Source organism: Panthera leo, chromosome A2, assembly GCF_018350215.1.
Source record: "Panthera leo isolate Ple1 chromosome A2, P.leo_Ple1_pat1.1, whole genome shotgun sequence".
Lineage (NCBI taxonomy): Eukaryota > Metazoa > Chordata > Mammalia > Carnivora > Felidae > Panthera > Panthera leo.
This window is the reverse complement of record NC_056680.1, coordinates 97,366,263-98,519,695: the sequence shown is the minus strand read 5'-3', so window position 1 is coordinate 98,519,695 and position 1,153,433 is coordinate 97,366,263. Positions and strand designations below refer to the sequence as shown.

The window sequence follows — 1,153,433 nt, the reverse complement described above, 5'->3', positions numbered from 1 at the left end:
TAGAGAAGAGGCAGCTTTGAAATTCACTCATCTTCCTGCTCTCATTTGTTTTGGGAATTTATAGATTCCTTATTTTCTTGTTAGGTCAATAATTCATTTAAAGGTATTGTTAAAAGCTTTCCCCAACTAGCTGTTCCTCTTGAGGTCTAATCTGCCATATTTCAGGAAATAGAAATTATTCAATTATGTCTTTACTTAATGTTTCTGTTTTAATTATGCTTGCTCTTTATCAAGCATATCAATTATATATATGAACAACCTCAATTCTCTGCTTCTTAGCAATGACTTTTTTCATTCTCCTGTTTTTCTTTTCCCCACTGTGTTTTATTAGAGCTGCTTATATGCTTGTCCCATTTCTCCTCTCATAATTCTTGGCAATTTCAATATCCAAATAGAAGACACTTCTAGCACCCTGGACTCTGAGTTCCTTACTCTCCTCTCCTCTGTACCTCAATCAGTCACTCTGTTAGTTATATCTTAGTCCTTGTCATTACCAATAACTGAAATTAGTCCATAATCTCAATTTCGACATTTCCCCTCTGCCCATTGCCTATCTTTTTAGCTCACTCCTAGGATTTTAACACTAGTAATTCTTCTATTCCTCAAGAATCTACAAGCTAATGATTGTACAGCCTTTTAGTCTCTCATGTCTATCCTCACTCCTACACTTACCCAGTTTGTATTCCATGGTCTAATATTAAAATCACCCTCTTGCATAAATCAACTCCGTGGTTCTTCTCTGGTTTTGACAACTGTCAGTCTTGGCAAATCCCGATTTTTCTGTATTCACCATATACCACTGTACAGCTGAATTTGGCTGGAGAAAAGCACATTCATATCGACTGGCTTCCCTTAAATTTATGGCCATTAATGTTAAGAGGATTTTTTTGTGCTGCCTGATATTCATATTGCATTTCTCATGACCATTTATGTTTGCATTCCCCTATAATTACTCTTTTACATTTTCTCTTTCCTCAAACCATCCTTCCCCATACTCACTCTTTTTTTAATTTATTTTTTTTAATTTCAAGTTTTTATATAAATTCTAGTTAGTTAACATATATGATAAAATTGGTTTCAGGTGTAGAATTTAGTGATTCGTCACTTACATATACCACCCAGTGCTCATCATAACAAGTGCCCTCCTATATGCCCATCACCCATTTAGTCCATCTCCTGCCCACATCCCTCTATCAACCTTCCATTTTTCTCCATAGTTAAGAGTCTCTATAGTTTAATTCCCTCTCTCTCTTTTTTCCCCCTTCCCATATGTTCATCTGTTTTATTTCTTAAATTCCACATGAGTGAAATCATATGGTATTTGTCTCTGACTGACTTATTTTGCTTAGCATAATACACTGTAGCTCCCTCCATCCATGTCATTGCAAATGGCAAGATTTTCTTCTTTTTGATGGCTGAGTAATATTCCTTTATAGATAGATATAAATATAGATATAGCTATAGATAGATATATAGATATAGATATATAGATGATATAGATATAGATATAGATATAGGTATAGATATAGATATAGATATAGATATAGATGATATAGATATAGATGATATAGATATAGATATAGATATAGATATAGATATAGATATAGATACACACACACACACACCCCACAGCTTCTTTACTCATCAGTTGATGAACATTTGGGCTCTTTTCATAGTTTGGCTATGGTTGATAATGCTGCTCTAAACATCGTGCATGTACCCCTTTGAATCAGTATTTTTGTATCCTTTTGGTAAATACTTAATAGTGCAATTGCTGGGTCATAGGGTAGTTTTATTTTTAATTTTCTGAGGAACCTTCATACTGTTTTCAAGAGTGGCTGCACCAGTTTGCATTCCCACCAACAGAGTAAGAAGTTTCCCCTTCTCTGCATCCTTGCCAACATCTGTTTTTTCCTGTGTTTAACCATTCTGACAGGTGTGAGGTGGTATCTCATCATGGCTTTAATTTGCATTTCCTTGATGATGAGTGCTGTTGAGCATATTTTCATGTGTCTGTTAGCCATCTGGACGTCTTTGGAAAATGTCTGTTCGTGTCTTCTGCACATTTCTTAACTGGATTATTTATTTTGGGGGGTATTGAATTTGGTAAGTTCTTTATAGATTTTGGATACTTACCCTTCATCTGATATGTCATTTGGAAATATCTTCTCCCATTCCATAAGTTGTCTTTCAGTCTTGTTGTTTCCTTTGCTGTGCAGAAGCTTTTTGTTTTGATGAAGTCCCAATAGCTCATGTTTGCTGTTTCTCTTGCCTCCAGAGACATGTCTAGAAGTTGTTGTGGCTGAAGCCAAAGAGGTTGCTGCCTGTGTTTGCTTCTAGGATTTCACTGGTTTCCTGTCTCACATTTAGGTCTTTTATCCATTTTGCATTTATTTTTGTGTATGGTGTAACAAAGTGGTCCAATTTCATTCTTCTGCGTGCTTCTATCCTGTTTTCCCAGCACCATTTGTTGAAGAGACAGTCTTTTTTTTCCATTGGATATTCTTTCCTGCTTTGTTGAAGATGAGTTGACCATAAAGTTGTGGGTCCATTTCTGGGCTTCTATTCTGTTTTATTGATCTATGTATCTGTTTTTTGCCAGTACCATACTTTCTTGATGATTATAGATTTGTAGTAGAGGCTACAGTCTGGGATTGTGATGCCTCCCAATTTGGTTTTCTTTCTCAATATTACTTTGGCTATTCGCGATCTTTTGCATTTCCATACAAATTTTAGGATTGTTTGTTCTAGCTCTTTGAAAAATGCTGGTGGTATTTTGACAGGGATTGCATTAAATGTGTAGATTGCTTTGGGTAGTATAGACATTTTAACAATATTTGTTCTTGCATCCATGAGCATGGGATGTTTTTCAGTTTCTTCATGTCCTCTTTCTTTCCCAAGTGTTCTATAGTTTTCAGAGTACAAATCTTTTACCTCTTTGGCTAGGTTTATTTTTAGGTATCCTATGGGTTTTGGTGCAATTGTAAATGGGATCAATTCCTTAATTTCTCTTTCTGCTGCTTCATCATTGGTGTATAAAATGCAACAGATATCTGTACATTGATTTTCTATCCTGTAACTTTGCTGAATTCATGTATTAGCATGAATTCAACAATTTTTTGGCAGACTCTTCTGGATTTTCTACATAAAGTATCATGTCTGCGAATAGTAAAAGTTTGAAGTCTTCTTTGCTGATTTGATTACTTTTATTTCTTTTTGTTGTCTGATTGTGGAGGCTGGGACTTCCAGTACTGCATGAAATAAGAATGGTGAGAGTGGACATCCCTGTCTTGTGCCTGACTGTAGAGGAAAAGCTCTCAGTTTTTCCTCATTGATGATGATATTAGCTGTGGGTCATTTGTATATATCACCTTTATGATGTTGAAGTATGTTCCATCTATCCCTAATTTGTTGAAGGTTTTTATCAAGAATGGATGCTGTATTTTGTCAAACATTTTTTTCTGCATCTATTGAGAGGATTATATGGTTCTTACCCTTTCTTTTATTAATGCGGTATATCACGTTGACTGATTTGCGAGTATTGAGCCACCCTACAACCCAGGAATAAATCCCACTTGATCATAGTGAATAATTCTTTTAATTCACTCTTGGATCTAATTTGTTAGTATCTTGGTGAGAATTTTTGCATCCATGTTCATCAGGGTTATTGGCCTGTAATTCTCCTTCTTAGTGGGGTTTCTGTTTGGTTTTGGAATCAAGGTAATGCTAGCCTTAGAGTTTTGGAGTTTTCGTTTCATTTCTATTTTCCGGAACAGTTTGAGAAGAATGCATATTACCTATTCTTTAAATGTCTGGTAGAATTCCCCTAGGAAGCCATTTGGCCATGGACTTTTGTTTGTTGGGAGACCCATTCTCACTCTTAGCACTAACTTTGCTTCCTGTTTCGCTGAGAAGCAGTTAGAATAGACTTTCCAAACTCTTCCAATGCCACTCTACTTACCTATTTGAACCTAGACCAGTCTGTTTTTCTTCCTTTCATGAATGAACATTCTGTTTTAAGGCCATTTTTTATATGTCACATCTTGTCTGCTTGGGAGCATCATTCCAACAAAACTTCCCTCTCCTCAGCATCATCATTTCCCCCCTGCACTTCTCCATTATTTCCTTCTTACCTCTATTAATCAGTTCTTTGTTTAGCAGCCATAGTGCTAAAACATTCTTTGTTTAGTATATAAATGTAAATCAGAACATTTCATTCATCTGCTTATAATCCTCCAGTGGCTTTCCTTCATACTTGGGATAAAATTTAAATTCCTTAACCCAATTTGCAAAGCTATCTGTAATCTTGCCCCAAACTATCTATTGAAACCCTGTTGTACTATGTTCTGTCTTGTTCACTATATTCCAGTCACAGTAGCCTTACGATAACTTCCCACCCTATAGCTTTGTTCCAGTTTTTCTGTCAAGCTACCAGTCTCTTTCCTTGATATTCATGAGTATCTCTCTTTCCATTCATACTTTTGCTTGAAGTTATGTTCACAGAGAAGTTTTCATGATCATCTAATCCAAAGGAGGCAATGTCTATCACATTACTTTTAATTCTTAGTACAGTACTTATCACTCAGTGTGTGATATTTTCTTATTTATTGCTTATTTACCAATTGTTAATCCCTTCCTTCTAAATTTTTACCTCCATTATAGTGTGAACTTCCCCCTGCTATATATCCCTAGTACACAGAACAGTACTTTATATTAGACATTCAATAAATATGAATGAATGAATGAATGAATGAATAATAAGTGAATGAGTGGAAAGCCTTCTAACTTACTTTTAACAAATTCCAGTGAAGGTAAGTCAACCTTCTTACTAAGACATATGTTACATTGCCTTATTTTAACACATTTATGTAATTTTAAATTCATTTTGTATGTATTTTAAATTCATTATAACAAGGGAAAGATGGGGGTTTCCATTAAACTTTAATTTTACTAAAGGAATTACATGTGGCTAATAGGAATCATAATTAACAGAATTACTTGGATTTCTTCCATGCTGTGGATGTAAAAAGAAACCAGTGGTAAATGTTCTGCCCTTTTAGTGAATATGATAGAACAAATGTACCAGACATAGTTAGAAAGATGGAGTCCTCACTTTTCCATCTCAGGTGCTAAGGACATGTAAATGTAACTTGAGAACTTCAGACCACCAGAGCTTTCTCCTTTTACCCAGGGAAAGTGAGTCTCTATGTACTTGTCACCTCTCCATCTATAGCACATCTTTAATGTTTCACATTTTATATTTCCTTCAGCTGAGTATGGAAATGTTTAGTTACTTAAATGGTTCCAAAGCTACTGTTAAGTGAAAATACTTAAATCTGGAACAGATGTTCAAGTATTGGGGTAATAAAGATATTATTTAGGGCAGCTGAAAAGCAGATAAAAGGATAGGGAAGATCAACTCATGATGGATGAGCACCTGCAGCCAAAGCAACTGCAGTAAGAAGCAGCAGGCAGTCGGCATCCAAAGGTGTGGGAGCCTCTGCCATTTTGTGAGGGGACAAAGGCCATCAGTATAGAAGAAACACCATGAGGCTCATCTGTTTCTTTTTGCTTCATGACATTTACTGATGGGAGAGAGTGTGTTTTAGAGCATGAGGAATCCCCAGAGTGGTGGTTTCTCAAATTGTTCCCCAGAAGTTGTAGCAAGAATCCTGTGGGTGGATGAGTAGACAGGACTTCAGCTCCCCCATCCCCACCTCCATTGCTTCAACCTAAGCAGTTCTGCAGAAGATTTCATTTGGATAATAATATTTTGTTGTATGGAAGTTTACAAATTTATTCTAATTTATCTCGAAGAGTTAATGTAGAAATATAGCTACAAAAGTCCTATATTTCTTTTTAAAGAGTAATAGGCAAGAGGCTTTGCACTAAGTTCAGTTATTCTAAGCCTGTAATAAATAAAATGGCATATATTCTAAGCCTGTAATAAATAAAATGGCATATACTGGCTTAGTAATAGACAACTAGATCAACTAAATAAGAGGTACACAAACATATTAATAATACATAGAAATTTTTTATATAATAAGGTATTATTTCAAATCAAATAGAAAATGATAGATCATTCAATATATGATGTAGGAGTCCTAGCACACAATTACCGGATAGTTTAATAATTTAACTATGAAAAATAAAATCCTATAAGTACTTGAATAAAACATAGCTGAATGAATGTATTTTAAAACTTGAGATGGAAAGAAGTAAACAGCCAATCAGGACACCAAAACCAGAAATGATAAAGGAAACTTTTTAAAAAATGTTTATTTATTTTTAAGAAAGAGAGAGAGAGAGAGAGAGAGAGAGATCATGAGTGGAAGAAGGGCAGAGAGAGACAGAATCTGAAGCATGCTCTAGGTCTGGGCTGTCCGCACAGAACTCGATGATGCAGGGCTTGAACTCAGGAGCCATGAGATCATGACCTGAGCCAAAGTCAGATGCTTAACCAACTGAGCCACCAGGGGAACCCCCATAAAGGAAACTCTTAATTTTAACTATGTCAAAAGTAAAGATGCCTATATGGCAGAACACTAAAAGGAAGATTAAAAGATAAAAAGCAACTTGTGATGAGCACTGGGTGTTGTATATAAGTGATGAATCACTAAATACTACTCCTGAAACCACTACTACATATATATTAACTAACTTGAATTTAAATAAAATCTTGTAAGAAAAAAAAGACAAAAAAAAAACAAGGAAAATATTTGAAACATACAGGCAGATAGAGGATTGATATTCTTGACATGTTAAGTACTATTACTACTATAAAACAGCCAAATAGAAAAATATACTATGTTAATTGTACTTTACTAGAGAATTTAAGTGGCCAATAAATACATGAAAAAATTAAACCTCATTAGCAGTCAAAGACATTAATTTTAAAAACTTTGGTTGATAATGTACAATTCTGTCAAACATATATAATAAAAAGTACTCTAATATACTCTAGGTGGCTTTACAATTTGGATACAACCTCTGTTGGGGTACAATTAAGTCAATTTCTATTGAAAGTTAAACTGCATACCTTTTAGCCCAGAAATTATATTTCTAGGAATTTATTCTAAGGAAATAATCAAATAAATTTGAAAAAAATAATATAATAATACAGAATACATATTAATTATATAACTATATTAATAAATAATATCATATATATTCTAAGTATTATATATATATATATATATATATATATATATATATATACACACGAAGATGTTCAGGGGTGCCGGGGTGGCTCAGTCGGTTGAGCGTCCAACTATTTTTTTAAATGTTTATTTATATTTGAGAGACACAGACAGACAGAGTGGGAGCAGGGGAGGGGCAGAGAGAGAGAGGGAGACACAGAATCTGAAGCAGGGTCCAGGCTCTGAGCTATCAGCACAGAGCCTCACGCGGGGCTCAAACCCATGAACCCTGAGATCATGACCTAAGCCAAAGTCAGAAGCTTAACCAACTGAACCACCCAGGTGCTCCTGAGCGTCCAATTATTGATTTTGGCTCAGGTCATAATCCCAGGATCATAGGATTGAGTGTTGCATCAGGCTCCATGCTGAGTGTGGAGCCTGCTTGACATAGTCTCGTTCTGTCTCTCCCACACACTGTCTCTCTCAAAAAAAGTGTTCATTGCAGAATTGCTTGTAATAATGAGGAATTTGAAATAACCTATGTCCACATATGGACTATTATCCTGTATGTTAGTCAGGATAAGCTAGACTATGTTGCTGTACTAAGCAAATTCTGAAATCATGAAAGCTTTATATATAATTTTTTTTTTCCTTGCTCACATTGAGTGAGTGCATTGTAAGTCTGGTAATCTCCTCAGGGCAGCTCCTTGTCCAGGCTATCTCCATCCTGTAGCTCCATCATTTCTATTAATGCCACTGTGGCAGAGCTGAAGGGCAACACAAAGGCTCTTCACTGCCTCAGCCTATAAGTGACAACATCATTTCTACTTACAGGTAATTGGCCAGAACTAGTCACATGGCTCTGCCTAACTTCAAGGCAACTGGGATGTGTATTCTTCAGTGTGCCTGGAAGAAGAAAATAGGATATGGGTAAGCTGTAATGATCTCTACCATATTTGGCATTAAAAATGCTATACATCTTTATTTACTAACACTAAAGGATGTCCACAATACATCATATAGGAGGAAAACATATTTTGGATAATTCATTTGTATAGGGGATGGGGGTAAATGGCAATGCAGACTGGAAAAATGTGGCAGTATATATCTCCACATACACATTGAAAAATGTGGAAGGAGTTATATACTAAAAAGTTAATAGCAAAGGTTTTCAAGTGATGGGATTATGGATACCTAAGTGTATTTAACTCAGATTTAGATGACAGCAGCGGTCTCAATCAAGCATAGTAATAACTAACACTGTAGACCACTTTAGTTTACACTGTGCATTAACATATTCTGGTTCACTTAAGCCTCTCAATAATTACGGCATTATCTATGTTTAACACATGGAAATCTACCTCAGAATTTGAGTGATTTACCCAGTATTAGTAAGTAGGGTTACAAGGATCCACCAACTCTAAATAGCATGCCCCTTATTTATTTATTAAGAAATGTAATAATTTCTTTTGGATCCTGATTGAATCTGTTATTCCAGCAGACTAGGGCTTCCTGGATTCTTCCTATATGGATTCTGCTCTGAGTCGGAGGTTAGCCGAAAAATGTATTTTTTTAATAAAATAAATAAATGTGGGGTTCAGGAAGACCTTATATCTTTATGTTTCTGCCCACTTTCCTTCACATTCATCCCATGCCTTGTGAAATATCTTCCACATTGATCTCTCATGTAGACAGTTTTTCAAGAAAGAATTAGGTCAAGGCCTTCACTTTCTTTTCTTTTTTTAAATTTGAATTCCACTATAACTAACATACAGTGTTATATTAGCCTCAGGTGTATAATATAGTGATTCAACACTTCTATACATTACTCAGTGCTCATCATGATAAGTGTACTCTTCATCCCCCCCGCCAACCTCCCCCTACACCTTCCCTCTGATAACCATCAATTTGTTCTCTATAGTTAAGAGTCTGCTTTTTGTTTGTCTCTTTTCTTCTTTGTTCGTTTTTTTCTTAAATTCCACCTCTGGGTGAAATCATATGGTATTTGTCTTTCTCTGGATAACTTACTTCACTTATAGCATTATACCCTCTATATCCATCCATGTTGTAGCAAAGGGCAAGATTTTATTCTTTTTTATGGTCAACTAATATTCTCTCTCTCTCTCTCTCTCTCTCTCTCTCTCTCTCTCTCTCACACACACACACACACACACACACACACACACCCCATATCTTCTTTATCCATTCATGTATCAATGGACACTTGAGCTGCTTCAGCAATTTGGCTTGTAAATAATGCTGCAGTAAACATAGGGGCACATATATCTTTTCAAATTAGTGTTTTAGCATTGCTTGAGTAAATACCCAGTAGTAGAATTACTGAATCATATGGTAATTCTGTCTTTAATTTTTTGAGGATCCTCCATACTGTTTTCCACAGTGGCTGCAACAGTTTGCATTCCCACCAGCAATGCACAAGGGTTCCTTTTTCTCTACACCCTCGCCAACACTTGTTGTTTCTTGTTGTTTTGATTTTGGCCATTCTGACAGGTAGGAGGTGATATCACATGGTAGTTTTGATTTTCAGTTCCCTGATGATGAGTGATACAGGGCATACTTTCATATGTTTTTGGCCATTTATATGTCTTCTTTGGAGAAATGTCTGTTCATGTTTCTGCCCATAAATTGGATTATTTGTGGTTTTTTTGATGTTGAGTTGTATAAGTTCTTTATATATTTTGGATACTGACCCTTTATCAGATATGTCATTTGCAGATATCTTCTCCCATTCAGTAGGTTGTCTTTTAGATTTGTTGATGGTTTCCTTTGCTGCACAAAAGCTTTTTATTTTGATTTAGTTTCAATAGTTTATTTTTGCTTTTGTTTCCCTTGCCTCGGGAGTCATATCTAGAAAAAATGATGACACTATAGCTAATGTTAGAGTAAATACTGCCTATGCTCTCTTCTGGGATATTTATAGTCTAAGAGGCCTCACATTTGGGTCTTAAATCCATTTTGAGTTTATTATTGTGTATGGTATAAGAAAGTGGTCTAGTTTCATTCTTTTACATGTAGCTATCCAGTTTTCCCAACACCATTTGTTGAAGAGACTGTCTTTTCCCATTGCATATTCTTGCCTCCTTTGTTCAAAGATTATTTGACCATGTAATCGTGAGTTTATTTCTGAGCTTTCTATCCTGTTTCATTGATCTATATGTCTATTTTTGTGCCAATACCATACTGTTTTTGACTACTATGACTTTGTAGTATATCTTTGAAATCTGGGATTGTGATACGTCCAGTTTTGTTCTTCTTTTTCAAGATTGCTTTGGCTATGCAGGGTTTTCTGTGGTACCATACAAATTTTAAGATTATTTGTTCTTGTTCTGTGAAAAATGTTGGTATCTTGATAGGGATTGCATTAAATCTATAAATTGCTTTGGATAGTATGGACATGTTAGCAATATTTGTTCTCTTGATCTATAAGCATGGAGTATCTTTCCATGTCTTTATGTCATCTTCAATTCCTTTCATCCATGTTTTATAGTTTTCAGAGTATAGTTCTTTCACCCCCTTAGTCAAGTTTATTTCCAGATATGTTATTATTTTTGGAGCAATTTTAAATGGGACTGTTTTCTTAATTTCTTTTTCTGCTACTTTGTTATTAGTATATAAAAAAGCAATGGATTTCTGTACACTGATTTTTATATCCTGCAACCTTACTGAACTCATTAATCAGTTCTAGTCATATTTTGATGGAATCTTTAGGGTTTTTTATATATAGTATCATGTCATCTTCACTTGTCATGTTTTTCACATGACATGTTTCACTTCACATGTCATCTTTTTTTAACCTTACTGCTGGTCCTCTGCTCTATGCTGTCACCCATTCAATTCATCCTGCTTCCTATTCAGTGATCTAAGTGTGCCACTTTCTTCATCTAAGGAGCCTTCCCAGATTCAACTCATTCTAAGCTGACCCTTTCATGGTTTTGGATTCCCTTAGAATTTATGTATAAATAATCCTGCTTTATAAGCTATATGCTTGTATTTCCATGTGTGTAACATCCATTACAGAGTTTTGGACAGAGACCTTTATACTTAATCCTTTTTCCCTCTCTCCTTTCATATGTGTCAGACCTGCATTTTTCTGAATCCCCTCTCTCTCTATTCCTACTCCCTTTCCTTTTATTCTTCATAATCACTTCCCCCAATAAATCTCTTGTATGCCTATTCCATCTTGGCTAGTATGTCTTCTTTTTATTATTATTCTTATTATTATTATCATTCAATTTATTTAAACTAAAGCGAAATAAAACAGAGCTCTGAATGTCAAAGTGAAGTAATTCATTGAAGTGTGGGTAAATGGTGAGAATTACCATGACTCTCCTAAGATGAGTGCTTCTTGAAGGACCTGAGCTGCCACACATAGTGTCTGGTAAATGCCTAATAACTGCTTTTGAATGAACATTGGTGAAGAGTTTCTTCTGTCCACTGCACTTCAGTGTAGGAATAAACTGGATGTTACGTATAACATCCTAATTTTCCTGCTTTATGATTCTTTCTTTTTGACAGTGTAGACCAGTCACTCTTGTTTTTTTTTTTTTGAAAGAGAGGGGTGTGTGCCCGAGTTGGGGGGGAGGGGCAGACAGAGGGCGAGATGGAATCTTAAGCAGGCTCCACACCCCCTGTGGAGCTGGATATGGGGCTCTGTCTCACAACTCTGAGATCATGACCTCGGCCAAAATCAAGAGTCAGATGTTTAATCAACTGAGCCACCCAGCCATCCCAAGACCAGTTTTTCTTAGGTTTTTTTTTTTTCTACCTTTCCATGCGTCAAACTCCCTAGACAGCTGTACAAGAATGTAGAGTAAGCTATGGACAATCCTGTCCTGCTAGTTCAAAACCCATTCCTTTTCTCTCTCTCAAGAGAGCACGGCATCATAAAATGACCTGGGTAATCCAGAGCTACTTTAATTTATTTTAAAAAGTAAATGATTTTTAAGCTTTGGACCCCTTCCTATTATTAGTTACAACTTCTTTCAACATACTTCATAATCAATTCTGACATACCAGTGTGTTGCAACATCACAGTGAGGATATTGCTCTAATCACAAGAAAACAGCTGTAAGTGTCCAACAGATGAGTGAGCAAGAATAAAATCGTGCTTTGTGAATGAAATCATAAAACATTTTGCAATCAAAGTAATAAATGTAGTTCAGAAGATATTAATGCACTTCAATTGGTAATTGCGTTTGTCATTATCAAGTACTCTATAATATAGTACTTAGTTATTCCAAAGTCACTCAGGTATATTAAACAATTAAACATGAGTCTGGGGAATAGCTTTGTTTAGTCTTTTTCAATTATAGAACCATGTATCATATTCAGTGTTTTCTCTATCAAGTATATGAGACAATACTATTTTAAAACAGAGTTTAAAATATATAAAAATATATACACTTTTTGTAATATAACAGTTGTTATTTCAAATGATTTTTACTCATATCTTTTCCCCAAACTTTCTATAATATCTTGCTGGACTTATTTTAAGAAATAAAATATTTAAACCCTAGATGTTTTTCATTGATAAAAACCTATTTTTAAATACAAGAAAGTTTAGGGGCTCCTGGGTGGCTCAGTCGGTTGAGCATCTGACTGGCTCAGGTCATGATCTCACGGCTCATGAGTTTGAGCCCCGCGTTGGGCCCCGTGTTGGGCTCTGTGCTGACACTCAGAGCCTGAAGGCTCCTCCGCATTCTGTGTTTCCCTTTCTCTCTGCCCTCCCCTTCTCACGTTCTGTCTTTCCCTCTCTGTCTCTCTCTCTCTCTCTCAAAAATAAATAAACATTAAAAAAAATTTTAATGCAAGAAAGCTTAGCTTTGAATAGTCTTGTGGTCTTTGAATGGTGACCACTGGCCACCATGGCAACAGCCTCATGACAAAAATATGAAGCTCAGATCATTTATAAATTAAATTATTAAGTAATACTATTTCATTACATAGCTAAATATTGTTGTATACATGTAAAAGCGTTCCAACTAAACAAAGCATTTTATGATGAAATAATCAGGTCCTGGATTTCTAACACCACAGTCCCACCCTACCCCATCCCATCCATCTTTTCGTTTGTTTGTTTGTTTGTTTGAGGAAAGGATAACTAAACGAGTACATTTGGAAACACAGTCATAAAAATTGTATCTGGAAATGAATTTAATTTAGGAAAATTATAACTTTAATGTGTGAAAGTTATTTCTGGCAAGGTTCTGCTCAGGTCTTGGGGCAGTGTACTTTTTTTTTTTTTTTTTAATTTATTTTTTTGAGAGAGAAAGACAGAGTGAGTGGGGAGGGGCAGAGAGAGAGGGAGAGGCTCCGTGCTGCCAGCACAGATCCAGATGCAGATGCAGGGTTTGAACCCATGAAACTGTGAGATCATGACCTATGGAAACGGAAACCAAGAGTCAGATGCTTAACAGACTTAGCTACCCAGGCACCCTGGGACAGTGTACTTTTAAGATAACTCAAATATTAGCACCTTTGGGGCAGCTTCTGATGAAAAAACTTTTAGCGAGCCATTCTCTTTTGAGGAAAAAAATACATATTTATCAAAAAAGACAAAAATAAAGGATTCCTTTGTGAAATTAATGGGATTTGAGCCACTATTTCATGGGTGGACTTGAGGGATCCACCTCTAGGTAAGTTTTTGCTTTGGGACATTCTTGGTTGAATCACAAAAGTCCAAGTCCTCCACCCTTTGACAGAGACTCGCAGCAGATATGACACTCCAGTAAACATTCAAGTAGGGTGAGAAACTTTCCCAGTTTGCCCTGGGACTGAGGGGTTTCCTGAGACATAGAAGTTTTCATTCTAAAACCAGGACAGTCCCAGACCAACAAGAATGAGTTGGTCATCCTACCAAGGCTCTGGCTCCTGAACCTCTTCGGTTGTTTTTCCAGCAGTCCGTGTTAGGTAGTATTCTTAAGAAATGTTTTGGCTCAATTGGAACGCATTACATCTTGCAGCAATTCTGACAACTCTGCCATTCTCCAAAAATCTGGGGGAGGAAAGTTGGAGACCCCACTTCTTCCCTAGACAGTCAAGCTTTCCTCTGGGACTAGCAAAGCAGTATGATCTATGAACTCCTAAACTGCCTGTCTCAATTTCTCCCTTATCCACATGGCCCAGGTGTGGTATACAGGAGCATTGAGGTTCTGAGGCAACCCCATGGGATTATGAAACTTGATATGCCAGGCCTTTGTTACTACACACACATTTTATCCACAGTGGGTCATTTATTCATTCATTTAATTCAACGAATATTTGTTGAATGTTAATATGGGATGGCACTATTCTACATGCTGCAGATACTGTAATAAACAAAGCAGAATAAGTACCTTTGTTCAAAGGGCTTGCATTTTAGAGAGAAAGAAGTGGTCAATAAAAAAATATAAACAAATAAAAGAACCAGATATTTCTGTTGATCATAAGTGCTGCAAGATGCTCATTAGCAACTACTAATAAGTAGCAAATAATAAATTTCTAAAGTAGAGCTTCTCAAAGAGCTTTTTAAACTTTAATGTGCATATGAATTGCCTGAAGATCTTATTAAAGTGCAGATTTTGATTCAGTAGGTCTGGAGTAGATCCTGTGCTCCTAACAGGTTTCCTGGTGATGCTAATATTCCTGGTCTGTGAACCATACTTTGAATAGCAAGATTCGAAAAACATGTTAGGGAATTATGCTTGGAATTATACTTGGAAGGGAATGCTCCAACTACCAACCCTATTTAAGGCAGATAGGCTCAGAATGGGCATTGCTCTAGGTTTCTTAGCAAATCCCAACTATCAGATGGGATTTGAAATTGAAAACAGAAAACATGGAAACTCCTATGAGGACAGGATGTTTTTCAAAGAGCAGTGGAAGCCATAGCATACTATCACATTCCATCTAGCTATAAACATTAAATGCAATTCTTTTTTTTTTTTAATTTTTTTAATGTTTATTTATTTTTGAGAGAGAGGCGGAGGGGCAGAGAGAGAAGGAGACACAGAATCCGAAGCATGCTCCAGGCTCTGAGCTGTCAGCACAGAGCCCGACGTGGGGCTTGAACTCACAGAGTGCAAGATCATGACCTGAGCTGAAGTCAGAGGCTTAACTGACTGACCCACCCAGGAGCCCCTAAATGCAATTCTTATATTGTTCATATACAGGCATCTGCTGTGTTTAGACTTCATCTTAGTTCTTTAAAACCATAGCTCAGTGTCAGAAAGTGAGCCAAATACAACCCTCTTATTCTGCCCACTGTCCCTCCCCACCTCAACTTCGACCTAACGTATCACTTACAAATAAACAACAGGATTGTAGGGGGTACAGGTGGACTGATCATCTATCGCCACAGGACATGCCTCGCAAGGAACAACTTCCTTTGCAACCTCCTTTTTAACTGAGCCGTGAGAAAGGGCAGTGGAGTAGCAGTGAGTAAGCAAGAATCCTATGCGTGTGGAAGATCTGGGCCCACTGTGGCTCATCTAGGTACCACTTTACAACTCCCATCATCACATCAGTGGAACCACAACAAGCTCTGTGCAAGCCAAAGGGGAAAGTGTCATTGTGTAACTGAAGACAGCTGCTTCCATAATAGAACTAATTGCACACTGCATCACAGAACTAAATTAGTAGTGAAAACAGTTATAAAACCCGACAGACAGTGAAACATGACTCACTTAGGAACTGCTGCCAGTCAGGCACATTGTCATTGGCCACTGTTCAAAAACCCACACCTGCATTTTTTGAATAGTAAACATATAAGATGTAATTACTAGTAAAACATATGCCACTTTTCAAATGTGACAACGCTATGTTTTGTCCTTGGGACCATGAGTGGCATGGGACTAAACTGACCACAGTACTCATTCATCCCCAGGAGGCTTAGTAGATGAAGTAAAGCATAACTAAACGTTCTGAGCCCCTATTCATACATAAAAGGCTGTCTTTAGATTAAACAGTCCTAAGGGATCTATGCCTTCTGGGCTGTCAATCAAGGAAAAAATAACATGGAGATATAAGAAATATCAATTCTAAAAAAGTGTGTGAATATATGGCCCAACTTAAATATTCAAGCTTCAGTGAGTTGGGGTGTCTTCCGTGGCTTCCCTCACAGCTACACAGTAATTGCTGTCTCAATAAAAACCAGATGTTCTGAGAAGACTTCATCTGTTCTTGCAGGCCAAACTCCCATTTCTGACTTCTCTGCTGCAATCTGCTTTAGTACATCTATACTTCATGCCAGATACAATTGAGAGGATGTTACTCCACAATGGGTAGGTGGTTACTAGTGATAGCAAACAAACTCACTGGCTTCTGACCAACAAGGTGGAGGGTAATGACCACCAGAGAAATGCTTTGGGCTAGGGCATGGCAATTTAGCTTTAAGCAACAGTTCACACCTTCATCTGACGTTTTTTAAGTATCCAAATTGTGTTGAACTACATATGTCAGCTAAGAAGGTGAGTGGGATTTTATTCTGAAACAGTTCACGGAAGAAAATCTGTTCAATGTCCTGGTGAGGATTCTGCCTGTAGAATGTTCCTGCTTTCGCTAATGGAACCCTGGTGTTGCTGATGAGTTGTAAAACCATATAGTGACTAATCCTTCTTTTACCTACTAATTAATTAGTCAAACCTAAACAATAAATACAGAAACACTTAAGAGAATTCTGCTGGGGTTTTTTTGGCATATAAAAGGTAGGTACTAAAAACGATCAGTGTTTTCTTCATGCAAAAGACAGCAGAGAATTATGTAAATATTTTCCAAAGGTCATAATACTTCACGAGTTCTAGAGATGGTTGTGTAAGCAAAAGGAGAGATGTGACAATTGATTTGAGGGTGTGAGGGTGTGTATTCTGTTTTATTTATTTATTTATTTATTTTTTTAGTTAGTTATAAAATTTAATTGTAAAGATCAAGCAGTGGTTATTGGTCAAACCAATCCACATTAATAGCTCTGAAGTGTACAGACATTAGTTTTTAAATAAAGGTGACAAATACCAATCATATTCTTATAACACTGTTCAGGATCTAAATAAACGTGATTCTGGACATAATTCAATCCACAAGGCTAGTTGAGTGATAGTGCAATCATCAATAATTAAACCAAAAGCATAATTTTCGTAATCACTTTTAAACAGAATAAATTCTAGCTTTTGTAAAAGTTTAAAGCTACAAAAAACTCAAAGCAATGTAACTATTTTTCTACCTGAGATCAAAACAAGTTTCTTTTTTTTCGATCTAAACATAATTCTTGGCATTGAGGTAAATCTGAATTCACGTGATACACTTTGTCGAACTTTTCCAAAAAATTTAAGCCCTGCTTTAGAGATAAATCCTCATGTTATACATACATATTTACATATTTTTTCTTCAAAAACTAATGACAATTTTATGAGGTTAATAGGCATGTAATGGGACCATGATAGTACTAATAATGTGAAAATAAAAAGCCATTCTTTTTTTTTTTTAATTTTTTTAACGTTTATTTATTTTTGGAACAGAGAAAGACAGAGCATGAACAGGGGAGGGGCAGAGAGAGAGGGAGACACAGATTCTGAAACGGGCTCCAGGCTCTGAGCTGTCAGCACAGAGCCCGACGCGGGCTCCAACTCACGGAAGGCGATATCATGACCTGAGCCTAAGTCGGACACTTAACCGACTGAGCCACCCAGGCGCCCCAAAAACCATTCTTTTATACAAAGTGTTCCTATATGGTGCAATATAAAATGCGATCACAGAATCTATGTACATACATGAATCACCAAAAGTTCAGAAACTAAGCTCACTTTAAGAAAATTAATTTTGTTTTTTTTGGAGTAGAGGTTGCCAAGTTGTGTATAACAAAACTTTTGTGCATAAAAGCTCTGAAACCAAGTCTTAGCCTAAATGGGCAATAAATGCAACTTAAGTTAAAAGCTAAGCGGAACTAAATCTTTACTGTGGCTTTGCAACTTTTGCTTTGTGGCCTGCAGGTTTTCCTGAGGTAACAACCTCTTATCTCTTGCCTCTCCTTCTTGCTGCCCCCCCTCCCTGCCTCCAGCTTCCTTTTTCATGGCCGTCTTTGGCAATGCTTCCAAATCTTGAAAGCAGAAGAACCTGCTAAAGTAAATGGGAAGGATGAAAAATAATACTATATATGATGTACAAAAACCAATCTAAGAGTATAAACCGAGGGGAAAAAAAATACTAGAAGGAAGGCTGAGCAGTTGTATTCCGTTTTAGATGAGGAACCTGTGTGTAGCATTTATAACTTGTGTTGCAATTGGTTACTTACTTGCTTCTTTTCAAATAGTGAGTTCCTTGAATATAGGAACCATCTTATTCATCTTATTTTCCTTAAATATGTAAGGCCCTGGATTAGGCCTTATAGGGGAGATAAAGATGAATGAAATATAGTACTCTGCCTTTAAGAAGCTTACCATGGAAAAGATACCCTCTCCTAATAATGTTCTCTGACATGTAAAATATTTCCCCCAACCTTCCATTGCTCTATCCTAAACTTCCAATCTTTATTTTTTAAATTGAGACATAATTGAAAATATAGGTACCAGTGTATTAGTTTTAGGTGCACGACATAATGATTTGATATATGTATATATTGTGAAATGATTACCACAATAAGTTTAGTTAATATCCATCCCAACACAGTTACAATTTTTTTCTTGTGACGAGGACTTTTAAGATCTACTCTTTTAGCAACTTTCAACTATTCAATGCAGTATTATTAACTATAATCACCGTGCTGTATATCACCCAGAACGTTTTTATATTACAATTAGAAATTGTACCCTTTGACCATCTTGACCCAATTCACTATCTTCTCATTCATTTTATTTCTAATCTTATTATTATTATTATTATTATTATTTTAATCTCCAGTTAGCAGTAGGTCACAATCAACCTTGATATTTGTAGGGTCCTTCTTAGGCGAATTTGCCTCATTGGTCACTCCCAGATTCAAAGTGATTGACAGGTGTGGCTAAGAGTAACTTCTGCCCCAGAAGCCAGAGCATGCTGCTTCTCCTCAGAGCACCAGAGAAGTCTGCAGAGCAGCTGCTCATCCTACAGGCTGATTCAAAGGGTAAGGCACGAATGTTCAAACTAATCAGATTCTCAGGTCTCACCCTTCAGGGGCCATTTCTGAAGAAGGCAAGAAGAGGATCTGTTAGGCTGAAGTGTCTCCTTAGTCTATAGCATTGCTAGACCAGTCATTGAAATGTAAGCATGACGATTTGGATCCCAAACCTCTTTTCAGCTTGATCAGTAGTTACAGAGTCAAAATGTTAAACTGGCGGATTTACAGCAGAGAATAGAAACTTTCATCCTGTTGTTGGCATTTATCTGCATGAGCCAAATGTGGATAGCTTTGGAACGTGTAAATATTAAATAGTGAAGGTTCAGGGCTGTGTGCATAGCTCTAAAATAACTAAGGTAAAATGTTTAAGAAGCCTAGATTTTCTGGGAGTATTTACCATTAAAATATAAAACACTAAGGAGTAAATGTATTTGTCAAGCATTGAAAATCTTTCAGAAATCATGTTATCAGCTTCTTGTTAGCAATAACATAAAACATGGTGCCAGCCAAGTGCTAATAAATAGTCTTTTATGCTGGCAGCACACTAATTCCTCGGTCTTAAATTTTTTTTTTCCCTCTCATATGGCAATATTTTAGCAAGCTGTTGAGTTTTACTACTTCAGCTTCAGGAACTGTAACTTCCAAAGCATTGGGAGCTTGTGATTTCCTTCATTTAATCTTACTTAAAAATATATGAACTGTTACTACTCTTTAAATAAAATTGGTAAGGAAATTAGAAAACATTGGTCTAAATTTTTGAAATATCAATTCACTAAAAGACTAGTGCCTCTACAATCCCAGGATGTGGGAGTCAGGTTTCCTTTTGGATCACTAAAAAAAGTCCCAAATGCCATGAGTGGAAGGGCTGAGAAAAGAGCACATCTACTTCCTAATTCTCCTCCCTCCCAGACTTCCTACAAAGAGAATGAACCCATGGTAAGTTATAAAACAGACCCAAGAGATTCTAAGACTAACATGGGGCTTGGAATGGAGACAAAGGTGAGCCTAACCACATGGCCTGCTCAGCAGAGTTTCTGAAATCTGTCCTCTCCATTCTTTTCCTGCCATCATTGCCCTAGTTGAGTTATAAGATCCTTGCATACCATTCCCCTGCCCTATTCTCTACTATGCCACCAAACCAATCTTACAAAAATCAAGTCTGACAGTGTTTCTTCCTTGTTTAAAACTTCTCTGTGGCTCCTAATCACCAAAAAGGAAACTTCCAAGTTCCTTAGCATGGTGTAAGACTTGTCCAGGACTCCTCTTTTCCCCGGTGCCCAGGTCCTTTATGCTTTGGTGGTATAGGTCTGCAGGCTGTCCCCAAATTCACTGTGCTTTTCAGGTCTTCAAGGCTTCTTAATGCTGTTTCCTCTGCCTAGAAAGTGTTTCCTCAGGACTAATCTCATCTGGAAGTTCTTGCTGAAACACATCCCCTTTCCTATCTTCCACCCATGTTCCCTCCCCCACCTAATTAAATTAAACTCCACCTTTGGATATCTCTCTAACTGGTAAAAGCTTCAACTATTCCACTTTATTATTATTACTACTACTACTAACATTATTAGTGTTATTAGCAGATTGTCTTCCTTTTCTAGAATAAGTTTCTGGAGGGCCTTGGGAGCAGGTTTTTTTCTTGTTCTTCCCTATACATCCCCACCCTACCACAGTGCATGGTACATGCAGCAGCTCAGTACATGTTTTAATAAAGTCCCAGAGTAACTGCGTGGCAATCAACTATCTAAAAGAATAATCTTAAGCCATGCTATGTGCCATAGAGACTTCTAGGTCAACCTCACATTACAAAATGAAACTTCATGTTTTCTTTGTTAGCTAATGCAAATGATCTAACTCAAAATGCCCTTTTAAATTTGACTGCCTAGAAACTCAGCCATTAATTTCATTTCTCCAGGATTAACTGAACCATCTTTAGCCCTTCATTCTGTTTTCCATCCCCCAGCCATCTTCATTATTTGGTTCTTGTTTTGCTTTTGTATTGGTCTGTACTTCTTTACTTATTTTTATTATGATGTCTTAAATATTTTGAAAGTAAATCATAACAAAATCTCAGAAAAGAATAAAGAAATCAAATAAAATTTCCCCAAAGTTGGTTTACTTTCAAATATATATTAAGTATGGGTAATAGTTAAGAAAGACAAATGAAACGAAGTTGAACAGGACAAGGAAAGGGAGAGAGTGGAGCATAGGGACAGACAGAAAGCAAAGGCAAAATGTTTATTATTCCAAGTATGAATGTTTGTCTTCCATGGTACAGTCAGTGTGACTATAAAATAAATGTGACATAGAAGATTTATTAAGCACCATACTATGTAGGAAATGCTAAGAGTAGGAAATATCATCTTAATTGTTCAGATTCCAGAATGATAAATGGAAGGAAATTTATGTTCCCTCTTTGTCAATTAAGCAGGTAGCACATGTAGCTAACAAGACTAACAGGCAATTCTTCCCATCTGCGAAATTCAGGTCTTGAAAACTCCTTTGGTGAGGTTCAGTAATTATTTAATGGAGAAGTAGTTAAACATAAAGTATCATGAATAAGCTTTTAAAATTTGATCAATACTAATCTTAAAATTAAAGATAGTTTGCTAAATAAAGGAGTATTCAATACTATTTTTAAAGAATCTATTAAGCATCATTTATAGGGAGAAAACAAAGATATTTTATTTAAACAATGACTTATTTCTCTATAGCACTTTCAATTTACATTATACTTATCTGATCCTTATAAAAATCCTATGAGAGAAGCAGAGCATACGTTAACAAATTTTAAAGAGACAGAAGCATAGTAGGTGCCTAATACTGTAACTGAATATAGAATGTTTCTCTGTTATTGGTGGAGATGATTTAAAAAATGGATTTATTTGGAACTGAGCTATTTATGTTAAACGTGAAAAAATCTATACTATGGAAAATTATGAAATAAAGGGATAAGCTAGCAAAGGTAGTTGCAGGATTGTGTTTCTCAGAAGCCTTTAAAAAATAAGGGATTCTCATTTCATGGTAATGGTTTGAAACTGATGAATCCAGGGGCGCCTGGGTGGCTCAGTCGGTTAAGTGTACTTCTTCAGCTCAGATCACGATCTCATTGCTTGTGGGTTAGAGCTGCGTGTCAGGATCTGTGCTGACAGCTCAGAGCCTGGAGCCTGCTTCAGATTCTGTCTCTGTCTCTCTGCCCCTCCCCCGCTCGTGCTCTCTCTCTCTCTCTCTCTCTCTCTCTCTAAAATATAAAATAAAAACATGAAAAAAAAAATAAAACTGATGAATCCAGAATATTGGAGCCAAGAGTAATTGGTTTCCTGTGTTCCATGCTATGATGCGTAAACCATTATATTTAGGCAACAGTGGCAAAAGAAAAGAAAAACTTCAAATCCATGATAAACATAAAATGCAATTTGCATTTAAAGACTTAAAATTTATTTTAAAAGTGATACACATTTTAAAGAATTTTAGAAATTAGCCTAAATAGCAAAAAACATAAATCACTCATAATTTTACCATCCAGAAGACCACTGGCAGCATTTTGGCTCTTGGAGGATTTCTTTCCTATTAACCTCTCTGTGTGTGTGTGTGTGTGTGTGTGTGTGTGTGTGTGTCTGGCATATATATATGGCATACTGTAGGAGGAGAAAAAAGCTGGTTGAATGGATATATTTACTTTATAATTATACATGTAAATGGATTTTTGTCCAACTTTTGATTTCTGATACATGGTTTATTAGTTATCTATTACTCCATACCAAATTACTCCAAATCTTAGTTGCTTAAAATAACAAACAAGTATTATTTTACAGTTTTGGTGGGCAGGCAGTTGGCCATGGCTTGGCTGGGTTCTGTGCTTTATGCTCTTTCAAAATCCTGAAATCAGCAACCGGCAACTGTGGTCTCATCTGAAGTGTTCACTAGAGAAAGATCAACATTCAAGCTCACTCACTTGGTTGTTGGCAAGATTCAATTCCTTGAGGGCTAGAGTTTACCTTTAGTACTTTGCCAGAGTCTCCAACCTGGTAGCTTGCTTCATCAAAGAAAGCCAAGGAGAGAGTCTGCTGGCAAGAAGGAGGTGGCAATCTTATGGAATAGTTTTAAGGGAATCCCCACACTTCCATGTGTTTCAAGGAATCTCACTTGGTTCTATGACTGAAAATGTGAGAACGATCCTTCACAGTTCTGGGAAGAAAAAGGGAAGAGTAATCATTTGGAAATATGACCAGTGTTCTCCATAGCAAAAGCACACTCTCCAGGGGTTAAGACTTGACCAGAGCTTTATCCCAGCTGAGGGGCATTTCTTCTGCTCTCCTCTCCTCTAGCCTTTCTGTTGCACCAGAGAGGGGGAGGGGGAGCTATCCCTTGGAAGAAACACTTGTGAAGTTCACAACTCAAAGACATAGGTCTAAAAAATAGCAGTTAATCATAAGATTTTAGAACGTTCCCTCTCCCCCATATTTTAGCATCAAACCAACATCCGCCCCCCAGATGATAGTGGATTACAGCTGAAATTGGTGTAAGAAACAAATGTGCTCTGAGAAAGAGTGTTTAGGAAACCCAAAGTGAAGAGGGGAGACAAAACTTTAACATGAAACACAGCCCAACTCTTAGTCAAATTAACATAAATCCTCACACTAAATTTCTAGTGTTTGCTTCAGTTTCTGTGTACCTCAGTTTCTATTACTTAATATAATATGTCTGGCCATCAGCAAAAAATTACAAAGCATCTTAAAAGGTAAGAAGAAACACAATCTGAAGAGACAAAGCCAGCCTCAGAATCAGACTCAGAAATGACACAGCTTTCGGAATTATCAGAGAATTTGAAATAAATGAGACTAATAATCTAAGACTTCTGGGGTGCCTGGGTGGTTCAGTTGGTTGAGCATCCAACTCTTCATTTAGGCTCAGGTCATGATCCCAGGGTCATGGGATCGAGCCCTGTGTCAGGCTCTGTGCTGAGCATGGGGCCTGCTTAGAATTATCTCTCTTTTTCTCTCTCTCAGTCCCTCTTCCCCTCTCAAGTGCTCTCTCTCTCTCTCCCTCTCTCTCTCTCTCTCTCAAAAAAAAAAAAAAATCTAAGTCTTCTAGTAGAAAAAGTAGATAGCATGCATTTGGTAACATAAGCAGAGAGTAGAAAGTATAAGAAAAAATCAAAAGGAAATGCTAGAACTCAAGAACACTATAACAGAAGTTAAGCTAGAACTCAAGAACACTATAACAGAAGTTAAAAATGTCTTTGATGGGCTTATCAGTATACTCAACACAACCAAGGAAAGAATCAGTGAGCTTGAAGATAGCCCAATAGAAACTTCCCAAGCTAAAGTACAAAGACAAATAAGAAAACAAAACAGAACAGAACCTAAAAGAACTGTGGGAAAAATTAAAGGCATAACATCATCATAATTGGAATACTAGAAGAAGAAGAAATGAGGATAAAGCAGAAGAAATGTTTGAAATATTAATGGCTGAGAACTTTCCAAAATTAATGACAGATACTGAACCATAGATGCAGGAATGTCAGAGAATACCAAACAAGAGAAATACAACAAAACAAAACAAAACAAAACAAAAAACAAAACAACTCCCCTCCCCACCAAAGCACCTAGCAATATCATATTCAAACTTAAGCAAATCAAAATCAAAGAGAACACTTTGAAACAAGCCAAAGAGGTAGGGGAGAAACACCTTACTTATAGAAGAATAAGGATAAAAATTACAACATACTTCTCATCAAAACTATACAAGCAAGAAGAGTAGAATTAAATATTTTAAAGTGCTAGAACAAAAAAAAAAAATCACACCAACCTAGAATTCTATAGCCAGCAAAATTATCCTTCAAAAGTGGAGGAGAAACAAACTTTCTCAATCAAAACTTGAGAGAAGAAACTACTAGTAGACCCATCCTGCAGGAAATGTTAAAGGAAATTTTTCAGGAAAAAAAAAATTACACAGGTCAGAAACTTTAAGATATATAAAGAAAGGAAGAGTTTCCAAGAAGGAATAAATGAGGAAAAAATAAAATATTTTATTTTTCTTATTCAAAATGCATTTAAAAGAACTGATTTTTAAAAACAACTCTAGTAACAATGCATTAGGTGATTATAGCATACAGATAAGAGAAATGAATGGCAGCCGTGTCACAAGGGACAGTAGAGAGAAATTGGAAATAGTAGTCTGCTACAAGACACCTCCATTAAATGTTGGTGTATGATGTTATTTATTTATCTTTATTTTTGAGAGGAGAGAGAAAGCATGTGAGTGGGGGGAAGGACACAGAGAGAGACAGTGAGAGAGAGAATCCCAAGCAGGTTCTGCACCCTCAGTGTAGAGCCCTATGTAGGGCACAATCTCATGAACGTTGAGATCATGACCTGAGCTGAAAGCTTTAAAGCATCTAGAGCAACCACTAAAATTTTTTAAAAAGAAATAAATTGATACATTAAAAGATGAATTAAAATGGAATTATATAAAATTCTCAAATAAAACCAGTCAAGTGGAAAAAGAGGGGACAATAAAAAAAAAAAGCAATAATAGAAATGTTACAAATACAGTAGATATTAATCCAACTCTATCAATAGTCACTTTAAATGTGACTGGGAAATTGTCAGAGTGGATAAAAAAAAAAAAAATTTAAAAAAAAGGACCCAACTATGTTGTCTATGAGAAATCCACTTTAAATACAAAGACTCAGATACATTTAAAGGGATGAAAAAAGATTCTAAGACTAATAAAAGTAATCTGGGTAGCGATATTAATTTCAGACAAACCTAACTTTAGAACAAGGAAAGTTATCAGGGGTAAAGAATAGAGTGGTCAATTCTCCAAGAAGACATAACAATCCTTAATGTGTATGTACCTAACAAAAGAGCATCAAATACAAGGCAAAAACTACAGAAGTTCAAGTACAAGTAGACAAATCCATTATTAGTTGGAGACTTCAATGCCCCTCTGTTAGTAATTGATGGATCAAGCATGAAGAAAATAAAGACTAAATTACTGGAATAGCATGATCAATTCACTTGATCTGATTGACTTATGTAGAATACTTTATCCAACACAGTCTTCTCAATATCACATGGAACATTCCATAAAAGATTTTAGAGCCATAAAGAACTTAGAAGTATTGAAGTCATAAAAATTATGTTCTTGGGGCACCTGGATGGCTCAGGTGGTTAAGCATCCAACTCTTGGTATTGGCTCAGGTCAAGATCTCATGTTTGTGGGTTCAAGCCCTGTATCAGTCTCTGTGCTGGCAGTGTGGAGCCTGCTTGGGACTCTCTCTCCCTCTCTGGCTGCCCTCCCTGCCTCTCTTTCTCAAATAAATAAATAAACTTAAAAAAAAATAAAAAATATGTTTTGGATCACAATAGAATTAAATTAGAAATCAGTAACAAAAAGCTAGCTGAAAAATGTTCCTAAATATTTGGAAGTTAAGTAATACACTTATAAATAATACATGAGTTGAAGTCACAAGAGAAAAATTTTTAAATATTTTGAATTAAATGAAAATGAAAACATGACATCAAAATTTGTGGAATGTAGCAGATGTTTAGAGGATGATTTATAGCATGAAATGAATATATAAGAGAATAAGATGGACCTGAATTTAGCCAGATCTGCCTAAATGTTTTGTTTATAAGCAAGATTATTTAACATATTAACAAATTTAGTGGTCTAGGGTTATACAACAAAAGATTTCACAAATTCAACTTTACATAGATTATTTAGTAAGACACATAAAAATATTATTGAAATTTAGCCTATTTTTTGCCATACATGCAAAAAATACAAAGCATTTGTTTGCAGATAGCTATCTTGAAGTGAGAATATAAGTTAAGCAACAGCCATCATTATTTTCTATACAACCCATGATGTGACATAAAATAGAAGTTTTCAAATTTTGAGGCTTAGGATTTCCTTTGCACTTTTGAAAATTATTTGTAACCCTAAAGAAATTTTATTTACGTGGGTTTTATCCATTTGTATCTACCACATTAGAAGTTATAACAGAATTTTTTTTAATTTTTTAAAAATATTTATTTATATTTGAGAGAGACAGAGACAGAGACAGAGCACAAGCAGGGAGGGGCAAAGAAAGAGAGAGAGAGAGAGAGAGAGAATCTGAAGCAGGCTCCAGACTCCAAGCTGTCAGCACAGAGCTGGAAGCAGGGATCAAACTCATGAACTGTGAGATCATGACCTGAGCCAAGGTTGGATGCTTAACCGTCTAAGCACCCAGGCACCCCCCAGAAATTTTTTAAATAATTATTTATTCATTTATTCTTAAATAATAATAATACCCCAGATGTTAATGTAAAGAACATATTTTAATGCCAAGTAACTATATTTTCAAAAGCAGAAACAGTAAAAGGAGTGACATTATGTCTGTTTTTGCAAATCTCTTCAATATCCAGCCTAATATAAGGTCATTAGTTTCTCATATCTGTTTCTGTATCCACTCTCTTGTGGTATATTATTTTGATCAAAGTATATAAGGAAAATCCAGCCTTATTACAGATGTGTTATAGGAAAAGGGAGGAATATTTCTTAAAGAATAATTGCAAAGTAGAATCTGAAACTGTATCAATGGACTTCCCCTGATTTTCATACAATAGTAATACATTAAGTGTATTTTGTACTTTTTCTTATACCTCATATCTTTTCCCCCTATTAATAACATCTTACATTAGTTGGTATATTTGCTGCAATTGATGAACCAATATCAATACACTATTATTAACAGAATACGATACTTACTCAAATTCCCTTAGTTTTTACCTAGGTAATGTCCTTTTTTCTATTCTGGGGTCCTGTTGAGGATCCTATGTTAAATTTAGCTGTAACATCGGATAGGCTCCTGCCTGGACAGTTTCTCTGACTTCCCATGTTTTTATAACCTTGACAATTTTGAAGAATTTTATAGAATAACTTTCTTTTTTCAAGTTTATTTATTTTGAGAGAGAGAGAGAGAGAGAGAGAGACTGTGCACACGTGAGCGGGGGAGGGGCAGAGGAAGAGAGAGAATCCCAAGCAGGCTCTATGTTGCCAGCACGGCTTAATCTCATAAATCACGATATTATGATCTGAGCTGAAATCAAGAGTCTGTTGCTTGATTGACTGAGCCACCCAGGTGTCCCTAGAATGACTTTCAAATGGAATTTATCGGATGTTGCCAGGATTCTCTTCTTAACCCCCTTTCTATACTGTACTCTTTGGAAGCAGCTCACTTTGCACGGCTTATCCTTCAAGAATGAGGAACTTGCTCAATCTCCAGAGGGTAGAGTGGTTTAGTTTTTTTAAACTGAATTCCACTTAAATCCAGGACAACTCGCTGAGAGAAGCCTGAAGTAAATCCTCTGGAAACGTGGACTCTTCTTATTCTGTGAATAGCTATAGTTCTCAGAAAAGTGTGGAATATGTAGCATATGTTTAGATTTTCATTTTGGAGAGAGGGCGCTAACAGTTTTCCCTGGTAACAGTTCTGCTCATTCGTGTATGTGTGTGTGTGTGTGCGCGCCTGTGTGTGTGTTGGGGGTGGGAGGGAGTAGAGGGTGTTTATGAAATCCTTCTAGGCTATTTTTTATTTTTAAGCATGATTATAAAAATAAATCAAACTATTCATTTGAGTTGATCTTCAACTCAATTGTTTTCACTAACTGTATCATGGAAATCTTTACAAGTCAGTGGATGAAATGGAAAACTATGACTCCAAGAGAATGGATAAAGAACTTGGTCTTTGACAGAAGGAAAACCAATTCCTCCACATCCTGAAATTGAATATAGTCTTTGGTTTACCTCTGAACTTTGTTTTCCTGACTCTATTTCTACTTTGCAATCCATACTATCTTCTGTTAATTTTGTAAACTTAGGTTTTTTCTTCTTTTTGGTTTTAATGACTGGCAGTATGAATCTCAACTTTTATTGAAGATTTTTATGCTTATTCTTACCTACTTATCATTCTAGATTAAAATTAAAATTTGATTCATATGCAAAAAATTAGAATCCTAGCTGGAATTAAATTAATTTCAGAAACTTACATGGGGATAGTTTTCATTTTCCTTCTCTTTTGTGGCCATCAGGTACAAAGAATTGAATTTATATTACTTCTCAGTTCATAGCATATTATTATTATCAATCACATTTTACTTGTTTGATTTCATAGTTTTTTTCTTCCTTCATTCCTTATTGGTATTTACATTTCTTTTTCATGATAGGTACCCATTTTAGTATTTGAAATACTATCTCAAGTACATGTGCATCCTTATATATTTCTAGTGACTTTATTGATGTATTTTTGTAAATGTATTTTTTATTTCAATGTATTTAAACTAAAGAAAATATTCACCCACTTCTACTATGCCCCACACCCACCTCTAGCAACCACCAATCTGTTCTCTGTATTTATGAGCTTAGTATATATATTTAGATTCCACATATAAGAGAGATCATGAATATTTGCTCTTTTTCTTCCTGACTTGTTTCATATAGTGTAATGCTCTCTAGGTCCATTCAAGTTGTCACAAATGGCAAGATTTCATTCTTTTATGTGGATGAATAATATTCCATTGCATATAATACCACATGTTTTTATCCATTCATCCATAGATGGACACTTAGGTTATTTTCATATTTTGGTTATTATAAATAATGCTGCAATGAACATGGGGGTGCATATGTCTTTCTAATTAATGTTTTTGTTTTCTTTAGAAAATACCCCGAAGTGGAGTAGTCAGATCGTATGATAGTTCTGTTTTTAATTTTTTGAGGAAACCTCATACTGTTTTTCATAGTGGCTGCACCAATTTACATTTCCAACAACAGTGCATGAGGGCTCATTTTTCTCCACATCCTCACCAATGGTTGTTATTTCTAGTCTTTTGAGTCTAACAGATGTAAGTGATACTCATTGTGGTTTTGATTTGCATTTCCCTGATGATTAATGATATAGAACATCTTTTCATATATCTGTTTCCCATCTTCATGCTTCTTTGAAAAAAATATTTATTCAGATCTTCTGACTATTTTTTAGTTGGATTGTTTTTTCTTTGGGGGATTTTTAAATTTTTTTGCTATTGAGTTGTATGAGTTCTTTATATATTTTGGATATTAGCCCCCTTTCAGATATTTGATTTGCAAATATTTTCTCCCATTCAGTATGTTGCCTTTTCATTCTGTTGATGGTTTCCTTTGCTGTGCATAAACTTTTTAGTGTGATGTAGTCCTGCTTGTTTATTTTTGCTTTTGTTACTTTTGCTTTTAGTGTCAGATTAAACAATCATTACCAGTATCTTTGTCAAGGAGCTTACTGCCTAAGTTTTCTTCTAGGAGTTCTATAGTTTCAGGTCTTATGTTCAAGTCTTTAATCCATTTTGAGTTAATTTTTGTGTATGGGGTAAGATACTTGTTCAGTTTCATTCTTTTCAATATGGCTGTCCACTTTTCCTAGCACCATTTATTGAAGAGGCTGTCCTTTGCCCCATTTTATATTCTTGGCCCCTTTGATGTAAATCAATTAACCATATATGTGTGGGTTTATTTCTGTGTTCTCTGTTCTGTTCTATTAATATATGTGTATCTTTTTATGCCAATACCACATTGTTTTGATTCCTACAGCTTTGTAATATAGTTTGAAATGAGAGTGCATGATGCCTCCAACTTTGTTATTCTTTCTCAAGATTTCTTGGGCTATTCAGGTTCTTTTATGATTCCTTACAAATTTTAGTACTGTTTGTTCTATTTTTGAAAAATGCCATTGGAGTTTTGATAGGGATTGCATTAAATATGTATATTGTTTTAGGTAATATGGGTATTTTAACGATATTAATTCTTCCAATCTATAAGCACAGAATATCTTTGCATTTATTTTTGTCTTCTTCAGTTGCTTTCATTAATATCTTGCAATTTTCAATGTACAGGTTTTTCACTTCCTTATTTAAATTTATTCCAAAGTATTTTATTATTTTTCTTTTGGTATTTTAGTCTTTTTGATGCAATTATAAATGAGATTGTTTTCTTAATTTTTTTCTGACAGTTCATTATTAGTGAAAAGAAACACAACAGATTTTTTTATTTTTGTGTATTGATTTTGTGTCCTGCAACTTTACTTAATTTGTTTATTAGTTCTAACAGTTTTCTGTTCGGGTCTTTAGGTTTTTTATGTATAATATCATATCATTTGCACATAGTGATAGTTTTATTTCTATTTTTCAATTTGGATGTCTCTTATTTCCTTTTCTTGACTAATTGCTCTGGCTAGGACTTCCAATACAATGTTCAATAAAAGTCCTGTCTTTTTCCTAATTCTAGAGGGAAAGCTTTCGGCTTTTTACCAATGAGAATGATGTTAGTTATGGACTTGTCATATATGGCCTTTATTACATTGAGTTGCATTTCTTCTATACCCACTTTGTTGAGAATTTTTATCATAAATACATGTGTGATTTTTTAAAATGCCTTTTCTGTTTCTATTCAGATGATCCTATGATTTTTATTCTTCATTTTGTTAACATGGTGTATCACACTGATTTGTGAATGTGAATCATCCTTGCATCCCTGAAATAAATCCCTTTTGATCATGGTATATGATTCTTTTAATGTGTTGTTGAATTTTCTTTGGTAATATTTTGTTGAGGTTTTTTTTTGTGGCTATGTTCATCTGTTTTTGTAATTTTCTTTTCTTGTGGTATCCTTGTCAGGTTTTGGTATCAGGGTAATGCTGGCTTCATAAAATGAGTTTGGAAGAGTACTTTCCTATTCTGTATTTTGAAAGAGTTTGAGAAGGACTGGTTATTAATTCTTCTTTGAATATTTGGTAGTCATCACCAGTGAAGCTGTCTGATCCTGGACTTTTGTTTCTCACGAGGTGATTCAAACTCCTTACTAATAATTAGTAAGGAGTTCATATTTTCTATTTCATCATGATTAAGTCTTGGTAGGTTATATTTTTCAAGGAATGTTTTCATTTCTTCTAGGTTGTCCAATTTGCTGGCATATAATTGTTCATGGTGATCTCTTATGATCTTTTGTATTTCTGTGGCATCGGTTGTAACATCTCTTTCATTTCTGTTTTTATTTGAGTCTTCTCTTTTTTTTCTTGATGATTCTAGATAAAGGTTTTTAAATTTTGTTTATCTTTTCAAAGAACCAGCTCTTAGGGGCACCTGGATGGCTCAGCCGGTTAAGCATTTGACTCTGGCTCAGGTATTGATCTCATGGTTTGTGGGTCTGAGTCCCACTTTGGTGTCAGTGCAGGGCCTGTCAGTGCAGAGCCTGCTTGGGATTCTGTCTCTCTCTTTCCCTCTCTCTCTGTCCCTCCCCTGTTCTCCCTCTGAAAATAAATAAATAAACTTAATTAAAATAATAAAAATTATTAAAAAAGAACCAGCTCTTAGTTTCATTAACCTTTTATATTTTTTAGTCTCTATTTCCTTTATTTCTGCTGTAATCTTTGCTATTTCCTTCCTTCTACTAACTTTAGACTTTGTTCCTTTCTTTATTTCTTTTTCAGGTATGAAGTTAGGTTTTTGAGATTTTTCTTTTTTCTTGAAGTAGGCATTTATTGCTATGGACCTTCCTCTTAGAACTGCTACACTAGAGGTGTTTAACAGCAGACTAGATGAAATGGAGGAAGGGTTCAATAAACTTGAAGACAAGGTAGTGGAACACAGAGCAGCAAAAAGGAAAAAGTATGAGGCAAAGTGAATAAAGCTTAAGGGGTTTGGGGGAGAAGAGAGAGAGAAAGGGAAAGAGATCACATTTGAAGAAATAATGGCTAAAAAATTCCCTATCCTGAGAGTGCCTGGGTGGTTCAGTCAGTTAACCGTCTGACTTCTACTCAGGTCATGATCTTGCAGTCAGTGGGTTCGAGCCCCGCATGGGGCTCTATGCTGACAGCTTGGAGCCTGGAGCCTGCTTCAGATTCTGTGTCTCCCTCTCTCTCTGACATTCTCCCTCTCTCTCTCTCTCTCTCTCTCTCTTTCTCTCTTTCTCTCTCTCTCTCAAAAATAAGTAAACATTAAAAAGAATTTTTTTTAATTCCCTATCCTGGAGAAGAAAATGGATATCCAGATCCAAAAAGTCCACAGAGTTCCAAATAAGAGGAACTCAAAGAGATCCACACCAAGACACATTATATTTAAAATGCCAAAAGTTAAAGATAAGAAGAAAATATTAAAAACAGCAAGAGTAAAACAACTTGTTATGTACAAGGGAACCCCCATAAGACTATCAGCAGATTTTTCAGTAGAAACTTTGCAGACCAGAAGGAAGTGACATAGTATATTAAAGGTGCTGAAAGAAAAAAAAAAAAACTGCTGAGCAAAAATACTCTACCCAGCAAAGTTATAATTCAGAAATAAAGGAGAGATAGTTTTCCAGGCAAGTAAAAGCTAGAGGAATTCATCACCAGCCTTACAAGAAATGCTAAAGGGACTTGTTTAAGTTGAAAAGAAAGAGCACTAATTAGTAGCAAAAACACATATGAAAGAATAAATCTCACTGAGGAGGTAAATATATAGTAAAGGAAAGTGGATAAATTACTTATAAAGCAAGTGTAAAGGTTAAAAGACAAAAGTAGTAAAAATAACTATGATTAATACAATTAGATAAAGGATACCCAAGATTTAAAAATGTAAAATGTGACATCAAAAACATAGTACATGGGGTGGGGTGAGTAATAATGTTGACCTTTATAATGTGATAAACTTAAGTTCTTATCAACTGAAAGACTGTTATAAATATAAGTTGTTATATGTAAGTCTCATGGTAACTACAAAGCAAAAACCTATAGTAAATACACAAAACATAGAGCAGAATATAAGCATACCACTAAAGAAAGTCATGAAACCACAAAGGAAGAGAAGAATAGAGCACACTACAAAAACAGCTACAAAACAATTAACAAAATGGCAATAAGAACATGCCTATCAATAATTACTTTAAATATAAATGAATTAAATTCTCCAATCAAAAGACATACATACATAAAGAAATAAGAATACATTAAGAAATAAGACCTGTCTATATGCTGCCTACAAAAGACTGACTTCAGATGTGAGGTCACACAAAGACTGAAAGTGAAAGGATGGAAAAAGGTATTCTATGTCAGTAAAAACCAAAAGAAAGCTGGAATAACTTACTTATATCATAAAAATAGACTTTAAACAAAAACTGTAATAAGAGATAAAAGGTATTATGTAATGATAAAGGGGTCAATCCAACAAGAATATCAACACTTGTAAATATTTATGTACCCAATATAAAGCACCTAAATATATAAAGCAAATATTAACAGACCTAAAGGGAAAAATAGACAGCAATACAATAATAGTAGAGGACTTTAATATCACACTTACACCAAAGAGTAACCATCCAGAAAGAAAATCAATAGGGAAACATTGGCCTGAAATGACACGTTAGATCGGATAGACTTAACAGATATTTTGCACTTTGAATGGATCTTTTACTCATGTCTAATTTTATAACATGATGCATTGGTCATTTGGAAAATGTTGCTTCATTGAGCTATACAGAGTTCCTAAATGTTGACACCTTTTATAATTCAGTAGCAACAAATCACATTCATTAATATCACACCAGTCTTATCCAAAAAGCCTGTGAGTATTGGGAAGCTGTCAAGCTCACAGTGGCAGATACAGATTTTCCAAAATTCTAATTTTTGCTTGAAAGCTCAAATTTTATTGTCGGCAACAAATACTGTCAGTTGTTTTCCTTGAAGTGACAAGTTCACTTTGTTCATTTTTGACAAAATGTCTGCCAGATACCCAAGTCTGAATAACCATAGTTTGTCAGTCATTCTTTCAAGCAAAAATGGCATTCTATTAAAAAAAAAACAGGTAGTCTAGCTTTCAACTCAAATATCTGCACAGATGCGTATAATACTTCTGTATGCGGCAGAAGTGATTTATATGTACTTTCCATTTTGTCATACTGAAAAGAAGCAAAGTCACGCATTGAGACTTAAAATAATTTTTAGTACTTCATCAAAGATATCCTGGAGCAACTCTGACTTTTTTCCCCTACAGGTGCATGATGATGAAAAATATGACTATTAGTTTCATGCCACTGCCTCTATTTGGACTAAGGCAATGGCACTAATGCCCACCATTGCTTTTGTCCCATCAGTTCAAATGTTAAAACCGTAAAAAAGATATTGCCTTAGTATTTTTATGAAAGTAGTTTTGATGCAGTGGGCTTCTTGACGCGAACCTCACAGACTTCAAAAATTCCTATAAGATATATGAAGAAAATAAAAAGGCCCATGCCATTCACATCCAGGTAATTCAGTGCCTGTTCTGTCTGCTGCCATCATAAGGGCATGATAATCTTCTGAGGGAGCATCTATAATAAGCATGTTAGAATGGAGAAACTAAAGTAGAAGTAACCATAATCCACTAATGTGAGGGGTTTTAATTTTATCAGAGAGAAATTGTAAATGAGGGTAGTAATCTAAACAGCCTAGAGATTCAGGGTCACTGTACAGTATGGTCATTTTGCAGGTGACTGTTCTAAAAAGTAATTATAACATTTCACTTTTGTCAAATTGACAGAAGATTGATGGAGATGGTAGGGGGAGAAACTGCTTTTTAGGGGAAATGTGGGAAGAATCAGCTATCAATAGAGCTCAGGCCATCACAGGTCCTGTCATTCCTGAAAATGCACAAAGCTAGCAGTGAATGAAATGTTGGGCCCGCCTTCATTTTGTTGAAAACGGAGGAGAGCACATCTGAGTTGACATAGCAGTGTTAAGAATGTGGCTTGTTCAGATATCTGTGGTTTTGGATATCAGCTTGTTTTGCCCTTACAGTCATGTTTCTCTATCTATAAGAAACATAACCTCTGCTCAGGAAGTGGTGAGTTAAAGGCAAGTGAAAGACATCCATGCATTCTGGATGTCTCAGGAATGCATTAGTACAAGTAGTGATACCAATCTATACCAGGAGGACAGCCCTTTTCTTATTAATAAACATGTTTCAGGGGATATTAACCAATACCACAGCCTCCTCCAGTCAACTGCTTTAATTCTCCTTCTCAGTTTTATGGAAAAAAAAACCTTCTGGGGGCTGAAGTAAAAGCAGAAGTGGATGTAAACAAAATTAAAAAGTCAGGTTTTCAGGCTGTATCTGTAATAAGCTTTCAGCTGAAATGAAATGTAATTAGTAAGCACGATAATGCAGTTTGCTTCATTTAGCTCTTCAGTGGGTTTATAAACAAATTCTATCGGTTAACTTGTAAAGCAGATGCATCCACTTACACTCTGGCTAAGCATGTTAGAGAAGACAGACTCATGCAGGTGCAAGGAAAGCAATGGGATGATCCATTTTTCAATTTACCAGTTGGGAATGTTGGCAGCAATGACCATGCACCATTTTTAAATGCTCCCCAGTAAAGAAAGTTAAGAAATATTTCATCTGAGGGATTAAGGAAGAAAAACTGGGGAGCAGCACTCAAATTCTTAAACATAAATGTTACTCAACTGTCATTTGGGGTCTGAGCATATATTTAGTAACTGACTACGGTTTACTCCTACCAAAATTTAGCAGTGAGTGTGAGGTGGGATTGAAATCTTTTCAAACATTTCTGTACTTTTATATTTTACTCACATTACCTTTTTGATGCAAAAAAAAATAATTTATTTGAAAAAGTGAATAAAAACAAAACTTTGAGCTCATCCCAGAAAAGATTTTTTAAAATACTAATGAATTATTCTTTTAAATAACTTTTAGTCTGTTTGGATTTGGGAAAATCAAATCCTTTCACTTTGGGATGGTCACATGGAAGTCCCTGAAAAAAACTATGCATTTTTGATTCAAATTATATGATCCACATGCTTAATTAACATGAGAAGAAGTTCTAGTTTTCCCAAATTAGAAATTTGCATTTTCATTCATGTAAAACAAATTAGGGCAGAATATACTCCTAGCTATTTTGTAGGGGAAAAAAAATTAAGAAATATTAAGAGACTGAGAATGTCCCCCCCCCAAAAAAAAATTAGAAGACCAGTTAGAAGATATGGCTGGCCTAAAGGAAAAACTCTTCAATCTTTATTGTGCCAAATTTTCTCAAAATTTGGATCAAATTCTAACTCCTCCAATATAACCTCCACTAGTTCTCATTCCCACTTCTGTGGAAATTCTATGGCTTTTCCTATCTGTGCTATTTTTGTGGCCCTCAACCCAGCTGCCCTGTGCTATTTATGTGCATGTCCCACCCCCACCCCACTCCCAACAAGATGGAGTGGAAACCGTGATTTATCTCTCTTGGCATTCTTAGAGGCTAGCACCATGCTCCATGGTTGGGAATCACATATATAGTGATGCTAAGAGAAAAGAGTATGTGTGTATCTTTAGGAGTGGCTCAGACACAGGGAAATGATTTTTGACAGAGTGGACTTCTTTACTAAAATTTCACAACAGGTTCGATATTATAAATGCAGGTCATATCTCTTTGTCTTGATGGATTTAGCCTCAATAATGGCTCTAAAACAGCAAGTACTGAAAATGACTACATTGTACTTATGTAAAAGCCTTCAACTAAAATGAAAAAACATACTTACAAACGAGGGCACCCTAGGGAGTCAGCCTAAAATTTGTTCATCAGAAATAACTGTCATTGGGTTTTTTTTTTTAAAGCTTTATTAGGACTGGCTCTGTCCTATGAAACATCTTTATCAGAATATTTTGCATTAGACTTGTAATGTTTAATGGTGGATGAATCTTATATTCTGACACTTGATGCCCACCTTGAAGGTTGTAAGATAACACTATCCATCTTTTTTGTAACCTACTAATGTGCAGATCTGTGAACTCACCTAAATCTTTGAGTCTACTTTCCCCAGTGAACAAAACAAAAAAACAGATGTTTTTGACAAGTTCTCATTCATTAATACATTCATTTAACAAATATGCATTGACCAAGTACTACATCCCTGCTTCTGTTTTAGGCATTCAGGATATAGAAATGAATGAAACAGGAAAAAAACTTCTTGCTTTCATTATGTTTATATTCTACTGAGGAATAAAAACAATGAGCAAACATAATAAACACTGATGGAAAAAGAGAACAGGATAAGAGAAAAATGGGAGTATGAAGCTGGGATGGGAGGTTCAATCTTAATGGTGTTAATCAAATTAGTGGGATAACGACATTTAAGCCAGCACTCGAAAGAGATGGGAGTTAGCCATGAAAATATCTTCTTCAATTTTCTAATAATATTTGAAATTTTACGTTTGATTCATACATTTGGCTCATTACATTTGGTTCAGACATACATTAAGTCTGTGCATTTGGTCTTAGCACACACATCTCACATTCTCAACTTGCTTTTTTATTCATTTAACAAATATTTACTGATTACATAGCATATGCCACATACTACCAGGTTTTAAGGATATATTAACATAGTCCCTGTATCAAGGAGCTCAAAACCTAATGGGTGAAGCAGACAAGTGTATAAATAAATTATAATGCTCCAAGAGGGCTGAGTAGAGGCTATGGGATCCTGAGAAAAGGCAGAGTAACTAACTTTCCAGAAAAACTAGAAAGTCTTCTTAGAGGTGATGGTGACATTTCAATGAGATCTATAAAAACACTTGATAGGGAAAAAAATCCAAGATGATAAAAATATTGGGAATTAATAGTACTATGATTCTTATACACATAGAAAGTACATAGGATTGCCATTCATAATATTTTCTGGAAATACACAGAGAAATTCTGAAATGTCTAGATTCTTGCCATATTAACCATCAGTAATAATAGGGTAAATGCTAACATTTCTTTAACACTGAGCATCTACGTGTTTTGATCCTTGTCATGTATTCTTATTTCAACTCTCAGGAAATTTTCTTTCAAAGATTGATAGACATATGAACAATTATTGAGCATTTTCAGTGCAAAGCCATTAGACTGGATCTCACACAAAGAATCTTCACTTACATTTTTCCTATCACAGGATAAGTTTTCATATATGTATTATATATTTATAATTTTAAAAGTGCTTTCATGCTGTATTACATGGTCATCTTTCTATATCTATGACCATTTTATCCACAATATCTCCAATCTTTTAGTTCTAAGATACTGTAATCCCTAGAAGATAGGCTTTCTTCCTATCATCATAGCTAAATTATATAATACAAATCCAGATTATTACAATAGTTCTTTTTATTGTGGGCATCTAGCATAATGCTTAATAAGAATTTGTGAATGTAGGGGCACTTGTGTGGCTCAGTCAGTTAAGTATCTGACTCTTGGTTTTGGCTCAGGTCAGGATCTCATGGTTCATGAGTCTAAGCCCCATATCAGTCTCTATGCTGATAGTGTGGAAGCTGCTTGGGATTCTCTCTCTCTCCTCTCTCTCTGCTCCTACTCTGCTTGCACTCTCTCTCAAAATAAATAAACTTTAAAAATTAAAAAAAAGAAATAAAAATCTGTATGCTAGATAAATGTTTCCTTTTCCTTCCTCCCTGAAGGAAATGATCATATCCTTTAAGACCCAACTTAGCTTATTAGAACTAGGAATCTTTTTGCCCTACTCCACCCCACGTGGATTCTTCTTTTAATTGTACATAGTTTCACCTCTTTTCATCTTCTCTTGCCCATCCCCTGTCCATCTCAGCTTTTTAAATTCTACTCTTAGGTGTCTTATAGGTTCTATAATTTTTCTCCAGTTCCATCAGGATTTCTGATGGAATTCAAGAGGTGACACCTGCTTAGAAATGTTACATTGAATCATTTTCTGGCCTTTGGCCCTGTAGAGGAGTCACTAGGAATGATGGACCACTGGAAATTTTTGTCCCTCATTGGGTCACTGATACTAGAAGGGTGGTCATGACTTCTGAGCAAACTTCTGGGGCTTGTCATTCTTTCAACCAGCACTCAACTAAGGACATGCTCCAATCTCCCTACCATGTTCTTGAACCGACTTCTCAGAGCCACGCTGGGATCATGACACTCATTCCCACTCCACCTGGACCTGGTTTCAGCTCCTAAGTTCCCTAGATGTGACCTCCATGTTGCCTTTACCTATGGTGGATGTAGATAAGCTCTGCTACATCCTGGGTACTGTTTTATAGCCTATCCTAACCCCTATCAGAGCAACAACTCTTTCTTCATATTCCCTTAAGTTGTTGCTAATTCTCTTCCTGCTTCTTCCTTCTACCACCATCTATCCACTGCCACACGCTACCCCTTCCTCCCCTCCTCTCATCTCCAGGATGTTTTTCTCAGTCAAGATGATCTATAAGATCAAGCTTTGATCTTATAGACCCTTTCCTCACACTCATCTCTCTCCTCAGCATTAGAGGCCAACCCTGCTGTGGTCTTCATCTTTCCTTATCGCCATGCTATAGCTGTAACACCAACTGGAGCCATAAAGAGCAGCTGCCCTAGAACCAACTCTAAAATCAATCAAAACATGACATCTACAGAGATCCATGAATATTAGTTGAGAGTTTTTGCATTACTAAAGTACTGTCTTCTGCAGAGTGTTTCAGGAGGAGCAGAACAACTATTTTTATGCTAGGAGTTAGGGATTCCCAGAGCTGCTCCACAGTAATTCAGAATGCATTAGTACCACAGTGAAAGCTCTTCCTGTACGTATCACCAAGGGGATTTTTAAACTCAAAGTGTGTATTTGTTTTTAGAAAAGAATCACAGTTACTATACATGAAAAGCATTTTATTTGTATCTCCCCAAAGATGGTTGAAGTTAGTGTAAAACACCTGGAAAACTATTTCTGTAAAGTGATGGTCCTTTTTAGAAGTGCTACTTTTCTTTGCTCAAAATAATTCTAAGTGAGAATGCTTCTCCAAGAATTACAATTTCCCTTTTTTCTTCCTTCCTTCCTTCCCTCCTTCTTTCCTTCTTCTTTTTTTGCCAAGAACTACAGTGATGTGAATGCTTTCCTAATGCAAAGAATTTTGCCATACTTGTGATTATTGCAGTGCCAAATTATTTGGCCTGAGTAAGGGGAAGAAAATTGATTTTTCTTAATTTGAGATGAAATTAAAAGAGAAATGGCATTGTTATATGCAAAAGTTACTTGTAACTGTGATCCACCAAATAAATACACAGTGGTGTTATCAATAGAAGTAGCACCTGAAATAAGCTACATTCAGCATGCTATGAAATTCAAGGAGGCCTTCATGGTAGGGAAGAAAGTGGATTTGAAATTGGTTTTAGGGGCGCCTGGGTGGCGCAGTCGGTTAAGCGTCTGACTTCAGCCAGGTCACGATCTCACGGTCCGTGAGTTCGAGCCCCGCGTCGGGCTCTGGGCTGATGGCTCGGAGCCTGGAGCCTGTTTCCGATTCTGTGTCTCCCTCTCTCTCTGTCCCTCCCCCGTTCATGCTCTGTCTCTCTCTGTCCCAAAAATAAAATAAACGTTGAAAAAAAAAATTAAAAAAAAAAAAAAAAAGAAATTGGTTTTAATTTTAATTTTATTTTTTAATGTTTATTTATCTTTGAGAGAGAGAGAGAGACAGAGAGAGAGAGAGAGGAGGGGAGGGGCAAAGAGAGGGAGACACAGAATCTGAAGCAGTTTCCAGGCTCTGAGCTGTCAGCCCAGAGCCTGATGCGGGACTTGAACTCATGGACCACAAAATCATGACTTGAACTGAAGTCAGATGCTTAACTGACTGAGCCATGCAGGCACCCTGAAATTGGGATTTTTACTTTACAAATTAATATTTTTTTTAAATTTAAAAGTGTTTATTTTATGTACTCTTTCATCTTTTTCTTTTCTAAAATTCTTTTTTGGGGGAAGTGATGTCTGCAGTCCACTATATCCTGGTGACTTTTTCATTACTTGACATTAGTAATCTCTAGAGCATGGAGTAAAAAGGTGATTGAATCATAGAGGATAAAGTCAGTTATTTAGTGACCATCTAACATATTTTTTTTTTTTCCTCTAAACTAATATGAGTTGCAGGATAGACCATCTTGGTAATAGATGTTTTTGTGTTGTTCACTTTTTGAGATAGATACTGGATAAATTGCATTCAATTTCTTCAGAATGGGAATATATATTAGAATATATTTTCTAAGTGTGTCAACATAGTATATTTCAAAGTTTTGTACAGAATATCATGGTGACAGGCTGCTGCTGGTGGGGTTGGAAATCTCTACTCCATACTTGAGCAGTGTTCCTCAAACTTCAGTGTGCATACAGATCAACTGGAGATGTTAATAAAGTGCAGATTCTGATTCAGTAGATTTGGGATAGGATTGAGATTCCGCATTTCTAACAAGCTGTTAGGTGATGCCAATGTTGCTGATTCAGAGACCACACTCTGAGTAGTAGCAAGGCCTAGAAGTCAAATTGTTTTATACTAGAGATAGGAGGTGTCTTGCACAAATTTGGGAGACTGGAGACTCTTGTTGAATCAAGAAGACTTGGCATGCTTGCCTAATATATCTTATAACTAAAATTTTCTCCTTTCAGTCAAGTCTTCTCATATTTGCCCAAAATTATTGGGCGAATGAGCATATGTATATGTATATGTATATGTATATGTATATGTATATGTATATGTATACATACATATATATATACATACATGCATATATATATAATTGGCAATTAATTTTTGATAACATGGGGCCAATGTGAGTGTGCGAAAACTCCTATCCATATATCATAAATTGTCCCTGAGGGATAAAAAGCAATTCCTATCCCACTAGATTTAAACCTGGGATCTGAGTTTTACCAAATCAACTAAGTGCAGGGAAACTACCCTACAAGGACCTGACATTATGACCCACACTTACTGTTATTGTGAGAATTACTGGCAAAAGCAGAGGGAAAGGAAAATTTCTTGTAGATTTTAATTATTTCCAAAGAGTAATAAACAAAAATAACTCAGAACATGCCGTCTGGGGCATGGGACTTAGGACAAATAGGGTTTGCTTTCCAAGAATGGTACTCAGGAGAGAAACCAACAGTTAAGCAGGGTATGTCTGAGAGCTAACAGCCTGCACATTTCACTATCTCATGAAAAGCATAATTTACAGAGTTGTGGTAATAATAACAATGATAACGATGTGAATTAATAAACTCACCAGTGAAACCACCATTCAAATACATTTTCAGTAATTTAATTAGCCTCAGCTGCACTTTCTCTGTCAATCCCAAACTTACAGGGATTGAATTGTTAAGTACATTTTTCACTCTGTGATTCTGAGAAGTTTATTTTTACCTGGCAAATTATTTTAAATGTGAGACAAAGCAGGGCCACAGTAGTGAAATCATATAGGAAGTCTGCGTTCCTGCTCCCTGGGCCTGGGCCCTGGCTGCCCCCGGACTCTGGTGCACAAAGGGCTGGTGTGAATTTCAGATCCTGGGTCTGCTCTAAATCACAGGAACTGGAGAAATTAGAAATGACACCATTTACCCAGGGGCCTTTGCCGAGGAGTATTTTTTTTGGAACTTTTACATCAGTCTCAGAACTCACTGGCTTCATTAAGTCATGTGTGTCATTGTGTTAGGAAGGAAGGAAAGAACATGTTATTAGCTAGGGATTTTTTTTCTTTGCCCTCCATCAGGCTCCTTTCTCATTTCATTTCATTGCATGTGGTATTTCCCTTCCCTCCCAAGATATCTTTTGTATCTTTCATCTCAAGATTCTTGATGAAGTAACCTATGTTCACTCTCCTGGTGCACGCTCTGAGGAAATAGATTTCTTTATGTATACATAGTTTTGGAAGTAAACTCCACAGCGTAACTTGAGAGATGGTTCTATGGGTCATCATTTAACTTCACTGTTGATACAATCTTTTTCTTAACCACATCTTTTTTTTTCCCTTTCCCTTTAAAACTTGCATATGCAGAGAGCAAGGGAAGAAATCGTGAGAAATAACGTTTGTGTCCACGTGTACGTGTGCGTGTGTGTGTGTGTGTGTGTGTGTGTGTGTGTGTTAGGAGGATGATTGTCATTGAAACTGATAGGTCTAGTCGATAACAAAAGCTGTCCTAGCCTCCCATGGAACACAAGCCCTAAGGGCTGAAAGAACAAAGCCATTCTCAGAGATGAGTGGGAAGGGATGTGGGGTCAGGCACAGCCTCTCATCCCTGTGGCACCAGCCAGAGCCCACAAACCATTTTATCATCCTCTGGCCCTAGGAGATCAAGGAAGGCAATGTTTGGAAAGTTCACTTCAAGGCTGAGTTAAATATTCCAGTCTTTTGTTTGTCCTAGTGGCTTTCCCCTGACTTTTCCTAGGATACTCAGCATAGTCTGAGTCAAAGGAAGCTTCTAGGCAACCCCCCCTTTTTTTTTTATTTTTTGGCTTGGTTTGGGTAGAGGCCTTCATTCAGCATTCCCTGATTTGCTTCCATGCCTGCCCCTGTATAAATTTAACTAATAGTTGGGAATAAAAAGAAAATCTTTTCTCTTTACATTGAGGACCTGTTCACTTATACATCAAAAGCAGCTTTGACTATTGTTTGTTGAAACTTTGCATATTTTATGTTTTTTGAAAAGTTTTTTTTAAAAAAGTTCTAGGCCTAGAGAAGTATTTTGGACTCAGAGAGATATTTTATTGTTAAGATTAATAAGTCTGAAAAATATGCTTTGCATAAGTATATCATGCTTAATGATATTATTTCTGAAATTTCTAGTAACAGAATGTCCATCTAAAAAATATAAAAGTCTGGGGGGTAGTTGAGGGCAGTGGGAGTGGCTATTAATAAGTATGGGGTTTCTTTTGGGGTGATGAAATTGTTATAAAATTGAGGTGATAGGTTGTACAACTCTGTGGAAATACTAAAAAAATATTGAAGTGTGTACTTTTTAGAATCACCGGGAGAGCTTTTAAAATTTACTAAGTTCCAAGACCAACCTGAGACCAAAAGAAACAAAATGAGTATGGGGAAGAACCCATTAGTGTATTATAAATATCTTTTTATTTTTTAAAACTTTGAGTTGACCATTTAAATGATTCCAAAGTTGTAACAGTGTAAAGAGTCTCACCTCCAGCTATCTCTCCATCCACCTTTTCACCTGCCCCTCACACTAGAGGTAACCATGTTTAATAGTTTTTGTGTATCTTTCAAGTGCACTTTTCTATAAACTAGTGGTTTTCAAACTGTAGCATACATAAGATCACATGGAGGGCTTGTGAAAAAGACAACTGGGCCCACCCTTGGAGTTTCTGATTCAGTAGGTGTGGGGTTAGGCTGAGAATTGCATTTCTACCAAGTCTTCAGGTGATGCTGCCTGTAGAACCATGCCCACACAAAAAGGAAAGGAATCACAGCAAGGAGAAATCACTGATGGGAGTAAGAAAAAGGGGGAGGGGGACTAATAAATGAAACAAGATTCTGAGGTTGGTAGGGAGGGTCTAGAAGAGCAGTGTAGATGAGATGAAGATGGTTAAGGAAGATGTGTCTTCCTTAGACAACCTAGTGAAGGAAAAGCAAGACTCAAAATATTGAGAGACCTGAGGCTGGAGATAACATCACACCATCCATTCAGCACTATCCAATATGGCAACCACTAGCCACATGTGGCTACTGAACACTTGAAATATAGCCGATGTGACTGAGGAAATAAAAATTTTAATTTTAATTAATTTTAATTAATTGGAAATGAAGACAAAAAGCTGATACTTGATTCAGGTAATGGCAAACTTTTAAATATGTTTAGGACAACTTGGTATATGAATCTATATTTTTAACTGTACGTGTTATGAAATCTTAATACAGTAAAATATTTCTTATGAAAATCTAGTGTCTGAACTGATATGTACTAGAAGCATAAAATATATACCGGATATTGAAAACTTAGCATACAACACAATACAAACCTCAATAATTTTATATTGATTACATATTAAAATGATATTTTGATATATTGTGTTAAAATATATTGAGTATATGGAAGTAATATTATTAGTTATATAAAATTAATTTCTACCATTTCTTTTTACTCTTGTAATGTAGCTTTTAGAAAGTTTGGAATTATATATGGACAGCACTGGTCTATATGGTATCCAGTAAAGTAACCACTAATTATATGCTGCTATTTAAATTTTAATTAAAATGAAATTTCAAAAATTCAGTACCTCTGTCCCACTAGCCCCATTCCAAGTGTTCAACAGCTGTACATGCTCAGTGACTACCATATTGGGCAGTGCAGATATTTACATCATCACAGGAAATTCTATTGAATGGTTTTGGTTTATACCTTTTCAATGAATTAAGAGATCCTTTCCCAAGGGTGGTGTTGGGAATTTTGAGAAGAGTAAAGGTCTAAAACAGTAGATGTAGAAAATGCTTCAGGGAATTCTCAAGAGATGAATAAAGGGATTGGAAGACTTCACTGAAGCAAGGCAGTTGAAGGTTGACAGAGATATAATGGCAGTATATCAAGGGATTCAACCTGGGAAGAAAGTGCCTTGTTTAACAGGCTAACTAGAACTCCAGACCAGGAAAGAGAATAACTAAAGCCAAAATTGGGGTGGAGGTAGTACAAGATTGTTTAGGATCAAGGTACAGAATGAACATCAAAATGCTGACAAAGAACAAAAGTTGGTTAAATATAAGATGATAAGAGAAATGGAAGATGAGTGAGGTACATCATCTGACAGAGAAATTTCCAATTTGCATTTTTGCATAGAAAATTTCAAGTGGTGAGAAAGGCTAAAGTTTCACTTTTTAAGTGTGTAGCTGAGTTTAGAGTCAATAATAAAGGGTGCAGCCAGCATACTTGAGTGTCAGTAATGTGGTTATTAGAATTTCTAAAGATGATAGCTGGTAAGAAAGAGAGAAGATCTGCTAGGTACTGATATTGGAAGAGTGGCCAGGAGTTAGTGGGTGGCTGTGGTCAGAAGAGGGAAGAGTTGAAACAAACTGATGGTCAGAATCCCAAAAGAGAAGTTGTGGAGGAAAAATATGGGAAAGATGATCAGAAATCGTAGAAAACAAGGAATATGCTGCTTCATAAAGCCACTCTTAACTTCTACCATCAAATGTGATCTTTCCCTCTTTTGAACCCTGAGGCACTTTGCACTTCTTTGGTAAATGTTTTGCATTCTTTGAACTGTGGCTATTTATATACTCACTGAACCACTCCTCCTACTCCTCATCTCCCCAACTCCCCTATCCCTTACTCTTTATCTGATACACACACACACACACACACACACACACACACACACACACTCTTCATCTGGCTATCTGACTGGAAGCTCTTTGAAAGTTGGAACAATGTTTTTCCTCTTTTATTCCAGTTTGTGGATATCAATAAATTCATACTGAATTAAGCTTGATTGAGATTCATATAAATCAAAAATATAGAGGCTAGATGTACAAATTTAGGTGGAAATCAGAAGAATATCTGTAATGAAACATCACAAAGCTCTGTCCTCTATGTCTTCTTGTTCATTATTTTCATCAGATGTTTGAATGAAGACATCCTTAGGCAAATAACACAAAGCTGAGCCACAGTACATCATTACAGAATTTTTTAAAGTTCATTTATTTATTTTGAGAGACAGAGAGAGCATGAGTGGGGTAGGGGCAGAGAGAGAGATGAAGAATTCCAAGCAGGCTCTGTGTGGTCAGTGCAGAGCCCAATGTGGGACTCAAACCCACAAAACTGGGGAATCATGACCTGACTCGAAATCAAGAGTCAGACACTCAGTTGGCTGAGCCACCCACGTGCCCCGCATCATTACGGAATTTTTAAGCAGAAGAAATCTAGTGCCAACATGCAGGACAGATTCATGATAAAGATGGGACCCGGGAATAAGGGTGTGTAAGCATCTCAGTATAATTTACTCAGCATCTTTTTGTAAGGTACTATGCTCAGCTGTGCATGTGTATGTGGCTATGGCAAAAATCCCAGGATAGAGTGCTCATGGTGCAGGTGCAGTGTAGGAAGTGTAGGAAGTGCAGTGAGATAAAAATGGGGAGGCAGAAGAGCAGTGACCACAGTGTTCTGGTCCTCAGGTTAGTGCCAACTAGTTGACCTGCGTGTTACATTTAGAGCAAACTAAAAGTCCAGGGACACAGAAAGCCAAATAGAAGAAGTTAACATCCACCTACAAAAGGACAATAGTTTGAATCCTGTGACTGATATTTTAATCCCCCAGCACCCAGAGGTCAGGGCTTTATGTGCCAGGAATGGATCAGTTACACAAATATAATGGTAATGCAGAGCATGTGCTTGGGGCAATGTGTCAGTCTATGTCACCTTGGATGTCCCGAAGACTGCACATGACATATGCCAGGATATCCAAAATGCTAACATTGACTTCCTTCTTACATCACTTCACATCCTTTCATGGATAATTAACAATTTGGCAAAATTGATTTTGAAAAGAGGGGAAACAGAGACAAAATTTTATTTATTCTTTTCCTTCTTTTCACTTAAGATATGTTTCCCTCTGTGCTCCTTGCAGTTCAAGTTCATTCCGTAGACAATTGAGTCTCATTTTGCTCTGGAATTTTGGATAACTTCATAGTTTAAGGGCAATCTGTGAGTCCCCTATCTACGTTTGCTTAACCTGGACCATCAACAGGAAAATGAAGCCGGGTGAATTCTGCCTCAGGCTCTGGAAAGAGCATGGCAGCCCTCTGGAAGTGAAATGGAAAAACTTAGTTGGCCCAGGGAGGCCTCCATTTTGGGCTGCAAATTTGGATATTTGGAGCCAAATCCTCATTCCATGTGACTCCAGGGGAGCTTTGGTCAGTGTGTAATTCAGTGTGGGTTGGGCAAGGAAAAGACAGAAGAAAGTGAAACTGCCAAGTTTGAGGCCTATTACGCATTTGTGACCTGACCTAGAGTATGGTGCCGAGTTGTGTGTGGGTAACTCAACCATAAAAAGGCAGCTGTGGTCTTATTAGTCGTGAACTTGAGATCATTTTAGTAGAAGACGAATTGCCCCTAAATGATTGATCTGGTATTCAGAGGAAATGCTGTTCTCCCTGCTTCTCCCAAGTGGAGACACTAACCAGACGCTTGTCCCACACCCAGAATGTTATTTGTGGTGTGGCTGGTACTGTGGCCTGCTGGGGGATGATGACCTTGGACTGACAGTTCCCCCTTAAGTAGCAAACTTATGTTTTTCATCTTAACATGATATGCCAGAGGCACTGAGTAACAACCTACATCCTTTCACACACCTCATGTCTGTGCCAGGTTTAAGCTGATAAAAGCTGGAGGGTTTTTTTTCTAAATAGCCTGACTGAGGCTAGAAATGGGGACATTCAATAAGAGACAGAAAGCCCTCTCTTTTTTTGCCCGTAGGCCCCCTTGAAGAAAATCACAGAGACATTCTGTGAGCTTGGACTCAAAGTGGCTTAAAATTTCAAGCCAAGGGAAATGTCCCTCCCCTTTCTTTGTGAGGTTTTGCAGCAAAATAACCTGTTTGCTTGAGAGATTAGATTTGTCAGCTTCAGCGCTGTATGGGAAGGTCTGACCTTGAGTATTACGGGGCTCTCAGGAAAATCAGCAGTGGAGGAGAAAAGCAAGCCTGTGGCCAACATCACCTGGCCCAGCTCACATCTGATAAGAACCCGGAAGAGGAGAGCCAGGGCAAAGGTGAGCCCAACCTACCAACCTCTGTCTTCTAAGGCACAGAAAAATAAAAATCTGGGAGCAGATGCTGGAAGATTTTCCCAAAACATAGACATGGCCCCCTTTTATTTCTCTTCTAGAAGAAAAAGTAGTGCATGGATTTTCTTCCTATGCTGCTTCCTAATCTATGTGATGGTGCTAGATTTTCTTCTGAACCTTTTTCCTACCCTTTAGCCATTACAGCCATTGTTGTTGGGAGTGGAGGGACAACTGGACAGTAAACCAGCAGGACTGAGGTTACTTTCATCCTGAAAATGCAGACTATTTCCAGGTGTGAACTAAAAGGAATCACACATTATATCAGGTATTTGATGAAAATAAAAGCCTTGAGAATAAAAATATCTTCTGTTTGGATAGCATTTGATTACTTACAGAACAGTTTCTCCTATAACCTCATTTGATTCTCACAAAAAGCCCTATGAAGTAGGTTGGCCTTGTGTTGTTATTTCCCAATTCCACAGATAAAGAAACTGAGTCTCCAGCTGATTGTTTAACTAGTCAGAAATCACAGAAGTATGGAACAGAGTAGGCGTGGTCTGGGGATCTTGTCATTTCACACTGTCCTCTACCAAAGTCTTATCTTAGGCTGCAAAATAACAAGTGATGATGAATGACCCGTGGCATCCTTTGGTGTTATGCTTCCACTGTGACCCCCTCTACTAGGGTGATTATAATGTTTTCCTTCTGGTTACATAAAGCCTTACCTCCATCAAAACTCTTTCTAGTGGCCCCTTTTCCCCCTATCTCCTCTTCTTGAAAGTACACAACTGTCAGATGATCCTTTTCATTCTCAGTAACCAAATAACCTTGCTCTTTTTAGTCTCTGCATGTGATTTAAAACTCCAGGAATAAATATTCATTACTTTTACCATTTTGGCCAGCATAGGGAGGCTTTGTGGATCTTTACAGAAGAGTTTGTTTGTCTGTTTGTTTTAAACACAGAAAACTTTCACGATGGCAGATATGTGAGGGTCTTGTACTGGTGGCTGTCTCTTCCTAGAAGGTTGTGCCTCCACATACCCAAGTTTTCCTTCCCTCACCTCCCTCAAGTCTTCACCCAGTCTCCTGAATGGGCCCCTCTTCCCTACCACCAGCCTATTTAAAAATGTCAACCCACACCCCACCCCTACACTCCCAGCCCCACTCACATTTCTTTTTCCATGGCATGTATCACCTCCTAAAATATCATATAGTTTATTTCTTCACCAATCACATTTTCTTAATACGAAATAACCCCAAGCCACTGATTTGCCTCCACTTATGAATATTACCATATGTATTATATATATTGATATCTATCTTGATTTCAGCTCAGGTCATGATCTCACAATTCGTGGAATTGAGCCCCACATCAGGCTTTATGCTCACAGTGCAGAGTCTGCTTGGGATTCTCTCACCCTTTCCTTCTGCCGCTTCTCCACTGGTGCATGCTTGCTCGCTTGCTCGCTCTCTCTCTCTCTCTCTCAAAATAAATAAATAATTTTTTTTAAAAAATAAAGCTATTCAGTCTTTGTTAGCATAAGGACAGAATAATATATGATGGAGCCATATGGATGATGGAGGCACATAATGTACTATACGGGCCCTTTTTCGTACCAAATAAATCTGTGAGTATGGGAACAATTAGTGGAGGGGGGAAAAGATGATGTAAAGCATCACCTCCTTTACTAAAGGACTGAATAATTCACAAAGAGACATATGTCTGCCAAGCTAATCAGAATATTGATTCTGGTTTAGTTGATCATTGCCTTCCTGATAAGATAATCTACTTAGGAAACAAAATTCTGAACTGAAGGTTGCATGATGAATATAGATTCAGAGCAAAGGAGCTTGGTTGTATCTGATGGGCAGCAATGATATCCCAACTCCAGTAACTACAGATCTGAACAGTGTACACTAGAGCTACAGAGAGTGGGCCAGATATTCACACCAACAATCACTTGATTATATCTGCAGCTACCACAGACACAATGACATTGGCTACTGGCCCTAATTCTTCTGTTCTTGACTTAATGATGACATTACCCTTCTGTTGTACTCATTAATCTGTCACTCTTTCTCATCCTAATATATACATGGATTTCACTTACATGTTTCAGTTTACAAGCTCCCAGTTTACTGTACAGGTTGGTATCCCTGTTACTAACTGGAGACAATGTGCAAACCCTTTCCTTCCCAGACCCCCATTTGAGTAAGGGGAATACAAGGTGAATTCATCTCAACACATGTCTTCAATACATGCACCCAGTAGCATTAGGGAATGGATTGTAATACACACTATACAGATTAAGTGAACTGTGATTTGCCTCAACCAAAAAATTCACCAGTCTGGCACTAGCCTATACTGTTTCCTCTAATTTCTAACACCATCCTACATGATAATTATTCCTGTACCACCTAGCCTAATGCCTTCAGCTCCTTAAATATAATACAAGTACTTACACATTTAAGATCTATGCCTTTGACTCTATATGTATCTGTCTAAAGCTGAAATATACCACCATGAATGAAAAGATTGACGGATGTGACTACTGTCAAATTAAATATACTAGAGGCATGCTATAATAAACATAATAAAAGTTACCAAAACCTACTATTTGATATTTAACAGACTAAACTTAATAGATGTGGGGGAAATATTTGTCATGACTATTTTGTTACTATCCCAAACATACAAAATACTTAGTGTTACTCATTAGAAAAAAAAAAAAAGACAGCCATCAGAGATGAGCAAAGGACATGAATAGGCAATCCTCAAAATGTGAACATCAAATGGCCAGAAATTTTAAAAAAAATGTCAATCTTCCTGGTGACCATGGACATATTGGTGTTAAAAATAATGACACTCTGGTTGTTTATCTTCCAGGTTGGTAAAAATTTTAAAAGATTGGTAATATGTATGTTGAAAAGAGTGGAGAAGGAGACACTCTCATGCCACAGCTGGAGTGTAATTGCAACATTTTTAAAGAGAAGTTTGATAAGATCATTAAGCACAGGAATCTTTGACTTTGCAATTCCACTTCTATATCTTATAACAAGACTCTCAGAAGAGCACAGAGATATTTGAAAAAAATATATTAATGGCAGGATTGTTTGTAATAGCAAATTCTTCTTCCCCTAAATATATATCATAAACTATATGCAACATCCACAAAATGAAATCTATGCAGCTATTAAAATGAAAGAGCAGATCTATATGGACTGATGTTGGAGAATGTCCACAATATATTTATGAAATGAAAAAAGCAAGTTATAGAGTAATATCTACAGTGTAATCTAATTTTTATAACAAAGATTTTTAAAACTTTATTTCTAGTATAGTTAACATACAGTATTATAGTGGTTCTTAGGTGTACAATATAGTGATTCAGCAATTCCATACATTACTCAATGTTCATCAAGATAAATGTACTCTTAATCCCTTTCACCTATGCTTCCCACCCACTACCCTTCTGGTAACCATCAGTTTGTCCTCTATAGTTAAGAGTCTGTTTTTTGGTTCATCTCTCTTTTTTTCCTTTGTTTATTTGTTTTGTTTCTTAAATTCCACATATGAGTGAAGTCATGGTATTTCTCTTTCTCTGACTGGCTTATTTCACTTAGTCTTATACTTTAGATCCATCCATGTTGCAAACGGCAAGATTTCATTCTTTTTTATGGTGAATAATGTTCCATTGTGCGTGTGTGTGTGTGTGTGTGTGTGTGTGTGTGTGACATCTTCTTTATCCATTCATCTATCCATGGACACTTAGGCTACTTCCATAATTTGGTTATTGTACATAATGCTACAACAAATATATGGGTGCATATATCCCTTTAATTTAGCGTGTTTGTGTTCTTTGGATAAATACCCAGTAGTGTGATTCCTGGATCATAGGGTAGTTCTATTTTTAGTTTCTTGAGGAAACTCCATACTGTTTTCCACAGTGGCTGCACCAGTTTACATTCCCAGCAATAGTGCATGAGCATTCTTTTTTCTCCACATCCTCACCAACACTTGTTGTTTCTCGTGGTTTTGATTTTGGCCTTTCTGACAGGTGTGAGGTAATATCTCATTATGGTTTTGATTTACATTTCCCTGGTGATGAGTGATGTTGAGCATCTTTTCATGTGTCTGTTGGCCACCTGTATGTCTTCTTTGAGGAAATGTGTGTCATGTCTTCTGCTCATTTTTAATTGGGTTGTTATTTTGGTGTTGAGTTGTGTAAGTTCTTTATGTATTTTGGATACTAACCCTGTATCAGATATGTCATTTGCAAATATCTTCTCCCATTCAGTATGTTGTCTTTTAGTTTTGTTGGTTGTTTCCTCTGCCGTGCAGACAAAGATATTTTTATGAACATAGAAAAAAGGCCTGAAAGAAACGACATCAACTCTTTTGATAAGGACATTAGTTTCTCCTTTTATTTCTCTACTTTGTACTTCTCTAGTGTCGGATTTTTTTTTGTATAGTAACATATATTACTTATAAAGGTTTCCTGGGGCTACTATAACAAAGTTCCATAGACTGGATGGATTAAACAATAGAAACTTATTTTCTCCCAGTTCTGGAGGCTGGAAGTCTGAAATCAGCATGCTGGGAGGGTCGGTTCCTTCTGACATCTGTGAGGGAGAATCTGTTCCATGTCTCTTCTCTGGCTTCTGGTAGCCTCAGGCATTCCTTTGCTTATAGATGGTGCTTTTCCTGTGTCTTTACTTCATCTTCTCTCTCTGCATCTCTCTCTGCATACAAATGTCCCCTTTTTATAAGGAGACAAATTGGATGAAGGCCCACTCTAATGTCTTCATTTGATCATCTGTCCTCAGTTTGTCTTAATGTCCTTAATCTGATCATCTTCTAGGATCCTGTTTCCAAATCAGATCACAAGTACAGGTACTAGGAGTTAGGATTTCAACATCTTTTGGGGTGGACACAATTTAACCTATAGTGCTAATTATGTAATGAAAGCAATTAAGAAAACCCAGTTTATGCTCTTCACTTCCACATTAACTTCTTCACCTTCCTTCTGTATTTCTGTCAGTGACTCCCTTGTGAGTCAACATCAAAGTCTGGGCTTCTTCTCTGATGCTTTCTCCTTTCCAGCTTCCCATCCCATCAGGGGTAACAGCCCATTGATGCTTTTTAATAAGTGACCGCTTGATCACAAACCCATCAGTACACAGGACACAAAGATTTTTATCAACAATAAATAGGGAGTTTAGAGCATCTGCACTTCTACTAAGGATATCAGATCAAGAAATAATACATGTATTACAGCTCTTGGGAAAGCTTTACTCAAGCCTCTTTCCCTTTTCTCACTAATCCTTCATAATGCCCCAGTTTCATAATGTGATTTAGTGAAATTAAACTCGAACAGCCCCAAATTATATAATTAATTACATTTGGCTTCAATTACATTGACTAATTGATCCAAGCCTGCTCCAGGCTACCTGCAGCCTGAGGTGGAATGAGGCAGGTGGTGAGGGCTCATTAGCTTAGTAGTTCGTGTGTGCTAGCTAATTTGATTTTTTAAATTATTATAAATCTCAGACAGATCATACCATAAGTCAGGTGAATCTCACTTATTCCAAGCACTCCATGTTATATATGTTTCTATGATTTCTCATCAAGGGGTTATGTGGCCCATGGGTACAACCTCCAAAAGTTGTGTCTGCTTATCAATTTATAAGGGAGTATGCGGATGAAATGGTTAGGAACTTTAGATGCTAATGATACAACTTTAAAGCCTGGCTACTCGACATGTCAATGCTTGAGCCATAGCAGCAGCACCTGAGACCTTTCCAGAAATGCAGACTCTCAGGTCTTGCCCTACTAGACTAATGAATCAGAATCTGAATTTTAACAAGATCCTTGAGTGATGTATTTGCATTTTATTTTTAATTTTGAGAAACCCTGTTTTAGAGGAAGTTTTGTGAAAGCAAGTGTCAGTCTGTTCAACACGTAATTCTCACACCAGTGGTCCAACTGTGAGACCCAGAAAGAAGGCAATCAAAAAGAGCAATGGTCATTTTACATACTGACTCTCCACACCACCATCTTTTTACAACCCCTCTTTCAGGTTTTCTCCCTCATGCAAGAACATGCCTATGCTTCTGACTATAATCACTCCCCTTGGGGCACCTGGGTGGCTCAGTTGGTTGAGCGTCAGACTTCGGCTCAGGTCATGATCTCACAGTCCGTGAGTTTGAGCCCCACATCACACTCGCTGCTGTCAGCCTGCCAGCACAGAGCACACTTCGGATTCTCTGTTCCCTTCCTTCTGCCTCTCCTCACTCGCACTTTGCCCAAAATATATTAAAAATTTTTAAAAATCCCTCCTCTTTTTCATACTCTTGAAAAATCTTCAATCTGACATTCTATATTATGTCCCCAACCTAACTTTCTTGTCGTATTGTCTCTTCCAATTTTTACTGTATACGTCAGCCTATAGGTATATTCTTTAGGCAACTTGGACGAACATGTATTCTTTATTGGATTTATTTGCATAGCCTCTCACACTCTCTTCTAATTGCAGTGTCTCTTTCCACAAAACCTTTTAATAATTCCTCAGTCAAAAATGATCTCTTTGAGGGGCTCCTGGGTGGCTCAGTTGGTTAAGCATCTGACTTCGGCTCAGGTCATGATCTCACAGTTTGTGTGTTCCAGCCCCGTGTCCAGCTCTGTGCTGACATCTCAGAGCCTGGAGCCTGCTTCAGATTCTGTGTCTCCTCCTCTGGCTGCCCCTCCCATGCTCGTGCTCTGTCTCTGTCTCTCAGTAATAAATAAACATTAAAAATTTTTTAAAATGATCTCTTTGAATCCTTGTCAAATGTTGTACCTCTCTTTAACTGGTTATATTGTCTTATAATCATTATCTCCTTACAAAACTGGACCAGCACAATGCCCAATACATAGTAAGTGATTAATAACAATCAGATGACTGACTGAATGAGTGAATGAATCTGTGAAGTCAGGACTTATCACATTATTTCTTAAGACCAGTTACATTCTAAGAACTATGATTCTATTTGTATTCTAACTTCTGAGGTGTTGATATTCAGCTCCTTCTCACATAATATTCTCAGACAGGAATTAGACTCCACCAAGGACACTGGCCTGAATCAAAAACACAAGACAATACCATATGTTTTCACTCTTATGTGTATCCTGAGAAACTTAACAGAAACCCATGGAGGAGGGGAAGGGGGGAAAAAAAAGAGGTTAGAGTGGGAGAGAGCCAAAGCATAAGAGACTCTTAAAAACTGAGAACAAACTGAGGGTTGATGGGGGGAGGGAGGGAGGGGGGGTGGGTGATGGGTATTGAGGAGGGCACCTTTTGGGATGAGCACTGGGTGTTGTATGGGAACCAATTTGACAATAAATTTCATATATTGAAAAAAAGAAAAAACAAAAAACAAAAAACAAAAACACAAGACGATGTCAGTCTTCTTCAGTCTACATGAAGCCCAGACTGATGGTGGCTCCAGTGGCTACAGGCAGTCACAGACAGAGGCAATCTTTGCATGATTTGTGTGCTGACAGCCCTTCTACCTCACCCAGTTACTGTGAGCCATTCAGCTTTCAAGGCATAAATTTACCCAAATAATACTCTTGTTAATTTAGAAAGGATCTCAAAGGAGCATTGATGGGAAGAAGACAAGATGTTTCTAGCCAGAGCTAGAAGATGAAGTACCTGAACTATTTGCAATGACCACTTATAGAACTTCTCATCTGGATTTTTAAAATAGCATTTTTAGACATGAACCTTGGAAACAGACCTTATTTTATAAAAGTACATCACATTAATTTCACCTTCCTTGATATTGGCATGCTACATGGTGGTCTGGATTATATTATTTGAATTCTGATCCAAGTTCCAGCTTCTCCTTTGAGAGTTGTTACTTTTGATTTCCTTTGCTTAAGCAAAAAACTTCAAAGGTAGCCATGAAGAAACTATTTGTAATGTGAATATCAATGTTAAGAATAGGTAAATCAAATTTCCTGTGGACAACTCTAGAGTTTATATGTTTAAATTAAAAGTAATTGATAGGATTGGTAGGATTTTTTATTATGGTAACCTATACATAACATAAAAATGTACCATTTTTTTTAGTATTTATTTATTTATTGATGGGAAAACTGATTTTTTTAATTCAATTTTTTAAAATTTACATCCAAATTAGTTAGCATATAGTGCAACAATGATTTCAGGAGCGGATTCCTTAGTGCCCCTTACCCATTTAGCCCATCCCCCCTCCCACAACCCGTCCAGTAACCCTCTGTTTGTTCTCCATATTTAAGAGTCTCTTATGTTTTATCCCCCTCCCTGTTTTTATATGATTTTTGTTTCCCTTCCCTTATGTTCATCTGTTTTGTCTCTTAAAGTGCTCATATAAGTGAAGTTATATTTGTCTTTTTCTGACTGATTAATTTCGCTTAGCATAATACCCTCCAGTTCCATCCACGTAGTTGCAAATGGCAAGATTTCATTCTTTTCCATTGCCGAGCAATACTCCATTTTATATATATATATATATACCATATCTTCTTTACCCATTCATCCATCGATAGACATTTGGGCTCTTTCCATACTTTGGCTATTGTTGATAGTGTTGCTATAAACATTGGGGTGCATATGTCCCTTCGAAACAGCACACCTGTATCCCTTAGATAAATACCTAGAGTGCAATTGCTGAGGCCTAGGGTATTTCTACTTTTAATTTTTTGAGGAACCTCCAGACTGTTTTCCAGTGTGGCTACACCAGCTTGCATTCCTGCCAACAATGCAAAAGAGATCCTCTTTCTCTCCATCCTCGCCAACATCTGTTGTTGCCTGAGTTGTTCATGTTAGCCATTCTGACAGGTGTAAGGTGGTATCTCATTGTGGTTTTGATTTGTATTTCCCCGATGATGAGTGATGTTGAGCATTTTTCATGTGTCGGTTGGCCATCTGGATGTCTTCTTTGGAGAAGTGTCTATTCATGTCTTTTGCCTATTTCTTCACTGGATTATTTGTTTTTTGGGTGTTGAGTTTCGTAAGTTCTTTATAGATTTTGGATACTAACCCTTTATCTGATATGTCGTTTGCACATATCTTCTCCCATTCCGTCGGTTGCCTTTTAGTTTTGCTGATTGTTTCCTTCACTGTGCAGAAGCTTTTTATTTTGATGAAGTCCCAGTAGTTTATTTTTGCTTTTGTTTCCTTTGTCTCTGGAGACGTGTTGAGTAAGAAGTTGCTGTGGCCAAGATCAAAGAGGTTTTTGCCTGCTTTCTCCTCGAGGATTTTGATGGCTTCCTGTCTTACATTTAGGTCTTTCATCAATTTTGAGTTTATTTTTGTGTGTGGTGTAAGAAACTGGTCCAGGTTCATTCTCCTGCATATCATTGTCCAGTTTTGCCAGCACCACTTGCTGAAGAGACTGTCTTTATTCCATTGGATATTCTTTCCTGCTTTGTCAAAGATTAGTTGGCCCTACGTTTGTGGGTCCATTTCTGGGTTCTCTATTCTGTTCCATTGGTCTGAGTGTCTGTTCTTGTGCCAGTACCATACTGTCTTGATGATTACAGCTTTGTAGTATAGCTTGAAATCTGGGACTGTGATGCCTCCTGCTTTGGTTTTCTTTTCCAAGATTGCTTTGGCTGTTCGGGGTCCTTTCTGGTTCCATACAAATTTTAGGATTCTTTGTTCTAGCTCTGTGAAGAATGCTGGTATTATTTTGATAGGAATTGCATTGAATATGTAGATTGCTTTGGGTAGTATCAACATTTTAACAATATTTGTTCTTCGTATCTAAGAGCATGTTATCTTTTCCCATTTTTTTTTGTGTCTTCTTCAATTTCTTTCATAAGCTTTCTATAGTTTTCAGTGTATAGATTTTTCACCTCTTTGGTTAGATTTTTTTCCTTGGTATTTTATGGTTTTTGGTGCAATTGTAAATGGGATTGATTCCTTGATTTCTCTTTCGGTTGCTTCATTGTTGATGAATAAGAATGCAACTTATTTCTGTGCATTGATTTTATATCCTGCAACTTTGCTGAACTCATGAATCAATTCTAGCAGTTTTTTGGTACAATCTTTTGGATTTTCCATATAGAGTATCATGTCTTCTGCGAAGAGTGAAAGTTTGACCTCCTCCTGGCCGATTTGGATGCCTTTTGTTTCTTTGTGTTGTCTGATTGCAGAGGCTAATACTTCCAATACTATGTTGAATAACAGTGGCGAGAGTGGACATCCCTGTCTTGTTCCTCACCTTAGGGGGAAAGCTCTCAGTTTTTCCCCATTGAGGATGATATTAGCATTGGGTCATTCACATATGGCTTTTATCATCTCGAGGTATGCTCCTTCTATCCCTACTTTCTTGAGGGTTTTTATCAAGAAAGGATGCTGTATTTTGTCAAATGCTTTCTTGCAACTATTGAGAGGATCATATGGTTCTTGTTCTTTCTTTTACTGATGTGATGAATCATGTTAATTGTTTTGTGGATATTGAACCAGCCCTGCATCCCAGGTATAAATCCCACTTGGTCGTGGTGAATAATTTTTTTTTTAATGTATTGTTTGATCTGGTTGGCTAATATCTTGCTGAGGATTTTTGCATCCATGTCCATCAGGGAAATTGGTCTATAGTTCTCCTTTTTAGTGAGGTCTCTGTCTGGTTTTGGAATCAAGGTAATGCTGGCCTCATAGAGTTTGGAAGTTTTCCTTCCATTTCTATTTTTTGGAACAGCTTCAAGAGAATAGGTGTTAACTCTACTTTAAATGTTTGGTAGAATTCCGTGCTCACTTCGGCAGCACGTATACTAAATGTTTGGTAGAATTCTCCTAGAAAGCCATCTGGCCCTGGACTCTTGTTTTTTGGGAGATTTTTGATTAATAATTTGATTTCTTTACTGTTATGGGAAAAATGTACCATTTTTAAGAATACAGTTCAGTGGTATTAAATACAGTCACATGATTGTACAGCCATTGCCACCATCCATCTCCAGAAGTTCATCTTTTCAACTGAAACTCTGCTTGTTAAACACAAACTCCACATTCCCTGATTCCTCACTTCCTAGATAACACCATTCTACTTTCTGTCTCTATGAATATGATTACTCCAGGTGCCTCATATTAGTGGAATCATACAATATTTGTCCTTTTGTGATTATTCATTTAGCATAACATCTTCAAGTTTCATCCATGAAGCATGCATTAGAATATCTTTGCTTTTCAAGGCTGAATAATATTCCATTGTATACATATATACCACATTTTGTTTATTCATTTATCTGATGAATGTGTTGCTTCCACTTTTGGGCTATTGTAAATAATAATGCTATGAATACGGATGCACTAATTGTAGTATGGGTTTTTAAGACAATCTAGCATTTTGAACATGGAGCCAATGTGTTTGGAGGGAAAAAAAGCTATAGGTTTATTATCCCATTAATTCAATGCCAGAATTTGCATCTGTGCTGATCACTCACCATGCATTAAGTAACTAATTCTGACCATCAGTCGCCAGCTTATGTAGCATATAGTAACTATTAATGTGAAAAAGAAATCTAAGCAATATAAATGAGCATTGTATGGATTTCACTTGAGCAGTAAAGATAGTAAAGATTATCTTTTATAGTAAAAATTGGTATTCAATTAAAAAATAAATTTCTAATCAAATCATTATACTTTTTAAAAAATCCCACATGATTTGGAATTACTAAAGCTGAACAAATCTTAATTTAAAATAAATTTTTCCAGTTTTTCCCTTTGACTCTCTGAAGATTCTCTACAGTAGCACTACCTAGGAGCTTCCTCTCATGTCTTCTGGTATTTGGAATGAGGGTGATTTTCCTTGACCACATTCTGTATTGTATTTATCCACCTTATGCCACTAGATTTGTTGCCAAAAGTGAATGTGGTATTAATGGGATGCAGTCCTATTGACAATAATAACAGCATGGATTGCTAACCACATGATAAGATCAAGATGCATTTTTGAATTGGCTGTATTTATGTTCCAGATGCAAGATGATTATCTGACAGCAGAGGCAACATGATTTAATAGTTAAGGCCCATGGCCAGGAATCGGGAAATCTGGGTTTTATTCCTGGCTTCATCACTTAGGCCATGTATACATGAGTGGAGTATTTTGTAATTGTGCTGTTCTTCTTGACCCCAAATTGTTTCCCACCCTGCTCCTGCCACCAAAAGTGTTTTACTATGTTCAGTTATAATACAATTGCCTCTCTTAATGTTCCTTCTACTTCTTTTTCTCTTCCTTTCTTACTAAATTGTATCAACTTTGTATTATATAAATACCACATTAATACATTTTATTATCCTTTAAAAATTCACAGATGATGTTGACTCTTCTTTAATATTCATTTTTCCAATCCCAGGCACCTCTCCATCTCTTGTTTCCAATGTTGTTCCTTTTCCCTCTTGCTTTTATTTAATTCATTTTCTGGTTGTAGAGACTCATTCCATTTCTACCCCACCCTCTTTTCCATATTTACACCAGTCTGAGTTCTACATATCACCATAAATTCTCTTCTAAAATACATCATGGTGGACATTCAATTTCTAATCTGACATGTAAGAAGCCTGGAAGTTGCCACTCTATCCTAAGAAGTCAAAAGCTAAACAAACTGAAAAATCAACAACTCTTCTTAGATCCATCAGAGAAGTGAGGTCACAGGGCAAACTGTTGCCTCCCAAATGGGAGAGATCAGCAGGTGAATACGGAGAATCCCAACTTACTGAAGTAGAATCCCACAAGTAGCAACCTCCAGGGGAACCATGGCCAGGGTAGGGAAATCTGTACTGTAATTGATGAATTGCTGGAGGCTCAGTGTGGACAATTCTGAGAGTTAATCTCCAAGGAGTCTGAGTCATAGGAGATCCTCCATTGTTTTGTGAGTTTTATCCCCAGGAGTTCTACCAAGTCCTCACAGGGAATTTTAGAGAAAAATTTCCTCATGTTTCCAGTAGGGGAAGGGGAAAAGGAACCATTTTGAAATATGCCAGAGCATTCTTTTCTTCTTAGCAAGGTCTGTCCACAAGAGAAACTAATTAACCAGAGCCTAACCTGCTGTGGTTTTATCAGGGACTAGCCTGCCTGGGGAACGGAAATATTCAAATCCAGCTGGATCTAGACTTCTATGAGAAGTAAGGGAAGTACTCAACTCCAGCCCCTTCTAGTCTTCTATATGGGGGAAGGGAAATAGCCAACTCCAGCCCACACTAGGCATTCTTTACCACCTAAAGGGAGTAAGAGAACTGAGAAGCACATGTAGAATTTGCGATCCAGAAGTATAAACTTACTGAAAGACTGGGACCTAATCATAGGGCTGTAGAACACTTCCCCCTCTTCCACACCTCATATTAATAAAGGCTTATTAACAGCAATTTCTTTTACCCAGTATAACATGTCTGGCTATTAAGGAAAAAAATTACAATATACAAAAAGGCAAAAAAACAAAAAAACAAAAAAAACCCAGACGCTGAAGAGATTCAGCATCAAAACCAGACTCAAATATAGCAAGTATGTTGGAATTATCAGATCACAAATTTAAAACCACTATGAATAATATGCTAAGGGCTCTAGTTGATAAAGTAGACAGCATGCAAGAACAGATGGATAATATAAACATGAGAGGGAAATTCTAAGAACCAAAAAGAAATGTAAGAGATCAAAAACACAATAATATTAATGAAGAATGCATGGGCTTATTAGTAGACAGGACATGACTTTGAGGAAAATCTCTGAGCATGAGCATATCTCAGTAGAATCCTCCAAAACTGAAAAACAAAGGAGAAAAGGACTGAAAAACCAGAAGAGCATATCCAAGAACTGTACCAAGAACTGTGGTACAACTACATACACATAATAGGAGAAGAAAGAGAAAAAGAAAAAGACAAATTATTTGAAACAATAATGATTAAGATTTTCCCCAAATTAATGTCAGATGCCAAACTACAGATCGAGGAAGCTCAGAGAACACCAAGTAAGATAAATGCCAAACAACGGCAACAACAAAACTACACCTTGGCACATCATCTTCATATTATAGAATATCAAAGATAAAGAAAAATCCTGAAAGAAGCAACTTGTGGGGGAGCACCTGGCTGGTTCAGTTGATAGAGCATGTGACTCTTGGTCTCAAGGTCATGAGTTCAAGCCCCACATAGAGCTTACTAAGAAAGAAAGAAAGAAAGAAAGAAAGAAAGAAAGAAAGAAAGAAAGAAAGAAAGAAAGAAAGGAAAGAAAGAGAGAGAGAGAGGGAGGGAGGGAGGGAGGGAGGGAGACACCTTACATATAGAAGAGCAAAGACAAAAATTGATATCTGACTTCTCTTCAGAAAGCATGTGGGTAAGAAGAGAGTAGAGTGAAATATTTGTAGTGTTGAGAGAAAAGACTCAACGACCTAGAATTTTGTATCCTGTGAAATTATCCTTCAAAACTGAAGATGAAATTAAGACTTTCTCAGACAACAAGGGAATTTGTTCCCAGTGGACCTGCCTAGCTAGTTGAAATGTTAAAAGAAGTTCTTTAGAGTAAAGGAAAATGATATAGGTCAAAAACCTGGATCTGCATAAAAGAAAGAAGTGCATTAAAGAAGGATAAATGAAGATAAAGTGAAAAATTATTTTTCTTCTTCTTAATTGGTCTAACAGATAATAGTTTGCTCAAAATAATAACAGCTATGTATTTGATTATTATGCTTATAAATATGCTTATGTATGTTGATATATAAGCAAAATAAGGGACAAAAATGATACAAGGGATGGGTGAGAGGGATTAGGAATATTTTGTTATAAGGTATTCATACTACCTGTGAAGTGGTACAGTGTTGTTTGGAAGTGGACATAGATTAGTTGTAAATGTATATTGAAACTCTAAGGCAACCAATAAAATAATTTAAGAAGAAGCACAACCAACATACTAAGAAAGGAGAGGAAATGGAATCATATAAAATGCTCAATGTAAGGGGCCCCTGGGTGGCTCAGTGGGTTAAGCGCCCAACTTTGGCTCAGATCATGGTCTCACAGTTTGTGGGTTTGAGCCCCGTGTCGGGCTCTATGCTGACAGTTCAGTCTCTCTCTCTCTCTCTCTCTCTCTCTCTCTCTCTCATAAATGAAACACTAAAAAATTTTTTTAACTAAAAAAAAATAAAATGCTCAATGAAAGCTATAAAAGACAGAAAAATATTGAAGAAAAAATAAGAAGAAAGAAAAAGGGCAACTAATGGAATACAGTAACAAATATGGTAGATATTAATCAAACTGTATGAATTATATCACTTTGAACAGCATTGGTCTAAATGGACCAATCAAAACACAAACATGTCAAAGTAGTTCAAAAAACAAGATTCAACTATATGTTGTCTACAAGAAACCCACTTTAAATGTAAAGACACATATATATTAAAAGTAAATGGATGAGGGAAGATATACCATGCTGAAACTAATCAAAAGAAAGCAAGAGCTATATTAATTTGAGACAGAGTAGACCTCATAGCAAAACAACAAAATTATCAGAGTAGAAGAGGAGCACTACGTAATGATAAAGATGTCAATTTTCCAAGAAGACATAACAAGTCTTAATGCATATGCCTGAAAGATGAAAATGAAGAAAACTCTAAGCATATACCAGTGGGCTCCATGGCAGACCTAATAGGAAGTGAGCAGTTGTGGGCACTGCGGGATCCTTGGAAATGAGATTATTTGGCAGTACCCACAGGCAGTATTAATGGTCAGTCTGTCCCTTACTCTTCTTGCTGAAGAAAAGATCATCGTGAATCCTGACCCAATGCAAGCCCACCAATAATCGTTGTCAGTGTCTTTACACTGTAACATCAGCAATCCCCATTTAAGGGAATTATGAGGTAAACATTTTCAGTTTAGAATATCTGTTGGCCCTGGAATTTTCTAATACTTCATAAAGACCTTGATCATTAAGAGTGCTTCTAACACTAAAATATGATGCTAAGAATTTAGGAAACACTGTGTTATTTCAGCACACCAGACATCGAAGAGCAATAGATGAAATAGAAACCTCCAGGGACATTTACTTTGGCTAGACTATCTCAATGATTTATCTGTCTCCATTATTCATGCAATCAGTGATATACTGTCTCCCAGATGAAAACAAAAGTGATGAGTTTTCCTATTTTAATCCTTTTTCTCTTACAAAGTAACCAAGGCTTTTTGTCTAGTTGGAAAAGAGTGGCAGTGGGGATATGGGCAACCAGCATGAAGATGCTTTCAGAATAGCAAGCAGGTTTTCACTTTCAAGTCTGTGCTATAACCAATGGACACAGAGCTCCAGAGCTCTCTTACTCACCAAATGTTCATAGTTCAAGAACAATAATAACTATAAAACAGAGTAGTACATAGATTGTTAAGTCCTTGGAAGTTACAAGTGGGATCAAATAGTTTAACAACTTATTAGGCATGTTTTTAACAAGTGAACTAACTGATTGCAGCCATTGGGGACCTTACTTATCTAAAGATAAGCTTAGGCTTCTAGTAGAGAAATAATGACCAGCACATTTTGCTGCTGACTCTCCTAGGTTATTTTATTCAGCATTTGATCAATACTTGATTGTTAGAAGACTTTGCTAATCCATTATTTAATAGTTAGGACTGCTGAGTCTTAGATTAGCCTGATACAGGGGGAGGCCCCTAGAGAAACAGAGAAATCCAAGCCATTTCTAGGGCTGAATCAAAATGAATTACCTACTGTGAAATGTCTCTTATGGTGAAGTTAGATAGCTAGTCCACATTCATTTGGCCCCTAACTCAGAACACAATGGCCAGTTCCAAGCACAATGCTTTACACACAAAAAGCCCTCAAACACATGTTGAATGAATGACTGCAACATGTCAATGAATTTGGGCATGAAATCATTTTCTGTTGGCCTGGAATTTATTCTTTCATTGGAAAATACAGGAGTAGAAAATATATCAGAATATTTGATATACCCCAAATAATAGTAGCTTGTGCTTTTTTGTGTTTTTTTTTTAATGTTTGCTGTAAACCAAGTACTATCCTAAACACTGTATATGTGTTAACATCTTACATGTGTTACATGTGTTTATATGTTTGGGGTTTACATGTGTCAACTCATTTTACATATTAGATATGTAAATATCTCACAATAAGTCTGTGATGTACTTTTACAGATAGAAAGCTGAAACACAGAGATTTTAAGTCATTTGTTCAAAGTCATATAACTTGTACATGACAGAGCCTGGATTCAAACCTTGGCTGTCTCTTTACAGAAACTGCCATCTTAACAAGTATTCCAAACTGCCACTACTTATCCATAACAAGTGAACAAAAGCCTTATTAAAAATCTACATTTATTTTGTGAGGGCATTTCATGAAAGATTTTCTCTGTGATAGAGATGAAATATAGTAGAGTGGCTTCAAACACTAGCATTGGAATCAAAAGTTTGAATTGTGGCTCTACCAGTGACCCTAAGCAGGTTATCCAGCCTCGTCAAGCTGACTTTAATTTGGAGCTAATAGTACTTGCCTCAGAGGACGTTTCTGAGGATTAAGTGAAATAATTCACATAAGGCACTTAGGACAGTGTTAAGTACACACACAAAATAATAATGTAATAATAATAATTTGCACTTTTTGAGCATTTACTATGTACTTTGTAAATATCCAATAAACTTTAATTAAAATAGTTAAGTGTGCTCAGTGTAGCTCAATGTCCACCATATTTGGATGATTTTTAATCTTTTCTAACAATGAGGGTACACTTTTCATCACTGATTCAAGGACTTTATGGGACAATCCTTATTAGCCTCAAGCTAATAGTTAATCTAAAATGATGATTCTTTCTATGAAAGGTCTATATGTTACTAAGATGCCCTAATCAGAGAGGTGAAGAAGGGTAGGCCATTAAACTTTGCTCAGACCCACTCCCTGTTGCCTATGAGTTAATGTTACCAAATGATCGGTGAGGAAACATTTCAAGACCTGCCTTGACCATTTCTTTCCACACAGAGAAGTGGACTTTTATGTCGACTTTGATGTTGTCATAACTCTTAGGCGTGCTTGGCTTCTGTGGTAACGCAGGGCAGTGAAAGGTATAAGTCTGGACTAGCGGGGATGAATTAGCTCTACCAAGTACATAATGATCTTAACTGGGACTTAAACTTAGGATGTGACAGGAGTAATGGTGACCTTAGGTATGATTCCAACTTCCAGTGATATTCAAGAAGTCTGATCTCAGAGTAGGACACCATGGCAATAGTCTTTAGACAGCAGTAATAGCTAAAGGTCAGCTGATAACATCTTGGTTCCTTGAGTTTCATAATAAGAGGGTGCTTGTTCTTTCACACCATCCAGTTGAAGCTGGATATAAATGTATGGTAAAGAGAATAGGGACAAAATCCAGACCTTAAGAAAAAGGTGTAAGAGCTAGATGGGTTGTCAGGGCCCTCGCCAAATGCAGTCCAGGCATGGTAGGGAGCTGGATGGAGAGAAAACAAGGAGCCAAGATGAAACTCCAACCTCCAGTCCAAGAACATGCCTTAGGGCATATGAGGGAAGGCTGCAGCAAAGATGGTGAAAAGAGCTTCCTGGGTATCATATGGAAACTAACAGTAAAGGGAAACACAGATGTCTTGGAATACTAGTGGTGAATACTTTGAATCCCCTCATCCACTAAAGCTGAAATCTCTACTGGGATATATTTGTGGGCTTCAGGGTTTCCCCTGGAATATGTGCAAAATACTTGTGTGTGTATGCAAATTTGTAGTCTTAGTGGGGGAAAGAGTCACAGATTTCATCTGATTTTCCAAGTACTTTGTGACCCCAAAAAACCATTTATAACCACTAGTCTAAATGAAGTTCATATAGACTTTGTAATTTGGTAGTTACACTAATGAAAGAGAGATATACCCCACATTTACCTACTTTTTACCCTCAAGAATAACATAGGTGGTGAATAATAAAATCATAGCACTTCTGTATGTTATTTATCTTTATTTTCAAAGAGGACCCACCTGGCAGTGAGAGCTACCTGCCTTCAGTGACACATACAAAGAGGCAACACTCTGCATCCTTCAAGACTGCCCCCTGGCACATGGCTGCACCTCTCTTTTCTTAGTCCAATGTTGTTTATATCACTGATACTAAAGTGCATCTGCAGAAATTGTTCTTAAACCCCTATTGGCAAGGGAGTGCCAGTGTACAAGGTTTTCACTGATCCATGATGAAATGAGAACAACAGGGAAAATGTGATGGGTTTTCTTTCATAAGGTTAAATTTATTCAATTCAAAGAACTATCCTTTACTTTGATATGGACAAAAGGCTGTGTTCTTATGATTTATTCTATGTTAAACAAAATTCTTGTATGTGTTGATAGTGACAGCCGATGGTAGTCTGCTCTCTGATTTTTTTTCTGCTTGATCTATGTTTGTCCTCAATTTAAAAAATTTAATCAAAGTGTAGTTTACATGCAATACTATATTAGTTTCAGGTGTATGACATAGTAATTTGACAATTACAGACATTGCAAAACGCTCACCACAATAAGTATAGTAACCATCTGTCCACCATAAAAGTTATTACAATATTATTGACTACATTCCCTATCCTGTACTTTTCATCCCTGTGACTTATTTTATAACTGTAAGTTTATATCTCTTAATCCCTTTCACCTACTTTGTGCATCCCATCACCTTCCCTTCTTGGCACCACCAATTTGTTCTCTGTATTCATGAGTCTGTTTCTGTGTATTTGTTTGTTTACTTGTTTTGTTTTGTAAAGAGATTCCATATGTAAGTGCAGTTTTATGGTGTTTTTCTTTTTCTGTCTGACTTATTTCAGTTAGCATAATACCCTCTAGGTTCATTCATATTGTCATGCATGGCAAGATTTGATTCTTTGTTATGGCTGAGTAATACTCCATTATATATAAATATATATGTATATATATATTTATATCATTATATATAAATATATATATACATATATATTTATATCTTTTTTTATCCATTCATCTACTGATGGACACTTGGGCTGCTTTTATATCTTGACTATTGTAAATGATGCTGCAATCCACATAGGGGTGCATGTATCTTTTCAAATTAGTGTTTTGTTTTCTTTGGGTAAATACCCAGAAGTGGAATTGCTGGAGCAAATGTTATTTCTACTTTTAGTTTTATGGGAAACCTCCAGATACTGTTTTCCATAGTGGCTGCAACAATTTACACATCTGCCAATTATGCACGAGGTTTCCCTTTTGCTGGTCCTCAATTAAAAATATATACATATTTCTAGCCCATGAAATGAAAATTGTGGGAATCGGTTCCTGATTGATTCAACAGCAACGCATCTAGCCTAAAAGTCAATGCCACTCTCAGATCAAGTGGTTGTTTTTTCTACTCTGTGACTTGTGATTACTCATTTGATGGATTTTCCAGAGGAGAATGTGAACCAAAATAGGAACAATAGCCTAGTTTATTTATTTGTTAAATAGATATCTGGAGTAGACAACTAGAATAGCTTCTGGAACTTTGTAAGTGCTCAATAAATGCTCATTGAAATGGAATGAAATTTGAAATTGTGCAAGGTATAGAAGAAAGCTTCATTCAGTTCTCTCCTAAGCACTGGGAGTCATGCCACATGACTGCCAACGATGGAGGGCTTCTCACCTCCTGTGAGTGGAAAGTGGCTTTTATGAAGAGGTGAGGTGTTACAACAACAATCTATTTATGAGAATCTCAGTTCTGATTTTATTGCTGACTTACTTATTCAGTGGCATGACTTGAAGTGGACTTACCATCCTACTTGCAAGGAGAGAAAAAGGGTCAAACTGCCCCTGTGGTCTAACAGTCTTGAGATGAGGACATTAAGGATAAGTATATGGACATTATTTTATTTTATTTTTAATTTTTTAATGATTATTTATTTTTGAGAGAGAGACAGACAGACAGAGTGTGAACAGGAGAGGGGCAGAGAGAGAGGGAGACACAGAATCGAAAGCAGGCTCCAGGCTCAGAGCTGTCAGCACAGAGTCCGACCTGGGGCTTGAACTCACAAACCTTGAGATCATGACCTGAGCTGAAGTCACATGCCCAACCAACTGAGCCACCCAGGCACCCCGGAAGTTATTTTTAAAAATTCCTTGAGGGGCGCCTGGGTGGCTCAGTCGGTTAAGCGGCCGACTTCAACTCAGGTCACGATCTCGCAGTCCGTGAGTTCGAGCCCCGCGTCGGGCTCTGGGCTGATGGCTCAGAGCCTGGAGCCTGCTTCGGATTCTGTGTCTCCCTCTCTCTCTGCCCCTCCCCCGTTCATGCTCTGTCTCTCTCTGTCTCAAAAATAAATAAAACGTTAAAAAAAATTTTTTTTAAAAATAAAAATTCCTTGATATCATCGTGGACTTCAGGAATTGTGAAGTCAAAACATTTTTATCTTAAGATAGTTAGACCCATGTATTTAAGTTCATGTAATTTTGAGAATAAATATAATTATTATTGATGCCATTTATAGTAGTATATTAAGACATTTTGGTTTTTTAAAACATCTATGTGCCTTCATTCTTTATCAGGTGAATAGTGTGTTGTTTATAGTTAAGGCTAGCTTATTAAATAGTCTTTTTATAAAGTTATATTATATGGAAAACATTAAAGTAAATGTCTTATTCAAAAAAAAGTTGTGATAGAACAGAAACTATTATTAAACTCTCTTTCAAAGATGACTCTGTGTAAGAAATACTTTGAATGATCTTTGTCCATGTAACCTTGGGCAGATCAAGTACCTCTCTCTGCTCCTCAACTGTATATATAAGAGTAGAATCTACCCAAAAGGTTTTTTGTAAGGATTAAATGTGGTAATACATGTACTTTAGTACAAAGCATGACAATTATTAAGTAAACTTTACCTACTATCATTATATTCTTATAATTATTGCCACACTTTAAATGAAATACCAATTGTAGAATACTCTAAAAGGAAGAAAAAGAACTGTGAACAATCTTACATTGTTTTCTTCTACTATTAAGTTGCAAGTTCCCTTCCACTCATTTCTATCAGATCTTCCTGAGAAAATTCAGGATATAAATACATTCAATCATTCTCCATCACAACTCTTAACAACACTCTGAGAAAGATCTATCTGATCTCCAACAAAATGTACACCTAAATCATGTAAGCATGCATGTATGTGTGTGCACACACACAAAACAAAGTATCGTTTTTAATGATATCTTTTAAAGAGTTTCAGTAAACTTCCTCATGTGAGGTTTATTTTTTAAACTGGCTTATATTTTATTGCACACAGTGCTATAAACAATATAGAATGTTGCTTAAAAGCATGAGCCTTGGAGGTGGACTGCCTGGCTTCAAGTTTCAGGTCTACGATCATATACAATTAGTTATCCTTTCTAATCCTCAGTTTCCTCATCTTTAACATCTGCCTTATAGAGGTGAGGCTAAAGATAAATGAGATACTGCATGTAAAATACTCAGCCTCATGCCTGGTGCCCAGTAAGTGCTCATGAAACTTTAGCTATTATTACTTTTCATTGTAGATGTTGTATTTTATTTTTTCTTAAGTTTATAAATATTTTGAGAGAGAGAGAGTGAGAGAGAGAGAGCAAGTGGGAGAGGGGCAGAGAGAGAGGGAGAGAGAGAGAATCCCAAGCAGGCTCGGTGCTGTCAGCACAGAGCCAGATGCAGGGCGAGGCTTGATCCCATGAACCATGAGATCATGACCTGAGCCGGGATCAACAGTCAGACGCTTAACTGACTGAGCCACCCAGGAGCCCTTAGATGTTGTATTTTCATTTCTAGAAAGTCTATCTGGGTCTTTTCATATCTTACATTTCTGTTCTCACCTGTTTACGTTTTCCTCTAAATTCTTGAGCATATGGAGAATATAATAGTTGGTTAAAATCCCTGTCTTCTAGTTCCATCATCTTTGTCATTTCTAAGTCTTTTTCTACTGATTGATTTTTTCCTAGTCACAGTTCATATTTTCCTGCTTTATTGCACACCTGGTAAATTTTATTACAGGCTAGGCATTGTAAATTTTGCCTTTGATTGCTGGTTGTTGTTGTATTCTTTAATTAATGTTAGATTTCAATATGACATGCTGCTAAGTTACTTGGAATAGATTGTTCTTTGCAAAGCTTGCTTTTAAACCTGATCAGGGTTGGTTCAAGAGACTTTGGGCTACAGCTACGTTAGCCTCCTACTGAGGCAATATCTTTCTAAGAATTCTATCTCCTATGTTATGAGTTCTTTCCATTTTGGTTGATGGGAACACAACTATTCCTATCTCCATTGGTCTCCCTACTCCTTTCCAGTGGTTCTTTCTTTGGTGTCAGGTAGTTTACTCTTGTGCATGTACAAATCCTTTCTCAGCCAAAGACTCAAAGAGACCCCTCTGCAGATCTCCAGAGCTCTCTCCCTTTCTTCCCTTCCTTTCCCTACCCTTGTTTCCCATCTCTGCTCCCCTGTCCTTTTTTCTTCTCTCTCTTTGCCTATATAGCTCCCTCTCTCCAATACTCTGTCCCACAAACTGTATATGTTTTGTCCTCTCTGAACATCAATTAGTCTCCTTCAATTCACTCAGACCACCAGATCCTGGGTTGCCTTTCTCTGTGCCACAGCTTGAAAACCACTTTATTCATTAAGCTAGAGGACTCAGCTTGTTTGCTCCCCTTCTCTCGGGGATAACTATCCTGTACTGCCTGTTGTCCAATGTCTGGAAATTGTTGTTTTACATATTTTGTCCAGCTTTCAATTGGCTCAAGGTGGGAGGTACATCCAATCCTTGTTACTCCAACTTTGCCAGATGTGGAAGTCATTGGTCGTTATCTCTGTGAATGCCAGTTTTAGGAATAAAACAATCCTTAGGCTCAAGTCAAGTTATAAGGAGTAACAAATGTGAAACATCACAGACTGTACACGTTTATGCATGTGGTTACAGGCTGTTATCAAATACACGCACAAATCTAGATCTGCAACATCTTGTTTTTCTTTTTGGTTTTTACTTCTTTTAATATTTGGCTTTTGGATTATTGCTGATGACCCAGTCATGAAAAAAACACAAGTTAGGGAAGATTTATATAATTTAAATCCTGTTAAAAGTATGATTAAGGCTTTTATGAGTGGCTTGGTAAATTAAAATTTTCCATTGGAGAGGAAAATTTGATTTTTAAAAATTTTGATTTTACTCTGAATATTGATACCATGCAATCCTCTGATTATTGAAAGTTAGACTGCTCTGACATAAATACATTACAATAATTAAGCATGAATATGTTTATTCATGTATGGAATGTATGGAACCCACCCATGCAAGGTTTTTTATTATACAAACAAATACTAATATTAAGCAAAATTACATTGTCCAATATTAGATGAGTTTGTAGGGTGTGTGTGTGTGTGTGTGTGTGTGTATGTGTGTGTCAGAGACAGAGAAAAAGCATGCACATATGACAGGAGTGAATTAAACTAAACTTCTTGCTTAAATAAATATTTTATTCTTGCATATATTCTTGCATAATCTTCAGACTGAGGATTATAAATCCATAATGGAAAATGAGGAATTAAGACTTCACAAAAATTGCCCTGGGAGTTTGATCACTCTATTTTTAGGCAAATCAAATGTACTACAATGAGTGAGATGGCTCTACAAAATATTCATTACATAGAAATTGTTCAAACGAGAAACACCTCCCAGATCCACAAACTGTGGTAAAAATGTCTTATAAAAATTACTCTTAAATCTTACATTTCCCCTTTGAGACAATATTGTTCCTTGAGAAAGTAGTATTTTTTTTTTCTTATTCCTAAATCTGTCTTCGATTAAACTGGAGAACTCTATAAATCAATAATAACCTTTTAGATATCAACCCCTTCATAATTATGCCCTCCAAATCCAGGGAATTGTTTGCACACTTTCTACAGAAATAAATGGAGGAGAACATATGTTCTGTTGATTGGGGCAGTACGAAGATGGAGATTATTTTCCAGGACTTGTGAAGTTTGGCTTTATTCTCCTTTATATGACATTTGAAAAATTAATTTATTTCACACAGAGAAACAACAGGTCAGGTGATGCTATGCAGTTCTGGAGGGAAAAAAAAATTGCCTGTTAAAAACTGATAGGGTTTTTATGATAATAAGGCTTTCATTAAATCTAATACTATACACCCAGTGAGTTTAAAGGAATTCTTTATTTTAGTCAATTCAGTCTCTGGGTATCTTTCTGATGCTTCTGGTACATTTCCCAACAGGAAGCGGCTAACAACCCAAATAAGAGTGATCTCAGATTAAGAAACAACACAGGCATCTTAAAGGCTCTCTATTTGTAGGATGAAATGACAGCAAGCAGAGAAGCCTGAGGCTGTTTTCCTAGATGCCTACCCTGGGTGCCAGCCATCTGTGTTCATTTAGATGGAGTGTGTGTGTGTGTGTGTGTGTGTGTGTGTCTGTGTTGCGCGCACGCGCGCCCGTGTGCGCGCATGTGTGTGTGCGTGTTGGGGGAGGGATCTGGAAAGGGGGGCGAGGGACAGATCTCAGGTTGCAGGTCTGAATGTGGGCTCTGATACAGAATGCAACCTTCTGCCTGTTGCTTCTCAAACAAGACCCCTCATCTGCTGGTCCCTCCAGAGAAGTAATTTCACCAGTACCAGCTGCAAGGGGAATGTTTTGTGTTTTCTTTATTCAAACTGAAAGATGTTAAACAGAAATTTTCAGAAGCACTTTTGTTTGGAAAAGGGGAAAGGAAGATCATGGAAACTGGAAAACATCCATGAAATTAGCCCCAAATCATGGCCAATACTGATCATTTCCTGACAGGCTGTCTATCAGCAAAGCCACAACAATAGTTTATTCAGGATCTTCTGGTGCCAACAGTGATATACCAGTACTAAATGTTGGTACAATTGTGAATGTTTTTAACTTTCATAACTGCAACAGCAGGGAGAATAGCACTTTACTGTTAGGAGTCCTCCAGATGCTTTGTGAATAGTCCTCTCTAACAGACTGCGTTAGCAGGAATTGGAGGAATATCAGGTTAAGCCAAATGCCCCACATGCCTACTTAACTTACCTAAGGATAATGAAAAGGAAGAGAATAGAAAGTAGGGATGCACTTGGCTGTGTTCACTACAAATTTGTTATTTGTGAAAAACCTATTTAAATACAATGTCTATAAATAGGAGATGGAAATGAGCTAATTTGACTGTATGATTTTATTTATTCATTATTCATAACCAAAAAATTTTAGCTGCCATGAGTTGATGTACTTATCTATAAAATTTCTCAATATTTCTATGGTCCGAGATACCATTGCAAATTTCTTCCAATGTTATATGCTCTCTATTTATCTCCTTATTTCTCTATGTCTATCTCTCAGTTTCTCTAGTTCTTATTTATCTGACCTTTTTTTTGACTTATTCTGTTTTTAAACATGTTTTAGTCAATGTTGCAATTCTAACACTCATGCATTGGTCAATGTTGCAATTCTAATGCAAGAGGAGGGCATATCAAATGCTAGGACTAATCTTCTGGATGTCACATCTGCTTACACAGGAATGATTGGTATTCCCAACTTAGTGTGAACTTACCCATTTACGAATCTGTTATAAGGTGTGAAACTGTCCCTTATAAGCCCTCTTCAAGGAGAAAAAATTGTTTATTAATGGGACTTAAAAGCTTATTTTGAAAATAGCTCCTAAACTTAGTAGTATTAAGAACATTTTATATATCCTATTCTGGCCTGTATTTAGGGTTTGGACATCATCTGGACCCTTAGGAGAAGAGAGGGGACACTTACTATTTCACGTATTTTGAGAATTATTTAAAATGAGAAACAGACTCACCTAGGTAACATTTTGCCTTGAAAATTGACTAGCCGTAGTATGCACACAACAATGCAAAAAATACATAAGGAACTATTTTAAAAGCTGCACTCTTGCTATTCTGATAGTGGACAACTTCTCTGAGAGATTTCTTCCTGAGTGCAAAGTGTTTTTTGTCTGAGGGCTCTGGTACAAACCTGTCTTCACATTTTGCAATCTGTGCACTCCTTTTACTTTGTCTTATTTCATAAACCAGCAAACACTTACCTAAGTGTAATCTAAAATCCTAAGATTCTCACAAAATTACAGGGCAAACGTTTTATATCCAAGAAACTTAGCTTGTGGTTGGGGGAAGCAAAAACTAATAAAGATAGGAAATAAATAAAGACCATATATGTTTTGCAATAAGAAATGACTTTGCAAGGGGATTAGGTGAATGGAAAACAATGGCATAGATTGGAGAGAAAGCTTGCCTTGTAAGGCTAACCTTTTTTTTTATATCATTCCAAATTAATTTATTCATATTTCTTGTTGGCCTTAGAAAAGGTGAATCATAAATGAATGAATGACTTGTAAATGAGTAGATGCATAGGTAATTCACATAGATCTAGTTTCAGATTCTTGCAGAACCATCAATGCATGTTTAGAAGTACCCACAATGTTTTGGGTAGACACTTTGCAATCTCCTATGAGTTAATGCTATCTTTTCTTAACTGACCGTGACTTTAAAACTAAAAAGGTCCACTACTCAACAGCACTAAAACAGTCTTAATAAGAAGTAACTGAAGTGACATGTTGTCCCTTTTAAATAGCATATCAGTCACATAATATAGAAAACAAATATGTGATCATTGAGCATGTCTAATTATACCAGCTGAGATAAAATGTAAAACAAAAAGAAAGTTTGATTTTAAAAGAAGAGTAAAGTGAACTTAGTGTAAGGCTAACACTGAAGATAGTCCTTGGAGGAGAGAAGAATTCAGGGAAGAAGCATAAAATAATGTTGCATAGATGAGAGGAAATCAGATAATTTGCTGCTTTTAAAGGCAGACAAAGCAGCCTTAGTGTCTGTTCAATCATTTAATGCATTATTTGAACTTGAACTTAATGCCACTGTAGAATCTTTAGCAGGGAGTGTCATGATGAAATTGTTGTTTGTTTGTTTGTTTGTTTTGGATCATCTCTTTGACAATGATATTGGAGGATTGGTGGCAGAGTGGTCTTGTGTTGGAGTGATCCACAGTGGTCAGACCTGGGTAAAGTTCATGTCAGAGTTAATGAGAAGAATCCAATCTGTGGGAATTTTGAAGGAATGCATCATAAGATATGATAGACTAACTATAGGAGGAGATGAGTGGCAGAGTCCAAGATGACATCAAGATCTCGAGCTTGGGAAATTAAGGAGAATGGTGTTGTCACTCAAAGAAATGAGAAAGTTGGGAACATGGTCAGGAAATGCATTTTTTAAATTGTAAAATATATTGAGGCTATGGTAGCTTCGGTTAACATTTAAGTATTTTTTTAACACATGTTTTTTTTAAAAAAAAACACTGTAATGGGGGCACCTGGGTAGCTCTGTCAGTTAAGCTTCCAACTCTTGATTTTGGTTTAGGTCATGATCTCACGGTTTGTGAGTTCAAGCCTGCGTGGGACTCCATGCTAACAGTGCAGAAGCTCCTTGGGATTCTCTGTCTCCCTCTCTTCTCTGTCTCTGTCTCTCTCTCTCTCTCTCTCTCTCAAAATAAACTTAAAAAACCCCTCTAATGATCTAGAAATTCCTCTTCTGTATATATACCCAAAATAATTGATAGTAAGGACTTGAGCAGATACATATATGCCCATGTTCATAGCAACAGTACTCATAAGAACCAAAAGGTGGAACAACCCAAATGTTGACTGACAGATAATAGATAAACAAAAGGTGATACAGGCATACAGGGGGATATTACTTAGCTTCAAAAGGAAGGAAATGCTGGTGTATGCTACAACATGGATGAACCTTGAAGACATTATATTAAGTGAAATAAGCCAGACACAAAAGGATAAATATGACATGATTCCGCTTATATGAGGTACCTGGAATAGACAGATTAGTAGATACAAAAAGTAAAATAATGGTTACCAAGGACTGGAGGGGATGTTAATGGAGAATTATTTTCTGATGGGTACAGTTTCAGTGTGGGATGATGAAAGAGTTTGGTGATAAACAGAGTGATGGTTGCACAACAATGTGAATGTACTTAATGTCATTAAACTATACACTAAAAATGGTTAAAATGGCAAATGTTATGTTTTGTACACTTTACCACAATTAAAAAAAAAGTCACCATATTAAAGAAAGAATGTGCAAACATTAAGAATGAATGATGGAAGTGTTTCCAGAAAACAAACAGACTCTATTTGCCTGGGTTCAAATTTAGATTCTGCCTCTTACTAGCTGTGTGCCTCCTTTTTCTCATCTCTGAAATGGGGACAATAATGAAAATTAAAACCAATAATGTATGTGAAGCTCTTTAGCACTTAGGTGTTCCATAAATATTATTATCCTTTTCAGTTAAAAAAAATCACTCTACAGTTTGAACTTTTCCCCTCAACATAATTAGACTTAAGATGTTTTAATGTACATCCTTCTTGCCAAACAGAGACTAACTTAAGAGATAAGGTAGGATGGCTCTCAGGGAATAAAGAAATGCCATGCTTATATGGGAAAGGCACCCTCTTTCTGATGCAAAGACTGAAAATACATGAAATACGTGGAATGAACCAGTGAACCAGTAAATACAAGACTATCTGTGACTGGCAACTACCCCCGCAGCATAAACCACCTGTCCTGATCCCAGAAACATCTATCACATAAAATTAATTATGTTTGATTTTTACCTTAAAAAATCTTTATAAGGGATTTTTATGAAGACATAAAAGTATTCAGTATTATAACAGAGATGTGAGAACTAAACTAGAACTTCCCAGTCCTCTGAAAGCTCGCGTGGTCTGCCCTGAAATGGGTAGATGGCTCAGTCTTTCTCAATGGAGTTCATTAGCAGAGAAAATGGGTTAAGAGAGAAGTAAGACAGTGTTCTGTTGAACAGCTGTCACGGCCAGTGCTTTAAAAAGGAACTGGAAATTATTATAACTATTACGTGTGTGGCTCTAAAGATTTTTTAAAACATCATAAATGTTACAAAAGCACTTAGATATTTTCATAACTTCCAAATGCTGCATGTTCCTGGTTTATTTAAGAAGGAATTTTCTATCATAAAGGGTGTCAAAACCAGGAATACACTAATGGAAAAATACTTTTGAAAATCTAAATAAGTGATCAAATCTCCTAGGTTAATTTTTTCAGACATACCTGCGTTACACAGACACAGTGATACAAAGCAGGATATGTGGGCTTAGATATGTTATTAATTACATCGTATCCCCCACATCAACGTATTTAAAAACTGCAAAGAACTTCAGAGATCATTTGTGATAGAGCTGAGACCAGAATCCAAGGCACCAATTCTCAGTTCACTGCATATCCCACTCTATGCACAGCTGCTCCAAGGGATCACAGGGCAGGGTTCATGGAGCCCTATTAAGGCCCCATACCCTATATGGGCATACACTCAGAGCCATTTTGACAACTCTGCCTGTGACCCTTAGAAGCCACCTTATCCAAAACTAGCCATAGTCACTTTCTGATTTCCAACTGTACTTGGAACACCATCATACCTCCCAACATGTGGCCACATTCTTCTTGGCCTTGTTGCCTGGTTGTTAGCCAATGCCCCCCTCAACCCTGTGAATCACGGCCTCTCCTGCACTGATGTTCAGACAACAGGTATCTTTTCTCCTGCTTTGCATCACAGGTATTCTGAAGAGACACCCCTGTAGTCTTAATTCATGGAAAACAATCATTTTACTGTACAAAATTCAAAACCCTAGGGAGGCAGTTTAGTAATTTAGCATTTTTGTTTCATGTGAAAATATTATTTCTAGTTTATAATGGGAAGTTCAAAAACATTGTTTCTTATCATTAAAAGCTTTCAGCAGTGTGTAATCTGGGCTCTTTATGGGTAAGTTTCCTATAAAATGCCCTGAGGAACAGCATACCAGTCTTTTACAAAGAGATACCTTCAGTATCTTCTGTTGCTTAAGGAAAAAGTCTTTAATTTAGAGCTGAATTAGTCATACAGATAAACACTTTAAAGTCCTTGAAATCTGCAGTTAGTTTTAACAAGCTTTTAAGATAAATTAGGAGTGTGTTGTATCTGTTGTGTTGTGATGACTGTGAATTAGAAGAAGAAGAGAACACACAGCCTCATCCATTCAAGAACTTTTTTTAACTTTGGCATCATACTCTGTGCTAGACTGTTTATGGAAGTTGGATAATATATGGAAATTGCCCTTAGGGATCTTCCAATTAAGTTAGGGCCCTGTAGTGAGTGGAATATGTCCCCCTTCCCCCAAATTCATGTCCACCCAGTATCTCAAAATGTGACCTTACTTGAAATAGTGTCTTTGCAGATACAATTAAGATGTAAGTTAAGATGAGGTCATATTGGATTAGGGTGGACCCTGAATTCAATCATTTGTGTTCTCATAAGAAGAGAAGAGGACACACAGACATAGATACACAAAGATATATGGGCGAGAAGGCCATGTGAAGGGAGAAGGCAGAGATTGGAGTGATGCATCTACAAATCAAGGAATGCCAAGATTGCTGACAACAACCAGAAGCTAGAAGCCCCCACTCTGGATCCTGTAAGCGATCATGGCCTTGCCAACACCTTACCTTAGGACTTCTGTCCTCCCGAACTGTGAGGAAATAAATTTCTGTTGTTTTAAGCCACCTAGTTTATGGTAATTTGTTACAACGACCGTAGGTAACTAATGTATGCCCCATCTTCAAAACAGTCTGACTTCATTCGTCTGGGGTGGACTTGGGTGTCAGTATTTTTATAAAAGCTCCCAGGTGATTCTTTATTTGGAAACTATCACTGTAGTTTGATACATTTCGAAGTTTCCAGGGTAGTAGCAGCAACTGGAAACTTAATAGAGATGAAAATTCTCAGGCTCCAGACAGCCCGACTGAATCAGACATTCTGGGGGCGGGGCCCAGCAATTTGTAGTTTATCAAACTGTCCAAGTGACTGTGATGCCAGTATTTGTGAACTCTGGTTGAAAAGGGAGGCTTCATATGAAGCAAAGGAAGGTAATCAACAAACAGGAATGGAGAAAAGCAATAGGCAGGGACATTTTATAAAGTAAGGGAAGAGTGTTTATATGTCATGGGTGGTGCTAAGAGAATGCACCTGAGAACCTCAATGCCAGGCATCGCCTAGAGGCAAAGGTGTGTCTCAACAACCATCTTCTAAGTTCAGTTTTTGAAGACAAACCTTTCAAATCTAGGGACTTTCTTTATAATGTTATTACTATTACGGATTAGGATATATGGCCACCCAGACTCTACATTAAATTTTTTTCTGGACCAAAAATGCCACAACAGGAAACCCCAGCCTCCATCACCAACAATGATCAACAATTAGAGAGCTACCCACAAACAAAAACAGTTGTGGGAGAGCTCAGGTAATTGCTTCAGAAACTTCAGCAAAGACACAAATATATAGACAGATATCCGGTGCTCATGTGTTGGAAGATTTAATATTGTTAAAATGTCCATACTTCCCAAAGCTATCTACAAATTTAATGTAATTTCTATCAAAATTCCGATGAAAGTTGTTCACAGAAATAGAAGAAAACATTCCTAAAATTCATGTGGAAACTCAGAAGACCCCCAAATAGCCAAAGCAATCTTGAGAAAGAAGAAAGCTGGAGATATCATTCTTCCTGATTTCAACCTATATTACAAAGCTAAAGCAATCAAAACAGTATGATACTAGCATTAAAACAAACACACGGACTAATGGAGCAAAATCAAGAGCCCAGAAGTAAACTTAACATATATATGGTCAATTAATATTTGACAATAGAGTCAAGAATACTCAATCAAGGACAGCCACTTCAGTAAATAGTATTAGAAAACTGGATACTCACATGCACAATAATGTGATTGGACCTCTATCTTACACATTTTACAAAGATTAACTCAAATTGGATTATGGATTTAAGCACATACCTGAAACTGTAAAATTCCTGGAAGAAAACATAGGAGAAAATTTCCTTGACATCAGTCTTGGCAATGATTTTTTGGATATGACACAAAATGCATAAGCAACGCAAGCAAAAAAGTCAGCAAATGGACTATATCAAATTAAAAGCTTTTGCACAGCGAAAGAAACAAGCAACAAAAGTAAAAATCAACCTATAAAATGGGGGGAAATATTTGCAAAGATATATTTGATAAGAGGTTAATATCCAGGATACATAAGGAACTTATACCACTCAATAGCAAAAATAAACAATCTGGTTAAGAAATGGCAGAGAACTTGAATAAACATTTTTCCAGAGAAGACATACAAATAGCTAACAGGTACATGAAAAGGTGGTCAACATCACTAATCAAAAGGAAAATGGAAGTCAAGTTTCCTTTAAAAATTAAAAATAGAACTACCATATGATCCAGCAATCCTACTTCTCAGTACGTATCTGAAGGAGTTGAAATCACTCTCCCAAAGGGATATTTGCACTCCCATATTCACTGCAGCATAATTCACAATAGCCGAGATATGGAAACAACCTACATGTCCATCAGTGGCTGAATGGATAAAGAAAATGTGGTGTATATATATATATACAATGTAATATTATTCAGGCATGAGAAAGAAGGAAATCTTGCCATTGGTGACAACATGGGTGGAACTTGAGGGCATTTTGCTAAGTGAGGTAAGTCACATGAAGAAAGATAAATACTTTAAAATCTCACTTACGTATGGAATCTAAAAACCTCAAACTCATAGAAACAGACAGCGCATTGGTGGTTGCCAAGGGCTGGGGGGGTGGGGGAAATGAGGATATGTTGGTCAACTTTCAGTTATAAGATGAATAAATTCAAGGGATCTAACATACACATGGTAACTATAGTTAACAATACTGTATTGTATACTTGAGAGTTGCTATGGGAGTAGAATTATAGTATTCTAACAACAACAAAATGATAATTAAGTGAGGGGAGGGATGTGTTAACAAACCTTATTGTGGTTAAACATTTCACAATATATAGGTATATCAAATCATCATTTTACACCTTAAACTTATTCAAGATTATATGTCAATTATATCTCATTAAAGCTAGAAAAGACAAAAAAAATGCATCTGTACCCACATACCCGGAGGTAAAGGACAAAAGCAATCTGAGCACTTGAACACTGGCTTTCTTTGCCACTTCTGTCACCCACAGCCCAAGGAACAGACAGGCCAATACATCTCACTTGGGCACAGAATTCCACTCTTCACAATCAAGCTGTGCAAGGATAAAGTAAACCACTAAGGTGGGGATAGCTGGAAAACATGTACCTAGGTGAAAAGCTTTGGAAAATCCACTTGGCCAGCATTTGGTAGAAAAAAAAATGTCATCTATTTTGGGGGGAGGGGGCGGGTTTCAGAGATGAATAGTTTAAGAATCCAGTTTAAATATTTTTTTTAATTTTTTTTTTAACATTTTATTTATTTTTGAGACAGAGAGAGAAAGAGCATGAACAGGGGAGGGGCAGAGAGAGAGGGAGACACAGAATCCGAAGCAGGCTCCAGGCTCTGAGCCATCAGCCCAGAGCCCGACGCGGGGCTCGAACTCACGGACCATGAGATCGTGACCTGAGCTGAAGTCGGCCGCTTAACCAACTGAGCCACCCAGGCGCCCCCAGTTTAAATATTTTTATTTGTTTGCTTGATTTTCATGCTTTCGGCCTCAAGCAGAAAGCTTTCCCTGGCAACACTGACAAGATTCCTTCTCAAGTTGCTTTCATTGTATCCACATATTCAGCCTAACTTTTCTTATGTCTTTATGGCCGGGTAATATGCTTGCAGCTTAAGTTATTGTTTCTACAAGCACCAAGGTAAAAAATACTAATTTTTTTATTGGTCTTTCTCTCACTTGATCTACAACAGGGGTTAACTTCTCCTTAGCCCTAACCCACACTGGCAAAACTATTCAGTAGGCAAAGTTTGTCTATGAGGTCATGATCCTTCTCCTTTTGGGGCGCTCATCCCAAGTAACCCATACCGTCAAGAAGACTCATGATTGCTCAGGGTACCCCATCTAATACGGGTGGTCCCCATCTATCTGCCATGCCTCAAAGTGCATCAGTCCTGTGGATGAAGACCCTGCTTTCCTTTAATTAACAATAGTGATGATGGGTTAGTGGTTGTTATTTGTTAATTGCTGAGGTTACTCTTACTAGAGAAAAGTAGTATTTTAACCAAAATAAAGTGCAGGTATCTTGTTACCAGCAGAAATGTTAATAATCAGAACTTCAAGCTCTTGCAGTAATGTGTATGCTGTCACAGCCTAAAGCCCTGAGAGTTGCCCAAACAGTGGTGCATTGCTCACTGACACCAAAATCATCTTATGTGAGTATCTAAAAATGCAGATTCTCGTGTTCTACCCCAGACCTCCAGAATCAGAGTCTCTGTGGTTGGGAACTCAGGATCTGGATTTCAACAATCTTCCTATATCATTGCTGGTACATTGGAGATTGAGAATCTCTGGCATCATAGGAAGAACTCTGGATTCAGAGTCAGCAGGCCTGAATTTTAATCTCTTGTTCAACAAGTACCATGTGGTTCTGAGCAGTCTGTGTCACTCATTTTGTGACTTAGTTCCCTACTATCAAATGCAGACGATAATACCTGCCTTGCCCACCTTATAAGGAAGTCATGAAGCTCAAATAAGTTAAAGCCCCAAAACTGCTGTATAGACTGCAGGGCTGGGAGTAGCGGGGAGGAGAGTGAGACATTTATCCCAGGACACAAAATTTAAGGAGGCACAGAAAAATTCTGTAATCAAGATAAATATTTTAATGCAATATTGTTAAAAATAAGAATTACTGCACCAAATCCATGATGAACAAAATGTGAACATTGTCAAAAAGACAGGATCGGTGGGCGCCTGGGTGGCTCAGTCGGTTGAGCGGCCAACTTCGGCTCAGGTCATGATCTCACGGTCTGTGAGTTCGAGTCCCGAGTCGGTCTCTGTGCTGGCAGCTCAGAGCCTGGAGCCTGTTTCGGATTCTGTGTCTCCCTCTCTCTGACCCTCCCCCATTCATGCTCTGTCTCTCTCTGTCTCAAAAATAAATAAACGTTAAAAAAAAATTAAAAAAAAAAAAAAAAGACAGGATCGGTGTGTCTGAATTTTTCTTTGGCTTCAAGCTCTAATATGCAATAGCAATGACATCCTTGATGAGCCGATCTTTATTTAAAATGTTGATGTTTTGGGGTGCCTGGGTGGCTCAGTCGGTTGAGCGTCTGACTTGGGCTCAGGTCATGATCTGTCAGTTGAAGAGTTCGAGCCCCGCAGTCAGGCTCAGAGCCTGGAGCCTGCCTCGGATTCTGTCTCCCTTTCTCTCCACCCCTCCCCCGCTCGTGCTCTGTCTCTCTCTGTCTCAAAAATAAATGAACATTAAAATGTTGATGTTTTGTTCATTGTGGGGACTTTTCGTATTAATTTTGATTTTTAAAAGATACTCCATCAACATATTATTTTCTTGATTACTCAATTAAATTTTGTGCCTGAGGCAAGCACCTCACGGACCTCACTGGTCTCACCCTAGTCTAGGCCCTAGAAGCCAGAATGGGTTGTGCATTTGCAGGTTATTTTTATCTGACTCCCAGTCTTCCAGCTCCAAGTTTCTCTCAAACAGTCGCATGCACGTGTTAACAGATCATCCTGGCATCTTGGCTGAATTCTGACTGAATGGTGGGAACAGGGTCCCAAGATCAGAGGACAGTGCTCTCAGTTCTTTTCAGGAGGCCTTCCTTCCCAGCGGCACTGGAGAACTCTTTGTTGGGATGTTTGATGTGTGAACCAGTCTAAGTCGAGTAACTAGAAAATCTGCCCTTGTTTTGGAGGAATTCTTCCAGCAGTTACACACCCATACCAAGGAAGTTTAGATTTGCAAGTTCTCTCACCCATAGCTTTCTACTTCAGAGGCTGTTGTTATGGATCAAGGGCTGGCTTCCATCCCCTTGAACTGGAGGCAAAAATAAGTGATACCTGGCCTGGATAGCTGGTGACCAGGGATTGGAAAGATAAATAAGGAGCCTGAAGATGAGGGAGTGGTGTCTGTGATCTACTGAGCAGAAAGCAGCCCCCTGCTCTTCATGCTGCTGCTGGTCTCCCACCCCCATCACTCAATTGTAGCAGCTTAAAATCTGCTGACAGGATAGAGGTCAAGGTGGAAGTCTCCAAGGTGGGTGTCTCCTCCTATCAGCCTAAGAGGTCAGGGATAATGTCTTTAACTTCTTTCACAGGACCCTGATATTCATGGAGTGTCTGTGATATAGGGATGAAAAGGGAGGGCAGTGATAATATAAAAAGGGAAAAGGCCCAGCATGAGAATCCCAGCTGGGCAAGCCCCCAGGACTCTGGGACCGTAAGAGTAAGCATTAGGCCTCTGCAAAGCAGCAGATATACTTGGAGATGCTTAACTCCACAGCCACAGTTGAGTGAATGTGGTTCTGAGAACAAGAGGATGACAGCCCCCAAAAGGCAAAGAAAGTAAAAAAAACAAAAACAAAAACAATTAACTCTTCAAGTCCTTGGCACTAGACTCTGAAACTAGAGACAAATAGTGTTACATTCTCAATTGTGTGACCTTTCCATCTGATATTTTCCTTTCTTGCTGCCCTGGTCCCCATGTAGTGATTTGTTTAGGGTAAAATGTTATGCATATCTGAAAAACTTCAGTGGGTGCGGCAGGCCAGATAATGCCCCATGAAAATATTCAGGTCCTAATCCCCAGAAACTGTAACTATGTTACCTTACATGGTAAAAGGGATTTTGCAGACGTGATTAAGTTAAGGATAAGGAGATGAGTAAATCATCTTTAGTTTCTTGGTTAGCCACTTCTGTTTTCCCTTTGCTTTGCTTTTCCTTTTTGCTTGCACTTTTTTGTCTGAAGATTTATCCTTTCCAGCTGCATTTTTTTTTTTTTTTTTTTTTTTTTTACTATGTTGCCACTTTTGCAGAAGCAAGTTTAGCTGACAACTTTGCTGATCTCCTCTTGGGCCTCTCCGTCACCACCTGTTCGGTGGGGCTGACCTTCCTCTTTGGCATCTTGGCAGCAGGTAGTACACAGGCTGGGTGCCTGTAGGCTGCAGCACAGGACAGCCTTTGCAAAGCTGGACTGCGTGGCTCTGCCACCCCTGTCACCACCAGCCAGGTCTTTATAAGAGGGCGGCAGGAGAATCTGAGTGAGTGGGAGGAGATGTGAAGACAGAAGCAAGAGGCTGGACTGATGCACTGGAAGGGACCTCTAAAAGCTGAAAAAGTCAAGGAAATGACTTCTCCCCTGAAGCCTTGCGGAGGAGTGCAGCCCTGCTCACACCTTTATTTTAAGTTCTGATGTCCAGAACCATTAAGACAATATATCTGCATTGCATGAAGCCACTAGTTTGTGGTAATTTGTTACAACAGCAATTGAAAACTAATACAGTGGGTAATTGGTTAACACTAGTCATTCTGATTTTTTTTAATTGTACCTAGATTTAAGCAAGCAATGATTTTTGCCTTGGGAATAATTTGGTAATATAGGCTCAATACTGGCAGAATATTTATTTTCCTTTGTACCTGGAGGACCTCAAAGTTTGTAGGGGCTGAACATGGCATAGCGCTCAAGCCTAACACTTCGGCAGAACACAGGATGATGCTATATGCGGTTAGGCACCTAATGCATGCTTTTTGTCAGTCATAATAAAAATAACAACTGATTACGGCTCAACTGATCTTTGCCAAAGGAGCAAAAGCAATACAATGGAGCAAAGATAGTCTTTCCAACAAATGGTGCTAGAACAATTGACATCCACATGCAAGAAAATGAGTCTAGACAAAGACCTTACACTCTTCACAAAAACTAATTCAAATTGTATCACAGGCCTAAATGTAAAACACAAAACTATAAAATTCCTAAAAGATACTATAGGAGAAAACCTAGATGACCTAGAGTTTGATGATGACTTTTTAGATCTACTACCAAAGATAAAATCCACAAAAGAAAGAATTGATATGGTAGACTTCATTAAAATTAAAAACTTCTGCTCTGAGAGTGACAACATCAAGAGAATGAGTAGATTAGCCACAGATTGGGAGAAAATATTTGCAGAAGACATAGTTGATAAAGAACTGTTATCCAAAATATACAAAGAACTCTTAAATGTCAACAATAAGAGAACAAACAACCCAATAAGAAAATGGGCCAGAGATGATAACAAATACCTTAACAAAATCGATAAACAGATGACAAATAAGCATATGAAAAGATACTCAATATCATATGTCATCAGTGAAATGCAAATTAAAACAACAATGATTAGGGGCACCTGGGTGGCTCAGTTGGTTGAATGTCCGACTTTGGCTTAGGTCCTGATCTTGTGGTTCACGAGTTCAAACCCCACATCAGGCTCTGTGCTGACAGCTCAGAGCCTGGAGCCTGCTTCGGATTGTGTCTACTCTCTCTCTGTCCCTCCCCTGCCCGCACTCTCTCTCTCTTTCTCTCAAAAATAAATAAACATTAAAAAAAATTGAAACGACGAGATACCACGACACACCTATTGGAATGGCCAAAATCCAAAACACGGACAACAACTAAATGCTGAAGAGGATGTGCAGCACCACTCATTCACTGCTGGAAGGAATGCAAAATGGGCCAGCCACTTTGGAAGATACACTGGCGGTTTCTTACAAAACTAAACTTACTCTTACCATATGATCCAGCAATTGTGCTCCTTAGTACTTAGCCAAAGAAGTCGAAAACTTGTCTACACAAACACCTGCATAAGGATGTCTATAGCAGTTTTATTCCAGTTTCCAAAACTTAGAAACAACCAAAATGTCCTTCAGTAAATGAAAAAAGGTGATACATAAATTTAAAAAGGTGATGCATTCAGACAAGGGATAATTATTCAAATAGTACTAAAATGAAATGAAATACCACGCCATGGAAAGACATGAAGGAAACTTAAATGCATATTATTAAGTGAAAGAAGCCAATCTGAAAAGGCCACATACTGTAGGATTCCAACTACATGACATTCTGGAAAAGACCAAAATGTGGGGACAGTAAAACGTTCAACGCTTGCCAGAGGCGGGCACTTAAGGAAGATAAATAGGTGGAGAACAGAATTTTTAGGGCAGTGAAACTATGGACTTGGGGTAATTATAATATGTCAGTGTAGATTCATCAGTTGTAACAAATGTATCACTCTGATGAGGGTTGTTATTAATGGGAGAGGTTGTTCATGTCAGGGAGCAGGTGTCACATAGAAAATCTCTCTACCCTCTGCTCAATTTTGCTGTGAACATAAAACTGCTCTAAAAATATAAAGTCTTTATTTGAAAAATTGGGGAGTAAATAGGATTGTCCTTATATGGTTATTGATCAAAGAAAAATAATGAATATTCAAATATCAAATTCAAATGAAGCTTCAAATTCACATTTCAATGTCAGTTTTCAAATAAAATAACAAGTATGAAGTCATGACATCCTTGGTAAATTTTAGCTCCTCAAACTAGCACAAGGGAAAGAAACGAAGCCATGACATCTTCCTAAGCTGTTTCTAGGACTGTATTATCTCTAAACTGTTTAAAATGTTTATTTATTTATTTAATTTATTTTTTTAATGTTTATTTATTTTTGAGAGAGAGAGAGAGAGAGAGAGAGACGGAATATGAGTGGTGAAGGGACAGAGAGAGAGGGAGACACAGAATCCCAAGCAGGGTCCAGGCTCTGAGCTGTCAGCACAGAGCCCGGCACCAGGCTGGAACTCACGAACTGTGAGATATGACCAGAGCCGAAGTCGGACACTTAACCACCTGAGCCACCCAGGCACCCCATGTGTTATCCCTAAAAGGTCCAACTTACCATTGTAAGTTTCTGCTAAAGATTAATAGCTCATCTGGAAAACAGACTAGTCCGTTCTCTCCTTCTATTAATTCTTGCTTAGCATTTGTCCTCCAGTCATCTCTTTGCTTAGAACAAAGCCAGGCAGCTTGTGTGTAAGCTATCCATCATCAGGACAGAACCTGTTTCATAATTCTTAAGTGCCCTCTGCTGTGTCTAACACTGTGCTTTGAATTTTATTTCTGGGTTTTTATTTATTTAATTGCTTTGACTGGTGTCTTAAGTTTAATTTCTGCACTGTACTCACCAAAATGAAAAAGAGATCATTCCACCAACTCTGAGGGTGTGAAATTCCACCATGGGGGCAAGTGCTTATAGTATTTAAAGAATGCAGAAGCTACACTGGTAACTTCTCATATGTGAAAACAAAGTATAGGAAATAACTGGAAGGAAATGTTACAAAATGTTAGCAGTAGCTTCTCCTGGAGAGTCTGATTATAGCTGATATATGCAGAACCTCCCTCAGACCTAACTAAGCAAGAGGTATTTTAGAGTGGTCCGCATATCACAATCACACACAAGTAAATTTATTAAAAATACATGGGTGCCCCTATCACTGAGGATCTGGTGCTCAAGCTGGCACAGCACAGCCCATAACTCTTAACATCCACCTTCATGGCCCCACTGTTCAGGCCCCAGGGAAATGCATTTTCACATCTCTCACCCTGTATCACTGAAAGAAAAGGTGGTGGGGATTGAAAGCTATGAAGGATCATGGGTTATGATGCTGACATTGCTTTGGAATGCTTGGGGGATGTGAGAGGAAAAGAGCTGGGTTACAAGGAAAGTCAAGCTTGTGAATTACTCCTCTAAGGTAACAAAGTATTATTTCTCATAATGCCAAGAATTCTTCTGACTTCTCTTGTTTTAATTTCTGGTTCCCATGGTATTCAATTAGCACAATATTTCACAAAAGCTGTAAATGGTGGCTTAAGAACATTTTGCAATTTTAACATTTGATATTACTCTTAAATTTGCCTTCATGTATCATGCATGTGTCATGGTACCAATGCTCTATATTGGCAACTAGATGGACAATAGAATGTTCAAAATGTGAATAGTTTTATTGTTATAAAAATAATAAGATTGAATTTAAATGTTAATATAGTCAATACAATTTTATCATCTATTAATTATAATTTGTATTTTACCTTTTAAAGTTAGTAGACAATTTTTAATATTTTAAAAGAAAAATTTTTAGAAACATATAAAATAAATTTTAAATTTATTTATTTATTTTATTTATTATTTTTTTTTTAACGTTTATTTTTGAGACAGAGAGAGACAGAGCATGAATGGGGGAGGGTCAGAGAGAGGGAGACACAGAATCCGAAATAGGCTCCAGGCTCCGAGCTGTCAGCACAGAGCCCAACGCGGGGCTCGAACTCACGGACCGCGAGATCGTGACCTGAGCCAAAGTCGGCCGCTCAACCGACTGAGCCACCCAGGCGCCCCAATAAATTTTAAATTTAATTTATATGTTCTCATAAATATGTTCAATTGTGTATACTTTGAATACAATTATAATATTTGAAACACTTTAGACCAGCACCATGAGTTGAAAACTCATGGTATCTATCTTGAATATAACAACAAAATCAATGATTTTGCTGAAATAAAAGCAAAAAAATTAATTTTATGGAACAAATACATAATCTAGAAATTATATTAATCTTTATCACTCCTTCAACTATCACCAACCTAGTGACAGATGAGTTGGATATGTACAATAATAATTAAATTTAATAGATTGATATTTTGCCAGACCTCACATACATTAAAACCATAGATTTATACATATGCTTTGGTTTTTATCATTGTGAAAGTATATTTGTCAAGATAGGAGGATATAATACGTTTTCTTTACCAGTTTGTATGAAATCCCATCCAAGGCGTCAAAAAAAATCCCTTTGGGTCTATGACTGAGGGAGTGTCCATTCAGTCTCCCATGCCATACAAGATATAGATTAAAGCCACGATGGATTGTCCTCAAATGGGAATATCCCTGGCCTGTGGCAGAACAGGAAGAAGGTGGTCTGGAGTAAGTGACCGATTCACCCTGAAACAGTGGTTTCACCAACACAGAGACTTCCCAGCAGCTCCAGACCAGGATTATAAAATGTGTTAGGAGCCAGATCCACTGGGAGAGGGCCACTTATTTCCCCAGACTGACATGATAAGAACGATTCACAGAAAGATAAAAACCTGGGGGAAATTGATCCCCACAAATAATGTGTCTTGTGGTGAGCTTCCTTCAGTTGTTTCTTTCGCCCCAACACTCTGATATGTTTAAGATAAAAAGTGCTTGAACTTGACAGACAGCTAGGAGAGTACCGATTGTCTCAAGAGCAGAGATTCTTTGGAAATGATAAGGTGCAAACACTGTCAAATGGCTCCCTTTGCATTGCCCTGCAATCTCCAGCCATAAAGGCTGCCGGGACCAGCGGGGGCAAAGCTCTCAGCCATCCCCCAAACACCAGGCTCCAGCTGTCTGAGGGCTCCCTTGACTACATAATGACAGAGGCCTACTAAACAGCCTGGCCCTGGGATGTGTTTGTTGGGGGAATACTGGTCCCGGTAGACAGAGGGAGAAGTGACCTTAGAGGATGCTGTGTGGTCCTGGTGGGGAAGGCTAGTAAGCAAGGTAGCCCCAAGATGAAGCCAGCTGGGAGCCTCCTGCTCTTCACCTCTCCTTTCTTGTTTAGCTGGGAAGCAGGTTCACTGCTGAAGCCAGGTCTGGACCCATGGATCTGTGTCTTCTGGGACCAAGCTGCCGGAAAATATGTCCCTTGAGAGAAATGATAGATTTTTGGCACTCCTCAGGATTCCAGATTGTATGTAAGGTGTCAGTACAACCTGAGGGGATTCTTGTCTCATGAGCCCAGACAGAATTTGGTCTAAGAGGCTAGCATTAAGGAAGAGGACAGGAGTATTGGACTAAGGACTGAATGTTGCTTATCCCTCATAGTGGCTCATACACTTGAGAAAGCCTGCCAGCCTCTACCCTGAAGCACCGTATATGTATCTTCATAAAATATGTGGGTATTGGTACCTTTGTTGTTCAAATTCTTCATCCCTGCACCTATTTAACAAATATTTGTTTAGAGTCAGCTATGTGCCAGAAGATTGAAACACAGTAATGTGAATAAGCACAATATTGTTGAGCCCCTTGGATTTCTTTAGAAATGTCATTCTCAGGGCACCTGGGTGGCTTAGCCGGTTGAGCGTCTGACTTTGACTCAGGTCATGATTTCATGGTTCATGAGTTCAACCCCCGAATTGGGCTCTGTGCTGACAGCTCAGAGCCTGAAACCTGCTTCAGATTCTGTGTCTCCCCTCTGCTCCTCCCCGCTGGCGCGCGCGCGCTCTCAAAAATAAGTAAACATTAAAAAAGTTTTTAAAAAGCAGAAGCGCATTTTTATCTAGATGGAGTAGTTAAGGTATAATTTGGTTTGAAGGGGGAGGGAAGGCTTAACCTCTCTATGCCCCAGCTCATCAAATCTATTAATTTAGTATTGTAAATTTTAATATGGAAGTACTGTCTGTCAGGATCCTCTAACTTGTGTTACTGTTTTAATCTAATCCTTCTGGAGCAGCGGTCCCCAGCAAAGGAGGCCTTCACAAGTGAGTGTGTTTGAGCAGTGTTCCCCCAAGGGAGAGAAGGAGACTGTGAGGATAAGGTGTGAGCAAACCCACTTTTGATGATGTATTTTCTTGGGCAGGGTTCACCAAGAAATAAAACCGGTTCTTTGCAAATGTCCTCAGTTTCGATGTTACAAAATGCACTCTACAGTGCAAATTTTCCACCTGAGAGGCTCGGTCTGGCCCTGTGCATCCTTTGCTCACACATTTGCTCTGTGCCTTCTTTCCCTGCGCAGCCCCAATTCTTGTTCTTGACACTCTGTATACACCAAAGGCCAGTAGATTTCCCAGCGGTACTGCTTTCTGATAGTAATGATAGAATAAATAAATAAAAATTTACAGCCAATTTCTACTTTGCTTTTGTGTGCCAAGTACTTTTCTATTTCACTTATCTTCACCATCTATCATTTTCCTGATGAGACACTGCCATAAGGAGACTGGTCCAAGATCACATCGCGAGAACACAGCAGAAAGCAGAGCCAAATCTGTTTGATCCTCAACCTGTGGTCTAGATCAAAACACTGTGTGCCTCTTCTCAGCCCCTCCAACTCCATCGTGTCCCCTTTTTCATTCCTTATATCATTGATCTGTCTCCTATTTGGTTTCTTTAAACCCATTACAGTCTTTTGTCCATTTTCGAAGTGTCTTCAGGGAACCAACCTTAACAGCATTGATTTTTATTTTCTATTTTCTTAATTTCACCCTATATTATTTTTTCCATCTATTTTCTTTTTTATTTTGCTGTACTTTTAACTTCTCGTAGCTGATGATTAGTCCATCCATCTTTAGCTTTTGTCAATACAGGCCTTTAGGGAATACATTTCTCTCTAAGTACAACTTTTCCACAAGGTTTGATATTAGTATTTTAAATGATTCAGTTCTGAGTAGCTTCTAGTTTCCATTATATTAGTTCTCTGATACATATGTTATATGAATTGCTTTTTAACTTACAAGTGTGCATTTTAAGTTGTCTTTCCTATGTCAATTTCTAACTTGATTATACTATGATCAAAGAGTACTAAATGTCCGATACTAGTCCTTCCTATTCCCGCTCATGGTCACTTTTCAACATTTCCTGTGTGCTTGGAAAGAATGTGTATTTGCCAACTGTGTAGCATGGTGTTCTATATAAATTTATTCTATCAAATGTGTCCATGTGTTGTTCAGTTCTTCTACATTTTGACTTTTTATTTTTTTATCTGTCAGTTGCTGCAATAGTTGTGTGTATTACATCTCTCACTGTGGTGGTGAATTTAACAATTTCTCCTTTTCATTGCATAAAAAGTTCCTTTCAATGAAATGAGACTATATTTCCAGGTCTAGATATATCTGAAATGGGTACAACTTCCTAGTGAATTGCATCAGTAATCATCACATAACAACTACCTTCAATAATACCTTTTTTAAACACTTAAGGCCTATGATGTCTGATATTAATATTACACTTGTCTTCTCTTAAGCAGTATTTGTCTGGTATATCTCCCTCTATTCTTTAACTTTCAACATTTCTGGTGAAATGTCTCTATGTTATAGGAGTGCTTTTGGGAATGCATTACTGAACTGGGTTTTAATTTTTAATTCAGTATAATAGGAGAGTCTAACCTATTTACACTTATTTTGACTTGTAATGTATTTAGACCATCTTCTCATTTGTTCCTTCTTATCATATTTTTCTGATGTTGTTTTCTCCTTTTGTATCTGAATTTAAATTTTTTCCATTTAATTTTTTCTATTGGTGTAAAAATTGTACATTTGTTTTATATTATTTTAGAAATTTTACAAATATTAACATGAATAATTTAAGCCAAATGTAGCATCTTTGTTTTTTTCAGAATACAAATCCTAATAACGCTTCCGTTCCTGACTCACACCACCTCACACACAAATGATATGCAGTTGTTATTACCTTATTTCTTTAGCTCTACATGTTAAACATTTATTATCATCTTGTATAGTTGATATTTATTTAGATATGTTGACATGTTTGCATTTTCTTTGCTTAACGTGTCTTCTTTTAGGCTTTCATTTGAGGCAGTCTTCTGCTTATGAATTTTTAGAAGCTATCTTGTATGACCTTTACCTAGAACAGAGAAAAAGTTAAGCAAGTTTACTCACTTTCTTCTTCTAAGGAATGTTTTCTCTATTCTTTACCCAATTTTAAGAGGTCCATGCTTTATACAGTTGGTATCTGATCATACCTTCCACCTTAGGTGTGCTCTTGACTTTGTCACTTGCCCCCCATTACAGCCCTTGGAAAACTAAGCTCTAGGCTTCCGGGCAACTACCTACATCCCTCACCTCTCTGGACTTCTATTTCCCTCTAAGAATTTCCTTTATGGTTTGGCCAGTTTAGCTATGCATTTAAAATTATTTTCTTTTTAATAATGGCCACCAGAAATAGGTAACAATCAAGTTACAGATGGAGAAATTACAATGCAAAAAGAGATCCAACTTGATTTAGGATCACACAGCATACCTATGTCATGGATCTTGCAATTTACTTATGTTGTACCAATCTTGATGCATTCCAGAGTCATCTCGACAATACCTATGAAATGTGAGACCATTTGATGTTGGTGGGTACTTTTCCTGCAGAAGTTGTATCGCCTACTACAAATCAATTACTTAGGATGAAATGGTGTGTGTGTGTGTGTGTGTGTGTGTGTGTGAGAGAGAGAGAGAGAGACAGAGACAGAGACAGAGAGAAAGTGTGCATTATCCTAGAGATCTTTTTCTTCTTAGCATTTAGTTTACTGACTAGTGTTTGACTGAACAGGAAGCATAATTTTCAATCTGCAAATAAAACTTTCGTTCAGCAGACATTTTGCAAGCACTCAGGTTACAAAAATGGCTAAAACATTATTTCCCTTGGAAAATGCTGTGTACTGAAAGAGAACACATTAACAATTATATTGCAATGTGATTAGAGCTATAATTTTAAAATATATTAAGTACTGTGAGAATAAAGTGGACAAGGAGTTATAATGGGGTGAGAAGGGAACACAGAAATCTTCACGGAGTCCTGAAGGCCACATGGGTCCAAATGGGGATGGGGAGGGAAATCAGGGCAGAAGGCATGGAAAAACACATCTTATTCTTGAAATGCAAATAGTTCTACATGGCTTAGGTAGAAAGTAAAATGGAGGGCATTCAGGTTAAGAGTAGTTCTTGTGGAAAGCAGTACAGACAGAAAAACCTAAGTTTTGGTTAGGAGATGGTAAGAAAACTCAGTTCATCTAGAGAAGATGGTTTGGGGAGAAATGTAGAGTTAAAAAGATATTAGAAAGATAGAAGATACCATATTGCACATGATTATTGACAAAGAATAAAGATGCAAAATCTCCTGTGTCACAGATTTACTATTTAGACTAATGCTTCCAAATGTTAATGTGCATACAAATTTGCCTTGGGTCTTATTAAAATGCAGATTCTGATTCAGTAGGTCTGAGTAGGGCCTGAGACCCTACGTGTCTAACAAGCTCTCAAGTGATGCTGAGGCTGCTAATCCATAGACCCCACTTTGAATAGCAAGTATTAGAATATACCATGGTTTGGCCCGAGTCACTTATATAATTTTAAAGGTAGGTTCTAGTGCTATCCGTCCAAACTCACGGCATATTACTAATATTTTCTAATAACCTATTTTTTAAAGCTTCATATGAGATGTTCCATATATATTTTATTGCATTTAAACTTTAGAAGTAGAGGAGAAGAAAAATAACTCCTGTATATCTTTCTCTTCTTTCAGGATGCATATGCTTCTGGGATCTCATTTCTTCTTTTACCAAATGCAAAATCTCTTCCAAAAGCATATTTATTAACTTAAGATTTCTCAATTTATGAATACTTTATGTCTATACCAGATAGTCCCTTTAACAGAGAAGTCTTAAAACTAACTAGAAATTGGGGCACTGGCATAGCTCAGTTGGTTCAGAGTCTGAGTCTTGGTATTGGCTCAGGTCATGATCTCACAATTTTGTGAGTTCAAGCCCCATGTTGGGCTCTGTGCTGACAGTGCACAGCCTGCTTGGGATTTTCTGTCCCTCTCTCTCTCTGCCCCTCCCCCCCTCGCACTGTCTCTGTCTCTCTAACAATGAATAAATAAACTTAAAAAAAAACTAACTAGAAATTTCTTGAAATCTGTAACTAGATCTCAGAGAATTTTATATGTCCCACAGTACCTAGCATAGGATTTTGTACTCAGTGCATGCTCATCTGTCTATTGAATAACCCACATATACCCTAAGTTGTTTCGCAAGAATTTCATGACTACATGGAAATAGATTGTACACATGATCTTTTTGCCTCACATTCATGTAAATTTTGCATTTCAAAATACTGGGCTTCCTTCACTTCCAATGTGAGTTTTGCACACAGTCTATAAATCTTGCTGTTAAGACATTTTCCTTCATTATCCTAAATTTGTCTTAATTTCAATCCAATTAAAAACTGTTTACTAGAGTTTCCCCCCCCCCCGTATAATTGAGCACAGTATAGTTGATTTTTTAACTGTAAACATACATCTGTGAATAATTCCTAAATGCCACAGTGTATGGGAGATCCTGCAGCATAATGGAAGTAATTTATTTCCAAATTGCTCCCATTTCTCTTATGACTTGTTTGCAAAGCTTTAATAAAATCAAGTCCAGCAGGTATGACAAGAGGTTGACCTCGTTTCCTAAGCATTATGCATGCTGCCCACACAAAAGACTCTTAAGGGCCTTACATAGCCCATAAATTCATACATCCCAAAGTTTGTGTCCTGAGTTAGTGATCACAGCCAAGGGTAGTGGCAGTACAGCATGGCACTTAGAAGCAGGGAATCCAAAATCAGACTTGTGAGGTTCACATGCCATCTCTACCACTCTCCAGTTGTGTGACTTATTTTTTTTTAATTTTTTTATGTTTACTTATTTTTGAGAGAGAGAGAGAGAGAGTGAGTGGGGGAGAGGCAGAGAGAGAGGGAGACACAGAATGAGAAGCAGCTCCAGGCTCTGAGCTGTCCGTACAGAGCCCAACACGGGACTGAAACTCATGAACCGTGAGATCATGACCTGAGCTGAAGTCGGATGCTTAACCGACTGAACCACCCAGGCGCCCCTCCAGTGGTGTGTCTTTCAGCAAGTTATTGAACCTTTCTCAGTCTTAGTTACCTCATCTGTCAAGGAGCATAATAACAATATCCACTTCGCAGCATTATTGTGAGGATTAAATGAGTTGGTGCATGTAAAGAATGAGAAATGTCTATTAGTAGCCAACCCCTATAGCAACCAAGTTCCATCCAGGCAGTAGATGGAGTTGCCACACAGACAGTAAAAATCAAACATAAACATCTGCCAAATGATTATGCAATCATATCTACATGGTATGATTATTCTGATTACCTTAGTGGTCTAATGTCATTGACTAGCTGAGTCAAAAAAACCCATTTTTCAGCAAATAACCTTTCAGCAAAGAACCTGTTTAGTTCCTAAACAAGCTAACTGTGGTACTCCGTGTCTCAACAGATCTGCATTTTCCATAGACACTTGAGCAATGTGCCAGTTTGATCTGATTCATCAAATTGGTGTTGAGCTTCCACTTTGTGCAAGGCACTAAGTTAAGCTGTGTGGAAGGATAGAGAGATGAATATTGATGCCTATTAAAATGCCTTTCCAGGTGCCAGGCACTGAGCTAGGTGATGAAGATATAAAAGAGAGCAAGGTACCTACAGTTTCTGTCCTTGGGGAGTTTCTAGTTTAGAGGGTGAAAAAAAGAAAATAAAAAATTATAAAGTCTGCATGCTGTACCGGGGAAGACAAAGTGTTATGTGAGAGAAGAGTGAGGTAAGGAGGAGGTCAGGGAGGATGTCCAGATGGAAGTGGCATCTAAGTTGAGAACCAAAGCATGACTAGGAATTGCCCAGGTGAAAAGATAGGGGGCGTACCAGGGAACAGCATAGGCAAAGGCTCAGAAATAAAGAAGGGCCCAGCAGTCTTCACTGGAGAAACTAACAGGAGTTAAGTATCTCTGGAGTGTATAATCCAAGAGTTAGAAGAGAGAGATGCTGGTAGAACCTTGTAAGCCATGGTAAAGAGTTTGGATTTTATGTTAAGGGCAAAGGAAAAATATTAACAGTTTTAAGCAGGGAAACGAGATGTTCAGATAAATAGGCATTTTAGAAAAAGCCCTCTGGGGCGCCTGGGTGGCTCAGTGGGTTGGGCATCCGACTTCAGCTCAGGTCATGATCTCACAGTTCGTGAGTTCGGGCCCCACATCGGGCTCTGTGCTGACAGCTCAGAGCCTGGAGCCTGCTTCAGATTCTGTGTCTCCCTCTCTCTCTGCCCCTCCCCTGTTCACATTTTCTCTCTCTCTCTCTCTTTCTCTTTCAAAAATACATAAACATTAAAAAAAAATGTCTCTGACTGCAGAGTAAGGAATGAATGGACAAGGCTTGAGTCAGGAAAATCAATTAAATTGTTGTGATGATAAAAGCAAGACCTGGTTGTGGCCTAGACTCAGCACTGTGGAAATAGAAAGTAGTGAATGGTTTCAGGCGATATCAAGAGAGAATCAGTAAGAGTTCATGATTGATGAGACGTAATGAGTGGAAGAGAAGAAAGACTCAAAGGCGACTTTGAGATGAGATAGATGGAGGACACACAGTAGAGATCAAAGCTTCCTGTTCCCCACCGTGTGCAGTAGAAGTTAGGACACAATGTGATCACGGACCTGACAGAGATGCAAACATGCAAGAAAAGTGTGAACAAATAATTGTTTAGGGACAAGGGGCTTGGAAACATCTTCAAGGTTAGGAGGCATTGGAATTGGATTACATTTAGCAGGGACTATTAGTCTGGAAAGCTCAGAGATACTTTCATTCTTCAGTGATGTCAGTCCTATAGCTTGGGTCCTTTGCAGTGGCCAAAGGCCTCAGGGCAGGCCAGGCTTTCATGAAAAAGCACTGACAGTCAAAAGTCAGAGGTACCTCGATCTCATCATCAGGACCTGGAATTCCTGCCTGAAAACGTCTGTGGCTCCATGTAGCATTTCTCAAGCTGCAGATATCTGAGGTCATGTCCAGGTCTTTGTCAGCTGCGGAATTGCTGCTCTAAAAGCGTGCTTAGCAAAAGCCTTTCCAAAGTTGTCGGAAACAAATCACTCTCCCTACCCCCTTAATATTTCTTTTTTTTTTTTTTTTAAGACAAAAGCCAAATTTTGATGTAATTTTCAAAGCTTTGCATACCAGATTCTGTCCTGGTGTGGATGTTAATGTAACATCAGATCTCCAAGAAATAAGCATTGCTCTCAACCTGGAATCTGAACACTCACCCTTTCTGCTTCAGCCCTGCAAACCTGAGCTCTGCAATCAGAACTTTCAGCAGCACTGTGAGGGCTCAGAGAGGAGTTATCCGGCCTTTTAAATTGCTAGCCCAGCACATGTGGGATACATCTTTAACCACAAAATATGTTTTCTTTAAGGCCTTTCCTCAATTGTGAAAACTTAAATTTAATAAGGACTGAGGAAGCCTATAAATCAAACACAATAAAATATTAAATTATGCACCTTACTCCAAGTGGGGTACATATATTTTATCATTGAAAAGTATGGGTCTGGGTATTCTGGAAATTCTGATTTCTTGGGCAGTCTGGGGGTTGGGGAACAAAGCTGCATTAGTTTTCAATTTATAGAACATGATGTTAGTGATTACATTAACTTAATCTAATATTATTTCCCATATTTAAAGACAGAATGAGAACCTTGTGTTTAGATTGTTGTTGGCTTTAAAAACATAAATGCGAATGTACATGTGTGAGTGTGTGTGTATGTGTGTGCATACATAAAGAAATAAGGGCCTGGCTGGCTTTCCATATAATGGGCTGAGTTATTAGTACAGCTGCACATTCTGTGTCTCAGGGGATTAGAAGTGCAGCCTGAAATCTCATTTAATTACAGAGCATTGACTACCATGGACCTCTTGCATCTGGACCTAGGAATAATAGAGAGAATTTCCTTTGAATGGTTTGTAGTGTTCAGGATAGAAACACATGTAGCTCAATTTCTTACATTTGGTTAGGAACAAAAAGCAAAAGTTCACAGATGGTTAGCTCAACCTATTAAATAATTTTACTAAAGTTCCTTGACTCTCTTCTTTGGAGGCTTAAAAAAATGCAGTTCTATTCTCTTTTAGGTGTGGAGATAAAAGGACACAAAATTCCTCAGTTGACCTGTAAATGAGTGTAACAATAATACTTATGTAGCAGGTTATCATGGGGACAACACCTTTTCAGGTAATGAAAAGGAAGGACACTGCAAAATATCAAGTGCTATTCAATGTTGGTTAAACACTATTTTACTCGTTCATTCCTTTATGCATTCAGTAAAAATTTTTGAGCACCCACAAGTTACCAAGAACTACTTCAGGTGAGGGAAATAGAGTAGTGAATATGAAAGACATGATTTCAGCTCTAAGCAGTTTACATTTTGATGGGGATAACAGATGATAGGATTCTAGAGAGTAATAAATTCTGTGCAAAATATGAAGCAGGATAAAGAGATAATCAGCAGCTGTGGGGTTCCTTTGGGAAAGACCCTTTGTAAAAGTAACATTTGAACTAGAGACTGAGTGAATTAAATGACAAGAAGCCAGCCACTGGCAGAACATTCCAGACATAGAGAAAAACAAACACAACAGGCCTACGCTGGGCCCATTTGAGGACAAGAGAAGACCACAGTGGCCAGACAGTACTAGGCAAGACGGTGGTACAAAGTGAGTCTTGAGGGAAAGTGGCCCAGCAAGTAGGGCCAGCTTTGTAGGCCTTTCTGGAGTTTGGACTTTATCATCAGAGTTTTGGGAAGGTATTGGAGGATTGAAGCAGGTAAGGGACATGTTCTGGATTGCATTTGAAAAAGAAAATCATTCTGGCTACTGTGTGGAAAATGGATGAGAGGTGGGGTGGGGGGTGGCCAGAGTTGTAATGGAGACACCAATTAACAGGCTATTATAAGAGCCAGAGTGAGAAGAATGATGGCTGCATGCTGATGGCTACATGGACACAGAGGAAAACAGGCATCCCAGTGGGTACATCAAGCAAGAAGCTGCATCTGTGACTGGAGTTCAGGGGACAGATCTTAGAATTGTGAACATGAGGGTCATCAGCAAACCGAAGATTGATAAAGTCTTGGGGACTGATTGTCACATGGAGAGATGATAGAAGGAGGAAAAATGGGCAGCGATGTACTTGGGAATCCCCAAAAATATAGTGGAGGAGGAAAAGCCAGCAAAGGAGTGACCGACAAACAAGGCAGGGAAAAGTGTGTTGTTCTGATAGCCAGAAGAAAGGATTATGAGAAGGAAGTGTGGTCTATGAATCAAGTGCAGTTGAAATGAAGACGAAGATAAGTATTGGAGAAACTCAATGGATGTGATGACCTTAACAAGGGGACTAAAACCTGATTACAGTAAGCTGCAGACTTGAACCTGAGCGATGTGGAGAACAATTTTAGGCCGCCCTTCTGCAAAGTTTTATAGGAAGGATCAAAGAAATGAGACTTGGGTCAAAAAACATTTCCTTTAGTAACTAATACTAGGTACTAGCTACCATTTTTTACCCACTCACTATGTACCAAGCACTATGTGTTTTATTTCACTGACATCTTAATCCTTAAAATTCTGTCAGATAGATTTTATCATTTACTTTTACATGAGTCAACTGAGGCAGAGAGAGAGAACTGGCCCAAGACTTTGCAACTAGTAATAAAAAAAAAAAAAAGAGCTAACATTGGAACTCAGATCTCTCTTATGTTAAGGCCCCTGGTTTTTCCATGAAACCGTAATGGCTGATGACACATTGGCTAGTGTGTGTCAGTGTGTGTGTGCGTGTGTGTGTGTGTGTGTGTGTGTGTATATGAGTGTGCACACTCCAAGTGTGGGTGTATTTGGGTATCAGTGGTCACACAGGTCCTGGATTGCAGACAGTATGAATGAAGCAAGCTCAGGGGAACAGGGACCAGCAGCTGTCACTGCTGTTCTCAGGCATTTTTACTCTATTCTTTTTACACCTTCTCTATCTCTTCTTCTTCTTTATTTTCCTTTCTCTTTCTCTGGATTTAGCCTTATAGTTTTTTGATTGTCTGTTTGGTCTTCTTTTCTCCCCTTTCATCTTTCTCTTTGTGTGGGACCAGGCTCCCTGCCTTCGTTTTTTCCAGAGTTACTTCAACAAACAAATCAAAGCACACCTGGTTGAAGGTCCAAACACTCCACCACTACAAGCAAGGAGGAGCTTTGCAGAGGACTGACCAGTGGGATAGAGCAGCCAAAATGCAACAACAGAGTGCGCTCAACACACTCCAAAAACACTTCCTGAAGCGCCAGGCCCTGTGCCATGTATGACCCCTTTTTAAAAGAGTAGTACTCACAGGTGCAGGACACATAACAAGCTATTAAAACATGCAAAAGACAGAAACTTACCCAAATTAACAAAACAGAAGAATTCTCCCCAAAAGAAAATTCAGGAAGAAATCACAGTCAGAGAATTGCTCAAAACAGATATAAACAATATATCTGAATAAGAATTTAGAATAATAGTCCTAAGATAAATAGCTGGGCTTGAAAAAAGCATAGAAGACAGCAGAGAATCTATTGCTGCAGAAACTGCAATGAATCCATGCATACACTCTTACCCATATTCTCCAGCAGAATGTGTACACACCGGAAGCTGAGGATATTGACTCGATATGTTAGCTAATATATTCTTCATCTGTATGAAACATATCTGAGACCCACTCACACTGGCCAGTGATCTCATGTAACTGGAGCTTCAGAGGTGAGGCAGGCCTCTGGATGATATGAGGGCTCATCAAGGAGCCCTCCTCTTTCCTTCTCTGTGCTCTGCAGCCCTCAGCACTGGCTTCATCTTCATGCACACTGGATACCTTCTGGTGTAAACATGTCATATGTTCCATTGTTTAAATCCAGAACAGATAGGAAAACCTCTTTTCAAGCATAGAGTGTAACTATGGTCTACTCGAGACAACTACGACCATGTTCATCCTTTTATCAGTCATTGGAGAGTTGTAAATCAGTGACTGGCTTAGATGAACTGGAACTTTTCTCTGGAGCTCAGGCTCAAGGATAAACTGTCAAAATCTGGCTCTATTTGGAAGGAATAGGAGACAGATATTGGATACAGAATGCCCAGGGTCTGCCTATAGCTGCAAACCTGTGTAAGTAATCTGTGAAGGGCCACTTTACATGTGCCCACCCCACAGGATCTTAGGAAGCATAGCAACACAGGCTGGGGAGTTACTAAAAACTTTGCCATATTCCTTTATGATGTTTCTGAAAAAGGAATTCTGCCATATTCCCGAGTTTGTTCTTATTGGCTATTTTCTTCCACTCTAAGATCTGCAAAATTAACTAAATCTACCCTTGTCATTTTGTCCTTTTCTGTCTCTATGGAACAACTTCCCCTTCCAAAGCTAGTCCTTAAATTTATGCTTTGACCTTCTAACTAATCCACGGCAACCACTCTTACCAGTTACCCACAGCCTCCTTGCTGTGATTCAGTGGATGGGTTCTATCCTTAGCTTATCTGATCTCCATGAACATCTTTGTCCTTCCTGAAATACTTTTTTCCATTGATTTCCCTAACACTACACTCTCCTGGTTTTCCTACTGCATCTCTGTCCTTCCCTCAGAGTACCTTCCTCTACCTACCCAATAAGTGTTCTACTATGAATCTCCATCCTTGGTTATCTTTTCACTTTACATAGATCTGCTGAGTAATTCACCCATTCCTGTAATCTCAACCACCATAAATATCAGTGCTCCTAAACCCTTTTGGTTCATGGGCCCCTTTGAGAGTCTTATGAAAATTCTGGACCTTGTCTTTAAGAAAAAATGTGCAGGGACACCTAGGTGGCTCAGTTGGTTGAGCATCCAGCTGTTGATTTTGGCTCAGGTCATGATCCCAGGGTTGTGGGACTGGGCTCCATACTCAGGGTAGAGCCTGCTTTAGATTCTCTCTCTAAAAGAAAAAAGAAAAAGAAAAAATATGCATAACCACAATTTTTTCCACACCATTCATTTTAAGAGGTTCATGCTTCAGCCCATCAATGGATTTTTTTTCAAAAGGTAAATCCTGATCTACACCACCAACAATCCCGAACCTTTGTCTCTATCCATCTCTCTTGGTCAAGACTCATCTTTCAGATTGCCTAGTTGATATCTCTAATTGAATATTCCACCAGCACCACATATTCAACAAGTTTAAGACCTACTATCCTCTTCTTACCCTAAGCCTGACCCTTACAGATTTAATATTTTTATCCTCCAATAAGATTTTATATTTTTCCTTGTTGGGTCTTGTGCAATTCTTGTTAAGTTTATTCGCAGATATTCTGGAAGTGCTTATATTCTGGGATGACATATATTTACCATTTCTATTTTTAGGTACTTACTGCTAGCACAAAATAAAAGCTATTTTTGTATATTTATCAAATATTCAGGCACCTTATTAAATTTTGCTAACCTTTCATTATAGTCTCTTGGATTTTCTAAATATAAATTCAAAGAATTGGTTAAAAAAAACGACTTTAGTTTCCTTTTCTAATGTTTTTGCTGATTATTTAATGTTGTGATCTTACTGCATTTGCTATTCTTGCTACTGAAAGTGTGGAATCAATAGCATGAGCATTATCTAGGAGCTTGTGAAACGAGGAAGCATCTCAGCCCCATCTACAGACCTACTGAGTCAGAAGCTGCATTTTTAAAAGATACCTAGATGACTCATGTACAGTAAAGTTTGAGCAACACTCCTACATAATATTCAAGCATTATTGAATAATAATGATGATAGCAGGTAGCATTATCTAGTTACTAATTTTAATTGAAATAGGCTCTATGTTTCATCATTTAAATGATCTTGGTAAATAATTTTTGTAACACAAAAATAAATTCCTTCTCTTGCTATTTTAGAATTTTTTATTTAGAATGACTGCCTAATGTTATCAACTTTTATATAAATGATAATAGCCTTTCTACTTTAATTCTATTAGTTTAATATAATTAATCATATCAACAAATGGTGCAGTTCGTTATACCAACAAAGTAAATGTATCTTTTGACAATTACTTGATCTTATTTCCTAATACTTTAATTTTTCTACATCCGTAAACAATTAGTCTCTAGTTTTCTTTATTGGTTTGAGGTATTAAATTATAGCTGATTTTATAAAATAATTTGGGGTCTATCTTTACCATCTTTGTCAATAGACTGGCACAGTGGTTGACAAACCTAGTTTGCACAATATAATTACCTGGGGAGCTTTAGAGAAATATTAATTTTCAGGCCCTGGCTCCTAGAGATTCTAATTTGAGTAGTCTGGGACTCACCAGAAAACAGTAATTTTTAATTAAATTAAAATAATAATAATAATAATAACAATAACAATAATAACAGCTCCACAGGTAATTCTAATGAGTTTCTAGGACTGAGGAATACTGGTCTAGAATCCTTTAAATAACTTCAGAAGTTGAAATGCAATTTAACCATTATCTTGTCAATGGATGCTATTTAGTCGCCTTCTCAATTTCTTCTATGGTAATTGTTCCATTAAAGTTTACCATTTCTTTAGGAATGAATTTTAATAAACTATATTTTGCTCTTTATTAGGTTAAGGGCATTTCCTTCTATTCCCATTTTGCTAAGAGTTTTTATTATGAGTGGCTATTCAATTTTGTCAAATGCTTTTTCTGCATCTATTGAGATGACGATGCATTTTTCTCCTTCAGTTTGTTAATATGGTGAATTACATTGATTGATTGTGAAATGTTAAAGCAGCCTCTCATGCCTAAGATAAATCACACTTGATTGTGATATGTTATCCTTTTTATGTATTGCTGGATTCTATTTGTTAATATTTTGTTGAGGGGGGAAAAGACAGAAGCTCACCTTTACTGGTCATTCCTCACTTTCCTTCCTATAGGTCTGTTATTGTTTACTTCTCAAATTCTTCAGATAGGTGTACTCTATCCAGATTTTTTACTCTATCCAGATATTCAGTTGGAATCACTGGAAGAGATAGGTTGTGGCAGGTTTACTCCGTCTTTACTAGCACCAGAAGTCTGTCACTCTTTTTGTGTATTTTTTATAAACAGTACCCCAATCTGTTAGTCTGTTTTTAAATGGGAAAATCCAGCCAATTTACTCACATGGCTCACATTCTTGATTTTGTTTCATCTTACTTTGTGTGTGTGTATATATATGGTGTATATAGTGTGTATAGTTTATTTCCAGACTAGACATATTTGTTTGCCTTACATGACCTCTATTCCAGGATCATTGTCTTAGCCTTGCATTATGTGTAATGATTAAGCACTTAGATAGATGGAAAGATACTTTATCCTCCTTTGCTTTTCTCTGTGTCCTCTTTCTTCATCTTCCCTTATCTTGAATTCTCTGTTCTGTGATTTTATTTTGGTTATAGTCTCTTCTCAAGTATTTTCCTCAGATTTGATAAAACGATAATATATTCAGTAATTCTTTGTACATTTGCAAACAACTTTTTACATCCCAGTAGTTGAATCTCAGAAACCTAATAAGCAAAAGAAGGCAGACACAAATGCATATATGCTGGATAATTCCATCTGTAGAAGCTTAAGAATAAGCAAAATTGATATATTTGACAATGATTAGAAAAATGGTTACTTTGGAGAGAGGAATGAGAAAGTCTATTGGGGTGCTGGAAATGTCTGTTTCTTGTTTTATGCGGTGGTTTACATGTATTTATACATAAGTAAAACTCACCAGGTTGTATGCTTAAGATTTTTGCACTTTACTGTGTATGACATATACCTCAATAAAAAAAATAACAGCTTTGAAGGGAATGAAAAACATTAATAAATCAATAACTTAAGTATGAAAGAAAATTGAAAAAGAGAACCAAGAATGCCTTTACTCCATAAAAGGTGCCAGACTAAAAACTGTTAAAGGCAATTTCTAGCAAAACTCTCAGGAACAAATATATTTAATGCTATCTAAAATGTTCTGGTTTTTAAATATAGAAAATAAAAAGATTCCCAAATCATTCTGTAACATGAAAAGATGACTTCGTATTTTTGTCCTTAAACTGGCTAGAAGAAAGAAGCATCAAGTACCCATATTCTAAGGAAAGCCACAAACATTGGAGACATCTGGACTTGTTAGGAGTGGCTGAACTAGTCCTCCTAAACCAATCCTATCTCCCCCATTTAAGAGTGGTAGAACAAGGGAAAAGCTGAAAAGGCAGCAAGGCCTCCTCATTCCTCACCCCCTCCTCATTTTGCCACTCCCCACCGCCCAACCCCAGGACCCTTTGGCTACAGGTTAAGCTTTATCTGGAGGAAAACAGATTCAAACAATTAAGAATGTACATAGTTGACATCTATCCTGTCAAGTTCCTCAAAGATCCATAATACCCAGTCAGAATTTCCATCAAAGCCTGGTCTCCATGTAAATAAGTCAATAATCCATGAAACATGACTTTTTTAAATTTAAATCTATTTAAAAGCTAGATATCAGTTGGAAAGCATGACATACCAAGTGCATGCTACTCTTTTACAGAAGATAAACATGAATTTTAAGAGAACGATCAATGAAGACAAAATCTGTTTATGTCAATCCAAGTTCCTCCTATTCTAGAAAAAGCATCTTCTGTAACATGCTTACATTTCTTCACTAAGGGCCCACTTTCATCCTTTCTTTTTGAACTCTGTGCAAATGAAATTTCTGAAGCAATCATTGCATTTGCTGGAGCTGAGGGTCTGTTTGCATTTCCATTCATTTCCTCATTTCTGGGTTCTGCATTCAGGCATAGGGAGAAAAAAAGTTAATAGAGCAGCAGGCCTTGGTCTGAAATCAGCACTGAGAGTATCAGTGCACGTAGAAATAGATCTTTTTGTAAGGTTGAATGGGGCTGATAAAATAATAGATTGTCCTGCTGTGTGGAAGCGACAGGGATGCAGCTAATGGGACTCACACAGGTTCCCAGGACCCACCTAATAGTTGCACGGTTGCAGTGAGAATCCGATGAAAAAGCAAGGTCTAAGTAAGGTGCTAGAGTTAAATTAACCCAATATATAAAGTCTCTCTCTCTCTCTCTCTCTCTCTCTGTGTGTGTGTGTGTGTGTGTGTGTGTGTGTGTGTGTATTGGGAGGCAAAATTAACCATTAACATACACTAGTTTGATATATCCAGCTTCTGTTCTGAGTTCTAGCAATGTTTTAGCAGTCCTTTTGGAAACACACCCCATGTTTCAACCATATCCTGCTGAAAGAACAGGCTCCCAGGGACATGGGGGTGTATATGCCATTAAAACCCATCAACTGCATTGTTAAATTATACAAATATCTCCATGCAGTTATCAACAGAAATATAATCTTCTGAACAATATCACACAAATAAAATATTTCAGGAGACACGGCAGAAGTCAAAATGCCCATTTGGAATCCCCAATACTTAGACTGTTCTTGGTGATTTCTAGCTCATTCAGCATCTTAAGAGCCAGAGGGACATATTCTGCAACTAGAAAGGGCAACATATCGGGGCAACTTCATTCTCTCCCCACAAGCTGACCTGTGGCTTTTGGCTCTGTCACTCCTATCTTGACAGACAGAAAGAATGCACAAGGAATGTGTCATTTGGATTTGGGAGGTAAAGGTGGTGGTAAAAAAGAGTTGGTAACCATACAATGAGTACTCATCAGTCAAATTAAGAAGTGTGTGTGGTGGGGTTTGGGGGGAGGCACCTGTTTTAAGAGGAAAGAATAAATAGCTCTAGCTAATAAATGCATTCTCACAGTAAAGCAAAGTATGCACATGTTATTTCCTTTTGTAGGGTTTGTAACCACTTCCTTTAGCTTTGTTCATTTTTACCAAGAATAGAATCTTAAGTTAAATGGAAAGAGCTAAAATGCTGGAATATGGAATCTTGGGATTAATGAACTAGTAAGGGACACTGCCCTTCCAGGGGCCTGGGGAGGCTGTACTGTGTAGCTTTCCCTACACCCCTGAAAGTGCAATTCCTGACCCAACCTTATTTCAAGGTCCTACCAGGATACAGGGCTATGTGTGCTTCTCCAGTCCCTGTATAAAGAATTAGGATATTAGGACATAATGCAACTCCTCAGTGTAACTCCATGTTAGGTCCTGGAAGAGTCAAACATTGAGGTATTGAGGAGGCAACCAGGGACAATCCAGCAGGTCCTAACACATGCCCCTGTGAGCAATGTTGCAATCAGCTCACAAGCCAAAAGAACTTGAGTTTATAGAGAGCTGGGAACAATAGCATAGACTAGGCAGGCTTGGCCTTGCAAAGAATCTGTGAGACACCCTCAACATTACCTTCCTCTGAAAGGCTTGGAGACCTGGGGGACGTTAAGAAGACTAGTAGTCATTCTAGATTCTTGGAACTCGGCCTTTCTCCTACATGCACTTCTTGTCTGGTCGCATCAAAAAAATGTAAGGTTGAGGAATGACCTGAATGTTAGAAGATTTTGCTCCAGATAGGAGCAAACGAGCAGAGCCCAGCATCCACGTAACTGTATGCTCTATCCGCTTCAGTTGCTCCCTGAGGTGTATCTATGTCCTCACCAATGCAGCGTGACCAAACTCAAATTCTGCCATGGGTGCCTCTGAGTGACATGGGTAGTGCTACTTCTTAAAACTGTATCTGAGCTTATCATGCTACCCACGGTAGGTTTTCAATAAATGCACTGAATGATAATATTCCACCTTGAGTTGTTCCTTACCTATGACTTGTTTCCCCAATAAGATCATAAGCTGGGACAGCATGTTACATTTCATCACGTGCCTCACAGTTCCTCAGCGAGCACCACACGCAAGAGTGCTCTGTAGAAACACTGAATCCTTAATAGTTTTCTGTGCTTACAAATAGATGGACATTTTCTATTTATGCTTATTTCTTCATTTACATTATTCAATGTGTGGCCTTTCAAACTTTCACCAGCAATGACTGCTAGTCTAACACACCAGCCCTAAGTGGATTTAGTCTTCCCAGTTCTCGTAGAGAAATGCAAGAGACAGAACATCTCATCAATTTTATATATTTTGGCAATTCATATCCTTTTACTGAGAATTACAACCAAAAGAAAAAAAAAAAAAAAAAAACAGAAACATTGTCCGGTAGGTAAATATAAATTTTCTCTCATTCCTTATATTTATCCATTTTCAAGACCACTTTCCATTTATTTAGTTCTTTTTTTCTGAAGTGTTTCTAAGGAAAAATAAAAGCATATTTCCCTTGAGGTATACTGTTTGGAATGAATTATTCAAAGGGCAACCCAGCAATGTGTGGGTTTCCATAGGTAACATGGCCATCCACCACTTTAAGGAAACTCAATATAAATAGATAAAGCAGTTAGCAGGTAATTACATGCATTAAAGAAAGATTTTCCACTTTCCAGAGAATTACTGCAAGCTCCCACGTTGCACTGAACATGAATTTCAACTTTTAAATTCTGATTTGCATAAAACTTTTCATAACAGAGGAGTACCTATCACAAGAATTTCTCCTTTACTAGGATTTGGCTTGGCCCACACAGACTCTTTAAGTGGCAGCAGATATGCATTTCAAAGCTTTTTTGGAAATGCCAATCCTACATTGAAAAACCTGTGTGAGCTGCAATTAGAAAAGCCAGACCTAAGGATGAACATTATCTGCTAATTATAATGAGGAGGAGCCTGAGGGAGAATCTTCTAAGCCCTTGAGATTGCATCTGCATTTGAAAGAGTGATGTCAGACCCCTCTACAGCTGTGACCCTCAGGTCTAAGCCAATCAAAGGCTCAGTGTGCAGCTGGGCTAGGTCATTTGTTCTCCTAGATCTTATCAGACTTGACTCCTCCCGTTAGAACTCCCCTTTCTCACTTTCAGCCTCAATTTTCCTCTATTCACAAATACTCAGAATAGAAAGGAGCTTAAAGGTCTTCTAATCCACTGATTTTCAAACTTTTTTTTTTTAAATCAAGGAATCCTTTCCTCAAATGAAGGTTCACCCAGAAACCCAAGAGGTGAAACAGAGACACCTGGATGTGCTCTAGTTGATGAAGGGAGCCGGGCCAGCAGCCCACCTGTGGCACTGACCTGCCCCCTCCCAATAAAGACTTCAAGATAGAAATGCCACTCCCTCCACATACAAATGAAGAAACTGGAGGTTGGATTCAGTGTTTCTCAAGAGGGGCATTATTGGCACTCGGGGTCAGAAATAACCTTCCTGTGTAGGATTGATTCTTCATGATAAGTCACTGAGCTTCCCTCGCTACGGGCCTGTAGTGCCCTTCCATACTTGCTTTGACCAAAATCAGCTACTTGTAGTGCCCTTCCATACTTGCTTTGACCAAAATCAGGTCTGGTTCTTCCTGGGCTGAGAATCACATGACCCTGGTATGATTTGCCCATGGTTAGTCAGAGGGCAAGGCCAAGATGAACCCAGCTTTCCTGATTCTCAGCCTGTTGTTTCCTCTCCAGCATGTGGACTTTCCTGCCATCAACAGATTTTCCCTCCTTCACCCCTTTTGAAATTTGCCCTAACAGGCCCCTGTCTACTGAAGTCTGGCTTCTACTGGTCCATGAGGCTGCCTTATTGTACCACTGCCATTGTTGCTCCTAGTGTGGAAGCCAGGCAGGCTCTCCCATCTAGAATAGAGATTAACGTAGACAAAGAAAAGATATCCCCAGCACTTTCTCAGTTTATAATTAGCACAGATTTAACCCCTGTCCCCATGGCCAATACAGCTTCTTAGTGAGATATGCTTTTCAATTTGCTAGCCCAGAACTTATTTTTTTTTTCTTCATCCCAAATCGTACTATTGATTCTGAATCATCTATATTTTATATAACCTTGATTCTAGTAGATCATTTCTTGGCTGCAATCCTCAGCAAATAGCAAAGGCTTTGGACCAAAGAAAGCTGGTTTGATTCTTATCTTCTCCATTTGTTAGCTGGGTGACTTTCTAAAGGACATCCAGATTTTCTGAGCCTTGGTTTCCTCATTTGTAAACTGGGGAGAAAATTTCCCTTGCAAGATCCAATGCAATAATGCACATACAGTACTTAGCACTATTAATTGCTTGTTAAATGGCTGGTGTCACTGTTAAGATTATCACCTTCACCATTTCACCACCTTGGTATAATTTGTTGAATAAAGTAAATTCCCCCTAAGGTAAATTTCATCATGTTGTCACATGGAGGTAGTTAAGCACCCTCATCCTAGATACCTTGCTCAGAGTTTCCCCATCAACTTTCAAGCTTACCCAGTAATGTCAGCCTATATTGGAGGAGAGCGATAGACTCCCGTCTTCCTCCTGCATTAAGACTGGTAGATATCCCTGTAGTCGCCCAAGAGATCTTATTTCCCACTGATAGAGGGGTCGGCAAATTTCCAGACCTTTTAAAATGGGTTTTTACCAACAGTCTATCAAGTCTCCAGAGGGAACTATCATGTCTGAGACAGCAAGGATCCTTTTATTACTGACAGTTTGAGCTGTGTGGTTGAAATCATTTTTGACAAGAAAAAAACAGGCTCAAGTACAACGAAAGCACAGACTGTCCGCAGTGACCAATTTTCAAACTTCAAAATCTGCACAAGTGCTTAATTATGCCACACAAAAAAGAATTTCCATCAAAGTTTGATGTAAATTTTTGTCTTTTGCACTCAGTGCTCAAAAACAGTTGAACAATTTCAAAAATCACAGCTATTAAGTCATCTAAACCAAACACATTGTTCTGAGATATTTGCCAAAAGTTGTTTCCGCACACAATTTGCTTTGCTGAATCAATTAGTTTTTGCAAAGTTTTATTTGTGTAGAGCATTTGTTAGATGCCTGTTTAAAATCTATCCATATGGTTAGCGTTTTAAACAATATGTACAGATGTTAAGTGTGTTTATGAAAATGTACGCTTTATTGAAAATAGTTAAGACTCAATAAATCATAACAAATTGAATATTACATTCCATGTTGGGATTCTTTTCATAGAACAGATTCAGCAGCTCTTCTTAATAGAGAGACTGCATGTGTTTCTGAGGAAATTTTGCCCAAGGAAAGACTGGCGCAGATTCCCTAGCTACATTTCCTTGCTCTTTTTATTCTCAATGAAACAATAATTATTCAATTAATCTTGTCAACAAGTGGAGGCTGGATTCATTTCAGTTGTTTACTAATTATTGTTGGATAGATCTTTAGATCCTTGAAAATGTTGTCCAATTGCGACAAACTACTAATGAAGCAAGACTTGGTTAATTACAGAATAAGAGCAATTAGCTTGTCAGCAGTTAATTCCAACCGTCCCTAGAGAAATGCTACATTTAGGGATACGTACCACAGGAGCTATTGACCTCTAAACCTTCCTCCTTTTCTGTCACTGCTGTTTAATGGAAAGTCACTTATTTTGTCAGGCTAATAACTGAGATAATGAAGTAGCCTATGGCTCCAGCTTGCTACTCTGTTTTTCTCTTGCTAATTTTAGAAAGTTTAAAAATAGATGAATGGATCTATTTTGGACATTATTTAAAAAGGAAAACCAAGGTGGGACTTCACAGAATCCATTCAGGCCTGTTGCCCACCCCCAAAGTTATCTGGATCTCATTAGTCCTCACAGAGCTTTCTCTGCCAAGACAAGTTGGTTGTGAAATTTTTTAATTAAAAAGCTTTTTTGATCCAAACCAGTCGTGTTTGAAAATTTGATTTAATGGGATGTGGGAAGATGATTCTAAAAGATATTCTCTTGTTTCCATGTTTACTGACAAAAACTATCTTTAAAAAACAATGGAATTAGGTAATTCAGCTGTAGCTTTTGTGTGTGTGAGGGGAAGGGGGGTGAAGCTGGAATGAGGGTTACTTATCATAATAGATCTTAAAAAATATCCTAGGACAACTCGACAAACTTGACTTTACCAAAGAGCAATAATTTAAGCCAGGATGATTGTTCTAATCTTGGACCTCCCAGTTTCAGTGTAAATTCTCTGCAGAACATTCCCTTCACATCTAGACTGTGGCTAAATCTGGCTGAGACTCAGACTGAAATATTTCACTGAACCAATTTGCTGTTTCCTGTCTCCCCATTCTTCCAAAAGGCTGGGATGGGAAAGTGCCAGCCGTGCCTCTTGAAGACCAGTCAGGGCCATGTCTGTCTTCCCCATGGTCTGCTTCAGAACTTCACTTCCCCCACCATTACCTTTCTCCTTGGGAGCAAAGGATACAAAAGTAACACAGAAGAGGAAATGAAATGGAGGCATTTTAAGACATTTCAAAACACTAAAAAAAAAAGACTATGCTAATTATAAAATATTGTTATCTGTTGATGTATCTCACATAGTGTATGTATTTTGTTCTTACTAGAATAGTGGATATGCAGAACAAAACTAACTCAATTATTTTCATCTGACTTCTTGATATGCACATATTCCACCAATATACTGCACCTTCAGTTTAGTGATGAGTAAAGAAAGACTGAAAGGGAAAGGAGCTATGAGCTGCCTTATCTTCCCCTTTCCTTTATGTCATCATTTTCAGCATAAGTGATTGACTAATACAGCAGAGTGATACAAGTAAGAGAAGATAGGCCTGGGTTCCCTGGTATTTGTGTGTCTTAGAACACTGATGCTTTTCTCATGTGTTTGAAACAAATTCTGGTCTGAATAGAAAGCATGGTCTTTTGGGGCTGTTAATAGTAGCCCACACTCACTCCTAGATGTAACATACTTACTTTGTACTTGCTTTCAGTGTTGCTGAACTCTCACACATGGTAGGTTCACCTGAACTGAGTCCTTACAGGAGCATTGTGAATGCTATCTGCGAATGGGGCATCTGGGAGGAGACGGAACTTTATTGCATGTACCTTCTCCGCTCAAATGCATGCTTTTTTGTTCCATTAGACTTCATGCATGAAACATAAGTTCCAAGACAAAATTACTAAGAATTTCAAAATAGAGACAGCGGAGAGATAAACCAAGCATGGGGGGCTTTCCAGCACAGAGTTCTGTGCAATGGCACAGGTCACATGCCCATGAAGTCAGTTCTGGGTAGGTGGTTGTACCAAAGGGAATGCAGGCTACAGAATGGAAGGCTGAATTCCAGGATAGGGAAAATGAGGAACAGGGGAGGTGAAACACCCCTAATTCTTGCTTTAAGCAATTGCTCTCACTTTTGCCAGGAAGTGAGAGTACCAACAACAAATGGGCCTTGTACCAAGAGAACACCAGGCTGCAGGCTGTTGCTGGCAAGAGTATCAGAGGTGACTTACCCCTCAATAAATACAAAGTAATTCCTCTCAAGTTGTTATTCAGCATTTTATGGACCCAATTTAGCCTTTGTGCTAAATTACCTTCTACTAAGCACAAAAGTATGTGAATTTTTGTTTCATTTTTGTGGGCATCTGGCAACAACCAGTCTGGTTAAATAAAAGTTTATTATAATTTTTCAACTGATTTAGTAAAATTGGTATAAATATGTAGGTTTGGTAAATTAAACAGCTTTCAAAGTCCTTTAAACTCATTACATTTGCAACCACTTTAGAATTTACAAAGTGCTTTTACCTTTAGAATCCCCATTTAACCCCCATAATAACTCTGTGAGGTAGAATAGGCAGACGTCATTATTCCTGCGTATGGGCACGTTTACCAGGCCTCTGAATTGAATTCCATGAACCTACAGCTCTCCATGGCCTCGGCTGATTAGAAAGGCGGAGATGCTTAATGCAAGGGAAATCAGACCATAAGCTAGACAGTGAAGGACCTTGTGTGACCAGACTCTGAAGATGAACTGAGTCAATTGGATATATCTCTCAGCAGAGGTAAGGTAATTTGTGCAATACAGACCTCTTTATAAAGCTCATACTGAGTCGCAAATTTCTAAAACAGATCTATTGAGACACTTTCTCAAATTGCCTCCTTCCTGGTATTCTCCATTTCAGTAAAAGGCACTTCTCTCCACGTATTTGTTTGGCCAAAGCCAAGGAGTTTTATCCTTGAGTCCTCCTTTTCCCTGCATCCGAACTCTCAGCAAGCTCTACCAGCTCTCTTGATAAATTTAGTCTATCTGCTTCTTTTCATCATGGCTGCCCACCCGTGACACCAGCTACAATCAGTTCTTGCCTACCTTTGCAATAGCCACAAAGCCGGTCTCCCTGCTTCCATTCTTGCTCCATTGTAATCCATTCGCCACACAATAACCATGTATAGACCTTTATAAAATTCAAGTCAAACCATTTACATGCTTCAGAAGTTTCAGAAGTTCTTTATTGTTCAAGAAATCATTGCCCTAACTTCCAAGGGTCTGCATGATCTGGAACTTGTATCCCTCTACAAACCTGACTCATACCAATCAGCCACACTGGCCTTCTTTTGGTAATGGGAGCCCATCAAGCTCTGTCTCCCTCAGAGCTTTTGTACTTGCTAGTCCCTCCGCCTGGAATGTTCTTCTGCCAACTCTTTGCAATGCTTATTTTCTAATATATTCATTTAAAACTTATTTATTTCCTTTGGGGGGGAAGGGCAGAGAGAGAGGGAGAGAGAGACTCCCAAGCATGCTCTGAGCTGTCAGTGCAGAGCACAAAGCGGGGCTCAAATCCACAAACCCTGAGATCATGACCTGGGCAGAAGTCAGATCCTTAACTGACTGAGCCACCCAGGTGCCCCTGCAATGCTTATTTTGAAATCATTTGGGGGGCGGGGATTAATTTAAATATCACCTCCACAAGGAGGGCCTTCACTGATGTCCCCATCTGAAGTAATTCTCCACCCCCAGTTATGTATGCCCTATCCAGCTCCTATTTATTCCCATCATAGAATGTGTCACAATCTGTCTTATTTATCAGTGACTTAATTTATTTATTGATCTTCCCCCCATAAAAACATAAGTTTCATGAGAGCAAGGACCTTGTCTAAATTGTTTATCATTGTGTCCCTAGCACATAAAACAGTACCTGGAATATAACAGGTGCTTAATAATTTTTTTTATTTAAATGAAGAATAGGGAAGTAGCCTAATGGATATATCAAAGTTGCCTGATGTAGTGGAGATTGGGGCAACATGAAATATATTGAAGGCTATGTGCAGGTGGAGGAAATAAAAATTATGCATCAAGAAAGGAGAAATGGAAAATGAACATGATTGCAGAAATGAGCCAAAATCTGAAAAAGAATGAATACATGCCCTAGAGCTGCCTTCAAGTGAGAATAATGTCTTAACTCCAGCACGGGTGTCTCCTAATAACAAACTCCAGACACCAAAGTCCCAAGATTTTTAAAATAGAAAACTAAACGTAATTCTGCAATCTTTTCTTCTACTACTGTGGATTTCATCAAGATTCTTTTAGCTACAAGTAACAGATATATAATTCAAGCTAGCATGAAGAAAAAAGAGACTTTTATTGACTAATAAAACTAGGAAGTCTAAGGACATGGTTTAGACTGGTTTAGGCATGGCTGGACCTCGAAGCTCAAATTATATCATTTACTCTCTCTCTCTCTCTCTTAATCTCTCCCCCCCCCCTCTCTCTCTCTCTCTCTCTCTCTCTCTCTCTATATATATATATATATATATATATATATATATATATATACAGATTAGATAGATGGATGGATAGATAGGTGATAGATAGATATCCATCCCCGTTTCTTAAACTTGCTTCCCTCGGTGCTATGGATTCACTCTTAGACAAGTTCTCACCTTTTGGAAGAAAACATAGCCATAGTCACATCCAAATCCATATTCTTACAACTCTTGATACTCTCTCTCTCCCAATGAATTTTACAGGGCTCTTTTAGCTGACTCAATTTTTGTGAGTCCAGAAGGCTAAGTCACTGTGAATGGTGACTTGTCAAATCTTCAGGCCAGCAAGCCAGGCACAGTGACAAACAACCCATGAAGACCACATGGAATAGGTGACATGTGGCTTCCCCAAGGAGGAGATGCTATCAGACAAAAATGACACATTTTCAGGGGTGCCTGGGTGGCTCAGTCAGTTAAGCGTCCGACTTGGGCTCAGGTCACGATCTCGCGGTCCGTGAGTTCAAGCCCCGCATCGGGCTTTGGGCGGATGGCTCGGAGCCTGGAGCCTGCTTCAGATTCTGTGTCTCCCCCTCTCTCTGCACCTCCCCCGTTCATGCTCTGTCTCTCTCTGTCCCAAAAATAAATAAACGTTAAAAAAAAAATTAAAAAAAAAATGACACATTTTCTACTATTGTACTCGGACCCCCTCCCAAATGCCTTACAATTCTTTCCATATCCCTGCTCTTCTATATGACAAGGGCTTTGCCTTAGATTCCCTTCTCTCTCAGCTGTCTGGTGAATTCAGAATGAAATGTTACTCTGAGAGTACTTCATGCACACCTCCACGATAGCCAATTCACTGCTCAGTGTTCTTTACCTTTGTTTACATGTACCTTTCTGTGTCAGACTGTGAGAGTCTTAACTTCAGGATCAGTGAATCAGTGCTCAGCATCATAGATGCCCCATAAACAAATGGATGTGTGACTATTCACATTTAAAGGTCACACAACTAATGAATTCTTCAAAACTTACGTGACATTATAAGACTTATGGAGAAGAGCTGTGACTTTTTCAGCTACTGCAGCAAAAGCCTTAATTTGGGAATTAATGTTGAAAAGAAGCAAAACAATTCTCCATTGAGTAAATACAAAAGGCCTTAGAACGTTCTACTGAAGTAACTTGCATCATTTGAGTTCTGGAAGTTCAGGGTACTTTTCAGTTTTTGAGTTCCTTTCACAGTCCTTCCAACTGTCAGTATTCCAAACAAGCAATTATCCAGTGCCCACCTAGTTAGTGGATGCCATAGGAGTCTGACTGCACCAGTGCCTAGGGACAGAAAGGTGAGTGAGACATGTTACCTGACATTGAGGAGATGCACTATAGTCCATAAAGCAGTCAGACACAGTAGCCTATGTGATCCTTTAACATCAGGTAAATCATGTCACTCTTCTGGGCAAGACCCCCACTGGTTTCCCTTCTCACCTGTGATAATCTCCAGACTTCTTACCATGACCTACAAGACCCTCACAGCATGGCCTTCACCTACATTTCTGACCTCATCTTCCACCACTTCAGTACAACCAGGTTTCTATCTTAAGCCCTTGAACTATTTCTCTGCCTGAAACACTCTTCCCCAGATATTCATAGTTCAGTCCCTCACTTCCTTTAGATCTATGCTTAAATGCTTTCTTTTTTAAAAAAATTTTTTTAACGTTTATTTATTTTTGAGACAGAGAAAGACAGAGCATGAACAGGGGAGGAGCAGAGAGAGAGGGAGACACAGAATCGGAAGCAGGCTCCAGGCTCTGAGCCATCAGCCCAGAGCCCGACGCGGGGCTCAAACTCATGGACCGCAAGATTGTGACCTGAGCCGAAGTCGGACGCTCAACCGACTGAGCCACCCAGGCACCCCTTAAATGCTTTCTTAACGAAAAAGACTTTTCTGTCCAGACTACCCAACACCCAGTTCCCAGCACCATTCCCAAGCCCCTGTACCAGGCATTCTCTTTTTTTCAAGTACTTACAGCTAATTGATGCATATATTTTTTGACAGTATCTCTGTCTCTCATACACACACACAACTGTAAGCTCCATTAAATAGGAACTTGCAGTTTTATTCATATTCAACAAGTAGCTGTTGAGTTAATGAGTGAATGAATGAATACTTTAATACAAACTTTTTTCAATGTATATTATATACAGTTACAAAAATTATTCTCTTAATACTGCACTGATGATAACTTTTGCTAATGAAAACTGAATCCCAGTGTTTAGTTAGTGCCTGGCTTTAGCTAGTGAGGCTATTTCTTATTTCTAAAGAACCATTAAAAGCAAAACACTGAACCAGATAATGTGAAGGGCTCATATAGGGTTAAAATAAGATTCAGACTTTCAGGAGACTGACCTGGTAGAAGAGAGAAAATCCACACCTTGTCATATAAATGCAGTCAGCAACAGGAGTCTAAAGACAGACCGTGAAGGCTCAGAAGAGAGAGAGAATTTTTGTGGGGAGGATTAGAGAAGACTTGAAGGAAGAGCTGGTGTTTCAGTTAGAAACTGAGGAATAGGTAGACATACAGGAAAGACAATTACCCACAGAAGAGACTTGGAAAACAAAGTTATGATCCCACAGGAGAAAGTCCAGTCTAACTTGACTAACACTTCTGGGAATACAGGAGAAAATATGAAATGATCCATTGAGGTCATAGGAGCCTGTGAAGATATGAAGTAATTTAGGCTGTGGGAGGCTGGTGTGTAAACCTGTGCTCAAATATACACTGGGCCTCTTGGACAAATGTAACATTTTGAACCTGGTTCTTTAGCAAAATTCAAGTATCAATGCCTCCTTATCAGAGTTCTAACAAAAGAGCATAGTTGAAAGTACTGCCACACGTTATATTTCATTAATGTGGGGTTTTTGTGTTTATTATTGAGAAGACATTGCCTAATCATGGAAGCGATTTGAACAAAGGCATGACACAGTTAGAGCTTTTCCTTATTATCAAATTACTTGACAATCTAGTGTGATTTGGTTTTCTTGGGAACCAGCGTTTTTGAAATGCCAAACACAATTTCCTATTCCCCTATGTCAGCCAAAGACATAATGGTAACATTAGCCTCTTTTTTATACATAGGCCACAACATGGAGTATCTGAACTTAAACATTCAGAAAAAGTTGGGAAAAGTTATGATGTGATACAGCCTGACTACAAGTTTGATGATGCCTCTTCCAGGCACTGGCTGTGTGACCACCCAGGACACAATTTCTCTGTGTCTAGTGGTTGGTGTTGTGAGAATGAAATAAAATAATGCATTAGAAGTACTTAGTATAGAGCTGGGCATATAGTGAGTACTTAACAAATATTAGTTATTGTAATGTGATTGACGTTTTCTTAGATCCTAGCCTGATGAGGATATAAAACTTAGTAAATTGTTTTTCACACTCCTTGTTAACAATATGAGCTATAAAAGTTGGACTTCGGAACAGTAGTAAATTTCATAAGTTTGAAAGGTATGAAAAATTAGACTTCATCAAAATCAAAAACTTTTGTGTATCAAAGGACACTGTCAAGAAAGTAAAAAGACAACCGGTAGAATAAGAGAAAATATTTGCACATCATACATTTGGTAAGGGTTTAATATCCAAAACATATAATGAACTCTTACAATTCAACAATAAAAAGACAAAGAACCTTATTTTAAAATGAACAAAATACTAAAATAGACATTTTAGACATTTCTCCAAAGAAGGTATGCAAATGGCCAACAAGCACACGAAAAAATAAATGTCACTAGTCATTAGAGAAATGGCAAATCAAAACCACAATGAGATACCACTTCACACCCACTAGCATGGCTATAAAAATAACACACACACACAGACACACACACGCGCGCGTGCACACGTGCGTGCACACATACACATACACACAAACCCAGAAAATAACAAATGTTGGCGAAGGTATGTACCTTGCTGGTGAGAATTTAAAATGATTCAACTGCTGTGGAACACAATGTGGTAATTTCTCATGAAGTTAAATATAGAATTGCCATATGACTCATCAATCCCACTCCTAGGTACATACCCAAGAGAATTATAAACATGTACTCAAACAAATACATGTACATGTATGTTCATAACAGTACTATTCACAACAGCCAAAAGATGGAAACAGCCCAAATATCCAACAACTGATGATTGGATAAACAAATTGTGGTATATACTTGCAATGGAGTATTATTTGGCCATAAAAAAAAAAGTATGGTACATACTACAATGTGGTTGAACCTAGAAAACATGGTAAGTGAAAGAAGCCAGACACAAAAGATCACATATTGTATGATTTCATGTGTATGAAATATCCAGAACAGGTAAATTCATGGAGACAGAAAGGAGATTGGTGGTTTCCAGGGCCTGGGAAGAGAGGAGAATGGGGAGCTGCTGTTTAATGGGTATGGGGTTGTGAAATGTTTTGGAATTGAATAAAGGTGGCAGTAGCAAACACTGTGCATATTCTAAATGCCACTCAATTGTCAATTTTTAAGTAGTTAATTTTATGTAAATCATACTTTAAAAATACATGAAAATAAAAATATTCCTTCTGTAAGGATATGAGCATTATAGCCTTTCCTAATTAATCTCCCCTGCTTTATACACCCATAGCATCTGTTTCCTCCATCATAGCATGCCATTCCAATGTGTCCTATTGGTTTACATACACATCTACTCCGGGGGTCAGTAAACTATGGTCCACAGGCCAGATTTGACCGACTACCTGTTTTTGTGTGACCCACAAGCTAAGAACGGGTTTTATGTTTTTTAATGGTTGAAAAAAATAAAAAAGAATAACATTTTGCAACACATGAAAATTATATGAAATTCAAGGATCAGTGTCCATTCAGAAAGCTGTATTAGAACATGGTCACTCTTACCCTTTTATGTATTGTCTCTGGCTGTTTTCATTCTACAATAGCAGGGTTGAATGGTTACAACAGAGATTACATGGCCTACAAAGTGAAAACATTTACCATTTGCTCCTTAACAGAAAATGTTGTTGACCCCTGATCTACTAGATAATAAACTTCTAAGGGGAGGGAATCTCTCAAGCACTCAGCCTTATAGTCATCTATTAGAGGTTTGATAAGTGGCTCTTGCTTTAACACCACTGTAAATTTTTTAGTATTCAAATGTGTGCCACGTGATTCCTGCTTCTATGTGCTAATAAAATTGAAAGCACTAATTTCTTTATATTTCTACAAAATTTGACACTCACTTAGTTTGGTATTTAGCATATGAATTCTACCAAAGGTTTTTTTAACAGAAACTCATGCTGCAATAAGAAGTTATCATTCCCAAAAAGAGAAGTAATTTTGCAGTCTTTTTAAAAATATATAAAATAGATGTTCATGTTGAAATCTTGAAAATTACACTAATGTACCATTCAAACTTTAAATGTCAGTACATAAAACTATGTTAGTTTTCTAGCACAAAAATAAATTAAGGATTAAAAAGTTCTGATCCCTGGCATCACTTCTCTTGGGGATAAATTCATAACTAGTATAACATTAGTTTTTAAAAACTTCTATATTTAATATTTAATTTATTAGGACAAATTGAATCCTATAATTGGTTTTACAAAGTAAGACTATAGGTAAAGTGAAAATATAGGTAAATATGTAATCACTAAACATTCCTGGAGTAGATTTGGGGAACAAAAAGAAGCAAGAAAACTCCAAAAGTAAAAAAACAAAAAAACAAAACAAAACAAAAAACCCCATAGAAACTAGGTTTTTTTCCTTGGTGTAGGTGACACATGAGCCAGAATCTTTGTAAGATAAAATGGTACTGAATAGAAATATCTTATGTTTCTCAGACATTTTTCTAGCAATTTTTTTTCTGTCTCTGACTTTTAGTATCTTTCATTACTTGTATCTCTCTATTTTGCTCAGAAGATTGTCTGGGTTGCATGGGACTGTCGGTTTCATCAAACAATCAGTTCAGTAACATCAATATCATACGAAGAGTAGCTTATTGGGGGTCTGGAGATCTCAGTGTGTAGCCAAGTGACCTTGGGTGTGTCCTTTCAACCTCTTATCATCCCTGAGGAAGAAGGTGACTCCATGGTCTCTGAGAGTCTTCCATCCTAACATTCTAGGAGGCGAAATAATAAGTTAAATTTATTTTTGACACTGTGATTGACAAATTATTCAACAGATATAGGTGAATCACATTTTTATAGCAATATATAGTTTGGGTCTTTTGATTTCTTATTTCTCAAATATTCTACAAGTGCCTGCTAGTGAAGTAGCCCTATATTTAACAGGGCAATATGAGTTTTCAAAGTATGAAAAAGCTATATAAATGTAAGTTATTGCTATTAAATAAAATCACACATTGTTAGGGCTAGAAGGGTCTAGAATTCACCTACATGACTTCTTATTTCACAGATGAGAAAACTGAATGAGGTCCAAAGAGACAAAGTACTGGAGATTCGAGCTTTTCCATTACTCCATTGTTGCCCCATTTATGGTTAGGAATTGCATTCCAAATGTTTGCAGTTCCTGCAATATTTGCCTATATTGGCTTTCTCAATTATAATTTTTCAGGCAATAGTCTATTTTCCCACACTTTTAACTTTCCTATTCCCATGGCTTGATTTCAACCTAGTCTGTATGTCTGCAAAACACTGCGTTCTCCGGCTGGGCTTATCAAATAGTGACATCTAAATAGTGTATTTATATTTCATCCAAGCATAAGAAGTATATCGCTGATTAGAATTCAGGGCTAATAATATAAGATGAAAAAAAAAGAAACAAAGATGAAGTAAGGGGGAAATTTTTGCCTTATTTGGACCATTTTGATGTCAGATTTTTCTTCAAAACTATGGTTTTGTATAAAGGGACATAAATTAATCTGTCAAATTATACCTTGTTAACAACAACAACAACGACAAAAATCAGCAGCAGTAGTAAGATACTCCTGGCAAAAGTCCATTCACTCAGTCATTTAAATATAATGGACCTCTGTAAATAGCAAGGCATTGTAAGAGACTCTGAATGAAATGAGCAGAGAGAGTCCCTTCCTTCCTAGGAAGGAATTTAAGAAATAATAATAATGACTTATATTTACTGAGTTCTTACTATATGCCTATGCTACGTGTCTGACATGAATGATCTATTTTGATTCATCTTTATCATAATATGTTATATCCTATTAGATTATATTGATATCAAGTTTAAATGAGATCCTGGATAAAGCTTCTGGGACAGTGCCTGGAGCATATTAGATTCTCACAAAATATTAATTACCTCCCTGTCCTCCTTTTATTTTACAGAAAATATCACCATTTTCCTTCTAAAAAATATACAGTGGATTTCAGGGTGAATAAATGATGTGACCAAAAGAACCAACTGATTGAACATAAGAAAAAACCCCAAATCCAAGGTGCAGCTTGGGCAGTACAATGAAGTTCAGCTGAAGGTAGAAATGGAACAAATAGCCATCTGAAGGAGGCAAAGGCTGATGCACACAAGAGATGCTTGGAAATGGGAGGTAAACATAGTGGCTGTACCATAAAGAGTTGAGACAAGAAGAGGTCTGGGCTCTGCTTAGTCATGGAAAGGTTCCTGCAATCGGGGGAGGCCCAGGTCCAAGGAACACACTGAAGAAAATGTGGGCAGAGGCACAAATGACAGATTGGAGCCTGTCTCATGATGCCCCAGCCTAGAGCCTTAACAGCATGGCTTCCAGAACCACAATAGACCAACATTTTCCACAGAGATGGGGAGGAAGTTGCTAGAACAAACACTATCCTGAAACTTGCCCCAAATCTGAACCTAATCAAACCCCAATGTTTTCTTGAGGTTAGAAAAAGCCTGGCTTAGCATTTTTAAAACAATATCTATTTGCCTTTTGTCTCCCATTTGCAGCCAGAAGTGGAAGTTCTAAAAAGCCATTAAAAACTTTGGGTTTTATTTTGTATTTATTTCTTTACTATATGCATTGCCTAGCCAAAACCAGAAAATGCTGGAATGGCACAAGTTCATTCTCCTGAGATATCTAGATCAAAGTCATTTGGAACTGCCTTGGCTAAGCAACTGAATTTTTCCATTCTTATCCAAACCAGTGCTTTAATCCCTCACAATTTACTCATATGCATCCACCTTCTCAAGTGATCTGAGGCATTTCTTTCAGCACACATGTTGGCCTTCAAAGGCTAACAAGCAATTGTGTGCTGGCTAAAGCTATATTTTCAAGTCTGTACCTACTATCATCCAACAAAGAGAACAAGAACTTCTGGCAACTTTGTCCACTCTCTATATATTCTATACAGAATGAAAATACAGGAAAGGCAACGTCAAAGCCCCTCTTGCGTAGAGATTTATTATTTTTCCAGTGTGTTTTACACTGCTAAATTACCCTCCCTCTTATGTTTAAAAATCACTTTGACCAAGTAAAATTTTAAGGCAGTTCATGTCATTCAACCACCAATTTACTAGAAAACTGGTCTCATTTTTTTCATAAGGTCTTAGAGAGATATCTCTTGGGTGTCATCCAAATTTGCCCTATCAGGGGCGCCTGGGTGGCGCAGTCGGTTAAGCGTCCGACTTCAGCCAGGTCACGATCTCGCGGTCCGTGAGTTCGAGCCCCGCGTCAGGCTCTGGGCTGATGGCTCGGAGCCTGGAGCCTGTTTCCGATTCTGTGTCTCCCTCTCTCTCTGTCCCTCCCCCGTTCATGCTCTGTCTCTCTCTGTCCCAAAAATAAATAAACGTTGAAAAAAAAAAAATTCAAATTTGCCCTATCAAAAAAGTGGCATTTCTGTTGGGTAACCGACAGAAATTGTCTCATAGGTCACCTTATTGCCTCATAGGTCACCTTAATTCTAAATGACTTTGATCTATAAATGCATTACCTTTCAAGAAATTTATTGAGAGTGTAATGTGTTGCATGTCACAGTCTTAATCTTGTCTTCATAAAAAAATTTTCAGTTTATCTATGGTAGATTTTTGCTGTGGAATTTCTTATTTTGATGTTTTTCCCCATGGACCACAATAGCAAACTAGAGTTTGTCTTACCAAAATGTCAATTTTCAGAGAACAATTCCACCTTTTCAATAAGGTGAAGAAAATTTATGATGTCCTACTCAAATCTGCTGAGAAAACATCACAGTAATGCCCATCCTTGCCTATGACCTATTTTAGCCTCAGCTCCTCTTTGGGTACGAGTATTTCTTCAAGGATTTTATACAGCCTTGGCTATTCCAGCCTGTGTACTTGAAGCCATGTTCATTAGCACAAGCTTTTTCTAATGCTAAATGAAAAAACATGTTTATGATCAGATAGATGAACTTCTAAGGTCAGCACCCCTGTGTCAATTTCTGATGTTTCCAAAATATACAAGTGATTCTTAAGCTTTATAAACCTCCACCTGCTTCTTCCTTTCATGTAATTTGCCTTTGTTCAGTTATTTTGTGCCACCCCTGGAGTGTTTTCAAATATATTTCAAACCCCCAAGCAACCCCATTTCAGCTGATTGACTTCAGAGAACTCTAATGCTGGCCAGGCATTTTGCTGCAACCCCATTTAGACTCAGCAGGAAGAGCAGATTTAAAAGGCAGATTACGTTTTTAGCTTTTTAAAAACTGCTTTATTAGAGAGGCTAAAAGCCACAGTGGTGGTAAGCTGAATTCTTTTGAAATACAAGCAACTTTAAGACATCTAGGGAGCAGTTCCTCGCCCGTGGAGCTCCTCCCTTTGGGTTTCAATGATGGCAGGGACTAGCTGATTTCAGGCATTTTCCTTAAGGGTCCTTGTAATTCCAACAACAGAATTCATAAAAGCACCAAAGAGGTTTCATTTAAGGGTCGGAGACCTTTGAAAAGCAGCTCACCAAGGTTCCCATCCCTGGACTTCTGGCAGGCCATTTTGTGTGAAAGGGTTGGTTACATACTGGCCTCCATTAATTGTAGGGGTTGGCCAAGGGACAGTAGGTAGGGAACCATGGTGAGGATGTAAAAAGTCACTTAAAGAAGAAAAGTGAATATACTTGTAGGTCTGATTCCTATGGCAGGCAGCTAAGAGCCTAAATGGATAGATATGTAGGTAAGTAGGTGGTAGATAAATAGATGATAGATAGATAGATAGATAGGTAGATAGATAGATAGATAGATAGAAGGCCACAGTAGTGACTACTGCCTCAGCTGTCATCTTAAAACATGTGCTACAGGTTATCAATTCTTTCCCTTTCACTTATTTAAACTGTACCAGGAGCTGCTTATAAAGTGGTTGACGGTCCATGCAAAGCAGGTGGGTATAATGAGATTTCTAGAATCAATGAGATCCTATATGGAAGATTCGTTTCGAGATTTGGGCATGAAATGAATAGTAAAGGGCTTCAAGAATGTTTTTAGAGAAAGTGCACTAAGAAACAGTGGATCCTATTTAAAGGTAAGATACAGGCTTAGACCAGCGATCTAACTAATCAGAGAGGGCAAATATTTGGCATCTGTGCCACCACCCACTCCCTCTGTGCCCAAATAGAACATTAGCAACTAATCATAACTTGTATGCCAAGCTCAGACACAGCCTTAGAATCCTTCTCACAGGCTGTTGCAATCTGGATTAAGCAGGGGGTATTGGGAAAGATGCATATGGGATCAGATGTATATAGATCAGCCAACAAAAATTCCCGTGAGTGAGGCAAACAGGTGACAGAATTGAGTGCCGCTGGCAGGCTGGGGACTAACAGAATGTCAAGTGCAAGCCCCATCTGAACAGGGCAGCAGGTACTCAGCTTCAGACTTTACCCCATAGGAATCTGGGACTCATGCCACCAGATTTTTCAAGAGTAAATAGATATCCAATTTTGACTTGGAATATCTTTAATTTTAAATGTTGGGTCCAAAAAGCAGGGGAAAATTAATGCCATGTAAGCCAAACCAAATACAAATGCAGTAAAAAGTAAATTAAAATACACCTGCAGACTAATGTAGCCTCCAGGCTTAGAAGAACTGAAGGAAGATTCCAGTTTGCTCTTATCTTGCCTGAACAACTTTACTATCATCCACAGCTTAAAAACAAAAGCAAACCATCTCACCAGGGCTTGAAGAGGGCATGTGACAAATTGCAGAAAATTATAGCCAACGTTTTGTGGTTGCTGATCTCCCCTGGGTTACATACTAGCAGACTCCTGAAAAAATAGGCAAACTTCAAAGATCAAAGTTTCCATGACTGTAGAGGGGACCTTTTAACCAGCTTGCTTTTGTCCAGATCCTCCCCTTCCCCAACCCCTTTTTGTCAATCACAAAGCAGTTGTCTCAAAGCTCAAATTCTGACATTGTCAGAGACTAATGACAACATCAGAGCCCATTTGCTTGTTGCTTATTTCAGTATTCTAACCCTCTCTTCTTGGTCTCCCTTTGGGTTGTTTACATACAATTTCCTTCTGGGTGGAACTTTGTTTTTCCTTTCCTTCTTTTGAGGCTGTTGTTTTTTCTTAAAATAGGAGGTCATTTCAGGCAGAAATGTGTTTTCGTCTCCTTGCTTCCTCTATGGCTGGGACTGGGGCCCTTTTGGAAAGAAGGAAATTTCCACTTTGTTTACAAGGAGGGATTGGTTTTCTTTGGATATGCCGTTCACTTGCTGGGTAGGGAGCTTGGAGTTCCTAGGATTATCTAAGGAGATCAGCAAAGTCATTTTAAAGGCATTTGTTTGGTTTTTTTAAATGTTATACACTCGCCTTTACTTATTCTTTTTCTCTAACGGGTTCAGGTTTTTCCAATGAATCTAAACTTCCCATATGTCTGTCCCTGCATCTCAGCTCTCTACGTTGGCTTCCCAAGATCTTTCTGCTTTACTTGTCAATCTGGATAATTTGACCAACATTCTGGACCAATTCCAGCATGAGTCATAGTTTTATATTTTGAGTTGGAAAAGTAATTTTCCCTTTCCCTTTAAAATGCAGCCATGACCCATGACTATTACTGGAAAAGACAGACTTGATCACGCATACCTTTCTCCATCCATCCTCCATCTTCATGGGCCATATCTGTGAAGCAATCAATCCATCATTTGTATCAAATGATGTCAATATGCACCCAGATGGGTGTGGAATGTTTAGGCACCATCGAGGGTTTACCTTGGACCTCTGGAAGAATACATTCTAAGTTAGAACATTAACACAACAAAAATTTCAAGCATTTCAAAGTCAAACAGAATCAAATCCCTCTAGGTAAGTCTTGTGATGACTTTGGTAAGTTTGATGCAAAAGAAATATTAATTTTAAAATAGTGTATTCAAGACCACTCCCAATATGTGACTTATTTAAAGGACCGTGTTCACTAACAAATAATACTCAAAAACCTCAATTAAATGGATTCAAGCAGTCAGATCTCAATTTTGATTGTTCGGTGCCATCCCATTCTATAAATGCTTGTTGTTTATTCTAACCCTGAGAACAGAGGTAAATAATAAACAATAAGGTGTTGATAAGAAGGACTGAAATCAGAAAATATGTGAGCAAAGCAGTTTAGGATGGTGGTTAGGACAATGGATTTAGAGCCAGGCAGATGTGGGATGGGCTCTCAGCCATGTTGGTACGAGGTGAGTGGCCTCAGGCAAGTCATTCACTGTCTCTTATTCAATTTTCTCATCTGTAAAATAAGGATAATAATAGTACCTGCTTCACAGAGTTGTTGTGGATTAATAGGTTAAAGACATAGTAAGTGCTCATCACCACCTCCATCACAATAATTCTAACCTTTATAGGGTACTTACTATGCATCATGCACTGCCTTCACTTGAATAACTCTGTGAAGTAGGTATTATTATTCCTCTCTTCCTTTTACAGATGAGGAATTTAGAGGTTCAGTTAAGTGACACAGAGCTACTAAGTACCCAAGCCAGGATTCCAACCCAGGTGAGCTGGCATTGAGTCTGAGTCCTTAAACATTATGTTGCTTTTATTCTTAACATCTTTTTAATGTGTAATGAGTCTTTATTATTCTGGGTGATGTTTAAGGTTATCTCATCTTTGACTCAACCTATTATGTTGCTCATGAGTGCATATACAGTGTTGTACACTGAGCAGAGATGTTCAAAATGGCAGTTCTGTTCTCTATTATATAATCAGTTCTCTCTGTCACACACACACACACACACACACACACACACACACACACACGACCTCTACTTCCTAAGTCAAAGGAGTAATTGGTGTAATTCAAAGATATTTTCTATGGTATAAAAAGAGGAAGAGGTTTCTAATACATTTTGCTTTTTTAATTAACCAAGAATTAGTAAACTAAACTTCTTGCTCCACTTAGCATTCTGGTTAACTGAGGTTTTTCTGTATAATAAAATAAATACACATGGTTGAAATTACACAAATAGCTTCTGTTCCAAAAGGTACAAAGTGAGGTGCCTGGGTGACTCAGTCAGTTGAGCATGACTGACTCTTGATTTCGGCTCAAGTCCTGATCCCAGAATTGTGGGATCAAGCCCCATGTCAGGCTCCATACTGAGCATGGAGCTTGCTTAAGATTCTCTCTCTCCCTCTCCCTCTCCTGCTGCCCCTTTCCCCCACTTGCACACTCTCTCTCTAAAATAAGAAAAATTTTTGAAATTCAAAAGGTACAAACAGCTCTAATTTATCTAGTTTCTAAAGAAGTAAAAATTTTAAAGTAAATTGTTGGTGAAAGTCCAAATAACATTTTCATGGTTCTGAGAAATGAAATTTGAAGAACTGGAAGGAGAAGGAGGGTATGACATCAGAAACATAGATATAAAACAGGGCCACAGGTTTGTCACAGTAATGATATTCTAATAATCAAGAAATTAAACATCACAGGATGTTTACACTTTTATAACAATGTGCTATTTTTTAATAGAGGTTGCAGTTCATTTTATCATGTGTGACCTTATTTGATTTGCACAGGAGAAACAATAGTTACTACTGGATGAAGTAAGTATCAGAAATAGTATCAATTCATTTTATGTGGGAGGAAACTGAGGCTCAAAGATCAAATGGCTTGACCTAGATCACACGGCTAGTTATTTGCAGAGCCAGGACTGATCATTTCCTGCTATTTCTACTAAATCTCAATTCTCACTGGCACTTTTTCTAACCTTAGTTTGATAGTTTACTTAGACCAAGATGGCTGTTCCCCAAGGGTTGGGAATCAGGAATGATTTGTGTGGGGAAAAGCCCAGAATAAGAGGTGGTTATGCATATGGGTATGCCCCCCCAAACAACCTCCAAAAGTCCTAGGCAGTGTTGGAGGAAAAGAGGTCATTGGCCGAAAAGAAAGAAGTTGCAAAGAACAAATGTCCCGGTTTTCCTACATTTGGCTATGCTCATCCCATATTTTATTTTGTGTGAAAACTAGTGACTCTCCAGTTAAACTGCAGTGATTGAATCCTGGCTCCACTATTCACTAACCTCTTTTTTTCCGGTTTATTTATTTATTTATTTGGGGAGAGAGAGCACAGCATGGGAGTGGCAGAGAGAGAGAGAAGGAGAGAATCCCAAACAGGCTCCAAGCTGTCAGCACAGAGCCCCATGCAGGGCTTGATCACGAGCTATGAGATCATGACCTAAGCTAAAATCAAGAGTCAGATGCTCAGCTGACTGAACTACCCAGGCACCCTGCTGTCACTAACCTCTTTATGCCTCATTCCTTTGTTGGTGGTATGGGATTTATAGTAGTACTGATTTTGTAGGGTTGATGTGAGAATTCAACAAGAGAGCCTGTCTAAAGCTTTAGCATTGTAACTGACTCATGGTAAACACTTACTCAACATCAACTAGCATCATGATTATTTCATGCAGAGGTGTAAGTGGCAGAGAGGATTTGAGCCTAGCCAACCAAACTCTAGAGACCAGTTTCTTTTTTTTTTTTTTTTTTTTTTTTTTTTTAATTTTTTTTCAACGTTTTTTATTTATTTTTGGGACAGAGGGAGACAGAGCATGAACGGGGGAGGGGCAGAGAGAGAGGGAGACACAGAATCGGAAACAGGCCCCAGGCTCCGAGCCATCGAGCCATCAGCCCAGAGCCCGACGCGGGGCTCGAACTCACGGACCGCGAGACCGTGACCTGGCTGAAGTCGGACGCTTAACCGACTGCGCCACCCAGGCGCCCCTAGAGACCAGTTTCTTAACCACAATCCCATACTGGCTTTGTACTCGTACTGCCTGCCCATATGGAAAGCACTTTCCCTGAATACCCATCAGTATGGCTCACTTCCTCTCTGGATGTAGACCACTACTCACATGTCACTTCCCTTCCTGGCTGTCTGATCTAAAACAGTACTCCTTGCTTTATGTGCTGCTGCAAGTTTTTCATAGTACTCATAGGAACTTGATAATATATTGAATATATTTATTTGATTTTTCATGGAGTGCTCTCTCTGCCATTAGAAAGCAAGCTCCATGAAGGTAGCATCTTGGATTTGGCTCACATCACTATCGAGTCTAGTACACATTCGATTGTTTGCCACATCAATGTATAAATTAATGAGGAAAACACTCGTTAGTAGCTAACATGTTGAACCACTATCAGCAAAGGAACCAAAATATGAATAGAATCTAGTTCCTTCTCTAAAGCACTTGCACTTTAGCTAGGGAGGGGCCCTGGGAAGGTGGATAGAAACACACCTAACCACTCTGATAGAGTATGACAAAGTTGGACGAGTGTTGCCAGGCTTCTGGGCACTCCTACTCTGTGTCTTATCTTCTTCCTAAGGTGCTGACTTCTCCACCAAGTCAGTCTGACTGTTTAACCTTCCCTAATGAAATGTTCCAGAAGTAAATCTTATAAAATCAAATGATACAATTTCAGAAAGCTGTTTCAAGAGAGTTTAAATGCTCCACCCCACTATCTCTATAAATCAGACATAGCATTCTCTCAAGGGTGACATTCCCCAGAGAGTATAAGAGAAAGCACATTAAGTTCTACTCAAAGCACATTTCTTTTTGGTATAATCTACTCCCAAGAGTAAACTGGGGAAGTGGATACTTTACAATTGTTAAAGATCATGGGAGAATGAAAAGCAAAATAGGCACTCAGCCTCATTCAGCCAAACTACTGGACTGTGTCTCCTGTGTGTGAGTCATTAATCAATCCCATTAAGTTATAATTCTTTGCCAAGCTAAGAAAACACAACCCAAACAGTAGCGAACACTTCCTCCCCTTGCCACTTACCCCTAAATGTGAAGAGCAGCCTTCTAAAAACTTCAGTCTTCCTGAGATTAGCAGGTCTGCAAAATGTCCATTGGATTTGTCCAGAGAGAAAATGTGCCAGATTTGATGAAGTGAGAGAACACTGCTTGATTCTGACCACTCACACTCAAAACTATTTCCATAGCCCAGATAAAGCAATGCAGAACTACACAGGATGACATGACTGAAATAAAACAAATCATTTACAACATGACTTCCTGCTAAGCAGTGTTCAAGAAGTCCCATGGTGGATAGTTGTTAGCTAACACAGAACAGACCCAGGGCTCTTGAATAGCAAATCCTTTTATATGACAAATGACATTGTGTGTGTGTTGATGAATGGTGACCACAGGAAAATGGCATGATATAATAGAAACATCAATGGTTACAGCTGAGGAAGACTAAACTGTACTTCATCAGAGAAACTCACCTTGATTGGGTATGATAGACCAAAGGGATATATAAGCCACTGGGGCAGTCAAATCCACGTTCATAAATAAGGACATAGCAAGTGCCTAGTGTGGCTTATTTAAAGGGCAATACAGGTGAGCATAATTAATCAAGTGTCTGGTATAAATAATATTATGACTTAGGGGTTAAAGAAATTAAGAAGCACAAGACACATTCCTGCTGCTAAGGAGGAGGAAAGTACTAACTTCAATGTGACTCATTTAATTTGATTCTCTTAAGAATCTAGTCAGGTAGAAGAGCTATATAAAACCCTGTTCTATAAAGCCCTGTTTTATAGATAAAAAAGCTAAGGCTCAAAGTGGTAAATGACATGCTCAAGTCTTAACATGAGTGAAACTCCACACCCGAAAAACAAATAACCCAGTGAAGAAATGGGCAGAAAACATGAATAGACACTTCTCTAAAGAAGACATCCGGATGGCCAACAGGCACATGAAAAGATGCTCAACGTCGCTCCTCATCAGGGAAATACAAATCAAAACCACACTCAGATATCACCTCACGCCAGTCAGAGTGGCCAAAATGAACAAATCAGGAGACTATAGATGCTGGCGAGGATGTGGAGAAACGGGAACCCCCTTGCACTGTTGGTGGGAATGCAAATTGGTGCAGCCACTCTGGAAAACAGTGTGGAGGTTCCTCAAAAAATTAAAAATAGACCTACCCTATGACCCAGCAATAGCACTGCTAGGAATTTACCCAAGGGATACAGTTGTGCTGATGCATAGGGGCACTTGTACCCCAATGTTTATAGCAGCACTCTCAACAATAGCCAAATTATGGAAAGAGCCGAAATGTCTATCAACTGATGAATGGATAAAGAAATTGTGGTTTATATACACAATGGAGTACTACGTGGCAATGAGAAAGAATGAAATATGGCCCTTTGTAGCAACATGGATGGAACTGGAGAGTGTGATGCTAAGTGAAATAAGCCATACAGAGAAAGACAGATACCATATGTTTTCACTCTTATGTGGATCCTGAGAAACTTAACAGAAACCCATGGGGGAGGGGAAGAAAAAAAAAAAAGAGGTTAGAGTGGAAGAGAGCCAAAGCATAAGAGACTCTTAAAAACTGAGAACAAACTGAGGGTTGATGGGGGGTGGGAGGGAGGGGAGGGTGGGTGATGGGTATTGAGGAGGGCACCTTTTGGGATGAGCACTGGGTGTTGTATGGAAACCAATTTGACAATAAACTTCATATATTGAAAAAATAAAAAAAATTTAAAAAAACATGAGTGAGATGTGGAGCTTGGACTTGACCTCAAGTCTTGGGCTCTTACTGCTTATATCACTGTGCATCAGGCTCCGTCTTTAGACAACTGGAAAAAGCAAAGCCTTCCTTCAAACCTAATCCTGAGGTAAATTAGAATCTAACTGATAACTTTAAACTTTTAATCACTTCAATATATCCTTGCAAACATTATTTAACTTTCTTTTATAAAACTATTGTATGCCAATATGACCAAAATAGCCAGATGATCTCAAAACTGAAGCTCTGCTTCCACCTGTAGTACCATTCAGGATTCAAGGATGGCAGGCTGGATGTGAGGTGCTTGGGAAGATAGACAGTCCTGAAATTCTGATTTTGCTCTGTATTGGATCCTGCACTGTGTAAGTGGACCAGAATTAGTGTGTTTACTTTCTATGACTTACAGTTGAGGCTGTCTTTCACTTCCTTCACTTGGCTTCCTTTCAGGGAGCTCTTACTGCACTTTTGGTTCATATACCACCTCTGGATATTTTTGACCATCAGAAAGTATTGTGCCTTCATCATTGTGATTATGGTAGCACTTTTACTTCTATTTCTATTCCTAATGGAACAATGTTTTCTTCTCTGTGTTACCATTACTTATGTATATTTTTATGTCACATCTGCACTTAAAAGCCCTTAAAGACAGTATCTATAATCATATATTATCTGTTAAGAGATGACCATCATAAAGTCTTAAATTTGATAAGTTTCAAATTCAACAGTTTGTTGAATAAATAACTGAATCTTTCTCTAGTTTTCACTCAGCCTTCTTTCATCTTCCAAGGATTTCTGCTTGACTTCAGTCTTGCCTACAGAAGGTCCCTTTTCACCAGTTGTCTTTTTATATTGCTTGAGTTCTATGGTATTTATTTGTTTCTTTTAACCATTTCTTGAACCCATCTTGAGGCAAAGTTCGTAAAATTTTCAATTCTATCAAAAATGTTACTAGTGATCCAGTCAAACCAGGTTCATCATAGAGGAAGAAAAATTGCTGATCGGTATTTGAGGGAGAGGTACTTTACTTTTTCCCACAGCTTTGAAATGCCCCAGTGAGCAAAAGTGTTAGATTTACCTTAGTCCTGAAATCTTTGGATCTTCTGTCAAATTAGGAATTCCTGACAAAGTATGTCTTAAAGAGAAAGATGGGAGTTGAGACAGATAGTAGATCATGTAATTCAAGTCTCTTTATTTTACCTATAAAATGGAATCCCAAATGGTGATGTAGTTTGCCTGAACTTACCCATCTGCTTAGTGAAAGCCCAAACTAAACCCAGGTGTCCTAGTTACTGGTCCTTGAGGTGTTTTGTTTTGTTTTGTTTTGTTTCTACCAATATGAACTGCTTCTTTTAAAGAAAATAAATCCTACTGATATTTTAGTTCCTGGTTTTATTAGATGGTTTTGTTCCTTCAATCTTCCTCCTGTCCTCCTGCCTATCCAGAGCTCTAGGCCACTCTGAACTAAGACCTCAGTTGCTGTGGTTCCAAGAGGCCCAATGGAGAAGGCACTCCCAAGTATCCATTGACTGATGAATGGGTAAAGATGTAGTGTGTGTGTGTGTGTGTGTGTGTGTGTGTGTGTGTGTATGTGTGTAGATATATATACACTGGAATATTACTCAGCCACAAAAAAGAATGACATCTTGCCATTTGCAACAACATGGATGGAGCTAGAGAGTATTATGCTAAGTGAAATAAGTCAGTTAGAAAAAGGGAAATGCCATATGATTTCACTCATGTGTGGAATTTAAAAAGCAATACAAATGAGCAAAGGGAACAAAAGAAAGAGAGAGAGAGAGAGAGAGAGAAACCAAGAAACAGATTCTTAACTACACAGAACAAATTGATGGTTGCTAGAGGGGAAGTGGGTGAGAGGATAGGCCAAATAGGTGATAGGAATTAAGGAGGGCACTTGTTGTGATGAGCACCAGGTATTGTAATAAAGTGTTGAATCACTATATTGTATACCTAAAACTAATATTACACTGTATGTTAAGTAACTGGAATTCAAATAAAAACTAAAAGAGAGAGAGAGAGACAGATTGAAAACACTCATCTCACCCCTTGGGCCATGCCACTTTCCGTATTTAGACAGAGGATCTTTGTTTTAAATCTGTCAGCCTAGAGTTCTTCAATAAATGGCAGAACTAAGAGATCATGCCCAGACTTACCTTGGTTGGTAGAAACTAATCTACAACTTATGAGGCGAGTGATATTATACTCACTGTAGCATACTTTGACTTAAGAAGCAAACGGTTTTATTAGAGTCTTTTGTTATTATATTATCATCTTAGCTACCTCATTTTCTAGTATGGCCTTCTATCTTTTTTTTTACCTTCTATCTTTTAATATTTTTCCTTTGTCATATTTATTCTTGTTTGTTTTGAGATGTGATTATTTTGTAGGATATTACTTGAATTTGAAAGATAAAAAAATTATATAAAAATGAATTTATCAAGTGCAATGTATTAGCATAAGCTCTAATGGAAAGAGCCCTAGATGTGAAATCAGAAGATTGGAGTTCAAATCTAGCCTTTCACCAGCTCTATGATGGTTGCCAATGACAACTTCTCTGAGCCTCAGTGTGACCACTTGTAGAATAAAGATAATAATCTATAATACAGACTCTGGGGAAAGATGATCAAGAAGTCATTAAATGGGTCTGGTGTGGTGCCTGTTGTGGTCCATAGGCTCTACATGTTGACTCCATCTGAAACGGAATGATTTTCAGGAACATAAGAGCAACTTTGTTTATCAGAGTTTCTTTCACCATTGCTCTGGTTTCTCTTTTCTTCTAGTATCAGCACTTTCTATAGCGTGTTTTAGAAATACCAAATTAATTTTTAAAAATCAAATTTAAATGAAATGGAAAGATATCATGGTCTACATTACTATACTACTTATTATAAATGTACCTCTTAAGAGTGTAGAAAAGTGTTTATTCAGAAGTAGAGAAGTAGATTAAACAGTTGTTAAATTCAGGCAACATTGCACTTAGGAGGGCAGCAGAAGTGCGAATGTCATCCAGAGGAAAACATTAAACAGGGAATGCATAATCTTTCAGAGTGTACTAGAAAGTGAGAAATCTGCCCTAAATTAAACATTGAAGAGGTCCTGGATTTTTCTTCTTTTTTATGGAAATTGAAATGGCAATCTGAACAACCATTTTTTTAATTGAAAAAAGCAACATTGATGTTTTTAAATGCAATTCCAAAATAGTATTAAAACTAATAAGTTATCAGCAAGCACATGACCCCACAATCCAGATATTTTCTTACTGCATTTTACCTTCCACATATACACAAGTTTCAGATAAGGTGCAATCATATTTTGAATTCTACTAACTCTCCCTTATATTATAAACATTTTCCATTTATTTAAATGGCAGCATGATATAGTTCACTGGGCTGTTAAATCTAAATTTAATTAACTCTTCTCCTAATCTTAGACATTTATTTGGGAGTTGATTTAAATTCTGTGATTAAGAGGTTTTAAATAGCTCCTATAGTTTTCATGTCAGAATTTTCTTGCTGTCTCAGTCCCAGGGATCATCTCAGTTATGCAGAATGTGACAAACACATGTATAACAAAGAGGTGAGTAGGAGATAATCAAGCTCTCCAAAGTACTCTTATGGGTGAGGGAGGATAGTGAGGAGCAAGGAAGGCACAAAAACATCTTGTTGTTTGTTTTTTAAATGTTTATTTATTTACTATCAGAGAGAAAGAGTGAGAGAGCATGAGCAGAGGAGGGCAGAGAGAAAGGAAGAAAGAGAATCCAAAGCAGGCTCCATGCTGTCAGCAGAGAGCCCAACGCGGGGCTCAAACTGTAAACCACGAGATCATGACTGGAGCTGAAATCAAGAGTCAGAGGCTCAACTGACTGAGCCCCCAAAACACCTTGTTTAATGTTTGTCTTTAGTGATTAGATTGAATGATTATTTGGTTCCCTTATGTGAATTTGTTTCACCAGCCGCTTATTCTAAAGCTGTATTCCTTTTGGCCAGGTAGAGACAGCCTAAAAACAGGTGTAGGAACGAATTCTGGACATATTCTAATGTATATCTGAATTGTTTTATATCCTGTCTTGTTATAAATAGGATTTAGGACAGTTCTCTTTGGGGATTTTCTGAAGGACTTAAGGCCTTTAACAATGCTTTTTTCCCACTATTCTTATTTCCACCAGCTATAGAAGTTGAATTATATTTCTTAGAGTTTTACTTCATATTACAGGTATATAATATCTTAATTCCTTTTTATTTACTCTCTGTAGCACTCATGAACAGTTTCATATTAGCATTCAGGGGTTAATGACAAATGGTGTCACATTTGTCTTTGTTGTATCTCTTATGTAATTACAACCTGGATAGAGTATTATTTGTTCAACCTTCTGAGGGCACAGAGCAATTTTTTCTGGTTCCTATCTGTGCTAATCAGCTAAAAGTAATGGGTTAGGTTATGAAAAAGCTAAATGTTGAAGATTTCTGAGTATAGGCTTCATGATCATATGCAACTAGCAGGTCTTTGGAACCCCAGCTGCATAGGACCAGGAACGTCCCATCAAATTTCTATATTTTGTGCAGTGCCAGGAAGGCGTTTTGGAAATACAAGGAAAAGGATCTGAGCACTAACAAATATAAATCTTTGCCCTCTATTGAACTTTAAAATTGAAAGACTTGTTTTCCACATGTGGCCCTCACAACAACCCAGTGAAATAGGACAGGAATGATTATCCCCATTCTATAAGAATGACACTGAAACTCAAGATTTTGTGACTTGCTCAAATCCATCAGAGCTAGAGAATGGAAGACACTGGGTTCAAACCTTGATACTCCTGTCCATAATCCAACCTGCTTTCCATCATTCACAGCTGTAATTAAAACATTTACTAAGTAATTCTGCCCTTTGAGGGTTTTCTGTAATTCCTAGTTACAAATTTCTTTTACCACAATCAAAGTCAATGAGAAATCTGTGCTTGTGAAAAGACTTCTTCTTTTGATGTGCTTTTACTCCCCATGAAATGGCCCCAACAATTCTCTCCCCTACTTAAGAGCTCATTTTATTTGTTGCAATGGTACCCAGTAGAGAGTGGGACTTCTCAAAGCAGCTAACAGATTGGGGCTTCATATACCACATCTTGAAGGACAAGATACATTGCCCTCCCTGGTTAGCGGTAAATCTTCAACAAACCTAGGTTGCTTTTCTCCTGGGTTCCCATATTTCCTGTCTTCACTCAGCCAAAGTCCACAGTCCTTTCCCTGTCACCACACACAGTTTGACCCCAGGCCAGGGTGGCAGCTTCCTCCATCCCTTTGAGGTCACAGCCAGTGCTGCTCTGTGGACTCCTTGGCAGTGGGCATTTGGGGACAGCTGCTGCCGGAGCCTTCTGCAACAGCCCCTGCACCTTACTTGACAATGGCCTTGTGTTCTCCCTGACTCCTTGAGTGGAAGACCCATTCTGCTCAGTCTAGGCCTCCCACCAAGTGTGTTACTTGGGGCCCTCAACTGAAACAGGATGGTGGTTGACTATTGGAAGTTACTTGACCACCATTACCTCCTCATCACCCTCCAGCTGCATAATTCAGCCAAAGGTGTCAGGACTCCACCCTAGAGAGGTTTGGGATTGTGGTGAAAAAAATGTGAATATCTTGTAAGTCTCCACCCCTCCCCCCCCACACACACACATACCACCATGTTGCTTGAAAAGATGAGAGGCGTGGCTGAGTGCAAAGATATTTTTGCATCTAGTTTGAAAAAAAAAAAAAAGTCCTTGCCCAAAGATCTGAGAACATTTTTATTATGAAAACCTGGGATGAACCACTATGAGGAAGACTGATGCTCCCATCAGCAAGGTCAGAGAACAACAGTACCGTCTACTGGACAGAAGACTGGGTTTACTGGTGGTGCTCTGTGTAGTGGCCCCAGGAAAACATGGATGTAACTGTTGGCTAGTGTACAGAAAGAGAAGTCATGACAGAGAACCCACCATTTCTACACTCAGCAGATCCCATGAAAGGCCACTGCTATGGGGGTGGGTCACAAACAAGTTCCAGGTCTTGAGAGTCACCCTTAAAAAATAATTAAAGTTATTCCCTATATATCCACACCACCCCCAACTATCTACTGTAATTTTTATGAGGCTGCCTCCACCATCAACACTTATTAAACACCCTCTCACCTTGACACCCACATATTCATTCCTTTATTCATTCATTCAGCACCAGACCTGTGCTAGGCAGTAGGGATAAGTAAGACCCAGCATCGTTGAGCCATTCTGTGAGCATCCAGGACTGGGCTGGACAGGAACTTCTATTCCCACACTTTCTCTATTAACTTCCTATTAATTCTTGTCTTGAGTCCTGTTCTTTGCTAAGTGGAATGTTGGGAGTAACCATATAAATTAACCAGGCTGCTATACTAACCAGGTAATATGTTTCTTCTCCCCTGTAAATTCAAACATTTGGGTTCTTAAGAAGGTTATTCAAGAATGATCCTAATGCTGGGGATCCTGGGTGGCTCAGTACCACTGAGTGGTTAAAATATATGTGTCAGGCACACCTGGGTGGCTCAGTCAGTTAAGTGTCCAACTCTTGGTTTCAGCTCAGGTCAAGATCTCACAGTTTGTGGGATTAAGCCCTACCTTGAGCTATGAGCTGAGCATGGAGCCTGCTTGGGATTCTCTCTCTCTCCGTCTTTCTCTATGCCCCTCCCTGACTCTCTCTCTCTCAATATAAATAAATAAATATTATATGTGTGTGTGTGTGTGTGTGTGTGTGTGTGTGTGTGTATAATCCAAAAAATTATCTAACATTTAATTTAGAGCTTTGGATTAAACTTAAACCCATATTCTGGGGGGAAGGGAAGATGAGAGGAAGTAGAACAGAATGGAGAACAATAAATCAGATTTTTCTTTGAAATAGTACTTGTATTCTTGAAGCTCATGTCTAATTTCATTTATAAACATTTCTTTTCCATTGTAAACAATTCCAGGTCGATGGGTGGTTTCAAATAAGCCATAGTCTCTTCAAATTTTCATTAAATATGTTAATAATAACTCATGGAATTATGGCAAATTGAACAGAGACCTTCTTAGGCTTTGTCTGTTGTCCTTTCTCTTTATTCAGGAAGGAATTATGGGTATTGGAATACTTATAGACATCTGTTAATTAACCCTTTGCTAACTTGTCTCATTAAGAATCACAAATTTCAAATTAAACCAGAAGCCCTTGGTTTAGATTTCTAATTACTGAAAAAAATGGCAAATTTTGAAATAATGATAACAGCATTTCGAGAAATAAGACTTTGCAGTCACCCACATATCTTGAACCATGTATTACATAAAAGACTAGTTTCTGCTGAAAGTAGCTCCCCCATTTGTCGTAGGATAGGCTTTCCTCCTATCCTGCAGTTCGGTGTGTTAGAGTTTGGACATAGGAAGGAACTCTCATTCACACCAATTCCTGCCTGCAACTTTAACTTTCCAGAGATCAAAGTGAATCTCCTGTGGATGTTGTCACCATGAGTGACAGGCCAGCATTGTGCAATGCAGTAGATCCATTCACAGCACAAAAATAATAGTACTTCTTCTTTAACTGGCTCAGTAAAATCAAAGTGGTGCTCTTAATTTAATTTCATCCTTCAGAAGCAAGTCATTCCTGAGCCTACTGTTACTTAAGAGAGGGATAGATTGTGTATAATTGCTTCCTAGTTAAACGTTTTACTGCTATCCATCAACTTTACCCTACTTTTGTCTGCATCTAACCATCACTTTAAAATATAGGTCATGTGAATATTTAAAAAATGGAAGAAGAGAGGGGGGATCATTCACAATGAGCAAAGATAAGGAATCTGTATTCCTTGAGTTTCAAAATAATCATGAGTCTTGGAAACCCACTATTCCAGCTAAGAATCCGGTCATGTGGTTGGTTGTCTAGCCATTTTTCTTGAATGAACCTTTCTAGTCAACTATTACTCTTTTCAGAGCATTCAGTTTTGTCTTTTACTGACAAAGACCCAGCGTTTTAAAATCAATAAAAAAGCATTTCCAGTGCCGTTCTATTTTCTAGTAGAATCCAAGAACCTTTCAGAATTCCCATGCAAGATAGCATATTTTACTAATACAAATTTATACAACCTTTCTGATGGCCAATATTATGACTGTAAATGTGTGTATAGTGTGACTGAGTTCCACTTTCAGAAGTATATTCAATGAGATAACTTAATACATACAGTAAAATATATGTACAAAAATGTTCATCACATTGCTGTTTATAAAAGTACTAGGAAAACTAAAAGTCCATCAGTGACCAAACTGATGATATATTCATGAACTGGAATATGCTATAACCACTGAAAATGATGAAACCTCTCTACCTCTATGGACGGTGAAATATGTGTGTATTTTTTTTCAGGATGTGTATGTATTCAGGTTATCTATAGTTGTATAAACAAATGTATGAGGGCATGTTTAATTTTTTTTTTAAACAGTGTTTTATAAGATGTGTAAGAGATTCTGTGCATAGAAAAAGCCCTCAGAGAAATATGTCAAAATGTTAACAACAGTTGTACCTGCTTGTACCTGTTACACACCAGCAGTTGTATCTGGGATCACAGGTAAATTTATTCTTCTAGTTTATATGTTATGTAATTTTTTTAGCAAGCATGATTATCTTTCACAGTTTCTTAGACCTATGTTCACTTTGGAGGAAAAATATCTCTTAACAACAGAAAATATTTTATCAGGGTTTTGTGTTCCTTAAAGGAAACCACTCATGCGAGGAAAAAATTCTGTGCATAAATATAGTACATTTTATTCATCAGGAGTGATTAAGGAATGGGGTGTTACAGTTAACTGAGAGTAACTATATGAACTTATGTGGGTACAGGTCAAGGGCACATTAAAAAAAGTACTACAAAGTGGCTTTTATCCAAACTTTTAAGACCTTCTATTTTTAATGACTGGACCCAAACCAGAAATAGGCATCTCTGGATCCAACCACCGTCACTCACCTACATGCTTGGCTGTAAACATACCCAATTCATCCTCCCTCTTCTCACTCACAGACTCACATACAAAACAACTTGAGGGACTCTAGCCAGTGGTATTCATGCTGGGTTTCACACAGTTGCTGACCAGGGGCTTATCAGCAGAAGAGAGACTGAGGTCCCTCTCCACCTTTTTAATCCTGGAATGATGCACAAAGCATCTTTTGAAAGAAGGGTTCCATGGCAACAGCAACAACAACAGGCTGTAAGGCACACTCTTATTTTACAAATAGGGAAGCTGATGCCTAGAGGGAGTAAGTTACTTACTCACCAAAATTTAAATGCCAGGACCAGAATGCAGGTTTCCTGACACTGTTCTGTTAGCCACAGTTTTCACAGAACCATCCAGGCTCCTCACAAGAAAGGATATCGGATAAGCAAAAAATCAGACCCAACGAAAGAGGAATGTTCTTGTCCCAAATCTGAGGTATTTGGTTTCTGGCTGAAAAGTAATTAACAGTGCTTCAAATTATTATGGCTTTTATGGAAAGCAGCAAACCAAAATATAAAACTCTTTAAAATATCTAATGCAAGGCCTCTGAACAGCCATTGTGTTAAATGTCACAAGAGATTTTCATCTTAGTATTTAGTGGCTGGCAGGAGATGACTCAGGACCATGGAATTTAATTTTAAATTGTTTTCAAATAAATTCACAAGGTCCAATAACATGAAACTTTGGAAGGTGACAAGGTGGCTTTGGAGATTTGAAAGTTTTTGGAGCCATATATCAAAGGCTACCTCTGACAGTTATGGGGATTTATCGTGTTCTCAACCCCAATTGTTTCTAAAAGCTCTCAACCATGCTTCTCTGTGCAAGAGAATTAAATTTGGAATTCTTGCCGTCTTCCACTGCCTGGGACTTCAAAATCTCTAACCTCATGTACCTAGAAACGGCTCAAACATTCTTTTCCGGGGCTGTCATTAAATCCCCATTTTCTGGATGGGGACACAGAGGGTGCAACCATTGGTCAAGGTCACCCAATGAGTCAGTGGCAAAGCTGGGAATGCAACCCAGACTTTCTGACTCCCTCGCCTGTCCTCTGACCATTAAACCACACGCTCCTGACCAGGATGAAACAAGCTTGTCTGTGTCAGTGTTCGGAGGGAACTGAGTGAAATTGCAATTTTTAAGCATTCGTATTCCATTTATTTCATCAGCTAAGGGGCAGATTGCTCCAGATCATTTTTCGCTCTAAAAAACTTAGTTTTATTAATTTTTCAAGAAAATACCATATTAATTTGGAAGAGCAAGAAGGACGACTTTTTTTCCATTGTATCACACAGTATAACACTGGCAGTGTGGCCACTTCGAAAACCCGCAGAAGCTGCCTCCTTTTCTCTGCCGATGGCCGGTTCCTTTGCCAGTTTCTCCATATGGCCTTCCTTGTACTGGGGTCGGGCGTCCCGTGGTTTCTGGCAAAGTCAGGGCCCATGGACAAGCCAGGCCTTGACGTGGCTGTTCCTTCTCCTGCTCTTTTGAATGCTCCTTGACCACAAGAGAACCCAGTTCTCCCGCCAGCTACACCCCACATGCCACTTGAAATGTAGTCAGTGGTGATGATCCAACAGGGCGCCAGCCAGAGTCCAGAGCAACTTTACTAGGGACAAGGGAAAAGCAATACAACCAATTCTCCTGCCAGTGAGTACCATCTCCTGCCAAAGACCACAGCGGGGAGAAAGCTTTTCAAAGCTGAGCAATGGGACCAGCCCCTGGGTAAACTCTCCCTCTATTTCCCGAAGCCCATAAAGTTGTTTCTCCCGGTGTTGTATACCTGTCGTGTTTGATCATAAATATTTCTTTCTCAAAGTGAACTAAATTGTTTATTCTCCAAGACCTGTTGCCATTTTGGGGACAACTTTACAAACTCTAGGCTGGGGTTTTTTACCAGCTTGCTCAGTGTCCTCTCCTTGTGTTGGCCATTAGTTCTTGTGCTCTGCGATGACTTCCCTCTCATGAGTTGTCAGCGGAAGCTGGAGCAGCAGAGAAATGGAATCAGGGAAGGAAAAGGTATGCCATTATGGGGCTATCCAGAATCCTCTTTCTTCTCCCTGTGTATTTGTTAAACCTGCTCAGTCCAGGCTAACCATGCAGTGGTCAGGTGACTTTGCCCAAAGTGTCCTCAAAATTTAGTGCTACCCCCCCCCAGGGCAAGTGCCCCACCTGCCTCTGTGCCCAGCCCTGTCCTTTGCTCAGTGAGAGACTTGAGGACTAGGGCTCTCCCACTACATTTTGGAAGGAAGTCCCAGCTGACACACAGGGTGGCCCCAAATCAATTTCCCTAAAGGTCTTAAAATCACTAATACTGAAAAAACTGATTCTGCTTATCTACCCATCACACATGGCTCCAAACGCATCATACTATCCTATTCTACACTCTTTCTGCAGGAGCTGTCAAATGTTGTATTCCCATGAGAAGAAACAAGTTTGCTTAATGTGACAGCACTGGATGTGCTCCAGGGAGAGTGACAACATAATTTTGTTTACTATTCACTCCAAGTTCTAAAGAAGTAAACTTCATTAACTTTTCTGATAAAACACAAAGACTCTATTATTTGCCTTACCCATAAAATTAAAAAAGAAAAAAAATAACTTTGATGTCCTCAAGAAGGCAGGGTTTGTTTTGTTGGTTTTTTTTGTTTTGTTTTGTTTTTTGTTTGTTTTTTTTTGAAGTTTCTATTGCTCTACCCAGGTGATCTAGAGGCTGATACTGCTTCAGTTGCCCTCTGACCTGTGATGAAAACGCCCAGGTCGGCAGTTCTGTGCAGTGCTCAGCATAAACCTGTCTGCCCATCGTGTGTATTTAATGGTCCACCTGGCAATGTGATGGGTAGAACAGAGAGGTGATATATCTCTGGTTAATGTTATATAGGTATACATTTTTCCTTCACAGGGCAACAAAACTATGAAGGTAGATATCTTATTCAAAGTAGTCTCTCAACCAAAAAATAAGAAATTTGAAAATAAAACATAGCCACGGAAACCTGACTTAAGTCACAGATGGGTTTAGAGAGACTGAGGTCCCAGGAAGAGAAAGTGGGGAGAGAAAATCAGCCTGGTTCTCCACCTTCCAAATCTGGTAGAAAAGCTGATGGGCCCTGTTGAAGACTGTGTCTTCTTGAGTCTCTGTCCACAGGGTAGAAATCTGCTCCTAGGATGAAAATTGTAAGGAAAAGTATCTGGAAAAATAATTTTTAGAAAACGGCTTTCAGTTCGAAAAAAAAAAAAAAAAATTAGCTAGAAAACCAAACGAAACCAAACCCCCAAATTAGATATTGGAGCAGATTACCTTATTTTTTTATGACTTTTTTTTCTGCCAAAAGAAAATGGTCATGTGTAAGATTGTGTTAGCAAGCACAGGCCCCAGCCTCCGACTGCTCACAGAAATTAAACTGCTTTCAAAGGGAGTAGCAGGCGAGACGGCCCAAGAAAAAGAGTTTAAGGCCTTTTGCATTCATTAACATTTATTTGGAGCATGATAAATCTTCCATATATGTCAACCAGTCGTCTTTTCTGCTTTGTTTTAAAAGTGGCATTTGAAGATCTGAGAGTAAACAACTATGTGAAAGTTTCCTTCACAAGACTTTCTTGTTCTATTTTTCCTCCCCTAATAAAATGGTGTTTATGGCTTAATATACAGAGTTAGAAAGAACTTGAGTAGGAAGGCATAAAGATTTAAAAATCTACAGACTCTAAGAATAGAAGTGTATTTGGAGTAAAAAAAAAAAAAGGCAAATTATGGCTTTTAATTTAATTTTTTATTGTGGTAAAATATATATATACCATAGCATGCATCATTTTAGCCATTCCTAAGTGTACAATTCAGTGGCATTAAATACATTCACAATGTTGTGTAACCACCACCATTACCTATATCCAAAATTTGATCATCTCCGATAAAAATCTGTCCCCATTAAATAATAGCTCCCCATTTCCTCTCTCCCCCAGCCCCTGGTAACTTCTACTTTTTTAATATAAATTTACCCATTCTGGGTATCACACTTGTTCTGATTTTTATCTGTTTTATTTCACCAAAAGTAATCTTTGAACGTTCATCCATGCTATAGTGTGTATCAAAATTTCATCTCTAAAAAAGACAAAATTTTACCGTAAACAACCAGGATTTTGAGCTATTTTCTTCTTATCTGCAACCCTTCTGCTCCGGGGCTTGTTAAGTCTCTGTTGAGAAAAGCAGAGGTCTCTGGTCTTCCTTGGCTTTGCTTCACTTTCAGTGTCCTGAGCACTTGGAAGTTTTTCCCTGTTGCCAGAGAAGCCCAAAGAGATGCTGGGCTTTGTTTTTATTTCTCTTTCAGATCATCTGGTATTGTGAACAGACAAATTCCTGTCTTAAAACCAAAGGACTAAAAATCTCATGTTGAGGTACTTATGGTCAACCCCAAAAACATTTTTGGGGGCCTCTTTGACCTGAATACTTGCTGTGATTTTCCTTCAGTTAAACTGGGGAGAGATATAATGTAGGCAATGGACGTTTAACACAACCCACATTCACGACTTCTCCCCCCTTTTTTTATTACCTTTTAGCCTAGTGTTTCACAACCCCATTGGGCCTGAGTATCTCTTTACAAATATTTTGTTAAGTCCCTTTTAAAGTCCTAAAATGAAATTCATAGGCAATATAACTTGTATACAACTATTTTTAAAACTCAAGATAATGCCTTAAGCATGATATAAATTAGATATAAAAGGAGAATGATTTTTAATAAAATAATATATATTCCAATAATATGTACCCCAATTTTCTTGGGAATAACTACATTGAAAGACATGATGAAGTAGTCAGAAGCTGGCATTTAGACAGAGAACCACCTTTGACTTCAACAATTATAAATACAAAGCAAGACAGATGTGTTATATAGACAACTAAATCCCTTGAACAATGTTGCAGTTTTCCAACACTTACATAAATTTCCAAAACAATGAACAACATTTTTTAAAAAGTTCTGAACAAAGCACAAATTTTTAATCCTAGAAAATTTAGAGAGTGATAAAGCTGTGCAATAAATGCATTGTACTTGTATATAAAATGGGATGGGGGTGCCTGGGTGGCTCTGTTGGTTAACATCCTCTGACTCTTGATTTTGGCTCAGGTCATATTCTCATGGTTCATGAGTTCAAGCCCTGCATCAGTCTTTGCTCTAACAGCGTGGAGTCTGCTTGGGATTCCCTCTCTCCCTCTGTCTCTCTGCGCCTCTCCTGCTTGGTCACTCTCGCTCTCTCAAAATAAATAAATAAATAAATAAATAAATAAATAAATAAACTTTAAAAAATGGAATTGGATTTTTAGTTCAAATAATAAATATGTTTATCCAAATTCATGACTGTCCAGTTGGACATTCAAAAGTCATATGGGGTACAGAACAATTCTTCATTGTGCAGGACTGTCCTAAAGGACATATTATTTTCTATACAGCACTGTGCCAGGACTGTGTTGCATAATGTTGACATCCCTAACATTTGCCCAGTAAATGTTAATAATGGTCTCTAATCAGTGTGATAATCAAAAACCAAACTCACAAATTTTTGCAATAACCCAGAAGTACAGGTAGAACTGATCTAGTCTTCTAGAGGAGGGAAGCCAGCAGGTGATTCTAAGTGCCTCTAATAATTCCCAGGTATGTTTGTATGCCCAATTTCCAGAGGGGTCTGGAGAGAGAAAGGCTCCAGGGACAAGTCAGGTAGGAATGCTCCTTAGATGGTTGCAATTTTTTTTAGTGATTTTTTTCGTGTCCTTACCCATGCCATGGGCCTGAGATCTTATCCTCTGCCTTTTTCTTCAGACACTCCATCCACCACTACCTTTGCCAAAGTTCACAAAGATAGGAAAGTACATAAACAATTTTCCTGTGGTGTAGTGGAACCTCTGCGATGAACATGCAAATTATGTTGTTAAAGCTTCAAAAAAAGTTTCAGGTTCTTTCCTCCATTTCATTCTTCCCTTCTAAGCTCACTCCTAATTGTAGCCTCCAGACTGATGCTGCAAGTCTTGGCATGGCTCCCATACCATTCAAAAATCTAATAATTCCTTTCTGTATGTGTCTCCAGTCCCACCTCTAACTTGGTTCCTTGCCTACAATGTTCTCGTAGTTTGCCCGAACCAAACTTGGTGGCTTCCTGCGTTCTGTGGCACAATCACCCTGGAAACTGAACTTTCCACTTTCCAACATTTTAGTGTTCCAGGTCCTCTCTACTGAGTGGCTAGTCTTGCCACATTTCAAAAATATGTCCTAACAGAGCAGATTCCTTGTATGCCTGAGAGAGTCTAAAATTTTTCTCCATCCCAGCTCAGTTACGTTGCCTGCTCAGATCCCAAGATAATCCTATCAAGTAGATCAGGAAAGTGACATCTTATCACTGAGGTCACTGAGATGGGGAGATTTATTGACTTGCCAAAGTTACATAACTAATAAGTAGCAAAAGTAGGAAAATAACAGATTTTGGTTTGCTTATTTGATTTTGTCTTTATTTTCTTACTTTAATTCAGTAGACTTTTTAGGGATTAGTATCAACCCCATTAAAATAGAAAACCTCTTTGGTGAACTATTTCATATTTACCCTTTCTACTCTACTTCAAGATTTTGCAAGCCTCTCAAAAAACCTTCTTGCTTTTCTGTCAATACAGTTAGAAAAAACCCCTCATTTCCTAGTCTATCATCATATCCCCAGAAGTGCTTCTGTCCTTCAGATGGTTTAAGGTGCCCTTCCTTTGACCCCTTCCACCATTCTTATTTTTTCTGGACCCACAAAAGCCAGATTGCCACACCAAAACATGTTTGTCCTATATTTTGGGAGCAAAGGTGTGATAATATTTGACATTTTACCTCTTGCACTGTTGGTGGGAATGCAAACTGGTGCAGTCCTCTGGAAAACAGTGTGGAGGTTCCTCGAAAAATTAAAAATAGAATTATCGGGGTGTCTGGGTGGCTGAATCGGTTAAGCATCTGACTTCTCAGGTCAAGATCTCGTGGTCTATGAGTTCGAGCCCTGCATGGGGCTCTGGGCTGACGGCTCAGAGCCTGGAGCCTGTTTAAGATCCTATGTCTCCCTTTCTCTCTGTGCCCCTCCCCTGCTCGTGCTCTGTCTCTTTCTGTCTCTCAAAAATGAATAAACATTAAAATAAATAAAAATAGAATGACCCTATGACCCGGCAATAGCACTACTAGGAATTTATCCAAAGGATACAGGAGTCCTGATTCATAGGGGCACATGTACCCCAATGTTTCTAGCAGAGCTATCTATAGCCAAATTATGGAAAGAGCCCAAACGTCCATCAACTGATGAATGAATAAAGAAGATGTGGTTTATATATGCAATGGAATACTACTTGGCAATGAGAAAGAATGAAACCTTGCCATTTGCAACAACGTGGATGCAACTGGAGGGTATTATGCTAAGTGAAATAAGTCAGAGAAAGACAGATATCATATGTTTTCACTCATATGTGGAATTTGAGAAACTTAGCAGAAGACCATGGGGAAAAGGAAGCGGGGGGGGGGGGAAATAGCTTCAAACAGAGAGGGAGGCAAACCACAAGAGACTCAAATGCAGAGAACAAACTGAGGGTTGATGGGGGGGGGCGACAGAGGAGGGGAGAAAATGGGTGATAGGCATTGAGGAGGGCACTTGTTGGGATGAGCACTGGGTGTTGTATATAAGCAATGAATCATAGGAATCAACTCCCAAAGCCAGGAGCACACTGTATACGCTGTATGTTAGTTAACTTGACAATAAATTATGTTTAAAAAAAAATATTTCCCATTTTAGTTTTGAAGCATACTGTAGGCAGAAGAGCACTTTGGGCTTGGACTTTTTGGAAGAGTAATTGCTGTATATTCACCATTTGCTGAGGTGCCAGCTTCCCATGGGTTTTGCCCTGGCCCTGATCCCAGGACTGCTCTTCAGCCCCTTCTTGCCCTAATATCCAACCCAGTTTTCAATGCTTTGCTTGTGTGCTGCCTCCTCTGTAAAGTTTTCTTTAAGCTTGCAGAATAATTTATTTCTCCCATAGCATGTCATGTGGTACCTGCTTAGCACCCGTTTCATTCTGTGGGATATTATAATTAAATGCTCACAAATATTTGTTTTATATTCCTTCTTATTTATGCTTTGCATTAAATTTCACTCATTTCCTTACTCATCATTGTTATTGTATCTCTTGGTTTTTTTCTAGAGTTTCTTCTTTCTAGAGTAAACTCTCTCTGAAAGGATCTGTGGGTGTTAAACGTCTTGAGTGCCATATGTTTCAGTTAAGAAACTTTTGACTACACATAACACAAATCCCTACTCAGATGATTTTAAAAATAAAGGAATTCAATTGTCTCACCAACAGGTCCTGAAATAGGGCAGCTGCAGCCACAAAGACACCATGGAAAGGAAGAGTTCTTCTCATCCTCTCATGCTGCCATCCTCCAGCTTTCTCTTCAGCTCTGGAATTAACTCTCTGATTGACAATGGTTACAATCCCAGGTATCATAGGCAGACATGACAATGTCCAAGAGAAGAGTACACTGCCTCTTCATCTCTTGATCTCTTGAAAGGAAAAGAGACCTTTCACAGAGTCTCCTGGCAGACTTCTCTCCACATCTAATTGGCCAGCACTGAGTCACCCAGCCCTTTCTATACCAACGACTGTCAAGGGCAATGGGATTACTATAATTGGCATAGACTAATTAAAATTGACCCTTTATTGAAGCAAAAATAAGATAAAAACAGGGAGGGAGACAAACCATGAGAGATTCTTAAATACAGAGAACAAACCGAGGGTTGCGGTGTTGGGGGGGTGGGGTGGGTGGGCTAAATGGGCGATGGGCATTAAGAAGGGCACTTGTTAAGATGAGCACTGGGTGTTTTATATGTAAATGATGAATCACTAAATTCTGTTCCTGAAATCATTATTATACTATATGTTAACTAACTTGGATTTTTAAAAAAGAAGTAGTTAGTTCTATGAACAAAATTAAATGGGAAAGAGTGATATTGGAGTAATATTTCTGCAAATATGATGCAAATGCAGCAGCTGCATGAAGTTCTAGCTAAAATGTATTTGAGTATATATTAAATAGCCATTAAATAATTGCTAAAGAAAGTGTGCATATAAACTGCATAAAGCAATGATTGTGAAAAGATATGGATAGATAGGAAGGAGCAGGTTATGTTCATTAGAATATTATGATTTTTGGAGTCCAATAGAAAGTGATTCAAATAACACTGTAATCTCAGCTTCTTCTGTACAATAAGAATAATATTTACATTCATAGTATTATTGTGAGCCTTTAGTGGTTTTAAGAATATAAACAGAATAACTTGCATATACTAGGAATTGCTAATGAATATAATCTCTCCTTTTCTTTGGGTTTACTGTAGTATAATATCACACATGGTACAAATATTGAATATTTTCTCAAGGGAAAAATATGAAAAATATAAATTAATTTCTGACTCCTCCTTTTTAATAAACATTATAAACAAACTAGAAGAAATTTTTTCTAAAAAAAAAAAAAAGATTTATCCTTTTTGGGCCAGAAGGTGAGGGCAAACACCACTATCAACCTGAGACATGGATAACACTTGGTTTGTTGGAAACATTTACAGGAAGGCCTTCCAAGAATGTGCATGCCCTGAGGAAGAGATTTCAGGTCTGTGCTGCTTTAGCATGTATGAAGAAGCAAGGGCAGCAGAGATACCGGTGACAATAAGAGTTCTTAGTGAGGGCAGCAGTCTTGCTGGAGAGAATGATGGGAAGTGGGACAGCAGCTACCTGCAGGACTTTCTTTCTAGCTCTGGTGTCAGCTAGAGACTTCATAGGTCTCCCCACTGAACCAGCTTGTTGCTAGGTTACCTAGGGAAACAGGGACAGAGTTCCCAGGATGTGTGATAGAGTGTGTTCTGCCTCATCCTTAAATCACATGGAGGAAGAATGAGCATCTCAGAAAAGCAGGGCTCTACCTGCAAGAGAGAAAGCTTTTAGAGTAGTCTACTGAATGTACTCTACACCCGCAGGCTTGAAACCCTCACCAATTGTGGTTGAATCTTAATTCTAGACTCTAAGGTTCTTTTTCTTTCAATACTCTGAAGATTTTGCTTCATTGTCTAGTCTCATCTAGTACTGCAGGTGAGAAATCTGTGAGTTATCTGTTTTGATTCTCTAGAATAGTTTTTGCAATTTTTTAAATCTTTAATGTGCCAAAATGTCATAATTTTGTGCAAATATGTGAAGTTGTTTCATCCTGTTTGGCGCACAGTATTCCTTTTCAATCCAAGAGCATGTTTCTTTTTTTTTTTCAGGTATTATTTCTTTTGTCATTTACTTGAGGGTTTCCTCCATTATCTCTATTTTATTCCTTCAGACTAACCCAGGAGACCCATGCATCATTAAACAGCCTTTAGAACTTGCAAATATCTCATCCAGGTCTCTTAACTTCTCTTGCTCACTTTTCATTTATTTATTCCTTGTGCTCTGTTCTGTAAGGACACTTGCCCCAATTTTCAGCTCACTATTCAGCTCTTTCGCTTTTCTTTTCTCTGCTCAACCCTCCACTGAGTTTGTTTTCCTAGTAAACTTTATTATTGAAATATAACACATATAGAGAAAAGTGCATAAATCCTAAGTGTACAGGTTGATGAAACTCACAAAGTGAGCACACGTTTGTAACCCTCGCAGACGAAAAAAGAGGACAGCACCAGGAAAGTTGCCTTTGCTGCTTTAATATATAGGTGTATTTTTCTGTTGTGGTAACTTAGTGAAGTGAAAGAGTAAAAATAAAATGGAACTGCTGTACACCTCTTTAACTTAGTTTGTTATTCTGGCCAAGTGTTCCTTCTGTTAGCGCCTCCATTCTGTTCCTAAGGCAAAGAAAAGTTTTGTTCAAATGAGATAAATATGAGATCTCGATAAACATCTGCTTTACTATGGGTGCCTGGGTGGCTCAGTCAGTTAAATGTCTGACTTCTGCTCAGGTCATGATCTCATGGTTTGTGAGTTCAAGCCCCACTTTGGGCTCTGCATAGACAGCTCAGAGCCTGGAGCCTGCTTCTGATCCTGTGTCTCCCTCTCTCTCTGCTCCTCCACCACTCATGCTCTGTTTCTGTCTCAAAAATAAATAATCATAAAAATTTTTTTAATTAAATAATAAAAAAAGATCTAGTTTACTACGATATTGCTGGCAAAATTCCTAATTATTCCCTCTCGCTCATATAATCATTCTCCTCACACTTCCACTCAATATTGTTCATGACTTTTTATGGCCAAACCGAACCAAGTGGAATTTTTTTCTAAGCCACACCCTCTCCTAGAAATCTAAGAATGGCTTATTACACAAGGGCCCTGCCCTAGTTGGGAGGGTTAAAAGGAAAGAACTGTTTCCTCTCAGTAAGAGATGTATGGAAATGACAACTCTCCCTGGACCATCAAATCAATGTAGACTGGCCTGCCTGTTTCCTTAGGAATGATCTGGAAGAGGGTGCTTCAGAGGTATACTATCTTCCTAGCTAATGCTAGGAAGCTAATGCTTCTTTCCTAATGCTCTGCCTGCCCCTCTCAAAGTTATCATTCATTCTTCTTGTGGAGGACTGACTGTTTTAGCAGATACTCCCAGAAGGAGAAAAAGCTCAAGAAAGTGATCACAACTTGCAGCTCCCATGTGGGTCCAATGAACTCTCAAAAAATATCTAGGTCATTCAGTGGCTGGAAATTTCTGTGATTAGTTCAATTCAGCAGATGTTTATTGAGCACCTACCTTTTAAAAAAAAAAACTCATTTAACAAATATTTATTGATGAACTTCTCTGCAACAGGCTCTGTTTTAGGAGCTATAGCAGATACAGAAAATAAGATGAGACCTGTGTTGAAGGAAATTGCTGTTTAGTCAGAAGGAAAAGGCATACAGAAATAATGAAAACCTATAACAGAAAAAGGCACTGCCCTGGAGCAGTGTAAGCAAATGACCTTGGGAGAGGAAGATTGCACTCAGATCATCAGTAAACCAGGAGGGCTTCATGGAAGATAGCATTTAAGATAAACCTTGAAGCTAGGTAGGAATTTGACAGAGGTGGAGGAAGGAAGAACATTCCAAGAGAGAAAACTGATTAAAGAAAGGCATGGGATTAAAGAAAGGCAAAGGAGTTGCATGTGCCTGGAATGACAGTAGAAACAAGTAAGCAGAAGTTGTTTTTAAAAAAGAGAAGAAATTGGTTTATGGGTACCATACTTCTAGATGGCAACTCTAACCAATAGCCAATGGAGGTTATAACATCCAAAACAAACTATTTTATAGAAAAGGATAGGGTTTCTGAATAAAAATAAATGATATTTTTGTTAATCTAGTATAGTCTGGATTAAGAGCAAAGTGCGAAGATCAACCTTTTCCTTAAGGAATCTTCTTTTTTTTTTTTTTTAAGTTTATGCATTTATTTTGAGAGAGATAGAATGTGAGTGGGGGGAAGGAATAGAAAGAGGGAGAGGGAGAATCTCAGGCAGGCTCTGTGCCTTTACTGCAGAGCCCAACACAAGGTTAAATCCCACAAAACTGTGAGATCAAGATCATGACCTGAGCTGAAATCAAGAGTTTGGGCACTTAACCAACCAAGCTACCCAGGCACCCCAGGAATCCTCTTTTTAATAAATGGATTAGAGGAACAAAAATGTTGTCCACTTCCCCTAGGTAAAATATATGGATAAGCTAAGTTAAGCATTATTAAACAATTAATTCCAGCTAAAAGGACCATAGAAGACTTTGTAGAAAATACAGTTTTAAGCAGGGTTTTGAATGATGGGGCAGGGGCTGGAGAAGATGCACATGGGAAGATCAAGCTCCCAGTTCTATTTATAATGCTCATGGAAGAAAGCACGGAGATCATGGGCAGTTGGTGCCTATGGAATCACTTGCTCTCCATAGACATAAGCTACGGGAGCACTCTGGTCCAATTAACTGTGAATATCAAATGAGCTTCCCATTAGCTTCAATTGCTATGATTGATAGACATTTTGTGAATCCTGTGCAATCCTCCAGGCATTTAAACAGGGCTTTCTTTATCTTCTGTAATCATTATTACAAAATAATACCATGTGTGGCCCCTATCCCTATAATGTGGGGGACAAAGGAGAGAAGGTGGGTAAGGCTTCTGGGAGAAGTGGATGATGACTTTAAGATCCCAAGGTCAAGATGAAGGTAGAGAGAGGGAGGGCATCCCAAGCAAAGAGACTGGCAGGTAAGAGTGGCAAGACAGAATTTGGTAGAATCAAGAAGTGTCAGTAATTCTGGAGGACTGAGGTAGAGGAAGATTAAATAAAGGGAGTATGAGCCACATCCAAGGTCTTGTATCCACCCTAAGAAGTTTAGCTCTTATCCTAAAGGCAATGGGAGTCATCAAAGCATTGTCAATGGGAGCAAACTTTCACTTCAGAAAAACCCCTATGGCATCTGGAAGAAAGAAATGAGTGGTAGGAGGAAGGAGGAAGGAAGAAGGAATGCACCTTCCATTGCAGTTTCACAGCCGCAGCCGAAGCAAGGTGGGCCCACATCAGAGTCTGGTAACGAAGACTTGTTTTTAAGAGCTGGAGAACACACTTACATTTCAACCGCCTGGTTATGTCGTTATGGTCTCTCAACACCCCTGGTTTGTCAGATCATTGCTCAAGCCAATTTCTTAAACCAAAGGGCTTAGGAATAAGAATATCACATACACTGAGGAAATTTTACTTTAACTTTCCTGAAATTGGGAAACCAACCTCTTGCACAGTTCAGCACATTCCTCAAAGCTGCTCTCACTTTCCTGCCTGGCTGCATCAGGCAGCAAAGAGGGCTTCGTTGCTAAGACAACCCCATACAAGGCCCTCCACACTACGCTGCCCTCTGCTGTGCTCTCTGGCTTAAACCCTTTGGGATTGCTTGGAAAATTACAACTAAAACTAGCGATGCTACTTCTTCACTTACCTTTCTCAGAAATCCTCCTAGACATCCTGTTCTATCAACCATGTTATTTCTGTGTCTGTCTCTCCAGCCCCTAAGTCTTTTTCTTTGAAAGGAAACATGGACTTTCCATTCAAATTAGGTTTCGTTTTCTGATATTTTCAGACCTTAGTTGCTTTAATTCTGTTTGTTTCAAACCGGTCCAAGGAAGGAGTGGAAAGGGAAGGGGAGAGGGTGCATCCGATCTAATATATGTTGCCCAGGCCTAAATGTTATGAGGCATGCAGGTACCAAACCTAAATGCATTTCCTTGTTAAAACATATGACACCATATGTTAAATAAGAGCAATATAGTACATCTGGATTCAAAAAAGGTATTTGGCAAAGTTTCAGTATAAGGAACAAGGTGAAGAAATGGGGAATAGGTAAGTTTGTGTGGTTAGCATGATCCAAATTTGACAACACCCAGAGAGTGTTGATTAATGAATTGCTGACATCTTGTAGGAAGGACTCTACTCTTAACCCCATCCTATTTATCAAATTCATAATCACTTGGATAGCAACATATACTATTAATTTCTTGAATGAGCCAGTGCAACTAGTGCAATGCTAGGAACTTAGTAATTGCTCAATCAATGTTGAATTTAATGGAGAGGAAACTATTGATACTTTACCTGACAGAATCACAACTGGGCTGAAAGAAAGTAAAAATACAAATACAATAATATTGAAAAGGGATAGATTAGTTTTGTGCTCTTGGGCTCAAATAATCAATGGTACAAGTATATGACTGAAAAAGCCCAATTTAACATGTGATTTAAAAATTAGGATTTAGCTGACTACAAGACATGCATTAATAGGTTGCTTTTCTCTCACTACAAAACTAATGCAGGCTACATAGCATCATATACAGATCAAGGGAGATAACAGCCTATTTGCCACTGAGCTGTTTAGACATCTTGAAACTGTTTCATACTACACTCTGCATTTTAAAAAGATTATTAATCAAGAAACTGTGTCCAGATGAGAATATGTACAGTGGAGGTCCTATGAAGAAAACGTAAAGACATTTGGATTATTTGCCCATATTACAAAATAAAATTTATGCCAGAGTTTGATGGGAGTCTTCATGATAGCTACCTTCACATGTTTAAGACTATTATGTACAAGCAGGATTCAAATTATTCTTCGTTGCTCTAGAGAGCTTAGCCTTAGCTTAACTTAGCTTAACTACGAGTTTGAAAGAGAGAAAATAAAGTAAATTTTGGCTGTAGATAAGAAATAATCCCTTAGCAAATAAAATGGTCAACAAATAAAACAGTGAGTGTTTCAAAGTAATACTGAAAAGCATGTTTCTTTTAGAGAGAATTATTACATGGAATAGATTGTTGGATTTTAAAAAGTACTTTATATTTTGAAGTCCCTTTCATCTCTAAGACTGCCTGATTATGATTATGACTATGATTATGATTATGTTGTCTAAAAGGAAAAAACCAAAGTGTTAAACCACCACAACCAACTAATCATCATGCAGGCCAAAATGATGCTCAGATTTAAGAAATCCTAACTCAGAGACGCCTGGGTGGCTCAGCCAGTTGAGCATCGACTCGGATTGCAGCTCAGGTCATGATCCCAGGATTGTGAGATTGAGCCCTACATTGGGCTCCACACTGAGCATGGAGCCTGCTTAAGATTCTCTCCTCTCCTCTCCTCTCCTCTCCTCTCCTCTCCTCTCTCTCTCTCTCTCTCTCTTTCACTCTCTCTCTCAAAAAAAATAAATAAATAAATAAAAGGTGCGGGGGGGGCACCTAGGCTACTTAGTTGGTTAAATGTCCGACTTCAGCTCAGGTCACGATCTCGCAATCTGTGAGTTCGAGCCCCACAACAGGCTCTGTGCTGACAGCTCAGAGCCTGGAGCCTGCTTCAGATTCTGTGTCTCCCTCTCTCTCTGACCCTCCCCTACTCACTCTCTCTCTCTCTCTCTCTCTCAATAATAAATATTTAAAACTTTTAAAAAGAGAGAAATACTAATTCAGTTAAATTCCACAAGTATTTTGGGATTACTTCCTTTGTACTAGGCACTTTGTAGGTGCTGACTTTATAACTCAAGCTTACAATCTTGTGGTGAAGAATGATCTAAGTAGATAACTTCAATATGTTTCCCATAACAGTGCCTGCACATAATAGGCACTTGTATTAGTTTCCAAATACTACTGTAAGAAATGATCATAACTTAGCAGCTTAAAACATCACAATTTTATTAGCTAATAGTTCTGGAGGTCGGAAGTCTGAAATGGACCTCACTAAGCTAATATCAAAATGTCAGCATGGCTAGTTCCTTTTGTAGGCTCTAGGGGAGAATCTGTTTCTTTGCCTTTCCCAGCTTCTAGAGACCACCAGTATTCCTTGGTTTGTGGCCCCATTCTTCCAGCTTCGAAGCCAGTGATGTCAAGCACAGTCGTTACACTGCCCTCTGTCTGATTCTCTATTTCCTACCTCCCTCTACCATACTTGAAGGCCCTTATGATTATGTTGGTCCCACCCAGATAAACCAGGATAATCTCCCAATTGCAAGGTCAATGGAATAGCAATAATACCTTTGCCACTGTATTAGTCAGCCCAGGGTGCCCTAATGAACACCACAGACTAGGTGGCTTAAAAACAGAATTTTTTTCTCATAGTTCCAGAGGCCGGAAGTCCAAGATTAAGGTAATAGCTTAGCTTATTGAGCTAAGAGTTGGTTTCTGGTGAGACCTCTCTTTCTGGCTTGCAGACAGCCACCTTCTTGCTGTGTCCTCACATGGCCTTCTTTCTATAGACACACAAACTCCTGGTGTCTCTTCCTCTTCATAAAGATACCAGTCCTATTAGATTAGGGCCCCACCATTATGACCTTAATTGCTTCCTTAAAGACCCTATTTCTAAATATAGTCACATTGGAAGTCAGGGCTTCAACATATGAATTTGCAGGGGGACACAATTCAGCCCATAACAACCATGTAACCTAATATATTCCCAGGTTCCAGGGATTAGGGAATGCATGTGTTTAGGGGGCCATTTTCGTGCCTACCACACTCAATGAATGTTTGTTGAATGAATGCCTGCATGAATGCAAAGGCAGGAGTTCTCACAGGGAAGCTCAGAAAAGATCCTTAGGTCAGCTTGGTATTTAAGGGAAGGATTTCTAGAAAACTAACTGTGGATAAATATAAAGTCAATAGGGAAAAGAGTAGGAAAGAATATTAAGCATCACATAGTCCAGTGCTCAATTTACAAACAAAAAGTGAAGGGTAAGGGAGGTTAAATGATTTGCTATTGGACCTGTTGATGAGAACTTAGACAAGGGTGTGAGCCTCTGTTTCATCATCTACAAAATGGGGTAGTAACAGCTTCTACTTCATATAATTATTGTTGAGTTCAAAAAATAAGTGTGCTTGGAATAGTCTCTTGTGCATAATAAATACTCAGTAAATGTAGGTAACTACTATTATTATCATTATTATTACTATTACTAGCAACTTCTAATGCTCTTATTATAAAACGGTTGAAGACCTACCTGCTGACTGGTGCTGAACTAGTACCAAGACACAGAAATAAACAAGAGTTTCCACCACTGTGGACTTCAGTCCACAATGAGTCACAAGCCTAAATGCCTATGATGGCCACACAGGCATCTGTGATCTCTGTGAGTGAAGTGAGCCAGATGGGCCTATGGCAGGAAAAGGGCCCATGTCTGATGTATGTGTAGCACCTACTGAGTTCCAGCCAACTCTTGCCTCATAGCGCCTAGCCCAGCACTGTCAGATATACCATTTTTTCAAGGGAAGCTGCATATCTGAGTGTATATATATATATATATATATATATATATATATATATATATACGTATATATATATATATATATATACGTATATATATATATATATATATATATATATATATATATGATAGCAACTCTTTACACTGGCAACTCCTATCACAAACATCTGTGGACCAGATTTGGCCCATAGACTACTAGTTTGCAATGTCTAAGGTGAAGAAAGGACTTGACTGATTAACCAGCAGTTCTTAACCTGGAGTCCTAGATAGAATTCAGAGGTCTGTGAGCCTGCGTGGGGGAGGAAAAAACCTATATTTATTGATGTAACAATTTGCATATCTCTTATATATCTATTTATGTTTCTTTTTATTAAATAACAGAAAATAAATTACATATTTTTCTAACCCCTAGTGGAAATTTAGCCTCTCCTTAATTACAAATATCAACAGACCACAGGAGTATTAGGAGTACCTGTAACTATCACCCTTGGAAACCACAAATATTTTTACATCACATTGCAGTGTTGTAGCGTCTCAAAGTATTTTCTATGCTCATCACAGCTTTGCAATTACAACAATTTATAGATCCACTGTAGGTCTTGTGGTTTAATTGTATAATGTATTTAATGTGTGTGTGTGTACATATGTATACATGGCACATATAATACCGTATCATGAATTTGCTTTTATTCTAATATTTTGATAACTATTTCATCATGTTCGTTTATCTTTGCAATACTTTTTCATTTTATGAATTGAGAAAGATTATTCTGAGAAGGGTTCCCTATGCTTCACCAGACTCCAAAGGAGTCCATGACATGCACTAAACACACCCCTACACACACACACACACACACACACACACACACACACACACCAAGAACCCTTGAATGAGGGCTCAGTGAGGGAAATTAAGGATAAAGGGGAGACAAAAGACTTCTCCAAAAGCAATACTCATAATTGTGCATCTTGGTTTGCTCTTTGATAAAGTGTTAGTATGTGGCCATGTGGCAACTGCCAATCCCTAACTGTCACTTCAGCAGTAACATTAATTCTTTTAGTCCTCTCAGGTACTACAGTTAAGTCTAACTTCAGCTACTGGGAGTGACTGAGTCTTGGTGAAACCCAAGCTTACTGTTGTCAAACTTGATTATTAAAGTGTGCCGCCTTAGGAACCGCATCTTGTTCAGTAAACAGGTCATGATGAAACTTCAGCAGTAGTTACAGATAAACTTTTTTTGTTTAGGTCTTGCTGGGCTGAGGAGCTTTTGATTGTTTGCTTGCCATCCCATTCAACCAAAGCCTCTCTCTGCTGGTAGATGTGGCTGGTTACTTTCCCGGTCTGCGAAATGTGTTTGGCCTGCTCCAGTCTGGGCTGTCTGCTCTGCTTGCTGGGTTTTGCAAATCTGAGCTCAGTTGTGGGTTTATTTAGTTCCAGGAGAGTGGGTTGGCTTTTCACATTCCTAGGTCTCGTGTGTCTGAAGACCTTCAGTTTGGCTTTGCGAATGATCCTATGGTGTAACCCTAGCTCCTAAATGGTAACATAAGTTTGGTAATAATAATAAAACAGAAATAGGGAGCTATCAGAGATTATTAGTACTGGCATATGAATTAAACCATATTGTAACAAATCTGTTTCAAGGGTAATAATCTTAGTTTGGACAGAACTAAATTCAAGACCTCAGCCTCGCTGGCATTTTCCACATCCACTTCCTCTAAATATAAAGCTTTCCAGCTATCCTTACATGATGCATGCTCTCAACTAGTTTTCAGATAGTCCTCTAAAAGGAAGTCATTTCTACCAAACTCTGCTTTCAAATGTCCTGATTTTTTTTTGAGTTCCAGGCAGCTGAATGCTCCCAAAGTCATAAATAAGAGGGCCCCCATACCTATGTATGGTCCCCAAGGGCAGAAATATTTGTTTGTTTTGTTCATCGTGGTATCTCTAGCTTGGCACATGATAGGTGTTCAAAAAATATTCGTTGGTTTAATAAGTAAATGAATCAATGCAACATGAATTAAGTATAATTACAATGCTTATTTCAATGGTTATTGAAATGATTATTTAAGACACCATTTAAAAATATTCATAAACTCCTAAGTCCTATAAAAGTGAATAAACTGGTTTCACTAGTGCCATAAACCATGGTTAACCTCACACCCTCCTTCATGTTACACGAACTCTAATAGTTTCTTAGTTATATAAAAGCCTATTGCTAAGCAAAACTGTGTATTTGGTATGTTTTTATTGATGTCATTCCATTCTCCTTTTATCAATGCTGCCCTATTTTGGGGGTCCCAATTTCCAGTGGCTCAGAATCCTTACAAAATCTGGTCATTTGATATAATTCATTTAGAAGATAGTTCCGTCCTTACTCCAGACACTGAACATCTCCAAGCATTGCTTCCCTACCATCAAAATTTATCTTTTTTTTTAAATTTTTTTGAACGTTTATTTATTTTTGAGACAGAGAGAGACAGAGCATGAACGGGGGAGGGTCAGAGAGAGAGGGAGACACAGAATCTGAAACAGGCTCCAGGCTCTGAGCTGTCAGCACAGAGCCCGACGCGGGGCTAGAATTCACGGACTGCGAGATCATGACCTGAGCCGAAGTCGGCCGTTTAACCGACTGAGCCACCCAGGTGCCCCAAAATTTATCTTCTTATGTGCTATTTATTCTCCGCAGTACAAAGCTAACCTGAAAAGCTTTATATATGTAGGTATGTCGCAGCATGTTATTATTTAATGTAATATCCTTCTTGGTTGGTGCATGTGTCTTTCATTAGGGGCAAATACTTCAGCCATCCTGGCTAAATGGCAAGAGAATATTGGCTTTTCTGGGACCATTACATATTATAACACATTGGCAGCTACCTACTTCATCTGTGCATAAATCCAGCCCTGGTAATGCATGCAAAGGCTTATTTTGCCTCTGTGCCACCCAAGCGTGCTGGGACACTTGGGCAAATTGTTCACTGTCTCTTGAAAAGGGAGGATAGAAGTGGCCCAGATAAACCTAAGAGAGCAATGGTTCTGGTTGTCTAATATGCTTCATATGAAATAAAGCAGGTTAAATGAGAAATCTGTAAGAGATGCTAATGTTTTCTCACCTCACTTGACATCAGACTTTGACAATAATTTAGGAGCCAAAATAATTTAAGAGGCTATATATATATAATCTCACAGCTCACAGTATATAGGATTTATGAAGACAATAAAATGATGATTGAAAAATGGCCAAACTCACATCTACAAGGACAGCTATGTAAATCTTCCTGAACCAGAGGTTATATATGGCATAGTGTGTTCTGATAACTATTTCTACTTCCTCCACTGTCAGGATCTTTGACATCTAGAATGACTTTTCCGGCCACTTATTACTGGTCATACAGTTCTGATGCAGGTTTCAATACGTCTAGCCTGAGCTGTCTGAGTCTTCAGTCTCATCAGGATTATCATCTTCACTACTCATTAATGGGAAGGAAGTTCTAAATTGACATTTGTTGTAGAGGAATTACTTCCTACTTGAGATTCCTTCAAAATGCAAAAGTATGGACATCAGGATACTGCCTATGTACTAACATTAAATATGCCTGTCATGAGCTTGGAATGCTATTACCCAATCATTCTCTGTCCTGCCTAGCGTAGGCACTTACACACATCTTTGTTGGTGAGGTTATGCTAAATTGCTACAGCAAAGAGACCTCCTCCCCCCAAAACTTACTGGCTTAAAGAAACAAATAAATTGACTTCTTGGTCATGTACCGGCCTGAGGTCAGAATTGCTGGCAGGTATTTCTGCTGCATGGTGATCATTCGGGAACAGAGGCTGAAGGTGGCCCAAGAAAACTAGTAACACCCTAAATTCCATGTACAAACTTAAAAATAGACCAAAAACTGGTAGTTTTATCACTTTATATTTTAAAACATGATTCATAAATTGACTTATCTCTTTACTCTATAAATTTGACTCTAAAAAAAAAAATCATGGCATGGTGACTATTTTTAATTTCACATGTAGTGGGCAAACTTGATGAAACCATACAGAATTGTCTTTTTTTTTTTTTTTTTTTTTAGCTCTACTGAAAACCAAATAAATGAATCAAAAAACTTATTTCTTGTATACAATTCTTCTGTTTAATACAAAATGCCAAGAGTTGATAACAAAGGTCTAGGTTTTTAATGTCTTATTTGCCATCATGTTACTATGCCACTGCCAGGTTGTCCGTTTTGTAGAGGGAGCTAAAATTTAAAATATAAACAAAGGCATGAGTTCCTTTGTGTTCCATTTTTGTTGACACTGGATTTGTCTTCTGAACAAAAATAAAGCCTTTCCCCCCATCATAAGTAGTGACTTTAAATTGACCAAAAAGGAAAAATAAAAAGACAGTAATGTGTTGTCATGTGCCAGGAGACAGTGGTGACAGTTTTTATTTTTATAGTGCATTGTGAAAGGCATCTAACAAAAGAAGTTTGAGGGACTGCTAAGAATAAAATACATTTAAATGTCTCTGGCTTCCTTTTAAAATATGACTAGGAGGATGATCAGCATTTATCTCTGAGCGATAAATAGAAAGTCAAGAAAAGGAAGTCAGCTTACAAATGAGCATATTTACCAAACCCAGAAAATAACAAAGTCATGCTCTTCACCTTCATTGAATACAAATTTGCTTCTGTCTGTGGAGAGCCACGATACTCTATTCGCTAGAACTGTCACGTGGTTTCTCTCCTTGGCTAGATGTTTTGGGCAAGTAGACCCACAGCAGCTGAGCAAACACACTGGAGTTATATGTAGCTCAAGACCACCGCAAAGGCTGCTGGAGGAGGGCAGCACAGCCACCCTGTGGAATCTGGGGAGTGGCTTCTGAGAATGAGGTGGTCTCAGGGGCATCAGAAGCCTGTTATGGACGCTGTGCCAAGATGCTGAGACTCCCAGATCAGCAAGGTCCCCCAGATCAGGTTAAGTCTGGGGTCCCCTGCCTGCTTCTGTCAGACAGCCAACGACTCTCGGTGTTAAGTCCCAGGGAGCTGCTTCTCAGCCCTCCCACGGCTGTCTCACAGTAGTTTTGGCCCAGATCATTTCCTGCTACATTTCCTTTCTCCATCGCCATGTAGAAACGTGTGATGGGGCATGAAAAATAGTATTGCGAGCCAAATAACACACTCTATTTGAAAAGATTGGTTTGGTATCCTCAAATAAAAAATAATTTTGCTTGTAATTTCAAATGCTAGCCTACAAACTTGAAAGAAACCCAAATGACCACAGGATGGGGTGGTATAGACTACAATGTGGTAGAGAACATTAAAAGGAGATATGGTAAGAGCCTGGGAAAAAGGGTCCTTAATTAGAAGGTGTGGCTCTGGTGTTGGGCTTGAAGGCATTTGACTATAGTCAAGGCCTTTCCATGACTCAAAAGTCTGAGGGGAGGTTAGTTATACATAAAATCTCTGCTTACACTGTCTCTAAAAATTAATTATACCAAAGTATACTTTTTCATTTGTATTGTTGACAGTCAGGATGTGGCCTCATATCTTGTAGTATATCCAACATTAACAGAAATAGTTACAAACTAAGGTTATCAAATATACACATATATAGCTAATGCAAAATATTCTTGTCAGGTAATTCCGTTGGAAAGCATTCTCTTCTTCAATAGCGAGTGCATACCTGTGCACACACACAGAGCACTCAAGGAAGGACTGAAAAGAGAGAGATGAGTAAGGAAAAAGAACGCAGAAGTGGGGCAAAATTGGAAATCAAAACAAATTTATACCTGAAATGATGTGATTAACAAAGTAGCCAAGGAATTGTCCTCCAACGTGAAAGTAACACAAGAACAGAGTCATTTTCCAAAGCTCCATAGAGAATAAGAAAGTCATTTCACTGTGTGAACTACAACAATATACACAACACTAGCTCTCTTTTCTAGTCATAACAAAAATTACTTGAAACATATACAGAGTGAAGGAAAGAATTTTGGTTTTGAATATTGAGAATTTAAAAAGAGAGAAGTTATTTCCTCCGAAGGCTGAAAATCTAGCCATATGTATATATACACACACACACATATATATATATGTATATATATATGCATATATATATGTATATATATGACTTTATAAGTTAAAATTATTTTTTCCTCCTGTACTTTGAAAGCCTGAAATAATTTAATCTTCTTGCAATTTTTTTAAAAGAATAGACATAAACATTCACATTATTGAGCATATATTTAATGGAGATGAAGAGCAAGAAGAAAATTTTTAATGGAGGCATTTTTGCCAAAAAAAGATTTGAATGAATTTCATGATGGTTTAGAAAAATAGAGTAGGACATGTTCCATGTAGATTAATGCTGTTTGGAAAGTTATAGGCTAGATTTTAAATCCATTTTATGATAATGACAAGTTATTTTAAGTATTGTTATTATATGCTGTTAATAAGGTAAACAAATTCATAAACTGAACTTTCCTTCTTTCATCATAGAAGAATTCAAAAATGTTAATGCCTTGAAAGACAAATAGGAAAGGAGATTAGTCTAGATTAAAGGAAACTAGAGAGACATGACAATCATATGTAACGTATAATCCTTGATTGTATCCTGAAACAAAAATAACTGCAGTTAACTGTATTTTGTGGAAAATTGGAGAAATTTGGATACAGACTCTTTATTAGATATTTATTGAATCAATATTAAATTTTTTGGATGGTTTTGTAGAATATCTTAATTCTTAGAAAATACATGATGAAATATTTATGAGAAAAGCGTCAAGTTGCTTTCAAATATACCTACAGATATAGACATACGTGTGTGTGTGTGTGCGCGCGCGTGTGTGTGTGTGTGGAGAGAGAGAGGTAAAAGCAAATGTGGTCAAATGTAAACAATTGGTGAATCTGGATAAAGAATATATGGGTTTTCATTGTGCTATTCTTTTAACTTTTCAGTTGATTTGAAATTGTTCAGGACAGTGGGTTACTAAATAATAGATGAGAGCTATTTCACTTTTTAGCAGTATTTCAGGTAATAAATGAAGAAAGGATGATAGAATTAGTCTGTCTCCATTTTGCAATCCCTAATGTACTCATGAATCTAAGCACTGAGCATCAATGGCCATGAAAGGAAAGACAGTTGGATATCATGTGCCTATTAAGAGAACACACCACTAAGATCATACCACTGCTGGGGCACTCGGGTGGTTCAGTCGGCTAAGCATCCAACTCTGGGTTTCAGCTCAGGCCAGGATCTCACAGGGGATGGAGACCTGTGTTGGGCTTTGCACTGACAGCATGGAGTCTGCTTGGGATTCTCTCTCTCTCTCTCTCTCTCTCTCTCTCTCTCTCTCCCCCCCCCCCCACTTGCTCTTTATCACTTTTTCTCAAAATAAATAAATAAACATTAAAAAAAACCACACACCACTGTTGTAAAGTGGTCTTGACAAGAAAACAGGTATCAAACCTGAGTTAAACTTCTAGGTTAGCTTTTCTCAAACATCAGCAAAATCAGAATCACCTAGAATCATGGTTAAATCACAGATAACTGGACTACAAGCCCAGGGTTTCTAATTGGACTAAGGCTTGGACGAGGTTTCAGTGATTTGCATTTCTAACAAGTTCTCCAGTAACGGTGAGACTGTGGTCTGGAACCACCCTTTGAGAACAACCTTTCCATATCAACATATTAATTTACAAGAACTACAGATGACAGAGGGATGTGAAATAATACCATAGGGATGCTGTCAACAAAAGGCGACTGTGGGTAAGTAAAGGAAAAAACAATCTGTGTTCTTAAATACATTGCAATTTAAGCACAGGCAAAAGGGGAACCTGTAGGTTAAAAGAGATTTAAAAAATGTACCAATCAGGGGCTCCTGGGTGGCTCAGTCGGTTGAGCGTCTGACTTCGGCTCAGGTCGTGATCTTGCTGTCTGTGAGTGCGAGCCCCATGTCCGGCTCTGTGCTGACAGCTCAGAGCCTGGAGCCGGAAGCCTTTTTTGGATTCGGTGTCTCCCTCTCTCTCTGCCCCTCCCCCGCTCATGCTCTGTGTCTCTCTCTGTCAAAAATAAACATTAACAAAATTTTTTTAATGTACCAATCAATTGCAATATGTAAAATTTTACTTGGATTCTTATTTAACTGTTTTTTTTTTAAACGTTTATTTATTTCTGAGAGACAGACAGAGCGTGAGCAGGGGAGGGGCAGAGAGAGAGAGAGGGAGACACAGATCTGAAGCAGACTGCAGGCTCTGAGCTGTCAGCACAGAGCCTGATGCGGGGCTTGAATTCACAGACGGTGAGATCATGACCTGAGCTGAAGTCAGACACTTAACCGACTGAGCCACCCAGGCACCCACTGTTTTTTTTTTTTAAAGCTTTCTTAACATTTATGAGACAATTATAAATTTGACCATTAACTGGATAAATTCTGGTTAATTTTTTAGGTGTGTTAGTGGTATTATTTGTTTTTTGTTTTTTTTTTTTTGCAAAAGAAAGTTCTTTTTAGGTGTACTTCTTTTGAAGTTCTATTTAGATGAAAATTTTAAATGTACATATTCAAATATTTACAGATAAGAAAAGTCAGAGGGGAAAAACGAAATAAATAAATAAATAGCTTGGTAGCTTCACTGATTTTAATTCTCCACAAGAATGTTTTTTTTAGTCTTGCTTGTTTCATCATTAATATTCCTGTCTAGCTTTTTAAAAATCCTCCTTTTCCCCTATGATGACTCAGTTCTTGGACATCTGAGATGGCCCTCACAATTATTTTCATGGTTAAATTCTCTTTGCACTGGTGCCAGTAGAAGTCTTTCCTGAATCCAGAGTACACATGTATTGATTTCCTCATTATTTTGACATTTTGAAATGTCAAAATACTAAAATACCAAGCATACCCACATTCAATATAAGTTCCATTTTAATTGCAAGCAAAAATATGAAAAATTATGTTTAGTTTTATTGAAAATACCATATATAGAGTATATGACGAATGTATGCATACCTTAAACAATAACAATGAAAACCACCCATCAACCACCTTCCAGCTTAACAAATAGGAGACTGTTGGGGCGCCTGGGTGTCTCAGTCGGTTAAGCATCTGACTTTGGCTCAGGTCATGATCTCATGGCTTGTGAGTTCGAGCCCTGCGTCGGGCTCTGTGCTGACAGCTCAGAGCCTGGATCCTCTTCAGATTCTGTGTCTTTCTCTCTCTCTCTGCCCCTCCTCTGCTCATACTCTGTCTTTCAAAAATAAATAAACATTAAAAAAAAATTTAAGAAATAGGAGACTATCAGTACCCTAGAAGATCCCTAAGTGCCCATCTAAATCACATCCCCCTCCCTGCTCTCTGAAAGTAACCACTAGGCTGAATTTCATGCTAATTAGTCCTTTGCTATATTAGAGTTTTACCATCTAACACTATAGTTCTGTCTGTTTTCATATTTATATAAATAGAATCATACTATATGCATTCTTCTGTGTATTGTTACTATTTTACATTATGTTTTTGAATTTCAGTCACGTAGAAATGTACAGCAGTGGGGTGCCTGGTGGCTCAGTGGGTTAAGCAGCCGATTTTGGCTCAGGTCATGATCTCACAGTTCATGGGTTTGAGCCCCATGTCATGCTCTGGGCTGACAGCTCGGGGCTTGAAGCCTGCTTCAGATTCTCTCTCCCTGTCTCTCTGACCCTCCCCTGCTCATGCTCTGTGTGTGTGTGTGTGTGTGTGTGTGTCTCAAAAATAAGCATTAAAAAATTTAAAAAGAACAAAAAAAGAAATGTACAGCAGTAACCCATCCATTTTAACTGCTGTATAGTATTCATTTATTCATTTGTATAGATATTCCAAGATTTATCAGTTCTTATGTTGATATTTTACCTCTTCCTTTCTAAATTTTAAACTTTTTAATTTTTGTAAGTTTATTTTATTTTGAGAGGGAGAGAGAGAGAGAAAGAGAGCAGGGGAGGGGCAGAGAGAGAGGGAGAGAAAGAGAAATCCAAGCAGGCTCCACACTGTGAGGAGCCCAATGTAGAGCTCGAAACCATGAACCCATAAGATCATGACCTGAACTGAAACGAAGAGTCGGATGCTTAACCAACTGAGCCATGCAGGTGCCCCCAAATTTTAAACCTTTTTATTTGATAGCACTATTACCTCAATTACAAAATTACAGTAAAATGGCAATGGGTAGCTGACTTATTGAAGTCAATTCTTGCTGACTTTTGTGGAATGACTCCAGTGTTTCCATTAATCCCGGCGCTGGCTTTTGGAACCTTTCTTTATTCATTTACTCTGTTTCTTCTGAGGACATAATTTTGTCTTGATTTTTCTGTGTCTTCTGATGTCACTTTTGGTAGGTTATATTTTCCTAGTTAAAAGTTATTCTATTCAGCCAGATTTTCAAATATATTTTTAGAGCTGAGTGTTCCCTTTGACTCTTTATTTCTTCTGTTTCTGCCATTATTTCCCTGTTAACATTTCTTCTTTCTTTCTTTATTTTTTTGTCCTTTTTAAATTAACTTTCCTAATGTTTTGTCTGTTTTATACTTTTAAAGGAGTTTTTACATTTCTGTATTAGTACTATATTTTCTATATTCTAAATCACGAATTATCTTGTTTTTAATTCCTTCCATTTGCTTTGCTTTGCTTTTTTCCAGCCAGGTGCCAAAACTTTATTACTTATTTACTCTTTAGATTCTTCTACTAAAATTATTTAGAGCTATTGAATTTTCCTCTAAAGACTGCTTTAGCTGTATCCCATGTTTTGATAGCTAGCATTCTCATTATTGTTCTTTTGTAGAAAAATTCTGTGATTTTAGCTTCAATTTCTTTGTTGACCCAGAAGTTGTTTAAAAGAGAACTTCTAAAATTTTAGGCAAAAGAAATTTTTTTCATACTTAGTTGGGAGTATATGATTTCTTTTAAAAATTATTTTAATGTTTATTTATTTTTGAGAGAGAGAGAGAAAAGGGTGTGAGCAGGGCAGGGCAGAGAGAGAGGGAGACACAGAATCTGAAGCAGACTTCAGGCTTTGAACTGTCAGCACAGAGCCTGATGTGGGGCTCAAGCTCATGAACCTTGAGATCATGACCTGAGCCAAAGTCACATGCTTACCCGAGTGAGCCACCCAGGGGCCCTTGTAGTTTATGATTTCTGGTGTATACTCAGAAAGCAGCTGAAAATATTTTCTATTTTCAGGGTGCAGCTTTTGTGATAATATATGTGTCAGATCCATCTTATTAACTATTGTTTTTAGGTCTTTATATGCTTACATACAGATTTCTCATCCATTTTACCTGCCGTTAACTGTGTCTTCTTTCCAAGCAAATGGCACCTGCCCTCTTTCAGTTAGAGATGGCTGTACTGATTGCTCTGGATAATAAAATGTGAGCAAAAGCAGCATGTGGCACTTCCAGGGAGGGGCCTTTAAACACTGGTGCACTATTTATTTACCCATTAGCTTGCCACAGAACCAGAAAAGGAATTTGTAATAAAGGAGACTTCATCAGCCTGTGTCCCTCAGTGAAGAAGGCATTGAGAATAGGCCCCTGTTCACCCATGATGGACATGTCATATAAGCAAGAATTTAATTTTATTAGTCTAAGCTGCTGAGAATTGGGGACTGTTTGCTATTTAGCAGGATAGGCATAACCCGATTCACATGAATACAGCAAGTGTACAGCAGAGTTCAAGGTAGATTGATTAAGCAGCTCGGTATGTCATCAAAGACTCAAATATTTCCACCTTTCACTCTTGACTTCAGCTTCTCACTGATAACAAGGGATGCAGCAGTTCTAGGACTTATACTCAGAACAAAATAGCAAAAACAAGAAGAAAAAGCATATTTTCTCTAGCTCTCTCTTCGGAGACGGGAAACTCCCTGATGCAATCCAGCAGAGGGCCCTTTATACCTCATTGACTAGAACTGTGTCCCAAGCCCATTTCAGAACCGATCACTGGCAAGACAGATGGAATTTTCATGATTGACATAGACTAATGGTCTAGGATAAAACAGATGCTGGGGTAACAATCAGAATGCCTTCTACTGAAAGCAAATAATCTGTATTAGTTTGTTTATATATGTAGGAACCATTATTTTTAAATATTTTAATAGTTAAAAAAATACACTCTAGAATTCTCTTCATAAATATAAAACACAAGAAATGTAAAACAGTGATTAATTTTCTCCAAATTCTGAATTTAAAAAATTTTGTTTCTTTGGTGATAGTTTATATATTATCATTTTTATCTCGCATAGGCCTTTTATTTATAAAAATATCTACTTACATGCTGTGAGTAAAAACAGAAATAGTAAAAATATGTAAATTTATAACCCAGGATAAGCAATGATCAGAGTGTATTTGTATATTGGCAAATATATATTTCATGTTACCTGAGAAAGACAACAAGTATCACTTTAACCAAGGTTCCCACACTTTCTGACAACTCAGCTAAGTTTGGCTCTTTCGTTTTACTTGGCTAAAATATTTATTCTTGTCCAGACATCAGTCAATTACCATGTTTGTTATCTCCTCAGACACTGCTCATGTTCAGTTTATTTATTTATAGCAAATGGTAGATAATGTTAATGATACTGTGGAATTTTTGTAAGTTAATGACCTTAGATTTCAGTTTCCTTTGAAGTTTTAAAAAATTTTAGGGGTGCCTGGGTGGCTCAGTCAGTTAAGTATCTGACTCTTGATTTTGGTTCGGGTCATGATCTCACAGTTCGTGAGTTCAAGCCCCACATCTGGTTCCACCTCCTCACTGACAGTGTGAAGCTTGCTAGGGATTCTCTCTCTGCCTCTCTCTGCCCCTCCCAGGTCACTCATGTGTGCACTCCCTCTCTCTCTCTCTCTCTCTCAATTGCTCTCTCAAAATAATAAACTTAAAAAAAATTTTAAATCAAATTAACAAAAATTTTACATTTAAATTAGTTAAATTTTTTTGTTTTATTACCTGAAGTGTAACATGGGCATTAAAAATTATTTTTCGGTTTTTATTTATTTTTGAGAGACAGAATGAGAGCAGGGGAGGGGCAGACAGAGAGGGAGACACAGAATCTGAATCAGGCTCCAGGCTCTAAGCTGTCGGCAGAGTCAGACGTGGGGATGGAACTCTGTGAACCACTGAATCACGATCTAAGCTGAAGGAGGACGCTGAACTGACTGAGTCCCCCAGGCACCCTGTAACATGGGTATTTAAAATTACAGTCTTTTCATTGGTGATATATTCCCATTGAATGAAAGGTAATTCAGAAACTTTTAAAAGCATTTAAATACAATGGGTTCATATTAGAATCTAACAAACAGTTGGCAAAAATCACTCCCAAACTAGATTATAAACTCTTAGAGGATAAAAATCAAGTCATAAAGCTGCTGCATCTGGTATACTAAGGCTCAAGAAATACCTGTTGACAATATGATGAAATGAGAAATAATCAATTTTTTCAAATTAACTACTTTTTATTGAAATAGCTATCCATATTCATGTTTTTAAAAAATGAGGCAAATATTACCATTTTCTTTCAATTTACTTAGAGACTATGCAAACAGTATAGGCTAGTAGTTTACAAATGGGGATGTACTATACACAGTGTTTTACAACTTTGTTTTTCACTGGTAAGATATTTCAGAGATCATTTCCCATTAGTACATAAATCTTTTTAATACGTCATATCTTTTTGTATGAATAGATCTTAATTTAACCTGCACCCCATTTATATGTGTTGAGGTTATTTCCAGTCTTTTGTTTGTATAAGCAATGTTGCAATGAGCATCTATTTTTGCACACTTGTATACGCGTATCTGTAGGAGAAATTCCTAAAAGGGAGGTGTGTGTTTTCACCACTTTACAAAGCAATGATATGAGTCAGACTTGCCATTTTTAAGACATTATTCAGAGGATATATCCACAAATAACTAACTCTAAAAACATTACTTGATTAGTAGGAAGATATAAATGTTGAATGAACCCTGTTCTTGTATGAAAACACATCTCTATTTTTATTTCACCACTTTTTCTGGTGAGTTCAACCAGTTGCCATTACCACAGGATGATTTACTCATGATTTTCAACACGACTTAATTAATTTGGGAGGGTTTAGAGATATTTCATACACTTATAAATATGAGAATAAGTGACTATTAAAAATAACAAAATAAATACCACTATCAGGAATGTGTGAGAATAAAAAGAGTAGTCTGAAAAATAATGTTTTTCAAATGCTCCTTGTATTTCCTTTGAGGCTCATCTCTCCTAGGATTACTTGGTTATTTGTTTTAATGTTTTATGGGTCCTTTGTGAAATACTGAAGGTTACTGGATGTATGACTTAAGTTTTGCAAATCAAATGTTTCTTTAAAATTCAACAAATTTTCAATGAGGTTTAATTAGGCAGAGAGGTGGTTCAGAACTCATTTTAAAACATGCATGATAATTAGGGAACATCAAAGAGTATTGTTACATTCTAAACAGTAAACAACCAGATGTTAATGATTTAACAAATTCTAAACGTTATCCCACAGTACAGAGAACTGAAGCTTTGTTTTTTTAAGACAAGTGTAGATTAAGTAGATGATTTACTCAATTCCTCTTCTCAAAAAATAGCTTCACCAAGGACAGCATCTATCTTTGCAAGGGTCGAAGTTCATGGAATCTAGAGCTGAGAGACCATAGGTATCTTCCCATCCACCAGCAAATGAGAACACAGAGTTGGCCAATGTCATATTTGGTTACCAACAGTCTGAACTAGGACACAGTTTCCCTGGCTCTTAATCTATGTCACTTTCTACTATATTGTGCTGCATCTGCATTGAGGTATGTAAAAGACCTCACAACACTAAGTTTACTGTGGTATGTGATTTTTTTAAATTGACTTAAAAAAGTCTTTATGTTGAAAATCATGGATAAATTATAGAGATACACCAATGAATTAGGGAGAAAAAGTTTCTCTCAGGAACCCATGTTCTGGTGGGAAAAGGGCATACCCATGATTAGAAAACGCACTAGGGAAGAATTAGAAATCCTGCTAGGGCTGATTAGCCTTTCTCCCCTGGGCTTGCTAGGAGTGATGACATGTGTGTGCCATTATGTCATTGTTGCCATAAGATATACCACATTTTAATTACAATCATAATCTCTTACACCCTTTACAGATTTTAAAACATGTCTCCATTGCTGTGTCTGATCCTCACAGTAAATTGTGAGGCAGACGTTGTTATTCTCCACTTTCTAATTAAGAAACCCACCCTTACAAGGGAATGACTTGCCCCAAACCCCCCAGCCAGAAAGAGGTAGAAGTGGGACTGGAACCCCAGGCTTTCTGGCCTTTGGTCCAATGAGTTGGCCAATATAAATCAACCTGAATTTCCCAAATTCCAAATATTTAGTTTTCTGGGAATTCTGAGGTTACTTGAGAAGGGAGATCCTTCAGTGGAAGTTTGGGTAACCTAAATTTCCAAATTATAGCATGCGTTCTTGGAAGAGGAAAATAGTAGCGCCCAAAAGTTCCATGGAAGTGCTTGTGGCTGTGAGTGAGCTGTGAGGACTACATTTTGCTAGAAGCATGAAACCACAGTCAGCTTTGAGCTCCTCAGTTTGTTTGTTCCACTCCTTGTCATGGGGATAAGGAAACTTGAAAATAAAATATCACTGAAATTGAATGTGTCTGGAAAGAAGTTTACCAAAATGTTACCAGTCTCTGGGTAGTTGGGTTACAAGTTAATTTTATTTTCTTTTTCTGCATGTTCCCACATTTCCTACAATAATTATATTACTTTTATAATCAGAAATTATGTAATTCACTGATAGCTATTTAGAATTCCCAACCTATCCAAAAGGGAAATTTGCACTTTCTTGAGCTGGATACTTAGATGGACAGATATTTGGAATCTCTACTGACAAACACATCCTTTAAAAAAAATCAATCTGTGAGTAAGCTATAGAATTCATCTAGCTATCCACCCATTCTTCTAACAAATATTGATTGAGCACCTACAATGTGTCAGGCATACTTAGACACTGGGACAACAGCACTGAACAAAACAGATAAAAGTCCTTGCCTTCATGGGTCTTCCATTTCCAAAAGGGAGAGAGACCAAAAAATGAGTATGAAATGAGTATAATATAATATGTTAAATGGTGCTAAATGGTAAGACATAAAATGAAGCAAGGAAGAAGAAGGGAGTGGTTTGGGTGGGAGCATTTTGGATAAGGCATCCAGGGAAGGCATATCTGAGTTGGTGACCTGTAAGAAATGAGGTAGTGAGCCTGATGGATTTCCAGAGGAAGAGAAATCCAGGTAAAGAGAGTAGCGACTGCAAAGGTCCAGGACAGGAATATACTTAACATGTTCTACAAAGGTGGCAAGGGTATCTAGAAGATAGTGAGGAACAGGCCAGAGTAGAAGATGCCATCAGCCAGAAGGGAATACAATCTGACTTGTATTTTAGGATCATTTTGGCTGCTGTGGTACCGATGGGTGGAAGGCAAACCCGAGGCAGAAGCAGGGAAGCAGATCGGAGGAATACTGCAAACCTCAGCAAGTGGAGTCAGTGGCTTGACCCAGAGTGGCAGGAATGAAGGTGTTCAGAAGTAGAGAGTGCCTGGATATGCTTTGAAGGCAGGGCTACTGGGATTTGTTTATAGATTGAATGAAGGTTGTAAGACAGTCAACAGTGACTCAAAAGTTTCCAATTGAGCAACTAGAAAATTGTGTTGTTATTTCCTAAAATGAGGAAGATCATGGGAAAAGCAGATCTGAGGTGGACAAAATCAGGAGCTCACTTCTGGACATGCTAAAATTCAGATGCTTATCCTATATCGAAGTAGAAATATTGATTTGACATTTGCATATACTGTCAAGTTGGGAGTTGCCGGGAGTTGAAGGGAGTGGTTTGAGCTAGAGATATAAAGTTGGGGGTCATGAACATCCAGATGACATGTGAATCCAAGAAGCCAGATGGGAGCAACCAGGAGCAAGTGAGAGCAGATAAGAGCAGAGACCCAAGGAGAGCCCTGGGTCCCACCTACATAGAGAGAGCAAGGAAACAAGAACCAAGAGACAGCCTATCCTGGCCACCAAGTGAAAACCGAGTTTAAAACAAAGAGGACATGCATCAGGTGGTGATGAGTCAAATGTAGCTGAGAATTACTGTGCCTCAGTATTCAGTTATTTCTCAGATAAATTTGAGTAGTGTTTGTTCCAGGGATTAACAATTCTTAATGATTCTGCCAGAAGAAAAACATTTTAAAGCCCATAGTATCACTTCTTGGCATTTTGGCTAAGATTGAGAGTAGAGGCCATGGTACAACGAAAAAAAAGAAAGATGGGAAACAGGGATGGGAGGACCAGCTCCACCATTTATTGGCTGTGTGACCTGAGAGAGTCATTTAGCTACTTCAGTTCTAGCTTCCCACATCTGTAAGATGAAAGCAATACTAGCTATCTCATTCCATTACTATGAGGAATAATGGGAATAAAATCTCTATTGTTGTTTCTAACAAACAAGAGACACTCAATAAATGTTAGTTTCCTCTTTGTTATTAAATGGCATATTTGTTGAGGGCAGTGTGATGGATAGAAATATGGGTAGACCCTATACTATATTTTAGGCTCTATAAAATTGGTCCTTGGTGACCCAAGTCCCTATTGTCCCCTTTTTCTATATTACTCAGGTGCCAAATATATGTCCCTTGCTAAACTTTAAACTTGGCTTCTCGAGCTAACAAACACCAAGCTGAGGAAGGTTTATAAAATAACTAGCTCATGTTCTCCACATTCTTAACATCACCAAAGCAAAGAAAGGCTTAGGAACTGTTCCAGAGCAAAGAAAAATACAAAGACATGACAAACACATACAATATGTGCTGCTGGACTGGATCCTGGACTTTTGGGGGCAGAGGGGCTGCTGTAAAGGACATAATAGGGACAACTGACAAAATTGGAATATGGACTGTATACTTGAATATATATTGTTAATACATTAATAATATTAAATTCCCTGAATTTGATAGCTGTGCATGGATGTCTAAGGGAATATCCTCTATTTAGGAAATGTCACTAAAACATTTCAGAATAAAAATTCATCAAAAATTATTATATATAGAACAGAGAGATAGAAAATGAAAAACAAACCTAACAACATGTTAGAAGTTGGTTAATCTGGGTAATAGGTATACAAAGTATCTTTGTATTATTCGTGAAACTTTTCTGTACATTTGAAATGATTTCAAAATAAGAAGTTGAAAATATTACTTTCTGGGGTATGATGTTAATTATTTCATGCAAAAAGCTTCTTTCCCAGGGGCGCCTGGGTGGCTGGGTCGGTTGAGCCTCCGACTTCAGCTCAGGTCACGATCTCGCGGTCGGCGAGTTGGAGCACCGCGTCGGCTCTGGGCTGATGGCTCAGAGCCTGGAGCCTGCTTCAGATTCTGTGTCTCCCTCTCTCTCTCTGCCCCTCCCCCATTCATGCTCTGTCTCTCTCTGTCTCAAAAATAAATAAACGTTAAAAAAAAATTTTAAAAATAAATAAATAAAAGCTTCTTTCCCAGATTGGGTTTGGGGCAATTTTTCTTTCACATACATTTTCTATGTTCTTTTGTATATGTGGCACATTTCACAACAAGAAATTAAACAAAAATAATGAGGAATGTCTAAATGTCTGTATTTCCACAGAAATATGAGGGATGAAAAATGAAACTGCAGGCCTTTGAATTACAAACACCTTTGGTTATGGAAACATCACACACACACACACACACACACACACACGCATGTTATACTTGGTTTATGTCTGGAAGATACAAAACAAAACAAAAAACCAAACACTTAAAAAGTGATTACCTCTGAAGAGTCCAACTGCAAATTTTTCTAATAATTTCTTTCCTGTTTGAATTTTTTAAAATGATTGTTCTTCTAATTTAAAATATATTTTAAGATGGATAATAAATGATACTGTTAAAACTTGAGACTCAGATGACACTTTTGGAATTTGTGGTCCAATAATGAGGGAGTGGATTTGAAAGAGAGAAGCAGAGAGTTTCTCCTGGTGCAAATATACAGATGAGAAAAACTAGAATTTGTCAGTCTTCATCTTTTGTCTAGGATCTTCCTACAGCAGGAAGCAGAGGTATCACTGAGCATGGACAAAGCAGCTGTTGTTTAAGATCTTACCGGCCTGCAGATATTTAGGTAAATTATTCTTAATCCCCAGTTCCCTGGCTTCTGAAAATCCAGAACTTCCTAGGATTTCTGCTAACTTCTGATTTTAGGATTCTGATTTTTTTCTGCTCCTTCATCATCACGAACCAACTTGTTGCTGCCTAGATTTGCTCTGCTGCCTTTCACAAGGAATCCAGGTACACTGCTAGTTTACAATTGAATAATTTAAATAAAAACTTGAAGAGTGGTTGAAGTACCTTCACCAGACATTGCCAAACCCTCCACCCTCTCCCTCTTTCACATTTCACTGACTCCCAAAAATGGATGCTCCCACCCTATGAGCCTGAAGTTGTGTGCATACCCTCAGAAATGTAGTTAAATTCTATCCTAGCAGATGTATCTCCAGTGGACCAGCTGGGCCAATCTCCTTGCCCAACTCCTCTTGGAATTCTGGTGAATAAAGTGCTCCTTAATAAAAGTTTGTGGTTATGATTTACACATGAAACATCCAATCAGGCACAGTTGTGGCAGGAAGTGAAACGGATTCATAGAAGTCAATAGGTTTTTGAATTATCAAAACACTTACCTGAAATGCCCTGATATCCCCTCTGCCCTTCCCTCATCCCTCCTCAATCTTTAAGACTTGATCCTGGGATCACTTGGTGAAATTTTTTTTTTTAACTCTCTTCTCCATCTGTTGATGGAGGCTGATCATCTTTAGACACACACCATAGTTGAAACCGTGCAAGTAAGTGAGGTGGTCCAAAGCGTCTGTGGAATACAGAACAACAGCAATAAAAATAAATAACTTCATGATTAGAGATACAGGCTTTAGATGCTGGCTGCCAGAACCCAATCTTTGTCCCTTTACTGTCTAGTTTCATCATACCAATACTTGCTACACTAAGTGAAGGGAAAAGAGAATGATACAAATTCCTTTGAAGATTTTGGGGAATTTGTCTCATTTATTTTCATGAAAATGAGGACATGTAGGGAGGTGAGAAAAGTTTATAAGGAAATCTACTGACAAAGTTTAATAAGTCTTCCAATGAATTGCTGTTTTGCTTCTCACCTTCAAGTCCGCCATACCTTTCCTTCATTCTTTTCCTGGTTATTGACCAAAACATTTGTGTTTGTCTCTCACCAGAGCAGGAAAAACGTCATGAAAGGTCTTTAAAGACCTATCCCAGGAGGAATATTGAAGCTAATTAAAATCCAAAATAGAAGAGTAATGTTCATCTCTAAGTTAACATCTTTCCTAGCCTTCTAAGCTATAGAACTCCTCACGAAGTGTGGCAAGCAAAATAATGGCTCCCCAAATATGTCCTCATCCAAATCCCTGAAACCTGTGAATATGTTACCTAATATGGAGAAAGAGACTTAGAAGGTGTAATTAAATTAAGGAGATGGAGAGATTATCCTGGATTATTCAGTGGGTCCAATGTAACCATAAAGGTCCTCATAAGTAGACACAGGAAAGTAGGAGTCAGGAAAGAGATTTACAGGTGCTGTGTTTCTAGCTTTAAAGATAGAAAAAGGAACTGTAGGCCAAGGAACACAAATGGCCTCTAGAGGCTGGGAAAGACAAAGAAGCAGACTCCTTGCTGGGGCCTCCAAAAGGAACAAAGGCCTGCCAAAACCTTGACTCTAGCCCAGTTTAGACTCTTCTGACCTCCAGAACCAAGTCATGATAAATTTGTATTACTCTAAGCTACTAAATGTGTGTAATTTGTTACAGCAGCAGTAGGAAACTAATATACTAAGTCACCTACATTTTCTTCTTGTACTTCCCTAACTGAAATTCTGTTGTTCAATTGATTTGCTTGTTAGTTGTCGCCTCACTACTCCACTCCCTTAAGAATGTAAGCTGCACAAGATGAAGAGAAATCTCATCTCATAAGATGAGCTTCAGACTGAGCCCATTGCCTGTCCCTCTGAGTGACGGAATTACTAATAACGCTGTTGAAATAGTATGACATTAGGCAGTAACACCAGAGACCAGAAACCAGTATTCATTGTGATGTGTTCTCAGCAATCTACTACGTGCCAGGTACTTGGGAAGTGTTGGGATGGAGAGAGCTATAAATGTAGCTCCTGACACCTGGGACATCTCAATCCAATCACATACAGTAACAAGGTAATACTTACTGTAAAGTTGTTTTTTGAGCAATTAAGATGCAAATAGAAAGCAATGTTTTAGAAGTCTATGATTTACAAGAAAGACATGGTGGCATCGCAGTGAAGAACAGTGGCTTTAGACGCAAGGCATTTAGTTGAAAATCTTGACTGTTACTTCTTTCCCCCAGGATGACCTGGAGTAGTTAATTGACTTCTTCAGCCTTACCTCCTTGTCAGTAAAATGGAGACAGTGAGATTTATACCACAGATTATTGTGATAATTAAATTAAATGACAGCATCTATACAAAAGCCTTTAGTGTAATGGCTGGCACAAAATAATAGCTCAATAAATGACAACTTAAAAGTACAATTAATTTGTCAATATCCAGAAGCAATATTTACAAAAGTAAATGATTTCCTAACGTTTCCTCACCAGGAACCTCCAGAATTGAGTTATTTTACTTTGAAGAACTTTGCTTACCATATGTTCCCACTCCTTTCCCCATTCCCAAATCCATAGTTTCTGTTCAATGCCGAAATGAATTGCCCAATCAGATTTGTCAGCTAGGATTTCCCTATGTCTACTTTCTTTTAAGGGATGGACCCCAGCCAGAAAAAGGATTTTATTCTCCAAATAAAAACACAAATGTGGGTTATGGGCCACCATAAGAAAGCAGAAATCTATAAGGACACCAAGATTCTTCCTTTAGGGTCAGGATGGATGAGGTACATTTGTTAGGGAAATTGTGTGTGTGTGTGCGTGCATGTGTGAGTGTGTGTGTGTGTGTGTGTGTGTGTGTGTGTGTGTGTTTATACCATAAAATCCCTCATTGTTCATTTTGTGCTGGACCATTCTCAATATGACTTTCACTGTTTTCTTTCCAACACCTCACTGCCAAGCTGATTGGAAAGGCAACTGATTCTACCTTTCAAAGGTTAAATTGTAAAGTTAAACACATATGCCAGATTTTCTCCTTAACACATAAAAACGCTTTGTCTTATTTATTTTCCATCTAACTCAACACACAAAAATACTCAATCTTACATTCCGAATTTTCACCAGCTAATGCAAGGAATAATTCAGAATAATCAACAGACAAACAGACCAGTGAAATAGAATGGAGACCCCAAAAGTAAACCCAAGTATATATGGTCCACTAATATTTAACAAGGAGCCAAGAATACTCAATGGAGAAGAGATAGCCTTTTTAATAAGTGGTGCTGAGAAGATTGGATATTCACAAGTAAAAGAATGAAACTGGATCCCTATCTTTCATCATACACAAAAATTAACTCGAAAGACTTAAATGTAAGACCCGAAACTATGAAGTTTCTAGAAGAAAATGCAGGAATAAAATCCCCTTGACATGGCTATTGGTAATCTTTTGGAAGTCAACCCTAAAGCATAGGCAACAAGATCCAAAATAAGCAAGTGGGATTACAACAAACTAAAAAATTTCTATAGCAAGAGAAACCATCAACAAAGTAAAAAGACAACCTACCAAATGGGAAAAAATATTTCCAAAGCACAAATATGATAATAAGGGCTTCATATCCAAAATATATAACGTACTCATACAACTCAAAAGCAAAACAAAACAAAACAAAAAATAGAAATAATCCAATTAAAAATGGACAAAGGACCTGAATTGACATTTTTCCGAAGAAGATACATGAAAGACCAACAGGTCCATGAAAAGATGCTCAAGATCACTACTCATTAGGGAAATGCAAATTAAAACCACAGTGAGATATTACCTCATACCTGTTAGAATGGTCACCATCAAAAAGACAAGAGATAATAAATGCTGGTGGGGATTAAAGACAAAGAAACCCTTGTGCACTTCAATGGGATTATAAATTCGTATAGCCATTATGGTAAACAGAATGGAGGTTCCTCAACAAATTGAAAATAGATCTTCCTTATGATCCAGAAATTCTAATTCTGGGGATATATACAAAGGAAAAGAAAACACTAACTTGAAAAGATATCTGCACTCCTATGTTCATTGCAGCATTATTTATAATAGCCAAGACATGGAAATAACTTGTGTCCATTGATAGATGAATGGGTAAAGAAGTTGTGATATACATATACAATGGAACATTATTCAGCCATAAAAATTGAGGAAATTCTACCATTTGTAACAACATGGGTGGACCTGGAATGTATTATGCTAAGTGGAACAAGTCAGAGAAGGACAAATACTGTATGATCTCACTTACATGTGGAACCTAAAAAAAAAAACAAAACAAAATCAAAAGAAACCCACACCCAACTCAGAAAAAGAGACCAGATTTGTAGTTACCAGAGGTGGGGGGTAGGGGAGGAGGAATTGGAGGAAGGTAGTCAAAATGTACAAACTTCCAGTTATAGGACAGATTAGTACTGGCGATATAATGCACAATGTGATGGCTGTAGTTAACACAACTGTATGGTACACAAGAAAGTTGTTGAGAGTGTAGGCCCCAAGAATAGTCATCACAAGAAGCCAATTTTTTTGTGATGAGTATTCTTAGGATCTATTCTCTTATCAACTTTTCTATATATAATGCAGCAATGTATATGTGTGATGTTGTTAACTTTTTTCTTTTCTTATTGTATCTGTATAAGATGATGGATGTTAATTAAACCTATCATGGCAATCAGTTTACAATATATTTAAATGTAATTCTCATGCTGTACAACTTAAATTTATAAAGTTATATATGTCAATTATTTCCCAGTCAAGTCCCTTGATTTTTTTTTTTTTTTACTTTTCATTTTTTTTAAGTTTTTATTTTAATTCCAGTTAGTTAACATTGATTAGGTCTTAAATGGCATAATTACAATGTGGAAGCAGATGTGTCTCCTTTCCTTTGTTTCCCAAATATAAAAAAAAAAAAAAAATCAAGTAGCAGTCCCAGTGCTAAAGCCAGAGCTGTGGAATGAGGGTTATCACCTGTAATCTCCTCATATGCGGGCGTCTTTCAGAAAATCCAACCTTCCCACTGAGTGAAGGATCTCATCAAATATGGCACCTTTCCTCCATATATTATGGCAGCTACCCAGGAATCTATGATAGGGTCATTTTCCTTTTGGAGAGGTGGGAAATTTGAGGAGAGTAGTCTATGGAGTCATGCTTGGACGCATATACCCCTGGAAGAGCGCTTGTAATTTATGATGGGCAGTGGCTGGGAGCTGCTGTTAATCAGAGCACAGTCTCCCCTAGAGAACACAGTGACTATTGAGTCTGCCTTTCTGGCTTGCCTGCTGAGACCCATGTGGAACCTCAGCAGGCACAGTACGTGGTATGTAATTCCTGGGCTCTCAGAAGGCAACAGAAGCCAACTTCAAACCATTGCAAAAGAATTCAGGCTGTTTAACAGTGGGGATCTTCCAATCAAGGCATATGAATGAATGTCAGCCTCCCCCATTCAGAAATATAAAACATGGCATATATTTTGCCAAGTGTGTAAGTGTGTGTAAAGACTGGAATCTCTCCCTAGCTCAGCGTACTGAAATCAGTTCAATTCGTCAAAACTACTTGTTGAATTCCTTCTTTATGTATAGCTCTGCATACCACATTGGTCTGTGGTAAACAGAAATGAGTGATGAAGTCATAAAGAAAGCAAAGTCATGTTTGTAGAGTCCATTCTAGGTATCTGCTTTAATTGTTTCTTAACTGTTTCTCACAACACCCCTGAGAGGCTGTGCAGTTTAGATGAATGGTCCAGCCTTGTGTAAAGGAGAGTCAAAATACTGCAACTTATGTAAGATAGAAATTTCTTTTTTTTTTCCTCATCTAACAGTCCAGAAGTGGGTGCTCCAGGCACTCTCTATCTTATGCTCAGCCATCTCTAGGGTGTTATTCCCATCCACATAATCCAAGATGGCTCTGCACCTCATCTACATTCCCTCCTGTTACACCTATCACTTCTGCTCACAGTCTGTTTCTTAAAGCTTACCCTCATGGCCAAATCTACCAGGGAAACATAGGCCTTCCTAGAGGCAATCACATGCCAGTCTACAAAGCAGAAATTCATTTACATGAGAGATAAGGAAGAAACAGATCTTGTAGAACTTAGATTGTTATAATGATTTCCACTTCACAGGTATGCTGAGATGCATACAGGTTAACTAACCTTCCCAAGATTCGAGGGCTTCACTACATTATACTGCCTCTCTGTAATGTCATACACTAGTTGCTTTAGCCTTGTGGCTAAGCTGTTTCTGTCAGAATAGAGTCCTGGATGCCAGAATTATGCATTTCTGAAGTTCTGCATCCTTTATGTAAAGGGAAATGAGACTGTGATGAAAACTATTTAAGGTAGAGAAATTTTTAAAGGATTTGGGGATTAATTGTTTTATGGGAAATTGGGAAGAAAGGTTTTTTTTTAATGTCTATTCATTTTTGAGAGAGAGAAAGAGAGATCGTGAGCAGGGGATGGGCAGGGAGAGAGAGGGGAACAGAGGATCCGAAGTGGGCTCCATGCTAACAGCAGACAACCACTCAGATGCCCCTAAGGTAGAGAATTTAAGACATTCCAAAGCTCTCATTTAGCAAAGGAAAGTCAGATTTTGAGTAAATGGCAAGAAGTCACACAAACTAAGCAGCTAGGGTAGCAGGGTAGGAAATAGGAAAGACTTATCTAGGAGAGGTCAAGGCAGAACCCTCCCTCTCTCTGGCTTTATATCCTCCTGACAGTGGTAACCGTCACAACTGTTCGTCTGTCATTGTAACATGAAAGTAGCCATATATTAGAGAATACAAAACAAATGGACATGGCTGTGTTCCAACAAAATATTATTTATGGACACTGAAATTTGGCTTTCATGTGTGAAATAGTTTTCATGTGCCACTAAGTATTATTCATCTTTTGATGATTTTCAACCCTTTCAAAATGTAAAAATCATTATAAACTTTTAAGGTACTTGAAAACAGTTAATGGTTACATCCATACCATGGACTACTACTCAACAATAAAAGAAATAAACTTTTGATACATATGACAACTTGCATGGGCCTCAAGGGTGTTAAGCTGAGTGAAAAAGTCACTCTCAAAGGTCACATCCTTTATGATTACATTAAATAACATTCTCAAAAAACACAAAATTACGTAGATGGAGAACACATTAGTAGCTAGGGATGAGGATGTTTGGAGATAGCGGTATGGTTGTGACTACAAAGAGATGGCATGAAGGAGATCTTTGTGATAATGGAATAGTTCTGTGTCTTGATGAGGTGGTTTCTACATGAATCTACACATGTGATAAAGTGGCAGAGACATACACACACATGCACATACGTTGTGCCAATATGGATTTCTTGCTTTGACATTGTATTATAATTATGTAAAATGTAACCACTAGGGGAAACTGGGTGAAGACTACGTGGCATCTTTCTGTACTGTCTTTGAAATTTCATGAACATCAATAATTATCTCAAAATTTAAAATTAAGGGGCACCTAGGTGGCCCAGTCAGTTAGTGTACAACTCTTGATTTCAGCTCAGGTCATGATCCCAGGGTCATAAGACCCAGCTCTGCCTTGGGCTCCCCACTGAGCATGGAGCCTGCTTAAGATTCTCTCTCTCTCTCTCTCTCTCTCTCTCTCTCTCTCCCTCCCTCCCTCTGCCCCTCCCCTGCTCATGCAGGTACACATGCCGGTGTGTGCTCTCTCTCTCTCTCTCAAATAAATTAAAAAATAATAAGAAATAAAATGGACAAGGGACATAAGTAACTTGCAAAGAAATACAAATGGCCAATAAGGATATTTTAAAAATAACTAAGTCCAGTAATTAAAAATTGATGGCAACAAGCATTTTGCTACAGTATCAAAAACATATGATTAATATTATCAAATGCTGGCAATGTTATGGAGAAATGGATAGTGTCATACATTGTTGGTAGGACAGTAAATTGGTGAATAAAATTTGAAAGATAAGTTGGTGGTTTCTGTGAAAATCTTAAAATAGGCATGTCTTTGGTCCACCAATTATACATCTCAAAATTAGTTCTATGGATATACTTATACGGGACCACAAAGATGAGTATAAGAATGTTCACTGTAGTTTAGTTGGGTTTTTTATCTTTTTATTTATATAGAATAAAATTATCTCACTTAAAATAAACAAGTCAATGATCTTTAGCCAGTTTATAGTCACACATTACTAAAATCCAATTTTTAACCATTTCCATCACCCCCAAAAGATACCTCCTGTTCATTTGCAGTCACCCCCTGTTTCCACCCCTAGCCTTTGGCAACTACTAATGTACTTTTGTCTCTATAGATTTGTCTTTCCTGGATATTTTATACAAGCGATGCATTTTAGTTTTAATTGAGACGTATTCAATATTCAACAACATAAAATTTCTTTCACTAATGCTCTAGTACCTATGGACCAGTAACTATGGACATAATTTAAAATCCTGCTTAAATTTAGCTTAAAAGCATCAAGCATACAGCTTCAATAGGAAGGAGATTGAAGGATATTAAATAGTATGTAAATTTGCATGTATACTGTCTTCCTTCAGAATTTGATAAGCAAAATCTGTTGAACTTTGTCACTGAGTAATGCCATGAAACTGTTATATGGTTCCCCTTCCATAGGGAATACAAAATTGATCTGTGTATTTTCAAAGTGGGAGGCATTGATACTTTGACAGAGTTCTATTACAGTGACAGTATTCTTATTATGCCCAGTGTCTAATGTACACCTAATTGTATTATACCCAGAGAGCTGTTATGCACTGATTACCAACTGCTGTTTATAATCTTTTGAATGCATTTTTCTGATGCTGAAAAAATTCATGGGAAAAGTCACAAGAGGGAGAAAATGGAAGAGAAAGTGATCCATAAACAATGGGGCTTCATATAGCTCCATGTGGTTACATCAAGCCTCATGATGTCTCAGAGTCTCTGACAAGTTCTAGGAGCATAATAAAATTCTAGGCTTAACAGCAATAAAGCAAATGGTAGCTTCTGATTTAATATGTACATGGGTGTCAGGGTTATGGTAACACTTGATATCATGAGTCCTTTGAGAAGTAGGCCCAGTGGCAACTGCTGAGCCTACTACACCCCAACCATAAATCACCAGTCATCCTAATCAATCAGAGATCAATTTTCCTGTAGGGAAACCGCTTATTTAAATGTTCAGGGCTATTTTCGATGTTTGTTATGATCCAATTACATTTTCAAATATTTGAGAGGTTCAGTAGAGAGAGAAAATAAAAGGATTTGGTTTCTTTGAGCAGCGTAGGTGCTATTGATACCTGCAAATTGAGCCATCATGACAAGAAAGCAGGAAGCATTGGGTTGTACCCAAATGGGACCAGATACTGAAAGTCTGCTATGTCCTTTCCATGTGGCAATGATTTGGGAGGAAAAGTGAGAGAGTAGTGACAATAGTAACATCTTCCCCATGGTGGAATGAACAACATTGGAAAAGAGAGTGGGAGAAGAGTTTGAGAAACTGAAATGAGTGCAGCTTGACTAAAGCAGAAGTTGCAGAGAGGAAAGTGGCAAAAGATGAGGCTGAAATTGTATACAGGAGCCAGCAAGCAACATTATGTTCTTGGGAATTTCAGGACAACAGGGAGCTATTGAAAGATTCTGAATAAAGGAGTGGCCTGATGAGGTTTGGTTGCAGGATGAAGAACAGTGTGGAGGAGAATAAAGTGGGGCAGGGAGATCATTTAAGAGATTATCAGAATTCTTCAGGAGAGATGATCCTGCTTACATTACCATAGTGGTGGTGGTAGAGAGAAGGGGTATTTACATGGTAGAATCTACAGTAGTTGAATCTACAGTGATTGAAGCGATGTGGAGTGTGAGAGAAAGAGAGGAGTCAAGAGTGCCCCCCACCCACAATTGTAGTTTGGGCAACAAGATGGCTGATGGTGCCATTTGTTGAAATAGAGGTCAAAATGAGGAGGGGCTGTTTGAGATAGTGTCCAATTTGGACATATTAAAAAAGTACTTAAGACCAGAAGATAAATACATACATAATTAGTATGAGTCAGAAGCTCAGGAAGAGAGATAAGGAAAGAGATAAATATTTGAGAGTGAGACATTGAAGCTATACAGATAGATGAGATGGGGCAAGACTATGGAGAAGCTGGGACCCAAAGAAGGTAAAAATATCACAGTGATAGTATTGTTGGAGCTGGGATCACCATCCTTGTATAATGGCCTTGCCTAAGGACCAGAAGAGAAAGTAATCCAGCATGGTAGTTGAGAGCCTCAATTCAGGAAAAAGAGAGTAATTTGAATCCCAACTTGGTCACATATAAATCAGTGATATTAGGCAAGTGACCCAGTCTCTTTATGCCTTACTTTCTTAAGGTGTGGTAAGATAATAATAATAGGAGCTTCAAGAGTATTGGAGACTGAATGCAAAAGCATATCTAAAGCATCTAGTTCAAGGAATGACATATATTTGGGTATCAATAAATGGTAGTTCTTACTATCATTCAATAAATGGAATGAAAAGTTCCTTTGAAGATCTTTACCTATAGATTATGTTGAATGATATTGTCTTTAATATTTTAAATTTTTCAACTTTTCCCTTTAATTCTCATTTAAAATTCTTAATTGTAATTGACACAAAATTGTCACTTTTTCTTTAAATGGTAGTTGTACTATTGGGGATTGGTTGGCCAAAGACCAAATTTTATGTGCTAGAGATGACAATTTAGTCTATTTTGAATAGGTCTGCCTAAGGTGGAGAAAGACACAAGAACCACTCACAGTGTCACACTTATTTCCATTAGGGGTATTGGTATTACATATAAAAACAGTAAATTTCTCTATAAATAATAGAGTACCATACGTGGAAGGGAAAGTGCCTACAGCATAGGCAGTACTGCTTAATCTATTTTGGGGAAGAAAGAGCCCATACAAAAAGAACATGATAAATATGCTAAATTTATACAATATGTGCTCAGTGATAAATATTCTAAGCATGTACTTCAATAATTCTCTCATCAGCGCAGCCTTGTTACCCCCACCATCAGCAGATACTGATAATTAATCAACTGAAATGAATCTTTACAGAATAAACAAATCTGTTATACATGAATGATGATTATGTCTCTTTCAGTTGTGAAGGCTTTTCATAACTTATTCATGCCAGCGTTATGAAGACTTTTCCCTCAGGGAACAAATCTTTTTGGTGAGGCCTCCTTTTAGACTATTACTGGTGATCAGTGGCATTTCAGCCATATTCAGTGGATGTAGGTAATTGTAAGGAGCATGTGGGTGTTATTCCATCTCTGGGAGGGAGAGGGTAGGCCCCTTAATCTGTTTCCTAAGCACTTGCAGTCTTGCTGGCAGAGCTGGGATGGCTTGCTGTGACTGCACTCGTGGAAGTGGACATGATAGCTTTGTATCTAGATCTGGATAAATATCTATACAGGCTGCTTTACAGCTTATGCATACACACATTAACTTCTGTGGACAAGGAATATGGAAAGAAAATACAGTATGCCAGACAAAAAGAGGCCTTAGGTTGGTTCTGATGGAAATAACAACAGTCTCATGAATAAGGTGTACAGATACATTCCAACCAGTTCCTAATACCATCTTCATGCTCCTATTAAAGATAATTCTTGGGGTGCCTGGGTGGCTCAGTCTGTTAAGCATCTGACTCTTGATTTCAGCCCAGGCCATGATCTCATGACCCATGAGATGGAGCCCCATGTTAGGCTCTGTGCTGACATCACAGAGCCTGCTTGGGATTCTCTCTCTTCCTCTCTCTCTCTGACCTTGCCCTGCTCTCTCTCTCTCTCTCTCTCTCTCTCTCTCATCCCCTCCAAAATAAATAAATAAACTTAAAAAAATTTATTCTATACAGGTCTCTTGCATGTTTGCACATCTAATTAGTAGAAGCTCTATAGTCTTTGCTCCAAATTATGCAAGGACATTTGTATAAGAAACAGCCTTGGAAACTCCTGGACACAGAACAGCATGCTTACTGTCCCTTATTAAAGATTTAGGTTTCCTAACTCAGGGTTCCTCCCCTATAATGCAAATAACTGCATGTACAAGTATCACCTGGCCCTCTTTGTGCTGCCTTGTGGGAACTAAGGCTTAGGGAAACCAAAACTGATACCCTGGCTATCGCTATTACTGTGAACAATAAACTGTTCTTTATCTTTGACCCCAGAGTCTCATGTCTTTTGCTGGCATCCATGGAAACTTGTTAGCTTGCAAGTAGACTAAAATCGCAGAGCCCTTTACAGTTTTTGACACTGGATTCAGTATGTCTGATATTTAATATGAGTTATTTTCAGTTTTAGTGTACCTTAAAAGTTTGTCTGTGTTTTAATTCTTCTAAAGTAAATGTGGGATAGAGAGAATTGATTTGTAGTCAGTACAAAGGGAAGATATTTCTGAAAGTCATGTGGAAAGCTAAACGGTTAAAGCATGTTCTAAATCATCGCAGTATAGAAAAGTTATAAAATGCTTTTCTGTATTTTAATGACAAAACCCCTCAAAGAATGAAAAATTAAAATGTTTTTCTAAAGAGTCAGACATAAAATTTCAAAATAGGAAGAAAACTTAAAAATGAGTTGATTCAACTGACTCCCTCTATTAAAAAAAAATAAGGCATATGAGGACACACATTGACCTCCTTTGCATTCTCCATAATGGCTTTTGTAAATAAATATTCTAAGCATGTGCTTCAATAATTCTCTCATCAGCACAGCCTTGTTACCCCCACCATCAGCAGTGGGGGTTAGACAATTAGAACAAATATGTAGAAAGGTATTTATCATATTTTATCAATGATAGAGAAAAATGACAAATGACTTAAAACTCCCAAACATTAGAGAATGGTTGAAGTGTTGACAAATTCTTGTGATGTAATATCAGGTAACATTTATAATTATGTTTTTCGAGTGTTTTAATTAGTGACACGATATAATTTTTATGACATATTGTTAAGTGAGACAGTAGGATATACAAATTGTGTAATCCCAATAATATGACACATCATTATAACACACACTCATGCATACAAAGAAAAGAACTGGAAGAAAATTACTTTAAAATATTCAAGTAGTTATAACTGGATTGGGGAAATATGGATGGTTTTATTTTTCTTCTTTGTTGTTTTCTGTGTTGTTAAAACTTCCTATATCGAATCAGAATTTTAAAATAAATGATCCTTTATGCAACAAACTCAGTCTATGTTTAGTCCACCACCAGGCTTATTTTAGCCTTTTTCCTTCCCATTTATAACTCTCTTTGCCAGTGTGCAAGTGTGGGGTGTGGTGCAGTTTTGAGGGCTGGGTGGGGTAATAGAATTGTATTTCATTTCTCAGCCTCCTGCTTCATCCAGTTCATCTTATCCTATCTTCACATGAAGTCACATATCCTGAAAGTCCCTCAACTTTTTACCTCTGGGATTCCAACCCCATGCCCTGGCATTGCCAACCTTTTCTTAGCTTGCTGCCTGATGGTGCGCTTGAGTACAGACTGGGGACACGTTAGGCAGAATGTCTCCTTGACCCACTCCCATCTCCTCCATCAGTGTTCCCTTTGCTGTACCAACTCTTCCACCCTCTCCCTCTCTCTACCTGCCCCTTCCCCATGCATGCCTGCACGCACACACATACACACAGACATACACACACACACACACACATACACACACACACAACTAGCTCTAGATCAGCACTATTCAATAGCAACATTATGCGAAACCCTCAGTAATTTAAAATTTTCTATTAGCTACATTAAAAGAAACACATAAAATATATTTTAAGAATACATTTTATTTAACCCAACATGTCTAAACTATTGCTATTTCGACACATCATAAATTTAAAAGTTATTTAGGGAGACATTTTATATCTGCTTTTCTATACTAAAATCTTTGCAGTGCAACAGGCATTTTATATTTTCAGCACATCTCAGTTCACACTAGCCCCATGTCAAGTGCTCAGTAGCCACATGCAACTTGTGTTACAGCATTGGGCAGCAAAACTCTGGAGGGATCTTTCCCCCAACAACTTCTGTTCCGTGTCCCATTAGCCTGGGCCTTCCAAACGTGTAAATGGCTCTTTGGCTGGCTCTACTGGGACAGCTGTCTACATTAACCAGGGGCTTTGGAGGAAATACCTGTCATAGTTTGTGACAGGAGATCATGTACCTTTGGTGGTTCTGCCTTATGAAGTAGGCAGTCACCTATCCAATCTATGAATCTTGCCAGAGTGTGTGACTAGATCAATAGAGATCTGTTCCCTTATTAAAGAACAGAGGCCATCACTGTCCTTGATACATCCCATCCCATCCCACTCTCACTAAAGTATGGCTTCCTATTCCACCTATGTCTGAGGTTGGCAGACTGGCTTTCTGTTTAAATGAATCGGGAGAAGAAAGGTATCGAGCATCTTCAAAATTAAGCACATTCATTTCATCGGTAAAAATACTGAGTCCTGGAGGGGGAGAAGTGATTTGCACACAGTGATAAAGCCACTTAGTGGCAGACTTGGATTGGAACTAAAATCCAGGTCCCCTCTCGGTCCATCACATGAAGTCTCAAGTTATTTACTTTTGGTGATGTTGATCAAGTTATTGAATCAGGTCATTTACCAGGAGAAAGGTCCACGATCTACCCTAGAATTAGAGCCCATTAGTCTGATCTCTGTCTAGCTCCAATCTTTTTGTCCCAAGTAACTTTTCACACCAAAGCCTAGAAAACGGACAAGCAAACAAACACAAGCGATTAACTCACTGTCACAAAGTGCTAAAAAGGCCAGAAACGGGATGCATACATAGAGGGTAACAGGAGTTCCTTCTTTAGAAAGGAGGTCAGAGAAGGCACCCCTGAGGACCTGAGGATGAAGAAGAGGATAAGGGAGTGGGACTGTGGTGTTCCCAGCAGGCCAAACGGTCGGTGCAGAGGCCCTGGGCCGGGAAAGCTCTGCCCGTAGAGGAACTGGAGGCAGTCAGGAAGTAAGGCGTGAGACAGCCTGAGAGGCAGGAGGAGCCACATTACGTGGAGTCTCATGGTGAAAAGCTAGACATTTCAGTAAGAGTTTGAATTCTCCTGCCCCTTTTGGTATCTGGTGAGTTTCTTCTTAATTTTAACTGTTGATATTTAAAGATCTTGGCTGCATTACGACCTTAAGAGAATGAGCTCCACCACCTACAAGAGTCCTTGGAGGGTGAATGCGCTGGCCTCTCTTTCCAGCAGCAGATCCCTAATGGACTCCAGCAGTGACAGCAGGAGGTAAGCTAAAGCACTGTAGAGGCTGTGGCCCTGAGGCTGAAATTGTGATTGTATCCAACTGACAAACAAGTTCGGACATGGACCATCTGGTCCAATATCCTTAAATTGGGAACCTAGGGCTAACGTTAATAGGTTGTTCATAAATACTCAAGTGCTCTCCTGTTCTCTGCCTCATTGCTGTTTCAATTTTCAGCTTCCAAAGTAGATTTTCCAATACTTCTAAATGGAATGAAAGATTCTGGGACAGTGAGCCTAGGAAGAAACAGTCTTCATCCGCGTAACAGAATACTGGAAGCAGTAATGCTAGAATAGAATCAGAGAACATCAGAACAGCAAGGAGTCAAGGAGGACAGCTGCTCTGACCCTTTCATTCTAGTGTGACTATTATTTATAACATATTTTTACATGCCAGATGATTTATACATTCAGTTCAATAGCATAGCAACCTTGCAAAATGGGTATTTTTAAAAATTTCATTTACAGATCAGGAGACTGAGGCTCAGAGAGGTTTACTACTGACCAAAGGTTGCACAGCCAAAAGTGGCAGAGCTGGGACTCAAATAAAGGTCTGATTTTTAACTCACCATGCTATCTGAAGCTAGTTAAACAAATAGACAGATGAGAATATAATAATAAGAGCTAGTGGTAGAATATACATGGCCCAACTAGTTCTCATTTTTTCTACATCTTGATTAGCTATAAAGAAGAGTGCAAAAGAGATAAATAATACCTGAATAGAGTTCATTGCTGTTGTTGTTGGTGGTGGTGTCTGCAGTTTATAAAAATATAGGTCTCCTTAAACCAGTTTTGGTAAGATTGTTTTACTGAGTATTTTCTTCTTCTTTTTTTAATTTTTTATGTTTATTTATTTTTGAGAGAGAGAGAGAGAGAGAGAGAGAGAGAGAGAGAGAGAGTAAGCAGCGGAGGGGGAGAGAGGGAGGGAGCCACAGAATCTGAAGCAGTCTCCAGGCTCTGAGCTGTCAGCACAGAGCCTAACACAGGGCTGAAACCCCTGAACTGTGAGATCATGATCTGACCTGAAGTCAGATGTCCAACTGACTGAGCCACCCAGGTGCCCCCCAAGTATCTATTTTCTTAAAGAATTATAGAGCTCTTGATGAAGAGTTTTAAGAATTATTGCCAAAGAAATGGCTACACTAAAAGAAATGTTCCATACTACAAATGGCCAGGGCTGGAGAGCTCCCTGTGCATATTACTGGTTTCTGCTCCTTTCTGCTGATCTGACACTGGCCGGCTGAAACACTTGACTGTTCTGATACACCCCTCCTGAGTGCACTGAGGGCCCAAAGTAGCCTAAGCGTGATTTGCCACTGCTTTGAGTAGCCTGCTGGGCTCAGGGGATCTCAGCCAGATTCATAAGCACAGACTTGGACCTGGTGAAAGATTTGGGGTATTCTGGTTCCAGGCCATAGAAACAGAGCTCAGTCTCTTCAAAGACTTGGCATAAGTCCTGTGAGTAATTACTGGGATCTTACGGAACTATGGTTAAACATATTAAATATTCTACTCTAAGAACTATGACTTCTCTAAGATTTGCTACACCAGTGATACCATCTTCAGAACCAGGTGTGTTAGGCAGAATAATAGCTTCCCAAAGATGTTCATGTCCTGATCCCCAGAACCTCTGAAATATGTTACATTACATTATATGGCAAAAGAGAATTGAGGTCCGAGGTGGAATTAAAGTTGCTAATCAGTGTGAGCTGAATTGTATACTCCTCAAAATTTATATATAGAAATCCTAACTCCCAGTACCTAAGAAATGTACCTGTATTTGGATATAGGGTATTTAATTAAAATGAGATCCTTAGGATGGGCCTTAATCCAATATGGCTGGCATCTTTATAAGAAGGAAAGATTAGGACACAGGTATGTACACAGGGAAGACCATGTGAAGACACAGGCAGAAGACAGTTGTCCATAAACCAAAGGGAGAGATTTACTAACCCTGCTGAAGAAACTAAGTTTGCTGACACATTGTTCACAGACAGACTTTTAACCCCCAGAATTATGAGAAAATAAGTTTCTATTGTGTAAGTTACCCAGTCTGTGGCACTTTGTTATGGTAAGCCCTAGCAAACTAACACACTGATCAATTGACCTTAATATTGGAAGGTTATCCTGGATTATGTGGGTAAGCCTGATGCAATCACAAGGGTTCTTAAATACAGAAGAGCAAGGCAGAAGAAGCAATCAGATTGATGTGGTATGAGAAGAACTGGACCCACTGTTGCTGGCATTGAAGATGGAGAAGGAGGACCATGAGCCAAGGAGTGTAGGTAACCTCTAGAAGCTGAACGAGCAAGGAATAAATGGATTCTCTCCTACAGCCTCCAGACAGAGAGTAACACAGCCCTGCCAATATCTTGATTTGACCCATTTGGAACTTCTAAAGTGTAAGATAATAAATTTATGTTGTTTGCAACACTAAATCTGTGGTAACTTGTTCCAATGGCAGTAGGAAGTCGATACACAAGGGTTCTGAGCATGGTCTGTACAACACAGCAGGTTACAAGGCATGACCCTTACTTCAGCATGGTTTGGACATCTTTTGCACTCATACCATTAGATGATCTTCAAAATATTCCTACTATTTCTTATTTACCTACTTATTTTGTCAGTGTTGTATAAGATATTAGTGAATGGTGCTGGAATAAGGTACTGGGACAAGCAAATGGTCTGGTCTAACACCTTCACATAGGAAATTTCGAACATGCTTTGAAATTGTGGATGAAGCCAGGTCACCATGGTGTCCTTAATTTAAACTTCTACTCATTGGCCCTTGTCGGGTGATCTTCCTCAATCCTTAGAGGTATTGGTGCTCTAGGTGTAGGACTTCATGTTTTCAAAGCATACATTAAACGGATTTTTACTGAGTGCCTTGTACATACCAGATAGTGTTGCAGACACTGGGCATGCGGCAATGAGCCAACAGAGATACAATCTCTGCTTTCATTCCAGTGGGGGGAGGGAGACAACAAATACCTAAATAAATGTATGCCAGGTGATGATAAGGGATAGAATGAAAACCTAAGCAGGAGGTGAATGGAGTGGGAGCAAGTGATTTCTCTGATATGACATTCGACAAAGACCTGAATGGTAGATCTGTGAATTCTCTGAGGGTCAATACTGTGTCTTCTTCACCTTTGTTTCTGTGCACAGGTCAAGTCCTTATAATGTAGGACAGAGAAATGATTTAACACTAGAATATAAGACCACGCTGGCAGGGGCTGTAATGATCAACGCTCACCCCATGGAAGTATAATGTATATAGTCCCATGAATACTGGTCAGCATCAGCTATCTATTCCATTTCACTCAAGAGTCCTTTATGCTCTTGAGATAGACAGCAATCACATAACTCAGAACTTTTTGGGGTACTATGTGCCATCTGTTGTCCCAATATCTTATTTAGATACTCTCACCAGTCAACACTGTACCCTGGGGACTTGAAACTAGAAATTTAAATTCATCCCCAAATTTGTAGCTGCTGTAGAAGACTTTAGAGGTTTCCTATGCCTCCTGCCAAGTGTATAACTTCAGTGCTTGGGAATCTAATCATTTATGCCTGAATTGCAGTATTTGGCCCTTGACCATTAGGATGAATTCTGTGTAAATTTAGTAATTGTGATTCCTTTTCCCCAGCAGAAGGCTGGTTGCTGTTATGGCCCCTATTTCCATTTTTGGGTAACTTTTGATACTCACATCTTGCATTTGGTGAAACTGAAGGTCTACCCATGAGGGCAAGTGTTCACATGCTTGTGTATACCTGTTCTGCTCCCAGAAAGTAGCTGTTCAAGGCCTTGCTTTCAGAGCGTATCTCAAAGTTTTGGGGATTTGTTTTCAATCACACTTTTCTCAAGATGTCTTGTTTCCTTATCCTGACTACTTCCTCCCTCCCCTTCTTTCCTTTTTAATTAACAAAATGTTGACATAGCTTTCTCTGTTGGATTTACTAAGAAGCTAGGTCATATTCATTTCTGACCTACCTTTAGCCCACTCTCGGGGAAGGCTCATCATGCTTGATCTGACACATGGCAGGATTCCAAAAACAAAGGACTGCCACAGAAGGTCCTGGAGCCTGTGCAAAGTCAGAACTTGGGAGCTCTTCATTTAGTTATGTCATGGTGCTCCTTTTGCTCTGTCACACATGTCCTTTACCAGCCTGGCATTACCTTTGCAAAACGCAATCCATACAAAGGATCATACTGCAGTTTGTAGTACATGGTCAAATTTCCGGTAGATGATGTGTTTTGCTGGAGTACCCTTTCCAGCATGCTGTAATCTGGTGGTGGTAGTGGCCACAAGAGTGGCCTCTTGTTTGCTTGTTTGTTTTTCAGGGAGCTGAGGAAAAGAGCATGGTCAAAGGGCACCTACAAAGTGTGGCTGCCCTGGGAAAGGTGAAAGCTCAGAGCAGGACACACTGTTCACTCTTCTGAATTCCTGGGGCTTGAGCTCATGCTCAGGCCGTGTGCCTTCATAGCCCATGAGTGTCCCTCATGATTTAGACTGGCTGATTTCCCGGCTGGCCAGGTTGGCATCTGGTGCTTCAAGACTGATGGCTTTGGGACCTGTATTGGTTTCTTTGTTGCAACAAAGTACCACACACAGGGCAGCTTCAAACAACAGAAATTTATTGTCTCATAGTTCTGGAGGCCACAAGTCCTCAGGCGAGGTGATTATCAATCAGGTAGAGCTATGCTCCCTGTGAGACTCTAGGTAAAATCCTGTCTTTCTTCTTCATGGTTCCTGGTGCTGGCTGTTGATTGTTGGCATTCCTTGGCTTATAGCCCCGTAACACTAATTTTTGTTTTTGTTTGTTTGTTTTGTTTTTTATCATCTGGCCTTCTCCCAGTGTGTCTCTGTGGCTTCTTTTTTTAACGTTTATTTTTGAGACAGAGAGAGACAGAGCATGAAGGGGGGAGGGTCAGAGAGAGGGAGACACAGAATCTGAAACAGGCTCCAGGCTCTGAGTGGTCAGCACAGAGCCCGACGCAGGGCTCGAACTCACGGACCGCGAGATCATGACCTGAGCTGAAGTCGGCTGCTTAACCGACTGAGCCACCCAGGCGCCCCTCTGTGGCTTCTTATAAGAACACCAGTCATAGTGGATTAAGGGCCCACCCTACTCTGGTATGACCTCATCTTAACTGATTACATCTTCAATTTCCAAATGAGGCACATTCTGAGGTAAAAGGGATTTGGACTTTGGGGGAGACACAACTGAACTTCCAACCCATAATTTTTGGTCAAAATTTAGTGTCAGCTACTTTTAAATTGTAGGAAAGAGGATAGTCTGGGGGCAGAAAGAAGGGGTGAGTATGAGACATGTCGTTTACCAGAGTGCTCCTCAGCCTGTCAGGACATGATGAGTGGTAGGAGGCAAAGTGGCAGGTGCCCAGGCGACTTTATCTTCCTGGATAATGTTTCACATCATGCTAATGTTTAAAGGTTATGTGGAAATCAAGGAGCATCTTTCCCATTTCAGGGCTTGTGACGGTTAAACTTCTTAAAAATTTCATATTTTGGATAATTCCAGAATGAAGGAAGAAGCTTAATAACTGAGTCTGACTCAGTTGAAGTACACTTTGTTCCATATGTGGATATACCTGCATCCACAGTGTGGTAGGCTTGGTAGGTGGACTAATGGCTCCCCACCCCCAAAAAGATGTCCACATCCTAAACTCTAGAGCCTATGAATGTTACCTTATATGGTGGAGACTTTGCAGATATGATTAAAGATCTAAAGATGGACAGATTATTCTGGATATCTGGGTTTGCTCTAAATGTCACGGTTAGTGTCCTTATAAGGGGGAAGCAGAGGAGATCTCAGACAGAAGACACCATGTGAGGGAAGCAGAGTCAGAGACAGAAGATACTATATATGTTAGCTTTGAAGATCAGGAAAGGGGTGATGAGCCCCTGGAAAAGGTAAAAAACAGATTCTCCCCTAAATCTTCTGGAGAGAGCACAGCCCTACTGACACATTGATTTTAGCCCCTTACAGCTCATTTTGAAATTCTGGCCTCCAGAATTGTAAGAGAATACATTTATGTAATTGTAAGAGAATACAAGTATGTGGTGGCTTTGTTAGAGCAGCCATAGGAAACTTATACACAGAGTATGATTCCTTCTATTTAAATTTAAAAATGCAACTCTCTCTGAAAACTTACCATGATGAGCACTGAGTAATGTATAGATTTGTTGAATCACTATATTGTACACCTGAAACTAATATAATGCTATATGTTAACATACTGGAATTAAAATAAAAAACTTAATAAAATTAAAAAAATAGATCTCTCTCTTTCTCTCTGCATAAACACATAGAGATATCAAGACTTGAAGAAAATACGGTAAAATGTTACCAGTGGCTAACTCTGGGGGTAGGATTGTAAGTGATTTTTTTTGGTCATTACTATGATTTCTTAAATTCTTCGAGACTTCTTGAGAAAATCGAACAGATTCTTGATTCTTTTTCTTTAAAAGTTAAGGAACGATTACTCAGTCTTAAAAAGTCTTAAAACTCTGGCCCATGCTGCCAGATGGATGAAAACTTGCAGACATTATGCTCATTGAAATAAGCTGGTCACAAAAAGACAAATACTGTGTGATTCCACTTTTATGAGGAACCTAGAGTAGTCAAATTTATAGAGACAGAATGGTGGTTGCGGGGGGCTGTGAGGGAGGGGGCCTGGGAGTGGTTGTTTAATATAAAGCAAAGAGTTTTAGTTTTGCAAGATGGAAAGAGTTCTGGAAATTGATTGCACAACAATGTGAGTGTGCTTAACATGACTGAACCATACACTTGATATTGGTTAAGACAGATTTAAACCACACGTAAATTTTTTAAAGTTCATCTACATTATAAGAGGAGAGCTTCAGTGATGCCCTTAAAAACAAACGTGCACGGAACGATGTGCTTTCTGTTACATGAGGTTGCGTTTTCTCTGTAACTTTTAAATTCTTTTACAGCAGCTGGAGCCACCTCTCCACATGAGCTTTAGGTTCATCCCCTGCCATTCTTTTCTCTGTCAAATCTCTTGTTTTTGCTTTTGTCTTTATTCTTTCACTCTTTGCGTGGTTTTTCTCCTCCACCTATGAACATGCTCAAGTTTTGGGGGGCTTTGTTAGATCTCTTAAGAGTATGTTAATCAATTTCTCCTTTTTAAAATGCTTCTTTCTCTGGCTTTTACAACATAATTTGTATATTGTACATCCTCTTACAGACACACACTTGTATAACTGATCTTCTATTACTGATCTGTGGTGTCTTTCCAACATCCATACCAGGGATGTATGTGCAAGGCAGGGTGACTCCCTTTCTTTCTCTTACCCCCACATATAATTATTCAGCAGTGGTGACTAATTTTATCTCCTCTGTATTCTTTTAGCCCTATCCCATCTCTGGTTTCAGGCCCTCAGCCTGTCTTGTCAGAATGTCCCAATAGTTCAGTCTTGCCTCATCTTCCACACTGCAAGCAGAGTGATCCATCTATATTGTAAACCTTACCATGCTTCTTCCTGTCTAAAAGCCTTTTGGTCAAGGTGCCTACCCTTCAGCATGGCACCCAACACCTTCATGACATGGTCCCTAGCTGTCCATCCAGACTCTTCATCCACCAGTTCCACAGCTCATGTCACCTTTCATGATCAACGACTTTCATAACTTGCTGTGGTTCCCCAGCAATTTCTGGGCCTCCTGCCTCTCCTTATTTTCTCTGGCTGGGAAATCTTTGCCTTCCACTTCATTGGCCCAAGACACAGCCACTTTCCTACATTCAGCTTAGGCACCATCTCCCCTAAGGGACTTCCAGAGTCCTCAATGTCCCTACAGTGTCCTGGGAACAGGTTGTTGCCTTAACAGGTTATTTACATAGAAGTTAACTATCTATGTGTCTGCCTCCTCACTAGCCCTTAAACCCTTTAAGGGCTGAGTCCATCTCAAGTCATTTAGGTGTTTCCAGCACCTAGCACACTGTAGGCCCTCAATCAGTGTTGATTAATTAACATAATTATGTAATAAACACTTTTGTTGAAAGGTTATATCCGTAATTAACAAAATATTTAAAGCACTTTTCCCTGACCACCATTGCCTTAATTATAAATTTTGATGGCAGAGATAAATGAACGGAATTTTGATGAAGAAAGCTAAGATCTCTGGAGGTTATACATTTAATTTTTCCATTATAATTTTGACCTATTTTAGCAGGGCCTATCTGGTCGGGGGCGGGGGGATCTTTTGACCTTTATGATCCTAATAGGCAGCGCTGAAATCAAATAGCCTCACAAATATATGTTCTGCATTATACATACCCATTTGGTACTTAAGAGTTTACAGATTTGGCCTAAAAGTAGATTTGCTAGTGATACTACTTTCCTATCTTCCCACTGACTGGCCAGTGCTTTTGGATGCATTATAGCATAATACAGAGTGGAGTCCCTTCAAAAGGGAACCTACGAGGAAATCTGGCTGAACAGTGACCCAAGGGGACTTCCCACCCGGGTGCGTGCCCCTCCTTGCGGGTCTCAAGGGCCTGGAATGGCGGAATCCGGCAGCTTCCCTCGCAAGGCCAACTACCCCTAGGAGGGCGGATCGCACCCCACCACTGCCCCACGGCCCTCGTCGCTGGACAGCGCAGCCGGCGTCACGTGCGCGCGGCCGGTCTACCGCCCCCGGACCCGAGCCCGCCCCGGCCTCCGGGCAGAGGCCGTAGGATCACGCGCGCCCGGGCGCCTTGGGCCGGGCGCAGCCAATGGGCTGGCGGCGCCCGTCTGACCCGCGCCGGCGGGAGGGCGTGGGGAGGCAGGCCGGGCGCGCACGCTGCCGGGCTGTATCGCCATCCCTGCTGCCGCCGGGACGGGAAGTGAGCCGCCGGGGTCCACAGTGAGATCCAGCCACCGAGAGGGTCCTGCAGGCGCCCGGACCCGCACCCGGGGTGAAGCATGGCGGCCGCCAAGGTAAGCGTAGGCCCGTTGCCCCGGGGAGCGTGCCGGCCGGCCGGGGCCCGAGGGCTCGGGCGTTCACGTGCCGCCTTGGTGCAACGGGGAAAGCAAATAGAGAGGGGCCCGGGGCAGCTGTTCCACCTTGCAGCAGCGGAGGAGGGAGGTGACCGCTTCTCCCGGGCAGCACATGTGGCCCATGCGGGGACGGAGGCCCGACCTTGCAGTAGAAACTTTGTCGGCTGAACCCTCCCACTTGGCCCGGGAGGGAAGTCGGTGCCCGGCTGGCGCTCGGCGGGCTGAGCCAAGGTCGGCTTAGAGAAGCCAGGTGCGCCCGGGGCGAAAGGGGGCCCGGGGTCATCAGGTCCCCTCGGCCACCTCAGAGCACACCTGCTTGTGACCCCGGTTGTTATTGACTCGGGCTTTTTCCCGGCGGCACCGCCCGGGCTGAAGCCAGATCCTATTAGGTTTCAAAGGCTCCGCCCTCCCGAGGGTGGGGAAGTCACCTTGACTTCCGTTTTAGAGACCGTTCGGAATAGTTGGCCTGCACGCGTGTGGGTAAAAATGGAGAGGGTCCCCGCCCCGCCCCCCCTTCTCATCTTCCAGCCCCCTCTCCGCATCTGACAACACTTACGTACCGGCCTCTGAGCATTTGAGAGGCTTCTTTTTAGAAATGACAAAACAGATTGTCCTGGGAGCCTGTAACTCTTGTGAAGTTTTACTTAAAAGGAATTCTGCGTAATGTGAATCATTCACTAACCCGGAGGAAAGGCAGCTCCGACAGCTTGACCTTTCCTCTTTTCACCATTTTTTGAAACCTGGACACCATTTCAGTCTCTTTGGACTCCATTTCAACTTTTCTGGCAGAATACCATACTTAGTCCCAATCACTTGAATCATTGGAATTTATTGCTTTTAATTTTAAGTTCACGAAGGCAGCCCTTTAATCAAGCCTATACAACTTCTTAGTTCATTTTAAGTGCAATGAACTTAAATATACCCAACATTTCAAACATTTGTCCTTAATCAAAACTCTGTGATAACCCTCAAGAGGAAAACATGGCCAACACATCATACTCCTATTTATTCAAGCAAACTAATCACATTTGCAATGGAAATTGTAAGCAGACAAATATATTTAAATGCTGTTCTATGACTTAAGTTTCTCCAGACTCCCCAAATCTGCAGGCTTCTTCATGTTTCTAGACTATGTGGCCTAAGTGGCCTTTTTCTTTTCTGTAATGACTCTTGAGTTCCATCCTCAGGAGTGTGTTCTTGGGTGTGTGCATGAGTGTATTTGTGTGTGTGTGTGTGTGAACATATTGGTATATATAACTATTTTAGGTAGATTCTTTGAGGATCACTGGTATTTATTTTTGGTAACTACATTAACCCTTTCAAACTCAATGGCTCTTGACCTTTTCTTTGCATTAAATTTGTATCCAGTCAAGATTTCAAGGCCTGATATGAATTCGTTCCTTCCAAGTGACTTCTTCCAGGAGACAGGTGAAAATAGATTCCCATGCTCTTATTATTTTTTATATCTGCATGTGAACTAAATAATTATACTTAATTTGGAGATAAAATAATTGAGGAGCCTAAACTGATGAATGTACATGTAATTTGAGTATAAGAAAAGGATCATGAACTAGTATGAAGTAAAATAAGTGACATGGAAGCAGATTTAACTTTTTGGTTGTATTTTTATTAAGCTATCACATCATATCAATAAGTGCAGTTGAATTGTAACCAAGTAGTGAGGGGGAAGGTGAAACATTTCATTTTTACTCTTTGGGAACTTGTGTGTTTGTTTATTTATTCATTTAGCCTTGCCTCTTTTCAGGATTTCTGATGGCTCATATTATATATACATATATTTACAATCCAAAAAGATATCAAAATCAAGTCAGAGTAGATAAGAAAAGACAGGATAAAGGGAAAGGAAGATGCAGCCATGACTAAAATTAGTGGGAAATAAGGAGGTACTTGCTAGAGGAGACTGCATTTTCTAGCAGCCAGAGTAAAGAGGAAATGATCAGCAAGGTCAGTCAGTTACTTGGGAGAGAAGTCTCCTTGTACTGAGGGCAGTTTCTCCCCATGTCCTTTTATGTGCTGTGAGCAAACTGCATTCAGAACTAGCTCATGACCACAAATATATGTCTGTGGGTTCCATAAGGCCATTTTTAATAATGTCCCTCCTTGTAGCTCCAGGGCAGTGCAGTAAATGTAGTCTTAAAAGTTCCCAAAACGAGCTGTGCTGGTCTACTTTAGTCTAAGAATGCCTCTTACTTAGTGGCCTTTGGGCACTATCCTTGTGAGGTGATTCTGTCAGTTGCGGGTCAGTGCTGGGTGGACTGAGTTAAAGGCTGCGCTGTTAGCCTTTTCCTGGCGTGCAGTTAGTCCATGTTGCTGCATTGAACACAGAGCCATGGGTTTAACAGTCTCATTTACAAGCAGGATTGACATCCCCTCTTAAAATTTGAAGAGCCTGCCTAGGAGAGAGCCCACTCCAATGGAATGTCCCAGAGGTTGGGCCAAGAATCTGAAACTCAACAATTGTAGGTGAATTTCAGCACTCACTGTGGAGAATTGTTTGAATATTTAATTAAGCAGGTCTGATATTTTCTGGATGAACTTAACCACACCTAGCAGTTTCTTGATCTCTTGATCATTTATTCTGAGTTTCCTTGTTCTTTTTTTCTCCCCCGCAAGTGTAACTAATTATTCATGTCCCTCTTCCTTTAAATAGTTCACATAGGAAGGCCAAGAGGCCAAGAATCTAGTCTTTGGTCTGCTTTTATTTTGATTTCTGCATGAAGACTTCTGCATAATGATGCAAAAGATATTTGTTTTTTCATGAGGTAACATTGATCTAAAACTCTTATTATTTTGAGACAGACTCAAAAAACTTCCATTCTCTTGCTGCTTACTTTCTTAAGGTTCCCTTCCTATATGGTAAATGGTAAGTGGTCTGCCTGTACTATTTGTGTCGTTTTCAGTATTTCTTTTAAAACCTTCTAAGCACTGCCCTGCATGTATTAAAATGTAAATGAGTTTTTTAAATGATATTTCATGCAACTTCACAAAAAAATGCATTTTTAAAAAGTAGTAATAAGGGGAAACCTCCCCTTCCCCTTTGCCCCCATTTGGTTGTAGCGAACATTCACTCTTGGTCATTGGTTGAATTTGTATATTAATAATGATGAAATGAAACTAGATGAAACTTAAAAGTTAGAGAATGCTTACTTGAGTTCAGGCCTGAGAAATGTTCACATATAAAACTGGACATGGACCGATAATTTGGCCTAGAACTAAAGGAAATTTGGAACAAATTGAAGCATTAATAATAATGAAAATTTGGTCTGTAGGACTAGAACACTTAGGATTGATACTGCATTCTTGGAGGAGTTGTTGCTATGATCACTGATCACTGACTGCTTCAGAGTTGTGTATTATGTTCTTTCTAATGTTCCAAATGGGACTAAACTGAGGATGTGAAAATGAATTGGTCTCCTTTTGGGCCTTCTAGAAAACCACAACTATACTATAGGCTGAATCCTGTCATGGAAGTGCTCTAAGTAGTGGTTAGTGCCACAAAAGGGGCTATGGAAGCACTGGGGAAGGAGATGGATTCTGTGGGGGTGGAAGGAGGAAACATCTCAAAAGTGGTGGTATTTCAGCAAGAATGGCTGGGCAAAGAGCGAAGACCCGTTCCAACAATAAGAAACCACAAGTGTAAGGCCGAAGTGACAACACTTGCTACTTGTAGGGGATAGGATAGCAGGTAATGAAATCCATAAAAGAGCAGGGAACCCTCCCTGAGTACTTACTAGATAAGAGATTTGGTCTAATGCTTCTTGTTAGTAACTTACCTATATCCTGTAGCAGTCCTATGAGTTACATGCTATCATCCATGATTTACAGATGATGACTCTGGACACCAAGAGTTGATGTAAGTGGCTGAAGAACAGATAATTAGGAAGTGAAGGAGCTGGAGTTCAGGTCCAGTCAGTCTGGCTCCAGAGTCTGCTCTTATCCTGTGTTCCCTAGGGTCTGCCTGCGTGGTAGTTTGGGTAGAGAGTAGAGCGCATGAGAGAGGGGAGATGGCTTAGGAGGGAAATTAGGTGCTTCAGAGTAAGCCAGATTTTTATGTAAGAACCACTTACACAGTGTCTGCTATGTGCCAGGAACTTTCCCAAGTGCTTTACAAATAATAACTCAATTACTTTTCATAATAGCAAGAAGGGTGCTATTTTTGTCCTTATTTTAATAGGTGAGAAAACTGAGGCCCAGAAAGGTTAAGTAATTTCCTTAAAGTTATATAGTAAGTAAGTGATACAGCCTGGATTTGAACCTTGCCAGTATTTTTTCAGTGTCTTTGCTCTTCACCTGTCTCCACCTCTCCCAGGCCTTAAAAAGAGTTCTGTTTGCAAAGGTGCATGTGAAAATTCACATGTTATCAGTTATGGACGTATGTATTTCCTGGTCTTCCTAGTCCAGTAGTTTGTAGCACACTGTGACACTCAGTGTATGTTTCATTGCAGTGTTGATTTGCTATAGCTTTCTTTAAAAAAAAATTTTTTTTAACGTTTATTTATTTTTGAGAGAGAGAAAGAGAGAGAGAGGGAGGCAGAGCTTGAGTAGGGGAGGGGTAGAGAGAGAGGAAGACACAGAATCCAAAGCAGGCTCCAGTGTCTGAGCGGTCAGCACAGAGCCCGATGCAGGGCTTGAACTCACCAGCTATGAGATCATGACCTGAGCCAAAGTCCGACGTTTAAATGACTGAGCCACCCAGGCGCCCCTGGCTTTCTTTAAAAAAAAAAAAAAAAAAAAAAATATTTTTGAGAGAGAGAGCGAGTGAGCATGGGGGAGGGGCAGAGAGAGAGGGAGCCACAGAATCCGAAGCAGGCTCCAGGCTCTGAGCTGTCAGCACAGAGCCCCACGTGGGGCTTGAACCCACGAACCAGGCCGTGTCCTAAGCCGAAATTGGACGCTTCACTGACTAAGCCACCCAGACACCCTGATTTGCTATGGCTTTCAAACCACATTGCTGAGGCCAAGAATTGTCATATACCTTTTTTTAAAAATAGCTTTATTGAGAATTCATGTACCATACAATTCACTCATTTAAAGTGTACAATTCAGTAGTTTTCATATATTCACAGAGTTGGGCGACTATCCATGCTGTCATATGCCTTTGTAAAAATCTTAATCCACTGTTTACTACTAAGGACTTGGACTGTATTTTTAAGCTCCATGCTTTTCTCATTTCTCATCCTATAACAATGCCCTATTCAAACGTTTGTTAATGAGGATGAAATGAGATTTGGGCTTATCACAGATATTCTTTAAATGGGAAGTTTCTTTCCCTTATGGTAAAACCACTAGGTATTTAGTGATATCACAACATCATAATAAAGCAGAGCAGTTTTTGTGCTAGACAGGAAGGAAAAAAAGTTTGAATTGTTTTTTATGCTACCACGATGGTGGTAAGTTTCTGTGGTTCTGCTGAGGTTTGGATTTAGAGTTTCTTAAATTGATGGAGCTGGTGAGGAATGGGTTTAAATAACACAGTGGTCCTCTCTCCTCCCTACCAGTCCTGTCCCCTCTTGCTAGGTAAAGAAACGGAGTCCCAGAAAAATGTGTAATTGGACTAAGTCCCCTGATAAACCCTTTTGCTTTTTGCACACAGGCCACATGCCTTCACCAATGTTGGTCAGCAAATAGAGAACTGGAGTGGGTGGGAAGGGTTCAAAGCCAAGCTATGGTGTAAGAAAGTCAGGGAGCAATTCTTTTTGGATATTGAATTCTTCATAAGATTGGTGGAGGGGCTCTGACTCCTTCTACTTCTTTGACCTGTTGTCCTGTGTCCAGCCTCTGCTTTTGTTGAGTTCTCAGATGGAATCATTCCTCCCTGAGTTTTCCACTATCTGTGAGGATTACGCCTACTGAGCATGGTTTCTTCCTACTCTCCTTGCCCAGCATTTGCTGCTTCATAAGCACCCATCCTTCCTGTCATGATGCCTTGGATGCCTTTGAGTGAGTCTTGGAACAGAGGAATGTGTGAATCTGCAGACGTGTGCTGGTTTTGCTGGGGAGTAAGGAGGATGTGCCCTTACTGCAGTGATACAATTCCCTTAGCAAATGTGTTTAACAGCAACTGAGCAAGCACTATTTTCATGGCCTGTTTAACCAGACCTTCTTGTTGGGTTAAATCGCCCCAATTTATGGTGGCTCTGGTCTGTTACCTCAGAATTATTCCCAGTGGTTTATTTGTAGCGTGGTGGTCTGGTTTGTCGATTAGAAACGTTTATAAGATAGAGTACTCGTACTCACCATTTCCTTTGGAAATTTGCTGTGCAGTTGCATGAGTGAAAATAGGCCCTGATGGTTCCTTTTGAGTTGAGGTGCTGACAACATAGCAAAGTTTGCAGTGTTGAAATTTTTAGTAATTTAGCCTAAATAAACCACTCTGTTTAATGACTGTTATTAGGCTGGTAGCTTTGTCTTGGTTTCCACACGTAGTCACAGTTTCCACATGTTATCCATGAAAAATGTTGACTTGATACAAGAGTCAGATATTTCAAGATACACTTATTGTTCTATGGTAAAACATCTTTTGCGTCAGACTTATGCAGTACAATTTGTAAGAAAACTGTGAAGTGTAGGGGAGGGAAAAGTTCTCCCGGACTCTCCTAGGGTCCCTGGCTGGATCTGAAGATTAAACTGACAGAAACAGATGGGAGAAACGTATACAAGTTTCATTGAATTTTTACATATACGTGGGAGGCTTCACAAGAGAATGAAGACCCAAAGAAGGGACCAGAGTAGGAAGCTTTTATTCCTTTTAAACAAATTTGTGAAGAATTGACAAGACAGAGGCATTTGGGCTAGGAGTAGTAAATGGTGAAGAAGTAACTAGGAGATAAGGGTTAGTTTAATGATGTTTAATGATGTACAGTTTAATGATGTACAGCTTTCTGGATCCCCAATTCCCCATCTCTGGTGATAAGAATGTCTTTTCTCCTCCTAGTGCAGGGAGGGTACCCTGGTACCCTTCACATGGGGATTCTGTGACTGATTTCAGGAAAGAGGGCTGTGGGGAGAAGGTCAGAGTGACTTTCCTCCTTTTGCTGTTTTCTCAGACTCCTTCAGCTTAAGATTTTCCATATGCCAAAATGCTACATTGTGGTGCAATATGTCCTGAACTCCATCATGAGCCTGATTTGAACAGGCTTGTAGCCCCAGGTGCCTGTTTAGAAGTTTCTCCAAGTTAGACACGTGATTTTTATATGTCTGATTCTGGTCACAGTTCTAGACTGAGCAGTTGAGGAGCTCAGAACTGCTTTCTTATATGGGAAGAGGCTGCAAGAATGTTTTGTTTTGTTTATTTATTTATTTTTAAATCAGTAGCTCTGGTTTCGTGAGGAGCTAGACAGGCAGGAGTGGCTATATGCCCACTTCTTCCACTAATGGTGAGAACTTGGACAAGTCTACCTTCTCTGGGTACTTAGTGTCACCTTGTGGAAAACAGGGACCATCTGTGATGTGTGTGATGAGCAAATGCAATGTAACATGTGAAACCACTGCGAATTATCAAGGAATGTCAAGAGATGTTGTTGCGGGCTGTGGGACATTTCCACCTAACTGAAAACCGGGGGACAAAGATATTATTTGACATGCTTGAACAAAACCTAGCGTGCTTTTCTTAAGCTTGTGATCCATTTTAGTATTCACCATAATGGCTAGCCTCTGTGGCTGCTTAGCCAAATTCTCTGAGTGGTCTACTGGAGCTTGGCTATTAGAAGTTTTGGTCCATGGACCCGCAGCATTGGTTTACTTGGGAGCTTGTTAGAATTACAGCATATTTTGAGGAATCTCCATAATGTTCTCCAGAGTGGCTGCACCAGTTTGCATTCCTACCGGCAGTGCAAAAGGGTTCCCCTTTCTCTGCATCCCCGCCAACATTTGTTGTTGCCTGACAACAATGTTATCCATTCTGACAGGTGTGAGATGGTATCTCATTGTGGTTTTGATTTGTATTCCCTGATGATGAGTGATGTTGAGCATCTTTTCATGTGTCTGTTAGCCATCTGGATGTCTTCTTTGGAAAAGTATCTGTTCATTGCCTGTTTCTTTACTGGATTATTTGTTTTTTGGGTGTTGGGTTTGATAGGTTCTTTATAGATTTTGGATACTAACTCTTTATCCGATATATCATTTGCAGATATCTTCTCCCATTCTGTCAGTTGCCTTTTGGTTTTGTTGATTGTTTCCTTTGCTGTGCGGAGGCTTTTTATCTTGATGAGGTCCCAGTAGTTCATTTTTGTTTTTGGTTCCCTTGCCTCCGGAGACGTGTTGAGTAAGAAGTTGCTCTGGCTGAGGTCAAAGAGGTTGCTGTCTGATTTCTCTTGAAGGATTTTGATGGTTTCCTGTCTCACATTTAGGTGTTTCATCCATTTGGAATTTATTTTTGTGTATGGTGTAAGAAAGTGGTCCAGGTTCATTCTTCTGCATGTCGCTGTCCAGTTTTCCCAACACCATTTGCTGAAGAGACTGTCTTTTTTCCATTGGATATTCTTTCCTGCTTTGTCAAAGATTAGTTGGCCATATGTTTGTGGGTCCATTTCTGGGTTTTCTATTCTGTTCCATTGATCTTTGTGTCTGTTTTTGTGCCAGTACCATACTGTCTTGATGATTACAGCTTTGTAATATAGCTTGAAGTCTGGAATTGTGTTGCCTCCAGCTTTGGTTTTCTTTTTCAACATTACTTTGGCTATTTGGTATATTTCTGATTCCATACAAATTTTAGAATTGTTTGTTCTAGTTCTGTGAAGAATGCTGGTGTTATTTTGATAGGGGTTGTAAACTACCCTACAATCTATCAATTGCACTGCTAGGTATTTATCTGAAGAATACAAAAATGTTGATTTGAAGGGGCACATGCACTCCAATGTTTATAGCAGCACTATCAACAATAGCCATATTATGAAAAGAGCCTAAATGTCCATCGACTGATGAAAGGATAAAGAAGATGAGGTAAATGTATATAGTAGAATATTACTTGGCGATGAAAAGGAATGAAGGCTTGCCATTTGCAACAACATGGATGGAACTAGAGTGTATAATGCTAAGTGAAATAAGTCAGTCAGAGAAAGACAAATACCATATGATTTCACTTATACGTGGAATTTAAGAAACAAAACAGATGAACATAGGAGAAAGGAAGAAAAGATAAAAAGAGAGAGGGAGGCAAACCATAAGAGACTCTTAAATACAGAGAACAAACTGAAGGTTGCTGGAGGGGTGTTGGGTAGGGGGATCGGCTAGATGGGTGATGGGCATTAAGGAGGGCAGTTGGGATGAGCACTGCATTTTATATGCAAGTGATGAATCACTAAATTCTACTCCTGAAATCATTATTACATTATATGTTAACTAACTTGGATTTAAATAAAAGTTAATGATTTAAAAAAGAATTCCAGCATTTTTGGACTTATGCCAGGCCAAAGATTCTGTTGCATTAGAATCTGCCTTTCAACTAGATCCTCACGGGACTGCATGCACATTAAAGTTTAAGGAATATTGGTCTGGAGCTCTCATTAGTGTGTAATTAAATGTAGCTACCTTTCTAAACCAAGGGTGCAGTACCTTTTGAATTGGTTGTAAGTTAGTCCAACTTTTTGCAGAATTAAATACACAGTGATAAAATTCAGCATAAATTTTAGGGTTTTTAGGGATTCATTTTGATTCCACATTGGGGTCAGGGTATTATTTTTGGAACACATGCCTGAATTATTATTTAAGGAAATGTATGATTATTATACAAGGGTTGTACTTTTCTCCATTTCTTAACTACCCACACATACTTAAAGTTCCCAAATATGAACTTACACGTATTCTCTTTTTCGATATTCTCTCCTAAAGGTCACCAGTGACCTCAGTTCTGAAACTGTTGCCCTATCTTCTTTATTACTGGCCTGGTGGGACCCCCCCCCCCCCCCAATGTCCCACCCCTTTCTTCCTATAGCACCTTCTGTCAGCTTTCATAATGTCCCCTCTCATGGGTGGCCTCTTAACTCATATTATTGCTTTATTCTCCTTTGTGGGCTTCCTTTCGTCCTTCTTTTCTCCCCGAAATGTTGGTGTCCTGAGACTCTCTTCCCCCTGGAGGGTGATGGCTCCGTGTAACTCAGTCTGGGCAGCTCTCTCAAGCAGCAGCCTTGCATTTTCAGCTGTTTGTTGGAAATCTCAACTTTTCTGCCTCAGAGATAATTCAAACTCTGCTTACCTAGAATTGAATTCATCTTCTTGGTCATTCCTGTCTTTCAGTCTGTAAATTAACTTTCCTGCTGATTAAAATGTCTGATTAGTTCAATTGAGTACCTGATGTGGTCAGCCAGGAGAGACCATCAGCAGTAATTTGGATGTGGACAAAGAGATGGGTCTGTGAAACCCTTCTGTTGCCCTTCTAGTGTCCTGTCTCTTCCATTTATGCCCAGGTCTTCATTACCTTTTAGCCACAGCGTTTCTATAGCTTCCAAGCTAGTCTTGCCTTTGGTCTGTTCCCTTTCCTTCCCTCTCCATGCTACCCAGAACCGTCAAAGGCAGCTTCTAAGATTGGCTCTTGTTCCCATGCTAATAGCAGTACTGTGTTCACATGGACAGCACCTAACAGTTTTTAAAAGATGTATTCGTGTGTGCGATTGATACCAACTATCTGTCAGCTCATACTGTACTGGGCTTCTAAAATGAGTCAGCTATCAGACTTGTTTTCAAGAACTCACAGTCTAATGGGATTAAAATAACCAGATGATATGAAGACCCAAGCTTCACTATTTTATCTTTATTATCAACAGGGTAGCCGGGAAGATACGGTAGCCTCATTTGACAGGGCACCTTAAGGTTCAGAAAAGTTATGCAAATAACAATAACAACAGCAGGTTCCATTTATTTAATACTTATAAAGTCAGGCACTGTTCTAGGCACTCTGTGTATATGAAGGAATCTAGTCTTCTCAACAGTTTTATGACATATAAGTGCTGTTCTTATCTCCATTATAAAGATGGGCAACTGCATCTGAACAGAGTATTTAATATTTAAGTCTCTTGAGGACAGAGAGGTTAAATGATTTGTCCAAGGGCACAGAGTTTAGAATTGGCAGATTTGAAGACAAGCAGCCTGGGTCCAGAGTCCACGTACATAACCACTGTGTGACATTGCCTTCTTTAATTTACCTTGTCACACAGTGTAGTTTCATGTTGCCTACAGAATAAAATTTAATCTCTGTAGCCAGCCAATGCCTCTTTGATCTTGGCTGTTGTCTAGTTTTTCCAGTATTACTGCACACTCATTCCCTTCGGATATCCTTCACAGTGGTTTATGAATGGGACCCCTGTTTGCATTGCTGGCCAGAAAGCTATGGCAACAGTGTAGCAGGGAAAAAGGGAGTTTGTTTGTTTGTTTGTTTGTTTGTTGTTTAACTTAGAGCTCAGTCAGAGACAGATATGTTTCTTGTCATTTCTCTATGTTGGTCGGCTGGGTTTTTTTCAGTTCTCTTTAGTTCTTAGGAAAAGGGGTCTTAGTTTTATTTTGCCATTCATTGAAGCACCTGTCAGGATGTTAAAATCCATGTCCTAGGTTTATAGTTATTATGGCTGGTTTGTTCTAATCAAGATTCAGACACAAGCCACACATGGCATTTGACTGATACACCTTTTAAATCTTGTTAATCTATATGTTCTCCTACCTCTCTTACTCTGTTTCCTTGAGGTTTATTTGATGAGGGAATTGGGTCATCTTTCCTACAGTTTCCTACAATTTGGATTTTGCTGATTGCTTCCCCCTGGTGATCCTCTGTCCCCAGTGTTTTCAGACAAGTGATAGATATGGAGGCTTGATCAAGTTTAGGGTTTTATTTATTTTTATTTTTTGTTTTGGCTAGAGTACCTCCTAAGGGGTGCTGGGTGCCTCTCTCAGGTTATGGGGTACTTGGTACTGGGTACAGCATCAGGGGGCACATAATTCTTGGTTGTTTCCTGTGTTGTTATGTTTGATCAGTGGGGCTTGGATGTTGCTTTTCTATGCCAACAACTGTTTGCATAATGGCTTATTTTATTTTTAAGGTTTATTTATTTATTTTGAGAGCAAGAGTGAGAGAGAGAGAAATATCCTAGGCAGGCTCCACACTGTCAGTGCAGAAGCTGATGCAGGGGCTCAAGCTCTTGAACCATGAGATCATCACCTGAGCCTAAGTCAGACATTTAACTGACTAAGCTACCCAGGTGCCCCAGAATGGCTTATTTTAGTTGGCTAAATTTTAATATTAACAGTCATTCTCATGTATTATGATTTTCATTCTTGAAACACACACGTGCATGTATATATGTATATATATTACAGAGAGTGTGTATCACAGTTATTACAAAAAATAATGGCTATTAAAATCATTTGGATGTTAATGGCTATAGAGTTTGGAATGATGAAAAGATTATTGCTGATGGTTGTCCAACATTGTGAATACATGAAATGGCACTGAATTGTACACTTAAAAATGGTTAAAGTGTTAAGTTTTATGTATATTTTACCATGATAAAAACAAATCAGTTATAAATGGATTGTAATACATTGAATTAAAAAAAAAACAAAACAAAACCAATACCATCATTCCATGAGTGAGTAGTATTCATGCCCCAAAAAGTGAAACTGAGGTAGAGGGTAGGAGGTAAAGTTCTTTTAGCGAAGAATTGCCAACCAATAAAGGTTGAAGGCTTGATTGAATTAGAAAAAGGAAAAAAAATCATTTTGCAACCTGCAGGTAATAATGGATTCGCGCAAGGGTCTCCAGTGGATGCCAAAACCATTCAGTGAAAGATAGTTGGAATTCCTATGGTCTCAAAGTATCTCCTTGTAAATTACTTACTAATTACAAAGGAGGAAGAAGGTACCTTTACAATGAAGGACTGCCGCAATCTGTGATCCAATTTAACATCATCAGGAAATGGGACAAGCTATCATTGCTGATGTGATGTAGTAGGAAGTATCCAGCATATGCATAACTTTTGGAGACTTCTTGCTAACAATGTTGAATCTGAATCTAATCATGGAGAAACAGACAAATTCAGAAAGTAGGACTTTCTGTAAAACCTCTGGTCTGACTTCAAAAATGTTGGTGTTATGAATGAAAAGGCTAGATTAAAGGAGACCTCCAAAGAGATGTGACAGCCAAATGCAGGGCTTGGGCTTGGATCCAAAATAAATAAGCAAAACAGTAAAATAAGTAAATGAAAGAATGCCCAGTTGGCGTAACTCGATTAAGGAGAATATATTAAGCAATTCTGTATTAGTTTACTAGGGCTGCTGTAACAAAGTACCACAGACAGAGTGGCTTAGACAACAGAAATTTGTTTTCTCACAGATTTGGAGGCCAGAAGTCCAAGATCAAGGTGTTGGCAGAGTTGGCAAGGTGAGAGAAGATTTAGAATTAGCTCTTTGGCTCCTAGGTGACCTTTTTGACCCTGTGTCTTCACATGGTCTTCCCATTGTGTCTGTGTCCTAATTTGGTTTCTTGTGAGCGTTCACACACTTATTTTATTGCAGGTTGATGTTGACTCTGAGTTTGCGGATTCCTCTTCTTTCCATTGCCCACCGTCTCTGTTCCAGAGGTAAAAAAAGCTCAACCCCTGGTTCTCTTTTTTGGTGGTTCTTGAAGATTTGTTAGCCCTATTTTGGTGTCCATCGGCAGGTCGAGAAGAGCCTGGTCTTGACCTTTGTCCAGTTTTCTGTTGGACTATTTGTCTTTTCACATTGATTTGTTCTCAGAGCACTTTTAAATTAAGAACCTTGGCCCTTTGTCCTATCTGTTGCATATTTTTTTTTGTAGTTGTTTGATGTTTAACTGGTTCATACTCACTTTTGATTTCTTTTTTATGTTACATATTTATTAATCTTTTTGTTTATGGATTCTGGGCTGTCAGTCATGTTTAAATACAGCTTCCCCACTTCATATAAGAAACCACTTGTGTTTTTCTAGTACTCTTTCTCTCTTTTGGAAGATTATTTACTAATTATCTGCAGTTATTTTGATATAAGATGAAAGGTAGGGAACCAGTTTAATTTTTGTTGTTGTTGTTCAACCCCAGGGGTCACGAACTTTCACTAGTGCCACATCACCAGCTGGCATGACCTGCTGCCAGCCCAGGCCAGACCTTCTGCTGGCTTAGGTTCGAAAGGGAAAATACCGTCAGTTCAGAAAGCCAAGAGAGCCTCCCTTGGGGCTCAGCTGCCTTCCGATGACTCAGTCAGCTCTGCCGCTGGGAACATGGAAACGGTGTCTGTAACTGGGAAGCAAGGCACTGTTAGATTCTGCCCCAGCATCCACCACTTTCATTCAGTCTTTCCTTCCCCTGTCTCCTCCACACTCACAGATAACACAGGAAGTCACGTTGCTGGTTAGTGATAGGGTAAAAATTTAAATGTCCATTTGCAAAGCCCATAAAATAGGGGCAGATAGCATTCTGTGAGGGAAATCTGGTTGGACAATCTGGAAAATCTTCCCAGAAGAATTGGCATTTGACTTAGGTCTTGAAAGAACTGCAGCATTTTTAAATTTTCCAGAATGTGCAAAAAAAATATAGAAGAATATAATGAACCCCCCCATGTTCCTATCTAGTCAGTTTCAGGAATTATCAGCTTATGGCCAATACTGTTGCATTTATATCACTGTCTCTCTTCCATCCATCCGCCTGGTGTTTTCAAAGCAAATCCCCACCATATTGTATATGTAAATATCTAAAACAGATTTTTTAAATGAACAACCAAAATACTATCATACCTAAAAAAATTCGGTGATTCTTCAATATGATCAAATATCTGTTCTGTACATGTTTTATACATTTCCCCCTTTCTTAATAATTTCTTAAATAGTTTTTTTTATTGTTACCTAAATAAGGCCCAGGCATTGCAATTGGTTGATGTGTCTTAATATTTCTTAATGTCTAGGTTCTCTTGCTCTTTCGATCTTGTCTTCTCTCTTTTTTCTTCTGAAAGCCAGTATAACATAATGGTTGAAATCCTGGACTCTGTGTTCGAAGTATGGCTCTGGGCAAGTTACTCTATTTGTACCTCGTTTTCCTCATTTATGAAAAGGGGCATAGTTGTATTTCTTTACTGGGTCAATGTGCTCATGTTTGTGAAGCTCAGAGCCAGGCCTGGGACATAGTAAGCTTTACAGAAGCATGAGCTGTGGGTTTGGAATCAGAGAAGTTGCTCAGAGTAACATTGCAAGTCAGCAGACTGTGGGAGAGAGCAGAGGAGGGCTCATGTGAGTGAAATTTTGTGCAGTCTTGAGGATGTGAATCCTGGCTGTGCAGAGGGCTCCTATTTCTTTTTCTTTTGGCCCCTGCTGGGTTCTTGATATTTCTTCAGTTCTATGATGTTGATGCACAGAGGAATTTTGAACAGGTAAGGTATTACTTAGTGGAAGCAACTTTTCTATTGTCCTTTTGATTTGCTGCTTTCCCTTCCTCTGCATTTATTAAGTTCGCTATTCTCTCGCAGAAGCCATTTTAACTTTCTCTGGCATTATCTGGGCTCCAGCAACTTGTGATCTCCTAAGTAGAACCTTTCAGCACTTTATAAATATGTCATATACTTTTTATATTCCTTTGTTCCCCATCAAGAACATACATCCCAGTCTTCAGAACAGCACAATCAGTTTTTATTCATTTAAGGAGCAGTAGTAATTTGACACTTGCTAATATGTAACAAATTATATTGGGAGCTGTAATTACAATTGCAGCTGGTTCCTAATTATACTGTAACCTTGATGCTTTAAAAAAATTAAGACTGAGTTCAACCTGTAATACTGGAGAATAATATTCTACATTAGGCAGGTCTGCCTTCTACTGAACCATGGGCACTTATGTATCATAATGCCAAATTAAAAATACTTTTTTTTGAGAGAGAAGGCACAAGTGAGTGAGGGGCAGGAAGAGAGAGAGAGAGACAGAGAGAGAGAGAGAATCCCATGAGGGGCAGAGAGAGGGAGAGGAAAAGAGAGCGAAACAGAACTCATGTTTACCCAAGGCGGAACTTGAACTCATGAACCGTGAGATCATGACCTGAGCCAAAGTCAGATGCTTAACCCACTGAGCCAGCCAGATGCCCCTTAAAAGACTTTAATTTGAATTACTTTCACCTACAGTGTTGTCCAGAAGTACCCTTCATAAGGATAGCTTCAGGTCCCCATCCTGGCTTGCCAAATTCTTGGCACATCTTCCCGGTATTAAAATTAGTGTCAAAACAACCTGGGCTCTTGGGTCATTTTTGACTCTGTGATTTACTACTACTCACTTAAGAGTAAGAGTCTTATATCCTTACTTTCCTTATGTGAAAAATGGTGATGTTAGTGACTCTTCACCTTAAATAGTTTTAGTGTTGTTTAAATGAGGTCAGATGTGAAGCCTTCTAGCATCATGCCTAGCATAGAGTTAAGGACTCAATAACAGCTGATAAGTGTTCATTACTATAATCAATAATGAACAATCCAGCTCCAAAGACTTTTTTACCTCTGCAACCCCCAACTCCAGCAGAATGATGATCTTAGTTCTGTCACCACTCTAATTTGTGATAGCACGTATCTCCACCCACATTGTACCAAGCACTCATTGGTAAGCCTGTCATTTCCCTCGTGGGGCAGGGTCTCTGGTTTATTTGGCATTGTCTCCTCAGTGCCTGGCGCTGGGCCTGGTACATGGTATGTTTCCCAGAGGCGATTGCATTGCATGAATGAACAGCACCATCTAAGGCAATGGTCTCAACTCAGGGTGGGGTAGTTTTGCCCCCAGTGCATATTTGGCAAGGTCTGGACACATTTTTGGTCGTCACATCCCCGGTGGCAGGGGGGAGGGGGTGGAGGAGTTTGCTACTGGCATCTAAAGAGTCATGGCAAGGGATGTTGCTAAACATCCTACAGTGCACCTGATAGCCCCCTATAACAAAGAATGATCTGACCCAAAATGTCAATAGGGCCAAGGTTGAGAAACTCTGGTTTAAGGCAACCTGACTGCCTGGGTTGTGGCCCTGTGGAAAAGGCATGGGGCTTAGGGTATATCAACCTGTTTGACCTGCATTTTTCTCAGCTATAAAAGAAGAAATTCCCACCTGCTTCAAAGGTTCTTTGAAAAGAAAGGGAGATTATAGAGGTGGGTGCCTAGTGACTCAGCCTACCTAGGCTCATCTTCATTGTCCTGGCCACTCATGATTTTTTTTTTTTTTTTTTAAGACTTAGTATTTTTGAATAGTTTTAGGTTCACAGCAAAGTTAAAAGGAAGGTTCAGAGAATTCTTATATATCACCTGTGCCTGAACATGCATAGTCTCCCCCATTAGCTTTCTTCAGAGTGGTACGTGAATTACAGTTGATGAACCTGCATTGACACATCATTATCATTAAAGTCCCTGGTTTACATTAGGGTTCACTCTTGGCGGTATACGTTCTATGGGTTTGGACAAATTGTGTAATGATACGTATCCATCATTGTAGTATCATACACAGTATTTTCACTGCTCTAAAAATCCTCTGTGCTCTAACTGTTCTCCTTCCCTACTCCCTAACCTCTAGCAACCACTCATCTTGTTACTATTGTCATACTTTTTGCCTTTTTTAGAATATCTTATAGTTGAAGTCGTACAGTATGTAGCCTAATCAGATTGGCTTCTTTCACTCAGTAATATGCATTTAAGTTCCCTTTCGTGTCTTTTCATGGCCTAATAGCTCATTTTTTTTTAGTGCCGAATAATATTCCAATATCTGGATGTGCCACAGTTTATCCATTCACGAAGTATACCTTGGTTGCTTTCAGTTTTCAGTAATTAGAAATGGGACTGCTGTAATTATTAAACATTCATGTGTAAGTTTTCGATTCCTGGGTTGTATGGTAAGAATATTTCAATTTTTTAAGAAACTGCTGATCTGTCTTCCAAATGCTGTACCATTTTGCATTCCTGTCGGTAATCGATGAGAGTTCCTTTGGCTGCACATCCTCACCAGCATTTGGTGTTGTCCGTGTTCTGGATTTTGTCCATTCTAACATCTTCGTGTTTTAATTTGTATTTCCCTGATGGCAGATAATGTGGAACATCTTTTTATATGTTTACTTGCTATCTGTACATCTTTCTTGATGGTTTTTGTTAAGGTCTTTGGCCGGTTTTTTCTTTGGGTTCTTTTTTTTTTCTTACTGTTGAATCTTAAGAGTTCTTTGTGTATTTTGGATAGAGGTCCTTAATTGGCTGTTCTATTGCAAATATTTTATCACAGTCTTTTGTTTATCTTCTCAGTTTCTTGACTGTATTTTGCAGAGCAGACATTTCTATTTTGATGAAGTCCAGCTACTCAATTCTTTCTTTCATGGGCCATGCCTTTGGTGTTGCATCTACAAACGCCTGAGCGGAGCCCAAGGCCATCCAAGTTTGCTCCTGTGTTATCTTCTAGGAGTTTTACATTTAGGTCTGTAATCCATTCTAAGTTAGTTTTTGTGAAAGGTGTAAGGTCTGTATCTAGAGTCTTTTTTTTTTTTTGCATGTGGATGTTTAGATGTTCAGCACCATTTGTTGAAGAGGCTGTCTTTGCTCTGTTGTCAGATCAGTTGCCTGTGTTTATGTAGATCTATTCCTAGGCTATCTATTGTATTCCATTAAAGATTGGTAATAATCTTGTTGGAAAATTGACCCTTTTGTCTTTCTGTAATGTCCCTCTTTATCCCTTATAACTATCTTGCTTCAAAATGGGCTCCGGCAGAAGTTAATATAGTTACTTCTGCTGTCTTTTGATTAATATGTTTGTGGCATATCTTTCTCCATTCATTTACTTTTAATCTGTAAGTTTTTATATTTACAGTGTGTTTTTTGTAGATAGCATATAATTGGGTCTTATTTTTTGATACATCTTACAAGTTCTGTCTTTTAATTAATTGGTTCTTTTAGACCATTGATGTTTTAAAGTAATTTTGATTATCTTGCTTGGTGTTTTCTGTCTTCATGGTTTGTGGTTTTATGTCTGACATTGGTTTGGAGGAAGTTCTCAATCATTATTGTTTCAAGTAATTCCTTCTTTCTTTCTTCTCCTTCTGGTTTTCCTGTTATATGTATATTATACTTTCTGTAGTTGTCCTGCAGTCCACCCCGTTCCCCCCTCCCCCCCAGTTCCTTTTTCTCTTTGCTTTCAGTTTTGGAGATTTCTATTGAGATGTCCTCAAACTCAGAGATTCTCCCTTCAGTCCTGTCAAATCTACTAATAAGTCCATCAAAAGCATTCTTTATTACGCTTACAGTGTTTTTGATCTCTGGCATTTCTTTTGGTTCTTCCTTAGCATTTCCACTTTTCTGCTTCCATTGCTGACTTGTCCTTGCATGCTGTTTACTTTCTCCATTAGAGCCTTTAGCATATTAATCATAGTTGTTTTATATTCCTATTTTGATAATTTCAACATTCTTGCCATATTTGATGCTGGTTTTGATGCTCTGTTTCCTCAAATTGTTTCCTCAGATTTGTTTTGTTTTGCCATTTGCTATGCTTGTAACTTTTTCTTGATAGTCAGATGTGATGTACTGGATAAAAGGAAATGCTGCAAATAGGCCTTTGGTAGTGGCATGGGGGGAAGGGCAGCAGCGGTAAAGGCAGAGGAAGTGTTCTGTAGGCCTGTTATTAGGTCTCTGCCTATTAGAGAGCCTGTGGTTCTGGCTAGTGTACTTCACAAGTGTTTCTCAGGTTTTTTTTTTTTTTTTTTGGTTTTTTTTTTCTCTCCTCTTAGGTGGGAGAGAATGGCTAGAGGTGCCTGGAATAGGGTATTTACCTTCCCAACAGTAAGCTAGGCTCTGATAATACCCCAGCAGGTTAGGCTGTTAGTAAATAATTTCTCCCGAGTATAGATTTTGTTATAAAGAGCAGAATGCTTGGATGCCTTTCAGAATGGTTCTGTTTTCTCTCCTCCTCCTAGAAGTGCAAAATGAGTTTTCTCCTGTATTCCTTGTCAGAAACAGGTTGAGTTTCAGGAGGTGAATATGGAGTTTCAGGACACAAATATGGAGAACCCCCTATGGCTGAGTCCCTTTACAGTTTTTAAATCTCTGTCTTGTCCACACTGAGCCTCCAGTGGTTTGTCATTTACAGTGACAGGTTTTTCCTACACTGACACTGGTTCTTGGCTTGGGTTCTAATTGGTCCTTCAGGTAACTTTCTGAAATAGATAAGTAGATTTGTCACTTCACCCATTTTATAGATGAGGAAACTAACTTGGAGACGTTAACTGACTTGTCCAGGGTCACCAGGTTAGCAATACACTGGAACCCAAATCTTTACCCTGAACCTGGTGATGTTTGATTATGTCATGGTGAGCAAACACCTCTGTCTCCAGAAAGAGTTGAAAATATAAACAAATAGCTCTATTTTAGAAAAGACTCATAGTCAAATTTTTGACTCTTGGGAACATTTACTGGAATGCTAACTTTAGCTGAATAACAATAATAATAAAATCTAAAATTAGTGTGTTGAAAGTAATTTTAGCATAACAGCACACAGCTAAAATACCACCATTCATTTCTTAACAGTTGTACTCTGTTTCTTAATACAGAATTGTAATGATGATGGCTTTATCATTGTTTAATATTTGTCTACAACAGTGCAGAGTTAAATCCAACACACTTCACAGGCTACTGAATCCTTCTGATAAACATCTCCAGCACCCCTGAAATGACCCGTTTGTGTAATTACCTGGCGGGTTAACATTTGTGGTATCTGCTGCCTTATAAGTCTCCTGTTGAGTGATATGAACTTTTGAGGGTTGATGACACAGAAAGGTTGTGGTTTGAAGCATGCTTAACAAGGCATCTTGCCTGTATACTTGTTTATATTTCAGTAACTTTTTCATAATCACTGCTCTTCCTTTATTAGAACTTAGGGAAACTGTAGGGTGAGGAATGAGGGACTTAGTGAATTCAATGAAAAATTACTTTTCTTAACTTTGATGAGACACCTCATTCTTTCTTCTTTTCAAGTTAATGGTAACTGTGGTTTTGGGGAATTCCGAACTTTCTTTGCAATTACTGATTGTATCAGTCAAGGTTCACTTACAGAGAACAGCAGAATCCACTCTAGCTCGTTTAAGCAGAGGGAGATTTATTACAGGGTATTAAATGGCTTACAGAATTTGTTGGGAAGGTGAAGAAACAGACTTCAGGTTGAGCTTTCAAGAGTGCCTCCCAGGCACAGCAGAGCAGGCCACCAAGGGAGCAGTCATGAAGCGGCCTGCCAGAGGGGAGTGTCCAGAAACATCCTGCCACTGACATGGGTAGGAAGGAGGTTGCCACAGGGAAATCAGACACTTGTAGCCATGGTGCTTGCTGGCAGAAACAGCAGAAGCATGGCCCCCAACTTCCAAATCTTTGCTTTCCAAAATTTTGCTTCCCAATCTCCTCCAGCTTCACCTGATTGACAGCGCTTAGGCCATGTAGCTGCAAGGGAGTCTGGGAAATGTAGTTTTCACCTTTCCAGTCTGTACAGTACATGAAGATGTGTGGTGATTCAGTTCAGGAAGATAGAGGGGAAGAAGAGTTGCCCCCAGTTTCTCAATTGTTAGGCCACACCCTAGTATTGCTTTCCCTTGGGATTCAGGTCCACCCACGACGCTTACTTCCTCAGATTCAAAAGACCAGAAAGGAACGTTTCTCCCTCCACCTCCTTTTGCTGCTTGTCACTACATGCACTCCTGTGCTTACACAGGGACTAGCTCACTTTTGATGAGCTGCCTCTTCTGGTTTTTATTTCATATCTAAGGTAAATAATTACTTCATGACAGTAGAATTTTCCGGGTAAACCTGTGCTTGCCTTGGCTTTCAGACCTTTTAGGTTTGGGAGGGCTGACTGAAGGCCTGGTTGTGCAAGATGAAGTTGAGATCTTGGGCCCTAGCTCGGTAGTTCTCAACCGAGCCCCACATTATCACCTCGTGATGGAGCTTTCAAGGTACCCATTTTAGAGATTCTGCTTGGATTAGCCTCTGCAGTCTAATTCGATAGGCTTGGACATTGATAAAACCCAGAAGTCCCTCAGGAGACTTGAATGTACAGCTGGGACTGAGAACCGCAGTCCTAACCAAACTGAATTGGACATTAGCTAAAGCTGTGGTTCTTTTTTTTTAATTTCTTTTTTATTGTTTGTTGATTTTAGAGAGATACACACAGAGTGTGAGCGGGGGATGGGCAGAGAGAGGGGGACACAGAATCTGAAGCAGGCTCTAGTCTCTGAGCTGTCAGCACAGAGCCCGACGTGGGGTTCAAACTCAGAAACCACGAGATCATGACCAGAGGTGAAGTGGGACGCTTAACCGACTGAGCCACCCAGGCGCCCCTAAAGCTTTAACAGCATCAGTGTCATGAGGAGGACTTGTTAAACTGTGAATTGATGGCCCCACCCTTAGAATTTCTGATTTGTAGATCTGGGGTAAGGTGTGATCATTTGCATTTCTAAATGGTCCCACTGGAGGCTGATGGTCCGGTGCCCACACTTTGCGCACCAGCAGCCTAGAGGAAGGTATCTATTTTCATTGACTGGATTTGATTTCTACTTGCCTGGAAGACTTTCTTCCTTAGTCAACATTTTTGGAGCATCTGCTTAATTTCTGTTCTTTGCTGGAGTTGGGGATGTGGACATTTGAGGAGGTCACGATCTTAAATCTCTAGAGCTTTTCACTGGAAGAGGAAAGCTTTTTGTTTCTTTACATTTCCTTCTTCAAGTTAGTATCCCTTATTCTGTGTAGGTTTTCTTATGTTCTTCCCCGCTGCCCTCAGACCTTGCAAACTGTTTGGGGCACACAGTACCACTGCGATTTGTTAATGAGCCTACAACTGTGGCTTGATTTCAGTATTAGAAAGCCACTTAAAAAAAAACATTCTTACGTGTAGGAAAATCTTGCCTGGTGTTTTCCTTTTTTTGGCTGCTTGGACTCATATTAAAATGAGAGTGAATTTATTTGTCCTGTAAGGTATCTTTCTGGTCCTCCTTGCCATGTTTCCTGTTCCCGCCTTTTCAAAACCAGTCATTTAAAGTTATGTTATTGTTATTTTTTTTTTTTTTATATCTAGGATGCACCTAATTCATGTATCTGTTTTGCAAGTGTTATTGACAGCCTGTGTAAGCTATTATATCTAATGTTTGTCCTGTCAAAAATTTTACATATTCAGTGGTCCTCAAACTTTGCCCCATGGAATGTTGATTCATAGAATTGATCTGAAATTTCCATACTAAAGTTCAGTAAAGGTAAACCTTTCCCATTTTGTGGAAAAAATATACAATGCATAGTTTTTTTCAGTTTTAACCCCCTCCTTCCCCCCCCTCCCCCCCCCCCCCCAGGCTTGGCTATTTATGAAAGTTAGCTGCTACAATATAAAATTCTCTATTGTATTGATTTAAGTAGCAAATGGTGATATTTCATAGTATCTGCCAAGAACCCTTTACCTCTTTGGTTATTTTCCTAACTATGTTTGAAAACTAGTTCCTTTATTTAAAATGCTTGATACAAAATTTTTGTTTAATGGTGAAATCTGTTCTTACAAATGCAAATTCAGAAGAATGATGATAAAATCAGGTAATTAGATTATAAGAACACTAGCTGTAAATATTTACATGCTGTTAGTATAAGAAAAAAAATACCTAACAATGAAATTCAGCCTTCTGGAAACAATCTCAAGTTTCATGAATCTTCAACAGGCTTGTTAAAGTGATGCAGAGTGTGCATGCTGGGCAGCTGTTTTGAGTTGGCTTAAAAAGGGAGACTACATTTCTAGAGTTGTCCTTTTCCAGCTCCTAGAACTTTCTGGGTATTGATTTTGCCACCAGGTAGGCTCCATCTCAGTACACCTTCAGCACACTGGTACTTCTAGCTCTAACTTTGTGTGGTGTTGAATAAAGCTGTGTAAGTTCTTCCTTGACTGCCCATGATACCAAAACAAGAAGATAAGATGGGAGGTAGAAGTAGAACTGGGAATTCTGAATAGCCCCACAACACTGGGGAAATAGATGGGATTAGTGCAGAGGTGAGGAGACCCAGGAAGCTGGTAAAATTTTTTTTGGAAGCCATCACCTATTGAGCCATAGTTACTTTGTGCTTCAGTACAGTGTATGCAGGACCTAATACATATTTCAGTGGGCCTCTGGGAAATTCCATGGTGTATCTAACTTTGAATCTAGTCTCAAGAAGTAGCATTGGTTGGGGCTAAGCTAGCAGAGGAGATGAGTTAGGAAAACCTCTATGTTTAGTGGTTTGGTGAGTGTTCTTGAAGATCCATGAGTTCCTTTCCCCTCCTTCCTTAATTTTTTCCTTCTCAAGTTATGAGCCATCACTTAAAGAGTAAGCATGGTTGAATATAAACACCTTTCCATAAGAATATGAATAATAGATTCCACACGTTTAGTGCTTTAACTCTGTGTCCTTTTTGGTACTAAGCACTTTATGTAATTTTCTCTTGTCACTCTTTCAACCATCCAGGACTTCCATTTTGCAGATGAAGAAAGTGAGGCTAAGATATCAGGGATGTAGCTCAAGGTCACACAGCTAGTGACTTTAGAGGTCACACTTGATCCCCAATCATAGGTGGCCTGACACTAAAGCCATATTCTTAATCACTGGATGGACACTATAAATTGGTGGTATTAGGAGAAACTGGGAGATTCTTGATTTCTAGGCATGTATTTTGTTAATGGTTAACATAAGTTATGGTCTGTTTGAAGCTTCCTGCAATGTGGCCCAGTGGAAAGACCAATACAGTAGGGGATGGAAGATTTGGGATCTGATCCCAGCTCAGACAACATTTAGAAATGCAAGTATGAATTAGTGACAAATCTGACTTTTGGGGAAAAAATTGACTGTCTCTGAGTCTTAGTTTCTTCTTCTGTAAAGTGGGGCCAATATTATGCCCTCTCCAGGTCTCAGATTTTGCTGTGAGGATCCAGTGAGGTAATGGTCATATATTGAAAATATAAAATGTTCTATACACATTAGATGACATGACTTAGAATTGTTGGGTCCCTATATGGATTTTTTTAATATCTGTCTAACAATTTCTTTATCCTTTCATCCATTGATGGACAGTTAGGTTGTTTTTGTGTCTTGGCTATTGTAAATAATGGTGCAATGAACCTGTGGGTGCAAATACCTTTTTAAGTTAGTGTTTTCATTTTTTTCAGATAAATGCCCCAAAGTGGAATAGTTCCGTTTTTAATTTTTTGAGGAACTCTGTACTGTTTTCCATAGTGGCTGCACCAGTTTACATTCTCACCAGCAGTGTATGGGGTTTCCTTTTCTCTACATCCTTGCCAATACTTGTTATATCTTATCTTTTTGATAATAGCCAGCCTAACAGGTGTAAGGTAATATCTCATTGTAGTTTTGATTTGCATTTCCCTGATGATGAGTGATGTTGAGCATCTTTTCATGTGTCTGTTGGCCACCTATATGTCTTCTTTGGAAAAAGGTCTCTGGGAAAATCTTCTACCCATTTTTTAATTGGATTGTTTGTTTTTATGTTATTTAGTTGTAGTTGTTTATATATTTTGGATATTAGCCTCTATCAAATACGTGTTTGCAAATACTCTCTCCCATTCAGTAGGTTGCTTTTTCATTCTGTTGATGGTTTCCTTGCTGTGCACAAGCTTTTTAGTCTGATGTAGTCCCGCTCAACTTATTTCTGCTTTTGTTGCTTTTGCTTTTGGTGTCATATTAAAACAAAACAAAACTCATTGCCAAGACCTGTGTCAAAGGGTTTACCACCTGTGTTTCCTTCTGGGGATTTTATGGTTTCAGGTCTTAGGTTCATTAAGTCTTTAATCCATTTTGAGTTAATTTTTGTACATGATGTAAGATAATGGTCCAGTTTCATTCTTTTACATGCAGTTTTCTAGTTTTCCCAAAACCATTTATTGAAGAGACTATGCTTTCTTCATTATCTCTTTTTGGCTGCTTTGTTATAAATTAATTGATCATATATGGCTGGGTTTGTTTCTGGGCTATTTTGTTTCACTGATGCATCTATTTTTATGCCAGTACCACACTGTTTTACTCACTATAGCTTTGTGATACAGTTTGAAATCAGGAAGTATGATGCCTCCAGCTTTGTTCTTTTTTCTCCAGATTGCTTTGACTATTTGCTTTTTGTGGGGTGTGTGTGTGTGTGTGTGTGTGTGTGTGTTCTTGGTGGTCGCATACAAATGATAGGATTGAAAAATGCCATTGGGGGGTGCCTGGGTGTCTCGGTTGGTTGGGCGTCCGACTTCAGCTCAGGTCGCGATCTCACAGCTCGTGAGTTCGAGCCCCGCGTCGGGCTCTGCGCTGACAGCTCGGAGCCCGGAGCCTCTTTCGGATTCTGTGTCTCCGTCTCTCTCTCTCTCCCCTCCTCTGCTCATGCTCTGCCTCTCTCTGTCTCAAAAATAAATAAACATTAAAAAAAATAAAAAAAAAAAAAGAAAAATGCCATTGGAATTTCAATTGGAATTGTAATAAATCTGTACATTGCTTTGGATAATGTGGACATTTTAACAATTGATTCTTCCAATCCATGGGTCCAGAATATCTTTCCATTTATTTGTGTCCCCTCTGGTTTTTCATTAATGGTTTGTAGGTTTTAATATAAGATTACTCGCCTTAGTTAAATTTGTTCCTAGGTATTTTATTCTTCTGATGCAATTGTAAATGGAATTGTTTTCTTTATTTTTCTAATAATTTGTTATTAGTGTATAGAAATGCAGCAGATTTTGTGTATTGTGTATTTTTGTATCCTGCAACTTTACTGAATTTGTTTTTTAGTGCTAATAGTTTTTTGATGGGGACTTTAGAGTTTTCTGTATATAATATCGTGTCATCTGCAAATAGTGACAGTTTTGTTCTTCCTTTACAATTTGAATGCCTTTAATTTCTTTTTCTGGCCTAGTTGCTCTGGCTAGGATTTTCAATAACTATGTTGAATAGAAATGGCAAGAGTGGACATTCTCCTCTTGTTCCTGATCTCAGAGGAAAGGCTTTCAGCTTTTCATTGTTGAGTATGATGTTAGCTGTGGGCTTGTCATATATGGCTTTTGTTATGTTGAGATACATTCCTTCTATACCTACTTTATTGAGATATTTTTATTATAAATAGATTCTGAACTTTGTCAGGTGTTTCTTCTGTCTATTGAGATGAAAATATGATTTTTATTCTTCATTCTGTTAATGTGGTATATCATATCAGCTGATTTGCGGATGTTGAATTGTCCTTACATCGCTGAAGTGATTCTACCTGATCATGGTGTGTGGTCTTTTTGATATACTGTTGAATTTGGTTTGTTAATATTTGTCGAGGATTTTTGCATATGTGTTCATCAGGGATGTTAGCCTGTAATTTTCTTTTCTAGTGGCATCCTTGTTTGATTTTGGTATCAGGGTAATGCTGGGCCCATGAGTTTGGAAGAGTTGCTTCCTCTTCTATATTTTGTAAGAGTTGGAGAAAGATTGGTATTAATTTTTCTTTTAATGGTTGGTAGAATTCACTAGTGAAGCTAGCTGGTCCTGGACTTTTCTTTTTTGGAAGTTTTAAATTACTGGTTCAATCTCCTAACTAGTATTGATCTCTTTAGATTTTTCTATTTTATCATGATTCAGTCTTGGTAGGTTTGTAATGTGTTTATGTAATATGTAATATGTTTCTTGAATTTATTCATTTCTTCTAGGATGTCCCATTTACTACTATAATTGTTCATAGTAGTCTTTTATGATCTTTTGTATTTCTGTGGTGTCAGTTGTTGCTGTCTTCTCTTTTGTTTCTGATTTTGTTTGAGTTGTCATTTTACTTGGTGAGTTTAGCTAAAGGTTTGTCAGTTTATCTTTACAAAGAAACAGCTATTAGTGACATTGATGTTTTCTATTGTCTTTTTAGTCTCTATTTCATTTATCTCTGCTCTAATCTTTGTTATTTTCTTCCCGTATGGGTGGTGTTCTCCTGTGCCTTAGATCTTAGCAGAGTTACAGAGTGAAAGCTTTGTTTCTTTCTCTCAGAGAGGTGTAGTCCTGGCGGGGAACACTGAATGTGCATGTAGGGGTTAGTCATGGAAGAATGCTATGGGAATTTAGGGCAGGGGAAGTTCACTCTGCCCAGGGAAGACTTTATGAAGTGCATGGCATAGTGAATTAATTAGATTTTAAAGGATGTGGTATTCAAATGGAGCAAGAATGGTTCACTTTGTGGAAACTTACCTTTGCTTTTAAAAGGAAACTCAGCTAAGTACCTAGGGTCACCATATGCCTTCTAAAAAATTACTTATGGACTGTCTTGAAATGTGGAACTGGAGAGTATTTCTCTGCTGTTCAGAGGGTTGAGGGGCGCCTGGGTGGCTCAGTCGGTTGAGCGTCTGACTTCGGCTCAGGTCATGATCTCGCAGTTCATGAGTTTGAGCCCTGCATCGGGCTCTGTGCTGACAGCTCAGAGCCTGGAGCCTGCTTCAGATTCAGTGTCTCCCTCTCTCTCTGCCCCTTCCCCGCTCATGCTCTGCCCCTCTGTATGTCTCAAAAATGAATAAATGTTAAAAAACAAAATTAAAAAAAAAAAAGAGGGTTGAGGTGTTTTTATGCTGTCTCATCTTCTCCAGTGGTGTTTGGCCTATTCTACCTTTGTCAGAATATAAACCTGAAAGGAAGGAATCTTCTCCTGAAACCTTTAGGTTGGCACTATCATTATTCTTAGGTTGGTTAGCATTCTGTTTTTTCCTCCTTAAATGAACACCAAAGAACACTAATTCAGAATTTCAAAGATTACCAAATCTTATGGATAAAAGTAGCATTGGTGGTTGCAAGTACTCAGCTGAAATTAAAGGAGTTATCAGTCTTGCTCTGGGAAACAAGGTGACCAATCAACTTGTTTCAGAAAAACTACCTCTCCCATTCCAGTGATTAGTTAATAAAATTATTCCTGACAGTGGCAGGCCAAGAAGCTCAGGCAGTTACATATTTAGAGACAGAGAACGCATTGTCCAAAGATCTCAGAAGAGCCTTTGCAAACACACAGAAAGGATTTAGAACAATTTGCATAAATCTCCCTGTGGATAGTGCCATGGCTCCGGTATTAGGGTGGTTCCAAGAACCCCTCCTTGGCTGTATCATGGGGTGACGCTGTGCTTGGTGAGAATTCAGTCTCATGACGGTTTTTGCCAGCAGGATTGGGTGATGGGACACTGAATAAGCCCACTGTTTGGTTCCACATAAGGACTCTTTTGTGTTAGCCTGGGGTAGCCATATTCAAGTTTGTCTTGCTTTTTCCCCACTAATGTTTTTGGACTTTGTGGGCTGGGGAATTAAGCACAACACCTATTCTGAGCTAATCTGTCAAATTTTGTTCTTGAAAGGTAACCGTAGCCCCTTGTATTTCGAGAATGTGGAGAATAATAGTCATACCTTTGGAGACTTTTGACTTCTGAAATTAAAAGTCGGGGAAAGGAGGAGAGCTCACATGGCATGCCCAGATAGGCGTTCATGCGTATTCCTGGTGGAACCGTGGGAAGTAATTCCCTTGGTTGTTAATATGATTTGCCTTGCTCACTAACTTCCTTAAGAACTATGTTCTCTTGCATAGTTAACAAACAAGTTGTACTTTGATATTTAATATTCCTCTGTGAAAGGGTATGGGTCACTTTGGTGTGTAGTTTAAAAATGCCAGGTGATTCCAAATCTGTTTCAGCTTTTCTTTTTTTCTACTTATTTTTTGGAAAAAATGATATTCATTAGACCACATATTAAGAGCTTTACTGGTTTCTTGCACAGCCTGTTATCATTCTAGAAGCCACATAAGGAGTCCAGTTTAAAATCCAGGGAGCAGTTTATGCACTGGGGAAATTTGGTGCTCTAACTACAAAAACGAAATACACTAATTTCTAACCTGGAGTTTATTTTCTTTCAGTCTGCTAGCTTGATGTCTCAGCTTTGTTCTAATAATATAAACATTTTTATGTTTATTTATAGGTGGTTTTAACCAAGAGAGCAGATCCAGCTGAGCTTAGAACAATATTTTTGAAGGTCAGTATAAAAGAATCTATTTTGTTTCTTATTTGATTTGTGTTCTCAAATTTTTAAAGATTATTTTCAAACAGCTCTTTATTTCATTGTTATATTTTTTGAAAAAATCCCCAAAGGTATCTTTACATAAGACGTAGGAAAGAGATCTGTTACAATTATATGTGTTTTTTGAAATGCATCAGAAACTAGTAGGTGATTGTTTGTGATGGTAATATGGTTTACATTTTAATTCCTTTTCTCTCATATGGTGTCAGATACTGGAAAGGAGTTGCTGGGGCATTTAGTCTCACGACTCACTTACCTTTCCAGGATTCACCTTTGCGGTTTGATGATCATGCTTTTTCTCCTAAGATGTTTAAAGCTCTTTGTAAAATTCCCATGATCCTTCATCTATCCGGAGACAACTACCCTTGCCTCTCTTTGTAGAAACCCATTGTTGTCACCCTCATTGTCATTACCCTCATTTAATTGCAACTGTAGTGCCAGGTGAGGAGCCCTCGGTGTGAGTAACAGTACATATTAGATCACAACAGATATCACATATTTCCTTGGTGTCTTACATTTCCCCTAGGTTGTGACATTGGGCAGTGAATGAATGATACTCTAATTAAAAGTCTACCTCGGGTCCCAAACAGTGAACCACATGTAATGTTACTCACCTGGATTTAAAGGACTCAGAAAAGGACACATTTATAAAGATCATTTTAAAAGCATGTATGTGAGCTTTTTCTAAACATGATGGAAAACCAGCTGCGCTGTACAGACAGAGGACCAGGGCTTCAAATGAGAAACTTGACTGTCTGTCATGTCCCAGATAATATGGCTCAGAAAGTTACCAATGCCGTGAGCATCACTTTCCTCATCAAATTGTGTTACTATTAAAAAATACCAAGAAATCAGAGAATTTGAACACTGACAGGGTTATCTGGTGTTAAGGAATTGTTACTGATTGATTTTTAGGCCGGATGATGGTATTCTTATTGCGAGAGCTACAAAGAGTTTTTTTCTCTTAGAGATACACACTGAAGTATTTACAGATGAGATTATGATGTCCGAGATTTGCTTTTAAATCGTCCAGTTTTGGTGAACTGTGGTTGGTGTGGTGATGGTTTTTGAAACTGGTAGATGGATCATTACGTTTCTTACCCTGTTTTCTCTATATTGTACATGTGTGAGCATTTTCATAACCAGTTACAAAAATTTTTAAAGATTCAGTGAAAAAACTTGGATGAAAGTGCCCAGCACCTGATTTGCATTAGATACTGATTCAGTAAATGCTTGAAATTAAATGATTCAAACATGAGAGAGAGAGGCTTCAAAAGGAAATGGTTAAAAATATGAGCAGTTTTTGGGGGAGGAAACGGGATAGATTTGTGAGGAGGTTTGGATTATGTGTAAGAAAGTAGAGTTGTTTATAAATTTGGTTTTAGCCCAAGAGGACAACACTGTGTAGAGATTCTAAGGTAGAAAAGGATTGTAGAGAATGAAAGGACAGGAAACAAAAATGCTTTGTTTCTCACCTTGGCCTAGTTGTTGCTCTGCATTCGGGGCCCACCATAATTGGGATGAGGTGTGTATGAGGGAACCATAGACATTGTTAATATGTATATTTAAGGTCTATATTATAAAACTCTTACGATGTAATTCGGGAAGACCTCTTGCCGGAGAAGAGCACGTGAGCAGGCTGCCAGAGAGCCTAGAAAAATGGATAAAGCTCGTTAACTTGACCTGGCAAAGTCATAATCATTCTTTGAACTCTATTACTTCGGTTTAGCAATAGTTGTGGGCACCCTTCTGACAGGAAATGGGGACAGCTCAGAGTGTTTTAATAGGTGGCGCATCGTGGATACCTACTGGTCTTTTGGCACGATTTGGTGGAAAGGCTCCAGGTAAAAGCTGTGTCTACCTTTTGAGGCCACATGGCAGCTGGCGAGGTTAGTTTAAGATCCTACTTCGGAACAACGTGTCTTTTCCAGCTGCTCCATGTCAACAGCAGGCAGGTCTATGGTGGAGGCAAATATTGGTCAGGGAGACCAAAGGAGGGTAGGAATTGCATGCAGAGTTCTGGAGAGTCACCTGTGAGATTTCTGTGGATGTGGGTCTGAGGGCTGGGGTGGAGTCTTTGGGACCAGCTAGGGAAGTGCTGTCTTCTCTTGGGGTGGCTAAGACAACGTAGCTTTTGAGTGAGAGTGTGGCTTTGAGTCCAAGGGGACGATGGGGCCAGGAAGGGGGGCAGGGGCTGTCTGTGAAGAAAACAGCGATCAGCAGTTTCTGGAAAGGATTGTGGATCTGGCAGAGGTTCGGGTGATCTCATAGGGCCTGGGCAGTGTAGTACCAACACAAATCCACCTTGGCTCAGCATGCGGGGGATCTCTTGTTTATCATCTGGCACAGAGGGTGTTGTGGTGGGAGGAGAATAGGGATCGGGCTTGTGGGGGCTGTGCCAGGCACGTCTCCACTGTGGCTGGTCTTTCTAGTTATGTATGGATCAGCAGTAAGCACTCTATAAACCTAACTACTTTGCTGACTCTCTGTGACTTTTTCCTGACTTTTCTTCCTAACAAATACCCTACCTTCTGTGTATTAAACTAGTTAGAAGGTGCTTCTGTAGGGGCGCCTGGGTGGCTCAGTTGGTTAAGCGACCGACTTTGGCTCAGGTCATGATCTCGCAGTTTGTAGGTTCGAGCCCCGTGTCGGGCTCCGTGCTGACAGCTCAGAGCCTGGAGCCTACTTCAGATTCTAGGTCTCCCCCTCTCTCTACCCCTCCCCTGCTCACGCTGTGTCTCTCTCTCTCTCAATAATAAATAAATTAAAAAAAAAAAAAAAAAAAGAAGATGCTTCTGTAGCTTGGGGGAAGTAGACCTCTGGACCAGATGTGCCAATAGCAGGGAGTTGGCAACTGCGGAGGTCAGAGAGCCAGAGGATCTGGGAGAGAGAAGGAAAGCGGGGTCCTGGAGGACTGCACTGGGCCCAATTCTGACTTATTTTGTTTTATCCTTAAGAACGATTCAAATCAATGCCACTTTCTTCTTTCTTTTTTGGAGGGGAGTTGCTTACTGTGTGTTAAGTACAGTGTTAAGCATTGGGGATATAAAGATGCATAATTCATGGCCCCTGCCATTTACTATTTCACTGTGTGTGAGTGTAGAAAAAGGCCATAACATGGTTGATAAGCATTATATGGCCTTAATTAGTAGGAAGCTGATGTGGGGCTAATTACATCTTGCTAGCAAGGGTCATTGAAGTTACAGAGAGGTTGTGGTGTCTCAGCTGGGCTAGACAATGAGTAGGTACTTATCAGATGGAGGAGGTAGTGGAGCGTTGTGGGGCAGAGGAAGACTGTTCTGGGCAGAGGAAACAGCAGGTGTGAAACAAAGGTTTCACTCAAAGTTCTGTGAGAGTGCCAGGTGGAGGGGTGGGCTGCAGCACAGGCCCCTGGGCAGTGCACTGGGATGCTCGGTAGGACGGGACTTGGTATAGGGCACTCCTAGCCCGAGGCATTTACTATGCAGCCTGTTCTGGTGATAAGTGGGTGGTAACATTTTGTCTGGGTGTGGAAGTTGAAGTCTAGGTGTGCTCAGTTTTGCTTCTAACCTAAATGTTGACATGTGTTTTTTTGCCTGCCTAATACTTCTGGTGCTGCTTCGTGTTAATTTGGACAGATGTACTGAGTGCTTACAGTTTAAATAAAGCACCCAGAAACTTTGCAGTGTGTAGGATGTGCAAAATAAGTATAAGCTGGGACCATGTCTTCAAGGAGATCAGCTTGTATACAAGAGGCCAGATTTACAGGCATGCAGCAGGTAAGAAAGAATGTTGGTTGGCCTACAGGTATGTGGTTTAAAAATGCCACAGGAAACGGAGAGAGTGGTCCCCGTGGTGGGGCGTGGTCAGAGGAGGCTCCTTGGAGAGGGAACTTGGGGAGTCCCGGGATGAGTGGGGCTGGAGAGGCAGGGAGGAGGGCAGGTGGGGAGTTCCAGGGGAGAGGGCCACATTTGACAGAAGGCCCGGAAATGGGTTTGGGAGCAGACAGCCTCTCCAGGTTGAAGGATTCTTGCTCCTTCTTCAAATGTTTATTTAAATTCAGCCTTGTGCCAGGGAGTCTGCCAAGCATTACAGGGTGTGGGTGACAAAATTAGAAAGATAATTGGGAATTTGGCGTGTCTGCTGAACAATAGGAAGCCATCGGAGGTTTTCCGAGTCATCCAGTGACACTGGCAGGATGGGTTTGAGATGTGGTTGGTACTGCAGGCCCGTGAGTTTGGCAGTGTTGGGTGCAACCCTGGTGTGAGGCCCTAAAGACTTGTTTGGGGTTGTGGCGGCAGGGGAAATGGCGAGTGGGCAAGGTAAAGACATTTTGAAGGACTGCTTGATGAAAATGGTCTTGTGTGATGAGTGAGAGGGAACAGGGGATAAATATGACCATTGGATATACCGTCTGGGTGAGAGAGGTGCCAGTAATTAAGAATGGGGAAATTGAGAAGGAAACCATTAGCTCAAGGGAGACCAAAGCGGGTGATACCTAGCGTTTACAAGTACAGAGGTGGATGTAGCTGAATGCCTCTAGTGTAAGATGTGGGAGGTGGGAAAACTGGGTAAAGGGACTAGACAAGGGGAATAGGCCATATTACAGTTTGTAATAATAATACATAGTGGGTTGCACTCGGGTTTTTATAATGATTCTTTGTCAACAAAACATGTGTATTTAAAATTTGTGTTAACAAAATTGGAAAAACTTCTTTTTTGAAAACTATTGAAGTAAAAACCTTTATATTCATTGACAAAAATTGAAAAAGCACAAGTGTGTAAAGAAAAGTAACTTGTGATTCCACCCAATAGATACAATCTATGTTTATATATAAATGTGTATTTTATATACCTATCTCTCTGTATTTCTGTCTCTGTGTATGTATGTAAATCTTTTTTTCCTTAACAGGAGAAAAAATACCGTTTTATCCAGTTTTCGTCCTCACCTGACGCGTTAGGAAACCCTCTTCCTGTCATTGATCGCATTTCTACAGTATTTTTAGTGTTGTGTGCCGTTCCACATACAGTGGCTTTACTCTCGCTCATCTAGCGGCTTCCTGTTATTGAAGGCTTAGTTGTCTTGTCTCCTGTGCTAGCAGTAATGCTAGTTCAATACTCTTGAACCTGCATTTTTGCATATAACTTGTGTATGTTTAATCATATTAAAACTTAAAAAAAATTGTAAGGAAGAGAGGCTTCAGGTCACTTGTAAAATCTGTTCCCAAAGAAGAATCCGTGGAAGCTGCGAAGTCCACTCCCCTGACAGGGGCCCCTCTGTTCCCTGCTGCAGGAGCAGTGGAGCACCTTTGTCAATATATTCTTATTATGATCGGTCTATCAATTTGGAGGAACAACCTTTGATATTTTTACTATAATCACAAAGCAGACTACTCCAGCCTCGGTGATGAGCTGGTTTTGCAAACTGAAGGAAACTGTTTTCTGTGTTCAGATTAACATGTTCTTACATTTACAAAATTATTTATCACTTCCAAAAAATGACGCAGAAAATATCTCAATGGTTTTCTTTTTTTTTAATGAAAACTATTGAGGTATGAATCAAGTGCACAAATCATGAATGTACCGCTCCATTAACATTCACGAAGGGAGCACACCTATGGAACCAGCACCCCAGGAGCCATCTGATGCCCCTTCCAGTCACTACGCACCCCTCCTAAGGGTAACCAGTTGTTTGGCTTTCAACTTTATGTAAATGGAATCATACACCATGTTTTCTGGTGTCTCATTTCTTTTGCTCTTGCTCTAGTTCAGATTCATCCTCATTGTTGTGTGTGGTTGTTTATTTTCGTTGCTGCATTATATGCCGTTGTGTGACTGTCCTACAGTAGTTCATTTACATATCCTACCATTGGTTGACATTTGAGTTATTTTTCATCTTTTTGCTATCCAAAATAATGCTTCTGTGGACATTAAAATGCTAAAGTACGTTTTTATTCTTTCTATATATGTATATACATATGTGTGTATGTACATATACATAAACACCACATATGTATATATACACACGTTTATTTTAGACATACTTGTGATTGAAATTGCTGTTTCTATGGTTGTCTGTTCAGTTAGAGTACATATTCCCAAGCAGCATTCTAAAGTGGCTTAACAGTTTACTCTTATAACACCAGTGTATGAGAATTGCATTTGCTCCACATTTTTGCCGACACTTGTTATTACTTTTTAATTATTCTGTGTATGAGTTAGAGGTATGGCATTGTGATTTTATTTCGCACTTTCAGTAGAATTTTTTTTAGGGGTCAGCAGCTTGACAATGATTCTAAAGGTCATTTCGGGGAAAACCAAAGAGTGATCATGGCCCAGAAAATTCCCAGGACGGAAGTAGTGTGTGCCTTCATTCGACAGATATTTATTGAACATGTTTCACTCTCTGCCTGCCACCAGTCCGGGATGTTGAGGATGCTGCAGTGAGAAAGGCAGGAGAAAATCTTGCCCTGACAGAGCTTTCCCTCTAATTGTAGCAATTAAGATGCATGTAATCTTGCAAGGATTCCTGGTGCAGGGATGACAAGAACTGTCAGCCTGTCCGGCATTCCTCCCTGGAATTTGGTGGCCACCTCGGAGGAGAGCCTCTTTCTACCTTAGGGAGCCATTCATTGCCAACTGGTCAGAACTGGTGTTGAAGATGGACTTACTTGCCAAGCTGTTCCCTGATGACCATATGATAATCAGTATGTGTTGAACATGTCATAAGAATGATTTCATTTGTGCTCCTGGGACAACCGAGAAATTAAGTGGGGAAAACTAAAGTTGAAGGATCCTGACCTCAAACCACGTGAAAAATCAAGTATCAATGTATTGAAACTTAAAAGATAAACCTACTTGAAAAAAGCCCAGAGAAAATATGGGTGAATATTAGTCTTGAGATGAGGAAGGCCTAGTTTCTAGACTTAGAAGTAATAGAAGGAATTGCAAAGGTGGAAAAAAATCTGTAGACTCAATTATATAAAAATACCAAACTGGAAAAATGCTTGCAACAAATCTGAGAGACAAAGGACGGGAGAAAGGGCATGGTCCAGCACTGCTGGTGGGAGTGTAAATTGGTACAATCTTTTCTGGAGAGCAGTGTGATAATAAGTATCAAGAGCCTTCAAGTTCCTCTCCTTTGACTCAACAATTTCTCTTCCAGAAGTCTACCCTTTGAAGATTGTTAGGAATTCGGATAATTGTTATGTGCAAAGCCAGTTACCTTAGCTTTATTTAGAAATAACCTAAACATCTACTGGTGGGAGAAGAGTGAAATTGCATTTTAAATAAATTAATTATTCACCACTATAAGCAAACATAGGTATAAGTCTAAATCATAGGATCGCTGTAATAATTAGCAGCAACATTCCCTTTATATTTCTTGTCCTCTTTTGCCTTAGGAAAATCAAAATCTAATTCTTCTGCATTTCCAAAAAGCCATTTCAATGCTAACTGAAGAATACTGGGATTCTTGGACCATTTTTGAGCTTTTCTTTTGTACCATGCTAGAAAATGTTAAAACTGATAATACAGAACATTTATAAAGTGCTTGTTGTGTGTAGCACATTGTGCTAAGTACATTACATGATTATTCATTTATTTCTAGCATCAACTTTATGAAGCAGGTAATGTTGTTATCCCCATTTCATAGGTCAGGAGCTAGAGACCCAGAAAGCTTTACTTCCCTGAAGTCGTACAGGTGGCAAGAGGTAGAAGCAGAGCTCGGTGCAGGCTCAGCCCAGGCCTGAGGGACTCCAAAGCTTGTTACTGAGTATCTAAGCAAGAGTTTATCCTGCATTGGAATTAAAATGTAGAAATAACAAGGGACTTTTAAAAACAATTTTTATATTTATTTATTTTGAGGGGCGGAGAGAGGGAGAGAGAGAGAGGGAGAGAGAGAGGGAGAGAGAGAGAGGGAGAGAGAGAGAGACTCCCAAGCAGACTCCTCGTTGTCAGCACAGAGCCCGACGTGGGGCTCAATCCCATGAATGGGGAGATCATGACCTGAGCCTAAATCAAGAGTTGGTCACTTAACTGACTGAGCCACCCAGGTGCCCAGAAACGGTTTTAATGGGACTTGCTGCTGGAGCTGCAGAGGGAGTGGAGGTGCTGTCATTGGCACTTCACACCACTGTGCTCCCCACATCGTCCATTGTGGTTCCTGTCACCCATCCAGCCTTGTTCTTCCTGTAGCTCACAGTCCTCACTCCCCCACCCCCAAATCGCTCTTCTGTCCCCAGGATCAAGAGGTCCTCTCCTGCTCCATAAGGATACCATATGATCCCATGTTGTTTCTCAGCACTTCCCACGGCCCGAGGGACTCCACGGAACAGGAATGAACAGGTTCCCGCTTTCAGGAGTTGGACTGTGTCGCCAAGGCAAGAGGAACACTGTGAACAGGCATTGGGTGCCACCTGTCTCTCGTTGACCACTTCCACTCTAGAGCACCCTTTCACATATTCTTCTGTGAAATCCCACAGGAAACCAGGCAGTTCATAGTTTGCTTTCTAGTTTAGCCTGTTTGTCCTCCTTTCCTGCATTATTGATGCCCTTGAAACAGGAATAGGGGCAAAAGAATTAGGTCGTTTCCATCCATGACTTTATAATTAATTGTTTTTTTTTTTTTTTTTTTCTATGTCCTTGCCAAAAACAAGATGTAATTTGTTTTTCCAAATTTCTGTAAGCCAGAAATTTTCATTCTCATTCTCGGCACTGATGACGTTTGGGGCTGGATCACTCTGGTGTAAGGGGTCACCCTGTGCCTTGTAGATGTTTAGCAGCTTCCCTGACCTCTACAGCTAGATGCTAGGAGCATCCCTCCCCCCTGGTTATGACAGTCAGAATTTGTCATCAGACACTGTCAGATGTTTCCCTGTGAAGAAAAATAGAAACAATGGAGGAAGTACCAAGCTAGAGAACACCCTCCCATCTCCTGCCCACCAAAGACAGGTAACATATAGAAAAGACTGGTCCTCATAGGTGGACTTGGCTATTAGGGGACATTGGTGTTTGTAAGCTGGACAGTCAAGCTAACCTGCCCTCAGTTGAGAACCACTGTTATGAACCTAAATCTTGGCAGACTTCATGTGTTTTTGTTTTTTCTATGAAGTGTTGGGAAATAACTGTCCTTGGGAAGAGTAGATTATCTTATGTGATGTTTTATCCTTTGAATATTTTCAGCTTTTTCAAATATTGATCTCATGATTATATGCTTTTGAGGGTAAAATATCTTTTCTCTTTTTTCCTATACAGTATGCAAGCATTGAAAAAAATGGTGAATTTTTTATGTCTCCCAATGACTTCGTCACTCGATATTTGAACATTTTTGGAGAAAGCCAGCCTAATCCAAAGACTGTGGAACTTTTAAGTGGTGTAGTGGATCAGACCAAAGATGGGTATGTTGGTCATTTTATTTATTTTTTTGTTCAACAGAGCTTTCTGTTGTTTTAAAGATTAAGAAGTCACTGAATACCTTCCCATCTCTTAAAAGCATTTTCTCTATTAGAATTAATTCATTATTTTAGAAATAATACCTTTAACATTTCCTTTAAAGTCCTTATCACAATTGACGATTCTGTGTGTGTATTTTTTTTTTTTTTGACGGTACAGAGACTTTTAAAAAAAAATTTTTTTTTTTAATGTTTGTTTATTTTTGAGACAGAGAGAGACACAGCATGAGCAGGGAAGGGGCAGAGAGAGAGGGAGACACAGAATGTGAAGCAGGCTCCAGGCTCTGAGCTGTCAGCACAGAGCCTGACGCAGGGCTTGAACTCCCGAACTGTGAGATCATGACCTGAGCTGAAGTCAGATGCTTAACCGACCAAGCCACTCAGGCACCCCCCAGAGACTTTTTTTTTAACATTTGTTTATTTTTGAGAGACAGAGAGAGACTGAGTGGGGGAGGGGCAGAGAGAGAGGGAGACAGAATCTGAAGCAGGCTCCAGGCTCTGAGCTACCAGCACAGAGCCCAACGTGGGGCTCAAACCCAGGAACCATGAGATCATGACCTGAGCTGAAGTCACATGCTTAACCAACAGAGCCACTCAGGCGCCCCTATAGTTCCAGAGACTTACTATAGTTGATGACTGGTGTGAGATATACCAGAGTGTTTGTATCTATACTGGTATTTTTCAAGGGAACTGTAAAAATTGTGAGTAAATGTAAAACATAGCTCTATGAACATAACTTTTCTATGATCTTTCCCTCTGCTCAAATAACTTTTGAAATCTTCCATATGATTAAGTCATATGAATCTAACAGACAGAATAATAGGATGATTCCAAATCTCCAAGAAAGGTATTCTACCCAAGCTGGAAGAAAGAGACAGACCATCTAAAATTAAATGATTCTTTGCAAAAGGCCTTTGGGTTTTTTTTCCCCCTACCAGTGTTCTCACATTTTAAAAATGAGCTTTTCCTGATTTTGCTTAAGATTGCAGTTGGCATTTACCATTAGGTGCAGAATTTTGAGCTCCAAACTCTTACTAATACAAATAACAACATCCCCTAAGAGCCACATATTTTTTTTAATATGAAATTTATTGTCAAGTTGGTTTCCATACAACACTCAGTGCTCATCCCAAAGGTGCCCTCCTTAATACCCATCACCCACTTTCCCCTCCCTCCCACCCCCCATCAACCCTCAGTTTGTTCTCAGTTTTTAAGAGCCTCTTATGCTTTGGCTGTCTCCCTCTCTAACCTCTTTTTTTTTTTTTTTTTTTCTTCCCCTCCCCCATAGACTTCTGTTAAGTTTCTCAGGATCCACATAAGAGTGAAAACATACGGTATCTGTCTTTCTCTGTATGGCTTATTTCACTTAACACAACACTCTCCAGTTCCATCCACGTTGCTACAAAGGGTCATATTTCATTCTTTCTCATTGCCACGTAGTATTCCATTATGTATATAAACCACAATTTCTTTATCCATTCATCAGTTGATGGACATTTCGGCTCTTTCCATAATTTGGCTATTGTTGAGAGTGCTGTTATAAACATTGGGGTACAAGTGCCCCTACGCAACAGCACTCCTGTATCCCTTGAGTAAATTCCTAGCAGTGCTATTGCTGGGTCATAGGGTAGGCCTATTTTTAATTTTTTGAGGAACCTCCACACTGTTTTCCAGAGTGGCTGCACCAATTTGCATTCCCACCAACAGTGCAAGAGGGTTCCCGTTTCTCCACATCCTCGCCAGCATCTATAGTCTCCTGATTTGTTCATTTTAGCCTCTCTGACTAGAGTGAGGTGGTATCTGAGTGTAGTTTTGATTTGTATTTCCCTGATGAGGAGCGACGTTGAGCATCTTTTCATGTGCCTGTTGGCCATCTGGATGTCTTCTTTAGAGAAGTGTCTATTCATGTTTTCAACACACATTTTCTACATACAAATATATGCACACACATAATTTTCTTTTTTGGTTGTGCCATTTGATTATAAATTGCAGACATCATGATAGTTTAGCATCTATCTTTTAAGAATAAGAACGTAGGAGAACAAGAATAAGTAGGAGACCACGTAACTGCCATACCATAATCTTTTAGGAGAATTAACAGTAATGTGAAGTATCTTCAAAATTCCAGTCTGTATTCCAGTATACTGGATCTCTCCACCTCCCTCCCACTTCAAATGGCTCATTGTGGTTTTGTTTTGTTTTCTTTTTAAATCTAGGATCCAGACGAGGTTCTTGTACTACCTTTATTTGTTTTATCTCTTTTAATCTAGAACAACCTTCTAATTTTTTTTCATGATATTGGCTTTTAAAACCTGGGCCAGTTGTTTTATTGAAGGTTCCACATTCTGGACTTGCCTGATTGCTTCTTCAGGCCTGGATTCACGTTAAGGGGCAGGTTAGGAGAGATCCTGTACTTTCTGCTGTACCTCGTCAGAAACATGTTGCAGCATCAGTGATGCTAAGTTTGATTGCTTGGTTAGGGTGGCGTCCCCCCAGATTGTATATTTATGATAATTTTTGTTTGTAATTAATGAACAGATACTTTGAGGACATGTGCATATCCTGTTTCTCAGCAACTCTTCATCCACTAGTGTTAGCATCCACAATGATCGTTTCCTGAATCGGGTATCACATTGTGGTGATTTTTCTAATTCTGTCATTTCTCCTATATTTATTGTCTAGCACTCTTTGTTAAGGAAAAGTTTTCTCTCCTCTACCCCGTTTTCTTTCTCTCTTCTTACCAGTATAAATTCGTGGAATTTTTCATTTTAAATTCAGTGTATTATAATCTATTACTATTATTCTCTTAGATGCTCAGATTTGGCAAGGGGGGGCCCTTGGGCCTAGCTCCTTTGCCCTCGTCTTTGAGTGCTCTTTGCTTTTAGGCAAATCAGCCATTCTAGGCTCTGGGTGGGTGTTTCTGCCTCTAACCTGGGAATCACTGTTCTCTTCAAGAAGTCCTGGTTCCTTTAGATTGGGAATGGTGCTTAGAAACTGAGCTGGGCACTGGCTTGTTGTTACAAGGTTGTTACTACTTCTCTGTCTTCTCAGTAAAAAGAACAGAGAAATATACTTTAAAAAATCAAAAGTTCATAATGACATTTCCTATTTAAATTTAACATTACAGGATTTTTTTTTCTTATATTTTTAACTCAGTGAACATTTTGGTTCCTAATTATATTAATATATTTATGGATATTAACTTCTATAATTGTGATACCTTCTAATTTTTTTTTCCCATCTCTATCACCATTAACATACATGCTTTTCCTATTTACTTTTGTATGTACTCTCCAAAAATAATAGCCTTCGATTCAATGAGATAGAACAATGTGTAATATATGTTGTGCATATATATATATATTCAAAATCTTATCACAAATCTCAAATGCTGGCTTTGTTTTCCTGGTTTTGCAGATGAGACAGCTGAGGCTCTTAGTGATCAAGCAATTTGCCCCCAAAAGGTGCCCAAGCTTGTCTGGCTTCAAAGACCTTGACCTTTCCAGTGTCTCAAACTGCCTCTTCTCTCATAATCTCATCATCCTCTTTAACTTGCCATTTTTTTTCAGATTTTGTATTAACTTAAATCTCAGTTTTTCACTGTGACAAAGAAAATGTTAGATGGCCTCAGTCCATTGCCTTGTGACTTTTTTTTTTTTCCCAGTTGCAGAAACCTGAGTTTCAAAAGGGAAAATAACCACCCATAATCTTTTCATCCCCACACGGTGGTTTAGAGTCTTTTTTAGTATCTTCTATGATTTGTTAACCTGAATCAATATTTTTCATAATCTGAATGAATATTAATTGCAGTTCTTTTATAATCTTTTAGACTATATTAATCAATTTCCATATTTCCATATGCTGTTCACATTAACAGTGTTAAATAGCTTCGTAGTCTATGAGATTACATACCAACCATACTCTATGAAATCATGCCCTTACAGAGTTGTTTCAGTGTCTAGTTTTCCTTTTGTTTAATTAATTCCTTTGAAAGAACTTAGAGCTGTTCCTGGACACAAGGGTAGAAGTATTTTAAGTTTCACCATATGTAGTGTGGTGATTCTTTCCAAAAGCACTGATCATGTTGAAGAACTTGTCCAAACTATTTATGCTTTCTGAGCCAGTAGCACACGGCTGCTGTTTGAGCCGAGACCTGCCTAAGACCCAAGACTGTTCAGATGTTCATGTGCCATTTTCCCTGACCCTGACCCAAGCTCAGCAGTATTTCCTTCACACATAGGTATAACCATACATCTGTTCTCAATGTAAAACTGTGAATGCCTTCATTTCCCCTTCCTTTGGAAGCATAGCATTTCTCAAGTTCACAAGTCACAAATCATCTTCCCAAATCAACTACTGTTCTTGAAAAAATTACACGGTGAACCCACATGCTGGCCCATGGAAGCACAGCACATACACCAAACAAAGGGAAAACACTGGCATGGGCTCCATTTGGCCAGGCTCTCTTTGGGTGTAATGACATCTCTTGGCTGGCCAGAGGGATTCTAGTGCATAATCTTTTTCAAACTTGAAAAACTGTTTGTAGATTGGTAACTTTAAGATATCAAAATAACGGCAGCTGTGCTGACCCAGATGTCATGGTGAATTGAAATAGTCATTTTTAGGTAGATAATGGTCCACCAGCTGTGGTTTCTGGAGTGGATAAGCCAGGTCCTGCATATTTTAATATCTCCAGTGTCTGATCCAGTATCTGGCCTCTGGTTCACAGCAATTTGTTGACCAAATATGAGTAAATCTACTAAGAAGTATTTACTCCCTTAAATTATGAGAGCCCAGGAGTATTGAGGAATGGAAGTTCTAGTTCAAATTCTAGGTTACTCACTGTAGTAGCTGAATAGTGTCCACCTGGAGATGTCAAGTCATAATCCCTAGAATTGGAAATGTGACCTTATTAGGAAAAAAGTGTCTTTGCAGATGTGATTACATTAAGGATCTTGAAGAGAGCACCCTGGCTTATCCATGCCTTAAATGCTGTAAGTATTCTTTTAAAAAAAATTTTTTTTTAATGTTTTTATTTTTGAGACAGAGAGAGACAGAGCATGAGCAGGGGAGGGGCAGAGAGAGAGGGAGACACAGAATCCGAAGCAGGCTCCAGGCTCTGAGCTGTCAGCACAGAGCCTGACACGGGGCTCGAACTCATGGACTGTGAGATCATGACCTGAGCTGAAGTCGGACGCTTAACCGACTGAGCCACCCAGGTGCCCCTGCTGTAAGTATTCTTATAAAAAGTAGAGAGACGTGATACAGACATCATGGCTACCAGCAGCTGGAAGAGGCAAGGAAGGATTCTCCAGTGAAGAGTCTCCCTTTGGTGGGTGTGCAGCCCTGCTGACACCTTGCTTCTGGACTTCTGGTCCCCAGAACTGTGACAGAATGAATTTCTGTTGTGTGGAGCACCCTAGTCTATGGTAGTTTGTTACAGCAGCCCCAGGAGACTAATACCCTAACATAGCTCTTTTCTCCGTGGTTCAGAAAGTCTGTACTTGCAAAGAATATGCGGGGGATGGAAACCAAATAGCCTGATTCTGAGCAGTTTTTTTTTCCAGTAGTAACTTTTGGCTAGATCCCGACATTTTCCAGGCAGAAACCTCTGCTGCAAACCCTCTCTGTGAGGGCACAGTCCCTCTCTGGAGGCTTCACTTATGTATAGGGTTGGGCTGAACTCTAGGCATGGAAGCTTAAACATCTGTGCACTGCTAGAATTTATGGTAAAGGGATTCGGATTTTCTGGAGCACTCTTGGTTTTGATTCAGTGTTTCACTGGGTAGTGACTTGGTCAGACTTCCGTTCTGTGAGCTGCTTGCGCATATTCTGTAATGCAGAGGCTGGCATACCAGGAGCACAGAAAGTGCAGAGCATAGTGGAGGGAAGTACATAGGAACTTGTACTTCATACTAAGGATTGTAGGCCTTTATTTTGAGAGCAATGAAGAGCCATCAGAGGATAATTTGAGTCTTGGCCTAATGTGCCTGTCTTACAGCCCACATATATTCTCTGATTTCACCTGTCCCCACCTCTCTTCTAATTGCCTGTTGTGTTTAGATTCCCCAAATTCCATTCTTTTAATAGATTTAATAATGGGTTTAATCAATTTGTGAAATTCCTTGAGAGAGATGATAAGAAACTTTGAATGCCCAGTCCTGGAAGCCTTTTGTGTGGTGGACCTCATGGGTAAGAAGGGCCTGTTGCAGCATTTGAAGAGAAAGGAGAGGAGGAAAGCAAGGAGGAAGAGGAGTAGAAGGACTTCTAGGGCCCAGACCCTCTTACTTTAGCTAAACAGTATGAACTCTGTGCTTGACTTTGGATTTGTCTGTATGGTTTTTGATGTGTGTTTTAGATTTCTCATCATTATGTTTTTGTTTAAAATGGGAATGAAGGGTTTTTTTTTGTGTGTATCATCCAAGGGTAATTTTTATACATTATTCACACACCTATCTACCAAGAGCAAGTAAAAATAAATTTTATGTGTGTCCCTTTCAGCTTTGCAAACATGTTTTCTGTTTGTTGTTTATTATTAACTGATATCTCACTAGAGACAGCTGGGACTCAAAAGCTGTTTTTCCTAGTATGTGACCTTCTTACTCGGGGAGACTAAGTGGGGGCCAGAATAAGCTGGATGTGTTTGGGTGCCTGGTCTCTTGGGCTCAGGATGCTCACTATCTAGTATAAACTGACCCCTGTCTGTGTGGGTGGGCCTTGGCCAGCTCTGGCATCTAATCGGTTTGCTGAGATCATATGTATGAATTTAACACATACACGTTTTCCATCTCAGGCATGGAACTTCTTTGCACTCCATGCAAGAATAGAAGTTGGCTCTTCTTTTGAAAAAAGGAATATCACTGGAATCTTCTCCTGAAATCATTATTGCACTATATGCTAAGTTGGATGTAAATTAAAAAAGAAAAAAAGGAAGATCAGAAACCTTGATTTCTTTTTTTTTTTTTTAATGTGTGTTTATTTATTTTTGAGAAAGAGAGGCAAAGAGAGAGAATCCCAAGGAGGCTCTGTGCTGGCAGTGCAGAGCCTGACATGAGGCTCGAACCCACAAACCGGGAGATCATGACCTGAGCTGAAATCAAAAGTCGGACACTTAACTGACTGAGCCACTTAGGCGTCCCAGAAATCCTGATTTCTTAATGAGCTGACATGTCCCTTTTACCACCATCTCAGTCCCTGCTCCAGGGACAGTGCCAAGTGGGGAATTTGGTGCGGTACACCTGTCCTCCTGTATCCCAGGTGTCCTAAGGCGAGCTCAGGGAGGACAGAAACCCCCTGTGGAGTGGAAGGGCAAAAGCTCCCTTGATCCTGATTTTCATTACGAATACAGACCATGAAAGCCTTCTGACCTTTCGGTTTATTGAATCAAAATGATAGCAATATAGTCAGCAAAGAATTGCTTTCTCTTCAGAGTACAGAGAATCATTCCTGGGCCAATTCTCATTTTGAGGCATAAGGAATAAGGGTGTTAAAGAAGAAACAGTAAAAAAGAAATTGATGATTTAAAAATGTGTGACTGTATAAATCAAGTCTGTTCTCTGCCTTTCCCATGTTTGATCTTAATCTGAGGGGAAAAAAAAAGTATGGCCTTTAAATACTTCACAAGGTGAAGGAGGATATAATAATGTTGTTGATGATAAAATCATTTTTATATACCTGTTTTCACTTTGTGAGGTTGTTGCGATGAAATCCAGGCCTTGGCCACACGCTGGGAGTTAATGAGGTTTACAATTGGCAATGCTTAAAGAGTATTAGGGTAATGTATTTAAATATCAGCAGTTCATAGTCTGAAATGCTCATCTGTCAAATATAATCCAGAATCAATAAGAGGAGGTCTTTCAATTTGCTAATGAGGAGCGTTTTCTACATACTGGGGTGGACACGGATTTCAGATAAACACCTGAAATTCATAAGCTATAGAATTAAGCAAAGGCATCTCTTTCATTAAAAAAACTTGATAATAATCAACAGCAGTCACCTGAGAAGCTTAAATTTTCTTCTTAGTCATCAGACTCCCAAATTAACCTACCAAAACAAAAAGCCTCATTAGCAGCTCTCATTGAATCAGTGTTATTTTTTTCTTTCTCTCAAGGTGTCTGATTAACCCCCTTTCTTTTTGCATTTCTCACTTTGTGTTAATATTTGATGTCTGAAATCATAGGGGGGTGCGTGCGATGTGGTGGCTAGACGGTGTCTGCAAGGAGCAAATTAAAAAGAATTCTTAAAAAGGTTTGTATTATGTCGCTGGTATATTAGAAAACCTTTAGGAATGTCAGGTGCCTGGGTTTATTTTTCTTTTTAATTCGGGAAAAGGTTGATTAATGACTGGGTGTTGATTTCACTTCTCATTCATATGTAGGGACATCCCTCCTCCTCTTCCCCCCATCTTCTCTTACATACCAAATGCAGCCCCTCTTTTGGAGAGTGTGGCTGTCAAGGGAAGGTGAGAAGTAGGGGCCATTCCTGTAGGGGAAAGGGGAGTTTTGGACAGATGACAGCATGACGTAAGCTCAGGGGAATGACTGTAGAGTGTGGAGATCTGACACGTAAGAGAGAAAAGGAAGAAATTCTAGTGCATTGTCTGAGGAGGAGGTGCGGTCTTGTGAGAACTGGGTGAGTTCATCCAGAACAGCTCTTCTCAAAGTGTGGTCCCTGGGAGCCTCTGAAAACCTTTTGAAGGAATCCGTGAGGTCAGAGCTGTTTACATAATAATACTCAGAGTCACATCTGCCTTTTTCTAAAAGTGGTGAGTAAAACTTGTGAAGCCTTAACACCAGTTAAGGAGTGCCACCAAGCCAAATGAGAGGAGGGAGTAGTCATGCTCTTTGCTAGCACACATTTGCAGTGACGGTAGTGATGAGGAGGTTAATTCCACTTCAGAATGGCCTTGGAGAAGCAGTATAAATCATTGATTTTTATTAAGTCTCACCCTTGAGTACACATAATTTGAAAATGCTGGGTGACTAAATGGGAAATAGGCATAAAGAATTGCTGCTGGTTATTGTCATGTGGTTGGTCGTCTGAGGAAAAGCGTTTGAGCAGTTGATTTGAGTTGCTAGCTGAGCTAGGCATTTTTTTTTTTTTTTCACAGAACGCTGTTTTTATTTGAGAGAAAATTTTCATGTGACAGCTTCCCAATGCTTAGACTTTTCTGATGTAATTAGTGGGGGATATTAATGAATGTGAGTTTTTAATACAGTGTAATGAAATGTGCCAACATTTCGAAGATTGGCATAACTTAGTGACAGTATTTGCCAGCTGTCCAGTATAGGATGTTTCAAAATCATGCACGGGTGGAAGACGTATTCACAGTATTCACAGTGCATGACAGACCTATGGATTTTAATGTAAGAGTGGGATACTGTTTCAGATTCCACATTGTAACTAATCTGTAAGGAACTATCACTTGTTAGGATTTGGTGGAGTTCTGTAGAATAGCCACAGTGATCTGAAAAGGCTGCTGAAATACTCCTTCCTTTTCTAACTATGAATCTGCATAAGGGTGAAATCCTTCATATCCCTCTAACAAAACAACGTATTATAGCAGATTGAATGCAGCTGTCTTCCATTAAGTCAGATATTTAAGAGACTTGCAAAGACATAAAATGCTTCTTTTCTCACTACATATTCTGTTTTAGAAAATATAGTTATTTTTCATACAGATATATGTTATTTATATCGCCATGTAGTAGATTTATTCACTTTTAAGTGAATTAATCAATACTTTAAAATTTTGCCTGTTTAATTTTCAATACAGTAAATATGATACATATAACCCACATAAGTAAAAGCTCTTTGGAATCCTCAAAGATTCCTAAGAATGTAAAGGGGCCCTAAGACCCCAAAGTCTAAGAAATGCTGAGCTAGAAAAATGGAATGGCAGGCAAAGTATAGGGCAGAGACGTGTAGATGTGGTGGTAGGATTTGGAGGAAGTTTTCTTCTGGTTTCCTTGGTTCTGCTCTGGGAAATAGATGAGAGGGAGGATGTGGGTTGAGGTACTGGCGGTTTGAGGAGAGAGGAGAATATATTATGGTTCCAGGTCTGGTGCTAACACTTTCCATCCCTTTTCTTATTTAATCTTCATAACAAGTCTTTAAAACAGGTACTTTCATGCCCCACTTATAAAGGGAGGTACAGAATCAGAGTTCAAAGCCACCTAGTTAGTGAATTGCTGGAACTAGAATTTGGACCTAGTTCTTTTTGGCTTGTGCCCAGTCTGCTCTACTGAACTTTCTACACATAGAGGAGAATATTGAAAATAGAGCTTTGCATGAGAACTCTGCCTGTGTCCTTGCTTAGGAGTTCTGATGCCCTTTGAACGATTCTTAGCCTCCAAGACTCATGATTTGGCCAGCATAACGTGGACTTAAAAGCTCCATGAGCACTACATCAGCTGTCATCCACACCCACAGACCTTTGAAAAACTGCCCTCACATTCTTCACTTCTGTTGTTTCTAACCCAGGAATAGTTTTTGGATCACTCTCCCCCTTTCACTCTTAGACTCAACCTTGAGGTCCCGTTGCATACCATATTCTCAGAATTCTTATCTTTCTTTACTGGGCCAACTGAAAATACCAACCCTTCCTCCATATTCTTCGCAGCGTGTGGAGGTGTTCAGAAAATGAAAGAGCCAAAACACGTTCCCTCCCACTTTCTTTGCTTGGTTGTTTAGTCTTGCTTTAGTCTGCACTGGTGGGGTTTAAAACTCGCATCTAAACGGCTAAAGGAGAGGGAATCATGTGTACGCTCTGTTTCCTGGCTACTTGCACTTCTGTTTCTCTACCCGTGGCAGTGTCCTAGGCACAAGATGTGGCAGTTGCTGAAATAAAGAGTCTTGCACGAAGCTGTGAGGGATTCCTGAAGTGAATCATGAGGAGATTTTAGTGCCTATTAACTTTCCCATTGATTGTGGCATAATTGTCAGTGCGTCACTTCCTAGTAAATAGATTGAGATTCTCTGACTTTAATGAAGGTTTCTGAGGGTAACGTTTCCACCACAATCTGATAAAAAGGTTTTGGGATTTTCAGTCTAGAAGAGTAAGAGATGGCAGAGGATAACTGTTGAACCTGCGTAGAAATTATAGAGTAACTTAGTATCTGTAATAAAGGATGTATAGTACAGTAAAGTAGCCTTGTGTTACAGACCTGAGGGAACCTCAGTACTTAAAAAATCTAGGTTAATTTCATATTTAGTAATTCACTTAACCCATACTTATTGACATTAGCTATGTGCCAGGCATAGTTCTAAACCAAACGGTAAGCAGTATGTTCTGATATAGCAAATGGACAATGTAAACCAATAGATCTATGGTATAGAGGCAGGTAACTGTATGTATGAAAGCATGGGAAGGAGGTGGTGAGTGAGTGCTCAAGGGTGCCATGGTGGATAGGGTGGTCAGGAAAGACCTCTGCAAGATGCCATTTGGGCAGAGACCTCAGTGAGAGCGAGCTATGTGGGAATCTAGGTCTTCAGCTTCTGGGTGGAGGGAATAATAGATGCAGATGAGATAGGAAAGTGTTTGACGCATCTGAGAAGCGGCAGGGGGACTCGAGACTGGCAAAGAGCAGGGAAGTGACGGAAGCCAAAAAGGTATCCAGGGCCAGATTTTATTAGATCTTGTACAATTTTATTCCACGTGTAGTAGAGATCATTGGAGAGTTTGAGCATGGAACTGACATGATGTGAATTAAATGTTGAAAGGATCTCCCTAGCTGATTTATGGGGAATAGAATGAAATGGGCAAGAGTGGAAGAAGGCAAAAGATGGCAGGCTTAGAGTGCCAGTTGTGGAGATGGTAAGAAGTGGTTGAATTTTTGGGTGTTCTTGCTAGATTGGCCTCAAGACTTCTGTAGAACGTGTCAGTATTGATGTGCTCGTTACACGTACACGCGAAGAGCTAGGCTGTTAGATGTTTGGGTCTGGACTTCAGGGGAGAATCATATTTATCTCATTTTGGTAAGTGGGGGCCCATTTATATTTTCTCCTTAGCCCTTTTTGGTAGGATCCATTTGTATTTGATAGCTTACTTGCTTCCTGGCAAAGCAGAATGTTGTTTTATGGACTTCCTGCTCTGGACCTGGAATTGTCCACTCTTCATGGAGTCTTTATTCTTTTTAATGGGCACTTGTATTTAGAGACCACACTGTAGGCATCACCTGTGCTTCTTTTGGGTTGCCATTGCTTTGAGGCCTTTCCAGTGGCTAATGGGGGAAAAGTTTTCAGTCCACACTGGCATTTCTAACTCAGAGTTAAACAATTGACAAAATTAAATTCAAAGTATTTTTATTCAAAGTATTTGGTTTAACTCTAACTCAGAGTTAAACAATTGACAAAATTAAATTCAAAGTATTTTATTCAATTTCTCTATCATCTCTTTACTCTTTCATTGAAAAACTCTTGGCTACCGGCAACATTCATGGAATTACCTATTTGCAATATGTAGGTTACATTCAAAACTATTAATAACACCAGTATTGCTGCTAACAGATATTGAATGAAGTTTAAGATTCTTTTCAGCTCTGTTTGTGCATAGAATGTGTCTCACTAATTACTTACAGTAGAAAGACTGTATTCTAAAGTTATTTGAAACAATTCATTCCTCTGTGTGGGTTGGCCACCAACTAGATATATGGTTAGGTTCATTCGTTTCAGTTTGTCTTCAATTTTTAGGGATTGCTTTTTTTCTTTTAGAGTTAATTTAATTTTTGAATATGTAAAACATGTTTCCCAAGTCACAGCTGTATTGACAAAAGCAAGGTATACTCAGAAATCTGACTTAAGATGTCTGCCTCCTTCACCCTATCTCCTCTCTTCCGTTAGAAGAGATAACATCAGATCCTATGGGTTGAGGGCTCAGTCTCACAAGACCACCTCCCTCTGGTTTCACTTTGGATACCAGTTGCAAAGTCCAAGTTGTTAACTGATCACCCATAAATCAGAGGTTCTTATGACCCCCACCTTGAGTTTGGTAATTAGCTAGAGTGTCTCCCAGAACTCTGGAAAACGATTTGCTGTTTACCAGGTTTTTATAAAAGGATATGATAAAAGGGGCACCTGGGTGGCTCCGTTAGTTAAGCGCCTGCCTCGATTTCAGCTCAAGGCATATTTCACAGTTCGTGAGTTCGAGCACCATGTCAGGCTCCATGCTGAGGTACGGAGCCTGTTAGGGATTCTCTCTCACTTTCTCCCTTTCCCTCTCTCTCTGTCCCTCCCCTGATCACTCTGTCTCTGTCTGTCTCTCAAAATAAATAAACTTAAAAAAATTTTAAAACAAATTAAAAAATGGGATATGATAAAGGATGCAGATGGCCATCTAGATGGAAGAGATGCATAGGCATGGTATGGGGCAGTGGATATGGAGATTCCATGCCCTCCCCCAGAGCTGCCACATGTTCACCAATCTGGAAGCTCTCTGAACCCTTTTGGGATTTTTATGGAGGCTTCACCCATTTCTAGCACCTCTGTCCTCTCTAGAGAATGGGGGATGAGCTGAAAATTCCAAGCTGTCATCACGGCTTGCTTTTTTCAGTGACCAGCCCCTATTCAGGAACCCACCCAGAGTCATTTTACTAGAACAAAGACACTGCTGTCACCCAGGAAGTCCCAAGGGGGTTAGGAGCTCTGTGCCAGGAACAAGGGGCAGGGATCTGTCTCTCTATTTTTTCTGTTCTATCACAGATCTGCATAACAAAATCCAGTGATAATATTCCTCTTCAGGTTAACATATTTTCTCCCTCACACCTTCTGGAAATACTGCTTTCGGGACACCCATCCCATTCTCTTGCCTCCCTGATTATTCTTTCTGAGCCCTGTTTTCAGATACTTCCTCATCTCCCATTCTCAGAGCTAAGTCCTTGGGACTTCTTGTTTCTTCTCACACTTCTTGGTGATCTCATTTCCCTTATCTCATGGTTCTAAATAGTCCATAACTTTTGCTTTTATATCTGTAGCCCTCTCTTCCCGGTTGAACTCCACAGTCCTCTCTGTTCAGCTGCTTCCTTGAGATTTCCATTTGCATGTTTAGCAGGACTTTGGTGGAAACCTCAAGTGTCCTAAGCTGGATTCCTGGTTCTTTTCTCCAAAAGCATTCTTCCTTTCTTATTTGCTCTCTCAGGACGTTCTATCTTACAGTTGCTCAGGTCCCAAACCCTGGAGACATCCTTGCTTCCTCCTTTTCCTCTCACACTTCACATTTAGTCTTTCGTCAGATCTACTTGGCTTTACCCTCAAAATATGGTAAAACTCCTTCTCTCCAATTTCTTAGCATGGTGACTAATATCAGCTGCTTCTCAGGTTTCACGATACCAATATAGACAGTACGAAAAAGGAAGGTGCCAGAAAGTTGACCAAGAAAGCCAAAGACCTAGTAGAAGTGCGGGGCAAGTCCAAAAAATGAGAGAAGGTCCAAAGGCAAACTCCAAGACAAGCTCAATTGCTTTGTCTTATTTCCTTAAAGGCAGAGGAGACAAATTATAACAAGTGTCCGACTCCAAGTTCATAACTGCTATGGTCCTCTCTGGAGGGCTGATGATTTGAGGCTCCCTGACCGGAGCATCCCTTGAGGGGAGGTGCTTAGTAGAAGACGCATCTGGTAGGTTGCTAACAAAGAGCCCATGTAACCCGCACTGGGAAAGATAGTGATGCACCAGCTGCTGGTGAAGATGCGTAAAAGCTGCAGCAGGGAAGCAAAGGTACATACCACTGAAGTTCAGCTTCACTTTTCTCTTTTCTTCAAGCTCATCTAAGTGTAAATTTTCAAAAAGAAAACTGTATTACATGAGCACCAAAAAGAGAAAAAAAAGAGAGAAAAAACTAAAACTCTTCATTAACTCACTCCATAGTGATTCTGTGCAACTGGTGAATGGCATGTGGCCCCCAGTTGGCTAGTTCTTTAGATTGATTGCTAGTGAATAATCGAGCTCCCAGTGTGACCCTGCATTTCACATGAGTTAGGTTTTTTTTTTTTTTTTTTTTAATTCCATTTGTAGCATTGTGGCAGACAGTTACAGGATATCCAGAATGTGACCATTTCTTTCCTTCTGTGCTGCTAGTATCATCGTCTGAGGCAAGATCATCTCTCACTCAGATTATTGTCATAGCCTCTTAACAGATCTCCCTGCTTCTAGATTTCCTTCAGTCTGTTCAGCACAGAATCCAGAGTGATCCCGTTCATACCTAAGTTGGATCATGGCACTCTCTGGCTCTCCATTTCACTCAGAGCAAAAGCCCGAGTCCTTACTGTGGCCAGTGAGGCCTAGCAGTGGCCACTTTCCTTCCCTTCCCCCCTACTTCATCTGCTTCTGTTCTTCCTCCTAATACTTTGTCCCAACCCCTTTATTGATCTTGATGCGCCTTGAGCACATCATGATTAGTCTCACCTCAGGGCCTTTGCACTTTTTCTTCCCTCAGGAAGCTCACTCATTTCCTTTAGGTCTTTGCTCTGATAACACTTCCTTAGGGAGGTTTTTCCCTGCGCATACTATTTTAAGTTGTACCCCCACCATGCCTTTTCCTTCATAAGGATTTTATTTATTGTTTTATTATCTCCCTCTCCACCTTCTGGCACACACTTGCCTGTAAGCTCCAGGAAGGCGGGGATATTTATATTTGTCTGTTTTGTTCACTGCTGACTCTGCAGATCATAGGACAGTGGGTTGGCCCATGGTAGCACTCCATCAATATGTTTTGAATGACTCTGAATGGATTGGACACATAAAGTGCCATGAGTGTATGACATATTAGTATTGAGATGATGAGGTGATGAGATTCTCAGGTTCTCTTTTTGGTTCCGTATTGAAATTCAGCATGTTAAAATCCCTGGTTGTCCTTTTTCTCCTAGGAACACTAACATTTTATGCAGGCTGTCTCTGTAACAGGTGCTGAAATTTTTAGCAAATCTTTTATCTTCTCCTGTCTTCACTTTTATCTTCTCTAAATAGGCTGGTGCCACCATAGTCTGGGGTCATTCTAGTTTTTGTAAAATTGCTCTGAGGAATTCTTTGTATCGAGAAAACCACTCATAGGATTAGGTTCGTGATCCTTTTTAGACTCCTACCCTGCCCTTCAGCACCTTGTGAAGGCCTCAGTTTTCACTGCCTGCTGTCCCCTCTGGTCCATTCAGCTCTGTCCCCTGCCCTTCTCCGTGTTTATGGTCTGGTGAGTTCAGACCTTCTGCAGTAGAGTTAAAGAAATATAGTCCTGTGTTACCTCTTAATGCATTTTAATTCACATTATCCTTCTGGTTATTGATGTAGAATATAATTTTTAAATTCACTAAGGGTGTTGCATTTCCATGGGAGAAAACCCTTTTTGAAAGTATCTGAGGAATGTGTAATTCATATCGAAACCCTCTTTCTATGCCTTTTATGATGTCCTGACCAGTGCTTGCTTTCTTCTTACAGTTTTTGTTTTTTGTGTGTTTTTTTGAAGTCAGGAAGTAAAACAGTCACCAGCTTACTGAAGGAAAAAGCATTAAAGCGCTGATGTTGCTTTTCCACAATTAGCAATAATTATAGCCAGAAAAAGCAAAAGCGCCTCAAAAGTCTTATAGCTTAATTTGCTTTTGCAAAAATATAAAGTACTCCCAACAGTTTCTAATTTTGATTACTCTTTACAATCGCTATTCTGTGTTGTAATTGTCTGCTTTTAAAAAAGCTTGGTATTGTGAGGAGACCTTTAGAAATAGGACTTGTTAATGAATACAGAGATAGTGTGGAATAGGATGGGGCAACCTGATGGGCAGAAAATTTTTCCTTTCTTACCTGTTTTCAACATTTATATAGGTTCTTCCAGAGAATAAAATAAAATGTAAACCTATGTAGACCAGGCTCAAGCAGTTATAATAAATGCTTTTGGTTCTTTTCATGAGAATCTACATTTGTGGGTGGCCTGTGTTAGCAGGTGAATTCATTATATTTTGTTCATGTTTATTTGTGTAGCAAAATACAATTAAATATGAAAAATTTCTTTTTTCTTTTCTAGACCTTTACCAGTTCTTAGGCAAGCAAATTTTGTTCATGTAGTAGAATTTTAATTAATCTTTACTGGGGATAAGGATGGAAATAGCATTTTGTATATTGTGGATTTGGGGTAAAATCCAGAAACATCACTTCAACTGTTAGGAGCAGAAATCAATTTTTGTTTCAATTCTCAGTAACATTTCTGAAGTGATCAGGCTACTTTTTGCAATAATGGCAGTTTATACAATTTAGTTTTAATTTAAAAATTTTATTTGAAACCCTAGAGTGTCTTAGATAATCATTAAGAACATAAATTCTCATAGAGGCTTCAGTGATGTGACTGAATCTCTGCTGATCCCAGTATATCCTTGGAAATGTTCGACTTAAAGATTGATTGGGGCTATCAATTTGTTTCTCATGATTTACCTCATTTTAGAGCAGAGTGCTAAAACGAAAATGGAATATACATTTAATATCAAATATATATATATATATATACATATATATATATTTGATGAGCACCATTTGGAGCTCATTTGGTGCTCATATGTTATTTGATATAATATCATATATATGTGTGTGTGTGTGTGTGTGTGTGTGTGTGTGTGTGTGTGTGTGTTTTCTGACCACATCTCAGCCTGTGGACTGAACATGGTGATTAAGATTTTATTCAAGCAGCTACATGAATATTCGTGGAATAGTGGAAGGGGAAGCTTGGTACCTGAGGCTAAGTCATTGCATTTTGTGTGGCCATTTCTTCCTTGTTGTGGATTAGAAAACAGATGTGGGAGGGAGAAAAAAAAGATCTCAGCTCATCATCCTAGTTGTATCTGGGATCTCCATCCCCATTACCAAGAACTCATTTGTTCTTGGCAGAGCTTTCTTTTTAGGTACTCTTAGGTTGACCTGACAGCTTTGCAGCTCACTCCTGAGCCTTGAACACTCTTGATCTCCACCCTGGTCGGTCTTGAACCCCATCCCCTACTTCCTTTCCAGGCCTTTGAAGCCTGCCTTCCTCCTATACTGGGAAAGGTGAGAAAGTATATCGGAGATGGCTGTGCCCTTTGATGACTTGTTTCCATTTTGTGCATGCCCTTTAAAATTAACATTGAATATTTGGAGGCCCTTTGTAATGCAGGTGATAGAGGACAAACTGTAATTGCTTTTTGACTGAAATTTTAGACTTACATAGAATTACCGCATGCCTCAGAAAAATCAGAAGTCTGCTGTTTTGGAACGGAAAGGTGTGTGGGGAAGTTCTAAGTGTGGAGACTGTGTTTGTAAAGCAAGCGCATTGTTTTGCTTTTTTTTTAATGTTTATTTTTGAGAGAGAGAGCATGTGTGAGTGGCGGGTGGGGGGGCGATGAGGGGTGCAGAGGATCTGTAGTGGGCTCTGTGCTGACAGTAGAGAGCCCAGTGTAGGGCTCGAACTCACCAGTTGTGAGATCATGACCTGAGCCAAAGTTGGACACTTAATCGACTGAGGCACCCAGGCGCCCCGCACATTGTGTTTCTTAGACATGGGTGTTTGTGTGGAGTGGCATAGGATGGAGGGCTGATGCAGATTATTGGGGATGGTGGCTACTCTTGATGGAAGCCGTTGGCTCTGAAAAACTCTGTATAAACTGCATATTGCCATATCCGAGCTATGGAACACATTAGTAACTTTTCAATATTTAAGATATTTTAGATAATGCATAATGTCTCCCATACTTTCTATTTATTGCTACATGCCTTGATTTTTAAGTACCTTATCCTCTAAATTAATGGTGGGGTGTCTTCTCCCCACCTTGTTAGAAAACAGTAAAAGTCTTATGATCTGAGATGCAAGTGCTGGAATTATTTTGCAACTTTGAGTAAATTTAAAGTAAACTTTGAGTAAAAAACCCAATCCTTCTTTGCTTACATTGAATATTATAAGAAGTGTTATCCCTGAAACTTGGTCTGAATTCTCCTATGTTATCAGAAATTTCTGCAAATTCAATTTGGAATCAACACGTGGGCATTGTTTTTTTCTTTTTCGTCGTCTTAAATACAGAAAATCATAATCTATTTTAAGCTTCTTATAAATGATGGAGCACTTGTTTACATGGGTAAAATGACTCTATCTAAGTAGTGTATTGAAGTTCATGTTAATGTTTGCTATTTAATGACACCTAATGATATTCAATGAAGGGTTATGCTAAACTGAAGAGAAAATGTGTTACCCAGGCAACTGCCTCAGGCACACTAAAGATGCAGGCATATGGCTCTATAGTTCACATTATTTCAGCATCTTTAAGCATAAAGAGCCACACATGTAATTGACTGTGAAAAATTACTGCTCAGTTACTGTATTGTACGGTCATAATAGAAGTAAATGAATACGTCATTGTTGTTGGAACAAGTCTGTTGGGAATCACTTGTAGACTCTACTATTTAAGAAGCAAAAATACAATAAGAAGAAAATAGCTGGTTTAATTAACATGTAAAATTGGGTTAATTTGAATTCAGCTGGCACAGCAAATATTAATGTTGGCTTTTTTGTGTGTGTGATATTTGGGCTCAAGCCTGTGTACTTTATTTCTTCTTGCCCACAGCATGAATAATTTTATTTCTTAAAATATGATAAAGGCTATTTCAGTCACTTAATTTTTGCTTTGCCAAACGCTTATGTCATCACATCGAAGAAGGTTTTCGTGTATATCCATAATGTAAGACTTACAGTTGAAGGGAAAAAAAAGTTAAAATACTTCTGAGTAATCGATAATGTTCCCTGAAAAGGAACAGTAAAACTTAATTTCATGTGTTTTGTAAAAATTTAGTTTACTGCTTATTTTCGATTTTTTTTTTAATAGATGAACCAGGAATTGTCGTTGGCAGACGCAAGAAAGTAGCACATTTGCTCTTGTCACTTCCCGTGTGTCTGTGCTTAGGTGCTTATTTGTTTTCAGACATCACTGTAATCATCATTACCTGGCTTCAAAGATGCAGAAGAGTACACTGAGAGAGGCGTTGTGTCCCAATTAAAAAATCATTTAACTCAGTCGATATTTGGTGTTTTCAAATGCTATATAAGCAGAGAAACACCCATAGTTAATATGGGCATCTGCTAAAAGCGTTCATGAGAAAATTCTGTTCTTCAGCCTGTCTTCTGGGCTTTTTAAGTACTCACACAATCTCTTGAGTGGAAGGTACCTTTTGTGCTTTTCAGCTCTGAACCAAAGGAACAATCAAACTGAAGACTCAAGTCAGATAAGTAAAGGGTTCCACAGTGTGTGCTCTACTGGAAGCGTTTAAACCACCTGGTTACTCCGTGGCAACCAAACAACTAACCTGCTGCTTTATGCAGAGTGATAGCCAGTGTGTATAGCGGTCACTTAAAAAATGCTAGTGAACAAATTTGGTGCCCACTCGCATTTCAGGTCCTGATTTCTTACCTAAAGCTTATATCCCCATTGTCCTTCTTCATTTAGCATGTTAATGAAGTTGAAGCCTTCTCATCCAGCCTTAGAAGAACAAAGGAAGATCTAGGAAATATAAATATATTTTCAATCTATTTTGCTTACCTAAGTGAATTTTCCATTGTGGTTTAAAACTACTTCCCCCCCCTCCCTTTAAAATTTTTTTTTTTTAATGTTTATTGATTTTTGAGACAGAGGCAGAGCATGAGTGGGGGAGGGGTAGAGGGAGAGAGAGACACACAGAATCCGAAGGAGCCTCCAGGCTCTGAGCTGTCATCACAGAGCCCGACGCGGGGCTCAAACTCACGGACCACGAGATCATGACCTGAGCCAAAGTCTGACGCTCAACCAACTGAGCCACCCAGGTGCCCTCTCCCTTTTTTTCTTTTAAACGAGTGGTCTTTCTGTTCCCTTTTAATTCTTTTCCTCCTTTAAGGCAACCTCCAATTTAAAATGACTTGTTTATGTTTTTTTTTTAAACTTAATACACTTATCCTTTTAAAAGAAATATGAATCTTTGGGTAGATCTCAAAATGCTGTATACCCCATGATGTAATTAAGATACAGGATATTTATGCTGTGCACATTATTAAATTCTGTCAATATTGGTTATTAGACAAAATGGAAGCAATGTCATATAAGATAGCTTTTTAGGTCCCCCCCGCCCCAATGCTTATTAGCATTTAAGAATGAACAGGATATTTGTCTAGAGCCTTACAAGGATAGAGAACATGATTTGTCTCTGGGGGCATTCTTTTCCTTGATCCAGTACTACTCTTGTGGGCATTGGCCGTGATCAGAACTTTTTTATGACTCAAGGTTTAAAAGGTTGGAGAGGTGACAGGACATGACATATTCTCCTGAGGTCATTGGGGAGTGAATAGTAGTATTTAACAAAGAGGAGAAGAAGGAATGGGGTATAGAATGTGTATAGGTGAGAGACATTTTTGAGTGTGTAGTTCAGTGAACTATTAACGAAAAGTAGAATGGGGGTGAGTCATACCTGTTAAATATGTTTGATCCCTCTGATAAGGAAGGAGATGTTGGAGGTATAAGAATGCCCTCTATAAGTCCCAGTAGTTGGCACAGGCAGCTTTGGGTAGCCCAGCGCTGTTTGGAGTGAACTGCAAGGCGTGGACAGACAGGTAGATCTGGAAGTATGGGCTTATCACTTACTGAGTCAAGGTCACAACTACAAGGGAGGGCCTATGATATTTATCTACGTTTGGCAATATAGAGGCAGTGATCTATGCAGAGGTGATATTTATAGGCTAAACTTGTGATAACAATACAGTAAAGTTGCTAATAAAATCTTTAATAGGTTTTCAAAGCCAGGCAGTAGCATGCTTGTTTGAACAATATTCAGTCTGCCAGATTTCATTGGAGCCAATGAATTTAAATAGCCCCTTGGCAAATGCTGCAGTGAGGTTTGAACCCAAGTGCATGTAGAGCTGAGGAGCCCAGCTGGCCTCTGGACACATATACTCCTGGCAATGCCAAGGCCAGTGCTGGAAGAAAATGGGATAGTAGACTGAAATGCATTGGATAGATCCTCCCTCATAGATCAGGAGAGGAGATATGCTCCAACTTGTCCAGCAAGATCATTCAGCCACTTAGGCAAAGGAAGAAGTAGAACTTGGGCCTTTTTCCACTTTACTACTGATGATTTTAGGATGTAGAATCCATCATCTGCCTAACTAGTAGTTTTCATATCCTCTGTAACTACAGGGCCTCAGAGTTTGTGCCTCTGGTTGCCATAATCTCTGCATCCACAGGCCACTGGGCTTCCGGGGTGGGGAGGGGGGTGGGGGTGGTGGTGCCTGATTTGCCCCTGGGCTTTATAAGTTGTGTGCTGTGACTTCTTGGACAGAGCCTGGATTTGAACCCTTTCCATTCTGTTCTCTCTCCTGCTAAGCTTTAGGCCTAGCCTGCTGCAGCCACTGGGGACTGGGCTCACTTCTTCTCCCTGCAATCCGTGTTCCTCAGTATCCTGAGTGTTCTTTCCATGCAGTCCCATCACTGCTTGGCATAAAGCCCTCCAACAGTGGCTGTCCCCCATGCATGCTTGCACTGAAATCCACATAGCCTCGTATGCTTAACGCACTCCCTCATCCCCGTCTCCCTTCAGCTTCCCTCCTCCCCTGTCTCCAGCCTTCTGGTGGCTCCCTGCCCCATGGGTCTTGCCAAGGTTGGCCTGTCTTAGGGCTAGCCTCTCACCGAGGTTCTTCTGTCCCAAATACTCTTGCTCCATATCTTCCCAGTGCTTTCTCCTCATCATTGAGACTTACTGCCATCTCCCAAGAGGCATTTGCCGGCCACATAGGCAGACAGCCCATGTCCCATCCATATCATTCTCAAGCTTGGCTATACTTGGGAAGGTTGAAAAAAAAAAAAAATGACTGCTCAGGTCCCTCCTAAGACCGATTAAATAGGCTCTCTGGGGCTGAGAAGCACTGCTTTAAAGCATTTCTTTTATCTTCTACACAGAAGTTAGCTGATTATGAATCATCTTATTTTTACGTATGTATATTTGTGCTCATTGCCTGCCTTCTCCACTACAGTGGAAATCCTTGAGATGTGGATTCTGTCCATCTTCTTCATTTTCATGGTGTCCTTAGTGCCTAGGGGCTTGCCTGGTATATAGAAGGTGCAGGGAACATATTTGCTTGGTGGCCTGAACAATGTATATTTGCAAGGCATTTGGGAGGGAGATAAGGAGGTGGAAAACCCCCAAAGCTATTAAAGATGTTAAAATGATAGAGGCCAAAACTTTTTTGCTCAACTGGAGATCTCAGGAAAGCCGAGTTCTGTGTTTGTTTTTTTTCCCCCCTCGACATTCTCAGATACTTGAACCTGGGTGGTCTGGTGGTTGGGACCCAGTTTTTGGAGTTCGATTTTACTTTTATCTCTGCCATTAATCCTGGACAATCGTTTGGCTTCTGTTGTAACACACGGAAGAGGGTTATAAGGAGAAGTTATTTTTGCGAAGCACTCTTGTGGTTAGGAACCTTAAGTAAAAGTGGTAATTGGATTTTGATATGGTGCATTGTCTACATCCAAACTTCCTGAAAGCTGAACAGATCAGATCCTTATGTGCAGTTGCTTAAATTTTCCTAGCCACAGAGTTGGCCTGGAGGTGGGAGCCAGGCAGGAGATGAAAGGGACCGCATGGGGCATAAGCTGCTGCTGAGCGAGAATAAGCAACAGCAGGAGGAAGAGAGAAACTGGAGGTTGTCCACCTCAGATGGCCAGTTAGTGTGACTCTTTCCATCATTTGTTTCTTTTTTCAGTACCCCCCTCCTAACACCCCCATCCCTTATTCAGGCCTTCTGCCACTACCTAAGTTTATTAAATCCTTGATGTTTGGTTCCATATAAATTTTAATTTTTCTCTTATTACAAAAGTAATTCAGTATGTGTATTACTGAAAAGAGTAGAAAATATGGGCAAGCAAAAAGAGAAAAACCCTAAATTTCTAATATTTTAACTACCTAGAGAGAACCACTGTTAATACTTTGGCATACATCCTTCACACTTTTGTGTATGTGTATAAAGTATTATTTTTGTCCATTTTTAACAAAATGGGATTGTTTTTTAGATACATTTGTATAACCAATTTTTTACCTAATGTGAATTTGTGTATGTAGCAATTATAGTGGTTGGATAGTATTCTATATATGGATGTTCCTTTATGTAATCAGTCACATATTTTTGCATATTGAGGTTGTTTTCACTTTTTGCACTGTCAACAATGCCACTTGGACATCCCTGTACATAAGTTTGTACACCTTCATTTGTGGGGTCAAAGAGTGTGGGCGTTTTTAAGACTGTTGCAGTGTTGTCAGATTGCCCTGTCCTGAGGGTGTGGCACCATATACTCGCATGCCCTAGTTGTAAGGAGCCCTTCCTTCCCTTTAGGTCTTCATGGTTCTTCCCTGGGTTCAACCAACATGTCTCCCCAACTGCACACTCTTCTCCTTCCAGCACTGCCAGATTATGGTTTGAAGCACAAAGTCATGTTACTAAGCACCACTACACCTGCCCTTACCCCAGTGACCTTGCACTTCTAGTGGCTCTTCCCTCCAGCCCTCCTTCCTTGGTTCCTGGCTTGCCATCTGCCCCCTGGGCCGTCAGTTCTTGGGGGGCAGGGGGTGCACTTTTCCCCCGTGTATTCCCAGTACTAGCCTCTGCTCAGCACATAGAGGAGGCACTGATGCCTCATTGCAGTTGCCAGCCTGTCCTTCTCCCACCTCCCATCTCTCTTCTAGCCCGTCTTACATCTCCTGCAAGACCAAAGGTACATGTCCACTTGGTCATATCTTCCCTCTGATGTCACGTGATTTTACTGACATTCTCCATCACTTTCCTCTCAGTGTGATAATAATCTCTCCTTCCTCTGAATTGCTAAGTAATTTATCTTCGCTTCTGTTACTTGCCACTTTTCCCCATAATATCATGGTATTCTCTATATTTTAAGTGTCTTCAGGCTGAGAGCTATTCCTTGCAAAGCTGAGAGGAGGAGACCTAAAGTTATGCCACTGTAAGGACACTCAGGCATCATTTTGGTACGTGTCCTTCTAGTATCTTTCTGTGTGTATAGTTGTGTCGTCTTACACAGCCCTAAGCACAGCGTACTGATGCAGTCTACTCTTAATCCCTCTTCTCCTTGGCTCTGTATTTGGTTGTAGTATGTGGTGTTTGGGCTACTTTACCTGGACTTTCAAGGAGTTGTAAAGTTGCTGCTGTTAAAAATGGCTTTAGAGTAAAGAGAATGATGGCTCTAGTGGTTTGAACACAAAACGACTTACTTAAAAAAATCTCTGGAGCCAGGAAATGGAGTAGAAACCTACTCCTCCCTCATCTGAGTGGTTGTAGGCCTGTGAAAAAAGTGACTTGTGGGTTTGCTTCTCTTCGCTGACCCACGTCGCACTATCAGTTGCTGCAGGTGAACACTGGTGTCAGACACTGTCCCACGGACACAGTCATGGAACCACGGTCATCAAAGTTGTGTGATTTATTTTTGAGGGCATCTGGTGTTGTCAGAGAAGTTTTGGGTGGAAAAGGAACCAAGTGAGCTCACCAGCCAGGTCTGAACTTGATTAAGCTTGTATTCTTTGTTGTAATTTACACTAATACCCATTAAATCTGTAAAGCAAGACCGAAGTACTGTTTATATGAAATATGTGTGTGCATGTGTGTGTGTGTTTAAATAGCATGCTGCAAATGAATATATAGTACTATGTAATTATTCTGATAGCCTTCTAGTCAGATTACCTTGAAAATCCAAAATGATCTTGCTGAACGGTAAGACATTATGATTTCATGGTTCATCTGTATACCTCCTACATAGATGTGTAATACTTGTATCTAACAGGATTACCAAATTACATACCTTTTTGGTATCTGTAACATGCCTAAAATACCAGAGTATTCATTGGCCAGATATGGTTATGAAACCACATTGACACTGCCAGACAAGGATTTGTTCACCCACATAGATAATGTTCAGGTTTCTCAAACCATTTAGAGAGAGGAAAGATGCTCTTTTTATTGTATTTAAGCCTTTCTTTCTTCAGACCATTAAATTTAAAAAAAAAAAAAAAAAGTGCCTCTTTTCTGGAGAACACACTGCTCAATTCGTTTTTAATTAACCTAACGTCTGTGCAAGGATAATTGAGCAAATAGGATTGTTTTCTGCCTTGACAAACTGCCAGCAAGTTAAACTGAGGAGCACTGTGGCTGTGTGGTTGTTGGTACCTGCTCGGAGGAGCCCTGGGGTTGGAGTGGCGGTGAGAAGCAAGTAGCCCAGAGACACCTTCCCCTCTCTGCTGCGGCCGCGTCGTAGAGGATGCTGAGTGTGCCTCCGGATGGAGATGCTTCTGGACAGTTTCATTCACAGCCTTAAGTAGCCTTTGTTTAAAACCTCCCAGATCTGTGTTTCCAATCTTGGCCCCTGTGTTGGTTCTCTAGGGCTGCTGTAACAAAGTACCACAAATGAGATGACTTAAAACACAGTAGTACATTTACTGTGTCACAGTTCTGAGACTGGGATCCAGGGTGTCAGCAAGCGTGGTTTCTTGCCAGGGCCGTGAGGGAGCATCTAGCTGTTGCACGCCTATCCCCTAGCGTCTAATGGTTTGTTGGAAATCTCTGGTATTCCTTGGTTTGTAGAAGCATCTGCTCACTGCCCCTTTATCTTCACATGGTGTTTTTCCTGTGTGCGTGTCTGTGTCCACATCTCCCTTTTTTATGTGGATTTCAGTCATACTGACTAGGTGCCCACCCTCTTCCAGTATGAGCTCATCTTCGCTCATTGCATTTGCAACAACCCTACGTCCAAGCAAAGGCATATTCTGAGGTTCGGGGGGTTAGGACTTCATCATTAATTTTGAGTGGTGGGGTTCAACTCCTGTCAGCTCCTGTCCCGAGTTTCACGCCGGTCCTTTTGGTTTCCTGCTGGACACCATGTTCAGTGTCCCACTGGTACCTCAAATGCAACATGGTCAGATTTGGTCTTACTGGCTCACAGTCCCTTCTCTCTTTTTCATTTTTTTCTCTTCTTCTTTACCTTTGGTGGTGGTATCATCATCTCACTCAGTTATCCAGGTTGGAGGTCTTGGGAGTAGCTAGACCTCTTCCCTGGCCCTCAGCCTCCAACATCCAGTCACCACGAAGTTTTGTCATTTCTGCCTCAACTGCGTTTCTCTAGCCTTTCCTCTCTTTTCAGTCTTGGTGTGGTAGCTCTGGCTTACACCCCTGCTGTCCCCAGCTCGTAGGCTGTCTCCCTGCATCTCGTCTTTGTCCTCTGTGAAATTCATCTTCCACACCAATTCCTTTTCTGTGATATGAACTTGGTATTTATTAACTCCCAAAGCCTTCAGTGACTTCTCACTGTTTACAAAAAAGTCAAGATTTTGTAAGGTGGCCTTTAAGGTCCTGCTCAGGTGGCCAGCGTTACAGCTCAAGCCACTCTTCACTCCTCACGACCTGTTAGATGCAAGGTCGGCAACACGTGCAGCCTTCCCTTAACCACAGTACACCTCATTTCTTGTCACCTCTGTTCTCTGCTCCGCTCTGTTCCTCAGTGTGGAACCACCTCTCTCTGCCCTTCACTCTTCTCTCCACCTTCCCCTACCAGCTGGAATTCTGTCTCAGTCATATGGAGACCAGGACGCCTGCTGTTTAGGCCCAAATGCCGCAAGTGCTTCACCGTCACACAGTCATTAACTTCTGGTTTCCTCAAAAGTAACATAAGGAGGTTGAAGTAGATGATCTCTAAGATCTTCTCAACTTCAAAATTTCTTCTTTAGGGGCACCTGGGTGGCTCGGTCGGTTAAGCATCTGTCTGACTCTTGATCTTCGCTCAGGTCATGATCACACGGTTTGTGGGTTTGAGCCCTGCCTCAGGCTCCGTGCTGACAGCGTGGAGCCTGCTTGGGATTCTCTCTCTCCCTCTCTCTCTGCCCCTCCCTGTGCGCTCTCTCTCTCTCTTTCTCAAAAACAAACACACATTTAAAATCTCTTCTTGAAAGGCCACACTTCCATGAGGTGTTTCCCAGTTTTGTAGCAGAATGGATTGCTCCTCCTTTTATGCCCCTAACACTTTATTTCTTCTTTTACCCTTGACCCTCAGCTTGTGCATTCTGGTGGGTATATGTGCACATGACTGCCTTGCCCTCGCCTAGTAGGTTGTGAGCTCCTTGAGGCCCAACTCCAGCCTTGCTTGCACATAGATTCTCAGTGAGACAGACTGAATGGTAGAGAAGGTGTTCTGGGCATGCATTCCTCTGTAACACCTGCTGTTCCCCAATGTTTCCGTGCATTCAGAAGGTTGTGTTTTGGGTGGTGAATGACAGCGATAGTATATTGAACACTCCATAGGATTTTCCTTTCTTTGTGACATTATTACAATCAGGTGACATTCTGGGAAACAGCTAACTTTGTTACATGTACTTTGTACAAAAATGTGTTCTCCCTATGAGATGTTTAGAAGTAATTGTTTTGAGAAACATAGGAAAATGCTTCCGTTTTCTTCCTCCCTCTATATCCTCCAGAAACTTGGACTATTTCAGTGTATCATTGGAATATTTGGACAATTAAAATACAAAATAGTGACAAAGAACATTTCTGGAAACGCTTTTGTTGGTGCATGTACTCCTTGGAAGGCACAGCATCTGTGACTTGTCATGTTGTTCCAAACAACCAGATTTGATTGTGTCATGACCTTGCTCAAAGACTTTCTTTCTTTTCTTTTCTTTTTTTTAATGTTTACTTATTTTTGAGAGATAGAGAGAGACAGAGCATGAGCGGGGAAGGGGTAGAGAGAGGGAGACACATAATCTGAAGCAGGCTTCAGGCTCTGAGCTGTCAGCACAGAGCCCAACGTGGGACTCAAACTCACGGACCGCAGGATCATGACCTGGGCCAAAGTTGGACACTTAACCGACTGAGCCACCCAGGCGGCCCATCAAAGACTTTCAATACTGCTTGCTTCCTAGAGAAGAAAAACCAGGCCCTTCTTTTGTTTTCATGCCCATCTCTGGCCTGACACTTATAATCTCATTTCACCATCTTTTCTTTCATGTGCTCTGCAGTTCCTTGCCATTTTCCTGGTACACGCCCTAGCTTTCTTGCATCTGCTTTTCTGTAAGCATCCCCCAACGGAGTGACTGCCCTTCTGTGCCCATTACTATACACCTGAATTTCACTCATTTTTCAAGGCCCAGCTTATATTCCATTTTTGCTACAAAGCTTTTTTTTTGCTTTCCTGCCGCAATTCTGTTATCATATTGGTCCCTGTCTTAGGTTGGTCTTCCTTTTATACTATTTCTAGATCTAGACTAGTGTTATGTGCCTTAGACTAGAAGTTCCTTGGTATCACATTTCATATCCGTTTGTATTCCATCACCCCTATTATCCCTAGTTGAATCCACATGCGGTCAGTAGGTATCGACAATAAATGAATCTTTGTGAACCATTTTTACATGGTGTATAAAGGTATCAATGAATGACAAAGCTGTGCTGTTTTGCTGCTACACAGTCACATCTTAATCTAAAATAAGCTTTAATTCTAGAGTCCAATGATTTGCCTGAAAACAGAAATGCTATATTGTTGGCTACTACAGTTTACATTTGAAATTATAATTCAAACCTGTCATGTTCTTTAGATTCTGTACATTGTTATTTCAGTCCACTGTATATGAAAGGAAATGCTGAGTGTTTATAAATGTTTAGGTTTGAATTTAATTTTTTGACAGTGACATTTAATTTTTTTCCTCAGTGTGTATTTGTGTATGCTTTTATTTTCTGCAAGCTACTGATTTTATGCTTTGTGCTTGTTTTATGTTGCAGATTAATATCCTTTCAAGAATTCGTAGCATTTGAATCTGTCCTGTGTGCCCCGGATGCTTTGTTCATGGTGGCTTTTCAGCTATTTGACAAAGCTGGCAAAGGAGAAGTTACTTTTGGTAAGGGGTGTGAGTGTGTGTGCACCGAAGTAAGTGCACACTTGAGTGAACATTTCTTTGCCCCCACGATGAAGTGTACGGAAAGGCTTTTAAGAAGTTCAGCACATCCCATTGAGCAAAGATATCTCCACAATTTGGTGCTCCAGTTCAGGTCTCGTTCTTGTTGGGGAAAAAAAGGGGTTCTGGCTCAGTTTTGATACTCTGGTTTAGTTTTCAGGCGAGGGAGAGTGCATCTGACTTTTTCACAGGGTCGTAGACTGCGCGAATGTGGCAGGACTTCTGTCGGTTCTCTTCGTGATCCGTGGTTCTTCCCACCCGCACGATGAAGGCAGTCATAAACTGCCGTTGAACAGAAGGTACCGTGCACCCAGTCCTTGGAGTGCTGACCTCAGTTCCACGGGGTAGCGTGAGTGCAGAGCCCTGCACAGGACGACAGCTGAGGGTAGTATGCACAGAGCAGTGTTCTTTTGAGCGGTGCGTACCCCCTTAGTCGGGTTGGTGGTGGTGGCTGTGCTGCCCCCTTCTTTATTTTGAAAAGCCAGAACCAAACTCACTGGGATCGGCTGCAGAGCTGCAGAAGACCCAGAAGTCTTTTAAGTATTAGGAGAAAGGAAGTGGCAGCACAGTGGTAGGTTCCTTATGAAAAATAAACTGCTTACTGCAGTTTTTAAAAAGTGCAAAAATAAACTTTTTACACCAAAGATAGAGTTGACAGAAAGTACCACATCTTCCTTGGACCATGTAGGATCCAGCATATGGTGTTTGTGCCTGCGAACCTGCTGTAGATGGCCCTGCATCTGGGGAAGGGCCCTGTAGGGCTTATGGAGTGGTCATTCAGGGGTCGAGATAGCTCATGTGCCTATTTGAAATGTCTTTTTTCGGGGCGCCTGGGTGGCTCAGTCGGTTAAGCGTCCGACTTCAGCTCAGGTCACGATCTCGCGGTCTGTGAGTTCGAGCCCCGCATCGGGCTCTGGGCTGATGGCTCAGAGCCTGGAGCCTGCTTTCGATTCTGTGTCTCCCTCTTTCTCTGCCCCTCCCCTGTTCATGCTCTGTCTCTCTCTGTCTCAAAAATAAATAAATGTTAAAAAAAAAATGAAATGTCTTTTTTCATAGTTTCTAATCCATTTAGACTTCTTGGGCTTGTCTTACTTGACAGATTGTCTTACTTGATGGGAGAAATGCACAGATGGGAGGAAAATACAGATGGTATAGTAGAGTACCATCTATTTCAGAATGGTTCAGGAATTGGAGAGACTCACCTACTTCTAGCTCTGCCTCTTTCGTCTCTGAGCAGGTTAATTATCCTCTCAGGTCTTCATTTTCCTTATCAGAAATGAACATAATAACTACATAACATATAGATAAGACAGCATAATAGACTTATTCTAGAAGTCTTCCCCTTCGACACCCTTTTTTCCACGTTCCTTTGACATGACAGTTATTTACAACTAGATCAGCTAGCTTTGCAAGCGCAAAGGCAAAACATGGTTTTGTTTCATGCGATCCAGAAGCTCAGATGCTTTTCATTAGCACTTCGTGAGGATGATTTCATATTTAAAAATACCTAGAATAATTTTAGTTTTTTTTCCCCATCACCTGATTCCTCTTAGTGGCACTGTAACCACAGCTTTTCAGTGGAACCCCAATAAAACATGTCCCCATTGAAACTTTCAAGTAGTTAATGAGTCGCTAGCTCACGGTGGTGTTGATTTACCCAATGGAAACCAGTTGGATGAAAGTGTTACGATAGCGTTTCCTGGGAATGAACCGAGGAACGCCTGTACCTTTGAGTGAGTTGAGCACCAGCGTTCACCCTTTCTGTAGCATGTCTGGAGGGAGAAGTGTGAGAGAGCCGGGATAGAGATGAGGGCACTGAAAAATGGACTGTAGATGCTTTCCTTCCATCATGAGCATGAAGCAGGAAGGGCTCTTGGCACCAGCCACACCACTGGCCTGGCAGAGGAAAGAGGACACTGTCCCCAGTACAGGGAGGGATGTGTGTTAGTGTGAGCAGAAGAAAAGAAAGGGTGAAGAAGCAAGAGGCAGGAGAGAGGGTCATCTATGAGGTGTAACAAGAAGAGTGGCCTGAGATTCTGTTTACGCTTCCTCCTAGCAGTTTGTTGATGGGTTTCAACTTCCTGAGCCTTATTTTACTCATCTATAAGATCAGGGTAATAATAATTTGCTTTACCAGGACTATGTGAAGATGAAAATATATACTGCATGTAAAAGTGCTGTCTGGGGAACAAAGGCCTCTATAAAAATACTACTGAAAGAAAAAACTTGAAGAGAGCAAAGGAGGATTTTCTTTTTCTTTTTTTTCTTTTCTTTCTTTTTCTTTTTCTTTTCCTTTTTTTTTTTTTTTTTGGTGGTTGGGGGGCAAGCCCTGCACTTTTAACTTGCAGCGTAACCACTGGCCAATTAGCCAGTAATTTTCTTACTATCTGTTCTGTCCCATCTCTGAAGGCATAAGAGATTGAAATAAGAAATCATGGCTTCGAGGAACTACAAGTCTGATTACATCAGTTGCATGTAACTTGTAGAAGAATGTGTGGCTTCTCTCCCAGTACCCCGCCCTCCACAGGCAGTTTGTTCTAGAGCCTCCCTATCTCACAAAACATATACAGGATATGTGCTGTATCCATTTATGATGAGCTGATGGGGCCCTTGCCCAGTGTGTGTCAGCAGCAGCGGTGGGGGAGGTCATACAATGTAGCCTGGGCCTTTCTGAGCGATTCATCCCTATTTGGGATTAAACTAAAAGGGTTATGCATACTACAAAGAAGATCCCCAAATGACCATCAGCTTGCAAAATAATAGCTGACTTTCAACATTTTTTCAGAAAGTAGAGAAGCATCATCCAGGAGAGGTGGGTGCTGTGTATAATAGGGTTTTAACCCAGTAAACTGACAAAATCATATGGGGGACATGGGAGCCTAAGGAGTGTTTTGACATCAGGTATCTTTAGAAGAAGCTAGCAATAAGTATGTTTTCCAAGAAACTCATAATGGGGTTGAAGAAATTTTTTTAAAAAGTAGAGTTGGGCAGAAAAGAGGACTGAATCTTGGTCTCATAAACCCCCAGAATTAAGAGAATCTCGGGGCGCCTGGGTGGCTCAATTGGTTAAGCGCCGACTTCGGCTCAGGTCATGATCTCGCGGTCCGTGAGTTCAAGCCCCGCGTCGGGCTCTGTGCTGACCGCTCAGAGCCTGGAGCCTGTTTCAGATTCTGTGTGTGTCTCTTTCTCTGACCCTCCCCTGTTCATGCTCTGTCTCAAAAATAAATAAACATTTAAAAAAAAAAAAAAAAAAAGAGAATCCCAATCTGTGAACTGGTGTCTCTCTGTGTGATGCTGTTTGAGGTCTGTGCAGTAACACTCCTATGTCTGGTTGCATCCTTAGCTCCTTGTAAACCCTTCACCCAAGAATGGCCCTTTTGTGTTTCAGAAGGTTGCCTGGGTGTGTGTCTTTGGGAGGGGTAAGCCTGAAGAGGTGAGAGAGGAAGGGCTCTTTTTTTCTTTTTTTTTTTTTTAACCTCCCAGATTGGCTCAGTCAGGTGGGGTCATGAGGGAAGCACTGTTTCACAGGATACAGAGGTTCATCTGGGGCCTTCCCTTGGCCCTGTAGGCCAGGCAGGAGAGTGGCCTCAGTTCCCCATGTTTCCTGGCCTTGCATTTCATCCAGAGGAGAGCAGTAACACTCTTCATCTGTACACACAGTGGGTTTCCACGTGAGGGCTTATTGGAAGCCAGGCTTCCATGACTAAGCTCAGTAGGCACCAGTGTTTGTCAATAAGTCAGCAGTATTCATGCTCCCACTAATGCTGATTCTGGTACACACCAAACAAAAATCAGGTGGTGTGAGGGGCAGATAATCAAGTGTCACATTTCAGTGAAGGCTTGCCCCACTTTCTTGAGGCCTCATTTATGTTTAGCATATTTTCATGTCTAGATTAGTCCCTGTGTTTGCTACAATGAAAAGATCCTGATTAGGCCAATTTTGTTCCTTTGGTATCTAATTCATTATGTTCACCTGTTTCATTTGAGGGAAAGTATATCTCCAATATTTTGTTCTTACCATATTTTCTTACTTTGATACCTGATATTTTTAAATGCATTCTGAAATGTCAACAGATGTGTAACATGGGTAACAGGATTTCAGCATAAGAAAAAAATTCTACTTAACAGTTTGCAGTTCTGTATGTATAGAAAAAAAACATTTTGTTCTATTTTTTTTTTTTTTTGCATTTGTGGGCTATTTTATATATGATGGTGATTTTTTTACTTTTAATCTTTAAAGTATACTGTATGTAAGCATAGCATCCGTACAGATGAATGCACAAATCATAAGTGTACATCTTGATGAATTTTTTCACAGTGTGTATAGTTGCTCTGTCATCATCCAGATGAGAAAGAATAGTGCTAGCACTCCCTGGGCCCCTTCCCAGCTATTGTCCCCCAGGCCCAGTGGTCACAGCTGACATCTACCGCCATCAGTTGGGTTTGCTTGTTTTTAAACTTGACAAAAATGGAAAGATACAGAATATACTGTTCATCCTGACTTCTTTTACTCAAATAATATTTGTGAGATTCAGCCACGTTTGTGTGTATTTTTACTTTGTTGTTTTTCTTTGTTGTATGTATAGTATTCCTCTGTAGGATTCTTTCCTAATTTGCTTATTCATTTTGCCATTGGTAGACGTTTTCACACTTCCAGTTTTGGCAGCTGCAAATAATGTACTTTGAACATTCTTTTATACATCTTTGGGATGTGAGTGTGGCGAGCATTTCTAGGAGTAGAATTTCTGGGTCATAGAAAATGTGTTTATTTGACTCCCATAGATACTGCCAAACAGTTTTCCAGAGTGTTTGTGCTAGTTTACATTCACACTGTCAGTGTGTAAGAGTTCTCTTTATTCTATGTCTTGGCTAACACTTGGTATTACTAGTCATTTTTATTTTAGTGATACTTCACCATGTGGCTTTAATTTGCATTTTTTGGATTATTACTGGGTTGTGCAACGTTTAGAAAAGATTTACTCGCCTTTCGGGCATCCTTTTAGTGGTGTTGTGTTTGTCTGGTAGAGAGTGTTCACAGGTTGTGTATCTTACAGATAACTTCACTCTCAGACTTGTACTTCCACTCACTTAATAGAGCCCCAAGGAATAGAAATTGTTGATTTTAATGTAGTTAAATGATCAGCATTTTCTGGTACAGATACTGCTTTCTGTATCCTGTTTAAGAAATCTTTGCTTACCACAAGGTCATGAAGATAGTATCTCCTATGTTATCTTCCAGAAGTGTTTTCGTTCTCCTTTCAGATTTATATTTTTACTCTTTCTAGAATGTGTTTGGGTTTTTTTGTTTACTTTTGCGTGTAGTGGGGGGTCACTCCCCAGCACCGCCCCCCCCTGCCCCGGATATCTAGTTTCCCAGCACCATTTATTGAAATGATTGCTCTCTTATTGCCCTACAGTGATACAGTGTGATAAATCATTCCTCTGAACTCTGTTCTTCTGTAATTGTCTTTCTGCAGCATCCTATACTTTCTTAATTACTACAGATTTGTAATAAGTCTTGATTTCAGATGAATCCTCCAACTTTATTTTTTAAGATTATCATGGCTGTTTTTGGTCTTTTGAATTATTAAAACAATTTTAGAAAAAGTAGTTTTCACAAAAATCCTGCTGAGATTTTGAATGCTGTTGCATCGAATGTTTGTAGTATGTTTATGTATATCTATATGTGTATAAATTTTTGACTGCCTTAAGGTTTCTTTGAAGTATTTAAATAAAAGCTTATTTAGTAATAAATGTTAGTCTGCCTGTTGCACTGCATTTGGAAAATGTAAGTTGGCGAAGACACAAATTTTGAAAGGGACAGTATATATCTGTGATTCATCATCTAAAGATGCTAGTGGATGTCTGCCATTTTGTAGATGGGTCTGTTGCCAGTAGGAATCCATGCTAAACCTTTCAGAAGGAAGGAACAGGACCTATATTTTACCTCTGAACTAAAAAGTAAGCATAGTTTTTAAAAAAATACATAAATATTAGTCGATTTATATTATGTTAACACATTGAATATAACAAATGGAACGGAACTTCAGAATACTCAGAATTTGAACATCACTGATACTGTCAAATTTTGACTAATGTAGTGGGAGAGGCGATGTACAAAAGAGAGTAAATCATGGTGGCAAGCAAGCAGGATAGGAAGAGGAAAGAGGAAATGGTATTTCTTGATGGTCTTAGTCATTTAACCAAAGTAAAGAAATAATAAATAAAGTCACATTATATTAATCCTAAATCTCTATACCATTATATAAGGAGATATTCATAAAAACTTCAATTTGTAATATTTAAGGCCTTACCTCTTTAAAATATACATTTTTTGAGTATCAATGTGATTTCCTTTTTTTTTTTTTTTTTTTTTTTTTTTTGAGCATTGCTTTTATGCTAGATCAGGGACAATAGACTTCTTCTGTAAAGGACTAGAGAGTAAATATTTTAGAGCTTTGTGGGCCTTAGGGTCTCTGTCACAACTAGTCAACTCTGTTGACTATTCCCATGGACAGTGTGTAAATGAATGAGTATGGCTGTCTTCCAATAAAACTTTACTTATCAAAACAGTTGGTGGACTAGTGGAACATAAGTTTTCTTACCGGTCCACCAGAGTATTAACAGGAACATATACAAGTTGATGATGTTAATACTAGGGATTAAGACACCTAATGGGTATGTTCTGATGATATTTGGGTGATTACAATGATTTATGAAACCAAGAAGTTCTCCTCTGTACACAATATGGTTTGGTTGTCTTTGTTGAGAAAGTGGCTTTTGGGGCACCTGGGTGGCTAAGTCGGTTAAGCGTCCAACTTCGGCTCAGGTCATGATCTCACAGTTTGTGAGTTCGAGCCCTGCGTCAGGCTCTGTGCTGACAGCTCAGAGCCTGGAGCCTGCTTCGGGTTCTGTGTCTCGCTCGCTCTCTCTGCCTCTCCCCTGCTCACACTCTGTCTCTCTCTGTCTCAAAAATAAATAAAACATTAAAAAAAAAAAAAAAAAGACTGAGAAAGTGACTTTTGAGCACAAATTTGAAAGAGGTAGGGGAATTGATCATATAGATACAGGGATGGAGGAAGGGGAGAGATTGTCCTAGACTAAAAGAATGGCTGTCGTCCAGGTTCAAAGACTGGACTGTAGTTGGCACATTTGAGGAACTACAAGGAGGACTTGTGTGAGTCAGAGAGAGCCTCATAGGAAAGGAGCTCAGAGAAGTAACAGATCAGATGAAGTAGTAAGGCTCTTCCGATCAAGGTTAGGGCTTGGACCTTGATGGTAAGTGAACTGGGAAACCATCATAGGATTTTTTTTTCTTTTTTTTTTTTTTTTTTTTTAGCAGAGAAATGATATGAGCAGGTTTATGTTTTAACAGGATCACTTTGGCTGCTCCTTTGAGAATAGAGCATGGAAGGGACAGAGTAGAAAGAGAAGGATCAGTTAGAAAGCTATTGTAGTAATCCAGGTGAATGATCATGGTGGCTTGGACCTGAGGGAGGTGAGGGGTATTTTGAAGAGAAAATCAACAGAGTTCTCTGATGGATTGGATGTGGGCTGTGAAAGAAAGAGAGGAGGCAAGAATGATTCCAAAGTCTTTGGCCAGTTGGAAGGGTGGAGTTATCAACCAAGATGGGAAGGGCTGCAGGCTGGGGGTGGGAGGAGAACAGGAGCTAACTTTTGGATGTGGTAGTTTGATGCCTAACAGATATGTAAATGAGGATGTCAAATAGGCACTTAAATTGAGTGTGGAATTTGGGAGATAGAAATTTGGTAGTTATCAGCAAATAGTGCTTGAAGGCATTTAAGTGGATGAGAGAAAAGAATTAGTAAAGCGGGATATCTCTCAAATCTGACTATAAGAGTGGAGATACAGAAATGACAAGATTAAAAAATCTTCCTATGAGAGCTTACATTTTAGGGAGAAGGTGAACAAATATATGGTGATCTGTAACGTAAAGCAATCTAAGTGGGTAGGAGAGATAGATGCTATCTGAGCTGCCCTAGAGCAACAGTGTCTGAACACTGAGGTGACATGTGGGCTGTGGATGCCAGGATCTTGGAGCTGTGGAGGTCTGGAGGTGATGTTCACATGGAAGGTGCTGTGACAGTCTAGGCAGGAGATAATGGAGTCCTGGACTGGACTTGTACCTCTGGACCCACCAGGGTCATTCATGAGAATCAATCAATCGTATGTGACTTGGCTGTGGGGGAAAAGGAGGTCAAAGAAAAGGAGGGAGGACCCAATGGTAGCTGCTGAGCTTGTTCTGCTCTAGAGATATATGGTGTTACATAATCTCTTTAGAGAAGGAAAGTACCTGTCATTTTTATCTTTAAGTTTATTGATCACTTATTACATACTTGCCTCTGGTCTGAATGCTTTCTATGTGATTTGTTACTTAATCCTCACAACCTAGGAGGTTTATACTATATAATTCTCATTTTTCTGATGAGGAAATGGCCTTGGGTTTTTTTGTTTTTTTGTTTTTTGTTTTAATTTTTATTTTAGAGAGAGAGACAGAGCACAAGCGGTGGAGGGCAGAGAGTGAGGGAGACAGAAGCAGGCTCCAGGCTCTGAGCTGTCAGCACAGCGACCAACGCGGGGCTCAAACCTATGAACCGTGAGATCATGACCCGAGTCGAAGTGTAACCAACTGAGCCACCCAGGTACTCCTCCTTGGGAAGTTTAAGTAACTTGTCCACAGTCATGGAGTTGCCAGGGTAGCAGCCTGGTGACAGCCAAGTGTTTGTTGTTGACCATGTCCTGCTGCCTCCCTCTGGTGGTGGTTGTGCTCTGTGAGGCGGGCTGCCTTCTTAGTGAAGGTAGGTGCCAACTGATCGGTAGTGGTTTCAGTCTATATCAGACATGAGGAGGATTTAATAATTTTTCATGAAGTAAAGAATAATAAGCAAATGCATTAGTAAGGAGTTTGTTTCTATGACTGCAGTGGAAAGTAATGATAAGGAAGAATGTACCCAGATTAGAGTTCTTGGTATATATAGAAAGTTGCCCTGGTGACACACATGTCCACGTAATTTGTTGCGTGCATTTGATATAGTCTCTACCCAGGAAGCTTTATCTTTTGACATGACCAGAATTCTAAGTACAGGGGGAGTCCTGGAGTGGTGGGAGGTAGGGAAGTGGTCCACGGGTGGAGGATGTTAGAGGAAGCCTTTGATTGAAATACGCAACGTAAGAGCTATGGGTGCCATTTGATGGAGTGCCCATCACAGGCCCCTGGGCAGGAGTTTTTATTTAATAGGAGAGGCAGTTGGGAGTCCCACAGGGTCTTCAGAGGACAGGGACCAGATCCAAATGATCCTTGGAAAAGGTAGGTTTTCTTGCATTAATTGGAGTGGGGCACAGCCAGAGGCAGACATGCCTATGATCATTGTGTGGGCTTTGCAGTACCCGTGTGAAGCAGGCAGATGACCACTCCCTTTATGTGAGTAGAGGAAGTGAAGGTCAGGGTTTGAAGGTGTGGCGTAGACACATTGTGGATAGTGATTTCTTACTTTCATTTCCCCAAGTTTCTTCTTTGAGGGTGCTCGGAAAGCAAAGCCTATTCCTTAGTATGAATTTTCAGAAAGAGTGTTTGTGTGTGTGTGTGTGGGGGGGGGGTGGTTAATCTGACATATTTAGTGCACCCACCAGTGATTGGTCTCTTAATGATGCTAATTTAACTATTCCTATCCTTTGATATTTCTTCTGTTGTTGGATCTGCAGGAGGCAATAGTAATAGCTTAGCTCAATGGTAGTGGAGGACCTGAATCTTACTTTCGTCTGGCAAACATAACAATTGGACCCCCTGAAAATCCAAAGTATATTCTATACCACAGCACTTCCTTAGGTTGAAATCTAAAATTTTTACTTGCATAATGCTATTGCATGTTTTTCTGTTTCTTTAACTTTGTCTTTTTCATTACAGTGAACAAAATTTCATGAACTGTTTTATCATGCAATTTTAAAGTTATTCTTAGTATATGAGCATAAGCAACCACTTTCATTATGTATGTGGTATTGGTGTGTGTATGGGTCTGCATTTTTTTTTTTTTTTTTGCGGGGAGAGTTCTGCTGGTTTTTTTTTTTTTTAATTCTTTTTTTTTTTTAACATTTATTTATTTTTGAGACAGAGAGAGACAGAACATGAATGGGGGAGGGTCAGAGAGAGAGGGAGACACAGAATCTGAAACAGGCTCCAGGCTCTGAGCAGTCAGCACAGAGCCCGACGCGGGGCTCGAACCCACGGACAGTGAGATCGTGACCTGAGCCGAAGTCGGACGCTTAACCGACTGAGCCACCCAGGCGCCCCTTTTTTTTTTTTTTTTTTTTTAATTTTTTTTTTTTTTAACATTTGTTTATTTTTGAGACAGAGAGAGACAGAGCATGAATGGGGGAGGGTGAGTTCTGCCGTTTTTGATTGAACTTTAAAGACAGGAATTTTTGAAAGACGGGACTTCTCGAATCTGGGGCTCTGGGTAAGTGTCAGGGAGTCCATGAACAGCCATAGCTGTCAGTAATGCTTTGTCCAAATGAGCATTTGCTTTTAGCAGATCTCAAAGAGGTCAGTGATCTGCCAAAAGATAAGAATGGCTTTTTGTAGAGGGACAGATGAACAAGGAGACATATTTCTTATTTAAGACTTCTCCAGCTGTTAAAAACTTCAGTTGTAATATAGTCTGTGCCTTGTGCCGCACTGGGGAAGTTTTGACTGGCCCGCTGCTTCAGCTCTGTCAGTTGACCTGGAGTCCAAAAGAAACCAGCCCAGTTTTGCTCTTTTATTGGAAACTGCAGTGGCCTCTTGACCTTTAATCTTCGCTATTGAACGAGATTGTGCGTTTGGGTACCTTAAAGTATTGGTGTTTCCTGTTTATGTTAGTAAGTGTTACGTGAGAAAAGGATCCTCCTACTAGACAGTCATAAAGCTTGAAATTTTTAGCTTATTAAGGCTCTGAGAAACCCTGCAGAACAATAAACTCATCTAACTTTGTCGAACTTATTTGAACAGGACCTTTCTTTTGTGTGTGAGACCTACCCACGATCTACAGAACTAGTGGCATGATCTCTCATGCCCTTCTCTAGTTCATTCTTTGATGTGGATGGTAATGTGTCTGGAGGGGCCTTTCTGGGCTCACGGTTAGATTTGTCCCGTAACACCTGCTGTGGCGACAGTGGAGTTGGCACGCTCTGGGGATAGGCAGGCTGGGTGATGTGACGACATATGCGGAAACAGTCTGCTTCCGTCATTTTGACTCAGGGTGCAGAAAAGGAGCAGTTAAAATTATGGAAATAAGTTTTTGAAGGTATGCACCCAAACTTAATAATAAATATAAAAAGCTAGAGGAATGGAAGTGTTAGACTAGAAGAGGACAGAACTCACCCAACATTTTTTTAAGCTCACTGGGAAGAAGATCATTTGTTGTCATGTTTGTAAAGACACTTGGAAAATGAAATATTCAAAAGCTAAGCGAGGGGAAAAATAGTTAAGAGTTGGAAGGAGCATTATTTGGGGGAAGTTCTTTGTTAATATTGATTCTGATTTGGGGGTTTCAGAAAAATTGTGTGTTATTTTGGTGAAAGAGGCTTACTGCTGTACAGTAGATTTTAGTTTTTATGTTAACTCTGAGACTCAAGTCCGTTTTCTTATACACATTCCAATAGAGAGTAAGAATATTGAATAAGAACAGTGTGAGTCTTGAAAGGAAATAATTTCCACACTGATAAGAATCGTGGCATGCCTGGGTACAGAGTGTCTTGACTGAGATCCCAGACACTGCTCAGAAGCTGTTCCAGTTCATTGGGTCAAAAATCCACTATTTACGAAAAGCTAAATACGGATTTGCACGATTGACCATAATGGGTTCAATTTTCAAAGATCGTAGTATCAGGGAGCACTTCCAGGTGGTGGGATAATTTGAGAGTCGTCCGTGCTCAAATGGCTACAATATTGTACTTGTTGCTACTTCATCACTCCATTTTAAAAATAGGACAGGGGTGGGGGGGAAGGCCTGTTGAAAAGGTGGAAGAATGTCAATTGGGGACTAAATCACAATAACCCTGTGAAGCCACTCCTTAGTTAACAACTGCCTGAAGGTTAGCTGTTCTTTAGAAGACTGTCGGTGTGGAGAGGCTGACTGGGGGCTTCTGCCCCTGTGGTGTGTGTGTGCATGTGTGGGTCAGGTGGAGGGAGAGGAGAACGTGTGAATAGGGGAGGTGTCGAGAACAGAAAGCTAACAGTAAATCCTAAAAGTTGGAGCACTGGGAAAATTTGACTATTTTAAGCTGTACTGCTCACTTAAAAATAGGAAAATTACACCATTATTCTTTCAGTATGAGGGAGAGATAAAAATACAGTTTTTCTAAATTGGAAAATTTGCTGTAATCTTGCTGCTAATGACTGATTTCTTCCAACAGTTGCAAGGCAGTTTTTGCTCTGATAGGTTGATAAAGGAAACAAAATCAAGAACATATTGGAAGTTCTCAGAGAAAATTACAGTTTAGGTATGTGTTGGGGGTGGATAGTTAGACATTTTAATTGAAATAAAACAGTTTTATACTAATATGGGATCACTGTGGGTGTGCATTTGTAGTACATCTGCTCTTGAAGCATTTCAGTAGGGTTAGATATATGTTCATGCTTTTGCAAGAACATTATTTTTGATTACATCTGTCTAAGGAAACTAGCTTAGGAAATTGGTTTGTAAAACAATATAGATATATTTGCATTTAGAGAATGAGTTAGGGATTCCAAGTACTGCTTTAAAAAGTTGGAATGTTTCGGTTGTGTTCTCTAGGGGTGAAGAAAGTTAACAATAATTAATGCAACAGATGATTAAAAACAAGCTTGTACGTCTGGAGAGTGACTAATCTGTGCCTTCAAACATCACTTTAACGGACCTACTTTTGATGTTATTAAAGACTGCTAATGGTTCATTCTACCCAATTGAAAGTAACTTTTCTAGCATATAGATTGAAAATATCTCAGTTGACCACTCACTTTCAATTAAAAAAAATTTTTTTTTAATGTTTATTTATTATTGAGAGACAGAACATGAGCATGGGAGGGGTAGAGAGAGAGGGAGACAGAATCGGAAGCAGGCTCCAGGCTCTGAGCTGTCAGCACAGAGCCCGATGCGGGGCTCGAACTCACAAACCGCGGGATCATGACCTGAGCTGAAGTCAGAAGCTCAACCGACTGAGCCATCCAGGCGCCCTGCTGTCTATTTTAGATAATGCATGTGATAGAAGATTAATACAAATGCTAGGTATCTGCCAGCCTTTAACCTTTTTTTTTATTTTTGTGTACCAACATTTGCAGTAATGAGTTAAACAGTGTAGTAATCTTGTGGATTCATAGAGCCATCAGATTTTAGAATAGGAAGGATTCTTACCAATAAGATCATGGGTTTTTGTTGTGATAGCGTGGAGGTGTTCATTACCACTGTGGACTCCCTGGTTCCATCTCGAGTCTACTGAATTAAAATCTTAGGGCATGGGGCTTGGGAATTTGTTTTAAAGAAGCTCTCCAAGGATATGTCATTTACACTGCAGTGGAATAATGGCTGGTGTAGTTTCTGGCTTTCTTTCATGAATATGGAAACAGGCCCAAAGAGAAGGGAAAGTGACTGGTTTTATAGGAACAACTTTGTTTTCTGGCTCTGTGAGGTGGAGGATGCTTTTTCTAGGATGCCCGTGACTTCATCAGAGTAGTCCTGTCCCTCTCTAAGTACAGAATTGGAAGAGTTGGAAATTAGCCCTCAGTTTTACATACACCAGCACCACAAAAGTATGACTTGGGTACAATATTCAGCCCAGCTTGCCTGTGTGTGTGCAGTGTGCGTGTGTGCTTACTTTTTGAAAGCTACTTATCACCACTGTACCTACATGTTCAGAATAATAATAATAGCAAGTATACAGGGGCTTACAGAGAACTCCGTTTTAATGAGAAGGGCCGCATGTGTGAAGTACTTACTGTGTACTTACTCTATTTTAATGGCACCCATTTTCCCCCTAGAACTTTCTTGAGCGAGTGTGGATTGTAGCCAGAATACTTCTTTCCTCTCCAGACCCTTAACTGTGATTAATATAAAAAGGCACTTGTCAAAAGGGTTTGAAATGGCAGCCTTGATACTGGAGCATGTGGCAGTAGAGATAGGTCTCCATCCACTCACTCCATTATGTTATTTAACTTACGAATTCAACAATTTGTCTTTTGCTCCCTGCTTAAAATACGATGGCCATATATGCTGTTGTTAACAATATCAGCAGGGTGGGATATTATTTCCCTTAGAGTGAAACCACAACTTTCTTTGAGGATTAGGCATGTGTTAGAAAAAAGCACCCCGGCAAAGCTGTTCAGAGAGAAAGTGTGGGTTGTTCGCCAACTCTCCCTCTGCCTCCAAGAGGGATTTCTTTCCGGTTTAATAGAAACATCCTTTTTGTGTTATTGTATTAATGAAATTTTTAGGATCCATGGGAGAGATATTATGCTTCAGTGTTTAAAATAAAGTAGCTTGATGAACCTTTTTTATTTGAATGGGAAACCAGTTTTCCTTGATTTGCAGCTTCAAAAAGTGGATCTTTTGGAAATTAAAGTGCATTAATTTAGTTATTCTGTGTGGAAACAAGAACATAGAAAGTTAAATTTGCATAAGTGAAGACCTCGATGATTTCAGATTATAGTGTGGTTGAGGTTAAGGAATAAGGGTCCATAGAATTTGTAAAAACAAATTCAGTCTAACCACTTAATGGCATGTGCAAGTAATTTGCCAATTAAATAGTCCTACTATCTGAAAGATCTTCAAAGTAAAGAGTGGAGGTTCTTAATCGTTCTTAATTTCATACTTTCAAAAACATAATAGAAAATTACTAAATTTTTGATCACTTTTCATTCAAAAGTTTAATGTATGAGCTAAGAGAAGGATGGATTTTAAGTATTTGAGGAAAATTACTGCTTTTTGAGAAATGTATATGATATTTCCAAATCACACTGTGCCTGCTTTTTTTTTTTTTTTTTTTTGGTATCATTTGTAAATATTTGATTCCCAGATAACAATTTTTATTATCATTAAGACTTGAGATTTTGGAGTTTTACCATTTTGATGGTCACCTACTATGTTTAGAACATTGTGATAGGCACATTTAGCTCCAGAACAGTGCTCCAAGATAGATATTTTACTCCCATTTTACAGAGAGAATTGAGTCAGAGTAAATAATTTGCTTAATGTCACTCACTAGTAAGAGGCAGATCTGACAGTCCCAGGTTTAAAAACAAAAAAACAAAAAACTTTATTGAAATAAAATGCATCTACTTAAAGTGTATCATGTAGAGGTTTTTAGTATATTCACAGATATGTGAAACTATCGCCACAATTGTACAACATTTTCATCACCCCAGGTATATTTTTCTCTCTCCATACCTTAGCAGTCCTCACTCCCCCTTCCTGTTTTCTCCTTGTCCCTCTAGTCATAGGCAACCACTAATCTAATAAGCATTTGCTTATTCTGGAAATTTCACATAAATGGAATCATACAAAATGTGGCCTTTACAGACAGGCTTCTTAATATGTTTTCAATGTTCATCCATGCTGTAGCATGTTACAGTACTATATTCCTTTTTATTGACAAATAATACATTATTATGGACATGCCACATTTTGTTTATCCATCCTTTAGTTAATGGACATTTGGATTGTTTTCGCTTTTTGGGCATTATGAATAGTGCTACCATGAACATTTGTGTACCAGTTTTTATGTGAACATATGTTTTCATTTCTCTTGGATGTATACCTAGGGGTAGAATTGTCAGGGGATTTGGTAACTATTTTTAACTTTTTGAAGAACTGCCAAAATGTTTTGCTAAGTGACTACATGGTTTTACATCCCCACCAGCAATTTATGAGGGTTTTGATTTCTTCATATCCTCGCCAATGCTTGTTATTAGTGGGGATAAAGTGATTATCTCATTGTGATTTTGGTTTGCATTTCCTTGATGGCTAATGATGTTGAGCATCTTCTCGTGTTTATTGGCTGTGTATATGTCTTCTTTGGAAAAATGTCTACTCAAATCCTTTGCCCACTTTTAAAATTGGATGATTTGTCCTTTTATTATTGAGGTGTAAGAGTTCTTTCTATCTTCCAGAGTCCTTTCTTTATCGGATACATGATATGCAAAATTTTCCTCCCATTTTGTAGTCTGTCTTTTCACTTTGTTGGTGGTATCCTTTGGAGGACAAAAGTTTTAAATTTTGACAAAATTCAGTTTATGTATTATTTTCATGTGTTATGTGTGTCATAATCTAAAAAACCATTCTTAATCCAAAGCCACAGAAATTTATGCCTATGTTTTGCAGTAAGAGCATCACAGTTTTAGCTTTTACACTTAGGTCTTTGCTCTGTTTTGAGTTAGTTTTTGTATATGGTGTGAGGTAGGGTTTCTAACTTCTTTCTTTTGCATGTTTGGATATCCACTTGTCCTACAACCATTTGTCAAAAAGACTGATCTTTCCATTTTGAATTGTCTTGTCATTCTTGTTGAAAAGCAGTTGACCAAAAATGTGTTTATTTCTTGACTCTCAATTCCATTCCATTGGTCTGTATATCTGTCTTTAGGCCAGTACTACACAGTCTTAATTACCGTAGCTATGTAGTAAATTTAAAATGCAACTTTATTCTTTTTCAAGGTTGTTTTGGCTATTCTGGCTCCCTTGAATTTCCATATGAATTTTAGTATCAGCTTGTCAACTTCTGCAAAGAAGCCAACTAGAATTTTGATGGGATTACACTGAATCTGTTGAGCACTTTGGGGGAATAGGTTTCCAGTCTATGAAAATGGGCTATTTTTCCATTTATTTAGGTCTTTAATTTCTGTCAACAATGTTTTGTAGTTTTGAGATTATATGTTTTGCTTGCCTGTTGTTAAATTTATACTTAAACATTGTATTCTTTTTGAGGCTGTTGAAAATGGAATTGTTTTCTTAATTTCATTTTCGTGTCTAGAAATGTCTTGTTGGACTAATTTATTGTATGGTTTTAACAGTTCTAATCGTTCTAATAGTTTTTTAGTGGATTCCTTAGGACATTCTATACACAACATCATATTGTCTATGACCCAGCTCTAAAAATCACAACTTTTTCTACTATAACCATACTCTATAGCCTGGGAAATTTATTATCTTAGGAGAAATTAGTTGACTTTTTGAAGTTATATTTAGGAAAGAAACAGTTGCCAGTTTCTAATTGTCTTTTTATAATCTTTAAAAAACTACAGTAGACTTTTAGGCCGGAAACATTTGTGGGGAAGGCAGAGTCCCACAAATAAAATCAACGGATCCTTGTGCTTATTTGGTGAGGTCTTGCTTTCAATAATATTGCCGTTATTTGGTGATATTATGGGAACTGTATGCCTTCCAAACATAGTTTGTTTGGCACAGACTGAAATAACAATGATTATACTTTAAGAGATAAGCATTCTAATTTGTTTTTACTTTCAGGAGGAGTAGTGCCTGAGCTAAGAAAAGTATGACTTTAAATACCCAAAACATATAATCTGATGCTTCATTGCGATTTCAGTGCTAATTCAGTTTTGCTTCTTTGCCTGTCTGACCTCAACCTGGGGGTAAGATTTTAAGCCTTGTGTTTTAGACTAGGAGGGATCTTCTACTCACTCCTTTTAAGTTAGTGATAAATCTGCCATGTGATGGTTATTTGAAAGCCGTCAGCTGGTAAGTTACGAGTTCTAGTTACATATGCAGTTCACTGAGCCCAATAAGTAACCAAAAAGCCTAGGATATTTAGGGTTTCCACTTTCCCATCCAGGAATACAAGTTAGGTTTGGAAAGGCCAGGGGATGGTAAAGGTGTAGGTAGGATGGCCTTCAGGTTGGTTCCTGGAGTCTTTCATCATAAAGCTCACAAATTTCCCATGGGAGCCAGAAGACAGAGCAGAATTTGAAAATCACTTTGGTTATTAGTTTCTGATTTTCCAGCTATAAAATAGGAGGAGTACTCTTACTGATCATTGCCTTACAAGGCATGGAGAAATCTTAAAACAATAAAATGTTAAATGAGAAAGCTATTTGTGCTTCCTGAAAGGAAAAAAGAATATTAACCTGAGGTGTCTTCCAAAGTGAAGGGGGGAAATTCCAGGACCCTATTGTCACTGTTGGTCTCATAGAGGTTTCTGTTCATGAAGCTACAGGAAAATGTGGAGCCCAAGCATTTCAGAAAGCACGTGCCCCAGAATGACTTATCAGAGCAGGAGGAAGTGCTCTCTGACTTAGGAACCCATTCAGTGTTTTTGGAGAAAATGTGTGAGTTTTCAGGGTGGTAAAATTTAATGTTTTAATTCTTTAAAAGAGTTGATTAGTGGTGAAAATGAGTAGAAATATTGGTCGTTTTTCTCTTTAGCAAGAATCCTCCTTTCCCCTTGAACAATCATCTGGTTTGTCCAGTTAGAACGACTTGGCAGTCTCACGATAGCAGAGTACGTAAACCTCTGGTAGGTAAGTGAGGAAACTTTTGTAGAAATTATACTAAATGGTAAAAAAATAAACAAAAAACAACGAACAAACAGAAACCCCTGGGTCTTTTTCTCTGCAGTGTCCCAGGATCAGCTCTTCTTCCCACAGCAACCTTTCCTTCACCATAAATGTGGCATCCACATTTATGCTGGTGAGTGAGGCTAGTGTCTGCAACTACCCGGAGCAGGATCTGTCATGTCTCCATGACCCCAGGTGGCTTTGGTCCAGAGCGCTCTGATTGGAGCCTTAATTCACTTCAGAGGAAATGAACCCTTCTTCATGCTATTTGCTCTCCACTGAAAAACTCCCTCACAGATTCATCTCAGTAAATCCTTGGCAGCCTTCAGGACCCAGTTCACGTTCTGTCTTTTCCAAGAAGCCTCGTTCTCTTGTGTCAGTGCCTCCCTCCTTCAGCTTCTGTTTCCTTACCACAAGTAGCAGGTTAGCACTTAAAGTGGAATAGTGTTGGGATCTGCTGTTTAGTTATGTCTTGTGGATTAGACTTGGATACGGCACCGTGTCCTCTACCACCTTTCCACTTCCCACATGGCTGGTGCAGTGCTCATAAGCTGGTGCTACTTCCAGGTTGATAGCTTGCTAGCTGGGGACTGGCGTTCTTACCATAGCCAGAACATCTGGGAGCTGGTAATGGAGCACATAATGATTCAACCATTCTATATGTTACTCGGTGCTCACCGTGATATTTAAATTTTTTTTTAAGTTTATTTATTTTTTGAGAGAGAGAGAGACACAGCACAAGCCAAGGACAAGGAGAGAGAGGGAGAAGGAGACACAGAATCCGAAGCAGGCTCCAGGCTCTGAGTTATCAGCGCAGAGCCCAACGTGGGACTTGAACTTACCAACTGTGAGATCATGACCTGAGCCGAAGTTGGATGCTTAACCAACTGAGTCACCCAGGCGCCCCTACCATGATAAATGTAGTCATCATCTGTCACCACACAGCACTGTTACCATCTTATTGACTGTATTTCCTATGCTGTACTTTTCATCTCTATGACTTACTTATTTCATAACTGGAAGTTTGTATCTCTTAATCCACTTTATTTCACTCATCCTCTCATACACCTTCCCTCTGGCAATCACCAATCTGTTCTTTGTGTTTAAGAGTCTACTTTTTTAATCTTTTGGCTGTTGCTCATTTGTTTCTTAAATTCCACATATGAGTGAAATCATATGATACTTGTCTTTCTCTGTCTGACTTACGTCACATTATACCCTCTGAGTCTATCCTTATTATTGCACATGACAAGATTTCATTCATTTTTATGGCCGAGTAATATTCCATTATTTACACACACACACACACACACATATACATACATACATACATACATACTATATATTCTTCATTCATCTATGGATGGACACTTGGGTTCCATATCTTTGCTATTGTAAATAACACTGCAGTAAACATAGGGGTGCATATATCTTTTCAAATTAATGTTTTTGTGTTCTTTGGATAAATACCCAGTAATAGAATTACCTAATGATACAGTGTTTCCATTTTTAATTTTTGAGGAACTTCTGTACTATTTTCCACAGTGGCTATACCAATTTGCATTCTTACCAACAGTGCGTAAGGGTTTCTGTCTCTCCACATCCTTGCCAGCACTTGTTATTTCTTGTCTTTTTGATTTTAGTCATTCTGACAGTTGTTCAAATAGCTCATTGTGGTTTTGATTTGCATTTACCTTTCCCTAATGATTAGTGATATTGTGTATCTTTTCATGTGTCTGTTGGCCATCTGTATGTCTTCTTTGGAAAAATGTCTATTTGGGTCCTTTGCCCATTTCTTTTTTTATTTTTTTAGAGTGAGAGTGTAGGGGAGGAGCAGAGGGAGAAAGGGAGAGAGGGAGAATCTTAAGCAGGCTGCAGGCCCAGTGCAGAACCTGATGAGGCGATGGATGGATCTCATGACTATGAGATCACAACCTGAGCCAGAATCAAGAGTCGGCTCAACCGACTGAATCACCCAGGCGCCCCTCCTCTGACCATTTCTTAATCAGGTTTGTTTTTTGGTGTCAAGTTGTAAAACTTCTTTATATATTTTCAATATTAACTCAAGATATATTATTTGCAAATATCTTCTTCCATTCAGTAGGTTGCCGTGTTGTTTTATTGATGATTTTCCCTTCACTGCACAAAAGCTTGATATTTTGATGTAGTCCCACTAGTTTATTTTTTCTTTTGTTTCCCTTGCCTGAGGGTATATATCTAGATAAATGTTGCTATGGCCTCTGTCACAGATATTTTACTGCCTATGTTTTCTTCTAGGAGTTTTATGGTTTTATAAATGTGAGACACATTTAGGTCTTTAATCCATTTTTATTTTATTTTTGTCTGTGGTGTAAGCAGGTAGTCTAGTTTTATTTTTTTGCATGTATCTGTCCAGATTTCCCAACACCATTTGTTGAAGAGACTCTCTTTTCCCTATTGTGTAATCTTGTTGCCTCCTTTGTCGTAGATTAACTGACTCTAAAAGTGTGGGTTTAGTTCTGGGTTTTCTGTTCTGTTCCATTGATTTATATGTCTCTTTTTTGTGCCAATACTGTACTGGTTTGATTACTACAACTTTGTAATATATCCTGAAATCTGGACTGTGATACCTCCAGCTTTGTTCTCCTTTTTCAAGATTGGTTTGGCTATTTGGGGACTTCTGTGGTTCCATACAAATTTTAGGATTATTTGTTCTAGTTCTGTGAAACATGCTGTTGCTACTTTAATAGGGATTGCATTCAATCTGTAGATTGCTTTGGGTAGTGTAGACATTTTAACAGTGTCCTTCCAAACTGCACTGGAAGGAAATAGAAAATTTGGAGAGACCAATTACTAGTAATGAAATTGAATCGATAATCAAAAAGCTCCCAGCAAACAAAGGTCTGAGACTGGATGGCTTTACAGGTGAATAATGCCAAACATTTAAAGAAGAGTTATTACCTATTCTTCTCAGACTATTCCAAAAATAAAAGAGGAAGGAAAATTTCCAGATTCATTCTACGAGGCTAGCATTGTGCTGATACCAAAACCAGACAAAGCCACTACAAAACAAGAAAACCACAGGCGAGTATCTCTGATGAACATAGATGCAGAAGTCCTCAGCAAATACTACCAAACTGATACTGTATGTAGAAAACCATAAAGACTCTGCCAGAAAACTCTTAGAACTGATAAATGAATTCAGTAAATTACAGGATACAAAGTCAATATACAGAAATCTGATGCATTTCTGTGTATTAGTAAAGAAGTAGCAGAAAGAGAAATTAAAATAATCCCATTTACAATTATACCAAAAAGAATAAAATACCTAGGAATAAACTTAACCAAGGAGGTTAAAGACCTGTACTCTGAAAATAAGAAAACACTGATGAAGGAAATTGAAGACAGTGCAAACAAATGGAAAGGTACCCATGCTCATGGATTAGGAGAACCGATGTTATTAAATCCTCAAGAACTTTTTAATAACTTGATAAATGACTGTGTTTAAGACTTGTATAGTGCTATATGTGTTTATGTATATGTTTCCTGCCACTAAAGATTGAATTATATCCAGTGTGTCTAGAAAATCATATTTGTTGAAACAAAACATGTGATATGATGATGTTAGATTTAGCTTATTACTTGGGTTTGGTTTCCTACTGCCTTTTAAGCGCGCGCGCGTGTGTGTGTGTGTGTGTGTGTGTATTTTTTTTTTTTTTCTCTTTATGGGTAGGATTGTTAATTTTGATTTCTTGACTGCATGAAGATTCCAACTTTTATTTTTGCCATGGTTTTATTACCTGTGTGGTTTTAAAGTTGAGTTACTTTTTACAAGAAGAAAGGAGCAATACCCTTTTAATAACGGATTGTACAAGGATAAACCTCATTTGTTTCAATCAATCTTTCTTTTCTCTTTTCAGAGGACGTTAAGCAAGTTTTTGGACAAACCACAATTCATCAACATATTCCATTTAACTGGGATTCGGAATTTGTGCAACTACATTTTGGAAGAGAAAGAAAAAGACACCTGACATATGCAGAATTCACTCAGTTTTTACTGGTGAGTGTAGCTCTTAGAGAGTAAATAAGTAAAACTGGGATCCTGGTTTACCTGAAAGTTGCTAACCTGCCCAGACCATTCTTTTGGAAGTATTTGTTTATTAGTGTGTAGAAACGATAGGATTAGATGGGTTCGTATAGACTGGGTAGAACCCTTTCACATTGAAAAGGAATATTCACTGAGGCCCCAGGAAATCAAGTGATTTGCTGAAAAGCTACATAAATCAGGAGGGGGCAGAATTGGAACTTGAATTTTTGGCTTATGATTGGTTCCACTGCTATTTACCAATATTTTGTTTTTCCTTGAGAAATGAACATGTCACCATCGGCATCTAACTGCAGAATTATTTCTCTTGAGGCCTTTTATAGACGAAGCATGGGGTCTGCAACCTGACTCCATATTGAAATTGCCTGGCGAGCTTTAAAAACTATTGTTATTTAGGTTCCCCACCTCTAGAGGTTAGATTTGATTGGGGAGTGGGCGGGAAGAACCTGGGCATCGGGGTATTGAAAGCTTCACAGGTGCTTTTCATGTTTGAGGTGCCAAGTTTGAGAATCACTGTTCACTTTTGTCCTCATCCAGGGTTGAACTCTGGGAGTTGTTTACATTTCTGGGGTGCACCTTCCTTGGCCTAGTTCTTCACACCTTCCTCTTATCACCCCCACCCCCATTATGTTCACATCATTGAGCCACTTATGATGCCAATGGAAGAGTAGTAACAACATATGTTACAGTCTAGTTTTCTCCCTGAAGCATGCTTTGTTAATTATTTTAATTCTAATATTAACATTTAGTCACTAGAGGTCAAATCTGTGTGGTCTGTAGGCTATATGAGAAACCACTCTTTCTTTCGGACTTCATGCATTTGTTTTATTTCTCTAACAATTAAATTTTATTTCTGTTTTATTAAATATAATTTTAAAAGATATATGTAAGGCCATTACTTTTCTGTGTTTAAATTCTGGGTCTTGAGGGAAGATTTACCAGGGAAATCACCTTTTATTCACTAGAAATGTCCTCAGGGAGTATCCTGATGCCCCTATTTCTTTTGTGTGCCCACAACTTTGCCAGAGCCTTCTGAGAAATGGTTGGAAAGTGGAGTGGAGTGGAAATGGAGGGCACAAGAACACACACCTGTCCCATATGCTGTATTGTGTAGGCAGTTAGCATTTTGTGGTATCTACACCTAGGCACCAGCATATGTAATAGGTGGACTTTAATAGGTACTTCTCTTTTTGACTTTTAAAGGTATTGTTATGATATATAAAATTTGTCATTCTATTTTGTTTGCTTTTATTTTCCTAGCCTTAAAACAAGATATTTTAAGCATACCTTTGTATTTTTATTTTAAATGTTAATGTCTACGAATCCCCATTTTCAGTTCTATATAAACACAAACCTACTTAAATAACTCAGGAGGAGAATGGAATGTGAGTTGTTGGATTTTGCTGTTGTTTACACAAGACATTGGCGCGCAGTAGGAGGTGGTATTCATTTTGATGAGGAATAATTACAATAATGCTATTGAGACAAATGCCTCAAATTGACTTTATGGAACACAGCCTAATTAACTTTTAGCCTTAATGGGATGTTAGCAATAGTAAGGATGATCATGTTTCCCTTTTAAGCAGGTATCAATTATGCTGAATTGAGTCGGCTGTAAGCCACTCCAGCAGCTTCTAGGCCTTCTTCAAGATATGGAGAAGCTAGAGTCAAAGATTAGATGACTCAAGGATTACTGATTGTTTCTAGCTACAACTTGTATGGCATTCACTTACATTTGACTCCTTTTTACAGCGGTAAATGGAAAAACATCCCACAGTCCTGCATGGGATGATTTTGACTTTGTAGCCCGAATACAAGTGCTTGCTGAACATACACTAGGTTCAAATGGTAATGGTGGATAATTATCTGTTAGGGCCTTGCCTTTGTGTTCCACTCTAGGTCCACATTTAAAGGAATTAATGGATGTATCATGGTAGACTTTATGTGAATGTCAGTGAAATAGCCAGTTTTGACGTCTACTGTAGGGTCACCCCTTCTCCCCACCCAACCCACCCACTCAGATGTTTTGTCTGCTTCCTTTGAACTCTTTTCTGAAGGCAGCTATAGCTTCAAACCTCTACTTCAAATGCTTTGTTTGCTTCCTTTGGGCTCTTTTTTTCTAGGCAGGAACTTCTTAAAGATATGAGAGAGCTTAATCTCCTATATATTTTGGGCTCTTGCTTTGTCAAGCATGCACCCGCCTTTCTGCTCTAGGGCAGGGCTCACAAATAGGCACCAGCTCCCTGGCTGGCGCCAGGGCTGTGAAAGCAGATGCTTGGCCGCTTAAGACGTGAAAGGGCTGCCACTGTGCATGCTGCTACCTGTCACCTGACAAGGAAGAGGAGCGGCCATAGGGACAGCTGAGAAGTGTTTGTGTTTTCAGGGAGGCTTAGTGGTATGTAGAGAAAACACTGTTCAATCCCACAGAAGGTCTTAGACGGGAATTCGGGTTGGTTCCAGCCAACTCAAGTCTCACGTGCGTGAGTTACCTCTGCTTTATGTGTATACACCTGTTTGTGACTGGTGAGCAGAGCCATTGTCTGCAAGGTCAGGTTTCTCTTTTCTTCATTTAATAAATGTTTTACTGTATCTAAGCAAGTTTGAGTGTGTTATAAGCCACCATGTGGCTGTGAGGACTTCCTGTGTTCACGTGTTCGTCTGCATACTATGTGGACAGGCTGTGCACTCACCGAGGTGGTGCTGCTCATGGGCATGGCCTGAATGCTGTGTTCTGTGCTTTGGTTTTAAATTAGTGAAGTGGTGAATCAATTTGGTACTCTTTGAGCAAAATTTGCCTTGCTTCTACTTTACATGTAAATGATAGTGTTTTGGCAAGAAGCAGGGATTCAAAGCCTCTTTATCCTAGAGTCTTGTTCCTGGCTAAGAGGGATTTCAGAAACGAGGGGACCACGGTCCTTTTACCCCATTATTGACACTATTGTATTTACGGCTGCTGTTCATCTCCCGGTCTGTCGTCTACCCTTAACTGCGTGAGTGATGGTGTGTATGTGTAAATGTGAGTACAGTTTTATACGTGGGTATGTGTATGTGTATTTTTTAAAAATTATAAATGTTTCCACGTCCCTCTATTCTTAGTTCTAATTTTATGTTTGCCAGTTGAAAAATAGATTTTAATATGCTGAATTTTTCAGAAAACGATTTGGAGAAATATTCTTCTATGCCTGATGGAACTCCTGTTCATAAGTGGTATTAACTTTAACTCTCTGTCCTATGCAAGTATTTCTCATGCTGTGGTTATTACTTCCTTGGTTGGGATAAACCACCCAACTGAGCAAATGTTTGCTGAACATGCAAGCTTTGTTGAGAGGCCTTGTGCACAGAAAGGGCCAAGAAAGAGGTGCAGAGATAACAACTTCTTGGATACTTGCAGTGCACAGGTCTAGGGGTTGCTCTGTGCTTATCCGTCCCAGGGGCTCAGAAGGAACAACTGCAGGCAGGTGTGCACAGCCTACAAGGCCACTCTCTTGCAGCAAAAACCCTCGGGAAGGATTTTCAGCTAGAAAGCCGAAACTGACATTCAGGGTGTGGTTAGGGTAGCCGTCCAAAGCACAAACTCAAGAGCCAGATATACCTAGTTAAGGGCCCCATTTTCCAGACGAGAAACTAAGGCCTTTCACTTTAGAGTCTCTTTGCAGTATCTCATTTATGATTTTGATTTGCGTTTCCCTGATGACTAATGATGTTGAGCATGTTTTTATGTGCTTATTGGCCATTCATTATCTTCTTTGAACACATGTCTATTCAAATCCATCTCCAGTTTTTTACTGGGTGGACATTGGAGGCAAATGTGAGGACAGAGTGAAAGGCCTCTTCAACTTTTCTGCCAAATTCTTCTGTAGAGTTGGTACTGAGATTCACTCTGGAAAATAGAAGTAATAGTAGTAACAATCTTTATAATTTACAAAGTGCTTTTAAATATTCTGTTTCTGATAATAGCATCCCAAAACCCTGAGAGGTAATTATCATTATCCCCTATTATATGCAAAAGAATAAACGGACTCTAGGTAAAAGTTTGCATTTACAGGTAATTTTCTGGGGAAAATGCTCCTGGCTTTCATTGGGTTCCCAAAGGAGTACCCCGAAAGAGTACACAGAAACTATTCTAGAGCTAAGTTTCTTCCATAAGATCATACACATGTGAGGGATTCAAAAGTACTGTGCTGTTGCCATTTAATTACATTGTCTCCAGGGCCTGGGCTATGAAGAGTTAGTTTCTGTTCTTGGAAGGGACTGTGCTTCTGAATGGGGGAGTACAGCCATGCCTTGCTGGACACTGAGCATTCCTGATGCCTACCCCTTCAGATATGATTACAAAAAGACCCTTAGTAGGGGTGTGTGTTACTGTCATTTCCAGTGACTTTTTGATGATTTAAAAAATTTTGTTTTCTCTAACATTTATTTATTATTGAGAGACGGGGAGACACAGAGCGTGAGTAGGGGAGGAGTAGAGAGAGGGGGAAAGACAGAATCGGAAGCAGGCTCCAGGCTCTGAGTTGTCAGCACAGAGCCCGACACAGGGCTTGAACTCACAAACTGCGAGATCATGACCTGAGCCAAAGTCGGTCGCCCAACCAACTGAGCCACCCAGGCATCCCTTGATGATGTTTTATAGTCATATATTTCACATATAATGATAATAATTTTAAAATAATGTACACGTAGGAGAGTCTAGCTGCTCCAGACTCAGAATAGAAAAGTCTAGGATTGCTATCAAATGTAATATATGTCTTAACTAGAAATCTGTTGTTCTTAACTGACTCTTTCATAGCATTTTCTGGCTTAGAAAGTGCTTTTACTTGTATTCGTCTTTACAGTCATCTTAAATGTTAAGCATTTCCTATTGTTTCTGTATGAAAGATGAGCACACAGAGTCTTGGAGTAATTTTCTGGACTTGTTCAAGGTGAGATAGGTGAAACTGAAGTTGATTTTAATTTTCCTAAATCTCTAGCAATGTTTTTCAAATTTTGTGTAAAATTTTTCCAAAGTGATTATTTTATTTTTAAGTTTATGTATTTATTTACTTAGAGAGAGGGAGAGCATGTGAGTGAGCTGGAGAGGGGCAGACAGAGCTGGGGAGAGAGAATCCCAAGCAGGCTACTCACCGTCAGTGCAGAGCCCGGTGCAGGACTCTATCTCACAACCATGAGAACATGACCTGAGCCGAAACAAGAGTCGGATGCTTACCCGACTGAGCCACCCAAGTGCCCCCGAGGTGATTATTTTAAAAAGTAGAGGCCTTGGTCTCTCTGCCCATCAAGGGTCTGATTCAATAGGTTTGGATAGGGCCTAACAAATAACCTTTCAGATAAGCATCCTGAATTGTGCAAGGGCCATACATTGAGAAACTGGTCTGGACTATAAAATCCTTACTATTTAAAAGCATACAGAATCAGGTCTTCACATTTTCATCCCAGTATCCATAGGAAGCTTAGACAGGTAAATATGATCAGATTTGTGTTTCAGAAAGATCACCCTGGCTGTTGTGTGGAAAATCCAATGGAGAGGGATCTCACTGAGGACAGGAGGACCTGTAGGTCACTTTCTAATCCAAGAGAGAAACAACAGTGGCCTGGGTTGGACGGTAATGGTGGTGAAACAAAGCCAGTGGATTTAAGAGAACTTGAGGGATAGGCCTGATCAGGCTTGGTGATTTAGTAGCATGGAGACAGTTCAGGATAATATAAAACTCACAGTTCACGCCTTTTTTTAGGTGAGTTTTAGGCTTGGGCAAGTGGAAGGATGGTGATGGTTTACCGAAATGGGGAGCACGGAGGAAGCAGTCTTCATGAGGGGCTGCAGACCAGTGCATTGCTTATAATCACTGTTAACTTGTGTGTGGCTGGATTGTTTCCAGCTCTTCTCCTTAATTCCTTGGAATTAAGATAATACTATAGGAGGCCCACCTATGGGCCCACAGACTTGGGCATTTCTAAGAAATTCTGTTCCCCATTTTATGGAGCCAGGAAATTTCTTCTGTTTCCAAAGGCCTTCTTCCTCTTGCTCTAGGAGAAGGAATTCTCAAGAAATCAGCAATGCTCTGAATTGATGAAGAGGCCAGGTTTTGAAGTTTGGGTTGCTTTAGTTTCCCAAGAAAACAGGATTGCAATCTTGGGAGGGGTTGGGGCTATAAATGTCTTGTCCTCAAACAGAGCTTAAGAATTAAGTTGCCTGACCCAGTGGAGAGCCCTGAACACAAAGGTGTGGATGCTTTACCATAACTCTTTATTCAGGTCCCCCTATTGTCAGAAGGGGATGATGGAACGCGGGGAGGTGAATGCTAGTTGATAGAGCTGGGAGTAGCACCTGGGAATCAGCACTGTGTCTCATGCCCTAGACTGGACACACACACTGGTAAGGGCTCTTGTCACATCTCGAGTTTCATGGCAGTCCTGTTGGATGCTAAAGCATATTCATGCTAAAAATGCAACCGAACAACTTTTGTTCTTTTTGTTAAGTGAAATTGGCCATTATTTTAGCCTGTGAGTCAGCATGGCCTAGAGATCCAGCCTAGTCTTTTCTGTATAAAATGGACATTTTGGTTATTCAGATCTTGAGCTCTAGAGAGTAGAGCTCTGCGAGTCCGCTGTTCCCAGGTGCTGGTGGTTGTCCCATGTCCCTCCAGGGGTCAGAGATTCACTAATTAGCTGTCATCTAGGCCTTACAGTCACCATCACTTACGGTTTGCTGCTCTATTTGCTGTGGCATCCTGGTAGAAGGCAACACTTTGAACACAAAAAACAAATTGTTCCCCATCACCACCAAACAAAAGGAGACATAACCTTCAACCATGGCAACATCAAATTCTCAAGTTTTGGAATCGATAGAACACTTCGAGTGTGAACAAAAAACAATCACTAGTAGTGGAGCTCACTAAAGCCACAGTTGTTTAAGCAGGTTAGTGGACAATAACAAAGTCATTGTTTAGTACTGAGAAAGCCAAGTGATTTGTACCTCCCTTTTGTCCCTCACCTTGCCATCTGTATTAGTTAAAATCTCTAGACCATGGATCTTTAGTAGTCAGAGACCATGATTATATTTGCATTTTTAACATGTGAGTGCTTTTTATGTTGATCTTTAAGTTGGACCAGATGGGGTCTGCAGTACAGCTTCGGTACTGTTTCCTAAATACAGCATCAACTTGATATTTCAAAATGAAATAATGAGTAAAAGTAGCTAATGTTGTTTGCCCTTAGCTCTTCTAGGAGATTAGATTCTATTTTGCATTCAGTTGGAAGCCATTGCCGGTTTGGTGATGGGTGACCAGAGATGTGGTAACATGCCAGTCAGTCGGAGAATTAGATGCAGGGCACATTTCATTCACGTCGCACTTGCCCCTCTCCGGGCAAAGGAAATCAGAATTCATTGTGCTGTTGTGCCCATGGTGTTCGCCAGCTTGCTGTTTTGTTGAGCAGCCTGGTGTGCAGGCTTTTACAGTAGCATCCTGGTAAAAATGAGCACTCTGTACAGCATCTCCCCAGCTGCTACCCACTGTGAAGTTTAACATTAAATCAGAAGAGCAAGGAAATCGAGATGAAAACGTCTGAACTTGGTTTCTGCGGAGGTGTTGCTGCGCATGTGGTGCCACAGGCAACACCGCTTCTAAAGACTGTTTTAATTAAAAGCCCCACCCAGTGAATTGGGGGTCAGATTTCACCCTGAACTCTGCAAGTCTGACTGCATGGGTGGGATATGGGGGGCACAGAATTTGGAACTATTCACGGTGTGGGAACTGCTCATCTCTCTACCTGTTCTTTTGCAAGGTCTCTTTTTAACTCTGTTTAATATGTGGATCTTTATTTTAACTAGACTTTCCCCTCCAAATTCGCGTAGGATTATGAAAATGAAGTGCACACTTGTATGTTCAACAGTTTACAAGTTCTGATACTCAATGTAATACAGAATTTATTTGAAGTAGGATTAACTGTGATACCATATTTTTAAAGCAAAGCTTTATTGATTTTGTTTCTTGTTTTCATAAAGAATTACCTGCATTTTCTCTGGAATTCTTCTACCCCCCCCCCCCCCCCCCCCCCCCGCCAAACAAGAATTCTTTTGAGTCATGTCCTTATTGATAACACCCTGCTTTTTATTAAAGTTTTAGATATTTTTTTTTCTTAAATTTCAAAACTGTACAAAACATAAAACATGCAAACTAGCCAGGGGTCTTTTTTCTTGTTTTGGTGTTCTTGGCTTTGTAATATAAATCATCTGGATCTGCTTGCTTGTTTTGAAGGTCTGTTGGTCTGTTTTTTGTTGTTGTTTTGTTTTGTTTTTGTTCTGATAAATTATCCTCAGGCTGAAGCACAAAACTTGCATGTCTGAATAGAGGTGGAGAGAATTTTTGCATTCAAAATATACCCACCTGAAAATTGGAGATTATTAAGGAAATGACAGGCCTGGAACTATTAGAAGCATGAATGTTAGACCTGAAGTGGTGTAACCCCCTCTATATGTTTATTTCTGTACAGCTAGCAATTTTGAAGAGTTTGATTTTTTTTCTTTCCCTCCAGCAATCTGAATGGGTGTGTTGAAGTAGGTGGAAACTGCGGCAGTAAAAGCCTATTCCGTTAATCATCACGCACCAGAATAGCGGGAACAGAAAACCGTTCCCTGGCAAATAAGAAAGAGAAATTGGGCCTCCTTTCATGTGCTTGAGCAGAACTGCGTTCGAGATAGCTGTGCTGCTCCTTGCTCGGCGACCTTCCGGCCTCAGGTGAAGGACGGCGCTTTCTCCTTGGTCCCCGCCGTCCCCATCAACAGCACTTCGCGGGCACCCTGTGCCTGGCACGCATGGGCTGTGCTATCTTCCCGGCTCTCTGGCTTTCCCACAAGGTCACAGGCCCTCTGGTTTGTTGTCTGTACTCCCCTCTTTAGATATCAGTTCCATTTTTTGTCATCTGTCTGCTCTGTGTCATCTTTGTGTCATATGTACTGTGGGATGACCTCATCTGTTTTCTGCAACTGTTATTTCTTTCTTCTGGTTTTTGGGAGTCTTCCCCCTAAAAGGAACAGGCAGTCCGTGTAGGTTAACAGGTTAAGATTGTGGGTCCACAGCCAGATTGTGCAGGTGCCACTCCAGTTTCATTCTCAGCATCCTCTGACTCTCAGCTGCTCTTTTCCTCATTTGCCCATCCACAAAATGGAGATGATGGTAGGGCCCACCTTGCAAGGCTGATGGGAGGATTCAGAGAGATGAAACAGGAAACACAGTAGTCCCTGGAGCAAAACACACTCTTAATAACACTTAGTAAATGTTAACTTTTGGCTTTCTTCCCCCTGAAATCCTCCTATCTACATTTCCCAAATTTACATTTCTGTCTGTATCTCTAGCTTTCTTTTGTTTATACCTCAACTTTTTTATTTTTTTATTTTTTATTTTTGAGAGAGAGAGAGAGAGACAGTACAACAGGGGAGGGGCAGAGAGAGAGGGGGACACAGAATCCGAAGCAGGTTCCAGGAGCTGAGTGGTCAGCACAGAACCCGACGTGGGGCTCGAACCCATGAACCGGGAGATCATGACCTGAGCCGAAGTTGAGACGCTTAACCACTGAGCCACCCAGGAGCCCCTATAGCTCAACTTCTGTGTATAACTTAAACTCATCTGCTTCAAGTTTCTCATTGTGGTCAACTACCTCATCTCTTTTTCCTTAGGTGTTTTCCTTTATGGTTGATTTTTCTATCTGCCTCATCATCCATGGTGAGAATTCTTTGAAATCTATCTTGCTCCATTTTTATATACAAATCCTCACCAAAACAGATTTTCTTAAAATCTCTTTTTCAGTTATCTGTTACAGTGCTCTTACATTATGATTTTACCCAAGGCAGCATATAAGCTAGTGGTTAGAAATCTCATTTTTGGAATCAGAAGGTATCTCAGCATAGATCCCGGGCCTGCCGCTTCCTAGCTGCGAGACCTTGGACTTGTTAGTTAACCTCTCAGAGCTTCAGCGGCCTCTCTGTGAAATGAAGATAGTATCACTTCAGTGAATTATTGTGAGGCTTAAATGAAGTACATTTTTTAAGTTCTTGGCATGCCCCTGGCCAATAGTAAGTGCTTAGGCATTCAGCTATTACCACTATTCTCCACTGTAGCTGGTCTTCATCTCTCTGTTTTTATGGACAGTTCAGAATGACTCAGCAGAACCACTCTTCCTTACTAGGGGATTTTTTGAAAGACTCAAAGAACTTATACTGAAAGGGTCTTTAGAGGATTTTAAACCATTCACCTTGACAAAAATCAAAGGTACCACTTAGTAAGTGGCCGTCATGCATGATGTGTGGTTTTTACAACCCTGTATGTAGATACTGCAGGGGCTCTAAGATACATACACCCCTAATCCTCCTAGGAGTGTCATGATTGATATTTGACCTCTTTTCATTCCTGCTCCGAACTTCAGATTTTTGTCATCGTAACATATTGCTTCCATAACTCCTTCACTTAAAATAAATAAAATGAATTCCTTGACGTATGTTCCCCAGCCTGTAGTTGGACAGATATTGCCAGTGACTGGAAACGTACTACTTTATAGTGTAGCCCATTTCATTGCTGAACAGCTGGACAGATTAAATACTTTTGTGTTTTGTGCTAAAATCTGATCCCTATGTATTTTTTTCTCTGTTCATTTTTTTTTTTTAAAGAAATATAGAGAGCCAGTCTGACTTCTTTCTTTTACCTGATGGTCCTTTAACCTTTAAATATTTGAGTGTAACTCTTGGTTCTCTCATTGTTCTCTACTCCTCTGCTCATTTTGGAAATGACCGCAATTTTACATGTGCCCTGCCCCGTGCATACCAAATACTCTCTGTCTCACTTTTATCCCCCTGGGTTCAGATCTGGGAACCATCAGGGTCTTGGATCTACATGTATGTGTTAGGTTTTCTTTAAATAGCTTTAGAGGTGTCAGTGAAAAGCTTTGATTTTAAGTCACTCTGCCATCAATAGTAAGCCTGAATATTTATTTCAAAAGTCATTCATTCTCGTGTTAAGTATTTACAGAGTTTCTTTCTGTTGGCTCCCACAGGCCTCCTTATTTGTCTTTCTCTTTCACAGTCTCTTGCGGTTGTGAGTAGGTGAATAAGGCCAGGAGAAGAAAGCCTTTAGATTTGGTTCCCCTTCTCCATGGTCTCTGCTGTTGGGAAAACAATCCTAGCACTCTGCGCACACAGAAGACTTTTTCCTTAATGAAAAAGTCTCAGAGATGTTATTGTTTTCTCATGAAAGCTGGCAATGAAAAATCTAGATCATCAAGAATAATTTAAAAGCAAACTAAATTTTTGTCTTTTCGTAGTTATTAAGATTCCTGTCAGATGTATTTTGTAGTTAGATTCCTGACAGCAGCATTATTCAGGCTCCCCAGGTGGTGTGTTGGGGTGTTGGGAGCATTGTCAGTGGGCACAACTGCCTGGGTTTGCATTCCACCTTCACTGCTTCTGGTAAGACCTCAGTTTCCTCAACTGCCACGATGAAGTTCATAAATACTGCCCATCTCCTAGGGTTGCTGTGAGCAGTGAGTTTATTACTGTCAAATGCTTTAGAAAAGCATCTGGTGCATAATATTTTTTTTTCAATATATGAAATTTATTGTCAAATTGGTTTCCATACAACACTCAGTGCTCATCCCAAAAGGTGCCCTCCTCAATACCCGTCACCCTCCCACCCCCCATCAACCCTCAGTTTGTTCTCAGTTTTTAAGAGTCTCTTATGCTTTGGCTCTCTCCCGCTCTAACCTCTTTTTTTTTTTTTCCTACCCCTCCCCCATGGGTTTCTATTAAGTTTCTCAGGATCCACATAAGAGTGAAAACATGTGGTATCTGTCTTTCTCTGTATGGCTTATTTCACTTAGCATCACACTCTCCACTTCCATCCACGTTGCTACAAAGGGCCAGATTTCATTCTTTCTCATTGCCATGTAGTACTCCATTGTGTATATAAACCACAATTTCTTTATCCATTCATCAGTTGATGGACATTTCGGCTCTTTCCATAATTTGGCTATTGTTGAGAGTGCTGCTATAAACATTGGGGTACAAGTGCCCCTATGCATCAGCACTCCTCTATCCCTTGGGTAAATTCCTAGCAGTGCTATTGCTGAGTCATAGGGTAGGTCTATTTTTAATTTTTTGAGGAACCTCCACACTATTTTCCAGAGTGGCTGTGGTGCATAACATATGTTCACTAAATGCTATTAACATGGTTGTAATATTGGCTAAGGTCATGGCTTCATTTCTTCACCCAGGAGAAGAAATAGTCACAACATAAACAGATGTCCTTCACAAGACAACCCACATCTTCTGTAGTCTGCTTTTAGTTTGAAGAAACACTTAGCTAAATGTTTTCACTATATCCTACTATTTAGAGAACTGTGTACAGTTAGCTTCTTGCTTTTCGTGGAATTTATGATGTCCTCAGTCTTTCAGAGCTGTTGGAAATGTATTCTAAAGTTGTTCATTAGAGTTCAGAGTGTGTTCATGTTCTGTGATCGAGGGATCCCTGCTAGTAAATGCGTAATTCCAAAGTGTAGGCACGGAAATGGGTAGTGACACCATCCTTGCTACATACAGATCACTCCCTGTTCTGCCACATGAGCATCCACCCCCACTGTGATGTCTGTTCCCCACTTTGAAATTTCGAGCAGGTTGGTCTTAGTCTAAGTTCTAAGGAAATGATGTGGCCAGGAATTCTGAGAAATGGGGTGGTCAGGGAAAGGGATGCCATTTTTGCTGTCATGGTCTGAGGATCCCTAAGACTAGTTGAGTTATAAACTAGGGAAATGATAAATAACTGAACATACCTTCTGCCGTTGTTGAGAGTAATCTTGCCTTACAATAGCTTTAGCAGTGGGTCTGGCAATTCAAAGGAGACTGTTCATTTACTTCCAATTGAATACATACTGTGGTCATTTTTCACTACAGGGTGTTTAACAGTTGGTTTCTTCCTCTTAAATTGGAGGCACTTGTACAGAGAACCCCTTTTTGTTCAGTGGAATGTGATTTCTTCATTCAATTGGTTTTATAGACTACCTATCATTGAAGATTATGGCTGTGGTTTATTGAGTGCCTAGTATGTCTAAAGTATTCTGCCTCCACCAGGAGAGGAATGAACAGGACACAATCTCTTTTCCCTAGCAAGGTGAGGGAAACACAGGAATCTAAACAACTGATTCAAATAAGAGGAAATAAGACAAGTCTTATAATTGAGGTTCAAGCAGGGAGCCACATGATCAGATCAATTGTTTTCAGTTAAGAGACCTACTTATATTTACTTAAGTGGTGGCATTTGAGCTAAGCCTGGAGGAAGTGGTAGGATTTCAGGAACTAGAGAAAGAGGCTGCAGTCTACACCGGGAGGAGGGAGGAGTGTGGACAGAGGTAGGAGTGTGTGGAAGCACTGGAAGGGCTGAGCATGGGTACTAGAGACCAGGCTGAGAGTAGCTCCTTTCAGGGTCTTGGGTTTAGTGATGTGTGATTTCATGGTCTTTACAAGATGTCCACGTGGAGGTATACTCTGAACCGTTATGGATTCTGTTCCCGCAGATAGTGGTGGGAGACTGGGATCTGAGAGTCAAGCCTTCTGAGAAATCCTTGAGACCTAGGGGAGTAGAGTAAGGAGACTTGAGGACAGAGGGCTGACAGATGCCTCCCATTTAAGTGGAAGTGGTAAGGGAAGTGGAAGGGAGGTAAGGGTCCCATAAGAGACTTTGGGCAGGGACAGGCTCGGATCAGAACTGGCAGATGCTGTGACTGAGAAGAGGCTTTTGAGTAGGATAAAAACTCTGATTCTGACTATTGTATTGTCTTTTAAAATTTTTTATTGTAGACATTTTCAAACTATACATAAGTAGAAAAGTATATTATACTGTGACCCACCATGTCCCCATTGTGCAGCTTCAGTTATTATCAGTATTTTATCAAGCTTCCTTCATCTTCCTTCATCAAGCTTCCTTCATCTTCCTCTTTCAGGGGAAAGAGAAGGGAGATAGGGGACTTTTAAGCACCATCAGGCTTGTATCACTTCTGCTGAGCTTTAGTTTGCACTACGTCATAAGGACAATTTGTTTTTATACTACTCTAAGTCATTATCTAGCCAAAGTTTAAAAAAAATAGAGAATAGTAATTCTCTGTCAGCCAATTAAACTTCTTTTTGTTTAAATAATTTGAAGTCCTTGAAAACCACATCAGCAGTGCTTTTTAATTCCATAGAGATTAGATCTTACTCTTTTTATTTTCTTTCTTTTCTTTCTTTCTTTCTTTCTTTCTTTCTTTCTTTCTTTCTTTCTTTCTTTCTTTTCTTTTTTGAGAGAAAGGTGGGTGGAGAGGGGCAGAGAGAGGGAGAGAGAAAAATCCCAAGCAAGCTCTTCACTTGGATCACAGAGCCCGATGCAGGGCTTGAACCCACGAAATGTGAGATCATGACCTGAGCCAAAATCAAGAGTCTGAGGCTGCAATGACTGAGCCACCCAGGCGCCTGGAGATAAGATCTCACTCCAAGGGCGCGTTTGGGAAACAGGCGGTGTCGTGAGGAAGATAACAAAACGTTGTCTGTGGAAGGGATGCCTCTTCTACATGGCACGTGATGCGTTTTGATGGGAGGCTGTTTATTTTGTATGTACGCTTACTTCCTGTGAATAGCACTGGACATCTAAATCAAGCTTCCTGTCTTTAGATCATAGGACTTACAATAATAGTGGCAGTTTTGCCACCTCTGATCCACATACCATTCAGTTCCTAATCCTGGAGCAGGGGTCCTTATTTGGGACCTGTGGCCATCTCCGGAGACTTTTTTTTTAGTAAGCTTCATGCCCAGTGTCAGGCCCAAGACCTGAGCTGAGATCAAGACTCAGACGCATAAGCAACTGAGCCACCCAGGCGCCCCAGCCAGAGACATTTTTGACTGTCATGCTCTTGGGCGTGAAGGGGCTACCATCATTTAGAGGAAGGAGAGAGGAGAGGGATGCACAGGGCAGCTCCCCATAACAGAGGCTTAACCTGCCCCAAGTACTAGTAATGTCAAGGCTGAGAAACTATATATTAGCAGAATACCCTATTTCAGAGGAGAACCGCCCTTTTTAGTTTGGTATTACATCACATGTTTGTGTACCAGGTTACTAATAAGAATTTTTCTATCTCCTTTGGAGAGAGGTTAATGTCTTCTAGATGTTTTTCATTGGATCTCCTGTATCATCTAAGTTGGGTTTGGCCATATCTTTGGGCCTACCAAACTTCATTCCAATTTTTGTTTTCTTTGTGTCCTTGGACTCTAGCAGAGCATGGAAGTGATTTGGTTTCTCTGGGTAGGAGATTTCAGGTAGAATGCATTTTCTGAAGACATGTTCATTGGTCTGAGCAAAGTTCTCTCTTTGGAGGAAGATGATAGCTTGAAGGTGTTATTTCACAACAGGTGAGTCTTGTTAAGTCAAGATATGATCTATATTTCTTCACCCTGATTTGAAATTGAGCAGTCTTTTGTAGTAATTGAGAAACATAAATTATTCCACTTTCATTTTTTGTAGGAAATACAATTGGAGCATGCAAAGCAAGCCTTTGTGCAAAGGGACAATGCCAGGACTGGAAAAGTTACAGCCATTGACTTCCGAGACATCATGGTTACCATCCGCCCCCATGTTTTGACGCCTTTTGTAGAAGAATGTCTAGTAGCTGTAAGTTGTAACTTGACCTAATGAAGCAGTTTATTTTACCTGGCAAAAGCTCGGTAAATAAGGGATTATAAAAACAATTCTTAAAAATTATGTAGAGTTTTTCAATTAAAACTAACGTTTTCTTAATGTGATCTCATATATTATCAGACTTCCCGACAGGGTATGTTTTGGCTAGTTTTAGTGGGTAGGTTGATTTGTTACCTGGATAATATAGAATATCTCAAAGAAACGTGTGAACTGGGTTTTTAAAAAAAGGTAAAAACAACTTTATGATTTCATGTTAATTTTGCTTTATATCCCAAAGTATGTCAATATGTCATATTGTCATAGGTCATATGTCAAATGGTAATCTTCACTTTTATCTATTCTCCAAGGCAAAATTTTTTTTTTAAAAAATAGTGCATGCAGATGTATTTCTTTGGTCAACAGAGCAGAATCTCTAAACTTTAGATTCACTCACTCATTCACCATGTGTGTTTTGAGGCAACAGTGACACATAGGATGGGTGAGCCCCGTTCCTGTGTTGTAGCTTCCATGCCAGTGGGTGCCCAGCCCCTCTCCCTACCTCATGGACCTGGAAGGTATCCTATAACATTCTCTGCTGGAGGTTCTCAAGCCTTGGTCACAAAGCATAAGAATCACCAGGGATGCCTTCCTTTTTCTTAAAATTTTTTTTAACATTTATTTACTTTTGAGAGAGAGACAGGGCATGAGTGGGGAGAGGCAGAGAGAGAGGGAGACACAGAATTGGAAGCAGGCTTCGGGGTCTGAGCTGTCAGTACAGAGCCTGACGTGGGGCTTGAACTCATGAACTGCGAGATCTCATCTGAGCTGAAGTCGGACGCTTAATCGACTGAGCCACCCAGGCGCCCCAGGGATGCCTATTAAAAGTATAGATAACTAAGTTTTCTTCCAGGCCTATGGTTTTATCATCTACAGGTGCTGAGGTCCTAGAATCTAATCTCGAAAACTTCCCAGATCATTCTGACAATCACACGGTTTGGGAAACCCTTACACTGTGGTTTGGTAGTCCCGGGGAGACTTTTGGGGTTTTTTCACCATGCTCTGGGTTTCCCACAGTGCTTACCATAGGCAGGAACTCAGGATAGCTTTTCACCTTTTTTTCCCCTGGTGCCTCTTTTTGGAGGCATGGAATTCTGACAAGGCCTTTTCCACTCTGGCACTGTGTTAATCTAACTCCCTTTCTTGCCTTCCTCCTACCCTTCGCTACTCCATTTTAAACTCTTGTATCAGCTATTTTAAATGATTACTAAGTGAAGATTTATGTGGTTGTTACTTTATAAATAAGTGCTTTCCTAATAAAAATATTTTGCCTTGTTAGGGAAGGATAGAATTTGAAACCCCAAACTGAAGTTCCATTCATAACGGACATGCTATCTGTTTCCCTTGCCCCCCCTTGTGAAAAAAATACGGTTTCTTACAAATTCCGATTATCAGAATTCTGACCAGTTTTAACTCCTTTCAAAGCACGTGACATCTCATAATTTTATCGTAATACGCTTGTTTGCTAGAAATCCCACCAATGTAAAGTCTGTACTTAAATGATTATTTATTGCTAGTTATAAGTAACATGACAGATCATGATATTAATGTTGGCTTGACCACTTTTCATACTGTGTTTGTGTTGGAATAATATAGTTTTACATGTATAAGCACACACACATGTGTATGTGTATGGTGTAGTTGTGCATGTCTGAGCCTCTCAGAATTGCTCATTAGATGAAATAAACAAACTTATAAAACATTTCCAATTGAAATTTGAACTCTGTAAATTACTACTGGTCCTGTTGTTATAATCCTACACATGTATTTATTTAGTGTTCCAGGACTTATGTGTGGAGAGTATAAGCTCTGGTCGTGATTAGTTGCAGTTACTTTTAAAATTCACTTATAGCTTTTTTATTTTTTTTTTTTAATGTGAAAGGAAAATACTTATGGCCATTTCTTTTCAGACATGCATTCTTGATTACTTCCAAAACTAGCATTTGATATATGTACTTCAGAATCTTCTTCATTCTATAAATCTTTTGTTTATTGTTCTTCTCCCATCTCTTATTTTCCACTTATTTGAGGCTGCTGGAGGTGCTACGTCCCATCAAGTTAGTTTCTCCTATTTTAATGGATTTAATTCACTCCTTAACAACATGGAACTCATTAGAAAGATCTACAGCACTCTGGCTGGCAACAGGAAAGATGTAGAGGTGACTAAGGGTGAGTGAGAATAAGTCTGAATTTTTGCCTGCAAGTATCTTGGTATATTATTATTAGGGTGAAGAAGGCAACGGAGAGTTTATGTTATAGATTTTTCTATCCCATTGACACATCTTAACCATATGGTACATGTGTGTTCTCCATCCTTTGATCTGACAAACAAAAGTAAAACAGTCTTCAGCAGGTTTTAAATAAACTGAAGACAGTCTTTGAATGAGGGAACCATGCAAAATTTCTTAAATGTTTTCAAATCATGCTAAAACCTGAGCTAAATTTGCAGCCTCTAAAGTGGCCTTCAAAAGTACGTGAGGAATTCCATAAACTTACACTGGTGACAACCTCAGAACAATATATCAGCGTTAATAGGATTTTTTTTCTTTTAACTGAGAAGTCCCTTAAGAATCCCACAGCATCATTAATAGAACCTCCCAGGACAGATGCAGGTGAAGCTTCATACCTGCTTCCTTGTTTTCTCGGACCTGCGATTTCAATAACATACTGTGTCATTTTTTCAAAGCCTTCAGATGAGACAGAAAGCGTTTAAGGTCAATATTAGAGAAACTGTTCTGCACACTCCTTCCAGATGAATGAAAGAATTGCAAAAATTCTTACCCTATTTGGATTTACTTGAATTCTGTGATAGTAAAGTTTTGTGATGTTCACTCATTCCAGTGCCTTGAGTTAATGCTGCATTTAGTGGCTATTCCTTGTTGAATCTTTCCCTTTTAACTCTTTTTCCATACAGAGGAGTTTGTTCTGGCAGCTCAGAAATTTGGTCAGGTTACACCCATGGAAGTTGACATCTTGTTTCAGTTAGCAGATTTATATGAGCCACGGGGGTAAGTTGGCCTTTTTTTTTTTTTTTTTTCTAATTAGCTTAATAAAAGGAGGTTAGGAGTTGGGGGTGGGAGGAGGGCAGCAAACTGGGAGAAAAAGAAGCCAAATTAAAGAGGACTCCAAAATATGGGAAACAAACAAGGGAACGTTTTAAAATTCCATAACACGGATTTTAATGAACTTGTATTTTGTTGTCGCTTGTGCTTGTTTTTTTGTTCCCCTCCAGACGTATGACCTTGGCAGACATTGAACGAATTGCTCCATTGGAAGAGGGCACTCTGCCTTTCAACTTGGCTGAGGCCCAGAGGCAGGTGGGCAAAGGGAGCAGACTTGCTCCCTTATGTTTCTGTAGTAGGGCACCCCCAGACCCTTTCTATTTGGTGGTGCCTTGTTGGTGCTGGTGTCTCACCTTCCAATTTAACATCTTGCACCAACAGTCCAGACGATTTCCAAAGGCTGCAAAGAGAAATTACTTTAGAAAGGTTCTGATTAATAGACACTAGTTACTTTAGAAGATGGGGTGATTTCCTAACTGCATGCAAGTCTACCTCCCTTCCCCCCCACCCCCCCCAAAATAGACAGAAGCTCTTTTCTTCTTCCCTAAATCTTGTGTTGAGAGATGTGGGACAGAAGTCCCATTTTGGTGTCGCTGTCCCGGCGAAGCGACACATTGCTCACGGCAAGCTGCCTTTGCTCCGAAGAGAAGAACTTCATCAGCTCATCGTGTAACTGCCGTGCCTTCCGTTTTTCTGAATATCAAAATGAGATAATTTTGTTTAGTCTGGAGTAATAGTTTGAAGGCTTTTAGACTTCTTTTCTCTGTGAAAGGATTCATAAGTTATGTGGAAACAATTTGAGGAATGCTAAATTTTATTTTATGGTTAACAGAAACCAATCTCTTGAAGTCATGAGAGTCAGAAACTTAAGACATGGGCCCTCCTCATTTAACTCTTGCCCTACTCTCTATAGATCAGGATTAGAGAATAAAAGCTTTCATAGCATGTGTTGTGCTTACACGATGTTTGTAAAGTAAATCCAGTCACAGACGAGCGTCATTTTAGAAAAATACCTCCTTTAAGCAAAGCCATCTCTGAATCCTATGAGACTTAACAGTTTTTGGCTTGGAGCTCTGGGTCTGTACAGAGACGCCAGTTTGACCACAATGGGTTGATGCGGGCTGCATTTTTAGGACTGGCAGGCCTCGAGCCAGCACCCCTTCTTTCAGCCCCCCCTCCCCCCCTCCCCCACGCTGAATGCACTGGCAAATTTTGTGTGCAGCATGTAACTCAAAGTGGTGGGTGTGTGCTCAGTAAATCCTAACTAGGCACCTCTGGAAAACCAGCTGGCTGTTGTTAAAAGAGGGAGCTGATTTCCCTGAGTGCAGGAGAGAGAAGTGTATAATCACGTGCAGCGGTAGAAGCAACATTGGTCTCCTCCCTTTGATTTTTAAACACTGCTTACCAGATGATTATCTCTTCGTCTCTATGTGACTGGCTGTTATAGAAATTTGGGGATTAAGAAAAAGCAGAGGTTTTTTTTTTTTTTCTTTTTTTTTTTAAGCTTCCTTCTGTCCTCCAGCTGACAGTGGTATCCCACAATTTTTCCTTTGCCCTCTGCAACTTTTGAGAGATTTTGAGAGATTTTGGTGGGTGCTCATTGATACTGGCCATGCAAGGGTTAGACGAGATTGATGAGATTTACAGCAGGAAATGATTGGCTGCGGCTTAGAGGTGTAGAGCAATTCACAGTGGCCTTGCCTGGAATATTCTTTGCTATGTGAACACCAGTAGGCCTGATAACATTGACAGGACTCACGCAATGGAGGTCATCCACCTGGTAGGCTCTGTGCTACCATTTATCCTCAACAGAGGAGTGCAGGAATAGGAATCTTTCTTGTCTCATGAGCTTGCTACATTTCGAGCTTCAGAAAAGTTACATGAAAGTCTGGGATTTTGTTTATTTTGTCTTTTAGATGAAGAATTAGTGGTAGCTGTACATCTGCCTCCCCCACCCCCATCCATTATTTTCAAAATACTTTCACTCACTATTTTGATGCCAGAACCTTTCTGAGTATTACCTGTTTATATCTATATAAGAAGTAGTGCCTTTCTTAGGGATGCATTTGTCAAAATGAGGGTTCTCGTGATTTCCATCTAAGCAGAGATAGAACTGGAAACACCCCATAGCATTTGCAGAAGAAATGTTTTACATTCCTGAAGATGCATATTTCTATGTAAAGCTATTTTCAGTTAAGTGACTCTAAAGGAGATTCCAAGTTATCTCATTGTATTAGAATTGTGTTACATTGACAGCAGCTAAAATTCAGTGGGTTGATAGCTGGGGTTGGTAATTATTTTCATTGTTCATTTATTTTAATTATCATGACTTTTGGAAAAACAAATTTTACTGAATGTATTTATTCATTCAACAGGTATTTATTAAGCACTATGTGCCACCCTCATTTGACAACTTTATATGACATAAAATTACTTGTATTTATGTAGACAGAAAAATGCAGTGCTCTAAAATGTTTTGGCATCAAAAACACAGTAGGGATAATAAGGTCCAAAGAACAAAAAAATAACAACTGACTGGCCTGAAGTGTGAATTTAGAAAAAGTGGGTAAAAAAGAGGAGAAAGTAACAATTACCTGCAAGACAACCTCCTTGTTAGGTCCACTGTAAATATTTTGAGTTATCTTTGGGTATTGAGATAGCCAAAATGTTTTAATGTGTTTTTATATGCATACACATACCCACAAATAATGTTGAATAGAAATAACATATTGCACGTGGTCTTTAACATTGTTCTTAAAAGATTATGAGATATTTCAAACATTTATAAAGTTAAAAAGAATCATATCCTGAATACCTGTCTACCTGCTGTATTCTTTTTAACCTGTTTTCACTTTATAATACCTTATGAACATTTTTCTTAACATTAAGAACATTTTACAATGACATACAATTTCATTTTAAGGCTGTAACATTTTTTAAAGTTTATTTATGTAATCTCTACACCCAGTGTGGGGCTCAAACTCATGACCCTGAGATCAAGAGTCGCATGTCTCCAACTGAGCCAGCCAGGCACCCCAAGGGTGCAACATTTTTAACTGGTCCTCTCTTACTGGACATTTAGGTTATTCTCAGAGCTTTTGCTCTTAAAACAGTGTTGCTTTTTAACATTCTGTTAGCTTGATCCTTGTTTACATACATGATTGTTTTCTAGTCTGATTTTTTATAAGTAGACTTGCAGGGTCAAAGGTTATGTACAAGAGTTTGGGTGTATATTACCAAGTTTCTCTTCAGGTTTATTCTAGATTAAATGGCAGGTTTGAGAAGCCCCATTTTTATCAACTCTTGCCAGACTGGGTGTTGCCATTAGAAAAGAAACTGTAGTGACAGATGTAGTTAGATTTATCATGGTGAACACTTCACAGTGTACCTCAGTGTTGATTCACTGTGGTTTACACCTGAAACTAATACATTGTATGTCGACTATACTTCACTAAAATGAATAAACAAAAACCTCCCAAACCTGCCAGTTTGCTTGATGATGAATGATGTGCCATTAATGTTTTTAAGTTTGTGTCTTCTTGATCACTAATAAGAATTAAACATTTGAAAATAGGTTTATAACATTTGGGGGGGGGGGTACATAGTGGTTTTCATTTTGTTCAAATTTGATTTTCAGCACTAACAGCAGTAATAGCTTTTCCTTAATTAGAACAACAGAATCTAACCCTACCTTCCTCTTTGATGTTTCAGTTCGTGTCCTGAATTTGGAACCCGGTGGGCAATTTAAAAAAATCATATGTGCTGATTTCTGTTCTGTCCTTCTTTCTGTCTCCTGTCTCCCCTCCCTGATTCCCATGTGTGCAAAGAAGAAGGCCTCCGTCGACTCATCCCGACCAGTTGTCCTGCAGATTGCAGAGTCAGCCTACAGGTTTGGTCTGGGTTCCATTGCTGGAGGTTAGTCATGGATGAGTGCAAATTTTTCACTTTTATTATGCCTCTGATATTTTTTTCTCTGATTTCCACCTTGCAGTATTAAAGGACAAAGCCTTCTTTGGTCTTTCCAAGCCAGTTACCTGTCTTCACCCCTGAGATGGAACAAGAGCAAAGGGAACTTCCCCCCATACCTGCATGTGATCAGGGACTTCGAAGTGGCTTTTTCTCTTACTTATCTCTTAGCATCTACTATAGGCTTTTTAAAGATGGGTGAATAAGGTTAGGCTGTAGGTAATGCGTAGGTAAAACTTTGAACTGTCTATGACATCATTTTATCAGAGACACTTGAATGAAAATCCACAATTGTTTATTAGGAAAATGAGTACAGTTTTAAAATCCGTACATGCAGAATTTGTTTCTTTCCTCGATCAGGCTTCTCTTTGATGTTAACTACCTTCCCCTTTCCTCTGACTGACCTTTCTTCCTTCTGAAATACTGGTTTTATTTGATTTTAGCTGTCGGAGCCACTGCCGTGTATCCCATCGATCTTGTAAAAACTCGAATGCAGAACCAACGATCAACGGGCTCTTTTGTGGGAGAACTTATGTATAAAAACAGCTTTGACTGTTTTAAGAAAGTGCTACGCTATGAAGGCTTCTTTGGACTGTATAGAGGTTAGTGCCATGTGCTGAATTCATGTAAGGTGAAATAGTAGCCGAAGGTTTGGTTTTCCATCTGTGTGCCTGAAAAGTATTAGGGAGACTGCATTACAGTGGAAATGCAGCAGATTCTCAATTATCCATGCTAATGGGAGTAGGCTGGAGGCATCTAGGGCATGGCTAATCAAAACAGCCCATAATCTGAAAGCCATTTATATTGCTCTGTAGTATATTTTATTTCTTAAAATAATTATTTTTTATAAATATCTTCAGTGGGTTTTTTAAAAGGCTTATATTGTTTGTCTTCTTGAAAGAATTCCACTCACCACCTAAGAGGGAAAGGCATCTTGGGGACAGGACTGAGCCTACTTGGGATTAATGATTGTCCTTGAATATACCACATAAAAGTCTGTCAAGCGGATAACCAGGGGTTCAGTGGAGCCCTCATTTACTGCCTCTTAGTTAAAGTTGCCCCTTCCTTCCTCTGACTCTGTACCCAGTGGAGTTGATTCACACGCCACTCTAACAGGGGGTCCTGTCCCGCTTCATCTAAGCCCTGTCCTTCAATCATCTAAGGTTCACGAAGCAATGAGAACAGTAGTGAGATGTAAGTCATCACTAATAGAAAAGATCCCACAGGTCCTGACTACCCTTCCATTGGCATTGGCCTAAAGAGGCTTGACTTGGCTTCCCCACCTCTCTGTATTGCCTTAGACAAAGAGAAAAGAAGAATTTTGCATCAGCTAGAATACAGTATTGCAGGGCGGTTCCAGCTGAGCCACTTTGCCATTTGGCAACTGCGCTACTGGTGGGGTCTTCCCTGCCTTCCAATGCTTGCTGTAGAAGAAAATAGTATTTAGTACTCTGCAGAGACAGACCTTGAAACTGGCAGTCATGTAGACCTGGGCCTGTAGGCCTCTTCTGCCATCTGCTGACTCTAGTCTTCATCTTAAGCACACAAGTTTAAAAAAAAAACAAAGACCCCTCTTGAAATCTCTCACCTTAGAAACTAAGAGGTTTTAAACTCCAGAGAAGGTCCGTTTTGCAGGTTCTATTGTGTAGGTAGATAACTCCCATCAAAGGCCTTTTGATCTTTTCTCTGCCCTCTTTCCCTCACCCCCTGCCTCTTCTTACAATTGAGAAGGTCTTTGACCCCAGGTGATTGATGATGACCCTTACAGGGTCACTGCCTTCCATTTGAAATACTTTTCTCTCCTGGTGACAACAAACCTCACAGATGAAATGTCTCCCAAGTAGTACAAGGTTAATGTCACAGTGCCTGCTTTGCAGTGATTCGGGCAAAGGCTGCCACCTTACCTGTCCGTGTGGATTTTCTGCCTGGAGACATTTGAGCCTCAAGCCAGAAGGAGGACCGAACCTTGTCTGTTGCTTCACAAACTACTTTTATGGCCTTCTCTTGGTATTGGATTTAAATGTCAAGAGTGCCTTTAGGATTGTGAGAAATACTTTTTGTCCTGCTGAATTTCTTTAATATGCTTGTGTTGACCTGGTTTGATTTAACATTGAGTCCCTTCTCTTTCCTCTTTGACCAATGTGACAAATCTTGATTCTTGGTTGCATCTGGATTTTCTTCCTTGACCTATTCTTTTAACCCCATAGACAGAACAGCTTAAAGCATACCTGAGTACTGGCTACTGGGCTAATAATACAGGCTATCCCACAAACCTCTTGCTATTTCAGTGATTACATCTGTAAGATGAGGGGGACTGGTTTTAACTCTTAAGGGAAGGGGAGTCAGCCTGCCTACTAGAGACGGAGGTTCACTTTGAAAACCAAAGAGGCAGTCCTTACCTTTTTCCTGGTTTAGAAATTTAAGCCATTTATCTCATCTGTTTTGGGTGCCTGAACCCTAATGGGTTCTCTATCAGAGGATGCTAAATAAATAGACTGTGAGTCTAAGAGTACTTCTGGGAGTCATCTGTATTTATTTCCTCTGTTTTCTAGTAAATAATTATAAAGCAACAGATCTACTGTAAAACCTTGTTTGGCTTTGTTCTGTAGTTTGGATCTTGAGAGCAAATAGATGATTGGCAGTTCAGGTTTAAAAAAAAATGACTTATAATCTTGCTTTCTAAAAATGACCTGTTCCTCTTATTGACTGGTTGGGGACCACTTCTTAGTGCCTTACACATAATCATTAATTAATAATAATTGTATGTAACTGCTTATTTGTAAATGCTGGGCGAGAGAGAGCAGATGAAAATGGGAATCTGTCAGTACTAGCAGAAATTATAATGGAAACAACAAAGACCGGATGTATTCCTGGGAATCGGTATTATAACCCATGTGTACAAAGTCAAGATAGAACACAGCCTACATGAGATTCTTTGACTATAAATTTCTTATTAAATGTAATTTTACTGTTTACAAATTTTATTCTAGGGCGTCTGGGTGGCTCAGTTGGTTAAGCATCCAACTTCAGGTCAGGTCGTGATCTCGTGGTTTGTGAGTTCGAGCCCCGCATTGGGCTCTGTGCTGACAGCTCAGAGCCTGGAGCCTGCTTCAGATTCTGTGTCTCCCTCTCTCTCTCTGCCCCTCCCACACTTGGACTCTGTCTCTCTCTGTCTCTCAAAGTGAATAAATGTAAAAAAAAAAAAAAAAAAAAAAAATTAAAGATTTTATTCTAGGGGAAACTTAAATTTCAATTTTGGGAATTTAGAATCGCCTCTGATAACGCTTCATCCAGCAGGAATGAGAAGGTGTCAGAGGACATCTTGGATTTATAAACATGTTTTGAAATATCAAGTCTATTTTTTCCTATTATGGAATTTTGCTTAATGTGTAATTTTTCTGCATCAATACATATATAATTGCTAATATTTCCTGAATAGTATAATTTGGGAATGTTGCATAAGTAAGGTCTCTCCCCCTATTTTAAAATTATCTTTATGCATATTTCAGAAAAAAGTTGACAGTTAAGCTTGAAAGAAGGTGCTTGCAGGGTGTATCTAATAGAAGGTTAATAAGCATCTCTCTTCCTCTCTTTTTTCCTTTTCTTTCCATAACAAGAATCCAGCTCTCTAAAGGGACACTGTTTTTGTACTGAGAAGTAATTCCTTGTGGCACTAAGTAATTCCTTAGTTCTTTCTAAGGAACTCTTGAGCACACTCCACCGCAGGTTGTTTTTCACTTTCCTCTCTCTGGCAGTCACCAGCATCTGCATGCGGTCCTGGAGGTTGTCCAGTGGTGAACAGGGAGTGAACTGGGATCACTGCCCCGGCGTCCAGAGGTGACTGATAATGCAGCTGTGGGGAGTGTCAGCAACCGCAGCAACTGTCCTCAGTGGACATGGTGCAGTCCCGTGCCCCACCCCCACCCCTGAGCGCCACGAGTGATTTTAGTGTTGGGGTTTCTTCCGTATGACTATCCATGTCTCTCTGCAGCTCCCTGTCCCCTTGTCTCCAGGAGTTTCTTATTTGGTGTGTGTTGTGGGGTGGGGGTGCGGGGGTGGGCAGGTCAGCAAGGATCCCCTTGGAAATCCTATAAGACTGACTCTACAGACCTCCTCTATTATGTAGACTACTTTCTTTACAAGAAAATGATCGATATTCCAAGGTTTTTCTATAATATTTGAAAATCAGACCCTCCAGGCTGAGTCTGTCTGTATGGAGGGAAATAACACCCAAGATAATCCAGATCTCCCTGAAGTGCTTATAAAAGTCTTCCTGTGTTTCCTCCCCACTCTGCAGCTTGATTTCATGCTCTCAGGTGTTTAAAATCCTTAATGAATTACCTCACAGTTCGTTTGGGTTGAATGAACCACGTGACCAATGAGTCAGTTATTAGCCTGCTGTGGACTTGGCATATTAAAGAGAAACGACTGTGAGGCACCTGGGTGGCTCAGTCGGTTAAGTGTCCGACCTCAGCTCGGGTCATGATCTTGTGGTTCACGAGTTGTAGCCCTGTTTCAGTCTCTGTGCTGACAGCTCAGAGCTGGGAGCCTCCTTCAGATTCTGATTCTCCCTCTCTCTCTCTGCTCCTCCCCAGCTCACTCTCTCTCTCTTTCTCTCAAAAATAAACACAAACATTTAAAAAAAATTAAAGAGGAAACAATTTATTGGGTAATCATCCCCAAATAAATGCTCTTGCCGGTCCAGGAATAACTGATTTCTGCCTTTAAACTTTGCTATACTCTCCTCCCTCAGATGTTTCAGGTAAAGAGATGAGCAGCCTTAGAAATTGGGAAATCCTTGGGGGAGGACCTTTGGGGAGAATGACAGATTCAAGAGAAATCAGAATCTATGAGAAATACTTCTTTTTTTTTTTTTAATTTTTTTTAATGTTTATTTATTTTTGAGAGAGACAGAGACAGGATGTGAGTGAGTTGGGGCAGAGAGAGAGGGAGGCACAGAATCTGAAGCAGGCTCCAGCTGTCAGCACAGAGCCTGATGCCGGGCTCGAACTCACGAGTTGTGAGATCATGACCTGAGCCGGAGTTGAATGCTCAACCGACTGAGCCACCAAGGCGCCCCAATGAGAAATACTTCTTAAAGGAAGGTTTTTGTTTTTGTTTCTGTTGGTGGAAAGAGCTATAAAGAAAACCTGCCAGAAAGAGAAATTCGATCATTTTATGAATTAAACTTAATTTGGAGCACTACTTAATCTGTGAGGTAACTGGCAAAATTAAAAAAAAAAAAAAAAATTTAATTAGACTACTGATTGTTGCAAAGTCTTAAATGGGTCTATTTCAAGTTGTCTGTGTAGTGCAAAAGCCAGTCGCCTTCCATCCTGGAATGTTCTCAAGGTGACATCTAGAGGATATTGTGATGATATCTCAGGAAGTTATTGATATGTTTGCATTCTGGAAGGAAGTTTTATCAAACAGCTAATTTAAGTGAGGCCTCTTGTGGTTAATGTCTCTACAGAAGGGAGTACCCAAATTACATGGGTCCATGGTGAAATTCCTTCTTGCGTAATTCTTGTGTATAAAAATAAATTAAAAAAAAATTCTAGCACCCAAATAATGGATTCGGGTTTCTACAACTGTTTTGCATAACTTAAGAACGCATGTGTTTTGGAACCAGCTACAGGGAGTCCTTGAACTGCGCCAGTCATGGGTGTCTGTCCACATCCAGCAGAGCTTCTAATGAGCACAAACTAGATTGGTTTGAACCTTATTTTTTTCAGGTAGTTTTTGCACATTTCAATTTAGGGTAATAAGGTTTTGAAAGGATCAGAAGGCAGATATTTGCTTCTAGGAAACTGTAAGCTTGGATAATCACATCTGCAGAAATCTACAGTGAGCCAACTGTACTGAGCACAGGGTGTTAACGTAGGAGGCAGAAAGAGCACAAAGTCAGACCAAGGTGGGTGGGTGTGTTGTCAGAGGCCTGACAGGGCCAGATGAGAACAGCAGCGAGCTTAGAAACTTGGGAAAGATGATGAAAAGATTGAAGGAAACGAAGCCCAGCAAAAAGGTTGAGTGAGGTAGCTCCAGGCCTCTAGGATGGTAATTTATAACCAGCTGCTGCCACTGCTGAGGCTGAAGCAAGGGGAGCGGATGAAACCTCGGCAGCAAGGAATTAGTTGAGCTGGAAGGAAAGATAAGCAGGAGTTGCCGTGTACCAACCATAGTGAAAAACTGAAGGAGGGGGATATGACCTTTCTTCCCAAAGATCTTCACTTCTAGGAAACCAGCCCCGGAAACAGAGGAGGAGTCAAAGGAACTGAATCCTTCCTAGACTATAATCAGTATCATTCGTTCACATTTTGACAGTCTCTCAAAGGCAATCTGAGCCATGGCTGAGATAGCAGATGGTTCTTGACATGTGCAGTAAAACACGTAACCCGGATGAGCAATCATTTACATCTGAACATCTGCACCATGCCCCACTCCCCCTGCCATTTCCCCAGCTCGACTGCACAGTCGAGGGTGGGGTTGGGGTGGTTCCCCAAGAGCCCGCTGCAGACCTGGAGTGAGCCCAATGCTCTGAAAGGGGATAGCCGAGGTTGAGGGGGGTGGGGTGGAAGCGCCTCATGCCTCAGGGCAATATGAGTCAAAGGTGGACAGACAAGTGTTTGGAGGGGGAGGGAGGAAAGAAAGCTTGAACAAGTGAAGAGAGAAGGCCATGGAACTAGGAGCAGGAATAAAAGCTGTGAGACTGGGTGCACAGAGTGCTGATAGGTCCAGAATGAAGGGTAATCTGATGTTGAAAGCAAGGAGGGGCTCTTTGGGAAGATGAGGGCAAGTGTGGTGGCCCCTGCGGGGAGGTCAGGAGGGTAAGAACGTAACATCAGAGGGATTTCCTCCTGGTTGAAACTAGATAACACAAGAAAGTGCTTCACATGCCTTTTGCCAGAGGAGCAGGGATGGTGTATGCCCTGATCTCCCCTACCGAACTCTGCTGTTCGGCTCTGCCCCACATGCCTTCTACCCTGTTGGACATGCTCTGCAGTACCTGTGTCCAAGCTGGGCTTGTTTTTGTCTGACCTGAGACAGAGATGCATCGGTGATGGAGATTCTTCCTTGTTGTGGCCCCTTGGTGTCTGTGCCCCCGCCCGTCTCCTCCAGCCTGGTCTTTTGGGATAGCTACTGCATGGTGGTAACCCTTCTCCGTGGACTGTCCGCCTGGCTCCCGACCTGCTTGCTGCTCCACCTGAGCCCAGTCCACAGTGCGTTCTCGACTCTGACTCGTTCACCAGGTTGTAACCTGCCACTTGGCCCTGCTGTTCGGTGCCTTCAGTGTTTTAAAGAGCCTCATATTCAGGACCCAGGAGGGGTGGGTGGAGGGATGATGTAGATGCCCACCATACATCCACCCTCCTTCTGTTGTGTGAAAGGGCCAGTCCATGCACGGTGCTAGCCCAGTGCCAGGCGGGACCCAGAGAAATGTCTTGGAACAGTCTGGGCCAGAAGAAAAGCCTTTACAGAGCAAAGGAGAAAATTGGAGCAGTAAGTCTACCAGAGTGAGCAGGGAAAAGCAGAGCACATGGGGGCTTGAGTGCCGTGGTGGAGCTGAATTCAGCTGAGTGCTGCTGCACAGTCACCAAATTCTTAGTGACTTGGGACGAGATGCTTAGCCTCCCTAGATGCCAGTTTCCGTGAAGGAAGAGGATAGTGATGATGGTGATGTTGATGAAGATAAGAACAGACTGCAACAAAAATCACTTCTGTGGTACTTCCTGTGTGTTTGGAGGGCTTTATGTATATGAACTGATTTCATCTTCAGAACTACCCCACGAAGATGGTACTGTGTTTGTGTTCATTTTATAGATGTAGAAACTAAGGTACAAAGAGATTGGGTAAGTTGTCCATAATCCCACAACTAATAGAGAACGGAGCCAGCATTCAGACGCGGCATCTGGACCCAGACTCCACACTCTTAATCACATGATTCTTCGGCTGCTCAGTAGAAATTGCATGGTAGAGAGTTGCTTATCTTCAGAGGTTGGACAATGTTTAACTTTTTTTTTTTTTTTAATTTTTTAATGTGTATTTTTGAGACAGACAGAGTGTGAGTGGGGGAGGGGCAGAGAGAGGGAGACGCAGAACCCAAAGCAGGCTCCAGGCTCTGAGCTGTCAGCACGGAGCCTGACATGGGGCTTGAACTCACGAACCACGAGATCATGACCTGAGCCGAAGTCAGATGCTCAACCGATTGAGCCACCCAGGCACCCCGAGCAGTGTTTAACTTTTTAACGGAAACATTTTATTTTAACTTAAAAATGTAAAGATATGTTGTTATTTCTATGCTACTTCCTTATCTTTGCACAGAGTAAGCAGGGTCCCTAGACACTCAGACCAGATGCGCCCTCACATCTTGGGCACAGATCTTCTAACGATAGGAATAATGCTATGAGGACAACATTATACTCCTTACTTAATTCTGGACTGTGAATATGACTCAGGCCGAATTGCCTCTTGTAAGGAGGAGAATCAAGGATATGCCTTGGACAGGTTGATGGTAGAAACATGACCTTTTTGGATACATTAAGAAGGTTGCGAGTAGCATCTAGCTCTTTGTATACATTTACTCATATGATTATTGTAATAAACCAGTGAGTCATCATTAGCATCCTTGGTTTTACCAGTGAGGAATCTAGAGTTCAAAAAATAACATCCCCAAGATCACTCAGCATGAAAAAGGTACAGACCTGGGAGTCAAGCCCAGGTCTCTCAATCTCCAAAGCCCAGGATCCAAGCCATTCATTTTGCTGCCAAGCCGTTGGAAATAAATAGCTTCAATTAGGAGCATTATTAATGAGTTTCTTTCCTAGTTCCTTCCAACTCTGAGACTCTATATTTCTGAAAGATTTTTAAGTAAAGAATAGCACAGTAGCCCTCTGATCCAGCATACTGCTCCCAGGAACCCCTTTTTGGGTGCCAGATGAAGCTGGAGTTGGAGGTTCCTGATGTGGGCTTCGTTCCCACATCTTCAGCTCAGTTCCCATTGGGTTGCAAAAGGGATAGTGTGATTTATATCTCAACCCCATGAAATTTGAAGACAAAATACTATATTAATATTGTACCCTGTAAATCTTTTCTCGCATTAGCAGCCTTCTGGTAAAGTTTGCCAAGGAAGCATTGCCATATGTGCTGATGGAGCTGAACTAAAATGAGAAGATTAGAAAACTAACCACACTAATAAATTTCATTTGAGGCACTTGGAAAATAGACTGCTGTTTTGACAAGTTAGAAACAACACACACATCCATTCTCTGTTTCTGATGGTTAAAATGAGTTTCCAGACTCCAACAGAAACATCTTATATTAGAAGCCTAATTTTTCTGCTGAGTTACCCAGATGTCATACATATATGTACTTTCAACTTCAGTGTGATCGTATTGAAGTGCTGTAGCAAGACTGGCTGTTTTGGGCGTTACTGAGCCACGTTCTCCTGCCCCCCCCCCCCCCCCACCAAGTCAAGGAACCAAGAGGGTTATTGAAATTCCCAACTCTGTGACTTGCCATTGTCCCACGGATCATGACCACTTGCGAAGGGCATTTACCCAGGGCTGATGGTGTCAAGGCCCACATCTGTAGTGCCACTCAGATTGCCGTCCACAGCCACCTTTGTTTTCTCATTTAGCCAGGCCAGTTGCCACACGAATGGTACTTACCCAGGACTCCCCATGTGCCAACATCTGGCCCAAGTCTTAGGCATGGATCTGTACTTTGCTTTTATTCTTACTGAGTTGAAGTTATTCATTTGGTGAAACTCAGGGCTTCTAATTCTATTACCTTAACCTCTTAATTACTCTCCAAGTCTTAGCTCTCTGCCTTGATCATCTCTCTTTCGCCCGCCTCTAGAACTTTTTACTTTTTAAACTTTACTCTCTACTTTAAAAGCCACCCCAGGTATCTACAGAATTTGGTGCACTCTTCTTCGCGTGACATGGGAGAGAAGTTGTGGTACAGGGCACCAGGTAGGGTCACCCCCTACAATCAGACCGCCTGGGTTCAACCTGTTCCCCCATCTAACAGATGAGCGACCTTGGGCAGGCTCCTTGCAGTCAGCTTCAGTGTCTGTTGATGGGATAAACATAACTTTGCACTGTTACTCTTTTGACTCGAGTGGATTAAATGTGTTGATTCACAAAAAGCCCATAGAGCAGTGTGTGGAATGTAGTAAGTGCCCCCCAATACAGGCCGTTGTCATCATCCCTACCGCTGCTATTTCTGACCAGCCTTCACTGATCTTGTCCCAACCCTGAATGTGCCACGAACTTGAGATTTGGGGGCCTTTCACTCACAATTCCCTCTGCCTGGCCACGTTGCCCTGCATGCTACCCACATCTCTTTTCTCTGGTAAACCTCTGCCTGTCCTTAAAGATCTAGGTCAGGGACCTCCTCCTCTTTGACGCCATCCTCCCTCCTGTAAGAAACTGGTGTTCTCCAACACATTCACATAGTTCTTTTGATACTCTGGGCTGTGGCACTCACCGCTCTTTTTTAAGGTGGTTTATCTCCTTTTGGGCACACCGAGACACCTAGGGTTCCCTTTTCTTTTAAACTGAGAATCTCTCCTGGGGGCAGCACAGATTTACTATGTCCATCCCAGTTCCTTCCAGTCCCAGGCATGCAAAAGGCACTTGGTAAATGTTTGCTGAACAAATAAATATTTGCTGCCCTATATTTATTCTTAAATACAGGTTTTTTTCTCTTTTGTTTGGTTTTTATTTTTGCTGTTCACGGTGCATTACTAAATTTGTAGTGAGAAAGACAAATCTCAGTAGCTGAAAATGCTGGCTGAAGTGATTGTACCTAACACCGTAGTCATTTGGCTCTGTGGGCTGTTTTTTATTAATCATTTTAAAAGACTGTCACAGGGTAGTTCTACAGACAAGAGATCATCATTTAAATCACAGTGCTTTCAACTCATCCATGGTTTTGGTCTACAATTTAATGATGAGAAAAATACATCTAGAAAGTAAATATTTAACTAAACATTTTGGTCCCTGACCTGAATACAGAGTGACATGGGAATCGTAAATGCTAAGATGTAGTTACAGCAGCTCATCCTGATATTCTACCTGTAGAAATTAACATTGTACTTTTATAACGTAATAACAAAGCCTCTCTTCTCCTATTAGACACATCATATTACTTCATAGGGTATAAGTAAAAGATTCACAAGCGAATGTAGTTTAGAAGGAGAGAACACTGCCTCCTTTGAATAAGAGCACTTGCTTTGCCCGATAGTTCATGTTTTCTGTGCTGCTCTGGGTTATTTAGATTATAAAGAGCAAAGCCCTATTCAAACTGGCGAGAGCAGAGCTCGGGTAAGGGTTTACTTGAGAGAGAAGGAAGGCAGAGCTCTCGCAGTGATCCCAGGGCGGGAATGTCCCTAGAAGCTGGCCTCGGAGGGACCAGAAAATCGTCCAGGCTCCTCCTCTCATCTGCGCACCTTTCGTGGGCTGTGTTCTCTCTCTGGCATTTGCTTCCCATTGTCTCCTCTCTGCCATCTCACTTCCTTTTCTTGTCCTTATTTTCTTAAGGCTTCACTGTGGCGTTAGCACCTGCAGGGCTTCATCATGCCACGTTCCCCACTCCACAGGGCGTCTTCTCAGTTTGTGCCCCTGTGCTAACTGGCTCTTCACCTCTGAGGACTCGGTTATGCTCCTGGGGGAAGATTCCTAACTGGCTAGCTCTACTTCTCTCCCCGCCCCCGCCAGGAATAGAATTTAATGATTCAACACTTAACACATAACACCCAGTGCTCATCCCAACAAGTACCCTCCTTAATGCCCATCACCCAGTCAGCCCATCCCCCTACCCAATTCCCCTCAAGCAATCCTCATTGTATTTAAGAGTCTGTTATTTAAGAGTCTGTTATGGTTTGTCTCCCTCTCTGTTTTTATCTTATTTTTCCTTTCCTTCCCTTCCCCCTATGTTCACCTGTTGTGTTTCTTAAATTTCACATATGAGTGAAATCATATGGTATTTGTCTTTCTCTGACTGATTTATTTTTCTTAGCATAATACCCTCTAGTTTCTTCCATGTTGTTGCAAATGGTTAAGATTTCATTCTTTTGGATTGCTGAGTGATACTCCAATGTATGTATAAACCACATCTTTTTTATCCGTTCATCAGTTGATGGACATTTAGGCTCTTTCCGTACTTTGGCTTCTATAGATAGTTGGCTGGCTCCACTTATGGTACCAGATCACAGGGCCCAGGTTGCTGAACTCAGTGGCTGCATCTATCTTAGGTGTCTTACCCTCGTCCAATCAGCTGTGGTCCTGGGGTGCAGCAGGCTCAAAGAGTGGCTGCCTAGAGAAGACCTTGCAAACTCATAATGAGGATTAAATGAGTTAGTAAAGTGCCTGACACACAATGAACAATTTGTGAACTGTTTTCAAGTTAGTTCCTTTTTTTTTTTTTTAATTTTTTTTTTTTTTAACGTTTATTTATTTTTGAGACAGAGAGAGAGAGAGCATGAACAGGGGAGGGGCAGAGAGAGAGGGAGACACAGAATCAGAAGCAGGCTCCAGGCTCTGAGCCATCAGCCCAGAGCCCATCGCGGGGCTCGAACTTACGGACTGTGAGATCGTGACCTGAGCTGAAGTCGGACGCTTAACCGACTGAGCCACCCAGGCGCCCCAAGTTAGTTCCTTTTAAACAACATTCTCATTAGCATCATCCTCATCACTCAGTTCCACAATGAAATGAGCTTTCTCACATTTTTTGTAAATGATAAGGCTGTTTTATATGTACTTTTTCTAGAACCAGAAGCACAGAAAAACACCTCTTTCTTGTAATGATATCAGCAGAGCAAGAAAATGATGAATGACAACTGTCAGTTGTCCTCATTGCCATGTTGGCATTGGAGATGGGGGGGACCTTGGTGAACTGATGCTCAGACCCTAAAGTGTAGAGCCTTTCCCAGCTGGAGCAGATTGCCATGATGTCGGAAAGAGGTCCAGGGCTGTCAGATGGATGGGTGGATCAATCGATTGATTGCTCTGTCTTTACAATAAGCTCAAATTATCTTTGAAACCCTGCGCTACTCAATAAAACATGTCTGCAGGGTGGATACACACAGCCCTCATGCTAGTAGCAACTTTTGTCCGTGGGCTTAGGAAGAATAGTGTGTGCCAGGCTGGTATCTCAGAAGACTTTGCAAGTGAACCCTTTTATGTCGATGAATTAGAAAATTGTCCTTGATAAACAAAGGCTAGCATCATGAAGCCCCTCTCGAGGACAGCAGTATGACACCGGGAACAATGTATTCTGATCCTCAGGGATAGCTTGCTGCGTGTTTCCAAGAAAAGGCATATGCCTTTGATTTTATTTTCTTAGAAAGAACAAATGAAAATAATAATATTTTTTAGTTTACCTATATAGGTCTGCTCCTGCTCTAAGTTCCTTTCCTGGAAGCGGCCGTAACCTCTCCCTTATGCTCTGATTCGTAATTCCCACTCAGCCTACATGTTTAAAACTGAACTCTTCACTTCTCACCCCTTCATCTCTACCCAGGTATTCATGTCAAACCCACTTTTTCTTTTGCTGTCTCCTCTCCTGACCCACACACGCACGTGCACACACCCGCGCATGCATGCACCCACACCCACACCCATTAGTATGTCCTGTCTTTTTTCCACCCACCAGCAAGAATTGGTCTTTTTAAAAATATGAATTAGCATATCACTCTCCTGATTGAAGCTTGTAATTACTTTTCATTGAACTTAGAATATTATCAAACTCAGGACCCTGGCCTACCATGTGGTGGTAGCATCTGGCCCCGACCTGTGTCATGCCTCACTCCTGCTTTGTACGAGGCGGCTCACCAAGGTTCACCCTCATTTTTGAGCACACCAGGCTTGTTCCTACTCTGCTTTCTTTGCCTTATCTGTTCCCCTTCCAGAAATGCATTTTTCCCTAGTTGTCACGTGTTCGGAAAAGCCTCTCCCTTGCTTCCGTCTGAGGCTGGTCTGAGCAAGAACCTTGTTTTGTGCTTGTTGCTAAGTGAATGAATGGCTAAACTGTGGGCCTTTGGGGGTAGGAGGGATGAGAAGAGTGTTAGAAAAAATAATCTATTCACTACAGTGCACTTATTTCACTTACTTCAGAGGCAGAAGGGAAAAGAACAAACTTACGGAATAATGAGATTTCCTGTGTCACTAATACTGTTGACTTACTCAACATGCAAACGACCCAGAATATGAGAGGGAATTTGCTTGGGCCTGATGTGGCTCTGAGACACATTAGTACTTACACATACCATTCCGAGTATTCTCGTTAAAAGGAATAGCAGAAAATCGCCGCAAAGATTGCCCCAGTTTTTAGATGGCGATCCCCTCTTTAGAGCTGTTGATTTGTTTAGTTAACAGTAATTTATTTAACATACTTCTACTTTTTGTTGTTTTTTAGGTCTGTTGCCACAGTTATTGGGAGTTGCCCCAGAGAAGGCCATAAAACTTACAGTAAGTCTTTTGAGTTGATGCTTCTGAGGAAGGGAGTTTGCATACACGCAGGAGTCCAGCAGATAGTCTCATGGGAAATAGTGGGTTTGTGTTTCCTCAGAGGCGCTGGCTAATCTCAACCGAGGCCCTCGTGACACCCAGCTTCTTGCTGTCCTCCACTGAACACCGAACATCCACACATGTGATGTTGTATTTGAACAAAACTTACAGCGGCTGCTACCACCACTACCGCCACCGCCACAGCGGCAGAGGGGGCAGCACTTGCCGCTAACTTTGCCTCGAGACCGACCATATGAGGCACAACACATATGATCTGCTAGTGTTTAATCTCAAGCAAAGTGTGACCCAGAGGTTAGATAAGGAAAGTGTGGTCCACGGGGTTTAAGTGTTTACCTGTGTTCACACAATTCATGAGTGGGAAGATTAGAATTCGAAACCAGATTTTTCTGACTCTGAAGTTCAATTACATGTGCTGTTTATAGAATTCATGTTTTGGGTATATTCTCTGAGCATCTGCTGGGCCACATGTTCAGGAGTCTGAGTTCTAGTTGAAGTTGATCCTTTATCCACTGCCAGGCTCTCGTGTAACAGACGGGCGATTTTCAGGAAGTTTGTGGAATGGGTGGATCCTGCCTTTCTATCACGAAGGTCATAAAGCCCCAGGAAGTTCAACTCTACTTTTAGACTGGGCTCTGTAGCCATGGTGCCTGAGATTTTTTTACTGTGTTACTGCGTGACCTTGGGACACCTAATCTTCTCTGGCTTGTAGCTTCCAAAACCATGATTGATTTTTAAAATTGCTTGTAGTACATACCAATTTGAGTAGATGATACTTAATTAATTAATGTTACTGATGTTGAGAATCCCTAGATACTGAATTTCTATTAAGCTGAAAATTCTGCTTATTCAACTTTGTCTCAGTAATAAGTTTTGTTTTAGATTAAATTTTGTTAGAAGACTTGAAAGTGATTTTTAATCAAACTCTGTGAAATAGTTTTTAACTTCTAAATCATATGGTTTTATTTTGTTCCTCATGTCAGTATGTCTCTCTTATGCTCTTGTGGTTGCCAGACATATTTACATTTTAGGCTTATAAGCCATCTCTTTTTCCTTTTCCTTTTCCTTTTCCTTTTCCTTTTCCTTTTTCCTTTTCCTTTTCCTTTTCCTTTTCCTTTTCCTTCTCCTTCTCCTTCTCCTTCTCCTTCTCCTTCTCCCTCTCCCTCTCCTTCTCCCTCTCCTTCTCCCTCTCCTTCTCCTTCTCCTTCCCTTCCCTTCCCTTTTTTCTTTTCTTTTCTTAACATTTTATTTTTAAGTAATCTCTTACTTAAAGAGTAATTTCCACCCCAATGTGGGGGTGGAACTCACAACCCTGAGATCAGGAGTCACGTGCTCCACCGACTGAGCCAGCCAGGTTCCCCTGGCCATCTCTCTTTCAGTTTCTTTCTCCCTGAAACATCTGGAAGATACATAGATAGATAGACAGACAGAAGACAAACTACATATGTAGTTGAGGGTACTTCTCAAACTCTTACAATTCTTAATTTACTCAGTTTATGATTACTTCAGTATACTTAGAAAAAGAACATACTTACAGTTGTATATTTATGTGTGTTTAATGCCTTTCTTTATGTTTTTCATCATCTTCCATAAATATTTTTCTTTAAGGTGAATGATTTTGTGAGGGATAAATTTATGCACAAAGATGGTTCGGTCCCACTTGCAGCAGAAATCCTTGCTGGAGGCTGTGTAAGTACCTTTTACAGAACTCTGTGTTTGAAAAGATTATTGCACATGTATATCCCCACCATGGTAACCTAACATGGACTAAGGCTTCTGTTCAACCACAGATCCTGTGCAAGGGCAGAGCCTTCTAGGGCACGGACAACCATTCCTGAGATGGAAGGGTAAACGTTCCTGATCTTATTGCCTGTTAAGTCATGCCTGTTAAATCCATCATTGCTTTTGGTTGGTTCTGCAGTAGAGGTCATTTGTGGCAGAAGTGTTTGGCCTTTAAAAAAATCTTTGCTAACCTTTTTCTGAAGTTAATTTGTAGCACGTTCTTTCCTCATGGCACCCTCTGCTGGGTCAGGCACTTAAATTTGTCGTTTGGAGTCAGCAGCCATAGCTCTGTGCTTTGCTTTACCTTACAATACCAGCGACTCCTCAAGCTTCTCTGTGCTTCTGGAAAAAGGACACTGGAAAAAAACTGGCTGACTGTTCCGCATTGTCCAAACTGCTTGGAATGAGTATTTCTTTATATGAATGAACAACCTGCATCTTGTTCTTAAGCTCTGCAAAACATGATGTCTTGTTTTATCTCATGTACAGGTTTGTTCATGTGAATGCAAATACTTTAAGTAAATTAAACTCTTCTACAAAGACTGGCACTATTTAAAGATAAGGTTGGTTAAGTAAACAGACTTTGATCACTAGGGCAATACAATATCGGTATATTTTCCATCTAAACCTATGTTTCTTGTGAGAAAGATGAGGTCACTTACTTTTTTTAATTAGCTTGTTCTCTGCAGGGAGTGGTACTCACAAAATAATCTTTTCTTGAAAATCATTGCGTTTAGATGGCAATGGCATCTAAAGGGCAAACACCTGAGAATATTGAACCTTTGTTTGGAAAGGGCTTATTGTCCTCACATTGAATGGGGGTTCCTTGAATGCAGCAGGAACTAAGAAGTCCTAGTCCTGGTAGTTCTTAAGAATTAGGTGGAATTTGGCTAGTGCCTGACTCTCTTTCTGTTTGATCACTGACCTGTCATAGACGGCCAAGTAGGATCCCCTTGTCCTGTAACTTTAGGAGCATTCAGGATGGAAAAAGGGAGGCTTTAATGTCCTAAATAAAAAGAGCACACAATAATAATCAAAAAGAATATCATTAGAAGGTGTAACAGCTACTCTTCCTGGTAAGCAGTCTTCATTTGAAACAACCATAGTGTTCATTTGAGTAACTAGATTTTCTCATTGCAAAGTGGCATGGCCACAGTCTGTCTGGCCTGGCCTCCAGGCTGGCGCACGGGACTTGAGCTAACAGGGTGTTTCTGTAAGTCACATGGGTTTGCTTTTCTGAAAAAGTCAGGTTTTAAACCTGCTTGAAAAGACATGATTGTACATCTCTGTAAGAATTTAAAATGTGAAATTAATTATGTGAAACTCCTCGAGATTTTGGCAATAATCTGGAGGTTTATTTTCTTTTTAATGAAAACATTTTGCCTGCACCCGGGCCTGGGTGCCGGGGAGATGGGTTGTGGCGCGTCCTGTCTGCCGTAGGTGGTCTTGTTCTCTTGTCTGTGGTCGCCCGTTTTAAACCCAAAGCACAGATTGGCATCAGAAGTAGATGCCTTGTCATTGTAAAGAGGCGTAGCCCTTCTTCAAACCTGATCTAAACACGGGCTTAAAACTGGAGCCACTTGGGCTTTGCAGCTACTTAAACTATCTGTGAAAGGAGGTCTGCCGTCCTTCATCTCAAAGGCTGGTAGACAGCAGGGTCCTCGATGTTTCAAGTCTCCCGTGTTGCTCCCGCCACCAACGCTGCTTTAAGATGAGAGAGTTTATTTTTCGAGTGAGCAATCCTGTAGGTAGCAAACAATCCAGACCCTTCAGATCTCTGAACAGTGGGACGGATGATCCCATCTTCAGTGTGTTTTTAAAGCAGCTGCACCTTCCCTTGCCAGCTGCGACAGCATTTTCCCATCCTTGGAGCCAGACACACACCTTAGAGAGTCCTGTGAGCTCCAAAGCCTCGTCTCTCCGCCTGGGAATACAAAGGGCTTTGAAAGCTTGGGTCACGTGGCCAGTCCCCCTTCTTAGTTCACCCGAGCATGCCAGGCAGTGACTTCTGAGTCCCCGGGGAGCTCCCCTTGCTTCGTTATTACTGAGAATTAGTACACATGGCTGACTTTTCACTTGTAACTGAAGCTGCTCATTTCTTTGAAGAAAGCCTTTTCTGTTTTATTGTCTGTTTTCTGCAAAAACAGGGAAAATCCGTCAGGAGGCCTTTGTCTCGTTACCTTCATAGCACTTAGCAAAGCTAATAGTCTGTTTTATTATATTGTTTCAGAAAAACAACCACAATGATAGTAAATTTGGAGGAAGTTTTTGGAAGAAAAAGGGAATAAAATTAATACCCTTTATTAATTTATTTTTGAAATAGTAGAATCTCTAACTGAAGAGATAAATCTTCGGTGTCACTGATGTGGATAAAAGGGTTAAATCTGACTCAATTTTTAATGTCATTGTTTGCACTGAGATTAGATTTCAGTTAAAATTTGATTTCAGTTTTCTGAGCATTTCTGTAGATTCACACTTAACAGTAGTGGTATGTTCAGCACAGTTCAAGACAAAACGAAATGCTGAGCCTGGGGTTTGCAAACTCTGAGTCTGAAAAGTTCTTTGTGGTTTCTGTTTTCTCCATACCTTGGTTTTCTACAGGCTGGTAGTTGTAGGAGTTTTGATAGAGACCCAGATCCTCAGGCATCCCTGCACAAGTATATACCTTCTGTTTCTTTCCATCTTTCCCCTTCTCGGGTCAGGAGCTCAGCCCCTGTAGGGGGACATGATTGGGGGTCACTGTCAGTGATGGTGGGGCTCACAGTAAATTTGGCAAAGGGAAAGGGGTCTGTCACTACCCATTTCCAAGTAGATTCCCAGTGACTTTGGAAACATACTATCTCTCACCACGTTGTTGTTATTACTGTGTTGCTGCTTAGAAATAACACAGGTAATGCCATCTGTCTGGAAGCATCCGTCCTTAACATAATAATTGTGTGTTGACTGTCTTCTCTGCATCCAGTGAAATAAGAGGATTGAAATCCTGAGAGGTCTGGGATCTTCAATTCTTGATCCTTCGATCTTAACAAGTCTTCAGATAAGGAAATGCAAGTGGTGCCATTACTGTTTTCAAGGACAATATAAAAGTGATGATTAACTTATTTGGCAGGAAAATAAATCTCCATTGAAATAAAAAGAAATGAAATAATATTCACCAGGAAAAAAAAATGTCAAAGGATGAACCTCTCTCTTTTAAAGCTCATAGTCAGTAAAACTTACTTGCATACCAATAGAAAATAATAGCATTCTGTAACAATTTTTAAGGAGACAAGTAAACATGCTTTTTGAACAATGGTGCTTTGACGATGGGTCCACAGTAGTCTCTTCCTGTTGAGATCCATACACATAAACACACAGATGCTGATTGGTATGTATGTGTGTGTGTGTAATATATCCAATGCTTATGGAAGTTTATATTCATTTCAAGTGACAGAATTGATGTGCTCACATCACTGGTTTTGAAAGGGATTGGTGAGATTATGACCACTGATGAAAACATGGCATGAAGAGCAATCTTAATTGCAGTCTCCTACAATATGACCCTGACGTTGTTGCCTGTATTCCCATTGTTACCGGTGATTCCTGTATGCTTATTTTTATGCCTGTATAGCAGTGTATCAGAGACCATTTTTTGAGGCAAGTTTTTATCATTCATCTTTTTTACATGACATTCAGCCTCAGTTAATCCTCACTGTTTAAAAAACAAAAAGAGGGGCGCCTGGGTGGCTCAGTTAGTTGAGCGTCTGGCTTCGGCTCAGGTCATGAGCTCACAGTTTGTGAGTTCGAGCCCCGCGTCGCGCTCTGTGCTGACAGCTCGGAGCCTGGAGCCTGTTTTGGAATCTGTGTCTCCCTCTCTCTCTGCTCCTCCCCCGCTCATGCTCTGTCTCTCTCTCTCTCTCTCTCTCAAAAATAAATAAACATTAAAAAAAAATTAAAAAAAAAAAAACCGATACAAGGCACACCGATGTGCCTACCACTTAACATAAGATGTCAAATGTAACACATGCAACTGGAGGCCCTCCCGTATCTGACACAATAGGTTTTCCCTCTTCCGTCTCCCAAGAGATAACCCTATCCTGAAATTGGTGATTTTCATTTCCATGCATGTCTTTATACTTTTTATAAGTGTAAACTTGAGCAGCATAAATATTTGCTTTTGGAGGCTTCATTCTGACTCCGTGCTACAGGAGCAACTCATGATTCTTAGGTTGATGCTGTTGCATTTTTCCCACTAGCGCAACTCCTATGCTTTGCTCGCAAGAAAAGAATATATTGTAAATGGGAATATTCTATTCAAATGTTGTCATGTGGCATACAGTGAGTATGCCTGTTACAGATGTGTGGATTTACATGATTTTATACAGCTATGATTGGAACAGTGTATTTATTTAACCAATTTTTTGTAACTTGGAGTTTCTTCCCTAAAGTCCTTTCTTCAGTCTCACCATTTAAACTGCTGCCGAACACTAAGTAGGTTTAAAATGATAACCCTCCCCACTGCCAGCGCACATGCTCCCTGTCTGCCTTACTGCCCTCACTTCTTGCCTCCTTCCTAGTGGGAATCATATTAGTGTTCTTGAGGAGGACAGGCGTTCTGGTTATCTATTGCTGTATAACAGGTCATCCTGAAAATTTATTTATTTATTTATTTATTTATTTATTTTTTTAACGTTTTATTTATTTTTGAGACAGGGAGAGACAGAGCATGAACAGGGGAGGGTCAGAGAGAGGGAGACACAGAATCTGAAACAGGCTCCAGGCTCTGAGCTGTCAGCACAGAGCCAGACGTGGGGCTCGAACTCACAGACCGCGAGATCATGACCTGAGCCGAAGTCGGCCGCTTAACCAACTGAGCCACCTAGGCGCCCCCCTGAAACTTATTTTATTGTCGCACATTTGTGTGGGTTGACTGGGTTCAGCTGGGTGCTTCTCATTTGTGATCTCCATGTGATTATAGGCAGATAGCAGCTGGGGCTGCAGTCATCTGAAGGCTTGACTGGGATGGATGTCCAAGATGGCTCCCACTTGTGGCTGGTAATGATGCCAGCGAGGCTGTTGTCCAGAGCACCTCGTGTGGCTTCTCTGGGTAGCTTTGGCTTTTCAAACCTTGACAGCTTGATTCTAAGCAAATGCTTCCCCAAAGTAGGCATGCTAAGAATCCTGGGCAGAAGCTGCAAGACTTCTTAGGACCATCTGATTTTGAATGTCACCTCTGCTCTCTTCTCTTTGTCAAACAAACCACTTACACCAAGGTTCAAGAAGAGAGAAATCAGATTCTATCTTTCAATGAGAGTAACGGTAAAGAATCTTTAAACTATCTTTGGAGGGTTCAATAGGCAGTATTGTAGGACGAGAACATCCTCATTGTCCCCTACTTGATGACGATTTTATAGTTAATCCCACGCCTTCTCTGAGGATCTGTTGCTGATTCTAGAACCCATTCCTGCTCCAGATTGCTCTTGATTGCAGGGGCAGAAACTCACTAAAGTAGCAATAGCTGAGTGAAGGTTTACCTTGAGGGTGTACATGACATTAAAGGCTCTTGAGAATTGAGGCAGCCCCGGGAACTGGCTGCTTCCTGCATTTTCTCCTGTTGGCCATCTTGGTTTTTCTCACAGTGACTTTGCATCTCTCTGCACATTTCTTTAAAGACTGTTTTTTTCAAAGCAGTTTTATGTTCACAGAATTGGAGAAAAATATAGAGATTTCCCAAATACCTCCTACCCCTACACATGCATAAAGTCACCACTATCAACATCCCTCACCAGAGTGGTATGTTTGTTACAATTGATGAACCTACATTGACACATCATTACCATTCAAAATCCATACTTTACCTTAGGGTTCATTTGTGGTGTTATATGTTCAATGTGCTTGGACAAATATATAATGAAATACATGTATCATGTTAATAATCACACAGAGTATTTTTCCTGCCCTAAAATCCTCTGTGCTCTGCCTATCTCTCCCCTTTGCTTCCACCCCTAGCAACCATTGACCTTTTTTACTGTCTTCATAGTTTTCCCTTTTCCAGAATGTCCTGTAGTTGGAATCATGTAATTTGTAGCCTTTCCAGATTATCTTCTTTACTAGTGATATGCATTTGAGGTTTATCCATGTCTTTCATGGCTTGATGGCTCATTTCTGTTTATACTCAGTAATATTCCTTTGCCAGATGTACCAGCAGTTTATTAATTCTCCTACTGAAGAACATCTTAGTTTCTTCCAAGTCTCAGCAGTTATAAATAAAACTGCTGTAAACATCCTGGTGCAGGTTTTTGTTGAAAATGTAAGTTTTCAACTCCTTTGAGTAAATATGGAGTACAGTTGTAGGATCTTACATTAAGAGTATGTTTTTGGGGCGCCTGGGTGGCGCAGTCGGTTAAGCGTCCGACTTCAGCCAGGTCACGATCTCGCGGTCCGTGAGTTCGAGCCCCGCGTCAGGCTCTGGGCTGATGGCTCGGAGCCTGGAGCCTGTTTCCGATTCTGTGTCTCCCTCTCTCTCTGCCCCTCCCCCGTTCATGCTCTGTCTCTCTCTGTCCCAAAAATAAATAAATAAAAAAAAAAAAAAAAAAAAGAGTATGTTTAGTTTTATAAACAAACGAAAAAGTATGTTTTGTTGTATAAGAAATTCTCCAAACTGTCTTCCATATGGCTGTACTATTTTGCATTTCCACCAGCAACAAATGAGAGTTCCTGTTGCTCCACATCCTTGCCAGCATTTGTCATCATCAATGTTCCACATAACCTTTTTTATTTTTAGAGAGAGAGCGCGTGAGTCGAGGAGAGTGGTGAGGAGTGGACGGAGGGAGAGAGAGAATCCCAGGCAGGCTCCAGGCTCAGCACAAAGCCCGACACAGGACTCGATCCCACGATCCTGGGATCATGACTTGAGCCAAAACCAAGAGTTGGACACCCAACCAACCAAGTCACCTAGGCGCCCCTCCCCCTTTTTTCCCTTTTCTGCATAGCTGTTTATTTTGTTTATTATGTTTTATTTTGTTCCTGATGGTGTTGACTTCAAGAATTCTCTTCATGTCCTTGCTGGCCATCTTGCCTCTCTCCCTAACAAATGACTTTCAGCTTCTTTTCATCCTCAGCCCCAGCTAATTAGTGCAAGTAGCTCAATTTTGTTTCGTTTTGTTTTTCATTTAATTATTAGAGGGGGAATTTGATTGGCAAGCATCAGCTTCGTGTGTCAGGCTCTAGATCAGCCTTGAGTCATGACCCCACTCAAATATTAATAACTTTGCTAAACAAAATCATTTGTTTCAACCATCTTTAAATGCATTCAAGCACTTCTTGTACTTTTATTTTGGTTTTAGCTTGAATTCTGTATGGATCCTTTGAATAATAGTGTATGTACTTTTGTCATAAAGTATACCCAAAGGCATATTCTTTATGACTGAGTTTGAAATCCCTTGAGGTTTTAGACCAAATCATATCAGACCAAGGAGAAAAGTTCCTCATGGAGTGAACACATAGCTCTGATAATCAGCTTATGAGTTGGATATCCTGAAGTGGATTTAAGTCCTACTTCTGTGATCTTTCTCTTCTCAGGGTTTTATGTGAAGATGTGGTCTCACAATGTAGTTTTCTTAAGGCAGACTTTTTATGTGTGATGGGTCTTTGCACATCTCCTACTTATAAATACAGAATGACGTAAGGCTCAGTCATTAAGTTCAACTTCTGTGAGGTTGCTCCTGTGTGACATGTCAAGTAACCAAGATTTATTATGATTTATATTGAGGCTGTGGAAATAAGGTTATTATTTTTTTAATACTTGCCTATTTATTTGTTTATTTTTAGTTTATTTATTTTGAGAGAGCTTGAGCAGGGGAGGGGGAGAGAGAGAATCTGAAGCAGGCTACACACTGTCAGTGTAGAGCCCAACGTGGTGTTCAAACTCATGAACTGTGAGATCATGACCTGAGCTGAAATTAGGAGTCAGACACTTAACTGACTGAGCCATCCAGGTGCCCCACTGGTTGCATCTTTATAGTTCACTTATAGTTTAATGAAAATCTAATGGTTAGTTAGTTCATTTTCAGATTTTGGTTAGTCAGTTCGTTTTTGTTATTGTTTGGAATGTTCTCTGGGAGGTTTTTTGGCATACCCCAAAATGTATGCCCATATTGTAAGTTTTCTTTCCTTCCTCCCTCCCTCCTTCATTCATCAATGGCAATTTCTATTTTAATAGATGACTTTCAACAAGATTGAAGTGAACGAAATTATTTTTGTTTTCATAAGCTTTACATTATCTACATTGCTTTTCATTCATTTCCATATATTTACAAACTTAAAATTGTACCAAACACATATTTTAATCAAGATCATATCATAAACATTTTCTATATATCAACATATATTGTGCCTTTTAATTATGAAAAAATAGCCATATTAAAGCTAAGGTAGAAAACAAAGCAAAAGAAACTGGCCATAATTCAATTCTGATATTGTAAATTGTCTTAATTTGTGCATATGCTTTATCCCTCTCCTTCCACTGTGTTGACTCCAAGGCTTAGAGACTGTATCAGGTATTATGTATGACCTGTTATGTTTGTCATGTATGGTCTGGCTTTGCCACTTAAGGAGCTCTTCCTTTATGGCCTTGTGCTGTCAGCTAATTGCACTCTGGGGATCATGGGTAAATGTTGCCTGAAATAAGACATCTATAAATGCTGAGGACAGGGCCTACATCAAACTATTATACCTGCCCCTAGCATTGTGTCTGATATATGGGAGAGGCTTTAAAATACTTACTGAATGAATAAATGCTTGACTAGAAGGTCTTGAGAGGGCAGTAAACATAAGGCAGTTATTTGATATACTGAGTTGCTATTAACGTAGATAGGAACAGTCATTGAAGGAGCAGTAACTATAGGAATCAGAGTATGAAGGAATTGATGGACTTTAGGGAATAGCAGTAACACGCCTACATATGTAAATATCTAGGATGTTTCCTAAGAAATGTTTTCCATGATAACTTGGTAAGGGAACCAACCTTTAAAAAACTTCAACTTCTGTTTATTTGGCTTCATTCCAACCCCCATCTTTATACAGAACCTCAGGAACAGGATGAATATAAAACACTTGGGGCATTTGATAGAGTTTATGTATTATTACTTATGTTAGTAGAAAAGATTTTATTGAATGGTTAACATGTGAAATTATCATGTCAGAATCATGAAGGAGTCATACAAAAGAGTGGCTTTAAAAACAAAAGAGACTAACAATGAGATTCCACTACCCATCTATTAGAATGGCTGAAATCTGGAACACTGACAATATCAAATGCTGTGGAGCAAGAGGAATTCTTATTTATTGCTGGTAGTAATGCCAAATGGTACAGCCACTTCAGAACATAGTTTGGAGATTTCTTACAAAACTGAACTTACTGTAGATCCAGCAATTGCACTCCTTGGTATTTACCCAAAGAAGTTGAAAACATATTTTCAACAAAAACCTGCACAAAGATGCTTATAGCAGCTTTATTCATAGCTGCCAACACTTGGAAGAAACCAAGATGTCCTTCAGTAGGTGAAGGGATAAATAAACTGTGGTACATCCAGACAAAGGAATATTATTGAATCTAAATAGAAATTAGTTACTGAGCCATGAAAAAACTTGGAAGAACCTTAAGTGTATGTTACTAAGTGAAAGAAGCCAATCTGGAAAGGCTACATACTATGTGATTCCAACATAGAATCCAGAATAGAACATTCTGGAAAAGACCAAAACTGTGGAGACAGTAAAAAGATCAATTGTTGCTAGGGGTGGAGGAGAAGGGGGGAAATGAATAGGCAGAGCACAGAGGATTTTTAAGGCAGTGAAAATACTCCGTGTGATACTTTCATGATGGATCTGTGTCATTATACATTTTTCCAAACATACAGAATGTACCAAGAATGAACCCTAAGGTAAACTATGGGCTTTGGATGATTATGTGTCAGTGTGGATTCATCAATTATAAATGTAGCACTCTGGTAGGGGGAGTTGATAATGGGGAGGCTATGCATGTGGCGGGGTGGGGGGGTGGCGAGGGTATAAGGGAAATCTGAACCTCTCTCTCCATTTTTTTGTAAGCCTGAAACAACTCTAAAAAAAAGTAAAAGAGTCAATAAGTAGCAAAAAATGTTAGCTATGGCAATATCTAAGTTTGGAGGTTTCTGAGAAGCCCATCAGGCAGCTCTATCACAGTTTGACCAGAAAGTCCTCTGGGGGTGGGACTAAGGGACTGGGTTTGATGGGAATTCTGCTGCCTGTCTGCTTCTAGGAAGAGCCCTTTCTCCAGATTTCTGCTTGACTTGGAGCAAAAATAAAAGAGCTATTGGATGGCACTAAGGGCCCATCAGGATGGCCTCCCTAGCTAAGAGCTCCCCTTTGGTGGCTCAGAAATGTCATCTCATTAGGGGAAAGTCCAACTGGTGAGAGACCCTGAGCCAGCCTGATGTCTCTTTTCTGTTTTCTCCCATCTGTGGCAGAGCCTGAGCCTGGTTTGACTCAAAACAGTTCAAACCCCAGGCCATCCTTCTGGTTGTCTAATAAATAGGGGAGGGGTTTGTTATGATGTGAAAATACGAAGAAAGATTGGGTCACAGCTTTTGTATGCTTTAGACACTGAAGGTCTGTAAATCATTAAATGATTCTGGTAGTAGCAGTCAAAATAGACATGTATCACAGCCAGAGCCCAAATGTGAACATATTTGACAGATCTGTAACTTCATTGCTTTTTAATGTCAGTCAAACAGATTCCACTTTGGTTTCTTAGCCAGGCTTCCATACGCCTATTAAAACCCGATGAAGTTGAAAATATGAAACTTAATATTTGTAAAACATGTAAACAGCATAGCCTTTTTCCACCGTGCCATGTAGTTAAGAAATTAAGAGTAGGGAGATTTCAATTTGGTATCTCTCGAAAACAATTACATGGTGACGATCTATTCTCTTTTAAAGTTTCTTAATAGTCCAGTTACAGATTTTTTTACTTAAGAGCTTAATTTACACACCCAGTCAGGAGACAATCCTGTTTTGTTTCATGTTTAGAGGTGTGCAATTAGACAGTCAAATTGGTTCGCTAGGGCTGCCATGACCAAATGCCACAGACTGCATGGCTTCAATAATAGAAGTTTATTTTCTTGCACTTATGAAAGCCAGAAGTCCTGGATCAAGGTGTCTGCGGGTTTGGTTTTTTTCCAAGTCTCTGTTCTTTGCTTGCAGATGGCCATCTTCTTGCTGTGTCTTCCCATGCCATCCTTCGGTCTGCATGTTGCCTGTGTTCTAATCACCTTTAAAGACTCCAGTCTTATGGAACCAGGGCCCACCCGTATCATTTTACCTTAATCACCTCTCTGAAGGCCCTGTTTCCAAATACAGTCACATTCTGAGGTATAGGATTAGGTCTTCAACACACAATTTTGGAGGGACCCAATTTAGCCTGTAACACTAAGGGTTAGGCTAAAGGTTCTTTTCTCAACTTGCAGTGAGGACTGAACTTCCTGACTGTACAAAGTGATAACCTCTCCTGTGATGGCACTGGGCACTGGATCCAATACTTTCCTTTCAGAGCAAGTTAGAGGGTGCGGGGCCTCTTGGCCTCACATCCCCTCACAGTTGCCATCTTCTTTGTGAGATTGTTGAATTCCTGTATTCCGTGTTGCGAAGTACCTGACTACTGTTGGGTACTGTGTTTTAATTTAATTCATCCACTACTATTTGCTGAATACTTTTTTTGTACCTGTGATCTTTTTTTTTCAAGTAAGCTCTATGCCCAACATGGGGCTTGAATTCACAACCATGAGATCAAGAGTCGTGCACTCTGTGGACTGAGCCAGGCACCTCCCTGTGATCTTTCTATATGATGATAATATCTGTACTACATACAAAGTATTTTCATGTCTCCATGTAACATTGAGTTAATAAGAGAATAAATAGAAAATACCTTAAATCTTAGATTTCTTAAGAAATCTTTATTTTTCACTTTAAATACCAAATACTGTCATCACTTGAGTGTTCATTTTATATGTAATGTGTATCATTAGTAATTTACTAGTGTAGACCTTTTTTGTAGTTACAATCTTATTTGTATCCAAATAATCAAAATACTGTATTTAGGTTTTAGTTTAAAAAAGCCATATTCCATAACTTCATATTAATCTATTTTTGACACATGTAAGCACACATTTTAGAATGTCAGTGTGCAATTAGATATTCTTAGCACATGTCATTTGTGAAAAGCACTTTAAATCTAAGTACATTCAATTGAGCATAATTAAAATATCAAGATACACATTCTTCATATACATTTTGCCACTTAATTTTTTAAGTAGCTATAAGTATCTACCATGTGAATTCAAATTAAGGGGAGGTGATTAAATACAGTTATATTTAATGCTTTTAGTTTAAAATGTAGCAGGAATTGCACTATGTTAAAAAAAAATACCCCGCTATGTTTTCTGTGGACAGCAGATTGATGACAGGATTGTTTTGTTTTTTTTTTGTTTTTTTTTTTAATGCAAGATTGTTAATAGTTTCTGAATATTCTCAAGACTTTTGGCTAGACTGGTTTGGGGAGGCAAATCATACGAAGCATGCCTTTTCATCTTGTGAGTTCTTCGGACTCAACTCCCCAGGTCCCAAAAAGAATGTTCAGGGATACTATCCAGGTTAGGAAAGAAGCCTTGGAGAAGGGCTTGCTTAGTTCCTAATAGGTGAAAGAAAATGCATCCTACGGAAATAAGAACTGGAGCTTCTGGAGCAGACCTTTACATAACATGTTTAGGCTGTGGCTGTTTTCCAAAGTTTAATAATAAGCAGGCTGGGTAAGTCATCTTCAAGGCATATAACTTTAAAACCTACTTGTTCACAATTATTGGACCTGAACTATGTTAGGCTCACTTTAGTGTGAAGGTCCCTGTCCTTGGAGAAATTGGGCAGTGCATTAGGGTCCTGCAGTATGTTGCCTTTCTGAATGTTTCTTGGCATTCTGTTTTTAAAAAAGCAGATGAATCACCTCCCAGAATAAAATTACCTATGCAGCATCTGAAGTGTTAACAGTGAACTTAATCATTGCATAACATAGCAAGAGGAATTTGGGTGACAAAATCGTGAAAAAGAAGAAATCAAGCTTATAGTCGCATCTGGTCAGTGAGCCAAAGCTGTGACGGAAGCCACGTTTCAGGTTCTTTGCAGACTGTCTGGCCCATTTCAGAGAGGGGGTATTAGAGGGAAAAAACCTGTAATTTTACTTTGAGCCATGAGGAGTGTGTCATATGAAAAATTAGAGCATTTGGAAATAACGATGATTGTGTCGACAGAGCCCTATTCATTTGAGAAGCTTGGTGCTTGGGCTTCATGCTGACATAGTTGTAGCTTCCATAGTCCTATGTCCCTTTCTGGTTGCTCTCAGCCCTCCTGGATGCAAAGGTGAGTTTATGAAGATCATGAATTTTAGACAGGAATCACAACCACTGAAACTGTCCTGGAGACATGAACTTGGATTTGTATTGGTAGCAAAATGGGTCATCCAGCATTCACTTGGGACAGCTTTAAAGGCCCGAAACATTAGAAGTTGATCTTGAACATAAAGGGCATTTGTGTGGCTTTCCTTCCAGCAGTCAGATTACCTGGTCAGAAGAATGTGCACTGTGCCTCGTTTTCAGCAGTGGGGAACCTAGTCTCTGTCTCAGTTCCTTGTGCAACTGGTGGTGCTCATTTTCAAAGTGGTTTGCTAGTGTTGGGGGCAGTTCACACCTACATGGAACCACAGAAAGCATCCCCACAGGCAGTGTATGGTAAACTCTGCTGGATAACTCTCTTCTCTAGCCATTGTCATTTTTACCAGCTGCTGCAGCAGGACGTGATTGACCATTTCTCTGTAACAAAAGTATTCAAAATTAGAAGTACCCACTTTTATGGAGTGTCAGCTTGAATTTAATTAATAAAGTTAAGTGAATTTAAATTAAATAAAAACTCTCTGGTTATGTGGATAACCACTCTATCACCCATCACTTAGGTGAGTTTTTGTGTCCCCCCCCCCCCACCCCCACCAAACTTTTTTTGCTCGAGACTGCTACTTCCTGCAATCCTCAGTACAACTATGTTTCCCTCAAAAAGAAAGTTTAATGTACAGGTTTCTAGGAAAAGAAAAAACTGGAACTCATTTGTACTGGCTTTGAGGGGGTTTGGTAAGTTGAATGGTAAGCAGTATCATTGATTGAGTAGTATGCCAGGCACCGGGATGAGTGCTTTATGTACCTCTTTCCATTTTATCTTCGCACAGTCCTGTGAGTAACAGCCAGAAATGTGCTCTGTAAGGTGTGTGTGTATGGGGGTGTTCATTAGTTTTGTTCACTCTTACACATCTGCTGTGGAGTTGGCACACAGTTTTCTTTAAAAAAAAAAAAAAGCTACAAAGCATTTTGTCACATTGACACTAGCATTCACTGTTAGTGCAGTGGGCAGTAAACATATCTAGCCTCGTCCGGGTGAGAATCCACATAAGACTGAACTGACTCATTCCTCATCTGCAGACCTGTGCACACAGTGGGGTCTTAATGGAGAACCCACTGGGTGCTGCCCTGTGGCTCCAGTCCTTTCAGGCAGGTGCAGATAAGCATGCCTAAACAGCCCTTCAGCACCCTGCATCCTGCTGTGTCTCCTGTCTGTTTGAGCTGCGGGGTGGCAAGCATGGGCCACTGCATCAGACACCTCTTTAGATGTCACTAGGTACCTCATTGTTCTCCTGTCTGTGCACATCGGACTAACTTCACCATAACTTTATATAACTTCTGGAGAGCCAGAATGTGATGTTACTCTTGTTCTCAGGGGTCATTTGTTGTTTTGTGTTCGGTTTATGCTTTAGAACTTCCGTTGTCTCCTTGTGCCAAATCCTGATCCATTTGATTCTGTTTGTCTTTGAATCATAAATAGTAGGGAAATCCTGGCTTCACTGTCTGTCTGCCTTCCACTCCCCTCCCCCACCCAGAACTTGTGTGCTATTTTGCATAAGTGTGACCTAATCCTCCTCAGCTCCAATTTATCTCTTCACTGTCCCCTAGAGCTGCTCTCCTTCATGACCCTAAATGCATTTGCATTCTGCCTTGCTTGCTTCCATAAATGACATCATTCTCTCTCTTTCCCTTCCCTTAAAAAGGTAGATTACACATGGGACGCCTGGGTGGCTCAGTCGGTTAAGCGGTTAAGCGTCTGACTTTGGCTCAGGTCATGATCTCGTGGTTTGTGAGTTTGAGCCCCACGTCGGGCTCTGTTCTGACAGCTCAGAGCCTGGAACCTGCTTCGGATTCTGCGTCTCCCCCTCTCTCTGCCCCTCCCCTGCTCGCTGTCTCTCTCTGTCTCTCAAAAATAAATAAACATTAAAAACAATGTAGATTGCACAAACTCTGATTCCCCAGCATCCACTTTTCCATCTTTCCAACCACAGATCACACGGTGAGCTGGACCTTGCCTCCCTGTGCCAGCAGATATTGTTGGCCATTTTGTCGTTGGCTTTTTCCCTTCCAGAAACCCCTCTCTTGACCTCTGTGCCTGGATTGCTGTGCTGTGTGGCGGAGGCTTCTTGTCACTTAGGTCTCCACTGTTGACGTTTCATCTCCCTGCACCCCATGTGAGCTCCTGCCTTCAGTTAGCACAGATGGGGGATGACACCCACCTCTGACTCCCTCCCTAACTCCCAGCTCGCTTTCCCATTGCCTTCTGGATGTGTCACCCTTTCTCTGTGCCCCTTTGTTCCTATTACGCACTTGTAAAAATATGGGTCCTTTCTTTGATCCTACACACTCCTTCTCCCGCATTCTCAGCAGCGGGGCCCGGCGTTCTCTGCTGCATCCAGTGCTCAGCCATCCACCCCCATACCTTCTTGCTGGTGTAATTGTTCCAATTCTGGCCTTTCTTCTCTCTCATCTAGTCTGCTAAAACCCTAATTGTTATCCCTGGCTTTGGGCTCGTCTCCCCTACTGAACTCTCCCTTCTACCACCCGGTCCATCTTTCCGAGACACAGATGGTAGTCACGACACTCTCCAGGTCTAAACCCTTTATAACCTGCGTTCCTCCCGCCGCACGAGCACAGGAAGGCACTATCGAGGCCTTCTGTGATTTGGCCCCAGTAGCCTTCTCCAGCCTTCTTCTCTCATGGCCTTAAGCAGCTGGCTGGTTCTTCTGTGCTGCCAGGATACATAGTGATAAATGGTGGAAGTGCCTGTCTGGCTTCGGGCAGGTCTGCTTTGAATATAGACTCCATCTTCCTAGCTCTGTGATCTCAGGCAGGTTACATAAGCTCCTTCACCCTTTCCGTCTCCATTTGCTCACTTATAACACTGGAATAGTATTATTAGCTACCTTATGTTATGAGGACCAACGGAGAAAATTCATACAGAGCTCTTAGTGTAACATGTAGTACATAGTAAACACTCAGTAAATGCTAGTGGATGATAATGTTGATCTCCTCATAATTATCATCCATATTAAAACTTCACTGGACACACGGTGCTGGGTCTCTTTGCTCTCTAAGTGTGCCAGGCCTTAGTCACTGTGCCTTTGTGCCCTTCTCTGCCTGGATTAGCTAAATCCTAATTGCACTCAGTCACCAACTGATGTGTTACTTTCTTACATGCCTTACCACCTCCCCAGGTTATCCCATCCAACAGATATCTTACCTTTCTTCAAATTGCCATGGCAGTTTATCTGGACCTTACCTCTTCTTGTTAGTTATAATTCCCTTTTCCTATGTGCCATGTTTTTTCTTCGTAACACATATATTTATTGGACTCCATAGAAAATCCTTTGCTTGCTGGCTGTGTAGCCTTGTGTAAGTGCTGTATTGGTTTGCCAGCCCTGCCATAACAAAATTCCACAGACTGGGTGTAATTATTTTGTCATGTTTCTGGAAGCTGGAAGTCCAAGATGGTGTCAGCAGGGTTGGTTTCTTCAGAGGCCTCTTTCGTTGGCCTGATGATGGCCCCCTTCTCGCTGTGTCCTCACACTCTCTTTTCATTGTGCACATTTGTGTCCATATCTCAGTTTCCCCTTACTATAAGGACAAAGGCCACATGGGAGTAGGGGCCACCCATATGACCTCATCTTACCTTAACTACTTTTGTGAAGGCCCTGTCTCCAAATACAGGCACTGTCTGAGGTACTGAGTGTTAGGACTTCAGTATATGAATTTTGTTGGAACACAGTTCAGCCCATAACAGTTTCTTTAATCTTTTATGCCTCAATTTTCTCTTATGTAAAATCTGGAAAAAATACCTTTTTAGTGGGCTGAAGATCTGTAATCCATGCAAAGCAATAAATACCCTGATACCCAGTAATGGATGCTTAATGAATATTTATGACCTCACTCCTATTTCAAGCTCCTTGAGAACAGGAATGTTTTCTCACTCATCTTGTGCCCTTGCAGCTCTTAAGACAAACTTTGAGCACGATTGCTTATAAATGTTTGGGACTTTTATGATGTGAATGAATGAATGAATGAATGAATGATCAGGTAGCAGAAGTGAGTCTGTAGTAATAAGCACGTGTGTTTCTTGGATAGATCCAGATGCTGGGTAGGAACTAAGGTTTCAGTAATAAAGAACCTGTAGAAAGGAAACTTATAGACACCTCAGCGTCCCCACTGTAAATATAATGTGCCACCCACACAGAACCAGTTCTAGTGCAGTGTAGAAAATCTTTGCCTGTCCTACTTGCCACAGACTCCAGAAAGTCACAGGGAAGTGATTTGTGACAAAATTACACACACACACACACACACACACACACACACACAAAACAGCATCATCACACAGCCAGGTCTCTCAAGTGATGAGGGACACAAAGACATGCACAATAGGTGTTCCTGTTCGCGGTCTGTGGATTCAGCTATCTTTGATCTCACAGAGGAGGGACACAGGTAAGGCACTGTGAATGGACAATAGACTGGGAGAGCGGCAGCCAGTGTGCCGCTCAGTGATCAAGTCGTGGTGATGCCCAGACACTGTGCATCTGATGATAAGCATCTTCTCTTGGTGCCTTGGAGTCTCTCATTTCCTTCCAGCTTGACTCCAAAGGACTGATTCATCTTTGGTACCTGTACAATGTGCCACTTTGAGTCTGGAAGCTCTTTCTTTCTGAGCCCACCCGAAGCCAGGAGTACATCATTATTTTTTCTCAGTATCACTACACTTTCTTCCCACTGCGTCTGTTCCCTGCAGCTGTCTGAAGTGGATTTGACTTTTGCATTGTCCTTAGTGATTAGAATTCACTGTGCCGTGCTAAAAGAATTGGTATCTATCGATTGGCTGGGAGTCAGGGAATTGAGTATTAAGTTCTTATTTTGTATATAACATTAACTTTTACAACTATTAGTGCAGATATAAGGTAACGAGTAAGACAGCGATTCTGTGCCTAAGGATTATACCCTTTAATAACGGCACCACTTGGAGACGTACAAAAAGTTTGTTGTGAGGTCAGATGTAAAACATAAAAGTTGCCCTCTGAAAGAAACTGGAGAACTGGAATTAGAAGTCACAGCTGTAAGTAAGCCTGTCAAGCAGCCTCTCAGAATTTAAAGGGATCATGGAGGTGATCCAGTGAAGTAGAGCGATTCTCAAATCTCACTGCACATCTTAATCAGGTTTTTTAAAGAGCAGTTGCAGAATTTCTTATTTATCTGAAGTAGGATTTGGAAGCCAGTACTTTTTCAGAGCTTCGCAAGTGACCGTAACATGCGGCAGAGAGGGGCACCATCACTTTGGGAGAGGGGAGAAAAAAACTCTATGGTGACACTACTGTGTCACAGACATCGTGCTGGCTGCGGTCCGTTTGCCATCTCCGCAAGCCTCATATTGAGTGAGGTGGTTTGACAAATGGGACAGGGACTCAGTGTGCACATGCGCGCAGGTGCCTCTGCAGCCGCTGTTGATGAGTGTGCCTTGCATTCCTGTGCTGTTCTTTAAGAAGATCGACAATGCAGACTCCTGTCCGTTCTGCCCTTGATAGAGATGCTGTTACCCACATTGGGACTTTTATAAATCAGCCTCAGATAGGATTAATTCCAGCTCAGCAAATCTTTCTCATTCTGCTCCCATAAAACAGTTTTTACATATTTATTTTTTATTCATTTTTGCAACTCAAGAGCTTGGGTCAGGAAGCACAGACATAATCCTCATTGTACCATTGGTGCTGTTACTAAGCCAGGTCCATTTCCTCTCTTCCTTCTGACAACTTTAACTCCCTTATGTCATGTGGAAAGATGCAGGTGCAAACCCACAAAATACTGAGGAGCTGTAGACAGGTGGGGACTTGGCCTTTCTGCCTCCCCGCAGGTCCCAGCAGTGTGGGAGCAAAGAACAGCTGTTCTGAGCCAGAGAAGAGGGAGCCAAATGTCTGTGGGACCAGAAGAACACACCAGCCTCTGGGCGTATCGCCTCATGCTCTCCTTCCCGCTATCTAAGGGCCTTTCTTGGACCTTTTGATGAATCTAACCTAGGTTTTTTCCTGCCAGGATTGTTTGGCCCACCTCCTGAGAGTCACGTAGGAGAGCCAAAGGTGAGGGGTGAAACAAGTAAGCAAAGAGAGGTGGTCTGTGTGGCCGTCAAGACACTGGACCATACTGCTGCCTTCTAAACAGTTGTAATGTGGTGAGAGGGGTGGGCTTGGTCTGTTTTTAAGATCAAGTGTGTCTTGATTAAGATATCAAGTTGGTAAAAATAAAAAAAAACAGTTTGATTTATAGAGAATTAATGGATGAACATATTTCTTTACTTTTTTTAGCTAACATTGCTATACATACCAGATAAGTTATGCAGAGGTATTTATTTTTCTTTATAGAAGTAATATATAATCTGTGTAGAAGAAATAAGAAATACAGCAGAAAAGAAAATAAACCACTTGTAATCCTACCACCTAAAAAGCACTACATTGGTGTATTTTCTACACGACGGTAAGGGATAACGGGGGGAAAGCTGTACATGCATTTGAACATGAGAGTTTATACTTCCCAGTATATATATATATTGGACCTTTTCCACAATATTTTCATTGGCAGCATAGTATCTCCATTGCATGACATACCCAAATTCATTTAATCCATCTCTCATCGTTGGATATTTATATTGTATCTAATTTTTATTTCCAAGTGAATTATGATTTCAAGATCATCTTTGTTTATCCAGTGTTGATTAGTACTGGCCATTTTATGAGGGCACATACATTGGTTAATGGGGTCAGGAATCTAATAAGAAGTAGTTTTGTATGATATTAATCCAAATTATGCTTGTTACCGTGATGGCATCTACTGAGCTGTAAAATATCAGCACCATATCTGGTCTAGTGTGGTGGCATCACTAGGTAATAAAGATTCTGAACTATACTGTGTATCAACCTTAGTTTGGAAGAAATAAAAATTTAATATATTTGTGACAAGAAATAACAAGCTGAAGTACAGTGAGAAAGAATGTAATTGCGTATAATAAATGCAAGCTGAGCTTCAAAATAACTAGCTTAAAACTTCCCTTATAATACACTTTATTGTTTAAGTACGTTTTATTCTTTTTACTTTTATTTTTTTAAGTTTATTCATTTTGAGAGAGAGAGAAACAGAGCACACAAGCGGGGCAGGGGTAGAGAGAGAGGGAGAGAGAGAGAATCCCAAGCAGGCTCCATGCTGCCAGCGCAGAGCCTGATGCGGGGCTCAAACCCATGAACCATGAGATCATGACCTGAGCTGAAGTCAAGAGCCAAATGCTTAACTGACTGAACCACCCAGGTGCCCCAAGTCCACTTTAAAGACTTCCGCTGATGATCTTAGAGGTGGGGCACCCAGCCACTGCTGGAATGAAATAATACACATTGCTCAGAGTTTGGGCCATAATTGATTTGATGCATATTTTTACTACTTTGACATTTATCTTCTATAAAAAGATTAATCTATACACAGGTAATACATACATAAAATTATAAGAATATGCAGCTCCATGAAATGGTGTTTGATGATGGACCTGATTTTTTAAGAGAAGACAAAATAGCTTTCATCTAAGTTTACGTGTTCTCTGGCAATTCTTGAATCATTGCCAGAATCATAGAGTCCATCACGGGAGAACCTGTGTCCTCCCTATCTCCTCCTATTCGGACAAGCAGGTTTGTGTCTCTTTATTTGGATACTATTTGATTTTCATTTTAGTGCTGCCTTTGTGCCCTTGGCTTTGAGCCCTGTGATAGCAGTTGTTTGTGCTTCAGGGAATCCATTTCATTTCCATGCAAGGACTTTGGTGAAGCCACAAGACATCTGTCTCTGCTCTTTGCCCTCTTTCAACGTCTGCATGAGGGAAATAGGACCTCAGTACCCAAGACCTCCTTGGCAGTAACTGTATTTTGATTCAGACTCATAGTCACTGTCTTTTTTCTTTTTTAATGTTTATTTATTTTTGAGAGAGAGAAAGAGACAGAGTGCAAGCAGGAGAGAGGTGGGGGGCGGGGGAGACACAATCCAAAGCAAGGTCCAGGCTCTGAGCTGTCAACCTAGAGCCCGATGTGGGGCTTGAACTCATGAACCGCAAAATCATGACCTGAGATAAGTCGGATGCTTAATTGACTGAGCCACCCAGGTGCCCCATCTTAGTCCCTGTCGTAATTGATGGAACGAGGATGGAAAACTACAGCCTCTTGAAGATAGAATATTCTGAGCTCCATAGAGGATAATCACACCCTCTTCCCGACCTTCCTTACCCTTACCCTTCTGTGATCCTAAATCTTTACTTTTTTTCTCTTTTTCTAGGCAGGAGGCTCCCAGGTGATTTTCACAAATCCTTTAGAAATCGTCAAGATCCGTTTGCAAGTGGCTGGAGAGATCACTACTGGTCCCCGAGTCAGTGCCCTGTCTGTCGTAAGGGACCTGGGGTTCTTTGGGATCTACAAGGTAACTGTCCTTTTAGTCATTTACTTGATCTGTGTTCATCTCCTAAATTAGCAGATGGGGTGAACTATGTAAATAAACTTCTCATCAGCATGAAATTGACTCCTCACATTTTGGTACCTGGAAAAGGCATTCTGCTGGGGCCCATAGGGTGCCTTCATGCATGCCATCAAAAAGCCATCCTTGAGGGCCGCCTGGGTGGCTAAGTCGATTAAGTGTCCAACTTCAGCTCCGATCATGATCTTGCACTTTGTGAGTTCAAGCCCCACGCCAGGCTCTGTGCTGACAGCTCAGAGCCTGGAGCCTGCTTAGGATTCTGTGTCTCCATCTCTCTCTGCCCCTCCCCCGCTTGTGATCTGTTTCTCTCTGTCTCTTAAAAATAAATAAACATTAAAAAAAAATTTTTTTTTTAAGCCATCCTCAAGATATACTAATCACAGATGACTATGATGTGAGTGTTGCTCAGCAGTTAGCTCTTTGCAGCAACAGTGGCTGGAGCTTTATTTGGATTTGTTACCCATACAAAAAGCTAATTCTCAGTGCTGTCCTCTGTGAAGGGTAGAAACAAAGATCACAGGGTACCATTTTTCGGAAGATGCACTGAGCTCAGTTAAAGGAGAAGCCCGTACTAGATTGGGAATTTATTTTCTGATCCTGTATATTCCAACCCTGTCCATATATATGCCTTTGTCATAATTATTTTGAATCTTAATTGTCATTTAGAAAATAGTTTTTCAGAATAATTGCAAAACCAGGCTTTCAGAAAATTCTTGAAATTTATTATTCACACTCCTCTACCAAGAAGTTGAACTGGAATATACTAGAACTGCCTCCATATATCCCCAGCCATAAGTCTTTATCAAACATAAGGTGTTTACAATTTTTCAGTAAGAAAGTTAAAAAAATTTTTTCACAGCCAACTTGACTAAGTAAAGTTTTAGGGATGAATAAACCTGAAGTCAGATGTTTACTCAAAATAGTTTTCATTTATTTACACACAAACATACAAATTCCCATCATAGGAAATTGATATGACTTTTTTCTGTCCATACATATCAAGAAATATCTTATTCAAACTCTTTGTAAGAATTTTGAATCAGTGTTTGGATCGCCACCTGTGAATCAACCATTCACATGGTCTTGCCGAGTACATTGTCTGCGTTTTTATCCCACGCTGGCAGGGTGAAGCACTTTTGGGCTCCGTGTGCAGCATTGTCCCTGGAAATTTTATCCCACAGACACACAGCATGAGGACAGTTGTTTCTTTTTTCCTCTTCCCAGTTCATCCTGAATGGACATACCTGGTCCCATAAACAACTTATCGTATTGCTTTTGAGAGTCCGTGTAAAATGCCTTGTTTTGACATTCAGCATTTATGAGATCCTACCCCCAGGAATACTCCCCCCTCCCCTTTTCTTTAATTCAAGTTTTGGAGGTGATTTTGGTATAAACATCCAGTGTTAGTGATGATTGAGGTTGTTGCAGGCAAATCCGCCTGTCCCCAAATGCTACTCTGTACTTCTCAAGGTCAAGTGATTGTACCCCATGATCCAAGACTTTGTTAGACTTGAATATAATGTGACACACCTTTTCTGGGGTTAGTTTTAGGGGGGAAAAGCTTGCCTTATATTTAGGCATGTGTGGTTAGGAATAAGCATGCAGATTTTGTAAGTAGTGCCCAAAATACTCAGCCTGTGGTTGTGCAGGGAGCACACTGTTAGAGGCATTTCACTTACCAAATTATTCTCCAGCTGTAAAGGAACAAGCAGTATTATCACAAAGCACAGCACCGATAAATTTGAAGAAGAGTAGTCTTCTTTTCTAAATTTTTGGGCTCTCTGCAGACTGTAGCAAGCGTGGCAGCACGTACGTCATTTTGACAAGATGCCAAGCAGTCTTTCAGCAGGTTGTCTGGTGAAAAGCACTTAGGTACTATGGCAATGACTGCTATCGAAACGTCTCGAAAGATAAAATGGTAAAAACTTGTTTGCTGACACAGAAACGGAGACTGTTAAACTACCTGCAAATGATATAAGACTGAGAGTCCTTTTCATCTTCACAGTATTTCAAAATCTAAATCCCTGCTAACACCCCTTGCAAGAAGTTGGTCTCCTGATTTTGCAGTTCGGAAAATAGAAGCTGCCGATGACGGGTATCTGGGCTGAAACCGAGGCTCAGAAGTTTCTTGTTTCCACTGCTTTCCTGAAATGAGCAGGATTGCTCAAGTTTGAGCAAGAGACCTCTCCCATATAAAGGTAGTTTAATTACTAGCCTGGTGGTTTAATCCAGTTCAGAGGCATTCCATGGGGCTTGTTGCTGCCTTACAAAATGCTGCTTTTGGAGTATTGGTAATTACCAAGTGAAGTCACTAACACTTTGAGAGCTTCTGGAAACTCGGGTGTCTGTGCAACTCTGCAGTCCCATCCTTTCTGCAGGCCATTGGTGTCAGCGGCCAAATTCACTAAGACTGAGTCTAGGCTTCACTCAGCAGAGAGCTCACCTCTCCATTCTGTTGGCTCAGTCCGGCATTATCACCCTCCGCGACCCTCCTTTATGTTCCCCTGTTCCAGCCACGGGTTTTGTTTCTTGCGAATCTCTCCTCTCCAGTTTCGCTCATCTGACCCCACCCTTCCCTGCTCAGAAATCTTTTAGCAAGTCAAGATCCATCCTTTTAGGGAATGCTGAAGCATTGGAGCTTTGGGACTTTAGCATTTCCATGATTTGCTGTGATTTTGTTTCGGGGTACTGCTTTTTAATCATAAAGGTTTTTCTGTCTCTAAAAAAAATTTTTTTTAATGTTTTTATTTATTTTTGAGATAGAGAGAGGCAGAGCATGAGCAGGGGAGGAGCAGAGAGAGAGGGAGACACAGAATCCGAAGCAGGCTCCAGGCTCTGAGCGGTCAGCACAGAGCCCGACGCGGGGCTCGAACTCATGAACCGTGAGATCATGACCTGAGCTGAAGTTGGAGGCCCGCAACTGACTAAGCCACCCAGGCGCCCCTCTGTCTCTAGTCTTTTTAAGTTGGGCAGAAAAATGGAAATGGCCTGGAGTGACCTAACAATGTAGAACTTGGTATGTGTCCCTGCAGGTGGGTCTTTAAAAAGAGAACTACTGTCCCGGTTTTAGTGGGGACTGGTGATCTTCATTCTCCTTCCCTTGGATCTTTTGTTTGCTGTTGTTTACATGACAATGTAAGACCCGGGAGGAGTGTGTGGTGAGTGGCTCTGTCTGTGTGTTTAGGCCTGCTGTTTAACCTCACCTAAATTGGACTTAACCAGTCTTTCTCTTTTTCTCCTGAATTGACTTGCAAATTACCCAAGTATTCTGTGACTTCCCAGTAAATGGTAATTAGGACGTTTGCTTTAGAAATACATTTACAACTGAAAAAAAAGTGGATTTGGTAAACATTTCACATTCCTGAGCTTAGAAATGGTTTAGAACAGATATAGTGAACTCTGCAAACAAAGCCCCCTCCCCTCCCCCCCCCACCTTTTGTAACATTTAGGGAGATTTAGTCACAGCACAGACTAGGTAGGTAATTGAAGTAAAGGCAAGAAAATTAACTGCCACTGAACGAGCTATTTGAATATAATGTAGTTTTTAAAAAAAAAAACTACAACATATATTACTTTTCTTAAGAATATATGAGCATGTATTTCCCTTTCCCTACATAAATTTTGTTTATTGCATAAGCCCCTGGAACATAAATAAAATCAATTCCGTCATAGAAAAGAAAGTGGTATGCATCTTTTGAATGGTACCTTGCCCATAGGAGCCAACAGAGCTTTGACAAGGGAATGGTTTACACTGTAGTAATGGAAGGAAACATCATTTAACATTAATAAGGGCAACACAGCTGATATAGGCTAAAAAGTTGCTTCCTTAAGCAATGGACAAGTTCATGGTGCTTTGTGAGGGCAAAAACATGGTCAGTGAAGCGGTGACAGCCAGGATATCAAGCATTGTTGAAAACTGCTTTCAGATTATGTAATCACAATTACACTCCAGCCTGGAAGGTGGTCACTTAGGATAGGAGCGGTATCGACTGTGTTCTCACCAAAGGCATTTGTCCCTCTGCATTTAACAGAGCATTCAAATACAATTTTCATCTACATGCAAGTATGTGTGTATGTGTGTTCATTCACATAGTATGTATAAATCAGTCACTGGAGCTGCTCTCCTTAAAATCAGGAAGCAAGTAGTGATACATCAGTACATTCTTACTTATTCTGCTAATTCTCTCAAAGAGATGTTGTTTGTGTGTGTTTAAAATAGAAGTTTACCTTTAAAAAAAATCAAATAATTCAAAAGATATGTGAAGAAGTAAGACTCTCAAACCCTTACTGCTTCCTTCTCTCTTCAAAAGGTAACCACTATTTTCTTACATATCCTTAAGAAAAAAAAATCTAATTACATCCATATTTATCTCCTTTACTCTCTGTGTATCTATCACAAATTGTATCAGTTTCAATGTTGTATGTGTGTGTGCACGCTTTAACACAAAGGGAATATTTCTTTTTTTTAATGCTTATTTATTTATTTTTTGAGAGAGAAAAAGGGAGCAGGCCAGGGAGGGGCAGAGATAGGGAGACAGAATCCCAACCAGGCTCCGCGCTGTCAGCACAGAGCCCGATGTGGAACTCGATTCCACGAACTGTGAGATCATGACTTGAGTTTGATGTTAACCAACTGAGCCACCCAGGCTCCCCAAATAGAATATCTCTAAATACACCATATATCTTTTTTAAGTTGAAATGTATAGTTGACACACAATGTTATAGGAGTTTCAAATGCATGCAGTAGACCTTAAAACTCTTTCTTCGTTGTACTTAATAGCTGTGTACATTTTTTTTTTAAGTTTTTCTAAGAAGTTTCCTATTGATGAATGTTTGTGTTGCTTCTAGTTTGGGGATACTATAAGCAATGACAAGGTGAATATCCCCTACAGTGTATTTTGACATAATTTTGTGAGTATATGCAAATGATAAATTCCTAGCAATGAAAATGTCTAAGTCAAGGGGCATGTGCATAGTTTCAGTGTGAATAGATGTTGTCAGATGACATCAGTTTATCAATTTGAGCTTGATAGTGTATGAGTACACAAGAATACTCAATTTAGGAGCTTTTAAAAATACCTATTTTTCTGAGTTCCTGACCCCACCTGAAGAAAACAGTTGTCCCATCATTACTTTGAGGACACTTGTGCCCTGCTAACATCAAGGGCCATTAGATGGTTTTACAGCCACCAAGGTGGTAGTTCTCACCGTCTTACTTCTCCCACATTTATCTTTCATCTGGGTGTCTGTGAAAGCCTCCTCATGGATTTATTCATTTTGACTCTTGACTCCCTTAAATCCGTTGTCCCCACATCAGCCAGAGTTGGTCTGTTTAAAATGTAAATCAGATTAATTAATTCACTCCACACACTTTTAATGAAAGCTGACTACTCTGGTAGGTTAGGATGCGGCTGTGAAGAGCCAAGTCCCTGTTCAACGTTTGGTGGGTAGAAAAAGCCATCAAGAAAGTAAATTTGGTGAGAGGTGGGGTGGGGAGTGGCAGAGATGGCCAAGACAGGAGAAGGGGTGGGAGATAACAGGCGTCCAGTTATGCCAGGAATATGCCATGGGGATAAAAGGTACAGCATAGGGAATATAGTTAGTGACATTGTAATAGTGTTGTATGGTGACAGATGGTGGCTACGCTAGTCGTGATCACAGCACTATCATCTAGAGATGGTGAATCACTATGTTGTACACCTGAAACTATCACGTTGTGTGTCACCTACACGCAGTTCAACAAAAACAAATCTCTGACATCAGGTGGGTGTTAAGACTTTGAAGAAAAAAGAGGCAGATGAGGGTGAGGAAAAGGCTCAAGGCAGGATGGGATGTGGGGCAGGGGGTGCATTTTTTTAAATTTTTTTTTTTAACGTTTTATTTATTTTTGAGACAGGGAGAGACAAAGCATGAACAGGGGAGGGTCAGAGAGAAGGAGACACAGAATCTGAAGCAGGCTTCTGGCTCTGAGCTGTCAGCACAGAGCCCGATGCGGGGCTTGAACTCACGGACCGCGAGATCATGACCTTAGCCGAAGTCAGCCGCTTAACCGACTGAGCCACCCAGGCGCCCCGGGGGTGCATTTTAATAGGTGATCAGGAAAGCCTCTCACATGAGATCTTATTAAGCAGAAACCAGAGGAAATGAGACACGAGTGTGCCCTACAGAAACCATGTCTTCCTAAAGGAAAACCATCTAGCAGCTTCCTGTTGCACCTAGAATAGAACCCCAGCTCCTTCCCTGTGGCCCTATCTTCTCCACCCTCCATTTTGTACCATCCTCTGCTAGCGACACTGGCTGCATTTCTTTTATTCAGATATTCCAAGTTCACTCCCTCTTGCTTTTCCCTCTGCCTAAACATTCTTCCCTTCACATCTTAGGTCAACAGACGCTTGCTCAGAAAGACAGCCACATCACTTGCTGTCATAGTCTCCCTGGGTGTGTGTGTCTGCTCATCTAGAGTGTACTTTGATACCAGAGACCTACCTTGTATAACAGTTTCTGACACATAAATAGACATTTGATAAATATTTGTTGAGCAAATGAGTGGTAAACAAAAGCCAGGTGTTTCCAAGTTATAAACAAGGATATTAGAGCACAGATAGTGAGTGAATTACTTTGGCAAGTAATGACCAAAGACTATGATGGTGGGACATCAGCTGTAAAGAAAGCAGCTAATTATATGAGAGTTTGCTTTCTCCTTTTCAGAGGCATCCATTCCTTTACCCAGCAAGCTCTGCCCTGGGTGCCGGGGATACAAACATAATAAGAAGTGCATGGTTTTATCAGAAGTTTACCATCTCATGGGGTGGTCACACCAGTAAAAAGACCCTCGGAGTACAACATATATGCAGTTGGGAAGGGCTGTCAGGGGTGTGCACAGGTTCTAAGGGAGGTGGGGCTAACTCCACAGCAAGGTCTGGAAGGCTTTCTGAAAGGGAGGTAGCCTTAAGGGAGGAGTCATCATTCACCAGTGGAAGCCAAAGACAAATGACATGGTCAGGTTTGCATTTGAAGAAGGATAATTCAGTTTCAGTGTGGACAGTGCCATGTAGGAGGGCAAGACTGAAGGCTGGGTAGCCTTTTAGGGGGCTGTAAGCCAGGGATGGTGGGGAGAAGGGATGGCATTAATGTAAAGTGATACCGGTTAGAAATTCACAAGAGGATATCAAATACCTCAAGGGGCTGGGGTTTGTATCTAATATGGTGTGAACTTGAAATAATAATGGAAATCATATGATGTTGTCCATATTATGCTTAAAGGTTGAATTAAGAGAAAACAAACAAAAAAAAACTTTAAAAATCTTTCTGTTGCTGTGTTTCAGCTGCCATCATTTGTAAAAAGAGGATAGTAATAGAACCTACATATTCACAGGATTGTTGTCAGGGTTTACTAAAATAATGCATTTAAAAGACATAGGCTAGAACTGAGCACATAGTTTGCATGATGTGTTAGTTATTAATTTTAAATTATAGCATGTCAACTAATAGATTCTTGCAGAGATATCTAGCTCCTTCCACTCTGCCCCAGTCCTAGGTAATTTTCCCTGCTGTGTGCTCAACAGCTATCTCTAGGTCATGCCTTCTTCTTTGGACTTTAGAAAACCAAATAAAAGGAGACAACTTGAAAAATAATTATTTTTATAAAACACTACTCAAAGGAATTGAGTGTGCTAAAGGGGACTAGAAAAGATTCTTAAAAATATTAGAAAATCAGGGTGCCTAGGTGGCTCAGTCAGTTAAGTGTCCAACTCTTGATTTTTACTTGGGTCATTTTCTCAGTTTGTGAGTTTGAGCCCCACATCAGGCTCTGCCCTGACAGTATGGAGCTTGCTTGGGATTCTCTCTCTCTCTACCTCTCTCTTTGCTCCTCCCCTGCTCATGCTCTCTCTCTGAAAATAAATATACTTTTAAAAAAATATTAGAAAATGACTCTATTTTACGCCCAAAACTAATATAACACTGTATGCTAACTGTATTGCAATTAAAATGTAGTACTTCATAAAGAAAAGAAAATAAAAAGTATTAGAAAATGATTAATTTTCTTATCATTTTTCCATTTGTTGACCAAATATTTGTTGAGGGCTAACTCTCTACTAGGAGCTGGAGTTACAAAAATGAATATGGTACCATTGCCTTCAAAATAACCAGTACTAAGGGAAGTGAGAGAATATAAACATGTAGCATCATAGTTCTTTAATAATTAACTGTCATAGAGTTTGTTAAAAATTAATTTTGGTAGGCAAAATAGTTTTTAAAAGAAGAAAATTCAGATAGAAAAGAGTAAATAGCAATAAAATGTTGGCCTCCTAGTCCCACAGATAACCTATTTGTCCAGAGGCAAACATTTTTACCAAGGTCGCGTTTTATTCTTTTGTTGTGAGTTTCTTCTGTTTCTGTTTTTTTGCCAAGTGCATGCAGGATTAGTTTGAACACAATACTTTTTTATTTTAATTAAACTTTTAGAATAAAATATGTGGTCTTTCATGTTTAAAAGTATTGAAAATTATGCTCCTAATCCATTGTTGATAGAGTGCTCTGAATATATTTTCTAGAAGTGATAGACACATTTCTGCTAATCTGTCCTTTCATTTATCTTGTTTCTAATTGTGACTAAAGTATGCATTTAAAAGGTATCCAGTTTAAGAAATGTTTATTGACTGTAAAATTAAGGAGATAATATGCCATGTGACAGCCCACAAGTCCCATGTGGAGTATGATCATTTAGCAAACCAGTGTAAACTTTTTGGTAGGATTAGGTCTTTGCCAAATAAAAGACTGTCTCTTAGCCTGATACATATAGAACTCTACTGTGATTCAGGTATGAAACCATATAGTAATCATACCTCAGCTGCAAGTTGTTTAAAGAATATATTAGCTGTTTCCATTTTCTGCTGCAACAGTACAGTGTGCTTTTCATTGATGATGGTAATTACCTTTTCATTGTCACCTTTTATGGAAAAATCCTTTTGCTAAGTATTGTACTGAGTACTTCATACCATTTGTTGGATACAAATTCTTACGTCAGTAAAAATGTTACTCACATTTAATAAATGAGGGACTTGAGGTACAGAGATTTTACGAACTTGTACCGAATACCAGCTAGCTAAGTGGCAGAGTGATGAACTGAGCTCAGGTTTCTGACTCCAAAGCCTGTATTCTTGTTCCTACAGTGTCCTTCTGTTGGTGAGCAGTGGCAGAATTCAGATACAGATCCATATTTAAGATGGCACATGTCGACTATGTTTTTTTTAATGTTTGTGTATTTTTGAGAGAGAGAGAGGGAGCGTGAGTGGGGCAGGAGCGGGGGGGGGGGGGAGGTACAGAATATTCAAAGTGGGCTCTGTGCTGACAGCAGACAGCCCAATGCAGGGCTCTAACTCAAAAACTGTGAGATTATGACCTGAGCCGAAGTTGGACACTCAACTAACTGAGCTACCCAGGCATCCCATGACTTTTTTTTTTTAGTACAGTCTCCTTTTCTCTGAAAAGTCATTTTCTTCAAGAAGAGTGGCATGTAGGAAGATGGAACATGAAGAGAATACCCAGCTCAACTAGCTGATCAGCCATAATGATTGATGATGCAGAGAAGTGGCCTTCATTGAATGTGCTGAAGGATATTGGAATAAAGAGCTTTTTCCTTCTCTTTGGACTTTGAAATCTCCATCAAGGAGAAAAAGTTAAAAAGGAATTATCAAGGGCATTGCCTGTGTAATACTGCAACATTTTGAAGGAAACTTGTCGAGGGAATGTGTCAAGAACAAGCCAGCTTGAGCATCTCCTCTTTAAGGTATTAAGTTCTCCCCATAGGGTTTCGAGCCATTGGCAGTTAGGATATTTGAACTGATCATCCCATTGAAAACAAATAAAAATGGGTAATATGCTTTAATATATTTTGTTCAAGCCTTTTCAAATTCATGAGCTAGTGAGGAATATTCAAGCCAAAATTTAGGTGGGATAAGCAGAACCCTAAAGCTGGCTTTGGCCTTCAAGACATTTGCCAAACACCTGAACTTGGGCATTAATTTTTGATGTCCCAAGGGACAACCAGGTACTGCCTAAAGTGCTAAGTCTAAAAGAAAGGGGTAGAAAAGGCAAGGCAAGCAAGACACTTAGGTCACAAAATGTAAGGAGGCACCTAGTCTCGGATGCTGACCTTGTATTGAACATCTCTGGTACTGAGTGCCTCCTTCAAGTCTCTACATTAGGGACCAGTCTTGCCTTATCCAATTCCTGGTCCTGAAAAAGTTCATCTTCCATAAAGCTGGCCCTCAAAGGGTTATACTAACCTCAGTGTAAGGGCAAAGTAAAAATGCTCACTTTTACTATTCTGGGCTATAAGGAAACTTGCTTTGGTTCTGGAGGGAAAGAAAAGGGAGAGGGTTCCCTCCCCTAGAGGTAATTAGGAATTTTAACCTTGTCTCACATGGGTTTGAATGCTGAATTTATGTTTCTTGGGTGATATGAAAACTCTCAAGCTGGCAAAATCTTAAATTGGTAGTACCCACAGGTATCTGACAAGAGCAAACACACATTTTCTCAAAAGGAGCCCACCTTCAACCCAGACCTCAAAGAATTTTCATAGATATTGTTGCAAGGAAACTGAATAGCTCATAGTCTAAAATCTGAAGTCACACAAGGCAACAAGTTACTTTAAGAAAAGATAGCAAAAAAAAAACCAGGCAGCATTTTAAACCTACTAAGTCTTAAAATTTCAAAATTATCAAAAATAAAATTAATGTTCTTTATTTGTTTTAAAAAATTAAAAAGGGTGAAAATATTTATAATGATTAAAATGTAAAACTGAACATTTCAAAATTTTGGTTTTAACAACAGATTAAACACAGATGAAGAGAGAATTAGTGAATTGGAAGATTCTAGTTAGAACTTAGCAATGAGAGACAAAGGGAGATTGAGACATAGAGGAAAGTATGAGATGGTTTAATAGGTATAAAAGAAAACCAGAAGGAAAAGAGAGATGATGGCTAAAAATGCTCCACAACTATTAAAAGCTATCAATCCACAGATTCAAGAAATACAACAAATCGCAAGTGGGACATTAAATAAAAATAATCTAGACTAAACATGTCAGAGTGAAGCTGCTGGATACCAAGGCTGAAGAGAAGCTCATAGATGGCCAGAGAGAAAAGCAAATGGCCTTCAAAGGAGAATGGTTGAACTGACAACTAACTTAAAAACAGGAACAGTGGAAGCCAGAAGACATAGGAATGGTGTTTTCCATGTATGAAAGAGAAAAACCTTTCAACCTAGAATTCTAGACCCTGTTAAAATGTCTTCTGGGAACAAGGATAAAATAAAGACATAGCAAAACTCAGAATGTATATAACCATCAGGCCCTTACTAAAGGAAATTCTAGAATACTGCAGGTAGAAGGAACGTGATCCCGATGACAGTTTTGAGATGCAGTAAGGAAGGAATGACAAAGTGGTAAATGTTTAGTCTAAGTAGAATTGTGTGAATTTAAATATATGTGTAATGGTAATTATAATGTGTCATGTTTTTAAAGCTAGAATTAAAATACATGACCATAAGATGGGAGGGTTGCTTATAATGTAAGTTGTATAAAATGCATGTATTATACAGGAGGAAGTTAACAAAGACCATAAGTGTGTATATTAAAATTTCCAGGGTATAAACTCTTAGAGTAGTAACAGATTGTGGAACTTGCAAATAGTAGGGAGATGTCAAGGGAAAGAAGGCAAGAAAGGAAAGAAAAGAAAAATTGAAAAGGTGGATGTGTTTTATAGATTAGATTTATGAAGGTGACATGCTCAGAGACCAAAATTTCATGTCATAAAACTGTGCCACTAACTAGGTTTCCAGCCTGTCTCACTATGAGCATCATTGGTGGCAAAGCAGTGTGCAATAGACCAGTAGAGAACCAGAACCAACATAGGAGTGGCATTTCCTGCAAAAAACAAAAACAAAAAAACAAACAAAAAAACCTTGAGTTGCCAAGATGCTTTGGTCAGAATTGCAGTGAAATTAAGGAGAAACCAATATCCTGAAAGTCCCTGGCCTAATGAAACTAAATAATAGGTTTTGATATTTTATATTCAAATTGAAGTAATTTCAGTGTCACTGATACCAAGTCTCCAGTTGTTGGCTGGTTCATTTGGTTTTAACACCAGTGACACAATCACGTAACGGGTCTTGGCACGAGTGGTATTTCCCAGCAAGATACTGAAACTCACCCTGTTTAAATCCCAGGCACGTGGGCCTAACTCTCCCTTGACTGGGCAGGAGCAGTGCTGCCAGACTGTGTATACAAGGGTTAACTCACTTGGGAGAAACCAAGAGGCATGCTAAGGGATCAAGACATGACATGCTGCCCATTGTTTGTAGCTCCAGGATCAAAATATACAATTATACATGCCAAATAAATTCTAAACCTGTAAGGTAGAAAAGGAGGGGTGGCTCTTACTACAGGTGCCAGAAGCATTAAATAACCTCCTCAGACAAGGTGCACCACTGTTGTCTTGAATGCTGCAGGTCCCTCCGTCTGGCATTTTCCCCCATGCTAGACAATGTGCATTCACTGCAGGAGTCTCTGTTAAGCCTCTGTCTCCCAGACCTGCTGGCTCCTGGTGCCCGGCCCTGACACAGAGGTGCCTTTGTGAATGTAATTACCTTCCTCTGTATTAGAAATGTTCTGTTTAGAGCTGTAGTTGCAGGTACAGCTACAATAAGCAGGAATTAGCATGCAAAAAGACCTGCTGTGGCCCTGACTTCTTTATCAGCAATCATTCTTAAGGCTTGTTTTGTTCCTCAGATTGATTGGGTAGGTGTGATACCATCCAAGATGAAGAGCTTTAAAAGAAAAAAAGATATTGGAGATAGCTAGCTAGCTCTGTGTGTGTGTGTGTGTGTGTGTGTGTGTGTGTGTGTGTGTGTGTGTCAGAGAGAGAGGGAAATCCTGTTGTATTCTATCTTTTGACAATTTCATGCCTGACAGAGCTGCCAGAGTAAACTTGCGTGGATGATTCCAGCAACTTAAGAACTGATTAAACTCCCTTGGGCTTTCCACAGTGTCCATATCAAAAAAAGCATGAGAAGCAAAAGAAAGAATTCTGATGCCATGGTGATACTATGGCCAGTGTCTCTGAGCCTAACTGGCCTGTGTCAGTTTTAGACTCCTAACTGTAAGTTAAGTGAGACCAACCCTTGAAGAAGTTTTCCTAGACTTTAAGTAGAATGATGATGGAGAGGGTTTAGAATGGTACAAAATAGGAATGGAGCGAGAGTGGATAATTAAACTAGATCTGAGTTTTGATTCTAGTTTATTTATATATAGGTCTCCCCTGAGATGCCTTTTACTGTTCCTGTCTGTTACTTAAGAAGGCCCACTAAATTAAAAAATACAATAATTTTCCCTCTTTGGAGAAAGTGCTTTAATGAATAGTAAGAGATTAGATGATTGCTTATTGTATTTATGAATTTCCCCCCAAGTGACTTTACTGTGTGCACAAAGGAAATTTGGGGCTAGCCAGAGTGTCTGAGGGCAGAGATGTCCAGAGAACCAGTGAGGAAGACCTAAGGCAGGCAAATGTGTAGATTTTCTTATTAGGGCAAGAAGATTTAAAGATTTATTTTAGGTGGCACACACTTTGTAATTCATTAATTTTTTAATGGCCAAAGTAATGATTTTTGTGTTGCTGACGCAGGCTGTTGGACAGCATGGAATGTTGCCCTTTATTATAAAGTTGCCTGTTCAGAATGGCTGATCACTTAGTAAAAATTGTAAGTGGCACAAGTAGATTTCAAGTCAGACAGGTTTGTGTTGTGATGTAAGACTGGAGAATGGGTATTCACCGTGAAGTGAAGGATTTATCAAGGAATCTGGGAGAGAAACATTCTCCCTGTTGGAACTTTAAAAGCCTTTTTCACATCCTGCTTCCCTTTTCATTGCACTGGAGCCACAGGTCAGGTATTGCCTGAGGCAGCCTTACAAATTGGCACCTGCCTTTGTGCCTTAGACCTGAAGACAGTGGTGGGGAGAGGAGGCCAGGGAAATTTAAGAAGTCTTTTTCTCTAGCCTTTTGCAAAGTTAGCTCTCCTTGGGAATTGGACTTAGATGCCTGTGGTGTGAGAGAGGCCATGGGCTCCTCCTGACCCTGGAGAGTGATTTGCTGCAGGGAGACGCCTGAGGTGCTGTGCTGTGGAAGGGTACAGGCTCCAGGAGAGGCAAGGAGACACAGCCGTCCTCGTCCCCCTCCCTCCTTACGTTAGTACTGCAGGTGTTACCTCAGGACTTGTGTGGTTATCCCCTCATTTATTCCTAAACCCCTGGCCCCATAGGATAGCTTTCTTTCTTGGCTTTTCCTTCTCCCTTTTCTCAAATAATTAGAAACCTATGGCCTCTCTTCATGGTCTGACGTTCACTCTCTAGCACGCATAGATTACTGGACCACGTTGTCTGATTCTAGGTAGGAAAAATACGGCATCCTCCTGACCATTTTTCCTTTGGTGTTTCATAGTGCAGCTCCACTCTTTCCTTAGATTTGTTCTTGTTTGTCTGTGTTTTGATCAGGATGTTTCTAATTTCAGATCATGTCTTCCCATGGCCTTCTGATCGTATTGAAGGCACATAACATTAGAGGGGCTACCAGCTGTCTTCCTCTCCTTTTTTCAAATTTTAATATCCCAGTACAAAATTATCAACTAAGCGCTGTTGTATCCCCCTAAAATTATAGATCTTTATTTGAAAACTAAAAGCTTGGCTTTGGTTTCTAGTATATTTTTCCAAGAAATTGAGTTTGTTTTCCCAGTAGGAGCCTGACAGCATATCCCAGAGCCTCTCGTTTCTCTTTTTCATTGTGTTTTCTTTTTTGTGTGAGTTGGCAAAGTCAAATCAGTGTCACCAGAAACATGCCCCAACTGACAGCCAAAGATTTTGCCGAGTGTTCTCTAGCCCCTGGTTCCTGACCCCTGGTTGCTTATTTTCTGAAATAGGCAACACTGATATAGGCAAGATATAAGAGCATGAAGAAAACCCAAAACATCATGGAGAAAGTGCAGACAATGTGGAGCTGTGTGGAATTCACTGCCTGTCTACCTTCTGGTTAAAGAATGCTCAGTGGAAAGGGTGGTATTTGGGGGTTAAATGAATGAAGAGGTGATATTCAAGGTGTTGATGTTCCCAGCTTAGCATTCATCAAGGAAGTTGCATGGTGACAGGTGTACCTTGTTTGATCAGATGAGTGAGGCATTGAACAGCTTTATTTGAGAGGAACCAGGCTGACCAGAGAGAGGAAAATGGGAAAGTAAAGTCATTACAAAGCTTTGAGAAGAATGAGAATATGGGGCCTAATCCACAGGACTGCCAAGACCAAAGGTGGCGGTAGAGTTTTGGAAACAACAAATAGAAAGGAAATTTGGGCAATATGGCTGAGTAATAAAAGAGATGTTAGACCATACCAGTCCTTCCCCACTCCCACCTCCCAAGAAAACCCCACAAAACCACATACCATGAGTTTAAAGAGAAGAAAAGGATAACTCAGAACCACAGAATGATGGTCTCAACCATGGAATGGTTATTAATGCTACTGATGAAGGAAAAGCTCCAAAACATGTACAGTTGCAGTGGTTATCTCTAGCTGGTGAAAATTAAGCAATTTTAATTTCTAATGCTTTTCTATATTGTCTATGATGAGCAGTTAATATTTTATAATGAGGGAAGAAACATTTTGAAGGAAAAGTATTACCAGCAAAGAAATAGACTGAAGTTTGGCTCCAAAATGTGAATATTTGGGAGGTTAGGGTAAAAGTAAAAACTAATAGGTTTAGTAAAAAATACGATTTGTGGGAGGAAGAATTGTATCAGCTTATTAAAAATTACTCTAAAGAGATTGTTTAAAAAGTCAGCATTATGGCAGTGTTTCTTTCACTATATATGGAGAGCCAGATGTGAAGAAGATTTAACTGATCTTAATTTAAATTGGTTATTTGGCATCTAATTTGAATATCTCCCAAACACTGTCTGCATGGGAGTAAATGACTAGCACAACTCCTAGGAAGGTTTGGAGGCAAAATGAGGAAAAGGAAGTGAAAATAGTGAAACAAATGGGTGAAAGTGTTACCCTCACACAGTAATGATCACAGGGGAAGGACTGGATGCTGTGCATGGATATTGGCATTCTACTGTACTTTTCATCCTTGAAAAAGCTGGGGGAGGTGGAAAGATTGGAGAGTCCTATCCTGAGTTTTGGACTTTCTCTGGGCACTGCCTCCAAGGATCTCCCCTGAGGAAGCCAATAGTTTGGCCCTTAATAAATGTGCAGTTGATGGATTAATCGTCCTGAGCATCACTTTGCATGTATAAAACCACTTTGTGGTTCTTCTTTTCAGTTAGGCATTTAACAGTTTCAGGGGTAGACAAGATACAAAAGTGTGGGTTGATTGGCAAGCAGTACATGATGTGGATTCCCCACCCCCCATTTTTTTAAATATCTATATAGAAAGGACAAAGATATCTTAACACATTCATGGGTGAGTTGACTGGGAAGTAGCCAACACAACAGAATCCAGATTCCAAGCATTTGTTCTGGTTAGAAGGATGGGCGAAGCTAGGATGAATTTAAATAGGGTGAAACAAAGTCCTAATTATGTTACTTATTTAAGGCAACTAATTAAGTTATAGTAGACCTAGGTTACTAGCAATTCGTATGAAAAAGACTAAGGGTCTTATTACCCACAGTCGCAGTTTGAGTCAGGAGTGTAATGATGGAGTCAGAAAGCAAAGGCTATAGTAACAGATCTTAGTGTTAAGGAACCTTGACAGTGCAGCCTAGCATCAAGCAAAAATACCTACAATCCAACATCACTAGACCTTACTAAATGTCACTGGGCTTGGCTAGTTCTGTTGAATCTGGATGGATTCATTATTTTCTTTGAAGAATCTCTCAGTTTAGTGGAAATTTTTAGGTATTAGAAATCTGCGAAAGAAATGGTATTAAATCATTAGGTGTTGAAAAGGGGTGACTTCCTTCCCATTTGGCCTGCCTAAAGCACAATATATGTCTTGTGGTTTTCATCAGAATGCTACATTTCTAGGCACACATCAGTTCTCAAGGCCTCCCCATGCATTATTTTGACACTAGAAATTGTTTGAAGATTTTGCTCTAGTTGTTGATTGCTCTACACAGCTCTTAAATGGGTAGGAATTATTGTAAATATTTTAAGGCTTTAGAATAAGCATTTATCAATGTTTCATACCCTTGGGGAGAAGGGGCAAATATGTGAATAAATTAGGGGATCCACGAACCCCTTCAAAAGGTATATAATTTTTTACATATGTGTAATTTTTTTCTGGGAAAGAGTCCAACACTTTCATCAGAGTCTTAAACAATATAAAGAACAAACCTCTTCCCTTGCCACCTATATAATTTGTCTGCTTCCTAGTATGTAAACAAAGGGGCCTCTTGGTTTTTGCTGTCCATCTTCTGAATACAGACCCTCCTTGAGATGCCAGCGACTGACTTGCCATCGGTAGGGATTCAAAGAGATGTTGCAGGCAGAGTTCCAAAAGTGTTTTAATCAAAATCTAGCCATTGCAATAAACAAGAAGTGTCTCCCTCTTTCTCACACTGCACAATGAAATTTGTTTTATTTTTGAAAAACAAAATTCAGATTTGTTACTTGCAGAATTTGGGTTATTTTTTTTCTGTTCCCCTTTCAGTTTGTGAGTACAAATTTGGTCTTCTCCAGGAATATTTTGTTCTGAGGTAAGTTCCAGAAAAGCTTGATCTTCTCAATGGGATATGTGTTTCATGTGGTTTTTCTTCCTTTTCAAATGTACAGGGTGCCAAAGCATGCTTTCTGCGGGACATTCCTTTCTCAGCCATCTACTTCCCGTGCTATGCTCATGTGAAGGCTTCCTTTGCAAATGAAGATGGGCAGATTAGTCCCGGAAGCTTGCTCTTGGCTGGCGCCATAGCTGGTGAGTGGCCCTTACAGGGCTCTGTTCTTCCCCTCTCTCATGTCACTACCTTGGAATTTTTTGCCTGTAGTTCTTGATTGGGCACATTGAGGTAGGCTACAGATTGCTTTGAATGGCTACTGAAAAGAAAGGAGAAGAAATTAACCTTCTGGCAGAATAGATTAGGCAAACTTAATTTCTTGCCAGGAAAATTTGGTGCCAGATTAGGCAAGCTTAATTTCTTGCCAGGAAGGTCCAGGAAAATTTGGTGCATTTTGTGGCATTGTTGAATTCCAAGTTCCCTATAGTTTCATAATTCCACTTCACAGCATACCAGTGATGACTGTTTAGCTGAAAGTTTTTACAAATTTGAATCATTGTGCTTTAAAGTGTCTAACTGAAATGGTACGTAAATGCTTGTCCAGAATCTAGATAAAAGTGACGTAGTACTGACTACTGACTCCTCATCGCTGTGTTACAGGAACAGGGTGTGTGTGTTCATTGAATCCCAGAGGGAAATGACTCTTCTTGTTTTTAGTGCTACAGTGACTATGTCAATAGAAAAAAAAAAAAAAAAAAAACAGATGATGAGGGGGAAGGTTGTCCTCTACAGCCCAATGTAAATTCCCAGAGGAAATTTGATTATAGCCACAGCAGGAATCAGTTGGATCTTTGATGCCCCTGGTTCAGAGATCCTAAAGGCTGGAACAATCCGGATTCGCTCTCCAGGTGGTGGCAAACATTTAATGAGTTAACAAACCCTAAGGCAGTCCTGGGATGGCTGGGTCCAAACATTTTTGATACAGGTGTTGTTCTCCAGAGAGCTGTTGACTTGAGTCTCAGGAGAACAAGCCCCTGATCTGAGAAGTTGTTTGCTGTTTTGTGGACCTGCCTGTAACCTGGGAAGCCCCTAAGGCAGGAACCCATGGAGCTTTTCTTTAATTCTTAGTTAATCCCTTTTCTTTCAAAGGCAGTGATGTTGGTAAATGAGGCAAGGTTGTCCTTTCCTGGCTGCTCAGGGACCCTTGTTGTACAAGGCCACTCTACCTCTATCAAGAAAAAAATAATGACTTCGAGACTATCATATAGAATTCCCAGTTTTAATCCCAACTTAGCCATTGGTTGACTGTGCCCTGTTGTATGTCACTTACATGTGTATACATGATAATATTTTCTGAACCAAAAGGTTATAATGCAGTGCATTTTGTACATTGTACAATATCAATAACTTATTTGAAATAAGGTAGGACCTACTGGGGAGAACTGCTACACCTGTTGGTAGTGTGCTGCTTGGGCAAATTACCTAACCTACCCCAAGCCTCGGTGTCCTTGGCTGTGAATGGAGATGATAAGTGTACTGACTACAGAGTGTGCCTGTGAGATACAAGTGAGAACACCCATGTGAGGGACTTAGCATAGTGCCTAGCATATAGTAAATACTCAATAAACACTGGCCACTATTATATCAAAATCAAGAGAATCTGTCTGTAAATTATTCCAGGAATCAGTTGTAAAATCAGAGGATATGTATTAGAGCTCAAGATCAAAGTCTAGGCCTCTCTCCAAAATACAACAGAAATAGTGCCTGTACTCTTCTCTTGAAGGCAGATAGCCACCCAGAAGGGATTTTATCTTTGGGTAGGAATTTCCTAGGTAATCCATGCTACCAGAGCTGTAGAAATTACCAGCAGGTGTTTTTGGGGTTTTTTTTTGTTGATCTTGTTGTTTTCTCTTTGGAGGCTTATTTTCTTCCTTCAGTTTTTTTTTTTCTTTTTTTTTTTTTTTTTTTTTTTAATGATTAGGAAAATAATATTGCTAAATTGTAAAACACTTGGAAAGTGCGAAAAGTAACCGAAAGGGTAAATAAGAAAATACTATCTGTTACTCCACGACTCTAAGATAATCCCTATTTAACATTTCTGCTAATTTGTTCCCCCTTGCATCATTTTTAACCATGCATAGTTTTGGGGTTTTTTTTAATTTTATTTTTTATTTTTTAAAATTTACATCCAAATTAGCATATAGTGCAACAGTGATTTCAGGAGCGGATTCCTTAGTGCCCCTTACCCATTTAGCCCATCCCCCCCCCTCCCACAACCCCTCCCATAACCCTCAGTTTGTTCTCCATATTTATGAGTCTCTTCTGTTTTGTCCCCCTCCCTATTTTTATATTATTTTTGTTTCCCTTCCCTTATGTTCATCTGTTTTGTCTCTTAAAGTCCTCATGTGAGTGAAGTCATAGGATTTTTGTCTTTCTCTGACTAATTTTGCTTAGCATAATACCCTCCAGTTTCATCCATGTAGTTGCAAATGGCAAGATTTCATTCTTTTTGATTGCCGAGTAATACCCCATTGTGTATATATGCCACGTCTTCTTTATCCATTCATCCATCGATGGACATTTGGGCTCTTTCCATACTTTGGCTATTGTTGATAGTGCTGCTATAAACATGGGGGTGCATGTGTCCCTTCAAAACAGCACACCTGTATCCCTTGGATAAATGCTTAGTAGTGCAATTGCTGGGTCGTAGGGTAGTTCTATTTTTAGTTTTTTGAGGAACCTCCATACTGCTTTTCAAAGTGGCTGCACCAGCTTGCATTCCCACCAACAATGCAAAAGAGATCCTCTTTCTCTGCATCCTCGCCAACATCTGTTTTTGCCTGAGTTGTTCATGTTAGCCATTCTGACAGCTGTAAGGTGGTATCTGACCATGCATAGTTTTAACTATGATCACACTGTGGATATGTGGTTTTCACTTAATTTCATAGCTGAAGCATTGTTAGCCATCACAGCACAATGGTTAATGGCATGTGCTGTGAGGCCAAACTGGGCAGATTCCAATTCTAGTTTCCCCACTTAGAACTGTGTGACCTGCAGTTTTGTAACCTCTCTCTTCTTGTTTCCCCATCTACACATGGGTGAAGAACGGTCTTAGTCTCATAAAGTTATTTTGAGGTCAGTAGGTACACATTAATAAATGGAAAGATCCAAGAAAGTACCTGGCACATAAGTATTTTTAAATGTTCAATAATAACATTATATGTTTTAAAACTTTGTAAACATAGTTTTTAACTGTCGTATAGTTATCTAACCCTCAATCTTAGATTTTTAAATTTTTTTCAAAAAAAATTTAAATGTATTATATTGTAAAAAATATCTTTGTGCTTAAAGGCTTTTCCCCTACTCTGGGACATTTTTTCCTTGGAGATACAGACTCTTTAAAGTGAGTTTGCTGGTAAAAAGCATGACTGTTTTTAATGCATTACTACATTATTCTTGGAAGTTGGAACTGGTTTATGTCCCCATGCTGCCTTGTTAGCGGTGCAGCTGTCCCAGCATCTTTCAGAGCTGTTGTTCAGATACCTTCTCTGTTCGTTATTTATTGCTGCATAACAGATTACCCCAGCACTGACCAGCTGGAAACAGCAAACACTGATCATCTCACAGTTTCTGTGGACTAGGAGCAGCTTATCTGAGTGCCTCTAGCTCAAGGTCTGGCGTGAGGTTGCAGTCAAGATGTCAGCCAGAGGCTCGGCTGAAGTTGGAGGATTCACCTTCAGGGTGGCTCAGTCACATGGCCATTGGCAAGAGGCCTCAGTTCCTTGCCACATGGTCTCACTGTAGGTCACCTTGGATGTTCTTGTGACAAGGTGACTGACTCCCCCCCCACCCCCCCAGGAGCCAGCTCAGAGAGGGTTGAAGGGAAAGGGGAGACCGGGAGACCAGGGTGGGGAGAGAAGACAGGGGAAGAGAGCAAAGCCCCAGCTGCCATGTCTTTTGTGACCAAACCTTGGAAGTCACACTCCTTTACTTCCACACAATCCTATTGGTTACACCCATCAGCTCTGTGTAATGTACAAGGAGACTGAACAGAGGCTGAGGTGTAAATGCAGGAGGTGAAGGTCATTTGAGAGTCATTTGGGAGCTGAGTGCAACACTTTACTTTCATTATTATCCATCTGCTTCCCTATAGGATGGAAAAATACAAGACAGACTGTCATCCGTTGTTTTTTTTTTTTTTTTCTTCAAAGAACATATTAGCCTCAAAGCTTGATGGTCTTGCATATTGCACAAATCTGTATAAACCATATAAGGAGAACTAAACCACTTTCTTAATAACATCTATCAAAAGCCAGGGGCAAATAACTACTATTCTCATTGAAATTAGGGATAAGACAAGGATATCTCTATCATCCTTGTTTTTCAGGCTTATTTTGGAGGTTCCAGCCAATGTAGTAAAATAGGAAAAAGAAGTAAGAGGCATAAATATTATAAAAGAAGAAATGAAATCAGCATTATTTGCACATGATTGTTTAGCTTCAAATCCAAACAAAAAAATGCCTAAAAATGCATCTGAATTAATAAGTAATGTATTTTGTTATAAGATGAACATAAAAATCTGTATCTAGTGATAAGCAGTTTACTGATGTCATGGAAGGAAGCAGGACAACCAGCTGCTAAGTGTAGAACCTTGCTGGCGTGCTCGGCGGCCAGATCACAGAATTCAGTGTGGAGAAGGGCAAAAACACTTCTGTTTATACATGTGTTGTGCCCAGTGCAACATCATCATTAAGGGCAGTGAACACAAAAATGCACACTTGTGTGGGCTGGTGTATGGAAGATGGATCAGGCCCCCGCATTCCCTTTGGGGATGCCAGTGAGAACAAAGGCATTTCCTAGGTAGAAGACATACTGGTGGAGAATGCGCAGAATCCCCGGAAGTATATCTATCCCAGGGTCAGGGTGATCTTTGTCATTAGGAGAAAGGAGAAACGCGTATCTCAAAATAAGCACAAATAGCAATTTGACCACTGACTTTTTTATTGTAACACAAAAATGTCTTACTACTATTTTTATGTGTATTCTTATATAAAATATCTCCTACACAGAATACATATATTTTTTTGTTGAATAATTGTATTATAAATAAGATGGATCTGGGATTAAATTAATATGATCATGCTTTCTATGTTTTGATAGTAATTTCAGTATTTAGTAAGTACTGTCTTTTTCTAAAAATTTTATTTGACCTGAAGTTAGATTGCTTTAGTAGTATTTTAACAGAGGTGGTTTTTGATATCTCAAAACCTGGAGAATATTGATTTTTTTTTTTTTCAGATATATGTATATGGTTGTAAACTGGGAATATCTTTACTTATTTTTTAGAGAAAGCATGCATGCAGGGGAGGGACAGAGGGAGAGGGAGAGAGAGAATCTTAAGCTGGGCTCAGTCTCAGGACCATGAGATCATGACGTGAGCTTAAATCAAGAGTCAGACACATAGCTGACTGAGCCACCCAGGCACCCCAGAACATCTTTAAACACTGAGAACATCTCTGTTATTTCACAGGATAGAGTAAGCCTAACCAATATTTGAATTTATGTTCATTGGCCAGCATGCCTCTGTGCGTTAGAAGGTGGGAGCCAAAGCAGAGAGCCTGAAATTAAGAAACTAAGTTTTAATTCCCTGCAGTGAACATGTTGCTTTTTGATTATCGAAGGGCATTTCGATATGGCTTACAGATAATATCAAATAAAAGATATCTAGTATTTCTCAAATTTTAGAGCTTCATCATTGGAGGTGATCTTAATTGACAGTGATGAGATAAAGGATAAATCAAATTTAGATTAAGTTGTAACTCAGGAGTGTCTTTAAAAGCTATTAAATACACAGTTAATGGAAGTGCTGTATGTGTGTGACTGGATGGATGGTTTTGCAAACGTATTAAAAGAATGAAGTTAGGAGAGAAGTACTATTGACATAAATTTGTTAGTTATGTGGACATAAAGGTTAAAATAACTTAAAAACAATTCTTAGATCCTTAAAAAAAAGTAATAGGAGAGATTGAATCAAAGTAATAGACTGAGTATATTCATCTGTCTCTCCTTTCAACCCAAATACCTTAAAATGTCGGGAAATACATTTTCTAAAACTCGTATTGGCACTAGAAAATATTAGCACCAGTCCTCGGAAGGCAGGAAACAGAAGCATATTGACTCAGAAACTGGACTGGAGGGTGCCACAACCCAGAACACAGGCAGGAAAAACTGCTCTTAAGGTAAGAGCAGAACCAAAGAATTTTAACCAGTGAGTGAACAATAGAATACCAGGAGTGGGGGAGGGCATGAGGTAAATCTTTAACGGGAGTGAAAGAGCCGAATTCCTGGCAGGAAGGTGGAGCTCAGTCCTCCCTACTCCTTTTTTGTACCTACTCCTTTTTTGTACGTAGCTTTGGGCAACAATTGAATCCAGGCTGAAAGCCCCTGGCTTTTCTCTAAAGAAAGGCACCAATTGCCTGGAGAAGGCTGAGTGTAAGGAACTGAAAAAATGCCAGGTAAGGCTTAAGGTTCCAGACCTTCACCACAGACGGAATGAGTGCATGCCTGCATGCATGCATGAATGAATGAACGAACGAACAAACGAACGAACGCAGCTCTTCGCAACAGGAGCATAAGATAATCTCTTCTACTCCCAGAGTGAAGCGCTCCACGTTTCAGCAGCTTGGAAGGTCCCAACCCTGCTAGGCCACCTCCCCAACCCCTGTCCCCAGTTAACAGGAGTCCCTCGTTTCACAAAGCCCATTGCTGGCCCCCAACGCCCTCCCCCCCATTTGGGAGAGAAACCTGCCGGTGAAACTGACCTAGGTGGTGGTAGAAGCCAGCACTAAGGTAATCAGTCTGTTCTTTGAACTTGAATGTATCAGTAGACAGCCAGAGGTCCTCAGACAAGGAGCAAGAAGAGAAACAAACAGAGGAATTCCAGGAAAGACAGGCAATTCAGAGAAAAGAGGACTTTTAAGAACTATACTTAGGATCTGCAGAGAGATTTGAGGGGAACATTCTTAAGGAAGCTTTCTTGAAAATTAGTAAAAGGATTGCCAAAATTAAAAATCCATGCATCATCTGAATGATAGAATGGGTATGCTCAAAGTCCAAATTAGACATCTGGAAAATGAAGCCGTGGAAAAACAGAAACAAGAACTACAATATGGAGCGAAAATATAGAGATAAGAAAAGGAGAAAATGTGTTAGAGACATGTAGGATTAGTCCAGGAGGTCTAACTTCTATTTCATAGGAGCTCCCTAGAGAGAAGTAATATAAAAGGAGGACAGAAAACAAATCAGTAATAAAAGCTCACCTCTCATGTTTTCATCTGCAGTCCTAGCCCTTTCAATTTAAAATGCCAAGGAGGGGATGTCTGGAACCTCGATGGCATTCCCAGGCACACCAGCGTTCAGGAGGGGGGCAGGTCTCAAGTTCATTTCTCCCATAACTCAAAGTTTACGCCTCACAGATATCTCTAAAGCAAAATGAAAAGTGAATTTAAGGAAGAAAAAACTATGGGATATTTGAAACAGAGCAAATAAAGTTAAACCTGAGCGTGATTTCAGTAACTGGTGACTTTGATAATATGTATTTTTATATAAGAAGGGCTTGCTGGCAAAGGGTGCAAATGTACATTTATTGTACATATTGTAAATAGCGTACTATGTGATAAATGTATGTAATATTTAAATTGGGTAAGGGTAGAGATCAAAAGGGGAACAATTAGAAACAGAAAATAAAAACCACGATATTGGATAGCAGAAATAAGTCTAATAACCACAATTATAACCACAATTGAATGTATTCAGTGCCCCTAGTAAAAAAACAAATGCCTATTCTAGACGAGTTGTGAAAGGAAATCTAGTCATCTGGAGTTTGAGAAAACAGTGACATAGAGCAACTGAAAGAGAACGGGTTGAAAATATGTATTAGGCAAATACCAACAATAAGCAAGTTTAGCAATATTAATGTCAGACTGAATGGAATTCAGGGTTTAAAAATAGCACTTAGAAGCACAGAGGCTTATTTTGCACTTATAAAAAATAAAATTCACTAAGCAGATAGTGTCTGCCTAAATAAAGACATAAATTGAGGCAAGCTGCAATAGACCAGAAATTGGGTCTATCTGTTCTCAAGTTCTGTTCTTCTGAGGGAGCATGCCTGAGAATCTCCTCCTTTAATATCCTCTGGTTCTATTTTAAACTAAAATCCTTTCATGGTATATTGCCATCAACCCCTATGTAGTATCAACCTAATACTGTTTTATAAAACCTCAGCTTAAGAGTATGATAAGAACACGATATATTCCCATTCCAAATCTTGACACTTTTCTTAGAAGCTGATCCATCAAATAGATATTACATATAAGGACGAGGAGGGAATTTGTGAATCCCTTCACCTTGATCCAAAATAAACAGATATTAAAAGTTCGTATCCCATAAACAGAGAAGCACATTCTTTACAAATACTAATGGGATATTTATGAAAATTGAGGCTGCCTTGCCCCAAAGTTGTATTTTGCTGGTTGTGCTTTCTTTTTATTATAAATGAACTTCTGCTCTCTAGGCGCTGGGCCCCCTTTAAAGCGTTGTAATTTTTTATTGGCTAAAGAACACCCCCAGTTGTTCTTGTCACAGAGGTAGTAGGTAGGTCTCATCATCTGTGTCATTACTGAAGCATCCGTCAGGCTGCTGTTGAGGAGCCTAGACGAAGCCTCTCTGTTTCCTAGCCTCCACTTGCTCCCCCATGTTTGGGAGTAGAGAAACCGAGACCTCTTGGTTAGTGTTGTCTTAGCCTTTTGGAAGCCAGGAGAGGCCAGGCAAATTTACTCAGAGTCTTTGCCAACCCTGGCCACCAAAATCAACAGATTTCTGGTGGCCAAGCTCTTTCTGGTAGATACTGCTTTCCTGGCCTTGCTTCAGAGCAACATAAGGCTGTTCTCCAGGTTAGTTTCACTAGTCTTCTATCAGAAATCCCATCCACAGTAACTCCCAGGCCCTCCCAGCTGTCAGCCTGGGAGAGGTGAGGGTGAGTGGGATACGATGAGAGTCCCGGGCAGCTGCTGTATTTCCAGCCCCCAGCTCTCTCTCTCTGTCCCTGGCACACACACACACACCACCACCACCACCACCACCACCACCACCAATCGGTCTTGCCAGATGAACTTGCTAAGCATCTTACACACGTTTCTTTTGGCATATTTATTTCATAATCGGAATCTTTCCTCTCTGCCCCCCAGTACTTCTCTCTTTTTTCATAACAAGGAGCTATTTATGAAAACTAACTGAAGGAGACTTTTTTACTGATGTTATGTATGTCCCCTGTCACTCTGACATCCCTGCCCACTGTTGCAAGGAGCATTTTACTACATGTTGAAAGCAGACAGCCTTGCTAACCTCTTTCTAAACCAGGAAGTAAAACGTAATGGGTGGTGTGAACACAGCGGGTTTCTGAGCATTTTTCCTGTTTCCTTCCATTATGTTGGAGGATAAATTCCTGGCTCAAAGTTAAAATAATTCCTCCAAGTTAATAGGAAATTCAGTATGACTTATCCAGTGAAGCATTGGATATAAGTGAGCTTTTTCACATGCAACAAATGTAATTAATTTTATAAAAAACAGTTACTTACGTTGGGAGTTTGTGAGGTGGTCCGTGAAGATGGAGGAAGAGCTGTACCTTTAGTAGGATAAATACAGACGTGTGCTGTGCAGAGCTCCCCAGGCGCGTGCACACACACACGCACACGCACACACACACGCTGTAACCTTAAAGCTGTCTGTTAGAAGGATGAGATGTACTTGTGAGCCAGACCACGTTGGTTTGGACAGAAATTCTTACAGAATTATTAAGCCTTAAAAAAAGCAAAGGAGATTTATGCATCTGCATTTGACCAATTTGGTTTGGAATAGGTTCATAATGGAAAAGTAATAAAACCATAAGAGACAGTGTCTTCTGAGTACAGTCTCGCTTTTAAAAAATCTAAACATGGGCTGCCCCATTTTGGATAAAATGACTGTAGAAAAATTTCCCACTGGTAATTTTGGGAGGGTTTTGTTGCTGTTGTTGTTCCTTTTTCATTGATTATTAGCCAGTATAAATTTTCAGCTTTCTGTCAAATATTTTTTCTGGAGATGTCAGTTTTAGGAAAAAGGAATCCTGAAGTGTTATCTATGGGAGTCTCCACCTCTGATCACCACCCCCCTTCCTCCCCCCTGCACACACACACACACACACACACACACACACACACACACAGTTTGCTTAGCCCTCAGCCCTCACTGAAGTCTTTTTCTGGTGTAACTGGAGAGGTTAGGCTTTGGTGGGTAAAGGGTGGTTGAACGTGTGCACGAAGGCACCTCCCGTGACTGCCAGCAGCCACAGAAAAGCATGAAGAGGAAACACATAACAAACTTCACCTCTGAAAATCGGACCTAATAACTTTGCAAGTGACTGATTTAGATGGGAAAGTAAAAAAAAAAAAACAAAAACAAAAAAACAGCCTTTCTCCATTTGTTCTCAACCACTTGAAGTAGTGTTACTGACAAATCATTCCTTAAAAGTATTAATAAATATGAAGCTCCCAAAGTGGTTCGGGGCAGGGAGGTGAGGAGAGTCTTAAGGAGCCTCCATCACTGCAGACAGGACAGTCCTGGCCGTGCTTCCCAGAGGACAGCAGAAGAGGCATTTGATTTCATCAGACTCTTAACTTTCTTTCCACGACCAGCAGTTCAAAGCACAGTGGTTTTTATATAGTGAGAATGTGACCAGACTGTGATGGTGGTGCCTTTCCTGCAGGTATGCCGGCGGCATCTTTAGTGACCCCTGCTGATGTTATCAAGACGCGATTACAGGTGGCCGCCAGGGCTGGCCAAACCACTTACAGCGGGGTGATGGACTGCTTTAGGAAGATACTGCGGGAAGAAGGCCCAAAAGCTCTGTGGAAAGGAGCTGGTGGTATGGAAATAATTTGTTCTTAACTAAACCTTTGATATCAGGTAAATTTTTGAAAAATCTAATTGTATCTATTATTTCCCCATTTTCTCAAAGCTCGTGTGTTTCGATCCTCACCCCAGTTTGGTGTAACTTTGCTGACGTACGAATTGCTGCAGCGATGGTTCTACATTGATTTTGGAGGCGTGTAAGTATCCCGCTAGATCTGCAGCTAAGTTTCAGCTCTTCCAGTGCCCTGTCATTATTAAGATGGGTGCATTAATCTAATTCCTAAGGATGAAGTAGAAAGGACGTAGGAAAGGGGCTCCTGGATGGCTCAGTCAGTCGGTTAAGCGTCCGACTTCGGCTCAGGTCACAGGATCCTCTGTCTCCCTCTCTCTGTGCCTCCCCAGCACCTTCTCTGTCTCTCTGTCCCGCTCTCAAAGATAAATAAACATAAAAAAAAAAAAAAAAAGAAAGAAAAGATGTTGGAAAATACTGAAATCATGTAACCAAACACATTTCAAAGGGGAACGTACAACCAACTAGAGCTCCACAATTTCTTTATATGAGGCAGATTTTAACAACTTTTAAATGTTATTTTTACCGAGATAAGAATGATACAAAACTCAGGTTCTCATCCTGTTTTCTCTCCTTTTAGGAAACCCATAGGATCGGAACCGGTTCCTAAATCCAGGATCGTACTGCCCGCTCCCAATCCTGATCACGTTGGAGGCTACAGACTGGCCGTTGCAACGTTTGCAGGGATCGAAAACAAATTTGGACTGTACCTACCTCTCTTCAAGCCGTCCACATCTGCGGCAGAGGTCACCGGTGGAGGCCCGTAGTGGGAGCAGCCCCAGGGTGCGGCTGCAGCTCTGTCCACTGTGGTAGAGAACACCTCACCTCCGATGGAAACAGTGTTTGCCTCCTTTCATTTCCATCTCTTGTTTAAATTCGAGTCTTTTTATAAGGTGGAATCATTCATTTTCTGTGTGCTTTCTTAACCAGAGCGTTGTGAAATTACTCCTAATTATTCTTTGGGCCTCTGCTCACACATCTCTGTTTATAGCTGACATTTACTGGGATTTGGTCAACACTAACATGATTTGGGGAGAAGGAGCAAGTCTGAATAGAAACTAGTGCTGCTCTCCTCAGATTAGAATTATAGTCCCAAAGAGACTACTGAATGGCGATCATGGTGCTCAGAGCAAAGTGCTTCATGCATGTTTAAGCTGGTAGGAAGCTGGGTACATATTTATCACAATAAAAAAACACTGGAAGAAATGAAAACAAAATTATCAGAAATAGCCAGCCTGGCTCCAGATTTTAAACATGTACGAATTCTGTTCATGGATTATATTATGAAGATTTTATGTGAAACCATTTTTTTTTTTTTTTTTTTGGTGTCACGAAAACCACATTGAAGATATCATACTCTGTTAGTGGTACCAAGACTTCTCAGACAGATGTCTTTGTAGTCAGGGAAGTCCTTTTGGTATTTTATTCTATAGACAGAGAAACTATGAGACGCAGTACCTCTCCTGGATGTGCTGATTTGGGGCAAGTTCTCATATGATGCAGTGTGATGATCACTGCCTATTTCAGGAAACATTGCAGGGAAGGGCACATCCCTCATACTCATACCTACTTTACTGCCCCCATCCCCTGCCCCCAGCAGTCGACACCTGTTTGGTTTCAAAATCCCACTTGTCTTGAATCATGTGTAAGACAAATATATTCTAATACACGTTTTTATTTAATTTGTGGTGCCTTGCATCATGGTCAGAAGGCTCAAGCGTTTGTGAAGGAGGAAATAAACTATTTTTAAAGCTATTGAATTGTTTGCTCTCGTGTATGTCACGTGGTGAATGACTAATAATTGTCACTATTGGACTCTATATGTTTCATTTTCAGGGTGGTTTTATTCATATTGGCGTGGATATATCCTCCTGGCCCTTCAAGGTAATGTGTAGCCTGATTTCCACTATGCCGATGTTCAGAGTGAGTAAAAGAAACATCATTTAACCCTCGATAAGCAAGGAACTCAGCTGACACTTTTTCTCCAGTCATCCCCGGTGCTTTGGGCCAGTTTCTTACCATGAGAATCAATATAAATTTTCATTTTATAATATTAATTGGAAGTTTCACTGGAAATTGGGCATGAAAACTGGCATGAAATGACAATTGCATTTTCTAACCTTTCTGACTCTTCCTCATATGAAAACCAGATATCACTGTATCTGACATTGGGTGTTATCTGGCCAACACTATCATTTGGAGAATGAAGCTAGTCTTGAACAGAATCTAGGGCTTTCAGACTACTGAGTGACCTAAGAGCAGTCACTTTGAACTTTCTGAGACTCCCAAACTTCCCTCCATGAGTCAGTCTCAGTCTTTAGGTCAATAGGCTGACATTAAAAGATATTATTCAAAATTGGGGAACATCAACACCATCCACGAGTCTGGTTTTTTATTCTAAATGAAGAAAAGCTTTGTTCTCCTCACCAGAAACAGGACAAATACATATGTGGCTCCCCTCCCTACCACTCCCTCTGTCTACCCATCCTTCCCCCCAATCCCTACTCACTGTGACCAGTGATATTTATATTTTAATCTCAAAGACCAGGCACAGAACTCCAAATACGTCTTAGAAATGTGGGTGGTGTTGCAATACCAAATCAACTCGAGCTATATGGCATTCTGAATGCAGACAAAAGTCCCCGAGTGTAAGTAAATCTTGGCATTCCTTTTCCTGCACTTGCTGGAATTTTGTAGAAGATCACATTCTCACGGTATAAACGGTGACCCAAATCTCAGAAAAGGTGTACTGCGCTGCCCGCTTCTTTAGGAGCTGTTGCTCTATTTACCTGTGGCTGAGGGCGATTCTCTGCAGTAAAGGAGAAACCAGAGGAACCAGGAAGTCAAAGGAAGGAGATGGGGCCAGGGGACTGTGTTTCTTTAAAATCCTAGGCTTATTCTGTCCAGGATAGGCAGTGACTGGAGACACTTTGAAGGAGGCCTCATTTCCATCTGAGTTCTGCTCAGTGGGTGGCGTGACTGTGACATCCTTGAATAGGCCTGCAATCACCATGTGGTGAAAACCACGTCAAATTTGTTCTGGGTTTTCCTTCTTCCTGAAGTGACAGCACAATGCATCAGCAGTGCTGCGGCTGCCGTTCATGCAGCCGGTCATTTCCCTCCTTAACGCTGAGGAACTGAACGATGTGTGACTCCCACACGCTGCCTGCCCACCCAAGGGGGCCAGCCTCGGAGTCTTTCAGCTCTGCCCTAGGCCCGCCTCCTGGTTGCTTTGGGGGTGGGGGAGAGGCCTGATTTTTGTAGCAGCTTTTTTTTTTTTTTCAAGGAGGGGAAAAAATGTGAAGCTGACCACAAAGTGAACACACTGATTCTTGGGTTCCAGTCGTGGCTGGGTTTCTTGAGGCTGGGTGGCATCCTGTCGCCAAGCTCATGCTGCACCTCATAACCCACAACCATTTGCTGAGCTCCCTGGGGTCGCCTTAATCCCAGCAGCCAGGGTTGCACAGGGGAAAATAAGAATTCTGGCACAGAAAGGAGTCATTTAAGTGCTTATTGCATTTCAAGCTTCAGTTTTTACTTAGCTAAAATATTTACCATTGCTGGAAAACAATGTTGAAAATTTTGTGCTTATATGTTATTTAATGGTGTGGCCTATGTAAACCTCAGGATGCTTACATTTTGACAGTCTTCTGGAAATGTTTAACAGCACATAACTCAGTGAGCAGGGAATAAAAACGGGAAGAAATTGTGCTTGAAACTGTTCGTAACCTCGTCCGGCTATAGGTCTTCAGCAAGTTGCAGTGGAATTCTTCAGGTAGAGGGAGTGAGGGTTCCCGTAATGGAATTTGAGGAGTCCGCTGCCTTGCAGGCCCCGTTTATCAGCCTTGTAGATAACCCTCTCTAAAAGTCATCCTGTGCCTTTTTTAACCGCAGAAGCCATTCTTTTGGGGATGCATTTGTATCTCTGCCACTGAGCAAAAGCCCACTTTAAATTCAGGGTAATCAAATGCTTTCAGGATGTGGATTTTTCCAAAGATGTTTAAAAGACACGTTCATTGGTAAGAGCAGTGAAATGTTCTTTCCCCAAATGGTCCTGCCCACAGAGGGGGTGTGCCTTTTGTTTCCCCTTTGGGGAATAACCCAACCCTCACCAGAGAGTTCTATTTTCAATGTTAGGGAGGCTGCAGGGGGTCCACTGCTTCATTTTAAAGGCCAAGGCAGCTAAAAAGCATTGCACCCCTGTCTTTTAAAACCATGCAGTCTTTACTTTGAAATCCCAGACTGGGCTCGAACAAGGGTGGAGACCGAGGCTTTTGTTCAGTTTCCACACTACCTGGAACTTAGTAGGCTCTTGGTTATTATTTTCAAGGATGGATGGATGGAGTTTTGGGACATAGGTTTTTTTTTTTTTTTTTTTCCAATGAGCAATCTCTGTTACTTTCCTACTTTACAAGCCTTTTCCGCTGCTGGAGTTAAAACCATGACTGAAAACAATCACAGTCTTCTGTATTGATCACATCCTTTAGAAGTCATAAATAGGTCTTTTATTAAAAAGTTACAGCTATTTAAAATTGGTTTTAATTACTTATGTTGACTTAGGAACTGTCATACAAACGAGAAGATATTTAAATTTCCTGATCATTGTTAAAAATAACAGCCTTTAAAAAATCGTATCTTTTGAGATTAGTGTTACGTTAGGGTTGAGATATGTCACTGTATCGTATGTTTTCCTTATCGGTGAATATTAATTATTTACAACTCATTCTCTCTGTTTCTCTCACTGCCTGATGTTTGTGTCCGTAGGAGCACGGTGGCAAGCTTTCCTTTAGAAGCTGCTGGGACAACGGGAACTCTCTTTCAAAAGGGTTTGTTTTTAGCTAATGCATTAATTGACTCCAAAAAAGAGTCCAAATGGAACACTCCGCTTTCATCTGCTGGGGTAACCTAATAAAATAATGTTTGTTTTTAGATTCCCGGCTGTTAAGGGGGTTTTGCTCAAGGCAAAACCACAGTCCCCTCGAATAACTTCAGAAGGAAAGCTAAGAAGACACACTAATTGTGCCTGTCTGAGGCTTGCTTCTCCCGGGTCCCAGGCACACCCCTAGCACACTGGGCTGGCCACCCGGGCCTCAGTGCCCACCACCACTTTGATTCCATTAGACCGGGCTCCTGCCCCTTTGCAGGACGCTTGGTTTGGCAGTGGAGCTGTTCTAAGGTGATCTTAAAATAGACGCAAGCTCTCAGAACAGACTTGTGCAAGCATACCATAGTCTGTCCTGTATGGCGGGGAAAGGGAAATTCGGGGCTTAAGGCAAAAAGACTGATTAAAACACCATTCCCTGTCTCTTATCACTCCCCTCCACCTTCTTTGCTACCTATCCCAGCTCTTGCTCTGGTCTTACTGGGCTGCTTTCAGATGAGAGAGGGACAAGTCATTCTGCCTCCACCCTGGAGTATTTTGGCCACTAAGAACTCACTCATTAAATATGAGGCTTGACATGCCAGTCATGATCTCATTCAGTCCTCTCCACAACCCTTAAAGTAGGTACTGTGCTTTTTCCTATGCTACAAATGAGGAAACCCAAGACTCACAGAGGTGAAGTGTCTTGTGCACGGTCTCTGCTAGCAATGAGGGGGCTAGAATTTGAATCTGGGTCTGATGGCAGCCCAAGCCCTGTCCTTTACCTACAAGGGTTGCTCAGCAAAACTCAGTCCCTGAAATTCTTATGATAGTCTTTGCCCAGATTTCTTATTGGCCCCAGTTCTCAGAATCAGACGTATCACTCCTTAGCATAGAAGAGAAGGGTGATCACTGATTATTTACCATAGTAAGTACATTTGCTGATTCAGAGAATTGCAGAGCCTGAGGACCAGGTGAATCCTAACAAGCCTTTTGAGGTCCATCTTAAACTATTTTATGGCCTATTAAAGTCAGTAAAGAGAGCATTAAGGTAAACTCAAAGCATTTGCCCCATGGTAAATGTCTAAGATGGAAAGGTAATGTGGAAAAAGCAGAGATAAATTTACAGACTGTTACTGTGCAACGCGATATGATGTGAACTGAATTGGACCATCTTAAAAATCTCTACTATAATTAGAAAATGCCATTGTTCTACAGAAGTTGGAAATAATGGAAAACCAAGTTAAAAGTAAATATCTATGGGTACTTGGCCTCAAATTGTGTCTGGAGACAGTTTACAGAATGTGGGATTTGCTGGAATTACTTTGGGTTGTAAAATCTCCGTCACCACTAATGGTGGAAAAGTCTTACTGTATTCCCAACAAGTTCCCTGCACTCCCTCAAGCCAAAGGAGAGGACATGTCCCACTGCACTCTGCTGTCCCCTCCACCATTCTTATGTAAACCAAAGCAGAGTAGTGACTGACCCACACTAAAAATTAACTGAAAACATATATATATCTTACAGTGTGAATTTGTTTTGAGGCAAGATTTACCTACATAAGTTCTGAATATACAAGTGTGCTCTATCAATTTGAGAATTTAGATCTGACAGCCACTCGTGTAAGAAACTACTTTTTCTGATAACTTTGTCATTTGAATTAGCTTCAGAGTTCTAAAAGGCTTACCCTCTTGTTAAAGTAAAATCAGAAAAAATGAAAAGTTGGGGCTGAGAAAAATTGAAACGGGGTTCTTTTTTTTCTCTTAAGACAGAGGTGAAGTGATTGCTGATGCCTGTTGAATTTTATTGCAGAAAGTAGAGATTTCTCCACATGTACGGTCTCAGCCTTTGTCCTGCCTCACTACACAATGTATGTATTTCCTTCTTTCTAACTAAAGAAGCAGTTCATAGGCTAATATCTTGGCTGCTGTAGTCTGAGGTAATAAATAGTAGGGCAAACAGTAGAATAACCAAAAACTTTAGAGGACCATCTGGGGCATGAGATATCCATGGGGCTTTGAATAGCTCTAGCACATGCCTGAGCATCTGGAAGGACACACAAACATACTCAGAACAGTGCGTATGCTCAGGAGAGACCCAAGAAGGCCCTAAGCTCTCAACTTCCTTCTAACCTTGAGGCTCTCCAGAAAAAGGAAGTGAAGACTAATGCAGAGTTGTAAATGGACTACCTGAGTGTTGAAAGTGCACCTCAACACACATGAGCCCTTTGGCAAACACTGGAAGAGCCTTTTGGTTTTAGGCATTTACAGAAACCTCTGTCCACTTATTGGCTAAATATCAAGTTAACAGAGATTTCTTTAACAAAGGGCCACACGTGGCACAGAATACATATTGTATGGAATTCAGAGAATTTGCTAAACAGTGATTACAATAAGCAACAACAACAAATCCTGGGGAGGGGAGGAAATCTGATTTCCAGAGTTGTACATTGTAAATATTCAAAACATCCAGTGTTCAACGAAAAAGTATAAGACATGTAAAGAAGCAGAGTATGGCATATACCCAAGGAAAAAAAAAATCAAGAAGAACTCTGAGGAAGCCCAGAGACTGGATTTTTCTTTCTAGACAAAGGTTTTAAACCAGCTATTTGAAGTCTACTCACTGAATGGAAACCAAGTCTAAAGAACTAATGGGAAGTATAGAATGTAGTAGGCAGAAGAAAGAAGAAGCAAATGCGAGGAAGGAGCGTTTGAAATATGCAATCTAAAGAACAAAAAGGAGAAACAAGAAATTGAACACAGACCTGTGGGGCACCATCATGTATGCTGACGTTGCACATAATGGGAGTTCCACAAGGAGACAGAGGAAGGGCAGAATTGTTGAAGAGAGAAAAGTTGAAAACTTCCCAAAGTTGATGAAAAACAATCTGTCATTCCAGAAGCTCCATGAAATCCAAGTAGGACAGACTCAGAGATCCAGCATAAACACATCATAAACTGTCAAAAGTCAAAACCCGGGAGGCCATCTTGAAGCTACAAGAAAGAAGCAACTCCTCATATACGAAGGAGCCTAAATAAGATTAGCAGCTGATATCTTATCTGAAGCCATAGAAGCCAGAAGGCAGTGGGATGAAATATTCAACGTGTTAAAAAAAAAAATCTGTCAATGAAGATTTCTACTTCTGATAAAATTATTCCTCAAAGATGAGGGAGAAATAATATTCCCAGATAAGCAAAACCTGAAAGTTTGTCACCAGCAGCCCTGCCTTACAACAGGCTCCAAAGAGTCCAGGCTAAAATGAAAGGACACTAGAGGGAGATTTCAAAATAATAAAAGGGTCAGTTATTGAGAGGATATAATAAACGAAATATTTAAGTATCTAGTAACAGAGCTTCAAAGTGCATGAGTAAAAACAGAACTGAAGGGTAAATAGACAAATCACAGCCATATTTGCATATTTTAACATTCCCTTCTCAGAAATTAATAGAACAGAAAATAATCAGTAAGATTACAGAAGATTGAAACCATACTCTCAGGCAATTTAATCTATTTGACATTTTTAGAACCACAGGCCCAGTATCTGAAGAATTCACATTCTTTTTAAGTGCACGTGGAACATTGACCGAGCTAGACCATATGCTGGCCCATAAAATAAATCTTAATAAATTTCGGAGGATTTGAAATATAGAGTATTTCTTACTCTGTATGTTTTCTTACCAAGCAGAATCAAACTAGAAATAAAAACAAAGATACCTGGAAAGCTTTCCAAATATTTTGAAGTTAAATACACTTCTATAAAGCCCATGGGTCAAATAATACATTACAACGGAAATTAGAAAATATTTTGAACAGAATGATAACAAAAACACAACACATCAAAATTGGTGGGATACATACAGTAAAGGCAGTACTTAGAGGGATTTTTATAACTTTAAAGGCCTAAATTAGAAGAAAACAAGTGTTTTACAACCAATGATCTAATTTCCACTTTAGGAGGTAAGAAAAAAGGGCAAATTAAATCCAAAGTAGAAAGAAGAAAAAATGGACAAACTAAATAGAGAAAAATAGGCAATTCCAAAAGCCAGTTCTTTAACAGATTAACAACATTGATAATTAACAAGACTATTTTTTTAAAAAGACAAGTTACCAATATATCAAGAATTAAAAAGAAGACATCACTATGATCATATATATATATGTGTATAATGATGCAATAGAAGACGAATGTTAATGAATTTGATAACTTAAATGGACACTTCTTGAAGAAACACAACTTGCCAAAATGGAACGAAAAAGAAATAGAAAATCTGAATAGTTCTATTTCTTTTAAATAAATGAATTTGTTATGGAAAAACTTCCTTCTAAATAAAACTCCAGGGCCACATGTCTTCACCAGTTAATTCTATCAAAAATTTAAAGAAGAATTAATACCATTATTACACTCTTGCACAAAATAGAGGATGTGGGAACATTTCTCAGGTCCTCATGTAAACATAATCATATAACTAAGACTGACAAAGACATTACAAGAATAGAAAATTAAAGACCAGTATCCTTAAGGAAAAATTATGGGAAATTTCTTAAGTTATCAGCAAATAGGGGACACCTGGGTGGCTCAGTCAGTTAAGCATCCGACTTTGGCTCGGTTCATGACCTTGTGGTTCATGAGTTCAAGCCCTATATTGGGCTCTGTGCTGACAACTCAGAGCCTGGAGCCTGCTTCGGATTCTGTGTCTTCCTCGCTCTCTGCCCCTCCATGACTCGTGCTCTGTCTCTCTCTCAAAAATAAACATTTTAAAAAAATTATTAGCAAATAGAATCTAGTAATGTATTTTGATCAAATGACATTTATGCCAGGATGGCAAGGTTGGATTAACATTCAAAAAAAACAATCGCCCAGTGTAATTCATCACATAAATAGAGTAGATGGAAAAATTCTATGACTATATCAGTAGATGAAGAACAGAAGTATAACCTATTCATAATAAAGCCTTTCAATAAGCTAAGAATAAAATAGAATTTCCTCATGATAAAAGTGAAACACTGCAACTCTTATAGTAAGATCAGGAAAAAGGTAAGGATGTCTTCCTTTACCTCTTCAGTACAACATTGAGCTAGAAGTGCTAGCTAGTGTTGTAAGGCAAGAAAAAAAAAGGCTGGAAAGGAAGAAATACAGTTTTCATTATTCTCAGTACAATTTTATATGTAATAATAGGATCTATGAAATCTAGAAATAATATACTTAGTAAATTTGCAAAATATAAGGTCAATATACAAAAAACATTTTATTTCTGAAAACTGGCAAAAACTATTTGAAAAATAAAATCTAAATTACAACATTTACAATAGAATAAAAAAATTAAGTACCTAGGAATAAATCCTAAAGATGTGCACAACCTACATACTAAAAACTGTTGTGAGGTAAAGAAGACTCAATGAATGGAAAAACATAACCTGTTAATGGGTTGGAAGATGCAAAATTGTTAGTATGTTCATTCTTCCAAAATAGCATATAGATTAAATGAAAGCCAAACAATACGGTTTCCTTTTTTACATTTTTCAATGATTCTAAAATTACATGGAAACACAAAAGATCTAGCATAGCTAAAACAGTCTTTCAAAATGAATAACAAATTTGGAGAACTTACACTACCTGATTTCAAGACTTAGTAAAGGCTATAGCAATAAGACAATGTATTATATAAAAACAAATTGCTCAATGAAATAGGATAGTGGTTCCATAAAAATACCTGTATGTAGGGGCACCTGAGTGGCTCAGTCGGTTAAGCGTCTTGATTTTGGCTCAGGTCCGGATTTCGTTGTTCATGGGAACAAGTGCAGAGCCTGCTTGGGATTCTATCTCTCCCTTGTGGCCGCCCCCGACACCCCGCCATTCTCATGCGCACACACATGCTCTCAAAAATAAACATTAAAAAAAATTACCTGTATGTAATCATCAATTGACTTTTTACCAAGGATGCTAATTCAATTTAATGATCAAAAAGAAAATGATTTGTTAGTATATATTGCCAGACTAGCTAAATATCCACAAACTCAAAAAAATAATCAGTTTCGACCACTGCCTCATTCCATACGCAAACATTAAGATACATCATAGAGCTAAATGTAAAGCCTAAAATAGTAAAATGTTTAGAAAAAAACAAGATAGTATCTTTGTGATCTGAGGCAAGCAAAGACTTGCTAGGAAGAACCGTAAAATACTAATCGGAGAGGATAAAAATGGGCAAATTGGATTGCAACAAAACTTGACATTTTTGCATATCACAGTATTTTAAGGGAATGAAATTCTAAGTCACGGATTAGGAAAAATATTTGTAACACATATATCTGACAAAGGAGTTCTATAGGGATTATATAAAGAACTTCCTTTAATAATAAAATCCAGTGTTTAAAAATGGCCAAAATATTTGAGGAGCTGTTTCACAGAAAAAGATGTAATTTGACACGTAAGAATGGCCAATAAGCACACACAGAGGTGCTCAAAACCACCAGTCATCACATATATGCAAACTAAAACCACAGCCTGATAGTGTTTCATACCCACCCAAATGGCCAAAATGAAAAAGACCAACAATACTAGATACTGGAGCAGTTTGGTACAGCTGGAACTCTTGATGCTTTGTTGGTGGGAATGGGAAATGGTACAGCCACCTTGGAGAGTGCTTACCAAGTTTCCTGAAAGTTAAACAAAGATCCACATATGACCTAGAAATTCCACTCCCAGTTTACCTAAGAAAACATGTTGCCTACAAAAAGAACTGTACTAGAATATTCATAGCAATGCTAGACAAAAAGTCTTCCAACTCGAAATACTAATGTTCAGTAGCTGGTGAGTGAATAGATGAATTGCAGACTAGTTGTAAAATGGAATACCAGTCAGCAATTAAAAGGAACATATTACTCAAATATTCAGCACATGGACGAATTTCAAAGGAATTCTGTCAAGCAAAATAATCTAGTCATAAAGTAAGACATGCTGTGTTATTTCACTTACATGAAGTTTAACAACGTAACAGGCAAAACTAATCTGTGTCGACAGAAATCAAAACAATGATTGCAAGAAAGGGCCATGAGAGAATTTCTGTCCTTATTAAAATGTTCTGTATCTTGTTTTGTCTGCTGGTTACATGAATGTACACAGTTGCTAAAACTTGTTGACCCAAACACTCCACATCTGTGTATTTTATTTTATGTGAATTACCTCAATAAAAATAGAAAAACACTTTTTCTCATTTTAATTTCACTTATAATTTTTAATTCTCCCTCTCTCTCAGTACTCTAATTGGGAGCATCAGACGCTTTTAAACTCATCTTCAGTTGTTTGTTGTTACTTTAAACTATGACTTCTTATTGGTGTTGATGTTAAGCTGTTAGGGAACCTATTACTTTCACAGATAAACGGTTAGTTGAAAAATCAGAGGAATGACCTTAATTATATTTAAGGGTGAAATTTTGAAATATGTGCACGGAGGTTTATAAACTCAGTGCTTTCAGCCTTCTGGACAGAAGAAACAATGAGTACAAAGGCCCTATGACTAGAAGTGCTTGATGTGTCAAAGAGTGAGGTCAGAGAAACGGGAGTGGTTTAGCAAAGATTAAGTAACAGGATGTAAGCAAGATCAGATAACAAGTAAGAGTCAAATCTTATGGGGGCCTGTGGGCCGCTATCAGGATTTTGACTTCTACTCCAAGTGATGTGAAAGCCATTTTTGTGTTTTGTTTTGGTTTGTTTTTTATTGAACTAGAGTTGACATCTCGTTATATTGGTTTCAGGTGTTCAACGTAGTGATTTGACATTTAATACATTACAAAATGCTTAGCACGGTAAGTGTAGTCACCATCTGTCACCATACAAGTTATTAAAATATCATTGACTATATTCCCTAAGCTGTTCTTTACATCCCTGTGATTTATGCCATTGGTATGCTTTGCCTGAGGAGTTAAGTGTTGTAACAGTATCATTCAAGTGACTATATTGAGAAGAGGCTGAAGAGGTCACAGGTGGAAGCCAGGAGGTCAGTTAGGAGATCACTTCAAGAATTCATGAGTGAGGTGATGGGGGCTTGGCCTAGGGCAGTGATGCGTATATGTACTTACTTCTGGCCACTTGTCCTTCCACACAAGGTATGTGACTGTGTGTATAACTCACAGCTCCATCGATTGGAAAGTTTTTCCCTCTTTACTGTCTTCCAAGGTTACCCTTGAAAATGGTTATAATGTAGCTGTCATCCATTCTTTTTTCCTTTTCTTTCTTTTTCTCTTTCTTTCTTTCTTTCTTTCTCTTCCTTCCTTCCTTCCTTCCTTCCTTCCTTCCTTCCTTCCTTCCCTCCCTCCCGCCTTCCTTTCTTTTCCTTCCTCTCTCTCTCTCTCCCTCTCTCTCTTTCTCTCTTATTTTTGAGAGAGAGAGAGAGCCTTAGCAGGAGAAGGGCAGAGAGAAGGGGGTGCAGAGGATCTGAAGCAGGCTCCGCCCTGACTGCAGAGAGCCCAATGCAGGGCTCGAACTCATGAACCATGAGATTATGATATGAACTGAAGTCAGATGCTCAACCAACTGAGCCAACCAGGTGCCCCAGCTGTCATCCATAGGTAAACCAGGCTCTGACCTTTCCTCTTTTTTCAGCCAGTCCTACCAAACCCATACTCCCCACATATGACCATGTACACAAGCATGGCCTTCCTTCTGTGTAGCATGGGAAAGGGGTGCTGGTGAAATCCTGTTGGGTGACATTGGACTTCTGGGTTCCTTGCTCATGCAGCTTCCTCATGCCCTCTGGTTCTGCTCAGATGTACATCCTGAATGCACAATTTCCTTCTTATGGAAGAGGTTTCAGGTGGATCTTTCTGACTTTATGACATGGTGAGGCTGACAGGAGTCGACTTATAATGGGCTGTTTGGATGTCTGGTATCTTCATATTCCATGGTGAAGAGCTCAACCTCTTCCATCACCCAGTCACATGCCAGGAGCTATTTCTCAAAAGTCACCTAATTCTTTGCTTCAGATAGCATGACTTTCCTTAGGAACCCATGGGCCACTGTTTTAATTTCCCTACTGGGGCCTGCCATAAGTTACCATATTTTTTTCCCACCATTGACATTTCTAATACCATGGCATCAGCTGGTTGAATGGCTGAGTAGAGCTCCTTGCACTGCAGTTTAGATCTGCTGCAAGGTCCTTTCTTATTCTGAGCCCTACCCAAAACCTTGCAAGCCACCTGGTATAACAACAGACCAGAGCAGTATTCTTAGACACGGAGTGTGTTGCCTTGAGAACCCACAGAGGCCTACCAGGTGCTGTGCCTCCCTCTTGTGTTGGGAGTTCTAAGGGATATCCCAGCATAGACCTATCCATTGGATTTCTAAAAACTCCCCTGAAGTAGCGAGTTCCCACATCTTCCTTGAAATTATCTCCCACCCTCTGGAGTATATATACCTTATTGGACTTCTGGTGCATTAGTCAACCCTTGTTTATCCTGCCCAATCAGCGTGATGCCATTGATGTGATGGATTAGTGTAATGTTCTCTGGGTGTTCAGTCAAGTCCAGACCTACATAGAATATGGTGTAGGATAAGAAGTGAACAGAGACAAAAGTGTAAATGAATATTGTTCTTATTCCCGCATAAGTATAAACTCTTTCTGATCTTATTATATAGTTGGAATAGAAAGTAATGCATTCATCAATCAGCCACATACCATGTACCAGAGGCCTTATTAATCTGTTCCAAGAAAGATTTCACATATGACACAGCAGCTATGATGAGAGCTCCTATTTGGTTTAGCTTGCACTACTCCAGTTATTCTCCAAGATCCATCTAGTTTATGAAAGGGCCAGACTGGTGTATTAAATGAATAAATGTCAGGGACCACCACTCTGCATCTTCTAGGGCTTTAAAAACATCACTAATGTTTGCCATGCTCCCAGCCCTACCCTAAGATGTAATGTTTTTCATTTACTGTCTTGGCAGGAGGAGGCGGAGTGTGGCAGTTTCAGAGATCTCCACTTGGCCTTCCTTCTGTGTAGCTCTTACTCCAGAGGCCAGGGACCCAATGCCAAATATGTTAGTTCCAGTTGAACATGTAGGGATTGGGGAAATGGTCACTGTGTGGGTCCACAGACCTAATAACCCCATTGTGACCTAGAAATGAGTAAGGACTTTATATACTGCCTAGTCACCATAAATTACCGGTCTAACTGGGGACTGTGACACAGATTTGGGTTTCAGTCTGAACTGAAACCCTGTATCCAGTAGTTGTCGAGGTATCTGATTTTTCTTTCTGCGTTGTGCATTGATCTGAATCAATGGCCATAGGTCCCTTCAGGGAAGGACTGAGGAAGTCGTCACAATACATTTTTGCCATGATGTCCTTCCTGCTAGCAAGCTAGACACCTCTTCAGTCGGTGAGTTCTAGATCAAAAAATTCGCTCAGGTCTGGGTAATGAGCAAAGGATTGTGATTTTCTATTGAGGTAACTGATTTCAGCTTCTTGCTCCTCCGTTCTTGCTTTTATGTTTTTGGTTATAGATGTTAAGCACCATTTGAGCGGACCTGTTTTTCTCTTAGGATGCCTTGTTCTTTGGATGGGTAAAGCCTCCTTAGCTGCTCCTCTGATCTAGCTGGCCATTACAGTCATTGTGGCTTCCTGGCTTCTGGGGGTTAACTACCACCAGTTAACTAGCCACTGTTATTCTAGGGTCTTATCCCCATAGATACTAAGAAGTCCTGCTCTGTGACTGCCTCTCAGCCTTGGTGTACAGAGAAGGTCACCACTAAAATTCCTAGAGATGCTTATGCTTTTCTCACTGGCTCGTTGCTGATGGTGTTGGTGAAGAGTGTGTGCTCTGGGCCTTCCTATGGAATATAATTCTTGGATGTGTCTTCTAGCCTTACATAATGTATCCATTCTAACCTATATACTTCCTTCAACCTCTTTGTTCTTTTCTGTACTATCGGTCAGGGCAACTCAGACATTTTCACTTCATGAAGTGAAGGCTTTTCAAGACTTCTAAGAACTACTGTATCAACCATCCTCCTCTGGGGTCTTTGCCAGAGTATAAAATCACATATCCTGAAAAAGTATCTCAAAGTCAGTGGATTCTTGCCTATCCAGTCTTACATTCTGGTTCCCTTAAACTCCTCAAAATCCAATTTCAGTGCTACTCCCCTGGCCCCTAATGGTATATGTTAATTCTTGCAACTCTTTTGGCGAATAGTCAATCTCTTTACTCTCTTATCAGGCCCAGCATGTCGTCCCCACCTAGATCATGCTGGGCAAGCCATCAGACAGTGATATTGGTCTGACCCTGAGAGAGAGAAGATAGGAGGGAGGGAGAGAAAGAGGAAAGAAGATTAGTTTTAGATTGCAGTACAGTTCTATAAGGTTTTAGTAGTGCTTAAGGGGAGTCCCTGAGCAAGTTACCTCTCAGAGAAGTTTTACATCTCCTAGGAACAGGACTGCCTCAGTATCCCTGCCGTGCTGTAGTCAGCTGAGAGAAACCTGTGGAAAGCATGACCTTCAGCAAACATGGGGGTGGATTTCAAAGCAAAGCAGCTGGAGCTGTCAGTCAGTTATACTCTCTGCAGTAGGAGATCAGAGAGGCAAATTTTCATGGCCACCACATCCCTTCCAGGACACAAGCCGGGATGACTTGAATAGTTGTGGGCTGGCTAGGGGTCTGTCTATCCTCATGGCCTCTACATGGTCACCTCAGGCCTGTGTGTGGCCCAGAGGTCTCAGGATAGTTGTGCTTCTTTTACAGATACTTGTACTTCTTGGCTTAGGGACCAAGAATGAGTATGCCCAGAGACCTAGAAGGAAGCTATAAGTCTTCTCACAACCGTGTCCTGGACCCCACACAGCATCACTTCCTCCATATCCAATCATTTATACCAGGTCAGCCCAGATTCCCCATGGAACAGCACTATGCAAGACTATTTTGGAGACCAGCTACCACAGTGGGATGCATATGTATATAAACTCATGTAATGTTTCACGTGCTTACTACAAGGCGCTCTGGCCTTTGTACTTTTCAGTCTTTACTCATGGAATCATTCAGAGTTTGGTCTGTAATAGCTACATATGGGTTATTGCTTTATTCTTGGTCGTGTAGTATAAGCTTGAGAGACTTTTTTTCCCCCTGATGCTTTTATTGGATTGTTTTTAAACCTATTTAAGACCCTCATATTTTATTTTTAAAAATTTAATTCCTGCCTTCAAAGAATTTCAATATCTATATACCATATGGCACTTCAAGAAAAAGCATATCATTATTTTTAAAAGAAATTCACAGTTCAAGGAGTCCCTACCACCATGGAGATTATCTCCCTGAAAAACTAAAAGTCTGTCTTGAGATGTTTTAATTCTCTCTAGGCATGAAATGATTTTTGAGAAAATTTTCTGTTAAAATTGTTTACAGACATATTTCCAAGTCCAATAGCAAGAAACATAAATTTACGGTGTAAATTTTTTAAAAAGAAATATGTAGACCATTTGGTATCGCCATCTTAACCTGTTTTTCTTATTTTAACATTTGAGACCGTCTTGGGGCAAGAGTGGCTCGGGTAAAGGAGATAAGGGAAAGCTTTCCAGAAAACCACACACATTCCCTCGTAAAAATAAAACCAGAGTCTTGGTTTAAGTCCAACCAGGCTGGTTGCCTATAAGTTCATTATCAATCTTTAACATGGCCCTAATGTATCTCCCCCACCTCCTTGTCATAGCAACATTCGAATCAGTCTTTCCCCAAGCACAGGATTTATCCACGCTGGTGCAGACCTGGTTTGGAACGTTTTATTGGCAATACTGGTGTCATATTCAGGAACCACAGACTCTTGTTGGACTGTGTTAGCTTGAATGACAAGTATCAATGGTCAACTATATTTGAAATATTGTCAAAGTACCTAGAAATAATAGGCATTAAAATTCATTCCGTTCATTGCAACGAACCTCTAAAGATTTCTTGTCCTCCGTGGAACTGGCATACTGTAATTGTTCTTTGGAACTTAATGTAACCTCAACAGCAGCAGAGAGACAATACAGTCCTCTCATTATGCACATGCTCTAGGATCGTTTATTTTAATGCTTTCAAATCAATATGTTCCATGCAGCACACCACAATAAATAAGGAGCAGCAATGTTCTTCTAGTAAATCCGTTCATAATGTGAGTCACCATGTAAAACACCACATCTCAAGTCTTTGGCCCTGTGCCATATCATGAAGCAAGCCACATCTGCACCTGATCATATCTGGCTTCATATGGATTTAATAGGACTATGCCAGAAGTGCATGTAAGAACAAATTTAACCAGAGGTTTCCAGCTATTAAATACAGCTACTAAGTAGTTAAAAGGCAACAACTAAACCCGTAAAGCCTCCCCCTCCCCTCCCCCCCATTTTTGAGACAAATAGAAAGATAGAAATGATCTGGTGAATTTCAGGTCAGGGGAAAGCAGGGTGGGATACATTTGGAATACTTGGAGCAAAGCTGGCACAATATGACACCCAAAATGTCACACAACACTGTTACTGAATGGACACTGGATACAAGTGGAATCGATGACCGCAGAGCTGAGTTCTAGAAGGCGAAGGTGGGGGCTAGGGTGGGGATGGTTGGTTTCCATTAGGCAGATAACTCAACGGTGCCTTCTTCCTCGCTATCAGCTCTGTTGGCACGAATCTCCACGAGGGTCCTGGCAAATCGGGTCCATTCATCATTGTGGGGAACTGCAAGCTGCAAAGCGATTAATGGAAAATGGTGAAAAAGGGATCTTAAAGGACTGAAAGCCTTGACGCCCACAGGACTGTTCCTCCTGAAGCAGCCATTTCCCTTGGAATATAAAGGAAACCAGATCTTCGTCTTCCTTGAATCGGCCCTGAAGTGTTGCTCTTAAACTGACAACTTAAGAGAATAAAGTCACTCATGGAATTTATGAAACTTTAAAAAAAAAAAAAACTTTTGTAAACTATACTATTACAGTAGCCAGTTAAAGAACTTTCAGTAATGAAAATTCATCATAAGACCAGAGTTAAAGTGAACATAGCAGATAAAAACTGCATATAATTGTCTAGGATTTTGAACTGTGGTGTTGCCTTTCTAAGTCAATGCTATTGATCCTTTCTTAAAAGTGTTGCTAATGTGCTAATATGCATGGCAAAAGTATAGCTTACATATACAAAGAAATCTTACAATGAAATAATGATACGGCTTTTTCAGCAAGATCTTACATGGTGATAAGTAGCTAACATTTGCCAAGAGTTCTGTTCTAAGTGCTTTGCATGTATTAACCCATACCTCACAGCCCTAGGTAGGGTAATCTTGGTATTTCCTTTTTACAGAAGAAGAAATCGAGGCACAGAAAGATTAAATCATCTAAGATTGTGTAGCTAGCAAATATCAATGCCAGTGCCATCTAACTCCAGTATCTGCATCTCTAGACAGTATCCTATACTGGTTTGCCAAAAAAGGGAGGTTTATAAAATTTCCCAAAGCATATCTTCTTCTATGCACAATTCAGTGAGGAGAAAATCCCACCGGATACAAGCTACATGTATAAATTCTGTTAGCTGATTTAAAGGATAGTGATTTCTCTACACAGCATCCAGAAATGAACTGCTTAAAGATACATTGCGAATGTTTGGAATAGAGTAGAGAAGTATTTGATGATGAGAAGCATGATCAAGTAGAAGTCTGAATGTTTTTATATAGAATAAAATTGATGTAGGATGTAGAGTGATTTTCTTAGAGGATTGCCCTGTAAGAGGGTATAATCCATCTATAGGTACTAGGTTCTATAAGCATTAATAACACATTCGTCTCAATATACATTTTTGAAAATAAAAAACAGGAAGCAAATAAAGCTAAGCTTTGAGATCATTTTTATAGCTGAAAAGTTACCTACTATATACAGCTAAATGATTAGAACTTAACATTTTTATTACAGGGGATGATAATGTCAGATGCTAAGACAACTTTTTGGAGGATGTCATCAGCAGTCTACAGAGTATATCTTGCAATTAGTGTTCTAGTACTGAGGTTTAAATGTTTCAGTAATATAATTCTGGAAATGATATATAGGTAGGGGAATAAGTTCTACTGATTTTGAGAAATGCAGTACCAATAAGAATTCTCATTTAGTCATATGAATGAGTTTTGAATGGTTACTTCCCTAGTTATTGAAATGAATTCAAATTTCTTCTTAGGCAATGACATAAGTTCACAATAGTATCGAATGACACTGTTACCCCCTTTGCTCAGTCCATTTTCCCTACTTTGAGCTCTTTTCCTAGGTTCCACCGATCTTCATTTTTCTCTTCAATTTTAGAAAATACCGTACTGGGGAAATGAGGCCTTCAAACTTCAAATGCTACTACAAAAGAGCTAACAAAAAGCATGAGCAGCAAAGGGTTGGTATCATATTTATATGAAAGAATAGGTTCACTACTTCCTTTCTCTCCTCCAACTCCTAACAAGTCCTCCCAAAAAGAACCACAAAACTAAAGCCTAGGAAGAGACAAAGCCAATCATGATAACATGATTATGACTTTTTCCAATACATAAAGGATAATCAAACTCTAGCTAAGGCACCTCATAATTTCATATAACTAAGTCCTGGAAAAAAGCAGTCCTCACTAATAATACATTATACAATATAGAATAGAGTATATTGCTCTAGGAGTTTGGCTCTTTAACATAACAGTATATTCTTGGTTGAAATGGTACAAGTTAACATATGATGCCATGCATAATGTTTTATTGATAGCAATATATAGAAACTATATGCTGAAATAAGAAAACAGGTAAATATGTTTCACATAGTTTCATCCAGTAGTAATGGCAAGGCCATTAAGAAACGATACTAATTAAGACTGTGAGCCATTAAGGTTTGAATATATGCCCAGATACAGTTTGAGACAGAACTGAGTATCATTTATGACGTTTAAGTTGCATATCTAACTGGTTGAAAGTGAATTTTATCAGATTTAAATGTTTCTAATAAAGGAACAAAAATACCCTACAATGGAACTACATTTGAGCTTTTCCCCAGGGATGGGAATAATAGTACTAGAATACCAACACCTGTCCTTAAAAGTACAGGTTTTCCCTCACAAAAGCGTTAATAGTATTCTAACATATCTTGTCCTCTCTTTGATCTGTGAAAGTTCCATTTAGGTTGGAAATATTAGAAGTTTAAAAAAAAAAATCCTGCCAAGTATTTTTCTGTCTAGAATACCATAAACTTCACAAAAATGTTAGTTTGCTTTGGTTCACAAAACACAAAACCACAACAAAAAACATTCCAGAGTCACACACAGTGCAAACACAACAGCTTCTAGAAACTTAAATTTACCTACCTCATCCTATTACACTTTCTCATTTAGTTGACTATAAAAATAAGCCACGATGACTGTAATGTTAGATTTAGAAGGTGAACTGCACACTGCCCCATTTTTAGAATTAAGTATCACCGTCAGGAAGCACTTTAAGAATAATCTTAGCTTGAATGTGTGAACGTGCATTCACAGGCTGTTTCCACACCCAAAGTAACAATTTTTGGCATTTGAATTACTTGTAGGTAAGATCAAACAGGGGTCCTAACAAGCAAGAAGACCAATCCTTTCATTTTACATCTGTGGCTGTAACCAGCATCCATTTGGACAGAACTGTCCCTCTTATGCTTGGCAGTTCCTGGCTTTTCTAACCTGGTTCTCTCTGATTAGAAATGGCTGGAAAGGGGGCACCTGGGTGTATCAGTCGGTTAAGCATCCAACTCTTGGTTTCAGCTCGAGTCATGATCTCATGGTTCGTGAGATCGAGACTTGTGTCAGGCTTTGTGCGGACAGTATGGAGCCTGCTTGGGATTCTCTCTCTCCCTCTCCCTCTCCAAATAAATAAATAAACAAACAAACAAATAGCTGGAGGCTCAAGAGCAAAAATTCATTTCAGACTTTCTCTAGGACATCTTTAATCCAGTAATACCCTAATCATTAAGTAGGAAAATTCTTTGTTCATGTTTCTTAGTTAAAGAGTAAGACTGCTCTCATGTTCTTCTAACCAGAACACAAACGCATTCAATCAGCATGGACTGAGGACCAACTCTATGCCTGGCACTGTGCTAGGGATTAAAGATACAGCAGTGAATAATATTTTCTTAGGTCAAAATGTGTGAATACTTGCACAGGTGGGGGTTTTTTTTGTTGTTTTTTTTTGTTTTTTTAACTTCACTGACATTCAAAACATGCATAGCCTAAAATTTATTTTCTTACAGTGACAACCGTAACGTGTCCCAGTGTGTGTTGTGTGTCAAGTAAGTAGCAGGAAAGCAAATGGCATGTTAATGACAAGGCTTCAGCATCTCTTTAAGTTTCCATCAAGGCGTTAAAGGCTAAACCTAGAGCATCACTGTGGATTTGTTTTCCACTTGAAAAAAACAGTTTAGAATAATTTTTGAACAATCTCTATTTCGTGATAGGAAAAATAGTCACAAGTTTTTCATCATGATGAATAATTTTAATTAAAAGAAAAAAAGCACTGTGAAGGAAATGGCCCATTGTTATATCAAGGGAATACCATAAAGAAGGATTTGTAAAAATTCTTCCAGTATTGTACTTAACCACAGTGGATCTGGAAACATTTTCTGCCTTCAGATTCATCTGCCAAAGTCCACATCCTAGGTCAGGGATGATTCAGATTTTCCCAGTGCTTCATGTACAAGGTGCACCCAACAAGCCCATTCACACCCCCTACTAGAAGACTTTTCTAATTTTTTTTGTGAAATGTATAAAGCATTTTTATGCCACAAGCACTCATGGCTCTAATTCCCGAGATGATAAAATCTTCCCTCTAAGAGTGATGACCTTGTATAGATATGATATGAGCCTATTTTTACAACCGAGGGAACTAAGAACATAGATAGTTTCTGAGGTAGCAATTTGGCCATAAGGAGGAGGTAAAATGGAGCTCAGATTTGGACAGGAGACTTAAGTCCCGTTCTCATCTTGGTACTGGCAATGGTCAGGCACTTAACCTCTCATTGCCTCAATTGTAAAATGAGGATGATAGTGTCTGACCCATTTATCAACAGAGATGTGAAGAGGATGAGAGAGGTAATCTAAGTGAAGAAAATACCATGAGTTCTTCATGGAATAGTCATGCATTCTTTCTCTTTAAACTGTCACTCAGATTGAACATGTTCTTCCAAATGATATATGTAAATGGCATGCATATCGATTCAATAGCATTTTTGTGGTTTTGTTTTTATTTTCTTAAAATAATTCTGATGTTTACTATGTGAGGACATTAAGGAACAAGGCATGGACCTCTTTTAACAGGTAGGAAATAGAAGACCGGGGAGCTAAATGATTTGCTAAAGATCGCCTAACTTTCACACGGTAGAATGGGCCAATCAGGAGCCTCGCCCCTTTAGGAAATGCCAGCTTACTGGCAGAATGGCAGGCAAGTAAGTGTTTTGAATCACCTGCTAAAAGAGTCTAAAGACTGTATTTAATCTTCTAAGATTCTTAGAAGATAAAAGGTCAAAAATAAAAAGCAAAAGTGTAAAAGCTGTGGAAATTTTATCGAAGTTGATCATTTTAGTCCCCTCGACTCCCTACTTCTGAGGCTGTTTCATGGATCTGCCCCTCCTGTCTACCTGAACGGAAGAGAGGGCACCTCTGGATGCTGCCCCAGCCCGTCCCCCCCAAAACTAGCCTGACCACTAGGTGTCTGGCCTGGGTTTCTGGTGCACTTAAAGACAGGCAAAGATTGCAGAATAACTAAATTTTAAGAATGGAGCCAAGGTTGACTTTTTCCACCTCCAGTATCAGCCAGATCACAGTTTCTTTCCCTGCTTTGCCACTTACTTGCAGTATGTCCGTATGAAGACTGTTTTAACGTCTCCAATCTTAACTACCTCATTTGTGAGAAAGGAATTTTGAGACCCATCTCCTAGGAGTGTTGCGAATATTAAATAAGACACATGCACACCCCCTCCACTGCCAAATATAATGGGTTTAGCACAGTGCTTGGCACATTATGAAACTGGAGGAAATGATGGTTTTTTCCCTATTTTTCCTTAATGCTTATTCTCTTTTCCATTTGGGGGAGGTAATTTTTGCTCCTTTCCTTTTCTTTCTTCCATTTCCTTCTTCTCACCTGTATAGAGCTGCATTTCTTTTTAGAAATATACCTTATCTTTATTACATTTGATTTCTTGAAAGCCCACACAAATACTTTCCTAAATAGTCATACTTTTAATAATACCTAAAGTTCATGAGCTGGATATGAGGAAAGGGTTCTTTCAGATCACAAGAAAAATTCTGTCAGAGTACTTTTTATTGCTCATTTAAAAAATCAAACTTAAAGTATAATTACTCCTTGTAAATATACACATCCACAGATATGTCTACATATACATGCATATTTTTAATTTCTCAGGTACGCCAATCCAGCTTCCCCTAGCTCTGTCCTTGTTATGGCACTTTCTACAGTGGGATTCTACATTTTTAGCTCAAGTTATAAAGCTTTGTAACCACTGAACATGCTGTTATAAAAATCAAATGGCTTTTTATGACCAGGGTTAAATATCATTCATGTGTCCCTTTTTATAAGCACATGGCTAACAATTTTGAACAGTCCACAGTCAAGCCTCCCTCATTTGTTAGTAATTTTAAGGGGTTTATAGTACCTGGCAGCTGATTTGAAAAAGCTGCATTATCTGCAGTAACTCCTACCAGCTCAATGCTGAATTTTTTATGGTAAAAATATGTCTCGAGCATTGCTTATATAAAAGTAGGTTAATTTTTAAAAATCTTGGACAATTAAGACAGAAAGCTATTTCGTAATTTCAGTTTGGTTTCTCAGACACATTAAGCACGGCAAACAAATGAAAATGAGTAGGCCTCCAAGTTTGGGGACTAGTATTCCATCGATGTGTGGTTCATCAGCATCTTTGTAATCTTTTAATTAAATGGAGTCACTATAAAAAAGCCTGGGACGATTATGTTAGCCATCGATTATGAACAGGTAAATGACAACTTCTGTATGAACCCCAAAATTAAAGTTTTCTGTTAAAAAGATATCTTGTAAATTACCCTTTCACTTTAATATGCATTGGTTTTTTGTTGTTGTTTTTAATGCATTTACAGAGACCGTGGAAGCGAATGTGGGTTTCCACAGAGACTAAACCCCTCTAAGCTTTAAAAGGTTTTTTAAAAGTGCAATTATTAACGGCACCCCAAATCAGGAGATTGTGGATTTACTGGTAACACGTTTGTATTCAGAGGAAGCCGATATTTCTTAGGACAATTCCCTTTGCCACACACACAGAGGGAAGCAAAGTGGGAGGTAACATGCAATGAAACAGCCGCTGGAAAGACCAAGCTTACTCGCTTCACATAAATACAAGCTCCACTGTATTTAACTCTTGGGGGAGTCTAGCATCACTGGTAACAACGGATGAAACCACGGACCAAAATTCCAAGCCAGAATGCAGTATACAGAAGGGGTAAATACACTGCAGTATGCCACCACAAAAAGATAGTCTGTGTGGTAACTTAGTATTTACAGCACTTTTAGGGAAGGCCAGAAAGTAGAAGTTACATTAGTCTCCATTCTGTAGCATCTGCTGTTCCTGGTCAGTAGGTTAAAATTTCTGTGAAATTTAGCAGCATGCAAACCGAGAGTAATCTGATGATTATTTGGCTATTTTTGGTGAAGAAAGAAAGAATTTATTTTATCATAAAATCCTATTCTAAGGGAACCCTCATCCACCCGTGAAGCTTGAGATCTCTCTGCCAAAGTTCTCTTCTCTAGTATCTTTAAATGGGTGGTTGATTTTTATAGCAGGTTAGAACACTACTTTAAAAAAAAATCCATTACCACCCAATTAAGGAAAGAAGGACGAGACATAAAATCAAAGGTAAATAGTAATAAATATGGGTCTATATCAATTTCAATAAGTCAGCAACCATTGAAGGAAATAATTTTAAACACTATTCTTAAAAAATAAACACTTCTTCATGTTAAAATTTCACATTATAGGAAGCATGACAAAATTCTGGAGTTTTTACCTGCGGAGAGGGAAAAAAATCACACAGCTGAAGAAGAAAGAGTTAATTTACTAAGGTCTACGGACGACCTTGTTCACATTTGTATTAAAATCTCATCCTTTTTTCTTGAGAAATCTCTTAAGCATTATTTTTTTTCTATTATTTGGAACAATCTATTCCTCTGTCCAAAAGATGGAAGAAGTGCTAAAAACATTGGCTGATGGGCAATAATGGAAAATAAACTTTTAAAACTTCAATTACCACTCTTTTTCTAGAACAGAAAAGATCAAGAAAATGACAGGGAAATGAAAAAAGCATGGGCTACTCAAGCTAGTCTGTCATATTAGCTGACTAAACATATATCCTTTCTCTTCCTGATATTATTAACTATAGGTTTTCTAGTAAATTCCTAGCAACCACTGCATCTAAGCAGTTTTGACAAAAAGAAAGCTTATTGCTAAACACCTTAGAAACATTTACCGAGGTAATAAAAGAAATGTCATTCCCTCCTACTGAATGTTTGGGCATAAAAGAGGTATTTTTATAATGTAGTTCATGATTTACCATATCTATAGTGTCCAAAAAAAGCACAATGAAAAGGAAGCGTTTTTCCAGTGGTTTGACAACTATTTGAATCAGCTGTTAGGCTTTCATTACACTAGTGGCCAATCGCTCACTTTTAAAAGCACAAGAGGGCAGGGGAGTGGGATAGAGATTGGGGAAGAAGGACAAGCCCTCTTTTTAAAATGTTTTCTATATATCCTGCTCAGTGCAAACATAGTTAAATGGATTATTTTTCCTGTCCATCAGTCGATAGCCAACTTGGAGGCTGCATTCTGAATGCTTCACACAATTAAGCTTTCCCTTAACCTTCAACTTTCACGTGTGAAACATTCACCCAAATATTTATAGAGTGCCTGTTATGTGCCAGGCACTGTGCAAGGCTGGGCTATCCCACTCAAATAGACAATTGTTAAGTATCTACTTTGTGTATGTTTCTGTGGACATGCCACTCTAAACATTAGAAAAACCTTACTGAGGAATGTGATTAACCTAAGGAGGGCTGCCAAACTGAAAAAAAAAAAAAAAAAAAATCTAAATCAAAAGGGTGGCTGGTTTTGAGGCTACTAGAACACGTTCACTTTTTTACCAAAGGTTCCTTAATGTTAAGATAAATAAAAATGAAATATTTCATCTACATATTGAGAAACTATTAGCTGGCCATGAGGGAGAAAGATCTTAGGGAATGGACCACTGATCAGTTTTATCTGCCACCCTAAAAAGGAAGGGTGCAAAATTTCTTCAACAATGTTAAGCTCTGATATTTCCTAAATGATAAATAATTCATGTTTTAAAATGGAGAAGATGTTCTGATAGCTGACATTCTCAGAAATCCATGCAAACCTTCTTTGAAATTAGAATGATTCACTCCCTCACTTTGCAAGTCCCACCTATATAACATAAATATTTACACATAAACACGCATAGGCAGGTACTTGATTTCCTATCGTGTCTTAGATGCACCAATAGTAACACCTGTACTCCTGTAAGAAACAAACAACTCTCCATTTCCATCCAGGCCAGTGTTAATCTAGCCTCACAGATGATTGGAGCCGCTTCATGCTCGGCTGGTCTAAGCTGTGATTTGAGGCTACTGTTCTAAGCAGTAATTTTTCAAGATAAAATTTAGCAGTTTTGAAATTCTAAAACTAAACAATTTTGTCAGCCATGAAAAAATTTAACACTATAATTAATGACTGCTTCAAGATCCAAACTGCTATTGAAGATGACAGTTTGAAATCACAGAAGAATCATAAAGATGATTAATTATACAAACTGGTACTTGTTGCAGAAGGTTTATATTCATAGGCCATTTATCACCAAAATGGGAATATATGAGTTTCATTGAATATTGCAAATTACTATGCACACATTAATTTGGTTTTTATAAAGTTAGATATTAGGGTTTTCTTTCCATCAAATCAACTTCTCCATAATACATAAAAGTCGTTAAGTATTTTCTTATCAATCCAGAGAAAAAGTAGATTGAAAAGATATTAATCCTATAAATTCATTTTTATAAACTAATGTACCTGAATAAGCATACTATTTATATAATAATTAGTTTAATTACAGTCTTTTACATATATAATTATCAAAATGAAAACCATGACTACTACATTCACTATAAGATGAGTAATTATAACACTAATTGGAATTAATAGTGCTTTTTCTTTTTCCTTTTTCAATTAAGCACTTTTCCTAGAAGAAATCAAGTTAATATTAAAATTACAATCTTACATTTTAACCAAATTATTTTATTTCAAATACATGTAATTTATTATGACAAGAAAATGAATTAATATATTACTTCAAAGTAGCTTATTTTATGTAATTATATTTATTAGCACCCCAAATCTGCTCATACGGATATGTCTTGGTGTTTTTTGACTTAACTGCACAGTGCTGTGGCTATGGCAATTAAAAATTCAGGTAAAAACTGAAAAGTGCCATTGAAAATCCCAATGCTTTGTTTCTATGTCATCGAATATCTAGATATTGTCGACAGAACTAAGTATTTGGATTTTCAGTTTTTATCTGGATGTTTGGCACCACAGAATAACTTACGCCAAAGTCCTTTCTTCTCCATGGAGGGATATCAGAAGAAGTGTTTGGCATCGGCTAAAGAAAATAATATTGTTTATTCACTGAAGAATAAGCCAGGACTTGCAAAGACCTTCAAGAATCTAGCAACTTGTGGCCACACTCACTTAATGAGAAACACAAGTGTTTGGGGCGATTATAACTGGACCTTCGTAACCCGAGCCCAGCTCCCTCTCCCTTCTGGAGGCTCAGCCATGCTCTCAGCTTCGTCATCAGTGGGGGATAATAGCCTTCATAAAGCACCATCATTAAATGAGCTGATTTCAAATCCAGTTCTTTTTCATTATGGGACTCTTATTTGAATTAACCCCAAAATCTCAGTTAAACTTCATATGTTGTGTTCTGCACACCCCTTCCCCACGGAGCGGGGATTGTTTATATTCAGGGCACACACTTCTTGTGGAAAACTGACCTAGGCCCTGTCCTACTGGCAAACACAAAGTAGTTCCACAAAGCAAACAATTATCGACTAAGTGTAATCCACTTACAAACCAGAAACGCATTGTATTTATTTTGCGTCAAATTCTTTTGCACTCTCAGCACTGCCAGTTTCTCAGATGCCTCTATACTGAACTGATATTTTAGGTGCAAGAGAGATGGCTGATCGAATCGCTTTCTTTTATCCCTGTGCTAGCTGGCTGGCTACAGAAACTGAGGCACTTTTTAATAGTCCCTGGACATTACACCTGGACTACCATTCTGAAGTGTATTTCACAGGCCATTTTTCCTGTCGGGATCCCAAATAAACTGTCATCCTAATTTTTCATTTGAGCTTTAAAATACACTCAGATGAAGATTTAAATCGTGCAGGTACATTTAATCTCTCCTATTCACCTGCAGTTTTCCTTTCCAAGAATTTTGCAAGACCCTTGTAATATATTAACAAATGTCCAATTTACTGTATTTATTGAAATCTGTAATAAAATGACTGCTATTCTTTTAGCCCCCAAAGAGTCGTATGAAACAAGCGATTTGAAATGCTGTCAAAGTTCAGGGTTAAAATGCAAAGATGAATTCATGTTTCCTTAGGTAATTAGTGCGTGGGATACCAAACCAATAATAGCTAAGGGTGCACAGATTTATTCGTCTCCAAGTTTGTTTTTAAGTTGCCGTTTTATTTTTCAAGTTCTGCTGTAAGCTGAAAATGACTTTGGAATCTTATCATTTGGCTATTGTAGAAATATAATCAGGGATTTGAAACTTATGTGTGTTTATCACAACTGAAAACAAAATCTTCCCTGGAAGAGGTTAATGGAAAAAGAAATAACAGGAGGTGGAGAATAAACTGCTTTTTTTTAAACTGGAGCTGCAAACAGCATTCTAACTAATTCAGATAAGCAGCAAACATAGTTGTTAGGGGATATTTATGACAGCCCATCTATGTGACAGCACTGAAGCATTAACAATAGCAACGGGCTTTCTATAAAACACATCTGCAAGACAGACAGGTAGATAGGCTGACTATCAATCATCAGGACACGTGAATAATTCTATACTCACTGGCCCATGTACTATTAAAATCAGCTTCATATATATATATATATATATATATATATATATGTGTATGTGTGTATATACACACACACACACACACACACACATACATACATAAAAGCTTGCTCTTCAGTAAAGGAGCCATGGTGGTGGGTAATTCTTATTTTTAATTCTTTAGAATATGTGTGTTCACACATCATTTAAAAAATCCAACAATGATTAACAGTCCTCTTTGGGTGTATTCTGAAGCGGCATACACACAGTATTTTCAGGTTATATTGGTAGTTAACTTATGACTTGTTATCTTCTCCGCGTTTCAGTTAATTGAATGGGATCATACAGCTTCACAACAAACAGACTGCATCCCACAGTTTGAAGAGAAAGATCCTCAAAACTTATTCAAGAGCGAGGCTCATCTTTAACTTTACATTTTAGAAAATTTAAATGGTGCATGCAAGCACTGTCTATTTTAATAACTTTTAAGATGCACAAACAGAATAAAAATTATAGCCAAATAAAAGGGATCTTCTCTGTCTTTCACTGAATTCACATAACTTCCATTTATGCTAATGCGAGTTGAGCACCTGCTCCGCAAAGAAAATAGACCCCTGTCTGTGAAAATAAATGTGTGCAGTATATTTTCCAGCTACAATGCTGAAATCAAACAACCAAAAATGTGTGCTATATAAACAAAGCATCATGTGGCCTACCTGAAAACACTGCTGTTTTATACTTTACCTCATTAGTCATATACCCCAAGATATTACTCATACCTTAGCCATTTAAATGCAACAAAAAGGAAAAAAGGGGGTAGGGGGCAGATGGACATACTCAATCTGGTGATTTCAGTGAGCTCATACACAATCCTCTGTTTACCCCTTCAGAAGTTCATAATAAATTGCATCAGCAAATCTGGATTCGGGCCATTTCTCTCTGCCATCATCTTAAAAGTCATGGAAGATAATTGTATATAATAGAAGAGGGCATGATCATGTGCTGAGACTCCCGGTGGCAGCTGCAGCCTCAGCTGGGACAGGAGATGAGGCAGACGGTTGTTAACCACCGGTGGCACCCAAGTCCCTTTCTGCATGGCTCTTCTGGTTGGGCATCAGGTCTCAGAGGAAGCAGGTCTACCTAGACTTGAATGGGGACATCTCCACTGGTAGTCACAGAAGTCTCTTATCAGGCAGTACTTGATGATGGTGTGACAATTAAGTGACAGAGAAAGGCTGTCCCTCTCCACTCCAAATGTAGTAGGCATCATAGAGATCTTTCCCCCAAACTCTATTATACTTTCGGTTAAAATTACGGTATGATCAAAACAAGGGTATGGGGAGTGAATGAGAATATCCATACGGTTTCAGCTCTGTTCTTCTGGGCCTCATGATGTTTATAATCTACAGCCTTTGCTATTCCATTAAACATTTTTAAATAGTCTTAAGACATAAGTAATAATAAGATCATACAACATGTGCTACAAATGACCACCTTTCTAAAGACTTCTCCTTTTTCCTAACAGTCTAGGTCAAGGCCATAATTTTTCATTTCTGATTTGCATCATGAGTAGAATTAAGAACAATACTCTTGTGGCAAAGACTGGCTACATAATTTTGCAGGGGGGGTGCAAACATGAAAATGTGGGGTGCCTTGTTGAAAAATTTCTGAACGGTTGCAAGACGGTGACAGCCAAGCATGAAGCCAAGCTGAAGGAACCTCTATGTACAGCACCTGTGAGACTGCACAGGTAACCCAAGCATGAAGCAGGAAGCCAGCCTCACTCTCGGAATAGGACCTTGGTGAGAGGGAGCCTGCTGCCCCCTCCCTCTCCTCAAATCAACCAGGGAGAAATGAACGTGAGGTGTCTTCCTGCAGACAGACACCTATTCAGTGTACTGAGGTCTCAAAGAAAATGGATCAACAAAGCATACTCTAGAAACTACCATTTACTTTCTTGTGCAGATTGTATTATACGGCTTATTTAAAAGTGTTTCATCTTCTTTCTGAGAGGGTTCCATAAAGCAAGATTTTCCATCCAAAGGCCAGCATGACCCTGGTGAGGGGTTCAGTTTTAATGGGGACCAGAGGACCAATTCTGAATACAGATAATGGTAGCACAGTCTACTAGCAATTTGATCCTCAATGCCATATGTTTTCTTTCTCTCTATATTTTCCCCTTTTTAAATCACTTCCTGCTCAAACCCCTTCCCTCTTGTCACCCATGCACGAGCCTTAGATTTGACCTCAAATTCTAAATGGGGCCAGTTTGCTGTGAAGACACTCTGTCTGGCTTTCTGCAGTTTAGGTGATTTGGAAGGCTGAGGACACACTGCTCAGAGGGTGCCCTTCTCTTGTAAGTACAGCTGAGCTCTGTGAGTTCTAGACTGGTGAACGAGACAGCGGTAATTACAATAATGGCGGCATTTGCCCATGAAGTGATCTGCCATCTCTCAGAAGTGGACTTCAGCTAAGCTCCGCTTCCCTTTCAGTACATGGAGACTCTATATATAGAGTTGGCCTTCAGAGATTTAGAATAGGCATTAGAGATGAGCAAAGAGAAAAGGACCTCTCCCCTTTATCTTTCCAAAGAAACAAATATGAGCTACATTTGTAAATACCTTTCAAAAATACTTAGGAAAAAAAAACTACAGTGAAGACAAAATTATCTTAAGTCTGAGTTTTTCTGAGCTATAGATTGCTTTGTGTATTGACTAAACAATACAGAAAAAAAAACTGTTCAAATGTATAAGCCTATCCTGATTTTTTTTTGGTCATTCAGGGAAGGACTAGAAGATTATATAATATTACCTACTCTCAATAAAATAGTATATCCTTTTTTTTTCCGGGTAGTGAATTTGTAGGGATAAACAACCCTACAAATTGTTTGGCCTATTATGTGTCACAGAGATTTTTCTATAGTCTGTCTAGACTCCAGACAATAGACGAGACTGGTCTATAGTTGCAGACATTTCTATAGTCTGTAATATCACTTAGGAAAGTAAGAGCAATAATACAAAAATGAAAACCAGGCTGACCTGCCACTACGATAGTAGAAATATGAGTATAACAACACTTTACAATTTCGAAATGATGATAGCAACCTAGAAGGAAGTTTTAGCAGCCACATATCAGCCAAGGCAACTTTTGCAAAATCATTTTTTGCTCCTAAAATATGAGTCATATTTGAGTAATTCTGTCCACAGGCTATAAAATCACTTTATTACAGAACATTCTGTATATATGTCATATTGTGTTTTCTTATTGCATAGGGATTGTGTGTATGTATATATGTATGTACGTGCATATACATTATACATATATGTTACATATAGATAACAACAAATACATATATGTGTGTGTGTGTGTGTGTGTGTGTGTGTGTGTATATACATATATATATAAAATATCTGTGGTCAACGTAAAGATTTTTCAAAAACTTTTCTTGAAACAGACCAGATTGTTAAACTATTCTACTTTCCATCCCTCTTGGACAAAACATTACTGTTGCATATGATCTTAAGAGGATTAAGTGACATTATGTATAAAAAGCAAGGGAGGTAGAGAAAAGAGTTTAAATTTCATCTACTTTCTGCCATTTCATCTCTGAGCATGCCTCCACATCTATTTCTCTCCCACAATTACATTTGTTATAAACAAAAGAGAGAAAAAAAAACCTTGTTTTTTAATGTTCTTCTTTGCTAGCTTTTTAATTTTTTAGTAAATGAACTAATGAAGGAGGTTTTTGTTGTTGCTTAGTTTTATTTTGATGAAGACAGTGTAAAAGATGCATTGAATATAAAGAATAATCATTGAAGAAAACATTGCTATAAAACCATTGGCAGTGTTTTTGATTCAGAAGGTATTCTCTTTCCCAAAGACTCCAAACTACGTCAATAGTCACCAGACCATTTGTATCTTCACCACTGGGGATGAATATTAACAGAGTCTTTGTTGCTGTTGGGATGACTCAGCTTGTGGCATCGGGAGTGGTTAAGGAGGTGTCTAATGAAATAGATAACATGCAGTAAAGCTGAGAGGTTTCTGAATGTTTTACTTAGCAGTGCACATCCCCAAATAGAAAATTCCCATCTCAAGAGTCCTTCAGTTTCTCTTTCTGGCTGAATTAAAAGCAGCAGCAGCAACAACAACAACACCTAGTTCGTTTCAACATAATCAACCCCACATACAGTAGTGTATAATAAATCGTTGCAGTGTAGGACAAACCATCCGGGACTCTGCCAAATGTACAGAATGCTGACTGATGAAACCATACGGAACCTTGTCAGTGTGATCAGCTAAACCCATCCACCAGGCAGGCACAGAGTACTTCCTAGGTCCAGGGTGTTATACATACAAATGTGGTACATTTTTCCCCTGGAATGCAAATTCTAGATTCATATTACACCAGAATAGCATTACACAGCACTCTTGTTTTGTTTTGCTTGAAAGTTCAATATTTTCTTTGTCTTTAAGGAAAAAATTCTTTAACCTCATTGCAAATGAAAGCTTTTGTCGACACTTTCCCATTTAGTAAAAATAGATACGTTTAAGTACAATTGATTGATAATGTAATATTTAAATAAAGATAGCATAAAAATTTAAAGAGATTTATCTGAAATACAAGATATAGATTTTTGCTCTTTGATATGTGCCATGATGTTCAGGAATACTTCATATATAATGTAACACATTATGTACGTAATACAATGTAGCTATACCAGAGATATATATCTTGTAGAATAACTTTGAATATCATGAAAATAGTACAAATTCGGATTCACTTCAGCTTCTTTAATATATATACTATGAAGGGAGCACAACCTCAGCCTCTTTAATTGGCTACATTTTAACTAAAGAGTAATAGTATACACTTTAAGTGAACATAATGAAAACTGGACTTTTTGTTTGTTTAACAAATTCCAAATTCAATGCTAGCATGATGCATTGGACAAACTTTCCATTCTCGTGAAATTGGTGGGAAGTGCCATGCTTTATCACAGGATGGGTGGGAATTCTATAGCTCTCTGAAAGAGCCTGGATCATTAACTAAAGCGGCCCATGTGTGGAGACAGAAGACCAAATTAGGCCCTAAGGAAGTCTTACCAAACTCCCACTGAAGTCAGTGGAAATTTGCAAACGCACTTGAGAGGGCTCTTGTCGCCCACAGGTCATGTCAATAATTTCACTAGATCTTTAGACACACAAATCAAAAAAAAAAAAAAAAGAAAAAGAAAAAGAAAAGACAGAAAAAGGAAAAGAAAAGAAGGAAAAAGAAAAAAAAAAACAAACCCAAAACACCCAAACCTGTAAACCAAAAAATATGTACCTCTCCAACATCGTAGATCCAAATTCGGCCTTCTGAGTCTCCAACGGCAACTTCTTTCCCGGCTTGAGCCCAACGAACACGGTTTAGGGCAGAAGCCCCTTCAATGGCCACACTTGCTGTCGGGACCTGTCAAAGAGGTTACAACAGCAATAAAGAATCTCTGAATATGAATTTAGATACACAAATTTACCATGATACGTTTAACTGGGTGAGTCACCACTGCCTTCATGTGCATGAAGTAATCTACATCCCTGTGCAGGGGTAAAAGGATTCATTGTTCTTAAATCATATGCTCCACTGAATTAAGGGGTAGAGAGGAGACACTTTAACAAAAAAGGAAAAGAGGGAGAGTCTTTTTCCATAGTCAATGGGCAATGAGTGACAAATATTTCTCCGGATTATGCAGGGTGTACATCCAACATACAAACACAGCAGCTAAATGTGATACTTCACGATCAGGTCATGATTTATGGATCGATGGAGAGAGAGATTTCAGGATTTACCAAGATTAAGGATACTATAAAAGGCAGGAAGGGGGTTTATGGTGGAATAAAGGTCATATTAATGTGTGTCTTCAGGGAAAAAATATGTATTGATCCCTCAAAACCTCATCAGGGAAGGGATGATCAGAAGAAGACAAAAAGTGCAGGTGGAAAAGCTTCAAAACCTCAAATTCTCCTCTTTCTTTTTTTCTTTTCCTTTTTCCTATTTTCCCCCTTCCTGTCAGTACCAGGATGGACGAAGCACTCTATAAGTTTGGAGATGTCCCCAGGCTGATACCCTGATGGACTGCAGCCCCTGTTTGTAGAAGAGGCCTTCCATGTCCTTTAACAAACACTGAAACCTGCCAATGCTGATAATTACTATCATACTAATTATTGAAATACACTGAGGTGCTGAAATGGAACCTGCAGCATTTATGACAAGAGCCGTAGTATTCGGAAGACGTTTTAGGGGGCCCACCCCTCTGTTCCAACAGTAGTGTAAACTCTTGTCTTTAAGTTTGGAACTTTATACCTGATGTAAAGATCGCATCTCTGCTTCTTCTCCAAGAACGTGGAATGGGAAATGACAACAGGCCATTAAAAAGCAAAAGAGTAAATGTTGAAACAAAAAGAAAAAAATAGAGTGAAAGGAGGGCCCTAGAGATCATCTCATGCCACTGTTTAAGACCTGTGTCTCCTAAACAGGTCGTTTTAGGATGGAAACTCGACGTACTGTGCCTCAGCTCTCCCGGCGTTCTGCTATTCAAGGAATTGAAACCATCTGTTTATGTGAGATTATTGACCCAATACCTATCTTTAAAATAGCAATAAAAACTCCATCATATGTAAGAATCTATGTTTAAACTTAATCTTGAAATCAATAAAAATTCTTTTACCTGCTTAAATCACTGTATGTCAATTGTGAGCAAAAATGTAAAACGAAAGTCCCCAACTCATTTATTTTTTTTAAAAAATACACAATTTCTACAATAAAGGTGCCTGCTGTGCCGGCAGGAGGTTGAATTTTTAACCAAACCTTTCAAAGGCCAAAACAATGTGAATTTAGATGGGCCATAATTCTGTCAATATGCTTTATTATTAGTGCGCTGCTCAGAAAACAAATCTGAGATTCAGCCATACAGTTTTCAGAGTTAGTTTTTAACAGCATAATTTAGGGAGATCGTACAGGATCATACTTTATAAACGTAACTCTGTTCAACATCAGATTTTATCAATGAACAATCTCAAAAATTGAATAAAAATGTTGAATCTTAATATGAATGTTAAAAATTAATCATTCAAAATAAACTGATTTCTGATACACTTTAAATTATGCCTGATACATTTTAAAGAATCGTATTTATTAAGAAGTAATATAAAAAACTGGGACAAATACTATTTTAGCCATTTAAAAATACCTTCATTTCAAGTATTATAAATGGTTAAAAAAAAGACTATCACAGCCTATTATATGTGCTAAAAAAGTATCAAATGCATGAAGGAAATGATAAAATATATTTTATTAGTTTTACTCATAATGACCCTTCAACAGCTGATCAATCTATAACGAAACTAATCCATATATTGAACTCTATCTCTCTTACTTCTGTACTTTGCTTTCACAGTTATTTTCACACTTTTTAAGGCTCAATCATTTTAATTGCAAAGACAGGTTATCTACTGCCTAAATTACTACATTGTGTGGAGTGATACTCAGGTAGGTGAATATGAACTATCCTTGCATAGGAGCAATTGGAATAACTTGGTCTAAAGGTACAGTAATTTCAACAACAGAAATCCAACATTCTGAAAGCAGAATTATGGTTACCACAAAACTAAGCAATCTGCATGGCCCATAAAGATTTTTAAAAAATATTTATCTACAAAACTTTTATGTGGTTGTCCCTTGATACCTAGAGAAAGAGAAGGGAAAAATTATATTTGGCAATTAATTTCCTTTTTGACAATTTCATTGTGGACACGTTAAGTTCATTTTACCTAGAAAGCAGACTACAAACAAAATAAGAACAGCTACATAGGAATTATTAAGGCATGGGTAGAACTCACTCCACTGCATCGTAGTTGGGCATCACCTAAACATCATTTCTACTAAATCTGATTTCTGATACAAGGGGTCTCCTAAGCCAACCTGGAAAACGTGTGTCTTTTGGTTGATTTAAGTGAATGAGTTTATTCTAGCAGATAGAAGCAATATGATTTTAATCAACAGTGATGAAAGATTTTGGGAAACCATCACAATGTGGAATAACAGCATCTTTCTATGAAGAGCAATAATGTTATGAACATTTCAACATCCAAAATATGATGGGCATTGCACACATTTATGCCTTTTGCTTATTTTCAAAGATACTTCATCACATAACTCTTATCTTTGTCACACAATTCTTGTAGCCAAAAGAAAATAAAAAAGACTCAAACTGAAATATTTGAAAATGTAACTATTTGGCAGTGGTCAGAGATGCATATAATTTTGCAAGTTACAGAGGCTCCATAATAACACCTGAGGGATATTTCCCTGCCCCCTCCCACAGAAAATACTAGGGGGCCTGCTCCTCCTCAGATCCTCCAGCTATAGGCTTCCTAATTAAAAAGGCTGAGCTGCTTCCTGCTCAAAACACTTCAAAAGACCTTTCTCTTGTTCTCCACTTGACATACAGTTTACATGCTTGTTCCCCTTACCTGTCCCTTCTTATTTACGGAGAGGTGCCCTGAATCAGAAGCCGGGAAGTGCTGAAGAGAACGTTTTATTTTTCTAAATCGAAGGACATTTAATATTCATGTTAAAAAAGACACAAGCCTTCTCCCCAGTAGCTGAGTTAGCACCTCAGTACTGTTGAGGGTGTGGGCAAAAGGAAAAATGCACATGGCAGAATTTTTTAAAACATAAATGTATATAGCATAATTTTTAAAAAGAGTATTTCCTTATTATTAATTCCCCCCTTTTAAAAAAAGGGGGGGGAGGCCATTTTTCACTTCTCTGAATGTGACATGTTGATATCCCGCTTTTTTTTCAAACACTAAGTTTAACATACATGTTCAGAGTTGCAAACTATTGTAAAAGTCTGCCTGTAAGTTCAGCATTTTAGATGAAGATGATTTTACCTTGTAAAAATCAAATGGAGGATGGATCTAAACATAAAGGGTCAACAGAATCATCTTTTATGAATTTAAAATAGAAAGTGTACCAATAGCAAACACTGACAAATAACCCTTTTTAAAAGCTCAATCTCGAGTCAGCGTCCACAAAAGCTTACTTTTCCAAGTGCTTGCCAATGGAGTTATTTCAACACTGCTCTGAAATATGCCTGTGCATCCTTTCCCGCAGGGAAAGGCGTGAACACACAGCGTTTTGCTTTTTGCAAAGAAGGGTCGTCCATTGTCCAGGATCGGCCACGGTTTGGGGATGACGTGAGATGAAATGATTTGGGGCCAGTGCATCTGCCAGTTCCCTTCAGAGCAGTCAAGAAAGGGGGTCGGCAGCCCAGCTGCAGTTGAAGGGTCAGTCCAAAAAAGGCCGTTGGGGAGAGAGAGGGGGAGACGATGAGAGGCCGGCTGCGCCCTCCTCCCAGCCCTCCCCCCCACCCCCCAACTCGGGCGCCTGCGCCGCCGCTCACCTCGGTGTCATTGTTGAGGTTCCAGAGGTCCAGGCGCCCCATCCCGTCCACGCAGGCAAAGAGCGCGGGATGCACGGGGGACCACATGACATCGTACACATAGTCTGCATTGTCTTCAAAGGAGTAGAGCGGCTTGTTGTGCTGTAAAGCAGAGAGACCGTGAAGACTTTGTGGCGCTGCCGCTGCCTCGGGCTGTCTAGCGAGCCTAATTAAAAACTTTGCACATTCACAAAGTGTCATAAAACTTCCCGAGATGAAAGTCCTCGAAAAGGTGAACCGCAGCTTTAATGTGACTAGAACTGTCCAGTGGCATAAATAAATACCGGGGGGCGAGGGGGTGGGTGGGAAGGGGGGACTCTTAGGGGACTGGGGGCTGGGACCGGCGGGGGAGGCGGTTTCAGACACAGGCGTACGAGACATTCCATGCAGGTGGACGGGGCTGCCCATTAGCTCGGAATTCTCGCCAGGCTACGCTCCGCGAGTCGCTCGGAGCCCAGACCCAACCGCGCTCGGCCTGCGGGGATCAGACCCGCGGGGATGCTCTGGAAGCCCCCGCTTGGCCCGGCGGCCCTGGACCTTTTGCATGGAAGGCAACGCCTGCCACCTCGTGGTCTTTTTCTGTAGCTGCATGTCTGCTTCCAGGCCAACTCCAGGCCAAATTCATACTTTAATGGTTCCTTTGCGGCGGGAATGGGAACACATATTTTGAAGGGATTTGTGTAGCTCTTTTGGGAGGTTAAAAATCTCGCGGTTCTAAGACCCTAGTTTCTCTGCCTCGTCAGGTGGACTGGCGTGGCTCAACGTAGAATCCCTGAACCTTCACAGATGATGAACCACATTTTCTAGATCACCCAGTATTTCCAACAGCCCTGAAATTGGTGTTTTGGGGGAAAACATTAGCACACCCCCCACTGCATACAAATGCTTCTACTCCAGAGGGATACAATAAATTAAAATGGCACTCTTGATTTCCAGTGAATATTGTCACATCAAAATAGCACAGAAGTCAGAGGCAAGTTTGAAAGTACACCAGAAATAAAACGTAATTGGACTTCATGAATTATTCATTCCATCTGGCTTGTCTTATTCTAATTTCTGCATAATGGCTTTACTAATCCCTGATCAATTAATGTAAAATGAAATTTAAATGATAATGAAAGCCCTAGAGATAAAAGAAATTAAGTATTCTTATATCCTCTGACAGAAATCTAAACAATGGGAGTTTTTTTCCACAATGTCTTCTTCATCCAGTCAGCTGTCTGTATTCTCTTCCTGGGTTCGGCTAAATGCCTGTGCAGGCCAGAGGAATAAGATCAAAAAATATAACACACAATATGAACAATCAAATCCTTTATGCATAGAATGTGCAAAGAATGTTTCTGTAGGTAACAGCTCCAAATGTTCGAGTGAACTCCCAATGTGTATGGGTAGCAAAGGTAAAATGCATAGAATGCACTTGCTGATGTGAAAGTGAGAAAAATCGGTGAGAGACAAAAACCTAGAGCAAAGATTTGTTAGGGTAGTAACTGTAAGTGATTTCTCTTTCCATGAATTATATCGCTTTGACATTGCTCAGAAATGAACACAATTCTAATACTATTATAGCAACACAGAAGATTTTAGATGGGCCACTGTGCATGCAGGGGGTAGGCAGTAGATGTGTGAGATGTGCTGTATTTGCAAGAAGTGTCTAATGGGGGAGTGATTTGAAAAAGAACATATGATATTGAGACCTCAGAAAGAATTAAGTGGACATCAGCCTTACATTTTTGTATTTTAATATTCTATAACTCTTTTATGCCAGAATGTTTATCATATACCATGCTTGCAGTGTGATTTTGAGGTAAAGTTACTTGTCAACTTGCTATTTACGAATAGCTTCTTTCTTCCTCTCGAGCTTTGGACTAGGTGATTCAAACTTCCTTCTCCAGAGAATCTGAATATCCAGTGACACCTTAAAGTGGCATGATTGTATCATTTTTCCTTACTGAGATGGAGTAGCTGGTCCTTCACTGACCACTTGTAAATATTAAATTCTAACTCTTAGTAAAAGACTATTCCCACCCCAAATTCTTGATTTTGTAGCTAGCCAGTCACTATTTGTTAAACAACATGAGTGACACAATTTTCTCAAAGTCAAAGCGTGGAAAAGACATACTGAAAAAAGTCGATTGTCAGTATCCTCTCTCAATAACCCAGCTGATAGCAGAACTGAGTATACAGAGGTCTAGATACAGACTTACACATCCAGACAGACATTAAACACAGATCATATTTACGATCCTTGTTTTGATCAATTATAAAACCACCCAACCTTCAACAGCCATTTTCTAGAAAGCTGATATTATTTGATACATTAGTTCTCCCAATAAATTACCCTGTTAATCTCTACTTTGCTTCTTTCCTTTTTTTCTTTTAGTTGCTGCTTCTGTGAGAAACCCAATCAAAATTGTAATACTTCCTGGAGACTTCACTTTTTAAACATCTGGAAATAACAGCCATTGTTCATGCTACCAAAATCCAATTGTCTCATGTTTAATAGTATTGTATTGAAATGCTAGTACTGTCTAGGTTTTTCTCCAATTTCCTTATTACCCCAGCCTCTAAGACTGAAGCTTGCATCGCAAAAACCACCGCCACGTTATTCTAGGCTGCAGTGTGGGCAAGTTTAGGGGAAGGAAGAAGGGCATACGTTTTCAAGGGCTTTGTTTTAACCTTGATAGATTCACAGGTTGGGAACGTCTTGGTCAGGATTGAACCCACTGTCAGGGGACCAAGTGGACTGACAGCTAGGCACCACTAGTTCCTGAGTACAGCATTGTGTGAGCTGTAGGCATGAGCTAACACCCCTCTTACATCCTTAGGCAGTGCTATTTTGAATATTAGCTGTACTTTTGTTGATCAAGGAATTCTTCATTCTCTTTTCTTTGGGGCTCAAAAGGTAACCTGAAAACCTCATTAAAAGTTTGGTGATGAGTGCACTCGTCGTGTTGAGCACCTGGTGATGTATGGAAGTGTGAGTCACTGTATTGTACACCCGAAACTAATACAGCCCTGTATGTTAACTAACTGGGATTAGACTAGAAACTTAAAATTTTTTTGCCTCAAATGCTTACTGTAAAACATTTTAGAGTAGATAAATAAATCATGAAATATCAACTTTTTCATCAAATGTATCAAAAGCATCAGGATCTAAAGATTCTGTTTTTGAAGTTTGAAACATAAATGTCTGCATCTACAAAACTGCTGTAGCTTTATCACCGGTATTAGAATACTACGAGTTTTGAAAAGGTGCACAGTGTGGCGACAGATCTGACCAACGATTTTTGAGGAGGATCCAGTCATATCATTTGTGTATATTAAAGCTGCAGAAGCTTGGGGATTTTAAATATTCACTCTGTAAAATACTCAAGGCCATCTAATAAGCTAAATATGGCTTCACAGCACATTACTGTAGAAAGCGTTTTTCAAAACCTTCAAATTTCATGAGACAAAAACCTCTTCACCCGTGTGTCTCCATTCCCAGTGCCGTGTTTAGTATCAGCACACTGTTAAAGAAGAGAGACAAGGACGCTGCACTGTTACCTGACGCATTGCATGTGTGATGACACATGCCAGTGAACTAAAGCCACGACACCCTGTGCTTTAGACGAGTTTCCGGGGCTGTGCCAAAAATCCAAAAATATCCAGACACAGATCAGCTTGACTTTAACATCCTGACTCGCAGAGCAGAGAAGCGGGCGGCCAGTCACCTCCCAGACAGACATGAAGGGCAGGGAAGGGTAAATTGTTGGGTGTTTGTTCTGCATGACTCTACATACACATTGTCTAATTTAATCCGCATAAAATCTCTGTAAGGTAGACGGTATTTACAGAAAAGAAAATTATAGTTCGGGAAAGTTAGTAGCTTTCTCAAGGCCACGAAGATTGTAAGCGGTGGAGGTGGATTTGGTTCTCTGGTTTTCCTAGCTGTTTAAGCACATCCTTTATTGGAGGGAACCGTGTGGTCCTCTATAAGACATAGCAGTGGTCTTCGGTCTTCAGAGCAAATACAGCAGCTCTGTTACCTGTCGTTCTATTCAGTTCAACCAATATTTACTAACCACATGCTGTATAACTTGTAGAAAGGGTTAAAAAAAAAAAACACCCTCACAGAATGTCGGTTGCCTTTCCCGAGTTGATTATTAATAGTCGTGAAGACGTTACCCATACAATTCCAAGCATCCTTAGCACCTTTTGACACCGGCAGAAATCTTTTTCTTCAAAAAACTGGGAATAGGATGGAATGGCCCTTTTGCCAGCAGGGATAAACAGGGGGCCACGCGATGGAGGGTCTAATAAAACAATGTCAGGAGGCAGAGCTCCGGGTTCCAGCTCACCAAATGTCTATATAGCTTCAAGTGAGGGGTTACAATTACACGATCTGAAAGCTGAGGATAACATGGGGAGTGTGGGCCAGAGAAGGTAGTAGGAGAAAGTGGACACAAACTACAGACCATGGAAAATTTCACTGAACAGCCTTGGACCTTAGTGTTTTCATCTATAAGATGGAAGGTGGGAGCTACTGACCTCAAGAGTTGCTGCTGGCTTTCTACGACTCTGTTCTGCACTAAGGATTGACTGGAATAAAGTTTGCAAAAGTTTTTTAGAAAGAGCTATTCAGAGATAAGTATTATAATCAAAGCCATCTTACTTGATGCTCTGTGAAATCCGTTTCAGTGATTTTTAGAAATTTTTTATTTCATAAAAATATACATATAAAAATGTACCAGTGTGGTTTTTGGTGAAACACCGGACATTATGAAAGTAATAATAGGTCTCTTATTTGACCAAGTAAAGAAGGCATAATGGATATTAAGTTTACACGAGAGAAGGAAGCAAGGAGTGAACTCTGTTCCAGAGTGAAACTGTACAACATCCATGAACGTTTTACAATAAAGACTTGATGTCTAGATTTGAGCTTTGATTTTATAAGTATACTTCTGAAAATGACCAGAGCTGCATATTTTTCCAATCAGTTAACTATAAAATCACTTCATGAAAGATTAATTTCTATTTCTGATGTCAGATATATATATACACCGAAGTCACATTTAGAGAATATGTTTGTTTTATTTTCTCTGTGTTATTTATTTTCCTCTCATCAGAATCTCTAGGCATCCCAATAGGGTTTAGAATTTTGAAGGTTGGTGAATAGGAAGATTTGTGTTAAAATGCCTCCTAACGCCTCCAAACACTGTGGTTCTTGAGGTTGTATTTGCCTCTAAATGATTAGCTTTCAAAGCAGATTTAGTAGAAATGTTTACCCAAACCATGAAAATTTCTTTTGGAGTAGAGGGGAAGTGGGGTGGGTGGTGGGGGGTAATGCATGGGTCGGTGGGGAAGGGGCCAGAAAACTAAATGTAGAATTTCTGTATCTTTATTCTGAAATAAAAAGAAAACAAATGGAATCTTACCTTGAAACTGTATCCTGTTGGGAAAAAATGATGACCAAAATACTAAACAATGAGTAATAAGAAAATGTCCTTCAAAAATTGTCATGTGGGTTCCTGTGAAGTAATTAAAATAAATAGCCAGCCAGTTCTTCCAGGAAACATTAAAATGTGAGACCACAATATCACTTTAAAAAAACCACCAAAGGACCCCAAAACTTCAGGCTCACACAAAAATGGATGCCTCTACCATAAAAAGAAAGTGCTTAAACAAACAAACAAACCAAAACTCACAAACCAAACCAAACCCCAAAAAAACCAACTCTCTTGGCCAAAAAGAGGTGTTGTGAATTTGGTACTATCATTAGAAAACATTATTTGCAACTTAATTTGGAGTCCTTGTAAAGCATAAAGTATCTTGTATTTAATCGTAATTTCTATGGCTAAATATTAAAACAGTACAGACCATACCTAAATGGCATCTTTGCCTGTTTCTATCATGATCAGAAATTCGAAAGTAGCCATAAACACTTTGGGTGAGTTGAGCTTAACAGCATATGGATAGTGCGTCAGTTTGCGTTTACATGTATTTACCAAAAATATATTAGGACTTTAATTTGAATTAGTAAATTTACAGTAATTGCAAAGAAATTTATAGAAATCCAGGAATGTAGCATTTGTCTCTCAACAAATGTAGAAGTTTTGCTAAATAAGTACTGAAGCCACATAAAAGGTGTTCTTTGTTGCACTGCCTTCCTCGACTGCTTATTTGCATGGAAGAATCCTCCTAATCCAGGAGGCGCCACCAATAAAGAGGATAATTATCCATATAAAAGAATGTATACATATTCACAGGTTTTGACTAGTATTTGAGTGTTTAAAGCCACGATAAAAACTACAAGCTTTGCCTAATTCATAAAAGGAATATTTCCCGCACTGGCATGATTTTTATGAGTATCAGGTCTACCTAATGGTTTTTTAAATGGGCATTTTCAGGGCACCTGGGCAGCTCAGTAGGTTAAGCGTCTGACCCTTGATTGCAGCCCAGGTCACGATCTCATGGTTCGTGAGACAGAGCCCTGTGTCGGGCTCTGTGCTGACAGTGCCGCAGAGCCTTCTTGGCTCTCTCCCTCTCTCCCTCTCTCTGCCCGGCTCCTGCTCATGCTGTGTCTCTGTCTCTCAAAATAAATAAATACACTTAAAAAATAAAAAGTAAAAAGATAATACGGGCATTTTCATAGCACGAATCTGTACAGAATCCATTCAAAAACACTAAACAAACTGGGATGCTCTCTTAAATTGCTGTTTGTATCCATGTCAGCTGCTCTGGCTCTTTCGGTATGTTCTGCCTTCTTGCTTGAGTAGAGGGAGGGCAGAGAGTGTCACTGTATTGCCAAAACCAGGGGCAGCAGAATTGCCTCCTGAGTGCCATGGAGGTGGCTGGTCTCTAGACTGATTCTCTCTGGACTGATAATTCTAAGGACCACGTGGCTGTAGGAGGCAAGGCATACAACAGAACCACTTTGGTTGCTGCTGCCCCAATTCTGTTTCTCCTATGGCTGAGCGGTTTCATATCCAACATGGTATCAGTTAGAAAAGAAGCATTCAGGATATGTACATAAAGATCAGGTTGCTTAGAGGCTGTATTAGAGGTGGGAGGGAAGGATGTTGGTATTAAGGATGAGGGGGTGTAGAAGATGATAACGGATTGGACCTAGAAGCAACCAGAATTGTGGTTGCATTATTGTCTTGGAGACTTGAAAAGTTAGAAGAATGAATACATAAGGCAGCACAGTTTTGTTTAATCATTTATTATTTAATGTCAAATTGTTTAGCTGCATTTTACTAGTGGGTAGATACAGTGGCAGAACATTTCACTCTTTTTTTTTCTTAATGTTTATTTATTTTTGAGAGAGAGAGAGAGAGCGTGAGTAGGAGAGCGGCAGAAAGCGAGAGGATGAGAGAGAATCCCAAGCAGGCTCTTGCTTCAGCATGGAGTCGATGTGGGGCTCGAACCCATGAACTGTGAGATCATGACCTGAGCCAAAACCAAGAGTTGGACAGTCAACTGACTGAACCACCCAGGCACTCCCAAGATATGTATAATTCTTAAAGAAAGATTTAAAATATATAAAATTATAAACCTAGATACATGCATTATATCTTGATTCATATTTATTTCTAAAGTGCCAGGTAAACATTTGCTATTCTCCAGAGCTAATCTGACATTAGTGGTCTCACTACACTTAGTAAATATGACATTTAGACAAATTTTGTTTTTGTTCAAGAAGTCCCATAACCCAGATTTGTCTAATCAAATGGTTTTAAAATCTAATGGTAAAATTATTTAAATTAAAAAAAAATTTAAACGTTTATTCATTTTTGAGAGATGGAGGGAGACAGAGCGTGAGTGGAGGAGGGGCAGAGAGAGAGGGAGACACAGAATCCGAGGCAAGCTCCAGGCTCTGAGCTGTCAGCACAGAGCCTGACGCAGGGCTCGAAGTCACGAACTGTGAGATCATGACCTGAGCTGAAGTCGGAGGCCTAACCTGACTGAGCCACCCAGGCACCCCAAATTATTTAAATTTTTGATTCTACTTCCTGCATCAGCAATTGCTGATCAGCAATATCTCATATATTATACACACACACACATACACGCACATAGAGGGCATATTTTCAAAGGGTCAAAGCAAGTAGGTTTGCACTCCTGTGTCTTCTGGTGTTAAATGTAATATATCTTTTATATTATATCTAGGGGTCTCTGGGTGGCTCAGTCGGTTGAGTGCCCGACTTCTGCTTGGGTCACGATCTCATGGTTTGTGAGTTCCAGCCCGCGTTGGGCTCTGTGCTGACAGTGCAGAGCCTGGAGCCCGTTTCAGATTCTGTGTCTCCCTCTCCCTCTCTGCCCTCCTTCCCTTGTTCGTGCTCTGTCTCTCTCTCTCTCAAAAATAAATAAACATTAAAAAAATCTATCTAATCTAATATTAGTATAGCTGATACTTGTATTTATTTCAATCATGGCATGGAAAAAACCAGTAAGGAGAATCCCACAAAGCAAAAGTTCAAAATATTCTGTTTAAGTGTTTATTTTTTTTATTTTTGAGAAAGAGAGAGAAAGAGTGTGCATGTGCACAAAAGGGGGCAGGTGGGGGTGTGCAGAAAGACAGGAGACCAGAGGATGTGAAGCCTGACGTGAGGCTTGAACTCACGAACCATGAGATTATGACCTGAGCTGAAGTCAGATGCTCAACTGCCTGAGCCACCTAGGTGTCCCTAAAATATTCTGTTTATCTGTAGAACATACTTCCTATTTTGCAACAGATTTTCTTACCTTATTCTGTTTCACCTAAGCCAAATTGAAATTAATTTCTTTAAAAAAAATTTTTTTTAATGTTTATTCATTTTTGAGAGACAGAGAGAGCACAAGAGGGGGTGGGGCAGAGAGACAGAGGGAAACACAGAATCTGAAGCAGGCTCCAGGCTCTGAGTTATCAGCACAGAGCCCCATGCAGGGCTCGAACTCACAAACCATGAGATCATGACCTGAGCCGAAGTCAGACAACTGACTGAGCCACCAAGGTGGCCCTGAAATTAATTTCTATTCAAAAAACAAACAGAAGCTAAACGTGAGGTAAAGAGATTCAGGACATTGTAAATGGCCATGGGAAAATAAACTACATTAATTATGATCCCTGAACAAACTGCAAGTTTAAGAGGTCACATGAGGCTGGCCAAGAGGGACCCACACTAGGGTTTGGTCCCAAAACAATCACTTCGGGTGGTAAAGATGAGTTTTAATTTATCTTCCAACATCAGACATACAATGTAGTTTAAATCAGGAGGCAGGGGTGGAGACATCTTAGAATCTCATAATTATGAAGATAGTGTGTCTGTTATTTGTTATTCTCATTCTCTCTTCAGTATTGTTGCTTGGAAGGAAAAGGGTAGGGAAGGCAACTCATGAAATAAAAAGGCAAATGTTTCCACTCAGGTTAAAAGAGCAAAAGAAAGGATTCACAGCCCTGCTTGCACATTGGGAAAGCCCAGTCAGTTGAGTGAATCTTAAGTCTCAAAAGTGTTTGTACTTATATGGATTATTCACACCTTCTGTATAAATAACAGCTACAGGTACATGTTGGTGGGTGAATATGGGGGTGTGTGGGTAGGGGTAAAAGGACAGGAAGTATGAACACAGGCTAAGTCTGGCTATGACTTGATGATCACATTCTTGTGGTTTCTTTCAAAGTTAAAGTCTTCTCCCTGAGTGAGCTTAATAAAGGAACCCCTCATCCCCCTCAACCTCCACTCCCTCCCCCTAAAAAAGAAAAGAATTTGATGACTGGCACATGTAGTTTTATCGAAAGCCAATGTTAATGTTTGCTATTTAGTGCTTGGAAGGGAGGGTAAGGGGGGCTGAAAATAAAGATGAGAGGAGAAAAAAGTCAGACACCACCTGAACGTCTTGTTTATCAGAAAGGCAGCCAGCAGGGCTTTGGGGTTGTGGGGGGGAAAATGCATTCTGTCGTCCGGTAAGTGTTACTGGCAGTGAACTATTGATTTTGTTAATCTTCTTTCCTATTTTAAGTGTTATGCTTAGATACTGGAATAGCAAAAACTTTAACTTGTGATTTTTATTGTGTTCTGATATTTTAAACATTTCACAAAATGTTAGCAGAAGGAAGTATGCTCAAGTCCCTTTGTTAGAATTATGTAATTTTTAGATGTTTTCATCTCAGTTTAAAATAATCTAACCCATTTTAACAAAGTAGGTTGTTTTACTTAGGATACCCACATGTATTAATCCACCAACAGTGGATTATTAAGGACCTACCATATGCTTTCCACTTTGGGCAGGCAATAGAAGAAATATAAGATCTACCTCTGTTCTTAGGGACTCACAACCCAGGTAGGAAAATGAAAATTGTGAAATAAAAGGAGAAGGATATTATCTATTTGGAGGTCTCTTTTCTCAGTTTGTTCCAAAAGGATTTATGGTGTCTTACAAATTAAGTGTTCTATAAAGTTAAGAATAAACACACCACAGAGGCAGGTGGAATAGATAACTTTTACTAGGATTGTGAGATAAGCTGATTATTATAATCTGGTACTGAAACAGCCCTAAATGTCCTGATAACTAAGACAAAACACGTCGTAACACAAGAAGGTATGTAAATTTCACCATCTGAAGAAAGAAAGATTACAAATTCCTCCTCCCAGACACATTTTTTGGGAAAAACTCAAGGAGGAATTTACCATGTCTGTGAATCCCTGGAAAAGAGACTGGCTTTCTGTCTTGTTTATACCAAAGAAAGAGAACAAGGATATAGCCAGGTGCTAAATTCTGTGGTACAGATGTTCGGTGCCAGAGGAATTCGGAGATTCGGGGTGGGTGGGGTGGGGGAGTGGGTGTTGGTGGTTACCATGGTCTGATGTGGTCAAGGAAGGGATTATCTAGGACAGGTGATGGAACCCGCCTTGAAAGATGCCTAGGCTTTGACAGATGGTAAGGAAGCCCGTCAAGGAGGGGAAAGCAAAACATGCAAAGACCTGGCTGTGTAAATCGGCACGGAATTCCCAGATGAACGGAAAGGTGAAAAGTGGGGACAGCCTGGTGGACTCTGAGAATTTGTCCTAAGGAATAACAGGAAATAATTTGGTTTGTTTAGGGAGGGATTGGGGCCATGTTACGAATAGTCTTGAGTACAGCGTTCACACTTTTTGATGCAACGAGCTACTAAGCTATTAAACATGTATTGGTAAATGGGCAGAGCATTGTAGTTTGCGCTGAACTGATGCAGAGATGTCTATATTCAAGTGTTTTCAGCTTTTCCAGTGTGGGCAACTGAATGATGAATATCATTAATTGAGTAGAAAGAAGAACAAACCGAATAGAGGAGGAAGATCTAGTTTGTAATATTTTAAACATGGTGCATTTGAGTCTCTGGAGATGACACTCAGGTGAAGTTGGCAGTGGGAATGTAGGTCTGGGATTGAAAGAGAGGACAGGCTTGAAGTCCATGACAAGGAATCATTCACAAGAAATGCTGAGGGACAGGAGAGAGCAGGGAGGAAGGAGAAAGAGAAGACTGTGACAGAAATTTTGAAAAACTGGGCTAAGAAAGTGAAGAGGAAAGAACCAGTGGAGAGGTCTAAGGCAAATCAAGAGACATAACTAGGGCTGGAGAGGGCTACAGGAATGAGAGGTAGAGAATATAAGATGAGTACTAAAAAGAAGCCACTGCACTTAGCAGTTAGGGGCTCATCTTGGTCTCGGAGCAAGAAGTGTCTGAAGATTAAGAAGGTTTGCTGAGGGGTGGTTGGGAAATGTGGCAAAGGTCGGTATGGATGCACATTGGCTCTTCAAGTGGTTTGGCAAGCTAAACCAAATTTTAGGACATGGTCGTGATATTTTAAGTTAACCCATCCATTAGATGTAACATCTTTGACATTTTAGACCATTTCTTATGAGGATTTATATCTCTTTTTAAATCTTTTAAAAAATTTATTTATTTATTTATTTATTTATTTATTTATTTTAATATGAAATTTATTGTCAAATTGGTTTCCATACAACCCCCAGTGCTAATCCCAACAGGTGCCCTCCTCAATGCCCATCACCCACTTTCCCCGCCCTCCCACCCCCCATCAACCCTCAGTTTATTCTCAATTAAAAAAAATTTTTTTTAATGTTTTATTTTTGAGACAGAGAGAGCGTGAGGAGGGGAGAGGCAGAGAGAGAGTGAGACACAGAATCCAAGGCAGGCTCCAGGCTCTGAGCTATCAGCACAGAGACTGACGCGGGCCTCGAACTCACAAACCGCGAGATCATGACCTGTGATGAAGTCGGATGCTTAACCGACTGAGCCACCCAGGTGCCCCTATTCTCAATTCTTAAGAGTCTCTTATGGTTTGCCTCCTTCCCTCTCTGTAACTTTTTTTCCCCTTCCCCTCCCCCACTGTCTTCTGTTAAGTTTCTCAGGATCCACATAAGAGTGAAAACATATGGTATCTGTCTTTCTCTGTAGGACTTATTTCACTTAGCATAACACTCTCCAGTTCCATCCACGTTGCAACAAAAGTCCATATTTCATTCTTTCTCATTGCCAAGTGGTATTCCATTGTATATATAAACCACAACTTCTTTATCCATTCATCAGTTGATGGTCATTTAGGCTCTTTTCATAATTTGGCTATTGTTGAAAGTGCTGCTATAAACATTGGGGTACAAGTGCTCCTATGCATCAGTACTCCTGTATTCCTTGGGTAAATTCCTAGCAGTGCTATTGCTGGGTCATAGGGTAGGTCTATTTTTAATTTTTTGAGGAACCTCCACACTGTTTTCCAGAGCAGCTGCACCAGTTTGCATTCCCACCAATAGTGCAAGAGGGAGATTTATATCTTGAACACTTGGCATCAAGCCTTGCAAGTAGGAGACAGACAAGATGTATTGAAAGTGGGTGATGAAGCAGGAAGCATCTAGGTGCAGTCCCATTTCTGCCTGACACTCATGAGAAGAGCCTTGAACTTTCCTCTGACTCTTTGGACCTGCAATTCTTTCTTAGTCTCCTCAGGGTTAAACCTCTGCCTTCCCTGATTAAGTTTTGACTCAGCATCCTCCTTGGCCTACTTCTTGTTCTTCTGGCATGCTACTTTGGTTTCAGAACCTTTCCCCTCACTCTGGTACCTTGAAACCTAATCTCTGATGAAGGTCATGGTTGCTGCTCAGTCATGGCCAAGATTTCAGCAGGCTTGTCCACTATAGGCAAGGAGCCAGGAGCAGGGTACTATTTTGAAGAGGAAAAGTGATATGAAAAATAGTAATAGAAACTAGCCTACTAGAGACTTGGACAGCAGGAAATCTAGGCAGGAATTTCCTGTGTACTATAGGAAAATGTATGTCCTAAAAAACAAACAAAACTTATCCTTGGATTGAAAGCATCAGTATGTACCTGAGATGTTTTGTAAGATATACATGTCAATTGGTGTGTGAGTATTTGTATGTGTGTGTGTGTGTGTGAGACAGACAGACACACACACATACATACACACTTTTCCATGGAATATTCTTATTCTTATATACTTATTTGTCTGGAGAAGAGCAGTGATGTCCAGGAAGAGGAGAATGGTGGACTATGAAAACCCTGAATCCAAATAGCACCACACAGCAGCCTGATTACCCTGCACCAGTTAGTAAATGTATTCTGAACATGGTGACAACGGTGAAATGGGTCTTTGGATTCAGTGACCACAAAGTCACTTCTTACATTAACACCATTGCACCGACCATTCTTGTTACTGTCCCTCAACATCCACAGGTCCCTCAGGATTCTGCTGCCCCTGGGAGTCAGCCTTGGGTGGACTGGAGCTCTTCAGGCACTAGGAATGAGGTGTGTGTATGTGAAAGAAACTCATGGGGAATTTATTACTGTTAACTTTTTTGTCCCTAACCAAGGGTCAATTGTGATAATGAAATATTCTTAGCTCTTGTTATGGGCTGAATTATGGCAGCCCCAAAATTCATATATTGAAGGTCTAGCCCCCCAGTACCTCCGAATGCCACTGTATTTGATGACAGGATCTTTAAAGAGGTAATTACGGTTATGGCGGGCCCTAATCCAATCTGACTCGTGTCTTTCTAAGAAGAGGAGATTAGGACACAAACATGCACAGAAGGAAGAGCATGAGAAGACACAGGAAGACCCCTCCCCACCTGCAGGCCAAGGAGAGATGCCTCAGAAGAAATCAACTCTGCCCATACCTTGATCTTGGACTTCTAACCTCCAGAACTATGAGGAGATAAATTTCTGTTGCTTTAGCCCCTCTTCTGTGGTACTTTGTCATGGAGGCCCTAGCAAACCAATACAGTTCTCAAATGAAAAGGAGCCTCTCTTTCTTCTTGGCCTCTAAGGCACACCCACATGGGCACATTCACCCTACAGTTCTGCACAAATGGAATTGCCCCAAGAGTGCAAGACACATACTGCTTCTGAGCAGCTATTTTCTCCTTCCTGAACGCGTCCCCTTGTGATCAGTGATGGCACTATCTTGCATTTTACTGCACCTTCCACTAAGGGGGCCTCTGGCGAATATAAAAATATCCCCCTTTTGGAGACGGCAGAGCCTCTTTTAAATTTCTCACTTAGCTTTAAATCATACCTGTAGTTCTGCAGTGTTGTTGAGACACTGGGGACAGGTGAGGACGGTGTGGGGGTGGGGGCGGTGAGAGGTGGGTGGAAAACTGTGGAATTCAATGCGATCTCAATACAAATGGGCCAAACCATCACAGGGATGGAACTAAACAGGAACCAGAAATTACAGTTCTGTTCAATTCAGTCATTTTAGCATGAAGACAGAGCTATTTTTTTCCGTGCTTGAGATTCGAGTTTATTTTGATTTAATCTTGTCACCCTCTGCAGGCTCAGTCTTGGCTCCCTTTTCTTTTAGGAAAGGTAGTTGGAGGGTGAGATGGGGGATGGGGTCAGAGGGCAGGAAAAGGCAAGGCAAGCAGGCAGGGCAGACGGAGAATGACTAGGGTCCTAAAGCTGAACGCTCTCATCCAGGGGTTGGGCTTAACCTTTAAACTCGAGCAGGCAGGCCCCTGCCCAGCTTTCCTTATCAGCCTCCTTAAGGCTAATTACTGCTGAATGGATTCGTGAGGTTGGAAAAATTTCAAAGAATTTTTGAATACATCTCTACAGTTCTCTTCTCTTTAACAATAGGATCTATCAAACAGCGAGGGGAAGGCTCTGTTTAAAAGCACCGACGGGATCAGAAGAATGTGTTTGATTGCTAAAGTGACTAATTTATTTTTACACAGTGTTAATGATGCTACAATAACCAATATCTATAGCCTGGTTTTGACAGTTTACTGCACGGGTTCTCATTGTTTAAAAAAAGAAGAAAAGGGGGGAAAAAAAGAAAGTACGAAAGAAAGAGAGTGTTTTATTTTGCTACATTTCCATTTGTTAACAAAACTCCTCATAAGCAAAACCAGAGGTCATTAGCAAACAACCAAAACATGCCTGTCTCCAGAAGAATACAACTCCCTTCATCATTTAAAATAGAGCTCTGCCGAAAACCCAAATCATGACAAATCCTTAACATGAAAAATTCAGTGCAGACTTGAAACCACCTGACTTTACTTTGGGTTTGTGTTCCTTAAAATTACCTAGAAAATACCATAATCTTCTCTTCGTGGGGCTGGATGGGGGCCAGGGCCCTGGCTCCAGAGGCAAAGGGCAAAACTAAAAATCATGTCTGAACAGACAGCTCCACCCTCTCTCCCAAGTCCACTTGGCCCCGTGACAAAAAGCGAGGTCTAAAGCACATTCATCCACGGCCTGGGTTTTTGGCCAAAACTCAAGACTCTTATGGGACAAACAAAAATGAAATCCAAAATGTTATCACCCTCGCCTTTAGAAGTCAAATGGGCTTAAATGATCACACCGCATACGGTGAGTAGTTCACATCTGCAGGGTGATAGGGAACAACAGAGCCATATTAACATGTAGCTTTGTTTAGAAGGATCCTTAGCTGAGAGTTTAAATTCCAAATAAGTTTGATATTGTGTGTGTGCACATATGTGTGCATGCGTGTGTGTGTGTGAGAGAGAGAGAGAGATATTTCCACACCAAACGAAATGCTTTGAGAGTGAAAGGTAGAAGGCGGGCACTGGGGACTCCACTGTGGGGGCCTGTTTGCTTGGTGCCCCCAGACCATGGCTAAGCCTCTCTATGCCCTTCATTCTCCTTCACCGAAAGCTTCAGTTCTGAAGAACTCCCTCTCCCCAGTGCCCACCCACTCTGCCAGCCTGACTCTCTCTCTCACGCTTCAGATGGGTGAGAGCCAGGAGAGACTGTCAAGTAATTTTTACCTCCTGCTGAGCTAGTGACAGACTCAGTACAAATAGCTACATTGAGAAAGCACCTCCACGCCACAGATCGCAGGGCCAGCTCTCTAACAAGGCAGTCCTGGGCTATGATACCGCCATCTGGTCCCACTGGGGCAGATCAGTGCTGAAATGGTAAGGCCAGGCTTTTCAAATATGCTTTCCCCTCCTCCCCTAATCAAAACCCTGTGCTCTAGCCAGCCGTCTGCGTTCACAATCTCCTCTGCACTCTGAAAACCTTCTGGCCTTCAAGACTTTGTTCGTGCTGCTTTCTACCCTTGGAGAATATACTACCCTCTCTCCTCACACATTGTCCAATCCTGTGGTCCCAATCAAGCCCTGCCTAACCCACATTTCCCCCTCAAATACCCACACAGGCACAGAGATGTCTCCGTCCCCCAGGCCCCAGACGTTGTTTTCTGACTTCTTTTTAGGCACTGCGTCTGGGGCTGCCTTGGAGTCTGTCTAATGCAGTTATATTTAAATATATTCTTACTTCATTCCTAAATTGTTGTTTAGTTTTCCATGTAGAGTGAGGTTTTTTTTTTTTTTCCTTAAGACTTCATTATTCAGAGCAGTTTTATATTCATAGCAAAATTCAGCAGAAAGTACAGAGATTCATTTCCCACATATCCACACCCTTCACCAGAGTGGTATATTTTTACAAGTGCCGAATCTATATTGATACATCATTATCACTCAAAGCCCATAGATTACATTAGGGCTCACTCTTGGTCAGATACACTGTATGGGTTGGGACAAAGGTGTAATGACATATATTTATCACTGTACAAGGCAGTTTCATGGCCCTAAAATGCCTCTGTTAGGGCAAGGTTTTTCAAATAATTCTGGAGGGCTGGGGGTTTAATTCTTGGGGGGAGGGAGATTCTAGGAGTTCTCTGGGAGAAATATTAATTTTATATTTTCCTTTAGGGAAGAGCCAAGAGATTAGGTTAACCTGCTTCGGATCAGCCAGATGCTGCTGCCTTGTAGATGTGCGTGTCAGGGTCAGGCCTGCGGGAGTGTTTCAGTTCAGTCATGGCAGCCTCAGGAGAGGAAACACTGAGGAACCGTGAATAGAAAATGACCCATTCGTCACTCTTGGAGTCATCACACAGCAGTGAAGATACAGTCACTGTATCACCACTTCACTTTCAGAGGAACCTGATGTGTCACACAAAGTTAATGTAGTTCATGTAAGTGGTTATTTTGGGGGGTAAATTTAATTTGTAATTTTGGGGGAGCCGTAAAATTATTTAAAAGTTATAAGCTATGGCTGATATATATTTTAAAACCCTGGGTGTCTTCTCATTTCTCTTTAGAATAGAATCCAAGCTCCTCCTTAAGCCGCAAGGCCATGTGTTACTTGACCTCTGATTGCCGTCTCAACCTCCTCTCCTGCCATTCTAGTTTTGCTGAAAACATGGAGGCCTTTGTCTCGTTCCTCATACAAAACAGGTCAAGCTTTCTCCTTGCTTCTCAGCCATTTACATTTGTTCCCTTCACCTACACTAGCCTCCTTCCCCTCACCTTCACAGAGCAAACTCTTTTTCATCACTCATGTCTCTCAGGTGTCCCCTCCTTGGAGAAGACTGCCTCAGTCATCCATCTAAAGTAGCTGTCCCTGGGGCACCTGTGTGGCTCAGTTGGTTAAGCAGACAACTCTTGATATTGGCTTAGGTCCCTATCTCACGGTCGTGAGATTGAGACCTGCATCAGGCTCTGTGCTGAGTGTGAAGCTGCTTGGGATTCTCTGTCTCCTCTCTCTCTTTGCCTGTTCCCCACTCATACTCTCTCTCTCTCTGTCTCTCAAAATAAAGAAATAAGCAGTTAAAATAGCTGTCCCTAATGTTCCGTCACTCTCTACCCCAACCCTGTTTCATCAGCTTCCTAACACCTACCACTATCTGAAATTTATTATGTGTAGATAGTCCTTATTTATGCATGGATTCTGTATTTTGGATTTGCCTACTCTCTAGGATTTACTTGTAAGCGCCAAATCAGTGTTTTGCAGTCATTCATGGACAAGAGCAGAGAGGAGAAAAATTTTTGTTCATTGCCTGGGCCACAGTAAGTCCTCAATAGTTATGTATTAAATGAATAAATACAAGGTGTGTATACCTTATTCTCTGTTTATATGCATTTGAATTGTAAGAAAATAATTTATATAATAATAATAAGGTAATGCTGGAAGTTTTTTCTTTAAAGAAATTCTATTCTTTACTCAGGTTTGAGTAACAAAATGTATACTATGCATCCATTCGTAGCAGGAAACATGTCTCTTTTCTACTCTTGTGGAAGTCCTTGGCAGGAGGTTGAACACACATTAAGTCCTTCTTGACTGTTGGTTTAATGAATGAATAATCAATCAAATATACTATTCTTTTGATTAGAAGGATAGAGAAGGCAAAATTTGCCTTTACTTAATGGCAGAATCTTAATTGTTATCATGGGAGTGAGAACACAAGCCACAGACTGAGAGAGGATATTTACAAAAGACACATTTGATAAAGGACTGTTATCCAAAATATACAAAGAACTCTCAAAACTCAACAATAAAAAACAACTTGATTTAAAAGTGGGTCAAGACTTAACAGACGCCTCACCAAAGAAGATACACAGATGACAAATAAGCATATGAAAAAATGTTCCATATCATGTCACCAGGGAAACACAAATAAAAACGTCAATGACATACCACTAACACACCTATCAGAAGGGCCCAAATCCAGAACACTGGCAACACTACAAACTGGTGTGGATATGGAGCAACAGGAACTCTCATTCACTGCTGGTAATAATGCAAAACACTACAGCCATTTCGGAAGACAGCTTGGAAGTTTCTTACGAAACTAAACATACTCTTACCGTAGAATCCAGCAATCCTACTCATCAATATTTACCCAAATGAGTTGAAAACTTATGTCCACACAAAATCCTGCACCCAGATATTTATAGCAGATTTATTCATAATTGTCAAAATTTGGAAGCAACTAAGGTGTCTTTCAGTAGTAAAAAAAAAAAATCCTATGGCATAGGAAGACAATGGAATATTACTCAGCACTGAAAAGAAATGAGCTATCAAGCCATGGAAAGACACGGAAGAACATTAAATGCATATCACTAAGTGAAAAAACCCAATTTAAAAAGGCTATCTACTCTAGAATTTCAATTATATAACATTCTGGAAAAGGCAAAACTTATAGAGACAGTATAAGGTCAGTGGTTGCCAAAGGGCAGGGATAAGGATGAATAGGCAGAGCACAGAGGATTTTTAGGGCAGTGAAAATATTCTGTGTGATAATATAAGGATGAATATATGTCAACCTACATTTGTCCAAACCCACAGAATCTACAACACTAAGAGCAAACCTTAATGTAAACTATGAACTTTAGGTGATTGTTAAAAAAAATTGCACTGTTATTATATTCTTACATGTTTTGCAGTGACAATGTGTAGATCGGTATGTATACATTTATGTGTTCATATGGCTGTACAGTTGGTTGGACAGAAGGGGGAAAAGATCAGTGGAGTAGAACGATACATGGAGAATGCAGTTTTCAGAAATATCAATAAAGAAAGAACAGTGGTGTCTTTGTAGGTCTGTAGGATGCAGTTGTGTTTCAGTCACGGGGGAGCCTGAATGAGGATTGAAATAAATTTGCAATAAATATAAAACTTCAGAGTTTATTCTATTGTTAATCAGCAATATAACTGTTACTGGATTAATTTAATTTGTATGTAATTGGTTAAGGAGATAATCAGCCTACATTAGATGTTAACCATTTACTACTCTGACTGAAAGCAATGGAGAATACAGAATAGATATGAAATATGGCCACCGACCTCCAGAAAGCTCATAGTTCAGTGGAAAGAGGGAAACAATTAACAAATAAATACAACAAAAGACATTTACATTGTATTTGAGTGCTCAGGTTTTTGGTGTTGATTAAAGTTATAATAAGAATAGTTTCATGACCATAGAGTGATGCATTATTAAACCAGATAAAATGGTTAAAGTTATTCAATATCTGACTCCACTACTAAATGGCAAATAAAAATATTAAATGTTAAAACTGTTTTTTGTTTGTTTGTTTGTTTGTTTGTTTTTTAAAACACTGATTTCTGACTAACTCGATTATGATCCATGTGAGACAGAAAGAGAATGGGACTAAAAGGATATCTGAATCACTCCTCTCAGGACATTGGTTTTCTTTTTGAGAAAATTTGGGAATTAAACAGGGGATCTGTAGACTTCCCCTCAGGTCTGATATCTATGACTTAAACCAGATTTTCTCGTTGCCTTTCTTTCTGATTTCCACACATGGACTTTGATTCTATGAAGGACATAAAGTCTGTTTATTTTTTTAAAGTGGTGTATTTATTTAATCATGATTCCATGTGGTACTGGCATCGGACCTGACTTCACAGAAAGCTCTTTCCATGGCTTTCAGAGTCTCGTCACACACCTCCATCTCCAAATACTGTTTCTAAACACTTCATTCTTCCTATACTTCAGTCTCTCTCTATTTTCTCTCTAGATATATTCAAATTCATTAATCACTTCCGTCCTTACTAGATTTGTTTTTATTTTTGTTATTTTTTTGTGTTTTTTGCTTACTTGTTTGACATTATTACTGGAAACACAAATTGGAAAGATTGTATTTAGAACTTTTGAGACTAATGGTTAGATGTTTGTCCAAAAGGGTAGAAAACCATGAAATGCAGGTTGAGGTGTTTGAAATGATTAGGAAAGCAAGTAAGGCCATGTCAGTCAGAGTTTCCAGAGCTATGTTCCAAGGAATACTGTTCTCTCAGTATGCTTGGGCAAAAATGAGTCCCATATCCAGATAAATTTGGGGATCTCTGCATGCCATATATCCAGCCCATTTCTGAAGAATAAGTTAAAAAGACCTCCCTGCTAAAGATATTCGTTCACTTTAACTCTTTCAGTATCTTTTAAAATCAAGGAACTCTTTCTCCCACCATTAAAAAAAATTCCTGTTTATGTTCCACAAAATACAAACACTGTTTCATGTTGTACTAAAAGGAAATGGTAGAATGAAAGGTTATAGGAAGATTACCTAGGAGGATTATGTAGGAAGAATGAACATGGAGAGACACCAACCTCAGAGACATTGGTATTAATTTTGTCACAACCTTGACATGGTCATTCCCTGCTCTTAAGGAACTATTTTTCCAAACAGACAGACTTTTTGAAGGGATGGTGGGGGGCATTGTTAGAAAAGAGCATGGCTGTTCTAATTCATTACAGATGTAGATTAACACAAAATACTGTAGAAAGAAGAAACAAGATCATACACACGCACATACTCAATAGATATTTCACATTTCATTTTGATGGTGCATTTTGATGGATTGCTATATTAAAGAAATTGTCTTACTAGCAAAAGAATTAAAATCTCAGTTCATTTACAGATCTTTGTTAAAGGAGGGCAATTAAAGGAGAGAAAAATCAAACCAATCAGGTATAAATTAAATTTCGTAAGTGGGTAGAAGCCAAGAGCCTCAAGCATAACCTTCCTGGATTGGTGACCCATTACACCTCTTAATGTAGCTGGGTCTGGCAGAGTTGTAAAGGGGAAATCTGGTTTAAAAGTTAAGTTTTTAATCATTAAGGAAGGTCCTAAGTGAGGAGGAAACTGACAACTTATAAGAGACTTCTTCTTACTTTTGACTTGGGCTTAGTTCAAGCCAATGAACCAGGGGACAGGAGAGAACACTATTTCACTCTACCGCCAATTCCACAACATTCCTCTCCAGAAACTTCCACAGAGCTGGTGAGTTTCCAGTAGTAAACACTGAGGTCTGTTTCCCCAGAATTTATGGGAGGGCCTTTTACTCTCCTTTGGAAGAGAAAATAAGAGTTTTCAAAGATTAAGTGTATTTATTTTTCCTCTACAAAACTTTTATTTATTCTTTACAAAGTACTAGAAGAACGAGAACATTCTCCCAATTTTTATTGTCCTAAATTGATAAAGTAGTAATTTGTCCTAATGGTCCAATTCTACTCGTTCCATACTGAGTACAACCTTGGCAAACTAAAACATATCAGACACAGGATAGAGATGGACAAAGTAATATCCTTTCCGAAAAAAAGTGTGCAAATTGTACTAAACAGTCAACAAAGTTAAAGAAATAAGTAGAAATTGTAAAAGTAATTGGCATTAGAATATGCTAAGAAAAAATCCTTACACGTACTTTCTTTAGACCTGGGACAAATGACAGTTTCTCCATCTTCTTGTCCTGCCATATTTAAATCCTCTTTGAGAAGTCAGGACATGATGGGGCAGGGACAGGTGTGTAAAAACTAATGGGCTCCGGGTGAGAATTAGAAGCACCAGTGACACAAGTTTCTTGAAACTGGGAAAGATGAGGAAGAGAATATACCTTTGGCTCAAAAACATAAAAATAATTATAAGTTGATAAAAAGAAAAGTCCAATTGCAGATACACTGTAAGAATAAGTAGGGGCGCCTGGATGGCTCAGTCGGTTAAGCGCTGACTTGGGCTCAGGTCATGATCTCACGATTTGTGGGTTCAAGTCCTGAATAGGACTCTGTGCTGACGGCTCAGAGCCTGGAGCCTGTTTCCTATCCTGTGTCTCCTCTTTCTGTCCCTCCCCCAGTCACGCTCTGTCTGTCTCTCAAAAATAAAATAAACATTTAAAAAAATTTTTTAAAAAACAATGGAAGAACAAGTAAACATAAAGCTGGCAGAAAGTTCAGATGAGACAATTTTGCAGCAATCCATTCAAGATGGGGTCCCAGGGCAGCGTATTTACAAAAATACACCTAAAATTATGTGACAGCACTAGTACAATGCCAGTCATGTGGAAGTGTTCAGTTGAATGCAGCTTCTATTATTATGATTATTATCATCATTATAATCTTTATCATCATGATTGGGCTTCATCTGCATATTTACTTTATTTATTTATTTATTTATTTATTTATTTATTTATTTTTGAGAGAGAAAGAGCATGAGTGGGAGAGGGGCAGAGAGAGAGAGGGAGACAGAGCCTTCTGAAGCGGGCTCTGTGTTGACAGCAGACAGCCCGATATAAGGCTCGAACTCATGAACCGTGAGATCATGACCTGAGCCGAAGTTGGATGTTCAAGGGACTAAGCCACCCAGATGCCTATCGTCTGCATATTTAAGTGTAGTGGTGAATTGGGAAGGAAGCCTCATGAAGGGTTGCAAAAGCAAACATTCTGGTCAATCAAGATGCTCCTATTGAATATGGTAGAATTGGAAGAGTGTTCATTAATGCTCCAATCAAGCAATGTTGGGATAGGAGGGGCCAATGGATGTGTGGAGGAGTTAAGGTGGAACCTACATATTGCTGGTAATCTGATGAAGCAGTCATCACATGTAGCACATTATGCTAATGTTGTGGGTCAGAGTCCTGAGGGGAAGGTGACATGTCTTCAGTGCTTAGTCTCATTCTACATGACATTATGCAACAGGCGATGAGGCCCCATTTACCATGAGTTATGGTTCTTATCATCTTCAGAGCAAAGTCTATACTCCAGCATGGCATCACAGACTGTCTTTCATCATCTGGTCCCTTTTTGTCCCCAGAGGCACCCTTTTATTATTCCCTTCCAGTCACCTTGCACCACTGCTCCAGCCCAACTAAACCAGTTTAATATCTAAATATCAACAAAAACTATATTTAATAGTAATAACTATATTGCTACTCCTTTCATAGTACTTACTACTCTCTGCGTGGCATTGTTTTGAGAGCTTTATATAGACTTAACTCATTCAAGCTTCCCAAGTCCCCTATGAGACAGGCAGTATTGTAATTGCCATTGTATAGATGAATAAACAGCAGCACACAGAGGCAGAGTAACCTTCCTAAAGTCACACAAGTAGGGTGTCAATTATCCCATGCTTTGGTTTTTGGATATTCAATTCCCTTTACTTGAATGTCTTTCCCTGTTCTCTCTTGACCTAAATCTTTCAAACCTCAGTTTGGATATCACCTACTTTGAGAAGGTTCTTTAGCACATTTCCTTCTCTATCCTTTCCCCACGAGCTTCAGTTTGAGTTAGGAATTTTTCTTATAAGCTATGATTTAGAGAGAGTTGAGCCCCCTTTTTTCGGGGGAGGGGGAGTCATATTCCACAAAGGACAGACTTTCCCAGGGGTATCTTTAGAAAGCATTCCTGCATGCACCTGGGCACCTGCATGCACTGAAAGGGGATTGCCAGCCTGTTGAGGAACCTCTTCTCTTGCTCACTCGGGTAAATACCCTCTTGAGTGCAAGACATGGCTAAGGACACATATTCTGGTTGCCCAGCTCTTCAGATCATTCTCACAAATTAATTGGAATCCTACTCATCTACTTTGTAAGAAAAATATTTAAGAGGCCACTCTGCTCCTGGATGGTTGCCTTAGATTTTTTTCCCCCAAAATTATATTTCTTGAATATTTCCTAGTAGGATTTTTAAAGCTTAACCTCAGTTTTCTAATTATTATATTTCTAAATTATGACTATGAGTTTTACTGCTCAAAACCACTGCTAACTAAATATTTGTTACAGTATGTCTTTAATATACATCTCTTAAAAACCCAGGGATTATTCATCCATGTATTAATTCAATGATTTATTAAGTGCTTACCAGGTGCCAAGCAGTATGCCAGGTACTGGGGATACAGACAAAATAATATGAGCCTACTTTCAGGGAGCTCATGGTCTTACAGGGAGAGGATAGAAATTCTACATACACCAAATGTGATTCAGTGAACAAGACAAAGCTATTTTTATTATTGCAGTATGTGTAATAACATTTTGTGTATTTAACATTTATTATAATACATAATCATCTCTGGTGAATTCATTTTAAAGGGAAAAAACAATGTTTTTCTTTAAAAACAAAATTTTTCCAATTTCTTTTATTCATAAAAAATTGAAATTATCTTTCCTTCCTAGTAGCTAAGATGGAAAAAAAAATCAGGTAAGATTGTCATCTTGTATTTAAACTCTGGCAGAGGATGTCATTGTGAAATAGGTAATATTTATTGATTTCACAGTAGTTGCTTGGCAATTGAAGATTATCTTTCTAATTTGTGCAAAGTCATCATCCTTCAGGCACTTGGAAAATCTGGTTCTTAGATACTCCGTTTCATTAAAAGATTAGAGAGAGGACTGAGATGTGGGTTAATTGTACAGTGTCAAGACACATTTGAGAGAAGTTCATGGTTTCCATCAGTCAAATGTGTGACGTGAAAGATTCTTGGATAACAGCATCCCAGGGTGCTGTCCAGAAGCCACATCCAATGCCAACACATGGGTTAAGTCAGACTGTACACCTGACCAGTCAACAGAAAAGAATTGAATTTTAGGCCCCAAAGTTTTAACACAGAAAGGATTCAGAAGCTATGATCCATACAAGCAGAAGAAATTCAAATTCTTTGAAGACTAAAGGAATAGACTGAGCTGGCAAATACACAAACAGTATCAAGAACCTAAATCCTTATGAAGCTGTACCAGGACCAAAATAAATATTAACTCAATATTTAATTGGAGCCCAATGAAACTTTCCAAACTGGATGCAATGATAAAAAGTCCAAAGACTCATAACTTGTCTAGCCACTAAGCTAAACTACAGTACAGGAAAAAAATTACCCAAAACCTCAGCAAACAGAAAAGCTGAGTGGAATAATGAATGTTTTAATCCAGCCAAGAGTTCATACTTCATTTCTAAGTATCAACTCCAGTATTTCTTGATGGATGGGAAATGTAATGGGCTAAGATATAGTAAAAGGTAAGAGTTGGTACTCAATTGAATTTATTCAGGCAATGCATTTCTTTTTATTATTTTTTAAAAGAATCATCAAAGATAGACTTTTAAGTATGCAGCTTTTTACTACTCTCTTAAAAACAGCCTCACTGATATATTAAAGAAGGATGCTCCAAGGGACTATTCAACATTACTGAAACAGCAAAGTCATGAAAGGAAATGAAAATGGCAAAATGCCCACGGATCAGGCAAGAAGGAGGTCAGGGCAATTTTTGAAGGAGGAGGTTTAGTGGTGATTATGGAGATAAAGAGGTTGTAGGAGGTAAAACTGCAGTTGGTGGGAAAAGGCAGAAGATAAACAGGATGGGAAAGAGGCAGCAAGGTCAAGAGTGGGTGTCTGTGCTTTGTTGTGTTTTCAAAAAGTTAGAGGGAAGGGCAAGTTGGGCATATGGGGAAGAGAGACAGATGATGCTTATTGAGGGACTTCACATGGGAAGATCTCCCACGAGAAACTTCCATGTGGACAGGTAGAGAATTCACACTCTCTGTAACTTCCATGTTCTACCTGCACACACCCGTTAGGACACGTCTGATTGCTTGCTCTACCTATTGAGGTTCATTTGGGCCCTCTCATATACTGCCTCTGTGATAACCAACCATAACAATACTATTTTTTTAAAGTTGATTTATTTATTTTGAGATAGAAAGAAAAAAAATAGAGTGTAAATAGGGGAGGGACAGAGAAAGACGGTGAGAGAGAATCCCAAGCAGGCTCTGCAATGACAGCGCAGAGCCCGTCTTGGGGCTCGATCCCAGGAGATCATGACCTGAGCCTAAATCAAGAGTTGGAAGCTTAACTGACTGAACCACTCAGGCATCCCAACAGCACTATTTTCTACACATGGTTATATTTTTACTCTTTATCCACTAAGGCAAGGGTCATTCTTTCTTTCCCTTGCATGGAGTTAAAATACAGTATGTTGATAATCAAAGTGATGAACAAAGCTCTCTTGCTATCAAAAATGGTTGTGCTACTATGCTTAAAAAAAAAAAAAGTACACCATTAATTATTTTGCCTTAGTTTCTGACCAAAAAAAAAAAAAAAAAGAAAAGAAAAGAAAGAAAAGAAAGAAAGAGCGAGCCTCTGTCACTACTTATTCTTTCTTACTAAGTTAACTCTGATAATGAAACCAGAAAGAATCGTGTTAAAATTTTAAGGTCCTGTAACACCGTTAGGTAGGTTAATTTTCCACCTACAGCCAGTGCAGTTAGTTAGTGTTCATGGACTAAACCACTCTTTTGGGAACTGCTCAGAAGCCCAAATGCCCCCAAAATATACAGTATTATGTCTTTCCTTTAGCCTTTCCCAGTTCATAAATTCAACCTGTACGATCTTCATGGGAAATTTAAATGAAACCATATATAAAGTTCACAGTAATATTAATTTTTCAAATCACAAAGAGGATTGGCAATGATTAGCATTTTCTCCAAATAAGCTTTTCCATTAAACTACAGTGTTTCTGAAATCCTATGTACAGAAATTTTATGTTTTGGTCTTGATCTTTGAAGTCATAGCTTCTCTCTGTCTAAAAATGTGTGAAGTGCTACTGTCTCTTTGGCAATCACATTACTTATGCAGAGTGAGTGGATATGGACTTTGCTGCAAGCCTCAAGATTGCATGCATTTTGCTCAGTGTGCTAATTGCAGTGTGACGTTCTCCCCTGGAATATAGATGTTCTGTCCTAATATTCTATATTTGTGTTAGAAATGTGAATTCTTGGTAGTAGAATATATGAAATGCATGTGTGGGGGTGCCTGGGTGGCTCAGTCGGTTGGGTGTCTGACTCTTGACTTTGGCTCAGGTCATGATTTTGCAGTTTTATGAGTTCAAGCCCCGTGTCAGGCTCTGCACCAGGAGCACAGAGCCTGCTTGGGATTCTCTCTCTCTCTTTCTCTCTCTCTCTCTCTCTCTCTCTCTCTCTCCCTCCCTCCCCAGCTCATTCTCTTTCTCTCTGTCAAATTAAATAAATAAACTTAAAAAAAGCTCTTTGGGGGTTATCTTTGAGCTATGCTTATTTTTATACACAAAGTATTATATTGCAGCTACTTTTAAAATTTCACTCCTGACTGGTTCAAAGTCTTATTTCTTAGCATCAACTCTTTCTACCATCTGAAGGATTCTTTTTTATGTTATTTAATTTGCAACTTGCTATGTTCTGAATGTTTGTGTTCTCTCCAAAATTCATATGTTGAAATCCTAATCTCCAATGTGATGGTATTAGAAGGTAGGGAACTTTGGGATACACTGAAGCCATAAGGGTGGTACCTCATGAGCAGGATCGGTGCCCTTATAAAAGAGACCCCACAGTGCTCCCTAGCCCCTCTGCCATTTGAGGATACACAAGGAAGTGCTGTCCATGAACCAGGAAGAGGGACTTCACTAGAACATGACCATGCTGGCATCTTGATCCTGGGATTCCCAGCCTCCAGAACTGACTGAAATATATTCCTATTGTTTAGAAACTGCCCAGCCTGGGTATTTGGTTATAGCTGTCCAAAAGGACTGGGACATAATTTTAAGTGTGAGGGGATCAGTAACTTGATTATCAAGTGACCAAAACCTTCTTCACCTTTGTTTAAATGATCAAATGACTCCAAGTTGCACAATGAGTTTAAAATAAAGATTACCAAGTTAACCATTATTGTCAGAAGCATCCCAGAAATAATTACCCATCTGATTTTTGTCTCTGTTCTCCATCTATCTGAAAATTCTCATTGTCAATAAGAATAGAAAAAAAAAAAAAACCTCAAAGCCTTGATATCTAGTATTTTCTTTCTTTTTTTTTAATTTCCAGTATTTTCAGAACAGTGTTAATATTTTCACTTTGCCCTTTATATGAAGACTGAAAGTTTCAGTAAGTCTTGCAAAAGCGACTAGTAATTTTAGATGTTGCTACCATTTCCTTTAAATTTTACACATGTTTAGATTAAGAAGAGGAAAAGGACTCTAGCAGGTGTTGCCAAGAGTATAAAGTGTAACCATTGCTCCTAGGACATCATCACAAGAGGTTATGATTAATTTGGTGTTTCAAATATATTCATAGTACAAATCTCTGACCAGAACAAGTAGGGTATTAATTGTACCAGGAAACCTGATTTGGGGAGTGGGACAATGATTTTCATTCTCCTCCCTGCCTCTTGAACTAGCGCCCCAGTTTCCTAACACAACCCTGAGGAGAAAGGACCCCTCAAAATAAATGAACTGTCCCACCAGCTCTGTAGGATGGGAGTTTCAGACCGAAATTCACATTGGATTAGAGCATGGCTCTTCAAATTCTGGCAGCATGGGGATCGCTTGGAGACTTATTAAAACACAGATTGCTGGCTCCTACTCTGTGTGTCTCTAGACATGCAGAATGTCTGGGGTGGGGGAGCATTAGACATCACCTATGAAATGCATCTTTGATATTTGGCCCCAGTTGGTCCTCAAATTGGTACCATCCAGACATCTTCTGGAGGCAGGGGGCTGTCCCTTCTCTTACATGACCTGCAGCTCCCCTCCTCTCCCTACCATATCCCACTTCCCATCGCTGTCAGTGGATGAGCACACCTCTGACCTCACCAGAGAACAGGGACCTTCTCTCTCTGCTCTGCCTTCCACTTGCATTCAGCTAAACCCATCCAATCTTTCTCCAGCCTTAGCAGTGTCCTGCCTCTACTCCCCTCCCCAACCCCACACTGGCACCTGATATCATCCTTCTCAATTTTCAGTCTACTCACTATCAATCTGCACTTTTCACTGGCTCCTCCATAAGATAAAAACAGAGAGGAAGACAACCATAAAAGACTCTTAATGATAGAGAACAAACCGAGGGTTGACGTGGGAGGGGGGAGGGGGCATGGGCTAGTGGGATGATGGGTATTAAGGAGGGCACTTGTTGGGATGAGCACTGGGTGATGAGTCACTAAATTCTACTCCTGAAATTGATACTACACTATATGTTAACTAACGAATTTAAATAAAATCTTGGGGGCACCTGGGTGGCTCAGTTGTTTAAGCATCTGACTTCGGCTCAAGTCATGATCTCAGTTTGTGAGTTTGAGCCCCTCATCAGGCTCTCTGACGCTAGCATGGAGCTCCCTTCAGATCCTCTGTCCCCTCTCCTTCTGCGTGTCCCTTGCTAGTTCTCTCTCTCTCTCTCTGTCAGCATAAATAAATAAAATCTTGGGAGAAAAAAAAAAGCATAATAACCAAGCGTGGGCCTGGCTTTTCCTGCTAGCCACCACTCTGTCTCCTTCAGTTCTGGCCCCTAGTCTGAAAGAGTGATCTTTGTTTTCTTGTCTCCTGTCTGCTCTTCTTGTTCTGCAACCAGCCTCAGTCTGTCTTGAGGTCAATGTCACCTTCTTCTTGTCTTTTCCATCCATGTATTCCTTCTCTTCCTGAAGCAGTTGTGGTTCCCACGTTGTACCCTCTCTTCTTCAATTGACATTTTCTTCTTAATTTTCTCTTGGAATCAATGACTGACTATAGGTTGATCACTGCCATATCTAGATTTTTTTAAAAACGTAAGCTCTATGCCTAACGTGGGTCTTGAACTCACAACCCTGAGATCAAAGCAGATTTTTACCTACACTCTTAACCCTGAGTTCTGGTATTTTCGATTATCTTTTAGGAATTTCCAGGTGCCTCAGCTGGAGCATGCCCCAGACTGCTAATTTTCTGCCCCCAGCATAAGCCTGCTCTTCCTCTATTTTCTATCTCAGTCACTGGCACCATCAGTCTTTTACTCAGATGCCTAAGGCAGAAATCTCAGAATCGTCATTGACTCTGCTCTCAAATCCAGTCACTTGGTCACATCTGCTTGTTTCTTTCTCTTAGACTTGTGTTCTCCAGAAACTCACCATTGCTGCCACTGCCAAAATTCTGACTCTCACCTGGATGGTCACACTAGCCTTAAAACTGGATGTCCTGTCTCTGGGCTTAGCATGCTTGTGTGGAAAAGATCACAGCTTTGGGGGTCACACTCATTTGGGTTTGAATACCCCAGGCTCTCATTGAGCACACCAGGGATGTTATTTCAACTCTCTTATGTCTATTTCTTCTTCTACAAAATGGAGCAATGCAACTACTCATGAGTTTACTGGGAGGAATTAATGGACTATGTATTGCATGTAGTATATTTAGCACAATGCCTGGCATACTGTATGACCTCAGTAAATGGTGGTCTTGCTCCACCACCCCCAGTCCCTGCAAATTCATCTTCCATAGAAAACTCCCTAGAATTAAGTTTTGATTAATTTGGTCCTAAAATGACTTGCCATAATTTATAAAATAAAAATAAATCTACACAACCAAGTATAGACCTATCTTTCCAGTTCATCGCATGTATTTCCTGAGTAGATCTCTACCTTTTAACCATTCAAATGAAAATGGCTTCTTGTTGATTCAGCTGCTAGAATGCAGCCTTGTCCTCTGTTTGCCAGGTAAAGTGCTCCAACAAAGTTTCTGCTTCAATGTGAAGCCTCCCCTGACTGTGGTTTAATGATGAAATCTGGTGTGATGGGGAGGTGGAGGGTGGGCAATGCAATGTACTTTAATCCTTTCTTCTTGCTTGCTGTCCTCACTAGAATTTGCAAAAATTAGCATTCTGTTCAGAATTCCAGGCTCCTTTTTTTGTATCTCCCCTCCCTATTTTTGCTAAATTCTCATAGCATTGTCTAGAAATCTCTGTTAGTACTTGTTTTACCTGCACCAACCACTCAGTTCTCTCCCCCTTTCTAGATGTTTCCACCATGCTCTCCATGTCTCCCATTCCATGATGAACTCATTTGCCTCCATCTTCAGGCTTTTCATGGAAAGCTCCCTCTGCTTCCTGTCTCAGGGGAACCTCCCTCCCCACTTCTCTCATAAGCTCACCACCGCCCCTGCTGTGTCCTCCAGGAGAAAGTGTTCATTACTAGATATTCTATTTCAGAAGAGGGAGAGGGTCAGCTTCTTATTTGCTCTCCAGGGTGTAGATGTCCTATAAAAAGTCCTGCTTCTTTTAAGCTCAGGCCATTCTCTGTATCATCCTTACCTTTTCTGATCTCTCTTCCTAATTCACTGGTGACTTTAGCATGGGGCTCGCTATGTACTTTTCTATCCCAGTCAGACCCCCTCAGCTCCAATGAACTTCACGTCTGCTTGACTTCAGTTACAATATGACCACACCCTGGAGCTATTGCTTTGTTTTGTTTTGTTTTTACCACTTGGAATTATTTCAGTCGTTCATTACTAAATCCAAACATCCCACTTTTTAACAATAATCTCTTATTTTACTAATTCTCTTACTCAATTCCTTCCTTCATACCTATTCTTTGATCTTCTAGGGGCTTCCAACCCCTTGCTCTTTTACTTTCTCCTGTTTTCATTTCCCTTCAGCTCCAGAGCATAGAATCCTTAGCCTCTAACATCACACATGCTCTTGTCCTTATTTCCAATCTCATGTTCTATTGTCGCGCCATTGCACTCTGGGAAAGCTTTGGCCCTGGATCTAACTAAGTGTCCCCCTCATCCATATCCATATCTCTGCTGCTAATTTCTCTTGGAGGAAGTTGGCCCTGAAGATCGATGCCACTATAATTAGAATGACACCTCCCAGAGTCCATCTTTGCTTCCTTAATCAGCTCTTCCTCTTCTCTCCCATGGCCAGCTGCAACCTGCTCCCTTCAGCACCTCAGCTTCCCACTCAGCAGACTACCTCACATCCTGCTTCACTGAGAAAACCCAGGAGCGTTCCCTCTGCTTTCGTTCACCACACCTACCCACTTGCGTATTCATCCCCTTCCTTTCCTGTTCCTTTGTTACAACAGAAGGCATGCCACTGCCCAAATATCAATATTACCCGTTGCCCATGCTATGCATCTCATTTACCCCAACACTTTCAGGGCCCTTTCTCCGTTTTACACTTGCAGGTTTTCTACTCTTTTTCTTTGCTGGCTATTCTACAACAGCAACATCCTTAAGCGTCTCTGTGATCTTTAAAAAAAAAAAAAAAATAGAAAAAAGGAAAACTCTCTCTCTACCTCCCATCTTCCTCTCCTCATAGCCAAACTTCTCGAGTTTTCTTCAATGCTTCCTTCCTTCTCACTCACTCCTTAACTCCTTGTTATTCATGTACCATCCTCAACATGCCAGTGGAACTGTACTTGCCATGGGCACAGTGAGGCTGCCGAATACAATGGATGCATTTTAGTCTTGACGATACTTCCATGAAGTATTTGTTACTGTTGGTCATTCCCTTCTCTTTTGTTTATTTTTTTTTTTTAGTTTTTTTTTTTTTTACTATAGAAAATTTTAAATGCATTCAGAAATAGAAGAATATCAATATCCAGCTACAATACTTATCAATATAGCACAATTTTATTCATCTATATCCACATGCTCTCCCTTCCCAACTGATTATTTTGAAGCAAATTTCTTACATCATGTGATTTCTCTTGTAAGATTTCAGTGTGCATCTCTAAAAGGTAAAACCACTTAAGATGATCAAAATATAATTATCACATCTAAAAATAATAATCCATAAATATCATCAAATGTTATAGTCAATTTTCCCATTTTCCTGATAACCTTCCACTTTTTTCAAAGGGTTGCTTGTCTGGATCAAGATCTATGCAGGATTAGTATTTTAAGATTGGTTGAAATGTCTCAAGTATTGTTTGGTTCTATTTTGTTTTGATACATAGTTTCCACCTCCATTTCTTTTATTTTCTTTGAAAAAAAGGTTTTCAAAGAAAATGTTGCAGAAAGGAGATCAGCTGTGCCATAGATTTCTCCACAGCCTTAATTTGACTGATTCCATCTCTGTAGTATTATTTAGTATTTAGCTTATTTATCTCCAATTGCCTCTAAATTTAGAGATCTGGTGGATTGATAGGATTTGAATTTTATTTGGGGGACAAATCTACTTCAAAAGAAGTATTCTATACTTCCATAACTGTGAAAGTTGTTTCTATTTTTATAATGTTATCAGCAATAATCATTACCTAAATCATTAGAGGTTCCAGAGTGGTGATAAGCAAATCTTATCTTCCTCTATTAGCTGGAATATTTCTAGAACATCCCTTTATCAATTATTTAGTAGCCCTGACATACAAATCATATAGAAAAGACAGAATAAATGTTTAAATCTTTCAGAATAAATAATTTAAATAATTGATTCTTTCTTTAATTTCCAAGATATTGAATTTGTTTCCCTAAAATTCTCCAAATATGACTAATGAGGTTCTTTCCCCCTTTTTTCAGTATTATTATGAACTCATGAATCTATTACCTTATTGATATTCTTTGGACAGCAGAAGCCTATTCAAATTGGCTGCTAAGACCTTTGACAAGAAACATGCAGTGTTTGGTAGCTTCCTTGATTTCTATTATGATGAAATATTCCAGCTTCATTTTATACATTTCCTGCTCCAGATCTAGAATCAGTAATTTCTTTTAGAATCTCTGGTTTCTTTTAGTGAAACTGGTATTTACAGAGCACAATCTGGACACCAGGAGTCTCATTGCTATTGAATTGTTCATTGTTTCTGGACCTTTTTGGTAAATAGAGCTTTGAATATGTATTTTTTAGATTTAAAGGTTTTTTTTTTTTTAACATTTATTTATTTTTGAGACAGAGAGAGAGCATGAACAGAGGAGGGTCAGAGAAAGAGGGAGACACAGAATCTGAAACAGGCTCCAGGCTCTGAGCTGTCAGCACAGAGCCCGACACGGGGCTCGAACCCACAGACTGTGAGATCATGACCTGAGCTGAAGTCGGATGCTCAACCGACTGAGCCACCCAGGTGCCCCTGTATTTTTTAGATTTAAAGGTAACATACACCACAAGTTTTTACTGACGCATACAACCTGTATTCAGGATTACTACAGAGATTTTACTCAATTCATGCATTTGTATCTTCTTTCAACCCAGCTGATATCACTCTTCAATGACACAAATGCAGCCATTTCATTTATCTCATGATACAAATACAATGGTATGAGAGTAAAGTAACAATACAACCACCAGTAATGTGAGTATGAAAAGTAGTTAAAAATTTTCATCGAGTTCCTGTTATCTTTAAAATATATCCTTTTCGGGCTGTAGAGTCAAAATACAGGATTTTAAAGTCACTTTGAATCATTCCATACTTACTATAAGGGTTTGCTTCCCATTTGAACCACAGTAAGGATGATTCATTTCATGTTACTTCACATTTTTTAGGAACCACTTTTAAAATTTATTTCATTTTGTAATTATGAAAAATATTTACATCGTTCCCAAACCAAAAGTACACAGTATTTAAAAAAAAAAAAAGTATAGCTATTCTCTTTGTTTCTTTCAGCCTCCTGCCTCCCTATGAGTAATAATTTTGTGTATATGTGTCTATCATTCCAACATCTTAAACATGTATAAATATTAAACAATGACAATGTACTATTTATACTTTTCTCCACCTTACTTTTCTCATTTAAAAATACATCCTAGGCACCACTCCATACTAGTATGAAGAAACCTTCTGCATTTCTTCCTCTCCTTGAATGGTTCTCTCTTGTGTGGATGTTCACTACTTTTGATTTGTCCTGAGCCCTACTGATGGACTCTTGGGTCCTTTCCAGTCTTTTGCTATTCAAAGTAGCCTTTCAATGAATCTCCTTCTGCAGATGTCTTTTCTTATTTTTGCTAGTATACCTTTGGCATAGATTCCTAGAAACAGGAATTGCTCTAACAATGAGCAAATATGCATGGTGAATTATTTTTTATATATTACCAAATTCTTCTCTCCAGTGTTGTGCCATTTTCCATTTGCACCAGCAATGTATGAGAATGGCTGGTTCTTTCTGTCTTATCACAGATTATATTGCTTTTGAATTTTTGTCAGTATGATAGCTGAAAAGAAGTTTCTCAACTTGGTTTTAATTGAATTTCTCTTATAGGTGAGTTGTTTTTCCTATAGTCAAGGCCAATTATGTCCTCTTCTTCTCTATTCGTACCCCAAAGTTGTAATTTTTCCCCCTATTTCTTGGGTTGGTGCTCTTTTAAAAATTTTTCTTTTTTAACGTTCATTTATTTTTTGAGAGACAGAGCATGAGCAGGGGAGGGGCAGACAGAGAGGGAGTCACAGATTCCAAAGCAGGCTCCAGGCTCTGAGCTGTCAGCATAGAGCCCAGTGCGGGGCTCGAACTCATGAACTGCAAGATCATGACCTGAGGTGAAGTCAGATGTTTAACCAACTGAGCAACCCAGGCGCCCCAAGGGTTGGTGTTCTTTTAATCTTCTTTTCTAGTTCCTAAACAGTCCTGTTTTTCTGGATCTACTCTTCACATTTATTTTTTTTAAGTTTATTTAAATGATTTATTTTGAGAGTAAAAGAGAGAGAGAGAGCATGAGCATGCAAGTGGAGGGAGAGGCAAAGAGAGATAATCCCAAGAAGGCTCTGCACTGTCGGCATGGAGCCCTATGCTCCATGCCCTATGTAGGGCTCAAACCCACAAACCATGAGATCATGACCTGAGCCAAAGTCAAGAGTCAGATGCTTAACTGACTGAGTCACCCAAGCTCCCTGTTAGTCTTAACATTTCTTTTAAAATACACTCCTTGGACTATAATAATGATTGCTATTCTTTTTTTTTTTTAACGTTTATTTATTTTTGAAAGACAGAGAGTACACCTGCACAAGCAGAGGAGGGGCAGAGAGAGAGGGAGACAGAGGATCTGAAGTGGGCTCTCTGTCCCAATGCAGGGCTTGAACTCACAAACCCTGGAATCATGAACTGAGCCGGTCAGATGCCTAACTGATTGAGCCACCCAGGTGCTCTGTGATTGCTATTCTGACTGCTACTAAGTACGTACCCGCAGTCGAGAGGTCTCCCTCTGCTTCCGTCCCACATATCAAACCGTCTGATGGAGATCGTGAATCGTGCCACCCAGGCACCTTAAATTTAACCCGCACAATGCTCTTTGCCGACGCGCCCTTCCTCTAATGTCTCCATGCAGTGAATGCCTTGATAGATGAGCACAGATTGCTAGTTGCTCTAGCCATAACTTGGGTTTTTTCCTGATGACTCCCTCTCTCACCATCTTTGTATCAGATCAGTCACCAATTTCTGTTGCCTGTACCTTATAAACAGTTCTCGAATCCATCTGTTTCCTTCCACCCCAAACTACTGGTTTATGCTGCTTTCATTTATTCCCTGGACTACTGCGCCTTTCTTTTAGATGGTCGTTCCTTTCTTGGCTCTCCAACATGGTCAGAATTGCCTTTGAAAACACAACTAATACAGTGCCATTTGCCAGCTTAAAAGCCACCAAGGGCTCAAAAAACAAACAAACAAACAAACAAACAAAAAACCCAAACCTCCAAACCAAAACACCAAGTCTCAAGTCATATTTCCATAAGTACATATGCATGTAAGTCAGTGCTTACCGAACCCACACTAGACTGCTCCAAGAGGGTCACCTCTGGGGAGAGGGCTCAGATGGTAGCGCGGGAGGGGATGTTGTGGGCAGGATTAGTGTTAGCAAAGAAGGACTTCCATTTTATTATTATTTGAACTGTTGGGACTTTTCACGTTTAGAATGCTTTCAAGTATTACTTACATATTTTAAAATAGATAAAGTGGATGGAGAAACTGAGCTTTTAGCTCTGAGGCAGACTGCACTCACCAGCAGGCTGTGAACAATAAAACTGTCCTCTTTGCCTATGTGTTACCTGAGATCTTAAATCAGGGTATTCTTACCTTTGTGGTCCACAGTTTGACGGTCCAGTCAAATGATGACGTGACAAACAGGTGTGAAAAGTCAATTGGGCCCACAGCCATGTGGCAGTTAATTCCAGTCACTGGCCCTTGGTGACCTTCAAAGACCTCACCAATACCTGCTTTGCTGCACGAAGACCACACATGAATAGAATTTCAGTGACCTCTGCAAAGCAGCGATTAGTTAAAAAAAAAAACAAAACCAAACTTGTCTCTGCATGATTACTTCTCTGTAATTTAGAAGAACAACCATAAACCACCAAAAATGAAACCACTTTCACAGTTATCTTGAGAGAAGTAAAATTCTTGACTACTTTTAATGATTAAAAAATAATATGGAGCAATATAATCTTTTTAACCTTCACAATTTAGTATCAAATTTTGTCATTTAAAATTCCTTTTTTAGAAGTCTTTCAAATCCTATCATCGTTGGTATAGCACATCAATGGAAAACATACATACTTTTTTATCTCAGAAGCTTTCATATTTATTTGATAAGACTCTTATGATGACATTGGACACACATTCCATTTTAACTCCTTCGGGAACCCCATTGACTACAAAACTCCACATATCCTTGTATACTTGCATTTATCTTTTCAAGGGAATTTCGTAAATAAAGTTGACTATCTGAAAAGGTGCTATTTTGTGGAACCCCTTGCCCACCACAATATGATATGCAAAACTTCAATGTGATACTTAGAAAATAATGGTTTTGCTAAAAGAAGTTTTCAAGTCTATGAAATATAACTTCTGTAAGGGCTGGTGCTTGGTTTTTCTTGTTGCCAAGTGTTTGGCGTATAGTATGTGCTCAATAAATATTTGTTGAAAGAAACCATAAAGGAAAATAGACAAACTTAGGCCTTCCTTCCCCACCCACCAAAAAAAAAAGAAGCACACTTGAGAAGTAGTGATACATATTTTGAAAGTTATCCGAGGACATATGTCGCTTATTTAACTAAGCTGGGATTATTTCCAGCCCTGTTATCACACAGTAGTCTGCACATAATCATACCCACTTAAAAAATATACCAGAAATTCTGGATTTTAAAAATCCATGTGCATGAGGTTATAAATATGACAAATACTTAGGGATTGTGGAATCTAAATATTATGTCAAGAAGAGCGAAATGAATTAAGTTATTAAAACATTTGCGTTTCTGGAGCACCAATAAATGTCAGTGTGCTCGGCAAAATCTGAAATCATGAGAAAATGCTACAGTGCATGTTCCATGTAACAGGCACTCAAAAATTATTCCCAGTGAAACTGCTAACAGCAGTTCCACACGTGATCATTTAAACTGTTCTAAAGAACACGAGGAACTGATCTTTGAAGTGGCCCCTGGTGAGACTCCACTTGCTCTTAACAGCATCCTGAAAGAGTTTATAGGGTGCAAAATGAGGACCTTATTTAATTTATGGAAGTGGATTTTCACCTTCTCTATGTTAGTTGAAAAATAGAAATCTCCCACCACTCCCCCGTAGCCCTATGTGACCCATTTAAAATTACTAAGCCAAATTCTTGCTATGTTACAACTTTATTAAGATCTGTATTTTATATTTCAGATGGATGGACCAATGTAAGAAGCAAAATCAAGCTCGTTGTAAAAAGATTTGTGGTTTTTACCTTGGGTACCCTTCTTTGGAACCATAGTGCATATTCTGATTGTGCTTAAAAAGGACAATAGCCACAGAGCAAAAATGTTCATCATGTAAAACGGTATTCACATTAGAGAAACTAAAAAAGAAAAAAAAAAACCCCTGAAGGTTATCAATGAACATGTTCTGTAGCCTTCAGATAATTAAGGTCCTGAATTACGCCACCAGAACCTATATGCCTGTTGATTCTAATAAATGTGTAGATAGACCTGTGACTCCATAGTTGGTCCACAGCCCTCTCTGTGCCTCTCTTATGCCACGTATGACATTCTACCTGTACGGCAGATATTTGTGCATTTATCTTTCCCACTATTATCACTTTCTTGAAGGCAGAAACCAGGTTTAAATAATGTCTGCGTGCCTGGAAGCATCGAGCAATGTGCTTTGTTCAAAGTAGGTGTGCTGCGAATGTTTGCATGAATGAACAATTTTATCAGATCTTTTTATGCTCTCGTAAAACCTTAATGCATGGTTTTCGTCAGTTTTATGGGCATGGAACCATGAGGCATATCTTCCTACTCATCTTTAAATTATGTGAGCAGGGGAAATACTGCTTGTTGCTATGTGTAGAACAGTAGGAGCGTCACAGCTCATATTGTGTGAATGGAAGAATCACATCACTTATCGCTTCTACAAATCACAAAAACACAGGAGCATAAACTTGGAACAATTTCTGATTTCTCATTAAATCTAAATAGCCTGGGCTGAGTAGAAGAGATGAAAAATCAATTGAATTAGAACTCCTAAAGTGAAAGAAAATTAAGTACCAGGGCGAACACAGCGAACCTTTCAAGAGATGGTGAAGCCACTCATTAAGCCTTGCATGCAATTTTACAATAATTCTAATTATTGGATTCTACTTCATCCTGATGGTTTTCCAGGGGCATTTGCCGATCTCTCAACCAAGGCCGAATTCTTATCACTTACAAACTTCATGGTGACTTGCATCTCATACCATTCCAGCCTCCCTGAAGGGGAGGAAGAGCCCCAAGGCATTTCTCTATATTATTTGGAGACTGTCATTTCTCTATGCTCCATATAGATTTTTAGCTCCTCACATACCATGTGTCAGGCCCCGGGCAGAAAATCAATGATGAAATGGAAAGAGTTTAGTAAGAGAAAAATGGCAAATGAATGAATAGTTGAAATAAAATGCAATTAATGGATTGTAGAAGCAGGTATAAAAATATACAAAATAGCAAACCTATCTTACAGCCCGTGGTCCCATCTCATTTATTCCACTTAAATGTTCTCTATAGTACTATCATCTTAAGCCACATATTTCCTTGTGTATTAGTTTATTGTCTTTCACCCTCAATCAGAATATGATCTCCACTTCTGTTTCTTTCCTTACCGCATCCTCATGATGTAAACGTGCTGGGCACATGGAAGGTTCTTAGTAAGAATTCCTTGAGGACGTGAGCAAATGAAAGGAATGAAAATTCTGTGAAGCCATAAAGGAGGAAGTGGTTTTGTCTGCTTAAGAGAGTCGGGAGAGGCTTCAGTGTGGAAGGACCTCTGCTCTGGCTCTTGAAGTCCAAGGAGTTAATCAGGCCAAAAAGAGAGAAGTGCCAGACCTGACGGAAGAAATGGAGTGCGGGGACATATGGAGGTGTGTGGGATAAGCAATATTTGGGGGCTGTCTTCCCTGGTGTGTGCGTGGCTGGTGCCTGAAGGCTGAGGCTTGCAAGGGTCTTACATGATATGCTAAGAAGCTTGGACCTTTTTCCTCAAGGCCTGTGAACCATCCAAGGCTCACTGTGGTTAATGATCAGAGCAGATGGATGCCATAAGGTAATAAAAACTTGAGGTGTGCTTTGTATGCCTGCAGATATCGCCTTTCTCATAACGCAAGGTGGTTATAATCCAGAATGCGATAACAGACTTTCGGAAATGAGAAACACGTCATCAGTAAGAAAACACAAAATCACCTTCCGTGACGGCAGGCTGTGTAGACCGTACCCTCCTCACTGCCAACCACGAAGTTATTGACGTCTCCCGTCGGGAAAGCCATTCCGGTAACAGCCACAGGCTTGGACTTATTGTACACCAGCTCCATGCTCTCCTACCAAAACACGGCGTGGTTATATTCCTTCTGTCAACTCCTTGCCATGCCAAAGACAGCATGGAAAAATCATTTGGCTAAGTCGTCTGTTTGCTTTTCACACAGCGTTACAAAAGACCCTGGCTGTGCCAGAAACCACGCTTTACTGCCCCTGACATTCATGCTTCTGTGTATCTCTGGTTTCAGGCCGGCTGGATCTCATCAGCGTGTGCTGCTGCTTCTTAAGTCAGGCAGAGATGACAGGTGAGAATTTCAAAACTAATGGTGCAGAAACTAAAGATAATACTGTAATGGTTACACTTGTCAGCCCCAGGCTTTAATAAAACACACAATACCCTTGTATTTACAAACATTTTCAAAATCAATTGTTCGTGAGAATACACGTGTATTAATATCAGATGTACTAAGCATATTGTCAAAGCAGGAGTGTGTGTCCTCCATGGACTAAAACCAGAAAGTTGTCACTCAAGTCATAAAAAACAGATTTCAAAAGGGACATGATTTCATGAAGGGCAACCGTTGGGTGTATAAGCTATATGCCTACAGAGGACGGTATTTAAATAAGTCTTTAAAATAACAAAGGAAAGCCTTTATTTTATCTAAGATTATTTCAAAATCAGGAATCCATGTATCTTAAGAGACATTCTGCTGAATGAAGTTTAATGACAGTGAAGAGTAATTAAGTGTAACCAACATCCCTAAATGTTTCTGGCTATTTACATCAAAACAGCCTACTTTGTGTACCTGAAGTGATTTTAAAAAATCATTCTAGGGGATCATGCCATTATAGTTGCTAAGGAGCTTAGTCTTTTTGTGCAAATGAATAAGCCAGGTCGTCTTAGCCAAGGAGTCCAGAAATTGGCTGCGTGTGCTAACAGTCTGGGTAGATTGTGTGGTCATGTGACATGCTCGCAGTACATGAGATCCACACACATAGTGAGCGCATCAGGGAGGGGGCATTATGACAATACAGAAAACGGAACCATCCAGTGGTTTGCTCCATTGCTAAAATTAGCAGCAGGAAAGGTACGGTCTCTCGGTCACCCACTTGGAACACAGAGGGACCAAGGTGATGACTGGATGCTGTCTGCTTGCCATCCATGGATATACCATGAAGCTTTCAATCTCTGTACCAGGACAGGAGTCTGCAGGCATGCTAAAATTAATAAGAACCATCTTGTATCCCCTGTACGACTGGTTTTAACTTAAACAAGTACACATTTAATCAGCCAAATGGGTAATTAAAAATTCCTAACTAGAGGGTTCACTCTTATATCTGTTTGTAATCTCCATGCTTTTAAAAGCAGAGAACATATTGCTGAGAATTTTAAGACAAAGCTATAAAATACCCACACACAACTCCCAATTTGTATAATGGTAATGCTTAGTCAGAATAGATGAACTTAAATAGTAAGGAGCCTATTAGCTCTCTCTCCCCCCACCCCAAATTATAAAAAGAATTTACTTAGTCTTAATATTCTCCACATCTGTATTTTTGGAGACTTATAGGAGGCTGCTTATGGTTTCCACATTTCCTTATGTGTCTTGAAACTCCAATGTCTTCGAAAATTGGGAGGCAGACATTCTAGGGTCATTATTCCAGGAAAGGGAATAGGAATGTTAAAATTTCGAATTATCTCCTAGATATGTTTATAATTTTCCTGATGTTTCCTCACATTTTTGTCAAAGTCTCTAACAGTAAACTCTTCTCTGTGTTTTTAGTTGGAGGACAATGAACTATGTTTTTTCCCATAAAGAAATGTGGACAGAGTGTGTCTATGCATGTGTGTATGTGTGTATGCATGCATCTTGAATACATAGATATATTCTGCAAGTTGCATTTCGATGGCTCCCTGCAGTGGTCTCTTACCCTTGTGCTTATTTGTTTGGTTTCCATTACTGTAATCAGTAGTGGTTTGGACATTTTGGAACATTTTCATTTTCAACTTCTCATTTGTTGAGCAAGGAATGGCAGGAGCCATCCTAACAAACATTCCAGAGGAGAAAACAGATGGTTGGACAAATTCTTCATACACACAGGCATCCGTCTAGGCTAAGGATGCAAGCAAGGGCTTGGGTTTCTGTTTTGTGGAGATACCTTTCCTTCAAGGCAAGTGCCCTTAAGGGATTGCTCTGTTGAGCTCCAACTTCGTTTGCATTTGTTTAACAATGCTTTAGGGTAAGTACAATTCATACCACAGGCAACTTCTATAATTACTATGCTTTAAAATGGATTATTTCATTTTCACTTGAAACTGACCTAAGGATTAACGTATTACAATAATTACATGATTTGTGGTAAAGGAAATGGGTTTTGGCTTCGGGAGGAGACTGCTGAAAGCAGGCCCCACTCTTTCAAGTGCATCCATTGGTTTTAGCTCCCATAGGATGTGAGGGTTTGGCTTTTAGGAACTATGTTCCATTAGGCAAGTATCTCTTTTAGCCAGGATGCTCTTATGTGTAGGGGAAAACAAACCCACCTGTGGAGTTGAGAGCATGTCCAGGCTCCAGGAACACATTTTACCATCGGTAGAGACAGTGATGAGGTTATGAGCATTCTGGGTCCCAACAACATTTACACAGTACACGGGATGCTGCAAAAACATAAACATGGAGGATTAGACGCCAATCCAGGAGGAAATGCTTACGCTGAAGTGTCAAACACATTACTCTAAAACAAGGATTAAAGGTTGACATAAGCCTACAATAATACAAGCCTCAGGTCATTTGCCACTTTTGATTTGAACCTGATTTCTTTCTAAAAGCTCTGGCATCAACATGTAGTAGTGGAAATACTTACCAAGCTTCACCTTGCTCAGTCAGAGGCGGTCCAACAGAGCCGAAGGAAGCTGCAGCCAATGATGACTGATGGGGCAGAAGCAGCACATAGTTTGGCTTCTAAGCTCACCATGAGTGATGAAAACAGACAGCTTTCAAAAGAGTGGAACTATTGACTTTTGGAAGGAATATGTGTTACTAAATCTGGAGTTTAATGCATTCTAGTCACCGTGCCAAACATTTGTTAACATTCTTTATAAAAAGTGGTTAATATTCATCAGCCTCTTTAATTTGAGGGGGAGATATTGGTAGCGGGACTTACTGGCACAGTGCACCTCGTGATAAAATTAGGTTCTTTTATGTTACTGCAAAATCTAGGATAATGATAGATTTATTTTTCAAAATATCATCTGGGCTACTACGGAGGCTTCGATTTGGCCAGGGCCTTGATAAAAGTCACTTATACATCCCGGGAATCATAAGCAAGATGCTCTTACCTCCTGTCATAACTCTAGCAGGCAATCCCCACTCTGTAGAATCCTAAATGGTAAGCTAAAATCATTTGCAGCTGCACATTAAATACTAAATGGAAGGTTAGCATAAGCAGAACCTAGCAGTAATGTGGGTTAGATTTCAGGCAGTTTAGCCATCACGGGCCAAACCACAACTTAGTTGGTGCCTCTCTGTGCAAATAGCTGACAGCCTAAGTCTTACTCTTGATGAGTTACTGTCCATAATACCTAGCCACAATGACAATGAAACAATCTTTAATATTGGAAAGTTGATATTATATGCAGGATGGTTCCCAAACTATTATTATCATATAAACTCCTGGTCAGAAGGAGTCATAATAATCATCGAGGACAGCTACTCATTTGTCTCCACCAAGAGGTGGATCCAAACTCTTCTGAAACACCTTTCTCAAGGGTAACCAGTTTTTTGCCCTGATTCCTGGGGAGTTCTTCTTTCCACCACTGGGGATAAAGAAAGCTCAAGGAGATACTTTAGTTCAGTGCCTTCTGGGATCCTACAGATCAAGTCCAAACAATATTTATAGACTGTTGTTTTCTCACCCCTCCCTTCTAGTCTTATCTAACTCAGACTAATCATCGCCAATTCCTCCAATGGTTCTCGAGTACCTGGCTTTCAGGCTTTCAGTTCCCTCCTCATCCTGGTCACTCTCTTTTGAATATGTTATATTTTGTCTGAGATCCTCTTACAGTGAAGTTATGAGAAAGAAACACAAATGTCGACCTATATTCTGGCCAAGAAAATATAGAAATCTAGGGAGTGTTGAATTGTCACCTCTCATATGATAAAAAGTACACCAGTGGTATTGTATGCTAAGATTACATTTGCTTTTTTGGCAACTGTGTCATCCTCTCTTTTACCCACGCTGATGGGCATCCAACTAAATAAACCCCTAGGTCTTATTCACACCATATTCCTGCAGAAATTTTCAATCAGCCTTGGTGGATGTGGACAGTGGTGAGTACGTCAGGGATCTGAAACTCAATGGTATCTTGATCAGGTCTCTAAATTTCAAGAGGACCGACTGGTTGTGGGACTGTGGACAAGGGTTTTTCCCAAGCCTCTGGTGTGTGCAAAACCTGCAGCAGTGAGCGTTCAAACTCAAGGCCCAAGTCACACAGCATTCAAATCAACTAGGAGAATGGAGGAAACAAATTCTCACCTAAAAACAGCAGACAGAAGAATGGAAGGGGAGGTCCAAACACTGTTATGAATCTGAAATCTACCTAGTGTTTTTCAGCAAGAGTCCAATGGGGTTTCTTTGTTAACCACCAAGCATCAACGCAAAGCACTAAAATCCTAGTGGACTGGGACTCCTAAGGGTGCGTATAGAAGGGAAAGGAAAGCATCTAGAAGAATGTATAGAGCCAACTGCCTGGAGTAAGAATGTGCATGGTAGCCCCTCCCTGGCTTTAATCAGTACTACTGGCCTGTGCTTTCATGAGTAATAAAACTTGGCTTAAAAGAAAAGAGAGAGATGTAAAGAAACCAGAAGTAGACACGTGGGCATGCCTACACACACACACATACACACACACACACACACACACACACACACAACTCTATTTAATGGAAAGAAAAAAACTCAATGCTACAGCTCATTTTTCCAGTATAGATGCCAGATTGTTTTTATTTATTTAAGGAATAAACTTACTGTGTGGCAGAAGGGTTTTGCTTTAATTAGGATTTCCTGTTGTCCCAAATGCATATGTGTGGTGGGTGTGAAAGGAAATTAGTAATCTGTGGCAGGCCTCTTTTTCCTTAACCACTTTTGATCCTGGTACCAATCAGCCAGGCATTAGTGGAAGTTGAAAGGCAGTCACAAAATTAACTGTGCCCTTTTAGCTACGGATTCAACAAAATGCAGCAAAAGAGAAAAAAAAAGTTTTCTTTTCAAACAGAAATATGTTACTGTTTGATAATAATAGTATTTAAATTTTTTTTAATGTTTACTTATTTGTTTTGGGGGAAAGAGAGAGAGAGCGAGAGAGAGAGCTCTCACAAGTGGGGAAGGGTTAGAGAAACAGGGAGAGAGAGAATCTCAAGGAGGCTCCGTGCTGTCAGCGCACAGCCCAATGCCAGGCTCCATCTCATGAACAGTGAGATCATGATCTGAGCTGAAAACAAGAGTTGGATGCTTAACCGATTGAGCCACCCAGGTGCCCGATAATAATCGTATTTTAGCTGTGATGATCATATCCTAAGTTACTTGAAAAAGAAAGCTTAACTCTTTGGAAGAGCTCCTGGATTTGGATTTTCCCTAAAAGCTTATTGCTCTAACATTTGGATTTATAGTATTTGCAATTTCACAAGATAGGCTCATAAACACACCAGATATGCACATACAGCCAGGAAGAGGATTCATGCTACTTGAGCAAACACCTGCATCAAGCCGTCTTCTCCTGGGTCACAATTTTCTGTTATTAGTTTGGAGAAGTGGGGTAGGCAAGAGCAATTTTCCAAGATTCCCAAGAACTAGTTTCACCTGCATGTGTCTCAGGCCCAAGTCAATCAGAATTAGGGCTGACTTGGTATTTGTCACTTCCCATTGTCAATCTTACAAGAATGGAAGAATTTTCCTCTCCATGGTCTTAGGTAAAGCAGCTCCAGTCCTTTTTTAAAGCTAGAATGGTTTTGAGGCCAGCTGATGAAACAAATGAGGCGACCACATTAAGGAAATTGAAACAATAGTAGAGCTGTATTTTTGGGCATAATTTGGGCATTTCAGAGAAAGAACATCAGTTACTCTGAATGTCAAGGTAGCAAGGATTGATGGAGACATGCCTGTCTTCTCATTCCTCCTAACAACTGCTAAACACACCTGTCATTCTCTTAAAGGAAATGACAGAGTAGTTGTCTTATGAACACTATACTGAACCTCTTCTGCTAAATTGTGGGTAATGGTTTTGAGATGTTGACTTTTAACCCGAGGGATTATATTGTCACTGTAGACTTTACCGTTGAAACTTACAACCATGCATTCCAGAATTTAAAGTCATAGCACTCCCTCAAATCACAAATGGAAAAGGGCTGTTGGCAAAAGTCCCGTATACCATCCCTCGACATGAAATGCTTACTCCTCAGGGCCCATTTGAAAATACGAGTTTCCATGTTATACTGTTAACGTGAAGGGTTACTTTACAGCAATTTCACTGATGCCTCTTCCAAAGTTTCTCCCTGTGTCTTTTTCAGTTTTAATCCATCCTCACCTCACTGATGGTCTTTGGATCCAAAGAGATCCTTTAGATGTGCGGAAACTTGTAGACCATTAAGAGATTTTTTTTCCAAATTCAGTGCTTCCTTCGCCTACTTTTCACGCTGCTTTATTGGTCAGTCAGGTTATGGTCACTATAAATTACATACATTCCGGCTTGGAGTTACTGACTGCATCCGTACTTCCATCAGTCATCCCCTTACAGGGCTTGGGTGGCTGACAGGGAAGTGACAAAAGCTGACTTACAGTGTGTGCAGCAGCTGACAAGGGTGTCCTCTGCACCGGTGTCCTTCGATGACTGCGATTATCCCACAGGACAATCTGGCCCGAGTAAGTCCCACCAACCACCAAGTTGGGATGGAAACGAGCGAAGCACACTGACATCACAGAGGACTGGGAGGAGAAAGGGGGAGAAATGTGTACTGTGAAATGGTTGGAGAAGGCTTGTTTCTTCCTGAAGAGAAAACAGTTCATCACATCAACTCAACACATCCTGGAAAACAAAAAGCAGTTGTTAAATGCAAAATTAGTAGACCATTTTGTACCTAAATGCAGACTTTTTTCTTGAGAAGGTTGGTCAATGGTTACCCCTTGAAACTTGAAATTTGATGTCCTGGCCATGTCCTCAAATAGGCATAAAACCTATCTTATGTGCATCTTTGTTTTGTGGTATGTAAAGCTTGGTTTGTGGACACTTCCCATTTATCAATAAAATTGCATCAGAACAAATATTAATTCTCCACTAAAATCTTTACAAAGTAATTCTTTACTCTGAGGGCATGGCTACATGAAATTATACTATATACAGTGTTGGCAAAGCCTCAAGGACTTTGAGACGTGGTGCTTTTTTGGGATTTTTGTTTTTGGCTTAATGTAGACTTCTAGGAAGTATACTGACCTCAGACTGATCAACTGGTTCCTCCCTAAATTCCCTCACCTCCCATGGGCATTCTCCTGACCTTAATCCTGCCCACTTCAGACAATTCTTAATGTTATTCTTTGCCCTATTTTAACAAAGTCAGGAGTGGATTTCAGTCCAACTCTACTAGGGCCTGTCACAGCATCACGAATGTGGTTTTTGAAATTCCACAAAAGACTACTGGACACTACATTATATAGGAAATTACTTAGGACCAGGATACACTTAAAATCAGGTTAAGTTGGCTGTTTCACATTTGTTAAAAAGTCCATTTTTATTCCCATAGAGCTTTCATGTTTGCATTTATTTATATGTGGAAGCAATTGTTTTTAAGAAATGCATTTCATCCTTCCAATTAAGTTCAATGAATGACCTTGTGTATAAGAAAGGCACTGTACCAGGCATAATGGGAATACAAAGGTAGTCATTGCCCTCAATAAACTTGCGCCCTGATAAAGGAAACTAAAAAGCATGCATGCTGATGACCAAAACTGCATTTGCTGCTAGTTCATACGTGCTAGTACAAGCCTTCATATGAAATAGAAAAGGGTGCCTCTTTGCATAGACATAGTCACGTGGGAGAGGTACCTGCCATGGCTAGTGGAGAGTGAGGTGGATCTTTGTCCTCACTTGTCCCTTGGGTTTGATACCCTTGCACAAATTGCACACACAAGTGTGTGAACATGATTCATGCCATGACTAAATCACAGCAGCATGTGTGTGTGTGCATGTATGTCTTTGTGTGTGTGTGTGGGGGGGGTGAGTGTGGAAGATTAGCTGGGAGAGGGGAGAAAAGAGGAGAGTGGAAAGAGTGGATGGTTCAAGAGACCTCATGAATGGGAATGAATCACCCCTTGAAGTACAGGTGGAACGCTCAGCACGTGGAGAGAAAAAGAAGCAGGCACTCCTGGGAGATGAGATGATAGGGAGAAGATTACAGGCACCCAAACAGAGGCTGGTGAACAGCCCACAGTCTTGTTTGGCTGGGAAGAAGGTTGCATGGTAGAGGCAGACGGTAGGGAATGTGGCTTAAGAGGCCACCCGGGCCAGACAAGAGAGGGCCTTGAATGGCAGACACTGCTTGGAATTTTTCCCACGAGCAACAGTGAGAAATCACAGCATTCTGAAGAAAAATGGGAGAGGATCAAAGGTTGTAGCTGATAAACCAGCAAAGCGGGAAAGTGAATGAAAAAACATTATGACCTTTTCCTGACTGGGAAGCTAGACATCCATTTCTAAAGAAGATCAGATCGACTATCAACCTAACTCTTCCTTGTCTGAAACAGCCTCAGATACGCTGAGGTAGAATAAAGAATGCAGACTATTTTTCAGTGTCATGTTTTCCTAGTTTGAATGATTTTCAGTTCCAATTCCTTGAACACGATTAGATGGAGAACATGCTTGTGCCCCAATCTGGTTTTCATAAAGTTCAAGAATAACTCTCAATAATGATACTGAATTAAAGAAAAAGAAAATAATGCTGGTCAGCTTCTTGTTTTACACATCCCACAGAAACGATTCTTAGTTTTCAACTGATGAAATTCTTATGTTGTTTGAGCTATGTTGGAAACATTTTCTTTAAAGCTTCAGACTTAAAATTATCCAGGTGGTATCAGCAACTGAATTTACCAAAGCTCCAATCAATATGGATAAAGGAATGCCATTAAATTAGGAAAATCTAGAATTCAACCACTTGATTGCTTTTGTGTTTCAGTTAATTCCCAGCAAACACTGTTCCAAACTTTGAAGAGTTTGCTAAGAGACTAAACTAGAGAAAAGTAAGCAGTGGATGTACTTCTACGAAACTGAAACACATAGTTGTCAATCACCTAGAATCCAACTCCAGGAAGTGAGAATGCTTTCTAATTCCTACTTTTTCATTCATTCACTCGTTTTTCATTCATTCATTCATTCACTCATTCATTCATCAAACACAATGCCCACTGAATACTAATGAAACCATTTCAAAAATTTTTAAATGTGATAAAAACTCCCACTCTTGAAATCAGAATTCTATTTGCATTTGACAAAAAGTCAAAATCATGCTAAACAGAGTCACAATCCTTTAGAGCCCTGGAGTTCTGCTACCAGCGTCTACTTTGTTTTGCTGCAAATCAATCTTTACAACATCTCCATGAGGAAAAAGAGTAGACACAATTTATTTTTATATTTGGAAGATTAGATATGGAAGAGTAGTTATGTGATTGTCAATTTCACTTATATTTTAAGCTCCATACATTAATTATAATATGCATTCTACATATTACAGACTATAAAGGTTCAAAACAGATCTCCAGGGTATGCTACACTTGACATACTATCATTCATATGGAAACACTAAGGCAGTATGATCTCAATTATCTAGACGTAAAGTTTAAAATTTAGTCATTTCTTGAGATGTTTTTAAGTGCCCCAATGTTTGATGTAATGGTGACAAACATTTGGATGATTGACTGAATTTTTTATTTTTCATCCAAATGTTCAGGTTCTGTCAGTCACATGGGAACTGTCCCCTAATTGCAGAGAAAGCTCTTCTTCTTATTTGGAAAGTCTGCATCAACCCCGAGGAGTAAAGTCTTGGAAAAACCCCTGTGATCTCCTGCTGTTCGTACAGTTCCTGATCTACTTGTTGCCAGTTGTCTTGGAAGTTATTGACTGTCAGCATAGACAGCAAAGGATGATATCATCCTGTCAGTTATATCGATTTGGTAAAGGGTAAAAACAGCATTCCAGAAGCATTGACTGACACTATTAAAATACGTGGGTTTTCTTGTTGTTCTCATTTGCACACTACATTTTCTGAAGACATATTTTATGGAAAACATTATCAATAATATTAAAGTTACTTTAAAAAATGTCATCACTTTCCTAAGCATTTAAAATTTTGTAATTAATTCAGTTATTCAGGGTCATAATAAAGTGCTATTAAATTGTATGGTAAATACAATTTAGACAAGCAAAATTAATTGAAAACAAGAAGCTTCCCTACCTTGTTATTCTTAGTTTTATAAGAATATGTAACTATATAGATATTTTTGGAGTTTTAACTTATTACTTATTTTATTTTATTCTTTAAAATATAAGAGGCTTAGATTTATTTTGAGAAACAGCATATGCCTTTAAACATTCAAATCAAGTAGTTTACACGAGTGGAAAAATAGTGCTAAAGTTGATGAGAATTTCTGATAATGTTAATGACTAATCAGTATAAGTTTTTCTGACACCACAGTCGAACGTTTTTATAAGGCTAGTGATTTCATCAATATGGCTCAGAAATATGATTAACTAGTTACTAGTACGTTAAAAACTTGATGTAAAACTGGTGAGTGTGACCTGATATATTCCAACACAGGTAACACAGAGACAGTATCACACCAGGAACCACTGTATCCAAGGGGGCAAGCACCACATTTTGATTATTTCTGTATCATAATTCCATCAAATCAGGACAAGCAAGGTTTTGAGACTATGTTTTAAGGATCAGGGCGTCTCTAGTGACAGGTTCTGGTTTCCTACGCAGACATGGCAGCCCAGATGGTCCTGGGGAAACTTTATTTTTCAATCTTGAGCAGACCGCATGGTTACTGGCCGTCCCCACAAAGGCAGCCTTCCCCTATGCCTGTTGCCACACGTTCACTTGCACACGAGCTGACCCACTAAAAAGGATTCCATACCCTCATCATCTATTTCAAGAAAAGGCAGTTTGTGTTCCCCCATTCACAGGGTGAATTCAGAGACGAGACGGGTGGAGACGCCACTTTCAACGTCTCCCTTAGCTCCCGACACGCACAGCATTCAATTGCAGTCTGCCCCAACCCCTCCTTCAGCGGCTCTGGGGGCTGTTTTCTATTTTATAGAGCTAATCCTGGCCAGTTGAGGGTCGGTACTTCCCCTTAACCACAGACCCAGATGCCCAGGGCAAACAGCCTCTGGTCACTGTTGGTTGGGCAGCTTGCTCCTTATGTTCACATTTGATACGGTTGCCCGAGTCCTTTTGTGTATGGCACCCTGCCCACTCCCCAGCCACCGTGCCTGGGTTGGTGGGGAGAGGGGTCCTGCATTCAAAAGCATCTCCTATTTCAAGTACCATCTCTTCTGGGGAGAGGTTGGTCCCAAGAGGGAATGGCCATATTGTTGCCATATGCTCTTTAATGGTGGCTGACATTTTATTTGCCTAAAAGTAAATGCTTAACTGTCAGAGGGCTGTGAGGCAGACAGATCAGATGCTTCTGGCTACTAGTGAGCTAGAATATATTTCTGCAAGTACCTAAGAAACCCACAAAGATATTTCTTTTGTTAATGAAAACACGCATAATTAGAGAAAACTGCTGTCGAAAACCCCTCTTACAGGCAATCATGTAGCACCAGGCGTCTGACAACATGGAAGGTGTGAAGGTGGTAAAGCCAAGACATGAGTCATGAATTGGGCACTTAACTTTAATTGAAATGAAGGAACGGGTCTCTTTTCCTTTCAGAGCTCTCTTTTCTTTTGCCTAAGTCTCTATCCCAAGGTGCACAGCTCATTCATCTAAACTCTAAGAGTGACCATCTACTGAAAGTTCTGACCCCATTAGCAATGGAAGTGCCCAGGAGCAATGACTAAATGAGCTTGCTTGCTACCTCTTGACTCAGTTTATATGAAAAAAAAAAAAAGCAGCTGATTTTAATATTTGATTTCCCAAAGATTAGGAACCTCTCATTATGATCATCTTTCCTATGATCCCTTGGGATTTTTGTACCTTTCAGTAGTGAGATGCTTCCGTGTACCAAGAGACAGACCTGGACTGTGTACTGAGAATACAAAGTTGGTGGACAAACCACAATGAGATGCCCACGAGGATGGCTATGATTTAAAAATGTTTGCATGTCAATTACACCTCAATAAAGCTGGGGGTGGGGGGGAACCAAAGAAGGGGGGAATACCAAGCACTGGTGAGGATATGGAGAAATGGGAACACTCACACAATACCAATAGGAATGTAACATAAGGCAGTCATTCTAGACAACATGCCGGCAGTTCCTGAACAAGTTAAACACAGAGTTAACATATGATCCAACAATTCCACTCCTCGGTATACACCTAAGATAACTGAAAACATCTGACAATGCAGAAACTTGTACATGCGTGTTCATAGCAGCATTATTCATTATAGCCAAACAGTGCAAATAACCCAAACATCCATCAACTGAGGAGTAGATAAATAAAATGTGGTAAATCCATACCATGGAATATTATTCACAAATAAAAAGGGACACAGTACTGATACAAGCTATAACATAGATGAACGTTGAAAGCATCATGCTAAGTGAGACAAGTCACAAAAGGCCACATATTGTATGATTCTATTTATACGAAATGTCCAGAATAGGCAGATTCATAGGGACAGAAAGCAGATTAGTGGTTGCTTAACATGGAGGTCAGGGGGACAATGGGGAATGACTACTAATGGGCATAAGGTTTATTTTGGGGGTGATAAAAACTTTCTGGAATGATGTAGTGGTTATGGTGGCACAACTTGGGGAATACACTAAAAAAAAAACCCACTGAATTCTATACCTTAAAAGGGTGAATTTTATCTCAATTTTTAAAAAAGTTAGTATGCAGACACCTTTTGATTTCATGGAGCTTACCAACCTTATTTCTTATCTTCGGGACAATTGTCTGGACTATTTTGATCATTCTTTCCTCAAACAAAGTTATTTGATTTTTTTTTACTTCCCCTTGAACATTTCCTTCAATTTCTACTCTTTGAGAGGCACTCAGGTGGAAAGGGAGGGTTGGCACACTTGAAGTCCCTAAAGCTGACCTCCTGCTCTGACGCCTGCTAGCTGTGTGAATCTTCTAAGCCTTATTTTTTTTATTTTGTGCACATTTTCAAATTATTTATTTTAAAAAAACTATGGTGAAATACACATAAAATTTATCATGATAACCATTTAAAATGTTTTGTAATGTTTATTTATTTTTTAGAGAGAGAGAGAGAGAGAGAGAGACAGAAACTGAAGCAGGCTCCAGGCCCTGAGCTGTCAGCACAGAGCCTGACGCAGGGCTCGAACTCACAGACCGCAAGATCATGACCTGAGCCGAAGTCAGACGCTTAATGACTGAGCCACCCAGGTGCCCCTCATGTTACACCATTAACCACTGGTGTAAATGTTACACCATTTTTAAGTGTACAGCTCAGTGACATTAAGTACACCCGCACTGTTGGGCAACCATCACCGCCATCCATCTCAGAACATTTTCACCTCCCCCAACTGTAACTCCATGTCCACTAAACACTAATTCCTCATTCCTCCTCTAAGCCCTTAGCAACCACCATTCTACTTTGTTTCTATGAGTTTGACTATTCTGGGAGACTCACATACATGGACTAGTGTAGTATTTGTCCTTTTGTGACTGGTTTATTTCACTCAACACAATGTGCTAATGGTGTTAGTACACCCATGTAATGCTCCAAGTGTTACTACATTCATGCTGTAGCAGGTCCCATAATTCCCTTCCCTTTTAAGGCTGACTGATATTCCATTGTATGTTTATGCTCCCATTTTGTTTATCTGTTTACCTGTCAGTGGACATTAGGGATTGCTTCCACATTTTGGCTATTATGAATAATGTTACTATGAATATGGGTGTACGTACAAATATTTCTTCAGGATCCTGCTTTCAGTTATTTGGGGTATATAACTGTAGGTGGAATTGCTGGATCATACTCTATTTCTAATTTTTTTAAACTGTCATACTGTTTTCTATAGAGGTTACATTTTACATTCCTACCAGCCATGCACAAACGTTCTGGTTCCTCCACATGCTTGACGGCCCTTGTCATTTTCTACTTTCATCCTGTTTTGTTTTTTATAGTAGCCATCCTAATGGGAGCCTGAATTCTCAATTCATAACAGGAGAATGATAGTTCTCGCCCTGTCTACAAGCAGGTCATTTTCTTTGCCTCTGTTCCCTGGGGCTGTTGGAAGATTTGAATTTAGTAATGCAGTTTAAGACTGATAAACAATATGCCCCCATATAGTGCCACACATGACTACTTTGCGATTTGGAGAAACATTCCTGTGGAAAATGAAGGTCCAGAGGACTCCTCATTTTGCTTAACGAATCCTTCCTAAGCAATTCTCATAGTAATGCTTGCTCCTGCCTTGATGATCGAGGTTGACAAACTGTCTCCAGAAGTGTTACTGCACCTTTTGTTACACGGTTTAACTCTTTGGAGTCCTTATTTTTGACAAGCCCTGCTTCCTGTCTGGGACACTGACTCTATTTCCTTTTCCACAGACCTTCATGGCTGGTTATACTTCCTGTTGCGGGTGGCAATTCCAAGTCCTGATATTTAATAAGTTTGGATAATGAGGAAGAGAAGGAAGAGGGAAAATGGTGCAATGTTGGCACCAGAAATGACTGCAATAAAGACCAAGATTAGATTCATGTCACATTGTCGTTCATATGCATGTTCATAAGACAAGCACTGCAATTTTGGGTGACATTAGGATCTAAATTGTAGTTGGTAGTACATTCAGTGCAAGTACTTCTGAATGCCACAAAATTTCAGGGCAATGGGATAATCTGCACACTACTCCCAAAAAGTTTTCTGAAATCAGATTCTTTTTTTTTTTTTTAACCATATTTCACACCTTGAATCAGTGCTAGGAAACTACTTATATGTGATGTGACTTTGTATCTAATTATTACTTACTCATCATTCACCTGTATCATCCATATAGGTGTGTGGACCCCTTAGGCTGTGTTCTAAATCATTGTTACTCCAAATTTGCTTGTACCTTAGCATCATCTGAAGAGCTTAAAAAAAGATTCCTCATGCTCAAGGCACATCCCACACCAACTAAATCAATTTCTGGGGGTAGGACTCAGGCATCAAAATTTTTAAAAGTTCCACAGGAAATTTCATGCGTAGTTAAGTGAAAAGTACGGTTTTAAATCAGTGGTTCTCAAACTTATCTGAACACAAGAAGCACTTAGAGAGTTTATTAAAAACAGATTCCTGGGTCCCAGCCTGGAACTACTGAACCAGGATTTCAAAGAGGCCTGGTGGTCCATGGATTTAACACATGCCCAGGGTCTTGTTGAATTGTTGTTGAGAAGTTTGGAGAACCCAAGTCGAAAACAATGAATTCGTAGACTATGGCCCAGTCACAGTGGGATGAGTTTCCTTTTGCATCAATATAGGCCATGCCTGGGATGTTTCCTTCATGGATCACATGCTTTTGGTCACAACCTGCCCAACAGAGACACATGTAGTATAATAATTGTTCATCTGCTACAATGCCTCGCTTAATTCCCTTCAATTTTATTTGCTAGCTTTTACATTTCCTTCCCCTTTCTTCTTCCTCTCCCTTCCTAAAAGATTGAGCTCTTAGAATAGCATCAATAAAAAGGGCAGTGAAGGTTTGGTTCCCAACTTCCCTTCAGCATCGCTCTTCACGCTGGCACCAAACATCTGAAAGTTCTTATTTATTAGTAAGAGCGATAACAAACATCATTGTCACACCATTTACATTGTTATGCGCTGCGGGGGTGTTCCAAAATTTTTGAGTACCTACTAAGTGCCAAACCTGGTATATATTGCTGTATCAGTCCTACTAGGTGAGTAATTTTTGCCTTCATTATTTCAGGTTAGGAAACCCAGGCATGGACACATAAAGCCACTGACTTGGATCAAATGAATACCAGGTGGCAAAGCCCAGATTTGAACTACAGTCTGGCTGATTTAGAAGCCAGTGTGCCACGAAACGTTGTGTCAGTTGAAAACCAGGTGCATTTTCTCTTGGAGGTACACAAACTCCCGCTCCTAAGCGCCACACCTCTGACTTCACACTGTGGGACTGATAATCACTAAGCCTCATTCATCCCCACATGGCAGACAGGGATTTGGGGCATCCTGGCTGCTACGGTGGCCTTGAGTCTCCAACCCCTCTCCGGCTGGACTTATGTTGCTGGTATAGAGAATGATCACGTGACTCAGCTCTTAGCCTACCAGTTGTGACAGGTGACAACAGAGCTAATTAGTACCAATTGTGGTGATATTTACCATGAGGTGGGTACTTCCTGCTGCGAACTGATTGAGACCAATTAATCATTTCATAGGAGTCTACTGAACAGCTAGCAGCTGGAAACCGATTGCATCACTACTGACAAGCTCTGTATTTATTGTCACTGCTTTGGGAGAAAAATGTTGTGTTTTCATCTTGTCACTATGCAGACAAACCAAAAATGCCATTCCAATACAACAATTTCTTCGTAAATGAGTGTTTATCCCCCAAATAATTATGTGAATTGTTATTAATTATTGTAGAAGGGAAGAGTGCCCCTGAAAAAGCATTAACAAGACCGACCCAACAGCAAGGTGGAAAATCTTGGCAAAAAATCCTTTAAAATGCAAAGCCATTCTGGGATGTCTGGGGTGGCTCAGTTGTTTAAACAACCGACTTTTGATTTTGGCTCAGGTCATGAGCTCATGGTTGTGAGACTGAGCCCTGCACTGGGCTCTGCGCTGAGCCTGGGGCCTGCTTGGGATCCTCTCTCTCCCTTGCACTCTGCTCCTTCCCTCCTCTCAAAATAAATAAAGAAACATTTAAAAAATAAATAAAATGCAAAGTCATTCTTAGAAAGTAACTGCTTCAGACTATCACCTGCACAAAGCATTGGAAACATTCCTTGTGCCAGGTGTTGGCCTGGATAGGACCCACCTGGTGTTACACTGAACAACAACTGGGAAATTCCTATTTCTTTATAAAAGGAAAGTTTGTTTCCTTTACAAACTTGGTTTATAAAAGGAAAAGTGGCTCCTAACCCCCCCTTTTTTAATTAATATATATATTTTTAATTTTAGTTAACATAAAGTACAATATTGGTTTTAGGAGTACAATTCATTTATCCATCACTTACATACAACACCCAGTGCTCATCACAAGTGCCCTCCTTAATGCCCATCACCCATCCAGCCAACCTCCCACCTCTCCCTCCGTCAACCCTTAGTTGTTTCTCCTTCATTAAGAGTCTCTTGTGCTTTGTTCCCCTCTCCCTTCTCCCCCACCTTCCCATATATTCATCCGGTTTGTTTCCTAAATTCCAATCCTATTTTAGTCATCACAACTAGTAAGAGTTCTATAGAGAAGTTGGCACAAATTTATATTTTATTTTTTCATAAATTCCTTATAATAGTTCTAGATTTTTAGAAAAGTAGTGAAGATAGAACAGTTTCCATACACCTCACACCCTTTTCCCTACCGTCAACACCTTCCCTGTTGTTACATTCATACAGCACATTTTTCACAAGGAACAAAGCAATATCGATACACTGTTACTGAAATCCATGCTTTGTTCAGGTGTTCTTAAATTTTACCCAATGCCCTTTTCCTGCTCCAGGATTCCATCCAGGAGACACATCACCTAGACATCATGTCCCCTAAGGTGTCTCTAGACTGTGACAATTTCTCAGACTTCTCCTGTTTTTGATGATTTTAACTGTTTTGAAGAGCACTGGTGGTCAGGAATTTCCTAGAATGTCCCTCAACTTGGGTTTAATTTTTTTCTTATCATTAGGCCTAGACAAAAATCTTTTTAGGTCTTACAAACATTTGAACAAAAAGAAACCCGAGTTCCACGTCAGTTAGTGAAAGGGGATTATAACACACACACACACACACACACACACACACAGTCCATTTTTATAAATTTGTTCTGAAAACTTTACTATGGATAAAGCAAGGTGGGGCTGTACCCCCATATCTGGAAATAAGGCTCACTAAAACATTCTCAGGTCAAAGAAGCTTTCTCAGTACAGACTTCTAATCATTTACTCATCATTTAGTGTGTTTTTTTCAGGAAATAAGAAACCCAGTTGCTATGCCTGGGCTGGAATAGGATTGTGTTGCAAGCTGAAAGTGAACTTTTGCTTTATAAAAAGGACAAAAAAGCATAGGAAGAGATGAATATAGGGGTTGCTTTATATGTTAATGAGCACCAGCTTTCTTCAAATCAAATGTCTAAATCCTGCTTAATTAAAAAAAAAAGGAAGTTGATATTTGGATATGTCATGTGTTGACATCCACCACTTTGACTTATGGGGGTACGAACTAAAGAGAACAGATTACTTTATTCAAGAGAGAAGGAAAAGACTTCCAATTTGACAGGAAAGAGTGTAGGCGGCATTAACTTCAGTACTTGTTAAAACATGAAGGATTAATAGCGAAAAAAGGGAGGGAAGAATTGTGAATGTCTCCAGCTCAGTATCTTCAAAAATGCTTGTGGTTTCTGAGAATGGCACACCCGACCACATGAAAGTGACACTAAGGGACTCAGCCACACGACTTCTCTAAATCCAGAGCTGGGACTGCTCTACTTTTACCATCAAACCATCTTACTTGAAGTGTAGCCACAAATTAAATTTATTTTTTATTGAAAAAGTACTAAGTCCTTACCAAGAGGGCAAACACAGCATTCAGAAACACTGGTCCCTCACCCCCTTCCCTGCCTCCTGCCCCCCCACCCCCACCCAACCTTGACAGAGTAAGCCATGTAAACCATGTAAAGAAGAGCCAGTTCGTAGTCTATGAATTTTTCCTTGGCCATGTACAAAAGGCAGTGATGGCTTTCAGCTGAATCTAACAGCATCCGGTTATCAGCTATTCTTTTTTACAAACACAATAATAAACAGGCTGATCAGATTCAGAACTGTTGTATTGGCAAGAATGTCTAAAAACGATTGCACGATAGATCTGTCTTGCTTTGTGGACAATTTCTTTCTGAATTTGTAGGATTTGGGTTTTACGCTTGAGATGCAAAAAGGAGGAAGAAAATACAGCCTCCCTCTGTCTGTCACTCAACAACCCCCTGCTGATAAAATAAATCTACATTTGGAGCGTCCACCCAAAGAGTCATGGAATGTCCCACATTAGATTATTACCAAGCCACTTAGATCAGAAATTATAGGGGGACCATTAAAAAAAAAAAAACAACAACCTCAGGCATTCCACTATGCAAACGCTCTTCACATGGGTTTTTTGATTGACTGTAGTAGTTTTGCCAGCTGTGACAGTGGATGGAATCAGTTGGATCGTTTTAAAGTTAGCAAGAAAATAAAAGAATTTTGCAAAAATAGGTCCTTTTTCATATTAAAACTACATGGTGAATACAGACCTTGGGGGAAACAAATGGGAAGTGAGGTCCTCCAGCCAAGAAGTGATGTGGCACAAAGGCAGAAGCAGCCTTTGTCTCTTTTCATCTGCCTGGAATTACTTAGATATGCTGATGCCTGCAGCATGGAGATGAACCAGATGACCTGTTAGACTGTGTCTAGCTTGGTGGTTCTATTGATACATTACTACTTTGAAGTGCTGAGAAGGACCAGAAAAAAATGGTGTAAGTGCCTGCTAAAAGATGAATGCAAGAGACAAGGGTGAACTGACTTTTGTGATTGTCACCCAATCCCGAGGCCCACCCAGCCCCCAATTTCCACACCAATGTTTTTTCCACTGAAGATTCTTTGATGTTTAACAAGAGACCCAAAGAACGAGAGAGACTAGAGTGTGGAAAGGGTTGGAAATCTGTCCTGGTTGCTCATTTCTAAGCAGAAAGAAATCCCCTCTCAACGTAACATGTAGGTGTACTTAGAAGACCAGAGGATAAATAGGTATCAAATTCCCCAGTGTTCAACCTGAGCTGGTTTTTATTTTTTATTAAAAAAATTTTTTTAATGTTTATTTATTTTTGAGACACAGAGAGAGACACAGCATGAGCAGGGGAGGGGCAGAGAGAGGGAGACACAGAATCCGAAGCAGGCTCCAGGCTCTGAGCTGTTAGCACAGAGCCCAATGTGAGGCTCGAACCCACAAACCACGAGATCATGACCTGAGCCGAAGTCGGATGCCTAACTGACTGAGGCACCCAGGTGCCCCAATCTGGAGCTGGTTTTTAAAAGAGTGACAAAATAGAGAAACAAATTCAGTGACAAACAAAAATGTATGAATAAAAAATCCTTTGGGATCAAATGGCTAAATTTATAGCACTTTTGAGATTTTTCTCTGTCCTTTTTTTGTCTCCCAGGGGAAAACCCTACCTCACAAAACTCAGAATGTACAAATTAAAGGCCATTCACATGGAGTTTGAAGCTTCTAGTTTTGGGAAAAGAGTGTAGAGCCATATGAAAGGCTGTCTGTCAACAGAATCCTGTCTGAACCATGTCCTTCATTGGATGATATGGGTGATAGTGCCGGTCAGCTGGAAGAAAGAAATGTGATGGTAATTCCTAAACACATGTGTCAGAGTAAATCCAATATGCATGCCAGTCAGTTATGATAATGGAGTGGAATACGTTACTTTGTGCATAGCTAAATAAAAATACACACGGACAATATTTCTTTTCCTTTTCCCTAAAAGAATGATTTTATGTAAAGAATAGCAGCAGTTTTTCATAGTAATCTGAATTTTGTTTATAGACTTGTGATGATGAGCATTTTATTTTTGGAACTGGTTGCTACCGTTTGCTATGAGATTCACAAAGCGCCCAGCGTTATTTCTCAAGTGTCGAAAAAAGAAAGGTGTCCAGTGTTCCTGGGGAACCAGAAACAATATGAAACCAGATGATGAAGAGTTAAGAAAAACTTCTCAGCCTGCTAATGAACTCCATCCTGCCTTGGTGAGACCACCCTCCTTTTAAGTAAGAGGTAATTTAATATGCATCTAACTCAGTTGTGTTTGGGTTTCATCCAATCTAAGAGTATCAGTGTGATAAATTATAATGAATTGTCTGCAATACTTCACAAAGTGACTATAACAGAACTGAAAAACAAGATCTCTCAGCCTGATTTTCCAACTCCGTTTGAATACTTTTTGCCTTATTCTTGTCAGACCACTCCGAAACTTGCAAATGTTTCTTATAGCTCCCTCACACTGAAAAGTTATGTGCTTCGAGCTCCATTTGATTAGATCCACAATTGTTGGCTGTCTCTATTAAATCAAGCCCCACACTTGAAAATGACACCAACTGTGAGACCAGCCAAATAATATAGCAAGAGAACTAACATGGCTTCTTTAGTTTCCAAAAGGTTTCTTTACATGTTAATTTCCTTTTGTAATCCACACTGTGTGCTCGGAAGTAGGTTAATGAAATGGCCTCCAAGCCTACTTCAGATTTTGAAAAAGCCAGCTGGATCCAGACACCGTAGTGTCTGTAGGAAAAATGGGCAGAGGCTGAAAAGGGGGTCAGGAAACTCAAATTCTAGCAGGGGCTTGTGGTACAGCTGTGTGACTTTGCTCACGTGACTTAACTCCTTTAGGATGTACTTTCTTCATTTAGGTTAAGAACCACTGTCCTAGGGAAAAGGCCTTTTCATTTAATGGCTTTAGGTAGCTCCAGCTCTTCAGAATGCAAAAGCAGGACTGTTATTCTACAGATGATCCATCCTACGATCTATAGATGATCTATCATAAATAACGAGGAGATTGGCATTAAGCTGTTTCCTGTGTAGGTTGGAAGACAGCAGTCTTTAGGGTGACACATGAAATTTGTGCGGGAGGACCAGGATGGGATTTTTTTACCCCTCCTATTCATAGACTACGGATGTGTAGAGATTCATGGGTTGGTGATCAAGACCAATTTTCTGTGTGAAAATCCTGTTAATTCTATCAGGCTTAACGTCCTCATGGGCAAAATACTGGGCATATTGGACTTGTAAGCCTCACAAGGGCAAGAGGTATGCTTTTCTTTTCTGTGTTGAGCTTTGTGCCTGAGACGGTTCCTGAGAACTAGTAGGTACTTGTATTCATTTCCTATTGCTGCTGTAACACTACCACACACTGAGTGGCCTCAAACAATACAAGCTTATTACCCTATGCTTCTGGAGGCTAGGAGGACTAAAACTGAGGGGAGAGCAGGGCTGCATTCCTTGCTGGAGGCTCTAGGGGAGAATCAGTTTCCTTGCCTTCTTTCCAGAGTCTACAGGCTGGCCCCATTTCTTGGCTCACAGCCATCCTCCATCTTCAAAGCAGCAATGGCTGGTTGAGTCTTTCTTCTATCACATCATTTTGATTCTGCTTCCATCATCACACTTCCTTCTAAGCCTGGCTCTCCTGACTCCCTCTTTCACTTATAAGGACCCGCCCTTAAAATTACATTGGGCCCACCCAGATAACCTGGAATGATCTTTTCTTAAGATCTTTAATTCAATCACATATACATAACTGCCACATGAGGGGACATATTCACAGATTCCTGGTATTAGGAGGTAGACATCTTTGGGTGGCCGTTATTCTTTCTGCCTACCACAGTGTTCAATAAGTATTTGATCAACTTGTAAATATTTTGCAAAAACGGTAGGGTAAATACTTTGAGTTATTTGTAAGGTTAGCCAATTCCCATCACCCATCACTAACCAAAGTCATGGTCACGTGTGCATGTACACTTCTGATCCCGCTCAAATCTACAACCTTCATACTCATTCAGGCTCATGCTCACCTGACCCTGTTTAGGCTTTAAAAATGCATGCTGGTTCTATTTTACTCTCTTTCATCTGGTAGACAGAATATAATCTGTTGTGACAGATTTTCCTGACCAAGTTGAGTGAATTGCTCACTGTCACATACAGACAAAAACGGAGCCAGAATAGAGATGTAAAACCCCTTTCTACTTCCCTTGCATCCCATCTCATACTCAACTCTTTTCTCCAATTACCATTGCAAACAGATCAACCAACAAAGAAGAGAGGGTGGGAATCTTCAGGCAGAAGTAAAGATGCATGCATCATATTGCAATCCTACCGGTGAAAACCCAAACTTCGTTCTGTTATTAACAACCTCCAAGTCATGTACCTTCCCCTCCAAAATAAATGCTTCAAATCGAAGCCACAGTCCCTGAACTGCTCTCCCACTAGAGATGCTACTAACCACCATGTCGATCAAGACCCATACACCTTCTGTCAAAACTCTTTCAGGTTTTTCTCTTGGCATTAAAATATATATGACAGCAAACTACCTCCAACTGCCACCCAATCCTCCTCCCACCAACACAGGTAAAGTTTCAGGATGATTTTGGCAGGCAACCCATAGGAACCTTAGTGGCGGACAATTACCTATTTTTATTTTGAAATTTTCAATTATTTTGAAGCAACTGATATTTTATGCAGGTTAGTTTGTGTCATTTAGGGCAAATTTCTACCACTACTCAGTCAAAGCAATTACAGGAATCCTGTCTTATCTTTGACTTAACTGTAACATTCAGAAAGGGATGACAACCTACTGTATTTGTTTAATGTCAATTCTATCAAGGCAGCATATATAACTGGTATCAAAGAGTAATTGGGAATAATTGTAAATTAATTTAACACTGCACTTAAGATAACGACAATAAGGGATAAGTAATGAAAACTTGATTGACACGCAACAACACTTCAGCATTCAATACCCCAGGCATTCTCTTCTTTTAAATCTGGCAACCAACCACACCACATTATATCGGTGACAAAGTCCACAGATTTACTTACTGGTTATCTTAAGTACAAATAATATATCTCTCTGTGGCCTAGAGGAAATAATTGTGCGAGACTTATAAGGTGTAAATTCTCCAGAATAATTTTTCCTGCAGTTCTAGTAGATCACCAAATATTTAAAACCTACCGTTTGCACATATAAGCTTCCTGCGGTGGGTCTGACACAGCACATAGGCTCTCACTAAGGAATGTGAATTTATGGGAAAATCTAGTTCAAAGGTAAATAAACCTCTAATACGTATTTTTTTCCTTATTTAATTCCATATTCTTGATCATGAGCCTTAAAATGTAAAGAAACTGATCCGGAATTAACATCAAGAGGCAGGGAAAATAAACACAAAATAAAGTTTAATTTCTAAATAACTACTCCTGGAGTCAGAAAATGCTGTAACTTGGTGGTGATAATGTCTTTCACATGGCAAATACGAGGTACTGTGGAAAGTTCCATCTATGTCTATATTGGCCAGCTCAAATGTAGAGGTGAAGAACTTTGTCAAAAGGCAAAACAAACCAAAAAACCCCAAAAACCCTACAACTTTTTAAGGCAATGAGGCTAGGAAGGCAATGAGAGTTTCATTGTCCTGTATAATTTGAATAACTACCTGAGTTTTTCACCCCCCTTTCCAAACTGTAGACTAGGGTATAGCTAGCTACAAGCTGTCACACATCTGGAAGACTATTTTAAAACACATTCAAATGTTTTGACTACATGATGCCAAGCATCTGGCAATACAAACTTCTCTTAGGTATTTTTCTGCTATAGAATTCAGTCTGTGTAGACAGTCGTTGTGCCAGATTTTGAACTACATGTTTTATTTGCAGAATGACAAAAATATATATGCAAAGGTAAGGTTTTCCTTATGCTTTTGATTTAGGTAGACTTAACTTAATGATGTTAACAGAGTTGCCATTGATTCTTGCATTACTTGAACTACTGTCTAGTGGTGTTCTCCCCCTGTCCCCAAAAGCCCTTCAGTGGCCTCTACTGGTCAGTTCCTCCCCAGGAACATTCTCTCCCAAACGGACAGCATTCACTCACTTGTCTAAATAGTAACTGACTTTATTGGTTTCATTCCACAGCAAGGATGAGGGAAGGCGAGGTTTCTAGTTTTCCCTGTCTAATAGGAACCAGCCTTAGGCATACCTGTGGTTCACCACCCATCCCCAAACCATTTGCAGGATCTTGAGGTAGGAGGTAGGTATTCTTCATGTGAGGTCGCCCTCCTCCTAATGCAAGCTGGCTCAGACTTCCAAAGGCTGTTTCCACAAACTAACCTAACCATCCCTATCTCCACACCACTTTCACCTTTTCACACTAAGTCTTAAGTCAGATGACCCCCACAGTGGGGGGTGTTCTGGGTAAAATATGCACTAATTATTTCAGTTTTATAGCTTGCAATCTACTGCAGATCGCTCATTCTTGTTTTTGACCTAAGAGAACAGGGATAAATTCCTCACAGGCAAGGTACAGACCATATTCACCATTGTGGCCTTGGCACCTAAGCAGGGTGCTAGGCACAATAAAGGTCTGTTCAATTGTTCTGGATAAAATGCAGTCCATTCCGATGTTGAAGTAAAGATCACTACATTTCAACCTTGAATTAAACTTAGCCAGGGAGTCCAGTTTGGGCCTAAGCAGTGTTCGCAATTTGGATAATCATGAAGAGCAGGCGCATGGGGTGGGCCTGCCAGAACTCTAATAGCATTAGGGTGCTACTGGTAAAATATAAAAACTGTATTTTTTTTGTATTATGTATTATGTATTATGTACTTTGTATTATGAACTTTGGAGCCATGTATTATTAAGGCCTCCTTGACATAAAGACTACACACTTAGGGGAGAGAATCTCTGTCTCCCTGTTTGTGGACCACACCCTGACTGGCTTGTTCTGGAAGCTGCTGGGCTGTTCAGGGCTCTGGAACACAATCAGCAACAATGGCTCCGCAGCAATGAAAGCCAGCACATGGCTGTGAAGCTCGCTCCGGAGGTGTGTGACGGCAAGCCCTTGGTGTCTGATGGGGTGGGAGCATCGGGGAAAGTGGCGGGGCTTGGATGCTGGAGGTCCAGCAAGCTGCCTTTAGCATCATAGGCCATCCTTGAGACCTTATTCGTGAACATACTTGTGACTCCCACTGGGAAGGCCCAGAAAACAAGAGGGAGGATTTGAAGAGCCCAGAGAGCTTAAGTTGCAGATGGGGTGAGAACTATAGATGTATGGTTTATGCTGTTAACAAGACCTCATTAAATCAGTCTGGTGTGGCTTAGGAAAGCCAGGATTTGACAGATAGATGGACTAATACATAGAGGGAAAATGAATTCGGTGACATCAAGCAATATAATATTTTTCTATTTTATAATATATTTAATAGCATAAGATGTTGCTAATATATTTAATAGCATAAGATGTTGCTATTTCCCTTTTAAATATATTCCAAATCAAGTATTTGAAGCAGTTTTATAATCCTCTGAGCTGAAAATATAGCTAAGACACTCATAGAAAGTCTCCTAGAGGATTAACAGTTCCATGGTAGAGAATGTATTTTAATTCAGAATTCGTCAAGTAAAGCAGCCTCCTCTGTAGGTTTTACAAATAAAAGCAACTGGTGGCTAATATTTCTAATCTTCAATCAGTTTTCTGTGGATGAAAAATCAGAATCAGGGATTATTGCTTTTACAAAGAATGTTTAGACATCCCAGTGACATGATCACTATATAAAATATAATTCAAATGATCTCAGTTTAAACACTGACTTTGACAGTTAGTAAAATCATTTAATTTTCTACTATGGAAACTATTTTAATAATTTTAACCACTTTTAGATTATATCAATTCTTTGAGATGAAGGACGATGAAGAAACAAACTAATCTCTGTAAATTGAGCTCCACTGCAAAAATGATCTCCATTCTTCAGCAGGGATATTAATGGGTAACCTTTTGAGGGCCTCTTCCTTGTATTTCTCTTCTTCTGCCTCTTCTGTCTCACACGGCTCAAATGAAACCTAGCTCACGAAAACAGACTTACTTAATGATCCCCTTCCCTCGGCTTTCTCCCATTCTCTTTCATTCACATTCCCAACTTTACATCTCTCTTCTCATTTTCCTTGTTTCTTTCCGGGGAATGACCACCTCAAAGGATTAATTCAGAACAGGCAGCAGAAAACGGTAACAAGAGTGGGCAAATCAGGATGTGGATTTAAAATCAAGAGGTATTTTAAAGGAGGAGAGTTTCTCAAATTAAACATATGTTAAGAATATGGGTTTGTTGTTCATGGCATACCTGCTGCCTGTGATCCCACCCTCATCGGATCAGCCTTCAAGGGCAGAGCATTCCCTAGTGGAATAATAAATACAGCAGCTTGAGTGAACATGGATCTGGGCAGCCCAGTGACCCTCCTTTCCTCTTGGTCTGACTTCACTGTTGGAACACAGGTGGTCACTGAATGGCTGAAGTAGTGAAATGGATCGTGGCCCCTTGGGCTCAGAGCCAGAGATAGAGAGAAAATTCAGGTTCCAAGGAATCAGGCTTTGGGCACATAAAAATTCTAATGTTCAGTCCTGGCATTTATACTAAACTTTGCTTTAACTGATATTGCCTCTTTTCCAAGGCATCATCTTTCTTACTTTGTTATATGTGAACTAGGCAACAAAAATCCATTAGACTTTCGAAAAATAGGTTGTACGGATGCTTAGAGTGCTTCTCTTTGCGCTGACCTTCCATCAACTTAACAGTATGGCAAACTGTATTCTGTAAGTAAAAATGAAAGCCTTGCCTTATGTCAGCACTTTCATTCTTCCCGGTGTATCATATCAAGTAGTTCTCTGCTGTCCCAGAATTATGTGCCCAAATATTGTTGATAGGAACCAGTCATACTTATGCTCATTAAAAGGTTTCAGTAGGAACTATGCAGAATAGCGATATATTATGTATTTGTTCACATATATCCTTCCTTGCTTTGGAGGAGTTTTGAGGTGGAGAGCAGTAATTAAGATACTTATGATTTGAATGCACTCTACTGATAGACAAGATTCAACAGTCTTGGATCTCTCAGGATAAGCATCCCTGATATGAACATAAGAAATCCATGTGGGTTTTGAGGGAAATATTTTTAGTGTGGTGTTGAAATAATATAGGTATGAGAAGCTCAAGACCCCTCTCTCCCATTTGTTTTGATATTATTCTTAGGAAACAAGAGCTGCCTAACAAGCTGTGAAATTACCACAGAAGAATAAAGGATAACTGGCTTCCCTTTACACTGTCTGAAAAATAGTACTTTCTAACTAAATGAATAGTGTTGGGGAACAAATGATTTCTGAGTCCCTCAAGCATTTCATAAAAGTCCACTTATGAAGTATAGCATATAAACAACAAAACCTTCCTAACTCTTCGTTAAAGCAGTCAGGCCTCTGACATTTGATTACTAGTTCAGTTTATCACACAGTCTTGGTGTGCATATATTTTCGTATTTCTGTAACAATGTCCCAAATCAGCAGAGAACCTGATATATGAAAATTCCTATATATACAAAAAATAGTTTAGAGGATGTGATTATTTGCTTTTCAAAAAAATTCATTTATTTATCAAGGTCTCCTTTAGTGAGCCATCTCTGATTGAGAACTGGCCGCCTTTCTCCATGTTGTCTGAATCTGTGATGTTTTAAAGAACTTGGCTCAAATGTCCCCCTCACAAAGGGGAGAACATATTATAATGTTCTAAAGGCAGGAGGTTTGTGTTAAGCCTGTCTCAGCAGCTTCAATATAGAGACAGGAAAATCCAACGAAACCCAGTTCCAAAATTTAGCAAGTCCTCATAATTTGAGCAAACACATTAAAGAAGATGCCATGAAGCAGGTAGACAGTATGATCAAAAGTGTGGCTTGGGAGGTCAGGGGAGGAGAGAAGGTAGAGCACAGGTAGAACTCTCCTTCCACTGGTCACCTTCCCCCAAAGTGAAGTCTCATCAATTTTAATGGCCATGGGTTGATACCACGTCGTTACACCTTCAATGAAGTGATGTCAAAGAAAGCCAGCTGAGGACAAAGATGGTGAGACACGTGAAGAAGGGGATGGGAGGGAGAATACTGTATTTATGTGTTCATCCCCACTCTTGCAGAAACCCAAAGTCAGCTGCCTTGCTTGAGGGATTGTTCCCCTTGACATTCCAAGGTCATGTTGCCTCTGTCCGTGATCCATAATCCTTTAAGACAAAATGCCATTCTGCTGCAAGCACACTGGAAAACTCTGCAGCACTGGCCAGAGATGGGATGGTTTGCTCTGGGACAGGAGCATGAGCAATGCTCAAGCCAGGCAAGATGACGACTTGGCAGGGGAAGACAGAATCGAGAAGAATTAGAGAGAATTCAGGCATCAAATAGGTGGTTGGCCCAGAAAATCACGAAGTTTCCTTCAAACTCTGAGATTCTACAATTCTGCATATTAATAGGTCTCATGGAAAGAGTGTTAACCCATATATGAGAAACAATGTACACACGAAAAGCAAAAGGGAAAACAAAAAAATCCCTTCCTACACCCCTTAGATTACAACATGGCTAAACTATTTAAAAATGGTAATTTGACTTAGCTAGGGATTTCCATTTAAAAATGATTAGAAGATGCAACAAAAATATAATCTCTGGTTACAAATATTAAATGGGTATGGATGCAGAACTATGGGTCAGTAGTTAACATTGGCCAATGCAATGTCTCTGCTGCTCAAACAGAATTCAATTAAATTTATGATGGAAATCTCCATGAATGCTCACGAAGTATGTGCACAGGGTCTGTCCTCTCTCGCCTACATTTCTGTGTGTGTGTGTGTGTGCGCGCGCGCGCGCATGCACGTGCGTGCGTGCTTGTACTTTGCTGCTAACAGAGCACATTTGCTTTGACTGTGGAGCTCTTTCCAGACATTAAAAGCCACAATTCTAGTTTTTATACTTAGAAAACACTCAAAATGTGTTTCTTTCTAGGGGAAAAAGATACTGTGCCACCTTTGAGAGTCAAGCCCTTTGAATCCCATCAACTGTTGTGGGAAAACTTCTGATTCTATTTTTGCAGAATCTTTGTCTCGTATTTTCTGAAAGGCTTTGAGCTCTTGCACGCACAATCTTCTAGCGGCAATTTTAGCACAGTTGAATGCTTTTATTTGTGTGGCAGGTAGGACACACGATAATACACATCACTAAATTAGTACTGTTCCCATACAAAAATTCTTTTCTAGGACCTGCTTGCTGGTTGCCTCACTGAGGTATCAGAAGGTGGGATACTTTGATTTTAAACACAAGGGAAGGGACAGTGGGAGCCAGGCTTTTAGTGATGGAGCCTTTCGGGGCCCCAGGGTAACTGTTACACATCTCGTGTGGAAGAACACAGTGTGTGACATCAGTGTCCACACACAGCCCCCACTGAGATTAAAAACCACATGTAAGGCAAAATAATTTACTAAAATGTTGACAAGAGCACTCTGTTTACGAAACATTATGTGCAGGGGGAAACGCTGACTAAGCCAAAGGGAAAACTTGCGTGTAAGCTGCTTATCAACTATCCTTAGCAAGGTGAGGCGATCTTGGCAGCACTTTGGGGGACATTTTGACTTCTCTTTGCTTCATGCTCTGGAGTTATTTTTTCTATTTTTTTTTTTCATGCTGTCTCTGTAACACAACCTCTTTACATAGTTTATCTCAGGAAATGACAATTGGCTGTCGAATCCCATACAAATTGATTGGATATGACAGCTCAAAGGAATAAATATTCTGCAGGGAAGAAAGTTTCTACTTATACTCTTGTATTTTCAATCCTTTTTTTTTTTTTACCCCTTCTTCCTTAATTTTATTATTTCAATTAGATCATTTAAAAATCAACACATCACATACCAACCTCCCCTAAGAGCAATCATAAGATTTGATGATTTTTCTGATACACAGGCTAGGGTTTCAAATTTGCATTATTTTATCTACTGAATTAACTATGAATTCTAAACCAAACTAATGCTGCCATGTGTTTTTAAACATCTCTAATCTAAACCATCTGGAGAGGCATGGTTTTGCAAAGGCATCCTTTTCAGGACACTCTGTGGATTTTGTCACTGCTTGAGGTTTTGGCAAACCATCAACATTACTATAATTCTCTTTTATGAAATATAGCTTTTGACTAGGATTTTAGAGTCTTGGGTGTGTGCGTGTGTATTTATATGAGTGTGGGCACTTGTGTGCAGTTTTTGCTTCTGTCCCTTTCTTTTTTCAGAAGACGATATTTACAATAAACTTATTTTACTTTTTTAAACTTATTTAAAGAAACAAAGGTTTTTATTGCATATAAGGAATAAATTTTATTTCATCTACTCAACATAATGTCAGACCAAGTTATTAAGAAATGGAGAAGGACTAAGGAATCTACTCCTGAAATCATTGTTGCACTATATGCTAACTAATTTGGATGTAAATTAAAAAATAAATAAATAAAATTAAAAAAAAAAAGAAGTGGAGAAGGACTTTTAAATTTTTTTTTTTTTAACGTTTATTTATTTTTTGGGACAGAGAGAGACAGAGCATGAATGGGGGAGGGGCAGAGAGAGAGGAAGACACAGAATCTGAAGCAGGCTCCAGGCTCTGAGCCATCAGCCCAGAGCCCGACGCAGGGCTCGAACTCACGGACCGTGAGATTGTGACCTGAGCCGAAGTCGGACGCCCAACCGACTGAGCCACCCAGGTGCCCCGAGAAGGACTTTTAAATAACCCACCTTACTGGATGTAGGTGCTGGGAATACTTTCTAAACAACTCATTAGAAGAAAACATATCAGCTTTAGAAACCACAACAAAAAAAGTGTAGATATAAAATTATTATGGCAACAATGATTTGTGGGCATGTAAGATATGAACTCAACACATTTATAAGGAGATTACAACTGAAAATTGACTAAGCTAAATATTTTGCCTAAGAAAAGCAACACCTTATTTATTTCTTTGGCTAATAATGCCCATTTCCTTTAAAAATTAGAAATCAAATACAAGCATGGTAAAAGCAAAGTGTAGACTACTTATTACAACAAAGGTTAGAAAACTTCTCCCGGAAGTAAGGATGATGATTCTACTTCCACGGAGTCTCTTCAATAATAATGCTTTCAGGTAATTTCAAGAATTAATCACAAAAAAATGGAATGGATAGCCTTTTGTTGAGAGTCATTGTCTGAAATCAATTAAAATAATAATGTGACTAATGGGGAATATGTACATCTCTGTAAGTTATAATGACGTGGCATGTTCAAACAACCACTTTCATCCAAAAATATTAGGCAACTTAAAGATACACATAAATCAAAAGGTTTTGGTCAAGTTTGTAGAGGGGAAAAAAAGGTCTATTTTTAAGAAATACAATGGCCTGGATTCCAGAAATGGATCTGTGCTTATGAGATAAAGATGCCAAAGCAATGCACTAGCACTCCTCTCAGAGGTGGTCGCACCTAGAACACTCTCAGTGGGTGCTAATGTGGCCTGGGGCAATACTACAGCCCACCTTTCTGTTGTTCACTGTTTCCTTTCCCGAAATGACATCCTCCATAGCCACAACTTTGAGGGAGAGGATTCCTTCCGAGACTCTTTTTTTTTTTTAAGAATTCCTGATATTCTTTTTTTTTAACTTGTTTTATTTTTTTATTTTTTTTTAATCTACATCCAAATTAGTTAGCATATAGTACAATAATGATTTCAGGAGTAGATTCCTTAGTGCCCCTTACCCTTTTAGCCCATCTCCCCTCCCACAACCCCTCCAGGAACCCTCAGTTTGTTCTCCATATTTATGAGTCTCTTCTGTTTTGTCCCCCTCCTTGTTTTTATATTATTTTTGTTTCCCTTCCCTTATGGTCATCTTTTTTTTGTCTCTTAAAGCTCTAATATGAGTGAAGTCATAGGATTTTTGTCTTTGACTGACTAATTTCACTTAGCATAATACCCTCTAGTTCCATCTACATAGTTGCAAATGGCAAGATTTCATCCTTTTTCATTTCCGAGTAATGCTCCATTGTGTGTGTGTGTGTGTGTGTGTGTGTGTGTGTGTGTGTGAGTATATATATGGCATATATATATATATGTATATATATATGGCATCCATATATATATATATGCCATATATATATATACAGCATATATATATATAGCATATATATATATATACCATATATATATACTATATATATATATATATCACATCTTTTTTATCCATTCATCCATCGATGGACATTTGGGCTCTTTCCATACTTTAGCTATTGTTGATAGTGCTGCTATAAACATTGGGGTGCATAGGTCCCTTCGAAATAGCACACCTGTATCCTGTGGATAAATGCCTAGTAGGCAATTGTTGGGTTGTAGGGTAGTTCTATTTTTAGTTTTTTGAAGAACCTCAATATTGTTTTGCAGAGTGGCTGCACCAGCTTGCATTCCCATCCTGATATTCTTTCAAACCTGCTTCTGTCTATATTAAAATGATGAAGGATAAAGGAAAAGCACAGTCTGATATTCCAGAGAATGAAAGCCCCATGTAGGGGGGCCCTGGGTCATATGTCTTTAGGAGGGACAGCTCTTAACAGGCATGCTAATTTGGTCTTGGAGGAAAGTAGAACATTTGTCAACCCCATCTTCCTTACTCTTGCTTCAGGGTCTCCAGAGTGGGTTCAGTATGGCAAATGGCCAGCTAGTCTATATAGACTTCAGTGAAGCCATATGAGCTATGTAGAGACCAGGGGGTTCCTTTATGAAGCCTGTGCCTGAGGCAATCAGAATGAGTAATTAAGCCAAAGAAGCAAATACATCTGTACCTAGCACATGGTGGAAGCAGAGTAGCAGGGATGATATTGAAGCCATACACCAGTACAACATTACCCGTTATCAAAATTTCAAGATCATTTTGTGCTTGTTGGTAAGATGCCTTCCTCATGTTCTCCCAGTGCTCCCCTGATTTCCAGTCACCCTGGTCCCTTCCTTCTGCACGCCTAAGTCACCGTCTCCCCCATTCAACAACTACAGATGCAACACCTAATACAAAGCGGGGCCACATCTGTGCTATCTGGATGGTGCCATACAGATTACTACATATTTGGAATTTCATTCCTGCATGTTACATCACTGTAGCTGACACTGAGCAAGCACATACTCTGTGCCTGCCACTAAGTGCTTTATATATATTCATTTATTTTACTGTCGTGTATGACTTGCCCATGGTCATAGAGCTTCTAGGTGGTGGGACCCAAATTACAATCCCAGGCTGTATGGCCTTATATAGTGTTTACCTGTCTCCTAGGACCCAGTAAGTATCTCATCATCATCAAGTTATGAAACAAACATTTAAATGATTGAGATAAGAGAATTTTGGAATTGTAACAGATTCCGTCTTCACCTGGCAGATCATACAAAAAGCACACACAGGGATCTGACCGGGGATATGACCAATGTGAGGGGAACTGGCCGAGTGATGGGAAATAGGGCATGGTGGGGACTGGGAAAAAGTGAATAGCTCTTGGGGAGGGAGGCAGCTTCTTCCCAGCTCCAGCAAACTGCTGTATGAGGACCTGGTCATGGTGGATACTCCATAAATATCTGTTGAATGAGTGAATAAGTGAATGAGTGAATGAATGAATCTAAGTTAGGTGAAATTCCTTAGGAATATATTCAAGCAAGAAAAATAAGAATGCCAAGGTTTAAGCTTCTTCCCACGTGACCATCATGCAATGATACTGAAACAACCATATGTAAAGAAATGTTCACCTACTACTATAAACCAAATTGTATCCCCCACATTTTTTTTACTTGTAGAAAGAATTACTATCAAACTCCACTCGTTGGGCCAGAGAGCCTTGTGGTGTTAGCAAAAGACTTGCCCTTCATGTAACACACTACCAACACTTGTGAGTTCTTCGGCCAGCCAGCAGCCTCAACTCCAAGCTCTCACAATGTCCAGATTCCTTCACAAACATATGTTGAAGTCCTACCCCTCAATGTGTTTTTAATGGGAGATGGGGCTTTTGAAGTAATTGGCTTTAGATAAGGTCATGAGGTTGAGTCCTCATGATGCTATTAGGCACCAGAAGAGCTTGCTTTCTTTCTCCCTCTCTCTGCCAAGTGAGGATATATCCAGAAGGCAGGTGTCTATAAACCAGGAAGAGAATCCTCACCACACCAAAATAGCTGGCACCTTGATCTTGGGCCTACCAGTCTCCAGAATGATGGGAAAATTATTTTCTGTTGTTTAAGCCACCCAGTCTATGGCATTTTTTATGGCAGCCCCAGCAGATTAATACCCCTATAGAATCTCTTTTATCCCGACAATAATCTTCAGAGGTAAATAGAATTCGTTCCCTGAGAACACCTGTTCCCCTTAGACCGAGGCTACCCTGACCTCAGTGAATGGCTGGGTGGCAGAGTGGTGAGGACAAAGGGAGGGACAGGCTAGAAAGCTTGCTCATATTGCCGTCTGGCTCTCATTGCACAGCATCAGTAATTCCTGGGGCAATTCTCTGATGAGGCACACCTGGAGAAAGCCCAGTTCAGACAGTGTTAGTCCAGGGCATGGGAAAGGAAAGAAGGGCATTCAAGGACTGAATAAATCTTCAGTGTTGGGGTTCTGTGCCTTCAGTAATATATGCACATGAATGGGGCAGAGCAGACACTAGTTAGTCTCAGGTTTCATCATAATATTACACTGCAGCATGATCACTTGCAATATGAGATGGCAAGACAAAGGAAACACTTAAGAAATGATCTGTTCAAAGGTGTATTCTCATGGCATTCTCTGTATCAAATAGCTCACTTGGTCCCTCGTAAGGTGTACAGCCTCCTTCATTGCTATTTTCAGATAATGGATCGTCTACGATACAATCCATTTGCTATAATCCTGCTGATAATTCTAATTTCCCTAGATGGATTCCAATGATCAATTCTGTTTGTGCTATTTTTGGGGGAGAAGATTCCAGAAAGAGGGCAGATAAAGAGTGAGAGCTGGCAAGGCATTTTCCCTGCTTCCAGCTTCCTGGGCCAAAAGAGAAAAAGAAGCCCCTGCTGTTTGATTTAATAAGGATCAGTGTCTAGCTCAAGCCTCAATCATCAGACCAGTCATACTCAATTGGTATAAAAGAAGTATTTCCGAATGTCCGTGTTTCATTTCAGCGCGTACATGTAAACTCCCTTAGGCTTTTTTCTAAAGGCACAAAACAGCCGCTGTGCTGCTGTTCCTCTTGTCCCGTCTATATAACTTGTATCTTTTTTGTAAGAGCTTAATTTTACATTTACACCATATGCATTGTTCAATTTTCCATAACTGTGTACTTCAAAAAGTGTATCACGATCTACACAGCAATGGTTGAGGTGTCCTCTTCCGGGCTTCTCCAGCCTGCAGTACCTCCATCATCACAATGAAAACTGGGTTTTAATTACATTAGTTAGCATGTTCTTTGTCTGTCCACTTTGTTCTCTAATGACTAAGCACCTATTATATACTTTGATTTTGTCACCCCGGGAACTCATTTTGAATATAGAGTCCTACTTGTCAGAGAACTTTCTATTCCTTCATCCTGTTACCCTTACAGGTAAAAACTGCCAGTTATTTTACCAGCAAAACATGGGTTTATTCAGGAAAAAACAGAATTGCAATCCAAGACAAACAAGGTGTAGCAAAGCCGTAGGCAAGAGGGGGAACAAAGGAGAGGCATGCTTTTTGAGGAGAAAAGGGGTAAGTTGGGAAGGCTGTTGTGAACTAAAATCCACTGGAGTAACCTGGGAGCTCAGTGTGGTGGCTTTTCATTGACTGTTGCCCGTGCAGGGGATGAGGAAAGTGCTTCCTCCCCTGCTGAAGTAGTAGAGCAGCATCCTTGTGCAAGGTCAAGTCCGTCTCTTCCTCTTGGGTCTGCAATTGACTATGAGCTATAGGGCATGCATGAGACCTCCCCCTGTCAAAACCTCTTGACTATTTTAGTGAAGTTTCCTGTTATTAATTTTCATAATCCCCTCCTCTTTTTTACTTCTACTAAGTAACCTCTCCTTGCTATATTCCAGAGAAAAGCTTAGAAAATACCTTTTCTTTCCTTTTTTTTTTTTTAATCAGCCAGGCCATATGAAAGTTACCCTTCCTTTAAGTAAAATAAAAATCCCTGAGCGAGATTCTAACAATTCTCTGGTCATAATACTCCTTGGAAGATGCATTTAAATTAATTTATGTCTTTGTGTCTATAGCTGTTTTGTTGACTTGGATTATGGACCACAAGCTGGGCTGGGGAAGGGACAAAAACTGATGGGAGAAGAAATCAAGTTCATTGCAATAAACCTCATAATTCCATTGAGATGGCAGGAAGTCTCTTTTCCACAACGTGACAACATGGCCTCGACGACTCCCCCAGGTGACTCAGCAGTGTGGTCAGCTAGGACCAGGGCTGCAAGTCCTGACTTTCCGTCCCCCTGCTGACCACCAGTCTACATTCCCTCCTGTGTTATCATCACTCTTCGTGAGGGCAGCTCTCTTCACGGTCAGCAGGAACCTCATCCAGAACCAAACACTGGAAGGCCAAAAGCCATGAATTGCAATCTCATCTGTACCCTTTACAGAATCTTAAGGAGAAGCAAAGCCACACATAAGAAGAAAGTTAAGTGAGGATTTTAAACACTGGCACCAATGAAATGAGTTGGGATCACTCCACTTCCCGGTTCTGCTTTCCCTCTGAAATGAGGAGGGTTTCAGGTCATTGTCAGTTTCAGGCCATTGTCAAATAATCTTTACAAAGAGACTGCTAAGAACAAAGAAACCAAATCAGGAAAAAATAAAAGTAAAAATAAAAACCTCTGACCAAGCCAAGCCTCTAAATATAGCTTTTCCACTTACCTCAATGCAGATAATTCTAAGATCTATATTCCTGATTCTATTCATTCCATTTAAAAGAGAAAGACCACACCAGGGTAAGCAATGCAGGGTGGTCAGAATGCATAATCTAATGACAGTGTGTGCAAGCCACTACAGAAGATGTCAGGAGCACTGCCAGACTGTGTGGTGGGCTGACTGCCTGATTTCTATGCACAGTCCACCAATGTTTTCCAAGTATGGACACAGCTCCTACAGAAATGAAAATAGAAAATGCAGGACCAGAGCCCACACTAAAAATTCAGTTTAGCAAAGACATGAAACTGCCCATGGAAGTAAAAGGTATTTGGCCTTGCTTTTCTTAACAGGGAGAAACGAATCTTCATACTGCAATCTTTTTATGATTAGGATAAAAGCCTGTCAGTCTTTGCAAAAGAACACTGAGCTGATGTCTGTGTTTTCTGCATTTGCTTTCTAGGGCCTGAAATAATGCTTTTCTGAGCTATTGGATTTGTTTGCAATTATAGTGTTCTGGAGATTATGAAGAATCAACAAAGATCAGCAAGAAATGGATAACTAACGCAATATTTAAAAATGATAACAGTATAGTCATCAAAAGGCACCCATTGCTTCTTCCTATCTACACTCCTTCTTCCTACTAAGCAAACTCTCTAACTTTGAAATTACTGGAACATCACAGATGAATGAGGAAGCACATTCAGACTACCTGATTTCAGCGAGATAGTGTCTAGAAGGGACCAGTTGTAGTAAGTAAATTTTACAGAAGATCAGAAAGGATGTAGAAGAAAAGTGATAGGTCAGTGAGTTGGGATTTTGGTTTTTATCGTATGTATTTTAATTCTGTGGGCTCTCCAAATCCTCCTTTATGTTGAGAAGATGGTAAGGAGAGCCATGGTAAAGGCCATGTCTAACTGATCTCTTATAAAATGGCACGCTGCCGAAAATACATCCTGTATGAACTACACAGCCTTTGCTCTCAAGCCCCATCTGGCCCCATCACTGTGGAGCATGGCCTAGCTGATGGCATGATATAGCTGGTAGGATGGGCCTTGGTTCCAGTATTGGTTCTACTGCTCATGAGCTGCAGAACCCTTCAAGTACAACAAAGAAGTAACATCTTGGCTCCTTCCCTGTTGTAAGGATCAATGAGATGATAAAGGGAGAAGCACAAAAAACGTAAATTATTTGAGTTCAGCGCATGGTAACCAAACTGCCCTTATTATTCCCCATCCCCCACAATAGTCATCCGCTAACTCATCTATGATTTCCCTGGCTGCCAAGTTACCCCTGGTTTGGTCTCCACTAGCTCAGGCATACTCAATATTATAGCACTTAGGTTTTCTTTTGGTAGCTACTGGTATTACCTGGCTTTTATCCTACTTTCAAGGATATCCACTTAGCAAGGTGTCTCACTATCCCAAAATAAATGGTACTCTCCAATTCATATTCTCTCTATGTCATATTCAAGGGGGTCTTGAGCCCATTCCTGGAAAAACAACTCTGGGTCTTCTGATCATTCACCACAGAGGCAGATCCCAGCAATGAGTGAGTTGAGGAAAAGAGTGTGGGTCTCCAGGGTGAGGGTGGGTAAGTGGGAAGGGGCAGGAGCAGGGGAATTGGTTAGGAAATTTCTCAGTTTGAGTCAAGTAGGAGATCAGTGTCAGAGAAATAAAGTCAAGACACAGAGCTCTAGTTTGGGTCAAAGAGGAAAAGGGACATGTGGGGCAAGAAGAAAAGTCCCACACTTCCAAATAAAACAGCCAACTACTTTTGCCACCTTATCATCCCCTTTCTTCATATCTCCTCTACATCCTGGTGGTTCCTGCATATTCATATTCCTGCATATTCAAACGAGCTGGCAGCTTTTAAAAATGCCCAGGCTGGACCTCAGACTAATGAAATCAGAATCTCTGTTGGTGGAATGCAGACATCAGTAGTTCTTAGAGGTCCAGGTGATTGCAGTTTCAGATAAGAAGGTGAAAACAGCTCTGATCCATTTCTTCTCCATTCACCCGTCCCCCATGACACATAGCTAGAGATGTTACCTGGCTGAATCCCCTACTAATGCGGCAGGAGGCAATACATGTGCTTTGTGGTAAAAAAGACCTGATTTCAAAATTGGCTTTGCTATTCACAGATACCTGCCCTAGTTTCATGACTTCTCTGAGCTGCGGGTTCTCATCAGGAGAGTAACAGGGCTTTATGACAGTGAATGTAAAGATATAAAGAGTAGATTCTCAATACGTGTTAGTACCTTTTTTTTTTTTTTTCATAAATTCAATGTCATGGAGACATTCTCCATGTCCTCAAATTATTGCTTTTTCTCATGTCTTAGGAAAGCTCCCACTCACTTAAAGTCTAATAATTTCAAGGTTGATCTCTCTAGGTATATTTGCTTATTAGCCCAAAGTGATATGGAATTAGTAGGACTCCAGGAGTTATTAAAGACATTGATTTCCTGGATCGCTCTGAGGTGAAATTCAGGTATGATGGTTGATTTTATGTGTCAACTTGGGTAAGCTATGGCACCCAGGTTTTGGTCAAATACAAGTCTAAATGCGGGTATGAAGGTATTTTTAAATGTAATTTACATGTAAATCAATAGACTTTGAGCAAAGTAGATTATCCTTCATAATGTGCGTGGGCCTCATCCAATCAGTTTAAGGCCTTAAGAGCAAAGACCAGTTTCCTGAAGAAGTACCAATTCTAAACCTCTGTGTCTGTCTTTATATCTAACTATCTATCTATCTATCTCCTATTGGTTCTATTTCTCTGGAGAAGTCTGACTAATAATACAGCAGGGATCCTCAGAAGGGCTTCATAATAATGTTGGCTATGCCCACTTCCTCCTTTTCCTCCACTTCAGAGAGGGATCAAAGCTCTTTCCCGTTCACCTTCCCAAAGTTGGTGATACATTCTACCCCCTACACTTAGGTCAATTTAAGAGAAATAATTTAGGATCAGAAACTAGGTACTGTGATGGTATTTAGCAATTAGGTTTCCTTAAGATTTTGTAAATGCGTCTCTCATGAATATGAAGGGCCATTTATATGAAATACTTGTTTATATCTGAGTAGCACAGTCATGATGTTCAATATCTTAAAATGTGTGTGGTTAAATTCTGTAGCTATCATTTGATACCTAGAATATCAGAGTCCTCATGGTCTTTTGCACGTGTCATTTAACCAACTCCAAAGTTTAAAAGTATTAGAATCCTCACTTTTCTCCCAGTGAGAAGGCTGGGCAGAGTTTAGAACCTTCTGGTCACCAGAAGAAGTGAAGATAATAATAGGAATTTGGGGGATAGCGGAGATATTTTAGTCAACATCTTTTGGTCAGATATGGAGAGTACCTCTTTTTTTTTTTTTTTTTTTTTTTTTTAATCAGGAGTTTATTTTCTTCTAAATACACATATTGGATCATTTAAGGGAGAAACTAAAAATGAAATTAAATGTGCACTGGTGAAATCTTCAGTAAATGATCCCAAAGTTACCAGGACAGGAAAGAGAAGATGCTCCTTTCAGTCAATACTGGTATTAACTATTGTGTGATAAAATAGTTAATTTTAAAATTCCAGGCAATTCCAAAGACCTAGGAAGTCTGCTTTTTCATTCAGCATTATTAGGTTCCTATTGACCCTTACTACGACGCAATGTTGTGAATAGTAAGCATATTATTAAGTGGTTATCGTCACAGGCTACCTATAGCCAGTTAATATAATAAATTTAAAATATGATAGACATGTACATTGAGCAAAACAATAAAATGTGTTACCTCATGTTTTTAAAAAATCAAGATAAGCCTTTAACAGAATGAAAGTAGCTTAAATGGCACTGTTTTACAAAAATGTGCTTCTGCTTATCCCATAATCCTTTCAGTATTTTCCTGGTAATTCAGCAAACTTCTTAAAACTGAACAAAATTAGGATTTTGTGCTTCTATGTTTACAGAAAGAGCATATCAAACTGACAAATTTGATAATCTTAAAAAAAAAGAAAGAAAAAACTGTTCTTATTTCAAAGGTCCAAAAAATAAGGGTTATTTACTATGCCGACCTAGACTTCTTGTTGTTTTTAAGATAGTAAATTAGAAAAACATGGCCAGAGTTAGAGGTTACTCAATCAGGTTGAAGCTGGGACTTTTATTCCAGCAGCTCCTGTTCCCCAAATTATATCTGATAATGTTCTAAGTCTAAACATATTTTAGTTCAAAATGATACTCAGCTCTTAGATATAAAATGTCACTAAGCTTCCAAATATCAACAGGTTTACCTACCCTCCTCAGCTGGTGTATTTGTATTCAGAGTAATCTGCCACTCAATACCTCTGAATTGTAATATTTGAGGAACTGAAACTTTGAGCTGGTATGTTTGTTTTGTATTTTCCTATGCATAATCACAGGATAGGAACATTAATAAAGGGGTTGGTGTATTGACCACTGCAGAGGCCTATGATTTAGGTAGAGTCATGGCAACAAAGCAAAGCTGAATGTGTGCAAGTGTAAAATAGATCTCAGCCTGTACTGTGTTGAATAGAAGAGAAGACAAATGTGTCAAAAGACACAAGGAGTAAAATATCCAAAACTGTTTGAAATGATCATTTCTCAAAATTCAAGAAAGGTTCATGATAAGTACTCCCCTACACCAACTACAAAAACATTATTATCTGGAAGCAAGATGGCACCTGTAAACTTAAAATTGGCCAAGTTCCTTTGAACTATATCTCAAAGAGAGGAAGAAGCTTGAAATGGTAGTGATCTGAGGATGTCCACGTGGGTTGGCAAGCATATGTTGCTGCTAAGCAGAGGAAGTGGTACACCAGGATTTCTTCATAAGCGTGAGCTCTTTATAAACTCATCCTCATGAGGGCTGTTTTAAATAGAAAGAAAATGACACACAGTCCCCGACTGGGCTTCCTAACTGTTTGGAAAGAGTTGCCACTTTCCCCAAACGTTAGGTTACTGTGGGGGAATTTTCCAAAACTGTCAACAATTCCATTTTTATACTGGGTTCTTCCTCTCCACATAAGACAGATGCAAGGCGGCATGAACTATATTTGGTCTTGTAGGAGACGTAAGTTATTTTTACTATGCTGACTCCTACCTGACAGTGAAAGACGTATTCTGGTGTGGTTTTCTTAAACTTCATGTTCCAGACCAAGGCCACTCCATCTGGTTCATGGGGAGCATCTTCATTGTTGTTGTAGGAAGCAACCATCAGCTCGGGGTACTGGATGGAAAAGGTCACAAGGATGAATTATGTCAAATTGCCAACACCAGGAAACTTCCTTATTCCTACAGACACATGCTATATTACATCATTTAAATGACACTGTTTTTAAAATATAATTTATTGTCAAATTGGCTAACATACAGTGTGTACAGTGTGCTCTTGGTTTTGGGGTAGATTCCTAGGATTCATCGCTTGCAAACAACACCCAGTGCTCATCCCAACAAGTGTCCTCCTCAATGCCCATCACCCATTTTCCCCTCCCCCCCCCACCATCGACCCTCAGTTTGTTCTCTGTATTTAAGAGTCTCTTATGGTTTGCCTCCTTCCCTCTGTGTTTGTAACTATTTTTTTACCCTTCCCTTCCCCCATGGTCTTCTGTTAAGTTTCTCAAGTTCCACATAGGAGTGAAAACATATATCTGTCTTTCTCTGACTGACTTATTTCAGTTAGCATCCAGTTCCATCCATGTTACTGCAAATGGCAGGATTTCATTCTTTTTCATTGCCAAGTAGTATTCCATTGTATATATAAACCACATCTTCTTTATCCATTTATCAGTTGATGGACATCGAAGCTCTTTGCATAATTTGACTATTGTTGAAAGCACTGCTATAAACATTGGGGTACATGTGCCCCTGTGAATCAGCACTCCTGTATCCCTTAGATAAATTCCTAGTGGCGCTAGTGCTGGGTTGTAGGGTTTTCTATTTTTAATTTTTTGAGGAACATCCACACTGTTTTCCAGAGGGGCTGCACCAGTTTGCATTCCCACCAACAGTGCAAGAGGGTTCCCATTTCTCCACATCCTCTCCAGCATCTATAGTCTCCTGATTTGTTCATTTTGGCCACTCTGACTGGTGTGAGGTGGTATCTCAGTGTGGTTTTGATTTGTATTTCCCTGATGAGGAGTGACGTTGAGCACCTTTTCATGTGTCTGTTGGTAAATGGCACTTTTTTTTTTATGTTGTGGCATACTTAATACCAATGACTACTTCAGCCTCTTACAATCTGCCGTCTGCTTCCAGTGTTCCAGGTGTGCTTACCACAGTCACAGATAACTACCAAACTGCACACACATTACTGGGTCTCTTTGCATTATCTGACATTCGGGCTGCTCCCTCCTTTCTCTTATATTGTTTTCCATACATCTTTCTCTCCTGATTCTTTTCCTCACCATTATTTTTAATCGCTATAGGTTATCCTTCTAACACCTATATTCCAGTGGAGTGGTGGACTGTTTTCTGCCCTTTTTACAAAACTCTGTCCATACATTCTCCCTGGGTGATCTCATCTACTCCAATGACTTTAATAAGCTTTAAAATGCTGACAATGTTCAAATCTATATCTCTAGCCTTGATTTCTCTCTCAGCTACAGGTCTTTTTCACACTGGAGATTTCTCTGAGCTATCCATAGACACATCAGATACAATGCATACAAAATGCATAAGAATGAGCTTATTGCCTTCTATAAAAACCTCTTACTCTTCTACTGTACTCTCTTTTTGGTGCCTTTCACCTAACATTCACCTAGCTGCCCAAACCAGACACTCCATGTTCATTTTTACTTCCCATTTACTGTGTTTTACTACCTCCTTAAAACCTTTCAAAGGCATATTTTCCTTCCACCCATAAAGGGAGGATCTCCTAAACTAATTTCTTATCTGAATACAAGCTACAGCTGCCTAAATAGCTTCCTTCTTGCAGACTTTCCAGGCCCTACCCTCACCACTCCATTCTCCATCCTTTGTTAATATGACTTTACAAAACATACATTGGGCTAAGTCACTCCTCTGCTTAAAAAACTTTAATGGCTCATCATTACTCTCCAGGTCATATAGGGTCCTTCATGATCGGTCATTTTCCACCTTCTCTGCTTAATCTCTTACCACCTGCCCTCCCTCCTCAACCCCCACACCCTCATGGACTAGTTCTGGGGTTCATAGGTATAGCCTCTATGCCTAGGAGTTTAATACTCACTCTTACTAGAATACCTCTTACGTGTTGTTTCATTAACTCATTCTTTTAAAAAAAAATTTTTTTTAACATTTATTTACTTTTGAGAGACAGAGAGTAAGCGGGGGTGGGGCGGATGGTCAGAGAGAGAGGGAGACACAGAATCAGAAGCAGGCTCCAGGCTCTGAGCTGTCAGCACAGAGCCTGACACGGGGCTTAAACCCACGAATCGTGAGACCATGACCTGAGCAAAGTCAGACACTCAATCGATGGAGCCACCCAGGCGCCCCTCTTTTTTTTTTTTAAGCATTTATTTATTTTGAGAAAGGGAAAGTGCATGAACAGGGGAGGAGCAGAGAGAGAGAGGGAGAGAGAGAGAATCCCAAGCAGGTTCCACACTGGCAGTGAGGAGCCTGACGTGGGACACAAAACCATGAACCGTGAGATCATGACTGGAACCAAAACCAAGAGTCAGATGCTTAACTGACTGAGCCGTCCAGGCACTCCTGACATTAATTCATTCTTTAAAATTCAACACATGAATCAAGTCCTTCAAACAATCCTAACTTTCTACCACCGTTCCTCATCTCTCATAGGCTCCCTTAGCATTATTGTGTGTTCCCCATTAGAGCACTTGTCAAACTGTACTATGGTGTTTTCCCACTTATGTCTCTTACTAGTTTGTAAGCTCTCTGGGTATAGGGACTTATTCTTATTAAGTTTTAAATCTAGTATCTTGTAACCTCTAGCACATAATCAACTTGTGTCAAAATCTGTTGAAATACAGATGCTGTTTTTATTTTAGTGACTCTGTGCTCAGTAGAAAGACATTATATTTAATCTTTTGTTGTCAAATAATGTCAAAATTAAAAGCATAAGTGCAAGAACCACAATGAGTAAAATAATAAGGACTCTAAAGTGAACAGAAATACCTACTTACCCTGTGTGAATTCTGTGCTGTGTGTGTAATTAAACAAGCTGGGGATGAATCTTGTGAGGGGTGTTTATGAGTTAGAATCCATTTCATGAAAATGCCATTCCTACCTGGCATTCCCATAAGGCGGCACCATTAAAAATAGCATCAGGATTATAGCAGATTATATCACTCTTTGCTCATAGATAACTTAATTTTCCATTCTTTCTCACTATTATATATATATATATATATATATATATATATATATATGTGTGTGTGTGTGTGTATGTATATACATACATATATTTATATACATACATATATATGTACACATACATACACATATACATATACCCACACATACATCTTCTATTAGAAGATGGTCCTTATAACTTTAAACATCAACTTTTTTTCTATCAAAAACAATTAAACCTGAGTCTTCTAGGTGGCTTTATTAATTTTGCAGCAACCTCAGCTTAAGAAAGCTGCAGGAAGTTACAATTGGTTGGTGCGGAGGAAGTATAATCCTACAAGACACATGTATGCAGCCACCAGGGGAAGTAATCATTCTTTATTAGAAAACGTTCCTCAGTGGCTGAATCGAAAGCCCATTAGGAAAGGCCTTTGATTCAAAGCCCATTCAAAGAAACTAATATCCAGATAAACACAGAAGTCTCCAGGTTGTCCATCTGAAGTTTAACTATGTCACATGTGAAAGGCAACTCTATAAACACCAACAGCCCTGCCGCAGTGACCAATGAGCAGCCAGATGTGTCTGCAATAATATCCCACAGCTTCACATCTGGGTCTCATAGTTGGCTCCCACTTGTTTTTTTTTCTTTTTTCCATTAAAAATAGTTAAAATCATTTGGCTTTAAAGCTTATTTTGAAAATAGGGAGAGTTTTAGTAAAATACCAGTGAAATGCCTTTCATGTAATTTCTATAACTGGCATCACAAATCCCAAAGATACTGATTTAACTCATATCTCATGCAAGCTTTTATGATTTCAAAGTCCCTTCTTATGTGCCTTTTCCCATTGTTTGTTTGAACATGACTAGTCCTATTTTCTTACTCTCAAATGAAAAGCAAATATCTGAACAATTATTTAAAACCTGAATGTTAAAATTATGATGTTAAAGGGAATATGAACAACTAGGAAGTTTATAGTTACTCATCAGGCTGGATTATCCAATCTTTAACCTAGGAGAATTTTACGTGGAGATTACCAGATCTGTTCTCAAGTTATTTGTTCTTACAGAGAATAAAATCAGACATTTATCAGAGAAGAAGGAACCAATATGTTTTCAGGCCCATTACGTGTCAGACGCTGAGCCGGGTGATACATTTACTCATTGGCTCCTTGCCATCCCCAAGAGCAGAGGTGGTTTTACCAGCCTTACAGATGAAGAAGCCGAGGGTCTTAGAGTAAGTAACTCATTGTGAGTTATGTTGCTAATAAATGAAGATGTGAGAGCCTTACTTGAAGTCTGTTTGGCTTCAAAGGCCATGTCCCTTCTAGTCCACCGTGACGTGTCCAGTGCCTCCTACGTATATGTAATTCACTGCACCAGGTGAAATGTGCGACAAGAATGTCAACAATAACATGCTTAGCTCTATAGAAGCTCACCCTTACGTAGAGGGAGGAAAGGTAAGACACAAGTATGAATAACTACAATGCAAACTTAAAGGCAGAGCATGATAATGTGCTACGGTGGAAGTGTAGAAAAGGTTCCTTGGAAGTACAGAGGAGGAAAGAACCACCTTAGTTGGGATAGGATGTGGCAGGGAAAGAAACTGGAAAAGACTTCTAAGAAGAAAGGATCCATGCATTGGGCCTTATCAATGGGTAGATTATTAGGAGAGAAGAGAGAAGGGAATGTGGGCAAGGGTACAAATATGAGTGCAGGAGATGTATCTTGGTCATCTGCCTGGTTCACAATAATTCTCTCATTTTTGGAGATTCCCTCAGTACATAGGTATTTAACTTCTCAGGGACAATTACTTCATTGCAGGGTTGATACTTGACCCAGCACAGATCACATCCCCTGAACTGGCTATGGTAAATTTTGAACTGAGACACAGAACCTGTGGGCTGGCATATGAGTCAGGTTATGACAGCATCCTATTGGTGAGGTCCCTCAAGCAGCCTGGATCTCTACTCTTCCCGAATCCCAGTTCTTCTTTTCTGTGGATTTCCTAAGTGCATGGGTACTTCTCTAGTAAATCACCCGTTTTGCTTACGCTAACCAGAGGTGAAATTTTCTTAACTAGTGCAGCATGGAGCATATTCAGGAGGCTTCAGGTTGTTGCATTTGGCTTGGAGGTAGGTTATATGAGGATGTGAACAAGCAGAAAGAGCTGGAAATGTGTCTGGGCATCCTCATAGATGTTGCCAAGTGCAGGCTGATGATGTTAGACTTTACTTTGGGGACACGAGGAGTTATATTCAGCAACTACTAATACTACTGCCACTACTACTTTCACTGGCCACATTTATTGAGCACTTTTCATGTACCAGATGCTTTTTAAGTCCTACTGCTTTAAGTACATTAACTCATGTAATAGTCAGCATATGAGTGAGGTATTTATACCATCATCTTATGAATGAGGAAGCTAAAAGTAAAGAGAAGCCAGGCAACTTGCTCAAGGTGATACTGAGAGTTTATAAGTAATCTTTACAAATATTAATCTGGTCAAAGTGCTTATAATGGATCAACAGTATACAGACTGGAGGTAGAAAGACCAGTGAGGAAGCCACTTCCTAAGATAAGCAAGAAGTAGAGGGCATGGCATAAAGTCAGTGTCAAATCCACCTGCTAGTGGACTTGAGCTGGTATCCATGGGAGTCTTCTTGCTACTATAAATTTGATTGGATGTGGAAACTAAATGAACTATCAAAGATTACTCAGGTTTGTACCCTGGATAGCTGCAAGGTTGGAGGATGCATTTTACATGGGAGAGGAGTATATATGGTAGGAGTAAGGTCATGGATGTGGTTTTGTACAAGCCTGGAAAAGCTATCATGCGGTATGTGGACAGTATTATTGGCTCACACTGTTCAGCAATGGTCAGTGAACGACAGGGCTGACAGAATTGCCCGAGTGCCACTGTTTCTTCCAGGGAATGATGTTTGGTGGATATTTACAAATGTTATAAAGTTAAAGTGTTCTTGCTCCAGAAGCCCAGAAGATCAAAGCAAAGCCATGCGGAAACCTTACGGTTTTTTCCTTGTTCTCCCCTCTGTTCCACTCAGGTAAACACCCTAGACATACAGGCCACTATTAGACTCTGAGACTGTTTCTCTTGCTCTTCTTTCTTAACATTACTGAATTGCATCCAGAATCATTTAGAAGAGTCTGCATCCCGTAACCATATAAACCTGGTCCTTGGAACCCCATAAAAATCTTATGATGTAGGAGCCGAGGATTCCAATTCCTTTTTCTCATGCTCCACATAAAACATGCTTTTCAGAAATGCAAACCTCTCCTCTACAGTGTAGGTGAGTAGGTTATACAAAAATGGTGAAAAGTACATGTGGTCTCTCCATGGTAGAGTTTTTGCTCTTTACAGTTTCAGTTCTTGCAAAAGACGATCACACAGACCCCCATGTGGAAATAAATCCTTCCAAGGCCAATACGGCCATCACATGCTGCGGCCATGCAGGGCCCAGCCCCGCTGATGCTCTCTCCGCCAACTCCTCAGGGAGCATTACCAACAGGCCCCGGGAACACGGTAGAAGTCACCTTTGAGGAATGTGTCAGATAAGGTTCCTGTGTAATTTCCAGACTCAGAACAAGTGAACAAGCCGAGCTAAGTGTTTCCTCAGGCTTGGATCCGATTTCTGTGCATACACCCGAGCGTGCTCACAGACCACCCACACACTGGCGGGAAGTGGCTGGGCCAGCCCTGCTTATATTAGTCTCTGCACGATCATGCACTGTGTGCTCTGTTGTTTGCATGTAAAAGGAGGTTCAAGAGGAGAAAACACCGGCCCACTTGGTGGTTGATGACAGTCCAGTTGTGAGGGATTACACTCCTCTTCAGTTCTCCTGTTCCCCAGTAGGATTAAATGGGGCTCTTCACATCATCTGTTTCACAGCTCTGCCTAGAACACACTCTCCTCCCTTCCATTGGTCTAAATCCTAGTCTCCCAGAGAGATCCTGCACTTGCTATCTGCCCCATATCATTCAGCACTTATAACCTCTCTTGGTTCCAGATTCAAAAGTCCTTTGTGAAAGGCAGTGGTAAAGAGAATAGCCCTGAAGTGCAAAGGACTTGAGTTCAAATCCCCACACTACCACATCCTGACTGAGTGACTCTTAGCAAGTTACTTAACTTCTCTGAGCCTCAATTTCTTCAGTTGCAAAATGGAAATAGTAATGACTGCCTCATCTGAGTTATGAGGCTGAAATAAGGTAATGCCTTCAGAGCAGCCGGCATAGTGTTTAGCACATAAGAAACACAAATTAAAAGTTAGCCATGATTTAAAAAAAAAAAAGCTAGCCATGATTATTATTCCCAATAAAAACATACCCTATAAGAAAACAGAAACTGTGTTGCACATCCATGCCCAGAACTTATTCCTATTTTCCTCATTGCCATTATGTCATTGTCATTGGCAGGAACATAGCGTGGTTGTTACAAACGTGGGCTCAGAGGTCAGACCACCTGGGTTCAAACTCTGGCCACCTCACAACTAGGCTGTGTGCACATTATTTAACTGCTCAGTGCTGGGTAATTTGTCAAGTAGTTGAGTTGGCTCTTCAGCAAAGTGACTTTTGATAAATTTGCCTACTTTCACTCTGAATACCACACTAAGGAGCATAGGATTTTCTCTTAGAGGCAACAGGGAGTTTTAATCCAGGGAGTGGCGTGATCAGATTTGCATTTTAGAAAGATTATTTGGCTAGGGGTCCAGAGGGAAAACCATAGATGAACAAGCACGGATGTAGAAAGACCACTTAGAAGGTTAGCATTATCACAGATGTAAGGTGATGCATATGAGTGGAGACAGTCTATCTTGGTGACAGACTGGGTCTGGAAGATTAAGGGGGGAAAGTTGCTAATGTTAATGATGAAAGTTCTGCTTTAGGCCCTTGGGTATATTGTGATGTCTTTAACTTAAAGAGAATGCAGGAGGAAAAAAATTCAGATATGTGAAAATAATGAATTAGTGATTACAGATTCTAGGAGACACCTGAGTGGATCTGTCTGGTGTGTAAAGTGGAATTTAGGAGGGGGACGGGTGGGAGATATCAATAGGCTACCATGTAGTGCTTGAATCCACAGAAGTGGAAGAGGTCTCCACCAGACAGCATATTGGGAAGAAAAGGAGAGGCTGGGGGCATGGCCACGAGGACCACAGCAGTGTACGAGAAAAAGAAGTTTTGGGGAAGTCTGAGAACTAGCAGAGAGTAATGTTGTGGAACTCAGTGGAAGGATATTGTTCTTAGAATACGAGGAAGTCAACTAAGCTGGCTGACAGAGAAGTCAGGGCAGATGAGGGCTTAAAATAGCCCACAGGATTTGATGGATAGGAAATCCCTGGTGACCTTAATGATAGCAGTTTTACAGACAAGATGGCCTGGCTCCTTGTCTGGTACCTAACACATAGTAAGAACTCAATGCATATGGATGACAGGGTGCAAAATTTAAACTGAAAGTTTAGTAAAATGGGAAAGAAAACCAAGAGGCATAGAAGAAGATTGTAGGTTGGTGAACACATCTAAAGTAACGGAGAAAATCTCTCATTTTTAAAACACAAATGCCATGAGGACCCAGTCCAGTTTGTCTCGTCCCAACAATAATTCTTACCTGCAGGGACCAGTCCATGCAAGTGACTACTCGGTGCTTGGACCAATGCTCATCGTAGAATTGACGATTGAAAGAAAGGTTGGCTCCAGCCTGGACATCCCTAGGAGGGTTTAAACATCAAAGACAAATGTGATGCTTCAGAAAGGGGCTTTATCTCTGCTGCTCATATGGAAAGAATGAAATGGCAAGAGCATGGCACTCGCTGAGGCCAAAGCATCAATTTACATAGCAAGCGCTGATCATAAATAAATGAACTAACGGTGGTGTCCTTTGTGAAAAGTTTTCTCTAGCCTGGCCCAGGACAGGTTTCCATGTATTGTTTTAAACCTGGTATTAAATGTCAAATAATTATTTGGCTCTCACCTTGGCCAGTCCCGAAAGCCTTCTCTTCCTCCTAATAAGTTCTATCTTGAAGCAGAGTTTACTAGAAATCTCCCAGCTATCAGGGGAGCAGAGCCCACTTGCAGATTCTTTGATATCAATACCACCTCATCTAGCCTTAGACCAGAGATGATATGCATGTTTCTATTTACCTGTAATATCTGACTGGTTGTAGAGTTGCCTCCCTGCTCAATAGCAAGTGGAAAGTTTTATCATGAGACAGGCATAGTGGAGAGTGGGGGATTCACCAAAAGTAGTAGATGCTTAACATAGACCAAAACATTATCTGGGCCCAGGGATACATTTTGGCCAGTGTTTGCTTGGCTGATACTCAACTGGCCACAAAACCTCCTTTGCAGAACCCTGCACTGGTCATGCATTTGCTCCACAAGACTGAGTGCAAATTGAGTATTGCTGCTTCTGTGCCAGTAGCTTTTGGACCTGCACAAAAAGCTACCTATATTTCTTTAGCATCAGTTCAAAAATTCCTCCACACTCACTTTCTTCTGTTCATTTGCTTCATCCCACTGCCTTGCACCCTGTATCACTTGTCTTATACAGCTCTTGTTCAGATGGTGACTTGGCTCCAGACTATTTACTTGGGCTCCAAATTGGCTGACTTAGGACTCTTTTTTCCTGCTAACCCTTCTTCAACTCCACCACTACAAACTCAGGCAAGAGGTACGCACACCCAAGTAACTGCCAGGCACCCAAAAGGAAACAGGACACAGAAAATCAACTGAGCCACAGAATAATGGCTTTTTCAAAGAACAAAAGCATCTCATAATGTGTATATGCAAACTATTAGTGCCTCTTTGGAGTAGTCTAATGATGCTGTCAACTGCTTAGAATATTTTCAGAACCTCCTTTTGAAACTGCTTTTGGAGCCTCTGTTACATTCCCTTAAGCATCCTCAATGATGATACACTGTTCTTTGAGAATGTATTTGAATTCTAGAAACAGCAAAAAGCCAAGTCTGATGACTAAGGCAGGTGATCTCAACTTTTCATATTGTTGTTGGCCAAAAGAAATCAGTGGCTAGATTTATTTCTTACAAATTCTTATAAAGTTGTTAATAAACCTGGCTAGATTTATTTCTTATAAAGCTCATAAAGTACCTTCCAGTATACCCATGGTGATGGTTGACGGCCGTTGCCTTTCACATTACATATGCTACGGTCTCAGAGAAAGTCATTTGGAGGATCATTTGCTTTTATTGATTAGTTTTAGATATATCCCTGCACAGGTGTTTCCTATAAGACATATACACATATACTCATGGTATCAAAAAGAAGGGTTGCGGTCTCTCTTAGCTGTTCCCCACATCAGTGAAGGGCTCCCATATCTCATGTTTATTTTGTTCAGCTTCCTGTTTGCTTAGACATCAAAAATAGATCTGCTGGATACAACACAAATCTCCTTTGCTGCTTATAAGAATGTTTTCTCAGAGGACAATGTACGTGACTCTGCCAGTCTCTATCACCTGGACTGTTCCCCAGATATCAAGTTCAAAAGCATTTCACGGAAGCACATGATAATTACAGGGAAACTCTAAGCCAGAAGTTATAACCAAAGCCCTTAGTCAAAGCTGTTCAGCAAGATCAACCCTGGAATTTCATCCTCCTCTGATTTGTTTGGTTTGAGATTTGCCTAGTCAATACATAAGAGAATTTAGAATCAACAATAATTTATTGCAGTATTTTTTTTTAAAAGAACATGCACACAAGAAACTAACCCATCTTTTTCCTCTAACTCTCGACCGCTGTAGTCAAAGAAGATGTCAGAGTCTTCTGCTAGTGCTCTTTCAATTACCCGTATTGTCCGATCAAAAAAGATGAGAAATTCCTCTGAATGAAGGATCTGCTGTTTTTCTTCCTCTGTCAGCTCCCGTGGAGGGGCTTTTTAAGTAAAAGAGATTGTCAGGAAAGAAGAAAAGGACAATTAAAACATTTCAAGAGGAATCCAACTCTTGAAAGAGACTATTTACCAGAAAAGTGATCAGACAGTGAAATAAACCATTGTTAATATTGATTCTAAATAACTCCTAAATTCACACCAAAGGTTTTTATAGATGTTTCCCCTGATAATTACAAAAAAGATTTCAAAAAGACTAATTTACAAAAAAGATTTACAAAAAGACTAATTACTACTTTGAAGAGTTGAAAAATGAAAATGAAATGAAAATGAAAATGAAAACTGAAAATGAAAAATGAAAAATGAAAATGAAAATGAAAATAAATTGGTGTTTTTAGCAATCAATTCTGAACGTTACTTTCTTTAAAACAGAACTTGAAAAACAGCTCAAAGAGTACATAATAGAAAAATCTGTAAAACTAAACATATTGCACACTACTATAAAGCTGCACATGTGAAATCACTAAGAAGTATCTATAATATCATCTGGGTAGCATCTTTCCTCTCTCTACTAGATACATTCATTCTATTTTAGATGGTTAGTTGCTAAGGCCGGCTGACTGTTATATAGGTTCCATTCAAAAACTGAAACATGACCTTCCAAACCTGCTTTCACCTGAGATACCTTCTGCTTCTTTTTAAAAAAATTTTTTTTAAACATTTATTTATTATTGAGAGACAGAGAGTGAGTAGAGGAGGGGCAGAGAGAGAGGGAGACACAGAATCTGAAGCGGGTTCCAGGCTCTGAGCTGTCAGCACAGAGCCCGACGCAGGGCTCAAACTCACAAGCCGCGAGATCATGACCTGAGCCGAAGTCAGATGCTTAACCGACTGAGCGACCCAGGCTCCCCGATACCTTCTGCTTCTAAACAAACGTGGAACAAATACACACTTCTAGAAGACACCTCAAAATAATTTTTATGCCTTTCTTTTCTAGCATGATTAATCTTACTGAACTAAATTTGAAGACATAAAATGAGAAAAAAGAGATTAAATAATTAGCAGTATGTCACAGTGTCTGAAAGTCAGCTAACCTCAGAGTCATGATTAGGTAACACAGACTGTTCCTTCAGTGGCAAGGTTTACATAAAATGATAGAGAAAGGATTAGGAACTCCCCCAGACCGAAAAGCCCTCAGAGGTAGAAACTGTCAGCTGAACCTCTGTGGTTCTTCAGAAACCCCAGTTCAACAACCTTGCAGAAAGCACTCAATACATGTTTGATGGCTTACTTTCTGTAGGACCAGACGGTCCTGGAATTTAAATGACAGGAGGAGGGTAGTGCAGTGCAATCAGTGTCGAGTTCCTAGAGGAGTCTCTCACCCACAGTCTTGCCCAACACTTCCGCTACCATCCCCATAACCATTTCTACCTGACCACTGGCTCAGAAAATCATGTAGGTGCAGTCAGCGGTAGCAGGTTTTATGCAACTTTTATTTGTTTCAATTACTAGCACCCCGAAGCCATTGTCCTGTGAAATCTGAACTGTCTGGAAGCCCTCCTGTAGACCCAAGGATCTCAAGCCTTTGATGTTCATAGTGTCTCCCCCCATCCCACCTCCCCGTCCCTGACCCAGACCACAATGCAGGGCATCTGGCAGGTCTCCAGAATCTGTATATTTACAAGAAACTAGAATTATTATAATGCAGTTGGTTCACACCTTGAAAAATGCTCTCCGGACAATACTATAACGAAACATGATTCACCTACTAGAACAGACGATCATTTCACAAAACAGTTTACCCTGAAGTTTCTAGTAGTCCTGCATATAGTTAGATATATTTCTTTGCTGCTGAAGCCTCCAGGGCCCTTAATATGCCAATGTGTATTGGGACTCTCCAGGAACCTCCATCAATACCTGCTGAGCAGAGTTGCCCACACACTAGTTTGTGAAACGGTGAAACTGGCAATGCGTGGCTGTCAATAACAAGGACTCTACAAAACCAACCTGGAATCCAACATTGACTCTGCCCTTTGCTAACTTTGATTTTTTAATCAATTAAAGCTCTCGGAGTAGCAGTTTTATATAAAATGAGGTAATGATACCAAAACTTTAAGTCAAGCATTCAGTAACTGGTAATTGAGTAGTAATTTATTAGCCTACTTTCTAAAACTCCCATAAATGAGGCATTTGGATTTTTCACTCTTATGTAAGGTCAAGAAAATACTAAAACTACTAAATGTAACCAGGCAAAAGGAAAAAAAAAACCCAAAAAACTTTAGGTTCATGTTGTTTCGATAGTACTGTCACATAAATAAATAAACTTCACTAAACAAGGATACTATAGGGTCAAGAAGAATGTCTTATTCTAAAAGTCCATGTTCATATCTTAGTTACTATTGATGTATGACTTGAGACCCATCTGAAATTAAGCAGAGAAATGGTCATTTGTTTCTCCTTATCCTTTTTAAAAATAATATTAAAAGTATATAACCTACTCTCTGTTTATCTTTTTGAGTTACTTCTATTTCACCTGTATCTTTCCTTACAGGTCTATTACCTTGAATAAAAAGTAGTATCTGTGTAATTTTCTGTAATTTTTTCTTCCCTGTAGCTTATTGTCACTTTGATCTCAGCTTTCAAGACATACAACTTCTTCTCTGAAAGAAACATAAATGGCTGATCAAAGTGTATTTGCAGAGGCCAAGTTCAGGTAGGTGAAGCAGTAACCTCTCCAGATATTATGTTTGACAATACAATATTTGGCTTGAAATTAAATTGCTACTGAAGCAAAACAAAGGATATATTTTATATTAAGCTTTGATGTCTAACAGGGATCAAATGACATGACTTGTTAGCATAAAATAATAAGATGCATGTACAGACAAGTACTTTTTGAAAGTCATAAACAATATTCAACTTAGGAATTAAATAGGGCTATAGTTATTTTTGATAAAAAAATCCCAAACCTCCCATATTTAAAAATCTTTAAATTGATAAGTGTTGTTGCAATGTAATGAAAACATAATGGAGTATCCAGGAACCTCAACCAAAAGCTGTATTCAGAGATAAACCTCTCCAGACATCATATTTCATGAAAGAAAATTGGTTGATTAATGGAATCCGCAAGGTTCAAATTACAAGCACAAACAATTAGAATCAGAATTGTATTACTCCAGGGTAGACCCCAAATTCTCCCTGATATATCTGTTTTTGTAGCTTTTCCCTATCCCTGACACCTAACGAATTATTTTCAACATGTTCACTGCATAAAAAGGTATTAATTAAAGTTATAGCAAAAGACATATGAGAGCAAAATATATAATTTTTGGCATTGGCAATCATTGGTTTTTCTTATTAAGTTAAGCAGAGCTATTATAGCAGGTTTGTTGTTTGTTTTTGCAACACAAAACGTAGAGTATTTCTGCCAAGAGCTAAAAATATTTTATGCATGTAAAGTGGCCTTTTTTTTCCTTAAAAAAAGAGAGATTCTTTATGAAAAGTCAAACACATAGATAAAACTAACATCTGATCCAAATGGAAAGACAGTTTTCATACTTGCCAAAATTTACCTGAACAGTTATATTTAGCTTGAATAACAGCTGTGAAGACAATGTACTGAATTCATGAAATCGGAAGTTTAGAAGATGGTCTAAGTCTATGACTTCGTGGTTGCAAGATTAAAATCTAGTATACGTTTTATTTTAGAGTCTTCTTTTTTTTATAATAGAAATGTTAATTTCTCTTAGTTTTGTAGATGAAAATATTTGTATATGTGTCTTTATGATGATTCTATCCTATTTGGTATGTTTTCTTTAGTTTTTTTTTTTTTATTGACATTAATAGGTATTTTTCCATTTATTTTTTTAATTTACTCTATTTACTATATATCATATTTTTTGGTTTCAGGCTTTGGGGATTTTTTTCTCTGTAAATCTATAAAATTCATAATGAAATTCACAATTTATATTGAGTACTTTACAATCTTTCCCTGAGTTCAAGAGCTATTTTACAAAAATATTCATTTCAGAAATGTCTTGCTTTGTTTAAAAGATACAGCTTTGAGTTTCAGTATGAAAAATTAAATCTTTTAAATATTCTTCAAGAATATATGTAAAAGACAAAAAATAAAGAAGTAAATTCCCACATAGCTTAAATATTAAACCCAATTAAATAGGGACAGTGGCTCTTAAGGGATTTTACTGTGAGATCATTGCATAAGTATGAGCAAGAAAACCAAACCAAGCTAATAAAGAAGGATATCCTCCTCTGAAGTTAATGTGAGGTTTATGAGTTAATGTGCATTTACAAGAGCTAGGTCTGATTCTGTTGTTTTAAATCTCTAAACATGAAGATCCCTGAACACTTACATATAGAAATTTCCTAAAATTTGATTAAAAGCTAACATGTACCTGCTGTTTTCTCTACTCCATTGTGGAAAAATGGAGTGAAAACAGTAAAATATCAACCCTTATTTCTTTACTGCTTAGTGCATTTTGATATCACATGGGCAAAAATGTCAAAAGTTAGCACTGTTTTTTTTCCCATCTCCTGTTCACCGTTTTTTTTTTTTTTTTTTTTTTAACTCCAAAAAAGGCTAGATTTCTCAAAAATGTGCTCCCTGGTTTGAAACCGTGGATGTCAAGTTTCAGCCCAGAGCAAATTTTTATGGCTGAGTAATAAATCCCTGAAACTCAAGGTTCGTAAGGGAAGTGCTGACACAGCCCTAACTACTATGCAGCCGTGTGAATGGCGCCACGATTATATCTGCTAGAGATTCTTTAAAAAGTTTGCAAAATACTGTCTTGCTTAAAAAAAAAAAAAAAGCTAGAGAGAGTTTGATGCCAACATAAACATGCTTTTAACCCATTATGTGCTAATTTGCAGAAAAGCCATTAATAGAGAAAAAGGCACACAGAGCAGCAGTACAGGAAATGTACTTCAAACTCCTTTTTGACTTTTAACAGGACTTTAATCAATTCCATGAAGCATGAGTAACAGTTAAAACTGGAGGGTGTTTTTGCTCAGAACTTAAGAAGGGGGTTGCAGTGCTTTGCCAGAGAAGACAATTTGGGGATTGGGGCGGGGGGTGGGAGGGAATCTGTGCCAAGACACACACGAGACACCTTGGCTCCTTATCACCCAGAATAGCTTAAGGATGTTTTGCAAGAGGAAAAACCTTTTATTTGTTTATTTTAATAAATCCTGACTTGGTTTGTCTCTTGCTATACCTGTGTTAAAAAAAAGTTCTTACAATTTGAGGTAAAATCTCTCCAATCAAATGCATTTAGACTCTCTCAGAAAAAATAACTCTCATGCCTTCTGTGGATGCCACTGTTAAAGATGCTGAATCTATTCCCTGCCTTTAGTCGTAGCCCAGAACTTGACAGTAATCAAAATCATTCAATGCCTGAGCAGGCTGAAGTGAGTACATATGATCAATGTGTACCCATTCCTATAAAAGTCCCCAGCGACAACGGTGTGCCACATACTATGCTGGAGCCACAGGCATCTTTAATTTAATTTTTTTCTTTATTTCAGAGAGAGAGAAAGAGAGAGAGAGAGCGTGAGTGAAGAAGAGGGGCAAAGGGAGAGAGGTAGAGGACCTTAAGCAGGCTCTATGCTCAGCACAGAGCCTGGTGCAGGGCTGGACCCCACCACCTCTGGGATCATGACCTGAGTCGAAATCAAAAGTCAGATGTTCCACCGACTGAGCCACCCAGGTGCCCATCACAGGCATCTTTAAAATTTAAAAATCAAATGAACTTCTTATTTTTTAAAAATTTTTTTTAATGTTTATTTATTTTTTGAGAGAGAGAGAGAGAGAGAGAGAGAGTTTGAGCAGGGAGGGGCAGAGAGAGATAGGGAGACACAGAATCCGAAGCAGGCTCCAGTCTCCGAGCTGTCAGCACAGAGCCCGATGTGGGGCTCGAACTCACAAGCTGTGAGATCATGACCTGAGCCAAAGTCAGACGCTTAACTGACTGAGCCACCCAGGCGCCCCTGGAAAAATCTTTTAAATCTGCACTCTGTTTTCAGACATACTTCGTTTGTCGGTAAGAATGACGATTTCAAAATTCTTTTATCTCCATGGGCTAAGAATTTCACAGGGACACAAACTTAGATTTTTAAGGATAGAGCACCTGGAGGATTGATTGTCTTCCCTTTTCTTTTTTCTTTCTTGCTTTTGACACCCAGTGCTATGTCAGGATGATACCATCATGATAAAATGTATAGTCTTTGCTGTCAACGGCAAATCCTGCTCATGCACTTCTACAGTGTGTGTCCTTGGGTAAGTTTTTAGACCTCTCTCTTCCTGGTTCTCCATCTATAAAGTAAGAATAATAGTAGTATCTGCTTCAAAAGGATGTTCTGAGATGTAGATAATATCTGTAAAGGGCACAGGAGAAAGCTGAGTACACGGGAAGCCCTTAATAAATGCTCATCATTATTATCACTGAAACATGGAAAGTTTCGCTCTTCATACAGGCAGAGCTATGGAAGCACACTTTGAACAGTAGAGTTAATAGTAATGATCATTGCTAATATTTCTGTGTACATCACATGAATAAACTTCAGAATTTATTAACAAAATAATTATATATCTGCTTCTTCCCTTTACTATTATCATTCAGAATATCCGATGCGGTGAACTAGGTAACATGACAATTGATAACAATTATCTTATGTTTTCACTCTTTAGTAATAATTTTACTGAATTGTGACTGGACTTGTTGCTGGAATTGTGGCTAGCTTGCATTTTATTTACTTCTTTCTCTCGCACATGAGAAAGTGGCAGAGAAAGAGGGAAGGAGGGAGAGAGAGAGGGAGGGAGAGGGAGAGAGAGAGAGAGAGAGAGAGAGAGAGAGAATCTTAAACAGGCTCCAGACTCAGCACAAAGCCTGATGCAGGGCTCAATCTCATGACCATGAGATCATGACCTGAGCTGAAATCAAGAGTCAGATGCTTAACCCACTGAATCACCCAGGCACCCCTCTATTTTATTTACTTCTATCAGTCAAAAAATAGATGACTCTTGCTTTGGGGATTACAGTTTATGGTGCTAAATGTAATGTGCTGAAAACCTTCCACATAGGGAGTATGTGTTTAATTTTTACTTACCAGGATAGCCCCTAAGTTGGTAAAAAAAACAACAATAACAATAAATTGATGACTAATTTACCTCCCATACCATACCTTCTTTCACCTCCTGTTTTTGGTCTTGGTTTTCCAGTTCTGAATCATGGCCAACTTTAGGTTCTACCATTTCCTCATCTTCCTCATCCTCTAGAAGAAAGAAAGAGAAAAATGCATTATTTTCTTTCCTTCAAATCAAAGCCTTTGGTTGATGGTGGGAGGTAGGGCCAAAGGGTAAAGTTCCAATCATTTAGGGCAACTTCTAAGTAAATCAGTCCTCAATGAATGCCCAAGATATATGTTCATGAATATATGAATAAATTATCTCCAAAAGGGGCCTCTTTGAAAGTCCCCCAAGCTGCTGAGAAAACCACCCGAGTCGGCACCTGCTAACATCCATCTCCAGGCCCTCACCACATGGGATGTCTTGGAATTGCCTCTCTGACCTCTGAAGCTTCTTCAGAGATGACCCAGGAACAGATCTCAAAATGTTTCCACCTGGGGCACATTCTCCACAGGGAACACCTGCTGCACAGACGACTCATTTCCAATTTAATTCTCACCAAATTAATTTGTTTTTGACCTACAGGAAAGGGTTAAATACAGGTCTGACCCCAGGTCAAATGCCATTGGCAAGTAAACAACCAGGGGGTAGAGTCCCAAAAGTCACTGCCATTGGCCTGGGAGAAAGCAACCAACCTGAAATCGCATTTACACATTCAGAGCAGCTCATGCATTAATGTGAATTTAATGAGCACCAACAAATGGACCCAGTCTGCTACCACTGCCAGATGTTATAGTGCCCTTCCTGCCCTATGCAAATGTGTGCTCGTTCTGTCTGCTCTCAACCTGCCTTTCTTAGAGGCCCCTTTCATTATAGAGTGCTTGAAATCATCAGCCACAAAGTAGAAGATGTAGGGGGGAGTCAAGGTGTCACAAGAAAATCCAGTGTAGAAAAATAAAATAATACAAAAAATTAAAACTTGCTTTCACAGTTTAAAAAATATATTGTCTTCTCTCTTAAGTATAATATTCACTGTAGGTTATTTATTTCATTGGTTCAAATGGAATTTAAAAGAAATGACTTCACTTCCTCCCCTGCCCCTACATTCATTCATATATTCATTCATCCATCAAATATTTACAGACTTTCTGTAAGATCTCAAGCTCTATGGATAGTCTCATTTCCATCATAATAAATCCTGAGATTTACATCAACTAAAAATTTCAGCCCCAACCACTTAGGGAATGCATTATAAATGCATACCTAAATGCCCAAATAAATATCTATAGCCTGAAAAGCAACTCCAAAAGTCTGACTACATTAAGCAAGTGATCTGGGGAAGAAATATCAACTTTAAAAATTTGAACATATTAAGTGTAGCATTGCAATTTAGATATTAAAAATTTTTTACTGTAAATTTTCATTGAAATACAATACTCTAAGTGCATATGTATATACTGTGGAACCAACCTCATTACTTTATAACCACACTATAAACATATCAGGAAGAATGTAGAACACTTTTAAGGAAAATGGTCATTTATTAGTAACACATTTATTATCAGTACATTATTTCTAATACATACCTAAGAGGTAAAGAGTTGCACTTGGAATTTTGAAAAGAACACTGAGTTACTCTGATTTTTAGACAAATAAACCCTTAAAGTGTTAAGTTATAAGCAGCACATTTAAGTCCTTATCCATATATAAAGATATTACTGCTATCTACCCATTAACAACCTGCTTGAAAAGTCGTGAACCTGCACATCATGTATCCTGATCCAAAGACCTGACACAAAACCTTAGGAGGTACTAGCCTCCTCTTCTGGTAAACCTGGGATGGAGAGGCAATCTTCAAAAGTCCACTAATCTGCTAGTAAGTGGCTCTATTTCTGAAACTTCTAGAGACATTTATTACTTTTTTTAAAGTTTTAAAAAAATTATTTAAATTCAAGTTAGTTAACATACAGTGTAGTCTTGGTTGCAGAAGTAGAACCCAGTGATTCATCACTTACATATAACACCCGTGTCCATCCCAACAAGTGCCCTCCTTAATGCCCGTCACACATTTGACTCATCCCCCCATCCTCCTCCCCTCCAGCAACCCTGTTTGCTCTCTGTATTGAAGAGTAGAGACATTTCTTTAAACTTACTGGATTTAGCAGCAATGCCCTGACACTTACAAAATGCAAGTAAATACAACAAATACAAAACTGATAGGGCATGTATTATGAATTGAGTCCTGTTTTGCCTTCTCCCCAACCAAATATTTGTATGTTGAGGTTCTAACGCTTAGGATTTCAGAATGTGACTTTATTTGAAAATAGGATCATTGCAGATATATTTAGTTAAGATGAGATCAGACTGGAGTAGGTGGGCACCTAATCCAATATTATAAAAAGGTGAAATTTAGACATGGGCACACATAGGGAGAATGCCAGGGGAAGCTGAAAAAGACTGGGGTGATGTTTCTACCAGCTAAAGAGTGCCAAAGATTGTTAGCACACAACCAGAAACTAGGGAAAAGGCACAGAACAGATTTTTCCTCACAGCCGTCAGAAGGAACCAACCATGTCAACACCTTGATCTCAGAATCACCTGGCCTCCAAAACTGAGACATTCCATTTCTACTGCTTAAACCACCCAGAATTGTAGTACTTTGTAATAGCAGCCTGAGCAAACTAATACAGCCAGTAGAGTGCCCTGCTTTCTATGACCCTATAAGGTAGTGGAAGAGATACAGGACATATACCATAATAACACCTAAGGCAAGGATGTAAAATCTAATTTATTTACCAGAACTTGGTACCATCAGTCTAACAGATGAAGAGAGAGATTAATCTCCCCCAAAGAAACTCACAACCACATCAAATTTTCAAGTTTTGTCTGGTTCTGCCTGTTTTCAGATCTACGATCTGTAACCATCAGGAATACAGCCTCCTTCGTCAGAGCATGATGTGAAATAGAAAGGCCTTGCGGAAAGGCCTAAAGTAGAAGCTCAGTTGCAGTGTAAGGACAGGCTTGGAGAGGCTCTTCGAGGTGGATATGGCGTCGCCTCCATAAGAATCGCTCTTCTGCTTCTAAGAGGCAAGTGCACACAAGGCTCAGCTGAGGAGAAGTTAGGTTTCACATCCTGGACCACTATATATGATGGGCTGTCTTATTTATTAAGGATACATATGCTGCATCCACATTCTATTCACATTCTCATGTTGGAACCCACTGCCCTGAGACCAGACTGTCAATGCCTACCACAAAGCATTAGTTCTCTGGCTGAACAGATTCACAAGTTGGGCAGGGATCAGCACATCAAAGGAAGTAATTGATCTGGGTCTGAGCCTGGAGTCTACATCTTGCCAGCCCCTCGATTTTACATAATTCATAGAAACTCTTGGAGGCCCTGTTTCTTCATCTGCTGAATTGGGATAATAATCCTTTCTTAAAATCCAGTGTTGTTGTAAGAGTAACCAAATTAAATAATTGATCTGAACTTTCTTTTTAAACCAAGAGAGTTGGGGATACCTGTATACAGAAACCTCCAAACAAATGTTGCATTAGCTTGCATATCAACCAAACATTTATTGAGCACTTACTATGTACCAGGTGCTGGGAATATGAGAAGGAATAAGACAGAAAAAAAAATCCCTGTGCTCATGGAGCTTCATTTGAGGTAGGGGAGAAAAACAACAAACAAATAAACAAAATATATATTATATCTGATAAATGTTGTGGGGGAAATAGAAAGCCAGAAAGGGAGACTGGGCATGCTGGTAAGGGGAGGAAGAGTTGAAATTTAAAATAGAGTCATCAGAAAAGGCCACACTGAGGTGACATTTGAGCAAAAAGTTCAAGGAGTCAAGGGAGTGAGCCGTGTGAAGATCTTGGAGAAGACCAGTAACAACAGATTCTTCCATCTTATTCTGTGGACCCAGGGGTTCAATGGGTCACGGTTTAAATTAATTTATTATCAGTTCCTTTGACTATAGAAAATAGCTGTGCTTTCATTAGAGCCATCTGTTTGTACATTCCCATCTTCTAGTTCTTAAAATGAAGTCGGTTTCCCCAAATGATTCGGGTTAGTATCACATTGTATCAAATTCTTGGGGCACCTGAGTGGCTCAGTTAAGCAAAGAACTCTTGATTCCAGCTCTGCGCTGACAGCATGGAGCCTGCTTGAGATTCTCTCTCTCTCTCTCTCTCTCTCTCTCTCTCTCTGCTCCTCCCCCATTCATACACTTTCTCTCTCTCAAAAATAAGTAAATAAACATTTAAAAAATAGTATCAAATTCTCATCTTTCACAGCTATAAAGGTCTTTATTTTCAACATTAGTTCCTGGAAGAGTCAAAATGCAACATTGTGACGGAAAGTGTTCTATAAGGGCTTGGCTCTAAAAAGGGCTAGGTTTGTGATAGCAATGTGTAGGTTTATACACAAAGTATGCAGGAAAATCGCAGGTTATCTAATTATTTAAATAGAAAATTCTTCCCCAGAGAACGTTTTTGACTGAATGTAAGAAAACCAAATACTTACAGCGTTTATAATACGTGCAAAGTCCTACAATGAAATACTGTGAATAATAGAAAAACAAATAAAAAAAATAATATCTGACCTTTTAAAGTGGTTAAAAACCAGTTGCAGGCATTAATTTTTTAGTGGCCACAGAATTCTTTGTCTTTCAGCCTTTGAAAGACACAAAGCAAGTGTTTCAGTGGATTTGTTAAGGAAATAAAACACAAGAGACTGGTTCGTTTCTCTGCATACTGATATGTTTGCCTTGCTCAGCAAAGAGAGTGTATTTTTCTTTAAGACTCTGGTTTCCTTTCTGGTGCAATTGGAATTACTTCTGTTGAAACCATTTTCAAAACAGTTAAATAACTTTAAAGAAAAGGATTTATGTAGACCCGCTACAGACCACTGATATATGAGTTGTGCCACTAGTTCATACCCGGTTACATTTCCTCTGAGATTGGAGGGGAAAAAAATTACCACCCATGTATGGTTTCCTGTACCAGGTCCACACAAGAAATTAAACTAGTGTAGGCAGAAGTTAATTACCTGTCAGTCCAAGGGGCTAATTTCAAACAATGGCATCTTTTAGACACTTTATTTTATTTAGCACCCAAATTCTGCTGTCCCCGGTCGCTGCATGCATTCCTTTAAAGTTGGGGAGATCTTTGGTAACCACTGTCCTTCTCCTGAAGATATCCTAAAGGTCTAAGAACGAACACTTGCATGTTCAGCGGCAACCACACATAACACACTTAGCACAAGGCCTGACCCTCTGTGTGAGCTCTGGAAGGGTTGTCTGCTCTAACCACCTGCGTTTCAGAGTGAAGTCAAGGTTGTCCATTTAAACGTGCTGCGGTCCTGTGTGGAGGTTCCTCAGAAAATTAAAAATAGACCTACCCTATGACCCAGCAATAGCACTGCTAGGAATTTATCCAAGGGATACAGGAGTACTGATGCATAGGGGCACCTGTACCCCAATGTTTATAGCGGCACTCTCAACAATAGCCAAATTATGGAAAGAGCCTAAATGTCCATCAACTGATGAATGGATAAAGAAATTGTGGTTTATATACACAATGGAATACTACGTGGCAATGAGAAAAAATGAAATATGGCCTTTTGTAGCAACATGGATGGAACTGGAGAGTGTGATGCTAAGTGAAATAAGCCATACAGAGAAAGACAGATACCATATGGTTTCACTCTTATGTGGATCCTGAGAAACATAACAGAAACCCATGGGGGAGGGGAAGGAAAAAAAAAAAAAAAAAAAAGAGGTTAGAGTGGGAGAGAGCCAAAGCATAAGAGACTGTTAAAAACTGAGAACAAACTGAGGGTTGATGGGGGGTGGGAGGGAGGGCAGGGTGGGTGATGGGTATTGAGGAGGGAACCTTTTGGGATGAGCACTGGGTGTTGTATGGAAACCAATTTGACAGTAAATTTCATATATTAAAAAATAAAAAAAATAAATAAATAAACGTGCTGTGGTCCTTTAATTGTTGATCTGCTCTGATGGCCTCAGAGTTGAGACTTTGGAAGGGGAGTGCCGGGGAATGTCTGTCACTGTTTGGCAATACAGTATGAAAACTCCTTTCTGCCCGGGGGTATCCCTCTTGCAGTACTGGTATATTGGTAACATGCTGAGCCCCCGCTTTCTTCTCCTGAAGCCCAAGGGGAGACATCTTCCTGCTCCCCAGCTCCTACTTACCAGAACAGAGGCAGGATCCAAGCGATAGTCAGACTGGATGTTCCTAACTGGGCCTTTGTCTTTGCAGCCAGGAGGCAAAACCAAGTAAGGATTAATTTTTGGCAGCATGCCGTAGTAGCAGCAACACCCGACATCCTGGCCAGATTGTTCCAGAGGTCCACAGTCTGGGTTCCCTTGGTCTCTGCTCCTTTTTAAGCCTGTTCCTTCTGCCTCCTGTTGATCCTGTGAGCACCAGATTTCCTTCCAATAAATCTCACCAGGGGTGATGTCAACACCAGATTTCCTTCCAATAAATCCCACTGGACTTAGTGCCTGCTGCTTGCAACCAGAACCCTGAGCAACACAGGGCGGCCCTCTGTGAAGAGAAGGGCTTGTTTTTACAAGGTCAATGGGTTCTCACTTTCCTCTGCTCTCTCAGGGACTGCAAAACCCCAGGACAAGAGGGTCTGAGTGCCCAGCCCTCACCCTTCCTGCCCAGCTTCTGGCTTTTCATGAGGGGGCTCTGGCCCCTCCATGTAAGACCATTGAGTCTGGTCAGGTGGAGGAAGGCTGCAGGGAGCAGAATGGGTCATTTCACTCTACCCTTCTCGATTCCAAAGGGCATCTTGCTGTTACCAAAGGGGAAGGCACAACGCAATAACACATGACTTTGAATCCAACAGGCTAATGACTCTAGATGCACAATTACTTTATGTACCACTTAGAAAACCGATTACTGTTAATTAAGCTATAACACATCATGAATTCTAACATGAAAAATTGTGAATGCTGGAATTGATAAAATAATTTGTGGCTTAGAAATGAAGAGAAACTAGCTTCCCAAAGATAAAAGGGATGGCAAGGACACAGAGTCAAGTCTAAATCAAGCTTGTTGGTGTACTACTATCAGTGAACAGATTTGGAGATACAAGGCACATTTGTTTTAAAAGATATATTGCTTTCAACCTAAGAACAAATGCTCTAGCCATTTAATATATAATTCTATGTATAAACATTTCAGAGGATAACTGTTTTAAAAACATATATAAAATTTTTCAATAGAAAAGCAGCCTGGAGCCTGCTTCAGATTCTGTGTCTCCCTCCCTCCCTCCCTCCCTCCCTCCCTCCCTCCCTCTCTCCCTCTTTCTCTTTCCCTCTCTCTCTCTCTCTGCCTCTTCCCCACTTGCACTCTGTCTCTCTCTCTCAAAAATAAACAAACATTAAAAATTAAAAGAAAGAGAAACAAAGAAAAATAGAAAAATTAGGATTTATTTTTCAATTTAAAGCATAATTCACTCTAAGGAAGGTATTCTTTGCAGGTCTGTGCTTTGCTTCATCTTTTCTCATATCAAGTCCACTCTGGATAATACTTACACCCATGTCTTCCATCATCACCCACAAACTGAAACCTTTCCAGACTCCAGATTCTGTATTGCACATTCCAACATGAATGTATCACAGGCATTTCACATTTGACATGTTCAAATCAGAACTCCTGCCTTCTCCCGAGACCTGCTCCTTTGATTACATTCTCTATCCTACCCTGTGGTACCATCATTCACATGGCTTCACAGTTGGGCACCAGAATATATATCACCCTTCAATTTCTCTTGAGCACCGGGACCTATAAGAAGGGGTCTCTAAGTCCTGTCTATTCCTCACTACCAGTTTTGTTCTGTATTTCTAGTAGTTTTATTTATTTTTTATTATTTAAAAAACACATCTATGTATATTTTCTACACCAAAACAACAACAATGACAAAATTCCACCAAACCAAAAACAAACAAACAACAAAACCAAAACTCTGTAACTCCCTAAAAATGTTAGGGTAAAATCCCATAACTCCTTGTCTTTTCCACCTCATCTTCTATTCTGGACAATGCACAACCACCCGATGTCCCAGTAGGTTCATGCCTCAAAAGCACTGCATGTAATTTTTTTGTGTCTGTGTTGGTCTTCCCTTCAATATCCAGGAGTTAATTATAACTAGCCTTTGGTGATACAATTCCAGAGCTTTAACACTTCCTCCCAACAAGATTTGTTGACCCCTTTCATTGTTCCACCACCCCACCTTGTACCTTGTATATATCTCTATGACAACACATCTCAGACCACTTAAAATTAAGTTTATTCATCTACCTCCACAACCAGATGTAAAGTCCCCAAAGACCTACTCTTGTTAGTATCATCAATGTCAAGTACTGAGACTAACAAAATCAAGACAGGTGCTTGATCTGGAAAGATAGTTATGAATCACATCGTATAGGACCTTGCATGACAGAGCAAGTTTGGACTTCTTTCTAGAGATGAGTATCCTCCTTTTAATAAACACAAATCTCAGGTAGTCCATATTATTTAAAATTTCAAAGGGAATTCAAGGCACTGGTAATGCCAAATATGGCTTTTAAAACCTCACTTATCTCCTTGCCAGTCAGCCCTTTATGCACATTCTAATATATTTAAGAGGTGGCTTGACTCTTGATGAAAACTATTCTTCCTAACCTTCCTTACAGAGAACCAGAGGCTTTTAAAAACACAAGAGAGAAAGTCTGATTTTGTTTAAGAATATGGAGGCAAGATGGAGAGTGGAGGAAATTGGGAAAGCCTGGAATAAGGGAGACAGTGAGAAGGTAAACTATAGCTGTAGTCCAAGCAACAGACGATGAGAACTTGACCTAAGATGGTTCAGTTGCCAATGGGCATGATGAATTGGACTGAATTTAGACATATGTTTATACAACAGACAGTGAGGGCTCTCGTACAGAACTCATTCAAGTCACCCTATCCTTGGACCAACTTTGTGTACAGTTAGCCAACTTTGCCAGGAGTCCAAAGAGAGCCACCCTCCCGATATGTATCACGGCGGCCAAAATAAAGTATAACGTGCACCACTGAATGCTTACACAAACCAAGGTGAGCGCCTCTGTGCTTTAAAAATATGCAGGAAAGACATATTTTGTGGGATTTTCAGTAAGCACTTTGTTAAATATACTACATGGTAATATTTAAAAAACCTTCACTTTCTGGTCTAGAAAAATCTGGCCAGAGTAAAGAAAACATACATTTCTCATCGTACAGAGCGCTCCTGTTAACACTCTAGGCCACATCAGTTCTCTCCTAAGGCTCTAACATGACAGTACTTGGAAAGTGTACTTCCTGGTGGAATGACACCCAAGGCATTGCAAATGGGAGGAAATGAAAGAATATGTTCAAAACGAGAAAGGAAGCCAGAGAATAGTACTTTTTAGCAGCTGTTTCTGAAACTTGTAACTGTGCTGATATATAATACGTGTGCGGTAAATATGTGTTGAATTAAGCTGACACAGGTTAGGTAGCTCTTGTGGAAGGGCGGAGACCAGGAAGAGAACAATGCCCTTCTCAGAGATGTCCAGGCAGGAGTTCATGGGTAACTTTAGCACTTGATGATTGGGTATGGGAAGGCTTGATTGATCTGTATTTCCACAAATTTTCCTGCTTAAAAACCTTTAATGGCTCCCTATTGCCTAAATTAGCTCAGCATTTAAGGCTCATCCCCGTTTGACCCCAATTTAATTCTCCAATGTTGCTCAAAGCATAATAGTTCTTGATTCAATGTGTATGAAATAGGCCAAGTTTGTTGTCAGTAACCACCCTCCATCCTACCCCTCTTCAGTCTTGTATATATTTCAGGCCCCCTGTCTCTCAAGCTTTCTCAGGAAGTCATGGAGTCTGCAACCACAGAGGAAAGCAGTTGGATGAACTAATTCACACCAATGGATTAGAGAATGACAACCCAAATCAATTAATCTCCAAAGGCAAACTACAGCTTTCACAGGACTTGGGAAGAAGAAAGATTTTGAAAGAGCAGAGCCAACCCTCAAATCAGTCCCCTATTCTACATTCTTGGAGGCGGAACCACCCATTGCACAACTACAGAAAGCAGCATTCCCATCGTGCTCTATGTGAATATGTGAATAGGGCTTCCTGGAGTTACATAGAGCATAGACTCTGTGTCTATCCTTAACAGTCTTATTTGTATAGATGTCTACACACACATACACACACACACACTCACACACACACACACAATCAGGGCAATAATTCAAAACACTTGTAAATGTAGTTCTTGGCTGCTTGGAAAGGAAGAAGCTCTAGTTTCTCCTGTTCAGACTTAAATCCTTTTGCTGCCTACTTTTGAATTTGGATAATCCTATACCCTATTCCTTGTTTCCTCTACCATTTTTCCAAATGTGCAAATATGTACTTGTTCCTAGTGGGAGTGCTGTTTGTGAAATGAAAACTGGGCTCCCAGGGAAAGAGATGCCATCATATTTACTTTCAACAGCAAGTGTAGATATGTCCCAGAGGAGGGTGAAGCTCAAGGTCTCCAGGTGCTCAAATGGTTATTGTGTTATGTTAACTGGTAAAAACAGAGGAAAATAAGTAGAAGCCTTTTAGAAACATTATGTTGCCTGTAAATAAATTGTTCATAACAAGAAAGTGCTACCTTTCATCTCTAAGAATTGTCAACTCTATTAATGTCAGAACAATGACATCAATCACGGCGCATGTAGATCATCCACTGTTGCATGTCCTCTGGTATTCTTTTTATTCATAGGATCAAATCTTGTTAGTTCTATCTCTTGGTATCTCTTACCTCTTATCTCTTTCTCCATGCCTAGCCGTGCTACAAACAGCATTGTCAGATTAACCCTATTAAACAGAACTCTGTTCACATAAATTTCCTTGTGAAAGCTGTGATGGGTCCCATCACATGCAGAACAAAAGCTGGATTCTTGGCCACATCTTCAAGTCTTCTACGGCCTGGCCCCAGCATGTGCTTCCTGCCTGAATTTCCTCTACTGACATTATGGCTGCTGCACAAACTTCCATATTCCATCTACCCTTTGGTTCATGCTTCTCCCTCAGCTAGACTCTCTCCTTCCCTTCCTTTTACAAAATATGAGCCTAATAATGTGTCAGGCACTATTCCAGGTGCTGGAGACACAGCAGTGAACAAAACTTCCTGTCTCCATGGAGCGTGCATTCTAGTAGGGGGGGACAGATAACGGAGAAGATAAGTAAGTCAAGTATGTGGTAGGTTGGGGAGTTTCAAGTGCTGAAGAGAAAAAGCAAAGCAGGGAAAGGAGGCAGAAGTGGTAGGCATCACAATTTTTACACAGGTAGCTCGAGAGGTCCTTGCCGAGAGATCCCATTTGAAAAAAAACCCAAGGAACTGAGGGATCAAGCCTTGTGGATACCTGGGGAAGGCATTCTAAGTAGAGGAAACAAAAGCTCAAGGGCAGGATTTTGCCTGGAGTGCTCAAGCCCTCAAATGCCTTCACATCTTCCCCACATGTAAAATACAGCTGTACTTCAAGATCCGATTCAAATGACCCCCAGCTCCTAAATCTCTCCCATTCTCCCTCATTCGGAGGGATTTCTTCTTCATTTAAGGCTTCAAAGCACTTCATCTGGGTCTCTTTTAACTACTTTTTTTTTTTTTCATCTGAAGAATTATTATGTTTAAGATGACAGCATTTATCATTCTCCACTTGATCTACTACATATTTATTTTAAGTAGAATACCCCTGTACTATCATGAGTTTACTTCTCCAACTGAGAGTCTCCATTTCTTGGGAGTAGGATGCATTAATTACTCATATTTATTGATCCCAGGATGATTGTTAAGTATTTTTTACTGTTTTAAATGTTAGTAATCTCGCTTCTCCAGTAGTTCCAGTAGTAGATTTTCTGAGGGGTTTCTCATTGATTTAGCTGGATCCCAAATCTCCTCATTCGATTTCAGATTCTAAGGTTCTTTTCCTTGATCATGAGGTCTTGTCATCACTGACAGCAACAAATGTCAAAACTTATTCAGAGACTCTGTACACTCCTTGCGAAGTTCATAGTCCTTGACTTTGTTTCTTATCCTGGTCACTGTCATTAGATACTTACTCATCACCTAACACACGCTCAGATCTGTTCTAGGCCTCATGGAAAAATGATAGCTATTAGTTTATCAGATCATATGCGTCAAGCTTTGTGGTAAATTTTTTATGTCCATTACCCTGTTTAATCCTCATAAGGACTCACTGAGGCAGACACAGTGGGTTCTCTCTATATATGAGAAAATTGGGGCTAAGAACAGAAAGATGATCTGCCTCAGGTCACAGAGTTACAGGAAGCAAAAGAGCCAAGATTCAGACCCATGTTTCCCCAGCTCCCAAACTCTCTCAATTTACTGCTAAAGCCTACCAAACAGTAAAAAGGTGGAGAAGGGAACTGTAATGGACATTTGTGGCTTTGACCACCCAGAATCCACCATCCCACTTCTTGGAATAATAGTCCCTTTATTCCTCTTTGGTGCACCCATCTCTTCCCAATCCCAGCTAAATAAATCCTACCTAAGATTTGGGGGATAATTTTGTATCTGAGGCAACGACCAATGAGACTTAATCTCAGTATTTTAATTTGCACCACCAGTAGAATGACCATATCATCTAGTGTCCCATTTGGGATACTTCTGGAAGGAATTCAGAGCAATGAATATTTAAGCAGGGCTGGCAGATTTCGTGAAGGAGGACTGCCTGGGTAAACTGGGACATGTGGTCACTCCCTGCAAGAGGGAAGTGGAGACCTCTCTTATATTGGACTGCATGACTATTCTAGCTAAACCAGGATACATGCTCACTCTAACCATCAGGAGGTGGATTCCTCTCCTCCACTGGACTGGTGTTACACTAATGTGGCACTGAAGCTGTCCTTCATCTGACATATGGAGCGTGAGCAAGAATCAGTAAATAAAACAGGGCCAAAAGACGGACAGTAGTAAGTAACAGTTTGACACCTAAATTGAACAGTAGCTGAAGCCATCATGTGCCTAGAATTTAGGGCCTAGATTTTTGTTCGTAAGAGCCAACAAAATTCCTTTGGGCTTAAGTGATTCTGTGTTGGTTTCTCTGTTCCTTATAACCAAAGAAAGTTCAAAAGGTCAATAATGAATCATTGTTGAGTACCCAATTTTGTATTCTGTATTTTCACTACATCATCTCCTGGAGCATGCAAACTATCCTGCAAGGTAGCACAGAGTTAAATGCAAGAGTTCCATGCCATGCCACTCAGCTTCAACTCCTCCTACCATTTAGTAGCAACTTTTGGCTACTGACTCAACTCCTTGTGCCTCAGTTTCCTCAGCTGTTGAATACAGAATTGCCCTCCTTGGAAAATGACGATTTTTGAATTGCTTAATATATGTAAAGAACATTTTATATTATTGATGAGGAAACTGAGACTCAAAGAAGTTACATAAGGTGCTGAAACTCAATCGGCTACTAAATTATAGAGGCAGATTTTGAACCCAAGACTTTGAGGCGCCAAATTCCTTTCTGTTTCAGCACTGTGTCCACAATGTCTCCTGGTTGCTTGAACTAGGCTCTGAAGGATGGAGATACCTCAATGGTTTCGGAGGAGAGAAGAAGCATGGCCAGTGGAGAGTAAAGTTCATGAAGTGGCAAAGCCGTTTAGGAGCACAGTTGAAAAACAAAGCTGCCCCCATGTTCTGTCCAACAAAGCCCAGCTTCCCTTTCCTTGCCTATTCCAGTTTCTGTGTGGCTTTAGCACTGCAAGGAGGCTGCATCACAATCCATGTGTAGGTTGAGAAGTGTTTCTATTTACTTCAGGGAGGTCCGCTCGGACAGTCTTGTTTTCTCCAGTACAAGACCATGCCTACGGGACATGCCCTCCTCCAGCTCAAACTGCATGGTTACGTTCTTCCCTTGCTGACCTGCTTCAACCGAGCTAGCTTCCTAGGCTTTTCTTGATCCTGCCAGGAACTTCCACGTCTCCTAGTTTTTGCATTTGCTCTTCCCTCTGCCAGGAATACTCTTCATTCAAATATTCACGTGTCTTTCTCATGACATTTTTAGAGTCCCTGTTCAAATGTCACATCATCTGTGAGGTCTTCCCTACGTGACCTATATAATATAGCAGCATGCCTCCCCCCACTCTGCCCTGGCACACGGCACTTGTTCTCCCCTTACTCTGATTTTTTTTTTCATTTCAAAGCACTGGTTTTGTACGTTTATTTATATATGTATTTACTGTCTGTCTCCCACCACTGGAATGGGAATTCTACAATATCAGTGACTGTGACTCTTCTCTGCTGTATCCAAAGCACCCAGAAAACAGCTGGGTATGTGGTAGGTGTCAATAAATATTTGTTGGATGGTAAGATGACTGAACACACAAAGACCAGCAAGACAGTGCTGCATCTTGAAATACGCATGTAATTCCTGAAGGCAGCAGGGTGATTGAAGTCCCTGTTATGGAAATCAGGACTCCTCCTACCCCACTACCACCTTGTCATGGATGTCCAGGACCCTACAGATCTTGTTCCTTGCAATGGGAATTAACTATCCCTTCAGCATTCTTATTCTCTAGAAAATGGAAATGAGATCATGAGTACTTTTTACTGACTGTCATTTCAGCATTTTCTCATTCTGGTGTCCAGTCCCCAGCCCAGAGAGAACTGATACATTTTCCATCTGGAAATACATCAAAATTCATCACAGTCCAATTCTAAGGGAAGATCATTAGCACATTTGTTTGCTTTTATCCTGGCATTAACAACTCTATTTGGGGCTAAATTATTTCCCCTGGTTTCAATGTCAAGTTTTCCCATTGGCTCAAATATGAAGTCCCTTGTCTGTCAGTGCAATAATTTTCTATTAATTATAAAAGAAGAAAGCTGGCAGTTTGAGAGTCTTAAGGGAAGCATTTGTCTAATCCAAGAAACGGATTTTCCAGTTACTTGGACTAAGTACAACTCTCAGTTGTGGTCAGATTCACAGATTTCAAAGTGCCCCTTGTTTTTACTTTCTGGTCAGTCTAGACAGACATGGTTCTTTCCTTCATTTTTCAAGCTGTTGAAACACCACATTGGTCACAAGAATCTGAATCTCCAGAGAATCAGTGGAGCAGTCCTTCACCAGAGACTCCATAACTTTCTATTGAACACCCCTCTGAGTAGAACAACTTTGGTGGTGCTAGGAGAGACTTCACTTCGAAGTCTCAGTTTGAATGTAAAAATGATGCCGTGACAACACAAATAATGGTCACTACTGTCCTATCTGTAATGGAAACATAGTCAAGTGGTTAGAGCATGCAGTCTTTGCCTGTTCTCAGTTATTTCAGTTTCATGCAGAATGTCCTCACCCAAATGAAATTGCCCTTTTTAAAAAAAAAAAAATTTTAACATTTATTTATTTTTGAGACAGAGAGAGACAGAGCATGAACGGGGGAGGGGCAGAGAGAGAGGGAGACACAGAATCGGAAGCAGGCTCCAGGCTCTGAGCCATCAGCCCAGAGCCCGACACGGGGCTCGAACTCACGGACCGCGAGATCGTGACCTGAGCTGAAGTTGGACGCTCAACCTACTGAGCCACCCAGGAGCCCCTGAAATTGCCCTTTTAAACAGTAATTCTTCTATTCATTATAATTGGACAATGTTCTTGAGAACCTGCTATATGCAAAGCCTTGACTACATCTCATGTGGGCCACAGAAATGAATCTAGAGAGATGCTTGAACGCAAAAAAGTTTGGCATTTGAACAGAGGAATGACAACTGCATGAAAATATCTCCATCAGAGGAGAGAATGCCTGGAGAAGTGCTATGGGAATTCAATAGGGTTCAAGTTAAGTTCTGGCAGGGAGAGTACAGACAGAGAGAGAAGAAAGGGAAACAGATTTTTTATGGACTTTAATTTTAGTCAGATCTTGAGGACTGGTGGCATCTAGCTGGGGATGTAGAGACAGGAATGCAGAGTATCATTCCAAGAAGAGGAAAGAGCATTGCAAATGCATGACAATAGAAAGATGTATTAATATCAGGATAAATACCAGGTTAAGTAAATACACATTTGCTATTTGATCCACTCAGCTCTGTTGAGAAACAGCACTTTAAATCCACATGGCTTCCACTAATGCCAAAGAGGGTTAAGGAATCCTAGGTACTTAGTAGTGCCATGACCCAGGAGGATGATTTTCCCATCAGACGTTTTGAGGTAGGTAAATTCTGTATACGTTTCTTCTCCGGAGATAGCATAGGGAGAACATGACCTTATTCATGATCGTTTGTTATATGATGAGTAAAAGATTGATTTCTAGGCTCCTGTAAGATTTATTTTCTCATCCGTAAACCAGGGATGCTAATTAATATCTATGCTAATTACATAACAAAGCTCTTGTGTAAAACAATGAAATAATGGATATAGAGATGCTTTATCAGTGGTTAAAGGGCTACAAGGTGTTATTTATTAAGGTTGGGTAATTGTAATAATAATTACAGCTTACTTGATGTCCAATGGCCCACATAGCCACAAAAATGTGCAAGGTTGGAAGAAGATTATGCAAGAGAAAAGAGGAGAGAGGCATTCCAGTTAGGACTCATCATAGAAACAAAAGGCTGGAAAGATCCACAGAGACAGCTATTATTGGGTTGTGGTAGGATTTGGGGATAAAGAGTGTAAAGTGCCTCACGCATCAGAAACAAAATACAAAACAAAGATTCAAATGTGTGAGACAGAGTCTAAGTCCTGTCGAGACGAGAAAGAGTGTGTCAGCTGTGGGTCATTAGACAAACGTTCAGGTAGAGCTGGGGCTTCCTACAGACATGAGCTTGGCTTCAGAGAACAGGTAAGAGTAAGATGGGCAGGGGGAAGGGAAGAGCGGTAGCATGTATATCATTTAGGTGAGATGTTCTGGGTTTCCATTCCACCCAATATTTCCCTCTTTAAAGGCACATAAACATTAAATTCAGAATTGACTTTTCTCTGTACTCTTAGCTCCGAGCCCAGTGCTTGGGCCATAAAGGGACTCCTTACTTTTGTGCTGAATCATTCTGGGTATGTGACGAAGGAAGGTGTGAAGTCAGGAGAGAATGAGCACATATTCCAGGGGGAGGGAAGAAAGTTGTGTGATAAGGGAGCAAGGGACAAGAATGGTGGTAAGGCAGGAAGCTATGCGACAGCTTGAAAGCTAGGCTAAGGCTTTGGGTTTTGATGGAGCAGTGAGAGCAGGGAAATCACTAGATTTAAAATCACCATTACCTAGTAGCAGTATACTGAACAGGCTACTGCTTCAGCCCTAGCTGTAATGCAATCTTTAGGTGGACCAACAAAGGAGAAAGAAATAAACATGACCACCATGATTTAATCATGGTGCTCTATTGAAACATATTTTTTTTCTACCACACATGCCAACCTTCATTCCTGTCCCTGGCTTCAGTTGAGGAAGCCTCAGGGCTTTGAAGTATCACCTCCTATTATACAGGGAGGCTTTGTCATCATTTTCTGCCATTCCATATTATTCCTATAGCTTTCACATAAATGCAGAATCATAAAAAAAACAAACAAACATACACTTGAAAAGATCCATAAAGAGCTAGGGAGGTACTGTTGGGAGATTTAAGGAGTAAGTGTATGAACCTCATAGTATGGTGCTCTGAAAAGTAGAAAACTAGGTAAATGGAAATTACCATTCTTATTTTCTTCTTCTTTTCCTCCTCTTTCCTTTCACCTTCCTCTTCCTCTTCCTCCTCCACTTCCTCTTCCTCCTCTTTCCTGATGACCCAGTCTTTTCACTTAGTGGATGAGCTATGGCCATCCATGGAGTTCAAGGCTCTGCCCAAGTTCCCATAGCTAGCTATTCAGAGCTTGGACTGCAACTCAAATCTGCCAACTCTGTCCCCACAGCTCTCCCCACCACTCATTCTGTAGCAGCAAGATTATCACAGGGAGAAAGAAGAGCCCCAATTCCAATTAGATTTGAAGCAGAAATGCACCTCTGAAGCGGATTATCTGACACTCTCATCAAGCTTCACCTCTCAAGATGGCTACTATTGCATTTACTTACCACCCCTCTCTAATCCAAATTTTTCTTTCTAAATGAAGTCATTAAACCATACAAAGTCATTAAAACACCCTTGTGACTTCCAGCCAAACCACTGCAGGCCATCAAACCTTCATAGAGCCCATACTTGGAAGAGGGAAGTTTGCAAGCACAGCTATGCACCATTAAAATTTGAAGATTCTCTTTTGGACAGGCTAATGAGAGCAAATCACTCAAACAGGTCTAGACGATGCAAGGTTTTGTACCTGGGTCAGAGCCTGCTGGGGTCCCACAGGTTTGGCTGCTCTCCTATCCATCTGCAAAGGCACTTTCTTCCCTGTTTTGTATAGTGTCAAATATTGGTCTTTTAAGGCAAAGTGAAACCTTCTGGATCCACATTATCCGCAGCTTCTGGGGGCCAACTGAGACAGAATATTTTGTGCTAACATACTCAGAACACCTCAAGTTTCCCTTACTGTTTTACTTTCCCTTCACTTGGAAGCAAGCAAAGCAAGTTGGCAAACAGTTTTCTATACACTTAGGGGGACAAGAACAAGGGAAGCTGGTGGGCCTTTTCCTCCAACCACTTCGTGTGGTGTTAGTGCATCCCTTCCACAATGTTGTTGATGTGATTATTCTAAAATGAAATTTGTGACTGTCATCTCCTTGCTTAAAATCCCAGATTTCTTCATTCTTCACATATGATAAAGGTCAAACTCCCTAACCTGGCATAGAAAATCTTCTGTGATTTACCGCCTGCCTAGTTGGTCATCCTTATGACAAACCACTCCCCTAGTCCAGGCTACATTACTTGCTAAATGACAAGCACTTGCTCACAGGAGGCAGTGTGTTAAAATGGTTCTGAGTACAAGCTCTGAAGTCGGGCTGCCTGGGCTCAGGGATGCTGCCTTGTGTAACCCCAGAGGGGAATTCTTCACATTATACCTAATATTTATTGAGCACTTAAGTGCTAGGCAGAATTCTTCCTAATGGTTATCGCACTTAATCCTTACAAAAACCTACCAAGTAGGTACCAGCCCTATTTAGCAAGTAAGGAAACCAAGGCTCACCTAACTTCTCTTGCCACATTAGTTCATGCAGTTGGTAGATGAAAGAACTAGGAATATAAATGTGGGTCAAATTTAATTTCAGAACTCAGGTTTTTAACCACTCTGTCTCATTGTTCTTCCCCCAAATTCATCTTCCTAGATTCTCTTTTACTTGAGATTAAGAACCAGTCAGGGGCGCCTGGGTGGCGCAGTCGGTTAAGCCTCCGACTTCAGCCAGGTCATGATCTCGCGGTCCGTGAGTTTGAGCCCCGCGTCAGGCTCTGGGCTGATGGCTCGGAGCCTGGAGCCTGTTTCCGATTCTGTGTCTCCCTCTCTCTCTGCCCCTCCCCCGTTCATGCTCTGTCTCTCTCTGTCCCAAAAAATAAATAAAAAACGTTGAAAAAAAAATTAAAAAAAAAAAAAAAAGAATCAGTCAATGAGCCAGCTGAGACAGAACTCTGGCATCCATTAGAAATGCCCCTTCTATGTCAAGTCCCTATATTCCATCAATTGATAGATTGGATCTTAATCGCTAAAATTTGGTCTTCTCCTTCCTCTTTAACCTACTGCCTTGGACTTGTTTTATGTCCCTATCAATTTCCTCCTTAATTACTGCTGCTCCCTCCTTACTGGACTCTCTGTTTCTGGTCTGAGCCCTTCCATTTATCCCCTACACTGTTGCTGAAAGGAGCTGCCAAAAGGCCCTGTCTTGTACCTGTTAGAATTCTGCTGGTGCATTTCCATCACGGCTTCAGGCCCAGCACCCAAAGCCCTGCAAGATCCAGCTCTGACTCATCCACTTCATATTATACCCTGCCCTGAGGATCCCTTGGGGCATTTGGGATCTTTTGTAGTTCTCCATATTGTGCTATTTTATCCCTCTGAGCCTTCATATGCATTTCTCTGTCTCCCTGGAACATTCTTACCTGCTTCTCCTTTCAGTTAACTCCTATTCATCCTTCAAAACATAGCCTTATGGCTTCAGTTTCATCTCCTCTGGACCACTTTTCCTGATCCCCATTTGATTCAACTGCTTCTCCTCTGTGGGGAGCAGCCTAGTCATTTATCATTTGTAACTGATGATTGTCTGTCTGTCTCCTCCATGTTCTAAACAATTAAAGAGCAGTAATGTTTTATGTGTCTCTCATTGTCAAAACTTGGTCAAATGCCTGCCATGTAGTAGATGCTTAATAAATATTTCTGTGTATTAACAGACAAGTTATTTATGGCACATCTTGGGACAGAGGCAATGTCAATTCTTACTGGTATAGTTTAAATATTATTTATCTTCAGATGCTGTACGTGGTAAGAACTGCCCTTTGATTGGCTCTGAAAATTCATGTCTAGAAAAAAGAGTTTTGATTGCTTTAATTAGAACTCAACTGAGTGTCTCAAACAAGTGGTGGTATACATATTTTTTGGTTACAGTATGAAGTATACATTCCTTAATCATTTTCAGAGACTCCTAAAGTTAAAGTTATCAGATCTTTCTGAGAAATAACAGCACATCTGGAATCCTATGAGAGTCTCCATATGATAGTGGTTCTCAACCCGGGGTGATCTTGCACCCCCTGTCCCCCACCAGGGGACATTTGGTAATGTCTGGAGATGTTTTTGGTTGTCACATCTGGGGGTGGTTGCTACTGGAATCTAGTGGGTAGAGGGCAGTGATGCTGTTAAACATTCTAAAATGCACAGAAAAGCCCCCCACAAAGGACTTAAGCAGCCTCTAATGCTAAAAATAGTGAGGTAGAGAAATCCTTGTTTATGGTTTTTCAGATCCACATGCTCTCTGAAGATACACATCTGAAACTGTGATGACCCAGGGAACTCTCAGCCTATATTCTTCCTTTCAGTGGAAGCTCTCATGAGGGGTGGTATTTCCTGTGGGTGCGAATGTGGCTTTAAGACCAAGGCCAGAACGATGAGCTCTTTGTGCTTAAGGATGGAGACCTTCACTCCTTTCAGAGCCTCCTTCTGTCCATGTCTTCTCCTATAAATCCCATGGTCAGCAGAACATACTGTTGCTCCAAAAGAGTTTCCTCCTCCTGAGTGCTGTCTCCAGATGATGGATTCAGGTTGTAGGAGTCATTTCCCCCATCTTGACACATCCAGTTCATGTGAGTTATTGGGGGAGATAAAACCTGCATGCTTGCAGGCCTCAGTGTCCTCCTTCCTCAGGTCAGTAGGCTCGAGTCAGGAATTCCCAGACAAGACCCAGAGAGTGGTTGCTTCTGGAGAATGAATAATTCAGAAATCTTGAGGTGATGAGTAAGCAGCAACAGAAGGTAAACAGCTTGAACAGTGCATTTATTTGGGAAGGAAAGTTGACTTTAGGGTCAGTTATGTGATGCAAAGAAATGGAAATGGGGTGAGGGAAGCAGATTGCCCTGAGATCCACCTTCCAAGTACAAGGTTTTGGTTTTGAAATTCCAAACAACAACTCCCAACATCCTCTGACACTTGAAAGTTTTACAAAAAGTTCCAATGAATACTGGCTAATTTCTAGTGGTAATATTCCATGTAATGAGTATTTTAGCCTCATTTCATAGTAAAATATTTATAATCATCTGTTCCTTATATTACCTCTAACATATATATTATTAAAATATTATTATTTTAAGCTAAGGAACAGCAGTAACTCAGAATAAGGGTTTTTGGTTACATAAGTCATTGATCTAGCTGGACTTTAAACTCCATATATCCAGGACTGCAGAACAACCAGATGAAGCAAATATTGATGTAGTGATCTGGCACCATATTGAATGAACTGAATGACTAACTTGATTATTAAATGTGTTTACTTTTTTTTTTTTAATTTTTTTTTTTTTAACGTTTATTTATTTTTGAGACAGAGAGAGACAGAGCATGAACGGGGGAGGGGCAGAGAGAGAGGGAGACACAGAATCGGAAGCAGGCTCCAGGCTCTGAGCCATCAGCCCAGAGCCCCACGCAGGGCTCAAACTCACGGACCGCGAGATCGTGACCTGAGCTGAAGTCGGACGCTTAACCGACTGAGCCACCCAGGCGCCCCTAAATGTGTTTACTTTAAAAGCATCATGTAGTTCCAAAAACCGATCAAATGAGGAGCCTTAATGAGTTTCCACTGTGCAAGTTGAGGGAGATAAAGGGGGTTAAATGCAGCTCCTTCCATTGGAAAGCTCAGAGTTCAGTCAAAGAAAATAGCATTTAAGCACTTAATACCACGTATTTACTCAGCAACTCAACATGTATATTCTAAGAAGATTCTGGTCTTTGTGCTGGGTGACCTGAGTGTCACAGAGTAACTTCTCCTTTGTGCTGAGATACAGTAACATATTTTTCAAGTCAAATACTGTAATACTTTTCAAATAGTAGCAACCTTTATTAGCTAAAGCATAAATCTTCCCAACTTGGCCAGACATACTAAGCAAGCACATGACTCTCAATATCAGGCACCACTTCCCCCTTCCTCCCCTCAAAGCTCCCAGAGATAAGGAATGTTACATACAAATGGAGCTAGGTTTATAGAAAAGCGCACCTTGCATTAACATCCTTAATACCCATTCAAGAGGGAATGAGAAAACTACTGTAGATTAAGTTCACATTCATGCGAAATAATGACACATTTAGTATATTTTTTTAACCCTGAATTGAGCTTTTATTCCTTTCATATAAGCTGATTCTATCTGAAATTTTTCTGCGAACTGAATCATGTGTTTCTGAAGGTGAAAATTTTCATACATCTTTGCTTCTTAAGCAAAGTGATGGGCCAGTTTCTTTCTTTTTAAAAAATTTCTACCATGTCACAGACTGACCTTTTTGTAAAATACAATCTACATGAATGACTGGAAGTCACTGTAATGCTGAATCCCTAAATGTCTAAATGCTACTCTCGTTAGAGTGGGAGAGAGCCAAAGCATAAGAGACTCTTAAAAACTGAGAACAAACTGAGGGTTGATGGGGGGTGGGAGGGAGGGGAGAGTAGGTGATCGGCATTGAAGAGGGCATCTTTTGGGATGAGCACTGGGTGTTGAATGGAAACCAATTTGACAATAAATTTCATATATTAAAAATAAATAAATAAAAATAAAAGAAAAAAATAAATGCTTACTCTCACTTTCTTTACCTACTTCATTATGAGTTAAACAGTCTGTGGACTGGACCCTCTGTGGAGCACATGTTACACATATGATATTCATGTGACATATATGATATTCAAAGACATTTAAAAGCCATAGTAAAGAAAGTAACCATCCATGTATCTTTAACAGGAAAACAACAGATACAAAGTCAGAATATCCAAAATGGAAAATGTTTAAAATTTTTTTAACGTTTATTTATTTTTGAGAGACAGAGAGAGAAAGAATGGGGAAGGGGAGGGAGAGAGAGGGAGACACGGAATCAGAAGCAGGTTCCAGGCTCCGAGCTGTCAGCACAGAGCCGGACACAGGGCTTGAACCCACGAACTGTGAGATCATGACCTGAGCTGAAGTCGAAAGCTTAACTGACTGAGCCACCCAGGTACCCAAAAAATGGAAGTATGTTTAAATTTTAGCATTCAGCCCTTAGTGCCTAGACATTTTAAATGCCTGGTCAACGTAAAGGTGTCGAGTGGCTAAAGAGCAAGAGATATTCTACAAACACTATTTATGCCGGCACTGTCCAATGGACCTTTCTGTGACGTTGGAATTTTCTATCTGTGCTGTCTGATATAGGAGTCCTGAGCCACGTGTGGTTATTGGGTACTTGAAATGAGGTTAGTACAAACTGAGGAACTGGATTCAAAATTTTATTAGATTTTAATTATTTCAAAATTTACATAGCCTCGTGTGGCTAGTGGCTCCTATACTGGACAGTGCAAGTCTGCCTAACGGTGATAGCGACAGAAATATTTTTAGATAAGCAATTTTTTAAAAGAGTTGGCATGGAAAACATTAAAGAGTGGAATTGCCTCTTTCTAGATTTGAACCCACAGACCCTATCTCTCTCTCCTTCCTTATCTGCTGCACCCTCCCCACCCCTCAATGTTCTGGCCTTATTACCACTTTGGAGTTCATGGTTTCTTTCAGCATCCACAGGGCTGTTGCCAGAGCAGTGGATGATGACAGAAAGTATGTGAACCCCTTTTCTGCAAAACGGCTCATGTTAATGAGGTCTCCCCTGTTCTCAAGACAGTCAAGGCTGCCTGGCCAACGTGTTGAACCAAGGTGTTTGTGCCTGCACAGAATTAAGTCACAAGGAAAGCACTTATTTCTGACAGCAGATTTATAATAGGAAAATCTCAGCAGGGACGAAGAGTTGGAGACCCCAGCCACAGGCTTTTCATAAACTTTGCCTTGATTTAGTGACTCATTCGACCAGCAAGGAAGGCAAACTGCAGAGGTAATCCTATCATCTTTTCTCCAACCAGCCCTGTTCCATCTTCTTGGCTTCCTCGCGCTGCTAACATGAATTCAAATCATCTGTGTTTAAAGTTAAACTCCATGATTGACAGTTCTTTATAGTCTCAGTCCTATTGAAGATTGTTCTAGATATCTATCAGTTATTACTACAAACGCAGTATGATATTCAATACCGACAGTGAAAATTGTTTTTAACAGTGTAATGTCTGATCTGTTTTGAAAGTGATTTTAAAATAAAGAACTAACCATAACCAGGTGGTGAAAACCCAAACATGTTTCTTTTTTCTTTTCCTTTCCTTTCCTTTCCTTTTCCTTTCTTTTTCTTTCTTTTTTCTTTTCCCCCCGATAGAGCCAAGAGAATGGGGAAAGAGAAAGTAAAATATGTCCTGCAAAAGGCTGTCCTACTCATACGAAAAGAGACAAAGTATTTTGCTTTGATTTTGCAGCATCTGTTTCTTTAAACAAAAAATGTATAGTAGTGAACAAGGTATTTACAGTCATTAAAACTTTGGTGATTTTATTTTTTTTTTAAGTTTATTCATTTTTGAGAAAGAGAGAGAGCAGGGGAGGGCCAGAGAGAGAGGGGGACAGAGGATCTGAAGTGGGCTCTATGCTGACAGTAGACAGCCCGATGTGGGGCTCAAACTCACGAACCGCAAGATCATAACCTGAGCCAATGTCGGATGCTTAACCGACTGAACCACCCAGGCACCCTTGGTGATTTTATTCCTAAAAGATGCTAGAGTTACTTGTAAAAAATGCTATTGCCTAAGAGATTATGAAAATATACTCTAATATGTGGGTGTGTATGGATGGATACTTGTCTGTTTTGTCCTCCGTAATATCCTCAGAACTAGAGCAGCTAGGCACATAGTAGGTGAATGAATATTTGATGAATGAATGCAAGAACTCATTAAGATATGGACCTAGCACTGTAATTCATTACTGTGCCTGATGAAGGCCATCAGCCTGTCTGAACAGTACAATACTGTTCCATGGAGACCAAGTAGTTTTTCAGTCTGGCCTTAAGCCAAACTCTGTTGGATAAGCAGACACTGAAGGTCTGATGTGATCAGTCATTTCCTGAGCTCCACTCTGAACTCAGCCACACACCTTAGCAAGTGTGTTGATAAAGGTCAACATGATGAGTAAAAAAAGGACAGAGGAAGAACGAGAGAGAGGGAACAAGCTCATAAAGTGGAAATACATTGAAACATTTGGGGGTTTTTTTATGCTTATTATGTGGCACCTACAAATTTTATATCTCCATTTACACAAAGAGGGGTTTTTTTTGCCTGATACAGAAATAACACAGCATTCACTTCAGAAGAGACTGCAAGGGGGAGGGGAGCATAAACGCACTGAGTGGGGCCATGCATACCCTTGGGTTTGCTGAGGTTTTCCGTTAGAACCTCCAGGTCAGGAAGTAGAAAGAGGTTGCTTTGGTTTTACTAGTAAAGTGGGGATAAAAGGAGTGGGGGGGGGGTGGATCTGGGGCTCTGGGCTTGAATGCACGTCTTCATCTTGATGAAGCACCTCTTGTTGCTGACTTCCCAGTGGCATTTTCAGGATTCCTGTAATCACTAGTTGTCACTCTCCACCATTAGTGAAAGAAGGGAGTTGCAAAGCGGAGGAAAATACAAGCTAAAAAAAATCTACCACCTTATGTCAGAAGTGATAAATGCATTAACAGCGATTCAGAACAAATCTGAGAGTCGGAAGGACAAAAAGATGCCATCAAAAGGAAAAGAAGGTAAGCAGGCAATCTGGGGCCAAACTGGCCTTAAAAGAGCTAGAACGCAAAAAAAAAGAGAGGAAAGAAGGACGAGAAGAAAATGAAAGGAGAGAAAAAAAGTCAGGAAACAGTAAGAAAGATCATTTTGCTCTACCATCAGACTTATTCAGAGCCCGAGCACACATTTCAGAATCAAGCAGGCGACCAAATGCATATTAAATAAAAAGACCCTTCCTTGTTTGTCAATTTGCCTTTTTTTTTTTTTTTTCCCCCATCTGCAAATAATGAAACACAAATGGTTCCGAGGGAGACTGAAGGGAATACATTCCAGGAGGCTGTGGAGAACCACAGAGAAACATTTACAGAAAAGAAGCGTCAGGGCGGGGTCCTTCCTGACCTCCACTTGGCTGGGAATCTGGCTGAAGTCTCCCAGGCTAGAGGCCTGAGGGCGCTCACACACAAGTAACCCTCGAGAAGTGCAGCTCTTCGCTGCGCAAACACCACAACACACAGAAAATCTGCTGTGTGGGCGTGCAGTCCTCCCACTTGAAAAGAGATGGTGATACGCCGTGTGGTGGAAAGATTTTCTTTCTCATTGTGTGAGCTGGAGGCATTTGCAAAGCGGGTAAGGCACGCGTTTAGAATTGTGCCATAAGAAGAGATACTTTGAACTTAACCTCAAATAAGAAGGTTGTATTGGATGTATTGTTTAAAACTGTACAGACAAGCAGTGGTAATGAAGGAAAGAAAAAAAGACTTCCTCAGGTGCTAAGCAAACTTTCAAAAGCCAAATCCGGAGAAGACTTATCCCAAATTGATCCTCAGTTGGACCACCCCTTGTTTTATCTCAACTGTGAAAACACAGCACCCCCAGAGCACACCCCATCCTTCATAAATACAGCCCATGACTCTCAAGGCCTTACGAGTTTTGTGAAGAGGAAGGCCAAGGCTATATTAAGGACGAGATCGAGTGAAGTCATGTTTTCTTCACCACAGATTTGGGGGCAGGCCTGGGGAGGAGAGCTGGAGCCTCAATGAAGAAATACCAAATATGCTGCCTAGTAAAAAATCAATTTCAATTATGTCACAAAACTTCTGGAACTGGTGCTATCCACTGAGCAGAAAATAATGATAATAGTAAAGTGCTATTTATGAAAACTTTAAAAGGTATAATCACTGTTACCAAAATACACTGCTCTATTTTATTCAACCCTGTTCATTCTTAGTTCAACAGATCATTTTATTTTGAAGAGTTACATGACTAGTCACAGGGAGAGAAAGACGAAAGGAAACAGTGATGCTTTGCAAACAGGTACTGAACTTTTCACATACCCTGACATGGAGGTGATCTGAAACTTAAGTGGGTCATGATTATTCTACACTGGGTTAATTATCATGATCTTCACTGCTCGGTATTTTTATCAGTATGCTTTTGTTGGTGTTTCTCAACTGATCTTGGCCCTGACTGTCACTTCTGTTTTATAAGTAAGTATGGTTATAGTTACACCTTTCCCAGCTGACCATGGTATTGCTTCAACATCTGTGCCTTGTCTCTTGGACTGAATGTGACCTCTTGACTCTCTGGTCGTAACCCTTAATTCAGTTTTGCCAAACTCTGCTGAGAGAGTGGCAGATGTCAGAACCGGACCATGAAAAAGGAAACTCATGGTTCACCATTCCTTACTAGCAACACAAGCTACTTATTTATAAACATGTTAGACTTAATGGCATATATTGAACCGATATATCAATAAGCTTTTTCATTGATTATACCATACTAAAGTATATTTTTCGTCAAAAAAGCAAGGAGAAATAGATGTGGATGAGTCATGGCAAGTCCATTAATGTTCATGGAAAAAGCAAGTGAACAACAAACAAAATCAACCAAACAAACAGCAATAACACAAAAACCCAAAGTGAACCAAAGCACAACTTTCAAAATGTGCCTTAAAAATGGTGAGGAGTGGGGCACCTGGGTGGCTCAGTCGGTTAAGTGTCCAACTTCAGCTCAGGTCATGATCTGACAGTTTTGTGGTTTTGAGCCCCACATCAGGCTCTGTGCACTGACTATGTGGAACCTGCTTGGGATCCTCTCTCTCCCCCACCCCCCAACTCATACTGTCTCTGTTTCTCTCAAAGTAAATAAATAATAAAAAAAAATTTTTAATTGTGAGTAGTAACATTTTCATAGTCTAAAGATAGCAACTGTTGATCATGATATGTTCCTAATGCTCTGTAATAAGAGTCCTTTTAGAAATATAAAAACCTCACACAGCCCTTACATTTTCTAAGCAACCATTTCCCCTATTTCCTTTAAGGGATACATTTTTTTAAATGAAATATTTTTATTTTTTTTTTATCTTGTATAGATAAAGGAATTTTTTTTTTTAATTTACATCCAAGTTAGTTAGCATATAGTACAGCAATGATTTCAGGAGTAGATTTCTTAATGCCCCTTACCCATTTAGCCCATCACCCCTCCCACAACCTCTCCAGTAACCCTGTTTGTTCTCCATATTTAAGAGTGTCTTATGTTTTGTCCCCCTCCTTGTTTTTATCTTATATTTATATTTATTATATTTATTTATAATAATTATATTATATTAATTAACTATAATATATAATTATAATATAATTATATTAATTAATGTTATATTATTTACATTATTTTTTGCTTCCCTTTCCTTGTGTTCATCTGTTCTGTGTCTTAAAGTCCTTATATGAGTGAAGTCATATGATATTTGTCTTTCTCTGACTAATTTCGCTTAGCATAATACCCTTTAGTTCCATCCACATAGTTGCAAATGGCAAGATTTCATTCTTTGCCATTGCCATTGCCATTCCAATATTCCGTTGTGTGTGTGTGTGTGTGTGTGTGTGTATATATATATATATATATATATATATATATATATATATCTCACATCTTCTTTATCCATTTATCCATCGATGGACATTTGGGCTCTTTCCATACTTTGGCTATTGTTGATATAGCCATGCTATAAACATGGGGGTGCATGCGTCCCTTCGAAACAGCACACCCTAGGCTAAATGCCTAGTAGTGCAATTGCTGGTCGTAGGGTAGTTCTATTTTTCATTTTTTGAGGATCCTCCATCCTGTTTTCCAGAGTGGCTTCACAGTACGCATTCCCACCAGCAGTGCAAAAGAGATCCTCTCTCTCTGCATCCTTGCCAACATTTCTTGTTGCCTGAGTTGTTAATGTTAGCCATTCTGACAGGTGTGAGGTGATATCTCATGGTGGTTTTGATTTGTATTCCCCTGATGATGAGTGATGTTGAGCATTTTGTCATGTGTCAGTTGGCCATCTGGATGTCTTCTTTGGAGAAGTCTCTATTCATATCTTTTGCCCATTTCTTCACTTGATTATTTGTTTATTGGGTGTTGAGTTTGATAAGTTCTTTATAGATTTTGGGTACAACCCTTTATCTGATATGTCATTTGCAAATATCTTCTCCCATTCTGTCGGTTGCCTTTTAGTTTTGCTGATTGTTTCCTTCACTGTGCAGAAGCTTTTTATATTGATGAGGTCCCAATACTTCATTTTTGCTTTTGTTTCCCTTGCCTCGAGAGACGTGTTGAGTAAGAAGTTGCTGCGGCCACGGTCAAAGAGGTTTTTGCCTGCTTCCTCCTCGAGGATTTTGGTGGCTTCTTGTCTTACGTTTAGGTCTTTCATCCATTTTGAGTTTATTTTTGTGTATGGTGTAAGAAAGTGGTCCAAGTTCATTTTTCTGCATGTCACTGTCCAGTTTTCCCAGCACCACTTGCTGAAGAGACTGTCTTTTTTCCATTGGATATTCTTTTCTGCTTTGTCAAAGGTTAGTTGGCCATGTTTGTGGATCCATTTCTGGATTCTCTATTCTATTCCATTGATCTGAGTGTCTGTTTTTGTGCCAGTACCATACTGTCTTAATGATTAAAGCTTTATAATACAGCTTGAAGTCCATAGGGATACATTTCTTTATTAAAAAAAAAAATATCAAGCCTCCTAGGATTGTGATAAATATTTACCAACAGGGGAAAAAATTCAAAGCGAACCCATCTAAAAATCAAAGATTTCTAATATACCAGTTAAAGCATTTTGAAGATTAGATTATAGGAAAAAAAAAAAACAGATCAATGAGAGATTAACAGCAAATTAGTTCAAGGCCCTTTATTTAAAAAAAATTTTTTAAACGTTTATTTATTTTTGAGACAGAGAGAGACAGAGCATGAACGGGGGAGGGTCAGAGAGAGAGGGAGACACAGAATCTGAAACAGGCTCCAGGCTCTGAGCAGTCAGCACAGAGCCCGACGCGGGGATCGAACTCATGGACCGCGAGATCGTGACCTGAGCCAAAGTCGGATGCTTAACCGACTGAGTCACCCAGGCGCCCCAACAAGGCCCTTTATTTAAAACAATTTTTTTCTAGTTTTATTGAGAAACAATTGACATACATCACTATATAAGTTTTAGGTTTACAGCAGGATTTGATTGACATGTATTGTGAAATGATTACCACAAGAAGTTCACCAACATCCATCTTCTCATATAAGTAGGATAAAATGAAAAGAAAGAAAAAAGAAAAATATTTTCTCCTATGATAAGAACTCTTAGGATTTATTCTCTTGACAACTTTCCTATATGTCACACAGCAGTGTTGGCTCTAGTCATCATGTTGTATGTTCCATCCCTAGTGCTTATTTATCTTATAATTGGTCATCTGTGCCTTTTTATCAACTTCCTTCAATTCTTCCTCTGCCTACCCTCTGCCTCTGGTAACAAATTAGATCTCTTTTTCTATAAGTTTGTTTTTGTTTTTGTTTTTGTTTTTGTTTTTGTTTTTGTTTTTGTTTTTGTTTTTGTTTTGTTTTAGATTCCACATATAAGTAAGATCATACAGTATTTGTCCTTGCCTTATTTTGCTTAGCATAATGTTATCAAGATCCATCCATGCTGCTGCAAATGGTAGAATTTCCTCATTTTTTATGGCTGAGTAATATTTTTTTATCCATTCATCCATCAATGGACGCTTGGGTTGCTTCTATGTCTTGGCTATTGTAAATAATGCAGCAATGAACATGGGGGTGCAGGTATCTTTTCAAGCTAGTTTTTTTTCCCATTCCCTTTGGATATATTCTCAGAAGTGGCATTGTTGAATCATATGGTAGTTGTATTTATATTTTTTGATGAACCTCCATATTATCCTCTGTAGTGGCTGCGCCAATTTACAACAACACCAACGGTCCACAGGGGTCTCCTTTCCTCCACATCCACCCCAGAATTTGTTGTCTCTCATCTTCTTGTGATGGCCATTCCAACAGACAAGGCCATTTATTAATCTCCAGGCCAAAGGGAAAACTAACAAGTGCACTGTTTTGTGGATTTATAGACCTCTACTATTGAGGTCCACTTTGGTTATAATGGATGTGGGTTTTTTGTAAAAAGGACGGTGTTTAAATCAGCTGAAAAAAATACATCTCCATCTCATGCATTTGCCTGCTAATTACAGTCCCTGGCAGTAGTAAAGAACAAGAACAAAATCCTCTCAAATCCTCACTGGTGAGAGCTCCATGCTGAATGACTTTCATCTCAGCATTTAAAGGAAATCCAGCCAAGCTACTGCACGGGCCTCATCTACCAGTTCTGACAATCCTCCGGGGTTTATTTTTTCCTTTTCCAACAATCTTAAGAATTTTTCTTGTAGGAAAGCAAGTCCTCATTAAAAGCCATCTACTCTGGTTTGAGTTACTGGCCACTGAAAGCCAAACATTCAAATGTGCAATAAATTAGCTTTCTTCAAAGATGGGGTTTCCAGAAAGTGTATGCATCACATTCTCCCACCCCTCATTGGCCCTGCCCAGGGCAGTCACGGTTTTCTAAGGATCAGTGCACCTGCATGAGTAAATGTATAAATCCCAAAGATTACTTATATGCACATTGTAAGACCAGACCTTGAGATGCATCTATTTCTGAAGTACTGTTTTCTAAGTACCTATATTTTTCATATGAACACTTTTACCTTGACCACATTCTCCTTTTTGTTCATCTCAATTTGATCTTGGCTCAAACGCAAACCTTGTTTACTTCTTCACAAAGCCCATACACTTCCTGACTTTCATCATCATTGTCTTCCGCTCTTGTATGCAATGGGCCACATACCTGCCCGTGTTGAGTGGGGTTGTCAAGACAGAAGGAGACCTAGCATGTAGGACATGACTCAGGAGACTTTACGGTCTAAAAGGAAACACCAGACAGATGTAAATGAAATTACATCATCACCCTGTAAACCCCATGCAGACACTAGTATAAACATCTGTATAAGGCAGGCAGCCCATCCACTATTAAAGAGTTGCTGCATTGGTTGCTTCTTTGATGCCCACTTGTCACAAAGTTTGCCCTCAGCACTCATTTATTCCACATGCTCCAGTTTCCCCAAACCTGTGCTTGGGTCAAATTATGCCTCCTTGTTTAGAAATAACAATCATAGTACTTACCTCAGGAAGTTGTAAGAACTAGACATTGTTAATTCACCTACAAGCCTGTGCAAGCCTTTCCTCACACTAGATCTGCAGTAAAGGTCATGGACAGCTCTGGATGCATTTAGCCCAAGGCAGCTACACCAAACCTACTTCCTTTCTGTTCTAACAAATCAAAGGTGTTGACTCCAGACAAATCTAGTGAACTGTTTTAGTTAACAAAGCCATTCCCATTTTGTCATTTCTGAATGTGGTCTTTGGACCTCCACAATGCAGCTTGACAATATGCTGAATGGTAGTAGCACTGGTCCATTCAAGGACCTTGAGAAAGCAATGTCTTCCATTGTATCCATTCTCTGGCAGGTCCAAAGGTCCACTCAGATCTTCAGCTTCAGCCTGACTTTCCTGTCACCATCCCGAAGAGTTCAGAGTCTTTGCTTGGGATGCACCTGAAGCAAGTGTCATACACACATGCATATCAGCTGAGGTTATCTTGTCCTGAAGATCAGTATACTAACGGCTTCAAATCCTCAATGCCCTTGGGAGACTCTTGAGAATATCTCTGCCATGGAGGGATGATCATCTGTGGCTCCTGCTTCCTGCCTCTGCAGAATTGTTATTCCCCCACTCTTGATCACATGGCTTTTCATTCTTTTTTTTTTTTAAGTTTATTTATTTTGAGAGAGAGAGTGACAGCATGAGTTGGGGAAGGGCAGAGAGAGAAGGAGAGAGACAGAATCCCAAGTAGGCACCGCACTTTTAGTGCAGAGCCCAATGTGGGGCTCAAACCCATGAACCATGATACCATGACCTGAGCCAAAGTTGAATGCTTAACCGACTGAGCCACCCAGGTACCTCTTTTCATTCATTTCTGCCCCGATGTTGACCCCCAAATGGAACTCACCTCTTTTCTATAACTGCCACCCAAAAGAATCCATATGCAAAGGCCTGTTTTTGTAGGAGACTTTATGGAAGGTTTGAAGAAATGGAAAGAATTCACAATGCAGCAATGCAAACCACTTAGAAATGCTTCTTGGTCTTTTCTATTCTTAAAAGTTCCTTGGCCACTCTACCATGATGCTTGAAGAAGTATTTTCCTCCTCCCTTTTCTGTCTTCTCTCCCTCTCTGGTGCAAACTTCCACCCTGCTCCTAAATTTCTCCCACTGTCTTATGCAGAGGATTTCCACTGCCTTAGCTCCCGTACATGCCCAAGCTGGAAAAGAAGAAACTGGAGAGAGGTCAGGGTTCAGAGGAGTGGGGGATGGAGGACCTGCTCTGTCACCTTATGGGGACATGAGTTTCCTAGGGATTGAGGGAGCTGAGCATACCCCACCCCCAATCCTGCCATCTATAGTAGAGGCTCCGGGGTAGACCAATGGTGGTGGGGCCTAAGAAAGACAACCAAAGCATGAAGCAGTACTTCATGGATATCTTGAAACTGTATAAAACAGTTGATTGTCTTACGTTTTCTGTAGCACAATTTGGTAATGATTTTGGCCCTAGTGTTGAAAAGACACAACACTCTCAAGGAAGAGAGACTATAAAGATGTAGACAAGCACATACACCAACATGATCAGGGATTTACAGTAGAAATGCACCAGAGATTCACAGAGCATTCACTGTATGCTGGGCTTCTTGCACACTCTATGTCATTTAATCCTCATCAACCATCCTTCACTGTTACTTCCATTTTGAGCACAGAAGACACTGCCACTCAGGGAAGTTAGTTAACCTGGGTTGTCCCTCCAAGATACTAAGATTGTTATCTGCATCAGTTCTGCCTAGACTCATTCCCTTCAGTGATCCAGGGCTATCTTTGTTCCTTTCTTCATGCCTGTGTCTAACTTTAGCAGATGAGTGAGGTCTTGCTGTCTACTTTATACAAAAGAGCATCCCCCTTCCACCTGGCTCTCTGTGTCTCCTCTACTGTGCTCTTTTCTCCTCAGTAGCACAGACCACCATCTGACACACTCTGTATCCACTTGTTCAATTTATTATTGTATGCCCCCCACCACCAAGATCAAAGTTACATGAGGTAGGGGCTATGCCTGCCTTGTTCACTGTACTGTCCTTAGCACCGAGAAAAGGGCCTGGCTCAGGGTGGACACTTACTAAATATTTATCAAATGAATTAATTAATTGATGAATGAATTGTAATTGGCACAGCAGAGACTCTACTCTATTTTCAAATGGTGCCCTCAGAGAATGAATGGGGTTTATATTCCTTACATGCTTGAATATGTAGTAGATTTTGAGTGACAAGAATCACATCTTCTGGGGTGCTGATGAAGATTTTGTGGAGTAGGTAGGATTTTACAAGCTTTATTATATTTATCTACATGTTTATTTTAGCACCTCGTATCATCATGCTTATGTGTTTTCCCAAAACTCTAATTTAAGATGAAACAATCCAAATAGGAATAGCTTTCTCCTTAATTATTCTATATTTTGATAAATTGGTGTTTTTTTAAAAAAATATCCACCCCACTAATTCTTCACTAAAGAAACAAAACAAGCATTTACCCCATTAATCCTCCATAATAAAAAGACAGGTTCATTTCTTTTGTATTAAGTGTCTCTTGGGTTACAAAACACTTGATGTTTAATGTTAAGAAAATGAATAGTGCTAACTTAATGCTTCAGAAACTTGTCCTTTTCCCAGGAGTCTTTTTTAAAATAAAGAAAACAAAAACAAGGTATTCTGAAGTGAATTTATTATAAGAGATAGCTAAATTACATATGGCTATTTCATATCAATTACTTTAAAAGGTGTACATTTTCTCCTTCAAAATCCAGACTCAAGTTGACAACAACTATGAATTAAATTGAAGGAATAGTTATAAAAAATTAGGAATCTTAAGTAGGTCAAAGAGACTACAAATTTAGTAGAAATACTCTATTTAGAAGACTTTATTATTAAACTGATATTGTAATTTACTACAAAATAAAGCCCTTTCCAGAAACAATAAAACATAGAATAAACATTAATTTTCATTATAAAATTTTGAGGGGCAAATAATACCTCTTTTCCCCCCCTCTCCTTCCAAATATAAACAAACTGTTTATTCTACAATGATTTTTGGAGTGCCTGAAAAGACACTATCATAAATGCATCTGATTAAGATCAAACTTTTATCCACAAGAAACTTGTCTTTAAATATAAATATCTCAGTAGGGTTACCCATTACTAATATTTCTCCTACTATCACTCTTTTATGCTACACTGTTACTAATTCTTGCTACTGTAATTAATACTGTTATGACCCACATCCCGCCCCACCATCACTAGCCCCTTATAGTTGACGGAAAGCTTTTAATAAACGATCTCATTATATCGTTGTAAAAGACCTATGAGATTTCCATACATAACTCACAGTTCATATTGCACATGAAAACACTGGGCAGAGAGAACTGTAAGGTTAAAACCTTGGCCAAACTAAAAAAGTAGCAAAGTCATTATTCGGAGCTGGGTCTATTTGGTGCCAAAGGGCCTTTTACAAAATTAGGATGTTACAGTAAAAGTATTCTAATTTTTTTTAATTTTTTGAGGAACCTCCACACTATTTTCTAGAGTGGCTGCACCAGTTTGCATTCCCACCAACAGTGCAATTGTGTTCCGGTATTATGGCTGGAGCTAGATTAATAATAGTAACAATAAAAACTTTAAGGACAAGCAATGTGATTTTTTCAATGTTTCTTCACTTCTAAAGCGAAAAGTTTCTTCATTCCCTAAAGAAGAAAGTAATAAAACTGATGTTAAATATAGGGAGATCAAAATCTCTCTCATGAGGATTGCAAACTGGTATAGCCATTCTGGAAAACAGTGTGGAGTTTCCTCAAAAAATTAAAAATAGATCTACCCTATGACCCAGCAATAGCACTGCTAGGAATTTACCCAAGGGATACAGGAGTGCTGATGCATAGGGGCACTTGTACCCCAATGTTTATAGCAGCACTTTCAACAATAGCCAAATTATGGCAAGAGCCTATATGTCCATCAACTGATGAATGGATAAAGAAATTGTGGTTTATATATACAATGGAATACTACTTGACAATGAAAAAGAATGAAATATGGCCTTTTGTAGCAACGTGGATGGAACTGGAGAGTGTTATGCTAAGTGAAATAAGTCAGGCAGAGAAAGACAGATACCATATGTTTTCACTCTTATGTGGATCCTGAGAAACTTAACAGAAGACTATGGGGGAGGAGAAGGGAAAAAAAAAGTTAGAGAGGGAGGGAGCCAAACCATAAGAAAGTCTTAAAAACTGAGAACAAACTGAGGGTTGATGGGGGGTGGGAGGGAGGGGAAAGTGGGTGATGGGCATTGAGGAGGGCACCTGTTGGGAGGAGCACTGGGTGTTGTATGGAAACCAATTTGACAATAATTTTCATATTAAAAAAAAAAAGTATTCTACATTCCAAAGCAATAAATTTCCATATGTGATCATTCTGCATTTCCCCTAATATGTTAATCATCCTTTTTAGCCCCCAGTCTTTATCTTTTCAATATGAAAAACAATCCTTTATTGCATTAGCTAAACTGCAATGTAGCCACAACCAATGAGCTTCTGTCTTTGGAGACTCAGAACTTTATCAAGTTCGCCGCCACCGTGAATGTTATTATAACTTGAGAAATAGGTAGTTTATCAGATTAGCCTGCTAAATAAAGTATCAGTGAGCAAAGATACACAACCAATTTGTTATGTGTAAGATTTACCCACCTAGATAAAAATGCTCTTTGCCCTTCTCTGGGCTAAGGTAAATGAGAGAAAAATACCACTGACCAAATGGATGATAAGAAAACATAACAAACTGCTAAGGTCTCACCAAGAGGGAATTCAGGAGCATTTTAAGTTATGCACAGTAAAGGCAAGCCTCAGGCATAAGAAGGAAGAGATATACCCGAGTAATAACAAGTATAACTCCTTTTGCTGGAAGAGATGGGGACAATAAATTACAGTTCATGTGTACAGTAAATACTATGTTTAACCATTAAACTATTATATGATTAACATTTTTAATGTGAAAAGAAAAATATACATTGTATGTGAGTATATACATATATTGTGTTATGCATGTACACATACATGTGATGATGTATTTATGTTATCAAAATATTCGTACATAATATATATTATGACTACTATACACACACAGCATCAAAGTGCTAGCACTGCTGGGTTAAGATGTAATTATGTCTGCTTGTAAACATTCCTTTTTTGTTGTTTATCTTGCTGTATTTTCTATCTATTCAACATTGAAAATGGATTGCTTACAGAAAATAAAAAGTAAAATGTAATACAATTTTTGCATATTTTTTGTTTTAATATTGTGCTGAATGATTTGGAATGTTTCAGATATCATGACACTTCATTCTTAATTACTTAGCAAGGATTTCATCAAACAAGCACATCCTCCTCCTAACCACAATCCCATTATCACACCAAGAAAATTAATGATGATATACCAATATTGCTTAATATCTGATCTTTATGCACATAACTTTACCTGTCCTTCAAATGTCTTTGATAGCGGCTTACTTTTTGAACCAGGACCCAAATAAGGCTCACATACTGAATCTGGTTGTTATGCCTCTTCAGGATCTTTCAGCCTAACTGAGCACTATCCCTAATCTTTGTTCCACCCCTCCCACACATAATTTTTTTTTTAAGGTTTTTTTTTTTAAGTTTATTTTGAGAGACAGAGAGAGAAGAAGAGGCGCAGAGAGAGAGAGAGAGAGAGGAAGAGAGAGAGAATCCCAGGCAGACTCCGTGCCGTCAGCATGGAGCCCGATGCGGGGCTTGAACCCTTGAACCGTGAGATCATGACCTGAGCTGGAACCAAGACTGACGCTTAACCAACTGAGCCACCTAGGCACGCCACACATAATTTTTTTTAAACGATATTTGCTTTCGGTAGATATTCACATTCTTGTAGACTATCTCATATTCTGACTATGTGTAATCATTTCCTCATGGAACTTTTACAGTTTTGATTTGTGAAACTCCTTGTTCTCTGTGCTTTTTTCACAGCATCTTGTTCTTACTTTAGGAGTGTAAAATCATCTCTTATTACTCAAAATATATCAACTACAGCACTCTTTCCTGGGAGAGGGGAAATTTTCCTCTGTTCCTTGAAATATATTTTTCCTCCAGACTACTTTTTGTTTGTTTTTATCTTTGTTTCATGTATATTTTACAAACACACTTGAAAACTAGCCACAGATGAAAATCACAGATGTGGTTGTCTCTAAATCTGGGCAATATCTTAATGTCTACTTCCCAGAGTCTAAACATTCGGAACTTATTTTTAAGAGCTGTTCAGCTTGTAGCTATTCTATCTGGGACTCTCATTGATCAAGTCCAGGGAGATAAATCATTGCTAACCACATAGCAACCAACCTTGGCATTAGGTTTCCCAATTATTTTCTTTTCTTTCTTAGCATATCATCTGCGTATATACTTGAATCTTTTTTGGTTCCTTATTTTATATGGCAAACACACATATTTTATTAATTTCTTAATAACTCTTTCCCTGTAATAACTATTCTTATTGTACATATATATCATTCTTGGCTTTAATATTTCTTTGCCTAGTTAGTAGCTGGAGGAGAGTATAGTAGCAAATTTAAGGCATATGTAGTTACATCTGATTAGCTTTGCTAATGGACAGGAGGGAATGGATTATCTGTGCTATCAGATACTTCAGCTAAGATTTAAAAATTAAACAAAAGCTTCAGTGTTTTTTTTAAGTTTGAGATGCTACATGTAGTTTTTAATATATTAGTTTCATGTATATTTATCTCCTTTCTTTTTTCTTCTGCTAATAGTAAAACGGGTTGCAGGGCGCCTGGGTAGCTCAGTTGGTTAAGCGTTCGACTCGGTTTTGGGTCAGGTCATGATCTCACAATTTTGTGAGTTTGAGCCCCACATCAGGCTCAATGCAGAGCTTGCTTGGGATTCTCTCTACCCCACTCTCTCTGCTCCTCCCCCACTTGTGCTATCTCTGTCTCTCTCAAAATAAATAAATTTTAAAAAAAGGGTTTGCATTCTAAAGTGATGGTATGAGGTGGCAACTTTAAAAGTCAAGGAGAGATTAGAGCTCTCAGTTTTCATTTGCTTCTTCAGCCTTCATGCTGGATGGCCGGTATTTCTTTGTGCATGAACCTCTGCCTGAGAAATGGTCGCTTCACCGTAGTCTAGACACGTGTTAAAATTCAACTTACCTCTAAATGATTTGCCACACCAGATTTTTTGAGGCGAAGATGGCGGCGTAGGAGGACGCTGGGCTCACCGCACATCCTGCTGATCACTTAGATTCCACCTACACCTGCCTAAATAACCCAGAAAACCTCCAGAAGACTAGCAGAACGGAGACTCTGGAGCCAAGCGCAGACGAGAGGCCCACGGAAGAGGGTAGGAAGGGCGGAGAGGCGGTGCGAGCTCCACGGACTGGCGGGAGGAAGGGAGGGGGGGAGAGGCGGCCCGCCTGCCAAGCAGAGCCGTCGAGTCTGCCTGGCAAAAGCGGAGGGACCGGACGGAGTGTGCTCCGACAGCAAGCGGGACTTGACATCTGGAAGGTTATAAGCTAACAGCTCTGCTCGGAGAATGGGAGGGCTGGAGGACAACGGGAGGGAGAGTTGTTGAGCCCCGGACGACAGAGCGCAGCTTGGTGGGGAATAAAGGTGCTCGCCAGCACCATCTCCCTCGCCCATCCCCCAGCCAAAATCCCAAAGGGAACTAGTTCCTGCCAGGGAACTTGCTTGTACCGCGCAAACACCCAACGCTGTGCTTCTGTGGATCCATCCCTCCAGCGGCTCTGACTCACTCCCGGTGCCGCAGGGCCCGTCCCGAAGTGGATCACCGAAGGATAAGTGAGCTGAGCCTGCCCCTCCCGCCCCTGTGCACCTCACCGATCCACCCCAGCTAATACTCCAGATCCCCAGCACCACAAGCCTGGCAGTGTGCGAGTAGCCCAGATGGGCCACACCACCCCACAGTGAATCCCGCCCCTAGGAGAGGGGAAGAGAAGGCACACACCAGTCTGACTGTGGCCCCAGCAGTGGACTGGGGACAGACATCAGGTCTGACTGCGGCCCCGCCCACCAATGCAAGTTATTCAAGACAGCACAGGGGAAGTGCCTCGAAGTCCCACACCACTCCAGGGACTATCCAAAATGATGAAACAGAAGAACTCCCCTCTAAAAAACTTCCAGGAAATAATGACAGCTAATGAACTGATCAAAAACGATTTAAACAATATAACAGAAAGTGAATTTAGAATAATAGTCATAAAATTAATCGCTGGGCTTGAAAACAGTATAGATGACAGCAGAGAATCTATTGCTACAGAGATCGAGGGACTAAGGAACAGTCAGGAGGAGCTAAAAAATGCTATAAACGAGCTGCAAAATAAAATGGAAATGACCACAGCTCGGATTGAAGAGGCAGAGGAGAAACTAGGTGAACTAGAAGATAAAATTATGGAAAAAGAGGAAGCTGAGAAAAAGAGACATAAAAAAATCCAGGAGTATGAGGGGAAAATTAGAGAACTAAGTGATGCACTAAAGAGAAATAATCTATGCATAATTGGTATTCCAAAGGAGGAAGAGACAGGGAAAGGTGCTGAAGGGCTACCTGAAGAAATCATAGCTGAGAACTTCCCTGATCTGGGGAAGGAAAAAGGCATTGAAATCCAAGAGGCACAGAGAACTCCCTTCAGATGTCACTTGAATCGATCTTCTGCACAGCATATCATAGTGAAACTGGCAAAATACAAGGATAAAGAGAAAATTCTGAAAGCAGCTAGGGATAAACGTGCTCTAACATATAAAGGGAGACCTATAAGACTCGTGACCGATCTCTCTACTGAAACTTGGCAGGCCAGAAAGGAATGGCAGGAAATATTCAATGTGATGAACAGAAAAAAATATGCAGCTGAGAATGCTTTATCCAGCAAGTCTGTCATTTAGAATAGAAGGAGAGATAAAAGTCTTCCCAAACAAACAAAAACTGAAGGAATTCATCACCACTAAATCAGCCCTACAAGAGTTCCTAAGGGGGATCCTGTGAGACAAAGTACCAGAGACATCGCTACAAGCATGAAACCTACAGACATCACAATGACTCAACCCGTATTTTTCTATAATAACACTGAACGTAAATGGACTAAATGCACCAACCAAAAGACATAGGGTATCAGAATGGATAAAAAAAAAAAAAACACAAGACCTATCTATTTGCTGTCTACAAGAGACTCATTTTAGACCTGAGGACACCTTCAGATTGAGAGTGAGGGGATGGAGAATTATTTATCATGCTACTGGAAGTCAAAAGAAAGCTGGAATAGCCATACTTATATTAGACAAACTAGACTTTAAATTTTTTTTTTTCAACGTTTTTTATTTATTTTTGGGACGAGAGAGACAGAGCGTGAACGGGGGAGGGGCAGAGAGAGAGGGAGACACAGAATCGGAAACAGGCTCCAGGCTCCGAGCCATCAGCCCAGAGCCTGACGCGGGGCTCGAACTCACAGACCGCGAGATCGTGACCTGGCTGAAGTCGGACGCTCAACCGACTGCGCCACCCAGGCGCCCCTTTTTTTTAAATTTTTTTTTTCAACGTTTTTTATTTGACAAACTAGACTTTAAATTAAAGGCTGTAACAAGAGATGAAGAAGGGCATTATATAATAATTACAGGGTCTATCTATAAGGAAGAGCTAACAATTATAAATGTCTATGCACCGAATAAGGGAGCCCCCATATATATAAAACAATTACTCACAAACATAAGCAACCTTATTGATAAGAATGTGGTAATTGCAGGGAACTTTAACACTCCACTTACAGAAATGGATAGATCATCTAGACACATGGTCAATAAAGAAACAAGGGCCCTGAATTATACATTGGATCAGATGGACTTGACAGATATATTTAGAACTCTGCATCCCAAAGCAACAGAATATACTTTCTTCTCGAGTGCACATGGAACATTCTCCAAGATAGATCACATACTGGGTCACAAAACAGCCCTTCATAAGTATACAAGAATTGAGATCATACCATGCATACTTTCAGACCACAATGCTATGAAGCTTGAAATCAACCACAGGAAAAGGTCTGGAAAACCTCCAAAAGCATGGAGGTTAAAGAACACCCTACTAAAGAATGAGTGGGTCAACCAGGCAATTAGAGAAGAAATTTAAAAATACATGGAAACAAACGAAAATGAAAATACAACAATCCAAACGCTTTGGGATGCAGCGAAGGCAATCCTGAGAGGAAAATACATTGCAATCCAGGCCTATCTCAAGAAACAAGAAAAATCCCATATACAAAATCTAACAGCACACCTAAAGGAAATAGAGGCAGAACAGCAAAAACAGCCTAAATCCAGCAGAAGAAGAGAAATAATAAAGATCAGAGCAGAAATAAACAATATAGAATCTAAAAAAACTGTAGAGCAGATCAACGAAACCAAGAGTTGGTTTTTTGAAAAAATAAACAAAATTGACAAACCTCTAGCCAGGCTTCTCAAAAAGAAAAGAGAGATGACCCAAATAGATAAAATCATGAATGAAAATGGAATTATTACAACCAATCCCTCAGAGATACAAACAATTATCAGGGAATACTATGAAAAACTATATGCCAACAAACTGGAAAACCTGGAAGAAATGGACAAATACCTAAACACCCACACACTTCCAAAACTCAATCAGGAGGAAATAGAAAGCTTGAACAGACCCATAACCAGCAAAGAAATTGAATCAGTTATCAAAAATCTCCCAAAAAATAAGAGTCCAGGACCAGATGGCTTCCCAGGGGAGTTCTACCAGACATTTAAAGCAGAGATAATACCTATCCTTCTCAAGCTATTCAAAAAAATGGAAAGGGAAGGAAAACTTCCAGACTCATTCTATGAAGCCAGTATTACTTTGATTCCTAAACCAGACAGAGACCCAGTAAAAAAAGAGAACTACAGGCCAATATCCCTGATGAATATGGATGCAAAAATTCTCACTAAGATACTAGCAAATCGAATTCAACAGTATATAAAAAGAATTATTCACCATGATCAAGTGGGATTCATTCCTGGGATGCGGGGCTGGTTCAACATTCACAAATCAATCAACGTGATACATCACATTAATAAAAGAAAAGATAAGAACCTTATGATCCTGTCAATCGGTGCAGAAAAGGCCTTTGACAAAATTCAGCAACCTTTCTTAATAAAAACCCTCGAGAAAGTCGGGATAGAAGGAACATACTTAAAGATCATAAAAGCCATTTATGAAAAGCCCACAGCTAACATCATCCTCAATGGGGAAAAACAGAGCTTTTTCCCTGAGATCAGGAACACGACAGGAATGCCCACTCTCACTGCTGTTGTTTAACATAGTGTTGGAAGTGCTAGCATCAGCAATCAGACAACAAAAGGAAATCAAAGGCATCAAAATTGGCAAAGATGAAGTCCAGCTTTCATTTTTTGCAGATGACATGATATTATACAGGGAAATCCGATAGACTCCACCAGAAGTCTGCTAGAACTGATACATGAATTTAGCAAAGTTGCAGGATACAAAATCAATGTACAGAAATCAGTTGCATTCTTATACACTAATAATGAAGCAACAGAAAGACAAATAAAGAAACTGATTCCATTCACAATTGCACCAAGAAGCATAAAATACCTAGGGATAAATCTAACCAAAAATGTAAAAGATCTGTATGCTGAAAACTATAGAAAGCTTATGAAGGAAATTGAAGAAGATATAAAGAAATGGAAAAACATTCCATGCTCATGGATTGGAAGAATAAATATTGTCAAAATGTCAATACTACCCAAAGCTATCAACACATTCAATGCAATCCCAATCAAAATTGCACCAGCATTCTTCTCGAAGCTAGAACAAGCAATCCTAAAATTTGTATGGAACCACAAAAGGCCCCGAATAGCCAGAGTAATTTTGAAGAAGAAGCCCAAAGCAGGAGGCATCACAATCCCAGACTTTAGTCTTTACTACAAAGCTGTAATCTTCAAGACAGCATAGTATTGGCACAACAACAGACACATAGACCAATGGAATAGAATAGAAACCCCAGAACTAGACCCACAAACATATGGCCAACTAATCTTTGACAAAGCAGGAAAGAACATCCAATGGAAGAAAGACAGTCTCTTTAACAAATGGTGCTGGGAGAACTGGACAGCAACATGCAGAAGATTGAAACGAGGCCACTTTCTCACACCATTCACAAAAATAAACTCCAAATGGATAAAGGACCTGAAAGCGAGACAGGAAACCATCAAAACCCTAGAGGAGAAAGCAGGAAAAGACTTCTCTGACCTCAGTCGTAGCAATTTCTTACTTGACACATCCCCAAAGGCAAGGGAATTAAAAGCAAGAATGAACTACTGGGATCTTATGAAGATAAAAAGCTTCTGCACAGCAAAGGAAACAATCAACAAAACTAAAAGGCAACCAACAGAATGGGAAAAGATATTTGCAGATGACATATCGGACAAAGGGCTAGTATCCAAAATCTATAAAGAACTCACCAAACTCCACACCCGAAAAACAAATAACCCAGTGAAGAAATGGGCAGAAAACATGAATAGACACTTCTCTAAAGAAGACATCTGGATGGCCAACAGGCACATGAAAAGATGCTCAACATCGCTCCTCATCAGGGAAATACAAATCAAAACCACACTCAGATATCACCTCATGCCAGTCAGAGTGGCCAAAATGAACAAATCAGGAGACTATAGATGCTGGAGAGGATGTGGAGAAACGGGAACCTCTTGCACTGTTGGTGGGAATGCAAACTGGTGCAGCCACTCTGGAAAACAGTGTGGAGGTTCCTCAAAAAATTAAAAATAGACCTACCCTATGACTCAGCAATAGCACTGCTAGGAATTTACCCAAGGGATACAGGAGTGCTGTTGTGTAAGGGCACTTGTACCCCAATGTTTATAGCAGCACTCTCAACAATAGCCAAATTATGGCAAAAGCCTAAATGTCCATCAACTGATGAATGGATAAAAAAATTGTGGTTTATATACACAATGGAGTACTACGTGGCAATGAGAAAGAATGAAATATGGCCCTTTGTAGCAACATGGATGGAACTGGAGAGTGTTATGCTAAGTGAAATAAGCCATACAGAGAAAGACAGACACCATATGTTTTCACTCTTATGTGGATCCTGAGAAAGTTAACAGAAACCCATGGGGGAGGGGAAGGAAAAAAAAAAAAAAAGAGGTTAGAGTGGGAGAGAGCCAAAGTGTAAGAGACTCTTAAAAACTGAGAACAAACTGAGAGTTGGTGGAGGGTGGGAGGAAGTGGAAGGTGAGTGATGGGTATTGAGGAGGGCACCTTTTGGGATGAGCACTGGGTGTTGTATGGAAACCAATTTGACAATACATTTCATATATTGAAAAAAAGAAAAATAAAAGTCAAGGAGAGGTAAGGGAAAGTCAATGTGGGGTTTCCAAAATTTACAAGTAAAATCCACCAAGGTGGATAATATTTTTGATGATATTGGCATTTGACTAGGTGACCTTAAAGTTCCATTCAGTTCTGGGGGTTCTTCATTCTATGACTTTGGTGTTGTATTCTATAACTTTGGTTTTAGTCTATGAATGGCTGCCTTCATTCTCTGTCTACATGAAGCCCAAACAACAACATAATTGTGTTTGTGAGAGCAAACTATTTATCAAACCATTTTATTTGTGGATATATAACTGATTGGTTTTCAATGAGCTGTTTCATTATTTTATATGTTTAGCCACAGTTTTAAATAATGGATGCCTTAAGAATCTTGCCCCTAGACCTACTAAGAAGAAATTCCTACTTGGATGTTGATTATGGTTTGTTTGCCTTGCCTTTCCTAGCAAGGGCTATAATTTGGGAAACAAAGCTCTTGTCTGTAATTTAATATGTGCCCCTAATACCTAATAATGTACCTTGCAGGAACTCAAGAAATACTTAGTGACCATCTATTAATCTGACAAAATGTCCAGTATTGTTTCACATCTTCCACTCATTGAGACTAGTCATAGCTGGTTGTGCTCAGGCTGTTTTCTCTGCCTCCACATGGTTTCTAGGCCGAGAAATTAAATAGCAGAGTTTCTTCTAGTCAATTCCCTCTTTTCCTCTGTTCCAAGACCAACAAGAGATTATTGCTGGCACTTAAAGTAGCAAAATCTCTTCTATTCTATTGTAAGATATGGACTGTGATTGTTTTCTAGGCACATCTTGCAGCCACACCAATGGTGACACAAACTGAACTAATGAATTAAAAAATAGGTGGTTCTGAGTATTGTGTTTCATTTCACGTTACTCCTTTTACTACTACGGGTCACAATAAACCTAGCTAAGAATAATGAAGGGGAAAAGACTGTGGGAGGCATAGAAAGAGGAAATTCAGGTGAGTGTCTCATCAACACTAAATATTTACCTGATTTTGTGTGAGGTTTAAAAACACACATCACTCCCTTCAGTGCAGTTTCACATCACCTCCACAAGAGTTTGGATTCAAATGGTATGTCTATCATAACCCAAACTATGAAATGTTTAAAAGGTATTTGCATGCAAATGCAGGTGTTTGCCAACCACTGTTGCCATTTCTAAAATGCCAAAAATGTTGATTCACAGGAGCATCAGTTGCTTTACTAGAAGCAAAAAGTTGCTAAGATGACTCCAGCTAAGGTTGTTTATTTGTAACCCAATGATACTGTGATGTACATGAACAAATGGCCTGACAGTGTCAGGAAGAAAAAACTTCCAAACTGCTTAGGTCATTGATCACTTTGGACAATTCTTTGTTGTGATTGCTGAGGCAACCTAATGTTTTACCAGAAACCTAACTATTCTATTATGAATTTTCATACTTAAATCATATATTTTTAAAGCCTACAAATACCAATTTTCTTACAAACTATAAAACTTCTAAACCATGTGCTATTGTAAGTCATATTCCCCTTGAGTTATAAAAATGCCAAGCTGGTGGAACTGGAGTCAGTTGACAGAGTAAGTCATCATCAAAACCTACTACTGTGATCTTACATAAACCACTTAAATTTTGTGAGGCTCAGTATCCTCATCTAGAAACTGAAGGGGCTCAACTTGATCACTGTGGAGTTTCCAGAATCTTGACATTTTATGGTTTAATGTTTCTAACACTCAGACTGTAATCTTGACATTTTCTCTGACTACAGTTCACATGACGGCAAACTTACAAATACCTAACCTAAAGACACTTCTAATTCCCTCTTATATCTTTTAGGTAAAACAACTTTCAGTTCTACTCAGACCTTTTCCCAGAGTAAGCACTGCCTGGAAATCAGAAGCATTAAATGCCTGTCCTGAGTAATGTGCAGTGCCATGTTTTAAGTCCCTGAATAAGTTAACTAACCCCTCTTTCTTCATATGAGCATGATCATTATGTAACTTCTTTGCTGTAAAAATGTGCTCCCGGGTGCCTGGTGACTCGGTCTGTTAACCACTGACTCCTGATTTCGCCTCGAGTCATGCTTTCACAGTTCATGAGATGAAGCCCCACGTTGGGCTCTGTGCTGACAGTGAGAAGCCTACTTAGAATTCTCTCTCCCTCTCTCTCTGTGACTCCCCCCCCCCAACTCTTTCTCTCAAATAAATAAATAAACCTAAAAGGTTTTTAAATGTGCTATCATATTGCATATATTATTTTCCATTATTTACAAGGAAAAATAGAGATTTTTCACTGGTTTTTAATGCTGCATTCTTTTTAACAGTAAAAACTGAAAATAAACTGCATGTTCACCAATAGAGAATGACAAAATAAATTTAACTTGATCCTACTATGAACAATATGCAACAGCTAAATAAACATAATGAAATAGAACAGCATGTCTTGATATGGATGACAGATCATAAAGGCATATTGTTAAATGAAAAACTGCATGGTATAGAACAATATGTACTACATAATACCATCTATATAAAAATAAATAAAATTATATATAACTTTATATATATATATTAATATCACAAATAAAATTACATGTTACTTTAAATATATATAATTGCAAAGAAAAATATCTAGAACAGGGGTCAACAAACTTTTTCCGTAAAGGGCCAGTTGGTAAATATTTCAGGCTTGGAGGGCCACATGGTCTCTGTGTGGCTACATGATTCAGCTATTACAGTGTGAAAACAGCCTGAAACAATATGGGAACAAATGGGCATGTCTGTGTACTAATAAAACTTTACTTATAAAAAGAGGTGATGGGGAGCTGGATTGGAACTTGGGTCATAAATTGGCTGATCTTTGATATAAAATAATACATAGTAACCTGATTTAAGAGTTATCTATTAGGAGGAAGCCAGAACTGATGAGGAATAGTCAAGGGGATTTTTCTTTTTATCTTTATTGTTAGATTTTGCCTGTATATGGAGAATGTATTCATGAATAACTTGCATAATTAAAAACAAATTTAAAAGAATAATAATAATTACAATAATAATTAAAAGTGATTTCACTTGCCACTTAAAGCAGCAATACTCTCATTTGACAAACTTTTCTAAGATCTTCCCAATATGCATCCCATGAAGCAAACTTCCTGCCCTGAAAATACCAGGGTGTTGTTCTCCTCTCAGCTGTCCTGGGCACATCAAAGTATGACAGCCCAGAGCATGCAGGGCTGAAGGACAAAGAACACCGTGGCAGAATCACACTCTGAAAAGCTCGTGGAGCAACCAACCTCTCCAGTAAATGAGGACAAGCTGCCCTGTGTTATGTTTCCTTTTTAAATATTTTTTTTACATCAAAAACACATTGCAGGGTAGTGAAGACTTCAACGGGCATCCTACAAAAACAGGCTGCATAATTCTGATATTGAGAGCCAGCCTAGTTTTAATTAACTGCCAGTACTCAGCCACATCCTCAAGCTTCAGATAGCCAATAACAATCTTGTAATTTCTAAATGTGAATGCCACTCAGGTGGAGACCAAATAGGGAGGGTTTCAGCTTACCTTTTAAAATGTAAACATGAAATTTCAGATATCCATAGCAACCAGACCTCCCTCCACTTTAGACACCTCCAAAAAAGGGGGGGGTGTGGGGGGGTGAGGAAAATGCATTTCTGTGGTGGGTGGCATGTAGACAGTTGCCTATTAAAACGATAACATTGAAATAGAAACAGCCAAACCTTTCATCATTTATTGACAAACGACTTACAAGACTGCTAGTGAAATCCTTTAAAAACCTTTTCAGACATGTTGGAAATTAAGACGTCAGTAGCAAGTGAAATTGACAAGTAATTACAATTAATGCCACCACAATCATTAGTAAAACACATTTGGCTATATATTTGTATGGCAATAGTTAATAACAAAACAGAATCCTAAGAACACCACCATGCCCAAAAGCTATCTGATTTTTACTAATTTAGTGATGAGCCAGGCTAAAACAAAATAAAGAAATCATGCGCTGGGATACTAAAGCATCCTGATTCTGAAAAACCTTGCCGGCTCTGGATATTGGGAGCCCTGAGTCATTGCTCATTTCCAAGGTTGAGAAATCAGGGCTGTCTTTCCAGCATTCATGAATGTAACCTTTCTATCCAGTCACCATTTCCTTGGAAAGTGTTTTTTTTTTTTTTAATGTTTATTTATTTTGAGAGAGAGAAAGAGAGAGAGCGCAAATGGGGTGGGGTAGGGGGTAGAGAAAGAGGGAAAGAGAGAATCCCAGGCAGGCTCCACGCTGTCAGCTCCCAACATGGAGCTCAGACTCACAAACTGTGAGATCATGACCTGAGCCAAAATCAGAGTTGGACACTTAACCAACTGAGCCACCAAGGCACCCCTGGAAAGTGTTTGTTAAAAGCCAGTTGTTAGAATCCAATTCAGTTCACAAATTAGATACTCTCCAGTGTAACATCAGCAGAATGGAAAAATAAAGGGTACGTTAATGGGGCAGGGTAATGGGCAAAATGAGGAATGGCAGAAACAGGCTTCTAGTTATGGAATGAGGAAGTCATGGGGATAAAAGATACCACATAGGGAATACAGGCAATGTTACTGTAAGAGTGTTGCATGGTGATAGATGGTAGTTATACCTGTGGTGAGCACAGCATACCGTATACACTTGCTGAATCACTATGTTGTACACTAAAAGCATCATGTGTCAACTATACTTCAATAAAAAAATAAATGGTACATTTATACAGTGGAATACTATATAGCCACGAAAATAAATGAACTACAACTACACACAAGAATGAGTTTCTTTCTTTCTTTCTTTTTTAAGTAGGTTTCCTGCCCAGTGTAGAGCCTAATGTGGGGCCAGAACCCCCGGCCCTGAGATCCAGACCTGAGCTGAGATCAAGAGTCAGATGCCCAAGTGACTAAACCACCCAGCTGCCGCAAGAATGAAGGGATATCAAATATAATGTTAAAATAAAGATACCAGACATGAAAGAATACATATTGTAAGATTACATGTGTAGAAAGTTCAGTACCAGGCTAATGTTAGAAAGTGGGAGAGCAGTTACCCATGGTGGGAGCGAGGCTGAAGGTGGCCTTCTGTGATTTTCCCATAGACTCCTGATACTTCTAATAATCGATCTGCAGGCTGTTTGCATGGGTATGTTCACTTTGCAAAAATATCAAACTGTGTACTCCTGATTTGATTACTTTTCTGTATGCTTATTCTTCTTTCAAAGAATTTATGGACAACAGCCAACAACCCCAATAGAACAATCATTGGGCAGCAGATGTGCCAAGCATATGCTGGATCGAGGATAAATATGATAATCTTTATCTTCCAGAAATTTAGAGAAAGAAAGAGTGGGGGAGATGAATTTAAAAAGCAAAACTGCATGATTTTAACATGGCATGGGCTATTGAAGAGTTAAGTAGAAGCTCTGCTGGAGCCTCACTGTGAAAGAAGTCGACAGAAGGGGACACCAAGCCACACCTTGAGCGATGAATTCATAAGCACAGAGTAAAGGAAAGGGGGCATTCTAGGCATGAGCATCATGGGAGCTGAGGGCCTGGCAGAATGGAAGAGCAGGACGCACAGAGTGTTAGGAAATGAAAATCACCCACCTGGGGGGTGGGCGTTGACAATCACAAAGTACTCATCTTGATGTATTTGTTGAGTACATAACTTTTTCAAAGAGCACTTTTTTCATATCCAAGTGCAAGGCTCTCATCTTCAAAGAAGTACCTCTAAACACAGTTGAATCAACTATGCAGCACCAATAAGTTTGGGGGAGAGAAGAAGAGAGGGAGAAAAGAAAGAAGCCAGGCTGCTAACAAGAATATTCATGACCAGCTCAACACCAGCAGCAGCAATAACCACCATTTATGCTTCACACTTGATATGCATTTTATCCTCACACCAATTCTAAGAGCTTGGAACTACTATTGTGTCCATTTGGTAGATGCCAAAACTCAGGCTTAGTGAAGCCTAAGGCCACATGGTTGGTAAACAGCAGAGTCACAGCCGGGACCCCAGGGATCTGATTCTGAGGCTGGCCTCCCCCAGTGGCCACATTGAGCTGCACATGGTCCTCGGGTGTTTGGTATCACCTCTCTCCTTGCAGCCTGTGGACCAGTCAAAACGCCCCTGGAAGGTGGGCTCAAGACAGTCACCAATCCACCCAAGTCAGGACTGCAGCTTCTCAGGCCTTACAACATCTGAGAGGTGACCAAGTGACCACTCTGGAGAGATCAGGACAAGCTAATGGAAAATATCCTTCCCACACTGTCTACTTCCACCCTCCCAGCCTAAAGGGGAAAGCCGACCTCAGTGTTGCTAATTCTGCTTCCTGGGTGGAACAGTAGGGAGACACAGAAGACGTGACTATCCACCTCTGTTTCAGGCTGAGAGTGGCCTCCAGGAGCTTCTCACCTCCCACTGTTCTCACTCTGAAAGGTCTATAAATCTTGTAGCACCTGGAAAATGTGCTTCTTGAACAGAGGTGGCTTTAAAAGGTGAGATATGTGGACTAGTTCAGGTCTGAGCCATAGTGAGCAAATACCTGGGGAGAGGTTATTGGGAGACCAGAAATTAGGACTTGGCATCCTTTTGCTGAAGCGACAACTGGACACTGAGGACCCTGCAGCGCCATCTGAGAAATATCTTTAAAGAAATGTGTGCTATTCTGAGGGAGGAAGCAAGGCAGCATTCACATGGAAGGCATAAAGCTTTGTTTTCTAAGTCAGACTCTCCTTTTTATTTGTCCTGACTGTTTATCCCACAGTGAAGGGTCTGATAGCAAATGGCTCAAACCACGTTAAATGTGGCCGGCAGGGCACAGGCTTCCACCCCGCCCTACCACACAGCCCTCCTGCTATTTCAGGCCTTGGGTTCTGTAAAATAGATGCCACTGCCCTCCATCCTGGGTTGTGTGAAATTATGCAGTGGTTTGGTGAAGTCAACAAATAACAAGAATGAACCACATTTGGGGAAATAAAAAAGCAGCTGGCATCAGTTCTGGTCTTCAAAAGGCAGAAAATAAGGATAGCTATCCTCTGTTGCCTCTTATCTGAAAGTTGGATTTTTAAAAACTTTTTATTGGGAAATGATTTCAAATGAAGGGATAAGTTGCAAAAATAAAAACAGAACAAAGAACACCCATATGCCCTTTGCTCAGACCCATCTATTATTAATATTTTACCCCAGTTACTGTATCATTTGTGCTCTCTTTTTCCTCCATCCCCCCACCCCCTGCCCATACTTCTTTGTGTATTTCCTAATTCCTGGGATATACTCGTACATGACTACAGGACAGCTATCAACTTCAGTACATTGAACATTGATGTAACACTTTCAACTAATCTATAACTCGTATTTGATTTTGAAAGTTAGCCCAATAATGTCTTCCAGCCCAACACAAATGCTACCTCTGCCATGGTCCTATCCCTGACATTTTTCTCTCCCTTTGAGACACTTGTTTAGCACTTAGATATACTTCTCTTTTGACTATTATTATGTACTGCCTTGTATTGTATGGTCATTTACCTCCTCTACTAGACTGTAAGTTTCTTAAAGGCAGGGCAAATGTCTCTTGGATGAATTACCAGGTATGCATGTGTACATATATACTAATATTAATGGATATAGAGTTAAGTAACTTGTATTAGATGTTTTAAGACTTCCATTACATCATCTTAGGAAATGAATAGCTTTTCCTTCTTAGTCCAGGAAGATTCACATACTTTACCATAAGAACCTTGAAGTGGAACTATTAAACCCACAACAGTCTTTGCTCATGAAGTGAGATGACTTTGTTGAAATATGTTTATAAAAACTTCCTAGTGTTGTCATATATTTTGGGCACGTGAGAAGATGGGTTATGGTCTCAGGGCACCATCACAAATGAGAGACATAGTTTGGACAACACAGTCCATATGTAGCCATGCACTGGGCATTAAATTAAAGACAGTATGGCAAGGTCTATCTATATTGAAAGTCTCAGGAGGTGAGGGGTGCCTCTTCATGATTATAAAAGACCAAGGGTCACCAAGGTAGCTATTAAGGTAACTATGAGACAGAAAAGTTGGTTTAAATCACAATGTAATTTCTTATATCCCTCACTTGCATTTTACCCTCACTACAGTTTTGTGTACCTTTTATTCATCTAACCACATATAGAAGGATAAGATAAATTAGAACATCCTCAGAAAGAGTGTCAGAAAACTGTCCATGAAGCCACAGCTGTTCTACCTTCTCAAACAGAAGTAACAAATAGGTTTCTTTTTAAAAACCCTCTCAATTCTATCATCCGGCAATAACCACCATTAATACTTTGGTATAATCATTTCAGTCTTCCCTATGCATATGTATAAAACAGATATTATTTTATCAGGCTCAGATCATATTCACATACATTTTTTGTAAGCTATTTTTTCCGGAATATGTTTTATTTTATGTTTTCACTTAAAAGTATATCATAACCTGCCATTTTTAATAGATATATAGTGTTTCATTGTATGGATGTATCATCACGTATGTAACTAGTCCCCTAGCAATAGATCTATCTATATGTTTTAATTTTGTGATTGCAATATAAAACAGGGAGCTATTTTAGTTTCAGTTCTAGTTTTCAGAAGGTAGTAAATAGGACAGGTATCTTCTGTTGCCTCTTGTCTGAGAGGTGGATTTTTAAAAACCTTTATTGGGAAATGATTTCAAATTAACAGATAGGTTGCAAAAATAAAAACAGAACAAAGAATATCCATATGCCCTTTACCCAGATCCATCGATTGTGAATATTTTAAACAATGCTGCAATAAGAATTCTTGTAGTTTTAGTCATATCTCTTCTCTCATTCTTAATGACTTCCCTCAGGAATAATTCCTAGAAATGAAATCACTCAGTGTGTACAGTTTTAAAGCTTATGATGATAAGTATTGCCAAGCTGCCTTTCAGCAATATTGTGACAATTTTAACTCCTGTAGCAATGCCAGAGAGAGCCTCTTCACCGGTTACCTTTGCCAACACTGGGCATTATCTTTGACAATTAATTATATGCAACACGGCTCCTTGTTTAAATGTGGATTTCTTTGATTTAGACATCACGTGAAGCATTAAATAGTTGAATTGGAAATTTGCAGTCTCATTTTGGGAGTTTGGGGCCATAAATATTTAAAAAGATAAAAAGAAAAAGTAAAGAAGATAAAACAATATTTAAACATTATTTTAAATCCAATAAAACATAATTCCATTCTACATAATAAAACAGGCATAAGAAGAAACAAGGAAGGTTTGTTCCAAGTTTAAGCACAATGTCACTTGTGAACACAGCTCTTACTCTGCACCTATGAAGGATCAGATCATTTTCTAAAGTGCCTGTCAAATTTTGGCTATTTTCTATTTTCTAGAGAGCTGAATGTTAAAAATCAATAGAAATGTTACAGCATTCGTGCCGCCTTTACAAGGGTTAGACAGACTCATGCCCGCAACTTTCAAAGCCATTTCTGTTTAGAATCTTGGGAAGGAACCTATTCCAAACTTCCAGAATCACAGCTGGCAGGCTATAATTTAGAGTTGCATACAGGATAATGTGTATTAGTCCATTACCAAGCTGTAAGTTGACACCAACCTTTGGAATTGCTTTCTCAGAGGAAATGTTGAAGAGCCAATGCCTCAATCATTTCCAACAGGGCTGGGAAAAACATTCAGACAACCCATTAGATCCTTTCATCTCACATTTTGATGATTTTCATCAAAAGGGAGGTGGAAAGGGGGTGATTAGACACAAATTTTCACTCCGGTAAAAATCCAAACATGTATTTTTAAGCTCAAGACATTGATAACATATTGGCAAGTTCTTGTCCTCACTTGCGTGAGCCATACAGCCACCCAGAATATCCTAATGGTAATGAACATGTCCAGAAAGAGGGGATGCTGAGCAGATACTAAAGCAAATACTGCAATCCAAATTTGACCACCAAAGGGCATTTTTGTGAATACCAACAGAAACCTAAGTCACCAAGGATCAGGTTTGAGATTTTCAGTTGCCAAAGTCTCTGCTGAATTGCATTCTAGCTGTGAGATGAGAGGGTTGTTCTTTAGTGATCTATAGGAGTCTGTAGTGGTTATACAAGTTTGGCTAAGGCCGCATTACAGTCAACGGAGGAACTCAGGGAGAGCCCACTCTAGGACAGGTCAGAAATGTAGGCTCCATTCCTGCCCACAGAGTCTAGGTTGCTTTTGCCACAATTCAGGAGAGGCCAGAAACTCTGGCTTCGGCCAATACAAGCTGACCACTGTGCTGTACCAGCTTTCCTCATCAACCGGATCCAAACTTTGTCTATGAACAAATAGAACCTGATCGAAATCTAAGCTTCCCATCAAAATAGGTGAAAAATTTCCTTCCATTCTTATCAAAAACAGAAAAACACTGTCTAGTATCTAGATCAGCCTGTCCAATGTAAATACAATGTGAACCACATATGTAATTTATAATTGTCTTGCAGCCACATTTAAAAAAATAAAAAGAAAAGATGAAATTAATTTTAATGATATATTCTATTTGACCTAATACGTCCAACATATTATAATTTCAATATATAACCAACATAAAAAATTATTGAGATAGTTTCCATTTTTTTCCACTCTAAGTCTTCAAAACCCAGCATGTGTTTTATATTTACAAAGCATGTCAATTTGAACTAGCCACATTTCAAGTGCTCAATAGCTTCATGTGCCTAGTAGCTACTCTATCAGAAGGAACACAGGGATTAAAAGGTGGATCAGTACTGCCAAAGCCCTATAAGGACAATGCAAGGTGTAAAACACAGAACACTGTCTCCTGACCCTTATACTCCATAAACCCAGCAATGCAAAGAAACTTGGAGAGATGCTCTGTGAGTCATCCATTCAGTGACCATGCGTGCTTTCTAACAAGCTTGATGACACTGCATTCCAGTGAGGAAAACTGTTCTCAATAGTAGCTCCAAATGCAAAACCAGAAGCCTCTCTTGCTTCCCCCTTGACAAACAATGCAGCTGTAAAGAGGTGCCCAGTGTAAAGAACATACACAATTGTATCCATGCCATCATGGTGCCAATTCCTGAAAGCCATTATGCCAACATCAAGCTCCTGGAAGTGACTGCCATGCAGGGCCTGAATTTTAAAAATGTATTAGTAAGTACTACCTCATTATAATTTTCCCCTTCACTCAAATGCCATTTGTATGATGAAGTCATATAATTTCCATATGTGTGCATTTTGTTCAAAGCGATTAAAAAATGATGAGCAGGTATTATGAAGAAGTTTAAATTGCTTCCCCATAATGACATACCATTGTTTTAACTGTGTAGAGAACTCCTCAAAATAAGCTGTAAAATGTTGCTATCCCACAAAGATGATTCTTCAAGCACAGTCTTCCTCCATATAACACAACCTATAATTTAGCAATAATAATAACACTTTACAAGTGGATGGTCCTTTACTGTTTACAAAGCATGGTTTATACAGTCTCATTAAGCTTCACAAGAAACCTTGTGAGGCATGGATGGCAAAGCACAAATTCTTTGCCACTGGCTTTCTTCCAACATTTTACTTCCTTTGGGCACACTGACTATTTACCAGGTCAATGTAGGGGGTCTCTCTGTTTTTTTTTTTTTAATACTATCAATGAATCTTTCAGGTTGTTTGACAAACCACGTCCTAATGGTCATTTGGTTTTCACACTGAATAAGTCAAAGTTCTTGTCCTACTCAATCGTGGTCAAATAAATTCTACTAGCCAAAGAAATTCCCTTATAATTCAGTTAATTCTCATTTTTAAAAATGGTAGGCTGAAGTTTTGACCCAAAGACTCATTTAGCCTTTAAGTCACTTTATGTGTAGTCCTGCCTGATGTGTAAACAGCCAAGCCTCTGAAGAAAAACTTCCTGTTGTCCAGTCTCACCAAGAAAAAAGGTGTGAAAATAAAAGGTCCCTGAAGAAATTAAAACTTGAAAGTCAAAAGACGGACTTCAGATTTTTCTGTTATGAGAATAGAGCCAGGAGAGGGGTTTGATAGGAAGAAATAAGAAACTAAAATAAGAGTCTTGCAAAATGAGTGTGCTCAAAACCAGATAACTCAATGCCCATTTTCAGGGAGGGGGGAAAATATATATATATATACACACACATATACACATATATATATGTACACACACACACACACACACATATGTATGTATGAAAACTAAGAAGGCTTTTGAAGTCATAAAATAATTAATTAAACAGCTCCACCTTTTTAAAAATCTTTAAACATTCTTCAAAAACTGGAGCCCTGGCTCAGCTGGGTGTTGCTTTTCCTTGGTATCTACACCTAAAACCCAAGGAAGAAGGTTGGAGGGAACATGTTTGTGCATGGAATGAACAACAGACCAGTTCGCTGACTGTGTATATGCTACCTACATCCCAGCTCACTGCCTGACACACAGCCCTGCTCCCCCAGCATGGAAACAGGAGGGAATGAGGAGAAGGACCTGACCTTCATGTGTGGCTTTCACTTTCTCTTATTTTAAATGCCACACATGGAGTACAGTAAGAATGCCAAACCGAGCAAAACAGGTTCTGGTTTCCTTAGTTAAACAGCTCTGTATAGCTGGAAGTCCCCTCACGCCAAAGCAAGTTAGCCAATCAGCCCTTCCCCAAAGAGTTTTGCCTTCTGTGTCTTACAGAAATGTAAAGTTACTCACTTTGGTGTAACCTTTGAAATACATTTCAAAACATACTGGAGCATGTTTAAGGAGGTTTTTGAACGGCCAAAACCACCTTTCAGTATTAAAAATATTAAAAGAGAAAAGAAAAAATCCTGAAGAAAAATTTGATTTGCCATTTGATTTGAAGGAAGATTAAAATATAACATAGCAGCTGTTCAATTTTATGTCATTGAAATTCCAGTTTCATAGTTTTTAATTGCTACTATGAAAAATTCTTTGATTGCACTTGATGAAATTAAGTTTTGCCTTTTTAATGATTAAACATGGGAAAATTCAAGTGTGTTCTAGTTAAGAATTTAAATTATTGTGTGTGTTTAAGAGATGAAGTGAAATCTACTGAGACATTATTTTATCTCATGGCTAGATACAATATGCAGTAATTGCATACAGCACTTGCTGGCTCTCAGTTCTTTCAAAATGACTAAAATATTCCTTCAAAGAATAAGACAGCAAGGATTTACTGGGTTAAAGGAAAGGAAACCATAGGATCACACTGCTCATAACTATATTGTGACAACAGTTGTTTCAGAGAAGGAAAATGACATATTCATCATCACTTGTGTGATAGTCCCATGAGTCACTGGTCAGTCAACACACTCATAAATATGGTGCACATTCAGCTTCCAGGATTTCATTTTGGAAGACAACCAGGGTGTCTGCAGACAAGAGAACAGCCAGGGAACCCACTGGCTCCTCAAAGACCTCCAAATCACACAAAGATTTTTGATGATGAAGCCCAGACCATGTGTTTCTTGCTGTAGACAGAAAAATCCATCCCAGACTATAGCCGAAGACTACAATGAAAAAAGTGAGCTACAAAGGAAATAATGGATGTGAAATGGGACTGTTGGGCTACACAAAAGGGCTCTCCCAGAAAATGTCTCTTTGTCCTACAAATGTATGGCATGTTTAGAGATTTATAATATTTTTCAACTGTTTGCAGTCATAATAGCATACTATATATAGTTATGAAATAATAAAGCTTCAAAAATGTTGGTAGCTCTATCAATACCCATGGTAAATTTTACATCTCTTACGACCAGTCGCAATTTTTGGATGAAAAATTCATTACTTCATCTCAAAGGGAAGATGTTTTACTTTCTTTTAAAAATACTGTGCTTATTAACACAAAAAATACAATGTCATTTCAATAAAGACTATAACAAACTTGATTTTATGAAGTTAGCAATCATATTAGCAGGGATTGTGCATACAGATCGAGAGAGACCACTTGATTATTATTACTTCTAAGCAATCACTGAAAACTATATAATTCTTGACTGAATTCTAAGGTGGCCACTCACCACTAAGTAACTCAGTTTCCTTCTTGGTGGGTGGTCATGGTAATCCTAAATATGGGGAGCAAACTTTCTCATACCTTGCACTAATAAACACTTTCACAAACTAGAATACTGGGTCTATTTATAAGCAAAGTTAATCATGATATTCATACTCCACAAATAGCACCTTTAACAATTACAACTATATAAAATAGTAAAGCTTGGAGAACACGTGTTATCCAATTTAAAGTCATCTCTCAAAAATCAACCACGCATTAGGACAATAATATCATTGAAATGAAGGGCTAATACAGGATATTAAGGATTGCCATTTTATTTTATTTATTTTATTTATTAGTTTTAGAGAGAGAGCGCAAGCAGGGGAGGGCCAGAAGGAGAAGGAGAGAGGGAATTTCGAGCAGGCTCCATGCCCAGTGCAGAGCCCAGCTATGAGATCATGACCTGAACTGAAATCAAGAGTAGGACGCTTAATAGACTGAGCCACCTAGGTGCCCCAAGGATTGCTTTAAAAACAAAAAACAAAAAGAAAAACGAAAAACAAAAAACCTTTAAATTTTAGAATAGTTTTAGTATTACAGAAAAGTTGCAAAGATAGTACAGAATCTTCTCATGTACCCCTCACCCAGTTTCCCCTATCATGAACATTTTATGTCACTATATCATTTGTAACAATTAATGAACTAATCTGATATATTACTATTGTCTAAAGTCCATCCTTTACTCAGATTTCCTTAGTTTTTACTTGATGTCACTCGCCTGTCTGAGGGTCCCATCCAGGGTACCACGTTATATTTGGTCATCATGTCTCCTTAGGCTCCACTAGACTAACAGTTTCTCAAACTTCCTTTGTTTTTGATAATGTTGAAAGTTTTGAGGATTACTGGTCTGGTATTCTGTACGATGCTCTGCTACTGGAATTTGTCTGATGTTATTCTCATGATTGCAGTAGGTTACGGCTTTAAGGAGGGAAAACTACAGAAGTAAAATGTCATTCCCATCATATCATACTAAGGGCACATGTCATCAAATGATTTATCACTGTTGATGTTAACCTTGATCACCTGGTTAGTGTCTATCTAGCTTCTCTATCATAAAGTTACTCTCTCCACCCTCTTTCCATACTACAGTCCATGGAAGGGAGTTACGATGTGTAATCCACACTTAATGAGTAGGGAGTTATGCTCCACCCCCTTGAGGACGTAGTATCCACGTAAATTCTTTGGGATTATTTTGTGTGGGAGGTTTGTCTATTCTCCCTGATTTATTTAGTTATTCTATTATTTATTTACATCATTACAGACTCATGGATATGTCTTTTACACTTTGAGTTATAATCCAATACTCAGTTTTGAATCACGAATCCGATCCATTTCAATGATTTGCTATTATTTTGTTGCTCCAACTGTTGCAGCTTTGGCCATTGGGAGCTCTTTTCATTCACTCCTAAATGTTACTTTTTAAAAAGATAACTACATCTTTCCTGTTTTCACTTAATGTTTTCCCCCAAATTATATATGAGAAGAACATGCCAATTTTCATGTTGGTTTTTTACTCTTTTAAATGTCAAACCCAGATTCTTAACTTTTGTATGCAATGGCCCACATAAAGAGGTCATCAGGGTGAGTTATTTCCTTATGCAGAGGACTATCAAATTCTTCCCTGGAGCCCAACTATTCCTCAGAATGGAGACAATGGGCCATTCTAGGTATTCTTGTAAACTGTTGTAATTTTTTCTCTTTTACTTTGTTTTACATATTTTCCTATAAAGTTTTGGCTGTGTAAAAAAGCTAATTTCTAAATGTTTACAAATACAAAATTGAACATCACATCTAATTAACCTTATGTTTTTGAAGCTAACCTATTTGTGAAAATAGAATGGCCATCACATGACATTCACAGCCAAAATTACCATGGCCTATTTCTAACTAGACAAACCAGAACTAGCTTTTTTCTCACTCTGAAAAAACCCCTATGCCAGTGGCATTGAGTCTGTAATCAAATTCCATGTCTGGATTTTATTTTATTTCTTTGGAATACTGTAACTTATAGAAAACATTATTTAGCTATTTAAGTAGAATTAATTGCTAATTTATAACAATGCATAGCCTTATATAAATATATAAAAATATATAGCAAAATTCTAAGTTTACCATTGAGAAAAAAAATCATCCTGGTGTAATTAAATTTTGGTTTCATGAATATCTGGGGGTTGCCTGCCCTGTGCAAAGGTAACAGCTTACTCAGTGTCTCTCCCGTCTTGTCTTTCAAGGCAAGAGTAAAAGGGGTTTCTAAAACTGTTGAGCAGTACTCTTTAAGATCTCGTAAGATTTAAGTTCTGATACACTGCCTATTAAAATGGAGAAGGCATGAATTTAGGGATATGAAAAATTTTTAAATATTTGTTTAAAGGAAAAAATGGGAGAATGGGGATATAATAAACAAAAAAATGTGTCCCAACAATAGAGAATTTAAAATAAACAATACAAAGCAGCTTAGAGAAAAGTCAGCTCTGCATAAATGTCCCCCCAAGGCCTCAGCAAACTTCTGTTCACCTCTAGGAAGTTAGTTCTTTCTTTTTCCTGAGAAATTTCTTCAGCCTGACTGCTTAAAGGTGCCAACAGCAACAAACCAGGACAAAAAAGCCAACTGCTAAAAGACACACACACACACACACACACACACACGCGCGCGCCCTTGCTCTTCCTGCCTTTTTCCTTCCACATTTCCATGATTTCCCTCAAGAACCAGAAGCTGTTTTGCCTCCACTAGGAAGAGTGGGGGCACCTCAGCCTGTCTTCCTTGGTTAGTAGGTAATAGAAGAGGATACAGAGAAAGGAAATGGCCAAAAAGAAAACTTCGGCCACTACAAGCCCACGTTCCCAAAATAACACCAGGGAGTGATAACTAGTGGACACTTAAATCTTGGGACAGAGAGTTTATAACATGGTCTATACAGTGTGGAGAGGCATAAAGAAAACCTGCCTGGGGAAAATTAAATTAGCTGGATCACTTCTCACTGGTAATAAAATTAAATGGATTCTCCTGTGAAGCAGAAACGTAAGGCTTTTTACCTTTTTTTTTTTTCCTTTCAATGTGAAGAAAGGGAAACAAAGGCAGAAGGGTCAATGGACCTTCTGAAGGCCACCCAGAGAGCCTCTTGGGCTTCAGCTTCTCTTTAAAATAAAGGTTTACTTTAGATACTCAAATAGATATTTTTAAATGTTGTGCAAATCCAAAACCTCAACCACTGGTCCCATGTTTACAGTTCAGGATTATACAGATTTCCCTTGGTCCTTCGAGGCCTCACCTAAGAGGTTTGATTGATGATCTCCTGCAGCCCCAGGCCAAGGGACAGAATGCTTCACGGAGAACGTAGCCATTAGCTAATGGAAGACATTTTTCATCCCAAGGAAGGACAGACAACTGCAGCCAGCTACAGGGCCAGCCAAAAGTGGCACCTACCAGCTATGAAGGACAGCGAGTGCCCAGTGCCCACATGGCGAAGAAAAACCGCATTAAACAGAGTTCAGATTCACCAAGAACTTTATCAGGGTGTTTTGGAGCTCCTTGACACCACCATAAAAATGAAATGCAGATGTGATTATCATTGCATTTTGCACCACAATGTCTTAAATAACTTGGAAATGTTCCTGGTTGAGTAAAGGGTGGGGGAGATACCTGTGTAAGTGGTGGAGGTTCTAGAATTTCTTTGTAGAAAGAGCTTAGGTATAGCATTTTCTTTGGAAGGATACTAGGGAGAGAGTTGGCTAGAAATTTTTGACTTGAAACTGTGTTTGCATAACAGTTTATAAAATACTGAGGGGCTGTCAGTAGTTCATCTCAAAGAATGGAGGTCCTGGTAGAGATATAAAGGTTGCTCCTCGGATTGGTTCTTAGTGTTACCACTACAAGAAGAGAAATGCCTGCACGAGAGGAGAGAACGCTTTTGAGTCTATAAATTCATTCCCACCTCCCACTGACTTCTGTCTACCAAGGCCTCCGACATCCCCTCCCCAGTCCACAACCCGATGGCCAAGGTTGCACATATATTTTCTTGTCATTGTACCAGGTCAGGGGATAACTGGCAAGGCCAGCTGGAAAGGGAAAGTGTAAACAAGTTTTTATTTTCCCCTTCTTTTGGCTCTCCATGAATAGAACTTTCACATAAGAACCTCAAGCTGATGGAAAAATTAGATAATCACACCCGGTTGCCCTGAACTCATCCTTACGGTGGGTCAGCTAAGGGCTCTGCAGATGTGTGAAGCAAAACTAATTGCCCAGTTTTATTGATGCCTTTGGGGAGATGAGATGGCAAAAGACACAAAGAAATAATTTTGAAAAATTTAAGACAGTGTTCTCATTCTGATTGCTTTGACTGAACAAAAATAATTTCCTTGTATGTTTTTAAAAGTGCTGAAATCAGGCAGTGAAGTAGTTTTCTAAAAAGTAAACCAGCAGCGCCCTCTACTGGCTGTTTTCTCTAGTTGTGTGAAATCTAAAATAGGGCAAAGTAGCAAAGCTGGGTTGAAGAGACACAGGAGAACGTCCAAGGGGAGACTGTATGTCATGGAAAATCATTGATATTCACATACTAAAGGTTAACTGTGAAATCTTAGTCATTTATAAATGTTCAGGTAAGTACTCTAAGACATATAAAAACCAGGCCTTTATAATAGAAAATACATAAAGAAAATGGAGAACAACATATTTTTAATAGAATACAAATGTCTACTGATTATACTACTGTTTTTATAAATAAACATATTCAAATATTAAACAAAATTTTCCCCTTTAGAGGAAACTGTACAAATAAACACATAGTGATATTTCTGAAATTCACATAATTTAAGCCAGTTTTTCCACTCTTATCCAAGTTCTGCTTACATACTCCAGTTTCAAATTTAAGGCAAGGAAAAGCTCGCCAATCAAAGGCTTTTATTGGCAATGGAAAATAAAGTCCCAAAGCCCACAGCTAACTGACTTTATATGGGAAATATTTGATTTTGAGAAATGTTTTTATACTTGAGAAAGATAATTTTTAGTTAGAAACATTTCCATCTGTGGCTAGTTTCTTTTAAATAAATATTTTGAATACAGGGACCAGTATGACTTCTAACTGTTCTTTGTTAGGCAGTTCAGACACAATGTTCTAGTACTGAGCATATACTCCCATAGACAAATCAGTTCTCAAGGCTGTGTGAGCCCACAGATTCTTAGAGGAGGGATAACTGGTTATTTACCCGAAGGCAAATCAACCTCCTTTCATTTCGGTGAGTTCACCTCTGTTTTCTGTTGTTGGACGCATACTAATGAATAGACTACCAAACACAGCTCCAGTTTCTGTGCCTGTGAGCTGGAATGGGGGACACTTTTTGTTGACATGTCCCGACTTAAACAGAAGAAATATTCTAACCTTTTTGTTGACATGTCCTGACTTAAACAGAAGAAATATTCTAACCTTTTTGTTGACATGTCCCGACTTAAACAGAAGAAATATTCTAACCTAATTGAAAAGCAAACAAGTAAAATATTCTGTCTTTGTTCATGTATGGATTTACATTATATAAATGTATATAGCCATTTAAAGTGAAAAGGAAAAACTTCTGATTTCATTTCATTGACAGAGGAATTCTCATCTCTAAATTTACGGATTTTATTTGACTGCAATTTGCCAGAGTCTGGTAGGCAGTAGGCACTCAGGAGAATTAACTGAGTATTTTGGAAGTTTCTCACACAGGTCAGCTTGTATAATTTTTACAGTCATAAGGGAATAAGAGGATCATTTGGTCCATTCCACTCCATCAGGATGTGGCTGCTCTTAGTAGGCAATAAATTATTTCAAAAATTAGCTTTTTCAGAAGTGTACAGAAATACAACATAAATACTCGTTAATGATTTGGGTTCATAAAATGCAAATTAAATAGAAAAATAGAAGCTTCAGAGATCTACCTAGGTTCAAATCCCAGCACTACATCTCTTTATAGCTGTGTGACTTTGTACACGTCAATTAAACCTTCTGATCCTCTGGTGCCTTATCTGTTCATACTTTTCAGAGTTGTATTGGAGAAGATGTTTTAAGATTTCTGGCACATAAATGTTTAATGAATGATAGCTATTACTATATTTATTATTGTTATGTGTGTGTCCTCCTTGGCTGTCTTTGTGACTGTACAAAATCTTATGCTTTCTGAATTAGGAAGAGGTTAATTACCTCACATGGAAGGAAACGACAACACATGAAACAGCTCATTCACTTGTCTCATTGAAGCTGTAACTGAGTTCATTCATGTCAGGGTCAAACAGTGTATCTTGAAGAGTGTAGAGTAGAAAATAAAATGCTGGATGACTGAATCAAAAGAATCTCATTTTGATTAAAAAGCAAACATATGAGTCACTTTAAAAGAAGTGTACAGCTGGGGCACCTGGGTGGCTCAGTCGGTTAAGCATCCGACTTCGACTCAGGTCATGCTCTCTCGGTTCATGAGGTCAAGCCCCATGTCGGGCTTTGTGCTAACAGCTCAGAGCCTGGACCTGCTTTGGATTCTATGTCTCCCTCTCTCTCTGCCCCTCTCCCACTCATGCTCCATCTCTTTCTCTCAAAAATAAAAATAAACATTAAAAATTAAAAAAAAAAAAAAGAAGTGTACAGCTGATTTTACTGGCTCACTTTAGGACACGATCACCAGACTCTGGTTGCTCAAGCAAGACCACCGTAGGTGAAGGCTGCAAGATCATGAGCCACAGGCGGGCACAGCTGGTACCCAGGGGAGAGAATACAGGGTAGACCTTATAAGAAATTTAAGGAAAACATGAATTAATGCAAATGCCAATTCCTCACAGGCAGATTTCATTCTCAAATTGCATACCAGTGAAGCCACTAATAAATTATTAGGTATCTTCATATTGAAATGCTTGTCCAACATTAACTAATTTGACCATATGATATTTTCAAAGGGATAATTATCATTCTCATCTTGCAGATGGGGAAATAAAGCAGGATGATCATCACATTTAAAAAGGAACATTATTTCATATTATGACTAATATCATATTCGGTTGCCAATTTTATTAAAGGGTGAAAATATTCTGTCTGCATACAAAAATGACATGACTGACCCCATATGGGCATGGCACGTGTTTTGAGTTTTCCTTTTTAATTATTTGCTCCCTCACTTAACCCACAACCCACAAAAAAGGATTTCAAGTGGCTTATAAAAAGAACCAAAACACAAAAGGATAAAATAAATAACCAAGGAAGTTCTGATGAAGAGAAATAATAAAGCCATGGACAAGAACAGCAGCCCCATCATATCCAGCCTCTGGAAGTGGCTCAAAGCTTCCTGGTGGATTAAGGAAATGAAAACATGACTCATGGCAGACATAAGACAAAATGTGCTTTGGTGTGTGTGTGTGTGTGTGTGTGTGTGTGTGTGTGTGTGTGTGTGTTTTCCAGGAGTGTTTTCCAGGTCAGCTGCTTCTAGTGCGCCTCCTTGCCTGGTGTTTCCTGTAACCTATCAACCCAATGCCTACCTGAACTAATGTATATTGTTTTGGCCATGAAATAGGTCAAAGCTAAAATGTTGGCAAGTGGATCAAAGGTACAATTCTGCCCAAGCGCAGAGCTTCTTGACTCTTTACACTTACGGGCACTTCACTTATGAGTTAGAGTGTGTTGTGAGCTACCGATCTCCTCAACCTAGGTTGAGGATGAGAGTGTCTCCTCCATTTACCACAGTGGGCCACACAAATATTGTCATTTTGATGTCAGAAATATCAGGAAGTACATCTCTACACAACTAATGGACTAATAAACCATTGCTTTATTAGTGAATAGCCTCAAAATCAAGCTTATAACGCTAAAGATTGGCAAGGTACCATTTTCTTAATTCTCTGTGTCATCCATGCTTGGCATTCCCCGTGAAGCTCTTTTCTTTACCTGAATTCCCTTCCTTTCAGTTCTCACATCATGAACCACCTTACTTGGAGGCAAAGGTCAGTTTCTGGAATAAGGGTCAAGGTTCAAACTCATTTCAAGAGAACCCATACATAATATCCATCCATGAACCTGAAGATACAACTATATTAACATCTGTTCTTTCCACCCAGTGTAGAGCCATGAACTGGGCTCTGGCTCCTAAATAAAGACGCACATCATGAAAGGAACACTAGCTTGCCTTAAGTAAACAAACTAAAAGAAAAAGCCTACATAAAAATATTAACAGACTATCTTTGCCAATGGAGGTAGAGCGTGAATCAAGAGAATTTCATCATTTTTTTTTCCCACCAACTTGCAAAAGTTGATTCTCATTTTGGGCATGGGGGAGTAGCTATTTCCAAGGATGCATAAAACCAACCGATTGCCACAATGCTAACACACAGGAAGTTCAACTTAGTCTGCACCCCACAGATCTCCTGCCCTTAGGACGATCCTCCCACTGTTTAGAAGTTGATCCAAAGGCAGAGGAAGGACAACAGCTGTGGGATGTTAGCCCTGATTAGGGTTAGTGCTAATGAAGGTCTAGACACAGACACAGGCTGCACATTCTCCTCCTGCCTCACACTGGTCCAAAGAGAGGGGCAAGACTATATGCCTGGTTAGGACAGTTCCTTCTCCACTGCTAAGGAGCTGCTTGATGGAGATTCTTCCAGTGGGAGACTCTTCACATGATCAGACTCTTCAGTAACAGGACTGGTCTCATTATTAATTATGCACCCTTTACACCATTGCCAATCAAGGGGTGGAAAGACGTGCTGTCTAACCTGAGCCACATTAGCTGTATGCCTTGAACAAGAAAGACTCAATGTCCTCTGTAGGAAAATGTCCTCATGCTGTAGAATACAGAACAAACCAAAGCAACCCCTTCACTCCCAAACTGTTTTTCCTTTTCTTTCTCAGCATCAGTGATTAGCACTAAATGATTAGCACTACATGAGAAGTCTTAAAAATAGATTGGGTTAGCTTACACGTTCATAGATTTGGATGCTTGGGATTCATCCTAGAGATGAGGAGTAACCTTTAGAAACTCTGAACTTTTCATACAGATCATTTGTAACTAATTGCAGAGGCCTGGAAATATTAACCACATATGTGTGTGTGTTTGTATACTTTAGCCATAAATATACTTCTAATTTCACTGAATGATAGCATAGCCCCCTGTAGAGTGGTGGTTGTCAAGATGGAGCCCCCAGACCAGCAGCACCTGGGAACTTAGTACATATGTAGATTCTCAGGCCTCACCCAGACCTGCTGGGTAGGAAAGTGAAAAGGGGGATGGAGGTCTGCAATCTGGTTCTAGCAAAGGCGGTTCTGATGCTTGCTTAAATTTGAGAACCACTGCTTCCTAGTATTCTTTCCTATTTCCCTAGCTGGTTCAACCATTTTTCTGAAGTTAAGTTTGGACCTCTCTATCCTTCATGAGCCCTTTTCCAATGAGTCAGCCAGCTCTGGGGAGCAGTGCTTGGTTTTGTTCCTCCCATCCTTGCTTTCCCTCTTCTAACTTCCAATTGGCCATCCTTGACATGTGAAGGAATCATCCAAGTCCACACAAGCAGTGTCTCCATGCTGCCTCTCTGGAGACTCTGCACTGACCCCACTTCATCCATCTGCCTTATTTTCGGACTCCGGATGCTTCCCTCTCCTCGACCTGATTTCTCTTTGCCAACATGACTTATCTCCTGGCTTCACAACACTTAGCTTTGGTCACTGACAAGTTCAAACCTCCAAACTTGTGAGTTTTCCCCGACTTCAAGATCCCGGCCCTATCCCAATATTTGGCAATTGTGGGATTGGCTAGTCTTGTTTGTTTGCTTTTTGTCGTGTGCCTAGCACTCATAATTCTAGCTATTATCTGAGTTCTAGCTGCACCCACACTTGGGTGAGATCACCTGTCCAGAACTTTTCCAAGCCAACCTCCTGAGAGTCATGGCCCCAAAGTGTAGCTTTCATTGTGCTAGCCAGCCCTTCTCACATCCATTTTTAAAAGATTATAAATCTTTCATATTCACCCCTGTCCAAAGGAATAATGGTCACAAAACAGGGTGATGATGGTGAAGATGATGATAGCTATTATCATGACAGCCATTGTTTATTCCATGCCAGTCATGTGCAGCAGTGTGTTACATGCATTATTTTATTTCATTTTCAATACAACCTTGTGAGAAAGTATTGTTATTAGCTTTATTTTACAGCAGAGAAATCTGGTGCCTTTCATGGGCATGTAACTAACCAGTGATAGAGTTAGGACTTGTACCCAGTCTCTAACCTATAAATGGTCATAATACTAGTATTGATCTCTAAGCCTCCAAATGCCTTGACAAGGCATCCAAAGCCCAATACGTCCTGATTTCCCACTATTCTTTTATGAGGACACTCTACTCTATTTGCTCCAGCACACCAGCTTCCAAATCCTTGCTAATATTGGACCCTCTGCCTGGGAGGCCCTTCTCTTCCTTTGAGCCTCTGTCTGTTTTCATCCATGCCTCAGAGACCAGCTCAAGTTTTACCACCTCCAGAGTGCTCCACAGATAAGTGCTCACCTTATGTGAATCATACCTGTGTGGATGAAGGGCTGGAGTCATCAGATATTATAATAAGAAATACAAAATATATGGCAGCTGGACCAGAAGTCCTGAATGCCATTTCATCTGGGTGGGAATGGGAATAGATGGGGTAGTGGGAGAGTAGAAATCAAGTTAGGAAGTCATGTACTTCAGGTATGATGCTACAATGGCTAGAGTTAGAATTTTAGCTCTAGGAGTGAAAAGAAAGGGACAGGAATCAAAAAAGTATAAAGAAAGAATTCATAGGCCTTGGAATAGACTAAGTACGGGATGGAAATGGAAGGAGGGACAATTCTGGAGTGAGTCTTCCTTCTTGATAGGTCAAAGTAAGGAATGAAGCTTTCAACCCTATAGCATCCCTACTAGGATGACAGGGTAGGGCAAAGCAAGAAAAAGAGACCAGGGAAAGTCTTGTAGGGACCCAGCAGCACAGGGTCAACTCTGCAACCAGTCTCCTGACCTGATTCCACTTCCAAAGTGCTCTTGACGCCACAAGTGCAAACTAAATCTGCTCATTTGTTAAAGAGTCACTGGAACATTTGGATACCAATTTATTTAATGGGACAACTTCAATGAGATAATCTGTGATTTTATCTGTCATGGTTGTATTTTAACACTCATCTCCGTTCTCTGCCCATGTGTGCTTTCCATCCTCAATTAATCATTTAATTAACATGCTGACACTTCCTCTATGACAATCAAAGAAGAATGCAGAATTGAGCATCTATTAAATGCAGAAGACACTTTGGTTAACGAAGCGAAAGTATTCCAAGTGTAGACAGAATAACAGCACTCCAAAGATGTCCATGTTCTAATCCCTGAATATATGAATATGTTATGTCATATGACACAGGGAAATGAAGTTGCAAATGGAATTCATGTTGCTAATTAGCTAATTTAAGATATAGAGAGTAGCCTGGATTACCAAGTAGGTCCAAAGGAGGGGTCTTTAAACGTGGAAGAGACAGTGTCAGAGTGAAGCAATAGGAGAAAGACTTGACTGGGCATTCCTGCCTTTGAAGATGGAAGAGAGCCACAAGCAAAGAAATGTGGTGGTCTCTAGAAGCTGCCCAACACCGGAAGGTGGATTCTTTCCTAGAGGCAGCAGAAAGAATGCAATCCCTACTAACGCCTTGAGTTTAGTTTAATGAGGCTCATCCCAAGCTTTTGACCTCCAGAATGGTAAGATAACATGTTTTGTTGTTTAAGCTACTAAATTTGTATCATAACAGCTCCTCATGAAACTAGTAATCTCTTGGGGAGGAGGCAGGGCACGGGGATAGGCAAGAAACTAGTAAATCTACAACAAAAACGTGATTAGAAACTGAGGCAAATGTCATGAGTGAACAGATCCAGGTGCTGTGAGAGAGACCTTTTCAACATCACCACGCCAGGGCACAGGTACTTTCTGGGTGAGGGGGATCAGATAAGGTGCAGGTAACCAAGTGGAGACTTACGATTCAGACAAGTCAAAGGGCTGGAAAGCCAAGGAATCCAGCCAGGCAGAAGGAGTGCTCGGATTGTAGTCCTTGGTTAGTCAATGCAAAGCACATATCCAGAAGCCAAGAAGTGATGCAGTATAAAAGAGAGTAATCAGGGCTCTGGGGCCCTGGCAGGAAGGGGTCTGGATTCCGGAAGTCTGGGAGGAGCAAGAGGACAGTACCTGGAGTTCATCTCACAGACAGTGTCTTGTGCTTTTTGTGCCCATAGAGACTGATTGCTGTGTGTAGATATCCTGGGGCTGTGTTTGCACAGAGAATGAACTGCACTGGGGGGAGAAAAAGTCAGCTCTGTATTAGGTTGGGGGTATAAGAGAACACCCAGAGTTGCTTGTACGGTTATAAAATGCTTACTTAATTAACAAATTAGTATTCATATTTGATCTGGAAAATGAGCTACATTTTGGAATTAGGACAATGAAGTCAACAGAACTTGAGGGATATGGTAAGGCTAAGAGGGCATGAAAACACAAGTGGTTGCATTGTCTGAGGAAAAGGGTACTTATTGAAATACTGTCCAAGATTCAGCTGAGCCAATAGGCAGCTGCAGTGCTGGCTTCCTTACCCTTGGAAAGTGAGTGAGTAGTTGTGATCATGTATAGATTCAGTCGGGGTCTTCCTCTGCTAAGGACCATTCAGAGAGGCTCAGAGATAAGAGTGTGGCAGGCCTCCATTTTGTGAAATCACAATATGTTTTACTAGGAGGGGAGGAAAGCTAAGGCATCAGCAAACATTTCTTTATCCAACACTATTTATTGTGGCAGGTGGCAGGCAGTGTGCTGGGTACTGCAAGACAGACGCCCTGAGTTCATGCGGATTACGGGCGAATAACCCAATCAGGAATATAATTGTAGGTTACAATAAATGCTATACAAAAATAGGGTGATGTGTCTAAAGTAGGTGGTAGTGGGTAGAGAAGGAGTGGGTGCACTGTTGGGTCAGGAGGACATGACTGAGGAGGTTGCTTGTGGGCTGAGAGGCCCCGGGACTGTCCTGAGAGCTGCAGAAACTGTGGGTCAGGTTGCTGGAAACGGGGCAAAGGCTGTGAGTCAGGAAAGGACTCAATGCATCCAGAAGGAGCAGAGAAGAAACTAGTGATGAATAAGGATGGAGAGCGAGTCTCAGACCAGGTAATGCTGGCCTTGAAAGATATGGTAAGAGTTTAGATTTCATTTCGAGGGCAACTAGAAGCCATGCAGGGGTTTTAGGTAAAAGAATGCTGTGATTTATTTATATTTTATAAAAATCTCTCCAGCATCATCCTGTCCTTCTTCTGCCAGTTCTTGGTCTTTCTCCTTCCTCTCATTCATGCTTCAGGATCCAAATTCCTTTACATTCTGGGAGAGTAGAGGGGTGTGATCAGGTCAGTGTTGTCCACCCTGTATCCTTGGCTCCAGCACAAGGAAGACATGTGGAAGATGCTCAATAAACATGTGTTAAATGAATAAGTGAAAAATGAATCTGAACATGTCTTTGTCTTACATGTAATCTGCAATAACAAGGTTCGTGCAGCCAAGGATGTGGTTAGAAAAAACTCCTCATTTCTACTACAAAATACAACTTGGATATTTTTAGTGCTCAACTTTCTTCCCAGTTCCTCCAGAGTTTTCAGCTGGGCTCACTTTGCTATTTCATTACTGGACTCCTCTTCTCCTCCCCATGAACTTTTGTCCTGCCATTCTTTCCCTTTCATTCATATTTGCTTTCAACCCAAGTCTGTCTTCGCTATTTAATCATTCTTTACATCCTCCCTTTTCTTTCTGTTCCAGTAACAGCCCCAGCCCAGACACTGTCTGGAGAGCAATTCTCAGCTCTTTAATTTCCCCCCTTGCAGTCCCATAGACCTTCTCTCAACCTCTATTCCCTGAAGTTTCTGTCTTGTCTTGAAGGTAGTCTTTTGTTTTTTGTTTTTCTGTGTGTTTTTGTTTTGTTTTGTTTTTAGAGGTCGAGATCACAGTTAACAAGGTACATTTTACTACTGACTTTTGATAGAGCAGAACACTAGCTTTCCAGCACTTTCCACTGGGAGTGCCCTGTAGAAAGCCCCGCTCACTATGTATTTAAGCCTGGCAGACTCTTTCTAAGCCAGACGCCAGGGAGAATCACATCCAGGAATCCTAGATTCCTGGGCTGCATATGAATCCTCAAGGGCTGTGGATGCCCTCCTGCATCTGAGGAATGGGAGAAAACCCTCCACACATACCCCTCCCCACCAAAAAGAGGCCAGACTACCAGCCTAATTCTACAGATCAGCTAGAAAACTGCCAGGTTGAAGAGATGTTCAACTGGTAATATTTAACCACTTGGTGTATTACTTCCTTTTGAAGGAAAACCATGAGTCATTTTTTATTGTTTTCTGACACAAAACGCTGCATAGTTTCCCCAAAACTGTTAAAATTATCTCAGTAATGCCTACCAATGTTTTTAAAATATTAGATATTTAGAGTATAACATATAGATGCTAAATCTACTTATAGATTCAGGTGCCATTCAGGTGCTAAATGCTTGCTTTTAGACTGAAATGTAGAAAAAATAACTTACTTGCTAAACTAGAGTTGTCCATGATATAGTTCCATAAACAAATACATTTATTGTTTCATTAAACCATATACAAAAGTGTATACATTTATACTAAATTTCAGATGTATGATCAGAAATACTATCTCCCTACATGGTTGCTTTAACAAAGTGAAGGAGAATATTTCATGATCTTCTTCCTTAGACAAGATACTCATAGACTGTTTGACTGAACTTTCCAACATCTAAACACCATTTTTTAAAAAGATTTTTATTTTTAAGTAATCACTACATCCAACATGGGGCTTGAATTAATGACCCTGAGATCAAGAGTCACATGCACTACTGACTGATCCAGCCAGGTGCCCCTGTGTTTATTAAAATATAAATTATAGAAAGCAAACCATACTCATCAATTGTGTAAGCTTTTATATATCACATTTAGTTGATTTTTTTACTTGCAGACTTTTCATTCCTTTTATTTCTTACCCCTCATATTTTGTTTTTAAAAAAGTAAACTCAATTTGCCTATGATTTTCTAACTTTCCATCTGATAATTCCTTTAAACAATATTTACTGAGTGCTAAATACATAAAACACTTTCTGGGACACAAAATGTTGAATAAGACACATTTTCCCACATGGGGATTGCATTCTGGTTAAGAATTCATGGAATGAGGACCAAACTGACTGACTGGTACAAAGTGCAAGTTGGAGAATGAAGACTCGTACTAAGGAGGGCTACAAAATCTTTGTGAGGAGATGGGTCTTGGGCTTTGACCCATGGAATAGGTAAGGTCGAAACAATTAAACAATAGAAGGAAAAGCATTTGAAGGGTAGGAAACAGTAAGACCAGAGCAACAGGGACAGGTATGTTGACTTTAGTGAAGAGATCGTACTAGACCGAGCCAAGGGCGCTCACAAGGAGGAAGTAAGGAGAGGTTAGGCAGGTAAACTGTAGAAGGTTTTATGTGCCAGCCTACTCTCCTGGAAGACAGAAGTCCTAATGTTTCTTCCCAAAATGCATGGAGTCACTCTGGGAATTATATGATGGCTTACAAAAGTACTCATTTCATGACCTTAACTCATTTTTCTGGTACTCACTTACTTAAACTTATGAGAATAATGCCCCTTAAAGCACTAAAACATGGGGCAAGAATATGTGCTTGTATCCAAATATTTTTCACTGTTTTTGCATTACCTGAGAAGAATGGGACAAGAAAAAGCAAGTAGCTCAGAGATCAACAGCCCTGTCTCTGAGCTGCAGATTTCAAAGGAGATGCTCTGCAAGCAGATCTCAGTAAGGAAGCTGGGAATTGCAGCTGCTTGGAGAGCTTAAGTGATTTAGTTTAATTCCTCTGTAAACTGTATTTTAAATGACTATGAAACCACATTTCTGTGACTGGTATTGTTTAAAGGGATGGAAGCCCAGCTAAAATGCTTTGGTTTTCTTTCATAAATACTCAGGTTTATTCCACTAAGGTTTATTCTCCCCCACCTCCTTAGTAGTCTCTGAGAGTCAGCTTCTTGCAAGTCGTGAAATGACTTGGGCTGCCCACTGTACATCTTGGGGGCTCTGTGCTTGGAACATGTGCCTTATTTTCTTGGAGGTCTAGTGGATTGTGCTCTTTCAGGTTGTCTGATAGGGTTGCTTTCTATAAATAGAAAAGGCAAGAGCAAACTCACTTTACTCTGACTTCCACAAAGATAAATGTTACCCTGCCTCCCAAAATATAAGTATTAAACTTAAAGATCTGTTTCTTACAGCAATGCTAATTCTTGATTTCACACTGAAGAGAAAAGCCCATTCTAGGAATGAGTGGAAGTAGAAAATAAATCCTTCACCACAATCAGGGACTCATTGCGAGCACATGGTAGAAAACCTCTAAAGGCAGTGTTTTTAAAACCATTGGAAAATTTTGATTAAAAAAGAAGAGCCATATCTGTGTGAAAACAGGAATCGGCATCAGTGAAAACTGAGCTTCTCTGTGTCAAGTGATCAAGACCTTTTTACCTTTATCTCATTTAATTTCCATGATTATCCTCTACAGTTTTCCCATTTTCAAATGTAGGAACTATAACTCAGGAAAGGAGAGGAAGTAATGTGCTCAAGATCATAGTTATAAGTGACAAAACAAGAATGGAAAGCCCTGTGTCTCTGGCTCACAACAGCCCATGATATACCCATTACACCACAGCAAGGAGGTTTCCAGAAATAGTAGAAACTTAAACACGTAACTGAAAAGGGCCATTGTCAGAACATGTCAGAAAAATTACAATTATTTCTCCCCAAAAAAGTATGTCTCTGAGTAATAATCTTAAAGGCATCCTTAGTGGTACGGCATGATAAGAAGGATCCCCCCAGAAGCATGCAAGCCAGTTGGAGATTTTAGACACAAGCAGATTAAGACATAGGCAGATTAAACAATTTATAAAAGACAATTTATCATTAATATGGAAATGAATGGTACAGGTTACAAGGCGATATAGTTGAGATGAAGGAGAGTTCTTTTTATGTTGGGGTGGTCAGTGAAGGCGTCAAAGCAAAGATGAAATTTAGGGCTTGACCCTGGAAGATGGGCAAATTTTAATGTACTCGAAATGTTGGCAGGAAAATGAAATGTCATCTGTAAAAAAGAAAAAACCTGGACACAATAGAAGGTTATCAGAAGCTCAGTCTCCATCTTTTCCCCAAGAGAGACAAAGCCCCCAGAGAATGATTCTGGCAATAAAGTAGAAGATAAATCATTCAGCATGATCAGGGACCTCATGTGAGGGAGAGAGGCACAAGGCAGACTAGAACAGTCAAAATTAGAACGAATCTTTGAATCTAGTTGATAAGTTGGGGGGAAGAGTGGAAATAAAGTGGACTCTTAAAAAAAAAAAAAAAAAAAAAAAAGGCCCAGAGATTATGGGTCTGCAGTTGACTAGGTCTACAACTCAAAAGTACAGAATCCTGTCAACACACATATTTTTAATTCCTGGGAGCTATCCAAGGTACTGACCGATTCCATCCCAATTTCTGACCCAGTGGACCAAGGTCTGTCCCAGTGTTTCTGCACATGTAACACATTAACCTCTTTACTTTTACCACTCTGGAGATAACTGCTATTTATGACTTCAGTTGCTTTCCAAGCCAACTTACACCTTGTCTATTTTCTGCTTCAGTTTATAATTCTAAGCCATCAACTTTATGCCCCAATTGGCATTCCACTAGGTAAAGAAAATAGTAGAGGCATTATAGGGAAAAATAACATTTTAAAGAAAGGTCAGAAACAATAAATTGACCCATGTGTTTAAACTAGTTACTGCTACAGGGAAATTGTAGAAATGAGCCTTGAAATGTAGGTTGAAATTAGCCTATAAAAAGTCTTCATCTCAATAATAAGGAATTTTGACTTTATAAAATAGGCAGTTTCAAACTTCTGAAACTTATTCAATGGGAAAGTGATGTGACAAAAAGAGTGTTGGGAATATCATGCCAATGGATTAGAAAGGAAATATTCAAGAGGTAAGGCAAATAGCTCCTTCTTTGGAGCTATATATCCATATCTATATATCTTTAACTAACAAAGTCTTTTCAGGGATTTAGGATTTCAGCAAATGATTTTCCAAGAATTCAAGATCACATTCCATTCTTCTCTGTACAAAAAGTGTATTCCTAAATCCAAATCTAGTTATATTTAATCAACTTGTAAATTTAAAAAGAATGTTTTTCTGTTGTGTCCTGTGCCTGTCACTGACTGATAATGCATCTTTTCCTCTCCCAGTCTCCTGCCATTTTTGTTATTAATAATACGACCACTTTCTCAGTGCTAAATATCCGTCACTACTCTCATGCAAAATTTCCTCAGGTAAAATACATAACTTATAGCTCATTATTGTGTCTTCCTGAAACATAGCCTCCTACTCCATCCAGCAGTCCACCCAGCAGTTGCTTTGAGATCCTGCTGCCTCTATCTTCCATAGATAGAGGGAAAGAGGAACTAGAATCAAGAACCTGAAGTCTGGCTACAGTCCAGGTCCTTGCTAGAAGGACTCTGAAAGTGATGTAGTGTGGATTATGTAATGCTGGTGATCCTGTACCATAAGGCAGTTGCCATATTTGAGACAGTCTACGTCTTATATATCCCTTAAAATAAAGGGATCACTAAGCTCAGTTGTAAGAATAGTATATATATCTCCAACACAGTAAAGCAAAACTGGATTTTTAATCTTCTATTTTAGCTGCAAAATGTTGCCAAACTGTCAACACATTCTTAGGTCACTGTTTGCCTTTAGGCTCTCTTTGGTAGTTCTTTCTGCCCTAAGCCAAGTTCTTCCACAGGAACAGCCACTATTTCCTAGCATTCTGGCATTCAACTAACTGCATCTTGCCAATGATGCACATTCTCATTCTTCAAAGTCAAACAAAGAAAGATTTAGATTCTTCCCCTACTAGTTATTGGTTGTGCCCTTAGACAAGCTGTGCAAACTCTCTAATCTTCAGGTTTCTTATCTGTCAAAGAGGAATGGTTGGCCTTGTGCCTCATAGAGTTGTGGTAAAGATAAAATTAGAGATAGGAAGCACTTAGCAAAACTTGACAAAGGGAAGCATTCGATTAGGAATTGTGGTGGTAATGAGATGATGATGATATTCTATCATTTCTATTCTGACAGAATATTCATCTGAAAGCCAGTTTTCCATGGGTTGAAACACTTCAAACCTTAAGTCTCCCCTTGAGTCTGCCTCCTTATGTATGTTTACCTTTTAACACAGTGCCATATCTTTTTTTCATCTTTCCATTTTCTGGGTTCCAGTCCTTGGCATGAGTTACTACTGAGCTAGAACCAGGTATGATTAGCCTTGCCATGCTCTGCTGGAGGTAGACAAGACTGCATCAAAAAATACAAGGTGCCTCAGTCTTCAAAATAAACATTTTCCACACAATTTTCAAAGCATCAGGGTAAAATACGACAAAGCACTTTGGAGAGGTGGAGTTTGATCTAAGCTTGAAAAGTGGGAGAAGGTAGATATGTTCTTCTTTCCCACCTTCAATATATTTGCTACTAAGACACTAACTGTATTAAATTTGTCCCACACTTCAAGTTTCTACTTAGTGGGGGTAAAGGTAGCAAAGGTAGATATGGCTGTGGAGTACTTCAATACTGTGCACTACAAATGGCATGCACCCCTAGGATACCTCATGCCCGTTGACAATTTTGCAGTGCTCAATGACATTTATGACTGTCCCTAAGTTAGCCTGGAAACAACCAGTACTTTTTTATTTTTATTTTTTTTAATATGAAATTTATTGTCAAATTGTTTTCTATACAACACCCAGTGCTCATCCCAACAGGTGCCCTCCTCAATACCCATCACCCACCCTCCTTCCCTCCCACCCCCCATCAACCCTCAGTTTGTTCTCAGTTTTTAAGAGTCTCTTATGTTTTGCCTCACTCCCTCTCTAACCTTTTTTTTTTCCTTCCCCTCCCCATGGTCTTCTGTTAAGTTTCTCAGGATCCACATAAGAGTGAAAACATATGGTATCTGTCTTTCTCTGTATGACTTATTTCACTTAGCATAACGCCCTCCAGTTCCATCCACATTGCTACAAAAGGCCATATTTCATTCTTTCTCATTGCCACGTAGTATTCCATTGTGTATATAAACCACAATTTCTTTATCCATTCATCAATTGATGGACATTTAGACTCTATCCATAATTTGTTGAAAGTGCTGCTATAAACATTGGGGTACAAGTGCCCCTATGCATCAGCACTCCTGTATCCCTTGGGTAAATCCCTAGCAGTGCTATTGCTGGGTCCTAGGGTAGATCTATTTTTAATTTTTTTGAGGAACCTCCACACTGTTTTCCAGAGCGGCTGCACCAGTTTGTATTCCCACCAACAGTTCAAGCCAGTACTTTTTTAAAAGCAAAAATTGAACTAAAAAGATAACTTTCATAGTATTCTCCACGATGGAAAGGTGGGGTTAGAGTTTTCAAATGTGGATTAAACCAAACTGAAATACGATGGCTGATTATTTTAATAAACTGAAGGCATGCAGCTGGGTTTTTCCTTGGCAGTAATTCTAATAGCCTGAATAAAGAACATGTTGAACTCCCTACTATAAGGAGAAAGCGCTTGGAATATTTCGTTAGGAACAGGAGACAAGTGGATTTAAAACATATCATGTTTTCAGACGACTAAGTTTCCCTTGCAAGGAGGCATGGTATAAATATTACTTTAAAAATGCCATGTTTCTTGAAATTGTATGGTTTCCCCAATATATAACATGAATGTAAACAAGATGTCTGTCAAGCATAGCTATAACATATTGCTTAACACACCAAACTTATAATACTCACCTATTATTCTCGGTTCTCTTAATGAAAGAAACTAAGGACACTGCATAAATTCTTCAACACATGTTTCATTTCTCCAGCTGCCTTGTGCTGTAGAACATCATGCTAACAAGAAGTGATGCTAACAAGAAGCTAAAACCAGTATAGCAAATGGGGCATTTAAATATATATAAACATACTGGCATTCACAAAGAAAGGAGTTATTTGGGGGGAACTAAATGGATCCCTAGACAGGCATAGTTTAGTTTAATATTCCATGTATTTTTCTACATGCTAACCGTTTTGGTCTTCTCAGTGGCAGAAAAAAATATTCTGTTAGAGAACAAGAAGTAAGCATGAAATTATCTCCTGGATTTGTATTCTAAACACAATTATTTGGGGGGAAAGTTAAAGGTAGCCACCTGAACTTCACCATCTTTCCTTGGTCACTCGAGGACCACTTTTAAATACCAGTATTCGCAGATAGCAGCAAAAGAAACAAAAGATTGCACTGTTTTTCTAAACAAACATCCAGGCAGCTCATGTGACTTCAGGGAACCTGGCCATTTTATGCACTGGTCCACTGGAGCTGGAGGATAAGTCTGAGGTCTCACATCTTACTCTCCTAAACGCTCACCAGGGAAATCAGTTCTCGTTGTTAACTGAGGCCAAATCTATATAGCAGTCATTTCTAGTATAAGTTCAGAATAAAGAAACGACTGGTCTTTTAGCCCAAATTAGACAGATACTTGGCCAACCCTTAAGCATAGGGAGACCCTCATCTAATCATTCAAGGCTTCGTTTGTCCATTCACGTCCTCTGGACTCCACAGCCTCCACAGTAAGTACTCTCAGTGAGCAACTTTGTAGCAGAGAGTTGAACATCTTCAAAATGGCATCTTTTGTCAATTAAAGCCTGCTTCATATTAAAAGGGGGATTTAGGGTCCACATACACACAAAAAGCAACATATTGAAAATCAACTGTCTGCAGGGACGGGATTGGGGGGGGGGGATCAGCTGGGAAAGAGCAAAACTATTCTTAGAATCAAAAGACCTGTCGACCTAATAGACTATTAGAAGTGGTGTTCAGCATACACTCTGCTTCAGCCTGAAGATTACAGTATACTCTGGTTCATTCATTATTGTTCTTTAATATGGTAAGTTGTAGCAAACAGATGCAATGATACAGTCTATTAAACATTCAGAGAACCCTGTCCCTTGACCACAGCCTGTATAATGCCTCAGGTTCCAGGAAACCAGTCTCACAGACAGTCAAAGTTGGTCTGAACAGGTTCCAAAGAACTCTGCTCCAGCCCAACCAGGCATTGGTCAATTACTACAGAGCATCATTTAAACTGAAAGGGATAGTTATCTAGGCCTACAATCAGCTGGAAACAGAGCGGCTGCCATGTCAGCAGTCTGCCTTTCCCAGAGGCTCCAGCACACTTAGTTTGGTTCTTTTGTCACCAGTCATTTGCATCCAGGCTGACGTGGTTGCTTAAAAACAAAGGCTGCCAAGTTTGTTAGTCACACTTTATTTCCTTTTCTTCCTCCTCTATACCAAAGAAACAACCGAAAAGGAAATTAAAGATTCCTTTAATAGTTGACATTTGATTTTTATACCATTTCTAAATGGGGTAATATTTCATTAATACACTCAGCTTCTTTGGAAGGGCACAGAGCAAAGTAAATTCTTTGTTATTCCTTTAACAATGTACAGCTCATTCCCTGTATGCTATTTACACTGAAAATCCCAGGGGAGACAGATGGTATAGATCTTCCCCAAAAAACTTTTCATTCAGTTTTTACTAGAGTTTCTTTTGGAAATGGAGGATGGATGGCAAAGATTAAATACCATAGAATCCTTTTCCCAAATAAACCCCAAGAAAAGCCCAAGAAAAGAAAAGCCCAAGTCTGTTTGGGGATCAAACCCTTGTATTTTCCTGTTCTGATATCATTCAAAACGAGTTTTAATGGTGAGTGGATAGTTTCCATGGGACAACCATTTTCCACACAAATTTCCATTCCGAATAGCCTTAGCAATGACCTCAGCTTGACTCCAAATTTAACTGTACACATCTAACCTCAAGTGCAGCTTCTCCAGCAAACCCCAGGTTGTCCTTATTTTGCTTTCTAAAGCAATGTGTGTACTGTAACCAGTCCATGATGATGGTGATTATTATATTAATAAAGCTACTGTTCCTTGGAGATGCGGCTTTGTGGTTTCCAAACAGCCTTCTATCCTAGCCAAGAAGGAGGCAAAATTCTTGTACGGGTTGTTTTGCAATGGTTTGTGGCAAAGAACAGCAGAATGCCATAAGAAGGAAATAAGAATTAAAAGGGAAGGGAAATTTGAAGAAACACACAAACTAGGATTCCTTTCCAGTGGTATGCTAAGCATAGACTATAGAGCACTGCTGGAAATAAAGTAGGATGAGACTCCCAGCCCATGTAGCCAGAGGCGCCCTCTATAGACGAATTCTCCAAGTTTGTGGCTAGAGAAGGCAATGGAAATACATAGGCAAACTCCTTGCAGTCATCATCAGGGCAAAATTATGTGCTTCATGGAACAGATGATGTACGTAATACAGGTTAGCCCCTACCATGATAATAAGTATATTATTTACCTGCTAGTTCTGCCAGCTACTCTAAAATCAGGAACTTGGGGGAATGAGAAGGTGAGAGAGATTTAGAGGTAGAATACAGATCAGATAACAACGAGGAGTCAGAAATATCTGAGAGATATTCATACAAAAAAAAAAAAAAAGAACATTCCAAACTTGCTCTAAGATAAGAAATGTAGTGATGTAACTTTTCTTCTCTCTGCTCTGAATATCCTAACATGCTGGGGATCTTGAATAAAAGTGGTTCCACATGTAGGGTTATCCTTACCTGTGATTTTCAGCTGGTTAGTAGTTTCATCCCACAGTGTGCCCAAGGGAATGGTTTTGCTCTCCCACCAACTGTTATTCCCATCTCCATTTTTCAAGTTTTGACTGAGAACCTCAAATTGACAAAGTAAGAATGTCCTGGATGACTTCTGGCTTAGTGGGACCAACAGAGCAGACCTGGGAGTCTGGAGTGGGTAAACCTGGAATCCAATCTCCAGGATACCTGGTTTGTGGAGAGGCTAACCATTGAACTTCACAACATTTCTACTAAAGAGTGACCAACACAAGATTCTGATTTAATAGCCCAGGGAAAGTTCCAGGCATCAGGTTTTGTTCTTGTTTTCTTGTTTTGTTTTTTGTTGTTGTTGTTGTTGTTTGTTTTGTTTTTGTTTTTTTAAAGCTCCCTTGGTGATTCTAATGTACAAGCAGAGTCGGGATCCCTTACACAGAGAAAGGTCTGTCGTTGAGGACTTCCACCTCTGGATATAACAGGGTTCCCGCTCTGTTGCTTTGAAACTTTAGAAGTCCAAAGGAGTTTATTCATTTATTTAATTAATATCAATTGATTGTCTATAGTTTGTAAGGCACTGTCTTAGGTGATAGTAATATACAATGAACGAGACAAAGTCCCAGACTCATTCCTGAGTTTACATTCTTGGCAGGTAAAATATTTTTAAAGTACGTGGAGAATCTGAAATGTAAAAGCCTACGTTTGCCTGGGGAGCAGCAAATACAAAACCAAAACAAACAAAACAAAACAAAAAACAAAACCACATACAAGTAGCCAGATTGTTATCAATAAGGAATAACTTTTTTAAAGAGATTCCCGTTCCCAAGAAGAAATCATAGGGCCTCACTGCCAGGATAAGCAAAAACAGTCCTCATTTTTTAGGGCATTGAATTTAATCGATCTCTTCTTCCAGTCCATAAAAGTTTTCCTCTTTTACCTTGTGCATGCTGAAAATAGTCATTTTAAAAAGAAGACAAACTCACAATTTAAAAGTACATAAATAATTCCTCCGCATAATCTCAGGTTGAGGGAAGGCATGCAGCTGAAAGGGACTCTTCCCTTTGTAAAAAGCAGTAATTTCGTGGATTTTTCTTTCAGATATAAAAACAAAACAACAACAACATAGAATGTGGATCCTTCCCTGTTTACTATTTTACCCACACCATGAATTTTTGTAGCTGTCTTAATCCACAAATCTAGGAACAAGTGCCTAGTAAGACATCATTTAGAATGACTCATCCTTTATACCCAGTCACCTCAGGATGTTATTTATGTAAATGGAGTACAAAGGAGAGAAAGGATGGAGAAATGGGGCTTAGGAAAAATCAACCTTTTGGTCATGTTATCTAAACCAGGGACAGATCAGAAATACAAGAGAGTCTTGGAACAGGAATCCAAATTCAGCAGTGAGACGATCGGGTAAAAAACTCTGTGGGACTTCCTAAATTAACAGAAAACCCAAAGCCCCCTGCAGGTGGCCAAGTTTGATATCCCAATCATTAATATTTTACATGTGGAGTTTTCATTAGGACAAGTTTACCATATGATGGACAATCTGTGTATATTTGCAGATGTGGTGTGCGTGGCCGTCAACCCTGCGTGGAGAGGATAATTCCCAGCAATCTCCACCTGACTGTTGCTGAAGGCAATGTCCAATCAAAGTGCAGAGCTCAGCGAATAAATGAGTTGCTTTGACAGGAAATTCCAACAGCAATTTTAATTCTGATCAGGCTTCAGGAAATGGAAAGAATAAAAACACATCAATTATAGTGACAGGAAGTTTTAAATCACATGGCAAGCAGCTGCTGCCAAAAGATGTGTCTGCCAGCTTTGTTAAGGAGCCCGGTATTTTGGTGTGACCAAAATTTTACACCAAAATGTTATAGGCTGACATCACTCCCTAATTGCATGTTATCTCTCTACAAGGGTAAAGAAAATGACACGCTACTGAAAGCATATCATTATTACAAAAAAAAAAAAAAAATAATAACTCAACTGTAGGGGTTTGGAACGCATTTTTAAAAATGAACACATACAAACATACTCCTCTACAGAGAAAGCAGATCTGCCTGCCAATTAAATTTTGACTGTCCACAGATCATTCAAACCTTGTTTAATCAACACTTGGGGATGAGTATTCATTCCATTTCATGATAAGGGGATATAGATCCTTCTTGAATAGTCTCTCTCCCTTTCTAGTGTATTTCTTAATACTTTTAATCTAGGTCCAAAAGAAAGGATGTCAAGAAGAAATCTTAAGCAACAGAGAACAAGTCAACACAGAATGGTCCATAGGGCTTGGTGGGGGTCGGGGCTGGAGGAGAGGTGGTTTTCTTCATAGTATATCGAGTAGGCTCTACTTTCAAAAGAATTTTAACTTAGAGTCACTCTAGACAAATTATAATATAAATTCATTTTCCTAAGATTTATAAAGTGCCTTTCTATAAAGTTCAAAGGGAGCTGAGAACTTTCTCTGGTTTGTTGCCTTTCCTGCTTCCTGCTTAGGAACCTGGGGATAGATGTTAATGACCATGTGCTCATAAACGGCCCATGGAAGAGGTTATAACTCAAATTCTACTTTTCCTCACCCAATTAAAGGCTTCCCCTTTTCCTAAAATTCCATGGACCCTGACATTTAACTGATAAAATCCCAGTTTATCAATCTCCATTGATAAACTAGAGACAAATTTTCCATGTTGGTCTTATAGGTTGGAGGCAATGACACCAAGCACGTATTTAAAAATCCAACTTCTAGGTAATATTTACTATTCTCAGTATGTTACACTAATATAATTAGTACGTCTAGCAATATTTACCAACATTTGACACACATCAGGTTTTAGAAATTTAAAAATATTCCCTTGGGTTGGATACAAACAAAGCAAATGTTATTTTTTAGCTTTTGTTTGAGACTAAATAGAACAGAAACAGAACTGATGAGAAAGATCATGGATTGACATTCTAAGCTTCTGGAGGGTAGAAGTAATAATTAAGAACCATTTGTAGTTCCCACAACACGTAGCAACACCATGAAATAATAAGCAACTTGCCTTCTGATTTTTCACCGGCCTTTCCTGTATTTGTTTTTGGGCTGCATGATTAGGTGGAAAGAGTATGAGATTCTGATTCAGACTGAGCTATGTTGAACCCAGTTCCTAGTGTTAAGCTGCTGTGTAACTTTAGGCAAATTTCTTATTCTCTCTTTGTCAGCTATCTCATTTGAAAGTAGGAATAATGATAGTATTTAATTCATAAGGTTGCTGAGAGGATTAAATAAAACATTGAATTTAAAGTACTTGGTGTAAGACTTGACATAGAGCAAGTATGTAATAGACATTAGATGCTATAATAATACTTATTCTTATTAATGTTGATATTAATAATCCTCTCCAGTTTATCTCTTTGCCTCACATTTGCCATGATGTTTATGACACTCAAGCTTGGTACATTTCTCCATGAAAATCTTTCTTTTAGCTTAGTGCTAAAAGAAAGGACACTAGCTTAGGGCTCAGGGTTCTTCACTGGATAAGCCTTAGCAGATGGTCTCCCTGTTCTAGTCCCATCTAAATCCCCTACATGCTGTGTCTAGATCTGCCTGAGAAAGTAGCTCTCTCCAGTAACCAAGCTATTGCCAACCCTAGTTTCTCTGCTGTGGCCAAGCTCTCTCTATAATTAGCCCAGCAGCCATGACTTCATAGACTGTGGAGGCTTAGTGCCTTCTGCTGGCTCTTCCTGCAAATAACTGTCCTGGGAAGGGAAAAATGGAGAAGATGGTTTCCCTGGCCTCCTTTTCTAGCTTTCCCTGAGCTCAGTCCTTCTCCAAGGCCAACCAGCCTTACTTTCATTATGAATCACTCAGATCATACCTGGCATAAGATGGGACTCGTATTATTGTTACCTACAGGAATCCATGAAGAAGTGGTTACTACTTAGGTTTAGAAGCAGATGCACACTCATACACCCTACACTTGTACTGGTAACAACTTTGGATCTCCAAGGATGCTGGATCTGGATGGATGAGTGACAGGCAGGTAATTAACAGCATCACAGGATAGTAGTATAAGACTAACATATTAAATAGCTAGCAAATTTCTTCATATGCAACAGCAGAGGACAGAACTCAGGGCGTCATCAGATATTCTATATTGTTTGGGAAATGGTTATCCACTGAGAGACCACATATATTTTCATTTCACTTCAAAATCTTTATTTCAGCCCTTCACGGGGTGGGTTCCAAACCCAATTCTCCCAAGTCCCAACCCAGTCAGCACACCACTGTTTCATTTAATATTTTTGTTTCCTGTTCTTGCCACTTGGCTTTGTTTGACATCTGTCTATATTAACTATATTTTTCATTGACATTACTAGCTTTGGCAGCTCAAAGAAACAAATCCTTTGAGTCTGGCTGTGCTATTCTTCGGTATTTCCTAGATCTCCAGGTTATGCACTGTCAGCAGTCTTTGTACCTAAACCTGCATGCTTGGTAGTTGACATTCATGGAGTGCCAGCAATGTGATGGACCTTGGATAGCAATGGGAGGAAGATTCATGTTCTCAGCTCAGCAATTTATGAGAGTCTAAAGCCCACACAGCATTTCTTATTACATTCAACTTTAAGGGAATTATTGGCAGTGATATTTTACACTTGTCATTTGTAGTCTTAAAAAGGACTAGACACTTGCTAGCCAAACTGCATGAAATCCAAAAGGTCCTTTATAAAGTATTATTGATATTTCTGCTAAAAAGACATTATATCCTTCCCTACCCTTCCCTTCTCTGATTATAAAAACCCAGGGAAAATCTCGAGAAATATATGCACAAGACTTTCTGAGTCACAGGTCCATATTGCAAGTGCTAATTGAAGCACTCTTTTATTTATATTTTTCAAATTATTTTCATATAATTGTTGAGTGTTTCCTCTGATTTCTCAACATCACAGCCTTCAGAATTAATAAAGACATCTTACTTTGGAAATGAGTCTTATTTGAAGTATTTTGAGAGAGTTCTGACACACGCTAGTGTTTAGTATCCAAAAACAAAAAGTTATTTTTTAACCCTCCCTTTTCAAAGTCCACTGTGCCAAAATATATAGTTAGTAAGAAACTAAGAAAAGAAAGGTAAGAACCTAACAAATTTAACTATATTTCTATTTGCTTCTCTTACTTATTACTGGTTTTGATTTTTACCTAGACTAAAATGCAAAACAGTAAAATAAGCTTTCTAAATGGCTATTTCCTTTTGAAGACCATAATCTGTGTTAGTTTGCTAGGGCTGCCATATCAGAGCACCTAAGACTGGGGGTTTTAAATAACATAAATTTATTTCCTCACAGTTCTGGAGGCTAGAAATCCAAGATCAGGTGACAGCAGGGTTGGTTTCTTCTGAAGTCTCTGTCCTTGACTTGTAGATGGCTGTCTTCTCTCGGTGTCTCCACATGATCTCCCTTTTGTGTGTGTCTGTGTCCAAATTTCCTCTTCTTTTAAGCATATAGGTCATATTGAATTAGGGTCATTCTAATTACCTCATTTTAATTTAGGTGCCTCTTTAAAAGACACTATCTCCAAATACGGTCACATTTTGAGCTACTGGGGGTGGTTAGGACTTAAACATATGAATTTTGGAGTGACACAATTCGGCCCATAGTATCCACTAAAAATCCTTTTCAGGTATACCTTCTATTGCATCACAGATTTATTTCTTAGAGTTATGTTCAGGCTGAATTTTAGTAAACAAGCAGTTCTCAAACTGTGGTGCCTAGCAGCATCAAGTTCACTAGATAAATTGCTAAACATGCAAATTTAAGGGACACACTTCAAACTTTCTGACTCAGAATTTCTAAAGGGGTTAGAGGCTGAGCAGCCTGTGTTTTAACATACCTTCTACATGATTCTGATGGATGCTAAAGTTTGAGAATTATGTAAATTAACCACATGACAATTTTAACATACTATAAGAGATATTTTGAATGGAACACTGTAGTAGATTCTTTTACAAAGCAAAGAGCCTTTGTGAAAATATGAATAATCACCTTTTAATTTTTGTATTTTGGAAATTCTGAATTTTAATGCTGGTGGTTTTTTTACAGGAAGGCACATCAGTATTTCATCTAATTAAGTCTGATGTTCATTCTTGGCAATTATTTTGAAGTATGCATATATGTGTGAATATATATATTGCTAACCCATAACTTTAGCTTATTAATTTTTACTAGGTTCACTAGTAACTGCCTCCTGTGTTCTGTTTCAGTTTATTCAGGTCAAACCCCAATTTCAGTTCCTTCCAACTACTTCTCCCAAGCATTTCTCATTCCTTGAAAGGAGATCTCCCATGCTGAACTAAGCACCGATCAAAATTCCTTACATCACATTACTTCAGAATTACCAAAATTACAGATTTAAGTGGAGGTCCTTCCAGTTTTTTCCTCTTACATTCTAGAATTACAAATCAGTTCAATTGAGAAGACAGATGCTTTTCTGGCTATTTTGTGCTCAGGAATAGAAAAATTACCTCTAACAGTTACTAAGTCATGTTTTCATTGTTGTTGTTGTAGTCCTAAATATTTCAGCAGCAAATAATGAAACACACGAAACTCAGAGGTGGCTCACCAGAATGAATTTTATTCCTTTTGCAGACCACCAGATCTTTGGCAATTTTTGTCTAAGAAAAATTATATTTTGATAAACACTTGCATACACACACACACTTTCTCACTCACTCATACACGCAGATGAGCACTTTACTCCTGTGGAGGCACTAGACAATGACCAGGTCACTACTCTTTTATCATCTAGTAAAAGTAGGAATTTTGACCTTTTCTAAGCCAGTTAAAAAAAAGCACCTTCAATCTAATTTTATTTTCTAAATGTTTTTTTTTCATTTTTTTTAATGTTTATTTATTTGTGTGTGTGTGTGTGTGTGTGAGAGAGAGAGAGAGAGAGAGAGAGAGAGAGAGAGAGACAGCGTGTGAGCAGGGGAGGGGCAGAGAGAGAGGGAGACACAGAATCGGAAGCAGGCTCCAGGCTCTGAGCAGTCAGCACAGAGCCCAATGCAGGGCTCTAACTCACAACTGTGAGATCATGACCTGAGCCTAAGTCAGACGCTCAACTGACTGAGCCACCCAGGCGCCCCTAATTTTATTTTTCATTTAAACAATGTTTAATCATCTGAATGATATGCTACGCTTGATTAGTCTTTAGACTAATGCTATTTTCGTGAATCCATTCAACCTAAATGGAAATGGGATGTTCTAATATTTTTTTAGGTTTATCTATTTATTTTGAGAGAGTTGGGGTGGTGGGTGGGGAGGGGAAGGAAGAGAGGGACAGACAGAATCCCAAGAAGACTCAACACTGTCAGTGAAGAGCCCTATGTGGGGCTCAAACTCACGAACCATGAGATCATGACTTGAGCCTAAACGAAGAGTCGGACGCTTAACCTACTGAGCCACCAGATGCCCCAAGGTGGGGTGTTCTAAAGCTATGCTAGCCTGGCAGAAAGAGAAATAGAACATTAGTGGCCAGCAAACAGGGCCACTGTCATCAACACATGCTGAGTTAAGGAGATTTATTCTGTAGGACAGTAGCTCTTAACAACTCAATGGATCATAGAAACTTTGAGATTCTAATTAAAACTATGGAAACCTTCCTGAGAATAATGCACCCAGACCCGTGCACCTTTCTAAATATAGTATCAGTAGGCTTGCAGGTACTAAAATAGGAACTCTCATTGTTATGAGATAGACTTTGAATCTAGTCTTGGACTCCATTCGAACACCATCAGAAATGGAGGATGGATATTGACTCTTTTCTCCAAAGATCTGTGTAAAGAATGTTTGCAGTTTGAAATATATATACTTAATTTTTTTAGTCTGTAGTGTATAAAGAAATCAGTAAAACCTAGTCCCTACTCATGGGGAAGGGTGATAAGAGGTTGTGACAGGAGATACAGATGCCATAATGGGGCATAAAGACATTTTGTAGAAGTTTAAATGACAGCGATATGGCATTCCATTAAGGGTGGGGGGGGGAGGGTAGAGCAAGAAAAGCTTCATTAGAGAAAAACATTTACAGGATGGGAAGAATTTTAAAGATGTAAACAAGACAAAAGAGGTGGAAGAGAGAAGAGAGAAAAGGTATTTCAGGAGAAAAGAACTTCAGTAAAAAAGCACAGTCAGGAGACAGAAGTTATTTTCCAAATCTCCTTTGATTAGAAAAGTGATCCTTAATCCTGGCTGTGCATTCTCACTGCCTGGAGAGTTTTTAAGACCCTACCCCAGCCCCATTAAACCAGAATTTCTAGGGGTGAAGCCCAGACGTCTGTATATTTTCATAGCTCCCACGTGTTTCTAACATGAAGCCAGGGTTAGGAACCACTGGACCAGAGCAGAGAGACTGAGCTGCAGACGGTGGGAGATGACATGAGACTTGCTAAGTAGGTCAGTTTTGTGCACTGGAGGGCCTCCTATGCTCACATGGCATTTTGCACTTAGCCAGAGGTCACAGAACATTTTTTGGGAAGGGGTGACATGATGAGAGCTGTCCTTTTGAATTATTTTTGGTGGAAAGCTGCCCTGTCATATACATTAAACACATACAGATTGAGTAAATAGAAATGGGACATTGACTCTCTCTTCCATGTCTAGTCATCATGGCAACAAAATGCCATCACTTATAAAGGGCGTTCTTCCAACATGTTCTTTGTGATTACTGCTGCTCTCTTCCATATGTTCTTCAATGAAACTGAAGATCTTTTCACCTATTTTCTCTTGATTATCTGGAATTCTCTAAAAAAGTTTTTTTTCCCACTTTTTGCCTCCTTGGCAAGGGTTTGTGCAGTCAGTTAAGCAGCACAGTTGGTCAATGTGCTGATGTCAAAATAAGATAACCCTAAAAATGCCTTGAAAAAAAAATATGTATTTTCTTCTAAAGGAAAGAGGCTGTCTGGTTTGAGGCAGAGTGGTATCATGGGAAGAAGCTTAAAGTCAGGAAGTACAGAGTATGGCTCCTGGCTTGGCTATTTGTCAGCAAGTTAAGCTCTCTGAATCTTAGTTTCCTTATAAAATGTGAGGTGGTGCAATCTGTCTGGCATAGGAGTGAGGACTGTAGAGAAAATATGTGGATAGCAGGTCGCACAGGACAAGTAATAGGAGCTCGATAAAAGGCAGCTGCTATTTTTAATTAATGTCACAAATCTTAAAAATCTTAAGATTTTAAATCCTCCTTAAAAAGTAGGATTCATAATATGGTCTTTGATAGCTCAGCTTTTCTTCAAAGAAGTTATTTTCATCTTCCAAAATTAGGGGACAAAAAATGAAGTGCAAAGAATATAAGTTTTTAAATGTCTTGCTTCCTATTACTCAATGACATTTTTAAAGAGATATTGCTATCTAAAACAATTCCAGTTTTAAGAAGCTAAGACCAGCTGTATATCTCACAATAAAATTTCTAAAGTAGCATGCCTTTCAAATCTGGAAAAAGGAAGGGTTTCTGGAAGTGAGAAGATATTTGGTGATTTTGAATCCATACATGGAATCTTTTATGGAAACATTAAGACATCTAGTTAGAATGTGTGCAAATAGTAACTTTTAAGCAAAGATTTACGAATACTGATCACAAGCATTGTGTTAAGCATTTTACATGGAATTTTATTTTTACATGTACTACATTTGATTTTCACTACAACCCTATGAGGTTTCTTCACTTGAAGAAACTAAGGCTGAAAGAAGTCACAGAGGACACTGCTATGTGTGCAGCCTGTAAGCTATTTTGTCTCTGTTATTTCTTTAACCTCTCTTCATTGTCATGCTTGGTGTCTGTTTCATTGACTTCTCAGAAAATCACAGTCCCAGATTCCCATGATCATTGAAACACTTCCTCTCTGCAATCTTACAGAGTCTCCTGACCGTGGCCCTGCTGGGTTCTACAAAATCATTTGACATTTTGTTATGTACTTAATATGGGGAATACCAAAGATTGCATTCCTTGGTAGTGTTTCACCATTTTCAAAGACTAAATATGGGGCGAAAAGGGTCAAAATGAGTTACTTTGGTGCTGTTCTCCTATCATTACCATCAAAGACTAATTTCTAGAACCAGAATTTGAGTCCATTCAATCAGAGGACTTCACTGATACCCTCTACAGAGTATATTAAATAATTCATTCTTTTAAAATATTAAGAAAATGAAGATGTCTTTATTTTTAAAAAAGACGTTAAGTTCTATCATTGATATCTTCCAAAACAATGTTTAAAATGGATGCTGAGAGCCATCTGTATTATAATTCTTGTTTGTTAGGGAAGAATTGTTAAAACTACCTGGCCAAATGAACTAAATTTTAAGAGGAAATTTCATAATGGCCTATTTTTTTTTAATACTTCAAAGAATAATACATATCACAGATCTTCCAAAGTGTTGCCAGATTGGAATTTCTTAAAAATCTTTCACTGCCAACATATTGCTGGTGTTGAAATACAATCCATGTCTCTCCCAGCTTTGACAAACATATTTAACACATTTATGCATACATTAGTTAGTGTAAACATGACTCACTTAAGTAGAGAGGGTTTTTTTTAATTTTAATATTTCATCACCATGTCATTCCATGGAAACTACCTAGAGGCTACTATGAGGGAGTTTCAAACATCTCTCATATAAAACATCATTATACATTAGCAGAAACTCCATTCAGTCAAGAAGAATGGCATATTGGCTGGAGGCAACTCTATAAACCACATGCAGTTTTAATTAAATTCATTAAAAATGCTGTGTCTCTCAGTAGATTTGAGGGCAGATAGAACCACTTAACAATAGCCAAGACCTAATCCAGTTTGTCAGAACTAATAATAATACAAATGCAACTTCTCACACAGGGACACATCCAAAAAAGTTCACAAATGAGCAATTGTGGTGATATTTTTTAAAGTAATATTTATAAATTATTGCAAGATGTTACCAGTCTCAGACCATGGTTGCAATGTCTAATTCCAATGAGTTGATAAAAGGTGCTATTAATAAAAAGGCACATCTTGGGCAGCTGACATAACTAATTGATCAAGTAATTTGAGTAAAAATACAAGATTTACTAGGAAACCCGGACAGGGATGAAATCACTCAATTTTCCAAAAGCCAGAAGGCCTTGAAAAAAAAGGAGACCACAGAACACTTTTATGTCTAACCGAAACCAAATAAAATGATCCCAGCGTACAAATAGGCTTCAGATGATATAATGTGACGAGAGATTTCAACTATGTAGGCAAACCTTTCATTTTCTTACCCAAATATGCCAAGCCAAGGATTACCAAAATAGAGAGGGAGGGGAAAAGTCCTATTTCCTCAGTATTTTGTCTCTAAGGGTGGCAAGGAACATTTTTTCTCTCCTCTTTAAATTTCACCATACCTCACTAAACTAATGCTCAACATAACACTTGGACCTCACGATCTGGGTTAAATTAAAAAAAAATAAGATAAAATGGACCCAGATGAACATGAATTTACCTAGGCTGACACTTCTAGAAATGGTTATCGGAAGATGCATCACCACCAGCCCACCCATGAATCCCTTCAGCAGCTCAAATCACTGCCTCTCTGGAGCACCTGAAGACAACTGGGACATTATTTAGTTTTACCAGATGACTCTGCTGAGGTTTCCACTGTGTGTGAACTAAAGAGAGAAGGAAACAACTGGTCAAATCCAGGTACTTTAAGAAATATGGCATATCTGTCCGTCCTCTTGGGGAAACAGGCACATTCCCCCAAAACACGCTGTAACTAAGAAAAGCCCAATTTTGGCAAGAGCACTGTCCTGATCCATCTCATGAAGGGAAAATTGGTAATACATATGTATTTCCTCAGTCCTCCAGCATTGAAATCAATCTCTACCATTGAGATAATAGTTTAAGGAAAGGCATCTTCCAATCATTTTCTCACTGTATCTTCATAATATCTTCTTAAGGAAAGGGTTGAAAAGAGATGTGAATTTTATGATGTCTAGACATATCAAGAATGGTTGTTCAGGAGAAGAATGATTCTTTTGTAAGTAGAAGCTGTAGTGGAAAAAACAGGAAAGGAAGGGAATTTTAAATGGTACCCAAAGATAGGAAAACACATATGAATGTGGGTGTCTTCAGCCAGAGAATTATGGAACCAAGGGAATTAAGAGATTAGTGATGCACAAAGCACATCTCACCCTCTGTGAACAGTTAATAAATTACAAACTCATACACATTCACCATATTCTTACATGTTTTGTATTTTCTTCCTGCCTTGGAACTCATATTACCCAGCATTCCATTCCATGCATGTCCATATGTCTGACCCCAATTGCTTACTTAATCAAGAATGTGAATGGATTTCCATTCACCAAATGACACTAGAGAATATTCAGGGCAACTTAGTTTATTCCCACTTTCCTTGAGCCATCTGCTAAGTCTTACTTCCCAATACCAGAAAATCCCATAATGGCAACAGCCAAAGCCTTCAGTATGCCACACTTCTAGAGAAAATGCCACTTGCTTTATTGACTACAAGGTATCAAATTTCACAGTACAACTTTTGGGCTGTTAAGTGAAACCAACTATTCTCCCATAGTCCAAAAACTTCCTGATTTTATGAAAAGGAAAGCCTCTCAGTTCAATTTGTTTTCCTGCAACAAAATTATCCAGATTGTTATCAAAGTTAGAATCCCGAACTCATAATTTCATAGGAAATCTTATTCCACATTAGGGCTATGATAATAACCAGGGGCTGATTTGTTTGTTTCCTTTTTCACAAGTCATCAAGTGTAACAGCTTTCATGGATCTTAGCCCTCACGAACACTTCCTAACTTGCACAGTCTCCCACAGACAGGTCCGACATTATACACATTCATAGACAAGTAAAAGAAGTTCAGAGCTCAACATCAAGTTGTCTTTATTACTGCTTCCACTCTGACCTTGAGATCCACTTCTATAAATGAGCTCTTTTCTTGTTGCTAGAATGTAAACCTCTCCCCTGAACACTGGTTACTTTCTTTTCATCTAATTACCTAGGGTCATTAATGTTATTCTCAGTACTTTCATCCCTCCAGAACTGATATCTTGCCATGATTTTCCTAATACTTGTTGAGATTCTTAGAGGACCAAATAAATAGCACCCGAATGAGAAATAAGACAAAGATAGAAGTGCAATTTGACCAAAATAACATTTTCATTATGGATAAAGTCTGAGTAAGAACGTAGTTTACTGAGAAAGCCAAATAGACTTGGCTAATTATTTTCCTGAATTAGGCAGATTTACCCACTCATTCACAGCTAAGGCCAGGCTGGATAGACCTCCCCATTTGAGTGTAAGAAGGACTAATGGCACAAGGGAGCAGAAAGTAACTTGTATGCTTGCAGGTATCCTCACTCCAGCAACAAAAGACAGAGACTGCCCAGCTTATATTTCTAAGCCTACTGATCAGATAAGTCACCATATCTCCTCTGAGGGTGGAGACTGGGGGTAGAGGAGAGTGAATAAGGGGTTGGCAAGAAGCCAGGGATATTACACTAACTGAGCTTAATACTGAAGGAAACAACAGATGTGGTCAGAAAGAGCAGTCAGTTGTTTCAATTCTCTCGTACCATGTGAGAGGCTTGGGTTAGATTTACAGGCTATGCACCAAGATGGCAGGGTTTGAAGGGTCAAATTAATAACACTATTCTTTCCTGTCCAAGTTCTGAATTAATTGAGAAGTAAGGATGAAAACAAAGACCAAACTATCATCATTACTACAGATAAGGGAGAGGCTGGCAATTGTAACTTACTGTGAAAGCAAAACTCGACTTGCTGTACCTCTCCCCCAGATTTGGGACCCTGGAAAGGCTCACGTGTGGCAAAGCAAGCACTCTTACTGATGTCACTACCTCTACCTGGTCTGGAAATGACAGCAGTATAAAGAGACCAAATTTCCCATGCCTGGGAACACTGATAGATTAGTTACAATCAAGAAATGCTGGCCATTAATTATTGTCCACCAATCTTCACACAATTCTACTCTATTCAGGGAAGAAAGGCACAGGAGTCAAGGGTTTTGAGGAAATTTTGCTCTTGCTGGAAATCAGAAGAAAAGAAATGTAGGCATTTCCTTCATACTGTGCTGCCTCCCCCCTCCACACACACACACACAATGAAGCCTAGGTCATATAGTTGAATGTCCATTGCCTTCAATTGGATATCCCAAATTTGAACCTTTGTTTGTGTAAACCATATGGAGATGGTGTGGAGCTCTACTGCCCCCATTTCTATGTTCTTAGCTAGTTATTTGTTTACAACTTTTTCTGCATGCTTTATGACACAAGAGCTGAGCATGTTTCTCTTTCTACTTCTTGGTTGCCATCACTTACTCTACTTTGACAGTTTCTCTTCTTTGAAATTACTTGTTCTTTACTTCCTTGCTATTGCTCAAATAGAGTTCCTTTTCACTTAAGAGTTTTAATGCTAGCTACTATACACTATAGAAAATCAGCAAAGAAAAATACTGGATATTGGAACATTTCTTTAAATAACAAAATACTCGAAAGAGTTATTATTCCATAGTTATATATAATAAAATATAACTGATAACCACTTTCAGATTTTCATTGTCTCAGTCCTGACTCTCCTAAGAGGTGGTTTCATCCAATGTTTGCTAACAAAAGGCATGCTTGCTTCCCCTAGATGCCCATGGAAGACATCTTTAATTGACACAAGGATGGAGAATCAGACTCCTTCTCAATATAGCAATCCAGATGGTCACTACCAGCGTCTTGACCTTCAAGATGTATTTCTATTTTGGATAATTTTATCCTGTCATTTTTTAAAAATGTACCACTTACCATCAGAAGTTTTTGATACTATGTTATCTTCACATGCCAAATTTTCGGCCACCTCAGTATTTTCTCAAAAAAAGTTTTTTACAACTTTCCTTACACCTTTTTCCACTGCAAACTACTATTCTCATGGTACCATATTTCACTCTTGGACATCTCTTTGTAGGCCAATGCATGATCTCTTTTGGTTATAATTTGCTTGCCTATACTGCTACCATATTCTCCTATCACACACACTTGCCCACTATTTGTATCGACCCTGTGGAACCCTTTCTGGCAGTTCTGATGTCATCAGGGTTCCCACTGTCATTCCTGTGCCATCACTCACTAATATTCTAGAATGAGATTTATACCTGCCATTTTATTTTTGTTTTCTGTATATCTCATGTCTAGTTTTCCTTTTATTATTCTTTTGCTGCTTTCTTTTACATTAAGCAAATCTTTTCTGATAGAACATCTTAATTTTAAATAATTTTTTCACTATTTTTATTTCTTGCTTCAGATTTATGTTAACTTAATTCCAATGAAATGTAGAAATGTTACACCTATATTGCTCTATTCCCCTTCCCCATTTTATGCTATGTTATTGTTATGCATAATATATCTATACATGTTATAGAGCCAACAATACATTGTTATAACTATTACTTTATATAATTTTATGTATCTTAAAGAAGCTAAGAGAAGAAAGAAGCAATTACGTACTTATAGCTTTTTTTAATTTAGCCTTTGTACTTGGTTCTCCTCATTTCTTCTTATGCATTCAAATTATCATGTGGAGTCATTTCTGTAGGCAAAATGCAGCTTTGTGCCCACCCCCTTCCTTTGTGTGGCTACCAGCAATAAATTTCTACATATTATAGTTCCAGCAATATAATTCTATGCATAGTGTTTTATATAACTGTTATTTAAATTAGTTAAGAGAAGAAAGAAAAAGAAATATGCACTTATATTGTCTTCTGTAGTTACATAATAAATTGCCTTTACTTGCCTTCTTTGTTTTCTCCTGTGGATGTGAATTTGGGGTCACTTGCTCCTAGCCTGAAGAACTTCCTTTAGTGTTTCTTTTTTTTCTTTCCTAAGTTTTTTTATTTTTATTTTTGAGAGACAGAGAAAGACAGAGCATGGAGTGAAAAAGGGCAGAAGGAGAAGGAGACACAGAATCTGAAGCAGGCTCCACGCTCTGAGCTGTCAGCACAGAGCCTGACATGGGGCTCGAACTCATGAACTGTGAGATCATGACCTGAGCTGAAGTTGAATGCTTAACCAACTAAGCCACTCAGGAGCCCCTAATGATTCTTATAATGTGGTTCTACTAGCAGCAAATCCTCTCAGTGCTTGTTGATCAGGAAATGTCTTTATTTCACCTTTAGTTTTAAAAGAAAGTTTTGTCAGGTTCCCATTTATCGTTGCCAGTTTTGACTTTGAGCACTTTGAATACGTTATCCCATTGTCTTCTGGCTGCCATTATTTCTGATGAGAAGTCAGGTGTTAATCCTATCGGGCTCCCTTGAAAGTGAAAATTCATTTTTCTCTTTCTGCTTTCAATATTTATACTAAGATGTGTCTTTTGTGAAACTCTTTGAATTTATCCTACTTGGAATTTGTTGACACTTTTGGGTTTGTAGATTAAAGTTTTCATCAAGTTTTAGAAGTTTTCAACCATTATTTCTTCAAATATTTTTTCCTGCTCCTTTCTCTCTCACCTTTGTCTGGTACTCCCAACACATAAATGCTGGTTCACCTAATGGTATCCACATTTCTCTGAGGATCTCATTTTTCTTCATTCTCATTGCTCTCTGATGATTAGATTGAATACTCTCTATCAATCTATCTTTGAGTTTGCTACTTCTGCCAGTTTAATTTACTGCTGTGCTTTCTGATTTTTTTTTTGAGTTTTTATACTTTTCAAATCCAGAACACATTTGGTTCTTTTTTTTATAACTTATATGTCTTTGCTGATATTCTCTATTTGATGAAATAATACAAGCACACCTTTACTTACATACATAAATATATGTGTATGTATATGTATATATGTGTGTGTGTGTGTGTGTGTGTGTGTGTGTGTGTGTGTGTATAGAAAGAGAGAGAGAGAGAGAGAAAAACTAGTACTATTTTGAAGTTTTTATCTGTTGTATCAAACATCTGCTCACTTTCATAGGCAGTGTATTTTGTTTTGGTTTGTTTTTTTGCCTGCTTTTTTCCTGTCAGACTTTCCATTTTCTTTGTATGCCTCACATTTTTTGTAGTTGTTGTTGGAAACTGGTTATTTTAGTTATTATATAGTAGAAATTCTGGGCTCTGGTTGATTCCCTCCACCCCCCTCCCCCCCAGGAGTTGGTTATTATTATTTGCTGCTTTATCTGTTTAGTGACTAGAATTATTTTGGTATAATCTGTTCTCCCCCCTCCCCATATAGCGTGAAGCCTCTGACATTGCTCCTTGGAGGATGTAGCCTCAGACATGTGCAAAGTCATTCTGGAATGACAATATTTTTCAGTCCCTTAAACTATCCCTTTTCTTGACTATACTCCATCCTTAAGTTCCACTAATTGTTGGCAGATTATGCTATGTCATGGAGCACAAATTTCTCCATGGATTAATCCAATTAAATTCAGAGTCCTTTACAAAAATAGTTCTTGAGATCAATTTTTGAGACTATCTGATCCTAGGAAGGCTCTTCTTAGCTGTCTATTTCTGTGGTTCTATCTGGTAAACTAGCTAGCCTATGGTTTCGCTTCTATCTCAAATGCATCTACCAGTTGCTTCTTAATTGCTTTACACCATAACCTCCACTGTTTTGAGAATGTCCTTTGGCCTGAACATCCCCACACTCTGTTACAAATGAAGTCAGCTTCTTTGGGAAGAAGCTCTAAGTTTTATGGACTGCCTTTTCCCCTGAACAAAATCTCTGAACCAAGGCTGTGGAACTGAGGGAGGGAACAGTGGCATACTTCTCTCTGAGTGACACCCTGCTTTCAGAGCTGGATGCTTGGCAGAGTGGGGTCCTGCTGTAGCCTCTGGTCTATTTGGTTTGCCTCCCCTAAGTGGAACCTCTGCTCTGCCTATGAATTAGGGTGAGGGGTGACTGAGGCCACAGAGTTTTTAGAATGCTGAATCTAAGGTAAAGTCTCCATCCCTCAAGTCTGGGCTAGGCTGAAGAAGAGAATACCCACCTCTCAGTTGCATTTGCTTGAAACTTAGGGTCTATAACATCTAGTGGCAGATATGGAAATGCTAATGTCCTGCCCCTCCCAGAAAGATAATGTAGCAGCCTTCCAACTGGGAGCTGGTGGGAGAGGCAGGTCTGTGTTCTTTGCTGCACTCATTTTGCTACAAGCTAAACCAGGAAGAGACAGGAGGGATTTCAAATACCACAGACTCTTCCTGTGCTTACCAAGTTTTAGTAAGTTTTCTTGAATAAATGTTTTTTTCATTTTCTGTATGCCCTTGGGATCATTTCCAGAGACTTTAAATAGGTGTTGTTTTTTGTTTTTTGTTCTCTGTGTGTGTGTGTGTGTGTGTGTGTGTGTTTTAATAATGCTCACTAGCTTTACTGGGAAGCAAATCCACAAAGCTCCCCATGTTGCCATGCTGGAAGTGAAACCTTTATATACTTCTTGAGTTAGTCAATATAGCAATTGTTATTCTGCCGGAAATAAAAAGGTTTATTATACCCTGTTATTTTCTTTAATCCTGGTATTTCTTGAATCTATTATTGATGAAGAGCAATGAACAGAAACATCCTCTTCATTTTGGCATGCAGTGGGACTTATATTTGAAGAGTATTAATGTGCTTTTCTATTTGTCTTTCTGAACATAATGATCTTCACTCTAGTCTACCTAGGGCACTCATTTGCTAGAAGAGAGATGAGAATTTGATACAAAAGAATGAAAATAAAGCAGCTCAGGCAAGATTCAGTTCCCTTCTCAAAACAGAGTTAGGTTTAATTGAAGGAGAAAGAATATTCCAAATTCCTTTTCCTTACCAGTTAGAATATCAGAAACTGTAAAGATCATTCCTTCCATGCACACCTTCCCCCAATCTATGGGGGAAGTTAAACACAGGAGTTTATTTCTAGGTAAGTGGCAAGGGAAGGAGCATGAAGAAGAAGAAGAAGAAGAAGAAGAAGAAGAAGAAGAAGAAGGGAGACATTTTTAGACATATCTGGACTTCCGCCTTCCACTTTCTGGAGAGAAGCATCGGGAAGGGTGTGATGTTAAATAAACTGAAAAGAGATAAGCACAGGGACCCTTGTCCTGTTTGGGAATCTAGGAGGAGACCATTATGCAGCAGGTCTCATTTGCCACAAGGCACCCCAGCATTACGGGTGGTCGGCAAGATAAAACAGAAGAACTGATGAGTGCTGCTGAGCCTCCATCAGATCCTCTGAGGTATGGACACTGAATTGAGGACCACTCTGCCATGAGGGTCTCCTGTCGTAAATAAAGAGACTATGTGGCTTGGGCTGGGGATTGACTTCTAGACCAGGGGCTGGATAGAGGACAGGGCATTCACTCAAGGTCTGGAGACAGTGAAAGCTGAGAGAAAATCGAATTATCAAGAAGGAACTCCTAGGAACATTGCCAAGGCAGAGGGACAGAAGCTAGTCCACCAGCCACATGCTGTAGCACTGGCTGCCGGCGCCCAGGTGGTCAAAGAACATTATATCAAAGAACAGCAGATGTAAGCCAGCTTACTGTCAAGGACTGGCAAGAGGCCAGAGTCCCTGTCATCCCTCCCACTCCACCAAGACCATGAGATCACGTAAACCTCACCTTTATCTCCTCTACTCTTGCCACGTTCTTAGGAAGAAGGTGGGAGTGACATCTGAGCGTTTCCACCCAGTTTTAACAGCACATGCCAATGACGCTGTTTAAAAAATAAGAGACTGCACTAACGTTCATTTCATACATTTTCTCCATTTTCCTTTGACAGCCAGTAGTATTATAGATAGCTGCAGACAAAATGAAGGGGTTCCATTCTCTTTGCACTTCTGATTTATAAGATGGGTAAATTCTATAGCAACACTGCAAATATATGAGCTTGCTGGGCACATAATAAATATAATTTTTTATCCTCCCCTTTTTTCTTTTCAGATCAGAGTAGGCATTTTTTAAATATATATTTTTGGCTGCCCAGCATCCAAACATTTTTTGGAAGGGAGTATACCAAAACAGATCAAATTAGAGTCAGAGCTTCCCTTAGCGTTATGGAAGTGGGGCTAGGGGAGTTATTCCTCTGCCTGGCCCCTCATAGTAATGCAGGGCATGTAACCGAGGTCTAGCTAAGTGGACTTCCATAACGCTCTTTAAACCTCAAGGGACTATTGTTAAGGTTCAGAGAGAAGTACAGGTTTTCAAGGCAACAGTGACTACAGAGATTAAATTCTGAGCGTAACTGTGAGTGTCCAATAACAGGAAGTCCAGGATGCTCAGGTCTTACCAGCCTGAACAGACATCAGTGGCATGACCTTGAGAGCTGCTGTCTCCATCAGTGTGGGCTGCCGTCACAAAATACCATAGACTGAGTGGCTGAAACAACAGAAATTTATTTTCTCACAGTTCTGGAGGCTGGGAAGTCTAAGATCAAGTTACTAGCCGATTCAGTTTGTCAGAGCTCCCTTCCTGGCTTACAGACGCCTCCTCACTGTGTCCTCACATGGCCTTTCCTCTGTGTGTGCACATGGAAACAGAAAGAGACAGATCTCTTTGTTCCTCCTCTTCTAGGGCCATCAATCCTATTGGATTAGGATTCTACCCTGATGACCTCATTTAGCCTTAATTACATCCTAAAAGTCTTATTTCAAATACAGTAACATTAGAGGTTAGGGCTGCCTTGCTTCTTTCTATTCCTGACCTAATTCTAATTCACCAATTCTATCAAGTATCTCCTATCTTTCCAACAAATCCTTGTTCTGTTTAGGCTAACTAGAGCTAATTTTTATTATTGGCAACCATGAACCCAGACTGGAACAGATATTAGTATCAGAAGACAATCACTCAGGGAATTGGTGTTGGTTATTTGCCCTAATAGGGGCTAAAGAAAATGAAAACTCAGAGTTTGGGAATGAGAACCTGTCAGCCATAACAAATAGCTGGATAATTTTTCTCCTGTGGTGATCTTTAATGAAGTGCCCATTGAAAAGAAGGATTTAAGGGATCAAAGTGTCACTGCCACTGAACAGTGTGAATGGCAGGAAGAATTTAAAGACATCAGGTTGAGGTGGATGCTTCTAATGAAACTGGACAGCTTAAAAAAGAGATGACAAACTCAAATCTCTATATTTTAGCTCAAGGCATAGACCCAGGGAATTTCTCTGGTTGTGATAAACATCTGCATAAATGTCTGCCAAAAATCAAAAGCAAATTTTAAATTTTGTGGGCCCCTGAATAAAGCCCTTTGAGTTGCCAGACTCACCAAGTTGCTCATGTGAAAGTGACGGGGCTGATTAGTAAATAATGGAAAACTGAACTTGGGGAAAACTACCGAGGCTTGGGCATAGCCCCAAACCACATTCTACACTAAGCCTTGCTTGACAACCGGAGGAGACCCACCTCATTTCTTTTTGCATCTTGGCCATCTTATATCAGGGCTGAGCCAGCTCTCTGGCTGTATCAATGGACCTTGATCATCCCACCTGCCACACAGAGCATCATCCCAGCAGGATCTGGAAAGTAAGCTTTCACTGAAAAAATAACTAGTACCAAGCTTCTCTTGGTTTCTGCCTGTCCTCTGAGCCTTCTTTTTCAATCTTCATTTTTATTCTGTCAGTTACAGAATATCCTGCCATTCAAGCCCTTTCTTACTCAAATTAACCATAGTTTCTAGTGGTTGAAACTGAAGTCAGAAGCATTTCCCTCACCTCTTACCTTTTGACCTACTTTTCTTTTATTTCTTCCATTATCTGGTTCATAAGGCAGACAGTTGTGGTTAATCTTTGAGCCGAGTCAGGTCATCCATCCATTCCCATACCAAATATTAAGCACTGTGGTAGGCTCTAGTGGTACACAGAATTAATGTGTCTGTGACCAGGGATAAGGACCTATGAGAAGGAATGCCCTGAAGGGTCAAGGGGACTATATTTGTAAATGGACCTGGGAGAAGCAATTAGTGATCTAGGATTACATATTTACTTGATATCTGGTCTATAATTTGGTACTAGTTATTTTTTCAGTGAAATTTACTTAGATCATCCACCTACAATGTGTAAGACTTGGAGTCAGATTAGAAAAAAAAATCTTAGAACTGCTTTTGTGTACTTAACATGAGCTTCCAGTCCTGTAGCCTTAGTTGAGCCTCATTATTCATCTTCCTGCTATGAAGAGGCCCTTTAGGATACCTTAAGGTTGTAAGAAATACTAAAGGGGTGGATCCATCATAGTAGCTTTAGAAGAATAATGTTTTTATTTCATGCAAAATCATTTACTTCTGAACTCCATCAGCACATTAGCCCTTGACCTAGAGAGTATATTATGTTAGTTAATTAATTAAGTTAGTTAGCTAACTGATGGTTAAACAGAAAGTTACTAGACCATCTGCCTAAGATATAACAGTTTATTTTCCAGTATGGTATTGTAACCACGACAAAATCTCATTTTGAGCTTAAAGTTTACGTGATGCTCTAGAGCCATTTTTCTCAATTCCCATCCCCCTTGTATAGAACTACAAATAACAGAGGTATAGGAAATAAGGCAGTGTGCACCGGCACCAAGGCTTGCTCTGCATTTTTTTTTTTTTATTGCATTCTGGTTTCCTTTTTAGTTGTCATTTAGCACGCTTCTGTTTTTAATTGGAAAGAATATTTTGGATAAATTAATTTATTTGACTGTACCATCTATGGCACTATCACTAGGTGCGTAAAATAGTACGTTAACTTTTACCGTGAAGCTTCTCCTTTGGAATATCAAGACTGGCTAGCATCTAAGCCAGTATTTATTTTAATGTGCAATCTAAATCAAGAACCAAGCCATCAAAGCTCTCCTGACCAACAGCTAAAAAGGTGTTTCAGAGACAGGGAAAACAACTATCTTTTTTTTTTTTTAACCAGAAAATTTGTCTATTCAATGTAAATAATATCTAAAAAATAATGTCTAAAATGTCTATGTTCCTAAAGTAGCCCATCTTTTTGTGTTTGTTTGTTTGTTTTGGTTTGGTTTTGTCTTTCAAGAGACTTGCCAAGATGATACGAGGTTAACACTACTAAAGAAAACTAATATGCTAGGAGAGGATCCCTCAGCCACTGACCTTGTTAACAATGGGCCTGAAGCCTCTACAGTTAGCTCTGAAAGAAGATTAAAACTTTAATTAAGTGTCAAAGGAGAAATAGCAGGCATATTTCAAGAAAGCAAAACATGGCAGATGTCAATATTCTTCTGGAAGAGTACCAATTCTTATCTATGGAACTGAAACTAAATATGAAATTAATGTGTGTCATCTTCACTAGGGAGTTTTAATTTGCATCCAGATGCCAACATGGGTTACCTCCAAATACCTGGCTGTTCTTTAAATAGTATGTTTAGAGAATGTGGTCACCAGAAGAAGAACTTGAGCTAAGGCTATAACCCCAAAGCCTGTGGTCTCCCATGTTATCTTCAGAGGTTTTAGGATTTGCTTCCACTAAGAAATTATAACCCTAAGAACTGCCTGGTTTCGTATTTAAGGCTCCAAATAAATATTTCCACTTTGATTCTCTGGAAAATGACTTTATTTGGCAATTTTGTAACAAAGAGTTACGCTCTTGGGGCCACTAAGGTGTAGGGAGATTTACATTTTTTTTAAGTTTACTTATTTTGAGAGACAGAGGGAGAGTGCAAATACACAAGTAGGGGAGAGGCAGAAAGAGAGAGAGACAGAATCCCAAGCAGGCTCCACATTGTCAGCACAGAGCCTGATGCAGGACTCAAACTCATGAATGATATCATGACCTGAGCTGAAATCAAGGGTCAGATGCTTAACTGACTGAGCCACCCAGGTGCCCACACTAGGCATTTTTAAATGTACCCAGTGGAAGCCATTACCAAAGTGATTTGCTATCCACCAGCATCCATTTGAAATTACTACAACAAAGTCTTCTTTAAGAGTCATTTTACATTGTTATTTTCTCACTTCCCCCACAGAATTTTGACCCAATGAAATATGTATATTTTTGAGAGTTTTTTAAAATCGATTATCCTGTTGTATTTCTATGCTACCAAAACATGTTTATAAGTGGGAATTATTTTCTTTGTAATTTTGTAAAGCTCTGTGGTTAAAATGTTTTTCTCTATTATTATAACATTTTCATTAACTAATAATTTACAAAACCAAAGGAAACATATTAAATTTTTGGCACATCAGTATTGCAAAAACATAAAACCTCACTTCTTTAACAATTCTTCTTTTTTAATGTTTATTTGTTTTTGAGAGAGAGAGAGAGAGAGAGAGAGAGCGCGCGCGCACAAGTGGGGGAGGGGCAGAGAGAGAGAGGGAGACACAGAATCTGAAGCAGGCTCCACATTGTCAGCACAGAGCCTGATGCGGGACTCAAACTCATGAATGATATCAAGACCTGAGCTGAAATCAAGGGTCAGATGCTTAACCGACTGAGTCACCCAGATACCCCAGGTGTAGGAAGATCTAGAACTCAACTTTAAGCAGTTTAGAATTCAAATCTTGATCATTGTCTCCAATCACTTCACACAGAAAGAGAGGGGAGCAGGAAGAGGGAAAAGGGCATTAAGTGTAGAGAGCTAACAAGGAGGTCATACACGGTCTTTAGCAGTCCTTTGTATAGCATGAAGACACAGCAGAAACAATGAAAACCCCATTGTTTATGGGAGGTCTATGAAGGGAGAACCCAGAGGAGAGCCCACAATTGTCTCTATCATGGCAGAATGAAGCTTATTTGTGGACTTGCCCTCCTGGGCATACAACTTTGCTCCTGTCCAATCATCTGACACCTGCTTTGACATAGCTGATCTCATAAAAAGGAAGAGAATCTATGACATCATCATGCCCCTGGGGGAGCTCTCTATAAGTCAGGGAGGTCTCCTCACGCAAGTGTCTCTGTCCATCCATGATGAAGTGAACACCAGGCTGGCTTTGAAGGTCTCAGCTTCTGACTCCGTGAAATGCTGGTCTGTGGTAGACTTGAGCTTTCCAATAAAGGAGGTATTAACCCCGGGTGGCTACTGAGTACTTGAGATGTGGCTAATGCAACAGAAGAACTGCATTTTTACTTTTATTTAACTTCAAACACTGGTATTTGATTCTATTACTGAAAAGCTTTTAAATATGTTTGGGGCAACTGTGGCATATGAATCTGCTGTTTCAGCTGTAAATTTTAAGAAATCTAATTACTATTCAAGTATTTCCAATGAAAATTAAGTGTCTGAATTGGGATATGTCCTAAGTGTAAAATACAAGCCAGATTTTGAAGACTTAATACAGAAAAAGAATCTACAATATCTCATTGATAAGTTTTATACTGACTACATATTAAAATGATAATATTTTTAACATGTTGGATTAAATAAAACATTATTAAAATTAATGGCTCATTATGTTTCTATTGGACAATGCTAGACTAGACTACTCTAGACAACCCTCATACTTACAGCTTCTGTATTAAGTGTATGCTGAAGAGGATGGGAAGCCGAAGTGGAAATGCTCTTCAACCAGTTAAGAAAAAAAATGTTTTTAAAGTGCAAATGTGAAACAAGAACCTTCCTTAGCCACTTTTCTGCACACCTCCTCCAAGATCAAAGTATTTAAATAGTGTCTCTGCTCTCTGCACAGTAAAAACTTGGTGACTGCTTTGCTCTACCCTGGTCATCCCATGATTTTCTCCTTCAATTCTCAGAACTGTGCCATGTTCATCAGCAGTTAATGCTTGCACCAGCCCCAGGACTGAAATTAGTGGCCTGGGGGAAATGGCAACACTGAACTCCCCTTACCACACAATCTCACTCTCATGACTTTTCCTTTAAAAATCCATAAACCAATGTAGCCGTAATGCATAGATCATTCTCCTTCCTCTCTGAAGGATAGTGAATACCTTTTCTTCCTTCTTTCTTATTCCTCCAGTATCATGTCATTCTCCATTTCTTCCATTGATGTCCATTGAGCCCTTTCCTTGTGCCAGGCACTGTGTGCAGCATGGAAGTGAAGGACACACAGCCTGCTTCAGACAGACATTTAGATAATTGTTAAATGCAGCACAATAAAGGAGAAATGCACTGTGCCCACAGTAGGAGGGATGCCTACCGGAAGTGTAATTACCAAGGAGCTGACCTTTGACTGTTCCTTCTTCCTTTGACTTCCCAAAGGAAGGCAAATAGGAGAGATGGCATTCCGGGCAGGGGGGCAGTAGGTGCGAGTGTATGGAGGCTGAGGCTGTGTGGCACCTTGGAAAATGAAAGCAGGTTGGTCTTTCTTGGGTATAAGAAATAAGGCATGGGAAGGAAGTAAAAGGAAGGTGAGTAGCCAACATGAAGCCATTAAGTTCCCATTTATAAGATATCATGAAGAGGAGAGGAAGATCAGAGAATACCTCAAAACTATCAACAGGTTGTGTAAGTTTCTTCCTCCTCCTTCCAGAGCAGCTTACACATTACCAGCAAGCTAAGAAATCCTCATTCTCCCAGAGGTCATTATAGAACTTAGGAGTTTCCAATATGTCTGTGGCATCATCACCTCTGTCATTCAACAGCATTTATTGGGTACCTAGCATGAGCCAGTCACTTACCTACTATAATAAGGATGCAGAAGACCGGCTTCCTAACTAATTTCAGGAAGTCACAGTCAGTCCAGAGAGTATTAATAACAGGCAACGCACAGGTAGTTTGGCAGGGATGCATAATTTTTTCCTTTCTTACTACTTGGGAATAAAAGGCATGTGTTTAAAATGTTTTGGGAGTAGAAATAACCTGCTCCCCAAATCAGTGTTTCCTATTCTCAGCCTTTTTCTCTGCAACTAATGACCTAAATTTGAATTGAAAAAAAAAATAGTATTCACATGGACTTCATTCCCCAATCTTCCTGGTTTAAATCACTCTCTGGAGTGTTTCTCAGAACAGGCCATTATGATCACAAGTTAAGAGAATGTTGGTGGAGAAAAGAAGCTTAAGCTTAGGCAAAGTACCTTCCCCTTCATTTTAAAGTGGTAATATGTAAAAAACTGAATTCACTTGAACTCCATTGGATATAGAATGTATCAATGCTCTGATTTCACTCATTTGAATATTGTTGAGTTTCCCATAGTTCCAAAATGACTTTAAAAATAGTATTCTTTCCTACACTATGGGTAAAAATATGCTATGGGTCTTAGATACACCACAGTTTTAAATATTATCCATGCAAGAGCTTCAGTGTGTCATAAAATTCAGTAGTTCATTGTTTCCTACCTCCGAATGGCTGCAGTTGTCATGAAAACATTGCCATGGCTCAAGCCCCAAATCAGAAGCCAACCCAAACCTGCCATGTGGTCGATTCTCCCTGCAACTGCCTGCTGCTTTCCCCAAGCTCCCCCTCTGCCAGCTCCCTTCACCCAGCAGGTAAAAGGCAAGCAGTGGGCACCTTTGTCAGCCAGGCAGCTGGGCGACTGCAGGCAGCCAAAGGTCAAAGAATCATCTGTGGTAAGAGGACAATTTGCTGAACCCAAATCTAAAGTTCTTCCAGTCTAAACCCATCGGGCAGTGCTTAACGTCTAGAGCTACAGTAGCTAGCTTTGAGTTCAAATCTGTATTGTGGAATTTGAACCATTGAAACACCCATCACCACAAAAAACCTCTATGAATCTTGTTAACAAAACAGGAAGACCTTCTGCCAATAGCTGAGAAATAAATTCCTTCTTTCCTGCTGCTTGGACCACAGCATAATGAGGGCTCCCAAGCTCTCTTTGCAGTAATAAAACAAATGCCCAGGCTTTTCCTTTTGATGTGTTCCAGTTTAAAAGTTTAGAGTTGATGCCTTTTCATCCTTAATTTATCTTCCCTTGTAAATATTTCTGTACCCTTTCCAGTATCTGAAGTCTACACATTTTCAAAGTATAATTCACTCCTTCTCCGATTTCAGTTGTATAACTTTATGTTATGGGTCAAATTTTGGGCTAAATAAACATACCTCAGGCTACAGACCTGCAAATACCTCTGGCAGCAAATTAACTCAAACAAATGTTTTGGTTGGGTGGTGAGGTTGTTTTTTAATAATCTTTCTGATCTGCCTGGAGGTCCAAGGATAGCCTAGGTGAACTCCAAAAAGCTTTTCTAACTTTGTATTTTCTGCTACATTAATAGAAGGTTCTTGAAGTTGTTTAAGTGGTTGGTTTAAAATTCCACCACCAGAGGGTGCTACTTGTTTGCTTCTAAAATTCATTTCACTCTCAGATTTGAAAGATGGAGGCCCTGTCACCAAAGACTTGTCCCTGCAGCACCCAGTATTACCCAGGAAAGGTTTCCAGAAGACCTGTAGGCAACGCTCTACTTCAAGGAATCAGACTTCACTTCGCTTTGGACATTACATGTTTGGAACCAAAATTGAAAATCTCTGTAGCTTGCACAAACCCAACTGCACTAATTTATATATTCGCTGTAAAGCAAGCAAGACATTCGAATCATTTTCCGTCCTCATGACTTGTGTTCAGTATTTACTACATGATGACAATGAAACCCAAACTCAAACATTCTCTTCACCACACCAAAAAGTAAAATAACATAAAGTAAAAAGAGAATTTGCCTAGCTATGCCAATCATGCTGTTTTCCAACAATGTAAACAACTCTTACACACATACATCTCTTCTGCTTGAGTGTAATGTCTCATTTCTAGGGAGCATTTTATAAGCTTCAATTTCTCTTACTGTATTTTTTTTAATGACTGGGATTTGCATCTGACTTTTCCACTTGACGTTTTCTGGTATGCATGAAGAAAGCATGGAATTCACTTCCCATTCACCTATGCGGAGTGTGCATGGAAAACTTTTTTAAATTTTAGATTTTAAGTTTTAAATGGTAAGACACTCTAGTGTGTTGTCATCTGAATAGCAAAGCCAATCAGGGGTCAGCGAAGTTTTTCCATAAAGTTCCACACTGTAGTAAAGATTTCTGGCTATATGAGGTGTAAGTTCTGTGTCACAGTTACTCAATCCTACCATAACAGCAAGAAAGTAGCCACAAAGACTATAGACACCAATGACTGGTTGTGATTGTAGTTCAGAATACTTTATTTTGAGGAACAGGTGGTGTTCTGCTACTTGCTGACTCCTGAAAATGATGAATCTTAATGTACACATTGTTTTTATTGATAAAATTCAGAAAAGTTTCTATAATGTCATCCTGTGATGATTTTGTCCTTCCTCATACAGTTGTGACAAAGTGTGACCTAAGTGATCCATTTTAAAGCTCATGGGTCCTTTGGAGGAGTACCACTAGGCTCCCTGTCCAGAACTGTCAAAATCTGAGCCAAAGGAGATCTGCACTTTCAGTGTGTCATCATGTTTATGTCTTATGAAGATTGGTTGTGGTAAAGATATAAAACCAAGAAGGATGTGACACCCTGGCAATTTCTCCTAGAGATAATATGGAAAGCAAATAAAAGACATAGCTTATTTACCTTCAGACTGATGTGTAGCCAGAGGAGTCTGGGTCTCCTTGGAGTACGACACAACTTCCCTGGGCAGAAAATCCACCTGGGTAACCTTCGACACACCCAGCCTGTGCAGTCTTCGTCTGTAAGTAACAAAGGACAAACACTTAAAAGAGGGAAGGCGTTCTTTGCAGAAAAGCTATCAGTAATAACGCACAGGACCAACACAAACCCCAACCTGCAGTTTCTCAGTGCAAGGGGCTTGGGCTGGACGCTGGGACACTTGGCTTCTTGGCCCATGTTGGCCCTAATTTTCTGGTGATGTCAGATAGGTCCCTCATGCTGACCCTCAGTTTTTCTATCTGTAAAACAAGGTCTTGGTCTGGCTCAGAGGAGACGCTTCCATTCTGAGCACCTTTGATTTTGCTTGTTTTAAATCAATAAAGGGAATTTTCATTGGTAATACAAGATCCTAGCCTCTTACATGAGATAGACAAAGGAAAAGCAGTGATTCTCAAGTCAGAAGAAAAGAAAGATGATTTCTTAATGGAGTAACATGTTTGCTATGATAGCATCGAGAGGAGCACATTCCAAGAGGGAGTATAACACTTCTCAGTTCTCCAGAAGAGGAAGTAACACAGATCAGCATGTGAATCTGTGTAAAGGCACATTGCTAAAGCATAGGTGAGTCAGGAGGGCACTGGGCTAAGAGTGACAGGATTTTAGCTTGGAATTCCCCAACTGTGACCATGTGCAAAACAATTTCTAAATATTTATGTCACGCTTCAAGTGTTTTCAGATGTTTCTAACATCTATCACGTCATCTGTTCTCACAACACCTCTAGGAGGCATATGGGAAGATGTTATCACCATCTCCATTTTATAGATGAGGAAAATGAAATGCAGTGTAAGAGACATGTCCAGGTATATAGAACTCATACATGGTTAAAGTACTGTTGGCCTGAATCCTGGTCCAGTGCCTTTTCCACCAAGCCAACTCCTACCTAGGGCTCTTAATGGTGGTTTCTGAGTTACTGCAGAAATCTGAAGTGCCTTCTGAGTCCCCCAGGAACATCCAAATCATGGCGGCAGCAGAGTCTGGTGGTTAAGCGCGTAGACTCTAGCCCCCCCACTTACCAGCTGTGTGTGTGATCTTAAACAAGGTGCCTAACCTCTCTGCACGTCAGTTTTGTCATCTATAAAATGGAGATATTACTATTACTTGCTATTAGGATTGTTATGGGAACGTATATATACGACACACATATGATGCATATACTACATATGTATTATGTGCACATATGTACATAATTTTCACACTTACATCTTAAAACAGTTTCTGGAACATTATTTTTAACAAATAGACTTAATATTAGGATGGGACATATTCTACTGTGTTTCTTAAAAATTTCCAGGCATAGAGTATGTATGCTTCTCTCTGACAGGTAATGAAAACTGAAATAAATGCATAGCTCAATAGCACATACAGGGAATCCTAGTTACACTCCCTAGTTCTCTATGGCCAGTAGAAGCACATTTTATTCATATTACTGTTTTTAATTATTACTAGCAGATGGCACAGACTCATTGTATTTTTAGCACTTCTAGCAATAATAAAATTTTAAAAATGCGTGTCACAGCTGGAAATTTCCTTGTACAATCTCCCAAGCATTCTAGGAAAAAAGTTTTTCTTCTTTTCTAGGAGCTACTCAAACAACTGAGGTGATAGCACAGATGTGTACAGAGTAGATGTGCACAAAGTTCTCTAAACGCCGGTTAGAAAACAAGCCTGTTTGGCCATCTCTGAAGTGGCCATAACCAGGACCATAGTCGTAGCTGCACACAGGCCTGGGCCTCACAAGCCTCACTCACTCACAAGTCTGCACCGCAGAATGTCAGGCTGGGTTCCCAGAACTCCGTGCAGCCTCCTCACACAGAGTTAGTGGAAAACACACAAAATACACTAGAAACAAAGTTGCCAAACAAGGTAAAAGGCTCAAAGTTTCAAAGTAAGAAACTCAGGTATTAGTTTAACATCTTAAGTCAGAGAAGAATGTTTTCTTTCCTGAAATAGGTCTTTCTCCAAGCACTTGAAAAAACAAGCATGAATAGACACCCCAGGACTGCTTGGGGTAATGCCCCTCCTGCTGTTTCATAGCCCAGAGCATCTTTCTGAGGTCGAGAGAGGTCAGGCTGCATCACACAAGCAAAGATATGGAAAGAAATGTATGCTGGTATGACAGCCCCACCTTTTCAAATGAAGTCACCCCTGGCATGAAGGGATTGCCCTGGATCCTAGACTTCTATGGGCATCTATGTGAGGCCCAGAGATCTCCATACTCCCACTGAAAGGTACCTACACCTTCAGGCAGGGATTCTAGGGTTTCTTGCTGATGGGATATAAGCCATAGGCCTATCTTGATGGGTAACCATCAGCAGGCACTGGAAATAGGAGGCTGACATATAATTTGATAATCCACCATGGCAAATCAAAACCAACTGATAAGACAGTATGGCATAATGGTCAAGTCATGGACTCATTCAGAAACAAATACGGCTTCGAATTCTATGCTTGGTCACTTATCAACCGAATGGTAGGTGAAAACTTTGAACAAGTGACAAGCCCTACTAAGCCTCAAGTTTCTTATCTGTAAAGTGGGTACACATCACTGAGTGGTTGTGAAGACAGAATGAAGCTAATACTTGCAAAGCACTTACTTGTGTGCCTGGCACATAGCAAGCAGCTCCTGGCTTAAGCATCTCTACTTTTAATTTATTTATTTTTGACTGGTGATGCTTGTATTTGTTTTAAAAAACCAGAGAGGACAGATTTATGAATGCTCTATATTAAACATTCTTTAAGACAGCAGATTTGAAGATGATCTCTTTCAATGAAGCATGAGAATCACCCACCAATGTCTTTATATGGGCACATGTATCCTTTTGGCTGCTTGGGAGACCCTATCTGCTTTTCCTTTAACTGAAAGCATTATCACCATGACACTTCTCAGCTGTCAAAACTTAGTCTGCATGAGTGAGCTTATCTCACTAAACAAAATGTTTCCTTTTCTCAATAACTATCAAAAAGTTTCCACCAGTCCCTCACTGATGCTGTATTTGCAAACCCAGGGTCCCAACTCAACCCATGCCATCAAGAATAAATAAAAGTTAAGTTGTGATGAAGTGATTCTCCACATGTGCCGATTGGTTGATACATCAATGAACTTGTCCTTTTCCCTTGAGGGTGATTTTGTCTCAAATGATTTATAATTTTAAAGCAACGGCTTATAATGCTTCTTACTGGGTAATGGATAGATTACTGTGTCTTTCCCTGCAGTCTCTACATTGATTCAGCTGCATTTATAGCAAATGCTTTTATACTTTGTGGCTATTCTGCTGTTGCTTTAGTAACTGTGTAGTTATAATGCAGATAAACACTTTTTATATATTATCTTATTATAGCCTCATTACAATTTTACATCCTATTCCATTTTTACACTTTAAAAAATTAAGGTTCAGCGATAGTAAGTCGTTTGCTCAAAATCACAAAGGTAGTAAGTGACAGACCCAGGCCTTTGGCTCTGTCAAACAGCAAGTTAAGGGCCATGTTCTTAGAAACTGTTCTCTGTTGACCCTGTCCTCTGATTTTTTTTCCTAATGTTTTATGAGCATAGCCTCACTGAGGCACACTCTTACAACCTAATATAGTAGAGGGTCAAGCACATGTGATCATTTTATATAAGTATGAGAAAGGATTCCTGAGACACAGCGAGGCCTATATTATTGGGACATAATCGAAGGATCCTGTTTGCAAGGTGAGCACCACACAATGGTTCCCAGTCCTAGCTGGTTCAGACAGGCTTGCCAGTAGGTGGCACCCTTCCACAGCAAAGACCTTCCTCTTAGGTGTGTTCTCTGAGTCCTCCATTCTGAGTATTTCCTAGACCAGTCCTGGGGCCTGCATGTCAGTGGATCCAGAATCCATCCATTTATACAATTCTGTGATCGAGGCCTTCTTCAACTTCCCTTTTTGTAGAAAAACATTTCTACAATTTTATCAGCTGAAAAAATTATTATAAAATGTTTAAGACATGAAGTACACAGTAGTTATTTCCTTTAAGTACAAACTTTGAGCACCATATATTTTTTATTTTTATTCAAGCCTTATCAATTCATATTTCTTTTATACAAGGATACAAATTAAACTGCTTAGCAAGAGAGGGGGGGAAAAAAACCAATGTAGCACTAATGTTACTATAATTCCTTTTCCTTCTAATCAGGCTATAAATTCCATACTGGCTCTTCAGTTCTGGCTCTGGGATCACTTAGCTGCCATCCCACTCCCCCTCCTACAAAGCTCATGCTCTCACCTACGTACAAGCAGATACTTCCGCTATCACCCCTCGTACAGGCCACTGTATTCACCTCTTTTCATGTCTGATATGACTGCAAGCTTGCTTATTTATCCCTTACTGATTCATCTCTGTAGCTTGGGCCTCAGTTCAGTGTCAGGTACAGAGGAGGCACTAAATCAATGTTTGAGGAAGGAAAGGTGGGAAGAAGAGAAGACTAGAAAAGGGGAAAGGCAGAAGGCATCCTACAGAAGTGTAAACTGAGATTTGAATTATCAAATGCCAGGTGGACATGGCATTATTATTAAATTATACTGTGTATTTTCACCTTGGTAGTTTATTCTAAAATAAGAGGCTTTAATAGAATTTTAAATACACCGAATTAAATGTGTATCATGTTCTAAATAATCATAAGAGAGCGAGTCAGTGTCACTTAAGAAGTACAATAAGGCTTCATATATTTGGATTCACTGTGACCACATTTAATAAATATAGAGGGAACCCAAACAGAAGTCCTAGAGCAGGGGCTCCCAAAGTGTGGTCCTTGACCAGCAGCCGCAGTACCGTTTGGGAACAGGTAAGAATGCAAATTCACAGGCCCCACCTGAAAACTACTGAACCAGAAACACTGCGGGCAGAGTCCAGTGATTCCAATGCCCATTAAAGCCTGAGTACCAGTGAGTTAGAAATACTGGACAGAGACTTCACCGTTTAACCATATTCACCTGGGGATCCCCGAATGTAGCCAATTCCTAGAGGATGAGGCCTTAGTCCCACTGAAAAGGGAGGAGAGGATGTCCCTGGACCAAGTTTATAAAGCTCTATGAGACGGGCCAGATGCAAAGATGAACAAAGATGAAGAAGAGGTAAGAGGCAGGCAAAGAGACCAGTGCAAGTCTTTCCTATATCTAAAAACTAAAGAGTCAGGCAGAGGATGCCAGAGACACTGGGCAATGAACCCCGATCCCTCACAAGCTAACTTGGCATGGTCCTAGAATGACAGAGGGCCCGTATCTCCCCAGGGCTGGGGTGGGACTCCCACTAAAAGTCCTGGAAGCCTCCTTGTCAACTAATCCTGTCAATTTGGCTTAACAAGCTGGCTGAGGAAAGTTGCAATGTTTCTTCTGAAAAGAAAGATCAGATTTTGACAAGGAATAAAAAAGTGAAGCTATCTGAAGTCTGAGAAGGTCACTGGCTGGTGCTCAGGATGTAAACGTTTCCAGTTCACCACAAGCATAGTCCAATCTACCCAGGTTCTGTCCATTTGTCCTTGGTTGGACATTCTGAATCACAAGAAGAAAACTACTCCCTTGAATGAGTGGAGACAGACCCCCATTATTTTTTCTGTTTTGAGTTCAACTGATATCTATCCAACCACAGTAAGGTTAGCATGACTTTGCTAAGCTGCTTACAAAGTTTCGTTATTCAAGAAAGAGGAAAACCCCAAGTGTGACCTAAGCATTGTCTATGATGTCTACCAAAGTTGACGAAAATAATGGTTATATCCCAAATAGAAGGGTTCTGTCCTATCATTAACAGCATGAGAAACATGCGCATTGCCATTGGAATTCTAATAAATATATACTATGTGGCTCCCATTTCAAAAGTGGATGACAGTGAATAAAAACTTCACTAATATTTTTTAAGTGTTTAATACTTTAAACATTCTTTAATACTAAAGAGAGAAAATACTTGCAAAGCAAAGCGTTATCTACCAAAATCGATACCCTGCTCTTGTGCCTATGTTCTGAAAAGGTCTCCATTCTTTTCAAAGCCACGAGCATCAGAACTTCAGCTTCTAAAGCCAGTGCACCTGCAACCTGAAAATATGGAGACAGCCATTGTTTTGGGCCTACATGTGGAGTGCTAAAGAACACCCACTAGTTGTCAAAGAAACTACTATCTATTGCCTTTAAAAATAAAGGTGGGGTGCCTCCAAGAGACTTGGAACTCATGCAGATAAAACCCAGAACAGATATTCTCAGAGACAAGGAGTTATTCAGCCAGATGCCAAAGTAGGTCAAGGCTAAGGAATAAAAGAATGTCTTCACTGGACCCAGACTCAATCCTGCTGGGTTTTATTCCTGCATATTTGCATGTGAATATTTCATCCCATGATACATTAATGGTGCCGCCAAAGAATGTTTCTAGTGCTGCTTCTAAAATTCCTTGAGGCTTCTCAAAGAAGATTTCCTAAGACAGCAAGAATGGGAATGGTTCCATTTTCCTTCTTGTCCAAACATCTTATGTGGGTATGCACAGTGTCTTTGACAACTGGCAAAGGAACCACTTCAGCCAACATCATTATCAGCAACCACAATTTTTGAAACATGACACTATCCCAGATCCTAACATTATGAGCAGAATAAAGAGATCAAACATATACATCAAAAGGAAAATAGGAATGAAAAGTAGCAAATAATAAAAGCCAACATAAGTGATCCACACAGTAAGTGGGACAGGAGAGTATAATGGGCAGATTACCATGTGCTTCAATAAATAAAGTTTCACTGGGACTGAAGGCCTGATGTGAGTCTTGAAGGATAAGATAGGTGAGTCTACTCAGGTAGAAAGGAATGAGGAGGGTAACCTAGGGAGGCAGTCTTGTGCAAAAAGATCTGGAGACCAAATTCACATTTCATACCTGACAGATCAGGTTTTCAGGGAAAAAAAAAAAAAAGTTTTAAGCTGAAGAGCAATGGAAGAGTAAGTTTTGAGAGGTACACTGTGAGCAGATTATTCTTAGAGGGCTTAAAATCTTGGGCTAAAGAACTTGAACTTCATGCTGTAAATAATGGGAAATTACTGAAAGTTACTGAGTAAGAAATTGACCACTGCAAAGAAACATTTCAAACTTGTTAGCATAGCAACCATGTAAAGAATGGTATCAAGTCTCTTTTTGACAAGTGAGCAACCAGAGGCTGTGTGTGGGACCTTACAAGCTGAGTGTGGGGGAACCGCAAAAGGATCTACAAGCAGAGGGTGGGTGGGTTCAGTAACCAAAGAGAAAATCCAGGCAAAGCACTAATTCAAAGGACGCAGCCAGAGACATGGTTATTGGATTTGTGACCGGCAGTCTAAGAAATGTGGAGACTTGGTCCAAGGTGATAAGAAAGCACTCAGTAGTTATGGCACAGGGAACAGAAAGGATATGCCGTACTTTGGTAACTCTAGAAAAGAAATGAAGGTAGACCTTAGCAGTTTACTTGGTATGGAGGGTGAAGGAAAAGGAGCAGACTGGTGATTATTTCAAGGCCTCATGCCTTATGGGAAGAAAAGTGAATGGTATAACTGGAAGACAGAGGAATCCACAGAAAGATATGCTTTGGGGTAAAAAATGAGTACCTCAGTGGATGAGTTTCTGGTGAAGGGTTATCCCATTGTACGAGATATAAGACCAAAGCTCAGAAAAGAAGACAAAACAGAAATTATGGCCCTGGAAGCCACCAAATGAGAGTCAAATGAGAAAATGCTGCATCCATAGAAAGAAAGAATATAGGCAGCCAAGGGCACAGAAACTCACGTAATATGAAATGACAAAGGGTAATTTGTTTTCCAAACACTGTACCATAGTATAATTAGTTGTGTCAAGGTGTGACATCTCAAGAACCGATTCCTTGGATTGGGAATGGGACACCACGTGGAGGAAAGGTGACAATGGGGCGCCACACAATGGAAGTGAACCTGGCAGGCAGCCCCTTACCACACTCCTTTTATCACCTATGTTCTAAGTGGGTGTTTTCCTCCAAGAACTGGAAAGCAACTTGATGGCTGACCTTTTCTGATTACCTCAAAAGAGATGAGTTTCCATTTTCTATGTTCACATTTAAAAAAATCATTTGAGAGGTATTTATTTCATTTCCATGATATTTACTTCTTACTGTGCAGAGATATTAGTTTGGCAGCTAAAGTATTTTTGCTGAACAGAAGCAAATGTCAAGTCTGGCTCAGTCAACAGGCACAGCCAAAGGGTTTGCCTTGAATTTCATAACACAAGTAAATCTTGCAAATTTCCAGGATAAGAGAAAAGTCAAAATAGTCACGGTTACAATACAGCTTGGCAATATGAGTGGGGGTTCTGCTGTCACGTGTCCACCTTACAAAGGAAAACTGAAAGTTCAGAATTACAAAAACAGGCAGCACAGAAGTGTGTTCTCTCCAATATTACATAAAAAACAATAATAATATAAAAATTTGGTTGAAATGGCCTTTTACTGACTTAATATTCATGAACAACCTTCTGTAGAAGTTGCAACATAAAGCTATAAATTTAAACAATTCTTTAAGTCACTTAGGACCAACGTATAAGCAGACATCCTTGCCAACTGGTCATACTCATTTTTCTGAAATGGAATAAAAAAAAAAGAATAAAGTTTTATGAAAATCCTGCTGCTAGTGTGGAACAGAAAATATCCTCTACCTGCTTACTCAAGGTTCTTGAGAACAGAAAACAAAGACTGGCTGATAGCAAGTAGCTTCTCAAGAAATGTTTGAGGACTGGATAAATGAGTACCTTAAGAGGTAAGTAAAGTGTTTTCTCTCTCTCTTGTGACTTTTAATTGAATCTGTTAAAACCAGTTTATTGAAGTTTTTCATGGGTCAAATTTTACTATATACTTACAGACTCTGAAATGCATTTTACCATTACCTTTTGATACACACAGGTTATAAGCTGCTGTTCCATATTTCAATTTCCACAGAGTGTGTGATTAGGTGTTATTAAAAAGGCAGAGATTGACAGTTCTTGAGTTCCAGCCCCGCATCAGGCTCACTGCTGTCAGCTTGGAGCCTGCTTCAGATCCTCTGTCCCCTTCTTTCTCTGCCTTTCCCCCACTCATGCTCTCTCTCTCAAAAATAAATAAAACATTTTTCAAAAAGGCAGATATTGGGGTGCCTGGGTGGCTCGGTTGGTTAAGCGTCTAACTCTTGGTTTCGGCTCAGTTCACAATCTCACAGTTTGTGGGTTCGAGCCCCACATTGGGCTCTGCACTGACAGTGTGGAGCCTGCTCAGGAATCTCTCTCTCTCCCTCTCCCTCTACCCTTCCCTTGCTCACATGCTCTCTCTCAAAATAGACAAATAAACTTAAAAAAAAAAAAGGCAGAGATCATCCATATGCTCAAGAAGAATACAACCCACATTTTTCTCAAGAAAATACTAGACCTTGTTACATAGGAAACCTTAAAAATTAATTCAAACCAGGGATTTAAACATAATAAACAACATTTGGTAAAACTCTTGAAGAACAAGCAAAAAGAGGGTTACTTCATCAAACACTAATGAGGTTATTACTGTTCTGTTAGTCAAATCTGTTAGTAAAACTCTTGAAGAACAAGCAAAAAGAGGGTTACTTCATCAAACACTAATGAGGTTATTACTGTTCTGTTAGTCAAATTAGTCAAAAACGATTTTAAATGTGAAAAGTCCTCTAAAACTGCCTGTCTAGATTTTCTCAAACACCTACCACCCTCTTGAAAATACATGTTTTTCTAGTGCCTTCATAGAGCTACTTTAATTTCTATTCTTGACAGAGTGATCTCTCTATTTCTCCACAGCAGTATGGGATGGTGCCTCGTGGATTCAGGAGTTAACACTCGCCCTCTCTCTCAGCTGAGAATAAAGGAAAGGTTGAGAGGTAGGAGAGGTCACCACCTTCTACCAATGTCTCCCAAGGATAGAAGGCATCCCTAAGTGCCTCCTTCAGGAAGGAGCAGCCACATCCCTCACAGCAGGTTTCTTCTCATTCTCACTTTGTTCCAAATATTTTTAAAAACCTACCAAGAGTTTAATATACAATGACACAGAGGACATACAGTTGTGAGGCTCCAGTATAATCAGAAGGTACTAAATATTCCTATATGCTATTGGGTTTAACAATTTTGAGTGATGGGTCACAAAAGACCCTTATTGCTTATTGATATCTACTCGTGGTTGAGAATCTTTGCTTCCCTCTCCCCTTGTGCTGACTCAGCACATCTCCCTAAATACTGACAATCTCATGGTGGCATCTGTACTTATGTTTCCTACATAAAAGAACAAAAAATATTTAAAATATAATCCCTCTCTCAAACTTCCCCATCGCAACCCCAAATTTCACTTCCCAGTTTATGTAGATTTGTTTCTATACTGTGATCTTTTAATTGACTCTTTTTATCCTATTATTTCACTTTCTACTTCTATCATCTTCAATTCACTTAATTTATTGTAATAGCATAAGAAAGCAAAGCATTTTTGGTACTTTCATAAGTATTTGGTTAAAAAACAAATGGGTCAAATTTATTTTCTCATTTTATTTGGAATTTTCTTAAAGCTTTCTTTTTCCTAAATGTCATATTATCTCCCTTATTTGTCTACGATGCCATTTTCTTTACTGATCACATAGATAACATACAAATCAGAATCAAGTGACACAATATTTGTCCTGCTAGCCAGGGTGGAGTGATAGAAAACAGATTTATTCTAAAAAAAAAAAAAAAAAAAAAGAAGACAGCAGTTTGAATGAAACAACGGTTTGTAAGATACTGGGGGTCAAGCAATGATGGACACTAATATATGAAAGAGGGAAACAAAAGATGAGTCCAATAACTGCCCCAGCTTACTGCATTCAGAGAGTTCTCAGGCCATGGTGCAGAGAAGTAATCCAGGTGAAATCTAGCAGACTCCCTAAGTTAAGGAGACAACTGAGAGTCTAGGGATACCAAGGCAGTTAGAATTCACAGGACAGAATAATAGAAAGGAATACTACAAAAAGAGAAAACTCAAAAGATCTTCAAAGGGTTTCCCTTGAGGATTCAGCTTAGTGCTAATATAGTGCAAGTATGTGAGGAAATCATCTGAGGCCAAGGAAAGAACTACCTGAAAAAATTAAAGGTAACAGTTCTGGGCACTCACACAGTTAGTGCCTGTTCCCACCGACTAGGCTAGAAAACCTCAAGATTTATGGGTCATTGTGTACAGTGCAGGAATTAATTAGCCCCAGGCTGAGCACTGCATCAATCCCAACTAAGAAATCTTAAAAATAGGGCTTGAAAGGATCAAACTGTTTCCAAGTGAATTAACTGTATCTTAGAACAAATCTCAAGAAGATTTCTATAAATTCAGATATAGACAATACCTAACAAACTAATATTCACAATGTCTGACATAACCAAAAATCAGCAGACCTACAAAGAAACAGGAAAAAAGGACTATAATGAAAAGATATGTCAACAATTGCAACTGACCCAGAACTAAGACAGATTAACACTGTACTTCAAGTGTTCAAAAAGTTAAGTAGAAACATGTAAGATTTCTCCTTTTAAATTTATTTATTTATTTTGAGAGAGACAACCAGCACAGAGTTCAATCCAGGGCTCAAACCCACGAACCATGAGATCATGACCTGAGCTGAAGTCAAGAGTGGGAGGCTTAACCGACTGAGATACCCATGGGCCCCACGCATATAAGATTTCTTTAAAAGACCCAAACTGAACTTCTAGAAGGAAAATTACAATGTATGAAATTAAAAAGTCATTGAGTACTTTTTTTTTGAAATACTAGAAACCACAAAATAAAAGATTAGTGAACATACACACACATACAAACAATGGAAATTATCCTAAATAAAACACAGATCCCCTTTCTCTCTCCTCCAGCTATCCAAGATGCCGAAAGGAAAGAAGGCCAAGGGGAAGAAGGTGGCCCCAACCCCTGCTATTGTGAAGAAGCAGGAGGCCTAGAAGGTAGTCAATCCCTTGTTTGAGAAAAAGCCCAAGAATTTTGTCATTGGACAGGACATCCAGCCCAAAAGAGACCTCATGCACTTTGTCAAATGGCCCTACTACATCCAGCTGCAGCAGCAAAAGGTTATTCTCTGTACGTCTAAAAGGGCCTCCTGTGATTAACCAGTTCACCCAGACCTTCGACCACCAAACAGCTATTCAACTGCTTAAGCTGGCCCACAAATACAGACCAGAGACCAAGCAAGGGAAGAAGCAGAGATTGCTGGCCCGGACTTACAAGCTGCCGGCAAAGGGGATGTCCCCACTAAAAGGCCACCTGTCCTTCAAGCTGGGGTTAATTCTGTCACCACCTTGGTGGAAAATAAGAAGGCTCAGCTGGTAGTGATTGCACATGATGTGGATCCTATTGAGCTGGTTGTCTTTCTGCCTGCCCTGTGTCATAAGATGGAGGTTCCCTAATGTATCATCAAGCAGAAGGCCAGCCTGGGGCACCTGGTCCACAGGATGACCTGCACCACTGTCACCTTCACACAGGTTAACTCAGAAGACGGAGGAGCTCTGGCTAAGCTGGGGAAGCCATCAGGTCCAATTATAATGACAGACACGATGAGATCCGCCGCCACTGGGGAGGCAATGTCCTGGGTCCAAAGTTGGCGGCTCGCATCGCCAAGTTGGAAAAGGCAAAGGCTAAAGAACTGACCACCAAACTGGGCTAAGTGAACACTGTTGAATTTTCTGTACATTAAAGTAATAAAAGGCTCTCTTTCAGCCCGTGTCAATTGGCAAACACCAAACCAAACCAAAACAAACAACGACACAGATAGAAAAGAAAAATAAGTAAATAAAGCAATTTAACCATGGAAAATTTTCAAGTAACCTAATATACATGTGATTTGAGTTCCCAGAGGAGCAGAAGGAACAGAAGAAAATATATGCAAAAATAATGGTAAAGTTTTTCCAAATTTGTTGAAAACTCTAAACCCAATGATCCAAAGACTCTCAGTGAACCCAAGCACATAAAACATGGAGAAAACTTTATCAAGGTACATAGTAATCAAATTGCTCAAAATTAGTGAATTTCTGCCTTAACAGAAGACCTTTCCTTTAAGAAATGTTAAAGGATATCCACCAGGCAGAAGTAAAATTATACCAGGTGGAAATATGGATCTATACAAAGGAATGATAAACATCAGAAAAGTATTTACTACATGAGTAAATATATAAGATATTTTTTCTTAATATTTTAATTTCAGTGATAATTGGCTACTTACACAAAAATAAAAATAAGGCAGTGTATGCTTTATAACAGAATTAAAAACAAAATGTATGACAACAATACCACGAAAATCAAGAAGTTAAATATAAATGTAAACATATTAAGAAGTTCTTGTACTATACAGGAAGTGGAACAATATCATTTGAAGGTAGATCATGATAGATTAAAGATATACATTATAAATACTAAAGCAACCACTAAAATAATAAAGCAAAGAGATACAGCTAATAAGTCAAGAAAAAGTTAAAATAGAATAATAAAAATTTCAATACAAAAGGAAGTACAAAAAATAATAATAAAAGGAAAGAAGAATACATAGGACAAATAGAGAACAAATATCAGTAGTACAGATTTAAGCCCAACCATATCAATAATTACATTAAATGCAAATAGTGCAAATATCCCAATTAAAAGACAGAAACTATTAGAACAGATAAAAATATAACACCCAATTACATGTTGTCTATAAGAAATGTACTTTTAATGTAAAGAAACAAATAAAAGTAAAAGTTAAAGAGTGAAAAAAGATATACCATGCTAACACTAATCAAAAGAAAGCTAGAGTGGCTAATATTAATGTCACACAAAGGAGATTTGGAGCAAAATATATTACCAAGGACAAAGAAGTTCATTTCATAATGATAAAGACATCAATTTATCGAGAGACATGAGAATCTTAAACATTTCTGCACCTAATACAATATTTCAAAATACATGAAGCACAATCTGACAGAATTGCAAGAAATAGGAAAACTCAAAACTGTAGTTAGAAATTTCACCCTTCTAGCAATAATTGATAGAGCCAACAAACAGAACATTAGCAAAAGATACGGAAGATTGAAACAACATAATCAACCAATTTGACCTAACTGACATTTATAGAACATTTATGGAACAACAGCACAACACATCCTTTTCAAGGGCACATAGGACATTTACTAAAACAGATCATACTATGGACCATAAACTAAGTCTGAACAAATTAAAAGGACACAAATAGTACAAAATATGTTCTGTAACCAAAAAAAATTTAATTAGAAATCAATAACATAAAGATCTCTGGAAAAAACCCAAATATGTGGAAACTAAATAACACACTTCCAAATAGCTCATCACTTAAAGATGAAGTAAAAAGGGGAAACTGGAAAGTATTTTGAATTCAATGAAAATGATTGAAATATATCAAAATTTGCAAGATGCAGTAAGTAAGGGGAATTTTATAGCACTACATACCTATATTAGAAATGAAGAAAAGTCTCGGGGTGCCCGGGTGGCTCAGTTGGTTAAGCATCTGACTCTTGATTTCAGTTCAGGTCATGATCTCACAGTTTTGAGATTGAGCCTGCACCAGGGCTTGGGATTCTCTCTCTCTCCCTCTCCTGACCCTCCCCCATTTGCACTTTCTCTCTCTCAAAATAAATAAACGTTAAAAAAAAAATGAAGAATGATCTCAAGTCATTGCTCAAGTCTGCTTCTACTTTAAGAAACTAGAAGAGGAAAAGCATATTAAACATAAAGTAAGCAAAAGAAATATCAGAGTAGAAATTGGTGAAATAGAAAATAAAAAAATAAAGAAAATCAATGAATCCAAATGCTGGTTCTTTGAGAAGATCAATAAAATTGATAAACCTCTAGCCATACTTACCAGAAGACAAAGATATAAGACAAAATTTGCCAATATCAAGAATGAGACAGGTGACTATATCTACAGATTCTGTAGCTATAGAGTAAAGAGATAATAAGAGAATACATATACAAAATAAGATAATAACAGAATACATATACAATTTTAGGTCAATAAAGTTGCCAATGGAGATGAAATGGACATATTACTTCAAAGATACAAACTGCCAAAGCTCATTCAGAAAAATATAGATTTCCTCAATAGCTCCACTACTATTAAAATTATTGAATTTGTTTTTTAACTAGTCTCCACAATAAAATCCCAAACTCAAACCATTTCATAGACGATTGTATTCTACCACCTATTTAAGGAATCCTTGATATTAAAATTATGTCACCAAAAGCATGATCCATAAAAGATCAAATTTGTAAATTGGAATTTGTCAAAATTAAACAGGTTTGTTTTCTTAAAGACACTGTTAAGAGAATAAAAAAGACAAGTCACAAGTGGGGAGAAAATATTTACAAACTACACATCGAATGAAGGATTGTATCCCAAATATATAAAGAACTCTCAAAACTCCATGATAAGAAAACAACCCAATTCATAAACAATAAGGGCAAACGATTCAAGCAGACATTTCATCAAAGAAGATATTCATGTGGCAAATAAACACATAAAGAGATATTCAACACCATTGTCACTAGGGAAATGCAAATTAAAACCACAGTGAGATACCACTGCACTCCTCTAATAGTGTTTAAAAAAATTAATATTTTTAAAAATCCAAGTCAAGTGTTGTCAAGAATGGGGAGGGATTGAGGGCTTCATGCACTGCTGGTGAGAATGTATCCTGATAAAACCGCTTTGAAAATACCTTGACAGTCTCTTAAGTTAAATGTACATGCACTATATGATCCAGCCATTCAATTTGGTGACATTTACCCAAAAGAAATGAAAATATATGTCTATAAAATGATCTGTACATGAATGCTCATCAGTTTTATTTGTAATGGGCAAAAAAACCCCTGGAAACAACTCAAATGTACATCAAAGTGGCTGGATAAACAAACTGGCATATCCAGACGAAGGACTACTCAGCAATAGCAACGAATGAACTAGTGATACACATCTCACGTGGATCAATGTCAAAATAGTTATTCTGCATGAAAGAAGTCAGTCAAACGAGTGCCTATCGCATGGTTTCATTCATATGATATTCTAGGAAATATAAACGAACGTATAGTGACAGAAAGAAAACCAGTTGTTTGTTTTGAAGGTTGGGAGGAAGCAGGATGAGGGTTAAAAGGGCTGTGAGGAAACTTTTGGGGATGATGAATCTGTTTATCATCTTTGTTGTGGTGATGGTTTCATAAAATGTGTACACCTGTTAAAACTTACCAATCTGAGTAAATGTGTGCAGGGTTTTTGTTTTTTGTCAATTATACTTCAATAAAGCTGTTTAAAAAAATCAAGTGAATGTCAACTATCCTTCGATTAAAAAAAACAAAGGGACAGGGCAAGCCATGGGCTATGGTCAACCCCATGCCAAGCATCAAGAAGAGGAAATAAAATCTCCAGAAAAATCTTGTTGCCAGAAGTATATTCCACAAAACTGTGTATGAGAGAAAGACTGCCCTACACCAACTGTCAGAAAAGGGAAATTTTCACTAATCAGTATTTGAAATTGTAACTTGGCTAAAATCATCTCTTCTCTCAAATAGTCTGAATGCTCCTTACAAACTCTCTACGACCAACCACTCAGCGAACAGAAAATCTCATTTCTCATCTTTCTCTGACTCACTGGACCTGCTCTGAAGTAAAATGTGACAGGCAAGGTGGGAGCCACAGATACGCCACCTCCCCAGAGTAAGTCACAAGTTTTAATCTGCATAGTCAACTGAGTTTTAGCTTAGAAAACACATATAAATGGGAAAATTCCCAACTGTTCCACATCAGCAAGTGTAATTTAGCAATGCCACAATCTGTCTAAAAATCTGTTAATTTAAGCGCATCGGGTAGAGTCTGTGCCAGTTCCATCCTCTATTTTTTTTTTAAACACAATGAAATATTGAAGGATTGCACTCTGAAATTCCCCTGAATTGTAACATGCTGTATCTTCATGTTTCTGTGCTTGATTTAAGCCACATTTCTTGGTCATTCAAATAATAAAAATTGAAATATGACATACAATACACTACAAAACTAAATAGCCAAGAATTTAGTAATGTTGAAAAAGTGTTTTCGGTTAGCTACCTGAAATGTTGGGATATTTCTTTGGTTTAGCAGGCTTGTGGGTTTCCTGAGAATTCTTGCATACAAAGGGACACGGGCAGATGGCATTTAATCTAACACCCAGCCAGCCCTTCAACCTCCCGGGACACCTACAGCAGGCACTGACATTGATAGAAACCCACAGATACATGCCCAGGAATCTCAGAAATTCAAAATAAATAATAAATAAACAAACAAGTAAATAAATGGCCACTTTGAGATTTATGGGGTTAAATTTAGAAAAAAATGATAATTTTATAAAATACTGTAATAAAGTGTGCTATTCACATATGGAGGGACCGAGTGGCATATTTGGTAAATGTTTGTTAACTGGCTTGAGGGAAAGGGAGCAAGCCCTGGTTTGTAGCATTTGCCAATTTTTATAGTGTAAATACTTCCACCATGGCTGATTTCACTGAATGCAAAGCTGGGAAGAGAAACACACAGGCTGGCTGTCCTGAGCTTGAGCAAGAGCTGGTATAAGCACCCCTCTGGAAATATCTCATGCATCACTATGGCTAACTCCAGTCCCACAAGAGAAATAAATTCAGTTTCTAGGATATGCTTGTGTGTTTTATTCTTTGGGAATGAGTTTTCCATTCTGAAGCTATCTTTTAACCTGTGACAGTACAGTTCCATCTGGAAAAAAAAAATCTTTCCAATGTAGGCGATATTATCCATCAATATTTGAGATTTCTTAATTTTGAGAAATTGAACAAATTTGCTTTTTCTTTAACAGGAATCTTTATATGTTCAAACTTAATTCAAAATAAATGCTTCCTGTGACTCCCCAAAAAAGTGAAAAGGAAAGGAAACACACAAGACAAGACATTTTCATATCAATTTGAGACAAAAATTAACCCTAAGGCAATTTGTTAGTAGAAGCAAAGGATGGTAAGGGTATACTCAAATGTATCTCCTCCCACAGAATACTTGTGCCCCACCTTGAAGCAGAGGGGTGGGTGTAAGTTTATATTTTTGTTTTAGAAGAGTGTTGTTTTGCAGTGATAGGAATTAAGGAGAAATCAAAGCCACCTTTTTGTGGTGTTTTCCACAAAGAGGGACTTTCTTCAGAGCTTAACTTTATAAGGAAAACTAACAGAAGGAAATAAACTTCTCCAACTGGAAGTTCAACAAAAGGGGAAAAAAAAAACATGAGCAAACAACAGCTCCAGCATTTCAACACAACTATAGCAAAGAAATCATAAAAGGAGTAACAAAAGAGCAGACATATACCCAAGTTCTGAGTCTGACTGCAGCTGGAGCACTGAGGGGTCTGTGTCCCACTGCAGGGTCCTAATCGTGCAGCACAAAGGAAAAAGAACACAGAGAATTAACAAAAGGGGAGGGAAACAAACCAAACCAAACCATGTCATTCATCAAGGCAATGGCATCTACAGCACATACACAGAACATCTCCCTGCTTCTCCACCCCGCTCCAGCCCCAGGTTCAAGGAAGACCCCATGAATATCAAGTGACCAGAGAAAGTGAGGAGCAGTCCTTTCCTTTGAACATCTGTTTGATACTGGAAGTTATGCTTGTTTTCATGAAAGGAAGCCTTGAGCTAAATACTGACACTCTACCCACATCCCCACCCCTTTTTGGTTGGTTCTGCTTTTTACTCAAGCCTGACTGATTTGATCATGGAAACTGGTTCATGTTTCTCTGAAACCCTGGAGCCCATCTACACCTGGGAACACGGAGCATCTCCCTTGTGGAGAAGAGACCAAAGGCAAGGCTGCAGGGGGGCCAGAGCAGGAGTGTCTGGGGAGGTCAGACCAGATGGAGGCTGACTTCCAGGCCTGCTGAACTGCTGGCTTCCTCAAGTCAGTTACTGCAAGTATAATGCATTGGATTTAGAGGCTCACGAGTATTTTGGTGTTCCACTGAGATGATCACCAGCAATAACACTTGTCTCTATGATACCAGCGATATCATATCTTTTAAATATTTCACAAGAAACAGCACAAATTATCAACAGTTACCAAGGCATTCAGTTTTTCTTATTATTTCTCCTTCAAAATGAAAAGGGATGGGGAACCCGGGTGTCTCAGTCAGTTAAGAATCTGACTCTTTTTCACATTTCCGCTCAGGTCATGAACTCAGGGTTCCTGAGATCCAGCTGGACGTCAGGCTCTGCACTGACTGTGTGCAGAACCTACTTGGGAACCTTTCTCTCCCTTTCTCTCTGCCCTTCCCCCACTCATGCTTCTCTTTCTCTCTCCCAAAATAAATAAACATTTTAAAAAATATATAAAAAAAATAAAAGGGCATAGATCTTCTATAAACTGAGTGCACACAAGAACCTTTTTCAAACCCCATTACCTTTTGATTAATCTAAGTGTGGCCCACAGACCAGGAGCAGCAGCATCTCTGGGAGCTTGTTGGAAATGCAGACTCACATCTCACCCCAGACTCACTGACTGCACACTACTGTTTAATAAGGTCCCAAGCCGTTTGCAGGCGCCTTAAAGTTTGAGAAACCCTGCTCAGTTTCCTGGTCTCTAAAGACTTACCATGGCCTATGAGACAATTTAGTTTTAAGCTGACCTGGCCTACGGAAATCTTCCAAACATGTTTAACCACTGTCTCCCACTCACTGTGTCCTCTTTGATATTCTTCCCCTTAAGAGCTGTATGTCTTCCCTCAAATGCCACCTGCTCAGAGAGGATTTCCTTCTCTCACTACCTTGTAGCACTTCCTTGTCAGTCTTCATCCCTGTCCCTTACACCATTTTCCTTTCTTCATAACACCTATGGCTTTATTATGCATCAGTGTATTTATTACTGTTGGCTATTTCATCTAGATTTGAGCCTTACAATAGGTGGGGGTGGCTGGGTGGGTGGGCTATATCCCTAGATTATAGAGATATGCCTAGAAAAGTACCTGGCATACATACTTACATAATACAATATTAGTTGAATGCATGCATGAGTGGATGGATGATCTCCCTCTGGTTTTCTACAGGGATTACATGCAAATATACCTATAAAGCTCAAAGTAACTGTTTGGTAAACAGTAGTTATTCTTATTACTACCACATTCATTATATCTACTACGGATATTTCTTTGAGTCAATATCCTACCTATAGGCTCCTCCTGCAAAGGTAACAGATGCAGAGTCACAGCTTTCCTTACCAGCTCTGGCTGTGCTCTTGTCCTCTTACCTGGACGTTCTGAAACATCACAACTAAAATCCAGTGAGAATACTAATCAGCCACTGTTTCTTAGACCAGTGCTTCTCAACTTTCAGTGTGCATACACATACCTGAGAATACTGTTGAAATGCAGATTCTGATTTAGTAGGTCTGTGACATTTCTAACAGGCTCCAGGGGACATAGATGTTACCAGTCTGTAAGACCACACTTTGAGTAGCAAAGTCTTGACTTAGATCAGTGGGTTTTCAAACTCTGACAAGGATCAGAATGATATGGAGGGCTTACAAAACTACAGAATGCTCATCTCCAACCCCAGAAATTCTGATTCAGTAGGTCTGGGGTGGGGCCTGAGAAGTTGTACTCTAACAAATTCCCAGGTAATGCTTATAGCTGACCCTGGAACCACCTTTAGAGAATGACGGGGCTAGACTACTGCTTTCATTCGTCAGCAGACAGAAAGCATCGTAGATCCTCAAATATGTCAGCCTCTAAACCTGTGATTAACTCAAACCTGGCCTAAGGCCCAGGCCACTCTCAGACCAATTAAGTCAGAATGTGCAGGGTGAGATCCAAGCATCTGTATTTCTGAAAACTCTCCAGGTGATTCTAATGTGCAGCCAGGGGTGAGAACCCCTGGTCTGGACTCTTTCTCTGCTCGAGAAATGCAGCCTTTTCAGGTTCTGGACACTGATTCCTTCACCTGTTTCAAATGGTGGAAGTAACAGAATCTGTTACAGTGATTCATATTTGCTAATCATGTATCCCTGGAAATCAAACCGCTTATCTTTAAGGGCATTTCTTTGGCTATAGACAGAACAGCAGCCTCTGGCTCTGGCTGACTGTGAGAAGCATTCCCCTATAAGGGGTGGGGTCAGCTACTTGGCCCTCAATTTGCCTTGAGGTTCCTTACAGGACGACCTTTTTTGATCTTTTCACTTGTCCCAGGCAGGTGAAGAATGCAGCCGCTCCCAGGTGGTCTGGCTGTCCTGTTACTTATCTGACAGCTCATCTGTACTCACTGTATCCTTAAGAGGTAAAAATGATGATTCCATCAGAACCACTCAAAAAAGTCTACAGGTCAGCAGTCTGGAGTTTGCCTTTACTCAGTCAGAACAACAAGGGCTGGTCTATGTAACAAACCCACAGCGGTCCTGCCCCACAGTCACACATATATTATTTAGTAAAAGAAACCATAGTCATCGTCAGTAATGAGCAGTGGGATTGGGAGTCAAGCCAAGGATGCTACCAGGTGCGCCTCTTTTATTTTCTTCTCATTTTCCCATTATTATCTGTGGGGTGGTCAGACTTGCACAGAATGCACTCTCTCTTTGAAAAAGAACTTAAAGCCAATACATTAAATGGGCAAAGGTTGTCTCTGTCTCCACGAGTAGCCTAGACATGTGTATGAAACGTGGGCTGAATGCCTTCTGTGCAAGCTTGCAGAACTTCTCCATAGATGGCAGGACCTTGGAGAGGGCCACGCCTGGTTCTCTGGGTGGGAGATTTGTGTTTGGGATGTGACTGTACTGTGCATCCTGACGGAGCTCTCTGTCCTCAGCAAAATGAAGATGCTGGCCTAGAGACCATTTAAAGGCTTTTTGTTCTGTTTTGTTTCTGCCGAATCTTTTAAATCATTGGATGATTATTAAACTGCCTTTCAGTTCTCTCTTCTCCAATTGGTACCGTTTTTATAACCAATTGACACAGACCTTACTTCCCAATCATCTTCATATCAAGTTAGTGTATCACTGAAAATAAAATGATGGTTTCCCCACAGCTTCTTGGGTAGTGTGAAATCTTGCCAGGTAGCTTATTTTTTTAAATGAGGAAGTAGTGAAATTGTAAGTAAACAAACATTTGTGAACCTCATGTACTACCCCAAAATATTGTTATATAGAAATCACCCTGCTTAGTAGAGTAATTGGTTCTAGTCAGTCATTTTTGGAATGGACCAATCAATGCATGCAGGGAGAGGATATTTTTGACAAGAGCATTCATTTTCTTATTCAATAAATATCTATTAAAGGCCTAACATATAAAATACTATGAAAGAGGATGAAAAGAATTCTCAAGAAAACTACAACTCTTATAGAGAGATAAAACATGTATAAATAGTTTGGTAGAACTAAGCAGAAAGTAAAACATGCCATATAAGCCACAGATATGGTGTGGGACACGCATGGGACTTGCACTTAAGAATCTTACATTTTAGTGAAGGAATGAGAGGTATGAATGTTTGTACTTAATGATATAATGATAACATAGACACAAAAAAGAAAGTAGTTGTCATTACTTGCCCAGGCCTGGCACAGTTTAAAGTTTCAATAAATGTTAGCTGAAAAAATAAATAAATGCCACAAGAAAGATGAATAATAATGACAGCTATCATTTCCTTTCAGTGAGTGTTTACTCTGTGCCAGCCTACCAGGCATTGGACTCTACTCATTATCCTTTGGAAGCAAGAGAAGAGGAACACTCTCCCTCTAAAAAGATCAGAGATTCCATTTGACCTGGTTTTGGAAGGACAGGGTTAAGATTTGGATGTAACAGACTCATTTTCATCAGTGCCTAGTTTATTGGGTTTAAGCAGTTGACACGGTTTACTAGGTCTATTAAGAGCCTGTTATATTTTAGGTGTCAATGTACCAATTTATCATGAGAACAATAACTGCCAGGCAGAGCAGTTACACACACTGGATGAAGTCTTCTCTCCTTGAAGGCCAGCATCCTGAGAAGCCAGATGACCAGTAGTGTGTTTGGAATTAGAGAAAGTGAAGCTGAATGTTTTACTACTACAGCTTTTCCCTGCCCTACCCACACCCCCACCCCCTGCCCCACATCATGTCTGCCTCTTTCCACAAAACAAGACATACTCCCACTCAGTGCTCTCAGAGTCTCCCTTTTCCCCCAGTTATGGGATTCCCAAGTAAACCCTTTCTGATTGATGAAATCTTTCTTTAACTATGTCTGTTACATTTTGTCTTCTGTTCCTATATGGAAAACCATCCTGGCATTATTTGTTTGTTCATTTTTAAGAGCTGCATTTGTCTGCATTCATTAGGTTTAGGTTATTTCTTAGATTAACTCTCTGAGGATCTAAGAGAAGATTTCTGATCTTTCATGGAGAACCTGATGTTTGCACAGATTCAGAATAACCCAATAATTCTCTGCCTACTCTGGACTAAGGGGGCACTGTCATGGTTCTATGGTCCCACAGTTAGATTGGCAGTTTGAGACCTTTCCCAACTTTGTTTCAAACTACTACGTACAGAAGCTTCCCACCTCATGGAAAGTAATCATTCACTTACTCGACCCTATACGTGCCAGACAATGTAGCCTCTGGCATCTCATCTCAAAAAGCCTACCATGTAACATTTAGTTTACAATTTGGGAGACAAGGTGTTTTTCAATACATTTTTTAAAAAAAAATAGACAAAATGTCAAAATTCTTCATTAGCAGTGACCTATTCAGAGACTAACAGAACTTTATATTTTAAACTTTCTACCAATTCATCAGTAACTTCTTATAAAATTCTCCCTCCATTGGTACAATTTTATTTGCCCAGTTTCGGTTTATTAGATAGAAGTAAAAGTTCAAAAACAAAACAAAACAACAATCATCCCTGGCCATTTGTTCAAAGTATAATTTAGGAGTGGAACACATGAAGTCTGTATTGCATATACCTTGCTCTCTGATGAGTGTGTAACTTCTCCCTGTTCAGCTTTTACCAACAGCAAGTTGCTGGTTTCCATTCTTCTTCCCATCTTTATTAAACCTCTGAGTAGAAAGCCTTGAAATTCTTCCCTAAAGAGTGTCTTTGCTTTGGCCTTTTCTTTGGTTGTAAGAAACTAATGACTGATAAATATTTGGAAGCCAGTAGTTAAGAATTCTGTCATTTGTCATGCTAACACTCAACTTGCATACACTTCTGGTGGCATTTAAAATCAGTTGAGTTCTTTTGAATAGCAGCATGCCAGTGTGTAGCAATAACAATTAACACAGAATTATTCTGGACTTGTTTTACTTCCAGAAACCCAACCTATGGAAACAAAACATGATAAGCAATAATAAAAACAAAAATGATGCTGATGGTGATGGGATGGTGGTGATGGTGATGATGATGACAACCTCCAAATCATCAAATCCCATGGCCAATTTTGGCATCCCTACAAAGCCAAGCATTCCCCATTCAGGGGTACTCCTTCCCTCACCTCTGTACCCTAACCCTAGGTCATCCCATCCATGTCTATTGACCTTCTGCAAAAAATAACCACAAAGTCCTCATCACTGTTGAGCTCCAAGTCCACTTTTTCACATGCCTTTTGGAGATACTCAAATGCACACCAGAGCCATTTCACCCTTTGCGTCTCATCTGTCTTTTGTTTCCTTTTCCACTCCACAACCCTTGTTTAGGCCTTCAAGGCTTTATATCAGACCAATACTTCCCCACCAATCCTCAGAGTTGAAGGCTTTATAAAATTACAGTGTCCCAGGCCTCACCTAGACCTGCGGTTCAGGTACCTGTGTTTGTAACAACTTCCCAAGTGAATTCAATAAACAGCCACCAGGAATGGGAGGCAGGGACTGCAACTATCACAAAGGTCATCCTTTTTTTCCAGACTCAGCTCCTTAACATGCATTCTACTTCCCATACTCCCCAGCCCTTTTCCTTTGTGTACGCATTTCCACCATCTGGAATGCCCTTTCTCCCAACTCGACTTGTCCAAAGCATATGCATTCTGTAAGGCTCAGCTCAAATGCCATGCTCTCTAAATATATTTGTCCTCAATAACCTCATAACCTCATTCAGAAATAACTTGTCTCTCTGGGACAGAAATAGAGAAACACTTGGGCTTCTTATTTTGCAGTTCTCTTTGATAATCTACAGACCAAAACCTGGATTGAAGACCACATCTGAGGATGACTTACAGGAAATAATGAGCACTGTTAAAAAGCCCAAAGGTATCAGCATCAAGCCAAACACACTGATAGTCCCCACTCTGACTTTTTGCCCTGACTCCAGTGGCTGGATTTCTGCCTTGCTTCTGTGACAAAGTCCCCGCCTTATACCTCAATCCTATAACCACTGCCAGTAGTTCTCCTTCAGCAAAGTCCACCTTCAAGCAACTTGTCCAGCGACATTGAGCTATCCTGCTGTTACCTCTGTCTTCATCACTCTTCTTGTCCTGCACCCATCCTACCCAATATTTTGCAAGCTGAGCCTGTGCATAAGTATGTGCACATAGACACACACACACACACATACACACAAGTCAGTAAATATTTACCAAGTACCTAGTATGTGTCAAGACTCTATGTAGGGTAGTAATGAAGCAAAATCACTTGTCCCAAATGAATATACTACAAATTAATTATAGATAATTTAGGAATAATGGTTTATGACATCACTGCTCATCTCTATGAGTACAAATATTTGAGAGCTGTAATTACATAGCAATATATTCTTAGATGGCTTCAAATTAAACCTGTCAATTTACTGGAAACAGCCTCCTTACAAGTGAGAAAATTCCTTCTCTTTATCTTCCTTGCAGGTCCAACATTTACTGTGTATCTTTCACACAATAAATTCTTAACTATTTAGTGAATGAGTAGATCTGTTCTTGCCTTTTCTGTCAATGGGTGGGAGGAGTGAGGGCAAGTTGATTCCCAAAGAAATAGTTTTTACTTTCTTTACCAGAAAAGGAAAGAATAAAACAGGGCATGTCTGGCCTAACACCGTTGATGTTTCCCAAGCTGAGAGCTGTGCTGAGAATACAAAGGCGGCCAGCTATCTTCTCTGCCAAATGAACTCAGCAAACTTTATTTAGTCCCTGAAGCCACTGCACTGGACCTCAACTTCTCACACACATTCTTCCTTTTCTAAGGTGGAGCGACAGCTCAAGGGCAGGATACCGAACTCCCCTGAATCCCAGAGTCTCTGAACTCCTGTTCCACATGTCTTCTCTGTCAAACAAATCACTAGTCACTAATCAGATAAAACAGTTTGGGCCAGTGTAAGCATAATGCCAAATAGAAAGCCTCCAGTCAGTGTCACCCCCAAACACCTATTTTTCTAAGTGCCATTTCCAAAGGTAATGCACTGAATAATAAGAACGTTTAAAAACCTGGAATATCACTCAATCTGTCACTGTCCTTAACATGATGTCAATTAATTAAGGATGGCATTTAAATAATGTGTTCACGTTTTACTTTCCAACTCCAACTATTTCCTTATGTGGGATTGGCAATGATGATGATAAAGATCTTCTGATATCAGAAAGAAGACTGAGACAGTGAGATACATACTTATATTGGGTCTTTTAAAAAGTATTTTTCTCAGTTTACTGTGTGAGAATCTTTCCTCTGTTGGCTACCGAACACTGAGCTCTGCTACAGGCCACACCAAAGCCATGCAGGAAGCCCATCTGAGCTGGTTTCAAGAAGAAACTTAAGACTTCTCATCACAGAGCTAGGACATGTCTTTCCACATCTTTCATGGAGGCTCTGCTGTCAAGCAAGCAGTTTTTCTACGAGAAAGCTCAGCAACCCCTTGCTTGCTGTGTTACTGGGACCATAATGTGTATGCTTTTATAGTACATTCTCCTGAAGACAAAATAGTAAGATATCACAAATGTTTCATCCATTCACATGCTACATAAAAAGAAAATCATAAGGTGTGCCTTTTATTTTAATGTCCAAAGAGACTGAATTCTAACCAGCCTTGAATCAGTGATATTGGTCTCCCTGAAGTGCAACTAACTGGTGGCATTCTATCAACTTTTCCTTACATAATGGTAATTTAAAAAATTCTGTATATACAAAATGTTAATAGGCTTATTAAATTTCCTCCAAGGCTTATTAAATAATTACATTATTTTATTGTACTTTTTCACCTTTACCAAAACCTTAATATCTTCCCTTTAGCCTCTGATTCATCAGAGCCCCTTAGAAAAGGATGATGGTTTCACCAAAAAAGGATCAAAAGTCCTTTGAGGCTTATCTAGTGCTAGAGAATCCTATGAAATTCAATTGTGTATAAAAACGAAAGTCCTAAGATTTTCTGTTGGGCATTAACCCCATGTTGCCTCTTAGCACATTTTCCTCTCCTGAAATCACTGAGAGAAGAAAGTGATAAGTAGGTGCAGCCCGCACAACTTGACCACAAACAAATTATTCTACTTTCCTTATTTGAGAGTTCATTGGGCAGTAGATCAGGGAAAGACAGAGTTTATCAAATATCTAAATTTTACTGAAGGATTCTGTCAACATGAAACTTAATATTTACTACATAGAAGCCTAGTGTTTAAATCAAACAGCATAGGGTGTGCAGACAACTGCTCCTTTGTCCCAAATTCTAATCTGGAGTGCACAAAAAGCTGAAAGTCTGAGTGACCTCTAATCCATTCCCCTTTATACCTTTGTTCTCCTGTTCAGTGCTTCAGAAGACATTTCTTCTGCTGCTGCATTTAGGACCCCTTGGGAGGGACCTTACCTCCCTAGAGAAAATCTATGGATATAAGAGTTCTGGTTAATAGATGCTGAGAGCTGGGAGGACAGGGATCGATTTTAAATACAATAGGATTATGTTGGGGCAATTGGGGAAATCTGAAAAAAAGTGTAGATATTAGATAAGATGAAAATGTATTGAAATGGAAAAAGAGAGACACTCAATTAGAAAAGCAAATTCAACAGCTTGTATAATGATATCATTTAACATATATATGTTTTGGACATATATATATTTTGGACATATATGTTTTGGACATATATATATGTTTCAGACGTATATATTTTGTGAAAGAACATACACTAAGGTGTTAAGAATATACACTAAGAATATAATTTCCAGTGGTAGGAATATGAATTTTCTCTAATTTTTGGTTGTCCATATCTTCTAATTACACAAAATGCACGGATGTTTTTTCCGTAATACTAAGAGGATATTAAAAATAAAATGTGAGGGAACTCAAATGTCCTAATCACTTGGAAAATAGAACTAATGATGGTGTTAAGACCATATACAGTTGAAAAAGAAGACAGAAATTAATTCTTTTACTACCATCACCCCATGCCACTTCTCACCAAAGGCAAACATCAGTAACCTCTCCTTCTGACTATTTTGCTAACGATGCTATGGGATAGGTGTTATTATTATAATAAATTGTATAATATTAACGTATTAACACATACTTTATTTTTCAAATCATTTTGAAAGTTTTCTTCCTTGAATCAGGTTTGGGACATGGTATTGCTTACACCCTGGTAGTCAGGCGAACTTTATGAGATCAATACACCTGCCTGGGTTTAGGCAGGCTAGTACAGCCTCCAATTTAGGTTTAGCCCTGAGAAGCCAAAGGAATCTTGGCTAACCAAGAGAAGGACCCTGGTGCAAAGTCCCCTGTGATCCATCCATGTGAATGAGAAGAATAAAGGTGGGTGAATGATTACCACTTAGATTCATTTCTGGTTGAATCTATGAAAGTTAGGGATTAAGAGTTGGACAACCCAGAAAGTGGTGTCCAGGGACATGGACCACAATCCATCCTTGGCCTTGTCACATTCAACTTTTTTACATGATTACTTAGAAGAAGATACAGCATCATCAAACTTGAAAATGACACCAACAAATTTTATGAGAGAATCTAAAGAGATCTCTTCCCACTGGAAACAGGTGAAAAAAAAAAAAAAAAAAACCACAATAGCTAAAACTCACATATAACAGACTCCTTTCTAAGTGCTTTACAGACACTAATTTATTTAATACTAATAATAACCTTTTGGGTTAAGTCACCTATCACCCTATAGGTGATATAGGGATATATCACCTATATCAACTGTTGTCAGAGATCATGTAGGGTAGTGGTATAGATTGTGAACATTTCTGACAATCTAAGTTAAAACCTAGCACTGTAGCTATGTTCTGTGTGAACTTGAGACAATTATTTATTCTGTCTATGCCTCAGTGTCCTCATCTGTAAAAATTAGGAAAATAGTTGACTCATTCAACCAACATTTATCAAATATCACTCACTCCCTGACCTCAAGGAACTTGCCATTCCTGAGGAAGGGAGACATGTATTATTCAACTAAATATAAGTCATTCTTCTTTCAGGGCTATAAAGTACTAGATGCATCACTCTTGTGTATAAAAGATATAGGCTGTTGTTTTGAGATTAATACTTAACATTTTGCGAAAAAATATTTTTATTATTCATTTACAAAAAGTTTTAAAATATGGGTATAGGTGTTTAAATTTCTCAAGTACCATTTAACTAAATACTACTAAATGATCACTCTTCCTTCTGTGATCTTTTGATATGCTGAATTATGGTAACACATTTTCTACACTAAAATATCCTTGAAATTTTTAACCAATCCTAATTAATCATAGCATAGTACCTTCTTAATACTGTGTTGGATTTCAGTTGCATATAGTATATGCAGGATTTTTAAATCTAAGTAAAACTAGTCTTCCAAATGTTTTACTAATAAAATAGGTTTTTTAATATCTAAGAGCTTGTTCTTTGCCCAGTATGATTAACTGAGCAATGATTGCTTCCACCAAAATTAAGAGAAAGAAAAATGCCACAAATGTAAATTGCAAATGAGAAGCAGGCAATGCCAACAGAAGCAGAAACTGCAAAACAAATTGTGACCCTTTAAGTTAAAATTAAATCACACTAGTATAATTGAAAAATGATTACATATTTCTACTTTCTATTCACTGGTTTTAAAACCTTTACTCAACTGCTCTTAAAAATCAATAAAAGTAATTTTTGTTATACTTGACTTTTTTAAAGCCCTACTTTAAACTTTTCCGTAAGGTATATTAAATGTGCCACTTTGCAAATTAACCACTCACAGAGGTTACATAAGAAATGTTTGCCAGTTTAGGCTCTGTAAAGAAAATTTCAGTTTTGGTTTTAGATTCTGACAGATGGATCAGAGAATGTATGTGCACCGTTAGGTAGGACCAGATGTGTTAATTTTATTTCTGAGTTATTTTCTGAAAGATTTTCCACTTTTCAAAGAGCCCAAATTCCACACACATCAGCAAATTTGTGACTATAGAGCTATATCCTCAGGATTTACCAAGTCTTTTTCCCAGTCATGTTTTATGACGTGTTAAAGTTAATAGTAATTGTTTTCAAAGAGGTTTCTTCTATAGAAAAAGATATTCCAAGTGGAATTTTAAAAACTGAAGTTTTAAGGTTCTCTTGAAATTAATTCATATCTATTTATAGAAGCAAAGACATAAACTTGCATGGGATTTTCCTTAGTCCAAAATAAGGGCAAGATATCCTAAGATATTCCTAATATTCCTATTCCTCAAGCAAATCTTGTGCTCAGTTTTTCTGAAAATCATCATTTCCTCAGTGTCAATTTTCTTGCATTCCTATGAAACCTGCATCCAGGAAGGAATCTGCTCATTGACTTCTAGTTGCCCACCCTTGCCAGAACGGTCCTATCAAGAATGGAAGCTAGTTGGAATTTACTCAGGGTGGGAGTAGACAGTACCTCTTCCAAAGTGATTCATTAAGTTACAAAAACATCATATAAGTGGGGGGAAAATGAAGAGTGATGTTCTCTGAGAAGAAATATTTGCTGCTGTCCCCAAAGCAGTAACAGCATAGGTCAGCTTTCTCTACAGAGTTTTCAAAAGGGTTCATCAACTGTGAAGTCAGTAATAGAATTTAATGCTGCCAAATGCACCCCTTGAAGCTGAGCATTAATGACACAACACCATCATTGTATAGAAACAGGCAAATATATTAACTTAATGATAGGCCAATGGACCCCCTAAGGAATGTAATTATATTGGGCCAGCTCTTGAACAAATGTTAGATCTTACAGAACTGTGTTATTGTTACTTTTTTCCCTCCTCTCAAAGACCTTTTGAAGTGTTCAAAGCAAAAGATGAGAGAAGACGTGTGCTGCCCCCAAATCACAAAGGCGATTTGCTAAAATAAACCAGCCTGGTACCCACAGAATCTCTACTTCCATTTTTCTCAAACTGAAAGTAGTGTCCACTGGTTTCAAAATTCCCTGTATAAAACAAATACTCAATTCTGAAACACACCAACAGGCAGATATGGGCGAGACAATTCCAGTCTTACTTACATATTGGTTTCAGAAAGAAAAAAGGAAACATACACACACAAAATGCAAAAACGCTACAGCTCAGGCTAATACTAGACTATTCTGATTTCCATATTTTTCTCTACCAAAATTGCCTTGGCCTCGAAATAATGTCCTTTCAAAAGAAAATGCTTATGATAATGTGTTAAATGGAAAAAGAAAAATGCAAAATTGTCTACCTGTCACGCAGTAACACACATGGTAACAAGAAATATACACAGGTAGACAAGGATAGAAAGATACATGGACAAGGCAAAGGCTGATTTGTTAGAACACTAGTGTGGTGGATGATTTTTTTTTTTATTTGAAGTTTTAGTAAAGCATTTTATTTTATTTTATTTTATTTTATTTATTTTATTTTATTTTATTTTTACTTTTTTTTTTATCTTAATTACGAGTCAAAGACAGAGGTCACAAATTGCCAGCCCAGAGACAAAAGCCGCCCCACAACTACTTTTAACAAAGTCATTAACGTTTAACATTAAGGAGATTTTTGCATGAAGCCCTTAATTTTTGGCTTCTAATGAAAAATGGAAAGATGTGGAAAAATCGGGTCCGTATTTCCACATGAGCTCAACCAGCCTGAGCTGTGAGGAGACCATCTGGCCTAGCCATGGTGCTTCCCAGCCAGTTGCCGCAGGCCCCCACGCCCAGCTCATTAACATCACCTGCCTGTGGCACTTGCATACGGGAGTCCTAGCAAAGGCAACTGGCTTAAGAAAGTTACCATGACTCCATGCATGTTAATGAGACTTCTCTTTTCTCTCTTCGCATCTTTGCCTTCTGGATACCCCTTCAGTGGTCAAATTAGAAAATGTCTATATATTCACTTTCAGAAGTTACCTAATCTTCTGAGTATATATAGTGTAATAAAAATCTGGCAATTGACTCAGAAGACAGAGCAGTCAACTCTGATGATCATAATAATTAGTAATAATAATAAAAACACTTTGGGGACTGAGTTATCAAATTAGTCAATACTATTAAGTCAATAAGCACCACGCTTAAAAAATTAAATTAAGGGTTAGAACATGTTAGTGTTCTATTAACAAAAATTCCCATGGAAACCAAACCAGAGTAGAATAATAAGAAGCTGGATATATATTCCACTTGCCTTTGATCCTTCTCTTTCTTTTAGGCCTAAGCTAATGGATGTGGTTGTGTTTGTCAAACAAGACACATGGTGCTAAATTAGCCCAATCAAGGAAAAATAAGGTAGAAGTTTATCATTTCTAGTACTCAAAATCATTTCTATGCCACTAAAACAGCAAGCCACCATAAATCTAAATATAAACTGACTGAGTATACATGCAGATGCATGGACATTTAATAGCACACAACAGAGTGGCATGGTGTTTTTTGGCCTCTGTTTTCTTATAATATTGACATCCCCCCTGGCCTTTGTTAGAGGGACAGTTCTTACCTTGTTAATGGTCCCAGGTCTCCTGAGTCTTGGCTTCCAGCTTCACTGGGAGTGCTCACTGATTTCGAAGAGGGAGACATAGGGGTTGGGACTAAATAATGAAAATAACAGGTATCCCATGTTAAAAAATGCAGCGACTGCACTGGAGAAGAGCAGTGTCAGACAAATCAAAACAAATGGGCCCAAATTAAAGTGGTTGTATGGCCAGGAGAGATTAAGATGGGATAAGGAAAAAAAAAAAAAAAAGGAAAGAAAAGGAAGAAAGTCAAGTGAATTTTTCATATTTTGGAAATTAAAATTTGAAATGAATTTAGACAGAATTAACTTAGGGATTCTAAGGCCATGTCCACCTTAACAAACTGAAATGGAGAATCAAAATAGCTATCCAGATATTTCAACTCAAATATCTCTCTAGGGTGACCTATCCAGATAATTTCAATTCTCCACTTTATTTTGTTAGTATAGATGTGACCTATTAAAAAAGTGGGTGTCTATAAAACTTTGAAACATTATGGAATAAGTAATTCTGAATAATTTTAAATCGTCAAAGAGAGAGAGGAAAGTCTGTTGTATGTCTACATTGGAGGGAAATCAATTCTCTGTGGAATATAAACTGCATTTACTATGTGAGACTAAATGACAGATAGAGAAAGGGTAAATGTTGAACCTGGTAATTTAAAAATCTTTTTCAAAACAAAGGAAAATGCCAGGCGGCTTTATTTTTACATTTAATGAATAGTTTCATCCCATTGTATTGTTTACTGTGTTCGGAACTTGCTTCCCTTCGCCTGCGGCAGCGCTAGAAGACACTGCCATGGGCACAAAAGTAAACAGCCATTCTAAAGACCGGAGAAATAAGTTCGAAGATTGAGGTCAGCGCAAGCTGAAAATCTGACACAAGGATAAGAAAAGAAAAAAGGTACAGGAAATGTAAATGTATATATATATTTTTTCTGTCCTTCAGGTACAAGCCAAACGTCCTTCAGATAGAAGCTGCACCAAATAGCCAAGATGGCTCCAGGCCAGACAAATTCAGGGGGTTCTCAATATCACACATGCCAAAGAAGCCATATGGGCAGAAAGAAACTTCAATACATAAGTGTAGATTCCCATTTGGTTTCAATCATGTGCAATTTCCTTTTATTTATTTAATAGAGTAAAGGGTTTAACTATTTTGTCCAAATCCTATAACACAACGGCAGATCTGTCATGAAACTGGGAATTTCGTGAGCTCCCATAATTAATTCACTGATTACCCTCCGTAGTAAGTCAGAGGGTAAGTTGGAGAGATGGATGAAAACTGAAAATGGGCGCCACTCTCACCAAGTCCCCTGGCAGGAATGCAGGGATAGCTCAGAATTTGGCCATAGTGGTCATGGTTTAGAGATATTTAACTGTTTTGTTCTTAAAGTTTAATTGCTGGCTTTATTTAGAATAGAGGAAAATAGGACATACGACTATGGGGCTTAACCAGTGTTCACACTGCAATAGAATCTCAAAGGCTATTTTGAGGCAAAAACATAATGGATTACTGCAAAGTGTCTACATTATGTCACAAGTCAACTAAGTATTAAGAAGTTTGTCAGCTCCTCAAAGAAGGTCCATCAGCCAAATATCCCAAAGGTTACATCTTCCATACCATAAAGGAGTTAAACGAAGTAACCAACATCTTGTAGGGGCTCCTTCTATAATTGTTAGACATATGATTTTACCTAATGCAAACTGAGGGTCAGTATAAAATACTTTTTTATGGTGTTTTAATTGTGTGTATATATGTTAAATTATATCCAGTAACACTTAATAATTCATTAACTTATTACATATTGCTTTTTCTTACTTATATTAATAAAATACTTGTCATTTTGTTGTACATGGGACAATTTTTATTCTTAGTTTAAGTAACTATGGAAATAAATAAAAATTTATTTTAATATAAAAGCCAATGGTGGGATTTAAAAAAACAAAAACTATTTTGAAATGAAGACTTGATATTGTATCTATTTATATGCATTATTTTTAAGGTCTTTTTTTTTTTTTTACTATATTGGCTATCATGTAGTTTCACAGACACCCCAGGATTATCCTGAAATGTATGGAAAGCAAATGGATAAAGAGAAATAAAATAAATGATCACATGAGAGGTACACAATGAAGTGACAGAATAAACACATCATGTAGAAGTTTACCTTCAACACACATAAACCAAATAATTCAATATCCAAACCCTAGTCACAAAATGAGATTGTGGACAATTAACTACAAATGAATGAGTTGGAGGAGGGGTGTTGCAATAAAAATGCCAATTAGCAGTGAAACCAAGATCTACAATAGACTTGAATAAATTTAAACTTGTTAAGTAGCTGTTAATTTGTCACTATTTTAAGTTTTCCTTCACATTTCCCACTGAGCTTTCTATTTTCATCATGGAATAATTCTATGCCTGTAGTGGTTATGAAATTCATAACCAGATTCACAGTATTTAGGTTGGCAGAGAGAGGCTGGGATTCAGTGATGGAAATGAAGAACAATTTAAGAAAAAAATTCCAAGATTTCTTGTGTTTACCATGTGGCAACTCGTTTAACAAGTATAAAATAATCTACTAGTACACAGTAGAGAAGGTTGACCATATATATAATCAGTCAATAAGCAGCAATCTGTCTTTCCATCTCCTTCCAGCCCCCTCAATTCCAAAAATAAATACAGCTGAACCATAAGCCACAGAATTTCTTCAAAAATAAAAATAAAAGAAACATAAAAGAACAGTAAACGCTGGACATGGTAAATCCCATGCAAGTCAAATTTAAGAAAACAGTAACACCGTTCAGGTACCTAGAGGGGGCTCCGGTGATATACCAATGCTTTGCAAAAGAGCCTCTGTCTCTCTGCGTTTGCGATCCAGATCAGAGTCGTCCTGAACAGGTTCTTTCTTTTGCTGCATATCAGCCTAAAAAGAGTAGATGCCAGTAAGAAAAGTTAATAACAGAACTAAGTATATGCTTTTCCTGGCTTAAACTGAAAGTGGTAAATGCGTGGCAGTGAAGACCAAGCAAAAGCCATAAATAGATATAATCATGTGTATAAAGGATGAAAAAACACTGCAACTGCTCCACTTAATAATTACTAACCCGGTGCTTTCTCTTTTGTTTGAAGGTTTTTTTTCCCCTGCTTTTATCGCATGGTATGAAAGTTTCTCTCACTCAGTTTTGAAAGAAACCATCAGAGTTAAGTATTTCTGGCTGGGATAATATGGATTATTCTTTTTTTAAATTCTGTTTGCCTTTTTCAACCCCATTGTCCCTTCTGGGAAGACATACTATCTATCAATTCTTGATGAGTGCGTGTTTATAATATTCACGCCCCATGTTGGAATTACAAAAACAAAGAATTACTGGGATCTAACTAAAAAATAAAACTAGTTCTGAAATCTGTAACTGTAAAATACACTCTGTATCAGCAATCTAAGTTTACCATGGTTTAAAATAAACCATGCTACAATATTTATTGAGGCATGTGAGCAATATTGATATCTAAGTGTTGTAACTTAATTCTGATTTTCACAGGCTTCCATTAAATATATTAACTCAAGGGAGAAAATTATCTTGTAGAAAAATATAGAATAAAAAAAATCATTCAGAAGAAGTTTCCCAAATTCTGTCAAACAAACACAGGGCTTCATATAGACAGATCCTATGTCTGGTTCGTGTTTTCTATAGGATAGGAACAACAAAATACAGGTTAAAGAAGGTCATCGGTGGGATTCTGGGCTAATTAAACATTCAGGTCTTTTCTATTTCCTAACACAGTTAATTACTTACTTAAGGCATTTATCCCACATCTGAAACATGGTAACATCCTGCTTCATGATAAAGCTTTGAGAGTTTACAAAAGTGAAGCTATCTTAAGGTTGTCAAAGCCAATTATCCAGTTACCAAACACACCCTCCTCCCGAGGGGCAAGTTGGGTACCCTAACAGGTATATTATCTGCTTCAAGGGTAGCCAGGTACATTTCAAAGCACCAAAGCATAATTTACATCTTGGCATCTGAAGCAGAAAAAGTCCATGCAACTTTTACTTCCAGATGACAACCTACACAATGATTATAAGCAAAATGCATCTCTGCACATAATGCTGGGCTCGACACTTTTGTTATTATTCATCTCAGGCTTAAAATGCTCTCATATTTGAAGTCTATCTGTCATTTGAGGAAAAACTGTCATTGTGGGGGTTGATGAAGGCTAATGAGAGCACTAGAGGCTTTCTGGCACTCTCACCTAGCCCAAAATTCTGAAATGACAGTTTAATCTCTATCCGTGAAGATAGCAAAGTTCACATTCTTTTCCAATTTTAACATTTAAACTTATTGAAGAAAGTTCCAAAGTGTATGCGCACAACAGAGGCAAAGATAGAACTAAAATAGGAAGGAGGGCCTTGCAGAGTGAGGATCTATATCAACATTCACATATCAGAAAGTTAAAAAAAGGAAGGAGGAAATCAAAGAAAAGGGAATTACCATAGAAGTTACTGAAATACAAATGGAAAAACTAAGCTAAGCAAAATCCATCTTAGGAAGCCAGTATGAAACAATATGATTTTACAGTGGAGAGTTTAGCCATCACTGGACTTTCAGCTTTACTGAGAGCAGATATGTGTTTATTTTGTTCACCACTATATCCTCACAGTAAAGCTGAGAGGTTAAGTGTCTAACTTGAGCTCCGGTCATTAGCTCTCAGTTCAAGAGTTTGAGCCTCATGTCAGGCTCTGTGCTGACAGCTCAGAGCCTGGAGGCTGCTTCAGATTCTGTGTCTCCCTCGCTGCCCCTACCCCACTCGTGTTCTGTCTGTCTCTCTCTCTCAAAATTTAACATTAACATTTTTTTTAACGTATTGAATAAATGAACAATTATCTCCCTTTGGTAATTGTTATTCTATAACTATAGAATCTCAAAATTCTACATCCTTCCGCCAACTGCACTCTGTTCAGCAAGCGTCTTTACAACAGCACTGTTAGGAGTCCTCTAAACTTTCAGTGACCCAGTGTTCATAACAGAGTCATTGCTATATCCTAGCAACAAAAAGAGTCATTAACCTTTCCTCATTCTTTTAACAAAAACATAGTGAAGGACAACAGAGTGTCAATGGTAATGAGACAAGGAGGTTCTAACGGAGCTTAAATAGAGTGAACCGAAGAAGATCTGCCTAATCCTTTCCTTTCCAATAAACTTAGAGTATATTATCTAAAACTTTCTGTCATGTATGTCCTATGCAGAAAGGCACAGATTTTTTTTAAATTTATTCTTTAAGCATTAAACATTTAAGAAACACACTAGAGGGCATGTCACACATCAGCATGCATAACCATACACTGTGCAAAAACAGCACACCTGAACTCCTCCTCCAAAATTTCATTCCTTTTCATACAGGTGCCTCTACAACTCATTCTCTGCCTTCCACCTTCTTTAATTCTTAAGGAAGAAGGCAATATAGTGACATATATTAGTAAGGACAAATGTCCATCTAGATGTAACAAAAGTTTAAGAAAGCTATCGGCACTCAAAGGTGACAAGGAAAATGCAAACTTAGGTAACTGGGGCTTATTAGAAATAAAGGCAATTCCTATCTGTTACCAATTAGTACCTTAAACTAAACAGAGTGATACTACATCCAAGGCAGTTAGTTATACCAAGTGCTCCAGTCACGAAACTTTTGATTTTCTCCATGTAATTACTGTAGAATCCTAATATATTTTAATGACTCAATAGGAGTGATTTCGCAGTGCTAGCAATTAAAAAATGTGCTAGGTGTCTTTCCCAGAAAACGATATTTCTGTTTGCAAAGAGTAATCACAGCTGAGACCCAGGGAGGAAAATCAAAGAAAGCAAATTTGTCAGCTGAGAACTGTCAGTCACTTTTTCAAAGACAGCTCCATAGTTATTAGAGGAACAAGTGAGGACAGGCCAGGAAATCTCTGTCCGTCCTACCTTACAGCAATCCAGCAGAAGGTCAAGGACAGGACGAAACTTCAGGGTGGCCCCATTAAGGACACCTCATTGCATTAAAGCCAATTTTTCATGAAGTTGGGACTGAATCTGAAATGGTGGCCACTATATTTATTTTGAAATCAGATTTCATCCATAATACCACAACCAAGAAAACAGTTGACATCCAAAGAAGCACAGAGTGGTAATTTTATACATGTATAGCTTTCTGGATTCTGTGGAGATAATCAACCTAGGTGGTCCTAACTCACACCAGTTTTCAGTCCTGGTAAAAAAATAGTCACTCAGATTGGCATTAAGAAGCATTTTGTTTCCTTTTTATTCTAAATTTGTGTCATTTAAAATATAAGCTTAAATAAAGTTAAAAATCAAGCCTATAAGTTAAGGCTATTGCTAACACTCTACAAACACCACAAAAACTAGACAATCTTAAAACTCAGGAGTCAGTGACAGTTGACTGGGGCATCCCATAGACTCAAGATCAGAATTTCCAAGGATATTTGCAGGAAAGAATTCCAGATGTTTGGAAAAGGTGTCTGTGACCAGCATCTCAGACTAGTGCTAACTAGTTGCTGTGTTCACTCATGCACTCAATCATTCTTTGTTTAACCCTTTATTGAAGTCCTGCTAGGTGGCAGGATCTGTGCTAGACATTCACTTGAAAAACACCAGCCCTGTCCTCAAAAGCCTGCCCTCTCTTAGGAGAGAAAGACGAGTGAAGATGCAAACATACTGCTTTGTGCTAACTGGTTTGATGAGGTCAAGGATAGGGGCTGGACTAACTAGTCATGGTGGGAGAAAGGTATAAGAGAAGGTTTTCTGGAGGAAGTGACGTTTGAGGTGAGAACTGAAAGACAGACAGTTAACAGTCAGGAGAAGGGCAATAGAGAGAAGTAGGAGAATGGTACAAGCAGTAAGTAAATATTCACAAACTCCCTGTCAAGAGAGAGTGTGGCCCATACGGGATATGTAAGTAGCTGAGACTGGCCAGAATGTGGATTTAAGGAGAAAGAAGATGGGGTGAAAAGAAAGTTCTGTCTTGTCCACCCAGGATCTGATGACCACTATAAGTTGGAGAAGGGGTAGTAAAAGAATGACCCCAGGTTTCTGTTTAGGGCCACGGGCTGGAAGAGGGGATCCTTCCTGAGACTGGAGATAAGGGCGGCTACCCTTAAGGCTTTGACTTCTGGGGCCCAGTATCCTCATTTGAAAATTCCAGGTTTCTTGCAGCTACAAAATGCTATAATTCCAGGAAACTGGAAGACTTGAATTATAAGATCCGTCCAATAACAGTATTTTTGGAAAACGGCCTCATCAGCAGGATCCTGATAAATGTATGTAGCCAACCGTATGGGGTTGCATTCTCCTATTCTGGTTGCCAATCTCAAGAGCAGAATAACCACTGCTTCTTACTGACCAGTTCCTCTGTGCCTTATGTTCTCCTTACATCCTCACAGAACTCTGTGAGGTAGGCACCAATATTTTCCCCATTTTACACAAGGGAGAACAAGGTCAGAAGGGTCTCATACTCACTCAAGGCCATTCTGTGAAGGGCAGAGCCAGGTTTCCCAGCCACATCACCTCAAAAGCCTTGGGGCAAAATCACTGAATTTTCCCGCTTCTGTCTTACGGCAAAGTCTGCTCAGACAAACCAACTCATCACAGTCTACAAAAGTTACTCTGACCCAATTAAGGAAAGATCTTTTGCAGGGGGAAACGGGTTGCCGAGGAACAAGACAGGTTTTAAGGATGGTGTCATCCAATGAATCGCAAAGTCTGGCCCTGGTCGGACCTTTCGAATCAAAACCTTTGAGATGGAGAGTGAGGGCTCTGTACTGCCACGGGAGCCCATGGAGCAAGGTCAGGATATGACAGGCTTAACCCTGTGGAAACAAGGAAACTAAGACCGTTGCTTTAATTCCAGGCCCAGAAAATACAGAGCCCAGGTGTACCACACTCCCTACCACCTGCCACTGGCAACCTCCTAGGGCTCCATCTGCTGTGTAACGGGCCAAATCCCCATCGGGCAAAGCTGCCGGGTACAGAAACAGAAAGGATGGCCTGTTTCGATCAGCCTTGTTTGCCTGCAATTCCCCGTGCGCACCCCCCCCCCCCCCCCCCCATGGGTGAAGTGACAAAGACGAGGCAGACAGCATAATTTGGAACCGGATTTCCCATACCACATCACATTTTGTAGTAATTCTATGAAATCCAAGTTGAATGTTAGAATGTCAGTTTAAAAGGAAACTGGTTATTAGTAAAGGATAACAGGTGCTATAAAACTATAGTAAGTGTTGACATTTGAAGGAAAGGAAGCATAATAACCTAATGCCTTTTTTGGCTTTGCCTGGAAATGAATAGCCATTCCTTGTCAACCCTCACCTCTACTTCACTCAAAGACTGCATACATAATAGCAAAGATCACCAAGAGAAAAACATTATGTGCACTGTCAAGGACAAATAAGACTGTGGCATCAATCAAAGTGTAATGGAACGGGAGAGATGTGAGCTGGCAGGAGGCTAAAACACAATTGCAATTATGTTTTACTTTGTTGGGAAATAATTGTTCCAAATCTGTTACCTTGGTCTCCCACCCTTATAGTACGAAACAGAGCCTATCTAGATTGTAAGGCATCAAAAGACATTTTCTTTTTCCTTACAGAAAGACTCCAAGTATGGGACAGCTCTGGTTTCTAAACACACGAGTGTATCACACATAAAGTTTCCTTCTCAGAAAACTATTCCAAACCACCTTTGGCATCTGGTTTCTGTACAAGATGTGGGCTATTTCTACATGACCGCAACAAATTGGAGAATTCAAAATAAATTATTTGTTGGATTGAGCTAGGAGAAGAAAACATGACATGACAGCAACGCACTGAACTGGGAATCCAGAGCCCTGGATTCTGGGTGTGGCAGACAGAAAGTGATATTTCATCTCTGGGTTTCTGCTACTTTGTGGGCGTAACGAGGGGTGTCAGTAGAAAGCCTCTAAAATCTCTTCTAGTTTCAAAATGTCATAATTCTATGTCCATGGAGCAGAGTCTACTACCATACTCCCTACCTTCTCCCCAAGACGGGGACATACTGCTTTCCCTCTATCAGACCTAGGATCCTTGTTTATGCTGAAAAACACACATCCCTTAGGAAACCATGGAGATCCATTGGCATCATTTTTCTATTGTTCTCCTAAAATGTTCTGGCTAGTAGTTTGTGTGTGTGTGTGTGTGTGTGTGTGTGTGTGTGTGTGTTTTAATGTTTGTTTATTTTTGAGAGAAAGAGCTTGCAAGCAGGGGAGGGGCAGAGAGAGAGGGACACAGAGGATCCAAAGCAGGCTCCGCACTGTCAGCACAGAGCCTAATGCGAGGCTCGAACTCACGAACTGTGTGATCATGACCAGAGCTGAAGTCAGACATTCAACCAACTGAGCCAGCCAGGCACCCCAGGCTAGTAGTTTTGCAAAATTTTTTTCTTAAAACTAACACATATTGGGGCTCCTGGGTTGTTCAGTCGGTTGAGTGTCTGACCCTTGATTTTGGCTCACTTCATGATCCCACGGCCTGTGGGATCAAGACCCTCATCAGGCTCCATGCTGAGCATGGAGCCTGCTTAAGATTCTTTCTCTTGGGGTGCCTGGGTGTCTCAGTGAGTTGGGCATCCGACTTTGGCTCCGGTCATGATCTCTCAGTTCATGAGTTTGAGCCCTGCATCGGGCTCTGTGCTGACAGCTCAGAGCCTGGAGCCTGTTTTGGGTCTGAATCTCCCTTTTTCTCTCTGCCCTTCCCCCGTTCATGTACGAGCATGCTCTCTCGCTCTCTCTGTCTCTCAAAACTAGACTTAAAAAAAAAAGATTCCCTCTAAAATATAAATAAATAAATAAATAAATAAATAAATAAATAGATAGATAGATAGATAAATAAATAAATAAATAAATAAATAATTCTTTTTAAGAGCCCTAACACATATTAAACACTTACCAGAGCCTGGGTACTACCAAGTGCTTTACAAGATTAACTCTTTTAATTCTCACAACCCCACAAAAAATATATATTAGTATTCCTATTTTAAGGATAGGAAACCAAGATACAGAAAGGTTAAGAAATTTCTAACAATAGAGATTTCACGGACCACTTTCAGGTGCTATTCAAGTCTAAGGTGAACCTAGGGCTTGGAGACCTCTGGACCATAGGTGGTGCTTGGCCAGGACACAGCAGGTGACAATGATCTCGTTACTCTGCGTATGCAGATACCCATTCATTTTATTCAGAGATCCTAGAAGGATTCTTCTAGAGCATCCTCTTAATCATTTGACCAGTCCCTTAGAATCAAGTGATTTTCCTTTTTCCCTGCAACACCCCAATACCCAGTATTTACCTCTTTCTTTTTCCTCTCTTCTTCCTTCCGTTTCTTCTCTTCTCTTATCTGTGCTAAGCGCTGTTTTTTGCGCTCTAGCTCAGCTTTTAAGTCACTTTTGTCAGACATGTTGGTTTCCTTGGAGGAAAAGAAAAAAATGTGAATATATAAAAACAACTTTTCTGTATTATCATTGCAAAAATCATTCAAAAGCTTGAAAATGTGACTTTTTGACCACAACAGGTTCCTATGTCGAAGAATCAAAGAAACAAATGAAGTTAGATCTGGTCTCATGCTATGTAAATATCTTCCTTTTTATGTATTCATAAATATTTGAAGAAATACAATGGTATAATCTGTTCTGGTCTGAAGAATAATAGCAACTTCAGAATAAGCAAGACACTTTCTGTGCAAGTTTCTTAACAAATAAACAACAAATAAGTAAATACGTAAATAAATAAATAAATAAATAAATAAATAAATAAATAAGAGAGTCAAAAAAGAACTTTCACCATGACTTCCAATTTAGACGACAATGCACCAATTCATCCCCACACTGAGGAAAGAACATAGGCTGTCATAAACCCTTAGAGATGTGCCCTGCTCAAATTTCTATGGACTCAGTAAACATTCCTCCACTGAGCCTGGGCACATAGATTTCATTTTGCCTAGCATTATATGCATCAGGGAAGACAGCCACTAAAGACCTAACATGTTAATCTTCTTTTTCTGTAAAACTCCTCCCAAACTGTCACAATTAATTTTGTCTCCAGTACAATCCTATCTCTATAAAACGTTCATCTGCATACCGAACACAATAGTGCTTATCCTGGCACTTTCCCTTTCCAAAGCAAAAGATGTCTATGAACACATGAAATAGTAGGTAACACCATGGCAAGTTCTTGGGAAAATTTATCTGAATGAAATTTAATTTCTACGTTAGTGGGCATGGTGATGCCAATGGTGATGATGCCAGAAATATTTGCAAATACAATGAGTTCGGAGAATACTGTCACCAGTTACCAATGATTAAATTTGCCTGTTTCATGCTCTCAATCGGAAACTAAGAAAATGGAAACACTGAGAAATGAAGAACCCCCTTCTGACCCAAATTCCAAAAATAAAGCAAAAAAACAAAAAAAAAAATCCAAAATGTCATGAATATTAATTTACATATTATTTATATGCAGCTATGATGAATATATAATGAATCCCTAAGTAGATGACAGAGGAATGAAAGGCAAAAAAGAAGCAAAGAATACAAAAGAATGAAATATCCTCAAACTTCCTGTCACTGCCTTTAGAAGGTAATCAAGAAGCTGCAGTTACCCTAAGACACACTTCCCCAAAAATACTCATAGTTGTAAAATGCACTTTACTGTACATATTCCTTCTGGTTCATGGTGTAATGGCAAAGAATTGTGAAATAATAGCAATAATAATCACAATAATTAATCTTTGTAATCAATTCATGAACACACCCTATCTTCATTTTTCAACAAATATCATCAAATAATTAATCTTTGCCAGGCATGGTCTAAGGCATCAGAGTACAAAGATGAGGAAAATCAGATTCTCCCCTTCAAAGAGTGCATAACTGCACTTTGTAGGCATGTGGGATGGCCGGAGATGTTCTCTGAGATACTGGCCTGTGGGTTTCTGAGTGCCAAACATTTATTTGTTATCACATTTAATCATAACAATCCAAGGAGACCAGTGTTGTTATTAATACCTTGCTTGCATTTCAGATAATGGAGGCTCAGCAAGACCTAAGAATGCATAGTCAGTACATGGCAGCGGCTAAATTCAAGCGTGCCCATGCTCTGAACTACTCCACTCTGCTGACCCCAACGTACAAGTTAGGCAGAATGCAGAGCAAAAGAATAATTAAGATCTACTAGAATGAGCAAGCATATGCTTTGAGGAGGAGAGGAAATGTAAGGTGGATATCAAATGAGGTCAGAAACTAGCAAAGAAGGGAAGATACCGATATGCAAAGACCTATAGAATGGGAACCAGCAGGCTAAGAGATGTGGATGAATCCAAGCCAAGAAATATAAACTTTAGTTGGTAAGAATGTATTTGTGGTGGCAACAGGTAAAGCCTTTGGAAGACAGAAGAGTTCCATTTGGTATAATGAGAGATGGGAAATCACAGCAGCTTTTTGAAGGGGAAAGTGACCAAGTAAAAATGGAATCTGCTTAAGCCTACTCTTGTCCCTGCCTGGAAAACAGATAGGAGCAGAAACTAGAAATCAAGCAAGCTGCCTAGAGGCTGGTGATCTACCTGGATCGATTGCACCTGCATGAGGATGGTGGGTGGATGTAGAGACCGAATGTAAGGAATGTGGGCAGATGAAAGCATGCTAAGAAGGAAGAAGTAACTCTTGATAGCCTTTAGATATGGAAGCAAAAGAGAAAGACTCAGACACAATTCAACTTTGAGAAAGCAAGGAGGATAGCAGCGAAGCTGGAAAGAGAAGGCAGGAAAGAAATAATGAAAAAACTTGTAGTATGTTGTGATTTTGGTGTCAATGGGATTTCTGGGCAGAAAGAATGCATAGATACTATAGATGGGATGAGAAGCTGGATGGGGACCGGAGCTGTGGAACAGAATTCTGAGTCATCCACCTACGAAGTTTAAAGCTGAATCACAAATTCAAAGTCCTACAGGAGCCAGGCAGATAACATGAGGACACAAAGCAGTGATTAAGACCAGGCAGAGAGGAAATAACCTGCCTGAAGAAGAAAGCTCTATCCAGCTCCATGGTTGACATGGAAAAATATGAATCAAAGCAGTTAGATCTTCTGATTTCTTTTTAAGAGAAACCATGGAACTGACAAAAATCAGGTTTATCACTAAAATATCATTTGCCAATAATTTTCAACACCAGTGGGCAAAATTCCTGGCAGGAGAAAATACGACCCTAATTCCAGAAGCCATCTGTGAAATTACATATACTCTTCCTTCTCCCATGGGGACCAATCAGATTTATGTTTTTGACATTTTTTTGGCCGTCAGAAATGAAATGTCCAATCAAAAAGATCACTATTAAAGCAATAATTGTGTCATTCTGAACACAGCCAGTGGAAACTACTTAGAATTTTCTCCCACACATTTCCCCAGTTGCAATTGGACTTCTTCTAGTCCACCGAAAGGGCCTGCCACAAATTCAGCTATATACTATGGTCATTAAGGAGCAAACTATGTAATAAGAATATCCTATATTTGTTGTGATTTTCTGGTTGACCTTCATTCATGAGCAGGAAGTAAGGTGTATATTTAGTACATTTCTGCAAAAAGCAAAGTTCTTCTTACAACTGATAAACATGTATGACCATGCTGGTAATTTAAGTTGGTGTTACCAGCCGCACAGCCAACATTTTTAAAATAAACAACAAAAACGCCAACGGAACTTTTAAAAAGTATTAGGTAGTGGTGTTTCAAGTAACACACTTTTTAAAGGTCATAGAGACACAATGGCAAAAGATAGCTATAGAGTATCTTCCACTTACTGATTTTTTGGATCTACTCCAAAATAGACATTTTGCACCAACACCAAGTAGAATAAGAAATCTCAAGAGAACACCTCATAAAGGGTTTGGGAAGTATACATTAGAGTAAATGAATGGCCCTTTACACACAGTAAAAAGGCTGCAATCGTGGCACTAAATGCAGTGTCAGCACTAAACTCCCCAGGCTTTCCCGGGGGGCTTGCCACTCCGACTCACTAAATCTCCCTGCACATCAAGCAAAGCAAATTGAGGAGCAAAGCATGGGGGACATGAGTTATAGAGCTTCCTGTGGCTAATGTAGGTCATTGCAAAGGCAATTCTGATGCTCTCAGTTTAAGAAAATAAGAGTCAGAGCTACCCGCTGCTAATTATTGCTCACCTACTTCACACACATACACACACACACACACAGCTGGTCTCTTTCATTTAAAAATTAAAAAAGGGGTCAGGAGAGAAATCACACCCACCTCTGGGTGTAAGTCTGTTCATCAACCTACTCTGCCACCAACCAGCCAACTACAGTTTACCTCTCCCTTGTCTTAGGAACAATTACAGCTCAGCCTCGCCCACTCCATCCTTTCCAGGGTCAGATGATGTACTTTTATGATGCCTGCTCAGCTCTCCTCAGAGCAGAGTCCCATATTCCAAATTTGTTTTCTGTTGGTGACATTCCTCTTACCCACACTCTCTTACAACCTACCTTCACTTACCCAACTCTCACTTTTTACCTCCTCCCACCCTGGCATCTTAGCCCATGCTCTCCTACAAATTCTCCAGATTTACTACTGCTGAATACAACCCCACTTCATCTCTTTTCTTTCTTTTCTTGTCCCCCAAGTTACCCACCCCTCAACAAGAGATATCCAAAAGTTCAAATCAGCTACTCCATGTCCTCTGGGCTCCATACACTAATCCCCAACACTTATTATTATTTTTTTTTTCAGATTTCAGTTCTCTACTTCTGATTCCCCCCCTTTTTTTTAAAAGCAGAACATTATTATATTTCAACACACAACTTCTGTACAACCAAAATTAAAACATCACAGTAAGATGTTGGAGACAAAACACGGCATTTCATTTACAATGCATGGCGAATGGTTAACATTCCTTAGTCATAAATAATCTCTTACAAACCAGTAACAAAGACACTAATATTCCAAGGGAAATGAAAAAAAAAAACAACACAGAGGAAAATGAAATAACAAATGACTATTAAGGTTTAAGGACATATGAAGATAATTGAACTGAACAATAACAGAATAAAAGCAACTTCTTTGTAGTATCACATTGACCAAGATTAAAACATTGACATCTAATGTTTGCACAGTTTTAGAAAAAAAAACAAAAAAAACACTGGGAGACAAGATTGATGAGGACAGTCTATACAATTGGGGGAAAATCTCTACTTTTGACTCAAAATATAAATTTTGGATATGATTAATTCCAATGAAGTGGATATACTAGGACTATTTCAACAAATTATTTGGAGAAATTCAAAATAATTTACATATAAGCATGTTCACTGCACAGAAAATTTGTAGCTAATGGATTTCTCTTTTTATCCCTGGTTCAACCTTTATTCCCTTGCTTCACTATAACTCATCTCCACCCATCCTCCCAAATGTCTCAGTTCTTATAACTTTTGCTTCAGTCCATCTCTGAGCCCAGTAAAAGGCCATTTGATCTCAGTTAAATGAATCAATATAAGAAAAGAACTTAGAATCATGCCTAACAAATATTAAACACCCAAGAAAATTGTTTTTCCTCTTCCTCCTCTTCCTTCTCTACTTCTTCCTTTCCTTCTCTTCCCCTTTTTATATTATTATTATTATAATCATCATCATTATTATTATCATTACTATTACTATTACTGTTTTCTACCATGCCAACCCTTTCCCCCATCACTAAGTCCACCTTAATTCAATAACCAAAGTCATCATTCAAAGTTCACTGCAATCATTTAAAAAATATTACAGTGAGAAATACATTAAAGGTATATAGCACGTTACTGATTTAGTAGCAATATAATCAGAGTAAGAAAACCCAATCTGTGATCCAAGAGAGTCTAAGGCACTTCAGAGCAAATAGAAGGAGCTTCTCAATCTAATGGATTATAAAATGGAAGTTATGTGGTTAAAGAGATGTTACTCAAATAAAAATATTGTAAAAAATTAAATGCAGTCATTTAATTTAGTAATAGTAAAATTCTTCTCAATTTTTCAGTTGAACACAGGAATTACATATCAAGCTGTCCCAAGTAGACATCCTCCCGTATCTCACCCACTTCCGCCCAGAGGATGGAGAGGCACATGGAGAAATGGTTTCTTCTCTAACGAAGAAGTTAGTTGCAGGGAGGGTTAATCCTGCCATTCCATTATAGAAATGGCTCATGATCCTAAGTCTCAGTGGAGGAAGAAATGGGGAGAGAAAAGAAGGAGGAAAATGTATGAGAGAAAAACATGGACACTGAGGAAGGAAGAAACAACACAAGTCATTTTCACACTGGCCCTTGTCTTTCCAGTTAACCTTGCATTTCCTTCACACTTCTTAAGTCCACACACATCCATAAAGAAAAGAAAGTTTTCAGTGTTTCTTGAATGCAATGAGACCTATAGCCTACATTTTCATTTTTGCATGTACCATCATGGGATGGTCGGGTCCTGTTTAGAACCAAGTATCTAACAGAGGAGAAGCAAAGGGTTTAGCTCTGTTTACACAGCTGCCAAGTAATAGACTCTCCCAAGGCTCAGCGTTTGAACAATATAGACTTCTATTTCCTTTTGGTTGTCTACGTTGGCAGCAGTTTGAGATTCCATTTCTAATGCTGGCATATGCAAATGTATTTTTAAGCTTAAAGTCAGAATCCTAGGAGGTTTAAATCATTGCCCAGCTGTGGCCAGACTCATTGAAAAAAATATCCAGAAACAAGTTCTCTTTTTCTGCCTGAAAACAATTGCTCTTGTCAGCTCTTTACTATGAGCTATTGAACTTTTCATCTGCCACTAGGTATGCATAAGAAATTTGATCTTTCCCAACCTTGTTTCACCTGCCTGGCTTTTCATAAATGCAGCTGACTTCTCCCAACTGGATAGGTGGACAAGGGATGATACAGACCACAACCATTTGTCCATTTATACAGTGATATCTTGCCTTCTATAAAAGGAGGGTTATAGAAGTCTCAAGAGGGATTTGGCTGGTGAAAGACATGAGAGGGTTATTTGCTAAATTTTTACAGCCAACAGGACAATGTGAAAACAAAACTTTTTTTTTTTCAGTTAATATTCTTTTTATTATGTAATGTGAGCTTGGTCGCAACAAGGTACACCTCTTCATCAGGAGTTAAGTCTAGAATATTTTCTGAGACTTGTTCCCTCATCCAGGTTGGGTTTTTTTGTTTTTTGTTTTTTGGGTTTTTTTGGAATTTACTGTCAAATTGGTTTCCATACAACACTCAGTGCTCATCCCAAAAGGTGCCCTCCTCAATATCCATCACCCACCCTCCCCTCCCTCCCACCTCCCATCAACCCTCAGTTTGTTCTCAGACAAAACTTTTAATAAAATCCATCTCATAGTCGGAAGTTGCCCGGGTATGGTCTACTCATACTGTTAGATGAGCAGTTTTTAAACGTTTTGCTTTCAGCATCCCTTGATACTCTTAGTTCTCAGTGACCCCAAAGAGCCTTTGTTTATGTGGGTTACATCTATCAACATTAACCATGTTAAAAATTAAAACCAATAAAACTTTAAATATCTAATAATTCATTTTAAAATAACTATAAACTTGTTACTAATATAAAATTTTTATGGAAAAAATAGCCATACTTCCCAAGGCAAAAAAACAAATAGTAAGAAGAGTGCAATTCCTTTACATTTTCACTTATTTCTTTAATATCTAGCTTAATAGAAGTCAACTGGATTCTTACAGCTGCGTCTGCTTCCAGTCTGTTGTGATATGTTATTTTAATTGTGAAGAAAATCTGGTCTCACATAAATATGTATTCCAAAAAGGAAGACTATTTAAATAGCCTCTTAAGGTAATTGTGGACATTCTTCGATATTACACCAAAATTCAACAGATGTCAGTTTCCTAATGTTCTGTTGCAATGTAATTATGAAATGACATCAATTGATGAGCTTTTTGCACTCTTTTTGCACATTAAAATCTATTAGTCTATCTTAAACTTTGAATGAACCTTTGACCCATGTATGATTTTATAACATTATGCACTGGTTATCTAGAAAATTATTTAGAAAAGTATGCAGACTTCTCAAATGTTGATACATGTCACTCTCCAAAATCCAAAAATCAAACTTGGTAATATCACTACCAAACTCTTAGGAAAACTCTTTAGGTATGGTAAAGCTGATATAAATTTTCCAAAATTCTGATTTTTGCTGCAAATCTTAAATTTTGTCATTAGCAGCAAATATTGTCAATTCTGACAAGATCATGCCACTCTCATTGATTTTTGAGAAAATTTCTGCCAAAAACCCAACTCTGAATAATCCTAGTTTGTCTGTGAATTGTACTTTCAAGTAAAAAACAAAAACAAAAACAGTGTTTCATGAAAAAAGGCAGGTAGTTTGGCTCACAACTCAAACTACTGCACAAATCCTATCTCGAGACAACCACCGAACTTTGGTAGGCAGCAAAAGTTGTTCCCATTTGTCACACAGTAAAGACATGTGCTCAAGGGTAGAGATTTAACATAACATTTTTTTTTTTTTTCTGCTTCATGAAGGACATTCTTAAGTGAAACAGGGTTGGTTGGTTGGTTGGTTGGTTGGTTGGTTGGTTTAAACTGCAAGTGTGTGGCAGTGAAGGTTGATGCCAGTACTGGTCTAGTTTGGTGCCACTGTCTCAATTCCTGCTAAGTATCAGCAGTGTCACCCACCATTGCTTTCACACCATCACTGCAAATGCCAATCTGGTGAAAAAGAAAATAAAAATAACATTTTGTGAAAATTGTCTTGACCTTACAGGTTTCTGAAAACATCTTAGGATCTCCAGAGATCCTCAGACCACACTTTGCCTTACCTGCTTCTTATAAGGTGGAGTTGATTCTAAAGCCTATAGAGACTGAACGAAATTTTGCTGTTGATATAAATAACCTAAACAGAAGGGTTTGAGTTCTTTCTTCTGCAGAAAAGAAAAAGTGAAAGACACAATAGTAGAATCACTGAGAACAGAATATTTCAGATTAGAGTCAAGCCACTATAATGATTTGGAAATACCTGGAAGATCTAAGACCAGTGGATATAGCATACGGAAAAGTGGAATTACAGAAAGAGTAAGGTCTTGAAGGAAAGATTCCATAAAACTATATGTGAAAGACTTGCTTAAACCAGAAAATAGGTAAGGAAGAAAAACTGAGATGACTTCTCTCACTGCTCATTCTCCTTCTCCCCTCACTACACACACAAAAAAAATTAATGGAGCTCACTCAGCCTTGCTATGAAGTAAACTAAACTAGTGGCTAATAAAATGCAGACTTCTATGTTGTGAAAAAAGTGTTTAATTCTTTTGTTCTTTTAATTTTGCCATTTTAATAATTACAATTATACATGTTTGTTTCAAGACAAGAACATCAAACATTATACAATCCAGTACCAATATTTTACCCATAAATAGGGAAAGCGAGATGCAGAAATCTAAGCTCACCACCATTAAACGGACAAGTCAGAACTGGAAACACCAGATCTCCTTATTCTTGAATACTTTCGCCAAATAATGCTTCCTTTTCAGTGTTTACTTAAGATTTTACTCATTTGAATCAAAAGGAAGAGCTTCTTAAACAAAAGGCTTTTATGGTGGATCTTGATCTGTTTATATCCAGTCCAATCTTGTGGTCGCTCTCTACCACCACCTGGTGGCAGAAAGTGTAAATTGCATGGGAGAGCTGACAACACGAGAAAAGGCTTCACCGTTGAAATTGCCAAACACACCACCGCAGCCAATACTGGGTAGTTCAAGACTCCAAGAGTTTCATCCACAGACGAAAGATCTATTTATGTCAGTAGAGAACTACTGTTTTTGAGGAGGGGAAAAATTTTAGTCCATGAGTCTATGGACTCATCTATGTTGATTTTTCTGGGGTCCTCTTAATTTTACTCACACTGGGTTAATTCTTGACTAGGAAATCAAGCGATACTGCTAAATTAAGCCTTTCATATCTCTCTTGCTGGATTTGTGAGCTATATTTAAGATTGTTGTGTCTGCATATCATCTCTAGTCCCGCTTGCACTGTTTCATGATTCTGAGCTACCCAAGTCGTACTGCTAAAGCTGTAAATCAAGCATTGGCAATTGCAGCACATTAAACAGAAGAGACTCTCAAGCACTCAGCACAGAAGCCCATTATGCTAGAGAGAAAAATCAATCCATAGGGTATCTGCCCTCTCATCTAGTTAACAGAGTAGAGATGAGAGCCCTTAGAAAGTAAAGGCCTCAAAAGCCGTTGTCATCTTTGCCAGAAAGTTCTGGAAAATTTTGAGTTATTTCTGACCCCAACAGTGCATCCCACCAATTTAGAGACTCAACAAGCTTCTCTTTGTTAAAAGAATTGTTCCTCAATTAAGGGAATCAGTCATTCGTATCTTAGAGTATCTTAGAGGAACTATCAGACAATATCAAGAGTCCTTAGGAAATGAGCATCTCAAGTAGCATCCTTGAAAGAGTATAAAACTGAAGATGGAACAGTTTGGACAATGAGAGGGCAGTATTTTGGCTCTGTGGCCCTAAGAATTAGGACAGAAAAGGAACCAGAAAATAGAAGAAAGGAGACAAGAGCCCTCTGGGGAATAATACCACAAGGGAAACTAGAACAAATTAAGAAGTGAGACCTTGAACAAAGAATCCTATAGAAGTACCTAACCTCAGGTCAAAATAGATGGGAACAATGCACCACCTGCCCAGGCCACATATCAGGTAAAGAAGCCAAGTAAATAAGGGTTCCATCACTATATATAATATGAGATCATGTATCTGGGCTCCTGGAAGTTCAAAAGCACTTCAGAGCAAACAGAAAGGAGCTTCTCTACCTAAATAGGCACTCTCGAGGAGTATGTGAAAAAGGGCGACTTCTCCACAGACCATGATGCACAGTGGCTCCTCAGCCTTATATTGCACACCTAATGGACATCCAATAAATACCTGCTGTCATATAAATGGTTAAAGACGGCCCCTATGTTATTCACTTATTGACATTATGCTAGGACCATCAGTTCAAAGCCCTCTAGCACCAAACACAAATTCTTACACATTCAGTTGCTTTAAATACAACTCAGATAAGCTTGTATTAGCCATTTAGACCCCACCTGCTTTACATATCCCACAAAACTACACCCAATACTTGCCAGCTATAGATAAAACAACCCCCAGAGACTCCCACCTGGCTATGGAACAGCATCACCTAGTGGGTGGTGGTGCCAACCTGCAGTGTCCGGGTCTCCTGCTGTGCAGGATGTCCCTTCTCATGCAATACTATCCAAGTACCACCCACTAAAATGCGTTGTGCAATGCTGCCACCTCATGGTCCTGTCTTCCCCTTGATCAACCCTGAAATCCTCAAACTCACCACAAAGCCACAGCCAATTTTCACCGTGCCTTCCAAATTCATCACCTAATATTTCCAAACCTGCCCTTGCCTACCCATGTCCATTCATGCTGCCCAATACCAGTCTTTACCTGGCTCATCTGACAACCACGATGCTCTTCTAACTGATCTTCCTGTCTCCGTGCTAACCTTACTCCCTGATGACTTCCACATCCTCCACACTGCACTAGGGTGATCTTCCTGTCACTCAAGTCCAATGAGCTCACTCCCTTACCTAAAACACTTCGACGACTTCCTTCTAGATGCAAAACATGTCCCAACTCCTTACCATGTGCAGAAAATGCCCTTTTTGCCCATCCCTCTCTCCATATATCCCTCTACTTCCTAGTTCACACTTTCCTGTATCGAGCTGTTTCCTTCCTCTGTACCTTTGCAAATTCCAGAAATGCTCTTCCCATCATTCATTACCTGGTGATTCCTATTCATCTTTCTCAGCTCAATCACATTCTCTCTAGAAAGGCCTCCTAGGGCTTTAAGGCTGGGCCAACCACTCCACCATGAGCACCCAGTACATGGTCTGCTGGAGCATGTGCCTCCCTGCCTATGTTCTGTTTGTGTGATTCTCTCCTCCTGTTACACTGAAAGCTCCACGAAGGGAAGGGCCATGTCTCGTCTATCTCCATACTTCTGGTGCCTGGCAATGAGTGCTCCTGAACTGCTAAATAACCATTAGACAGGAATGAGAAATCTGTGATTTCACTATCAGGAATTTCCTGATTGTCAATAAATTGTGTCAGTGCATTATGCTTTTAAATCACCGAACTCAGAAGTTCTTCCTTATAACGCAACCAAATTCTAGTCCCATGGAAAGGGGGTGGGAATTGATTTTTCACCCACTAGTACAAATGTGCTACCAAGACATGATCCTAATGTTGCCTAATCCACTGAACTATCTTTTCCTAAATCACTACCATTATATGCCCATTGATGTAAGTTTTTCCTGTCTGGTTTACAATTTGAATCTCAGGTGTCTGACTCTAGAAGGATTATTTAGCAAAATCCATTCTATTTATAATTGGCAGCCTCTATTGTTTATCTTAACCAACAAATTCAAAAAATCTGGAATCTATTGCTTAGAATACCTTGAGGATAAATAGTCATACTGACAGTTGAGCATTCTTTTGTAAAGTGATGTAAAAATATCAGTGCTCTAGAACAGAGCCATATATTGTACTAGAAGCTGTTTCTCTGAGTTGCAAAGATGGTCAGTAAGCATGTCTAAAAATAAACAACTCTCAAGTAACCTGTGAGGCTGATCTTTAAAATAATTGACAACAAGCAAATCTTCAGACATGACCAGCTTTGGCTTTGACTCTGCTGTCTCCATAAAAGGGCCAGATTTTCCACGCAGCAAAGTTAAATCAGCACTGGCCAGTTGGCCTGCCTAAAATGGACACTCTAGCCTGATAGAAGACACTGGTAAGTTCAAGCCACCCAGATGTTCTTGCACCTTACAAATAAGGGCAAATTTAAACTATCATACCAAAAGAAATACAATCAGGATATATTAATAAAAATAAGGAGAAGAAGAGTTTTAATGCTTAAATCATGAAGTCAGAGTAGATTTTCTCAAAGTAACTCAACAATATAAACGTTCGGAAAGTCAACCTGTTTTAATCTTCTAAAAATACAAGCTATTAAGGTATCTCGGCCTCTTAAAACCAATTAATTCAATACCCTCCCAAATTAACTACGAAATACTGGTGAATTTGTAATTAAGCCTGCCTAATTTTAAAAACCATCGATCCCTGCTGATGTTATGTCGAGCAGAGGAACACTCCTCAGAAGAGGGACTCAAATCAACACCTCTGACATGTGCAAAGCCAGGATACCCTAGTGTCTGGAGCATGTGCTCTTAACTGCTGCATATGCCTGTGCTTTTAGGTTTTCCTCATCCTCCCTTGCTCCACTCTACTGGCCCTGGCATCTCTACTGGTTCATTCTTTCTCCTTTGTGTTCTTTCCTTGCTGAAGCCACCCACTTTATGTCAGCAGATTTTCTCCTCATGTTTGTTCTACAGGCGATAAAGAGTAAGAAAGCTGAGAAAAACACAAAGCTACTAAAGATCCCACAAATCCATGTAGTCAGTGGTACTACTGTGCTCACAGGACACAGGGAGAAGGTTCCTCGGAGAGGGTGACATAACAAAGTGTCACAGAGGAAGATGAGACCTGAGGACAGCAGAAGAGCAGTGTTTCCCAGGCAGAGGGAAGCAGAGACAAAGAAGGAGAGGTAGAAACAAGAATGGCCAGTCTGTGGGACAAGTAATTTGATATGGATGGAACACTGAATACAAAAGGTAGAGGAAATTGAGGGCGGAAATGCAGCCAGATAGCAGATCCCAAAGGCTGAGTGACCAGCCACCCCAGTTTGCCAGGAAGTGAGGGGGTTCTCTGAATGCAAGACCTGCAGTGCTAAAACCAGGAACCCCCAGGCAAACCTGGACAAGTTGGTCACCCTACAGCCAAAGGGTTGCTATGCCATCCTTTCGGGAGGTCTGAACTTCTCTGAGGCAGCAGGGAAACATGGAAGGATTTAAACAAGTACAAGACCAGGTATTTCATTCCTAGCTTGCAATACACACAAGAGCCTTTTTAGACATGGGTTGCAACTCACTGGTGAGTTACAAAATCAAGTCAGCTGGCAGGTACAGGGAGCAGTTTTACATGGTAAGGGAAACTACTGTTTCATCGAACTTGTTTTGACATACATATACTCACTTTTAGGTCTGAATATTATTTATTATTGTTAGTTGCAGTTAAAGGCATTTGAGATATATTGAACTACATCAATTTTAAAAATGGCAGATTTTAAATTATAAAGTATTCTCTACCTTTGTCCATTCTCAGCCAACATTTAGCATGACAGGACACCCATAGATCATGATGATATTTGTACAGGACACTCGAGTATGCAGAGAAAGCTTTTCACCATCACAAGAGACTGACTTGGGCTCTGCCTATCCTGAGAGCCAAGAGATTAATATCCAAGTACACATGGAACCTGTAGTCCATTTGCAGAGCACGGGTGGGAAAGCTTACCATAGAATGACCAAAGCAAGCTCAGCTCTATTTGTTTAAATCTACCAGAGAAAGAAAGTAGAAAAAAAAAAAAAAATCTATCCCTGGATACTTCAAGGCACAAGCACATCAAGACAAATTATACTTAGAAAGATTAACTCGCTTTTCCAGTTACCCATGAATGTCCATAAGAGTGTGGAAAATCAATACTGCCAGAAATGCAGGACCATGACATATTTCCTGCAGACGTGTCAGCATAAATGCCGAATGACCCTAGGATTTGGGAGTTTGCTATTTGTCCCATCAGCACAACTTTTATATTCCTTTTAGAAAGCAAATACCCATCTGAAAAGCTTAGCTGCAAAATCCCAAGCCTGGCCCTGCACACAGCATTCTGTATGTGAAGACAGAACTTGGTGGTATGAGGCAGTCAGTGTTCACAACAGATTTCTCAACCAGTCCTAAAAGGCTTAAACCTTTCTGATATTCATGTGTATTTTTTACTTCAAGACTTAAAAAAAAATTTTAGCTAGAGTCACTTTCAACCATCTGTCTCTTTGAGTGAAAATAGGATGCAGGCTTGTATGTATTGGCTTTTGAAGAAAACCAATTTGGCAGAAAGAATTAAAGAGAAAGAAGAATTATATCTCAATTTTCAAGACCACACTAAGGCGTAACAAAATATCCAATGTAAGTAGTAACTTACAGGGACACACCTATCTCCTTTTCTACCCATTAAGCTGTCCCCAATCCTGACCATTCTTGATTGAACATCACTCAGATTAGATCTGTGTCACCCGGTCTTAGCCTTGGGAAGTGGCAGAGTTGAGACATATGAGTGACTGTCCCAATTTGAGTAGCATTACATGTGATGGGAGATGATGATAGCAGGTACACTCCAAGAATTTGGAAATAATGGAAATATGGCTTGATCACTGTCTGAGAGTTCAACTAGAGTTTATCTTAAAACACAGGACATCACCCAAGTTAGAACCATAATGACAGTACCAAAACATCACAGCTAGGGATGGCAAAATGTAATGGAGAACCACCACATAATTAGTAGTGAACAATAAAAACTGTTATAATTAAAGGAAAATGTATTTGAAATGATAGGAAAATAGGTGTGATTTTTTTTCAGGTTTTCCGTAGTATGTCCAGGGAAAAGGACATGCTTCTCCGGTCGGTTGACAAAATTGCTTCTGTGCATCCATCAGGAGGCTCAGTACAGTTGCATCAGGACACCATCTTGAAACATCAGCTATGACAACTGCTCCCCATGCTCTGGTTCCATGTACATCCAACCTTCAGTCTTCCACACTTCAGTTCAGTGCAACTCCTCAGTCAGCCTTCCAGTTAACTCAGGCCAAACACCTTGGAGCCATCCTTCATATCTCTGTCAAATCCCATATCCGAACCATCAGCAAATGATTCAAGCTCTACTTTCCAAACCCTTCCACAATCAGCCTGATTTCACCACCTCCCCTGCCATCACCCTGTCCAAAGCACCAACATCTCTCATCCTTATTATTGAAAAAGCCTCTGAAATGGTCTCCTACCTCCTACCCTTGCTCCCTCTGCCTTGCAGTGTATTCTCAGCTACAACAGTAATTCTTCAAAACACAAGCCAAATCATGTCACTTCCTTGAATAAAGCTTGCCAATGGCTCCCATGTCAGCGTAAAAGCCAAAGTCCTACAACACTCTCCATGGCCCGACACGAACCAGCCTCATTACCTTTCAGATCTCATTTCCAGAGAGGTTGTTGCTATTCCTCAAATACATCAGGTACACTCCCACCTCAGGGACTTCACATTTGCTAGTTCCTCTGCCTGATACTAAAGTCTCTGAACAACTGGCTTCTTCAAAATATAAGTCAAATTTCACCTTCTTGAGGCCTTACTTGATGACCCTCTTCAAAAGAGTAAACTATTCCCCTCATTGCACCTGAATTCTCAAGTCTTTTCTACTGTCTTATTTTTCTTCACTATGTGTATTACCACCTAACATATTCTATACCACAGTTAATTAAGTATCCTTCATTGTTTGTGCCTTCCCCCAGAATTTAAGTTCCAATGAAGGCAGAGATTTTGTCTGTATTGTTCACTGATGTATTGCCAATACTTAGAATAGTGAAAGGTAGAGAGTTCATAATAAATATTTGTTGAATGAAGGAACAAAATTGGCTTCGAAAATGTGTCTGCTTGAGCTCCTTCCTCTCCTCCTAGCCTCATTCTCTGTAAAGTGTCAAAGGTCCATTGGCTTTGAGATTCTCCTAGGTTTGCTCAGCACCCTCCTTCTCAACCCTTTTGCCGTGATCCGGTAACTTTAATTGCCATATGATTGCCACACCTAGAGTCTGCCTCCCTTCCCAGTTCTTTTGAATGTATTACATGATTGGGTCTCTGGACCAAGCATCCAGGATTACCCTTAATACTCTTTGGCTAGTACTGTCCCAGCCATGCCCAGGTTGGGTACCAAGGACCTAAGAACCTGAGTTCTCAGATTTCAGATCACTGACCTATAAGCGAGGGCACTGTGATCCTAACATGGGAAGTTAGGTTTCTCTTGCCAGTCATTAAGTGGACAATTTATATTTGTTGCCTAATATATAGTCTATACTTGCACTGGGTTGTGTGAATTCGTCACTAGACTGCTCAAGAATTTTGGCTACATAAGAACACTCTAATATCTAGACCCTCAGAACTAAAATTCAAGACCTGAATCCTGACTGTGTGTATAGCTGACTGCTGACTGGCCCTGATGGTGGCTCCATCTCTGCAGCTGCAGTGCAACAGCTAACTTGCAGGTAAGAGTGTTGATGCCCAAGAGTGTCGCCTGCTCGTCGTGTTCTTAGCACAGGAGCATGAACCTACATGCATATGCACATACAGCCACCTGACCCCAAAACCCTTGGCAAATCAGAGCACGTTTTCTCCCCACCTGTCTGGTCCCTGCACAGTGACCCTCTATAGGAAAAAGCGGAGGGTGGAGGGGAAGAATGGGATGGTTTTCCTGATGGAAGGAGATGTGAGAATACTTTGGTTATCTGGGCAAGGTTCCCCAGAGACAGAAGCACACTAATCAACAAAATGTTCTAATTTACTGGGGCACCTAGGTGGCTCAGTCAGTTAAGCGTCCAATTTTGGCTCAGGTCCTGATCTCGCAGTTTGAGTTCGAGCCCCGCATCTGGCTCTGTTCTGACAGCTCAGAGCCTGGAGCCTGCTTCAGATTCTGTGACTTCCTCTCTCTGCCCCTCTCCTGCTCTCTCTCTCTCTCTCTCTCTCTCTCTCAAAAATAAACATTAAAAATTTTTTTTAAATGTTCGAATTTACTAAGAGCCAAGAAGTCCAAGTAGCTGGCTCCTGGATGCTAAATATATCTTTATGTTAATGTAATTTAATGAATACTCACTGAGCCCCAGTGAAGCAAAGCACCATCTTGGATGCTGTCAGGCTTACACAAATGATTGACTTACATTTATCGCAAAAAGCTTATTACACGTGAAGGGGAACAGAACATCTCACCCCAAAATATGCCTTTTTGGCATAAGGATTATATGAAGCGCGTTACTTTTAAGAAGCAGCAGATACAGAAGAAGCTCTAAAAACCTAGTAGAAATTACCCTTTTGTAAGAGACACTTCAATTTATAAGGAAAGTTTGCATTTGTGAGGGTTCTCCCTCTCTGCAGGAAGAAGAGGACGATTCAGTCTCTAGGAACTATTATCAGTGAAGAAAGCATGGACTTAAATCTGTATAACACGCTTATTCTTGGTGACCTCCCATACCTGACTCCCCACCCTCAACATCTTTTGCCTTTAACTGGAAATGGTACTTAAGGTGGTGGCTTAATCCATTTTGGAGAGTTACTCAGTTTTCCAGGGTCTCTCCCATATATACAGGAGGTATACAAGTTATTACAATTGTTTTGTTTTCCTCCTGTTAATCTGTCTTTTATTAGCGGCAGAGGAGGGAGGGGGTGGAGGGAAGGTTCTCAGCCAAGAAGAACCTAGAAGCGTAGAAAGAAAATTATGTTTCTTTCCCCACATATAGTAGGGTCTGAAAAGGGCAGTTCCACTGCTAGGGACAGTGGGCTAAGTGCATAATAAAGGTTTAAAGCACAAGGAGGGCATGTAGGAAGTAGAGCAGAGTGAGTGAAGGAGGGGCCATGAGAACCAGACAGGGAAACATGGGTAGGATGCGAACTGGGGAAGCATTTCCAGAGGAAGGAGATGAGCATGAGAAAAATGACAGCCACAGGAGGTAGCAGTCTGAGCTTCGGGGAATGGCAAACAGTTTCATTCGACTATAGGCTAAGGTCAAATGGGTTCAAGGTGGCAGGGGTGCAATGAGGGACAAGCAGGAAAGGTTTGTGCTGGGTGTTACATTCTCAGGTGATAACTGAGATCAATTCTTTCTGCTCTTTGGTCCTGCCTCCCTTCAGAATCAAGTTATCTATTTTAAAACCTGCAAGGGTCTTGGAAAAAAAATCAAACATTTCCATGTGAAGCCAATCCAATCTATTCAAATGTGTTAAGCAATGCAAACAACTAGAATTAACACTTCCCTTCCATATCACACCTTTACTGTATATGATGAAAAAGTGAGAAATCAAGTGCTCAAAATAGACACTTTAGCATTTGTGATAAGCTCTTTGCATAAGATAAGCATTAGGGTGGGGACTCTACCCCGCCCCCAACCCCAGTAGGCTCCTAGTTTGCTTTTCTTCTTGCTGTAAAAAGAAAATGGTAGTTGGGGATTTCTGTCATATGCCTTTGAAATGATATATTTTCTAGCCTCTGCTGCTAGCAGGATAGAGCCAATCCTGAATATTATCAGGGCACATTAAGAGATTACTCAATGAACAAATACATGAACAAATGAAAGAGTGAGCCCTCAACTGCAAGATCATGTGGCCAGTTTGGAATGAAGCTAGATGCAAACATTTTGTGTTTGTTTTTAATGGTTGTCATAAGCTGTTAAATTTCCTTCCACCCGCCCTGACACTGCTATGGCATTCCCAGTGTCTGGCAGGAGTTTAAGGAATGTTTAACTGAATGAAAGAATGAATGATTGAATGTTACAACTTGAACAATTCCATGGGGAAGAAAGTAGACACGGATTGTCACATTTATTTTTCCAGTTTGGCATCTGCCCTCTTATTTATGCTGCCCCAAGTGAATGGCAAAACCTGGCCAGAGATAAGAGTGATGCAAAGCTCTCTCTAGTACATAAAATCACAGGTTCTTAAATCCGGAGAAAAAATAACATGGAGATTACTAAATCCAGGTCTGGCCTCTCATTGGTAGAATAATCTCTTCACAGAAAATCCTCACTTCCTGGTGACATGCTTGAACTCTCACTACCATTAAGGTAGCCCAGTCTTTTTTTCTTTTCTTTTTTTTTTTTTTTTTAACTTGAGTCAATCAAAGGTTCTGCATTATATTGATATGAACTTTCCTTTTCCCTGGAAGTTTGGGCTAGAGAGGTGTCCCTCATACTTACTTGCCAAAAATAGAGTCCTCGTGCCCACACTTTCACCTGCTTACAACCCACAGGCTCTCTGCAGCATTCAGTCAAGTTCATTCACACTGTACTCAAGGAGTGGTGGGGGAAGGGAAGATAAAAAAAAAAAAAAAAACCCACAGAGGAGAGAAAAGGTGTACATCTGCCAAGATGAGCCACACAACCTCCTCTCCATCACAACCAGCCTCTAGCTCTTTAAACCTTTACCTGTGGTATGAGTCTTGACCTCCTGCACCTTTTAATTTTCTGGACTCAAACACACAGAATGCTTGCATGATTTAGCCACAATGGATTTGCATCACAGTAGATTTTAATTTTACATCGCTTTGAAATGCTGGGGATAGAAGGAGGGGGGCTAGGAAATGTGTCCTCAGTAGACCTGAATTCCAAGATAAGAATGGAAGCCAACTTGATACTCTAAACAACAGTCTCTAGACTAAGGTTGCCTCACAAGCCAGGGAAAATGCAGGCTGACCCTTATGTTGTACTCACCCAGAGCCCAGCACTGCTCTGTTGGGCATAGACAAAAATGTTCAATAGGATCCTGATTCAGAAGGCAAGGCTTCCAGAATCCCAAGTATTACCAAGCCCACATTCATTTGGGGCCCAGAGACCCAACGGATGACACATTCAGGAAGTCAAATGTTTGTACTGAACACATCAAAATGATCCAGGGGAAAAAAATTTAAATCATATAAGAAATGGAAAATTAAGTAGGATTTATTCTTTCAGACTCACCACAATATTAGGAAGTGGCACTATTATTATCACTCCTGTTTAATAGATGGAGATACAGGGAGGCCAAATAACTTGTCAAGGTCACACAGATAGTAATGGGCAATGCGGGGATTTGAACTCCAGCTGCAGAGGCCAGGATCTCATACTGCCTCTTGACCACTGTTGTGATTTGTTTTGGGATCAGATCAGATCAGACCCAAGAACAAAAAATAAAGATGAAGATAAAATATTAATGATTTTGCCTAGTTGACATTGGTGTCTGGTGAGCTTGAAAATTCAAAGAAGTGATTATTCAAAGAAGTGATTAGTTATTAATCACTTCCTTTCTTTGAACTTTGTTATTCCTCTATTAGGTATTTACCATGTTTTATCTCATGTGAGGTATGTGGTAACACATATCCACATGTTATATATATATTAAACTTTTCTATTTTTCCCTGATTAGACATCAGTCCCATAGTCCCTAAGGTCTATACCTTGTTCATTTTCATGCACCCACAAAGCATTCAGTTGTACTCATTATTCATTATTAGTAAAATCTAGATTTGGAAGCTCACTAATTCCAGAATGCTGTTATTACTCATGAGGCTAAAATCATTCTAATGAATTTCATACTCTATAAGAGCATTCTTTCAGGTACAACTAAAGTTGAATACTGAAACCACCACATGTGGGTTGCATGTCAGTGAGCTTCCTAGGGATGCCTTTTAGAAACTGTGGTTAGCAGCAGGAATAGGCAGAACCCAGGGAAGTTCACCCCCTTTTTTTTTTTCCAGGAAAGTTCACCCCTTTAATACTCATTTAGGTTAATCACAAAAATTCCTGTTCCCCCACTCTGAAACTCTACCTAACAACTCGTTGGTAGCCAGGCAGGGCCATCTGATTTGCTTCTGTCAGTGACCATGTATGAGATTGGGGCAATATATATCAAGATGAAGCCTCTCTCAGCATGGGTCTCTGAGTGGGTCTGGTGAACGGGGCCCCTTGTTGGCTCACACCTGACATGTAACATGAGCAAGAAAAATCTTCTGTTGGGTTACTCTGCTGATGCTTGGTGGTTGTTTGTTACTGCATTGTGATGCAACCTAACCCGATAAATACACTCCTGTGGCCCAAATCCACTCCAATGATCCAGCATTCTCATTGCTCTCCACCTTTGGATTTAGTGTTGGTAACTGCAAGTACCCCCTTTTTACCATCCCCACCTGCACTTCGCTATGGAATGCCCACTGAGAGGGTGTGCCAAGGATTCTCTCCTTGACCAAATGGTAGTCAGTCTCCTCCAAGCTCTTTTTTAACTTGGCCTCAATCTCTTGGCATGCTTTCAAGAGTCCCATTTTAGCAAAAGTCCTGCTAAGTCAGCTTAGCCAGAATCCTCCACCCTCAATATCTGATCACCAATATCAAACTGATATCTGATGAAGTTCCTCATCCCCTACCATCTTCCAAGTGGTGTCTGATCACCTCGCCTGCCTTCAGCAAGAATCCTGTTAGGTTGGCTTATCCTGATTCCACTCCCCTTACCCTGGATGTTTCCTTTTAGTAATTTTCCATCTACTGACCCCCACCCTGCTCCTTGGCTATAAATCCCACTTTTCCTTAGTGTATTCAGAGTTGATCCCAATCTCTCTCCCCTACTGCAAACCTCCAGTGCAGGGGTCTAGACATCTATCAGAATAGTCCCCCTGAAAAAAAGCCTGCCTTACCATTTCTTTAACAAGTGTATGAATAACTTTTTCTTTAACAGGCATAAAGACTAAGAAAGCACTAATTGTCATTATTAACCACACGGTCACCAGAACATGTGTCCCGGTTAAAGCAACTTTCATTCTGAATCTTCCCCCAGAGAGTTTAGAAAATACTCTTTCCGTGTGCTGCCCAGATGTACCTGTCCAGGGTTGGGGAAGGCAGAGGTGGTATTGGCAATGTTAAGAGGTGATCTTTCCAATTCCCTGGCTTATCCCCAAAGCAAAGTTCTGCCCATTTTACTCAGGTAAATGGCTCTGCCTGGGCAGAATGTACTAGGGAAAGGGAACATTTGAAGAAAGTATTTTCCTTTTCCCCTACAACTGTTTTGTAACCTGACTTTTCCATCTATTTTAAACTAAAACCTACAACTTGTTGTTCTTTCAATTTTAGCTATTCATACTTTTTAATTTTTAAAACAAGGAGTTCTCAAAGAAAATGGGTATGATTTTCCCCTTCAAAATCTACAGGGATATGGGATTTCATCCTTGTTTGATATGCCAATTACTTTTCAGCAGCATTTGAAAAATATTAAAAAGCTTAAAAGAGGAAGCAAGAAAATCTGTATTGGAAACCCCAAACCATGTCCCTGGGTGGTCCGTATTTGCATTGGGAGATTTAGTTTGGCATTTTAACTTATGTAAATAGATTCTCACTTTCCTCTGAGTCTGAAAGCATTCAAAGAGGGAAGATCACCTTTCCAAATCAGCGGTAACCTATACCCTCTGAGAGTGAACAAAGTCACACTTTTCAAGGAAACAGGCAGAGAAGTTTTTTGTTATTCTTTCTTCCACAAAATACACACCAATTCCCACAACCCCTTGCTATTTTGATACTAGTGGGGCAGACGGTGAAACGGGAGACGTGCCATCATTTTAAAAGGGGACACTGTCAAAACACACATCCCCCCACAGGGCCTGCTAACTAACTTTCCAGCCACCCAAACCACCAACTACTGAAATTCCACAAGCTGATTCCAAGACACAATCCCATGGTCATCCTCCAAGCATGGGCTCACTGTAACACTCAACAACTAGATAAACTTGTAAAGGCCTCCATATGTGCCTCACAGGATCTAAATTGCTTTTAAAAGGAGTGGACTTCATTCCATTTCAATTACTAAAATCTTCTGCTTGTTAAACAAAGAAATGGGTACTATTTCAGGTCAGAGTAGACCATCTAGCTTGCATTCTAAAAGGGAAATTGATGGTAGGCAAAGTCTATACAGTACTGTGTCACCATTTACTCATTGGGGCTATTTAAAATATACACATTACTCTTGGCTTCACTCTAGACATTAGCATAAAATAGAAATCTGACAAATGAATCAAAATCTCCCTTTCTCCCACTGGAAGGAAACCAAAGACACCAAACCAAAGATCAAAAAATTAGCCCAAGGGGCTCATAAAAGAAACAGAAGACTCAAACCATCCTGCCTGCCATTTCTAGAATGAAAAGTTGTCCCTTTCAAGATCCCTTTCTCACAGCAGAAATGTTCCACATGATCCTAATTCAGGAAGGCAAGGATTCCAGAATTCTAGGCATTACCAAGTCTACATTCAAATTGGGCCCAGACGTGCAATGGAAACTACATTTCAGGAAGTGACTGTTTTTACTAAACACATTAAAGTGATCCAAGGGGAAAGAATTAAATCTTATAATAAAAAGAAAATTAAGTGGGATTTATTCTGGCTAGTATTTCAGATCAACAAAGCTTCTTGAGCCTCCACCATGTGTAAGACCCTCAGCTGAAAGATACAAGGGTATCTCAGGGAGCCTGGAGTGTAGTGGGGGAAAGAAGCATGCATATAAGTAGTACAATTCAATATAAAAAAAAAATTTTTAAAGCATACCTTTGGTTCAAAGGAAGGCAAGATCACACATATCCCTGAGAAGAGAAGGCTAGAGAATGATATAATTGCTGCTGGATAATAAGAAGCATCTTCCACACACTGAGTGTGTAACATGCATTGAACCCTGTTTTCTCATTATCTGTAATCCTTATAATAACATTGCAAGCCAGGTATCATTATCCCCATTTTACAGATGAAGAAACTGAGGCTCACATAGCTTAAGTGAGATATCTGGCTTCTTCTTTCTTTTGTCTTATGCTGTCTTTTAGATGTTGTACTCTTATGTTGTAAAAGACCAAACAAGGAAATGGACTTAAATTACAACAGGAAATATTCAATAAAAAAACAGAGTGTCTATTGACATTTTGAGCAGGATAATACTTTGTCACAGGAGTTGTCCTGTGCATTGTAGGATATTCAGCAGCAGCCCTGACCACCACCTATTAGATGCCTGTAGCCACTCTCCCCAGTTTTGATAACCAGAATTGCCTCTAGACATTGCCAAATGTCCCTAGGGTGGACAATCACCCCTGGCTGAGAAACACTGATCTGAAACACATTAGAATAAGTCAATTTCTTCTGTAAATCACTACATAGGGGAAAGACAGCCTCAGGGCAGGAGATGGGACTTTGCAGGTCCTTCCAGCCCTGCCCACTTTGAGTCTGAACCACACAGACAGAAGGCCAAGGACCTAACTCCCGGCCACTGCCTACAATGACCCATAACATACAACACCTGTGCTAAATAAATGCATGCTCTGATAATTGGCATTGTGTGCCCCTGGTGCCCATCAAGGGTTTCTAAGGACTGTGCAAGCATGAGAAGAACTAATGACATTTTAGTTTCCAGATCTGAAGCTTCTGTCTTTAATCTTTCCAGAAACTGACCTATCAGAGAACATGCCTGTGATTTAGAATCATTCAGGGCTTCCTTTCCCTCCTCCATTTTTGCAAAAGCCTTTCTTCCCCATTACCAGAGGGGAAAAAAAAAACCGTGACACTTGAAGCCCCAAATCCGACTGTGATGCTTGACCACAAGGTATAAATATACCCTTTTGTTGAGGAGCTTCTTCAGGTATTTTTTATAGAGAGATTGAGATAGTATTTAGATTGTAATTGAATTCAAAGAATTACATCATTTTATTTTTAAATATCCAAGTTTACAATATTCTGGAAATCACATTCGTTGTGATTCTTCAAGTTTACAATGAAAACAGATGCCAACTTAAAATGTGTAGCATAAGAGAGCAGCAGAATTTTTAAAAATCTTTAGAGGTTATAGAAGAAAAAAAAATTGAAGCATAATAAAGCACACTGGTATTGCTTCCCAGGCAGATCTGTTGATCAAGTGCAATCATCCTGTGTAGTGCCAGAGACTCATTACTTTATTATAAAGAATGCCCTTGACTCCAACATAAATTTCTGCTTTGTGTGTTTGCCACACTGATGGCATTAGCTGGTTTGTGCCCCCAAAATAAAAACAATGGGTCATTCTTTAAGAGTATAGTAAAAATATGGGTGAGGATAGAAATGTTAGGGATTCAGTAATATTTTGGAAATAAAACTGCTGCTTGTGAGGATCTCAGGATTGATAAGAACCAAAAACTAAAGGGTATGTAGGTTGTCTGGTAAGCAGAGGTGCTCCCAAGATTTAGTGCCAAGTTAGTGTTCTGGATCATGACACAGTCACTATATCAACTAAGCCCCAGAACACTGAGCAGCTTCGAATTCAGCTTTGAAATAAATTCATCTTTGCAATGAACACAGTCTTGGTTTATATCCACTCCTGCAAAGTCAACTTTCTGGACTGTCCTCGTTGTAAACCGCTATGCATTTTGTGTGCAGCCTGATACCTAGTGACACTTGAGAATTAAATGTAGGGGCTTTAGCACACCTCAAGGGAAAGCAGGACTTGCTTATTCTCCAGTACACTGAGAGACGTCTAATTTTCTTGTTCTCTTTTGATAACACATTTAGGCTTTTCCCATCAGCACGTGGGGGACTCTCTGTCTTGAGGGACTCTCTGTCTTGCCACAATGAAAAGCTACACTAAACGGTATTTTTTGGCATCCCACATAGAAAAACAATGACATACGATGGGAACAGAATAAACAAACTTTGGAATCTGGCCAATCTGCATTTGAAATCCAGCTTTCCCACAAACTGGTTTCAGGTGGCCTTGACAAAGTGGCTTCATGTTTCCAAGCATCAGATTCTTTGTTTGTCAAATGAAGATAAAAATGTCAGTCTTACAGGGCTGTTAGAATGATTTGATGAACCTAAACATGAACAGGGTAAGTACCTAATGGATGGCAAGCAACGCTAAGGCTTCCTGCCATTCTTGAAGATCTCACTTGGTTGCAGCGTGCATTAGTGTAAGTTGGTGCCACCCCCCCCCCCACCCTCTGCCTTCAAAATGCCTTGGTAGCAAAATGCCAACAATGCTCTGGTACCTACAAACATTTTTTTCTTGATTGGTGCTCATAGCATAGTTTTGCCTTGTTTTCAACACATTCAGCTCCTAGCCCCTCTTCTAAACTGTGCCTCTGAAGCAGTGGTTCTTAATCTCTTTTTGGTCACAAATCCTACACCCCGCCCCTTGCCACCAGAAAGTTGCATTTCTATACATATGCATTAAATTTTGCATCAGTATTATCAGGTTCGGTGACCACCAGAACACCATCATGTGTCCGCTCTCCACAATGCCTAGGACTCCTATTTAAGAAGCCTCCTCTGAACAAAGAATCAGGAGATGCTTTATGAACATGTGGGCTCCTCAGGGTTTGCACCTGGACAGTAGTGTCTATGTTCCAATGCAAGCTTCACTCTGACATTCTGGTGCCAGGCTTTCTGTAGAGAGGAAGCAAAGAAAATCAGCCCAGGATATCTATGAAAAGTTCTTAATCAAGAGGAATATTTTTTACATGGATCTGGGCAAAAGTTTATAAATTTCAAAGAAATAAAATGAGAGTCAGATTAACTTAATTCTCAAAAGAAGTGAACCCTAAAAGTTCATTGTCCTAGCAAAGTTCCCCAAAGAACACATTTTCTCACATTTTATAGGGGGTGTAGAAGTCACAACATTTTCTAGTAAAAGGGATCCCTGATCAAGGAAATGACTATTTACATGGCACTTGGGATCCACAAAGTATCATGGGTAATTACCTAATTTCATTAAGGAGAGAGAACCAAATTGGTACTCGATTTCAGAAGAGCTATAGTGCTACATTGAGTTTGCCATATCATCCATAGTTATCAATCTGCTGACAAAAAGTATGGCCACCATTGAGGCTTAAAGGACATGACAATGGTCCTTAGGGATGTTAGGTAGCAAACCTGAAAGAGACAGACGAGTTCACCTTTTTCTTGTTTCTGATAGGGGATGCTAGCAAAACTGGGTGAGCTCTGGTTTGGGAGTCAAACAGACCTGATTTGAACCCTGCATCTGCTATTGATTATCTATAACCCTGAATATGTCACTGAACTCAGTCACATCATCTATAAAATATGGTCAATAACATCTATTTCATAGGATTCATATAAGGATTAAAATGAAATAACATGAGAAAAGAGCTTGGTATTCAGTATATGAAAATTAACCAATATAATTGTTCTGTAGTATGGAAGAATAGATTCAGACTGCCTAGGGTTCAAATCCTGCCTCTATAATTTATCAGTTGAGCAATTTTCAAAAAAGTTAGTTGGCATCTTTGTATCTTTGTTTCCTCATCTGTAAAATAGGATTATAAATAATATATAACTCATAAGATATTTGTGGATTAAATAAATTAATACATGGAGAAGTAACGTAAAATCCAATGCCCGGGCCAAATGCTCAACGCATTTTAGCAAATGTTTCGGTAAGGTAATACATTTAGGAAACTGTTCAGTGTATTATTAACCTTTGCTTTACTTGACAGAGCAAAATGTAAGGCAAACAAAATGATGAAGGATATACTTAGCTTTGCAAAAGACCTTTTCCTCTGAGGCTAGGTTAAGTTATAGAAAGAAACAGGTGATGGAAAGAATCAGTAGCCCATTTAGGTAAATCACTTTGGATGAAGCCTATGCACAGTCTGTGTTGAGAGACATGGTTTGAAGACTTGGTATGTATTTTACAAGACCAGACAGAGAAGTATCCAAGATGAATCCCCAAAAATTACCTGACTCAGTGCTGGAGTCAAGGAAAAGGCTTATTGGGGCACCAGTCCATTGAGTATCCAGCTCTTTTCAAAAAATTTTTTTAAACATGTATTCATTTTTAAGCAACAGAGAGTCACAGAGCATAAGTGGGGGAGGGGCAGAGAGAGAGGCAGATGCAGAATCTGAAGCAGGCTCCAAGCTCTGAGCCATCAGCACAGACCCCAATGTGAGGCTTGAACCCACGAACCTCAAGATCATGACCTGAGCCAAAGTCGGACACTTAACAGACTGAGCCACCCAGGCACCCCGAGTGTCCAACTCTTGATTTCGGTGCAGGTCATGATCCCAGGGTAGTGGGACTAAGCCCCTCATGGGGCTTGTGCTGAGTGTGGAACCTGCTTAAGATTCTCTCTCTCTCTCTCTCTCTCTCTCTCTCTGCCCCTCCCCCATGTGCACTCACACCTTCTCACTCTCTCTTTCTAAACTAAAATTAAAAAAAAAAAAAAAAAAAGGAAAGGCTTATTTATTAAATGTAGACTTGGGAAGAAATGTTTGGGGAAGTAGAAGGGCTGGTAAGAAAGTTGACAGAGCCCTCTCAGACACAAAGCATGATGACACAAATGCTGATTGACTTCCTCTTAAATTTTATTTTTGTGAGAGAGAGAAAGAGACAGAGAAAGAGAGAGAGAGCGCGTGCATGCACACACACACACACATGCACACACACAAGTGGAGGAGGGTCAGAGAGAGGGGGGGGGACAGAGGATCCAAAGTGGGCCATGTGCTGACAGCAGACAGCCCAATGTGGAGCTTGAACTCACAAACCGTGAAATCATGAGCTGAGCCTAAGTCCAGAGATTTAAGGAACTGAGCCACCCAGGTGCCCCTGACTTCTTCTTATAATCTCAGAAGTTTGTCAGAAACTAGGCACCAGGGACCACCACTGTAAGAATTACCCCACTTTCTTGTGGGTTAAATTTTTTCTCTGTCCATATCCCTAATAGTGATTATACCTGATGATGTAGATCTCAAACACCAAAGAGCTTCAGGACATGTTTCAGTAGAAGAGGAAAGGCTGGGGGTGTGGAGGGGCTGAGCCATCCCTGTGCAGTTGGGCACTGTGTGCCTGCATCCTTCAGGTCCAAGTGGAGAGGAAGCAGGTGCATCAGTGCCTGAGGCCCAAGACAAGGACAAAAAAGAGAAACATAGGGGATGTGCTGGGCCAAAAACTAGGGCCAGACTGGACAGGCTGTACAAAGCCTCTACTGGGCACCAAAATATATTGTCCTAACGTCCTAATGATGATGCTGCAAGATCTTACAGAAAAATGGCTCTTGGAGCACTGAATCCTCAGAACTTAAAAAACATTGGCAGGTTGGTTCCCGTGAAGAGAACATTTTGATGACTGAGTATATTTTTATTGAGAAACATGGTCAAAAGAGCAGAGTTTAAGGCCTTTGTTTCTCACACAAAGAACTTCTGGACAAAATTTGGCATTTTAAATCATCAGAGGAAGTATTAATCACATTCCCACCGGCACCCTCAGGATGCAACTTGCACTGAAGTCTCCATTCCGAATTTCCTAACGCTGTCTCTCACTATAATTTTCACAGTGAAAATATGTTCATAGACCGTCACCCATAGCTGTGCTAATATTAGCCATACGCTGTCTTCTGCAGTTACCCATGCCTTACTGTCAGCTATGCTTTCTGCTAATCTGGAATATTTGGGAGCAATTTTTCACAACCCTGAACTAGAATAAGTCTACAGTGCACACTTGAAAGGCATTCCAGGCAAGAAAATGGCTGGCCATTTGTTCTTGCCCCTTACCTAGATGAGGTAGAGGCCAGAATAGACTATATTCCATCTTTTGCATTTTTGCTGAGTCTCCGATTTCCAAAGTAATTTCCTGTCCTGATCCTGGGTTTCCACTTAACCTTATTAACCAAGACACAAGTCATGAGACTCTCGCACACTCAGTTCCCATCAGCGCTGCTAGGATCACTGCCCTAATGATGACGACGCACAGATTTATAAGGCCACAGCGATTCCAGAGTGGGGGTAGGAGAGCCACGCGGCTAGGAAGGTGTTTACGAAAACACATCCCCCAACCACACTTTTTTGCAGCAGTGAGAGAAACTGGCATCTTCTTGCGTGAGTGTTTAATTAATGCCCTGCTGGAAGTACATTCGCTCCCTCCGACTTGGCGGGTAGCAACAGCATCTAAGAGCTCTGCAGACAGCTGAAAATGTAATCAAACAGCATCCTTTCCCTTCCCTCTGCAGCTTCCCCTCCCCCAGGGGCCGTCAGCTGGTGGCCCACAGGGGTGCGGATCTCACCGCCGCTAGCCTTCTGCCGCCCAGGACCGGACCGAGGCGGGGCACACTGGGACGCCCCTCCCAGCCCGCGAGGTGGGCGACAAGGTGATGACACCACGACCCCTCCTCTTCTGCCCCCGCCTCTGGGCTCTACCGGGGGAAACTGCAGCAGGGGGGTGTCGCTGGGGGGGGGGCTCTGGCCGCCTTAGGGCGCCGCGTGAGCACGCAGGAGCCTGGGGAGGGGGCCGAGGCAGGGGTCCGGCTGCGGCTGCGGCGGCCCAACTACTGCCCGGCTACCCGCGCAGACGACCCTGGGGCTGGGAGGGTCGAGGGGCGACGCGGAGGCGGCGGCCGGGAGAGCGCGACACCCCCCTCCTGTTTACCTGGACGCGCTCGGCGGCGGCGGCGGCGGCGGCACTGGGCTCCCCGAGCGAGCGCGGCAGCGGCCCCCGGGGGGCGGCGGGGTCGAGGCTCGAGCGGCTCCAGAGGGCGGCGGGCCCGGCGCGCGCAGGATGTGCTGTCTCACGCTGCGCCGGCCGCTCGGCTCGCGCTCCTCGGGGACCCAGCACTTCCTCTCTCTCCGCGAGCCTGACACTGACAGCTCCCTCGGAGCACCCAGTCTGCGGGGCTCGCCCCGCCCCCGCCCACGCCCTCCACGCCCCGCGCCCCTCCCGCGGGAGGGCCCTCCGCTCGCAGCCTTCACACCGGTCTCGCAAGGGAGGGGTGGCGCCGGCCCAGCAGCGGGTGGCAAACCGGGGGCCTGGGGAGGTCAACCCGTCTATCTGTACAATCGGCAGGACTCACCTAAGTTGCTGCCAACAGAAGGGCTTCGGTGTTTTGGGAGCTGTTGCTGACATGCCAACATTGAACAACTTTCACTCCCAGACAACTACTTTAAGGTCATTTAAGTAGAAATAGAGAAAGCTCAGCTCCATCTGCTACACACAAAGACATAGGTCTGATTTATCCCTATTTTTTTCCCAGAAGAAAAAAAATGTATATATAGCTCGCCTCCACAACGTTGCTTCTTGGATTCCTAGCTGTTAAAAATCTGGATAACCATTCTTGAACTCCCTCAAAGCTTATTGTAACAGCTAAGTGGTAAACCCAGAAATGGAGTTTGGGCTTCTAATCAGTGCAGATTTGGCACCATTTTATAGCTAAGTTTTTCGTTGTGCTTCTTGAATATCTGTGAGGTCACTGTCCACATTAACATGGAAGTTACTGAAGGACAAAGACTGTCTTCTTCGCTGTTGTATTCCCAATACCTACAACAGTGTTTGATGCATAATAAATGCTGAGTAACTGTTTATGAATTTATTTAATCAAGTGCTACAGTAATTTCAAAATAAATAAATATAGAGGTAACTATATTATTATACTTACTTATGAAATGGCCATCTTTTTTCCAATTTTGCCTTCCTGGCAAATTATTGTGACCATAAGTCTGGCTAAAAAATAGACAAGTGGAATGTCTTTTGAAAGAAGGAATTCAAGACATTGCAGAGAAAAAAACTTATGAAACAAACACTTGCCATTGCCATGTATTGGATACTTAATAGAAATCAAACTCTACGTACATTTTTCTTTTAAGTTTTTTATTAGCACTGTGTAGTAGATAAAATGTCATCCCCATAGTTAAAGGACTGAATCTCAAAGAAGTTAACTACTTTGCCCAAGTTCCCCAGCTACAGAGTGATGTAGCTGAGATCGGAACCCCTGTTCACCTGACTTCACTGCTTGTACATTACCAACTGGTATTACTGTCTCTCCAATATGGGGGTTATTGTATGCCCACTACCTGCCAAAGCTAGGAACTTCAGGTGGTCCAAAAATGAGGAGAATATAAGCCCTTTTTACAAAGAAGTTAAAATCCAGTTGAAGGTAGAAGGAAGTGTAAACATATAACTAAAGGCAAACAGGGGCATCTGAGTGGCTCAGTTGGTTGAGCGCCCACGTCTTGGTTTTGGCTCAAGTCATGATCTCATGGTTTGTGAGATTGAGTTCTGTGGTGGGCTCTGTGCTGAGAGCAGGGAGCCTGCTTGGGATTTTGTCTCCCTCTCTCTCTGCCCCTACCCTCCTCATGTGCTCACACTCTCTCTCTTTCAACATAAATAAACTTTTTTTTACAGGCGAACAATAAGGAAATGGCCAAAGCAATACAATATGTTAAAAGAACTCCAACAAGAGCTCATCTGGTTGGAGTGGGGAAGGTCATAGGAGAAAATTAGAATTGTGATTATGGATAATATTTGAAACAGATAGATAGGGGTTTAAGAGTAGAAATGAAGAGGGAAGAACATTTCCAGGCATAAACAAAGCTCTAGAAAAGAGAAACCACATGTACCCAGCAAATGCTGAGTGGTCCAGCTTTTTGAAGTATGGCAGACTCATGGGGGAGCAGATTGAGACTTAGGGACGGCTGAAAAGAAGATAGTGGAATACCACCATTACAGATATTTGAGCAGGAAATGACATTTGGGAAGGGTCATCCAGGAGCTTCTATGGATAAAGGACTGAAACAAGTAAAGACTAATTCAAAGTTCATTTTAAGAACCTAGGTCAGGATTAGGAAGGCCTGAATTTGTCAAGTTGTGTTTATCATAATGGCTTATATCCCCAGCACAAATTTTTTAAAAATGCTTATAATTATTTTCATTATCATGTGTAGAGGCATAGTATAGATATTGGGTGTAGGATTAGAAATAAATAAGAAATGAATGATCTCTATATTCCAGAGACTCAAAATCTAATGAAAAGACGCAATTGGCTTTAATACCAAACAGGCTAATAAAAGTAGAATAAAAAAGGTAGAAAGACATTTGCCATGAGAGATCAGGAAGGGGAAAATGCCTTACAGTAGGGCATCCTCATGATCTGGAGGCATTTGTTGAAGAGGTTCTGGGTGTATGTGCACAGTTGGATACGAATCTTGACAGATGGCAATGTGCATTTGAGAACGGGGTTAGATAGCATGCATAGACTTTACCTTAGTTTTATTGATAGATCTTATTTTTTTAGAGTATTCTAAGTTTACAAAAAATTTACGCAGTAGTACAGTGTTCCCCCTATACCCCCTACAAGTCATAAACTGCTCATTGCAAATATACCCGTTTCACCTCTTAATCTACTTAATGCTCCAAAATTTGAAAGAAGAGCCCCAAGAATTAGTTAAATGGTTACTATAAAAAAACACGCCGGGCAAATTTCTAACTTACTAGCCTTTAAGAAGTTGCTAAAGAGTCTTGCAGAGAGACAGTGGTGTGGCTAAATTCCCCTACTCTGGAATCAGACTTTCTGAGTGTGAGCTTAAGTCGACTGCTTACTGGTTTTGTATATTTGCACACGTTAGTAGACTCTTCTGAGACTCAACTCTCCTAGAAGTCAAAAGGGGGTAATAATGACACTTGTCACCTGTGATATTTCAATGAATTAATCTATGCGAAGCACTTCGCACAGCCCCTAGCATATAATTAGAAACATTCAATAAATGTTAGCTCTAGTTTGCTATTATTAGTTCAGTCTGCATGAAAAGTCCCAGAGCTTTGTACTCTCTAAATTCAGTGTCCAATCTGTGATATTACCAGACTTCAGGGACTACTGAGACCTTGGAGTCACTACCAGCCTTCAAGAAAGAGAGTCTTCTGTCCTCATGCACCTCATACATCAGTGCCAGATACAGGTGTGGCCCGCAGCTGGCTCCCTTGTCTAACTCACTTTCCTAGAACCCCATTTCACCCAGGTTCCAACAACATTCTTATGTACCAGATTTCTTCCTATCTGCCCGAGAGTCTCCTCTGCAAGTTTTTCTTCAGTCCATTATATCTTGGTTGGAAGAAATAAAACTGAAGATTAACCTCAGTGATCCAAAGGCTCTAACACCACAGAAAAGAAATGTGAGCCATCTGAGTTGGCTTTTAAAATTGAAAGATAACCAAGAGGAAAAAAAATGCTTCAAAATATTCTCCAGTTAAGACAACATATGTTCTACATAGTGCTCAGAATAAAAACCTGTAAGGAAACTAATTTAAAACCACTGATGAATGTCATATATAGTTTTGTGTAGGATATATATCAAGTGAGACATGTTTTATGTATTTTTCGATTATATGACTAAAGATGGTCGGTTTGTGCCAAACCAAAACAATAATAGATGTTCAGAAAAAAAGGTGCATTATTAGTATTTTAAGATTTACTAGAAATCGAAGAGTGAGTTAGGATGAAATCAATGATTGCAATGTATAAAGCAACTCTTGCTTTTTGTCTTCTGGACACTTCATTACAGCATGTTGTCTTTGTTTTTATAGATGCAAAGAACCTACAATAAATAAATACACTCACATAAAATTTGCTATCAGTTTTGGAAGAATGAATTCAGAGATATCTGTTATATAGTTTTAGATTTTTTAAATGCTTTTTGAATAACTTCCAAAGACAACTCCACTTATACTATAATTACCTATATTTGGCATGTAATTGTGTTATAATCACCAACCCCCTTCACTTTTGCCTTCTTGTATCTGTCCCTCCCCCTCCCCCTTACATTTCCTTCCATCAGCTTTTCTTTCAAAGATGATGCTAAGCCAAAATGCATATGTTTTAACAATCCATAATAAAATGCAACCATGAAAATATCTACACGTCAAAAATACAAATCTTCAGATCTTAAAAAATCATTTTAAGCACTTAAATGTATAAGTACAACTCCATTGATTATAAGACATAAATTATTTTTCTTTAAATTCACTTCCGTCAGTGTCTGAATATAAATCTTTATTTTTCCCCAGCTGTGAAACTGGTGTCTATTTCTTTGTGTTCTTCCCCATTACTTGTTATTTCAAACGTACATTTCTAGGAATCAAATAAACCTACCTTGGGAAAAGAAAGTAACAACACTTTTGGTAAATTATTTCTCTAGATTCTTTCCTAGAAACAGTATTTTATTGTTCTTATAACCACTCCTCAGAAAGATTGTTCCTAAATCCTGATAGCTCTATCTTCCAGAGCTCTCCCAACACTTTAAAAAACCTATCTGTATTTATTTAGAAGTAAGTAAATATATATTCATTGGGACTGTTTGTGTGCCTTTAACCAGCAAGTCTGAATATTTTTCTTTATGGTGCTTCATTAGTTATTTCTCATGTGCTAACTCTTAATATTATTTGACTATTTGAAAAGTGAAATGTAAATAATTTGTATATCTTAGAAAGAAAATTTTATATATTACATGTTTCTCACCTCTTTTCCTTCTTATGCTTACTTCATTATAGAGTAATACTTTAAGAAGAATTATAAAACAGTCTGTATAAAATAACACAATTTTTAGTACTAAAGGAATGTATAGATCAGAGATATTAAATTGAGGTCAAGAACCCAGGCCCTGAGTCAAGAATACCTGGGTTAACTAGCTCCTGTGATTCACTAGCTATGTGGTTCTGCACAAATTGCTTAACCCTGTTAAGCCTCAATATATCTTCATGTGTAAAATGGTCATTATACTGCCCATCTCTTAAGATTGTAATAAGAATTGGGGCACATGGGTGGCTCAGTCGGTTAAGAGTCCAACTTCAGCTCAGGTCATGATCTCACAGTTTGTGAGTTCCAGCCCCACATCGGGCTCTGTGCTGATGGCTCAGGGAACCTGCTTCAGATTCTGTGTCTCCCTCTCTCTCTGTTCTTTCCCCTACCTCACTCTATCTCTCTCTCACTCAAAAATAACTAAACATTAAAAAAAAAAAAATTTAAGGATTGTAACAAGGGTTAAATGAGATAATTCTTATAAAAAATTGATACAGTGATTGGCAACAAGTAAATTTTAAATGAATTTTAAATGAATTAAATATTGTTATTATGTGCATATGCACAGCAAAAGGAATGAAAGGTAACAGAAAAATATTACCAAAATGCTGGCTATTTTGGGTGATTCCACTACGGATTTTTTTTTACATGTTCCAACAAGCCTGTTAGATATGAGGAATATTCCACTAACAGCATTAAGTCACTTAAAAACAATAGAGGTTTATACCATAAGCTTCTTTCTTTTATTTGTTTATTTTTTTACATTTATTTCTTTTTGAGAGATAGAGACAGAGTACAAAGAGGGGAGGGGCAGAGAGAGAATGAGACACAGAATCCCAAGCAGGTTCCAGGCTCCAAGCTGTCAGCACAGAGCCCGATGCAGGACTCGAACCCACCCACAAACTGTGAAGTTATGACCTGAGCCGAAGTCGGATGCCCAACCGACTGAGCCACCCAGGTGCCCTTAAACTTCTTCCTTTTAAAACTCCCTAAAACGTACACTAAATCTTATTTGGCAACAGTTACAATATACGTTGTAGACATCAGAAACAAGAAGCTAAAGATGGATGAAGGCTTTCACTTTCTTCCTAACAGAGGAGTCAGGATAAAGATGGAGTCAGGATCAAAGAAGATGATTGTGCCCTCTCACTTCTTGGATATATACCAAGTATCATGTTCTTTTCTCCCTGCACACCACTTCCAACACATACCACTTAGGTAGTTATTGTGCTACTCTGGTTCCATTGAGATGCAATGAGCCATGAAGGAATCCCTCCCCAGGGAGCTTATAATGATATGCTACAGTATTCTCTGGAACTAGAAATATACACTGCCCCTGTCTATCCTCCAGAGAGGTGCCGTTCACGCTAGTGATGAATGGATAGAGCTATGTGGCCAGCGGTGCCCTTGTGACCTCCAGGTCCTTGCTCTCCTGCATTTGCTAAGTATTCAGGTGAAATCCTTTATTTAGGATATGAGTTCATCGAGAGGACATGACCACCTGTTGACCAGCAAACTGGACCCAGCAATCAGAGACTCCTCACCTCCTCCCTCCCCGTCCTTGAAATGTACTTCTGCCCTCTTTTCTCACAGTGAAAGCCGTTTTCAAGGACAGCCTTGAGAGAGCAATGTTATTGAGAGAGAGAGAAAAAGAGAGCATGAGCAGGGGAGGGGCAGAGAAAGAGGGAGACACAAAATTCCAAGCAGGCTCCAGGCACTGAGCAGTCAGTACAGAGCCCTATGCGAGGCTGGAACTCACCAACTATGAGATCATGACCTGAGCTGAAGTCAGATGCTTAACTGACTGAGCCACCCAGGCACCCCATAAACTTTTAAGATTCTGGCAGGTGGGCATGGAGAGCTACTCCTCTTGTGGCCGCTCCAGACAAGCCTCTGATGTAAGTTCGCTTGTGTATAAAAATCGCCACCTATCAATCTTTTTTCCGTCTCTGTCTTCTGTCTGTCCTTGCCTTTCATGTATGGGGGCCAATTTGCAAACCAACAGGGTAACATAATTCACATTTTTTAACCAGATGATTTCTGAAAATACGGCCTATCAAATATAAGTTTAACTCATTTATGGGAAGATAGTGAAAGAAAGAGATTATGGTTCCATTTAAGTTTTTAGCAAGAAAACCAATTAGCACATGAGAAAGCCTTCAATATTTTAATGCTCCCCTATAAGAACAAGATCTTAAGGCTTACCCAGACCATTTCTTTGCCTCTTGCGTTTGCCTACCATATTTTGAAAGATTTCCAAATCGATACTTTAGATTGAATTTTTTATTATTGCAAGTGTATGTGTGTGTATTCAAATTTTGAATACTGGTCTGAAGTGAATAAAGGATGATTCATAAATATTTTAAAGAGTTAGCTGTATGTCCATTTGTCATGGAGCCTTCGGGTAATTCTTTGCTTTGCTTTCCTCAGTTTGCAAGAAGTGATCTAATAACAGTAATGAATAAACTTTTTTTCAATGTACTTTAAAGTTCAATTTAATTTTTCATCTTCTGTTAGTGAACTATACTTAATAGTCTCTTTTTCACATACCTTTTTTATTGCGGTTTTCTTACCATATGGGTTAAAAGCAATAGAAGATAAAATATCATCAGCTGCCTAGAGGTACTGTATACCCTTCATTACTTTGACATCCTTCATATTACATAATCATTTGTAACTCAAGCTTTTTCTCTCACTAAAGGCTCATGTTGAGGAGATAAATTGCCAAATTGCTGAACTGTTCAAGTAGTTTCTTAATGTTCCAACTTGTAAAATATAAATAAGGTCATATAAAATCAGGTTGAATTAGATGATTAACTACCATTAAGAGTCTGATAACATTGTTTTTTTTTTCTTTATAGTAAAAGAGTTAAAAATACAAATAAATATGTATATTTTGAGAAAATCCTTTGAAACATTTCAGGGTAACCAATTAATAAAAATCCATGTTTTGTTCAACAGAGCCAACAAATAAGAATATATTTCATGTTTCATTTCTGTGGTGGAGTGGAGGAAAAGAAAGAGAAAGACAGACAGAAAGTTCCATAGAGGCAGAAATAAAGAAGAAGAAGAAGAAGAAGAAGAAGAAGAAGAAGAAGAAGAAGAAGAAGAAGAAGGAGAAAAATCAGAGACAGGGAGTCCATAAACTTTGAGATTAGACCTCATTATAAGGTAAAGTAGTCCTGTCATTATTTCAAACAATTTTGGACACTGGATCAATTTTAATTGGTCTAAAAAATGGTTTAAAATGGTTTAAAAATGTTTAACAAATGGTTTAAAAATGTTTCCATCTCTTCTTGGAAGGATATGGCTTACTTTTTTCTTCCCCCCCAAAATATTTGGGGTTTTTTTTTTTCAATTTTATTTAAGCCCAAGTTAGTTAACATATAGTATAATAATGGTTTCAGGAGTAGAATTTAGTTATTCATCACTTACATATAATACCCAGGGCACATCCCAACAAGTGCCCTCCTTAATGCTTATCGCCCCTTTAGCCCCATCCTCCCACCTAACACCCCACCAGCAACCCTCAGTTTGTTCCCTGTATTTAAGAGTCTCTTATGTTTTGCCCCCCTCTCTCATTTTATCTAATTTTTTTCCTTCCCTTCCCCTATGGTCATCTGTTTTGTTTCTTAAATTCCACATATGAGTGAAATCAATATGATACTTATCTTTCTCTGACTTATTTCACTTTGCATAATACATTCTAGTTCCATCCACGTTGTTGCAAATGGCAAGATTTCATTCTGTTTGATCACTAGTAATGTTCTATTGTCTCTCTCCCTCCCTCTCTCTCTCTCTCTCTCTTTCTCTCTCTCTCTCTCTATGTACATATACATATACATATACATATACATATACATATACATATACACTACATCTTCTTTATCCATTCATCAGTCGATGGACATTTGGGCTCTTTCCATAATATGGCTATTGTTGACAGCACTGCCATAAGCACTGGGATACATACACCCCATCGAATCAGCATTTGTGTGTCCTTGGGTAAATACCTAGAGGTAAAATTGCTGGGTCGTAGGGTAGCTCTATTTTTAATTTTTTGAGGAACTTCCATACTGTTTTCCAGAGTGGCTGTACCAGTTTGCATTCTCACCAGCAGTGCAAAAGTGTTTCCCTTTTTCCAAATCCTTGCCAACATCCGTTGTTTCCTGAGTTGTTCATTTTAGTCATGCTGACTGGTGTGAGGTGGTGTGTCAGTGTGGTTTAATTTGTATTTCCCTTATTATGAGTGATGTTGAGCATCTTTTCTTTAAAAAAAAATTAACGTTTATTTATTTTTGAGAGAGAGAGAGAGAGACAGAGTGTGAGTGGGGGAGGAGCAGAGAGAGAGGGAGACACAGAATTTGAAGCAGGTTCCAGGCTCTGAGCTATCAGCACAGAGCCCAATGTGGGGCTCGAACCCACAAACCATGAGATCATGACCTGAGCGAACTCGGACCCTCAACCAACTGAGCCCCCCAGGGGCCCCTATTGAACATTCTTTGATGTGTATGTTGGCCATCTGGATGACATCTTCAGAAGAGTGTTTATTCATGTCTTTTGCACATTTCTTCACTGGATTATTTACTTTTTGGATGTTGAGTTTGATAAAGTTCTTTATAGATTTTGGGTACTAACCCTTTATCTGATATGTCATTTGAAAATATCTTGTCCCATTCCATCGATTGTCTTTTAGTTTTGTTGGTTGTTGGCTTTACTTTTATTTTCAACCATTAAGGTTTATTGTTACAGATTTATTTTCCAATGGAATTTTTAGATTTTTATGCATGCATGAGGGGATAATTTAAGGTTGACACATTCACTCAACTCTTAAATGTGTTCTATTCATGAATTTACTAGATACATAGCCTCAGTGGCCCTTTGAATTTCGCAGCTCTTTAGATTGCCTTTTGCATATGTGTGAAATTGCTACCTCATTCCACAGTGCCCACAGTCAGAATCAGAATATACTTTTGAGCCATTTTCTCCAAATCAGATATAAAGTTTGGTTACATAAGTATTCTATCAGGTATAATTTATGGATGGACATTGTTTAAGGCAGGAAAAAAATAGGAACAATCAGTATTTTAACCACCATTCACAGATGACCAACTATTTTTGAAATCTTCAGATATCCTGTAAATGAGAATGACAGGGTGACAGGAGAAGAGAGCAAGGGTGGCCTTTTTTATTGGTTATAACATCATTGTCAAAGCAATACCAGTGTGTAGTTTATGCTTTATGGATATGAGTCATCCATAGGATATACCTCAAGTGTTGGAGAAATGAGATGGTTTTGAAACAATAGAAAAGTGGGGCACCTGGGTGGCTCCATTGGTTAGGGATCTGATTCCTGATCTCAGCTCAGGTCTTGGTCTCAGCGTTGTGAGTTCTAGCCCAGCATTGGGCTCCATGCTGGGTGTGGAGCCTACTGAAATAAAGAAAGAAAGAAAGAAAGAAAGAAAGAAAGAAAGAAAGAAAGAAGAAAGAAAGAAAGAAAGAAGAGAGAGGGAGAGAGGAAGAAAGGGAGAGAGAGAGAGAGAAAGAGAAAGGGAGGAAGGAATGAAGGAAGGCAGAAGGAAAGAAAAGCATAGGGTTTGGCTCTCATGAATGACAAATTGCTACTCTTGTCAATGTGTGCTCCTTTTTTTTTTTTTTTTTACATTTACTTATTTATTTTTGAGAGAGAGGCACAAGTGGGGGAAGGGCAGAGGGAGGGAGACAGAGAATCAAAGCAGGTTCCAGGCTGTGAGCTGTCAGCTCAGAGACTGACACAGGGCTCGAACTCACAAACCGCGAGCTCACAAACCTGAGCTGAAGTAGGATGCTGAACCAACTGAGCCACCTGTGCACCCCAGTGTATGCTTTTCTATTATAACAACTAACATCCAATAAATAATTTTCCAGCACCTGCTATGTGCTGAGCACCAGGGATGCAGCTTACTACTATGTGATAGGCTCTTCCCTGTACATTATCATTATCATCATGCTGATGGTTGATGCACAGCAAAGCTGAGACTCAGGGAGGTTAAGTAACTTACTCAAGCTCTTACAGTTTATAAAGAGTAAAAGCCAGGCCCCTAAATCAGGATGTTTGCTTCCAGAACCCAAGAGCTTCACTTACTGTATAAACACTGTGTATCTTCTGGGGTTTCATTCAGTTGCTATAACCAATCTTGCATAGATGTCTCAGAACTGGAATTTAGGCCAGGATATCTAGGTCAGAAAACATTTACTTGACCTTGGACAAGTTATGTAATTTCTCTGACTTGGGTTCTTCATTTGTAAAATGAGAATAACACCTACCTGTTGGAGGAGGTCAATGAGATGACATGACTGTCAGTTGACCCTCAAACTTGACCCAGGCAATAGGACAATAGGAGGCCCCTATCCCTCTCCCCTGAGCTTGGAATGTACATTCTGTCTCCTGTTCTCAGAGCCAGAGCTGTTTCAGGGGCATAACTTGGGACAGCAACGTGTTGTTGAGCCCATCTGCGTGGTATACATGAACCACCCCGTTAAGGCCTATATATAAACTTTTAAGATTCTGGCAGGTGAGCTTGGAGATCTACTTGTTTTTGTGGCTGGTCACGATGAGTTTTGTACTGAAGCTCCCTTGCTTTTTCAGCCTGCCACCTACCAACCTGGAGTGGCCTGTCTCTTCCATCTTTCCCTGCCCTCTGTGTATGAGTTTCAGATTTCACCCAGGAAGCTGCCAAGTTTGGGAAGCAACACCACCTCACTGGACTGCCCTGAGCATTAAATGAATTAGCATGAGTGAAGCATTAGAACAGTGTCACATACATAGAGAGGATCATTGTTAAATCTTGTGAACTATTTGTTATTTAGCACTGTGTTCTTACAGATTTTCAGTTTCCGGGGGTATTTGGTTTTTGTTTTGTTTTGTTTTTAATTCTCTACTTTTGAAGTTGAAAGATGGTAAGACAAAAATGGTAGCAGCTGTTCAGCTGTTAGTGCTAAAGGAAGAAAGCTGCACAAAAAGGCAATGGAAAAAACATAATTACTTCAAGAGACACTGAAAGGAAGAAAAAAAAAGAAGAATATCCCATGTTAGAAGAAGGGTTTCTAAAAGCTACCCTACAGTAACACACACACATGCATGCACATCCTGATAATCATCTCTATAGAAATCAAAACCTGGGGATTTGATAGTGCAAACTAGCACATTACATCCAAGACAATAAATACGACGACACGGTAAAATAAACAGGATATAATAATACAATCAGATATTCAGAAACCTCCCCACACTCACTCCCAGGCATTTTCTCCCTGCCACCTGCTCCTGTTCCTGAGGCAGCCGTGTTCAGGGCCGTGCTTACCTTGGGTCTGTGGCCTCCCTCCACCATGTCTATGTGCCTTGTATAGTCGGCCTTCTGCAGCTTGTGCTACACTCTGGCTTTTAAAAAGTTTTAATCAACAATGGTGTTCAAAGTCACGGTAAGTCCTCTGAATCCTAAACACAGTCAGCCCTATGGACAATTTTTACCGACCCTTTTGTAGCAATGGGTGGTAAGGAAGAAAAACATCAATTCTAGCAGCAAATTGCATGAGGCTGGTTATTACTAATTAACCATTACAAAGCCAATGGAGAATGTGCTCAGAGTCTCTAGAGTCAGTGCAAACTAATGCTGCTAAAAATGACCTCTTAGGATATGGCTCCATTAACTTCAAGTCTACGTTTCTTTTTCTGTTCTTATTCTTTCAATTTATGTAATAAGCTTTGACCTTTTATAGAAAGTTTTGATCTTTCTCTTTAAGATTCCTAAATAAGGGGCTTTTCTTCATGTGTGTGCATGTATGTGTGTACCTGTACATATGTGTGCTTGGTAGGGGCAGGTAGGTAGGAAGATAATGACACTCTAATATGTGTTTTTGAGCAAATGTTTAAGACCTTGACCAGGTCACTTTCTTACTGATGGCAGTACCTTTCTTTCTTTCTTTCTTTCTTTCTTTCTTTCTTTCTTTCTGTTCACTTATTTCTGAGAGAGAGAGAGACAGAGTACAAGCTGGGGAGGGGCAGAGAGAGAGGGAGACATGGAATCCCAAGCCGGCTTCAGGCTCTGAGCTGTCTGCACAGAGCCCTAAGAGGGGCTCAAACTCACAAATTGTGAGATCATGACCTGAGCCAAAGTCGGAGGCTTAGCCAACTAAGCCACCCAGGCGCCCCAGTGCATTTTTTTTTATCAATTCCAACAGCAAAGTTTTACAATTTGATGGTTCTGTGACTTGGTAACTGATCTCGTGGTTCACAGACATGCTTAGCACCTCTACTTGGTTTCTAACTATGAAAAAACCATGATGCCTTTGTTAAGTGGGAAGAAAGTAAAGTTAACCATTTAAGTGATTAATTTACAAAATGAAAAATCAAAGAAGACAAAAACTCCCACTTGCCAAGTCACTCAACATTTTACTAAACTCTGCTTTATAACTTTGGTCTAAAGTTGAGGCAGTATAACTAAACAATTCCAAAATACAGTGATTTAAAGACAATGGAAGCCATGCTCACTCAGAGACTCAGGTTCCTTCCACCTTGTTGCTTTGTTAGAGCCAGACCTTCGCCTGCACGGTGGAAGCCGGTCCCAGGTAAGGGGCGTATGGGTTGTGTGAAGTGGGAAAGAAGGCAAGCCAGCCCACGCCTTATGGCCCAGATGCTGAAGCACACAGGTCACATCTCCATACACTTAACCAGGAGGAATTCAGTCATGGGAGCACACTTAGCTAAAAGGGTCTGGGAGCTATGTCTCTACTGGTACCTCCGGGAGCCCAGCCACAGGTCTTATACATTAAAGAGACATCAAAGTTTGGTGGATAACCAGCTCTTCCTGCCACATCACCTGAGTTCCTAAATAAGACTTGGTAAAGTTCTAGATATTACTGATCATGTTTTCAAATATCCAGAAATAAGATCAATAATTTGTTTTGAAAAAAAAAATACTGAGTATAGGATGTAAGATGGCAGGAAGTAGATAAATAGAAAATCTCATATACTTTCAAAGAGATGTTTGGTCATTATTTTTCTGGAGGATATTTGGTAATTAGCCCAATACAACATCCTCAGTAGTGGAAGTTGAGGTGGTACAGTCAATTATTAAATGGCCTTGCCATCTGGTTGTCAAGCATACACATAGAAACCCACGGAGTGTAAAGAAATGTTCTGTATTTCAGAAAAGAGCCATATTTTCCAATACAAAATGAATCCAGAATGGTTCAGGGGTTTGAAAGTAGCTTATTTACTCTCTTCAACTTTTTCTCACATCTACTTTGTATATTTATGCCCTTTTGCCCAGGCTGACAGTGCTTTCCCATAAGCCCAGATCTTAGTAATCCTTGGGGAAAATCTTTCTCCTCTTATCCTCCCCCAATCAGCAGTTTGTAATTTTTACCTTTTTGACTCCTTTTCCCCCAAATCTGGTTCCTTTAGCAAAGCAAACTGTTAATCATTTGGATTCATCCAGATCTAGTCTGGGTGATGTGAATCTGGTAAAGTACCACAATGGAGTGTGCGTGAAAAATCAGCCCCTTCATACTGCCATATTGATCTCATCTTAGGATAACTCTTGTTCATGGTTTTGCTTTTTTTTTTTTTTTTTTTAAATTCTCCTTCTCCAAGTCCTACTCAAGGTTTAAAAATAGTGAAGGAAGGGGGTGGGGAGTGATCTCCAGCTTTTCATAGGTCAGATAAGGCCTTGTCTAGGTTTCCTTCTACCCCTGTAGGGAGCTGTCCTTTATCCTCTGCTTTGAATCCTGAACCACCCACTCATCTTCAACAGTGCTCCAGGTTTTTCTTGGTGCTTCTCCTAAACACACTGATTAGGCCCAACAAGCCTACATTTTACCAGCTCAAAATTTAAATCCTTGCAGGAGACCTGGCCTCCTCCCTTTGGTGGGGTGAGAGCTATATCGTCCCTATCCACGTTTCAGGATTCTTGGCCCACATATCACTCTCGTCTTGCTCCTTTTATCCATTCATCTTCTAACTTCTCTCACAAAACCTAGAGGATTTCTTCCTGGGCCTCCCTGGGAGCATGTTAGTTCTGTCAAGGATGCTGCTGTCCCCTGCTCTGTATCAGCTTCCTCAGGAGTAGGAAGCTTGTGCCTAACAGACCATGCTTCAGTCTTTACTTGGTGACATTAGGAATTTGTTTACTATCAGAGCTCACTCCTAGCAGTCAGGTATCCTACCTGAGACCATGGCACCATTCTTAGGTGACTAGGTGGTTGTTTTCAGTGTCATTTATCCTATAGCAGCAGGCAGCCTCTAAGCCTCTCAGAATTTTCTTTTACTTTGTTACAGACGGGAGTGAAATTATTATTTTATTCCCATGTCGTAACCAGACTTTGAAGGAAAGCTGGCACCACTGTCAGGACCTGGAGATAAATAAGTAATAAGTAAAATAACCACCTTCTTAGTGGTATTGTTTTCAGGAACTAGGAAGTGTATTATGAGATTTGTTTTGTTTTGTCCTGTTTTTCTGGAGAGACTGAATTTGATTCTTTTTTTGAATAATGGAAGTTCAACCTTAGATTTTTGGTAATCCATAAATTAGAGGATAGCTCTAAACTATTTTATTCCTTTTAAATGTGTTGAGATTTGTTTCGTGGCCCAGGATGTGGTCTAGCTTTGTAACTTCCACCTGCACTTGAAAATAATGCATGTTTTGCTACCACTGGTTAGAGTGTAGTATAAACTGTCAGTTAGGTTAAGTTGGTTGTTCAGGTGGTTCAAGCTTTCTAGATGCTTTTTTCTTGCTGTAAGGATAAGAGTGATAGCTTCCAAGTGCTTTACATGTCACAGCTGAAACCAGAAGTTTCAAGAAATTTAGGTAAAACCTATACGGTAAACCCAAAGAAGCCCAAGGAAGGAAATTATAAAAATAAGGGCAGAAATCAATGAAGTAGAAAGCAAGCTTCTGATAGCAAAAGTCAACAAAAGAGGAAGTTGATTTGTTTAGAATTGATAAATATCTAACAAGACTAACCAAGAAAAGGGTTAACCAAGAAATATCTAAAAGACTAACCAAGAAAAGAGAGAATGGACAAATGTAAATATATCAGGGCTGGGAAGGGTGGATCTCACCAGAGATCTTCTAGGCAATAAAAGTAAATAAGAGTATATTAAGATATTATAAACAATTTTGTGCCAATAAATGTGAAAACATAGATTATATGGATATATTACCAAAAAATACCACTTATAAAAGCCTACAGAAGAGGAGCACCTGGGTGGCTCAGTTGGTTGAGCATCCGACTTCAGCTCAGGTCATGATCTCGCAGTCCGTGGGTTCGAGCCCTGCAACTGGGCTCTATGCTGACAGCTCAGAGCCTGGAACCTCCTTTGGATTCTGTGTCTCCCACTCTCTCTGCCCCTCCCCTGCTCGCATTCTGTCTCTCTCTCCTTCAAAAATAAATAAACACTTAAATTTTTTTAAAAAGTCTACAGAAGAAATAGATATCAAAATAGACTGATAATAGTCAAATATTCACAATTTCTATAATGTAGATTAACAGTAAAGATACTAATCGTTAACAAAAACCTTCCTGTAAAGAGAACTCCAGGCTCTGAAAGATACACAAACAAGTTTTATTTTTTAAAAAAGCAAGAAATAACTCTAAACTTTTCCAGCAAAGTACAATTAGGGGAGAAAGAATGCATATGGGGTATTGAGCAGCCAGTGAACAGCTGATATTTGCCAGTGATCTTTGCCCAGCAAATAAATCCCATTTATATTGTGAAACAAAACAAAATAAAACCTGAAAACAACCCCCCCCCCAAACCTCACCATATATGAGTTCCTGTAAGAGGCAGAGATTTTATCTCACTATGTTAACTAAAGAATACTAAATGTTTCCTTACTTACCTGGGATTTTGAATGTGGAAGAAGAAATACAAAGACACAGAGAAAGTTAGAGATAATTCATGGTGATAGAGTCAATATGGTGCCCAGCCACCACAGTGATCCTCATAGACTATTCCTATGGCACAACCATGGACATGCTATCTGCTTCCCAGTCTAGTGGGAATCCTGCCTGTGATTTGAGCCAAAGTCTTTCACGTTCTGTTCTTGTCAGATCTGTGAGCTACATAATAGCATTGTAATAAATTGTTTTTCTGTTTAGTTTCGCCCAAGTTCAGAGAAACACATATATGCATTTACTTAGTTCCATGAGGGGATATTGCTGAGAAATTACTAGCTCCTTCCACAGCCCATTTATGTAGTATTGCAGTCCCTTCCAGAAACTCTCATTAATTACTATTAGTTTATGCTATTCCCAGTGTAGGGCTCTGGCCTTTAGAGAAGACTAATCCTTTCCCCCGCTTGAAGACTCCATTATTTTCTGTCACTTTAAATCTTTCCACTGAGCTCTTTCCAGACTTCCACTCTCATTTGGGATTCCTGTGAAAGTTTTAAGTTACTTAATTTATGGCTGCTGATAGATAGCATAGCCTTCAGGTTGTAAGTCCTTTCCATCCCATACAGCAATAAAATAGTATCAGAGATTTAGCATAGTAATGTAACAGAGCGCCTATACTTTTTATTTCTTAGCCTTGACCAGCCATAGAAGTAGAAAGTACAGTTTGTGGAGTTTCTATCTCTTGCTACCTATTCAGGCTCAATTTAGCACTGGTAAGGACATTAGCAGTAGTTTGATATAAGTCTACACTATATAAGATATTGTAACTCATATAAATCATAAAATTTAAGTACCATATCCTTCCTTATCTCTAAGAATTTTAATTTATGAGTGATGCAGCAGATCTAATTATCAGACTGAATCAACCTAGCTAATTCTATGGGTTTCTTTCCTTGAAGGTACTCCTGATGCAATATCACTTTCAAGCCTTCCAACTTGGCATTTATGTGAAATAGTATTAGGGTTGAGAAAATTCAGTACACCACTTAAATGTTCAGCATGGCTGCTCCTAGATTTTTTCTCACCTCTCTCACTGAAGGATCCAGAGGTCCTCAGTACTTTAAATTCAATACTATTCCCTGGCTCTGGGCTCATCTCCTGTTGAGAAACAATGTGTTCATCATACGTCACAAAGTTGCCACAGTGCCAAACCTTATCAAGGTCAGTTCCAACCCTGCCTCCTTCAGTAGTCTATGTACTCAGGCTCCTTCCAAAGTCCCTCTGAGGACATCAGAACTTTCATGTATTTAATATTTCTTTCTGCTGTTGAAATGTGGCTGGGCTTTTAAAATACCCTGAGTCATTCTTTTAAAACTGGAAAAATTCTACCAGACGTGGTATCTCCCTTCTTATTCTCTGCATTTATGAGTATCTGACAATAAACCCTTATAAGACCACAGATCCTAGCCCAATAGTCTATGATATTCTGAATTCAAAGTACAATTTATTGGTCAAATCATTGTTTAGTTCACAATTCCTACCAAATCCCAATTTTTTCCAGAGTTTCTTGCATACCATGATAATTAGCTATACCTCAGGATTCTAAGACATGAATTTTCTGTCTTTAATTAAAAACTCTTAAATATGATCTCTTAAATCATTTATCTCAGGATGATTTTTCTTTTAAAATTTTTTATGTTTAGGGGCGCCTGGGTGGCGCAGTCGGTTAAGCGTCCGACTTCAGCCAGGTCACGATCTCGCGGTCCGTGAGTTCGAGCCCCGCGTCAGGCTCTGGGCTGATGGCTCGGAGCCTGGAGCCTGTTTCCGATTCTGTGTCTCCCTCTCTCTCTGCCCCTCCCCCGTTCATGCTCTGTCTCTCTCTGTCCCAAAAATAAATAAAAAACGTTGAAAAAAAATTTTTTTTATGTTTATTTATTTTTTTAATTTGTGAGAGAGAGAGAGACAGAGCATGAGTTGGGAAGGGACAGAAAGAGAGAAGGAGACACAGAATTTGAAGCAGGCTCCAGGCTCTGAGCTGTCAGAACAGAGCCTGACGCGGGGCTTGAACCCACAGACTGCTAGATCATGACTTGAGCTGAAGTTGGATGCTTAGCCAACTGACCCACCCAGGTGCCCCTCTCAGGATGATTTTTTTTCTAAAACATATTCCCTATTGTGTTATCCCATTCTGTAAATTCATGTACCTTCTTTCCTACATTATAGGTTTACCTTTAATAATTCCCTGTATTCTTTGTGCCCTAAAAAATCACCAAGAACAAAGCCATCCAAACTAATATCTGAAAGTCCTCCCACAGTTTCCCTGCTTCTAGCTACCTTCTATATAGCTGCCAGCACTCGTACACAGAACATGTTCTGAGATTATGGCTAATAACCAGAAAAGGCTAACTAAATAACATCTGTCTTAGCCTGGGTTTACCAGAAAGCAGAGCCTGAGTAAAAGGTTTATGTCACAATACCTAATTGGGGAGTGTGATCAGGGGACAAAAATGAGAGAAAATGGTAGAGAAATAGGAAAAAAGAAAAAGAAAAAAATGCATTATTGGTTTGGTTACCCCTTTGTGTGACTTATTGCTCAATCCCATGGGATTGCCTGATAGTAAATATTAAATTTATTTCAATATAATATAATTTACTTTAAAACTGGAATGTTAAGTTGTTAGAGAATATGTTCCTTGACCACGATGGTATTAAATTAAAAATCAATAACGAAAACTGGAAACAACCCAGTTACCCTTCAATGGGCGAATGGTTAAACAAACAAACCATGGTCCATTCATTCCATGGAATATAGTTAGCAATGAAAAGAAACAAACTATTGACTTAGATGAATCTCTGGAAAATTATGCTAAGTGAAAAAACAATCCCAAATTTTTACATACTGAAGTGATTCCATTTATGTAACACTCCTGGGATGACAAAATTATAGAAGTGGAGAACAGATTAGTGGTTGCCAGGAGATAAGGAGCCTGAGAGAGTGGGAGGAAAAGGAATGTGGCTGTAATGGGCAACAGGAGAGATCCTGGTAGTGATAGAAATATTCTGTAACTTGATTGTATCAGTGTCAATATTTTGGCTGTTTTTCAAGATATTGCCATTGAGGGGTAAAGTGTACGTGGGGTCACTCTGTATTTCTTACAACTATCATGTGAACCTACAATGATCTCAAAATGCTCAATTTAAAGAAATGAAAAAAAAAAAATAACCCCTCTCCACAATTCACGTGATTATCATTATTTCACTGTCATTCAAGTGCTAAAACCAAAATACAACCCCAAAATCTTACTTTCCACTTGTGTCTCATTCCATTAAAATATAGATGAGAACCTTAGTAATTAAAATGCTACTGCGTGCCAGAAGTTATCGCCATACCATGTGACTCCAGGAATTGGATCCTTGTTGCCTTCCAACTTGTGAGTGAACCAGTTTTGGAATCCCAACCTGAGGGTCGGCTTTCAAGGGCCACTGGTAATACTGTAGACTGGTTCCCCAATATGCAAACTCTTAGACAAATCTTAAATGCCAATACTTTATGGAAGAGGGTGATCCAGGAAGCAGAGAGACAGTGAGATCAAATCACATAAGAATCAAGAGCTAATACCAAGATGGATTCTCAAGATGGCCACTCCTATGGATGACTGCTTATGTGGTAGTCAGAATTCTAGAGATAGTCCCCAAGACACTCACCTTCTGGCTATTCAACCAAACACTAATCTAGGTACTACAGTGAAAGGACTTTGTAGATGGAATTAAGGTTACTAATCAGTTGATCTTAAAATAGGAAGATTATTTTGGATTATCCAGGCAGGTATAATCTAATCACATGCATCTTCTTAGAAGCAGACAACTTTTCCTGGCTGGAGACTGAGAGAAGTAAAAGATATGGAAAAAGGGGAGATCAGAGAGATTTCAAATGTGAGGAGGGTTCAACATGCTATACTGTCTCTGAGATGTAAGGACTGGAGAAGGGACCTAGGAGCCAAGGGCATCCTCCAGGTAGCAGCCAGCAAGAAAACAAGAACCTTGGTCCTGCAATCACGATAAACTGGATGCTTCTAACCACATGAAAGAGTTTGCATTCAGCTTCTCCCCAGATCATCTGGAGAAGAGTCTCTAAACCAGCAGACACTTTGATTTTGGTCTTGTGAAACTAAGAGCAGGGAAGCCCACCAAGCCAACTTGGACTTGTAACCTGTAGAGTTTGAGACAACAAATTGGTATTGTTTTAAGTCACTAAAGTTTGTGGCAATTTGGTATGGCAGCAACAGAAAATGAGTACTGTTTGCTGCCTAAAATGTAACTCCTGACTGAGTGCCTGAGAAAGAACCATTTATCCATTGAGTCTCATCTCATATTAGTGAAGGTGACTCCACAGGGTGATAACTGCCCTCCACTTTTGAGTTACACATGCATGAAAGTCCAGCAGTTTCCTACCATCTTCTCACAACATAGCATCAATTAAAAAGCCCTGGGGCAGGATATGATTAGGGCAGGCCTGAGGGAAGGTGCTGTCATGATACACATGTAAGAAGTGGCCAGAGTCCAATTTGTTTTCATGTTTACGCCATAAAAGTGAAGACTGAGAGAGAGAAAAGAGCAACTATCTTTTTCAGGATCCCAGATCTATAATGCATCCAGCTGTGACACCTCTTACTTTGCACAATGTCACCATATGTGCTAGCAGCAGTCCCACTGAGGTGGCATAAGGGAGATCATCGAGGCCAAGGAGGCAAGAGCTCAAGGTGCTTGAAGGATCATTGTTATGAACTGAATGTCATGTCCTTCCAAAATTCATATGTTGAAACCTTAACCTTCAATGTGATGCTATTAGAAAGTGAGACTTTTGGGAAGAAGTTAGGTCATGAGGGTAAAGCCCTCAACAAGTGGAATTAGTGCCCTTTAGAAGAACCCTCAGAGAGCTCTTTCATTCCTTCCACCATGAGAGGACATGGCAAGAAGAAGGCAGACTGTGAACGAGAAAACTGGTTCTCACCGGACACCAAAGTTGCCAGCATCTTGTCCTTGGGCTTCCCAGCCTCTAGAACTGTGAGAAATAGATCTTTGTCATTTAGCCACCAAGTCTAAGGTATGTTTGTTACAGGAGCCTAAACAGACAAAGATTGTCATAGAAATAAATACCAGAGTAACCTGAGCCACTTGTTGGCAACATTTGGGCCCTGGTGTGGAGTAGAGGATACGGATAATTGTAGGGAGGTGGTGTCCCTCCGGCTAAGTGACTGCGGGGGCCCAGCATGAATTTCTCCACCAGGAGCCATACCTTTTTATGGATGAGTTGTGAGGCTGGGCAGATGTTCCTGAGTCCTCTGAGGCATCGTGGTCCTTGTTTTTCTACTTTGAATTCCAAAAGAGAGGTTCCGACTTGCTGCTCCTCCTTGACACAACCAAATGCATCTACGTCCGGGCTATGGGCTGGGTCCTGAGAGCTGGCAATCCCCAGCCTACACGAATGTCATCTCTGGAAGTAGGTCGTCCTCTCCTGTGTGGTGATAAGAGTTACTCCACAGCTTCTCTTTCCCGTCTCTCCCCTTGTCCGACTCCCTGGGCTCCAACCACCAAGCATTTCAGTCCGCCTTTGTCTTCTCCGATTTATTATTCTACATCTACCACTTGCCAGCTACTCAAGCTTGGGCCAATCATTTCAACTTTGGTTGCTTCTGTTTCTTCATCTGTAAGATGGTGACAAACAAAAAAAGGCAACACACATACTGTATAGGGCTATGGTTTGGCTTAAATGGGTTAATATAAGTCAAATGTTGAAAACAGCGTCAGAGTGAGGGCTTGCTAGTGGTAGTTAGTCGTCGTCATCGTGGTGGTGGTGGTATCAATATTTTTTTTTTAATTTTTTTTTAACGTTTATTTATTTTTGAGACAGACAGAGACAGAGCATGAACGGGGGAGGGTCAGAGAGAGAGACACACAGAATCCGAAACAGGCTCCAGGCTCTGAGCTGTCAGCACAGAGCCCGACGCGGGGCTCGAACTCATGGACCGAGAGATCGTGACCTGAGCCGAAGTCGGACGCTTAACCGACCGAGCCACCCAGGCGCCCCTAAATATTATTATTAAATAGCAAAATACCCATATCAACCTAAATATAGAGACTTAAATAAATTATAAACAGCCATGAAATGGAGCCCATACAGTTGTTTACAAATGAAGAAGACTTCACAAGACTTATTAATCTGGGTAAACTGCACAACAGCTTATCTAATATTTGTGTAAAACAATATGGCAAAGGAATATATACTTATATTTGCTTGAATATGCATAAAATTGCTCCAGAAAGATAACACAAGAAGCTAATAATAGTAGTTTTTCTATTGGGAGCATAAAAACTTGGCAGATGGGTGACAGTGATGAAAGAGATTTTTTTCACTGCTCATTTTCATACTTTTCAATTTAAGAGCCATGTAAATATATTATCAATTCAAAAATACAGGGGCGCCAGGATGGCTCAGTCAGCTGAGCATCCGACTTTGGCTCAGGTCATGATCTTACAGTTCATGAGTTCCAGCCTGATGTCAGGCTCTGTGCTGACAGCTCAGAGCCTGGAGCCTGCTTCGGATTCTGTGTCTCCTTCTCTTTCTGCCCCTGCCCTGCTCACACGCTGTCTCTCTGTCTCTCAAAAATGAAGAAACATTAAAGAAAAAAAAAATTTAACTACAGAAAATACCTCAAAAGTGAAAACATAAAAGAAGGATTCTAACTTAATTCACTGGAGCTGGGGAACCCTGAGAGTCATACTGAAATCTAGGCTGCATAAAGGGCATGACTGGTTTTTTTTTCTTTGAGAATTTCTGATAAATTACCATACTGAGAGATGAGAGCTCACAAGACTTATCTCATGGCAAGGGTGGCATCTGCAGGACAAACTGAGAATTTATTGATTTATTTATCTTTGCTGAGCAGAAGCGCACTGCAGTGGGGCATGGCTTTAGGTGGGAGATCTTGGGTTTCCCACTGGAACTGATAGACAAAAAAGTTTGCGTAAGCATTGATGCAAAGACAGCAACAAAGGCAGGTTTCATAGAGGGCGTCCAGGAAAAGCACTTCTCATTCACTGTGTCTTTCAGCAAAGGCATTTAATAGCCTCCAAGGCATGGCTCCTTCAGGAATAAAATATGGAGAATGAAACCCGTTTTTCAGACTTGTATGGATTTGAAAAAAAGTGTATGAAGTTCATTGTTTAGCTCCTGGCTGAACATTCTAGGAATTCAGTAACTAGTACCTATTAATATTGTTAATAGCCATGGTCCACTTGCTGCGAATCAGCCCATTTGCCACCTTCCAAAAAATATTCAGTCACACCAAGCATGACCTAATTTTTGAGATTATACTGAAGAGTCACAAAGCAGTCACCTGGGCAGTGATCAAGTGCCATCCAGGACCCTTCTCCCTTGTAGCATATGGCTTCTGGGACCCCTGAGTCCTTGCTCCAGAATTTCCCCTGATCCAGCAACTCCCTACCTGTGCCTCCTTCCCTCCTTCTCTCACTTCTTACTTGTGCAGAACAACTATCCTTCCACTTCACATTTCTGTCAGATAAAATTTTAAGAAATTGGACTGAGGCACCTGGGTGGCTCAGTTGGTTAAGCATGCGACTTTGGCTCAGGTCATGATCTCTCAGTTCATGAGTTTGAGCCTTGCATCTGGCTCTCTGCTGTCAGTGTGAGCCCACTTTAGATCTTCTGTCCTTCTCTCTCTCTTTCTCTCTTTCTCAAAAATAAATAAACATTAATTTTTTTTTTTTAAACTGGACTTAAGTGAGTAGAGACTATGTAAAATACTATTCCAGCGGTGCCTGGATGGCTCAGTCAGTTAAGACTCTCAGTGGCTAAAATTAACAACTCAGGAAACAACACATACTGGCGAGGATGTGGACAAACGGAAACCCTCTTGCACTGTTGGGAATACAAACTGGTGCGGCCACCCTGGAAAACTTTTGTGGAGTTCCTCAAAAAATTAAAGATAGAACTACCTTATGACCCAGCAATAGCACTGCTAGGAATTTCCCCAAGGGATACAGGAGTGCTGATGCATAGGGGCACTTGCACCCCAATGTTTTTTTTTTTTTTTTTTTTTAATTTTTTTTTTTTCAACGTTTTTTATTTATTTTTGGGACAGAGAGAGACAGAGCATGAACGGGGGAGGGGCAGAGAGAGAGGGAGACACAGAATCGGAAACAGGCTCCAGGCTCCGAGCCATCGGCCCAGAGCCTGACGCGGGGCTCGAACTCACGGACCGCGAGATCGTGACCTGGCTGAAGTCGGACGCTTAACCGACTGCGCCACCCAGGCGCCCCTGCACCCCAATGTTTATAGCAGCACTTTCAACAATAGCCAGATCATGGAAAGAGCCCAAATGTCCATCAACTGATGAATGGATAAAGAAGATGTGGTTTATATATACAATGGAATACTACTTGGCAACGAGAAAGGATGAAATCTGCCATTTTCAGCAATGTGGATGGAACTGGAAGGGAATTATACCAAGTGAAATAAGTCAGTCAGAGAAAGACAGATGTCATATGTTTTCAGTCACATGTGGAACTTGAGAAACCTAACAGAAGACCATGGGGGAAGCGAAGGAGAAAAAAAGTTTCAAACAGAGAGGGAGGCAAACCCATAAGAGACTCTTAAATACAGAGAACAAACTGAGGGTTGATGGGGAGGAGAGGCGGGGTGGGGGGAGTGGGTGATGGGCATTGAGGAGGCACTTGTTGGAATGAGCCCTGGGTGTTGTACTTAAGTGATGAATCACGGGAATCTACCACTGAAACCAAGGTCACACCGTATACAACATATGTTAGCTAACTTGACAATAAATTATATTTAAAAAAAAAAAAAAGACTCTGACTCTTGATTTGGGCTCAGGTCATGATCTCACCATTGTGAGAGGGACCCCTGTGTCAGGCTCTGCTCTCTCTCTCTCTCTCTCTCTCTCTCTCTCAAAAAGAAAAAAAAAAGACTATTTCAGTAGGAAGAGGGAGACTTTCTATTAGGGAGGGAAAAGCTCCTCAAAGATCTAAAGCCTGTCAATGGTCAGGCAGAAAGGACTTTTGTTTTATGAGAAGACAAGGCTAGAAAAACTGTAAGTGGGGGTGGGATGTGCAGGTGGTGTAATCGGACAGTAGAACAGGAAATATTGTTAAGGAGGAATTGCTCCAATGCTCGCTTAACCTCAGGGGCCAGAGTTTAGCGCTCTGGCAGAAAGAGAGAAGGCTGACTAAAGTTTGGACAAGGTATGGAAGTGGGCATTTTTTTCAAACTAGCCGGTAGGGACAAACAATTCAGCTTCTCTGTGATGACAAATGATGGGAATTTGGAGAATCTGTGTCTGGTTTTGTCTTAAGCAAACGAGGGTCTTATCTCTGAGTCTTATTTAAGTTGTGTGGGAAGGGTGGTTCTTTGCAGTAAACCTTTTCTCAGAACACAAGAAAATGGGGGGATTTCTTAACCAGTGCAGTTTTCCAGGAGCACAGGGCTCAGGTCAAGTGCAACATTGTTACTTCCAAACTAGCACATCACACCTCACCTCCACTGCTGGATGTTTGGGGCCATTTATTCACCATTCTCTGCCTCTATTTCCTCACCTTTCTATATTTTCCAGGAGAAAGAATTACTGAATTATAAATTACAATATATGTAGTAATATACAATATGGTACATTATTATATATTATAATGTGATATTAATTATATGTTATTTGTTTTGTATTATAAAATATAATTATTATGTATAAAATATATATGTAACATATAGTATATATTTTATATGTATTATTATATATAATGATTACAATTCATATTACTGACGAGAAAATTGGATCCCTACAATTATATTAAGTTGCACACATCATATGTCACCCTAAATACTTCAAGATGCCTTTCCTAATGACATTCTTCCATGTAACCACAAGAACAATATCTCACCAAAAAATTAACCTCATTGGTATAACATCTTCTAATATGCAGTCCATATTCTCATTTTCCTAATTGCCCTCCAAGTGACTTTTATTGCTCCCTTCATCCCTGAAACAATATCCAATCTAGATTCACACACAGCATTGGATTTTAGGTCATTTTAGTTTCCTTGAGCTTTGCCACTCACAGTGTGATCCACAAATGAGTATGATCAACATCACCTCAAAATGCAGAATATTGGAATGCAGACTATCAGGCCCTGCCCAGACCTGCTGAATCTGAAGCAAGTTTTGAACCAGATCCCCAGGTGATCTGAATGCACCTTAAGGTTTGAGAAGCATGCTGTAGCACGGCACTTCCACTCCCCGCCCCGTGATACTGATACTTTTTGAAAAGTCTAGAACAGTTGTCTTTTTTTTCACTACTACCTTTATAGTCACTTATCTGAATATAAAAGTCACAAGCATTCTAGAATGTTTAGGAAATGGGTTTTTTTTTCTTCTCCTTTGCACCTTTGCATCTGAGTATGCTTTGATATGTTAAAAGCATCCTTTTCCTTTTCCCTCCTTTCTTTTGCTAATGTAAATAACATATGAAGACACTATTGTAAAACTTTACATAATTTAGACCTCTACAATGAAAAGTTTGCATTATCCTTTATATTTTCTATCACTTGTATTCTCCTCGTCAGATGTTAGCTACTGTCAACTGATTCATATTTTATCTGTATCATTCAGGGTTTAGGCAGGGAAGCAGAACCATGATGAAAATTATGGAAAAAAAGACATTTACTATAGGAATCAAACCTTACAAAAATGCTGGAAGTGAGGAAATGAAAGTCTGGAAGGGGAGTCAGAGCATAGAGTGTGGGAAGCAATAGCATGGGGAAGCCCAGTCCTGGAGCTTGTAGGGAAAGCTGAGAAGCCAAGTGGGTCTGACCAGTAGTGTGGGCTCTGGAGTATGAGCTCGTGGAGAGGACTATGGGAAGCTATTCCTTCTGCATAACTTCCTCTCTGTGGATCCATAACCAAGCATCTTCTAATCAGCTCAGGGCTGCTATTAGACATCCGGGCCAGTGATCAGAAAGACCACACAGATGGGGAGCTTTGCCTCACCTTCAATCACCGTATCTGATCACGGTAGCTTCCTGAGAGTAATGGCTGCTGTTTTGCTTCCATCTTCCAAATGTTATATAAATTCCCTTACGTCCACCTGTGGCTTGAATAGGAAAAGAAAGCACAATCCAGCACAGCATCCTAGTCAACCCCTTTAAATAAATCAGTACATATGTATACTCACATTCTTTGTAGAATTGGAATCACAATGTGCATTTTGTTTGCCACTTTCACATATTGCTTCACAAAGTCTTTTGAGGTCCTACAGTACATGTTGCACACGAGACCAAAGTACTTCTTTTTAGTTTTTGCATCCCCTTAAGGCAGTGGTTTTTCAAACCTTTGTGGTTCATGGAACTAACTAGTGTGTCAAAAGCCCTATTAAAAAGAATAGGATAGAATAGAATAGAAAATAAAAAAGTGTGTCTCCCTCTGTAAGGATAATTATTGCTTTGTGAAACATTTGTTTCAGTTAAATACATGTGTGTGCTGTGGAAACAGCCTGAAATACATAGCTTGCTGTGAGTAACAGTGATTAAGAAAAACACTGCCTTGAGATTTTCTTTTTTTTCTTTCTTCTATTACCTCCCTCCATTTTTTCGTTACATGTTTATTTTGACAGATAACCCAAGTTTGGGAAGGAATAGGTGATTTGGGGGGCCATTGGTTTTTGAAATAGAGAGAGAAACAGTTAAATTCACCTTTAAAACATAATATGGTTATAGATAGTATCTTATCTATTCTCAGTCCAAAGTTGCTAATGAGCATTAGAAGAAGGTTCCTCAGTAACCTGTGTAAGGAAAGATTTGTGTGACCAGAAAATCAAGTGAAGTGGCCTCAAAAGTGCAAAGAAATCTCTTTGGAGACTACTGAAAGAGATTACTAGATACAGTTTCTAAACTTCCAAAATCAACAGAACATATGCTGGTTTGTTTGGTAACAGAGACCTCTAGAGAGCTCATGTTAGAATTGCAACAAGATTTCCCTCCTCCCCCTTTTTTTTCAAATAATTTTAAAAGCTAACAACTTTGGTTGCCAAAATAGATTTTTTGGAGCTCTAAAAAAACATAGAGATCATTTAATTCTGTGTGTGGGGGTCCTCCTATGATTTATTACTCACTTTTGATATGGCAAACAATTTTATAAACAATATCTAATGTGATTTCCACAACAATTCTATGAGGTAAATATTATCACTTTCTTCTTGGTTTTTAAAATTCATTTTAAAATGTATTTTTTATTTAATTTTTCTTTTTTCCAGCTTTATTGAACTATTAATTACAGATAAAAACTATATTTAGGTTGTACATGGTGATTTTTTAGGGTATTTAGCATGATTTATTATGCATATAATTTTTATGCATAATATTTATGCATATAATTATATTATGCATATAATTATTATGCATATAATGCATATAATAAATAAACATTGTGAAATGATTATCACAATCAGGCTAATTAACAAATCCGTCACATAGTTACCTTTTATGTGAGCAATTAAGATCTACTCTTAGCAAATTTCAAGTATACAATACAGTACTAAAATCACTGTGATGTGCATTAGATCCCCAGAACTATTCATCTTATAACAAAAGTTTGTGCCTTTTGATCAACATCTTCCATTCTTTCACCTCCTGGCAACAACTATTCTACTCTCTGATTCTATGAGTTCAACTATTTTGATTTCATATTTAAGTGCCATCATATAGTATTTGTCTTCCTGTGTCTGATTTATTTCACTTAGCATAATATTCTCCATGTTTATTCATATTGTCATAAATGGCTATTCTCAAAAGAACAAGAAATAATAAGTGTTGGTGAGGATGTGGAGAAAAGGGAGCCCTTGTACACTCTTGGTGGGAGTAAAATTGGTATGCCATAATAGAAAACAGTATGGGGGTGCCTGGGATGTTCAGTGGGTTAAGCGACAGACTCTTGATTTTGGCTCAGGTCATGATTGCACTGTTCATGAGTTTGAGCCCGCCATCAGGCTCTGCATGGACGGCACGGAACCTGCTTGGGATTCTCCCTCTCTCCCTCTCTCTCTGCCACTCCCTGCTTGCGCACTCTCTTCTCTCTCAAGGTAAATAAATAAACCTAAAAAAAAAAAAAACAAAACAGTATGGAACAACCATATAATCCAGCTATCCAACTTTTGGATATATATCCAAAGGAAGTAAAATTGGTATCTGGAAGAGATATATACACCCCATGTTTGTTACAGAATTATTCACAATAGCCAGGACATGGAAACAACCTAAGTGTCCATCGATAGATGAATGGATAAAGAAAACGTGGCACATATACGCAATGGCATATTATTCACTTTTATTTTGTAGAAGAAATGAAGTCTCAGGAAGTAGAGCAATGTACGTAAAAGCAGAAAGCTAGAAAATAACAGAACCAAATCTAAAATTCAGGACTCCAGAATACCCAGGTCAACAGTTGTTGGAATATACTACAATATCAACATCATTCACTTTTTTAAGTGAAAAGGACTTAAAGATGATTTAACTCATTTTCTGTTTTCCTAAATAGGAAGACAGACGCACGGAAAGGAAATAGTCTGGGGTCACACCGCGAGTAAAGAGCAGGGCCAAGGATAGCATTATTGACTCCTGGTTTTCAACCCCCAGCTATTCCAACTTTGACAAATGCCTACACTCACGTAACTACCATATTACTCAAGATGTAGAACAGTTCTATTGCCCCCAAAATCTCCCTGTGTCACTTCATAGTCACACTTCCTTCCTGTCCCCATAGCCTGCAGCCACTGATTTTTCTGTCCCCACCATTTGCCTTTACAAGAATGTCATGTAAATGGGATGGTAGAATATTGTAGGTTTTTTTTTTTTTTTTGAGTTAGCTTCTTTCATTTAGCATAATTCCTTTGAGATACATTCACATTATTGTATTAGGAATTTGTACCCCTTTATTGCTGCATCATATCCCATTGTATGGATGTAATATGGTTTGATTATCCAGTCACAAAATTGAAGGATATTTGGGTTGTTTCCAGTTTTCGGTGACTAAATAAATTTGTTATAAACATTCATGATTAAATTTTATGGAGCAGAGGAGTAGGATTATTGTGTTGTATGATAAAGATAAACCAAACTTAAACTTTGTGAGAAACTACTAAAATGTCCAAAATGACTATGCCGTTTTGTATTCTCACCAATTATAGGTGTTCAAGTTGCTCTGTCTCCCTCGCAGCACTTAGTATTATTGTTTTTCAAATTTTAGCTATTCTGATATGTGTGCAGTGGTATCTCATTGTACTTCTAATCTGTACTTCCCTAGTGACTAATGATGTTGCACATGTTTTCATGCACTTTTTTCCCTATCTGTATATCTTCTTTGGTGAACTATATGTTCAAATCTTTTAATCATTTTTTATTAAGGAGTTTTTAATCACTATTGAGTTTTGAAAATTGTGATTATATATTCCTTTTTAATTCAACTTTTTATTTTGACATGATTGTAGATTCACATGCAGTTATAAAAAATGATGAACATCCTACCCATTCTTTCCTCAGTTTCTTCCAATTATAATGTCTTGCAAAACCGTAGTACAATATAGTAACCAGGATATTGACAGTGATAGAGGCAAAATACAGAACATTTCCATCAACAGAAGGAACCTATATATTGCCCTTTCATATCCACACCTACTTTCCATCTGCTTACATCCCTTCCTTAACCCTGGTTGACAACTAATCTGTTTTTTTTATTTCTAAAATAAAACTCTTAAATTTATTTCAATAATGTTATGTAAGTGGAATATTACATTATGTAAACTTTTGAGATTGGCTTTTACCATTCAGTATAATTCTCAGGAGATTCATCTAAGTTGTTTTGTGCATCAATGGTTGTTACTTTTGTTTCATTTCTCTATTTTTTTAATTTTACCAATTTCTGCTCTTTATTATTTCCTTTCTTCTGCTTGTTTAGATTTATTTTTCTCCTTTTCTTTCTAGGTTCTTTTTTTTTTTTTTAATTTATTTATGTATTTTGAGAGAGAGAGAGAGAGCAGGGTAGGGGCAGAGGGAGAATCCCAAGCAGGCTCTGTGCTATTAGCACAGAGCCTCAATCGAGGCTTGATCTCATGAACCCTGAGATCATGGCCTGAGCCAAAATCAAGAGTCTGAAGCTTAAATGACTGAGCCATCCAGGCACTCCATCTTTCTAGGTTCTTAAGATGGGACTTTAGATTATCAGTGTAAGACTTTTTTTCTATCTTCTAATGTATGTACTTAGTTCTATAAATGAGGATTGTTTGATGATATATATGGTCTATCTTGATAAATGTTCCATGGGCATTTGAAAAGTATGTGTATTCTGCTTTGGTGTAAAGAGAACTCCTTGAATGTCCATTAGATCCTGTTAGTTGATGGTATTATTGAGTTCCATATCCTGTTGACTCTCTGCCTAATTGTTCTATCAGTTGTTGACAGAAGTGTTACAGCGTCCAACAATAATTGTAGATTTGTCTATTTCTCCTTTGAGTTCTATAAGTTTTGTCTCACATACTTTTCAGCTCTGTTGTTTGGTCCATACTCATTCAAGATTACTCTCTTCTTAAATGGGCTGAAACTTTATTGCTATATAATGGTCCCCTCTCTCTTTCTGGTAATGCTTTTTTATCTGAAGTCTACTTTATGTGGAATTATAGAGCCATTCCTATTTTATTTTAATTAATGTTTACCCAATATATCTTCTCCCATATTTTTGCTTTCAACCAATAAGTATTATATTTGAAGTGAGATTTTTTTGTAAACAGACTATATAGTAGGTCATGTTTTATGATCCACTCTGCCAACTTCTGTCTTTTAATTGATATATTTATACTATTTACATTTAACAAAATTATTGCTATGTTAAGGTTAAAGTGTGAAGTTTATTTTTTATTTTACTTTTATTCTTTTGTTTTTATTTCTCTGTTTTTCTCTGCCTTACTATAGATACATTGAATAGTTTTTAGAATTCTAATTTCATTTATTTATCGTTTTTTGAGTGCATCTTTTTTTGTATACTTTTTAAAATGGTTGTTCTAGCTATTACATTATGTATATGTAAACCATCATGGTCTACTAGTGTTATTATTTTGCCAGCTCATGTGAAGCATAGAAATCTTTCTTTCTTTTGTGTTCCTTTCTCCTCTCCCATTTATAATCGAATTTTAAAAATATTTTCTGTAAATAAGGAGTGTTCTCCTCTGCATATCAGACGGTGTTACAATTTTTGCTTCAACTATCAAACATAATTTAGAAAACTCAAGTGGAGAAGGAAAGCCTATTGTATTTACCCATACATTTGCTTACCATGTTTTTCCCCCTTTTTCCTGATGTTTGAATGTTCTCTTATCCTTTTCTTTCTGGTTAGAGAAATTCATTTAACCATTCTTTTCTTTTCATTCAGCCTTTGCTGGTGGCAAATCTTCTCAGTTTTCCTTTATCTGAGAATGTCTTGAATCCCTCTGCATTTAACAAATATTTTCACCTGGTATAAAATTCTGGGTTGGCAATTCTTTTCTTTCAGCACTTAAATATAGTGCTACTTTCTTCTGGCCTCTGTGATTTCTAATGAAAAATGTGCTGTCATTTGAATTATTTTCCTCCTACAGGTATAGTGTCATTCCTTTTGGGCTGCTTTCAAGATTTTTTTGTCTTGAGCTTTTATAAGTTTATTTATAAAGTATTGGTGTATTGGTGTGCATTTCTTTAGGTTTATCCTGTTTGGGATTCACTGAACTTTTTGAGTCTATAGATTTATGTTTCTTGCCAAAATTTGGGATTTTTTTCAGCCATTATATCTTTAAAGTAATTTTTCAACACTGTCTTCTTTATCTTCTCTACATGGGACTCTTGACACAAATGTTAGCTCTTTTCTTATAGTCTAACATGTCTCTTTGTCTTTGTTAATTTTTTTTCAATTATTTTTTTCTTGTTCACTTGGGGTAATTTCAATTGTTCTATCTTCAAGTCACAGATTCTTTCCTCTTTCCCCTCCCTTCTAGTGTTGAGTATATCAATTGAACTTTTTATTTCAGTTATTTTATTTTTCAGTTCTAATATTTTAATTCGATTATTCTGAGCATTATTTATTTCTTTGCTGAGACTTTCCATTTCCCTCCTGAAGCTTTCTACTTTCAAAAATTTATTTTAAGTAAGCTCATGAGTATTTGTTGAAGCATTTTATCATGACTTCTTTAAAATCTTTTTTCAGACAATTCTAACATTGCTATCATATTTGTGTTGGCAGCTATGATTGTCTTATTTTCTTTCAGTTTGAGATCTACCTGATTCTTGGATGACAAAAGATTTTCTATTTAAACCTAAGCACTTTCATACTAAGTTATGAGATCCTGGATCTTATTTCAACCTTCTGTGTTAACTGCTTTTTGTGTCATTACTCCACCAGGGGAAGGCAGTGCATTGCCTCATTCTTGTGGGGTAGAAGTATAGTCACTCAAATCACTCATGAGCATTTATAGTTTGTGCTGAGTAGGCATGGGTGTTCCAGTGCCCCCTGTGATCTCTACTAACACTGTGGTGGAGTTGGCTTTGTTACCACTGGGCAATGTGAAAATCCTGACTGTCCACTAGGCCTCCTCTGACACCAGCCAAATGAGGAAGGGAAGGGTGCCTTCTTACTACCAGGTGGGATAGGAATTCCACTGACACCATGGTGGAAGGGGGCTTTGTTACAGAGCTGTAGGAATGAAAGTGCCAGCTCTCTGCATGGCCTTTGTTGATATCATTCTGGTGGGTGTGTTATGGGTCTTGTTATATTCTCCCAGGGTGGAAGTCTATGCCTCAACTCAACCCTTGCTGGCATGAGTGGGAGTGGAGTTAGAGTGTTTTCCTGTGGCGTTTGGCTGCAGTAGAGTAGTTATTGTCTAAAATGTCTTGTCTTTCTAGGTTGCTTCCTTTCTAGTTCTTAGCTAGAGATAGCGGGCTTTTGTTGTTGCTATTTTTACCTGTTCCCATGGGAATTTCTGGCTGGCTACTTCTTTATTACCAAGTCTGGGATATAGAAGACAAAAAGAAAACCTAGGGAATTCTCTACTGTGTTGTTCTTCAAGTGCCAAGGTCCTTAGTTTATCTGCATTCTTTTTACCACCTTACAGAGTTTTCTTGTTTTTTCATACATAGTGTCCAGGATATTTAGTTATAGTTATTGGAGGGATAGACAAGAGTACATGTACTCTATTTCTCTGGAAGTCAAAGTGATTGTATAAATTTTGAAAATATTTTCTCCCAACCTATGATGTGCTTTCATATCCTTAGCAATGTCTTTGGGAGAGCTGAATTTTTAAACAATTTTCTTGAAGCATAATGACATGCAGTAAACTGCATATATTTAAATTTACAATTTGGTAAGTTTTGATGCATATATACACTTATATGCATCACTACAATCAAGAAAATCACATATTCCTCATCCTCAAAATTGCCTCATTTCCCCTTTTAAATCTTCCTTCCCACTTGTAACTGCTCCCCCATCTCTGAGCAATTATTGCTGTTATAGATTACACTGTCTGCTATAGATTGCACTGCAATATACATACACTATATATTACTGTGTATAATCACTGTATATTACTTTGCATTTTCTAGAATTTTATATAAATGGAATCATATACTGCATACTCCTCTTTCTGCTTTCTTTCATCAAGCATCATCATTTTGACATGTATCAGTAAATCATTCTGTCGTACTACTGAGTAGTGTTTCATTGTATGGATATTTATTTATTTATAAAATTACAATTTACTTATATATTTACCCGTTGATAGGCTTGGTTTGGTTTCTGGTTGAGTTATTTCAAATAAAGCTCTGTGAACATTTGTATATGAGTCTTTTTAAAAATATATATTTCTTTTCCCTTGGGTAAGTAACTAATTGTGGAGTGGCTGGATTACATGGGAAATGAATGTTTATGGTTTTTTTTTTTAAGTATATTTATTTTTGAGAGAGAGACAGACAGAGTTTCAGCGAGGGAGGGCAGAGAGAGCAGGAGACATAGAATCTGAAGCAGGCTCCAGGCTCTGCATTTGTCAGCACAGAGCCTGACGTGGGGCTCGAACCCATGAACCGTTAGATCATGACCTGAGCCAAAGTCAGACGTTTAACCAACCAAGCCACCCAGGTGCCGCTGAATGTTGAAGTTTTTTAGATACCACCAAACTCGCAAAATTCCCACCAGCATGGTGTGGGAGCTTCAGTTGCTCATCATAACTGACAACATCTGGTTTTGGATAGTCTTCCTAATTTGACTCATTCTACTAGGTGTGTAGTGATGGGTATCGCACTGTGGCTTTAATTTGTATTTCCCCGATGGTTAATGAGAGTGAGCATCCATTTATGTGCTTAATTCCATGTATCACCTTTGGTGAAGTTTCTGTTAAAATATTTTGTCAATTTCTATTAGGTTAATTTTTTCCTTATTATTGTTGAATTTTGAGAATTATTTATGTATTCTGGGTACAAGTCCTTCATCACATATGTGTTTTGCAAATATTTTCTCCTCTGAGGATTGTCTTTTCATTGTCTTAACTGTGTTTTAGGGGCTTTTTGTTTGTTTGTTTGTGTGTTTGTTTGTTTATTTTGAGAGAGAGACAGAGAGCAAGCAAGTGAGAAGCAGAAGGGCAGAGAGAGAGGGACAAAGAATCCCAAGCAGGTTTCATGCTGTCAGCGTAGAGCCTGATTCAATCTCCAGAATGGTGTGATCATGACCTTAACCGAGATCAAGAGATGGACACTTAACCGACTGAGCCACCCAGGTGCCCCAGAAATCTTTTATTTTGAGGGAATCCAATTTATTACTGTGTTCTTTAGTGGATTGTGTTTTTGATGTCTTATCTAAGAAACTTTTGTCTAATCCAAAGTCACAAAGATTTTCTCCTACTTTTTTTTTTGGTAGTTTTACCATTTTTAGTTTTACCTTTCAGTCTAAGATCTCTTTTGAGTTAATTTTTGTATAAGACTGTGGTATGGATTCACGTTCATGATTTTGCATAAGGATAGGCAACTGTTTCAGCACTATGGTTAAAAAAGCTATCTTTTCTCCACTGCATTGCCTTTGTGATTTCAGAAAACACACACACACACACACACACACACACACACACACACACCAAAAAACAAAACAAACAACGAAACCACAACCAAAAAACAAAAACTCAGTTATCCATGTATATGTAGGCCTTATCTCTGGAATCTCTCCTACCAGGGGTTGGCAAACTATAGTCTGTGGATCTAATATGAATAGCTAGCTGTATTTTTTTTAATGTTTATTTATTTTTAACAGAAAGAGAGAGATAGACACAGAGTGCGAGGAGGGGAGGGGCACAGAGAGAGGGAGACACAGAATCTGAAGCAGGCTCCAGGCTCTGACCTGTTCGTACAGAGCCCAACATGAGGCTTGAACTCACAAACTGTGAGATCATGACCTGAGCTGAAGTCGACACTTAACCAACTGAGCCACCCAAGTGCCCCGCTACCTGTATTTTTAATGTCTATAAACTAAGAAAACCTTCTACATTTTTAAATGGCTTCATTTCAAATACATAAGAGCTTCGATTTTGCTTCTGAGCCACTAAGCCTAAAATATTTAACATATGTGGCCTTTTCACAAACTCTTGCTTTAGACTGTCCCATTGATCTATTTGTCTACTTTTACACAAGAACCATGCTACTCTAATTGTTATAGCTTTATAATAATTCTTGAAATCAAATAATATCAACCTCTTTAGACAGCAGAAGTTTTACATTAAAAAAAATTGTTTTTAATGTTTATTTATTTTTTAGAGAGAGACAGAATGTAAGTGGGAGGAGCAGAGAGAGAGGGAGACACAGAATCTGAAGCAGGGTCCAGGCTCTGAGCTGTCGGCACAGAGCCTGAAGCAGGGATCGAACCCACGAACCGTGGGATCATGACCTGAGCCGAAGTCGGATGCTCAACTGACTGAGCCTCCCAGATGCCCCAGAAGTTATACAATTTTTACTACGGATTGTGCTTTTGATGAAGTATGTAAAAATTCTTTGCCTAACCCAAGATACAAAGGATTTAGCTAATCTTTTTTTATACACGTTTTGTAGCTTTAGATATTACATTTAAGTCTACAATCCACTTTGAGTTAATTTTTATATATAGTGCAAGGTCTGAGTCGAAGTCTCTTTTTTGTCCCTCTGTATGCATGATGTCCCATTGTTCCACCATGATTTACTGAAAAAAACTATGCTTTCCCCATTTAATTGTCTTAGAATCTTTTTGTTTTTTGAGAAATTGAATTTTGTCCTTACAGTTAATCTTTTAACTGCAAATCAACTGGAATTGTGTATTTAGCCATGAAGTCAACAAAAGTTGCATAAAGCACATTACCTCCAAAGCTTTTGCAGCTGTAAGTTTGAGTGTTTTGAGTATTAAGATTTTTCTTGTGAAATACAAAATTTCAAGTTATGTTTACTGTAACACTTTCTACTCATATAGTCATGGTTTTTATGCTCAAATTTAATTATCGTTTGGAAAACTAATGTTGTATTGAAGTAGCTATTTATAATCACTAAGACTTATAGTGCTTTCTAAAGCCCTTAAACACTTACTGTGATTCAAAATCAAGTTGTTATTTATTCTTTTTAATTTTACATAAGTTATTTAAATTAAAAACAAAACAAAACAGTTCACCCGTTTCTCCCACACCCCCATCCCTGTCTCTTGCAACTACCAATCTATTCTCTACATCATGAGCCTAGCTACTTTTTCTTTGTCTTATGTTATTCATATGATATTTATCTTTCTCTTTCTGACTCATTTCACTTAACACTCTTGAGGTCCATTCATGTTGAATGAAAAAAAAAATGAAAAAGAACAAAATAACAAGATTTCATTCTTTTTAATGGCCGAATAATATTCCATTCACCTTAATCCATTTGTGCACTGATGGATACTTAGGTTGTTCCATATCCTGGTTATTGAAAATAATGCTGCAATGAACACGAGGGTGCAAAATCTTTTTGAATTTGTGTTTTCATTTTCTTTGGATCAATACCTAGAAGTGGAATTACTGAATCATATTTCTATCTTTTGGGGGAACCTCCATACTGTTTTCCATACTGGTTGCAGCAACTTACATTCTCAGAAACAGTGCACGAAAATTCCCTTTCCTCCATATTCCCTTGTCTTCTTGATGCTAGCCATTCTAACGAGTATGAGGTGATATCTCATTGTGGTTTCTTTGCATTTTCTTAATGATTAATGATATAGAGCATCTTTTCATGTGTCCAGCTCTTAGTTTTGTTGATCTTTTCTATTGTTTTTCTAATATCTATTTCATTTACCTATGCTCTGATCTTTGTTATTTTCTTTTTTCTACTAATTTGGACTCTGTTCATTTTCTTTGAGAGGTAAAGTTAGGTTGTCTATTTGAAACCTTTCTGTTTTTCTCAGTGTAGGCATTTATAACCATAAACTTCTCTCAAATTACTGCTTTTGCTATATCCCATAAGTTTCGGTATTTTGTGTTTCCAATTCATTTGTTTTAAGATGTTTTTTATTTCTCTTGATTTTTTCTTTGGTCTATTGGTCATTTTGTATATGTCTTTGTTCAAAAAAATAACTCAAATTTAGTATTTCCTCATTTTTTTCTGTCTGGATGATGTATACATTGTTTAAATTTGCGTATTGACGTCCCCAACTATTATTATATTGTTTATTTTCCCCCTCAGATCTGTTAGTATTTGCTGAATATATTTAGGCGCTCTAATCTTGAGTGCATATATATTTACAATAGTTGTATCTTCTCAATGAGTTGACCCCTTTATCATTATTTAATGCCCTACTTTGCTCTTCTCATTATTTTTGGCTTAAAGACTCTTTTGTTTAATATAAATATAGCTACCCTCACTCTCTTTTGGTTTCTACTTGCATGGAATATCTTTGTTCATCCCTTCACTTTGAGCCTGAAAATGTCCTTAAAGCTGAAGTAAGTCTCTGGATGATAGCGTATAGTTGAGTCTTGTTTTTTAATCCATCCAGCCACTCTGTACCTTTTGATTAGATAATTCAATCCATTTACATTTATAGTATTTATTTATATGTGTGGACTTTCCTAAGGCCATGTTATCAATTGCTTTCTGGCTGTTTTATAGTTTTATAATTCCTTTTTTCCTTTCCTGCAGCCTATCTTTGTGAGTTGGTGATTTTCCATGGTGGTATGTTCTGATTCCCTCCTCTTTGTCTTTTGTGAACCTACTATATGTTTATGTGGTTATCATGATGCTTGCACAAAACATCTTATAAACAGTCCATATTATTCTTATAGCAACTTAACTTTGATTATATACAAAACTACCCTTTTATTCCCTCCTTTTTAATCTTTTTAATGTTACAACTTATCTCTTTTTATATTATATTTATATAATATTTATATTTCTATAATTTAGATATTAATTTATATAATATTTTTATCTTATACTAGCTCTATTCTTAATATTTTTCCTTTAACCTTTATATTATAGTTAAGTGGTTAACACACCATCATCTTACAGAATTAGAGCTAAATCTGGCTGCTGGCATATTTAAGAAAAGAAGAACAAATTATATTCAAAATAAGTGGAAAAAAAAGAAATAATTAAAATTAGGGCAGAAATCAATGAAATTGAAAATGTGAAATCAGTAGAAAAAAATAAGTTAAACAAATAGTTGGCTCTTTGAAAAGTTTAATAAAACTGACAAGCCTCTGGCCAGCTTCACCAAGAAAAAAAGAAGGATGCAAATTACTAATATTAGAAAAGAAAGAGAAAACACCACTACATATTGCCCTCACATTAAAAAGGTGAAAATTCTATGGACAACTTTAGGCCCACAAATTTGATAACCTCGATGAAATTTACAAATTCTTTGAAAGCTACAATCTGCCAAACACTAACAAACAAAAAAAAAAAAATAGACAATCTGAATAGGCCTATTTCTATTAAAAAATTGAATCAATAATTGATCACCTTCAAAAAAAGAAAGTGTCAAGACCAGATGGGTTCACTAGTGAATTCTACCAAATATTTAAGGAAGAAATTACACCAATACAATCCCTTTCAGAAGATAGAAACAGAGGGAATACTTCCAGACTAATTTTTTGAGGTCAACGTTTCCTAAAATTAAAATCAGAGACATTACAAGAAGGGAAATTAAAGACCAACATCTCTTGTGAACATAGATGCAAATATCTGTAATTTTGAAGGTAGATCATTAAGAATTACAATATCTGAACAACAGTCAAAAAGGCAATTGAAAAAAAATTAATAGAACCTTAAGAACCTATGGAATAATAATATAAGATATAACATTTGTGTCATCAGAGTCCCAGAAGAAGAGAGGAAAATGTGTGGGGCTGAGAAATTTTTGAACAAAAAATGGTGAAAAACTTCCTAAATCTGACAAAAGACATAAACTATAGATTCAAGAAGCTGAGTAAAGCACAAACAAGATGAACCCAAAGAAGACCATTCCCAGACATATCATAATCAAACTTCTGTAAACTAAGGACAAAGAAAAAAATCCTAAAAGATCCAGAAAGAAAAACAAAAACAAAAACAAAAAACAACCACATTTCAAATAACACAATTCAAGTAATAGTGAAATTCTTATCAGAAATGATAGGAGTCAAAAAGAAGTAGCAAAATATATTCAATTGCTGAAAGAAAAGAACTATAAACCCAGACTTCTATATCCACCAAAAACAAAAACTTTTTCAAATGAAGACAACTTAAAAAAAAAATTGTTGTCAGTAGACCTGACCTAAAAAAATTTCTGAAAGAAGCTACTCCAACAGAAAGAAAATAATAATAGAGAGAAACCTAGAACATCAAGAATAAAGAGAGAGCCATAGAATGGGTAAATATATGGGTAAATAAAATAAAATATCATTCTCCTTATGAGTTTTGAAAAATTATTATTATGATAGTCAAGTGAAAGTAAAATTATAAAATTTTCTAATGTGTATCTACATAATTAAATAACATACTAACAGAGTGAATAAACACCACGACCAAACTATATGCTATTAGCAAGAAATTAATTTTATTTATTGTTTGTTTGTTTATTTATACTGAAGTACAGTTGACACAGACTGTTACATTAGATTCAGGTGTACAGTCTACTGATTCACTAAGTCCATATGTGATGCTGTGCTCACCACAAGTGTAGCTACGATCTGTCACCATACAACACCATTACAATATGATTGACTCTCTTCCTTATGCGGTAACTTTTATCCCTGTGACTTACTCCTTCCATAACTAGAAGCCTGTATTCCACTCCTTTTCAGCCATTTTGCCCATCTCCTCACCCACCTCCTCTCTAGCAACCATCAGTTTGTTTTCTGTATTTATGGATCTGTTTCTGCTTTTGTTTGTTCATTAGTTATATTTTTTAGATTCCATATATAAGTGAAATTATATAGTATTTCTTTCTCTCAGTCTGATTTCACTTAGCATAATACCCTCTAGGTCCATCCGTGTTGTCACAAATGGCAAGATCTCACACACACACACACACACACGCGCGCACACACACACACATACATCTATATACATGTATGTAGATATATACATGTATGTATGTATGTATGTATATGTGAACGTGTGTATGTACCTACACACACCACATCATCTTTATCCATTCATCTATTTATGAACACTTAAGTTACTTCTATACCTTAGCTGTTGTAAATAATGCTGCAATAAACATAGGGGTGCATATATGTTTTTGAATAGTGTTTTTGTTTTATTAAGGTAACCAGTAACGGAATTACTGGATCATATGGTATTTCTATTTTTAACTATTTGAGGAACCTCCACACTTTTTTCCACAGGGGCTATACCAATTTACATTCCTATTAATCTACCTGTATGAAGGTTCCTTTTTCTCCACATTCTTGCCAATACTTGTTATTTCTTATCTTTTTTATTCTAGCCATTCTGACAGTGTAAGTGGTATCCCACTGTGGTTTTGACCTGCAATTCTCTGATATTAGTGATGTTGGGCATCTTTTCAGGAAATTCATTTTAAATATAATGATGTAGTTAAGTTAAAAGTAAAAAGGTGAGGAGTGCCTGGGTGGCTCAGTCGGTTGTGTCTCCAACTCTGGCTCAGGCCATGATCTCACAGTTTGTGGGTTCGAGCCCTGCATCAGCCTCTATGCTGACAGCTCAGAGCCTGGAGCCTAATTCGGATTCTGTGTGTCCCTTTCTCTCTGCCCCTCCCTTGCTCACGCTCTGTCTCTGTCTCTTTTTCTCTCTCAAAATAATAAATAAAACATTAAACAATTTTTTTAAATTAAAAAATAATAGAAGTAAAAAGATGGGAAAAGTATACCATTCAAATACTAATTAAATAAAGTGAGAGTGGCTATATTAATATTAGGTAAAGTAGACTTCAGAGCAAAGAAGATGCAGCACATTACATAATAACAAGGATCATCCATCAAAAAAAGACAACACAATTCTCAATGTGTGTATACCAAACAACCAATCTTTAAAATACATAAAGCAAGGGATGTCTGGGTGGCTCAGTCGGTTGAGCGTCTGGTTTTGGCTCAGGTCATGATCCCACGGCTTGTGAGTTCGAGCCCCGCATCGGGCTCCGTGCTAACAGCTCAGAGCCTGGAGCCTGCTTCGGATTCTGTGTCCCTCTCTCCCTCTGTCCCTCCTTAGCCCATTCCCTCTCTCTCTTTCTTTCAAGAATAAATAAAACATTAAAAAATTTAAAAAAACCAAAATACATAAAGCAAGAACTAAGAGAAGTGAAAAAGAGAAGAAGATCAGCAAGGATATAGCAGAACTGAAAAATACTATCAATCAATGTGATCTGACTGATATTTATAGAACATTCCACCCAGAAACAGTAGAATACAAATTCTTTTCTATTGCACACAGAATATTCACCAAGACCCTATCTTTGGTTTTAAGACAAGCCTCAGCAAATGTAAAAGAATTGAAATCATACAAAAAGTTGAAAACAGAAAAACAATAGAGAAAATCAATCAAATCAAAAGCTGGTTGCTTAAAAATATCAATGGAATTGATAAGCTCATAACAAGATTGATAGAGAAAATAAGAGAAAAGATGCAAATTACCAATGTTAGGCATGAAAAAGGGAATACCACTACAAAGCCTGCACGTATCAAATGAATGATAAAGGAACACTATCACTGACTGTACATACATACATTTGATCACTTCGGTAAAATGAATGAATTCCTGGAAAACCACATGTATTGAAACTCACCAAAAATGAAACCCATAATCTGAATAGTCTGATAACTACCAAATACATTAATTTAGAAATTAAATAGCTCCAGAAAAAGAAATCTGCAAACCAAGGTGGTTTCAATGAACATTTCTCCAAACCAGAATTAACACCTTCTATGTAATCTGTTTTGGAAAATAAAAGAGGAGGCATGTCCAACTCATTTTATGAAGCTAGTATCACACTCATACCAAAATTACAGATATTAAAAAATAAGAAAACTATAAACATAAAAGTTCTCAGTAAGATATTAGCAAATTATATTCAGTAATATACAAGTATTCTGTATCTTATATATGTATGTATACATAAGATATGTGTGGCTTATAGTATAAGAATTATGTATCACAACTAAGCAAGATTCGTTCCAGAAATAAAAGTCAAGTTCAATATTTGAAAATCAATGTAATCTGACATATTAATAGATAAAAGAAGAAAACCCACATAATTATATAAATAGGCACAGAAAAAGCATTGAAAAAATATTCAACGTAAATTCTCAGAAAACTAGGTATAAAGGGGCATTTCTTCAAGCTCATAAAGAGCATCTATAAAAATCTACAGCTAACATCATAGTTAATGGTGAATACACAAATGCTTTTTCTCTAAAGTTAAAAAGCAGGAAAGAATGCTCACTCTTATCACTCTTAGTCAACATAATGCTGGAAGTCCTAAGCAGTGCATAAGCCAAAAAAAGAATATCAGGCATACAGATAGGAAAGGAGTAAATGAAATTGATCCTATTTGCATATGACATAATTGTCTACATAGGATATCAGCAGCCTTTTTCTGAAAGGGGGTAGGTAGTAAATTATGTTCAGTTTTGCAAGCAATATGGTCTCTGTCACAACTATTCAACTTTGCTATTATAGCATGAAGCAGCCATAGGCAAAACATAAACAAATTAGCAAGTTCTTATGAAAGTTTATTTATAAGAACAACGGGCTGAATTTGTCACCATCCATCCCTCAAAAACAAAACAAACCAAAAAAGCCCTAGAACTAATATGTGAGTTTGGTAGGATCAACGGATACAAGAGCAAAACACAAGAACTCAGTCATATTTCTATATACTGTTCATAAACAAATGGAAACCAAAATTTAAGAGATAAAATTAATTAAAATATTTTTAAAAAATGAAATACCAGGCATAGGTCTAACAAAAAGTTTATAGGACTGTATGCTGCAAAGTATAAAATCCCGATAAAATAAATACCAATAGAATAAAGCAGCAATAAAATAAAGAGAAACACTATGTTCATAGATTGAAAACCTCAACATAGTAAAAACATCAATTCTTCTTAAATTTATCTAGAGATGTGATGCAATTCATATCAAAATTAATATCAAAATGTATTATTAAAAATATAATATTTCTGTAGATATAGTCCATCTTAATATAAAATTCATATGGAATGGCAAATAAACTAGAATAGGCAAAAATATTTTTGAAAAAGAAGAATAAAGTTGGAGAAATCGGAGTACCTTATTTTAAGTCTTATTGCGTGGCTGCAGTAATCAAGATAGGTTTATAGAGGTATATACACATGGATCAATGGAACAGAAACGAGAGATTAAAAATAGACCTACACAAGTATGACCAACAAAGTTTTTAAGAAATGTTTATTTATTTTGAGGGGGATATGTGCAAAGAGAGAGTGGGAAAGAGAATCCCAAGCAGATTCCATGCTGTCAGCAAGGAGCCCAACATGGACTCAGTCCCATGAATGTGAGATCATGACCTGAGCTGAAATCAAGAGTTGGGCACTTATTGAACTGGGCCACCCAGGCATCCCCATAGGTAACACATTTTTGACACAGATACGAAAAAAATTCAATGAAGAAAGAATAGCATTATCAACACATGGTGCTAGAACAGGTGGACATTCACAGTAAGAAAGATGAATTGTGGGGCCCCTGGGTGGCACAGGCAGTTAAGTATCTGACTTCAGCTCAGGTTATGACATTACAGTTCATGAGTTGCAGCCCCACATGGGGCTCTGTGCTGACAGCTCAGAGAGTCTGGAGCCTGCTTCAGATTCTGTATCTCCCTTTCTCCCTGTGCCTCCCCTGTTTGCTCTCTCTCTCCTTCTCTCTCTCTCTCTCAAAATAAACATTTAAAAAATTAAAAAAAAAGAAAGATTAATTGTGATGTAAACCTGCCAGCTTGCACAAAAATTAACTCAAAATGGAACATAAGAGAACATGTAAAACTATAATACTTTCAGATGAAATCGTTCAGAAAAAATCTTCATGACCTAGGGCTAAGCAAAGAATTCTTAGATATGACTGAAACACTGAAATGGGCACTTAACCAAAGAGGGAATATGGGTTGCAAATAAGCATAGAAAGAACTGTTCATAACATTCATCATTCTGAGTGAGGAAAAGCCAGTATTTAAGGTTTGCATACAATATGATCCCATTCCTATAATTTTGAAAGGACAGAATTATAGAGATGGAGAAGAGATCAGTGCTTGTCAGGGATTAAGCAGGTAGGTGGCAAGAGGGTATGATTATAGAAGTGTGGCACAGGCAAGGGCCTTTGAGATGAGGGAACAGTTCCTTATCTTGATTATGATGGCAGCCATGTGAATCTATACAAGTGGTTAGATTTCTTAGAACTACAAAATGTAGCGCAAAATGTAGCCTGGTGGAATCCAAGTAAGGTCTGGGTCAAGTCAATAGAACTGAGCCAATATCAACTCCCTAGTTTTCATATTGTAGAATGTTACTATTAGGAGAAGTTGGGTGAGGGGTATACAGGAACTTTTTGTACTATTTTTGCAACTTCTTGCAAGTCTATAATTGTTTCAAAAAATTATCACAAAGGAACCTGTGAGCTGCCAATGCTACTGACCCTGCAACAACAATTTCATGCCAGTGACTTTGAAAACCTAGATTAAATGGGCACATTTCTAGAAAAATATTACTTATAAACCTGACTCAAGAAGAAAAAGAAGGTGCGCCTGGGTGGCTCAGTCAGTTGAGCGTCTGACTTCGGCTCAGGTCATGATCTTGCGGTTTATGAGTTCGAGCCCCGCGTCAGACTCTGTGCTGACAGCTAGGAGACTGGAGCCTGCTTCGGATTCTGTGTCTCCCTCTCTCTCGCTGCCTCTCCTCCACTAGTGCTCTCCCTCATTCTCTCTCTCTCTCTCTCTCTCTCTCTCAAAAATAAATAAACATTAAAAAAAAAAGAAAATTTAAATACTTCATGTATACACATTTGTAAAAGTTGTAATACATTTCACACAGTAAAGACACCAAATATATTGAATCAAAATTACAATACATTTTCCCACAGTAAAAACACCAAATAAATTCTATATAACTTTTAAGAATAAACCTTATTCAAGGATGTAAAGACGTGACACTCCATAAGCCAATGTGAGTAATGTCGCTGATACCAACTTTGCCTCTCCGATAGAATATGTACTGTTAAATTGATTTTGTTTTCTCCATTATCTTATAATTTTAAAAATTATGTCTGTTCCAATGTTTCATTCAGAGTTTGATATTAAAGATACTTCATAAATCTGGTAATTCCTATCATCCAGGTTGTTGAAATCTCCATTACAGTGTCATCTGATCAGCCCAGAACCCCCGGGGTCATTATCTCCATCACAATATTTATGATATGCAGCACCATCTGCTTGGAAACACAGGGTTCTTTCTTCCCTTGTTTTTTTCCCCTAATTCTGTCTAGATCCTGCACTACTTTGAATCATAATCACCATATCCTTTTACTGCCTAGTTTTCTCTTCTTTAGTTAGTCTAAACATCATAGGAGCACAGAATCAACCCTCCTTCTATTTTAGGCATAAAAACTTAACTCTATACTTATTTTCTTTAAATAATCATACTTGCCTAGTTTGTTACCCTAGCAAATATTCCTTTCACTGAGTTACAAAACCTTTCACATTTATTCATGGTTTAAAATTACTAATGAATTTCTTTCAGCTCATGACCTCAAACTATTTTGCTTGAGTTTTTCACGCATACAGGAGCATATCACTCTAAAAATGTGATACTGTGCATATTTACATAAGGCTAACAGAGACTCAGAAGAACCTGTATGTTCTGAAGGTGAGGAAAGGTCAGGCTCAAGTTTAATTACAATCCCAGAGGAGAAAATGTCATGTCATTATGTGGATAAATACATGCTGGTGTCAGGTCACAAAAACTGTATCAACGTAATTCGTGATATTTTTCTTGCAAAATGAAACAGACACACAAGAGTTTTCAAAACCGGTCCCAAATATTGAGAGCAGTGAGGAGTGGGAAGATGGGCGGTGCTGGTTTGATATTAAGAGATTCATGACAGCTAAATTGTTCTTGGTGTGATGAGCTTGTTCATGGGAAGTTGAGAAAAGCTAAATAAGCCTCCAAGTGGGGGCTGGGCTGAAACAGGACGAACCTTGTAGGGCGGCTGGCCTTGTGAGCATAAGGCTACTGAAGGATACTAAAGTACAAGACTATGCTGGCTACTGGCTACTGAATATTGACCATGTGCCTGGCCCCAGATTTAGCACACTATATGTACTCTTTCCAATATTATACAGCTCTTCAAATGGGGCATGTTTGTGCATGTGAAGATACTAATGCTCCCAGAACCCGCAGATTATTTACCTACATGATACAGCAAAAATGTGCAGCCTCAGCAATCTTAAGTTTATCTCACCACTCTGCACTTCCTACCTGGTGTGACCTGGGTAAGCATGTCTTTGATGCAGTCTCATCAGTCATTGGTAAAACTTTTCTGCTTAACTATTCCACTGGGGACTCAGCATTCACTCTTGCCAATGCACGTCTCTCACAAAAACCTGATATCAACAAACAAAAATTCTCAGTTTGTCCTGCAGGTGCCACCGTGACCATAGACTATCTCTTTCTTGGTCTTCAGCTCTGACATCTCAAGACTGCCGTAGACCAGAAATTCTAGAAGATGGAAGAAACCACTTTATGTGGCTGACGTTCATATTCATAAACCCACACGTGTTCCGAATTCTACAACTCCAAGATACGTAGTAGGGTTGTATTTTCCCTTTTTAAAAAAATCATTTCTAATGTTTTGAATAGAGAATATTTATATGATACAAAGTTCAGAAAGCGTGGAAAGGTATATAATAATCTCCCTCTCATCTGGCCCCCATCTACCTAGTTCTTATTCAGAATGCCTCAAAACAGGTAACCACAGTAATTAGTCTCCTGTATCATTCCAGAGAATTTTAATGCATATGTACATACAAATATAAATACATTATTTTGCCTCCTTTTATTACATATGACAACATATGATACAGACTGTTCTGTACTTTTTTCCTACATAAACCTATATATGAGTTTTCTATAGTAATGCATAAAGAACCTCCTTATATCTTTTAAACAACTACATACTATTGCATTGTATGAATGTACGATTATTTATTTATGGGTATTTAAGCTGATTCCAATTTTATTATCTATAATTATGTAATACTAATAAAAATAGCAATCGATTTTTTTTTCTATTGTTGCTGTAACACATTACCATAAACTTAGTGGCTTAAACAACCCCATTTGTTACCATATGTTCTATAGATCAGAAGTACAGAGGAGTTTGACTGGGCTTTCTGCTCAGGGACCAACCAGGAAAAAGTTAAGTTGTTGGCTCAGCTGGGCTCTTACCTGGAGGCTCCACTTCCAGGTTCATTTTGGGTGTCAGCAAATTTCAGTTCTGGGGGTTGTGGGACTGAGGTTCCTGCCTCTTAGCTGGCTGGCAGCCAGGAGCCCCTCCCTGATCCCCAGGGAGACTCATTCCCCTCCCACAGCCCCTTCATTCCTAATTAGTATGGACACGCAGCACCAAGTTCTTCTCACAGCTTGGAATCTTTCTGACTTCCCTTTCTGCCACCAGAAGGAGGAAGCTCTCTGCTTTTAAGGAGTCATGTGATTAGGGGCACGTGGGTGGCTCATTTGGTGGTTAAGCATGGAACTTTGGCTTGGGTCATGATCTCACAGTTGGCTCAGGTCATGATCTCATAGTTCATGAGTTTGAGCCCCGGGTCGGCTCTGTGCCAACAGTTCAGAGCTTAGAGCCTGCTTCAGATTCGGTGTGTCCCGTCTCTCCCTGCCCCTCCCCCATTCACACACTGTCTCTGCTCTCAAAAATGAATAAACATTAAAAAAAAAAAGTCTTCTAAAAAAAAAAAGGGGAGTCATGTGATTCTATCAGACCCACCCAGATGATCTCCCTATCTTTTAGAAATCTACTTACTACGCTATCACTCATCTTGCATGTACAGCCTTTTTCCACATGCATAATTTATATTACATATCCTTTCTACAACCCATTGCATTCGGATGCTATTTTCATTTTACAGATTAATAATCTGAGAAAAAGAGAAGATGTGTAACTTGCCTATGGTCACAAAACTGTGAGTGGTGGAGCCAAATGCAGTCATTCTGTCCCCAAACCTGTGCTCTGGAGTATGTCCCCTTGCTGCCTGTTGCACGTGGAGCTGTAGTGGCTAATTCTTTAATGTTAGTCGTTGCACCACCTAGAGTCCTGCAGGAACCAGGATATGTTCAAAAGAGTTTAACTGGAGAGAGTATAATGAAGTGATCATCTACAGAGGATGGGCAAGATTAAGGGAATCCTCAAAGGATGGTGAAAACTAGAGATGAAGCCAAATCCACAGGTGGTTTAGCATCTCTGGGATTGAAGTGAAAGGAAAGAAAACTGTGTTACCTGGGGCTGGCAAGAGCTGGGAATGTGGAAGACAGAAGCTGTGACCATAGAGGAACACAGGAATTGGCAGAATCACAACGAGGCAGGGTTGGGGGGGAGGGTAGTGAGAGTAAGTCTCTGTCTGGCCTTTCCCTCCTCCTGACTTCCAGTCTCCTTGCATTGCTGAATCCCAACTAGAAGCCAGAGAGGAAAAATCCCAGGTGGTGCACTCTCTAAAGTTTAAGTGCTGGGGTTCAGAATAGGGTACAGAAAAATAGAGAATGGCAATGAGTGAGTTTGGATCACATGGTGGCTTGCTGTCCAGGGGTCAGAAATGCAGTTTCAGCTACAGCCCAGTTGCAAGCCAAATGGACAGTATGTATTGACCGAAGAGGCTTTAATTCAAAACCCTCTCTGTATATTATCTATACTGGAATTAAAATTAAAAACTTGGTAATAAAAAAAACCCTCAAGATCTTCCCTGTGATGTTGGGCCTTGCAGAACATTCATATAGCGTCCCTATCTGCCATTGTCAAGTGAAGGCAGGACTGCTGGATCATATAAGTCCCAAGAGCAGGCCAGTGGCACCTTAGTCTCGATCCATGGTATCCTGGACCTACCTCATACTGTCTGGTAAGAACCAACTATTAAATTTTCAGAAATTTTGTGAGTTAGTTGATGTCACATTGGTAGCTTGGGATTAGCCATGATGGGAGTATTGACACCATAAAAGGTAGCAAATGCTACAAATTAGGGTTTTGTTTTGTTTTGTTTTTTTGTTTTTTGCATTTTCTGGAGAACTATTGTTTTTATTTTATTTTATTTTATTTTATTTTATTTTATTTTATTTTATTTTATTTTATTTTACATCCACGTGAATTAGCATATAGTGCAACAATGATTTCAGGGATAGATTTCTTAATGCCCCTTATCCATTTAGCCCATCCCCTCTCCCACTACCCCTCCAGTAACCCTCTGTTTGTTCTCCATATTTAAGAGCCTCTTATGTTTTGTCCCCCTCCATGTTTTTATATTATTTTTGCTTCCCTTCCCTGGTGTTCATCTGTTTTGTGTCTTAAGGTCCTCATATGAGTGAAGTCATATGATATTTGTCTTTCTCTGGAGACCTGTTATTAAACATTTATCAGTATACCACTGGCCTGACTATCTTTTGCTCAAGGCCCCAACAAAATTGGTTATCTTATGGGTTAACAAATAAAGGGGCTGCAGCAATGGAGCCAAATATGGAATATCTTGGCTCTAAATTCCAAAGAAGCTCACTATACATTGTCTCTATTTATTTGCAGTGATATTGTTGGGTGTAGCAACTAGTCTCTCACACAGATGCCCAGACCACTGACCCCTAGGACTTCACTGATAGAACAGGTTTCTGTGCTTTCGCAAGGTTTGTCTCCTCCTGTGTGGCATGCATGTGTCTTTCTAAGGTGCTTGCTACTTCCTGTTTACCAGCTCCAATTAGCACAGTGTAAATTTAATGGGTCTATGAGTCAAAATACTCTGATTACCATATGCACCCTGTGACTTGTTAAAATAATCATTCCCGTTTTATCTCTAATGGTCAAGCAAAGCCACTTTGATAACTACCATTCCAGGTAGATGACATCTACCATTTCCACTGAAATCAGGCTCATTTCTATGGAGGCGTCTCCCATCACATGCCTACCAAATCTAGCTTTTCAAAATAGTGCTTTTTAAGGATGTTGCTGTTCCTTTCACCAAGGCATTCCTTAAAGTCTTGGTAAGTGTCTTCTGGTCCTCTTGCTGGTTATAATTGGGATGGAAGGTGGTTATGCAACCTATGTATAAATAGATCCACTTCTACATTCCCATCAACTTAAGCCTTTGAAGTATGTCTTCTACAGCTTGCTCAGAAAGTTCCACCATCATGGCCTCACTAGCTGTAGGCCCATCACCTAGGTTTCAAGTAACTGCAGCTAGTTGCTTGAGTCAACACGTTAAACCACACACCCTTTGTGGGATTCACAATAATATATCTGGCCTGATACAGCCTTATGTTTCATCTAACACACTTAGAATCAATGCCAGTGTTTTTTACCAATAGTCCTGCTAATACAAATGAATATACTTTATCTCCTCCCAGAGAAGACCTTGCAATTCTCCCTTTGGACTATCCAGTGTTTAAGTATCATTATGGGTCTAGAGGTAAATTAGGGTTGGTGAGTCTGGGTGGAGGAAGATTTGGCTCCCCTTATGAGGTGACTGCCGTAAGTTTAAGTCAACAAGGGAAATATATGAAAAGAAACTCAAGATCCCTGGGGAAAGAGAAGGAAAGGATGGGCTGTTTACTCAGGGCGGAAATATTTAAGGAGATTTCAGTATTCAAAATTCTCAGCCTCATGTATAGTTACCCAAATGCTCTTATTTCAAGTCTCTGAATCCCACCCTCATTAACTAGTGTCTTCATTGGCATATGACACCTAGAGAGGTTGAACATTCAGCTAGTGCTGTTTCTCTACAACACATACAGTTGGTCCTTGGGCCTGATTTTCAGTCATTTGTGCCCTCTAAATAAGAATTATGTAAGGCCACCACTGAGACTTCTTGATTCTCTTGATTCTCTTCTTGGTCTTTGAGTTGAAAGTTGAAGTCTTTAGGCTAATTCCCACCCCTCTCTCTTTTTGTAAGCTCTCCAAGTCAGGAGAAGCCAGGATAAAAATTGTAACCCCCATTGTTACCAGAGCAGTCAAGACCCATAGTCATTTGATCATGCCTTGCCATCCACTTGTACTACATCCTATACCAGTAACTCAAGTAATTATGACATTGCTACATACCATGAATTACTAGTACACTACTTCCTCTGGCAGAGGATATCTGTGAGATTATCAAGGATATGGGCAACAGAATCCATTTTGAGAGTATGTTCCTTTGGACCATTCTTGATACTGGTTAATGCATCAGTCAAGGCCCCCACAGGACAAAAATGACATATTCAAGGAATTTAACTGAAGAGAATTTAGTGAAGAAAATATTTTAAGGTAGATGGTACAATAGTTAGGGTTCTCCAGAGAAACAGAACCAACAGTATAGATATAGAAAGAGATTTATTATGAGGAATTGGCTCACAAGATTATGGAGGCTGACAAATCCAGAATCTGCAGATCCAGTGTCCCAATCTGAGTCTGAGGGTCAGAAGCTTCTGTAACACCAGGAAGAGATGATCTTCCAGTCTGAACACCTTCAACAGGAGAATTCTCCCTTATCAGTGGCAGAGTATTGGACTTTTGTTCTACTAAGGCCTTCAGCTGGTTGGATGAGCCTCACCCACGTTATAGAGGACAATCTATCATTCAGTCTACTGATTTAATGTTGATTTCATTGAAAAACATAAAACTATTACAGATAAGTAGGGTTAAGGGAACTGAAAAAAATGATGAATACCAGGGATTAGCTGTAGAATATACTTGTCACCAACATTTTGCCTTTAGGGACAATGGGGCAGAATTGGAGTCATTAGAGTCTGGTGATGGCTATAGTTATGGAAGGGGCCAATTAACATTAGCTATAGTGATAGAGAAACAAAATCTCTTCCAGAATCACTCTTGTCAAGGCAGGAGTCTGTGGAATAAATATCTTGACCTCTATCTGCCTCTCCCTCTCAATCTCCTGATGATGTTCCATCCCTCCATTAACATTAATCCCATCTGAAAAGTAGTCAGAGGTTGAGGAGTTTGTGTGATGCACTCAGTAGAGATCAGTCTCCTGGACCAAAAAGCATGGCAGAAAAGGACTAAAAATGGAAATGGAGTGGAGAAGCAAATAAAGAATAATCAGAACATCGGTCTTTCTCTTGTACATGTATATACTAAATTCATAGAGGTAGTCTTTTTGGGTCAAAGGGCAAATGCATTTGTAATTTTTATAGACTTTCCAAATTTCTCCACTTAACGATTGTAGCAATTTATATATGATCCAGTCCTCTATGTGAATGCCTTTGACTCACCACTTATCCAACCACATGTTATCGAGTGTTTGGATTTTTGTCAATCCAGTAGGTGAAAAATGTTATCTCTATGAAGTCTTCTTACACATTTTTTTTTTCTGAAGGGGCATAACATATTCATATAAGTTAATAAGAACAAATTCAGTTACAAAGTAGCAGAAAACTCAGCTTAATCTGGTTTAAGCAACAGAGAAGAAAAAAGATTCACATTAAAGAAAAGTCAATGGTTGTATTGAGAGACATGCCTTGACCCAATGACTCAAAGGATGTTATCAAGCCTGGCTTTTCTCCCTATCTCTCTGTGTTCCCATCTCTGTTTTACTATCTCTCTCTCTTTGTGTCTCTCTCCCCTTCCCTCTGTTTGGCTCTATTCCCAGATGGTCTCCCTCTTGTAGTGGCCCCAGACAGCACCAGGCTTTTGTCCCCACAGTTCCAAGTTCAGCACAAAGACCTAGACCTGATTCTTGTTGACTTCGCTTGTATCACATGTCTGTCCTTGAACCATCACCAGGGCAGGGAGACGTGCTGCTCCATGTGTCCAGGCCTGAGTCACAGGATCACACACCTTCCTACCTAGGCCTACATCTTCAAAGATGGCCATGTCAATATAATGCAGCGCCACTATTTACAATAAAAGTTGTGTTCATCCACATCCCAGAAGGAGATGGGATAAACAGTCCTAAGCTCATAAATAAAGCAGTTATTGCCCCAGTCCAGAACCTGCAGGTGACAAGTATTCTTAGTTGGGTCCTAATGTGGCTTCTCATAGTCCAGCAAATGATGATTAAATGAAAACCATCACTCACATTATACATTTACAGGGAGAGATAATGACAATTGAAATAAAAACCTTCCACTTGGAAGAGAGAAAAATGGGGAACAGCCCACAGTGGCCTCTGACCTTGAACACTTACCAAGACTGCTGACTCTGAGGTGAAATGAGCTCATTAGTCATACAATCTGACCACTCTGGAAGGCTCTCCCTTCTCTTTATCTTCCATGGGCCCAGGTGAGGTGGGGACCTTTGGTGAAGATGCTTCTTTATGGTTGCATCTGTTTAGCATCTTATTTCCTGAAGGAGTAGGTTTGCAGGCCTGGAATAGCCTCAGAGATTGTACAATTGCAGGCTACTCTTTGTTAGGTTAAGTTTTCTGTGGCTGTGAATCTCCCTTAAGATGTCAGGAGGCAACAGCCCTGCAAGGTATTATTATCCTCATTTCATACATGTAGATTCTACAGCTCAGAAAGAAATGTGAAGTGGCTTTGCCTAAAGCCATTCAGCTGGGGAATGATACAGCCAATATTTGTGAAGAGGAGTCTGCCTTTTCCCCTCTGTTCCACAGTGCTTCCCTGTGTACCTTATAAAAAAATAGTTTTTCTGCAATATCTCTATTATTATTAGCAAAAATTTCATATCTAGCAACTCTAGTGGGAAATTCATGTTCACTGCCTCTCCTCCATGCCCTACTAAATTTCTCTGTCAATCAAAGTAAAATAATGAAAGAAAAAAAGAAAAACACAGAAAAATTCTCACTTTGTCCTGCAGGTGCCACCCTTGTCATAGAACATCTATTTCTAGCTTTACAGCATAGATCTCTCAGGGCTGCAATAGACCAGAAATTCTAGAAGAAGCAACAAACTGACTGCAATTTATGTAGTTCAGTGGCAGCATCCATAACCTGTTTTTATTGTTCTGTAGTTCCTGGGTACTAGTTAGGACTTGTTCAATGTTTAATTCATTTACTTTTTGAATAGGTAATATATTTATGTGACTCAAAAACAAATGAAAAGTACAAAAAGAATATAGTGAAAAACTTCCATTTCACCAAGTCCACACCAAGACTACCAATGTTATTAGTTTCTTGTGTACTTTCCAGAGGATGTTTTATTCATATACAAGAAAAGATTTTTTTTAAAAGCCACCTTCTTTTATTCTGTGTGTTAGTATATACACTATAACATTTTCACCCATCTTCATTATTATATACAATGCTGTAGCTTGGAAACAAGTTTATTAGTATGCAAACATTTTTTCTCTCCCCCCTTTTTTTTTATAGCTTCAAAGTATTCCCATTGTATGGATGCACCTAAACTTCTGGACTCAGTTCTCCACTGATCAATATGTAAGTTGATTTCTTTGCTATAAAAAACAGTGCTAAAATAAGTAGCCTTATGTATAGTTCATTTTGCTTGTGTGTGAAATATCTGATGACATTTGAGAATGCATGTATTTGCAATATTTATAGGCATTTCCAAATTGCCCTTCACAAGGCTTGATCCAGATTATTCTCCTGCCAGGGATATATGAAGTTGTTTATTTCCCCACAGCTTGGCCAACACAGTATGTTTGGGGATTTTTGTCAATCAATCTGAGAGTGAAAAAAAGGTATCTCAGTTTTGTTTTTTATTTTTCTTATTATAAACGAGTTTGAACATTCTTGCTTAAGAGCCATTTGAATGAATTAGAATGCCTTTGACTGCAAGTGATAGACAGCCCAATTCCATGGCATAAGCAAGAAGATATTTGTTTTCTCCTGACTAAAAAGTTTGGAAGTAGATGTAGAACTTTCAATGGGCCTTATTTGAAAGATTTAAATGTCACCAGGGCCTGTGATTTCTCTTGTTAGTTAGCTCATTTGTGTTCTCTCGCTCTCTCTCTCTCATTCTTTTGCTGGCTTCCCCTCTCACTCTTTTGCTTCAGATCCATTCTGTCTATACCCTATCTTCAAACAGTCTCTGCCCTAATTCGTACTGACTTGCATTGAACTGGGCATTCAGTACTTTGATTTTCCAGGCTCGAGTCACATGACGGAGTCAAAATCCCACCAACTAGATGGAGTGAGTGAGGGATGGGCATTCTGGCTGTTCAGTGGAAGATCAAAGAGGTGTTACACGGAGCAGGATGAGTAAGCACTGGCTGATGAACAACACAGATTGGTGCTGTATGTAATCTACTCCCTTAACACCACAACATCTACACAGGTACCCTTTTATTCACATGTATCCCTTGAAAAACACACATGCCAAAATTGTAATGCAGCCATAGTCCATGCTGTAAAACTGTACTCATCCCCTTCCCAGAAGGAGACATAGTGACTTATCTAGTTATTGGTCCAAGTCCAAGATTTCTCGGTGATGGGCAGTCTCCTTGTCAGGTCCTGATGTGACTCCTCTCAGCCCAGCAAACTATGGTTCCAGTATAACCATAATACACACATGAAGGGTCAGAGTAAGAACAGAATAAATACAACAAAACATCCACTGGACAAGGAGGAGAGTGGGAAATGGCATAAAGTGGTCTCTGGTCCATGGCATTTCACATGACATACAGGAGAGGAAGAACATATCCCTGACAAGGAGGTAATGTGACCTGGCTATTCTGGTCCTCTGGAAGGACCTCCTTTGTCCTGTATCTGCCATGGTCCCTATGGACCTGGTTACTATGGAGGAGGAGGCCCCTTCTGTGGGCTACATCTCTTTAGCAGCTCTCTTCATGTTGGAATGGACCTGGGGTGGGGGTGGGGGGGACATAGGGGGTTAGGATTACCTTAAGCGTTGAATAATTGCAGCATGTTGTTTGCCAGACTTGGCATTTCTCTAGCAAGATAAGTCTCTTAAAACACTGTGAGACACTAACCTGCAATATAGACAGCATAGTTCACATTTTACAAGAGTACGCACCATGGCTCAGAAATATTAAGTTCCTTTACCTAAAGCCACACAGCTGGGGAGTAATAAAGAGTGGATGACAAAGCCGCTATTTGCAACCAATGTTGTTTATCTCTAAGGCCTATGCTTCCAAAATGTTTATGTAAAAATTATACTCACAATAACTAGCAATCCTAATGGGAAAAATCACCACTTCTCCTACCTATGCTTTGCTAAACTCCTCTCCTATTCTTCCCCATTCCCTGGACCCAAAGGACAAACAAATTGAGGTATTCTGTTTGTCCTGTAGGTGCCGCTATAACCACACGATGTTTCTCTAGTTCTGCAGTCTGATCTCAAGACTGAAAAGGATCAGGAATTCTAGAAGATGGAGTCCAGTCTACATAAAATTCAGTCTAAGACCCCCCCTCCCACTCATGGATTTAATTTCCCTGGCTTCAACATATAAGTTAGGATTCTTTTCCCCTGAAATTTTATGTCTTTCATTTTTGAATAGGTTATACAGGCATAGGTTTCAAAAAATTAAAATGTACCAAAAAGTCTTCTTTGAAAAAAAATCTCCCTCCATTCCCCTCCCTTATCTACCAATTTCCTCCTCATAGCCTTTACCATGGTAATTCTACCAATTTCCTCCTCATAACCTTTACCATGGTAATTCTACCAATTTTCTCCTCATAACCTTTACTATGGTAATTCATTTTTTTGTCTATGGTCCCAGAGATTGTAATGCATATGCAGCTAAATATTAACACAGATTCCTTTCCCCCATTCTTTTTTAATCCCATTTCCAGCCTGCTATTCACATTCCTCTGTTCCTTTTTTTCTACACAACTATATATTATGAGAGATTTCCATGATACGTTCTTTTTTTTTTTTTTTTCCAACGTTTTTTATTTATTTTTGGGACAGAGAGAGACAGAGCATGAACGGGGGAGGGTCAGAGAGAGAGGGAGACACAGAATCGAAAACAGGCTCCAGGCTCCGAGCCATCAGCCCAGAGCCTGACGCGGGGCTCGAACTCACGGACCGCGAGATAGTGACCTGGGTGAAGTCGGACGCTTAACCAACTGCGCCACCCAGGCGCCCCGCATGATACGTTCTTAAAGAAACTTAGTTCTTCTAATGGGTTTAGAATTCTCCACTACGTGAGGGAAACCAGTTCTCCATGAATGACGAACATTTAGGTTGATTCTTGAGTGTTTGCACTTCCGAACACTGCTCCACTGAATAACCTTGTGCACGTCTCATCTTGCACGTGTGGATTTATACACCTGCAGGACAAATTACACAAAAGCATAATTACGAGGTCAAAGGATACATATATTTGCAATTAGACAAATAATGTCTAATTTGCCATCTTTAGGGATTGTTAAATTCACGCTCTTCCCAGTAAAATAAAATATTTCCCCACAACTTGGTCAATATAGCGGGTGATCAATTTTAGTTTTATTTTTTGCCACCAGGTGGAAAATACTATCTCATTTTTAATGCATTATCTTTATAATGAGTAAGGTTGAGAAGCTTTTAATATGCCACATTAGAAATGATTAGGGGTCAGGGCATCTGGGTGGCTCCGTCAGCTGAGTGTCTGACTTCGGCTCAGGTCATGATCTCGGGGTTCCTGAGTTCAAGCCCCACACTGGGCTCGCTGATGTCATCCTGTCAGCGTAGAGCTGGCTTAGATCCTCTGTCCCCCTCTCTCTGGCCCTCTCCTGCTTGTGCTCTCCCAAAAAATAAATAAATATTTTAAAAAATAAAACAATAAAATAAAATTTTAAAAAATAAGAAATGATTAGGGGTCTTTTAACTACAAGCAACACCCCCCCACCCTGACCCCACAAAAAAACAAAAACAAAAACAAAAGCATAACCTCACTCTGGCTTTAGAAAAGGGGATTTATTGACTTTACAACGGAAAGGTCAAGGATAAATGCAGAGCATCCAGCATGTCTGGATCCAAGGGTTCAAACAGCGTCCTGAAGCCCTGCTTGCTTTCTTTCTCTCTCCTGCTCTACCCCTCTCTCTATATGCCTCTTCCCAGTCTCCCTCACTTGTTGGTCAGGCAAGATCCAGGACTGTATCCTTGAGACCCTTCTGTGGGCTGTGTTTATTTAGCATCTCACTTCCTATTGAAGTGGTTTCAGAGAAGGCCTGGGGATACCAGAGGCATGGAGCACTCACAGGCCACTGGTGGGGTCAGGGTTGGTACTACCTCAGTGACTCAATTCACTTCTAATATTAATAGGCACCAATATGATCAGGTAGTTTTATCCACATTGTACAAGTAAAGAAACTATGGATTTTAAAAGATATCAGTGCCTTTGCCTAAAGCTGCACAGGTAGTCAGTGATAGGGACAGTATTTGCATCCAGGTGGATATGACAGTAAATCTACAGACATTAGCCAAGTACTTTTGTTCAGGAACTCCAGTGGAAAACCAATCACCACCCCCATCATGCCTTACAGCCAGCTCTTAGAAAAAAATAAAAAGAAAAAAAGAACCAAACAGAAGATTCTCAGTGTGCCCTGTAGATGCCACCATTGCCACAGGATATCCTTTTTTCAGCTGCGCAACAGCTCTTCAAAGCTAGATTCTAGAAGATGGAAGAAAGCCTGCTCCTTCTATTCATGCGGCTGATATTTCAGCGCAAGCATTCCACATAGAACTTAGAATTCCAGAACCCCACTCTGCTGTGACTGTATCTTGCTTTAAAAAAATATCTGTTGAAAATACTTGTGAAGAGTTTATACAATTCCAAAAATTTTTCAATACAGTGAAATAAAAGGTATACAGTGAAAAATCTCCCTCTGAATCTTATCCTCTAAATATTATCTTCCACTGTCCCACCCGATGGATAGCTACTCCTCTGTTTCTCTTCTGTCTTTCCTGAAAGATTCATACACATGTAAGCAATGATGAAAAGATGTTTCTTTCCTCCCTCTCTTTTTTAAACAAATATTTTACATGAATATATGCACTTACACATTTTTCTCTTAGTATAAATTGAAGATATGTCCATATTAGCACAAAAAGAAATTCCTCATTCTTTTTTACTGCTCATATATTCCTCTGTATGGATGTACCTAATTGTTTCATTTATCCAGACCCTTATTAATGGATGTTTAGACTGAATATTTAGTGTTACAAACAGTGCTGTAATGAATAAATGTCTTTTTATTTTACATGCTGTAGAAGTGAAATTGTGGAACTAAAAGGTAAATGCATTTGTAATTGTGATAAACATTTCCCAATTACCTCCCTTATGATTGTACCACCTTCATACTTTCACCAGTAAAATATCACAACTACTATTCCTCCAAAGTTGGTCAGTATCATGAGTTATCAAGATATCAGTTATTTGCAAATATGATAGTTGAAAACTGGTATGTCAGTGCGGTTTTATTTTTATTTTCCATATTGTGAGTGAGGTTAGGCATTTTTTCATTTATTGAAGACCCATTGGATTTAGTTGAGATTTTTTTCACTTGCAAGTCTAGAAAACCCAACTCCTCGTGACTAAAATGCAAAGAAGAAATTTATTATTCACATAACTAGACATGAACGTTCTTGGAGATGGAGATCTCTCCCTGTCTCTGTCTTTCTCTCCCCCCACCTTCACTCTATCTTAGATAGGTTTCTTTCGTGTGGTGACCCCTGGAGTTTGTCTTAAAACTTCACAGCTCAAGGGCACCTAGGTAGTTAAGTCAACTGACTTAGCATCCTACTCTTGACTTCAGCTCAGGTCATGATCACAATGGTCATGGGCTCAAGCCCTGAGTTGGGCTCGCACTGAGCAAAATTGCTTGGGATTCTCTCTCTCCTTCTCTCTCTGCCCTTCCCCTGCTTGTGCTCTCTCTCTCTCAGAAATAAATAAATAAGCTTTAAAAAAAAAAAACAACCCAACTTCACAGCTCCAAGGTTAGCAAGAACTTCTGAACCAGATCCTCTTATTATTGACTCAAATTGAATTTTATGTTTGTATTATTATGTCTAAAGATTATAGTGTTCTGATTGTCTTGGTCTGAGTCAAATCTCTCTTCTTGTGCCAGAGATGGGGTCAACTTTACCCACACTAATGTGGATTAAGGGTTGGAGTTAAGATTCAGGGATTAGGATTAGGATTTCCTTGAGGAAAATTAGAATTGTGTAACATAAAGAAAAATGAATGAATACTGAAATAGGTACCTAGCCTCCACACTTATCCTTCTTGTGTACATATGTCTTAAGAAATGCTCATATCTACAGAAAACATTAAAAATAATTTACCCCTTTCTAGAAGGGTGCAACCTATTCTTTATTGCTTCAAATCTGGGATACATAGGTGATACCCAATCTTGGTCAGATCTAGGCTTGAATCCTCACAATTACAGGAATTTTTAGTAAGTGTTATATTTACTGTAAATAAAATATTAGAGCAATTTCTACTAGATCATAATATTAGTCACTCAATCGATACACAAACTATTCACTGATTAAAAAAATACTGTAATGATAATAAGAACTATATGGGAAATGTAGAAAATGGGGAACACAACAGTGATGACCAGAACATTACCCATATTGTGTCTTAGAGTTCCTTAGTGATACAATCTAGTCATTCTGTTTTTTTCTCCAGGCCATTTTTCTTTGTTTGAAGTAGTCTTATTGGGCTGTGATCTTTAATAGCTCTCTTCCTGTTGGAGTGAGTTTGGGGGACCTGAGATTGCCATAGGGATTGAATATTATGGACCCGTTGTAGCTGAGTTTTAAAAAGAAAACTTTAGTGAGCACCACATTGACAAGGGTGGTGATGGTATCTGCATTTTACAAATGGGTAAACTAAGGCTTGGAGAGGTTAGGGGGTCTTTGCCTAGTTACAGAGGTATGAATGACAGGGAGAGCATCAGAAACTTTCTTTAACACACTGCCATCCCAAACTGCTGTCTATAAAATAGCTTTGTTTGCAGAGTTTACATTATTAATTATTAAAACTTTCATTTCTAGCCACAGCAAAGGGAAACCCAGGATCACAGTCCCTCACCATGTGTCCTAAACTCTTCTGCCTTTAAAGGGGGAACAAAGTAACAAAAAATTCTCAATTTGTCCTGTAGGGGCCGCCTTAATCACAAAATATCTCTTTTGAGACTGCAGTCCTGAGCTTTCAGGACTGCAATAGACCAGAAATTCTAGAATGTAGAAGAAGCCCAATAGGTCAATATACATCAACAGTTCAGTGCCAGGATCCCTACACACATGATTAGTTCTAATGAATAAGTCAGGACTCTGTTATTTTCTTTTAAATACATGTACTGAATTTTTGAATAAGTAAAATACTTATATGATTCCAAAATAAAAAGAATAAAGGGATATTCACTAAAAAAATCTCCTTTTTAAACTTGCTCCCTATCTAAGTTCCCAAGCCTGCTTCCCAAATATTTAATAACTCATTAATATCCTGCATACCCTTCCAGAAAGTTACATGTATACAAATATATATTCTGTCTCATTCTCTTTTGATACAAGTGATAGCATAAAAATAATTGGTTCACAGAAGAACATATTTTAAAAATACTACACATCAGAATAAAAATTCCTGAATGTTTTTTTTAACATCTTTATAGTATGCCACCATATGGATGTATCATACTTCATTTAATCTCTTGAGAAGCATTTAGTTTGATTCTTATCTCTAATCGTTACAAACAGTACTATAATGACTAACCTCATATATATGTTGTTTTTCACATGTGTAAGTACACTTGTAGAACAAATTTCTAGAAATGGGTCTTCTGGGGCAAAAGTCCATATATGTTTAATTTTATTAAATAGTCCCACATTGCCCTTCAAAAACATTATAACCAACTTATATTTCATCAGAAACGTTTGAGGATGCTTATTTTTTCACAGCTTATCCATCATGGTTATGTTACCAAAAGTTTGGATCTTTTGATCTAATTGATGAAAAATGGCATCTCTTTCATTTTACATTTTTTTGATAAGATTGAAGAATTTTTCAAAAGTTTAAAACATTTTCAATTTTCAACTGATAGATTCAGAAAATCAAACACTATTAAGCTAACGGGAAACAATGGTGATTAATTTTTTTGTAAGGCATTTAGGTACTTCATTTTAGCTTCCAGATTTCTGGTGACTTGGCCCTGTGTAAAGTAAACCTCTGAGAAGCATCTAGGTTTCATCTTCCCCTCAGTTCCTGTGCTACAGAACAATGATGGTGTCTTGGTCCTGGGGCTGTTATTCTCCTCCCAGATGTTAACCAGTCACCACCAAATGTGGGACTCTGGGTGAACAGCTTGCATGGAGGTATGGCAATGAGCTACTTACATTAATGAGGTTTTTGAGGGGGGACAGTGGGGTGCATGGGGTCCAAAGCTGATGACCAAGAAAGAATTCTTGAAGACATCTTTGGTGCAAAAAGGTGATTTTATTAAAGCACGGGGACTGGACCTTGGGCAGGAAGAGCTGCCCCCGGGAAGGTGAGGAGAGACTGGTTATAGACTATGTAGTTGGGGGAGGTAAAGTCCAGGAGAAGTTTCCAATGAGATTTTCCTATGCTAAAGAAAACTCCCAGGATACTGGAGGCCTAGCTATTGTCAGCTAGGGTTTCTCCACCCTTCTCTCCTCACCCCAGCAAAGCACTAGCATTAAGACAGTAGGGAGTTCCTGGAGAAATGTTTTGTTTGTCTGCCTCAAGTATTTGTCAATGGGTTGCACGTTATAAAGAAATTTAGTTCTATCTGCTATTTCCTTCTGCCTTTGTTTCCCACATCACTATGGAGGGATGATGTTGGGACTCCAGGAAATAAGAGCCTATAGTTTTCTGGAGATTAGGCTCTTGATTGCCTTTTTAGTAAGATATTTGTAAATAGATGGAGACTCAGGTCCTGCAAGACTATGATCTTTATCAGTTAACCATTTGTATTTCCCCTTTCCTTTGTTCTTGGGCAGCCAGGAGTGCCCAAGGAATATCACACATATCTCACCTGGGGGTGGGGGAAGGTTGTTTGCGGCCTGTCAGCTTGCCTTATGCTCCGTCATCAACAAGACTCATTCCACCTAGGAGTGGATTTTTCTAGCTATTTCTTTGCTTCTCCTCAGCATGTAGATCAAACTCCTTATAGAATTAATTTACTCAGTCTCAGGCTCCAGTTCAAGATGGTTGCCATAGTCACTTGGTCACACCAAAAGCGTTTTTATCTTTTAAACCCAGCAAAATCAAAATCACTCTATTCTTTTACCACCCTTGTTCTCTTCCCCAGAATGTAGTCCATATTTCTTCCTTTTTGGTCAGCCATTTCCACAATCATCTCTTCCCACCACTTCCATAGTCCTGTATGTCATTTCAAAATTACCACAACATACATTTATCATCATGTGTATGCTATTGTATTTATTATACAACACTCATCCCCACTCATTTGCTTTACTTACCTGGCTCCTATAGTTAACCTGTCTTTGGACCTATAATTAATCTTTTGTATAATTTGAGGGAGCAAAGCACAATAAAGGTCACTTTCAAATTCCAAGTCCAAATAGAAAGAGGAAAAAACATTCTGGAGTGTAAGACTATGCCTACATTGATACAAAACCAATTACTTAGAAAAAAAAAAAAACAACTGTTGTCCCTCCAGGAAATTCAATTATTTATTTCTTTTTTACTAAATTGGTTTAATTGACCAACTGTTTTGCTTTTAGATGAACACAACTTCAGACTGCTGTTTTATAAGCTAGTTAGAAGTCACAGACTAATTAGAAAAGCCAGGAAGTCCATGATAAACTAGAAAATATTTCAAAGGATTAGATGAGCCTCTTCACAAAGAGTCTTTGTGTAGAAGTTGTACATGTACATTTGGGAAGAACATGAGTTTGGAGCCAGCAAGCCTACATCAACTATAATTTTAGTCATATTTTTTGCTGGGGTGCTTGAATAATTATTAAACCTCTCTGAGCCCACATATAAGATCATTAAGAATCTATTTTCATTTACTAAATATTAATTGAGTCCACTATGATGTAAGCTCCATGACTTTTGGAACATAGTAAGTAGCCAGTAATATTTGTTGTAGTGTTGATTATAACCTCGACTATGTGCTATATCCCCTGTGTACGAAGGGTGATCAAGATATATCTCCCTATACTCAGGGACATTTAGGAACTGTATGACCAGCCAAATAAGAAAGCAGGACATTTCAGTACCTATAGGGGTTAGTGCAGGGAAGAACATATGAATTTGGGAAACTACCATCAATTCCCTATCCCTATACAGTAGCATAGAGGCAGAAAGGAATGGTGAGCCATGAATTTGGAGAGAGAAAGTAGGGATATATCATGAAGGGTCTGGTGGGTCTAACAAAGGCATTTGTCTTCCATCTCAAAGCAAAAGGGAACTCTTGAAGAGTCTAAGCAAGTAAGTGTCATGATTGGACGTGTGTTTTCAAATGTTTCCTTTAGCTGCTATGTGGAGAAAGGACTGAGAAGGAGCAAGATTCTGTAGAGAAACCAGTATATGCAAGAAAGAGTGGTAGCCTCAACCAGGAAAGAGCAGTAGAGATAGAGAAAAGAGAATTAAAATGTAGAAGCTAAGTGTAATGATTGCTTAGTTGGGGACACCAACGGAATAGGAGGAAGCTGAAATTTCTAGCTCTTATAACCATGTGGTTAACAGTGCTATTCACATAGATAATAAGCACAGGAAGAGGAACAAGAACTTTTGGGGGAGGCAACGGGCAGAAATAATGAAAAAAAATTACATGTGATAATCATGTGATATTAATGGTATATCTGTTGGAGCTGTTCAGTTGGCTGTTGCAGATATGGATCTAAAGCTCAAGAGAGACATTCATGAGATATCAGTTTGAAAGTCATTAGTATGTAGATGCTAACTGAAACTAGGAGCAGATGATATTGGTCAGGGTGAATGCACAGAGCAGAAAATAAGAGCCTAGAGTCTACAGTGGCCTTAGGCCCAGCAATACTCAAGGCAGTGGCTGTGAAAAATGGCTACATGCTGAAATCACCAGGGAACTCATAAAGAACAGTGATGCTAGAACCCTACCCCAGACCAATTAAATCAGAATCTCTGGAGCTGGGGTCCCAGCACGAGCATTTGTTGAAAGCTTCCCAGGTGATTGTAATATACAACTATGGCTGAGAACTCTGACTTAACGGGTATGTTGAAGCAGGGGAGAGTTTGGGTAAAAATCCAGATAATACGGTCTCGTAGAAGTTCAAAGGACAGAATCTTTAGAAGAAAAGGAGTGGCCAACAGTGTCACATGCCTTGAATAGTAGCAAAAATTATCACTGATGGTTTGAACAGTATCAGGAGCAAAAAATTATTGTCAGATTGCTATAGATTATTAGTTAGGATTCTGATGCTAAAAGCCTCTAATAGCATTGGCTTAAATAAGACAGAAGTATATTTCTTATTCAAGTCCAAGATATCTGAGGATTATCAGTTCGGTCTGGAATGGTATTCCATTGTTTCAATTCCCAAGAGCCTTCCACCTTGTTCCCATGTCATGTGTGGTTCCCATGTTCCCAAGTTCTTTTCATGACCCAAGTCAGCTGCCAGTGTTTGAGTTATTTCATCCACATTCTACCAGTCGGAAGGAGATAAAAAACAAGAAGTGCATACTCTCTCATTTTAGGATAATTTCTCCAAAGATACACATACTACTCCCTATCCAATCAGTCAGAATCTAGAGACATGGACACACAGCACAGCAAGGGAAGCTGGGAAATAGAGTCTTTATCTAGAAAGTCCAGTGCCCAGCTAAATATTGGGGTGCTATTTCTATGGAAAATGGGGAGACTGGACTGTGGGGACAGCTAATATTATCTTTTAAAATAGGGTTGATAAATGAATGGGAGCAAAATAAAAACAATGTAAGAAAGTCTTTGAAGATTTTTAGCTTTGAAGAGGAAAAGAGCATAAGGCATTCACCATCTGGGGACAAGAGGATACAGTGCAGTTCTAAACAATGGTTTGAATGTTTGTTGATTTAGAATGGAAGAGACTAAAACATGTTAAAAGGTTAGTAAGAGCACTCAAAAGAAAGAGAGGGTTTGCAGTCAGAGAAGACACAGGGAAGCTTGATAAAGCCAAGTACCTGAAGAGGCAGGGAAGGGCGGGCTTCCTTTTTTGAGCTGAGTTTCTAAAACTTTTTTCATTCTTTACCACAGCTATCACAAACTTTCTTCATTCTCTTCAAGTCTCCCGCTACACTACCTCGGTCCTAATTCTTAGTAGATAAACTCAAGTCCTACACTGAGAGAAGGACCCATAAACTTCTTTCTGCCGTCCTCCAGAATAACTGTATCTGTACCCAGTCTCCTACCCATTCTCTCATCTAGAGTTCATCCTGCCAACCTGAGCTCTAGGACAACAGCATCAGTATTCCTGAGAGCATGCTAGAAATGCAGACACTTAGACCCTACCCAGACCTGCTGAGTCATAATTTGCATTTTAACATGATAATGGGAGATGACTAGAGAAATACAGAGTGGTCAGATGATGTTGAGGGCTTAAATGAGGGTGCAGACCACACACTAGTGGTGAAACGGATCTGCGTGGTTGTATCGCTTTCTCTAACAGTACTCAGCAGCCCAGGTGTAGAAGCATAAAAAATGGATTAACTGTTTTGAGAAAGAAAAGTGATTCCATTCGGAGAATACCTAGTGCTGTGTCTGGCACCTAGTAGACCCACCAAAATGTTAACACCCACATCTCAAACGCAAACCATATAAGGTATGAAATAATATTAATAATTGTTGAGGGGTGTCACCAGCTGCCTTTTTCCTTACATCCTTTCTTCATTTATGTCAGTGAATATGCCTATTACCTACGCATGCTCCCTTATCTCTGGAGTTAGGAAGCTCTGCCATGCTTATAAATAATCTGCGGTGCTTTTTAAAGACAGATTTCACCTACTTCCAAAGATTCCAGCTCAATAGATTTGGAGGTGAAGGAGTATATCTGTAATTTTAAAGCATTCTTGATGATCCTGATGCACCTGGGCCATAGACAACAGTGAGAAATACTGTCCTCAATCAGGTATCTTTGCAATTACTGTCCTGTTGCCTTTGTCATTCTGTCTGGTACACCAGAAATTCCTCTTTTCACCCTTTGCTGACGTGAAATCTCAGTTTAATACTAGTGTCTTCCAAGAATCCTTAGCTATCCTTAGCAATTTTACCCCATAATTAAGGTACTTCTGCAGCATTCTGATAGAGATGCCTACATGATATATGCATGGAGGTACCCTGTGCTTGCTCATTATGTCCTGTGACATTACATTCCCCAGTCTTCCACGGCCACTTTGGACTGCATTCTCTCTAAGTGTAGGTAGGGGTCTTATCTCTGACTAGAGCACAGTTTGACACTGGAAGGAGCCCAGTAACTGTATGCCAGATGAGTAGATAGGTGAACAAATATCACAATGTATGAGAATCGAGAAACAGAAAAATTGACGGCGATATCAAAAGCAAGCAATGTATTGGAAAATGAAGATGTGAGAAACGGAATAAAATAAAGAAAAAAAAATGGGTTTAGCAGGAAGAGAATCATTAGAGCTTGGAAGACAATGTGGGTGATTTAATCACAAATAGTTTTAAGAAACATGAGAAAAGGAGTCTGCAGGCAACTTGAAATAGACTCTTAAGTACCTGACAAACCTGAGAAAAATAGGTAGCGAGAAAATCAATGCATTGAAACCCAACAAAGCTTCAATGTACCATCCCTTTTCAATCACTTGGAAGGAAAATGATGTTTAGTACATCCTCCTTCTTCATGTTTGGACCTTTAAATAGGGTATTTGGATTCACAGACTGTAGCCAGCTCAGATGGTCTCTCCTTCCAGCACACTGCCATACTTTTTAAATGACACCAGGCTTCCAAGCAAGATTGATTGTAAACTTGAAAAGGTTATATGTGATGTAATGAATAACACATGCTACTCCCTCAAGCACGTCTCTGAAACGGCACACACTCAGGATCCTGTATGTTATCATAGTTTAGAATAAAGATTGGGAAGAGATCTTGCAGGCAAGCCAAAAGAAAACTTCCCATTATACTTGCTTAACACACTGCTCTATCTTGAATTCATTCACTCATTGAATGCACAGTAATTAAAAACTGACTATTTTTGGCGTTCTGTAAATGTTTGTGAATGAACGGGTGGATGAAAGGATATTACGTGCCAGTCACAATGCAAGGTGCTATGAGGATAATAAGATAAACATAGGACCTAATCTCAATAGAGATTGCAATCTAGTAAAGGGAAATCAGACATAAGCAACACTTTTCTAAATCACATGTGATGGGCCATCACAGCGTTACACATTTTACTGAAAATATAGACTACAGGGAAAACGGGATTATTTCTAATTACAGTGCTGGAGAACTTTTATAAGAAATAGTATTAAACTGAAACTTGAAGAATCTGGATGTGCAGATCTGCGGGGGTGGGGTGTTCAAAAAAGAACATAAGATAGACTGTGTTGGAAATATGTGGACGTTGGAGAAGGGATTAATTTGAATAAGATCTGGAGTTTATGAGGATGACATTGGGTAACCATATTGGAAAAGTACACTGAGAGCTTCCATAAAGGTTTTTTAAAGTTTTTGATCCATTAACTTAGCACAGGATCAGGAACTGCTAAGATTTTTGGAATGTTTACTATGGAACAGACACAACGTAATTCCCTAAATTATCCCACTTAAGGTTTCACAATAACCTCATATGTAGGTTCATAAGGTCCTCCTTATCAACATATAATTGGTGCTGGAAAAGACCAGTTAAAAGATGCTTCTTTAGATGGAAAACATCATTTCGTGGTAAATTGTTGGGGAAAAGTGTTTGATCATTATCTTTAAAAATTAACAATGCACCATATATTTATTTTACCTTTTTTTTTAAGTTTATTTATTTTTCACAGAGAGAGAGAGAGAGAGAGAGAGAGAGAGAGAGAGCATGGGTGGGGGAGGGGCAGAGAGGGGGAGACACAGAATCCCAAGCAGGCTCCAGGCTCCGAGCTGTCAGGAGATTGCAATCTAGTAAGGGAAATTCGATGCGGGGCTCGAACTCACGACCACGAGATCATGACCTGAGCCGAAGTCAGATACTCAACCGACTGAGCCACCCAGGCGCCCCTATTTATTTTACCTTTAATCAACAACACATATATAGTATAATTTCAACTTTGTGCTAATTCTTAAAACTAACAAAGAATAGTTCAAATGGGGTTTTTTTCGAGGATGAGTGTACTTTTTCCTAGAAAATGACATGATTGCATAATGCAATATCCTTTTTTTTACATTTATATTTTCAACATGATCATAAAGAATCCTGACTATGTAAAATCATTTGAATTCTTCATGAATTTTCTCAGAAATATGACGTAAAAATTATTCTCCTTTGAAGCGCCTATCATGTCATTGTTCTGGTTAATTTTCTTTTCATGGAGTGTTAACGTGTTTAATTCTGTCAGATATTTACCAATGGCTTTGTGTGTAAGTCAAATAGTTTTTCACTTTTGCTGACCTCATGACATCCTGCATCATATGCACTGTTTACATTCTCATTTTACAGTCAGTTGCACTATATTCCTAGTGGTCGTTACCATTATCTGAAAATGCAGACAGTTTGGGACACTTCAGTGGGAGTCTGACAGTCTTTGACAGGCAAAGCCAAGGCACTTGAGTGGGGAGGGGTCAGTTAAAGAGGTCAATTCACTAATCAATATGTTCATATTATGGCATGGTTTATTTTTCTACAAAAGCTTGAATCATAAATATTGAGATAGTGAGAACTCCCTGTATGTTAAGATTCCTATTACACAGATGTGATAACTGAGACCCACAGAAGTCAAACAATGTGCCTATGGGCCATATAGCTGATAAGTGATAGAACCAGTATTTGAAGGCAGTCTAACTGGGTGTTTAACCAGTAAGCAGTGAACGGGTGGGTCAAGTGTTTTTAGCTGTTGATTGGGGGTAAGTCACCACCACAAGTTTACAAAACATGGAAAGCTCATCCTGCTTACTTGTAAGTGATCTTTCCCCTAAGCTTTGAAATTACAAAGATTCTTAATTTTCAGTCTTTTATACCTAACATATGTAGTCAATGTGTTTAAAGATCTTTAGCTCAACCCACAAGTTTTGATATAATAATCTCTTCATTGACCCATAAATTATTTACAATTATGTTTTTAAGTTCCTAAACAGAGAAGGAGGACACTCTTTTGGCTATTCATTTTTCATTTTATTGCATTGAGATTTGAGAATATTATCTACATGATGTAGAATCTAAGTTGAACACTGTTTGTTAAGAATTGTTTTGGAAGCTTATGGAGTCAGTTTTTGTAAATGACATACATGTGTTTAAAAAGAATGTGTGGGGCACCTGGGTGGTTGAGTGTCCCACTCTTGATTTGGTCTTAGGTCATGATCTCATAGTTTGTGAGTTCGAGCCCCATGTCAGGCTCTGTGCTGACAGTGAGGAGCCTGTTTGGAATTCTCTCTGTCTCTGTGCCTCTCTGTCTCTCTCTCTCTCTCTCTCAAAATACATAAAAACAAAAAACAAAAAAACTTAAAAAAAAAGGATGTGTGTTTTTTAACTGTTAGGTATAGGATTCTACATAAGTATAGTAGATCAAACTTGTTAATTTTCCCGAAACATAGTCTAAATCTTTACAATTTTTTTTAAAAAAAATTTTAATACATACTTATTTTTGAGAGACAGAGAGAGACAGAGCATGAGCAGGGGAGGGCCAGAGAGAGAAAGAGACACAGAATCTGAAGCAGGCTCCAGGCTCTGAGATGTCAGCACAGAGCCTTATGCGGGGCTCAAACCCACAAACTGCAAGAACATGACCTGAGCCGAAGCCCGATGCTCAACTGACTGAGCCATCCAGGTGCCCCATCTTTACAATTTTTTTATTTGCTTAATCCATGAATTACAGAAAGAACTGTATTAAAGTCTTATAATGTGATTATGGACTTGTCAAGTTTTCATTGTAATTTTGCCAATTGTTTTTATTATTTTAGGTTTATTATTTTGAAGTTTACAACTTTGTATCTTCTTGGTGATTTTGTTCCTTTTCACTACATAGTGTGTTTTTTCCCTAATATATATACTTTAAAATTTGCTTAAAGGCTATTTTGTCAGATATGTTATAGCTATATCAGTTTTCTTTCTTTTTTTCTTTTTAGGATTATTTATTTATTTTAAGAGAGAGAGAGAGAGAGAGAGAGAGAGAGGCAGAGAGAGGGATAGAGAGAATCCCAAGCAGGCTCCACACTCAGCACACGACCCTGCAGAGGATTTGATCTCACAATGCAAGACAACACTCAACCAAGTGAACCACGCAGGCACCCCTCAGCTTTCTTTTTATTAGTGTTTTCCTGGAATAATTTTTCCATGTTCTTAGTTTCAGCTTTTCTGTGTCATGTTTTAAGTGTATCTGTTATAAGCAATGAATGGAATTGATTTTTTAAAAATTCATTCTAATCCTATCTCTTAACTGGAAATTTAGTTTACTTATATTTATTATGATTATGGATATATATGGGTTGATTTTTGTCACCTAAAGCATTCTATTTAACACACTTTTTTTGTTTCTTCTACTTATTGTCAGGATTCTACCTAATTGATAGTTTTCTTTATCCTTCACTGTCCCTCATTTAAAGGTTATGCATTCTATTTTTCTTCCTTTAGTGATATCGTTAAACTTTTAACATGAATTCTTGACATCACAACATCTAAACTCAATCAATATTTTACTCTCTTAGAATGCTTTAACTCCAAACTTGAATTTTTGACATTCTATTGTGTGCTAGTATTTTTGTTTTGTTTCTGTATCTTCAAATGTGTCACTCTTGTCATTGCAAATGCTTAGATATACCCACATCTTTATGAATGTCATTGCTCATCACTGTTTCTTTTGTCTATTCCTTCTTCACAAATTCAATTTCCTTCTTTATGAAGTATATCACTTTTAGTTCTTTTTAGCAAGGATCTCTGAATGATAAAACTTTCTAGCTCTAGTGCAAAAGAGATTCTCAAATAGCAATTTAGCTGAGAATACAAATCTAGGTTGATAGTTAGTTTCTCTTAGCACTTTGAATATCTCTTCCCACTGTTTTAATTAACAAATTTTCTGTTTAATAGCTGTGGCTTGTTGATAAAACAGATTTTGTTTTTTGTTGCTTTTAAGATTTTAGTTTCTACAGCTTCACTGTGATGTGTTTAGGTGTAGATTTCTTTTTATTTATCATCCTTGGACACGATGCAGTTCTTGATTCTATAAATTCACATGTTGCATCATTTCTACAAAACTCTCACAGCCTCTCACAAATACTTCTTCCCCATTTTTTCTATTCTATCCTTCTAGCACTCCTTCCTATGAAGGGAATGGGGACCTTCTAATTCTACCTTCCATGTTTTGTAAATCTTGCTTGGCTTTCTTTTCTATCTCCTAATTTTCCGATGCTACATTCTATCTAATATCCTCAGACTGAGTGTCTAGTTCAGCAATTATTCAACTGTCTAATCTACTATTCACTTATCAGTTTAAAAGATGATCTGTATTTCTCTTTCTTATTCTTAATTTAGAATGTGACTATTTGGGGCCTATATTTTTTTGATCCGTCTTGGGGTTTCAATTCTTTCCCATCTTTATGATTTTAAACATACTTAATTTATATTCTGTTTCAGATTGTCATTCTCTTATCTCCAGTCTGGGTGGTAATTCTGCTATTTTTGCTCACTCTCACTCATCATGAATGCCTTCCTTACACACTTTGTAATTTTTTATCATAAGTTCTCTTTTTTAGCATGACTGTTTTTTTTGTTTTTTTTTTACTGTGAAAATCCCATTATCGATTGCCTTGTTAAGTGTCCCTCCAAAGTACTAGGTTTTTGGCATTAGGTTGGGCTATTTTTGCCCTAGAGACAATTTTTATATTAATTCCTCAATCTGGGGTTGAGGGTTTAACCTAATAGGGCAGGTAAAGTTCAAACCTTAGCGCTATTTGAGGCACAGATTTACAGTATTAAATCATCAGAGATGACATCCGGTTTGATTTTTCTATGCAGAACCCAGGCAGAAAAACATATAAATGTATCTGTTATCTCTCTTTTCTAGGAAACAAATTTATTTCTTTGTCTACCTTGTACTGAAGGTACAGTCCTTTTAGAGCATCAGCTTTACGTGGGAAGAGTTCCAACTTTCTTCCTCATTTGCACCCTCTATTAGTCTGCATGGGCTGCCATAACAAAATGCCCTAGACTGGGTGGCACAAACAACAGAAATTTATTTTCTCACACTTGGGAAGGCTGGAAATCTGAGATGAGGGTGCCAGCAGGGTAGGGTTCTGGTGATAACTCTCCTCCTGGCTTGCAGCTAGCCTTCTCAAGGTGTCTTCCCATGGCAGAGACACAGAGAAAGCTCTCTGGTGTCTCTTCTTGCAAGGGCATTAATCCCATCAGACCGAGGCCCCACCCTCATGACCTCATCTGACCATAAATACCGCCAAAGGTCCCTACTCCAAATGCCAACACAAAAAGGGTTAAAGCTTCAGCATATGAATGGGGGAGTGGGAGTGACACAAACATTCAGTCCATAACAGGCTTTGTCTACCTTTCATCATGGACATTCAAACCAGCCTTCTAGTTTATCAAGAGCAAGGCCCTGATTCTCACCCACACTCCATTGCGGCACCTACCCTTAGTCCTCTGGTCTACCGTCTTCATTACATTTCTGGAAACTAGGGACTTCTTTTGCTTTCTTCGAATCAACTGTCTAGAATGTTTAGCTTTTCAAGGCTTCTAATGTTACCTTGTTGCCAGCACCAGAAGTCTCTCACATCTGGTCTTTATCTCTCATTTGTGTGACCTAAACAAGTCTTCTGAATTTCCATCCCTTTCCTATTAAAGAAGGATGATGCACACAAGTATAATTTTCATTCATCTCACACAGTAATTCTGAGAAAGAGCAATTAGAGATAGCAATATGTTGCAAATTAAAAATGTTAAATATAGCAAAAGCAAATAGAGATTCTCTAATAATGCATTTTAATTATAATGCATTGATATAACACATTTTATCTGAGGATATTAAAGTGTATTATAACTACATTATAATTCCTTGAAGAGACTATGAATGTTTCCACCCCAGCAACCATAGAACAATAAAAGATCATTTGAGATTCGATTGTAAATTAAGTATTATTGACTCCCTTTTTAAAGATTATAAGTACAATTTCTAGAATGTTATACTATTGGTGCAGAGAAGGGCATTTTTCTCAGGATGTGAGTTGAATAACTATAGTGGTTTATTTCAAAGATGCACCCTACAGGGTAAGTAGTTCTGAGAAAAGTGAGAAGGAATTAAACAAACAAACAATCTGTTGGAGGCAGTAGAAACATTGGGAACTGGGGGCCCTGGAGGCCCTTTAGTGTCTTGCTATATCCCAGTGGCTCTGGGACAGATCACATTCTCCCAGTGCCTTTCTTTTTCTCTCTAAAAATGGAGAAAAACAAAGTATGTTGAAAATGTTATTTACTATTAACCATGAGGTCAAACCCAGCAGGGTTACTATCTGGAGAAGAAGGTAAATGGAGAAACTGAGTTGGCCTTCTTCATAATTTACAAAAGGCAGATTTTGGAATTTAGATCCATATAGTAAGATTAATCCTTCAAAGAACAGGGCTAAAATTCATGAAATCAAAATGACTTCCGTGGGATCCTCCAGAACAGAAATTAGATCAAACTCAAGCCAAACCTGCCTTTAGAAACAGGTAAGACTTGGTCTTAAAGATTAATTTACAAAACAATCAGGAAAAGGGGATGGTACCAAAGGTTAAGTCCTTCTTATTAAAGCCCTCAGGCATTCTCCCTGCTTGTATTTATGGAATGTGTCTTCACTGTAAATACCTAGAGGTGATATTTAGGTAACTACAAGGCTATACCAGTTGCTAAAATATAGAAAGACTTCAATACCAGTTGAAAAAAAAGCAGCTGTCCTAAGTGTCCAAAGTGCTCTGGCCACTCAGCCTGTTTCTAATTTCCCTGTACCTTCCGAACCAAATCTCTTCAAAATAAAGATTAACTCCTGGCAGTGCACTCCAGAGTATGTTCTGAGGAGATATTGGGATACCATTGATTAAGTGTTTTGCATGTTGTCTTAGTCTAAGTCTGCAGGTCTAACTCAAATCAGAGTCTCCAATGTTTAGATTCCAATGTTCAGATTCCAATGTTTAGTCTTCCAACACACGTAGCTTAATAATCTGATTTTGGGGGAGCCCCATACTTTGGCTTAAAAAGCCTATTTTGACTTTTTATCTTCCTGATCATTATTGCTGCAGTATGTAAATACTAGTGGACCCTAGAGTTTTAGATCTTACAGGTGAAATAAATAAATTTTAAAATATTTTTCAAACCATCTTCTGCCACTGTTATGCCACTAAAAAAGAATAGAAGGGCACAAATTCAGAATTAAACCCCCAAAGAACTCATGAAAGACTCACCATATTGTCTCTCTTTCTCAATTCACCAAGGACTAGTAAGAAATTAACCATAAACTGGTAGTGATCAGTGGTATTTGCAAACCTGTACTGTATTCCAAATACAAATCAGTTTCCAAGCTTAGGCCAAAAGAAGCTCGCCTGATTCAATTGTTTCATTTACTCATAGTTTGGTATTATAGACCCTGAACTGCACCCTACCTCTGAAGTATGAAATAAAGACAATGTTAAGTGTTGGTAACATCCTATCACTTCCTCCCACACTACTGGAGATGAATAGGAGCCATACAATTCTAACATTTACACCTGGTTCCCTGTCCTGAGGCCAGGCTGCGTCCAGTATTTTGTAGCCCATCCTTTTCTCCTTTCTATGCAACATATTGGCATTGTACACTTATTTATGTGTGTATTAATAACGTAGCTTTCTGGTAATGCAAATTGCTGTACTAGCAATTTGAAAATAGATAGTTAAACCTGATATCAGGAAAACTAGTCAAAGCCATCCCTATGGAAAATATTTCACTGGCTTTGAATACAAAGTACCTGTAAGGAAGGACCTTTCATCTCTATACTCAACTGCATTAAAGAATGAATGCTTCTAAGGCATGTTATATAACTACAGAAAAAGGAGTTTATCTGACACTTGATAATTTTGCCAAACTATATGGGGAGGAAAGAAAAAGCTTTAGTAGCAAAACAGAAAGACATAATTGATTACACTATTAAGAAGCTGTTACAACATGAAACAAACATCATAAGATCGTAAGAAGACTCAGCTAATAATGTATTTCTGACATCAATAAAATTAGTTGTTTTTCATCTGGGTTGTGAAATTTCTGATTTGTTTTAGCCTCACGTATTATTCTATTATGGCGTGATGATTCTCATTATGCTTCCCTAAGCCCTATCAACAGATAGAGTCTAGACTCTAATTATCTCTATATTTAGTCAAAATAGTCAGGCATCATCTGTTTCCAGAACAGTTAATGTATTTGGCTCATTACTCTGAAAACACTGAGTACAATTTAGCTCACTAAAAATGCGTCCAGCATTAGCTTATGTAAGGAGCAGAAAGGTCCACTGTGTGATGAGTTTATTCTTTTCCTATGGCAGTGAGGAAATAATAGCTATTATACTTGATCACTTACCATGTACAGACACCATGTACACTTTTATATGCATTATTCACTTAGTTCTCACAACAACAAATTATTATTCCCATGGAGTATTTAGAAGCTTACCTAGAGTCGTGCACCCAGGCAGATGTGGGACCATCTGATTCCAAAGCCTGAAGTTTTAACCACTATGCTATAGAAGAAGTACTTGATTCCAAAGACTCCAACTTTCTTCCTGATGTTCATACAGACCGCATACAGTTATGTCCTTCAACAGATGAAATCTGGTACTTCGACTCTGACATGACATTACTTTGAACATGAGGATGGCATTTATTTTATTTTATTTTTCCGGGAAGAGTTAGTCCCCTGTTCAGAATCCTTGAATGAATTTCCATTGCTCTTTGATATGAATTTCAAAATGTATGTGCTCCCGGACACTTGGACTGTCCTCTGTTCCAGTCTCCTTTACTTTTTCTGGTTTAACCATGACAGCTTTCCACAGTTCCTCTAACACTCCAGGGGACATTCTCCCGTCTTCTTCCCTCCAACTCTGACATTCCCTTTTCTCCTACTCATAAGTCAGTCTTGGTTAAATGTCATTTAAGAGGCCTTCCTTGACTCTCTAACCTAAATCAGGTCCCCCCTATACTGTTTTTCCATAGGATCCTTTGTAGCCATTATCATAGTTTATAAATATACACTTAAATATATACTTAATGTCTCCTCTTACTAAAATGTCAGATTCAGCAATATCAGGAACTGTGTTGGTCTTGCTCATCACTCAATACTCCTAAATCACCCCCCCTTCCACCATACTTGTCACTAAGGATTACTGAATGAATGAATGAATGAATGAATAGTGATAATTTATGCAGGTCCTTTGTCTTTTCAAGCAGAAGCAAAGGCTAGTCTGTATCCATGAAACTGAGCAAAGCTGTATGATCACATGGGCTTGAATCTATGCTTTTGGCTCTGGCAGTAGACCGAATGTTTTGGTTTTTCCTGAACCATATCCCTGAAACTGCTATTCAAGAAAATAAAAATAAGCATGGGACTAACTATTCTCCAGAAGTTACTGTAATCTTAGAGCATGATGGAAGAAGAAGGGAGACTGCCTTATATTTTTGGACTTGTTAATACTGACCATAATGGTTAAAGACAGTACATAAAGAAATCTGTCTTGAAGATGGTGCTGATAGGGGCGTCTGGACGGCTCAGTCTGTTAAAGTGTCTGACTTTGGCTCAGGTCATGATCCCCCAGGTCATGGGTTTGAGCCTATGTCAGGCTCTATGCTGACAGCTCGGAGCCTGGAGCCTGCTTCGGATTCTGTGTCTCCCTCTCTCTCTGCCCCTCCCCTGCTCATGCTCTCTCTCACTCTCACTCTCAAAAATAAATAAACATAAAAAAAAATTTTTAAAGATGGTGGTGATAAAGATATATTAGTTTAAATTTTAGACTCATTTCCTTATCATTGCAAATAGTCAAAATAAAGTATGTATAAGTAGGATTAAATAACTATGTATAGGATTATAGAATTAACAATATTTTTAGAGAACTTGATAAAAAGAAAAAGGCCTTGGTGACTTTGAGGTCATTCATTCTTAATACTGAGGTCTACAAGCTTTGTACCTTTTCTATACCTATTACACATTAACTGTTATTTTATGGGAGTAAGTGGGTTGAAAGGAGGCCCAAAAGGAGAAATGTCCTGTTGAAAATCTATTTCATATTGAATACTCTTCCATGAGAAATTAGCTTTTTTCATTATAAAGATAATTCAAGTTCATTATACAAATTTTGGAAACAATGAAAAATATAAACAGATCATTCAAATCCCAGCAATTTCAAGAAAAGCTTAGGTAACATATGGTGTATTTCTGTTCAGTCTTTTTGCTGGGTAACTTTTTAACATAGTTGCAATAAATTTATACCATACAAGATTGATTATAGTTTTTGAAGTTTGTCATTTATGATTTATAAAAGGAAATATGCATTCAATTACAAAATATTTTGGGAAAATAGATAAAATACAGGAAAAAAGTGAGTATTACCCCATATGCCACTACCCACAGATAACTACTAATCCTGTTTTGACATATGTCTTTGCAATCTTTTTTAAGGATATTTTCTTAACTTGGTATATCATATCATATACATTGATTTTATAGCAGAGTGAACACAGAGATATTCACAGATTCTAGAGTGTTGCAGAAAAATTTCTGAGGGCTAATATTTGCTGCCTATTGCAATTCTCTTTAGTCTCCCCACATAGTTCAATAGAATGAAGCATTCTACAGCACCATGTATTTTATTTCAAAACTTCCTTTGTTGATTTCATGAGTGGGCTAATACACAAGATTGGATTGTCAAATCAGACACATCTGAAGTGTACCCACACCGTAACAAGATCTATTAATAATTTCAGGACATGAGAAATCAAGAGGCAAGGACAAAGCAGGCAGTGGTCTGGGATGTCAGTGGTGGCTCCATGGGTCCTTTCTTCCCACATCAGACATGTACTCTCTGACCCAGAATGATAGATTAGGCTTCTGATAAGGTTTTGTGGTTTACCTCACAGGGCAGGAAGAGTGCTTAAATTATGAAATATCTCCATTTTATACTCCAGAGACTTAAGTAACTTATGTGAGCTTCTTTAGGGAACCATGCATCATAGATCTATAGACTCTGGGTTTATTTACTAAGTAATCCTTAACAAGGACATCCTGCTAAAGCATTCTATGGGTAAGAACCCCCCAAATAATATCTTTTGGTAAGTATTATTAGTCTACTTACCTGGAATTCTAGATGACAAGGAGATTAGACTGGATTAATCTGCCTATTTCCTTCTCCCTGGCCTAGTTTGTCCCAACACCCTAAATGAAAGTGAATGGATCTCAGACAGGCTTTTTAAACTCTTCCATTCTAAGGAACAGGAATAGAGAAAAAAGTTCATACCATTTAACTCTGCATTCTCCTACTGCTAATTCCTGCACAGAAGTAATTTACAGTGAATACATAGTCAGTGGTTCTATTCCTCTGGTACCCTTTCCCTCCGCCTTCATTTTGGAAAAATTCTTAGCCATTTTCTCTCCAAGCATTGCCTCTAAACTGTTCTCTTTTTCCTATCCCAATCGAACAACAAAAAGTGTATTAGAAACTCCTAGAATATTACATAGGAGCAAACCTAAGTGACCTTGGGTATGGCCATGACTTTTTAGATACAATACCAAAGACAAAATCTATGATAAAAGAATTAATAAGTTGGACTTCATTAAAATTACAAATTTGTGCGCTATGAAAGACCCTGTCCAGACAATGAAAAGACAAGCCACAGGTTTGGAGGAAATATTTGCAAAAAACATATCTTATAAATGACTGTTATTTAAAACATATAAAGAGGGGTGCGTGGGTGGCTCAGTCAGTTGAGCATCCAACTTCAGCTCAGGTCATTATCTCACAGTTCGTGTGTTCGAGCCCCGCATCGGGCTCTGTGCTGACCTCTTGCTCAGAGCCTGGATCCTGCTTTAGATTCTGTGTCTCCTTCTCTCTCTGCCTCTCCCCGGCTCACGCTTTGTCTCACTCTGTTTCTCAAAAATAAATAAATGTAAAAAAAAATACATATATATTATATATATATAAAGAACTCTTAAAACTCAACGATAACAAAACAATCCACTTTAAAAATGAGCAAAGGACCTGGGGTGCCTGGGTGGCTCAGTCAGTTAAGCGTTCAAGTTCAAATCGGGTCATGATTTCATGATTGGTGAGTTCAAGCCCCTCATCGGGCTCTGTGCTGACAGCTCAGAGCCTGGAGCCTGCTCTGGATTCTGTGTCACCCTCTCTCTGGCCCTCCCCCACTCGCACTCTGTCTCTGTCTCTCTCAGAAATAAACATTAAGAAATTTAAAAAATAAATAAATAAATTAATTAATTAATTAATTGAAAAAAATAGGCAAAAGACCTGAACAGACACCTCACCAAAGAAGATACACAGATGGCAAATAAGCATATGGGAAGATGCTCCACCTCATGTATCACGAAAGAATTACAAATTAAAACAACAGTGCCACACCACTACAGATATATTAGAATGGCCAAGCTCCAAAACACTAAAAACACAAAATACTGGCCAGGATGTGGAGCAACAGGACTCTCATTCATTGCTAGTGGGAATGCAAATGGCACAGATGCTTTGGTAGAGTTTATGGTTTCTTACAAAAGCAAACATACTCTTACCATACAATCCAGCAGTTGTGCTCCTTGGTTTGTACCAAGATTTGAAAGCTTATATCCACACAAAAATCTGCACACAAACATTTATGTGGTAGCTTTATTCATAATCGCCTCAGCTTGGAAGCAACCAAGATGTCCTTTGGTAAGTGAATGAACAGTGGAATATTATTCAGCCTTAAAAAGAAATAAGCTATTATGCCATGAAAAAAGGCATGGAAGAATCTTAAATGCATATTACTAAGTCAAAGAGACCAATCTGACAAAGCTACATACTGTATGGTACCAACTGTATGACATTCTGAAAAAGGCAAAACTATGGAGACAGTAAAAGGGTCAGTGGTTACTAGGGGTTAGGGGGAAGGTGAAATAAATAGGTATAGCACAGGGGATTTTTAAGTCAGGGAAACTACTCTGTATGATATTATAGTGGTGGATACATGTCAGTATACATCTGACAAAACCCACAAGATGTACAACACCAAAAGTGATCCCTCATGTAAACTAAGGGCTTTGGGTAACAATGATATGTCAACGTAGGTTCATCAGTCCTAACAAATGTACCAGTATGGTGTGGGAGTTTGACAGTGGAGGTGGCTGTGCATAGAAAGTGGGTAGAAATATGTGGGAAATCTCTATACCTTCCATTGATTTTGCTATAGGCCAAAAACTGCTCAACAAATAAAGTCTATTTTTGAAAAAGTGTGCCACATTTTCTCACTCTAACTTTGGTGACAGTTAACTTCTTTTTTATATTTTATGTCTTTATTCCTTCCTCTGCTCAATTCTGGAGATTTCTCCTAACCTATATTCCAGGTTATTAATTTTCTTTTCAGCTGTGCCTAATCTACATTTCAATCTGGGTAGTTAAAAAAAATTTTTTTTTTTTAATTTTTTTTTCAACGTTTTTTATTTATTTTTGGGACAGAGAGAGACAGAGCATGAACGGGGGAGGGGCAGAGAGAGAGGGAGACACAGAATCGGAAACAGGCTCCAGGCTCCCAGCCATCAGCCCAGAGCCTGATGCGGGGCTCGAACTCACGGACCGCGAGATCGTGACCTGGCTGAAGTCGGATGCTTAACCGACTGCGCCACCCAGGCGCCCCCAAAAAATTTTTTTAAGTAAGTAGAATTTAGTTTTTAGAGAAGCTTTAGGTTTACAGAAAAATTGAGTGGAGGGCAGAGTTTTCATACACCCCTTTCTCCCCCATTATTAACATTTTGCATTAGTGTACTGGCACATCCGTTACAGTTGAGGACCAATTCTTGTACATTGTCATTAACTATAGTCCATAGTTTGTATCAGTATTCACTCTTCGTGTCTTGCAGTTCTATGAGTTTTGACAAGCGCATAAAGTGGCGTCTCCACCATTACAGTAGCATACCTACTAGTTCTACTGCCCTGAAAATCCCCTCTGCTCCACCTATTCACCCCTCTTCCCCTTCCTTCCATCCCTGGGCCCCTGCAGTCACTGATCTTTTTACATATCTATAGTTTTGCCTTTTCCAAAATATCGTATTTCAGACTTGCTTCCTTTACTTTGGAATATGCAAGGAACATTCCTTCATGTGTTTTCGTGGCTTGATAGCTCATTTCTTTCCTACTGTTTTTTGGGGGTGTTTTTGCTTTCATTATTTTTTTTTTTAATGTTTATCTTTTGAGAGAGAGGCAGAGCATGAGCAGGGGAGGAGCAGGGAAAGAGGGAGACACAGAATCCGAAGTAGGCTCCAGCTGTCAGTGCAGAGCCTGACACGGGGCTCAAACTCACCAACCTTGAGATCATGGCCTGAGCTGAAGTCGGATGCTTAACCGACTGAGCCACCGAGGAGCTCCTCTTTTTTTTTTTTTTTAATGTTTATTTATTTATTTTGAGAGAGAGAGAGAGGGAGAGAGAGCACTAGCAGAAGAGGGGCACAGAGAGAGGGTGAGAGAGAATCTCAAGCAAGCTCTGTGCTGTCTGTGCACAGCCTGATGCAAGGCTCGATCTCACGAACTGCAAGATCATGACCTGAGCTGAAATCAAGAGTCAGTAGCTTAACCAACTTAGCCACCCAAGCGCCCCTCATTTCTTTTTACGACTGACTAATATTCCATCATACAGAAACACCAGTTCATCTGTTCACCTACTCAGGGATATCTTGGTTGCTTCCAAGTTTTGGCAATTATAAATAAAGTTGCTATGAACATTTGCGTGCAGGTTTTGTGAGGACCTAAGTTTTCAACTCATGTAGGTATATACTTAGGAGTGCGTGGACTGTATGGTAAGAGTGTGTGTGGTTTTATAAGAAACGTCCAACCGTCTTCTCAAGTGGCTGTACCATTCCTCACTCTCACCAGTAGTCACTGAGATCTCCTACTGCTCCACATACTGGCCAGCCAGTACTTAGCATTAATGTTTCGGATCTGGGCCTAGAATTCTAATAGACGCATAGTGGTATCTCATTGTTTTTTTTAGTTTGTAATTCCCTAATAACGCAGGGTGTGGAGCAGCTTTCCATATGTTTGATTACCATCTGCATGTCTTTGGGAAGTTTCTGTTAAGATCTTTTGCCCACTTTTTAATTATCCTGTTGTTTTCTCAGTGTTAGGTTTTAAGAGTTTGTCCACTTAATTGTTAATGTTGTTATTATAATTTCTATTTCTAAAAGTTATATTTGATCCTTTTAAAAATCTGCCTTGCTAATTTATTATAGTTTCCTATTCCCTGAAGTTTTTTGTAAGCTTTTCCTTTATTTACTTAAACTTACCAAGTTATTGTAAAATATTTGCTTACACTTCTCATCCCTTGTCTTATGGCTCTGTTTCTGCTATTTTTTTTTTTTTTTACTTTTTCATACACACTTATCTCCTTTGCTTGTGTGCCTTGTGATTTTAGACTGTGGGCTGTATATTGTCCTTGAAATGTTATTTGTGGAGAATCTTTGAGGCCTTGGTCTAAGACCTATTTTGATTAATATTAAACTAAATTCACGGTTTGATGTTTTTTGAACTTCTTGGATGATGTGAAAGCAGACTGCAGATCTTCACAAGGGCCGGTAGGTAAACACAGCTTCCAAGGGCAAGAGACAACAGCAAAAGCCCAGCTCTGTTGTCATGTAAATTTTTCATGATCCTCCTCCAGGTTTTCTTTTCAGGTTCCCCTTCAGGCATCAAACCCATCAAACCGACTCAACAACTAGTGAATCTCGGGACACACTGTGTATTTTTCTACTTCTCTACTCTTGTACATTCTGTTTATGTTCTGGAATAGTCTGTTAACTCTATCTCTCTTGAAGTCTAATTCGTGGTGGGCCAAATTCTAAATGTCACTGCCTCCAAATCAACTTTCCTCTTCATCCTAGATTTTTTTCCTGCTAATACTCAACAACCTCTCTTATATACCAGACTGAAGACATGAGATTGAAGCTTTTATAGGCCAAAAGCAGTTGTATGTTGTCAATTTCATAGAAGTCAACCTAAAACCTAGTGCAACACTTTGCAAACAATCAGCATGTGCCTAATAAATATTCACCTAAGGGGCACCTGGGTGGCTTAGTTGGTTAAGTGTCCTACTTCAGCTCAGGTCATAATCTTGCAGTTCCTGAGTTCAAGCCCCACATCTTGCTCCGTGCTGACAGCTCAGAGCCTGGAGCCTGCTTCTGATTCTGTGTCTCCCTCTCTCTCTGCCTCTCCCCTGCTCACGCTCTGTCTCCCCCTCTCTCTCTGAAAAATAAATAAACATTAAAAAAACAAATAAATATTCACTTAAATGAGTGAATGAACAGTTTTATAAAAATAAATGCAATATGGTCCATCAGTGGAAGAAGAGAAGTCTAACTTAATACTTTTGGAGTAAGGAATATAAAATTTATCCTTCTAGATGTATGAAGAAATATGTGCATATGTACACAATCTTCATATATATATGAAATTGCTCAAAGAAATCAGAAATCACTATGGCTAGAATTCAAAGAAGAATAAGGACAGTGAAAGTATCAAGAGTTACCAATGCTTGCAGCTCAAATTCACTTTATAAAGCTGGATGGAAACTGATAGCCTACATATACTCAAATGTACTTTGAACTAATTGAATACAAGGGACTCCTTAAGAACAAAGTGATATTATGGCAAAAAGACTATTGAAACATCATATGGTAATTGGAAAATAAAGTCAGGGATTGCAATTTAACTTAAAAATTAAAGGAAATTCATTTAAGAGCTCTCTTGGCATTTCACTTCTTGTTACTAAAAATCTCCTTTTAAAAGCCGGATTAACCAGATTGTCCATTAACATTGATCACATTACCTAGATAATTGCCAAATCTCCATCGTACTTAGGCTGTGTGAATGCAGCATAATGTAAAAGGAAGAACAACGAATCTTGATGCGTAACATACCCTTTCCACACAAACTTTTTACTATTTTTAAAGCAATCCTTTCTGCCATGTCCCTACTGTTCCTTAGAACTGCCTAATATTACATAAGCGTGGAACAGAGCCATTAGCAAGGATTTCTCTGATGCCATAAAAGCAGTGCCCCTGCTTTGCCCTCTTATGTAACGAAGGACGGTGTTCAAAGATAAATATGAACGGGACTGTTCTAAGATTGTTTTAGTAGTATCTGCAATAAAGACTCTGAACTGGAAGGCAAAAATCCTCCTCCGTTTGTGATTTGGCTACTTCACTTGACAGAGCTGTCCTTATGGCTGAAGCTTTTTATCTCCAGGGAAACAAAGAATGTACTCTGAGCTCAGTGCTAGTCTCCCACAACCCTCCCTCTTAAGATAAAATGAGTACATTTCGTACACCTGCAGAATAATTTAACAATAACTGAAAAAGATGATTACAACTTTGATACTTGACTCAACGAACTGAGACATATCCACCTGGAAAATTAGGAGTCTTGCCTTTTGACACAATTACTTAAAAAAAAATTGTGGTGATGTTTTCTGTGCGGGTGTGTGAGATTGTGGTTACTTTCCTCTTAATTTGCTCAGGTTTGTGTGTGTGTTGTACCGCTGGTGGATAAACTCTAGCATTTCTACTATTATAAACCAGAAGAACTCTCAGATGTATATTTAATGGCCATTTGGGGTGTTTACAGTGTCGCAGAAGCTTTTAGAACATGTTTGCTGGGGAAAAAGAAAAACAAACAATCAGACTGTTTGATTTACAATTACTACTAATGAGGTGTATAATCTTTGGCAGGCTCTTGAACCTATTTTTTAACCTTATCTTCCTTTCTATAAAGTTAAAATGAGACTATGCCCCTTTTACTTTATCAATATGCAGTGGGGATTAAAATATATTTCATAAAAGCTCTTTATAAGGTGCAATATAGCATGCATACATAAGGTATTACCGTTGTTAATTTCTGTCATAGAAAGATAAAAACGTAATGAGAACAAAGAATACTTTGAGAACTATCGGTGTTATGCATCACTTAATAACAGGTTGGTTTTATTTCCCAAATTACTTTCTTTTGCTGTTCTCCTACAATATTATTCAGACCGTTAAGGGAAGATGGTGCATCGTGTGAACAGAATTATGTATGGCCTATTCTGTAATGCAAGTGGGAGCTCTGTTCTCTGATTGTGGCATTATAATCTCCCATTATAGCATGCACTGTAAATCATCCTGCAGACAGAAGACAGGGCTGAATCCTCACATAACCTGCGAACAGTGACACTCTTTATAACAAGGTTACACTACTCTGTCCTCGGCATGATGGCGATCGTCTCCAGCATACGTGGCACTACATTTCCATTAGACAGTTAGATATAACGATCAATAAAAGAAGATCTATTTCTATTCCATGGAGCAGCTTCTAAAAGGGGCACAATGAGGAAAAAAACACATCAAATGAAACAACAGACTGAGAAGTTCAGAGCACACCAATCAAACCAATAATAAAATAATAATACTTTATACTTGCATGACTCTTTTTTGGTGAAAAAAATAAGTCTTCTCATGATAATTTTATTTGATCTTCACAACCTCATGGATTAGGAAGGCAAGATGTGCTTCTTGCCATTTTTAGAGATATTTAGAGGGGTTAAATGACACAGACATTTTCCAATTCCTACTATTATTCTCTAATATTTCTTTTTATGCAAAAGGCAGACAAAAAACATTGCAATATTTTTAATTATATTTTTATATTATATTTTCGTGTCTTACCTTCTCCAATGGAGTTTGTGACTAGGTGAGTGTAATGTAAAATGAAAGGAGAGACAAGGAGAAAACACTAAAATCGTGTTCTTCAAACTGCGTAAAATTGTAATGTTTTATCTTCGCATATTTGACTTTGGAATGGCCATCTAAGATTAGTGTGTGGCGTCCAACAGATAATTTTTCTGTAGTTCCAATTAATTTGATTTTGATCATTTTACTGCAGTCTTTGTGTGAGCACCTTCAAATGCATTGAAATGAGAACTATCTATTGTTTGTTTTTAATGATTTCCCAGTGATTTTCCGCATTGCCATACATCCCTCCATATGTCACACACTCATGCTACTTTCTACGTCGCTCTTACCCAGTAAATAAGTAACAAATACATGCATGCGTACATTAAGGATTGGTCAGATAATCTTCTAGTTTCTGTCACAAAAATGATCTCTTCCATGCCTCGAGGAAATTTTGGGTTTTTCAACAGAGAAAGATCTCTTTAATTAGGGCCTGAACATTTTGGGAACAGTGCTTTGAAAGTGTACGGGGCGCCTGGGTGGCTCAGTCGGTTAAGCAGCCAACTTTGGCTCAGGTCATGATCTCGTGGTCCGTGAGTTTGAGACCCGAGTCGGGCTCTGTGCTGACAGCTCAGAGCCTGGGGCCTGTTTCAGATTCTGTGTCTCCCTCTCTCGGACCCTCCCCCGTTCATGTTCTGTCTCTCTCTGTCTCAAAAATAAATAAACGTTAAAAAAATTTTTTTGAAAGTGTTGAATGGAAGGAGACCCAATGAAATAGGATAATACCATCCATAACTCTGTGACTTCTGAGTATTTCATAATCAATACTCTTTCAAAAGTTAAGAAACCAAGGCTCAAAGAAAGTAGTGCAGCAAAGAATTTGGTGCAAGTCATCTGGATATACACCCAGTATCCTTCCTATCAGACATTTCTTTGCTACCTCATGATCCTAAGAATCTAGCTGCCAGCTACCTATTAATTAATCTGCTAGAAGTTATATGATAATTAATGATAGGTGCTTAGACTTAATGCTTCCCAGAGTCACTGAAAAATCTGGAAACTGGTCGGGTTTTTTTGTTTTTGTTTTAAAGAACATCAGCGTCCAAAAGAATGAAATCATAAAGATCAAAGGACAAATTGGAAGGGTTGACATGTTTGTCCATCCAATGCTCCTGTTAAGTCACATTCTAAAGAGTGTTTGTTGATTAATTTATGTATTGTGCAGGTAGGAAGGAAGGAAGACAAAAGCAAAGCAAAATATTATGTATCTGTTCATGTCACATGCTGCTTTGAATCCTGACCCTACAGAGATGTCCTTTGTAATATTCTCCATAACACAATCTCAAAGGGTCTAAATATAACAAAATTACATTCCTTCGGTTAATTTGTTTATTTGTTTGTAAGTATATTCCAGGTTTGAATTAAGTTTTTGCTTGGAAAACACAATCTATTGCAGGTTTTAACATTTTCTGTCTTCTGTATACTGTCCATGGAAGCCCAAGGAAAGATTTGAACTAATTTTTGCTTATTTTATTTCTTGCCTACTAGGTTCTCCCTTTCATTCCATTTTCCTTTACCTCAGTCAAGGCTACCCTGACTTTAAACTTGAATTTGGATTATGAAATCCTGGGGCAACACTAGGTGCTGTACTAGCTAATAAATAATATTTATTTAGTGTAGACATTGCATTAAAGATTACATAAAGGTGATTTTCATACTTGGAGATCATTTTTTTAGTCTTTCACTTATATATTACTATGCAAAAAATAGGGTTTTACATATTTCAATTTGAATATAATTGTATTTGAGTATAAATTGAATATAATTGGTATTCTTTATAATCCTATGTATTTTACTTTGTGCATTTAAATGTATTTTTCTGATTAGGATTCTATCTCATACTGCTAAAATGTCCATGGCATGAAATTGGTTAATAAGTTTTCCTCCACATGCTGGGATACTGTAGGTCAAACAGAAGACAACAGCCTCAAAACACACATTTCTAGAAATTTAATAACACAGATACAAAAGGGCCTATTTGTTGTGGTGGTGAAATACAATTAATTTAAAATAGAGGGAGGAAGTACAACGTATAGATACAACATATGTGAACTTAGTTCATAAACTGTGGAAGATTATGTAAATAACGGTGTTATTCTTATCACTGTTAACAATGTTGAAATGCAACTAATGATATTTACGATCTCTTGAAAGTATTCCTTTAGCCAAGCTTTATGAGATTTTTAGCATTTCACTCCTTTGGTAATAAAGTTTTTGGGACTCCTGGGTAACTCAGTCAGTTAAGTCTGACTTTGGCTCAGGTTATGATCTCATAGTAGGTGGGTTTGAGCCCCAGGTCGGGCTCTGTGCTGACAGTTCAGAGCCTGGAACCTGCTTCATATTCTGTGTCTCCCCCTCTCTCTGCCCCTCCCATGCTCATGCTCTGTCTCTCTCTGTCTCTCAGTAATAAATAAATGTTTTAAAAAGTTTAAAAAAAAAAAAAAGAAAGTTTTAAAAGAACAATCTTCAGAGGCACCTGGGTGGATCAGTCAGTTAAACATCCGACTTGACTTCGGCTCAGATCATGATCTCCTGGTTTGTGGTTTGAGCCCAGCTTGGGGCTCTGTGCTGAGAGCTCAGAGCCTAGAGCCTGCTTTGGATTCTGTGTTTCCCTCTCTCCCTACCTGTCCTCTGCTCACATTCTGTCTGTCTCTCAAAAATAAAATAAAAATTAAAAAAAAATAATAAAAAATAAAAGGATAATCTTCATTCAGAACACAAACTGAATTATAAATTACATATATTCCTCCCTAAAAAGGACAAGATTTACATATATTTAATATGATAATTTCCCCATTTCAAATTCTGTGCTCCATATTCTGGCCCATATGAAAAATGGCAGATTCTGGAAAAATACCATGTAATAACACCTCTTTAATTTAAAATATGAGATTTTTAAAAAATATGTTTTTCTATTCCTACAATTTTCTCTGCTGTTAAAGGTTTTAAATTTTAAAGTCAGAATTTGATTTTTTTCTACCTTCATTCCAAAATTTCTTATGAAGGGAGACATACATATCACTCTAGACAAGAGACAGTTCATGGAAGAAATGGAAGAAAAAGCTGAGGAACTCATATTGATAAACAGATTCAATGCAATCTATCACAATTATACTTGGTTTCTTTGCAGAAATTGACAAGCTCATATTAAAAAAATTCAAGAGACCCAGAATAAAATAACATAAAATAGCATAAAACAAAATAAAATAAAATAAAATATAAAATGAAATGAAATGAAATGAAATGAAATGAAATAAAATAAAATAAAATAAAATAAAATAAAATAAAATAAAACAAAAATCTTGGGGCTGGGGGAACAAAACTGGAGGGCTTAAAACTCCCAATTTCAAAATGTACTCCAAAGTATCAACAATCAAGACAGTGTGGCACTGACATAAGTGCAGACATAGAGATCAATAGAATAAAATAAAGAGTCACAGAATTAACCCATTTATTTCTGGTCAATTGATTTTCAACAAGGATGCCAACACCATTCAATGGGGAAAGAATTGCCTTTTCAACAGGTGGTGCAAAGACATCTGAATAGCCACATGCAGAAGAATGAAGTTCAGCTCTTACCTTATATCATATTAAAAAATTCACTCAAAGTGGAACAAAAACATAAACATAAGAACCTAAACAACAAAACTCTTAGAAGAAATCCTAAATGTTAAGTGTAAATCTTCCTTACCTTGGGTTTGGCAATGGATTCTTCAATATGACACCAAAAGCACAAAGCAAAAGGAAATAAGCTAGTTGAACGTCATCAAATTAAAAACTTCTGTACCTCAGAGGACCTCCTCAAGAAAGGGAGAAGACAATCACAGAATGGGAGGGAATGTTTGAAAATCATATAGATGATGCGGGAGTTATATTTAAAACGTGTAAAGGGGCACCTGGGTGGCTCAGTTGGTTGAGCGTCTGACTTCGGCTCAGGTCACGATCTTGCAGTCTGTGAGTTCGAGCCCCACGTCAGGCTCTGTGCTGACAGCTCAGAGCCTGGAGCCTGCTTCGGATTCTGTGTCTCCCTCTCTCTGCCCCTTTCCCACTCATGCTCTGTCTCACTCTCTCTCAAAAATAAATAAACATTAAACAAATTTTTAAATATGTAAAGAAATTTTACAACACAATAATATAAAAAGGCAACCCAACTAAAAAATGGACCTGGGTTTGGAGGACTAAAAACAGAACAACTGTTAAAAGATAATATAAGAAACAATTAGACCTACAGATGAACTTCCAAAAACTGAACTCACTTGCCCCCAACCTCAGCAGAAGACTGGGCACTTATACTTCAGTGAGAAGGACCAGAAGGCTGTGGAAATACAGGTATAACTGAAGGTATGAATAAGGCTCTGAAACTTAAAACAGATGTTTTCAGGGAAAGCTTGTTGGACTCCCAGAATACTGGCAATCACACTTATACCCCCAAGCAGGATATTAGATTTCTCCTTGGAAAAACTAACCAGCCCAAGGGAAAAAAAATTTTTTTTTTTTAAATTCCAGTATAGGTAACATATAGTGTTATATTAGTTTCAGGTGTACAATATAGTGATTCAACAATTCTGTACATCACCCGTTTCTCATCAGCAGTGCACTCTTTAATCCCCATCACCTATTTCATCCCCCACCCCCACCCCCAACTACCTCCCGTCTGGTAACCATCAGTTTATTCCCTATAGTTAAAAGTCTGTTTTTTGGTTTGCCTCTCTCTCTTTCCAAGAAAAAAATTGAGGTACTTTCTCAAAATACAGTGCAGTCTTTGCTTAATCACTCTACTTCAGGGGTCAACTCTGGTCATATTAGCAAGGGTAAGGGTGGAGGGGTTGGGTATAACAAGCAAAGCAGCAGAAACCACTAATGTGAGCAGAGGGTGAAAGGAACTGCAAAAAGGAGGGGTATAGGCTAGCCAGAAAACCTAAGTGTCCGTGGCATGTTTTCAGGATAGATATGTTTTGGGCAAAAGAGATATGAGAAAAGAATTCCATGCAGAGGAAACAACTGAAGTGAAGCAAGAAAGTGCAGGTCCCCTCTGAATACCAATATATGGTTCTGGTTAGCTAATGGGGAAGGCAAGGGAGTGCAGAACAACATAATGTTGGAAACATAGATTCTATGACCTTCAGACCTAATCCACCCTTCATCTTTGCCCACTGGTTGCAGCAGCCAGCGTTCCGTTTGTCCTCTTCTGGTGGTTGCTGTGTTTTGTACTGGTAGATTGCTGAGAGGATTTGAACACCAACCAGTTCAGACATGTTTGCAAAAGCTCATGGATGTCAAGCAGTGCGAGGTTTGTATAAGCACCCAATCCGTCTCCTACTTAAGACTGTACGGGGAACATTTAATATCCTAAATCCTCAGTTAAACTGGTTTCATAATTATTTTTCCAAGTGGAGTTCAAACCAAATTCATACTTAAGAAGCATTTAACATACTGTGAGAGAAAAAGTGATTTTTCAAGCATCCAGTATAATATCCAATCCTGAATGCCATTGCTTGAGAGAGAAAATGGTTTTGTAAGAATGGAAAACTTACCTGGAAAAATGCCGAGATAAAAAATATATCACGGTTCTTTGACAGAACACAAAAAATGGACAAATATCTCTGAAGATGCATTTTTGAAAAGGTAAAAAGACACTAATAAACAACATTAGGAATAAAAAATCAGCAATGCTTTCAAGATTAAAAAGATAATAAGTAGATATTATGAAAAACCTGATATAATGCATTTGGAAACTCAGATGACATGAATAAACCTCCAGAAAAAAAATATGACTTACCAAAATTTACTAAGGAAGAAACGAGAAATGTCAACAGTCATATCACCATAAAAGAAATTGAATCAGAAGTTTAAAACCTTCCTATGGAAAAACCAGGCCCAGTCAGTGTTGCCAGGAATTTCCAGAAAATAGATAAAAAAAGGAATGTCTTCAAACATTCAAGGAAAAATAATTTCTACCTCATACAAGCTATCTCAGTGTATAGAAAAATGGGATTATCCCTAGCTTACTTTATTAAGCCACTTAAAATTTGATACAAAACACAGTGAAGCATGAAAACAAAATTATAGACCAATCTTGCTCATGAACATAGATACAAAAATTAGAATATTAGATACAAATATTAGACTATTATTATGGATTAGCAAACACAATCCATAAGTGTGGGTGTGTGGGTGTGTATGCACACTTTAAGATAATGCATCATTTGGATGATCCCAGGGTTGCATGTTTGATTTTACATAAGAAATCAATTACTATATAATCATTTTATTAGTGAAAGGAAAAATCATATAATCATCTCAATAGAAAAAGCAATTGATAAAATTCCACATCCTTTCTTAAACTAAAAGAAAATAAGTTAGAAATAAAAGAGAAGTTCTTTAAACTGATAAAGGGTAACTACAGAAAACCTATAGGTGGCATCATATTTAATGGTGAAATATTTAAAGCTTTCTCTTGGAGCTTAAGAACAAGACAAGGGCATCTTTTAGTACCATATGTATAATATTATATAGAGGGCATAGCCAGTAATCAGGCAAAAAAAAGTAATAAAGGGTGTGCCAATTGGAAAGAGAGAAAGAAAACTGTCATTACTTGTGGATATAATCTGTGAATTAGAAACCTAAAAAAAATCTACATATAAATTAAAGTTAATAAAATGATTCAGCACAGTTGCAAGATATAAAACTCAATATACAAAAATAAATGTCAACAAACATAATTTTTTTAGGAGATATATACAATAACAACAAAATTATAGAATACCTAGGAATAAATATAACAAAATTATCCAAGAACATTATGAAGAAAATTATAAAGCTTTATTGAAAGACAAAGAAAACCTAAATAAAATAGGTATGTACACCATATACGTACATGAGAAGAGTTGATACCATATAAACACCAATTCTTCCCAAAAGGATTGGTAATTTCAATGGTATTCCCATCAGAATCCCAAAAGACACTTTATGGTACTTGGCAAACTGATTTAAAAATTTATATGGAAGAGAAAAGGGCTAAGATGAAGAAGAAAAAGGGGCACTCACTTTATTACATACTTAGAATTATTATAAAGCCATAATAATTACAACAGAGGGTATTGTCACAGGATCATCAAATGAAACAGAATACAAAGCCCCAAACAGATCTACTTATATGTGGATCTTTGATATTAACTGGTCGTGGGAGAAAGAATGTACTTTTCAATGAATTATCTTGGTACACCTGGGTATCCACAAGTAAGTAAAATAAAATTATATCCCTATCACGTACTGTATTTAAAAATCAGTTCCACTAAATTAAAGTCTTAGATGAGAAAGGCAAAACTAACAACATTGGAGAATATTGTTATGGCTTCTGTATAGAAGAGGGTTTCTTAAAATACACAAGCCATAAAGGAAAAGTTAAATTCTACCATTTAATTCAAAAAGATATAAAAATGATTAAAGGAAAAATGCACAAAAGAGAAAAAGGAAAAGAGATTTTTTGACACATAAATCTGACAAAAGATTACCATCCAAAATATGTTGAAAAATAAAAAACAAGCCAAAAACCCTCCTAAAAATCAATTAAAAACAAAACAATTAAAAAACGAAGGACAAAATTTTGAGCATGAACTTTACAGATAAGTAATCATAAATGGAAACAAACATGGGAAAACATGCTTGACTTTATCATAAATGATGAAGTGTAAATTCAAACTACAATGAGATAAAATATCATACCCACAATGGAAATTAGAGTCTGGCAACATTGCACACTGGTGAGAATGTGCGAAAAGCAAGGATTTTATACTGCTGATAGTAGTATCTATAGTTGCTACCACCAAATGCAATTTGTCATTTTCTAGTAATATTGAAAATGTGCATATCCCATGACCCAAGAATTCCACTCCTGGAAATCCTCACACATATGCACCAAGACAAATACCCAAAATTGTACATAGCAGCACTGTTTACTATTTCGACAAATTCTGAACAATCCAAATACCTATCAACAATGGAGTACATAAATAAGCTGTGTGAAACTATAATGGATTACTATGTGCTAGTGACATTTAATAAATTTCAGCTACATCAAACAACATGAAGTTAAAGAGAACAATTTGATAAAAAATATATATGGCATGATTATATTCACAGAAAGCCAATATGTTGTTTAGGGAGCCAAGGAAAAGGTAATGCTATCATGAAAAAGAAAGCAATTCTAAACACAAAACATTTATAATTTAACTGCTGGCTCATAATTATTTGAGAAAAGAAATGGGACACACAAGAAGCTTCGACATTCTTGGTGATATTCTGTTTCTTCCCCAGACAGTGGATAAGTGGATGTTCACTGCATTCATTCTTTACACCTTACACATATTCCATAAATATTTTCATTTTGACTGCACATCTCAGTTCTAAAAAGTTTCAAGTTGTTTAGATATATCAGGCCCAGTGACAACTTTTCAACACCCTACACGAGCACCATCTGAGAGTCTGTGTCCCAGTCCAAGGATTTAACCAGCTGAAGCCTGTGGCAGCAAAATCCCAAATGCAGAAATGAATGCATCAGACCATTGTAACCTGTCACACTCAGTCACCTCACCTAATTTCTCTTGTTCCAATTCATCTCCCAATTATAAATTTAATATCCCACGTAGATTTGCCCACAGGGAGAGAGGGTACCGATCAACAAACATGAGTCACCGGAGAGCCTGATAGCTCCATTTCTCACTGTAATTTAAAGCTGGCATTCTGGCTGATATTTTAAGTTCTGTAAGCATCCTCAGGGACAATCTATGCCTGCTGAAGAGAAGATGGAAAGATGAATCATTCCAAGGACAAGTGGAGGGGGAAGCTGAGAAGGAGGCAGAAAAGCAGAAGGGAAGAAGTCGTCCAAAGCCACAATTCAGATGCAATAACAAAAGACTTTATTTATTTATTTATTTAACAAAAGACTTTATGATAGAGGCACTTAAACTGGTTGCAGGCTAAACTCTGTGTGTTTACGAAGCAAGTACGCAACTTATAAAAAAGTGAGTGCCATCGTGGAAGACAGCAGCCTGTAGTGGTAAGAGCAAAGTTTTCAGAGTCAGATTTGACTCGTATATTGCCCTTCTCACTCATGAGGTCCCTGAGTCTCGGTATACTCACCTGTAAATGAAGATAACAGTACTGGTGATGATTAAAGGTAAAATACTACAGCTCTTCTCAAAGCGGGCCAGTTTAGTAAAATGGAGGAGCTTGGCTTTGATGGTAGACCCAGCCTGATTCCAGCTTGGCCACCTTCTGGTTATATGGTCTCCAAGACTCATTTTTCTCATTTACAAAATGGGATGAGGAGATGTTACCTGAAGATGTGATGAAACTTAGAGATGATAAGCCTAATGTTGGCAATTAAGAAGTGTTCTATAAAGCTTGCATAACGTTATTGTTACTGGATGTTGAGGCACTATTAAAAAAGCAAAATCAAAAATGGCTAAGACAAGGAGCCAGCAAGACTCTGGGGACAAGGAGAAGCCATGGTTATAGTCCATTGGCATGAGCTGAGGCAAGTGGGCACAGAGGAGTAGCAAGCTTGCTACGAGGGTGCTGGCTATGGTGAAATAAGGAATCGTGCCAGGCAGGAAGGAAACTAGCCTTGGATTGGTCTGTTCGTGGGCATCAGCCACTCAGACTTGGGGACTTGTACCTAAAGACAGATCTCTATTCACTGGAAAGGAGGGTAGGAAGAAGCAGAACTGCCAGTCAGTCCCAGAGAAACTTGGGTGGAAGAGTAATCAAGATGAGGACTCCAAACCAGATGTAGCCGTGAGGCAGATAAGATGTGGGTCTTAGATGGTGGAACTGTGGCACAAGTCTAAGCATTAATCACATTCTCAGAGCGAGAGGCCACAAGATCATGGCAAGGCTGACAGATGGCAGAGCCAACTTTGGCTTTTTCAGTGTTCTAACCAGACTGAAGTAATCATGCTCTCCTCTGAGACAAGAATGTTCAGGACCTCCAAGCTGACCTAAGGTACAATGTCTGGGGAACTCACGCTGGCAAGAAGAAGGAGCATTGCTTAACCTGGAGATAGAGTGCACAGAGCAGAGGGAAAAGTTCTGTGAGGCAGCATGCTGGGCAAGAGCTAGATGCTGGCCAGTTGCACCATCCAGAACAGGGCCAGGCAGAGTCCTAGGCATTAGGATGGAAAGCAGGTGTGAAACCTGGAGTGCTATCTGTGCCAGCAAAGTTTTCCACAGATTGCAATTTATATGATGTGTGACATCTTGAGAAACAACATGTAGATGGGAACAATCAAAGCCACAGAATTTACTTAATACCACTGTGCAAGGACTTTGCTGCAAAAAAGAGGGGGCTTTATCTCCAAGGAGCCGAGCGCAACTCATTTTCATAATGGCAGAGTTGGCTATGGAGCCCACAGGGAGGTTGGTGCCCATGGCATGCCCAATTACAAACCCACACTCCTTAGTCTGAGCCGCTTCGCTACTGATTCTTAGGAATGATAGAGCAAAATGCTGTTCACAAAGATGTCTGCCCCCAAGTTCCTGGCTATGCTGAATGCAAGTTTGGTGTTTGAGGAATAAAAATCAATTTTCTAAAAGAGTGCTGTGCAGAAGAGTGTGTCATTTCAAAGTATTATGAAGAGTTCTAGAAGTATTGTTGACTTGGAAAATCACTTTGAAGGGAATACAGTTGTATTTCTTGAAACTAATCTAATTTCAGAATCACTCTTTCAAGACCATTTTTCTTCCTAGTTTACCTCTCACTGAGGACATTGGAAATGTTCTAATAGAGTCAATATTTGCTTGCAGCCCATTTAGGTTTCCTCTATAGCTTTAATTAATTTCAGCACATGCATTATGGTTTGGGATGCAGTCTTTCACTTGGCCTAAACACGATTCATTACTCAGGGCCCCAAAGAGTGCTGTGATTTTACATTTGGTAACACAGGTAGCTTTCTCTGTCACTCGTAATCTCTTTTATTCATCAGCAGCAATGCCAAATAAAACACCTGGTTCCTTTGAGCATTAATAAGAAAGGTCTGCTTTTTCCATATTCCCTCCAACTTGAGAAGAAGTAAATCCTCTCAAATTCTACCTCCCACATCAGGGGTTTATTTCATTTCAAGTTGGAATGGGGAGCAAACTCTTGGGGGAAATAACTGGACTTTCTAATCCCAGTGTAAAAGGTTTAAGGTCTTAGTTCACAACGCAAGACTTTAATTAATACTGTTGCGTGTTTCTTCTATTCACCCTTTATTTTACCTGGTTAAATACTCAATGTATTTTAAAATGTCTTTGCTTTATTGCACATGACATCCCTAAGCCATTAAATCTGTCAATAAAGTCATCATAATTATAATTTCCCACGCTTCGTTCTCTCCAGTATTCTGGGCAGCAGTGGGAAGGTCCTCATGTCCCTCCTCTGTTCTGGTTTGGAGATAAGTTTAAATATTCTTCCATTAAAAAATCTTTTTCCACCAGCCTCACCCTCTGTGGCTCTCCAAAATTCTGACATTTCTCTGCAATATTCCTTAGGCTTCAAACTTAAACTAGGTGCAGGCTTATTTGGGAGAGTTGCACTTTTGTTTATATACAAGGAAAATAAAATTGCCTTAAAAATTGTTTTTAAGTGAAAACACTAGAGCTGTGTTTTGAACTGAGCAGCAGGATTTATCACTTTTCTTTGGGAAGATTTGTTTCAGAATCTTATTGTCATTCTGTTGAAGAACTGCCTGTGGGCTAGTCTGGAAGAATGATATTGAGAAAAGGCAGGAGCTAGATTGTGTTGCATGATAAAATTACAGGGATTCTCAACTTGTCCTGTGGCAGCTAGAAGGAAAGAAAGTATTAGGGGCCCCACAAAATGTAGGAAGTGGGAAGATGGGAATTTGCAGACCCCAGCAACCTGAGGCATTTGTGGCCTCAGAGAAAGATGTCAGCTAATAGATTTCTCTGTAGAGAAACTGGCCAAGTTCTTTAGGAATAATGAAGTCAGTCATCCAGGTACCTTCTTCATCTCTCTGTTATCCCCAAATCTTTTTAAAAATCCTGTGACAATACAGCTTTGTGATAGAGCTGCTATGGGGAATGAAAGAGAGGGTGGCTTGTGCCTGAAGGAAGGAGACAGAAGTCAGCAAGCAAGAGTGTTAACAAAACATACATGGGTGGCAGAGGTAAAGCAAGGGAAGGCATTCTGGGGGACATACAACAAAAAGCAATCTGAAGGATGTATCCTTCTCCCATCCAAGGAACCTCACAAGCAGTAGAGAAGGAGCCGACCTTCCCAACACTATATGGCATGGGGATGTAGCTCAAATAAGACATGTGCCCAGAATGCTAGAAGACTCAGAAATCTATGAATTATGCATAACCCACATTTTTTTTTCTTTTTTCTTCTCTAAAAAGTCAATATCATGTCACCTTCTGATGATACTTAGGCGGAAATCACTCATTGCCATGCTTCTTACAGTTTATTCTCTTTAATCCAAAGGAAATGAATCCAAAGGAATTGGTTCTTCTCTGCCAATCCAACTCATGAAAGAATTGTTTTGTTAGACACTGACAAAAGAATTTCGTTCTGTGTTACATCTTATAGAGGTATCTAAACATTCCTATGAAGAAGAGCATCTTAAAACTAAGTCGTGTTGGTTTCTGGCTGCTCCATTAGCTACACTCCTCCTTAACTTCATTCCTTTCAAAGATGGAAGCAAGAAGACAAAGTTCTGACTCTGTATATCCAGATGACATAAAATGAAGATAAACTTGAGAAATGCCATATCTCCTACCTCACAGACATTGAGTTCTTTGTTTATGGCTTCTTCTCAATATCAGACTCCCAGCAGCCACTACGAGTCAGTTAGGACTAGCATGTGAGATGTAGTGGACTCTTCCCCTGGGTTCACCTTTTACTGCAGACATTGCTGCAGCCAGTACATCTGCTCACAGGTACATCCTGATAGTACCTCACATTGGTTCCACCACTTATCTCTTGCTTTCTGACCTATGGTTTTTCTGCCACCACCATGAAGGACCCTTTGGGAATCTGTCATACACTCTCACATGTACAGCCAGGAAACACAAGGGAGTTAATACTCATAGGGCAACTCTTGACCAATGAGGGATACAGGCTAGTGGGAAAAGGCCCCATGTCCCCTTTTTCCATCTCCTGGGTAATCCACTCTGAAGCCCAGTCTACACTGCTTGTCAGAGAGTCCCAGATGTCAACAGCAGTGACCAAAGTAAGAAAACACCCTTGTGCTAGCTCCCCCTCCTTCTGTCCTTTACTATCCACTGCCCTCTGCTGCTTTCTTTTCCTTTTTTTTTTTTTTTAATTGTTTATTTATTTTTGAGTGGGCGGGAAGGGCAGAGAGAGAGGGAGACAGAATATCCAAAGCCAGTTCTGCACTGACAGCAGACAGCCTGACGCCAGGCTCAAACTCACGAGACAACTATGAGATAATGACCTGAGCTGAAGTTGGATGCTTAACCAACTGAGCCATCCAGGCTCTGCTGCTGTTTCTTGAGACCACTTCCCAAAATAAACTACGTGCACACAAGCCCTTGCTTTTTGAGGGGAAAGCAAGGCTAAGCAAACAATACCTTAAGTAGTGAAACAACAGTTTTACACATAAAGTAGTTTGGTTTTTATTTTGTTATGCTTCTTTTATAACCCCTCCCTCAAGAAACCTACAGGGATCTAAGCATATGGCATGACAAATTGTCCTTTACACCTCTTCATTGCCTGACATAAAATATTGTCATGTAGATGAATCTCTAATTAATTTGTTTCATATTTTCATTTTTAAAAATAACGTATAGATGTTAAAAATATCTGTACTTGGTTTTGTTGTTGATAATTTAAAGTAAACAGAAATTTCCACTTACCTTTGAATTTTACTTTAAATCTGGCTTTTCATTTATTCTAATTTAGTATGTTGACTTATTTTTATGCTTGGCACTTGTTTTTATGGATTATATGAGATGGTTCTGATAGAATCTAATGTCAAGTTTACCAGAGTTGTCCCTTCTCTCTAGGAAATTCTGACTGTTAACGCATGCTTTAAAACAAAACAGGAGGAATCTGAGATGTCTGAGGACAGTCAAGCCTTGGAGTTTGTCCTCTGCTGTTGCTGTCTGGTTTCTGGGAATCCATGGAAATAGGAATTGTGGGTCAAAGGTTAAAGGTAAGTAGTTAGGATGTACCTCAGTAGCCAATTGTGATGAGGGCAATGTAACCAATATGTAAGTAATCAATATAACCAATAGCTAGAACAGTCCAATTCCAAGTTTTAATGTTAGAATAGTGCCCCTTCCCATTTGGCCAGTGACTGCAAGTTTCTTTCTACCTGTGTTGTCACTCTACCTTTGTTCACTTTCACAGTCATCTTTTAGCAGCCATCTCCATTCTGGTTCCATTCCTGTAGGTGGTGCTGGATATCTCCTGCCCATAAAGCTGGCTATCACAATCTTTTGCTTAGTTAAGAGTGTCTGAGGGTGTGCACAGGGTGTGAAGTGGTGGTTTATTTCCCAGGGCCACAGAAAAATCACCTTTCATCATCTTTAACTATGTGTTTTATCTTTGATGCAATGTCTAAGTGATTGGAGAGGAGTTTTTAGTAGCAAGAATAAAGGATGAAGGTCCTTGTTTGTTCTGGCTAGCAACCTACTCACATTTTAATACTCTTAAGACGTTCAAGGCTAGTGCTTTGTAATTTGTCGTGTTATTCTTTTGTAATGTAAAAGAACGTTTACATTATTTCAAAGGCAAAGGGAGAAGCTCCTTTAAGAAGTTAGCCTGTGATAACTTGCAATAAGTTAACTCTAGATTTTGTGTGAGTTAGGAGTGCACAGGAATCGAGTAGATCTTACCTGGTTGCATTGCAAGGAACGGTCATGATTGAATCAATGAAAACTAAGCCAAGGTGACCTCTACAATGAAATAATGAGCATTTAATGGTCTTAGAAAACAGAAATTTTGATAAGATTACTCCTTCTTTAGGTGTGAAGAAGAGTTGGGGCCAATCCTGGATCTCAGGTGTCAAAGTTTTCAAGCAGCACAGAAAAACAATAGTGTTTCCTTAGAAAGGAAAGTATATATATATATATATATATATATATATATATATACACATATATATGTGTATATATACACACATATATATATATACACATATATATGAAAGGAAAGTATATATATATATATATATATACACATATATATGTGTATATATACACATATATATATATATATATACACACTCTCTCTCTCTCTATATATATATATATATAGAGTATATATATATTATATATAAATATATATGTGCTTCTTCAATATCATATAAAAATCTATATAAATTAAAAGATACTTGCACTATTATTTAGAATAGTGAAAAGTTAGAAACCATCTAAACACATTATATGTTTATTGGTTAAACATATCAATCAATAGAATATTTTGCAGCCATAAAAGTGGAGATTATGAAGACCATGTAGCAACAATATAGAAAACACTTAAGATATCTTATTAAAAGGCAAGGTTTCTCAACCTCAACACTATTGACATTCAGGGGCAGATCATTGTCCTTGGGAGTGGGGGGCTCTTCTGTGCACTGTAGGATGTTCATCAGCACCACTGATCTCTACCCCTAGATGCTTATAGCACCACCACCCCAGCTGTGGCTACTAAAAATGTCTCCAGATATTGCCAAAAGTTCCAGTCTGTGAGCGGAGTGTGGAAAAATACCCAGGTTGAGGACTATTGTTAAAGGGGAAAATCAAACTACAAAATCGCTTCTATACTATAATTAAATCTAATGAAATTAGGTATGCTTCCAGATCAGGACAAAGATTAAACAAAAAAAAAAATAAGAACATTGATTTATTAAGGTGGTGGGATTCTGAATATAAATTCTTAATATAAGTTTATAAATTCTTAATAAACAAAAATCTGTAGAAAAAATATCAGAATTGGAGTAACATATTATACTTGTAATTTCTTAATAAACAATTTATAAATTTATTGTTTAAAAACAACTTATAAATTCTTAATAAGCAAAAAATCTGTAGGGAAAATATCAGAATTGGAGTAACACAATATTACAATTGTATTATTTTTGCAATATAAATGGAATGGTGTAGTTAAAATTATAAATGAATGAATGGTTTTTTTACCTGTAGTCTTAGTGAAGCCTACCCATTGGACGTCAGTCACCTAGAGCAAATTTCATGATTTATCTTCTAGAAGTTTCCTACTCACCAAATTATGAAAACTGAAACATAGTTATTTTTGTACCTCTTGTTTTCCTCAATGACGGAACGTTAGTGTATTTGTTTGCTAGGACTGCCATTACACATACCACAGGCTGACTGGTTGCTGTAACACATACCACAGACTGGCTTCTGTAACACTCATCACAGAACAGGTGGCTTAAACAATAGAAATGTTTTATCTCCTAGGTCTGAAGACTAGAAGTTCAAATTTAAGATATTGGCAGAGTTGGTTCCTTCTGATGGCTGAAAGGGAAGAAACTGTTCCAGACATTTCTTGGCTTATAGATGGCCATCTTCATGTATACCTGTTTTGTTTCCCTTGTATCTTCATTGTCTTCCTTCTGTCTTCTGATTTTGCATTTTCATAATGATACCAGTCATACTGGATTAAGGTTCACCCTATAGACTCCATTTTAACCTAATTATTTCTATAATGACCCTATCTCCAAATAAAGTCACATTCTGAGATACTAGCAGGTTAGGACTTCAACACATGAGTTTTGGGGGGGGCACAATTCAACTCATAACAGTCAGATTCTCAAGATGAGCAGGAGGAGCTATTTTCAACTGTACACAAAGCCCTGAAAATTCTGATTGGTTTGGTTTTAGGTTGGCTCCTCACACATTTCTTTCTAATGGACAGGAGTCCCTCTTTCTTCCCCTCCTTAACCCATTTCCTAAAGGAGTATCTTGCCTTGGGAAGTCACTGTTACTGATGAGAATGTGTGATATCTTCCAGGTGGTACTGGGGCAAAGTATTAACCATTGGTTGTCAGTAATGTTTTAATAACCTAGATAATAAATATTTATATACTATTAAAGTGAGCTTTTTTTCCATATGCATCAACTCAATGTAGACCAAGAGCTGAAAATAATATGCCTTCTATGGCTTAAGAACAAAGTAGATTCATATATTGAAAAAAATAATAATAATAACCTAATACTATAAAATATAATCTAATAAATTAGATGGAATGATAAAAAAATTGACAAATTTTATATATTTAAAAAAATAATAATCTAATACTATAAAATATAATCTAATAAATTAGATGGAATGATTAAAAAAAAAAGAACAAAGTAGAAAATTTATATGCAATAGCCATAGGATGGATTTATTTCCATAAAATGGCGTTCTCTGCAGTTTCAATTTCATGCAAAGAGTTCTAAGAATTCCAAGATGCTACTCCATAGACCTCTGCTTATTTGATGTGCAGTGGAGGAACCTATCTTGGATTCTGTCTTAGTTTCTAATCTAAAAGGATTTAAAGAAAGTAGTATTTTCAGTTCTAAGTCTCAAAAGTTTACCATATTCTAGAATTGGGTCAAACGGAAGACATAAATTATGCTTTCTATGGATTATATGGACCCACACTCAAAGTTGATGTTAAACTGAGACCATTTCATAGAGATTCCAGTGTACATTTTAAATGACTTGGCCAAGAGTAATTATTAAGTAGCGTTGGGACATTTCACAAATAAGTCAGATGTCAGAGGGGGTCTAGATGTCTGTGTTTATCTATGCTTTTCCTATATGAGCCAAGTGGAAACCCATATTTGGAATTCAAACTCTTCCCAGATTTCCACAAATCATTTCCAATGACTTCAAGTATACATTGGGACTTGGTACACATATGGAAGATCCAGGGATTACTGGGAACCTAGAGAAGGGCATTCTGATAGTTCCTAAGCCCCTTTCTTCTTACTGTCTTTTCTTGTATTCTCCTTTCTGTGTTCTCTCCACCCTATACCCCTCCTCAAACCTCACCATCCCTGCAGCAGCAATGACAATTCCTTCTCTGGGTTTATGCAAAACATGGAATGCAACATGTCAAATTATTTCCTTCAATAAATGTGGTGCTTTCCCTTAACACAATCAGTAGAATAAACTTTTCTCTATTCCATTACACATTGACCATGTGAAACTTACTTAACCTATTTAAAGGAATACAGTGAAAGTCACTCTATAGGGTCAAAATGGGTATATGATGATTGGCAATGACTTCCAGACTCTGATCAGCCCCGTCTCAATCAAAGAAAGCTAAAGTTTATTTGGGTGGGATAAAAAGAAGGTGAATACAGAAAGGAAAAGAGGAAATAATCTCAACTTGAGGAAAGAAGGAAGAGGAAAATGGATTCCTGAATCCTGAATATTTTCCTGGTCCAAACTGACCATGTACTTGGGAAACTTCAAGACTTCAAACTTCAGCAGGTCAAAGGCAAATATGGATGGTATACTCTGGCCCTGGAACTTCTTGCATTTATCACACACTAAAATTAATCAGTGTCTTACATAACTGAAGTTTTAGACCTCACTTATGTTATGATGGGGTTTTATACGAATATGGAATTATTTTTAAAGCCCTTTAATATGGACTAGCACTCTCAAAATAACTACCCCTTTAACACTAAAAAACAACAAAAACAACAACAACAACAACAACAATAACAACAAAAACCCAAAACAAAACAAAACAAAAATCAGACCAGACACTTCTGAAGAAAGTAAAGTTCTTAACAAACTAGTAACAAGAGTTGGAACTCCTACCGCCCTTCTGATGGCAACGACACGGGTTTTTCCTGGACAGCATGTTTCCTTCCCCAGGAGACCTCATCAAGACTAGATAACAGAAACTGATTTTTCCTCCAAAACAGTTATTTGGACTGATATTCAGTTAATTATCTCATGCTTCTCCTGGCCTGTATCCATATGTCTTAAAAGCTATGTGGGCCCATGCCTTCCTACTGGTGGCCTCTAACTGCAAGCCAGGTCTGAAACCACCTGGCAGTTTGGTGAATTCACACAGGCAAGCAATCATTTCAGTTAAATAAATAAGATGGGTAGTTTTATGTCCTACCCCACCTCCCCTCAGTGAAACTTTCACTCTGTACTGGTGTAAAGAATTTTGCAATGACATAGAGGTTGAAAGTAGGGGAAAACTGATTCTGTAGTGCTTCTCTGGCTAAGATGTGGAAGAAGAAGAAGAAGAACAATAGCATCAACTTCTATTTATTGAGTGCTTACTGTATTGCAGGTACCGTGCTAAGCACGTCATATAATTTAATCTTAATTAGAAACAATTTTGTAATCTATCTTTGTCTTTTTCACTATAAACAAAGAATTTTGTGTTCATGACAAAATATCTAACTTACAAAAACAAAAACTCTAGGCGTTGGTGCCTACTCCCTGAATTAATTGAGCAGATGTGAACAATTATAACTGAAACTCCAAGCATTGCTGTCACATGGAAGAACAAGACTCACAAGAAATGACTGTGATATTTGATTTTGTATTTGCCTCTTCTTTTTTTTTTTATTTTTCTTTTAATGTTTATTTATGAGAGAGAGAGAGAGAGAACCAGCCGGGGAGAGGCAGAGAGAGGGAGATGCAGAATCCAAAGCAGGCTCCAGGCTCTGAGCTGTCAGCACAGAGCCTGACGCGGGGCTCAAACCCATGAGCTGTGAGATCGTGACCTGAGGTGAATGAAGTCTAACGCTTAACTGACTGAGCCACCCAGACACCCTGATTTTGTATTTGCCTCTTTTTTTTTTTAACATTTATTTATTTTTGAGAGACAGAGCATGAGCAGGGGAGGGGCAGAGAGAGAGGGAGACACAGAATCCGAAGCAGGCTCCAAGCTGTCAGCACAGAACCTGATGCGTGGCTTGAACTCAGAAACCTCGAGTTCATGACCTGAGCCAAAGTCGGATGCTTAACCGGCTGAGCCACCCAGGCGCCCTTATGTTTGCCTCTTAAACATACACTGCAACGTTTGTTTTCTCTATTCATCTACCTTGTGGGCATATGCTAATGTTTGTTACCCGGTGCTCTGTAATGGCCACTTCTCATGAGATAGAAAATACTCATATGCCTTACAAGAAACAGCCTGATAATACAGTACAATTTGCCTATGTGTGTCAGCACTGCTTGCCCTCTGCTTTCACAAGCAACTTCGATATGTCTTCTAGACAAGTAAGGATATTGGAGCAGTTTCGGTTTTAAAGTTCCTGTAGCATCGTTTTTTCATGAAGACTTTTATATTTAATCCCAAAGCCATGCAGTCCGTTGGCCATGCAGTCTGAAGCGGGATTTGGAGACCAGAGCCAAAAGAGTGGCCCACAAGTTATAGGTTGCACGTTGGCATTTTGATCATAGGCAGTCTGGGTTTAAATCTCCCTTCTACCATGTATTAACTGTGTGACCTTAGTTGTTTTACTTGTCTTCTTTAAGCTTTAATTTTCTCATCTTTAAAATGAAGATAAGAATAGTGACTGTCTCATGGGGGTTAGTGGGAGGGCTTAGGGAGATAAGGCACAACAATGTGTTCGCGTACTGGCTGGCATAACAAAAGCTTAATAAATACCAGTTATTATGAAAGCGACTCATCCCTCTGCCACTCTTCGGATATGCAACTTTGGCCAACTCATGCAATGGCTCTAACCTCTGTTTCTATAGGGAAATAGACCACACTAGATATTGTCTAAAATCTTTTTCAGCTCTGACTCTCTGAGAATCAAAATCATTCTGTACATGCATAGCAGATAGTTCATATTCACCAAACACTCTACACACTCCTCTGTATTTCTCAGCGCCGTAATTAGTTTGGGATGTCATAACTAGTTTTGGCCAGTGGAAATGTGAGTGTGAATGATGTTTACTTAAAGATCAACATGTGGCCTAAGAGGCTTGCATGAAACAAGGAAGAGGCCAAGGCACCTAATATGGCATTGTTTTATGTGCAGTTCTAGGATTCTTTTGGCATTTACATATGCCACCCTCTTTCTCATTAGCTGGGTTCCAGGTTTATTTTGCTGTATATCTAAGATGGCTCTGACTCTTACGTAAAAAATTCTTCAATCTGTTTTTGTAAAACCTTACCATTTCTTCTGGTATCTCACTGGTCTTTATAAAATTCTTGAAGCACAATTAATTTTCTTATAAATACACTAATTATAAGAAGCAAGACTTTTCACATTGAAGGTAAATTGGAAAGGCACACAGTATCTGGTAGTCCTACCTCACAAAGATTGTTGTGAAAACCAAAGTAGATACCAGAAACTGAAGAACGAAGTATTGTGTAGTAAGGTGAGGTGGGTGACATGATTGATGGAATGAGAGGTATATTGGAAGGCACTAGAACCCATAAAACAGTTTGAATATCTGATATAGGAGATCAATATTTGTGAAGAGAAGAAACACATGAAAGTCAAAATACGAAGTATGGCCAGAGACCTACACAGGAACTTTCAGAAGAGGAACCAGTTGCCTTTGTTACGGTATATCTCATTTCCCTATTTTCTTTCTTTAAGAAGAAAAGAGTACCAAACTTAATATATATATAAAACAAATAATAGTTCCTTCTTCAGAATAACTGAAATTCTAAGAGCAGTAAGAATGGTGTTTTTAAGTAGCCACATACTTCCACATCTCTGGATAATTTAGGGAAACTGGAATTCTTTGAGTTTGCATCCATATTTTCTTAACTAGGAAATAATGTTGGTGGACATACATCAATGCCATTTTATTAATAATTATTGATTGAAATGTGAATTGGAGAAGTAAATAAATATTAGTGATTCAGCTCTCTCCATCATTTATCAAGATGGGTTTATCCACGCCATTTGTGATTTGGATGGAATGTTGGAACACAGACCAATGCTCCATAACAAACAAGATAGATGAAAATCTCAGAAGATGACTGTTGACTTAATCCAAACAAAATATCTCCTGGTTCCATTTGCTGTTGCCAAGTCTCAGTAGAGTGCTAAGAATAAATATAGCACAAGTGCGGAAAGGGGTCTGTTTGGCTTTCTGTTTGTGATCGTTCAGGCAGATGAGTGATAGAACTGTGAGCTGTTCTCCACCAACTGCCTGGCAGCCACCAAGTCATTGACGTCAATGCTCAAAATGAGGCATGCTGTGGAAGCAGTAGTCCTTCACCAGGTAGAAGAAAAAAGTAAACAGGTGACCTGAAAAAGAGAATGAGGCATGAGGCAATGAATTGGGTCATTGAGGCAAGAATTATGAATCACTTCTCTATACCAACAGTTACCATCCAGTGAAGCCACACTTTGGACCCTGGTAGAGGGAGGTTTCCTAAAAGGGAGTTACATGGGAACTTGGTGGGTGATGTGAAGAGGCACTTAACAGTATTATATTAATATCAGAAGAGCAATGATCCATGTATTCTTTGAGCCTTTGAGCTAGGTACATTGTGTAATTTACAGGAGACCTGTTTCTCCAAGATAGAGCCAATAGTTGGCCATTTCCTCTCATATTCAAGCTATGTATTGAATACACTACGATTTTAAAGAGGCAAAAATCTATGTTTAATAATTGTCAGTGATTCTATATTAGATATAACTAACCATCAAATGGTGCCATGACACTGACATACTGAATAGCTGTTTTGTTCCACACCCAGTGTTTACAAATCAGTGAGAGGCTCACTACCAATAGGGATAGAGAACAGGAGTGAGAAGTGTAGACCTGGAGAATGGAGGGAGGAGGTAAAATACCATGGGAATAAACAGTACTGAGAACATGGTGCCTGCACTTAATAATTTGGTCTTCTTTTGGCCACAAATTCCCTAACTGGAGGAGGAAAGACTTGCCAGCCAGCTGGTCTCCCCTCAACCTCAGTCCCTACCTCTCTGCTACACACACACACACACACACACACACACACACACAATCCTGAAGATTTTATTTCACTTTCTTTAAAAAAATTTTTTTAAATGGTTTTATTTGTTTTTGAGAAAGAGAGAGAGAGAATGGGAGCAAGCAGGTGAGGGGCAGGGAAAGAGGGAGACAACAGAATCTAGAGTAGCCTCCAGGCTCTGAGTTGTCAGTTCCCCATGTCACAGGGCTCGAACCCACAAACTGTGAGATCATGACCTGAGCCAAAGTCAGACGCTCAACTGACTGAGACACCCAGGTGCCCCTATTTCACTTTCTTGGTCAAATGCACTGGCAAGAATCTCCAGTACAATGTTGACTAGAGATGATGAGATAAGACATCTTTGCCTTATTTCTGATTTTAGGGGGGAAACCTTCAGTCTTGAACAATATCAGCTATGACTTTTTTCTTGGTGTCCCTTATCAGGTTGGGAAAGTGCCCTTCTATTCCTAATTTTTTAAGTGTCTTTGTCATGAAAAGGTATTGGATTTTGTCAAATTTCTGCTGCATCTATTCAGATGATTATGTAGGATTTTGTCCTTTATTTTATTAATATGACATATTATTGATTTTCAGATGCAAAAACTAACCTTGCATTAATCCTACTTGGTCAAGGTGTTTAATTCTTCTCATATGTTGTTGAATTTGGTTTGCTAGTATTTTGTTGAGGACTGAAATTACATTTATAAGAGATATTGGCCCATGTTTTCCTTTCTTCTAATGTCTTTGGGTTTGGTATCAGCATACAAATGGTCTCATAGAACGAATTAAGAATTGTTCCCCACTCTTCTATTTTTTAGGAAGTGTATGAAGAATTGGGTATTAATTCTTTAAATGTTTGGTGGCATTCAAAAGTAAAACTGTCTAGGCTTGGATTTTTCTCTGTGCATAGTTTTTTTTGATGTCTAATTAGATTTCTTTTCTTGTTATAGGTCAATTTAGACTTTGTATTTCTTATTGAATGAGTTTTTGTAGCTTGTGCCTTTGTAAGTTATCTAACTTATTGGCATACAATTACTCCTATTATTTCTTTTTAATTCTTTTTTTTATTTTCTTTTATTTATTTATTTATTTATTTATTTATTTATTTATTATCTTTTTTTAAATTTCTTTTTGTAAGGATAGTCATGTCCCCACTTTCTTTTCTGATTTTAATAAGTTGAGTCCTCCTTTTTCCCTTGCTCGGTATAGTCTAAGTTTTACCAATTTTGTTAATTTTTCATTTGATTTCATTGATTTTTCTCTATTTTTCCCCTATTCTCTATTTCATTAATTTCTGCTGTAATCTTCATTACAGCACTGAAATGAGAAGGGAAGCATAAGCTATCTTGTTCAAAATTCAGTCTTATGAGTGAAAATAAGCAAAGCCTCAAACTCATACTAAAGGAAGCTAATTATTGCCTTAAACTGTCCTTAGACTCTCAAGTTCAATCACCCACCACGGAAGTTGGTTTATGTGTACCGATCTTCCTTGACTTTCTGTGGGGTTATATCCCAATAAACCAATCACAAATTAAAATATCTTCAGTTGAAACTACATTTAATATACCTAAACTACCAAACATCACAACTTATCCTAGCCTACCTCAAATGTGCTCAGAACACTTAAGTTAGTATACAGTTGGGCAAAATCATCTAACACAAAGCCTATTAAAGTGTCAAATATCATGTAATTTATTGACTATTGTACTGAAAGTGAAAACCAGAATAGCTACATGGATACAGAATGGATGTAAGTGTATCAGGTGTTTCCCTCCTGATCGCATGGCTGCCTGGGAGCTGTGGGTTACTGCTGTTGCCCAGCATTCTTGAGAATATCCCACCACATATCATCAGCCCGGGAAAAGATCCAAATTCAAAATTTGAAGTATGGGTCCTATTGAATGCATATCTCTTTCATAGCATCATAAAATTGAAAAATTATAAGTCTAACCATTGTCAGTCAGGGACCATCTGTATAGCAATCTTGAATCCAAAGCCTTGGAGTTAGATCAAAAAATATCACCCCCTGACAGCACTCCTCATCAAAATCACCACATAATGAAATCAAGTAGTCTTCTATGGAGGTATAGCTTCTACCTTTTCTCTCTCCCTAAAGTGAGTTTATAAATGCTTCACTAGTCAGACAAAGGTGAATCCCATATCACCAAAGGACTAGAGCAATTGTTCACAAACTTTTCACCACCAATGCAACTTTTCAAAATTTGTTTCAACTGTGCCCCCCATGTCAGTGGAATCTTTAAAAGATTTTGTCTACTAAAAAAGCTGCATATGTTTTAAGCAACACACAATTTGTTCTGCCTGCATTATTACTATTTTTTTTTTTTTTGGTCAGTATTAATGTAGTTTGCAAATGATTTATTAATAGCAAAGTTTATGGTGGTATAATGAACTCACATAAATTGCCATAAGAGCTGAAAGGTTATTAATAAATAAGATAACTAGTAATCCAGTCTTTTAGAACACAGAACTCTTGGTTGCTTAATATTGGTCATCATCGTGGCAGATTCAACCCGTTTAAGTCAAACACTAAAACCAGATGACTTGGGTGCCTGGGTTGCTCAGTTGGTTAAGTCCCTGACTTTTTAGATCAGGTCATGATCTTGCAGCTCTTGGGTTCAAGCCCCACATTGGGCTCTGTGCTGACAGTTCAGAGCCTGGACCCTGCTTCAGATTCTGTGTCTCCCTCTCTTTCTCTGCCTTTCCCCCACTCATGCTCTGTCTCTCTGTCTCTCTCTCTGTCTCTCAAACAGTAAAAAAAAAAAAAATTTTAATAAATAAAACCATATGACTTCTGAGAGTTTCATTTGTCTTAGTACTCTTCTCTTAACTATTTCTTTGATGTCATTGATGGCCAAATTAAGCAGTAATTGTAATAACTTGGTCTTAGTAATATGATCAACACACAATTTAGAAGCTTTGGTCAGCTCCATGGTTCCCAAACTGTGTGCCAAGGCACCCCAGAATATTACAACAAATTCACAAGAGCACACAGAAAGACACTTTAAATATTCCAGGAAAACATAGCAATTTCTCTTGGATACCACATAAACTATCAATTTGTGTGGATATAAATATTTAATAAACAGAACTATTAGAAGTTTCTTTCGAGGGGCACCTGGGTGGCTTGGTCAGTTAAGCGTCCGACTTTGGCTCAGGTCATGATCTCACGGTCCGTGAGTTCGAGCCCCGTGTCGGGCTCTGTGCTGACAGCTCAGAGCCTGGAGCCTGTTTCAGATTCTGTGTCTCCTTCTCTCTCTGCTCCTCCCCTGTTCATGCTCTGTCTCTCTCTGTCTCAAAAATAAATGAACGTTAAAAAAAAAATTAAAAAAAAAAAATTTCTTTCGACCTAGGAATGCTATGAAAAAATTACCAAATCACTGTGATCCAGAAAAGTTTTACAACCTCTGGATTATCTATTTTAGTTTTCCCCCACAGCCTTATTAAGGATAGCTACAAGGTTTCATCAGTCTTTATGAAATATTTAAAAGAGCTACAAGAAACTTTTTGGCCTCCAGAGCCCTTACTTAGTTAGTAAGATAGACTAAGCTGTCTCTAAAATCACATAAACAGAACAATACTTCCTTTTCTTGATCACCTGCCCCCCCCCCCCAAAATTTTCTAGAGGAAGAGAATGAGCAAAGAGGACACATTTAGGGAGACACTCCATTCATTTAACAAAAAATAACCAAGCATATATTAAGGTGACACTTAAAATCTGAATGAAGAGGGAGAGAGTCACATAAGTGATCAGAGAAAGGGTTATAGGCAGAGGGTTGCAGTAGGTACAAATGTGAGAGCATGTTTGCCATTCCACAGAAGAGTGTGGCATGGCCAAGTTTGAGCTTCTTGCATTTGACTCTCAGATACTGGTTAGCTTATAATACTCACTTTGTGAACCTACAAAGCCAAGAGTCAAGTAAGTTTAGGCATGTCTCAGTGACTTGACCAAGATGCAGACAACCCCATTAAGCCTAGCAAAAAGAGCCTGCCCTTCCTCCTTCCTTCCTCCCTTCCTTCCTTCCTTCCTTCCTTCCTTCCTTCCTTCCTTCCTTCTTTTCTCCACTAAATGCTTACTGAAAGTCTACTATGCACCATCCACTATTTTGGCACTTATTATACAGTAGTAAATAAAACAGACATGGCCCCAGCCTGCTTGAAACTTGTGGACTAGCAAACTAGGAGCTCTTGTAAACAAAAAAATCTTGAGCATGATAAGTATTTAATGCTTGTTCAGTGAACCTGGCCCAAATTAAAAGATAAATGTTTGATCAATGAATCAATGTTTGAATGAGTGAGCAAATGAAGAGATGGATTGGCTGACCTTTAAGATTTTATAACTCTGAGATTCTCACCATAGCAGGATAATTAGAATTTTTTTTCTCATTCCCACTTTCTATTCCTATATTGGTGTGAGTGAAAAATGTTGAGAAAGAATTAAGCTAAATCTGCCAGTCATAAAACTTCATAAGAAAATCAATTAAGTAGCTCAAAATCATTTCTGTACTTTCAGAAAAAAAAGAAGCAGCTGCCTGATGATATTTTTAATTGAATTCAGAAGCTATTACCTACAAGAACCTTTAATTTATTCTTACCCAGTCAATCGAAAACAATTTAAGCAAAGCAGAATCTGTTTTCTTCTAAGTTGCAACTGAGCTGAGAGCTGTCATGACAAGTTTCACCCAGTGTGAATTTCAGCAGCTGAATGATAAACACCAGTAAAAGAAACCCTTTTCTAGAAAGCCAGTAGGACTGCGTTAGCCAAGTTTATGCTACTAGGCAACAACCTAAGAAAACCAATATTCTGTTGCTAATTACCCATCTAAAAGGCGAGAGAGGAAATTACAGAAAGAAGCAATCTTCTTAATAATTCCCCCATTACCCAAACCTGAATCATCTCTTACCCATGAAAGGATGAGCACAGAAGTTTCAGAGAATCCCAGTTCTCATTAAAGTAAAAAAAGAGATTGCCTCTCTAAAGGAATGGGCTTAAGGGTTCTAGGCAAAGGTTTTACCCCCATATAGTAATTTACAATTGTAGTGGTTGAAAGTGACAGGCAGGGTAAGCTTCTGGGGGCCGAAAGGGTGGTAGCCGCAAACCCCAAATTGATGTCAATTCTGTCAGCCACATTGCAACCTGGCCTTTCTTGGTTCAACCATTCACTCATCACATGTGAACAAGACGAAAAAGCCTACAGTGTAATATGGGGGTCAGATGAGATACAGGTAAACAAATAAACATCACAAAGATAATTGTGCCTGGAAGAAAATTTCCAAGGTGATATGACAGGGAGGAACTTGAGAAGCATCATTTAGTAGGGTGATTAAGAAAGGCCTTTCAGAGTATTCTTCTGGCCTAAGGTTTTATTCATGTTGCAAATGCTCTCTTTGTTCTTTTTAAATTGGGTCTAACCAGACTCCTGTCACATTAGCTAATGGAGCTTTCTCTCTTTTCCAGCCAACTCATGATAAGTCTGTGACAAGGAAGGGAAAGGAAAGGAGTGGAGGAAATTCTTAGCACGATGGCTGAAATAAGCCAACTTAAGAATACCAGGAGTGGGGAGCCTGGGTGCTCAGTCAGTGAAGTGATCTCACGGTTCATGAGTTCAAACCCCGCATCAGACTCTCTGCTGTCAGCACAGAGCCTACTTCGGATCCTCTGTGCCCCCTTCTCTTTGCCCCTCCCCAGCTTGTTCTTTATCTCTCTCAAAATAAAGAAATAAACTTTAAAAAAAAAAAAAAGAATACCAGGAGAAAACTCACTTCTTCATTTATGACCATGGCATAAGCAAATTCCTTAGGAAGGCTAAAAAAGCAAGAATATTAAAGAAATAGTTGAAAACTTGGATTTCATCAAAAATTCAAAGCTTTTGCGCTTAGAAAGACATCACTTAAAATAGGAAAAGGGAGACCACAGACTGAGAGAAGATATCTAATATATATACAAAATACATATGTGTATTTGTGTGTATACCCAATATTATGTGTATACATGTATGTATACATATATGTGTATACATATATGTATTAATATGTATATGTGTGCATATATACATATAGGACATATGTGTGTATCATATTTCATATATATCTGAAAAAGGACATGTATGGAACATATAAAGAACTCTTAGATATCAGTAAGAAGAAGAGAAACAACTCAATTTTTAAATGAACAAAAGGTTTGAATAGGAACTTCACAAAGGAGGATACACAAAAGGCCAATTGTACACGAAAACATGGTCAACACCATGAGTCATCAGACAAATACAAATTAAAAGCACAATGAGATATCCCTTCACAACCCACTAGAATGGCTGAGATGAAAGAGTAACCACACCAAGTGTTGGTGAGCATGGGAAAAACTGGAAGTCTCTTACAATGCTGATACACACACAAACTTGTATACAATGTTCATAAAACCTTTATTCATAATAGCTACAAACAGAAACCTACTGCTCATCATAGGCAAATAGATAAACAAGTTGTACTATATCCATAAACTGGAATACTATTCAGCAATAAAATGAGCTACTAATGCATTCAACAACACGGATGGATCTCAGATTCAAAATACGCCAGGCACAAAAGTATATGCTGTGTGATACCATATATATGAGATTCTAGAAAAAAGGAAATATAATCTACAGTGATAAAAAGCAGATCAGGGTTGCTGGAGTTGGGGTTCAGAATGGATTGACTGTAAAAGGGTATATGGAAAATTTTGGAGGTGATGGAAATGTTTTGTAATATGGTGGTTACAGAGGTGTATGTATACATCTGTCAAAACTCTAAAATGTACACTACACTTCAAAGAATCACATTTTAGTGTATGTAAATAATAATAATGTTGATTTTGACACAATAAGGTTGATTTTTTAAAAACTTGCTTCTTTCAAAAAGTAGTCTTAATGTTTGCTTATAGTGCTGGTATAGGTGTGTCATTCATTGAATCAATTCACAAAATTTTAGATTGGAAAATTAGGCAGACATGGAGCCAATATAATAGCCATAGTCTCCAAAATTGACTGAACTGGTTTTACTAAATTTGCTTTGAAAGAAGTTCTGTGAAGAAAAAGTCTCTCAGATCCAGTAGATTGTAGAAAAAGACTGGATCCTCTACCTGTACAGTCACATTATATTTACCATAAATTTGGTTCTGAAAATCCTATGAGGAATACCTAGTGGAACACAGTTTGGGAAATTCTATATTAGTTGATCAATGTAAATCTGGAGGGAAGTGTCTTAGAGTTTTTAATCATCCATATACGTTTTTTATCTTAAAAAGGGTGGTTTAGTATGTAATATTTTCCACATGTATTTGAGCACAGTACTCATTTTCAGCTGCCTATTATAAAATTGGTGTTCCATTCCATTTTCTTACAAAAATAATTTTTTTAGGGTTATTACAAAGAGCTTGGTCCTTGACTCTATCCTTAAAAACAACTTGGCCAAATGGCAAAAGCTAGATTGTCAAATTTTTAGATGACACAAACTATTTTTTTTAATGATAATCTATGAATATTACAGAGTTTGAATTTACTAAGATCTTGGATAGGCAATATGGATTAGATTTAAAAAAACTATTAGGTTTGGAAAATCAATTAGTTAAAATATATATGTTTTGTGGGGGACAGAGGAGAGCAGGCTTTGGAGTTTTAGTTGACAATAAACTCAACCAAAAGTATAATATTGCACCATTAAAAAACAATTCATCCTTAGTCCACACTATTAAAAGAATGATGTCAAGAACAAAAAGAGAACCATTATAAATAAGTACCACTGTAGATCTACAAGACAGAGAAAGATCTGAGAATAATGCCAAAGGAATAGTGTCCAAAATCTGGGGAAAAGAACATGCCATCATTATAGTATTTGCCTCCAAATACGTGGGGAAATTTCATGGAATGTCATTCAAGCATCTCGATTGCCAGATTCTAGACCTATTTTTAAAAGCTCCAATTGAACCTAACTAGGCCTATTTTAATTAGAAATTTGTTCACAAAATCCACAGAACATGGGAAGACCAGATTCAGAAAGGATGGCGGGAACTCAGGGACAGTGTGACCAGAAGCCCAGTGGGGGTCACACACAGGACAAACCTTGTCCCTACAGCCCTGCCTCTATCATTAATGGTGAATGACCAGCACCCATCCCATGTTCTTGCATTTGCCGCACTCACTCACAATTCAACACCGCACTTGATGGCAAAAAATTTGGACCCAAATCATGTGCCTGGCCCTGGTTGGATTTATTCTGAGTTCTTCCAAAAACCAGAAATAGCAGTAATGAGATGGTTATTGGCCTAGGACCCTAGGATATCCCTAGGGATATCCCTGCTTGAAGAAAGGGGTTTATACTAAATGAACTTTTATCAAAGATTCTTTCTCAATTTGGAAAGGGGATAATTACTCAGTCTCATTCAGTGAGAACTTTAAAATCAATAATGGAATAAAATTTTTAAAAAATAAAATAAAATAAAATAAAATAAAATAAAATAAAATAATAAAATAAAAGACAAACAAGATTTTAGGAATGGAATGCACCTTAGAGGTAATCTATAACAATTAATCTTTATCAACATGGAAAGTGGGACCTAGAGTAATCACATGAATTTTTTTCACAGATTCTCAGTGAATGAAAAGTGTAGGGGCCAAGGGCAGGCTTCCCCAAGATGGGCCATTTTGGCATGAAGACAATTTTGAGTTAAAAGCAATCAAACCCCAAATGACTAAGAAAAAGCTGTTTACCATTCCACAGCTGCCTAAAAGAGTTTCAATAGAGGACCTGCTCTAGGACTGCTCTAGAACTATCACCATAGATAATGACATTATAATACAAACTAGGTATGGTAGACAGGGAAGAACCTAGCAAGTCCTGTTTGATCAAAGTCTTCTGTGTGTGTCCCACTCTTTCTGTGTGGCCCTATGAACTTTTGCTAACCAAACATTTACTTTTTCATCTTCCTGTGAATTGCATTCTTTCCCTTTTGAAGTCTCAGACTCCTACCCTCTCTTCTTCCTAGTTCAGAGTGACATATATACCTCATTGTGCCTGATTGTCTTTGGAATTTTCATGTCTATGTGGATTCCTTATTTATACAAAATTAAATTTGATTTTCTGCTGTTAATCGGTCTCATGCTGATTTGATTCTTAGTCTGGCTAGAAGGACCTTAAAGGGCAGAGGAAATTCTTCCTCCCTGGCAGTATCAGAAGAAACATAGAACCCAGGATCTCCATGCCTTTAACCTATCCTTCTCTATTATAAAATATAGCTTCCTGGAGCACCTTGGTGGCTCAGTTGGTTGAGCGTCTGGCTCTTGGTTTCAGCTCAGATCATGCTCTCACCATTCGTGAGTTCAAGCCCAGCATTGTGTTCTGTGCTAACTGTGCAGAGCCTGCTTGGAGTTCTCTCTCTCTCTCTCTCTCTCTCTGTTAAAATAAATAAATAAAAATTAAATACTGCTTCCTTTTTCAACTGGAAATCTCACTAATATAAATATACTGAGATCCCCATGTCGACATATTGTTGTTAACAGAATGAATGTGAACACAGAAAAGTATGATCATGTGGAGGCAGGGAGGAAGTTAAGGGGGGAGGTAAAGACAAGATAAAAAAATCCATTCAAACCTAAATGAATTTCTTTTTCTGATATGACCTCTAATTTGCCAGCATGTCCTTGGTTTTGATGCTAACCTTTTCTGGTAATTAAAGTTTGAGTGTTTAAGGAAAAACAATGCCTTTAACTATTAGCAAGACCTTAGGAAAATGTCACTGTGAAGGCAAATTATTTTTCATCTGCTTAGTAAACTTTTTGACTGATGAAAAATCAATCTTTCACCAATTCTTCTTTCGGGTGTTGTGTGTCTGATATGTCTCCTATGTCATCTGGAAACAACAGTTTAAATACTACTTTAATGAGAAAAATCACCCATGGCCAGTCTGCTACTGCCTTAAATGGATTTGTGGCTGATAAGTGACTGATAAGATGTTTGCTTGAAACATTTTTGGAAGGACAAATCCATTATTTGTTGCCACTTTTTTCAAGGTCCATGGAGAAATTAGCTTTAATTAGTCCTTTGGTTGCCAGAACACAGCAAATCCTCCTTTTTCTTGAGAAAGAAGGGCAAACATACTAGACACTGATTTTGTTCAATTCTTTAATAAATCAAAATATTGAAACTAGTGGTTTAAACCATGAGACAGCATTCTCTGAATGACAGAGTATATTACATTAATTCTTTCTCCTTATTGTAGAGGCAGAAAAAAATAAGGATTTCCTTAAATGTTGTGTCAAATATCAAGATAAAACATGGAAACTTCGGTCATTCAGATACTTCATGTATATGTCAAATCTAGCCTCCCACTTGCTTTCAAATTGATATAGGGTATAGATTCTCTAACTTCTCCCATCTTGAAACATAGAATCTTTTAGCAACCAAGGGTATAGCATAACCCAGAAACATTCATTTAAAAGAAAATCAAAAGAGGGGTGCCTGGGTGGCTCAGTTGGTTAAGCGGCCAACTCCTGATTTTGGCTCAGGTCATGATCTCACACTTTGTGGGTTCAAGCTCTGAGTCAGTCTCTGCACTGACAGTGCAGATTCTCTCTCTCCCTCTCTCTCTCTGCCCCTCCCTGTTCAGGCTCTCTCTCTTTCTCTCTCTGCAGATAAATAAACGTTAAAAAAAAAAACTTAAAAAACAAAGAAAATCAAAAGAAAAATAAGAAAGAAGAATAAAGGACATTGATGGACAGGGAAAAAGAGGCTATGCAAAAATTGAAGCCCCTCATCACTATTATAGTTCTCTCTGCATGATTTCTGGGTTCATTTTCTTTAAAAAAATTTTTTTATTTAATGTGTATTTCTTTTTGAGACAGAGAGAGACAGAGAGTGAGAAGGGCAGAGAGAGGGGGAGACACAGAATCTGAAGCAGGGTCCAGGCTTGGAGCTGTCAGCACAGAGCCTGATGCGGGGCTTGAACTGCCAAACCCAGGAGATTGTGACCTGAACAGGAGTCAGACACTTAACCGACTGAGCCACCCAGGCACCCTTGGGTTCATTTTCTAATAGCAACTCGACAATCCTCTCTTCTGTTGATCAGCATCTCTATTAGAGGCACCTCTTCTTCTCAGACTCTGAATCTTACCATTTGGCTGATTCTAGACATGATTTTCAGTGACATCCTGTTTCCCACCCCATAATATCACAGGTCAGAAGGGCTATCATTGCTGTTTCTTAGCTAGCTCAGTCTTCTTAGAGCAGAGCTCACATTGTGCAAGTCTCCATCCAGACTTCTAAGCAACCAACTTCTTTCACCATTAATTCACCCTGGAGTGTTGGTCATGACATCTCTCTTTACATCCCTGATATTTCAAGAAGAGATGTTCATACTGAACTAACTCTGGGAACCATCTGGAAGGAAGTGTTTGCATAACCCTTTTCAAAATAACATCATGGCAGGGTTCCCAATTCACAGCCACAACATCCTGTGGAATCAGCTAAACTGTTTAAAAAGCCAACAACCAATTTGAATTAGAACAATTCCATGGGGGCTCAAGGCAGGAACCTATTTATTCCTAGAATCTAGGATAGAAGATTGGTATTCTTACATCATGACCCAGACAGATCTGAAACAAGTTTGACCCCCTCTCCTCAAAACCTCACTTAACACAAGTATGGCTTTTTCTCCATTCTATTGCATTTTAATGCTAGTCGTGACCAATTAAACTGTTTCCATGATCCATTAATTGGTCACGACCTGTAATCTAAAAAGCACTGCTCTAGAGCATGGAGAATTTCTCTCCTAATCTGAGGTCATTTCCAACGCCCGTGTTTTAGAGATTCTAAAGCACTGCTCTACACGAGGGCCACCTCAGACACTATAAAAGTTAAGGTGGCTCAGTCCCCTGACTGGAGAACCGGATTCAACTGGTACCAAGCAGCAGTCATTTGTAAAAGTCTCTAAGTATTTCTAATGTGTGGCCAGGATTAGGAACCATTGCTTTAGTGTAGAGCAACTAATAAGAAAACCTACAAGATCCCTTATTGCAGTACACTTGTCCAAAGAATCTCTCCTTGTAAAGTCATTTTACGTACTACAAATTTGTCACTCCATAGGTTGTTTATCAGTTTGCCACATTCAGTACAGGATGATCTTTAAAGCACTTTACAATCTCTTGTTTTTCCACTTGAGCAGCAGAATTCTTAAAGGCCAGGAACCCTGAGCGCTTGGCCTCTTGCCTTGGACACCACGTGGAGGCAGGCACGGTTATTACAGAGCCGCCTCTGGTCTGTGTGACCTTTCCCCTAGTAAGCTTAATTTCCATGAACAGAAACTAGATGCCTGAGAGCTGACGCATGGAAAGTGACTGCTGGGCCATAGCAGTGACCCTTCACCTACTAAACTTCCCCTTGTTGACTCCATCCCCAGCCGGAACAGCCCAGGCTGTGGGTGTGGGACCGACCTTTCACCCACTTAACGGGAGAGAGGCCCTGCATCTGCGAGCTTCTGCAGGATGGGCTGTATTCCTTCCAACACAATGTTGATGAAAACCGTGTGGCAGAGAGTTACTTAATTTTTATTTTCAAACAAGAAGTGTAACTATGAATTAGGGCTCTGGCAGAAAAAAACAATCCTTTTGTTCCAATAGGCAGTGCATTTTGAGGTGCCTGTTTGCTGCAAGAAGCCGTGGGAGAACCCTATTGCAAAAGGGCTGAAAGAAAGAACACAGACGAGTGAAACACGGCCAGGCCCCTTTCTTCCACCAAGAGCATAAACATGTCACCCGAACTCAGCATTGCCCGATGTTCCCGGATGTTCCTGTTTATTTTCCAAAAGATTGAAAGCAGAAAGGAATGTGTGTCTTTAACGTGTGATTACCATTAAAGCTCAAGAGAGTATAGTTTTCTCTCCAGTGAAGTCTACCTGATGCTGTACATATGAAGGACACCAGAAAAAAAAAAGTCAGCATCCTTGAAGAAACAAGCTGTTGAGTTTCCAACATCTTTTTGGTTTGTTTTTGAGCTCAGTTTTACACAGTTTCCTGGTGTGGGCCAGGAGGACAAACAGGCATTGTTAGTTCTAAAGAGTCAGAAAGGCTAATGTAAAAAGTCTTAGACTTCCCAAACCCCAGAAGAGTGTGGCAAAGATTCCCGTTTAAACTGAGATTTAGAAAACTCATGTTTCCTACTAGCTATGTGTCCTGGGTGACTTAATGACTCCCCTGCCTCAGTTTTTCCTCTGCACGTGAAAGTGCTGGATGAAATGAAGGACTGTCATGTTTGCAGTTAACAGTTTGTCACTCAGGAGCAGCTTTTCCCAAAGGAAAAAGGAGGGTGGAGGCAGGGGTTGCAGGCTGAAAAGTGGAGGCTGCTTGGACCTCTAGCCCTGGAATAACCGGGGGTTGCATCTTCCAAACCCCACTCACTGATTCACCAGTCTTTAGAGTGCTATACTAAGAATTCTGGGCCAAACCAGACCAAACAGGAAAGGATGTTATGATCTATTGGTGGTGGTGTTGGCCACCGCTGGAGAGGGAAGAACTTGTACAACGTGTGCTTGCTTAAACTAGTTATTTTCAAACAAACACAGTTTTAGTATGACATCTGGCTGGCTGTCCTTTTAACTGCTAAGCATCGTGAAAAAGAAAAACCACAGGCCCAAAACAGCCTCACGAAGACTGAGTTCCCAAACCCGGACTTAGTATCTAACCTAATTGCAATTTCAGTCTCCCCAGAAATGCAGTCTTAACCCCGGAGAGTCAGGAGTTTCCCTTCAGTGAAAACGAGTCTGCCACTTGGGCTCTCTTCATCCCCGCCAGGCTCCCCCAAGGAAGATGAGGTGATCTGCATGATAAGACAGACCCCTGGCTTTTCCCTCCACTGGAATCCTTTTCCTTTGCTAGGTACTTTCTGTCCCCAGCCTCTTTCTATAAAAGCCTTCCATTTTGTGCAAGTCCTCAGAGCTTCCCTCTACTTGCTAGATGGGATGCTGTCCAGTTCATGAATCATGTAATAAAACCAAATAGATCTTCACAATTTACTCAGTTGGAATTGTGTTTTTCTAGCAGCATATAGACAAACAATGCATTGCACATACTAATAGGCCAGTACCCAAGAATTGATTGAATTAACCAGGCAATAAGGAATGTGTGTATCCCTGACTAATTTTTCTCATGTTTAAGTGGATATTCAGTGAGATGTTGACACGGTTTTGACCACCCCTTGCAGTGGGTTAAGCAAAGAAATCACAAACGGAAGTGACCTCTAAAATTTGTCTTCCAGATGACCTGGTGCCTGATTTGTGTTCCTTTTATTGTCTGGAACCCAATCAGCTCTACACAAACCAAGGCTGAACTTTAGTTTTCACTTTTAGTGCTTTGATTTTCCAAACGAGAGATTCCTGTTTGGATACTGTGTGTGGTGAGGGGCTAGGAGCGAATGAGGATTAGAAGGAGAAGAAATGTCCTACTTGGTGATAATCTCAGGAAATTTAGGCAATGATCAGTAATCAGAGAAAAGGAAGAAGCCACAGGCATGGAAGTAAAGTTTCAGCTGACTGTAGTTCAATGTCAGTCCACAGAAGGCAATGGGCAGGGATGATAAGGGAGAGAAAGAGCTAATTTTGGGCTCTTCAGGCCTGGAAACTCCACGCCTCTCAGTATACCCAGTGGGGTTAGAACAGAAGGCAGGAGAGCACAGATCCAATTCCCTGTCCTGATTCTGCCTTCCAGTTCGGTCAAAAGCCTATTCTGAATGGATATTTGCCAAATACTTTCACCTATTCTTTTGCTACATTTCAACTTTTGAAATAACATGTTTTTCTTTTTTTCTTTTTATTTTTTTGATCTTTACCTATTTTTGAGAGACAGAGAGACAGAGTACCAGCAGGAGAGGAACAGAGAGAGAGAGGGAGACACAGAATCCGAAGCAGGCTCTAGGCTCTGAGCTGGGGCTGACGCGGGGCTCAAACTCACGAACTATAAGTTCATGACCTGAGCCTAAGTCAGACGCTCAACTGACTAAGCCACTCAGGCACCCCACATTTGTTTTTCTTATAATTAATAAGTACACATGTTTCATCGTTTAACATTTGGAAAGGCACAAGAAAAATAAATGTAAACACTAATATATTTACCCCCCCACCCGCCACCCGCAATAACCACTATGGACATTTGGGGGGTATTTTCTTTATACATATGTTTGTTCATATGTCTGTGCATATAAGTACTAAAAATATTAACCATGTATGTTAACATTTCTTATTATCCCATGACCCCTTCCCTCTTTGGGCAGCTGGACCATGATTCACAAAGGAAGCCAAAAATACCTATACATGTTTGGGACATCTGTTTTACTGAGGTATTATGACACATGTTTTCTTTTTCTCAGATCCATAAAAACCTATGTATGGTTTCTATAATCTACCCACTAATCCCCTTTTAAGTTTCATTTGAGCTCTTGTCAAGTTTTCTTCAACTTTTTTTTCTCTTTTGTGACCCCCAAACCAGAGATTCTCTTTTAGTTCAATAAGTAATAGGTAATCACCTTGATGTGATTTATTGTGTATTTATTATGCTCCAAATCTCTTCAAGGCTTAGGCCTTTGAAACTCATTTTCTTTACCAAAACACAGCAAGGGTAGAAATGGCTGCAGGTGGAATGAGGCAGACAGGCCTAAATCAGCCTTCTAGAGTTTTCTGCAGCCCAATGTGCACAGTCATAACAAAGGGGCACTGAAGAGGATGGGATATGAGACGATGGTCCAGTATGTTTCAAGAACAACAGAATGAAATGGTCCCCATGCACCCCAGAGTAGATAAGGGCTACACAGAGAGAGAGAGAACTAGACTCAAATAGGTCTTTTGGATGGGAATGAAGGATGATGGAGCTGCAATTTGCATTAACCAACTATCTAGGACCAGATTCAATGAGAAACATCTCAGTGGATGCTAGCATGGCTAGATGACACCAAGCACTTGATGTCCACTTGCCTCGATACTTTGGGCCTATATGAGCTACTGGGAACACAGATGCAGTCTTGGGGGAAAGCATGGTAAAATCCTACATTAACTAAAGGGCCTCAGAATAGACATTAAACTGACGTATAGGAAAGCAAAAGGAAAAATGTCAACAACTGCATATTTGGACTGAAATTTGTACATACTTTATATATTTAGAATGATTTAACTAGGATTGATTCACCCAGTAGGTGAAACAGAGAGAGAGTTAGGAGTTTTCCTAAGACTATAATCATGGTGTTGGACCATGGAGTCCACACTGGGTAAGAAGAGAAGAGATGGCATATAAAGTATGAAAAAAGGCAAAACAGGAGTTTCGGTGAGTTTGATAGGCGAGTCAAACACTGTAGGAGAATGGGAGGTGGCATACAGGAAATGACATGTTTGTTTTTGATATTTTGGATGTGGTGGTATTATTCGTGAAGAAAAGTTCTAAGGTGTGGTTATGGAAATGGATAACTAAGATGAACTGTAGATAGATATTGATAAGTTGAAGAGATGGATGAATCGAGGTGTGAAAGTATAGGTGGATCATTCACAGTGATGTTGAAATCAACAAGAATGATGACAGGAATCATGCTGTTAAGGAAGTAACCAAGTACTCGATAAAGGGCAGTGATAAAAAGGTAGCTAGTGGTGTTACTTGATCTTGGACCTTGTCTTCAAAGGTCCAGTGATTTTAAAGGAGAATGGCTGAGTAATGTTTTGAATGCAGAGACAAAGCAAACCAGGTGTGGGAAGAGGATGATACCTATCTTGCCTTCAGGCCACGAAATACTTGGAGTTGAGAAGAAAAGCCATCTACACTTAACAAGTTGTATAAGACAGGGGTGCTGGGTGGCTCAGTCGTTAAGCATCTGACTCTTTTTAATTTTTTTTAACATTTACTTATTTTTGAGAGACAGAGACAGAGCATGAGCAGGGGAGGGACAGAGAGAGAGAGAGAGAGGGAGACACAGAATTTGAAGCAGGCTCCAGGCTCTGAGCTGTCAGCACAGAGCCTGACATGGGGCTCAAACTCACAAACTGTGAGATTATGACCTGAGCTGAAGTCGGATGCTTAACCGACTGAGCAACCCAGGCGCACCAATTAAGCATCTGACCCTTGGTTTCAGCTCAGGTCATGATCTCATGGTTCCTGAGCTCAAGCCTCAGGTCAGCCTCTGCACTGACAGTGGGAAGCCTACTTGGGACTCTCTCTCTCTTTCTCAAAATAAATAAATAAACTAAAAAAAAAAAAAAAAAGTTTTGTGAGCCACGATGTTCACAAGTTGTGAGGAGAATATAAAGGGAATAGTCAAAGAAGAAACTGGGGATGTAAGAAGTTTGAAGACTAATGCTGAGTTCCAGAAGGCAAAACAGATATCCTTTGAAGATGAGCAAAGAGAGTGAGACGTTAAGTCACAAATCAATCAGGAGAAGAAACTAGTCAAAGTTGGATGAACTGAGGGGAAGAAATGTCAAGTCTTACCTGAGTTAAATCAGGACTTCGGGCATGAGAGGACTGGTCCTGGTAGACTCTGAGGTCCTACAGTACAACATAGAGCCTAGAGAGCCACTTAGCTGAACTATGTAAAACCAGATGGCCACTATTCACTGTTGTACCTAGATATGTTATGACAGCCTGGAGAAGAAGGGTCCTGAAAATGATCCCATCAGGAACACAGGCTTAGGAAGACCCGAGTCAATATTCTCTCCAGGGGAAAACAATCTCACAGGGGAAGTAATGATGCCTCTTCCTTGGTTAAGAGATAGTAAGACAGAAACAGCAGTGGCACAAGAAAAGGATAAGAATAAGACGGTGAGAATGAAAGAACTAATGAAGTAGGGGATCTAGGGGTAAAAGGGGTAAAGAAAAAATGGAAAGTAGCAGGTGAATGACCTATCATTAGCAAAAGGTGTCGTTACAGCCGGAAGATCTTCGTGAAAGCCACAAAAGAACTAGAAAGAGTGAGGAAATGAGCCAAATTGAAAGAAAAAAAAAAAGACAATGAGTTAGGATCAAGGAAAAGGAAATCACTCTGGCTTTCACGTTTTCGGGGATGAGGCTGTCCCCACTGGTGATCAGGCACGTGAAAGGGACATTGGTAACAGAAATGCAATGGGTGTCAAATCACTGAGATTAAAGAGTTCAAGGAACTAGGAGGACAGAGAGCTAAACAATTCATCCACCTGGCCTTTGAATTTGCCTAGGATCTGCTTTCCAGATCCCCAATTCTGCCTTTCAATTTAGTGACAGTAGTCCAACATACCCATTGCTGGACCATCATCATCATTGCATGGCATTTATTTCTCAAAATGCTCTCACCACTGTACCCTCCTGAACCCCTGCACTCAGGGATAATATAGTCATGCTGGAACTGGCAGTCATGCAGTTAGCAATAATGATGGTCTAGGTCCTAGGTGCTTCAGTCCACTGTGTCTTCATCCATAATCCCCTGGGAGAAGAAAAAAGTAAGGTCAAATAAGTGAAGGGGGACAACCTTTCCCAGAACAGTGTATTTTATATATTGTTCATTGGCCAAGCACTATTCTTGGCTTTAGTGTATAAAGCACTAGGTCATACAGCATGGACAATGTAATACAGAGGTATAAAGTAAGAAGTGAGAGTTATTGCCCAATTATACACGCCTTCAATATCATGATTGGGTGTTGGGTGTGGTTCCTTCCCGGTCTCTTTACATGCATACATCAACCTATATTCACATATATAGTTTTTCTTTTTTTTTTCCTAAATAAAAATTTGACCTTAGTATATACATGTTGGTCAATGTTATGTTTTACAATTAACAAAATATAGAGGACAATTTTTCTAACATAGATGATGTCAGTCTAGGTCCTCTGGTAAGCAGATGCTGAGAGAGTAGTACAAGAGGGTCTGAGTTTTTTGATTTGGGGTTTTTGGGGATTTTGGAGGTTTGGAGAGAAACAAAAGCATACATTCACCAAATCAGTGGCCGTATAATATGTACCTGGAGCCATATTAATCTGCTTTAGCACAAATACCATGTGTAACACAGCAGGGTTCCGACTCCATTGGTTTATAATAGTCTAGGGTAATTTTCAAGGAATCACCCAGTTTCCACAGATGAATTCAGTACACATATGATGGAACCAACCCTCCTGAAATACTTATAAGGATGGAACTAATCTCCATCATTCCCCACAGGATACTCTATTGGCTTCTGTTTGCTACCTTCTTTGGGGCCAATTTCAGAAGTTTATATTTGGCCCTCCCCACTATGACAGCTCTCTAACCTGACAGTCCACGGACCTGATGTGGGATTTTTCCAAATGCCAATTGCCATGTTTGTAAATCCCAGTTATATATATATTCCAGGAGCAGGTGAACGACCTCTGTCTCTGCCCAGCGCAGGATTCCTCTAATGGAATGCCTGCTCTGGAGCTCCCAGCTGGGTTGGCTGAGGGATGGCCTGTGAAAGGCTAAGAGGAAGGAAGCAGTATTGGATAGAGAAAGCTGGCAGACGGTGGGGCATAGGTGACATCTGTGGAAGGAAAGGGGGAGCAGGAAGCAGAATTGAGCTGGGACAGACTCACACCACAATGCAAATGTGACAAAGGCATGGCCAACCAGAAGAGGTCCTCGGAGCAAAGAATTCCCATTAGCAGAGTCCCCATTGAGAAGAAATGGCCAGCCGAGGTACTTATCCATCACTGGAGGCCACGTGGGAAGAATATGGCCTTGGCTCAAATACTGCACGGATCCCACAGGTGCTGTAGCAGGATGCTGTCAGCCAACTGCCTCCTTGCAATTAACAGTTGGTATTTTAGTGCACCGGCCTGTCGTTTACTTTTATCCGTTCCCTCTTGAGAAAACACGTCATTTTCAAAATTTTGTTCTTACAGGCAATACTGCAATGAACAATCTTGTACACCTATCTTTATGCTCTCTATTGGTAAAACTCTAGGATATGTTTCTTTTTTTTTTTTTTTTCAACGTTTTTTATTTATTTTTGGGACAGAGAGAGACAGAGCATGAACGGGGGAGGGGCAGAGAGAGAGGGAGACACAGAATCGGAAACAGGCTCCAGGCTCAGAGCCATCAGCCCAGAGCCTGACGCGGGGCTCGAACTCACAGACCGCGAGATCGTGACCTGGCTGAAGTCGGACGCTTAACCGACTGCGCCACCCAGGCGCCCCTAGGATATGTTTCTACAAGTGAAATGACTGAAACATGTGGTGGCTATCCTTACAATTTTTATAGATTCTGATAGTAGCCTTCCAAAAAAAATCGCCAATTATGCACTCCCACAAATAGTATAGGAGAATGCTTATTTCCCCAAGACTTGCCAACATGAAAAGCTGTTATTAGTCTTTTTCATCATTTGCCAATCTGCTGGAAGAACTCTAATGTATCATTATCTTATTACTTTTTGTTTTCCTACTCACTCATTAGTTCGAGCATATTTCTATATGTTCATTACACATTTGCTTTCTCCTTTAGTTAATTTTTTAATGTTTTGGGGTTTTTTTTTGTTTTTTTTGAGGTGGGGAGGGGCACAGAGAGAGAAGGACAGAGGATCTGAAGAAGGCTCTGTGCTGACAGGAGAGAGCCGGATGCGGGGCTCGAACTCATGAACCATGAGATCGTGACCTAAGCCAGTCGGAAGATTAGCTGACTGAACCACCCGGATGCCCCTCTTTAGTTAATTTTTAAATTCCTTTCTTCCTTTATTGGTTTCTCAACACAAATATCAGACACAATTAAGAAATTTCTTGGGTGGTGGAGAGAAAGAATACTTAGCCCATATTTGGGGCTGAAGCAAATATTCTTTCTTCCCCCAAAAGGCATGATGTGTTAGCTTCAGGATTCACTTGCTTTTTTTCTGATAACATTGAAGCTATAGGTGCCAAAAAGGAAAATGAACTGTTTTACTTTGGTGTTACTTTAGTGGGGGGAAGGATTTTAACCTTTATAAGTGTAGAGGTGAAGAATGAAACCAAGGGCTTCTCCAGAAGGAAGTATTGTACATAGAAAAAAGAATGAGCTAGAGCTGTAGGCCGGTAGAACAGGGGAGCCTTGTGTAAAGGAACTGGCGAGAGGCTCCCCCATTTATCTTCACTTCTCAGTAATGGCCTAACAGCTTTTGATTCTCATCTTCTCTTCCCCAGTTACCACTAACATGACTGTTTCCCCAGTGGTTTCTCATTAGCTCAAAGTGTTCCCAAACAAACTCTCATTTTGTGTTCCCCCTCCTCAGTCAACTTACCCTTTCCTCCTGACCCTTTGACTTCCCTGCTTCTGTTAATGAAATCACCCCCTCCCAGTAGTATAGGGTTAGAACATCATAGAACTCTAATTCTTCTTTCTCAGATTTGCAAAAGCTGGAGATCCTACCAGTAAAATAGCTCTTTTCATTCTCTCTTCCCAGGACCCAATACCTTTCCTTTTTGTGTGCCTATGAGCTTCATTCGATCTTCATCTCAGACAACATGTCTACTCCTCCAAGGAAGTCTTTCCTGACCTCCCCCAGCCCCAACACATATCTTATAGATACCTCATTATTTTTTCTTTAGATTATTTACATGTCTTTCTCCCATTCTTGAAAACAGGGACTATGCTTTTTTTCATCTTTATTTCTCCAGCACCTATCATAGTGTCTGGTACAAAATGGGTGTTAAATGAAGTTCCGTTGCATTGAATTAACTGCTAACAAATTTGAGCTCCAACAGTTCCAATGTTGCCTACCTCAGGAATCTCAAAGTCCTCATACCAGCATTTAAGGCTTTCATGATAAAACCCTAAGCTCCCATTTCCTCCTTCCTTTGGGTACTCATGATGGCAGCTAGACCAAACTAGTCATTATTTCTCCACTATATCCCTAGCTCCCACATCTGTGCTTTTGCTTAGGTTTAGACATCCTTCCTCACTGTCTACCAATAATTTGCACAAATCTTGCTCGTGTTTCTCAAGCCACCTCCAAAACCAGTTCTTAGAAGAGGTGTTTTCTGATCCCCAACATAATCTTACTTCCGTACACACCTGAGCACCATTATTATCACCATTAACATGACACATTGATCAAATCTCTTTTATAAACTATTTTTAAATGCATTTAATTGTAATTTTTTTTTTGCTCCGAGGATTAAATGAAAGTCCCATGAATAAAAAAAAAAAAATGTTTCTTAATTGGCCATTGCTTTCCATCACCCATTATTAGCCTGAGAAACTTGAAAGAAGATGTTTTCCCACCAACCAAAGCATCTAGTCCAACTCCTGGCACTAGGAGCCTCTAAAAATACCAATTACAAGAAACATCACAGACCAAATGGTGATTTAAGCCTTGCTTTCCCCAATCTCTTCATCAATATGCTTTCACCAATATTCCCTTCTCATTCCCCAAAAGAAGACTGCTCAATCTCCTAGAATTATCACTTTGTCAAAGAGACTTTTCTTGCCTACCAAATCTAAGATAGCTCCACCCCATTATATTTTTCATGTGCATTTTCTTCATAGCCCTCATTCTAATTTTATGCATATGCTTCTAGCCCATTTGTTTTTTAATGCCTATTTTTACCACAGATCTGTAATCTCCATGAAAGAATAGAACATGACTATTTTATTCTTTGCTGAAACAGCCATTTGTTAATTAATCATTTGTCTCTTACATATTTTGTAAATAATTTCTCCAGATCTGCTATTAGTTTTTTAACTTGAAATATTCTATATATATTCTCTCTATATATGTATATATATTCTATTATATATGTATGCATACACACAAGTTCTTTTTAAATATATATATCTTTAAAATATATTAAATACATATTACACATTAATATAATTATATATCATGTATATACATATATACAAATATATGTATATGCATGATATATATTTAAATGCTCCAGTGCAATATGTCCTTAGAAGTGAAAAAATTGAAAACGCATCTCTTTAAGAGTCTTGAAGCATTTTGTCAAATTCCATATGTCTAGCCCTCTGACAAAAGTGTGGCTTGCATTCTTAAATCTCTACCAGTGGCCTCATGTTATTAGATTTTGCTGGGCAAGCTGAATAGAATTAACTTGACGCTATGTAAGCATACTTCTGAAAATTTCAGGAATCAGGTGCATCAAGCAGGGATGCTGTGTTCAGCACTGTGTACAAGGGGGAAGCTTTGGCCCTCCCCCCTGCTCATTAGCACCAAATCATTTGACAGTCCTCTTACGGTTTACCTTTACTTGAATGAATGCACAAATCTGTCCATCCCCATTGCCCTCAAATAATAATTCCCTTTACTTCCATAGCCACTGGATAAACAGAGAATACAAGTGCCAGTGTCTTTCCAGGACACTCTGTAATCATGGTAATACATAGCATTTCAGCCAACTGTGTAAACAACTTTACCAGGCTATTCCAACCCAGTTATCATAAATGTTGCCAATTATAACAGTTTCTATCATAGAGAAATGACATAGAAGAATGTAATGCACTGTGTGAGTAACCTGGTAAATATGATTGGATGGGATGACATGGAGACAAAGTTTGGTGACCTCAGTACACACTTAGCCCTGAGCCATCATATGACTTCCCCTGATCTTTAATCATCCCACAACACACAGGAGAGTAGTGCTGGGTAAGACAGGAGAGCACTCAGTGGGGCTTTCCTAAATTAGACCTGCCTGTCATACATCATTCCCATTGTTTTTCCTCTGCAAATTAAAGAGTATAATTCTTTATAATATACATTTTTGCCTATTCCAAATCCCACATACATGGGAAGAAAAGCAAATGGATTCTTTCACTTCTGTTCTTAGGATGTAATACAGGGGGAAAAAGTGAGAAGGGATTTTTACCTTAAATTTACTTGCTTCATCAGAGAGAGTTTTACTTCATTGTCTGGCTTCTTGAACATGGTTTTTGTTTTGTTTTTCTTTTTTCCTTTTTCCTTTTCTCTCTTTCTCTTTTGGCTTCTCCAGCTATGCAAATATGGAATAAAGGATTCAGAGTACAAAAACCTATCTCCAGGAGCAGATGGGTGACTCAGTCGGTTAACTGTCAGACTCTTGATCTCAGCTCGGGTCTTGGTTTTGGGATGGTGAATTTGGGTTCTGCTTTGGGCTCCCTGCTAGGTATGAAGCCTACTTTAAAAAACAAACAAACAAACAAAATCAAAACAAAGCAAAAACCTATCTCCAAGTGTAGATGCAACTTGGAGCTTCCCCTGTGTTTCCAAAACTGTTTAAGCTTGAGTAGGCATAAGCAGGGTAGGAATCACAAAGAGAGAATCAGACTTGGTCCGAACCCTGATCTTCTACAGGGAAGGGGGTTCAGAGAGGACAATATAATAGGATAAGTAGTTATAATATAATGACAGAAGTAACAATGTCCATAGTGGGAGAAGAATGGAGGAGAGGCAATCAGGAAAGATCTCTCACAGCACATAGTTTGTGCTGGACATTTAAGAGTAGAAAAGAATGTCTTAGGCAAAGATTTGGATTAAAGACATTCTGTACAGGAGGTCAGAGTGAGCAAATTCTCTGGTGGTAGAAGAAGGCAAGTTAAACTGACACATTGATCCCTTTTTAACTTTGTTTTTCATTAAACCTAATGAAGAGAGTTAAACCTAATGAAGACAATGTATTACTGGAGAAAAACAAATTGATGGCCTTTTATGGCCATAAGAAAAAAAAAATGTATTTGGGACAGTTACTCAAGTCCGAGTCCCAGCAAAAGGAACTTTCAGTTCCTGACTTGTACCCTTTGCTCCTGAAGAAAAAGCTGGAAGAACTCTTTAGGCTATTTATTTCTTCTAGGCAGGGAAGCTCATACTTTTGAGTGCAGCTGATTGGCTACTGTAAAAGCCCGCTCTGAGCAGGAACCAATCACATCCCGGAGCCCAGATTCTTGGAAATAGTTTCTGGCCAAGAATCCGTGACATTGAGACAGCCTCCCACTTGTAAACAAGGACGAGTCTGGGCGGGTCCCCAGCCTACGCGATCGGCGACCCTGTCCCAAGGGGCTGATGATCTTGACCCCAAGTACCTCCAAATGCCCGCTTCACCTTTCCTCCTCCCCCCACTTACTCCTCACAGCCTCGGGTACTGGTGCCAGGTCTCTCCACCGACAGGACCCCGCGGCCGGGGGCGGGGCCCAAAGTTCTTTATCTGAGCTGATTGGCACGGCCCCAGTTCTGGACGCGTCTCCAAGTCCCAGTGACTCCTCCCCTTTGGAGTTGGGGGGAGCGTGTGGGGACACAAATAAAACCACGGGAGGCGGCGGGTGGTGGCCAAACGCGAACTTGAGTCTCCAGCCGCTCGCTGTTCCTCCGACTCACTGCCGGCCACCTCCACTCGGAAGCACCCCCCGAAACTCAGCCCAGGCCAGGTGCACAAGCCAGCCCACCCTCCTCTCTTCCTAGACGCGCACCGCCCCCTCCTCTGTCCCTGGTTTTGCTTTCCTCAGCCTACGTCCCTTAAGCCAGCCCCAGCGCTCGCCAGGTAGGGTGGGCATCAAGATGAAAGCGGCCCGCTTCGTGATGCGCAGCGCCGGCTCGCTGAGCGGCGCCAGCCTGGTGCCCCGCGAGGTCGAGCATTTTTCGCGCTACAGTCCGTCCCCACTGTCCATGAAGCAGCTCCTGGACTTTGGTGAGCTGGGAAGTAGGGCTGGGTGGGGGCGCTGGGGTTGGGGAGCTGCCTTAACTTTCAGCCCTTGTGCAGGGAGGGCTGCGCTCACTGCTTAAAATAACTGGGGTCCCCAATCCTGCTGAACCCTGGAGCCTCGACGCCTGTGCACCCTGCCCTTTCCTAGATCTGCCTTATTTCTGACAGTTTGTTGCCTACAGGTGAAGGCCACTTGCTGACCCGCTGATACTGGATGGTTTGAGCTCATCTTTCCGTCCAAACCTTCCAGTCAAAATACTTTTTGCTTTCAGTCACCATTTCACAATGGATTAAAAACTTTATCCCCTCCTCAACAACATAATACTTTTTTGGAGAAGATTCCTAATGTTATAAAGTAGCCTCAAATTAATTGAAATTTTAGCCCTTAACCACCTTCCTTATCCCTCTGCTCCAATTTCATATCTAGAACTCTCTGAACCAAGTTGTCTGGTTAACATAGTGGTGTTGACTGAGCTACAGTATATTCTGACTTCATGGAAATTAATCCTCTTTCAAAAAAAGAAAACAATAATTCTCATATTGGTCATCTAAAAAAAAAGTAAAGAAAAAGACAATGAAGAAGGAGATACTTACTTCTGAATTACCTATAAATAATAATCCAACTGAGGGTGAACTATAATTGTATGATGTGTGTGTGTTCAATATTGGATAGTTAATGTTATTCAAATGTATCATTTGGATCTACTTTTTTCCAAAAACTAAATAAATGTTATTTATTACAGGTTCTGAAAATGCATGTGAAAGAACTTCCTTTGCATTTTTGCGACAAGAATTGCCTGTGAGGCTAGCCAATATCCTGAAGGAAATTGACATCCTCCCTGATCGATTAGTCAATACCTCTTCAGTGCAATTAGTTAAAAGCTGGTAAGTGGTCAATCATTCCAGAACAGTCTCTGTTTTGAAGACAAGTATCTGAGTATGAATTCTTATAATTTATTAACATCATAATTGGAAAACAGGTGGTCTGAACAGTAACTATTTTTGAAAGATGTAAAGATTTTTTAGTAATTCAGAGTAAGTTATCATAAGGACAGTTATAAAGCTATAAACAGACATTTTATCCTGAAAAAGTACATACTTTCACAATATAATTGTATTTTAAATAATAAAAGACAGGGTTTGATATTGCAAAAGAAATCCTACTCGAGAAACAGACTACTTAAAGGGTCTAATCTTTGTTACTTACAAACTGATTAACAGCAGGCTTTGGGTTCAAATCCTGCCTCTGCAGGATTCTCTATACCTTAATTCCTCCATCTGTGATAGAGGAAAACAAAGTATATGCTTCAAAGGAATATGTGAATGAAATTAAATGAGCTAATTCATTAAAGTACTTAAAATAGTACTTGGCACACAGGCAGCACTTAGTGTGTCATTATCATCTCATTTTAAAGATAAGGATACTGAGGCTTGGAGAGGGTAAATCACCCAAAGGAAAAGATTTTCAGAGAAAAGGACCAAGGTATGCAGACAGTCACCTTACATCACTCTAATCCACTGACTGCACAGCTTTTTGTTCATTGATTCAAGAAATGCATATTGTATTATATTATATTATATTATATTATATTATATTATATTATTAAGCAATTATAATCTGAAACACATATTAAAAATTACCGTTTGAAACTCATATTAAATCTAGTATTTACTGACTTTCATGACTTCTACTCACCTATGAATGAATATAGTGGGAAAAAATAGGACGAAGTCTTCCTTAAAAAGTTATTTCTAAATGCTATAGAAAAAGAAAACATTTGTCAGATAAAACAAAAAACTGACTACTGATTTGGAATGATTAAAGAAATATAAATTTTACGTTAGAAAGTTGAACGTTAAAGTTGTAGCTTCGTATTTTTTTTAAATTATATTGTTTTCCAGATGCCTTGAAAGAAAGTTTTAATTTTAAACATAGTTCTTTCTCTTTTTGAAAGTCATTTTGAAATGAGTTAGCCACTTGTATCTGACTGCTCAATTTTGAAACTTAAAGCACACATGTCACTTTATAGGTATATCCAGAGCCTGATGGATTTGGTAGAATTCCATGAGAAAAGCCCAGAGGACCAGAAAGCATTATCAGAGTAAGTTCTATGCATTGGAATAAGAGTCTAAAACTTTGGCTATTTCCAGACATACTCCTCAGATTTTTTTTTAGACATAAATTAAAGGAACTACAACTCTGAATGACAAATAATCTCCCCTTTACAAATGACAAGTTTGGGCTTGTTGGTTTTTTAAAATTGATAAAGAATGATAGCATTGAAAATGATGCTGAGTATGAACAAGTGCGGAGAACTTTTTATTTTTAAGGAATTCTATTTTTACTATAAATTTAGTCTGATGATGGGATTTGCAAGTGGATTTACTATTGCATAATATTAATAAATGTCATTGTCACGGGAGATTAGACACTTCCCTTCAGAGTCACTGACAGTTTCTGACTATAAGAATAAGAAAGAAGAATCTTTTTATAAATTTGACAAGAAAATTCAAAAGTTTTTCCCACAATGGCACTCTAGAATCCTCCTTCGTAGTAATTATTTTTTAAGTATTATTTTTTAAAGAGAATGCATAAGGAACTCTTAGAATGAATTCACCAGTTAGAAAGCTGGTACGTTTACATGTAAGTTAGAAGCTAAATAAATCTGTTTGTGATACTATTTCCTCTACATAGTCAAAGAATCTGTAGTGAGAGCCTTAATAAAACTTCATCCAAACATTTTATCATTTGAGTTTGTTAGATGGGTACTTACAAAAAGCTTTAGCTTTCTTTGAAATAATCTAAGGACTATAAGTGAAAGAAACTTATTTGAACTTTCACTAACTGTTCATGTGTTTTGGCTTAGTTTTGTAGATACTCTCATCACAGTTCGAAATAGACACCACAATGTGGTTCCTACAATGGCACAAGGAATCATAGAATATAAAGATGGCTGTACAGTTGACCCAGTCACCAATCAAAATCTTCAGTATTTCTTGGATCGATTTTATATGAACCGTATTTCTACCCGGATGCTGATGAACCAGCACAGTAAGTTAGTTCATCATGCTCATGGCATACGGAGATGGGTGTAGAATATAAGCTAGACCCCAACCAGATGTTCTGTTATTCGGGGGCTCACATTCGTTTACAACGGTAGCTTTAATTATTACTATCCTGATGTTTATAACAACTGTTCTTATTTGTCAACAGTTCTTATATTTAGTGACTCACAGACAGGAAACCCAAGTCACATTGGAAGCATTGATCCAAACTGTGACGTGGCAGCTGTGGTCCAAGGTAATTTCTAGATTTCTGTATTCCTCTGATTAAAAATACATGCGATATGATTGACATGTCTATAGTTAAGATGACTTTGTGAATGAATTTGTATTCAGAGTGTTCCATTTATATTTTATAAATACTGTCATGAAGGTCATTTGCTTTGGAAAGTCAGGGGTTTAAACATTCATTTATAAAATTATAAGAATCCAAACGTGAATGGCTAATCTCCATATTCTTATATATTTATTTGATCTCCGAAGTGTGCATAATCCTATTGCTACAGCTATAACTTAACCACTGCCTTAATTTTTTCTTCAATAAAATATTTAAAAGGTATTTTTTCAGGTAAATAAACACGTACTCTAAAGAACATTTCAGATATTTAGGGTACAAGGTAGTACACAACTAACTACATGAAAGATTACATGAAAAGATTACATGAAAATTTTACTTGGCATAAGTGTTTTTCATCATTATGAAAAAAACCTTCTATTTCAGATGCCTTTGAATGTTCAAAGATGCTTTGTGACCAGTATTATTTAACATCACCAGAATTAAAACTCACACAAGTGAATGGTAAGCTATAAATAAAACATATTTTAATTTATAGAAAATTCACTACTCTCCCAGTATGATTACTTCTTGTAAATACAGAGCAACTTCTGTGTTGCTTTTCTCCCTTCTGAACTTGTCTAGAATTTGTACACTTCTTTTTTGAAGCCAAGGTTCTCTTTATCTCAACTGGAAAGTTCCAATTGAGCATATTCAGTTGCTGCTGCTGATTCATAAAGAAGAATGGTTTAAACAAATAATTTAAGATTTAGAGTAGCCACAAAGTTCCAGTATCTTAGATCAAAAAGATAGCTTATTACAGAATATAGGAGTCGGGGAGGCCAGAAATAGGAGGAACCACTGGTTGTGGATGTATGCTCCTGGAGAAGTTACTCATAAGAACTGGGGGGAAAACACTTTAAATTTACTGTAAGAAATAAGCTAGTCCTAGAAGGCCAAATACTGTATGATTCCACTTATCTGAGGTATAGAAAATATTCAAACTCTGAGAGGCAAAGAGTTGAATGGTGGTTGTCAGAGGCTGGGGGCTGGGGGAAATGGGGAGTTGCTATTTAATGGGTGTAAAATCTCAGTTACGTAAGATTAGTAAATTCTAGAGATCTGCTGTACAACACCATGCCTACAGTTAATAATACTATGTTGTATGCTTAGATATTTAAGAAGGTAGATCTCATGTTAAATGTTCTTTTAAAAATGTTTTTAAATTAAAAATAAAATTATTTTAATTGCACTATAAGTATACACCACTGTTTTGGAAGCAAAGCATACTTCAGTGACTTCAACTCTAGGGCACCTGAAAAGACAGGGTCTTCCCACCTTGAAGTGATAATATGATGAATGTCAGGCTCTGTTTTTATCTTATCCCATGGTGCTTCTTAAAGAAAAACAGTAAAAATTAAGTTGTTGGAATTAAAAGTGACCTAACTTATGGACTGGGGATATGTAAATATAATTGCTGAATTAAAAATAGGAATACAAATAAAGATTGAAAAATACCTCTAAGCATTAACAGCACTGTTGCATAATACTTGTAGATAAACTGCTTGAACTGTTTGATCAAATAAACAGGGAATTGTGCCAGACCTTCTGTTTTCTGATTCAGACTTTGCCAAGGCCTGGAACACCAGAGAATAATACTTTTATTTTTCTTCTCAAACAGTATTATGAGGTTTTTGTTTCTCTGTTTTCTTTAACCTCTCAGTGAAATGTAAACATATTTTGCCTGTAAGATTTAATGTTTGGGTGATAAAGATCAAGAATAATCAGATATGCTGTTTCCCATAAAATATGAAAATTATAGTTAGCATTAATTTCAATGTTATGCTATGGACATATTTATTTTTTTCTTCTTTCTTAAAATGCATATAATTTTAACTCTGAAATTGCCCAGGACAAAAGTTATGAAAGCAGAAACAAATAATCCACATAATCTAATTTCATAATCACCCTTGTGACACACTTCATCTGACTTTATACATTGTTAGAGAAATGCAAAAACTTAATCATAGAGCACAAGACAGCAACTGTAATAGCATTTTGATAATAAGCCAGTTGTGTTTACTGTTTAAGAGGGAAGCTTCTTGGGGAGAGTTTCGGAGTAAAGAAAGATGGGGAGTATTCTAATTTTGAGAATAAGGGGTATCTGTTAATTCACATAGATATGGAAGTTTGTTTTAATGAAATATTTGCTTGCTGATTTTAAATGAGTTTAAATTTTTTCTAGGGAAATTTCCAGGCCAGCCAATTCACATTGTGTATGTACCTTCTCACCTTCATCATATGCTCTTTGAACTATTCAAGGTATGACACTTCACAATATAATTTCAATTTTGTGGGTTTTTTTATTTTTAATTCACAGGTTACATTTTTATTTCCTTTATCATTTCCTACTCAATGGGAGCATCACTGCCTTCTCCCGAACATGATTCAGTACTCCTAGCAGAAGGAAGCTCCAGTTAATGTTTGAAAGGGCACATGCAGTTCATTGTAACATTAAAACATACTTGAGAATGCACAATATGATTCACGATGTCTTTAGTGCTCCCTGTTCTTATTATTTTCTCAGGTGTCCAACAAAGCACTAGTCATTCATGCATTTGTTAAGGAAGGTCATTGGATAAATGTTCCAGTGAATGAGGCCTTGTTACCTCCACCCCCACAGGACACTCCAGCTCCAAATCCAGACATGGCAGGGCTCCAACCTGAGTCTGGAATATACTCAGAAGGCAGGGAAGGCAGTTCCTTCCATGATCAGCTTTAACATGCATATGAATCACCTGGGGTTTTGTTAAAAATGAAAACTTTGGGGGCGCCTGGGTCGCTCAGTTGGTTAAGCATCCTTGGGCTCAGGTCATGATCTCAAAGTTCGTGAGTCAGAGCCCTGAGTCAGAGCCCTGCGTTGGGCTCTGTGCTGACATCTCAGAGCCTGGAGCCTGCTTCAGATGCTGTGTCTCCCTCTCTCTCTCTCTCTGCCTCTCTCTCTCTCTCTCTCTCTCAAAAATAAACATTAAAAAAATTTTCTGATAAAAAAATGCAAATTCTGATTCAGTGGAACTGTTATGGGGTTTAGAATTTTTAATAAGCCAACAGGTGATGTTGCTGGTCCACACTCCACACTTTCAATAGCAAGACTGTGGTTCAGTGCTTCTCAAACTTCAGTATGCATTAGAATCATCTGGAAACCCTGTTAAAACACAGATTCTTAGCCTCAGCCCCAGATATTGCGATTCTGTATATCTGAGAATTTGCATTTCTAACAAGCTCGCAAAGGATGTGAATGTTACTGGTCTGGGGTAGCCAGGTACTATGGATCAAATCCTGTCCTGGGTTTTAACATCAAATTAAAACTGTGCTCACACCGAAAAAAAGCTCCGTGATGTTTTTCAAGAATCCCTTGGACTGAAAGAGGAGGAAGCCTAAAAAAAGTGAAATTTGCCTCTAATTCTGATATAGCTTTTCTCAGACTCACTGTTTCTTACCTTATTCTAATGTTAGTGCAATGAGGTATCGATTGTACTACAAACATCTGATCTATTTTCTTTTACTTCAGCTAATGATTAGAACTTGCTATTATATACAAACCAGAAAGCAGATAATGTACTGCAAAAAGGTTAGAGAGGAAAATGGGTGAAATAAACCAAAACTTTATCTGCCTGAGATTCATGCATTTGTCTGAAAACTTGTTTGAGTTTCTTCTTCTGTTGAAGGACAAAAGATGCTTTTTTCGTTAATTTCATTTATTTTTTTAAATTGAATAGTCCAAGTCCTAGAGTTATTTTGCCATCATTGGTAAAAGTTAAGATGATAATCAAATGCAAATTGAAATTTAATTTAGAATTATTTACTATCCTTTTAAATAGTAACAACCTTTCCCAGCAAGTTTTATAAAAGCCAATAAATTGGTTCAATGATTCACTGTTCATTTGTTATGTAATAGTCTTTGGTGCTTGGATGTAAAATGTAATGGAAAGACAAAAAAGAGAGAGCCAGGAAATGGACTATAAAAACCAATTTCTACATTTAAATTAAGCTTACAAATAAGAACTTGACAGCTAGCAGAATTGTTTTTCCATTAGACATTACTCCCAGGAGCTATATTACATGGTAAATGAATATTTTTCATTATACATCCTGCATGACACATTCATAAATGGCTATTTACAGAGCTGTTTTACTACTAACTTAAAAAAAAATAGGAACTTTGAATTGCCCTCTGAGCTGCTTTTATTTTAAACATAAAAAACAGTTATTTATTGTTTCTCATTCTTCTGCCATTGAATTCCTTATGGTTTTGATTTCCTTAGAATGCAATGAGAGCAACAGTTGAACACCAGGAAAATCGGCCTTCCCTTACACCAATTGAAGTGATTGTTGTCTTGGGAAAAGAAGACCTTACAATTAAGGTAACCATTCTCTGCGTTTCTTTTGAGTCTCTCTTGAGACAAGTAAAAATGTGTCCATAACAATCAAGCTCTCTGCTTTTAGCAACAGATCAAAGGCATGTATACCAGGTGATTTTTAAATGAAGGAAAAAATATTTTTCTATAGATAAATGCACATTGTTTTTCATGTATAGCTTTGGTGACTTGTTTGTTTGCTTAAGATTTCAGACAGAGGAGGTGGTGTTCCCCTGAGGATCATCGACCGCCTCTTTAGTTACACATACTCCACTGCGCCAACGCCTGTGATGGATAATTCCCGGAATGCTCCTTTGGTAAGACCAATTAAATGACTAAGTTCATCCCAGCCACTCAGTTCTAAATGTAAAGCAAGGATTACAAGGACGTGTTTAGTCAAGTCAGTCCGTTTAGTTAAATTGGGCATGGGGGGTTTGAGGAAGAATGATACAGCCAGCTGAAAATGGTAAAACAATTCTACAGGAGGTGTCTGATTGGAAGCAGAAAATATTTATCTAGGTTCTAGAACATCAGTTTTGGGGAGGATAACTCCTCCCTCCATTTTGTATTTCAGTGATCAGGTACACTTCTTTGCCAATAACTGATTTTTCCCCTCTAGGCTGGTTTTGGTTACGGCTTGCCAATTTCTCGTCTGTATGCCAAGTACTTTCAAGGAGATCTGAATCTCTACTCTTTGTCAGGATATGGAACAGATGCCATCATCTACTTAAAGGTATCCTTTAAATGCAATAGAAACAATCATAGTTCTGAAAACAATGCCTCCTTTACAGACCCGAGTTCCATGGTCCACAGTAAATACCCCAAACTGAGTTAATGCAAATAATGATGACTACAAGTCATTTTATTTTCTGTTTGGTATGTGTAGGTATATAATTTAAAATTTACTATGGTAACTTACCAAACTGGAAGTGGGGCCAGGGTCCCTGCCTCAAGTGAAGCAAAATTAGTTCTCAAGAAGCATGCAAGTTTCCAAATGAGGAGATGCTCATGTGAATTTTTAAAATCAACACCTTTTGGCATCTGTGAGAATAGTGGGGAGTATATGCTAATAATGTTCCAGCCTAGAAAACAACTGATATCAACACACCGAAGACGTTAGGCTGACCTTATTAGAAATCCAGGGAAGGAAAAACTAACTGCTCACAAGCTGTCAGTGGGATGTCTGGCAATTCCTGATTAAACTTTAAAACTTGGTACATGTTTTTTCTATTTCTGATAAAGCCTCAATTTATTTGTTAAGGTCACTGCCCTTATTCGTTAATCATTTTCCAACTGTTTTGACTGAACATGTATTTACAGATTTTAGCGACTAAAACATTAAGCTTGCAGGCTCCCATTTTGTGCAAGGGAATTATTTGCCAAGAGGACTTTGACTACCTGAAATAGTTAATGTATTCATTTCTTAAATGAGCAAAAGTCTTCAAAGTACTGGGAAAGATTAAGAGATCATAGATTTATAGTCTCAGATTTTAATAAATTAATTGTATCAGATTAGGGCTCTATCACAGATACAAAGGTTTTTGTAAAGAAAGAAGAGCTTTGCTATTCAGCTCTATCACGTCAGCAATATCCAAACAAGGGGCATGTGTAAATATTGAATACAAATTCTGTTCCCCAATTTATAATTGTATATATACTGTTTCAGCCCCTATAGGGTAGAAATAACATTTGCTTTTTTTAGTTTTCTTTTATACATGCCTAGCATACTATGGATTGTGGTGTGTTCTTATTACTGAATCAATCAAGAGATGTATTTGAATGTTTGAGTAATTTTGAATAATCACTTCAAATACAAATTACGCCATGAATAACTTCTTTGGTTTGATTTTTCTTCCCTGTCTTCTTTCAGGCCTTATCTTCAGAGTCTGTAGAAAAACTCCCCGTCTTTAACAAATCAGCCTTCAAACATTATCAGATGAGCATTGAGGCTGATGACTGGTGTATCCCAAGCAAGGAACCAAGGAACTTGGCAAAGGAGAAAATGGCTCTGTGAAAAGGGACACTCAGGACACTCTAAGGGATCAAAGTGGGCCTATGCCAGTGCTGCTTCTTGAGTGTTTGTGTGTGAACTCCTGTTTCCTCAAAAACAAACAAAAGCAACCCCTTGATCACAACAGTGGTGCAAAGAGGAACGACACCCGTTTCCGTGACCCAGGACAGTGTAACGTAGGCATTAACAGATGGCCAGTCTCTATTCTTTTAATGTAGCCTAACGTATGAGCTTATATCAAATCCTGAAGCAGAAGAAAGCCTCAAGTGTCCATGTCTTTATCAATAAGAATGGGAGTAGAGTAAAGTGAAGATATAAGCTAACAGTTTCAATAGACTGATATTTAGGCCTCTGGTTGATGGCAAAAGACACTGGTATTTATTGCACACCGAATGTCAATATGCCAGTATTCCCCTGCCATCAAAGGGCTGGGGCGTAGTTTAGGCTATGAGATTAGACGTGTACATAAATGTACATCTCACACATTTCTATGCGCTGCAGTGGGGGTAAGCTGGTGACTAAATAACATTTACTTTGAATGTTATTTGAATGAGGAAGAAAGAATCAAGACATTTCATTCAAAGTTGCACCCAAGGCATTGGGCCCGTGTAAAAACCTCAGAAGAAAACCTCTTCTGATATAGTGTCTTCATTATGCTGCTTTCCTGTTCACACTTCATGTAATAAGTGAACAACACAATATTGCCAGGTGCCTGCCTAGTCTTGAGTGAGTTTTAAAATATGCACTGAATTCAGGATGTCGGCAATTAGCAGGGGAGGAGAATTGCCAAAGTGATAACAACGATATCTCTCACCTTGCTTTATTTTTAAATGAAATGGTAGGTTGGAAAAGCCAATGTTAGGGAAAGAAATCATGCATTCAGAACCTAACTCGGTAGCAGGGGCTGTTCTCTACCCTGTAGTGGTGGTAATCCAATGATGGTATCCATTTTCTAGGCTTAACAAGATATATTTTTGTTATATTTAATTATATCCTCTACACTCCTGCATTACTATGTCTATAAAAACAATTTCTAATTTTCAAATGGCTTGAGAACATTAGAATTTAAATACTTTTGGGGATATTTTTAACAAATAGCCTGGGAGTAAGAGGTTTTCATGCCAGGATACTTTCATTTGAATCATTGAGAGAGGGCTGGTAAATGAAAGTTGTAATGCATATGGAAATTTGTGGGGCTCAAATATAATATGCAGGTTGACAGGCCAGTCTACTATATAACTCCCACAAAAGGAATGGAAAAATGAAGGAAGGAAGGAAGGAAAGAAGGAAGGAAGGAAGGAAGGAAGAAGGAGGGAAGGAGAAAAGAAAGGGAGGAAGGAAGGAAACAGAAGGCAGGCATCTTGCTTTTTTCCCTACAAGTTATTTCAAGAAATTATCTATATTTTCATAGATAAATTACTGGCAAGAGGATGAATGGATGTCTTTCAAAACACAATGGCTTCTTTAAATGGTTCTCTTACTCTTGTGAGATAATAGGCTTTAATGAGGTAATAAACTCACCTGTTCAAATTGATGTATAAACCAGGATTTAGAGAAAAATATAGAATCTTCTGCATTGTTAAATAATCGGTACTGTTTGTATATGTTGAATTTAACATTTTTGTGTAATTTTCTTGTGGCTTAGAGTTGTGGTGTTTCTTGTAGTGGCCAAAAGGGCCTCAAACAATTTGTTGTGGATGTCAGACTTATCATGAGAAGTCCTGCATAGCAACTTTTCTTGATGGTGGGACTCTGGCTCATGCATTTATCGATTACACAAAACTATTTACAATAGGTTATTTGACTTTTCAGTTTTTACTTACTGAAATTTAAACGTTGCATATAAATACTTGTATTTACCAAAGATTTAAAGCAGTTGATTAAGTAACCCAAACACTGTGAACTATCTTTAAAATACTAGAGAAAAAAATGTTAATATCTCAATAACATCAACTGGGTAAATGGAGTTCTATGAAATAGAAACAGTCTACATTGGTATTTGTAAAATCTGCGGAAGAACTTTAGGATTCTAGCTGTTGGATACTGAATGTTCAGGCCCACTTAAGTTATTGATGTATAAATTGTGTTTTTGTTTCTATGTACAATGAGATGTAACCATTTTTATAATAAATATTTTTATTATAATAGTAAACATGGTCTTTTGATTTTCATTTCTCAAATTAATGGCAAAGTACTGAGAAAAATTTGAGGTAAAATTTTCCTCACTTTGTATTCAAATCTAATTTATCTATATATTGGGTATAGCCTTTTAAAAGTATTGAAAGTAACTAAAAATCTTGATTTTTAAACAAAAGATAAATACTTTACAGCAGTCCAGAAATTTCTGATTGTCCTTGGGTATGCCCCAATAGCACATAGTACATAGTATGATTACTTCCATAAATATATTCAATAATAATTTCTGTGATGCATGTATTCTGTATAATTTTTGGTACATTAAAAGTTTCATTTGGTGACTGTTTTTACATAATAAATACAGTAAAGTACCAAAATAATGATAATTTACATTCCCAAACAACTTCTGGATTAAATATCTGAATAATAATAAGGTAGAAATTGAATAGAAAATACTAAATTAATCTTTACACAGTCTTTCTTAACTAATTTAATCCTGATTTATCTTTAAAAAAATTTTTTTTTAACATTTATTTATTTTTGAGACAGAGAGAGACAGAGCATGAACGGGGGAGGGTCAGAGAGAGGGAGACACAGAATCTGAAACAGGCTCCAGGCTCTGAGCTGTCAGCACAGAGCCCAACTCGGGGCTCGAACCCGTGGACCGTGAGATCATGACCTGAGCCGAAGTTGGCCGCTTAACCGACTGAGCCACCCAGGCGCCCCAATCCTGCTTTATCTTTAGACAATATCCTTTGCCTACATTCATAATACCCTTATGGCAAAGTTTTGTAAATAAAAAAGAAAAAGGTGGGGGCAGAGGAAAAAGGAAGAAAGAAAGGAAAGAAAAAGAGAAAGAGAAAGAAGGAAGGAAGGAAGGAAGGAAGAAAGGAAGGAAGGAAAAGTGGAATAGGCTTGTCATAACTAAATTCTAAAATCTTCTCAGAATAATCATATTTGAATCAGAAATGTCATCAACCTAAGGCATTAGACCTGACAAAGCATATTGTAAAGCCCTTTATCAATGATACTCAGGGGAAGTACTCACCATGCCTCTAAGGAAAGTGCATGCACACATGTGCACACACACAAACATGTACACATACACACACACACACACACACACACACGGATTTAGGGGTACAGTTTTCTTGGATTAAGCTGCTTGGAAGGTAGAGGCTTAGTGCACTTTGCAGGCCCAGAACGTTCATCCACATTTCCATAAAAACTGCAAGACTTCAGTCCCCACAATTCTGTATGTATGTATGCACACATACATCTTTTTGACTCCAGTCCAAGGTTACTAATTTTCAAGTTAAACAAAGTTGGCCAAATTTTCATCAAACCATCTTTATACCATTTCTCCCAAATTTCAAATTTGGCTAGAAACGGCAAAACTTTTGATCTTAACTACAATGACATGTGCAGAAAGAGAGAAATCACTGTGAGCTAGCAGCTTAAGTATTGACCTTGATAATGTCTTCATTTTCCTAGTATACTTTCAAATAGTGCACTTAACACTTAGATGTGTACCAACACTGCAAATGTCCATGAACTCTTCCAGATCACTTCCATATGGCCTGGTGAAAGAATTGAGGGACTTTCATAATTTCACAGGAGTTTAGGAAAGAAGTCCCTAAGCCTCCAGCCACGAACACTTAGAGCATCAGGGTTTTTATTTCCATTAACATTTTATCCATATATCTCTCTTTTTGATTTTTCACTTTTTTATCTTACATCACAGTTATTTAGGCAGTCCATAAACAGTCACTGGATAAAAATATGAATAAATGAATAAACACATAAACATAAAATTTCATACAATTTTATGCTTTAAATGATATCCAAGAAGTTTAACAACATTGCAGAAACTCTGGAATACTTTTCCAGCAAGTTAAATTGCAACTGGTCTTTGTTTAAGATCACTCTCTGTTGGTCATCTTTAGCCATTGGAAATTATCACATATTTCAAAACAAATGAAATAACAGGTAAAAGTTATTACCACTCAGGAAATTTCTTGAGCAAATGGGTCAGTATTTCAGATCTATGAGTATTCTTTCTTCTTGTTCACCTTGGACTCAGATGAAAAAATATCACCATCTGTATTTCATGGCCCCTTAATGGAAATGAGCAACTGTCTTTTAATGAGATTTTTCAGTCCCTACTCAAGTGCAAATAAACATTAGAAGCCACTCAAAACCAACAGAAATGTCAGTAGCCTTGAGAACATGTTGAATCTACTAAATGAAGTGAAAATGATGTGAGCTGTCTTAGTGATAAATTCAGCAAGAAAATGATAAAGTTTATCAATGCATTATGAGACATCATTTTCATGTTTACTGCTACCATTTAAAGTAATGAAAATAACATGGGACTGGTTGTCAAATAATGCAATAGAGCTAGGAGTTATTTATTAGCATACTGTTTTCCATAAATGTAAAAGGATGTTTTAATATCTCAGACAAATAACATACTGCATAGCCAAGTCTTGAGGCTTTTTTTCCTATCAGTTCCATTATGCCCTTTAATGTTTCTAGCCCCAAAATATACTTTGATAGTTGGTAGAATTGCCCTTGACTCAGTGTTTTTCTTTTAAATTCAATTTAAAGCATAACAAAATTTGTTCAAAATCACAAATTTATGATCCGGAAATAAAATTAAAAATTGAAAACAAAAGTAACAGCCTTACACTGTGTTCTTAGGCAATTATCTTTATGTCTTTGGGTCACAGTTTTCTCTTATCCCTAAATGAGATCTAGCTATTTAACACACTTCTAAAGTTTTGAATCTATATTTTCTAATAATTCTTTACTGCATACTCTGCCTCCAATCTTTCTCCAATCCAAATTAGGCTTCTCATAATATTTCTGCTGACTTTCCAGTGCCTAAAAATCTGATATTGATAGTTTTCTGCATGACCAACCTCACAGTTTACACCTCCCATTACATACATAGCTCAAATCTCATTTTCATGGACTGAGCATCCCAGTCCAAAGTGGCCTCTCTCCCAACTTTCTCCTCTAAAGTCTCACATGGTTAAGATCATTTTAGTTTTTGTTACATAATTCTTAAGCTTCTTAGTTACACGTTATAGAGAGGTATAGAATCCAGAAACCCAACTAGACAATGTGTTCCATGCAATCCAGGACCATTAATCTTTACCTATATATATATAAAAAAAAAATGAGGTTAGCCCTGTCTCATGCATAATTGACATTGAAAAGCATTTCTTGAGAGACAGAGAAAAACAAGAGAACAATTCCTAAATGGGCAGATTATTTTCTATTTATCTAAAATCAAAGCCACCCATCTTAATATTTTTTAATGACTCTCAGCATTTCATCTTAATCTGGGAAGGATTCATGTTTTATTTTGTCATGGATTATGGCTGTAATATATACATATAAACTAACCAAAACCTTTTATTTAAGGCTTAAAACCAGGTCTTTGTCCTCAAGGAGCTTAGAGTCCTAGAAAAGAATTAAAGAGACACAAGACACATGAGGAGTTAAATCATGACCAATGATTTCAATAACAGTTCAAGTCAACAATAGAGGAAATGCCATAATTCTTAACATATATAGCCAGACAAATGAACTACCATTAATTGCTATAGAAATTTAAAGAAGGAAAGGTGATTTCAGGCTAAATTGACTAGGTGGAAAGAGGCCAATTGACATGGAGGAAGTGGGGAGAAGACCATGAAGAAAGTGTCTGGAGAGAAGTTGGAGCTCATCTGCAGAGAGTAATGTCTGGATATAGTACGTGAGGCATCAAGGAGCCAATTACTAGGATAGTGAAAGGATCAACACAGATCTGTTGACTAAATCTTAAAATCATATATTTCATTACCAGTTTATTTACAAAATACATTGCAGCAATCAACGCAATTTTCTTAAGTGAAAAACTAATTTCATCTTCAAATAACAAAAGCAACATCCTTGGTATGTTAATCAGTGAGTGAAAACAGTGGGTTTTCAGCCTGACTGCCTAGAGTTCCATGCCACCTCTGCCACTTAATAGCCAATGGGAGTGACATAACCTCTCTCTGCCTTAGTCTTCTGGTGTGTGAAATGGGGATAATACAGCATCTTCTTTATAGGGATCTATGAAAATTAAAATGAACCTTATATGTAAAGCATTTATAACAGTTCTTGGCACATAACACATATTATATAGAATTAGTTCTTCTATCCATAAGGTTGTTTAAGTTTTAGATACTGGAACCTTCTGTTGAGCTTCTATACAAATGAGTTGATAGCAATAAAAATAAAGTACCATCCTTCAGATAGGAAGTCATACAGTGTGAACACACAGTATCAGTGACAGTAACAAATTTGCTCTAATATTTCCTATTGCCTGATTTTGACTCTGGGGTTAGATTGTTAGGTCAAAGCATGCTTTGTGACCCAAAAGTGCTGAGCAAGACGAAAATCTCTTCAGGTAAGAATCAAACATAGACCTTGACCTCTCTGGTAATGCCATCCAACCAAAAACCGGGTGGATGGTGATGCCACGTGTTACCTAATGAGATCTATTAACTCTTTTGGGTCCCTTTGAGAGTGCTGCACAAGGCTGCCCCTCCCTGAACACGGAGGAGATGCCAGCTCACCACACTTAATAAATAAACACACGGACAGCTTAATGCACACTTTGCCCAAAGCACACTCTCAATAATTATTTGTTGAATGCATGAAAAGAGACTTAAGCCATTAAAGCAACAATCAGGCTTTAGATGTTCCCTAAGCAGCCTCTTTCCCCTTCTAAATATTATATTTCATCTTGTGAAAGCAGACCTCCAAATGATAATAAAAACAAGCACATCACATAGTCTTTAAAAAACCTTTGAAAATAGTTCCCTGGCTTGTTGGAAAGTAGAGAATGTTTTCCTCCTTTTTTTTTTTTCTTAGAATGTTTGACAATAGTTCTTTGTAACTAAAAATATACCCTGCATTCTGTATAGAATCAGATGTGATTCTTATTTTTACATATTCCAGATGGTTCCGGGCAGGATTTCACTTACTGTGCACTAATTTGGAGGAAATTATTTTAGGGATAATACTTGCCACTGAACCTGAAGAAATGATTTCTTAACCAAAGAATCTATAGGTTAGAATGTTGACTTGATTTTTTAAACTATATTTTTCATTGGCCAAAAAAATTTTTTTCATGTATTAGAATAGAAAAATTGTTTTACTGAACTTTTTTCTTCTCTCTCTGAATCCTTCCTAAATTGAATATTACATAGGCAAAAAAAAAAAAAAAATTCTGTAGAACTGATGATGTGGCAGGTATTTTTCTAAGGATTTTGTAGTAATTAATTCATTTTTTCCCCTCACAACTCATTATATTATTAACTGCTCTGCATAAATAGCCTCCCTTTATCCTCACAACATCGGTGATTTTATTATCCTGCCCATTTTACAGATAAGAAACTGAGCCACAAAGAAGTCCAGTAAGTTGCTGCTGTCAAGGGACGGAGCTGGGATTTCATTCAAGGCGGTGCACACTCCAGAGCCTTCACTCTAAGGAAACAATCCATCTTTGAGGAATGCACCCAGGACAACAATAGGTCACAGTGATGGCTGAGGCCTTACAAATGAGTAACCTACTGCTAATCTAGCAAGGAAAGGGACAGAACCACTGCAAGCCCCTGGATTTCTCCAAACAATATTACCAGAAGACCTCACTTACTTGCAGAGCCATCACGAGCTTTGGATAATTAAACCACTCTCACTTTCTACTGAATAACACTTAATCATTCTTCAGGCATTGAGGCAATTCACTTACTTGCTCAGCAAGCAATCAACAAAGATTTCTTAAGCACCACATACTGCCAGGCACTAGGAATACCATAATGAATCTCAAGGATTTCTACACTCAAGGACATTATAGTCCATTTGTGAACATAGAAATTAAATTTGTAAATATTGACATGTTTTAATATTTATATTTATTTATATTATCCTGAGAGTTAGAGACAAGATTTCTGGGGCAGAGAAAAACTATTTGTATTTGCTTACATTAAAAAAAAACAAAAACAAAAACTGCACCATTTCCCTAGCCCCAATATTTCCTCTTCTGAGGTTGATACGATGAGAGCCAGATATCACATTATACTTGCTGGAGTCTCTTCTATAGGTGAAGAACCCCAAAAGAGTGTGAGAATTTACATAGAAGAGGCATTACTGTCTCCCTTCCTTCTCTTCATAAGATGATGAGAGAAAACTCTGCTCCCTAAGGTACACTAACTCTCCTTTGGGAAAGAATAGGAAACATCCTGGGTTTTACCCTTTGGAATGTAAATGTTTCCAGGGGAGATAGAAGACAAGTTTCTCTGAAATGAACTCCACACAAGGGTCATATCCAAGAGTACTCTTGGAATGTCTCCATGCCTCCAGACCTTATCATTCCTTGAAATAAACAGATACCTCCAGGAAAGTGAGTCTCTTACTATCTTAAGTTTCAAGGTTAGTTCTTTAACCCAGGTCCTGGAAAAATTTGCCGCCAAAACCCTAACTATGCAGAAACATAAAAATATTCACTTCCTGACCATTATGAGGATAGTGACCACCACAGATGACACATTCAGAGTGCGGTGGAAGGGTGAAATGAAACCTAATCTACGCTTAGCGAGGGAGGGGCGGTCGTGGAAGACATCCCTGAAGAGTGACGTTTGGTCTGAGGCATGGAGAGGAAGTTAGTCATGCAAAGATCAGGGCTGGTGGGGGAGTGAGGGGGTCCAGCCAGTGGGATGATTAAGGCAGGTAACTGAAAAGTGGTTTCAGTGGAAGAAAAGCCGGCTGTTGACTGAAATCTGGAGTAGAACTGAACTTGGTAATGAAATGGGAGATGTAAGTAGAAACCAGACCATAAAAGGCCTAGCCAGCCTTGCACATTTCTTTTACAATCTGGCAGCAAGTCAAGGCACCTGGCTGGCTCTGTCGGTAGAGCATGCAACTTTTGATCTTGAGGTCATGAGTTTAAGCGCCACATGGGGGGTAGAGATTGCATTAAAAAAAATCTGGCAATAAGTCAGAAGTTTTTAGGTGGGGATAGTGGCACGATTTCTGATTGTTGTTTTTAAAAGTCACTAGGAACTACATTGTGTAGAATGGATTTGATCGAACACGGAAAAATTGGAGGGGGTGGGAGGCTGAATCTCTAATCTCTGTGATGTTCACAGGCCACGACATTGAGCTTTTTGACAATTTTTTAAAACCATTTTTTGTCAATCGTTCTCTTTGTTCCTTTTTTGATGTTCCAGTCTTAGGGAGATCATTTGCTTAGTGGTTGGCAGCTGCAAACCTGCATTTCAAGCTTTTAAGAAAATACAATGCACCAGGGAGATTATTACGATAGCTATAAGCAGGAAAATTCCCAATGTTTGCAGTGTACTTCAGAGCCATGACCCCCTAAGACCCAAGCCAATCAAAGAAAGATCTCATTGGAGGACTCACCCATTGAAACCAAGTGGTGCTCAGTGAGCAAGCTGACTTTCAGCCTCCTCAAAGTGTTAACCTAGATACAGCAGATAGTATCGGCCACAACGCAGACAGCTTCTTGTTCCCCTAAAAGATAATCAGGGGCTATAAGAACAACGCTGTTTAGTTATAAAGAGTCCAAGGACTTTTCTTGGATCTAGCAGCAGATTCTGCAGATTCTGCAATATTTTTAAGAGTTAAGGAGAGGTTCCTGGTTACAGTTACTCCTAGCTGGGGAAGTAGGGCGCTGGCAAAGGAAGTGTATCCTGAAGCATGAACGACTCCTGGTAATTCCTGTTTCAAACTGTAGCTTGGGACTTGGAAGGTGACAGTCATGAAAGCCACTAAAATTTTAAGCATCTAGAGACAGCACAACCAATTTTATTCTCATTACCTTTGCCTTATGTTCTCTCTCTCTCTCTCTCTTTCACAGAGTCTGGATACAGAGTTCCCCAAGTTTGAGGTTGTTAACCAGAGACAGGGAGACAGACCAGGGGGTCTCCAGCATCATGACAGTCTGAGAAGTAACCCCCCCACCCCCACCCGCCTCCTTTAGCCATGGCCTGGGAGATATAGATGAATGGCATTATCTTTACAGGCCAATACCAGAGTAAAGGAAAGAAAGACTCTCTGGGCACAAAACTCTCTGGGCTTAGGAGAGAAGGCCTAAAAACTCCTATCAGGCTCTGAATATCCTCTTCTGACTGGGACAAATTTCTGACCATAAAGTTATTAAATCCTTTCAGATATCTTGTCAGTTTTCACCTCTCACAGTAAATATATATAGCAGCATTAAACAAGCCCAAGGACCCAAGAGGCATCCTCAGTGAGGGTATAAAAAGTATCTTCACAAGATCTAGATCAGTGAGGATACAAAAGATGTCTTCACAAAATCTAGAGTCACTGCCAAAGATAGCCTAAAGAATGAACAAGCTGCATGGCCCTGGCAGGTAGAAAGCTAATCCAAGTTCTTAGTATCTAAAATGAGACAAGTAAGGCAATAGCTAGAAGAGAATAGGATCAATAATTGATTGGTCTGGATATGGAAAGGAAGAGACAATATAAAATTTTATTTCCCTCTCCAAACTGGCCTTAAGAGTTAATCTATTTTACAAAACCTTTTGAGGATTATCCCTAGGTTTAAGAAATTCTTTAAGGCCCCAAGTTTGGCCTTTGACCAGAGAGTGAAAGATATCTGAAGAGGATTGCCTATAGCTTCAGATGGTCTAGTTTTAAGAGGTAGCTGTTAATAGTCTCTTCAGAGTGGAAAGCCAATTCAGAGAGGATCACCAGATGAAGCACTGAAATGAAGGAGGGCAGAAGGCAGCAGCAGAAATCCCCTCAGTCTGATACCTCCATCTTATGGTCTTCTTTTAGATACCTTTTATTTCTTTCTCACTAGTCTTTTGCAATGAATCTTTTAGTGAAACTATTTTGGAATTTTAAAAACTTTTGGAGGCTTCTGCATGTGAATTTAAAATAGAGATTTTGGGGCACCTGGTTGGCTCAGTTGGTTGAACATCTGACTCTTGATTTCAGCTCAGGTCATGATCTCACAATCATGAGATCCAGCCCTGCTTCAGGCTCCCCAATGATTAAGATTCTCTCTCTCTCTCCCTCTGCCCTCTCCTCAGCCTGGGTTCTCTCTCTCTCTCTTTCTCTTTCAAAAAAAAAAAAAAAGTAAAAGTAAAAATAAAAATAAATAAAATAAAATAGGTATCTTATTCTGTTTGTTTAATTTTGGAACCCTTGTTTTCAAGTGCACTTCTTAAACAATCATATCTAATTGGAACACTCCTTATAATGGCCACGGTAAATCTAGTTGTCTTTAGTAAGATTTTGCCATTTTCATAAGTATCTACAGCTTCCAGGACAACAGTCCTTATACATACAGTAAGTGGTGGTGATGGCTATGGTAGGTGCCAGTGATTAACTTCCTCCACCAGGAGAAGGGGATTGGTGGGCATTTTGACAACTGGGGTTCCTCACACATGAGTGCTTTTCAGTGAGTCTTTGCTATAGCATGCTACAGAGAGGTGGAAAGGGGGCTGTTGAAATGGAAGGTTTGTCTGTTATACTCCATCACATGCCAGGACTGTGAGAGATATGAAGGAAGCCTAAAAATTGTATTATATTATAATAAAAAATTAGAAAGCTCTATAAAATAACATTTACCCAAGCACCATATAGTTTCATACTAAATAAGTAGCAGGGAGAAGAGCTATTGGTCATCAAGGGAGCTTCCTAGAAGGAAATAGAACTTTCTAGAAGGAAATGAGCTTTAAAGAAGTTTACAATCTGGCTAGGAAAAAGGATATAAGCAGACAGCAGAAAAGGGAAAAACTATAAGTAAAAGTCCCAGGGCCAGAATACATATGGTGTGTGTGTGTGTGTGTGTGTGTGTGTGTGTGTGTATTTGAGTAAATATTGTGTGTATAAACCCATATGTGTTGAAGCTAACAGGGGGAGAGAAAGGCAATAAAATAAAGACAATACATTTTATGATGGGGAAATGTGAAATAACATTTGGGATTGGTGGGATGGGTACCGATTACCAAGTATCTTGAATAGTGTAGACATGAGCTGACATACAGGAGGATGCCATCATCAATTTTGACCAAGGAGCTGAATGATCAAAGCAGTATTTTATAAAAAATTAGAACTACATTTGTGTACAGAATAGTCTGGAGAGGAGACAGACAGTTTTACAATCCTGCAAAAGTGCCGTTGAAAGTCAAAACATATTTAAATCTTTGTAGAGCTAAATTGAAGAACTCCCAACAACATATTTTCTTCCTTCCTTCTCAAAGGAATGCTGACGTGGCAAGCAAAACAGCTTCACCATGTCTTTGTTCCTTCTTTTCACAAGGAACATAAAAGAACTGCTATGTTCTTCTCATCTGAAGAGCTCAGTGTACAGGGGCTTTAAGTTCTATCTATGAATTTTCTTGTGGGAAGTTTTCCTCTCAACATGCATACTAGTTATTTTTATTTGGTGTATTAAAATCCATTTCCAAGAAAAAAATAAAAATAAAAATAAAAATAAAATAAAATAATAAATTCATTTCCACTTTAAATTGATGAGGAAACCCTCCTTAAGAATACAAATACTAAAAACCAAATGCGAAAGCCTTTAAGTTATTCAGTGAAGAGTGGGGAATAACAACTCTTTCCCACAATGGTCACAGATTTATCTTATCACATAGTTTGTATCTCTACTAAAGATATTGCGAGAACAAACAATTTTTTGAACTATGGTTTCAAGAGGAACCCCAAAAGAATTTTCTCATCATAAGTGGAAACACTAAAACAAACTCTTAAGAAAGGTTATCGATCTTCCTAGGCTTAAGGGTTTTGCTAACATTGGAGATCTGATTTGAGCTTAGGTGATATTCAAACATGCTATATGCAGAGGCAGTAGAGATCTAGAGAAATTAGGGTGAAAGGAATATTAAATATAGAGACCTATTTTAATATTGAGAATGAAATATCATTTGACCTTTACATTTAAGACAGACTCAAATTTACCAGTCTACCAAATGGCAATCTGAAGAGGCAGACATCAGAAAACCATGTTCTGCAGGATGAAGCCAGAGGTAATGAAGTCATTCAAGAAAGAGTAAGGACCCACAAGAAGGGGAAGACACAATTTTGGAATTTTGAGTATAGGATGTTTCTGTGACTTGGATTTTTTTCCAACTCAGTTTCCATCAAATATACTTTTTTTAAAGATTAATATTAGAAAAATCATACTACTAGTGTGGTGACTTCCAACTTTTAGGTATTGGGTTCCATGCTGCACTGCTCTGGAACGCCTCTAAGAGAATGTAACTGGGGGGAGCTGCCATAAGAAAGTACCACAATCTGGGCAGCTTACACAATAGAAATTTATTGTCTCACAATTCTGAAGGCTAGAAGTCTGAAATTAAGGTGTTGAAAAAGTTGGGGGGGTTCTGGGGGATGTGAGAGAGGATGTGTTCCATGCCTCTCTCCTAGCTTCTGACAACCTTGGAAATCACTTGGCGGGTAGATGATGTTCTCCTTGTGTCTTCACATTATCTTCCATCCCTCTGGGTTCACAGCTCCCCTTGTTATAGAGACACAGTCATACGAGGTTAGGACCCACCCTAATGACCTCATCTCAATTTGACCATTTGTAAAGACCTTATTTCCAAACAAGGTAACATTCACATGTATTGGGGGTTAGGACTTCAACATCATTTGCTGGGACACAACTCAACCCAAGACACGCACCGTTATGAAGTGGTGAGGTCTCAACACCAACCATAATGCCACATTGGCACCTAGTGCCATTGCTTCTGACATGGAGCAAATCCAAGTATGGGGGCGGTGTTAGGTAGAACAGGAACAGAGGAATTGCTGGCAATGGATTCTTTTTTTTTTTTTTTTTAAAGATTGGGTGAATTAAAACCACTTGGTGGATATGTATGGCTTATGAAAGCCCACACATTTGAAAAGTCTGCACCAAATTTTACCTAATGTCCAGACCTAGAATACTACAAATGCTAACTTAATACTTCTCTTGTAATGTTTCCATTTTCCCACAGGACCTACATGAGGCTTTGTTTTTAATCCTTTATTTAAAATACAATATGAGGAAGTAGGTCTTAATTCAGCATAAAATTTTGTTTAGCTTGAAAAAGAAGACAGTTACTTTAAAAAAATCTTATTAAAACTTTCGTTGCTTTTTTTTTTCCATCCCCCAAAGAGAAAGAAAAGCACTATATTCATCAAAAATATGCCACTGGGAAGATAATGTAATTAAACTTAATTTATAGGAAACAATCAACAGCCATGAAAACATCTGACTCTCTAGAAAGTTTTAGAAAACCTCATTTGAAGGAAAAGTTCCAGAACTTGGCCCATTTTCCTCTTTTTGCCAGAAAAAGAAGGCACTGGGTGTTTTGACTCTGCCCTTGCAAATAGAAGAGTCAAAGTTCCTACAAAACCAGGTTTGCAATTTTACATAGCTAGGAGGTAGAGAGTCCAGTATCAAAAGCAAGGTCTTCTGCTGCCTTACTTAGTGCCACTGGCCATAAGTTTCAAAACCCTTCAATCTTACATAGCAATTCCCTAACTACAGTAAGCATTCCTATTTGTACCAGTTAGAAATGGTTTCATCATTCTCACAACAAAGTAGATTAATATTATCTTAAATAGATAGGGTTTGGAGGGGGAAGGATTGTTTTCGTTTTGTTTCATTTTTTGCTTCGTTTTGCTTTTCCATAATCCAAACTCTGGAAAGAGTCTAGGACATGAGTAGTGATTCAATCATTTCATTCAGAATCAGGCTTTTTCTACTCTACCATTCTCAGTAAGTTGACTTTTTGTTTTTATTTTGATCGCTTCAAGATGGCTGTCAAGCACCAGCCTTCCTGTGTGTGTTTAGGCTGAAAGAAGGAATTGCAGGAGCCAGAGAGCCACCTTTTCCTCTCTGTTGTTTTTATTAGGGAGCAAAGACTTCCCCAGAAGCCTCCAGATTATCCTTTTTCGGTCAGACCTCAGTCACATGTCCACGCTTAGTTATAAATGAGGACAGGAAATTGAGTATATGGTAAAGGGACATAAGATCATTATGATTTTGTTTAGACTAGAGCTAAAAACCTCATGACACTGAATCAAATCATGGTTCTGCAATGAAGAAAGAATGGGGGAAATGGCCTTTTGAGTCAAGTGTCTGCTAGGACAACCTGGAGGGGTATGTCAGAAGGCTTTTAAAAATCCATAAATAATTATATTGGAATGGAAAGTACAACAGAAAGATTAAAACAATTAACTAAAGGAACAAATGAGAAAAAATAGGGATTCTTTATCACTTTGGAAAGCTCAAGAAATACCATTGGATAAAATCAGAGTCTGTTACAACAACAAGTATTGACTAAATTAATAATAGCATTAATATAGACACAAACTAATTATTTGCTAATCCTTAATAGTCATTTGCCATCACATATTTAAATGCTGAATGGAATCATTTCAACAAGTGGTTGTATGAACAAATTTACAGTATCTAGAATGGAGCTTTGAAAACTCTAATGTGTTTACAAGTATGTGGGAATACTTTCAAAATGTGGATTCTGATTCAGTAGGTCTGGGTAAGGCCTGGGAGTGAATTTCTAACAATATTCCAGGTGATGTTAATGCTTCTGGTCCATGGGCCATACTTTGAATGGCAAAGACCTAGAAAACAATTCATATCTCTTTAATTATTTCAGCATGGTCAATATGAAGTTTACTTTTGTTTGAGAGTTTTGCAGATAATTGCCCTTGGTTTTGTAAGAAAAACAAAGACTGGTTTCAGGAATGTTAGTAAAGATGATTTTTGAATAATTAGTTGTTATAAACATCATTTCTGCTTTTTTTAAACTTTATTTTAGAAAGAGAGAGAGAGAGCGTGAGCAGGGGAGAGGGGCGGAGGGAGAGAGAGAGAATCCCAGGCAGGTTCCGCACTGTCAGTACAGAGCTTGACATGGGGCTCAGCACAGGGCTTGGTCCCACGAACCTGGGATCATGACCTGAGCTAAAATCAATAGACTCTCAACTGACTGAGACACCCAGGTGCCCTCATTTTTGTCTTTTTCACATAGTTTCAGTCTCAACCAAGTACCAGACACAAGTGATTTTTCCTCTTTGTATTGTTGGAAAACACCCATTTCTGTTCTAATCCCAAATGCCTTCTAAAGATAGAGAAGTCTTTCTTTTTTTTTTTAAGTATGAAATTTATTGTCAAATTGGTTTCCATACAACACCCAGTGCTCATCCCAACAGGTGCCCTCCTCAATACCGATCACCCACTTTCCCCTCCCTCCCACCCCCCATCAACCCTCAGTTTGTTCTCAGTTTTTAACAGTCTCTTATGCTTTGGCTGTCTCCCTCTCTAACCTCTTTTTTTTTTTCTTCCCCTCCCCCATAGACTTCTGTTAAGTTTCTCAGGATCCACATAAGAGTGAAAACATGGTATCTGTCTTTCTCTGTATGGCTTATTTCACTTAACATAACACTCTCCAGTTCCATCCACATTGCTACAAAAGGCCATATTTCATTCTTTCTCATTGCCACATAGTATTCCATTCTGTATATAAACCACAATGTCTTTATCTATTCATCAGTTGATGGACATTTAGGCTCTTTCCTTAATTTGGTTATTGTTGAAAGTGCTGCTATAAACATTGGGGTACAAGTGCCCCTATGCAACAGCACTCCTGTATCCTTTGGGTAAATTCCTAGCAGTGCTATTGCTGGCTCACAGGGTAGATCTATTTTTAATTTTTTGAGGAACCTCCACACTGTTTTCCAGAGCGGCTGCACCAGTTTGCATTCCCACCAACAGTGCAGGAGTGTTCCCGTTTCTCCACATCCTCACTAGCATCTATAATCCCCTGATTTGTTCATTTCAGCCACTCTGACTGGGGTGAGGTGGTATCTGAGTGTGGTTTTGATTTGTATTTCCCTGATGAGGAGCGACGTTGAGCATCTTTTCATGTGCCTGTTGGCCATCTGGATGTCTTCTTTAGAGAAGTGTCTATTTATGTTTTCTGCCCATTTCTTCACTGGATTATTTGTTTTTTGGGTGTGGAGTTTGGTGAGCTCTTTATAGATTTCGGATACTAGCCCTTTGTCCAATATGTCATTTGCAAATATCTTTTCCCATTCCATTGGTTGCCTTTTAGTTTTGTTGATTGTTTCCTTTGCAGTGCAGAAGCTTTTTATCTTCATAAGGTCCCAATAGTTCATTTTTGCTTTTAATTCCCTTGTGAGAAATCTTTCAAAGGATTCAAAAACCCCCTTTGTTTTGTGAGCACTTTGATAGATCTGGCTTTAAGGTTTTAGCCAGAAGGTCTTTAGATGTAAACCAATTATTTAACACTTCTGCGTTTATTACCTTCAGCACACCTTCCAGATAAAGTATGAAATTAGGGAGAAGTTGTTCTTTATTCATCTGTGTGCAGCTGCTTGAAAATGACATTTTAGTCACCTGCTAGGCAGAGCCAGTGTTGGTGAGAGGAGGCCACAATAAGACACAATAAGGGATCAAGGTCTTTGAGAAGGACCTCAGGGGTCATGCAGAGCACAAGGGCTGATGCAGCCACGTAGCATTTACCTCTGTGTACTGGGGTGCCAGGAGGCTTTCCCTCATTGATAACAGAATGCTAAAATCAAACACTGCATCTTTTCTTATTTTAGGTTGATAAACTTCTTGACATGGTGCATGTTTTGTTAAGGATCTCTTCTTCTAATATTTGGTAAGGACTGAGAAGTCAAATGCATTTGGTACCTTTAAGGTTCTGTGTTTCTTCATAGGTAGTATCTATATGAACATGGGCTGAAAGTGACAATCAGGTTTAATAACTTATGGACACTGAATTGTACAGCATCTCAGAGCCAGAATTAATCTTTCTGTCTGTTATGGACTGAATGTGTGTTCCCTCAAATTCATAAGTTGAAAGCCTGTTAATGCAACACAATCTGGAGATGGGGCAATTGGGGGATAATTACATGAGGTCATGAGCTGGTGACAAAGGGGACGATTGGAGGGGGGATTCATGATGAGATTAGTGACCTTATAAGAACAAGAAACAGGAAGATCTCCTTTCCCCATTTCTGTTTCCTTGTGATCACAGAGGAAAGACCACATGAGGACAAAGTGAGAAGGTAAGTGGCTGTCATCAAAACAGGAAGAGAGTTCCTACCAGAAACCAAATTCCACCAGATGTTGAATCTTGGACTCTCCAGCCTCCAGAACTATGAGAAAATAAGTTGTTTGAGCCACCCAAACTATGGTTTTTTGTTATTACAGTCTAAGAAGATTAAGACATACACACTTGTTGTGTCTTGTTCAATCTTTCTCTCTGTCTCTTTCAATGTTTCTCTCTTTCCCTAAAGAACTCTCTTGGAAACTGTAAACAAATATTTTAAGTATGTCATTGGTCATTTCCTCAGAGCAGGGTCTACTCTGGCTGATTTAAGCAAAAAGGATTTTTTAAAAGACCATTAAAAGGCTTACAAATTAACCGAGAGAGAAACTTTCCAGGTTGAACATCCAGGAAGAATTTTCCAAAGCCATTCCACACTGTGGTGGCCCCTGGGAGCTGCCATGATAGGAAATGCCATCAAAGCTGCTGGACAACGCACCACGTTGCTGCTACAGTTGGATTTTAAGCCCTGTCCCCACTTGCTTCAGTTCTGAATTCACATTCCTCATAAACACATCTCTTTGGCAGAACCTGAATCGTGTACAGAACACTAGCTGCCCTGGAGTCTGAAAAGTGTTACTTTTAGCTTTCCAGCATCTACAGTTTAGGAAGGAGGTTGAAGAGATTATTAATTAGGTAAAACCATAATACCAGTAATAATAAGCACAACAAGATGGCACAAATTTCAAACTCACTCAAATCAACCTATGAAATCCTAGCTTCTGGCACCTCATGGAATATCACCCAAATCACACACTAAGTCACACATTTGTCTAGGCACCATTCACTCTAGACATGCTTAGCTTTCCACCAACTGTTTTCATCCCCAGACCTATCTCTTACCCTCCTCAGATCCACGATGACTCATCCATCCCCACCCCAGAGTGCTATTTTCCCTGATTCCTGATAAAAGCAGGCCAGCAATGGTTGACTGGCTTATGCCGTTCCAATGGTCATAAAACTCTGAAAACATTATTTAACACTCTGGTTATCTCAGTCTCTCCTGCAAATCGTGGGGGGGAAAGGCTAGCTTTTGACATGGCCTCCATCACTCTCCTCATGGTAGAAACCACAGCAGCTCTGATGGTTGAATCCAATCCCAGCAGCTGTCTGGAGGGCAGATGGGACAGTTAACCCATGGGCAAACCAGAGACGAGAAACAGGAGACAGAAAGAAGTCAGTAGAGATGTTCGTTGCCCTTCTTTCCACCAAAGGACTTTCTGAGATGTTCTTCATAAGTGAGCAACTTTTTGAATTTCCTGGATAACTGGAACTCAGTAATGTGGTTTTTTGTTTCTATCCATCCTTTCTTCCTCATTCTCGCTTCTCTGGGATTGCACTCCACGAGAAAGAAAGCATGTGTTCATAGAATTAACCCCAGACTCTCTTCTCAGGTTCCCCGGGCTAAGATAATACATTTACAAATAATATTCCCTGCAGCATGGAAAGACATTTCCTCTTTGCCAACCCACACTCAACTTCTCCTGAAAATCTAGGTCAAACATCCTTCTTATCACATCTCATTCATTCTATTTTTTTTTTCCTGAATGTTTTCTGTGTCCATATTAACTTGTGCTTTTCTTCACTTGTTTTGCCCATATTATGTATGACTTTTCATCTTCCTCAAGCTGGTAAGGGAATGGACTGTCTCTTTTTTAAGATACATTTTCACAGTTACACTTAATGCAAAGGATCTACCACAGGAGGGTATCCAACATGGTGGAGAGATGAGGTGACAGTCCACCCTCCAGCCCTTTCCTGCCTTCATCAGCATTTCTGGCAAGCCCATTTTGCCTTCCTGAGGCAACCCCAGACTCTCTGGGGCCAATAGGCTACCCCTCCCTCCCTGGGTTCTACCCTACAAGTGCAATTATCCTCCTGTTTGCCTGTAGTTCTCGCTCCACTGCCCAGCCTCAGAAAACAAACTTGGTTACTTGGTTACATTCTTGATTACTCGGCTAATAAACAATTTATGCCAAGTTACTAATGACTAAAGGGAGAACACCTTGGGTGTATTCACTATTTAAGAATATCCTATAAACAGTTGCCTTAAACCAATATAGACTTATTCTTAAAATGTAATTTGGACACTCTAGTGGCTTAATGGAGAAAAACTTTCTGAGCACGATGATTTTAATTAGCCATTGCAGTGACGATTTTCAACCTTCTAGAACTCGTGTTTCTCATTGTTAAGTACCAAAGCACCAAAATTTTTGTTGGTGTGATATCATTATTTCAGTATTTAAAGAAATCTGTAATCTGAATTATTAATGCTTTGAGAAGTACCTAGAGAGTTAAGTACAGCATTAAAAGGGGTCTGGTCTACTAGCAGAAAAAGAATGAAACACTAACCCAGATTTTCCCAGATCAAATTCACCCTAGTTCTCCTTGAAAGAAGTTGGTTTTGTTTTTTTGTTTTGTTTTGTTTTGTTTTGTTTTCTTGTTAGAGTTCTGGCAGTATGCAAAAAAGAGCTTCCTAAAAGAGAATCATAAGGAACAAAGACTCAGTCTTACCCTCAAGATATCAGCACCTTGAATGGGGTCAGGTTGATAGCAAAAACAATCAGTGTTTACTGGTGGAAACTCCTTATCTGTCTGATTGATTTGTTTTGTTTGTTTGAACAAAGCCTGTTTCATAGCAGAAGCTAAGAACCAGGCTTCTTACAAATTGACTGCTGGGCATTAGTAACAGAAACTACAGCTCACTGTCACTAAAGCTATTGAAGTCTTTATTAAAAATAAAAATTTATAGAAGATTGTCTTTATATTATCACATAGATGTGATATTATTTGTATATAACAAATTCAGAGAAAGATACTTCGGCTTAGTTTGTATTTATCTTCTCACTCTTTCCCCAGCTAGCATACAATATAAAGAAGCTTTTCTAGTAGATGGAAAAATTTGCGCAAATACTAGGCTCGCCATCAAAGATAACACCATTGATACGCATTGTTCTTAAGATCATACTGCCAAAACCCCAAGTAATTCAACTTATTTTCAATTGTCAAGATTGATTTTCTTCATTTTATGTAACATATTACTTAGTTTATTTTGTATACTTATTTTTATTGCTCTTTTCTTATGATAATATATGTTAATATTTATGTTTTTGAAACTTAAGTTTACTGAATGCTGTGTCAAATGTGCTTATACATTTTATTTGCAAAATATACCAAATTTCGCTGATTTAAAATTTTTTCTGATTTCTAAATACAGTAAAACCTTGGGTTGTGAGCATAATTCATTCCAGAAACATGCTTATAATCCAAAGCACTTGTATATGAAAGGGAATGTCCCCATAAGAAATAAATGGAAACTCAGATGATTCATTCCACAGCCCAAAGATAGTCATATAAAAATGATTACAATGCTGTAATATAATACAAAATATTAAAGAAAATACAAAATATAAAGAAAAATAAACAAATTAACCTGAACTTACCTTTGAAAACCTTTGTGGCTGGTGTGAGAGAGACAAGAGAGAGGAGGGTTATTGTGTAGGACTACTTTCACTATCACTAATGGAATCACTGCTATCTATTGGCTCAATGGAATCTTTTTCTGCATGGGAGTCATTGTATATGTTCACTCAGATGTTGACTACAGTACAGTATTAATAAACTCTTGTCATATACTGTATTTAATGTTACTGGCAATAAGGCAACAGAAGAAAGGGTCTATATCTGCAGGCAGCCTGACCTAGAATGAAGCAAAGCACTCTTAAGCTTACTCTTTTAAAAAAAAAAAATTAATGTTTATTTTTGAGGGAGAGAGAGAGAGAGACAGAGTGCAAGCAGGGGAGGGGCAGAGAGAGAGGGAGACACAGAATCTGAAGCAGGCTCTAGGGTCTGAGGTGTCAGCACAGAGCCCAATGTGGGGCTCAAACTCATGGACCATAAGATCATGATTTGAGCCGAAGTTGGTTGCTCAACCAACTGAGCCATCCACGCGCCCCGAGTTTAGTCTTGTAGGGAAAAGCAAAGGACTGTCCATAGATGCTTTGAAGTGACAAAAAATACACTAGTGCCAGTTTTGGGCACCTTCCATGTTCTGAAAACTCACTGATTTCTGCCAAATACCTCAGCCTGGGACCAAGCGTCCAAACGTGGGAGACAATCCCCCACCATCCTGTAGAGAGAGAGAGAGAGAGAGAGAGAGAGAGAGAGAGAGAGGGAGAGAGAGAGGGAGAAAGAGGGAGAGAGGAGAACCATTGGCTCAGTTGTGATCATGCGATGTTCGGCATCACGTACTGCTCGCATTGCAAGACATCGCTTGTTTATCAAGTTAACGTTTATCAGAAATGTTTGCTGTCTTGCAAAACGCTCACCGAACAAATTACTCTCAATCCAAGGTTTTACTGTACCGTTTTTAAATAAACTCCGGTATTCATACCGGGATATCAATAAATTATGAAATAAATACGAAAATATTTTTTCTTTTTGCATTAGCCATTTCTTAAGTAGCGTTAATTCAAAATAATCTGTATGCCGAAGTGGCACATTTTGGGGGTGGCCCGCCCTTGGCCTCACACCAGCGTGCCATTCTGCTCCAACGGCATCATCGTGACTTTCAAAACCCCACATAAATGACCACCAGTTTTAGTTGACTGACTGTGCAAGGGAATGTTCAGTGGATTTTCTCTGTGCCACCCTTCCCCATGCCTCTCTTGTGACCAATTCCTTACCTCTTCTTCCCATTGGTGTCTCCTGACCCTGAAACCTTGGAAACAGGAGCACAGCTGTTTTCTGAATGTCAGCTGTGTGCCTAGCCCTGTGCTACATGCTTTACATAATCATTTTATTTAATTTTCACGATTATTCACTGCAGCCCTTGTGAAAATCCTCATGTTACCGTTAACAAGATGGGTGCTAAGTGGGGTTCAATAACACATGAAACAGCACAATGTTGGGGTCTTCTGGCTCCTCTCCACCAGGCCCAGTGTCGTCTTCCTTCTTCAAGACATTGGGACTCTTGGTCTCCTCTCTGTGGACTAAAGCTTGCAGGCATTGCTTTGTCTACACACCTAGGCAAGATATTTTGTTTTTAAGAACTTTAAGTATTTCCTCAATAGTTAAATAGTAGTTTGCCTTCAACTAAATTGGACGTTAGAAGAGATGACCTTCATGATCTCCTCAATCCCCCGGGGGGCGGGGGGAATCTACAAAGTGACAAAGAGCGCAAATGCCTGGAACAGCAAAAGGAATATGGTGAAATAGCTCAGAAAATATTCTGAGAAGCCCTTCATGAGGAAAATGGAAACTTGAAGCCATAACGAGCACAATATACCTTTTTCTAGACCAAAAATACAAACTGAGTATCTGATCTGCTCTTCAATATTAAAACATACGTAGTCATTTTCTGAATATTTATTCTCTTTAGGTGACTGGGAATAACACATATCTTCCATCTGTGGAGCACCACCTGTTTGCTGAGCACTTTATATTTGTCAGCAGTTTATTAAACACTGTGAACTCAGCAGGTTCAAACTCCATAGCGTTTTATTTTTCTCCAGTCACAGCTTTAAAACATGCTCCATTGAATCTCCCCTTCTCAAGACTTTATGGCAACTCCAGCAGATGCCAGTTTTCTGACCTTCTCAGATTATGAAGGATAAACTCCAGTGCCACCCACTTCAGTTTCTTAACCAATTGAAATGTCCATCTCCTTCCCCAGACCTAAGGACAGGCTTGAGGCAGAGATATGAGCAAGGAGCTGGGATTCTCTTGATGCCTTCCCTCTACAACTGCATCTTCTTGTTGAAGGCAGGTAGACAGAATTTGCAAAGGGAGCAGAAATGCTTTTACTTACCTGTTGCCCTTGTGATCTGCTCCCTCCTCCATGGCAACCATCCAAATGCAGCACCTCCTGGGAAACACCTGACGATTCTTTGGAAGGCCCTTCAGAGGCCTCTCCTTTGCGTGTCTGCCCCTCCTAGGGAATCAGCTCCAGCAGACCTTTTCCAGTCTCCCTCAGCTCCCATTCCTGTGTAATCCACCCTGTATATTCGCTGTTGGGGTCTCTTGCCTCAGTGAGTCACATTTTAGGGTGGGGTTCCATCACAATAATTCAAGCCTTTCGTGATGTCCACTTGGCCTATGGAAGACTCGTGTATCTTTTTCCTGCCAGATAATGGGAGTGTGCCCTATTCCCCCACTGCTCATTTTCTCTATCCCACATTCTCTCCCCAGATCTCTTTCCTATTGCCCAAGTAAGCACAAAGGGCAGCTTAGAAAATCCATTACAGAAGTAGAAAATGATATTCTAGGCTCAATTCTAGTGCCCCTCTCTAATCTGTACAAATCATCCTCTTGGAATACACCACTGGCTTATTTTTCAAAGAGTGCCCCTCAAGAGTGGAAAGAAAAGACATGGAACTCTTTCTGAGGCCAAAGATGGACAATTTAGTAGTTCCCCCAAGCCTAGATTAATGGGTAGAGACTGAGTAGGGGGCAGTAGAATGAATTTGCTCCTTAATAAATCACAATCATCTCTTTGTCCTCGAATGATCATCTATCTGTTCTGAGACAATGAGAAAAGTCCCAGTCAGTATCTTGTCACACATACAGTGTTTATGAACTCCACACAACTCTGCATGTAGGTATGGTGCTGCCTCAGGAAAGTGAAGCTAAAAGAATAATGTTACAGTATGAAAGCAGGGAAATTTCCATCACCTCGCATCATGTTTGGCACATGATAGGGCTCAATAAATATTTACTGAATAAATAAGTAAATAATGTGAATGAATAAACAGCCCAAGGTCATGCTTAGGAAATGGATAAATGGCATTCAAACTCAGCTCTTTTTACCCGTCAATATCTCCCTAAATAAAGTATCATCCTCACACTAGCAGTGATTATAGCCACAACTCAGTGTCATAACAGTTCCTCAGTCTGACTCAGACATCTCTTTTAGTGAAAGATCTAATTTCTCTCCCCATATTGGAATCTGGTCCCATGAGGGTTCCATCCACTTACATGTGAAACCAATTAGCAGGTCCCAAGCCCAGAATGAGCTTATCCTGCCTGGGCTTGGCTTTCTATATTTTGCTGTTGCATATGGTTGGTGAGATCTCTCCATGGCAGAATCCTTAGCATTCACACAGATCATTCTCCCCTGAGCTTTTCTATTTCAGTTGCTTAATAAGCAATAGTAACTGTGTGACATTTATCATCTCTTAATTACTGTAGGTTCTCAACTTCAGGGCTATAAAGGCTGGTTAGTTACTTGTAGGGACTTTAAACTCAAAAAGTATTGGATGCATGGATGGATGGATGGATGGATGGATGGATGGGCGAACTGGGTGAATGCCTACATTTCAGGTCCATGTGATGCTTCTTGGTTAGTGTCAATTTCATAAACCAGAAAAGCAGTTGAATCTTAGAAACTTAACAGAACTAAGCAAATAGTTTTCAAACAAGAAGCAATACCTTGTACAAATATAGGGAATATATGAAAAACTCACTTAAAATATTTACTTAAAAATTGACACTTGATTCTTTTTTTTTAATGTTTATTTATTTTTGATAGAGAGAAGGAGAATGCCAACGGGGGAGGGCAGAGAGAGAGAGAGGAAGGCACAGAATCTGAAGCAGGTTCCAGGCTCTGAGATGTCAGCACAGAGCCCGGTGTGGGGCTCGAACTCACAAACTGTGAAACCATGACCTGAGCTGAAGTTGGATGCTCAACCGACTGAGCCATGCAGGCACCCCAGATGCTTGATTCTTATAGGTATTATTATATGGAAGAACACTTTTTAAAAATATTTGGTTTTAGAGCTGGGCGGTGATGGAGACACCAAGGATTTGGAAGCCTCGGGAAGAGAGCTGGAGAGACACCTAGTACCTCTGAGAGAAAATAAAAGTTTTCTCTTCTCTTCACTTGCACTGGCTGAATTTCAAGTAACCTTTGTGCTCCTTGCTGGAGCCAGAACAGAGGGTGAACTTGGGGGGACAGCACTCAAACTCTGCCTGTCCCTGACTGAAATGGGCAAGGGCAGTAGTTATTCTCCTTGGGTGCTACCTCCCTGGTCCATGGTCTGGGCCTCTGACATATAGAACAGATGAAAGGAGAAGAAACATATTTGCATTTGGCTTTGGATAGCGTAATTACAGTCATCCCAAATGTGCAGTGTGGCCTCTAGTAATCACTGAAAAACCTGTAGGTTGAGAAGTGCAGGGAAACAGTCTGTGGACTTGGCTGGGAAGGTTAGAGGAGCAAGGAGGGGTGGTGGCAGCCCAGCGCCACACAGTGTCCCCTTCTGTGGCAGGCGAGAGGCCTTGGTGTCTATTCTTGGCATTGATCTGACTCTCTCATAAGTTTCTGGCAAGCTCCCAGGGAGAACAGCATGTTCCCTGCTGAGTGTATAAAGGGCTTCAAAAACATGTTTGTGTGTGCAGCCCAGTAGGCAGGGCCTGGCTTAGTCACTCCGTGCCACCTCCTGCCTTTGCCTTTCTGGAGTGTCAGGGGGAAGTTTGCTGCTCAGACCTGCTATGCAACTCCTCACAAGCTGGGCTGGCCCCTGGGTCCAGGCTGGGCACATGGTTGGTGTTTTTGTGATGCCCATATAATCAGTGTGCAGATCAATTTTTAAGGAACCAAAATGCTCCTGTAGACCATGGTCCAAAAAATATTCTGTTGCAAGGAGTAAATATAGATTGAGTTTCAGCTAACTTCCAACTATGGTCACAAAGGCCTCCTTTAGAAACCTGCACCTGTTTTCCAGTGTTAGATCTTCTGGCTGGGCACGATTACTCATCCTGTGGGAGCTAAGATAACGCAGATTAACACCAGCTCTGGGTACTATTTGCTTAAAGAGACTGACTCACTCCGTGCTCCTCATACTACCTTTTCAGGAGAGTGGAATCTGAGCAGAGGGAGGGATTAGTCAGCTTGGCCTCAGGGACCCCTGAGGGAGCTGCTGGGATTTCCAGTAAACAGAAAAGGGGTTATCAGAATGACCACGAGCTCCTGGGTCCCGTGGGCCGGCAACCCAGGTCCACTTGTCTTGGACGCTAAGAGCAAACAGCAGCCAAAATACTGTGGAATACCTTAGACACAAACTATTATAGATCATAAGATGTTATCATTACAGACCTATTTTTCTGGATGAGGTGGGGTCCATAAAAATGGGGTTTGCCGTAGAACTTTCTGAAATCAAACTATTAAAATTTCTCCATATTCGAATGTATTTAACACTTTCTCCAACCACTGCTAACATACCTCTCCCAGTATGGTTTGCACTGTAGTTTGCTGATTGCGCAGTCTTACTATAGTCCTGCCCAGCCCCTCCCCCCATGCAGTAACTCTCTCCTAAGTGTCTGAGCTTTCCTGGTCTTCTCCTTCCTGCTGTCCCATAAGCCCTTCAAATTCAACATGTCCCAAAATAATCTTGTCCTAAGAAACAGTCTAGTATAATGGTTTAAAAACAAAACAAAACACATAGGCATTGGTATGGGACTGATTGAGCTTGAATCCTGCCTATACCTCTTAATTAGTTGTGTGATCATGAACCATTGCATAACCTCTCTGTCCTGCAGTTTACTTGTCTGTAAAATACAGCTAAGAGTACCTTCCTCATAGGGTTTTCATGTGAATTAGATGAGTTAAAACATGTAAAATGATCAGCACCATTATATTTGCCTATTAGATCTGCCATAAATAATAGTTAAAAGAATGAATGAAGAAACACATTTAATGGCGAATCCAATGTTTGATTGGTCAGGCTACTAATAAAAAAAATAAATAAAAAATAAGTCAAAATGTGAAATACAGACTTTGAGAAGCCCAGAGCTGAGCAGCAATTTTGACAGTTAGTAATTAGGTGACTTTGGTCAAGTCACATATCTTTTCTGGTCTTCAGCACCTTACATATAAATAAGGATGGTAACTAATAGCTACCAAATGTTGAGTGCTGACCATGTGGCTGACGTTATGCTAAGCACTTTATAATTATAAATAACTAGAGAGATTCAATAATCATATCAGAACAATCCCTGGTGATAGACGATATATTCTTTTATTTATTCATTCAACAGGTTTTTTTTAATTTTTTTTTAATTTTTTTTTAAAGTATTTATTTTTTTAACGTTTATTTATTTTTGAGACAGAGAGAGACCGAGCATGAACGGGGGGAGGGTCAGAGAGAGAGGGAGACACAGAATCCAAAGCAGGCTCCAGGCTCCGAGCCGTCAGCCCAGAGCCTGACGCGGGGCTTGAACTCACGGACCGTGAGATCATGACCTGAGCCGAAGTCGGCCGCCCAACCGACTGAGCCACCCAGGCGCCCCTCATTCAACAGTTTTATAGCAAGTGACTACTAAGGGCCAGAAGTTGAGATTCAAAAAGGAACAATTTACAAAATATTCGAACCAGCAGTCCACCAAAGAACCTGAAGAGTCAATAAGCACATGAAAGCTGTTTAACATCTTTAGCCCTCAAGGAAATGTGAATTACAACTACAAAGACATGTGAATACAGAGCCATCAAAATAACTAAAATTACAAAGACTGACACCACTAAATGTGGACAAGAATGTATAGCAACCAGAACTCTTATATATTGCTGATGGAAGTGAAAAAATGCACATCACTTTGGAACACTGTTTGGCATTGCTTATAAAGTGAAATATATGCCTCGACTGACCTTTCAATTCTGTCCCTTGGTATTTACTCAAGGGAAATGGGAAAGTGTCCACAAAAAGACTTGAAGAAGAATGTTTATACAGGTTTGTCCACTGTACTAGTCAGGGTTCTCCAGAGACAAAGGACCAATAGGACTTGAGAGAGAGACAGAGAGAGAGAGAGAGAAATTTTAAGGAATTGGCTTATATAATTTTAGGGGCTGGCACATCTAAAATATGAAGGGCAGGCTGGCAAGCTGGAGACCCTGAGAAGACTTTATGTTTTCACCATGAGTCCGAGGGCAGTCTGGAGGCAGAAAAAGACTGGGGACCTCAGTCTTTTTCTGTTAAAATCTTCAACTGATTGGGTGAGGCCCACCTTATAATATGAAGTATTATGAGTTCTAGTAAACTCAAAGCTCAAAGTCTAACTGATTTAAGTGTTAACCACTGCTAAAAAATATCTTCGTGGCACTGTCAAGATTGGTATTTGACCGAATATCTGGACACCATCTTCTACCCAAGTTGACACATAAAGTAATCACCACATTCATCATTACTCCCAACTGGAAATAAGGTCAGCAGGAGAATGGATAAACATCTTGTGTACATTCATACAGTGGAATACTAGTAAGAAATAAAGAGGTACAAACTACTGGTACATGTGAAAACGGATGAATCTCAAACTATTATGTAAAGAGAAAGAAGTCAGACACAAAAGGTTATATGCTGTATAATTCCATTTCTATGAAGTTGAAGAAGTAAATCTAACCTCTGGTGATAGAAATAGTATGGTGTTGGGGCACCTAGGTGGCTCAGTCGGTTGAGCGTCTGACTTTGGCTTGGGTCATGATCTCACAGCTTGTGAGTTCAAGCCCCGCGTCGGGCTCTGTGCTGACCCCTCAGAGCCTGGAGCCTGCTTCTGCTTCTGTGTCTCCCACTCTCTCTGCCCCAACCCACTCGCATTCTGTCTCCGTCTCTCTCAAAAATAAATAAACATTAAAAAAAATTAAAAAAAAAAAAGAAAGAAATAGTATGGCGTTGCCTAAGGGAGGTGAGAGTTTACTGGAAAGAGGCAGGAAGAAACATTCTGGTGTAATAAACGTGTTCACTATTTTCATTAAAGTGTGATTACACCAGCATATATGTTTGTGTGACTTCATCCAATTAAATATTTAAAAATCACGGGGGCACCTGGGTGGATCAGTTGGTTAAGTGTCTGATTATCTCTGCTCAGATCATGATCTCATGGTTCATGAGTTCAAGGCCCACATCAGGCTCTGTGCTGACTGCATGGAGCCTGCTTGGAATTCTCTCTCCATCTCACTCTACCCCTATCCCACTTGTGCTTTCTCTCTCTCAAAACAAATACACTTTTAAAAAAGAATTTAAAAATTATGTATTTTTCTGTTTGTAAATTTTACCTTATTTAAAAAAAAACAAAAAACAAAAACAAAAAAACCTCTCGGTTACAGTTCCTTCCAACCTAGCTGGGGAGACAGGCAGAAAGACATTGTCAACATGATGTGATGAGTGAAGCACTTAACGTAATTAGCTTATTAAGGCTTTTAAAGAGTAAGTGGGGAATGGGCACTAGTATTTCTTAAAGCACCTCAAGTGTTCTAATGTGTAGCCCAGAGTGAGACCCACTACCTTATCAGTGCCCCACATAGGCTGAGACTTTGTCTGCCATTATTTACCTTTGAATCTTCATCACCTGGTAGAAGGTCCAGCTCAACAAATATTTGTTGAATAAATTCTATGTTTCCTGAAAGAAAGAAAGAAAGAAAGAGATAAAAGAAAGAAAAGAGATGAAAGAAAAGAGAAGAAAGAAAGAAAGAAAGAGAGAGAGAAAGAACGAAAGAGAAAAGAAGACCTTGTAACATAATCATCACCTGCCTTCTAATTCTGCCAGCTTTTTACTTATATAAACACTTGACCATGAGTCTGTGAGAATTTTAAGAATAGAACCCAGCAACCACAAAAAGATTTCATCTTGCCTATCAGCTCCTAGCACATGGCATTGGCAGTTTAGATACCATGTTGAGAGAGACTCTGAGGCTGAGTCAGGGTTCAAAAGGAGAGAATACCTTGATTCCTTACTATTGTCCGCTGAAGGAGTGAAAAGTGACGTGCCACACTTTTTTCATTCTAAGAAGCTCAAACTGCGCACCACGAATACCTAAATAAGAAAGGCAGGCTATACCTATAGAGAGGATAAGTTAAATGTACCAGTCATCCCAAGGCCAAAAAAATATTTAAGGACTACTGAAAACCGAATCAAATATCAACACATTGCAGGAGAGTTGGTCTATTTGACTCACGTGGATGTGTCCAGGGTCTACACACGTACAGATTTCCTTCTGTGGGTTGCAGCAGGTACTAATGACATGTCATTGACTAAGTATCTCCATACATTCCACTCACGTTGGTTTGCTAGATGTGCGCGTGTGTAAACTTTTCTGGCATGTGTGGGGTCTATAAGTCACATGGCTAACTCTGCTTCTTAGTATGTGTGACCAGCTATTCTTCTAGACTATCTTAGGAAGGGACATTAAATGAATGGAATTACTAATGAAGTTGTTTACCTCAGTGCCACATGAAAGAGAAACTAAGTGCAAGGTTTTTTCTTCCAGATTATGTAACCAGAGGATAGAGACCTGTGGTTCTGGTATCTCTTCCTGATTCCCAGACCTCTTTCCAACGAAGAGCAGAGCAGATTTGTCTGAAACTGTAGCCAGAAGATCAACGAAAGTTGCCACAGAATACCTTTTTGCCTTCCTTGAGCTTTCCTGTTTAATTTTCTCCAAGGCTGTGTTTTAGAAGAGCTGCCAGTAGTCCACAACTCTGATTCATGGCAGGGAGAAAGCTCTACACTGCCCCCTTCAGGCCAAGTTATAAGAGCAGAGAACCATAACCAACTGGGCTTGGAACAGCTTGCCACAGAGAGCTGTCCCATAGGAAACTCATCGTGTTAAATAAGATGCAGTAAAAACCACAAGTCACTTCTCTGGCCTGTGCACATGAACGTCCTAGAAACTGTATGTCCTCCGGCACATGCTATATAATGCCCTCTCCCACAGCCGACCCAGGTAGCGTCTGAGCATTTTCTGGGGTTCAGCTACAGACGGGAACCCTGCTTTAGAAAATGCTTTCTGTGCATCATTTCATCTAGTTTCCAAAAGAGCCTTGTAAATCAGATAGCTAATTCCTTCTATCCAAATAAAGAAATTGACACCTGGGTTAAGAAACTGGCTCAAATTCACACAGATATTAAGTGGCACAATCAAGATTAAAATCCCAAACTATTGAATTTCAAAATGCGTATTTTTCCTTCTGGGCTGCACTGCATTGCTCACAAATGGGAGCAAACACTGCAGTTTCTTTGTATGTATCTTTATTGAAGAACTACCCAAAGGTTACTTAGAAACGATTTGCAGCTGCCTAAGCTTTCCTGAATGGATCATCCTAAGAGGTCTTTCCTTGCTGCTCAGACTTGAGCAGAGTCGGCAGTCCTGGGGCCCCTGAAAGACCTAATCATGTCAGTACTTCTGGGAACAATTTATCCTTTGAACACTGCCATGGAGAGAATTATATGCAGCCCTAGAACTTCAAAGTTTGCCTCTGTTCCCTCATTCCCTTACGTGCTGGAAGGAAGACTTCCTTCCCTCCATACCCGTGTCTCAGTGCAATTGAAAAAAAACACTCTTTGGGGCGCCTGGGTGGCTCAGTCGGTTAAGCGTCCGACGACTTCGTCTCAGGTCATGATCTCACAGTTCGTGGGTTCTAGCCCCGCGTCGGGCTCTGTGCTGACAGCTCAGAGCCTGAAGCCTGTTTCAGATTCTGTGTCTTCCTCTCTCTCTGCCCCTCCCCTGTTCACGCTCTGTCTCTGTCTCAAGAATAAATAAACATTAAACAAAAAAACATTAAAAACACCACACTCTTTAGCTTTTGATATTAAAAAAAAAAACCCAAGGTTATATAGTCGCTTCTTTGCTTGAGTAGATCATTCCATATGATTGGAGTGCTTTACGTGAGAAGAAAAGGGTTAATTAATGCCATGTTTAGACTTTTTTTCAAGTCTAAATCTTCAGAATTGTATTGGGGAAGGCAGGGAAGAAGAGGGGAATGATAAAGGCAGTTATCTGTATCAAGCATCATGAAAGTGCTCTGAACGTGATAAAATACCATATAAATGTTATGTGGTTGTGTCATAATTATTCACATAATTATGACACATAATATTGTGTCATAACTATCATAAAAGTTACGTGGTTAGAAAAAGAAGTAACTATGATAAGAATAATACTCTCTTGGTTTCCCATGGTGCTTCCCCATTGTTCAAGATACTTCATAATCTAATCCTGCCCCCACCCTGCCAACCTCATCTTCCACTCTCTACGACAAAGATTCATCTTCTGCTTCCATGAAGGTTGTCTAATTGGTGATGGTGAATACTTGTTATACATTTCAACCCTAACCCTTCACAGAGGCTACTGACTTACCTTAAATGCCTCCCTCTCCACTGCCCTGCTCTTACTCAAATTATTACTCAAATCCCACCCCTCTTCAGGTCACAGCTCAAGTCCACTTGCTTGACCACTGCTCACAGTGACCTCTGTCTTCTCTCAAGGCCAACAGTTCTTACCATCTGGACCACCACTGAGGCTGTCACTAACTTGTCACTTCCCTGTGCTTGTGCGTGTCAAGATCCCTAGAGGAAATGAATTGCACACTCAGAAGGGGTGATTGAAGATAATGTCATCACTACAATGCATAAAAGCATAGGTAGCAAAGAATGATGAAGTGCCTGGGACACAGACAACAGGAAGAAGCGTCTGCTACCTTTAGGTCTGGAGAAACAAGTGGAGGAAGCAGTTAGTATAATCCAAGGGACACAGTAGCTCAGAAGTGCTCACAGGAGCTGTGCCTTGGGAAAGGAATTCAGCTGCCATCTAGAGGAGGCTCAGCAAGAAAGGAACCAGGAAGTGTCCCAGTCTCCATTTCCTCTTGCCCTTCAGTCTTCAGTTGGCGTTGCCATTGACTGAACCCAGCAGGAAGCCAGGCAGGCAGGGGTTCAGCTGACACAGCCCAAGCATGCTGTCCAGCCAGGACCCAAAAAAGAGAGAGTTTATGTTTCGAAGTGCAGCTCGTTTGTATGACTTGTTGTTGGAATCAAATTGATCATAACCTCCCCTGGTTCCCACTTTTGGTCACCCAAACACTGACTTTTAAGTTCCCCTGAATACGGAATGGGGTAGTGAGTAAACATCTTCCTTTGTGACTGTGGACCGTGTCTGGGCTCCTGAACCTTGAGAAGACCCCTGGTACTTAACTTCTACCTCTAAGATATCCTTAAACTCCCCATGAGAGTTCTGTTGTCAATTCTTTACGCTTGATAAGCACTAAGAACTAGTCCTCCAGTGTCTCTAATCTAGGACGTACAAGGTGGCATCATTATTTTATTTCCTTGGCTGGATTAGCATATATTTGCATAATTGTTATCCAATATCATTGAAGCATACCTATATCTGAGAAAAACAATTACTAAAGAAGAATTTTAAGCACACTAATCCACTTAGTGTTGCTAAAAAAAGAGAGAGAGAAAGAAAAGGAAAGAAAGCAACTGTTTTTTGAATGATCCTTTTTTCATATTTCATGTATCGCTTTGGGTGATAAGTATGACCCAAAATAGAAAGCAGGCAGTTTATCATCAAAATATAGGTTTTGAAAACCATTTCTCATCAACCATTTTATAGCAGGCTGACAGAAAAATAGCTCAGGTAGATAGTACCTAATTTTAAAAAAAACCAGTATATTTTTTATTCTTACCTTTTAGTGAAAACGAAGAGAAACATTGTGCCACTGATGGTGAATCTTGCAGCGAATTGGTATCAACACCCCCTTTTTCCTTCCACTTATTTCGCAGAACCACACCTTTAGTAGTACTGAATAAATTCTTGAAAGTGAAAGAATAATTGAAAGAAATTCTTCAGCCCTCCCTGTTCATTCATTCTGATGTGCAATAACCCTCACCTGTAGGAATCTTATTGCTAACCTACATTCCTTCTGCTACAAAGTTAACCTCCTCCTACTCTTTCCCTCTTTGAAGATGGAAACACGGAAGACAGCTGCTCTCTGTCCACATGATGAAGTTCAAGTGACTCCATAACCCTCATGAAATAGTAAAAGGAGCCATTACCTCCTCGATAAACCCATTTACAAAAGGGCAAAGTTTCCTAAAGTAACTAATTTGCTTGTTTGCTAACGGTCCAAATCCATGTTAGTTTGACCTTCATCCCCCACCTCAAAAAATGCCCAAGAAGGTCAAGGACCCAGTTTGTCTTGTTTCCCTGATTGATTCCAGCTCTGAGCAAAGTGCCTAGTGCATGGTAGGAGCTCCAGAAATATTTGACAATGTGAGAAAAATGTGCCATGTATCACCTTTGCTATAGTTTCACTCTAAGAATACATCACCTTACTGGAAGAAGCCTCTCCCTAAATAATAATGATTATGAAAGTAACAATGACTCTTAAAAATTGAGAACAAACTGAAGGTTGATGGGGGGGAAGGGAGAGGGGATGGGTGATGGGTATTGAGGAGGGCACCTGTTGGAATGAGCACTGGGTGTTGTATGGAAACCAATTTGACAATAAATTTCATAAAAAAAAAAAAGAAAGTAACAAGGACAATGATAATAAAATCCTTACTATTTTCTGTGCTTTAATGTATAAGCAATTTAACCCTCTGATGGGGTTTTAGGACATGCCACCCCAAAGTATGATACTTTGGCATATTGGATATTTTAAGCTGAAGGAGTTTGAGAAAGTAACAGAAGCAAGAAGGTGGCTCTGATCTACCCCACACCTTCTCCTCTGGGAGGTGCCCTCCCTGGACCTGGAGGGAAGACTCATCTTTATCTTTTAAAACAAAGGAACACCAGAGAAGAATTCTAACAAACAGGGCTGGCTAATTTTCCCCTCATACTCCTTAAGGACCTATCATATTTTCTACACAGCTGCCCACTCTTTATCAAGCTTAACATAACCATACTCAGTTCTGTTTCTTTAGATCCTCATTTCCTTATGAAGGGTCCAGTGTCATGTAAAACTTGTATGCTTTTCTCCTATAATCTTCGTCAGTTTAATTTTCAGACCCAACCTGAGACCCTAAGAGAGTCAAGGAAAACTCTTTCTTCCTTTACACCTCAAAGCAATCATATACAACTATTATGATACAGATTCCATATTATCCCCATTTTATAAACGAGAAAGCTGAGGCATGAAGCATATCCCTAGATAATGGATCGAATAAGGTTGGGAGGCAGAAAATGAACCCAGATAGATAGGCACCAGAGCCAGGACTCTTAACATCTACCTGGAATGTATCCGTTTATACTCCTAAGGAAAGTGACAATGATTTTCTTCCAGATACTAGCCATGGTGTCTGTGTTTTAAAGAAAACCAGTGAATAATTGAGTTTTTTTTTTTTTGTTTTTTTTTTTTAAGTTTTGAAGGTGTGCCAGTTTAAAACTTGAGTTCTTCACCATCGGGTGAGTAACAAAAATATAAAGCTCAGCTGTTTTTTCCAGCATTGATAACCCAATGCAAATGGTTTGTTACTTTTCTTGTCTGTACAATCAGCTTTTGACTGCTGTGTTTTTTATTAGAAGCCCCTGAATTCAGGACGGAAGGACCAAATGACAATGTAGCACTACATGATCAAGAAATGTGTCTAGGGGTGCCCAGGTGGCTCAGTCGGTTGAGCGTCTGACTTCACCTCAGGTCATGATCTCATGGTTTGAGTTTGAGCCCCGAGTCGGGCTCTGTGCTGACAGTTCAGAGCCTGGAGCCTGCTTCAGATTCTGTGTCTCCCCCTCTCTCTGCCCCTCCCCAGCTTGTGCTCTGTCTCTCTCTGTCTCAGAAATAAATATTTAAAAAATTTTTTTTTAAAAAGAAATGTGTCTAGATCCTGAGAAGGGAGAAAGCTGGATAGATGGTCTTCCCTGGAATTAAAGATCCTTCCTCACATGTAACTTACGAAAATGAAGAGGTCTGTTTTCTCAGGTCACTAAATGACTATTTACAGAAAGTTACAAAAGTGGCATCATTTCCTCTGTTGCTGTTGCTCCGGGTTACGTGAATGGGGAGAATGAAGACAAATGAAAAGCCCAGGAGGACACAGATGGTGACAGGTGGGAGAGAATGATCTGATACCATTTCTTTCTTTTTTTTTTTTTTTCCCAACGTTTTTTATTTATTTTTGGGACAGAGAGAGACAGAGCATGAACGGGGGAGGGGCAGAGAGAGAGGGAGACACAGAATCGGAAACAGGCTCCAGGCTCCGAGCCATCAGCCCAGAGCCTGACGCGGGGCTCGAACTCACGGACCGCGAGATCGTGACCTGGCTGAAGTCGGACGCTTAACCGACTGCGCCACCCAGGCGCCCCTAATACCATTTCTTTATTATCTTTAAAATACTCTTGTTCCTACAGCAACTGCCTGCCTTTTATTTGTGTTTACCCTTTACTTTCTTTTGAAAATATTATTCATTTACAGGCACATTTCCTCATCCTCTTTTTCTTTCTAAATGTTGAAGAAAGCAATGACACATGTAGAGCTCTTCAGGTCTATCGCTTTAGTCAATTGGAAAAAAAAAAAAAAAGTCTTGTCGGTAAATAAACAATTCCTGAAGATGAAAGGAAACGAGGGCTTTATTTAAGTCCTCTAAATAAAAGTTCAGAGATGAGGAGAAATAACTTTTAAATGTACGAGTAAACAATTCAAAACAAGTAGGCTTGTATTATGTGCTAATTAACATAAAATGTTTAAGTACAAGCAAGCGGATTGAGAAATGTTTTCTAATGCAAGGAATATCCTCTCCCCTTGCCCTCAGCATTAAGTTTTATTGACAAAGACAGCGCATCACAAATGTTTTGGCCAGAATATTCCTGAAGGTGAGGGCAACATGTGTCTTCCCCCAGCACCTCTTGCTGCAAGCAAACCATCTTCTGAAGGACCATGTTTCACATGACTAGTTTATACAAATTCAGCAACCTATTCCACAATGTATAGATCTTATTTTAGTCCAGAACAGTCCTCTCAAAATATTTGAGTAAAACTGAAGAAAACCAGAAAGGTTATTGCACCTACTCATGATTTTTCCTACAGAGCTCAGGGTGTATGAAAATCCCAGTCTACAAGCACAGTCTAGGTGGTGGGCTCGCGGAATATGTGACATCATCTCTACTCAAAACTCAAGCACCTAAAGTTAAATAAGATGAAGAACCACACAAATAAAAGAAACCTGCCCACAACTGGCAAATGGATTTGTTTGTGCTTAATTACTTCTGCTCTAACCTCTAAAAAAATGGTGCTAAGAGGCAATGGTCTTTTCTGAAAGTGATTAGCAAGAACAAAAAAGTGAAGCGAACTTGGCCTCACAAACCCTGAGGTCCAGAGGTTAATAACTATATTTCACTTTCTGCAAACCACTAACTAACAAGCCTGATTTGCACACTTCTCTTTCCAAGTCTTTCAAACTTTTACCATTTTCAAAAAGTCTCTCGATTTGCTTTCTGTAGCCAGCCATTGCTAGCAAAGGGTTCCTCATCTTCTAGCTAAGATGCTCTGAAATGTCAGGGTAGTACACAATGAGGCCAAGTAACCAACTTAAGTTCTTCCCTTCACACACTTTCTGGTACATCTTTTACTAAACTTTCTTGTGGCATACAGGGGAGCCACTGAGTGTGCAATATTTTTCCCGAGGGGAGCACTGAACAGGAAGTCCTACTAAAATAAAAAAAAAGTTTCTAGATGTTGGGAGAAACTGAAAGTGAATACATTTACACTAACAGCAGCAGGAGCTCCCTTTACGTCACACAGTCCCTTCACTCTTAATATTCATTTTTCAAAGGAAAACCACACTTCGGGTCGGAAACATGACTTTGAAAGACAAGCGCTTTAAAATGAGTCTACACCTGTACTCTTGCCCCTGACATTTGACACTGCAGTTCCCTGCTCGTATGTCCGGATGCTCTGCTAAGCGGTGAGATTCTGGAGGGCAGGAGTCCTCACCTTACACTCATCTTTGCTTCTCCAGTCTCTGGCTCAATAAGCATGGGTTGAAATGTCCTTTTTTTTGACTATTAAGTAGATCTTGCTTTTCGTTTCAAATTTAACTCAAAATCTCCTTGACTATGCTCATGTGCTCTCTTCACCAAGAAATAAGTTAAAGAGCTTAGAGTGGGGATCGGAGTTTGCAAAACTAGTGACAGTACTCTCTGCTAAGTGGTTATGGTGGCAGGAGGGAGGGTGGGGGGAGACACTGAGATTAAGAGGCCAGTCACAAAAGCCTATGATTTTGCTAACTCGACAGTAATGTAAACTTATTACTGACAAGGGAGAGAACGAGATTGGTTGTAAGAAAACCTGGGTCCCATTTCAATTGAGATGATATATGAAAAGTTTTACAAAAATGTATCAGGCACCAAGTAAAAACACTATACACACTAGTTATCACTGCTGTCGGTACCTTCTGGATCCATTCTTGTCTTTGAGAATTCCTTAACTTTACTTCTTGTTTATTTCCCCTCACCATGATACCCTAGGATTAATGACATGGAGTTTGTAAAGTGTTTTGAAATCCCTGAAGTGTTATAATCAACCCAAGTACCGTTTTATTTATGCAAACTGTGTCTACCCGGTGAGTCCACTTAAACATCTAGGATTGGGAACTTCTGTCTCATAAGGCTTAATAAATGATTCCCTCTGGCTCTAAAAGCAAGTACTTTTTCAATGACAATGGGAGGGAAAGCAAAGGAATTGCTCTGTGACATCTGTTGTGCAACGTTCTTCGAATGGCGCATCTCGATAAATGCATCAGAGTCCTCGGAGAGTTACTGCACACAGTGAAGAGAGAGTGGTAAAAATCCCAGTATCTCTGCAAAGGAAAAAGCAAGACAGGTTAAAACCAGAAAAGCCCCGGAGTCTACTTCAATAGAAATCCACAATGAGGCAGTGAGTCCCTACTTCGTACACAATGGCAGCTTTCTAGCGTCTCCCACAGTGAGACAAAATTAAACACGAAATTGGGATGGGGGCTGAGACGGTGGTGCATGAGGAGAGAAGAGAGACGAGGGGGATATAGTACTGTATGCCACAATTCCGAACCCAGGAAATGAGATAAAATATACTTACGTGAACTGCCTGAGCCAGTGTATATCAAAACGGGCAATGTGAAATTAATCTAAATGCTATTGTATACACTTGACATGCCTTACGTGGCCCATACACTCAGATATTTATTCTATTAATGCCACTAAAGCCGGTTAAGTGACTTTTTAAGGGTAAGATACTTAAAAAGTAGCAGAATAAGACTGCACCTAGGCAGCCCGCCTCTGGGCCGCATGAACTTTGCACTCTGCTCCTGATACCTCCCCACGTGTTGGAGACAGCCTGCGAGGGCTAAAACCAAGAACAGGAGGCTCTGTGGGAGGACTGGTTTGCAAAGGGAGCAAAGTCCATTTGCCGAGTGGGAACTCAGCTTTGTCAATGGCTTTCTGCAGAACTTATTAAGGATTTTTAATACGGCTCCTGCCTACTTCAAGGCTTCAAGCTATTGAAAAATGAATGACACGATCTACATGAAAGACACATCTTCTGGCAAAAATATTATATATGAGCAATTGCAATTATTATTATTACTGTTATTACTATTATTATTCCAGTATCTAGATTATTGAGGAGAAAGTAAAATTGTCATCTCTGTACCATTGTTCAACATGCCCTTAAATGGAAAAGTCCCCCAAGACATTCTCAAACACTACAGACTTGATGCATCTATTTATTCTTCTTCTCACACCTGCATTTTATAGCCATGTGCTTCATGTGACAAATAAATATTCGAGTAGGTCTTACAGGCATTCTGAAAGCCAGTTCTTCAATTAGAACGTTCTGTACTTCCACTGCAGTCTTGAACTACTTTATAGTGAAAACCATGGGAAGCAAATGGATTCGCTACCTCCAAGTCATCATCTGGGATGGCTCTTTTCCACTTCACGTTCCACCTGATGTGTTCATAGGCATTGACTACAACTTCGATTGCTTTGGGACAAGAATGGCAGGCCTGTATCACCTGGAGAGGAAGCAGACAGGTTTATTTGTTCAACGCACCTGTACGATTCATTCATTCCCACAAAGACACCAAGAACTGATGGATCTGTTAGGCTCCTTGCAGCCTTCAAAGGCTTTTGCGAAGTCTCCCGCCTTTGAGTTTTCAAACACACTGCCAGCCCCAAGGCGGATGGGAAGATTAATAAAATCACAGGACCTCCTTTCACCATTCAGGAGCAAGTGAAAACGAGGTGCTAACGAAGCAGGTGGAAGCCTGATGAAATGCTCATCTTGCCCTTACAAGCCTCACCCCTTCCCAACAGCTTCTGTGTCCACCTGAACACCTCCAACTTCTCTCTGCCAAATTGGCCTCGTCTCCGGAAGTCTTTTGAGTATGGCCTATTTTCATTTCAAAGGGACCCAACTGGTTCTGCAATGTGTCCACCAACTGGTCCATAGGCAACCTGCAGCAAAAGTACTCTGGACTCCGAATTTACTCACCTTTCTTTCCTTTGCCAACAGACAAGCAGCCCCAGCCACAGACTTTCACCTTTAAATTTTCTCATCGTGAGTTACACATCGGTTCCATTTTTCCCTTGAAACTCCAGAAAACTGTGGAGTCCTCTTCACTGGACTTGAGATGCAGAGAAAGCCCCCCATTGCTGACATTACAAGGGACACATGCCTTCGCACTCAAACAACTTTATCCAAAGAGAAGTTCTTCCTGCTTTCCCAGTCCTTTCCAACCTCAGCCTACTGTTGCTGGCCAAAGGGACGCAACACTGGATTTCCCCACCTCCTTTACAAGTTTGTCATAAGTGATCTAGAATTGCATTTTTTAGTGTGGGCTGTTAAGTACCTACCAGCTTGAGGCCCCAGGCAAAAGTGAGACAGAAAGATTATCATTCTAATGCCCTGTGTGTGTGTGTGTGTGTGTGTGAGTGTGGTCACCGGAATGGAGGGCCCATGTCAGGAAAGTGCTGATGTTCAGAGCAGGTAAGATGGAACCAGCTGACAGTGCACCTGCACTGCCAGTCTGATGAGCTTGGGACTGACTTCACAGGCCATAGGAGGCTATTACATTTTCTTAACAAGAAAGGGTTATATTCAATCAATTCATTCCATTAGGAGGCCTTTATTGAGCGCTGTGTTTAGCAGTATTACAGTAATTCCGAGAAGTTTATGACCTGTTTTTTGTCTTCAAGGAGTTTACGGCCTAGTTGAAGAGAAAAGATACACATTTTTCAAAGAGAGAGCAATGTAAGCCAGTAAATAATAAAAGACTAACTTAAAGATCATCAAGTGTCCCTTGGGCATCATGAGCAAAAGCACAAAGGAGAAAACAAGGATATGAAGGTCAGAGAACAGTGAAGAGGCTGAATGGGGGTGTATCAAACAGCTTCTCAGCTAGCTTCACTGTCAGTCCTGAGAATGGATGGTAACTGAAGCTCTGAGAAAGAATAGTAGGGCTTAATGACTACTCAGACATGGGGAGTAAAGAATGCAACTTTCAAGACGGAGAACAAGGACATATGGGGGTGCCACTGACAGAACTGAACAAGTTGGAAGGGTATACTAATTGGAGAGTTGTCAGGTCCCAGACAGGAGGATATGTCATATGCAATGTCTTAATGTCAGTCAAAAATGTGCATGATAGCACTCCACCGAAAAGGCCAAGAAGGAGGTGGAGATTTGTACATCATTAAAGAATGTGCTGGCTAAAGCCAAGTGGCTCAATAATGTTCTAAATGGGAATGAATGCAAATGGTAGAGGACCGTGGTCTAAAGTTTGAGGAATCCTAATAGGCAGGAGAGAGGGAGAAGGAAAAAAGTTATAGTTATCATTTTTTGAGTACTTATTATTTGTCAGGGACTATGTCAAATCTTTGCATATTTACCTTGCACAATCTTCAAACAACTTTATGAGATTAGCTCTACTCTTATACCCATTTTACAGATTTAGAATCTAAGAAAATTTAAACTCAAAGTTATTTAGCTCAGCAATGACAGAGCTAGGATTCAAACTCAGGTCTGTGTGACTCCAAAGGTCAAAAGAAAACGGGACCTGTCAGAGTGAAAGACATCAAGCTAGGAGAGCTTTGGAAGCTGGATTATCACCAAAGCCATGAGGATCAGAGAGATGAAGACAGATTAGATACCACAAGATCTGATTAGAAAGCCAGTTTACTAAGAGTTGGGTGGATTCAAACAGGGAGGAATCAGCTTGTGAGAGACAGAGGATGGATACACAGCTGTAACTAGGGCAGATCTATTCTCATCTTCAAGACCTTGGTGCCATAACATACATGGTTTTAGAGACCCCATAAATAACTTTCCCTCCTGACTTTAGAACCTACTAAAAAATAAGATGAAGGTGACAATCCAAGATCAGAATGTCGTTTTTATTATTAATACAACTGATTACATATAATACCTTGAATTATGGGGCCACATCAAGCTTCCTTACACTACACCCCGAATATAAATTTGCATCACCAAACTACAGGCCTTTGCCTGATGTAAAGAGGGTGTTCCTAGAAGCTTACCACAAGGAAGAACCAAGAATTCAGGTATTCTCTAGGTCCACAGTTAATCAAGCAAGTTCGTTCTTCCTCCCAACTTATCAGTAGGTTAAGTGGAAAGTGATAAGGTTGGAGACAGAGGTTTGGGGTGGGGAGGGTTATTTTAGCAGAACTTCCCTTACAAACACATGGGACCAAGGAGATGGCAGTTCTTTTCTATTGTAACAAATCAAAACCCAGTTCCAATGGTCAAGACCCAAGGGGAATCAGGAACAACAAAATATGGTGAGATGAAGCAGTCATCAGAGTGGGGATTCTAGGAAAGAAAGATTTTTAAGAACTTATTGAAACACAGTTTCAAATCAGGAGGCATGGCCTCAGCAGAGGACTGTGTCAGCCCCAGCAAACAGGCCAACCAGAAGGTCTCAAGAAGGAATAAGGAAGATTTATTGAAATAGAGGTTTGAGTCAGTGGTATGCAAAAAAATGTTCAATTACAGGCTTTCTGAGGAAAAAAAACCTGTGTATATTTATATGTACATAAATGCATTATAAATTTTTACCAATATAATGTGTGGCCCACAATTTATAAATAATAAAATGTCCAATACTCTTTATTTCCAATTCTGTAGAGCTGATTGGTTCCCACAGAATGCTTTCACGGATTTTGTATCGATTTTGTACGGATATTGAATTGCATTCATAGCCAAAATCTATGTCTGCCTTTGAATAACACATGTAGTTCTTATGTGAATGTTGGTTGATATTTTTATTACACGGAAGAGTAATTGTTCCACAAGTGTGAGGCAATGAAGACAATATTGGAACTTCACTCATTCATCAATGACGTGAGTAATTTTTTGTTGAAATATATAAATGTTTTCGAATACTGGAATCATACTTCCTCACTTTTTGGTGCTACCCACTTTTTTAAAAAGATGTTTATTTATTTATTTTGAGAGAGAGAGAGTGCACGCACAAGAGACAGGCAGAGAGACAGGGAGAGAGAATCCCAAGCAGGCTCCATGCTGATAGCACAGAGTTTGATCCCATGACCATGAGATCATGACCTGAGCCTAAATCAAGAGTCAGGCACTTAACCAACTGAGCCACACAGGAGCCCCCACACATTTAAATTTAGTCTGTATTAGTAACATTCACCCCATTAATTTCTTAGGTCTAGACATCAACAAAGTAACAAATCAAGGTCTGGTCAGTAGCATTTGCTGATTTCTGTGGTGTAAATACTCCCATCATGGTCTATTCACAGCTACCAACCTGAGGTCACTGAATGTATGGTTGGTAAGAAATGTGCAGTAACAAATAATTACATAATATAATATTTCCACTAAACAGGTATAATAGATGCATGTAACATCAAGAGCATTGATATATAAAGTGATTAAGAAATATAAAGATGTGCACCTGGGTGGCTCAGTTGGTTAAACATCCAACTTCTCCCCTCTGTGTCTCCCTCTCTCTGCCCCTCCCCTCCTTGTGCTCTGTCTCTCTCTTAAAAATAAATAAACATTAAAAAAATTTTTTAAGAAATATAAAGAAAATAATTGGGAAATAATGTGTTTCAAATACCTATGATCTTTGTTTTTAGTATACTTTACTTGTTGTAAGTTTATTTTATTTAATTTTTAATAATGGCTGCACTTAACAATCAGCTCACACAATTCCTGATAAGTTGTCAGCCCTCATAAGCCACGGTGAAGCAATTCCAGCATTCAGTTGCTTTTAGTTGTCTCATATTTAAGAAGCACCGTTATAAGCCATGACAGACTAACTGTATCTACTGAAGCTCTAAATCAGTCAAAGTGGCTGGGTCCAAATGAACACAACATAAATACTTGCTTAATGCATAGGAACCACTCACATACATATTCTGGGAAGAGTGCCCAAAACTGAGCTGCTGACCATGACTTTTTCAGCTGTGCCTAAACAAATAAAGAGCAATCCTGTATCATCAACCCATAGGGAGTAAGGAGGTGGGTTGAAGCCAGAGAGCCATTGCTAAAGGACCTCTGAAAAGTCATCATTTTTTGTGTTTACAAAAAGTGTAGCTAGAAGAACTTCCATCTCGGTCCTTGGCTGTTAGGGTAGTAATTTTTCAGCACCTTGGTCTTAGAAAATGGAGGCAAATGTGGCTGCTCTTTTCTCTACAGATGGGATGAGGATGGCAGATGGGTAGTTCCAGGTGAAAGAGACCGACAGAATCTGAGGCTGACAAATTAATTTGTACACTCGTTATAAACTACTAACGCAGTGTCATAGAATGCTACAGTCCCAAGAGACCCTAAAAGTTATTCAACACCCACGCCCCCAATTTGGAGAGGAAAAAATTGAAACCAGAGAGGCACATAGTAAAAGGAAGCATGAGAACTTAATCTCAGGTCTTCTTAATCTGAGTTTAGTGTTCTTCCAAATATATTCTGATTACTTTATTTTACTTCTTAGGTAATGGCCAGTGAAATTAATAGTTTAAGGACACAAATCTCATTGCACAGATATTTTGACACAAGAAACAGTCTTTACCATAATTATGTTAGGCTGAATTTTGTTGAAACTTCAAACTAATTCTCTTTTAAATGTAAAGATGTTGCTGCTAACATAAAAATAGCAACTATCCGGAACTCCATAGACATCCTTTTCTAAAAACCTCCAGACAAATCCTTTCTGAAAGGATGATATGTGGTGAGAAGTACATTGGTAATCAATTGATAATCCAAAATACAGATTTAAATGTCAGAGTTACTAGTACAAGGATGATAGGTGAAATTAATCCAAGGCTTGAATCAAAAATATATTTATACTGGAATTATAAAAACAAAAAGCTATAAAAGTATGGAGAAATGAGAAAGCTTGTAATGAGGTTTAGCACATAGTTTCAGGGTTCACTCTGAAAACTGGCCTCTGCTCTGCATTAATTCCCTGGGTGCATTCACTCTACAAGGAAGCCACACTGGTTACATTTAAAGACAAAATGCTCACATACCCAACACAGGTAATTTGTCCCCAGATATTCCTTACTTTCCCCTTCTGCCAGCACCTTCATCACAGATGACCAACATCTTGCAACACATTACCTACTTCCCAACTAGGGTTTGCAAATTTAACAAATACAGACTGCCAGGTTAAATTTGAATTTCAGATAGACAGCACAGAATTTTCAGTGTAGCCATGTCCCAAACATTGCATGGGACATGTTTATATTAAAGATTACTTATTATATATCTAAAATTCATATTTAACTGAACATTCTGTATTTTATTCGGCAACACCATTCATAGCCCCTATTCAGAAAAAGTTCCAACTAAGTTATGGCTACAAGAACACCATCCATTCATAGTTCAGGAGCCTAATTCACACACCTGGTGCCTCAATTTGCGCCTGGTATACTCCCATATATCACAGAGAGATAACTTGCCACCTTTCATGAGGCTAAAAAAAAGAATTAAGTAGTTCTTAACCTGCAGTCTTTCAATGCACGAAGTCCAAAGCTCCCACTGCTGTCATTAGGTTTTGCTGACACTGACCACTAAGTTTTCTGCTGACAGAAGATGGTTCTCACAGCAGGAAATGCTCCTCTGAGGAGCCTGACAGCCTCCCAGCTCTCTTCACTGGCACATCAGGATTCTTCCAGAACTAAGACAGTTGGACACACTGTCTTCAGGCTTCAATAATTATTACACTAGGCAACAACAATGATAAAGATCCTTAAGAGACAGCAATCCCCAAATCATCACAATACACTGATTCCCAGGAACCTTGACCATCAAATGAGAAAGGACTATTGTGGACCCAAAGGGAGAAGATTCTGCTCCTTCTTTGTCAGCCTGGAAAACAGAAGATGCCCAATGAATTTCACTTTCTGTCTCTGGGATCTCTATTCTTTCTTCACTGAGGAACAACTGGACAACAATTTCTTCCCACGCTAGTGGCAACTGGAGACACCTTTGGATACTTCCCCTCATCATCTGACCCCTGAAAGCATAGATTAAAAAACAGATTCAAGATAAATCTCCCTGCCACCCTTCCCCTACAAGTGCCGCCTCTGTAAGCCACGTCAGCAGAGAAACTCTTAAGACTACCTCTGCCCTTTTATGTTGATATATCTGTGCAGAAAAGTACTTAATGATCAAAAAACTTTCTTGTATTCTGGGCTTCATTTGCAGCATTGTTCAACGGCAGAAATCATCCTTCCTTCTCCCAAACCCTCATGTACATTTCCCTCCCCTAGAAAAATGTCTTTCTTGCCCTACAAGAAAACCCAATCTTGGCTCCCTGGGGTGTCACTTCCTTCTGAATTATGCTTTGAGAAAAAAAAAAATCAAATGTCCTTTTATACCCTGGAAAGCAATTGCGGACCCTATAATTCTTTTTTTTTTCCCTTATGTAATTTATACATTGGCTTTCAGTGAAATACACCCTCTACAAATTTGCTTTGTATTTGGAAGACAGCATCTTCAGCTCTGACCTTGTTCCTTGTAAATAAGGAAACTGAATTCCCCATCCACATGAGAACAAATCACTTTATCTTCTGGATAAATGAGTCAGTCATTTACTTGTCGTAAAGATGACTCTCTCTTTGGAAAGTCGGGCTGTGGAGTAGTTGTGCTAAATCACTTTGAAGCATCTGCATAGTAAATTGAATAGTTTTTCTTTAGTTTTCCTTTGGAAGGGGGCCAGTGCTCTCACACTGTCTGTTGGGTAGCAACAAAAATGTTTATAATACAAGCCATCAACCGGTAGCCAATTCTATCCTAAATCTCTTTAGCATATGGCTAAACCAGAGGAACTCAGAGAAACAAAACACAACTAAGAACACATTAACTCTGGATAGTGTCCTTGGAACACATAATCATACACCTATTTTACAGGCTGGTAGAGCCACCAAAGTTAGGCTGGCAGGAGGGACTCCTATAATAGACCCAGTGTGTGTTTTGAGAGGAGGAGTATGAAAGGAAACCATTTTATTGAGCACCACTACTGGGCTGGATGGTTAACATATCTTACTCACTTACTCCTGAAACATTTTTGAAAAGTTGATATTTTTACCTTCGTTTTTTAGATGAGGAAATTGAGATCTGAGAGATCAACGACTTGTTCAAACATCACACGGCAAGTAAATGGCCAAGCCAGGACTCATCACTAAGCCTCTGCCTCTAACCTTCTTCACTGTCACCTCTCAGAGGAGTGCCTTTGTGAAAAGAAAGGGACATTCTTCACATTTGCAAGAAAGACTTCTTGCTGGAGAACAGAAGCTCCATGGGAAGGCCCGTTCTCCTTAATCTGGCTCTCAACGGGGAATGAGGAGAGGGTATTCTAGTTACTTTTGCAGAGACCTGTTTCATCCGCAGTCAACCAGCAGTGAGTCTCAGACTAAAACTCAATAGTTCGCCTCTGGACAGTCTCACACGTTGTCTCTCCTGGTTGGAAAGGACCCTGTGGGTAAACCAGGCCCAGAGCACTGATTCTACTGATCAAGAAATATGTAATAATAGCAAAGGGATTGCCATCACTTCTTCAATGGTTACCACAGCCCTGGCACAATGTCAACACTTCAAAAATATTATCATTTAATTCTCAAAACAAACTTATGAGAAGGTTATTCTTTTTTTAAAATTGTCTGACTTTATTGATTTACTTTAAGAGAAACAGAGCGAGCAGGAGAAGGGCAGAGAGAGAGAGAAAGAGAATCACAAGCAGGCTCCGCATCATCAGCATGGAGCCCAGTGTAGGGCTTAAAGTCATGAACCACGAGATCATGACTTGAGCTGAAACCAAGAGTCGGGCACTTTACTGACTGAGCCATCCAGGTGCCCCGAGAAGGCTATTATTATTCACAATTAAATGAGGTAGGTACGTTCTCTGGAAGCTCCATGCCCTTAGTCCCTCTCCATCCTCTTCTATAGAAAGAAGGTGGCCTTAGAACATAAATACACAGAAAATTATGTTTCATGGAGTGAGCTGTATTTGAAAAAGATCACTTGTATGTCTTCTGGAAGTTGCACTGTGAAGATGGCCAGCCTAATGAGGTGTGTGTGGGGAAAGAAGATGGACATAGACCAAAGAAGTGGTACTCACAGATGTGGGACTGGGTTGGGGCAGAGACTGCAAAGACTGTCAGTGACTCCAGAGAAAGAGTAAAGAAAGGTTTGCACCATCCCCTAGGCTCTGAAAATACCTGTGTGCTACCAGTAAGATTAATTGCCTTCAAATGTAGGACCGACTCTGCATATTCTTGCCAAGCCATAAGGGCAGAGTGTACCCATTTCACAGGGGAGGCATTTGAAGCTCAGGAGGTTTAGTAATGTATTCAGAGTCAAATTCTTAGGTAAGTGGCAAGACCTCAGTTTGCTTGACCCCAAAGTCTATGCTTCTTTATTCCTGGCATGAATAGCTTGGTTTCTCTAGAATGGATGAGTTACTGGAGACAATGCAGAGATAAAAATTTAAAGCAGGAACAATTCCATGTGTAATTTAAAATATATTCTGCTTAAAAGACGGCGAGTATTTGCCTGTGTAACACTACTGACCTCTCCAGTAGCCTTAAAGTGACCTTCTTATCTCTCTCAATTCAGTCCTGGCAGAAGCTGCTCCCAATTCACTGGTGCTCACCCAAGACATGGAAAATTATCTGCCACTCTCGTTCTCATTCTTAGCTCTCAGCCCCAGATTTCAAACAAACTTGGACCACGACAAAGTAACCAGGGTTGTGTGTGCAAATGTGAGGACAGTTGGAATTAGCCCAGAGATTCAAGCCTCAAATAAGCTTGAGTCACCAGAAGAGTTGAGACCAAGCCATCCTTGAAGTCTCTGGGAACCCTGCTGACTACCCTGTTCTATACTTGGCATCTTTAGACATAACCTCACCTTGTGGAACTGTGGAGGGTATATTCGAGCAGCCCCATGGTTCAACAGCAGTTGGTAGCAGATCTCAGGCTGGGCAGCTGGGCGCACAGAGGTGACCTTCAGCACATACTGAATGGCAGCACAGCCATTGATATCCATGAGATTGGCTTCCGCACCAGCCTCCAGCATCATGTGCATGAGCACGTGGTCACAGTTCCAGGCTGCCTTGTGCAGGGGAGATTTGAAGTCGTCATCCCTGGCGTTGACCTCAGCTTTGTAGTCCAGCAGCATGCGGCAGATGAGGTGGTGGTCCCTGCTGTACTCCTGCTCTTTAAAGCGGAGGGCCCAGTAAGTGGCGATAGCTAGCGGGGTCTCCATGTGGGCGTTCACACTGTCCACGACGGCACCGTGTTCCACGTAGAAGGCCACCAGCTCAGGGAGGCCGAAGTGGGCAGCTGTGTGCAAGGGCGTCTCCTCATCCTGGTTGTTCGTCTTCATGTTCACGTTGGCCCCTAGAAAGGGAGATTGAGGAAGACAATTTCGCAAACATATTTTGCCATTATTTCCCAAGTTCAAGAGACTTTTCTCACCGCCTCCCTTTCAACCTCTGATTGCCTTACGGGATCAGTTCTTTCCAGGGTAACTTGGTCTCCTGGGAAACCAGGCGTTTGAAACAACAGTGCCATCTTCTGGACAATCAGCAAATGTACCGGGGTTGGGTAGGGGTAGGGAGAGAAGGGAGGATGTCCGCAGAAAAGCTGGGGGTAATTCTTACCCCCAGATGGATGGGGAAATACAAAGTGATTCCTATAACTAAATAGCTTTTATCGATAAAGTAGCAAATATAATTGAAAAGAAAGTTTATATTGCAACCTTTGAAGCTCAGACAGTTGGTTTTAAAAATCATCAATTTCTTTGCATATTTCACAAAATCCTGTTCTTCTTTTTCAAAGCTGGGAAACCTGAAAGTTTGGTCCAAGCAAACTTTAGTGTTGTGGAACTTGCCCAACTCTGACTGAAAACAGCAGGTACCAGAGCCACTCAAGTGCAAGGCCCCCTTGGGGTACACTGGAGAAAAACAAAAAGCACAAACACTGACCACCAAACTAGCCTAAAAGGTCATATTTTGCTTGGAAAGGGGTAGAAGCCAGTATAATAGAAATACTCATTAAAAGAAAGACCGTGACTTCAAGACATATTTGATTTATGGTTGATAATGGCTGTTACAAATACAAATTTGTAGTATTTGGAACGTCCCACAGAAATTATTTAACCAAACCCACTTATCCAACACACCAGGAAAGTGAGGTGAATTTTATTTTTCTGATAGAGAATGTTAAGTACTAAAATGGTCAACTTAAGAGCCTGAAATTTTCTTCCTTGCCTAATTTAATGGAGTGAACGCGATGACCCCTGGGGGCCTACTCTATAATCAATTCTACTGGAAATTTTTATAGCTACTTCAAGTACAAATCTGGAAAGGTATTATTATTACGATTACTACTATTATTATTATTATTTCAGCAGCTAAGATTTACTATGTACTTACCATGTGCAGCATTCTGAGCTAAATGTTTTCCATATAGTGCCTTATCGAATCTTTTTAGCAACCCTTTACAATAGGGGCAATTTTTATCCTATTTTTACAGATGAAGAAATTTGTATTTAGAGAGGCTAATAATTCCCTCAAGCTAAGAAGCAGTAGAACGGAGGTTTGAAAGCAGACTGCCTGGCTCTGAAATCTCTTACTACTGTACTATTCTACCTCATTTTTCTAGAAGTCTTTTCTGTGCATTGCTCTCTTTTGGTATTTGAAAACTTGAAAGTAGTGGAGAAATCACATTGCATTTTGTTAATTTTTTAAAAATTGGTTTTTCATGGATTGCTCCTTTATGCCCTTTTTTATGGCATCCTCTCTGGTCACATGGAAACTGCTTGAGAAAGGCAATACTCCCACAAACATGCTCAGTATCCTATACAAAATCAACCCCCCGGTGAGGTTTCTGAAAGCACATTGTTCTATAAACTCCGAGGCTGCCTGTACTCCCAACTTGCAGAAAGCAGAATTCTAACCAAAGACGGTCTCTTACAGAGTCATCTGCGTTCATCAGTATTCCACCCCTGAGAAATTCTGGGTCAGGTGTCTTTCCAGGTCAGCCCTTCTTTGCTCTGTAGGGAAATGGAATGAATAAGAATGTCTTCCCAAAAGCCAAATGTGGGGTCACTTCAGACACTGGAGAATTTCCAGTAAGGAAAGGAATCAAAGGGTCAGAATGAAATTTTTACAGGCCAACTTGGAACAAACCACATCCTTTATTTTTTAATGTACTTGGACATTTACAATTGATCCTTGACCTGTTGGTACAACTAGATGTGCTGCATAGTTTTCTTTTCTGAATAGGCGATCTTTATTTTTATATTCGAATTGTATCTTTGAGTGTAACTTTTCCAGAGAATATATAAAGTAGGATGATTTCTTTTTTATTTTAGATTTTGTGATTTATTCAAGAAATTAGACACCATAAATATAAATTCTTGGAACCTTTTTAAAAATATTCTTAATGTAAAAATACAATGTAGGGGCCCTTGCGCGGCTCAGTAGACTGAGCGTCCGACTTCAGCTCAGGTAATGATCTCATGGTTCGTGAGTTGGAGCCTTGCGGTGGGTTCTGCACTGACAGCTGGGAGCCTGGAACCTGCTTCAGTTTCTGTGTCTTCCTCTCTCTCTCTGCCCCTTCCCCGCTTGTCCTCTCTCTCTCTCTTTCTTTCAAAAATAAATAAATACACATTAAAAAAAAGAAGAAAGAAAGCAAATACAATGTGTTAGTTGCCTAGCACTGCCGTAATAACAAAGTGCCACAAACTAGGTTGCTTAAAACAATGGAAATTTATTCACAGTTCTTGAGATGGGAAATCTGAAATTAAGGTGTCGGCAAGGTTGGTTCCTCGTGAGGGCTTTAAGGGAGACTCTGGGTCGTGCCTCTCCTAGCTTCTGGGGATGGCTGGCAATCCTTGGTATTCTTGGTTTATAGGTGTATCACTCCAACGTCTGTCTTCATCTTCCCATGGCCTTGTGTCTGTGTCTGTGTTTTCACATGGCTATCTTCTTATAAGGACGCCAGTCATACTGTGGTAGGGGCACATCCTGCTCCTACTCAGCTAATTACATCTGCAACAACCCTATTTCCAAACAAGATCACATGCTGAAGTACTGGGGATTAGCACTTCAACATACAGTGAAACCTTGGTTTGCAAGCATAACTGGTTCCAGAAACATGCTTGTAATCCAAAGCAGTCATGTATCAAAGTAAATTTCAAGAACCATTGGCTTGGTTGTGATCATGTGATGTTAGGCGTCATGTACTACTCATATTACAAGACATCACTCGTTTATCAAGTTAAAATTTATTAGAAATGTTTGCTCATCTTGCAGAACACTCACAGAACAAGTTACTTACAATCCAAGGTTTTACTTTATCTTCTTTTGGGGAAGTGGGGCTAAGATTCAACCCGTAACATAAAACATGCATTACATAATATATAAAGATATGTATGTATAGTTTTTTAAAATATTGTAAAGCCATCACCCACAGAGTCATATTCCAGTCAAGAAATGAAACACCTCCCAGAGCCAGAGAAGACCTCCACTTTCCTGCTGTCTTTCCCCATTGCCAGAGGAACCTAATATGCGTTTCTTTAGAGTTTTGCTACCTTTTTATATATCTCTAAACAAGATAGTTTCATTTTTTTGAACTTTATATAGATGAAATAATAAACACATATTCTTCTATGACTTGCTTCTTTCATTCAACATTATGTTTGTGAAAATAAGCTATGTTGTGATGTTTAGCTGTCTTTTGTTCATTTTATTGTGTTCTGTCTCACTGCGCAAGAAATTCACAATTTATCCATCCTACTGGGTATTGGAAATTTCTAGTTTCAGGCTATTGCCATTACTGCCGCTGTGAGCATTCTTGTACATTCTTGTACCCTGGTGCTCATGGGTAGGATTTTCCCTGGGTTCCATACCTATGAATGGAATTATATGATCATTGGGTATGCATATCTTCAACTTCATTAGATAGTGTTAGGCAGGTCCAGTTTATGCTTTCATAAGCCATGCGTGAGGGTTCTTATGCCATATTCTCATGCATGTTTGGTATTTTTGTTCTCTTTAATTTTAGCCAATCTGCTGGGTACATAGTAATATGTCATTGGGTTTAAATGTTTGTTTCCCTAATTAACAATTAATTTAGACAAATTTAAATATTTTTATTGACCAATACTGCCTTTTGTTTTCTCTTCTAAGCATTTCCATGTTGTTATAGGATTACTTTAAATGTCATTTAAAAATAACTACATAACAGTAACTACATAACTCCATGCAGTGAGTTTACCCAACTGTTGGATAAGAAGATTTTTTCCAAAATTTTGATCTTATAATTAATGCTACAAGTAATAAATTTGTATGAAAATTTTAGGATTATTTCTTTGGCATAAATTCCCTCCCACACACACACACACATAGAATCATTAAGCTGAAATGTGTGAACTGTTTTAAAGACTTTTATAAATAATTGTTAAAAGTTATATAACTCATTGATGTATAGCAGTGATATTTCACTCATCAGTATGTTGTTATATAATTTTAATTTTTTTTGTTAGATTGTAAGTAAAAATGATCTTCTTTACAAAAAATCTAGGGGTGCCTGGATGGCTCCGTTCGTTAAGCGTCTGACCTCTTCATCATCTCGAGGTTCATGAGTTCAAGCCCTGTTTTGGGTTCTGTGCTGACAGCTCAGAGCTTGGAGCCTGCTTCAGATTCTGTGTCTTCCTCTCTCTCTGTTCCTCCACTGCTCATGTTCTGTCTCTCTTTCAAAAATAATAAACATTAAAACATTTTTTTTAATCTAAATGCATTTGATTATTAGAGTATGAACACTTTTTCTGTAATTATCAACTAGTGGTATTTCTTCTTTAGTTAATTGTCCAGAGTTTTGTTCTTTTATACATTAAATACTTTCTGCTTTGTTTACATTTATAGGACTCCGTCATTAAATTAAGATGTAGGCCTACATTATCATAATCGCTATAAATTTTGTAACCGACTTTTTTGCTTTTTATTAAACACAATGATGTTAACTTTCTTTTTTTAAATATTAGAATGTGTTGTACCTCTCAGAGGTAGCATTGCTATCCAGATTAATTATAATTTTTTATAGCTTTTTATAGATTTTTAAAATATTTAACATTTGATTCATCTGAAACTTATTTTGGTGTAGACAACAATTTAGGAAGAATTGACATTCTTAAAATATAGACCCTCTTCATACAGAAATCTGGTCTATTTCTCCAAATGGTTTTCTTTTTTTTCAACAATTTTTAATGTTTATTTTCAAGAGACAAAGAGAGACCGAGTGCTAACAGTGGAGGGGCAGAGAGAGAGGGAGACACAGAATCTGAAGCAGGCTCCAGGCTCTGAGCTGTCAGCACAGAGCCCAACACGGGGCTCAAACTCACACACTACGAGATCATGACCGGAGCCAAAGTCAGAGGCCTAACCGACTGAGCCACCCAGGCACCCCTCCAAATGGTTTTCTTTTACACTCTGTAAATTACACTTCCCAAAAATTTGTAGCAATTTTCATTCTAGTGGATAAATTATTTCATCCTGGGGTAAATTGTTTCTGGAGTAAAGTAACTTTTAATGAGAGAAGGCCTTTCAAGAACCTTTTAATTTATGCAAGATGATCTTCAGAAGTACTCTGGAATCGGGGCGCCTGGGTGGCGCAGTCGGTTAAGCGTCCGACTTCAGCCAGGTCACGATCTCGCCGTCCGTGAGTTCGAGCCCCGCGTCAGGCTCTGGGCTGGTGGCTCGGAGCCTGGAGCCTGTTTCCGATTCTGTGTCTCCCACTCTCTCTGCCCCTCCCCCGTTCATGCTCTGTCTCTCTCTGTCCCAAAAATAAATAAAAAACGTTGAAAAAAAAAATTAAAAAAAAAAAAAAAGAAGTACTCTGGAATGGTAGCAAAAGAGATAGACACAAATTTTAATTATTACTGCTTGATAAAGAACAAGAACTTTTCAGATTCTGTCTGTGGGCAAAAAAGACAGATATTTGTGTACACTAAGAATGGGATGAAGAGAGGAGATAGAATAAGAATTTGAACAGAAAGAGTGATTTCTGGCCACAAAAATGACCAAGGATGGCCCTAGGGAAAAAGATAATGCTGAAGCCAGGATTACAGAGGGACATAGTGCCAGTCAATACTAATTTTTTTTTCTGTTCTCCCATAGCATGTGAAAGTTTTCTTTCATTACTCTCCAACGAATAGAATCAATTTCATCAATTTCATCACATTTTCTTCTTTTTTTTTTTTTTTCCCCAAATAAATTTAAATTGCCTCTCAGTGCCCTTTTGTTATATTGCCCAATCATCAGTGCTTAGTCATCATGGTGGCTCCCTCTGCTGGACTTTGCTTCTCCCTACAGGCTATAACGGCCGTCAGAAGCATCCTCTCCAAAGCATCCACATTCCCCCCAATTTCTGTTACTTCAAGAGCTGCATAAGAGTGAGAGCAGAGAGCAAGTCTCTGTCACTGCACTGCAGAAACTCACTTGTCTATCTTCCCAGACTCAGGGAATCCACATCGCCCACCATATCCCCAAGCCAGCCCCTGACTTCCTTCTGTTCTAATGGATTTAATTTCTCAAAAAACCTGTGTGTGAGTGGGGAGATCCGAGGTGAGGTGAAGGTCAAGGCCAGGCCAGCACGTCTCAACCCTTTATGACATCCTTCCCAATTCTTCAAGGAAATGCTGACAATAACATCCACCTTCGTATGTAGTCTTCTAAAAATAAATATAATGCCTTGCTAACCTCTACAGGCAAAATGAAAGTACTTTCTAATAATCAACACTACCTAGTTATGATTATTATACATACTATAAATAAAGTATAATGATGCAGTATAAAGTCAATATGTTAATGACTATACTGGAGGCCATAATGAAATAGTGATTTGCTTGAACCCATATGTAGAACCTAACAGCTACGAATTTGAACCGACACAGGTATTTTGTATTGTAATTCAAATGCCACAAAGGTCATTGCCATAATGAATGTTATTCAAAAATGAGGAAAAACATTGGTAAAGTTCTGAATAAATCGAAGCCCAATCTTGCCCTCATTTATACCATAACTGCTTTCTTGAAAATATTCATACTTATTTACAATTCAAAGGTATTTTGTACTTATATGCACAATGGGGTTAGGTTAAAAATCTGTGTTACTACATCTAAATATCTAGTATTATATCAGCACCAAATCTAAGATGTGTTACACATTATGAAATAATTCAAACATACAGAAAAAAATGTGAAAATATTATAACAGACATATATATATCACTGCCCATATTTGACAGATAATAATTTTTGCCATATTTTCTTTAGCTTTATTTTTTCCAAGACAAAATTTTATAGAAAAAAAATCCAGCTCATTTCTCCTTTCTTTCCTTTCTTTATCCACCAGAATAACTACTATCCTAAAGTTGGTTTTTGTCATCCCCATGCAAATTTTCTTTCTTTTATAACTCATATGTTTACCCATAGACCGTATATATACTATTATTTTGTGTTCATAAAAACTATATAAATGGTATTTCACTTTTCAACCTGTTTTTATTAGTCAACATTATGATTTTTTTATTTATTTTTAAATGTTTGTTTATTTTTGAAAGAGAGAGAGAGAGACAGAGTAAGAGCAGGGTAGGGGCAGAGAGAGAGGGAGACAGAATCTGAGGCGGGCTCCAGACTCTTAACTGTTAGCACAGAGCCCAATGCAGGGCTTGAACCCATGAACTGTGAAATCTTGACCCTAGCCAAAGTCAGACACTTAACTGAGCCACACAGGTGCCCCAACATTATGTTTTTGAGTGGAGAGCTGATTTTTTTCACATCAGCTGCTGAATAGCTTCCCAGTATATAATTAAACTACAGCTTAGTTAAACTTAAACTACCTCTACTAAAGACAGTTGCTAAACTTTTTCATAATAACAATATTTTTTAGATCGTGCAGGAATTTCTTGAGAGAGAGAATTAGAATTACTGGGTACCAATGTATGAGCACTTTTAACTAGATTAGATTATACTCACCAGTGGTTATACCATTTTATATATCCATCAATAGAGTTGAAAGGTTCAGTATCACTTCTAACACTTGATAGTATCAAACTCTTTAATGTTTATCAATTAGATGGTGCAACACGGTATCTTTTTTACTTCATTTGCATTACTCCTGGTTGCCAACAAAGTTGAGAGTCTTCTCATAAGTTTACAGGCAACAAGATTCCCACTTATATTAATTGCTTCTTCATAGCCTCTGCCCATTTTTCATTGGGTTGTTTGTGTTTTTCTTATTTATTTTCAGGATATAACTAAGATCCTTATGGAGATAATGGTAAAGATTTGATCAAAGGCAAAGGACTTCAATTAAGTGGGACGTTTTGCTCTGTTCATGGATAGAGAGATTCAGCATTGTAAGGATGCCAAGACTTCCTGAGTTAATCTATAAATTCAATGCCATCCAAACGTTTTTTTCATAGAACTTGCACAGAGTAAAGAGCACATCAATTTTGGAAAACAAAAGTAAAAAGAATGAGAAGGAAAGAAGATTGTGAAGAAGGGGAACTTATCCTACCAGATATCCCTGCAAATTGTAATTAAAACAATGTAGGATCGATGCATAGAAAGACAACTAAACCAGTGAAACAGAATGGAGAGCTTAGAAACAAACCTATATACAGAAAGCATCTGTAAAGCATCTTCAAGTTTGCAATAAAAAGTTAAAATATTTCTTGGTTTTAGATTTGATGGCATATTTGATATTCTTTTTTAAATATTTTAATCTAGTATCATTGTAACAGAAAAAACCTACATGTAAGCAAAAAAGAAAACACTCTATTATTTTAAATTCCTTTTTTTTTTTTTTTTTTAATTTTAGGAGAAGGGCAATGTCACCATCTTTCCTTGAAGATTTGGCTAAATTTCTTTCATGCTTACATATCCTGATGTATCTTTTTCTGCTTTTGTTTCTAAGCTTTCTCATTCTACATTAGATTACTTTTACAAGGTATACATTACTGGATTTTTAAAAATCAGTAATAGAGTATGCCTTTGCATAAGTAATTTAAATAAACTTTTGTCACTCATCAGCCATATGTCTTTAAACCACACTGCCCCTATGAGCAGCAGGTGCTGGGAACCAAAATAAAGGAATACATGCGATCTGTTTTCATAGACACATCTTCTTCAATAAATTTATGACATAGCTTCCTTTCAGATTAACTTACTTTCATTAGATAAATTTTTATTATGTTTTTATTAAACCATAAGGTACGTGTTTAAAAATGTCAGAAGTATAGAAGACCTTGATTGACAATTTCATTTGTGCATTTACAAAGACACATCTTTTTTTTTTTAATATTTATTTATTTTTGAGAGAGAGAGAGAGAGAGAGGGAACAAGCATGCACACACAAACAGGAGAGGGGCAGAAAGAGAGGGGGACAGATGATCTGAAGTGGGCTCTGTGCTGACAGAAAGCCCAATGCAGGGCTCCAACTCTGTGAACCACGAGATCAGGACCTGAGCCAAAGTTCAGCACCTAACTGACTGACCGGCCCCCCTACAAACACACATCTTTTAACTATATTTGTTTTTAGATCTTTTGGCAGTTATTCCCATAACTCCAGCTAACTTCCTTTTTATCATTTGTTATCAAATTTAGAGGGAATTCTTTACTGTCTGATATAAAAGGCAAGTTTTTGTTTATTTGTACTAATCCTTTTCTTTTTTTTTATTTAAAACACTTTTAAATGTTTATTTATTTTTGGAGGAGAAAAAGAGCGTGAGTGGGGGAGGGGCAGAGAAGGAGGGAGACACAGAATCCGAAGCAGGCTCCAGGCTCTGAGCTGTCAGCCCAGTGCCTGACGTAGAGCTCAAACTCACAAACTGTGAGATCATGACCTGAGCCAAAGTCGGATGCTTAACCGACTGAGCCACCCAGGCGCCCCATAATCCTTCCTCTTTTCAATGTTTGATCTTTTCATCAATTTTTAATTCTTCTGCTGGAATATTAAAACTTTTTTGCACCTAAGTCTCTGCCATTGAATTCGTTACATTAGCTCCACCACGTGCTTTATGAAATGAGGTTATCTCCAAGCTATCTCCCTCCTACACTTCCATGCTTCATTTCTGACAGCCACAATTTATATTGTCAAAGCTGTAAGGTTATTATATTCAGTTCTGCAAACCTCAATCTAGTCTTCAGGGTTTGTCCATGGTTACTGATAAAAGTTTTCAACCAATAAACAGTATTTAAATGATTATGACTTAGAAGTTGAGGTCATTTTGGCCTCTAACTAAAAATGCAGAAACATGAGCCATGTTGCAATGCAACTGGTAATCCCCAACCACGGCTGGCTTTGCACAGAACCCCTCACCCGGAAGGGCGCCACATTTGGTTTAATGCTTTATTGTCACCATCTTTGAAATTCTTAGTTGTTTTTTTTTTTTTTAATAAGAGGCCTTCATTTTCATTTTGCATTAGACACAACGAATTATGCAGTCTGTCCTTTTCTCAGCCCACAACCAAAAAATCAATTTGAGTCCTTACAACCAGTGCATGATATGTTATGAATCCCTTACACAAGTGGGAAAGTTTTATTTGACTACCTGCGACCTAAGAAAGGAAAAAAAGGCAAGTTAGTAAGTAAACTTAAAATGTCACCTGCTGCCTGAAAAGTTTCACCTCAGTTAGAGCATACTGCCGTCCGGCAAATGGTGAGCTGGCCCACATGTTCAGGGAAATCAACATGGTGGAATAGGTGACCAGTGTGTGTCCTGTAGGACAGCAAGGAAAATAGGAAACTCATCCCTTGTTTATCCTACTTACCATTGGCCCCCACGTTCCTCAAATTTATTAATCGTATCTGGGGTTGTTAATCTTGTGTTTATTTACAAAAATAATAAAAGAGATCCTTCTAAAACAATTTTGACTAAGGCATTTGATTTTTGTAACCACTGAACTATAGTTATTTTAATTTATTTCTCTGTGCTTATTGGTTGCAGTCCTTTAAACATCGGCCAAATGAGAAGGTGGCTAAGCTAGATTCCTAGAAGAACTTTCCTGCTCTTCTTATCTCTCCTCCCTTTCTTGTGCATCATCTCCGAAGGGGTTTGGAGCCCATTATTAGTAAAATGGATAAGAACGAATAGAAGCACGAGATGAGGAAAGAGTATGTATCCCTTCCCTAACTGGATGCTTTCAGTCTGCAGTGGACTTGAGCAACAGGAGAGTTTAAGTCAGGTCTGAATTATCAGCCCGGACGTCCAACTTTTGAGTTGAGAGTGACTTTTGAAGCTTAAAGTGACTATATAACATTTTCTTACCTAAACATTGCTGGAAATGACATGGACCCACCTGAGTTTTCTTCCCACAGTAGGGGAGACACTCAAGCCTCTGAATAATTTAAAGAGAAATTTATTATTAAATTTAATAATTTAAACAAAAACAAAATTCTTTTATGAATAACATCCCTTGTATTTTACACGATCCAGTCAAAAATCAGGTGGCTAGTAAATTTTTCATGCAGAGCAACTTTTGGCATATTTTCTAAGAACTCAAATACATAAGACTATTTTTCTATTGTCATCATACAATTAAAATAACATTGAAAGAGAGGCCTGGGTGGCTCAGTCGGGTAAGTGTCCGACTTCAGCTCAGGTCATGATCTCACGGTTCATGAGTTCAAGCCACGCGTTGGGCTCTGTGGTGACAGCTCAGAGCCTGGAGCCTGCTTGGGATTCTGTGTCTCCCTCTCTCTCTGCCCCTCCCCCACTCGTTCTCTCTCTCTCTCTCTCTCTCTCTCTCAAAAATACAATAAACATTAAAAAAATTTTTAAATAATAAAATAACATTGAAAGAGTATAGAATTCTTGGGTAATTTTCTCCACAATATTCCATAACTTCATTCTACTCTTTTTAAATACTAAACATTATAGAGTAATGAAAACCACTAAATCTTTTGTTTCTTTAAAAGCAATCTTCTTTCTTTTATTCAATCATTTGTACACTTTTACTATTTTTTTTTTTTTTTTGCTGTTGACATTGAATATTTTATTTAAGATGTATCTAGGCTTAATTTGTTTTCATTAATTTTGCCAGGAACCAAACTTATCCATTTAATCTCCATGTGAATAAGTGTTTTTAAACAAGAATTTTAAATTCTTAAAGTCTTAAATTTTAGACCAATTTAACTATTCATCATATTAAAAAGGAAATATTGCTTTATTATTGAAAACTATAAAACTTTGTTTTGGCTTAAAATTTTCATCACCCACTAATTATCAAGTTATGGTCATTGATAAGAAACTCACTCTCACAGTTTTTTTTTTTAAATTTTTATTTATTTTTGAGACAGAGATAGACAGAGCATGAATGGGGGAGGGTCAGAGAGAGAGGGAGACACAGAATCTGAAACAGGCTCCAGGCTCTGAGCTGTCAGCACAGAGCCCGACGCGGGGCTCAAACTCACAGACAGTGAGATTGTGACCTGAGCCAAAGTCGGAAGCTTAACCGACTGAGCCACCCAGGCGCCCCAACTCTCACAGTTTTTTAAAACCCCAATCCTCAAATGCACCAGTGAAAACATGGTAAATTACTCATGGCTTTCTTTTTAACATCACCTTGATGTTAGATGTTAGAAAAAGAACTAAGGGTGAAAAGTATATAGTCTCTGGTTATAGTGGCCTGCACATAGGGAGACGTGGAGAAAATATTATCATAGGTCATAATAGGAAGGGTTTGAGAAGGAATTTGGTTTCATTTATTAACTTCAGGTAGGCATTTAGATTCCTCACTAGCTACTTGTTTTGTCTGAGATGTCTTCTTCCCCCTCTGCTTGAATGTCACCTGCCTCAATTTGGCCATGCTAGGGCTTGATTAGGCTTTTGTGCAGGTAAAAGACAGTACATTTGTTCTGTGTTCTTTTATGAAAATATTAATAATGTCTGCTACTTTTCCAGCACTCACTAAGAGTTTTACATATATTGTCTTGCTTGTTATTAACAGTAAGCATTCTCTAGAAACATCTATTATTCAAAGGTTAGATTTCTTTTTTCATATTCAGGGCTTTTCATTTTCTGCGTGTTCTGGGATTGTTTCTCAAGTCTGCTTTTTTGTCAAGGATGCAATTTTGTACAGTGTCAAGTTTGTTATTAACTGTCACCAAAGCGTATTTTCAGTTGGCTGCTTTGTTCTAGTTTCAATTTTGCCCTTTCAATCTACAATCTATGGCAAATATATTTTCCTGTATCTTTCATAGTCTTGTCTTAAATGAAATCTTAAATGAAATACCATTTCCTGTAAAGCCCCGTTTCTCTAATACTCACATTCTCCAGGGTCTGGAGTTGAGCACTACCTTTTTCTAGATCAACAATGGTCTTCTGAGCCATTACTCTCTCACCCTTGTGTACAACCCTTCATCTGTTAAGGTTTATTATCACCCAACAAGGTTACTTTTTATCCCTTCTTATTTACGATCTCACAAACCCCCAATCACTCTCCCATTTGCAGTGAGGACATAGGTATCTGGCTCAGTCTTTCTTTTGTCTCTGTCCTGATACCATCCTGCAATACCCTTGTGGATGTCCCATCCAACACGTTCACACGCACAGTTCCTAAATCTTCTGAGGCAGAGTGTATTACCATTATTAAACATCTTGTTGGTCCTTCTTGCAGTGGCTCCCCTGTTGAAGGTTTCTGCATCTCTGCCCTGCTGAAGTCAGTTTGAATGACTGATTCTAATTGCTTAGCTGCCATCTCTACCCTTTCCCTAGCTAAGCTACTCAACTTTTCCTTGGTCACCGATAGATTTTTAAATTTTCCTTAGGCTAGGATTTAATCAGGACAGACAAATCATGCTGTTGTAATTATGCCACTCACACATTAGTGGCTTGATGCAATAAGGGTGTATTTCTCACTCTTAACAATGCATTGTAGCTCCAGAACCAATGTACTCTGTTTGATCTCTCAGGAATCCAAGCTACCTCAGTCTTATGGCTTCACCATCTTTGCTTGAGGATTCCTCCACCATCACAATACCATGGGGAGAAATAGACTTTAAAAGTCCTGCATGGGCTTTTCACTGCCTGGAAGTGACTAATTTATTCTGTTCATATGTCATTAGGCAGAAGGTACATATGGTCCTGCTGAACTGCAACGGGACTAGACTAGAAAGTATGGTTTCCATGAGCCTGGAAGGGAAGAGAACTGGATACTGATGACACTAGTTATTGCTACCACGGCTGAATTGAGTTTCTGTAGGTCTCAGTAAACCTACTGTAAACCTCAGTAAACCTCAGTAAAAATGCGGACCAATTCAATACTTACCTTTACCTTCTCCATTTCATTTCAGAGAAGAGGAGTCTCCCCCCAGCTCAAGACAAATAGCTCCATCTTTGCAACTGATCACGTGTGCAGCAATGGGATGTTGTTCCACAAATAATATCTCTTTACTGTCCAACACCTCCCTCTCCATTAACTTTTTGCCCTCATCGAATAAACACACTTAAGCTTCTCCCAACACTTATCTCTGTTTTAAGCACCCTCTGATTTCTTTTGATCTCTTTTTAGCCAAACTTCTTGAAAGTGAAGTTTCTACTTTCTGCACCATTTCCTCACCACTCACAATCCCCTCAGCCCATTACAGCCTGCCTTCTGTTCCCTCCACACCATTGGAGCTGCTCCGACAGAGTTACCAGTGGCTTCCAACTGATCATTCCCATCTACAATTTTCAATTTTCATCTTACTATGCTTCTCTGCTATATCCAATAGTGTTGACAACTGACTTCCCTGGAATGTTTTCTTCTCTTTCTCTGGATATTCCTTCATTATTTTTATACAATTCTTTTTCTTCTCATTCCCTAGGCTGTATTATTTCACATTGGATCTCATCATTTTTTTCCCTGGACTTCTTACTGTGCATGACTTTCTTGAGCAGTCATAACTACTCTTTTCATTTCATCTATGAACAGATACCTTTCAGAACTATATGAATGACCACATATCTGATAAGGGACACATCCTTCTCAAGGTTATATAGCACATTTACAAAAATTGAGTCTATACTAACTAGGTCATAAACTCATCTTCACAAATTCCAAAGGCCAGGCATCACTACAGACCATTTTGTTGACCATAACGCAATTAGAAGTTAGCAACAGAAAAGACGAGTTTAATCTGAAATCTATTTGCAGATTGGGGGCACATTTACAAATGACTGAATGGTCAAAGAAGAAATCATATCAATTAAAATATCATTAAATTAAAAAAAAAAGGGGGGGGCACCTGGGTGGTTCAGTTGGTTAAGAGTCCAACTTCAGCTCAGGTCATGATATCACAGTTCGTGAGTTTGAGCCCCGCATCGGGCTCTGTGCTGACAGCTTAGAGCCAGGAATCTGCTTCAAATTCTGTGTCTCCCTCTCTCTCTGTTCCTCCCCCGCTCATGCTCTGTCTCTCTCTCTCTCTCTCCTTCAAAAATAAATAAAAACATTAAAAAATATATATATCATTAAATTAATTATATGTTAAAATAAATTAATGATATCATATCGTTAAAATAAATTAACGAGGGTGAATAAACTTCATATCCTTCCAAAAGGGAGAGAACCCAATTCAAAATGGGCAAAGTATCACTGTGAAGAAGATATATAAATGGTCAATAATCACATGGAAAGATGTCATTAACCATCAGGGAAATGCAAATCAAAACCACACTTGGATACTACCTTATACCCATTAGGATGGCTATGGTCAAAAAGACAAATAATAACAAGCGTTAGCAAGGGTATGGAGAAATAAGAATCCTCATACATTGATGGTGGGAGTGTAAAATGGTGCAGCCACTTTGGAAAATAGTATGGCACTTCCTCAAAAAGTTGAACACAGAGTTCCCATACGAACTCAACAATTCCACTCCTGGGTATATAAGCAACAGAAATGAAAACACATGTCCACACCAACATTTGCACTGGAATGTTCATAGCAGCATGATTCATAATAATCCCCAAATGTAAACATCCATCAACTGATAACCGGATAAGCAAAATGTGTTATGTCAATACAATGGAATAATAGTCATCAACAAAAAGGAACGAAGTACTTAAGCCGTGTTCCATTTCATTGGTTCAAAAAGTACTGAAAACATTATGCTAAATAAAAGAAGCCAGATACAGAGGACCGCATATTGCATGATTCCATTTATATGGAAAGTGGCAGAAGAGGCAAGTACACAGAGACAGAAAGTGGATTAGTGGTTGCCTAGGGCTAAAGGGTGGGGAGCAGGGGCTGGAAGAAAATGGAGAATGATTGCTAAAGGGTACAGGTTTCTTGTTAGATGATAAAATGTCCTAAAATTGTAGGGATGATTGCTGATTGCGTAACTCAGTGCAGATACTAAAAGCCATTAAATTGCAGACTTTAACTGGGTGAATGGTATGCAAGTGAGTTCTCTCGCAATAAAGAAATACCTGCTAAGAAATATCTGAACGGTCTTGAGCTGACCCCTGAGTCTCAGACCTATATGTACAACTGCCTTTGGAACAAATCTATTTGGAGGCCCACTGAGCACTGACATTTAACAGGTCCCAAACTAAACTCTTTTCCTTTTTAATCCTCACACTCGTATAAGCTATATTTCAATAAATAGTGCTGCTATGGCCCCAGTGAATCAAACTGAAAGTCAGAAATTCACCTTCTGTCCCTCCTTCTTATTCATCCTCCTGCCCCATCTCATCAATTGTCGAGTGTTGGCATTGCTGCTTGTTTGTACATCTCCCTCCATATGCTGAGAATAATGTATTTAAAATGCATAACTGACCATGTTGCCATCTGTCTTAAAATCCCACAGGAGCTTTGGGGCGCCTGGGTGACTCAGTCGGTTAAGCGTCTGACTTTGGCTCAGGTCATGATCTTGTGGTTTGTGGGTTTGAGCCCTGCATTGGGCTCTGTCCTGACAGCTCAGACCCTGGAGCCTGCTTCGAATTCTGTGTCTCCCTCTCTCTCTCTCTCTCTCTCTCTCTGCCTCCCTCCCCCCCTTGCACTCTGCCTCACTCTGTCTCTCAACAATGAATAAACATTAAAAAAAAATTTCTTTTTTAAATCCTGCAAGAGCTTTCCATATTCTATAAGAGATGGTTTCAGCTTTTTATCATAAGAGATGAAACCATCCAAAACCCAATTTCAGCCTCTGTGACTTCTACCCTGCTATCTTTTGTCTCACACTTTGCTTTAATTACTGAGAAATCCTGTATGTTGTTCTTTGCAGACACCTACGCACCTTTGCTTATGTTGTTTCCTTGACCTGCAATGACCTTAATTTCTTCTTTCCTCATCCTTCAAGTTCCAGTGTCATGTTTTCCAGAAAAAAACTTTCCTCCCCCCCAGGCTGTGCTACTTGTCCCTCCACTATAAAAATTTTATTTTTTCACTCTAACGAGTAACAGATTTGGGTGTCTTTTTCTTTACTTTAAGATCCTTGAGAACCAATGCTATTTCTATTTGTTTTTGTGTCCCTCGTATGTGGTACATTCATCCATTCAACAAATATTTATTGAGCCCCTACTATGTACCTGTATTGTTCGAGGCTCTGGGAACACCCTAGTAGGTGAGAGAGACAATGTCCCTAATGTCATGGAATTCATATGCTAGAGAAGATGAAAAAGTTAACTCACATGTAGGGGCACCTGGGTGGCTCAGTTGGTTAAGCAACCGACTCTTGATTTCAGTTCAGGTCATGATCTCAACAGTTTGTGAATTCAAGCCCCTGCATTGGGCTCTGCTGGGGATCCTCTCTCTTACGCTCTCTCTGTCCCTCCTCCACTCGTGCACTGTCTCTCTCTCTCCCTCTCTCTATCTCTCTCTCAAAAATAAATAAACTTAAAAAAAGTGAACTCACATATAAAGTTACAGGAAGAAAAATATGAAGCTAGGGGGAGTGATGGAGGATGACAAGGGAAGAAGATGAAGTATTTCACGTACAGGCTCTGAGGACATGATGTTGGTGCAGCACTGAAGGAAACCATCTGAAAAGCAGGTGGGGAGGGCTTTCCTGGCGAAGGAAACAGCAAGGGTGCGGGTTCTGAGGCAGGCAGGAACAAGGTAGATGTTTTCAGAAAACGCAGAGAACACAAGCATCGAAAGAAGTGAGTAAAAGAGGGAGTGGTAGGAAATGCCATTGGTGAGGCCAGCCTTGACCAGAGGATGACGGGCTCAGCAGATGACAGAAAAGACTTTAGACCACACGCTGGGTGTGAGGGGAAGCCTCGGGGAGGGAAATGGTCTGATTTACCTTTTGCAAAGATCACTAAGGCTGGATGTGTGGAGAGTGGATGGTAAAAAAGGAGATAATTAAAGCAGGGGAATTATTGAAAAGTTTGCTATCCTAGTCCAAGAAGAAATAATGTGGCTCGGGTTTGGGTGGTCCCAGTGTAGTTGGCTTGAAGTGGCCAGACTGGAGATATTTTGATGGCACCAACAGGTCTTGTGAGGTGTGAGGGATGAGGGAAAGTGAGGAAATGGAGGTGCCTTCTAGGCTTAGGGCTTGAGCAATGGGAAAAACAGAATCGTCATTTGTTAAGATGGAGGCAGGGGCAGGAAACAGTTTCAATCTGGACATGGGAAGTTTGAGATGTTCATTCAACATCTAGTGGGAGATGGGTCGTATGTAGTTGGGTAGGTGAGCTGGAGCTTGGAGAAGAGGGTCAGGCTGGGTGATACAGATCTGGGAGTGAACCCCATTTGATGGCAACTGAAGCCGTGGGACTAGATAAAATCACCAAGGTGAGTTTAGAGGGGAAAATATGTTTTCGACTGAGTCCTGGGACCCAGTAACGTTTAAAAGTGGGAAAGAGAAACAAATCCAGGAATCAAGACTGAAGAGAGCCAGTGAAGAAATAGAAAAACGTCTTGGCTCTATAAATGCTTATTAAACCAAGCTGGTTTTCACATGGCCTCTTCTCATAAGCTTTTTTAACAGCTAACTGTATTTTTTTTTTAAACACATTGAAAACAGGAAGCAAATATCACAAACTATTTCCTTCTGTCTACTGAAGCGAATCTTTTTCATATCAAAGCTTATCTGCCAACTCCTCAGAATATTGCTTCTTATCCCTCGGGATGCAGACTTTTCCTCATACAGCCCATGTTTATTTATTCTTATGTTTATTTTTAATTTACTGAACCTTAAGGCAAAGTTATCTTTCTAGACATGAACAATCCAGATGCAGGCACTGAGCTCAGTCACCTTATACTTACTTTATTTTTTATCTTTTTAATTCAAAAAAACCCCACGTTGATGAAAATTTAGCCAAATAACCATAGATAAGACTGAATAACTCAGACTTTGGGAAATGTACTATTATCATACTATTTTGCACTAATCTTTATGGGCTCATGAAGTCAGACCATATCTTAGGATTGGGGATGGTGTTTTTGCTGAGGGGAATGAATGCTGCTATTGTCATTCAACTGAAAAAAGAGATTAATCCTTCGGAAGTTTGTGGGGTTGTGTATTTTTTAAAGGCCAGGAATTTGGAGAGAGCGAATAATGATTTCTTCCTCTACCCCGGGACAAAATTCTGTTTGTTCTGGAACAAGTGGAAGCCTAGGCCAGACTCGAGGGTGGAAGGGAATGGGCTGCTTGGAGGCGGCTTGGAATGACAAAGGAAGATGATGAGGAATGAATGGGAATGGTACCCCCACTCCTGAGGCAGAATTTGAGGGGGAGGGGAAGAAGCAAGTGGGGCATTAATTAGGTTAGCAGAAACCTACTGCATGAGAAGAAATTTGCCAAGCAACAAGGGGCCTTCCCTGTCCGGTGGCAGCAAAGCAGTAGTGGTAAAGCCTATCTCAGGAGCCAGCATTCTGGACCATGAGTGAGGATTCCTTTAGTCCTGAGGAAACATGTGGCTTCTTTCTACCTCCAGGGGCCTACAGAAGGAACAACTGCTTGAACCCAGGTAAGTCACTCTGCGGATTCATCTAAGGAAAGGAGGTTTGGGGGAAGACTTCTTGCTAACACAATCTGTAGAAAATTAGAATTATCCTGATGTACCCAGGGGTACATATGAGTGATATTGTCCATGTCCAAGCTGGGGAAACCAGATATTTGACTACATAGAACTCTAGGACAGACCCTGAGGTTGAGGAAAGAGGGAAATTATCACACACACACACACCGCCCCCCGCCCCCCCCAGCTCCCTTTGCATTTCTGCCTTTATCTCAGCCCCTTATCTGCTTAGGTTTCATAGAGGCCATGTCCCCTTCAAACTTTGGATGTAATTAAGTACAGGGCTTCAACATTTGTGTCTATTTCTCAAAGAAAGCAGTTACAGAATTATCCTCTCTCCTGAGTTGTCAGGGTAACATTCCTTCCCTGTGGGCCAGCCTATTTTTCTTAGACTCTCAGTTGGACTTCTTTTTTGTCATCTTCGTATTTGAGAGCTCTGTAAGACAGGTAGGGACTGATCATCTGAGAATACAAGATCTTCTCTAATTCCTGACATGTAGCATGCTGTGAGTGGTATTCTCAATGGATTTAGGCTGCTAAGTTAAGGGGAGGAAGAATTTGTGTGCCCTAAATCTAGACTGAATGTGTGAGTCAGTCTCTTTCTTTAACTCTTGGGGAGGGCCATCTGTCTTGTTTTATTTAAGTATGTATACCATGTGGCATCTCTTCCAGAATGCACACCCCAATCCATTCCCTTTGATGATGCAATTAATAGAAATTTCACTCATTCTTTGACTTACAGTTTGTTCATATATTTAGCTTATACAGTTGTTGCTAAAGGATTTGAGGGTCAATTTTAATGTATTTTTATAGATATTTAACAGAGAGCAGGGAAAGATATATTACCCAGGTCTGTGTTAGCCCAGAAGAACCCTGGTTTGGCAAAGAAGTCATAATGTTGGTGAGATAGTAGTTCAAGTATCAGCTAGGAAGCCGAGGCTGAGGTGAGAAAGAAATGATTCAAGGAGGGGCTGAGAGACTTGAATATGAGATGAGGTGGTCCCAGAGCTGTGAGTGTGTTCGGATCAGGAATCTACAATATTGAAATCCATCCCCAGGGATGGAAGTAGGGAAATAGACCCAAACTGAGAGACAGATGACCACGTCCTCAGTAGGGAATGACTAGTATTACAGTAGATGACAATAGGTATAATGGATAAAAGGTGAGTGTATTAGTTTCTCACTGCTGTCATAACAAATTACCACAGATTTAGTGGCCTAAAACAACACAGATGTATTATCTTATGGTTCTGTAGGTCGGAAGTTCCACATCGGTCTCCGTGGGTGTGATGGTCAATTTTATCTGACAACGTGGTTGGGCCACAGTGCCCAGATATTTGGTCAAAAATTATTCTGAATGTTTCTGTGAAGGTGTTTTTTCTTGGGGTGAGATTAATGTTTGAAACAGTGGATTTTGAGTAAGCAGATAATGTGTGCACCTCAGCCAATTAATCGAAGGTCTGAACAAAACAACGACTGGCTTCCCCTGAGCCAGAAGGAATTCTACCAGCAGACTGCACTTCTTCCCTGGTCTCCAGGCTGCCAGCCCACCCTGCAGATTTTGGACTCATACCCCCACAATCTTGTGAAGCAGTTCGTTAAAACAAATCAATCAGTATCTTCCCCCTGCCCCCTGTTGATTCTGTTTCTTTGGAAAACTCTAACACAGTGGGCTAAGATCAGGTATCAGTGAGACTGTGTTCCTTTTGGAGTTTCTAGGAGAATCTGTTTCCTTACAGTTCTCAACTTCTAGAGGCCATCCACATTACTTAGCTCATGGCCTCCTTTCTTCATCTTCAAAGCCGATGGTGGAGGGAGTAGTCTCTTTCACAGGGCAGAACCTTCCTTCCATAGTCCCATTTCTTCTGACCACAGCCAAAAAACGTTCTCCAATTTTAAGGAGATGGATAATCCAAAATCAGCCTCTCATGTCAAGGTCCTTAATTCAGTCGCGTCTGCAAAATCCCTTTTGAATGTAAGGTAGCATATTCATAGATTCCAGGGATTAGGATGTGGACATCTTCTGCCTACTATAGTGAGATAGAATTTGCCCTCAGATCAGACACTGGAGGGAAGACTGATGTATTCAGGGTTGAGTTCAGTTCTTGCTTCTGGTTAAAAGTCCCAATTTCACTCTTTTGTGTGAGCATTGTGACACATAATAGCACAAGTCTATTGTGCAGCATATTAGCACTGTGAGATGCATTAAAAACAAGGACTCTGTGGTTAAATAAGTTTGTAGATCTCTGTACCTTTGTATATACACAATTCACATTACCGTATGAAAGATTCTGCAAAATCCTCAGATGAGGATCTCTGTCTAATTTAACATGTGTTTTCCTAAACTATTTGACCAAGGAACTGTCCTTTTGTAATACTGTCCTTTTGTAATTAAAAGTCCCAGAATCAATGCACTTTGGGAAGTGCATTTCTGGACAACACAAAGGTAAGAGGTGGGGAAAGAGTCACATATGAAAATTCACAAACCTTGTTTGAGTTCTCTAGAATCAGCTTAGATTATTATCAACATCCCCATTTATTACATGAAGGTTGAGATTCCAAGAGCTGAATTCTTGCCCTCACTTGTAGAGAATAAATGGAGGGCTATCAAGATTTGAAACAAGGAAAGTTGATTCCAATACTTACTTCGTTAAGCACTATACTTGAATGCATCTTTTCATATGGAGCTGTATTTGAGCCCCTTGGATTGAATACCACCATCCTGGTTTTATCGTCTATGGTGGGGAAGGATCCAGCGTTACATAACTTAACAATCTAAGCCGCTTCATCGGGGCTGTGTACAAAACAGTTCTAGAAGGAGCTGAGCGAGTGGCAGGTTTACTGATTGACATGTCCGGTCTGCAGTGGAGACGGATTACAGGATAAGGCAACAGCACAGTCCCAAGACTGTTACATTACTGGCAAGGATTGTAAGTAGCAAAGGGAAGGCAGCACCACCTAGTGGAGAGAGCAAGCGGATTGCATTGAGGTCATTCTATCTTCAAAACCTGCTCTTACCGTTAAGCAATTTGTCTAAAGCTCAGTGTTTTCATCTGTAAATGGGATAATAGTTTAACCGCATAGAATAATTGTGAGGATTATGGCAATAGAAATGCCATATCCGGTTATTATTATTATTATTATTAAATTATTGACTCCAGGCCGACTTTTCCTTGGGGCTCTTATTCAGTCCTTTCCTCTTGCCCCCACCCAGTTAATTCAACGTTGCTTGCAAGAAGTGAATTTACTTCCTGCCCTTGCCACCCTGCTTTTGGGTTGGTGTGGCCCTCTTAATTGAAGAGTGTTTCTGAGGGCTGCTGGGACTTCTAAGGCTGCAAGTAAATGAAAGCAAAAGATGCTGCAGGAGCTTCCCCAGAAGTATGGAGCCCTCCGTGGCTCTCAATTAAGCTGGCTAATACCTCTTCTGCCTACCAGGGGGATGTTTTATCTCAGAAAAGATCCACTCTGTTCTGATTAACTTTCTAATCAGTAGAAACTTCTTCAAGAAGGTGGTATATGCTTGATTCTTAGCTTCCAATTCTGATGCTTTTTGCCATTCGTCATATTTGTGTGTTTTCTTGGTTAGCTAAATAGAAAACTGAGCTGGGATCCCCAGATCCTTGTTTGATTTAACCATTTTACCTCCAAATCTGGGTCCTTGAGTCTCCTTCTAAAATTAGCGGTTTAGATTATCTTCCATTAGTTATTACTTTTGGAGATTACAAAGAAAACACTTACATTTCTGTTTATAATCTGATATCTTTAACTAAGTGGTGTTTAAAATGTTCGGGAGATAATCCTATCCAGCCTCCTCTGAGTAAGAAACAAATTAGAGACGTGCTGATATAAAAAATAATAATAATAATAAAGAAGTGCAGGCCCATGAAAATTTTATCCTTCAATTTCTAGTGTCAGATGCTTCTAGTTATAAAACAAAGATAACATACCCAGACTGAAAACTCACAATGCAAGTCACATATGGCCTTTGATAGGAGTTAAAAGTAGAGAGAACCAGTCAGAGAAACCTTTAATACTGACAGGGGAGAGAAGGCTGGAATTAACACTTTCCCTCTAAAGAAGCACTGGGGAGTCATCTGGGGAAGCAATAAGCACCCCGAATTTTAAAAAATAGGCCTGGGATAGTCATATAGGTGAAACTAAGCAATTAGTATTTGGAGGAAAAAAAGAACTAACAGCTAAGGTTAGTGACAAGGATATTTAACTTGCACCAAGTTGTTTCTATTTATTTTAAACCTTGCTATATCACATTATTAGAGGCAGAAATTAGAAATTGATCAGTGTTGCTTTTAATTAAAGAGTTTAATTTTAAGGAAAATGAATTCATGGATTTTTAATATATCTTTTTCAATCATTTTATCTACATCTTTGCTGGAGCAAATCCAAAAAAAAAAAAAACAAAAACCAAAAAAACAAAAAAAAAACAAAAAAACAAAAACAAAACCAAATAAAGTCATTAGACCTAGAAGGCAAAAAGCAGCTTCTGTGTTGAGGGTCTGCCTTGCAACTTCAAGCCTTCCACGCACCAGGAAATGCAAAGTGGGCATAAACAATTGCTCTGGAGGGACTCCTTTTGGAAGAAGCATTGACAGTTCTTCACATCTTTTAATTAAACACACTTCTAATATAGCCAGCTGTCTTCTCAATTTCTTTTCAAGAAACGCCTTTAAAACCATCTAATGGTAGTGAATGTTTTCAAGCTAATGGGATTCTGATACAGCATTTACACTTCTCTTTTATATAGGCAATGACACCTTAGGACAAACTTTTCTCCTAATTTTTTAATTAGCCAAATGTTTCAGAAAGATAAGCTGTACACAATTTTCAGCAAGGCATAGTGGGAGCCTCACGGACCCAAACCAGGCAGAACTGGGCCTGCCTGAATCCTACCAATTTTGTGAACCAGGGCCTTATTTAACCTCTCTGAGTTTCTGATTCCACATCTGCAAAATGAAAGGAATGGTATGCACCTCACATGGTTGTTGCAAGGATTAAATGAGACATTTTATTTTAAAGTACCTGACATGCCACATCGTAGATGCTTAATATATGTTATTTTCCTTTCCATTTTCCCCTTCATATGCATATATACCAGCAACATCAATTTCCTTTATATGTAAAGCTGATGCTGTTAACTTTATTAGGCTAGATTTTCCATTAAGCATTTATTCTTATTCATTAGCTAGGAGGACTGACGCACAAAGATATTAAATTATTTACTCAAGTTTAATGAATGAAATTGAAAACCTTTTTCCCCTGCTTAACATGAATGTGCCCTTTTCAGTATGCAGAGCTTTGTTGCATTTATTCAGAAGCTATCGCTAAGTGCTTAGTTTGGAACACAGGATTAATGAGCCCGGAGACATGGCGTTGGTCACCATGGCAACCAAACTAGCTTTGCCCTGTTCCAAGCTCAAAGAAAAGATGCAGGATGCTTAACTCTGGCCTGCAGTATATAGCTGGGTGTTCTTTTTCATGTCTGACTCCCCATTGCTGCTTCCAATTACTCCCTAATTCTCTCGAAAAAAAATAAATAAAAATGAAAAGAACATCTCAGCTTCTTTAGGGCTCCGCTTTTTCATCTATACCACCTCCCCTCCTTCCTGAATACATTTATCTCCCCATCAGTTTCTGAAGATTTGGCTGACTGATTCACATTATCCTTTGCCACTCAAATTCTGGGTGATTTTAACAGCCACATGGATGATCACCCAATGCCCTGGCGTCTCAAAGTCTGGATCTCGTCTTCCTCACTGACTTAGTCCTCTTCTCTGACCTAGTGACTCCCACCCACTCTCATACTTGGACTCAGTTATTAATTAGTTTCAACTGATCAGTCTCCACAGACAACATGAATTCCCACATTTGATTTTTTGACCATAGCTGCTCATCTTGGTATCTTGGTTCTGTTAGAACCCCTCTCTGTGACCTCTTTGTCCCGTACATGTTCCTTACTTTCCTCCTCTCCCTACCCAGTTGACTTCCATATTCCATCATTTCAATAACTCTTTTGCCAAGACCTTAAACCCCTTCCAATTCTTCCAAGAACCCACCTGATGCAATGAATGAACCCAATTATCCACTGTCTCGGTGCCTGCACCCGAGCAGCTGAGAGCTGTGTAGCAAAAATCACACTACAGGTGAGGTACCAACTGAACCAGACTGGGTACCACCTTGAACTCACACATAACATTCAACTGCATCCTCAAGACTGCTCAGCAATCCAAAGATTCTCTTTCTCTGCTTAATTTATTGTACTGCTCTACATAATGATTGTTTCGGACATTTTCCACTTCCTTGATTCTTTTTTTTTTAAATTAATTTATTTACTTTGAGAGAGAGAGAGAGCACACGTGAGCTGGGTAGGGCCAGAGAGAGAGAAAAGGAGAGAGAGAGAGTCCCAAGCAGGCTCCGTGCTGCCAGCACAGAGCCTGATACATGGCTCCATCTCACAAACTGTGTGATCATGACCTGACCTGAAATCAAGAGTCCGACACTCAAACCAACTGGGCACCTAGGCACTCCTCGATTCTTTAACGCTTTCCTCTCTGCCTCCACTCTCAGATCTGCTTGCCTCCTATTTTACATAAAAAATACCTTTCAGATGGAAACTTCTTAACGCCTTCCTACTACATATATCACTCTCATCTTCTCCCCTTTTTTGCCATTCAGCTACATTGGAAAGATGCTCTCCTCTCTAGAGTCAACCCTTCTACATGGTTCTAGAACTCATTTCCTGAACTTCTCAGATTCCTCACACCATAAATTATCCCTCCTCTCTCCTATGTCTTCAATGTCTGCCCCCCTAGGGGATTTTGCCATTGGTTTTTCAAATGCTCAGGTTTCTGTTGTCTTCTCTCCACAAATACTCTTCGTTAGAAGGTTTGTTCATACTCATAGACAACTTTTTTAGTTATCAGTCCCCTCCACTGTGATTTCTGCATCCATGATTCAACTGATGTTACAATCTCCAAGTCCCTCCATGTCATTAAATTCAATGTAAACTTTTTAATTCTCAACTGACTAGATTTCTCGATAGTGTTTGACACTTCTGCATTCTCCCTTCTTCGTATTGTCTTCAATGTAGGAAAAGAAGTTAGGAATGTAATGGACCATAAACCAAGAGTCATCTTGCCAGTAATAGCGACAGTATTGCTCTGGTTCAACCCCACTCTCCTCCTTAGTTGTAGTACCTATATTTAACTAAATATCCAATGAATACCCCACAATCAGCAACCAATATAGACTATTCACTGGGCTATGCGGAGCAAAACTCTGCTCTCATGAAACATAGATTGGTGAGGAAAACAGATAATAATCAAAGAATTAAACAAAATGTAAGTTGCACAAAGGAAAACTATGTGCTATGAGAATTCAGAATGACATAGGGGCCTAATCTCATTTAAGGGAATTCAGGAAGAATGATCCTTGGAATTGATGTCTGAACTAAGGCTTTATGTGCTAGAAGTTAGCTCAGCCAAGAGGAGAGGGCAGAACATTCTAGACCACAGGCATACTTCTTAATCATTCCCAGCCCTGTGCCCCAATTCAGCACCTAGAAAAATGACAACTAAGCCTTAACCCAAGAAGAAACCAGGCAGAGGCATTTTGGGTTTTTGTTTGTTTGTTTGTTTGTTTGAGAATCTGACCAACCTAAGAAAAAAGATCCAAAGATACTATGTAAGAGATTTCTCAAATAAAAGGTCCAGCCAGATCCCACATAGCAAAGCTAATAATTAATTAACCTTACTCATACACTGAGTTTTTAGTCACTCAATCTTAACTATCAGCAGGCAGCTAAAGATTATAAAAATTTAAGGAAAGCCTTTAATAGAGTAGATAGAAGCAATTTTAAAAAACAGAGAAAAATACTCTGAAGTAAATTTGCCAGGAAGGAAAGGATAAAGATAAAGAAATATAAAAGAGGAGAGACAAGATAAGACAATAGAGAAACAGTGTAGGAAGTCCAATATCTAACTAACAGCAATTCAAGAGACAGGGCATACAGAAAACAGAAGAAAAGAACTCAGGAATATTTCTCAGAACTTAGAAACATACAGCTTTTGGGGTTGAAAAGACTCAGTACAGTGGATGAAAATAAACACAACAAGGCAGATCATCGTGGAATTTTAGAAAGCTGAAGAGAAAAAGAAAATTCTAAAACCTCCAGACAGGAGATAATAAGTCACATATAAAAGATGAAGAAATAAAATGGTTCCTAACTTTTCACCAGCAGTCCTGGAAACTGGGAGGAAATGGAGAAATATCTTCATTATTCTAAAGAAAAATGATTATCAGTCTAGAATTCTATGCCACATGATGGTAGGATAAATGCATTCTGGGGGTTGTGTAGTCTCTTGCTCCCCTTCCCAGAAATCTACTAGAGGAGGTACTCAAGCAAAACAGGCAACATACCAAGATATGGAAACACGCAGGATCCAGGGAACAGGAAATTCAACATGGGTGAGAGGCAAAGGGAATCTTTAGGGTGATGGGGAATAGAGGTCCTAGGAGGGCAGCAGTTGGAGCAAGTCTGAAGGTTCTAGAAGGGATTTTTTTTTTCTAAGAAAATGAAAATGACCATATACTTGTTGAATTGAAAATTTTTCAGAAAAGATGAAAAGTATTGGCAAAAAGTTTGGGGTTAAAATGGTGATGATCTACAGAAAACCAAAAAAAAAAAAAAAAAAAAGAAAAAGAACCAACACCAGGGAAAATGAAGTATACAAAGAAGAAGTTACCGTAAGTTTACTACAAACCTCATGGTTGTAATATCATCATATTGTGAGTATGGAAGATAGGAAAGGTACTTGGATTGGGGAGTGGGTGTAGAAAAACAACCAGATCCTCATCTTCCGTTATGATAAATAAATAGATTATCAGAAACTGCTCATGTTGCTACTTATTCTTTTCCATTTTATGCATAAATAAATGGTATTTATTTAACAATATGGAGATAAACATCAAACTAATCAGGCAAAAGGAGGGAAAGTGGCTAGCACTTAGGTGGGAGTCGTCAAGAACTACATTTTTCATCATGAACCTTGCACGTGGTATCTTCTTAATGTCTTTTAATCAATTTTTATATTTTTTCCACCCTTTTGTTGACTATATTTTCTAGGTCGCTTAAAGTTTTCACGATATATGTAAATATATCTTTTCATACATGATGATTTCTTGCCACTTGGTTCTGGTATATACAATACAATTGATTTTTGCATATTGATCGCAAATGCAGTACCTCTGCTGAACTCAATGACAAATTCTAATCATTTGACCTTAGCTTTTCTTTGTTGTTGTTGTTGACAAACATATTGTGTGAAATAATAGCAGTTTTGCTTCCTGCTTTCCCATCTTCGTACATCTTATTTCTTTTTGTTTTCTCTTTGTGCCGGCAAGGACCTCCAGGACGTAACGGGTGAGAGCGGTAGGCTTGTTTCACTCCTGGTTTTAAAGGGGATGCTTCTAAAATTCACCGCCAAATAGACCATCAACTTCAGAAAGCACTGCTGAAGGCAGGGTCTCCGACGGTGTGTTGTAATCTTACATGGGACGTTATTTACTGGGCTGGAATACCTGCCTGGGTGGGAGACATGGCCTGGAAATAAATTTCAAGTTCACTCATTCAGAGAAGAATCACTGGAGACACTGCTTCTAGGAAAAACAACAGCCGGAGATGAGGCTTTTGAGTCATTCTTTGCCATCTGAGAGAAGAGGGTCTCTGGGCAGATGGAGGTCAAGAATTTCATTGCCCATTATTTACTGTTACTGTTATGTTCTATGAATGGCCAGGGAGCTTGCCCTATTTTTTATAGTGACAAATCAATTTTTATAGTGATACAAAGTTTCTTTTAAAATTGGATTTAATAAGTAATGTCAGTTTGAAAAAAATATTAAATTCATATTATACAGGTGGTACTAGCCATATAGCAGATGGGGCAAAAACCCCCAAAGTTGTTTGCAAAGGACTGGGATGGTCATATCTGTGCTATTACGACATATCATTGAAGAGCCAGAAAGACACAGAGGGTGACAGACTGGGGAGGGGGTGCCTGTCCAGCCAGCATACCTGCTTCTTGACTAAAGGTAAGTCCAATGACATTCTCGCCTTGCTATATGTTCTTATCATTGGACAGGGAGTTTCCTAACATGTGGGTAGCATGTCATTGTCACACCAAGTAACAGGGGATGGGCTTTTAAAAGGCACGGTCTCCTTTACATTGCCCTCATGCTACATTCTGGTAGGAAACATTTGAATTTTTATGGCTTTCCTGCAGTAACAAATTTTCCTCCAACTGTCAGGATTTGCTTCATGCAGAGTAAAGCAAGCAGCTTTCATTTTCCTCTTACGAATGGGAATAGGTAGAAATAATATGCTGCTATTCAGCCAGCTGAACCTGACCTGACTCTCTTTATTCGTAGGGAAATGCAGGATTCACAGAGAGGACATTTTCACTGAGGTAAATAAGCCCTCTCAGCTGATGAGCACTATTATACTAATACCAAAGGAAACAAAGGCCAGAAGATGGGGGGCATTAAGTAGAAAGGCAAACAGAAAAATAGCAGACAAAATCCAGCATGGGGACAAAGCAGGCTCTGCAATGCTGAAAAAATAGGGGAAAATCCTTTAAGCGAAAATTGCATGCAATTTTTTGGCCTCAATTAGCCTTTTCCACAAAGAGCACTTTTTTTCTACAAAGAGTCCATTAAATAGCAAATGAAATTACATTGGTTTTCAGTTGCCATGGCATTGGTTCTTCCTCTAATGGACTTCTCTGGTCTGGAGTTTAATGTTAGCCTAACTTGCTTCCCTTGTCTGTGTGCTGTCTCAATTCCCTGTGTCCAGCCACGAGGTGATGTATGTGACTTCTCCTCAAAGTGCCTAGGACATAATCCAAGAGGGAGAAAATTCATCCCTTAACTATCCCCCGAGAGAGGGTGAAACTGACCAACAACCGCATTTCATTAACCATGAACATAACAGTTTCCATTTATTAGATGGCAGTCGTTCCCATCCATGCACTCAAGGCGCCTGGAGCCATTCCCAGATCAGTCAGAGACCATTTATTGAGTACTTCCTATGTGCCAAGCACTGTCCAGAGGCTGAAGACATAAAAATGCAAAAGAGAGAATGTAAGATGCTCACGGTCTTCTAGAGTTTCCAGACTAAGAGGTCTACTGTAAGCCCTTACTTACCCTTTCTTCCTATTTCTGCATCCATAAAATGGGTAGAATTTTCCCCATTTATCTGATTCACAGTTTTGTTTTGCTTTTGATATATTTACCAAGTACCACACTTAAAAAAAAAAAAACACATGTTATCCTAGGAGTAAGGATCTAGAACAACAAATTGACTTTTTTGAAGTTGCTTAGTTAGCTACAGCTAAACATTAGCTATGATACCAGGTTCGACTCTGAGATGCATGATCATATATACTTTTTAGAAAAATAAGTTTATGCAGTTCATACTCTCCCCTAAACTTCTTTTTAAAACATTTTCCATGTCAACGAACATTTTTTACAACATAATTTTTAATGCCTATATGATATGGAAGTAACACAGCTTGAAAATTTTCTATTAGATATGCAAACATTCTTCAGTTTTTCAGTAATATAAGTAAATCTCTGAGGACAAAAATAAATTGGGCAAATATTTTGTGACTCTAAATATATTTAAAAATGAAAAATGTCAGTATATATATTTTAAATTGTATGTTTTAAATGTATTCCTTAACAAGTCAAAGCTTCTGATGCAAAAATACAAATGAAAACATAACATAACTACAATATCTTGAAGACTTATAGAATCAGGAGAAAGTCTCTTAATTTCTAGTGTACTACAGATTGCATGACCAAGCACAATTCTGTTACATGCTAAATGTCTTCTTTCTTTCTCATCAGTTATCTCTTTGACTCAGTATATAACCCTGTTTAGAGCTAATACCTGGAGTTTGAATTGGAGGCCCCACAGAAATGACAGCCTATCTCAGCCAAAAGGTACAAAATTAGCCCTAAATCCCAGAGGGGGAATTTCTGAGTTACAAAAGGTTTCAAGCTTATGACATTGCCCTCCGGACGATACCCATTCACATCCCACGAAGGGTGTGTGAGAGCACATCCCTGTGTGTGTCAACAGATGTACTGTCATCATTTGTATCTTTGTTAAATGAAATAAATGACAACAAAAGCACCTGCCATTTTAATTAACATTTTACAGATAACCAAGGCAGGTGATCATTATGCTATCTTTATTTGTTGTTTATATACTTGGGTTTTATTTCCTGAAATACCTTGGTCTTTTGTTCTCTTTTTCTCTCTCATTCTTCGTTGTTAATCTCCTTACTTTAATTTTTAAGATTTCTTTCTAAAAGCAGACAAACTAAAAAGCTTTCTTTCTATGTTAAGGATATAAATAGGGCCTTTGTCTACACAGTCTCAAATATTTTTTCCCCCGCTTTATGACAGCCTTTTAATGTTATAATTTGTTTGCCACTCGGACATTGAACATTTTTGCTTTCTCTAATTCATCTTTCTTTTCTTTATGGCTTTGGCCTTTGATGCCATGGATCTAAGAGTAAGTAGATCTTTAATTGACTTCCACTCTTCCTCTTTGATTGTTATTAGCCTCGTTCATTAGTGTCAGCCTACAGGGAGTGAGCATTGCTTGGTCTCTCCATACCCCTTTACTCCTTCTCATCTCCAGGTGGTCTCCCTATGTCAATAGGGATAAAGGAGATGGGCAAAAAGCCCTTGCTCTGGGAATGAGGCTCCCTCTGATTACAGCTCTGGAGAGTGAAAACCTTGGCAGCTTTCTGTCAGTCTGTGGTGGATGAAGTCACATGAAAAGGCAGCAATATAAAAAGTCAGTAATTCAACAAATGATATAATTTCTTAACTTTCTAAAAAAATTTTAAAATGACAACCTTAAAATTTTAAATTAGTGAATTAAAATATAAATTAAAATAAAAACTAAATCTGAAAGCCACCAACGTATAAGTAAATGTGAATGGTGGTAATGGCCGCGTGCCATAAGTGGCTAAGCCCTGATGGAAACCTGCCCCTCTACATGCATCTCTGCACTGGACCTTTCCTCTCAGGGAAGGCAAGAAGGAGAATAAGTTGGACTGATTTTCCTTCCCACCAAATACTCACAGGTTGAGAAGACCATGGCATCTTTAAGCTTGTTTCCCCATTCTTTCCCCCATGACACTTCCATACCTTCCTATTCTCATCACAATGTCCACCCTTTCTGCTGTCATTTTTACCTGATGACTTTGCCTCATACATTAATTGTATAAATTCATACCAGACATGAACTCCTTCATCTCACCACCACCATATCAATGAACACTCTTTAAAGACATCTTTTACTTTAGACCATCTGTTAAACATGGGGATGTATCTCACAGTCTCTGGATTTCACCCCATCTCAACCTCAAAGATTTGAACCTTTCAGTTATTCTGTCTCATGCATTTTTAACTGTTTGCTTTCTCCAAACCATTTCCTTCAGCACACAAATATTTCCTTTTATCTCCAACTACAGATAACACTCTCTTATGTCCCCTAGCCCCCTTCAGCAATCATGCTACTCTTACGCATACATGTGCAGCCAGACATTTTTTTAACAGTCGTCTATACTTGCCATCCTTAGTTTCTGACCTCTCATTCACGCCTTATACCATTCTAATATGGTTTCTACACCCACCATTTCCCCCAAACTTCTTTTGTCAGTGATAACTCTGTCACCTAATCTAATGAACATCTAGTGAATTAAGTCTCTCAAGTAGCCATTGATACAGCTGACCACCTCCTCCTTCTTGAACCTGCCTCTTAATCCCTATGATGCCAAAAAAGCTCCTGGGTTTCCTCCTACTTCACTTACCAATCCATTTCACTCTCATTTATTGGCCTCTCTCCCTCCTGCTAATATCTAAATGTAAGAATGTATCGGGGCTTGGTCCTAGATTCTCTTTTGCTTTTCCACACCTTTCATCCAAGTGATTTCATTGATTTCTTTGGCTTCAAATACAATCTATAGGCCAACAATTCCTAAACTTACAGCTTTAGTCCAGAACTCTCTTCTGAAATCCATACGTTTATGTCAAGTGCAGCCTTGACTCATTCACTTTGAGGTCTAAAAGAAATCTGAAACTTCTCATGTTTAAAACTGATCTGGGGAAACTCAATCTGATTTTGAGACTTAATATAAAACTACAGCAATTGAGTGAAACATCAGCAAAAAATATATAGATCAATGGATTCATACATTTCTGGCCACTTTATTTTTGACAAAGATACCAAGGCATCTCAAAGGTGAAAAAATAGTCTTCTCAGTAAAAGATATTGAAGCAGTTGTATATATAAGATAATTCATCCATATATAAAGAAGATGAGCCTCAACCTGTACTTTATACTATATACAAAAATTAACTCAAAATAAGCCAAACACCTAAAATTGAGACCTAAAATTATAAAATCTTTAGAAGTAAACATAGAAGAAAATCTTTATTGCTCAGATTAGTCAAAGATTTCTTAGGTAGGACACTCAAAGCATAAATCATAACAGGTAAAAAGTGATAAATTGAATTTATTAAAATTAAATACTTTTGCTCTTCTAAAGACAGAAAGAATGAAAAGTCAAAGAATGAATAAAAATATTTGCAAACCACATATCTGATAAAGGGCTAGTATCCAGAATATATAAAGAACTCTCACAAATCAATAATAAGAAAACAAACAACCCATTTTCATGAAGGGGAGAGGGAGCAAAAGATATGAACAGACATTTCACCAAAGTGAATACACAGCTGGCAAAAAAATACCTGAAAACATACTCAACATCCTTGGTGATTAAGGGAATTTTAATTAAAACCATAATGAGATACTTTATATACCTATTCAATTTACTAAAATAAATTTTTCTTTTAATCTGACATTACCAAATTCTGGCAAGGCTGGAGAGCAACTGAACTCATACGTTGCTGGTGAGAATGCAAAACGTACAACTCCTTTGAAAAACAGGTTAGCAGTTTTCTTGTAAAAGAATTACAATCTGTCATCCCACTCCTCAGTACTTACCCAAGAGTAATGAGAACATTCCCACATAAGAATCTGTAGACAAATGTTTATATCAGCCTTTTTTTCCCAAAATTGCCAAAAACTAGAAACAATCCAAATGTCCCTCTAATGGGGACCAGATTAATTGTGTTGCATCCATACAAAGAATACAACTCGACAATAAAAGATTCAATATACTGGCTAATGCAACCACACGGATGAATCTTAAATGCATTATGCTAAGTAGGTAAAAACAGACCTGAAAGGCTACATATTGTGTAATTTAATTTATATAACATTCTGAAAAAGACAAAATTTTAGGGACAGAAACTAGATCAGTGGCTGCTGGAGGTGGGGATAAAGTGAGGTGATTAATTACAAAGGGTATCAGGGAATTTTTTGAAATGACTGTGATGATGGTTTCATGACTATGTGTTTCTCAAAAATACCGAACTTTACTGTGTGTAAATTATAGCTCTATAAACATGATTTTTAAAAAACTAATTTAATGATCTTTTCCACATATATGCTTCTTCCTCAATTCTCTCCATCTTAGAAAAATGGCATTATGGGGCACCCGGGTGGCTCCATCAGTTAAGCGTCCAACTTTGGCTCAGGTCATGATCTCACAGTTGGTGAGTTCCAGCCCTGCCTGCATTGGTCTCTCTGCTGTCAGTTCAGAGCCCACTTTTGTTTTTTGTTTTTTGTTGTTTTTTTTTTAAATTTTTTTTTTTTAACATTTATTTATTTTTGAGACAGAGAGAGACAGAGTGTGAACAGGGGAGGGGCAGAGAGAGAGGGAGACACAGAATCTGAAACAGGCTCCAGGCTCTGAGCTGTCAGCACAGAGCCTGACACAGGGCTCGAACTCACAGACCGTGAGATCATGACCTGAGCCGAAGTCGGACGCTTAACCAACTGAGCCACCCAGACGCCACGAGAGCCCACTTTTGATTCTCTGCCTCCCTCTTTCTCTGCCCTTCCCCTGATCTCTCTTTCTCTCCCTCTTTCTCAAAAATAAATGAAAACATCAAAAACACTTTTTAAAAATGGCATCGCTCTCCACCCATTTTCTAAAGCCAGAAATCTGGCAAGGATGCTTGAAACTTCCTTTTCCTTTACCCCTCATCCATATATAATCCATCTCCAAATGCCACTGACTCTGCTTCCAGAATATATTGCAAACCCATCTTCTAATCTTCCTATCAAACTTTGCCCCTTGATACAAATCACCATCCCTTCTCACTTACACTGTTAAAATAGCTTTGCTGCTGGTCTCCCTGTTTCCATACTCGGGCTCCTCCAGCCCTATTCTTGTATAACTCCAGAATGATGATTTTAAGTGAAAATTAAACCATGTCATTGCCATGCTTAAAACTTTTCAGTGGCTCCATTTCTAAACCCCATACCTTGGCCCTCAGCAAGCTGTATATGATCTAACATAACCAGTGTCGTCGTGTGGCACTCCCAGAACGCTCTTATCCCTCCCACCCACCCCACACCCATGGGCACACTGGCCTTCTTCCATCTGTTGAATAGTTCAGTTGTTTTGCTCCCTTAGCAACTTTGCACATACTGTTCCTTGTACCTGGACTCTTCTTCCTCTTGGCTCCTTTTTTAATGGCTAGTTCCCTCTCGTTCATTAAGTTTCAGCTTACATGTCATATCTTTAGAGAAGTCTTTATACATTTTATAATAGTTCGCTCTTGGCATTCTCTTCCATAACACCCTGTTTTGCTCCTTTCCCAATTTATTATTATATATTTACAAATTTATTTTGCTAGTATTTATCTCCCCTATTAGAATATGATTTCTTCCTTTTTTGAAAGTTTATTCATTTATTTTGAGAGAGAGAGAGACAGATAGAGAGCAAACAGGGGAGGGGCAGAGAGAGAGGGATAGAGAGAATCCCAAGCAGGCGCTGCACTGTCAGTGTGGAGCCTGACGCAGGGTTCGAACTCAGGAACCATGAGATCATGACGTGAGCCAAAACCAAGAGTTGCACGCTTAACCAACTGAGCCACCCAGGCGCTCCTGGAATATAGCTTCTTGAAGGCAGAAACTATTTTTTTCAGTTACTTAACACATTAATTGACACCTCATGAGAACTAAATAAATATTTGTTAAATAAATGTGTAAACTAATAAGGCTCCTATAATGAAAAAAGTAATGATTTCAATGTGATCATCACTAAATAACCTGGACCAACACATATAGTTATATAAATATATACATACTTACGCATTTTTAGGGCCCCCTGAATGAGGCTTATAAATGGGATGCCTACTACATTACCTAAAGTAGGTAAAGATCACTAAGTTTCAAAACCCGGGTGTGGAAGTGGATGACAACGTCAGCCACCCAGAAAGGCTTACCTCTCCAAACCAATTGCTTGGCACAGAGAATGGAGCTAGGAGTTGTACAGAAGTGTAAAGCTGTGTGTCCACTTAAGGAGTAGCAATTCAGCTTTGCTCCACGGTCACAGAGGATTTTAACACAATCCAAGTTGGCCATTTCACAAGCCACGTGAAGGGGGGTTTTCCCATTGGGTCTACAGTTGATTGTAGCATTGTGGTCCAGTAACACCAGAAGACACTCCACATGACCAAACAAGACAGAGAGATGCAGGCCTGTTGCCCAGGAAGACTTTAATTTATAACTAGGCAGCCAATAACCTAAAAAAGAAGAGGGAGAAAGTTTCATTTCGTGGCCTAGGATTTTTCTCTGTTTTGTGAGGATTTTTGCAAGGTCTTTTACTTTGGTCACATCTATAAAATTGGGGGGAGTGATTCAGATGTTGTAAACTAGTAACTGATGGGTCTGCAAATAGAAACATACTTGGATGTACTTGAGTGGAACAGGCACTGGTGTGTCTCTCTGTTTCTACTATTCTCCATTATCTTGTTCTTTTATTTATTTTATCTTCCTGGCCCTTCAAGGCATTTGAGTTTGAGACCTCATTTACATGATTGCATTTTATTTTAAGTGGTGAGTTACATGAGACTCTTATTGTTTTAAGTCCGAATCATGTTCTTGAGTGATTCCAAAGCTGTTAGTTACAAGCTTAAACTTTTTAACCTTACTTTACTGGTTGTTGTCAGTCTAAAATATGAATGTAGTTGGTGTCTTTAAAAAATTTATCATGCCAAGCTTTTATTTGCCTGCCTGTTGGTTTATATAATTCCTCTTTCAAAGAAGAATTTAAGGCAACTCACAAAGTTTACACAATACCAGATTTTCTAACTATCTAGAAAACAAGGGCAAAGGGAAAAAATAAGGTAGGAAAATAAAAGTGATGAATGGGTAAGATAGGTACACAAAATATAAACTGTGTCCTATACACTAGAACCACATTGCAAATTTGCCTTTGAACTTCCTAGCAGCCAAAATAAATAGGAAAACATGATGTATTGCACAATTAACCATGCCCACAAGCTATACACAAATTAATTGCCCAGGAGAAGCATCGCTGTTCCTAGAACTGAGATCTTAGATAAATTTTTCCCATTAGTTGTTGGAAATGTTCTCTCTCTCTCTCCCCATCTCCCTCTCCCTCTCTCTCTGTCTCTCTGTCTCTCACATGTCTCACAAGCTATAACAAACTTAACTGTATATACCTTCTTTCAATGTCAATACATAGAGCCATGGCATTAAGCCCACTACGAGTGGGTAATGGAAAATAGCTTCAGAAAGATAAAATATTGATGGCAGGGTGAAGATGTAGACATAACAGCTTAGAAGAAGCTCTAGGGCTGAAACAACAAAATATATTTTAACATGGGTAAAACAGAAGTTTGCTTTTAAGGTATAAAATTCCACCATGGAAGTACAAGGTAAGCGGGATATGGTTTAATGGTAATCTATTTGAGAAAAGACCTAGGGATTTGAGTTGACAGTATTCTCAAAAGGAACCAACAGTGGGATGGAGCTGCCAAAAAGCTAATACAACCCTAAGATACGTTAATAAAAGTGCAGTGCCCAAAACAAGAGAGGTAAAAGTGGTAATTTTTACCGGTTACATGAGGTCAGGATAAATCTAGACTATTGTGACTATTTTTGAGCACCAATGATGAGCACCAGGAGGGCACTCAGAGGATGATGACCACGTTACCAGTGGGCCTGGTGGTCAGGAATCAAAATACTCTCATTTAAGTGAGAAAAATTACACACATGCTACTCCTGGGTATTTATCCTACAAGTATAATCACTCATGTGTGAAATGCCCTATAGGGGCCACAGTATTGCACAACTTCCAAGGACACCATCTGTACTGAAATCTTTGTGAAAAGTATAAAGTTCTCAGGAGTTATAACCTGGCCAGTGGACAAGAATAGGCATCACACTACAGCATAGTTCTTAATGGTTAACAACTGGAAACAATCTCAATCCTCGTCAATATTTGGAGATTGTTTTAAAAATTATGGTGCACCCATATAATCGAATACTATACAGCTATTATAAAGAAGAGAGCAGTTCTGTGTATACTGGAAAATGGTATATCTTTGGAATGGATATGGAAAAATCTCAAGATATATTATTGAGCAAGAGAAGCAGGGACTGACCAGTGCACTTAATATGCTATCATATGTGAAAATATTTATCAACACCTAGAACAAGAAACTGGTTATAGTGGTGGCCTCCAAGAACTGGGGGCTAGGGGACAAGGACATAGATTTATGTGTCTTTGGATGCCCCCTTTGAGCTTTTAAACTCAGTACGTTGTGCTTGTATAACTATTTGTAAAAATAAGTAAAATTAAAATAAACTATTGCCCCCTGTTTGTAGGGGAAAAGATAATTTAGTTTAAAAGGCCATTTATAGGGGTGCCTGGGTGGCTCAGTCGGTTGAGCATCCGACTTTGGCTCAGGTCATGATCTCACAGCTCGTGAGTTGGAGCCCCACATCGGGCTCTGTGCTGACAGCTCGGAGCCTGGAGCTTGCTTCAGATTCTGTGCCTCCCTCTCTCTCTGCCCCAACCCACTCACATTCTGTCTCTGCCTCTCTCAAAAATAAATAAACATTTAAAATAAATAAATAAATAATTAAAGGCCATTTATAGGGATGTACACAATACCAATTAATCATGAGATAACGAATGAACCCAACCTGAAGTTTGTTTTTCTGTAGCCTACTCTCCAACCTAGACACACACACACACACACACACACACACACACACACACACAAATCCCTTTTTCATTCCATTAGAATTCTACGGCCATTTTGCTCCCCATCGCTCTCAGCTCTTCCCTTATCCAAATCTGCTCTTTAAAAGGAAATACAAAGTTAATTCATACTAAAGTCTAATGAACTGAGGATTTTTTAAAGTGTGACCCTCTTAGGATTATCTGAATTTATGTAGGAATCTGTATTCAACTAATCGAACTGAGTGCTAAGATACTAATTTGAGATTCCAGACGCTGAGAAGGGAAGTTATTTGTTGATATGGACTTTTCTCTGGCAGAGACAATTAGTATCACAGGTACTGCCAGAGACAATTAGTATCATAGGTACTCTGGGGCTGTGGGATTGTCATTCCTGTGCCTGTAGTGTGTGTGTGTGTGTGTGTGTGTGTGTGTGTGTGTGTAAACAGGCACTCACACTACATGTGTACGTGTATGTACCCATTTATACATTTCTATTTAGCTATGTACGTTGAATCTGTGTTCTGAGCAGAGTTTTCAGGCTATACAGTATGCAACCTGCTTTTGATCATGAATGAATCTCAACAATACCCAATACCTAATCAGTCATTGTAATGCTCAAATCTCCTCAACAAGCAATTTGCAAAGCTAGTCTCTTCTAACTGCCTTGGAAAGAAGCTGGTTCCAGATCTGGAAACCAGAGTATGTTTTGCCTGCTGATTAGCAGCAAAGATTTGGCAGCTCTGTGCACCAACTGATTGGAAACTCGTGCCTGTTTCTGCAATGGGAAGAAAAATGATCTCGGAAAGGAAGCAGTAGAGAGCTGATTAAGAAAACACCATTTTGATGTAAAATCAAAGAAAACACCGAATGTTAGCACTGGAGGGAAGATTATCCAGTCCAAGCCTTTCATTTTCCAGATGAGAAAACTGCCACTTTTTCAGCCTGCTAGAGCCATAAGTCGCCCACTTCAGTCCAAGCTAATGGACTCAGGATATCTGCAATGCAGCATTTCCATCTGTCTTTGTCTTTGTGGAAGCAGAATAGGTTTAGCACCAAGCCTGCTTCACAAATCACGAGGAGGGAAAGAAGGTCCTGAATGCATCTATAATATGCCACAGCTCTGATATGGAAATGCATTTGCTTGTTGATGTTTTCTTATTCTTCCTGGATTCCCAGTAGCACCTAGAGAGTCTATCCTGCCCATTTATTATATGAATCTGTCATCCTTAGCCTCTCAGCCCCTTTCATCTGCATGTCCTTTGCTCATAATCATTAACCAGTAAATCAGCCCCGGAGACAGCTGGGTTTTGGGATTCAGCCCACCCCCTGGGTGAACTTGTGCTTATAACTCCCCTCTCCTAGATGGAAACGTGTGTAGGTGGTTGGCAACAAGACACTGTCGCGGTGCCCGTAGAAACTGAACAGAGAAATAGGAAGGGGGCAGATTGTCAGATACAGATCAGGGCCGATATACTGAAGAATATCTTGAAGCCATGTTGCAGAACTTTTTGGTGATGCTATGTGTGTGGGGAAAGGGGGGTGGATTCTGGATAATTCAACCCCCGGCATAGCAGGAAAGCCTTCTGTAGAGAAAGGAAAAGCCCATAGCAAGAGGCCACCCACATACACTCACACCTTAAAATGGGGCTGCAGTCACGGGGCGCCTTGTACCAAGGAGCAAGAGTGTCCTTTCCATCACACCTACCCTCTCTGAGGACCAAACCTGAAGTAAAGCCATCCTTGAAAACCACGGTGATGCAGCACATATTAACATTCTTGTGTTGATACTGAAATGCCAAGATATCAGAATTTGTCCTCTAAAATGTAACCAGCAACAGTAGCAGCATAACAGAAATACAGTTAACTAATTGGGTATATTCATTTTTTATACTCAGCCTTCTTTCCAGGGCAGAATTGTCCCAGGGCTTCAGAACCTAGCATGTGATTGATTCTTAGCATTTATCTTTCAAAGAGCCCCCCTACACTCACCTCTGCAGATGCCAGGCTGCTCTCTGTGTGCTCAGATGGGCACAAAGTGCAGGAATGGAGTAGAACCTGGCACAGAGCCCCCAAGTGGGAGGGTGAGGAAGCTGCTGCCTCCCACTAACCTGAGCCACTCATGCCTCCCCCCCGCCCCCCCACAGGTCTGCAGTCTGTGTAGCCATGGCTCTAAGAGCTCTTCTTGAGCCAAGTGTTTAAATGAGAAGAGAACAGACCACAGATCCTCCCTCCTATGCAAAAACCCCACAGAGACTCTCAAATACAAGCCATGCCCATGTGGATTTATAGTATCTACAGTTACTTTTCACCTTCCCCAGACCATGACACATAATCTGTTTATATAATTTCCCCTTCATAACATCGTAGATTATCAGCATGCAGGGGATTTAGAGAAGGTCCTGACAAAGCCTCCACTTTACAAATAAGAATAAGATTAAGTAGCATAAAGGGCTCACGCCTGTATAACTGGTACTGACAGATCTGCTCAAACCCCGGGCTCCCCCAAATCTTTAAATAGCCATGGGTGATCTGACGGCTACACGCATTTCACTTCTCAACCAATAGCACCTGTAGGCAAAAGTTCTAAAGGGATTTTAGAAGTTTCACCCCTACAAAAATATGCAGAGTAATCTTGTGTGTGTGTGTGTGTGTGTATGTGTGTGTGTGTGTGTTTACTTTAAATGTGAAACCGAAGAGAGATGCCTGAGTAGCCGAGTGGAAAGCCCCCAGCTCAGGAAATATGGTAAGGAGAAAAGTGTTTGGGCCGTTTTTGGAAGAAGGAATCGATTCCGCTCTGTGTTTAGGGGGGATGTATACATCTCTCGTAAACTTTCAGCTACTCCTGGGTTCTGCAACAGTTATCAGCTATAATGTTATCTGAGTTCAAAGAACCCTACGCATGAGAAGCTTCTGTTATTACAGCCAAAGTTTGGACACACTGCTCGTGGCGGGATTAGCAGACATTTGCTCTGCCTGTGTCCGTGTATTTACACAGTCCTGAAGGATTATAGACTGACGCACAATTCTTGACTATTTTTTTAATAGCTAATGTTTTCAGGATAAATCTCAGAACTCCCCCAGCAAAGAAAAACAAAGTCAGCTTGAAATGCAAAATTTAAAAGAAAAACGTTTGAACGTTCAGGGAGGGATAAGAACCCTAAGATGGTAATAGGAAAGTAGGAGAGTGAATTTCTGGCAAAGAAGAACATGAGGTGATAAAGAGTCTGTTCATTAAGAGAGTGGAAGTGAGAGCTTTTGAGATATTTGGGAGGAAGTTGTGACTTAGTAAAGTAGATAGAGTACCTGCCAGAAAGTTTTCCTGTGAAATCATTCATTGGTTATTTTAATTAAAAATATGACTACCAACCGAAGTAGCTGCTGCTGTGGGCCATAAATGAAGTGCTTAGAGTGCATTACACTGATTAATAAAAGGACTCTGATTAACCTTGCTGACGAGGGAATTTCACACCCAAGAGATAAGTATGATATTCTGCCTGTATCATTAACGCGCCAAGGCTCATACATCGGAAAGAGAATCGAAATATGTAGTTGGAAAAAGCTTTGGAAACAGCTTTATGGATGTTGGCGTTTCCAGGGCAGAGAACACTGGTGAGAACCAATAGGAATTAGCTCCAGGTTTTCTTACAGATCCTGCTTTCACTCTGGATCCTGGGCGCTTGGCTCTAGGAAACTTTGTATCACGGAAAACCCTTGACCTCGCAGCTCCTTGTATGGGGCACTTCAAAAGTTGGGCGTGTATTTAACATTTCTTCACGTCATTCCCATCTTAAAGCAGTCGTCTGGTAGAAGGAATTTCGCTTGCCTGTTTTTGCTTTAAAGACACATGTCTCTGCTATGCTCCTGGAGTTATCCCAAATGCCAACCAGAATGTTTTTAATGTTTGCTTTACAAAGTGTGAGGCAGATGTTTTTGGGTTTTTTCCCAATCAATAAAAACATGATTTTATCTGAAGATTTGATCATGAAGTTTAACATAACTTTAAAAAACAAAACATGATCTCTCTAACTTTAAGAATCATTCTTAGGTACTGGGTCTGGGCGGGCCCCACAGCTTGAACCTGAACTCTGGGATTTTGTTCTCTGTTGCTAGAGATGAGGAAGCAGAAGTGAATTTCCAGATGCTTTGTTCTGCCTTCCTCACAAAATCCACATTTTACATTTGCTTCCATTAGTGTGCCAATTGGATTGTGGATTTGGGGAAGCAATGTTTGGACCCTAAGTTGATTTCCTTGCCAACAGACTTCTGAGTTGTCTTTTCCAAAAATTATAAACTGACTTGTCTACTAGCTTAGACATACCATATTTAGGGGGAAAAGTGTGGTCGCTTTCTGAAATTCTATGAAAAATGCTGTATGTCCTAAAAGAAGTAAAAATGGTTGGGGATAAATTGTACCCCTGTTGATATGCTGCAGGACAATGAAATATTGAATGTGGGTTATATTATTAATCATACAAGCAAATTTAAAGGTAGCATGGTATCTTTCATAAGTTTGAAACATTGTCTTGTTTAATAAGCCACAAAATAACCAAAACCTGAAGATTCCCACACTAAAAGTAAACAGGTAGTGTTTCTGTTTCCACATCTTAATGCTGGCTATATAGGTTTGTTTATTTTGTGAAAATTAATCATGCTGTACACTTATGATCTGTACACTTTTCTGTGCAGAGCCTTTCAAGAGTGCTTGAAAAAAATAACTAGTGAAGAGCAATCCAATAGCATTCAATGTCCAAAAAGTCTGCTATGATTTAATAAAGTCTCACAAAGTTTAATCCAGCCACTTAGGTCGACTTTGCTTGGCTAGCAACTAAGATTCTATTTATCACTTCCATTCCTGACTGAAATATTAAAAGGTTTGATAATTAGGCTAGAAGACATGTGAAAATGTGAAAAAAATAAGTTAGAAGAAGCTTTGAAGAAAGATAAGACTTTAATCTGGGTGTAAGATTGAAAAGATAGATTCTTATACCCATACATGTATTTTCTATACATACAAACGTGTGCGCATGCCCACATACACGCAGTTCCTGTATAAACCCTGAAGATATGACCACATATCCTATTGTTTCTGTGCATACATTCATCTGGCATGCATAAGAATCAAACTCTTCTTTTTTCCTTTCCCAGAGGGTGTAATCTGCTGTTTCCCTAATTGAAAGGCATATTCTGCGGTCCTAACACTATGAAAACACCTGTTAGCACGAATGAATATTTAGCTCTATGAAGACCACGGGAGTCGGGTCATATTGACAGAAAAGATTAAAAATGCATCTTCTTCTGATTCAGGGGTGATGACACCATTGGAAGCAAAAGAAACGACACCCTTCTTCCCTCGAACCTGCCCTAAAATGCCCTTTCTCACAACCTCAGAACCCTGGGCAATCCATGCAGTTTGGCATGTTTAGGAGATGGGAAAAGGCAGTCTTTACAGCTCAGTGTCACATAAATTATGCCGACTTGGACCTCAGTTATTTTACATGAGCACCAGTATGAGCTTAAAACATACCTTAAAAATGTATTTAGCATTCGGATAGTCTTTCACCGAACAAATCCATAAGGTGAAAGTAATCTGATTACATGGGACACACTCCTTCTTTCTAACAGAGCCCAATCAACTACTTAAAAAACAAAACAAAACAAAACAAAAAACAAAAAACCAACCAGACCTCTTTGTTATCTTCTAGCTAAAATAGCAATGTCAATTTATGATAAAGCCCTTCAGTAAGAGTCACCAACACAGTAACTGGCCTCCACTATTATATCCTTCCTTCAGAACTAACAACCAGAGTATGGTAAATAAATGTGAAAACATATACCATTAACATTGTTTCTGAACATTGGTGGCACTGATGATTTGTATGCAAATGAAGAGTACTTTCCACCTGAAAAAAGAACCGCTATCTCTCCGCAAATGCTGATCTTATCGTCTCTTTTGTTTAAACAGAAGTGATGGAGAACGTGGTGTTTGCTTGTAGTCTGCTCACCAGATGGCCTCGCTACTCAAGTTCCCCCATTAACTAGCTGATTTGGGAAATCAGAATCTGCACACTTCTAATTCATTTCTGATTTCCTAAGCGTGGATTCAAGAAAATCCCCAGATAAAAAAAAATTCAGTTCTCATTTTTGTTATCCTTAGTTCTTTAAAAGGCAGGTATTCTGTATGGAGAATATCTACAATTTTGATCTATTTTTGTAGCCAAGGAAAAAAAGTTAACTTTTTGGTGTTTCTGGTTTCAGATTTTTGCCTGAACTAAAAACTCATTGACATGTTGAGGACCAAAAAGGTGCCTCAAGGCAGAGCCTTCCCCATTCAGTAACCCTCCAAATGGGGGCAAAATCCTCTTTTTCATCCAGATAGATACAGAAATGATATATCTTTAAGTGGTTGTATTAATAGACAGTTAGCAGTCACACTGGATTAGATTTTAGCAGTCTGTTTAGCCATAATCTGGAGATGTTTTCTTTATTCTATATCATTAGAGGCAGAAGAAAAGTTAGAAACAAAAACAAAGTACATTAATAAATATAATTGTTCACGATTTCAAATTCCAGACACAAGGATAGAAAAGGAACAGAACAGAAAAGAAAAGAAAGAAAGAAAAACATATTTATACCACCCATGATGGTGTCTAGTTAAAAAAGAGAAAAGATTAAATCAGAAATATTTTTAAAATACATACTTAAACCCCAAGAGCTACTGGTTTAGAGTGGGTGACTGACACTGCATTTAAAACAAATCCGTTTTCTATCGATTTTACACTTACACCTATAGTTTTTACCTTGTTTATAAGATGCCAAAACCATATTCTCATCTTCAACTTCAAAAACTGTGTCCACATCTATTTGCCTTTGGATTAAAATGGCCTTCAATTTTCCGAAGTCATTTGACTTTAGAGCCTCAAGGAAATTTCTCTTAACTAACTTGGCAGCTGCAGATTTAGTGACAGGGGTGTTGGTGCCCTCCATCCTTCCTCTCCCTCTGGAAGCTTTGTTGTGATTTATCAGGAGAATAGCACCAAGCAAACAGGCACAAGCGAGAGCCCACAAACTGTCGGCTAATTTTATCCCAAAGTTATGCTGATCCGTTCTATTTATATAGGGATCATTTCAAACTTCAAAATATCCTTCTTGGCTGTCACTCCCTTTTCAGGTCTTTTAAACTGGTTCTATACTAACTGATTCATTGAATAATATATTGTGTCAATATCAAGGAAAACCCTCACAACACACTTTGGAGAACGAAATGTCAGTATTATTTCTTCTATGATCAAAGCAATAGTGTAAGATTTAAAAGCTCTTAATGCTTTTTTTTCCTCCCTCAGTAAAAACATCTGGTGCCCAACTGGAGATCCAGCCACTTGCTTTGATTAACCAATAGGCAAAAATGAAAATTTGTTACAGTTGCTGATATATGCACTCCTGCAAACCTATAATAATTGTGTAATATAAGCCTGTAAAATCAAGCACAGTTGTACACATTTGAAAACAAACAGAAAGTTTTCAAGTGACGTAGACTTGAAAAGTTTCAATGTCAAGAGAGAAAGTGGGGTAGGGTATGGGGTGGCAGGACTGTTCTCGGTAAAAAAAAGACTGAAGAAACAAAACAGCCAACTGCAATGAGTGAATGAACTTTATTTAATGCTGTATTTAAAAAACAGAAAAGAGTATATATTGAGGGCAATTGTGGAAATATGAATATAGATTAGATATTACTTCATAATTTGGAAAAACTATTGATGTTTCAAGGCGTGGTGGAGGTATTATGGCTAGGTAGAAACATATTTTTACTCTTAAGTGATGCATTAAGGGGTAAATTGTCATGATGTCTAAATCTTTTCAAATAGTTCACAAATGAAAAAATAATATATGTATGTATGTAAATAATATGTGTGTGCATATATACACACACACGTGTGTGTGCATATGCAAGTGTGTGTGGGGGCTATAATTAGAGGCAGAGAAACAAAAAAAATGTAGCAAGAAGTTGAAAGTTGGCAAATCTAATGAAGGATCTATGGGTGTCTGTTATATTATTTTTTCAGCTTTTCTTTTTTTTTTAAAGTTTATTTATTTTGAGAAAGAGACAGAAAAAAAGCACGAGTGGGGCAGGGGCAGAGAGAGAGAGAGAGAGAGAGGGAGAGACAGAATCTCAGGCAGGCTCTGTGCTATCAGCATGGAGTCTAACGTGGGGCTGAGATCACCACCTGAATGGAAATCAAGTCAGACACTTAACTGACTGAGCCATGCAGGTGTCTCTCAGGTTTTCTAGAAGTTTGAAACTTCTTCAAATAAAAAGTTAGACAGAGAAATAGTCAAATTTTAAATTTATAAATCATTAAACATTAGAAAAATGATGACAGTAAGTATAAATTTGAATGCAGTGAAATCACATCTTATATATTGTTGGTAAGAGTCAAAACTGGTGCAAACTTTTTGCAGAAAAATTAGCAACATGAATTTAAGAAAACTTAAAATGATAATACTAAGTATTTGGTTCTTAGGATTTACTTAAGGATGTAAACATGGATGCATACCATAGCACAATTTGTTAATTTATTTTATTAATGTGTTACATAAATACAAGAAAGTGGAAAGGGACAAATCATAAACATACAGTTTGTTACATTTTTAAGAAGTGAACACTCCCACGTGATGGACCTCCATATCAAACCATAGAATCGTCCAAACACACTTGAAACACTTTTTATGTCTCTTTCGAATCAAAACACTCACCTGACTCCCCAGTGACAACCATTGTCTTGACTTCTAATCCTGTAGATTCATTTTGCTTGTTTTTTAATGTTTAAATGTTTTGTTAATATTCTTTTTTTAAAAAAATTTAATGGTTATTTTTGATAGAGAGAGAGAGAGAGCCAGAGAGAGAGAGAGAGCCAGAGAGAGAATGGGGGAGGGGCTGAGAGAGAGAGAGAGGGAGACACAGAATCTGAAGCAGGTTCCAGGCTCTGAGCTGTCAGCACAGAGCCCGACACGGGGCTTGAACCCACAAACCATGAGATCATGACCTGAGCTGACGTTGGACGCTCAACCGACTGAGCCACCCAGGCGCCCCTAAATGTTCTGTTAATATTCTTAATTTTTAAATCTTCAAGCCTAACGTGGTATAAAATATTTTGCCTGAAAAGGATGGATAAATGAATATAAATGTATGTGTGGGTAATTACATTGTTAATAATAAAAAAAGTTCTTGGAAGAAATCTAAATGACCAAGAGTAGAAAATTTCATAAATAAATTATGACATAATCATGTAATCGAATACTCTTCAGTCATTATGATTAGGTAGATATATGCTTATTAAAAATGTCTGAGATAAACAATTTATAAAATAGTATGCATAGTATAAATATCTTTAAAATATCTGCATTTAAATGATGTACAAATATGTATTCTTATATGCTTATATAATTTGTATATTATATTATATATGCTTATGTAGTTTGTATATATTTATATAATATACAAATGTAAAAATACATATACTTTATGCACATATAGGAAGAAAAGTCTATAAGCATCTATTTGCAAATATCATCCACTTTTATTTCCTAGTGGTAAGATTACATCAGATTTTTTCTTGATCCCTTTCTTATTGTCTGAATTCATCTACAATAAACATATATTACATTTGGATAAAAAGTATTTCTGTATATGTATATAGGTAACATATTATTAATAAGGATAACTTGTTAACTCAGAATAACTACTTAGTATGAATGAATGAATAAATAGCAAATGAAAAAAGAATTATTAACTGATTATTTCCAAGGTCCTTAGTACTGTGCTAGGTGGCAAATAAGATGCAGCTGTTCCTTTTATATCCATATGGGCAACTCACATAGAGGGATAACATTTATTGATATGTTTTGTCCCTTTTTGACAAAGCTAAGAGAAAAAAACATCTCTGGTAGAGGAAACAAAGAGATCCAGAAGTTGTGCACTTTTGGAGGATAATTATTGCTGGAAAATTCCACCAAAATGGAATCTATGTAAAATGAAGACTAAATTTCACAACAGGGGGAGAAAACTCATTTTAAATTCATCTTAAAAAATAAAAGCAAAAATTATGAAAAATGTTTTTTCACCTAATATTTAACAAAATTTAAGTGGACAGAAGCTATATGTAAGTTGTAAGACCACAAAATAAAAAAGGGGCACCTGGGTGGCTCAGTCAGTTGGCCGTCCGACTTCGGCTCAGGTCATGATCTCACAGTTTGTGGGTTGGAGCCTCACATCGGGCTCTGTGCTGACAGCTCAGAGCCTGGAGCCTGCTTCGGATTCTGTGTCTCCGTCTCTCTCTGCCCCTCCCTGGCTCATGCTGTCTCTCTCAAAAATAAATAAATATTTAAAAAAAAAAAAAAAAAAGACCACAAAATAAATTGTCTACCATTTCCTGAGTAAAATAATTTTTCTGATCAATTTTGTAACAACATGAAGCAATATCCTGTATCTTTGGAGTGACTTTTGTCAAACTGATATAAAAAGGATCATTTTTGCAAAAAGTATTCAAGGGCTTCATCAGTTTTGCCAAGGGCCTGTCTTCATCCTTTGATACTCCAATGACTTTCAAACACAGTTGCTAGAATTCCCGCTGGAGCACTTATCAACTCCTTTTGTTTTCAGACTCTTCTTATTCAGTTATTAACAGAAATGACCCTACCAAATCCTCATTAGCAAATGGTTTTGTATGAGACTGGGCAATTCTCTTACATTTTCATCAATTTCCTGTTGTCTTACCTCTTTTACAAAATTTGCAACTTCACTTTGCAACAGACATCAGATAATGAGTGAGCTATGGACTCAATAATCAAGGATATGTTCTCAGATTTGAGTTTGCCACCTTATGACCCTAGGGACTGAGATAACTGACAATCAGTTGATAGGCCCCACAACTCTTAACAGTAATAAAGTTTTAATCTAACCCTACATTCCAAATTTTACAGTTTTCTGCTTTCAAGAAGATACAATGAGCTAAGGGGAAAGGGAGACAAATACCAGTGAATATGGAAAAGAAAATACAAGATAAAATATAATTCTCACATCCTGGTTCACAAAGCAATCCATTCCGTTATTGGAAAATTAAAGTTGGTATTTTTGTTACATTGAGCCAAAATTGCCTATCCATAATTTTTTTCATTGGGTCTAATTTTGAAAATGCAATCATACACTTATTCCATTTTCATCTTTGATGAATTTCTAACATTTGAAAATAATATCCTATCCCTCATCAGTCATTTTTTCCCTCAATTAGTATCAACTATTCCTTATTTGGGCTGTTTTTCAGAATTCTCTTGTCCTACCTACTCTCTTCTGGATCCTCTCTAGTTTATTGCAGAATGCTGCTCTTAAATTTGGGGGCCTAAAATGGAATATAATATGCTAGAGGGAGCTGAAAACTAAGGGAGTATGATGGAGGTCACACAGCGACTCTTTGCTTTTGTTGAAATTGCATTGTGATTCCTTAAGGGCACTGTGCAAGTCTGCCTTATCTTATAGTTGTAATTTCTTCAACAGATATTTATTGAGCGCCTACCATGTGCCAGACATTTATTCTGAGCACTGGAGATACAGCTGTGAACAAAAGAGATCAAAGTCCCTGCCTTACAGGATTTAGCATTGCTGATGGACTGAAGTGAAAATGGAAGTCCCCAAATCTTTCCAAACTCCTCTACACCAGAATTTGTCACAAAGCTGCAAATTCACTAAATTTCATAGAGAAGCAATGTGGTTTGTTTGTTTATATTCAATTAGTTAATCCGATCCTCCCTTTACGGGTTTTTCACCTTAGAGGCAAACGGAAGGACAACTTAATTTTAGTCCAACTTAATATGTTAAGCCCTATTCAAATTTTTAGCAGTCTCTTTAGGTAAATGCTCAGTCGCTATGGATTAAATTCTCTATTTTTGGGAGTTCTAACTTTCCTCTAAGATGGTTTCTGGAAATATGGGATATGTTAATAATAATAATATTCAAAATACTAATATTTAACAACCAGCATCAGTTAGAAGAGGCTTTGATCATAAATAATCAACAGGGTCAGACTGGTGTGTACCAGATGAATATCAGTCAGGGATAGGAGTGTAGCTTATATGATCTCATGGGAGGAGAAGGAGTCCTCAGATGGACTCATTGTCCTGGGAGCCCTCCTTGATTTCCATGGCAGAGTAGCACAGTGGCTCCTCTAAATTGTTCCTGACTGTATTTCTGGCTTTCTGGCTCCTACCAATGGAGCACATGATCCTGGTCATTTGTCTCCAAACGTGATGTCTTCAAACACTGCAGCCTTTTGGCTAGGTTACTGCAATGCATACAGAGGAAATTCCAAGTCCTCTCTCCAGGCACCCTGCCACCTCCTCACACTTCATGGAGAATTAGCAGCTTTGGATAGCCTTTTTCTTATCACCTTTTTAGGACAAGAATAGATATGGACCTTAGCTGAGGGCTGGAGTTCCAAGGAGTCTGCATGATTCCTGATGCTGGCCATTAATCTCTGTCCTTAGACAGGAATTTCTGGTTGTTTCTAAATCCTTTCCCCCCTCCATTGCTCCACCAAAGTTCACCCCTGGAAGAACTATTAGGTACCTGAACAGGGATGAGAACACGGCATCTAATTCCTCTATCAACCTATATTTCTTTTCCTAGTCCCTCCAGAAGTCCAGCCTCCTGGCTAGAAAGGTCCAGTCTTAGACATTTTGCTTCCTTTTTAACTTTACCTTTTTTCCCCTAGCAAGCTTGACCTCCCTCCATAGGTAGAAAAGTTGTCATCTTTGCATTGTGGAAGAAACTCCATGATCTTGAGTTCTTTGGGCATGGTCCTTGATATACAAAAGGAGGAGATAAAGTAATCTAGAAAAAAAAAAATCCTTGTTTTCTTAATGCCTGCTATTCACTATTATCGTCTTTCTAAAAGTCAACATTGGGACTAAATTTGATCAGTGGCCCATTTATCCTAGGTTGTTCTGTACTTTCTCTCCTTGGGTTGATAAACATCTCAAGACTTGGCCCTGAAAGCTACAAGAAACATGATTTTCAAATAAATAAAAAAACATTGCTGTTAATATTTAGAAACAAGTTTACAATTTCAACTTAAAGAAAGAACTTATTTTTTCCCACAGAAGCTATTTCAGTCCCATCTCTTGGCCATAAAAATAAAAAATCTAAACCTTGTGGAATAATTTGAGGAAACAAAGCAAGTTTCCATGAAGAAATGTATAAAATGGAGAAAGTTACCTGTATTATTATGCTAAAAAAATCAATCAGTGACCAATCTACTTGAGCAGCAGAGGATAAAACTAAGAGATAATCACTTGCACTTACAAAACAAACAGCAGTTTAATTACATTGCCCATCAAAGTCATTCTAACATATAGGAAGCAATGTGACCAATGCTAATGAGACAGATTTGAGAGCTGCTTACATTGTCCACATCACTGCTTCAAGTCACCATGTCTCCAGGCCTCAGGAGGCCAGATTTCACAGTGGTCATGTTTCATGCTGTCCATCCAGGCCTGTCAGAAACCCCTGTCTCTTCAGCTTTTAAAAATGAAAACTCTTCAATCTGTAGATGAGTTTTTTATTAGTATTTCACAACACGCCCAGGACAGTGTCCTCTGCCCTTGGAACAAAATGAAGAGCTTTCCGACAAGGTGATGATATTGTGGCAAGTGGCCCAGAAGACCCTCTTGTACTCTCTGGGGACCTACGGGGGAGGCAGCGGTCACAGAAGCCTGGCTGCTTGTTTTCTTGATGTCTGTGCACAACAAAGTCTGGCCACTCATAGTGTCTTCTCTGGAACACAAATAGCTCCTTGGTCCTTTATGGCATGTAAACATCAATTTGATGCTACTCAGCCAGCAATTACCTGTCAAATGCAGTCATAGGGAATAAATTCAATGCCAAGGCTTCTAAAATATACCTACAAAAACCAAAATTTCTATGAAAACAGACCCCACTGGGCCTCTCTGACTCTCCCGGGCAGATGAATTAGGATGTCCTTGCCATCAGCTCGCAAAGATGGCTGATAGGATGCTCTGACAATCCCTTCCTTCTTAGTTGTGATACTTAAGTCAGGCATGTAACATTGTACTCATTACATGTCACCTTGTTTTGTTTGCTATTGCTTCATTTGTGTTAGTGTTGATGCTCTGTATAAAGAGCTTTTGGGTTTAGGCGACACCAACACATGGAACTGACTTAAACATTAAAGAAGACTTATTTGTTCACATAATGGGCAATTTCATTTGTGACACGAGTTTCAAGAGAGCTCTGATCCAGGGGTCTACACTGTCAACGGGGGTCTTGCAAGTTGGTGGTAGTGTTAATAGCAGAACTACAACTGTTATCATTATTTCTAGCTTACAGATAAGGAAAACCAAGAACCAAAGACTGGAAGTGAATTATTCAAGATCAAATGGCAAATGAGTAAGAGATCCAAGACTCAAGCCTACATCCTGGACTCCCAAAACCAATGTAGCTATTGAACTAAGACTTTGTATAGTTTTGTTTAGGTTAATAACAGGCATTATATTACGATCATTGAGTACCCTAGGGAAAAAAATCTGCTTACATTTATCCCTTAATTCGATGAATATTTATTGGGAACTTTTTGTGGGCCAGGCACTATTTGGCTATCTCTTGCTACATCACGAATAACCCCAAAATGTATCGGCTTAAAGCACCAATAATCATACGTCTCATGGTTTCTGTGGGTTAAGGCTACAGACAAGGCACAGTGAGAAAGTCTTGTCTCTGCTACATGATATTTGAGGTTTCAGCTGAAAGACTCAAAGGCTAGGAGTTAGAAGATCCCCTTTTAAAATGGCTTGGTCATTTGGCTAACAAGTTGGTGCTGACAGTTTGGTTCCTGTCCAGGTACTCCATGGTGCTGCTCAAATGTCCTCATGATATAGCAGCTGGCTTCCCCCAGCATGAAAAATCCAAGAGAGCAAGTCAGGAGGTGCAATTCCTTACTTTATCTAACCTAGGAACTTGTACACTGCCATTTCTAACACGTTCTGTTTGTCACACTGAGCAGCCTGATTTAGTGTGAGTGGGGATAAAAGAGAGACATGGTCACTGGGAAGTGAGAATCACTGGGGTCCATCTTAGCTACCAGTAGTGATTCTCCTCCACACTGTAGATACATGCAAAAAGTTCGTACTTATGGAGCTTGTAGCTAGTAAAGGCAATCAGACAATTTAAAAAGATTGGACAGTAAAATACATAGTTTGCCAGGGGCTAATACATGCCACTGAGCAAAATAAACTCGGGAAGGTCTAGGGTCATGACCCACCCTGTAAGTCACTCTTGTTTAGATTAGAAAAAGGTGTGCTCCTCTGGGCCAATAAATAAGGAAAAATCTGCTGTACTCTCAAGCTGGTCCTGGGAAGATATTATGGCCCTCGAAAGCATTGCAATTTCAAATATATGATCAGAGGCATCCTCATTTTCCCTGAACAAAAACTTGAAGGAGGTGTGAGACCGAGTCATGCTGATATCTAGGGGAAGAACTTTCTGGGTCACAGGAGCTGGAGATGTTAAGGCCCTGAGATAGGGAAAAAGAGGTGGCCCCTAAGAGGCCATCTTTATTTAGATGCTTCCCCCCCTTTTAGGTATTTTTGAAGTTCAATAAAGCTTAGGAGTGGAACTGATGGATATCCATTTATTTCAGTTTTTCTGCTTCTCAAACCCAAGTGCAATTCAATTCTCTCAAAGTTTGGCCTAGGACAACATCTTCATATTTACTGTTATGTCTGGTCTGATACCTAGTAGTATCTCCAAACTGGCTTAGAACTGATGATAAGCTTATTATTTTCCACAGATAAGCAGTAAAGGGTGTATTTTATTTTATTTGTGGGTATTCTATACTGAAGTGGAGCAAACACATGCAAAAAAAAAAAAAAAAAAAAAAATCCAAACCATAGTAGGGTTCCAATTCTCTATCTTCCAAGGCCACTATGTCACCCTTGATATTGGGGCATGGCAATAGGATTATAACAGAGACCTAAAAAGCAGTAGAATTAGAACTATGCTTGTATAACAATGCAGATCAATTCTCTGTGTTAAGCATACTATTTCATGAGAATAATTCCCAAGGTTGTTAAGAATCCAATGAAACGATATATATAAACTTGCTTTGTACATTGTAAAGCATTCTCAAAGCATTACAGGATTTCTATCGCTGCCTTTCATATCACTAGAATAGCAGAGCATCACAACTCTCCCGAGAAAGACTATATGGTGTTACCGTAAAAGAGCCTTGGGTTGGGAAACCTGTATAGTGTTCCCAGCTCTGGTGATTATTAGCTGCGTGTTTGAATAACTGAAAATAATTCTCAGGGACTCAGTTTCTTCTAAGTAAAATAAGACCTACTAGACCCACTTCTCAGCTTTTAGTTTTTTTCTCTCATTGAGTATATAGTGTCTCCTGGATATTGGCAAAGCTTGACAATGTTGTACAAGGGCAGAAGTTTTGGCTATGATTTTCTTAACGGGCTGCCCATCACCATTGCCCACAGACAGGCTCGGGTTACGTCTTCAACCAGTGGGGGTCGCTGGAAGAACTCTCAAAACTCTGCCAGTTGTAAAGTTTTGCGCATCTATACCCTTGGTGGTAATTACAAACCGGAAGTGTGGTTAGCTTGAAATCTGTTTTTAAAAAATCCCACGAATGGCTGAACCGATTGCCCTGTGAACAGGGTCCAGAATCCTACTCAAGCACATCTTCGCTTAGAACTCTGTGGCCTGGCATCACTCACTTTGGAACGCTGAAGTGATTGTTCCGCCACTGCTGCACACTTATTGAAACTGGTATCAGCGAACAAGCCAGCTGTCTTTTCGTGTAAGAGTGTTTAAACTGAATTCGTAGCGAGTCGCTAAGCTTTCCTGGAGCACCTTGGTCACTGGCAGGATGTGACATTGTTCTCTTTCATTTGCTCCCTTTATGGGTGGCAGATGATAGAATGGCTGAATGGACACAAGTAATAACCAAGCTCTAGTCCACCTGAATTTTGACAGAGTATATATTTAATGTCATCGTTGACTGTGAAAGACAAGGTTTCTTGAGATAAAACATTCTGCGCACCCAGAGGGGCATTAGCTTTGTGCTCTAGGTCGCCTAGCAACTGACCTGCATTTACATGCCCTTCCACTTTAAATATCAACACCAGCTTGTATTTCCATCCCTCACCCTGCTATGCACATCACAAAATCAACTCCGGGAATAATTTGTCATAATTTTGTCTCATCAGAACATTAACCTCACGATTGTGCTCCAAGCAGTATTTGAATCCTCTTTCCACTCTTGACAAATTTATAAAGCAGAAGATGTAGTTAGGAAAGAAAATTGCCCTTCCCTTTCAGGTGTTAAAGACATCAGACTGTTCTGAATTGTCTTTACTAACATTCTGGAACATTTTTTAAGACCCACAGCTCTCAGAAGCCAGGAAGCTGTTTACCAATTTGAAAGATTCATCAAGTTTATTTTCTATCTGTGGAGATACCTAAACTATGAATGCCCACAAAATGCATGAAAGCCGTTTGCACTGGAACGTGCTGAGCACAACACATAATCTCTGGGTTCTTGCAGAGAAAATTTTGCATGATGAGTCATGCAGACAAAGCTTCAGTTAGGGCTGCGGGAGGGGGGGCGGAGAGGAAGAGAGAGCATATTTACAGGAAAATCATAGGGAAAGAAAAACAACATTCTTGCTTTTTAAAGAGCTTGTTTACTTGTCAGGTAGAATCACAGAATTAACTGGAAAACAGTTTTGACTTAAGTGTATCAAACCCACTTCATTTAAGAAAGCACTGAGGCAAGGTAGCTTATGTGCCTTGCTCAGGATTACATAGTTAATTAGTGGCAAACTGGAGGCTCTGACCTAGGGTCAAGTTTCATAGTTCCAGCTTTCAGACCACATGATGCTACCTCCAGACAGTTCCCTACCTCTCATCTCCCTCAATGGACTTCATGGTGTGCAGAGAGAATGTTAGTTTACATGATAAAGACTTTCTACTGTCTTTAAAGTGGATAAATTTATGAACACTTGACAAATTCATAAAATAAACAGGATCATTTATTATTTTGTATATGTGATAATTTTTAATGTGGTCACTATATACATGGGGGTTCAAAAACAGACACACAAAAACAGGACTAATTCTGTGCTGCTTTAGAAATGAATCAACAAATCCAGCTTCAAACAACAAAGCACATTTTAAAGCCGCAAACATTTCTCTGGAGAGAGCATCAAAATTAAAACCCTGTTGTCTTTTATCAGCTGTCCTTACCACATCAGGCCGCATGATGGCAGTGTTCCTCGGCAAATGAACCTGGAGGAACAGCTGCAGGATCCCTGAGGGGGAAAAAAACCAAACTTGAGCCAATGCAGATAAAACGTGATCTAGATTTAATCGCAAATATAGATTAAAATTTGGGGGGGGGGGTCTTATCCACATAAACCATATCTTTCCTTATCATATTTTCCTAACAATGAATTTCACTGTTCAGAATTTGCCACGGGTTTATGATGTTATAGATGAATTTCAAGACACGAGCCGCTAACAAATACATAAATATAAATTAAACGTTGTTTGGGGGGAGGGGTTGTCCATTTCTTGTTTGTTTTCACCGCAGTGGTATTAAGGACACTAATAAACTAAATACATTTTGTACCGGGTGTCTTCAGATTCTTTCTAGACCGTTATTGTTTTAGGAGTCTCTGTCTCTGGGTGTGGGAAAGCAAGACAAGCTTGCTTCTCATGCTCACAATTTTCCTCTTAGGCTGAAAATATTCCCTGTAAGACCAGAGTGAGATTTCCTGAGTCTCTTCTAAAAAGGCGTGAAGCCACAGATGGAAGTTAAAGCAGCAGCTACTGTCAGTCAAGGCCCCAGGCAAGACTGTGAAATCAAAGATTTGTTCCCGTTTCCCAGCCCCGGTCCTTTCTAGTGTCTATACGCTGCCCTTGATAGCTCCAGGGGGTAAAAGAGCTAGGCTTGTCCTCGGGATCTTCCTTCTATTTCTTGATCCCTCCTGGGTGGACTTTGTATTTTCAACCTGGGTTGTAAGCTTTCTATAAATCTTACAAAGAATGAATGTTGGTTACCTGCGAGGGAATATTTGGGGACAAGCAGGCAATGTACCTCTAACTCATAACAGCTAATAGCCTTGACCAAAAGCTATCCGATGACTCTCTGGGCTTGGTGGGTAGCCCTGTGACTCCATTCCACAATGCAACAACTATTGACGGAGTTATTATTGTGTCTGGCACTGTGATAGGCGTGGCAGAAAGATGAGTAGGAAGCAGCCCCTGATCTCAACAACTTATGGTCCAATCAAAGAAATCAGACAATACTGGCTACACAAGAAGACAGAATAAGCTATATATACTGTGGAGGAAATACCAAACACAGGAGGGGAGGGGCTGGGGCATTATACAGGGAGAGATCACACCTTCCAGTTGAAGGATCAAGAAAGATTTCATAAAGGAAATGATAACTGACATAAGATTTTGTTGGAAACCAAGAAACTAGGGTGACTTGATACATTTGATCACGCCTTGGCACCATCCAGAAATGTACTCTCCCCTAAATGTCCACTTATCAAAGTCTCTTCCCTGTCTTATGTCAACTGTCCTGCATGTAGAGGGTGAGGGCATAGGGGAGAGAATGGCAATCCAATTTCACTATAATAAGAAGTATGTGAACAGGAGAAGATAACATTGGAAACATGACTTGAGTCTATATATATGGGGGGGGGGGGGAAGACTTGAATTCAAATAGAACAGTTGATATTAAATTCAGCCCATAGTGGGAATCACTAAAGCCTGCCAATACTCTGGGTTGTAATTTTACTTCCAAATTCGATTTCCAGTTGGGCATGAGGAGGGACTATTAAGGAAAGATAGTCATTAAACATAATTTATGATCTGTCTATTCCATTGCTGCCTGGATTATGACAGTGGTTCTCAAACTTTAAGTTATTTCAGAATTATAGGGAAGGCTGCTGCCCCCCTCCCAAAGTTCTGATTAAGTTTGGGTGAAATCTGAGAATTTGTTCAATGCCAGTACTGCTGGCCTGGGGAACACACTTAAAGAACAGCTGGTTTATGGGCTCTGTAGGATATTTGCTAGGTTAGAGAAAGCCACCTGATTCTAAGGGTCATAAAAAATACTTAAGTCTCTCTTCCTTAATTACTGTTTTTAAATTTCAATGATCAGGAACATCAGATAATTTTTTTTTGTCTTAACCACAGTCCTATTTGGGATAAAAAACATTCTACTACTGAAAACATGGTATGCATAATGACTTAATTTTTCTAAATTTGTTTTATTTCCATCACAGACCTCATTGATTTGCAGCTGTATGTTAAGAAATCATAACCCGTTACTGGGGATTGGAATAACTTACAATATTGAAAATATATATACAAAACCAATAAAGACACAAGAAAAACATTTACATGATAATGAGTGAGACAACAGATGATCCCATTTGGTAAATTTTATTTCTTTAAAATACTAAAACATACAAGTTATTATTAAGTACTACCATGTACTTATTAAGTATTATTAAGTACTACCACTATGTATATCCTACTTTTGTATTTGGTCAAAAAAAAAAAAAAAGAAACAAAGAAAAATGCAAATAGCTAAGAAAAAAAAGATATATATATATATATGTATACACACACACACACACACACACATATATATATATATGTATACACACACACACACACACATATATATATATATATATATATATATATATATATATGGATGAGGCAATCATTAAAGTGAATAGCTGAGAAAAGTTAAGGCTAAAAAAGTTCAGGACACTTAGGCTCTTGAGAGCTAACGGGAGGTCAGGAAAGTGTATAACCTGACCATGTGATCTTCAGTCTGGGCCAGAGCAGTCATGGGTGTATCTCGACTTTTAGCAAATATCACATGAAAAAATCCAACATTACAGAAAAGGTCAGGGTTCATTGAATGTTATGACTTTATTTATGACTTCATTTTACAGTTGAGGAAAGTGAAGTCTAAACATAACCAATATGCCCAAAGCCACCCAGTTTCTTCTTTCCATCCCCCAGCCCACCTAACCGGATAGCCAGTGTGAGTGAATACCCATCCCCTCTCCCATTTCCCACACCATTCAGCGGCAAAGACCACAGAGCAGCATTTGCTTACACCAGCCCTAGAGTCCCTCACTATTGTTCCCCATCTGTTGGCTCTGTCTCTCCAACAATGATTGCAAATGCCTCAAAAACAGGAGCCGCTTCTTCATCCCTTTCCTGAATTCCCTATGGATACATTAAGGGGCTGATTATTCCGTTTATATATATAAAAAAAAATCTCCAAATTACAAAAGCACCCACAATAGGATCTGTATTCTATAAGCTCTTTCAGGTTGCAAGAGCAAGGGAGATCAATTGTGCTTCCCTCGTTAATGGGGGTTTATTGTGAGGACAAACAGGACGCAGACTCAGCAGCTGCACACACAGCCGGGCCCCACCGGGAACTCCTCACTGCGTGTTATTGTCCCGGATGAACCTGTAGCTCTTGCGGCCGGCCGAGCAGCTGCTCTCCTAACTTAACTGCTTACCCTCTCTGTGCCTCGGGTCCTTCACCTTTAAAACGGAGATAATAATAATAATACCTACCTCACTGGCTTGTTGTGAGGATTAACTAGGCTGACACATGTAAAGCCCTTACAAGGGTGTCTGGGGCATAGTAAATGCTAGAAGATGTTAGCCGTCATTATTAATTCGGCGTAGCCCCACAGATCTTGAATATAAGGGTTTGGGCTCCTCTGAACGAGAGAGGCACAGAATTCCCTTTTTGTCTTCTTGGAGAAGATGGCTTTTTTTTTCCCCCTTATAGTTTCTGTTCACTGGTATCATTGCTGCCCTGGTGGAGAAAATCAGCTCACTACCCTTCACTTCAGAAAAGGCCTCGGAGCAACCGATTCCATGGAAACTCGCCATTGGTGAGCATTTGTTTATTCTAGTGCCAGACTGCTCAAGCATTGAGAGAGGAGATAGAGGACTTATCAGATTGGCTTCCTTGTACCGAGGCAGTTTGATTTTCTCTACAAGTTCTGGCAAATCTTGACTTAACCATAGCATGCCTAAAATATGCAAATACCGTGGGATGGCAAACACAAATTTCCAGGAGGACCCGAGTTGGAATTTTATACGTAGACTTATGTTACTCTGCAGGGGCCCTCCTTGGGGTCAGCTACAAATCTAGCTGAGGTTAACAGTGTTTTATCATTCTGCAAAGAGGCTCCCTTGTAGTTAACCCTGCTGTTGAATTTGGAGCCTGTCCTGAGCATTTTTGCTCCAGGCTATGCACGTGGACCTTGGCAGAGCATCATTAAAGCCCCTATTAGTGAGAGCTGACTGCTTTCCCCTGTGAGGAAAAGTATTACATTGCAGTAAAATGCAAATCCACTAACAGGCAACTGCAGATTTATAGCACTGCAGTTCCAGAGGAATCAAAGGGAAATAGAATCTTCTCTCCCCTGGTAGATCAGAGCTACAGACTTCTCCAGATTGCTCAGGATTTCCACGTAGGACTGGCTACATAATTTGTGGGGCCCGAGTGCAAAACAAAAATGCAGGAACCTTTTGTTCAAAAAGTAAGACTTTCAAGACGGTGACAATAGAGCATTAATCCAAGTGCTGGGTCATTCAGACTCCAGGGTCCTGAGCGACTGCCCAAGTCACATGCCCATGAAGCTGGATCTGATTCCATGTGTCACTGAAAAATAACACACTTTCCATGTGATTTAGACACATCATATGGCCTATGGGGAGACAACCTTGTTTGCCTAATTCCCTCAGCCCTAGGCACAACAACAGGATGGGGGGAGAATCAAAATGGCCTGTGTTGTTGTGCCTCTGCCTACTTTTATTACTGATATCGTAAGTCCCTCCCTCCCCCCACCAAACACACACACAAGCACACATACACACACATCTCCCTTTGCTGTGCATCTCAGGGCACCGACACTCCTCCTCTGGTCCTTGTGTTTTTCTGCTTGGCATCCAGTAAGAGATCAAATGACACAATGCTTAAAATCATGGACTCAATACTACTGCTAATTGTGCATCCCTGGGCAAGTCACTTAATCTTTCTGTGCCTCAGTTTCTTTATGTATAAAAATGTGGATAACAATAGTACCTACTGGAGAGAGCATAATATGTTAGCACACATAAAATTAGATTTGTCCTTGGCTTACTCTAAGTGGTCTAGAGTTTTAGTTGTTACGAACCTGCCACTTTTGACCCCGCTGTAGCCACTCTTCTGTTGCTACCACCACTGTCGTCCGGACTCCTATAGTGCATGTTGGGCCATTCACTTATTGAACAAGAGGGCATTGGGCCAGGACTCCAAATTCATTAAAGGACCAACATTTAGACAGTTGTTTTTATTTCCAGATAAGATTAGATATGCACAGTCACAGAGATACACTGACGGCATTGGAAGGTCCCCTGCTGCTCTTACAAATGTAAAAACCATTTTAAGTGCAATACAACACAATTTTGGCATTTCTTCATTCTTAAAGATATTGGAGCCTGAAAAAATGAAGGGGGGCCTGCTCAGCAGTGTCCAAGGCCATTGGCAGGACCACTCCTGACTTTCCTCTTCTTTCCCTTGGTTAGAAAGGCAGGACTGGAATCCACACTGTTTTGCAAATGAGGGACCCCAACAGGAAAGAGACGGTAAAAGAACACAGGGTTAAGAATATATGTTTCTTCTGAGTCATGGCTGCTGGTGGTCAGGCAGGATATATACTTCAGAAAACAGCAGTAAGAATGAAGCCAAAGAGGAAAGGAAAAAGGGAGATGTTTCAAAGAGGTCATCAAGAACTAAATCACTCTGGTATCAAGGAAGGCCGAAAATGGAAACGTGACATAAATGGGAGTTGACTTTAAGGCGCTAGAAGAAAACAGAAGTTGAGCTCACACTGTAAACAGGATGCTATACTATGAGTTGTGTGAATTTCTTTCTCTTGGTTAGTGATAGATTGGAAAGGAATTTTTTTTTTTAATTTTTTTTTTAACGTTTATTTTTTTTTGAGACAGAGAGAGACAGAGCATGAATAGGGGAGGGTCAGAGCGAGAGGGAGACACAGAATCCGAAACAGGCTCCAGGCTCTGAGCGGTCAGCACACAGCCCGACGCGGGGCTTGAACTCACGGACCGCGAGATCATGACATGAGCCGAAGTCGGACGCTTAACCCACTGAGCCACCCAGGCGCCCCTAAAAAGAAGAAAGGAATTTTAAATGAAACATGGAAATGTCTTTCCTGATGGGGGGAAAAAAAGAAAACCCCAGCTTTCATTTCTATTGAGTTCATGGATGGGCAGAGCTTTGAGACGTGCTATTATGTAACTGCGAGCATTATCAGCCCTCCAGCTTACATTCAGCCCTCACAGCTGCAAGGCGTGTCCAACCAGCAAACAGGAAATGAGAAAGGAGCCTCCACTGCAGCGGGTCAGCAAGGTTTTACCAGCCTCTGGGAGGCGCCCAGGGAGACAGAGAATCTTGAGCAAATGTGATCTCTCTGCTTTATAGATAAAAAGAGAATTTTATTGCACAAGGTTTATAAACGTGGCCTTGGCAACACGTGTTTGTTCATTTGTTTAAAACTTTTAATGGGAAATTGTATTTTATTTGCTTAGATCTGTGCATTTCAAGAGTCTTTCAAAAAGCGTAAAAGAGCTCTTATTGCAGCATAAAGATCAAAGAGAGTTGATTTCCTCCCATAGCTATTTCTTACTTTTTTTTTTTATTCTGGAATGTTATTTTCTTCTTCTTTTCACAAATGGTGCCCAGAATGAAAAAGCAATCTGTATTTAAATGTTTGCATTATATTTCTTTTGGAATTCAAGAAATTGTGTGTGCCCAGGCGTTTAGGGGTCAGATTACACTTATAAGAAAACTAGAACAAATATTCAGAAATTGTATACCTGCAATTTGAGGGCAATGTGTTCAAAATTAAAAAAAAAAAAAAAAGAAACTTTTTCCAAGAAGAGGCTCTGTGCACAGGATTGGGATGGGGCTACTCTGATTCAGAATCTGTTGCCATGGTGACCGACCTGGGTGCCTCCTGGGCTCTGTAAGGGAGGCTGGTGTGGTAATTATATAAGCTGAAGCGCCGCTGAATAACCCCAGGAAGGCAGGACCGCCACAGTGCAATTTCTAGGAAACCACTATTTTAAAATTCATACATCATAATGCCTTCTCCTTTTATATGGAAATGTACCTTTTTAGTATTTTTTTTGTATATAAATCTGATAAAACTGATATAGTAGACAATAAAATTCACTAAATCTTGAATATAAGAAGTAAGCCACATGGACCATATTATATACTCATGAATTTGTTTCCAACAGTTCCATTTTTTTATGAATGAACACTGAACTAGCAATTAAATGCCTTACTTTTTCTCATAATATGCCACATGCAACTTGGTCCTTTTCTTTAATATGTAATATATAATAATTATAAAAGTATAAGAAGGTGATTGCTTAGAACGATAAATCAATGCCATATTTAACTAGATAAACAAGTTAAATAGGCTAAGCATGAAGGGCAATTAATACACATTTGTCAATGAAAAATATATTTAAGAAGAGGAATTCATACAAATGTTCTCCTTCTTTATCACATTTTACGTTTCACATTTCCACATGTCATAAACCTTCTAGGAGAGAGATAATTATTTGACCTATAGGAAATTGGTTTCTGGTGATGATGTAATGTTATTTCTTCATTCAACAAATAGTTATTTATTGAGAAAACTAAATCTTTCACCTTGAACAAATCTTTTCACTTCCTAAGGCCATCATGTTCCCCATCTGTAAAATAAAAGTTTGTACTGAGGGTCTTTCCAGCTCAATCATTTCATCGTTCCAGAACTCGCAAGATAAAATAGTCTATCAGTCACTTAGACCTTTTACTTTGAAGTGAGAAAACCACTATTTTTTTTTAATTTTTTTTAATGTTTATTTATTTTTGAGACAGAGAGAGACAGAGCATGAACGGGGGAGGGGCAGAGAGAGAGGGAGACACAGAATCGGAAGCAGGCTCCAGGCTCCGAGCCATCAGCCCAGAGCCCGACGCGGGGCTCGAACTCACGGACCGCGAGATCGTGACCTGAGCTGAAGTCGGACGCTTAACCGACCGAGCCACCCAGGCACCCCAAGAAAACCACTATTTATTCAGTATCCATCGTATCCTGACACTGAGCCAGACATTTTACTTATTTTACCTATGGCACTGTAATCCACTTAAGAAATGAAGAGACAGGTTGTATGATTTTAATCTGTCCAACTCAATTTTTTTTTTTTAACGTTTATTTTTGAGAGAGAGAGAGAAAGAGAGAGCAAGTGGGAGAGGGGCAGAGAGTGAGAGAGAGACAGAATCCAAAGCAGGCACCTGGCTCTGAGCTGTCAGCACAGAGCCCCATGCAGGGCTCTGACCCACGCACCTTGAGATTATGACCTGAGCCAAGTCAGTTGCTCAACCAACTGAGCCACCCAGGCGACCCTCAAATTTTTTCAAATATTTTTTTAATGTTTCTTTGTTTTTGAGAGAGAGAGACAGAGTGTGTGTTGGGGAGGGGCAGAGAAAGAGGGAGACACAGAATCAGAAGCAGGCTCCAGGCTCTGAGCTGTCAGCACAGAGCCTGACACGGGGCTCAAACTCACAAACTGCGAGATCATGACCTGAGCCGAAGTCGGACACCCAACCAACTGAGCCACCCAGGTACCCCCTGTGCAACTCAGGTTTCACGTGTTGTGCATGGCACCAAGCTGCCCACACACTAGTGAAGGATCTGCAGCTACCTCTATGGATGGATTATTTTTTGTGAGGATAAAGAAATGGAAAGTATGATTGTATGGTATGTCAAAAACTCTGAGAACACTGTTTTTTTTTTTTTTAATTATTACAGAATTCTGGAATCAAAGTATCAAAGTGACAAAAGACTAAATTGAACTCTCATGAAATAGGGACGTCCAGATTCATCCAAAGGCAATGGGATGTAGAAAGTAAATGCTGTGTAGTACAATGCTGCGTTGTACAAGTACAACCCTAAAAATGGGACTTGGACATTCGGTTACTGTTTATTAGTACCCACTTGAGTCTAGTCATACTCAGAGGATTAATCATGGATCCAGGTCTGATCAATTGAATTTTAGAAAAATTAAATATGGTAAAAAATAATTATTGTAATGAGCCCTTAATATGACAGATATGACTCAGTACAGGCTTTCTTCATTAACCTGAGTGTTTTTCCTACTACTCCCCTGAAAGCACTTTCTCTCTCCCTGTATTTGAAGATGAGGCTGATAATGATGCTACCATTCGGGTGTCTATATTTATTTGCAAAGCCATTGTGTATTCTGCAAGCTCCCTCCATTGCATACATGTTTTTCTGTTCAGTAGTTTTACATACTTTTTATTGAATCGATACTGGCCTTTTCCTGTTCTGCCCAAAGAAGAGGCCCCCCAAATGCTTTACAACTCAGTGAATACAATTCTGTCTCTTTATCTTTGAGATTTTTTTTGCCTCAAGTCCCAGTGTTATACCCCACCTCGTTTTTTGTTGTGTGAAAGAGTGGTCTGATGACAGATTTCATTTCCCAGAATTTATTACCTATTGTGTATTTTGCTGTTCAGCCACAATGACCCCATCTGCATTTAGGTTGAATGGGGACCCCACCCTGACCCAATTTAATAAAAAAATAATGAGGCCACTCGAAGCTCATAGATGTGTCAGCACTGTGAAAAGGGTCTATAATCAATGCAAATGCGATGTTTTCCTGCTTTGTGGAGCACAGAGGTTTGACACCCATCTCTTTTGCTGGATCAAACCAGACTCCCTCTTTGCTTTGAGAATCTAATGAAAGGTATGGACTCTCCCCTCAAAAAAAAAAAAGCATGTGACTGGATAATTTATTGAAATGTTAATTGGTGGGTTGTTTCATGCTCTATTTTTTCCTCCCTCCTATTCCAAGAATGTGGTCAAGCCTCTTGAAATGTGAATGGTGCCCCTGAGGTTTTACAGAGCACAACCTGCCAATCGCTCATGGGAGGCCTCCCAAAAAGTTCAGGAGCCTTTGTATACTGTCCAAGGGTGGGGCTGGGAGAGTATCAATAATGACCAAGCTTGGATTTCCTGCCGTCCGAGGCAGAATGGAGCTTGAGGTCAAGTTTAACTTGATTTAAAGTTTATTAAATAATGTGATGATTTTGTACCCTTGTGTGTAGATATAAGTTCCCATCCTCTGTACAGTTTGATGTTCCCACACACCATTTTACACACTCTTTCTAAGGGTTTGTGATCATTCCTCATCCCCCAACCCTTCCTACCCCACTCTCTGAGATCAGTAATAAGAATTTTAACATTTATTAAGTGCTTACTATTGAGTTTTAACAAAGAATGATACACGTGTTTTTCACGAAGGGAAGCAAGGGTTTGAAAGGTCAAATAACTTTCTGAAGGTCATACAGGCTTTACTGATAGAGGCAGGGTTTGAATCCAAATCCACAAACACAGGGTAGTGGTAAGTTATACGTTGTCACAAAAGCCATTGTGCGAAGATGCTATCCTCAGGACTGTATTTTATTTCTTTTATTTCTTTCTTAGTTTCTTTAAAAAACCCTTTAGTAATCCACAACCCTGAACCTGGTCATAACATCCTCAGTGTAAATTCCCATACAGAGAGAGCAATCAGCATTCATACTCTGACATGCGAAAAGAGTCCCCTGCTCAAGCTATTACCTGTTAGACCCGGCACCCCGGCGCACCTCTCAGAAGAAGCGTGGCCTTCACTGCCTACTTTACCTCTCAAGACTTGAGATTCCTTTTCAGAAAAATGGGGATGATAGAAGTGCCTATGATACGAGATTGTTGTGTAAATTATATCAAAAGCTGGGCACATTAATTACTTGGCATAGAGCCCAGTACATGGGAAGAGTTCAATAAACGGCAGCTCATTATTATAATTAAGCCGCACTATTCTCACTGTGAAGACTTGCCCTCAGTTGATATTTGTTTAAAGGCAGGGAAGGCTGTGAGTCTGAGAGGTCTTCTGTGACTCCTTTAAGCTTTTAAATTCTTCCTTGACACTACTAGAGTATTTTGGACATACTTCATTGTTGCGTTTTAGATTCCATAAAAATTATATTTTCATGTATCTGCTTTCCCTAACTAGACTGATAGCATCATGTTGATATTTGACATCTCAGTATCTAGGAGAGGAGCTAGCACTCAGGCCAGGGACTCCAGGGACACCATTCATATTGTATTCATTGTCATCGGTGCCAGCCCCCACCAGGTGGACCTTGCTGTGACCCCAGCCCCCACCAGGTGGACCTTGCTGTGACTGGGGTATGCCCAGAATAAAACATGGCTCTAATAACAATGATTTTGTGTTTTGGAATAATATTAGGCATGAAATCATATTTGAAACAGAATAGAAAAGAACTGTATTTTCAAATATTTTCCCACCTAGTATTAACTTTTTTCCCCCAGCTTTATTGAGATACAATTGATATAGAAGTATTCATCTTTTTTCTGATTTTCGTAAGGCGTCACTTAATTTTCTACTGTAACAGAAAACGCGGCATATAACAGTACTCTAAAAGGCAAGATGCATCCAATCGTAAGTGGACTAAAGATTTTGTTGGATGCCCTTTTAAGATTTAATTTAGAATTTAGTATTGAGAAAAATAATGTATCATTGACAAAACATAAAACTTCTTGCCTTTCCCCAGTTTGTATAAATTGAGATCATTATTAAGTCAAGATTGGTAACATAAAATGTCTTCAGAGCTGCTGCATAGAACTCCTGTTCCAGTCATTTAAATGAATTCTCAAAGACTTGAAAAGAATCCTGATTTCATTCAATTTACTATTGATGTGTCTCATGGAGAGAAAGGTTGACTATGAACAAAATAGTCAGACTTGAGGAAGGGTTTCAGAGAAAGAAAATGAAAAGCATTTAAATTTTAAAATGTAAATCAAGCTTTTTGCTTTAAGACAGAATATAATTCAGGCCAGACTAATTTCAAATTTATGATAATTTCATTAGCTGCATTGAAACTTTCCTTGATCCAATCTGTAAAAAAGTAGTTTGCTAATTTATAATTATAAAATATGGGAGATATTTAAGGCATTGTTTTCAAGCACTATTTGCATTTGTTGTTTTCAAGCACCATTTGCTCACAAGCTGCTAATTATAATTTTAATTCATTTATTAATCTAAGTCTAACAGAATCTCCAGTAATGTTTTATTTTTCATTACGAATGTTATTGTAATTACTTAAAAATTATATAAACGCATTTATGTTCAAATAATGTAATCCAGAATTTTTAAGGTAATTAAACTTCATTTTCTGGTGTAGGCTTTGTGTTAACTTTCCATTTACTCAAAAAGATTTAACAGACAACCTCTAAATTCATATTCTCAACAGTATAGTGAGGGATGCAACTGCTATGAAGCAGTTAGTAAATGAAACATTCTTTTTTTTTTCTTTTTTTTTTTTTTTCTTTTTTATTTTTTATTTTTTATTTTTTATTTTATTTTATTTTTTTAATATATGAAATTTACTGTCAAATTGGTTTCCATACAACACCCAGTGCTCATCCCAAAAGGTGCCCTCCTCAATACCCATCACCCACCCTGCCCTCCCTCCCACCCTGCCCTCCCTCCCACCCCCCATCAACCCTCAGTTTGTTCTCAGTTTTTAACAGTCTCTTATGCTTTGGCTCTCTCCCACTCTAACCTCTTTTTTTTTTTTTTTTTCCTTCCCCTCCCCCATGGGTTTCTGTTATGTTTCTCAGGATCCACATAAGAGTGAAACCATATGGTATCTGTCTTTCTCTGTATGGCTTATTTCACTTAGCATCACACTCTCCAGTTCCATCCATGTTGCTACAAAAGGCCATATTTCATTTTTTCTCATTGCCACGTAGTATTCCATTGTGTATATAAACCACAATTTCTTTATCCATTCATCAGTTGATGGACATTTAGGCTCTTTCCATAATTTGGCTATTGTTGAGAGTGCCGCTATAAACATTGGGGTACAGGTGCCCCTATGCATCAGTACTCCTGTATCCCTTGGATAAATTCCTAGCAGTGCTATTGCTGGGTCATAGGGTAGGTCTATTTTTAATTTTCTGAGGAACCTCCACACTGCTTTCCAGAGCGGCTGCACCAATTTGCATTCCCACCAACAGTGCAAGAGGGTTCCTGTTTCTCCACATCCTCTCCAGCATCTATAGTCTCCTGATTTCTTCATTTTGGCCACTCTGACTGGCGTGAGGTGGTATCTGAGTGTGGTTTTGATTTGTATTTCCCTGATAAGGAGCGACGTTGAACATCTTTTCATGTGCCTGTTGGCCATCCGGATGTCTTCTTTAGAGAAGTGTCTATTCATGTTTTCTGCCCATTTCTTCACTGGGTTATTTGTTTTTCGGGTGTGGAGTTTGATGAGCTCTTTATAGATTTTGGATACTAGCCCTTTGTCCGATGTGTCATTTGCAAATATCTTTTCCCATTCCGTTGGTTGCCTTTTAGTTTTGTTGGTTGTTTCCTTTGCTGTGCAGAAGCTTTTTATCTTCATAAGGTCCCAGTAATTCACTTTTGCTTTTAATTCCCTTGCCTTTGGGGATGTGCCGAGTAAGAGATTGCTACGGCTGAGGTCAGAGAGGTCTTTTCCTGCTTTCTCCTCTAAGGTTTTGATGGTTTCCTGTCTCACATTCAGGTCCTTTATCCATTTTGAGTTTATTTTTGTGAATGGTGTGAGGAAGTGGTCTAGTTTCAACCTTCTGCATGTTGCTGTCCAGTTCTCCCAGCACCATTTGTTAAAGAGACTGTCTTTTTTCCATTGGATGTTCTTTCCTGCTTTGTCAAAGATGAGTTGGCCATACGTTTGTGGGTCTAGTTCTGGGGTTTCTATTCTATTCCATTGGTCTATGTGTCTGTTTTTATGCCAATACCATGCTGTCTTGATGATGACAGCTTTGTAGTAGAGGCTAAAGTCTGGGATTGTGATGCCTCCTGCTTTGGTCTTCTTCTTCAAAATTACTTTGGCTATTCGGGGCCTTTTGTGGTTCCATATGAATTTTAGGATTGCTTGTTCTAGTTTCGAGAAGAATGCTGGTGCAATTTTGATTGGGATTGCATTGAATGTGTAGATAGCTTTGGGTAGTATTGACATTTTGACAATATTTATTCTTCCAATCCATGAGCAGGGAATGTCTTTCCATTTCTTTATATCTTCTTCAATTACCTGCATAAGCTTTCTATAGTTTTCAGCATACAGATCTTTTACATCTTTGGTTAGATTTATTCCTAGGTATTTTATGCTTCTTGGTGCAATTGTGAATGGGATCAGTTTCTTCATTTGTCTTTCTGTTGCTTCATTGTTAGTGTATAAGAATGCAACTGATTTCTGCACATTGATTTTGTATCCTGCAACTTTGCTGAATTCATGTATTAGTTCTAGCAGACTTTTGGTGGAGTCTATCGGATTTTCCATGTATAATATCATGTCATCTGCAAAAAGCGAAAGCTTGACTTCATCTTTGCCAATTTTGATGCCTTTGATTTCCTTTTGTTGTCTGATTGCTGATGCTAGAACTTCCAGCACTATATTAAATAGCAGCGGTGACAGTGGGCATCCCTGTCGTGTTCCTGATCTCAGGGAAAAAGCTCTCAGTTTTTCCCCGTTGAGGATGATGTTAGCTGTGGGCTTTTCATAAATGGCCTTTATGATCTTTAAGTATGTTCCTTCTATCCCGACTTTCTCAAGGGTTTTTATTAAGAAAGGGTGCTGGATTTTGTCAAAGGCCTTTTCTGCATCGATTGACAGGATCATATGGTTCTTCTCTTTTTTTTTGTTAATGTGATGTATCACGTTGATCGATTTGCGAATGTTGAACCAGCCCTGCATCCCAGGAATGAATCCCACTTGATCATGGTGAATAATTCTTTTTATATGCTGTTGAATTCGATTTGCTAGTATCTTATTAAGAATTTTTGCATCCATATTCATCAGGGATATTGGCCTGTAGTTCTCTTTTTTTACTGGGTCTCTGTCTGGTTTAGGAATCAAAGTAATACTGGCTTCATAGAATGAGTCTGGAAGTTTTCCTTCCCTTTCTATTTCTTGGAATAGCTTGAGAAGGATAGGTATTATCTCTGCTTTAAATGTCTGGTAGAACTCCCCTGGGAAGCCATCTGGTCCTGGACTCTTATTTGTTGGGAGATTTTTGATAACCGATTCAATTTCTTCGCTGGTTATGGGTCTGTTCAAGCTTTCTATTTCCTCCTGATTGAGTTTTGGAAGAGTGTGGGTGTTTAGAAATTTGTCCATTTCTTCCAGGTTGTCCAATTTGCTGGCATATAATTTTTCATAGTATTCCCTGATAATTGTTTGTATCTCTGAGGGATTGGTTGTAATCATTCCATTTTCATTCATGATTTTATCTATTTGGGTCATCTCCCTTTTCTTTTTGAGAAGCCTGGCTAGAGGTTTGTCAATTTTGTTTATTTTTTCAAAAAACCAACTCTTGGTTTCGTTGATCTGCTCTACAGTTTTTTTAGATTCTATATTGTTTATTTCTGCCCTGATCTTTATTATTTCTCTTCTTCTGCTGGGTTTAGGCTGCCTTTGCTGTTCTGCTTCTATTTCCTTTAGGTGTGCTGTTAGATTTTGTATTTGGGATTTTTCTTGTTTCTTGAGATAGGCCTGGATTGCAATGTATTTTCCTCTCAGGACTGCCTTCGCTGCATCCCAAAGCGTTTGGATTGTTGTATTTTCATTTTCGTTTGTTTCCATATATGTTTTAATTTCTTCTCTAATTGCCTGGTTGACCCACTCATTCGTTAGTAGGGTGTTCTTTAACCTCCATGCTTTTGGAGGTTTTCCAGACTTTTTCCTGTGGTTGATTTCAAGCTTCATAGCATTGTGGTCTGAAAGTATGCATGGTATAATTTCAATTCTTGTAAACTTATGAAGGGCTGTTTTGTGACCCAGTATATGATCTATCTTGGAGAATGTTCCATGTGCACTCGAGAAGAAAGTATATTCTGTTGCTTTGGGATGCAGAGTTCTAAATATATCTGTCAAGTCCATCTGATCCAATGTATCATTCAGGGCCCTTGTTTCTTTATTGACTGTGTGTCTAGATGATCTATCCATTTCTGTAAGTGGGGTGTTAAAGTCCCCTGCAATGACCACATTCTTATCAATAAGGTTGCTTATGTTTATGAGTAATTGTTTTATATATCTGGGGGCTCGGGTATTTGGCGCATAGACATTTATAATAGTTAGCTCTTCCTGGTGGATAGACCCTGTGATTATTATATAATGCCCTTCTTCATCTCTTGTTACAGCCTTTAATTTAAAGTCTAGTTTGTCTGATATAAGTATGGCTACTCCAGCTTTCTTTTGGCTTCCAGGAGCATGATAAATAGTTCTCCATCCCCTCACTCTCAATCTAAAGGTGTCCTCAGATCTAAAATGAGTCTCTTGTAGACAGCAAATAGATGGGTCTTGTTTTTTTATCCATTCTGATACCCTATGTCTTTTAGTTGGCGCATTTAATCCATTTACATTCAGTGTTATTATAGAAAGATACGGGTTTAGAGTCATTGTGATGTCTGTATGTTTTATGCTTGTAGTGATGTCTCTGGTACTTTGTCTCACAGGATCCCCCTTAGGATCTCTTGTAGGGCTGGTTTAGTGGTGACGAATTCCTTCAGTTTTTGTTTGTTTGGGAAGACCTTTATCTCTCCTTCTATTCTAAATGACAGACTTGCTGGATAAAGGATTCTCGGCTGCATATTTTTCCTGTTTAGCACACTGTAGATATCGTGCCAAGCCTTTCTGGCCTGCCAAGTTTCAAAGGAGAGATCAGTCACGAGTCTTATAGGTCTCCCTTTATATGTGAGGGCACGTTTATCCCTTGCTGCTTTCAGAATTTTCTCTTTATCCTTGTATTTTGCCAGTTTCACTATGATATGTCGTGCAGAAGATCGATTCAAGTTACGTCTGAAGGGAGTTCTCTGTGCCTCTTGGATTTCAATGCCTTTTTCCTTCCCCAGTTCAGGGAAGTTCTCAGCTATAATTTGTTCAAGTACCCCTTCAGCACCCTTCCCTCTCTCTTCCTCCTCTGGGATACCAATTATGCGTATATTATTTTTTTTTTAGTGTATCACTTAGTTCTCTAATTTTCCCCTCATACTCCTGGATTTTTTTATCTCTCTTTCTTTCAGCTTCCTCTTTCTCCATAACTTTATCTTCTAGTTCACCTATTCTCTCCTCTGCCTCTTCAAGCCGAGCCATCGTGGATTCCATTTTGTTTTGCAATTCGTTTAAAGCGTTTTTCAACTCCTCGTGACTGTTCCTTAGTCCCTCGATCTTTGTGGCAAGAGATTCTCTGCTGTCCTGTATACTGTTTTCAAGCCCAGCGATTAATTTTATGACTATTATTCTAAATTCACTTTCTGTTATATTATTTAAATCCTTTTTGATCAGTTCATTAGCTGTTGTTATTTCCTGGAGATTCTTCTGAGGGGAATTCTTCCGTTTGGTCATTTTGGAGAGTCCCTGGCGTGGTGAGGACCTGCAGGGCACTTCCCCTGTGCTGTGGTGTATAACTGGAGTTAGTGGGCGGGGCCGCAGTCCGACCCGATGTCTGCCCCCAGCCCACTGCTGGGGCCACAGTCAGACTGGTGTGTGCCTTCTCTTCCCCTCTCCTAGGGGCGGGATTCACTGTGGGGTGGCGTGTCCCGTCTGGGCTACTCGCACACTGCCAGGCTTGTGTTGCTGGGGATCTGGCGTATTAGCTGGGGTGGGTAGGCAAGGTGCACGGGGGCTGGAGGGGCAGGCTTAGCTCGCTTCTCCTTAGGTGATCCACTTCAGGAGGAGCCCTGTGGCAGCGGGAGGGAGTCAGATCCGCTGCCGGAGGTTTGGCTCCGCAGAAGCACAGAGTTGGGTGTTTGCGCGGAGCGAGCAAGTTCCCTGGCAGGAACTGGTTCCCTTTGGGATTTTGGCTGGGGGATGGGCGGGGGAGATGGCGCTGGCGCCTTTGTTCCCCGCCAAGCTGAGCTCTGCCGTCCGGGGGCTCAGCAGCTCTCCCTCCCTTTGTCCTCCAGCCTTCCCGCTTTCCGAGCAGAGCTGTTAACTTCTGACCTCCCAGACGCTAAGTCGCGCTTGCTGTCGGAACACAGTCCGTCCGGCCCCTCCGCTTTTGCCAGCCAGACTCGGGGGCTCTGCTTGGCCGGCGAGCCGCCCCTCCGCCCCGGCTCCCTCCCGCCAGTCCGTGGAGCGCGCACCGCCTCGCCGCCCTTCCTACCCTCTTCCGTGGGCCTCTGGTCTGCGCTTGACTCCGGAGACTCCCTTCTGCTAATCCTCTGGCGGTTTTCTGTGTTCTTTAGGCAGGTGTAGGTGGAATCTAAGTGATCGGCAGGACGCGCTGTGAGCCCCGCGTCCTCCTACGCCGCCATCTTCCGGAACCTCCCGCTGTAAATGAAACATTCTTACAAATATGTTGAAAGCCTGTCAATAATTTTTTTTTTTACTAAGTTGCAAAATTTTTATCTGTCTTAAACACACGCTCATCAGATAAAATAATTTGTTTAAGCTTTCTTTTTTTTTTTTTTTTCAACATTTTTTTTATTTATTTTTGGGACAGAGAGAGACAGAGCATGAACAGGGGAGGGTCAGAGAGAGGGAGACACAGAATCGGAAACAGGCTCCAGGCTCCGAGCCATCAGCCCAGAGCCTGACGCGGGGCTCGAACTCACGGACGGCGAGATCGTGACCTGGCTGAAGTCGGACGCTTAACCACTGCGCCACCCAGGCGCCCCTGTTTAAGCTTCCTAATGCAATAGGCCATCTTCCCACTTCAGTTAAAATTCTTACATGCCCGCAACTGTCATCATTTACTTTTGTTTCTCTAACTGTCCATATTGATTTCAGTGGTAAAATAGTAACAGTAATTATTCTAATGGATGATTAAATTGAAGACAACTACTATTAATCTACGGTTGCTTTTCAAATAGTACTATTTTTTTTTCTATAGATAATTTTATAGACCTGAACGATCCTCTAATCTTCTTCTTAAACCTCTGACAAATCTTTTTAGAAATGGTTCTGAGACCCTCCTTTCACTCTGGGTTTCCCTTGGGATTCCCACCTAAATTCTTCTTCCCTCCTTTTATTTGCCTTTTAACTCAGCTGTTGCCATGGAGTCAACAGTAGCAATGATCCCCAATCAATAGCTGTCTGATTTCTCAGATTCAGCTCAATGTAATAACTGTGTCTCTGTGGTATTTTTTATATTTGTAAGACCAGCATCATCTCAATTTTAAATATTCAAAGCTTTATTAATTGATGCATATATTTTTCCTGCAGTTTGTATTTCTTTGCATAAGATTTTGCTATTCTCAATAAGCATGACTTAATGAATGATAACTAAAATAAATTCACAGAAATAAATGTTCTTTGTATTCTGGTTCTAGACTGATCCCATGTGGAAGCCTCTATCTTCACAGTGAATATCTAGAAATAACAGAAAAGATGTGTGATTTAAACATCTATTAACACAATAACCTTGGAAGAACCTTAGAAAGATGCTAATGAAACATATAGAATTAAATATGAGGGAAACAGTACTAAAACATTAATGGGAGCCTGCTGGTTCTAGACAACATGGAGGAAACACATTCCATTTTATTCCTTCCAGTAATCACAATTAAATTTTAGAAACCTAATGTAAGACACAGAAGAATCTGAAGATAGGAGAAAATAAGTGGAATGGCTAGAGACCTTGGGACTTAAGGAACACCCTGGCAGTGAGTTCTCTGAGTTTTTCTTGCCTTATAAATACCTGTCTGAATGCTAGACAGGCCCACAATTGAGAAACACCAAGAGTCACAGACAAAATAGCCCCAAGAAAAGTCTGATTTCTCTAGCCAGAGGACCAGGAAAAGGGTGGTCCAACAAGACAGAAACACTGTAACCATATCTTCCTGTCCTTGAGGTAAACACTGTGAAAAACACCACATTCCTCTCCCACCAGAGCCCAGAGCCAGGGTGCAGAGCTCTGTTTTTGCCCTTCCCTTTGTGATGAGGGGGAGGTGCCCTTCCCCAAAGACCTCGTGGGCAGAACTTTGACTTCCATATGCTCTTTTCAGCAACAGTAGTGCTCTTCCCTGCAGAGTCTTGGGGCATAACTCGGACTTTGACTGTCTTTCTACAATAACAGAAATGTGCTCCTTGTGCACAGAGCCTGTCTGTAGAACTCTGACTTATAACCCCATTTTAGTGACTGGGAGGGGACCATTGCCACATAAGTCAGAGGATAAAGACTTATCTTCCAAACTCTGCCCTCTGCAATAGAGCTGGTGTCCCTCCACCTACTCAGACGGTGCTGAGAGGCTTGGCATGCAGTGTTGTCATCTGAGTAGCACAGGCAGAGCAGATCAGAATAATATGGCAGAGGCTTGAAAGACTACTGACATTTGAACTACAGCACACAAAGAATATCAAGATATGCGTTCTGAACCTAAACAGGTTACTAAAGAAGATTCCATAGGAACGAGGGTCTTATAACAGAATACTCAAAATATCCAAGCTACAGTATAAAATTTATCATATGAAGAATCAAGAAAATGTAGATTTAAATGAGAAAAGAAAAGTAACAGATGATAATACCTAGATGATAACACAGACGTTCAGATTGTCTGAACAGGATTTTTAAGAAGCTGTCAAAAAATGCTTCAACAAGCAATGTGAACACTTCTAGAAAAATAAAAATTAGAAAATATCATCAAAGAATTAGAAGATGTAAAGAAAAACAAAATGGAAATTCTAGAACTGAAAAATACAATGATCTAAATAAAAAACTCAGTGGGTGGGCTCAATAACAGAATGGAAATCACAAGGAAAGAATTAGTGAACTTTAAGGTAAGTCAATAGAAATTATTCAAACAAAAATAAAAGAAAGAAAGAAAGAAAGAAAGAAAGAAAGATTTTTTAAAAAATAAATTGAGCCCTAGGGACCTATGGGATAATAACAAGAAATCCAACATTCATGTTGTCAAAGTCCCAGGAATAAAGTAAAAAGAATACAGGACTGAGAAAATATATAAAGCAATAATGGCTGGGGCGCCTGGGTGGCTCAGTTGGTTAAGCATCCTACTTCAGCTCAGGTGATGATCTCGCAGTTTGTGAGTTTGAGCCCTGCGTCTGGCTCTGTGCTGACAGCTTGGGGCCTGGAGCCTGCTTCGGATTCTGTGTCTCCCCATCTCTCTGCCTCTCCCATGCTCATGCTCTGTCTCTCTCTGTCTCTCAATAATAAAGAAACATTAGAAAAAAATTTAAATAAATAAATAAAGCAATAATGGCTAACAATTTCCCAAATTTTATAAAAGATATAAACCCACAGATTCCAAAAGCTCAGTGAACCACAAACAAAATAAATCCAAAGAAACCCATACCAAAATATATCATAGTCCAAATTCTGAAAACTGAAGACAAGAGAAAAACTTTCGAAAGCAGTTAGGGGAAAAAAAACACAATATATTACCTACAGAGGAATAATGACTTAAATACTAGCTGATAATTAATTAGAAACCAGAGGTCAGAGGTCAAAATTTTTCAAGTGCTGAAAGAAAAGAATTGCCAACCCAAAATTCTATATTCAGTGAAAATATACTTCAGAAATAAGAGGAATCAATATATTCAAATATTAAAAACAAAAGCTAAGAGAATTTGTCACCAGCAAAATAAAAGAATAACTGAAGGAAGCTCTTCATACAGAAACAAAATGATTCCAGAGAAAAACCAAGAACATCAGAAATGAAGAAAGAACTGCTTAAAGGGTAAATATATTGCTAAGTCCAATGGGATATTTTTCCCTTGTAATTTTTAAAAATTGTGTTCAAAGGTTAAAAGTAAAAGGTTTCTTTTTTTTGTTTGTTTTTTTGTTTTTTGTTGTTGTTTTTTTTTTTTTACGAGCCTGGGTGGCCTGAGTCTAACTCAGGTCATGATCTCATGGTTTGTGTGGGATTGAGCCCCACATCAGACTCTGTGCTGACAGCTCAGAGCCTGGAGCCTGCTTCTGATTCTGTGTCTCCCTCTTTCTCTACCCCCCACCCCAAGAATAAAATTTAAAAGAACAAAAAAAAATAAATAAAAAATAAAAATGAATCAATAAACATTTAAAAAAATAGAAATTATAACAACGCCTGATACAGTCTCAATGTATGTAGAAGTAATATTTTTGGACAACTCTATTACAGAGTGGGAGGGTAAAGTAACCTAAATGGTGGTGATGTATTCACATGCAAAATATTTAACAGTAGACTACAATGAGGTATACTTAATATAACCCAGAGAACAAACACTCAGGAAAAAACTATATGAAGAGACAGACCCAATAAATAACACCATAGATAATCAAAATGGAATACTAAAAAAGTACTCAAGTAGCCCACAGAAAGATAAAGGGGAACCTGAGGAATTAAAATCAGAGGGAGCAAATAAATAATAAAAGAGCAGACATAAATTCTGAAAAATCAATAATTACCTTAAATCTAAAAGGCCCAAAGACATCAATTAAAAGACAAGGATGGGCAGAGGGATTTTTAAAAATGACATGACTGTATATAGTATATATAGTATATACCTAACATGCCTCAAATGTAGTGATAGGTTAAAGGTAAAAGGATAGAAAAAAAGAGAGCATGCAAACACTAATCAGAAGAAAGGTGAAGTGGTTATGTTGATATTAAATGAAGTAGACTTAGGAACAAAGAAAATTACCAGAGACAAAACAGTACATTACGTAATGCTACAAGGGTCAATTCACCAAGAGACTAACAATCTTAAATGTACAAGAGAGTTACAAAGTACACAAAGCAAAAACTTACGGGAAGGAAGAAAGAAATAGAGAAATCCACGATTATAATTGGGGACGTTAACACCCCTTTGTTAGAAATTTGTAGAAACAGCACAAAAAATGTCAGCAAAGATTTGAAAGAATTAGACAATATTACCAATCAGTGAAATCTAATTGACATTCATGAGAACATTTCACCCCAAAACAGCAGAATACACATTTTTTTAAGTGTTCACGGGACATTCACAAGAGACTGTTTCTTAGATCATAAAATAAACCTTAACAAATGTAAAAGAACTGGGCTCATGTAAAATATGTTATCTGATCAGAATGGAATAAAACTAGAATTCAACAACAGAAAAATCACTAAACACTTAGAAATCAGACAGTCTACATCTAAGTAATCTTGGTGTCAAATAAATAGTCTGAGAGGGACATTTTTTAAAAAATCAACTGAATTAAAATAAAAACACAAAACTGTGGAAAACCATAATGACATACCACTGCATACTTACCGGAAAGGTTAAAAAATAAAAGAGAGTGACAACACCAAATTCTGGTGAAAATCTCAAGAAAATAGATCTTTCACACATTTCTGATTGGAATGCAAAATGGTACAGCTACTCTAGGAAATAGTTTGGCACTTTCTTAAAAAAACTAAACATGCAACTATTATACTACCCAGCAATTGCACTCCTGGGCATTTATCTTAGAAAAATGAAAGCTTATGGTCACACAAAAACCGACAGATGAATGTTCATAGAAGGTTTATTTGTTACAGCCAAAAGCTGGAATCAGTCCAGATTCCTTCAACGGGTGAATGGTTTAACTAGCTGTGGTACATTCATTGACCATGGAAAATTACTCAGCGATTATTTAAAAATGAACTATGCAGCAACTTGGATGAATCTCCAGGAAATTCTGCTGACCAAAAAAAGTCAGTCCCTTAAAATTACATACAGTATGATTCACTTTTATAACAATTTTGAAATGGCAATTTTAGAAAAAGAAGGCAAGGCAAACCTAGTTTCCCTGGGTTAGGGAAAGGAAAGGTGGAAGAAGGGAGGTATTATATAAAAGGGCAACATGAGGGACCCTGGCCGATGGTGGTGTTGGAATTTTTCAGTATCGTGACTGTGGTGATGGTTACAGGAACCTGCAGAGGTGATAAAACTGTACAGCACTACGGACATACCCAAATGAGTACAAGTAAAACTGGTAAAATCTGAATAAAATCAATGGATTTTCTCAATGTCAATATCCTAGTTGTGATAGTACACTATAGTTTTTTTAAACATTACCATTGCAGGTAACTGGGCAGATTGTACAAGAGAGCTCTCTCTATTATTTCTTACCACTGCAAGTGAACCTACAATTATCTCAATAAAAATTTCAGTTAACAATATCTGCTGTATATGGCTAAAGCAATACTTAGAAGGGAATGTATAGGAATAAAATGCTTAAACTTTAGCCCCGTGGCCAGTAATTTTTGCTCAGAAAGCCCTGATTGTGCAGAAGCTTGAACATACTAGTTGTTTCTGAACAAATATGTGTGGTAGATTTAAATGTAAAATGTAATGCTATAAAACTTCTAGAAGAAAGCATGAAGAAAGTCTTTGTGACCTAAATTTAGGTAAAGATTGCCTAGGTATGACTCCAAAGGCACGATTCATAAAAGAAATAAACAATGAATTGGAGCTCATAAGAATTTAAAACATTTGCTCTGCAAAGTACCCTATGTTTTTTTAAAGATTTATCTATTTTTGAGATAGAGCGCAAGCAGAAAAGGGGCAGAGAAAGAGGGGGACAGAAGATCCAAAGCAGGATCTGCACTGACAGCAGCAAGCCCAATGTGGGCCTTGAACTAGGGAGCTGTGAGATCATGACCTGAGCTGAAGTCGAATGCCCGACTGACTGGGCCACCCAGGTCCCCCTACAAAATACTCTATTAAGAAGATGAGAAGACTAGCCAAAGACTGGGAATAAGATAAACAAATTTTCAAATCACATATTCAATAAAATCTTCATATCCAAAATATGCTAACATTCTGAACTCAATAGTGAAACAAACAATCCAGTTAGAAATGGGTAAAAGATTTGAATGAACACCTTAACAAGGAAAATCTATGAATGGTTAATATGTACTTTAAAAATGTTCAGGGGTGCCTGGGTGGCTCAGTCGGTTGAGTGTCTGACTCTTGATTTGGGCTCAGGTCATGATCCTGGGGTTGTGGGAATGAGTCCCACGTTGGGCTCCAACACGGAGCCTGCTTAAGATTCTCTTTCTTCCCCTCTTCTGCTCTCCTCTCCTCTCTCTCTCTCTCTCTCTCTCTCTCTCTGTCTTCCTCTAAAAAATAAAAAATAAAAAATGTTTAACACGATTAGTGTAGTAGATAGAATAATGTCCTCCAAAAGATATCCACCTCCTAATCCCTGAAACCTGTGAATATATTATTTTATTTGGCAAAAGGGACTTTGCAGATGTGATTAAGATTAAGGACCTTGAGATGGGGAGATTATCCTGGATTACCCAGATTGACTCAGTCTAACTAATATGAATCATAAAATGATGAGAACCTTTCCTGGTTACAGTCACAGATACACAACAACAGAATAAGGATCAGAGAAATGCCACGTTGCTGGCTTTGAAGTTGGAGGGAGAGCCACAAGCCAGAGAATGCTGGTGGTCTCTAGAAGTTTGCAAGGGCAAGGAAATAGATTCTCCCCTAGATCTTCCAGACAAGAATGAAGTCTTGCCGATGCCATGATTTTAACCCAGGAATGCCTATATCAGACTTCTGACATATAGAACTATAAAATAATACATGCTTTGTTGTTTTAAGATGCTAAAGTTGTGGTGATTTGTTATGGCAGCAATAAAACACTAATACAAATAGGCATTACCAAAATGCAGATTAAAATCGTGACCTGGATCTCCATGGTTAGAATCGCTAAAAAAAAAAATTACCGGCAACAGCAAACACTAGAGAGGATGCAGAAATTGGATCGCTCATCAATTGCTTACGGGAATGTAAAATGGTACAGCTACTCTAGGAAACAGTTTGAAAGTTTGTTTAAAAACTAGATGTGGAGAAACACCTAGGTCGCTCAGTCGTTAAGCATCTGATTCCTGGTTTCAGCTCAGGTCATGATCTCATGGGTTCAAGCCCTGCATCAGGCTCTGTGCTGGCAGTGTGGAGCCTGCTTGGGATTCTTTCTCATGGCCTCTCCCCCACTTGCACTGTCTCTGTCTCTTTCAAAATAAATAAATAAACTTAAAAGAAAAAAAAACAACTAACCATGGAATTATATGATCCAGCAATTGCACTCCTGGACATTTATCTTCGAGAAACGAAAACTTGGTTCACACAAAACCTATAAAGTAATATTCATAACAATATTATTTGTAATAGCCCAAGCTGGAAACAATCCACATGTCCTTCAATGGATGAATAAATAAACTGTGGTCCATCCATACTATGGAATAATTCTCAGCAATAAATAGAAACAAAACACAACAACTTGACACATGCAACAACTTGGATGGATTTCAAGAACATTATGCTGAGTGAAAAAAAAAAAAAACCAGTCAATCTCAAGGGGTTAAATATGGTCTGATTTGCATAACATTCTTAAAATGACAAATTCTAGTGATGGAAAACAGATCAGTGGTAACCAGGCATTGGGGTTGCAGAAAATGTGGGATCATTAAGGGATAACATGAAGGACTTTATTTGTGATGATGAAACAGGTCTGTGTTCTGATTGTGATGATAGTCATTTGAATCTCTGTGGTGAAATTACATAGAACTACCCTCCCCCCAAAAAACACAGTATATAGCAGCATCATTCATAATAGCCAAAAAGTGGAAACAACCCAAATGTCCATCAACTGATGAATGGATACACAAAATGTTATATATGAAGACAATGAAATGTTATTTGGCAATAAAAAGGAATGAAGTACTGATACGTGCTATCACATGGATGAAAACATTAGGCAAATCTATACAGACAGAAGGTAAATTAGCGATTGCCTAGGACCGGAGGGAGGAGAATCAAGAGTGACTGGTAATGGATACCATTTTCCTTTTTGGAGGTAATGAAAATGTCCTAAAATTAGATTGTGTTGATGGTTGCACAACTCTGTGAATATGGTGAAAATCATTGAATTGAAAACTTGAAATGAGCAAATTTTGCGGTATATGAATTGTATGGCATATGGTATATGAATCATATCTCAATAAAGCTCTTTTTTTTTCTTAAAAGAGTGCACGTAAAAACTGGTGAAATCTGAATGAGGCCCATACTTGAGTTAATAGTACTGTAACAACATGAGTTTCTTGGCTTGACAATCTACTACCTACATCGTACTGAGTGCAGAGTATAGAGGAATTCTTTGCACTGTTTTGCAACAACCTGTGAGCCTTAAACCATTTGAAAATAATTTTAAGAAAAGGAAGCTGCTCCATGCACAGGGCTGGAAGATTTGAAATAGGAGGGAGCCCTGGGGCACTGATGGCAAGGTAACAGGGTTACCACAGTGGGACCTGCCAAGTAGATCAAGCACTCCATACTTCTCTCTGTGTCAAGCAATAGACAAGAGTGGTGCCAGCCTTGAGGTCCCAACAATTCATGTAGCGGCCTCTATTGAAAAGGAAGGACTATGGGGCACCTGGATGGCTCAGCCGGTTAAGCGTCTGACTTTGGTTCAGGTCATGATCTCACGGTTTGTGAGTTCAAGCCCCAAGTCAGGCTCTGTGCTGACATCTCAGAGCCTGGAGCCTGCTTCGGATTCTGTGTCTCCCCCTCTCTCTGCCCCTCCCCTGCTCATGCTCTGTCTCTCTCTGTCTCTCAATAATAAATAGATGTTAAAAAAAATTTTAGGAAAGGAAGGACTAGGGCCTTAGAATAATGGTCACAGTCAGAAGGAATGAGCAGTGAGCATCTCAGAGTCTAACCACAGGTACAGCCCAATCAGTAGTCTCTTCTGCTACTCCTCTCAGGTGACTGGAGGCAGTCTGCCAGTCCACTGCCAGGATCACTTCAGGAATCTCCTCCATGTGCATGCTGGAGGAAATGGGTAGAGCTTTTCCACAATGGCCTCACAGGGCATCACAAACACAAGACACACATATGACTATTTATCAGTTGAGATAAACCAGCATCACCACATGGAAGAATGCAAACACACAGAAATAGTTAATAGAGTGGGCAGCACTGGATTTTAGAAACACCATCATTACTTTATGTGGTACATATTTCTTGGTCTCTCCAATGTGTACTAGTCACTTTTTTAACCTCTGGAAATACGACAGTAACCACAACAGGCAAGGTCGCTACCTTCATGGACGTTCCAATTTACTGATGAAGACCACGAAAAAAAGTAAATGAAATAAAATATCAAAGAGCAAAAGAGTAAGTAAAGGGTGGGTGAGGGAGAAAGAGAATGTATGTGTGAGGTCACTAAGTGCTGTTTTGGATAAGGTAGTTAGGGAATATCTCCCCGAGGAAGAGGTAACCTTTGAGCAGAGATCTGAATAATGTGTGCGAGTAAGTCTTATCATATCCAGGGGAGAAGAGGGTGAGCAGGGAGGAGGAACAGGTACATGTATTGGGAGGGTTTGAAATGTTGACAACAGCAGGGAGACCAAAATGTCTGGAGTGGAATGGGCAAGGTGGGGAGAGTTCAGAGATCCACAGGAACCTGATCATCTAGGACATTCTAGGTCGTTATAAGAACTAGTGATTTTATTCAAAGCTTAATTAATACATTATGTTCCAAGAGATGCAAGAGAATATTTTAAACAGCATTCTTTGAAAGGAATCAACCAGTAGACATGTAAATTAAAGGCTTCATCTTTGAAATGAATCATTCAATAGATGAGTAGAAGAGCCAATGGACACAAAAAAGGAGCAAATTAGGAAGCTGGAGGAAAAACCCAAATATTTTTTCCCCAGAATACAGGACAAACACACAATTAAGAGGCAAAGTAAGAAAAGGAAGGCAGAGGCTCAAAAAAATCCATCCAGAAGAACCAAATTTTATCTAATAGAAGCATTAGAAGATACTATTATAAAGTCCTTTTAGGAAAAATGGAGAAGAGACAATATTCAAAACAATACAAACATATAATTGAATAATTCTATTTAAAGTCTTCAATATATAAGAAACATTAAACTCTGCATATAATAAAGATATAAATACTTATCAAATATCCATGGATAATTATAAAAATTGACCATATATGACACAACAAGATACATGTTTATTTTACAAGGTTATTATAATTTCAAAATGGAAACAAGGCAAAGACTGCCCAAGATATAAAATTAGAAGGGCGCCTGGGTGGTTCAGTCAGTTAAGCGTTCAACTTCAGCTCAGGTCATGATCCCACAACTTGTGAGTTCGAACCCCACTTCTGGCTCTGTGCTGACAGTTCAGAGCCTGGAGCCTGCTTCAGGTTCTGTGTCTTCCTCCCTCTCCTTGTCCCTCCCCCACTCACACTCTATCTCTCTCTCTCAAAAATAAACACACACACACAAAAAGAAAATTAGAGGCCAGTTTCACTTAAGAACATAGATGTAGATCCCTAAATAAATATTGGCAAATCAAATCTGACAGTGTATTTAAAAAAAATGACCAAGTAGAGTTTATCTTTGTAGATTAACATTGTTCACTATTTTTAAAAACTATACATGTAATTTACCATGTTAACAGGTTAAAGTTGAAACAACATTGTGTTAGATGATGCAATTAAAACATTTCAACATTCATTATAAACTTACATTTTATTTTTTCAGATACAAGAGATTTATTAAGGAAAGGCTCTCAGAATACATCATGAAGTGAATGGGGGAAGGACAGGGAAAGGAAAGAAGCTGAGTACTGGTGTGGTTTCATGTGAAGTCCCAGCCTTGGCCTGCTTGGCTTTTCATAGAATGGTCAAGCCAGAAGTTCTCAGTGATCCAGAAATCACATTTTCCAGTATTCAGGTGACTGATGTCTTCATTTATCCTTTCTCCAATGCTCTTCCTTTCTTTATGTAGACTTGAGTTTCTGACCTATATTATTTTCTTTTCTCTGAAAAACTTATTTTAACATCTCTTACATGGCAGATCTACTGGCGAAAACAAATCTCTCAATTTTTGTTCATCTGAGAAAGTCCTTATTTCTCTTTCACTTTTTTTTTTCAAGTTTATTTAAGTAATCTCTACATCCAACAGAGGGCTCGAACTTATAACCTCCAGATCAAAAGTCATATGCTCTTCTGACTGAGCCAGCCAGGAGCCCCTCTCCTTCATTTTAAAGGTTAATTTTATTTTGTTAAAAAAAAATTTTTTTAACGTTCATTCATTTTTGAGAGACAGAGCATGAGAGGGGAAGGGGCAGAGAGAGGGAGACACAGAATCTGAAACAGGTTCCAGGCTCTGAGGTGTCAGCACAGAGCCCGACACGGAGCTCGAACTCACAAACTGCGAGATCCTGACGTGAGCCGAAGTTGGACACTCAACTGACTGAGCCACCCAGGTGCCCCTTAAAGATTAATTTTAAAGGGTACAGAATTCTAGTTTGGTAGGTGGTGGGGGTGGGGAAGATTTCGTCTACACTTTAAATATTTCACTTCACTGTTTTCTTGCCTGCATGGTTTCTAAGGAGAAGTCTGATATAATTCTTATCTTTGCTTCTCTATAGGTTTTCCCCCCTCTGGCTTCTCTTACAATTTTTTTCTTTATCTTTGATTTTCTGAACTTTGAATATATGTCTAGGTATAGGTTTGTTTTTGTTTGTTTCCTGAGTGTTCTTTGAGCTTCCTGATTGTGTCTGACATCAGTTTGGGGGAAATCCTCATTATGATGGAGTAGGCAGTAAGGTGGACATGAGCTGGAGACAAAGGTGGTGATACATAGGTGACACGTTAGAAGCCTGAGAGCACAACATTCTGACTTTGTGGGGGGTTTTTGGGGTTTTTATTATTTGTATTTAGTTTCAGGTTTTTATTTTAATTCCAGTTAGTTAACATATAGTGTAATATTAGTTTCAGGTATAGGATTTAGTGATTTGTCACTTACATACAACACACAGAGCTCTTCAGAACAAGTGCCTTCCTTAATACCCATCATCCATTTAACCCATCCCCCTGCCCACCTCCCCTCCAGCAACCCTCAGTGTGTTCTCTATAGTTAAGAGTCTGTTTCTTGGTTTGCCTGCCTCTCTTTTTTATTTCTGCTTATGTTCATTTGTTTGTTTCTTAAATTCCATATATGAGTGAAATCATATGGTATTTGTCTTTCTCTGACTGACTTATTTTGGTTAGCATAATACACTCTAGCTCCATCCACATCGTCGGAAATGGCAAGATTTCATTCTGTTTTATGGCTGAGTAATATTCCGTTGTATTTATATACCACATCTTCTTTATCCGATCATCAGCCAATGGATATTTGGGCTGTTTCCTTAATTTGGCTATTTTTGATAATGCTTTTTTAAACATTAAGTTGCGTGGTATACCTTTGAATCAGTTTTTTTGTATCCTTTGGGTGAATACCGAATACTGCAATTGACAGATCATAGGGTAGTTTTATTTTTAATTTTTTGAGGAATCTCCATACTGCTTTCCAGAGTTGCTGCACCAGTTTGCATTCCGACCAACAGTATAAAAGGGTTCCCCTTTCTCTGTATCCTCGCCAACAATTGTTTCCTTGCATTGTTAATTTTAGCCATTCTGACAGGTATAGGGTGATATCTCATTGTGGTTTTGATTTGTATTTCCCTAACGATGAGTGATGTTGAGCATCTTTTCATGTATCGGTTAGCCATCTGGATATCTTCTGTGGAAAAATATCCATTCATGTCCTCTGCCCATTTTTTTAAACTGGATTACTTGGATTTTTTTTGGGGGGGGGGGTGTTGAGTTTGAGGAGTTCTTTATAGATTTTGGATACTAACCCTTTACCAGACGTGTGATTTGCAAATATCTTCTTCCATTCTGAAGGTTGCCTTTTAGTTTTTTGTTATTTTCTTCAATGTGCAGAAGATTTTATCTTGATGAGGTCCCAATAGTTCATGTTTGCTTTTGTTTCCCTTGCCTCAGGAGACGTGTTGAGTAAGAAGTTGCTGCTGCTGAGGTCAAAGAGGTTCCTGCCTATGTTCTCCTCTAGGATTTTGATGGTTTCCTGTCTCACATTTAGTTCTTCCATCCATTTTGAATTTATTTTTGTGTATAATGTAAGAAAGTGGTCCAGCTCCACTATTTTGCATGTTGTTGTCCAATTTTCCCAGAACCATTTGTTGAGGGACTGTCTTTTTTCCATTGGATATCCTCTCCTGCTTTGTCAAAGATTAGTTGGCCATACACTTGTGGGTTTATTTCTGGGTTTTCTATTCTGTTCCATTGATCTATGTGTCATCTGTTTTTGTGCCAGTATCACACCATCTTCAGGACTACAGCTTTGTAATACAGCATGAAGTCCAGAATTGTGATTCCTCCAGCCTTGGTCTTCTTTTTCAAGATTGCTTTGACTCTTTGAGGTTTTTTGTTGTTCCATATAAATTTTAAGATTGTTCTAGCTCTGTGAAAAATGATGGCCTATCAAAATATCACTCACTTTGTGGTTTTTAACATCCTGGCACTATGCCTTCCAGCACCCCAGGGAAGACAGACCAAAAACCAGAGTGCTCTTCTCTTCAAACTCTGCCCCAGGATAACCTATAACTTCATTATAGTATATTTACATTCTGGTTTCCACCCTCCTCCCTCCCGATCTTCATCCCCACTCTCTAGGTGGGGAAGATGGCCATGACATTTCTGGCAAGAACATTATAGGGCCAAAAACTTCCCCTCACAACTGGTAAGAGGCATCCCTTAGATGACTGGAAACAACATCGATTGCAGCCCACCCTACCTATGACCCATAACTTCTGCAAACGTAAAAAAGGAAAGACACCCCTGTCCTCATTGACGTTACCATCTCTGGGACTGCCCACTTTCCTACCCTGAGAGTGTCCTGTCCTTAATAAACTGCTTTATGCTTCTCACCTCCCTTCTGGCTGTATTTACTTAAAGGCTGATCCTCACATAAATCTTTCTAATAGGGAATCCAAGAACGAAGACCTCCATTCACCCAATGCAGACCCTCCCACTGATCACAGTTTTTGCTTCAAATATTGTTTCTGTTCCCTTCTCTCTTCTTCTGGTATTCCCACTTGGCATTTATTAAGCTGTCCATAACTGTCTCACAGTTCTTGGATATTCTGTTCTGTTTTTTCAGTCTTTTTCCTTTTTGCTTTTCAGTTTTGGAAGTTTCCATTGTCATAGCCCCAAGCTTGGAGATTCTTTTCTCACTGTGTCCAGTCCACTAATAAGCCCACCAAAGGTATTCCTCAGTTTCGTTACAGAGTTGCTGACCAGTAGTATTTCCTTTTGATTCTTTCTTGGGTTTCCATCTTTCTGCTTACATTATCCATCTGCTCTGGCATATTGTCTATTTTTTTTTTTCCATTTGAGCCCTTGGCATATTAATAATCGTTGTTTTAAATTTCTGGTCTGATCATTCCAACACCCTTGTCATATCTAGTGCTTGTTTATTCTTCTTACACTGTGTTTTTTGTGTTTTGATATGTCTTGTAAATTTTGGCTTAATAGCAGATATGGTACACTGAACCAAAGGAATTGTTGTGAGATGACCTTTAGCAATGATGTGGTTAGGTGTGGGAGGAGGGAAAGTGTTCTATAGTCCTACAATTAGGTGTCAGTCTTTCAGTGAGCCTGTGTCCCTGGACTGGGAAATTTAGTACTGTTTAGTTTTTTCCCCTCTTAGGTGAGATAGCATGGCGATAGGGAGCTGGAGTTGGATTCCCTTCCTCCAAGTAGTGTAGGCTTGGATTAAAACCCCAGCAAGTTAAGTTCTGGTAAAATAATTTCTCCTGGGGGAAGACTTCATTGAGAAGAATAGAATGCAATGGCATAATTTATTTTATTTTATTTTTCTTTAAGAGGAGAGAGTAAATGGAGGAGAGGGGCAGAGGGAGAGAGAGAGAGAGAGAGAGAGAATCTTAAACAGGCCTTATGCTCAGGGCAGAGCCCAACGGGGAACTCGATCCCATGACTCTGGAATCATGACATGAGCTGAGACCAAGAGTCACTCACTCAACCAACCAAGCCACCCAGGCGCCCCCTACAATGGCATATTTTGAAATGGTTACTTTTCCCCACTCTCTGCCAGAAGGAGAGGGTTTTTTTCTTTGCTAGTCACTGTGAGAAACTAGTTGAGATCCTAGTAATAAAACACATGAAAGTGTGGGGATGCCACACCCCCCTCCCAGGACTGGATCCTCCCAGAGGTTTGAACACACAAACTGGTCCAGATTGAGCCTACAGCAATTCACTAATTATAGTTCAGGTTTTCCTACCACAGCACTGGTTCCAGAAGAGGTTTTTCCTTATGGGTTTCTGTTCCAGTAAGTTGTAATTCTCTGCATCCTCCTGTCTGTCATTCCAGTGTGGGACGCAGTGTTTACCCGGTGATTTCACTTCTCTGATAGATGTAAACAAAGTTGTATATTTTTCAGTTTGTTCAGCTTTTTATTTGTTGTAAGGATGGAATGGTGATTTCTAAGCTTCATTAACTTGAAAAAAATAACTTACCAAAAATCTAAGCCATATTCAATGATAGAACTTTAGACACATTTCAGTTAAAGTCATTTTTGCTCTTTTTACTATAATACAATGTATCTTGGAGGGTTTAGATAGTGTCATAAAAAAAGCAATACAATATATAAATACTAGAAAAGGTGAAAAAAGAACCTCTTTATTTGTAGAAAATACTATTTTCTACTAGAAAATCCAGAGCGATAAAATAACCAACTTCTAGAATTACAAAGAAAGTTTAGTTAGGCATAAAATACAAGATTAATTTCTAAAATAATATTTCTATATATCAGTAAGAACAAAGTAGACAATATAATTTTTTAAATGACCCTTTCACATAAGCAACAAAATAATAAAGTATTTGAAGTAAAGTTGGTTTAAAATTTGTATAATACCTTTGTGGAGAAACTATGAAATTTTATGGAAAAACATAAAAAAAGACTTGGATAAATTGAAAAGAATTCAACATTTTGTTAGAAGTCTTAAGCAGTGAAAGATATAGAAAAAGCAAAATATAAATAGTGGAAAGAAAGATTTAAAATTGGTCTTTTTTTGCAGTCAATAATATTGATTGCTCAGAAAATTAAAGTGAATCCAAGGAACTGGCAAGATATTTTCTTGGATTTTCAGCGAGGGAGAAGAGAAGTATGATCTACATGCAAAAATTAATATCCCTCCTGTATCCATTTAGCAACTAATAAAAAATATGTTAGAAAAAAGTAAGTTCCTATTTGTAGTGGGTTGAATAGTGTACCCCTAAAATTCATCTCCATCCGGAACCTCAGGATATGATTTTACTTGGGAATTAATCTTTGCAGGTGTAATTATCTAAGGCTCTTGAGATGAAATCATCCTGAACTTAGTAGAGGTCTTACATGTAAGGACTGATGTCATGAGAGAAAGGAGAGGGTGGTTTTGGAGATACAGGGACAAAGGCCACACAATGAGAGAGGCAGAGATTGGAATATGCAGCCCCAAACCAAGGAATGCTAGGAGCCCGCAGAAACTCGAAGAAGCAAGGAAGAGTCCTCTCCTCAAGCCTTTGCCTATACAGTGATTTCAAACTTCTAGACTCCAGAACTATGAGAGAATAAATTTCTGCTGTCTTAAGCCACCAAGTTGGTGGTAATTTTTATGACAGTCTTAAGAAACTAGTATAACACTGATGATACCACAAAAAATTATAAATTCCCTAGGAATAATTCCAATTATAAATGTACTCAATCTTCATGACAAAAATCCTATATTTTTACAGAAAAGCTAAACGAAGACTTAAATAAATGGACAAGTACCAAGGTCACAAATGAGATGATTCACCATTTTAATGATATCAATCCTCCAAAAATTAATCTATAAAATCAGTATGCCACATATCTGAAGTCATTAGAATTTTTCATAAACTTTTACATGTTAATTATAAAGTTTATATGGAAGTGTAAAAATTTAAGAATAACCAAGATATTTTTGTTTTTATTTTTTTCTAATTTTTTTTAATGCTTATTTATTTTTTTGAGAGACAGAGAGAGACAGAATGTGAGCAGGGGAAGGGCAGAGAGAGAGGGAGATACAGAACCCAAAGCAGGCTCCAGGCTCTGAGCTGTCAGTACAAAACCCAACAAGGGGATTAAACTCACAGACCGTGAGATCAGGACCTGAGCTGAAGTCGGACACTTAACTGACTGAGCCATCCAAGCACCCCAAGATATTTTTGTTTTAAAGAAGATAACTGGGCTGGAGCAATTAAATATGTCCAATCTATGTAATCATATTATGAATTTATGGTGATTAAAATAGTGTGTTATTGGCACACTAAAAAAATAGATCAATATGAAGAGAGCAAGGATTCCAGAAACAGACCCAGGAATATATAAGAAAGCCAGATTGCAGAAGAATTATAAATGACAAGCGAATATCCAAAAAGATATTTGGCCTCACCAAGATTCTTAAGAATGCAAATAAAGAGGAAAATGCAAGAGTCTGGGGGGAGAAAGTTTAACAATATCAATTGATTATTAATAGAGGAAAAGGTGTTTTCATATTGCTGATGTGTTAAAATGGTACAGCCATTCTGAAGGGCAATTCCACAGTAATCAATTAATACTGAATATATGCATCCTCTAAGACTTAACAAATCTACTTCTAAAGCATGTACTCTGTAGAAACATGTGTACTTAGCACAGGAAAGCACCTTCAAGATTATTTATTGCAGAATGATTTGTGACAGGAAAAAATTAGAAACAATCTGAATGTCTATTGGTACAGAAACAGTTACATAAACTATGGCACATCTATGCAGTGAAATATTATGCATCAAAGAATGAGTGCTGTTGGGGCGCCTGGCTGGCCCAGCTGGTTGAGCATCAGACTTTGGCTCAAGTCATGATCTCACGGTTTCTGAGTTTGAGCCCTGCATCAGTCTCTTGTGCTGACAGCTTGGAGCCTGGAGCTCAGAGCCTGGAGCCTGCTTCGGATTCTGTGTCTCCCTCTCTCTCTGTTCCTCCCCTGCTCCCACTCTGTCTCTCTCTCTCTCAAAAAAAATAAAGATTAAAAAAAGTAAAAAAAAAAAAGAATGAGTGCTGCTGTGAGATCTAGTAACATGGAAAATATACATAGGTGAACACACATTCAGAAATATAATTTAAATATCTATAAAAATTTTACGAGACTTTAGTGATGGGAGGTATTGACAGTGTGTAAAAAGAATTCAGGTAAGATTCATGCAACCTCAAAGATCTTTTGAATTAAATGGAAACACATTTACCTATTTTACCCTTAGAAAGGAAAATTAATCAAGTGATGTTCCCACTTGGGTAAGATTTCGCAGCCCAATCCAGTAAGGATAGGACTCAAATCCAGGGATGCAAACTACGTCTGTGGCCAGCCCACTCTTATCGTTATGGAGTCATTGGCTTTGGAAGGATCAGTGCATATCATCATCACGGTGATCCAGTTATATAACGCTGTGTCTTCTGTCTGTTGTAAAACTCCATCAAGCAAAGAAAACAACTCCAAAATTATATGGGAAAGTAATCTCAAATATGGTGTAAGATAAGATTATTATTCTTTAGTAGGTAACATCTCTCAATCCTAAGAAAATTTGAAATTAAGTATATAAATGTCAAGACAAACCAATCTGTGTTTTCAATAAGTTAGCATTAAAATTTTTGCATATATTTACATTACATATCCCTGTAATATTTAGAATTTGGTCTAATGGAATAATAGCTAACTAGAACAACAATCTTGTGATTCCAGTGTAATGTTTCTAGGCTTGTGATTTTAACTTAATATCTGTGCTTCATAATCATTAATGAAACATTAAGAGAACTTAAGAATCACCTGTTTATAATTTTTTTGATATATGAGTTATTTAAGTACTTGGGAAATTTTTGTCTGTTAAATCAGATGATGTAGAACTTTAAGAAGAAATAAAGTATATTAGTTTCATGAACATAGGTTGAAATAAAAATTTAAATAACTAATTTTATAAATTGGTTTTAATATTAACAAAAACCTCCTATAAGTGATTGTTGAAATTTGCTATGAACAGATAATATTTGTAAGCACTGCTTTAAATGTAAGAAATGGGTTTCCTATTCTGTAACTTTAATAAACTATTAACTTTTATTTCAAAACCAAAAATAACCTCTAAGGGTGTTTTCTGTAACAAAAAAAGCCACCCTCAAGGCACCAAAAAAAAGAATTAGCTGACAGTATTATTTAGTAAATCCACATTCACACATTAATACCATTTGTGTCTACAGGTACAAATAATAGACAAAGAAAAGAATACATATGAAAGTGTGAATAGTGTTTTCCCTCAGAAAAAGGTCGGGGAGATTTTAATTTTATCAGTAACCTTTGAATAGTTTGCAGTGAAAAAGCATTCATATATTGCTTGTGTAAGTAAAAATAAAGGAAATCTTTTGTCAAGTCATGTGTGCCCATTTTGGGTTCTATAATTAGGGTCACTATATTTCTGAGTTTCTATGTTGTCTCAAAATAAGTCTGTTTAAGACAAAGTTATTCTTGCTCCTTTTATAGCAACATAAAGCCACTCTCCTAGCAGTAACATTTCCAACCACCTTCCTACTTGAGGGGCTTTATATAATGGGTAAAACTTAAAACTACAAATAAGACTCAGAATGTAATTTTGGTACTAATGTTGAGAGTTTAGTTGTATTTGTCAATATTATCATGGCAAAGGTGAAACATCCTCTAATGGTTTAGGGAATATGAATGAAAAGAAGTAGAAAAGCTTGCTCGAAAGGGGGCTCTGGGGTGGGGAGTTATTGACATACAAGACCTTATTTTCCAAGCATAGCCTGGAGAAAACACTTGTTATTTCAGAGAGTTAAAGGCAGAATTCCTCTAAGACTTTTGTTTGTTTGCTAGCAAAAAGACCTGCAGCCAGGTTGGGAGTGAAATGATAGGCTTTGAGACATAGTCTGGAAGAGACGGCAGAACAGAGGGAAGGCTGAAATCCTTGGCATAAAGATTTCATCCTAAGGCAAAAATGGAAAGGTCCTAATATTGAAGCCCAGTGTCCTTGGATCGAAGTCCTTTTAAAATTATCATCTGTGATCCTGTCTTGAAGAACAAATAGGCAAAATAAAGAGCTCATATACAGAGGTTTTTGGAAGATGGGATGTTTAATTAAAATTGCTGCTGCCTGTTAAAACCTTGTGCTTAGAAATTTTATTAGTTTGTAAAATTATGGGGTTTTAAAATTTATTTATTATTATTATTCTGAAGAAATAGATCAGTAGTACATATTGTCTTCCCTGGCTGAGGCTTTAGTAATATCTGATAGGATTACCAAACTCCTCAATAAAATTGTGTGTAAAAATTTGCCCCGGACAGGAGACAGCTCCACCCTAACCTGGAAACTAGAGCCAGGACTGAAAGATCGACCAGACTTCCTTTGCTCCTACATGCTAAGCCTTAGAAGAGCAAGTCTCAGGCTGTCCAGGTGAGACACCCAACTCCTGGGTCCAGAACCACCCCTCTCTTAACCCAGGTGAGCAGTGGCTCTCCCCCTGCCAAAGGGCAATCTCTAAGGATGGTGGCAATAAAAATCATTTCTGTTCCCACATAGTCAGAATGTTAGGTACAATTAATCCATAAGAGGCCCATTGAAATTATTTACAGAGAAACAACCTCCAGGGGGTTCCTGGGACAATAAGAAAACACAGAGAGTGTTGGGTTTGCCCTTAGAAAGCTAAGAGAGAGAAAGAAGTGCTGGAGAAATGGATTGATGGGCCAGGAAAATGGCAGGACAACTGAGTTCAAAGCAGAATAAGGACCAGAAAGAAAAGTCCAGTGATGGAGATGATTGGGAGCTAAAACGAGGATAGGTAGAATTAGGTAAAGTAACAGTAACTTTCATACTGTTTATTTGACTGTGCTGTGATGTTACTCTCCTCCAACCCCCACCTACCCAAATCTCCAGTGACATATACATTAATTGCCTTAGTGGTTCTTAGTTGATAATGAAGGGAAATGGAGGGGAACTGCATGCCACAGGATGGGGGGAAGAGAAGAGACACAAGGTACAAGACACAGAGCAGAGACGGAATTCCAAGTAAACAAGAGGGAAGGGTGATATGAGCCCCTGACTTCATGCCAAGGAATCTTTGTAGAGATTTAGTGTACAGCTTATGTGACATGGGGCTTGAGCAATTGTAAAAAATATATTAAAGAGAAACATAATCCCAAGGTTTGGTGGTCTGGGGACCATCAAGGACTCTGTCATGTGGATTACTCAGTCACGGACACTAGACATGGAGAAATTAAAAGCTCAAGGAATGGGTTTATGAATTCGAGTGGACTCAGATTTATCATCTACCTTTTTATGCATTCATCTGCTCATCCATCTATCACAGATTTCATCTATCAACCTGCCCACCCTCAATTTTCCTCAATAACATTTTCCTTTTCATGGTTTTTTCAATGTTTGAGAATTTTTTTTTCTTTTCCTAAGTAGAACTGGTAAACACCAGTGCAGTCTGTGGCCACACCATCTTACATCCAACAAAACCCAAACTTCCACGCAAGCAGGAAAATTGGGTGGAGTGAGAAAAAAATTGTGTTTTTTTTTTTTTTTTTTTTTTTTTTCTCGCTGTTTCCCTCTTTGGTGGCAGGAGGTGGCTTACCAGAGATTTGGGAGATTGCCTGGATGAGTTTTTCTAAATCATCTGTGGTGCCATTAGGACCACTGTCAATCCCAAGTTGCTCTATAGCTGCCCTTGGGCTTGAAAGGGGTCAGCAGTCAGTGCTCACAATCACTGGCCTGGTCTGAGCAGACGCTGCTGGCCCACATGCCCACGATCCTTTTTTAGGTCTTCCTTCCGTGTGTTCCCCACTGTCCAATTCTGACCAATTTCCTTTACTAGGAATTTTCCATTATTCCAACGGCCTGCCTGGACATACTCCTGTGATTTCTTGTGACTTATGGACCTGTAGGCAGTGTCTCACATTGCTAGAACTGGCTTCATTTTCCACTCTTAGACTCTCAAATAACTTTGATTTCTTCTCACATAGAAGAGTGACAAGACTTTCTTTTAAAACATTATATATACATATACATACATATATATATGTATGTATATGTATATATATACATATTTATATATGTATATATAATAAAGAATATAAAAGAGTTTATCAGAAATGAAACATAAGTTTATCAAGAATTCAGAGGGCGTAAGTTAGGATCCCTTCCCTCCATCTCTGCAATTGATCATACTTCATGTAAACAGCCATTATGTTTTTAAGTCATAAAATGTGAAGTCAACATATATGAGACCCACTATGTATGCTTGAAAAAAGTAACTGGCCTGCCTCTAACTCCCATGCCAATAGGGAGCTCGTCTTCCCCCTAAGGCACCCAGGCAAATTCAAACTCCACAGCTTCTGTGAAATACAAAACAATGAAAAAAAAAAAAAAAAAGGAACAGGCTTAGAAAGAAATAATGACAATAATAAAAAAAAAACATTGCTTGTAGGAATAATAAATGAAAGGCAGAAAATGAAATAAGTCTCCAAAGTAATTCCTTAAGACCCTCATGTCTCTCTTCCTAAAATAATACATAACAAATAAAACCTAAATTCCTTCTGCTTGTCTGTGCCATATGCACAGAGTTCATCAGCAGAGTAATTGGGGTTCTAGGAAATGGGGGCATTAACCGAATAAGGATTTTCCTGGTCTTGATAACATTGCCTCTACAGAGATAGCTCTTGGCCTCTCCAACTGCCTATCACTGTCCCTTCTCTGACCCCGGCAGTGGTTGCCTTCAGCTTCCACTTGTTAAAATGTTGTCTTGTCCTCCCAAGCTGCAGTCAGGTTCATGATGTCCCTGACGATGTCAAGGACTAGCTCCAGAATCTGATAGTCGGCTGGCTAATCTTGGCTGTTCCTCAGACGTTTCCTTGAATGGGCTTTGAGTGTCCTGTCTACAGCTGAAGGCTGCTGTGATGCTCTCCTTTTGTGTCCTGTGGCAGGCTCAGTTCCACCCATGGCACTGCTTTTGTCAGCCTGCGTGAGTCAAAGCTGTTCACCAGGACGAAGAATAAATGTCAGGAAAGGGTACTCAAAAGAAGAAATAATGCATTTTTCAGAAAACGCGCCTACTTGCAGACATTAGCTGAATAGTTTTTCACTAGTTCTTACTAGATAAGGGCACACCGTCACGCTCAGAACTTAGGAAAAATGTATATAGTTATAGTCTACTACTCTAAATTGATATAATGCTATTTCAGTGAAAAACCACCTTATACAGAATCGGCACTGTGAAAAGTGAAATTAAATGGAGTATGTATGAGTAAGAGGCAATAGCTTTCAAAAAGTAAGACATCAAAATAGGGTCCAAAATTTTTCAAAAGTGAAGTGAGAGAATGAGCTGAAAAGATAAGAGGCGGTAGCAGTAAAATGAGATCTTAAAATTGAGGTTTTATAAGTATTGTAATTGCTGGTAGTGGCAAAATCTTATAACCATAGGAGTAGGTGGCAGATTAGGGTAACGACAAGGTCATTGGAGGAAAAGAAGTCATGGAACTAAAAGGGTGGGTCTGGAAAAGCTACAGATGCGAATGTTAAGATCACTAAGAACCGAATACAGATAGTATAAAAGGAATTGATTGTGAGCCAGGAGCTAGAACCTTCTAGGACAGGGAGAAAGTGTCCCAGCTGGGGGTCAGAAGATAACACAGAGGGGCGCCTGCATGCCTCAGTGGGTTAAGAGTCTGAGTCTTGATTTCGGCTGAGAACACGACCTCATGGTTTGTGAGCTCGAGTCCTGCCCTGGGCTGTGTGCTGACAATGCAGAGCCTGCTTGGGATTCTCTCTCTCCCTCTCTCTGCCCCTCCTCCACTTTCTCAAAAATAAATAAACATTAAAAAAAAAAAAAAAGAAGGTAATGCAGAAAGTTGTAGAGGATACTTAGTGAAGACAGTGAGGATATAGGACATTCTGTTGTGACTATGAGTTCCAAAGCACACAAAAAAGGGTTTTGGAAGTTAAAGGGGAATAGGGAGATGGGAGAAAGTACTCAGTCAACTGGGAAGAGAGTCTGGAGAATAAAGGTTGACTAGGGAGCTGGGTTTCAGATGGTGACCACATAACATAGGGATAAAGGGCCTAATAAGATTACATAGATATTGAAGGTAAGGCATGAGTGTTGAAAAAGAGAGAGGTCTTGACAGAAGCATGTTTCAAGGCTCTCTTGTTACTCCTACCAGTGGGGGTATAGAAGCCAGGAGAGGAGCCATCTTACCCAAGCACAAATAACTTTGGAGATTTCTTTCCAAACCACTTCTACCTCCATCTTTCACATGGTTCCCAGTCCTTATAAGTGAATAGTAAATAGGTTTCATTTTCCATGGCTAGGGAGTGACTGCCTAGAACACGATGGTAGGAACAACTTCAAGACCATGCCCAGATTCAGGAGAAAAGGCAAACAGCCACGTCTATGCCAGTCTTTGCTTTCCCTAGTTTAAGGTAATTCCCTGAATTTCAATTCAGTTCCTAATTCTCCGTTCCACTCCTCACGTTGCAACCTGCCTCCTAGCCACTTATACAACCAAAATGTTTTAAGGACTTTGACCTATATCACTTCACTTCAGGCTACAACCTCTCCCCTTCTTGACAGACATTGATTCAGTCTGCTGTACTGTCTGCTAATGATCCCAAAGTCTCCTTGTCCAGATAAGACCTCATCCCTGAGCACCAATTGTCTGCAATCGTCACCAGGGCTTTGAGTACATCAGATGTGCTCTTCAAACCTTCCTGTCCCAGTTGGCACAGCCCCATTTTCCCTTGTTCAACTGGGGAACATGTCATCCTCAACCCTCCCTTTTCTCCCATCTCATCATTCACCACTTTCTATGCATTCAACCTCTGACATTCCTTAAATCTGCTCCCTCTCCTCCCTCCCCACTGCCTCTGCCTTGTTCACATCTGTCTCTTCTCTCAAGCAGACTTGGGAAGTACACTTCAGCTCCCCTTCCCACAGCCATCAGAGTGACCTTTGCAAAACACAGCTGTTTCTCCCTTCCTTAAAAGGCTTTAGTGGCTTTACGTCACTTACAAGGTAAGATCGAAGTTCTTAGCACTTGACACACAACATCGCATATGTCCAGGTACCTCTCTCTCTTGCTAGCCTATGACCACCACCAGGACAGGAATGTGGACCTCCTTTATTTTGAATTCCCAGTAATTGCTTAGAGATGCAGAACACAATAAAGGTTAAGTGATGTAAGCAGGCAAAGGAAAGTATAAAAAGCAACCTTGCCTTGGGGTGCCTGGGTGGCTCAGTCAGTTAAGCAGCCGAACTAGGCTCAGGTCACGATCTCGCGGTTCGTGAGTTCAAGCCCCGCGTCAGGCTCTGTGCTGACAAGAGCCTGGAGGCTGCTTCAGATTCTGTGTCTCCCTCTCTCTCTGACCCTCCCCCACTTGCACTTTGACTCTCTCTCTCAAAAATAAATAAACATGAAAATAAATTTTTTTAAAGCAACCTTGTTTTAAAGACCCTCTCGTATCCATTGGCATGAGATGATTTTCCACAGCTCTCACTACCAGCTCATTCATTTCTCTTCTTGCCACGAATAGCAGAAGTATAGAAATCTTTATATTGGACAGTTAATAAGAGATATATGAAGGGTGGAAATGGTGTCTTGATACAAATTTTCTAACACTGGATTCTGGCTTCGCCATTCTCCAGGTGTGTAACCTTGGGCAAGACACTTAACCTCTATAACCTCTTAACCGCTGTAATAATAGTACCTGATTCAAATAGTTGTTCAAATAGGAATTAAATGAGGCAGTGTTTAGAAAGTGTTTGGCATAGGAACTGTTCAGTAAACAATAGCTCTGGTTGTCACTCTGAAAGAGGTTGCATGCAAGGTTCATTCATTGATAACTGGAGGCATTATTGTTGTTAGATGATAAGAAACATGCATATATTTCCTAGACTGGGGGAATCATGTCTTTCCTTTTTCTGCATAGTCAGCCTGTGAAGGAGACTGGGAGTTTTTGTCTCTGGTCTCCCCAGCTTTTCTTTCCCAGTGTTTTCTACACCTTTGTCCTCTTCCTCCAGGGTCCTGCTGCTCCTGGAAGAGAGGCAGGAAATTGTACAGCCCTCTGTAGAAATAGGCTCGTGTCTAGTGGGGACAGGTAGGCTATCTTATTGACTTTCAACATTATCTTAGAATTTTTTTTATTCATATGTCCTAGCTATACCTTAACCCAATTGAATAAACCCATTCATTTCAAAGTTGAGCTCCATTATTGGAGCAAATACCTTGTATTTTGTATTTGGGTGTTTTTGATCCCTAAGGAAAACAAGTTCATATTGTTCAACCTAATCATTGAAGACTTATAATTTGTTAACTATAAATATTAAAATAGGTATATAAACGATTTTTGCCATTGCATTTCTTTATATTTTAATATATTGGATTCTCAATAAAATGACTTGGGAGGGAAAGGTCTCCTTTACTTTTTTCTGAAGAGCCATAGAATGAAGCCATCTACAAAGCAATTCTTTCTTTTACTGATAATAATTATAATAATTATCTTTTATAACATCTCTTCAATGTATTTTTGTGTTAAAAGATCTACCCCCTTTTTAAAAGAGAGGTAAGGACAGGGAGAAAAAGAAAAGGAATATGGAGGGAACACCTCGCCATCACATAGTGTATGAAATGATAATAATCATGAGCCACCTATTCCACAGATCACCGGGGACATTACACATGATAATGCAGGCAAAGAACTTTAAAGAGTTAAAAGCACAATCATGAAAGGCAGTCCACTTACAGTGTGCTCCAAAGACCATTTTCAATCTGTGAACTCTTTGTTTTTGGTCCATGGTGAGATAAATCTGAAAATTTGAAAGCAAGCATTTAGAAACTGTTATAGAAATTTGACAAACTCATTTTCTGTCTGTTGAATCAAATAATAAAAGATTTGGGCTTGTATTTTGTGTCTGAGTTTTTACTTCATTTCTAGTAATTATTTTCATTGTACTTCACAAAGGAGAAGAAAAACCTGTCCTTCACCACACATAGTTTGAGAAGCATTGATAAAAGGTATTATTATTTCTGAAATTTTGCTTAAGAACCATTAAATTTCTAATTATAAACTAGTTACATGTCATTATTTGAGAAACACTGCTTCAGACCAAGTGTAAAGAGTTGCCAGCATTCAGACAAGTTCCAGAACAAGTTTGTTCTGTATTGGGCAACTTGGTTGCCCACTTTTCTCATGAAATAATGTAAACCCAGGGTTATGTTCTTGGTGTAGCCTAGAGATCTGTTATCTCAAAAGATTGCTAAACTATACCATAACATTTAATAACAGATATATACTACAACATTTAGTGACTGGTCTTCTCCATCCTTCTACAATGGAGAAGATAGACTTCTGATTTCCAGATCAGAAAATCCCTCTCTTCCCCATCTGTCTGTGAGAAATAGCGATTCCCAGCCTTAGCTTAGAGGTGGATATGGGGTAAGAATGGGGGCTACTTCTGCAGAAACTCTTTCGACAGCGACACTCAGCACAACACTCAGCAGGAAGAAGAGTATGGAGATACAGCACTTTTACACAGAGTGATGAGGGAATTACACTGAGTTTCAGGGAACTCACTGGTCGTGTTAATAACATTAATCGAAAGTTTCTCCAAGATTTTCTGAGATTGAGATTATGCAGGTTCTGCCGAACTTTAAAGCTCTGGTTCTTTACAGCAAATATCTCCATCCTAAATCCTGGGGTACTGTTCCTTTTGTGGCCCAGCACCTGTTGGGTCTCAGCCTCATCCTAAATTGAGATTTGTCTGTGCCAGAGGGACCCATGACACATGTCTGTTCTTTCAAAAGACAACTGTTTTTCTCCCTACCATTCAGTATAACCTAATATCCTGTAGGACTGAATCAGAGAAACACATATACAGAAGGAGAGGAGTTTTGGTTTTGGTGGGGGGAGGGGCAGATAAGAAATTAGCATCTGCTTTTATTTACAAGTTGATTAAGAAAGTGATGTTTGTTGAAGATTGGAAATTGTGATGGTTTCTGCCTACACGCTGTAGGATGGCAAATAAACCCTGGGAACCATTGGAAGCTTAGTTCAGGCATACTCGGTCTGTCTCAATCTGAACCAATAAGCTTCTCTTTTACATTTGTTTTTCTTTCTTTCTTCATGTTATGGCTCTTAAAGTAAAAGAAAGCAAAAAACAGTTTTCCCATACACTGAGCTGAGATCAAAAAGTGTTCAGGTCTGCAGGCCTCGAGCCCAGATGAAGGATTACCAGGAACAGAATGTCTCTTTCCTTCCGTCTACACCCTGGTATAAAGAATAGTGATTCCAGCATGAGGTTATTTACAAGACAGGACTCTGTATCTTTTCCTGTAATGAAAAAGAATCTTTAAAACTTTACCTAGAAGTTTCCTACTGGGATAAGGAGTAAGGAATGTCTTTGAAGACTAGGAAAATGAGAAAGGAACGCGGGCTGCCTGAGGTCCTTGGGGTTGTTTGTTTGGGATAGGAGGCGAAGGAATTCCAAATTTCACGCCCTCAACCTAAACTGGGGCATCCTGGGAAAGCTTCTGGGGAAGCGGGTGGTGACAAAGGCCAAGGGCCGGGCCGAGGGCGGAGCCGGGGCGGAGCGCGGCCGGAGCGGGGAGGCGGGCACCGCCCACCGTGCTCCCCGTCCAGCGAGAGCTTGGCGGCGCCGGCTCCCGAGCCATGGGGAGGTTGGTGGCTCTGAGCTTGCTGGGGATAGCGCTGGCGCTCCTGGGCGAGAGGCTCCTGGCGCTCAGGTAGGTGGGCCCTCGCGCACCGAGGCGCCGGCGCGCGGCCCGGCTGTGGGACGCCCCCCCGAGCTTCCCCCGCGCTCGGGTCCCCAGGCCCGGGTGGCCGCCGGCTGCGGGAGAGGGCGCAGGCCATGCAGGGATTCTCCAGCTGCCGGGCAGAAAACTCCGGGTTGTTCTCAGATCCGCAGCTTGTGAAACACCTCCACCCCCACCCCAGCTTCTAGCAAAACCTAACACAGTTTGGGCTGAATCTCGAGACTTTCTGGGAAGTTGAGGAGCCCCAGCGAGTGCTTTGCAAGCACTCCCAGGCAAACCCAGCTCTTTAAACTTGGAAGCAAAACTATTACTCATGCACTGAAACTTTCATTATAAAGATTTATTTCAAGTCATTGGTGCTGCTTCTCTTTGTTGCCCAAACCAGCCTCCTTCTTTAATAAAGTTGTGCACCATCCCTCCCCTGCCTAAGTTTGAGAAACTTTTCATCTTTCTAATCTTGGCGCTGTGCATCAAATATATTTGAGATATTCAGCGACTGGTCTTACATCACTTCCTTATTTATCTCCGCTGAGGAACCCTGAAGCCAGAATGTCAAACAGCACAAGCCTAGTGCATGTCCCAATTTAATTATAATGAAAATCACGGATGGGTAGACATCCTAGTTTATAAGTTATCAACTCAAATTTTATAAGCCTCGTGCAGATGGATTCCAGAAATACTGAGCACCAATTCTGTATGGTGTGCTGTGTTGGGCTCCTGTAATGGAGTCAGGCACTGTCCTCACCTTTAAGAAGTTCACCCTATTACAGGGGAGAAGAGAAGTAAAACAAATGTATCAATTTGGGTGTCCAGGACAGGTACAAACCAACCCCTGCAGGCTTAAGGAGGAAAGATGGAGCCCTTGAAGGTGGAGTTCAGGAGAAAGAGACTATTTGAAATTGGTCTTGAAGGATGGGTGAAACATATGTGGGGATGAAGGAGGCCATCCCAGATGAAAAACGAAGCATGAACAAAGGGGAACGGGTGGGAAAGTTTGGAGATTAGCAGTAGACCAACTTGAGGGGAGTTAAGGAGTCCAGGGTAGGAAAGGTTTTGAGATGGTTAACTAGGAGTTCAAAAATTGGGGCCTGCTTTGATAGGCAAAGGAGAACTATTGATGTTGGTGCGTGTGTGCGTTTCAACAGGAATCTGTTTAAACCATATAAAGCCTAATCAGTTGCTGTGTTATAAAGCATAGTTAGTTGAGCTACATAGAGACAAAGCTGGAAGGACGGATTGGAGGAGAGCAGTTCTCAATCCTGGCTGTATGTTAGAATCTCCTGGGAGGCTGATGCCTGGGCTGCACCCCCAAAAATTCTGATTCAGTTGGTCTGAGTGGGGCCGAGGCATGAGTGTTCTTTATTTTATTTTATTTTATTTTATTTTATTATTATTTTTAATATTTATTTATTTTTGAGAGAGAGAGAGAGCGCACACGAGCATGTGAGTGAGGGAGGGGCAGAGAGAGAAGGAAATAGATCTGAAGTGGGCTCCAGCTCACAAACTGCGAGATCACGACCTGAACTGAAGGCAGACGCTTCACTGACTGAGACACCCAGGCGCCCTGAGCGTTTATTTTAAAAGATTCTCCTTATAATTCTAATATGCAGTTACAACTGAGAAGTAGTAGAATAGAGAGTAAGCAGATATGGGAAAACTAGTTAAGGTATTGCAGTGGTTTGGAGAGAATAACAGAACAGGGGCCCAAACCCGAGCCTCAGTGATAGGGGGGGAGGAAGTCAAAGGTGATGCCAGGGTTTCTGTGTCTACTGACCTATAGCTGGAGCTTTATTTGCTGATAAAGGGGTGCAAGCTGGGGGAAGTGTGTGACAGAGGGAAGAATTCTTACTGGTAGGAAATGGACATGTTGGCCTGAATTTTCATGTTACATAAATCCCCAACTTGCTCTGCAGAACATTCTTGAATTGGATGGTTTTGTACATTCTGTCCAGCTCTCAGTTTCAAAGGTAGTACCACTAAAATTCACAAGCTCATTAAATTGTCCTGAACTTCAAGCCATCAGTGTTCCACAAGCTGAAGTTTTCCCAAATCATGGGTTTTTCTTCTTACCAATCTTAAAATTTTAAATTTAAGTCCCTTTAAATGAGTTATAGTTGCAAACCTAAGAAAAAGTAAATGAAGCTTATTTACATAGAATGTACCTTACAGGTAATTTACAATTTAATGCATCTTTTCTTTAGAGAGATTTGACTGTAATAAATTTTACCAAGCAGTGACTTTCTAGGGTGGTAACTTCATCGGATAGTTGACGCCCTCAATCGGCTGATGTGAGAACGTTAGGATATGTGATAGGTGACTAGATTTAGAAAATAACGCAGGATGCCCAGTTAAATTTGAGTTTTAGATAACCGACGAACCATTTTGTAGGATAAGCGGATCCTATGCAATATTGGGGCATGATTATACTAAAATGTCATTCTTTATTTGAAATTCAAATTTGGGCATCTTGTCTTTTATTTGGCAACCCTGTGATTGTGCCTGCTTTTGACAGATACAGGTGGGGTGCTCAAATGCATAGCATCTCTCCTTTCAGACCCTTAGCGTCTAGTTTGAAAAGCAGCATGTTCCTACCTCCCCATAAGGAAAGGCTCTTCAAAAAACAGGCTTTTGTTTTTGTTTTTGTTTTTTTGCTCTCATCTGGTACCAGCTATTTCATTATTCTATTTTTAGAGATGGCGCTTTGGCACTCAAGTTATTTCTCTCCCCCCAGGGCGCCCACTTAAATTTCAACCTGAATTTCAGATAAACAGCGAATAATTTTTTTTTTTTTTTTTTTTTTTTTTTTTTTTTTTTTTTTAGGATAAGTATGTCCCAGATGGATAAATGGAATCAAAGCTGTCTCTTTCCTTCTGAACTGTAACTGGCCAAAGTTCCCAGGGGAGGATGGCATATTACAACCAACTTTTCTACTCCTCCCTAGTTGAGCAATAAAGGGGAAAATAGAAAGACACAAATTTCCCTGGGCCAGTTGCTACCTGCTGCAAAGTACACATACTTGAATGAATCATGAGACTTGAGTACATCAGAGACCTATGCGTGAGCAGGAATCCCCAAACAAGCATCTGAATATTCCGCTTGTTGCATGATAGATTTTATGACAGCCGCACCAAAAAGCTATCCAGTCTGCTTTTGAACTCTTCTGAAAGTTCAGGTTTTATTTTTAAACTACCATCCTCCTTATCATTTATTGTGTGACTGCTGTGTGCTGATCACTGTGTCAAAGTTCTTTATAGTAAACCAAAATGTACATTTACTGACATTTGGAAAGAAATTCCTTTTACATTTATGCCTCCATTCAGTCTTCATATATGTCTTCTTTCCTATATTATACGTGTTAAAACTGAGGCTGGAGGAAGTCAACTAGTAGCTCAACAGGTAATAAGTGCTGAACGTAAACTCCAAACTAGGTCTTCTCTTTTGCCCCCTGCTTCCCCACAGCTTCCTAGCTTTTCTGCCTTTGGAGTAAATTACTTACTTCCAGCTTAACATGCCTAATCACAAATTCTTAGTTACTAAGTACCAGCATTAAGGGGACTCAAGGGGTGAAAATTCCAAGAGGTTTTATAAGTCTGTATACAAAAGATAAAGCCCCTGTTTGTCTATATTTAAGCCTGTACTTAGAAGATAAAGCCCCATCAGTGGTTTGTAAATTCAAAGGCCATGAGATATGGAACAAAGTAATGCCAGGTAGTAACACTGTTTTCCTAGTTTGCTGAAGATGAGGCAATATAATAATTAACTGCCCCTATCTCATCCTGTTCTGGATGGCTAATGCTGTTTTCCTAAGTGAAAGAAATAGAAATTGATTTCATGGTAATGACTGTTAGTTAAGGGTTCATGCTCTGTGGCCTAGATGGCCTGAATTCATTCCTTAGCTCCACTATTTACCTGGGACCTTGGCTTTTTATTTCACCTTTCTGTGCTTCAATGTCCCAATCTGTAGGATGGGGATATCAATACTACCCACTCCATAGTGGGGCTATGAAAACATGAAGTTCATTCTTGTACTTGTAAAGTGCTAAAACAATGCCAAATACGTAGTAAGTGCTCATTGAAAGTTACCTGTAATGACAATGTTCAGGCAGGGTTCTTAGACTTTTGGGCCATAGATCTGTTTGGCAGTCTGGTAAAGTCTTGACTCCTTCTCAACATTATGCTTTTATTTTATTTTTTAATTTTTGTGTGTGGTGCCCCTCTTTTTTTTTAGTTTTTATTTTAATTCAGTTTGGTAAACCTGCAGTGTTATTTTAGTTTCAGGTGTACAATATAGTGATTCAACACTTCCATATATCACCCTGTGCTTTTCACAAGTTCCCTCCTTCATCCCCATCACCTATTTCACCGATCCCTCCACACCCACCTCCCCCCTGGTAACAATCAGTTTGTTCTCCATAGTTAAGAGTCTGTTTCTTGGTTTGTCTTTCTCTGTTTTCCCCTTGGCTCATTTTTTTTTTTTTCCTTAAATTCCATACATGAGTGAAATCATATGGTATTTGTCTTTCTCTGACTTATTTTGCGTAGCATTATTGTCTGTAGCTCCATCCAGGTCACCACAAATGGCAAGATTTCATTCTTTTGTATGGCTGAATTCTGTTCCATTGTGTATGTGTGAGTGTGTGTGTGTGTGTGTGTGTGTGTGTGTATCGCATCTATCACATCTTTATCCATTCATCAACCGATAAGACACTTTGGTGTCCATCATGTTTTTAAATGCATAAAATACAATACATAGGGCTGTAAAACAAAATTAAATACTATTTAAGTATTTAAATACTAAATACTTAATTTAAATACTTAAATGCTGTTACCAGCTTATTTTAAAAATCTAATGATACAACAATGTGGGCTTCTTAATTAAAGCCTTACATAGATATAAAGGTAGTTGAATATGTAGCAATAGATATTTTGAAGTTGCAGTGAGTATAAATGGTATTTTGAGATATCTACAGCAACTGAAATGTGATGTAACAATGTCTGTGATTTCTGTTATTGACAGGGAGACATAGGTACTGCTAGTAGAAACTTCTGTGGCTTCTTGCCTGCAGTCATCATTGAAGGAGACTTACTTTCAGTTAGGTTTAAATAAAGATATATATTGTTTTCCCATTTATGTTCATGGATCCCTGAATTTTACCCACGACTCCATAAAGGCCACTGGACCCCTGCTGAAGAACCTTGATGTACCTGTTTCTGGTAGGGGTCATTTGGGAAATGACTGCTGGCTCAGTTGAAGGAAGACCGTGTATATTCTTTGCTGCACTACACCTATCGTATAGTTGTAACTAAAAGAAAAATAACAAAATTTTAATGAAAAAGAAGAGGAAAGTGAGAAAAGCAGAAGGAGCCTGGAGCAGTAGCGGTTGCCTAGAACATTATGTCTGAGGCTGGCTGTGGGTTAAAGGGAAAGAGTGCTATGATTGATTGGCAATGGCTGCATGACAGCAGACAGCCATCCCTGACCTAATTCAGTCACAAGGATGCTGTGGACATAAAGTGTTAGGGAGCAAATAGGCTGTAGCAAAAATGTCACTTATTTGTGTTTGTACCATTTATTTGTTTACTTATTTATTATTTTTAAAAATATATTACTTAAAAAATTTTTTTTAATGTTTATTTTTGAGAGAGAGACAGAGTAAGAGCAGGGGAGGGGCAGAGAAAGAGGGAGACACAGAATCCAAAGCAGGGTCCAGGCTCTGAGCTGTCAGCACAGAGCCCAACATGGAGCTCGAACTCATGGACCACGAGATCATGACTTGAGCCAAAGTCAGATGCTTAACCGACTGAGCTACCCAGGTTTCCCTATTTATTTATTTTTAATTTGGTATAAATATATTTGAGCTGACTGATCTCCTAGTCCAAAGAGGTTTGTGTAGTTTTCTCATATATACTCCCCAGACTTCTTAAATTGGTTAACAGGAGTGTTTTCAGTTGCAAATAACATGCATCAAATTAATTATATATAAATAAAGGCTTATTTTTCTCACATGATGAAAACTTTGTAGGTAAGTCATTCTATAGCTTTTCCATCAAGCCCGTGGTCATATAAAAAAATTAGATTCTTCTAGTTTTGTCCTTCAATCCTTCACTGTTGGCTTTATGTCCTCATACTTGTCGTGTTAAGGATACTGAATGGTTGGTATAGTCTCAAGCACTGTACGTGTGGTCATATCATGAAGAAGGGAGAAGGGGTGATGCCAGTTAGCTCTCATCTTGTGTCTTCATTTTCTTTTTTTTTTTTTATAATATTTTTTTTAACGTTTATTTATTTTTGAGACAGAGAGAGACAGAGCATGAACGGGGGAGGGTCAGAGAGAGAGGGAGACACAGAATCTGAAACAGGCTCCAGGCTCTGAGCGATCAGCACAGAGCCCGACGCGGGGCTCGAACTCACGGACGGTGAGATCATGACCTGAGCCGAAGTCGGCCGCTTAACTGACTGAGCCACCCAGGCGCCCCATGTCTGCATTTTCTATCAGGAACAAAAATATCTTTCTCCAAAGCCTGGGTCATATGATTGCCTCTAAATACAGAGGGGGCTGGGAAAGCAAATATTTGGCTTGTCTGTCTCTGCAGTGGAAAGGAGCAAGGAAGAAAGGGGTTGAGAATGGCTTTAGGTTTGTTAGCTAATAGGTCCTACCAGCCTTAATGCAGAAGTTCACTAATGGGTAGGGAACTGGTAGTTCTACCAGGTAAAAAGCCTAGCAGTATTCTACAAAAAGGATGTGAAAGTCTTGATGGCCACGAAGGTTGGAAACAAAACCCTATCTTTTCTTCTAAAGGAAAGATAAGAAAAAATGATTTGATTAACCAGAAGTTCTGCACAACTCTTGTGTGACTCCCGTTTTGTTTTGTTTTTTTAATTTAAGGTGTATTCATTTTTTTTTTTGAGAGAGAGAGAGAGAGCATGGGGGAGGAACAGAGAGACACACGCACAGAAACTGAAGCAGGCTCCAGGCTCTGAGCGGTCAGCACAGAGCCCGATGCGGGGCTCGAACTCATGAACTGTGAGATCATGACCTGAGCCGAAGTCCGCCGCTTAACCAATTAACCAACTGAGTCACCCAGGTGCCCCCTGTGTAACTCAGTTTTAACAGTTCGCAGTCTGCATTTCTAGAGATGATATTGTACAGCTAAACTAGTTGATGAAGGTTACCCTATTAGCAGTGGGTAATCATCAGTCATTTATGCAGACCTAAGTTGTCTGTAAAAATATAACCGACCTAAATTGTTCAAACACATCTGAATTGTATTTTATCCATATAGTTTATCTTGGCAATAGGTAGATGATAATCCTCTCCCTCTTTTTGTAAAGTTAAAGGGACATAATAGTAAGTTGTATAAAATTGACACCCAAGCCAATGCATGACACAGAAAGTTGATGAAGCCACAGCTGAGACCTACTGACGTATCTCCATCTGTTTCTGGAGTCATGCAGTATCCACTGAACCTGAGAGGTCATCTAACCTCATCCTTGTTTTACACATAAAGAAGACTGATGTCCATAGAGATTAACCTGCTGATGGTCAGGCAGTCTTGCTGCTAAGGCAGAAGCACAGATCTCTTCCTTCCTTTCTGAGAAAAATACCAGAGTGGGTTAGAGCACTGCCTTGGAAGGTTCTTCCCAGCAGGTGTCAAACCTCAGCAAAGTTGCTTCACCTCTTGAGTCACTTCCCTCATTCCTAAGTAGGAACAAGTGTACCTACTTCTTAGGATTGTTGTAACAATTCAATGAAGTCATTCAAGTAAATCACATAGAACAGTGGCGGACTCAGTGAGTTTTAACTGTTTTTATTATTGATTTTCTTTTACCACCCATGGCTATCAGCAGTGGCATTCCCATTATCACTCGTATTACCGCCACTCTACTATATTAGGCTAAGTATACATATTTTCTCTTTAAATCACTCCAGGGATGGGGGGCCTGGGTGTCTCAGTCGGTTAGGCTTCTGACTCGATTTCGGCTCAGGTCATAATGGCATGGTTCCTAGGATTGAGCCCCTCCTGGGGCTCTGCGCTGACAGATTCTCTCTCTCCCTTGTTCTCTCCCCTATTCTTGCTCTCACTGTCTCTCTGTCTCTCAAAATAGATAAACTTCAAAAAACATAAAATTAAATAAAAAATGAAAAATTTTATCCCTCCGGGGACTTGTAAATGTGAGATTTATTGTATTTTGTCTTGCTTTGCGTTAACATTGTATTTTATGTTTAACTTTCATTACACCTACATATTTTATATGTTTACTTTAGTTACTTTTAATTTTAATTTTCTATTTTATTTATATTTGATTCACTTTAATTTTTATAGCCTTATTGCTATATTGTTTCAAGAAATTTGGATACTATTTGAGTTACATGATTCAAAATAACAGACTGATGAACATTTTAATTAGAAACACTATATATGATATGAGTTGCCAAAATATATGGTTGCTACCACCTGTTGGTAATTCTGAGTTAGGTAGGCCTCAACTTTCTACCATGTTGCTGAGATCAGTAGACCTCCCCATATTTGGTGTCTAGAAGTGAGACGCTGTCAAGGGTATGAATGGAAGAGGGACAAGCAGCAACTTACCATTGTCGTCTCTTAAATGTGTGATATATGTGACCACTTTGAAAAATGTCAATCACCCTGCAAGCACTCTTAACATTTGTGACTGTAGAGAACAGAAAGAGAAGGGGAGAGAGTGAGCAAAGAGAAGGCAAAAAGCCTATATAGCATGTGGCTTCAAAAGAAGAACTCCCACACCTGTTTGCCCAAACTGCTTTGTGGCCTTCTCTGGTAGAGGGGGGACCGTTCATTACAGTTTGCCATTTTCTCATGATTTCTTCACTTTATTTTTTGCCAAACAGCAACAGCAAGTAGTTTTGCTGAGGTAATTGATGTTCTCAGAAGCTCTCACCTAATGAACACTGTGCGGGGATGGGATCTCCTCGACCCAGTTCTTGACAGCTGCTTGTAGGGTATCTTCTGTGTGCCTGGCTCTGGAAAACCCATCTTCTCTTGGCCTCCTGTCAGGCACCGTGTCACTTTGCAGAGGGTCCGAGCATTTTCCGGCTCCTCCGGGCCCTCGGTAGGAAGACAGGGCTGCTGGCTCCACATCTGGAGCTCTTCCCACAACACCAGAGCTGTGTGGAATGTGACCTGGTGCTGTGTTTATATTTGCACAGGAACTTGCATTACAAGTTTTATTTGTTGAGTTATTGGCTTTCTTTTATGATCCACATTCACACATACAACTTTGTGATACGCATTTTTATTTTAACTTCATTTCTGGTGCTCTTTAATGTTCCTACCCTTGTTTTTCTATCTTCTCTTTCATCTGCTTTAGATTTATGCTATGTTTTATGTATTGCTGTAAGCCTCTTTAAACCCTGTCTGCAACAAAGCAAGGAATACATAAACAGATAGATTTTTTTTTTTTTAAACAGGAATCGACTTAAAGCCTCCAGAGTAGTAGAATCCGTAGACCTTCCAAACTGCCACCTCATTAAAGGAATCGGTGAGTATGAGAAAATGCTTGTTGTACTCCTTACATTGTTTGGCCAAAAACACGAAAAAACTCACTAGCAGTGTTTTGGCACACCACTAGCGTTCATCAGAGGAAAAATCACATTAAGTCAATGAAAACCTCTTTGGTCAGTCTTTTTTTTTTTTTAAATCTCATGCACCTGTATTTCTTTTGTCCCCCACTCTCACTGCAATTTGTTAATTATTTGTGTAATCCTATGTTTGTTGCTTGATTTCTTGCTTGTTTAGTGACTTTTCTGAACAAGTTTTATAAAGTTTATATTCTTCACTGTGTGTGGCCCCTGGAATCTGTGCTCTGTCAGCCTAGAGGTCAGCTAGTGAAGGTGTCAGAAAAAAGAGAAGTTACAAAATGGAAAATGAAAATCTCTCAACAAAATCTCCACCGCACACAGAAATAACTCCAGAGATAAAGTTTTCCTTATCTTTCCTGATACTTCCAACTCAAATGCAAACAAATACATGCATATTTCACAAATGGCATCTTAATATAAGATTATATTCTGCAACCTGCTTTGTTCTCAGTGGAAGGTGAACAGCTTTCCACATCAACTCATGTAGACCTACCTCCTTCTTTTTACTGTTTGCACATACCGTGGTTTATTTAATCATTTCCTTCTTGATGCACATTTGGATGGTTGCAGTTTTTTGCAACCACAAACAAATCAGTGAACATCATTGTACATGTAGCTCTTGTATGTCTGTAGGATGACTTGTTGACGGTGAGATTGTTGTTCAGGGAGCAGACGTGTTTTAAGTTTTGATAGTCATTGCTAAATTGCCCTGGATTGGCATTGCTAATAAAGTACTTCATATCTATAACCACATTCACTACAGGCAGAGTTCACAGTGCTCTTTGAACAAAAACAAAGTAGTGATCCTTTTCTGGATCAGACACAAGAAGGCTTCATTTTCATGAAACCTATCAGTTTTCAGAGCAGCCTTCTGTACGTCAAAGTTTCTTTCCAGTTGTGTTATTCGCCTTCCCTTTCCGCATCTGTTTTTTATGTGCCCTGTGTCCTATTTTCCATTGTTGCTTTAGTCCACCTTCCTAGTTCTATCTCCCTTGCCTGGACTCCGTGACTTCTTGCTCCTGGGGCTTCTCCTCTTTGTTGCCCTTACCGCTGCCCACACACTTAGCAGGAAGATACAAACTCAGTATCAAATACCACACGGGCAAGATCTGTGCTGGATAATGCAGACAGTTCTAGAAATAAGGTTGTCTGGAGTCCCAAGAAACTCAGCAACTGCATCCTGCCTTCTGGCTGCATTCATGAAGAGCCCCTTCAGAATGGCCACCAAGCAAAAGCCAGATGGCATCTGTGAGGGATGTTGTACAAGGTTGGGAGGGTGAGTCAGTGATCTCGAAGGTTACTCCTGCTACTGAGTTAATAATTGTCAAATTATTAAACAGCCCTTGGCCCTGTGGAGCCCACCTTCTGTGAATTCAAGTCCCAGAGTAGACAATAGGGCACAGCCAGACACATTCCAGGATGAACTGCCAAGTGTATTGCTGTTACAACTCACTGGGATGGAGGGCTCCTCAGAGAAAAACAAGCCGAAAGACATTTGTATTCTGAACAGGCGTCTGTCTGTGTTTGTGACCTTTATGTTGTGATGTGTGTGAGCTGCTGTCTGGAATTGGAAAGAATGAGGAAATATGTCACCTATGGCCCTTCTTGTGAAGTGTTTAATGCCTCTGAGGCACTTCAAAAGGCAACAGAGCGAAGACGATGAGTGATTAGAAGCACATTTGGGATACATTTTTAGATCTAATTAGAATTGTGCTTTTTTTCTTTCTATTTTTTTTGTTTTTGTTTTTGTTTTTTTTGTTTTTGTTTTTGCTTCTGTGGTTAGCACACACTGTATGAACATTTGTTGAATGCTATGTTGGTGATGCATAGTGGTTAACAATAGCATGTAGTTACATGTTTTTAACAACAGTCACTTATTCAGTGGTCTTTGATTATAGGGAATAACAGTGTGCTGGGCATATACATGCCCATACAGGCAAAAGCAACTTCTTATGGTAGGCAACAAGGGTTGAAAGGTTCTCTTTGTCAGTTTCCACTTTGGGAAACAGTAGTAGCCACACACTTGAAGCCAGCTATCCCTCCAAGAGGTAAGACCTCTTTCCCTACACTTCCATCCCCATCAGCACCCACACCCACACACACTATGGTGCTGCATTCACCGTGACTAGAAATGAACTCTTCGCAACTCTTGGGTGCTCTATACATACCATCTCATGTCTTTCTGTTTTAATAAATAATAATCACCTACCACGTGCCATACCAGATGTGTGCCTTCTGCGGGGGCACCAAGTAAGCTCACTATCCTATTTTTTGGTTTTCCTTCAGATTGTATCTTACGGACAGAAACCAGGCTCTTACACACCCATGATTTGGCCTAATATCAACATCTAAATAGTAAAAAATTATAATGACAGGCTCTAGTTAAGTCTATTTATAGAGACTTAAAAGCTTAAAACATTTTCTAAATGTCTTTGAAAATGCGGGCATTCAGAGTCCTGGACTAAAAGAAAATTTTGAATGGATTGTCTCTCTTGAGTTAATTAGTGGTTTTATACACTTGGCAATCAGGACCTTTACAATAAATGCTGCTGGGGAGATTTAAAAGAAAAAAAAGCATTAAAGTTGGTAGCCCTTGTGATCATTTACTTTATAGTCTACTATGAAAGGAAAACAAAATGTACACTACTGTGAGATAATAGATTTTTTTTCTTTTTTCTCTTCTATATATAATAGATAAGGACCCAAGACTCAGAGACGTTTGCAAATTATCTTTGCAATATAGTATCTTTTCCCAGAGTGACTAACACACATACCTCCCTCACCAGTGAACCAAAAAAGTGGAGAAAAATAGTTCCGTTACATATTGGATACTCTATTGGGAATGGCAAGGGCTGATTTGGTGTTATAAAGTTACACCTAGAGGAGAGGAGAGAGAAATTTATTCCCTTTTACATGGCAGTCCAATCCAAAGATAAGCAAATGGCCTAGGGTGATTAGATGGTTGTGCTCCATGTGGCTAATCTGGGGCAAAGGTTGATGAAGCAACACAAGTCTTTTCAACATATTGCTGCTTTCTCCCTCTGAGTCTCCCAACTGGAGACTCCAACTCCAACTGTTGCCATTTCCCAACATGAAGAGGTAGAAAGAAAATTTATGTGGATATTATTTTTAGCTTATTTTACCCAGATATTGCATGCATATTGTACTCTCGCATCCTGTTAACCTGAACCTAGGCAAATGGCCACAAGTATCTCAAGAAAGGGTAGAAAATGTCCTTAGCTGGGTTGCCATGTGCCTGTAGCTGAAAAGGAAGATGGGGAATATGGATACTGGGGAGCAGTTAGCCATCTCTGACACAGATAATTACCAAAGATATAATAAAAAATAGATCAAAACCTGATGTGCCAAGTAAGCTAGAAGACTTTCTAGAGCAAGAGGGTTTTGAAAGGGGTTTTAACAAAAAGTACCGAATATGGATTGGGGAAGATCTTGGTAGGAGGAATGGAAGCAAAACGTTTTGGGAAAAAGCTAACATGTGGAATTGACCACAGTCAAATTTACAAAGTAAAGTGTCTTTAGAGAGGAACCAGGGGATGGTTCTGACATAGAAAATCCCTTCACTGCTACGTTGTATTTTCTTTTCTGTGTGCTTTTAAGTCAGAAGGAAAAGACTTGAGTCCCAGCTTCCCAGTTTGTGACCTTGAACAATTTGCTTAACTATTCAAAGGCTCTGTATTCTTTACTCTAAAGAAAGAGATTATAATATTGCTTCCTAGGGATATAGAAATCGTGTGAAATAATGTATGTAATGTACTTGCGAGGAGTCTGGCCCTTGGTAAACACAATATCTAGTAGCTATTATTATTAGTACTAGTACTACTGCTATTACTGAATTAGAGGAGAAAAACATTTCTCCAGTATTGACTATGCTTGCAGTAATCACACCCAAGAGGTGATAGGAAATGATAAAATCCTGTTGTAGTAATGGATATAGAAATGAAGATGGAGGGAGTAGATCTGGAAACTATTCTAAAGAAAGCTACAGATAAGACTTACTATTTTTTTCTTGGAATTAAGTGATGGGATTGCACAAAGAAGTTATGATGTAGTTGAAATGAAAATACCTTTCACAAACATTGTTCTTTTCTTGATTACTAAAACGATACTATTATTTGTAGAAAATTTTAAACAAAGAAGAGTATAAAGAAGAAATGAAAATCATTCATAATCCTACCACCTAAAGAACCATTGTTAATTTTTTCTGTCTATCCTTTCTTGTTCTATGTGCATAAGCATGTATATGTTGAAATTAAATTGTTTCAAGTAATTTTTCAAGAACAACAAATTTTATTTATTTATTTATTTATTTATTTATTTATTTATGTATTTAATTATTTCAAAAAATTTTTAATGTTTACTTATTTTTGAGAGAGAGGAGCAGAGAGAGAGAGAGAGAGAGAGAGAGAGAGAGAGAGCAGGAGACACAGAATCCAAAGCAGGCTTCAGACTCTGAGCTGTCAGCACAGAGCCCAACGTGGGGCTCAAACCCACAAACTGTGAGACCTGAGCCGAAGTCAGATGCTTATCCAACTGAGCCACCCAGGCACCCCACAACAAATTTTATTTAATTGACTTCCTACTAAATGGGTCTAGAAGGCAAAACTTGGACTGACATGTGCATGTGAGTGTGTGTGTATGTTTGTGTTTACATATACATACATGTGGCGTAGAGTCCCCTGGTCCCTGCTCATTACCAGTTGAGAACCCTGGGATTAGAGTCTAGTGATTCTTAACTTTTTGGGGCTATTAAAGACCTTTTGTTCAACCTGCTGAAAGCCAAGGATGATCCTTTTCATAGGATTTCTCAGCCATACATCCAGGTGCCATTTTGCATTGCATAGAATTTCAACCAGTTCATAGATTCTGGAACCCATTTGTGGCTCCTTAGGAATCCACAGACCAGGCTAAGAACTCCTCCATCATTCCATGCTTAAAGCATGTGTATGTGTGTGTGTGTATGCATATATATGTATATATGTGTGTATATACACACACACACACACTCACACATATATCTTCTTGCCAAGGAACAGGCATTGCATGTATTCACGATTGCAGTCTTCTTTACAAAGTGAAGTTCTTGGCATTTGTATTTTCTTTTGCTTTTCTCCACTGTGATAGAGCCGGCAACACTGGAGGCAACCAACCAAATGCAAACTCATGAATCAAAACCAAAATGGCTGCATAGATGCTGTTTGTTTTTGACAACCTAGAAATAATCTTGGAGAAATCCTTTGGAGAGGTCTTAAAGGGGAAGATTGGATTTTGTGGACTCAAAGAATGTGTCATGATTTGGCTTAATCTAAGCCATTTTTATTCCTCTTTTCTTGTGTTTGGGTCTATTATCTGTCTGCAGAATTTACACAGTGAGACCACTGGGAAGGTCTTATGTCTAATTATTTGCTGTGCTGTGTGGAGTGCACTGAAGACAATCAATAAACAATCAATAGTAATTGTAGCCTGCTCAGAGACAACCATTAGAAGATTCAGCTGGCTTAGGTGCATGGTATTTTTCATTAATTTTCTTTTGCTAGTTGTTTTCTGTAGTTTAAAGCCTAAATTTAAAGATTAAATGGAAAGCTTTCTTTGCTTATGAGAACAAGCAGACATTGTTTTTAAAAGAGGGAATATATAATCCCAGGTGCTTTATCTCTGTTAATGAGAGAAATGTCTGTGTTTGCTTCAGATTGAATGAGCAGAGAAAGGGACAAGGATATTTGCATGGTTAAATGACTATGAGCCCTTCACTCTGAAAGTAATATTCCCCAGATGTCAATTACTTTTGTACAGACATCTGGATGTTTATCATAAGGGTGTACAGATGTCAGCTTTTTCTGTATTATATCTGGAAGTGTGGTGATTACTTGACTTTGATTTGAGTAAACATAAAATATCTAACATTTAAAGTTAGAGGTTCACTGCAGGAAGGGATTTCGATGGATGTGTATTAAAGAGAGTGCTTCCTCAGAAAAAATTGGAACTATTCCTAAAAATTCAGGCACTGGTAAAGTAAAGAAAGTCCCTATTGTGCTGTATCTAACAAATAATGGAATTTGAACATAACGTTTATCTGTTTTCTTGGACTTCCAGAGGCTGGCGCAGATGATATTGACATACTTCCCAATGGTCTGGCTTTCTTTAGTGTGGTGAGTATCTCCTTCTTTCCCCAGTCTCAGTGGAGAATGTCCAAGAGAGTTTGACGAGGCCTACAGGACAGGAACTTGTTTTTTTAATTCCTCACTTTCAAAACTATGTTTTGAACAAAAAAGACCATGTAAACGAGGTTTGGGAAAATGTCTTCAAGCCTATCTAAATGTAGAGATAAACAAGTCTTTGCCAGTTGATGAACTGCTCTTTACGTGCCTACTGCATTGCACTAAAATATTCCAATGCAATCTGTGTTTCAGAAGTTTGTTATTAAAAAGGATATTTTGGGCATTATTATGGATATTCCATACTACATTATGTTCTTTTAAATATAGCACCCATCAGGGCGCCTGGGTGGCTCAGTCAGTTAAGCATCTGACTTCAGCTGAGGTCATGATATCACAGTCTGTGAGTTCCAGCCCCACGTCGGGCTCTGTGCTGACAGCTCAGCGCCTGGAGCTGCTTTGGATTCTGTGTCTCCCTCTCTCTCTGTGTCCCTCCCCTGCTCATGCTCTGTCTGTCTCTCTCTCAAAAATAAATAAACATTAAAAATAAATAAATAAAATAAATGAATAAAGCATCTATCTTTTTTTCCATTAGATCCTCCATTTTAAGCTTATACTCTTGCTGTTATTGTTTATTTTCAAACACTATACCAACTTTCCCAGACGAAGGCTTTTTTTCTTTTTCTAGTTTCTTTCTTTTTCCCACTGAATAGCCTGTCATAAGTGGAAAATAATCAACTGAGTTTATTTATAACCTTCACTTTTGCCTTCATTACTAGAAGATGAAAAATAGTCACGTTTCTTGGTATACAGTAGAAAGTCTTTAAAATTGACTGTGTTCTGACCTTCACCAGTAGCCTCTAACTGGAAAACTTTGTAAGTGGGAGATGAGGAAGTTCTGATCACCCTTCTTCCCTGGCTTGGGTGCCAGTGACTGTCTGTGGCATTTTTGTGGGTTTGGTTTTTCTTGAGAAAGATGTATCAGATTAAAAACAATTTTTTTTAATGTTTGTCTATTTTTGAGAGAGAGAGAAAGAGAGAGAGACAGAGTTCAAGCAGAGGAGGGGCAGAGAGAGAGGGAGACACAGAATCCCAAGTAGGCTCCAGTCTCTGAACTGTCAGCACAGAGCCCGACGTGGGGCTTGAACCCACAAAGTGCGAGATCATGACCTGAGCTGAAGTCAGATGCTTAACCGACTGAGCCACCCAGGTGCCCCAAGACGTATCAGAATTTGAAGGCAGCCTGTAATGATTCTGTTCCCTCTCAGCATCCTTCGTTTTCAGGCTCTGAGACTCTGATGTGGAAACCATAGAGGGACTTTTGAAGAGTCACAGCACTAATAAAACAGTTGTGAGAGGTATGGGAAAGCTGAGAGAACTTGGCTTAGAGGAGAATGAGGGTTAGAACACTCTTCAGGTTCCTGATAGTTTTTAGGTGAAAGACTGAACAGTTGGTTGTTACCACTGAGGGGAAAAAAGAAACATTGTAGGCTTTGGCAGACACACTAATATTTATATGAAATTTAAAAAATACAGTTTCAAAAGACAAGTTTTATTTAATTACCTACACAGAATGAGTAAAATGATATTTCTAGTAGGTCTCTGGGTTGTTTGTTTGGAAGCACATGCTTGCACATATGTCTATAGGCTTAGGAGAAAACACTGGGATTCCTCATCAAAATTATTCATAACTACAGGCGCAAAAATCCTGAGGAAAGTAGAAAGCACTGAGGTGTATGTGTGCGTGTGTGTGTGTGTATGTGTTTCTTTTTGGTTTTTGTTTTTTTTGTGTTTGTTGTTGGTGTTGGTTTTTTGTTTTTTGTTTTTTGTTTTGCAAAGGACGTGTTCTCAGAGATTTGTGTAATCCAGAACTCACCTGTTTCAAGATCTCAGCCCCCATAGGAATAAATCTGAATTAGGAGGAGTGAGGTCTCCAAGCACATAAATCTATAGCCATTTTCACTAAGGGGCTTAGAATAGTCATAAGGATCTTGTAGGCATGTCAACAGAATTTCTTCAGCTTTTTTGTCCTTCCTTGGTGATATGACTGTCTTTTCTTTTTTTCAAATTTAGAAATAATCCCACTTTACTGCTGTTTTTTAAATTACTCAGCATTGTCTCTACTATTTCCCAGAATGCACTTCTTTCTAAATGAGTAACGAGTAATGTGTACCTCATGGCAGCTGTTTGTTCTTCCTCCAAGCATGTTAGCCCATGTAACCCATCCTCTTCCACACTTTGCACAGCTGTGGGTTTGAGGGTTACCTCCAGCCCCACATCACCCTTACGGAAGAATTGTATGACACAGAATAGAATACAAAAAAGATTTAAATGACAATGTGAATGCACTTAACACTATTGAACTCTACACTTAAAATGGTGAAGGTGATCAATTTTGGTACGTATATTTTGCTGCAAGTAAAAATAAGTAAAACTTTTAAAAAGAGGAAAAAAACAGATTTATATGATGGGCAATATTAAAATAATCATGAATAGTTATCACCATCCCTGCTTTCTGTGCATTGAAATCATACTCTTGTTTATGGGACAGTGCTCCAAAATAGAAGTGGCACTCCCATGTAGCAATAGTACAATTCCAGTTTTCTGCTTGCTGAGCCTGCCAGCCTTGAAGTTAGAGCATTTTGATAGATTTTTTTTTTTTAATTGGGGAGAATTCCTGTTATGTTCAATTTTGTACACAAAGTGAGACTTAATTTTTGTACACTCTTTTAAACTTGCATAAAATATGACTGAAAAGATTTGAAAGAGAAAAGACCTAGGTCATTTCAGTGGGTCCCCAGAAAACACTGAATAAAAATGCAACAGTTCATTACTGCTTGAAGGATCCCAGAAAACTAGACATAGAAGATAATTTCTCTGAAACCTACAGCAAACATCATTCTCAGTGGTGTAACATTACCACTGGTGCTACCTTCCCATAAATGTTTAAAAAAGGGACACAGCACCTCCAAATACCGTGACCATCAGTAATCTACTAGAGCTCTTTTTATTATTTTTTTTAATTTGAAACAATTTTTTTTAAGTTTATTTGCTTATCTGGAAAGAGAGCATACGTAAGTGAGGTAGAACCAGACAGAGAGAATCCCAAGCAGGTTCTGTGCTGTCAGCACAGAGCCCATGGGGCTTGAACTCACAAACTGTGAGATCATGACCTGAGCTGAAATCAAGAGCAGATGCTTTAACTGACTGAGCCACCCAGGCACCCCTCTACTAGAATTCTTAATAACCCAATAAAACAAGAAAAAAATAGGAAGTAGAAAAAAAAGTCAAAACTGCCATAATTTTCAGACATTGTCATTACCTGCTTTTTAAACAATCCAAGAGATTCAACTAACAGACTGTTTGACCTAAGGGGAGAGAGAGTTCAATGAAATGGTTGGATCAGACTATTCAGAATGAACATGTAAAATTCCTCGCCTTCTCATGCACTAGGGAAAAACAAATAGAAAATGCAATAGTCATAAAAATAAAAATAATGTTCCATTCAGAATAGCAACTTAATTTCCAAATTTTATACAGGAAAATAAATGAGCTATATATATATACATATATATATATATATATATATATATAGTCATGTATATATGTATGTTATAAACAAAGCTATAGAGATTAAAAAGTGGTATATTGGTACAGGAAAAGGCATGAGTCCCCAGACAGATCAATATATAAACAGGGGTCTAGTACATGATAAAGGCGATAGTTGCAATCAGTGGGAAAAGGACAAACTACCTGCCAGGCACTGCTCCAGGCCCTGGGATCTAGCAGCAAACAAAGGAGGCAAAGTCCTGGCTCATGTTCCAATGGGGAGAGAATGAATATGTGTCAGATGTAGTAGTACTTTTACAAGAAATAAAGGAAGGTGGGGCAGTGGAGAGGGACAGCCTTGCTGAGGGTGTGGTCAGGCTGCCATTTATGTACGTGTGAAAATGTATCTATGTCAAATGGCAATAAGTGACCTTTGACAACAGAGATAAAGAATCTAGGAGCCTTAGGTATCTAGGGGGGTGGGGGGTAGCGTTCCTAGGCAGAGGGAGCAATGGATATAAAGGCCCTGAGGTGAGAATGTGCCTGGTTTGTTCAAAGACCATCAGGGAAGCCAGTGTGGCCAATAGGAGATGGGAGCAGAGACCTAGAGTGTTTGCGGTAGAGGAAGGTGTAGGAGGGTGAGCAGGGCAGATCATACAGGGTCTTTAGTAAATCATAAGAACGTCCACTTTTTAATCTGAGTGAGATGGAGTTTTGGTCAGAGGCATGACATCCTCGGCATAATTTGGATGCTGATGGGAGACCAGTCTTCCATAGGGAAAAGCCAGAAAAAAGCAGAAAGGGCAGTTGTGAGACTGTTGCCACAATTGCGGTGGTGGTTTGGGCCAAAGCAGTCACGGAAAAGGTCAGGAGGAATGTTCACATCTTTACGAAGGGATATATTTTCAAGGTAAAGTCAACAGGATTTCCTGACAGATTGGATCTGGGGTGTGAGACAAGGAGGGGAGTCTTGACTGCAGCCATTCACCAACACTTCAGTCCATATGTAAACTTTCACTTCTCCCATCCTCAACTCTGCCTGGTATCTTCCGGGCCACCAACTTCGTGGTTATCCACGTAAGAGACTATACCCCTGGTCTTGTGCCTCAACTCAGAAAAATCATTTCTTGTTCGTCTTGCAGCTCACCAGCCCCCAATTCCTATTTTTCCTATTGTCTCCTCTCTGCTTTCTTGCCATTTGTAGCTTTAATACCACCACCTTTAATCAAAGGATCTATTTATCTTTTATTTATACTGCCCATTTTAGCCCATAAACACACTTAAGCCTCTATATTTAACTTTTTCCTCTGTTTTGAAAAGGGTTTAAAATGTCCAGGACTCCACAGCTTTTCCCCAGATAAGCCTGGAGGGATACTAATGATGGATCTAAAAGAAGAAAACCCGAGGGCACTGGAATTAAGAATCAGCCGTGGGTTCAATTTGGCTTCGTTTAATCCACATGGTATCAGCACTTTCATAGACCGCGGTAAGAGCTGATGAGCTACCCACATTAAGAAACTTATCATGGTTTGCAAATGACTGTGGAACATAGATTTGGATCATTTCTATAGTAAGAGAAGAACAATTAACTCATGAATTATTTCTGTATTCTTCATACAAATAAGTTGATCATTTGCCTCTCCAGCTAGCAGCAACTTAGGCTACATTTGAAATTTCTAACAGTTAACACCTGAGAGAATGTTTAGATTTCATAACCTTTTTCACAGACCTATGATTATTGCATTAAAAGAGAGCTATATTTCTGAATTCAACTATAAACAGATTATTCATGAATTCTGTATATGGAGTGGGAAACACTCTTTCTTAAAGGTCAGGGGACCAACGATCAGAAATAACACCAGCCAGACAGTGATGGGAAAGAAGGGGAAGAAGAATGATGTTAGGTCGTCTAACAGTTTATACATTCAACCTTTCCTCGCCTGTGGTATTTAAATGTCAGTGTCTGCCCAGAGGTCCTATGGTTATGTCTTGTAAATTAACTCTGTTCTTTCAATTCTTTAGATGACACAGTTTATCTCTTTGTTGTAAACCACCCAGAATTTAAGAATACAGTGGAAATTTTTAAATTTGAAGAAGAAGAAAATTCTCTTTTGCACCTAAAAACTATCAAACATGAACTTCTTCCAAGGTACTCAGTCCCTTTGTTCATTCTCCGATTTATCTCTGGCATTTCCGTATATTCCCCACGATGGTCCTTCTCAGCCTTGAGAAGAGATAAAATACATGTACATATACGCATACATAAATATGTGCGTGTGTAGCTTCCTTGTAGAGCAGGGAAAGTCATTGGCGCTCATAATAATCAGTGCTCTGTGAGGATTCCCTTGAGAAATGATAAAACACTGGATTACAGGGGAGATGCTCTTCAGGGCCATCTTGGGAGTAGAAGACAAACCTCACTGTTTTTCCTCCTGTCACCTTCCATTTCAGATGACTCATCATCCAAATACTAATAGTTGTCCTGCCAAGGAGGAGTGGCCTGGTTTAAATGAAGTCTGTGTGCTTTGTATGGGACTGATACAATGTGCTTTCACAGGGGTAGTGCTAGCTGTGGGCTAATGGCTCCACAGAACTGGAGGGGTACAAACTGGAAGTGCATCGCTCCTACTTCCCGAAGATACAGCCAGTTGATAATGTGGCCAAAAGAGAATCATGTGTATCATCCCAGCTCAGCTTGCCTTAGCCTACTGCTTCTTTTAAGTCTGAACTTGATGCATATTTTTAATTTCTCGATCCCTGTCTAGGACTTATGCATGGAACTTCCTATCATTCTTCCAAAAATGCACCTCATGATAAGTAGGAGCATAAATACTGTCCAGGCAGCCTCTGTATCACGGTACTGTTTCAGAAAGAGGGGACTCACCTTCCCTGTAGCTCTGTTTTCCATTTAACAAAGAAGAAAGAGGCTCCTTCAGAAATTTTTGCATAGGGTAATTGGAATTTAAATTTAATAACACCCTTGCCTAACTAGTTTTAAAAATGTAATTGTTTTTTGCGTATAAATCTCTCACCTGAAGCATTTTACTATGGCAGTTTCATCATCCGCCTCTCTGCAAGTGTTTATCGAGTGCTCACTAGTCTCGGCAGGTCAGCTTTGTGACTCAGGTAGAAATTGAACAGTCGGCCTTTACTTTGACTAATCACTAGGCAGAGCAATACAGGAAAATCTAGCAACTGAGTAAATGGAAGCTAGGTAAATGTTATTGATGGCCTAACCAGCTCACCAGCCAATGAGGTTCTACCCAGCTCTGTACCATAGACAGCAGTGTCCTTTCATACTGTTGTTAAACCCTACATTTCTTGCTGTCAAAAAACATACCCTGTTGGCACCAAGTTCTCTTTTCTAATAGTCCTGCCATAATTGCTAAATGACCTGTCTTCAGATTACCTGTTATCATACAAAACTGTTCTCTGAAAAAATGATATAGTAGATTGCATGTGACTGCAGCCATTTGATTTTAGCTGAGCTTTTCCTGGGAAGGCTCGTACCAAAAAGTTTGAAGCACATATTGTGTACACCTTCTAGAGACTTAATCTTTAGTATGGAGACCAACTGGCTTGTTATTTTCTCTCACACATTATTTTTTCTCTTTCAGTGTGAATGATATCATAGCTGTTGGACCGGCACATTTCTATGCCACCAATGACCACTATTTCTCTGATCCTTTCTTAAAGTATTTGGAAACATACTTGAACTTACACTGGGCAAATGTTGTTTACTACAGTCCAGATGAAGTTAAAGTGGTAGCGGAAGGGTTTGACGCAGCAAATGGGATCAATATTTCACCTGATAAAAAGTATGATTCTTTATTAGAGTATCTTCATTTCTCCTTAGTCATGGTGCTGGGCCAAATTCTTCACTTTGCTTTTGTTTTTTCCCTAGTGTAAAAAGCTTTCTTGATATTATTTCGGTGTATGGTATTTGTATGTATATTATATACATATATATGTGTGTGTGTGTGTGTGTGTGTGTGTATTATGTATTTACATACAATATCTAAATTTTGGTATATATCATTGTAGAACTTAATTTTATAAATGCAAATTTTTTATGAAGTGGGACCATATTTACATAAACATATTAAAATATGAGGTATGTGTTTCCTTTAAATAAATATGTCTTTGTTTTATTGGCTGTATATTATTCCATTATAGGCATGATCCTAAACTAATTAAACCAATTATCTGTTAATGGATATGCAGGAGGCTTTTTCTCTGTTGTTTTTTTTTTAAATAAAAAGTACTCTGTATTTCTCATTTACCACTGAAGCTTCTCCAGCTATTTTTTAAGTATTTATTTTATAGCTTATTTATTTATTTTGAGAGAGAGAATAAGCATGAGTGGGGGCGGGGCAGAGAGAGGGAGAGAGAGAGAGAATCCCAAGCAGGCTGCACTTTGTCAGCATTCCTCCAGATATTTTTAAGGAACAGCCCCCTAAGTGAGCATTACAGCAAGATCCACCTTCAGGTTTGGGGATGATACAGAGAGACCTGGGTTCAAATGCCAGCTGGGCACTGGCTAAATGTAGTGCTATGAACCCTTCCTCTTTCCACATTTGTACAAGTGTTTCTATAGAATAAACCCCTCAGAATAGAACCACTTACTCAAGGAGTGATCCCTTTAAATGTTACCTTGTATAGATTTTGCCAAATCGCCCCCCCCCCCCCACCGAGTTATCTCACTGTTTCTATGTGTCCAACCATCACATACAGAAAGGATATTAAGTTTTATTAACTTTCCCATTTACTCCCTGAGCACACTGAACAATTTACTACAAATATAACAGGAAAGAAATTTGGCATTCCTTGGCAACTAAAATGTCATTTTTCATGACACAATTTCTGCTTTTGATTACAGAAAATGAATGTGGAATCATTGTAACTCTCCTGTGAAATCTGTTGTTCTCCCCAACTCTTATCTTTCCATTATGAGAATCAGACTTTCCAGCACCCAAGCTACAAACAATACTAATAAAAGAGGATTCAGCTCTAACTCCTTCTCTTTCACCTTCCTATCCACTGGGGCTTCTGCCCTCATTCGAGTCCCCTTTTCTTTCCCTCTGACACCTGCCTGGTTTAGGTTCTCAGTCTCTCTGGCTAGCGTATTAGACTTCCTTCCAACTTGTTTTCAGTCTACTTCCATTTTTTGCATTGTTGTTAGTTTTGTTGTTCTGTATTCCGTTAGCTTTTGAGGCCCTCCAAGAGAGGGGGCTCTGTGTGCTTCCTCTTTGACTTCTCCTGCTGAGCACTGCCAGGTGCAGATCAAATGCACAGTACTTGTTGAATGGAACTGACCATTTGTTATTATGCCACTTTGTTATTCTAAATATTCAGAGGGACCCAATTGCTTATCAAATCAAGGCAAGCTAAAGGGTTAGACTTTCTTTAATAGGCGAGCTTCAACTTCGCTTTTCAACTGTTTTCATACTTTCCCTGCTTTAGACAAAGAACTCATTATTTTGCAAATATGCCTCTCTCCTTCTTGCCCCTGTGCCTTTGCTCACGTGTTTTCTGCCTAGAAGGTGCTTTGTCCTCATTTCCTCAAATCCCGTCTCTCCTTCCATATCCACTGCAGATGCGTTTCCTTTGTGAAGCCTCCTATGTTCTCAAGAGTTAGATATTTCTTCAGTCTCTAGACCTGAAATATTTTTCACGGTACCGATCATGTTGTATTATTTGTTTAATGTGTACAAACCAGTCTGATCATCCCCACATGCTATGAACTTTTTAGGAAGAGTCTGCCTCTTCTTTATGTCTGTCACAATACTGAGTTCATGGCTTTACACAAGATAATTGCTCAATAGAACAGTTGCCATGGAACAGTCAATTCAATGAGTAAAATTACCGTAAAGGAGTCCATTAATTCACCGTCCTTAGATGTAGACGGATTCTTCTGAATAGATACTTATCTCTCACTCTTAAAATTCTCAATATGCTAATAAATATTTTATCAAATGTGAATGACTATTAATAAATAATAAAGTGTGTCCTGCTTTGTATATTTCTACATGAAAATGACACCTAGAAATATCAAATTATATTGTGGAATGTAAAAACTTTTTTTCTGGAAGTCAAACATTTGTTTTGTTGTCCTTTCGGCAGCAAATATCACAGATTTTATATTCAAGATAATGTCCTGTATTATTTTTCCCCTTACAAACCTTTCGAAAAATAATTTAAGCAATTCCGGGATTGTTTGTAGCAACAATGAATTGATTTTGAAAGTGTACTTTTTAAATAAAAATTGACCTTTATCAAGTAGTCCCTGAGGGCCCATCATTGATTAACTTCTTGGCAGGTTATTAAGACTTATTCTTCCATACTGTGTTAACGAAGCTTTATACTGGCACAGAACTCTAACTAGTGTGTCCTTTCTGTGAAGGTACATCTACGTTGCTGATATACTGGCTCATGAAATTCATGTTTTGGAAAAACACCCTAATATGAACTTAACTCAATTGAAGGTAAAATACTTATTTTACATATAATAAGTAGACCTTAATCTATTACACTTTGTAATTACATAGTTATACTATATTGCCACAATGCTTCACTTAGAAGAGACTATGATGCCAGTGTTGCCATTCTGGGTTTTTAAATATTTCCTGCCTAAACTAGGCAAGTCTCCTGTCCCCAGCAATCACAAGGACTGAGTGATTACACGCAGCAGAGGGTTGGGAGTGATATTTGCATCAGATTTAGAGCCCATTCCGTGCAGTACTGGTAGTACCCAATGAATTCCAATAAGAATTTTCACAATTGAAAAGACTAATAGACAGATTCCACAATGAAGATTTATGCACATTGTCAGCTCTTTCAATAATAAATGAAGGTAGAAATTGGGTTCCACACCATTATTATTTTCTTCCTGCTTGACAACACATATTTTAGATTGATTAAGAATTTCCTATTTTGCTTTGAATGAGTTCCTAGAGCTAACTGATCATTGTGCATCTTTTAAGGGAAAAGGAGTCCATTTTTTAGAGAGATGGATTATCGCCCTAACTTTCTTAATTTCAGGGAAGATGAAAAGTGACTCTAAGCCAGTTTATTAAATTTATTTTAGGCAATATTGGTGCTAAAAGGGTGGAAGCAGGGAGCTGTGTATAATTTTCCCACGTGTAAAGAGGCGAGAAAGGTTAGCCCTAAATTATTTAATCAAGTTTCTCATGTCATTTAGATATTGACGTTTTTTCATTTGGAAGGTACTCAAGTTGGATACACTAGTGGATAATTTATCTATTGATCCTTCCTCGGGGGACATCTTCGTAGGCTGTCATCCTAATGGCCAGAAGCTCTTCGTTTATGACCCAAACAATCCTCCGTCATCAGAGGTTTCTCATATTTTTTAAACCTTAATTTTTCAACTTTAATGACTCAAGTCCTTTTGAACTAATAATACAGTAAGCTGTCACAGGGATGGTCTGTTTAGCCCTTTTAAACCAATAATTCAGTAAACTTATGCAGTGATTTTCTAAGTGCTGTAAGCCAATAATTGGCAGAATTTCACTTATTCAAATACTTTCAGAAAGATAATCTTTTGATGTACTAAATTACGGTGGAAACTAGTCAAAAGGCATTTTCTATAAAGACATGTGCCCTCCTTGTGTGGTATACTGGCAATTTCAAATACCTAGCTTATTGTCAGCTCACCCCATGACATGACTTCTGTTCCTGCTAAAGTAGTGCGAAAGTACTCACATTGGTGTGGAAATATTTCCATTAATGCTCAATTACTATAATAACAGTAAATCCTGTGTTGGCATGCGCAACTAAATGGTTTAAGAAAGTACTTTCTTTGAAGGTTTAAAAAAAAGTACTTTCACTTAAACATTAAAAAGATTGGTAACTGCTGTTTTCAACAGCATGTCCTCTTAATCATTGTGTCATTGTGGAAGACAGGGATTATTGGTGATTGAGTGACATGGGTGTATGGCGGTTCTGTATTCATCTTTTGTATCCCCTGAATAGGTTCTCCGCATCCAGAATATTCTATCTGAGAAGCCTACCGTGACCACTGTTTATGCCAACAACGGATCTGTTCTCCAGGGAAGTTCCGTGGCCTCAGTATATGATCGAAAGTTGCTCATAGGCACTTTATACCACAGAGCCCTATACTGCGAACTCTAAATTGTACTTTTGGGATACAAGTGTGCTAACTTCTTTTAACAATTAAGTTCCTATGAATTGCTAATTCTGTGGGGATTTAACCATGAAAAGTGGACCCAGAAATGTATGACACGTATAGTTAATTTTATTTTAGCAAGGAAAGCCCCCTTCAGTTCTGATAGCACTTTTAAAATAAAAGGAAAAGGGACAGTGTTGAAAACTGCTGAGTAAAGGAGAGAGAACACAGCTGCTTCCAGTCAACTGGATACACTGAACAAAATAAGCCTCATCTCTCTGCCTGCCAACTGCCAGAGCATGCGTTCCACTGAAAACAGGGTAGACTGCATTTCCTTAAAATGTGAGTGACCTCAGCTCCAACAGTGTGACCACTGTGACTGTTCAGAACTACTGATAGATAACATTAGGATGTTTTCTACTTACATCTTTGTATACTATTAACAAGTTGGGAGTTAGATTAAAGGCTAACTGAAATCCAAGTTTTGCCTGTTGTTTAATTCTCAAGGCATGTCTGCAGGAGGAGAATGGGAAAGTGGCCGCTTCCTTATGGGGTTTCCTTGGGATCGGCAGGCATGGCAACGTTAATTTCTTTCATTGAAAGCTGAATGTAAATGAGCTCCTTCTTTGAATAAAATGGAACAAAGAATTAACTAAATATTGCAGCTGGAATTCTCAATGAGTATGGAGTATTTCATCAACTCTCTTCTTTAATGGGAGCACACCTGCCTACAAAGGAGAAATGAGAGGTTGGAGCTGGCAGGTCATGGCACCTCCCCATTTGAACACCACTGTGAACTTCACTGGGAGAGATGAAGTCAGCCGTCCAGGGCCAGCCACACGGTCAGTCCTAGAAATGCTAGGGACAGGACCGAGGGTGTCTGCCTCCCAGAGGAAAGTTCTTTCCACTCAGTAAATGTCCGGTTAAAATCATCTTAAGCCCTGGAGAGAGACTTGCATGTGTTTCTACCCACTGTACCCTACCAAGGCACTTTGCCTCTCATACTTTTTTCCCATTGTCAGCATCATTATCATCAAACTATTTGGCAGTTACTCAAATTTGGCAGAAAATACACCAACAATTGTATGTGCATTATCTCATTGAGTCCTGATTACAGTCCTGAGGGAGTAGGTATTGTTATTACATAACTATTAACATTTCACAGGTGTTCAAGGTCATACACCTAGTGAGGGGTGGCTCCCCATCTATTTCTGATGCCAGAGGCTGTACTACAGGAAGAAATAGAAATGTTACCCACTACAGGAAGCTACTGCCATGGAACTAATGGGGATCTCCTTATTTACTCATTTACCTATTGTACAGTTTCTTCTGTTTTTTTTTTTTTTTTTTTTTTTTTTTTTTTAGGTATCAATTTGAGTTATACTTCTTAATGAATCTTTTAATGACTTTTATTTTTTTTAAGTTTATTTATGTATTTTGAGAGAGCAAGAGAGCAACCACAAACTGGGGAGGGGCAGAGAGAAGGAGAGACAGAATCCCAAGCAGGCTCTGGGCCTTCAGTGCAGAGCCCGAGGTAGGGCTCGAACTCACAAACTGTGAGATCATGATTCAAGCTGATATCAAGAGTCAGATGCTTAACCAACTGAGTCACCCAGGTGCCCCTTAATGACTTAAATGTAAACTGCAAAACTATTCTTAACCTTGGCCTCTGTCTACTTGACCTGTGTTTTTATTTACATTTTAAAGTAGTCCCTTACTCACGTATATTGGAACTAATTCATGCTAAAATAATGATTGTTTTCATTATTCATAAGAAAAAAAATAAGTCAACAGATGAATAAAGCAAGATTAAATATTGTTCACTAGAGATCCAAAACCAAGAAGCATATGTTTTGGATGATAAGTGACTATCTAAAAATATACATTCATGAAAAGTAGAATAGTGTAGGCATAAAATATACTTGTTTTCTGTTGTATTTGTTAGAAATCTTATTTGGGCAAAAGTAAATATAATTGAATAAGCTCATGTATTATTTATCTTAGAAATACAAAGAGAATTTTTAAAATAAATTCCAATTTTGGCCTGTGTGGGCCAGGGATTTTATCTAATCACAAAGGCTGCATTTATATATGGTAATCTTACTGTGATCATATATTGAGTTTAACAGTTTGGTGGGTTATTAAGAAGCCGTCATTCAAAGACTGAAACTGCAATTAGGATATGTCGCCACTAGGCGGATCCAGGGCCCATAGGAGTGCGAGTGTTTTCATTCTTTTTAATCTGACATCCTGTGCAGTGACAATAGATATCATTTTGGTTTTTCACAAAACCTGAGCTCTTTTTCAACAGCTAAATGTGAACGTGAACACCTAATACACGAACAAGGGAAATTAAATATAAGCAATGATACAGTGCTTTTTTTCTCATTGTATATATGGATTATGATTAACTCCTCTAAGGAGTTTTTTTGTTTTTTTTTTTTTTTAAGTTTTTTAAACTTTGATTTGCTCAGTTTGAATCCCATCCTGGATTCACAACTTAACTAGGCTGGTGAATGTCTATCCGGCAAAGCAATGAAAAATTAAACAGCACCCACCACTAAACTGTGCATTTCCTCCTCTCTTTAGCTACTCAATAATTGTCATTCCTCACTCGGCTTTTCCACAGAGGGATTTCTTTTTTTTTCTTAATGTTTATTTATTTTTGAGAAAGAGACAGAGTGCGAATGAGAGGGGCAGAGAGAGAGGGAGATGCAAAATCTGAAGCAGGCTCCAGGCTCTGAGCTGTCAGCATGCACAGAGCATGACTTGGGGCTCAAACTCACCAACCGTGAGATCATGACCAGAGCCAAAATTGGACGCTTAATGGACTGAGCCACCCGGGTGCCCCTTCACAGAAGGATTTCTGAGTGTGGAAGAAGGGTTGAGAGAACCCCAACAGCTCTCTTGGTTTTCTGCTCCTGGTTTTGAGGATTTTTATTCCATAAAGCAGAAGGCAGAGAAGAGGAGAAAAAAAGCCTAATTTTTATTATTGCAAAGAGGATAACTTTCAGTTCACTCAAAAAAGTTTTTTAATACATGGAATGGTGTGGTGTACCCTACCTCCTGTCTCTAGGACCTGTAATATAATAAATTGTTTCTCTGTCTTCCCTTGTGGCCACACTTGGCTGACCACTTCATAAAAGAATATGAAACAATTGATTTACTTTGCCTCTTTTTCTTTCCCCTTCCCCTTCCCTCCCTCCTATCTTTTCTGTCGTCTTTCCCTTCTTCCCTCCTAAAAATATATCCCCCCTGCCACCGCCACCCACCACCAACCCTGAATGTAAGCCCCTTGACGGCAAGGGTATCGTGTCCACAATATGTCTTCAGTGCTAAGCAGGTATAAGGCTCATCAGATACTACTCAATGTGAACGACAAGAAATGTTCCTTCCTTGTCTCCAATCTCCCACAAGTTAAATTCAATGGAGGTGAACACACCATTCCAGAGCACAAGTTAAATTGAGTGGATGTGAATACATCTGGTGTTCCATCACAGCACAGTGTTACATGTGATCTGTAATTCTTTGAAACAAATGTTCACATTGACATGGGAAGCAGTAGGAATAGCAGCACCCCCACATCCTGTTTGTTCATGAATTTCACCCAAAATATGGGTCATTTGTTTTCATAGACATTTCTTCTTACATGTCAAAGATCAAGCTGATATAAAAAGGTACACATTGAGAAATCTCTTCCTGTCCCATCTGCTCCATTTACAGGAACCAATTTATTAGTTTCTCATGTCTATCTTTCCAACGTTTTAAACAAGATTTTATTTTTAAGTAATCTCTACATCCAACGTGGGGCTCGAACTCACAACTGTGAGATCAAGAGTTGCACGCTCCACTGACTGAGCCAGCCAGATGACCCTCTTTCTAATACATAAATACAAGCAGATACAAATATATATTCTTATTTTTCCCCTTTACTTCACAGAAGGTAGCAGACTACCCTGGGGTCTGCATATTCCCTTTACCTAAGGATAATTTTTGGACATGTTTTCATATCATTACAAAGAGAACTTTGCTAATTCTTTTTTATAGCTGCCTCGTATGCCCTTGTTTACTTAACCAGTCCAGTTGTTTACTATTACAAACAATGCTGCAAAAAGCAATCGTGTGTATGCCTTATTTTGTACGTGTGCAGATATATCTATGGAATAAATTTCTGAAAGTGAGTCAAAAGGCGTAAAAACTGGGTCGAAGTCTAATTTCATTTGAGTGTTTGATAGATATTCATAACTCACTATAAGAATTACAGCATTTTGCAATGTATAAGAATTTCCCCCCAAAGCATCACCAGTAGGTTTTGTTGTCAAACTCTCAAATGTTTGCAAAAGTGATATCTTAATCTGTTTTAATTTTCATTCTTTTATTACAAGTGAATTTAAGCACATTTTCAAATATTTAAAGAGATTTGTATTTTTCTGTGAACTCTTTTTTCTTTTAGGATGTTGATTTTTTTAAAAAATGAAGTCCTAGGAGTTCTTCATGTATAAAGGATGGAAATATTTTTCCAGTTCATAACTGTAACATATCAGTTATGCAATTCTTGATAGGGTTTGGAAGCACAAGAAAATGATGCTTCTCATTAGAGCAGAAAGCAGTACCCAAGTTCTCAAGCTCATGGAACCCAATTGTCCCATCACTTGTGGTACTAAGTTGGAGGAGACATAATTCAGATTTTTCTTCAGAAAAAGCTAATGTAATAATAAACAAATGTATTTTAACAATAAACAATAAATTGGACAATCCAGAGCCTGAGGGCGATGATCATGATAAACATGACTTTTTTTGCTCTACGTTGAAGAAAACTCAAAAGATTTTTCCTATGATATCATAATGGAAATTGTAGCTTTCAACGGACTCTGTGTTTTTCTATCAATATTGCTCCTGCACTCTGGTCCCCGTATCCAAAATGGATCACCCTCTCCACTAGATTCTCCACGCCTAGGCACTTTCCTTAACTTGTCCCTGTCCCTCACCATCCCTCTGCGCACAGCCAACCAGTTGCCAATACTATCAGCCCCCCTTCCCAAATATTTCTCAAATCCACACAATTCTCAGGACATTAGGAACTAATTCATCCCCACTGCTTCTCCAATTACTTCTCCAAGGCCACCAGGTGCTCTGCCTGCCTCCAAGAGGGGTAAGCCCCTTACCCCTCCTTAATCCATTCTTATTGCAGAGTGATGTTTCTAAAACACCTACTGGGTCATGTCACTCCAGTGGCTTCCCACTACCCTCTAGGATCTAATTTGAGTTTCCTAACTTGGCCTACAAGGCCCTGCCAACCTCTCTGGATTCAATTCTTACCATCTTCCTCATAGTCCCTTTTGCTTTAGCCCAGTGGTCCTCAAAGTGTGGTCTCCAGACCAGTAGCATCAACATTATATGCAAGCACGTTAGAAATACAAATTCTACTACCCCAAATCTAACAAATCACAAACTCTGGGGCTGGAGCTTAGCAATCTGTGTTTTAACAAGCCCTCCAAGTAATTCTTATCACTTTCAGAACCACTGCTCTATCCTTACTGGACTTACCTCATTCCAGTTCTAATTCCCCAGTACTTTGCAAATACCATGTCGTCTTTCTATGGGCCTCACCACCCCTTTTGCCTGACTAACTTGTACTTCTGGTCATACAGTCAATCTCACCCACTGTCATGTAGTACGGTCCAGTAAACTCAAGGCTCAAACCTAAATCTGTCACACACAAATGTCTATTACCAACAAGGCACGACAATTGTCCTATCATCTGTTGTTCTGTAAATTCATTAAAGATCCAGCTCTGTCCTCTGTATCTCAACAAGCATGTGACAGAAAGGTTTAGTCTGAGGCAAAGTTTCAAAAGGAGGATTCAACTAACCTCAGATCAAAAAGCAGAATCTTCCTTGTCAATAGGGCACACAATAATGTTCTAGAGTCAGTGCTATGGTCTTAACATTTGTGTCTCCCCAAACTTCCAATGTTGAAACCTAACTGCCAAGGATATAGTATTAAGAAGTGGGGCCCTTGGGAGGTGATTAGGCTATGAGGGTGCAGCCCTCATGAATGGGACTAGAGCCCTTATAAAAGAGGTCCCACAGAGCTCCCTTACCCATTCCACCATTTTAGGACACAGAAAAACGACCACAGTCTGGGAAGTGGGCTCTCACCTGACAATGAATTTGCTTGTGCCTTGGTTTTGGACTTCCAAGTCTCCAGAACTATGTGAAATAAATGCCTGCTGTTTATATAAGCCATTTCACTCATGCTTTTCTTGTTATAGCAGTCCAAATGGACTAAGACAGCCACACACCCCTACCTCTGCCTAAAGTGAAGAATTTGAAACCAAACTATAGATGACACAGGACCTGCAATAAATTGCTCAAGAATACGCCTCTTTCCTTCTCCCTGTCTTCATGCTATACTGGGAGGCAGCAAGCACAGTGATAAGGAACATGTACTCTAGAGTCACTGGACCCGAGTCCAAATGGAATCTCTGACCCTTCTCAGTTATTTTACCTTAAGCAAGTTATTACTCAGCCTCTCTAGGTATCACTTTCCTTATTTGTAAAATGAGGATGATAAGAGATAATGTGATATAGCATGCAAAAATGCTGAGCACATAGGACAATTATTACTATTTCATCATCCACTCTATTTCTTTTTATGTTCCCAATTTTTCCTTCTGCCAAGTCCAAGTCTTGCACCCATCCTTCTAATCAGTTTTATAGAGTATCTGTTAAGTACACGGTTGTGAGGCTGGCACTGGAAGACCCAGTGATCAATGGGATGGGGGTCTACCCCACAATGAGCCTACACTCCCAGGTGGAGGTTCAGACTTAATTGATGGTTAGTGTTTATTGACTTCTTACAATGTACCAAGTGTGGTGTTGAGCACTTTGCACTCATCGGGACCTTTGACTTTAAGCCATCTAGGAGGCAGATACTCTTTTATAGAAGAGGAAATCTGCAGCATAAAGCAGTTAGTGGGGCACCTTATGCAATCACGGATGCAAACCCAGGCAGCTTGAGCCCCAAGACTTGCATGCATTCTTGTGTCACACGTATTGACCCCTCAACTTGGGGAGCATTCCTTTCTTTCTCTCTCACCTCCTAAATCCTTATGAAAACACCATTAAATTTTTCCTCAGCTTGGACTCTTAAAATTAATCATCTTAAAAATAATTATCTTATTCATACAACTCTAGACGTTACAGCACTCCTTCAGGATAGCCCTTCTTCCACAGCTTTGATAGAAGCAGCACCGTGATGGGCACAGGCTCTGCAGCCAACTGCCTGACTGCCGCTCACCAGCTGTGTGACCTAGGGCAAGTTACACAGCCACTCTGTGCTGTAATTTTCTCACCTATTACACTGGGATAATGTTAACAGCCTCAGAGGTTGTCCAGAGAATTAAAAGAGTTAACAAAGGTAAAGTACTAAGTTCAATGCAAGGCACATAGTAGGTGCAGCATAAGTGGTAGCATTGTTGTTCATACCATAATTACGTATTCATGCTGTAATCATGTGTCCCATAGATCAGGGACCAACTTTTCTTAACATCTCCAGTTCTGGTAAATCTTGTTCTCAGTTGAACTCAATAGAGCCATTCTTTCTTTCTTTCTTTTTTTTTTTTTTTTATTTTTTTTAATGTTTATTTTTGAGAGAGAGCGCGAGAGAGCGGGGAATAGCAGAGAGAAAGGGAGACACAGAATCTGAAGCAGGGTCCAGGCTCCCAGCTGTCAGCCCAGAGCCCGACGCGGGGCTCGAACTCACTGACGGTGAGATCATGACCTGAGCCGAAGTCGGACGCTCAACCGACTGAGCCACCCAGGCGCCCCTAGAGCCATTATTTCTTTCTCTTGGTAAACTAAAACAGATTACGCTCAAAGATGCACTTTTTGCTCTGTCCTAACGCCTACGAAAGTCTTCCCCAGCTCCAGCCAGCCCCTCTCCTTCCAACCTAATCTTCATTACAAGAGGGGAAAATTCATTCCTCTCGTGGCAGGAACTCAAGACCCAGCAGAAAGAATCAAGGAGTCTTTTGAAAGGCTAACTTCCCAAAGAAACTCTTTTGCCCTTCTCCACTTTGGGCATCTTCTTGTTACCGATTTACTTCTTTTCCTTCACTTCTGATGTTCTTTATCCCATCAATGATGGGGATACGGACAGTCACAAATCCACCCAGTCACAAACGGAACTGCGCACCCACCATATTCAGCATTCTGAGACAGGGCACAAAGGCCAGGAAATAAGGCCCGGTGCCCCAAACCCTGGAGAAGGGTGAGTTAAAGCTCATCGCTTCGGTATCTTCGCGTATCGCTCCGTCCAGTGTCTCGGGATCAATTCTCCGGCTCATCTTGACTTTCCGAAACGCGAAGTTTCGGCTGTGAACTCAGTTCCCCCGCCTTGCCCCGACCCTTCAGTCCGTTCGAGTTGCTGAGGGAGAATTCCGCTGCTTTTAGCAGCAAACTCCCTCTATCGTCCCCGCGAAGGGTGTGTTCTTGCCGAAGCTGCACCCCAGACTCCCTCCTGCACGTGCAGCCTTGAAGACAAGAGGGAATCCCGCGAGTAAAGGTCTCCTTGGACCTCGCCCTTGGAGACGACAGTGAAACCAGGGCGGCAGGGCGTGGCGGGGCTGCGAGACCCAGACCTGGACCTGGGCCCCGCGCCCAGGCAGCGCACTTGAGGCGGGCGGGGCGGGCACCAGCCAGGGGGCGGGGCCTGAAACCTGCCGACCTGCCCTTCAGGAGTGCACTGAGCCGGCTTGTCACCACGGGGCCCCGGAGATCATGGGGAAGCTGGTGGTGCTGACCCTGCTTGGGGCCGTCCTGGCCCTAATAGGGGAGAGATTAGTGGCGTTTAGGTGAGTTGGCATCTTGATGGGGGTGTCCTTGGTTCTTCCTCTCCTCTTCCAAGTTTCAAGGGCTGTCCCGTGCTGTCTTGTGCTGCCTTCCTAGCAAGTAGGAATGAGCATATTTGGAACTTCACTCCTCAGTTTCACCCAGCGAACTATCCCTTGAGAAGCACTGATGTGGAGAGTGAGCTGTTTGCCTTTCCTAAAATGATAGCACAGAAACACCCCCCATTTATTTTCTGAAAGTCATGTCCCCCACCCCCCACCCCCTCTTCCAGGTTGCCCTTAGCGTTCTGCTCCTGAGAAAAACGAACTCAGTTGGAAGTGCTGGACCTGGAGGGGACTGGGCTACCAGCTGGATGTTTATGGCCCAGGCATTGCCCAAGACCAGCTAAACATTGATGAGTACTGGGATACAGAACTCATCCTAGATGAAAAACTAGCCAGACAGCAGGGAAATGAGCTGCAACCCGCAGGTGGTAACTGGCATTTTGCAAGTATTAGGACCTTTTGAAGTGGAAGATGTAGTAGTGATAGCCAGAAATATCTCAAGAAAAGTCAATATACTGGGCTAGAAAGAAATATTAGGTATGATAAGCATTTCTGAGTGTGTCTTAGGCCTCTGCTTGTCTTCACTTGTCTTTGGGTTGTTTTTATTTATTTCTTTAAGCAGAGGCTGATCTCAGAGATTCACATCAGAATCTGTTGAGAAGCCTGATGCCTTTTGTTAATACTTTCTAGTTCAGCTTGAGAGTGTTTATTGTTACATTTGTTCCCAGTGCACCCGAGTGAGAGAATCATAAAAAATAACAATTATAAGGTAGATCTAAGGTGCATTTTAAAACAAGTGACAGTAAGATAAGCTTAAGTGTGGAATCTCCTTGAGTACAATCTAATAAAAATTTCAAATTATCCCTGGTATTTAGAAGAATGGTTTACTGTGAAAACAGGAACACTACAGTGAAAAATAATTGGGCCAATTGTTTACATTATGGTTAGTTTGATGACTTTATATACTTGCAAAATAGGTCGGCATATTTCTTTTTTAAATAATGAAGTGAAAGCAAAAGCTACAGGGTTTCGCTATTAGGAGATACTTGAGTTTTGGGAAAGCATTTTTGTGGGGAGTCAAAAGACAAGAATATAGGAGATTAAGGGGAGCCAAAGTGCAGATTTATAATAGGCAATACTTTAGCCAATTAAATAATACTGTTCTGTACATTTAAAGTAATAATACTGTTCAGTTACCCATATAGTATCATTTATGGGGCAGCACAGTGTGTAGTCCATGTGTAATGGCATTTTAGTCTTTCAACAATAAGTGGGTGAGGTTAGCTGATGTAGGCACATTACCCACATAATGTCCACATTATGTAAATAAATGTAAATAAAAGGAGGTGCCTACTTACTTGTTGCATCATCCATAAATGATGAGAAACAAAGTTAATGAACAAGAAGGGGATCAGAGACCATGTTTCAACGTTGATTTTGGATGGTGTACATTGACCTCCAGTGTTTTTATCTTCTATAGACAAAGAACAAATGCATCTCGAGCAGTGGAGCCAGTAGACCTCCCAAACTGCCACCTTATTGAGGGACTTGGTATGTATGTGACAGTACAATTTCTTGGTCACTAGCCACCTGCCTGAGGCTGCCAACTAATTTAATTCCCTGCTACTCTTTAGATTCTCCTCCCGGGGCCTCTGCCCCATCCACTTTACCCGAGCCACCTCATATCAGGTCTCCAAGGGCCCTCCTAAATGTCAAAATCTGTGGCTTTTTCTCAGTTCTGCTTTCCTTTCTGACATCTCTCCACCATTTCAAGGCTGTCCTGTCCCTTATTAAATGTTCCTCCTGTCCCTTCTGGGACATTTCACTCCCCTCTCTCTTTTTCTGGTACCTACCTTACTTCTTTTCTTTCTTCTTCTCTCTCCTTGGTGATATTCCTGGTTTCAAAATTTATCTGCAAGTACCATGGAATATTACTCAGTCATCAAAAAGAATGACCTCTTGCCATTGCAGCGATGTGGATGGAGCTAGAGTGTATTATGCTAAGGAAATAAGTCAGAGAAACACAAATAGCATATGATTTCACTCATGTTTGGAATTTAAGAAGCAAAAGCGATGAACATATGTAAGGGGGGAAAGAGAGAGGGAAGTAAACCTTGAGAACGCTTAACTATAGAGAAGCAAGTGAGGTTTGATGGAGGGAGGTGGGTGGGGCATAGGCTAGAGGGTGATGGGTATTCAAGAGGGCACTTGTGATGAGCGCTGGGTGTTGTACGTAACTGATGAGTCACTGAAATCTACTTCTGAAACCAACATTGCACTGTATGTTAACAAACTAGAATTTAAATAAAAACTTGAAGGAAAAAAAATCATCTGCAAGCACCAAGAGAAATATGACCTAGCCCTCACCCTCCAGAACCTCACAGCCTACTCAGGCATCTTTAAAAAACTTAATGAAAACCCCATAGGGGCTCCCTGACTTCTCAGACTGCAGGCCTTCTTTTCCAGTCTGAAACTACTTTCTATTTTTGTCATTTCCTCCCTCCTACCCTCGGCCACAACTAGCCCTTCTTTAGACTTCTGTGTATGGTAACCCCCTCCTCAAAGGGACTCAGTTCCATATATAGCAGCCTTTGTTTTCTCCTTGTCCCTCATTGTTCCATGTGAGATGCCTTGGGCTCCACCTCCTCTGTGGCCCCACACGGGGCTGATCTTACCTACTCAACTGCTGGTTACTACTCATTACTGTTCTTTACTACGACGTTCTGCTCATTAGTACTTGTCTGCTTATTTGGGCTCCAAGTTTCCCATTCTCCCTGACATTGCTACTAGAAGAACAATGCCAGGTAGATTCTGTTCACTGTTCAGGGAATACACTTTTTCACTTTCTCACGGTTGCTCATGAAATCTTCTCCACTGATTTCTTCATCTTTGCTTGCTGAGACCCGCTGCAAATTCCTCTCCTACCTCTGAACTCCCCAGTACTCTGAAACTCTCATTCACTTATGACACTTACCACAGGCTTATTTTATGGCTAGCAGTGTTCTCTCTTTCTCTCACTAGCACACTGTAAACTCCCTAGGGTCAAGGACTGTGACTTATTTATCAGTATGTGACAGGATGACAGCATAGTTTATTTTGATATGAGTCTGTATTTTATTTTTCTTGATACATATATTTCTTTATATATGATATATTTTGACTCTCTTCCTCTCTCTCTCTCTCTCATATATATATATATCATATAACATATATCATATATATATGAGAGAGAGAGAGAGGGAGAGAGAGGGGGAGATTGCCATTGAATTTGGTGTCTTTCGATCTTCCTCTCTGTCCCTTTTCCCCTCCAGCAGCTTCCCATATCTCCAACATATGTCTCTACTCCATTGTAGGTTCCTTTTGTTTTCATAGTTGCCTGTCAGAATCCTTCTTTCATATATATATATATATATATATATATATATATATATGGAGAGAGAGAGAGAGAGGGAGGGAAAGGAGGGGGAGGGAGAGGTAGGGGTTTGTGTTGCCCCCTAGAAAACAGAAGGAACTGAAAACAAATTCCTTCCTGACTTTTGTTCTCAAAAATCTGAGTTCCTTCAGAAGGTTCTGATGGACAAAGGATAAGAATATGTGGATTTTTTTAAATAACAGGGATCCTTTCCCCACTGCCTGATGGCATTTTGGGAGTGGTGCCAGAAGCCCAAAGGAATAGGGACACAGTATCCTCAAGGGAGGCTGGATTCTTTGCACTGGGTGTCCCAGCCTGAGCAAAGATCATGTGCCCTTCCAGGACCTGGCAGTGGCAGAACTACGTAAATGACATGAAATGCACAGGCTTGGCAGTGAGTAATTTGGCGATGACTAGTGTAGATTAAAGGCCAGATGGACTTCCCCAAACATTCCGCTTTTTAAAAACTGGCCACCTACACTATTTGCACAACCCTGGCAGAAGACCCAGTAATGACTGAGACTGAATTTCCCTTCAGTTTAGTGGAATGTGGACTCAGGGTCAGATTTAATTGGATTTTTTAAAAAATAGGAAATGTAACATTCACTCATTTGTTTACTGTTTTGTGGAGTAATATTCATATTTATTTCATATCTATCTCTCAAAAGATATGAGCCTGCCAAATAATGTAGAAGGGTAATTAAAGTAGATGATTTCTGAAGTCTAGTCTGACTTTCAGATATATAATTCAAACAGATTTGAGAAGCTAAAACTAGGGTTAATATTGTAAGACATAGATCAATGTTCTGATTATCCAAATATTTTGAAAAGAATGGCTTAAATGGTTGGAAACTGGCTGGGAGCAGAAGAAAACAAAAGGGACTTCTTATGTCTATTGGCATATTTCCATTTTATACTTTGGAGAACTACACAAGTTTGTCAATAGGACAGTGTTGATACATATCTAAAAATAATACTGCTGCCTTATTAAAGGCCTGGTGTCTAGAAACATTCTGCTGAGTCTTTTACAAACACTTACCTCATCCTCACAACCGACCTGTAAGGTGGGTGCTCCTTCTGTCCTTGCAGATTAGGAAATTGACACACAGAAGCATGAAGTTACTTGCCCAGTGGTCTGGAACCAGCGGGTGACGGGCCTAGATTATGAACCAGGGTGGTTTTCTTCTATGCCTTGTAGTCTTTGTTGTGTGCCACTGCCTCTCTTATCTACTGACAACACATTTGGTTACAGAAGTGTCAGAAAGTAGGATGGCAGCAGAAAACAAAATCTGAGATGCAGAAAGGTGAAATATTAATAAATAAAGCTGACCAAAACAATGCAGGCTGGATATTTAATAAAAAATAGCTAGTGAGACGACCCTCACAGGACCCAACTATTTGACGAGTGAAAAGCTTTATGAAGCAACGGAAAACCACTAAAGGATTTTAGACAGGGCTTGGTGGGCAGTAACAGAGCTGGAGGAAAATTCTGACTTACATTTTCTTCAAGATCTAGGCTTTTGTGGTTAATTTTACTGGTGGAAGAAACATTCCTTTTTTTTCCCCCCTTCCCAGTATTCTTTCTATGAAGAAAAGCTGAAAAGAGAAATATTTCTAACTTGTAGAAATCATATCCCATAGCTCCTTTTGTATTAGGTTTATCTTTTTTCCAAGTCTTCGAAGGTCAAGGATTGTTTTAACCAGGAAGTGATTTGGCTACCCTTGGCATCTAATCAAAGCTGCATTTGAAATTCAAATAGCTTTACTGGGGCTCCACCTTTGGCAGGATTATCAAGTAGATAGTCATTGAATTTGGTGTCTTTCTATCTTCCTCTCAGCCCCTTTTCCTCTCCAGCAGCTTCCCATATCTCCAACATATGTCTCTACTCCATTGTAGGTTCCTTTTGTTTTTATAGTTGCCTGTCAGATCTTCTTTCCTAGATGTGAAACAGTAATAATATTATTTGGTCACAGTGTTTTGTGTGTGACACTTTCTCAGGGTGCCTGTAGAAAATGATCAAAGGCCAAAGAAACAAAGTCATGCCAAGTAGAGGATGGACAGGTTAAAAAGCAGTAGAAACCTCTTCATAAGACTGATTTTAGACTTATCAGTGGAGTTAATGGTAGCTGTGCATAGGCTAACAAGTATGTAGGGAAGACTCGGGGGAGGGTGTCCTGGGGCCTCTTACTCCCCCAGGTGTCACTGTTGCTGAGATACACTATGTTGTCAGGCAGGTGGAGTGTAGGTGGGGGAAGTAGACAAGGAGGGGTGGGAATACTGTGCAATCAGCTGGTAATTCTTCTTCACATCTGAGTGGAGAGCACCAGCATCCCTGTGCTCCAGATTAAGTAAATAAAGACAAATACAACACCTCCAGAAAATACCCACTCCTATTGTAACTGAATTATTGAGGGAGATTAGTGCTGTCATAGGAGATATGTGAAATGGCATTTGGAAGATAAAAGAACCAAACCAAAGAACACACAATTCAGGATGTCTTGTACCTAGAGATTAACACTCACCTGTCAACAGTTTAACCCAAAGACAAGACAAAGTTCAAGAAACTAACATGGTTTATATTATTTTGTCAGTCAACCAGTTTTCATTGAGAGTTTTTATAGTGAAAAGGCAGGTATTATGTTGGGTACAAAGCTAGAGTAGTGAATGAAAACTGGTCCTTATTCCCAGGAAGCTTATTGTCTAGTAGGAAATCAACAAGTCAGCAGAAGGCTGCAGCCCAGAAGTGAAAAAAATATGGTGTAGGTAGTCACCGGTGACCATATTAGCACATAAAATGGGTGCTGGAACTGAGAGAGGTTGGAAAGGCTGAAGAGGTGGCCCCCATGCTCTTCTTTAGAGCCCGTGATACTCAGCCCAGGGGAAGTGAAGTGGTGTGAGAAAGATGTGGGTTGCCAAGAAGGGGCAGCAGCATGTGCTCAGGCATGCAGGTGAATGAGTCTGACACATTTCAGGAACTACTAACAGAAGAACCGCAGCACAGCTGGTATAGCCAGTGGGAGTGGGAGTGGGAGCCATAAGAACTGCGACTGGAGCCAACATGTGGAGAATTTGGAATCCAGGCCAAGAGGTTTAAGATTTATGTTGCCAACCCTAGGAGACCTCTGCAGGGTTTTAAGCAGGACAGTAACAAGATCAACTTTGCAATTTAAGGTGATGACTGTCAGCAGTGCAGAGAATGGTAGTAGGGAAGCAAACCGACCTGTTAGAAGGCTATTAGGGAAATTCAGGGGGGATTTCTAGAGCTCAAATGATGGTGATCAGTTGGATTTGGGGAGTAAGGAAAAGAAAGCATCAAAGATAGCTCCAAGTTTCCTAATTTGTGTACTTGGGGGATGGAAGTGCCATCCACCGAAATCAAAATATAGAAAATGTAGCCGATTCAAAGGGGAAATGTCCAGATCAGTGTGGGACACATTAAATATGAGACGTGAAAAAGCCAGGTAAGAATGTCCAATATACAGGTGAATGTAGAGGTCTGGAAATTGTTGGAAAGGTTTGGGCTTGATACAGAGATTAGAGAGTCAAGGACGCCTGGATAGAAGCTGAAGCCATGGAACTGGAGTCGACTGCACAGGTAGAACGACTACTCTGCCATGAGAAACAGCCAAGGGCAGGTACAGCCTGGAGAATATCCACATTCATAGCAGAGTTGAGAAGGAGAATAAGGCAAAAGGAAACCGAAGAGGGGTTTTCAGAGAAAAAAAAAAAGTTGGTTCAAAAATTAACCAACCTGTATGCAATGTGATTTTTTAAATTGCTTTATTCAATTTGCTGGATTCTCCCAGTGTCTGTATTATTCCATGTGGAAACAGCACTAAATCTTCCAGGCCATCAAGATACCATTGATACATAAATCTTGATTAACGGGACTGTTTGGAAAATGGAAAGCTCCGATTAATTTAATTTTCAGGTTACTAGTTGGGGATTAGTTTCAGTAAATGAATATATAATTAAATCTTCCTCTGTTCTCTAGTTTTCAGTGCCCATTGCTCATTATTCTGTTGATTCAAATTTGCATTTTATTTGGCTTTGTCCCACTTTTCTTTTCCCCCCTCCCCTTTTGCTCAATTGCCTTTTGACACACTAGCAACCCATTATCCCATGTAACCATTTCTCCACATGTTCCAATTACAGTAGCTGTGTAACAAACCACCTTAAAACTGAGTGACTGACTTAAATGACAATTATTTTGCTCATGAATTTGCAATTTTAGCAGGGCTCAGTGGATACAGTTCTTTGCTCTTCTACTTGCGTCAGCTAGAGTGACTCAGAGGCTGGGAAATGAAGTTATCTGACACTTCTCTAGTATCTTCTCTACCTTGTGTCGTGTCTGTGTGGTCTCTCTTCCTCCAAACTTCTTACATTTAAGTTCAGGGTCCCCAAGGTGCGTGTTGACAGAGACAAAGACAGAGATGAGACAGAGAGAGGAGGAAAGAGAAGGGAAGGGATGGGAAGACAAGAGAGAAGAGAGGAGAAAGAGAACGAGAACCAGGAGCATTTGTGGTTATGACTTTACCTTGTATGTCATGTGGCATCACTTCCCTCTCATTTATTTGTCAAGGGGAGAGAATTCAAACCTTACCTCCTGATGGAAAAATACGAACATCACATTTTAAGAAGGGCATGTGGCTATGATGCATATTGGTCCCACCATATTTATAAAATACCGTTTGCCACAATAGATAACCATTGCCTTTACTCTCAGTCCTGCTTGCTTGGGAGCACCTCCTATGTGGGTCTATCTCTCTATTAGGAGCCATGTGAGCCCTCTTTTCATTCTATTCATGGTCATAACTCACTTGTTATATGCTTTTTTCCATAGAAAAATGCTTGGGACCAGCTCTCAATGAGAAAGAGAGTTGACTACATTTTTTCAAATTTGTCTATATTTGTTAGTCTTTCCTAAGACCTATTGCTTTATTCCAGATAACAATTACTCAATAATTTCCCAATATGATTGGATGATGATATATTTTTAGGCCTCAACAAGTTGGAAGAGAGAAATATTTGGCTGAGAGGCCTTTAAGAGACCTTCGCAATGAGGACTTTGCAATGTTATCACTCTGTTTGTGAGATCAGTCTTCTATGGGGAACAAAACTGAATCTCTCAGGGCATATCCTAGAAGTTGTTATTCAAAGAACAAATCTAGGATATGAATTTGTTTTATAGTTATTTGCTTTTTCCTCCTGAAAATTGAGTTCTAAAAAAAGAATTTAGTATTTAGGGAATCTGACTCAGGTTTTACTGTAGAGTAGCATGCCTATGGGATTCCTGGAAGTTAATGTAGTTTCCCAAGTAAATAGTTGAAAAAGTTAAACATAGTTTCCAACAGAAGTTTAAAGTTTTGCCTGTGAGATTTTGTTTCTAAGCCTTCATTCATGCATCTTTGTGATCCTCCACTTCTTTTGCAGAAAATGGCTCTGAAGATATTGATATACTTCCTAATGGGCTGGCTTTTATCTCCAGTGTAAGTATTTTCCATGCCCCTCACGTGCTCATGTCAAAAGCTATACAGACAGTACATTAATGTTGCCGACTAGAGCTGCCAGATGGACCCCTACACACTCATCCCAACTGTGGCTAAATCGGTCAACTAAAAAAGCCAAAACAGGATTCCAGTAGGCTAATCAGTATACCACAGGAGGGCCCTGGCTTGCCTGCCCCATGTGGGCAGTTCCTTATGGGCAGTTACATATTCAATACGGGCTCAATAAATGTATATTGATTTCCATTCCAGTCCTAGATTGGTCTCCAGATTTGTCCATCCTCGCCGTATTTTGCTGGACCTCAGCTTCTGGTAGTCATCTTCTCACTAACTAGTGATCCTCTTGCTACACCTACCTGTGTTTGGAGCTCAGTAAATGTTTGCGAAGTATGTGTTAACATGTGTCAATTCAAAAGCCTGAGCGTTTTGCATCTTGAGGTCCCTGTGGTTCCTTCCAACTCTTTCAAAGATAAGTAGAGAAGATCCTGTATTTTATTTCCAGTACTACCTTCACAGGTTTGGGATGATCAGGAAGCTATGTGAAGAACGATAAATAAATTAAATGCAACAAACTAAAAGGTATATGCTATGAAGATGTTGAAAATTGCCATGTATTTACTGAACAGTTGCAATTTGGAATGAGACCTAAGATTTTGAAAAAATAAACGGACGATATTTTCGATGTGAATGCTGATTGCTGGAATTACGTGTCCTAATATTCCATTTTGACCAGTACAATACTACCATATAATATGAATTTTAAAATCTGTATCTTTTTGGCTAAAAAGGGACACACATAGTAAGACTTAAAGGCCTTAATTTCTAACTTCTTAAGTATGCCTCATAAAGTCAGGGTCTCATTTGGATTCTAAATTGCTGTTCGTGGTGATATTGTTGGGGTGAGTGGGTGGGTGGGAGTGATTTTATTTCTTTAGTTTTCCTCCAAAGCCAAAGATAAAACAAAGCTTGTCTAGAAAAGCTTTCTCTTTGTTGACTTAAATTTTCTATTGTCAATTTAGATTGTTAATGTTATGCCAAATAGACTTTAAAGAATGATTATTCTACAACTGGAAGATTTCTTCTTTGCTTTTAGGAAATAATATTTGTAGTTCCAACTGTGTACCTTCTATTTTCACTGTAACTAAAAGTACTGAACTATTTCAGTGGAGAATCTAGAGATTTTCATCACAAATAATTCCTTGAGAAATGTTAACATGGAGCTTTAAGTAACAGAGCTCTTTTTTTGTAAACTAATGAATGACTCATAGGCTAAGGATGATATTTTTTACTCATTTTCAATCTTTCTGAACTTCAAGTCCCTATTCTTGGTTTTTCCTGTTGCCCATTCTTGTCATCATAGAGCATATTTGGAAGCTGCTGATTTAGAGAGAAATTCTGTGCAATACATATTTTTAGTCTACAGAGAGGTGCCAAGCAAGCTCTTTGCTTTCTTACCTTGGGACTTGGCATTGGAATGCTTCTCTTTACCTGCTTTCCTCACACATTATGAGCCAGCTCCTAGCTCTCTGTCAGGCCTCACTATGGTGGCACTTTAATTCTGCAGGAAAGTCTTCCCTAACACTCTTTCTGGGCAACGTGCCTCTTCTATGCTCCCTCACATTCTTTGTGCTTAGTCTCTTACATACCACACTATATCTGATGTGGTCATTGGTGCTGCCGCTCCAGATTTCAAGCTCCTCGTGGCCAGGACTTTGTGCATCTGTTGCCATGCTCAGCACCTAATATGCTACCTGACATGCATGGGGTACTTGAATATTTACTGAATGCTTGTGCTGGAGAATGAGGGCAGTATAGAATTTCAATGCCAACTCAACTCACATACACATGTTGCCTGTTGGAAAAAATAAAATGTCTGCCCCTCCAGGTGATTTTCACTATTTTCAGTGGTGAATGACATTGCAAGAATGGCTTGCATTCACTTGCTACAAATTCCTACCCAACTGCCTCAAACAGAAAACAGGGTGCATACGAAGCCACTTATTGGAGGTGTTTCAATCATCATGACACTTAATCTAGATCAAGTTTTGTTTTGTTTTTTTACAATGGCCCACCCTTATTTACTTATTAAATCATTTCCATTTCTAGAACATTCAGTCTTTGAACTGGCAGTGCCCTTGTGTGTCCCTAAGCTACCCAGATGCTTGATGTTCTTCCTTGAGCTTCCTCCCTGAGCAATGTTGCCTGCTGTCAAACCTTTCTTTATGGTGTGTCAGAAAGAGTGTGTGCAATTAATGATGTGAGTGACTCAGTGAATTCACTTCTCTGGGCTTAATTTTCCTCAGGTGAAAAGGGAAGAAGTAGATGTCTTTGACTTTTTTTTTTTGGTCCATTGTTACCACCACCTAAGCCTCTGGGCTTGGTGGCAGTTTGACTATGGGGAAAGGGTAGGCTTGAAGATGGAATTTCATGACCTTATATTGGGGAAAACAGTGATGCTCTTCACTGAAATAATAGATATGGATGAGAAGAAGGATTTGAGTGGAGAATGTTGACTTTGGTTCTGACAATTTGATTTTGAACTACTCTTAGGAAGCAGTTGGAAATGCAAGCTAGAGCTCCAGAGAGAGGTTCTAGGTAAACGTGCAGATGTGAAAATAATTGGTAGAGAAGACAGATCTGAAACCTTATGAATAAGATGTATAAGGAGAAAGTATAGAGCAAGAAGGAAAGAAGGATGGATGAGGATAGAAGGGGGAAAGGGCAGAAAGAGAAGCAGAACTTCAGTCTGGAAATCCTACTCTTGACTTTTTGACAAGGAATAAAGGGGTACATCATAGTGTCAAATGCCATAGAGATACAAATAAGGAAAAGTGGAGGAGTTATCAAAGAAGATATTTTGGAGGGCACTGGTATGACGTTTCTAGAGGCATTTCTACCAACTGGTGAGAGTTGGAGCAACTCAAGGCAGGCAACAAGATCAAGTGATGTTTCTAAGAGATTTGACCATGAGGGGAAAGCAAGATAAATATGTGTTTGAAGGAAGAGTAAAACTAGAAGATTTGTTTCAAGAAAGGAGATATGAACAATTTTTCAGGCAAATGAAGGAGACACTGGTGACAAACAGGTGGCAAAATTAATAAACTTAAGAACAGATAGAGGGATACCCATTCCTTAAGAATAGTGGGATAAAGGAAGAAAAATTGATAAAATTGAAGAATTACGGAGACAGAAAGGAGGGAGTCAGAGAAAATTCATGTTGAATGGCATGTTTTGTTTTGTGTTTGTTTGTTTTTTTTTTCAGAGAAACAAAAGGTAATGAAATAAATTCAGAATAGAATAGAATTCAGACTAGCCCTATATAAAAGCTGGACCAGGGCAAGGGGGAGGGTGGGAGGAATTTGATAAAGAAGCAGTAAGCAAAGGGTGTGGCTTCCTTAGAAGACTGGGTGTTGATTGATGATGACAGATTCAGGGTCTGGAAGGAGAAGTTTGTGGCGAGGGCCATGAGGAGCCCTCCTCCAGCTGAGGTGACCTAAGACAAATGAAAGGGAATAGTACCCCCTCTGATGCGCTTCAGCAGTGCCATTGTTGTCTGCGGGAAAGCCAGGCTTCTGGTAAGATTTAGATGTAGAAGTACTGTTCTAAAAAAAAAAAACTCGAAGATGTATGTGGGTTGTTTGCAGCTGAAGATTGACTCCCCCGGGGTGGGGGTAGGAATGAAGGGCAGCGGAAGGGTCAAGAATAGTATTATTAAAAGTACACATGTGTATGTATATACATATTTATAAGGAAGGGAGGAGCCAGGGAGACAGAGTAAGAAGGAAATAATTTAAATCGACTATAAATGGAAATGAGGGTACAAGGAAAGATATGATGTTGATATTAATATATATCAGAGTGATGGGGAAGTGATACAAGGAGGAAGTGAGCTGAGTTTTATAATTGTGGCACAAACCAACCCCAAGTTTTGACACAATGACCCGGGGTGCAGCAAAGGCCCATTATGTTCAGGATACCCAGTATTGGTTGATAACCACACATAATTGGTTCTTCCAGTAGAAAGAACCACTGTTCAAGTTACTGGAATAAAGTTTTTGCAATATTTGAAGAAAAGGATTTATATCCAAATTTTCAGATATATCTATAGGAACAAAATAGGTCAGAAATAGTCAACTTAAGAGACTGGTTCCCCATTGTGTATATAAACCACAATTTCTTTATCCATACAGAGAAAGACAGATACCATATGTTTTCACTCTTATGTGGATTCTGAGAAACTTAACAGAAACCCATGGGGGAGGGAAAGAAAAAAAAAAAAGAGGTTAGAGTGGGAGAGAGCCAAAGCATAAGAGACTCTTAAAAACTGAGAACAAACTGAGGGTTGATGGGGGTGGGAGGGAGGGGAGGGTGGGTGATGGGTATTGAGGAGGGCACCTTTTGGGATGAGCACTGGGTGTTGTATGGAAACCAATTTGACAATAAATTTCATATATTGAAAAAAAAAAAGAGAAAAAAATGAAAAAAAAAAAAAAAGAGACTGGTTCCCCTATATTAATTCTTGGCTGATTCCAATATTTGGCACTAGATAAAATAATGGATGGGGGCAATATAATGAAAGCATACACCCCTTCTCTCTGCTTTGAAGAAGGTTAGTTGCAGGTTATCAGGACTGGAGAGGATCTTAGCAATCATACACTTTAGCTTTCTTATTTAATAAATGAGGAACCAGAGGCATAGGCAGGCCAAGGGACTAACACAAAGTAACCCAGGCTAGTGTCTTACGTTATACTTTTTGTTTTTTTAATGTTTATTTATTTTTGAGAAAGAGACACAGTGTGAGCAGGGGAGGGGCAGAGAGGAAGGGAGACACAGAATCCAAAACAGGCTCCAGGCTCTGAGCTATCAGTGCAGAGTCCAACGGGCTTGAACTCACAAGCCACAAGATCGTGACCTGAGCCAAAGCCAGACGCTCAACTGACTGATCCACCCTGGCGCCCCATTGCATTATACTTTTTGGTTTAACCCTTTGTCTCTATGTTAATAATTGAATATGGATTCTTCCCATTTCCTATTCCCATTCCCAATGGCCTAGATGACATTGGTAGTCTCTCAGATCAGATAATGGAAACAGCTGATTGGAGTGAAAAATCCCAGAAACCTAGAAGAAATTTACAGCTTTGAATATTTTTGTTAGGCTTTGAGATTTTCACTTCTACATGAAAATATTGTGAAATGTATATATATATGCTTACTTATTTTATATTTTTTTTACAGGGATTAAAATATCCAGGCATGCCAAACTTTGCACCAGATGAGCCAGGACAGATTTTCTTGATGGATCTGAATGAGCAAAACCCAAGGGTCCAGGCACTAAACATCAGTGATGGTTTTGACAAAGCATCATTTAATCCACACGGAATCAGTACTTTCATCGACAAAGGTAAAGCCTGAATGCTTAAAAATAAGGGGGAAATGAGGGAAATACAAGCTACTCAACCTCAATGACTCAACATAGAGGTGAAAGGAGGGAAAATTCTATTTTACCATGAAGATATATACTTGCAAGATAATAAATGTGTATCAAACATTTTTAACACTGCATTAAAGAAGGGTGACTAGAAGGTGGTCATTCCTTCTTCCTCTTATCTCCTTCTCTTTTCATTTGACCTTCAAAACCAGTTTAGAGATTGTTCTAAAAAATCTAATGTATAAAATAAAGGCTCTTTGAAAATAATTGTGTGACATTAGAAAACATAACATGAAAGAAAACAAGAGATACACCAGATAGAATCAAAATTAAAAGCTTTCTGCTTCAGCGGCACCCGAGTGGCTCAGTTTATTGAGCATCCGACGTTGGCTCAGGTCATGATCTCACACTTGTGGGTTCGAGCCCCACATTGGGCTCTCCACTGATGTCTCAGAGCCTGGAGCCTGCTTTGGATTTTGTCTCCCTCTCTCTCTGCCCCTCCCCCGCTCACACTCTGTCTCTCTCTCTCAAAATAAATAAGCATAATAATAAAAAAAAATTTTTTAAGAGCTTTCTGCTTCAAAAGACACCATGAAGGAAGCAAAGAAACAGCCCAAAGAATGAAAGAAAATATTTGCAAATCATATATCTGATAATAGACATGTATCCAGAATATAGAAATCATTCCTACAATTCGACAACAAAGACACCCCAATTAAAAAATGGACCAAGGATCTTAGTAGACATCTCCAAATAGATATTCAAATGATCAATAAACACATGAAAATTTATGTGTTTAGTGTCCTTAGTCAAGAAGGAAATGGAAATCAAAACCATAATTAGATACCACTTCATTCCCACTAGGATGGTTCTAATGATTATAAAAAAAGCAATCAATGACAAATGTTGGCAAAGATGTGGAGAAATTGGAACCTTCACCTCACACTTCGTTGGTAGTATTAGAAAATGGGACAGCTATTTCTGAAAGCAGTTTGGCAGTTCCCTAAAATGTTAAACATAGAGTTATCATAGGATCCCCAAACTCCACTGGTTGGTATATACCCAAGAGAATTGAAAATATAGGTCCACACAAAAACTTACACACAAATTTTCATAGCAGCATTATTCCTAATACCCAAAAGGTGAAAATAACCCAAATTCTCATCAAGTGATGATGAATGCATATACAATAGGACATTATTTGGCAATAAAAAGAAATGAAGTCCTGATGCATGCAATGCTTGCAAACATTATCCTAAGTGAAAGAATTCAGTCGCTAAAGACCACATATTGTATGATTCCATTTATAGCAAGCCTGCAAAATTGACAAATTCATAGAGACAAAAAGTAGATTAGTGGTTGGCAGGGGCTAGGGGCAGGGTGGGAATGGGCAATGACAGCTAATGGGTATGGACTTTCTTTTTGGGGTGATGAAAATGATCTGGAGATAGACAGTGGTTAAAATTGCACAACTCCATGAATATACTGAAAACCACTAACTTGTACGTTTTAAAAGTGTGAGCTTAGAGATCCCTGGGTGACTCAGTTGGTTAAGTGTCCAACTTCAGCTCAGGTCATGATCTCATCGTCAGTGAGTCCGAGCTCCGTGTCGGGCTCTGTGCTGATAGCTCAGAGCCTGGAGCCTACTTCAGATTCTGTGTCTCCCTCTCTCTCTGCCCCAACCCCCTCTCAAAAAATAAAATAAAAACATTAAAAATTTTTTTAATTAAAAAAAGTGCAAGTTTAGTGATAAAGTGAATTATATCTCAAAAAAGCTGTTATAAAAAATGAAAGTTATTAATACATTGCATATGCTTTAAAATAACAGTTGCTCATGTTATTATTACTTGTTCATAGTTTATAATTCCAGACTAATTTAATGTGTAAATGTTTGTGGGCGCATAGGGCAAGTAGAGAACAAAAACGGTGGTCTTATTTCTAATCCTGTGTCTTTTACTTGGGTGAAATTAGGGCTCCAGCCTCTATTGAAATTATTTAGGTGACCATTTTTTTTTGCTCGACCTCTATCTAGACACCATCATTGGAGAAAGTATAATGAGTGACCAGATTAACTTGGAGCTATTTTATTGCATAGGATAGTGTTGGATCTTTTGTTGTTGTTGTAGTTGTTGTTGTTTTGTTTATTTGTTTTAGGCGTGAGAAGTATGGGTTGGTTTTTTGGTTTGGTTTGGTTTTTGTTTTTTGAGATGGAACCAGTTTACAGATCCACCCTCAAGCATTTAATCAGACTTTCTGGAGCCGAATATATTATGATTGCAATGTTATTTGTTACCTCCTTTAATTGTACGTTTAGTTAATAAAGGCAAAACATTATACATAAATTGGAATGGAATGAGAAGACAAAAAAATCAAAACTATTCTGACCAAGCATCTCTTATATGGAAGGAGGGGTCCAATAGAGGCCTAAAGAAGGTATAAAACCAGAGCAGTGCATACAATGTTCCTGCTGTGTCTGGCAAGAGTGTGTGGCTGAAGGGCCATGTGGGAGCTAAAATCCAACTGGGGGTCTGCTTGCAAAGCCTCAGGCCCCAGAAAGAGCTGGGTCAGACTAAAAGAATGATCCATCTGTGAGGGAGCACCTTTCCTTAATTTGGGTAAAGGTACCTGTGTATTTCAGGGACCATGCGTATAAGCTCTGCGTCTCAGGGCTTGGGCTCACTCTACTGCATGGTTGGAAACCCCATCAAGAAAGGAATAGGGGAGATGAACACAGATCAAGGTCTGAAATTGGAGGATGGGACCAGGCTGTTTCAAACTCCAGTGCTCATCTTACCTAGAACTTCTGTCAAGTCAGAAAACGGTGTTTTGAGAAAACAGATTCCCACCCTCAGTCTTGTTCACAGCAGTTCATTTTTCACTATGAAAACAGGTGAACATTCTCAGGGTCGGTGATGTCTAGAATTGATGTGCCAGTTTTTTCTTGAATTCATTTTCACATTCCATATCCATTGGGCTCACTAAATATCGTTACTGCAAACTTAGGTAGTTGACTTGTGTCAGTTTATACTCTAGCTGGGACATGTTGCTTGTTTTAAGATATTTACTCAGCCCCGACATTTCTTGAGTGTGTGTTGCAATGTAGGCATTTCTCACAGAAAAGAGACTCACTTCTCTTGTTGAAGGGCCACCCTGGGAAACCACATCCGTTTATGTACCATTGTAGTTCTGTGTCTTCCTGTTGCAGAAGGTATGGAGGTATGGCTGAGGAGACCACTGAGAAAAGTTTTCCCTTGGCTCTGCCACTTGGTGGTGGTGAAATTGTGCATGAGTTATTCACCTCCTGAAACTCAGTTTTCTCAGTAAAATGGAGATTCTGGCATTTGACCTGTCAGGTGTACTGTGGGGATCAAATGCAAGGTGTGTAAGAAAAGTGCTTGAACATGACCAAATTCTATACCAAGTCTAATTAATAGTTGCAACAGAAGTAAACTTCTTGGAGATTATTCCTTTTTTCCACTTTAGACCATACCGTGTATCTTTATGTTGTGAATCACCCCCACATGAAGTCCACGGTGGAGAAATTTAAATTTGAGGAACAACAACGTTCTCTTGTACACCTGAAAACTATAAAACATGAACTTCTCACAAGGTATGGAATTAAAGTATTTTGCACTTCTATTTATTTTTGCACCTCTGCTGTGTGCTTTGTTTTCTTTGGTTCAGCAGGCTTAAACTTTTGTTTTGTAGCATTTTTTCCTAAGGCTTTCAAGAGGTTCCTATGGTGACACTGCCCGGCACCTCACTAGAAATTGCCGTATTCAGTGTTGGATATCTTTATATTTTCCAACTTTGTGAAAGCATTTTAATCCTATAAAGGTGCTCAATTAGATTCGCAGCTCTAATTCCATCCTCCATACCACAACAATGCAATACCTACTATTGGGCTTTCTTTAAACACCTACACCTTTTTCTAGTTGTCCCCGTAGGTTGTATTGTGAGAGCCACACCCACTGGGTGTTATAACCAGCTTCCAGATGGGCCGTTCCTTTGTTCAATAAAAGCTTTAGAGCAGAATTTGAAAAAAGCCTGTGGGCACATATAAAAATACACATTTATTAAGCATTGACTATGTGCTGGGCACTGTACCAAATACTTCATTTTATTCTCACAACAGCCTTTAGTAATAGGTATGAGTAAACTGGGACTTATGAGGTTTCAAGTTAAGTAACTTGCTCAAGTTGCATAATTTGTAAGTTGCAGAACCAGGTGTAAACCTAGATCCATCTAAATTCAAAGCCAGACTCTCAGTCACAGTGGTGAAAATCCTTTTTACCATGTTGAGAAAAAAATAAGTTAAGTTTTTTAGTGGGTAGTTTGCCTATTCCAAGGCTGTAACAAACAATGAAGAATTTGTCTTTTATAAAATGGACTCAACACTGAAAGACTAGTTCCAAGACAGGTTAATCTTGTCTTGAGATAGAAGGATAGGGAAAGAAAAGGAAGGTCACCTTCTGTGCTTTGCTCTCTTTCTTAAAATTACATACCAATGTCTCTCTGTAGAATTTGGGGGTGACAAAAGCAGAGGGCAGAAGAAGTAAGAGAAGTTGGGGTCACTGCACTCTTGCCAGAAGACATTGTATGGGGTTATGAGGCCCAATGGGGACAAGGACTGCCACAGGCTGCCTGAGAAACAGTGGACAAATCTCTCAGCTATGCTTCAGTTTCCTCAGTGAAGTGGGAGTTCTCTCACTGGCCTGACTTACCTAACTGGTGATTTTGAGAATCAAATGCAATAACATATGACCTCACTGAACGAGTTCTTTTCAGTGAAGGTACAGCCTGAAGGAAAACCTAATACACAACTACTTTATTAGAAAGTTAGCGTTCCAGGGGCGCCTCGGTGGCTCAGTCAGTTAAGCGTCCAACTCTGGTCACGATCTCATGGTTTGTGGGTTGGAGCTCCACGTCGGTCTCTGTGCTGATGGGTCAGAGCCTGGAGCCTGCTTCAGATTCTGTGTCTCCCTCTTTCTCTGCTCCTCCCCTGTTCATGCTCTGTCTCTCCATCTCTCTCAAAGGTAAATATTAAAAAAGAATCAAAAAAGAAAGGGAGGAAGGAAGGAAGGAAGGAAGGAAGGAAGGAAGGAAATAAATTACTGTTCCAGGACACAGAAGTGAGATACCAGCCTTATGTAGGGAGATGCGAATGTTATGGGTTGAATTGTGAGGAACTTGACAAGATATGCTGAAATTTTAACCCCCTGACATTTCAGAACATGACTTTATTTGGAAGTAAGATTGTTGCAGATGAAATCAGTTAATATGAGGTTATATTAAAGTAGGGTGTGTCCTTAATCCAACATGACTGGTGTCCTTATAAGAAGACAGACAGGGAGAATGCATGTGGGGTGGAGAATGAGATTGAAGTGAAGCATCTAAAAGCTACGGAGTGCCGGGGGGCCTACTAGAAGCTAGAAGAGGCAGGGATGGATCTTCCCATAGAATCCTCAGAAGGAGCATGGCCCTGTCAACACCTTGATTTCAGACATCTTGCTGCCAGAACTTCGAGACAGTTCTACTGTCTAACACCACCTACTCTGTGGCACTGTGTCACAGCAGCCCCAGGAAATGCACACAAGGGAGAGGCTATAGCAAGTGTGTTATCAAGCCAGCCACACTGCTAAGGCAACTCACTGCTAGAAATCATGGCATTGTCCTCCAGTAAACAACATAAGCCTCATTTCAGGACAAGCTGGCAAAGATAAGAAAGGGAGAAGAGTTTACTCAGCAGTTCCTTCTCCTGCTAGTAAAAAAGGAGTTCACTCTTGCACATCCCTGGTTGTGGCATGTGCAAGTCAAGTCTGGCGATATCCTGTGCTTTGACATCAACACAGAGAGGCCCGGAAGTAGGAGCCTGAGGCCCATAACAGACACCAGCTAAGGCAGTATAAGACTGCACTGTGGGAAATGCATCAGGACCATGCAGAAATGGTGGAAATAGTGCCAGGTAGAACCGGACAGGTGAAGCTTTGAGGACCTAAAGAGGATTTTTGAGAGGTGCCCTGATACACAATATTTACCAAACATTTCAAGGGGTAGAAAGGGTACTATGGAAACAAATTGTCAGAAGGTCTAATTTAATCTCTGGTGCCACCCAATACTTTCTGGAGGAAAGAATGCTTAAGCTGAGGACCAAAAGATGAATAGCCTGATGACTTTGGTAAAGTCATTGTACATTAACACCTCATAGTATTTTTTTAAGGGTTGTTTTTTCTTTTGAGACAGAGAGAGAGAGAGAAAGAGAGAGAACATGAGTGGGGGAGGGGCAGAGAGAGAGAGGGAAAGAGAGAGAATCCCAAGCAGGCTCCATGCCGTCAGTGTAGAGCTCAATGCGGGATCAGTCTAACAAAACATGAGATCATGACCTGAGCCAAAATTAAGAGTCGCATGCTCAATGGACTGAGCCACCCAGGAGGCCCTTAAAGTATTTCTTGAGTCATCTAAAACAGTTTTATAAATTTAATATAAAAATATTTACACTTTTTTTTTTTACATTTTTTTCAACTCACTGTCTCTTTTTTACTTTTCCAAGATGTAAATGGCTTTATTGCTCTTTACTCTTGTAAGAGTGTGACTTATTGCATTTTTAGAAGTTTTAATGATAGGGAAGGACATAAACAAGAAGGAATAGTGCTCACAACCCCAATATAAAGAGCAGGATGGACTGGGTTATGTTACAATAAGAGAAAAGGAAAAACTTTAACATTTTTAGTGGCTCAAAACCACAAATTTTGTCTTGTTTTCTTATTCAGGCTACATATCCCATGTAAGTGATTTAAGGACTCAATTTTATATTGTCCTCATGCAGGGCCATACTTTCAATCATCAGAAAAGTTGCTGGTTACTGTCAAAGAGTAAGGGAAGCATGGCGGATCATGCACTGGCTCTTAAAGTCTTACGTCTGGAAGCCACACACATCATTTCATTTCACTGGCCAAAAGCAAGTCGCATGGCTGAGCCAGACATCCAGGGCATGGAGAAGCCTAATTCTAGAAGAAAGAGAACCAGAACTATTGGTGAACTGCACTATGACCAGCACAAATAACCATTATTAACATTTACGAGTCAACAATTTGGAATTGAGGTTTATTTGTATATTTATTTGTTTTTGCTGGCTTCTGTGGAAGGAAAGATTGAAAAAATAATAAACGACTACAAGAAAACCCATCAGGTACAATTAAAATCATTTACTTTGTGTGGAATTTTTTTAATGTTTATATATTTTTGAGAGAGAGCACGAGCGGGGAAGGGGCAGAGAGAGAGGGAGACAGAATCCAAAGCAGGCTCCACACGATCAGCGCAAAGCCCGGTGTGGGACTTGAACCCACAAACCATGAGATCATGACCTGGGCTGAAGTCAGAAGCTCAACTGACTGAGCCACCCAGGTGCCCCTGGAATTTTTTAATCCAGACTACTTCATGTATACTTTTTCAAACTGATGAACATAATTGTCTTGGAGATTTAGCAATTTTGACCACAATCAAAATCTTTAAACACTCCATTGGTTTTGCCCTTTCTCTTTTTTTTTTTTTCACTTTAGCGTGAATGACATTGTGGTTCTTGGGCCAGAACAGTTCTATGCCACCAGAGATCACTATTTTACCAACTTCTTCTTGGTACTATTAGAGATGATCATGGATCTTCGCTGGACTGATGTTCTTTTCTACAGTCCAAGAGAGGTCAAAGTGGTAGCCAAAGGATTTAGTTCTGCCAATGGGATCACAGTCTCACTAGACAAAAAGTAAGCTTTTATAATTTTTCAACACTTTGCTCTTGACATTTTAGTGGACTCCTTCCTTTAAGTGGTGGTTATTTCCTTAGGCTTAAGCAGTCAATATAAATGTGGACGGATCAGGTGTGGCCAGGGTTCACACTCTTATGTGTGATCATAAGCATACCATACACCCTCTTGCATGCCAGACTTCCCCCAGTGAATTGATATAAGGTTCTTATTCCAAATTTTCATGTGACTCTAGAAACAGTTACTTAACACACTTAAAAAGAGAATAAATGCACAATATCTCTGCCCTTTATGAGAGTAATGGTGTTTAATCACCACACTAAGTTGAGTTATCCAAAAGTTCTTTTCAGAGCTCACTTGACTTAGATTGGGCATTTCGAGTGCATAAATTTCAGATTTACCGACATACTACAGCAGACTTTTTTATAGGAAAATACAATTTTATTTTATTTTAATTTATAAGAAAATACAAATTTATGAAATTTTCTGAGAAACTCTTAAAGTGTTTTAAAATGGAAGGGTTTTTTTTTTTTTAAAGAAAAGTTCTCATGAATATTAATATGTAAACTTGAGATAATAGAGACAATCCCTATAGAAAACAATTCTAAGTGTTCTCTCTCTTTTTAAAAAGATTGTGATTGAATTTCATGGTCATCTGATACTTCTTTTCAAGCACTAGTTTTTGGAAACATAGACTCTTTTGGCCTCTTACAGGTCTACTTACCTCCATCCAACTTAAGGAATAAATTGTGACTCATAAGTAACGAGACTGAGCCTGTATGTCATCTAGAAACACCAAGTTCATTACTTTATAGTCATCATCTCATATTCAAAGCTTTTATAAAGCTCTTGAAGAATATTAAAAGTAATACTCTGTTATCTTCTTGTACTATGGTTTGGGAAGACATTGCAGTGGCACTTGGGATTGTTGTGAATTTTTATGCCTCTTCCCCAAAGTAAAATTAATGTTATCTCTCATTATTACTTGCTTACATGTGAATGTTATTTACTTCAAAGGTATATCTATGTAGCTGATGTATTGGCTCAGAACGTTCATGTACTGAATAAGCATCGTAACTGGGATTTAACTCAAGTGAAGGTAAAAGTACCTTTGGCTTGCCCACACAACATGACCTCTTATATTAGCTCCCATGCCTGACCTAGGAATGTGCTCCTTGAAAGGAGGACACATGACTATTTTGGAAGAACCATCAGTGCGTTTGTGCTTGCCCTTCTAAAATTTAGTAGCAAGGGCCCTTAACAAGATCTGTTTCAGAAGGAGCTGGTGGGAGGGAGGAGAGGTAAATAAGAAAATTGAAACAATGTCTTTATACTTCCTCTTTGTTGGAAGGTAATACAGTTGGGCACTTTAGTGGATAACTTAACTGTGGATCCTGACACGGGAGATATTTTGGCAGGATGCCATCCTAATGCCATGAAGCTGCTGATCTATAACTCTGAGGATCCTCCAGGGTCAGAAGTAAGTTCCTATTCTTCTCTGAGCTCACAGGCAAAGCTTCAAGAACAATTTGTTGAGGTGACTTAGGGGAATTTAGTGGGTCACATGTGATGTTCCAGAACTGAACAAGTTCTACATATGGGAAAAGCAGAGATTTGGGCAGGATGGGGAGATATGGCCCATTAACCCTTTCAGGTCTCCTGGTGCCAATTTAACATCAGTGCTAGACAACATTTCCCATCCTTACAAGGGCTGTAGTTGCTATCAGGAAGAATAGGTAAGAACGAGCTTGATTATTCACATAGACCTAGATTGCATATCATATGTCCAATCAGGATATAGGCTCTGACATATATAATATGATTTCACTCATATGTGGAATTTAAGCAACAAAACAGATGAACATAGGAGAAGGGAAGGAAAAATAAGATAAAAACAGAGAGGGAGGCAAACTGTAAGAGACTCTAAAATACAGACAGCAAACTTGAGGGTTGCTGGAAGGGTGTTGGGTGGGGGGATGGGGTTGGGTGTTGGGATGAGTGATGGCCATTAAGGAAGGCGCTTGTTGGGATGAGCACTGGGTGTTATATGTAAGTGATGAATCACCGGGTTCTACTCCCGAAACCATTATCACACTCTATGTTTACTAACTTGGATTTAAATAAATATTAAAAAAAAAAAGGATATAGGAACTGAGTAGAGCCTGAAATTAGGAAAAGGGAGAGTCCTATATGGAACCATCTTCTTTCACACTACCTACTATGAAACTCAAATGGAAGGATTTAAATGACTGTGGCCTCAAAACAAAATTAGTTTTCGCCAGCAGGTTCTAACATATATGATAGTGTTGAAGAATGTCTCATTTTAAAGATGTTATTTCTGTTATTTAAAATCTTTTCTGGGGCGCCTGGGTGGCTCAGTCGGTTGAGTGTCCGGCTTCAGCTCAGGTCATGATCTCACAGTCTGTGAGTTCGAGCCCCGCGTCAGGCTCTGTGCTGACAGCTCAGAGCCTGGAGCCTGCTGTGGATTCTGTGTCTCCCTCTCTCTCTGCCCCTCCCCTGCTCATGCTCTGTCTCTCTCTGTCTCAAAAATGAATAAAAAACATTAAAAAAAATCTTTTCTAAAACACTAGCATAGACCATTGAATTTTATATGGCATGAAAAACAATAGCAGCATTTTCTATAGAACTGAGTTTAAGAATAGCACATCTCTAGTAAATCCAATATAGGGATAAATTCTTGGCACACATACTCTGAGAGATTTATTCACAAAAAATTTATTGAGCACTTATAATGGGTCAGACTTTGTTCTAATGTTTGGGATGTATCAGAAAACAAAATATGCAAAGATTTCTACTCTTTGGCGGGGGGATAGCCAATTAACAATGAGCATAAGAAATAAGTAAATTACACAGTAAGTTTGAAGGTGGTAAGTTCTATGGAGAAAAATGTATAACAGAGTAAAGGGAATCAGGATTTCTGTAAACAGGGGGGTGGGCAGTCCTATTATTAAATACAGAAATCAGGGTAGGCCTCATTGAGAAGGTAAGGTTTGGGGAAAAACATAATGTTTGAATCTAGGTTTGGGGAGTTGGGAAATAGAGACTCAAACCCTAGCCTGCTAATTGGCCCTGGTAATATATACTTAATTCCTCCAAAGTGATACATATTACTTTTCTACACACACCCAACAATGTCTGCTTTAAGACAATAAAAATATGATCCATAACATGATTTTAAATTGTTTGAGATCTCTCTCATGTCTCTATTTTCAAGTTTATCGTTTGTTTATTTAAAAAAATTTTTATGTTTATTTTTGAGAGACAGAGATAGAGCATGAGTGGGGGAGGGACCAAGAGAGAGGGAGACACAGAATCCTAACCAGGCTCCAGGCTCTGAGCTGTCAGCACAGAGCCTGACACAGGGCTCGAACTCACGAACCGTGAACTCACCAACCCTGATAAGACTTCTTTCTTCACAATGACACCTTTTACTTGTAGTTGAGACTAATGTTTTCTACATGAGTTCCAAGTTTGAGTATTTTCATGCAACAAACCTGAGTGAAGTTATAGGATCTGCCCTAAGATGAAAAAGCAAAACTCAACTAAACTCTATTCTAAGAAGTGTCGATATATATTCATGACTCATGAATTTCTAATTGGTTGCCTTTAATTCCTATCGTGTCCTGTTTGAGTGAACTTCTTCATCCAAGCTATTTAGAAAACTGGGCACTTACATGTTTACTGATTAGCAAACTAAAGTGTGTTAATCTTGAGGATCAATAACAGTAGTAGGCAGGGATATGTCAGATTGAATTCCAAAGTATGCATTTTTTCTGCTTCCTGGCCACTTTATAGATGTGAGGGGAGCCCCCGCTGTGACAACTACTATCCTACTGGTTATGAGGTTGGGTTGGCTTGCTACCTGGGTGTCCATCATTTTGTCCTGTGTTTCCCACCCCGTACAGTAGGCTTAGTCAAGGGCCAGACCCTTCCCATAGAGGAACACTATTCACTCAAGAATTAGATAAGAGTGGGGTGCCTGGGTGGTTCAGTCGGTTAAGCGTGCGACTACTCTTGGCTTCGGCTTAAGTCATGATCACACACTTTGTGAGTTTGAGCCCTGTGTCGGGCTCTGCATGGACAGTGCAGAGTCTGCTTGGGATTCTCTCTCTCCCTCTCTCTGCCCCTCCCTGGCTTACTCTCTCTCTCTCTCTCTCTCTCTCTGTCTCTCAAAAAATAAATAAACATTTCGAAAAAATTTTTTTAAGGAATTACATAATAGCACTCACTGGATCTCAACTTGTTCCTTTAAAGAACTATCAAAATTAACTAAACCACCTTGTTTGGGATTTTGGCTAATGTCAGATAACCAACCAGTCCACTTGACTGTGTAGATATAATTAGAACATTAACACTTTCATCAGAATAAGAAAAAAATAATTGCACACAAATTTTAGTCTATTGATTTCTGGGAAATATATTAGTCCTGAAGTATTTGAGAAGGAACATGTCACTGGCAGCTGTTTTCTCATATAGCATACTGACAAATATTCTTTTCTTGACAGGTGCTTCGCATCCAGGATGTTTTGTCTGAGAAGCCCAAAATAAGCACCACGTATGCCAATAATGGCTCTGTGCTTCAGGGAAGCTCTGTGGCTTCTGTGTACCATGGGAAACTTCTCATAGGCACCGTATTTCACAAAGCTTTGTACTGTTTGTTCTAGACTCTAGACATCCTAAAAAGTCTTGTCAACCAACGAAAGACAAAACTGCAAGCTGCAAAATAAAATAAATGTGTTTATTTGGGGTCTTAGGGATTGCAATGTGGGAGACACAGATTTGACTGGAATTGAAAGCTTGCTCTAGAGAGACAAAGGAGGTTGGAGTTTTTAAAGAGGAAAGGGGGGCTTACTGAAGTTTTTTGAAGAAAAGGTGCTCAGTGTTGGTATGGCTACAGTGACACCAATCCATGTGTGATTGGTTGCTAAGGCTAGACAGTGCATTTAGGTCCATTTTATTTTTTTATTTGATTTCATTTTATTTTTTGAAAGAAAGCACGTGCACACACACACACGCACGCGCACACACACACACACGCACGTGTGAGTGGGGGAGGAGCAGACAGAGAGGGAGAGAGAGAATCTTAAGCAGGCTCCACACCCTGGAGCCATGGAGGAGCTCAGTCCCAGGACCCACAATGGTGAGATCCATGACCTGAGCCAAAATCAAGAATGGACGATTAACTGAGCCATTCATGCGCCCCGTTTATGCCCATTTTATGCGCCCGTTTATGCCCACATGGTAGATGCCTTGGCTTTTAGTTCGTTTATCACAAATTCTGAGAATTTGATAGAGAAGATGTGCATAAGCCCCACCTCCTCAGTGTCCTCCCGGCTCCATTTTAAATAACTCTGTTAGTAATGGTTATTCCATTTTATTGTCTCCTTTGTCAGTCGACATGTTTGGTAAAAATAAAACGCTAATTATGTGATAAGTGGAATTGAACATAAATGACAAGTACTCACAAAAGTGTATCTGGCTTTTCTTATGGATGGAAGCAAAGAAGCAGAGTGATCACATAATATCCACAAAATTGCAAGTCAAGTTAGTGACAGTCCAATAAGAAGCCATACCTCTCAATGCTTTTTTGTTTGTATTGCCAATACTGTTTCTATAATAAGGTGTGCAAGCTGTGGTGAGGTATCCAGTTCACCTAGGGCTCCTAACCATGAAGCAAAACTCCCTCCTACCACTGAGCTTCGGAGCCTCCTGCTGTCCAGATCAGGAGTAAAGCTCATGCTCAAACACTTATAATCCCCCTTCTCTTCCTTTGATTGTGCTAGACACAAACTGCCAATCGAGTTCCTAGCCCATGGATAAAAGCAAGAATTGACACCATGAGACTGCCTGAAGCCCTCTTTAAACTTGTAGTCTTTCTAGTGCTGGAAATCAGGTTCTGGAAAATATGACAACAACAGCCCTCACTGGCTACCTTAGGGCAGAACAGGGCATCTGTCCCTTTGTAATATGTCTTTATTTGTAGTGATATCTGTATCTGAAGTGATATAATCAGCTTGCCTCTGAACCATGAGATGGGGCCTTAAGGCTGTGATCCTCAACTGCTTTAAACTTTCTCTTTTGGTTAATTCAATAAACACCTATTAAGCAATGTCCTATAGACTTAAACCAAAGGAATCAGAAATAAATAATATGATTCTGTCTTGAAGTCCTCTCTTAAGGACAAATTCAACTTTAGTTTGATGAGAATGAATAGAAATGTCCCTTTCTTGGTCAAAAACCAGGACAACCTTTAGCAAATCACTAATGGGGATCAGTATACCCAAGCACCCCACCCTCTTCTCTTTTTGTGACTTCCAGTCAGGAGTAGTTGGTTGATTTATTTTTCCCTCCTCTGGGGTGGGGAATTGAGGAGGCTTCTTTATTTCCGAAAGAATTTTGTTCAATTAGATCTAAATCTTGCTGAAAAGTTTTGTATCAGAGTAAAATGCTACTATGTAGTGCATGCAACCCTTTCTGATTTAGACAGTAAGAATGTAGTTTCCATTGCTTCAAGGGAGAAATGCTTCAACAGAATGTTCTAGTTAGTTCTTAGATTTTAAGTTTCAAAAGCCTAACCATCAGAGAAACACAGAAAAATATAATAACTAAGAGAATGTATATAGTTTTAAAAAATATATAACAGTCTTATTTTCTGTCCCTAACCCTTACACCCAACGGATTACATAAAGTTTACCAGACTAGAAGTAACGTGGAGAAGACTAAGGGCCTTTAGATGCTGGTGGGTCCTGAGAATAGGCCTTGCCCTGCCTTCCCCCCACTCCAAGTTAGGAAAGACTGGATGAGAAAACCCGTATAGATATTTGGATGATCTGATTGCTGAGAGATCAGTGTGTCCTTTGATAGAGAGGACCTAAGAAAGTCACAATGCTCTAGGGTTCTCCTTCCTGTAGGTGCTCCCAATCTTATGTGATTGTCTTGAGCCTCTTCTCTCACTTGGTGGGTCGGAAGGAGAGTGATTGCCCTTCCTAATAAATGTTGCATTTTGAGGACTCATTGTAATCCCTTCCCTGGTCTTTCCATTTAAATTGCCAGAGACGTGGGCAGGGATATCAGGGTGATGATTAGGGGTGGTTCAGCTCAAGAAGGAAAATAGTAAAGATGAGAGCAAAAACCAATGTGGTAGCCAGAGCCAAGATAGCCCCTAGTGATCCTTACTTCCTGATATTCATTCCCTTGTATAGTTCCTTCCTACATTAAATATGGCTATCCTTTCTCATCAGCAGAATATTCTAGAAATGATGATGGGTGACTGTCAAGGCCAAGTTATATAAAAATATTACCATTTGACCTTGCTCACAAAAAATGTGCATCACGATAAAAGTTTCTGACTGTTTTAAAATGCTAAGTTCGGGAGTACTTTGTTATAATAATTAGTCAACTAATGAAACAGGAAACCACGTATAATGTAGAAATTCAACAAAAGCCAAAAAGTTCATTCTTTAAAAAGATTAATAAAAACTAATACACATCTGGTGAGACTTATCAAGAAAAAGAATGGCTCAATTAACCAGTGTCAGAAATGAAAAATAAGACATGCAGGTTCTATAGACATTAGAGAGATAAAAAGAAGAGTTGATGAACTACTTTATGCCAACAAATTTGAAATTTTTATGAAAAGAACAAACTTCTGAAAGGATATGACACTCTATTAACTAGGGTAAGACTAAACTGTCATACATAGAACAAAAACACAATGCCTTTTAAACAAATGTGTGTTTATTTGTCTTTCATTTTCCAGTTCTGAGGGGAGTGATTGATGGCCCCTTTATGGGGACATTCAGAGACTGGTTGGGATCTTGCAGGAAAGAGAAAGCACACTCAAACAGGGCTATTGAGGGAAGTTCTTTAAGGGGACTATTGGTACAAGAATAGGAAGTTTAAGGGAAATGACAAGATACACTAAAATATCTCAGTGCTAGCAAAGGAGTGGGAGAGATGGAGGGTGGAGTGGGGGGGAAGGCCAAGGACTGTTTCTAACCATAGGTTTGAAACAAGGAACAAGGGTTGGAAGCAGCTACTAGAATCAGAAGAGAATAGATAAAGTGGAGACAGTCACAAAAGATGCTGTGGTCATTGGTAGTTCCTGGAGGCAGCCACCTTGTCACGACTGAGTAGAGAGAAAGCAGAGGAAATAAATATCTTGACTTTCCTCCCTTTCACTCTCCCAACAAGAAGCCAGAAGAAAGGAAAGCTATTAATGGAGCCCACAAAGCCTCCAGGATGCAGAGCAATGGGGACTTTCACAGAGAGTGGATCTTGAGCCGCAAATGTCTTCGTCATGTTACTGCACCACTGTCCAGGGGATTGTAGTTATCTGCATGCTGAAAGCTAGGTCACCACCACATCTGTGTTTCATCAAACTGGAAGGAGAAACAGGAAAGAGGATGTCAAGGAGAAATACCCAGTGTCTTAAGCCCCAGGACTGGAAATGGTAGTCATTTCTTCCCTTACTAATGTCAAAAACTAATCACATGACCACACCTAACTAACTATAAGGAAAATTGAGCAATGTAACATGACTGGAGAAGCATATGTTCCAGGGAAAAGAAAGAATATATTTTAGTGAACAATTACTAATCTGTGCCACAGTCCACTCTTCAGCCACTAAATATCCCTCTGCACCCTTCTCCCTTGCCAAGGAATATATGCTAAATTTGTATCCAATTTCTGTATCCAGCTCAAAGCACAGGATCTCTGGGTAATGTCTTGACCTTTGCATTAGGTCCATATATGGCTGCATGTGGCAGCCTAGAAAATAAAATTATTCCTCCCCCCACATCCAATTACAATGGTTAAGTATGAACGGAATAACTATAATGAACACTCTTAGTAAAAGAAAGGAAGAACGGAGTACACTCAGCTCTGTAAGAGTGAGATAATTCCACCAGAGAGGAATTGAGAAGATTTTCTGTCTTGGCAGTGATATACTTTCCTATATTCTCTATGATTCCAAATTTTGCCCTTTGGGAGTATTTCATAGTACATTATGCTTTAAGGCCACAGCTGAAGTGGATCTTGGAAAGAGTGTAATTTTAGTAGCCTCCTTCCTACAGGTATAGTTTGAGAGTCTGAGGACATTTTCAGGCCAGGCTTTTGGTTGCTTTGGAAATTTAAGTATCTAAGAAATTTGATAGGCTTCTGCGTCTGTTTGTTTTCTTTCAATGCCATGTGCCAACCACAATGCTCAGATTTCTCTTTGGAACATAGTTTTTAAGCCCACTTTACTTCCTGGTTTCCATGTCTAGCCATTTCTCCCATTTAAGTGCTGTTTCATTTGAGGCTATCTGAATAATGGGTAAAATGAGGCGACACCATTAATATAATCTTCCACAGTGCCAGATCCCGTAGCTTTCCTAATTGGGAGACATGTGGGAAAAGCTATGAGTCATAGCAATCCTACCTCCTGCTGTTGGGACACAGAACCAAATTTCTAGAACTTCTCTATGGTCTTCTGCTTTATGTCCACTAGTTTCTACCCGAGCACATGATTTTTTTACTGTACTCTACTAAAAACATCAAAGAGCAATGAACACATGTCAACATTCTTGTTACTCTATGGGTAAGTGGCCAGCTTTTCAGGTTACTTCAGGAAACAGTTTTATTACATATTTTTGTGATGACATTACAAGGGTCTCCAATTTTGCAGCCTGTGATACCTGTTTTCTCAATTCTAGTCTAACCACATATTCAAGGCTCTTCTTAGAAACCTATTTCTGGGTTCAAATTTCTGTATTTCTAATGTCATGCTCAGCTGTTGCATCAAAGTGACTCTAAATATAATGGCTTAAAGAATATAGACATTGCTGAAGGGTACTGCATCATAGTAAGTAAGAGCACGGATTAGGGAACCCAATTTTCTGGTTTTCAATCCCAGTTCAGTCACTTACTAACTCTGGCCCTCTCTGAGTCTTAGTTTTGTTATCTTTAAAGTAGAGATAATAATAGTAACTACCACCTAGGGTTGGTAAAAGGACTAAAAGAGCTAGTATATATAAAACTTAAAACAGTGTTTATTACATGCCGGTGTTATATAAGTGCTTGATAATTTAAAAAATACATTTATCATCTCTTTCACATAAAACATCTCAGATGAGTGTTCCAGAGACAGATCAGTATGAAAATTCAGATCCTTGTGATACTTCAGGGGCCTAATAGTTTTCATGCACTTGGCATTTGTTCTGTAGAGCATTATCTTCTTCATGGTCAGTCATCATACTGGATTCCAGCCCATGGAAATGGGAGAGAGTATGAGGAGGCACACGAAACATTAGGTAGCCTCACCCCAGAAATGGCACAAACTGCTTCCACTGACATTCCATTAATAAGAGCATAGTCATAAGGCTATACCTAATGGGAAGCGAGGCTGGAAAATTTAGTTTAACTGGGTAGCCTTGTGCCCAGGAAGGAGGGATTTGGGTAGGCAGCTAGTGTCATCTACCATAACACCTTAAATGGACTCACAAAAAGAGTTTGGAAATCATAATTCTATACTCATTAAAGAAGTTGAGTTCGAAGTTTAAAAACAATCATCACATTAAAAGACACTAAAAACTAGAGACAATCAAGTGTTGATAAAGTTGAAATGGGTAAATAAATTATAGTAAATCTGTACAGTGAAATACTATTTAGCGATGTATGCCACAATTAGAGGTATATACAATGACGTGGACGAATTCCACAAATAATAATGAGCTAAAAACAAAAAAATGAATACATGTTGTATGCTTTTATTTTTGGAAAATTCCAAAAGAAGCAAAATTAAACAATGTTGTTCGAGGAGGCATTCATGGATGGTTGAGTTAGAACAGAGAGGTTCTATCTCTCTAGCTATCTCTAGCTATCACAAAAGTTAGGATAGGGGCTGCCTCTAGGGAAAGTGGGGATTATAGTCAGGGAATGATACATGGGGAACTTCTGGGGTGCTGGCAATATTACATTTCCTGACCTGAATGGTGGTTTACATTGATATTTCTTTTATAATCATTCTATAACTGTGTGTATATATATATTTTTTTTTCCATAGATCTTTGGCATAAACAATGTATCTCACAATAGAATTTTCATGCATATGGAAGAGCTAAGCTGACTTCAAAAAATATAAATGAAGGGCAGAAGTAGGCCTAACAATAAAAACAGTTTAGTATTTGTGAAAGAAAAAAACAAAGAGATAAATCAACGGAATAGAATAGATATCAGAGGTATGTCTCGTTGGGGATTTAATATAAGATAAAGTTAGCAGTACCAATTAATAGGGAAAGGATGTTTGCTTACAAGATGGCATTGGGAGAGTGGATTTACTTTATGGAAGACAATAAAACTATGTCCTACCTAACATCACTAGCTAACTACCAAACAGGTGTTTATGACCTTTGGAGTTAATAGAAGACACAGTAAGAGGGTATCTTTATGACCGAAGAGTAGGGAAAAGCTTTTGGAACAAAATTTCAAAAATACAAATCCTAAGACAAAAAAGTTGATTGAATTTGAGTCATCACAATTAAGGCTTTCCATTTAAGCAAGGACATCAATGACAAAGATGATAGATGAATAACAGAATGAGAAATATTTGCAACATTAAACTGACAAGGTATTATTAACCACAATATTTTAGGAACTCTAGAGAATAACAAAATGGAGATAGTAACCCCAGAGAATAAAAGGCAAATGGTGTGAAGAAGCAAGCAATTTACAGAAGAGGGAGAAACAGTGAAGCACATGAAAAGATGCTCACATGCTCAGAATCTTTGGTAATTGGAGAAGTGTCATTTAAAACAGCACTCTAGGTGTCCCTGCGTGGCTCAGTTGGTTTAAGCACCCCATTCTTGATTTCAGTTCAGGTCACATTCTCACAGTTCATGAGTTCAAGCCTCACGGCTGGCTCTGTGCTGACAGCATGGAACCTGCTTGGGATTCTGTCTCTCCCTCTCTCTCTGCCCCTCCCCTGCTCTCTCTCTCTCTCCCTCTCTTTTTCAAAAATAAATAAACATTAAAAAAAATAAAACAACATTCTAAATTGCTTTATACCTATTAGACTAGCAAAAACTAAAATGGTCATATTGCCAAGTTCTGATGGGGTGGTGGGGATAGAGGGGACATAGGGAACTTCCCTCATCTTTGGTAAGAGGGTAGATGGTTGCAGCCACAATAGGTTGAGATCCAGAGCTCAAGGAATCATGAAAACTGTGAGGTTCAGAGCCGTGTCTGTAGTCAAGGCCCATACCAGCAAAACAGATCCTTGCAATACAGCTTCTTTCCTCAATAGGTTTCACATGTTAACCTCATTAAAGCCATTCTGATTTACAGACACAAAACTATATCTGCACTGTGGCCTCAAGATTGTTGGGGAAATATAGGTTCTAGTTTCTACCTCTGCAGAACAGGAAGGCACTTTAGAAGACAAGAGGCCGACCACATCCTCCCCCATCCCCGCACCTGAGGTTCAGGTACTGGTATTTAATAAAATGTCTCTACATATATCTACTATGTGCCAGGGTTTTATTTATTTAAAAAAAATTTTTTTTAATGTTTATTTATTTTTGACAGAGAGAGAGAGAGACAGAGCATGAGTGGGGGAGGGGCAGAGAGAGAGGGAGACACCGACTCCAAAGCAGGCTCCAGACTCTGAGCTGTCAGCACAGAGCCCCACGTGGGGCTCAAACTCACAGACTGTAAGATCATGACCTGAGCCAAAGTCAGACGCTCAACTGACTGAGCCGCCCAGGCACCCCGTCGTGCCAGGGTTTTAAAACTGCACCCCAAGGATATGGAAAAAGAGGTGGGAGGTGCAGATTTAGCGTTTCCACCAACACCCCACAGGAGTACGTACCTGATGCACACTCGCTATTATTGATGTACTTGTGTTCACATTGTTATTGAAGGAATTTGTCTATGGCAAGAAAACAAATCATGTGCCTCCTGCCAAAACTCATTTTTCACACACAATGAGGTTGTTCAGAAGAGCAGTTTACTGGAGTAAAAGACCGTAATTAGCACAGTCAAGAGCAAGTCATCCAATTGAGGAAAACCAAGAGGAATGTGCTTAAGTGGGAGCAGAGAATGTAATGGAAACCCAGTTTGATACCATAAAGAACAGACAGTAGATAAAACTCAGTCCATCAGGGATGACTTTGGAAATGGTGAAATGAATACATACCACAAAATTGTGCTCTTCGAGCTCCAGGTCTTGCCCACCACATGAGCCCTGTGGTTTCTAACAGCTAACTGGTGAGTCACACAAGCCTGTAGAATATCACTGATTTCATTAAGAAGTAAAACCAAAATGAAGTGCAGATGGAGCATTATGTGGACTGTTAGCGATTTCCACCACGGAAAAAATAGTGGCTAGCGAATCTGAAGATTGTCTGTGGGTAAAACGTAAACTCAAGATCTTCGGATAATAAACTGTGCATGAATGGATTCTAGAGAAGTCCATTAGCATTCAAAACAATCACATCATATGCTAAAAGTCACACACACACACACACACACACACACAGAGTACACCCATAATAAGTGGAAATAGTAAAGTCAGATGTGCACTACCATTAACACGTTTAAACATTTTGGTCCTTTCCCTATCTTTGTTTTTTGCTGCCCTCCTTCCTCTCCAGAATTTTTCCTGATGAGCACTGTCTCATATCATGTGCTTCCGAAATCCTCTCCCAATCTCTACTTTTAGGGAACCAGACATAGACACTGAACGTCATTCCCATTTGCCCAAGAGAGAAGCCAGATACTCACCTTCTCAACCCTTATCGTAGGTTGGATAACTGTAGCCCAACTACTCTGGTTCTTTTCTTGGTATACTATCCTCAGCAGGCTGATGATACATCCCTGAGCTGTTGATCTCGAAAGTGGCCATATGACTTGGTTTGGCCAATGAAATGTTGGTAGAAGTAATATATGTCACTTTCAGGTAGAAATTTTAAGAGATGGTATATGTTTCACTGTGTCTCTTTTCTCTTTGCCCCCAAATTGGTAGTGTTCTAGATATAGTCTGTTCTGCCAAACTGGATTCTGAATTGGTAATGACAGGAAGCAGAGCTGCAGGCAACCTGCAATGGGCATATAGCATGAGTGATAAATAAACCATCGTTGTAAGCCTCTGTTACAGGACGCTGCAGTAGTTCATTCTTTTTCGTTTGTTGTGTATAGCATTTCATTGTATAAATATACCATAATTTATTTATCCATTTCACTATTGATAGACATTTACATTGTATACAAGTGTTTAAAACATATGCACCAAGCTGCCATGAACTTTCTTTTCCAGTGTACTTCAATGCACACATAAAAATATTTCTGTTAGGTATATACGCAGAATTGAAATCGCTGGGTATTGACTGAAATCACAATATGGCAGCTTCAGTAGATACTGAAAAGCAGTTTTCCAAAGTGGCCGTACCAATATATTCTCCCACTAATGATGTTAGAGTTCCAGTTGCTCCACTTCCTTGGCAACACTTAATAGTGTCCGTTTTCCTTTTTATAAAAAAAAATTAACTATTCCAATGGGTATGTTGGCATGTCTCATTGTGATTTTTATGTGCGCTCCTCAGATGAATAATGGAATTAAACACCTTCTCCTGGACTTATTGGCCTCTTGGAGGCTTCTTTTGTACAGAGAATGTTCCACTGTTTGGCCATTGAAAAATTTGGTTGACATTATTTTTCTTATTAATTTGTAGGTATGAGTTCTTTGTGAATACTTGTATTGAGAATATATTCTTGCACTTTTTAAAAAAATTATTTATTTTAATTTGCATCCAAGTTAGTTAACATATAGTGCAATAATGATTTCAGTAGTAGAATCCAGTGATTCTTCCCCTACATGTAACACCCAGTGCTAATCCCAACACGTGTCTTCCTTAATGCCCCCTTGTCCATTTAGCCCTCCCCCCATAACTCCTCCGGCAACCCTTAGTTTGTTCCCTATATTTAAGAGTCTCTTATGTTTTGCTCCCCTCCCTGTTTTTTATTTTTTTGCTTCCCTCCCCTTATGTTCACCTATATTGTATCTTAAATTCCACATACGAGTGAAATCATATATTTATCTTTCTCTGACTACTAATTTTGCTTAGCATAATATTCTCTAGTTCCATCCACATTGTTGCAAATGGCAGGATTTCATTCTTCTTGATTGTCATATTCTTCCACTTTTTGGTGAGTCTTTTCATTTTCTCAATCATGTCTTTGATAGACAGAAAATTTAGTTTTAATGAAATCCAATGTATCAGTGATGTTCTTTTATGGATGTTGCTTTGTGTTAACCATTTAACCATAAATAGGTTATGCTTCTTTGTTATCTTATAAACCATTTATTGTTTAATTTTCCACATTCAAATTTCTCACCTATCTGGCATATCCGCTGATATGGCATAGGGTATCCGTTGAGTAGAAATCAAGATTCTTTTGTAGCCACATCTATATCCAATGGATACAAAATTATTTATTGAAAAGAAAATCCTTTCCCCACAGGATTGCAGCAGCACTTTGTCATAAATAAGGAGAGCATCCACGTGTGGGTTTACTTCTGGGCTCTTTATTCTATTCCACCAGATGATTTGTCAATCGTACCAATATCAGATTGTTTTAATTATGATAGATTTATAGTAAGTCTTGATTTTAGGTAGTAAAATCCTCCAAATCTCTTCTTCCTCAAAATTTTTATGGCTACTTCTCTCTCTTTGCACTTCTATTTAAATTTAGAATCTGCTTGTCAATTACTACAAAATTTTGCTAGGATTTTTATTGGGATTGCCTTGAATGTATACATTCAAAGGGGAGCATGAACATTATTAAAATATGAGTCTTCTAATCATTAATAATGCATGTTCCAGATTTTCTTTTCCAAACTTGGATTTATTTATTTATTTGCTCTAGTTTAATATTTTGTTAAGTTTATTTGTTTATTTTGAGAGAGAGAGACAGAGAGAGACAGGGAGTGAGAGAAAATGTGAGCGGGGAAGGGGCAGAGAGAGAGAGAAAATCCCAAGCAGGTTTCGTGCTACCAGTGCAAAGCCCCACTTGGGGCTCCATCTCACAAATAGTGAGATCATGACCTGAGCAGATGGCCAGAGTGGGACACTTAACCGACTGAGCCACCCAGGCATCCCTTGCTCTAGTTTAATATGGCATATAGGTGATAATAATGAGTTTCCTTGTCTCTCTGTCAATCACCAGGCAAAGCTTTCAATTTCTCATCAAATATGATGTTTGCTATAATTTCCCTTTTGATTACTGCTCTTAAAACACTTTCATTCCATTTTTAACTTATTAGGAGTCTTTTTTAGTTACAAAAGAATATTGAATTTTTAAAAATATTTTTCTGCGTTTATTGAGATTATTTATTTTTTTATCCCATCAATTGTACGATTGATTTTTTAAAAATTTTTTTTAATGTTTTATTTATTTTTGAGACAGAGAGAGACAGAGCATGAACGGGGGAGGGTCAAAGAGAGAGGGAGACACAGAACCTGAAGCAGGCTCCAGGCTCTGAGCTGTCAGCATAGAGCCCGACGCGGGGCTCGAACTCACGGACCGTGAGATAATGACCTGAGCCTTAGTTGGACGCTCAACGGACTGAGCCACCCAGGCGCCCCTGTACTACTGATTTAAAGCTCCAAGCCAAACTTGTATACTGGGTGTAAACTTCACTTGGTCGTAATATATTATCTGTTTATATATAGTGGATTCAACTGGGTAATTCTTTAAGATATTAATGTCCATATTCATGATAAATATTGACTGTAATTTTAATTTTCCTTTCTTGTAATAAATTGTCATGTTTTAGTATTAATATTTTGTTGGCTTGTAAAAGAGTTGAGAAAGAGTTTTTCTATTCTGTGGGAGTTTATATAAAAATTAGTATTTTTTCTTCTTTAAGTGTTTGCAAGATTCATTCATGAAGCTATTTAGGACTGAAGACTAAATTATAGATTCGATTTCTTTAATAAATATAAAAACATTGAGATTTTGTTTTTTCTTGTATGTTTTTTTGCAATTTTAAGAATTCACTATTTTCATCTAAATTTGTAAATATGGTGGAATAAAGTAGTTCAAAATATGCTTCTATTTTTAAAAATATATTTAAGACCTGTGGTAATATTCTGGTCTTCATTCCTCATATTTAGAATTTTTAATCCCTCTCTCCTTGTGGGTCTTACTAGGCATTTATGAATTTTATTAGTATTTTCAATTATCAACTTTTGAATGTTTTGCCCTCTCTATTTAATTTTTTTAAAGATTTATTAAAAAAAATTTTTTTAATGTTTATTTATTTTTGAGAGACAGAGAGAGACAGAGCACGAGTGGGGAAGGGGCAGAGAGAGGGAGACACAGAATTGGAAACAGGCTCCAGGCATAGAGCCAGATGTGGGGCTCCAATCCATGAACCACAAGATCATGACCTGAGCCAAAGTCCAACGCTTAACAGACTGAGCCACCCAGGTGCCCCCTTTATTTAAATTTTTACTGTAAAATTCACATAACATAAAACTCACCATTTTAACCATTTTAAAGTATGCAGTTCAGAGGCATTTAATATGTTCCCAGTGTTGTGTAACCATCGCCACTATCAAATGCTAGAACATTTTCATAACCCCAAAAGGAAACCCATACCCATTAAGCTGTTACTACCATTATTACCCTTTCATTACCCTCAGTCACTGGTAAGTACTAATCTGCTTTCTCTGTGCATTTCCCTCTTCTTGCTATTTCATATAAATGGAATCACACAATATGTGGCCTTTTGTGTCAGACTTCTTTCACTTAGCATAGTATTTTCAAGGTGCATCCACAGTGTAGGATGGATCAGGACTTCATTATTTTTTATGACTGAATAACATTCTATACAATGGATGTACTTTCTTTAACTCTGTTTTTTATTTCACCGATTGCTGGTCTTATCTTTATTATTTCCATCTTTCTACTCTCTTCAGGTTTTTCAGTTTTTGAGATGCAGCTTAGATAACTGAAGTAAAGTGGTATATCTTTCTGTTGGTTTTGCCTGATACACTTTGAGGTACTGTTTTTAGGTGCACATAAATTAGAATCACCAAAGCTAGACATAAGCCTCTGGGGCTCCTACTCTTCCTAACTAGATGACTTTGCATAAAATGGGGGTAATTACAGTGGTCACATTCCATTTACCAGGATGTTGTGAGATTATGTAGGTGGGAGTACTTTTTTAAAGTGCTCATTTCTCCACTTGAATAGAATTTTAGTGTTTGCTCTGCAATTGTTTTACATCTACATTTGCAGATATTTTCTCATTTATTTCATACAACAAACCCACAGGAATTATCTTCATTTCACAAATGTTATTTCTGCTACTACAATATTTCAGAAAGTGACTATGAATCTAGTATTCAAAGTCCAGTGTTTTTGTTTTCATATTTTTCACCTATAGTTGCTAAAGCTGCTTCGGGCAGAACAGAACGGTGTTACTGGAGTTCTAAGGACACTGGAATTTCACACTTTACTGCCAACAAGGTTCAGCTTGTTCTAGAGAAAGAATGCCAAGTGCTCCCACGAAATTAACCCTTTTGTGCTTGCCCAAAATTAAACTTGGCAACTGTGGCTCTGGTTCTCTGCCAATGTATTGACAGTTTTTACTGAATCCTCAGCGAATTTGGGTTTTTGTGGAAAAATAAAAGAATCAGTACTTGTGATTTTTACCAAGGATGTTTTGGAAGTAACACTTTAATGTGTGTGAATAAATTTTTAGCACACGAAAACAAGGTAAGAAAGGAAAGGAATTATAAAAGTCAGTGTGAATTTTTGACCGAGTTTTGAGTTTTTTGCAAGAGTTTTCTTTTTTTAATGTTGGGTTGTAAACTGCTGGTAATAAAAAGAAGTTCTAATTTAAAAAACCTATAACTTTCCACAAATTTAAATTTTTCATATTTCATGGATTTGAATAGAGTCTTTTTTATACATTTTAACAACTTTGAGGTGGGAAATTAGTATAGAATTAATAGTTTCTTAGCATTGTGTTGTAGATTAATTGATAGTTTTTTTCTTTCTTAGTATAATAATAAAATAATTAAAGTAATAAAACAATAAAAATAAAATAATCATATATTTAACACCAATGGTATTTTAAAGTCAATAAAATATGGCATTTTAAAGTATTCCAAAGACTCCTGTAATGCTTTTCAAACATTCATTCATTTCTTTAATCAATATATATTGGGCACCTAGCCTGTATTTGGTGCTAAACCAACCATCAGGGCTATAAAAATAAACAAAGCAGTATTATATGGGTTTATAGTCTAATGAGAAAATCAGAAAAGTAATAAGGTATTAATAATACAGAGTGGTAAGAATAATAAAGAAGCATGGGGCAAAGGACATATGAAAAGGATATTTAAGAATTAGGGATCAAGAAAGACTTAGCCAAAGTAAATTCCAAACGTGTGCCTGAAGGAGCAAGTAATATTTGGTTATATCACAAATGTGGAATAGAGAGGTTTGGGGAAAAAAGTGTTTAAATGAAAGAGTAGTTGTAAAAGCCCAGAGCAACATTCCCACAGACAGCAGACCTTTCAAACTAACTGATTGTGGAGATCATTAATTACTCAAGTTATTTTCACTTCTAGACAAGGATTCTTAGTATCTGGCCCTGGCACCAAGGTCTTCAGTGAAATACTGAAACCTGGCACAAGTGTTTTGTGTATTTCTGAATCCAAGGGAAGAATTTACTGCATTCATCAGGGTCACAACGTTAGTTGAGTCCCTTCAAAAAGAGTTACGAATGATTGCTGTAAGGTCTCACAGAGTAAAACAAGTAAACTGGAAACAATATTCATGTATTACCTAATTTATTCAATAAATAAATTAGTAAGTTAAAAAATTCACTGGATCAGAGGATGAGGGCGTGGCATCTCCTTGTCTGCTCCCCAACTCACGCCCCAGTCCCTGCTCCTCCTGTCTCCTTTATGCCCCATTCGCTGCCATTTGTTCATTCTTTCATTCCTTTTCCAAATTTTGAGCACCTACTGTGCCAGAAACTGTTCTAGGAGTTGAAGAGAAGGTAGATGACAAATTAGTCAAGGTCTGTGCCCTTCTCAAGTTTACTAGTGATGGAAAGCAGGCTGCCTACACGTAAATAAATAGATAAACAAGATGCCTCCATATGGTGAAGAGTGCTGTGAGGCAGGGATGATGGAGTCTTTAAGAACCTGCATAGAACATCCACAGTCAGTCACAGCTGACTGGAGCACTATGTGGGTGAAGAGTCTTGGAAACTCTGCCATGCCAGGAAATAACCTCTTAACTGCTGGATCATGACAAAATATGTGTGTGTTGGGTGGGGAGAGTTCCAGGGGAAGGGAAATGGTCACAATAGTGGAGGACCTCTTGGGGGGTTTGAGGAAGTATTTACTGACCAGAACAGAGATATGTCAGTATTCTAACAACCAGTAGCTTTGTACTGGTGCTAACCATTTCATATCAGCTGTGGGGTCTTAGTGACTGGTGGTGAGCAGAGAGTGCAACGGGAGGCTATTATAAATAGTAACATTGAAAAAGGCCTCATAGGAGAGGTGACGTTTCAGCTAATACCTGAATGGCAAGAAAGAGAAACTCAAGGAGCAGTCATGGAGCAGGTGAACATGAGGGATGGGGAGAACATTATAGTCAAAGGATAGCAAAAGCAAAAATGATGAGGTATAATAAGTCTGATATGTTTACAGAGTGATAGGAAGGCTAATGTTGCTGGAACATTATGCTGAGTGAATGATAAGAAATTAGGTCAGGTGATAGGCATAGTCCAGCTCTTGTATGGCCTTTTAGGCCATGATAAGAAGGTAAAATGAGAAGTGGGGAAATGATATGATCTGATTTACATTTTTAAGAGCTTGCTCCAGCTGCAGTGAGGAGAATGGATGGGGGATGAGGGAGAGAAGAGTGAAGAGGAGTTTTTTTGAGCCTCGAGACAATGGTAGCCTGGGACAGAGTGATAGCTGTGGAAGTAGAAAAAAGTGAGCAGATTCAAGATTTATTTGCAAGTTGTGGTGGTTTTAAAGATACATCCACACATCCTTTGCTATGTCTTCCCTCAAGAAGTAGAGCTTAATTCCTCTCCCTTTAAAAGTGGAGTGGAGTTGTTTGCTTCTAACAAAGAGAATATGGCAGAAGTGAAGAGGTGTCACTTCTGTAGTAAGATTGTGGTTTCCATTTGGGGGTCACGCTCTCTTGCTCTGTTTTCCACCCTGGGGGAAGCCAGCTACCTTATTATGCTACAGTTCTGTGGAAAGTCTCATGAAGCAAAAGACAAAAGACTGCCAAGAACCATGTAAGTGATCTTTGGAACCTGATCTTACCTCTTCCACCCCACCCCAGATGAGCCTTCAGATGAGAATACAGCTACATTGGTCAAAGTTCTCCAGAAAAACAGAACCAATAGTATAGATAGATGATAGATAGATAATAGATAGATAGATAGATAGATAGATAGATAGATAAAAGGTGACTTACCATAGGAATTGGCTTACATGATCATGAAGGCTGAGATATGCCACAACATGCTATCTGTAAGCTGGAGAACCAGAAAAGCCAGTGGTATAATTAAATCCAAAGACCTAAGAAACGAGGGGGCCACTGGTACAAATTCCAGAGTCTGAAGGCCCAAGAACCAGAAGCTTTGATGTCCAAGGGCAGAAGAAGATGAATATTTCAGCTTAAGTAAAGAGAGAGAGAGAGAGAGAGAGAGAGCATTTGTCCTTCCTCCACATTTTTGCTCTATTTAGGCCCTCAAAGATTGGATGATGCCCACACACATGAATGAAGGTTGATCTTCTTTACTTATTCAGTTTACTGATTCAAATGCCCATCTCTTCTGGAAACACTGTCACAAACACACCTAGAAATAATTTACCTGCTATCTGGGTGTCCCTTACTCCAGTCAGGCTAACACATAAAATTAACCATCTTAACAACTCTGGCTGACAGCTCAGCTGCCAATTCACAAAAGACCTTGAGTCAGAGATACCCAGTTATGCCACACCTAGGACACTGATCCACAGAAATTATCAGATAATAAATGTTTGTTCTTTTTAACTGCTATATTTTTACCCACTTTGTTGTACAGCAATAGATAATTAACACAGAAGGAAGGCTTATGGGACTGACTGATACGTTTGGTGCAAGGAGGTATTAGAGAAAGGGCTGGGCGAATGAAGATTGGTTAAGTGTGGAGAGATTGGAGGACATAATATGTTGGGTGGGGAATCAAGAGTTCTGCTATGGACACATTTTGAGGTGACTATTAGACATTCCAGTGGGAGTATAAACCAGGCAGCTAGTCAGTGAGGACAAAATGAGCACTCACCAGTCTATCAGTCATTAAATGTTTAATAAGGGACTACTTTTTTGCCAGGCTCTTTCCCATGCTTTGAGGTCATAATGGGAAACAAGACAAAACCCCCAACCTCAAGGAGTTTGCTTTCCATTAGGCAGCAACACTCCACAATCATAGAAGTGTATTAAGAAGATGATTTCAAAAAAATGAGTAATTAAAAATACAGGATAATGTCAAAAAGTTGCTAGAGGTGGGGTGTGCTACTTTATCTAGAAAGATGAAGAATGATTTATTAGAGCCACAGTAATAGATGAGCTAGGTGTGTATATTTTGGAAACACTAGCATACTAATGGTATTTAAGTCCACTGGAATTGATGGATCACCTCAAGAGAAAGTGCGGAAAGAGAAGATATTTTAGAACAAGTCCTAGGGCTTCATCATTTAGAGGTCAGAGACAGAAGGATCTGCAAAGAAGACGAGGAAAGTAGGGGCGGTGGGGGGGGGTGGCGGGAAATGCAAGAGGGTGGGATCACAGAATGCAAGAGAGGTAAGTATTTGAAAAGAAGGGACTGATGATCTGTGCTCAATGTGGATGAGTATGATTATAGCAGAGAAGTAACCACTAGATTTGATAATATGGATATTATGGGTGGTTTAATAAGAACAAATTCTACAGTTGAGTCAAAGGAACACAAGCTATGTTAGAATGGGTTAAATAGAGAATGGGAGATAGGAGACATTCCCTAAAGTTAGTTGCTGAACCAATCATTTTCTTTTTTTTTTAATTTTTTTTAAACTTTATTTTTGAGAGAAAGAGACAGAGCATGAGTGGGGGAGGGGCAGAGAGAGGGAGACACAGAACTGGAAGCAGGCTCCAGGCTCTGAGCTGTGAGCACAGAGCCCAACGCGGGGCTCGAACGCACGAGCGGTGAGATCATGACCTGAGATGAGGTCGGACGCTTAACCGACTGAGCCACCCAGGCACCCCTGAACCAATCATTCTCTTAAGCTCATAAACAACGAGTAAGGAATTTGGGCAGGGTTCAGCAGGTAGATTCTTCTGCTCCACGTGGCGTCAACTGGGGTGACAGTGGTATTCAGTTGGTGGCTGGACTACTCTGGAGTGTCCAAGAAGGTTTCATTCATACATCTGCTGCCTTGGTGTAGATGGCTAGAAGCTGGCCATTTTCCCTCTTCATGTGTTCAGAACCTTGCATTTGGACACTCCAGTGGAGTGATCAGATTTATTATGCTGAAGCTCAAGGTTCAAGGACAAGTATTCCAAGTGACAGGAGGTGGAAGCTGCTGGTCTCTAAGGCTGTTCCCGCAAACTTGAATAGCACCACTGTGTTTTATGAATTAAGGCATTCACAGAGTCAGCACCCACTTGAGGGGAGAAGTCCTGTGCCTCAGTTCTTAATAGAAGAAGTATCAAAGAATTTGTGGCCATCATTGAGCTGTTACAAGAGATGATAAAATGGAAGCAGCAACTGTTGGCAAATCTTTCAGAGATTTAAATATATATATATATATATATATAGAGAGAGAGAGAGAGAGAGAGAGATATATTTAAATATCTATATCTATATCTATCTATACATCATATATATATATACATATATATATATATATGTATATATATATATGTATATATGAGAGAGAGAGAGAGAGGGAGAAGAGAAAGAGGGCATAGTTAGAATGAGCAGTGAAAGAGCATTTTCCCCAGAATACTATGAGTGACACTAAAGCACATTGGCATCTGGTAGCATTATTCCAGAAAAGAAGAAATGATGGATGCTGCAGTAGAGACAGGTGTAACTGGGACCAAAATCCTTGAGAAGAAAAGGAAAGGAGGGGCTGGCCTTTAGTGAAGGAGGAAACACTTCATTCATGGTAATAGGAGAGAAAGGAGACATGGGTACAAAGAGGCACCTTCTTTCCAGCTTTGCTCAGAAGTCCCCTTATCAGTGAGGTTTTCCCTGACTCCCATTCTTTGAATGGCACCTCAGTGCTCTGTATCTTTCTTCCCTGCTTTATTCTTTTCCATAGAATATGTGCATATCCCTAATACATGCATGCATTACCCACAGCACTATACAGGCAGTAGTGCTATATTTTACTGATTTCTGGCGCATAACAGGTACTCGTCAAGTGTCAGCGAGTGCCCAGAATAAATGAACAATGCAGTGATGTACTTGCTGAGCTGTAAGGTCAGGAGTGGTGCTTGGAGATTGAGATGCTAGAAATCCAGATGTTTGAAGATGACACACAGCGGTAGCCTGGTGAGAGTAAAGTTAGATCGTAGGGCTTCTAATCACAGCCCTTCCTTCCTTCCCTTCCTTCCTTCCTTCCTTCCTTCCTTCCTTCCTTCCTTCCTTCCATGTGTGTGCCATTTCTGGCTGAATCACTGTGATCACATTACTGAACCCCTCTGAGGCAAAGGGATTAGGACCTTGTTGGCACAAAGTGAGCGCTCATAAAAGCCTGGCTCTCTTTTCCCACAGCTCTCCATTTCCACCGATCAACAGGCTGTCCCCTTCTTGCAGGGCATAGGCAGCTGTTCTCTGTCTCCCCTCTCAAGTCTCAGGGAGCAAGCAGCTCCTGCCTCTGCAGTGCAGCGGGGAGGGGAGGGGAGGAGCCTGGAGGGAAGGTCGGACCCAGAGACTGTCCCCGCGAGGCTCAGGCCACAGGCAAGCCAGTCTCTTGGCCGGCGGGTTTATCAGTCCAGCCATCCATTCCTATCCAAGCCATGGCAAAGCTGATGTTGCTCACTCTCCTGGGGCTGGGACTGGCACTCTTCAGGGATCACCGGGCTTCTTATCAGTAAGTTGGGCTGTGGTGAGGGCTGCAGCCCTGGTCCTCCCCCGCCTCGGCAACCCCAGGAGCACCCCTGAAAGTAGGGTGTAGTCTTTTAACCGAAAGCCCGAGGGAAGCTTTAGATGCACATCCTGCAGGGTTTTCATAAATGTTTGTCTAACTTTCGTGTGCCACTTGAAAACATGTCCTTGTTCATGGCCTGAGACATGGGTTAAGGAGAAAAATTGTCACTGGTGTGATGGCCAAGTTGTTGGCATACACAGATTGATTTTTCATGAAGATCTGTGTGCCTTGGCAACAGAGTCACTTCTCAATCTCTCTTCAGGATAGACTAAGGACCCCCCCCACCCCGATATTGTGTAGGTTAGGGAAGAGCCATGGCGTAAACCCCAGCCACAGTGTAAATCTTCCCAGCTTGCAGATTGTCACCTTGAGGCCACACAGAGACACAGAATGCATGTGGAGCAGATCAGGTATGAGCAAACGCACCCTATGAGGGTCTACTCCCCCCACCCCATCCACTCCAGTTGGGCAGGGGTGAGGGGTGTGGGAAGGAAAGAACCCTGGCTCAACCCGCATTTGATGTCCTGGGTTCTTGCTCTGTCCCTTCCATTATGAGATCTTGGGCAAATCACTTCACAGCTCTAACATTGTCTGCTTGAATAAGCCTGAGCCAATAATCCACACTCATACATGAAGCAGCTAACACGGTGTCTGGGACACAGTAACTATTCAATAAATGTTAGTGCTCTGCTTCCCTTAAAGTATTTATAAACCCTAAGGTACTGTAAAAGGGAGGAAAGTTTTTAAGAACGTTTCAGTAGTTTGATGGTAACTTTACAGGGGTTCAAAGTCTAGAGATCATCCTAGTTCCTAAGGTTTAGTCAACATCTTCTTATTTACTTTGAAGTAAAACATTACTAAAAATCAAATTGAACATTTTGGATCTTTAAAAAACTTATATGACCCTAAGCTTTCTTTCAGAACAACTTTTTGCAAACTATTGGGTTTTTTTCTTCTAATTGTTAATTATTTTTATAATCACAAACTATCAGAGAAGGGTAATGGAGAGTTAGTGATGTGGGTTTTAAAATCATGTAAAAATTACAGTTTGTGGATTTTCATTAATCATAGTACTCTTTGGTGCTAAAGGAAAATCTCTCTCTCTCTTTCTGTATATATATATATATACACACACACAAACACACACACACACACACACACACACACACACACACACACATTCCCCAGCATATGTGTAGATCATGGTATTATCCTGGGATGAAAATAAATGAGATACAAAGATCTAAGCCCCCTTCTAGGCTTTATCCTTTCAATTCTGAATCTGTACCTGGGTTTCTTCTGCCCCCATTCTTGCAGAGGCCCCCCACCAAGATGTCTCCCAAAGGATTACAGGTCTGCAAGGAGGGAGTGAGGGTCTATCTTTCTGGTTTACCTTCCTTAATTTACTCTGAGAATGAAGACTGTAGGCATTTTGTATATGTTTTTGTGTAAAAGCATAGCTTCCCTACCCCAGTCATAAAACGTTTCTCTCTCAACATGTGGTCTTAGCCTATGTGATTCACCATTAATACTTCCCCAAGTTTGTTCCTTGGTACATGAGCCACAAGATTTGTTCCACGAAAAAATATGTTCCTTGGACACATACATTTGGGAAGTGTTTTCTACTACAGACTTTCCTACAGATTGGCAATGCATTCTGGCATACGGGAAGCTTTGAAAAATTCTTCAGCTAAAATAAGCAACAACAACACAAGCCATCATTTCACAGACTTATTTGCCCACACCTCCATTCCCCTTTTTGGGTACCATCTATCAGCATCCTGTAGAGCTCCCTGGGATGTAGTGTGAAAAGGACTATCCTATAGCAGTGATTTGCACCAAGACAAATTTCAACCCGAAAAAGTTGGGACCTATCCTTGGGCAGCAAGGAGACCTTGGCCTTAGTTTCTGGGCCTCTAGCCTGATTCTGATTTTTCCGAAAGGACCAAAGTACAAAGTATAATGGATGATAGCCCGACATAACATCAGTCCCTGCAAGTCCCTTTGTTGGCATTACCTGTGGTTTCTTGTCATGGATAATGCGTCTGCAGGAGACACTCTGCTGTGGGGCTGCCACAGTGGGAAGATATGGGGTCTGGTTTGGAATTAAGAACTTCCTGCTTTATTTTCAGCACCTGGATTCAGTGATGGGGGAGGGAGCGTTAATCTTTAAACTTCTGTCTGTAATCAGACCACCGAGAAGGGAAGAGGAAAGTGTGAGGGAGCTGGACGTCTGGTTTTAGAATGGAAAGGGGGTCTGGAAGAACCTCAGGGACAGGAGCAATGTGGGGCGAAGAGGGTGGGGGTTATGGAGATGGAGAATGGGAACAGCCCAGGCAGGAGAGGGAAGGGAAATTGCATGCACTATTCCAAAGGCCCTGAAGCCTCTTTCCTCAAACGGGCTGCGGACCAGATGCGCGCAGGAAGATCATCTGGGAGCTGCCTCTAGTTGCAGAATTCTAGGCCCCACCCCACACTACTGAATCCTCATTGGCATTATTTAATAGGTCCCCTGGGAGATTTGTATGCACTTCTTTAAAGGACCTGCAAATCCTGCAGCACCCATGCCAGAACCAGATCAAGAGATTCTGGAGGATCAGTAAATTACCTTTGTTACACTTTTAGAAATAAAGCCTTTGAGTCCCAGAGAAGATTGTGAATCTGCCCAAGGAAGAGAAGGGAAGAGATCGTGCCCCGAGGCCTGCATCAGGAGCAAGCCAACCCCCACAGTGGCTACACCGTCTTTTCTTCAGAGATCGGGTATACAGGAGTGGGGCAGGTTCCCAGGACACTGTATTGGCCTAGGGCTGGAGGGAACTTGCAGAAGGACACAAGAAGTGTCTTGAGGGGGTTCCCTGACGCTTTTGAGGTGATGACAGCACAGAGGAAGGAACTGAGAGGGCTCCTCTGGACCAGCAGTCTCCCCTGTCCATCTGTGAAGTCAGCTGTTGTGACCTTGTGGGGTGTGCATGGGCAAGTCCAGGGAATGCCTTGGACTATGATATAAACAGCGCCCTGTGGGGTGTGGAATGTTACAGCTGGCATCTATAGCAACTTCCCCACTCCAAAGTTGCTGATTGCAACGCGTGACACTGCTGTTTCCCCTCGTTAAAAGCTAGCGTTTGCCTTTCTGCCACCTCATAACCTCTCCACACTCCACACTACAGGGGGAAGAGGGTAGGGGTGGCTTCCAGCAGACCTGGGCTGGATGCCATTTCTTCAACTTCCAAGTCACTCTACCATGCTGAGCCTGTCTCTCCACCTGAAAAAATTATGGGATAATAACACATATCACGGTAGGATAAGTACAAAATCTGGCACATGAAAGGTACTCTGTAAATGTTAGCTTTTATTATTGCCATATGCTTTTTCAAAAATCCACCTATGAATGATCCACCTAATGAGCGCTGTTTGAATATATAGTATAATAATTCCTCATGTGACCCTAAGCTAAGGACAAATAGCTCTCCAGTCTTCCCTATCAATGCAACCAACACCATCTTCTCCATCAGATGCACCAGCCTAGTAATTCCAAAAAACAATTTAGCAGACATCTACGGGGTTCCTTCTCTCTGCCGACGCTGGGTTCCTGCTGGGTCACAGGGACGAGCAGGATGCGGTGCTATTCACTCATAGATTTCAGAGTTTACTGTGAGCAACAAGACCAAAAACTGATAACTGCAAAACACTTGGGTAGGAGACCCGATAGCTGTATATGGGGAGGTTTGTGAGGATAAAGGAGTTATTCCTATCACAATAGACCAAGAGGAGCTACAGAAAGTCATGAGTAGGAGTCTTCCCCCTGGATTAGGAGGCATGGGTGTTCTAGATGGAGGGAGAAGCTTGAACAAATGAAAAGTGCTGTGAGAGCAATATAGAAAAAAGGGCCCCTAGTATCATGACACCTCATTTCCAATCCCAGCTCTATGCCTTTAAAAAAGCAACAAGAAGCAACGTACTTTGTTTCTCTGTGCCTCGGGTTTCTTACCCATCAATCAGGTGAAAATTAATCATTGTCTCAAAAGTAACAAGGAGAGGAACACTTGGGTGGCTCAGTCATTAAGCATCCGACTTCAGCTCAGGTCATGACCTCACGGGCCGTGGGTTCCAGCCCCTCATTCAGCTCTGTGCTGACAGCTCAAAGTCTGGAGTCTGCTTGGGATCCGGTGTTTCCCTCTCTCTCTGTCCCTCCCCCACTTGCGCTCTGTCTCTGTCTCTCTCTCAAAAATAAATAAAAATTAAAAAATTTTAAAAAACATTTTTTGGAAAAGGTAACAAGGACATCAATTGAGGAAGTATGTGTAAGAGCCCTTAGCACAGGTCTTGGCACACAGTAGGTCCCAAAAGAGAATATTGGATGAATGAGGAGTGTACAGTGGCAGAAAGTAGACTGATGGGGCTGCATACGGCCCTAAGGAAAGTTCCAGAGTGGATTTCTTAATACATAAACTAAAGAGCCTCGCTTTCTTTTGTAAGAAGCAAGCACATCTTTGCAAAGAACAATTCATAGCAGGGATTGTGTGATTGCTGGTCAGACTTCAGAGGCCTTAGGAATCAGGGACACATCTCAGACATCGAATTTTATCCCTTGGACCCAGAACATTTGGACTTAATCAAGCTCTTGACCAGATATTTCCTGATAATTGAGACTAAGGTAAAAACATATGAGCTGGATTATAGTAACACCGGGAGGATTGTCTTCTGGTGCTTCCTCCGGTTTGTAAGTAGTGTTACCTATACATTTTCCTTGAGCAGGAGGACTGGATGTGAGCTTTGCGTTCATACCTGAGTTCCAATCTCAATTCAGCCGCTTCCTAACCTTGTGGATTTGGAAAGCCATTTAGTCTTAGTCATCTGTAAAATCAGGAAAATAATAGTACTGCAGAGAGGTGTTTGAAGGTTAAATGAAGGCATGCATACAGTACTTGAGCTGCAGCGGCAATGATTATTCTGCTGAGCTATGATTTGCTTTTTAGCCACAAATTTGAACTGAAAGCAACTGAGTGCTGTCGTCATGCCTCCTTGATCACTCTACCTTTTTCAGGTTAGAGGTTGTCTTCCATTAGAGAAAAGCCTGAATTAGGATGGGGCTGATCTGTTCTGCTCTCCTTTGCCTTCTAGGATCCCATCAGGCTTGATGAGCCTTGTGAGCCAAGCAGTGCACCTACCTATTCTTCCTGTGAGGTTTTGACGCTAGGAAAAGCTAATTTGGCTACCCTTGGTATTTTTCACAGGTCTTGGCCCACTCAGCATTGAGTCTCTTCTTCTGTGTCACTTTTTAGTGGTGTTTTGTATAGGATCTGCACCTTTAACATCTTTTGTGTCTGTCCTTTGAATCCCTTGGAGCACTTTACAAATACTCACGGAGCTTTCTCTTGACCACTGTTTTTCAAAATGGTGGTTCACAATAGCAGTTTTAGTAGATTATGGCCAGCATTTTAAAATGAATGAAATAGACTTGAATAGAAAAGTTAAGAATGTATTACGTATGTTAGGGTATTTTTTTTTTTGTTTTAGGGGTGTGGGGAATATGTGCATACACACGTGTGTGTGTATGTGTGTGTGTGCCATGCAAAATGCTTTTCCTGATGCATCATCATTTCCCCTTTTATTTCTTTTTTTTTTTTTAATTTTTTTTAACGTTTATTTATTTTTGAGACAGAAAGAGACAGAGCATGAACGGGGGAGGGTCAGAGAGAGAGATAGAGGGAGACACAGAATCGGAAACAGGCTCCAGGCTCTGAGCTGTCAGCACAGAGCCTGACGCGGGGCTCGAACTCACTGACCGTGAGATCATGACCTGAGCCGAAGTCGGCCGCTTAACCGAGTGAGCCACCCAGGTGCCCCTCCCCTTTTATTTCTTTATTGTGAACTTTCATGATTATAATGTCAGGTTCCCATTTTTAAAATGCCTTTTAGTTTCTTAAGTCGTGGGGGCAGATCCCAACTTTCCTTTGAAAGTCCACTTTGTAAGTTCAAGTCCATCATTCAGGGAACCACCCTTTGCTTTCAGGCCAGGCCTTCCCCATCTAGTCTTCCATCCCTGGAGCTCTAGCACCCCGCCTGGTGTCTCTCCACTCTGGAAGTGGTTCGGGATAGACTGTGGCGCTTTAACAAAGCTGTTAGGTCAGACCCTTTCCAAAGGTGGAATTGGTAGCCAGTGCCATTGTGGTAAGAACATGTCATGCTTTTTTCTGAATGAAAGGATGAAAGGTCAAACGCCCCCCAATTCCTATCATTTTATACCAAATTGAGAATTTTATCTAGAATGTCCTCTAGCCCACCCTCTTCCTCTGTGACACTAAATTATGAAGAATTTCTCAGCCTATCTCTAGCCAAATAAGATTTCTGGGGGTCCTTGGATAATTGTTGCTACTCACTAAGACTGTATTGTATCATTAGTTCTCAAAAAAAAAATGTTGGTTGTTTAAATCCCTTGGTTGTGCTGATGTTGTGGTCCAGTTCTTTTAAATGCCCCATCAATAGTTTTGCTCTGCTTAGGCAGCCTGCTGGTACTTCCTTCTCACATCTGTCCTTTTTTCCTATGTCCTCCACTCAAATATTCCCCATGATGCTTATGCACTCAGATTTAATAAGTTGCTTTTGTGTGTGCATGTGTGTGTGCGTGTGTGTGTGTGTGTGTGTGTGTGTGTGTGTTTGTGTGTGTGTGAGTCTTTTTATATTCTGGCCTTGGGTATGATTTTCTAAAGTTATAAATCCTTTAAGCACACCTGTGTTTTTCAAGTGACACACCCGAGAGCAGATGCCCAGTCCAGGCTTTGGAGCCAGACTGGGCAGATGGGTAGGAGGCCCATCTGTCAGCAGCCCTAAAACATCAATGGAGTAAATTGGAACCATGTTGCTATTTAACCCAAATTTCCACATAGGACTCCTTACACAGCAGATGAAATGGTCCCTATTCCTGCCAAAGTGCACAGAGCAGTGGAGAGGACACTGTGTATTTCTTTTGTGGATCTATCCACCTCTGTTAAATAAACACTGAATGTACCCAGAGGCCCCACCAGCCTTGCTCTGGCCTTGACTGGTAGAATTGCTCAGACTTCAGGGACCACTAACCCTGGGATTGAAATCCAGACAAAGTCCAGTTAAGGGGAACTTTACAGGCAGCTTACTTGTGCAACTTAATTATCATTTCTGAATAGTTTTATGTGTGTTTTGTTCCTTTTTTCTCCCCCAGAGCACGACTTAATGCTTTCGGAGAAGTAAAGCCAGTAGAACTTCCTAACTGTAATTTAGTTAAAGGAATAGGTAAGTATGAGAGCGGAGGGAGTATCTCATTTGAACTTGCAATATCACCTTGCTATTTATTTGATTAATGCACCTGTTTAATTTTGTTCAAAAAGAGAACTATGAACCCAAAGAGAATGGTTAAGTCAGTAGTTAATTATAAATACCAACATACTTGACTTTTGATTTCACCAACACATTGCCAAGGTATTGACAGTTTTTGATAGTTTGTTTTTGTTTTGTCAGTTTAGCAAAAACAATAGTCAGAACAATGATTTAATGGTAATACAACCTGAGGAGATTACAGAGGAGGGACAGAGGATGGAGAAAAAGCAGTGAGTAAGGGGGCAAATTTTAAAAGGTCTTTGTACACCTTGGCAGTTACCACAAGGCTTCACCTCTTTTAGTATCGGGGAGGAATATTTTTCCCAGAAGTTCTCAACAGATTTCCCCTTTGATCTCATTAGTCAGAGGTAGACCACAGGCTGCTGCCCTAGCTGCAAAGGAAGCTGGGAAAGTAATTATCTGGCTTCCATTGTGGAAAGCAGGCTCTGTCAGCAAAGATAAAAGGATAAGGAAACAGCAGCTGGTAGGCAACCAACAGGGAGTGTCACAGGACTCAAGTCCCCAGATGGTTTCAACCATCTTTGTTATTTGAGGACAGCTTGTTTGAGATCCATGTTTTTGTTATGTTTTGTTTTGTTTAGAGTTATCTATCTCAGTTGACTAAGGTTGGACAGTCTAGACCATAAGACTTAGTCAGCATCAATAAGGTTGGCCAGATATCTTTCAGTGCAATTTTTCCTAGAAAATAGATATGATATCAATATTCGATATTATTGGATGTTTGTAAAACAAACATGTCTACTAAAAGTGTCAATACAGGGAGCCTGGGTGGCTTAGTCAGTTAAGTGTCTGACTCTAGATTTCGGCTCAGGTCATGATCTCATGGTTAGTGAGTTCAAGCTCCATGTCAGTCTCAGCGCTGGTGGTGCAGATTCTCTCTCTTTCCTTCTCTCTCTGCCCCTCCCCTGCTCATGTGCTCTTTCTCTCTCTCTCTCTCTCTCTCTCAAAATAACTAAATAAACTTAAAAAATAAAAATGCATATGGAAACCTATTTGACAATAAAGTATTGTCACTAAGTATAACATCAAAACATCAAAAAAATAAAAAATAAATAAATAAGTAAATATATTAAGTGTAAATTTTAATTGCACTTAGTTATATTAATGTTTTCTCATTTTTATAGAATCATATTAGTCAGTTTGAATAAATGAAAGAGTTAATTATTCTGGATCTATCAAATAAGAGCTAAACAGCCTCTTTTTCCAGTTAGGAGTGACAAAGAAAAGGATCAGTAGCTCCCTGCAATAGCCTGCAACAACCTGTACTGACTAGTCTCTTTTCTGGCAGAATCTGGCTCTGAAGACTTGGAGATACTTCCTAGTGGACTAGCTTTCATTAGCTCCGTAAGTGTTTTCTCTCTTTTACAGTGCTCTACACCATTTTCTAGAACAAGCAGCATAAGTCTTTCATTTAAGCCTGTTATATACCAATGACCACCTTCAAATAAAATAAGCAGTCATATGGTTCAAAAAACAAACAGTATATGCATTTACACTGTTGTTAAAATTATGATTATGTGTCTTCTATGCATATTTGTATTCCTATGTGTACGCTGAACTCTAATATCACCTTGTCTTCCATTTAGTGAAGATTTGTAAGTCCAGTGAGTTCAAGAATGGCTTTCCATCAATGGCCTATTCCTTGAAGCCCTTAAGTGGTATACTCAAATATTTACTGAATTGGGTGTATGTGTGTATACATATATATGCATCTATATGTATATGTATGCATATAAATATAAACACTCACATGTTGGTTAGATTTTACCTTTTTTTTTTTTACACTTTCCAGAATAAGCCCTTTAATATAAAATTGTTGATAGGTCATTCCACAATTTCCACACTTTGAAGAGTGAAGCCATCATGTTTGTTGAACTTCTGCATACAAATCACTGTGGTCGTGACATAGCTTAAAACAAAAGAAGCCAACACTCTTGGCTACCTGTTGTAATTTATTTAGTTCAATTTCCTCCTTTGAAGATGCAAAACTAGTCATCTTCTACAGCAGTGTCTTCCAAATTCCTTTTTTAAGCAACAGAATACATATTCCAAGCAAAATCTTATATGGGATTCCAACATCAAAAACAAAAACATAACTGTGTTGTTCTACTTGAAGACTAAGAAAGGAATTGTTGACTTCCCCTAAATCTCTGTCTCTGAGATGCTTCCAAGGAACCTGCCAGGAGACATTTTACAAACCATAACCAATGTTCTCTCTATATTCCTTGCTTTATATGGTTGAAGCTCATTAGCAATTGCCCATTTGGTCTACTTTTCCATTTTTGATCGTTGTCATGATTTGGGAGCTGTGGTATGAGACACATAGGGCTTTGCTCTGCTGCTCCTGCTGCTGAAGGGATGGTCTGTGACTGTGTGTTGTGTGGGGTGGCCTGGTGGAACATATGGCTTCCAGACTTCCAGAACCCTTCATGGTCCTATTGCACAAGCCAACCAAGAGGCTTCCCGTGCAGCCCTATTGCATGAAGCAGATAGTATGAACCCATGTGCCATCTACCACCTCTATCAGCTTTTGAGGTATTTGTAACATGCCCATTTTTTGTCTGCTTAATGTTTTATAAGGGATTAAAGTATCCTGAAATAAAGAGCTTTGAACCTGATAAACCTGGCAAAATACTTCTGATGGACCTAAATGAAGAAGATCCAACAGTGTTAGAACTGAAGATCACTGGAAGCAAATTCGATCATTCCTCATTTAACCCTCATGGGATTAGCACGTTCACAGATGAAGGTAAAAATATTTAATGTTTGTTAAAAACAAAACCAAATTAAAAAAAATTTTAAAGTGAATATTTCCTTCCATTCCAGTGAAGTGTAGTCATGGTTAATGTTACTATTCTGTTAAACTTGCCCACTCTGTTAATTAAATATAATAATATAACCACTTTAATGCTTGAGAATGCTAACATACTACAGATCTGTAAAGCACTTATTTTTAAAAATACCAACATTCACATTATCCCTATAATTACAATAGCAATAATATGTAGCCCTAATCATTATGGGTTCTCCATTTTAAACAATTTTACAGATCCAGAAATTTACAGGGATAGATTTTTCTAACTGAAGGCATCAGCACTGACAGAGATCAACTGACAGAGAGTCACCATGGTCACTTTTCTCTCAGCCCTGTCACCTTCAGTGCCTTTCTGTCCACTGGTTTCTCTGTTTTGTCTTCAAACTAGTTTTCCACATTTCAAAACTATCAACATATTGCCCCCATCCCTTATGCCTTCCTCTCATTTTTCCCTTCCTTCCTTCCTTCCTTCCTTCCTTCCTTCCTTCCTTCCTTCCTTCCCTTCTTTTTTATTTTAAGAGAGAGAGAGAGAGAGAGAGAGAGAGAGAACAAGAGCAATAGAAGAAGAGAGAGACAGAATCTTAGGCAGGCTCCACGCCCAGTATGGAGTCTGATGAGGGGCTCGATCCCATGACCCCGCAATCATAACCACAACTCTCGGATCATCACTTGAGCCCAAATCAAGAGTCGGCTGCTTAACCGACTGAGCCACCCACTGTCCCCATTTCTTCCTTTCTGTTTGCAACCATTTTCTTTGTCTCTACATTAATTCTCAAACCCAGATGCACACAGAAACCCCTGGGGGATTTTATATCAACTGAATTTTTTTTCTTTTAACCTTTTGACCCTTGTTTCTTCCACTCTCCACTCCCTACCTCTGGCAACCAATCTATGAGCTTTGTTTTTTGTTTTAGTTTTTTTTTTTTAATTTTTTTTTAACGTTTTATTTATTTTTGAGACAGAGAGAGACAGAGCATGAACAGGGGAGGGGCAGAGAGAGAGGGAGACACAGAATCTGAAACAGGCTCCAGGCTCTGAGCTGTCAGCACAGAGCCCAACGCAGGGCTCGAACTCACAGACCGTGAGATCATGACCTGAGCCGAAGTCGGACGCTTAACCGACCGAGCCACCCAGGCGCCCCTTGTTTTAATTCTTAATTCTACATATAAGAGCTATCACATGCTTTTGTTTTTCTCTCACTTAGTTTGCTTAGCATAATACCCTTGAGGTCCATCTATGTTGTCACCAATGACAGGATTTTGTTATTTTTTGTGGCTGGATAATATTCCTGTGTGTGTGTGTGTGTGTGTGTGTGTGTTCATCCATCAGTGGACACCTAGGTTGTTTCCATGTCTTGACTATTGTAAATAATGCTGCAATGAACATGGAGGAACATATATCTTTTCAAGTTAGTGTTTTAGTTTTTTTTAGATAAACAGTTTAAAGGAAATTCCTGGATCATATGGCAGCTCTATTTTGAATTTTTCGAGGAAACTCCAAAGTTTCGAGGAAACTGTTTTTCATAGTGGCTGCACGAGTTTCAATTCCCAACAACAATGCACAAGGATTTCCTTTTTCTCTATATCCTCACCAACACTTGTTTTTTGTTTTGTTTTGTTTTGTTTTTGTCTTTTTGATAATAGCCATTCTAACAGGTGTGAGATGGTATCTCATTGTGGTTTTGATTTGCATTTCCCTGATGAGTAATGATGTTGATCACCTTTTCTTGGACCAGGACATTTTCTTGGCCCTCTGTATGTCTTCTCTGAAAAAATATCTTTTTGGATCTTCTGCCTGTTTTAAAATCAGATTATTTACTTGCTTGTTTTTGCTATTGAGTTATATGGGTTCTTTATATATTTTGGATATTCGCCCCTTATCAGATATATGGTTGGCAAATATTCCTTTCCATTCGGTAGGTTGCCTTTTCATTTTGTTGGTGGTTTCCCTTGCTGTGGAGAAGCTTTTTAGCTTGTTGTAGCTCCACTTGTGTATTTTTGCTTTTGTTGCTTTTGTTTTTGGTGTCAGGTTTAAAGGAATCATCACCAAGATCTGTGTCAAAGAACTTACTGCCTATGTTTTCTTCTAGGAGGTTTATGGTTTCAAGTCTTCTACTCAAGTCTTTAATCCATTTGTAGTTAACTTTTGTGGATAGTATAAGAGTGGTTGAATTTCATTCTTTTGCACGTAGCTGTCCAGTTTTCCCAACACGATTTATTGAAGAGCCCATCTTTTCCCCATGGTGTATTCTATATTCTTGGTTCCTTTGTCATAAATTAATTGACCACAAGCCATATATAGGTTTATTTCTGGGCTCTCTATTCTGTTCACCGATCTATGTGTCTATTTTTATGCCAGTACCCCATTGTTTTAATTTTTATAGCTTCATAATATAGTTTGAAATCAAGGAGCATGACACCTTGCTCTTCTTTTCAAGATTGCTTTGGCTATTTGTATTTTGGTGTGTGTGTGTGTGTGTGTGTGTGGTTTCATACAGATTCCAAGACTATTTTTCTATTTCTACAAGAAATGCCATTGGAATTTTGATATGGATTATACTGAATCTGTAGATTACTGTAGGGACATTTTAACAATATTGATTCTTCCAATCCAAGAGCATGCTGTACCTTTTTATTTGTGTCTTCAATTTTTTTCATTAATGTTTTACAGTGTTCAATATATAGGTCTTTCACCTCCTTGTTTAAATTTATTATGAAGTATTTTATTCTTTTTGATGCAGTTGGAGATAGGATTGTTTTATTTCTCTTTCTGATAGTTCTACTCAGCATATAGAAACGCAACAGATTTCTGTGTATTGAAGTTGTATCCTGCAAGTTCACTGAACTTGTTTAGTAGTTCCAACAGCAGGGAGTTTTAAAAAGCCTAGTGAAGGGGCGTCTGGGTGGCCCAGTTGGTTGGGCATCTGACTTCGGCTCAGGTCATGATCTTGTGGTTCGTGAGTTCGAGCCCCACATCGGGCTCTGTGCTGACGGCTCGGAGCCTGGAGCCTGCTTCGGATTCTGTGTCTCCCCCTCTCTCTGCCCTTCCCCTGCTCATGCTCTGTCTCTCTCTGTCTCTCAATAATAAATAAATGTTAAAAAAATTAAAAAATAAAAAGCCTAATGATCAGATCCCAGCCCCAATAATTCTGATTCAGTAGTCGGTTTGAAGAAGGCCTGGGTGGCAGTACTTGTTAAAAGTTCTCCAGGTGATAAAATATAAAGCTGGAGTGGAGAGCCACGTCTGTACTCATGGCCTCCATCTCCTCCGCAGACAGTCCCTCCTTCCATCTTGCTTTCAGACTTTCTCCACTGTGAGTGACTAAAACTGCTGCCCTAAAGTCACCAGCAATGTCCTTATTAACAAACTTTCTTTCTCCCAATTCTCCCTCCCTTCCTCCCTCCCTTCCTACCTTCCTTCCCTCCTTCCTTCCTCCACCTCATTTTATGCTGTTGACCACTTTCTCCTTCAAGTAAATTGCTCCTCCCTGATATTCCAATATACTTATCTATCTTAGTTCTAACCCCACTACAGTCTTTTCCCTGTTCATTGCTTCATCATTTATTTCAAAGTCTCTGAACATTCCCCAAAAGACTGATCTTTTGCCTCCTTTTATTTGCTCTATTTCAGAAAGTTCAGCCAAGTCACACCCCTTAACTGTCCCTGTTTTCCAAGAGAATACTGTTAATAGGGTATTTTTTTTTCTTTTTTCTTTTCTTTTTTTAGTCGGCTTTTCAGTTCCATTTCTGTAGCTTACTAGATTATTCTATTTGGGTTCCTCTCCTATAGCTTCTTTAAACTCAAAATGTTGAAAACTGATTTTTCATCCTTTTATCTTTTTTTCTTTACCTATGTACCCCATATGAAGTCTCTTCTTTTATATATACGTGTATAGTCCCCTTTCAGTGATCTCCCCACCCATTTATCAACATCATATTTTATTTTTAAAACATTTTTAACTACAAAGAAATCCACTGTTGGGTATGTGTACACTTTTAAAAATAGAAGGGAGTAATATTACACAAACCCTTCTATAAAGTGCTTTTGCATTTATCATTACGTTATGGACTCCCTTCTCTGATTTCTATGACAGTGCATTTAGAGCTCCTTTGCAATGGCTGTTTAGGATTCAGTTGCATGGGAGTGCTGTAATATTGTTCTTCTGTTGATGGATATTCAGTCTGTTCCTGCCTTTATGCTCATTGCAAACAATGCCAAAATAAACATTCTTGTATATATATCTTCTGTGAATATTTCCTTAGGAAAAATTCCTAGAGGTGGAATCTTCCGCACACAACACGAATCTGTGTTTCAGTCCTCACTTACATTTGATTTCTGACTCCCCCACTCCTCAGCCATCATCAGGGACTTTCGATGCTTCCTGTCAAATGTCCTCCTATCCTTTCTTGCCATTTCTTGTCTGTGCCACCCTTCTGGCCCGGTGCCGTCTCCCCACACACCTGGATTACTACTGTAACTTCAGGTCAAGCTACTCCTTGGCTCCAAGGCCCCAGTGACTAAGCCCTGCGTCCTTACCTTAAGATTGGTCTTGGCTAGCTACATCTATGGCTGCAGGCTTCCCACTCTTTCTTTCCCTCACTCTACTCCATCCAGAACCTTACTATTCAGTGAATGTGCCAAGGAAGCTCCTGCCTCAGGCTTTTTGCACACTCTCTTCCCTCGCCTGGAAATGCTCTTTCTTTACATACTCACATGGTTTGGTCTCCTATTATCATTTTGTTTTCTGCTTTAACATCACTTCTTCAGAACTTCCCTGACTCTCAGGAAGAAAACATCTCATTACCCTTCATTCGGTTGTCTGGTTTTAGTTTTCCCTTTGTAGCACTTAGCACCAGTTAAAATAAACACTTGTTTGTTGAATGGACAAACTATAAGGAGCCTTCTAGTTGACTTCTCTGTTTAAATCTCTTCAGTCCAACCCACTAAACTTTGTATTGTTTTTCCTTAAACACCAATTTGGTTACATCAAAGGTTTCCAAAGACGTGCCACTTCTAAAGGCAAAGACTGTAATAATCTAACTTCGCTCGCCAACACTAATCACACCTTCTTGACCACTTAGATTGGCCTCTTTTATGTCTTAAAGCCATACTGACTCACGGAAGCTGCTTCCCTTTGATAGCATCTCTCAGGTGTTCTTTTTATGGAATTGATCATTTTACACTGCAAATCGTACCTGAGCATATTGGTATTCTCCACATCTTTTATCTCTTTTATCTCAGCTCTGCATCTTGCTGAGACCATTTGCAATAGAAAGCTTAACAAGCTCTTTGGAGTTTTAGTGTCAAGATCTGTTCATTCTTAAGGTGAGGATTCCTCCCCCACCCCCACCCGTCCCTTGGAGTTTAGAGGTTTTTAGAGACTGTCACTACTTCTTCCTTTAGCCATTTTTCTTTGGAGCAATCACAAGTGCTTCTCTCTACAAGGAGATGAAAATATTCCATCTGCCTGACACCCTAAGTACTATTTGGGGGTGGGTTGAAATTGCTTTCTGGAGACAGGGCTGACAGCTGAGAGCTCAGTTAACGTTTCGAGTTTTGTTTTTCATCTCTTCCCAGATAATACCGTGTACCTGCTGGTGGTGAACCATCCGGATTTTAAGTCCACTGTTGAGTTGTTTAAATTTCAAGAAGAAGAAAAATCACTTTTGCATCTGAAAACCATCAGACACGAACTTCTGCCTAAGTACTGAGATACATCATATTTCTATTTTCCTTTCAAACCAGTGGATGGTTAATCTACCTTTAGTTTTTCCTTTTAGCCAGAGTGGGAGGGGGGAATAATGGCTAGTCGAATCTCCTTTCTAATGATCACAAACTCCTCCAAGTGTTCTTCTGTGGATACTTTTGAGGATTAAAACCCTTGACAGAAGACCTATTCTCTTCCTTTTTCATTTCCCAGGCTGCCCGGATGCTGACTAATGGCTCCCGGCCCAAAATGTCCATTTGAACTGTTATCAAGAAATAACTCTGATCTTCTCCAAAACCACACTTAATATTTCAAATCCAAACCGGTTTTACAGATGAATTCCACATCTTGAGCTTGCTTATTTATTCATTCATTTATTTTTGTATTAAAAAATAGAATCTTAGATGTTTCTATGAATTAGAAACATATACCCAAGGGAGATCTGAAATCTAGTGCCTCTAAGACCTTCCTGTACTGCCTCTACTGCAGTTTTTTGCACGTGATTTGTGTAAGAAATTTATCTGTGGTTAACAGCTCCAATCCTAGACTTTTTGATAATATAACACAAGGAAAAAGAAAGCACTCAGGGATCCCTGATCAACCCCACATAAAGTCAACTTCCTCACTTGCCTTAGGATTTGGTTTATGAGGTTAGTGATGGATTTGGGACAATAATCTGACGCTGTCTTCCCAAACAATCTTTATCCTTTAATCATTAAGATTTTCTAGAATCCCAGCCTTTATTTGAATAACTAACAGTCAGCATTAGCAAGATTTGTAAATCTAGATTTCTTTTAAACCTTGTGTTATTTACATGCAGGGGGCCTAGCAGAATGCTTAGCACATCACATCGTATGCACTCAGGGTTCCCAGTATCCCCTCCTCTTTTTTCTTACCTGGTGGTTTCAAAGACAGAGAAGTTCAAGTTGGAGAGAAATGGAGTTACTGGATGAAGGCCAATCTACTAATTAGTAGTTGAGTAGGTACTATATGGCTCAAACCTTCTGCATCCCTGGGATGGGTGAAAATTCAAAGAACAGCTTCTGGTGGGACAGTTCATTTATACATTCATTCAACAAATATATTGTGGAAAGAGAATGAGAATACTGAGTGTCTGGCAAATATGCCACATATTAAGATCTCAATTAGGAAAAAGTATACAGAATGGAGAAGCTGGGCTAATAATAATAATAATAATGGTAATAACAATGAGCTTTAACTATTAGTTAGGTGCTGCAATAACCAATTTAAACTGATGACTTTATTCTCTTTTACAAATGCCTTCTTAATTAAGTGCTATTATTATACCATTTGGGATTTAAAACAACAACAACAACTTTGAAGCTTGGATCATTTAACTTGCCCTAGATGATACTATCAGTAAAATGTGTATAGCTAGGACTTGAACCCTGGTAGCTTGAGACTGAAGCTGTTTCTCTGAGCCACTATGAAATAGTGAAACTTACTTTATTTGTTTCACAACTAATCTTGGAAATCTCAGATTTTCCCAGTCTCCCAGGGTTAGAGTATTTTTTCTGGGCCAACTGCAAAATTATTTGTCTTTGGCAATATAGAACCAAACCGAAAATAACCATAGTGCCACAATTAACCAAAATTCTGTTCTTTGAACCAAAGGACTAGCCATGTATATTTTCTGCTTTGTATTTGATGGTTGTTTATACTGCTATTTATAGCATCAATATTCCTGTTACCAATCTATTATGATTTAAGCATATTATTAACTATAACACAGTAGTCATTATTGGTGGTCTGCTATATGCCAGGCATAATGTCAAAGTCTTTGTACTCATTCTTTTATTTTATTTCCCTAACCTCTCAAGGTACAGAGAGGAAATGGAGGCTTGGAGTTTAGTCACATGCTATGGTCCCATATACATAACAAGCAACATCAGCATTCAAATGGGGTCTATAAGATTTCAAAGCTATGGGGCGACTGGGTGGTTCAGTTGGTTAATAATGCTTCGGACTTCAGCTCAGGTCATGATTTCACCTTCCTGGATTTGAGCCCCTCGTCAGGCTCTGTGCTGACAGCTCAGAGCCTGGAGCCTGCTTCAGAGTCTGTGTCTCCCTCTCTCTCTACCCCTCCCCAGCTTGTGCCCTGTTTCTTTCACTCAAAAATAAACATTAAAAAAAAAGATTTCAAAGCCATTACTCTGACACATCCATCTCTGCTCCTTTTTGTGAAAAACAGGCAAATGATTATAAAGTATACTCATTTTGGATATTTACTTTTAAAAAGGAGAGGGAGAAAAAGAGAGAGAGGAAAGAGGTTTATGCCTGGAGCCTGTATACACTAATCCTAAATTCCTAGACCTTTTTCCACCATTGACTGAGGGTTTAGTGAGTGGCAGGCTTTCCACAAAGCACACAACAGGCATTGTTGTGTCAAATTAAGATTCTGACCTTTAGTCTTAGACTAATGAGCTGTATGAATTTGGGAAAATTATTTAACCTCTCTTTACAGATGAGAAAACTGAGGCTCTGTATGCTTATCTAACTGGCCCAGGAGCCCAGAGCTGCGTCAGAGCTGATGTGCTGGCTATTACGCCCCTGCAATAGAGCGGAGATAATTCTCTCCCAGATAATAGCCCTGGGGAACTTCTGTCACCTCAATCAGCAAAGAATGACTCACTTAAGTGTTCACTGTTGTACCTATTAAAGCAGAAAAATGGACTCATGTATCTTAGATTTTCAGTAACAGAGAGAGAATCAAAATCAGAAAGAAAATATGCCATAGCGTGCTGTTTCTGAGCATTCTTGTTCATGGACATTTTACTCAGTTTACAATCATGAAACTTTAAGGCCGGAAGTGACCTTTTAAAGCTGATATATAGACCAGTCCATCTCATCCTTTTACAGATAAGGAAACTGAGGCCAGGGCTTCATGTGAAATCATTGATTTTGCCTAAATTGCACAGCTAATAGTAGCAAAACTTTAAAATGCAATTCTCAAGATTGCCCACTGGCAGTCCTCCCACTGTCTGATGATGTCTCAGATTGTTCTAGATGAGAGTGAGTTCTAGATGAACATAAATAAATTGTGCCCTGATAATGATTCTTGGCCTAATTTAATGTCTACTGAATTTAATGTATCTACACACACACACACACACACACACACACACACATCATAGCACTATTTTTAAGATACAATTAATATGATTTTTAAAAATATCTTTTTATTTATTTTTGAGACACACACACACACACAGAGCAGAGGAGAGGCAGAGAGAGAGGGAGACTAGAATCCAAAGCAGGCTCCAGGCTCCGAGCTGTCAGCACAGAGCCTGACACGGGGCTTGAACTCAAGAACTTGGAGATCATGACCTGAGCAGAAGTCAGATGATTAATCGATTGAGCCACCCAGCTGCCCCTAATAGGACTTTTATGTTACAATGCTAGAACAACTTTTTGGGGGTTTTTTTTAGAGTAATTGTTGTCTTCAGGTGGGACTAATGCCGTATTAATTCTGTGCAGTAATAGAGTGAAACTCCATCCCACATCTTGATTTTTAGGAACAGACATTAATGAATGCTAATCAATGCATAATCCTGTAATGTACAACACCTTTGCCTGTATATATCATATGTGTGTGTGTTTGAATTTGCAGTTTGAATGATATTGTTGCTGTGGGACCTGAGCACTTTTATGCCACAAATGATCACTATTTTGTTGACCACTACTTGAGGTCCTGGGAGCTCTATTTGGGTTTAGCGTGGTCCTATGTCGTTTACTATAGTCCAACTGAAGTTCAAGTGATGGCAGATGGATTTGACTTTGCCAATGGAATCAACATTTCACCTGATGGCAAGTATGTGAACTCTTTCAAATCTCAAACATTCCCCCAGATTCTTGTTAGGTATCTTTTGAACATATTCATTCTCTAAATAATGTGGCACATTTTAACATGTTATCCTGGTAAGAGGAAATTAGGAAGAACTTTAAAATGTCTTAATTTTTCAGGGGATAAAATTTATCAAACATATTTTCTATTTTGTGTAGGCATACTCTTTAAATTTGTTTCGTGTGGGTGGGGGAATCTATGCTAAACATTTAGTATTGCTAAATAGCTTTGCTTTGAGGGAAGATTTTTGAGTGCATTATAAGATGAACAGCATGCAGTTATATATCTCAATAGTGCTGGTTTTTGACAAGATAAAGAGGTTGCACCAAAATGTAAATCAAGAAACTGCTTTCTTAAGAAAGTGTTACTATGGGGGAAAAGTCTGCCCTTCCATCCCCTAAAAAATTTAAAAAGAGCTGTATATCCATCCATATATCCTTCCTCATCTTGTATCATCATGGATTTCAGAGGGTTAGTAACATAATTAAAGGAAACATCATGGACAGCTTTCAATGATTTATAGCACTTCCTGGTTTTCCAAAATAACAGATAATAAATCATTATTTCTCTTTTTGCTCTGGGACGCATTGACCACAGGTCTCTGTGATGAGTGTGGCATTGCACTGTGTGCAAAATACTAAATGAACAGGGTCAGGACCAGACTCAGGGGAAGAGGGGAGGAAGACTTCTCTCAGATCCAAGCCGAGCATCTTGTCTTCTCTCATGCTTTCTCTGGCCTAAAACAAGAGCCTGATGGTCAAGGGGCTTTCCTGCAGCCTGCCTGAGAGAACCCATTATCCTCTGAAATGCAGAATCTGGGGTTTGTCACTCTATTGACAAACTAAGAGAAGTAGTATAATACATTTTGCTCCCAGACATTAAGAGCTGGTACTAGGACCAAGTCTCTTCTCTTCTAGTCAGGGACAACTAAGTTCTTATCTTTAGAAATAACTTTTCAGAAATTAAAACTCTTTTGTCTACTATAAACTCATTGAGGTTTTTTTTTCAGAATTTGGTGTGCTTTGAGATGGGCCCTGTTTTCCGGTCTCTAAGCAAAGTTCTTTCTTAGGAAGAGTTATTACAACTTCACCGTAACCTTTTGAGTTGCATTACTTCAAGTGCTTTGATGTAGCTCTTTCTTCTTTGAAGGTATGTCTATATAGGTGAATTGCTGGCTCATAAGATTCATGTGTATGAAAAGCACGCTAATTGGACTCTAACTCCATTGAAGGTAAGATGTATTAACACTATAAGTTTGCAGAGTGATAATTAGATTCTAATTGATTTGTGAAATTAAAAGTGAGCAAAAAAGGATTGTCTAATTGGAGTGGGTGAGAACCAATTTTTCACTTCTCTATTAAGAGTCAACAGCACCGTGTGTGTTTGTTGTTCACTTTCATTTGGCGGCAGAGTGGGAAGCAGCAAACCAAACATCCACCTATGAAACTTTGATTCTTTCTGCCCTCGTGAATTTTCAGTTGGGCGTTGTATATATAGCTCAGTTCCCCTTCCCTTCCTCTCCTCCCTCCTTTCTTCCCTCCTCTTCTTCCTCCCCTTTCTCTCTCTCCCTTTTATTTTTTCCTCCTTGTTGATGGAACAGCAAAGAAATGGCCTCAACTGGTATTTCATATGACAGCACTCTCCACAATAATTATAAATAATATACATATAAAGCCCCATAAAATATAAAGTACTCCCAGTGACCACCACACGCCCCAGCAGTCCATCACTTTGCAACCTTTGTCTCAGTGCTTCCCCCTCTTGATCTCGAAGGTTCCTGAGCTCAGCAGGGGCCCTGCCTCAGGTGGGACACTTGTTCCCTCTGCTCAGAGGATCTTCTTCCAGATCTCTGTGGCTCTTTCATTCATATCCTTCCAGTTTTCACTAAAATGTCCCTTCAGCAAGGCATTCCCTGGTCACCTAATCTAAGCTTGCGACTCTGCTCGCCTTGCTACACACACACACCATTAGTTTGCAACCTCAGGGGCTTCCTGGTGCAACCCGAACCCACCTCGCTCTGCATGGAGGACAAGAAGAGACCAAGAAAGAGGCAGACCACTCCAGATCGGTTGATGGCAGGTTTAATAAACAAGGGAACTTATTTACTTGGCTTGTCTTAGGCAGCTGCAAGATGAGTTTCTCTCCACACTTGCCTGCCAGAATCTTAAAAGTTTATATAGAGGCCTTAATGGGGCTCAGTCACAGGTACCATCCAGATGGGCTCTGCAACACCTACCTCTGTCGAGGCTGTGCCCTTGGAATGGTTCCCACTGTGCAAACAGTGGGCAGAATGTACATTTCAAGGGCAGGGAAGAGGATGAGTAGCTTTCAATTGTCCAGGTCCAGCTTGAGGGTCAACCAGTGGTCATGTCCTCTCAATGACCTGCTCCAACACTCCATCCCTTGCGATAGCTCTTACAATCTCATCCACGCCCCTCTTTTGCAACGTGCCCAGGGCAGTCAGCAAGGGGTTTTGATAGCATGTGTGCAGCTTGTTTAGTGGCTATCTGGCTACACTGGAGGCAGATACTATAGCAACAATATCGGTACAGGCAAGAGTAAACACAAAGTAAGGCCATGATTCCCCAAATCAGTGGCGATTTCTTCCTCCAAGAGCCCCCAAATCTGAACCACTGATTTATTAAGTTCCCTGAGCTGAGGGTCAAATCAGTCAGGGTATTCATTTGTGTCCTTATGTGATTTAATAAAGATGACACATTAACAGACTCCTCAGGTATGGACACACAACATTCTGTTTGGATAATGGCAAAGAGGTGGTGATAGTGTTCGAGGCCATCCTATTTTGGATGACAGCTTTTATCATTAGAGACTTTCAATGTTCAGTACAGACAGGCTTTGTTATCATTTAAGGCTTGCTGGATGAATTTGGTAGGGGCTTTGATGTGTGCTCTAACACCTTCCGGGACAATGGAGGGAACAAAGCCAGTGGCCAGCTGATCATGCCAGTGGAAATAGAGTGTGCCCACCTGGCCTGGAGGGGAGGGAGCTTGGCAGTTGTTACGGTGGGGTGGACTCTCCCGCATGCCCAGGAAAAACACAGAGTGTAGGGGCCCAACCACATAGGTAGAAGCCATGACCAAAGATTGGGGCCACATGAGCACTGGGCCCGACTTGTGGCCACACAATCAGTACCTGGGCAGTGTGACCTGTCAGCACCAAAGTAGTTGCCATCCTTTAATATGATAGAATAATTATACGGTATGAACGATATCCATCCCATGGATACATTCCTGGTACAATTGGGTTGGTTCTGTTTAGAATGATTTTTCTGTTCCCAACATAGGGGTATCTGGGGGTTCCACTGTCTGTAGCCCTAGTAACCCACATAAACCCATCTCAAATCTGAGCATAGCCACCCCTAGCTCCAATGATGGTATTTCTAGGATTCTTCAGTCAGCAGTTTGATGGGGTGCCTGTGTAGTTTGACAGAAAAAGGATACCCATGCCCAGTGTTACTGATAGTGTGTGCCATAAGCTGGTTTTCTGGATTAGTATTGGTAATATCAGATGGATTGAAAGTACTACTCCTAACTTGCTGTTTCTTAATGTACTCCTTTAGGGCTTTTGGATCCCCTCCCCAGCATGGTGATACCTACTATGGCAATCCTGACCAGCAAGAGAAGGGCAGCTCTCCACATATCTGACAATTGAATTGATTTTTTTTTTTTGTCAGGCATATGAGTGGTCCACTGTAGAAAGGTATTTTCCTCGGGTGCCCATTCTGTGACTGGACACTACAGGAACAGCAGAAGTTTTCTGGCCGAAAAAAATAGACATTTAGTAGGAACTTACATGGAGATCGTCCCCTTCTTTAAGAATTACACTTGTGGCCTCATCCTTAGATGTTAATGTGGCTGCAGCTTTAGGCATTTGACCATGTGGTGTATACCATACATGTTGGCCAGGGAAGGCAGCACCATCAGGCATGAGGAGGTGGACTGGGAGCAGGATATGCCAGACTAGGACCCCTACCCTTTCCCCTCTTTCAGATACAGCGCATTTCAACAGGTCCAGCCTACAGCAGGACAGTGGGATCCAGTGCAGCCTGAGTAGTTCCCCTTCAAACATCCTATGCAAAGTAAGTCGCCCATCCTGGAGGGACATCTCATTGCAAATTCCAGTAGATAATGCTTTGCTCAGGCATGAAGGGGCTTGGTGTTTTCAGCGGCATAGTTCCTTGATCCATGGAGAGAGTGGGCACAATGGCTGCCTCTCATGACTTCTGGACCCTTTCAGTATTGGGTGCCTTGGTAGGGGTCCTTAGTCTGGCATCTGGAGAAACAGGGCCCTACTGGTCGACCATTCAAAGATATATAGTCCACCCGGCCAAGGTGGTTTTACTTGTTAGTAATTTCATTTGCTGCTTTAATATTCCATTTTTCCTTTCTACCACTCTTGCTATTTGTGGGTTATAGGGAAGATGGAACTTCCATTCAATGTTGTGTTATTTTGCCCAGTTTTGCACATGATGACTTTTGAAATGTGACCCCCAATCACTGTCTATTCAATGATGGTATTCATCCATATTACTCAGCTTCTCTAATCCCCTGATGGTGGTAGCCATGATGACGAGGGAAAGCTTGGTTTAGGCCAGATGTGGTGTCCACACAAACCAAGGCATATTTAGAACCGCACTCACAGGCAAAAGGCTAATGCAGTCCATCTGCCAATCCCAGCGGATGGCCTCAGACTTCTTTGGCAGTTGCCTTGGGTGCTGTTTAAAACATAAAGGGCATGCTGCTACTGGATTGACTAAGTCTCTGTATTTTGAGGGCAATGGAGCCTCCTTGGAGATATACCCTCCCACCAGGGCACTGGGATGGCTACTTTTTTAATGCACCCAATCTCTGTATCTACGAAAGTGTTAGTTGCTAGTGCTTATACCCAAGCCAGGACATCGGCTTCCTGATTGCCAAAGGGTTTCAGTCCCTTGTGAGCTGAGATGTGGAAGCCAGTGAGGACTGACTGTCTCAGGTTCTTGCAGGCAGGCTCAAATATTTTTCCATGTATCCTGACCCCACCAGGGCTTACTCGTGATTATTCACCTTTCGCTTTGCCATTGTCCAAGCCATAGGATTAATCCCTTTAGAACAGCCCAACTGTCAATGCAAAGGGTTAACGGTCAGGGCTCATGAGTCATCACCACACGGCCCCTTGTCGGGGCTGCGGTTTCTTTCCACTTCCATCCAGATGGTGTCAGTGTTGGGCTGAATAGAAACTGCAGCGCCCCTGGATGGATGCCCTTGACTAGATCCATCCCCCACTCCCTCTCTGCAGGCTGTTGGGGCTGCCACAGGAATGGGGCCTGGGAGGGGTGGTGCATCCTTAGGATCTACATAGTCTACAGGGCCCAGTAGTGCCCTCATTTCTAGAGACAGAGGGCTGGTGGACAGAGTGCTCCTCTGCGGCAGATAGGAATGCCACTTGGCCAACATGGGGGTTTGAGCCGTGGCAGCGATAAGTCAGTGGAACATATTCTCAATCCGCCCCTTGAAAGGAAGAAAAATTCTTACTTTGACATGCTCTTCCTTCCTGAGAGGCTCCACCTGGAGCAGCACTGTATACACTGCTGGGAACTGTTGCCCTATGGGGTATATGGAGTTTCTGTCCCCTTCCAGAGCTGGGCCCCAAATCCTCGGGGAACTCTGTCCTCCTGTGATCACCAGCCCAGTACCCACTTCATACCTTCTGGAGTCACAGACACATGTAACTCAAACGGTAGCCCCGCTTGGGAGATGCCCAGAGCTTTAATACCCTAAGCTTTCACTAGTACTTTTGTCTTCTCAAAGCTGACTTGTTGCCCTTATCCATGGACACACACATGTCCTTTTTTTTAATCAGTCCATACAAGGGACAGAGACACGGTGCCAGATGGGGAAAAAAAGTTCTCCCAAACCCCAAAATCCCCACAAAGGTTTGTACCTCTTTCAGGTTCTTAGGGATTGTTAAGCTTGCATCTTATCAATCACAGCTTCTGGAACATGTGTCTGCCTAACCAAATGACTCCCAAAAAGTTTATGGAAGTTCCTGGGCCTTGATTTTTTGTGGGTTCGTGACCCATTCTCTCTCTTGCAGCTGTTCCAAGAAAGCTTGGAGAATGTCCTGCAGCGTGTTCTTGGATGGTTTCTTCTATCTCCTTATGCTCTGGAGCAATTTATACTGTTTGACAGTTACCATTTTTCCCAAGGGTGACAGGCCTACTGGTTCCCAGTGGGTGTTTCCTTCCAACACTGGTTTGATTACTACAACCCAGGTCCGGACTTCACAGATAGAGGTTTGCAGTTTCACCTTGTAGGATGTCAATGCCCAATATGATCTCTGGTATTGGAGAGACAGAAACCTCATATTCTTGGAGTAGAGGGGAACACTAAATTTGTAGTGTCAAAAAACTTTCTTAACCATAACCATTTGTTCTGTGTAACCATTGATGATGCTGAAAACTTCTCAGGCTTACCAGGTATTAGAGTACATTTGGATCTAATATCCACCGGTTACTTCTGGAGGACCAGTGAGTAGTGTGTTCAGCTTGAGGCCTCTGATGGTCCCCAACTGCCCTCACTTCCAGGCAGTCCTGGCCCACATCTAGCCCTGGGGTACAGGAGGAACTCACCCCAAATAAGACTGTGTTCCCAAAGCTTCTGTTAGAGCAGGCAGGGAATCAGGGATGGGAAGGGGCAGACGGAGCAGGTCTGAATTGTTGTTCAGGTTTGATGGCTTTCCACAGGCCAATGAGTATAGTGCTGAGTTGTCAGTCCTTCCATTCATGTGGGGTCCCTGCAGCAATCTGGTTAAACCACATTTGCTTCCGGGTTATTTTTACTGGACCTTTACAGTCATTTGGGATAGCCTTTTGTTTTTATGGGTGACTTCTCTGTCTCAAGTCTTTCCCACAGCCATTCCTAGGATTTGTCAGTTTTCCCCAGATCAACAATGGATTGCCCAACATTATAAATGTCTTGTCTCACAACTGGGCTCAACATGGACATGAGTGTCCCATAACGGGTGTTGGGGGTGGACTGGAGTATCCTAGCTTTCATTCTTGCAGTGAATGTGGCCTAATCAGGGCCTTCAAACACAGAGGCGGAGATTGCCTGTCTCATTCCCAGTTCCCTAAGATTGTTGTTCCTCCTCTATAGATTTTCAGGAGTCCACATGCCCAGGTAGGTGCCCCTTATTGGGCCAAACCTCACTGCAAGCTACAATAGTCTAATCTGTAATGGAGTGAGTACTTTGAGCCTTTGAGCTCCTTCCAGGTGCTACTAGACAGCAGGGTATGTGCTGATATTGCTCATTTTCTCTGCTTCCTGCCCAGTCAGAGAAATGTCATCTCCCGCCCCTCCCACTCCCCACCCCCCCACCGCCTCCCTGTATCCCTTAGGTGCACTAACCATGTCAGGATACTTTTCCTGGCTCTTTGCTGGAACTTGGCAGCTGTATCAATAAGCTCACTGGGAGTACATTCTCTTCGTGAATCGTTTCGCTCAGTTGGAGGCTGCCCCACTAGCTGGGGTTGTCGTGGTGCTGTTGCTTTCCTTTGTTTTAGGGGTTGGACAGCACGGGGCATTTTGTTCGTTCCACTGTCAATCACCACAGCATCCTCCTCTTCACTATCCTCACTTTTCCAGGGGCTCCACCTCCTAGAGTCCCGATCACACTTTGTCACGGCACTTGCACCTTAATCCGCCGCAGCTTGCGCCCTCCTAGCTTTGCCAAGCGTCACTCAAGGTCTTCAAATGACCATCCTGCTCTCTCACCTTGTCTGCCAGCTCCAAAGCTACAGAGTAGGGGACACCCACGTGTCTTTCTCTGATCTCAACTCTTCTTCCGGCTTTCTTTTTTTTAAAATTAAATCCATTTATTTAAAAAACTTATTATTGATGTATTGTTGACATAACGACGTTATATTAGTTTCATGTGTACAATCTAGTGATTGAGAATTCTGCACATGACTCCATGCTCATCACAAATGTAGGCATCATCTGTCACCATACAATGGTATTACAGTATTATTGACTATATTTTTCATTTTTATGACTTATTGATTTTATACCTGAAGTTTGTACCGCTTAACCTTCTTCGCCTATTTTGCTGTCCACTCACCCCATTCTGCTCTGGCAACCACCAATTTGTTCTTTGTATTTATGAGTCTGTTTTTGCTGTTTCTTTGTTCGTTTGTTGTGTTTTTTTTAGATTTCACATGTAAGTGAAATTATGTGGTATTTGTCTTTCTCTGTTGGACTTATTTTACTTAGCATAAAATCCTCTAAGTTAATCCATGTTTTTGCCCAAATAGGGGGGCAAGGAGAGATAAAAGAAGAAGGCAGACAGACTGGCAGGTGGCAGGTTTAATAAACAAGGGAACTTACGTACGAGGCTTGTTTTGAACAGCCTTAGGACAAGTAGATCTCCACACCCATCCGCCAGAATCTTTAAAGTTTATATAGAGGCCTTAACTGGATTCAGCCACATACACTGTCCAGATGGTCTCAATAACACATTACTCTCTCAAGGCTATGTCCTTGGAACACTTCCCACTGTGGAAACAGTGGGCAGAATGTACATCCCAAGGACAGGGGAGGGGTTAAGGAGCCTCTGATTGCCTGGGCCCAGCTTGAGGATCAACTGGTGGTCACGTCCTCTTGATGACCTCCTCCAACACACACACACATACACACACACACACGTGCACACATACACACTTCTACTTCCTTTCTCCTTATAGCTTCATTTCCCCTTCAACATTTATTACTAATACTATATATTTAACTTATATTTTATAAGTGAATTACTCTATATTTTATTTATCTTCTCAACTGTCTGCCTCTTCTACTAGGGTGTAAGTTCCAGAAGGACAGGTAATTTTCTATTTGTTCCTGGAAGAGTTCACCAACACGTGGTAGGCATTCAACAAATATTTGTTCAATTAATATGATAGGGCTGGTACACTTCAGGGGTTTATCTTCTTCCCCTACCAATTATGATCTGGTCTGAAGTTTTGGGTGAAAAGAGGTAAAAACACAAAGGAGAGGAAAGAGAAAGTAACAGCAAAGTGGAGCATTAAAGAAGTAGTCCCTTGTCCCTTACAAAAAAGACATTTGTCTCTTGCCATAACCGCCCATGGCATAAAGCATTGTCACCATGCTTTGTGGAACTGTTCCTGTCAGTACATCCAAGGTACTGTCATGACAGGCTTTGCTCTGAGTAAATTACCTCAAAGCTTTATCAAATGGAGCATCATGTTAGACATTAAAAATCATTGGCATAGCCCATTTGGTATTAGCTGATGTAAAGTGGAATTTCATACACTCATACTGGCCGAGGGAATAAAAACAGATTGTGGTTATAACAGTAGGTACTTCTATAAATTGAAAGTTAAAGACTGTTATAAGACTAGAGCCCTATCTAGTATATATATTCAACACAGAATGATAAAGGCGCTCGTCCTGCAAAGGACGTATTTCAGGGTTGACACCCACTTTTGGCAATAGGTAATGCCTACCTCCTGACATTACAATTCAGTTGAGGCTCCCCCTGTGACTGTAATGTTATTCTTTCTTTTGAAGGATCATATTAATTCAGAGTGGGTAATTAATTAATACCTGGAGTGTCAAGAAATTTGATAAATGAAAGGAGACTGATCTTAAAATTCGTGATGAGCTGTGGGTGGTCTATGTCCTGTCAAAATGTGGGATAGACATACAATGGAATATTATTCAGCCTTGAAAAAGAGTACTAATATGTGTTCCAACATGGATGAACTTTGAAGACCTTATGCTAAGCGAAGTAAGCCTGACACAAAAGGACAAGTATTGTGTGATTTCACTTTTATGAGGTTCCTAGAATAGACCAATTCAAAGACAGAAAGTGGAATAGAGGTTATCAGGGGATGGTAGAGGGGGGAATAGGGCACTATCGGGTACAGAGTTTCTGTCTGGGATGATAGAGGTTTCTGGAAATGGATAGGGGTAATGGTTGCACAGCATTGTGAGGGCACTAATGCCACTGAGTTGTACCCTTTAAAATGGTTAAAATGACAAATTTCATGTTATGCATATTTTACCACAATAAAAATAATCTCAGGGCGCTTGGATGGCTCAGTCAGTTGAGTGTGACTCTTAATCTCAGCTCAGGTCTTGATCTCAGGGTAGTGAGTTCAAGCCCCATGTTGGGCTCCATGCTGGGCCTGGAGCCTACTTTAAAAAAAAAAAAAAAGGAATTATCTCCTCCTGCACAGAACGGAAAAAAAAGATTTCAAGACACAGCCGATGAATGGGTCCTACTTTGATGCATTCCAGTTCTCTAAAAATTGGGATGTTAACAGAGAACACAGTTTTTCCCAATGAGAATAATTTATTAAGTTTCCTTTATCAAGGAATGTCAAATTTTCCACGTGGCTTTGTGGAAGCATGAAATGTGTACATTGTGTGCACTGTAGTGAGTTAGTCTAGCTAGGAATTACAGATTTGCAAGGCAAGAGTTCATTGCTGGGCCCCAAAGGGTCTCCCTGCTGGAGCGTCAGCCCCCCCTTGGCAGGAGCCAGGCCTGCCACTTCCTGACGCATGCTCCAGGAGCTGAGCTTCTTGTAGAGCACATGGAGGGAGCTCAGTAACCGTGTGTCAAATGAACGGGGCCCCCAGGCTTTGGTGTCCTTCTCTTCTCTCACCTCCAGTTTACATCTCTGTAGGCTTTCGACTGCCATGGAATTCACCAGTTCAGCAGTTACCCCTCCCAAAGATAATAGCAGAGCCCTGAGACCAACATTTTCCTCATCTAACGAAATGACTGTATCAGCATAGAATGTCTGACACTGTGATAGATGGGGGTTTGGCGGTGGGGGGCAGAGAAGGCCCAGGGCTGATTTTGGCCAGAGGATGTTTGCTTGGCCGCCTCCTTTGGCCGACCTTGCTTGCCTCCAGGGTAGAAATGAATGATGGCTCTGCATGGAGACTCTGCTGTGACGCTGGAGCCCTCCAGTCCCTTCATGGGCATGTGGGGATAGCTGTCATTTTGAGGAGGAAGCACGGGGCAGGGCAGCGCTGGTTTGCCCTAACCGCCTGCCCACACTCTGGCCTTTGCAATGAGTCACCACCAGTTATTACACGGTCTCTGGGCGCTGAGGTATGCTGGCCTCTGTTTGAGGTACACGGTAGATATTACTTCTCCAACTGAGAGTTAGAGGTAAACAAATAGATGTGATTTCTCCCCAGTAGAAGGCAGCCAAGATGATGAATGGTGGAATTAAGAATCATTGGTATTATTTATGATCCTGGTACAAAGCCTCGACAGCAATCTGTGCAGTCATCACATGCTCGCAACTTATATTTAGAAAATAAACAGCAGAAGAGCAGGGAGTTGAATAACATCAGGAAACTAAAGAAGAAACTTTTTCCCAACTCCAAGGCAAAAATTAGACCCTGGGTGATCATTTCTCCTCTGGCTGCACAGCCTATGATTAGCCATTAAAGAAGAGCCTACATTTCATCGACGTGCTCCTCAAAAATGAATCTACATTTCCTGGTTGTTTTCTGAATGCTTGTAAAAATATCATTTGCACATGCCGTTTTAGGCTGCACTTAAAACTTTTTCTTCCTTTCAGTTTTAGGTTCATGCACAGATGTTAGTCCCAATGATTTCATCTGACTTCTAACAATCCTTCTTGGCTTTCTGCATCTTCCCCTTCCCTCATCTGTCCTGGAAACTGATTAAATGCTAGCATAGATGGAAAGCTAGAGGAATTCCCTGAGCTGTACTGAAATGGGGAAGAATTGTGTCCTGGAACCAACAGTGTGGTGACAGAGTACAAGACGATGGCTTTCCCTGAAATATTGTTCCATCACCTCTCAATTTTTTTTCACTTTCTGTCCTTCCTTCTCTCCTTGGTTTTAATCTGGAAGTCCCTGGACTTTAACACACTCGTGGATAACATATCTGTGGATCCTGTGACAGGGGACCTTTGGGTTGGATGCCATCCTAATGGCATGAGAATCTTCTTCTATGACCCGGAGAATCCTCCCGCATCAGAGGTTAGTTTGAAAAATGAATCTGATCAGCAACCTATTCCCCGCTGTTTCTCGCTTGAAAACATAAATCTCAATTATATGTGCAAATATAAGGAGGGACATGGATAGATGATCCAAATGATGAGATATAAAAAGGAGTTTGACTTTGGGAGGCATTTTAGTTAGAGTCTAGGCAGGAGACAGATGGTACATTTAAATGGGGTAATTTGAGGGGATTTAATAAGGGCACGCTATACAAAGGTGTGGGCGCACATAGGGAAACGAACAGAAGATAATGCATCACCCCAGGGCTAGCAAGGGAGGAGGAAATGGTTACCAGAAGCCAGAATAAGAGAAGAGCTGTGTGTGGAGAGGCCCCCCAGTTGGGGGACGCAGAGGAGGGTCCCTACAAGGAGGAAGCCTGGAACAAGTACGCCAGCTCGCTCTTAGTCCTCCCATTACCGTGCTGCTACTCCTTGGTCGATCCTGACTCAGAGCTAGAGAGCAGGGGGAGCCTTCACAGTAGGCTTTTGTACAAGTCTGAGCAGAGTGGAGGGCTGGATTAGGGTAGCCAGCACTGGACTGGAGTTCATCAATAGTGAGTTTCTCCAATTTGAGTATTCACAATAGTTAAAAAAAAATCTAACGTACCTTCTTGCTATGGTCTAATCATTTCTTTGTTACCTGCCCTCCCTTTCAACCCCCTCTTTCTATTGTCAGTATACAATGCACCAGCCCTAATGTGCAAATGGCCATCCTCTCTAAACCATCCCTGTGGAATTGGAAAAAAATCAGTCACTTGCTGGAATTATTTCGGTTTAAAAGACCTTTCCTTCCGTCTTAGTTATGGTGCCCAAAGACCCCATTCATGTTCATGGTCTTTATTCAGTGGACTATTTTGGCAGTGCAAACAAGAATCTGAAACTCACTTTGCCATAGGCGTTTACTATGACTCATCTAGAGTTATCTATTTTGAGTTTTTCAGTATGTATTAATTATACTTGTTATTTACATCAAATAACCAATATAACTTTTGGAATAGTTTATTGCTATGTATTCTTTTTAAAGCCTAGTTGTAAGAGTTGTTCTCATTCCCACCCACCAAAAAAACCTTTTTTTTAATCCCATGTTTCTTAGATTTAAAAAAAGCCCAAAACCAAATGTTTGTTTCCAGTTACTTTACGGCCCTTCATACCCTTTATCTCCAGGCTTACAGGACAATTGTGATTGTGTTTAATGGCAGTCCTTTGTGCCTTTTGCTACCTCTTAGCCATTAGGATTGCTATATGGTATGTTTAACAGAACTGACATGTATGCTGTGGTGTGTTCACCGTTCAGAACGGAGCAGAATGTTAGATTCTAATTTGTTCTTGCTTGTTAGCTCATTTGGTGAACTTCGGTCACTTGCTACAGCATGGACTTGGTTTGCAGCTCTGGAAAAAATACTCCCTTTCTAATGATGGATTTGGTAAGAATTAGCAAAAAGTAATAACAATCCATTAACCAATGCACTGCCCCATAGAAGGATGATTTAGTTTTATTAAAAAGAGGCTTACCTAAGCCAAGATGCATCATCACCTATTTCCTAGTAACTAACATGTCTGTCCTTGGGGCCTGCTGTTTTAAAGAGGTCCTTTTTACTGCTCCCTTGAACCCTTTATATATAGGCACTGGCCATCCTAGTCCGCCACATTTGGTGTTTTTGTATGTAGGTATTCTTTCTTCTAGTCATTGTATTTTATCCTAAAGTCTTAAGAATAATACGAAGTTAGAGTTGAAAAGAAACTTAATCTCGTCCCACACACCTCGTTCTACAAATGAGGAACAAATAGTAAGTAGAAGATCCAAAACGTGACCCTGGGCCCCTGCCTCACAGGGTGCTCTTTACACAGTGTGAATTATATGAAATCGCTGTTTTATTGGCCAAAGTGGTCACATATTGGCTATTACGTGTGGTCAGCTTAGCATGCTACCACACTGTTGTGATCAACACAATCATATTTCTGCTCAATAAATGAAGGAAACTGAACTTATAAAATCTTATATATTTGGAGTCGGAAACTTTAGTTCAGAGGAGCAGATGTGTATGGTACAGAGATATGGTTTTTGTTTAATTGCCAGAATTTAAAAACCAAATTCCTAGCTTTTCTGAAAACACAAAAAACTGGCCCGAATTCTAGCATGGCAGTAATCCGTTACTAACAGCCTCCCTCCTCATTTGCCATAGTCCCTAATACTCCCTAATGTCTCACACCCAGACTGTGCTACTTACTCACTTCTGTTTCTTGCCTAGGCTAGGTAGTCCTATGTATCTCTCTGTTCAAAGTCGCCTGATTAAAATCTGTCGTTTTGCCAGTGGGGAAACTGATGTCTTATATAAAGGGTAATTTGGCAACAAAATATGATTTACCTGCAGGCTTCTTCATGTGAAGACATGACCCTTATTTAAAGTTAGTTTTGAGTGACTTAAAAAGAAATATTAAGCTACTGTTATTTCTTTGATAGGTGATCCGAATCCAGAACATTTTAACAGAAGAACCCAAAGTTACCCGTGTTTATGCAGAAAACGGTACAGTTTTGCAAGGAAGTACTGTTGCCTCTGTGTACAAAGGGAAACTGCTGATCGGCACCGTGTTCCAGAAAGCTCTGTATTGTGAGCTCTAGAGGGTCGGTTTGCACCCATGCCGTGGATACTGTGAGCCCATTTCAGCTGCTGCCCCCATCTCAGGGGCCACAGCCATCTCATCTGAACAGTGACCACTGACCCCAAACTCAGACATCTGGAAGGAGGAAAGCGCTGGTCAGCTGGGAACAGAATCAATGCAGAAGGCTTTTTGGAGGGTATGATAGCAAATCAGTCTAGCAATATTTGAAAACCTCACTGACCAATAAAAAGTCCTTTTCAATAAAATGGCTAAAATTGCTGTGTCAGTGGTCAGGTCTTAAATAATTTAATGATATGGGATCCAAATGCACTCTCCCTGAAGCATGTGTTCCCTGAGAGCACATGAGCTTATCGCTGCCTCGCTGAGTCTTGTTCAGAGAATACAGGAGCAGGATGATCTCATGTATCATCATTAACTCTAGTCCTCACTCAAGGGGCTCCGGTTCACCTGCTGGAAAACTAGATGTGCACCAGTTTCCCTCAGCTGCACGCAAACTTCCTCTGCAAAGCCATCGGACATACTGGCCCAGTCTGACTTCCATTGCCCTTACTGTAGATGACCTTCTCAGTAAATATAAACCTGAGTGACCCTATTTCTCCTTTTCCTTTGATTTATTCAATTCTCCCTTAGCAATGACATGAAGGAGCATCTTATTCTTGGGAGTATTGTCACACGAGTGTCTGTTATCTCAGCATCAATTGGACATTTTAGTTTCTTTGACCCAGTGAAAAGAAGAAGTTTGTTTGCATCCATGAGTGGATACAGAATGAAGCCCATAATCGATTTGGGTAAAGCCAAATGCCCCCCAAAGACGAGATTGTTGTTAGAAGTGGTGGTGGCGGTTGGTAGTTTTTTTTTTTTATCTCTTTCTTCCTATTGTAACTTGCAGTGGAGGCTAAGAAGAAAACAATAGAAAGGTAAAAAAAAAAATAATAACGATAGTAAAAAAATCAACAGCCTTGGCCTATCTTCTGAGGGACATGACTCAGAAGAAAAGATGACTTTGTCATTTTCTTGTAAAAGCTGGGATGGAAAGGTTACCTAGCTTCATTTATCTATCTCCTTTGACAGGATGGATGATTTCCCTGGGATGCTACAGCAGTCACATTACAAACAAAGTTCTAGGGCACTTGCCACGATGACGGTCTGGTAGTTTGGGAAAAACGGCTGGCTGAAAAATTGAGAAGTGCCAACATGTTAACTTAGAGTCATACACGGGAACATTTTGTTTGGCCTGGAGAACACTTTCCTCATATCGGATTAGAGTTATTTTAGTCACGATTTCAGTGAGCGTAAGATCATGTGACCTACGAGTGCTCAATTATTCAGTGATGCTGTTTACAGCCCTCAAAGCTGGATTTCCTGAAATACTCTTTTTGAAACTATCAATGGCCGTTGTACGTATGCTGAAAAAGCCCACGCTTCTTTTAAAAAGAGTTGTTTGATATCATCAGTGAAGTAACCATACTCTGTTCTCTCTTGTTCTTGACAGAATAAGCAAATTCTGTCCCCAACCTACCCCCTAAAAAAGAAGAAGGCTATCCCGTGTGACACAGCATACACTCAGGCTCAGCCAAAAAGGGACACATGCCTCCCCTCAGTGAGGAATTTTATAGCAGACCCTGAGGAAGAGAAAGCCGGCCTAAAATTCACTTATTTTTTTGCACTGCCAAAGGTTTAGTCACAGATCAATTATGGTTCGTGTGTGTACGAGAGAAAGAGAGAGAAATTAATGTCCCTCATTTGCTATGTTCAAATCTTCAGAACTTTTAAGGTTTTCGAAGTAACATCGCAGCAAAGAACCCCGTCCTGTGGGATGGCCTGACTCTGAGCTTGCCCCATGCTGTGTGAGGCCAGCCGTTTAATGCACTTGTCATAGACCTCTCCTGGCTGACAGGTGTCAGAAAGGGCGCTGGTGCAGCCGTGGCGGGAACCAGAAGCTGGCCGAGGAAGCTTCTAGTGCAGCATCTTTCACTTTATGCCCAGTTCCAGAACTACGCTTTCAAATGTAATTCTAGCTGCCAATTTACACTGTTCTGGGGCTCAAACTTATTTTTAGTTTCATTTCCATGGAAAACGTGCACTTTTGCTCTTGATTGATAGATATATTTTGACAGTTAATACAGGTTTACCCAGTCAAGGCTTGTTTTAGTTGAAGGTGAAAATGGGAGAGAAAAAAAGAATTACTCTGACAGATATCCGTATTTCTCTTTTTATTGCATTCGTTGTCTGACAACAATAATACTCATTGGCAAGAGATTTATTTACACTGACAAATTAAATGTAATCACAGGTATTTTTAGATTGGTCAGAAAACAGAGGACCATTGTGATAGTTTGCTTTGAACGCCTCTGAAAACCAAAGAGTAAGAAATGTCGTTTGAAACGGAACAATCTAGAGAAGTACATATTAACCAAGCACAAGAGAACAATTCAGACGTGGCACTATATTGTCTCTTCCATGCAAATGATCAGACACCAAAATGTACAAATTAAAAGTTTCAGATAGCATGCTATCCATACTTATCGGACGCAAAATGATTTTCAAACAACTCTTTTCCTTTAGTGATATATAAAGAAAGATTAAAATAAATCAACTTCTTAAAATGGAATAGAATTCATTCTCTCTTGTTTCTCTTTTCAGCTGGCTGGTTTTGTTAGTGATATGTAGCAGATGTACAAGTGGCTTAACTGCGACACCATTAAAAATACAAAAGCAATGATTGTGATAACCACAAATAATATTAAGGAAAACATATACACACATATACTTAAGGGGTTTTGCAAAGCACTAACTAAACCTGATGTTGTTGGTAGGTGTCATCTAGTTGGAGTGCCTGTTAATTCCCACTTGTCAAGGTAATTTAACTATTTTTGGCCAATTGTTCTTTCATGGATGAACGGTTACATCCTTAGCAGAAAACCTGGGTATGTGGATAAAGCAGCTGAAAGAAAGAGAAGGGCACACCTTCCAACAACATACGCACGCTCATATCCACTTGCGTGATATTTGGCAATGACCTAACCATGCCATCGCTCCACAAAAAAAAGTAAAGAAATGACCGTGTGATGGCAACACTGCCATCAGAGAGCCAGTAGTTAGTGGCTTAAGCATCATAGCTACCAAGTACATCATCGAAAAGCATGAGCGAATGCACAAGAACACAGGTATAATTTTTAGCCAAGAGACTGCGGTCTGCAGTTGAAAATGCCCAAAGCTGCCTACGTTTCTGAGGTTCAACTCAGCAATGTGCAATCTTGACAACAAAGCATTAACTAAACATTTGAGGAAACTTTATCTTACTAAAATACCGAGTATCTAGTAAATCAATTTTACCAAAATATATAAACATGTAGAAGGATAAGTGCATTTAGTAGAAATACTTACATTAAAAAAATCTCTTAAAATCTTATGAGCCATTCCATGTATACACACACACAAAGTGGCGATAAGGCTATGATTACTGCTTGGAGTCCTAACTGACATTACCAAGTTCCTTATACAATGTACGTATATTTTATGCCATGTGATTGCAGTGTGTGTGTGTGTGTGTGTGTGCGTGTGCGCATATGTATGTATATATGTATGCGTGTAAGGTGGAAATATATTCACACATATGTAGTTCTGTACATCTCCACACACAGCATGCACATTATTGACAAGTTGCCTCTGGTTCTCTTATTTTTTTACCTCTCATTCATTCTTGAATCTCTAGCAGTTTTGGGGTTGGGGCAGGGCCAAGGATCGGAAATCATCACAATTTCTTTCCTTCCCCACTCTGTAGATGTGGAAGCAGGTCACAGGCCACTCAACTAGGCGAGCCTTCAAGTAACAACCATTCCCTCAACACATCCACACAGACACTCACGCACAAGCACTTAAAGACCCTCTTTACCATAAGTTGGAACTTGATGCTTTTATTTCCAGGGAGAAATTGATTCTGTAAGCTTTTCCCTTGCCCTCTGACTTCCTGGTTGGATGGATCTATTCTGTTGCTACTATAAGTTATTCAAATACTACTAGTGCACTGTCCAGTATTATTTTTTCCCCAGTGTTTTGAGCCAAAACTAAACTTCCTGAGACTTTAAATACCTAAGACAAATATAGTTTTTTAAAAAATCTGTCTATATACCCAGGCTCTTTTCCAGGAATGAGTCACTGAAGCACATTCATATTTCTTACAATACTGTTTTCTTTTGAGAATTTACTCCCCACCCCCGTTATCATAATAAAAAAAAAAAAACAATTCTAGTGGAAAATATGGACATTTTATTTCTGGACTTTCTCCTTAAATGCTTAGCTTCAGAAGAGTGTACAGGTAGATCCTTGATCAAAGGTAAATTTGAAAAGATATTTTTTAAAAAGCCTGGGCTTTTCTTTTCCATTTCACCTTTCATTCAGAAAGCACTGAGGACTTACCATTAACCAGGTGACTTGAACCGTAGTGCCTGCTGTCCACCAGAGTGAAATGCCCCTCACCAGGGCCCTGCTAGGACAGTAACTTTAACAGCTCAGATGGAATTTGGTAATTCTTGAATAGGCCAATGTAATGAGGGGCTACCACATATCCAGATTATAAACACTTGTTCCAGAATTGTTGGGACATCGCTCTTTAGAATCTTCAAACACTGGGTTTCTTCTCTTGAAGCCTGGTCTATAGAACCTTAATATTTATAATTGAGTCTGAATATCCATATAAATGCAGTATTTTATTTACTTTTTAAAAATATAATTTTAAAGCACATGTTAATCCTATTACACAAAAAAAACCTAGTCGAGAATTCTTTGTCTTTAGCCAAAACCATAAGGGCTAATTGAGGGGCTATATCCAACAACCCATGATGGTAGCTTGGGCCTGGGAGAGCTTAAGATTTCGGGCTAGAGAGGACTAGAGGATGAAAAGCAGCAGCAAGGGTTAATTTGGTTCCTCTCCTGTCCTCTTGCCACTTTGTTCCCAACAACAACAAAGAAACACAAAGTAGGTTATTCCCATTTCAGGCCCCTTAAAAAGCTAAGTTTGGAATGAGCACTGTAATACTGCAATCACGAACTGTCTGTCTGTCTCTGGGTTAAAGATGCTTCTTTGATGTTGAGGGCCAGAAATCCAGGTCACCCCCAGCTAAGAAAGCTAGCCTAGAACGATAGGTTTATTGTCATGAAATTAATGGCGGACTTCATCAGTGTATCAGAAGGAGCAAAGTTCAGTTTCTGCCCTAATGTATCACTCTGAAGTACACTTCCGATTCAGGCAGAAAAAAAAAAAGAAAAGAATGAGAAAACTAGTACATAAACTGTGAGTTACTTTAAGAGAGGTGGTCTTGAATAATCTGTTATAATAACTGAAGTCCTTTAATGGAAAACTCTGCCTAGACATTCAGCCCATACAACGCTCCCTGTCTACGGCTTGGCCTCACCACGCATTCCCTAACCCCCAAAGCATTACCTATACCCCAAAACAATGTGGCTATTGTTAAGGTCATACTGAGCTGTCATTTAGGAAATATAATTCATAGTAACCAGATACTCCCTTTTTGTTCATTTGCTGATAAATAAAAAACTGCAAAGTCTTTAAGGATCATGAAGCAACAATTCTGTGTTAAACTGTATGGACGCTGAAGAGCACTAGCATTAAAGAAGGAATTGTCGAAGACACTGGAACCCCGGTCAGGCATCATGCACTAGAGTCAAGAGAAGAAATAATACGAAAACCAAATGTTCATAAGATCTGAGGTCCTGCACTTTGTTTTCACACTCTTTGATCAATCAGTTTACACTCTGTCCTTTGTCGGACAGTCAAATCGAGTGCCTTTTACGGTTTCAGCAGTTTTAAGTAGTAATAATATTAAAGTAACTCGCTAAGACCTAAAATTACCATAACTTAACAAACCCAAATAGTTACAATACAAACTAAGTGATTTGAGGAATAAGAATTTGATTTATAATATTTTCAGTTGATCACTGACCTAAACATTGGAAGTGTACAAATAAAGTTCAAGAACAATACTTTTAAGACATTTAAGAAAATGCAATAAATTATGTGCAGACTGAGACTTACAGACATTTCCAGTATGTACATCCATTTTCAAATAACACCAAAATATAAACATAACTTAAAATAATCCTCCTCTATTTCCACTCTTAAAATGAATACAGAGAAAAACTTCCAGTGTGATCCAGATCACCTTTTCTCCCCCAAAGATAAGCAAAAATGGCCAAAATTTACAATAGCAAGCACTAGTATTCCCAGATTTTGACTAATGTAGTCTTTTAGTATTAGACAAGATCTGCTGAATTTTGTAGCTCATGAATAGTGGTGGTTCCTTGTTTCTCGTGATATTAATAAAGAGCAAAGCACCACACATCTCACATATTAATAGAGTATCCAGTATGGCAGTTTCATTATCATACTCCAAATGAAGATAGTCAGAAAAACATACATAGTGACTCTGATAATTGTAAAACACAGTATTAACTTGTGTCAATGTTTCTGAGTACTGAATGATCTGTACCAGCGACAAAAGGACTGAAGTATAACAGACAATACTCTGTCACTGAAAAGGAAACAGGCCTTAGGGAAAGAACAGCATTGTAAATCTCTAGTTCGGCCAATTCCAGATTTCAGATATTCAAGCAAGCAAAAAAAAAAAATCACAATATTCAAAATACAAGATGGTGCTATATGGGCAAGAGCCCTTTTACATTATATATGACCTGTAACCTTCAAAAGCCTTCCCTCAAGCTCTGTGTATACAACATTTCTAGTGAAAGATATGGACAGAGGTCCCATTCCCCCCGCCCCCACCCCCACCATTACCCCCACCATGTAGTAAAGGAAGTAAAATACAAGTCCAAGAATTTATCTGGCCTCAACTCTTATTTTGAAACTCGTCCCTTGGAAAGTGGATGACCTTGTTTTTACAGCCAACGTAGGAAAGACAACCAGAAACACAAGCATAAAAAGCAAAACAACAAACAACAACCAATCATTTGAAATCTCTCCAGATAAATTTATTTTCGCCTCCTTCTGTCCTAATCTCCTACACTTGAATTAATTTGATGAAATACTGAAATCCTTAATAGTGGGTTTAAAATAAGTATTAACTGTCTCCACTGGTAGACTGTATCCTGTGTACTCTCTTAAACAAACTTGAACCGTAAAGTGGAAATCTCTAAAGAGTGAAAGAGAATGGCTCAGAAAAACCATTCGAAACATCTCTAAAATGTAACTGTCAGCTCTCCTTTACGGGAACATTCCGTGTGCTCAATAAAATAGCTTCTCTGGTTGAACGTTACTCAAATCTAAATTTTCTCTAACTGGTATTTCTATTTTTCTTAAAAGTACATTTGTTAAAACACTAACTGAGCCCACTTGGGAAATCTTAAGTAGAAAATATGTGACAAGTTCCTGATTGTGTCACAGTCAGGCCGAAGACTAGCCAGAATGTTCCCCACGAGAGGAAACCTGAAAATGTTGGTTTCCTTAAAAATCAATTTCCTGTTCAATTTGTTGGGGGAAAAAGGAACTACGTTATGTGTGTCAGTGTTGCCGAAGTACTGAACATGCAGCAGTAGCAAAGTAAACAATGGATCCCAATATCCCATGGCTGTGCTAATGTCTGATTTTTTTCTTTGTTCGGCTAAATCTGGAGGATAAATGTTACTCTCAGAACCCCAAGGTAATACCCACATCCACATTCTTAAGGCTTTTTGCTTCCTTCTGGGGTTAACAAATAACTATAATTCTCTTCTCTCTTTCTGATGCCCCGCAAACAGAAGAGTTTGCTTGCCTTTGGCCACAGTACGTAATCATGTTACAGAGCACCCATGTTTCTACAGTGGGGTTGTCTCACTGTCCAGACACAAAAATGAGGGGGAAACTTTCCCACATGCTGGGGTAGATTCTGGAGCCCAGATCTCATGGCAGAGTGGTGCTGTCGGCCATGCAGATATGTGCTATTGCCCAGTTTCAGGATTCCCAGACTGAGAAGTCACGGCCCTCCATTAACAATACCTGGGGTGTTTCACGCTTTTGTTGGGCAGGGTGACATCCATTTCCCAAGCAACGCAACCCACCCAACACAACACAAGAGCATAGTAAGAGAGAGAGAAACACAGCTATTTTGCATCTTTCACAAATGAGATCCTTGGTTTGGCAAGAAACCAAAGGAGGCTTGGGATTATTTCAGTAGGCAAAAATTAAAATAGTATTAGATTATTGCAGAAAATGCAGTTATGCAACACATGGTTTCCCCCATCTGCCTAGCGCACATCACCCCTGCCATCAGTTCCTTAATCCTCCGGAGAAGAGTGGGGCAGGAAGAGGGGAGACTTGTCTGAGAGAGGGTGTGTGTTACTGCTCACCAGCGCCCTCTGTGGCAGCTGTCATCTTTTCATTCTTTTTAGACTTCCTCTGTATTTGTTCTTGTTCCTTCCTCCTCAGCTTTTCTCTTTGTTTTTCCATTTTTTCTTGGGCCTTCCGAGCCTTCTCTAGAGATACCTTCATTTCCTTCAGTTTTTTTTTTACCACTGCTCGGTCCTGGGATGACGTCATTCCCAGAGCCTAGGAAGGAAACACATAAACAAATTGAATTTGAAAACCAGTGACCTCTCTGCTCAGGAAGAGGTTGATATCACAATATGTTCAAACTCAAGAACTAATTTAAACATAATCAAAGAGGTAAGAAACTAGGAAAAGCTGATCACATCTGCCAAAATCTCCATACTTGGGGGCTGAGCTTTATTTGTTCTTTGAAGTTCCTAGCCCAGGAGGCCCTAAACCCCATTAAGTAAGTGCTTTCCAAACTGGCAATTAATGGGTGAATGAATTTTTAAAAGGGGGCACAGTTCTGCTTCCCCAACCTTTGGGTTGTAGACATTTACAAGCAAACATATTGCTAAACTCATCAATATTTTTAAAAGATAAGAGTGGGCACCTGCTGCCATAGAAGCCTCCAAGAAGGGCAGGGAGACTGAAATGGCTTCCTTTCTGCCAATGTAATCATTTACAATGAGGACCAAAAATGTCTTTGAGGCTGGAATGCTCATGTCAGCATGACTAGCCATTTTCTCCCTGTAGGCAGACCTATAAAGGAATCCTGTTAATGAGGAGGCTGCTCGATGAGCTTGGAATTCAGAATAAGGGGAGTTGGTTGCGTACTTTAAATGTTTCATGACCTTCAGAATCAACAGCAGGATGCATCCATCTCCCCAACAGGGACAGCCTTCAATGGGGCCTTCATATTCACAGACTATTGATTGATCTCTAACCTTTTCAAGACTGTCAAGAGATACTCATCTGCCCTTCAGCCCAGCAGGGGGCTGAGGTTGGGGGTGGGGAGCCGAATGTAAGTTCTTTTTGCCCTTTTCCACAGGGGTAGGTACCCCCTCAGTCTCTAAAAGGGATGAACTGGACAGGTGAAATGAGAGTGGGATGGAGCGGGGGGGAGACACGGCCTGCGCGTACTTGGGGAAGAAAGTTCTGTGGAGAATATCATCCCCGTTTTGGAGAGGTGTGCAGGGAAGAGTGGGGGCGGAGAAGAAATGAATAAAGACGGAAAGATTCATGGATTTAGGTTTTAACTCTAATGTGATGAAAGAGAGTCCACATTGGCCATTATTACAACTCATACTACACAGGAAGTCAGTAGAGTTCATACATGGACCATGTGTTGCTAGGGGAAGCAATGGAGTGAGTCCCTAGCTCTCCTACTTGGCAGCCTACTGTTTGGCTTAGAATCCTTGACGACTTTCCAAAACTTCATTTACTACTCAGAAATAATGCAACGTCCTTTCTGCTGACCGTTGATGAGAATTACCTCTCAGATATGCAGAATGCTCTTATCTAATGAAAACATTTTAGGTGCTATGTGCAATACAAATCATACCTGGTAACCTAACACAGACATATAATTCTTTACCTTAAGTTTATTTCCATCCAACTGCAGGAGTTGCTCTCCAGTGATGTTTTGGGCACTGAATTCAGATACATACTGCTCCAGATTTAGGCTCATTAGCCAGTGAGAAACCTGCTGCACGCTCCATTCATGAACGGCCCGATTCTGACACTGACTGTGTTTGGGAGACTGTCCATCATCAAGGATCTGAGGTAGGAATGTTACGCAGCGTTGTTAAAGGACCAAGATGCTAGGGCTCGGCACGGCTTATTACGCTATCAAAAGGAATCTCTTGCCTACTAGAGCCACATTTATTTTTAAACCATAAAATGATTAAGCTATGGTTCTAGTTGTGTGTGTGACACACACACACACACACACGTAATTATCACCTACATTGTTTAGGTATTTGGAAATTTAAAAATTCCCCCAGATAAAGCGGCATTATTAATGTAGGATGTTTTATATTGAAAAATACACTCCAATGTTGCAAGTCTTATGCTAGAACACTTTGGAAAGATTATGAGATGCAGAAAACGAGTATTTCATTAATCTCTATATGCAATGCATCACTCTGCATGTAGCCTCGGATAAGACGTTGGAGATATATAAAAATACATTTAAAAATATTGAGGTATCTTTCCCTTAGAAGGGGACGGCATTACGTCCTCAAGCGTTGTTAGGGGAAATTTCACAGCCATGATTTCATGTGAGCAGCAAGCGAACCTGTGAGGAAGGGAGGGCAGGTAATGTCCATAATGACTTTTAATAAACGAGGGAAGTGAGGCTC

At 39.2% G+C, this 1,153,433-nt stretch overlaps 8 protein-coding genes, 1 non-coding gene and 1 pseudogene across 20 annotated transcripts in view; 6 read left to right on the top strand and 4 right to left on the bottom strand.

Annotated features, from left to right (window-relative positions):
- Window positions 1-207,897: 207,897 nt before the first annotated feature.
- Window positions 207,898-391,757, top strand: SLC25A13 (solute carrier family 25 member 13). 3 transcript variants are annotated; one of them, XM_042918249.1, is made up of 18 exons: window positions 207,898-208,065; window positions 238,080-238,133; window positions 247,413-247,555; window positions 277,382-277,497; window positions 299,990-300,129; window positions 315,705-315,851; window positions 317,945-318,083; window positions 318,829-318,922; window positions 319,147-319,231; window positions 322,807-322,891; window positions 323,386-323,544; window positions 337,364-337,416; window positions 339,082-339,162; window positions 361,032-361,172; window positions 379,047-379,185; window positions 389,787-389,945; window positions 390,039-390,129; window positions 390,583-391,757. In XM_042918249.1, exons 1-18 carry the CDS (start codon window positions 208,051-208,053, stop codon window positions 390,767-390,769), a joined length of 2,028 nt encoding a protein of 675 aa, XP_042774183.1. In that variant the 5' UTR covers window positions 207,898-208,050; the 3' UTR covers window positions 390,770-391,757. The 3 variants fall into 3 exon arrangements, with proteins under 3 accessions (XP_042774183.1, XP_042774174.1, XP_042774191.1); XM_042918240.1 differs by having other exon boundaries at window positions 322,804-322,891; XM_042918257.1 differs by lacking the exons at window positions 207,898-208,065; window positions 238,080-238,133; window positions 277,382-277,497 and having other exon boundaries at window positions 247,497-247,555; window positions 322,804-322,891.
- A 15,862-nt stretch (window positions 391,758-407,619) lies between these two features.
- On the bottom strand, window positions 407,620-715,811 carry DYNC1I1 (dynein cytoplasmic 1 intermediate chain 1). 2 transcript variants are annotated; one of them, XM_042918203.1, is made up of 17 exons: window positions 715,754-715,811; window positions 688,973-689,089; window positions 681,432-681,546; window positions 678,602-678,692; window positions 664,115-664,174; window positions 645,660-645,775; window positions 532,252-532,341; window positions 524,936-525,098; window positions 522,820-522,919; window positions 514,005-514,130; window positions 477,863-478,009; window positions 473,574-473,687; window positions 470,960-471,093; window positions 467,352-467,496; window positions 429,491-429,631; window positions 425,371-425,496; window positions 407,620-408,573 (listed from the first exon to the last, which is right to left on the bottom strand). In XM_042918203.1, exons 2-17 carry the CDS (start codon window positions 689,078-689,080, stop codon window positions 408,463-408,465), a joined length of 1,887 nt encoding a protein of 628 aa, XP_042774137.1. In that variant the 5' UTR covers window positions 689,081-689,089; window positions 715,754-715,811; the 3' UTR covers window positions 407,620-408,462. The 2 variants fall into 2 exon arrangements, with proteins under 2 accessions (XP_042774137.1, XP_042774147.1); XM_042918213.1 differs by lacking the exon at window positions 664,115-664,174.
- On the bottom strand, window positions 505,845-505,998 carry LOC122214679. Its single transcript, XR_006200055.1, has one exon. It is a non-coding gene; the product is annotated as a small nucleolar RNA SNORA62/SNORA6 family (small nucleolar RNA).
- Window positions 657,621-658,420, top strand: LOC122207890 (annotated as a pseudogene).
- A 141,815-nt stretch (window positions 715,812-857,626) lies between the features above and the next one.
- PDK4 (pyruvate dehydrogenase kinase 4) lies at window positions 857,627-868,995 on the top strand. The gene is made up of 11 exons (XM_042918187.1): window positions 857,627-858,022; window positions 858,781-858,922; window positions 860,068-860,139; window positions 860,905-861,089; window positions 861,252-861,338; window positions 861,822-861,899; window positions 863,620-863,696; window positions 865,700-865,798; window positions 865,999-866,109; window positions 866,412-866,525; window positions 867,663-868,995. Exons 1-11 carry the CDS (start codon window positions 857,893-857,895, stop codon window positions 867,804-867,806), a joined length of 1,239 nt encoding a protein of 412 aa, XP_042774121.1. The 5' UTR covers window positions 857,627-857,892; the 3' UTR covers window positions 867,807-868,995.
- A 37,034-nt stretch (window positions 868,996-906,029) lies between these two features.
- ASB4 (ankyrin repeat and SOCS box containing 4) lies at window positions 906,030-981,994 on the bottom strand. Its single transcript, XM_042927339.1, has 7 exons — window positions 981,922-981,994; window positions 976,928-976,992; window positions 960,311-960,422; window positions 955,835-956,134; window positions 918,275-918,765; window positions 908,780-908,893; window positions 906,030-907,699 (listed from the first exon to the last, which is right to left on the bottom strand). Exons 1-7 carry the CDS (start codon window positions 981,992-981,994, stop codon window positions 907,511-907,513), a joined length of 1,344 nt encoding a protein of 447 aa, XP_042783273.1. The 3' UTR covers window positions 906,030-907,510.
- Window positions 981,995-1,024,422: 42,428 nt separating this feature from the next.
- On the top strand, window positions 1,024,423-1,052,551 carry PON2 (paraoxonase 2). The gene is made up of 9 exons (XM_042918174.1): window positions 1,024,423-1,024,552; window positions 1,034,032-1,034,102; window positions 1,040,314-1,040,369; window positions 1,045,245-1,045,410; window positions 1,045,947-1,046,073; window positions 1,047,542-1,047,742; window positions 1,050,328-1,050,409; window positions 1,051,151-1,051,279; window positions 1,051,917-1,052,551. Exons 1-9 carry the CDS (start codon window positions 1,024,479-1,024,481, stop codon window positions 1,052,073-1,052,075), a joined length of 1,065 nt encoding a protein of 354 aa, XP_042774108.1. The 5' UTR covers window positions 1,024,423-1,024,478; the 3' UTR covers window positions 1,052,076-1,052,551.
- An 8,244-nt stretch (window positions 1,052,552-1,060,795) lies between these two features.
- Window positions 1,060,796-1,087,839, top strand: PON3 (paraoxonase 3). Its single transcript, XM_042918159.1, has 9 exons — window positions 1,060,796-1,060,927; window positions 1,062,450-1,062,520; window positions 1,069,816-1,069,871; window positions 1,075,125-1,075,290; window positions 1,078,801-1,078,927; window positions 1,082,877-1,083,077; window positions 1,084,095-1,084,176; window positions 1,084,429-1,084,557; window positions 1,087,604-1,087,839. Exons 1-9 carry the CDS (start codon window positions 1,060,854-1,060,856, stop codon window positions 1,087,760-1,087,762), a joined length of 1,065 nt encoding a protein of 354 aa, XP_042774093.1. The 5' UTR covers window positions 1,060,796-1,060,853; the 3' UTR covers window positions 1,087,763-1,087,839.
- Window positions 1,087,840-1,108,129: 20,290 nt separating this feature from the next.
- On the top strand, window positions 1,108,130-1,143,102 carry PON1 (paraoxonase 1). The gene is made up of 9 exons (XM_042927581.1): window positions 1,108,130-1,108,246; window positions 1,115,502-1,115,572; window positions 1,116,966-1,117,021; window positions 1,118,258-1,118,426; window positions 1,124,070-1,124,196; window positions 1,127,831-1,128,031; window positions 1,129,214-1,129,295; window positions 1,139,980-1,140,108; window positions 1,142,590-1,143,102. Exons 1-9 carry the CDS (start codon window positions 1,108,173-1,108,175, stop codon window positions 1,142,746-1,142,748), a joined length of 1,068 nt encoding a protein of 355 aa, XP_042783515.1. The 5' UTR covers window positions 1,108,130-1,108,172; the 3' UTR covers window positions 1,142,749-1,143,102.
- Window positions 1,143,103-1,144,948: 1,846 nt separating this feature from the next.
- The window catches only part of PPP1R9A (protein phosphatase 1 regulatory subunit 9A), a 329,127-nt gene continuing 320,642 nt past the window's right edge, over window positions 1,144,949-1,153,433 (bottom strand). For 7 of the 9 annotated variants that reach the window (XM_042918086.1, XM_042918078.1, XM_042918070.1 and 4 more), the window contains 3 exons: window positions 1,152,668-1,152,850; window positions 1,151,112-1,151,310; window positions 1,144,949-1,148,428 (listed from right to left, as the gene is read on the bottom strand). In XM_042918086.1, the coding sequence (XP_042774020.1) occupies window positions 1,148,415-1,148,428; window positions 1,151,112-1,151,310; window positions 1,152,668-1,152,850 (396 nt within the window). In that variant the 3' untranslated portion in view covers window positions 1,144,949-1,148,414. Of the gene's footprint in view, window positions 1,148,429-1,149,571; window positions 1,151,311-1,152,667; window positions 1,152,851-1,153,089 lie in introns of those variants that run through there. The other 2 variants (XM_042918100.1, XM_042918109.1) reach the window with 2 other exon arrangements.

Bases quoted from the DNA above. Each gene is read 5' to 3' on its own strand.
- PON2 (XM_042918174.1), top strand. From the start codon at position 1,024,479: ATGGGGAGGTTGGTGGCTCTGAGCTTGCTGGGGATAGCGCTGGCGCTC. The intron at 1,045,411-1,045,946 runs GTAAGAGCTGAT...TCAATTCTTTAG, and splicing joins CAGCACTTTCATAGACCGCG to ATGACACAGTTTATCTCTTT. The intron at 1,050,410-1,051,150 runs GTAAAATACTTA...TTCATTTGGAAG, and splicing joins TGAACTTAACTCAATTGAAG to GTACTCAAGTTGGATACACT.
- DYNC1I1 (XM_042918203.1), bottom strand. From the start codon at position 689,080: ATGTCTGACAAAAGTGACTTAAAAGCTGAGCTAGAGCGCAAAAAACAG. The intron at 645,776-664,114 runs GTATATGTCTGC...TGTTACTTACAG, and splicing joins CAGTCAGACTCAGAACTTGG to ACGAAGACTGCACAGGCTGG. The intron at 514,131-522,819 runs GTAAGAATTATT...TTTTCCATCCAG, and splicing joins GCATGGACTGGTCCCTGCAG to TACCCCGAGCTGATGGTTGC.
- ASB4 (XM_042927339.1), bottom strand. From the start codon at position 981,994: ATGCACTATAGGAGTCCGGACGACAGTGGTGGTAGCAACAGAAGAGTG. The intron at 976,993-981,921 runs GTTCGTAACAAC...TTTCCCCCTCAG, and splicing joins AGCGGGGTCAAAAGTGGCAG to GGATCCTGCAGCTGTTCCTC. The intron at 908,894-918,274 runs GTGAGGTTATGT...CTTCCTCTCCAG, and splicing joins ACCCTCCACAGTTCCACAAG to GTGATACAGGCCTGCCATTC.
- PON1 (XM_042927581.1), top strand. From the start codon at position 1,108,173: ATGGCAAAGCTGATGTTGCTCACTCTCCTGGGGCTGGGACTGGCACTC. The intron at 1,108,247-1,115,501 runs GTAAGTTGGGCT...TTTCTCCCCCAG, and splicing joins GATCACCGGGCTTCTTATCA to AGCACGACTTAATGCTTTCG. The intron at 1,118,427-1,124,069 runs GTAAAAATATTT...ATCTCTTCCCAG, and splicing joins TAGCACGTTCACAGATGAAG to ATAATACCGTGTACCTGCTG.
- SLC25A13 (XM_042918240.1), top strand. The intron at 318,084-318,828 runs GTGAGTGAGAAT...TTTTCCATACAG, and splicing joins AGATGTAGAGGTGACTAAGG to AGGAGTTTGTTCTGGCAGCT. The intron at 361,173-379,046 runs GTAACTGTCCTT...TCAAATGTACAG, and splicing joins GGTTCTTTGGGATCTACAAG to GGTGCCAAAGCATGCTTTCT.
- PON3 (XM_042918159.1), top strand. From the start codon at position 1,060,854: ATGGGGAAGCTGGTGGTGCTGACCCTGCTTGGGGCCGTCCTGGCCCTA. The intron at 1,060,928-1,062,449 runs GTGAGTTGGCAT...TATCTTCTATAG, and splicing joins GAGAGATTAGTGGCGTTTAG to ACAAAGAACAAATGCATCTC. The intron at 1,069,872-1,075,124 runs GTAAGTATTTTC...TTTTTTTTACAG, and splicing joins GGCTGGCTTTTATCTCCAGT to GGATTAAAATATCCAGGCAT.
- PDK4 (XM_042918187.1), top strand. From the start codon at position 857,893: ATGAAAGCGGCCCGCTTCGTGATGCGCAGCGCCGGCTCGCTGAGCGGC. The intron at 861,900-863,619 runs GTAAGCTATAAA...AATTTTTTCTAG, and splicing joins AAAACTCACACAAGTGAATG to GGAAATTTCCAGGCCAGCCA. The intron at 863,697-865,699 runs GTATGACACTTC...TGATTTCCTTAG, and splicing joins TGCTCTTTGAACTATTCAAG to AATGCAATGAGAGCAACAGT.